The sequence below is a fragment of the Melitaea cinxia genome, chromosome 12, assembly GCF_905220565.1.
Source record: "Melitaea cinxia chromosome 12, ilMelCinx1.1, whole genome shotgun sequence".
NCBI lineage: Eukaryota > Metazoa > Arthropoda > Insecta > Lepidoptera > Nymphalidae > Melitaea > Melitaea cinxia.
Genome location: NC_059405.1, coordinates 14711168 through 15864600, shown reverse-complemented (window position 1 = coordinate 15864600; position 1153433 = coordinate 14711168). Strand labels below are relative to the sequence as shown.

The 1153433-nt window shown below is 34.2% G+C and overlaps 33 protein-coding genes and 3 long non-coding RNA genes across 38 annotated transcripts; 17 read left to right on the top strand and 19 right to left on the bottom strand.

The window, feature by feature from the left end:
- The first annotated feature begins 29156 nt into the window (after nt 1–29156).
- LOC123658288 lies at nt 29157–36279 on the top strand. The gene is made up of 3 exons (XM_045593725.1): nt 29157–29278; nt 29440–30704; nt 36258–36279. The coding sequence occupies exons 2-3, from the start codon at nt 29752–29754 to the stop codon at nt 36277–36279; spliced, it is 975 nt and encodes a 324-aa protein (XP_045449681.1). The 5' UTR covers nt 29157–29278; nt 29440–29751.
- LOC123658287 lies at nt 36099–89560 on the bottom strand. The gene is made up of 2 exons (XM_045593724.1): nt 89217–89560; nt 36099–36314 (listed from the first exon to the last, which is right to left on the bottom strand). Exons 1-2 carry the CDS (start codon nt 89558–89560, stop codon nt 36311–36313), a joined length of 348 nt encoding a protein of 115 aa, XP_045449680.1. The 3' UTR covers nt 36099–36310.
- Nucleotides 89561–180038: 90478 nt separating this feature from the next.
- Nucleotides 180039–183580, bottom strand: LOC123658439 (THAP domain-containing protein 1-like). The gene is made up of 4 exons (XM_045593862.1): nt 183429–183580; nt 183235–183346; nt 182684–182876; nt 180039–180748 (listed from the first exon to the last, which is right to left on the bottom strand). The coding sequence occupies exons 1-4, from the start codon at nt 183496–183498 to the stop codon at nt 180104–180106; spliced, it is 1020 nt and encodes a 339-aa protein (XP_045449818.1). The 5' UTR covers nt 183499–183580; the 3' UTR covers nt 180039–180103.
- Nucleotides 183581–184096: 516 nt separating this feature from the next.
- LOC123658441 (ras-related protein Rab-39B) lies at nt 184097–186385 on the top strand. Its single transcript, XM_045593863.1, has 3 exons — nt 184097–184307; nt 184379–184730; nt 185856–186385. Exons 1-3 carry the CDS (start codon nt 184200–184202, stop codon nt 186062–186064), a joined length of 669 nt encoding a protein of 222 aa, XP_045449819.1. The 5' UTR covers nt 184097–184199; the 3' UTR covers nt 186065–186385.
- An 11407-nt stretch (nt 186386–197792) lies between these two features.
- Nucleotides 197793–203714, top strand: LOC123658333 (trafficking protein particle complex subunit 5). The gene is made up of 5 exons (XM_045593769.1): nt 197793–198092; nt 199904–200030; nt 200351–200434; nt 203102–203200; nt 203554–203714. The coding sequence occupies exons 1-5, from the start codon at nt 197941–197943 to the stop codon at nt 203650–203652; spliced, it is 561 nt and encodes a 186-aa protein (XP_045449725.1). The 5' UTR covers nt 197793–197940; the 3' UTR covers nt 203653–203714.
- Nucleotides 203715–203884: 170 nt separating this feature from the next.
- On the bottom strand, nt 203885–204665 carry LOC123658337. Its single transcript, XM_045593772.1, has 2 exons — nt 204435–204665; nt 203885–204357 (listed from the first exon to the last, which is right to left on the bottom strand). Exons 1-2 carry the CDS (start codon nt 204570–204572, stop codon nt 204145–204147), a joined length of 351 nt encoding a protein of 116 aa, XP_045449728.1. The 5' UTR covers nt 204573–204665; the 3' UTR covers nt 203885–204144.
- A 102-nt stretch (nt 204666–204767) lies between these two features.
- On the top strand, nt 204768–206275 carry LOC123658335 (40S ribosomal protein S13). Its single transcript, XM_045593771.1, has 3 exons — nt 204768–204883; nt 205044–205171; nt 205945–206275. The coding sequence occupies exons 1-3, from the start codon at nt 204861–204863 to the stop codon at nt 206247–206249; spliced, it is 456 nt and encodes a 151-aa protein (XP_045449727.1). The 5' UTR covers nt 204768–204860; the 3' UTR covers nt 206250–206275.
- Nucleotides 206276–213199: 6924 nt separating this feature from the next.
- On the bottom strand, nt 213200–214057 carry LOC123658334 (TM2 domain-containing protein CG11103). The gene has a single exon (XM_045593770.1). The coding sequence runs from the start codon at nt 213856–213858 to the stop codon at nt 213316–213318; it is 543 nt and encodes a 180-aa protein (XP_045449726.1). The 5' UTR covers nt 213859–214057; the 3' UTR covers nt 213200–213315.
- Nucleotides 214058–214417: 360 nt separating this feature from the next.
- Nucleotides 214418–233567, top strand: LOC123658332 (SCY1-like protein 2). The gene is made up of 6 exons (XM_045593768.1): nt 214418–214544; nt 214621–215456; nt 228673–229345; nt 230533–230752; nt 231469–231651; nt 232805–233567. Exons 1-6 carry the CDS (start codon nt 214418–214420, stop codon nt 233301–233303), a joined length of 2538 nt encoding a protein of 845 aa, XP_045449724.1. The 3' UTR covers nt 233304–233567.
- Nucleotides 233568–234732: 1165 nt separating this feature from the next.
- LOC123658361 lies at nt 234733–241410 on the bottom strand. The gene is made up of 4 exons (XM_045593791.1): nt 240869–241410; nt 238752–239641; nt 237831–237966; nt 234733–235392 (listed from the first exon to the last, which is right to left on the bottom strand). Exons 1-4 carry the CDS (start codon nt 241338–241340, stop codon nt 235109–235111), a joined length of 1782 nt encoding a protein of 593 aa, XP_045449747.1. The 5' UTR covers nt 241341–241410; the 3' UTR covers nt 234733–235108.
- A 332-nt stretch (nt 241411–241742) lies between these two features.
- On the top strand, nt 241743–251422 carry LOC123658363 (vang-like protein 1). 2 transcript variants are annotated; one of them, XM_045593792.1, is made up of 6 exons: nt 241743–241855; nt 242031–242174; nt 243956–244927; nt 245248–245432; nt 247625–247737; nt 250900–251422. In XM_045593792.1, the coding sequence occupies exons 2-6, from the start codon at nt 242089–242091 to the stop codon at nt 251206–251208; spliced, it is 1665 nt and encodes a 554-aa protein (XP_045449748.1). In that variant the 5' UTR covers nt 241743–241855; nt 242031–242088; the 3' UTR covers nt 251209–251422. The 2 variants fall into 2 exon arrangements, with proteins under 2 accessions (XP_045449748.1, XP_045449749.1); XM_045593793.1 differs by lacking the exon at nt 241743–241855 and having other exon boundaries at nt 241869–242174.
- A 5460-nt stretch (nt 251423–256882) lies between these two features.
- LOC123658461 (leucine-rich repeat neuronal protein 3-like) lies at nt 256883–259666 on the bottom strand. Its single transcript, XM_045593881.1, has 2 exons — nt 258505–259666; nt 256883–257233 (listed from the first exon to the last, which is right to left on the bottom strand). Exons 1-2 carry the CDS (start codon nt 259614–259616, stop codon nt 256975–256977), a joined length of 1371 nt encoding a protein of 456 aa, XP_045449837.1. The 5' UTR covers nt 259617–259666; the 3' UTR covers nt 256883–256974.
- Nucleotides 259667–267007: 7341 nt separating this feature from the next.
- LOC123658502 lies at nt 267008–275574 on the top strand. The gene is made up of 2 exons (XR_006743894.1): nt 267008–267098; nt 275375–275574. It is a non-coding gene; the product is annotated as an uncharacterized LOC123658502 (long non-coding RNA).
- LOC123658501 (integrator complex subunit 7) lies at nt 270919–296799 on the bottom strand. Its single transcript, XM_045593904.1, has 17 exons — nt 296649–296799; nt 296158–296572; nt 295723–295835; nt 294967–295100; nt 292844–293032; nt 291483–291637; nt 290736–290862; nt 290153–290348; nt 289701–289872; nt 289138–289268; nt 287915–288144; nt 286745–286893; nt 285682–285880; nt 279050–279261; nt 275986–276064; nt 275338–275532; nt 270919–271039 (listed from the first exon to the last, which is right to left on the bottom strand). The coding sequence occupies exons 1-17, from the start codon at nt 296734–296736 to the stop codon at nt 270983–270985; spliced, it is 2841 nt and encodes a 946-aa protein (XP_045449860.1). The 5' UTR covers nt 296737–296799; the 3' UTR covers nt 270919–270982.
- Nucleotides 296800–361293: 64494 nt separating this feature from the next.
- On the top strand, nt 361294–362139 carry LOC123658640 (homeobox protein SIX6-like). The gene has a single exon (XM_045594004.1). The coding sequence runs from the start codon at nt 361318–361320 to the stop codon at nt 362137–362139; it is 822 nt and encodes a 273-aa protein (XP_045449960.1). The 5' UTR covers nt 361294–361317.
- Nucleotides 362140–433793: 71654 nt separating this feature from the next.
- LOC123658286 lies at nt 433794–436907 on the top strand. The gene has a single exon (XM_045593723.1). It carries the CDS (start codon nt 433794–433796, stop codon nt 436905–436907), a length of 3114 nt encoding a protein of 1037 aa, XP_045449679.1.
- Nucleotides 436908–475580: 38673 nt separating this feature from the next.
- On the bottom strand, nt 475581–493987 carry LOC123658753. Its single transcript, XR_006743929.1, has 3 exons — nt 493976–493987; nt 489848–489852; nt 475581–475872 (listed from the first exon to the last, which is right to left on the bottom strand). It is a non-coding gene; the product is annotated as an uncharacterized LOC123658753 (long non-coding RNA).
- A 64637-nt stretch (nt 493988–558624) lies between these two features.
- LOC123658465 lies at nt 558625–564169 on the top strand. The gene is made up of 6 exons (XM_045593883.1): nt 558625–558840; nt 559047–559357; nt 562507–562625; nt 563007–563120; nt 563560–563748; nt 563880–564169. The coding sequence occupies exons 1-6, from the start codon at nt 558625–558627 to the stop codon at nt 563993–563995; spliced, it is 1065 nt and encodes a 354-aa protein (XP_045449839.1). The 3' UTR covers nt 563996–564169.
- A 5848-nt stretch (nt 564170–570017) lies between these two features.
- LOC123658429 (adhesion G protein-coupled receptor A3) lies at nt 570018–592345 on the bottom strand. The gene is made up of 9 exons (XM_045593853.1): nt 592125–592345; nt 591864–591929; nt 591561–591776; nt 590264–591141; nt 589822–589970; nt 588252–588431; nt 584657–584885; nt 579368–579496; nt 570018–573635 (listed from the first exon to the last, which is right to left on the bottom strand). Exons 1-9 carry the CDS (start codon nt 592343–592345, stop codon nt 570811–570813), a joined length of 4893 nt encoding a protein of 1630 aa, XP_045449809.1. The 3' UTR covers nt 570018–570810.
- Nucleotides 592346–593121: 776 nt separating this feature from the next.
- Nucleotides 593122–595899, bottom strand: LOC123658285. Its single transcript, XM_045593722.1, has 2 exons — nt 594822–595899; nt 593122–593135 (listed from the first exon to the last, which is right to left on the bottom strand). The coding sequence occupies exons 1-2, from the start codon at nt 595897–595899 to the stop codon at nt 593122–593124; spliced, it is 1092 nt and encodes a 363-aa protein (XP_045449678.1).
- A 2964-nt stretch (nt 595900–598863) lies between these two features.
- Nucleotides 598864–611290, top strand: LOC123658182 (kinesin-like protein KIF20B). Its single transcript, XM_045593622.1, has 13 exons — nt 598864–599223; nt 599328–599582; nt 600753–600881; nt 601189–601302; nt 602638–602788; nt 604215–604544; nt 605611–605740; nt 606307–606451; nt 607446–607538; nt 607623–607658; nt 607818–607902; nt 608239–610135; nt 610664–611290. Exons 1-13 carry the CDS (start codon nt 598870–598872, stop codon nt 610803–610805), a joined length of 3861 nt encoding a protein of 1286 aa, XP_045449578.1. The 5' UTR covers nt 598864–598869; the 3' UTR covers nt 610806–611290.
- A 4006-nt stretch (nt 611291–615296) lies between these two features.
- LOC123658183 (pre-mRNA-splicing factor Slu7) lies at nt 615297–631064 on the top strand. The gene is made up of 12 exons (XM_045593625.1): nt 615297–615681; nt 616608–616759; nt 617536–617628; nt 618288–618477; nt 619018–619100; nt 619541–619686; nt 625602–625785; nt 626288–626433; nt 627876–627981; nt 629142–629235; nt 629551–629726; nt 630823–631064. The coding sequence occupies exons 1-12, from the start codon at nt 615513–615515 to the stop codon at nt 630994–630996; spliced, it is 1713 nt and encodes a 570-aa protein (XP_045449581.1). The 5' UTR covers nt 615297–615512; the 3' UTR covers nt 630997–631064.
- A 791-nt stretch (nt 631065–631855) lies between these two features.
- LOC123658189 (sorting nexin-12) lies at nt 631856–637041 on the top strand. The gene is made up of 4 exons (XM_045593631.1): nt 631856–632095; nt 632261–632356; nt 632600–632702; nt 634701–637041. Exons 1-4 carry the CDS (start codon nt 631925–631927, stop codon nt 634826–634828), a joined length of 498 nt encoding a protein of 165 aa, XP_045449587.1. The 5' UTR covers nt 631856–631924; the 3' UTR covers nt 634829–637041.
- Nucleotides 637042–637488: 447 nt separating this feature from the next.
- Nucleotides 637489–648451, bottom strand: LOC123658438 (cAMP and cAMP-inhibited cGMP 3',5'-cyclic phosphodiesterase 10A-like). Its single transcript, XM_045593861.1, has 15 exons — nt 648124–648451; nt 647389–647487; nt 646719–646921; nt 645934–646107; nt 645550–645698; nt 644369–644538; nt 643771–643904; nt 641816–641934; nt 641424–641661; nt 640642–640797; nt 639980–640081; nt 639243–639320; nt 638862–638960; nt 638224–638393; nt 637489–637663 (listed from the first exon to the last, which is right to left on the bottom strand). Exons 1-15 carry the CDS (start codon nt 648449–648451, stop codon nt 637549–637551), a joined length of 2334 nt encoding a protein of 777 aa, XP_045449817.1. The 3' UTR covers nt 637489–637548.
- Nucleotides 648452–652941: 4490 nt separating this feature from the next.
- On the bottom strand, nt 652942–657069 carry LOC123658389 (ashwin-like). Its single transcript, XM_045593819.1, has 3 exons — nt 656842–657069; nt 656417–656749; nt 652942–653170 (listed from the first exon to the last, which is right to left on the bottom strand). Exons 1-3 carry the CDS (start codon nt 656932–656934, stop codon nt 653111–653113), a joined length of 486 nt encoding a protein of 161 aa, XP_045449775.1. The 5' UTR covers nt 656935–657069; the 3' UTR covers nt 652942–653110.
- A 2021-nt stretch (nt 657070–659090) lies between these two features.
- LOC123658159 (blood vessel epicardial substance-like) lies at nt 659091–722877 on the top strand. Its single transcript, XM_045593597.1, has 6 exons — nt 659091–659573; nt 685720–685877; nt 708694–708796; nt 718198–718338; nt 720379–720514; nt 722719–722877. The coding sequence occupies exons 1-6, from the start codon at nt 659091–659093 to the stop codon at nt 722763–722765; spliced, it is 1068 nt and encodes a 355-aa protein (XP_045449553.1). The 3' UTR covers nt 722766–722877.
- A 5707-nt stretch (nt 722878–728584) lies between these two features.
- Nucleotides 728585–729931, bottom strand: LOC123658161 (dnaJ homolog subfamily C member 25 homolog). Its single transcript, XM_045593598.1, has one exon. The coding sequence runs from the start codon at nt 729793–729795 to the stop codon at nt 728782–728784; it is 1014 nt and encodes a 337-aa protein (XP_045449554.1). The 5' UTR covers nt 729796–729931; the 3' UTR covers nt 728585–728781.
- A 1116-nt stretch (nt 729932–731047) lies between these two features.
- On the top strand, nt 731048–734474 carry LOC123658284 (DALR anticodon-binding domain-containing protein 3). The gene is made up of 6 exons (XM_045593721.1): nt 731048–731688; nt 731947–732131; nt 732528–732661; nt 733263–733433; nt 734124–734265; nt 734446–734474. Exons 1-6 carry the CDS (start codon nt 731048–731050, stop codon nt 734472–734474), a joined length of 1302 nt encoding a protein of 433 aa, XP_045449677.1.
- A 195-nt stretch (nt 734475–734669) lies between these two features.
- Nucleotides 734670–1066342, top strand: LOC123658709 (max dimerization protein 1-like). Its single transcript, XM_045594058.1, has 7 exons — nt 734670–734852; nt 734983–735076; nt 735181–735210; nt 1015134–1015248; nt 1043320–1043554; nt 1061824–1061972; nt 1062756–1066342. The coding sequence occupies exons 1-6, from the start codon at nt 734798–734800 to the stop codon at nt 1061970–1061972; spliced, it is 678 nt and encodes a 225-aa protein (XP_045450014.1). The 5' UTR covers nt 734670–734797; the 3' UTR covers nt 1062756–1066342.
- On the bottom strand, nt 811889–819043 carry LOC123658708. 2 transcript variants are annotated; one of them, XM_045594057.1, is made up of 2 exons: nt 819027–819043; nt 811889–813769 (listed from the first exon to the last, which is right to left on the bottom strand). In XM_045594057.1, the coding sequence occupies exons 1-2, from the start codon at nt 819041–819043 to the stop codon at nt 812026–812028; spliced, it is 1761 nt and encodes a 586-aa protein (XP_045450013.1). In that variant the 3' UTR covers nt 811889–812025. The 2 variants fall into 2 exon arrangements, 1 of the variants encoding a protein (XP_045450013.1); XR_006743920.1 differs by lacking the exon at nt 819027–819043 and adding an exon at nt 817903–817948 and having other exon boundaries at nt 813705–813769.
- Nucleotides 985497–1008161, bottom strand: LOC123658711. The gene is made up of 3 exons (XR_006743921.1): nt 1008151–1008161; nt 995435–995445; nt 985497–985574 (listed from the first exon to the last, which is right to left on the bottom strand). It is a non-coding gene; the product is annotated as an uncharacterized LOC123658711 (long non-coding RNA).
- A 12016-nt stretch (nt 1066343–1078358) lies between the features above and the next one.
- Nucleotides 1078359–1091385, bottom strand: LOC123658411. The gene is made up of 8 exons (XM_045593837.1): nt 1091285–1091385; nt 1091091–1091209; nt 1090937–1091010; nt 1088392–1088407; nt 1088056–1088164; nt 1087515–1087603; nt 1079790–1079934; nt 1078359–1078793 (listed from the first exon to the last, which is right to left on the bottom strand). The coding sequence occupies exons 1-8, from the start codon at nt 1091310–1091312 to the stop codon at nt 1078639–1078641; spliced, it is 735 nt and encodes a 244-aa protein (XP_045449793.1). The 5' UTR covers nt 1091313–1091385; the 3' UTR covers nt 1078359–1078638.
- An 8752-nt stretch (nt 1091386–1100137) lies between these two features.
- Nucleotides 1100138–1121027, bottom strand: LOC123658283. The gene is made up of 13 exons (XM_045593720.1): nt 1120588–1121027; nt 1120303–1120376; nt 1118043–1120214; nt 1117756–1117838; nt 1117630–1117687; nt 1116854–1116937; nt 1116499–1116691; nt 1110026–1110202; nt 1108830–1108947; nt 1105116–1105328; nt 1101903–1101998; nt 1101234–1101445; nt 1100138–1100637 (listed from the first exon to the last, which is right to left on the bottom strand). The coding sequence occupies exons 1-13, from the start codon at nt 1120956–1120958 to the stop codon at nt 1100436–1100438; spliced, it is 4053 nt and encodes a 1350-aa protein (XP_045449676.1). The 5' UTR covers nt 1120959–1121027; the 3' UTR covers nt 1100138–1100435.
- Nucleotides 1121028–1125334: 4307 nt separating this feature from the next.
- On the bottom strand, nt 1125335–1127445 carry LOC123658592 (PWWP domain-containing protein 2A-like). Its single transcript, XM_045593962.1, has 3 exons — nt 1127272–1127445; nt 1125874–1127182; nt 1125335–1125537 (listed from the first exon to the last, which is right to left on the bottom strand). The coding sequence occupies exons 1-3, from the start codon at nt 1127421–1127423 to the stop codon at nt 1125379–1125381; spliced, it is 1620 nt and encodes a 539-aa protein (XP_045449918.1). The 5' UTR covers nt 1127424–1127445; the 3' UTR covers nt 1125335–1125378.
- An 878-nt stretch (nt 1127446–1128323) lies between these two features.
- LOC123658593 (sideroflexin-2) lies at nt 1128324–1138416 on the top strand. The gene is made up of 9 exons (XM_045593963.1): nt 1128324–1128478; nt 1129194–1129354; nt 1130362–1130532; nt 1130858–1131059; nt 1133535–1133613; nt 1135106–1135193; nt 1136654–1136779; nt 1137556–1137603; nt 1138013–1138416. Exons 2-9 carry the CDS (start codon nt 1129197–1129199, stop codon nt 1138122–1138124), a joined length of 984 nt encoding a protein of 327 aa, XP_045449919.1. The 5' UTR covers nt 1128324–1128478; nt 1129194–1129196; the 3' UTR covers nt 1138125–1138416.
- Nucleotides 1138417–1145737: 7321 nt separating this feature from the next.
- LOC123658591 lies at nt 1145738–1153103 on the bottom strand. Its single transcript, XM_045593961.1, has 5 exons — nt 1150643–1153103; nt 1149356–1149975; nt 1148652–1148964; nt 1147999–1148323; nt 1145738–1146990 (listed from the first exon to the last, which is right to left on the bottom strand). Exons 1-5 carry the CDS (start codon nt 1153059–1153061, stop codon nt 1146582–1146584), a joined length of 4086 nt encoding a protein of 1361 aa, XP_045449917.1. The 5' UTR covers nt 1153062–1153103; the 3' UTR covers nt 1145738–1146581.
- Nucleotides 1153104–1153433: the final 330 nt, after the last annotated feature.

Below are 1153433 nucleotides of genomic sequence, written 5' to 3'. Positions count from 1 at the left end.
TCACTGGTTCTGTCGATCCTTCGTCAGTGTCAATCACCGCGGTACCCTAATGCATCAACCATCAATTTACACCTGGCGATATTTTTACGCAACTCTAAAAATAAGTAGAGTATATATCACTTAATTTCCATACTAGCTGTGCTCGCGACTTCGTCCGCGTGGAATAGTGACTTGACATGATCAATGTGATCCTTTAAATTGGCATAACTTTTTTATTAAACAAACACTAAATGTTAAGCTAAGCTTGCCACAGTTTATTAGCAAAAACCGCATCTAAATCGGATAAGCTGTTTCTGAGATTAACGAGCACAAACGCACAAACAGACAAAAATTCTGACATTCATTGTTTTGGGCATAACTTCGTCGTTTATGAACCGATTTTGATAATCCTTTTTTTGTTGGAAATAAGATATTCTAAGTGTGGTTCCATGATAAGGAAACCAGGATCTGATGATGGGATCCCAGAGAAATCGAGGGAAACCCTTAAAAATCCGCATGACTTTTTACTGGGTGTACCAATTTTGATGATTTTTATTTTAATCGAAAGCCGATGTTTATCATGTGGTCACATTTAAATTTCATTGAGATCTGATTACAAATTTTAGAGTAATCTTTCATAATGCGTATTTACTTAACTATTTTTTCGTCTACCTACATTGTATCACTTGTCGATGTAATTGAAGTCGTTTTTTTTTTTCGTTTGCCAGCAAACACAATTATCATAGTATCTTATCGTTATAATATATTTATAGCCATCAAAGTAGATTCACAGAACGTATCAATGACACAAGAGAGTTCACAGATGTTGACATCAAAAACGACTACCGCTCCGACTCATTCGTCATAAAGCAATTAAAACTCTCACGAAGTAATTCACTCAATTAATGCGACAGCAACTTGTGCACAAATTCTCAACTGTGCTTCGAACGATACAGTGAATATGTGCCTTCAAATTATATACACTTCTAGAACCACATATACTGCTAAACTTTGGTCTGGCGATGTTATCGTTTCAAAATATCGTGTATTAAGGCTCAAAATGTATACATTTAAGTTTAAATTAAATAACCCAGAAAAAAGAATAAACTAAATGACGTAGGACACAGTTAAAAACCTCTTTCTTAAAATATTGGTCAGCCCAATTGGAGAAGTCCCTTATCGTTACAGAAAATCACAGTCAAACATCAAATCAATTTTCCTATTAAATACAGCGAAAAGCTAAATTTGTGTCTACATTTTGATGTTTAAATCTTTATTCAGAAACACGTTAGTACTTATCTTTCATTAAACGGTTTAATTTAAAAAATGAAAATAACATATTTTACAATAATTTCCAATTCGTTCCAGACTTTATTAACTTTTTCCGTCTTGGTATAATAATCTCATGACAAAATACACTGGAAGGGTGAAATATGGACATTCCTCTGTGATATTATCTAAGAATAAGCTCTTAATGCACTCAGGATTGAATTGAATCACACACCCGGAAAATGAAAGCTAAAACTGTCAGCTCCATATTTTTCTCCAAGCTTGCTGTAATACCTTTGGTCAAGATTCTGTATGATATAAGGAACGTACCATAACAAAGAGAACGCGCAGTGTATATATTATATGTATTGTTAGTTTTTATTTCTTCCGACAAATTAAATTTGAATTAGTCCAATATTTACTTTTTTTTATATTTATTTATTTCAATAAATATTTCTAAAAGTTTCCTACAGTAAAAAATATATACATAATTATATACGGTTGAATCGAGAAACCTCTTCTTTTTTTAAAGTCGGTTTAAAATAAACACACAAAAATATTTTGCTCGTGTTTAGCAGTAATTTATAATCAAATAAATATGTTTTTATTTAATTAAAGATAGTTTACTATTTTAGAAATATATAAAAACTATTTGTAAAACAAAAGAATGAAAAAGAAAAGAGGTAGATATAATTATATCTTGTTCTATGTTTAAAACTGATGAACGACTCCCAACGCTGATATCAGATATCAGTGACAGACTTGAAAGATATATCACTAGCAACGGCGATAGCTACAAATAGATTAAACAAACATAGTAAAAGAAGCTGTAAAGAATAGATAGAAGGGAAAAAAGAAAAGTAGGACGTCAGCTTGTAGTATAGATTAAATAAAATATAATAAGGAATAAAGAATAAATAGATAGATAGAAAAGGAGGAAGTCAGCTTGAATCACAAAGATATCTTGGTTTACGAACTCAATCTAAACTAAGGTTAATTGTATAAAATTAGCATAACTCGTGGAGGTTTCAGTTAACGCTGAAGTTTTCGCTGATTACACGGCAGGCTGACTGGCAGGCGACTTGGCTGACGTAACCTACTTTAGCACTTTTAAAAATGTTACCTGTAAATAGCACGGTTAACGGTTAACTATTCATAATTTGACTAGCCCGTTGACGAAGTTTGTAGTGGCCCCGCTTTCTGCTGCGGGGTTTGTGGGTTCAATTCCTGCCTGAGTCTGGTTGTATTATTTTTATTTATATGATATATTTCTACATACGTATATTTATAAAAAAAAAACAAACATTAAATTGCTTAACGTAGGAACAGACCAGACGACTGTCTATATGTTTTAAGATATATAATTATTCATTAAATAAAACAGAAATCTCGGACTTTAGAGAAGCAGTGCCATTTTTTTTTAATGTTAAGCTCTTAGTCTAAGCGACAAAAGGGCTGGTGCATTTGTTTACCCAGAGAATCGGTATTGCGATTCAACGGGGAAACACTGCCAGCATTCTTGGCACCATTCCACGCGGACATGATTTATATCACAATTGTCTATAAATATTTCGTTCTTAAGTTGTGAATAGCAAATATAAAATATGTTGAAGTATAAGAAGCCTACCAAAGAAGCCTATAATATCCCACTGCTGAGCATAGGCCTCTTTCCCCATGTGGGTAGGAGAAGGGTCAGAGCTTAATTCTCCACGCTGTATCAATGCGGGTTGATGGATTTAAAAAAAACAGTAAAATGCATAAATCTAGTAAATCTTAATATATATAAATCTCGTGTCACAATGTTTGTCCTCAATGGACTCCTAAACCACTTAACCGATTTTAGTCAAATTTGCACACCGTGTGCAGTTTGATCCAACTTAAAAGATAGGCTATATTTTATTTTGATATATTATGTTATTATTATATTTCAGAAAAAAATAAGGTGATACGAAGTTCGCCAGGTCAGCTAGTACATTTATAAAAAATATAAATAACATTCAGTTGGTACCTAAAATATAGCCTACCTTAGGAACAATCGACTGTGCTTGTGTAATTTGCATACACACAGTGATGTGTCCTTATCGAATACATATTAATCTAATATATAAAATTCTCGTGTCGCGGTGTTTGTAGTTAAACTCCTACGAAACGGCTCGATCGATTCTCATGAAATTTTGTGTGCATATTGGGTAGGTCTGAGAATCGAACAACATCTATTTTTCATCCCCCTAAATGTTAAGGGTAGTCCACCACAATTTTTTTTTAAATAAATTATTTATTTTTTATTTTATTATGATTTGGCGTTGAAAAATACATACAACCCTAAATTTTCACCCTTCTACCACCAACCCCTATTTTTAAATAGCGTTTAGCGGCAAGACAACGTTTGCCGAGTCAGCTAGTTCATTTATAAAATTAACTTCGCAATATAAATATAAAAATCTGAAGTCGAGCATATCAAATTTAATCAACAAAGTTATAACTTTAAGAAGACAAACTCAACCGCATTTCTAAACAACCGTATAATTACAGGACGGAAGTAAACACAAACCTCAGTTAACTGAAAAATCGTATATTAAAAATATATTTGTGTTAAAAGCCTCTTCGAGGGCGTTTTTCTCTTTCAAGATTTCAAGACATTTCAGTTAGAGAGAGTTGTGAGACACGTTTTTCGTTTGAACTTGTTCTTGAATTTTAATGAGGGTCCTTGACACGCGAGAAACGCATTTGATTTCATACGCACTTTTCAATATAAATAATTACGTGAATATTGTTGACATTCATTTAGTGTTTAACTAAGTATATAAATTGGTGTAATATATGTGCAAGTATGTAAATGAATATGTTTGCATTTTAGTTATCACACAGTACAGAATCAAAATCAAAATTAACTTTATTCAAATAGGCTTCAAATTCATTTTTGCATGCCAGGAGAATTTTAATTATGGTTAAAAGTGAAGTTACAACCGATTCGGAATGTAGGTCCTGCAATTGCTCTTTTAAAATAAAAGTGTATTTAAATATAAAAATTGGTAATATCTTGCATGAAATACAGCGTCACCAAATTCACACATTTCTATCATTAATATAATACTGTGCCAAATAATAAGCTATTAGATTATTTTAAACTAGGTTAGCGCTTAGTGCCCGCGACTTTGTCTACGTGAAATTTAAAAAAAATAAGGTTCAGTTTGCAGAAAAACAAAATAAAAAAAAATCTAACACAAAAGTAGACTTAATTACTCCTTATTACATCAGCTATCTGCCAGTGAAAGTCCCGTCAAAATTGGTCTAGCCATTTCAGAAATTAGCCGAAACAAACAGACAAAAATTTTAAAAAATGTTATTTTGGAATATGTACCGTGTATACATCCATATGCATGTAGTAAAAAGCGGTTATTTTAATGTTACAAACAGACACTCCAATTTTATTTATTTGCATAGATACAAACTTCACGGCGAACTTCGTCACATCAAGTTACAAGTTGGTCCTTGCTAGAGTTAGTCGCGTTCGCTTGACCTTTGACCGTACCATCCGAAAATGCTAACAGCTTAGCTTTTAATTTAAAACCTTTTTACGCAAAAATAATTACAATAGTCGAAATTTTGCAAGTCATAAATAATAAACACCAAATCTGTTCACCATCGTTACCCGGAATATAGCCATCTTCCGTCGCCGGAGCCCGATCTCCACGCATTCAAGACAAAAGGTACTTCGTTAAAATATTCAGCGCTCTCAAAAGTGTAGCGTTATTTTCGTGAATATCGCTTATAGACTTCGTTATGAGTATATACTTTTTATTCCATTATTTTATCAACAAGATAATACATATATATGATCTAAATTCTGTTTATTTATATTGGAATATAGAAGTTTTTTGGTAACACTTATTCTATTACAATCACGTTTTGACTGACTTCATAACTTTTTATTTGGTTTACTGATTTTGATGATTCTTTTATTAATTGAAGAATATTCGATGGAAATCTAACAACGAGTATTTCTCAAGCCTCAAGCTATCCCTAATAATACGTATATAATTGATTATTTCGTTGACTACCTGCATGGTATAACTTTTTGATGTAAGCTGAAGTCGGTTTTTTTTCTGTTGGTGAACAAACGCATATATGTATTTAAATCATTTATACCAATCAGTCAGTGATTTTTGATTCATATGTAGTATTGTTATTTCTGTTGGACAATAAATCAGATCGCCTTTACCATTTAAGGTAAATTTTAACCTGAAGGCAAAGCAGGAAATATCCTGCTCAAAATCTGTAGTGGCCCCACTGGGGAAGTACCTTACAAAAAATCACAGCTAAACAATACTGCTTTCCAACAATGTAGTATACCTGTGGTGAGTAGGATGACCAGAGCTCCTGGGGGAGGATTGGGGATATGGTCGGCAACACGCTTGCGATGCCTCTGGTGTCACCGGCGTGTGACCCGTATTATTGTTAATATGAACGATTTAATTTTTGTGTTACCCACACATTAGGAATTCTAAACATTTTTGAATATCATATCAAAAATTGACCGTTCCAGCGGGGTTCGAACCCGCGTCTCCGACTGACCGTGTCGGCGTTCTAGCCAATTAAGCTATGGAACGATGTACCGGCTAGAGCGAATTTTTGATATGATGATTTTTATTTTCGGTTTAAGCGTATTATTGTTTGTTGACCTAGTTGTATAAAAATAAAAATCCAAAATCCTATTCCTTAAACTCTTTTCCATTTACAACTTAACAGTTTATTTAATCTTATCTAGATGTAACTGAGATTTATTATAAAAGCTTGGATATCACATAAAACTTATTATGGTATACATTTACATTAGTTTAAGTTAGACTTAACTAATATATATGTTTACTACCTTATACCTACCTATATGTTACCGCCTACTATATTTTCTGTTTGGCCTAAAGGTTGACTGTGTGAGAATAGGTATTAAGTCCGCCTTTTGTTACAACTGTTTATATTGTTGGACAATAAAGTATATAAATAAATAAATAAATAAAGATTTTAAGAGATTATCTGTATATTAATACGTGAAGCAAAAACTCTGTACCCCTTTGTACGAAAATTGCGCGGACGGAGGACTATGAAATTTTTCACACTTATAGTTTATATAGAGAAGGAGTGCAGAATGCTAATATTTTCTTAAAACTATGCATAAAATTCCCTTTCCTTAGTGACGTTGACAAGTATCTTTATTCAGAAGCAAATAGTAATCATAATTTTTAATCTGGGTAACAGCCGTTTTCTCGTTCACAGTTTCAGGTAGGGTAAGTTACTTGCATAAAAGAAAACATTGATATTATAAATAAATAAATATCTTATAACATTCACACATAATCGTCTGTTCCTAAGATAAGCAACTTAATATTGTGTTATAGGTAAATATTTTTTAATAAATATACATATAAATAATACATATATAAATATAACACCCAGACTCAGACGGGAATCGAACCCACAACCCGCGGAGCAGAAAGCACACAACACCACGGCCACTATAAAATGCACCAACGGGCTAGTCGAATGTCATTATGCATTGTATATATGCATAGTACTGTGTGGCTACGGTACTAAAGAATATGGCCACCCGCTCTCTTCCCGTGGGTGTCGTAAGAGGCGACTGAGGGATAACACGGTTCCGCTACCACCTTGGAACTTAAAAAGCCGACCGGTGGCGGGATAGCCATCCGACTGCTGGCTTTGAAATACACAGGCCGAAGACGGGCAGCAGCGTCTTAGGTGCGACAAAGCCAGCCCTGCGGTCACCAACCCGCCTGCCCAGCGTGGTGACTATGGGCAAAACACATGAGTTCACGTTATTTTTGGCGTGAACTTGTGGAGGCCTATGTCCAGCAGTGGACTGTATAGGCTGTAATGATGATGATGATTGTATATATCCCGTGTTTAATTGTGTAATGTTATTTATATAAATAAATAACATTACACAGTTAAACACGGGAGCAACGAAAGGTGCCGGTCGTCCATTTCACAGCTGTATTCCTCAATTTCCGTTTCGCGAGCGCTTATCAAAAATTCTCGAGCAATAAATATTTATTAGCGAGTAAACGTTCCGTTTTTCTTTTGGGAGAACGGTTACAGGATATACAAACGATTTTGTACAATAATTGAATCTTAATTATTTTATCAAATCACTCACCCATTCCTTCATTAACTCACTCATTCATTTAATATAATGGCTTCCAATGGTGTTAAAAAGCACAGAATATTATGACAGTATCGCATAGAATTGATAATATAGAAAGGATACTTTACAGCAACCATGGTCACGGGAGGACTGAGGTGTCAGACGTCCCAACGTTACAAAGTTATTCGAAACTACCCGACATACATCAATATCTTATATAGTCCTATCTACGCAGAATGTGCTAATTGAGTCTTTAATCTGTGGTGAATTATGCTTGGTTTTTGATTTAATTATATTAATAATGGGGTCCCAAGCAGGTGGTAATTGCCAGCCATCTTCTCTATTGAAATTTGGATGTTTTTCAATTTCAATAGCCTCACGGATCATCCTTGGTTGGAATCGGTGTTCTTTTGCGAGGATCTGTGGTTTATCGAATCTAATATAATGGCTAGCTGTGTCTAGACTGTGTTCACAGATTGCAGACTTAGTATAGCGACGATGTTTTAAGCCAGCTATATGTTCCTTAACGCGAGTTTTGATCGATCGTTTTGTTTGTCCTATATAAGAGAGACCACAGTCACAATCAAGCTTGTATACTCCTGCATCTTGTAAGGGTATATGACACTTGACAGATGGTAAAAATTGAGTTATCGTTTTTGGCGGCTTGAAAAAAGTTTTTATATATATAGGACAAACAAAACGATCGATCAAAACTCGCGTTAAGGAACATATAGCTGACTTAAAACATCGTCGCTATACTAAGTCCGCAATCTGTGAACACAGTCTAGACACAGCTAGCCATTATATTAGATTCGATAAACCACAGATCCTCGCAAAAGAACACCGATTCCAACCAAGGATGATCCGTGAGGCTATTGAAATTAAAAAACATCCAAATTTCAATAGAGAAGATGGCTGGCAATTACCACCTGCTTGGGACCCCATTATTAATATAATTAAATCAAAAACCAAGCATAATTCACCACAGATTAAAGACTCAATTAGCACATTCTGCGTAGATAGGACTATATAAGATATTGATGTATGTCGGGTAGTTTCGAATAACTTTGTAACGTTGGGACGTCTGACACCTCAGTCCTCCCGTGACCATGGTTGCTGTAAAGTATCCGAAACGTCGGGAATCAAAAGTTAACAATAAACCGCGATAAAATCCGAAAAAAGTGTTTTATTAAATGAGTAAAATTCGCGTAAACATTAGAAAACAATAATATAGAAAGGAGTCCTTTCAAATTTTAAATAAATACATAAGCGCTTCACACTGAACGGCCCCCAGTAGGATTTTCTCCTGTGTCGGGGAGTCCGGAAACACACACAATACACAAGCATTTGTGCTTGTGTATAGTGTATGCCCAGACCACGACAAACATCTATATGGCCAATGCAAATGTTTGTCATGTGTCAATAAGCGATCGGTAGTGCAACATACAGTGCTGTGACCGCTGCGCCAACGCGTCGTCAATTTACATTAGGTACATGGGTGATTTTAAGATGAGTTAAGACCTCTAGCGCCTGTTTCATACGTTATCGTTAAAGATTCTACCGTATGACGGTTTCGGTATGGTCATATTAATTTTCACCATTGACTTCCACTTTATTTATGAGATATTTCTATTGGCTGCAAGTGGTTATAAATTAAAATAAGCCCAAATGGTCTTAATGGCCTGGTTTACTTCCTGCTGTTAAAGGCTACTCGTAAGTTATGTAAAGGATAAATATTATCTGCCAACGATTTTACATCTTTTCTAACATTGCAAATTATTTTAATTTGCACCACACGATATCGTAACGATATTTGATAAACAGATAAACGGTAACATCTCATTAAGAGCGGGGTGTATCCGGCCGGATCACGGTGTTGCCAGCACGTTTCGTATTTAATCTCTTAAACTTTTTATTGCTTTAAAATTTCAACCGGTTCGGCGTTTGTTGATTTTGTTAATTAAAAAGAAAATTGCGTTTTAAAAAAGTTATAGAATTTGAACTTTTATAAAAATAAAAGTTATATGACAACAATAAAACAATATATTCGTATTATGATTACGTTTTCGCTCTTAAAGGAGTCGTTAAGTGAAATTTTATAGCTAAAGTTTGCATAATTATTATTTATATTTGAAAAATAAGGAAAATGAATACATAAAAAATGAGAGCATAAACTTCTTTAATTCCTACGGTTTTACTGAAGCAGAGACACTTATCTTTAAAACAGATTTTTCTAGCTTAAAGATCCGATTTCCATCTTTGAAATGCATATAAATCTATAAATACAATATGAAAGCATTTAAAAGTACCCGCCAACATTTTGTATCATCATTCATCATCATTACAGCCTATACAGTCCACTGCTTGACATAGGCCTTCACAAGTTTACGCCAAAAATAACGTGAACTCATGTGTTTTGTCGATAGTCACCACGCTGGGCATGCGGATTGGTAACCGCAGGGCTGGCTTTGTCGCCCGAAGACGCTGCTGTCCGTCTTCGGCCTGTGTATTCAAAGCCAGCAGTTGGATGGTTATCCCGCCATCGGTCGGCTTTTTAGTTCCAAGGTGGTAGTGGAACTGCGTTATCCCTTAGTCGCCTCTTACGACACCCACGGGAAGAGAGGGGGTGGCTATATTCTTTAGTACTGTAGCCACACAGTACATTTTGTATTATACATGTTAATTATATTGTATCTATGAAAATAAATAAATGAATATCAACAGGCTTCTAGATCCGTTAGGAATTTTCTAATGAAACAACTTTTTCGAATTTTATCGCGGTTTATTAAGTTTGTTAAAACCCGTCGTTTCGGATACTTTACAGCAACCATGGTCACGGGAGGATTTATTGAGGTCTGGAGAACGCCGGGCATCTAAAAAACCTAATTGAACCGTGATAAAATCCGAAAAAGTTGTTTCACTATAATCCGTTAAGAATTTTGAAAATCAGTACTTGGCGTTCAAGACATTGATAATAGTCAAACTATTTACTTTTCACGTATCTTAATTAAGATGTATAATGGTTGTAATAATGTATTAATACGTCATCAAAGTAATTAGGATAATGCCCTTCCCCAGGGCGTGTCTACAACTGTCAGTAGCCTACATAATTTCTATTTTACAGAAATGTCGAGGTCTCTTTGCGTCGGACACGAATCGTAAATGCCAGACACAATTGTGGGAATGACATTCTATTCCGTTACACTTAAAGCACCTACTAAATTCCGGGCTATTTATTTGATATATATTTAAAAATATGTCTCTATATCAATCGACTGTTACCTGTACCACAAGCATTAAGTTGCTTACCTTAGGAACAGACGATTATGTGTGTATGCTAAAGCAATTTATTTATATTTTTTCAAGTGTGATTAAGAATAGGCACTAGTCAATGTATGATGTTAATGCGTTGGGTTATTTTGTTCTGGATGAAACTACCCTGCTCAAGATGTCGCCGTGTTACATTTGTCTAGCACCGACTAACCCATACCAATTACAATTATTTAAAACCTCTTAAATCTTCAGAATGTCTTTAATGTGTAAAATTAAACCCTTTACATCCCAACCCGACTGAGCCAACTTGCAGTGAAGCGTGGTTAAGCTCCAAACCTTCTACGTGGAGAAAGAGGCCTATGCCCAGCAGTGGGATCTCAATCATTACAGCCTATACAGTCCACTGCTGGACATAGGCCTCCACAAGTTTACGCCAAAAATAACGTGAACTCATGTGTTTTGCCCATAGTCACCACGCTGGGCAGGCGGGTTGGTGACCGCAGTACTGGCTTTGTCGCACCGAAGACGCTGCTGCCCGTCTTCGGCCTGTGTACTTCAAAGCCAGCAGTTGGATGGTTATCCCGCCATCGGTCGGCTTCTTAAGTTCCAAGGTGGTTGTGGAACCTTGTTATCCCTTAGTCGCCTCTTACGACACCCACGGGAAGAGAGGGGGTGGCTAAATTCTTTAGTGCCGTAGCCACACAGCACAGCAGCAGTGGGATATTACAGACTAAATCGTAAAACCTTTTACAGTTATAAGTCTGCATCTTGAAATGTGACGTTTACGTAATTTTCCTATAATAATTGTGTTTGCTCGCAAACGAAAAAAAACCGACTTCAATTACATCGACAAGTAATACAACGTAGGTAGATGAAAAAATAGTCAAGTAAATACGTGTTATCAAAGATTACTCTAAAGGTTGGTTATCATATCTCGATGAAATTTAAATGTGACCACATGATAAACAATTAGATTTCGATTAAATTAAAAGTCCTCAAAATCGGTACACCCAGTAAAAAGTTATGCGGTATAATACAACGTAGGTCGACGAAAAAATAGTCAGGTAAAAACGCATTATTAGATATAACTCGAAAATTAGTTGTTAGATCTCAAATAAATTTTAATAGGACCAAACGACACACACCACCTTTCGATTATTTTTTTTTAACGAAATCGGTCCACCCAGTCAAAAGTTCTAAAGTAACATACATAAAAAAAAATACAAACGAATTGAGAACCTCCTCTTTTGAAGGCGGTTAAAAGCAATAACTTAGTACAACAGTTATAATTATGTAAATATCCTCGTCTCGAGATGATTAAATAAAATAATGTTCTCGTAACTCTTAGTGAACCGTGCCCCCTCCCGTAATAATATCTAAGCTCTTGATAACATCGTCTAGACAAAATTTTAGAATCACTATTAGAAGGTATCTATTATAAATATTGCTTTCAATTTATTCCAAGCCAGTGAACTTTCGTTAATTAGGTTTGACGGGGTCGAGCGTGGGTTTATATGGCCTTTGTTATTTAGTTTATATGGTGGTATATGCTATAATTTTGTAGCCCGACGTGTTGCACATTTCGAAATACTTTCAAGGGTCGAGTTTGTAACATTTTAAATGTAAGTGCTAGGTCGATACAGACGGCGATTGATACAGAATCAACAAGAGTTTTGCAATGATGTACTCGTATAATGGTTTTACTTTTAATTTTTTATCTATATATATATACATATATAAAAATGAATGTTTGTCTGTATGTCCTTTATAGAATCATAAACTATGCATTTGATCATGTCATGATCTTCAGCAAAGTGTTGTGCATGAGCCCACACAGGTTTCTGATTTGGTACAACCAAAAAAAATCGTAGCAACGCGCAAGGTACAGCTAATTTATTATACAATTCAATTAAATGATACTTTTTATAAAGACTTGACAAAAATGTATCACAGTTTAACATTCAATAAATTAGCACTCAATTACAGACAGTGACGTAGCGAGCTTAACTCGCGCCCGGGGCACAATACCTTTTTAGCGCCTAACACCTCCCCCCCTCATACGAAAACCACATAGTATGTCCAGCATTTTTTTTGTGTTGCGGACTATTTGGCACCCCTTTGTGAGTAGCGTCCGGCGCATGATGCGCCCCCTCCTGCTACAACAGTGGTTACAGATGAACAAAACACATAGAGCATCGACGTACTTTGTAATTTTGTATAGGTATGTGATATAAAGTATATAAATGTTATTTCTAAAAATAAATATAACTGCAGTTTTTTTTTATGTCTCTAAATTATCTTGATACATAATCTTAAATATACAACGATGTATCTTCAGATTTTATATTATTAATATTTATTTATTTTTTATTATTTTTTTTCAGTCTGACTGACTGACTGATGTATCTTATTTAAGCCTTGACAGGTTATTAAGTATTATTACTTAATAACCTGTCAAGGCTTGAAAAAATAATTGTATATAAGGTACAAGAAATACTCCTACAAATTTAAAGCCTTTTTAATTTTGTCTCCAGTTGCTAATTTTTATTTGCCGTTGGACGTAAACTTTTTTGTATAAAATAGATGGGTATTCTATACGAACATTGGTTCATTCCAAAGCCGCAGCTAACCACACAATAAAAATACTAGTATTATTTATACATAATTACAATTTATGCTCACTACCGTGAGAACAACAAAAAATTAGTTAAGAATAAGACTACAAACAAGCTAGCACGATAGCTAAGAAGTTCTAAGAATCCCTAACCTCACAGCATTATTTATCTGTGGTGCATTAAACTTAATTCTGATTTTTACACCGAAAAAAACATCCTTTATTCAGCTGTAACCTCTTACGAGTAAAGTATTGCTTCTGCTCAATTTTTGAGTTCATGAAATCTTTTCATTTGCCCTCAATTTAAGAGCAATCGACCATTTTAAAAGGCACCTCATTACCATATCGAATCATCTGACATTTTCACGTTTGTAGGTGTCTGTCAGCAATTGACGCCTGTCCTTGAACTTCTAACAAGGGCAAGGTTGAGTAGGACAAAATTCACTTATGCTAATTTTAGTTTTATAATAACCTTAACATCCACGGTATGAAAGATTAATTCATCTTTTACCTGAAAATATTTTAGTTTTTAAGTATTTCATTTATTATTAGAATAAAAATCATCACCAGCCCCAGGTCCTCCCCCAGGATTCACCACAAGACCCGATCTCAAGCTTTCTCTTCAGTATCTACCAGCTACCCTCTTTAAGTCGTCGGTCCATTAGCTTGTGGGCATTCAACAATTCGTTTGCCAAGCCATGGTCTCTATTCGAGAACCTTCTTAATCTACCGATCATCGTTTCTATGATAGCTGTAACCAGCTCACTGCTATTCCGGTTTGCCACAATTTTGAACAATGTCTATTACTTTGGTCTAAAAAGCACATATATGCACAAATCTCCATAAATATTCAAATCAGTTCTTTTATTTAGTTTTATACCCTCATAACTTACTAGTTTAAAACTCAAATGCGCCAAAGCTAACCCTGCTTTACATCACTTTTCATTTCACCAAAGACATAAAACGAACAGTACAACAGCTGTGTTACTGTATTTTCGACGCAGATTCGACGATAAGTATCCACAATAAATTTTATCCGGACGATATCTATAATAAAAATATGGCCATAAAGAACAGAAGTCATTGCAATCAAAACATCGATTGGCGCAGAAAACGTACTGAAATATTATGAACTCGAGATATCAAAGCTAGTCTGGATACTTCACGCAACATTTGTTATAACTAACTATTGACTGTTTAGTATTGTAATAAAATGTAGCATGTTTTCTTATTTTATATAATTCATAATATTGAAACTGTTCAACGTAATATTGCTACTCGACGATAGATGAGGGTGTACGCTTTAAATGGCGTTATAATTTATTTCTACGGCCTTTATATTTTCAAATGAAGGACCTCACCATGCAACGGCGTATTTATTTTGTAAATCACGTATAGGTGTAGTTTTCTTAGCGGGTTGGGTTGTACACTGACTATTAGAACAAATATAAACGAAGATGCTGCAGCTGCATGCTGTGCGTAAACGGAAAGTGGATCGATGTTCATATATTTATTAGAATCTATGTAAGTATATGGTGGTTACGGTATTAAAAATATAGTCAGCCCCTCTCTTCTTGTGGATGTCGTAAGAGGCGACTAAGGGATAACACAGTTCTACTACCACCTTGAAACTTAAAAAGCCGATCGATAGCGGGATAACCATCCAACTGCTGGCTTTGAAATACGCAGCCGAAGACGGGCAGCAGCGTCTTTGGTGCGACAAAGCCAGCCCTGCAGTCACCAACCCGACTGCCCAACGCGGTGACTATGGCCAATACACACGAGTTCACGCCATTTTTGGCGCGAACTTGTGGAAGCCTATGTCCAGCAGTGGACTGTATTAGGCTGAAGTGATGATGATGTAAGTATATCCTACTAATATAGAAAATTACTAACTATACAAAAAAATTAGTGACTTGATTGTAATAAAACTAAGCATGATAGCTAAAAATTCGAAACAGTACATACTACTACGTCTGAAGGCTACGTCTGAAGTGAAAGTTCCTTAGAATCGTTATGATTTGAAACTCGCTGAAATAAAAATGTATCACGACAAAGAAACAAACACATTAATATATAAGAGAGAACGAGATAGAATACATTAGTGTTCAAAACGCGTAAGCAATTTTTACGAGACGAGAGAAACCGCAAGGAGTCCTACGCTTCAGCCTGTAATATCCCACTACTGGGCATAGGCCTCTTTCCCCATGTTGGGGAAGGATCAGAGCTTAATTCACCACGCTGCTCCAATGCGGGTTGGCGGATATATTCCCTACTATCAGTAACGATTGTAGCATATATTTTTAATAGCACGTAGTTTCGTTCCTGCTGATGTATAATAGCACAGTTATGCATTAGCGTTGCTATTTACTTTTTCTAGGCGACCGATTTAAATTTTTGGAATACCCTCGTATTGTATTACGTCGCGGTTCACCTTAGGGGGTAGTTGTGTCGCGACGCGCTGGGTTTGCTGTATATAAGCCTCAGGGCGAGTGTTTGCGCTCTTTTTGGGTTGGATTCTCTCGCCGTCTTAAGATCTGGGTGCAATTTATTGTGGGTGAGTCATTGTAGTTTCTTATGGTATAAGCTTTGCTTTAGTGTAAGTTGATTTTGTGAGTTTTTGAAAGAGAAGATTAAGATTCTGTAGGATTTTTTTTTACTCTCTCTCTTGTAGTCTCGTGTTAGGAATTGTGGGTGACTCTCTGGCCCAACAAGCAATTTTTTAACACGTAGCACGATCGCTATCAGGCGTAGATGATAACAACCGGGACCGACGGCTTAACGTGCTCTCCGAAGCACGGTAGGGAGACCCAAAAGGACTGCACAAACACCCAGACCACGGCAAACACCTGTATGGCCAATACAAATGTTTGTCATGTGCGGGGATCGAATCCGCAACCGCCAACGCAACAGACACAATCCATGACTGTGACCATTGCGCCAACGCGGCGTCTGTCAAAAGGAGTCCTATCAAAATCAAAAATAACTTTACTCAAATAGGCTTCAATACGTACAAGAAGACGTACAACATATTTTGACGGAATGCGTCCGTTACAAACGGAGCAGACGAGACTTGGTGTCCAAGTTAGGCCTGAATTTATTGGAAGTCGGCTTGTTCAATCAGATCTTGTCTGAACCAACTTCCCAATGTGCCAAATTTATACTAGAGTTTGTAATTAGTAGTATTAAGTTAAGATCTATTAATAACTTAGTATTATAATTTAGTTTATTTAAAAATGTTAAAATTGTTAGTTTTATAATAGATAAGTTTAGTATTGGACTGTCATGTACATATGTATAAAAGTCCCTAATAAAGATATTAAAAAAAATAGGCTTCAAAAGCACCTTCTATCCGTCATCTTACAATTTTGATTATTAATCATGGTTAAAAGTGAAGCTACCACCGGATTACCACCTGATATATTCTGCAGAGAAGATCGGCAAGAAACTCACCAGTTATTTAAAATATATATAAATTGGTAATATCTAGCATTAAATACTGCGTCACGTCAATACAAACATCTTTATCATAAAATAATCCTGCACCGAATAATAAGCTTCAGCTATTAATTAATTAATTTATTTTCCGCCAACTGCGGAATCTATTATGCATGCGAAGAAGCAGTTCGTGTGTGCGGCTGTATGTTTGTTTATCAAGATAAAGTAAGAAGATAATATACTGAGACAATTTTGCTCAACTTTGCGGTAAACGCTAACAAAAGGCTATGACGTAGATTTATGGAGCCGTAATTATATTTAAAAAACAGCTTTTCTTCCTTATCCTCATGCATATAATTTTTTTTTTTTTTTTTTGTACTTTGACTTGTTATGATCCGATTCACAAAGAAAACTTCTATAATCCTCACAATAAATAAGGTAAAAAAAATATAAAGTGTTCTTAGACGTATTTAATTTAACCTCAGATTTATTTTTTAAGCATTTTAGAAAGATTGACAACGAATTGACACAGTCGTCAAAGCAACTGGCTAGCAATTATCTAGCAATGGCAATTCCTGACTCATTACAAATCATATTTTTAACCGACTTCAAAAAAGGGAGGATCTTTTCGATTCGACTGTATTTTTTTGTGTTACCTTAAAGTCAATTCTGACTGGGTTTACCGATTTTGATGATTCTTTTTTGTTTATGAAAAGCTGGCGCTTGTCAGGTGTTCTTTAAAATTTTTGAGTTAATAATAATGCGTTTCAGTTAAATATTTTTTTTTTCAAATACTTTTTATCACTAGTCGATGTAAATTAAAGTCGGTTTTCTTCATTTGCGAGTAAATACAATTATTGTATCAGTAATACAAATGTTTGTCGTAATATGTTGTGATTTTTTTCAGATGATAATCATACTTTTATCCATTAGGGAGTGTAAATCGTTTATTTATTCATTCATATTAATTTCATTGCTGTGTGGCTACGGCACTAAAGAATTTAGCCACCCCCTCCTTCCCGTGGGTGTCGTAAGAGGCGACTAAGGGATAACAAGGTTCCACAACCACCGTGGAACTTAAGAAGCCGACCGATGGCGGGATAACCATCCAACTGCTGGCTTTGAAATACACAGGCCGAAGACGGGCAGCAGCGTCTTCGGTGCGACAAAGCCAGTACTGCGGTCACCAACCCGCCTGCCCAGCGTGGTGACTATGGGCAAAACACATGAGTTCACGTTATTTTTGGCGTAAACTTGTGGAGGCCTATATCCAGCAGTGGACTGTATAGGCTGTAGTGATGATTAATTTCATTTATTTATTTTAATCTAAATCCGTAAAAAAACCTCTCTGGTGTAGTGGTGCGAACAGTCGCTTAAAACACCGACGGTTTGCAGATTCGAATCCCGCTCGAGGTGGATATTCGTACTCGTATAAATATTCCTTTCCGATTTGGATGTCTGTCATTGTGGGTCTCCCCACCGTGCCTCGGAGAGCCGTTAAGCCCTCGGTCCCGGTTGTTATCATAAATACCTAATAGCGATCATTACTCATCGTTACTTACTTTATGCATGCAAATCCGTAAATGAAGCGTTCATTTCATTTTTACCACGCTTTTATTACCTATTTAATAGCGTAACAAACACTCTCGTTTAAAAATTCATAATTATCCAACCTCATTAGTTGAGTTTGTGAAATTCCACAGACGATTAGTCAGAAAAATTAAGCTTGTTTTAAAAAGCTCCATATACTTTTAGGTAAACGTGAGACTCTTATGTAACTACTGTGAGTTTTTCTAAATAAGTTAGAACGAGAGAAACCGTTGTGATTAAATAAGCGAGTTACGGTCCGGGCTCGCGTTACATAGGAGTTTTTGTTTCGCTTTTTAAAAAAAAACAAAGAGTTCACGTAATTATCGTTAGAAGTTTACGAGAAAGGTTCTTTTTAGCGACGACGAATTTTTTAAAAGAAATACGTAATGTCTCTCCTTTTTTTAGTTTTCTTTTCAACGAAACATTTTGTTTGTGTAACTTTTTTAAACTTTTCTTTCACTATTACCTATATAATAGGCACTATAATAATTTAATATGCAAGACCGTTATCATGTCTGTCAAACATGATTATTTGACAAACGTATATTTTTTATTCTAAAAATAATGAAAAAATTATTATTTTAATTCTAATAACACTATTATTGTGTTCAAAGTATTGTAATTCGCAATAAATATGTAAAAATTATTACCGACCGTAAATCATGTTGACGACGTTTCAAAATTAAAGATGTCATATAAATAATCTTATACTATTAAACGAGCAATTCTTGTATATGTATATAATCTGATTCTCGGAAACGGCTCAAACGATTTTCATGAAATTTAGTATGCAGGGAATTTCGGGGGCGATAAATAAATCTAGCTAGGATTCATTTTTAGAAAATGTCATTTTATCCCAGTTTTTAGATAATACAAAATATCGTTACAATACGAAGGTAAATTTCGCAAATGTCAGTAAAGTTGTAATAGGGGGAAATCGGCCGGTCTCGATCGACGGGAAAGACCACGGTTCAAATCCTCGATCGATTATTAATTTTTCTTTTTTTTTCTAATTACACTCGTTATTTTTTATTTAATAATGTATGTAAAATCGAAAAATATTATTTATATTTTATCATTATTATTTTTCATTTTTTTTTATTTTTGATTTTTTATATTTATTTATATTTTATATCATTGTCGGAAAAAAAATATTATTCATATTTTATAAATATGTAATTCGTATTTAAAAATGATTTCCAAAAAACACGATTTACTAAAAATACCGAGCTAAGCTCGGTCACCCAGGTACTTTTAATAATTAATTAATTAATTTACAGCATAGGAATGCAGCAGCACTTTGTATTGGAAAATTAAATTGTCGTTTTTACGTAGTATTATACTTATACACATAAACCTTTCTCTGGAATCATTCTATTTACCAAAAGAATACCGCATCAAAATCCGTGACGTAGTTTTAAAGATCTAAGCATACAAACAGCGTGAAGCTACTTTGTTATATGCTATGTAATGATGAATTTTTAATGTATTTAAGTTATTAAAAAATTCAATAAGTTAAATATATCTTCTATTTTATTTAGTATGATTGATGTAAATAGAAAATGAAATAGCAACACTTGATCATAAGTAATAAAATAAGCACATAAACTTATTAAGCATCCGAAGAAACATTAATTGCAAAGAAATATAGCGGGAGATAAGAAAGACAAAGGTGATTACGGTTTTCAAGTTCTCTCAAAATGGCGTGTTATCTCGCAATGTTTACTAATTAATTAATGTTAATAACAGCATTAACATCACAACTAACTGTCTAACGCCTTTGGAGTCCCATAAAATGCTGCTTTGTGATATTACCGCTGGATTGTCTTTATTTTTATTATTATGGAGAATATTTAATAAAATACTTGTAAGACTAATCACCATGTATCGTTAATGACGGTAACTTTTAATAGAATTCTGAATTTAATCAGAAGTCAAATGCCTGTCTTAATAATTACGTTAATGTAAATGAAAAAATGAAAATTAAATATTTATATTTACATTATTACGTATAAAATCAACCCTAATTGTCGTGGATACTGCATTAAAGTAATAGTCCCAAGTGAATGTGGTCACTAGGTCTCTCCCACCGCAAAGACCACCACACAACCACTTTGTCTAGGCGACTTTTTTCGGTCTATTTGTAAAAAAAAAAATCATTATTACATTGGACAAATTAAGTAGACTAAACTAACCTAACCTAGTCTTTACTTTAATGTTTTCTTTTTTGTTTTTATTATTCGTTTAACTTTATTAAAAATTCAAATGGGCTTCAAAAGCACAATCGTATCGTCATTTTACAAATAAGAGTTTTGAAAGTGATTATTATTTTTTTAAATGAGTGATGATTTGGAATGTCGATTCTGCACAGAAGAACCTCAAGAACCTCCGCAGTTACTCTTTGGAAAATAATAACTGTCTTTTAGTACAAAATCGGTAATGTCTTGCATGAAACACAGCGTTACTAAGTCCACACATCCTTTCAACTATGTAATCCTGCACCAATAAAGCTTTATCTATCAATTTTATTTTAATAATCACTAATATTCTATTAATCAAAGCTGTGGCAGGTAACACATGGACAAGAAAAGCTCGTGACAGACAGATGTGGAGGCAATTGGAGGAGGCCTTTGCCTAAAATAGGCAAACAGTCAAGGTTGTCGAGGCAAAAATTAACGAAAAATAAAACTAAATAAATCACTATGTTATAATATTAAGTGTTAAAGTTATCTGTATATGTTCAGTAGAAACACGGTTTAAGTTTATTATTATGTTATAGTATATTATTTAAGAGTTATTGTGTAAACCAAGTCTGAATAAAGGCTTTTTTTATTTTATTAATATTCTATTATTATTATTATTTTCACATCAATTTCACGTTTATTATTATTTCCAAAAATGAATAACAATGATGGATATACAATTTATTCATTTTGAAATGTAAAAGGAAGATTTTAAACGTTCAGAAACTGTTCATTAGAAGTCAATGCCTTTTAACTGCCTCCTGGAAGGTTTGTCCCTTAGGGACGAGGACATAATACAACCACTTTATGCCTTTACTGATGGTCCAAGTGATGTTTCTAATTGTTTAAGTGTCTGGACTATGTTCTCTGTTAATGTTAATGTTTATAACGAGTTTTAGTAGCTTTCGGGGAGGTTTTATTATAATACTGTCTAAAGTTTAATACAAATGGGTTAAAAAGAATACCTTATAATTTCAAAAACTAAGAAGGAACAGAAGCGTTATATATATATATATATATATATATATATATATATATATATATATATATATATATATATATTTTTTTTTTTTTTTTTTTTTTTTTTATGGCACTCGGTCGGCAAACAAGCGTACGGCTCACCTGATGGTAAGCGATTACCGTAGGTAGCGCGTTGCCGACCCAGTCCCAAATCCCCCCAGGAACTCTGGTCACCTTACTCACCAACAGGACACAATACTGCTTGAAAACAGCATTATTTTGCTGTGATCTTCTGTAAGGTCGAGGTACTACCCCAGTCGGGCTGCTACATATTTTGAGCAGGAAATTCCTGCTGTGCCCTACCTCAGTTAATGGTAAATTTGGTAAAACGGGTAATTAAAAAAAATTGGGCAGTGATCGAAACGAAAAATTGCTGAGTTTCTTGTCTTTCTTGCTGCTTTTCTTTTTCTTTCTTAAGTGATTCCGGCAATATTGTAATTTTATATCTGTATTTTTTTTTTATTTCGTAATATAAATAAAATTATAAATTTTATTGGAATAAATGAAATTGAAATTCATGACAGAAGTAACTGTCTAGTGGCGAAGTCGACCTGCTACTCGTATAAAGTCGTCAGGAGCGCTTAATATCGCTTGAAAATTGGACCACCTTCGGTAATTCAGAGCATTTCACTGACGCCCCTATTGCTGATAGCTTCATTTCATGACAATTTTTATCGTCCGACATTACCGCACATTTTATGACTTACCACTTAATTCATGGCGACATTCGCTGAACAATTAAATTATAAAAGAATTTGTTTTCACAGATGAATCAGCAACTTTGAATGTAGATTAGTTTTTTAAATCACGTTTGTATTTTATGGAAAATTAGAAACGATAGGTACCTGTAAAAAGATTTGAATAACGATTTATGATTCAGCCTGAAACATCCCACTGCTGGGCATAGGTCTCTTTCTCCATTTAGGAAATGGGTTGGAGCCTAATCCACCACGTTGCTCCATTTCTGGTTGGTGGATACATTCCCTACTATGAGTAATTATAATAATCGCTATCAGGTGTAAATGATAACAACCAGGACCGACAGCTTAGCGTGCTCACCGGGGCACGGTGGGGAGAAATATAGGGAGAGACATCCAAACCGGAAAGAAATATTTGTACAAATACAATATTATCCATCCCGAGCGGGAATCGAACCCGCAAATTACCGGTGTTTAGGTGCGTACATGGCACACGCACAACTCACACCAGAGCGGTTGTTTAATCATGACATTCTGTATTAACCGCAAGCAAACAAGCTGCCATTTCTTCTGTGATTACTGCCCCAAATGTATGATAGCTGTTGAAGACTGAAGAACATTTGGATAGAGTACGATTGGATAAGGAAATATCTGCCAAATCTTTCAGAATTATTATAATATGTCTAATTTTGATGTTTCTTATTTATATTCTTATAATAGTAATGAAAATCTTGATGTACCAAATATGATATCAAGCAACTATAAATATATCTGATTGTATTGAAATGAAAGCATACATGCAAAATACAATGATATCAACAGGTCCAGAGCGGAGGCTGCGTGATCGCTATCGTGTCAATTTACGACACAATCTCGGCCGACTCCGCCGTCGCTGAACATCTCTATTTCAGACGAAAACTTTTGAAATTGTTGTTCCGTTATCCGTTCCCGTTTTACATTTTAATGTCATTTCGTTTTCCAATTTTATACAAATTGATAAATTAATTCATTCAATTTAGTGTCGGTACGGATCAGGGGATAAAACAATTTTAAGGTAATATAAGTTATTTTTCAAATTATATATACTTTGAGAATGTTGAAGGTTCTTACAGAAGATCGCAGGTAAATAATACTGTTTTCAAGCAGTGCTGTGTTCCTGTTGGTTAGTGAGGTGACCAGAGCTCCTGGGAGAAGAGTAGGGTCGACAACGCGATTGCGATGCTCCTTGTGTTGTAGGTGACTATAAGCTCCGGTAATCGCTTACTATCAATCGAGCCGTACGCTTGTTTACCGACCTAGTTATATGTATCTATATATAAAAACACACACATCTATATATTAATACGTGAAGCAAAAACTTTATACCCATTTTTACGAAAACTGCGCGGACGGAGGAGTATGAAATTTCGTACAATTATAGCTTATATAGAAAGGAGTGCAGAATGACTTTTTTTTAAAATTGTGAATAAAAATATATTAAATCAATAAAAAAACATTACACACCATATATTTGACACACACACGCATTCTATACTGTGTAGGTACTGTTTTGTTGATTATCAAATGATTTTTTTTTAAAAGGTTCTTTATTTACATTTTTTTTGTTTTTTTTTTACTTTTAATTTTTAATTATGGTCGAATTTCGACCACTAATCGACTAGTATTCCTAAATCTACAACCTTTGAAATTTATTTATTTATTTATTTATTTATTACAGTTTACATTTATTGCATTTACAGTATACAACCAAGGCGTACAATAAACAAGCATAAATTAATAACACTACAACAAATACATTAAAGAAATAACAATTTATCTTATAATACGAGTATACACATTAACATAATTCTAAATATTTAAAGCAAGATTTAACAAATTCAGACGAATTCAAGCTGACCTCGCAAACGTTGTTTTGCCATATATGTTATTAAGAGAAATACATCCGAAGTTACAACTTCATCCACTATAGAACAGAGTGTAGTTACTTTGAAAGCTCGTAACTAATAATCTTGGTTCTTGAAGCGGCGGCACAGCTTCCGTCCCTTATCAGCCGCTTCAGATCCACTTCGAATCTCAATGGAATATTGCATTTAAAGTCCGCCGACGTTGCATTTTTATTCAATTTCAGTAAAATGCTGTCAAATTGGTACTACAGTCAGAGGAAAAAAAATGATTTATAAATTCATAAAACCTCTTTTGTTTAGTTAAGGATCGAGGATTTTATCTCCATACATGAAGGATATTTGTATAGGACGTAGAGATTTTTTTCAGGGTCTAGGGGTTTTTGATTGTTTCTTTGGTGCATTTCCAGACCCCTGAAATAAAATTCAAACCTGCCTCGTTGAATGTGTGGCTTTTATTAAAACCTTTTACTAGGTATCCAAGCGCGTGCAGCCATATTTTTTGAAGGAAAACTTCTTTAGGTACGCTTGACTTAGGAAGTAAACTGGCGAATTCGTGACGGGGTGTTATGAAAATTGTGATCGGGGTGAACGGAGCAAGAAAGAGAGGTGCAAGCACACATTTTCTTTCTCTCTTTCTCTCATAGCCAATGCGTTTCGTATGTCTAAAACTGCATTTTTATTGTTCAGGCCAGAAGGCCAGGTGCAAAAGTTTTCCTAATTCCCCTCCCCTTCTCTTCAATTAGTAAACTACGTCTTCGATTCATATTTGGGAATAAAAACATCTTATAGATACGGTGAAATTCGATGGTAAAATAAATAATTCATCAAAAACTTTAATTTGATGGATATCGTAATCTGTCAAATAGCGTTATCGACAACTGGTGAATCAGGCCCTAAGTCTTCTCTGAAGTTCAGATGCGTCTTTCATTATACATATACAAGCTGATCCCGCAAACGTTGTTTTGCCATATATGTTACTAAACCTCTTAATCCCCTTATAACTTAGGGATATGAAAAATAGATGTTGGCCGATTCTCATACCTACCTATGCACAAAAAATTTAATAAAAAGTTTCGGAGGAGTACTGTAACTGTTTCTCCTTAATACAGATAGCTCAGCTACCTAGCTAGGAGAAGTAGATATCATAATAGTAATTACTTTCAAATTACACTTAGAAACTGATTGTTCCTTTTTGTTACTTGTTACTAGAATATATTGTGTAAATACGGAAATAAAATAAATAAATAAATAAATAAAGATAAAATAAATAAACATCATAGATAGCTGCTATATACACAAGCAGGAAACCCTACAATGAATTAAATATGTTTACTGTAACAATTTTCACGAATGAATCTACTCAAATCGAATCACAAGATATGGCGTAAATGGAATCGATTCTGAACCTGAGTCGGTCCGTGAATCCCAAATGGCTTGAAGCTCACTAATGAAGACGTGTCTGCTCAAATTGATTGGAATGTAGACGTATCTGACAGTTCTGAGACCTGTTGATATTTATGTTGTCAGATCAGCCGATGGTATAGAGTATTATTAAATTTTTCTATATACTAGCTGACCCCGCAAACGTTGTTTTGCCATATATTTTATTAACCCCCTCAATCTCCCCCCCTTATCATTTAGGGGAACGAAAATTAGATATTGGCCGATTCTCAGGCCTACCCGATATACACACAAAATTTCAAAAAAATCGGTCCAGCCGTTTCGGAGGAGTATTTTAAGTAGCATTGTGATACGAGAATTTTATATATAACATTTATTATATATATTATTATTCAAAAAAGTAACTGCGGAGTTTCTTGCCGGTTCTTTTCTGCAGAATTTACATTCCGAATCGGTGGTAGCTTCATTTTTTATGATAATGAAATTTTTAATTCTTAAGATGACAATTCGAAGACACTTTTAAAGCCTATTTGAATGAAGTTATTTTTGATTTTAATTGATTTTTAATGGTAAATAAATATTCGTATTTTAGCGATGCTTAAATTTTTTCGTTACCTTAATAATTGTATAACGTAAGTACACGAAAAAATAGTCAAGTAATTACGCGTTTGTTCAGTACATGAACATAAATTGTAAAATTATTGTAGAATTATAGTGAAAAATAGTGCATCATAGATAATAAAATTAGTTAATTAAATAAGTCTCAAAAAAGGTGTAATAATGGCAATAATTTATCTTTAATATTAAAGTTTTGTGTATGGCAATTTTCCTTTCTCTCTTCTCTCTTGGACGGCCATTGCGTTAACATATAAAAAATTGTGTGCATTAATTTAGAGTCAAAATAATAAAATAAAGTTATTGAGAAAATTAAAGTATGTTTCATTAACATACTTTAGTGGTCCTTCGATTGTTAATTGAATAAAATCAGTGATTCGTCGTAATATTACCCGGCGTGCTTGCTATGAAAGCACATAGTGTCGGTGGCGGATACCTATGGTGAAAACACAAGTTCGTGGAGCATTCATCCTATGCATGGTGCCCAAGAAGTTGCTGGAAGCCTACGTAAGTTCCCAAATCTATATTTGTGGACGAATTTCATACTTTCTTCGTTGGAGTTTTTTCAATTGGTGTGAAGTTGGTTGGGAGTGTGACGTCACGATCAACGCATAAATAGAGCAGCCATTTGCATTTCGTTCGCCGCATCAAAGAACAGCGAGACGCTAACTTCAGCACGAAACGTCAGTCAAGTGTGACAATAGTGTTCTGTGGTGACAATCATCTGTCACTTGCACTTGACACCTCCCGGCTGTCATCCTATAGCTTCGGACAATACATTGTCGTGTTTTAAATCTTTTATAAGTTTATTTCGCAATTGGAATATTTTTCACGTAAACATTATAAAATGGAGACGGAAATTAAACGTCTTAGGATAAAAAGGCGACAACTTAAAGCAATAATTACAAGGATCGAGTCTTTTATAAAAGACCCGGTTGCGCTAGCTGCTGCAAGCAAGGACATGTTGCAGGCAAGAAAGGAGAAGCTTGTAAGTACATTGAAACAATACGAAGAAGTATCCTTAGATATATTGTCAATTGATGAGAAAGACGGTGAAAACATATCAGATGTTGAGGAAAAGTATTTTCAAATTTTGTCAAAATTAAATGAAACCCTAGGTTTATTAAGAAACGGTGAGAGTTTAGCTAGTGTTAGCATTTCTAATTCTAAATTACCAAATATTGATATATGTAGTTTTGATGGAAAAGACTTTACAAAATTTAAATCTTTCATGGACTTATTTTTGGCAGTAATAGATAAAAATCAATCTCTTTCCAATGTTCAAAAATTATTTTATTTAAGAAAATATGTTACTGATGATGCTCTTTCTTTAATTATTAACTTACCGATTGAAAATGAATCATATCCAATTGCCTTAGAATTGTTAAACAAGCGTTATGACAACAGACCACGTTTAGTGTCTAATCATATAAACATTTTGCTAGATTTACCTCAAATGCAAAGAGGAACTGCAGCTATTATTCGGTCATTCGTATCTGATATAAGACAACAATTGTATGCACTTAAAAATTTAAATATGCCCACCGATAGTTGGGATATGTTGTTAATATCAATATTAAGTCGCAAATTAGATTCATACACCAATAGGGCTTATCATCTGGATAAGGTGGACTTTGATCAAATGCCTACTATTGATGGATTTCTGACTTTTTTGGAAAAGCGTGCTATGGCGCTTGAGGATAGCCCCACATTAAAGGGTGCACCTTGCTATGAAGGTCCTCGTTTTAAACAGAGTCCTAAGGCAATAAACACCGTTATCAAAAAAGCTTGTTTATTTTGTAACAGTATGGATCATCCTATATTTTTATGTCCTAAATTTAAAATGAGTACCATAAATGAGCGACTCAATTTTGTCAATTTAAATAAACTTTGTAAAATATGTCTACGTGAGCACAGCGACAAATGTAAGTTTAATTTTAAATGTAAAACTTGTAAACATGCACACAATTCACTCTTACATGAAGAGAAAAAAGATATTGTAACTTTGCACTCTAACAGACTGTTATTCAATAATGTAACTTCTGTTTTGTTACCTACTATACAGGTAAAGATATTTGATAAGTATGGACAAGAATTTTATGTAAAGGCCCTACTAGATAGTGGCAGTCAAGCTTCAATTATAAAAAGGTCTCTTGTTGAACAGTTATACTTAAGTCCTATTTCTCAAACATGTAATATCATAGGTGTAGGCAACAATAATAATCAGGTCAGTCAAATTGTAAATGTCACATTGAGCTCACTAATTGAAAATACTCAATTTCAGGTAAAATGTCATGTAGTGGATTCCATAACCACAAAATTGCCTCAAAATTATTTTGATTTAAGTAGCTTGGAGATACCCAAGAGTGTTACGTTAGCTGATGTCAATTTTAATGTCCCTTCTGAAATTTCTTTATTACTCGGCGCAGATTTGTACTTTAAGACCTTATTACATGGTCACATTTATTTAAATAATGGATTGGTGTTACAGAATACTCTATTCGGGTACATAGTGGGTGGCTCAATGCCATGTAATAATATAAAAAATGATACTACTTTAGTTATTAACCATGCGGTAGAAAATGAAGATAAGTTGAGTGACATAATGGAAAAGTTTTGGTTGTCTGAAAAAGTTCCTGAGGTGACTAATAAAGTAAATTGTGAATTTCAGAAAGCTGAACGTATCTTCAAAGATACTATGAGTTTAAAGAATTGCAGATTTTATGTAGATTTACCGCTAAAGACTTCGTTAAATATGTTGCATATTGGAGATACATTTACAGCTGCACTTCAGAGATTTTATTCATTAGAAAAGATGTTTCAAGCTCATCCTAGATATTTTAACCAATATAAATGTTTTATTGACGAGTACATATCTTTGGGACATGCTAAAATAGTAGATATAAATGATTATGATGTTTATAGTGACCCTGTTTATTTTCTGGCTCATCATGCAGTGCACAATGAGCATAGCAAGACAACCAAATTGCGGGTTGTGTTCAATGGGAGTCTGAAATCACAATGTAAAATATCACTTAATAATGTCATGTTAAATGGACCAATAGTTCAAAGTGAGTTATTTGATATACTAGTATTATTTAGAACTTATCGCTATACATTGATGTGTGATATTGAAAAAATGTTTAGGCAAATTTTCATTAATTCTATTCACACGCCTCTGCAAAATATTTTGTGGCGAGATAATCCACAGAAACCTATAATTTGTTTACAGTTGCAAACAGTTACCTATGGTTTGAAATCATCTACATACTTAGCTACAAGGTGTTTGTTGGAGCTTGCTTATATCTATAAAGACAGGTTTCCACTAGCTGCAGATGCTATAATTAGAAATACTTATGTAGATGATATAATATGTGGCGCTGACAACATAGATCAGCTTCGGAATCTGAAACAAGAGCTTATACAATTATTAAGCCTTGGCAGTTTTACACTACATAAATGGTGTTCAAATAATACACAAATTTTAGAAGATATACCATCAAATAGGAGGTATTTTGAGCATATTAATATTAATAAAGACAACATGATTAAAACTTTAGGATTAAAATATAATATACTTACCGATTCCTTCGTATTTTCATGTCCAGCGCAAGATTTAAAGTTACTTAAAACTAAAAGGGAAATTTTAAGTTTTATAGGTAAAATATATGATCCTTTGGGACTTATTGGCCCTATAATAGTTACAGCTAAATTGTTTATGCAAAGTTTATGGAGTTTAAAAATAAATTGGGATGAGGCTATACCCTCAAGCCTGCTAGATAAGTGGTATAAATTTGGTGAAAGTTTAGAGAAGATGAATCCCATCAATACTCAGCGTGGTATTGTTTTTGGTGATACTAATAATGTAGAGCTGCTCGGTTACTGTGATGCTTCATTTGATGCAATAGCATGCTGTCTCTATTTAAGAGTTTTTCATAGAGATGGTAGAGTTAGTGTAGCCTTACTGTGTTCTAAGTCTCGAGTAGCACCTTTAAAGAAAACACTCACAATTCCAAATTTAGAACTAAATAGTGCTCTTCTTCTCTCTCAATTAACACACAAAGTAAATAATACACTTAAGGCGCGTTTTCCTTTAAGAACGATTTTGCATTCAGATTCACAGATAGTTTTAGCTTGGTTAGGTAACAAGAACATAAAGAAAAATACTTATGTTTCAAGAAGAGTAAGAGAAATTACAGATTTAACTAAAGATTTTACCTGGACCTATGTCAAAGGTAAAGACAACCCTGCAGATTTGTTGTCGCGGGGAACTGCTCCACATAAATTGGAGGAGAGCTACATGTGGTTTCATGGACCACAGTACTTGTCTGATAAATACTATGAACATATTATGTATGATTATAAATCTTGTGTAGTGACGGATAGTATGCCGTGTGATACCCTTATAAATAGTGATAAATCAGTTAAAAAATTTTGTAATGTAGGACAGTTCGATTTAAGTGAGGATATATTCTATAGATATTCAAATTTTTATAAGTTAAGAGGAATTATTGCACTTATTTTAAGATTTAAAAACAACACACAGAATCCTAAAAATAAATTATGTGGTGCAATAACACCTAAAGAATTATGCACTTCTCAAGTTATGATTTTTCGACATATACAGGAAATACATTTTCATAATGAAATAAAATCACTTACATTAAATAAACCTGTAAAATCAAACTTAAGTAGCTTACACATTTTTCTTGATCATCAACAATTAATAAGAGTAGGAGGACGTTTAGATAATACACCAAACATTTCATATGATAAAAAGCATCCAATAGTTTTACCCAAGTCAGACCATGTTACACATACTCTTATAAATTCTGAACATTTAAGACTATTACATGCTGGAGCTAAGTTAGTTCTCAGTTCATTATCGCAGGCATATTGGATAGTAGGTGGTATTCGCGAAGTCAAAAAGGTACTCCATAGGTGTATTGGATGCTTCCAAATCAAGGCCGCAACTGCTAAACAGCTTATGGGTTCATTACCTGCAGAGAGAACTACTCCCGCTCGACCTTTTGAGGTAACCGGTGTTGACTTTTGTGGTCCATTTGAAATGAAAATAGCTAGAATTCGTAAACCATTAATTACAAAAGCATATATTGCCTTATTTGTTTGCTTTTCTACTAAAGCAATACACTTAGAATTAATCAGTGACCTTACCACTGAAACCTTTTTAGCATGTCTTCGAAGATTTATATCTAGACGAGGTGTACCTAATAGAATTTATTGTGATAATGCAAAGACATTTAAGGGTGCTTCCAATTATTTAACTGAACTGTATAATCTTTTAGCGTCTAAACATAATATGGACTCTGTACATCATTTTTGCTCTGATAAATTAATTAATTTTAAGTTCATACCTAGTTATGCCCCAGAGTTTGGTGGTTTATGGGAAGCTGGGGTAAAAAGCGTAAAGTATCATTTAAAAAGGGTTGTGGGTTTTGCCTGTTTAACCTTTGAAGAGCTTTATACTATTATTACTCAAATAGAAGCCATATTAAACTCTAGGCCCTTGCTCCCTATGAGTAGCGATATATCTGACTTAACATATTTGACTCCGGGACATTTCCTAATTGGGGCTCCTCTCACTAGTATACCAGAACCGAACCTTTCAGATATTAATATAAATAGACTTAAGTTTTGGCAAATTTGTACTAAAATTAAACAAGAATTTTGGAAATTGTGGAGCAATGACTATTTAACTCAACTACAAAATAGACCCAAGTGGAAATATAATTATGATAATTTAAAAGAGGGTGACTTGGTCATTGTGAAGCAGGTTAATGTGCCATCATTATATTGGCCCATGGGGCGCATTGTTAAAACATTTCCTGGCTCTGACCATAAGGTTAGAGTGGCTGAAGTAAAGATGGCAAATGGTAGAACCTATGTTCGCTCTTATCAAAAATTATGTCCGCTTCCTTTAGTTAACTAGTAGATTATTTATAGGCCAAAGTTTCTTATATCTTTGGAATGGTATAATATTGTTAAAATAATTTAGTTTTAATTTAAAGTTGCATTAGGTTTAAGATGTAAGACTATGTTTAATTTCTCATACATACACATTTTACACAATTTATATTCTCATACTAGTATAGTTTTGTTTTTTGTCAAGCTTGCCCCGCCAACTATGTTCAGTACATGAACATAAATTGTAAAATTATTGTAGAATTATAGTGAAAAATAGTGCATCATAGATAATAAAATTAGTTAATTAAATAAGTCTCAAAAAAGGTGTAATAATGGCAATAATTTATCTTTAATATTAAAGTTTTGTGTATGGCAATTTTCCTTTCTCTCTTCTCTCTTGGACGGCCATTGCGTTAACATATAAAAAATTGTGTGCATTAATTTAGAGTCAAAATAATAAAATAAAGTTATTGAGAAAATTAAAGTATGTTTCATTAACAGCGTTCAAAGATTATTCAAAACGTAATCACCAGATCTCGATGAAATTTAAACGGAATTATGTGACGAGTACCAGCTTTCATTTCAAAAAGAATTATTGAAAACGGTCCACCAAGTAAAAAGTAATGCGCTATAATACAACGTAGGTCGACGAAAAAATGGCCACGTATATACGCATTATTAGATACTAGCTATGATACCCGGCTTCGCTCGGGAGTTGATATGAGATTACGTAGTAATTGAAATAAAAAAATAAACTATGACGTAAAAAGTAAAAAAAATAAATATTGAAAACATTTTCTCATTATTTACACTACGTGTTTATAAACAACATTATTTTTAACCAACTTCCAAATGTATGTATGTTGCATCAGAAATTTTGACTGGGTGGACCGATTTCGACAAATTTTCTTTTAATCGAAAGGTGGTGTGTGCCAATTGGTCCCATTTAAATTTATTTGCGATTTAACAACTACTTTTCGAGCTATATCTAATAATGCGTTTTTACTTGACGCTTTTTTCGTCGACCTACGTTGTTATTATACCGCATAACTTTCTACTGGATGTACCGATTTTGATAATTCTTTTTTTTTTGTTGGAAAGGAGATATCCCAAGTTTAGTACCATGATAAGGAAACCAGGATCTGATGATGGGATCCTAGAGAAATCGAGGGAAACTCTTGAAAATCCGCAATAACTTTTTACTGGGTGTACCGATTTTGATAATTCTTTTTTGTTGGAAAGAAGATATCCCTAGTTTAGTACCATGATAAGGAAACCAGGATCTGATGATGGGATCCCAGAGAAATCGAGGGAACTTCTTGAAAATCCGCAATAACTTTTTATTAGGTGTACCGATTTTAATGATTTTTAATTTAATCGAAAGCCGATGATTATCATGTAGTCACATTTAAATTTCATCGAGATCTGATAACTACTTTTTGAGTAATCTTTGATAATGCGTTGTTACTTGACTATTTTTTCGTCGATCTGCGTTGTATTACTCGTCGATGTAATTGAAGTCGGTTTTTTTTTTTCGTTTGCGAGCAAACACAATTATTTAACCGCATATTTATGAAAAAAAATAACAAAAAAAAACAAATTTTAAGTTACAATTATAAAAAAAAATATATGTAAAAAGGTACTATAATAAAATTAATGTTAGTATCACACCAATTTACTAAATTAATTTCAGTAATCATAATTTAATATGATAATAAAAAGTAAGGTAAACGTTTTATGATAAAATAGGCCGTTTTGGAGCTTATTGTAAGCCTGTCATTCGCAGTCGGACCTGACAATAATGACTGTTGTAGCGGCAAACTGTTATACCATAATGTTACCCGTATCCTTCAAGGACGATTAAGGTCTCCTGGTAATCGTCACAAAACCTTTTCAACCGACTTCAAAAAAAAAGGTGCTCAATTCGAAGGATATTTATTTATTTTTTGTTTTTGGGTTGCCTCATAACTTTTTATTAGAATAACAGATTTTGATGATTCTTTTTTTATCGAAAGTTAGTGGTTTTCGTGTGGTACTATTTAACTTTGGTCTAAGGTAGGTTAGATAGTAGGTAATTAGGTAGGTAGGTCTGGGTCTAATGAGCATTTTTTGAGTAATTTCTCGTAATGAGTATTTACTTGACTATTTTTTCGTCCACCTACGTTGTATTTATTAATGATCAATATAGTTTAAATCAATTTTTTTCACACAATTTACGCAATGATATATACGAAAACCTTTCATATTTTATTTATTTCTCTTTATTATATAACAATAAGTAATTCTAATTCAGATCATAAAGTCTGTGTAATATGGAAGGTAAATATTCTTTAAAATATTACATCATGGATCTGTTTCACAGGTCGTTGACAAGCTTTATCTCTCACTAAGTTAGTGATAGATTTATCAGCAGGATCAAAGCATAGGATCATAGGTCGCGAAGAAGTGTACTTTGATCCTGACAAGGAAAAAATAAATAATCATCATTACAGCCTTTACAGTATAGGCCAGACATAGGCCTCCACAAGTTTACGCCAAAAATAGCGTGAACTCATGTGTTTTGCCCATAGTCACCACGCTGGGCAGGCGGGTTGGTGACCGCAGGGCTGGCTTTGAGGCACCGAAGACGCTGCTGCCCGTCTTCGGCCTGTATATTTCAAAGCCAGCAGTTGGATGGTTATCCCGCTATCGGTCGGCTTTTCAAGTTCCAAGGTGGTAGCGGAACTATGTTATCCCTTACTCGCCTCTTACGACACCCACGGGAAGAGAGGGGGTGGCTATATTCTTTAGTACCGTAGCCACACAGTACAGTACCGTAGCCACACAGTGCAGTACCGTAGCCACACAGTACAGTACCGTAGCCACACAGTACCACACAGTATCACGAAATCTCAAAAACCGCTGGATGCATAAAGAGGAGGTAGTTCATAGTTAGTAGACGTCCGCTAAGAACGGGATCCGCTAAGAATAGGGAAAGAGGCCCAGCAGTGGGATATTAAAGGCCGAAGCGTAAAGGGGTCTAAGGGCTCTCACAAGTTTGTATGAAAGTCCTTCATTTATGCTACAAGCTTAAAATTTGGCAGGGAGATAGTTTATATATAAGCGTTTTATTGTCAACGACCTCGACCTTACAGAAGATCACAGCAAAATAATACTGTTTTCAAGCAGTATTGTGTTCCTGTTGGTAAGTAAGGTGACCAGAGCTCTTGGGGGGATTGGGGATTGGGTCGGCAACGCGCTAGCGATGCTTCTGGTGTTGCAGGTGTCTATAAGCTACGGTAATCGCTTACCATCAGGTGAGCCGTAAGCTTGTTTGCCGACCTAGTGACATAAAAAAAAAAACAAAGAAAACGACCCCAATTCGATTTTCTCTTGTCGGGGGTCCGAAACCCACACAATACACAAGCACATACGCCCAGACCACTACAAACATTTGTATGGCATATGCAAGTATTTGTCATGAGTGGGGTCGAACCCGCACAAGCGCAACTATATATAAACTGTTATCTGTTAGATCCTTTTCTACATACGAGTAACATATCGAAAAGCAACTTCGGTTTACATTTACGTATTTAATTCTAGTAATTTTAAAATAATTAACAAGCCTTGACAAATAACTCGGGAACAGATAAAACACAATTTTACAAAACAGTTAGTAATTTATTGCCATTATGTACCTAAAGCGTATTCATTTGTTAGGAACGAAGTATTTACACTAACTATTCATTGCATTATATACCATGTACATATAAATTATACTTTTACTATTTTTTACTATAATAATAAAAGGGTGACTGATCTAATCGGGTCATTGGTGTCGCAGGACCGATGGGCGATGGAGCGGACGTGTCATGGAGATGTCGTGTGGGGACCGCATGGCAAACGCAGTGTGGGACGTCCTCCGACCCGGCGCTGGACCGACCATCTACGTATGATTGCCGTCAATTTTGATTGAAGATTGAAGTCAAATTTGTTTTTTTTTGCAGCGAATTATGCCAAACCTACGTCGTGTTTATAATAATAACATATATTTTAAATTACTCTAAAAATATATCTAAGCCAATCAAAACTCCTCTTGAAAGGGTTAAATTTAATGATAAATTATATCAAATTAATTTTTTCCAGCTTACCTCTTTGTAAATCTTGAATTTATTTCATTCGTAATACAATTCCTGTACTTACCTGAAAATAAAATAAATAACTTATAATAATGATAATAATAATTAAAAAACACTTTCTTACCATACAGTAAATACAGACAAAAACAAAAAAAAAACAATTAAATTGGATATTTTTAATTTATGATAAAAATTGGCGGTTGTTAGTTATTTTTTAGAATATTTTGATACCACAAACTACCACTTAACTAACAATACGTTATTTTTATATAAACAGTCCAAAAATTACTAAGTAATAAAAAAAATTAAGCATAAAACAAAATATAGCAGGTCATAATTTCATCTTGAATAATTCAAAGCAGTAAAGGTCGAAATCGATCTGGAATTCTGTAGAACATTCATTTGATTCCAGTATCGAGTTGAAACGTTTGTAGCCTTCAATTACAGCGCCATTCATTTTGAAATTCAATCGAAAATATGAACGGACACGGAACGTCGACAAAACTGACTTAAAACTTTGAAAAGAGCAAAAGTTTACAATAGATAGTGTTAAAAAATAAGGTTTGACAGCTTTATGCTTTATGGTGTAAATATTAATAGAATATTTGCATAGAATATAATTAATTCAAAGGTCACAAATAACATATACGGATAAGGGTCTAGAAGTTTCTTTACATCAGGACAGGAGTCGTGTAGCCTTATTGTCACTTACAAGTTATTATTTTTACAATTAAAAAAAAAAACGAGTGTGCTTTTGACTAAACGAATGAAGATAAATAAAAAATGGGTTTCGATTTCAATATCAATAATAGTTTAAAACTCCAAAAATTAAATAAAAATATCTTTAATACAGTAAAGGATTGAACTGTCTTAAAAACAGATTTAAAGATTAATTTTGTGCAAAAGACAGCTTTGAAATTTAATAAATTAAAGGTTTTTTTTTTTTAATTTTTTATTTATTCTATTTCTATTTTTCCACCAACCCGCATTGAAGCAGCGTGATCCTTCTCCTAAACGGGGAAAGATGCCTATGCCCAGCTGTGGGATATTACAGGCTGAAGCGAAGTGAATGCTATTTTTCATATTTTCTATCTGTAGGTATGTATATGTACCATTCGTTATACCGACTTGCCCGAACTTGCTGCTTTTTACTGATGTTTTCTTTTTTAATAATCGCTTGACAGGTTTCTCGGTCTGGTATTCTCAGCAAATCCTTTCATTTGACATCCATACTGAAGAAAAGTATAAAAAACATAGTACGCCATCTTTACAAGCCATACCCGATTTAAAGAAATGTGACTTTGTGAAACACTTGTTTTTCAAGTTAGTCTTTTTTTAATTTTTTGTGAAAGATTGTATTAAAAATAATTTTAACTGACTTCGCAGTGAAGAAGGACAGTTAAATTTGCGGTCTATGTTGTTATATTAATGGTAGCAAAAATGCTAATATTTCTAAATTGTATCAGATTGAAAATTCTCTGGCCAAAAAATAACCACCTTCTTGTCTCCAGTGATGACTTATGACATGACGTGACATGACATGATTTCTCAACAACCCCAACGCAAGAACCCTTAAGGAAATCGAAGTCAGACGAAAAATAAATGAGGTATAACCATACAAAAATAAATTCTGAGTTAGGGTCCAACCCATAATAATTATATAAACACAAATATAATTTTTCAACGAGAATAGAACCCACGATAGCAAACTTTAATGGATAGAAGACCAGAAGAACTACACCAGATGGGTCACCATTAGGCCCTAATCAAAATATTACACAGATATTAATAACACTTAAATATATTTATAAAGAAAATAAGATAGCAAATGCAGCTGAAACGTCCCAACGGTCATTAAGATAAGGCGAGTGCTTGGGAACGGAAGGGTCGTCGTGTCGTTCCCGTGTCCACCGTTTATTTCACACGGATGAGTAGGTTATCAATAAATTTTATATAATGCTAGTTAAGATAGTTTCAAATTGTTTACACTTCAACGAACTGAAAGTTTATATCATTACAATCATCAATCATTACAGCCTATACAGTCCACTGCTGGACACAGGCCTCCACAAGTTCACGCCAAAAATAACGTGAACTCATGTGTTTTGCCCATAGTCACCACGCTGGGCAGGCGGGTTGGTGACCGCAGTACTGGCTTTGTCGCACCGAAGACGCTGCTGCCCGTCTTCGGCCTGTGTATTTCAAAGCCAGCAGTTGGATAGTTATCCCGCCATCGGCATCGGTCGGCTTCTCAAGTTCCAAGGTGGTTGTGGTATCTTGTTATCCCTTAGTCGCCTCTTACGACACCTACGGGAAGAGAGGGGGTGGCTAAATTCTTTAGTGCCGTAGCCACACAGCAAAGTTTATATGTTAAGTGTTAAATAATATCACGCAAGTTACGGTTTACGGACGATAGTTTAACGTGACAACGTCATAACAAAACATCTCCTCGGAGGCATAGGCCAATCGAGTGGAAGAGAGGTTGAGTGGAAGAGAGATAGATGCGGCGCAAGAGTACAATGAGCGTTACCGGACAATGAGCGTAACAGGACAGTAAATTATCCCTTTTCTGTCACGTTGTCACGTCATAAATACATAAATAAACGCCTCATCTCTTTAATTAAAATGTATAAAAAACTGATGAGTGGAAACTATGATTAGATACAACGGAAAAAAATGAGAGCACCAGTAAAAATTTAAGATTGGCAAACACTTTAAATGGATATTATTAACAAGAATATTTTAGAATTAATATACTCGTATTAGAATATACGTTTAATGTTAAATTAATCAAAATGATGAAATAATAATAAGAAGTATGTAAAATAACACTTCACACTTTGAACAAGATTTTTTTAATCAAATCATAAGAAGTTTGATTAGGAAGTTTAGAAAAATAATTGAAGCACCAGTAGGTTATTCAATTTAGCAAGTTTTGAAAATAAATCCGATTGTGCTTTAGACCACACGACTGAAGAAAAAATTCTTTAGCTTCAACAGCAATTTACAAAACGTTACCCTCTCTCTTTCCTTACAATAATTATGGTAAAATAAAAAACGAGTGTGCTTTAGACTAAAAAAATAATACTTCTTAGCAACTAACTTATATCTCCCTCTCAAATTTCGTTCGCCTTACCCGATCACGCTTTTCGTAACGCCCTCGTCACCCTTTCACCACCTTACTTCCCAAGTCAAGCGTTCATAAAGTTGTACTTCAAAAATCAGCATTACTCGCTTAATTTATTAAATCTGCTCTCTGCTCTCCAGAACCCCTGCTCTGCTCTTAAAAACAAAAGCACCCCGACGCTTACACCTTGAACAATGACAATTAAGAGACGATAGTTGGAAGAGTTAACTATAATAACAATGAAACACCCTTACTTTACCACTAGTTGAGAAAACAAACCCTCTCAGGCAAATTTGAACTTTATCACAGAGCACTAAGGATTATCGAAGTCAAGTTTTTGGATCAAAGTATTAACATTTGAGCCTTAAAAACACAGAGTTAAGGACTGACAATATACTCTAAAATTGTTACGTGATTATAGTACTTATTATAATAGTTCAAGGTCTATTATTACTTGCAGTATAGACATTACGTTTTGAGTGAATCGCAAATCGCTATATCTCTTATTATGATCGTAGTAGAGTTCATTTTATAAGTATCGCTATGTGCTAACAATGTAACAAGGGTGAGATCCTTGGTGAGCTTAACGGGGTAATTCTCGGTAGCGTTAACAGAAAATTGATATCTTTATTTTTATGAGGAATGAGAATGAGTTGCTTTGAAAATTTTGAGACAAATTTAACAGAATCAGAAGAATAGAAAGAATGTCTCCATATGAGAAAGGGTTCTATGTTAATCTGCCACGTTTTACTGAGCATTGATTAATTGTCCTCCATCAAGAGTACAGGAAAGAAACTCAAGAACATCAGATCAAAAACTAATGTGTTTCCTGCTCAAAATATGAAGCAGCCTGCCTGGGGAGTACCTCAACCTTACAGGAGATCACAGCTAAATAATACTGTTTTTAAACAGTTGTGGCGACATCTATCGCGCGAAATACGAACGACTACAAACTACGTAATTAGAGAAAAACTGACGTATGCTACATCGCGCTATCAGAGTTTTCAAAGTAAATAAGTATATATATAAGATCCCGACAACAACCGTTGGGGCGCAGTAGCCCGCCAGACTCAACCTCCGTCTGGTCGGAGGATCCTCCCTTTGCGATGGCGGACGAGGGACTCAACACCTTGTTCACACGCATCGCCAATCACAGCATCGAGCATGAACATCGGCGCAACCTTCATCGTCATCATCACTTCCTCAAGCTTTCGAGCAGCGAGTAGCATCCAGCATCTACGGCTTCAGCCAGCCAGTATTTACGGCTACTACGGGTATCCTGACTACCAGCATGCAGCGGACGCGCATTCCTGGTCATCGCCTACAGCCTTCTCAGCGACTTTGGCATAGACACTGCACTTCGGCCGGTCAGCAAGCAGAGACGCACTTCTCTCCTGGTCGACGCAGCAGCCAGCCACTACGCAGCACTGCACAACTCCGACTCACTGGAGCATATGCAGCATCACCGCAGACAGTTCCGACTCACCGTGAACTATGCGGCATCTGGTTCCGACTCACTGGAACACTCCACTGGCCCGGCAAGCATCACAAGATGAATGGACGACTTAACCTACTATCGACCTCCGGTCTCGGAGGGGAGTGATGTGGCGACATCTATCGCGCGAAATACGAACGACTACAAACTACGTAATTAGAGAAAAACTGACGTATGCTACATCGCGCTATCAGAGTTTTCAAAGTAAATAAGTATATATACAAGATCCCGACAACAACCGTTAGGGCGCAGTAGCCCACCAGACTCAACCTCCGTCTGGTCGGAGGATCCTCCCTTTGCGATGGCGGACGAGGGACTCAACACCTTGTTCCTCTGCATTCCCAAACAGTGTTGTGTTCCTGTAGGTGAGTAAGGTGACCAGAGCTACCGGGGGGAACTGGGAATAGGGCAAGCAAAGCCCTTGTGGTGCTTCTGGTGTTGTAGACATTTATAAGCTACGATAATCGCTGACCATCAGGTGAACCGTACGCTTTTTTGCCAAGCTAATTATGTAAAAAAAAAAACAACTTACGAAGGTTTTATCAAGACGTCTCTCCTAAAAACAAAACCATTAAAAAAAATCAAACAACGTTGAAATAACCAGTCTAAATTAGAACTCCCTAATTGACAATGATAGTCATTGCTTTTGTATTAGAAGTTTGGCAATGGTAAAAAACATATGGTCCGTGTGGTGGTAAGTGTTCACCGTAGCCTACGGTAGCCTGCAACGTCAAGGTCGTCAGAAGCACGTTGTCGACCCTACCACCTCTTTCAACACAGCTCATCCCGGCAGTTCTGGCTATCCAACTTACCATAAAAACAAGCCTACTTGAAAGCGGTACTATTGCCTGTCATCATCTGTAAGGTTGGTGAACTTCCCAAGTCGAACCATACCAGATTTGATCATGATTCCTTTTGATTTCCTGCTGACAACTTCAGTAATTCAATTATAAAGTTTAATTAAAATTATCATAAATTCACAACTTCGTTGTTTTGTCATCGCTCCACCCCTCACACATCTTCATACATCTCCATAGACTTATAATGGTGTCTGCTCCGAGTGTTGCCAGCAATTTGTTTTCGACTACCCGTCTGTCAAATACATTGACAGGCTGAATTTAGATACGTGTAATAAAACTGTAATATCATACACGTTTCTAAAATGTATGTAAAAAGTAGATTATTTCAATTCCCTATTTTTATCAATATTTGTGTTTCGTCGTGTAGAGTTAGCTAGGGTATTGAAGACAACGTAATGTGTGAACAGAATAATTGTGTTCGCTCGCAAACGTAAAAAACCGGACTTAAATTACATCGACAAGTAATACAACGTAGGAAAAAAAATAGTCATGAAAATATAATAGAAGATCCGAACGAAAGACGTGCTTCAACCCTTTTGCATAATGGATGATAATTATTTTATATTTCACGCTTCAGCCTGTAATATCCCACTACTGGGCATAGGCCTCTTTCCCCATGTAGAAGAAGGATCACAGCTTAATCCACCACGCTGCTCCAATGCGGGTTACCGGATATATTCCCTACTATGAGTAACGATCGCTATCAGGTGTACATGATAACAACCGGGACCGACGGCTTAACGTGCCCTCCGAGGCACGGTGGGGAGACCCCACAAGGACTGCATAAACACCCAGACCATGGCAAACACCTGTATGGCCAATACAATTTTTTATCATGTGCGGGGATCGAACCCGCAACCGCCAGCGCAACAGGCAGAATCCATTGTTGTGACTGTTGCGCCAACGCGGCGTATATTTATTTTAGTATATTAGAAAAATAATCACGCAAGGGTTGACTAAAAATTCCTGGTCAGGATATATTTAATTCAAAATCGAAATATATATATATATATATATATATATATATATATATATTTAAAGATGCACCAACGAGTTTGAAGAATAAATTGAATACCTACCGAACGTATAAAGCCTTTAGAAAATGAGAACATTAGGTTAGCTATTATTTCCTTGGCATAAGTACTGGGTGGCAAGTATAAACAAGTATATAATATATATATTGTTAGAAACTTTCCCACGACCCGGCTCCTCTACTCAGTGACGTCGTGCAACGGAGCGCGGAGGGCGGGACAACAACGCCGCGTGCGCCACGTCACATCATGCGGTGGCATCGCTCTCTTTGCTTCGAGCTCGCGGCAGCGACGGACGTACTCTCTAGTGCTAATAAGACGCGTACTTGTACTTGTGTTGTTAAACATTTAGTTGATGTAAATGAATAAATCTTGTAAGGTTACTCCGTGTCTTATTCGTTTCTTTAAAATAAAATTCTCTTTCACTTCTGATTTCTAAGATCAGAAGTGGGATAGATACACGCGCGTTTCGACCGTTCGCCATTGTTATAAATCAACAATAGTGATTGTGTAACATTTCTTTTCTTCTTTCATACGAAAAAAAAACCTCATGTTGCTCGTTATAATTATGTGTGTCGAGTGTAGTATTTTGTTTAAAATCAACAATAGTGATTGCGTAATATTTTTTGTTTTATTAGAAAAAAAAAAGCTTTGTGTTCGTTGCGATTTTTGTGTCAAGTGTGGTATTCAGCTATTTAGTTAGAAATGTCTGATCGTGAGTCTGGGTCTACGGGTTGACACACTCCGTCTGAAGAACGATATAAAAAGCAGAATTCTTGTAGACGTCGTGGTTATTTACGCAGTAGTAATAACGACCGTTTGGATAGACAAACTCGTTCCTGTCACAATCGTAGTAAATCTCCCTGTGAAAGTACGAGGGATAGGCGCCGCGATAGTTCGTATGGCCGTCGCGATAGTGTACGACGTGATGATCCTTTTAATCGAATACTCGAGTGGTTAAATGCACTAGAGAGTAGGCTGCCTATTACGGCGCCATTGACGTCAAGTCCGATACCGCATCCCAGCGCCGGGGCGTGCATCTCAACTTTCGCACCAGGAAACAACGAGGTCTCTGTTGACGATGCGGAGTCGCACGCGACAGGTCAAGCGTCCGAGGCGCTTCGCGACGACAGCGCAGGGACAGCGAACAAGATTTATCATTGCAGCATTACTATATATCGAACTTTGACCCCAGTGTTCATGATTCTGACCTGTGGTGCGCAGAACTAGATCGCGCTCGGAAATTAAATAACTGGGACTATCGGGAACGTCTGGGATGCATAGGCATATTGCTTACGTGGTGATGCTAAATGCTAATGCATGGCTGGATGGCTGGACTGCACGTATACGAATTTTTAAACTGAATTTCGATTGTTGTGGCCATGTGCGGTGAATTAAAAACTGCTTCAGTGATCGGAGGCATTTCTGATCTTCAGATTAAAGCCGTGTCAACGAACGCTAGGTTACAGTTAAATAATATGGTCGAATTTCTGTCGGTATATGTAAAACCTAAGAACGCGCCTTCAGCGAATAATCCTGTTCGTTCGTCAAGCGATAGTAGTACGTTAAATCCACGTAAACGTGATGCTATTAGGTACGATTGATTGTCATGCTACAGACGTGGAAAAATAGGTGTAACGCCGTAACGATTTCCGAATCGGTGGTAGCTTTACTTTTAAAAATAATAATCACTTTAAAATTTTAATTGGTAAAATGACGATTCGATAGTGCTTTAGAAGGTTATTTGAATAAAGTTTTTTCGATAGACAGTGGTTTGGTACCTAATCCGAGTTTCAATATCAATCATTAGGAATGCTTTTTTTAAATCAACTGAGATAGTATTGAACGTAACATAAGTCAAGGTCAGGTATGACCGAGCGAACAAAAGACGAAGCTTTTGTTGAGATTCCTCTTGAGTTAATACTTTCGTAATAAAAGCATTGCACTCATTTTGAAAAGAAAAATTAACTCAGATGTGTTGTAATCAAACGAAACTGTAACTGATGCTTTTATTTAAAAACGTGAGCTCTCTGTTTGGTTACTCCCATACGAATTGTAGTAAACATCGACACTTGTTTTAGAGTCCAGAATTTTGAGATTAAGTTTTATTTTGTGCACCACATTGCAACACGTAATATCTGATATTGGACCAATAAAAAAATAAATTAGTTGAGCGATACTGCTGGACAATATAAAATAGTGCTACATACTATTACCACCGACATGAGATGTGGTTTGGAGCTTAGCCTAAACATGACTACGCACGATTAGATGTTTGTTGCCTATTTTTAAATGTTACAGCTGTGACCACTAGCGACCAACTTCACGTGTAACATAGCGTGGCCAGAGGTGCGAAGAGTGTGTGCTGCCTGCATGAGCTACGTTGAGTACTGCTGCGCGTGACATACTCAGCTGAGCATCGCACCGTACAGCCTGCTGATGAGCGGTGAATTGCTTGGCCTGTGCTGCATTGCTGGGCCTGTGCTGCAGTGCTGGGCAGAGAAGAGTGAGCTGCGTGTGACGCTTCGCAGAGGGATAAATATTGTAGCCCCGACATTGTGGCTATAGTTTGCCCCGACATTATGGCAATTGTTCGCCCCGACATTGTGGCGTTTGATAGCCCCGACATTGTGGCTATAGTTTGCCCCGACCTTGTGGCAATTGTTCGCCCCGACATTGTGGCGTTTGATAGCCCCGACATTGTGGCTATAGTTTGCCCCGACCTTGTGGCAATTGTTCGCCCCGACATTGTGGCGTTTGTAAGCCCCGACATTGTGGCTGTAGTTTGCCCCGACATTGTGGCAATTGTTCGCCCCGACATTGTGGCGTTTGTAAGCCCCGACATTGTGGCTGTAGTTTGCCCCGACATTGTGGCAATTGTTCGCCCCGACATTGTGGCTGTAGTTTGCCCCGACATTGTGGCAATTGTTCGCCCCGACATTGTGGCGTTTGTTAGCCCCGACATTGTGGCTGTAGTTTGCCCCGACATTATGGCAATTGTTCGCCCCGACATTGTGGCGTTTGTTAGCCCCGACATTGTGGCTGTAGTCTGCCCCGACAGTGTGGCAATTGTTCACCCCGACATTGTGGTGTTTGTTAGCCCCGACATTGTGACTATAGTTTGTGAATACGAGTTGTAGCTACCTATTTTAATCTGATCACTTGAAATGCACAGTTGTGATCATTTTACAATGGGTGGTTGTCAACGACAACAAAGTATGAAACAACAACCAAAAGATTTCTTTTGCTTTAGATGACGGTGATTTGACTCGGGTAAAAGTAAGATCAAGCCCGAGGAACTCCTGATGAAGAGGCGCAGAGCCAAGCCGAGGGGAATCAAGCTGACGAGGACGTTCAGCTGTCAGGAGAGGCCGTGTTAGAAACTTTCCCACGACCCGGCTCCTCTACTCAGTGACGTCGTGCAACGGAGCGCGGAGGGCGGGACAACAACGCCGCGTGCGCCACGTCACATCATGCGGTGGCATCGCTCTCTTTGCTTCGAGCTCGCGGCAGCGACGGACGTACTCTCTAGTGCTAATAAGACGCGTACTTGTACTTGTGTTGTTAAACATTTAGTTGATGTAAATGAATAAATCTTGTAAGGTTACTCCGTGTCTTATTCGTTTCTTTAAAATAAAATTCTCTTTCACTTCTGATTTCTAAGAATATATATATTGTTGTGATAACTAATTGAGTGTTTTATGTGAGCTCATTGTAAGACTTTATGAAATATGAGTACTTTTATTAACTACAATAGCTATTGCCACAAGTGTACCATCAATGGTGTTTACGATGGGAGCTTACGTCTACGACCTGATATTGTATTCTACAATTTGTAAAATAGTTATCAAGTCCAGTAAGTCCGTTTTCTTTTATATTACTTCAAGTGGATTTTTCGTCCTTGTTTAATAATTTTGAACTTAATTTATCATTAACCGTTTGAATTGTCATTTACGGTTTTTGGTTGGCTTTCATTTTTTTAAATCGATGTTTCTATGATTGCAATGTTGCTTGTAATTATTTTTAGCACTAATTAGTCTAGGAATAAGTGTACATAATTGTATAATCGTTTTATTGTATTTTAAATCAGAAACTTTTATTGAAAAACATAATTAATGAATTTTCTTTATTTTTTTTTCAAATAAAAATGTCCGACCCACGTTAAATTGTATTATTTTTACAGTACATTTACAAAGTGTTGTTGCGGAATAGAGAAAATTGCCCCTGTGTAGGCGGAACCAATTACTAAGTGTCAATCTTCGGTGGAAAGTAGGGGAAAGCGGGTACGATAGGAATCCTAAAGATTAGTATCTGACCAGACTTTCATCGACTCTGTTGATAATAAACCATAAATAATGTTATCATCCCTACTAATATTATAAATGTGAATGTAAGTTTGTTTGTTACGCTTTCACGCGAAAACCACTTAACCGGTCATCATGAAACTTTGTACACATATTCTTGGAGGTATAAGAAGTAATATAGGATACTTTTTATTTAAAAAAAAAATAATGCTAGAAAAAGGTAGTTAACAAATATTTTATGAATTACTTCTGTTATTTAACATTCATATAATTTTATAAATCGAATCTACATAAGATTATATAGAATTCCGGGAAACAGGACCGGGAAAACTGGGATGTCTGGCGCGAACTTGGGGAGCCTATGTCCAGCAGTGGACTGAAATAGGCTGAAGTGATGATGGTGAATCTAAGTAAATGGACAAATTTGTAGACTAATTCGTCATGTTAAAGTCGAAGCTATAGGACAAGGCAAGTATTGGAAGTATATGGACAGATGGTCCTTGTGACATGGAGTCCATCTTTTCCATTCCCAAATTACAACTTTTGGAGTAATCTTTGATAATGCGTATTTACTTGACTAATTTTTCGTCTCCCTACGTTGTATTACTTGTCGATATAATTGAAGTCGGTATTTTTTTTCGTTTGCCTGCAAACACAATTATATTGATTAAGGTCGAAAAATTTTAAGTTATAGCTAAGTAAGTAGAAACAACTAAACAAATAATTTAATATCCAACTAAAATAGTCTGTATATTAACTAAAAACCAGAAGAATAATTTCATTTAAATGAAAGAACTAGCGACACTTAATACTTCCGGATTGAAACGCGAGTTGCCTCATACTCCACGGTAGCAAACGAACCGTGAATGGTAGAGAATTATTCGCTTATCTGAGCACAGTGCCATTGTGCAACGCTGTTATTGCCTTTGCGATTATTGTGACTGTGAAATGAATTTAGATTTGAAAATTAATATGTGCTTCTGTTACGTTCATCTCAATTTAAACATGTATATGTTAGCCTTTTTAAGGACCCAATTCCGCAATTAGGAATGAAAAAAATATATAAATTAATTAAAACTAGTGATCGCTCAGTGGTCGAAATTTGACCATGATTAAAAATTTAAATTAAAAAAAAAATAATGAAAATAAAGTAACTACCTTTTTCTTAATTTTTCAATTTCACTACAGACTGACAATCAACAAAATAGTATAATATGCGTGTGTGTGTCAAATACATGGTAATGTGTAATGTTTTTTTTTTTATTGGTTTAATATATTTTTATGCATAATTAAAAAAAAAATATTAGCATTCTGCACTCCTTCTCCAATTTCATACTCCTCATCCGCGCAATTTTCGTAGAAAGGGATACAAAATTTTTTGCTTCACGTGTTAATAATATATAGATTTGTTAAGTGACGATTCAAAAGTATAAACTTAATTGAACATAGAAATTTAGGATTTCAATTTTTGATTTTCGTTTATTTATTACAGTTTTTAGATTTGTTTCACATCCTACTGATTTCTATAAGTCTAGTATTTTCGGGATAACCTACAAATTTTCACATATTGCGACTTACACCCTGACAGGTCATGTGGAATCCGAAGAATACAGAAAAAAATCAGCTTAGAAATTATAACATAATATGTATAATACACACACACACAAACACACACAGTCGTCTTTTTATAAAGTTGGCAACTTCATGCCTTTGTTTTAATTTTTAGTTTTATGTAACCAAATTCGCACTAAATTAAAACCTGTTGAAATGTAATAAAATGAAATTAAAATATTTATTTCGTTAAGATGTGATTACACACATTTAACGAACGTTAAAAAAATACATTCACAAAAATAATAACAAAGATAAAAGTAGGTAGTAAAAACATCAATATGATTAAAAAAGAATACATTCCTAGATTACATAGTACATTACAAACTTAGGTAATCTACGTAGTATTAGCCTGAAAATCGTGTTTTTAGTCCATGTCGGATAGACTTATCTTGGATATGAGTTATTAAACTTACGAAACGTTACATAGATCGTATTTTTATAGAACTAACAAAATGGGGGTAGTTAATAATTTTTAGTTTCCTATCGTTCGTGGCGCCTTGCCAGCTGCGGTCGACGACAACTTTAAATCATTTCCTATTCTAAGCTAAAATGTACTTTGTGATACAGCATTACTTGATACAGCTTACGACAGAATATTCGGAACAGTCTGATATGAATCTGTCTGTTCATACTTTACTGTTCATTTAAAATAGGTTATTTCAGTTTTAATAAATTTTCTTTATATTTTAAAACGTATTCCAATGTTTTTAAATACAAATTGCGTATCTTACTTAACTTAAAATTAGTTATCATACATACAGAATAAAAACAAAATTCAAAAAATTTAGAAGGTTCAAAACAAGGGCTTATAAAAACAAAACACGTCTTATATTACTTATCAAAACTTTAAAAATCACTGTCGACTAGTAAACATTTCATGATGGATCGGTAGTATGGTCCAAGATAAGTAAGGTCTGGGAGACCTGGGATCTTAATCTATAAGTCCGTCAACAAACTAAAAAATTCACCTTGGTTTACGGACGTCAATAGGCTACGGTATCCCACTTACCACCTGGAGAACTATAATATACAATAAAACTAGCTGTACCCTGCGCGCGTTGCTACGTTTTTTTTTTGTCATCGCCAACTCAGAAACCTACGTTTGTAGGCTCATGCACAATACTTTGCTGAAGATCATAACATAATCAAATGCATGGTTTACGATTCTATAAAGGACCTACAGACGAACGTTCATTTTTATATATGTAGATTAATCACCATCATCATCATTATCATCAGACTATCACAATCCAATGCTGATCTCCCCTAGGGCTCGCCACAAACCTCAACCCGCTTTCGCCATCCAATCTCTACCTACCCTCTAAGTCATCGGTCCATCTGGCTGGTGGGTGTCCAAAACTACGTTTGCCGAAAAATTATTACCATTTATAATATAATCATATCACACACAGCCCATTTATATAAAAAGTGTGTATGTACGCAGGTAAGAAGTTATACTTTAATAGCTAGCTAACGTTGCTAACTTCTTGACTATCTAATTTCAGGGTGTCAGTTTTTTGTAACGGAGTGCGCTCGCATCGTAAAAATTTACGCCCATAATTTTTCCCTACCGCGCCAAAAGAAGTATAACTTCAAAAATCTTCTACAGATGCTTCCATATTTTTACGAGGCTCCAGTATAAATATTTCATTTGTACATAAACACAATATCCAAGATTGAAAATTAAAGTCCACAGTGTCTGTTATAAAGAAAGCCAAGACCGCGTGTCTGGCGGGAAGCCAACGAAGTGTTACCTTCGAACTGTGCTTCGTGTTTGTGTTTCCATTAAATTTGCATTTGTATCGAAAACCTTCGTTGTACCATTAGTTCAATACGATCAGCATGTTTGGTCACGGCGGCAAACGATAAAATCAGATGGCAACTGAATATTTTTGAAGTGTAAGCTTTTTAGAATCGTTATGATTTGAAATTCGATGAAACGAAAATGCGTCACGATAAAGCAAGAAACGCATAAATGTATATGAGAGAAAGAGAATACATTACTGGTCAAAACGCGTAAGCGACGTCTTTCGCATGGCACTTACAACCTATTTCACGAGACCGTGGTCATCGTCGATAGAACAAATAAAGGCCTACCTTCTTACCACTTATCAGAAGTTTCACTTCTGCCGTGTGTCAATTTTACACACACACACTTTTTTTTCCTAGCTATTTGTACTTGACCAACATTTCGCCCGCGGCTTCTTCCCATGGATTACACAGTATTTGACTGATCTGTTTTGTCTCATTCAAATATGGCCAAAAATCTTATCACTCGGTAATAACGTAGCATTCTATTGGTGTAAATAATTAATAAAATCTATCAAGTGAGTTAATTTTTGAGTTTTAAATATTTGAAATCGATTCTGTTGATATAAAAATTATAGGCATTTTAATAGTACGGTAACTGAGGAACTATTTTACATGCATCTCACTTATATGATTCTTGTGTCAGCGCCGACAGGAGTTAACTCCGAAAATGTTTTATGTAAAAGCACATTTATCTTGGATTTGTAATGCAAATCGTTAACAAATAAAGCCACAGTTTTAGAAAAAAATATTTAAAAATTCATATACGTATGCGCGTTTGACATCAATTATGGAAATTCGTCGCTTTTTGTGTCCTGTCGATCGGCTGCTAAAATGTATTTAACCACTTGCCATTAGCGATCAATAATAAACACAACATGAATTACCGCTAACCAGGCTGGACACAAGCGAGAAGCACAACATTGAACCCAATATCGAATAACATTTTCAAGCGGTATAAAAAAATTCAATAGAAAAAGTAGTGTAGGTACAGTATAGATTTTTAACTTAAACTACTGCTGCTCTTTGACAGTTTTTTGTTGTATATAGTTTAAGAACGTAATTTTTTTTTATTCAACTATATCGGCAAACAAGCGTACGGCTCACCTGATGGTAAGCGATTACCGGAGCTTATAGACGCCTGCAACACCAGAAGCATCGCAAGCGCGTTGCCGACTCTACCCCCAATCCCTCCCAGGATCAATATGTAGTTCAATTTGAACGGAAGTTTTCTAAAAAACGGTACAATAATTTTAGCTTCATGCGTTTGACTATCTATCGGATTAGCAAATAAAAGAAATTTATGCATAGTTGCCGTAAAAACATAAAAACTTACATTGTTAACCTGTTTACTAATTTAATTTCAATTAATTAATTTCAACTCTTACACTAGCAGAAGCACTAGATACATAGACACTTATACAAAAAAATTAGACATATATATATATTACATATACAAATACAAAACATTACATATACAGATACAAATTAAAGAACATACATTATACCTCCCACTCGACATGGCTCAATATAAATATATTGTACCGTAAATCCACACACAGATGTCTGGACACAGACCTACTATCATTAACTTGAAGATTAAAGCCTTATCCGCTACGCTACTCCACTGCGGATTTGACGTCCACATCTTGGAAGGAATCCCATAGTTATTAAAACGTAATTGTGATCTCACAGAGTCCGTGAAAGATTGTAACGTAATAGACATTCTTGCAGTTGACATTAAGCTGTGGAATTTTTTGAAAAAGGTGGAAAATTCTCAATTAGACTTCACTTGTTTTGAGTGTCACCTTAAAACATTTTACTGTACCGATTATGATGATTATTTTTGTATTCTTAAGCTTGTCACGTAGCCACATTAAAATTTTAGAGATCTGACGAGTAGCTTTTGAGTTATGCCAAATAATGCGTACTTAATTGATTTGGAGAACCTTGATCATTTTGTTACTTGTAAATTGAAGTTGGTTTTATTTTTTGTTTTAGGACAAACACAGTTTTATGTTATTTATCTTGTAAATAAAATTCTCGTGTGACACGATCTCGTGTGTTACGATACTTCTTCGAAACAGCCGGACCGATTTTTATGAAATTTTGTGTGCATATCGGGTAGGTCAGAGAATCGGCCAACATCTATTTTTCATATACCTAAGTTATAAGGGGAGTGATTAAGTGGGTTAATAACATATATGGCAAAACAACGTTTGCGGAGTCAGCTAGTAAATATAGTTGTCACTAGTTTACCGCATTGCTAAAATATTCCATCAGAAAATGTAAATAATAATAAACGCATCATAAACGTCGACGTCTATTCCGCTTATTGTGTATTACAAATATTTTTTACCAGTTTATAGAACTTACTTCTGAGAAATGAAGCTATCTAATGTAGAACTAATTATCAATATCAGCTTAATAAAATCGTTCAGTTACAAAAATACAATATAACTTACTTCGATAGATAAATAAATAAATATGTTTTAACATACACACAAGGCCGTCTGTTCCCATGTTAAGCAACTTAATGCTTGTGTTACAGGTAATCATTACAGCCTATACAGTCCACTGTTGGACATAGGCCTCCACAAGTTTACGCCAAAAATAACGTGAACTCATGTGTTTTGCCCATAGTCACCACGCTGGGAAAGCGGGTTGGTGACCGCAGTACTGGCTTTGTCGCACCGAAGACGCTGCTGCCCGTCTTCTGCCTGTGTATTTCAAAGCCAGCAGTTGGATGGTTACAGGTAATAGCCAACTGTTATAGCTAAATATCTTTTTGGATAAATATACATAGAAACAATACATATAGAAATATATAAATATACATATTACACCCAGACTCTGGCGGCAACCCTCGGACTAGAAAGTAAGGCAACTACAAACTGCGCCAACGGGCTAGTCAAATAGACGAGTGTTTACTAATGGTGCATAAGAAGATTTATCTTTGTATGTCTAATTTTTGTACCTTTGTTATATGTATTAAACGGTAAATAAAAACTATATAAAGTACATGTAAACCTATCCTCACTTATGACATACGATAGCAAAGCGAAACCACTTTAAAATACTCCTTTTGAACCAAAGCAACACATTATCCGAGCAACACCTCCCGTCAACCCTTGGCCGTCCTCCAAGATACTTGTCAAGTTCCTAATTGCTTTTAGTTGGTCGGTATTAACATAACATCGTTTCCTTTTCTGGTTGAGTTTTGGTTTGTAATTGTTACTAATTGTTATTTGATATCAATTGTAAATAGAATTAGAGTGAAAAAATAATAATTTTTAAGCAATAACTCCTCGCGTTGCTGTCTCCACTGGTGACAAGAGGGCTGGTGCATTTTTTGCCCAGAGAAGGGACATAGCGATTCAACGGGGAAATGCTGCCAGCATTCTCGGCACCATTCCACGCCCAGTTGTTCTTAAATTTTGAATTGTAAATTTTATTAAAATTTGTTTTTCAATTAAAAAAAAATTATAGTGAATATTTTTAATAAATCAGAAAATATAAATTAAAAGTATTAAATTTTTAGACTTGAATGTTGTTAACTTGCACTTTACCTAAAATGCATAAATCAAAGATGAGTTATTGTGTTTATTTGTACTGCATATATTTCTAAACTATAGGGACGAAATTGTATTATATTGGATTCTGAAGAATGTAAGGTATTTATTTTGTTATTGCTAAAGGCATTTTTTATAGTAAAAACCCTGAGTAAACGTCATATTTGACTGCTCTACAGCCTATACGTCCTTTCATCAATTAACAGTATCATTGCTCTTTAAAACCTAATTTTGAGTGAGGAATTTAAACTGAGGTAGGGAACAGCAGGAAATTTCCAGCTTAAAATATGGAGCAGCCCGAGTGGGGTAGTAGTGGCGTACCTCGACCTTACAGAAGACCACAGCTAAATAATACTGTTTTCAAGCAGTATTGTGTTCCTGTTGGTGAGTAAGGTGACCAGAGCTCTTAGGGGGAGTTGGGGATAGGGTCGGCAACGCGCTTACGATGCATCTGGTGTTTCAGACGTCTATAAGCTACGTTAATCGCTTATCATCAGTTGAGCCATATGCTTGTTTGCCGACCTAGTTTTATAAAAATAAAATAAAAAATAACGTATTCAACCAGTATTAATATCTCCTCAATTCCACTATATCCTTTAATAACTCACATAAACTTATCACGTATGGTTATAAAAACCTTAATATGTATTTATTTGGTACGTGTTTAAAATAAATAAATAAAAAACAACCCTCTACACATGATTGTCCTAAAAACCTTCGGAAAATATAAAACCTTTTTCGACGTTACTTTTATTGAGGCCACTCCGATCTTTATTGCTAGTGTGTGTTTCAATTGTTGAATGAGATCTACTTTTTCCGATAAACAGTTTTCTGCTAATGACTTATTTAAAAAAAGGGTCACTTAATTTTGGAATTACATAAATTAGTTTTTTTTTTTTTTTTTTTTGAAGTTGACTTCTTTATGCGCGTTAGGGAATAATGATGAGAGTAACTTTTTACTTCTTACGTGCGAACATCAGTGCACATAAATTTATTTTTCTTTTTAATTTTTGTTCCGAAATCGTTTTTGATACAGTTAAATTGTATTTTTTGTTGCCTTTTTTAAAAATAAATTGAATAACAGACATACATTGTACATATTTATATTTATAAGCCTATTGAGAATATAATATATTCTCAATAGGCTATATTCTTAATAGCCTAGCTTATAATGTAATAAATAGGTAGTATTAGAACTTTATTTAGATTTGGAGGCCTATACCCGGAAGTGGAATGTTACAGGCTGAAGCGTAAGTTAGAACTTTTTTAAGGCTTTTTTTTTATTTTAGGTATAAAAAATCTATTATAGTTCACGGCTCATAGTGTTTGTTCTTTTAACGCTAAAATTAAACAGCCAAGTATGAAACCAAACATCGTAATCGCAAACTCGGTGAAGAGAGCGCCGCCTGGCAGCGAGCCAAGGTCTTGCCAAGTTAATTGCTTTTGATCACTTCCTACTTACAAGATTTCAATACATTGTTTTGACATTTTTGTTAGACAGTCTTTAATATTTATCAATATGCCATACAAGCCATACAAGCGTACAGGCCGCTTGGTGGTAAGCGTTGTCTACCCTCATCCACGCCTAATTTTTGTTTGTGATTTTCCTACTGACGTACGACTGACTACACAGAACTGGAAACTGACACAGTTTCCCCTTGAAGCTCTCAGAGATATATAACTACTTATCCCTTATTTTTACGAATCATAACATGATGATATATGGCCTAATAGCAATCGTCAAACACTCACTGATAGGTACGTGTCGTCGTATTTGCATATTTGAAAAAAACAATTTTTTTAATTAGTTCCAATAATATATCGTGCTTTTATCGTTATAAATAAGCAAAGTAAAGTTGAAAATTAGTTTATCGAGTTCGATTTAAAGTTTTACATCTGGCAACACAAAGTTAGTCCATCAGCAACACGGCTCGGTCTAGTCTGGAGTGTTGCCAGCTAATTGCTCGAGATCTGTTCGAGAACTTACTGAATTAGTGTTTTGTTTCTGTTTTGTTCTCGTATCGAGCCAATTTCAATTGGAAATTATTTCATTTTAAGTTTATCTGTTTTCTTTTACTTCGTTATACGATTCAAATACAGTGTTACGTTTGGGAAAGTTTACGATTTTCAAATTTATTTTGAACGAATCTTTAAGAAGCCATTTAAAAAAATTGCAATTACAAATATTTTAAAAAGACAATTAAAAAATAATTGTGTTTGCTCGCAAACGAAAAAAAAAACCGACTTCAATTACATCGACAAGTAATACAACGTAGATCGACGAAAAAATAGTCAAGCAACTACGCGTTATCAAAGATTACTCAAAAAGTAGTTATCAGATCTCGATAAAATTTATATGTAACTACACGATAAACATCAGCTTTCGATTAAATTAAAAATTATCAAAATCGGTACAACCAGTAAAAAGTTATTACGGATTTTCGAGAGTTTCCCTCGATTTCTCTGGGATCCCATCATCAGATCCTGGTTTCCTTATCACGGTACCAAACTAGGTATATTCTCTTTCCAACAAAAAAAGAATTATCAAAATCGGTACATCCAGTAGAAAGTTATGCGGTATAATACAACGTAGGTCGACGAAAAAAGCGGCAAGTAAAAACGGATTATTAGATATAACTCGAAAAGTAGTTGTTAGATCTCAAATAAATTTAAATGGGACCAATTGGCACACACCACCTTACGATTAAAACAAAATTTGTCGAATTCGGTCTACCCGGTCAAAAGTTCTGATGTAACATACATAAAAATAAAAAATAAATAAAAAATACAGTCGAATTGAGAACCTCCTCCTTTTTTGGAAGTCGGTTAAAAAGGAAGTGTTTTATTTTGAAACATATATTTCGCAATACCATATCATTTTCTCATAACTCGTGTATTTTATTTTCACGTATGTTTCTCTTTTATTACTTATTATTTCATCATTACAGCCTATCACAGTCCGCTGCTGGACATAGGCCTCCATAAGTTTACGCCAAAAATAGCGTGAACTCATGTGTTTTGCCCATAGTCACCACGCTGGGCAGGCGGGTTGGTGACCGCAGGGCTGGCTTTGTCGCACCGAAGACGCTGCTGCCCGTCTTCGGCCTGTGTATTTCAAAGCCAGCAGTTGGATGGTTATCCCGCCACCGGTCGGCTTTTTAAGTTCCAATGTGGTAGTGGAACTGTGTTATCCCTTAGTCGCCTCTTACGACACCCACTTATTATTTGTTACTTGATTATTAGTAAAAGTTTATTGATTTGTTTATTATTAATTATATGTGTCTTATTTACCGTGTTTTTTTCACTAGCCTACATCGAATAAGAAAGATATAGGCCATACATTTCCCTATCGCTGTGTCTTTTTACTCAACCGAGCTCTTCGATACACGACGAGACCTAAAACACCCAGACCAAGAATAAATATTTATTGCTATAAACAAATTCAAATAATCCGCTTCTGAGGAAAACCCGAGAGTACCATACTTAATTATCCATAATTACATTAGTAAAAAAACAAAAAAAAAAAACATTTTGTGTGTTAAATAAATTCGAGAAAATTCTTTTCACTGCCATCTTTAAATGTCGACAGTCCATTACAGAAATACCGAAGGACAAATCTTGAGTAACTTGAATTTCATTAAGCTTTCAAAGTTCGAAATTCAATCGAAGCTTTTAATCCTTGAAATAAGGAATTCCAATAACGAATGGCCTTGGAGTTGATTTATTATAATTTATCATAGAAATTATACTAATTTTTTTTTATAAACAAAAGATTAACTCAACTGACTATTAAGTTAGTCAGTATAATTAATCTTATGTAATATTGTCTATGTTGATTAGCCAGTTGGCGTAGTTTGTAGTGACCCTGCTTTCTGCTCAAGGCCTGTGGGTTCGTTTCCCGCCCGAGTCTGCAATTCGATTCAGCCTGTGACATCCCACCACTACATGGCATAGGCTTCTTTTTTCATTTAGGAGAAGATTTTTGGAACTTAATACGAATAAAAACGCACTGAATGAAGAAATCTGCGTTTAATTTTTCGTAATGCTGACTCGCTCTCATTTTAATGACTAATTACTGTAATAGTATTTACCAACAACCTTTAACTGAGGTAGGACATAGCAGGAAATATCCTGCTCAAATCTTGATCAGCCGTAATGGGAAAGTACCTCGACCTCACTGAAGATCACAGCTAAATAATACTGCTTTCAAGCAGTGTTGTGGTCGTGAGTAAGGTGTAGCGGTGCGTGTGTCGTTTACGCGCCTAAACACCGGTAGTTTGCGGGTTCGTATTCTACTCGGGATGGATATTTTCATTGTACAAATATTTCTCTCCGGTTTTCTCTTGGTTTTCTGACTTTGTGCACTCCACATATATGACTTGTGTGCTCCACACCGTGCCTCGCAAAACAGGTTAAGCTGTCGGTTCCGGTTGTTATGATATACACCTGATATCGATAGTAATTAATAGTGATAGATTAACCTAATATTCTTCTTCTACATTCTCATTCTCTTCACTTCACAACAAAGATCTATGTCTGAATCGTGATCTAGATTACCTTACACAACCACCACACCACAATTATCTTAGGATCTACTACGCCGATTAAAAAAATTGTAACATTTAAAAGCCGAAAAATTATAAAAGTCCAGGCTATATGCTATGTAATATATATATACATAGTACTGTATGGATAGTAGTGGCTAGCCCGTCGGCGCAGTTTACACTGACCCTACTTTCTGCTCCAGGTTTTGTGAGTTCGATTCTTCGAGTCTGGGCGTGATATGTACGTATTTATTTATATATAATTATATTTATTCGTATTTTTAATATTACACGTGTAAACAATTTGTTTAACGTTATTTATTATTGATTTAACCTCCCTAATATGTGCACACTTCTGAGAGCTGCTACTGTATCGTGTCCAGTACCCAAAGGTTATCTAGAAGAAATCGCTATTTTGCAATAAGATCGCCTTTGTACATCTTGCATTGTATCTTTCTTTATATGTGTCTGTATTTTGCTGTACATTACGAATAATATAAGTATTATTTATATGAATTTATAGAATCGAAAATGTAGCCATATCAGTCGGCCTATGTATAACACAAGCATTAAGTTTCTTACCATGGGATCAGACGACCGTGTGTGCGTGTTATAGATATTTATAGTAGTTTTCGCTGTGGGCTATAAAGCTACACCCTGAGTTTTACAACAGCGGTAAGCCATAAATATTAATTACTCCAAACCAGGTTAAAAGACCACGTTGCCACGGAATCAGAAAAAAGAAAAAACAAATTAATAGTTTACAAACCTCATTACAGAACCAAAAACATGAAAACGCGTTAAGTTTTCGACTTAATTAGCGTGTTAAACGATTTTGTACGTAAATTAAGAAATTATAAACCGCCATCCGCAAACTCCCGTGCGCTAATTACTCCGTTCGTCAAACTACATAATTAATTAATTTTAACTTTTACTGTGTCGTGGCTTAACTCTGCCGTGGAGTCGAATTTTTGAAGTAAAACTTTTTACGCACGCTTGACTTTGGGAGTAAACTGGTGAATTCGTGACGAAAGCGTTACGAAAAGAGTGATCGCGTGAGGCGAACGGAAGTTGAGAGGGAGCTAAAGTAGTTTTACTTCACTCGTGTGGTCCAAAGCACAATTGTTTTTTTTTATTAGCTCATTAACCTTCCAGTGAACATGCTTATTATAATTGACTAGCTTTTACCGTGGTTTTGCTTGTATAACATTTCAGAATTCAAATCAATTATTTTTTTAAGTATATAGATTTACTTAAATAAGCGGGTACCTTAAATTATGGACGTCTGCAACACCATGAGCATAGCAAGAGCTTTGTCTACCCTATCTCCAAACCTTCCTTGGAAATCTGGCTTACCTTCCTCACCACCACAACACTACATGAGACCATGGCTATAGACACCTTCTGTTAGGTTAAGGTACTTCAGCAGTCGGACTGCTCCAAATATTGAGTAAGATTTTGTCCTACTGTGCCCTAACGACAACAGTTACCTACATAGGTTCACTCATCAGGTTATATGTGGAAGATATTTAATGTGAATAAAGTACCAAAACTTATAATTCATAAATGAAGTCTCTGTGGTGGTAGGTGTAATATAGTAAAGAAGTAATTACATATATTCATATCAAACATATAAAAGTACTTCTTAAAAACTTATTTACAAAATAGAACCCGTACTATTGACGTCAATCTACAAAAAATAGACAATGTATCCAATCAAATTGCTTCAGCCTGTAATATCCCACTATTGGGCATAGGCCTCTATCCCCATGTAGGATAGGGAGCTTGCAAACACCTGTATGGCCAATACAAATGTTTGTCATGTGCGGGGATCGAACCCGCAACCGCCAGTACAACAGGTACAATCCATGGCTGTGACTGTTGCGCCAACGCGGCGTCCAATCAAATAACTTTCTATAAAATCTTAACATTAAAAATTATTCAATTTAAATATTGATTATCTGTCAGACAACTGGCACAAACAGGTAACGAGTGGTATAAAGCGGTATAAACCAGTATAAGACAAGCCAACGTTATTGCGGTGCGCCTCGAAATTCAATTAATCCTAGATCGTCACGAAAATTAGTTAGGAGCTCAAGACCCGATGTAACCGACGAGGTATGGCCCATTGCATAAACAGTAGCGGGGTCTTTATATCGGAGTTATTATTCTCTATATTAAAAATAGTAAATCGTCTAAATTTTTGTACGTGTATAATCTTCGAAATACTACACGAAATTGAGCAATAAATTTTTCTTTCACTTTTTTCCATGTCCTATAACCATTTGTCCATTCAAGTACACGACTACAATATTAACAAGAATAGTTAAGTTTGTAGCTTGAATCCTAAACTTATAATGACTCCATCCAGCCCGAACAGAAGTGTTTACGGAACGGCTATGGGGCTTATCACATCTGACTCGTTTATCCCGCGGTAATAAGTAAAGATGTTCCTGAGTACTTGAAGAATTACTAGTTTGAATCAGAAACCAAGAACGAGAAAGAACATTATAATTGGACTGGTTGGACCACTCGACTCAGAAACTGACTGATGCGTTTATGATATCATAAGTATAAAATGTGTTCGTAAGCGTACAACTCAACAACGCCTGGACCAATTTTACCAATTTTTTTTTGAATGTTCGTTGAAGTCCAAGGATGGTTTTTACGGCGAGAAAAATTCGAATAATTTCCGTGAAAACCCTAAAAATACCCCTTTTCTTTTTCCCGTACAAACGTTTTCTAACTAAAATGTAGAGTCAATTTGAATTTTATTGCTATTCAATAAAGTTCATGTTAAATAATATATTAGGGCGCATTTTACGTAAATTATTAATGATCAAATTGATCTTATTCGTAGACCGCATTTTAATTTAATTTACATACAGTAAAAATGGTATTAACTAGCTATTTCATATTACCTATTATATTGTTGCGGGGTCGTTAACAATGGAAAATTCCCGTTTTTAAATTATCGACTCCAAATTTGGTACTAGTCTCCTATATGTGATGTAGAAATGATCGATGATCGCATTTTAGGATAACTAATGCCCAATAAGTATTACGGTGTGCTGTGTGGCTACGGCACTAAAGAATTTAGCCACCCCCTCTCTTCCCGTGGGTGTCGTAAGAGGCGACTAAGGGATAACAAGGTTCCACAACCACCTTGGAACTTAAGAAGCCGACCGATGGCGGTATAACCATCCAACTGCTGGCTTTGAAATACACAGGCCGAAGACGAGCAGCAGCGTCTTCGGTGCGACAAAGCCAGTACTGCGGTCACCAACCCGCCTGCCCAGCGTGGTGACTATGGGCAATCACACGTGAGTTCACGTTATTTTTGGCGTAAACTTGTGGAGGCCTATGTCCAGCAGTGGACTGTATAGGCTGTAATGATGAAGTATTACGGGGGTGGGCGTTAACAATGAAAATTTGAAATGTATGTAACTCCGAAACTAATGAACCAATTTTTATCAAATTTTTTAAGCATTTGTAATTAGGCCCAACTTGGGAGATAGGGTGGTTTTTTGTCTTAATTGGGCCCGATACGTGGCGGTGCTATTGGTATGTAACACCGAAATTACTGAACCAATTTTTATCAAATTTTGTACGCATCTATAATTTTGTCCAACTTAGGAGATAGGGTAGTTTTTATCTCAATCGGACCTGGTGGCGCTGCTATCAGTATGTAACTCTGAAACTACTGAATCAATTTTTATCAAATTTTATAAGCATCTGTAATTTTGTCTAACTTGGAAGGTATGGTAGTTTTTATCTCAATTGGACCCGTTAGGTGGCGCTGCTATCGGTATGTAAGCTATCAAATTCGGTAGCTGTTTTCCGGGCAGGACAACGTCAGCCGGGCCGCTAGTTATTTAATAAATTTTGTATTCGTTGGTAACAAAGATTTGTGGCCAAATATTTATCATTGTGGTACCGATGTTTGTCAGGGTATAGAAAAGACCAGAGCCTGAAAAGACTGGTTGGTCCATTGGTAAGGACATCTGGCACAACAATTAATAACTGTCTTTAAAAGCGTGTTACTTGTTATGTTGATACAGATAATTGCAATGGTTTGATTTTTGTGTCGTGTGAGTTTCCGTGTGATGGCTAACGCAGTGTGGAACGTCCTCCGACTCCTACCAACGTAGATTGCCGGTGAAGGCTATATGAGTATTGCGGAAAGCTGAGATGTTTGGCGCGATCTTAAAGAGGACCGTGTCCAGCAATTAAGAGTGAGGCTTAATACCGGTGAAGGCTATATGAGTATTGCGGAAAACTGAGATGTTTGGCGCGATCCTAAAGAGGACCGTGTCCAGCAATTAAGAGTGAGGCTTAAGTATATTAGTGTGAGTTTCTGGATTCCTGATACAGCTTTAAAATTTAACTTGAGTTAGTCAAACTGCCAGGATATTGTAAATAATGCAATCATTGACCACTTAATTCAATATCATATTTATGGTAATATTTCTCTTAATTATACCGCTCTCAAAATTTTATTGAGGCGTATTGCTGTACTAACTTCGTTAAACCAAATTGTGAGGTTAAACGTGAAACAGATAATTATGTAGGATCGCAGGCGAAAGAGGGGTGGGACATGTTCGTCAATAAAGGATTTATTAATGCAGGTGGATCTTTAACGGATGAAAAATTTGCTATTACAACGTTCACTTTATTAAAAAAATTCAATATCAGTTTCCATACAAATGGTTCAAAATACCGATCAGTTATTGACAACTTATTTCATTTTTTATACGACTACTTGAGTTGTAACAAAGGCGCTAAAGGGTCGTCCATTTTATTCACTTGATGTCTTTTCAGAATATTATCTTTTTCTTTTATATTACTAGATCGGCAAACAAGCGTACGGCTCACCTAATGTTATGCGATTACCGCAGCTTATAGGCGCCTGCAACACCAGAAGCATCGCAAGCACGTTGCCGACCAAATTCCCAATCCCCCCCAGGAGCTCCGGTCACCTTACTCACCAACAGGAACACAATACTGCTTGAAAGCAGTGTTATTTAGCTGTAATCTTCTGTAAGGTCGAGGTACTACTCCAATCGGACCGCTACAGAATTTGAGGAGAATGTTTTTTGCTCCACCTCAGTCATCTTTAAACACAGGTATAATCTGATTTAATTTTGAAATATTAAGCATCATGATGCAAATTTATAGACAGGCATCAAGATTGCAGTGTTTATTGGTTGTTTTTTTTTGTGTATAATCGCGACGAACCTTAATAAGTCTCGTATTTTACTGAGTAACCGTTAAATAGCCGATCAAAAACGTCGAATTGTTCTCTGCCGTCTATTGTCTAGTGTTCGCACTTCAAGGAAGCCAATTTCACCGTCGATATTTTTGACAATGGGGAAAATTTTAAATAAATTTACACATCGATAGGTACAGATTTTTACCCAATTCGAACATTAACAAAAAACGGAAATGATTTACATTATCATTTGTTTAATCAGTAATTGTTACACTAAAATATTTGTTATTTTACATTTATCTTAAAATAAAAAAATTATGTGGTGTCATGGGACACCAGGTAGGAACGAAGTTCCTTCGGATAGTATAGAAGCAACACAATTTGAAAAAAAATGTTGAATTTTATATATATTTTCTGGTTCTGGTTTTAAGCTATTGCATAGCTTCTATCGCGGGCCTTGAGCGCGGGGACCGAATCCAGAAATTCCGTAACGAAAAAACCTCACGCTCCCCACTCCGACGGGCACGGAGGTGTGGCTTGAAGGCCGTGCATCGTCTAACGTCGTTTCAGTTCGGCAGTCTTCGACACGGCGTTGTGTGCGTGCGTTAAGTCGCAAACTTATGTTTCTTATTTCAGTTATCATAAACCTATAGTTTCAATGATAAATATTCCTGAATAACCAACAGCTACTGTAAGATAATAAAACCCACATGTATTGTAAAATAATAAAAATATTTTAAACAATATTAACTTTTTATTTATTTAATAAAAGAAAAAAAATTGTTTTCTTATCGGTCACCACGCTCAAAAAGTGTAACTTGAATTAATATCAAAGAAAAAGAAATACTGCATAAATAAAATAAATAAATAATTATAATTGCATAAGTTGATACAAAATGCTATGCAATAGCTTTACCGCGGCAGTCCCCGAGTGCCACACGTTTTTTTTTTATTGGTTTTTAATTAAGTAAATAAAAGTATTTAGGAAATTTAGTATTTTAGAAAATAACAAATACCGTAAAATAAAATAAACCAAACAAAATAATAATAATTCAAACTATTAAGTGAAATAAAAAAACATAGGCTTTATTTATTTTTGTCGACAGTATAAAATTACATAAATAATTTTTAAAAAGTTTTCTAGTAATATTTTTATTTTACAAACGTCATATTATACAGTCGTGCGTGTGACTTATATTACGTCACTTCTGTTATATATTTTTCTTACGGTTTTAGTATCACATTTTTTTCAGTTCGCTCGCCGAGCCAAATGTCAAGTCTGCCGTAAGAAACTTCATTCCAATATATTCTTTTTGACTTTGTTTTTCTATAACTTAGAGCTTGAAGTAGCTTAAAGCGTACAATAGATCAGTAAACACCGCACGCAAGTTAGAATAAACATAATTTATCAATCTTATTTGAAACTGAATTCAATTTAAAAGCTTTAATGAAAAAGGATCACTCTATGACACATATATGAAGAAGAAATAGCCAAAAACTAACTAAAGTAGACGAAATCGCACGGGCCACATGGTATCTTAACTCGGAACAAAAATATCCCTAAAATATATTATTTAGAGACTTGTAAAACATTAATAACATAATTGCTAAGAAAATTTGTACTAGATCGTTCAATAAGTCCCGAGACTAACCTGGAAATGGCGCATATATTAAAAACTCTTTTGATTTTCAAAAAGTACTGGCTATCAATACAAGAATATGTGTCAAATTTTTAAAAATGGAACAATAAAATTATTGATTTTGAAACATTTAAGTGACGCTACGGTTGTAATTTCGATACAATGGAAAAAAAACGAGTTTCGCGTGTTGATAAAACATTTTTTTTAATGGGAAAAAATACCGTTGAAGCACAGCAATGGCTTATAAAATGTTATGCAGGATCAGCTCCCTCTAAAGCAACCATTTGTCGGTGGTATGCCGACTTCAAACGCGGTCGCATGGACACCAATGATGGGGAACGCTCAGGTCGTCCAAATGAAGCAGTGACTCAACAAAATATTAACCAAGTCCTCAAAATCGTATTGGAAGATCGGAAGGTAAAAGTGCGAGAGATAGCCGAGATAGTGAAGATTTCAGCTGGTAGTGTTTTCACTATTTTACATAAAAATTTGGCCATGAAAAAGCTTTTTTCTAAGTGGGTGCCGCGTTTCCTTACAACTAAAACCCAAACCGAAGCGTCCAAAGACTCAGAAATCGGCCGGTAAGGTTATGGCGTCTATATTTTGGGATGCGCATGGAATACTTTTCATCGACTACCTTGAAAAGGGGCAAAATATAATAGTGACTATTACATGTGCTTATTGGAGCGATTGAAGTACGAAATTGCGGATAAACGGCCTCACATGAACAAAAAGAAAGTGGTGTTTCACCAGGACAACGCGCCTTGTCACAAGTCCGTGAGAACGATGGCCAAAATTAACAAATTCGGCTTCGAATTGCTTCCTCATCCCCCTTATTCGCCAGACTTGGCCCCCAGCGATTACTGGCTGTTTGCAGACCTCAAAAAAATGCTTCAGGGTAAGAAATTGGACTCAAATAGTGAAGTTATCGCAGCAACGGAGGCTTATTTTGAAGCCAAAGACAAATCGTTCTACACACATGGGATAGAAAAGTTAGAAAAGCGTTGGAGGGACTGTATCGCTCTTGGAGGAGACTATGTTGATGAATAAAAATTAATTTTATAAAAAAGACCTTTTTTTAGTACTTAGTCTCAGGACTTATTGAGCCACGTGTTATATACATAACTGTACAAAAATTTTAAGTGCAATAAAGAATACTAGCAATAACCGTGCGAATAATTCGCACTCGCTTCAGCCTGTAATATCCCACTACTACCTCTGCCACATAGGTCTCTTTCCCCACGTAGAAGAAGGATCAGAGCTTATTCCACCACGCTGCTCTAATGCGGGTTGGCGGATATATTCCCTACTATGAGTAACGATCGCTATCAGGTGTACATAACAACCGGGACCGACGGCTTAACGTGCTCTTCGAGGCACGGTGGGACCTACAAGGACTGCACAAACACCCAGACCACGGCAAACACCTGTATTGCCAATACAAGTGTTTGTCGTGTGCGCGGATCGAACCCGCAACCGCCAGCGCAACAGGTACAATCCATGGCTGTGACCGGTGCCCCAATGCGGTATTAATATACATAATAATAATTTCAGGCCGAAGACGGGCAGCAGCGTCTTCGGTGCGACAAAGCCAGCCCTGTGGTCACCAACCCGCCTGCCCAGCGTGGTGACTATGGGCAAAACACATGAGTTCACTCCATTTTTGGCGCGAACTTGTGGAGGCCTATGTGATGATGAAAATGTCTTTAATGAAATAAAATTACTCACAAGAATAAACTTTCTATATCTATAAAAATAATATCTTAAAAAACAATCTTCTCGAATCTAGCAATTTTCGAAATCATTATGAATATAAAATTATAACTTTTTCCAATATAAAATTTCAACCATTTCGCTTTATATCGAGTACGTCGTACTTTCAAATATTGGTAGTTAGCAAAATTATGACAGAATCTCGTCTGAACAAGAAATCAATATGCCGTCCGTATTAAGAGGTCCGGAGAGGTCCGGAGAGGCACAGGGATAACTAAGCATTTGTCGAGAGGTGATCTCTGCTGATAGCTAACTGGAGGGCTCACCATTTATATATTAATTATTCAAGATTCATTTTCATATTGATGATCATAATAGTAAAATTTAGTTACAAATTCATTTAGTTATCGGCATTTGAGGAGTGTTTTGATGAGTGAGTTGATTTTTAAAAAACAATTACAATCAATTAAGATTCCACCGGCTAAAAAAGTTGAAGTTGAACAAAAGATGTGCTGTGGAAGTATGTGTATTTAAAAAAATAATTATCATTTAATCTTCATGCGTTTAACAGTCCGCAAGACAAGACAACGCCTTTCGTGACACGGTTCAGCCTGTGTTCAGCGTGACACGTCAGCACCCCACAGCTGGGCATAGGCCTCTCTCTATGTAGGAGAAGGATCGGAGGTTACAAATTCAAATATTTTAACTGAAGTAGGGCACAGCAGAAAATATACTGCTCAAAATTTGGAGCAGCCCGACTGGGGAGTACCTCGCCTTTACAGAATCAAGGGAAGTACAGCTAGCTTCACTGCGGATTGTCGGATATATAAGTAACGATCGCTATCAGACATCAAACCATAAAGAATCCACCTCGAGTGGTAATCGAACCTAGCTTTGTTTTAATTATAATAATGATAGTAAAAATAATGATTTTGACTTCAATTGTTATCAAAAATACTCGTATAATTCTTTTTTGTTCGTTTAATATTATTGAGTGTAACAAGCTGTTTATAAATAAAGGTACCTGATACAGCGTATGAAATAAAAATCGCTAACTTTAGCTTGGGGGGGGGGGAGTGTTACGATTTCAAAGAAGGAACTTATAACTTGTGAGATGAATATTAAACCCCATAAAACCAGGAGGGTTATAGTTATAAAAATTATACTAATAATAAGTGTGAGACGACCAACTTTACGATTGGTTCCGTGACTATTACGTTATTGTTTATACATTTAATTGTTTCTTCTAAGAGATATTTTAATTTTATTTAATTTTATCCGTTATATCCGTAGTATTTACATGTATTATTACATGGACATTTTACAGTATTTACCTATTATATTAAACCAGCTACCCGCACGCGGTACGCGGCACACGCCCCGACAATACGCGCTCTACATTTGATCAGCGATTTGCTCACTCATTGTGAGGACATAGACTTATTTGCCGATAAAATCTCTGTTTTCTGTAAAAATAGCTATAAATATCTTGTACGTTATAAATTTATTTTATTGTATAATTTAATCCTGACATTAGTAATATTTTATTTTTCTAATTTTGACGTTTGTTTTTGTTTTGACATCTAATATTCTGACACCAATGTATTCTTATAAACAGAATTTTAAATTTTGACTAATAAATATGTTATTTTGACATTGTTATATTGTAATTTCTACATATGAATTTCCTAACCAAATTATTGATATTTATCTATTTTAATATTATCCACTGAGTATATTTTTATTGACATTGTAAATGTTAATTATTGTATTTTGATATGATTGTATATTCTAATTCTACATTTATCATTATTTTCTTCATTTGTCATATCTGTGTTTTTGCGTTTTTTTTTTTTTTTGATTGACTTACTTGTGTCTGGAGCAAAGCTCTGTGTATAAAATAAATAAATTATGGTTTCAAACACACGGCTTAAAGCATCACCCATCTAAAACCTCCACTACCTTTTCATAATTCAAATTACTAGTAACATAATAAAATATTAGTCTACATGCTACATATATATACTATCTACATATAGTTATTACAAAAGTCGTAAAAATTAAAAAAATGTTACGGATATTAAATTTTCGGATAAGTATACGAATATATAAATAATATTATACCGGTCATTACGGAATTATTCGGACAATTTTCTGATTCAATTACGGACCTCCATAACGCATAAGTTATTAAATTTTGACCGCTTTGAAATTCTGAAACCCTCGATATTTTGGCAACGTTGCACCCCGTGGCCATGTCGTCATATCGGAAGTTTCAAAATGACAATATCAAAAATCAAAAACCCTCTATACGTACCCAATAACAATACAATAGTAATCATAAGCTCGCCATAGAAAAAAAATCCCAACAAAAACATTTTCATGTAAAATGTTGCCAAGACGAGATCATATGGATCGCAGCCCGACTGGGGTAGTACCTCGACCTTACAGAAGATCAAAGCAAAATAATACTGTTTTCAAGCAGTATTGTGTTCCTGTTGGTGAGTAAGGTGACCAGCGCTCCTGGGGGATTGGGGATTGGGTCGGCAACGCGCTTGCGATGCTTCTGGTGTTGCAGGTGTCTATAAGCTACGGTAATCGCTTACCATCAGGTGAGCCGTACGCTTGTTTACCGACCTAGTGACAAAAAAAAAAAACTTCTTTTTGTAAGTTGCTTATGACAATATTTTGTTATTTTGTTCATTTTTTCTTTCTTTTTTTTGGGGTGTATTTCTTGCAAATCAGAGGTTCCCTTTTTTATAGATCACTCTCTATCTTTGCCTTTTTTCTTTGTTGGTTTACTGTTTATAATAAGCGATAAATCAGGACGATATTCGATATATACGATTGGCTTTTAGACGATTATATTCGACTATAGCTGCCTGTTGTGCTTTAAACTAAAGTCAATATTTATCTAATAACCGATTTTTCTTTTGTATGTATTTTAATATTATTATTTATAACAAGGAGTAACAAGGAGTCCCTATATCAATTTTCAGACCTCTAGCATCAAAATTTGCGGAAGTCTCATACAAACTTCCGTCCCCTAGTTTAAGGGGTTGGGGGGTAAAAGTTCCAAGTTTTAGAATTTTTTTGTTGTTTGTGTACTAATACTAGCTTACATACCAAATTTCAGCTTTTTAATATGATTTTCTTTTTTTAGCCGACCTCAAAAAGGGGTTTCTCAATTCGACCGTATATATTTTTGTGTGCGTTCACGGATAACTTCGTCGTTTATGAACTGATTTTGCTAATCCTTTTTTGTTAAAAAGGAAAATTCCAAGGGTGGTACCATGACAAGGAAACCAGGATCTGATGATGGCATCATGGTTGGATAAATCGAGGGGAATCTTCGAAAATCGTAATAGCGACCAGTGAATTTGTTGATTTTTTCTTCTACTTACGTTGTATTACTTGTCGATGTGATTGAAGTCGGTTTTTTTCGTTTGCTAGCAAATACAAATTTAAACTATTCCCGCTGTCAACAGATATCTACGAGAAATTTTGCTACCTTACAAGAAAACAACACAACTCGAGACTGGTATTATTTGACTGTCATCTTCCATTGAAGATATTTTTGATTTTTGAAATTGAGTTACCTTAGTTGGGCTCCTGATTTTTTTATTTTAAATGAACATTCCATGGGCTCTAAAACACCCATGACTTTTATGCCCACGACTTTCATTAAAAATCACTTAAGGCTGATCTGATGATCGACAGTTCTGTGACTTCCTAGTAAAGCTAGGACGTGGTCCAACGCTGACGGTACTTTCCGAAACAATTTCTAAATTATTCTTTTTTTACTATCGGTACTTTTTTGCGTATAGCCTAAGCGCTATTGGGTGTGTATTGTTTTTATAGCGTGATTCTAATTCTTTATATGTAGACATACAAGCACACATTAATATATACACATACACAATCACACGTATACTATATATTATATAGCTATTTGTTTATATATCTACAATACCTACAGATGATGTTCTTTTTCTGAAACCCGCACTAGTCCTTAGCATCTCGAGCAAAGCCCTTGCCACCAATTGGCTGCTCCTGATTTTGGCCATAATATGTCCTGCTATGCTCTATCTTAATATGTTGTCTACCTTATATTATTTAAAATAAATTTCCTATTTTCATTTCTAATACATCATATCGTACCACAAGAAGCACTCGACGCGGAAGACACAGACCGGCTTTACGCAACGATGACGCAACATCCTACCGTCTTTGTTTATCAACACGAGATGAAACAGTGGGAAACTGAGATAACATCGACGATGCTCAACGCCAAGATTTATTGCAAGCTTTTAAAATAATCATTGTATCCATTCTGACGATATATTTATGTTTAAGCGTATATGTCTTTTTATTTATATTCTAATATATAAAATTCTCGTGTCGCGGTGTTTGTAGTTAAACTCCTCCGAAACGGCTTGACCGATTCTTATGAAATTTTGTGTGCATATTGAGTAGGTCTGAGAATCGAACAACATCTCTATTTTCCATCCCCCTAAATGTTAAGGGTAGTCCACGCCAATTTTTTTTTTTTTTAATTTTTAAATAAATTATTTATTATTTATTTTATTATGATTTGGAGTTGAAAAATACATACAACGCTAAATTTTCATCCTTTTACCACCAACCCCTATTTTTAAATAGCGTTTAGCGGCAAGACAACGTTTGCTGAGTCAGCTAGTATTTGTATATTATCCACTAAATGAATAAAGCTGATGTTTATATGTTTCCACGTGCTTACATTAAGATCAACTGAAAGTGTTTTAAAACTTTTTTTACAGTTAAAAAGGGTAAATTTAGTCTGTTGTTCAGATTGTGGGTTCGAAACCAAGCTCAAAATTTGGACATACTAAATTATTTATGTATATGTCTACGATTTTATTTTTTGTGTTACCACACATTGGGAATTCTAAACATTTTTGAATATCATATCAAAAATTGACCGCTCCAGCGGGGTTCATTTTCATTGTAATATGAAACTTTAAATATTTATGGGTTTCTATAAAGAGCTCACTATAGACGGCGCCACGGTTCGCTTAAACCGAATATAAAAAACACCATATCAAAAATTCCGATCTAGCGGGTACATCGTTCCATAGCTTAATTGGCTAGAGCGCCGACACGGTCAGTCGGAGACGCGGGTTCGAACCCCGCTGCAACGGTCAATTTTTGATATTATATTCAAAAATTATTTATATATGTAACATTTAAGGGTAAGTATATCAAAAATTTTCCATATCAGCCGGCGTTATCTAAACACAATACACATACATTAAGTTGCATATCTTAGGAATAGATTGCCGTTGTGTTTGATACCGCGTGTGTGTAAAATAACTATTTTTTATTTATTTCTATTCAAATACAACACAACAATACAACGCTTGCAACAAGTGCTCACAAAAACATATAAACTTCGAAACGAATGAAGGAATTGAATTTATACTCAAAACTTGAAAAGATAAACTGTCTTTAGAAAGTAAAAGCTCTCACACAACTTCGTGACTCGCAGGATTTCGTGAATAACGGGTACGTTTCTTTGAATATTGTTTTAATACATTTGTATAATTTTAAATATTCATTTTGAATGTTTTAATTACAATCTATACAAATAAATAAAATTGGTGTGTCTGTTTGTAATATTAAAATAACCGCTTTTTACTTAATACCTATGAATGCATTCACGGTACATATAACATAAATAAAAAAAATTACTATTTTTGTCTCTGAAATGGCTAGACCGATTTTAACGAGACTTTCACTGACAGATAACTGTTATAGTAAGAAGTAACTTAGGCTACTTTTATTTTAGGAATTTATTTATTTTATTACTCTGCATAATGAACAATATTTTTTTTTGTTAAATTCCAACGCAGACGAAGTCGCGGGCACGGCTATTTCTTTTATAAAAATTTCGACGCGACACTTCCCTTTTTTTTGTTACTTGTCAGAATAATCAACATATTTAATTATTATTATTCTATTCGTTCTGATATATGTAATAACCTTTAAGTATGGATGTGGAAACTCACAGACTCCGCACGGTTTTCTAGGTCTTAGTTTTCCGTCGCCAGTAGCTTCACGTTTAGTCAAAAAAATACACAGCGCTGGAGGAATTTGCGTTCTTGGATGCAAAACACGTGAGTAATTATCTGAGAGTAATTACTGTCTGTGGAGCTTATGTATATGTGTCCATAGTTACCATATAATATATTTTGAATTAGCTTTTGTTTGTCTTAGATTGTTTTACGTAAAATTGCAAAAAGTAGTGAAGCGACTTGGTCTAGTCCAAACTGAAGACAGACAAAACCGCGAAAAAGTTCGTAAAGTCTGGACCCTACATAAATGCAATGTAAAACCGTCAATTTCATTTACACATTCATTTTGATTAATTGCTTTCAGCAGTCCAAAAATAGCGAGATTTTGCCAATTTCTACCAAACCAATAATTTAGTTCGACGATAAGATTAGAAAATGTCGACTTTTTCTACACAAATATGTACCTACATCCTATAAAAATAGTTAAGTAGTAAAAAGTTATTTTTCAGTTCGCAGAGTTATAAAATAAATAAATTTCTCAAATAAAAGTAGCCTAGGCTACTTCAATTACATCAGCTATCTGCCAGCAAAAGTCCCGTCAAAATCGGTCCAGCCATTTCAGAGATTAGCCGGCACAAACAGACAGACAATTGTAAAAAATGTTATTTTGGTATACATATGTACCGTGTATATACTATGCATTTAGTAAAAAGCGAAAAATGTCACCTGCAAAAATGTCTCACAAATATTGTAAGAAGCTTTTCATTTATTTGATGTTGGATTTGTAATTATATAATTCTAATTATGTAGCTTTTTTAAGCCCTAAGTTAAATTAAAAAGTTAAGTGATAGAGAAACTAGTGTGTCTTTAATTAGGGCACGTATATTAAGTGGTAGCTTAGCCCATATTATGGCAGAGTTGTTATACATACAAACTTCTACAGGAGTTTCGTAAAGTTTTATTTTTGTAATTATAACTGATGAAAATTTGGCAAGTTTTATCAGAAAGTTATTGTTTTTAGATATAAATAGATTCGAGAAATATTCCAGCCGAAGCGAGGAGCATCAAGTTACATGCAAGTATTTTTAACCGAGTTCAAAGAAAAGAAGTGTGTTCTCAATTCGACCTTGGTTTGTTTATTTTAAGGTGGTATATTTCCAGCAGAGGACTACGATAGGCTGAAACGTAGTATATACATTTTTGAATATCATATCAAAAATTGACCGCTCCAGCGGGGTTTGAACCCGCGTCTCCGACTGACCGTGTCGGCACTCTAGCCAATTAAGCTATGGAACGATGTACCCGCTAGATCGAAATTTTTGATATGATGACTTTATTTTCAGTTTAAGCGAACCGTGGCGCCGTCTATAGTGAGTTCTTTACAGAAAACCGTAACTATTCAAAGTTTCATATTAGAATGAAAATCTTTGACAGGAGATGACACCATGCTATTTTTAATATGTACGATTTTTATTTTTGTGTTACCCACACATTAGGAATTCTAAACATTTTTGAATATCATATCAAAAATTGACCGCTCCAGCGGGGTTCGGACCCGCGTCTCCGACTGACCGTGTTGGCGCTCTAGCCAATTAAGCTATAGAACGATGTACCCGCTAGATCGAAATTTTTGATATGATGACTTTATTTTCGGTTTAAGCGAACCGTGGCGCCGTCTATAGTGAGTTCTTTACAGAACGTTACGTAGTATATACTTTATACACGAATTTCTGGAGCGCTGAGATATGTTTTCAAAAAATGTTTTGATTCGATGAATAATATTTCTTCATTACAAGGTTTTTGTTGTTACAGTATTAACAAGTTGAAATGGCAGTGAGCTGGTCACCTGTGTCACAGGACCGATGGCTGCTGGAGCAGGCGTGGCCTGGAGTTAAGACCGCGTGTTGGCAAACGCAGTGTTAAACATCCTCCGACCCGCTGGACCGATGATCTATGTAAGATTGCCAGTGGAAGCTGTATTAGGATTGTGGAAAATCGGGATGTTTGACGCGAACTTTGGGAAGCTTATGTCCAGCAGTGAACTGCAATAGGCTGAAATAACTAGTTACAAGTTTGTGAAGCACTGATTCTGATGGAAATAAACAAAGCGTATTGAACATTCGAACATTACCCAAGTCTCGTCGTAAATTACGTGACGATCGACCGGAGTCCTGGCCGCATTAATTACTTGATTCCATTCGATCGCTATTACCATCCGGTCACGTTCAGAGTCGACCCTTCGAGGGGCATGTTTGGGCATGTTTGATGCATGTTGTTGGAATTTAAATTTAGGCCCTTTTAAACGTTTAAAATTAGATCGTTTTCAGCCAGAATTTAATTATGGACGTAGGACGGTAAAATTATAGCTAAATGTTTTAGTATCTGGTTATAGATAAGTGGCGTTGTAATTACTCTGGACAGTTAATATAAAGTTTTTGGATTTAAGGCTTAATATTAACTTATTATTAGATTTAAATTGTCACATTTCAAAATAAAAAAGTGACGTGGAAGAAACATTAGAAAGAAAAAAAAAACTGAATTTGTGTGTGTAATATTTACATAAAAATAGAATTGTTATTTTATCAAACATTTTTCACAAATCTATCACAAAATTTATCTCACGCTTACGAAAAAAAAAAAGTGGAAAGTGTGCTTGTGTTTACAAGCAAATTACGTTTACTGCAGCCGATGGATCGAAAAAAAACCAAAATGACTTAAAAAATACTTTAATTAATTAAAATAAAATTGCAATTAAGAGAGGTGAAACCTATTCGATGCGAGAATTAGGAATGACAAAATTTTGTATAAAAATTAATAATGAAATTAAATTTAAAATATGACGAAATCGCTGCGTCGGCGGCTCGTGGCTGGACGGACGTTGCGACATGGGCTGCATCGGTTTTCCGTTGTTTATTGAATATGGATATTAAATGCATGCTCGGCATTTTCATGGATGAGCTTAGGGTACTGTATGATAGATAGTACGGTTCCGTACTTAACACCTCCACCCGCAGAACAGCAACTATTTTGTCAGCTTCAGAGAAAATGTTGCTGGAAGTTCATCTCGTCTCTTGATGCCTTTATCCACATCTTCATATACTGGTGTCTTAGGCGTTTGCTGCTTCTCTTCATTTTCTGATTTTAAGGGCCAACATCTATATTTTCGGCTTACTAATACAACGATAACTACTGATACACATAAAATTAAGATATAAAATGGTATCGTTGTATGGTATAAAACAATTGATTGTGTCTTGTCAATCTGTATAGGGGTTTCTAGTAACAATTTATCTTGGATGCTGTGAAGATCATCTAGACTAATCATCTTGGAACCGGTATGGGTATAGGTAGTCGTTTGGTTAATTTGGTTGTATGAGATCCTTGATAGCTTCAGCGGCTGGCCTTTTATCTCATCATTTTCGTTGATAACGGTGAATTCTTTAGCTCGCAACAGGCAGTTCATGGGAATAGTGGCCAAATAGCTTCCTTGTAGTATATTGAATTCTTTTCTCTCACAGGCTAACTGTACTTTCTCCGGCTTAGGTAATGAAATAACATAGTGTTGATCATCCAGTTTATCTATTGCTACAGCAGACAACATAACCTTCGTGAAGTGGCAGGTTTCCTTAAGATTTTGGTTGGTAATAAGCTCTTGAATGCAGTCTGGTTCTGTACGAATTTGATGACTTATTTTTTGGTCACAGAGATATAATATCCTGCTATACTTCGGGCATTCAGCCTCTATGTACACGAATGCTTTTTCGTTTGTTGCTATATAAGGAAAGGGAGGAATAAGGGCTAGTTGTTTTTCATTTGGAACGATGGATAGTTTGTACAAGTTATACCTGTCTATGTATATTATAGGAAATTTGTAAACTATAACTATTGTTCTATCATGATAGTATGAACCTGGTTTGATTAAGTCATAATATTCCCGTAATTCTAAATCAGGAATTTGCTCCTTACTGTATATAGTTATTAACTTATCTAGCATCGTTTTTAATACTCCTATATCTATCATAGAATGATGAGTGCTGGAGGCACGAATAAAAGCCATTATATTTTCTAATCTAATTATTTCTAGCACTAAATCCTCTACATTATTACTTATAATTCCTAATAATTGGGCAAACTGAGCAGACTGGACTAAACTGTTGTCTCTACGAGTATTTACTTCTATAAGAAATTCTAATGTGTTATTAATTTTTTCTTGATTTATAGTTAACTGATCTAAAATACCTTTATGTTGTAACATCCATTCTTTACTAAGACTAATATGACTATTGAATTCGGAAATAATTTTATTCTGGTTGTTTTGCAATATTTGAATAGCCTCATTATACTTTTGAGCATCAAGATAGTCTAAATTACCAGTAACACTTTTTATTAATGATCCAAGACTATCTACAAGACCTCTTTTAACTCTAATGGGTTCTAAAGATTTAACTTGACTTAGTACCTTGTTTAGCTTGTCTGTAAGATAATTAATCTGGTACTCGTAAAGAATGTAAGTTTCATTGTTCAGTCTGGTCTTAAAAGTGTTAAGTTGTGTCTGTACAGAATTTATCTTATCTTCAATATCAGTCAATTTTACATACTGTATAAAGGAGTGGTAATGTGATATTAGTCTGGTCGGTCCTAATTTGTAGGGCAAAAGTCCAGGTCCATCGGCTAAGCTCTCAAGTCTTATGGTTTGAGGATGCGTCACGTGTATTGTCAGCAGTAGCAGAATCCTGCAACAATCGGTTATTTTTAGGGGCGCGTTTTAGACGTGACTTGGCTACGGGGCCTCGCTTTTTTGACGTGTATATATGAATTGGTAAATCAGCTAAGACTGTGTCTTGTGTGTAGCGAGGTGCAGTTTTCTGACGAGAAGCAAAGGGATTTTTAATAAAAACTTGTTGTCCTGGAACATATTCTACTTCTGGTTCGCGAGATTTATTTCTATTTTCAATTAAGGCTGTTCTATTGCTCAGTGAGGACTCATTAATTATGTCATAAACCTGTTTCATTAGTTGTTTATGATTCTGAGCGTATTGTTGCAAAAGATGTTCGGTAAAATCTATGTCAACGGGATCTCTAGGATCGAAATGTCCGTTCAATAAATCAAAAGGTCTACACTTTGTAAAACTGTGAATAGTACTGTTGTATGCTATAATAGCGTATGGCATTAATCTAACTACTGGTTCATCTTTGTGTTGTAACTTAAGAATTCTTATGTGTTCTAATAGGGTCGAATGAAATCGTTCAATGTTACCGTTATCATTAGGGCTATGAGGTAAAGTTTTATGATGGATTATCTTATGGAGACGAATAAACTCTGAAAAAAGCTGATTAGTAAATTCCGTACCGTTATCGGTTATTATAGTGAAAGGTATTCCGTGGTGAGTACTGAAAAGTAATAATGCTTGTAAGATGCTAACAGCGGTTCCATCTCGTAAATGATACGCTTGACCGTATTTAGTAAAGACATCAATGAAGGTGACATATTTTTCGTTTTGAACTGTAAAGAGGTCCATGTGGATAATTTCAAATGGCTTGGTAGCAGGGGGTACTATATTAAATTGAGGTTTAATGGGATTTCTGTCGTATTTACTTTGACCACAAATAGTACATTCATTAATGTATTTAGTGATCTGCTCTCTCATTTTCGGCCAATAATATTTCCTAGACAGAGCGAGGTAACATTCGTTAATACCACGGTGGTTCGTTTTACCGTTATGATAATTCTGAATGATGTCTTGTTGTTGAAGATAATCTTTAACATTTTCGAGCTCAGTTTTACTTAATACGAGGTTAAGAGAGGAGCTTTTAAACTTTTCTTGTAAAATTGGTATTATCGAATACATTTCTAAGGGAGGATCTATCAATATAGCTGTTTTAACTTTCGGGTTAACGTATTCATTAATAGAATTGATAACATCGTTTTCTAAACTAGATTTCGACAACTGAATAGCTATCCGCGTATGGTTTTCAAATGGCTTAGTTATAATCGGTCGTCGTTTTACATCACTAACTACAGTAAAGTAAATTTGTCTGTGAAACTTGTTAAGGGGAACGTCAGTGATCGGGACTTCTAATATAGGTTGTTCATTACTAGTGTGTACGGTGTCAGTTGAAGAGTTTCTATGTTGAGATGAGGGTGTTTCTGATGGGTTATTAATCATTGACTCAAGCTCTCTAATACTATCCATTACCGATTTAATTTCGTCAGTTTCACTGATGTGAATTTGAACACGAGATAGAGCGTCTGCGTTGGTATTAAATTTACCTTTCTTATATATGACCGTAAAGTCGTATTCGCTCAGTCGAAGTCGCCATCTTGTTAGTCGTGAGTTAGGTTCTTTTAGATTCATCATCCACTGTAATGGTCTGTGATCAGTAACTATTTTAAATGTTCGGCCAAATAAATAAGGTCTAAAGTATTTCGTTGCCCATACTATTGCTAATAATTCTTTCTCTATTGTACTATAGTTGAGTTCGCTATCATTTAATGTACGAGACGCGTAACAAACAGGCTTGTCAGAACCTATGGGTCCCTGAGATAATACAGCTCCGATGGCTACATTTGAAGCGTCTGTGGTGAGATTGAACTCTTTGTTAAAGTCTGGATACTGAAGGATGGGGTCGTTAATTAAAAGAGTCTTACACTTATTAAAAGCTTCTATAAATTCTTGACTGTGGACTACCTTACTACCTTTTTTTAAACATAACGTGAGGGGCTTAGTAATACGGGCAAAGTCAGGGATGAATTTTCTGTAATAACCAAGAAGACCTAAGAATTGTTTTATTTTCTTGGGTGTACTAGGTATAGGGTATTTTTCAATAGCTAAGATTTTGTCAGGATTAGGTTTAACACCTTCTCCGCTAATAATATGACCGAGATAGGCGGTCTCAAGTTTTAAAAACTCGGACTTGTCCATCTGTATTTTAAAGTTGGATTCTTTAAGACGTAGAAAAACTTTTTCTAGGTTTTCCATATGTTCCTGAAGGGATGTACTGTAAACTATTATATCGTCCAAATAAACTAGACATATGTTATTTTGAAGACCTTTAAGGACATTGTCCATGACTCTTTGAAATGTAGATGGTGAATTTTTTAAACCCATTGGCATTCGAAGAAACTCGAAATGGCCATGTTCCACATTAAATGCGGTTTTAGAAATATCCTGAGGGTCCATTTCGACCTGATAGAATCCACTAGCAAGATCAAGGGTTGTAAAATATTGACACTTGCCTAACTTGTCAAGGACATCGCTAATATTCGGTATAGGATACTTGTCGTCTATTGTTTTTTCATTAAGTTTTCGAAAATCGACTACAAGACGCCATTTCTGTTTACCGGATGCATCTATTTTTTTAGGGACTACCCATATGGGTGAACTCCATGCAGAGTCTGATGGTCTAATTATACCTTGTTGTAACATTTTTGAGATTTGGTCTCTAACCTCTTGTCGGTGAATAAAAGGATATCGATAGCTTTTAGTATATACAGGAACTTCGTCCTTCGTTCGTATGCGATGTTTAATTTTGTTAGTAAAAGTTAATGGCTCCCCATCTATATAAAACACATCTGCATAACGAGCACAAAGTGTTAACAAGTTAGCCTTTTCTTCTTCATTAAGATGATCGGTACGTAATCGCGACAATACTTCATTTACTCGGTTTGATTTTCCTAATGGTTTGCAATTAAAATTGAATATCTCAGCGTAAGCGGGTTGATCTAATGAAAATATGATGTCGTTAGGTGAAGGATTTTCTATTTCTACAAATCCGCGACTACCGGTAACAGTTGTAAGACATTCGTGAATAATGCAATTACATAGAACTTGTTCGTTAATAAAAACTTCGCCATCCGGGGCGTTAATGGGTATTTTTACTAATTTTGAACTTCTACCTGGGATAATATCTTCGTATAAATTAACGTTACGGGAATTGTAAACCTTAATAAAGTTTGTTGCATTTCGTGTAATTAATTTGAAATCTTTTAAATCTATTTTAGCTTGCCACTCAGATAATAAATCTAACCCTATTAAACCATCGAAATAATCATGAAAACGATAAACGAATAACTTTATATTATTATCTTCATTGAATTCGTTAAAACAGGGCAGTGTTACGGAATAATCATTTCTACTAATACCATGTACGTTTGTAACTTCGAAGGGGTCATAATTTAAAGGATAATTAGGATAAAAATTTTGTACGGCCTCGGGGCTAATAAACGATTGGTTAGCACCTGTATCTATCAAGAACTTTAAAGGTGGCTGTGAGATTTCAATATAGGGCAACTGTCGTTGAGTCTGTAAATTAACGTCTATCCTTGCTCTTTTGATTTTTTGTCTACTTGAAAATCCTGAGGTTGGGATTCACCGCTAGGGCCTGGCTGAGATTCTAACTCATTTACTATTTCATTGTCATAACTATCGTTATAGTAAGTCGGGTTGGCAGCATAATCATAGGGGTTGAAGTAGTCATTCGGGTCTGTATAATAGTCATAGTCCGGATAGTCAGTATAGTATGAACAGTCGGGTGAATAAAATTCATTTAGATTGACCTCGCGTGTTTTAAAATAATTAGTTGGTGGTGGGTTCCCAGATTTACGCCAATCATGACCTGACATCATAGGCTTAGGAGTATAATGTTGAACTCCACTCATTGGTTTCGCATTAAAATTTTGTGGTGGATTTGATCGGGGTGGTAAGCGAAACACATTACTTTGGGGGTTGTAATTCGGTGGTGGTGCGCGAAACATTTGTTGGGTTCGACTAGGGAAACGATTTTGTTGACTATTGAACTTAAAAGCTTGGGGCTGTGCGATAGGAGAGTTAAATCTAAAACCTTGGGGTTCCGGCTGGTAATAACGCGGTCCTACTGGAACGGGCCAGTTAGGTACGGGTCGCATAGCGCTGGGCGTATTTAATACTATGTTATGTGACGTAGCTTTAGACGTATTCTGAGTATTATGCTTAGGAAGATCATTACGCTGCTGTAAATAAATTACATTTAGTTCTTCTTGAACGAATTCTAAAGCCTTTTCAATAGTTTCCGGGCGCATGCAACGGATACGTGAACCTAGGGGTTCTTTTAAACCTCGTACGAAGGCCTGCATTGTAACCTTTTTATAAAGTGTCCGCTTAGCTTCAATTGTCGTCTGTAAGCTCTCATGTAACGTTACGTATGTCATTATAGTGCTGAACAAGGTTTGACATTGATCATAAAATTCCTGAGGGGATTTATTACCCTGCGTAGCTAAAGAGAGGTCATTGTACAAAGCCGTTTCATCTCTTTGATCCGAAAAATTATTAATTAATGCTGATCTTATACCAGTCCAAGTGTCAGGGATGCCGTTGGAATTAATAGTTGACGCGGCGGACCCTGTTATTTTATTTAGTATACCGTTTAAGAGACATAAATTACTTAATTCACTACCTGGCTCGGCACTCGCATATTGCAAAACTATTTGATCACATATATTTATGAACCTAGTTAATATATTCGGGTTACCATCGAACTCTGGCACCAGGCGTAAGGCCTTAAAAATAACGTCGGGATCGTATGACATGTTTGAATTATATGAAATATTTAAATTAAAATCTAATTTACTGTCTATATTTCTATAACTATCTACTATATAACGGCGAGCCTGACGGGATGCAGGTTCCCGGGGACAAGGCTTTTCGTGATGAAAAATCTTGAGGATAAAATGACTTAGGATAGAAGGAAGCAACACGAGAAAGATTCAAGTGTACTTACATATGTTTCATCTCTGGCTCTTTTTCGTGAATCGATGCTTGGATTCTCCACTCAGCTTGGCAGCTCCGTAGATTCTGGATACTCGTAGCGTGACTTGACAGCCTCCCGGGCGACTCGCGAACGCGAATATCGATATGAGAAAATTCTAATGCTCGCGAACCGGCCCGCGAGTATCCTACCGACTGCGCCAATTACGTTTACTGCAGCCGATGGATCGAAAAAAAACCAAAATGACTTAAAAAATACTTTAATTAATTAAAATAAAATTACAATTAAGAGAGGTGAAACCTATTCGATGCGAGAATTAGGAATGACAAAATTTTGTATAAAAATTAATAATGAAATTAAATTTAAAATATGACGAAATCGCTGCGTCGGCGGCTCGTGGCTGGACGGACGTTGCGACATGGGCTGCATCGGTTTTCCGTTGTTTATTGAATATGGATATTAAATGCATGCTCGGCATTTTCATGGATGAGCTTAGGGTACTGTATGATAGATAGTACGGTTCCGTACTTAACAAGCACGACCACTTCCGTAGTTCGTATCTTATTACCTAACGGACATACTAGGTTAATAAAATACAGGCAAGTAAATAAAAAGATATTTATGTGTTTTGAAACGAAGTCAGTCATAGTTAATGAAGTCATACTCATTCATTTCATGACTTTCATCAAAGCCAACTTAGGTCATTTCGATAATGTCTATCTGAGTCTTAGCCTTACTACTATTTCTTGGTTTCAAACGACTTCACTCCGATATTTTTTTCATTTTACATTATATGTATATAGTTTTCTATGTATTTTTTAAGGACTAAGCTCTAACAAAACAAAAAAAAAATATTTCAAGAAATCGTGCACTCCTCAGAGCGAGTTATCAAAAAAAAAAAAATCCGAAAGGCAAAAAATTGTGAGGGTGGCAACCAGACACTGTATATCCTCAAAGATAAAAGCGTAAAGAGAGACGTATGATATCCACATATTAAAACGGGATGCTTTCATTACAATGCGAACGCTTAGCGCGATTACACAGACGCTTTGTGTTCGAGAGCCGAGACCATGTGCAAACAATACAATATGTTAGGGACTAGGCATGGCATCTGGTTTTGTCCGCTTTGAACATTACTTTTAAATGCGTAAAATGTTTGTAAATTAATGAGTTAATTAGATTGATTGAATATCTACTAAAAACCCTATCCTCTAATCTACTCACCGAATGTTTAATTCTAAATATTTTCATATCACATCCGATTTTACGATTAGTTCGAATGAAGGAACAAAAACTTCATAATTATTAAATTAATACATACAAAAATATCACACTTATACAACTCAATTAAATGATGTAGACCCGACGTTCTTAATTGCATTCTAATCAAGGCTATCGCTTCACCTTATAATATTTCACTACTGGGCATAGGCCTCTTTCCCCATGTAGGAGAAAGGATCAGAGCTTAATCCACCACGTTGCTCCAATGCGGGTTGGCGGATATATTCCTACTATGAGTAACGATCGCTACCATGTGTTCATGATAACAACCGGGACCGACGGCTTAACGTGCTCTCCGAGGCACGGTGGGGAGACCCACAAGAACTGCACAAATCAAGGCTATGTCACTCACTTACTCACTTCAGCCTAATACAGTCCACTGCAGGACACAGGCCTCCACAAGTTCGACCCAAATTCACCACGCTGGGCGGGTTGGTGATGCAAGGCAAGATGGAAGACAAGGCTATGTGATAAAGTATATTGAAGCTAGAACTAAAAGCCTGTGCTGCTAAGAAAGGTGTAACAGGGTACAGAGTCTTCCACAATAACAGCTGTGCTCTTAATTCGTATGATTTATTTTTGTATTACTCACACATTAGGAAATTCTAAACAATTTTTAATATCATATCAAAAATCGACCGTTTCAGCGGGGATCGCTTAGACCGAATATAAAATCATCATATAAAAAATTTCGATTCGATCGAAAGATTTCGATCGAAATTAATTTAATAATTTAAATTATTAATCGGACCTAATAGTGTAATAAATAATAAGTGCTAATAACTGTTAAACAAAGAAAACAGAAACTAATAATAATCATAAATTACTTTTTTAAACAACTATGACAGAGTGTTACTATTTAAAAAATTTGCATGTACACATTAACAGACAGACAACTGATAGGCAGATGTAACTCACACAAAGAATTCTCTGTAGTCCAGTCAGATCTAATGAAAGCCGTACGTTTAAAAACATTCGTTTTTTATTAGGTTTTTTATCTGTGTCATATGAAGCATACTTCGCAGTTTGTTTTTTTTTTTTACTTTTTTTTAAATGATTTGTTTCAATAATTGTACAACAAGTAATATAAACTTCTTTCGTAGAAGAGAATTCCAGTCCATTTCGTTTGCAATATCTCTCTTAACTGAGACATTAAACTTTTAAGCCCATACACAATAATAGTGTATTGGCTCCAACTAATGCCGATAGTCATAGAACCAATTCCCACTCGCAAAAGATATATCTTTATACGAATTATTTTTGTCGTCTCTTTTTTGTGTTTTTTTTGTGTTTCTACAATCTAACCGCATCTTAGTGCGAAATTATGATAAAAATCTACATGTATATATCTATGTGTGTATTCCAAAAAAACCGGAGGATTAGCGTGGCTAAATATAAATATCTTAAAACATACACACACGGTCGTCTGTCCCTATGATAAGCAACTTAATGCTTGTGTTATAGGTAACATCTGACTGTTATAACAATTTTTTTGTTATAATCATACATATAATATATATATATAAATACAAATATTACATCCAGACTCAGGCGGGATCGAACCCACAACCCGCGGAACAGAAAGTAGGGCCACTACACACTGCGCCAACGTGCTCGTCAACTAAATATAAATAAGAATTGATTGCCTACGTCCTATACCTCCTACCTATATATTACTCTGTAGTGTTCACATAACGAGTATCTATTGTACACAGATTGCAGCGTTTTACATGCCATGGATTCATTCGAATTCTCGGTGATCAAATTCACTCAATCTACACAAACCGGTCATCCCACAACCATTTGCCTGCAGGCTTGCATTCAGTTTTAAGCTTAGATTTGTTGAGCTGACATTCAGCAGACCATTAGCTAAATAGACCCACAGCTTAATTAAGCTGAAAGTACTGAATCATGCAGAAACAAATCATTTAGACCTAAATTTACACACGTTTATAAGATTGATTGATAAATTATTTTCGGCAAAATTATATCAAGAGTACAAGTCAGACACAAGAAAGGTTTACAACTGAACTTAAAATACAGCGTCTATTTGATTGATGTTTCTATTTAGCTTAGAAATGTATTTTCGTGTGGTTTCATTTAATGCCTTCCACTTAAATCCAGCCATTATATAGATTATTACCAATATCATTAATTGACTAATAACAGTAATAGACAACTATTCAATCAGTGTCTAGTACATTTATTAAAGAATACCTAACATGATCGCCGTTCAATTACATTATGTATATTACTCACATTGTATATACTACTTAAGTTATTGCTGCCATCATGTAGCACTCTTATTTAAGAAGTTAGCTGAAATTTTTATGCTTTATAGCACGGACTGTTGGACTCTCAACTGCCCCAAAGAAAGCATGGGAAATGATCAATTCCGGCTATTATCACAGACCTGATCGACCGTTACGTATGTATGTTAACGGTGTTTCACTGTGTACACACACACACACACACACATACACATACACATACACACACATACACACACACACACACACACACACATCATCCTATCGCAGTCCATTGCTAGACATAGGCCTCCACAAGTTCGCGCCAAAAATGGTGTGAAAACACTGCGTGTTGTCCAGTAAAGACATACTTATATTTATACAAATATCTATAAATATTTATTATTAAATATGTATCATACATTTCGTAATATTTTCAGCAGAAGTTTACAAATTTTCCTATATATATGGTGTGAAAACGCGGCATATAAAACAAACATGTCTACATAACGATGAAAAGACATATGACCCAGTCCCACGCCTTACAACTTTACCCTTCACCTATTTTTATAAAACAGTTTTAGACTAAAAATAGCCTTTACTATTTGGAGACCTAGATAAAGGCAAAAACTAAACCGGTACAACGAAGACCAATATGGCAAAAGAGAAAACTAAATACATACTAATTACTACATACTTTCAATTTATGTCTCTTCACGATTCGGTCCGTCAGATCCCACTGCTAGGCATAATCTTTCTCCATGTAGGAGAAGGACATCGACGTATATCTCTTAATTTCCATTTGTGGTATGGAATATTCTATGGAATCCTGAAAAGCACTTTAAAACTAATACATTTTTCATCTATCTAGGAATATCCAATAGTGTATTTTGCGTCAACGTCGCAAATTCCCGTTAAATTCACGCCAATAGACTATAATGGCACAAACGTTGGTTTAATAAAAATAATAGGTAATAGTTTTGTACTATGAATGTAGTAACGCAACTCAGATCCAATTCGATTGAACTACCTACTTCCTTCGCAAGGGTTGACAGATTAAATAATTTTAAGGCTTCAGTAATTTTTTACTAAACATAGCTTATATATTTTTTTAATTTTAATCTTTTTGAGAACTTTGAAACATACTTCGGAAATATTTAAAAAAATAATGTTAAATCGTGGTTGCTAGACCACGGTTAGTAATAATTTAGTTCCTTGCCGGTTTTTCTTAGTTAAGCTGACATAACGAATCTGTGATAGCTTTACATCAACATTTAAACCAATTTAATTACGTAAACAATAAATATGTAAAATTAAGATACCAATTGCTTTTGAAGCCTACTTGAATGAAAATAAATTGCCGAACTATCGGGAACTCGGAATGATCAACAACGACTATGGAAATATCTTATTTTACATTCTAATAATACTATTTTTTTTATGTCACTAGGTCGGCAAACAAGCGTACGGCTCACCTGATGGTAAGCGATTACCGTAGCTTATAGACGCCTGCAACACCAGAAGCATCGCAAGCGCGTTACCGACCCAATCCCCAATCCCCCCAGGAGCTCTGGTCACCTTACTCACCAGCAGGAACACAATACTGCTTGAAAACAGTATTATTTTGCTGTGATCTTCTGTAAGGTCGAGGTACTACCCCAGTCAGGCTGCTCCATATTTTGAGCAGGAAATTCCTGCTGTGCCCTACTTCAGTTATTTCTGATATATTTTGGAAATTTATAAAATGTTGCAGCCCTAGACACGTTGCAAACACACGATAAATGGCAGGAATCGCTCAGAAACGGAACGAATTCATTCGCCTACATTGACCACTTCCTCCGCTGGCGAGGCGAACTTGGAGTTACGACTCTGTAAGGTGACTGACTTGGGAACAACCATTGAAAGCTAATCGAGTTTCACATTATACCCAATATCAAGAAAATCGATGCGCATTTTCTCTAAAAACTTTTCCGTACAAATAAATAAAATATGTTCTAAACATAAACGGTCATCTGTTCTAAAGTTATGGAATTTAAGGCCGGTGTCTTAACAACCGTTATACATTTCAGCAACTTTTTTTTTTATGTAACTCAATCGTCAAACAAGCGTACGGCTCACCTGATGGTAAGCGATTACCGTAGCTTACAGACATCTGCAACACCAGAAGCATCGCAAGCGCATTGCCAACCCCATCCCCAGTTCCCCCCAAGAACTGCAGGAGCAGGAACATTTTTTAAGTCGTTATAAGCTTTCCTTTACAGTCTTCAAATTTGAAAATTTATATAGTAAATTAGGAAAAAATATGGTTGTAAATAAGTCAAGGGTGTCTATCGTCTATCAATCGCAGAGATTTGAGATTTTTTCTTAAGAGTTTATTTGTTTGCTTGAATGCGTTAATCTCAAGAACTATTAGTACTAATTGAAAAAATATTTTCGTTTTGGGTAATCCATTTTACGAAAAGACTAAATAAAATTGTAGCACATGTTTTACTGAAATTAACACGAGTAAAACTAGCGGTACGCGCGCACAGCTAATAAGATAAAAAAAAACTACAAGACCCTTATTAAGTTGAAGATAATCCTGAAAACATTTTCTCTATCAATGGGTACAATATGACGCATATAGTTTATTAAATATTTGATCATCGTTTTTTTACTGTCGGATAAAAATCCCATAAGCATATTATTATACCAAGAATAAAACAAAGAACAACTCACTTGCAATAATACAGCCTCCCATCTCTCCCTGTATGAACCGTCCATCCTTCTTTTAATTCCGTCTGAAGCCTCTCCAACGCGACCTCGTCCTCAAAAGCGCCCTTCCCTTCAAACCGGGGGCTTCCTCCAATCCCTGGACTTCCATATTTGGGACTTGCACCCAACCTTGGGCTGTTGGTTCCCAACTTTGAGCTGCTCGAACTCGAGGCACCATCGCTCAAACTTGGACTGCCTGTTAGTCTCGCACTGAAGTTGGGGCTCGGATTGGGCCTAGAGTTGGTGGTGAGTTTGGGGCTGGCCGTGCCACTTGGACCTGGCGACGACGACGCCTGCTGAAGCAGCATTATTTCACATCATCGCACCATTATTGAGGTTATCTGAAAAGTAGAACACAATTTATTTTCTTGCTGATAAATCAATTCATAGTTTTAATATCAGAAAACAATGTGTCTTTATTTTTAATTGATAGATCAGATTAATACACAAGACTCTAGTTAAGTCAATAAATTATTTATTAGTTTACCGGAAAATAACAGGAAAAATTATCTTAAATTAAACTGTTTCAGAACAATGGACATGGAACATCGCCGTTTTAACATATATTAACGTGAATATCCATACAAAATCGAAGTTTATATAATATTCAAATAAGTTTCTAAGGCAAGTCATTTATATTGAGATATCTTCACTTCTAGTCGGAATAGAGCGGCTCAATCTAGAGATCCTGTGCTCTGACAACTAACGACACTGACAAAGTTTAATTAAATTTGTGTTTTCATTGTTCTCTACAGAGAATGTTCTAGAATATTTATTGTACAGTTGAATCTACTTTTACAAATACCTGTCCTTTGTTTGTGTCGTGTTCGTGAAATAGATTAGACTTTTTTTTAAATGATTTATTTGAAGTTGGCAAGGACATTCGGATATTCATCCTTTGAAAAATTAAAATTACATAAGTAAGGTTTATATATGATTATTTTTATAATTAACAACATATGAAAAAGATAGATATAGAATAATTTATTTTTTATATTGTGATGAAAAGGGTTTTATTGCCGTTTGTACCGCAATGATGTTAAAATTATTAAAATAAAAATGTTATCTTGACTTTTTATTTCACGAACAAAGCTAACAATTTTTAGGAAATAAAAAAAGTGAAAATATATAATTAAAATAATGAAAACGAATTTAAAAAACAAAAGTATAATTACATATTCCATTAAAAATATGTAGATTAAAAGCAATTATAATAAATTATAAATAAATTAATAATAATTAATTACAATACATTTAGCTTTTCTTCATAAAATTATGGTTTATATATTTTTTTAAGTTTAAGAATACATAAAAGAGAAAAGATAATTTAATAATCATAATACCTAGACATGTGTCAATTAAAAAAAAAATAAAAATTTAATCTGCTATCACATAAATTATAACATCGAAGCTGCCGACCAAAATTACTGTAACAATCCACCTAATCCCCCGAGGGGTTTCAGCGAAAAGAGGAAATGAAACAGACTTGTTGGCAACCTCTAAAATGGCAACATCGATTAATACTGGCCGCAAAAAGTCCACAGCAAATGCCGTTTAAATTGCTTTAAAAAGGAAAAGAAGGTTTTTACGCGGCAAACCTTAATCGCTGGAATGCTAAATATGAAAAGAGACGCCATTTTGGATATGACGTTTTGTTTCATTTTTTTAGAAGATTTTGTTATGAATGTTTTAATCATCGTACCTAAGTTAAATATTTCGCCACAAAAAAGATTTAATCAATAGAAATACAGTAAGTAATCTTTTACAGATAATAAGTTTGTTTTTTAACTGCTAATTTAAAAGCTTACTGATCTAGTTAAATTATAAAATTTAATTTTTGTGACAGATTGCTAATTTTTTTATGAAGATTTAATAAAAATGTTCACACCGTATGATATGAGTCATGGGGCGGAGCATGAACCATAGTAATTAATAAAATAAAATTAGAATAACAATGGACAAATGTTTAAAAGCTACTCGTGATAAAAGGTCGTAAGAGCCATGCAAAACTAGTCGGTTACGCGTTTTGAGTAATAATGTATTCTCATTCTTTCTCTCCTATAGATTTATGTGTTTATTTTTAACTGACTTCAAAAAAGGATATATACCGATTTTGATATTTCTTTTTTCGTTGTAAAGGAAACATCCTAAGTGTGGTACCATGATGATAAGGAAACCAGGATCCGATGATGGGATCCCAGAAAAATCAAGAGAAACCCTCGAAAATCCGCATAATTTTATACTGGGTGTACCGATTTTGAGGATTTTTAATTTAATCGAAAGCCGATGTTTATCATGTGGTCACATTTAAATTTCATCGAGATCTGATTACAACTTTTGGAGTAATCTTTGATAATGCGTATTAACTTGACTATTTTTTCGTCTACCTACGTTGTACTTGTCGATGTAATTGAAGTCGGTTTTTTTGGTTTGCCAGCAAACACAATTATTATCATGACACATTTTCGTTTCATCGAGTTTCAAAACACAACGATCTTACAGAACTTTCATTTCGAAAACAAATAAAAATGTTACATATACCACAACGATCTCAATCGAATTCAATAAATAAAAATCAACAGCCTTAAAATAGTTTGCCATTTCCGTCACCAGTGCAACGAACATCAACAGATATAAAATGTAAATCACGAAGCCTTGTTTCCACTGAGTGAATAATGCAGTGCTCGTGTAGCAAGTTACGTAAGCGTTGAAAGAGACATTTTATTAAATGAAGAAAGTTCTGGCGTAATAGAAATTTCTTACTTCCTTGCGGCGTTCGAATATTATTTCGCGTTTAATCGTGTAAACTTTATTTTTATTTGCGTCAGTAACGTACTTGTAACTCTTATTTGCACAAAGCTGTGATTAAAAAATTTGTAAGAAAAGTAATTGATTAATTGCTTTAAAGGCTTTCAGTTGTGCCAGCGGGGCACGGTTGATTCCGCCAATGGAGCAGTAAGATTGGAGAACAAACGAAGGAAATTCGTCGGTGAGAAAAGTATTTTATCCAACAGTGAAACATCTTATCTGTCACTTTATTAATATACAAGTGCTGTCTTTAACTTAATAATTACGATTATTGGTTTCTTTCACAAGATTTTGTACAACCGTCTTTTGAAAATGCATATTTAAGAACCAATTAAACTGTGTATCTAGTTACACTGTTTAGATATTGATTTACTATTACTCACTATTGCTTTTATTTACTACTGTCTCTTAGTTACAACTATCAATTATATTTCTACTACACTTTCTACAATATCTTTATGTCGTAGAAATTTTGAAGACATTATTTTATTCAGAAGATTATATTATAATTCAACTCAATATCAAATATCAAATTATTAACATTAAATTTATCTACCCATGTAAATAAACCGAAAGTTAGGAAACTTAGAACCGAGTTCGATAACAATGAGTTCTTACTGAAAGTGTGCCGTACTTCCTCAAGTGATGGAAGCGTCGAGTTTGGATATAGTACATTTTAATTACAAGGTACGAAGTTACCTCGACTGCGCGTTAGTTAAACGTTTTATGAAGATTTTACTTTCACTATAATTTTCATTAACGATAGCGTGATTTTAGTACATAATTTAAGAAGTTTGGTAATTACATCATTAATAGGTAAAATAGGTATATATTTAAAAAAAATTACATCTGTGGTATTATGCAAATGTTATAATCTTTTAATTAAGGATACTTGTGGCGCCATCTAGTAACTATTTTAGTAAAACAAGGTTTGTCAATTGTCTTTGTTCGATTGTTCTCCTCCTGTCTATTCTCTGTGTGTTAAAAATGTTAACGGTAAAATGTAGTGCATCAATAATATAGAATTAAAAGTTTCCACAAGTTTTAATTATTTAACTTTTCCAACAACATCATTAATATGTAAAATAAGTATCCGAAAATATGGTGATATATCTGAAATTCAACGATTTAAAGGAAACCATGTTTAGTATCCCGTTTCACGTCGTTATAAATGTACTATCAATCCTTATAAGCGCCCCGTAGTCCCTGTAATCCCTAAACGCTTAAAAAAATTCTTACTGAAGTTGGCGCAATTTGTTGTGGCTTGCTTTCTGTTCTGAGAATTCGGATTCGATTCCCGCCAGAGTCTGGGTGTAATATAATATTTGTATGTATTATTTCTATGTACGTTTATCAAAAAAAAAAATGTTATAACAAGCTGTTACCTATAACAGAAGCATTAAGTTGCTTACCATACGAACAGACGACCGTGTGTGTATGTTATATGATATTTTATATATTTACTAGCTGACTCCGCAAACGTTGTTTTGCCATATATGTTATTAACCCCCTTATTCCCCCCATTATGACTTAGAGGTATGAAAAATAGATGTTGTTCGATTCTCAAACCTACCCAATATGCACACAAAATTTCATGAGAATCGGTCGAGCCGTTTTGGAGGAGTTTAACTACAAACGCGACACGAGAATTTTATATTTTAGATATATTTATTTTTTAATAATGGCCGATAAGTCAAGCGACTTAAATTAACGCCTTTTAAAATTAGATCTATCTATATCTCGTATTATAGATACAATCAATACTCGTTGCATTTGGCGTTGCGTTAATAGTTTATTTTAAAGTGAAATTTCTTTAGAATCGCCGTGATTTAAAATTAGGTGAAACGAAAATACGTCACGATAAAGAAAGAACATCATTAATGTATTTTGTACATTTATTTATTTTTTATTTATTATATACATTACTGCTCAGACGCGTAAGCGACGCGTTTTGCATGACACTTACAAACCCCAGCAGCCTCGCTTCCTACGTATATATATTAAATGCTTTTATCATACGTTAAAAGCATTTAAAAAAAGGAAAGCTTTTATTCACAATATGACTGAAACTTTAGGCAGCAAGCCATTGTTTGGGGAGAGTGAAATGTAATGTATCCGAAGGGCAGGGGCAGGATATCCATGTACTGTGGTCAGGATATACTATTGGCTTTTTCCTATCTTTCCCAGAGTGTTGTGTAACTATTGCATTGCTTAGTTAAATTCTAGGCCATAAAAATATTGGATTACAAAACTATTAAGAAGACTATTATTGAAATTCTAAATTGAGAAAAAAATTAGTTTGATAAATAAGACAAATTCAAATGCTTATCAGACTTTCCATGTTAATAATTACTTATCTAATATTATGAGCACTTAGCGTATTAATGTAAAGCTTAATGGAAATCTTAATGGGATGATTTCACTTGAGACCTAAATATCTAGATAAACAAAACAGCCTAATAACAATTTATCTAACAATCGTAGAAGGTCACATCTGCCAAATGTATTAAACTCTTATGAAATCTCTTTCACGTACCAAATATTTCATTAGAATACTCAAATGACTAGACTCGTACAAAAAAATATACATATATACATATAGTAAAAAAAAGTCGTAAAAAAGAGATGGATTAAACCGCAAATCAGGTAGTAGAACAGGACAATAGCTTGGCTTTGCACAGGTGGCCGGTCAATGAACCTCATTGTTTGCGGATTTTGACGTCCATGGCAAAATAATTAAAATGATACGTTTGGAAAACTTACATTCAGTTTTATATGAATTAGAGTTTTAGATCTACAGAAAGCTTGTATTTATAAGGTAAAAATATTAGTAATTCAATATATATCGGTTCAGCCTACTGCAGTCTACTGCTGGACATAGGCCTCCCCAAGTTCGCGCCAGACATCCCGGTTTTCCGCAATTCTCATCCAGTCTACACCGGCAATCTTACGTAGATCGTCGATCCAACGAGCCGGAGGACGTCCCACACTGCGTTTGCCAAAACGCGGTCTCCACTCCATGACCCGTCTGCTCCAATGGCCATCGGTCCTGCGACACATATGATCAGCCCACTACTATTTCAACTTGCTAATTCTGTGGGCTATTGTCGGTTACTTTCGTCCTCTCGCGGATAGTCTCATTTCTAATCCTATCTTTGTGAGAAAATCCAAGCATAGCCATTCCATTGCACGTTGAGCGACTTTTAACTTGTGAACCAGTCCCTTCGTCAGTGTCTACGTCTCGGCTTCGTGTTAACACAGGCAGGACGTCTTCAAGCATTACGATATATACGAGTATATTTATTGTGTTGTGGTCTGTGTTTGTCCTTGTGATATGTGTATTTCGAAACCAAGGTACCGGTAATCTTACTGCGAATCATTGAGTATGAGATGGTAATTTTTTAAATATGTAGATTAGATTAAGTTGTAAAAGCACACTTATATATAACAGAGTACAACTCGTGTTCAAGTGATGATTAATAAGTTAATTTAGAACTTAATATGAAATATCATATTAATGTTTAAACTTTAGCTTCACAAAAAAAAAAGAAATCGCACATCGAAAGAATATCCTGAAAGATAAAGCAGGACGGCCTATATTTCTATCCGCTTCGCCAACAGGAAACAAAGACGACTATCGAATGTCGAGATACCCTCAGGTTTCTCGACAAATGATTACCGTCAACATCTGCGCCTTTTATATGCTGGTTCACAATATGATTTGGTTCAGGAAGGAAATACGAAAAGATCTCCTCTACACATGACATATATTATTTGTTAAATTTCCAAAGTCCCGTGATAAAAAAGTATTTGCATTTTATTTGGTATTTTCGTTACATTTGTAGATTCTAATGAAAATACTAGTAATTTTTTTTAGTATTTTTACGGTTACGGTATGAGAAAGGATTAGGATTTAGTAAATTTTAGTAAACACTACTAAAAACATTGTGAAGATATATATTGACTTCTGATACACCATTATGACACTATTGTAACACTATAATCTTGCTACGCAAATTATAAATATATTTTGCAGAAAGAAAATGATTGTAGACAAAGCGGCAGAAATATTAGACAGGTTTTTGAATAGTTATTAATAACTTTAAAATTAATGACATATATTTTTTTATTGGTTTTTATTTGCTGCTCCTCGTTCATCAATGTATACAAATAAATAAAATTGGAGTGTCTGTTTGTAATATTAAAATAACTACTTATAACTAAATTGATATGCATGTATACAGGTACATATACCAAAATTACCAAGTACATATACCATATACCATTTTTTACAATTTTTGTCGGTCTGTTTGTCTGTTTCTTCCGGCTAATCCCTTGAGCGACTGGGCCGATTTTGACGGGACTTTTACTGGCAGATAGCTGATGTAATAGGGAGTAAGAGAGTTTATTTAAGAAATGATTATTTGAAAATTTTTAAAATTATTATTTATTATTATCAAATGATTTATTTCTTAACTCTGAAAACTTAACAATAGCTTTTTTGTTAAATTCCACGTGGACGAAGTCGCGGGCATAGCTAATAGTTGATTAATAAATCAATTACAGTTTGAAGTTTAATTTTTGGGACAATGTATGTAAGAGTTATAGATTGATTTATAGATACCTAAAAGAATTTATGATCAAAAGATAAGTAGTCAAATATTTTTTACATGATTGACAATTTTTTTTTTTTTGATATTTTTACCTTCCGATCAGTGCTCACACACTATCGTTCATTGTAAGTGGGCATGTAAATATCGCACAATAATTATCGTACGGTTGCGAACACTGCTTCCAATTACCATTAGCAATTAAAATAAACCCGTTGTGGCAAACTTCATTTAAACGCAAGTCAAGAGCAAGGCTCTTCCCAACTTAGCATATAACAAAATCATGATTATTCAAAAGTTCTAAAAGCCACATCGAATTTGAATAATACTTGGCGTCTTTGAAACACAAATAGCCAAATCTATACGTGGCGCGTGGTGCTCACGTATGTGTGTTTATGCTAAACGATGAGTCAAGACTGCGTAGGCTAAGGTTAGCAAGTAGTAGTTACAATGTAGATACGGTCAAACCGCACTGTGGGATTGACGGTGCGTTTTTAATGTCGTACATGAAAAACATCATAGAAAATTAATGTCAGACATTACGCTTCAGCCTGTAATACCCCACTCTGACCATAGGCCTCTTACCCCATGTAGGAGAAGGATCCGAGCTTAATCCACCACGCTGCTACAATGCGGGTTGGCGGATATATTCCCTACTATGAGTAACGATCGCTATCAGGTGTACATGATAACAACCGGGACCGACGGCTTAACGTGCTCTATGAGGCACGGTGGGGAGACCCATAAGGACTGCACAAACACCCAGACCACGGCAGACACCTGTATGGCCAATACAAATGTTTGTCATGTGCGAGGATCGAACCCGCAACCGCCAGCGCAACAGGTACAATCCATGGCTGTGACAGTTGCGCCAATGCGGCGTCTATGTCGGTGTAATGTCTAATATATATTAAGCTAACTTGATAAGTTCTAATTTGTCGCACAGATCATGAGAAGAATGGATATTTAATACTTCTTTAAATAAATTGATTAAACCGATCGCTAAACGTATCATATCATGATGACGATCTTTTAAAATTGTTTTAATATACTATTATTTTATTTTGATAAACGTGTAATTAATATAGAACAGTCCTATTTTAAGCGATACCCACATGAAATAAAAGTTAGCTTAAAAAATTATAGTTTACGCATTGATATATAAAAAACCCTATATATCAATGAGTTTACGCGTTTTTTTTTTCTATCTTTATATCCATATTTACAAATCACGTGTTTGCTGATTAAAACCGCACGGCATGCCACTTCTGTGCGTTTGACTCCAGGTGTGTTTATATCCGTTGTAACAAATGTGGGTGGCTTTTGACTTATAATTTGTCTGCTTATATGGTACCTGTGAATTAATACTCTAGTTTGTAAGTGACTATCTTTTACCGTTTTTGCGATGTTTAATTATTATGGCCTTGTGGCCTCGAGTCATTTAGTAAAGATCTGTCTGCTCTTGTGCAAGCATTTTGATTACAATTGTATTTTATTATAGCCATGTTTTTGATAAATTAAAAAAAATAGAATAGTCAAACACTTAAATCTCGATGTAAATGATATCAAACCTCATTTTAAAATTGTTACAAAGTTTTAAATACAAATACTACTAATTAATATAATAGGTAATTTAATAACAAAAATCATTTAACCATGTTCTTGATTATATGTAAGTGCTCAAATATTTTATCTCCTATTAATAAATATATCCCTAATCTCATGACTTATTATATTATAATACAAGGGATTAGACGACGTAATTTAACATCGCTCGGGGGAACATTAAAGAAACATATTTAAATCAACTTTAACTTTACCTTACTATTCACAAAGGATTAAAAAAATACGTTAATAAGTTATTACAAAATCAAATTATTTATAGTGGCCAAGATGGCGCCGAAGTTGGAAATAGTAAATAAAGAACCAAGTAAACGCGGTATTTCAAATTATTTTATAAGTACGGCGTATTACATCAGAAATAAAAAAGAATTTATTTCGTCTTGGTGGCGATTTCTATTGAATAAATATGAAAAAGGATTTTTTTTTTAAATATTGAATGAAAATAAAAATGAAATATTAAAATAATTTTAACCTATTTTAGTTTTGAATATTTTTATTTATACTATTTTTTTATTAACCTATAAGGCACACACAAAAAAGAAAATACATTTAAGAACGATTAGATACAAAAACAAATAATGTGCAAAGGCGGCCTTATCGCTTATAACGATCTCTTCCAGGCAACCTTTAAAAAAGTAGTATATTAAAAATATGTCGGTAATAGTGTGCAATCAACAACGCAAGTTTATTACACATAATTAAATAATACAATAATAATACATTTAAACGGTATATACCTACATAAATATATACACACATATGTAAATACATATGTGTGTATAAGTTTTTTGGTTACCGCAGCTTATAAACTTACAACAACATGAGCATCACTCCTACTCACGCATGCATGCATGAATAGGAGTGATACTGGCTCTTATCCCGCTACCAACACAACGCATTCTCAGCAGACCGACTAACCAGAGCTTAGATATTTTTCCAGTCGGACCACTTCAGGTTTAGAAAACGATATTTCTCGCTGTGCTCTACCCATAATATATCATACCAGCCTATAAAAGTAGTTCTGCAAAGAAAAAATTTATTTTCTTCATTTTTTCTTAATAGTGGAAGCGTTGATGGACATTCGCTTCCAGTCAAATCGAACCGTTTGTCGAACCGTTGTCAGTCTTTTGTTTCATCAACGAGCAGGAAATGATGATAAAGAAACACTTTAACGTAGACCAACTTCAGCCCGAACTAAAACCCTTGGTCTTTCAGTGAATATTTACTAATTCAAGTACAATATTTGGTGGCTGCATATTGGTATGCCTCGCAGCTACTATTAATTAAAAATAAATACTTTTGTTATGATTATTAATAAGCGTTAATTCCGCAGATAAACTGTGACGCAGTTTGATGGGACTAGGAAGTTGTTTAACTGTTTGGTCCAAAATAATTAATTCGTTTATTTATTTATTTATCGTTTTTAGTCACCATGTTTTAAATCATTAACAAGCAGCAAATAATGATTAAGAAGCACTTGAATGTAGCCAAAACTAAAGCACAGGGTTTTTCATTAAATATCTACAATCTCATCTTACATCTACCGGCTATTATTATCGAAACGAAAATCTCAAAATTAAATTCCTGAACAATAAGTATTCATCGAACGTTAAGTCATAACAGAAAACAATTTCCATCTCGAACAATTTTAATATTCGAAAAGTGGAAAACACATGGCATTCTGAGAACCGCTTCGAGATATTAATTATAGTATTTTCGTTCTCACTCGATTGAAGAGAAAATACGCTTGGATATTTTTACCTCAACAGTAAAACTAACTTCTCTATATCTTCTTTTAATCTTATCTATCTTTTTATAAACCTTTTATGATAAATGAAAAGTTATAAAGAGCATAATCAGTCTGGAACCAGTCTCAATGTGTTAAAAACTTTTTTTTTTCTTTTTTTCTTTTTTAGGCACTTGTCTACAGACATGCCAGCCCCATCATACCCTAATACCCACTATATCTAAGAAAGAATCATTGATGATGTAATATCATATTAACTAATAAATGTGCTGCATCAGACAAAGGTTCTATTAACACAGATAAAAATGATCCCATATCAAATTTATTAATACTAAAACGTTTCATCAATGATTCTCTCTCCGTTTCGTATTTATCACATTCACTTAGTATGTGGTGTACATCATCTAGCAAGCCGCATGTATCACACAATAAAGGGATTCAACTTTTTTCATTAAAAGGTAAACTTTTTGGATGGAAAATGGTCTGAACGTAATTTGAGTGCTGTAGTGATGTACTTCCTACCAATCCTTGCTTTTATAAACCAAGGTAAGCGAGGGGGCTGATTTTGAATAATTTTGTACCATATACCCATTTCTTTACTTCTTTGGTCGAAATATTCTTCAGATTTTTGATGAGTGTTAACATGATATTGAAATAGATATTAATGATATATGATATATAATATAGTGAAGAAATACCGGGAAGTCTCCTCCTTTTTTCTCTCAAGAACCAACAGCTTTACGTGTTCTCAAAAGCAATAAGCAAGGTTTACCTACACCTAGAGCAAAAATCTTGTTCAAATGCTTTTCACGTGCTTCTCTAAGATTTAAAATAATGTGTCGTACTACGTCACTGTTATTATATCAGCGAAATATTACACACCATTGGAATAACGATTAGTGGTCGATGAGCGGACGATTTAAAAAAAATTACCTTTCTTATTTTTAGGAGAAAAGACCTTTAGACGTAATTCCTGCAATGCACGGCGTACAAAGTATAAACAATGTACCCAATGACAAAGCTTCGTAACTTTGACTTAATCTCAAGTAGACTTCCGAGTTTGGGACAAGGTTGAATTCTTGTGATTTGGCAGCATAACGCTAAATATGAACATCCCGGTTCTTGGAATAGTTTTGGAGTTTCTACTTAGCCCTACTTTAGTTATTGCATTGACAAATTTTCAGCAGTTTTTCAAAGTTATACCTCATCGTAGCTTAGATATAGAATTGACAAGTTTTCAGCAGCTTGTCAAAGTTATATCTATAGTACTTTAAGTATTACCCACCGTCTCTTGTCAAATATAATCATTATATTACGCTTGTCATGGAATCAAATTAGTTTAAATTATCAATATAAACTATTTTAACCGACTCCAAAAAGAGGAGGAGTCCCATTTAAATTTAATTGAAATCTGCCAAGTACTTTTTGCGCTATCACTAAGAATGCGTACTTACTTATGCGTGCTATGTATGCGTTACTTGGCTATTTTTTCGCCGATCTACGTTGTATTATTATAGCTCATTACTTTTTACTTGGTGAACTGATTTCGATAATTCTTTTTTTAACTGAAAGCTAGTGCTTGTCACATGGTCATGTTTAAATTTTATCGAGGTCTGATTACTACTTTTTGAGTATTCTTTGACAACGCAATTTTACTTGACTATTTTTTCGTCTATATTATACCTATTACTTGTCGATGTAGTTGAAGTCGATTTTTCTTTATTTGCGGGCAAACACAATTATATTTTAAGCCATTGCTTCATTTGAATAAAAAATTGTGTAAAGTCTAGAATATTATTCTAAAATATGCTTAAAAACTTTTAAATTTACTTTTCACAATGCTTTTATAATACTGGACATATCTTTCAACATTCTTTTTTTTGTAATATTCAATTTAGTTAACATTTAAATTAAAAGCTGTAATATCTTAAGTCATAACAAGATGTCATACAGCCTATAATGTTCTCCGATAAACTGAGTTCATATACGCAAAAATAATGTTATAAAATCATAATGGAGTCCTAAGGTTAACACTGAAACTTTTAAGCGATATTTAATGAAATATTTATAAAACCCAAAAACTTTTTTTTTTTGGTTCTCCCGAAATTGGTTATGAGCTTTTAATGGACGACAAAACAATGGCAAGGCTTCACACAATATAGAACGGAACAAAGCCATTTTGGATATTTATCAGCGGTCAGTGACCCTTTAGCTATCAAAGCCATACAATACAAATTTTAAAGTTTAATCATTTTAATTTACGGGAAAATTAAACGGTTCATGATATTTTTTTGCAAGTCATAACTTTTTTTGTAACGAATCCATTCGTGACATGATAACGTTACGGTATTTTATATTTTTTTTAACAATTAAAATACTTTATTTGCAGACAAAAACAAGTGGACAGCGCAAGAAGCCGCTGGAATAACGGCCTATGTCTCTGTATGTATATAATGTCGATCCATACTCCTGGTCCTGACAAAGTTTGTATAAACTGTCAACTACTTGGCAAAGTTCTGGAATTAAATTAACCGAGTCAAAAAAGAGGAGGTTTTTAATTCAGCTCGTTTTTTTATGATACCTCATTTTTTACGGGATGTACTTATTATCGTGATTCTTTCGCAATAGATACCTTGTGCTTGTCATGTGGTCTTATTAAACTCGATTGAGATTTTATGGGTGTCTTTTGAGTTATCTTTCATAATGCGTATCTTAAAAATTGTAATTAATTATTTTTCGACAACTTACGCTGTATTTAATTTTTTCCCATCTGATACCAAAGATAATATTTTTTTTTTATAATTTACACTCGAAAATGATGAATCTGTCAATCAGTAAGTCAGTGAAAAACGTTGTGTTATGAGTATAGGTATTGTCATGGTATATGGGCTTTATCCTTAGGTGTTTTCGTTTCCGAGGCGTTTATTATAATTTCAAAACACAAATGTAACTACCTAAATAAATCTTACATTTATTTTTTCTAACTTAAGTACTCCGCTATTATACACGTTTAATGTATGTCGTCAGAAAATGGACGGAGCTGAGTGGAAGGATTACACCAGGTCCACGTAAATCCCACAAACGATTGGTCGGGTAAGCGCCGTAGTTACCCCTAAATCGACCCCGCTCTAAATTGTAAAACATGGATTATATAAAAGTATTCCTCATAATGATGTCGAAAATTTATTGAAAACTTTAAATTATAAAAACAAGCATTTAAATTTATTTTGGGATTTCTTGTTTTGAGGTTAAAATGGAAATGAAATTTCGAGTAGAAATTTTTGAAATAAAAACTTCTTTACGAAGATTGCGTGCCGAGAGCGTTACAAAAACAGTGATCGGGCGAGGCGGAAGTTGAGAGGGTGATATAAGTTAGATGGAGCTAAAGAAATTTTACTTCAGTAATGTGCCTAAAGCACACTCGTTATTAATTTTATTTTAGATTTTTTAAATATGTAATTTTGTTATTTCAAGCTGTTATAGCATATTTATATAAATATGCCTATACTAAAAAGTTAAAAAAAATGGTTTAACTTTTTCTTTCCTTTATTCGTAAGCGGTAAAATCAAACATTACCAGACCTATATAAAAATTCTTTCCAGACCAGTAGAACGCTACGCTTTCTCGCATGACATGGAAAGTTTTATTGAGAGAAAACGGAATAATCAAAACATTGTAATCCACGTGTTTAAAAAGCAAGTAATATATAAAATTAGCTTTAGCATGTAATCATAGTTTTTCAGCATTCCTAAATAAAAAAGGACGTAAACCATTATAAAAGCAGTAGCGATGTTTCGTGAAGCGAAGCCGCACGACCGCGCCGCGGTCTGTCCCAGCGATGTTCTAATTACCGGCTCTGTCGGACGCGCTGACAGCGTAGGCAAATATACTCGTAATACAATTCTAAACTACACTATAATGTTACACAGTACAACTCTTTTATACAATTTATTATTATATATTTATTTATTCTTAATGTACACCAAAATACAGACACATACAAAGAAAGTTACAATACAAGATGTACAAAGACGATCTTATCGCTAAATAGCGATTTCTTCCAAATAACCTATGGGTACTGGACACGATAGTTAGCAGCGGTTAGAAGTGTGCACAAATTAATTAGGAAAAATCAATAATAAATAGATAAAAACTACGATATATACAGATAGATATGATAGACTTACATAATTATTAAATAAAAAGTATATTTTATTGGGTAACGGGTGAAATATCCTGCTCAAAACCTGGAACAGCCCGTCTGGGGGTGTACCTAAACCTTACAGAAGATCATAGCTAAATAATCCTCCCAAGTAGCGTGTTCATGTGGTGAGTAGTGTCAGAGCTTTAGGGGAGGGTCGGGGCTACAATCGGCAACGCGCTTGCGGTGTTTCTGATGTCGCTGGCATCTGGCTACGATAACCCCTTACCAGCAGGTTAGCAGTACGCGTGTTTGTCTTGTATCTGTAACCTAGTCGTATAAAAAAAATATAACAGTACATATGTACATATATGTATGTATAGTTAAAAGTTTTTTGAGTTAACTCTTTCAACAACTATGTAGGTATATAAAACCTGTAGTGTGAAAAAATAAATGAAACGTGAAATCGAGGGCAGGTCCCTGAGAGTTGTTGAAGTAAAACTTTTTTACGCACGCTTTACATGGGGAATAAGCTGGTGATTTCGTGACAAGAGCGTTACGAAAAGTGTGATCGGGTGAGGCGAACGGAGCAAGAGAGAGAGGTGCGAGCACACACTTTCTTTGTCTCTTTCTCTCATAGCCAGTTAGTTAAGACACACTGCTACTGCTAAAGAAGTTTTAATTTATTCTCTTTTACATTTTGCAATGTTGCGAGAAAGATAGATTTTAATAAAAATATAATCTCCAGTACATGTCAGAGACAACACACTTTTTTTATTAAAACCTATTGATACAAGTTTTACACTTTTGAAATCGAAAAAACAAAATAAAAAAGTTTCATAGACTCATTAGTTTCATTTTATTTCTTCTAATCTGTTGGAAATATTATGGGAATAAATTATACAGTAGAGAAAGTTTATACTTTTTAAGTTTTTTAACAATTATAAAAATAGTTTTAAGGTTTTTTTATTCTACTTATGTTTTATACAATAACACTGCATGTTTTTTTTTATTAGTCGTAAGTGCAAAGATATTCGTTCGATATGTCAAATGACGCAGCTCATTTGGCGGGAACGTCTCCGATACAGATAATTTATATGCAAAACTTTCTTCTCCTTATATAACAAAAAAGTTTCGATTGTAAATATATTTTTGCACATTTCTATTCTATTCATTTCTATTTCTATTTTTTTATATAAATAAATTAATACGTTTAAATGTTCTAAAATAATCTTGTAAGTAAAAGCACTTTAGGTACATTTAGGTTACTAATCAGTTTGAGCGTCGCCAAATTAAGTAATTAAAGTACTTAAAATTATTAATTCCAATGAGCGGGAAATTTCAGTCGTTTCAATGATATTTATTATTTAGAGAGACAATACTTAAAAAATTGTTTGCAAGTACCTAATTTATAGCAATAATCGTTGGAGCGGTCAATTTTTTATATGATATTAAAAAATGTTTAGCAATAATCGTCTTAATTTTATTGTCAATGAAATGAAACTAATTAGGAAGAGAGTGTTTTTCATCTTACCAATATTATTTATTTATAATTATGTATTTTTATATGAAAGGCGTATCTCTATATCTTTTTGTCGTTTATTAAGTTATTCGAATATTTTATTTTATTTATTATTATATAACATAAAAAACATTGATCAGTTGTCATATTTAATCTGTAAAAAATCACTATTAGTAATAATAATTTCAATGTGCAGTAAAGTGTTAAATAAATCATTAATATGAAAATTTAGACGAAATTTTGTTATTAATCATTTAGTTAAAGCTATTCTATAGTTGTATCATAATATTATAAAATTAGTTTGTTTGAACTCCATTAGGTAGTCCATTTAAGAGGAAGGTTATAGGTTATATGATATTTAAGTACATTATTTCCATAAATTAAAGCAAATGAAACCGCAAAGCACAGGTTGTTTGACGATATATCGTGATATGTAGTCGTTTTTAACACAAAATATTACGTCATTTCACCTCAAAGAAGTATAAAAAATAATATTACCTACTTATTTACTATTTAAAATTTTGACAAATATCGTCTTGTGTATAATCGCAGGAACTTCTTGTATATAATAAGAGGTACAAAATAAATATACATATTCGTAGCAAAATAATGCTTCTGTCAAACTACCCGTATTGCGTTTTATCGTAAAATCGCATTTAGAATGCAGATTTTATGTTCGCTATTCGTTACCCAGAGCTTTCTTTAATTTACTGTTTCCAATGAGTACTAAATAACTTCTGAGACTAGTGAATAAAAAAAAAAACCAAAGCATCACACTCAACGGTCGCCGTAAGGGTTTATTCCTATTTCAGGGGTCAGGAAATACACAAATATACAATAAACAAAGGACAAACGGTCTAAACTATCCCAAATACCTGTATGGCTTATAAACATAATTGCCATGAGCGAGGATCAAACCCACGTCAGCGCACACAATAACGCTACAGATTAGTCAATATTATTACAATATAAGACAATCAAATAAAATAGCTTAAATATAAAACGCGTTTGTGGATGTCTGTTTGACAAAGGCACGACGAAGCCACACCGAGCGTGGTTAAACGCTGGCTAATTGGTTAAAAACAGATGCGACGTAAGCTGATTATAGGGGAAAATCTTATGTCACCGTCTTAGAGCTTATGTGTGTTTGCAATATAGTATTATTTTACTAACTAAACTTCTATAGTAAGTTTCACAGATTTTTGTTTGAGTATGGGGTATTGAAATTCAGGAAGGGTTGAGACAGTGGTGATTAAACATTGCCTAAAATTGACTTATACACACGTGGACATCTGTTTATAAGGCAGGCTACTTAATTAACGCAATTTAGCAATAACATACATAATAAAACAATAGAAAGAAAAACAACAAGAAAAAAAATTAAAAAACAGCCGAATAGCATACATAAATAAAACGATTTTTTTGTAATAAACACATCCTTCAATTACAAATGCAAAAGCTTGTCAGGACGGGTGAATAATGTTGCTCTTTTACGCAAAAACTAGAGATGTTTGTAATTAAACTTGGTACATCATCATCACTTCACTTCAGCCTTTCGCAATCCACTGTTGGACATTCCCGACTAGAAAAAAGGTCAGGCTCAACCAGATCATGTATCTGGACCAGATCAGGATAGAATGAGGCATGCCAGATCCGGTAAGCTCTATCAGGACCAGGTCTGGTCCAGACAAGGTAAGCTTGATGTAAAATATCATAAAGTATGGTATGGCATACTGGATCAGGACCCGGCCCGGTCCAGATAAGAACTTAGCTAGAAATCTAGAATCTTCTGTTTATCTCGACATTATTACGGGATCGGGGAGGGAGGAATTATGCGCGTGAAACAGCGAGACGCAGTTTTTTAATATAATAAAAATCACAATACTGGAGCGAAAAAATCGGACCATCCTAGCAATTCTAGACAGTTTTAGAACTGCTGGTCTGAAGCTAAGCCATTGTAAAAAACGCACGCCTATAATAAAACAAATTTTGTAGTACAAATGGCATTGGCAAATAAGAGCCCGTGGATGTTGTTAATATAATTTAAAAAACACTGGAGCAAAAAGTAAAGTCACCGTCAACGGCGCTAAATGGTCCAATCAGTCATACTCATATACGAAAAATGTTCGTAAGGACCATACAAATGTTTTTCACGGTGGGAGTTTGTGTTTGTTGTGTATATTTCCAGACAGTATTTTCAACATACTAGCCGTGGCGTAAGAGGTGTTTTTAGGACTTAATACAGAATTTATGCCATTTCAGTTTATAAAGGAAAACAAACTTATTCTAAGAAGAATTAAAAATAATTACAGTTTAAGTATCAATTATTGTTTTATAGCATTTAATTAACAGTACTCTTTAGAGTTCCGTAAGCAAAATGTGCCAACAGAACTCTATTACAACCGCTTAATCTCTAATCATCAAATGTATTTGTGTAATATCGCATTGTCTAACTGTCTGTTGGTTGAAGGACAGAATTGTTATGGTTTAATTACTCTATATTTATCAGCAAATAAATATAGATTCAAAATATTATAGAAAACAATCCTAACAATAAAATATGTTTTTTAGCGTTATCTACTCTATATAAAAATATAAAGTACTAGCTGACCCCGCAAACGTTGTTTTGCCATAAAACAAAATTTCAAATATTTTTTCTCTATTTGATCGCAGCACCAACTGTCGGGACAAACTGAAATTAAAATAGAATAATATATAATATTTGATGCTGCGATGGTAGTGCAGTCTACCGGATCCAATGTTTCAAAATTCAATCCAATCCAATCCAATGATCCAACATTCCAAAATTAACAACTACTTATAAATGAAAAATTAGTTAAATAAACATTTTCCGGTGGACCGAATTTTGAATCTAAACCATCCTCGAATCCCCTTGAACTCACACAAACAATTTCATCAAAATCACACACGCACACAAGAAATATATATATATAAAGATTACATACAAGTTCTTATATTTGTACGTAACACAGTACACTGTTCTGACTCGCACTTATCCTATTTTATATATGGTCCGTAATTACGTGTCGTTGACCTTCAGAACACAACACACCGTTGTTTAATTGTTTCTAACTCGCTTACAACATCTCTATAGTAAAAAAAACTATCGGACACGTGCCAGTCGGATATTCGGATTGCTTAAAAAAGATTTTAAAACCAGTCATATCATGTTACAAAAGTTTTTTTAAGGTTGTGTATACAAAGGGCGCCATTAAAACCCTGTCACAAATACTCGTCTGTACATCTCAAACAGATTTTTTTTTCAAATGTAATTATTTTCCTGCCTGCTATATGTTATGTGCCTGTTATATGTTATAAATGTTTCCCTTATAGACGGGTTGTCTGTAAGAAATCACTATCAGTGATAAGACCGCCTTTGCACTTTATTTTGTGTGTTTTTTATTCCCTTTTCTTTTTCATGTTTTTGTAAGTCCGCGTTGTATGTTAAAACTTTATGGTGGCGACGATTTCTTCATGTAGGAACCACATTTGATATCTTTTACAACTCATTGCGAATCACAGTGATAGAAACATGTTTATTATTATTTTTTATTTTAACCGACTTAAAAAATTATGTTCTCAGTGTTCTCAATTCGAATGTCTCTTTATGTGCGTGTGTGACAATGACGTATACATTGTGTGTTAAGCGACTTCCAAAAAAAGTGTGTTTTAGGCAAAATTTTACATTCTTGTCAGAAAATCTACTAATGCGTTTATAACTGACTTCAACTATGTTAGTGATGTTCCCATCAATTTACGTACTTGTGGATGAAAATTGAAGCCCTTTTCGGAGAGCAAACACATTTATTTTAAAAAAGAAAAAGGTATTTAAAATATAATTTAGATACACAGCAAGCACTAAATTTAAGGTCATATGATGTAAAGAAGCTTGTTCTAGATTATCGATCATAAAAATCTTTATTGTGACCGTAAAGCCGAACCGTACATTCGTATGCAAAGTTAGTACGTTCTTTTATGTTTCGTATGCCGTATATTTCGTCTATACGACTTAATTTCGCTACAATTTATACCGTCATGAAACAACACTATGTGACATATTCATCATTATAACACGTCATTATACCGTACAGTTTGAATAATATTTTTATAATTAAAATCATTAAAAATGAAAACTATTTAATAATGTTATGATTATTATTTCACATTATACTTAATAAAAGATCTCAGTAAATTATAAGTACTGTTAAATAAATAATAAAGACTAATTTAATTGATATAAATTTGTTTCTATCTAAAATAAAAATTTTACCGAGGCTACTATCCCCGCACGAGGCAAGTATCCCTCGAAGCATTTTCCACGCTAGGCTACTATCCGCCATAGTAGGCAACTATCCCTTTTCTGAGAGGTGAAATAAAACAATATTTATTCAAAAGCATTGTTAATTATGTACACAAAAATAGGCTATTATAGAAGATAAAAGGCCTATGTTTTGAGATACATACTAAATAATTTTCAGTAAGTTCATATTTTTAAAAAATTAAGCTTTTTCGAAAAGTGGGGCAACTATCCGGCTTTTACCCTATTTGTTATTTTCTAAAATACTAAATTTCCTAAATACTTTTATATACTTAATAAAAACCAATCGACAAAATTATAAAAAAATCAAGACCTACAAAATACATATAAAAATAAACATTTTTTTTTCAAATTATGTTGCTTCTATACTATCCGAAGCAACTTCGTTCCTACCTGGTGTCCCATGACACCACATAATTAGATATTAACAATACGATTCACTCGGTAACATTCACTGCTGGGCTCTTTCTCCATTTAGGAGAAGTGTTGGAGTTTAATCATATTGCCTATGACAACAACCAAGACCGACAGCTTAACGTGTTCTCTGAAGCACGTGGGGAAAACCACAAGGACAGAAAACCAGACCGGAAAGATAAATTTGTACGAATACAAATATCCCTTCCGAGCGTGAATAGAAACCCTCGCTCGACTGTTGGATCAAGGGTCGGAATTAAAAGGCAGTGTTCCTTAAAACGGCCGTCGTTGTGAGAGCTTTCCTTAGCCTGGAGCTCTAACTACCGGCGGCCTGGGCTCAACCTGCCAACGGAGGTCTACTATTTTTAACCGACTTCCAAAAAAGGAGGAGGTTCTCAATTTGACTGGAGGTGTGTGTCATTTGGTCCCATTTAAATTTATTTGAGATGTAACAACTACTTTTCGAGTTATATCTAGAGAAATCGGGGGAAACTCTCGAAAATCCGCATTACTTTTTACTGGGTGTACCGATTTTGATAATTTTGAATTTAATCGAAAGCTGATGTTTATCATGTGGTTACATTTAAATTTTATCGAGATCTGATAAATACTTTTGGAGTAATCTTTGATAATGCGTATTCACTTGAGTAGTTTTTCATCTACCTACGTTGTATTACTTGTCGATATAATTGAAGTCGGTTTTTTTTTTTTTCGTTTGCCTGCAAACACAATTATGTATATCTTTTTTTTGTTTGTTTTTTTTTAATAATATATTTAAAAATATATAAAGTATGATAAAAGCATAATAATAAATAAAAAAATATCTTCAACGCACATACTATAATCTATCATATAATCTTCTAAAATAGACAACTTAATGACTGTGTCAGACGCAAGAACCGGCTGATGTAATATCATATTTATTTAATTTATAAACATATTAATAAAATAAATTAGAAACTATACTACTTACTATACGCGAACATTATTTATACCGAAACTATCTGTAAATAATCTATACAAATAAATAAAACTGGAATGTCTGTTTGTAATATTAAAATAACCGCTTTTTACTAAATGCATATGGATTTATACACGGTACATATACAAAAATAACATTTTTTACAATTTTCATCTGTCTATCTGTTTGTTCCGGCTAATCTCTGAAACGGCTGGACCGATTTTGACGGGACTTTCACTGGCAAATAAATGATGTATTAAGGAGTAACTTAGGCTTCTTTTATTTTAAAAATTTATTTATTTTAAAACTCTGCGAACTAAACAATAACTTTTTTATTAATTTCCACGCGGATGAGTCGCAGGCACAGCTATTAGTAATTAAATATGTCACACCCAGGCTCAGGGCTGGAATCAATTACACAACCTCCAGAGCATTGTCACAGCAAATTGGACCAACGGATATGTTTAACATCCAAATTTAGAAAATAAAACTTCTAAACTCTTTGAAAAGGTAGGTACTTGATTATTCATCATCATCACATCAGTCTATCGCAGTTCACTGCTGGACATAGGCTCCACAAGTTCGTGCAAAAATGGCGTGAACTCATTTGTTTTGCCCATAGACACCACGCTGGGCAGGCAGGTCGGTGACCGCAGGGCTGGCTTTGTCGCAACGAAGACGCTGCCGCCCGTCTTCGACCTGTGTATTTCAAAGCCAGCAGTTGGATGGTTATCCCGCCAGCGGTCGGCTTTTTAAGTTTCAAGGTGGTAGTGGAACTGTGTTATCTCTTAGTCGCCTCTTACGACACCCACGGGAAGAGAGGAGGTGGAAATATTCTTTAATGCCGTAACCACACAGCATTGTTCATTAAGTGGATTATTTTTAAAAGTGAAAGTAATTATAATACAAAATTTAACATAAACTTTTAAAACTTAATTATATAAAGTAATAATTATATTCAAAAAGCAATTAAAAATAGAAATTTGACCGATGTAGAAATTGAAAATGAAATAATTATCATTAGACTGAATACCTTAAATAAAATTCATTAAAATAAGAAAAAATTATAGCTTCATCTCTTATCAAACCGGCTTAAACAAAGGAGTTAATAAATTCGATTATATCTTGTTATGTGTTACTTCATAACTTTTTACTGAGTGTACCGATTTTGATAATTCTTTTTCATTTAAATTAAAGCGAGATCAGACGAGGGAGAACTTTGAGTTAGTATGATATTGTCATTTTACAGAAAAGATTTGTAGCAAAGATTTTTTTTTGAAAAATAATTATTATATTCACGAAAAATTGTGCGGTCCGAAATCCCTCAGGTCAGCTAGTTTTGAATGTATATATATATATATATATATATATATATATATATATATATATATGTACATATATTCACTAGTAAGTCACTGACCGACACAAGAGACACAAGTTGAGTCTTTTTAATTCATTAATATGATTCGAATAGATATTACCTCATTCAAAATCATGGCAGAACTTGTTGCTTTAAAATAGAAAGTGCTCTGACGAGTTGTAGAAAATCGAGAGTGGTCTAGACGAGGCTTATCAAATAATATTATGGAACAACATAACCGAGGAAAGAAAATAGTTATTTATAAGTATATTAACTAGCTGACGTGGCGAACTTCGTACCACTTTATTATTATTTTTTTCAAATTTGTGATAAAATATCGATGGCATTAATCAAAATAAAATATAGCCTATATTTTAAGTTAGAAAATATTACATATCTTTGAAAATTTTCATTAAAACCGGTCCTGTTGTATTATATTTACCTTAGAAACTGATTACCGCATGTGTATATGAAAAAAAAACACTGCAATATCGGATACAAAAAACCCAAAGTAACATCAAGGGAAGGCTAATGACGTGAGACAAGAACAAATATCACATCATAAAACATTATCATAAAAGGATGTACACACATACGTTTCCGCTCATTTTTAATGTTGAATATTATTGAATATCGTAGAAAAAATCTATAGAAAAAAATTAAGAATATTGTATATATTCGTAACTTTTCTTCCTAGTTCACCAATCTTTTTTTTTAAGACGAGGTTCCCAGCGCGTAATTTAACCTGCTTTTCAATTTTGACATTTTTTCCATTATTAGAATTTTTTTTCTCATGTAAACTGTTTGAATTTAGTATCCGGTTTCATTTAGTGTCTTCTGTAGATAAAGGATCTGTTTCAATATTCGTAACTTATCTGTTGGAGAAATTTTATCCACAACCGGCGTAACTGGCCCATAGTCTCAACTTAAGGCATCATCTAGATATCTAGTGCACTTGGGTGCCATCACAATCGACGCTAGATTGCGCCATGGACTAAATCCACGACCCGCTCCACAAAAGCGGGAATTGTGGTAAGACGCATCTTTTCCTGATTAAACTTTGCCCTCCTTCCCTTTGCTCTATTTTTATTTTCCTTATATAAAGGGAACACGCAAGCGACTTCGGAAACATATTCAGTACAGTTATGGGGTATTTGCGAGTTGCTGTTTTTGTAACATTTATTCTATGTAGCAATCAAATTGGAGATTTGATACAGTGGTCTGTCTTTCTTCTCAAACTTATAAAAATAATCCAAATTTATAAATAAGATGTGGTGACAAAAATAAATCATTTATTTGGATTAAAGCTTTTTAGTAGTGCCGAAAGAGCACAGATTGTTTTCACAAAACCACATCAAATGGAGAATGGAGAAGATACGTACAAGATACGGAAATAGGTGTTCTACTTCGTGTATTCTCCACTCTACGTGACATTGGTGGAATCAACCGTGCTCCACTGGCATAATTGAAAACCATTAAACCAATCAATTAATAAATAGTTGGGTGCGATTAAAAATCATCTCGTAACTAACAACCTTCAAATCCACAGTCAGATAACCTTCATAGCAGTTACAGTTCATGACAAATGTTTGTAGATACCATACAAATGCTTGACGTAATGTATGGGTGTTTGTTCTGGCCTTTTTTCTAAAACAAACAGTACTTTGTGTATTTCCTGACCCTGAGCAATGATTTCATTCCACTGGAAGCTGTTGAAAATGGCCTTTATTCATTCATTTACTAAACTACAAGTAGGTGATGTATTCTAAAAATAGTTGAGTCTGCAATAGGTAAGTATCGGTTTCATTGTCCCCTATCAGATTATTGTCAATTCTAAGGAATCCTTTTTTAAAATAAACTCTTTACTTAGTTTCTACTTAAGGAGTTTGAAAAGCTTTCTTTGTGTGTCATCAGCCGCCTTCTTCTGGTAATTTTTTTTTATTAGACTTTACTCTCTACTGTTTGTACGCGTTAGCAAACACAGTAATTTTATTATTTTTATATTTATGTTTACTTATACACTATGATTTAGACGTAAAACGAGATATTAGTCATGTTCGTTGCTAGTAGTTTTTTGGTTGGTTTTAAATTCTCAATATTTTGATAGTATTGCAAGCAGTATTTTGAATTGAAATCTAAAAGATTTAAAATGTTAAAAAAATATGATTTTTATTTATTGATCGAAAAATGGAAATTAATTTAATCGAAACTAAATCTAGCTGTACGAATTAAAAGCGGACATTATGAATTATAAACATCGTTTATTTTAAATAAAAACCTTTATTATAATTTTAGTAATGGCAATACTGCACGTGTTTTATAATCTGTCGTAACAGAAGTTGGTTAGAGCTCAGGAAAATAAACTTTGGGGCATTTTCGGAAAGGACGAAGGGAAGATACGAAAACCTTTTACAAAAGAAAATAAAATTGTTATCAAAATATAGATAGAGGGCCTACTTTCGTCCATGCATTAGCCTTTGTAAATATTACAATAAAATGTATAAATGGCGATAGATGAATTATTTTACTCTTTAATTACTGAACCACTTGCAAGGAAATTTGATATATATAATTACAACGAAGACCTGTACTTGAAGCCTATATCCACATGGTTATATCGTGATTAATTTAGTTGAATCCACAGAAAACGAGCTACAGAAGGTTCATAAACTCTTCCACTTTATTACACGTAAATCACTTTTTTTATACCAGAAACGCACTATGACCTAATCGTAACCGGATACCATAGCATATGGACGCCTACAAGGAGAAGTGGTAAGAATTGTAAACATATTGCCAACCCTACCCCCAACACACCTCAGAAGCTCTGGTCACCTTACCAAAGGAACGCAGCAATGTTATTTAGCTGTGATCTTCTGTAATGTTGAGGTACTTTACCGATCGGCCTGCTTCTAATTTTGGGCGTGTTATTTCCTTCTGTACCCTGTCTCAAAAAGCTCACTCACTAGTAAACAATTAAGTGTTTAAAATCATACTTCTAATTTGCTCTCGTATGGTATTTTCGATTACCCCCTAAGCCCGTAATAGCTACATTAAGGTATACAATATCAAAATTGAAATGGATCACTGGGTAAAAGTCGATGGCGACCGAATCAAAGCCATTGTTTGAATCGTGTACGACAGTAATGAAATCGTCCCCCACATAATTAGCTTCGGCATTATTGAAATACCATCGCTAACCAGGTCATGGATTTTAGTATGTCGATGTTAGTGTGATGAAAAAATTTACTAAAATATTATAAAGCTTTCTTTGGTAAATGAACTATTCAATACATTTTTTTTTTTTTTAATTTCGAACCAACAAACAAATTTTCAGCTTTAAAAATATATTGGTATAGATGTTGGGGATGATGGTTGATTACTCACTCACTTCAGCCTATCGCAGTCCACTGCTGGACATAGGCCTCCCCAAGTTCGCGCCACATATCCCGGTCTTCCGCAATCCTCATCCAGCCTACACCGGCAATCTTACGTAGATCGTCGGTCCAACGGGCCGGAGGACGTCCCACACTGCGTTTACCAAGTCATACCGATACCGGTATCGGTCGATGGTACCCTTCTCGAGGTTGTTCAGGATTATATTTACCTAGGCCATACTATCCAACTAGGCCGCAACAACTTCGAGAAGGAGGCCGATAGGAGGATTCGGTTGGGCTGGGCGGCGTTTGGCAGACTCCGTCGAGTCTTCACTTCGAAGATTCCACAATGCTTGAAGACAAAAGTTTTCGAGCAATGCGTCCTGCCTGTGTTAACATACGGAGCCGAGACGAGGACACTGACCAAGGGACTGGTCCACAAGTTTAAAGTCGCTCAACGTGCAATAGAACGGGCTATGCTTGGGGTCTCTCTCAAAGACAGGATTAGAAATGAGACTATCCGCGAGAGAACGAAAGTAACCGACATAGCCCACAGAATTAGCAAGTTGAAGTGGCAGTGGGCTGGTCATCTGTGTCGCAGGACCGATGGCCGTTGGAGTAGACGGGTCCTAGAGTGGTTGATTACTAATTCTACACAATTCAAGTTTCTTCCATACTTTTTTCGTTGCTCGTAAACGTAAAGGATTTTGATTCTTTCATGCTGATTTTTATTTATTTATACTTTATTGTATACCTCAAATATATTACAAACAAAGCATAAAGATAGTTACAAACAGTGAAGTACAATAGGCGGACTTATGGCTCATTAGCCATTTCTTCCAAACAGCCCAGACATAAAAAGGAAACATATTAACATGCTGATTTTTCTTCATTTTCAATTAAATTCTGTAAAAAATATGTCATTTTCTCGTCCAAATTGTTATTGACCATTTAAGCTTCAAACAATACGTAGAATTAGTAATAGAATCAAAGTGGCAGTGTATAGTTTTTAAGTCAAACCTGCATCATTAGCTAAGGAAGAAAGTTTTTTTTCACATTTTAGAGGAGGGTATAGGACATATTTTTGTTTCAACCCTAATAGATGCCTATTAGCATCACATGTTGCCAGTTACAAGTTTTTGCTAGACTCTAATTTATGGTTTTGAAAGCTTTCAACTTTCTCAGTTTTAGGTCTACATTAATTATAAAACAACTGATTAATGTAATAAACTTATGGCTCGAAGTGTTCCTGTTGGCTCCGTTGTGTTTGTTGTCAGAATGTTAACTGGACAAAAATATTCTTATAAATGATGAAATTTAATGTATAATCGTTAAGTTCATCCTGGTAACAAAAGTTGCAGAAATGGTCATAAATTTATAGTTTTATAATGTCGATAAATTTTTGAAGATGCATTACCGCAAAAGTTTTTTTTTTTCTTTTGGCCACAAATGAATAAATAAAGGATTCAACAACTGATTAATAAAAATAGGAGGTAAAGCACTTATATTTGTACTCATGTAGTTCAGTCGACTTGAGCCGTAGAAATAAAGAAAATATTAAAAAAAATTCTCTCTACTGTAAAATTCGTCACTGTGTACTTACGACCTTGCTACTGTCGGTTACCCGGTATTACAGTATCACCGACGACATCTCTATGTGTACGATGTTACAGAAAATTTTGCACGCTGTTAAAATAAACAACTGATGTCAGATCCCTTATTATCTCGCAAATGGAACATCTACGTCGCTCGAGCTGAACCCCGAGGCGTTATCCTATAGGCTTAATTACGGTATTAAGTCCTTAATTAATTGCGTGCCCCGTTGTGTGAATAAATTAAAAACCAACAAATTAATGAAACTATTGCTGTTACGTTTTTGTTTTAATTAGTGTTGCGATTAATTGTAATATTTAAGGACATCTAATGACTATTGTGTTAGTTTAATCAAATGTTGTTAAAAAAAATTGAAATCAATAATTGTTAGCAGAAAATATTAAACGAGAAAACGTCTTAACATAACGAAAAAGACAAGATTGAATGCCAAGAAATCACAAATAATTACCAAATTGCAGGAACAATTTTATAATTAAAAAATAGTTTTCATAGAATCTAATAGCACTTATTTATGGTTATGTTGCTTCCGAGGAAGTTAACGCCAGTGTATGTTAACAAGAGCCTTACATTAACCGTAACAATAGACAAAAACAGGACACGTGATACATGAACGTAAACAGAAACTTTGGGCGGGTTCAGTCCTGTTAATATCGATAATATCCTACGAGTATATACACGCAGATAAAGTTTCTCAACCAAAACATCATTAGCGCAGATTTTCTGGATTTTTCCGGATTATTTTTAGATATGTATATGTCTGCAGAACCATAGCAACGTGACGGAATAATCTCTAACTATTCTCTTCAGGAACAAAAGAATTAATGAAATATTATAATTGCAGATATCCTACAGTTTTTTGCAATTTTTTAGTAATGATTATGCACTACGGCTACTACTGCCAATGCGTGACGGAATCTCTAATAGAATTTGAAACTTGTGACCAGTTAGATGGATTCGGATTTTTTTTTTTTTAATTTTAGTAAAACTTTGTAACTGATTGTTACGTATAACAAGAAATCAAGAAAATTGCAGAGACTGAATATTTGAGAAAACGTTAAGATTGTTACAACTTCACGCGTTTGATCATTGAGTATCTGGTCAACTATTTGATAATAATACAATTAATTATTTCCCATCAAAACACAAACTTACTCTGACGAAACCAATTCTCCCCTTAACAAATCTATAATAATAATAATAATAATAATATTCTTTATTGCACACCATTAAAATATACAAACAAAAGTACTATAATTAGAGGAAGATGTACAAAGGCGGTCTTATCGCTAAAAGAGCGATTTCTTCCAGACAACCTTTGGGTATAGGACAGCGCATAGAAAAGCGGTTAGGAAGTGTACAAATAATTGTTATAGAAATTATAATACATCACAATAGATTATAAAATTATACATACATATATACATACATACATATACATACATACATACATACATATGCTTACACACTTACATACATTCACATATAGACATATACTCATATATAAATATAAACAATTCATACATATTTATGTGATCCAAAGATGAAAAGATAATCATGGCGAATTTAGTGACAGATAGTGAGCCTTAAGATACTTTTTACCGGTACAAATGGTATGACATATATGGGTGAATTTGGATCACCTTTGGGATTAGGGATTTGGTATTCGAAGGGTATTAAAAGTTTAGAACGCACGTGAACTAAGGTCCGACATCCTCCAGGGATCAAGAAAAACGTTAAGATGAAAATAATACACGTTAATACAAGTTTTACTATATAATTAGCAGAAAAAAAGTATCTGTTTAGTACTTCTCAGTAGAAAATATTAATAAGCATAATGTTACAATATAATATGCGTGTACATAAATATATTTGTAATTTCATACAGTACTCGCAAGAATAAAAAAAATAAATAAATAAATAAAATATTAACTCATATTGAGAACCTCACCAGGTGACCTTACAGCTGACACATGACCTTTGTAAGACGACACCGTCTAAAGAATTATATTTATTACACGGGGTTTATTATGCAGAGTAGACTTATGCCGTTAGCTATCAGTGCTAGAGACACACGTCCATTACAAGGGATAATGGTATGGTCAGCTATGGAAGACATTCATTTGGCTATTTTATCAGGAGCATCGTAAGCGCGTTGCCGAGCCTAACCCCGACCCCTTCACGAAGGAGTCGGGGTTAGGTTAGGTAGTAGTACCTTACTTACAGGAACACAGTGCAGGTTTCTGTAAAGTTGACTTGTTCTGGTAAGGTTAGCTCTAGATTTTGAAGCAAGATATATTGTCTGCTGGGCCCTTCTTAAATAATGTAGCAAATAATTTTTAAAGTCAACAAATTAGAACACGAAACTATTTACTCATAAAATGTAGTTAGATAATATTATTTTAAAGAAATTCTGTAACAATTTTAGTAGAAAAATTTACCCAATGAAAACAACCTCGAGACATCTCCACTTCGTATTAGCGTGATTCCTTTCCAGAAGAGGCCGTTCCTTTGTGTTCGTTTTAAATAGGCTTTCACTTTGAGCGCAGTCGCTCGCGGCTTGGAGGACCCCTAATGAAGGGTTTTTTTATTGCCTTTTGTAAATACGACGAGTTTCAACTGGTTTTCTAGGAGAAATGCCATTAAGCTAAGCGTAATTTACTATTTCACGCTTACATAATTAACAAAATCAAAGGTTTCAAGTAGAATAAAGTCTAAAGAGCACTTTGAAATGTCATTGCAAATATTTATAATATTCCTGAATTAATTATTATGGTTCATGTGAAGGTACAGACGAATTGGAATGTAGAGAAGAATCGGCAAGAAACTTAACTGTTACCTTTTTTTTAAACTCTCAATTTCAAACTTAACCTTTATAAAATCACTCATATGATATATAATATACATATGTCCTGCTTGAAAGCCAGCATACAAACAAAATCTTAGGAAATTTTAGGGCTATTTAATTTTACTAGCAGAAATGATAGTTACAATTTTTGTCATCAGAACTACATTTTGAATTGAGTTTTAAAAATAGTTTTGTAAAATGACAACATAAAAACTCATTAGACTGCTAGAATGAAATATAATTGACTTTAACTAAATTTGGTTTTGGATAATTTGGACCTTTGTTACCAGCTTAATATATTTTATTAAATGATGGTTCAATACTGCGGTCACCAACCCGCCTGCCCAGCGTGGTGACTATGGGCAAAACACATGAGTTCACGTTATTTTTGGCGTAAACTTGTGGAGGCCTATGTCCAGCAGTGGACTGTATAGGCTGTAATGATGATGATGATGATGGTTCAATAGTCGACTAAAGCGCAATCAAGTTTACTTAAATAAAGTCAATTTTTACTTTTAGCTTAATTTGGTTTTTATTAGGCTAAGAGTGACTTTGCCAATCCCAAAGCAATGGGCAAACTAGCTGCCAGGCAAAGTCACTGGTAGTGAAACATCTTCATTGAACGCCAGTCATTCTGTCAATTAAGCGTACCTGTAGATATACTCGACGAGTAACCGCCAAAATGTTACTGCAATTTATGTGTACAAAACGTGTGTTGTTTTTCTTTTCGATTTAAATTATTTAAACGGTTAATTTATAAAGAATACAATTAACTATAGTTACTGTACATATATATAAATAAATAAAATAAAAATAAAAAAGCCTTTTATTTCTTGCGTCATTTCATTACAGATTTTTTGACTACAATTATTGCATTAAAATTGTTGAAAAAATGTAATAACATTATCAGACTGAAAATAAATAAACTATGATATAATGACAAATTATTAAAAAACTATTGTTGTAAAAAAATTAATTAATAAATGATTTTTTTAATATCACATTTATGTATAATTTTTGTCTGATTGACTGTATAATATCTATTTGTCAAGGTATTTAAATTACACTCATAATTGTCAATAAAGCTAATAATTTTATTAATAACTCAAATTCAAAAAAATAAAAAATATTTGTCAAGGTATTTATATTACATTCATAATTGTCAATATAGCTTATAATTAATGACTCAAATTCAAAAATATTTGTCAAGGTTTAAATTACATTCATAATTAAATAAAATAACACTCAATAACTCAATTTAAAATAAATATCAGTCGATGCAAATAAAAATCAGAATAAATAAATTTAGAAATATATAGTGATGCAAGAACCCCTCTCAGGTAAAGGCCTCCTCCAGAGAATGCCACGTGTCTCTATCTTTAGCTATGTCTAGCCAGTCTCGGCCTGCGGTGTGTGTTAAGTCGTCAGCCCATCTCGTAAGTGGTCTTCCTACTCTTCTGTAGCCTTGCGGACCTGTCCACTCTGTAACTCGTTTCGTCCATCTTTCGTCAGTCAATCTAGATACATGTCCAGCCCATTTCCATTTTAATTTCATAGCGAAGTTTAATGCGTCGATCACTTCTGACTTATCTCTAATAATTGTGTGCCCTATTTTCTGCATTTTTCTGATCCTTAGCATGCTTCTTTCCATGGCTCTCTGAGTTGTTTTAATTTTATGTTTGGCTTTAGGTGTAAATTTCCATGTTTGACATGCATAGATTAAAGAAGGCAGAAGACATGTATTAATTATTTTCCTTTTCAAATTCACAGAGAAATGTCCTTTTAGAACTATACATACATATATATATACATACATATATATATAATGATATAACTTGGGGAGGCCTATGTCCAGCAGTAGACTGCAATAGGCTGAACTGACTGACTGTACATATCATTAATTGTACAGTAAAGTATATACTTTTAGATTATACCATTGGTACACCTTACGTCTCCATAACTACTCTTTATCTATAACAATTAAGTGCAATTAATAGTTCCAAAATAACACAGATTATTTAATAATAAGATATTAGTTTCACCAATCTCAACATAAAGTGTGTAAACCTAAGGCCTTACTAGAATAACATATTTACATATATTCTTATTATAAATAAAGAGGCCTCATCTACTAGGCAAATGGATTTAACTAGTGCAAAGCTGGCATAAAATACTTTGACAATGTCACGAAGAGTAGGTATGTACTGATAATTTAAAAATAGCATAATATTTATATAAAGTAGCATTTTATTGAACGCGATCACAAATAATAAATAAATTGGAATTCCATCTGTCTAGCTGTCGTCTGCGGTATTTTATTAACGAAAAGGTCGAAAACAAGAGAAAAATCGAGAGAAAGTCTATTGAAGGTTTTTTTCAGTTTATTTGCTTTTGTTCTGTCAAATTACTTTCATAGCGTTCTTTCTCATTGACATTTTTGACTGTTAAGACTAATTATATTATAGTATTTGTATTACATTTATTTGTAAACTAGCTGTGCCCGCGACTTCGCCCTCGTGGAATTTAACAAAAAAGATATTTTTAGTTCGCAGAGTTATAAAATATATAAATTTCTAAAATAAAAGTAACCTAAGTTACTCCTTATTACATCAGCTATCTGTCAGTGAAAGTCCCGTCAAAATCGGTCCAGTCGTTTCAGAGAGAATTTAAAAAATGTTATTTTGGTATATCTACCGTACATACATCCATATGCATTTAGTAAAAAGCGGTTATTTTAATATTACAAACAAACACTCCAATTTTATTTATTTGTATAGATGTAGAAAAGAAATCGCTCTTGTGATATATCCAAAGCATAATATTCATGAGATGTATATAATATCAAGATACATTGGTTTAATCGTGCTGACCTGGATGAAGCAGGACATGGTACAAGTTATAATGTTTCAACAACATTTTGAAAACTTTTAAAAGAGTGATTGTTGAGTTTCGTACCAGTTCCCCTCCACGAAATCTGTATTCTGAATCGGTGGTAGCTACACATAGACTTTTAATTATTTATATGTTACTCAATTCGACCGTATATATATTTTTTTTATGTATGTTCGGGGATAACTCTGTCCTTTATGAACCAATTTTGACAATTCTTTTTTTGTTAGAAAAGAGTTATCCCTAGTTTGGTACCGTGATAAGGAAACCAGGATCTGATGATGGGATCCCAGAGAAATCAAGGGAAACTCTCGAAAATCCGCATAAATTTTTACTGGGTGTACCGATTTTAATAATTTTTAATTTAATCTAATGCCGATGTTTATCATGTGGTCACATTTAAATTTCATCGAGATCTGATTACAACTTTTGGAATAATCTTTGATAATGCGTATTTACTTAACTATTTTTTCGTCTACCTACGTTGTACGAGTATTACTAGTCGATATAATCGAAATCGAGTTTTCTTCGTTTGCCTGCAAACACAATTATGTAGTCTACTTAAATAACGAAATTTCGAATTTGTATAATCGTAACTTCAGTAGAAGTGAGTTATAAGGTTACAGTAATCTCGTATTATCTTCTATAATATAAAAATGAGTCGCTGAATGTGTTGCTAAGCGCAAAACTCGAGAACGGTTGGACCGATTTCGCTAATTCTTTTTTTTAAATATTCCTTGAAGTACGAGGATGGTTCTTACGGAGAGAAAAATTCAAAAAAAAAAATTTAAATTTCCTGAAAAAGTCTAAAAACAACACTTTTCTATAGATTTGTGATAATACTTAAAAGTCACTGTTAGGCGATATGAAGTTCGCCGGGTCAGCTAGTCTTTTTATATAAATATTTCTTAAACTAAATACATTTTTACCTTCTTCTCAACTAGCTGTGCCCCGCGGCTTAACACGCGTAATTTGAGGAAAAAGATAGCCTTCCTGAGTAAATGGGCTAAACAACGAAAAAGGTATGTTATACTATCTATTTTTTTTAATGTTAGTATAGATAGCAAAAGTTAAATAAATAGGCAGAGTAGCAATCAAAAATATCCATAACTCTGCAATTACCGAAACTCTCCAACCGAAAACGCGTCACACGCCTGTATAGTTTTCACTTCATTATAATTAATTTCTATGTACATTTCAAAGTAATTAAAATAAATTAAATGGAACCGAATGAATGGACTTTTGTTACGAACAAAATGACATTTGAAATCAATTAAATTTGGGAATCAGCGCGAGTGTTGTTATGGGCAACGCAAGTTTCTCAACTAATCTCAACCCACTCATCGTTTATATAAACTTTTTGTTTTTATACCTCAGTAGTGACAAACTACTTTGGTATATACGAGGGGTGATCCAAAAGTAATGATAATGAAAATAAAACACGGTAATTAAAGTTAAAATAATAATTTATTTTTCTACGTAGTCTCCTAACAAATCAATACATTTAGTCCATCTTTTTTCTAAACCCAGGATTCCCTTTGAAAAGAAATCTTTTTCTTGACCCTCCCAAAACGCTTCAACAGCGGCCATTACTTCGCTATCGTCTTCGAGTTTCTTGCCTCGGAGGCGTTCCTTGAGCCGAGGAAAGAGGTAGAAATCACTAGGAGCTAGATCTGGTGAATAGAGAGGGTGTTCGAGCAGTTCGAATCCCGTTTCTTGAATGGCAGCCATCGCAACTGCGGCTTTGTGAGCCGGTGCGTTGTCTTGGTGAAACAGCACTCCAGCTCGCAGTTTGCCGCGTCTTTTTTCCTTAATGGCCTCCCGTAATCTTCTTATTTGGTCTGCGTAGTAATAACCCGTAATAGGTAAGGGAGCCACCCTTTTCCAAATATTCCACCTTAATTATGCCTTGAGCGTCCCAAAAAACAGATGCCATAACCTTTCCCGCCGAACTTGAAACTTTGAATTTCTTTGGCGTCGGTGAGGAGGCTCGCTTCCAAGTCATCGATTGTTGTTTCGTTTCAGGATCAAAATGGTGGATCCAGATCTCGTCCATAGTCACAAAACGGAACAAAAACTGTCACTGTATATGTCTTTAGAAGACATTTTTTTCAAACAGAGGTACTTGATGACAGCTCTAATTTCGTTTTTCTCCATGTTGATGTTATCTCTTTGACAGTTCGTATTCAAATGAATGTATCTCCCGGAAATCATGATCTATTTATATGATTTTTTTAGGCTGACGTAGTGAGTATATAAGCAAGCAAAAAATATTTTTTTTGGATTTTTATGCGGACCTGAAGTAACCGATTATCATTACTTTTGGATCACCCCTCGTATGATGGGTGCAACCACCTGGTAAGCGGTTACCATAGACTATGGACGCCTGCAACACAAGAAGCATAACAAACGCATTATCGACTGTACTATATACATAGTCAACACGTTTTCCGTAGCTCTGACAGTAATACAAGAGTGAGAGCGGTATTACTTACCTGTGATCTTCTGTTAGGGTAATCGCATCCTCAGAAGGTCTGGCAACCTTACTCACAATAGAAACACAACACTACTTGAAGCAATCTATACGGCTGAGAGTAAGGCGACGGTAATCAATGATTGCTGCCAAAAACATCACAAAAATATTTAAAATTAATATTAATAATTGTGTTAGCTGGCAAACGAAAAAATCAAGACTTTAATTACATCGACAATAATACAACGTAAGTAGACGAAAAAATAGTCAAGTAAAAATACTCATTATCAAAGATTACTCCAAAGGCGTAATCAGATCGCAATGAAATTTAAATGTGGCCACATGATAAACATCGGCTTTCGATTAAATTAAAAATCATCAAAATCGGTACACCCAGTAAAAAGTTATGCGGATTTTCGAAGTTTTCCCTCGATTTCTCTGGGATCCCATCATCAGATCCTAGTTTTCTTATCATGGTACCACACTTCGGATATCTCCTTTCAAACAAAAAAAAGAATTATCAAAATCGGTTCATAAACGACGAAGTTATCCCCGAACATTCATAAAAAATATATATATAGTCGAATTGAGTAACCTCATCCTTTTTTGAAGTCGGTTAAAAATTAAAGCCGTATTAAGACATTATCAAATTACTAAAAAAATTTAAATGAGATAACACCTCGCCTTATTGCCTCCACTGGTGACAAGAGGGCTGGTGCATTTTTTGCCCAGAGAATCGGCACAGCGATTCAACGGGGAAATGCTGCCAGCATTCTTGGCACAATTTCACGCGGACATGATTTATACCAAAACTATCTGCAAATATTTAGTTCTTAAGTTGTGAATTGTAAATATGTAATATTTTGTATAAATAAAGTCATTGATTATCAAATTCTAAATATGCCTTTTTGAAACCGTAACATGTGTAACGGCAGTTTTTTTATAATGATTCGGAATTCGGGAAAGGACATGATTAAGTAAAGGATTATTTAGTAAATTCCCGGGGTCCAAGGTCAAACCATTAATTCTCGGGCTGTAGTTATCAATCTTAGAAAGGTTTTACGAAATGTAGCATATAGTTTACACTTTTTGTAGTTTACTATATACGGCACGTGATATAAAACAATATGGGAGACTGAAATTGTATAAAATAACGAAACGGCCGTACGAGTTACGCTTTAAAGCGCTTTTAGCTATAGTAAGAATTGGGTATAATAGTACAGGGACCATCCATAAATAAATAAATATCTACACAATACACACACGGTCGTCTGTTCCTAAAGTAAGCAACTTAATGCTTGTGTTATAGGTAACAGCACGACTGGTACAGCTACAATTTTTTAGATTACACCCAGACTCGGGGTGGGAATCGAACCCACAACCCTCGGAGCAGAAAGCAGAGTCACTACAAACTGCATCAACGGGCTAGTCAAATCCATAAATTAAGTCGCACGTTAGGGCGTCGACGAAGTGTGACATTGTGTGAAGGTGTGTGGAGGGATTAAAAAAAACTGTGTACTTAATACCGCACGGCAGAAGCTTGAAAACTTAAAAAACGATAAAATGAAATATTAATAAAATCAGTACTTCGAAAAACCCTCCAAGTAACTGCGAAACTTTTCATTTGTATATAAAACCGTAGCTCTTCTACCTTGTTACATTTTACGAGTAAAAGTTATCGACTCAATAATTCTGTATAACGGTTAAAAAATCGCACTGTAACGCTGGAATACATTTCTGGAATATTCTGATACGTATTCAATAGCTCGATGATCTATGTAAGATTATTTTTTATATATGCGTGTATTGCTAACTTTTTCTTGATAAATGTAGCTTGTTATGTCCTGGGATCATATCAATATATCTTACAGAATCCATATTACATACTTTCGTATCTACAAATATTTGTAACTCTTCCTTGTAATCATGTCTAAATAGTGTATTGTAGTGTAGCGATATATACATAGCTATTATGTTTGTCTTAGTATATAAGTTGTAATATCTCATGTATTTAGAGTATAATAAAGCTGACCGGTGAACTAGCAACATCTTTAATTTCTCTCTCAACACCCATTATTTGCAATATAAGAAAATTGTAATCTATAGATGTTATATATAAATATATAATAATTTATATATAAATATTTGAGATATTTAGGTATAACTAATACAGATCTTTGTAAGAGCAATAGAAAAAATAAATAAAAAAAATGTAATGGAAATAATAGACAGCGATTTTACACTCGTGTTACTAGAAGTCTAATTTAAAATCGTGCTAAGGTTTCATTTCGAAACATTTTATAAACAATTGTATTAGTCCAATAACAAACTATGTCGTTTTGTTACATAGTAAGAATAACAGACGAATTTGCGGGTATCGCCTAGTATCTACACTAGTAAATAACTAATACAATTTCTGAGGAAAATAAGAAAAATATCATTGAATTTATATTTGACTACCTCGTTGGAGCAGTAGGTAGTGAGCTCCAAAGTACAATGTAAGGTACATGGTACAATGTAATTCTTTTTGTAAGGAACATTCTCCAGTCCCCTTTATATAAAGCTACATTTCCCGCGTATTTTCATCCAACAGATGTAATATTTCCGAGAACCCACCGAACAAGGAGACAAGGCTTGGGAATTTTTACGTTGATCTTCTGAATAGGATGTCAAATGTGATACAGTATTCGGTTTCAAGTTTTTTTTTTGTACTTATGTTTTATGAGAATTGGAATGTTCTCCTTATTAATGTTTTTGTTATATTTTTTATTTATTTATTTATTTAATCAAAGGTTACAAACAGCAACAACAACAACATAACATTGGCAGTGTAGGCGCCTAAAAAAACCGATGGTTTGCGAATTCGATTCCCATCGGAGATGGATATTTGTATTTTCCGGTTTGGATGTCTGTCATTTTGGGTCTCCCCACCGTGCCTCGGAGAGCACTAAGCTGTCGGTCCCGGTTGTTACTATAAGTACTTGATAGCGATCGTTACTCACAGTAGTTGACACATATCTGCCATACCGTAGGATATGGAGAAAGAGGCCTATGTCCAGCAATGGAATGTTACAAGTTGTATCGTACTGTCACTCAGGAAAATAGCTTTTTACAGATTAATTCCTACAAATATATAAACAAAGTTACAACATTTAGCTCTATATAATATGATTGCTAGATAAATATATGAAATTAATTATAAAGTTTTAGGAAATTAAATCTACAAGATAAATTCAAATCCACTCCACAAAAGTTTACTTGTCGCGTAGAGGGGACTAACTTTAAACTAGGAAGGGAACTGTGGGGTATCCATACATATACAAACTTTTTATTTCAAAATAAAATCAACCCTCATTTTATAATATGTTTTTATATTTTTATATTTTTCATAAAAATATTTTTTGATAGATGTCAGGAAATGATTTATTAAATTCTTTTTTATAATTTATATTTTATACTGTATTCATTCGATTATATATTTTGCTACGTGAACATTGTTTTATATTACTATATTATAAAGCAGAAGAGTTTGTTTGTTTGTTTGTTTGCTTGAACGCACTTATCTCAGAAACTACTCGGTCGGATTTTAAAAATTCTTTCAGTTAGAAAGCCCATTTATCGAGAAAGGCTATATACCATCACGCTAAGATCAATAGGAGCGGAGCACCAATGAAGAATATTTCAAAATCGGGGTTTTTTATCCTTTTGAGAGCTTCCCCAGCTAGTCCAAAGTACCTATCCACGCGGACGAAGTCGCGGGCAGAAGCTAGTTCTTTAATAAAAATTATCACTTAGACACTTAAGTTATTCGCTAAAGAACTAACTATGGGTCCCGGATTATGCGGTTTGAGTACGGATGGCGGACATTTTGCTTAACCTGTTAGCTTTTCACATTTGAATATACTTTATGTTGAAATTATTAATTAACCATTATTAAATTGTAAGTTATCCACATAATTAGTTCGTGATCAATTTCCGTTTTATAATATTATGTTGGGCAAAATGTAAACACAAGCTCAAAATTCGCATTTAATACAACTAAAATGATTTTATTATATTTTTAAAAACATAATAAGCATATATAAACACTATTTTAACTACAATAAAGCAAAATGAGTAATTTTTTTTAATAAACATTTTTTGTTATTTTTTAGTAAATATCTTGTCTGAATAATCATAAGATTCGCCACGCGTTTTCACCCATATAATTTCGAATCCCGTGGGAATGTCGGGATAAAAAGTAGCTTATGTGTTATTCTATATTTCCAGCTATCTACGTACCAAGATACAGTAAAATCGGTTCATTAGTTTTTTTGTGAAAGAGTAACAAACATACATACATAATTACATACATACATCCATTATCACAAACTCGCGTTTATAATATTAGTAGGATATATGCTGCTATATTTGCGCCCGCGTCTTCACTCGCTGAAACTATATAATTTAGGCTGTTTCGTTTCCGAGTGTTTTAATAGACTATAACACTCACACTCACAAAGGCGGAAACGGACTTTGGAATGAGAGTTTGTGTAGATGTCTATCTATTCGTTCAGTAAAATATTTCCATAGAATCGTAAGCTATTTTGGAGAAAAACACCTTTAATATTGAAGCATCATTATGATGAAAAATTTCAGTCCTTGTCCCTTTTTTGGTTGTCGGTTCCAGTCGTTACCATTTCTAAACGAAAAATAATTGATTGTTCAAAACAAATGACTACAGCCAGAACGCGGTTTGTCAAACAATTCGCATATCACACTGCCATAGGCATCGTGCGATCGTAAAACGGTATCCCAGTTCGTATTCCACACAATGCCAGACTAAACCACAAACTTGGTCAATTAATTAATAACTTTCGCGCTGATTCTATGAACGCTCCCGATCGAAACTAGCGACTAACATTATGAGCTTTTACCGGGAAAAACCATCGATTCGGTTTTCTACTGTCAACAGCTGATGAGACTTAAGCAAGAAATTGTGAATAAGCGGCCAGATTGGTAAACAGAAAAGGTGTGGTCTTTCATCACCAAAACGCTGGGCCACCACATACGTCATTATCTATTCAACGAAAATTGAGTTTGACTGGGAAGTCTTAAGGCATCAACCGTATAGCCCTGATCTTGCCCTCTCAGATTTCCATTTGTTTCGGTCTCTTCAGAATTCTTTAGGTTGTATAACTATATATATGTGCTAATGTATAGATTTTTAATAACAAGTCACAAAATTTTTATTCAATTAACCTAGAATAAAACCCTAAATTAATATTAACGAAAGTCTCACACTGTATGCCGCGTTGGCGCAACGGTTACAGCCATGGATTGTATCTGTTGCGCTGGCGGTTGCGGGTTCGATCCCCGCACATGACAAACATTTGTATTGGCCATACAGGTGTTTGCCGTGGTCTGGGTGTTTGAACAGTCCTTGTGGGTCTCCCCACCGTGCCTCGGAGAGCACGTTAAGCCGTCGGTCCCGGTTGTTATCATGTACTCCTGATAGCGATCGTTACCATAGTAGGGAATGTATCCGCCAACCCGCATTGGAGCAGCGTGGTGGATTAAGCTCTGATCCTTCTCCTACATCGGGAAAGAGGCCTATGCCCAGTAGTGGGATATTACAGGCTGAAACTATCACACTGTATGTGTTAAACGCTAAAACTATACCAGGAAATAGGTCATACCCAAGTGAAACGTGCTGTGTGGCTACGGCACCAAAGAATATAGCCACCCCCTCTCTTCCCGTGGGTGTCGTAAGAGGCGACTAAGGGATAACAAGGTTCCACTACCACCTTGGAACTTAAGAAGCCGACCGATGGCGGGATAACCATCTTACCGCTGGCTTTGAAACACACAGGCCGAAGACGGGCAGCAGCGTCTTAGGTGCGACATAACCAGCCCCGAGGTCACCAACCCGCCTGCCCAGCGTGGTGACTATGGGCAACACACATAAGTTCACGCATTTTTGGCGCGAACTTGTGGAGGCCTATGTCCAGCAGTGGACTGCAATAGGCTGGAATGATGAAGTGAAACGAGGTCAAAATCCTTTTTGTGCTTTTATTTTAGCCTGCACCTACGTTAGCGTACATAGAAATACAACGTAGTCGTCTGTCTGCGTTATCAAAACGAAAGAATAAGGTTAGTTCCGTGTGATTTATTGTTTAAAACAAACTCCTTTTTTTAATTATCATGTTACTAAGTCGTAATTAATACTTTTAATTTATCTATATTAAGTTAATTGATATGGAAGGGAGTTTACTGTTGGTTTTGTCCGTATCATCACTCGTTTTAGACAAAATCAGTGCTTAATACTTAGTGACTGACCTATGACATATTTCGTTACACTGTCGAAGAATTATAATTACTTTGTCTGGATTAGTAATAAAGTATTATTTTAAAGTACTGTTAGGTTTATATATATATATATATATATATATATATATATATATATATATATATATATATTATATATATATATATTCCCATCTATTTATTTTCACGTCTGAGTTTGTAACTGAATTATTTTGGACGTGACTTTTTAACCGACTTCCAAAAAAGGAGGAGGTTCTCAATTCGACTGTATTTTTTTTTTTTTTTTTTTATGTATGTTACATCAGAACTTTTGACCGGGTAGACCGATTTCGACAAATTTTGTTTTAATCGAAGGGTGGTGTGTGCCAATTGGTCCCATTTAAATTTATTTGAGATCTAACAACTACTTTTCGAGTTATATCTAATAATGCGTTTTTACTTGACGCTTTTTTCGTCGACCTACGTTGTCTTATACCGCATAACTTTCTACTGGATGTACCGATTTTGATAATTCTTTTTTTGTTGGAAAGGGGATATCCCTAGTTTAGTACCGTGATAAGGAAACCAGGATCTGATGATGGAATCCCAGAGAAATCGAGGGAAGCTCTCGAAAATCCGTAATAACTTTTTACTGGGTGTACCGATTTTGATAATTTTTATTACTTGTCGTTTTGTATTACTTGTCGATGTAATTGAAGTCGGTTTTTTTTCGTTTGCGAGCAAACACAATTATCAAAGCTCTTAATGTAATTATCTAAGGAAGTACGAGTTACGTGGTTAAGCCCGTTAAAAATAGTTTATAATATATAGTTTTTTCTTAAAATATGCCATCAAAATTTATACCATTATATTTTTATCAAACAAGTTCCATAAGCCAGAGAATTTCTCTCGTAGGACGTAAGGTCACAAATTTCCAAAGTCGGGTGGTTCTCGCGATCCTTCATATTTTACGTCACGAGCAAGGATTGAACGAGTGAAGCGTAAAATGGCAAACAAGCTTAGTAAACAACAAACCACACATAGGGATCCGTTACACAAAAAAAAATGATTATATATTGTATTGTTTACTGTTATTTAATATAAAGTAGTTAATTAGTTGAAAACATAATTAATCAAGTACGCACCACATTGACGGTTCCGTTTCTAGTTAGATGGAGATTTTTAATTTATTTAGTTATTATATATAGGGACAACTAAAAAAGTACTTGACCACATGGCAAGATTAATAAAAAAAAAATACAATCGAATTGACAACCTCCTACATTCTTTAAAGTCAGTTAAAGAGAAATAGATAATAAATTGTATATTACCAAAAACGACTCAAAGACGAATAACAAGTTGTTAAATCCTAAAGTTATTAATTGTGCAATATAACATTCTCAGCACAAGAATCAAAAGTACTAGGTCATAGATCGAATACCACTCTAACAAATCGGCAATTGTGCTAGGGAGTAGGAAAGTGAGAAAATCGAGCAAGAGATTCGAAAGAAAGAAAACGCTTTTCTTTTTATATCAGTTGGATAACATCTAAAGACAGTTTTTTAAGTCGTAAACACAGACTCACAAGGGTTTTTGGGTTCCATAAAACAAAAACATCAAATAGGGTATATTACTGCTTTCTGTTCGTCTGCATATCACATAACTGTAAATTTTGAATATTAAGCTGATAAACACGAGGTTCTCTGTAACATCTCACAACTAGACATTGGTCTCTTTGTCCATGTAGAAGAAGATGTTTCGATCGGAGCTTAATTCACATTTGATGAATGTGTATTGCAGCCATTCTAACTACGAATAGAACTAAAAATAAAATTCAAAATTAAGACCCAACCTCGTCAAAAAATAAACTTATGTTTTAAAATTGTTCTCCATCTAAATAAAAACGGAACCCTCAATGGTATTCGGTATTACGCTTGTTTTTAACCTATAACCTACTGTGAAAAATATTTCATCCTCTCGCAAATTGAATGGGATGCTTAAGGAAATTGACGCCTTGTTTCCGCGTCACCTTGGTTACCGATTGTAAGATGAGTGTGTCAAGAACTAAGAATCGATATTGGTGTTATCAAAAATGTAGATATTCATGATTTTTTAGCTTAAGTAGCTAAATTTTTATCCAATTGTGGAAAGTCTTGTAGCTACTTTTATAACTTTTTAGGTAAAGTAGCTAAAATTTAATCTAATGATGAAAGAACAGACGTGTTTTTAAATGATTCAATATTAATGATTTTTTAACGCGAAGTATTGAAATTTTCAATAAATCAATGGAAACATAAAGAAACTAGTAATTTATAGTGCGAAAATCCATCTCACAATAACCGTCAACTTCGGCATATTTTTTTATACCTGGTAGGATGGCAAACAAAAGCACCCTAATGATAAGTTGTTATCGTAGACTATGGACACCTGCAACACCAGAAGCTTAAAATCTCGTTGTCAACCCTGTCCCCGAACCTCCCCAGGAGTTCTGGGCATCTTACTCACCACAGAAACACAACTACTCGAGAGCAGGGTTATTTAACTGTAACAATTTGTAGGGTTAAAATTTTGGCCAAGTCATTTCCTGCTATTCCTCAATAAAAGAATTATCTAGAACTAGTTCGCAATATAATTTATATTTTAAAAAAATGAATAACATCCGAAACAGCTCAGTTGTTATTTGTAACAAACATTTAATCAAACTCCCGCATTTATACATAAAAATATTTCAAAGCAAAATCGCGCTAAAATCTCGGAGCTATACAATAGGAGTTTTACTAAAATATGCAACAGGTCCATTGTATTTCGACGATGAATCAAACATGGCCGCCGTTATTTCGACAACAATAGCGATCCATCTTAACTTTCTAACGCCAGATCTATCGATTTTCGGCTGAAAATACAAAAATAACATTCAGTTATTATGCTCAACAAAGATTTTTCTGTTATGCTAATTTTTTTTATCAACTACGTTAGCAAACAAGCGTACAGCTCACCTGATGGTAAACGAATACTGTAGCCTATAAATGCCAGCAACACCAGAAGCATCGCAAGCGCGTTTCCGATCCTACCACCAAACGGCCCCAGGAGCTCTTCTCACCTTACTCACCACAGGAAGACAACGAGGCTTCAAAGTTGAAGATATTTAGCTATGATCTTCTGCAAGGTCGATGTACTTCTCCTGTCGGGATGCTACAGTTTTTGAGCAGGATATTTCCTGCTGTGCCCTACCGTCAGTTATTTTTAAACTTTAATAATTACTAGCTGCTGCCCGCGACGTCGTCTGCGTGAACGCTAAACAGCACCAAAAATACCTACGATTGTCCCTTTTAAAACAACATTCATTTACCCGTTTCTTCTTTACATTTCATATCTACAGAAAAATCTCATAGATGGCGCTGCTTTAAAATTGTCTTATCTACTTATATTCATTTAATTATGTTTATCGGCCTAAGTTACTTATATTGCGTGATATTTACAGTTTGAAGCTAGCTTATAGCATGGTTATTATTAACATAATAACAACAACATTCAAATATGCGTCGTTAGATTACGCGTTGTTACAGAATGCGTTGAAAGAATAAAGGTTCACTGCTCGTTCCCCGTAGGCGATAGCGTGATAATATGTAGCCTATATGTTGACCCGACTTCTTAATAATATTCGTGCCAAATTTGAAGTAAATCCATGCAGTACTTTTTGAGTTTATCCCGGACATACATACAACAAACAGACAGAAATTCTAAAAACCATATTTTCGGCTTCGGTATCGATTGTAGATCACACCCCAAGTATTCTTTTAAAAAAATATTCAATGTACAGTTTTGACTTTCCTACCATTTTATTATATGTAATATAGATTTGTTCTCAAACAAAACGGAAAATATTTCAAGAATCGACAAGTAATAAAATTAGAACATACATAGTCGGCTAAATACGCATTATTAGATATAATAATATAAAAAAAAGTTAAAGTATTCTTCAGATCTTTCTCAAATTTAAATGAACACCATAACAAATACCAGCTTCGATTTCGATAAAAAAAAACGTCGAAATCACATACACACCTGTTCACATAATACACACATATAAACCACTTTTTTTTTAATTAAGTCGAATTGAAACCTCCTTTTTAACCGACTTCCAAAAAAGGAGGAGGTTCTCAATTCGACTGTATTTTTTTTTTTTTTTTTTTTATGTATGTTACATCAGAACTTTTGACCAGGTAGACCGATTTCGACAAATTTTGTTTTAATCGAAAGGTGGTGTGTGCCGATTGGTCCCATTTAAATTTATTTGAGATCTAACAACTACTTTTCGAATTATATCTAATAATGCGTTTTTACTTGACGCTTTTTTCGTCGTCCTACGTTGTATTATACCACATAACTTTCTACTGGGTGTACCGATTTTGATAATTCTTTTTTTGTTGGAAAGGGGATATCCCTAGCTTGGTACCATGATAAGGAAACCAGGATCTGATGATGGAATCCCAGAGAAATCGAGAGAAACTCTTGAAAATCCGCAATAACTTTTTACTGGGTGTATCGATTTTGATAATTTTTACTTTAATCGAAAGCTGATGTTTATCATGTGGTCACATATAAATTTTATCGAGATCTGATAACTACTTTTTGATTAATCTTTGATAACGCGTATTTACTTGACATTATTTTCGTCACCTTACGTTGTATTATACCTCATAACTTTTTACTGGGTGCACCGATTTTGACGTTTCTTATATAAATTAAAAGCTACTATTCGTCACGTGGTCCCATTCAAATTTAATTGAGATTTGATTAGTAATTTGTGAGTTATATCTAATATTGCGTATTTACTTGACGGTTTTTTCGTCACCCTACGTTGTATTATACGTTATATCTTTTTACTGGGTGCACTGATTTTGATCTTTTTTGTATAAATCAAAAGCTAATACTTGTCATGTCGTCCGTTTTAAATATGATTGAGATATAATGAGCAATTTTTGAGTAATCTTTGATGACACGTATTTACATGACGATGTTAAGACGACGACACAACGCCATCTATCAAAATGTAATGGAATTACTTCGTTCACTATCGATCAAATTACAATATTCCATTAGAGTAGAGAGTAGCAGTTTATTCGTTATAAATATATTTGAGCTTTTAATTTTTGAGTTATCGCTAATACTGGGTATTTACTTGGCTATTTTACGTCGACCAACGTTATATTAACCTCATTACTATTTTACTGGGTGGACCGATATCGATGATTCTTTTTTTAATCGATAGGTGGTGCTTGTCATGTGGTCCCATTTAAATATAATTGAGATTTGACTTGAACTTTTTGAGCTATATCTGATATGGCGTATTTACTTGACTGTTTTTGGAGTTTTCTCCTTAAGAATCGATTTTCATTTAAGGCCCCGGAATGAAAAAATTGAACAGTAAAATCTACTGAACGAATGACCTTGTTAGAGATGGCGTTCAGACGTTTTCTAATAACGCAATTAGGTTCCGATAGATGGCGTTATTGCATTCATTTATTTACAATTTGATATAGTAATAATATATTTCTTAGACTAGTAAGCCTTTTTGTGCCTATTTAGACAGTTGATCTGAAGGGGTAAACTCCAGTCGTGCATCGGAGCTGTGTGAAAACATGAACATTACATATTTTTAATAAAAAAGACATAAACCGTAATTCAATATAAATCCGCTTCAACTAAAAAACCCGCCGTAATAAGCGATGTCAGCGCTTCGCGCGAATCGACGACGGGCCTTTTATGAAATTTCTGCCTACAATCGCTAACAAAATGTTAGAAATAACAGTAGAACATTATATAATTCTACAATTTTATAATGTCGCGTTATATGGAATACGAACAAAGTATTACTATTTTTTCGTCGATCTACGTTGTATATTACTCTTCGATGTAATTGAAGTCGGTTTTTTTTTCGTTTGCGAGCAAACACAATTATTTGAAGTCGTTCCATGAAAAGATATTAAAGAAGATAAGAACGAGCGATTCATTCAATCCTAATAAAGAAACATATCAACAAACACAATATGAATAACACATATAGACTTACTTGATTTTTTATTATATGTAAACTTATTTCCGGTTACATTTTATAAGAAAAATTTTCGTCGTTTGAAAAAATGATCAAAGAAAAACAGCACGAAAATAGAACGGAAGAAAATATAGGTAACTATTACATACGGTACGGTTATTTCAGTTCTGAAATCGAAAGACGCCCGCATATTTCTTAAAACTTTCAAGATAATAAAGGCTGGAACAAAAGTAGCAGAAACAATGAGAGCAATCACGGACGAGAAACAGATGGCGCTGAATATCGATACGATACTCTCCAAAAGTAGATACAAAAATCTTTTATTATGTATGAGCTGATATCGGCAATATTATCTTCGTTGCTTTTTATAACAATACCATTTTAAGCTGAGATTCACTGCCACTCAACCAAATGCGAACACAATATAATTTATTTATTCTTTAAGAAAGTTTTTTTTTTTTTAATTTCCAATAGCATCAAATACGCATTTTTTTCTCAATACTTCCTAAAAGCCAGTACTAAGCCTATCTATGAATAGACACGCGCTCCAGCTCCGTGGCAAGTAGAGTAGTATTTTATTATTTCTTTAAAATATTGCTAATCTTGTTTCTTCAATTCTCAATATATCCTAGTAGACAGCAATAAATCCATCTATCAATAGACACGCACTCCATAGACTCCATACAGCATAGAACCCTCCATTCACGTCTAAATTTCTCTACGCCTTCGAACGACAACCGCGTTTCAAAAAAGGAACGTGACCTGATTACTGACGAAAACTGTCAGCGTGGTACTAAAAAGGTCACAGGTGTTACGTGACCTTTCAAAAGAAACTTAACCTTATTTTTATCACTTTAAAGTTTAAAATCAATTAAATATTGAAACTAAAAACATTTGTTGGCTTATTGTTTAAGCTGAGGGCGCGCACCGTGACACTTTTGTTATATTCAATACTAGCTGTGCCCGCGACTTCGTTCGCGAGGAATTTAACAAAAAAAGTTATTGTTCAGTTCGCAGTCATGAAATAAATAAATTTCTAAAATAAAAGTAGCCTTAGTTACTCCTTACTATATCAGCTTTCTGCCAATCCCGTCAAAAACGGTCCAGCCGTTTCAGAGATTAGCCGGAACAAACAGACAAACAGACAGACAGACAAAAATTGTAAAAAATGTTATTTATGGTATATGTATTGTGTATACTATATATACCCATATGCATTTAGTAAAAAGCGGTTATTTTGATATTACAAACAGACGTTCAATTTTATTTATTTGTATAGATATACATGTGTATTTTCGAGAATATTGTTTTTTAAAATATCTGCAATGTATAGAATTTGATCACACATTATCATACAGTATTACCATAACTATGCCCTTTATTATCCTACGTTTATATATTTTTAAAGTATAATTTTTATTCTATCGCCCCTAATATTTTTCGTTCATGCAAGCGTTCCGCGGTATTTGTGTGTTTTAATCTATGCTTTGATCATAGATCAAGTAAAAAAAGGTAGATAACGCACCTAGAACAGAAAACTGAAGCCACTTTTTTAAAGATGTGTGAGTGAGTGAAGTGTTGACACCTTTTAAAAAAAGTCCCTAAAATTTTTATTAAACAATTAATTTAATATAGGTAAAATGGGTATGTGAAAATAAAAACCTGTTTATAGTTTTAAATAAATTTACTAAAAATAAAACAATAAATCGGTAGAATAATAAAAAAATATATTCGTAAGATAATCGTATGAATGGACACTTCCTATCCCCTCTGTTTATCTCTTTTCAGTTTACAGTCGGTTTTTTGTTTAACTATTTTTCTTAAACCTAGAATCCTTTATGTTGTATAAGTTTTTTAAATTTTTGTCGCTTAGAACTCAGAGTCATCGTCATTGTTTGCATTTTACTAATATGATGTAGTCTTATGTTCAAATATTTTTCAATCACTAATCGTATTCAATTGACTTTATGCGCATGGCCAGCATAATCGTGGTCATTTTCTCAGTCTTACAGCCGCTACCCATTCACCTCTTATTAAAATATTCGTTGGAAACCTAAAACCATGAAATTTGATAGTAAAATATGGGTAGCTAGTTTACTCAAACATTGTAAAAAGTTAAAACATAAAACAAACGAGTTAATAATTCATAAATATATTTTGATTTTTTTATTTTCAAGTTATGTAACATAAAATAACACGAGAAAAAAAAACAATAACTATGTCTAGTTTTTACTTCATTATTTTTCTGATTGCGTACAATTTACTTACCTACATTTTGGGGTATTGAAAAAAAGAACTACTGGCAACACTCCTGTGGTACGTCATTTCGTGACATTGAAATTATAAGTTCCGAATAACCTCATTATTATTTTGGAATAACAATAAATTTAAAGTTTTATATGTACTTACGTGTGAAACGATATTCCTTCAGATTTTTTGTTTACATTGGTATTGTTTTTGCACCATTTAATCACACAAGACGGCATTTTATAAGCAAAGTTACTGTATGAAGCCTCGTGACATACTAACGAAAATGAGCGTAGTTTGATGCATATGTGTGCGTGAGCGCGTGTATTTACTTGAAGGAGCCGAGTTTTGTGGCTTCACTAACAACAAAGGCCGCGCATTATCTACTTTTTTTTACTATATCTATGGCTTTGATGTAAATATTTTATTCACTAGTTTCCCTTGCATCGTGCTTACATAAAACCAAACATTTTTCTAAATATTCATAATTTAAAATTTACGCCTAATTTAGTATCAACTTTTTATCAACCAACATTTTAAATTGTAATTAATTTATTTTATTTACATTTTCATTGCAGACCCTTAACACAATATACTATTGCATGTAAACACGTCCGATTTGCGGTTATCTACAATGTTGTGGTGTGACTTATAAGTTTACAGCGGTTTCGATCTCAACACGAGTTTCAAATACACATATCATTAACTGTCGCAGGCATTTAATTTAACCTGACATTAGAAAATGTGGAGAGAGAAGAAACCACTTAACGGCACAAACGGTAGTCATAAATTCCAAATTATATGTTTGTGCCGTTTGTTATCGAAATAATTATACTTTGGATATATTGACTAGCCCGTTAGCGCAGTTTGTACCGCGGGTTGCGGGTTCGATTCCCGCCTGAGTCTGGGTGTAATATTTGTATTTATATATTTATATATGTATTCTTTCTATGTAGATTTATAAAAAAAAATATAGTTATAACAGTCGGCTGTTACCTGTAACACAAGCATTAAGTTGCTTACCATAGGAACAGACGACCGTGTGTGTATGTTACAAGATATTTATTTTTTTATATTAATTAATTCAGCCTGTAACATTCCACTGCTGGGTACAGACCACTTCTTCCATGTAGGAGAAGATCGGAACTTAGGTGATCCATATAATTAATTTAAAACTAGTCAAGGCTATACTGTCGAAATACCAAGTATACAGAACATTTGGCAATTTTTTCAAACAGGGACAAATTTGAAACTATTTTAGGGACTTGCATAAAATTTACTTAATTTGAAATGACAGAATTTTTTTCGAATACTCAGTAGAAGCTTCGGAGAAACGTTTAGATTATGATTTAATTCATCAGGCATTTATTTAACTAGGTCGATGGTTCTTCGTGTTTACGTTTATGGCTGCTATACTATCCTGTAAGCATAACTGCCAGTGTAGTCACATGAGACGTCTGATTTACAGGACCACAGCGAATCCTTGTTTTTAAACAGTTCCTTGAGGAGCGGAGTTTCTTGCCAACTCTTCTCTGAGCAGTCTAAGTCAGAATCCTCAATATTTTCACTTTTCATTATAATCGATTAAAGCTAATTTGAACTTAATTTGTGAATTGACGATTTAAAAGTGCTTTTGAAGCCTATTTTTATAAAGTAAATTTTGTTATCATTTGATTTGTTTCAAATAAGCTAAAGAAAGAATTACTACTAGCTGACCAATTAATGCAACTTTTTTTTCTTGAAAACATCGAATTTATTTTTAATTTTCTTTAATAAAACCTTGACCTGTCACAAACAGAAAGAAAAGAATTATCCAATGTGATGCAGTTGTTGAAAACAATCATTTTGATGATTAAATTTTATTCATAACTTAGCTACGTGGTCTTCTGTTTACTAACACATGATAAAATTAATTATTTTCAAATATTTTTCACATTAAAAAAATCTTAAAACAATGTTTAAAATAAATATGAATACTGCTAAATGAAACAAAGAACAGCTTGACTGTTAATTTTGCAGTATACGAGTATACAAAACTACAAAACAATTATGGGTACATATTTACTCGGTCAGCCGAACGGCATTCGCCATTGACAAGTTATTGACGCATTGGTTAAATTGTTAATTTATTGTTTTTATTATTTGTTCAAGTTTTTGTTAGCTGTTATTGTTTTGTCGGACTTGGTTGTTATTTGTTTTGTTAAATTTGTTATATATTGTTATTTCGTCTAAATACTACCTGTGCCCGCGACTTCGTCCGCGTGGAATCTGACAAAAAAGTTCAGTTCGCAGAGTTATGAAATAAGTTTCTAAAATAAAACTAGCCTAAGTTACTCCTTATTACATCAGCTATTTGCCAGTGAACGTCCCGTCAAAATTAGTCCAACCGTTTCAGAGATTAACCGGAACAAGCAGACGGACAAAAATTATTAAAAATGCTATTGGCTGTGTATATATCCATGTGCATATAGTAAAAAGAGGAGGAGATTACAAACAGACACTCTAATTTTATTTATTTGTATATATTATGTTATACATGTTGTTATAACAATAACAAATCTAAATCTAACTTGATAACCAAAAATAATTTCTGATCTTTCTTAGTTGAAATAAGTCTCAGACACAGGCTTCAAATTTCAGAATCAATATTTTATTAAAGGAAACTTACTAAATAGTCATTAATGGCTACCGTCACTTGTTACAAAAAATCGCTGACCGCTTGAAAAAAAATATCACGTGACTGCAATAAATACGTAGTGTATTTATTTGTTAAAAATACCGGTTTGCTAGTGATAGAGGACAGTAGTCATTGTAAACTACTTAAGAATGAATAAACATGATTAAGCGATCAATCATTACAGCCTATACAGTCCACTGCTGGACATAGGTATAAGCGATCAATACACGCAACAAAAAGCGAAGTTAACAGTAAACGGTGGTTAGAAAAAAAAGTAACGATCAGACGAGGTAACTGTCTATTACACTGACATATATACCTGTATGTATGTGTGTAGTTTATATGATTTTACTAATTTTATAATAAAACACAGTTTTTGAAGTGAAAACTACTTTAGTCGCGTTGGGCACTTTGTGGTAAGGGAAAATGTTATGAGTTCGCGTCACCGACATGCTCATAACTGGCACATGCACAGCAGCCGTGTGCTCTGCGCGTTAAACGCCTTTTGGATGGCTGAAATCTTAATACGTATTTATCAAAATTTTAATACTAAAAGTTCTAAGTTGTCACTTCTATCGGCAGTCTCTATAACTGCCAATTTTATTTTTATTTTTTATAAAAGTTTCTGCGGAGTTTTTTGCCGATTCTTCCCTACATAATATAGGTACATTCCGAATCCGTTCCGTTTTAGCTTCACTATAATTGAATTAATTGAAACGAATATTAATTTAATCTGTAAGATGATTCAATGAGGAGGATGAGGACTCAAAAATGCTTTTGAACACTTCTAAAATAAAGTAATTGTTGATTTTTATTTCGATTTTATGAGATTTAATATGAGAAAGATTACTCACAACTCATTCATAAATAAATAAAATAAACGTCTTACACTCAACGGCCCCCACTAGGATTCACTCTTTTGTCGGAGATCCGGAAACACACAATACACAAGCACAAACGCCCAGACCACGACGAATATTATGTCCCAGCACATAGTATATATTTGTATTGGCCATACAGATGTTTGCCGTGATCTGGGCGTTTGTGCTTATATATTGTGTGTGTGTTTCTGGACCCACTACACAGGAGATTCTAGTGAGGGCCGTTGAGTGTGAGGCGTTTATTTATTTTATTTTAATATCCCATTTTATGTCTTAATTATGAAATAAGGCTGTATTTAAGCAACTAATCTTATTTATTTTTCGCCCGAAAGCACCTTGTTGGTCACGTTCTCTCGTTGTTTAAAGTCATTATTTAATTTTCCCATTAACGTAATTTATATCGTCTTAAATCTTGTAAGTTATTTTATTTTAAGTTATGGGCCTGTTTTACCAGAAAAAAATTTATAGCTTAAATAAATTTCTGATAGACTTTATCAGCAGGAGGTAGAACAGGTTCGTAGGATCTATCTTGCGCAAAATTTGGAGGAGCCCGACTGGAGAGGTACCTTAACCTTACAGAAGATTTAAAAAAATACTGCTTTTGAGTAGTAGTAATAATACTGTTTTCAAGCAGTATTGTGTTTCTGTTGGTGAGTAAGATGACCAGAGTTCCTGGGGGGATTGGGTCGGCAACGCGCTTGCGATGCTTCTGGTGTTGCAGGTGTCTATAAGCTACGGCAATCGCTTACCATCAGGTGAGCCGTACGCTTGTTTGCCGACCTAGTGACATAAAAAAAAAAAAATTCTAAATTGTTTTTGGTATTAAAAATTAATTAAAGTGTTACGTTTTACAAATATAATCAAACAGAATTTAAAAAATACTGCTCTACAGTTTGTACAAGGACAATTCAGTTTTAGTTTTTAGTGAAATAAAAATGGATTGCCGTAATGTATTTAAGTACACACCTAGCTTCCAAATGACAGCTTTAATTTGGATAATTCTTTTTTCATGACCGTTTTTGTAGGAACACGATATAAAATAGAAGAAAAAAATTAGATATTTTTAACCGACTTCCAAAAAAGGAGGAGGTTCTCAATTCGACTGTATTTTTTTTTTTTTTTTTTTTTTTTTTTTTTTTTTATGTATGTTACATCAGAACTTTTGACTGGGTAGACCGATTTCGACAAATTTTGTTTTAATCGAAAGGTTGTGTGTGCCAATTGGTCCCATTTAAATTTATTTGAGATCTAACAACTACTTTTCGAGTTATATCTAATAATGCGTTTTTACTTGACGCTTTTTTCGTCGACCTACTTTGTATTATACCGCATAACTTTCTACTAGATGTACCGATTTTGATAATTCTTTTTTTGTTGGAAAGAGGATATCCCTAGTTTGGTACCGTGATAAGGAAACCAGGATCTGATGATGAAATCCCAGAGAAATCGAGGGAAACTTTTGAAAATCCGTAATAACTTTTTACTGGGTGTACCGATTTTAATAATTTTTAATTTAATCGAAAGCTGATGTTTATCATGTGGTCACATATAAATTTTATCGCGATCTGATAACTACTTTTTGAGTAATCTTTGATAACGCGTAGTTGCTTGACTATTTTTTCGTCGATCTACGTTGTATTACTTGTCGATGTAATTGAAGTCGGTTTTTTTTTCGTTTGCGAGCAAACACAATTATAACGAAAGCAAATATGGCGTAAATTCACGGGATCAGATACTTAGGTATTTATAGTTGTAAGATATTAGTGATATTTCTAAACATAAAATAAGATAATTTGTACAATATTTGTTTCTGACCATCAAATAATTTTCTTAAGATTTGAATTTTCCGTTCCTAATAATCTTTGATTAAAAAACGAATGTTTGCAAAAATTAATCTATGGATATTTCTAGTACACTAGCCGACCAGTGACAGAAACAGTCGTTGTCTAGTCTAGCGAACTGTCAACCACTTGAAATTTTAATAACCGTTAAATTGTTATATTTTTTACCAATTTTCTGATTCTGACGTAATCGGTCTTAGTTCTTATGTTATGGTATACCTAAAGGATACAAAATTTCATTCTTTTTTTCTATAAAATATACAGATAAAACAAAGTAAAATTTTCAACTCTATATTTAGTCTATATACTACACAATTTTAACAAACATTAAACAGACTTTATAAACGCATTCCTTATGTTTGTACTTGTGTACATATTCGGAACATCTGTTACGAGTTGTGGCCAATATCAAGGTTATAGACGCCATTAATCAAAAGATTTGGGAAAAAAATGAGGTACTTAAAATATAGGGTTACCATACTGGAAAAATACTTTTCCTTGATATATGGAGGTAAGTGTGAGTGTATAATATTTAAAACAATATTTTTTTATAGAAAAAAAAATACACATTTCTTTTATTGAGTGCATTTAGTTTTGTCGTTTTTTTTTTTTTAATTTGTCCCTAATAGCTATTATTTTGCAACAAATTCGTAACATTTCGTATAATGTATGTATTATATTTATGCCTCTAAAGATACTGCATAAGATGTAGAAAAGATGCACATGAATGTCCTAATATATGCTTGATTGCACAACCCTTAAATATACAATACAATACAATTGTATATGTATTCTATAATAAATACCAAAAACAGAGCAAAAATAAATGTACAAAAATTATTGCCTTCATAAAGAGTAATCGATACAAAAAAATAAAAATATAGGACGTACAAATGTTTGTCTATGGTCTGGTCATATGTAATGTGTTTTTACGGACTTCTGACACAGGATTTTTATCATTCTATGGCAGGGTTTTCCAAAGTGGGCGATAACGCCCCCTTGTGGGCGCTGTAGTACTATAAGTTAAGAGACCTAGAAAAAAAATGGTGCCGTTGTGTAGAGGCTTGGGGGCGATTTGTCATTTAATCTATAAAGACTCTCGACTACAACTTGTGAACATCAACTAATATTCATTAAAAGTTTGCTCAAAGGGGGCACTATAAAATAATTTCTTCTCTTAGTGGGCAGTAGACAAGGTAAGTTTGGGAACCCCTGGTCTATGGGAAACTGTTGAACTAAAATCGTTTACGCTTTTTATACTTCTTATACACCCTTAGAAAACAGTAAAATATTCACGATATATACATAGACTTACAGTTGCAAATATACTCTGACGTTAACATTATTTTTATTTTTAAAAAATAACTGATAAAACTGTAACGGCGTCATGACGTACGACGCAAGGAAAGCAATTTGTTATTCCCCTTTCGGCTAAAAGAATGCAGGAAAAATTGTATTCGGTGTTGAAAAATGTTGAAACATCGCAGTTCACAAACATTGTTTTGATATATACTACTTTTGAGGCAAACGGTTTTTTTGATACCTTCCAAATTATCACTAATATGTGCCACCAATGCGGGTAAGGTCGAGGGTAAAGCTCGTTTAAAATAATCTACTTAACGTTTGCCTCTTTTTAGTTCGCATCAAAAAGTAGTTAAAACTAGACAAAACATCCTTCTTTAACGAAAGACAAATGAAAACATTATCGAAACAAATCTCCACATGTACTCGCAGTTAAGTATTTGTTTATCTTTAAAAGAGTTCAATTTTGTTTGAAATCTTTTTAGTGTATCGTTAAATTAATCGAGTGTTTTTTATATGTCAACACCGAATCGGAATTAAAAAGATTTTAAAAGAGTTCATCTAACAGGTTACGAGTAAATGAAAAATAAAAATCGAAATTGAAAATGGAACATTTCAGTAAATGGAATACTCAAGATTTTTTATTTAAAATACCGGTATAAATTGGGGGTTTTTAGTATTTAAGAGGAATTATTTAGATATAATGGAATCACGTTATGTATTTACCTACATTTATATTTATGTTGTTTCTTTTTTTACACCTATTGCCACATCATATATACTGAGATAGGGCACAGCAGGAAATGTCCTTAAGTAATTATTTCGATCTTACAGAAGATAACAGCTAAATAATACTGCTTACAAGCAGTGTTGAGTTCCTGTGGTGAGTAAGATGACTAGAACTCCTGGGGGGGGGGGATTGAGGGTAAGGTGAAAGCTCCTGTAGGGATTAGGGGGTAGGGTCGGCAACCCGCTTGCGATACTTATTGTGTTGCGGGCGCGGCATCTATAGGCTACGGTGATCGCTTATTATCAGGTGACTCGGAGCCGTTGGGAAGCCCTATGTCCGTGGACTGCAATAGGCTGAAGTGAAGACTAAGCATAAACACACGCGGTCGTCTATTCCTTAGATAATTAACGTAATGGTTGTCATAGGTGACAGCCGACTGATATAGCTATATATTTTTTGATAATTTCATACAATGAATACATTTTTAAATAATTATATATATAAATAAATACATATATTACACCCAGATTAGGGGCGGGAATTGAACTCACAAACCCTGGAACACAAAACGAAGGTCGCAAACACTGCGCCAACGGGCTAGCCATAAAAGTATGAGTCGTTAACAAGTTTTTATTAAGCTTGTCTTTTTCATACTGAAAAAATATATAATATGCGTCATCAGACAACAATAGATCTTTAATTGTACTACTGATAGAAAGGGTGTACCTATCACTCACTATTGAGCATTTCGTCAAAATTTATAAGTCTGTAAGTTTAAGTCAAATTTGTTTAAGCTGTTCATACATCTTTGAAAATATAATTTATTCAAGTAGACCTTTTAAAGATCTTCTAAATCATAATTACATAATAATTAGTAAAACGACTCAACTCAACCGTAACTCTTTTGAAATTTGTCAATTCATAATTTTATGAATTATAAATTAAATATACTGGAAAACGAAGATCTTTCTCATTTGTATAATATTGTTCAAAATAATAAGATTCAATGAATAAAACCTTTTTGTTATTTTATTACAAAATTTATTAAAAGATAAATTAAAAAAGAAAATGTGTGACTGTATTCCGTGAAATAATGGCGACTCTTTGATTCGGACACATAGATCTTGTGAAGTCGCAAACTTGATGCTATACGTTATATTTTGCTCTCGTGAATATACTATTCCCTTCATAGTTTCTATGACAATATTTGTCATTCATTAACGAAAGCAATCTGTGCGAGGAAATCTGGCAGAAAAATGTCTCAAATGTTTTTGACACATTGTTGACAAATCAAACATTTCCTTTTTTATACAAATAGGTCGGCAAATAAGCGTACGGCGCACCTGATGATAAGCGATTACCGTAGCTTATAGACGCCTGTAACACGAGAATCATCTTAAGCATATTGACTAACCCTAACCCCAATCCACCCCAAAGCTCTCGTCACCTTTCTCACCACAGGAACATAACACTGTTTGAAAGCACTATTATTTAGCTGTGATCTTCTATAAAGTCTACTTCAGTAAAAATCAGTTTCTTCTCATACAAAAGATATCTTTTATAAACAAAAATTGAGCAACGCAAGATGTACAACCATATGTAAGTAACTATATTTTATTTTATAATAATAAAGTATAGTAAAAGAGCTCTAAAATTTATGTTTTTCACCAAAAAAACAAGTTTTGAGTCTACTTAAAACTAAAGCAGAGGATAAAATATGATAAAACACGCCACCCCACGTCACCGGCAGGGCTTTTAATGTTTTTATCTATTTTTATTTTGGGCGAAGCGGAGATAAAAATTGAAAGTACCATTTATAGAACTCGCAACTTACTCGTCTCCATCATAAACGAAGATTTAAAACATTCAATTTTTATTTATTTATACGAAAATACCCAATCTCGATATCAAGTTTTACTTTTTTATTTTTGGATTGTCTGGAAGAAATGGCTAATTAGCCTTAAATCCATCTATTGTACTTTATGATATGTAATTACTATATTTAACCTTTCTTTGTACTTTTTAAGTATTTGCGGTGTAGGACAAAATATTAAATAAAATAGTAGTTTGGAGAAAGTTTAGTGATTTAAAGTTGTTTTTCCATTCTAATTCTAATTCAATAAAATGGGAAATAATTCTCTGGAAGGTGTTAACCAAAACTAAAAAACTTATTATCTGATGAATGTGCAGTATTTGCTGCAAGTCAGAATACCTTCAAAGGATTCTAATTATTGTAAGATAAATACAATACCTATCATTAGCTTAACAGTTTGCGACTATTGCAAGGCAATGAGAGATAAATTAGACTGTAAAAAAAAACTCCAGTAGCTCAAATCTAGAGTTTGACAAGATAAGATCATTGAGACCAGCTAAGTCAACAACGAAGAAATTAAAAATTGAAAGATTTTCCTTTGTCATCAACAATTTTTGCTTGATAATATTTTTCTACCTACCCTTTTGTCAGCAAATTGGGTAACATTGGGCTACAAATTAGCTTATCAACCAATTTAGCAGATTAGTCAGAAGTTCCTGGCGAATAGCAAAACTCATCATCGTAACTATGTAAGCTCATGCGTCTAGTAAAAGAATTAATTTTTAAAATCTTCTGTTTTCTGGTTGTGACAGAATTTGTTTCACCGCGTCCACAAAATATAGTCGAGTTCAGCGCCTCGCACTAAAATAAAATCCTACGAACTCTGAATTACAAATTCCGTCCAATTTGACATAAAGCAAGGAATTCTGGGAACTTACAATTTGTAATATTAACTTTCATGTCATGAAAATTCTGGACTGGAAAATTCTGGAACCTTTTCTTTCTGGTAATAGAGTTCGCATTTTTTTGTCATAGTTTTTCGTAATAAAATGTCAGCAAGGCTAAATTAAGAGTTGGTCATCTCATAATTACGGGTAGAGTGAAATTTTACCGTGGCGAATATAAGACGGTGAGAAGAGAAGGTGAATATTAATAAAGTTTTATGACTAGCTGTGCCTGCGACTTCGTCCGCGCGAAATTTAACAAAAAAGTTATTGTTCATTTTGGAGATTTATAAAATAAATTTCTGAAACAAAAGTAGCTTAAGATACTCCTTATTACATCAGCTATCTACCAGTGAACTTCCCGTCAAAATGGGTCCTGCCGTTTCAGAGATTAGCCGGAACATACAAACAGACAGACAGATAAAAATTTTTAATAAATGTTATTTTGGTATATGCACCGTGTATACATTCATATGCATTGAGTAAAACGCGGTTAATTTAATATTACAAACAGACAGTACAATTTTATTTATTTGTATAGATTAAACATATACATACAGGACGTAACAAATAAACGAATGTATATTAAAAGAATTGTGCTTTAATAAGCAAATGAATAAATAGATGGACGGATGAATTAATGAACGTATATTGACCTAATGTTTATAGCCTCCAACTTCCTTAGTAATCAGAGTATATAATGAAAAAACATCAATATTATAAACATTATAAGACGTTAAAACAATAAAAATATTTACTAAAAATTTTCTAGAAAAAATAATTATTATTAATCGGAGTTTCCACCACGGATATTTTCTCTACTATGAGTATCGATTGCTATCAGGTGTAAGATTCCGGAACCAACAGCTCAGCACTCAGGTACGGTAGGGAGACCCACAAGGACAGACATACAAACCGGAAGGAAATGTTTTTACAACTACAAATATCCATCTGGGGAAGGAATCGTTCGTTGTTTACTTTTCTAAACATAATATTATGTTGTTTATAATAATATATTGTTTACTTAGGATGTTTATGTTAATTTAATTGTGAGTTTCATTATATGGGGCGGACGACCCGCGACCATGGCGTCTGCAACGTCGCCGAAATATTAGAATTTTCAAAAGGACAATCGCGATAACTTTCAGTATAATTATATCGAATTGTTTATAGTGACGTTAAAAGCTTAAAAACTGTATAAATTGATGAATTCATTGTTTAAAACAAATCTATACTAATATTATAAAGCTGAAGAGTTTGTTTGTTTGATTGCTTATTTGTTTGAACGCGCTAATCTCAGGAACTACTGGTCTGATTCGAAAAATTCTTTCAGTTTTAGATAACCCATTTATCGAGGAAGGGTATATATAGGCTATATATCATCACGCTATGACCAATAGAAGCGGACCACCAATGAATAGTTGCAGTTTCGCAAAAATCATGTATGACAGAATTGTTCCTATTCCGCGCGGACGAAGTCGCGGGCAGAAGCTAGTCTTTCCTATTCTTAAGCAATCAGATTTTTTTATTATTTTTATATACAGTAAATTAGTACTATTTCATGAATTTACCTACATAATTGTGTTTGCTCGCAAACGAAAAAAAAAACCGACTTCAATTACATCGAAGAGTAATATACAACGTAGATCGACGAAAAAATAGTAATACTTTGTTCGTATTCCATATAACGCGACATTATAAAATTGTAGAATTATATAATGTTCTACTGTTATTTCTAACATTTTGTTAGCGATTGTAGGCAGAAATTTCATAAAAGGCCCGTCGTCGATTCGCGCGAAGCGCTGACATCGCTTATTACGGCGGGTTTTTTAGTTGAAGCGGATTTATATTGAATTACGGTTTATGTCTTTTTTATTAAAAATATGTAATGTTCATGTTTTCACACAGCTCCGATGCACGACTGGAGTTTACCCCTTCAGATCAACTGTCTAAATAGGCACAAAAAGGCTTACTAGTCTAAGAAATATATTATTACTATATCAAATTGTAAATAAATGAATGCAACAACGCCATCTATCGGAACCTAATTGCGTTATTAGAAAACGTCTGAACGCCATCTCTAACAAGGTCATTCGTTCAGTAGATTTTACTGTTCAATTTTTTCATTCCGGGGCCTTAAATGAAAATCGATTCTTAAGGAGAAAACTCCAAAAACAGTCAAGTAAATACGCCATATCAGATATAGCTCAAAAAGTTCAAGTCAAATCTCAATTATATTTAAATGGGACCACATGACAAGCACCACCTATCGATTAAAAAAAGAATCATCGATATCGGTCCACCCAGTAAAATAGTAATGAGGTTAATATAACGTTGGTCGACGTAAAATAGCCAAGTAAATACCCAGTATTAGCGATAACTCAAAAATTAAAAGCTCAAATATATTTATAACGAATAAACTGCTACTCTCTACTCTAATGGAATATTGTAATTTGATCGATAGTGAACGAAGTAATTTCATTACATTTTGATAGATGGCGTTGTGGCAAAGTATTGAACATGACCACAGTCGTCTTAACATCGTCATGTAAATACGTGTCATCAAAGATTACTCAAAAATTGCTCATTATATCTCAATCATATTTAAAACGGACGACATGACAAGTATTAGCTTTTGATTTATACAAAAAAGATCAAAATCAGTGCACCCAGTAAAAAGATATAACGTATAATACAACGTAGGGTGACGAAAAAACCGTCAAGTAAATACGCAATATTAGATATAACTCACAAATTACTAATCAAATCTCAATTAAATTTGAATGGGACCACGTGACGAATAGTAGCTTTTAATTTATATAAGAAACGTCAAAATCGGTGCACCCAGTAAAAAGTTATGAGGTATAATACAACGTAAGGTGACGAAAATAATGTCAAGTAAATACGCGTTATCAAAGATTAATCAAAAAGTAGTTATCAGATCTCGATAAAATTTATATGTGACCACATGATAAACATCAGCTTTCGATTAAAGTAAAAATTATCAAAATCGATACACCCAGTAAAAAGTTATTGCGGATTTTCAAGAGTTTCTCTCGATTTCTCTGGGATTCCATCATCAGATCCTGGTTTCCTTATCATGGTACCAAGCTAGGGATATCCCCTTTCCAACAAAAAAAGAATTATCAAAATCGGTACACCCAGTAGAAAGTTATGTGGTATAATACAACGTAGGACGACGAAAAAAGCGTCAAGTAAAAACGCATTATTAGATATAATTCGAAAAGTAGTTGTTAGATCTCAAATAAATTTAAATGGGACCAATCGGCACACACCACCTTTCGATTAAAACAAAATTTGTCGAAATCGGTCTACCTGGTCAAAAGTTCTGATGTAACATACATAAAAAAAAAAAAAAAAAAAAAAAAAATACAGTCGAATTGAGAACCTCCTCCTTTTTTGGAAGTCGGTTAAAAATACCCGATCTCGCAAGATCTCGTGCTTTACGAGTGGATTTATGGTCTGGCTCTAAAATCTCATGAGATCGCATTCCCTAATAATAAATATGAAATTATATCTTCTCCTCGGTAAAGTTACAAAGTTTTTATTACCAAATTTATTTGTAAAGTTTAGGCTGAGCTATGATTTTTTATGTTTATTTTATGTGTAAAATGTTTAAACATAATTCGTTGTAATAATTTGTAATGTCTTAGAAATTAATGATTATTGTTTCATAAAAAAAATGGTCAAATATATATTGAATTTAATTTCAATAGTCAATTGTAACAAATTCTTTTATATACACAAATGATCGTTATCAACCTAAGGGCCTGTTTCATCATTTGTAGACAAAGTTTATCCTGCAAATAAGTTACGATTAGACTTTAACAGCAGGAGGTAGAATAGGCCGTTAGGACCTGCTTCAGCCTGTAATATCCCACTACTGGGCATAGGCCTTTTTTCCCATGTAAGAGAAGGATCAGAGCTTAATCCACCACGCTGCTCAAATGCGGGTTGGCGGATATATTCTCTACTATGAATAACGATCGCTATCAGGTGTACATGATAACAACCGGGACTGACGGCTTAACGTGCTCTCTGAGGCACGGTGGGAAGACCCACAAGGACCGCACAAACACCCAGACCACGGCAAACACCTGAATGGCCAATACAATTGTTTGTCATGTGCGGAGATCGAACCCGCAATCGCCAGCGCAACAGATACAATCCATGGCTGTGACCGTTAGGACCTGTTTCCCCTCAGTTAATAAACTACAACTATTTTTTTTATATAAAGCTATGTCCACAGGCTTATAGTGCCCGTGCTTTTGTTATTCCGATTTTTAGTTTTGTTAGTGATCGTTTACTTGTTACACTACTGCAGCTTACATTAAGAGAACTAATTATTCTATCTTAGTATCCCTAATGCAGACGTGAGTCCACCGACCACAATTATGCTAAACTTAATTGATATCTTACATAACTACAACTATTAGATTCATTTCTGCGAATAGTAATATCTCATAAATATGATGGAATTTAATGGTGCAAAATAATGATAAATCAAAAACTTATGTATGTTGGATATCGTCGTCCATCAAATAGGGTTATCCGCAACGGTGGAGCAGACCATAAATGAATGAAATCTTTATGGTAACTAACATAATGTCAAATAACATAAAGAGAGCAGTGCTTATTTTAAAATCAGTGATCGTTCTACACTGACTTCTACTGCAAAATCTATATACAAATAAATGGAGAGCCTGTTTTTTTGTTCGGTTCCTGCGCAAACTACTGAACCGATCGGAATGATACTTATACCATAAGATGCAGCGTGTTTTGGAGAAGGTTTTAGTATATGATATGTTGGTGATTACTTATCGTGTAAGAAAATATGGACGGACAGACGCTAGTATATGAATAAACGTATATTAAAATTATGCTTCTTCTTTTTTAGGGTTAATGGCTTTCAATAGTGGCTAATGAGCACAGATGGTGTCGCCAATGTCACATAGAATATTAAGATTATTATTCTGTACATTTAATTAAAAAAAAAAAAAAACAAATATGTCAACTCAATTTTCTCAGAGAGCACGGCAATATAGCCAAAACGATAAACATCTACGTAAACATCATTTTACATATAATCACAATATTATTATTATTGTAAGAAAAACTGCAGTAATTTTGTAACATTTGTTAACTATGAAACAACAGCGGTCGTGTAAGCACGTAACCCGGTTATACAATCGAAATCAACTGAAATCCAATTAATTACTTGCATCCGAATATTAAATCAATCCGATTGTATTACATCAACGTTTCAATTATTATTTTCACTTTTATTTACAGCGAACGTTCACTTTTAGTGCATTTATTCGTTTAAGAATTAATAAGAATTTCATGATAAATTATTGTAAATTAAGGTGTCGTTTCACTGCTCCGGAGAGTTGTCGAGGTCCTTTATTATTTCATATTGAAACGCGACTGTTCGTTAAATAAGTCGCTGTTGTGAAAAATTGATAGTGTCGGCGGGAGCGATTGATTTTATTTTAGACGACAATGGTGTTGCTCCTTTGATGCTGCCATTCATTGTTAAATGAAATTCATATTTAATACCGAAACAGTAGAAAGATGATGACACCGCCTTCCGAATGGTTAATATTCACTTTGTTGTCTGTTTTGCAGGGTAGTTACACAATAAATACAAATAAAAATATCGTTTAAATTTATGCTCCTAATCATTTTATATGATTGCATTGTTCTTATTGTGATTATTATTTGTAGTGGAAGAGCATAAAGAATTTTATCTACACTAATGTTGTAACATTCTACTTATGTTTCCAATACTTGACTTATAATTACTACTGTTATAGTGCAGACAACAAAACACTCAATTTAAGCAATTTCACATGATGGTATAATATCCACATCGATATCGTAAAATCTCATTATAACATCGCGCGCATGCGCGCAGCTGCGCTCTCATTGGTTAGATTTTAATGGCGGCAAAATCACTGTGACAATACACGTACGCGTGAATTTAATTTAATAAATTAAAAGTTAAAAATGGATAGCGACGATGATATTTGTACGCCTCCGGATATTCTAGAATTGGCAACAAAATTAACTCACAATCTTTTGCCAGAAAAATCTAGAAAATTATATGAAAAAGAATATAATAACTTATTCCGACTCCGTCTACGAGCTCTACTGCTTGCCCCGCGACCGCTACAGCTGCTGGATCAATAATTAACATTAACTTTCAGTTCTTTGCGCAGGTTACGAAATATTTTACCTATCCCCACAAAGATTGTGTTAGCAAAAACGATCCTTCTACCTATCCTTGATTATGCCGACACCTGCTATCTTGACCTAAGGGAAGACCAACTTAATAAACTCGAGCGGATTCAAAATCTCTCTATTCGGTTTATTTTTGGGTTAAGGAAATATGACCACATCTCTGATTTTCGAAAGCAACTCGGGTGGCTCCCAATTAGGTTCCGCCGAAATACTCACTCTCTATCGCTTCTCTACTGTTCACTGTTCAATCCGAAGACGCCTTGCTACTTAAAAGAACGCTTTGAATTATTATCGAATTCTCACGATCGGTCTCTCCGCTCTGATAGTAACCTCCTTCTTAAAATTCCATCTCATTCTTCTTCTTTTTACTCTAACTCATTCTCTGTCCAAGCGGCCCGACTGTGGAATTCTTTACCCGTAAGTATACGGCGTGCACAATCATTAGAGTCATTTAAGAGCCATTTGAAAGACCATTACTTAAAGTTGCTATAATATCGTTACTGATTTAGTGCTATATTTCTCTTGTGCTCTGTCGTTTATATTTATAATATCTATTAGTTGTTTATATTGTATGTATGTATGTATGTATGAATCTATGTATGTATGTATGTATGTATATGTATGTTTATGTATGTACTCTTATATGTAGTTTCATGCCTGTAATTATATCTATTCAAGTGTATGTATAGTTATATAATTATATGTGTTTACATATATTATTTTAAAGTACACCTCTATGCCGCTTTATTCTTATTCATGTCCTTTTTCTAAAGGTTGTCTGGAAGAGATCGCTCTTTAGCGATAAGACCGCCTTTTGTACATTCCTTTTTTGTTATTATTATTATTATTTCTCGCTTGTTTCTTTTTCTTTTTCTTTTATGTTATTTGTATTGTTTTTGGTTGTACAATAAAGTATATTTGTATTGTAATGTATTGTAACTTTCAAAATTGTACCATCCAAAATTTGAACAATTATTATAAATAAACTATTGTCAGCTTTTACTCTTGTTGTTTGATTAATTGCATTTGAATTAATTGTTGTTTGATTAATTGCATTTCATTGCGTGTTTTCAGTCGTATTCTACACGTGAATTTGTAAACTAGTCATCATAATTCCAGCGTATTGTATTCCACTGCTGGACATAGGCCTCCACAAATTCGCGCCTAAAATGCGTGAACTCATGTGTGTTACCCATAGTCACCACGCTGGGCAGGCGGGTTGGTGACCGCAGGGCTGGCTTTGTCGCACCTAAGACGCTGCTGCCCGTCTTCGGCCTGTGTGTTTCAAAGCCAGCGCTTAGATGGTTATCCCGCCATCGGTCGGCTTCTTAAGTTCCAAGGTGGTAGTGAAACCTTGTTATCCCTTAGTCGCCTCTTACGACACCCACGGGAAGAGAGGGGGTGGCTATATTCTTTGATACCGTAGCCACACAGCACTAACTTGTAACTTGTAGTCACTTGTAAACTAGTGGAAAGTCAATATGTGTTGTATATTTTTCAGAGACACTAAGTAGCTTTTTTGTGGTTTTAGATTATAACCCATACGAGTATCTGTGCTAAATGTCGTCCATACTGTCGTCGGTCGTCAGTTAAATACACATTGTAATGGATATTTAAAAAAGCTTTTATCACATCTAGATAAAATTTAACGACGCGTTGGCGCAGCGGTCACGTATTTGATCCCCGCTCACGACAGATATTTGTATTGGCCATATAGATGTTTGTGTGATGTGTGTTGTGTACTGTGTGTTTCCGGACCCCCAACACAGGAGAAAATCCTACTGAGGACCGTTGAGTGTCAAGCGTTTATTTACTTATTTAAAATTTAAATGGAAACACATAAGAAGCTCCAACTTTCGATTAAAAAACAATCGCCAAAATTGATAATAAAAAGCTATGAGAAAAATACAGGCGAATTGAGAACCTCCTCCTTTTTTCAAGTCTTTTAAAATACTATCCAACTAAAATAAATTAGCGATACGCCTGGCTTCGCACGGGTGTGAATTACCGCGTGGCGTGCTTGCGGACCATTTCGCCATTCTTTTTCTCGATTGCGCGCAATTTTGAAACTGTATTGTGATTTCAATGTATTTTAATGTAATAATATATACCGCAATATGATTCTCCATTAAATTCTCAAGGTTGTTCTTGTTTATTGAGTTATCTTTATAAAAATTAAAGAAAATGTTTTCGTAAACTGACTACTTAATTTTAACTACCACATTAGTTTTAATAAATTTGTTGTAATTTTTTTTTAATTTTAAATATTCCAAAGAGTTTTATTGCATAGTTTTTTGTTTTTTAAGAATACCAAAATATTAATTTCGTATATTATTACTTAAAATTCGGTTAGTTAATTATATTATTAATTTTAGTGTCAGAAAATTATTTATTAACAATTTCATTACTTATATCCAAAAACTTTAAGAAATAGATCGAAAACAGTTTCAAAATTCGTTGCGTGGTAGAAACGTATAAATCATAAGGGTTAGACGAAATTATTTATGGCCGATTTCTATTATTTAGTAATTGTCGAATTTAACGAGTGAGAACGTAAGAAATATACAATATAGATTTATAGATAATTTGTCAATCGTTAATAAATTATTTTGTCTAGACGTTCCGTCGCCGGCAAAAAGTTAAAATGTACCATAATGACTTAAACATTATGATTCTAGTCACGTGATCTTTAGTCATTTCCATGTATTATGACTTGTATATAAAAGAAGTATGTCATTGACATTGTTACTTAGTCTTAACCTGTTTCAATGTAAGAAAAAAAAACATTTAATTTTTATTTTATATTGTTATATCTATGAATATTTAATAAAAGTTTTTTTTAATTGTTACTTCTTTGTCATTAGTTATAGTTCTGTCCTTTTTTGACTTAAATAACTTTTTTAATATTAAATAACAAAGATATTACGCGACACGGTTCTCTGCCCTACTTGCAAATGTTCGTCGCGATTTAACACACGTAATAAAACTTTTAACTGTTGAACGTGACAATGTTGTTCACGCCGTCATGCACAGTTAGTCAGTTACACATATTTCAGTATATTTTTATACGTAAAGTTTCTTGTATGCTTCAAATTAGTTTTCCCTTGGAACTCATAATTAATAATAAATGACATTAAAACAAATGTTGCCAGTTAACAAAACTATATAACATTTTTACGATACTCTGTCACCGACAATAAAAGAAACAAGGTTTCATATGTTAAAAATAAATACATAAATAGAATCAATCCTTCTCCACCTCATTCCCATCGTACTTATACATGAAAGTTGTTACCTTTAAAACAAATAAACAACGCCCTGAATAATGAGATGCGCATAAAAATTCCTTATATCCGTTACAACTTCCTGAGAAATCTATGGTATAACCATCCATAGACTTTAACCATTTTATTCTAAGCCCTATACCATCACAATATAGTAGAAATTTAAATGAAGTAAGATTTTAATGACGCGTTCACACTCTCGCGCTGTTTAAACATAAAACGAGAGTGTGTGCGTGGCCTAAATATAAATTATCCCATACATTATACGATTTATGTCGGATTTTAAGGCGCGCTATTTTCGTCGCTTAATTGTTTATAAAATAAGCGCTGGAGCTAAGCGTAATTAGAACAATGGCTTTATTACTGGTGTTTTTGACGTGAAGTCGTTCGCTATTATGTTGCACTAAATAACGAGTATTACAATTTCGGTTTGGATACATTCAACCACGCCTAAGCCCTGCGATCACCAACCAAGGGTGGTGACTATGAGCAAAACACATAAGTTTACGCCATTTTTGGCGCACACTTATGGAGGCCTATGTCCAGCAGTGGACTGCGATAGGCTGAACTGATGACATTCAACCATCTTAATGTCCCCCAAGAACTAAAAAAGGTTCATACTTACAATTTTTTCGATAGTAGTCTGTCTCTGACGTTAAAACAGTACTTGAGAATAAAAGAACCTCATTATTGTGACTTTACTCTGGAAAATTAAATAAAATAAAATACGATTTCCACAAGCCCCAACCAATCTCGATTCGAAGTCCCGGGACACGATACAATTAAATTTGGCGAAAGTCCCGGGTTTTCCAAACACGAGATGATCCCGGACCCAAACCTATATACATATCTATGTGATGTGAGTATCTAATTTCTAATATAATATATTATTTTGTAAAGGGAACGTCAATATATTGTAAAATTGTAACTACATATCTATACTAATATTATAAAGCTGAAGAGTTTGTTTGTTTGTTTGTTTGTTTGAACGCGCTAATCTCAGAAACTACTGGTCCGATTTGAAAAATTCTTTTTGTGTTAGATAGCTCAGTTATCGAGGAAGGTTATAGGCTATATATCATCACGCTAAGACCAAAAGAAGCGGAGCACCAATGAAGAATGTTTCAAAATCGGGGGTTCTTTATTCGTTTTGAGAGCTTCCGCTGCGTGCGCTGTGAAAACAGTTAAAGTTTTGCAAAAATCGTGTATGACAGAATTGATCCTCTTTAAAATTTCTAAAAAGAAGTCCGCGAGAGCATATATATCTTTTAAGGTTGGCACACTATAACCTTTTTTATGCTAACCAAGTTTGTTCTAAAATAATGCATTATTTGCGAAGATGTTTTTATAAACATGATATTAATCCTTATCTAAATAAATACGTTATCCATCACAAGTATTTAATTTAAAACAAAATATCCTTTTACATAATTCGATTTCAATGAGTATCTCAGGAGATATCGCAGTTTGAAAATAACATCGAAGCAAAATAATGATCAAGTATTTCGCGCGCCTCTGTTCCACGCGGACGAAGTCGCGCGTAGAAGCTATACCTAATAAAAAAATTAGAAACTGGTGTTTGGAATTACTTAAAGAATACAGGTTTTTACTAGCTCCAGCATACGAACAAATTTCTTTGGGCACGCGTGGTGCTTGTATTTCCTGGTCATTAGATGGTAAATTCAAACTTGACGTTCTAGCTTTATATAAAAAATTGTGTGCAACGTCAAACCCTTTGATTTGACAAGTCGTAGAGCCACGATATTATCTATTTCGAAATGTTGAGCTGTATTTAGGACCAAATCCTATTTATTGCACATGTCTTGAAATGCACGTTTTGCATGCCACACTGCGACACATTCTCTGACGATCCGTTCTTTTCATTTTCGTAGTTACTATTATTATTATAATCATCATTTCACGTACCGTACCGTAGTCTCTAATTTTTGTCTGTCTGTCTCTCTGTTGGCTTATCTTCGGAGCGGCTGAACCGATTTTTATGGGATAGTCATTAGAAGACAAAAAAGGTTGGGGGGCAAAATATAGACTCCTTTTTATCCCAAAATTTCCGCTAAATCGAGGTTTTACGCGGGGAAAAACCATGTTTACCTTGTCCGAGTACCTAACGCCCAGATAGATATGAAATACCCAAACATTTTTTATTAAATATGACAATTTTTTGCGATCAAATTCTTTTTGTTTAGATAATTGTGTTGAATTTTTATGGGACAATCATTAGAAGATATAGAGATACAGTGATGAAGGTTATAGGCAACTACTTTCCTCAAATTAACGCGGGTGAAACCGCGGTGCACAGCTAGTCTACTATAGAAGTGGGTTATAGCAGTTCGTAGTTAGTTTTAATAGTTTAACATACACACGGCCATCTGTTGCTAAGGTAAAGAAATGAAAAGGATGAGTTTTAGGTAACAGCCGCCTGATTTCTCACTTGGTGAACTTCAGAGCACCATAACTTTTTTTTCCGTGCATCTATTATTTTTGTTAAATTTTCTTTTATATAAAACTTGTCATAACAATAACAACTACACAAACGAATTGTCCAATTTGTAATACATAGTCATTCGGAAGTTATAAGCGTACATGCATTTCAGCCAGTCATTTTCATTAACATAGACAGATTAAATAACTAGTTAGATACTTAGATAACAAATACTTTACAGCGATAATAATGTACGAAGTTTATATAACAGCGGAATAGAAGAACATAGCGGTAAAGATTATGCGTAATTACGAAAGTTAATTTACATGAAATTGTTAAATTACTAGAACTGAGGTAAAGAAGGAGAGGAAGAAGACACAGAAGGAAATTTCCAGCTCAAAATATGGAGCAGCTTGACTGGCATAGTATCTCGACCTTAAAGAAGATCACACTTCTTGACTTGAAGACTCACTTTCTATTGAATAGTTTTAAGAAATCGTGTCATTTTTTAAAAACTTTTAAGTTTAACGTTTCATCTGCATTCACTTATTTTTAGTATTTTAATACAAGTTCAGCCATATTATACGTTTGCAAATTTTGGAAAAGTGGGGAGCTTTGCTTAGCGTAACGAAATATGACAATTAGGGGGGGAGGCGTTCAAAGAAAATGTTGCGTTCACAGTTCACACAAACTAATTTTTTAAATTGTTGAACCTTTTTCATGGCTATGTAGTTATTGTCACGTAGTTTCTTTTATATTGACATATTGAAATTTGAAAGAGATAAAAAATGTATCATAAAAAACAACTAAAAATACAACATTATCTTCGTAGATTTCAAAGATACCGCAAAACCCGACGTGCATGTCTATAACATAAAACATGTACATGTTTCACGACGCTGTGAAAAACTACTGGATTATCTTCCAAATCCCTGCAGACCTCGTGTACTATTACATTCGTCTTACTGAGGCAGTTTGTCGGCTTCGCAATTGTTTCACATTGTTTTATAGACATTAATTATTTTTGCCAGTTTACGGAGTTCGCAGTGAGTCTGAGTGCCATGTATTTATATAAAAAAAAAGACTATATCTGTATCAGATGGCTATTACCATCAAGTTGACTACCTTAAAAACAGATAGTATTGTGTATGGGTTACATTAAAACGTAATCAAACTTTTTATGGAGATATCGATAGCAGAATTAATATCTTGTCCGAAATTTGAACAGGACTGAAGTAACTCAATCTGGCAGAAGATCAGAACTAAACAGCAGTACTCTCAAGGGATGTTGTGTCCCTGTGGCTAATAACGCGACCAGTACTGAGAAAGGTAAAGGGTTAAGATCGGCAACGCATTTGCAATACTCCTGATGTTGCAGGCGTCAATAGGCTACGGTACCCGCTTGCCATCAGGCCGACCTTGTTCTTGTGCTTGTTTGCCACCTTCTTAGTGTTTTAAATTATATTAATTTATTTATTTCAATACTTTTCGTCAAAAGCTCAACACATATACTATAAAGCTCACATATATAGTATAATATATAGGTATAAGCTGAATGAAAGAACTAATTATATTATTAATCTTTAATTATTAACATTGATAGTTTAGTAGCATTGTTATTTATTTAATTAGCTTCAATGACTTTTCATCATCGCTACAAAATGGGTAATTTTTATCTGCTTGATAGTTATTATTTTCAAATTATATTGATCAATATTTAATTAAAAATGTATAAAAAATATAAATGCAATACAATTGCAAACATAGTGAAAATAGTATAAATGTCAGTTTTGAACAAGATGGCGACAAAATTGACAAGTCAAATTAAAAGCAACAGAATAAAAAAAAAAACAGGAAGTGAATTCACCGAAATATTTAAAACGTTTACATAATTTAACTATTGAAAACGTGGCAATTATTACCTTTATTGACACTTTTATTGTTTTGTTATATACTTAATACTTATACGTCTTAGAAACCTGTATTCTGTATAATTGGGACGAACATTGACCTTTAGAAAGGTCATTCGTGTAAAACAGGAGCCTAAATAATATTTACTTCGTAATATTCTATGGGTATTTTAAGCATATTTTTTTTCCATGACGGTGCGCAAAGGGCGTTTAGGTTATTTGTAAGGAATGTACATTTTTTTTCCTTAAATGCTCAACTTTTCATAATCTTCTTTCATTGTGTTGGTAACACTTTGAATGAAGTTTGCGACTAGGACGTGTCACTATAAAATGCTATCTAATAGGTATATATTAGATATGTGTTCAATATTTTAGATTTAATTATAGATTGAATTGTTTTGAACCCGAAGGGTGTACTCGTAGTAACCTGTACCCGGCAAGCCATAAACCATTATAAACAAACACGTGAAATTTTCACAGTTACATAGGTATTTAACTGTAGTGACTAAAACCCAAAATTATAATAACTAAAAAAATATATATTTCAAGGACATTTGATTTGACATTTGATATTGTCAAATATACATAATTATATAGGTACTATTAAAATTTAGCAATACGTAATTCAGTTAGGAGTCATTATTTATACCTTAAACAAATTTAAGAATATACGTTAGGTATTCATACTTGCCATGATTTAAAAATAAATCTCTTACCATTTTAACTAGTTAATTAGGTAATTAATCTACTATATGTAATTATTAACCAATTTAAAATTTTACCCGTCAATACACATAAATGCAAATTAAAAATAAATAAGTACACATACATTGCAATCGGAGTCTTTATCGGCTAAAGAACGATCCCTTCCAGGCAACCGGTTCAACGGAAAGTAATATAAAAAGTTATGCGGTGCAAGTACCGTGATATAATAATAGACTCCCTATCGTAATAATCAATAAAAGAACAATCAATCAATAGCAGAGAACTTAAAGATTTGGCGTAGAATACTTATAAGCCCATTAATTCAATGACAGCTGTCGAGGTTACGAATTTCTTCTCATACATATACAGATTGAATCTTAAATCATCTTTATGGCGGACATTGTGTACTCTTTTATAATCTGTCGCCATTCTCGTAAACAAAATTTAATGTTCTCCTTCAACAAACCTTTGAATAACTAACAATACGCTTAAAATTAAGCGATTTTGAAATTAATTGAGTTCACACTATTACTGACACGTTCAAATTCAAATATTCTGTGAGAAAACAAATTCGCGTTCGTTGATAAAACAATAAATAAAAAACTTACAATTTTATAATTCACGTTAGCATAACCAGAATTATTCCCACTCGTCTCCGTGAGAACTGACCCATGACGTTACGTCAAGTACGAGTTGCATAATTAGAGGTTTTTTGTTTTGTTTATGTAAAACTAATCACAATGTTACAAACTTCTCATTGTAATTGCTTTCAATATTAAATATCTGTGCTTCAAGGCTTTTACCGTGATGAACTCGTAACATCTGATAAATTGATTTTAAATTCTTTTTTAAGTAGTAGTCTAATAATTTCAGTCAGATACCACATTTAAAATTTGAAAATAGTAACTTTAAATTACCCAAAACGCTGCCGACACCCTAAATATCAATTTTCATTTGAACTTTAATTCCCCATTGTATCCTTTTACGAAGTTTCCTTTTTTAGATTTTTTTTGCCATTTTCTATTTCCGTGCTAAATTTTAACCATATACCTACAATAACACGGAGTTTGTTTTCATGATTTCGATTCAAAATTAGTCTGTGAAACAATAAGTGACATTCCACTCGTATTGTACGAGTATACAAAGATAGAATTGAATACAAAATAATTACTCTCTTTATTAAACTATCTCAAAATTTAATTTACAACCGTCTTAACGAAACTGTCGTTTATAGTTGTTGGAAGTCAATTAACCTTAATACTAATAGTTAATTGATTTCCTATAACCGCGTCCTTTGGCGAATTGTTTCCAGCCTTCATGGTTTCCCTTAATTTCTGATCAATATTATGATCAAAATAAAAAAATACTTTGTTCAAATAAACTAAAATTCACTTTTAAATCGTAATTTTACAAAATATTAAAATTACTTAAATTTTTTAAATAATTAATTGTAGTTAAAAGTTGTGGAAGCTATCACCGATTCGGAATGTAGATTCTGCAGCAATGAATAATCAGCAATTTTTTAAGTAAATCTTAAAAAAAAACTAGTGTAACAAACCGTTGGTGCGTTATTATTTAATAAAACTAGTTTTTTTATTTATTTATTTATGCCAACGCATTTATTACATTTAAAAAAAAGTTCATTATCTTATTTATTTATAAATATATTTTATTTGTATATTAAAATTTCTTTCATACTTTTTTCATTTTGCTCCACAGCCAAGAAAATGTTAGTAATACACGTTTGTTACACCGCACGGTTTCAGAGTAAGCGAAATCGTTAAAATAGCGTTACATTTCCTAAAGCAATTAACGATAACGTAACGTAACTATACAATCTCTCGACCGCGTATTTTTAAATCATACGTTTTTCTTTCTGGTCATGTTTTATAGTAAAAAAAATCAGATATAATTTGAAGCTATAAATAGATCATATCCATACGCCATAATCTGTAAAATGTATCTAATTTATAAACATAACGATAACATAATATTTTGTATTGTTGTAGGTTTAGAAGAAATGTTGAATATTTGGAAATCATAAGCTATTCTGTATCTATATCTATCTGCATACTTAGTTTCATTGTAAAATTGATTTCATAACATTTTTGTAAATGAGTAACAATTTTCTATCAAACTTTCGCATTTAATATACTATATGTGTCTCCCGATTACACCTACGTAACTTCCGATTCTGTGTGAATATCAGGACAAAATGTTGCCTATTTGTTATTTTTTATCTCCATATATCTATGGGATAAGTTTTATTGCAATTGATTTCATAGTCTTTGCGTAAAATAGTAATAAACGTCTATGAAACTCTCGCATTTATAATATAAGTAGGATCAAAAGTGAAAGTCAGTACAACCGTTACCCGACTGTTGGTTTAGTTGCACTTGTTGCATAAAACGTATAATAAAATAATAAATATTACTATATCACAAGTAAATTTTGTAATTAGGAAAAAGAAAATTTCAAATATAATTTGACCTACTAATGAAATGAATACATAAGTGAAGTTTTGAATTGACTTTTGATGTTTTTTTTTTTTTGATGACAAGGAATATTGGTTGTATATACAGAATTAATAGACCTAACTAAATTAATATATAAACACTTATACTTGAATTTAATTACCTAGTGTTTTTTTTCTTCTTTAACATAGGTAATAATGGTCTTTATAAAAAAAATATAATTACGTAGGACTAATAAAAAAGCCCAAGAAAACAATATATAGGCATTTCCCTATAACACAGTTTACAGATCTGTGCATCTCTGTTTGTGACATTGTGGGGTACTGTTTTTTTTTTGGGCATTAAGAAAAAGTTTTTTTATGTAATAAATCTTTAATGGATATTGTACGATAGAGAGCAGAAAATAAGTAATTAGTCTTGTAAGTACAAATTATAAAATGAACTGTATTTTTCACACGGAGACAGTGAATAGCCCAGTTAATCAACGAGAAATACCCATACCTATAGCATAAATATATTTAATATTTAATAGCACTAAGTAACGTACGTAACAATTTACGAATTATTTCATTAGTAAAATATTACGTCTATTACATTTCCTAATGAAATCGCGTGTTGATCGTTATTTTTGACGCCTTTAACACTATTCCGCCGTTTTGTCTGTTGCAATAGCGAACGCATAATACAAAAACTATTTTTAATAACCAATTTAATAATACGAGTTATTTAATTTGAAGTGGATCTATTTTTATTGTATTATCTTTTATACTAGCTAACTAAATCTGAACTAGAGACGAACTTCACCCATCTGCTTAATGGATGATAATTATTTTATATTTATTTTAGTATATCACAAAAATAAATGCGTAAGGGTTGCGTGAAAAATCCTGGCCAGGCTGTGTTTAATTCATAATTGAAAAAATAATTGGATTAAAAATCCACCTACGAGTTTAAATAAGAAATTAATACCTACCGACAGTATGAAGCCTGTAGATAATATAAACGTACCCAACGTTATTATTGTGTCCATTATTTTACTGGTATAACAAATGGGTGGTATAAAATTAGTAGGTATATTAATATATATATTTTTCTAGTTACTTTCACCCACATGGTTAATAAATAAATCTTACACCATAATGAGCGCTGCTTCATTGCGAAATTGCGAATACAGGATTGCCTGCTAAGTCTAGTTTAAATGGCGGTTGGCGAATATAATATAGCCTGGCTAGAAATCTTCTAGACATTTTTTTGCGATCTATCTTTAACATACTATAGAAGATTTTTTTTATCCATCACGCAGATGGGTGAAGATCACGTCTAGTTTGTATCTTACACTAACCCGTGATTTCTCAATACAAGGACGAACTCAATCAGTACTGGTCAGATCTCGACCAACTTTAAATAGAACCACACGACCAGTGCCATCTTTTGAATAAAAAAATCAGTCGAGTTCAGAACCTCCTCTTTTTTAAAATCGAAACTAGGTATATTATGTAAGTAATAATAATAATAATATCTAATTGATAATAATAATTATTAGTTAAGGCATAATTATAATTATTAGGTTAGACTTACCTATTATTTAAAAACACAAAGAAGTTATAAGCGTATTTCCTGTAAACATGTCGTAATCGGTGAATAGAGGAACGATAAAAAACTGTAATCGCTTTACTGCAGTGTTGAAATAATTATGATAGCTATTTATTTGTATTTTACCGACGACTTCACTCTTCGATTGAACATTCAGTGTTATTATCATTTATGCCAGGTTCCTAGAAATAATTCCTAGAAAATTTAACTTTCTAATTCCTAGAAAAATTCAATTTTTAATCGACTTCCAAAAAAGGAGGAGGTTCTCAATTCGACTGTATATTTTTTTTTTTAACCGACTTCCAAAAAAGGAGGAGGTTCTCAATTCGACTGTATTTTTTTTTTTTTTTTTTTTTTTTTTTTTTTTTTTTTTTTTTTATGTATGTTACATCAGAACTTTTGACCGAGTAGACCGATTTCGACAAATTTTGTTTTAATCGAAAGGTGGTGTGTGCCAATTGGTCCCATTTAAATTTATTTGAGATCTAAGAACTACTTTTCGAGTTATATCTAATAATGCGTTTTTACTTGACGCTTTTTTCGTCGACCTACGTTGTATTATAACGCATAACTTTCTACTGGATGTACCGATTTTGATAATTCTTTTTTTGTTGGAAAGGGGATATCCCTAGTTTGTTACCATGACAAGGAAACCAGGATCAGATGATGGGATCCCAGATAAATCGAGGGAAACTCTCGAAAATCCGCAATAACTTTTTACTGGGTGTACTGATTTTGATAATTTTTAATTTAATCGAAAGCTGATGTTTATCATGTGGTCACGTATAAATTTTATTGAGATCTGATAACTACTTTTTGAGTAATCTTTGATAACGCGTAGTTACTTGATTATTTTTTCGTCGATCTACGTTGTATTACTCTTCGATGTAATTGAAGTCGGTTTTTTTTTCGTTTGCGAGCAAACACAATTATTTTTATGTATGTTACATCAGAACTTTTGACCGGGTTGACCGATTTCAACAAATTTTGTTTTAATCGAAAGGTGGTGTGTGCCAATTGGTCCCATTTAAATTTATTTGAGATCTAACAACTACTTTTCGAGTTATATTTAATAATCCGTTTTTACTTGACGCTTTTTTCGTCGACCTACGTTGTATTATACCGCATAACTTTCTACTGGATGTACCGATTTTGATAATTCTTTTTTTGTTGGAAAGGGGATATCCCTAGTTTAGTACCGTGATAAGGAAACCAGGATCTGATGATGGGATTCCAGAGAAATCGAGGGAAACTCTCGAAAATCCGTAATAACTTTTTACTGGGTGTACCGATTATGATGATTTTTAATTTAATCGAAAGCTGATGTTTATCATATGGTCACATATAAATTTTATCGAGATCTGATAACTACTTTTTGAGTAATCTTTGATAACGCGTAGTTGCTTGACTATTTTTTCGTCGATCTACGTTGTATTACTTGTCGATGTAATTGAAGTCGGTTTTTTTTCGTTTGCGAGCAAACACAATTATAGTCTTAAACGCTTCGCAGACAGAAACTATTGTTTTTGGAACATAGAAATCAGACTTCAATATAGATAAGTAGTGGTCGCGCAGATGTCGAAATTCGACCATAATTAAAAATTTAAATGAAATAAAACCAAAAAATTATGATAATAAAGAACCTTTTTTAAAAAATTTCAATTTAAATACAGACTGACAATAAACTAAAGAGTATAAACGTGTGTGTCAAATACATAGTAGTGTATGAAAAGTTTTTTTTTTTCATTAATTTATTTTTATGCACATTTTAAAAAAATATTAGTATTTTACACTCCTTCTCTATATAAACTATAAGTGTACGAAATTTCATACTCCTCCGTCCGCGCAATTTTCGTAAAAATGGGATACAAAGTTTTTAGTTCACGTATTAATATATAAATAACAGTTTTATATAGTTACCTAAGCTTAATATATCTTGTAGTCTAGTACTAATAGGCTAATATTGGAATTTAGTCTACTACCGTGCTTTTATCAAAATTAGCAGATTAACTTAAACTTATTACCTATCGTTATCATGTAAAACAACAACCATGACCTTAACTTCCTCTGCATTATCGATGTCGTTACCTACAACGCAAAACACGCAGACAAATAAACAAATACAAAAACCCGTTTCGAGTGGAAATCTCATCAACCAAGTTTCGTCAGCTCTGCAACAAAACAATCCTAATAATATAAGACTCGCCTCCACCGAGTATTTTAACGAACTATTTATATTTTATTATTGAAGTTAAACTTCTTCACGCTCGCTTGACTTGAGGACTAAGCTGGTGAATGCGTGACGAGAGCGTTACGAAATGTGTGATCGGGCGAGGCGAACGGAAGTACAGGGGAGATATAAATTAGATAGAGCTAAAGAAGTTTGAATTCGTGTGGTCTAAAGCTCATTAATTTTTTTATAAGTATTTGTCTACTGTCTAGTATTAACTGTCAAATTAAAAGTAAATAATAAATCCTTTTTTGTAAATAAACGAATTCCACATTAATTATTGTAAATGCTTTTTTTTTCGTCAAATATCATACACTAGCTGACCCGGCGAACTTCGTATCGCCTAACACAAACTTTATCGTATGGTATTGAAGTTCAAATTGACTTTTAAGTATTATCACAAATCTTTTGTATGGGAGTATAGAAAAGTGTTGTTTTTAGACTTTTTCAGGAAATTTAATTATTTTTTTTTTGTTTTTAGATTTTTTCTCTCCGTAAGAACCATCCTCGTACTTCAAGGAATATTTAAAAAAAATGAATTAGCAAAATCGGTCCAACCGTTCTCGAGTTTTGCGCTTAGCAACACATTCAGCGACTCATTTTTATATTATAGATTACGATTGTCTACAAGCGAAATTATTAAATATGTCAAATTAATAGTCCTGGCTGCTTCGGATTGCCTTTTAAAAATATGATGAAGATAGTCCGACGCTGGCAGTAGTCGAATCCAATTTTTTTCATTCAATAAATGGAACGAAAGACTTTAAAACTCCATCAAATAGCTGTATTACGAATAATAGAAATAATAACAAATAAGTACTTAATCATCAAGAAAACCATCTCAATGTAGGTAAACGTAAATTAGTAAAGTGTAAATGTTAATTATTTTCTACAATTTTTATTTACCTCACACTCTTTCAAATGAACAGAAGCGTATAATTTTATACGTGATGTTCATTAACTCCACTTGTTTAAACCTTTATAGCATCTATAATAAAATCATAACTAGGCCAATTCTATACTTTTTATAAGATTTCTATACATTTTTAATAAAACATTTTTTTAATTCATTGTATAAAAAATATACAATGCCACGCGTACGTATCAAAAAATAGGTACTGGACTTATTTTGACAAAAGGTACCATAGCTTACGTATACAAAATCTGTAGCTGCCCGACTGGGGGAGCACCTCGACCTTACTGAAGATCACAGCTAAATAATACTGCTATCAAATAGTATTGTGTTTCTGTGGTGTAAGGTTCGGCTACGGTAATCGCTTACCATCGGGTGAGCCGTACACTGTTTGCCAAAAAAAAACATAAGTTAGGCTACAAAACATCACACATTGACATCAGAAGCAATTAACGTTAATACGTCAAATAAAAAGTTTAAAAAAATTAACATGATCCTAATTAAAAAAAAAAAATAGATTTGGGTTTTACAGAATGTATCAATCAATCAGATTATTAAAACACATGTAAAACCTCTTTTATCAAAATATACTTAACAAAAAAAATGTTTTTTACGTACGTAAAAAGTAGGTATGCCTTGTGTAATCGAAAGAAAGCTAGTACAAAAATTATTACAATCGAGACTTGAGTACCTACTGTGGAGATTAATCGCGGTGTCACAAAGGTTAGAGGTGACTGGCTGACCCATTGAATCACCAGCTTTTCTTACCCGTCCAGCCACCCACGCCGTTGTGACACAATACCAATACAATATCAACAATAACTTTTATCGAAAAAACTAAGATGTTATTTAACAAATATTTTTATAGATATAAAACTAGTTGACCGTTTTACCTGCGTTTATATTTCCTACTGTTTTTCTACTGATTGTGAGTGACAATTACTTTCTTGTTATTTATGAAATAGTGAAAACCTATTCATTTCTTTTTCGGAGTTCACTCCTTAAAAAAAAAGGCGCGTAAATATATGAGAAGTTAAATCGTAAAAGTTAATAGCGGTGACACTGAGTAATAGTATATCAGGAATTCAAGATTTAAAATAGCAATACGAATAGAAACCCGACAATTTTTGTTACGATTTTAGACTTTTATTGTTTTAATTATATGACACTCTCTCTCATGACCATTGGCTAACTGGAAAAATCTCTTCTAGGGATAAGTCCACCTTCGCCATCAAATATACATTTAATTTTCTGTAAATTCTTTTTTTTTAGTGCAATAAAGTATATAAATAAAAAGGAAAATAAATTGATTAATTTAATAGAACATTTTAATTTTTTAATATCATCACGGTAATCAGTCCTAAGAAGCTGAACCTTTTTTGTTTATTAAATATTTCTATATCTTTAATTTATATGTAAAACAGAATATTTATAAGTTAACTTGGGTCCACTGTGTTTACGATAGTGCGAAATATCGGAAACCTAAAACGACCAACAACAACAAATATAGTAAAAAAAAACATGTTTTATGTATAAACTATAATGTTATTGACCATTAAGGCCTAAAATCTTTTCATACCTTTTAAAAGTAGTCCAAACGAATGTGTTTCTATAAAAATCTATATTTATATATAAAAGAATGTTTGCCTGTGTGTCCTTTATAGAATCATAAACTATGCATTTGATCATGTCATGATCTTCAGCAGTGTTGTGCATGAGCCCACACAGGTTTCCGAGTTGGTACGACCAAAAAAAAACGTTGCAACGCGCGCAGGGTACAGCTAGTCTATTATATAAAAATCTCGTGTCACAATGTTTGTTATTGAACTCTTCCAAAACGGCTTTGATTCAGCCTGTACATCCATTGCTGGGCATAGGCCTCTTACTCCATGTAGGAAAACGGCTTGGCTTCCGTAACGACTATGTACGAACGTAACGATTTATATATATATATATATATATATATATATATATATATATATATATATATATATATATATTTTTTTTTTTTTTTTTTTTTTTGGTTGATCTGAGGATAGGTTGTAAAACTTGTAGGCTATTTTTATACCCCTAGGTGATAATGGTGTAGCTAGCCACATGGTAATCCACATGGATCAGCTAGTAATATTAGATTTCTAACGCAAATGCGAAGTAATATTAAACTGGTTGAGACATTTTTATGGTTCACCACTACACGAGCCATTGTAATTCAATAATCAATACGTTATAGATACTTAAAACGCAGTTTATTATTTATTTTTAATATATATGTAATATTAAAAGTAAATAATTTTATGTTATGATAGTTCGGTCAATCATAGAGACTTTGGTCCAACTATCAAATTGTAATAAAGTTAAAATAAAGTCAATTCAAACGTAGTGTTTATTTCCTTAAAAGGTTGAATCCTTTTACGCTTATGTTTTTTTATGTCATTGTTAACACGTTGGACGCCATGACGGACACCATATGTCCGACAGCATACTTTCGCCTGGGGCCACACCAATAAATCGAGAATCGTCAAAAAATTGTTAAGGTGTTTTTCTGCAAATATTGTCAGCGAAAACCTCAAAAATAATGGGCGACTGACGGAAACAGTCATTTACCCATTATTTTCCAAGATCTCAAGTGGCAGACACCAGCTATAACATTTTTGGAAACAATTTGTTAAAAAGCCTATAAATTCAAAGTGTTTTCGATTTTTTTTTTGTGCTATGTGGCCTTATTGCACTATGAGGCCGCGCGGGTCACTTGCCTTAGTAAAAACAGTCGAAACACTGTCTGTCGGCTCCCTAGAGGCTTCTGAAGTGATCGAGGGCATGCGGACACATGGTGTCCGACACGGCCTCTTGGACCCAATATAATGGCAGTCACATGGTGTCCGTCGCGGCCCACTGGACTAAACATGGTTTTTGGTCTGGCGGTCAACGTGTTAAGTAATTTTGTTGGTTTTATATTTTTTAAATACCTTTAGTAGAAGTCGAAGGCTTTAAAGGCGTACCATCTACTAAAAATTGCAATACCGTCGTTCAAATAATTGAGGGTACATTCAAATTTGATCGTTTTTTTATTACAGACTACACAATGAAACATACATTAACATGAATACAGATAATAAAAATATACTTTCATTTGCAAAATTATATTTAGTAGAAATTATTCTTAAACCATAAAAGTCGAAGAGAAATGATTCGTGGGCATGATACGAATTTTGAATCAACGTTAATTACAAGCGTTATATTGTAATGCCAGTTGAAATAATGACGATGAAAAATGTACACGTATAAGTACGATGAGTGGTGTACTTCTATGGTACAGTGGTTTACTTTTAAGGAATGCTACACACGCCTAAGGAATAGTGATTGCGAAAGTCCAGTTACTGGCGACTGGCTACCAAGTCACAGTTCCAATTCGCCGTAGATGTGATAGGCTTTATTCTAAGTTACGATTATCAACCGCGTATAAACGTACATAAATACGTACCTTTTACGAGGCGCACGCCTTCATAATCGAGTTATAATAAATCCATTCACAATACACGAATACAAAAACAAAACCCACTCGAGCACTAAACACAAAATTATACAAAAAATAAAACTCTACGCTATCAAAACATGGAGAACGTAAAACGCGCACATTTTGAAGTGTTGTGGGGGGAATAATAAAAAAAAACTTGTACAATATTTGAACAGATGGGAATTTATTTTCGTTCACGCGCGAGGTGCGATCGCTAGTGTTACCACTCGACAGTACGTTCTACGGAGGAAGAATCACGGTACTGAGTCGGAAACTCGAAGTCGTTTGTTTGGTACGTCTATTCATTTCACTGATTCTGGGTATAGCTGTCTCTTTCTCACAAACATTTTAGTTTACAGCGTCATCTATCTTCGAACTGGAGAACTTACTATGACAGAATTGGACCGTCAACATGAGACTCAGTAGATACCAGAGGTGTATTAGTTTGCTCTCAAGAGGGCGCTATATTTAAAACTGTTGTGTTGAGATGCATGTTTCACGTAACAATTCTACGACTTTACGCTTATATATGGGTAATTTAAATTGTATGAGTTATACCATTGCCGAAATCAACTGAAAACAATAAGTAAATTTTCTTTGTTGAAGGTTTGACTGCTCTAATGTAGAGCGGCGGATGTCCGTACGAAGAGTAACCATCACTATCATGAATTCATAATAGCAACCGAGGCTGACGGCTTTACGTGTTTTTACCGGTACAGTGAGGATACAAAAAAGGCTTAATCTACACGAAAAAAATGCGCGGTCGAGTTCTCCCCTTCAAATTAAAATTAATATATACCTCTATATTTTTGATAATAACTCTTTCTGTTCATCATCATCATTACAGCCTATACAGTCCACTGCTGGACATAGGCCTCCACAAGTTTACGCCAAAAATAACGTGAACTCATGTGTTTTGCCCATAGTCACCACGCTGGGCAGGCGGGTTGGTGACCGCAGTACTGGCTTTGTCGCACCGAAGACGCTGCTGCCCGTCTTCGGTCTGTGTATTTCAAATTCAGCAGTTGGATGGCTATCCCGCCACCGGCCGGCTTCTTAAGTTCCAAGGTGGTAGCGGAACTGTGTTATCCCTTAGTCGCCTCTTACGACACCCACGGGAAGAGAGGGGGTGGCTATATTCTTTAGTACCGTAGCCACACAGTACTACTCTTTCTGTTGGCCAGAGACATTTACAGCGTCACCGGTGGCAGGTGGTGGCAGGGACTGAGACTCTTTCCTTAGGTAGCTTTGTCTCCAGGATATCTCATAGTGTGATTGCAACTCTGGTTGGAATGTCGTCTGAATACGCAGAATAGAGGACAGGTACAGGCTTAACGCCTCGTGTGTGTGCCGTCGAAACCCACAACAAATTAATTAGTTTAATAATGACAAAGACTAACTCAAACATTTTTAGAGCTGCGACTTTGAAGTCGGGGCCGGATAGATCTATTCTAATAAAAAAAAAAACGGCCAAGTGCAAGTATGACTCGCGCACCGAGGGTTCCGTACAAAAATTATTAAAAATATTTTTATATGATGTAAATGAAAAAAAAAATTTTAGGCAATTTTTTCTTTATCTGTGCTATAAGACGTTGCTTCGCACCAAATTTCTGAGTTCAGGGGAAGTATCCTGTAGGCTTTGTTTCCCTTGCGAGTGTCGAAAATTTTGCAGCATAAACGGCTGTATCTTTTGATTGCTTTGGCTTAGAAGTTTGATTTTTTCACAGCTCTAAGGGACAGTAGACCTGAGTATTTGTTATAAATTTCAGCTTGATATCTTCACGCGATTCTGAGAAAAAGGGTCTTGACAGACAGACGGACAACAAAGTGGTACAAGGGTCACGTTTTTTTCCTTTTGAGGTATGGAACTGATAAAATGAGTACAATCCGCAAGGTTATACTTACTTAAGTGAGGTAGGGCTCAGGAGGAAATATCCTGTTCAAAAGCTGGAGCAGCCCGACTGGGGAAGGATCTCGACTTTACAGAAGATCACAGCTAAATAATACTGCACTTAAGTAGTGTTGCGCTATTGTTTTAGCTCGATAGTATATCTCTTGAAGAGGGTCCTGCTATGCTTTTCCTTATATACAAGACAAAACTTTAGTAAAATGTTTAAGGATATTCTTCTTACACGCTTTTGATGATGATGTTTTTAAGTTTACCGCTTTTTAGAATATATTTCATTTTTAGCCAAATATCATTTTTCGGGGAAGCCCTCAAGGTTAACCCTCAAGAAGGATAAGTATCTAAGTATGCCCTAAGTCTTTGAAAATAACAAACTTATTTTTCCATCCGCAAATTCAGTTTTTTTTTTTTTTTGTAGTGAAAACTTCTTTAACGGTATTGCGCACTTTTTTGTGATGGGTAAAAAATGTTAAACTCGCTTCAAGACACGTGGTCTGACCGATTTTTTTTTTGTGTTGGGTAAAAAATTTTAAACTCGCGTCAGGACACGTGGCCGATCAAAAATTCGTAAAACGGAGGGCGATTCGTGGACCGCCGGCACGACGCGCGGAAGTATCCCCCTCTCTTTCTACCGTGCGGCGAAAATGTATGCCTTCGCCTGCTGTTTCGTTTAGGCGGCGGAGGGCGCTTGTGCGAATGTTCGTATGTAATATAAATTGACATGTTTGTGTACGATAGCACAATAAATGAAAATTGTATTTTACCACATAAATGATAGTATTTTTATACTGATAGTTAAAGCAATTCGTGCGAAAATTATTCCCTAACCATTCCAAAATATCAAAAATGCACAACGTTAATATTCAAGTTTTTACTTCTGCCGGCACACCCGGAGTGCAACCGTTGTTTTTTTTTATATTAAATCTATATTTTCAATACTTCTACTATTATTATTATTTTAATAAATATCTTATAACATACACACACACGATCGTCTGTTCCTATGATAAGCAACTTGACTGTTTTTAACTATTTTTAACCGACTTCCAAAAAAGGAGGAGGTTCTCAATTCAACTGTATGTTACATCAGAACTTTTGACCGTGTGGACCGATTTCGACAAGTTTTTTTTTTAATCGAAAGGTGGTGTGTGTCAATTGGTCCCATTTAAATTTATTTGAGATCTAACAACTACTTTTCGAGTTATATCTAATAATGCGTTTTTACTTGACGCTTTTTTCGTCGACCTACGTTGTATTATACCGCATAACTTTCTACTGGATGTACCGATTTTGATAATTCTTTTTTTGTTGGAAAGAAGATATCCCTAGTTTAGTACCATGATAAGGAAACCAGGATCTGATGATGGGATCCCAGAGAAATCGAGGGAAACTCTTGAAAATCCGCAAATAACTTTTTACTGGGTGTACCGATTTTGATAATTCTTTTTTTGTTGGAAAGAAGATATCCCTAGTTCAGTACCATGATAAGGAAACCAGGATCTGATGATGAGATCCCAGAGAAATCGAGAGAAACTCTTGAAAATCCGCAATAACTTTTTACTGGGTGTACCGATTTTAATAATTTTTAATTTAATCGAAAGCTGATGTTTATCATGTGGTCACATATAAATTTTGTTGAGATCTGATTACGACTTTTTGAGTAATCTTTGATAACGCGTAGTTACTTGACTATTTTTTCGTCGATCTACGTTGTATTACTCGTCGATGTAATTGAAGTCGGTTTTTTTTCGTTTGCGAGCAAACACAATTATTTTTTAAATATACATACAAATAATACACATATAAATACAAATATTACAACCAGACTTAGGCGGGATCGAACCCCAAACCCGCGGAATAGAAAGCAGACCGGCCGCTATAAACTGCGCCAACGGGCTAGTCACACATTATAATTAGGTTGAATAACGATCAAACATTCATTAATTTAAATGTTAAGCCTGTGACGACTTGCTGGATTGCGACGACACACACAACTTATCGAAAATTCGCCATTCTTCAAAAATTCGCCATTTTTCAAAAATAAAACAAACAAAATCATGCTTGAAAATATCTTGAATCTAATTATTCACAAAGTATACCTAATTCATGCTTAATCTACATCAACGTAACGATACTTTACACGATAATTCCGTATCAGTCAGTTCAGACACAACTTTTAGCAAATTACTATTTGACAGTACATTTTTTGGTTCGTAACCCGAAGACACCCACGATTCTAGTACTTCAGTGCTAGGTAACAGTGTCCTTAATGTATTTCTAATGTATATGTACGCTTGTGGTGAATATTTGTAAATACTAAGAGCGAAATTCTTCAAATCATCCGTCTGTCTCGTCGGCATTGCTAAAACTAAACCATTCGTATCTTCTCTTATTTTATCTTGCAAAGATAAGAGTATCCTCGACTTTTTCTTTCTCTTCTGATTCAATATATTCCTTTTCATTTCTATAATCTCTTTAACTCTCAATAGGTATCTCGTCTGTCGTTTGTATACCTTCATCCTTGACTTTAATTTCTCTTTCAAGCTGACCGCTTGTCTCTGCATTTTCTGTACTTCGGTAAACAGTTTTAAAAGTTCTAAACTATCTTCGTCTTTTTTGCTTGTAACATGATTTGATACGTTTAGTGATGTCGGGTCAGTTAGTTCGCGTTGATAGTTTTCTGCGTCGCTGTACTCATCGCTATCCATTAGATAATCCTCGTCTTCATATTCGTTGTCAAGTGTCTCTTCGTCTATATATTCAACCTGAAGCAAATGATTAAAGTTTATTTCAAGCCCATTTATTTACGGCGTTATAACCCACGTAATTATAGTTCGGCCTGTGTATTTCAAAGCCAGCAGTTGGATGGTTATCCCGCCATCGGTCGGCTTCTTAAGTTCCAAGGTGGTTGTGGAACCTTGTTATCCCTTAGTCGCCTCTTACGACACCCACGGGGAGAGAGGGGGTGGCTAAATTCTTTAGTGCCGTAGCCACACAGCACATTACAGAGATCACACAGAAGATCACAGCTAAATAATACTGTTTTCAAACAGTGTTGTGTTCCTTTTGGTGAGTACGGTGACCAGAACTACTGGGCGGAATTGGGGATAGGGTCGTCAACGCGCTTGCGATGCTTCTGGTGTTGCAGTCGTCTATAAGCTACGGTTATCGCTTACCATCAAGTGAGCTTATTTTATTAGTATTATACTTATAGTATTAGCTCATTAGCGCTTATTTGCTGACCTAGTTTTATATAAAAAAATATACAGATTATATTAAATATTTTTCTACACTCGTGTTAGCACGAATATTTGGTGTCACATTCGCGAAATTTTGCTTCATACTTAACATTCGAAGCACATGAAAAAAGAAACCAAAATTAAAGACAAGAAAACTAGTTTAAACTAATGAACTTATAGAAAAAAAATATTTGTTTATTTCTAATCACAAGTCCACTGGACGTGCCGATTTTGATGATTATTTTTTAATGACTGCTTCTCATTCACTCCCATTTAAATTTGATTGAGATTTGACAAGCACTTTTTGAGTTAACTCTAATAATGCGTATTTACTTGATCGTGTTTTGGTGTCGATTGACGTCAGTTTTGTTTTTTTCTTTTTTGAGCAAACACAATTATAAGGTAACATACGAATAACATTGGTTAGTATTATATAAGAAATTAAATATTTGAAAGTAGGAAATCAAACATTTTAAGCTACTGTTAATGAAATTAAAAAAGTGAAAGTGTGTTATTTGTTCACGTTAATTATAAAAAAGATGTAGGGTAGACTTAAGTCATATTCGTTTTATTCTTTTCAATAATTTTGGTGTGATGCAGAGCATAAAGTCAAAACATTAAAAAAACTGTATTCAGTAACAATTACACAACACTGAAAAATTTTATATCAAGGTTTTAAGAAATTTATAAGAACAATTCATTATTTCTCTATATAATTTACAACAACCGTACGGTGTAGTGTTGCATAGGCAGGTTGTTTCCAGTAAGATGTCTGTCCTTGTGCATCAACCATGTCAACCATGCTTCAGAAAGCATGTTAAGCTGTCAGTGCCAGTTGTTATCATATAGACCTGATAGCGATCGTTACTCATACATATTACACATATTAGGAAATATATCCAGGTTGTCTGGAAGAGATTGCTTTTTAGCAATAAGACCGCCTGGTTGTACAATTTGTTACTATAATTGCTTGTAATTTTAATTTTGTTCTTTATTTAAATGTGCAATAAAGTATATTATTATTATTATTATTATATCCAACGATGCAATGGAGCAGCATCACTATGCTAATCCACTGATTAAAATTTGAACCTTTCTTCTACATAAAGAGGCCCAGCAGTGGAATGTTACAGTCTGAATCGAGATACCATTTTGTTACATCATAATTAAAAACAAAAATAAACGAACATCACCGGTGCCTTAGCTAAAAAAAATTGTTTGTTTTATACGTGACAGCCGACTGATATAGGCATATATTTTTCTAATAAATATACAGATAAATAATACATCTATTACACACAGACCCGGGCAGTGAATCAAAATCACACATCTAAGGCAGAAAGCAGGGTCTCATCAATGGGCTAATGAGCTGATTCTAGTTCAGTGATGTGAATAATATATCTTTAAAAACAGTTAGTTAACAAAAAAAGTTATTTCTAGTAATATAATACAAAACACTACCTCCAAAACATGTTTAGGCAACTTTAACGAAGGTACAGCCTTAGAGTTCAGAACCACAGTATTATCGGCGTTACATTCGAAACAATCTACAGAGAAATGTTGAACACAGATATAGGAATAATCTGTAGGTGTCCAATTATTTCTGCCTGTTAGGTCCGTCCATATTTGCCTAAGATTTGCATCTTCGGGAAACCTAAAAAGAAAGTGTTCCTTTATTTAATTCTACAAAATCAAAATTTTAAATTTCTATATTAAAATAGGTTTCATAATCACTTTTGATTTATCATTTAACAAAGTGTAATTATAATATTCTTTGAACTACAGTCTCGTTTTACATATAAGGATAAAGATAAAATGGCAGAAAAACAGATCTGTACAATATTCCCATAACATAATCTACATTATACCACCTTTTTTGTCCAAAATTTTGGCTTTAACTTTATTTATTACTCCTTTGTTGCTGATATATGCATTATTATGCATATATCAGCAACAAAGGAGTTTAATGGCACTAAACAATATAATTATGTATAAAAAAGATTCTTACGTACCTAAAAAATAGCTCAGAGTTTATATTCTTTGATTCGTCACATCCCAGGACTGCACAAGTTTTTGTTATCTCCGTATCATCTGTGTTTTGTTTGAGTTCCGGTGCCACCATAGCTATGATACAGAAAAAAGGAATTAACTATACAACTTGGTGATTCAAATGAATTCTGTGGGTAGGTAATTGTAATTAATTTACCGATAGGGGTAGACTTCGCACGGCTTTCCTCATTTTCCTTAATTTTAACAAGACCTTGACTAAAACTCATGTTTGACGAAGAAATATCACAATGAGATAAATAACTCTTAAATTTTTATCATGACATTACAATGAGGACACAAATTTGTTACATACACTATAAAGGAAACTAAATACATTTACGATTACGAATAACCGTAATAAACTGGATAGCTTGATTAAGGCGCCAGTGTCGGCCTCATTAAAAGGTTATATTTAAATGTTTTGTATATTAAATGCTATTATACATATTAGTGTTAAATGTGTATAAAATTATATTGAAACTTAAACTATGATTGGTACAATTCGGTGTGCTGGACTATAAGAAATATTTTTTTAATTAATAACTGATAACTGACTTGACGCTACGCTACTTCAAATTTCTTTGACATCCGTTTTTGACATATTACTTGACATTTGCCGCGTGTACAGATTGTAAATAATGTAAAAGAATACCGTATCTAGTTATTAGTCAATGCTCGCTCTCGCTACTCGCTAGATTCGTTTTAAAATCAAGTAGATTCTCGGTTTCGATTCTCTTATGTCTATTATTTATTTAACATTAATTTCATGGAGCATTTTCTCTATGCTCCATGATTAATTTAATGGCAATCCAAAAAGACACTTCAAATTTGTGTCACATTTTAAGGCAGAAAGTCATCATTCACAAAATCATCCCAATACGCAAATATTTGACGAGATCTTTGTTGTTCTGAGTTTTATGTTAAGAAAATGGTTGATCCAATATTTGATTACCAATTCAGGCTTATCCTAATCGGTGATAGTACGGTGGGCAAGAGTTCGTTGCTGAAATACTTTACAGATGGGAAATTCGCGGAGGTAATAACAATGTTTTTGTTGTTGTATAACATTTTTGTGAATGGTTGATATAAATTACGCGTAATTTTCAGCTGTCGGATCCGACTGTGGGCGTCGATTTTTTCGCACGGATAATCGAAGTGCAAGACGGTACCAGGATTAAGTTGCAATTATGGGACACAGCTGGTCAAGAAAGATTTAGGTCTATAACAAAATCTTACTACAGAAACTCGGTGGGAGCTCTGCTCGTGTACGATGTGTGCAATCGATCTAGTTTCGAACACATACCTCTTTGGATGATGGAAGCAAAAAGGCATATAGAACCTCACCGGCCAGTATTTGCCCTGGTTGGGTGTAAAGTGGACCTTGTTGGTAGTGACAACAAAAACGGCGCAAGGAGAGAGGTTTCATGCGAAGAGGCTAGAATGTTTGCTGAAGAAAATGGTATATATATATATTTTTTTTTATTCTCAATAAAATTTTGCCTCTTGTAAAAAAATTAAGTTCCAATATATAACACGAAAATTTGTCATTGAAATTATTCTTTATCTAAACATACCAGTTATACAAAAACAAGTTTTGACCTAATTAAGAAATAGTTAATTATGTAATGACTATAAATTAATATAAATCATTGCAAATGATCTAATTAGCATTGAAAAAGAAGTGATTTATACTGTGTCACTTATATGTGTGTTTCTCTTGATAACAAGTTAAGAATATGAACAAAGAAAACAACTTTTAGAGTTGACTTAATTTAAAATATTTTTTTAAGTATGCGCACAGTAGGAGTAGAGTAAAAATCATATGCTGAAGAACAGAACTAAATATAGGTTTTATAATATTAAGCTGTAAATATATTGATTTTGATCTACCCACTGATTGGTGTTAGTAAAAAAACTAGGCATTTGCCAAAAGTGCTATTATGTATTACTAGCGACCTGCCCTGGATTCGCACGGGTGCAATACTGATACTAAATATACTACAGAATGTCTTTATTTATAGTATGAAGGTAGCTTATAGCATGGTTATTAACATAATAGCAACATTCAAATATGTGTCGTTAGATTACACGTTGTTACAGAATGCGTTGAAGAAAATAAATAAAGGTTCACTGTTCGTTCCCCATAGGTGATAGCGTGATAATTTGTAGCCTATATGTTGACCCGACTTCTTAATAATATTCATGCCAAATTTGAAGTAAATCCACGCAGTACTTTTTGAGTTTATCCAGGACATACATACAGACAAACAGACAAAAATTCTAAAAACTATATTTTTGGCTTCGGTATCGATTGTAGATCACACGCCAAATATTCTTTTAAAAAAATATTCAATGTACAGTTTTGACTTTCCTACCATTTTATTATATGTATAGATTAATTTATTCTGTCTACTGTCTAAACTGTATTATTACTATGGGTCAAAACATTCATATTTTAATAACCTGTAACTTAGATAGTGAAACTATCTATTTAATAATATAAAAAATATATTCTGTAATTTTTTTTAATTGTTGTTGACTTTTAGGCCATTTTTTAATTTCAAATTATATTTTTGTTTACAAGGCTTACATCATGTGGAAACGTCAGCGAAAACGGGACTAAACGTTGAACAAGCATTCATTTTAGTCGCTCAGGAGGTTTACAACCGCATACAGACAGGTGAATACAAGGTAGAGGACGGCTGGGACGGCATCAAAACGGGCTTCAACCGACCCAACGGTATGGACTTTAACTTGCTTGAAGCAGAAACCGTACAGTCTACTTGCTGCTAGACTTGTATACAGGACGTAGATGTAAATATTGACTCATACTAGATTTATATTAACATAAGCATAACTTTAAAGTGATTGGCACTCCACTAGAGAAACCGAGGTATCGATTTCTCATAGGGTGTTAATTAGATCTGCCCTTTGAAATATAAAAGTAATCTGTCTAAAAAGTACACTTTTTTTCTGTATTATCAAATTGATAACTGAAACTAACTACTCACAAATTTAAATAAAATATAATAGTGCCAATAGATGAGTAATATCTCTTTTGCGAAGTTTATTTAATTGTAAATAGTGGAACAGCACAAAAATGGCTTAATAAACCAAAAAAAAAACTTTTTTTTTTTTGGATTGATGTTTTCATCGCCACCATAATTATTGATACTTAAGTTATTATAAGTTAATATTAAACATGTATATGGCAAAGTCAAAAATCAAATTTATAAATGCGTCTTTTTCTTTTACTGAATGTAAATTAAGAAAATAATAACATTACCAAACTTTTTATATAATAGAAATCATATTGATTTTTATGTACAAAGAAACATCTTAATTTCAATTTAAAGTGCTAGGTGAGAAAAAAGCATGACCTCACGCTTGCTCCTTTACTGTGCCAATACCAAACGGATCTGATGTTACCTGTATAATTATGACGCTGCCAGTCATCTTCTACAGAATTTAGACATCTTCTAGAAATGTAGTAATGTTTATTATAGCAATCTTCGACAAGCTATTGCCTACGACAACCACAAGCTATGGAATAACCATAGTAAAGTTTCGGAAATGTTATCTTTAATATGTAAAAAGCTTGTCTCACGCTGTTTGTAGCCACACTTCCAAAACTGCTTGATGGAAGGTCATTTTTGTGTGTATTTGGAAGGTGTGTGAATAAGTTGTAAAGTGTATACTGCATTCTAACAAACTGATTTTTAACGTTAATTCAGGCAAAAAAAGCACATTTTTGTATTTTTTTTACGATGTAGTTAAAATCAATTAACGTTACATTAAGCAATAAAATTTAAAGAATATTTTGTGAAACTTTAATGAAAAAATATTTAAAGAAAAAAAAAATGGTAATGGCAGCAAGAAGTCCCAAAAAAGGTTGTTTTGATGTGCCTCTCATAACTCGATGCTATCCAACATCGAGTTCCATCCGATTTAAAAAAAAATGAAATTTTATTTTGTTCAGGAATGATTTTCCTACAGGTAACGCTATAAAAAATTTCCAAATTTCAATTGTTCACTTTTTGGGAAAACGCGATTTTTTGTTACCTCATAAGTTGTGTATAGAATAGTGTCAGAAAAAGTTTAAAAAAGATTGATACAGTAGTTTTGAAGAGCACTGAAAACGTGAGTTCTGAAAACGCTTATATTTTAGACACTAATAAATTTGGAATCAAATATATGATGCGTTGTTAATTAAACCGTTCCTTCTTCGTTAGTTTTGCTTTTATTCATCTAAAAATTTAACGTAATATTATTTAAAGGTTCTCAATTCAAAAAATTTTCTTAAAAAAATTACAAAAAGAAGGTTAAATACGTTCACCTCCCTCTTTCTTAAGGTATTATTACCATTTTAGGGTGCACCTAAATACATTTTTTTTTTCTAATAAAAATTATCGAATTTTACGAAGTTCGCAATACAGAACGTCTTTTGTCATTGAGTCAGCCAGTGTTTATACATTATTTTCTGAGTCAGACCTCATTTTGATTTAAAAGCCAAATTAAAATTAACTTTCTCTGTATATGAATATATTTTATATTTATAACCAACTCAGAAACCTTTGTGAGCTCATGCACAACATTTTGCTGAAGATCGTGACCAAATGTATAGTTTACGATTCTATAAAAAACATAAAACTAACATTCATTTATATATAGATTCTGTAGTGGTACAAAAATGACTAAAACACTGACAGTTGCGGTTTCGTTTTAAACAAAACGTTTATTTTAATACGATTTTTCGTTTAAATATTCGTACAAAAATATATATTTTTTGCACGGACTAAATAAAAGGTACCTCATATTCAATCATTGACCGATTTCAAACCAACTGCTTCCTTTGTCTTTAGCTCAGATTACGTTAAAAATGCGGGGTGATCTTTCGAAATTCTTAATTCTAAAACAAGATGCAAAACGTCGAAACGTCAGTCATCTAAAATAACCTATTAAACCGCGATAAAATCCGAAGTTTTTTCATTATGAAGATGCAAAAAATTTACTGCCGTTACTTTTCGTAAAAACCTTAATTGATGGGGTGTCAGACCGTACCATACCATGTAAAAATGAATTAAATAAAAAACAAAAAAAAGACGAAAAAAAGACGAAGAGATCACGACTAAGGATATGCAATTTCATTATGTCCGTGGCGGTGAGAAATTAATTATTTTTTTTTTTGTGTCTTTTTACGAATAGCTGATGCCATTTTTGTGTTGATAAGCATCACATTATCAATGTAATTTCAGTAAATAGAAAGACAAACCAAAGAGTTGGATTTCATGTATAAATCTATTCAAGAAGTTATTTTAGTTTTATAATTAGTGACAATACTAACAATGAACTACGCCAGTAGTTGAAGTTTTGTACCTGCTGTAATATTGTAAATCTGATTGTAATCTGATATCTGTTTCTCACTTTTAACTGTAACTTATATTTTGATTTGTGTTTTGTTATGTGATACAATTGAATTGATGAATATATTTACAAATTATATAAATAATTTTTTTTAATTTATTTATTCATATTTATATTAATAATTTGAAGTAAAAAAACCACTTTCCAATGGATACACTATCTATCCATAGGAAATTGGTTTTTTGGTAATTAAAAATTAAAACATTTTTGATTATATACTTTTTTGAAATGTGATGTTTATCTTTTTAAGTTATTTATCTATGATTATCAGCCACCTCGGTGTCTTTAAAAATTATTAAGTATTCAAAAAATTAAACTAAATACAAAGTTATGTTTTCAGTTAAAAGTGTTAAATACGATATCTTATCAGTCTTATGCAAAAAAAAATAATGATAGTTTTTATAATAATAACTAATAATTGATTCGGAACTAATGTAATTGATGTATTTGGGTATTATATATTTTGTTATGATCATGGACACAAGGCTGAGAACGTTGCGAGCAGAACTTTAAAATGTGCCTTGGTTCATTACGAGATATATAATGGGGAGAAAATAACAATTAACGTGTTTATTTTATGAAGTACTATTTTAAAAAAATGTATGCGTTTTTTAAGCACAGATTTAATAAGGGCCTTTTTCGCCGGTTGTGTATAAAGTTAATCCCGCAAATAAGTTACTAATAGACTTAAACAGTAGTTACAGAGTACCTGTTTCTCCTCAATTAATAATCTACTATTAGTCACATTTACGAATAGAAAGATCTTTTAACTGAGGTAGGGCACAGCAGGAATTTCCTGCTCAAAATATGGAGCAGCCCGACTGGGGTAGTACCTCGACCTTACAGAAGATCACAGCAAAATAATACTGTTTTCAAGCAGTATTGTGTTCCTGTTGGTGAGTAAGGTGACCAGCAGTGACTGAGCTCCTGGGGGGGTTGGGGATTGGATCGGCAACGTGCTTGCGATGCTTCTGGTGTTGCAGGCGTCTATAAGCTACGGTAATCGCTTACCATCAGGTGAGCCGTACGCTTGTTTGCTGACCTAGTGACATAAAAAAAAAACTCGTAAATATAGTGGCACTCAGTATTAAAAATAACGATGTAGTCCCATAATGTTTTATCTATTGGAAACATACGTCAAATAAATAAAATATATAAACGCTTAACACTCAACGGCCCTCAGTAAGATTTTCTCCTGTGTCGGGGATAAATGTACATCCAGGTCCGGATTTGGAGGTCTGGAGACCTCGGGGCAAGAAAGTGAAGGCCCCTTGGCCCCAAATTATTTTTCACATAAAATGGACAATCTTTTTAAAAGGTAAAACATGAAAAAAATATTAAAAAAAAGTTGTTTACTAGTCTGAATTTGAATGTTTTTTACCTAAGTCAATTGTGGAGGCCGGTCTCCTTTTGTGGAGGCCGCGGGGCTGTAGCCCCGGTTGCCCTCTCCTAAATCCAGCTATGTGTACATCATTCGTCAAAATTCAAAAAGCGTTATCCACACCGATCGGTGAGACAGGCCCTTAACGTATCGTCAATTTATTTTAAAATGTGTTTATTATATGGTAACATTGGGCTGCTCATTATAAAAATTTCTGTATTTAAGTATAAAAAATGTATTGCCTAAAAGTTTGTGACATGAAAAACAAATACCGTCCAGACGCGGGCAAATTTATTTAATTAAAATTATAAAGTGTGTATTTTACGTTACGAAATAATGTCATAATTATTGGACAAGGGATATATTCGAAATACGCTAGTGATTTTTTTTATTTAACAATTTAATGGAAATAAATTTATATGAATACTTAAGAAAACACATGTGTTTGTTGCAAGTATTTTATAAGTAATGGAACATAAATAGTCTTATGTCACAGTTTTTTTTTTTTAAGAAATGCAATTATCTCGTCATAGCGCTGTTATTATACGCTTTTATAAATGAAAATAAATGTTTTGTTAATTATTCTAGTTGTGTTTTTTTAATACCACCTCGATACATAAAATGAAAAAGGCAAATAATTCCTTCAAAGCATTTTGTCAATAAAAGAAAACGCTCAGTGCTTACTCAATATCATAAAATCCTATGCTAGAGGAACAGACTAAACATAAATTTTCTGTGTGCTCAGATTACAAATACGATCAATATCTGTGACAAAGGTTCCGATCTCAGCTTCGATTCCCGACAGGGAATGCACGGGGGGGGGGGGGGGGGGCACTTGTATGAATATATGTTTTGGGTGTATGTTTTTGAAAGCTTAAACTCCGTGCCTCGGAGAAAACGTAAAGCTGTCGGTCCTAGTATTCTAATCTCCCATCAAACCGGAATGGAACAGTGTGGTGGATTGAGTTCCAATTTTTCTCCTATATAGAAAAAAACGCTTTTGCTTCGCAGGGCGTTACAATTTGATTCAATTAATCACGGCCGGACCGTGAGTTAAGAGGGCCCTGGGCTAGTGCTACTTAGGGGCCCACCTAATTTGACCATGATTGAGATGAATGTGTAATGGCAGACGAACATTTCAACTGTCAGTTCGAAGTACCAACACCGAAACGTAGACTTGAATTGAATTGAATGGGTTTGATTAATCGTAGGATTCGCAGGGCTACAAACTATACGATCTGTTAATTAAATTACGGATTCTTTCGCATTATTGTCTATTTTTGATTTTGACTTGACTAAGCTGGGGGCTCCTTGAACCCATGAACCCCTGGGCTGAAGCCCAAAAAGCCATATGGTAGAGCCAGCCCTGATTAATCAACATCTTCTACTCGTTTATGACCGATACAAACGTTTGTCACGAGCTCCGAATCGATCGAACCTCTGCATCAGCTCGTCAACTATGATTGTCTGTAATAATTTTTTTCATTTGTTTTCGTTATAATTATTTTTTATAAATTTGTTCTTTGTAGTCCTCACCTTCCCCCACCGGCATTTCATTCCCCGTCGGCGATCCTACGAAGATCGTCATTCCAGAAAAAGTTGAATTATTTGTTGGCAGCCTCTGTAACCCGGTGATTCTTAGCACCGTCCGTCCCACCGTTACTACCACTGCTGTCGTAGCATTAGTTGGACCACCGGAAACTGAAGACCTAGTGTCTGCGTTGAGCTCATTGGGGTAATTTCCATAATCACTGCGCTTAGCAAGCGTATTTATATATTTTAGCCTGAATTAGTGAAATTTTAATCAACGGTGATATTTCAAAAAAATACTTTAACTCGGCGTTCGTCGCATCCCTGTAAGCAACACTTTTGCTCGCTACGGGTGAAAAATACCCAAATTTTATATCGTGTATCCATTTATTCTTATGTATTATTATTATTATTATTATTTTGTTTATACGTAAAGGAAGTTTAGTAAAATGTTAAATAAAAGTAAGTAATCATCGTTAACAGTATTTATTAAACAAATAGATAAACGCTACAATTATATAGTAAACAGCAACTGTTTTTTATAACTACTACTGCAAACAAAAAAAAAATTACTTTTCATTTTATTATCAATCATATGGATATAATTTTTACAAAAACAGTCTTAGTGTTAATTTAGGAAAAGAAATTATACACATTTATGATATCTTACGTCTCTAAATCTAATCTCTAATAGTATGTTTACAGTCTCGTTTTCTTTGGTACTTCTCTTTACGTTTATCAATATACATATTAGTGCAGTCAACAATCAACTGTAAGTCGTCATTGGGAAAAAATACATTCCATGCATCAACAATATTCATACATTGCTTAGCATCTCCTTTTGGCCCTGGTGCCTCTAGCACGATGTTATGAGAACGAGTTCTAACACGCGGAGATTCGTTTACTTTCCATTGGGTTGTGCTATCCTTGCCTAAATAATAACCACGTTGCAAGGTACTTACAGGGACATCTTCTAGATATTCTGGTATAGTAAGCCCTGGTCCGGTAACTGAAATTGGTGGCTCAGTAGCACTTTCCGGTAAGTTTTCGTGAAAAAGTTCGCCTTCTTGATCTGAGTCAGTATCGTGTTCGCTGAACTCTTCAAAATCTTCAATTTCGGAACAACTGCTATCGCTTTGTTCCAAATACTGTTGAATATCTTCATCAGCAACTACATGGCGTGCCATGATACGGTCTAATTACAATAACAACGTCTAATTACAATAACAACGTATATTAATTTTCAAAAAAGTATATAACATAAATAATCGCTACGGGTGAAAAATACCCATACTCACTTTGCACGTCCACCGTTCGCAAGCGCGTCGCGCTAACTGACTGTCGAGTCGAGAGTACAAAGTCGAAGACACAACTTGAAGGTACCAAGAAGCGCGGCGCGCTGTGATTGGCTAATCAAAAAATATAAACAAAAATTTATAGGGCTGGGTGAATTTTACCCATAGCGAGCAACGCTGAGTTAATCGACAAAATTTTAACTTCCGAAAATTGCTATTGCGATAAAAACTTGTCGCATTATCAACTTTATGACTTCATCTTTCAATCATTCATTCATTTATTTCAACGTCAACCAGAAAATAAATGGTCAAAAGAACGAAGTAAATTTATTATCACACACAATTGATCTCTTACTACTCATTTTCGATTACGCGGATAAGTATATTTTGAATTTTAGTGAGTTGAGGCACAGCAATATCTGCTCAAAATTTCCGAAATGGTGTTATGGATTTTGTAGTTATACGTAGATAATACATATCTTTATCTAACGGAATTATTATTAAAAAAATGTGTGTGTACTTAATACTTATGTATGTTTTTTTCTGACGGTGTGCGCGCATCGTAAAAATTTACTCTCATCTGTAAACTCGCCAAAAGAAATATAACTTAAAAAAAATAATATATACATTTGTATTGCCACACACCAGGACCAGTCAAAATGACTGATGTACGTTTCTTGAAAAAATTTCACAATAAAATAACATTGGGATTGTTATAAGAATTAACGGGTACTTATATGTATATTCCGAGATTTTAACAAGACGTTTTTTTACCAGCAAATACCTTGTAACTACAACGAGAGCTATCAGTTTTGTTTCGAGCTTAATTCAAAACATGTCAGAAATTCTTAGTCCATACTATTTCCAAGCATAATCATTTACCTTCATCCCCATTGTGACATTAGAAAAGGTATTTCAATGTCCACATAAATATTAAAAAACCCTTGTAGAGTATGTGTATCGTTCAAGTAGGGCACAACAGAAAATATCTTGCTCAACATCTGTAGCAGTCCGAACAGGGAAGCACCTAAACCTTACAAAACATCAGAACCAACTAATACTGCTCTAAAATAGTATTCTTTTCCTATGGTGAGTAGAGTAGCCAGAGCTTCGCAGAAGATTCGGGATAGAGTCGTCATTGCACTCTCGGTATTTCTGGTGTTGCAGGCATCCATGTGCAATGGTGACCGATTACTCTCAGGTGTACAATACGCTTTTCTGCCACCCTACCGTAGAATAACAAGTAAGACTGTCACTTCTCTCCAGCACTAAATGAAGACGTGATTACTTGATTACTACGTGACATTATTTACATAGATTATGTGATACAATAAATTTCACAAGAAAAAATAGGTGATTCAACATTTTAGGCTCAGCATTTTAAGACAAATTTACTGAAAACAGTCGCAGTTGCTTCAATCCGGAAACCTATATTACCATGCACGAGCAACTCTTTAGAACGAAAGCTCTGGCCTGATTTCAAATTCCAGAAGGTGGCCACTTCTTCACCTTTTTCAACATTTTAGGTTTAGCTGGCATATACTATCCGCCAACCCGCATTGGAGCAACGTGGTGGATTAAGCTCTGATCCTTCTCCCACATGGGGAAAGAGGCCTATGCCCAGTAGTGGGATATTACAGGCTGAAGCGATTGGCATATACTACTAGACATTGTACAAAAATGTAACATCAGAAAATATCTCACGGATAGATTTTCCTCATCCATTAGCTTTGATTAACTAACTGTAAATAATTGAACATTTTAAATAAATAAAATAAATTTGTTGTTTGATGATAATTTATTTTTAAAGAAAAGAAAAACGACTTCAATTTACATCGACAAGTAATAAAATAAGAAGTTGAGATCATCATTAACGTAGTCGAAGTCAATTAAAACAGATTATTAGAATAATTCAAAAACTGCTAGTCAGACTTCGCTCCAATTTTCATGGGCCTACATAATAAGCATTAGCTTTCAAATAAAGAAAAAATGAACAAAATCGATATACCCGGCAAAAAGTTATGAGGTAACAGAGTAACACACATTAAAAAACTAAAATTTAAGGTAAAAATTTAAAGGTTAAAATTGGTAATTATAGACACTGCTGATAGAAGTGAAACTTTTAGTATTAAAATTTGAAAGTTCATAATGTTTGAATTAAAATGATTAACATCAATAATGTTAGTAACACGAACGCGGCCGCTGCGCGTGCTCCAGTCATGAGCATGTCGGCAAAGAGCAACACGGACGGGAGTAGCCATGTACAGGCGTTCCCCTCTGTCAAGGTATAAGGCCAAATGGCCATATGCAAACAATAAAACTAGTTGCCGCCGCACTGATCACTAGACTAAATCTAGTTGCGCGATTGAATCAACGTCCTTCAAAAAATGCCAAATTGTTCTGTTTTTTACTGCAAAAAAAGATCTGCCACATCAAATTTACTAAAACATGGCGTTACGTTTCATATGTAAGTATTTTTTAATCACATTATTACTTGTATACTTCTTTTAAACCTTTTTTAAACTTAAAAATTACAAATATTATCGTTCGTGTTGACTCGATTTGTTTAACAACACAGGCCGCTCGCCCGCATACAATATGCGGATCGGTCGAGCGACTGATCGGAGTCTATTTCCGAGAAGTCACTGTCGCCGAGCGATAGTGTTGTTACCGGTTTGTTTGTAGATGGTTATCGATAAAAATGGCAAAGGCAAAAGAGGAGACAGACATTTTTGAGATTTTGATTTATTTAAAATATTATATTGCTAGCTTTTTTTAATAAACATAGTTATATAATAAAATTGCATTAAATTAAATATAATACACGTATTATGAGTATTAATACATTTTACTAGAATTACTTAATGTGAACTTCCACCATAATGTTTTATATAAAAATTTGGCAGGTTTTCTAATAATCCAAATTTAAGGGATACATGGAAAAAAATGGTAATAACAGATTAACCTGGAAGCCCACAAAAAATAGTGTAATTTGTTCAGATCATATCAATACCGCTAACTTTTAAGTGTTGACGAACAATAGAAGGATTAGTCGAGGGCACCAAATCAACACTAACGCCACACTGTTTTTGTCCCGTAATTTTTATTTTTCTCATGTACAAGGTAATCAAGATATGGTTCACCTTAGCCATAGTAGTGAAATGAAGCTTAGATTTATCAACTTTGAAAATGAACAATGTCCATCCTTTCAGAGTCATCAACAAATCATTAAATCTAGCAGATGACAAGCTATCATCTTATGATGCCATTAGTGTTACGCTCCCTACTCCCGATTCGTTGACATCACCGTGTACATCATCAACTCCTCAAAATGTATGTTAACTTTAAATCGTTTGTTGTAGACTGGCATTGTTTGGCACAACAACGTTGCACCAAACGTATTGTGACATAATTATAATAGTTAGACATAGGCTGTCGCGACACTTTTTAACTGACTTCCAAAAAGGGGAGGTTCTCAATTCGACTGTATTTTTTTTATGTATGTTACTTCAGAACTTTTGACTGGGTGAACCGATTTTGATGATTTTAAATTTAACAGAAAGCTGATGTTTATCATGTGGTCGCGTTTAAATTTCATCGAGATCTGATAACAACTTTTTGAGTAACCTTTGATAACGCGTATATATTACGTATATTGTATTACTTGTCGATGTAATTGAAGTCAGTTTTGTTTTCGTTAGCGAGCAAATACAATTATTGTAGATAATGATGTGTTGTACAAAGTCTTACTACATTATATATTTCTATTATCATTAGTTTTTGCAGCGTACGCAATGTAAGGAATTTTTTAGGTTATTTTTTTATCCCTTGGGTTACATTATTGGAGTTTTAGTAAGGATCCCTAATATTTTTGAAAATATAGTATAACCTATGTCGCTCAAGGATTATGTAGCTTCTCAACGGTGAAATAATTTTTTGAATCGGTCCAGTAGTTTCGGAGCCTATTCAATGCTAACAAACAAACAATCAAATCTTTACTCTTTATAATCGTTTATTTCACATGAAGATGTTTGATTTGTAGTATATAATAAATTAAGCCTATTTTTATAATAACATCTTACCTTTGTATCACTTTAAAAACCTTATTTCCCTAACCGAGTACTTGAATTTATCGATAATGGATATCGACAGTTGTTACAACCATGGCTGTAAGAAACTTGTCAGTGTAGTTGCGGCGTGTCATTATACTGTAATGACACAGAATGTATCTATGTGTGTGTGAAAAATGTAAGTGTGATTTTAATTTAGTATGTGTGAGTTTCGTAGTGACAGACGATTATTTTTGTGTGGGAATTAGATAAAGTGTGCATGTGTGTAATTTCCCCCCGCAAAAAATGACAGACAATTTTGTATCGGTAGCAGACGCAATGGCTACTCCCCTCCGTGTTGCTCTTTAGCATGTCGGTGATGCGAACCCATAAGATTTTCCCCTACCAAAAAGTGATCAACGCAGCTAAAGAAGTTATCACTTTAAAAAAAAAACATACAGACGAATCGAGAACCTCCTTCTTTTTTTGACGTTGATTACAATGTCTTTAAATCCTTTTATCTATTAAAATTAGTCTTATTATTTTTATTTCAACTTTTTGAAAGAAAATATATTATACAATAATAGAAGCCTCAATATTAATTATTTCTCATACACCAGTCATTATGACTGATTTGGTAGAAATAGGTATATACCAAATGGCTGGTAAATTTAGTGTTAAAGTTTATCTTTTATTTTACATAATATATTGTGCTACAATATAATATGTAACATATAAGATAAATCCAAGATAAGCCTTAATAATTGTAGTTCTTGAATGAATGAATGAATTAATTGTGCAATCCTTGGTGCAATCGGATATAGGTACCTACTTAATCATGTTAAATGTCAACGTCAAGAAATATTGACAATGTAATCAAAAAGCAACAAATCGTATTTATTTCACTTTCATAAATAAAATTCTTTACATAAACTTTAACAAGCTTGCTTAAGTGTTTATTAGTGTATAAAAAGTATAAATAAAGCCATAATGTCGTCTAGTCGTTCTAAAACTTCGATTTTGGACAAGCCCTTAAGCAAAGGCAAAGGGGAGGTTTCCTTAGCTCTTTACGCGCTTTTATTTTCGGAAATCGTACAGTTCTGCCAGAATAGATCGCATTCTATTCATGAACTCCAAACAAAGTGAGTTGTTCTGTCTTCTGATTTAAAAATAAGTTATAGTTGAACATGCAATGATGAATAATATTATACATAATTTATAACAACATCCTCACATCATCATTACATAAAACGATAAAATATTATATATTACAATTGCTTCTCTATTTGACTGTATCATTCAGTTTAACAGCCTTTTATCTGGGCCATTTTAAGATGCATCCCTCTTGTTTTATAAACCAGAATTTATTTATCTGTCATGCTGTGCCTCTATTGATTGGCAACTATACAGGTTTGGGGATTAATAATAAATATTATTAATAAACGCTTCACACTCAACAGATCCCCCAGTAGGATTTTCTCCTGTGTTGGGTGTCCGGAAACACACAGTACACAAACATAACGCCCAGACCACGACTAACATCTATATGGTCAATATAAATGTCTGTCGTGAGCGGGAATCAACCCGTGACCGCCAGTGCAATCATCGTCGTCAAATTTCTTTCAATACGAGCAAATTTTCACTAAATGTGTATCTACCTTTCTCATTAACAGATGATATAAATTAAAAAATATATATATGTTGCAGTCAGAACTCTTAACCAGTCAAAAGTACTATTGACTAGCGAAATCAGTCAAAAGTACTTTTGACTGGACAAGTTGGTCAAAAGTGGTTTTGACTGAAAATTATTGGTTATTAGTACTTTTGACTGCAAATTCGCGGTTAAAAATACTTTTGACTGACGCTCTCCGTCAAAAGTAGTTTTAACTGCAAAAAAGCGTCAGTCAAAAGCACTATTAACTCGTTAGAAGTGAATAAATGTAGTCAAATGATCCTGATAAACCATAATAAAATTATGCCCGCGATCTTCTTGACTGCATGTCAATCAGATCGACTTGCCAGCGGCTTTTCATTTCAGTGTGCAGGATCGGTTTCTAAACCTGACCCATCCTTTTCTTGCTTTTCTTCCTTTGGCATACTTCGCACATTGATAAATATATATTAATCATTTCTTTTGTAACATTAGCGTACTTTTTTGCCGTTTCATTCTTAAGTCTATCGCGACCACCATGCCCTATAGAAATATGAGCAGCATCAGTAATGTCGTAGATTTAATCAGCCGGCAAAAATATTTGACAGGTTCCGTGTTTGTAACTAATTTTTTTATACCGCAAACTTCAATGTGTTAAAGCGTTGTAGTCTACTGTACTGTAATGGTGTTTCCTTTTCATTAAATTTCGCGTCTTCCACATCCATTGCAAACTTTTCAAATTTTTCTTTTGTCATCACATTGAAATGACTATCTTTCATATCTTCCATCGCTAAAATTCTTTGCAAAAAGCCTTCTTTCTTTTAGTTGTCACTCATTTTTGTTCTAATATCAGCACGTTCTCCACTAATAATGAGTAATATAAAAGTTTATATATGCGTTTGTCGTTATTTTTATCGATCACCTTAACTTTTTAAGAGTTTTGACTGATACAACCAGTCAAAACCACTTTTGACGGAATCATTTAGTCAAAAGTACTTTTAACCAGCTCCATTGGGCAAAAGTACTTTTAACTGTTATTTTAGTCAAAAGTATTATTGACTAAAGCAAACGGTCAAAAGTACTTTTGACTGATTTTGCTAGTCAATAGTGCTTTTGACTGGTTAAGAGTTTTGACTGCAACATATACAACTATTTGGTCTATTGATATTTTTCACTCACAAAACTATTTGGTACTTTAAGCTAATAGCAACTAAATATACAAAGAGTCTTTTATTAACTAAGTAAATAAAAAAATTACCAATGTAAAAAATTAAATTTATGACAATATTCATTCCTTTTAAGGTTGTCTGAAATGGGTTACGATGTTGGTACAAGACTCCTCGATCTTTACTTTGTGAGGGAGAGGAACAGCAAACGAGAAATAAAGTTACTGAATATGCTACTGTTTGTAAAATCTACTCTGTGGAAGGTAAAATAAAAAGTATTTAAGTGTATAATTTGTGTAAATTGATGTTTATATATTATGAAGTTTTAAAAAGTATGTTACACGACAATTATTTAACTTAATATAATTGTAAAAGCTTGTGAGGATAAACAGAACTTGTAACTTTTTTATACTAATCTATTTTTAGTTGTTATGTGTTATATTATGTGTTGTTATGAGTTATGTCAAGATCTAGAATTTTTATTTGTCCGTTCTTATTGACCCTTTATTCTGACTGGGTCAGAATTTATATGTATAAAACTGTAGGGCACATCTAGTTACTAAGTTTTATTATTTTATTCCAGGTATTGTTTGGAAAAGAAGCAGATAAGTTAGAACATGCTAATGATGATGAAAGAACGTATTATATAATTGAAAAAGATGCATTAGTAAGTACAATTATCTTATATAAATATTTCAAAAATTATTACAATAAGTATCGCAGATTGTGTCGTACCCTCACATATACAAACTTTTTATATTAGTAAGATATCAAAACTAATTTTTTTTTCAAAGGAATTTCTTATAGATGTCGACAATTCTGTATTTAACATTTCATTCCCTTTTTATATTTTACTACTTGTATATTACTTTTGATTTTATTATCCTTTAATAAAAAGTTACTGGAGATTTCATAGCAAAAGGATCTTGATATTGTTTCAGTATACCTACTAAATTGTTATTTGTAAAAGTTTCCATCTTATGGTTACCGGGAAGATATTGCTCTATGAAATAAGACCACTTTTCGTATTTATCTTGTTTCTGTAGTTTATTTATTTTTTTATTTTTTGGTATACAATAAGAATATATAATAATAACATATCTATAGTCACTGTTCCTTTAAAATAATTTACTGAGTGCCATGATCTGCATGATCTGTTGTGTGGTTACGGCAGTAAAGAATATGGCCACCCCTTCTCTTCCCCTGGGTGTCATAAGAGGCGTCTTTGGAACCTTGGAACTTAAAAAGCCGACGGATGGCAGAATAACTATCCAACTGCTGGCTTTGAAATACACAGGCCGAAGACGGAACAGCGTCTTCGATGCGACAAAGCCAGCCCCGCGGTCACCAACCCGCCTGCCCAGCGCGGTGACTGTGGGAACACACTCGAGTTATTAGGCCTATGTCCAGCAGTGGACTACGATAGGTTAAAGTGAAATGCTAAAAACTATTATAGTATAGTAGTACAATAGTATAACTTACTATGGGCAACACACATGAGTTCACGCCATTTTTGGAGCAAACTTGTGGAGGTCTATATTCAGCAGTGGACTGCGATGGGTTGAAGTGTCAAAATCAAAATTAAAAACAGCTTTATTCAAATATCCCCTTGAGCACTTTCGAATCGTCATTTTACAAATTAAAATTTTAAAAATAAATTATTATTTTTGTAAGGTTAAGCTAGTACCGATTCTGAATGTAGATTCTGCAGAGAAAAATCGGCAAGAAACTCTGCGTGTGTGTGTGTGCATATATTGATACTTGCTCGGGGTAGCAGTTTTTAGGGGATACAAAATCATAATTGTATAACAAAATATTATGTATTTAAGAGCCATTTCACAATTTTTCGTTCTGCAAGTTTAGGTAAATCTGGTGGCATCGCGCGAGTCGTACGAGCCGCTCGATCTTTGCGCTTCTTGGTATAGTATGACAACCACAAAACCATCTTGACCTTTTTGTAATGTTTAATAAAAATTAATAACTATGTTAAAAAATTAATAAATAAAAGCATGTGTAAGTACCAAGTTATCGAAACTAACAAACTAATATTGGAATAATAAAAGCACTGGCATTATGAGCCCGTGGATATATATTGTTATATATAAAAAAAAAAAACTATGTTATAAAATATTTTTTACATAATTAATTTGTTAAAAATTTCATGTATGTTCTATAATAACACTTAACAGTCAATTAATTAAAAAATAAATAAAAATTCAATTTTATGAAATAATTTTTTAAAAATTGATTTAGTTTTTTTAAATTTACAAATGAATCGAATATCTACGATATAAATAAAATAGCATTTTATTATGCTCTAGAAAATCTGAGTGTGAATGTGAGTTGCATAGTTATGGATGAAAGTAGACCATTAAATTTTGCCAGCTTTAATTTTTTTATAAACTCAATGACACCGACAAACTTAATTTTTAACAAATAACAAGACAAACATCACAATCTTTAAATGCCTATTTGTATTGATAATGTGAGAAAAAAAAATTAAATTATACATTTGTTTACAAAAATTATCATTATAATATTTTACAGTAATTTTCGCATATATTTTTTATATTTATGAAAGTATCAAATGCGATTTTTCACACTATAACAACAGTCGCTTGGCGCGTGTGAGCGAAAGAGACGGCTGCGCAGAATTTGAAGTAGACATTACCTCTAAAAGGCTGGCGCTCGACTGATTTGCTGGGTTTGATGCGTGGTATTATATACTATCTTTTTATTTGTAATACAAAATGTATTCAAAATAATTAAATATTTTAATTATTTTTTTATGTTCCTAAATGATGTAATTTTACTTTAGTATCGATAGTTCCTTAAAATTTCTTTGTTTTCTAAAAAAAATATTGCTTTTGAAATTGCAATAAAATTTCATCAAATAAATCATCATCAATCAAATAAAATTTTATTATGGATTAATGGAGATACAATTTTGTTTTAAGGTAGAGGTTATTGAAAAATAGGACTTCAAAATTACACATTTCGACCGTTTACCCAGGGACTTTTGTGAAATGGCTCTTAAGTTCTTTAAGTCTATCCAAAATTTAAAGAGTTTTATTAATTTTGTGACCAAGTTTAATAAAAAAAATATTTAAAAAAAATTACCAAAAAATAACCCCTCAAAATATTACCCTCCTTCTGCGGCAGTCGACTGAGAAATTCATAATCTGAGACAACTTTTTTTTTGTTGTTAAATCATGTTTTATAATGAGTGCATTATTATAATTAATGAATATTTATATAATTATAATTGCTATATTTATAATAATATGTTACATGAAAATGTTATATTTTTTAATAGAAATTTCAAAAATTTCAGGTTAACAAGTTCATAAGTGTACCCAAAGACAAGGGCTCTCTGAATTGTGCTTCGTTCAATGCTGGGATTATTGAAGCTGTTTTAACTAATGGTGGATTTGTATGTATTATAAATTAAATTTCTTAATCTATTTCTTTTATAATTAATAATTTTAAATATAAAAGTGTATTGTCTCACGAAAAAAGTTAGTTTTAACAACTTTGTTTTATCAGTATTACACGGTTTGATTTTTAAAAAATGTATGTATTTTGAGATCTACTTATTGAGGAATTTGAAATAAATATAATATATAATTAAAAAATATACAAATAATAATAATAATGAATGAATTAAGCTCTAATCATTCTTCTACGCGTAGAAAAAGGCCTAGAATGCGATGTTACACGCTGAATCAACAAAAAAATAATAATTTAGAAGTGTATTTTGTAATGTAATTCTTATTTCTGTTACAGCCAGCCAAAGTAACAGCCCATTGGCACAAAGGAACTACGTACATGGTTAAGTTCGAAGATTTTGTCATAACCAGGGACAAATGTTTAGATGACCGCTAATTAAAAATAAACTTTTAAGTAATTGTATAATAATAATAATAAATATTTTAATTTAAGTTAAACTTAATGTTTTTTTTTTTTTAATTTTAATGATATCTCTTTCTCAGCTTTGTCAAATGTGTTAAATGAATAATAATTATTAATGTTACTATTCTATAGCATTTTGTATTTGTTAGTATGTATTTATAAATTAAAGAAATTTAAATATGTAAAACAAATTAAAGATTCTTAATTAATGGGTATATTTTTTATTTATTTCATAAATTACTTATCTCTGTACATGGCTTTACGACTTTGAATCAAAAGTTTATTGCATTTACACATTCAAATTTTTTTATATTTAAAATATAATACGTCCAGTAACCAAAGTTTTGACAGCTTAAAATTTTGTCTAGTGCATTTTAGAGTAAAAAGTCTGGATAGTAAATAAATTACAAACATTAAAGATAATAAGCTATATTTCTAACCAAGCAGTGTTTTTGTTGAAAAAATTTAACAAAGCTTGAACAACCTATCTTTGTAGCGGAGTTCGCCAGATCTGATCTTCTGCTCACGGCCGTTACGTTCATTATAAATCAGGTACCCGTATGTAAACATAGGGATTATGATAGTGCAAATACCAAACAGAGCAGTTCTTCTATTCGGTTGAAAGAAATCAAACTGTGTTACTTTCATTGACACGAACCTTTGGTGACCTGCATCGAACTGAAATTAAATAAATTATTCACATACAAACAATAACAAAATATTTAAAATACAAAAATTACGTAATGAAAACCTACAACATATCCTGCTTCTGCTGCGTTTTTCCAGGGGTTCGTTCTCTGTTTTAAGAACTCCTGTCTCATCTCAGCACGCCTTGCGGCCTGCTTTTGTATAAGCTGGTATTCGGATTCTGATATTCCATATTTTTCAGCCATTTTTCGATATACTTCGCGACTTGACGACCATGTAATGTTTTCAGGTTACTTAGTGTCAATGTCATTCGATATTCAGTTTGACAAATCGTAGTATGTACCTATGTAATAAAAGAAAAACCATAGAGAATATGCGGATGCTTTATTTTTCCTTCTTATGGCAGCACTGGATCAGTGAATGTATGAACGGGAACATAGACAATTGAACAATACAGTATCTTCCGGTAACCATCTTTTCGTTTTCTCTTGTTGTCGTTGTCAGGTCGGCGAGTTTTTTAAAAAGCCGCAACAATGGGTCGTATGCACGCACCTGGGTAATTTTCACTAATTATATTGTGCAGAATATGTTCTATTTAATATATATTTGGTTCGACGTAAAAATCGTACTTAATCGCTCAAGTGACAGTCTAACCTCTTAGTCCGTTCGCGTGTACCACATGGCGTTCTCCAATAGTGTTTTATTTTGTGTTTCAGCAAGGGTATTTCCCAGTCGGCGTTGCCCTACCGCCGTAGTGTACCCACTTGGTTAAAACTGACCGCGGATGATGTCAAGGAGCAGATTTTCAAACTTGGCAAGAAAGGACTTACCCCATCCCAAATTGGTAAACACATTTTAAACTACTTTACTACTTCTTCTAAAGTCTAGTCACAACATAACGTTAACTTTCCAAATAAATTTTCAATCATAAATTTTGAATTTTGCCCTGCCTAGTAATAAATGTAATACTCACTCGAAACTGTGTTATATTTTATGTATTACTAACCTATTAAACTTATTGAAAAATCGCAGGTTACGTTTTGTAATAAAACAATGGTATAACATAATAAATGTCACAAAAAGGTTACACAAGAACTAAGACAGCTAAATGCCCCAACTTGTAATTCTATTTTATTAACACATAACAAAAGTGTTTTTCCTATCTTACAAATGTGACGCAATATTTTTAGAATAAATATTATACGAGTTAGAGCTTTACTGCAAGAAACACAATTTTTTACCCAAAAAGTGTAAACAAACTGAACTGAATTAGGCTGTAACGTTCCACTTCTGTGTAAATATGTGCATAGGAGGAGAGTTGTACCTTTATTACTATGCAACGTGGCAGATGTTAATGTGTTTGTTTAACATGAGGAACAATCTCTATCTATGATAACCAATGGAAGGTTTATATATTCTCCAAGACATGGTGGTCTGACTTTAACGAATACCTACACCCACAAGTTAGTACAAACAAATATTTACCTCAAACTATAATCAAATCCATGTCTGCCTGTGTTTTGGCAACTACACACCTCTACCCTTTAACAGTCGTCAGATATATAAATATATATATAGAATCTATTGCTTTATAAATACATTTTCAATGTTTTTCAGGTGTTATGCTCAGGGATTCCCATGGAGTTGCCCAAGTCAGATTTGTCACAGGTAAAAAGATTCTCCGTATCATGAAAGCTATGGGTCTTGCCCCTGATCTACCAGAGGACCTGTACTACCTGATTAAGAAGGCTGTCGCAATGAGGAAGCACTTGGAACGTAACAGGAAGGACAAGGACAGCAAATTCAGACTGATTCTTGTTGAGTCCAGAATCCACAGGCTGGCTCGTTACTACAAGACAAAGAGTGTGCTCCCTCCCAACTGGAAATATGAGTCGAGCACTGCCTCTGCTTTAGTGGCTTAAGTTTAAATAAACTATGTAAATTTCCATATTTTGTTTCATTTATATTATTAAACACTAGATGACCCATTGAACTTAGTTTTGCCTATTTTTTGTGAATATTTTGTTGTGCCTTGACAATAAACTCGAAAAAAACTTTTATAATAGATATAAAATTACATACATTTTGGTAGTAAATTTTAAGATTTTAATATGGAGTTGGATTTTTAGAACTAAAAGAGTGTAAATTATATTGTGTGAAATCATTTTACTGGTCTTAATTTTTCATTAAACTTAATTTATAAACAGTAAATAATTTTTTTCCACGTGAGTTAAACAAATTAAACTAATAAACATTTTTTACTATTTTTTTTCTTTTACTGGTTTATGAAACAGTTGTTTACGTTTACGCTAATCAGTATCAAATACTTATACATATCAAATACCTATATTTATGTATTAACTTTATAAATGATGGCGCAACTGTCAACTCTAAAAGCAAGCCTTTCTCAATCATAGGTACAGCACCTGATTGGACTATTTTAATGGATACGTATGACAAGCACTATAAAATCCCAGAGGAAATATGGGGGTTTCGTCATCCAGACCTGACATATTCCTCTTTTCTAGACGCATTAAACATGTAATACTAGTAGAGCTCACTGTACCGTGGGAAACCAACATTCCTAAAGACCACACAATAAAATTAAAAAAATATTACGATTTAACAAACGAACATAACAAAAATGGTTGCGTGGTTAATTTATACGCGGTAGAAGTAGGAGCGAGAGGTACCAGCAAAATCTGAAAGACCTTGGCATGTCGAGAACTGCAGTAAGTTCTATTTTAGAACTAGTGTCTAAGGGCTGCACTAACAGGTTCCTACCAAATTTGGCTAGGCAGGGCGGGAAACTCGAGGCAGTGAAGGTGGGCGTTGATGTGCATCTCAAAGGGGGCCTCCTTAAACCTACACCTAGGTCGCAAGTCTAGGGAACTGCACCGAATTTCTCCTTCTGCCAAACGATGGACCCGACACCCGCACAGTGAATCCATGGAATGCTAAGAAGTTTCTCTGAATTTTGAGATTTTTTTTGGAAAATTCTCACAATAATCTAATTATGAGGTGATCATCATCATCATCATCATTACAGCCTATACAGTCCACTGCTGGACATAGGCCTCCACAAGTTTACGCCAAAAATAACGTGAACTCATGTGTTTTGCCCACAGTCAACACACTGGGCAGGCGGGTTGATGACCACAGGGCTGGCTTTGTCGCACTGAAAACGCTGTTGCCCGTCATCGGCCGGTGTATTTCAAAGCCAGCAGCTACAAAAGATACACAGCTATATAACTGCTTTCAAATAGTATTGCATTCCTGCAGTGGCGTAGCGTGGTTGTCGGCCGCCCGGGGCGGAAAAAAATTTTGCCGCCCCCTTATTTAGGTATTTCAATTTAAAGTATACTAAAACTTACTTAGCTAAGTGGCTACAACATATAAATTTAGCCACTCCCTTTCATCCCGTGGGTGTCGTAAGAGGCGACTAAGGGATAAGAAAGTTCCAATAATAATAATAATAATAATAATGATAAAGCTTTGTTTAATTCCATACAGGCGACTAAGGGATAAGAAAGTTCCAATAATAATAATAATAATGATAAAGCTTTATTTAATTCCATACAAAATTCATCAATCAACCCCTATTTTTCCAACGCAATTTTTATTTTTTATTATGTTTAATAATTTCCTTTAATTATGATTTTTTTTTCTCAATTCAATTTGATCTCCTGCCTTCGCCGGTCGATAACTATCAATCGATCAGTTATCCCCGCTAGATGTTTACATTACATACATATTAGAATAAAGCCGGTCTCCTGTCTTATTCACTATACTGTTTTCGACCATTTTTTTTTTTTGGTTTTATTTGTGTATCGATCGTAGCAGTGGCTGTTATAAGTATTATTTTAATTTTTCTGTGCACTAAATAAAGCATACTTTCATTGTCTACAATGCTTTCGATTATAAGTAAATTCCCGCACACTTATATTATAGTAGATAGTTTATTGGCAAAACGTTTGCCGGGTCAGCTAGTTAGTAATATGAAATAGTAAAGTTCCAATACCACCGTGGAACTAGTGAAGCCGACTAATGGCGGGATAGCCATCCTACAGTTGGCTTTTAAATACACAACCGAAAACGGGCAGCAGCGTCTTCGGTGCGACAATGCTAGCCCTGCGGTCACCAACCCGCCTGCCCAGCGTGGTGACTATGGGCGAAAACCCCCATGAGTTCGCCGCAGAATTTTAGGCCCTCAGTTCCCGGCAGCCCCACTATTCCCGGCTACAGCAGCGGCCGCGGTAACGGTGGGGCGAGGGTGCTGAGAATCACCGGGTTACAGGAGGCTGCCACTCAAAACTACACGTACTACGTACCGGCTACGTATAATCGACCCATGTTACGGCTGGACCACCATAACCTTACCGAACTTGAAGTAAAACTGAGTCACATTAAGTGGAGCATACTGGGATTGTCTGAAGTTCAAAGAGAGAGTGAGGATACGACGATCCTGGACTCCGGGCACTTGTTCTACTTCTGTGAAGCTGATGGGCTTTCCCAAGGTGGCGTCGATTTTCTGGTCCACAAGACTCTCACTAACAACGTTGTGGAAGTCAGCAATGTGTCGACCCGGGTAGCTTACCTTGTACTTAAACTCACTGACAGGTACTCCCTAAAAGTGATACAGGTCTATGCACCGACCTCAGCACACTCTGACAATGAAGTCGAAGCCTTGTATGACGATATTACTAGGGCCATGCATGGGACTACTTTGGCCTTCTACAACGTTGTTATGGGAGACTTCAACGCTAAAGTGGGAATACAAGACACCGGGATCGGACCACACGGGTAGGGGCGCAGGAAACGCAGGGGGCAGATGCTCGTCAACTACTACGGTCAGAGGGGCTCTTCTTGATGAATTCAATTTTTTAAAAAGAAGCCCTAAAGGCGGTGGACATGACAAAGCCCGATAATGTGACGAGGAACGAGATAGCTTCATCATAGCGGATAAAAGGCATATTTTCAGAGAATTCTCCTTGGTTAATAACCACCGGCTAATGCGGGGCACTTTGAATATATGACTCCAAAAGAGCCTATGAAATCTACTCTCCGACCTACGCTGCCCCAAATACTATGTGGGTCCGAGCAGTTTCATTTGGAACTCCAAAACCGATTTGATTCGCTGGAAACTACTGGCAACATGGAAGAGATGACCGACAATGTGGTGAAGACGGTGCGTACACTAGGTCGTAGGCACTTTCCGCCGACGAAGTCAACGAAGCAGTCCAACTCTCTTCCGAAGCCTTGGATCTAATGTGGCGGAGGCGCGAGTTGCTCACTGCTCAGCAGCTTCGCCAGAATAGAGGGCTCTTTCCAAGAAGATACGAAAACTTTTACGCCGAGACCTCCACTACTCAAATACGAGAGAGGTTACTACTCTGACTGAGCAAAATAAGGATGATGTAGTTACGACTGAGCTATTTAAAGCCGCAGGGCGACCTGCCCTAAAAGTCTTGGTGAGACTCTTTAACGCCGTCAGCCACCGAGGTACCACGACGGAGGTGTGGTCCAGTAGTGTGGTGGTGCTGTTCTTTAAGACAGGCGACAAGTCTCTGTCAAAGAATTACACATCGATCTCACTTCTGAGCCACGTCTATAGCTGTTTTCGAGAGTTGTTACGAATCGTCTCGCCAGAAGATTCGACGAACTCTAACTACCGGAGTAGGCTGGGTTTCGAAATGGCTACAGCACTGTAGACCACATCCATACTGTTCGGTAGATTATACAAAAGACAGAAGAATATAATCAGCCGCTGTGTATGGCATTTGTGGACTACGAAAAAGCCTTTGACTCTTTCGAAACCTTGACTGTCCTGGATTCTCTGCAGAAATGTCATATCGACTGGCGATATATCGAGGTACTGAGATGTATGTACGAGGCGGCGACGATGATCGTTTATATCCAGGATCAGAGAACAAGACCTTTTCCTCCGGCATGGGTTAAGAGAGGACGATGTAATATTTATATATTTATTTATAGAACACCAACAAAGTATACACCATATTTCAAGTACATATAAAATAAGAGTAGAGTCTGAGTGTAACTTTAATTATAGGTGATAACTACATTAAACTTGACTAACATACACTAATAACATACATAAATAACATACATATGGCAAGAACTTAAGATAATTTTATACAATTAAATTAACTACAACAAAAGATTAAAACAAAAGAAATTAAAGAATCGAAGAGAAATAAGTTGTAAAAATACTAAAAACTGATCATTTTGCTGATAAAAACAATTTAATCATTATTTAAAATTTGTCTCGTTAAAAATATCTATGTCCAGATTTTTTGAAATAATGCTGTAGGATCTCATCATCCTATTAAAGGTGCCTGATAAGCTGATAATAGCATTCGTTTATTTACACGTAGACATTTAGTAGGTGCCGATAAGCAAACAGAACTGAGCAAAGAGGACAATCCAGTACACTATTAATTAGTTTATGCAGAAACAGGTTGTCAAGCAAGCAAAGTGACTCAATCTATCGCGATAATGCGGAATTTTATTAGCTAAGCCAAATTTAAAAGTAAGGTGCCACATAAATCGCTTCTGAATGCGTTCCAATCTAGAAATATAAATATTGTAAAAAGGGTTCCAAACAACGCTACAGTATTCGAGCCCACTGCGAACTAATGCGTTATATAAAGCTATAGTAGTTCGGGGGTTGGTGAACTCGCTACTATTCCACTTTATAATTTCCTAATTCTTGAAACCATACACACATATTCCTTCGATATGATTATTAAATCGTAATGCACTATCTAGCATTACACCCAAGTCGCGAATAGTATGTACCGTTTTCAAAGTGTACTGATTCAAACTGTATTCCCTTTGACTCACTAATTTATGTCTGGTAAAGCACATGACATGACACTTTTTATGGTTTAGACTCATCAAAATATCACCGAAACTGTTTACCACTGCGCTGGAGTATGTCTTCAAGACCTTGGACTGGGCGGACGTTATCAAAGTCAACGACGGATACATCTCTCACCCTCTTTTGTCGAAGATATCGTCATGTTTGCGGAGATGTTGGGTAAGCTAGGCCAAATACTCACCGGTCTAAACGAGTCCTCCTGACGGGTCGGTCTCGGTACGAACTTGGACAAAACGAAAGTTATGTTTAACAACCAAGTCATACCGAGACTGATATGGTCTTTGTTACCCTTCTCGAAGCTGTTCAGTATTATATTTACCTAGGCCATACTATCCAACTAGGCCGCAACAACTTCGAGGAGCCCGATAGAAGGATTCGATTAGTCTGGCTGGCGTTTGGCAGGCTTCGTCGAGTCTTCACTTCGAAGATTTCGCAATGCTTGAAGACAAAAGTTTTCGAGCAATGCGTCCTGCCTGTGTTAACATACGGAGCCGAGACGTGGACACTGACGAAGGGACTGGTCCACAAGCTTAAAGTCACTCAACGTGCAATGCTATGCTTGGGATTTCTCTCAAAGATAGGATTAGAAATGAGATTATCCGCGAGAGAACAAAAGTAACCGACATAGCCCACAGAATTAGCAAGTTGAAGTGGCAGTAAGCTGGTCATCTGTGTCGCAGGACCGATTGCCGTTGGAGCAGGCGGATTCTAGAGTAAAGACCGCGTCTTGGTGAACGCAGTGTAGGACGTCCTCCGGCCCGTTGGACTGACGATCTACGTAAGATTACCGGTTTGGGCTGGATGAGGATTGCGGAAAACCGGGATGCGGATATGGCGCGAACTTGGGGAGGCCTATGTCCATAATATATCATTAAAAGAAAGGGATTCCCCGACTTCGCCTCAAAATAAGTAATGAAAAATTCCGTGCTCCTTTCAATCGGTCCGAAGTTTTAGTTGCGATAAAAATAATATAAAATGACTAGCGACCCCTGGTTATTAACATAATAACAACAACATTCAAATATGCGTCGTAAGATTACACGTTGTTACAGAATGCGTTGAAGAAATAAAGGTTCACTGCTCGTTCCCCGTAGGTGATAGCGTGATATTATGTAGCCTATATGTTGACCCGACTTCTTAATAATATTCGTGCCAAATTTGAAGTAAATCCATGCAGTACTTTTTGAGTTTATCCCGGACATACATACAGACAAACAGACAAAAATATTTAATGTACAGTTTTGTCTTTTCTACAATTTTATTATATGTATAGATTCAACTATTTACTTATTGTTTTTATTATTTAAGTGTTGTTCAATTTTGCCGCCCCCTAAAAAGTGCCGCCCGGGGCGGGCCGCCCCCCCCGCCCCCACTACGCTACGCCACTGCATTCCTGTGGTTAGGTAGCCAGAGCTGAAGCTCTCTGTCCTGAAAGGCGGGGTAAGGTTTTAGGGTCAGCAAACATGCTTGCAATACTCCTGGTGTTGCAGGTGTCCATTGACTACTATATCCGCTTACCATCAGGTAGACTGTAGGCTTAGAAAGCCACCATTGCAGTTAACAAATAAAAAAGTTATTGTCAAAATGTTGGTTAAAAATTGATAACAAAAAATACTTTTAATGATGTGATGACCAGTAAGCTTAATTTTACGTAAATTGGATGGCTAGGATGGGAAAATACTTATTACTCTATTTTTTTGTATGCAATAATTTAAGTAGCCCAAGAGACAAGATGTACCTGCTTTGGGATCTAATAATTATATTTTGAAGTTTGTTTAACTTCAAACAGGCATTGGAAGGGTAGTTGCTGATTCACAAGAGTGACGTTCAATAATTTACAGTAAAGACTATTATTAAAAAATAAAGTTAATAGACTAGAAACTGTATAGTTCACATTGCTTTACTCAAGTGATTTACTATCTTTACAGTTTGTCATTAGTATTGTTTATAAATAAATAAATAAAAGAATGTTTTTATATTTTTTATTTTACAAAATAAATAATTAATACTTAACATTGATAATTTAGAAACAAGACATCTGTTTATAAAATTTACATTATTTCTGTATGTACATTGCATTACAGTTTTTACACATAAGGATTCCAGTTACTTCCATCTTCTGGATGTAAATTATTTGTAATCAATAAAACTACATCCACAATCCACCAAATTCCCAATCCTCCTAGAGTGAGAAGCTTGCCTACAGCTGTGCCCGTCTGCCCGAGACAAAAACGATCCATACCTAAGAAACCTAACAAAATACTGTAAATAAGAGTTGTAGTAAAATAGTGTCCAGAATATCGCACACACGGAAAGCCGTCTCTTAGAAAACTCCGATTTCCATAGCACTCGATACCATCTAGCGCTTTGCACTGCACTTTTGTCTTTTCAACTTCCTCGTAACGAACGCCACCGAATTTAACGCAACCATGTTTGACCGCTTTTTTCGCTGTTTCGTTACCCTTGTGATCAACTGGTTCATCGCATTCTAGGAATTCCATTGGTAAGAAATTGCATTTTACAAGTGGTCCTAAAGGACGATAAGGTTCTTTATAATATGGATCACTTTCAGAAGTTGAGACTTGTACAAATGCAAGTATAATTGCTATTGAAGTCCAAAACAAATCCATTACGTTTTCATCTGCTTCAAAATGTGTTTAATAAGAGATCAATGGAACATAGTTTATTCATTATAGAAATATGATATAGTTCTCACTGTGCTTATTGCTTTATTTTATTAGATTTTTAAAGGAAAATATAGGTTTTACTTTCAAGTTTCACTCAATAACAATGTGTCTTGACAATGTCTGGATCGAAATGTCATTTTTGCAACAGAATCCAGTAAAATTGAATGTAGTTTATGGGAAATGATGATAATTAAAATGAATGTGGAGTTTGTATTGGTTTTTATTTATTACACGTAGTAAGTACGACGAGTAATTTAAATTTTCAATTTTTCAATTAAAACTAAGTCGACAAAGTTAATTATTCATATATACAACTTTTTTTTATTTAAATTTAACTTCGTAATATGTTCGTAACAAATTCTGTAAATACTGTGATGACTTTTTCAGTAGTGACATTGACATTTATTCAGCTTTTTAGCTTTTTGGCTCTGGGCTTAGTATTAATCTTTTTGTGATGATTTTCCTTTTCTCAATATCTTCAAATTGAGTAAAAATTACAAAAATGGATGTGTTTAACAAATTTTACTCGTCCGTTAGTAATACAGTGTCACAGCTATCAGGTGTACTGCCAGGAAATCCAGTCACCCGAGAATTTGAAGCGACACAATATATTGCCAGCGCTGGACCCGGTAAGCATTGTGTTATATATGCAACAGATTTAATATTTAATCTCAACACTAAGTGTTCATCAATTATCGTTTACAGGTTTGTTATGGAAAATTTATAAGGGGTATAAAAAGTCTACTAAACAAGAGGCTTCCATTTTTGTTTTCGAAAAGAAACAGTTGGACAGATGGTCAAAATCGGACAGAGATATTATGATAGAGACCTTAAAACGCGGAATTGTCCAGCTTACGAAGTTGAGGCACCCACAAATACTGACTGTGCAGCACAGCTTAGAAGAAAGTAGAGAAAGTCTGGCGTTTGCTACTGAACCTGTCTTTGCAAGCTTGGCAAACATTCTCGGGAATACAGAAAACATGCCACAACCAATCCCTAACACATTAGTCAACTATAAACTTTATGAAGTCGAAATCAAATATGGTTTAATGCAAATAGCTGAAGGGTTGGCATTTTTACACAATGACGTTAAACTCCTTCATCATAATATATGTCCGGAATCCATTGTCGTGAATCAGCAAGGTGCTTGGAAAATATTTGGCTTCGATTTCTGCATTGCAAATCAAAGTATGCCAGGATCTGCACCATTTTGGCCTTTTAATGAGTATTGTCAAGCTATGCCTGCTTTGACGCAGCCCGCCCTAGATTATTTAGCACCGGAATACATTTTATCAGCGTCACATTCCCCAGCTAGTGATATATACTCATTGGGTATGGTTATTTACGCATTACACAGCACTGGGCACCAGACATTGGGTAACATTGGCAATGATTATGGAAAGTTTAAAAGATTTGTAAATGAAGTAAAAAATTTACCGCCCTCAAGGTTACTTTGTGTGAATGAGGGCTTGAGAGAGTTTGTTAAATTAATGTTGAACGCTACACCCGAGTTGAGGCCTGATCCTCATCAATTTTTGAAGGTAAATATTTGATAATATTTTACATTTAAATATAATCAACTCCTCAAATGAGTTACCGTCATTAATAATTCTTACATATACACCATATTTGAATAATTCTTTTTTAAAATGTAATGTGCTATGATCATTTATTCGAGTTTTATCAAATTCAATTATTAGACACCATCTTGTAAAATGCTATTGATTTATTTAAATTACCAAAACTGTTAAACTAAATACGTTTCAAATATTTTATTTTAATAATAATAATAATAATAATAATAATAATAATAATAATAATAATAAAAGCCGTGTGGTTCCCGGCAGAGTAGAATAGGACCAACCCTTCCTATGCCTAGGGTGTCGTAAAAGGCGACTAAGGGCAACAAAAGCTGCATAACTTCCGCGCAGCCTCCTTGGAGAGCGTGAGTGCCTCTCCAAGTGAGTATATTAGCACTCAAAAAAATACAATGATGGAGGATGATTTAGAAAGGCGCATAGGGCCGCGCCTGGGGGACGCCAGGGCGCGTCTGGAGCTGGCGCTGGACGTGGCAGCATGCGGGCCGCCAGCCAACCCCGCCGACCGGCACCACCACCTGACCGGTCGGGTTATCCACCATCCCCACCAGTTGGCTTGGCGACGACAGAGTCCCAAGGGACTCAGCATTCGTTGCCCGCCGCTGGTGGAGTACGTCGCATGAGATGGACACCGAAAATGAACGAGAGTGTCATGCGTGCGTACTATAGGGCTGTAGGACGTGAAACCGGGCGGACTGGCTACCGGGCAGTAATGCACCGCGAGTTCCTACTGCTTGAGCCTACGCTAACTGTTACGGAACAGAACCTGGCAGAGCGAGGCATATTTGACGCCGCCGAGCTCGAACGATTTCGACGTGAGGCTGCTCCTGAAGTCGAACCCGTGTCCACGGTGCGCAACGAAGTGTCAACGCAACAAGAAGGCGTTCGTAGCGAAGTGCCTGTGGAGGTGATCACTGAGGGAGCAGTCGCCCAAAAAGTAGAACAGATGAGAGGGATCTTGCAAGAGGCGATTTCCGAGACTCGAGGCGCTCCTCTGGAAATGAGACCGCGACTCTCTCGCTTCCCCCTCAATGCCGCGACGCGGAATGCCATTGAGGCAGCCAACAGACTGTTGCCGCCCTATTTGGAAGGCAGCCTCAGCTTGGAGGATACGGGTTCTATTCTCTTCGGCGCCGCTCTAGCGGTGCACCGCCTTGTCGGAGCCCAGACCCGTCGCTATTCTTATGAGTAGCGCGTCCAGACCCAGGAGTCTGGACGCGCTACTCATAAGAATAGCGACGTACCAGCCTGGAAGAGGAGAATAGAACGCCGTATCAACCTGGCCAGGGCCCTCATTGGTAGGCTGCTAGCTTTCAGGTCGGGCAACACAAGGCCAAGGATTGTGCGCTCTGTTAGAATGGCCTTCAACGGGCTAGGCATCAGCCTCGATCAGCCTGACATAGCCGATAAACTAACGGAGCGCATCGACGGCCTGAAGCAGAGAATCGCGGCATGGGGAAAGCGCATTCGCAGGTACTCTGAGAGAGTTGAGCGCTTTCGACAAAATCGCCTCTTCGTGAGTGATCAGAAAAGGTTCTATAGAAAGCTGGAGAACCCGATATCGAGCTCTGCTTCCCTAAAACCGAGTACGGTTGACCTCGTCGCCTTCTGGCGCAACATATGGTCAGGGGAGGTGGAGCACGAGGAGGGCCCTTGGATTGCGGCGGTTCAGGACGCATGTGCTAAAATCGAACCGATGAACCCAATCGCCATCTCTACGGAGGACGTCAGTGGTGCGGTCCGGCGGGCTCCGAACTGGAAAAGTCCGGGGGCCGACGGTCTGCATCACTACTGGCTGAAAGGGCTCTCGGTCTGCCATGCGACCTTGGCTCGACAATACCAAGAGGCAATAGATCGGAAGACACTCCCGAACCTTTTCACTACCGGGATCACTCACTTAGCTCCTAAGTCCACCAACACCGCAGATCCCACCAACTACCGCCCCATAACGTGTCTGACCTCCATCTACAAGACACTGACGTCCGTTCTGAGCTGTAAGATCTCACGACATATTGGTGAGTTTAATATCTTGTCTGCAGCTCAGAACGGATGTCGTGGAGGCGGTCGCGGTACAAAGGAGCTCCTTCTCATCGACTCTGTGGCGGGCCAGCTTGTCAGACGCAACCGTCGGAACTTTTCGGCCGCCTGGATCGACTACAAAAAGGCTTTCGACTCGGTACCTCATTCATGGCTCCTGAGGGTCCTCGAGCTGTACAAGGTTGACCAGACAGTTCGAGACTTCCTCGGAGTATGTATGGGGCAATGGAGCACGATCCTATGTCTCCAGGGCGAGCGACTGACGGGTGCGGATGACCCAATCAGGATACGGAGGGGTATTTTCCAGGGTGATTGCCTGAGTCCACTATGGTTCTGCTTGTCCTTGAACCTTCTAAGCACCCTGCTGGAGCGTTCGGGGACAGGCTTTCAGTTTCGGAGAGGAGGTACTAAAGTCTCCCACCTTCTCTACATGGACGACCTCAAATTGCTGGCACCTAACGCTGCACGCCTGCAGGAACTGCTGAAAATCACTACGGAGTTCAGCAGTTCCATCAGGATGCAGCTTGGAGTGGATAAGTGTGCGGTCGTGCATGTGGACAGGGGTCAGGTGACTCAATCGTCGCAGCTTAGCCTCGAATTAACATCATTCAAGACCCTTTCCGAAGCTGAATCTTACCGGTATCTGGGTATGTCACAATGCATAGGGGTGAAGGAAGTGGACATGAAACAGGCAGTTTGTGAAATCTTTTTTGGACGGCTGACAAAAGTTCTTCGGAGCTACTTGTCTGGAGCCAACAAGGTCCGAGCCTATAACGCTTGGGTCATGCCCACTCTCTTGTACACCTTTGGCATACTCAGATGGACTCAGACCGAACTTGACGCCCTAGACAGAAGAGTCCACACAACTATGACGCACCATCGCATGCACCACCCTAAGTCGTCGGTCATGAGACTGTACATCCCGCGGAAGTGTGGTGGTCGAGGCATGTTAAGCGCTAAGACTATGCATAACCGCGAGGTGTGCAGCCTCAGGGCCTACTTTGAAACGAGACGGGACAGCGCTTTGCATGGCGACGTTTCAATGTGTGACAAAGGACTAACCCCCCTAGCCTTGGCCAAAGAGAACTGGCAGAAACCGGTCGTACTGAGCACCTCTGACCGGGAGACCGTATGGATGGAGAAGGAACTGCATGGACGGTTCTACAAGGCGCTTCACGCACCACACGTGGACAGTAAAGCCTCCGTGCAGTGGCTGCGATTCGGCGACCTCTTTGGGGAAACCGAAGGTTTTGTCTGTGCAATACAAGATCAGGTGGTCAAGACGAACAACTACCGAAAGCACGTCCTGAAGGATGGCACTCCCGACTTCTGTCGAGCCTGTCGTCATCCCGGTGAGTCACTCAGGCATGTGCTTTCGGGTTGTTCCGCGCTTGCTAATACTGAGTACTTGCACAGACACAACCAAGTGGCCAAGATTCTCCACCAAGAGCTTGCTCTTATGTACGGTCTCCTGGAACAGAGGATGCCGTATTACCAATACTCACCGGTGCCAGTACTCGAACGCGACGGAGTCCGGCTCTACTGGGACCTGCCTATCGCCACAGACAGGACGATACTGGCGAACAAACCTGATATCGTGGTGATGGACAGGGCACGGTCGAGGGTATTTTTAGTGGACATCACCGTCCCGCATGACGAGAACCTCGTGAAAGCCGAGACTGAGAAAAAACGTAAATATCTGGATCTGGCGCACGAGATTGTCGACATGTGGGGTGTGGGGTCTGCTGAAATAATCCCTATCGTAATATCTGCCAACGGTTTGATCCCGGTTAGCCTCGCTCACCATCTGAGGCAACTGGGGATCCGGGACGGTTCGCTCGCAGCCAGGATGCAGAAGGCGGTGTTACTTGACTCGGCTAGGATTGTTCGCCGGTTTCTCAGCCTTCAGCCCTAACCCCCGGCCGTTTGATCTCCCTGCCGGGGCGTATTCCTCCACCCGCTTATATTTATATATGTAAGTATAAGTAAATTTACTATATTATTTATATAAGTAGTTATTATAATATATGTATCTATTATGTATTCGGCGGGCGGAGTGACATTCAGTGAAATAATAATAATAATCTTTATTGCCATGAAAACTATACAATGTAATTAATTCTAACAGCATCTGCACTAAGCACAGCTTGTATCGCAGATGCCAGGCATGCAATTACCAGACAAATAGTTCTGTAGACACAGATCAAGCCGGTATAAACTATTTTATATACAATTACTAAACAAAATAAATTAAGATAAAATAACGAAAATATAATATTAAACGAGTTACGGAACCACGATCCCACGAATATGCTGACGTACCAAACAGATGGAAAGTTCCCAGGCGACCACCGCATGAGTTTCCCATATTGGCCGAGTTCTCCGTATTAGCCTTTCAATGCCCCATTGTTCTAATTTTTAACTTTAATTATTGTATAATTATTTCGATCACTTTTTATTCCCACTTCGAATAAAGTAGTCGTTAGTCTTAAGAATAATTGTATTAATCTAGTATTAATAAATAATTATAAATTATTCGGTTTTTTTTCGACCTCCTAACTGCTGCAAACGTAATTGGCGCAGTCGGTAGGATTCTCGCGGGCCGGTTCGCGATCGGATTTAATTAATTACTCGATAATTATCATCACGTCGCGCGCCGCCCGGGTGACTATCAAGCACCGTTCGAGAATCCAGAATCTACGGACCTGTGGCAGCCGGGAGTGGAATCCAACAATCGATTCAATTGAGAAGAGACCAGATAATGCAGTTTATGTGAGTACATAAGAATTGTTCTCGTGTTGCTCCTTTCTAGACCTAAGCCTATCCATAAGCTACCAAAATTTTCCATCCTAAAACATCTAGGATCCGAGAGCCTCAATCTAGGCAGGCCCGTCGGTTAGGTATAGATATAATAAGAAATATTAATTCGGAAGAAATTAATAATTCAAATTTAGATAGTATAGTTTGTAGTCGTTATAATTTAATTAATTTAGTTAATATGTCTCACGATCCGGAAATCATATTTAAGGCCCTCCGCCTTGTCCCGGAGTTCGACGGGAATCCAAATATTTTAACTCGATTTATCCAAATTTGTGACCATTTAGCGATCCAATATCTTAGCGATTCACCAGGTAGTGAATTTGCTAACATATGCCTCCTAAACGGAATCTTAAATAAAATAACAGGCACAGCGGCAAGCAAAATTAATTCGAACGGAATACCCGACAGTTGGCTAGGTATTAAAACACTTTTAATCAATAACTTTTCCGACCAAAGGGATGAAACCGCCCTATACAATGATCTCTCCTTAGCCACACAGGGCAATAGAAGCCCTCAAGAATTTTATGATCATTGTCAAAATTTGTTTAGCACGCTAATGACTTACGTTACACTGCATGAGACACTATCCACCACTATCGAAGCAAAGTGCGATTTGTATAAAAAAGTAACTATGCAGGCTTATGTTCGTGGTCTTAAAGAACCATTAGGGTCTCGCATTCGTTGTATGCGACCACCAACAATAGAAAAAGCTCTTGAGTATGTACAGGAAGAACTTAACACTATGTACATGCACAGCCGCTTCGAGATTTCAAAATCCAACAAAACCACAACCGCTATACCCAACGCTACTCACCACACATTCACATCACGCACATTTCCACCTAGACCTAACACACAGCCTTTTAAATTTAACAATGAACACCAACACCCTAGACAACCCACACACACACAAAGAATGTTCGGTGCACCACCTCCGAACTACAACCCTAACAGTCACATGTTTAGGTTACCGCCTCGAAATAGTTTTACTCAGAGGCCTAATCAGGGCAATGAATTTCCTAGACCTATGAGCGGCGTGAGTCACTTCGTGCCTCGCCCACTGCCACCGACACAACATACACTCACAGGACACAATTGGCAAAAATACGGTAACCCTCCCCCAAGAAATTATTTTAAATCACGAGAAGTAAACTTTAATAACTGCGAAGACGATTACGACTCATACGATTATTATACAGACTTTGAACCTCATTATAACAGTGACGAATACGCGGAATACCCCTATGACTATGAGACTTATTACCAAAATTATAACGATAATCCCACTACAGCACGAATAAAAGCCAATAACGAGACTACACCTGACGACAGTGAACAGGATTTTCAGAAAATCTCCCAATCCGACACCTTAAAATAGAAATAAATTTACATACACAACGTCACCTTCCATATATTCAAATATTATCGCCACCATTAAAATTATTAATTGATACGGGAGCCAATCAATCCTTTTTAAGCCCGGCAGTTGTAGAGAAATATTTATATGATTTTCCTTTAAATTATGACCCATTCGAAGTATGTAATGTTCATGCCAAAACTAGGAATAATTATTCAATAACCATACCAAACTTTAATGAATTTAATGACCCGAACGATATAACATTATATATATATAAATTTCATGACTTTTTCGATGGACTTATAGGAACTGACTTATTAGACAAATGGGAAGCAGTAATAGATTATAAAAATAAAACCTTAATTACCAAAACTGCTTCAAACCCCATATACGTACATGATTCCCGTAATCAAAATTTATACGAAGACATAATCCCAGCACGTCAATCAAAATTATTAAAAATTCCTATTAATATGCACGATGGTGAAGCATATATAAAAGAACAGAAAATTTCAAATTGCATAATTAGTGAATGTCTTACGTCAGTCAAGAATAGTAGAGGTATTGTAGAAGTTAAAAACCCCAGTAGGAACGATGTAATATTCTCAATGGACCAAGCCGTCTCTGCTGAAATTAACAATATCAATTTCATTTGCAATAAACAATCACAACGTGTAAAAGATGTTCTAACGCGACTTCGTACAGAGCATCTTAACGTTGAGGAACGTAAAAACTTAGAATTATTATGTACCCAGTACGCAGACGTATTTTATCTAGAAGGCGAGCCACTTACTTTTACAAATAAAATAAAGCACTCAATTAAAACCACCGACGAAGTCCCCGTTCACACGAAAAGCTATAGATACCCATATGTTCATAGACAGGAAGTACAGGAACAAATAGGTAAAATGCTCGATCAAGGAATAATAAGGCCCTCTAATTCAGCTTGGAGCTCACCTATTTGGGTTGTACCAAAAAAGGTTGATGCATCCGGTAAAAGAAAATGGCGAATAGTAGTCGATTTTCGCAAATTAAATGAAAAAACAATAGACGACAAATATCCGATCCCCAACATTAATGACGTATTAGATAAATTAGGAAAATGCCAATATTTCACAACGTTAGATTTAGCTAGCGGGTTTTATCAGGTACAGACAGATCCTCAGGATATACATAAAACAGCATTTAACGTAGAACATGGACATTACGAATTTCTTCGTATGCCCATGGGTTTAAAAAATTCACCGGCGACCTTTCAGCGTGTAATGGATGACGTGCTGAAAGGCCTACAAAACTCTATTTGTCTAGTCTATATGGACGATATTATTGTCTACAGCACATCCCTACAAGAGCACATAGTAAATTTAAAAACAGTTTTTCAGAGACTCCGTGAATCCAATTTTAAAATCCAAATGGATAAGTCAGAATTTTTAAAACATGAAACAGCTTTTCTAGGTCATATTATAAGCGCGGACGGAGTTAAACCTAACCCTGAAAAAATAGCTGCAATAGAAAAATACCCCATACCGAAAACACCAAAAGAAATAAAACAATTCCTAGGACTAGTTGGATATTATCGTAAATTTATTCCGGACTTTGCAAAACTAACTAAACCGCTTACACAATGTCTAAAAAAAGGTAGGAAAATTATTTTAAATGACGAATATATATCAAGCTTTGAAAAATGTAAAACTGTTTTAACGAACGACCCAATACTTCAGTATCCTGATTTTAATAAAGAATTTAACCTAACGACCGATGCATCTAACGTGGCCATAGGCGCTATTTTATCACAAGGCCCTATAGGAACCGATAGACCGATTTGTTATGCTTCTAGGACTCTTAATGACAGTGAACAAAATTACAGTACCATAGAGAAGGAGTTATTAGCCATAGTCTGGGCTACAAAATACTTCAGGCCTTACTTATTTGGTAGGAAATTTAAGATAGTCACGGACCATAAGCCATTGCAGTGGATGATGAATTTAAAGGAACCGAACTCACGGCTTACAAGATGGCGTTTACGACTAAGCGAATATGACTATACAGTAATATACAAAAAAGGTAAGTGTAATACTAACGCGGACGCTCTCTCTAGAATAGAAATACATGCAGAAGAAACAAAATCATTAATAGAAGAAATCGATGAATTAAATTCACTATTAGGCAATCCATCGTATACCTTACGCAGAGCATCGAATTCTTCTACTATATCTATTCCTGAAAAATCAAACTCTTCAACAATAACCGCATCTCATCAATCTAACTCTTCTACATTAACGGCACACAGTAGTCACGAAAACCCTATTTTAGAAATACCGATTACTGATGAACCTCTTAATAAATTTCATAGACAAATAATTTTTACTATAGTTGACGGTATAAAAAGAAAACCTGCAGTATCAAAACCTTTCGAAAAACACACTCGAATTAACATCCAGTTAAGTAAAACTAATTTGGAGGAAGATTTAATTAACGCCGTAAAGGAATACATTGGTTCTGACATTAAGACAGCTATTTTAGTTAATCCTATTTCAGATATGTATACTGTAATTCCAATTTTACAAAGTAAGTTTAAAGCATCTTCGATGAATTTAGTCTTAGTAAAAACTGAAATAGAGAACGTTAAAGAATACCCCAGACAGCAGGAAATTATTCGTCATTATCATGAGGGGAAGACAAATCACCGCGGAATCAATGAAACCTATTTATCGTTATCGCGAATTTACTTTTGGCCTAAAATGAAGGATCTAATAACTAAATTTATCACAGAATGTACTATATGCGGACAAGCTAAGTACGATCGAAATCCGGTCAGACCTCAATTTAACCTTGTACCTCCAGCGACGAAACCGTTTGAAGTTGTTCACATAGACGTACTGACAATACAGAGTATCAAATACGTGACCTTCATAGACGTTTTTACCAAATACGGACAAGCTTATTACTTACGTGACGGAACATCTGTTAGTGTATTACAAGCTCTTTTACAATATTGTACCCACCACGGCGTCCCTATGACTATTATTACTGACAACGGAACAGAATTTGCTAACCAATTATTTAACGAATTTACTAGACTTCACAAAAGTAACCACCACAAAACCTTAGCTCATTCTCCTAATGGCAACGGAAATATTGAAAAATTTCATTTGACTCTCCTTGAACATCTACGACTTTTAAAGTTGCAACATAAAGACGAACCCATTGTAAATCTTATGCCCTATGCTTTAATAGCCTACAATAGTTCTATACATAGTTTCACAAGATGTAGACCCTTTGATTTATTAAACGGACATTTTGACCCAAGAGACTGTCTTAATATTGACCTTACTCAACAAACGTTACAACAATACTTACAGACACATAAAGAACAGATGAAAAAAGTATATGACATCGTTAACAAATCATCCCTTAGTGACCGAACGACCCTTATCGAAAATAGAAATAGGACACGCGAACTTGAGATAGAATATGCACCCGATCAGCAGGTCTTTGTAAGGAACCCATTAGCTGACAGACAAAAAACAGCCCCAAGATATACACAAGACACCGTCCTTGCCGATTTACCTATACATATTTACACTAAAAAGAAACGTGGCCCTATAGCAAAGTCGCGATTAAAGCGAATCCCTAAAGCAGCGAATTTGTTACAGAATCCCGGTGCTCATGATACTACCCCTGGTACATCTTCAGGAAATCAAATTCGAGAGTCTTGATGATGGACCCGGAATACTTCCCTACAAACTTGGACCGATGAAAATAACGACACATTACCACACATTCTTACAATACATAAAACTCGACGACATAGAAGATAAAACACACAGTCTACAAAATCATTTACACAATTATCAAAATCAATTACCTAGCGACATATATTCGGTATATGAAATTCAAATAAATTACTTGCTAAACAAATTAGACGAAATATTATATCAAATTAAATCGTTACAACCAACCAGATCTAAAAGAGGGGTCATTGACGGACTCGGAACAGTTATAAAAAGTATTACAGGAAACTTGGATTATACAGATGCTTTAAGATATAATGAAGCTATAAAATTATTAGAAAGTAATCAGGAAAAAATTACGAATGAAATTAATAATCAGTTAAGCATAAGCAAAGAATGGATTACTAAATATAATAGCGTTTTGACTCAACTAGTAGAAAATCAAAGTAAAATTAATAGCACCTTAATGTTAATACTTTCTAATATGAATGATTCGACTTTAATTAAATATGCCAAATTCGCCCAGCTTTTAGTAATACTAAGTGAAAACATAGACGATTTAAGGAATGAATTACTTAGGATAGAAAATAGTTTAGCTTTTACACATGCATCAAGCATGCACCATTCTATGATTAGTATAGATGTTTTAAGTTCAATGATAGATAAGCTTAAGAATATATACGGAAAAGAGAGTATTTTAAATTTAGAATTAAGAGATTATTATAATATAATTCAACCAGCTTCTTATTATGCTGATAAGCAAATAGTTTTCATATTCCGATTTCCTATTATATCTAAAGATAATTTTTCATTATATAGATTAGCAGTAGTACCTAATAGAAAATCACAAGCTCTCATCCCATCCTCTCCTTTCATTGCAACTAACGAGAATTCATTCGTGTACATAGAGGCCGAATGCCAGAAACATAGCAGCTGGTATCTCTGCGAAATGGAACTCAATCATCAAATTCGTACAAATTCAGATTGCATCCACGAGCTAATTATTAAACAGGTTTTAAAGGAATCCTGCCATTTAACTACAGTCAATCTTCTACGAGAATCAATGGAGAAACTGGACGATATGCACTACCTTATATCGTTCCCCCAGCATCAAAAGATACAAATATCATGCGGTAAACAGGAATTTACTTCATTAAAAGGAAGCTACCTCATAACTATTCCCCTAGGATGCAAAATCATATCCGAAGAATTTACATTAATTAACGACAACAACGAAATAAGAGGACAACCCTTAAAATTGATGAAGATATCCGATGAAGTTGCTCACCTAGATACAACTATTAATATATCATCTATAAATATCCAAGGACTCCATAGACTCAAGGATAAAATCATGATACAATCACCGCTACACATTGAACACCAAAAAGATACTACAATATATCATACAACCATTCCAATATACGCAATATTATTCAGTGCAGGTGCACTTATCATTTTATTAAACTATAGAAAGTATAAGAAAACCACTACAAAGAAGGAAGAAACCTCAGAAAATGGAGATAACCCAGAGAATCTTAAGGACACAAGTATTCCGGCAACTTTTTCGCTCAACATTCTCAAATAGTTGCCTCTCTAGGGGTGGAGGAGTTACGGAACCACGATCCCACGAATATGCTGACGTACCAAACAGATGGAAAGTTCCCAGGCGACCACCGCATGAGTTTCCCATATTGGCCGAGTTCTCCGTATTAGCCTTTCAATGCCCCATTGTTCTAATTTTTAACTTTAATTATTGTATAATTATTTCGATCACTTTTTATTCCCACTTCGAATAAAGTAGTCGTTAGTCTTAAGAATAATTGTATTAATCTAGTATTAATAAATAATTATAAATTATTCGGTTTTTTTTCGACCTCCTAACTGCTGCAAACGTAATTAACGTAATAATAACATATTCTCATTGTGTGCGTGTATTTATATGTGTGTATATGTGTTTGTAAATGTGCATGTGAGTGCGTGTATGTGTGAACACGTGTGTGTGATTACAGAGGTTTTCCCCTTTTTATAGTAATTTTTCTGTTTAGTTTTATTAATAACTGTGCCATTGTCACAGATGGCAGTGACCTTGGTTTTCACTCAAAGATTGAAGGTTTGAATCCAGCCTCTTTGAATTTATTACCTTATTTTTTACCTCATACTAGCAAATTTAATTCAAAGGTTGTTAGCAACCCACTCGCATTAAATATTTTTACCTATTGCAAATTTGTTTTTCCAAAATACCTTTTAGGATTGTGTTTATGTCAATTTTTGAATATATTTTGTAAAAGCTTAGTTATAATTTGTTTAAAATGTGATTGTGTTGATAGAAGGGAATAGTGACAATATTTTTATATACATTCTAACATATAATATAATAACATGTTGACATGTAATATAAATATAGTGAAATTTGACCCACTAAGACTAATATAACAATTTGACAAAATCAGTTTGTTGGTTAAGTTACAAAGGTACAGATGGATATATCCCTCCCCTTTCTACAATTCATTTAATACACTCAGATCGGTCCACCTTGTGTATTTCGTCTCTACCAAGTTAAGATAATTTTGATTGTATTCCTATTATGACTTACCTATAGTGCGTTCAATGAGCCGAGTTACCAAACATAAATAAACCAAATGCGTACAGGTCATTCAACTATGCAGGGTATTGTAACCTTTTTTTTTACTTCCACAAATTTTTAAAATGTAAAATATATTTATATTTTGATAATTACTTAAAAATATATTTATATTTTGATAATTTTGACTTCTTAAATAATAATTATCAAATTATAAAAATCGCTTCAGGACACGAAATGAAATAAAAATAAATAATACAAAACCACAGGGCCGTCCGCGATCCGAATGTTTTCAAAGCCAGTTAAAATATCGTTCGATCTTACGGCGAGACGTGCAGCAGATAGTAAACAAACAAGATAGAAAGAGATAGACTATATTTTGTTTGTCCCGTCGTCGCTACGAAGAGATGATGGGCTTTGTTTACGTTTGGTATCTCTTCTCGTTGAACAGACTTTATTAATCTTTACGTATACTGGTGTATCAGGATCTTTTCTTTCAATGAAATGATTTATAAGTACAGATATGTAACTCATCACTTGATAAGATAGATTTCTTAGAAATTACTTAATAACTTAAAACTCTTTTGAAACAAAAATGTTTTAAATAAACCTTTACTTTTTTAGATTCCCTACTTTGAGGATATAGGTGTGAAGACCTTAAATTATCTGGATTCACTGTTCCAATGGGATAACCTGCAAAAGTCACAATTTTACAAGGGCTTACCGCAAATTATACAGAAAATGCCCCACCGAATATGTATCTATCGAATTCTACCATGTCTTACAAAAGAATTTGTCAATCCCCCAATGGTACCATTTGTACTACCAAACGTTTTGCTCATAGCGGAAAACTCGTCAAAAGACGAGTACATAAAATACATCCTGCCAGTACTAAAGCCGGTAATGCTGATACAAGACCCGATACAAATATTACTGATATTCATGCAAAAGATGGAATTGCTTTTAAAATTAACTCCAGGAGATGAGGTTAAGACCGATATTCTGCCGATGTTGTATCGTGCATTGGAGTCAGACGCCCAACAAATTCAAGAACTATGTTTGTCGGTACTGCCAACATTTGCCTCTCTAATTGATTATCCTGCTATGAAAAATGCACTGTTGCCTCGTATAAAGAAGCTATGCTTGAGCACGAACTATATTTCTGTTCGGGTAAACTGTCTTCTGTGTTTGGGAAAATTGTTGGAGCATTTGGACAAATGGCTTGTGTTGGACGAAATTATTCCATTTTTGCCACAAATTCCTTCAAGAGAACCGGCGGTGTTGATGGGTATATTAGGTACGTTGGTTTTTATATCATTTTACCATAAATACTTTATTCTTGATGAGTTATTAGTCTATAATGACTCTTTAAACAATATTTTATAAAAAAAGCTAGTTTTAAGTTTAATTATATACTAACTAAATGACCATTTTTTAACTTATTAAAAAAAAGGAGCAGGTTCTCAGTTCACCTGTATTTCTTTTAATATCTTAATTTGAACATTATTAACGTTCTGTTGTCAAAGACTATGCTTCTATAATAATAAACATAATTGTGTTTGCTCGCAAACGAAAAAAAAACCGACTTAACATTTTATACATCGACGAGTAATACAACGTAGATCGACGAAAAAATAGTCAAGTAACTGCGCTTTATCAAAGATTACTCAAAAAGTAGTTATCAGATCTCAATAAAATTTATATGTGACCACATGACAAACATCAGCTTTCGATTAAATTAAAAATTATTAAAATCGGTACACCCAGTAAAAAGTAATTGCAGATTTTCAAGAGTTTTCCTCGATTTCTCTGGGATCCCATCATCAGATCCTGGTTTCCTTATCATGGTACTAAACTAGGGATATCTTCTTTACAACAAAAAAAGGATTATCAAAATCGGTACATCCAGTAGAAAGTTATGCGGTATAATACAACGTAGGTCGACGAAAAAAGCGTCAAGTAAAAACGCATTATTAGATATAACTCGAAAAGTAGTTGTTAGATCTCAAATAAATTTAAATGGGACCAATTGGCACACACCACCTTTCGATTAAAAAAAAAATTGTCGAAATCGGTCCACACGGTCAAAAGTTCTGATATAACATACATAAAAAAAAATACAGTCGAATTGAGAACCTCCTCCTTTTTTGGAAGTCGGTTAAAAAGAGTATTTATGCGTGTGTGTGTGTGCGTATGTGTGTCAATACATGGTGGTGTGTGTAATGTTTTTGATATTAATATAATGTATTTTTTATGCATAATTTTAAAAAATATTAGGATTCTACACTAATTTTCTATATAAACTGTAAGTGTGCGAAATTTCATACTCCTCCGTCCGTGTGTTTTTCGAAAATAGGGGTACAAAGTTTCTGCTTCACATTAATATCTAGATATTTTTTCGACTACCTGCGTCATATTACTGTCGCTGTAAATTGAAATCTGTTTTGTTGAGTAAGCGCAATTATTTAATTTACAAATTTTCAGGTATCTACAAATTGACAATGAGCCATAAAAAACTCGGAATCACAAAAGAAGTTATGGCAACGAAGGTTTTGCCATTCCTTATTCCCCTGTGTGTTGAAAATGGTTTAACTTTAAATCAGTTTAATGCTCTCATCTCACTGGTCAAGCAGATGATCTCCAAAGTTGAAGCCGAACATAGGACAAAGTTGGAACAACTCAATTCTATACAGAACGAGTCTAAGTAAGTAGATTTTGAAGTAAAATTTGTTTACGCACTCTTGACTTTGGGAGTGAGCTGGTGTATGCGTGACGAGACCGTTACGAAAAGTGTGATCGTGCGAGGCGAACAGAAGTTGAGAGGGAGATAAGTTAGTGAAGATAGAAAAAGAGAGAGTCACATTTCGTATATTACTGTAATTAAAGAAGTTTTAATTTAGTCATGTGCCATCATCTTAAGCACACTGGTTTTTTCTTTATCTTATAGTAGGGATTGATTTTTAAATTAAAGATGAATATTGGTTATTGGTAAACTTCAAGAGCATTGCTTTGCACTACCCAACCCTTCTCCCGATTATTCGGAGGAACTTTGGCTATCATACTTATCACATAAATTCAGTTATACTTGAGCTGTATTATTTAGCTGTGGTCTTCTGTGAGGTCGAGACGCTTCATCAGTCATACAGCTTCAAAATTTGGATCCAGATATCCCCTACTGCACCTTACCATAAAAAGACAATGTTACTAGTAATCTTGTATATTAGTTACCATACTCCTCCGAAAATTTTGTGTGCATATCGAGTAATTCTGAGAATTGGCCAAAATCTATTTTTCATACCCTAAAGTTATAACGGGAGGGGGTGGGATTAAGGGGGTTAATAACATTTATTGCAAAACAACGTTTGCGGGGTCAGCTAGTATCATTACAATATTATAAACAACATTTATTAAATTTTCCAGAGTAATGGAGCAGGCTCTAACATCCCCAGACAATTTAGTCCCAACAGCCCCTCAGACAGATATAGACAAAATGTTCTCCGGACTTGGAATTGATCCCTTTTCTTTTAATGCAAAGCAGGAAAAGAGCGAACCTACTGTTGTGAATGTTGAAAGTGGATCTCTTAGTCTTGAAGAGAAACAAAGGTAAGGAAAAATATAATTTATAGTATAGCTAACTTGAGAAGTTGTATACACGCTGATGTTGATGTTTTCGGCTTTGATTTCTTTAGTTATAGTTTGATGCTTTGTAGTATAAAATATGAGCTACAACCTATTATAGCTTAACTTAAATGAGGTAGGGCACAGGTGGAAATTTCCAGCTTAAAATATGGAGCAGTCCGCTTTCAAACAGCATTGTGTTCCTGTTGCTGAGTAAGGTGATCAGAGCTCCTGGGGGGAATTGGGGATAGGGTCGGTAACGTGCTTGCGATGATTGTGGGGTTGCAGGCGTCTATATCGCTGTGTGGCTACGGTAGTAAAGAATATAGTCACCCCCTCTCTTCCCGTGGTTGTCGTAAGAGGCGACAAAGGGATAATACAGTTCCACTACCTTGGAACTTAAAAAGCCGACAAATGGCGGGTTAACCATCCAACTGCTGGCTTTGAAATACACAGGCCCTATGACGGGCAGCAGCGTCTTCGATGCGACAAAGCCAGCCCTGCGGTCACCAACTCGCCTGCCCAGCGTGGTGACTATTGGCAAAACACATGAGCTCACGCCATTTTTGGTGTGAAATTGTGGAGGCCTATGTCCAGCAATGGACTGTGATAGGCTGAAACGATAATGATAATGATGATGAGGCATCTATAAACTACGCTCTATTCGCTTACCATCAGATGAACCGCACCCTTGTTTACCGACCTAGTTATATAAAAAATATAGCTTTTTGAGTTTTTTTGGAATTTGTTTAACTGTTTTAATGATCTTCATATAAAAATGGGATTACTTATGAATGAGGCTGAGACAAATGCAAATAAATGTACGCAGTTGTTGTCAATGTATTAGTTTGTTTCATTTTTATTTTTTACTTTACAATTTGATTTATAAAAGCGGTGACAATAGATATAATACGTTATAATCTATACCAATAAATAGCAAGCCGGTTTTTCCCCCGGTTATACTGCGAAAGCTACTGAACCGATCGGACGGATCTTAAGGTATAACACTTATACCATAAGATGCAGCGTGTTTTGGAGAACGTTTTAGTATATGTATAGTATGTTGGTGATTATTTATCATGTAAAAAAAAATATGGACATTATGTTTTACATTGTACATTGAATATTTTTCTTTCAGGATAGCACAGCAACAAGAAACCGCCCGAAAGTTTTCTCGACAACCGCCCCCTAAAATCATCCCCACTCCCATCGTTCCTCCCCCCCAACCATCCAAACCCGTCGACTTAACCAGCTCATTACTTCAATCCAATCTCAATCAATTAACAACCAAAACAACCCAACCAATTACTCAACCAACTAAATTAAACCAAACCGTACCAAACTATAGTCTCAACATGGGGAATACAGCTAGTTATGGGTATCCAAATGCCATGCCATTTGATAATCAACTTGCCTTACCCCCAAACACGGGGTGGTCGGGGCCAACTGGGAATTTGTCGAGCTCCAATGCTAATTTTAACAATAAATGGGCAAATAATCAAAATAACCAGAGCAGTATGAAACAAGATTGGTCGGCTTTCGAATCTCTTTTACCGGATCAGAGTCAAAGTAGTACAAACAATAATAATACGGTAAAAAAATTAAGTAAAAGTGAAATGATGGATTTGTTAAGTTAAATTTGTTTAGTAATTACGTATTATTAGTGGTCGAAATTGTCTAATATCTGCAGTAATTATCATTAGTTATATTATTATAATTATTACTTAAATATGTAACATTATGCATTATAGGGAGTGAGTATGAAAGTAGAATTTATAACAGCCCATATTGACCCCATATTTGACTAATTTGTCATCAGATTACTGAAGAAAATAATTATATTATGTGAATTATTTAGATGCTAAATTTGTTAATAAATTAAATTTAAAAAAAAATGTTTTAGCCAAATATATAAACAGATAAAATATGGCGTCATTTTGTATTTACGAATTTTTATTATTTGGACTGGATTTAAAAAAAAGAAGATATTTTCAAATAGACTGTATTTTTTCGTTTGTTACCTTGCGTTATTTATTGGGTAAATTGATTTCGATGGTTCTGTTTTCAATTGCAATCTGTTGTTTATCATGTGGTCCCATTTAAATTTGATCGAGATCTCATGAGTAGGTACTGGAGTTATCGCTAATAATGCGTATTTAATTGATTATTTTTTCATCGACCTACGTTGTATTAAAGTCGATAAAATTTGATTATAATATTTAAAGTCACACTCGATACAAATAATTATGTTACATTCCTATTAGGTTTAATGTATGAATTACAGGTTTATTTTTATTATTATAGATCGGTTTGAATAGGGGTAAAAATGTCACAAGATTTTTTTTAATGTATTTATTCTATTTATTGAATAAGTTAAAATTAAAAAATATTTTTTCTGTAAACTTTAAATGATATTACATCTTATTTATAAAATATGTCGCACTACATTATAACTTTTAACTTACTGTTAAATTGAAATTATATTAAATATAATAATTTTTGTAAATAAATTTTAATTTACATTAATTTGTTTTTATTTATGTTATAAACAATAATTTACTTAAAATATAATATTTTACATTCATAACAAATTCATTTGTATACTTAATGTAAGCAATGATCTCTTATACAATAAAGTAAAAAAAAAAAACTTAACACCTTTTATTATGTTAAGGCCCATTTCATCAGCCTTTGTTCTAACTTTACCTATTTATATCCCGTATGATTAACGCACACATAACTATCCGCAGGTTATCGGTATGCTATCTAAAGGTAGGAAATTTTTTTTTATAAATTTATAAGCGTTTAACAGTGTTAACTGACTACCATTATTTTTCTTAATCTACTGATTAAGTTTCTGACCATTTTTTTTTGTAACATACATTTAATCAAGGATGAGCAACACGCGATGAACAACCGCTTGTGGACCGTGAAAATATTGAGGTGTGAAATATAATTATCATTGCGTGAAACACGTTTATGCGGCAAAACAGTGCCAAATTTCTCATTAAAAATTTCAAGTAAATTCGTTTTTCTTTTATTTTCTTGTTTGTTTTTATCTTGCATTAAAATTTGTATATTAAATCTTCTCTTTTTTTAATTTTGTATTTTTTATTCTAATATGTATTATAAAAAATGTTTCGTAAACTATTAATAAGAGTTAATCTATGTGCGGCCCGCCAAAAAAAAAAATTTTAATTGGCCCATTTATTATTAGAAGATAGATTAGAAAGGTTGCTCACCCCTGGTTTACATCGTTCTAAAATACATTTTAGGTTTACCTGACTAAAAAAATATATAACTATTAAAATCGCGCCAAAATAAGAATAACATACAGAATCACGTACAGAATACATACTGACACATTTTTTAAATTAGATTTTCAAACAATCGGTTAAGGTTATGATTATCCTGCCTTATATTATATATATTTTTTATTTTACTATCTCCTACGTCTAAATGAAGCTGCAAAGAAAACGCCCGCTGTGCCAGTCTGTATCAAACTGGCGATGAAGAAACATGTTTTATATTCGTAATTATATATAAGTGACCACACCATGACAATAATGGCGACGATAACATTAGCTGTGGTCATGGTGGCTGTAATGTCGAACTCGTTAAGCGCGTTGTACAAAGGCTGTTGAAGTACGCTCGAAGCTGCGGTCGAGAAACAGGCGAACATGCCCCAAACGACCAGGAAGGATTTGCTTACTGATAGAGTAATACCTGAAATATATAAAGAGAAAAAATTATGCAGTATGAAATTTAAAAAAATAAAATATTAAAGCTTAACTCGAAACTCTACATGAGTAAGGAGAGATAAATTTTCTCGCCGAAACATTTACTTTTTACGATAAAATAAATAAATGCTACATTCAAAGGCCATTCAGATTCAGTGTAAACAGTCCTATGTCGGTGGTCTGTGTCGTAATTATGAGTAGGGGAGAGTTGGGTAATGGGAGTCAGCGGGCAATGGGGGTCACCCTCATATCCACGAAACAGTACATGCGAGCGACGTGTAAACAGCGTCCTTACCTCCCCGCTCTGGCCCACGGCATAGCCTCAAAGGGCTCATGCCAGTCAGCGCCCGCGCCACGGAGAAACGACTGTGTTTTGTTTTTGTGCTCCGCAGATGTAATTTTACATCAATGTGAATTAGAAGGTAAGTGCCGAATATCATACAGTATGTGATTAAGACATTTAGATGTACTTAGTTACACGTTCAAAATCTTGATGTGCAATTCAGATGATATCAGTGTATTAAAGGTTTTTTATTTTTTTATCATTAGTGTAGTTGTGGGAAATAAGAGTCGGGTGACTGTCTTTAGTTTTGAGGCAGAAGCTGAGCTAGCAAATTTAGTAGAGAAAATGGCAAATATTTTCTATGGTTGTACTGCTAACCAAATCAATAAAGTGGCTTTCAAGCTTCAAGCTTCTGGCAAGCTTCAAAATGGCTGGACGCGATTGGTCGAAAAGGACAAAAGAGAGTGGGATGTATCACCAGTTGAGAGACAGGAAAAAACATCACCTTGTTATGTGCTATGACTGCTGCAGGTGGGTACATTCCACCTATGTTTATTTTCCCTAGGAAAAGATTGACTCCTCTAATCGAGAAGGACAGTCTAGCAGGAGCGATTTACAAATGATCAGACAACGGTTGGATCAATGAGCATCTCTTTGTTGAATGGTTGATACATTTTAAACAGCACGCTAAGCCGTCTGCAGATGAACCTATCATTTTAATACTAGACAACCATGCTAGTCACATTTCTCTTTCCGTCTACGAATATTGCAAGTCCAATCAGATTCATATGTTGTCTCTGCCACCACACACGTGTCAAAAAATGCAGCCCCTGAATATTTCTTTTTTTGGTCCGCTCAAAATGGCCTACAAAACAGAATGTGACTTATTTTTAAAAAGTCATCTTGTAGAAAAGATAACCCCATTTTGATGTAGCTGATGCTTTGGTTAGGAAAGCATTTAATAATGTTGCGTCTGGAAAATAAATCCTGAAGTATTCACTGAAGAAGATTTCTTCGCTGCAGACATTCTCCAATCTGAGACCGTTGCTATCGAAGACTGCAATAAATGTCTCGCAGCTACCAGTACGATTCCCAGCACATCAAAAGAAATTCACCCAATGATGTCTAACCAATTAGTAGTCTCACTTGATTCTGAACCAGATTTTGTACCACCAGTTCCTGGCACACCAAACCAAATCGGATTGTATGATTTAATCAAGTTGCCACAGAAAACACCTGTTATTAATACAGGACAGGGCCGAAAGAAGCAACATGCTACAATTTTCAGTTCAACACCAATAAAAGAAAACTGTTAGATAAAGAAAATAATAAAATGAAGAAAAAAGGAGGCAAAGGACAGGGAAAAAGACCAAAGCGCCAAGTATTACAAGAATCGAACGAAACTTCTGTATCAGATGTTGACACTGACAACTTATGCCAGGATGATGAGGATGACAAAACAGAAGATGCTGAAAACAGATGCCTAGTATGCGATGAATTCGGAAGAAACAACGAGATGTTGTTCAGATGTACCTCGTATGAGCTCACGCGGAGTGCACTGGATGGACCTCAGCTGAAGATCTGCGATATGTGCTAGATTTGCTTTGACTCCGATTCCCCCCCAGGTGGAACCATTACACCACTACCCCTATGTTGGTGTAATGGGAGTCAAATCTTTTTTTTTTTTACTTTTATAATTTCCAAAGTTGATTGCCAAAGTGACTGAAATTGATCTCTAATGATAGTTCAATAAGTAAATTATGTTTAAATTTGGTTGCAATAAATACTTATTCTTTAATTAAATTTTTTTTTCCTTTTCAATTAGTGACCCCCATTACCCTATATTACCCTACACATATATATTTATCCACCTACCCGCATTGGAGAAGCTTGATGAATTAAGCTCTGATCCTTCTCCTACATGGGGAAAGATAGCCAGCACTGCTGAACATAGACCTCCACAAGTTTACGCCAAAAATAACGTGACCTCATAGTCACCACGCTGGGCAGGCAGGTTGGTTACCGCAGGGCTGGCTTTATCGCACTAGTGGGATATTACAGGTTAAAGTGCATAAACGTATAATCATAGGTATTTATATTTTATACTACTTAATAAAGCTACTGTAAGTATAATTCCATACCGTAAAATCCAACAGCACCACACACGCAGAAAGCAGCGCATAACCGCGCTTTTTCGTTAATGTTCTTGGGTAAAGCGATGCACAACATTATGAACAAAAGAGCTGCTCCGTATGCCACCGCTGTCATAGATGCCACCTGAAATTAAAATTAGTTTTATCTTTATTTGAAAAAATATAATAATCATCATAACTATTCTGAAACAATTATATAAAAAGTCTCAAATAATTTCTAAATAATAAATTCTTGAGCATGTTATTAAATATTATATAGGTACTTTGTCCGTAATATACCTATATGCAAATGTCCTGAACGGCAATCGAACTCACGACCGTCGGGGTTAAAGGAACATCACGCGTCATCATCTCAATGGTTGTCAACAGTTTAATTATATAAGTAATTACTTTTTTCAATTTTTTGCCACGTTAAATTATTTTTAATTGAATTCATATATACTTGCTTCAGCCTGTAATATTCCACTACTGGGCATAGGCCTCTTTCCCCATGTAGGAGAAAGATCAGAGCTTAATCCACCACGCTGCTCCAATGCGGCCTGGAGGATGTATTCCCTGCTATAGTAACGATCGCTATCAGGTGTACATGATAACAACCGGAACCGACGGCTTAACGTGCTCTCGGAGGCACGGTAGGGAAACCTACAAGGACTGCACAAACACCCTGACTACGGCAAATATCTGTATGGCTAATACATGTTTGTCATGTGCGGGGATCGAACCCGCAACCGCTAGCGCAACAATTCATGGCTGTGACCGTTGCGCCAACGCGGCGTCATATATACTTGCGATTATAGGTAATTTATGACTATATTATAAAAAATAGAATCAATGTATTTATTTACTCAAGTGATAAATTAATTTAAATAAAAATATTGTACCTACATGTTATTTTTGTACTTCACTTACCGACCAGATATTCATTGATGGATTAAATTCCCACAACATGGGCGGGAACAATATTCCTAATATTAGTGTACAGTATGTTGTACACAAGTGCAACAACGTGTACAAATAAAAATTGAGGTCTAGCAGCATATTCTTAACTGTAATCATATTCTTCTTCAGAGACGCAGTTCTTCGAGCAGTTCCTGGCGTTAAATCTGCTGTAAATACCAGGCTGTTCGAAGGAGCATTCACTGTAGTTTCTCTGTACAATGGCTGGGGATTCTGACCGTCTCTGTCAATATTTTCCAGTTCCTGATATCTACCTATTCTGCTATAGCTCGTAATGTCTAGGGTCCCGAAATCCGACGAGAACCGATTTGAACTGGATCCATCGTACATCTCACTGAAATCTGATGAAAACCTCGCATGGCTATTATTCTCCCTATTCTGGACTTCTGGGTTGATAATTTCCCTTCCTGTCCTCGATTTGAAGACAACAACGTCTGTGTCTTCGTCTTGTGTCGAGACGATGTTTTCGGCGACTATTGCTGGTCTGGACTCGATCTGTGTCTGGGGTTGGCGCTGATTTGTGCTTTGGTTAGAAAATATAACTTCATCGTCGTCTTCAACAGCACGAATCATGTTGTATGTTGAACGGATGACCCTTTCAACGTAAACTGGTCGTGTATAAATTGCTAGGAAGATACAGTTCTGCATAAGTATAGCACCATAGATCATTATAACTATGTCACTTGTATAGACGGTGCTGAGGTAGCCGACAAGGAGACAGGTTAGGACGCTGCCGAGGGCGGGGGCCATACGGACAAGTCTCTGCGCTATAATGAGTTTGTCTCTAAAGTAGTGTGAGATGATGACGTCGGTTTGCTGTCCTGTTAAAGCACATCCTGCACCTAAAATTCATAATTCATAAATCAATATATAAGCTTAGAAAATAATATATTTATTGTATATGAACAGCTGTTGTAGCTTTGTACTATAACAACACAATTTATTTAAATAAACGACTTCTAATTGTAAGTACCTCGATAGGTGGAAAATATACAGACATATTGTAACAATATATCTCGATTTAAGACTGTTGAAAAATATGTTTGTTGAAATTGTACTTCTATATTTTATATTTAGAAACACAATTTTATAAAATATGCTGTGTGGTTACGGCAGTAGGAAATATAGCCAACTCGCTGGCTGGTGGCTGTCGCAAGAGGCAACTAAGGGATAACACAGTTCCACTACTACATTGGAACTTAAAAAGCCAATCGATTGCGGGATAACCATCCAACTGCTGGCTTTGAAATACACGGTCTAAAGACGGGTAGCAGCGTATTCAGGTCGACAAAGCCAGTCCTGCGGTCACCAACCCGCCTGTCCAGCGTGGTAATTATAGGCAAAACACATGAGTTCACGCCATTTTTGGCGCGAACCTGTGAAGGCCTTTGTCCAACAGTGGACAGCGATAGGCTGAACTGACTTGACATATAAACATAAATATATACGTATAAAATCCAATAATTTAGTAGTATGTTAATTATTTGTCGGTATTCAGAATCACAGACGACAAACATCTGAAGCTGCACAAACATTTGTTATTTACGAATATCGAAACCACGACTGCTAATGTACTAGCAAGTTATGACCACTGCGCCATTATTAAATAATTTTATTAGCTTATTAAAACGAACGTATTTTAATAAGATACTATATTAAAATACTTCTATCGCTTCGCTTCAGCCTGTAATATCCCACTACTGGGCATAGGCCTCTTTCCCCATGTAGGAGAAGGATCAGAGCTTAATCCACCACGCTGCTCCAATGCGGGTTGGCGGATTACTTTTATAAATAATATTTATTCTAACATCTATTTAACTGTTTAATGTGTAAAATCATAAAAGTAACAAGTGTTTCCAGATTATCGTATACATATATCGATGAAGAAACAAACAAGAAACATAAAGATAATTACGGTGAGTCAATAAATAATAAAACGTTCGTCTTAATCGCAAAATAACATATTAGTACGCTCGTCACATAGCGAATCTGTGACCTTCATTAACAATGAGAGAACAATACATACCTATTACTTAAACTTAACGCTCTATACAACAATATAAACTCACCAGCAAATATCCCTGAAAATATGTTCACAATATGATCGTTTCGGTATACGCTTGTCGAGTAACTCGATAATAGAACCCCCGCTACTGTCAGACACACTCCAGAAAGCGCTGTGAACCTTGGCATGTTAAAGATTTTTACAACTGCTCTGCACCATGATTCAAGAAGCAGTTTCATCACTATCATTATAACAGGTACAAGTGCTATATCTACATCCCATATCTTCATTTTTTCATTTTCTTCATGGTCTTCCTCTTTTATCGATTTTAAAATTATAATTCCGTATAAAAGTATCACGCTTGGTACGGTTATGTTGTACACTATCGCTGAGAAAACAATCAGCCAGCCGTATCCACCATCTGGAGGGGTAGGTCCGATTTCTGGCTGTGAAGCGACTACCCTGTCCAAGTGAAGGTCTTCCACCCTACTATCACTACCCACTCTTCGAATATTCCCATTTTGTGGCTCTTCCATATTTTTTAAAGAATAAACAATATCTTCATGACTAAAATAAGCTAGTCAATGAGTGTGTTCCAGATACGGATGTGTTATCTTATCATTATCATTACTTGTAATCTAGTGCTCTAAATATTTTCGAATTCGCCGCCAACCTTCAATTTTTCTCTCCTAGATATATATTTTCTTAAATTATAACTTTGTATTCTTATAATTTTTATTTTAAATTGCATTGAAGTAACAGATATTTTAGTAAACAGATTTTTTAAGTTAGTTTGTTTACATTTTAATTTTAATTAATATTATTGACGTTCATGTTTCAGAACAGATATTATCCTACCACGAAGTTGACCTTTATAAAAAGAGACAGCGTTATATATTAAACACTATGTACGAAAGAGCCAAATAAAATTGTACGTTGACTGTCAAGTTTTTTAGTTGCTTAATAATAATATCCAATATGAATTTGTCGGGACGACACCTGTGAACGACGCTTTTATTAGAAAATCCCCATAAATATCAATAATGCAATGGTAATTTACTTTGGCGAACATTGAACTCGAGAATTCGATAACTACACCGGTGTTTGTAGACGTCATTGGAACGTAACTTTTAAAAACAGACTTGTTCTATGCGCATACTTCCGTGAAGCAGAAGCATTTTAATTGCTCTAATTTCGTGATTTGATTACACGGTGAATTATTGCAGGTTTGTAGAGAGAATCATGGATAATGTGCGGAGTTGGTAGTGAGTGGAAAGATTTAAAATGGAAACTGAGTCTGTAAGGTCGGAGCTGAGTAGCCGATCGCGGCGGAGTTCAAGACACCGACAGCACACGCATCGTAGTACGCGGTATGTTTACTTAGCGATGTTATTATAAACTCACAGAAACAGCTACCAAATTTATATCCAAAATCAGTTACACAGATTTCTTAACTGAAAAGAGTTTATGTAATTATAGATTGAATAATAAAATTCTGTTTTATTGAATGAAATAAATAGATTGGTAAAGAAGTGTAATTAGGAATTCTGCAGAAATATAGTATGTGATCAAAGTTGTAAATATAATAGATATTTGAAGTATTTGATATACAGTTATCAGTTTGTAATACCTGTTAAAAAATATGTCATAGCCAATTTATAAAGAAAAAGGACTTTGACTGAAGAAATATTTTAAACAATCACTTTCTCTTTTTTATATGTGAGGAATATTATTGAAATTGTGTTAAATGAAATTTATATCAGCAAGTATTTGAATTTTAGTTTATTATTAAATTACTAAATACTTTAAACTTGGGGGGCTTTGTCCAGCATTGGAGTGCGATAAGCTGAAGTAAAAATATCTCAAAGCTTATACACTTTAATTGAATCGTACAATTTATTATTCAAAATAGGTAAAATGTACTTGGAGTTATTATTTTTATTGATATTATTAATTGATGGTATTCCTAATACTAATTTACATACTGGTGGTTGCCTGGAAGAGATCGCATTAGCAATAAGGCCACCTTTTGTACTTATCTCCTGTTTTTATTTTTGTAATTTTGCTCACTCTTGGTGTACAATAAAGAGTTTTTATTATTATTATTACTTACCAAAATAAATAAGCCACAATTTATTTTCATTTTAAGAACAAAAGTACCAAAAGTCTGATTAAAAGGCTATTTATAGTCGTAATAATAATTTTTTCCTTCTATTCATAAACGAAAATGTCACACTTTAGCAAGACAATGTTCAGAGTGCTTGAACGACGTTCATAGTAATTAAGTTATCAGTTTCTAAAGAAACAGTGTTATCATATTTTAAATTACAATTTAATGTGGTCTACTTCAATTTTACAAATTGATAAAAGGGTAAGGTGTTCCAACATAAAATCCAATTATCTATACAAATAAATAAAATTGGAGTGTCTGGTTGTAATATTAACAACTGCTTTTAACTAAATTCATATGTATGTATGTATGGTACATATACCAAAATAACATTTTTTATAATTGTTGTCTGTCAGTCTGTTTGTTTCTGCTAATCTCTGAAACGGCTTGACCGATTTCGACAGGACTTTTACTGGTAGATAGCTGATGTAATAAGAAGTAACTAAGGCTACTTTTATTTTAGATTTTTTTTGTATAACCGGGAACTGAACATTATTTTGTTACATTCCACGCAGACGAAGTTGCGGCTACATCTAGATACAATATAAGATCAATTATGTAAAAGCAGTGGCGTATTTTAAGATTCAGCGCACTGGGCTATTTTAATTTGCTTCCCCTTAGGCAGCCTATTCCACAATTCCACATTCCATAAAACAATTAAGGGAAATATCGGGGATATATTTTGGCCAACCTTATTTTAGCTATCTATGGTTGTAAACATCAATTTTTCATTCCTGTTATGTGTGCTCGGTTTGTGTCACCCCTGTTACTTGGCTTGCGCCACCCCTCGCAGAGTGCCACCCCGGACCATGACACTTTTACCCTAGGGTAAATATGCCTGTGGGTATAAAGGCTAAACTTAAAGTCTTAGTTTTACTACATATTATTTTGCTGCATTATATATAAGAAACCACAAAAATTCTTTGAAATTAATCAGCCTTGTATGTTGTATTCTTACTTGTATTTTTCTGTCTATTTCAGAAGTTCCAAATCTCAAAGAAAAGACTGCGGTGATAACACAATGGCACCTTTCCAAACTAGTGTAAACATTAATCCAGAAATCGGAAGAGACGGTCAAGAGGTTATCGAGGTTCAGATCTTACCACAGGACGAAAACTGGGGGGAAAATACGACAGCTGTCACAGGAAACACGTCAGAAGGCTCTCAGTCTATGGAAGATGTCAGTAATTGGCCAATTGAATCTGATAGCGGGTTGGGTTTTGTTTGTTCGAGATATTTTGGGACCACTGTAGCTTTAGGATTGTCGTTTGTTTCTTTTGTGAGTCCGTTAGCAATGGTTGTGTTACCGAAGTTGGGATTTTTCCCAGGTCTATCGGAGAATAAGGCCATTCAACCCAGTCAGATAATACAGCTACTCTCCTGCACTGCAGAGTGTAAAGGTATATTGCTGTCGTTAGCATTTAAACTAGTTTTATTAGCAATCGGTATATGGGCTGTGTTTTTACGCCCCCGTAATGCTATATTGCCAAGGATATTCGTGTTCAGAGCTATGATGCTTGTAATTTTAGCAGTTTGTACATTTTCTTACTGGCTTTTTTATTTTGTGCAAATAAATGAAGCGACAAAAGCTCTATCTGTTGGAGAGGAAGCTATGGACTACACTTCTCTAGTATCATATGTGTCTAGTTTTGGTGATACGTTGATCTTTATACATTACGTTGGGGTCGTTTTGATGGAAATACGACATTTAGAACCAGTTTATTATATTAAAGTTGTGAGAAGTCCAGACGGAGAAAGCCGGTCATATGCTATTGGTCAATTGAGTATACAGAGAGCAGCAGTGTGGGTGTTGCAGAAATACTACACCGAGTTTCCTATATACAATCCGTACCTAGAGAAGATTCCTATATCGAAATCGCAAAGAAAAGCACAAGCTAGTATAAAGTTCTACGAAGTGGACTCAAATACAAATACACCTTCAGGTCAGACAAGGTAAGTTGAATAAAATATTTTAAATTTTGCTTTTCATAGTATACTTTGTATAAAATTTTAATTTTTTTTTTGTTTTCTATTTCTATATGCCTTGTCGAGGGTGTCGGTTCATTTGCTATGTGGAATTAATAAATTTTAAAATTTTAAAAAATATCTTTATTTAAATTTATCGATGTAACGTTGTGAATGTTGACTACTGATAAAGCTTTGGTTTGGGAGGTAGAGCACAGCTGGAATTATCTTGCTCAAAATACGGAGTAGCCCGACTGGGGTAGCACCTCGACCTTACAGAAGATCATAGCTATTATTATCTGCTGCAGGTCGACGGGCGGCTCGTGTGCCGGCAGCGCGGGGCGGCGCCGGGACTCGGGCTCCGCGCACAACGAGCGCTACTACGAGGAGGCGGAGCGCGAGCGCCGCGTGAGGAAGAGGCGCGCGCGCCTGCACTGCGCCACCGAGGACGCCTTCGCGCACGTGCGGCGCGTGCGGCTGTCCGCCGGGAGCGGTGCGTGCGGGGACGAGCGGGCGAGTGCGTGCGTGTGCGTGTGCGTGTGCGTGTGTGTGTGCGCGTGAGGAAGAGGCGCGCGCGCCTGCACTGCGCCACCGAGGACGCCTTCGCGCACGTGCGGCGCGTGCGGCTGTCCGCCGGGAGCGGTGCGTGCGGGGACGAGCGGGCGAGTGCGTGCGTGTGCGTGTGCGTGTGCGTGTGTGTGTGCGCGTGAGGAAGAGGCGCGCGCGCCTGCACTGCGCCACCGAGGACGCCTTCGCGCACGTGCGGCGCGTGCGGCTGTCCGCCGGGAGCGGTGCGTGCGGGGACGAGCGGGCGAGTGCGTGCGTGTGCGTGTGCGTGTGCGTGTGTGTGTGCGCGTGAGGAAGAGGCGCGCGCGCCTGCACTGCGCCACCGAGGACGCCTTCGCGCACGTGCGGCGCGTGCGGCTGTCCGCCGGGAGCGGTGCGTGCGGGGACGAGCGGGCGAGTGCGTGCGTGTGCGTGTGCGTGTGTGTGTGCGCGTGAGGAAGAGGCGCGCGCGCCTGCACTGCGCCACCGAGGACGCCTTCGCGCACGTGCGGGGCGTGCGGCTGTCCGCCGGGAGCGGTGCGTGCGGGGACGAGCGGGCGAGTGCGTGCGTGTGCGTGTGCGTGTGCGTGTGTGTGTGTGTGTGTGCGCGTGAGGAAGAGGCGCGCGCGCCTGCACTGCGCCACCGAGGACGCCTTCGCGCACGTGCGGCGCGTGCGGCTGTCCGCCGGGAGCGGTGCGTGCGGGGACGAGCGGGCGAGTGCGTGCGTGTGCGTGTGCGTGTGCGTGTGTGTGTGCGCGTGAGGAAGAGGCGCGCGCGCCTGCACTGCGCCACCGAGGACGCCTTCGCGCACGTGCGGCGCGTGCGGCTGTCCGCCGGGAGCGGTGCGTGCGGGGACGAGCGGGCGTGCGTGTGCGTGTGCGTGTGCGTGTGCGTGTGCGTGTGCGTGTGCGTGTGTGTGTGCGCGTGAGGAAGAGACGCGCGCGCCTGCACTGCGCCACCGAGGACGCCTTCGCGCACGTGCGGCGCGTGCGGCTGTCCGCCGGGAGCGGTGCGTGCGGGGACGAGCGGGCGAGCGTGTGCGTGTGCGTGTGCGTGTGCGTGTGCGTGTGCGTGTGCGTGTGCGTGAGCGTGTGCGTGTGCGTGTGCGTGTGCGTGTGCGTGTGTGTGTGTGTGTGTGTGCGCGTGAGGAAAAGACGCGCGCGCCTGCACTGCGCCACCGAGGACGCCTTCGCGCACGTGCGGCGCGTGCGGCTGGCCGCCGGGAGCGGTGCGTGCGGGGACGAGCGGGCGAGTGTGTGCGTGTATGTGTGTGCTTGTGCGTGTGCGTGTGTATCTGCGTGTGCGTGTGCGTGTGTATCTGCGTGTGCGTGTGTATCTGCGTGTGCGTGTGTCCGCCGGGAACGGTACGTAATTGGACGTGCGTATACGTGTGCGTGCGCGTGTTTGTGTGTGTACGTGAACGTGTGTGTGCGTTTGTGCCTGTGTGTGAGCGTGTACGTCTGCATGCACGAGTTCGTGTGCTTACGCGTGTTCGTGTGCGTGAATGAGCGCCTGCGTGGTTCGTGCGAGTGTGTGTGTGCGTGCGTGTACGAGGGCGTGCGCGTGTGCGTGAACGTGTCCATGCGTGTGCCAAGAAAAAAAGAAAACTTTTTTATAAAAATGAAATAGTGTAAACGAAGATGACTAAAAAAGGGTTAGGAAATACAAGGATAGCAATAAAAAAGAAAAAGCTTACTAGTTTTTTACAGCAAGAATTTGCTGCTAAAAACGCTGTTGTTCTGGCAGAGCCTGTATGCGTGCGTTCACGTGTACGTGGCGCCCTCTCTCGCTCTCGTGTCAGTGATGTATTTTCATTTTGAATCATAGTATATATTTGTAAGAGGTAAACGTGGTACTACGAGCCGCATCAAACGCTCGTAAAGCTACTAGTAACAGTACACGTCACTTGTAGCTTACACGTGTTATTTCAAATTTTTCTGAAGTTAAACTCTTTTACGCCCACTTGACTCGGGGAGTAGAGCTGACGAAGGGAAGTTGAGAGGGAGACGTGAGTCAGGTGGAGCTAGAGAGGTTTAGCCTCAGTCGTGGTGTGCCCGGCCGACGCCCGATACGACACGACACGACACGACACGACACGACACGACACGACACGACACGACACGACTCGAACTGCGCAGGCGCGGCGCTGGGCCCGCGCGAGGCGGCGCAGGCGGTGTTCCCGTCGCTGGCGCGCGCGCTGCAGAAGTACCTGCGGGCCACGCGCCAGCAGCCGCGACACTCCGCTGACTCCGTGAGATTTATTCACTTACTAAATTGCCTAAAGCGCATTCAATACTTTTCTCCTACCGTTAAGTTAATTTGTATGTGTATTTAATACAATATATTTATTTTTACGTGTAATTCTGTCGGTGGTTCTTATTAAATGTATAAATAAATAAATCACGTCCATTCTTGGGGTTAGCGTTGTAGTCGAGGATAGAGTTGCTAAATATAGTATATCATATAATAATATAATCGACAAAAAATCTACTCACATCATCACTTTTATTTTTAACCGACTTCCAAAAAAGGAGGAGGTTCTCAATTCGACTGTATTTTTTTTTTTTTTTTTTTTTTTTTATGTATGTTACATCAGAACTTTTGCCCGTGTGGACCGATTTCGACAAATTTTGTTTTAATCGAAAGGTGGTGTGTGCCAATTGGTCCCATTTAAATTTATTTGAGATCTAACAACTACTTTTCGAGTTATATCTAATAATGTGTTTTTACTTGACGCTTTTTTCGTCGACCTACGTTGTATTATACCGCATAACTTTCTACTGGATGTACCGATTTTGATAATTCTTTTTTTGTTGGAAAGGGGATATCCCTAGTGTAGTACCGTGATAAGGAAACCAGGATCTGATGATGGATCCCAGAGAAATCGAGGGAAACTCTCGAAAATCCGTAATAACTTTTTACTGGGTGTACCGATTATGATGATTTTTAATTTAATCGAAAGCTGATGTTTATCATATGGTCACATATAAATTTTATTGAGATCTGATAACTACTTCTTGAGTAATCTTTGATAACGCGTAGTTGCTTGACTATTTTTTCGTCGATCTACGTTGTATTACTTGTCGATGTAATTGAAGTCGGTTTTTTTTTCGTTTGCGAGCAAACACAATTATATGAAAGCATCCTCATAAAACAAATATATTATACTAGCTGTGCACCGCGGTTTCATACGCGTTAATTTGAGAAAAGTAGTTGCCCATAACCTTCATCACTGTATCTCTATATCTTCTAATAATTGTCCCATAAAAATTCAACACAATTATCTAAATAAAAAGAATTTGATCGCAAAAAATTGTCGTATTTATTAAAAAAATGTTTGGGTATTTCATATCTATCTTGGCGTTAGGTACTCGGACACGGTAAACATGGTTTTTCCCGCGTAAAACGCCGATTCAGCGGAAATTTCGGGATAAAAAGGAGCCTATGTTTTGCCCCCCTACTAAGATAAGCCAACAGAAAGACAGACAAAAATTAGAAACTACGGGACGGCACGTGAAATGATGATTATAATAATAATAATAACTACGAAAATGAAAAGAACGGATCGTCAGAGAATGTGTCGCAGTGTGGCATGCAAAACGTGCATATCAAGACATGTGCAATAAATAGGATTTGGTCCTAAATACAGCTCAACATTTCGAAATAGATAATATCGTGGCTTGTCAAATCAAAGAGTTTGACGTCGCACACAATTTTTCATGTAAAGCTAGAACGTCAAGTTTGAATTTACCCTCTTATGACCAGGAAATACAGGCACCACGCGTGCCCAAAGAATTTTGTTCATATACTGGAGCTAGTAAAAACCTGTATTCTTTAAGTAATTCCAAACACCAGTGTCTAATTTTTTTATTAGGTATAGCTTCTACGCGCGACTTCGTCCGCGTGGAACAGAGGCGCGCGCAATACTTGATCATTATTTTGCTGCGATGTTATTTTAAAACTGCGATATCTGTTGAGATACTCATTGAAATCGAATCATGTAAAAGACTATTATGTTTTAAATTAAATACTTGTGATGAATAACGTATTTATTTAGATAAGGATTAATATCATGTTTATAAAAACATCTTCGCAAATAATGCATTATTTTAGAACAAACTTGGTTAGCGTAAAAAAGGTTATAGTGAACCAACCTTAAAAGATATGCTGCCGCGGACTTTTTTTTAGAACTTTTAAAGAGGATCAATTCTGTCATACATGTTTTTTTCGAAACTTTGACTGTTTTCACAGCGCACGCAGCGAAAGCTCTCAAAAGGAAAAAAAAGTACCCCCGATTTTGAAACATTCATCATTGGTGCTCCGCTCTTTTTGGTCTTAGCGTGATGATATATAGCCCTTCCTCGATAAATGTGCTATCTAACACAAAAATAATTTTTCAAATCGGACCAGTAGTTTCTGAGATTAGCGCGTTCAAACAAACAAACAAACAAACAAACAAACTCTTCAGCTTTATAATATTAGTATAGATATGAATAGGTTCGAAATATGGAAGACTTTGTGAGAAACTAATAAATAAATAAACACTTCACACTCAACGGCTCCCACTAAGATTCTCTCCTGTGTCGGGGGTCCGGAAACACACACAATACACAAGCGTAAACGCCCAGACCAGAACAAACATCTATATGGCTAATACAAATGTTTGTCATGTGCGGGGATTGAATCCGCAACAGCCAGTGCTGTAACCGCTGCGCCAACGCATCTCGAACTACTACTTAAAAAAAAAATAAAGAAACTAATACTTTCCAATAGACAATAATACTGCAGATTAATTCTCCTCAATATCCCATTTAAAAGAGGTTAAGGACCCATCATCAGTCGGAGGTTAAATTTAGCTAAGTAATATGCACAGGTTGTTGCAGTAGGGGGTATAAAATATCTATCGAAAAATTAATTCAGTCTGTTACATCCCACTACTGGGCATAGACCTCTTTTTCCATGTAAGGATGAAGTATCGGAGCTTAATCCACCACGCTGCTCTGTGCGAGTTGGCGGATATAGGTAATATATCCGCCAACTTGCACAGAGCAGCGTGTACTATGTGTACTAATCGCTATCAGGTGTCTTTGATAACAACCGGAACCAATAGCTTTTTTTACGTTTATTTTTTCTTTCTTGTTCTTAGTAAATCTTCTTGCACTGTTTGCCTCGCTATATAAAACACTTACTCATGACCATGGGTTGACTGGAAGAAATCTCTTTCAGAGATAAGTCCACCTTTGCCATAAACATTATTATTATGTTGTTTTTACATGTATTTTTTGATTGCAATAATATATATATATATATATATATATATATATATATATATATAGTAGCTTAACGTGCCCCCAGAGGAATAATCATGGATTTTCTCAATTGATAATCTAAATATCATATTAATAAATTCCAGGTATTAGCCCACCTAGCCCGATGCCTATCACAAGATGCCTCACCCCGGGCCTTTCTGGAACCGTTCCTCGTAGAGGGTCCAGTTTTAGCAGCCGAACAAGAAGCGAGGCCAGTCCAACGCTGGTCACTTATATCAGACGAACTCCTAGCAAGACCTCTAGCCGATAACATCGAGTTCCAACTGAGGCAAGGTGACGTATCTCTCATATGTTCTATAAAACAACTGCCCAAGTTCAGTTTAACAGAGGAGGTTGTCGATCCAAAGAGCAATAGGTTTATTCTCCGATTGAATTCTGAAACTTCGGTCTGACATGAGGAGTATTCAGATGGACATAGATTGGTATGACAATTGGGTTTTGTTTAGTTTTCGATTGATCGGAGTAATTTTTTTTAATTGCACGTTCCTTGGATTGTACTGAGAATGTAATGTAATTAAAGTTGAGATGTGTAAAAGATAGAACAATTTAATCTCAACTGAAATATCATAAAATATAATATATATACAGTTATCTTGTATGAGTATAGAGTTTTGTTTAATTTTACATTGTTCTGTGGTATTTTAAGTTGCAAATACAGTGGAATGTACTGAAATATGTAATGTAATGAAAGTTGAGATGTCCAATGGAACAAGTCTTATCAATCAATCTTAAGTAAAACGCTACAGCTATATTTAAACTAAATTGTTAGGGGATATTTCAGTGGTTGCTATTATGGTATCCAACGGATAATGTTTATGATATACTAGCGACTTGCATAAACTATCACTCTTCCTCTACTGTATTATGCATGTATTATATATACATATAAACCTCCCTCTGGAATCACTATTTACTAAAGAAAACTGCATCAAAATCCGTTGCGTAGTTTTAAAGATCTAAGCATACAGACAGCGGGAGGTCACTTCGTTATTATGTAATGATTATTTACTTGCACCATCAATTTCCACTATATTTATGGCATTTTTTTAGCAAATGATAACCTTAAAGTTGTAATTTCTTAGTTGAGCCGAAATAGATCTGTTAATGTCTATTTGTAACTTATATGTAGGATAAAAAAATTCCACAACCGATGAATACACAGGTCCTAAATGTTGTATCTTGCCGTTGATGATTTTTGAGGAAATTGTATTGGAAAATTCATATTAGAACAGTGGGTTCTGTTAATATTCAATTATTCTACATATGCGAACTTATGGATTTCTATGTCAAACCGTGGGGTTTATATGATATTAATATACTGATATAGTCTGTAATGTTCTAAACCTTGTGACTTAAAATTTTTTGAGGTGATATACTGTCGGAACTTATAAGTACTGTGTTCATATCGATAAAAAAGCGCTAAATTGCTAAGAATATACGTATGTGTAATTTTGTATTGTAAAATGTCTTGGTAAATATAGTGTATTTAGGATTGTCAGATGAGAAAATAAAGGATTTTTTTTAGAAATATATTATTCTGATATAAAATTATTACGTGCAAATACTTTAAAATAGTATTGTTTTTTTTTATACAAATATAAAAATGTATAATTATATTATTAAATTTAAAACTGGCAAAACTAACAAAATTTTTGAGAAATTATTTTTTTATATATGAATCAATGTGCAGCTAAGGATCCAGTAATGTTAAGTTTTTCGACTGATATTATAAAACTTAAAACCCAGTTAAACATTTAACCGACATGTAAATAAAAGAGGGTGCTGTCACCTCAAGAGTGCAATCAAATTATAATGAATCTCATTATAATTATCTCAAAGCCATTACGTTAAGAAGACTTGAAAATTGCATTTAATTAAAAATAAAAAACTTTACACTGTACATTTTGTGTCATATATTTTTATTGTTTTAATTACTTGTAAGTATTAGTTTAGTAAATGATTAATTGCACAAATTTTAACACAAACATAGTTTAAGTAGTCAATAGAATTTAGTTTTAATTTATGATTATCTGTCGAATTATATATTAACTTGAAAACTGATTTATTAGTTGTTATGTCACAAATATAGTAAACAATAGTAATTAATTATGGATAGCCAACACAGAGGGCTGAATTGAGTATTATTATATATATTTTCAAGCCTGTGTTATTATATTCGGGTCAAAAATAACCAAATTCTTTAAGTAATAAAATTAACTTAAAAATTTGAATATATACTTTTCTGGCTTTTTGTTCCTATATCTAAAGCTATTGCATTTGGAACACAAAATTTCCAGTGTTAATATCATATTATTAGGTATTATAAAATTATTTTATTGTAAGACTAGCTGCCCGGACAGACTTCGTTTGGTCAAAAGTTAATAGTAAAAGTTTTTTTTTTGTATTAAAACCTTCCGTGGGCTTTAAGGAACTTGCAAAAAAAAAATTAGAACGAAATTAAATTAGACGAATTGGTCGAGCAATTCTCGAGTTATGCCCTTAACAACATTCATTTTTATTTATAAATAAGATGACTTGTGGTTTTTATGTGTGAAAAATGAAAAATGTATAATGTAATGGGGCGATTAGGGGTAGGGTTGGCAACGAGCTATGGTAATTGCTTACCGTTAAATGAGCCCTATGCTTGTTTGCCAACCTAGTTGTGTAAGAAAAAAAAACATAAATGGCATATTGGTGTTAGATAAACATATAAATACATACATACTTTTAGAGTTGGTTATTTTTGTCCTTATAAGTACATAATATACAAGTGGTAGTGAATTTCAAAGTGTGCTTGTAATAAGCTAGCAGCTAGAAAAATTAAATTAATAGTTTAATGAATTGTATAAACGTATATTTTAGTTATAAGACCATATCATAGTTTAAATTAAATATTTATTCTCAAGACAATGTTAAAACATGTGTCTATTTTCTAGACTTTTTGCGGTTTAGATTATGAGGTTGTATGGCGTTTTTTATGGTGTATAGCGTTCTGTAATGTTACATAAGTGATTTGTTACAAAAAGTTTTAACTCAGTCAAGAATAACTATTTTGTACATGGCAACATTTTTTTTTAACAATTCCTTAATTCAGGAGCTAAGTTTCAAAAATGATTTTCTCTGCAGTTAATTTTTTGTTGACTAAGTATTTCTGATGTTTCTACTGAAGATTGGAACCGGCTTAGTTACTTACTTTAAAATGTAGTCATAGGGGAAATTGTAAAAAAGTTGACATAACTAGTTTTGAATAACCCCTCCCTTTGCAGTCGGGTAAAAATGACTCCTGAATTTGTCTACCATGTTTTATGTACGATAATTCGCATTAATTAAAAGTTCTAATAAAGCCAAAAACAAGAAAATTATGTTAATTAAGATTTCACAAATAATAAAATAATAATTTACTTATGGATTGAAAAGAAATTTTAAATGATAATAATAAATTGTAAGTTTTTCGATGTTCGATGTATTCTTGGCTAAATTGACCAAAGATCGCTTCACATTTAAGCTCATTGTAACATATCCTAACAAAACGTATAATTATTAATGATTACTGTGAAGCACAGTGGAGGTACTATATTTCAAAATTAAAAAAAAACAACTTAAATTTGAACAATTCGTTCCGGATTTTTTTCGGCAGTCTGATTTTGACATTTTATTAATTATTTTCTTAATTCACATTCCGTAGAATCATTGGCATAGATAATAATAAACACTCTTTACTACTTTTTATTTTTTTTAGTCTGAAATTGTTATATCCACTAATTTGAATTAAAAAAAATTAATAATACTCTGCTATCCAAACTTATTAAAAGAAATTATACCTGGATATTCGTATACCTTATACGATTAAAATTAATACTATAAGTATTTATTTTAAAGCGAAGTTATCTCTCTTTATTATATTACCATTGCCCATTTTCGCCATTTGTTTAGTAATTTGTCACCAGAATCCTCCACCTGTGTCCTAGACTGATAAAGTGTCATGTTGCTCAAAACGCCTTTGTAAAACGCTTGTGCCTGCTTAATATAAGAGAATAGGTATCAATTTATCGTTGCTAGTTAAGGAAAAGGAAATAAAAAAAATGTGGATTGAAGTGTCTATGGCCAACGCCTTATACGTTTGAAGCGTAGAATAAATCAAATAAAAACTCATTTCTAAAAAACTTTTTACGATTTAACAAAAAAAATATTTTTTATTATGGTGTCCGACGATGTTTAAGCGATTTGAACGTAAAGTGAATACGCACAAATATTGTTTGTTAGGAAGATAAAAGCACAACTTTGATATGTAACACTTTTAACGTTTTAAACCAGTTTGTACACTTTTGTATTTTACAAATATATAAAGTAGAGATGCCACGAATATTCGGCAATTATTCGGTATTCGGCTATTCGGCCTCTTTTTTTCGCTATTCGGTATTCGGCCGAATATGGTTAACCATTTGGCCGAATACCGAATAGCAATTTTTTTATTTCCTACGAACTGTTTTTCCGCGACTTCGCGTAAATTATAGCCCATGTCCTTTCTAAGGCTCTAGAGTATCTGTGTAAAGTAAGTAAATCGTGATAAACAGATTTACTTCCTTATTTATGATAAAATACAGTAAGGATTACCAAATAAATTATGAAAAAACTCAAAATATTACTCACAAAGATATTTATTTAACCAAAAAAGAACTAACAAATTAATATTTAAAATCTACCAGTGGTAAGACACAAACACAACAAACAAACTGCCAGTTTATTGTCTTCATTATAAATTTCATAAAAGTTCCAAATAGGCGATTTCTTATAATTGGATTCATTTAACTTTACTCGAATCAACGGTGATATTTCTTATGGTAATCGATAACATTAAATGTTATATTTTAGTAGGTATACAGTACGTACGATGCACCAACGAACAACAAATAAAGCAGGTTGTAACACGACCGTGAAGTACGTATTACTTCAGCGATGCAAGTTTAAACTCGTACGGTGACGAATTGTGTCTTGTCGCCCGCGAAAAGTACTAAGTGTGGCCGAATATTCGGCTGCCGAATGTTCGGCGCTTCGGCCAAGAGCCTCGCCGAACATTCGGTATTCGGTATTCGGCCAAATTACTATTCGTGGCATCTCTAATATAAAGTGATTTTATGATATGGATTTTTATTTTTGTAAAATAATTTTTCCCTTTTTGAAATATTGATTAATTTAACTGTTTATGAGTTTTTATACGAATACTAGCTGACCCGGCGAACTTCGTATCGCCGAACACAAACTTTATAGTATGGTATTAAAGTTCAAATTGACTTTTAAGTATTATCACAAATCTTTTGTATGGGAGTATAGAAAAGTGTTGTTTTTAGACTTTTTCGAGAAATTAAAAAATTTTTTTTTGAATTTTTCTCTCCGTAAGAACCATCCTCGTACTTCAAGGAATATTTTAAAAAAAGAATTAGCGAAATCGGTCCAACCGTTCTCGAGTTTTGCGCTTAGCAACACATTCAGCGACTCATTTTTATATTATAGATAAATTACTTAAATATAGATTTTATTGTTAATTTTTTTACATAGTTCTCTTATATAAATTCTTCATCATTCATTATCATCATTTGTGCCTATCGCAGTCCACTGCTAGACATAGGCCTCCATAAATTCGTGCCAAAAATGGCACGAACTCATGTGATTTGCCTATAGTCACCACGCTGGGCAGGCGGGTTGGTGACCTCGGGGCTGGTTATGTCGCACCGAAGACGCTGCTGACCGTCTTCGGCCTGTGTGTTTCAAAGTCAGCAGTTGGATGGTTATTCCGCCATCGGCCGGATTTTTAAGTTCCAAGGTGGTAGTGGAACTGTGTTATCCCTTAGTCGCTTCTTACGACACCCAAAGGAAGAGAAGGGGTGGCTATATTCTTACTGCCGTAGCCACATAGCGAAAATTATATTCTTAAGGTTATTAAAATGAAACAATAACAGAGATTGTTAAATTGTAGAAATTTAAAGGCAGTTGTTTTTCATACTGTTAATTTAGCTGTTATATCTGATAATATTACTAAATTTAATATAGAAACACAAAACTCGGATATTTTTAAAGTTAATCCATTTATTTTTTATTATTGCCAATATAGGCTTATATTTAAACAGGCTAATTTTTGGTTTAAAATTAAATCAAAATAATTATACACCTGTCAATGTAGTACTTATTGGCAACGCTGTGTAATCTGCAGTTGGTGTTGCCATGTTTCGAACAAAATTACATCTAGATTGATATTTAGGTAAAAATAGGAATATCCATATAGCTAGACTAGTTGACAGTATGCAGAGGGATGATACAGCAATTATGGCGCCGACGTGATGGCTACTTACAGGACAGGAGAAGTATCTTTCGTTTAAATCGAATATTTTGCTGTTGTAAAAAGGTTTTGGCGTGAAACATCTGAAAAAAATAATGAAACTTAATTTTAATTACTTCTAATAATAACTTTTCCCCAAGCTACAATAGTTTCGGGAAATAAAGGGAAACCATTATCATTGTGTTTGCTCGCAAACTAAAAAAAAACCGACTTCAATTACATCGACGAGTAATAAACGTAGATCGAGGAAAAAATAGTCAAGTAACTACGCGTTATCAAAGATTACTCAAAAAGTAGTTATCAGATCTCAATAAAATTTATATGTAACCACATGACAAAAATCAGCTTTCGATTAAATTAAAAATTATTAAAATCGGTACACCCAATAAAAAGTATTGCGGATTTTTAAGAGTTTCCCTCGATTTCTTTGGGATCACATCATCAGATCCTGGTTTCCTTATCATGGTACTAAACTAGGGATATCTACTTTCCAACGAAAAAAGAATTATCAAAATCGGTACATCCAGTAGAAAGTTATGCGGTATAATACAACGTAGGTCGACGAAAAAAGCGTCAAGTAAAAACGCATTATTAGATATAACTCGGAAAGTAGTTGTTAGGTCTCAAATAAATTTATCAATCGGTCAAAATCGGTCCACACGGTCAAAAGTTCTGATGTAACATACATAAAAAAAAAATACAGTCGAATTGAGAACCTACTCCTTTTTTGGAAGTCGGTTAAAAATGGATCGCGTCGATTACAAAATGTTTATTAGACTAAGGGCCTGTTTCACCAGTTTTAGATATTGCTATTTGACGGATAATGATATCCAATAGATAAAAGTTTTTGACGCATTATTCTTTTTTATATATGAGATATTTCTATTTGCAAAAATGAATCTTAATGCTTTAGTTTGCTATTATTGAGGTGAAACAGGTCTTAATGACCTATTCTACCTCATACCGTTAAAGTCTAATTGTAACTTATTTGCAGGATAAACTTTGTTATAAATGTTGCTGATAAAAGTTTGTGTTTGATAAAGTGTGTTTACCTATTTTTCATTTTAGCTTTTTTTTTCTTTTTTCCATTCATCTGTTTCATATATATGTTCGCAAAAATTGAATCCAAAAGTTGTAGTTTATTAGTTGAAGTGAAATAGGTCTTAATGGCATGTTTTACCTTCTGCTGTTGTGGCGTTCAAGATAAACTTTGTCCTCAATCAATCAAACAGACAATATGATTAGTTTTCTAAGTAATTAGACTCACTGAGGATATATTATTGACGATATTGTGTATATCTTTGTCTATAATTAATGATTATACACATTGTTTTCCTTTTTTTAAATTACTCACCTTAAATGCTCGTAATCATCTGAATGTATTTGCAACTTCTTTATCCAAACAAGATTACAATCACAATTCCAAAAGTTCCCTTGTAAGTCTAATCTTATCAATTGTCCAAATGGAATTTCTAACTTGCTGTCCAATGTTCTTAATCTTGATTCCTTTAACGATAGTTTTTCTAACGTAAAATCATCAGCATCTTCTAAAACGTCTTGACCAAATGCTGTCGCACTGAATTTCGTTAGATTTCTATTTCTTTGAAGTTCCAATTCGGTGAGAGAGTGCAATGCATCAAATGCATAATCAGGTATTTCCTTTATCAAAAGGTTGTTTAATTTCAAAACTTTCAACGCAACTAAATCTGAGAAATCTTCGCCCGATATCTGCGTTATTGGATTATCTGATAAGTCTAAATACTCTAACGTGAAGGGTACGTCGAAAATATCAACTAAATTGTTTTTGGAGATCACTAACTTCTTCAAATCGTACGCATAAATAAAGAAATTGTCATCGACGCAATTAAGATTTATTCCTCGTATCGACAGTGACTTTATCTTATGCGTGAGTCCATACCCGTTCCGCTCAAAAAGACTATTGTCTTCAAGACTGGGTCCCAATTCGTTATTGTCCAAAATTATTTCCTTCAATACGGCCAACTGATGAAAATTTATCGTGTCTACGGTAGTAAACCTATTGTTAGCTAAATTAAGATATTCTAATTTCCTAAGATATTGGAAGACGTCTTCGTGTAGGGCTTCCAAATCGTTGTCACTCAAGTCCAGCCTTTTCAAGTTTGGCAATCGTAACGCTTTCGTTGCTACTTCTCTTATTTGATTGCTATTTAGGTAAAGTTCGGCCATCGTCTTGGATCTGAGAATGCGCGAAGGCTGAACATTCGTTAAATTATTTCTCGACAAGTCCAACGAATATATCGTCACCGGTAGCGTGTAGACTTTTTGCAATACAGAAGGATCGTAGGAACAGTCCGCATGTTCAGCAACGAGCTCTAAGTCGTTTTTATTATTGAGGCTGCACACGCAAAAATCGCTATCACAGAGCGTGGAACTTTGAACTTTAAAACTGTACACAATAAGAGCGAAAACGACGTAAAATGTCCGCATTTTGTTTATGTGATGTTTCGCCCGGTGCCGAGTACATAATGTGTGTGTGGTGATCGTTATCGCGACGACGTCAGATAGTCGTTATCACTGATACCTGTTTGATTGTTGGTCATTTCACTCTGTTGACTTTATAAAAGTAGGTAATGCTATCTATTATTGAAACACGATTGAATGTCTTTGTTTCAATTTACATTATTAAAGTAAAACAGATGAATCACGTTTTTATCTAAAATTAACGTTTCGTTGCATGTTTTATTTTTCATTAAAGTAGACAATAATAATAATAAAATTAAAATATACAACATAAAAACCAATTTTTAATGTAGTTGTTATAATGCTACTAAATACAACAATACATTTTTTTATCATTTTTAATAAACGTTACAAAACTGTAATCTATAATAATCTATAATAATAATATAATATATATAAAAGCGAAAGGTCACTCACTCATCACGAAATCTCCGAAACTATAACACCTACAAACTTGAAATTTGGCAGGAAGGCTCCTTATAGGGCGTAAAGATCCGCTAAGAACGGATTTTGCGAAACTCGACCCCTAAAGGGGTAAAACGGGGGTTGGAAGTTTGTATGAAAGTCCTATGTTTTAGAAGTAAAAGACTTGAAATTTAAAATATATGCTCTATAGATAGCGAGAAGGTGTCCAAATAACGTATCTTTAGAAATCAACCCCTTTTTAGGGTTAAAACGGGGGATGGTAGGTTGACTCACTGATCACGAAATCTCCGAAACTATAACACCTACAAACTTGAAATTTGGCAGGAAGGCTCCTTATAGGGCGTAAACATCTGCTAAGAACGAATTTTACGAAACTCGACCCCTAAGAGGGTAAAACGGGGGTTGGAAGTTTGTATGAAAGTCCTATGTTTTAGAAGTAAAAGACTTGAAATTTAAAATATATGCTCTATAGATGATGAGAAGGCATCCAAATAATGTATCTTTAGAAATCAACCCCTTTTTGGGGTTAAAACGGGGGATGGTAGGTTGACTCACTGATCACGAAATCTCCGAAATTATAACACCTACAAACTTGAAATTTGGCAGGAAAGCTCCTTATAGGGCGTAAACATCTGCTAAGAACGAATATTACGAAACTCGACCCCTAAGGGGGTAAAACGGGGGTTGAAAGTTTGTATGAAAGTCCTATGTTTTTGAAGTAAGAGACCTGAAATTTAAAATGCATGCTCTATATATGATGAAAAGGCGTCCAAATAATGTATCTTTAGAAATCAACCCCTTTTTGGGGTTAAAACGGGGGTAGGTAGGTTGACTCACTGATCACGAAATCTCCGAAACTATAACACCTACAAACTTGAAATTTAGCAGGAACGCTCCTTATAGGGCGTAGAGATCCGCAAAGAACGGATTTTGCGAAACTCGACCCCTAAGGGGGTAAAACGGGGGGTTGGAAGTTTGTATGAAAGTCCTATGTTTTAGAAGTAAAAGACTTGAAATTTAAAATGTATGCTCTATAGATGATGAGAAGGCGTCCAAATAATGTATCTTTAGAAATCAACCCCTTTTTGGGGTTAAAACCGGGGATGGTAGGTTGACTCACTAATCACGAAATCTCCGAAATTATAACACCTACAAACTTGAAATTTGGCAGGAAGGCTCCTTATAGGGCGTAGAGATCCGCAAAGAACGGATTTTGCGAAACTCGACCCCTAAGAGGGTAAAACGGGGGGTTGGAAGTTTGTATGAAAGTCCTATGTTTTAGAAGTAAAAGACTTGAAACTTAAAATATATGCTCTATAGATGATGAGAAGGCGTCCAAATAATGTATCTTTAGAAATCAACCCCTTTTTGGGGTTAAAACGGGGGATGGTAGGTTGACTCACTGATCACGAAATCTTCGAAATTATAACACCTACAAACTTGAAATTTGGCAGGAAAGCTCCATATACGGCGTAAACATCTGCTAAGAACGGATTTTACGAAACTCGACCCCTAAGGGGGTAAAACGGGGGTTCGAAGTTTGTATGAAAGTCCTATGTTTTTGAAATAAGAGACCTGAAATTTAAAATGCATGCTCTATAGATGATGAAAAGGCGTCCAAATAATGTATCTTTAGAAATCAACCCCTTTTTGGGGTTAAAACGGGGGTAGGTAGGTTGACTCACTGATCACGAAATCTCCGAAACTATAACACCTACAAACTTGAAATTTGGCAGGAAGGCTCCTTATAGGGCGTAGAGATCTGCTAAGAACGGGTTTTGCGAAACTCAACCCCTAAGGGGGTAAAACGGGGGGTTGGAAGTTTGTATGAAAGTCCTATGTTTTAGAAGTAAAAGACTTGAAATTTAAAATGTATGCTCTATAGATAGCGAGAAGGTGTCAAATAATGCACCGTAATCTATATATATAAAAGAGAAAGGTCACTGACTCGCTCATCACGAGAACTTAATAACCGCTGGATGGTCCATCCATCCAGGATGGACAAAGATGAGGCAGGGAGGTAGATTATAGTTAGTTGACGTCCGCTAAGAACGGATTTTGCGATATTCCACCGCTAAGAGGGTTTAATTAGGATTGATAGTTTGTATGAAACATATACAGCCTGAAAATAAAACTACAAATGTGGTGTATAGAGAGGTTTTATAAAAACAACTATTAAATTATACTAAATTGTGCCTTTTAAAAAGTTACTCAGTTTGATAAGCATTTCAAGTGACTGAAATAAAAAAATTATTTGCGTTAAACATCTTAATAGTAATGCATATCTTCATAACCACGCGGACGTAGTCGCAGGCGACAGTTAGTGTATTATAAAACAAAGTCCCCAAAAGTATATGTGATGGATTCCTTCAAAATCTACTGAACGGATTTTCATGCGATTTCACCAATGGAGAGAGGGCTTGGAGAAAAAGGTTTACGGAACGGCTACGCCGATTTCGATAATAGTTTCACTGGAAGTTTGCCGGGAAAACTTTGTGACGCACTGATTTCTACGCGGGCGAAGCCGCGGGCACAGCTAGTAGGTATATAATTTACACTCAGTAGAAAAATACATAAACATGACGTCATAACTTTAGATTTTTCTTATAATATTTCTGTCTATTCACCGAAGCCGCTGGCTGGTACAGAAACACGTAAATCTATGAAATCGTCACGAGTATCAACAGTGCGTATCATAGATTATACACTTATATACTGAGTGCGTATAACAGGTATCCTAGCGTCATACTGATCTCATATAATTATCCGATATTTCTGAAATAGATTTAACACAAATAAAGTCTTCAACATTTAAATCGAAAATTCTTTTATTATACAGATGAGATGGCGACGCTAATTTGAAAATATAAATTTACCTACATTATTATAAGATAATTATATTAATAAACTAGCTGTGCCCGTGACTTCGTCCACGTGGAATTTAAAAAAATTTGTCCAGCTCGCAGTGATACAAAATAAAAATATTTCTAAAATAAAAGTAGCCTAAGTTACTCCTATTACTTCAGCTATCTGCTAGTGAAAGTCCCGTCAAAATCGGTCCAGTCGTTTCAGAGATTAGCCGGAACAAACAGACAGACAGACAGACAGACAAAAATTGTAAAAAATATCATTCTGGCATATGTACCGTGTATACATCCATATGCGTTTAGTAAAAAGTTGTTATTTTAATATTACAAACAGACACTCCGGTTTTATTTATTTGTATAGATTTATATATATGTTAACAAAGGAATATCTTCAACACACACAACACGGTCATCTGTTAATAAGATAAGCAATTTAATTCTTGTTCTAAAACCCGACTGATATAACTACATTTTTTTGCGATAAATAGACATGTAAATATTACATATATAAATACGAGTATATTACACCCAGACTTGAGGCGGGAATCTAACCCAAAACCCTAAGAGCAGAATGCAGGTTTACTGCCAACTGTGCCAACGGACTAGTCGATAAATGTGTTTTTATTTATTAGTTTAAACGATAAAACAGATTGACTGCATTACATTTAAAACAATGTTATGTTGTATGAATAATTAGGTACGTAGTTTAATGACTCATCGTTTGTTGTCAGAGTTATTTTCATAGCTACTTATAGAATGAACTTTGTTTTCTATCATTCTATGTACCACGCATAACGTACTCATTAAACAATGCAATTATTTAATAATATATATGTTTATATTGTTGTTTATTTCTTTTCTATTTTTTTCTGTCAGTCTGCTCAAGATGTAGCAACTTACAAAACGTAAATATAATTGCGAAAAAATAAATCTTAAATCAATGGTGAAATGGATACAGTCTTCTGCTGTGCTAAGTGTTAAAATTGTAAAGAACTAGAAACTTTTCAAGACAGACAAAAAGTTAGTAGGTACCTAACTTCGCTTGTGGTGGTCCTGGTGATGAAAGCGTCTAAGGTTACGGTAATTGCTTACCATCAGGTGGACCGTACGTTTGCCATCCCAGTCATATAAAAAAAAGCCTTTAAAATTACCTAACACAAAGACAAGCACATAAAGCCATAGCCAGAGACTCATTTATCTTGCTAGCATTGAGTTATGAATAACACAGAAGATCACAGCTAAATAATACTGTTTTCAAGCAGTATTGTGTTCCTGATGGTGAGTAAGGTGACCAGAGCTCCTGGGGGGATTGGGGATGGGTCGGCAACGCGCTTGCGATGCTTCTGGTGTTGCAGGTGTCTATAAGCTACGGTAATTTCTTACCATCAGGTGAGCCGTACGCTTGTTTGCCGACCTAGTGATATAAAAAAAACACGAACTGAATAAATGAATAATCGATCTATACCTATAATTGACAACAACGCATTTGTGCAGAACATAGCAGCTTGAAACGCTGGTGGACGCAAGTTCGACCACCGTACATAACAAATATTTGTATAGAGAAGCTACTCAGGTGTCTGTTGTGGTTTGGGCGTTTATGTTTCTCTTTTTAGGAGCCCCGACACAGACAATCACATTATACTAGGGTCGTTGAAATAAAAATGAATTGCCCAAATGTCATGCCAAAAAATCGCTTCAACACCAAATTGGAGATTTCGTTTTTTTTTTTGTATTCGTTAAAGCAAGGAAAGATTGTATAAAAGTAACTAGATTTTTTTATTACATTTACGAAAAAAAGTATAACGTTCACCGGAACCAGTACCTAGATATTATTTTTAAGTTTTAAACTTGCACTTCAAATGTATATAATATTACATAATAAATAGGTGTACATTACTAACATAACATTCATAATATAATGTAATAAATCGGTGTCTGACTTCAGGGTTAGAGTCATAGGTATTCTTATCTCTAGATTATTGTTAAGCTATTGAGGTTTATATTATTATTAAACAAACAAGCTGTTTACAATAGCCGTGTTACAAGGTTTCCGATGTGATGAACTCATAGGTATATTGTCGTGCTTAAGTAAAAGGTAGTAAACTATAAAAATCTAAATCAGAAAATTGAAATAAAAATTACATTTTTCAAGTAAATAAATAGCCTTATATATGTTAAAATAATATGATTTAATGATATTGTTTGATAGAGCCAAACAGCTTGGTCGGCATTCGGCGGTACGTCGCTGATTGTATTTTGATGCACTTTTGTTACGCGATTGTGTCGCATTCACAACATTTTATTAACATTTTTATAATAAAAGTTTTAAATCTTATATATAAAAATGAATCGTAAAATGTGTTCGTAAGCTCAACAACGCCTGGACCAATTTTACCAATTTTTTTTCTTTTTCCCATACAAACGTTTGTAACTAAAATGTAGAGTCAATTTGAACTTTATTGCTATTCAAAAAGTTCATGTTAAATAATATATTAGGGTGCATTTTACCTATGTTATTAATGATTAAATTGATCTTATTCGTAGACCGCATTTTAATTTAATTTGCATACAATAAAAATGGTATTAACTAGCAATTTCACATTACTTATTATATTGTAGGGGGCGTTAACAATGGAAATTACCGTTTTTAAACTATCGACCCCAAAAATTGGTACGAATCTCCTATATGTGATGTAGAAATGTACGATGAGCGGATTTTAGGATAACCCGTGCCCAATAAGGATTACATTTTTTTTTCTACAAATTATTGCTAATGTTGCTTGCTTATTTTATTTGTATGGTGTACAATAAAGTGTTAAATAAATAAATAATAAGATTACGGGGATGGGCGTTAACAATGAAAATTTTAAATGTATGTAACTCTGAAACTACTGAACTAATTTTTATCAATTTTTTTAACCATTTGTAATTTGGTCCAACTTGGGAGATAGGGTAGTTTTTAACCGACTTCCAAAAAAGGAGGAGGTTCTCAATTCGACTGTATTTTTTTTTTATGTATGTTACATCAGAACTTTTGACCGGGTGGACCGATTTCGACAAATTTTGTTTTAATCGAAAGGTGGTGTGTGCCAATTGGTCCCATTTAAATTTATTTGAGATCTAACAAAATATTTACTATAAATAAATTAAATAATAAAATTTACATCTACTTTTTGAGTTATATCTAATAATGCGTTTTTACTTGACGCTTTTTTCGTCGACCTACGTTGTATTATACCGCATAACTTTCTACTGGATATACCGATTTTGATAATTCTTTTTTTGTTGGAAAGGGGATATCCCTAGTTTGTTACCGTGATAAGGAAACCAGGATTTGATGATGGGATCCTAGAGAAATCGAGGGAAACTCTCGAAAATCCTTAATAACTTTTTACTGGGTGTACTGATTTTGATAATTTTTAATTTAATCGAAAGCTGATGTTTATCATGTGGTCACATATAAATTTTATTGAGATCTGATAACTACTTTTTGAGTAATCTTTGATAACGCGTAGTTGCTTGACTATTTTTTCGTCGATCTACGTTGTATTACTCGTCGATGTAATTGAAGTCGGTTTTTTTTTCGTTTGCGAGCAAACACAATTATTTGTCTAAATTGGACTCGGTAGGTGGCGCTGCTATCTGTATTTAGCTCTGAAACTACTGAATCAATTTTTATCAAATTTTGTAAGCATCTGTAATTTTGTCTAACTTGGAAGATATGGTAGTTTTTATCTCAATGAATGAAAAATGTATCTTTTGATTGCGTTGGCTTAGAAGTTAGATTTTTTTACAGCTCCAATAGACAATAGACCTGAGTATTTGATATAAATTTCAGCTTGATACCTCCACGCATTCCTGAGAAATATGGTCTTAACAGACAGACGGACAACAAAGCGAAAGGGTTCCGTTTTTTCCTTTTGAGGTACGGAACTCTAAAAAGCAGTAAATATAGGTTACTGCCTTTTACCTAAGCACGGGACTTTAAACCTGTTATGTTATTTTATCTTCATTAGCATGCAAAATGCATATTTATTATTATATTATATATATATTATTATATTTAAATAGATGTGATGGTGGAAAACTTTGTACAGTCTAGCCCATTGATGCAGTTTCCAGAGACCTTTCTACTCTGCGGGTTTTGTTTCTGGGGGTATCATTTTTTTTATATATGTTATTAACACCCTTAATCCCCCTCCCTTAAACTTAGGGGTATGAAAAAATAGATGTTGGTCGATTCTCAGACCTACCCGATATGCACAAAAAATTTCATAAAAATCGGTCCAGCATTTCTTTTGAGGAGTATTGTAAGTTTTTGCTAGCATTGTGACACCTAATACAATCCACTGCTGGACATAGACCTTCACAAGTTCGCACCAAAAAATGGAGTGAACTTATGTGTTTTGCCCATAGTCACCACGCTGGGCAGGCGGGTTAGTGCCCGCAGGGCTGGCTTTGTCGTACCGAAGACACTGCTGCCCGTCTTTGGCCTGTGTATTTCAAAGCCAAGGTGGTAGTGGAACTGTGTTATCCCTTAGTCGCCTCTTACGACACACACAGGATTTTTGGAAGTCGGTTAAAAACGTATGTCCACAAAGACTGCGTTGGGTTAACAAAATAACATACTGACAAATTTGTATGAACTCGTTAATCTATGAAGGATCTCGAATGTTACGTTTTCTTTTTTAATTTTTTGTTGATTTTCTATCTTATTGTTTAAATATCACTGTTGATATTTTTAGATTTACATTACTTGTTAAATATTTAAATAGTTCTTTCTTTGTAATGAATGTCGTCCAAAGAATACCTTTTAAATAAACACTATTAAAATATAATATCCAATTTTAGTAGTGAATAGTGGTTTTTAAACAAGTAAATACACACAATAAATATTTTCACATATGTGGGTATTTTCACATTCACATATGTGTATATTAACCTACCCCGTCGGAAATATGGCTAATTTCTATTTTTTTTAAACTGCTTAAAATACTATTTATTGTTTATAATCTTTGTATTTATTTGCCTTAATTATAAAGACAAATAGCCACTCTTCATGAACAAATGTTAAAACTGGCTTATTTTAGCTTTGTTATTATAAAAAAAAGGATAACAAACCTTAAGGTGGCCATATTCGACCCAGGTACCTTACTTGCTACTCGTATTATTTGATTAGAATCATATAAACATGAATTAAAAATTAAAAGTTTTTTAAGAATGATGGTGGAACATACTTCAAATCTTCTAATTAAATCTGGGTCTATAGGTAAGTAGCGTATCCAAGCGAGATCACAGTCACATTTCCAAGAGTTCTGTTGTAATTCCAGCCTCTTAACCCTTTTGAAAAAAACATATAAACTTTCATCAAGTGTGGCCAAATTCCCGCCTTTTAAGGTAAGATTAGCAATGTTAAAGTCATATGTATCCGACATTATTTGTCGACCAAACGTTAAATTGCTGAACACTTTTCTTATTATTTTCCAGTTCTAAATTGATGAGGTATAAAGGTAAAAACACATTTTCTTGTATTTCATCAATCTCCAAATTATTTAATTTTAATGTTCTCAAGAAAATAAGTGGATATAGATATGGAAAATCATCTAATGTTATACGTTTAATGGGGTTATTGGAGACATCCAGGTACTCTATTTGTTTAGGTAATTTAGGTATTTTGGTAATATTACTATAACACATTGTTAATTTTTTCAAAGTTTTGTCGCTGGTCTTAAAATATTCGTAGTGTATTCATAGTGTAGTGGATAGCTAAATAAATCACAAAAATTTCACACTTTATGTATGTACATGTACACTTACAAAAATCACGAAGGCGGATTTTTCAATTATTATTTTATTTATGTTTTTTTAGTTAGGCAAATTACGTAATCGATTCAATTTTTTTAAAGAGTGGTTGATTAACATGACATAACATAACAATACACTTTATTGTACACCAAGAGAAAATATTAATACGTATCAGATTGATTTTATTACCGATTTCCAAAAAAAGGAGGAGGTTCTTTCTTCGACTGTATTTTTTTTTGTATATATGTTACTTCAGAACTTTTGACTGGGTGGACCGATTTCGACTTGCTCGCAAACGAAAAAAAAACCGACTTCAATTACATCGACATCTAATACAACAAAGGTAGATGAAAATATAGTCAAGTAAATACACGTTATTAAAGATTACTCAAAAAGTTGTTTTCAGATCTCGATGATTTAAATAAGACTACACGATAAAAATCAGCTTTCAATTAAATTAAAAATCATCAAAATCGGTACACCCACTAAAAATTATGCGGTATAATACAACGTAGGTCGACGAAAAAATAGTTAAGTAAAAACGTATTATTAGATATAACTCGAAAAGTTGTTGTTAGATCTCACACACCACTTTTCGATTAAAAAAAAAATTTTGAAATCGGTCCACTCAGTCAAAAAGTCTGAAGTAACATACATAAAAAAATACAGTTGAATTGAGAACTTCCACCTTTTTTGGAAGTCGGTTAAAAATAGAAACCGATTTTACACGTCTATAGAATTCATAAGTCGAGAAGCTTGAACAGTGAAAGATTTAGTATAAAAAACCGACTTCAATTACATCGACGAGTAATACAACGTAGATCGACGAAAAAATAGTCAAGTAACTACGCGTTATCAAAGATTATCACATCAAAATCGGTACATCCAGTAGAAAGTTATGCGGTATAATACAACGTAGGTCGACGAAAAAAGCGTCAAGTAAAAACGCATTATTAGATATAGCTCGAAAAGTAGTTGTTAGATCTCAAATAAATTTAAATGGGACCAATTGGCACACACCACCTTTCCATTAAAAGAAAATTTGTCGAAATCGCTCTTCCCAGTCAAAAGTTCTGATGTAACATACATAAAAAAAAAAACAGTCGAATTGAGAACCTCCTCCGTTTTTGGAAGTCGGTTAAAAAACAGAGGAGGTTCTAAAGTCACCACGTACCTATATTTTTTTACGTTTTGACCATGCATAGCTTTTTACAGAGTATTCCGAAAATTATAAAAAAAATATATTAGAAAGAGTAAACCTCGAAGTTGATTTTCGCATAGGAGGCGAGGAAGAAGCGCGGCTCACAGCTTGCTTGGTATAGACATGGGAATGAGCAGTCCTAATTTTTTTAAACTTTCTTTTTGTATTTTTTTATTAGTATTGCGGTAATAATAATCATAATATACTTTTTTGAAATCCTTGTATTGAGCCCTTTAATTTGATACAAAAAAACAAACAACATAATTATTTACCATAATTATCATTGTTATTTGTTAGCTAAACCCTTCGTTAGCCCAGGTTTGCAGTGTTACAATGAAAACCGCATCCAAATACGGTTTTATTGTAGTTATGAAAAGAGAAATTATATTATTAAAAAAGAAGCCGTCGGCTATGCCCCCGTGTTCTCATTTTTTTGAAAATATGCATATATTTTTTTTAATGAATGTCTGAAAATGTACAAAAGATTATGCAATATTTCGAGTTTTTGAAGTCTACTTCCTATTCTAAAAAAGCGCCGCGCGCGTTGTGAGCGAATTTTATAAGTGGAACGCATATTTAGGCGCTATCAAGTGTCAGTTGTGTGCCCGTAATATGGCGGCATGGTGAAAACCATGTGAAAACATTCAGCTGTGATTGTGATTGTGGGATTGTGAGTGAATATTTCGCATGAATTGGAGTAAAACTTAATACAACATGGATTCCCGAGAATTTATCGTTGCGTTTTTGCAGAATCGAATGAGAAATAACATTCATAATTTGACATTGACAGTTGTTTTTTTAAAATTCAAGCCACGTTTTGATGAAAGCCAACTTTGACCCACCTATACTTTGTGGGCGATGTGGTCGCAAACAGTGAAGTCAACAACCGGTAGCTCGCAAATTTTAGTTTCATATATATTTTTTAAATAAATTAATTAATAAAATTGTCAATAAAACATGGTGTCATAGGTATACAATTATTTAATATATCAAATACGTAATTAATTAACATAACAAAATAAAGTATTTCTTAGTTAAAATCGTCCTCTTGTTGTTTGCGTATTGCCTTTGGTGGTCGGATCTTCGTGAGCCTGCAAAATAGATATAAATATATGTAAATACATTATTAATAAAACTTCAGTTTTAATTAATATTTAAAAAATAAATACACATAAAATATCTATGAATTGTACGTAATAATTGTTTGCTAGCAAACGAAAAAAACTGACTTCAATTACTTCGACAAGTAATAAACAACAATGTAAGTTGACGAAAAAAAATAACAAACGCACTAATCGTCACTACGATTTTTGAGGATTTCCCTCGATTTCTCTGAGATTCTATCATCAGATCCTGGTTTCATGGTACCACCCTTGGGATATCTCCTTTCGAACAAAAAAAGAATTGTCAAAATCGGTTCATAAACGACGAAGTTATCCCCGAATATATATATATATATATATATATATATATATATATATATATATATATATATATATACATCCTGCTAATAATTAGGCGTCCCACATGGGCCGAAATGCATCTAAACTGGCGTCCACCTCCTTTAGACGTCCGCATATCGGACGCCACTTTTTTAATCGATGTCCCATTAGTCCTTTTAGCTCTAGCTACCTGTACAACAAAAATCGCCGGAAGCCAAAAAATCGTTGAGACATTTGCATTTGTATAACTAAAACTTCCGCGAAATTCCGTACCAACGGTGCAGCGCTAGTCTAGCGCGTATATCGACAGAGCGTATACTCTGCTAAAACTCTTCCGATACAACCGATTATTTGACGTCCTATTGCGACGTTGCCAAACTGACTGTATTTGAAGGTTTTGAAATATTCAATTAAGTCAAAACAAATCATTTAAAAACAGTTGCTACGCACGTGTCGCTGCTTATTTGACTCTCGGTTGCAAAATACTGCTTAAGTAGTAAAATAAAATAAAAGTACACTTAAAAGGAAAAAGTGAGGCTTTAACGAATTTACGAATTGAATTTACATATTAAACGGAAAAGTGACACTATTTTGTCATAAAAATAAAAATATTTCTATAAGTTAACTAGCTGACCCGGCAAACGTTGTCTTGCCGCTAAACGCTATTTTAAAATAGGGGTTGGTGGTAGAAGGGTGAAAACATAGGGTTGTATGTATTTTTCAACGCCAAATCATAATAAAATAAAAAATAAAATAATTTATCTAAAAATTAAAAATTAAATTTAGGGGTGGACTACCCTTAACATTTAGGGGGATGAAAAATAGATGTTGTTCGATTCTCATACCTACCCAATATGCACAAAAAATTTCATGAGAATCGGTCAAGCCGTTTCGGAGGAGTTTAACTACAAACACCGCGACACGAGAATTTTATATATTAGATATACATTTTCTATACTTTTTTGCATGAATATGGAAGCCAGGCTGGGTAGCAGTCTTTGAATCTGAAAAAACAAAGGTTCTGTTACATTTAATACATTTTTGCAATGATTTTTTATTTGGTTACTGAGCGCCCCTACTGAAAATTTGTGTTTTTTGTTTAGTGACGGTTTGGTCATGGACGTCGAATATGTAGTGGTTCGAATAGTAGGTATACAGATTTACGACGTCCGTGTATAAGGTAAGGGCTACGCAATACGTAACACATATACGGACGTTAGTTTGACGCATACTGTTATTAAGGATACGAAGTTTTTTTGCAGCTGTTCTGGCTTTTGACCCAATCCAGGCTACACGCAATGCCGTCAAAAAACTTTGGGACACTTTTAGACAATGAAAGTTTTAGAATTGCTCTCGGTCTCCGGTTGGGAGCTCCACTGTGCTTTGAACACAGATCTCCGTGCGGAAAAGAGGTCGATTCTTTCGGACGGCCTTTCCTGTAACAAGAGTTCAGGTAGGTTTTCCCGCCACGGTTCCCTAAACGATACCATAAAAAAGCTCTTGCCACCATCGACGTTCCTGCTCTTATCGAGCCTACTGGAATTAGTCGCAATGATGGCAAGAGACCTGATGGATTGACGTTGGTTCCCTGGGAAAGGGGACGGGCGCTTTTGTGGGACGCAACCTGCGTTGACACACTTGCTCCTTCTCATGTCAGGGAAACAGCCTTAAAAGCGGGAGCCACAGCGGAAAAAGCTGAAACGATTAAACGGCACAAGTATTCGTCATTAATTTCAAATTACATCTTTGTGCCATTTGCAGTCGAAACACTTGGACCTTGGAGTAGCAGTGCTAAATTTTTTTTTAAATGAGACAACTCTTCGCCTTATTGCCTCCACTGGTGACAAGAGGGCTAGTGCATTTTTTTTGCCCAGAGAATCGGCATAGCGATTCAACGAGAAAATGCTGTCAGCATTCTTGACACGATTCCACGCGGACATGATTTATACCAAAACTATCTGTAAATATTTAGTTCTTAAGTTGTGAATTGTAAATATGTATAATGTTTAATAAACTATTGTTATCCACTTAAAAAAAATTAGAAACCTACTTAAAAGATATACTTTATATTTTATAAGTAAATATTGTTTGACGACGTTTAAATTTGCCAGACGACGACTTAGGTAAATCATTCTAGTGAAATAGAGTTAAGTAGTTTGACTATTTAGTCTGTATAAAAATATTTTAGCCGTGAGACATTTTTATATTGAAAATGATAATAATATGTTGTTTGTAAAAGCAGGCAGCACAACTATTTGTGGCTATAAAACTTAATTAACCTATAAGATTCGTCAGCGAAGAAGAAAAAATAATATCCTCGTATTCTTGGATGCCCAGTTACCCATGTTCTAAAATTACTTGAAATCCGTTTAGCTGTTTTGGCGTGATGAAGACACAACGACACATACAAACATATAAAAAAAATGTTCGATTCAGTAACCTGTATTCATAGACCGTATCACTTTTTTTAAATATCTTCAATGTACAGAAAGTATCCGTGGCAGGATAAGGAACATTATTTATTATTATTCTTTGACGGTTCGCAGGAAAGTGGACATAACCTGCGAACCGGCAAAGAATACTTATAACAAATGGACATAACGATAAATAATTATTTATTATATTATTATTCTGATGATGTGCTACGTCGTCAATAATTAAAATGTTAAAAGCCTAAATAAAATATATGTTGCAACTCATTAAGAGAGCTATTATAAGATGAAAAATTGGAGGTGTTCCTATGACCGTTACATGTTAAAATTTCAACGAGCGTAATAGAATTATTTCTTAAGTTAACGATAGACGATCACACCTACTAGAAAACTGGCAACGTCGCATTTCAGCTTACTTCTCACTCATTTCATCATTACTTATATAGGACGCTAAATAATCGGTGCATTAAGTGAGGCTATATGGATATATGGAGGAAGCAATAACAGAAGTATCATGAAAGGGGTTCATAAATGGTTGGGCACAACTGTAAGCAGAATATTCTCAAAAAAGAAATTTAAAGAAATTGATATAACCCACGGAATTTAAAATGAAAAAAATAAGCAACATTCGCAGAAAAAACATATAAAATGTAAGCATAACTGAGGGACGTCGTAATAACGCAGTTCGTGCTTGACGCCAAAAATGTATCTGGATGTATATATATATATATATATATATATATATATATATATATATATATATATATATATATATATATGTATGTATACGGTCGAATTAAGTAACCTCCTACTTATTTGAAGTCGGTGAAAAAGGGGCATATTTTTTTTGGGTAATTTTGAGTTCCCGATATTTTAGTACCATTGGAAGAGCCTTGGTCACAGCGGTGCAACCGTGATCATAGCGCTTATAATACCAATATTTACTGTATGTTTTATATACGACTAGCTGCCCGGACAGGCTTCGTTCTGTCAAAAGTTAATAGGATTTTTTTTTGTATTAAAACCTTCCGCGATCCTTAAAGAACATACAAAAAAAAAAGCCGAATCGGTCGAGCCATTCTCGAGTTACGTGCTTAGCAACATTCTTTTTTTTATATAGATATATAACCCGCTTTCTATTCAAATCTGGGGTATCTCTAATTAATATATATTGTAACTACAGAAGCAAAATAACATAAATCTCAAGCAGTGTTGTGTCCCGTGGTGAGTAAGGTGACCAGAGCTCCTTTGGGAGTAGGGTCAGCAAATACTTGCAATGCTCCATGACCAATGTCCATAGACAATGTACACATTTTTGTTATGTATGCATATATTTTTTAAAATATTTTTTACACCCTTAACTTTTTAACATTTTGGAGTAGTCGGACGACTTGCTCGTCTAAAGCGCATTGTAACTGCCTTTAAGAGGAATTATATGTATACCTAACATTAATTGTAATTTTTTCAACATGTAATTCTGGTGAAGGTTCTGAAATTTATAGATAAATAAATTACTTTAATAACGATGGCATTCCTTGGTCCCGTCTGCCAGAGTTCCCCTCTTTCATCCACGAAGGCTGCCTCCACTGCCACCGTGTACAGTCCGGGCGTGTTCACGCTGACCAACTGCTGCGCGGAGAAGAAATCACGTACAGGAGTAACGGTCTGCACGGCGGTCAGTACAGGCGGGATGTTCGTCAGCTCGACGGTCTGGAACGATCGCTGCTTTTAATTATTAGTAATGTGGTTTGATGGAATGGGTTTTATTTTGAATTTTTATAAGTTTTTTTTTTTGTAGTTTACTCCTTCAGAAACGATATGATGGTGTGAAAAAATATAGAAAGTGTAATAATATGGTGTGTGAGGCTGACGTTAAGATTTTTTTTTTGCAACAAAGAGATAAAGATACATCGAAATGTCACGGTAATCAATCAATCTTAAGGAGTTAACTTCAGTCGCATATCAGAGTCAACACACACTTTTTTTTCTTTTTTTTTTTAAAAGGTTAATAAAGTTAGCTTTAGTAATATGATTATGAAAATTTCTGGGTGTCAAATATGAGGTAAATAATGCGATAATAGAGCTGAGATGAACTAGAGATAGGAACAAACAGAAATATTCAAAAATGATAATGAAATTTTTAAATATATACATCCAGTATACCTTTTCGTTAGTACGCGGGTGGGGCGTCGCCGTGACGGTGATTTGCACTCCCTTAACCTGACGTGTTGGTTTTCTTTTCCTGCAAAAATGTTTAAATATAAGTTTTATAAAACAAAAAACTCTTTATCCTTTGGTTTTGACGAAACTACTTAAGAGCCATTTCACAAAAATCGGTAACAATCCGCGAAATTGTAATATTTTGACGTCGTTAATCTCAGTGTTGGATGCAATAATGTAATTTATATTCTTGAAATATAATAGAGCAACCTTTGTTGTAGTCCATAGTCAGATCAGAATTTTGATTTATATTATGTGTATAAATTATTAACCTTTTCATCAGCCTCCTCCCTGGGTAAACGGTCGCAATGTATACTTTGAAGTCCTACTTTTCAATAACTTCTACGTTGAAACCATTTTAAAAAAATATCATAATATGTGGAATATAATTTTGTTGTCCACTATCATAGATTTTTATTCCATTTGTATCTCTATTAAACGATAAAAAAAATTTAAAGTTACGAATATTTTCCAAATAAGTACAATCTTAAAAGCGATATTTCTCTTAGAAAACTAAGAAATTTTAACGAACTATCTTCATCAAAGTAAACTTACATCATTAAGGAATACAAAAAAAAAAATAGTTAAAAGATGTAATTATTTTTAATACATTTTATATTAAATAATAAAAAGATAGTATATATTGCCACGCATCAAGCCCGGTAAATCAGTCGAGCGCTAGCGCTCTTAGAGGTAAGGTCCACGCCAAATTCTGCGCAGCCGTCTCTTTCGCTCACACGCACCAAGCGCCTGTTGTTATAGCGGATAAAACGCATTTGATACTTTCATAATAAAATATAAATAAAATAAACATATTACGAAAATGACTGTAAAATAATATAATGATAATTTCTGTAAACAAATGTATAATTTAATTTTCTTTTCTCACACTATCAATACAAATAGGCATTTCAATCTGTTTGTCTTGTTATTTGTTAATTAATATGTTTGTCGGTGTCGATGTCATTAAATGCTTTTTTATTCATATCGTAAATATAAGATTCATTCGTAAACTGAAAAAACTAAATCAATTTAAAAAAATTGTTTCATAAAATTGATTTTTTTAATTTTATTTTAAATTTATTGACTGTTGTTATATAACATACTTGAAATTTTTAACAAATTAATTATGTAAAAAACATTTTATACCATAGTTATAATTTTTATTATACATCAGAAAATGATCACGATGGTCTTTTGGTTGTCACACTATACGTGCTAGCACAAAGATCGCGCGGCTCGTACGACTCGCGCGATGCGACCAAATTTACCTAAACTTGCAGAGCGTAAAATTGTGAAATGGCTCTTAAACCTAATAAAGGTATTTATACCCTTTCTATAGTCAGTCAAGTTAAAAGAATTTATTTTCAAAAATTGGGAACAATTTTTTTGATTCTGCCAATTATCCTAATGTTCGTTAAAGTTTTCTTTTTGTTACGCAGTTATAATTTCAGTGACCCCCAAAGAATGTCACGTTACAGAAGCTAGATTCTTCATTTATAAATGATTTTGTGGATACATACCACTTCAGTTAAAGATTTGTAACATGATACTTTAGTCAAATTAGTAGTATCGTTGCAATCGTGCTTACAATTTTAATCTGTAGGCGCAAGCGTGAGGCGGTGCGCTACGTGCTCATCCCACATACAGTACAGTACAGTACAGTCGGAGACACTCACCCGGTGGGCGGCGGCAGGATGACGCCCTCCAGCTTGAGCGCGAGGCGGTGCGCCAGCGGCAGCGTGGCCGCGTGCTCGGCGGGCGGCGCGCGGTGCGCGGGCGACAGCGCCACGCGGCACATACGTCCCACATACAGTACAGTACAGTACAGTCGGAGACACTCACCCGGTGGGCGGCGGCAGGATGACGCCCTCCAGCTTGAGCGCGAGGCGGTGCGCCAGCGGCAGCGTGGCCGCGTGCTCGGCGGGCGGCGCGCGGTGCGCGGGCGACAGCGCCACGCGGCACATACGTCCCACATACAGTACAGTACAGTACAGTCGGAGACACTCACCCGGTGGGCGGCGGCAGGATGACGCCCTCCAGCTTGAGCGCGAGGCGGTGCGCCAGCGGCAGCGTGGCCGCGTGCTCGGCGGGCGGCGCGCGGTGCGCGGGCGACAGCGCCACGCGGCACATACGTCCCACATACAGTACAGTACAGTACAGTCGGAGACACTCACCCGGTGGGCGGCGGCAGGATGACGCCCTCCAGCTTGAGCGCGAGGCGGTGCGCCAGCGGCAGCGTGGCCGCGTGCTCGGCGGGCGGCGCGCGGTGCGCGGGCGACAGCGCCACGCGGCACATACGTCCCACATACAGTACAGTACAGTACAGTCGGAGACACTCACCCGGTGGGCGGCGGCAGGATGACGCCCTCCAGCTTGAGCGCGAGGCGGTGCGCCAGCGGCAGCGTGGCCGCGTGCTCGGCGGGCGGCGCGCGGTGCGCGGGCGACAGCGCCACGCGGCACATACGTCCCACATACAGTACAGTACAGTACAGTCGGAGACACTCACCCGGTGGGCGGCGGCAGGATGACGCCCTCCAGCTTGAGCGCGAGGCGGTGCGCCAGCGGCAGCGTGGCCGCGTGCTCGGCGGGCGGCGCGCGGTGCGCGGGCGACAGCGCCACGCGGCACATACGTCCCACATACAGTACAGTACAGTACAGTCGGAGACACTCACCCGGTGGGCGGCGGCAGGATGACGCCCTCCAGCTTGAGCGCGAGGCGGTGCGCCAGCGGCAGCGTGGCCGCGTGCTCGGCGGGCGGCGCGCGGTGCGCGGGCGACAGCGCCACGCGGCACATACGTCCCACATACAGTACAGTACAGTACAGTCGGAGACACTCACCCGGTGGGCGGCGGCAGGATGACGCCCTCCAGCTTGAGCGCGAGGCGGTGCGCCAGCGGCAGCGTGGCCGCGTGCTCGGCGGGCGGCGCGCGGTGCGCGGGCGACAGCGCCACGCGGCACATACGTCCCACATACAGTACAGTACAGTACAGTCGGAGACACTCACCCGGTGGGCGGCGGCAGGATGACGCCCTCCAGCTTGAGCGCGAGGCGGTGCGCCAGCGGCAGCGTGGCCGCGTGCTCGGCGGGCGGCGCGCGGTGCGCGGGCGACAGCGCCACGCGGCACAGCGCGCCCGCGCCGCCGCCGCTGCACACGTCGCGCGGCCAGCACGCGCCGGCGCACAGCGCACGCACCGCCGCCAGCACCGCCTCCGCGTGCTGCGACATAAGCTCCCGTTAAGCACAGACTTATGAAATGTCAGTTTATTTTTCAAGTTACACTTGACAAGCCCTTTCATTTGGTACCCATATTGTAGGAGTGCATTAAAAATAACTACCGCCATATTGGATTTAGAGTGCCGTCACTTTATTTTTCGAATTATTCTCAGTAAACCCTTTCATTTGACATTCACAAAAATCGGTAACAATCGGTAAAAATGTAATATTTTGACGTCGTTAATCTCAGTGTTGGATGCAATAATGTAATTTATATTGTTACGAACACACAAAGAAACTAGCGCCATCTAGAGGCAACCATTGAAACCACACAAAGACAGCGATAGCATGAAACTGTCTACTCAATACTAGATGGCGTTAGAGGAACTACTGTGGAACTATATAGAAGTATGGTCTCGAAAACCGGGTACATGCGCGAACTTTCCAGAATAATCTGGGCCTCGCCTCGGCCGATATAAATAGCCGCAGGGAGGCGAGCGAGTTCAGTTCAGTTTGAGCGATCTTCGAGGCGACTTCAAAGTGAAAACTAGTGATCGAGAGTGGTACCAGCGAAACCTACGACATTGGCTACGACATAAGACATTGTTAGTGCTTAGTGTTTGAACCTAGTGCTTTGTGTTGGACCTAATGCTAGTGAATAAAGTCTCCTAAAGAGTCAGCAGGTCTTTTTCTCCAAATCCTTCGAACCCTAACACGTAACAACTGGTGTCGGAAGTGAGATTTGGAGATGTCATTGACTCCGAGAGAAGACTTTAGGGACTTCAAGGGCGTCAGGACAAGGGCGCAACGAGCTGCGGAGGCCACACCTACTGGGGACCATGCTCCGCCCACCGTGGACCAAGCCCCGCCCACTGACCCCGCCTATCATGCCCCACACACTCGGGCTCAGGCCCCGCCCACTCAGAGTCAGGCCCCGCCCACTCAGAGTCAGGCCCCGGCCACTCAGAGTCAGGCCCCGCCCACTCGGGCTCAGGCCCCGCCGACTCAGGCTCAGGCCCCGCCCACTTTGTCTCAAGCCCTGCCTACTGGCTCCACCCACCTTACCACGCCCACCAGCGACACCGTAGCTTCTACAGACTCTCAAGTGGCTCTTCAATTAGGAAGTTTAATTAAATTAATGGAGCAAACAAGTTTAAAATTGCAAGAATCCCAAGAGCAGCAAAGGGCTGAAATTCGTAGTGCTTTGCAAGAATCACAAGAGCAGCAAAGGGCTGAAATTCGTAGTACTTTGCAAGAATCGCAAGAGCAAACAAGTTTCAAATTGCAAGAATTACAAGAGCAAACAAGTTTCAAATTGCAAGAATCACAAGAGCAACAAAAAGAGCTCCAAGAAAAAAACGCTTTGGGCTATAAAAGACGTTAGCGACGCGGTGACTAAGCTTCGAAAAGATGTCGACGTAATGAAAGAACGAGTTACCGGGTTAGGATTGGATGTTGAAAATGTGAAAACCAGCCTCACTGAACTACAGAAGAAAGTAGTGCGCCTTGAAACCACGGGAGTCGCGATGTCTAGTGGAAGTACCGGAGTGGCGCAAGGACCGAGAGTGAAAGTGCCTCCGTATGACGGCACTACTCCGTGGAACGCTTATCGTCAACAATTCCAGACTGTTGCTACTGCCAACGGATGGACAGAAGAGCAATGCCTGACCGCTCTCACTGTTGCGCTCAGAGAGCAAGCTTTGTCGGTTCTGGAAGCACTGCCACATACAGGAAACGGGTTCCAAGACTTGATGGAGGTACTTGAATCCCGATACGGGGAGCGACACCTGGAGCACGTGTTCCGTGCCCAACTGCGTGACAGAGTCCAACGCTCAGGAGAAGGATTACAACAATGGGCGTTGGAAATTGAGAAACTCGTCAGGAAGGCACACCCAGGAGCAGACACCAAGATGGTAGACACGAATATTGTTCAAGCATTTGTCGACGGAATCAAAGACCTGGAGGTCAGAGCTGCAGTGAGGCTTCGTCACCATACATCGTTAAAGGAAGCATTGGCGCATACTTTGGAGATCGAGGCTGTTCGCCATGACATACGGCAGACCCATAAGATCCGTGAGGTCTCTGAGGAAGTCAAGGAGGTCAAGGCTCCTACGAAGAAAAGCTATGGAGTCATGTGCTACAAGTGCGGCGAAAGGGGCCATCTTCAGCTCAACTGCCCGCAGAAGGAGACCCAGATAGCAAGAATGAAAAGGATCGAGGAACAAATAGAGGAGCTGAAGAAACAAGGGGATTCGTCCCCTGCCCGGGAGCAGGGAAACGAATAAAAGCCAGGACTAAGGGGCGAGTACTGGCTGACGCGGAGGAAGCCCCAATAACTGTTATCTCCCAGGCATGCAGCGGGAATAGTCTTGCGATTCAGGGGACTATTAACGGGACGGATTGCAAAATGACTCTAGACACAGGAGCCTCTAGAACAATAGTGAACCCAAAGCTGGTAAAAGCCGCAAGGGGACATAAGAGGAGAATTAACTGTCGGCTTCTTACGGCCTCCGGTCAGCCAATACCCGTCCTGGGAGAAATGTCAGTTACGATGTATGTAGGGGGGTCCTCATACTCTCATAACGTTATCGTGGCTGACATTGTGGATGATTGCATCTTGGGTTTGGATTTCACGAAGAAACACAACTGCAGAATTAATGTCACTGACGGAATTTTCAAGTGTGGTGAAGAAGAAATCTTCATTCTTGGAGGTGCTTGCGGGAAAGTCGCATGTGTAAAGAAAGTCATTATACCTGGAAGAGCGGAAGCTCGGGTGTTGGTGAAACTACCGCCGGCTGGAAAGAAAAAGTCAAACAGATGCGTGCTGATCGAAGACACACCTACCAAGACATCGGCGCAAAAACTGATGACGGCGAGAACCCTTGTTAGTGGAAGCAGTAACGCTGTGGTCAAGGTTTTGAATCTTGATGATCGCGAGATCTGCTTGAACAAAGGTGACGTCATTGGAAAGTGCGAAGAAGTTGTCTGGATGAAAAAGTGTAGTTCGATGACAGGCGCAGACTTGGCAAAGAGCAACAACTACGGTTTAGTGACTGAGCTACTCGACATGAGTAATCAACAGTAAGTTCAAGAGTAATCTTACTTATTCGCAGAGCATGAAAGCCAAGAAGTTTTTACAGCGCTACGCGAACATCTTCTCAAGTCACGAAGGAGACCTTGGAAGAACGTCAGTGGTCCAGCACAGGATAGATACCGGAAGCGAGAGACCAATTCGTCAACGAGCAAGACGGATACCAATTGCAAAGGAAAAAGAAGTTGAAGGCCTTTTGGAGGACATGAGAAGGAATAAGATTATTGAACCGTCTGCAAGTCCGTGGTGATCACCTGTTGTAGTAGTGAAAAAGAAAGATGGTAGCACGAGATTTTGTGTGGACTATAGGCGTCTCAATGATGTCTCTAAGAAGGACAGTTACCCGTTACCTCGAATCGACGACACTTTGGATACCTTGAGTGGCATGAAATGGTTCTCAACCCTAGATCTAAAATCTGGATACTGGCAGGTGGAAATTCATCCAAAAGATAAAGAGAAAACAGCTTTCTCGACCGGTAAAGGTTTATGGCAATTTTAAGTCATGCCCTTCGGATTGTGCAACGCACCTGCCACATTCGAGCGACTCATGGAGTGTGTACTGGCAGGCTTAGTTGGAGAGGCTTGCTTAGTCTACTTAGATGACGTCATCATTGTCGGCCGTGACTTCGAGGACCATTTGCAAAACTTGGAGCAAGTTTTCGCTAAAATAGAGGGGGCCAAATTAAAGTTGAACCCGAAAAAGTGTCGGTTATTCAGGAATAAGGTCAGTTATCTCGGTCATGTTATCTCCAGTGATGGAATCCAGACAGACCCGGAGAAACTGGAAGCAGTCCAAAAATGGCCTACCCCTAAGGACAAAACCGAAGTGCGGGCATTCCTCGGACTGTGCTCATACTACAGGCGTTTTGTTAAGGGATTCTCAGAGATAGCCAAGCCATTACATCGGCTGACAGAAGATAAACGACAATTTAGTTGGGATGGGGATTGTGTAGATTCTTTTCAGAAACTGAAAAAACATCTGTGTGAAACACCAATCCTGGGATATCCACAAACCGAAGGCCGGTTTATAGTCGACACGGATGCAAGCAACACGGCCATTGGAGGGGTGATATCTCAAAAACAGGGTGAAAGAGAAGTTGTTATTGCATATTTCAGCAAATCTTTATCCAAGCCAGAGAGAAACTACTGTGTGACAAGAAGAGAACTCTTGGCTGTTGTAAAGACGCTACAACATTTCAACAAATATCTCATCGGCAGACAGTTTTTACTGCGAACTGATCACGCAGCCTTGAAGTGGCTACTGCAATTCAAGAACCCAGAAGGTCAAGTAGCTCGATGGATTGAGCAGCTTCAGGAGTACGACTTCAAGGCGGAACACCGCAGCGGAAAATTGCATGGGAATGCCGACGCACTCTCACGAAGGCCGTGTTCGGAAGACTGCAAACATTGTGTTAAGCAAGAATCCGATGAAGTAACATTAAAGCTAACAAGAACAAGTCCTTTGGGTATTTGGGAGAATGGTGCTACGAGGGAAGCACAAGAAAGAGATGACGACCTTCGGCACATCATCACGTGGAAGAAACGGGGTGATGTAAAACCAATCTGGAGTGAGGTTGCACCCACTGGCGCTGTCACTAAGGCGTACTGGGCTCAATGGGACAGTCTGATACTTCAAAACGGAATACTCTACCGCAAATGGAAGAAGACTAACGGCAGAGAGTTCCACCTTCAGATAATTGTCCCAAGAACGAGGGTACCAGATGTTCTCCGTGAAATACATGATGGCGTATCAGGAGGTCATAAAAAAAACGTGTGCGTATACTAGTGTACACACGTAAGAAGTGAAACTTCTTTATGATCTCATTTTTCGAAAAATGATCTGATTTACTATATGCAACTTTACAGAAATTGGTTTTTAAAGTTAAATTAGATAAAGTTTAACGAAAAGCTTTTATTATCATATACATGAATACAAATAATACAATTATTTCATTTTACCTTTTTACTACTAAGATTATTACAGTTTTTCATTTATTGTAATAGAATTATTACTATCATTGTTATCGTTATTATATATTTTTGTTATTAATGACTTATGGTAACTGAAATATGAAATATATTGTTTACATTTCACAAGATTTAGTAACCGAGTAAAAACTCCATTCGAATCAACCGTGGTAGGGACAAGAAAAAGATGGCGCGTAAAGGAAAAATGTGACGCGTAACCTAGCGAAGTTTCACTTCAAAAAAAAAAAAAAACAAAACAAACAAACTCAACGAAAAGGAAACAAATAACACGTGAAATCGCATTTGACAACGGGTGCATTCGAACATTTCAGAGGTTGAAGGACGAATGCCATGTATTCAAAATGGCGCCGTGTTTTCATTTTTTTATGGCATTACCTACAGTTTATCGGCTAATTTCTTATTTGTTATTGCGTATTCTTCAACAACAAATAAATAATTTTTGTATTTAGTCCATATAATGAGTAACTAAAACTGAAAAATATTTTCATTATCTGTCATGCTCCATAGTTACCATGATTTTTAAAAAATTCGTCGAATAATAATAATAAAATTATGTGAGCAAAGTAAAAAGTTACGATTCATAAAACCGGTAACGTAGTACAATACAATTACTAAAAAGCTGGTATCATTATTTCGAAAATTGACATTTGCATGTGTCAATTTAGTCCGTAGCAAAAAAAAACAGGGTATAGTGCTAGTGAATAAAGTCTCCTAAAGAGTCAGCAGGTCTTTCTCTCCAAATCCTTCGAACCCTAACACGTAACAATATTCTTGAAATATAATAAAGCAACCTTTGTTGTAGTAGGATAGTCAGATCAGAATTTTGATTTGCTGTGCTGTGCTGTGTGGCTACGGCACTAAAGAATTTAGCCACCCCCTCTCTTCCCGTGGGTGTCGTAAGAGGCGACTAAGGGATAACAAGGTTCCACAACCACCTTGGAACTTAAGAAGCCGACCGATGGCGGGATAACCATCCAACTGCTGGCTTTGAAATACACAGGCCGAAGACGGGCAGCAGCGTCTTCGGTGCGACAAAGCCAGTACTGCGGTCACCAAGCCGCCTGCCCAGCGTGGTGACTATGGGCAAAACACACGAGTTCACGTTATTTTTGGCGTAAACTTGTGGAGGCCTATGTCCAGCAGTGGACTGTATAGGCTGTAATGAATGAAAAAAAAAAAAATCAAAATTATTTCTCATTATTTTACTACAACAAGGGTTGCTATATTAAATTTCAATAAAATAAATTATATTATTGCATCCAATACTGAGTTTAACCAACTTTTACCAATTTTTGTGAAATGGCTCTTAAGTCTTTACTAACTTTAGAAAATAACCAACTTACCCTATGAGTAATTCCAGGACTTGTGGTGGGATTATCAAAGAGCTTAGTCGAGATCTTAGCGAGAGCAACAGAGGGCACCAACATAATGGTCTCTTCTAAACTTGTCGCTTTTATTTCCTTTGGTGGCTCAGGTCGTTCCTGTTGGCTTGAGGTTATCCTGTCCAGAAATTGTGCCATTTGTGCGTATGTGTGTTGCGATCTGATATACGTTTTAGGTAAAGTATCATACTAAAATTATTGGCACATCACGTTTTTGATGTAATAATCTGGAGAAGAGAACTGTAGAGAGTAGGGATATAATTATATTGGGATTATGCTGCAGCTCTAGGAGCTCTGTTTCCTGGTCCTAACCCCATACCTCTTCAGGAGCTCGGCTACCTTACATGCAACAGAAACACGATATTTAATAGCAGTATTATTTAGGTGTGATCTTCTGTAAGGTCCATGTTCGGTCAATTACCGAGTATTTAGGTGTTGCTCAGCAAAACAACATCGCACATGCATAGCGCCGCACTAAATAAATTAGGCCAACGCCGTGCCTGTTACTGCAGTGCATATTTCACCGTATTATTGACATTCATTAACAATAATAACATTTAAATTTAATTAACATTTTGAACCTATTGCTCTTTCTAATTTTAACATTTAAACATAAAACATTTCGCTAAGGCTCAGGCTACAGTCGGGTTACTGGGGACTGTCGGGCTGCTCTAGATTTTGAGCAGAATATTTCCTCCTATATCTTACCTCAAAAAATACAAATATAATTTATTTATATTATATGTCGGAAACAATCATTAATACGGACAAAAAAGGAATCTTGACGCGGCGTCCTAAATTTGGCAGCACTGTCGGACAATTTGATCGAGATGACAAAACGTTGACGCGTCTTACCATTTAGAACAAATTTGTGAAAATCATTTAAAACGAACATTACGGCATGTACTACGTAGTTTCTAAACTTAATTATACCACTGTTCGTCCTCATGATCATGATCTGATGGTAGGATAACGCTGTCTTCTGTATTACTTAACTATCTTTTGATATAATGTAAAAGGATACATGTGTAAATGTCGCAGCGTGGAGTCGTGTGCGTGGAAGGCGGTGCGGGCGAGCGCTGCGTAGCGCTGAGATACCGCTGACAGCGCTTTAGAGCACCCGCGGAGAGCGCCCGCGCACGCGCCGGCCTTGGCGGCCGGGTCGCGCGCCGCCTGCGGGGCAGTGGATTGTAGGTGGCGAGCAAGGTTTCCGTCGAACTCTTGTTTATTTTGTGTTTAGTGTGTTCAGTGTACGGTATTCGTTAGGATTTTTTTATGAATGTGTGATACACTTTCTATCTTGTCAAGTTGGAGGTTTATTGTCACTACATAATCCTGCGTAAACTATATATGTTATCGAAATGTAACGATTCATGGAATCGAAAATCAACAGTAAAGATTGTGCAGAGACTTTTGTTTGCGAATTAAAGTGGCTCGGAGTTCTTATTCTCTCGACGCAGTGCGGCAAAGGTTGTAGCTGCAAGCGCAGCACGCACTGGGGATTGTACCTGTGCGCGCGGTTCATAGTGAGGAGGAGGTTTTAAACTGCGCGTGCGGTACACGGTGGGGCCGTAGCTGCACGTGCGACACACGGTGGGGTCGTAGCTGCACGTGCGGCACACGGTGGGGTCGTAGCTGCACGTGCGGCACACGGTGGGGTCGTACCAGCGCGTGCGGCACACGGTGGGGTCGTACCTGCGCGTGCGGCACACGGTGGGTCCTACCTGCGCGTGCGGCACACGGTGGGTCCTACCTGCGCGTGCGCGAGCGCGATGGCGGGCGGCGGCTGCGTGCAGAGCGCGCGCGCGGCGGCGGCGGTGCGCGCGAGCGCGGCCAGCGCGTGCGCCCGCGCCGCGGCCCAGGCGGGCGCCAGCGCCGTGCAGCGCCGCAGTGGTCGTACCTGCGCGTGCGCGAGCGCGATGGCGGGCGGCGGCTGCGTGCAGAGCGCGCGCGCGGCGGCGGCGGTGCGCGCGAGCGCGGCCAGCGCGTGCGCCCGCGCCGCGGCCCAGGCGGGCGCCAGCGCCGTGCAGCGCCGCAGTGGTCGTACCTGCGCGTGCGCGAGCGCGATGGCGGGCGGCGGCTGCGTGCAGAGCGCGCGCGCGGCGGCGGCGGTGCGCGCGAGCGCGGCCAGCGCGTGCGCCCGCGCCGCGGCCCAGGCGGGCGCCAGCGCCGTGCAGCGCCGCAGTGGTCGTACCTGCGCGTGCGCGAGCGCGATGGCGGGCGGCGGCTGCGTGCAGAGCGCGCGCGCGGCGGCGGCGGTGCGCGCGAGCGCGGCCAGCGCGTGCGCCCGCGCCGCGGCCCAGGCGGGCGCCAGCGCCGTGCACGCGCCGCAGCCGCCGCAGCCCACGCAGGCGCCGCCCGGCGTCACCCCGCCGTCGCCGAACGTCTCCCAGCCGGCGCTCGCCGCTTCCAACCCCGATATGCCTGCAAGCAGAGGGACCTTCTTTACTACCGCCACACAGAGCGCAGAGACCGATACGGGCGCCTTACGATTGAAGCAGCGTGGTAGATTAACCTCTGACCTCCTACATGGGGAAAGAGGCCCATGCCCAGCAGTGGGATATTACGGACTGAAGCGTTTTTAGCGTTTTAGGATATTACGGGCTGAAGCGTTTTTAGCGTTTTAGTGAAACTTTACGGTGCTGTACAGGGACGGAATTCGTAGTTAAAAATTATCACTTACGAGTTACGTGATGTTTGGGGTTGAAAGGGAGAAAGGTAAACAGTTATTAACATATTATTAGTGCGTTAAATAGGGGGATGACAACAATTAACTTTTAATTTACTTGAATGGCCTTTACTGCATTAATGCCGGCTATTTCGGCCTCGAACAGAGTCGCAAACAACAAAGAGGGCGGGCTCCATGTGTAACATGTGTCAGACACTAATCGACAGACCAAGAAGATGGCGTTTGGTAGTGGATATTAAAATTAGTATCTATATAGAAATGTAGACAATAGATCAAGTCTGTTTTACGAAAGTCTTTGCAATGACGCAAAACATCGGAGAAAAACTTGTTTTTGGAAGAATTACGAAAATTTTGCAGCAAAAGCTTACTAGAAAAGAACTGTGTATATAGCTTCAACTCTTTTTTTTTCTTACGACAAAATCAAAATCAAAATCAAAAACAGCTTTATTTAAATAGGCTCCAAGAGCACTTTCGAATCGTCATTTTACAAATTAAAACTTTTTTTTTTATGTCACTAGGTCGGCAAACAAGCATACGGCTCACCTGATGGTAAGCGATTACCGTAGCTTATAGACACCTGCAACACCAGAAGCATCGCAAGCGCGTTGCCGACCCAATCCCCAATCCCCCCTTTATAAAATTAAAACTACATTTTATTAAGGCAGGGCCAACAGCTAGAAATATTCGTATAAAAATGATCCAATCAATACACTACTGTTTATACTGACCTTCTTCCATTAGTTTTGCATCAGCATTCGCAGCACGATATAGGGCCGTTAGCCACCGCTGGGCTGACTCACTCGGAGCCTCTTCGGAGAGACGCTTCAGAACATCGGCAGCCAAACTCTGATGCCCATACCTATATTGATAGTTTTACTAAATTTTAAAACTAAAATGTTTGGCCAAATGAGGAAAAAAGGCGAATAGAATCGATTTGAATATTCTGTAAGACGTTAATTCTTTTGGGATTGCTCGAATTCAAATAGTTCTTTTGGGATTGCTCGAATTCAAATAGTTCCTTTGCACAGTGAAAAGCATTTCTTTCTGTTCAGTACACTTTTGTTTCATGTCTATTACTTCTGAGTGCCTTGACTCGAGGGTGTTACACAGAAGTTAACATTTACTTTAGCAATTAATTCAAAAGTATCAAATTCAGAGAGTTCTTACTTAATAATCTACAACACCGCTAAAGATTTAAAACAATATTAAATGCAAATTTAATGTCTAACTAGAAGCGATTCCATGATTTTATTACCAATCTCAAATCAAATCTACAAATTAAATTTCTAACCTCAAAGCCGCCCTGGCTACTCTGTATCTCGTCCATCCATCGGCACCCTGGATGGCATCCTTAATCTTCAATTCCCAGGATTTGTTGATCCTGTGAGTGAGAGCCGCTCCTGCCCGCTCTTGTAGTAGCACTGTGCAGATAAGGACGAGGGTGGTACCGTCGTATGATGGGTCTTTGCAGTCTTCCCTGATTTAAAATAAATGTAGAGTGTTTAAAATATAGTCTTTTGTATAATGAAGGTGAAGTATGGTACAGAAATTTCATGCAGTATTTCGTATAATAACTTCCGTCTAAAATATGTACGTTTACTCTTTTTCTGTCAAGTTATTTGGTTGTAAATAAGATTGCCAGAAGGATGTTTTCCAAGTTGTTTTGTAAAAGGTTACCAGTCGTCAGCGCCCCAGACAGTCAACAGTCACAGGTGTGGCAACGCCAGCGCCCCCAGCAGTCGCCAGTGACGTCCACTACGTACCTGGCTTGTTGCAGCGCGGGCAGCAAGTGCGGCAGCGCGGGCGCCCCGAGCGCCCCGAGCGCCGCCAGCGCCTCCAGCAAGGCGCGCAGGCGAGCGCCACTCGTGTCGAGCTGAGCGCCCAGCACGGCCGCCGTGCGCTGCGCGTACAGCGCCGGCTCGGCGGTGCTCAGCATCACCTGCGGACCCATTTACTTTACATTACAAAGGTGGCAAATAAGTGTACGGTCTGCCTGATGGTATGCGTGGCCTATGAACGATTTATTGTAATAGCGGGTTGAAGATTCTCAGTTGTCGCGCGCTTTAAGTTTCCTGTGTGATCAAAGCACTGTAGGAGATAAGCGCTCCTTCTCACACCGGGGAATATAATCTCAGCTGTCCATCAATCAAACAGCAAATAGTAGCGCTACATACATAATTAATACATATAAATAATTTCAAATGTATAAACTTGCCAAACTCGCAGAGGAGCAGCGTGGTGGATTAAGCTCCGATTCTTCTCCTACATAGAGAAAAAGTCCTATGCCCTGCAGTGAGTGTGGCTGATTGTATGAATCAAAACTTACCAAGCATCTCAAAGCTATACGCAGAGGCTTGATGTTGTTATATCCATTCGGTATGCCGGTCGCAATCACAATAGATTCAAGCGCCAGCATCAGATTGGCTCCCTCTACCGGGAGACTCTCCTCGTAACTGAAATTTTCGAGTAGTTAAGGGTTATAGTTAAAGTGTGGTAATAAAATAATCGGTCACGAGAATTTTATATATTAGAATAAGATGTGTATACCTCACCGCGCTGGTGTAATGGCGCGAGTAACGCCGACGCTTTGCGGGTTCGAATCTCGCTCAGGATATTGTATTTGTACAAATATTCCTTTCCGGTTCGGGGGTCCGTCCTTATGGGTCACTCCACCGTGCCTCGGAGATCCCAGTTGTTATCATAATATCGGGTAGCGATCGTTACTGATAGTAGGTAACAGATCCGCCAACCAGGAGTGGAGCAGTATAGTGGTTAAATTTTAATCATTCTTCTACATGGAGAAAAAGACCAATGGCCAGCAGTGGGATATAAGAGGCTGAAGCGTAAACGTATATAGATAGACTAAAGGACCCGACAGACGTTGTCTTGCAATAGCAGCTTGGAATAGCAGCTACTAAATTGGATTGCTGCCGACCGACAGTAGCGCCATCTACCGGATGCAATTGTATTTTCAACCAAAAAGCCAAATCGACCCAGCCGTTTAAGAGCAGGTAGGTGACAAAAATACGCACAGAACAATGATATATTTTCTATGCAGATATGCATATCTCACCAATGCACGACGATCCTCGAGTGCACATCGGCCGCGATGGCGGCCTGGTCGAGGTCGACGCTGAGCGCCGCGTCGCTGCAGAAGGCGCGCAGGGCGCTGGGCGAGCCCGCGCGCTCGCCGGCCGCCGCGCACACCGCCGGGCAGCGCACCAGCATCTGCGGCGCGCGGGTGAGCTCGGGGGAATGTGATTTAAATTTGGAATACTTACCCAAATTTATACTGAACCACATCTGTGTTTACACCATTGAGTTTCTATATAAAGCATTATACATCTTTTTGAAAAAGGAATACGAATTTATACAAAAATGTAACTCTCTCTATCAATAATTGGACCAATGTTTCGAATGTTAAATTTTACTTTTAATTGTCATTATTTTCAATAATAGCTTATCTCATATTATTATTGTGTTATTTTTTTCGCAAATGGTACAAAAAGTAGAGTATTTTCCTCGGTGATAAAGCTGCCTTAGTCTTGGGTGAACTTACATCCCTCGCTTCGCTCGTGATTAAAGTTTTTAACATCCTCGCTACGCTCGGGAGTAAACCTCCAGTCCTTCGTCACGCTCGCGATTGAAATCGTCACCCGCGACAGAAGGCACTGCTTTATCCCCTTAGTTAATAATCTACTAATTATTATAGTATTAAACATAAAAGGGTACAATAAAAGAAGGATATGTAAATAGTTAAAACAGAAATATAATAAAGAAAGAAGGCCAACTAGGTTTCTGCCTCAGCATTGTCTTTGACAGCAATAAATTTGTTGCCAAAAACGCTGTTTTTCTGGCAGAACCTATAACAGTGACTCGATGACTTTAACAGTATTAACGAGTAATAAACAAATAATAATAATAATATCTCTTTACATAGAGAAGTAAAAAGTTGGTGTGTAGTGGGCCTTTAATGATAATTCATTCATAAATTTAATAATAAATAAATAAATGACTCCCACTACTACTGTATCGGGAGTCCGAGAACACACACAAACAGGAACGCCTAGATCTATATCTGTACCTGACCTGTATTTGTATTCGCCAAACATCTGTACATATATATATATATATGTTAGCTAAGGTAGGGCACAGCAGTAATTCCCTGCTCAAAATATGGAGCAGCCCGACTGGGGTAGTACCTTACAGAAGATCACAGCTAAATGATACTGTTTTCAAGCAGTATTGTGTTCGTGTTGGTGAGTAAGGTGACCAGAGCTCCTGGGGGAGATTGGGGATTTGGTCGGCAACGCGCTTGCGATGCTTCTGGTGTTGCAGCCGTCTATAAGCTACGGTAATCTCTTACCATCAGGTGAGCCATACGCTTGTTTGCCGACCTAGTGATATAAAAAAAAAATGTATCTTTTGCTGTACCTGCATAACTTGTAAACAAAGCATGATATGTTCAGGGTCCTTTGCATCAGTGGCTGCGTGAACTAAGTTCTCTATGCAGTCTGCTGGCCATAGAGCTGCGTGTTCCGCTAACTTCTTGAGGCCGAGTAAAGCCGCTCGACGGACTGCTGAACGAGCATCGTTTCTGGCTAGACTTAGTAGCAGTTCCACCTGGAAAATTTTACATAAGATTAATACTATATATTTTTTAAATATAACTTGGTAAGCGTTTACCGTAGCTTATAGACGGCTGCAAGACCAGAAGCATCGCAAGCTTCTTATACAACTAGGTCTACAAACAAGCACTGATACAGTAATCGCGTAGGCTTAGAATAAGCGATTACTGTATCCTACAAAATCAGAAACATCGCAAGCGCATCCGATCCTACCTCCAATCCCCCCACTCCCCTAGGAGCTCTGGTCACCTTACTCACCAACAGGAACACAACACTGCTTGAAAACAGTATTATATAGTTGTGATCTTATGTAAGGTCGAGGTACAACCCCAGTCGGTCTGCTCTATATTTTGAGCAGGAAATTTCCTGCTGTGCTCTACCATTTGGGATTAAGCTCCGATTTTTGTTCTACATGGAGAAAGGCCTATGACCAGCAGTGGTATGTTACAGACTGAATCATTATCGTTTATTTATAGTGATATCAAGTTATTTGTTTATATTATTGTCTTCTTATTTATTCCCACCATGTGGTGTCCAAAAAGGATGGAGGGAAAAGTCTAGGAGGCGGACAGCAGCGTTTTTTGAGTGTCATATCATCTACTGCCGTCACCAACACGAAGTGCCAAGCGCGGTGACAAACCCCTCAAATGATAGACACAAATTTATCCCGGCCCCCAGTAGACCCATACCTCAAAGACCTAGTTCATGGTGGTGATGGGGGATTTTAATGTAAGACTCTATACGCGAGACCATGGGCCACATAGATATTCTGTGACAGGTTATACAGAAGACGTGACTCGTACTCGACGACGTATATGGTCTAGAGAGGTGAGAAAGCCTTCGATTCTATCGAGAGCTAGGCGGTGCTCGAGTTTCTCCAGCTGTGCCAGATTGACTATCGATACATCGAGGTATTGAAGTGTAAATACTAAGCTGCACACCATGACAGTCCGAGTCCACGAAGGAGGCACTGAACCTATTTCACTGCAACGCGGAGTACGACAAGGGGGTTTTATATTCCCGAAACTGTTTACCGTTGCACTACAATGAACTTGGAGGTTGTAATTTAATTTTGGCGTGTCCCTTCTTACAATCGGCGAAACCGTTGCACAAGATTGTAAGCATTGATACGTGACAACGATTTCATTAATTTTCTTTTATGAAACACGTGTGATGTTCCTATGGAGTGGCGTACTACTTGCGGACTACTAACTCCTTAAATAAGGAAAACTTTTTTTTGTTGTATAGGCTTCAGCCTGTAAAATCCCTCAGTTGGGCATAGGACTCTGTCTCCATGTAGGAGTATCTTTTATTTCCTGTATAAATTTATGTAACTAAAGAAATGAATGTAAAAACATATTGGGCACATTGTAAAAAAAGGTAATATTAACAAATAGGTTATATCAAAAATTTCTATTGTGATTATGTATGAAAACTTTAAGGAGATTCCTATAATCTCTGAAAGGCTGGCATTTTGATGCTTCCTCTTAAAAGGTTACACCAAAGGGTACTTATGTCTACACAAAATCTCTTGTGTAAGAACTGACTTGATAATTATGTAGGCTAATTATATAGACTAGTGGTCCCCAGTGGTCGAAATTCGACCATAATTAATTTATTATAAGTTTGAACATTATTAAGGTTCAGTCGTCAAAATCTATACTTCTATAATAAACAAAAGAGTATATATACGTGTGTGTGTCAAATACATGGTAGTGCGTGTAATGTTTCTTCATTCATTTAAAGTTTTTTTATGCATAATTTAAAAAAAAAATTATAATTCTGCTCTCCTTCTCTATATAATATGGAGGAGTATGAAATTTCACATACATATTCCATCTGTGCAATTTTCGTAAAAAGGGGTACAAAGTTTTTGCTTCACGTATTAATATATCGATAACAACATTAAATAATGTAACAGATTATCACCTGATCAGGAACATGGACAACTGTGTCAGCAGCGATAGCAGTGAGAGCGGTGATAGCCGCTCGAACTGAACTTGAAGAAGGAAATTTTTCTAAGAGTGACCTCAACAGCTTTAGAACACCTTGGGCTCGGACAGCTGGAAATATTTATTAATGTGTCAATTTATTTATGATACTGGATTTAATCTTGTTGTAGAACAAATTTAATGTAATATTCTAGTAAAAATTTATTTATTATAATGCATTCTAACGATAGACACTAATAAATTCACAATAATCAACTCCAGGGTACAAATAATTGAGTTTTACCTCAATTATAGGCATATACAGCTTTTTTGATAGTATTTTATTTCAAAAACACGTAAAATAGATACAAGAACAAAAACTAAATGCATTAAAATTAAAATTATAGAATTAAATCATTGAAAATAAAATTATTTGTATATTTATGTATGTTTATCAAAAAAAAAAAATGTAGCTATTTCAGTCGACTGTTACCTATAACACAAAATTAAGTTGCTTAATTAGGGACAAACGACAGTGTGTGTATGTTTTAGATATTTATTTATTTAATAAAAGAATCAATTAAAAATAACAATAAATTAATACATGCACAACTTCTTAACCTCTGTACCAAACTATGTAATTCTTTTTTTTTTTATTGTTAAGAAAAAAAAAACATGTAAGTTCGATGTTCGCCAAGTAAGCTAAGTTTTATATAAACTAAAAATTATAATAATAAGTTAAACTGGTTATTACCCCCTCCATGAACAGTTCTCAAAGCTCTGACAAGTTTGGCTCGGCGTTCAGCTCCGGTGCTCTCACATTCCACCATGTCTGACAGCTTGTTGCACATTGCCATTGCAAATGAACTGAAAACATTTAAAAGCCTATCAGATAAAATTCAAAATCAAAATCAATATTTACTTTATTCAAGTAGACTTAAGTACTTTTGAATTTTCATCTTACAAATTAAAATTATATTATTTTTAATTAATTAATAACAGTTAAAAGTAGAGCTACCATAACCATTACAGTTAAAGTAAAAAAAAAAAATCCTTGGAATTGTTATTGAACTTTTAAATACAAATATTTAAGTTATAATAGCACTAAATTTTAGACAGGTACTTAAAATGAGATTTTAAAATTTTTGATAATGAAACCTAGTAACAAAGTTCTTTTATATATTCTTACTTTGAATGTGCCGCAAATCTAGTGGTAGCATAAATAGCAGCGTCGACTTCAACATTGTCGTGGCTTTCTAAGCCTCGTCGTATAGCGTGGTGGACATTCTGCCTCTCTGGTATTATCCCGGCGACCGCACCGAGAGTCCGTAGCGTTAGGGCCCTTGCCACGGGGTCGTTAGAATGTAAGACGCTGTACACTCTTCTTAAAAACTCGTCAACGTTCAAAATCTTGTCCAAGTGCTTCTCGCTCTGCTGACACACTCGTAATACCCACAAACGTAGAAAATTGTTCCCCATACGGAAAACATCGGCCAATTTAAGAAACGAAGAATTTATTAGTATCGGAAACGGATATTTTTCAAATAGCCTCGGGAATCTAACGATAGCTTCACACTGTTCTCCAACTTTACCGGATCTGAGACCTGTGAAATACATTTTTATTTTATTTTATAGTTTATAAAAGTGGTATTAGATTTGGTATTTTTCACTAATATTTACCCTTGTCTAGTTCGGTTAATGCTGAATTTGCATCCTGTTCTGGTTCCCCTGAGTTATCATTGAATGTGTTTAATCTTACTCCAATCATTTTTAAGTAATTTTAGTTTCTCCCTATTGAATATTATTGTTTTTACTTCATGAGAAGCCGATGTGACATGTGTTTTATTCAAAACAGAATTGCCATTTTGACACTTTTAAAATTGACATTCACGATAAAAATCAAAAACAGTTAAAAACTATTGTTAATTATTTTTAAAATCATAATTTTAAAATGTTTCTAATTCGTTAAATATGTTAAGTTTTATTTTAATAACATTTATATTAATAAAATTAGTTTGAAAAGTTTACTTTATAAAATTATGTAAAAGCGTCATCTATGGATAATACATTACATATTATGGTAAATTAAAATAAGATGGAGCCTCACAGGTGGAGCTACTATACACTTTACAAATTTAAATGAAGATAAAACATAAAATACATAATTAATATTCTACGTAAGTAGGTATATTTTTATTTATTAACATACAAAAAATATATTATGTACGTTCTTATGAGGTTAACAACTGAATTACAACGTTACTTAATATTTAATTAGTAAAAAATTTATGCCTCCCCAGTCATAACATAATCACAAACTCCCTGATCATGAGAAACATCTGTGTGGTCAATGTCTGTCACGTGCGGAGATCAAAATCGCGACTATTAGCGATTTAACCAGTTACTGTGACCACTGCACCAATGCGTCGATCTTACGACCATTCGAAATTACGAGTATACTAGACTCTAGTTAAATGAAATAAAATTTTACTGTCCTCGTATAAATAAGGAGACGAAATTGGTTTTTCTAGTGTTTCAAATAAAAATCAACCCTTTTATAAACACATTATAACATAAATAGTTGCCAAAAATATATACACAGAAGATATAATACGAATTATAAATGGAAACCTGTTTAGTGAAAAGAAAAACATAGACCTAATTCCAATTTATGTACATAAATAATTATTAACCAAACAACGAATTAAATTGAAAACATCGTACTAATAAAATTTTCCTATCAAATAAATAGTTTGTTGGCTGTATTCACTAACAGAATCCCGATATTATTACACCTCAGCTTCAAATTAGTGCCAAATTCGAGCGGAGCGATGTTTAGACACACCCGGCTCGGCTCTCAAAGGCGTAATTACAGCTACCTGTGTAACGAGAGCCGTATGCGATTATTAGCGGAACGAGATAACGCTAAGCTTTAATTATCTTTGCAATCTCTTAACTATAGTCTCGGGTGAGAATCTTTATTGGAAATATGGAGTTCAGCATCATCCATTAGCTTATTATTGAAGTAAACTTCATTACGTACACTTGACTTGGGAAGTAAGCTGGTGAATGTGTGACGAAAGCGTTATGAAAAGTGTGATAGGGCGACTAATTTTCTTTCTCTCTTTCTCTCATAGCCAGTTACGTTTCGTATATCCAAGATACAGCGCAGGCCTATTGTTCAGAAGTTCAGTCGTGTGGTCTAAAGCACACTCGTTTTTTTTCGAAATCTATGTTTTATAAAATATATAATTAGCTTAGTTAAATATAACAAATGTGTGTAGAGGCCATACAGATATTTGTCAAAATTATGTTATTCTAATTCTGTAAACATTATGATCATCATCATCACAGCCTATACAGTCCACTGGTGGGCATAGGCCTCTACAAGTTTACGCCAAAAATAACGAGAACTCATGTGTTTTGCCCATAGTCACCAAGCTGGACAGGCGGGTTGGTGACCGCAGTACTGGCTTTGTCGCACCGAAGACGCTATTGCCCGTCTTCGGCCTGTGTATTTCAAAGCCAGCAGTTGGATGGTTATCCCGCTATCGGTCGGCGTTTTTAAGTTCCAAGGTGATAGTGGAACTGTGTTATCCCTTAGTCGCCTCTTACGACTCCCACGGGAAGAGAGGGGGTGGCTATATTCTTTAGTACCGTAGCCACTCAGTAAGTAACACAGTAGTAAGTACAGTAATTCTGTAAGCTGTTATGAAATTATATAATAAAACTAGCTGATCTCGCAAACGTTATTTTGCCATATATGTTATTAATCTCACTTCGAAGATTCTGCAATTCTTGAAGACAAAAGTTTTCGAGCAATGCGTCCTGCCTGTGTTAACATACGGAACCGAGACGTGGACACTGACGAAGGGACTAGTCCACAAGTTTAAAGTCACTCAACGTGCAATGGAACGGGCTATGCTTGGGGTCTCTCTCAAAGACAGGATTAGAAATGAGACTATCCGCGAGAGAACGAAAGTAACCGACATAGCCCACAGAATTAGCAAGTTGAAGTGGCAGTGGGCTGGTCATCTGTGTCGCAGGACCGATGGCCGTTGGAGTAGACGGGTCCTAGAGTGGAGACCGCGTCTTGGCAAACGCAGTGTGGGACGTCCTCCAGCACGTTGGACCGACGATCTACGTAAGATTGCCGGTGTAGGCTGGATGAGGATTGCGGTAGACCGGGAAGTGTGGCGCGAACTTGGGGAGGCCTATGTCCAGCAGTGGACTGCGATAGTCTGAAGTGTGTTATTAATCTAATCTTCATCCACTCCTTATAACTTAGGGGTATGAAAAATAGATGTTGGCCGATTCTCAGACCTGCCCGATATGCATACAAAATTTAATAAAAATCGGTCCAGCCGTTACGGAGGAGTATCTTATCTATACATATAATAAAATGGTAGGAAAGTCAAAACTGTACATTGAATATTTTTTTAAAAGAATACTTAGGGTGTGATCTAAAATCAATACCGAAGCGAAAAATATAGTTTTTAGAATTTTTGTCTGTTTGTCTGTATGTATGTCCGGGATAAACTCAAAAAGTATGGCATGGATTTACTTCAAAATTGGCACGAATATTATTAAAAAGTCGGGTCAACACATAGGCTACATATTATCACGCTATCACCTACGGGGAACGAGCAGTGAACCTTTATTTCTTCAACACATTCTGTAACAACGAGTAATCTAAAGACGCATATTTTAATGTTGTTGCTATTATGTTAATAATAACCATGTTACAAGCTAGTTTCACACTATAAATAAAGACATTCTGTAGTATATTTAGTATCAGCATTGCACCCGTGCGAAGCCGGGTCGGGTCGCTAGTTGTAACTAACATTGTGACACGAGAATTTTATACATAAGATGATTCTTATTGTGGTTCTATCATGAGTTAGCCTACATAAGACGGTGGAACATCCGTAATCATCCTCTATAAAATAGTTTCTACATGGATAGCAAGTCATGTCTGTAACTTAAAATTTTGTTCTAAATGTCTCTACGTAAAGTTTTTGTTCTTAAATACAGACATTACCAAAGACAAACTTTTACCTACTCTCCATTTAAGTAATTAAGGCTAATTTCTTTTTAATTGAGACTCGTGAGAAAACTACTTCTAAATAGAATTAAAACCACAGAGAATATATTATTGTACAAGAAATTTTAATGACCAAAAAGTATTTAGTCATTCAATCTTTGTACTATTACTAATCTATGCAAATCTTTAATCCTTCCGGATACGAACAAAGAAGTTTTAGTCACGATATTTTTAATCACTGAACGTAGAATACGCCAGTAATGGATCCCGGATATCTTAAAGACGGATTAGGTATGACTAACCCAGTTTTCTACAAAAAGTATTTCGTTGAAATTTCTTTTAAAACGAACGTTATTTACAAAATAATTACCCAGCCCTATTTATTTAGGAATAAAGTTTAAAGTTGTGTACTTTTTGATGTTTAACAGTATTAAATTTGTATTTTTCTTTTGGTTTTTATATAACAATAGTTCATTCAGACGAATGGGTCGGATTATAAGCTACAACCATTCAACTTTCCTTCTGTGAAGGATTACTCCACTAATGACAAGAAGCCGTGACTCACTGGTTAAAGATTTGTATGAGTTTTGTTAATTTGAACGAGCTTTTAATGATCCGCCTTTTTTACATTACAATTGCACGAAATGTGTAGATGTCATTACACTGTCCATAATCATTATATTTAGATATGAATGGTATTTTGAAAATAATGGTTTTTAAGTAAAAATTAATGATGATAATTGTTTGTTTATTTTTATCCAACAGATAAAAATTTATGATTTATGAATTGTATTCATTTTAACCGATTTCAAAAAAGTATTTCTTCCTAACTTTTTAGTGGCGGCACCAATTTTAATTACTCTTTTTTTAAATCGAAAACTGTGGTCCTATTTAAAGTTGCTCTAGATCTGACCAGTACTTTTTGAGCTATCTTTAATAATGCTTATTTATTGATTACTTTTTTCGATTACCTACGTTGTATAACTTGGCAATGTAAATTGAAGTCGTTTCTTTTTTCGTTTGCGAGCAAACACTAATGTAAGAAACTAATCAGGAAACGCGCACCATGCTCCTTAGGAAACTTTAACTATATTTTGTATGTCTAATATAATACTTTACTTTTTCAGTATTCATGTGTCTTATATTCATCATAACCGAGCTAGCGTGTGAGATAATTTTAAAAATCATGATATTAATCAAAATTAGCAAGCATTTGAGTTTAGCTATTAAAAACAAACAAACATCAAATATTACCTCCTTATAATATTAGTATTGCTGTGTGGTTACGGCAGTAAAGAATATAGTTACGACCTCTCTTCCCGTGTGTGTCGTAAAAGGCGACTAAGGGATGACACAGTTCCACTACCACCTTGGAACTTATAAAGCCGACCGATGGTGGGATACTAGCGTGGTGACTATGGGCAAAACACATGAGTTCGCACCATAATATTTGGCGCAAACTTGGGGAGGCCTATGTTCAACAGTGGACTGCGATAGGCTGAAGTGAATATTAGTATAACAGATAATGTAATCGGTATATACCCGTAGACATATAGGCTCCAGGTATAATCCATTTTAAGTGTGGGGTAAATTAAGGCATTTTGTTTGAATGGAACTTTTTTGACTTGTTTTTTAAATTTAAAGTAGACTACTCTTCTCGTACAGAGAGAAGTTAGAAGCCTGCAATTTATCTTAACTAAACTTTGAGAACTGTAATTTTTTTAAAGTGATATAAGGTCAAAATAAGTCCAGCGTCACATCTGCGTAGTAAAAAAAAGCAAAGTTTAAGAGTTTAACGTTGATCGGATATATCAAATAAAAATACATTAAATAAATAAAGATTCCCCATACACATGGATATTATACGGGATATAATAGGAGCGATCATGTGCTGGGCCGATTATGATGCGTCTCCGAGTGTCCTACAAATATTTGTTCACGCCATCATCGAGCCGATTTTAATATAATCCGTGCAGAGACAACAATAAAAAAATATATTCACACATGTTTCAGAGGGTTCTGTACCTATACTAAAAATATTTTATTTATTTGTTAAATGTTTTCGAATTTCTAAAAAGATTAATATTTAACGTAATTCTTTTTGTTGGAAAAAAAATAGAGAAATTCTTTTATTTTTGTTAATTCTGTAAAATATCTTTTATTGTTAAATGAATGCTTGAGGAATGAATGCCTTTGATACAAACATAAAAACAAAAGAATATTATTGTTTTTATTGTTATATTCCCAGTCATAAATAGTAACCTCATGAATTAAAAAAAAAGTCCCGTGAAAAATTGTACTAAGGTATGAAACCCTAAAAACATTTTACGCACATAATGTTTCAGACAATGACATGACAACAATACCATTGAGCCGTAATCCCTACACAATCTGTGAATACTTACACAGATAATAATATCGTCACAAATAATAATATCACCACAGATAATAAATGGTGGCAACATTTTATTTGTTATACGACTAGGTCGGCAAACAAGCGTAAGGCTCATCTGATGGTGAGCACTTACCGTAGTCTATGCCATTGCATGTGTACTAAAACCAAAAAATCTGTCTATAATGGCTTTTTATTACATTATAGAGAAAAAAGTACAATACAATGTCAATAATTTATACTAATATAAACAGTATTTTTTAATGCTATAAAGGTGAAAAATATTGGTACGGCCCACCTGGTGGTAAACGGTTACCGTAGCCTAAGCATCGCAAGCGCGCTGCCGACCCAACCCCCAGGAGCTCTGGTCACCTTACTCACCACTGGAATATAAAACTACTTGTGTAGTGTTATTTAGTTGCCAGGTTGAGCTACTTCTCCAATAAGGCAGCTCCAAATTTTGAGTAACATATATCCTGCAGTGTGCTCATCAACGCTATCTTAATGCGCCAACATTTTTAATGCCGTCAAAATTACCGCCTTGAATTTGAATGGACAAAGAGGTTTTACTATGTTACTTCTTAATTAACATTTGTAATTGTTTAAGATTAATTTTATTCATGGTTCGTTTAATTTAAATAAGTGACTAATTAGGTTAATTCGTAATTTTTAATTTTTATTAATCTGTATTCATGTTGAATTGTAATGTTTTTGAATGAACTTAGCATGATTTATTTATTTATTTATTTATTAGGTAAATTATTGTAATAATAATGAGTTTGCAAAGTTTTTACAGTAATTATCGTATTTTGAATAAAATTATTCTATATTTGAATATAATAAGACATATTTCAATATAATAGTAAGTAGGTACGATTATATTTTATTGATTTTTATTATTATTTTATTTCAAGTAAAAGAAATCAATTATAGCTAATAAATAATAATTAGTAAAAAGTTTAATAATGTAATATAAGTAATTCACATGCGTAATAAACAAAACTTAATTTTTTCAAAATTTACGGCTTACAAAAAAAAGAAAACTAAAAAAAAAACACATAATTGACACACTGGCCTGTTACACAGATCTTTAAATCCTCATTGTTAACAAAGAGATTACTTTACGATATTTTGATTGCTTTAGTGCCCTTTCAAACTACCACGAAGGTGTGATTTTTATGACAACGACATTTACAACTATAGAACTGAATCTAGGCCTTATTTGCTTAGAAATAAAACCGAAATTTATAATTTTATCAGTAAAATTAACTTTGTGTAAATGTGTTTAAGGATAATACGTATCGTAAAATTAACAGAGCGTGTATTAAATACGTCCAAAGATGTTTTAAGATAACGATAGAAAAAAGATATCGGCATAGATAAATTTCGCTTGTGTCACAAGTTAGAAATAAAGTAGTGGTTTTATTTATGGTATACTCAGATAAGTTACAGATAACATTTATATACTTATTTTTTACTAGCTGATCCCGCGACTTCGTCCGCGTAGAATTTAAAAAAATATTGTTCAAGTCGCTGAGTTACAAAATAAATAAATTTCTAAAATAAAACTAGCCTAAGTTACTACTTATTACATCAGCTATCTGCCAGTTAAAGTCCCTTCAAAATCAGTCCAGCCGTTTCAGAGATAGACAAACAAAAATTGTAAAAAATGTCACTTTGGTATCTACGAGTATATACCGTGTATAGGTACATCCATATGCATTTAGTAAAAAACGGTTATTTTGATATTACAAACAGACACTCCAATTTTATTTATTTGTATAGCTGTAACAAAATAATTGTAACTTATTATTAATTGGTTTTATACTTTTAACAATTTTTAATTGTAGTACCTACGTTCTTATTATATTGTGATATTATACTTATTCAAATTTAAATAGTATTTAATAAATATGATTATATCCAAAAGTAATATAGTAGGTAAACCTCTAATGTTAATTTTTTTCATTTTAATATTTATATTTATATATTTTTTGTCTGTTTTGCTTATTATAAATATTTATTTTATTTTCTTCTTGTAATTTTTAGTCATACATATTGTATACGTACTTTTAATAATTATTTCAAGTCAATGTCATTTTCAAGTGAATGTAGTGAATTTATGTCCTTATCTTCATCTACTGAGGAAAACTCTAGTGACGACAGTTTTCAAAATATTCCTTGTTTAAGCGACAGTCTAAATTCTCATTTCTCTAGTTGCTTAAAGAATTTCAATGCAGTTCACATTAACGCGCAGAGTATTCCTGCACATTATCCTGATTTCTTGTCTACCTTTGGCAGTGTTAGCCATATCCATGCTATATTAGTTTCCGAATCTTGGCTTAGGCCTTATTTACCTTCCACTTCTTTCTCTTTACCGGGATTCCGCCTGATCCGCAATGATCGCGTTGGCCGGTCGGGTGGAGGGGTTGCTATTTATCTTCGTTCTCAAATTCCGTATAATATTATTGACACTTCGCAACCTCAGACCGGTGGTGGTGCCGAGCATCTTTTTATCGAAGTGATTTTTTCACATGCCAAACTACTTCTCGGTGTTTTTTATAGTCCATGTCTCACTGTTGACTATTTTGGTACTTTTGAAACATTACTTCATAATTTTACTTCCTTATATAATCACACGGTTATCATGGGCGATTTTAACACCTGCTTGCTTAAAAACAACCATCGGTCTACCCGTCTTAATACTATTGTTAACGCTGCTAATTTGCATATTTTACCCTTATCTGCTACTCACATTGCTCCTAACTGCTCTCCTTCACTTCTAGATTTAATTATTGTTTCCTCAATTGACCATGTTACTAACCATGGTCAATGTACTGCTAACGCTTTCTCCTATCATGACCTCTTATTTTTATCTTATAAACTTAGGCCTCCTAAAATAAAATCTAGAATTCTTCTGCAGCGAAATTTTGGTGGGATAAATCTGGAACGACTACGGGAGGACGCAACTAAAATTGACTGGTCAGGGGTTTACAATGCGAGTACAGTTGATGAGCAAGCAATATTTTTTAACGCATTATTAACTCAGCTATATGATTTTCATGCGCCTATTCGCCTTGTGAAAATAAAACATCTTCCGGCGCCATGGATTACATCTGAGATAAGAAAATTACAGAACAAAAAGAATCGTGCTAAAGCGAAGTACAGGATGGATCCCAGTGAGGTTAATAGGGAAAAATATGTAAGGGCTCGAAATCGCTGCAATAGACTGTGTAGAGATGAAAAGCGACGCTATATCTATAAATCTGTCTCACTGGAAGTTTCCGGTAAAGTCTGGAATTTTCTTAGATCACTTGGAGTTGGTAAATCCCGTCAAACTAGTTCTCAACATTTAGATCTCAATTCTTTGAACCTCCACTTTTCTTCTTCTGTTGTCATAGATAATACAACTAAGTTACGTACAAAAAATCAGCTTTCTACGACGATAACTCCTGATGTTCCAACTTTCTTGTTTAGCCAGTTTTCCGAATGTGATGTTAAGAGTAGCATTCTCGCAATTAAATCTAACTCGGTTGGATCGGACAGCATTAGTCGTAACATGATTATCCCTCTAATTGATATTCTATGTCCAGTTATCACATTTATTTTTAATTTCTCCATCTCCACTAACTCTTTTCCGTCAGTGTGGAAAGATGCTGACATTATTCCTCTACCTAAAAAAAGTAATCCGTGTTCTTTATCTGAATATCGTCCCATTTCCATCCTTCCATTTCTTTCCAAAGCTCTTGAGCGTCTTGTACATCAGCAGCTTAGCCGTTTCCTTCTAAATCATAATCTCCTTAATCCCTTCCAATCCGGCTTTCGTCCTGGACATAGCACGACTACTGCGTTAATTAAAATCACCGATGATATCAGGTCGAATATGGACAACCAAAGAGTCACGGTCTTGACGCTGTTAGATTTTACTAATGCATTTAATACCGTGGACTTTGACTTACTGTCCGATACTTTGTATACTCTTAACATATCTCCTGAGGTAACTGAGTGGTTTCAAAATTACTTGCGAGGTCGCCGGCAACGAGTCAGGGTTAACGACTCCTTTTCTAATTGGAGTGCGGTCAGAGCTGGCGTACCGCAAGGTGGCGTGCTTTCCCTCTCTTATTTTCTATCTTCATCAATTCCATCAGCAAAGTTATATCTTCTCTCTACCATCTTTATGCTGACGATCTCCAAATCTACACACACTGTACTATTGAAGAATTGCCACAAACTGTCTCTATTATCAATGATGATTTATTACGAGTTGCTAATTGGAGTAAATCCTTTGGTTTAACAGTCAATCCAAGGAAAACGCAAGCAATTATAATAGGAAGCTCTAAATTTATTTCTCGTATTAATAGGTCACAACTGCCTCCTATAATTTTTGATGGCGTTGAAATTCCATACAGCGATAAAGTGACTAACTTGGGTATTATAATGGATCAAAATCTCTCTTGGTGTCCACAGATGTGTGAATTAAGTCGAAAAGTTTTTTCAGCTGTAGGATCACTCCGCAGGCTGCAGAATTTTCTTCCCACTTCCACCAAAATTACGCTTGCACATAGCATTCTCTTACCTTTGCTGGATTATGCTGATACTGCTTATCTTGATATTACTGAGGAGCAACTTAATAAGCTTGAGCGCATTCAAAATTTATGTATCCGTTTCATATTCGGCCTACGCAAATATGATCACATCTCTGATTTTCGCAAAAAACTCAAGTGGCTCCCAATTCGCCTTCGCAGGAATACTCACATACTTACTTTGCTATACTGCATACTATTAAATCCTGCTACTCCTTCTTACCTACGTGAACGTTTTAAGTATCTCAGCGAATCTCATGAGCGAAGCCTTCGCTCCGATGATAGTTTACTTCTTAAAATTCCTCCCCACTCCACTAATTTCTATACTAAATCATTTACTGTCCAAGCTGCTCGGCTTTGGAACTCCCTTCCTTTGCCCATCAGACGCGTTGAATCCCTTCCAATTTTCAAGAAGTCGGTGAAACACTATTTCTCTCAATTTTAATCCTTCTATCTAGTCACATATTATCTCCTGTCCTCACTTTGAATTTTATCATAATAATTCATTAACTCTATATACGTCTATGTATGTCTATTACAACTTTCCATTTATATATGCCATGTACATACATATACTTTATTTTAATTTTTATTATTTTTTTTTTTTTTTTTACATTGTTTATTTGTCTAAATATATTGTATATGTTTAGGTAAAACTGTACACCTAAACTGTCTACATATATACCATTTCCTTTACCCAAAGGTTGCCTGGAAGAGATCGCTCATTAGCGATAAGGCCGCCTTTTGTACTTAACTCCTGTTTTTATTTTTGTATTTTTGCTCACTTTTGGTGTACAATAAAGAGTTATTATTATTATTATTATTATTAATTTTAATGAACTTGTACAATACTCTATCGACCTATCTCATCTACAATAAACTCTTTTGAGCCAGACATTCTATTTAATGAGGAAGGTTATATTCTTAAGATTGACGGAGAGGGTAGGAATTGGAAATTCAGTGCCAGTGTAATAAATTCTGTTTCTATTTTTTTCATCTTAGCCAGCGACTGAAAATTTTTGTCTAAAAGTAAAAATGAAAGGCAATTCTTAAAAGTTATAGTAATATTTTTTTGTATAAGTTTTTAAAATGTAAAACTTAATGTAAACTAAAAATAATTTAAGCGTTATGTGTAACGGACCTAATCTAAAAGTAATTATCTATGGCAGAGTATTTTTAATTACTATTTTATCAGATATTCTAGTTTCTACTTTTAAATATAGTTTTCAGCAACAATGTAATAAACTTTTCTTCGCACACTGCTTAATTTTATTACCTACTATTTTTTAATTAGATATTAATTATTTAAAAGACCAGCATAGGATATTGCTATTTTGTGCTACGATAGTAGTAAATGAGCTTACGGACTACCAAACCAGAAGCGGAGTTTGGCTTGGAGTTTTGCAACGCGTTGTCGACGCTACCTCCTCTGTTAACAAAGCACATCCCCAGAAATTCTGGTAAACTAGCACAGGAACACAAAACTTAGTTGACAGTGATGTTCTGTTAGGTTGAGATACTTCTCCACTTAGGATGCTCCAGATTTTCAGCAAGGGGATGCTGAGCAAGATGTTTCCTGCTGTGCTCTACCTAATTAAAATGTATTTACAAGATGCGACTTTCTTGACCTGTGATCCGCGACGTCTTGTGTATCCTACATTAATACATAAGTAGGCTGATACTACTCAACTCAAAAAAAATATTCGATTGTGCTTTAGACCAAACGACTAAGTAAAACTTCTTTAGCAATAATTCTACACAATAGGCCTTAGATAACGCAACTGGCTATGAGAGAAAGAAAATGTGTGCTCACCTCGCACCTCTCTCTCACTCCGTTTGCCTCACCCGATCACACTTTTCGTAACGCTCTCGTCACCCATTCACCAGCTTACTCTCCAAGTCAAGAGAGTTTTCCTTCAAAACCTGTCTTGTTTATTACTGCTGTTGTATAGATAAATCTTAGTTTTTAAACTTTCAAGGTCCCATTTGAAATTACCGATATTTTTTTAAATCACCCACGATCATGGCGCCTGCGACGATGCCGAAATATCGAGAATTTCAAAGTAATAATATAAATTCCGTAGAATCAAAAGTATGCTTATAAATGTATAAAATCAGTAAGATTTTTATTTATTTACTCTACGCTAGTGTGCAACCACTTTATAATAACGTCTCGAGATCTACAATGACTTGATAAAACATTTTGTATTGTGAGACTGAGTGTAATACAACAAAGAAGTTTATTGTATTTCTCTAAATCAACCACTGTAACGAGCTGTGCTGCCAGCTTTTTTGTTTCAAAACACACATCTAGGCAGAGAAAAGGAAAAGAAAATCTTTTTTTTTTCTGAAGAAACAACAAAAAGATTATCGTTTTTTCTTCCACTTCATCATCATCATTACCATCCACTTCATCGAATATAGGGTTTTTTATTAATTTTAAATATTTAAATTAATATATGTCGAAAATTTTGTCAAATGTAACTATAAATTCAACCGAAAAATTGCTCGGTTATTAATATAATATTTTTTTCTTCAATTAAGTAGATATATAGTCCTGTAAACTAGCAACATTGTAAAAATGGCGCGAAGCTATTATTACGTGAGTTTCCGTTTTCGTCGCGTCTGTAAAAGATGAGATTGTGTGAGATTATTATTTACATAATGGCGATGTTGTATTTTTTCTCAAGAAACTTAATACTTCCTTAAACATAAGTGATAATAAAGTAAAACTTTTCATTAAATTAATTATAAAAGAAAAAGCTAGATTGTTCTATAAATTAATATAGTTTAAACCAAGTCTGTCTGCGCTAAACATTTGTTAAAAATTATTATTATTATTCTTGGGCTTAATGGCTTTCAGTTGTGCCAGAGGGCACGATTTCGCCAATGTCACGTGGGATAGAAAAGACATGAAGGAGAATGATCAGTGTGGTTGAGATTGTAAGCTACATTGATAAAAACTATTTTTTAAGTCTATATTTATTATTGTTTTTTTGGCTCTCCTTACGTGATCCATTTAATTTTTTAACAATTTAGCAGACACTATTTGAGATTTTTTTCGGTTCGGACGAGAATACATAGATATAATACCTAGACATGCCATTATATCCTTTCCAGCAATCGCAAGAAAAAAAACATGAAACGAAATCACTACTATTTCCTATACAAATCCTATACAATACTATACAATTTAACGAAGATTACAACTTTGAGCGCCGATCCATCCATCCATTTTGGCGCCATTGAAAGCGATAAACAAAAAAAAAAGTTCGTACACCAAAGATAATCTCGGTTTTAAGTATAAGTTATTATAAAACAGTCACGGAGTATGAACTCCCAGTATATAAGAGAATATTAACAAATGTGGTGTAATCGGCCACGATTACTAGGCAGATGAGTATCACGCACGTCACGCGGCGGTGATTCTCTTAGACTAATGTTGGTGTTAATATTAGGTGTAGAGGGCATTCGTATTAAAATACGGTAAATTTTAAATGTAGATAAAATGTACTACTGTTTGTTTATGTGAGAGAATTACGGTTGCTTGGTAGATTCTTATTTTTTTTTAAACAACTAGATCGGTGAACAAACGCACGGATCACCTGATGGTAAGCGATTACCGTAGCCGATAGACGCCTGCAATACCAGAAGCACTGCAAGCGCGCTGCCGATCCTACCCCCAATCCCTCCCAGGAGCTCTGCTCACCCTAGTCATCACAGGTAGATATACAAATATAAAAGTCAAGTAGAGGAATTAAATAAAAATTAACAAAGTTACTAATCTTTAAATATCTTTTTACAGCTGTGTTATCATTAGAGAACAACCTTCAAAATTACAGGTTATCTAAATAGCTCTTGAATACAATAATTGTGTTTGCTCGCAAACGAAAAAAAAAACCGACTTCAATTACATCGACGAGTAATACAACGTAGATCGACGAAAAAATAGTCAAGTAACAACGCATTATCAAAGATTACTCAAAAAGTAGTGATCAGATTTCAATGAAATTTAAATGTGACCACATGATAAACATCGGCTTTCGATTAAATTAAAAATCATTAAAATCGGTACACCTAATAAAAAGTTATTGCGGATTTTCAAGAAGTTCCCTCGATTTCTCTGGGATCCCATCATCAGATCCTGGTTTCCTTATCATGGTACTAAACTAGGGATATCTTCTTTACAACAAAAAAAGAATTATCAAAATCGGTACACCCAGTAAAAAGCTATTGCGGATTTTCAAGAGTTTCCCTCGATTTCTCTAAGATCCCATCATCAGATCCTGGTTTCCTTATCATGGTACTAAACTTGGGATATCTCCTTTCCAACAAAAAAAGAATTATCAAAATCGGTACATCCAGTAGAAAGTTATGCGGTATAATACAACGTAGGTCGACGAAAAAAGCGTCAAGTAAAAACGCATTATTAGACATAGCTCGAAAAGTAATTGTTAGATCTCAAATAAATTTAAATGGGACCAATTGGCACACACCACCCTTCGATTAAAAGAAAATTTGTCGAAATCGGTCCACACGGGCAAAAGTTTTGATGTAACATACATAAAAAAAAAGAAAAAATTCAGTCGAATTGAGAACCTCCTCCTTTTTTGGAAGTCGGTTAAAAACTTAACACATGAGGTAAAAAAAAATTCGATATATTAATAAAAACTTTCAATATCCACAATCATTGACCACAACGATCTTGTCAAAAAAAAAGTCTATTGCATCGCGATTCAGACAAAAATTAAAAAAAAAAAAGAAACCAGCAAATAGTATAAAAATTAGTATCCGATATCAGTGCATTGTTACAGACATTAGAGAAGTCTCATATTACGGTACATTTTTCGTGATCTATGTTAACGACCCTCATTCCTATAGATCGCGGTATTGTGGTCAAAATCATTTATAATTACGAAATTTGATATGATTTAAGTTAAATCGAAATCGATTTCGTAATGCTATTATTATATTTTATTAATGTGTGAATTTTTAATGTGATATGTAAAAAAGTAAGATTTGTGTTTACCTTTAAAGTTATAGATTTTTTAGTTATAATATTGTTAAGTATTCGGAAGTCGTTTTCAGTTAATAAGATTGTTTTGGCGCTTTTGATAGTCATGAATATGATGACTGTGTATTTGTATTTTTGATATAGGTGGTCGAAATTTCAGGTAATTATGATAGATAAAACGACTGAATAATATATTTGTGGACCGAAACTATACTCGCGGTTACATCTGCCTTTCTGAGTAATTGAAATCACTACGTTACGTACCTATACATAGTCTACTCTCCTTAGTCTCCTTAGTACCTTCTTTGATATAAAGTTTAGACATTGAAATGTAGTTCTTAAGATAGACTGTATATACATAATATAATAGATAATAACTAAGATAAGGCACAGTAGGAAATATCCTGCTTAAAATCTGGAGCAGCCCGTTGGGTTAGCACCTCGACCTTACAGAAGATCACAGCTAAATAAAACTGCTTTCAAGGAGTGTTGTGTACCTGTGTCGTAAGGTGGCCAGAGTCCCTAGGAGAGATTGGGGGTAGGGTCAGTAACACACTTGCGATGCTTCTGGTAATCGCCTACCAGCAGGTGAGTCGTATGCTTGTTTGCCGACTTAGTTGTATGTAAAAAAAAAACTTTTTAGCTCATTCATATTAAAGTATAGATTAAGGTCGTATAAATTTCTACTAAAACTATAAATGGGTAAGTTTATATGATGCAAGCGGCAACGAATTTTTGAGTAAGTAAGTATATTCCTAAAGATTCAGAACAACACATAGGACATTTTTCCAGGCTCTGAAATAATGCATGCGAAACTCCAGGACGAAGCTTTTTAAATGGGTATAATAAATTTATATAAAGGTTTGAGGATATATGTGTCTATATTTTATCAGACGGCGATAAGGATGGTTATGATTTTAATTTAAATTCAATAAGTTTAACTTTGTAACGTTTTTTGATTTTTTTTCTAGTTTCGTACAAAGATATCGTGCGGTGTCCACATTAGTTTTATTAATTTGACAAGCGACAACGGATGCTATATACGTAATTGTATTTATTACGACCCCTCGCTGACGTCACGCTGACGTCAATTACAATACAACTGGTGTATTGTAACCTTATCGTAACATTAGGAACAGGGTTTTGTTGGAGATGACGTTATAAAAAAAAAATGTACATTTATAAGTATTATTTAATGTCTACTTATGTATATAAATTTGTTATATTTTTAGGTAAGTATACTTTAGCTAGCTTGTTGAATTTGAAGTAGGAATAAAAGTATTGTTGTATGAATGAATCTTTGAAATTCACAGGCCGAAGACGGGCAGCAGCATCTTCGGTGCGACAAAGCCTGCCCTGCGGTCACCAACCCGCCTGCTCAGCGTGGTGACTATGGGCAACACACATGAGTCCTTGTTATTTTTGGTGCGAACTTGTGGAGGCCTATGTCCAGCAGTGGACTGCGATAGGCTGAAGAGAGTATGAATGAAATGAAAATTCAATAATTTTACTATAATTAAGTGAAGTAAAATGTAATCTTTAAGACAGTGAATTGAAATTGCATAGCATTAAAAAAAAATTATAATTTTATATATCACTTAATATTCAATTAGCAATTTCATCCCTAAAAATTACAATTGCATTCGCAACGAAATCTTTTATGTTTAAAATTCGGCCATTTTCTCATCTAGCACCGCCACCCGTCGCGCCTCGACACGACCGACACAAGCGACACGTAACGACTCCGTACCCGTCAGGCCATTGTGTCGCGTAATTATACTATGTGGCATTCATGGTGAGGGGACGCCATTATCACGATTCATATGATATTTAGTAATGTGCTACACGCCCTGGCGGTAGTTAATTTCTATTTGTTAGACAAAGATGAAGTTAGCGTTTATCTACTTTTGAAAGACAGAGATAGGCGATTCTTGTAGATATATATGTGTTTTTAAAGATATTTCGGTATAAATTGTTTGTGGGAATGCTGGTTAAGGTTTTATTTAAAGGTTCTCAATTTGGAGGATTAAGCAAGTAGTATGTATATTATATATTATATACACATATAATTTTTATATCCAACTACCGTCGAAGCGCAATATTTCTTGGCTTTGTAGTCGTTAAAAACTATTAAATAGTTCTTTGCCCCACTAGAAGGCTCATCAAAATAGTGAAAGAAAAATCCTAATATTGACAGATAATAAATGATATTTTTTTTATTAAATTCTCTTACAATCGATGGTAACTCGATGAAGTGATTTAACGAGTTAATATATTAAACGCAAGCGTCGGCAAGCGAACGCTGGGTGGCGGGTTGTAACGCGGTTATTCCGCTCAATTACCCCCCATTAGCGGATAATTCCGGATCGAACCGGATCGGGTTACTGGCTACTGTACAGCTATTTGTAGTTTCGTGTTACGGAAGACGTTATAAATATTAAGAATGGCAGATATTGTTCGTTAATTATAGTTTCTTTTTTTTTTAATTTTAATTTTCATTTTTTTTCTAGGTTATTGGTACATGTACAACAATATGTATACTAATAAATGTAGAGTTGGTTTTTTTGCCGTTATACTGCGAAAACCACTGAACCGATTGGAATAATACTTATACCTACCATGAGATGCAGCGAGTTTCGGAGAAGGTTTTAGTATATGATATGTTGGTGATTACTTTTCGTGTAAAAAATATGGACGGACAGAAGTCGCTAGTATATTATAAAAATACATGTCGTGTCGCGATGTTTTCCGGGCTAATCTCCGAAACTACGGGGCCAATTTTAATGAAATTTTGCACAGGGCCATAACTTTGTCCAGATTAAAATACATATATTTCGATATGTTGAAGAAAAAAAAAAACAAGATGGTACGAAGTTCGCCATATTAGCTAGTGTATGTATAGAGGTATAGTTTTGTCTTTAGGAGTCATCAGTTGAAATTGTTTGTGTAACAGGAGGAGAGGGAAAGAGTAAAACAAAGAGAAGAGATGAAGGGAAAGAAGGTATAATAATATAAAGAGGGCCAAGCTCCTGAGTTTGGGCTTATCTTTGGAATTTTTGAACCGAATATTGAAAATATTTTTACCTGTGGCATTCTATGTTATAGCTTCGTTTTATAGTATATTTTATCGTTTAGCTTTCATCACCCCGTGTTGTTTTTATTTGTTTCGTAATCTGTCTGATTACTATTTTGATACTATATATCGAAAAGAGTTTACAAATATTCCGTTGTTGTAACTTAGTTATAGATAGCTAAAAACATGAGTTCACGCCATTTTTGGCGCAAGTTTGTGAAGGCTTATGTCCAGCAGTGGACTGCGATAGGATGATGTGTCTGTCTGTATTAACTTAGATCTCTAGATAGCTTCCTTTTTTAAGCTAAAAAAGTATATAATCGTTACTTACTACAGATTACAAATAGTGGAAAATAATTTAGAAATCAGCATTTTTCTAACTATATTCAAATTTAAGTAATATGACGTGCCAAAGAGGTGGCTGAAGGAGAAATAAAAAAATTGAATAATAGACAATTATTGCTTTATTTCTAAGCAACTGAATGTTCAATCTGTGCAAAAAAATCTTTAAAGTAAGGTTCTAAGTTAAACAATCGAAACAAAAGACAAGAATAGGAATGATTGGATGGGTCTTTAACAATCATAGCCGTTTTTTTGGGTCCTTCTTAAGAGGAAAGGGTACTAGGTCTTTCTCCATACAAACGTAGTCGACTGTTTTCTCCCTGGATAATGGCACTAGATCAAATATTTTTGTGACATAGAACTCTTTGCTGCCATGACCATGCCCCTATGTTTTGATTTTTTTCATATTCTTATTATCATAGGAATTAGGAGACTTCAAAAACTCGAAATATTGCATAATTTTTTGTACATTTTCAGACATTCGTTAAAAAAAATATATGCATATTTTCAAAAAAATGAAAACATAGGGGCATAGCCGAAGTCTTCTTTTATTTTCTAAAAAAAAAATTTTAAAAAAATTGCCATGTTTGGAGGAGAAAACAGTCGACTACGAAACACTGTTTTGGTCAAAAATTATATACCTAAAACGGTCTGAGCTGCAGTTGTCCCTTTCTTGCTTTTTGGGGGATAGGTCTGGAGGAGGGAAGGGTCAAAGCAATACGTATATACGCCAGCGAAGTGATGCCTCATAGTCGACAATTATATCGATACACTAGTGATGTAATTTTAAGTCGATATTTTCTAAAATTCGTATTAACAAAATTAAATAATTTCTCTTTTCGTAACTACAATAAAACCATATTTGTATATGCGGTTTTTATTGTAACACTGTGCAAACCTGGGCTAACGAAGGGTTTCGCTAACAAATAACAATGATAATTATGGTAAATAACTGTGTTGTTTGTTTTTGGTATCAAATTAAAGGACTCAATACAAGGATTTCAAAAAAGTATATTATGATTATTATTACCGTAATACTAATAAAAAATACAATAAGAAAGTTTAAAAATTAGGACTGCTCTTTCCCATGCCTATGCCAAGCAAGCTGCGAGCCGCGCTTCTTCCTCGCCTCCTAGGCGAAAAACAACTTCGGGGCCTTACTCTTTCCAATATATATTTTTTTATCAATTTCGGAATACTCTGTAAAAAGCTATGCATGGTCAAACATAAATAAATACAGGTACGTGGCGACTTTAGAACCTCCTCTGTTTTTTTTCATCGGTAAAAAATTGCTTAGTTGTTTTCTTGACATTACTGAGGAGCAGATTATTAAATTTGGTCGAATCTATGTACCTATGCGATTTGTATTTGGACTTCGCAAATAGAATCATATTTCTGAATTGCGTAAAAAACTCCAGTGGCACCACTGGCGTAGCATTCCTTGGAACCCCGGGAACCTTGGGGCCCTGTATCAAAATTAGTGGGGGGGCAGCAAATGATGGGTAAAGATTTCTCACAAAAAATGCTTGCATTGAATTAAAATAAATATTTATTGATTATAAGTTATAACTTCCTCCTAGAATAGACAATAGTGAGTGTAGTCTGCTCTAGCTGTTCCTGTTCCATCGAAATCCTTAGGTAATTTTTTATCAGTTTTAGTTTTGAAAAACATTAAGTTAATATCTCCGGAAAACTGGATGCAAGGCTATTAAATTTTATCAGTAATAATTCCATGAGTTCTTTAATCGAATGAATGTTTTGAATTTCGGATTTTAAGCTGATTTAAAGAGCTTGTAGTTCCAAGCTGGAGAGTTATTAGCCTTGACCTGCAGCAATAGATGCGGGCGATCGTTCGCTTCAGCCTGTGAGGCCAATACTATTAATTCCTATGAATCTTCCGCATCTATATGGGGGATTCACAGGCGCATAACCTGAAGAAGAGATTCAACGCTGCCAGGTCTTACAGGTAGTAAATCGCTAGGGCAAAGTTCAAACACAGCAGAATTGGCGAGAGACTATTGGGCTTTCCAAATGGAACCATAAAATTTGGGGGTTTTAAAGCGTCTAGTGTCTACATCTTTTCTCTAAAGACCATGAGCGACGGTAGTCGTTATAAATCAGATGGCTTCGTCTGCTTGTGTGCCCCATTCTTATATGAAAAAGATTAATTCATTGTTCATAATGATTAACTGAATCCCGAAATAAACGATACAGAATGTTATCAACAATTGGGCGCACGCTTGACTCGGATAAAAGGGGACTGCTTTTCAGACTTCAGTCATTTCTGAAGTGAAAACTTTATAGGTATGTATGACAGTTTTTTTATTCTTTTTTCCAGGAAGCACAAGATTAAGTGACATTGTGGATAACATTTTACTAATTTTTGCTTACACATCTTAGGGGCCCTGTAAATAGGGGGCCCCGTATCATTGATACAGCTGATACGGCAGTAGTTACGTCCTGAGTGGCACCCAATTCCCTACTGCGGGAATACGTATATTCTCAACTTACTTTACTCTATTCTTTTTAACCCTGTTGTACCTGCTTATCTAAAACGACGATTTAAATTTCTTAGTGATTCCAATGAACGCAGTCTTCATTCTGAGGAAAGCTTACTTCTTGAATTTCCCTCTCACTCCTCTTTCTTTTATACTAAATCTTTCACTGTTCAAGCTTGTCGACTTAGGAATTCTATAGACGTGTAAAATCGGTTTCCATTTTTAACCGACTTCCAAAAAAGGAGGAAGCTCTCAATTTAACTGTATTTTTTATGTATGTTACTTCAGAACTTTTGACTGAGTGGACCGATTTCAACAATTTTTTTTAATCGAAAGGTGGTGTGTGTCATTTGGTCTCACTTAAGTTTATTTGAGATCTAACAACAACTTTTCGAGTAATATAAATAATACGTTTTTACTTGACTATTTTCGTCGACCTACGTTGTATTATACCGCATAACTTTTTACTAGGTGTACCGATTTTCTCGAAAGCTGATGTTTATCGTGTGATCAAATTTAATTTCATCGAGATCTGGTTACAAATTTTATGAGTAATCTTTGATAACACGTATTTACTTGACTATTTTTTCGTCTTCCTATGTTGTATTACTTGTCGATGTAATTGAAGTCGGCTGTTTTTCCTTTGCGTACAAGTCGAACTCGGTCCACCTAATCAAAAGTTCTGAAGTAACATATATACAAAATAAAAGAAAAATACAGTCGAATTAAGAACCTCCTCCTTTTTTGGAAGTAGTTAAAAATCAATCTGATACGTATTATTATTTTCTGTTGGTGTACAATAAAGTGTATTGTTATGTTATGTCATGTTAATCAACCACTCTTTAAAAAAATTCAATCGATTACGTAATTTGCCTAGCTAAAAAAACATAAATAAAATAATAATTGAAAATGTCGCCTTCATGACTTTTGTAAGTGTACAGTACATAATGTTTGAAATTGGTGTGATTTATTTAGCTATCTTTGTGTAATTATTGAATTTTTATCTTGTTCCAGCCTTTTTAATTTACTTTCTAATAGTTGTTCTTCACGCAGGCGGCTTTTCTTGTTTTTTTTTTTAAATTATAATATTATTTTTAACCATTGTTATATCGCCGCAATTATATGTTAATTAATACATATAACCTATACCTATGTATTAATAACTGCGACAAACATGAGACATTACAAATTATATAGGTACTAAGACAAACATTTTATACTGTGTATGTACTACATTACATATATATACTATACTTACACTTATACTATGTACTACATGTATACACTATAATTATGTAACTATGTATTTCATTACCCATTCTTACACACACCGCAACCATGTAATTACATGCCTAATTCATAAATAATTTACCTAAGTATTTCGATAATTACCCACAAAAATATAGACATGTATCAAGTCACAAAGAGTATCCAAGTCAAAATAATAAAACATAATAATAAGTAGTTTACGAAATTCAATAATAGTAAGCCGAGTCACAGCAATACGATGCAGAACAAATTCAATAAAACAAGCCAAATTCAGAAAACTAGCACTATGCGCTATATGTACTCGTAGTCAATCACAAACGAAAGATGCGAATACTAAAATATCGTCAACAATTAATAGCTGAATAGTCGGCGCACGCACACTAACAACACGACAGTCACACATAGAAAAAACGGAGCGGAGATGGCGCGGGGCGCGGTAGCGGCATGCAGCGCGACAGAAACATTTTATTCAAATACCTATTTTTGAAAAGTCTCTTCGGTACCCTTTCCTCTTAATACCTGCCATAAACAGGTTTTTATGGGTTAGCTACCGAAATGAGTATGTTTTTAATGGAAATTTCACTTAATTTTTTTAGCTAAACATTAGAGAATAATACATTTCTAACAAAATATTCGACATTGTCAAGAGTTAGACATAGCATGGAGTAATCCTTTTCCCACACTTTACCTGTACATATTGTAAGCTTTTTATTTGTCTTCTATTAAATAATGAATTGTTTACTTATTAGTCTATTGTATTCGAATTACTTGATGGTGAAGTAAAATTAAATCAAGCTTACTTATGTTTGTTAAATATAAAGCAGTAAATTAATAAGATTTGAACGTCTTTTAAAATAATTTTACATAACTAGTCTTTACTTGAGTAAATCGTTCACTCTAACTACTGCTTATTTCAGCTCACTGCTGGACATAAGCTGATGCTTAGCTCAGACAGAACGTCTCGCTTTCCCGCTATCCTCATCTATCCTCCACTAGTCAATACTTCAATAAATAGTTGATAAATATTTTGCAAATCTTCTAAGTTTCGTACTGTAAATAAAAAAAAAAAAAGAAACAAAGACACTAATTTGTTCCTAAGACCTGTTTAACTAGAATTCTATAAGTATAGTATAAGTATCCAGTTAAGTAATCTAATTTTATCTATCTTTCCTACTGTATCTGGATATAAGTGAATATCTTTTACAGATATCATTGGTCAAAGCTCGTATTGTATAAAAACGTATTTAAAAGCTTAAAATTGAGCTCGGTATTGTCATGTTTATCAATTGAGGTTGTAGAAGTAAGTTCGATCTGTTCAGAGGCGTCCGTCTGTAAGAATGTTGAAGATAATCCGCTTATCTGATGTAGGTGCGGCGACCAGGTGAGAAGGACATTGCGGATGGTAGAAGTATCATTTGCGATCCAAACATATAAAAAAAACTTCTTTATATTAATGGCCCGATTCACCGGCGGTTGATAAAATTTCTCCTGCACATAAGTTACTGATAGGCTTTTATAGCTGGTGAAATAGGTTATCAGGACCTGTGTTTTTAACTTTAAAATTCGATATTAAAAAAGAATAATAAATCATAAACTATTACACGTCAGATAGCTTTAACGAAAACTGGTGAAACTAGCCCTAAGGGCAATAATAAGAATTAGAGCATTGAGGCATGTTCGACTTGTGAATGTCTTGTGAGCATAGTGCCCTTTTTAGGCAAGGAGCACAGTATCTATTAGAGGTCATTATTGAACTAGACATTTTTTTTAATTTATAACTAGGTCAGCAAGCAATCTTCCGACTCGCTTGGTGGTAAGCGATTGCCGTAGCTTATAGACGTCTGCAACACCAGAAGCAACCCAAGTGCGTTGTCGACCGTATCCCCAATCCCTCCAGGAGCTCTGATCACCTTACCCACCAACAGGAACACAACACTCACTGAAAGCAGTATTTTTGAAAAGAACAATAAATCTTGTCCGTTCGTAATCTTAATGTAATTTCTATTACACCAGATACATCGTATTCTTCGAAGTGTCAATACATTCCTGTGACAACAATAATCGTTATTGTGTCCGACTTTGTCCGGCTAAAGGCTTAACGGTCCGGTGATCCTTAATGTCTTTAGGATCCGTTCATAGATATTCATGGAACAGATACCACATTGAAATGTATTTAGTAAATTGACACCTTCGAAGAATACCAATTTTTTTTATTGTAGAACATTTGTCATAGTTTAGAGAAACTTCTGATGACAAAATGTCGAAAATTGCTACACGACTTGATTTTAATACGATTCGAAGGTTTTGTAGTTCATAGAAGTAATGGGAATAGTTATGATATTCGAGAGTATGCCTCGTGAGACTGTCTAACTTTATAACAAAAAATAACTAAAATAAATATTGTTTACTACCTATAATAAGACTGGAAATCTGGCGGTTTTTAGCGTTAACCTACATCGACTACTTAATAAGTGGGTAATGTTTTATTTATGTTTTACTGAAATTATAACTGTAAGAGATCCAATTCTTCATATTTAAAATATGTGGTATGTATAATGAAAGACTTGGTATATTAGTATATTCGTCTGTAATATTTATTTTTGTTTTACCCACCATTGAACCTGCATTTCAGCCTAAAAAAAATATTCGTCTGTACGTTCGTTTTCAAGCATGTTTGATGTTTGTTCCCTGCTGGACGCCCTTCCTAACTCCTTATTTTAACGTGTAATAGTAACGTTCTATTTACTTTATTGCAGCAACAAAATTCTTTACATTAACGCTATTTTTTTGACGTATTTAAGCATTATTTTTCCAACTTAAATTGACATGAAATGTATTCCTACCATAAATTAGTTGTCTAACAAAACCGTATTATAGTAAAACTTTCCATTGAAACGTCCGAGGGTGTTTCAACACCATGGGGTCATGGAAATCCCATAGACATATAGTTTTAATTCCCTCCACCAAATATAAGCTTCGAGTAAACATAAACATTATTTTAGTAACCCGATGAGCTTAGCACGAAAGCTCCCACAAGCGATTAGCCGAACCCCCGTGTAATCTTTTACCAACTGAGTAAATATTTAACTTTATTTTGAACCTTAAATTATTAGTAATAAAGTCTATTACATTTGCTATTAATCAGACATCATTTGACATACATAAAGGTATTTGTGTCTCGTAAAAAACTACATTGGTAATAACGTCTTTATAACAAACGTCATAAAGACCGTAATGCTTTGACTTTATTTTTCTAAAAGTAAACGCTAAAGATGTCAAAAATGCTTGTCATTTGAAAGTAAGCGTTGTGCGTCTGGGTTAGGGTTGAATGTCGTTTGTCTTTCAAAATAATACGATACTAGAAAATCTCCTTTGCATGGAGTCCATTATTTGATGATTAATTTGTAAACGTGGCAATGGGGTGAATAATTTAAAGGTATGATGATTTTCTGATATTAGTGATTACAGTCGAACAGAGTTATGGGTAAACAATAGCTAGTAAGGACTATTAAGATTACATACTGCATATATTATCTGTTTCTTATTGTCAAATTATTTGCGACCAAAAAGTAGAAAAAGTAAAAATGAATGATCAGCTGGTCGCTGCTAGCTTTATTAGTTGATTTGATAATTTTTAATATATTTTATACTTAAATTCTACTAAAAGTAATGAATTTTATGTGTTTAGATTTCTTACAATACCACAAGGAATTTAACGTAACAGTTATTGGTTAGTTCGCAGAGCTAGAAAATAAAAATAAAAAATTATAAAATAAAAGTAGTTTAAGTTACTCTTTATTACATCAACTATCTTCCAGTGGTAGTTCCGCCAAAATCGGTTCAGCCGTTTCAGAGATTAGACGGAACAAATAGACAGACAGAAAGACAGGCAGACAAAAATTATAAAAAATGTTATTTTGTTATATGTACATATATATACATATAAATTTAATTAAAAGCGGTTATTTTAATATTACATACAGATACTCCAATTTATTTATTTGTATAGGTAGATACGTAGATACTTACCTATACCGCTCAAAACCATAATTTTACAATTTAAAAAATGGTAAATAGTTGGTAAATGATATCAACAATATACCATAACTTTCATTTCATACCCGAGCGCAGAACCCCGAAATGTAACGAGATTTTTAAACAAAACAGAGAGATTGCTACCGTCTGCACTATAATCTTCCCTCCCGCATTATTTCAATGTTTTAGAAAGGGATGGTGAACAAGGGTGGTAAATCCTTCTGTTGAGTGACAGTTGACAGTTGACGGGCAGCCAGCGGTAGCTTAGCGCCCTTTCTCAGTCTGTAATAACGCTTATGAGGTATAGGGTTTAAAATGAATTTGTATTATTTCTTGTACTTAGCATTTAACCTAGAGTGTATTCTTAATTTTTCTGCTTATTATCCTAACATAAATCTAGCAAAATATCTTAAATAAAGTATTGATTGGACCTTTAAAATTCAAGAGGGCAATTAAAGGTGCTTTCACTATTCAACATGTAATACCCCACTGCTGGAGATTTAGTAGCGAGAGGAACGTGGTGTGAAGAATGACGTCCCCCATCGAAAAGGGAGGATCCTTCGACCAGACGGAAGTTGTGTCTGGCGGGCTACCGCCCCGATGGTTGTTGTTGGGATCTTGTATATATATTTAATCACTTTGAAAACTCTGATAGCGCGATGTAGCATACGTCAGTTTTCTCTAATTACGTAGTTTGTAGTCGTTCGTATTTCGCGCGATAGATGTCGCCACAGGTCACTTTCTCCATGTAGGAGAAGGAATGCAGCTAAATCCACCACGCTGCTTCACTGCAGGTTGGTTTATATTCGCTACTATGAGTAACAATATCTGATATCTATGATAACAACCAGGACCGATAACAGACTTAACGTGCAAAACAAGCATACGGCCGCGACCTGATGGTAAGCGATTATCGTAGCTTATAGACGTCTGTAACAGCAGAATCATCACAAGCGTGTTTCCGACCCTACCCCCAATCCCTCCCAGGTTCTCTGGTCTACTTACTCGCCACAGGAATACAACACTACTTGATGGCAGTATTATTTAGCTGTGATCTTTAGTGAGGTCAAAGTACTTCCCCAGTCGGGCTGTACAGATTTTGAACAAACTATTCCCTTCTGTGCCCTACCTTTCTAGAATAGTATTAGAATATAAAATTTACTATTAAATTATTGTAGAGAATTTGACGATTCCGACTCTATGTGGAGAAGGATTTGGCAATTACATTAGACAACCTCGTTACAGGAATATTATGAGCAGTAATCAAAAACGTCATTTTATTTCATCAAATCTCGCTGCATTGAAACGGCGCGGATTTTCTAGACGATTTGCAATTTTAAGCAAAGTTTTTGTTTGATTGCAATATAGAATATAAAAAATAAAGCTATATGCGTCGGCGGGATTACAGCTTATTGAATGTTAATACTGCGAGCAAATGTTAGCGTCACAGGGTCACGGGATACGTGAGCGTTATTACGCCATTATTTACAATCATACGATACGATATTTGTTAAATGATGTAGTCACAAATAAGTTTGGTACTCACTAAATGTGATTATGAAAATCTTATATTTAAAGAATTCGATTGAAATTTATAATCTGTACTTATAGATAAAAAAAATTATAAAAGGTATTATTTCTGTACCAAGGAGATATTTCAAAAAAGTATATATAGGGCTATGAAGGCATAGAGACTATTGAAGTCAAAAATATTAGTTTTTGATTTTTTGTACGCCTGTCTGTACGTTTATTCTAATACTAAAACTAACGAATAAAATTTGATGCGGTGCCACAGTTGTAATGCTAGAAGGCTTATGTTTCATTTTATTAGGCCGATTAGAACTTGAGATATTTTCAATAAAAAAATGTACGCGAAAATAGTCGCGAACACAATTTTTGTTATCATGTTTATGTGTGATCGTAATATTTTTAATACAATAATTATGTTTGCTCGCAAACGAAAAAAACCGACTTAAATTACATCGACGAGTAAATACAACGTAGATCGACGAAAAAATAGTCAAGTAACTACGCGTTATCAAAGATTACTCAAAAAGTAGTTATCAGATCTCGATAAAATTTATATGTGACTACATGACAAATATCAGCTTTCGATTAAATTAAAAATTATCAAAATCGGTACGCCCAGTGAAAAGTTATTGCGATTTTCGAGAGTTTCCCTCGATTTCTCTGGGATTCCATCATCAGATCGTGGTTTCCTTATTATGGTACCAAACTAGGGATATCTACTTTTTAATAAAACAAGGATTATCAAAATCGGTACATCCAGTAGAAAGTTATGCGGTATAATACAACGTAGGTCGACGAAAAAAGCGTCAAGTAAAAACGCATTATTAATATAACTCGAAAAGTAGTTGTTAGGTCTCAAATAAATTTAAATGGGACCAAATGACACACACCACCTTTCGATCAAAAGAAAAATTGTCGAAATCGCTCCACCCAGTCAAAAGTTCTGAAGTAACATACATAAAAAAATATATAGTCGAATTGAGAACCTCCTCCTTTTTTGGAAGTCGGTTAAAAAGAATAAGAAGGAGGTTAAATGGTAATATGTAGATTGTGCTCATGATTGTTACGCCGCCGTTCAATCATAGGAAAAAAAAATTAGGCTTTAGTTATAGAAACAATAAGTGTTTATTGACGCATAATTCATTTGGGTGAGACTATAATTTGTTTTGTTTTTTCCGTAGCTTACAATAAACGGAATTATTATTACGTTTTTCTTATTAAAATCTAATTATAACAGTATACGATAAAATCTTGTGTCGTAACAGTGTAATGGGTACATGGGGTATTGAGATTAACTCCGCGTAAATATCCTGGTGTTTATTTACTGTTAATGCACTTAGCTAATGCGGCTAGATGTTAATAATTACACCCCTCGTGTAGCGATGCGTTCGGTTTAAGATGTTTTGTAGATTAATAATATTTTCTACTTAGTACGAAGTAGGTATTGTTTTACTAAAACTTAAAATATATACATATAGTAGGTACACATATTCATCTATTTATAACTAAATAAATAAATAAACAAATACAACATACACACACGGTCGTCTGTTCCTAAAGAAAGCAACTTAAAGCTTGTGTTATAGGTTACAGTCGACTGGTATAGTTACCTATTTTTTTTTCAATAAACATACATATAAATAATACATAATTATATATATCAAATTCAGGATGGATGGACCCAAATTCAGGATGGGAATCGAACCCACAACCCCCGGAGCAGAAAGTACTTCAAATTGCGACATCGGGCTAGTCAACTACTGTACTAATAAGTGATTAATAAATAATAAAATAAAAATAAAAATCTTTTTGTCAAGCTATAGAGGCTCATAGTTGGTTAGTAGGTACAATATAATTACTTAAGAACTATTTTATTAAAACAAAATACAAACAAAAAATAAAAATAAAAATAAATAAATAGAAATAGACATATATAGAAATGAATAATAGAGAGCAGTATTATTTAGCTGTGATGCTCTGTAAGGTCGAGGTACTACCCCAGTCGCGCTGCTCCAGATTTTGAGCAGATAATTTCTTGTCGTGTCTTACCTTAGTTAAAGTTTCAGTTTAAAATTTGCATGAGAGATAGTTGTACATTAGAGATTTAAGAAAAATGAATAATTGTGGCCTTCCTGAGAGTAATGGAAGCTAAAACGGCTATTTTAAAAGTAATTCAGTATGTGCAATATGGTATTAGTATTACATAAATAAACATTTGACGACGCGTTGGAGCAGCGGTCACAGTACTGACTGTTGCGCTGGCGGTCGCCGGTTCGATCCCGCTCACGACAGATATTTGTATTAGCCATATAGATGTTTGTCGTGGTCTGGGCGTTTGTGTATGTGTATTGTGTGTGTTTCCGGACCCCCGACGAAAGAGAAAATCCTAGTGGGGGCCGTTGAGTGTGAAGCGTTTATTAATTTATTATTTACTAGCTGACCTGGCGAACTTCGTATCACCTTATTCTTTTCTGAATAATAACATAATATATCAAAATAAAATATAGCCTATCTTTTAAGTTGGATCAAACTGCACACGGTGTGCAAATTTGATTAAAATCGGTTAAGTAGTTTAGGAGTCCATTGAGGACAAACATTGTGACACGAGATTTATATATATTAAGATTATTCGGACCTTTGAGTATGGCTAAAACATCAATTTTTAGGATTTTTGTTGAACGCGTGTGGCGTAGTATTAGCTGATATAAGTACCCAATCCAAAATTACGAGTACATAGAACCTATTTAAATAATTCCAAATGATATCACTAGAAATTGTGATATCTGAGAATGAATATTTCTATTACAACAAGGCAATATATGCGAAAAGGAATTGAACCCACTTCCATCGCAGAAGAAAGGTGGTCTATTCACAAGGATGGGCGGTACGAGTGCGACTATTAACGCAGTCACAATAAAGGCCCATATCATAAAGTGCGATGCGACCGCGCCGGCCGCCAGCTGAAACCGCGCTGTTACACCGTGATTCATGTACAGACAGATAATATGATTTTTATGCGATTGTTAGAAAGGTCTCACAGAGTTCAGAAAATATAGAAAGGTGTAAATGTTTCTTTTATTATATGTTAAATGTATAGACCATTTTTTTATTCAAGTAAAACTTTTTTTACGCACGCTTGACTCGGGGAGTATGTTAGTGAATGTGTGACGAGAGCGTTACGAAAAGTGTGATTGAATTGGAAAACGGACGTTGAGAGGGAGATAAATTTTTGGGTGGAACTAAAGAAGTTTTACTTCAGTCGTGTGGTCTGAAGCACACTCGTTTTTTATTTATTTATTGCAGATTAAAAATAAATTGTAGGTATAGTAGTAACTTATATGAAAGGAACGCATTGTAGTTTAGGTCACACGTGTCAACGATTATCTAGGCAATAAGAAAAACGTAACTATGTAACTAACCTAACCTAAGTTACTTTACTGTGTGTTCTGTTAGCAACAATTATTTGAAAAATAAAGTAAACAAATTTCGCCTGCAGTATCCCAGGCTCCAAATTTGGACCAAAATATATTATTTCATCCTATTAGCTTATCGCACGCAGTCCACTGCTGGGCGTACGGTTCGCGCCAAACATCGCAGTTTTCCACAATCCTTATCAAGCATCCGCCGGCAATCTTACGAGGATCCCATCGACCATCGGTCCAGCGACACAGATTACCAGTCCACTTGCTAACTCTTCTTGCTAATTCTGTTACTAACAAAAAAAAAACTTATTAATTTTATTCGTCATATCTAGACATTCGTAGCCCTCGCAGTCGTCCAGTCACATAAACTAATCGTCAGCTGATATACGGCGACGTGCTCTGATAGGTCCGCGCGCGCAAGCACCCTTTGTGTGTTGCGGACTGCGGTCGCTCACTCTTACAAACGAGCCTAGACCATTACCAGGTTTCTTAAAGATCTGAATGGTTTTTTTTAGATATTTTTAGTTTTAAAATTATCATTCTAATATGTATAATTAAAATGACATAGTCAGTTTCTAAGGTATTTAATCCATTTGTTGTAGCTAACAACGGACTGATGTAATAAAAGTTTGTATAAATGTGAAAATATGCTTACGTAATTACATAAATATAATACACATACTCGAAGTGGGAATCTGACCTACACATCATTACATAGTATAAAACAAAATTGCTTGCTCCTGTCTGTATGCTTAGATCTTTAAAACTACGCAACGGATTTTGATGCGGTTTTCTTAATTAAATAGAATGATTCCAGAGGAAGGTTTATATGTAATGCATTCATAATTTAATAAATATTTATTTCATATTTAGTTATAGCATTGCACTCATGCGAAGCCGGGGCGGGTTGCTAGTACTTACATATATCGGGCTTGTGTGTATGTAAATCACATTATGGAGCAATAAATGTTTCGATTTAATTTACTTTCAAAACAGCGCTTAAAAGCGGAAGTAAGGCCACTTCCGACTGTACGGGCTAGTCAAAGTATCTGTCTGTATGAAAAAATATTGGTACCAAATTATAAGATTCTATCACATCTGTTTTTTTTGATTCTATGTCATCATCTATACACATTCTGTAACATCTTAATGCTGGGCACATGCTGCTTTCCCCATGTGGTAGAAGGTTTACCAACTTTTAATAATTAAAAAAATAAATATATAAATAAAGCGGAAACAGCTAACTATGTTTTTATTGTATTTTCTTTGATAAATTGAAAGAGGCCTAGGCCCAGCAGTGTGATGTGCTGAATCAATCAATCAAGTCGGTTGAGAATTAAATGTTTTAGAGTATGTATGATGATGCGATGCTATAAAAAATTAGTAAGTCAATTGTCGGAGACACATTAACAATTAGATGATAATTTTAATTTGTAAGATGATGATTCAAATGTGCTTTTGAAGCCTTTTTTAAATAAAGTTTTTTCAACCGATTTCCAAAAAAGGAGGTTCTCAATTCGATTATATTTATTTATGTATATTAAATCAGAACTTTTGACTGAGAGAACTGATTTTGATAATTTTCTTTTTAATTGAAAGGTGGTGTCTGTTATGTGGTCCCAGGTAAATTTAATTGAGCTCTGATAAGTACTTTTCGAGTTATATCTAATAATGCGTATTTATGTGTATTTAATAATGTGTACTTGACTATTTTTTGTCGACCTACGTGGTATTTATTATACCGCATATCTTTTCACTGGGTATATACCCAGAATTTGATAATTCTTGTTTTAGTGGAAAACTGATGATTACCATGAGATCACTCATTTAAATTTGATCGTGATCTGATGACTACTTTTTGAGTAATCTTTGATAACGCGTATTTACATGACTAGTTTTTCGTGTACCTTCGTTGTATTACTTGTCGATGTAATTGGATTCGGGTTTTTGCGAGCAAACACAAGTACTGAATACTTTGTATATGAATTAGAGACAATATGGAAAATTTCAACGGTACAACGAAAAATTTTCGTTGTCAAGTTATAAGAGAAAAGAGAATTAAGCACGTATATGTATGTGTCTTTATACAGAGATACTGTGTTGTCTGTATGAGTCGTCAAGCGTAATCGGTTGTGTTACAGGAGAGGGGAAGGTGTAAAACACGAAATAGCTTTCGCTAAACGGCCGCGGAACAAAGGCCGCTGTGAATTGTATGCTGCTTGAGTTTGGTGCAAGCCATAAGCTGTTAGCGTTTCTTTAATATTAGATATATTTTTTAAGTTTATATAGAAACATCGTTGAAACATTTATGTGTCTTGTGTAAGTATTCTTACTGAGGTAGGGCACAGCAGGAATTTCCTGCTCAAAATCTGGAGCAGCCCGACAAGGGTAGAAGTAAATACAGAAGATCACAGCTAAATAATACTGTTTTCAAGCAGTATTGTGTTCCTGTTGGTGAGTAAGGTGACCAGAGCTCCTGGGGGGATTGGGGATTGGATCCCCAACAAACATTTACGACGTTGAGTAGACGTTTTGGTGACAACTTAATGTTATTTAGTATAATCGTATAAACGACATTAGAACGTTTACTCGACGGCATTAGGGCCCATTTTATTCAACTTAAGGCGCTAAGAGTTTCGTGTAACAGTCATATAAATACCTATATAGTCACATAGGAGTCATATACACGTTGGCGATTTGACTACATGTCATGTAATGATAGCTGTCGCGGCGTGTATTCGACTTCGTGTCGAGTAATAGCACACAAAATGACGTTTATCTAACGTATTCGTTGTATTATTGTCATTTAAAGATGATACTTTTATATTGAACGAATGAAAAATTGTAACAGATTATAAACATAATACACACTAATTGAATTTGGCAGTTTTTTTGACAGCTGAGTTAAAATATTGTATTTTTTACTTTGTTGAGGTGATAAAACCATTTCATCAGTTACAAACCATTGTGCAATCAAATTTACTGATTAATGTGAGGTAACTCTGTAACAAATTTTTCACGCGCTTTTAAAATTTTAATGTTTTCGTATATTTTTATTAATAATTTATTAAGTGACTGCGTTATATGACATCTATATAACTTCCCGACGTATATACTGCGTACATATTGTAAATGTGTACGCCATGACAGTTGATTTAGGGATCAATAATAAAATAATAAAACGCCTAGCTAACTTATTTCAAATAATTTATATTTTCAGAACAGAAGAATTTACGAGGCATATAGCTTAGTTAAGTCTGAATAATACTTTGTTTTAGGTAAACCCCACAATTATGATCCATATTTATGCGGATGTTGATAAGTTTTTATCGAAGATGGACTTCATCGAAATGATATGCGCACATTTGAAATGGCCGTGGTCATTAACTCATTTTATATTTTGTTCTCGTTGTTATGGATGTGGTTTCTAGATAGCCCGTGGAAATAGACCGTTACATTTTGTTTTAACAGACAAAAATGTAAATAATTTATTACGTTATGGTTTATTTTGGTGCCCCGACTGCAAGTATTTTGCTATCTATAATCATTTTCCAGAAGACGAATGCGAATATTGTAATTAGTCAATAATGTGGTAGGTGGGTAGGTGTGATGCCTAAACCTTCCACTTGTAAATTATATAATTATTTAGCAAGCAAAAAGATTACAAACTTGAATTTTATTATTTGTTATGTTCCGATTTTGTACCTATGTTCTTTTTGTGACATTTTATTTTTTGTAATTTTTGATGATGTTATTAGATAATTAAGATAATGTAAAAGAAAAGTAATAAAGAGAATATAAAAAATATATATAAAAGAAGGTTTGTAACGATTAACGCAGATTAACGGGTTTAAACGTGATTAAAACTTTTACTAAAGTCTTATTATTAGTTTTCAAGAAATATTTATAAGTTGCCTGTTGTATAGTAATTTTGTATAATTTATTGTGAGATTATTAGCTACATAAGATGTTTCAATATGGCAAATCAAATGAAGGTATTAGTTTGTTAATTTACATTTATGGATCAAAAGGCGATTTCAGTTTTTCCAAATCTAGCAATATTTCAAAGCTTCGCTTAATTTTGATTTCAAATAAGTGTTACATTTTGACTAACTTGAAATATTAATAACGTTCTTGAGGATAAATAAAAAATTAAACAATTTTTACTACCTTTTTTATTACCCATTTCTTAAATGTATGAATAAGCGGAACATAATATATATTTGAGTTGTATGAAACACTAACCAATTTACACTTTATATCAGTAATATAATATTTGGCTTCAGTTTTCGAAATTTCATCCTCATATATCATAAATATATTAAGATATGAAGATTTCATAGGCGTTTCATAAACATTGTTCCTTAAGTTTAAAATTAGATTTCCATTTATTTGAATACATCCCTCGTTGCAGGTAGCAGAACGCAATTCAACAAGGTTAGCCAAAAACCACTTATTTCCATTATCAGTTGAGAGGATAAAGGTTTCAAGTTGAATCACTGTCTTGAATTTATTTCCATATTTATAACTTTTCATCGAAGGATAGTTCATAACTATCCTTCGTTTTATCTTTTCTTAAGTTTTCTACTTCAATATTATATCTCTCTATTAATCTATTAGCAATTTTCTGAAGTGACCGATTTCCATTTCTAATCATTCTCTTTATTTAACTTAATTTATTTTCAAAAGGATAAGCATTGTCTTCATTTTCGGACGCTGAATAACTGTCTTCAACTTCAGAATATGAACAAGAGTCCTGAACTTCGGCAAATGAACTGCGGGGTACACTTGTAGTATTTTGGTTAAACTTGCATTTACCTGTGATACGGAACCCTTCTTATTTGCCTCAGTCACAGCTTGAGCTTGAGTTCTATTACTTTGTATGAAAGTACGTGCTTGAAGCGAATGATAGTTGTTTTTAACTTTTCTTTTGAATGCACCACTTCTTTTAATACTTTTCCAATTTTTTCGATTCATGTTGTACGAAACAAGTAAATAAATTTTAATATGACTTTGATTTCAAAATAGTGGAAGTTGTTTACAAGGTTATTATAACCCTTTAATATGAGTATTAATTAAATAACGGTTGTATTATCATTTTTGTAATACTTTAGGATGTATACAAGTTACACTAGTACACTTATTCGACTTATATATAATGGTTACAAGTACTACGTGTAAACAATTACTATTCGTTTAGCAGATGTTTAAAAGGTAATTATATGACAAAATTATTAGTATTATGACGTTTACACTACGAAAACGTTTACACGACGAAAAGTTGTATATGCAAGTTTTATAGATGTCTTCATAGACGCTATTATATGACGATTGTAAAGAAATGTCGAAATAACGTCTATACGACAATGTTATACGACAAAAAATCTATATGTCTATTTGGACACATAATGCACCATTACATGACGTAGAGTTACAAAAAATACTGTAATATAACTTTAATAGAGATAGAAGATAATTGTTTGATTATATGACAAAAATGTTTGTTGGGATCGGCAACGCGCTTGCGATGCCTCTGGTGTTGCTGGCGTCTATAAGCTACGGTAATCTCTTACCATCAGGTGAGCCGTACGATTGTTTGCCGACCTAGTGATATAAAAAAAAAGTATCTTTATTTTATAGCATTTTTGTTTTGTTTTAAATTAACTATAATTTAAACGTTATCTATATTTTGATGATCGTGGTAATGCTATAACTAATTTTAAATAAATCTCTGATAATTATCGTTATTAGATAAGTTAAGTTATCAAGGTTCATCTCTCCGTATGAGTTTGTAACTATGCTGACACATTGGTGTTGTCATGATAACTTCTACAAAATAAAAAAGTTAAAGAGGTAGTAGACACTTTGTCCTGTTATGAGATAGAGTTAAAATATAATCACAATCTATTTTAATAAGTATTTTAAGCAATATAATGTTGAAGTTAGTTAACATATGTAAAAATTTGGGCTAACAAAAAAAAATTTGGGATCAGACCAACTAACCTCACTGAGTTAGGGCACAGCAGGAACATTGACAAACTGGAAATTTAATTAATATTAAATATTATTTATGACTGTCTATTAACAAATATGTAATCCACCTGTCGAATCGCCACCGCTTGTCGCTTATAACTCATGAAAGTACGGTGATAACAAAACAACGCGTAACAGCGGAAGGCCTGCCATCGCGAGTGGCCTTTGTGGGTGTTCTTCACAATGGTGTACCGACGCCATAGCGAGATTCTATGGCTATGAGTTTTATGAACTGATATGTGCTTATGTTGTCGTTAGATTTTATGATTTTTGAGTCGCTTTCCGTTTAAAAGGTATTTCTTTATCTATTTTACTGTGTAAGATTTTCAGTTTTATTTTCTATGTAAATAGTTATGTCATTTATATTGTATGGGGTAGTAAAAGGCTTACTAAAGATTGTCTTCAAGGCGTAATAGGAACCTAGTACTCAGCAGTGTGTTTCAATATAGGCCTAAAAATGTTATAAAATTAATCTTTATTTATACAAAATATTATACATATTTACAATTCAAAACTTAAGAACTAAATATTTACAGATAGTTTTGGTATAAATCATGTCCGCGTGGAATTGTGCCAAGAATGCTGGCAACATTTCCCCGTTGAATCGCTATGCCGATTCTCTGGGCAAAAAATGCACCAGCCCTCTTGTCACCAGTGGAGGCAATAAGGCGAGGTGTTATCTCATTTAAAAATTTTTTAGCACTGCTACTCCAAGGTCCAAGTGTTTCGACTGCAAACGGCACAAAGATGTAATTTGGAATTAGTGACGAATATTTGTGCCGTTTAGTCGTTTCAGCTTTTTCCGCTGCGGCTCCCGCTTTTAAGGCTGTTTCCCTGACATGAGACGGAGCAAGTGTGTCAACGCAGGTTGCGTCCCACAAAAGCGCCCGTCCCCTTTCCCAGGGAATATAATGTTATAAATAAATAGTTATATTAAGAAATTTTAGAAAGTATAAAACATCTTTCGAATGAATAGACAATAGAGGCTTACTTGAACGTAGCACAATTATTAATGGTTATTCTAATGCAGTGATTTCAAAAGTGGTCTATATCGACCCCAGGGGTCCAGGACAAACTGCAAGTGGTCTACGTCAGCGAAAAAAAAATGTATAGGATATAGGCATTCGCTATGAATTTGAACAAGAAATTGACGCTGAATGTTGATAATTTATTATTAAAGCATTAGGTTCGTCCTTCTCACTAAAAACATTTACTTATTGCTTACTTTATTTTATGTTACATATATTTTATATAACAGATACAAAATTTTATTTTGAGTAGTTTTAATTTAAATTTAATTAATAAATGTATAAAACTTAACATATGTTTTTACTATAAGTTTTTAACACTAAACTTCACTATAGTTAGAAATTTACAAAAAATCAGGTAAGTCTACCCAAAACCAAAAACATGACAAGGTGTCTACGGAAAGAAATGTTTGGGAATCTCTGGTCTAAACTATTTAAGTTTTAGTTATGTTTTTGTGTGAATTATTTGCGGGTCCTATCTTTTATATTCATTTTTAAATAATAATTGCCTTTCGTCCGTATTTTAACAAAGAGTTGTAACTGTAATGTAATTTCTGTTCCGCTGTTGATTACAAATAGGTTACAAATATATTTGCGCTAGTGATGGGACTCGGGTCATACGATAAATTTTAATTTGTCAATGTCAAATGATAATGTCAATGTCAAATGATAGTCTCAAGTATTTTTTTTTTGTTAGTAGTCTTACTATTATGTAATACTATGAAGAGAACAATAATAGCCTTTCACTATAGTATTTTTTTTCTCAAAAAAAAAAATTTACGACCCAGATTAAAAGTCGCATTGTTGATTTTCTTGGGATTCCCTACCGGCTTAACTTGTTCTATAAAGGCTAAAACAATTAAATGGCATTTTACTATAATGGGTTATTTTTTCTTGCATTGTTAGTTTCAGTACGTCTTTTCGACATTGTTTTCAATGTATCTTTTTTTGTTTTCTTTTTGTGATGGCAACAAAAAAAAAAAAAAAAATTACTTATTTTTAGTTCATAAGCAGCGTGTACAAAATACAGTAAAGTTTTAGTTTAAATTCTATGCTCTATTAAATAACACAATACAATACTGTTACATGACACAATTACAGTTAACTAATTTATATTTCGATCGTTTACAAAGGAAGTTGGGATTGAACCATAACTAGAAAACTTTTAAATGTTTATCAATAGTCAAGGTCTGATGTTCGAAATCTTTTACTCAATCTAAATTTTATACGCTTCAGCCTGTAATATCCCACTACTGGGCAAAGGCCTCTTTCCCCATGTAGGAGAAGGATCAGAGCTTAATCCACCACGCTGCTCCAATGCGGGTTGGCGGGTATATTCCCTACTACGAGTAACGATTGCTATCAGGTGTACATGATAACAACCGGGACCGACGGCTTAACGTGCTCTCCGAGGCACGGTGGGGAAACCCACAAGGACTGCACAAACACCCAGACCACGGCAAACACCTGTATGGCCAATACAAATGTTTGTCATGAGCGGGGATCGAACCCGCAACCGCCAACGCAACAAGTACAATCCATGGCTGTAACCGTTGCGCCAACGCGGCGTCTAAATCTAAATTTTATGATGATAAGGAATTCTGACAGCTGTCTTTGTGTCTGATATCACTCTGCGTTATGTATCTGCCAACTTACAGTGGAACAATGTGGCGTATAAAGCTATCAGTTTAACAGTGGAGCGTTGACCCGCTATTACAGAGTGTACATCATACTATATTCACATATTTATATCTAGGAAAATATAGTCCAAGTAACTTTGATGTCCGATGGCCTATTGAAATGCATTTAGCGTTATTTCACGTACGATTACATCGTTAAGATTATGTTTGAAACGAAGCTAAGCTATTACTGTTAAATTATTTATATATTAAGCGTAAATTTCATATTCTACAGAGGTATACCAATAGTGTTCCGACTAAGTCCGCAGTCTGTGAACACAGTCTAGACACAGCTAGCCATTATATTAGATTCGATAAACCACAGATCCTAGCAAAAGAACACCGATTCCAACCAAGGATGATCCGTGAGGCTATTGAAATTAAAAAACATCCAAATTTCAATAGAGAAGATGGCTGGCTATTACCACCTACTTGGGATCCCTTTATTAATATAATCAAATCAAAAACCAAGCATAATTTACCACAGATTAATGACTCAATTAGCACATTCTGCGTAGATAGGACTAAATAAAATATTGATGTATATTGGGTAGTTTCGAATAACTTTGTGACGTTAGGACGTCTGACACCTCAGTCCTCCCGTGACCATGGTTGCTATAAAGTATCCGAAACGTCGGGAATCTAAAAATTTAATAAACCGCGATAAAATCTGAAAAAGTTGTTTCATTTTAACTGCAATTATTAATAGCTAGACGACCTGCGTGGTAGTTTTATACTACTTTAGGCATTCTTAGATATTTATTTAGTTTTTTATAGATATAAATGTTAAGGGTCAGCGTTAAAGCACGCATAGCTGTACTAATGGGAGAATTAAGGGAAAAATAAATATATCATTTTACACAATTAGCCAATATGGTGATGTTTGAAACATGTTTCATTTTAACACGTGATTTATATATCCTTTGTTCTATATTCGAGTTTAAGTTATTTGGTCTATAAGTTGTAATTTCAAGTCTTCCGGTTATGTCCTACTTGTATGTTCTTTTCTACGTAACATAGATATGTATGAATCAATTAAATATCATGAATGAATTGTACTGTTACTTTAAAAATATATGTGACAGCAGAGCGATGGATGTTTGCCCGGTCAAACGCTAGCCTGCATCGGTTAGCTCCGTTCGGTCTGATCGACCGCCGGTCGCAGCTAACTAACCGTGCTGAAGGGTTACGTTCACTGTCATCATTTCGGTTTCATTTTTGGTATTCTTGTTATGCAGTCGGGCGGTTGATAGTCTTTTGATTGTGGTCGCAGATAGGGTTACATCTATATCCAAATATTAGGGTAGCTGGAATGATCTAAATTTGACTTTGTGACGTCAATTGAGCGTAGTGACTTTGGTCATTTGGATCTCGGTGTGATGAGCTCGGGGAGTGATGTGAAACGACGAAAATTTACTTTCAAAATATTACATTAAAGTAATTTAAATAAAATTTATAGGCACAATGCCTAGGATTGTATAATTATTACGTCGGTTTGTAAATGTTTGTGTTTTATTTATTTTAGTATATGAATGTATACTGCAGTCTTGTTACTAACACTAACAATATATTCTTATATCTTTGGTACTTTTGGCGATTGCATTTACTTATTGTGACGTGTCCAACACTCAAAGGACATCTAAAAGATCGCCATTTTGGTGATAAGACCGCTTTCAAGTTCATTTCTTCATCTGTTGTTTATTACAAAAATATTCTCTTTTCTCAGTGTGCAAGAGTAACAGTGTTATTACCCGTTTTTCGTTTGTTTGCGTTTGTTATTGGTTCTTAAAGGTAATATTTTTATATTACTTTTTAGTAATAAATTTAATTAATTTAAAAAACTACTATAGTCATCAAGTGAACCTATAAATAATTTATAGAGTACCTAACTATACGAAAACATATTAAATAATAATTGAAAAGTTATTTAAATAAGTAATTTTGCTATAAAATATCCAATAAAGCTGTCCATAGCGCAATACAAAATACTACCTGACTGAGAAACACATATAACATTTTCCAAATCATTTTTGCTAAACGCGTGTCAAACGGCTAGCGATATCTGGCGGCAGTAAAAAGCAACTCCTGACGTATTGCTCATTGTTTCACTACAAATTTATAAACACAGGTCGTATAGACCCACAACGAGATTTACAGGGTTATATCTTCGAACTAAAGTCGATATTACCTTGACGCGTAAATTTCGCATGAATATCTAAATTTACTATTTTGCAATTTCACGTCAAAGTGTCTTTTAAATTTACAAATGTAAACGGCATATTGTATTCGGTAGCAGCTTTTATTTCGTATGTTAGATCCAAAGACTTCATTCTTCTATATAATGAAACATCAGAATGGGCTTTTGTTCAATGCCTCGGAGTGTGCAGTTGACATTTTTGAAGTATGGAGTGTTTTCCGCTTTTGTGAGTGAAGCCATAATAAAAATGTATGTTATCTTTCTATTTCTTTAAATTTAGCTTGAAATTACGTTTTATTGTAAACCAATACAGATTTATTGTTAACTAGCTGTGCCCGCGACTTCATCCGCGTGGAATTTAACAAAAAAAGTTATTTTTCAGTTCGCAGATTTGTAAAATAAATAAATTTTTAAAATAAAAGTAGCCTAAGTTACTCCTTATTACATCAGCTATATGCAAGTGAAAATCCCGTCAAAATATGTCTAGTCGTTTCAGAGATTAGCCGGAACAAACAGACAGACAGAAAGACAAAAAAAAAAATAATTGTAAAAATGTTATTTTTTGGTTTATATATCGTGTATACAACCACATGCATTTAGTATAAAGCGGTTATTTTAATATTACAAACAGACACACCAATTTTATTTATTTGTATAGATCAAATATCGTTTGGTACAAAAGGCCGATTATTGCAACAGAGGGTTATGTTACCATATAAATATTTATAGTTAAAAATACTTTTTTTACATACAACTAGGTCGGCAAACAAGTGTAAGGCTTACCTGATGGTAAGCGATTACCGTAGCTTATAGACGCCTGCAACACCATAAGCAGCGCAAGCGCGTTGCCGACCTTACCCCCAATCCCCGCCTAGGAGCTCTGGGCACCTTACTCACCAAAGAAATACAAGACTGCTTAGTAGCAGTATTATTTAGCTGTGATCCTCTGTAAGGTCGAGGCACTTCCCCAGTCCGGCTCCAGATTTGAATAGGATATTTTCTGATGTACCCTACCTCAGTTAAAGTTACATTATTAATTAGGTACTAATGTAGTATTATATAAAACGAGTAAATTCGGGGGCAACTGTAGTAACGGAACGTTACTGCTAATAATATGTCTTATATTCTTAATAATATATCAATGACAGATGACACACACTCTCTCTTGGCAGCCACTGAGGTGAACGGTTGTGTTAGTCGGGTGAATATTAATATTAAAATTAAGTAATTAGTAGTTATTTTAGTAAACCCCAGTGTAATTAATAGACTTTAGTAAATACCGCCAAAGACCCAAATATTATTTTATTTATCGCCAAGACAAACAATACAGCAACGAGCTTGTGATGCTCCTGGTTGCAGGGGTCCATAGAAGCGACTGCTTACTAGCAGGCAGATAGTATGGTTGTTTAGCATATTTGTATAAAAAATATTCTATACTTACTACCGATGGCCAGTACTTCTAAGGTTTCAACTGCAGTTTTAAATTCGTTTTATAGTTGATATGAAAACATAATGCCATACATATAAGGAATTTACGAAGAGGTACTTGTTGAGAAATTGGATATCAACAAGCAATAAATATAGGCCTTTAAGCGTTTATAGTTTTTGATGGCTGGAAATACTGATGCGAAGTCTGCTATAAAATGAAGTTGCATAAGTAGGTCAAATTCCACCATGTAGGTACAAAAAAAGGCACAGGCACCTGCCGCCCGTGGATGTTGTCTTACATAACAATTAAAAATATACTTTTAAATCAATAATTTTTGAAATTGTTTAGTGAATTAATAACTAGTGAATAAAACTAGTGATCGCCCAGAGTTCGAAATTTAAACATAATTAAAAATTTCAATTAAAGAAAAAAAAAAAAAAAAAAATGAAAATAAAGAACCTATTTTAAAAATTTTCAATTTGACTACCAACTTTAACAAGCAACTACTGTGTTTTTTATGCATAATTTAAAAAAAATATTAGCACTGCACTCCTTCTCTGTATAAACTATAAGTGTGCAAAATTTTATACTCCTCCGTCCGCGCAAAAAAGGGGTACAAAGTTTTTGCTTCACGTATTAATATACAGATTAATAATAAATAAACACTTCACACTTAACGACCCGCAGTAGGATTTTCTCCTGTATTGGGAGTCTGGAAACACATACAATACACAAACACAAACGTCTAAAAGACAAACATCTATATTGCTAATACCAATGTCTGAAGCGGGGATCGAGTCCACTGCGTTAACGCATCGTAAAAAAAATGACTATAATATTACCAAATGTTTAATTATTTGCCTTTGTAATAAAAAATATATCTATAGCAGGCGGCTTTTGTGTCTAAAAGTCTAAAACACAGTTAACACAAAAAACACACATTAAGTTACCTTAGGAACAGACAACTGTACTGTGCGTATGTTGAACGTTGTTTGTAAATGTTAGAAATAAATATTTTTTTACAAACTCCAATAAAACATTTGCAACTGCTCACAATCGCATGTATTATTCATTTGTTCGTCCGATACAGGAAGTGATAAAGAGGTATTCAATAACTAATAGTTCTATGACTTACATTGTAATACATTAGTTACGAATTTTTATTACCGATAATATCTACTAATTTTTCAACTGTTTATTTACAAAGCATTACAAAAATTTACATTTATAGCAAATCACAGGTTTTATAGTTTTTCGTTAGTTTTATTGTGGGTTTTTATTCATTTACATTAACAATTAAGGTAATTATAAACTCAATACGTTCGTTAAGTAAGAACTATCGTTTGTCTAAAATCGAAACTCGTCAATGTTGATGTGAGTCCGATGCGTATGCAAATAGAAATACCAGTATTACAGGTCATCAGTTTCGCACCACCGCGGACCACTTTGCATTACTGATCGCATTGTGACACTGTGACAAAAACTTAATATTTTTGCAAGGCTTCTCAAAAAAGAAATAGTAATACATCTGTAGTAATAGTTCACGCCATCTTTGACGCGAACTTGTGGAGGCCTAAGTTCAGCAGTGGACTGCGATAGGTTGAAGTGATGCTGATGATGAGGATGACGTAGAATTGAGACACTAAGGTGCCTTTACAACATTAATTGGGTTTTGAATAACATAGAAATCGTAGATACTTTCTAGCTAGCCCGTAACTTAAAACTACAGAAACATTTAAAGTGCAACAAACACATCGGAACATTGTCATTAGGTAATCCTGATTTATTCATTTTCTCATAGGAATGCAGTGACAGTAAGACTGATGGCGATTACCTAATGTCAATGAATTCTATTGCTTTTTTGCGGAACTACATAAAATTAACACCATGATATCTGTCGCGCATTCTGTAAAGTCGCACGTGTTGTTATATGCGGTACGTTCGCATACTTGCATACATTCGTCGCATGTCAACACTGAGTTTTTACACAAATATTTCATTAGAAGAACCACCTGTTGGTATAAATTAGTTTTACGATTCTAGAGGCCGGTTCCACCGATTGTGGATAGTTACACAATTAGGTTACGAATGGACTTTAAAAGCAGGAGATTAGGCAATTATCACTTGTTTCTTTTCAATTCACCACTTCAGCCTATCGCAGTTCACTTTTGGACATAGGCTTCCCCACGCTCGCGCCAGACATCCCGGTTATCCGCAATCCTCGCCCAGCCTAAACCAGTAATCTTACGTAGAGCGTCGGTTCTTCTCAATTAATGAACTAAAATCTTGATATTTATTATTATACTCATGAATAAGATAGTATAAAACAATAATATATTAAACACTTTTATATGTGGATACTGTCATCCGTCACATTGCGTTATCCAGGTGGAACTGGTCCTAAACTATTGTCATTTGTTACATTAATACATATTTACAATCGAAATGTCGATTATATATGCGATATGATAAATTAATACATAATTTAATGCTTGTAGTTAAGATATAAATGTCCTTTATTAATCCTTAAGCTATAGCAATAAATTTATTATTTTGCTTGTAATACTAAGTACTCACCTATTGTCTAGGTATTAAAAAGTATTAAGTGGAATTTAATTTGTACTCGGGTTATTGTATTATTAAGTATAGTTTTAGTAGTTATAATATATGTAGTAAGTAAAACAGCTGGTCGGAAACTACTTTTTTAATAATATTACAAAAATATATTTATTAGGTATAGCATGTTCATAGTAAGCTCAAATAAACTACGACGTAGTTACTACGTCATAATACCGTTTTTATAAATGAATGCAGATGGTCGCGGTTAAAATTGCTAGTTTTTATTTTCTAAATAGTTTTATCTTTTTTTTTAAATAAATTAACTATATAAAGTCTTTTTCTTAGTTCGTAAAGCAACGAACGTTGGTTAATGGATAGATAATAGATATTTTATAAAACAATTTATAAAAAAAAAAAAATACAAATATAATTGATTTTGATAATTTTACTAATGATACTTATCTATATAACATTTATAAGAAATAAATTATAGTAAAAAAAAAAACAATGAAATGTACAACAAACTTACGAGATAGAATTCCCACATTAAATTAAGTCAGTTAATAAATTTTCATAACATAACCCTAATTAGTTAAAGTACATAATAAACTACGTACATAAAAATCTATTAAGTGAACAAATAAAAATAATTTATGCAATAAATTAACGAGTAGGTACATATCAATAATTTATTTATTTATAAATGAATTTATTCATTAAACGGTCGCGTCTCAAAATAATTGTTTTTACGCTGCGAGTGAACAACTTAAACTTTAATAAATTTAATAAAAAATAAAGTACTTATGTTGAAAAATTCTTTATTATTGCAATACGGATAGAATAATTCTTTTAATTTCAACGTAATACCATATTAAGTTAGCTGAATTATTTATAACAAATGCTATTTACAAACGTTATATTCCATATAAGGCGAGCGAGAAACGTCTAAACTCTAAATAATGGAATATACATTAAATGAACTAAGAAGTAAGTACTTTGAGAATTTAAACATTTAATTATACCTAATGATTAACTATATATATTATTCAGAAACTTACGAATAGGTACGATTAGGCAACATCACCACTGCTGGGCATAGGTCTCGTAGGAGATACCTAATGTTCATAAATTAACAGTAAAATCCATGACAATATTATTAAAAGGTTTGACATTTAAGGTAGGAACTTCTCAATTCAACTTTTTTTTTGTGAAATATCATTATTATTATTGAATCTAAGGTTAGAATATAATCTACAATTTTATATTGTCGGTCCTAGATGTTATTATAATAGGTGTTATGATCACATCTAGGAATGACGGTTTTACAAGGCACGAAATTTATTTTTTATACAATTACAATATACTATACACGCAAATGAAATAAAATACTAAATTTCAACAGTAATCTAATACGTTACAGGTTATTACCAAGTCCTCAGAGTTACAACTGAATCCAACGATAGAATAAATATATTCCAAGTTCATAAATCATAGAATCCCCGGTACAGACCACACCCCTAAGATTTTATATCCAAACAAAGATACACCCTTCCACCCCGTATCGATCAACACCCCACCCCCGGGAACAGAAGTCTGATACCCGCTCATAGCACCGGAGGATGTTCTTCATAGGAGCTACTTACGACCCAATAACTTTGAAGACCATTTTTGTATTATATAAAACTTTGTTACGGATGAAAATATTATTTTTCTTACAATACATTACAATAAAATACAATACAAATATATTGGTAAAAATATATATTTTTTAATTTTTTATTTGATTGTTAATTTTTTTTACTAAACGAAGACAGGTATGAGAATGGGTCGTAAAAAACATCTCATATCGCTAATTGATTACGGTGTCCTATCCAGACTTATTGTTCCACTAACTGTACCCGCGACTTTAACCGCGTTGAATTTAACAAAAAGTTTTTGTTTAGTTCGCAGAGTTATGAAATAAATAAATTTCTAAAATAAAAGTAGCCTAAGTTACTCCTTATTATATCAACTATCTGCCAGTGAAAGTTCCGTCAAAATGGGTCCAGCCGTTTCAGCGATTAGCCGGAACAAACAGACAGACAAAAATTGTAAAAAATGTTTTTTTGGTATAACGTCTACCGGGTCAACTAGTAGATATAGGTTCCTACAATATAGCTAAAGGTACCTGCTTGATATTAATATTTTGTAAAAAAAAAAATACAATACACTTTGTAATCATAACTTTGTTTTTAAAGTTTTAATTGAAGACGGACTTCAACCATGAATTAATAACGAAGCATTAGAGATTATTCTTTACGAAGTGTTTTTATTAATTATAAATATTTTAAAATAATAATCGGAATAATTAATAATACTATAGGTACTAATATTAGTTTTAATTGTATGCATGTGTTAATCTTTCTCACCAACCCGCCTGCCCAGCGAGGTGACTATGGGCAAAACACATGAGTTCACATCATTTTTGGCGCGAACTTGTAGAGGCCTATATCCAGCAGTGGACTGCGATAGGCTGAAGAGTAGATGATGAAGTGATGAATAATCTTTGAGTATCTTGTATTAAACAAAAAAAAGAAGTAAAAATAAATCTTTTTTGACATTTTAAGTAAAATTTAAATTTGCTGGTAGAAAAAGTTACTAACGTAAAGTCCGCCTTATGTAAAAAATAATAATAATAATCTGTACTAAATAAAGCAACATGAAGGAAAATGATCGTTGAGGTTGAGATAACAGTCTCAATTTAATTTTGCAAACAGACAAAATATTTAGACTTTCATTGTTACACCTTAACCTAAAACAACACAAAAAGCTAGAATTATACCTATTAGCAACTTAACTATTATTTTCCATTTATACATTTATACATATATATTCTTTATTAATTGTTTTTTAACCGACTTCCAAAAAAGGAGGAGGTTCTCAATTCGACTGTATTTTTTTTTTTTTTTTTTATGTATGTTACATCAGAACTTTTGACCAGGTAGACCGATTTCGACAAATTTTGTTTTAATCGAAAGGTGGTGTGTGCCAATTGGTCCCATTTAAATTTATTTGAGATCTAACAACTACTTTTCGAGTTATATCTAATAATGCGTTTTTACTTGACGCTTTTTTCGTCGACCTACGTTGTATTATACCACATAACTTTCTACTGGGTGTACCGATTTTGATAATTCTTTTTTTGTTGGAAAGGGGATATCCCTAGTTTGGTACCATGATAAGGAAACCAGGATCTGATGATGGGATCCCAGAGAAATCGAGGGAAACTCTTGAAAATCCGCAATAACTTTTTACTGGGTGTATCGATTTTGATAATTTTTACTTTAATCGAAAGCTGATGTTTATCATGTGGTCACATATAAATTTTATCGAGATCTAATAACTACTTTTTGAGTAATCTCTGATAACGCGTAGTTACTTGACTATTTTTTCGTCGATCTACGTTGTATCACTCTTCGATGTAATTGAAGTCGGTTTTTTTTTCGTTTGCGAGCAAACACAATTATTTAAAAAAAGTTTTTTTTTTTAATTTGTGTGCTGAATTCTCCAGAAGAAATCTATTCAGGCGAACCTTTAAAAGACCGATACACCTTACAATGTCAAGCCGGCTAAAAAGGCTAGAAATTATACTAGGACACACGATTTATTTACAATTTAGTTTTATTGATTTCAAAGAACACTGACTTAGATATCGTGACGCGAACAGCTGTCATGCGCCCGCGCGATCACACGTCAACGCTCTGTGACGTCACACATACGTGAGCATTTTGATAAAAAATTATGATTTATTGTTCGAACGTTAGCTCGGTAGGTTATTAATATTTTATGGCGGTATATATTTTTTCGTTTAGGGCTGGTTTCACTAGTTGTGGATGAACTTTATCCTGCAAATAAGTTTCGAATAGAGTCTAACAGCAGGAGGTAGAATAGGTCATTGAGACTTCATCATCATCATCATCATCATTTCAGCCGATCACAGTCCACTGCTGGACATAGGCCTTCATAAGTTCACGCCAAAAATGGCGTGAACTCGTGTGTTTTGCCCATAGTCACCACGCTGGGCAGGCGGGTTGGTGACCGCAGTGCTGGCTTTGTCGCACCGAAAACGCTGCTGCCCGTCTTCGGCCTGTGTATTTCAAAGCCAGCAGTTTGATGGCTATCCCGCCATCGGTCGGCTTTGTAAGTTCCAAGGTGGTAGTGGAACTGTGTTATCCCTTAGTCGCCTCTTACGACACCCACGGGAAGAGAGGGGGTGACTATACTCTTTACTACCGTAGCCACACAGTAATTGAGACACACACATTGAGACTTATTTCTTATAAATTAATAAATATTTAGATTAATATTTGTGAGTAGAAATATCTCATATAACCCATATAGTGAAATTCATTGGTAAAAAAACGATAATAAATCATCACGACTACAAATTACTGGGCAATCGCCCAGTGTATGCATATGTCCCTTGTTGGGTAGTAAGAGGGCTTTCAGCAGTAGAAAATCACTCGTGCGCCCTCACAGAATCCAGACTAGAAAAACCCGTACATAAACGAAATAACGTTAGGTCGTTATATTCTACCTTGGTGCTGAGTGGAATCGCTGTGGGGAATCCCAATATAAAAATAAAAAAACTATAACTGGTATTTACCGATTGGGCTTTGATTATGAGCTGAATCTAAGTGGAAAAATCCAACGTAAAAAGAAGTATTATTTGATTTAAATCACGATTCAATATAATCGAACGATTATTAAGGACCCATACATAAGACTTTTTAACCTCCCACCTCCCCTTGGTGATTGAGATTTCAGAGTAGGTACCTTCCAACGTCTAACGTGCCAGCCCAAAGAGATCCCAATTGGTCTTACACAAAATTTCTCTACCAGAGCCAGATAGGCCTTTGCGTGACATTCCCAAATCGAGACTAACATGGCAGCCTAACGAGAAAACTATACCTAGGTCGCAAATTAAAATTTCTAGCCGGGATAAACTTTTATCTGTTGGATACCGTTATCCGTCAAATAGCGTTATTCAAAACCGTTGAAACGGGTCCTTGTTATAGTTCTGTTGTACATAATGATGTTAAAGTAGTGTGCAGCGTGTACTTGATAATGTCTTAACGGATTATAAAAACTACTGGCGTTTCTACTTGGCGCGTTATTTTTTGGTTTATATATCGTGTATACAACCACATGCATTTAGTATAAAGCGGTTATTTTAATATTACAAACAGACACACCAATTTTATTTATTTGTATAGATCAAATATCGTTTGGTACAAAAGGCCGATTATTGCAACAGAGGGTTATGTTACCATATAAATATTTATAGTTAAAAATACTTTTTTTACATACAACTAGGTCGGCAAACAAGTGTAAGGCTTACCTGATGGTAAGCGATTACCGTAGCTTATAGACGCCTGCAACACCATAAGCAGCGCAAGCGCGTTGCCGACCTTACCCCCAATCCCCGCCTAGGAGCTCTGGGCACCTTACTCACCAAAGAAATACAAGACTGCTTAGTAGCAGTATTATTTAGCTGTGATCCTCTGTAAGGTCGAGGCACTTCCCCAGTCCGGCTCCAGATTTGAATAGGATATTTTCTGATGTACCCTACCTCAGTTAAAGTTACATTATTAATTAGGTACTAATGTAGTATTATATAAAACGAGTAAATTCGGGGGCAACTGTAGTAACGGAACGTTACTGCTAATAATATGTCTTATATTCTTAATAATATATCAATGACAGATGACACACACTCTCTCTTGGCAGCCACTGAGGTGAACGGTTGTGTTAGTCGGGTGAATATTAATATTAAAATTAAGTAATTAGTAGTTATTTTAGTAAACCCCAGTGTAATTAATAGACTTTAGTAAATACCGCCAAAGACCCAAATATTATTTTATTTATCGCCAAGACAAACAATACAGCAACGAGCTTGTGATGCTCCTGGTTGCAGGGGTCCATAGAAGCGACTGCTTACTAGCAGGCAGATAGTATGGTTGTTTAGCATATTTGTATAAAAAATATTCTATACTTACTACCGATGGCCAGTACTTCTAAGGTTTCAACTGCAGTTTTAAATTCGTTTTATAGTTGATATGAAAACATAATGCCATACATATAAGGAATTTACGAAGAGGTACTTGTTGAGAAATTGGATATCAACAAGCAATAAATATAGGCCTTTAAGCGTTTATAGTTTTTGATGGCTGGAAATACTGATGCGAAGTCTGCTATAAAATGAAGTTGCATAAGTAGGTCAAATTCCACCATGTAGGTACAAAAAAAGGCACAGGCACCTGCCGCCCGTGGATGTTGTCTTACATAACAATTAAAAATATACTTTTAAATCAATAATTTTTGAAATTGTTTAGTGAATTAATAACTAGTGAATAAAACTAGTGATCGCCCAGAGTTCGAAATTTAAACATAATTAAAAATTTCAATTAAAGAAAACAAAAAAAAAAAAAATGAAAATAAAGAACCTATTTTAAAAATTTTCAATTTGACTACCAACTTTAACAAGCAACTACTGTGTTTTTTATGCATAATTTAAAAAAAATATTAGCACTGCACTCCTTCTCTGTATAAACTATAAGTGTGCAAAATTTTATACTCCTCCGTCCGCGCAAAAAAGGGGTACAAAGTTTTTGCTTCACGTATTAATATACAGATTAATAATAAATAAACACTTCACACTTAACGACCCGCAGTAGGATTTTCTCCTGTATTGGGAGTCTGGAAACACATACAATACACAAACACAAACGTCTAAAAGACAAACATCTATATTGCTAATACCAATGTCTGAAGCGGGGATCGAGTCCACTGCGTTAACGCATCGTAAAAAAAATGACTATAATATTACCAAATGTTTAATTATTTGCCTTTGTAATAAAAAATATATCTATAGCAGGCGGCTTTTGTGTCTAAAAGTCTAAAACACAGTTAACACAAAAAACACACATTAAGTTACCTTAGGAACAGACAACTGTACTGTGCGTATGTTGAACGTTGTTTGTAAATGTTAGAAATAAATATTTTTTTACAAACTCCAATAAAACATTTGCAACTGCTCACAATCGCATGTATTATTCATTTGTTCGTCCGATACAGGAAGTGATAAAGAGGTATTCAATAACTAATAGTTCTATGACTTACATTGTAATACATTAGTTACGAATTTTTATTACCGATAATATCTACTAATTTTTCAACTGTTTATTTACAAAGCATTACAAAAATTTACATTTATAGCAAATCACAGGTTTTATAGTTTTTCGTTAGTTTTATTGTGGGTTTTTATTCATTTACATTAACAATTAAGGTAATTATAAACTCAATACGTTCGTTAAGTAAGAACTATCGTTTGTCTAAAATCGAAACTCGTCAATGTTGATGTGAGTCCGATGCGTATGCAAATAGAAATACCAGTATTACAGGTCATCAGTTTCGCACCACCGCGGACCACTTTGCATTACTGATCGCATTGTGACACTGTGACAAAAACTTAATATTTTTGCAAGGCTTCTCAAAAAAGAAATAGTAATACATCTGTAGTAATAGTTCACGCCATCTTTGACGCGAACTTGTGGAGGCCTAAGTTCAGCAGTGGACTGCGATAGGTTGAAGTGATGCTGATGATGAGGATGACGTAGAATTGAGACACTAAGGTGCCTTTACAACATTAATTGGGTTTTGAATAACATAGAAATCGTAGATACTTTCTAGCTAGCCCGTAACTTAAAACTACAGAAACATTTAAAGTGCAACAAACACATCGGAACATTGTCATTAGGTAATCCTGATTTATTCATTTTCTCATAGGAATGCAGTGACAGTAAGACTGATGGCGATTACCTAATGTCAATGAATTCTATTGCTTTTTTGCGGAACTACATAAAATTAACACCATGATATCTGTCGCGCATTCTGTAAAGTCGCACGTGTTGTTATATGCGGTACGTTCGCATACTTGCATACATTCGTCGCATGTCAACACTGAGTTTTTACACAAATATTTCATTAGAAGAACCACCTGTTGGTATAAATTAGTTTTACGATTCTAGAGGCCGGTTCCACCGATTGTGGATAGTTACACAATTAGGTTACGAATGGACTTTAAAAGCAGGAGATTAGGCAATTATCACTTGTTTCTTTTCAATTCACCACTTCAGCCTATCGCAGTTCACTTTTGGACATAGGCTTCCCCACGCTCGCGCCAGACATCCCGGTTATCCGCAATCCTCGCCCAGCCTAAACCAGTAATCTTACGTAGAGCGTCGGTTCTTCTCAATTAATGAACTAAAATCTTGATATTTATTATTATACTCATGAATAAGATAGTATAAAACAATAATATATTAAACACTTTTATATGTGGATACTGTCATCCGTCACATTGCGTTATCCAGGTGGAACTGGTCCTAAACTATTGTCATTTGTTACATTAATACATATTTACAATCGAAATGTCGATTATATATGCGATATGATAAATTAATACATAATTTAATGCTTGTAGTTAAGATATAAATGTCCTTTATTAATCCTTAAGCTATAGCAATAAATTTATTATTTTGCTTGTAATACTAAGTACTCACCTATTGTCTAGGTATTAAAAAGTATTAAGTGGAATTTAATTTGTACTCGGGTTATTGTATTATTAAGTATAGTTTTAGTAGTTATAATATATGTAGTAAGTAAAACAGCTGGTCGGAAACTACTTTTTTAATAATATTACAAAAATATATTTATTAGGTATAGCATGTTCATAGTAAGCTCAAATAAACTACGACGTAGTTACTACGTCATAATACCGTTTTTATAAATGAATGCAGATGGTCGCGGTTAAAATTGCTAGTTTTTATTTTCTAAATAGTTTTATCTTTTTTTTTAAATAAATTAACTATATAAAGTCTTTTTCTTAGTTCGTAAAGCAACGAACGTTGGTTAATGGATAGATAATAGATATTTTATAAAACAATTTATAAAAAAAAAAAAATACAAATATAATTGATTTTGATAATTTTACTAATGATACTTATCTATATAACATTTATAAGAAATAAATTATAGTAAAAAAAAAAACAATGAAATGTACAACAAACTTACGAGATAGAATTCCCACATTAAATTAAGTCAGTTAATAAATTTTCATAACATAACCCTAATTAGTTAAAGTACATAATAAACTACGTACATAAAAATCTATTAAGTGAACAAATAAAAATAATTTATGCAATAAATTAACGAGTAGGTACATATCAATAATTTATTTATTTATAAATGAATTTATTCATTAAACGGTCGCGTCTCAAAATAATTGTTTTTACGCTGCGAGTGAACAACTTAAACTTTAATAAATTTAATAAAAAATAAAGTACTTATGTTGAAAAATTCTTTATTATTGCAATACGGATAGAATAATTCTTTTAATTTCAACGTAATACCATATTAAGTTAGCTGAATTATTTATAACAAATGCTATTTACAAACGTTATATTCCATATAAGGCGAGCGAGAAACGTCTAAACTCTAAATAATGGAATATACATTAAATGAACTAAGAAGTAAGTACTTTGAGAATTTAAACATTTAATTATACCTAATGATTAACTATATATATTATTCAGAAACTTACGAATAGGTACGATTAGGCAACATCACCACTGCTGGGCATAGGTCTCGTAGGAGATACCTAATGTTCATAAATTAACAGTAAAATCCATGACAATATTATTAAAAGGTTTGACATTTAAGGTAGGAACTTCTCAATTCAACTTTTTTTTTGTGAAATATCATTATTATTATTGAATCTAAGGTTAGAATATAATCTACAATTTTATATTGTCGGTCCTAGATGTTATTATAATAGGTGTTATGATCACATCTAGGAATGACGGTTTTACAAGGCACGAAATTTATTTTTTATACAATTACAATATACTATACACGCAAATGAAATAAAATACTAAATTTCAACAGTAATCTAATACGTTACAGGTTATTACCAAGTCCTCAGAGTTACAACTGAATCCAACGATAGAATAAATATATTCCAAGTTCATAAATCATAGAATCCCCGGTACAGACCACACCCCTAAGATTTTATATCCAAACAAAGATACACCCTTCCACCCCGTATCGATCAACACCCCACCCCCGGGAACAGAAGTCTGATACCCGCTCATAGCACCGGAGGATGTTCTTCATAGGAGCTACTTACGACCCAATAACTTTGAAGACCATTTTTGTATTATATAAAACTTTGTTACGGATGAAAATATTATTTTTCTTACAATACATTACAATAAAATACAATACAAATATATTGGTAAAAATATATATTTTTTAATTTTTTATTTGATTGTTAATTTTTTTTACTAAACGAAGACAGGTATGAGAATGGGTCGTAAAAAACATCTCATATCGCTAATTGATTACGGTGTCCTATCCAGACTTATTGTTCCACTAACTGTACCCGCGACTTTAACCGCGTTGAATTTAACAAAAAGTTTTTGTTTAGTTCGCAGAGTTATGAAATAAATAAATTTCTAAAATAAAAGTAGCCTAAGTTACTCCTTATTATATCAACTATCTGCCAGTGAAAGTTCCGTCAAAATGGGTCCAGCCGTTTCAGCGATTAGCCGGAACAAACAGACAGACAAAAATTGTAAAAAATGTTTTTTTGGTATAACGTCTACCGGGTCAACTAGTAGATATAGGTTCCTACAATATAGCTAAAGGTACCTGCTTGATATTAATATTTTGTAAAAAAAAAAATACAATACACTTTGTAATCATAACTTTGTTTTTAAAGTTTTAATTGAAGACGGACTTCAACCATGAATTAATAACGAAGCATTAGAGATTATTCTTTACGAAGTGTTTTTATTAATTATAAATATTTTAAAATAATAATCGGAATAATTAATAATACTATAGGTACTAATATTAGTTTTAATTGTATGCATGTGTTAATCTTTCTCACCAACCCGCCTGCCCAGCGAGGTGACTATGGGCAAAACACATGAGTTCACATCATTTTTGGCGCGAACTTGTAGAGGCCTATATCCAGCAGTGGACTGCGATAGGCTGAAGAGTAGATGATGAAGTGATGAATAATCTTTGAGTATCTTGTATTAAACAAAAAAAAGAAGTAAAAATAAATCTTTTTTGACATTTTAAGTAAAATTTAAATTTGCTGGTAGAAAAAGTTACTAACGTAAAGTCCGCCTTATGTAAAAAATAATAATAATAATCTGTACTAAATAAAGCAACATGAAGGAAAATGATCGTTGAGGTTGAGATAACAGTCTCAATTTAATTTTGCAAACAGACAAAATATTTAGACTTTCATTGTTACACCTTAACCTAAAACAACACAAAAAGCTAGAATTATACCTATTAGCAACTTAACTATTATTTTCCATTTATACATTTATACATATATATTCTTTATTAATTGTTTTTTAACCGACTTCCAAAAAAGGAGGAGGTTCTCAATTCGACTGTATTTTTTTTTTTTTTTTTTATGTATGTTACATCAGAACTTTTGACCAGGTAGACCGATTTCGACAAATTTTGTTTTAATCGAAAGGTGGTGTGTGCCAATTGGTCCCATTTAAATTTATTTGAGATCTAACAACTACTTTTCGAGTTATATCTAATAATGCGTTTTTACTTGACGCTTTTTTCGTCGACCTACGTTGTATTATACCACATAACTTTCTACTGGGTGTACCGATTTTGATAATTCTTTTTTTGTTGGAAAGGGGATATCCCTAGTTTGGTACCATGATAAGGAAACCAGGATCTGATGATGGGATCCCAGAGAAATCGAGGGAAACTCTTGAAAATCCGCAATAACTTTTTACTGGGTGTATCGATTTTGATAATTTTTACTTTAATCGAAAGCTGATGTTTATCATGTGGTCACATATAAATTTTATCGAGATCTAATAACTACTTTTTGAGTAATCTCTGATAACGCGTAGTTACTTGACTATTTTTTCGTCGATCTACGTTGTATCACTCTTCGATGTAATTGAAGTCGGTTTTTTTTTCGTTTGCGAGCAAACACAATTATTTAAAAAAAGTTTTTTTTTTTAATTTGTGTGCTGAATTCTCCAGAAGAAATCTATTCAGGCGAACCTTTAAAAGACCGATACACCTTACAATGTCAAGCCGGCTAAAAAGGCTAGAAATTATACTAGGACACACGATTTATTTACAATTTAGTTTTATTGATTTCAAAGAACACTGACTTAGATATCGTGACGCGAACAGCTGTCATGCGCCCGCGCGATCACACGTCAACGCTCTGTGACGTCACACATACGTGAGCATTTTGATAAAAAATTATGATTTATTGTTCGAACGTTAGCTCGGTAGGTTATTAATATTTTATGGCGGTATATATTTTTTCGTTTAGGGCTGGTTTCACTAGTTGTGGATGAACTTTATCCTGCAAATAAGTTTCGAATAGAGTCTAACAGCAGGAGGTAGAATAGGTCATTGAGACTTCATCATCATCATCATCATCATTTCAGCCGATCACAGTCCACTGCTGGACATAGGCCTTCATAAGTTCACGCCAAAAATGGCGTGAACTCGTGTGTTTTGCCCATAGTCACCACGCTGGGCAGGCGGGTTGGTGACCGCAGTGCTGGCTTTGTCGCACCGAAAACGCTGCTGCCCGTCTTCGGCCTGTGTATTTCAAAGCCAGCAGTTTGATGGCTATCCCGCCATCGGTCGGCTTTGTAAGTTCCAAGGTGGTAGTGGAACTGTGTTATCCCTTAGTCGCCTCTTACGACACCCACGGGAAGAGAGGGGGTGACTATACTCTTTACTACCGTAGCCACACAGTAATTGAGACACACACATTGAGACTTATTTCTTATAAATTAATAAATATTTAGATTAATATTTGTGAGTAGAAATATCTCATATAACCCATATAGTGAAATTCATTGGTAAAAAAACGATAATAAATCATCACGACTACAAATTACTGGGCAATCGCCCAGTGTATGCATATGTCCCTTGTTGGGTAGTAAGAGGGCTTTCAGCAGTAGAAAATCACTCGTGCGCCCTCACAGAATCCAGACTAGAAAAACCCGTACATAAACGAAATAACGTTAGGTCGTTATATTCTACCTTGGTGCTGAGTGGAATCGCTGTGGGGAATCCCAATATAAAAATAAAAAAACTATAACTGGTATTTACCGATTGGGCTTTGATTATGAGCTGAATCTAAGTGGAAAAATCCAACGTAAAAAGAAGTATTATTTGATTTAAATCACGATTCAATATAATCGAACGATTATTAAGGACCCATACATAAGACTTTTTAACCTCCCACCTCCCCTTGGTGATTGAGATTTCAGAGTAGGTACCTTCCAACGTCTAACGTGCCAGCCCAAAGAGATCCCAATTGGTCTTACACAAAATTTCTCTACCAGAGCCAGATAGGCCTTTGCGTGACATTCCCAAATCGAGACTAACATGGCAGCCTAACGAGAAAACTATACCTAGGTCGCAAATTAAAATTTCTAGCCGGGATAAACTTTTATCTGTTGGATACCGTTATCCGTCAAATAGCGTTATTCAAAACCGTTGAAACGGGTCCTTGTTATAGTTCTGTTGTACATAATGATGTTAAAGTAGTGTGCAGCGTGTACTTGATAATGTCTTAACGGATTATAAAAACTACTGGCGTTTCCGTTTACTAAACACTATCGCGAAAGTGAGGGAAACTACGTTTCTTTATGTTTGTAGCTATTGTTTATTTTAGTAATTCTATATTTTCTTGTAAAGCAATACTTTGGTATAAGACTAAAGCATTTTTATATTTTTTTAACATAAGTTTTTCAATAATAATTTAAGTTTTTAAACGTCATAATTGTGTCTATTTTAAAACGTTATAATTGTTGTTCCGTTGTGTTTTTCAGGTTTAAAACGTCATAATTGCGTCAACGACTCAATGTTTTACTTATATATTTGCAAAGAAAATATTTATAAGTAGGTAGGTACCTAAGTGTGTGCAAAACAAAATTTCTGATTTTTCTTATATTTTTAAATCTATGTACAAACTTGATGTTGTAAAATAACATAAAATATTTGTGTTCAACAATGCTCTATTCAAAATATTTTGAGATACCACTAACACAATTAAAAAAAAATCTTCTTAACTATTTAAAAAAAAAAAAAACTTTTTGAATAATAATTGATTAAAGAATCTATGTTTAATGCTTTGTTTAGCTAGGTACCTACCCACGTAACAGCAAAATACTATATACATTACATCACAAAGTTTTATAGGTACATACAGAAAAGTAAATTAATTCTATGTATATATGAAGGCGCTGTGCGTATTTCGGCGCTCCGACTGAAGTTTATTTTAAGTTAAATTAATCTCACAGAAGCTCTTAAGTAGATTTGCAAATTGTTAGCGCGGAGGAATCAGTCTGATTGGACCGAATAGATTTGAATTTAACACAATAACACCTACAGACAGATTTAGTAACTATCTTTATATGTAGGTATATATTTAAATTACATAAATAATGATTTATTTAGCTTATTTTTTTAAATGTATTAATATCGGTAATACGATTTTTATTGAAATGAAGTATTAATCTTAATATACATATATCTACCTATAATTTACGCGTCACGCTGTTTGTCCGTGATGGACTCCTAAACTACTTAGCCGATTTTAATCAAAATTGCACACTGTGCGCAATCTGATCCGACTTGAAAGATAGGCTTTATTTTATTTCGATATAAATAATTATTTTATTTAATAAAATAAAAATGAATACAAACTAACTAACTTAACTTAACTTTAACTGAGGTAGGGCACAGCAGGAATTTCCTGCTCAAAATATGGAGCAGCCCGACTGGGGTAGTACCTCGACCTTACAGAAGATCACAGCAAAATAATACTGTTTTCAAGCAATATTGTGTTCCTGTTGGTGAGTAAGGTGACCAGAGCTCCTGGGGGGATTGGGGATTGGGTCGGCAGCGCGCTTGCGATGCTTCTGGTGTTGCAGGCGTCTATAAGCTACGGTAATCGCTTACCATCAGGTGAGCCGTACGCTTGTTTGCCGACCTAGTGACATAAAAAAATATATATATATATATAAAATTTTGTTAATAATCTGCATAAATAAATTCGGTATAATATTTATGTCAGTTATTCAAAAATTTAATTATTAAAATTTCAATATACCTACCTACCTTCATGCTATCATATATATAGGCATATATCATACTATCATAGAAGATCCCAGGACAGACCATACCTAAGCATTAATTACCTAGATTAAAAAAATGCCCTGGAGACTTGGGTAGGTGCGTCATAAGCGGGGATCGAACCAGTGACCGTCGCAGACTATTTCAATAATGCAGTTGTTTTCTTGTAATGGATTCAAACTTGCGACCACAGTAGGTAGGTACAGATATTATTAAGGGGTAAGAATTATAAGAATTAACAAGAACAAATGCCTAGACCACGACAAACATCTATATGGTCGATACAAATGTCGTCGTGAGCGGGAATCGAACCCGCGACCGCCAGCGCAACAGCCAGTGCTAGTACCACTGCGCTAACGCGTCGTTATTATTCTTATTATTAATAAGGGGTGACTGAGGAGTTTTATTATGTGTGGATTTGAATGGTATAAATAGTCAAGTATCGTCCTAGGTACCTTCCAAGTTCTAATACTAGCTAGCTACCTACTTATATACAATATTTGTAAAGATATATTTAGAAGAAAAAAAAAAAAACAATTATTTATCGGTAATGTTTGTAGAGTTGAAAATATTTTACTTTGATAGGTTACCTATCATAGGCAGCCATCAATAATCAATCATTTAAAAATATCTTTGTTGTGTTTAACATTTAGTGAAGTTATTTTTATTGAGAATTATCGATCTTTGCTCACAGGTTCCAATGAATACCTAACCTAATTTAATTTAAATTCCTTTTTTTGTTTTTTTTTTTATACTTTATAAAAAAGCTTATTGCCTTCCTCGGGAAATGGCTATCCAACATAAAAATAATTTTTCGTAGTCCCTGAAATGAGCGCGTTTGGTAAACAATCACACACAATCAAACATTGAGATTGATAAATTATTAATATTTATTAGGTACTTATCAGATCAAAAGAACTTTTCTTTTAATTAACATCCACGGGCTCAAAATGCCCATGCCTTTTGTTAAGCATGTATGCATTATTATATAGCACAGTCGATTTTTATTACAACTACAAATCGACAGTTCCTGTGACTGCCTAGTAGCACGTGGTCCGACGCTGACGGTTTTTTTTCTTTACAATTACTGTTTGATGGAAAAGTATACACATCATATATCATATCATAATGTATCAAAGAACCGTTTTTTACCTATATACTTATATTTTTATATACATATAGAGAAAAATTTTAAGTTAGCTAATAATAAAATGTTGATTTCACTTTCTATGTTAATAATTTTAAGTATAAAATAAAGTTGATTAAATAAGGAATAATTAGGTACAACATAGGCACCTATCTGTTAAATTGAAATTAGATTTGTTTTCTATATCTAGTTCGGATTTCAGATGTAAATATCTCATTTATCTAACTATATAACAGGTGAGCTGTTTTCACTTGAATTAATTTGATACATACCTTATTTCTAAATAAGTACCTTATGTATTTTGGTAGGTTGGTATACAAATAAGAATAATAAATTATTAGAGCTAAAATAAAGCTAGATATTGTTTGGACAGATGCGAATATAATTGACAATGTTCACCGTACGATTATTTGCGTATGGGAGTACGCTACGCTTTTAAATAATAATACGTGTGTAGTATTTTACCATACATAATTATTACGAAGGAAATTTAAAACGGTTGGTAGGTAGGTTGGTAGGTAGGTTGGCAGGTAGGTAGGTTGGTAGGTAGGTAGGTTGGTAGGTAGGTAGGTAGTCGTATGTGTTCTTATGTGATTTTCTATAAAAAATCTTTTCTGTGTAGTAATATAAATGTAAATAACAAAAATATATATAAATATAAAAAAACATTAACGCAAACATTTCACGGAACTAGATCACGTCGACAATTATATGAACATCAATAGAGACCTAATCCATTCGACGGTAAAAAATTCTATATTTGCAGCGAAAATCTATATCGTTCCCGTAATCTGTACTCCCCCCTTGGGGTGGGGGTGAGTTACAGCGGGGTGTGGTTTGCCGTTCAATAACTTAATACTGTGGAAAGGCTTTCACGGTGAAATCTCGCGCTGTAGCGTGCCTGCGACGTCTTGACGCTTGCCCGAATTTATTTTGAGATAATGATGTGATTCTACATTTACGATATGGGCATAAAGAAAGAAATATAAAAACGGTACAATAAGTCAGAGCGCGTGAGTCAGAATACAAAAAATATTTTTGTTTACGTTGACAACACAACGTAGGACAATAATGAATTACCACGTTACTACACGTTAGCCTTGTAAAAGTGCGATCGTTAAATAACTTATCATCATAATATACCTATCTATACATTTGGGTAGGTACCTACTTGAATTATTCGAATATTTGAAATAATCCGCAGGCCTTTCGGTGACCGTGAAGTTATGTAGCGTCCGCCGCGGTGACGCGTTTTACATCAGTTGAATCGGTAATTACGACGGCAAATTATATCGTCATTGAAAAATAATTTGAAATGTTTTAACGATCACCTGGACGTTAATTAAGTGGGCGGGAATGCGAAGCGGATTAACCGATAATTTATCGATCGGTAGCGGCACATCGGGCAAATAAAAGCTCGTAATCCACCCGGATGAATATATGGAGGCTATTAATTGCAGGCTCGCAGGTAATCTATCGAAGCGGCGGCGGTGGCGCGGCTCAGGGCGCGCCGGGCGGCGTGCGGCGGGCCGGCGGGCCGGGGCGCGGGGGGCCGGGGGCGGTGTGTGTGACGGATCATGGCGGCGCGGGGGGGCCGCGCCCCGCCGCCCTCGTTAAACGCACCCGCCGGATGCGCGCCGCGGCGCGGTTGAAAGCTATCCGGCCCCCGGGCGGGAGGCGCGCGCGATTGGCCGGCGCGCCGGGCGCCTCGTAACCGATAGCCAATCGCGTACAACGCGAGTCCGCCCCGGCCCCGGGCGCGCGCCGGCCGCCGGCTCACTCGGCGCGCGACTCCGCCGCGCACACTCGCACCGATGCGCGGCTCCTGGGACGAGTCCACGACGGCGGCGCTGCACGCGCGCATCCTGGAGGCGCACCGCGGGCCCGCCGCGCCCGAGCGCGCCGCCGAGCCTGCCTGCAGCGACCCTCCTACGCCTTTGACGCTGGGCGCCCTCGAGCTGGCCGCTCCGACGCCTCTGCTGCCGCTACCGACGCTCTCCTTCAGCGCCGACCAGGTCGCCACCGTCTGCGAAACGCTCGAGGAGAGCGGCGACGTGGAGCGTCTCGCGAGATTCCTCTGGTCCCTGCCGGTGGCGCACCCCAACGTGGCCGAGCTGGAGCGTTGCGAGGCCGTGCTGCGCGCGCGGGCCGTGGTGGCTTTCCACGCGGGGCGACACCGGGAGCTATACTCGATCCTCGAGCGGCACCGGTTTCAGCGCTCGAGCCATGCGAAACTACAGGCGCTCTGGTTGGAGGCGCACTACCAGGAGGCCGAGAGGCTGCGCGGCCGCCCGCTCGGCCCCGTCGACAAGTACCGCGTGCGAAAGAAGTTTCCCCTGCCGAGGACGATCTGGGATGGGGAGCAAAAAACACACTGTTTTAAGGAGCGAACAAGATCGCTCCTACGGGAATGGTATCTTCAAGACCCTTATCCGAACCCCACTAAGAAGCGAGAGTTGGCTGCCGCGACAGGGCTGACGCCTACACAGGTGGGCAACTGGTTCAAGAACCGGCGACAGCGGGACCGCGCAGCGGCCGCCAAGAACCGCTCGGCGGTGCTCGGCAGAGGCTTCGCGTCCTCCTCCACCTACGACGAGGACTCGGCTGACTCCGAGATCAACGTCGACGAGGAGTAGCGGCCTCCACAGACTGATAGTGTAAATATTGCGGTGTCACAACGCCGACGGACGTCAGTGAGGCTCCGACGCGAGCCGGCTCTCGAGTAGAGTATGTGGTGTTGAGGCGTTGTAAAGTTCACTAGGTATCGTTGTCGTTGAGTGTTGAGCGAGTGCTTGAAATTAAAGCGACACTTCTGCGCACCAGGTATGTACAAGCTTAGTGAATTCGAGAGGTGTCTCCTCCGCCACCTCGAGGACATGACAGGGTTGATTTCTAGAATTTATTTTCGGTGGCACATTCTTACCTGCCCACAGGGGGCAGTAAGTAATTTATTTATGAAATAATCCACCATTTATTTATCTTAGATTATTATCGTCCGAAGACTTCACCTAAATTTTATTTCATACCATATTGTCTTAACGGAAGAATTTATTTATATTATTGATTTTTACATGTAATATATTTAGATTTGTAGATATTATGTTGAGCATAGAGTTATATTATTGAAATATAGAGGGTTAAAATAGGTTGTACCTGATGTATTCGATTACTATAGAAATTTTAGGTTCTGACGGCGACGCCGTGCACTGTCATTTATTAATATCACATAACAATAACAAAAAGAAATGCTGTAATAGAGTTCTTAGGTTGGCAATAGTGAAAAGATTATTAGGCCTAATGATCTTAAAATGTTTTTTAAACAGTAAACAATTATACTTGTTTTCTGATGTAGATTTTTGACAAACGCACAAAATATCGGCACTTTCATAATACAGTAAATCGTTTTTATATTTTATTTTATATACTAATATATATTTTATTATAAAATTCTTTTGTAATAAAAAATGTAGATATGTTGTGATTTTTATAATAAAAATATAAAAATACTATGATTACATAAATTAGATTACTATCTAAATATGGAACGGCGATAAAAATTTATAAGGTAACGAACCATCGTACGGCATTCAGAGTTATTAAATAATATTAAAGTACACAACTAAAAAGGGTTCAACTGCTACAATTCATAATAACAAAATCGTTAAACTTTTACGGAATTTGTAATAAACGATGACTCTTAATGTCACGGTTGAGTGGTTGTTTTGTTTAATTGCATTATAATAACCCATATAAATTGTAACTTATTATTTATGCAAATATTTGCCACTTATGGACGAATTCACATTAATTTTTCACCCTCTAAACGCTCTGATAGGTTTTATATATCAACAAGTCGCTCTTGATGCATTTTATTGCGTCAAGTTAAAAAAAGAATTCAAATAGTTTCTTATAAATAATATTTTATTGCATTGTCGTTGCATATGTAACGTGCAATTGTCGTGGATAAACCTATCATACTCCGAGCACTAAATTCAAAACTGCATGCAGATGAGACAAATTGTTCCTTTAAATTTTGATTTGATTTCCTTCTTCACAACATTTTTTGTTTCCCGAAGTATATAGTGGTTACATTATATATTTTTTTTACATAGACATTGTGTCTAAAAAGTTAGTGCGGTCTAAATGATAAACTGTCAAATTTCTTTAATCTCGTAGGGTCTAATCTAAATTTATGTACGTAACTATGAACTACGGTCCAACAACGTTAACTGAACTTAGATGAAAATAGTTGCAGCACAAGACTAATCTCTCCAGTCGCCTGTCACTGTGAACGCAAAGATTTTTGGTTTAAAAATAATTGTGTTTGCTCGCAAACGAAAAAAAACCGACTTCAATTACATCGACGAGTAATACAACGTAGATCGACGAAAAAATACTCAAGTAACTGCGCGTTATCAAAGATTACTCAAAAAGTAGTTATCAGATCTCAATGAAATTTATATGTGACCACATGACAAACATCAGCTTTCGATTAAATTAAAAATTATTAAAATCGGTACACCCAGTAAAAAGTTATTGCGGATTTTCAAGAAGTTCCCTCGATTTCTCTGGGATCCCATTATCAGATCCTGGTTTCCTTATCATGGTACTAAACTAAGGATATCCTCTTTCCAACAAAAAAAAATAATTATCAAAATCGGTACACCCAGTAAAAAGTTATTGCGGATTTTCAAGAATTTCCATCAATTTCTCTGGGATCCCATCATCAGATCCTGGTTTCCTTATCATAATACCAAACTAGGGATATCTCCTTTCCAACAAAAAAAGAATTATCAAAATCGGTACATCCAGTAGAAAGTTATGCGGTATAATACAACGTAGGTCGACGAAAAAAGCGTCAAGTAAAAACGCATTATTAGATATAGCTCGAAAAGTAGTTGTTAGATCTCAAACAAATTTAAATGGGACCAATTGGCACACACCACCTTTCGATTAAAAGAAAATTTGTCGAAATCGCTCCACCCAGTCAAAAGTTCTGATGTAACATACATAAAAAAATAGAAAAAGAAAAAAAAAATACGGTCGAATTGAGAACCTCCTCCTTTTCAAGTTTACATTGGTAAAATTAAAGATGTGTCACGAGGTTGTCAATATTTTGATAGAAATTAAAAATTGTTGGATTTCTTTAATTTTAAAGTACGTTTACATCTTGTGTCATAATTTTAGGTCACTAGGCCGTCGTTTCATGATTTTGGAAAATTTATTGAGTCGCAAAATCTAAATGTTTTTGTTTTTAAATTCGTTTTTTGGCCCTTACGAGGTTAAGTTTTTTCATAGCTCTTTTTCTAAAACTGCACTGAATTCTAAAGTGGGTAAATCTACCAAATTATTTTTCAAACTGTCCGGTGTTCTCACAAAATAACATCAGATGTACCGAATTTTGTAGTTGTTGCTATAACAGATTTATTATCATGTCTTACTTTGAGTTTTTTTGGAAAGATTTTTATACTTAAACTTCATATTATGAATAGACTGAAAACGCGTCACTTAAATATTAAGGATAAAGCAGATTAATTATTCTAGGTCGGTAGGCTTAGGTCGGCAAACAAGCGTACGGCTCACCTGATGGTAAGCGATTACCGCAGCTTATAGACGCCTGCAACACCAGCAGCATCGCAAGCGCGTTACCGACCCAATCCCCAATTCCCAAGAGCTCTGGTCACCTTACTCACCAACAGGAACACAATACTGCTTGAAAACAGTATTATTTTGCTGTGATCTTCTGTAAGGTCGAGGTACTACCCCAGTCGGGTTGCTCCATATTTTGAGCAGATGAGCATTCATGATGATGATGACATCTTTAGACTCTATACTAAGTAATTCCTCGGTTATCTTTCTGTAAATATATATATATATATATATATATATATATATATATATATATATATATAAATATATATATATATATATATAATATATATAAATAAATATATATATATATATAATATATATATATATATATATATATAATGTATGTATGTATCGTCAGGGACAGACGACGTACGAATTATTGAAGTTATAGTCCTTTTGGCGCGTTAGGGAAAAATGATGAGTGTAAATTTTTACGATGCGCGCGCACACCGTCGCAAAATACCGACACCCCGAACTTAGAGTCAAGGAAGAAGACGTTAGCAACGTGCAGTTAGCTAGCTGATGAAGTATAACTTCTTACGTGCGAACATAAGTACACACACACACACACACACACACTTTTATAAAATTTATTTTTAAGGTCATCGAACGTAATAAGTAAGTTTATATCGGAAAGTTCACGTAAACAAACATCAAAATCGGTTCAATGGTTTTACCATTTTTATGCAGTTTAAAATTAACAATTTCAATATGAATGCAAAATGAATATTGAGTGGGACAATCAAGTTAATTATAGGAAGGTATCAACATAGCGTAACGTATTAAACCGACTTGAAAGAGGAGGAGTTCTGATATGATCTTTTTTATGTTGCCATGTACGAAGCATTAGACTAGACTGATTTCCTTTGCTTACCTTGAGGTATAGATATACTTTTTAATCCTGGTATGTTTAAGGTCTATCTCTGTCGTAGTTAATAAATTAATCTGACGTATAACGTTACCTAAACGATAAAAAATTATGATATGTTATATTTATCGCGATCGAATTCCATTTTATCTGTTAGATGTTTTCCCAGTCTCTGAATTAAAGAGTTATAGTTTAAATCTTGAGATGAAATAGATCCCATAGGTATGTTTGAACCCCCGTTGATAAAACGTACAAGTACTTACGAGTGACCTAAGCTATATCAGCAATAGCCCTTAAGACTTAAGATATTGTGTGTAGTTATAGAATAATTGTCTTGGCTCGAAAACGAAAAAAAAAAACGACTTCAATTTCATCGACAAGTACACTGAAGTAGACGAAATAATCGTCAAGTAAATACGCGTAATCAAAGATTACTCAAAAAGTGTTTATAAGATCTCGATCAAATTAAAATAAAACAATAAAAAAAGCATCAGCTTTGGATTAAAAAAAGAATCATCAAAATCGGTACTTTCAGTGAAAAGTTATGAGGTATAAATACAACGTAGATCGACGAGTTAGTCAAATAAATACGAATTATTAGATATAACTCGAAAAATACTTATCAGATATCAATTAAATTTGATCACATGACACACACCACCTTTCGATTTTAAAAAATATCAACAATCAATACAATCGAAATGAGAGCTTCCTCCTTTTATGGAAGTTGGTTTAAAAATACATTTCTGGTTTCATATCTATTAGGTAAGTGTTTTCTGTACAGTCAGTAAATTAAGGCTCATGTTGTGAATATGGTAGGTTAAGATATTCTAAGTGTTAACAACGTCTGAAATTAAGTAAAGATATTCTAAGTGTTAACAACGTCTGAATGGTCGACTTAATTAATCATTCATTATTGTAACAAGATCTTACAGTCTCTTATGTTTTCGTTACTAGATATTCTTGATATTTAGGTATATAGCAGCATCTTCAAAAGAAAAAGTATAATTTTACTAAATCTCAAATATAAATTTGAAATAGAATCCAATCGAACTCCTCTCTTTGAAGTTGGTCAAGACATATTAAAACGTCGAGTTCGTTTCTCACTGAAATACGATAGTCTTGATCGAAACAACGATATTTATTGCTTCTAATCACGCTAACCGTAATTACCGCTAATGTAGGCTGTATTCGGTTCGTAGCTAACTTAAATAGGCCAGAAAAATACGGGTTTACGACGCAATTAGGAATTAGGTAATACTGATGCGCAGTAGATTGGATGTGCTGGTTTTAATTTTGGGTCTTAAATAGCTTTTATAATTTGTCATATATTAAATATATATTTTATTATTGGTTTTGCAGCTAATGTGGTGTTTTTTTTTTTTTAATTTAATTGTAAATAAATACAAGTTTAGAGATTGGATGCCGCGCGCCAAAGAAAATATTCCGAAGCGATTGCAAGTAAATTGAAAAAAAAAGATGTCGATATATTTATTTAATATGTAGGCACAAAATGTTTGATTTCAGTCTAAGTAAGGATAATTACGAAAAATTATTTATAAGCGTTTGGTACTATGTTCTTAATTGTCGTCTTTTGTCATATCCTCTGCACGTCAAATATCATCATCATATATATTAATACGCTAAGCTTAAGATGTTTGCCTCCCTTTTTAACCGACTTCCAAAAAAGGAGAAGGTTCTCAATTCGACTGTATTTTTTTTTTTATGTATGTTACATCAGAACTTTTGACCGGGTAGACCGATTTCAACAAATTTTGTTTTAATCGAAAGGTGGTGTGTGCCAATTGGTCCCATTTAAATTTATTTGAGATCTAACAACTACTTTTCGAGTTATATCTAATAATGCGTTTTTACTTGACGCTTTTTTCGTCGACCTACGTTGAATTATACCGCGTAACTTTCTACTGGATGTACCGATTTTGATAATTCTTTTTTTGTTGGAAAGGGGATATCCCTAGTTTGGTACCGTAATAAGGAAACCAGGATCTGATGATGGGATCCTAGAGAAATCGAGGGAAACTCTCGATAATCCGTAATAACTTTTTACTGGGTGTACCGATTTTGATAATTTTTAATTTAATCGAAAGCTGATGTTTATCATGTGGTCATATATAAATTTTATCAAAATCTGATAACTACTTTTTGAGTTATCTTTGATAACGCGTAGTTACTTGACTATTTTTTCGTCGATCTACGTTGTATTACTCGTCGAAAAATTGAAGTCGGTTTTTTTTCGTTTGTGAGCAAACACAATTATTAGAACAATTTTCACAATTATTGCACATAAATTAGATATCGTTTTATAGATAATTGCTTGCTTCTACCGGCGACAATAACTAAAAAATTTACTATTGCTTTTGTGTTTGTAAATTAATCAATTTTTAAAATTATATATATGACTGCTTTAATTTTGAAACAACGTCAACGTGATTGACGGTAGGTAAATTTTTTACTTATTTAGTGCGATATATTCGCACGGGGTTGGTCACCTTTTAAAATAATAAGCAGATATTTGTGATTGTGCAATTTATTTCTGTTTTGAGCGTTTGTTGCTTATTAGTCAATATATTTCGTAGAACGCGTAAACCCGTCGCTTCACATCCTAACGATTCACTTTTATTAGTTATTATCTTTGAATTTGACTTACCAATTAGTATATCTCTCTCTCTTGTCGGTTCCTCGTGTCTGAGTATCGTGGTCAGCATCAGGGTTGCATCTGGAGCGGATGATCTGCCTCCACCGGTCTCTGTCCATGGCGTCTCTTACGACCGTGTAAAACTTAGTGGCAGATGAGTTTTTGACCTGGTCTGCCCATCTCGTTGGTGAACGACCGCGCGATCTTTTGCCGTCCGTGCTCCCAACCACAATCGACAATTAGTATATACATACAGCTTATTTGAACAAAACTTCAATTCGAACGTTCGAAGAACGTGTGTTTACTACGCAACGGTCACAACACTGGTTTGTGGAGGTTGCGCTGGCGGTTGCGGGTTCGATCCCCGCATATGACAAATATTTTTATTGGCTATACAGATGTTTGTGCAGCCCTGTGGGTCTCCCAACCATGCCTCGGAGAGCACGTTAAGTCGCCGGTTCCAGTAGTTATCATGTACACCTAATAGCGATCGTTACTCATAGTAGGGAATATATGCGCCAACTCGCATTAAAGCAGCGTGATGGATTAAGCTCTGATTCTTCTCCTACACGGGTAAAGAGGCATGAGGGAAGAAGGTTAGAATTATAACTATGGCGCAGACGAACACAACTAGATGTACTTTTTTATTACTCTATTTCGAGTTTGTTGAAGTAAACATGACATGAATATATGAAATGACCTGATAGACACTCAAAGTGTAAACGTACAAAGATAGCCCTCCCTTTTTTTTCTCTTAATGTGAATTTTACTAATACTTAATTTTCACACCTACAAACGTCCGCTCTTGTACGTCCTAAGGTTGGCTGGTAGAGAATGCCTTTAGCAATAAGCCCGCCTTTTGTACAGTTCTTTAATGTATTGTGCAATAAAGTATTCATAAATAAATAAATAAATAAATAAATAAATAAATAAATAGTCGCCCCTTCCTGAGGTAGATTTCTTAATGTATTTATTTAATTGGTAATAGTTTATACTTGTATTTTACATTAGTGATTGTAATATCCTGTTCATATTATAAATGCAAAAGTTTGTGAGGATGATTGTATGTTTGTTACTCTTTCACGCGAAGACTACTGAACCGATTTTAACAAAACTTGATATGTGATAGCTAGAAATCTACAATAACATATAGGCTACTTTTTGTTCCGACATTTCCATGGAATCCGAAATTACGCGGCTGAAGTCACGTGGCACAGCTTCAACCCAGACGTCAAAAATATTTTACAGTTCAGAAAAAAGTAGAATACTATTAATTATTAAATTGCTACATTACAACATTAGGTACATTACAAAGTTAGGTAATGTATCCAGTGTAAGCCTACACAGTCACATCGCGACACACGTTAAAAAAAAAAAAATTGTACCATTCTTAAAACTTATTATATTATACTTATATGTTGGTAAAAATACAAAAACTAAAAATTATTAAGTACATTAAAAATGTAGAGCTTTGAGAAAGAAAGTATTATAAAAAATACCCAAAAAAATGAAAAGGAATAGAAAGAAAAATAGATTGTTGTAATAGTTTTTTTTTAAATATAAGCGAATGTATGTGATATACACTCATATGTTCTTAGTTGCCAGTGCCTTTTTTATACACCTTTTTTTTTGTTTTTATAACTGTGCGTTTGTAGCTATTTTAAAAAAGGAAGAGATTCTTAGTTCTATTTTATGTGTTAGCTTATAACTATTTACAGATTGTACCGATTTTGATGATTCTTATTTTATTCGAAAGATGGTGCTTGTCGTGTAAGCAAGATATGACAATTTCGATTGGTTTTTGAGTTATCACTTACGTGTATAATTCTATGTCGTTGTAAATTGAAATCGGATTATTTGTTTATGAACAAACAGAATTATTATTGTTTTATGGCTCTTATGGGTAAGACTTTCAGGCGACTGTAGTCACAGGCAGACGCTAGTTTTAAAAAATAATGTAATTCAATAAAGAGGTCGTGACGACAGACTAACGACAATACTTGTCGTGTCTAACACAACGCAAGAGCAACGCCTATAAAAGGTATAATTAATTTCACTGTTCCGTGCTCAGTGATTTCAATTCAAAGTATAAATATTTAATATTTTGTTTTACGTCAATGTAAATAAGCCTCGTTTACATTTGACTCGTTTTTTTTAATTACGCGTTCTTTTAAATAAATTATCTGACAGACGATGCAGATTATAAATTAGTCATCAAATTCTAAAATCAAAAATCGAAATGTTCACGAAAACAAAAACAGTTAAAGTTTAAGTAAATAATTCTCTGTCTATTGAGTTATTCATATTTTATGTTAGACAATGTTAACTTCAATCATGTGTCATCATGAATCAGTATATACCTAGTAAACGTTAAAACAAGGCGAAGTTACTAGTATATTACAATATTCTATTGTAATTTATGGGCGTTCCTTTTTGATAGAGCATCATTTAGAAATTAAAAAAAAATATATATATATATATATATATATATATATATATATATATATATATATATATATATATATATATATATATATATATTAGATTTTTTATTTCAATTTCGTCGTTGATAATAAAACCTTAATTGCCAAACACTTAAAAATAAGGGTCTACAAACGTACAACTTTTTTGTAGATGTTAATATCGAAATCGTCAGATCTAATACAAAATAATTTGACACTTTAAAATATTCATTCAATATTCATCAATAACCTTTGACAATTGTGAAAAGGTAGTGTGTGCGTATCTGTATTTTTAGCTGTCTAAATTTTTCATGACAAATGGTTTTTTGCGAATGAGTAAATCAACATGCATCCTATTTCCTAATAAAACTTTACATTAGATTTCTAATTAAACACACAAAACAAGCATATAAATCTTGATTGTTTATTCCATAACTTTTACGTGTATGTACAGAGAAATGAAAACTTTAAATTGATGAAAAATTTATTTGGCCGTCAAAACCTTAAGGTAATTAATATAATTTAATCGTTCTTATAGCAAAAAAGCTACATTCTCCAGAAACTAAATGGGCCTTAATAATTACCTACTCATATCCAGCGTACTATAGGTATAGTAGTCAAAAATGTTAACGTGGGTGAAGCCGCGCGGAATTTTGATAATTGCAATTATAATTAATTTAGAATTATCAAAAATCGCATTCAATAAACTATTGTTTACAAAAACGACACTTTTTCTCGTCTCTTATATCGGTCAGATTATACATAATTTATAAAATTATAAGTTAAAATATACATATTAAACGTGAAGCAAAAAATTATAACGTCACGTTTTGTTCGCGTAATTGATGGAATAGAATTAAATAGAATTATATTAATTAAATAATAATTATAAAAATGTTGTGACATTAAAATTCTAAAGTTTCTTTAATCGCTTCTCGATTGTTTATTCATTGTTATTTGTCAAATGCATATTTCTTAATTACGGTACCAATTTGATTATTTAATTTTTTTGTCTCGATATTTATGATTATGTAAATGAAATGATTGTCTGTCAGTCATTTTTGTTTACAGTTTGAGTGAAATAGTATCGCATTGAAATAGTTCGTTATGGCCTTTATCTTAAAACCTGTGCGAATCTGTACTGGCAATGTAGTTGTTCATATATGTATTCTTATAATGAAAAACAGAAAATTCACACGAATTCAAAACTAAATAAATAAAACCTCATTTGTTACAGACCAATAATAATTTTATGAAAATAATTATTGGCTGGTTATAAAGAGTATGTAATAAAATGATAATGACATTAGTAAAACATCATTTATTCATTCTATAAGTCATTAAAGGATGACAAAAACTATAAAACTGTAATACATACCTATATCTTAGTTGTGTCCACCTATTGACGTAGTCCTATTCTGTGCAATGTTAAATGCGTGAAGGTTAAATAAGTACCTACGAGTACTTTTTTTCGTTTAATTTTTCAAAACTTTGCCACTTTTCTTAACTTTTCATTCCATTAGAAGAACATAGTGTTAAAATACGCAAAAAGAAATTGGCTAGATTTGGTCCAGCCGTCTTCAAATTTAGACAATGCTGCAACACAATTAGCGATTCGTTTTTATTTATATAGGTTTTATATTAATTATCATTCACATATTTATATATATTTATATAACGTGTATATAAATAAATCATCTAAATGTCCGAACGGTTGCACCAAATCGAATTTTTATTTATTTAGAGACTATTAGATGTCAGATGAGGCTTATGAGCCCGAATTGAGTGTTATGACTTTTTTGTTGTATTAGCTGTTGTCAGGACAATAATATCTGTACGTTTGCATTAACAGTGCTGTATGTGATAGGCTTCTAATGGCATATGTAGATTTTCAGTCTTTTTTGTGCTTCAAAACCGATGAATTATTTATATTATTGAGTTATTCGTAGCAGGAAATAGCTCTCAAGAAATAGCTATTTCGTAGCAGGAAATAGCTCTCAAGAAGTACTGTATTCCTGTGTTCAGTAAGGCCAGACGAAATGGTTGAGGATAGGTTCTGCAACGCGCCTGTAATATTTCTGGTGTTGCAGGCGTCTAAAGCATGGTATTCGCTCACCATCAGGCGGACCGTACGCTTGTTTCTCACCTTTGTGATGTAAAAAAACCCTGTTATGTATCGTATGTTGCTTTTTGAGCGCCATTTTGACGAATACATTGTATACAGATTCTAAATGTTCTATTTTACATTTTAATAATGAAATTAGATAAAGCCTAAAAATATTATGGACAAGATATTGAATTGGTTGAATAGACCCTGCTATTATTATTATTATGTTACTTACTATAGTTATTCCACATAATCCTGGAATAAAGCACCTAACCTATTTGTTTTTCTATAATTATATCAACAGAAATGAAATAAAAACTAAATGACTAACTTCATTGATTTATGGTTGAATTATTGTACTTTTTCAACAAAAAATCCATAAATTTACGATCATATTGTCTAGAATTTGTTCTTTCATTGTTCCACTAGCATCCGGCCTCAGCTTCGCATAGATATTTAACAATAACATTAAAAAAAACCCTAATTAAAAATATATAATACAGCCTATGTCATCCACGGATAGTGTAAATTCCAACAGTGAAAGAATTTGAAAAGTGGATCCTATTCAATGCATACAAACAATCAAATCTTTCTTCTTGCTAATATTAGTATAGATGATCAACACGTTTTGTAAATTATCCTTATTAATATTATTATTTATCTGTGTACTTTGCTTATAATTTTAAATAATGCTATATTTTTTTGGACACATTTTTCATGAGGCAAATGATAAATTTTATTCTTCTCTATAATCTAAATATGGAATTTAAAAAACTTAGTATAAATATAAGTAAGTTACAATTACGAAAAACTAATTAATTTTACTGACACGTTTTTTAATATCTAAAAAGATATCATCAACCACTTAACCATAACTTAAAAAAAAAAACTATTTCACTGTCAAACTCGTTATAATTTGACAGATATGTCAAATTTTCGTTGCAGTAAGTTTTTTTTTTAATTTCAAATATTTGTATTTTTCCAAGAATCATTTAAGCGATTCTAATAGAAAAAGTTTTGTGTTTAAAAGTTAATGCTATTGTGCACATTAAACCATATTTTTTTACAAGTAATGGTTCACCGAACACTTACATAACGAGATACAAACTATTAAACTAAAAGAATTAATAACATCAATATAAAATTACTTTTAGGACCTGTTTGACCGGTTGTGGATAACGTTATTTTACGAATGACGGTATCCAACAGATAAAATTATTCATGTTTTATAGTTATATTTTATATATAAGTATCATAATTATACTTTATCACCATCGAATTTCTGTATTTATGAGATACTTCTATAAATCTATTTCTAGAAATCGTAAATATAAATCTAAGAGTTGTAGTTTATTGAGGTAAAACAGGTTCTAATGGCTTATTCTACCTACTGCTAGAAAAGTCTATTCGTAACTTATGTGCTAGATAAACTTTATACACAAACGGTGAAACCGGCCCCTAAATGTCTTATAATCACTATATGTGAACGCTTGCTTTTTTGTTGTGTGTAATTTAATAAATATTATCATTAAAAACGACGTATGGCTCTAGCCGTATCTGCTTTTATTGAGCTTTTAAACAAAGGTAAAGTTTACATTTAACAATGTTGCAATACGATATAATTATTAATTTATTACAAAAATAACGTTCTTTACTTTTTTATTTCTATTGATTATTCACTATCGTTAGTTTCAACTTAAGCTCGTATATCAATTTAAAGTATTACCGTAAGATATTACGGAAAGTTTATACACAGTTATACAAATATGAAAATAATCTGAACTGGTTAATGAAACATTTTTCCATAAATTTTTAATTCAATTAATTTATCGATTCATATTAGTCTTATAAAAATATTAATTTATAATAATGTACATACTATTAATAGGAGCCAGTATTATTAGCGCTATTCTGACAGCTTACAAAATGGTGGACGTATTTCTTTATAATAAATTTTGTCACTAAAAGGTTCTATTACAGCATTTCTTATTAATATTTAGAAACAATTATACCGCTTTACAAAAATAATTACCCAATTAACTATTTATAGTTTTATATAAAATAGCATTTTTTTTCTTTTTTATTATATAATTTTGTGCATATGCTGGAAAGATGTTATGTATAGAGTAGGCATAGACTCGCGAGAGATTTGTAAAAATGTAAAATAAATGATCGTAAAATTGTAAATATGATATCGAATACAGTCATTAAAATAAAATTGTTAATAAAATTATATTCATAAACAACTAAATTGTATTATTTTAAAACCCTCTTTTTAAATATTAACAGATATATTTGACACCCTTTAAAAATTTTTTTTTTCGAATTCTTAAACAGAGTATATATAGTGTTTTTGCTGTTGTAATATTTTATTTGCCTTTTAAAAAAGTAAACAGAACTTTCTGATCGTACAGAAAATTCCTTTTTTTTTTGATAAAATTAAATTAAGTTTTGTATTTTTTTTAAGGTCAAAGGTTATTTTGGTGCTCTTTGAAACAAAGAAACCAGTATTTTTGTTCATATAATAACATACTAATATAATAAAGAAAAAGAAAGGAAGAAAAAGGAAACGGTGTGAGGCTATGGACCCCCGGGCCCCGGTCGGAACGAAGTTCCTTTCGCTTTTTGGTAGACGTTTGCTGTGCAGTCATTCATAATTTATATTGTAAAATATCAAGTTAACAGAGTTAAATTAATAAAATTCTAATAAAATATGTTAAGAGCATAAAGCTGGAAAATGAAATAATTAAAAAGTACTATGATAACTTTAACACTGAATGACGGATAATAAGTAAGTTAATGAGAAATAAAAATTTAGTCAAATGATATGAATTCAAAAAAAAAAAAAAAAAAAAATAGAAATTTTACAGGCTAAAATTGTATTTAATTGTGTATTTGGTTTAATTGTTACGTATTTATAGCACACATCAAAAATATTTAAAAATTGATATTAAGGTGCAAAACCAGTCTTTATCGCTAATAGCGATCTCTGTCGGTTAACATCAGAGTATTTTTTTAAAAGAATTAAAAGAAATGGTTAGTATAAAGGTGCGTTCATGTCATAAATTATTTTTATTGAATTAAACTAGTTTAAAGGAAAAGGGAAAGTTATAAAGTAATAAATTTAAAAATAAGAGATAATTTATTTTGTGCAATCAAAGTAATATTGATGTAATAATTATGTTTGGTTTTCCTTATTTCGTCTCTATTATAAAATACTCAAGTAATACTATATGTTTTACGTTTATAACTATATTTTATTATTAAAATAATGATAGTTTTGTTATTAAAATTAACACTAATTTAAATTAAAAAATATCAATTAATAAATTAGTTTTACCAGCTTATTTTAATTAGAAATAGATACTTTTCTAGTTACCAGCTTCATTTGTTAGCAACTGGCCAGCAATGCGGTCTGACGATCCTCGCATCGTATAAGGTCTACTCACTTTCAAGTATTCCTAAATGAATAATGATTTCTCAGTAATTGTACGTTTATGGAGATTGGTCGACATGTCGCTTTAATTACGCCTCAAGTGACATATTTAATTTCTTGTAATGTGTCCGTCTTTGTGTCTTTGAAATTATGTAATTTTTTAAAAATAGTTGGCAGTTTAAATTTAAGGAAAAATCATAATAGTATAAGCATAATGTTTTTTTTTTATTACAATATAATAAACAAAAATTCTTATCGAGTTTAGCAGATTACAAAAAAACAAAAAACAAATTGGCATTTTATTGAAAAAATATAATAATTACATTATGTAATAAAAAAAATTAAAGAATCTGTTTCAATTGTATTCACTGCGGATTGTTATTTTTAATTAATTTTAATTACAGTTAATCGTCTATTAGGGAACAAAGAAACGATTACTTATTAAAATAGCCTTTAAATAAATATTTATATAATGTAATTAAAAGTTTTAAATTTTACACGTAATATAATTATTTATCTTATTATTGTAAATAATAAGAAGGTCCAAACTTAAATATTAATAATGTGAAAAAATATATAATTAAGACTTTTTAAATAACTTCAAAAAAGGAGGTTCTCAAATCGACTGTAATTTTAAATGTAACCTCGTGACTTCTTACTGGGTGAACCGATTTTAATGATTATGTTTTATAATCGACAGCTGGTACTTGTTATGTGGTCCTATTTAAATTTGGTCTAGATCTGATGTAGGTACTTTTTGAGTTATTAGCAAATACAAATTTTTGACGTCGTCGGAATGGAGGAGGCGTTCTACGGAGCGCCATGGCGAGTTATCGACGGTCGGTACGCCTAAGCGTGTTCGAGTCGTCCTAAAAACCTTATCTTCGCGGGCGAAGACGGTACGTGTGTGTATTATGTGTGTCCCCTGTGAAGGGGTCGTTATCGATGGTTATCATATCGTCGGGTCTGTCAAGACGCGCTTAGGACGTCGTCTGTGTATTACCTTTACCTACGTAGGTGCAGACCTCTGCTACAAGAGGGTTAGGGTGTCGACTTGCTCTCTCGAAATACGTTGTAGAAAGTGTTTTGCGATTCGACTCGATAGCGGAATTCTTTAATTAATTAGTTAGTATTATCATCAAATTAATAAGTGTAGCCAGGAGTAACAGAAAAGTTGTAAATTTTAAAAACAAATGTATTTTGTTGAATGATTATAAACAAATATTTATTATTTTACTACTAAATACGTCACGTGAATCAATTAAATGTTTAACATTTGCTTTATAATAAAATATAATAGTTTTTATACAAAATTTTTTGTTTGAACTCAAGAACTTCAGAACCGATTTTAAAAAATAAAAGATTTTGTCAGGAGAATGCTAAGTTATCGTGAGTAATTGACCGTGACATGTCCATTATATATTGTCGCCGAAATCATAATCGTAGTAAGTCTCGTTAAATCAAAACTAGTTGATATAATTGTATACAGGACAGGAGATTTTTTTAAATGAAATTATTAAAGTAATTAAAGTTTTATCGTTGTTTATATAAACAGTTGTCGTGACCGCAAGGAGTGCGTGACTCGAGTTTGTTTTTATCACAAAACGACTTACCAGAATATTGTTGTCCTGACGGAGATAAAATAGTTCGCCAATTTTTGAGGTAAAACTTTTTTACGCACGCTTGACTTGCGGAGTAAGCTGGTGAATGCGTGACGAGAGCGTTACGAAAAGTGTGATAGAGCGAGGCGAACGGAAGTTTAGACGGAGATATAAGTTAAAGAAGTTTTACTTCAGTCATGTGATCTAAAGCACACTCGTTTTTTTATGATATAATATTAAGACTGTGTTGAGGTAGGGCACAGTAAGGTGGCGAATGCTAGCGCGACCCCATCTCGCCCCACCCAGGCGGACGACTGCTCACACGTGGTGGTTTTTTAGTCAGTAGGAGTCTGACATAACCCTCTGGCGCCCCCGCGCTGGGATCCATGATGGATTTTCCCCACGTAAAAAGGGGCACAGTAGAAAATATTATGCACAAAATCTGGAGCAGTCCGTCTGGGGAGGAAGGTACTTCTCCCTCAACCTTACAGAAGATTACTGCCAGTAGTGTTGTGTTCCGTTAGAGGCTAAAGCTGCTGGAGCAGTCGATAGGTCGTCAACGCGCTTGTGATGCTTCTGGTGTTGCAAGCGTCTATCTGTATGCCACGGTAGCCGCTTACCATATAGTAGACCAATGTATTATATAATAAACATCGTTTTTTGTTTATATGAACGATGCCTTTTTTTTATATCACTAGGTCGGCAAACAAGCGTACGGCTCACCTGATGGTAAGCGATTACCGTAGCTTATAGACGCCTGCAACACCAGAAGCATCGCAAGCGCGTTGCCGACCCTACCCCCAATCCCCCCAGGAGCTCTGGTCACCTTACTCACCAACAGGAACACAATACTGCTTGAAAGCAGTATTATTTAGCTGTGATCTTCTGTAAGGTCGAGGTACCCCAGTCGGGCTGCTCCATATTTTGAGCAAGAAATTCCTGCTGTGCCCTACCTCAGTTATTTTTTATTTCGATATGAAAATGTCTTCTGATAGCGTACTTAAAATAAAGAATATTTGTATTGTATCGCTATTTGAAATTGGTGATAGCTTCAATAATAATATTCCATATATGAAAGTAACTCTGTCTTGTACGCTTTCATGCCTAAACCACTAAATGGATTTTGATGAAATTCGACACAAAGAACAGACTTTAGGAACTTCTTCTAAACTGTAACCTAAGAACTGTTCAACTGTCCAGAACTATTCTGCCATGGCTGAGTGAGGAACATTTTTTTTGGTCTGGAATATGCGTCAGTTCAAACATTCGCGTGTTTATGGTACTTAAGGATATGTTGACCAATATTTCATTTAGTATCATTAAAAAAGATATTTTTTCATCACATTCCTACATTGCATATTCACCTTCGAGAAATTAAATTAAAAAAAAACGAGCGCAGTCGTGGTATGTTTGATGTTAATGTTAATTGCACTGAGTCGAACGGTTTTGTATGAAAAACTGTAATCTCTTATTTGCATTCGCGATACGGGTTTAATTTATTTCATAAAAACTAGATCAACTTGTCGACTTTACTCGTTTAAATAGATTAAAATAAATCTTTGCATATTTACCACGAGACAACGAGAAAGACCATTTATTGAAAACGGCCTGATCGGTTTGGTTAATATTTGTTGTTTAGTAAAAAAAACAAAAAAAAAAAATGGAAATTAATAATTTGATGTGTATTAGGTATTTTGACTTTCATCGCTTCTTTCAAAAAAGTCGTTCCAAATTGGGGATGAAAGGCTGCTGGTACGTATATCCCAAGATTCAGAACACATTGAGATTCAGTGTAGACCATAGTATGTAAAATTTTACTAAGATTAATTAAGTAGTTTCGATGTGATGTACAGTTCAATTACCAGGTATCAAAAAACTTACCTTTTTTTTGACACCCACTGACAGAGGGAGCCGCGGGCTGTTACCGATTCGCATGGACTAAAACCTCTGGGGTGTTCCTTCTCTCGGGACGCTGAGCACTTCCGCGATCCCGCTGGACTTTGCCCAAACCAGGGCCTGTCGCATAAGTGACCTCTGAGAGGCTCCCTTAAACACCAAGGTCACATCCTCCTCGGGATCAAAAAAAATAAAAAAAAATAAAAACCTTAATGCTAAAATGTCAAATTGTCGTTAACTAGCTGTACCCCGCGTTTTCACCTACGTTAATTTGAGGGAAAGCGTACTAAAATATCTTTAAGCCATGATCGCGCAACTCGGGCGTCTTACATTTCGATTTTAGATTATCTCCTAAATTACACTACCAAAGTAAATTCTATAAACGGCAAACTCAATTTTCATAAAATTGTTGCCTTGTTGATGTAGTATTTTTCGTTTGTAAGGATTCATATGTGTGGCTAATACTAATGCAATAAAATTACCTTTTCATTTTGAAGTAAAACTTTTTTAGACAGGCTTGACTTGGGAAGTAAGCTGGTGAATGCGTGTCGATTGCGCTACGAAAAGTGTGATAGAGCGAGGCGAACGGAAGTTGAGAGGGAGATAGATATAAGTTAAAGAGGTTTTACTTCAGTCGTGTGGTCAAAAGCTCACTCGTTTTTTGTGATCATTAATTCGTTGCAGAGTTATTTTAAAACTATGATATTTCCAAATTCATTGAACTCAAATGATGACGAGGACTATTCAAAAAGAAATAGTTGTGATGAATAACGAATATTTGGGTAAGGATTTATATCGAGTCCATTAAATCATTTTTACATTATATATATTATTATTTTAGAAAAAAACTTAATTACTATAAAGGTTATAATAAAATAGACCTGTCGCTGTCGCGACCATTTTTTTGAACTAATAAATATAATAGCGATCAACTTCGTCATAAATGGTTTTTGGGTAGGCTTAACCGTTTACGCGCACGCAGCGGAAGGTCTCAAAAGAGTATATTTCTTTCCTCTTTCGTATCATTTCTTAATAATGCTCAGCTGCCATTGGCCGAAGCGTGATGCTATATGTCTTATAGCCTTCCTCGCTAAATGGACAATTCAACACAAAAGTAATTTTCCAATTCGAAACAGTAGTTCATGAGATTAGCGCGTTTAAATACAAACAAACAAACTATTCAGCTTTATAATATTACTCTAGATCCAGATAAATTAACCGGCTACAGTTTTGTTATACCAACCTAATAACCTTTTGTCTTGGATTTCTTCATATTTAGCCAACAGACGCTCATACGTAGTTATCAAAGGTCACAATTCTCTATTTTATCTCGCTGTGTCTGGTGTTCCTCAAGGATCAATTTTAGGACCATTACTATTTAATGTTTTCATTAACGACATTACTGATTGCATCAAGAATTCCAAATGTTTAATTTATGCTGACGATTTAAAGCTTGCTAAAGAAATTACAAATAAGCATGACGTTAAGTCTTTACAAGAAGATATCAATAGAGTTTTCGAATGGTGTAAGTTAAATGGAATGGAGCTTAACCCTTCCAAATGTTCATATATTACTTTCACACGTAAACGATTTTTGGTTGAGGGAAAATATTTTATTGGTACGCACCAATTACAGAAATTGGAGTATGTTCGCGATTTAGGTATCACTATTGATGGTAAGTTACGTTATAATGTACATATTGATAACATATGCAGGTCTGCACGCAAGATGTTGGGGTTTATTTTTAGAAATTCTAAACAATTTAAAAAACTGAAAACCAAAAAAATTTTATTCACTACATTAGTAAGGAGTAAGCTAGAATATGGAACGCTCATTTGGAACCCTAACTACCAGACCCATAAAGATAGATTGGAAAGTATACAGAGACGGTTTACGCAATTTTATTCTATTGGACAGGACAAAAGAATGCCCTACTACTCACGGCTAAATAAGTTTCGGTTAAACTCACTCTCTAACCGGCGCAAGCTACTTGATATGGTATTCTTACACAAACTAGTGAATGGAACTGTGGATAATTCAGAACTCCTAAGCAAAATTTCAATTAACGTTCCCTCTCGCATACCACGATATCCCCTTTCACTATTTGCTTATAAAACCCAGAGAACAAACCTCGGTTATTATTCCCTCATCCCTAGACTGAGTAGGCTCTACAGAGAATTTACAGTTAAAAACAAGTCATTAGACATCTTTGCAGATAACTTAGCTGTATTTAAAAAGAAACTATTAAAGTCATTTGATTCCTCAAATCAAAAGTTATGTAGCACTAATATTAACTTATCTTAATTTATAATAGTAATAGTTATGTATTTAGTTCTTTATTTTGTATGTATTTTTTTTTAATTTAAATCCTATATGTTTAAAATCTTTTGATGCTGATGACTCAATTGTCTAAAGCGCATGCTGTAACTACCTTTAAGAGGAATTACATGTATATACTTAATACCTTTGCATATATCTAATTGTAAATTTTTTAAACATGCAATTCTGTTGGTGGTTCTAATTAAATAAATAAATAAATAAATAAATAAATAATATATTTTATGGTATTTTTTAATGTATATCATATTTCTCATTATCTTCTTTAGTAATTTTCATCCGAGCAATGTTGGCATCGATGACGGGATACAAATAATTTTTTTAAAGTGATATTTTATCCTACCGCCCCAAAATTTTACGTTCATCTATCGCATGTCGCAAGTGTTACGAAGTATTTGAGTGTTTTGATCTGTATTAATAATATAAATGTTTTTATTCACTAAAATTTCACTTGCATCGTGGTTTCATAATACCACAGAATTCTTTTTTAAATTAACCGTATAGTTTTACGAGTTTTTATTAAAAAGTAAGGTTATTTTTAATTCTTAATAATTAAATTAGTTTTCACGTCGCATTTCGCATTCACTCTAAATTAAAACAAAAAATAAAACGTACACGTACACAAAAAGTGACGCACAGCAAAATATATAGACCGACAAACGTAAGCCGAGCTTCAAAAGCGTGGGAGCTTAAAAAAAGTATCTTTAGTATCCTTAAATCATTTTTACACCTCACCAGTAGTGTGTGTATGTATAAAAGTTAAAGGTCATCTACACCAATATTTTAAAAAGAAATAATTTGTATTTTATTATTTTGAATGGGTAAACTGGATTTGATTGATGATTAGAATTAGAGATGATCTCTTTAAACATTTTTTTTTAATTTCCCTAATTATTTCTGGTTTAGCTATTGTATGTGTCGCGTGTTTGTTTATGTGTGTCTACTTATGCATATGAGTGTGTGAGCATTTAAGACGTTTTTGTATAAAACTAAATACAATAATTATGTTACTTTCATTACTTTTTTAATTTTGTATTGCTTATAGTTGTTATTTCAAAACGTTGTTATGACCAAATTAAATAATACTAACTTTAATTATAGATAGAAATTTAGATATTAAACGCCAAATATAATATCAAACAGGACAAAGAAATTTTACAAGTTTATTTCAGTAAAACGTTATGTTGTACAGTCGTGATTACCGATATAAAAAACGTTCACATATAACCTTCTCGAATTGGTAAGCGAGCTGTCAAAATTAAGCGTCAGTGTTTTTTTTTTTTAATTGTAAAACAAATACTATACTGGGCTGGAGTTCAGAAAGACAAGTTAATTGCAACTCAAACATATTAACTGACGTATCAGTAGTTAATGACTGTCTAGTGGACGTTAATTACCTAATTTCTAAGAAGACAGCAGTTTTTTAACATCCTTTTTTATTGATATACATATACAATTTATAGGTACATCATCATCATTTCAGCCTATCACAGTCCACAGCTGGACATAGGCCTCCACAAGTTCACGCCAAAAATGGCGTGAAATCATGTGTTGTGCCCATAGTCACCACGCTGGGCAGGCGGGTTGGTGACCGCAGGGCTGGTTTTGTCGCACCGAAGACGCTGCTGCCCGTCTTCGGCCTGTGTATTTTAAAGCCAGCAGGTGGATGGTTATCCCGCCATCGGTCGGCTTTATAAGTTCCAAGGTTGGTTATATTTTTTACAACCGAAGCCACACAGAGAATAATTTATAGGTACGAATAATAAAATTTCAAAAACTTATAAAAGTATAATACATATTTCTTATTTTTTTTTTCTTCATTAAAAATATGCATACATATTTTTATAATCTCGATTTATTTTTATTGATTATATTAAATTAATGTATCAAACTATATAAAGAAATAGCAATGTAGTATAGCATTCGTAAAAATATTAATAGCAACAATTAGAAAAAAAGTAAGTACCTATATGTATGAGTATTTAAATGCCAAGTTATTGTTACATATTTTACCTGTAGGCCTATTGACGTATCGTATTCCCGCCGCCCGCCGCTGTCACGCGATGTGACAGATTTTTTTTGTCTTACACTTAGGGCCTGTTTCACTGGATGTGGATAAAGCTATTCGACGGATAACGATATCCAACAGATAACAGTTCTGGATATTTTATTCTTATTACCATCAAATGTCCCTATATTTATGAGATATATTTATTCGAGATTATGAATCTAAGTGCTGTAGTTTATTATCTGAGGAAAGATAGGTCTAAGTGTGTCTAGTGTTGTTAAAGTCTATTCGTCACTTATTTGTAGGATAAACTTTCCATAACCAGTGAAACAGACCCTTATTCTATTCAGCCAGTACTTTTTGTTTATATTGGTTGACAAACTCTTTGGAGATGGACAAAGATTAAGTCAGTTAGACTGTTTCACGTGCTGACAGCTGTCTAAATCAGGCGCCTTATAGATTTCTAATGAACACTTTTTTATATGTTACTTTTTATGTCCTTAGATAATAACAAAAAAGCCATTAGGACTTCGAACGTCAATCTGTAGATTAATTTAGAATATAAATATTTGTTAAGTAGTTTTTGTTGTAATTTATTTATTAATAAATAGAAACGTCGTATCATCGAACTCTATGTACATTTATTGTTAGTCATTTAAAGTTTATGCATAAGTTAATAGTCAATTAAAAAAAAATAACATTCAGCAAAAAAAATTACATTGAGATGAACTGTTCTGTAACTTTTTCATTCTTTTAAATTTGGAATTTAAATTTATTTAATTATGATTAAAGCCTTATTAAGTCCTTCAAATTATTTTCAATTAAAATTTACATTCTGAATTCATAGTAGTTTAATTTTATGTGTTAATACATGACAAATATATAACTATTCTGTAAAGGAAATTTTAAAGTTGGGTATATTACTTTTTACTTTTATTGTCAGTAGCATCATAATATGTTAGTTGCTGGTCATTTTCCTTCATCTTGCTACAGGGCCGAAATAGAAGAAATTCATTAATTTCTGTTTAATGGCTTCTAATAATGCAAAAATATCACGGATAATTTCGACAATGTTTCCGCCAACACACAGTGGAGCAGCGTGGTGGTTAATGCTTCGAAACTTCTTCTACATGGAGAAAGATGCCTATGGTCAGCAACGGGATATTTCAAGCTGATTGAGTCAATCAATCATGTATGATGCAAAGTACACGAAGGAGATTGGTCGGTGGTCAAGATAACAAACTTCATAACGTTGGAGGAACTCAAAATGAGCATCAACAAACATGGTAGATATGCCATTTTGTATATTAAATATAATCAAGGGTGCTTTTTAAGCCTACTTGCAAGATAAATAATAAATAAATAAATGAATAAATAAATAAATGAATAAATAAATAAATAAATAAATTTTTGATTTTCGGATTCTGGGGAAGTACTTTAATCTTACAGAAGATTACATCTAAATAATATGCGCTCAAGTTGTATTGTGTTTATGTGGTTAGTAAGGTGGCCAGAACTCCTATGGAGTTTATCATTAGGTGGGCTGTACGCTTGTTTGCTGACCTAGTCGTATACAAAAATAACCAAAAAAAGATTCTGATGCCGATAGAATCGCGTGGACACAAAGCGTTGTACAAAACGCCCCTCAAATCATTTTAAACATAATTAGTTTCCGGACGGAGCCTCGTGATTAATAGCGTTATTCCATGATCCATCACTGAGGGAGGGAACACGCGAAAATGTTATCTAATATTATAAAACTACAACATCACTTAATATGGTGTGGTTACAAACGATGTATAATAAATAACTGTTTGAGTAAGATATTTGTGAAACCTATGTGTGTAAGCATTCATCTCTGTGGACGTCTGTCGTCTCGGCTGAGCAATGTGCCATAACATGGACGCGGATGGTGGCAGTCGAGCTACTAGGCTACTGCACGTGAGGATGCACGTCAGGTGGCTACCAGGAGAAAAATAATACAGAATACGAGTGTAGTGTTTGTGTAGTATAGTGTTTTAACTTGTTATGAATTTTAGTAATTAATATTTAAGTGTAATGAGTTTCACTACAATAATATTAACATAAATAGTTAATAACTAAATGTCAATGTTTTGACAGTTCGCGTTTTACATTATCGCGTTAAAAACGTGGTAATTTGATACGTGGTTATGGTTTATAGCTTTGCTTTTTTCCTGTGGCATTGACAGAATGAAAGCTGTATGGTGCTAATTATTTTTGTAAAAAGTTCAGTGTGAAAAGTATTTATAATTATGTTAGGAAAAATATAATATTGTTAATATTTTGTTCTAATATCATTTAAGATATTTATAATAAAACTATTTTGTTTAAAATCTGCTTCACTTTATTTTATCAGCAAAATAATCCTTTGTTTAATAATATTTTAATAATTATTTTATGTTATGCATGTACGAGCATAATTTCTGAACGATTGCATCAACTTTGTAACATCGCATCAAAAATATTTCGCAAAGTAGGCTTCAAAAGCACTATTGAATCGTTATTTTATCAATTAAAATTATATCAACTTAAATGAATTGATTACAATTAAAATGTAACCACCGATTCGGAATGTAGATTCTGCAGAGAAGAATTGGCAAGAGACTCCAGTTGCTCGTTAAAAATTCGCACTCTTTTCATTAATAAAACAAGTAGATATATCAACACGCCTAAAAAAACTACACAATTTATAAAGTTAAACGACATACAATTCAAGTTTTCCCAAGAGGCAATTCTTAATAACCACTGTGTTATGAAAACATTTAGGTTTACTGTGTAGTGTTTTGTCAAGGCGTTTAGCGTTCAATCTAGGGGTGGATGGATACAGTTGTTGTGAGAAGTAACACTCGACGCCCTCCGTGTAGACATAATTGTCATTTAGTCTGTGTCATAGACGATTACTTTTTTTTTAAATTATAAAAATAAAAATTTAATTTTATATATTTTTGTTTGAAAAGAAACTTCACTTGAATCAGTCGGCAAGATAATGAGATAGAATACATTACATAGTATTTTATACTCTTGGTAAAAAAGTCTCTTGTATTCTACTTTTCAGAAGTTTTACTTCTGCCGTGTGTGCATTGCACGAACACACTTTTTTGTCGTTTTGGTATATTTTAAGGTTTTATTGCTGGCTGGTTCAAAATTATGAACACAAAAAGGTGCAATATGAATTGTAGATTTCCTTTTTTAACTGAGAAGACTATCGGTTATTATAACAAAACACTATATATAATTAATTTATAATTACTGTAATAAAATCAAATAAATTATTAAAGCCCTATCGCTCGTGTCGTATACCACACCTGTCCGTTTTCAATTAACCGATATTTGTCAAAGAGTCGGAAGGCAGAGACGTTTAGCGTGTTCCAGTGGACGGTCCCGCGGGACGGGGAGCGTCGGGTGGCGAGCGTAGTGTTACGGATGCACTAATTTAGATAATTCGCTACTCATTTTTGTATAGAGTTACAAGTGATTACAATGTCACCTGATATATTTTAGTAATTGATGAAATCTTGTCAACGTCTATGTTTTTAATTTTTATACAATACATAACTGGTTGATTTTTAAAGACGTTCCGTATTGCAATTTATCCAACGCGTAAAATTACATTTTTTTACGCTTAGGTCACTTAGGCGGTTACCGTAATTATAGAAGCTTGCAACACCAGAAACATTGCAAGCGCGGTGCTACCTAGACCTGCCACTGCTACCTGGTTGACTGGTTGCTACTGGTGGTTGCTACCTACTACTTGGGAGCAGTATTATTTTCTGTGATCTTCTGTAAGGCCAAGGTACTTCCCCAGTCGGACTGCTCCAGATTTTGAGCAGGACATATTCCGCTGTGCCCCGTGTGTATACTTCAAGAAAATGGCCATACAATAGACACGCAACTACACATGTTTTTTATCCTTATAAATACTTTTTAAGACAACTGGTTATTACAATATAGTTAAAAATAGAGAAGATAGAAAATCAAAGAACTATTTACCAAAAAAGAAAGTGCTTTAGACCACACGACTGAAGTAAAACTTACGAAACGTAACTCTCTCTCTTTCTATCTTCATTAACTTATATCTCCCTCTCTACTTCCGTTTGCCTCGCCCAATCACATTTTTCGTAACGGTCTCTACACGCTTTCACCAGTTTACTCCCCAAGTCAAGCGTGCCTAAATAAGTTTTACTTAAAAAAAAAAAACCAATATTCATTCATCTATTCAACCTATTGTCTCTTTGTCAAAACTAACAAAGATTGTTAAGCCGGAAATAAGGTAAATACTTTAGCTATTTCTAAGATAAGTAAAGCTACTCATCACAATACGCCCATACTAAAGTAAAGATGGCAACATTCATTAATTGCTTTTAAAAAAATTTGACGCCATTTGTTTTTTTTTTTTTTATAACACAACACGGTCGTCTGTTCCTATGGTAAGCTTAATGCTTGTGTTACAGGTAACAGCCGACTGTTATAACTATATTTTTTTTTATAAATATACATAGAAATAGTACATATATAAATATACTAGCTGACCCGGCGAACTTCGTATCGCCTAACAGTGACTTTTAAGTATTATCACAAATCTTTTGTATGGGAGTATAGAAAAGTGTTGTTTTTAGACTTTTTCAGGATATTTAAATTTTTTTTTAGAATTTTTCTCTCCGTAAGAACCATCCTCGTACTTCAAGGAATATTTTAAAAAAAAGAATGAGCGAAATCGGTCCAACCGTTCTCGAGTTTTGCGCTTAGCAACACATTCAGCGACTCATTTTTATACTATAGATAAATACAAATATTACACCCAGGCTCAGGCGGGTATCGAACCCGCAACCCGCGGCACAGAAAGCAGGGCCACTACAAACTGCGCCAACGGGCTAGTCATTACATGTGTCTTATGACTACAGTTGTAATATACATAACTAAACCTATTTAATTTAATCTTTATTAATATTATAATACTGTTTAGGTATTTAAATAAAATAAAACCAAAAATTTGAGATACATTGTCTTAGATTTCGATTTTTATACTTAGTTATTGACATTTGTATTATAAACATTTTTTGAATATCATATCAAAAATTGACCGCTCCAGCGGGATTCGAACCCGCGTCTTCGACATACCGTGTCGACGCTCTAGCCAATTAAGCTATGGAACGATATACTCGCCAGAGCGAAACTTTTGATATGATGATTTTTACTTTCGGTTTAAGCGATAGCGAAATGTTTAGAATTCCTAATTGTGGGTAACACAAAAAATAAAAATCGTACATATTTGTATTATAGTTAAGCATGGCTGAAAACCATTACGCTTATTTAGCGCGTTGTTAGGTAAACATTTCTTTCTTTTCATAGTAAATTACTGTCGTATTTCATGGTGGCGCTTGTGTTAAACATTTAACTAACAAAAAAAGTAATAATAAGCTAATTGCCTCTTGTGGGTTTGTCATCATTCAGTCTTATTTCCTTAAAGTTTGTGTTTTTTTTTTAATTATAATATAACTAAGTCGGCAAATAAGCGTACCTGATGGGACCGTACCCTATAGATGTCTGTAACACCAGAAGCATTGCAACCGCGTTGCCGACCCTATCCCCAATTCCGCCCAGGAATTTTGGTCACCTTATTCACCAACAGGAACACCACACTGCTGAAAACAGTATTAATAAAATATAAGTGTACGAAATTGCACACTCCGCCGTCCGCGTAGTTTTCGTAAAAAGGGGTACAAAGTTTCTGCGTCACATATTAATATATAGATAGATAATTGTTTCTTTGTCTTTTTATGATATGCAGGTCACACATAGAACATCTGCTGACACTTCTAGAGACAACAAGCCTGTCCTTTGGACTTACGATTAACAGAGATAAGACCAAGATGATGATAGTGGATCGAGCTGAACTAAACCATCCTGACATCTCTATGATTGGCAACTGTGAGGTTGTCCAATCTTATGTGTACCTCGGTTCCACTATTGCAAACACCGGAGGATGCGAAGACGAGATTCGAAGGAGATGTGCTATTACAAGATCTGCCGTTGGCAAGTTAAAAAGAGTCTGGTGCAACCGTAATATCACCAAAGCCACGAAACTCCGCCTAATGAGAAGCTTATCTTCCCGATATTTCTTTATGGCGCAGAAACGTGGATGGTTAGACTCAAAGACCGACGCAAAATCGACGCACTCGAGATGTGGTGCTGGCGGCGACTGCTGCGGATCCCTTGGACAGCGTTTAGGATCAATATTTCCATCCTAGAGGAATTAAAAATCAAGCAGAGGTTGTTGTCGACTGTGCAAACTCGAATCCTGAAATATTTCGGGCACGTTGTTCGAAATGAACAATCCATGGAGCGACTCGTTGTCCAAGGGCAGGTAGAGGGCAAGCGGTCACGCGGTCGATCACCTACGCGTTGGACAGACTTTATCAAAGCTGCGACACAGACCTCCATAGTCCAGAGTTCTCGAGACGCTGAAAACCGCATCAAGTGGAGACGTATAGCGGGGGCTGCTTTAACTAATAAATCGTCGTCAACCACGACCACTCTGCCAAGAGTGAACGACTGAGAAGAAGGTCACACATCGTGCCTCGGAGAGCACACAAAACTGTCGTTCATCGGGTCAGTGAGATGAATTTAGCGTACGTTCGTTAAGGTTGATTCAGTAATATATAATGGTAAGTATTGCACCAATCAATGTCTGCCTGTCTTCACAAACATACCACAATTGAAAGTCTATATATATGCTATACAGCCTATGTCTATTCTGCTTTCACATCTACGAGTAGTACAGAAAAATATATTTATTTATTTTCAAATTTTCAAACTTATTACACAAATTAAAATAACACGTTGATCAAAAGGCGGACTTAGAGACAACCTCATCTACCAGTCAACCTATCAATAATAAAAAAAGTCAAAAATAAATAAATTCCTCAACGCGCTTGCGTTGCTTTCTTACGTTACAGGCGTATGTAGGCTACGGCAATCGCTTAGTATCAGGTGTGTCGTAAGTTTGTTTCTGATCTAGTTATATAAAAAAGATCCCTTTCTGTCTCTGCTGATAAGTTAATATAAGGTAAGGTTAAGATAAGGTAATAAATACACTATGCGGATTGCACACAAAAGTTTGATAGGTGTATTGAAGTAAAACTTCTTTACGCAAATTTGACTTTTGAGGAGTAATTCGTGACAAGAGCGTTACGAAAAGTGTGATTGGGCAAGATGAGCGGAAGTTGGAAGAGAGGTATAAGATAGTAAAGATAGAAAGAGATAGTTACGTTTCATATATTACTGTACAATTAAAGAAGTTTTACTTAAGGACGCTATCACATTTTTCACTCGCTCAAGTTTAGGTATTTAAATCGCAACACAATAACATTACGCGTACGCACACATTGATACCGCTATCTGCTCGATTTTGTACAGACGTAACTAATCTTGGTACTTGAAAGTATTAATTTTTAATTTTACTGGTATTGATTAGTAAATTTAGTTGTAAGTTTAAAGTCGAACTTGGTAACTGTTACTAAGTACCTACTATTCACGGAACCTCTACCCTACTCTGTGTATGACGATGTCTTAAGGCGTCAGGGTATCTACTACTCGTTCGTCGTACTATACAATAAAATATAATAGATAATAATACGCTTATTTTTATAATTCAAAATCACATACAATTTTAAGTTATATTATTATAGTTTTAATATTATAATAATATAAACATAACATATTTTACGTAAACAATCTATACAAATAAATAAAATTGGAGTGTCCTTTAGTTATATTAAAATACTGCTTTTTACTAAATGCATACGGATGTATACACGGTCCATATACCAAAATAACATTTTTCCAATTTTTGTCTGTCTGTCTGTCGGTATGTTCCGGCTAATCTCTGAAACGGGTGGACCGATTTTGACGGTACTTTCACTGGGATATATCTTATGCAATAAGGAGTAACATAGGCTGCTTCTATTTTAAAAATTTATTTATTTTATAACTCTGCAAACGGAACAATGATGATGATAATGAATGTAAATTTAAAATAAAATAATTTTTAACAAAAAAAAACCGACTTCAAACAGGAAACTTCTTGAATATTATAAAATATTTATTTAATCATTTCTGATTAACTAAATCAAAATACGAATTACTTTGTACTAAGTAAGTTTATTTTTCACTTTTTAAACGGTTTTATTTAGCTCACCCCGTTTGTTTTATTTTTTATTCTTGGGTCAAATTTAGTAATTCAAATTTCACCCTCTTCCTGTCAACCGATTAAGCTGAAATTTTGTATACACTTTGGATTTTGGTGACAATACAATTATGTTTATTCATTATCATTATAAATTCAAGATGGCCGCCGCTACAAAATGGCGGATAATTTATGTTTTATTAATCCCATCAATATGGGTATCAAATGAAAGGGCTCAACAAGCAGAATACAATATACTATAAAAAATTGAAATCCAAGATGGCGGCCGCTACAAAATGGCGGATAACGTAGGTTTTATCAATCCCATCAATATGGGTATCAAATGAAAGGGCTCAACAAGCAGAATACAATATACTGTAAAAAATTAAAATACAAGATGGCGGCCGCTACAAAATGGCGGATAACGTAGGTTTTATCGATCCCATCAATATGGGTATCAAATGAAAGTGCTCAACCAGTATAATCAATGTACTATATAAAATTAAAATCCAAGATGGCGGCCTCTACAAAATGGCGGATAACTTAGGTTTTATCAATCCCATCAACATGGGTATCAAATGAAAGGTCTCAACAAGTAGAATACAATTTACTATGCAAAATTGAAATCTAAGCTGGCCGCCGCTACCAAATGTCTGATAACAATTTTTTATCAATCCCACCAATATGGGTATCAAATAAAAGGGCTTGACAAGAAGAATACAGTGCACTATACAACCTCAATATTTAAGATGGGCCTTGCAATAATGAAGCACTAAATGAATTAAACAGAATGCGAAATAAAAACTAAAAACTAGAAAATAAAAATAGGTAAAAAAACTTTTTAAGTTAAACGGTTTTATGTTAAACATACATTGCAATGTTTAAGATAAATGTACTAAAAACCAAAAAATAATAAAATAGATACAGTCGTGGGAATTATAAACATATGCATAGACTAGACTAAAATAAAACCGTGGGGCACGTCAATTGTCTACAAATTATCGACTTAATGTGCGATAGAAGAATCGTTTAATTCATCGTTAAAATAAGAAGTTGGCCCGCAGACGGTGAGGAAATTATTTACTATTTTCTTGCTCATGGAAATTCCAATAGTTATACACTCCATGTAAATAAAAGAGATGTTTCAACTAGTTTATCGTTGGACATTCACACTGCTGGCTGGCCAGGAATCGTTTCACTGCTCGTATTTTGTCTTTAATCGACAAAACATATGATAAAAGTACTACTCGCTCACCACTATGAAACCCTAAAACTCGCTTATAATCGAGCTTGCTAGCTTGTTTCCACATTCTAGCCCTACTTATCACATGTCCATCGTTGTCGGTTGAACAACTGCCTAATTATAGTGTAAAATTACAAAACAAACATTTTAATCAACGATTGTAGACAATTGACGTGCCCCACTGTTTTATTTTAGTCTAGTCTATGCATATGTTTATAATTCCCACGACTGCATCTATTTTATTATTTTTTGGTTTTTAGTACATTTATCTTAAACATTGCAATGTATGTTTAACATAAAACCGTTTAACTTAAAAAGTTTTTTTACCTATTTTTATTAGTTTCCTGTTAGAAGTCGGTTTTTTTTTGTTAAAAATTATTTTATTTTACAATTTTTAGTGATGGGTAGACCTAACAAGGATGCTTTTTCTCTTGTGTCGGGGGTCCGGAAACATACACAATACACAAGCACAAACACCCAGATCATGACAAACATCTTATATGGCCAATACAAATGTCTGTCCTGCGCGGAGATTGAACCCACTAACGCCAGCGCAACAGCCAGTGCTGTGACCGCTGCGCTAACGCGTCGACATACTATGAGTAAAGTTCGCTATCAGGTGCACGTAATAACAACCGGGACTGACAGCCTAGCGTGTTCTCCGAGGCTAGGTTGGGAGAACCACAAGGATTAACAACTAGACTGAAAATAAATATTTGTATAAACATAAATATCCACTCCAAGCGGGAATTGAACCCGCGACCGTCAGTGTTTAGGCGCCGCCGACGCGGCACATGCACCATTATATCAAAGCGGTCGTCAAACAGCAAAAGGTAATTGCTATAAATTGTTGAGAAATTCCCTCGAGTGTTTATGGGTTCCATCATCAAACCTGGTCCTGTGACACAGATGACCACACAGCAGGTAATTCCTCGAATATCTTTCGTCTCCATCATCAGACTGTAATGACACTTGTAACTCATATAGGTGCAAAGTTCTCATCGATAGAAACGAATTAAGTTCAAACAGCAGGTAATTGCTATAAATCGTTAAAGAGTTCCCTCGACTATCTTTTGTCTCCATCATCAGACTGTAATGGCACTTATAACTGATACAGGTGCAAAGTTCTCATCAATAGAAACGAATTAAGATCAAAAAGCAGGTAATTGCTATAAATTGTTGAAGAGTTCCGTCGACTATCTTTCTTCTCTATCATCAATCAGATCGACTCCAGACCTTTATTAAATAGTAGTGCTTTATAGTACTTAATGAAAACATGATTAAATTTACTAGTCACCCGTACGATTTTTGAAAGTTTCCCTCGATTTCTCTGGGATCCCATCATCAGATCCTAGTTTCCTTATCATAGTACCAAACTAGGGATATCTCCTTTCCAACAAAAAAAGAATTATCAAAATCGGTTCATAAACGAAAAAGTTATCTCCGAACATACATTAAAAAATATATATATATATATACACGGTCGAATTGAGTAACCTCCTCCTTTTTTTGAAGTCGGTTGAAAAGAAGACAAATTGTAAAGATTACTTATTATTATTGATTATTATATATAAACCAGATGCATAGCAAAGACAATCGATTGTGAAGTATCAATTTCGTCCAAGCACAGTACACACAAAAAACTAATTTTTTACGTAATTATTACTTGCGCTGAAGCGATACAGCCGTGCTTCCATGAGCGCGTTTCGGCGCGGAATGACGAACGACGATGGTTCACTTGTAAAAAATGTATGAAGAAATTTGAGAGCGTTTCTTATTTTTCTCATAAATGGAAATATTATTTATTTTTATATAAAATATCTAGCGCTACGCATAGAGGACTAAATAAGCAACAATTTCTTAGTGTATTTATTTTTCTTAGTGCAGTGTATTTAGGCTATAATGGTTCCAATTCAGACCCGTCTTTTTTTAATTTTTTGCGATTTCTGTGATGGTTAAACTGTATTTGTGTGAAAAGTTTGTATGGGGCTATAGAATTTTTATGGTCTCACTCGGAGATGAATATATTATCTTTCATTTGAAACCAAGATATCCTCTCAGGGTGACTCCTAATTAATTAAAATGGTACGTGAAAAACACTGATATTTGTAGAAAAATGTGATAGCGTCCTTAAGTCGTATCTGAAGGACACTCGGTTTTTTTTTTACTATCAAAGCTCACTTTAGCCAGTCAAAAAAAAGTTGATTTTTTATTAGTGGGAGTGAAATGTAATGGCCTGTTTTACCTTCGCGTGTTCTAAGCACCTAGGTCTTCTTATAAACAATAATACAACAACAGTTTCATCCCACAGCTGGGCGTAGGTGTCTTACTCCACGTAGGATATGGATGCCACGCTTATAAAGCCTATATATCAATAACTAATGTGTAAGATAAAACTTATCAGTACCCGCTAAAACAGGTCTTCGAGACAATAATATCCATATTTATTTATTATTGGTAATTATACGTTTGCCTCATTACTGTGTCATTCGTGACAAACCAGGTAAATTTAATGGCTGATTAAATGTCAATTAAACAGCGTTTTATGTTGTTAATATTTATCAGCAGAATTAAAAATAACAATGACACATTAATTATTTACATATTTACGTTTAAGTCATTAAAAGGGCGTTTATCTAAATTTATTGTTTATTGTGAGAATTGTCGTGCAAAAAATTTACTATTCTGTATAATCATTATTCTTTACCTACAAATGACGTTTATGACAGATAATTATACCTATAATTTAATTTAAAAAACCGAAACAAAAAAATACAATTAAACTTATTCTTATGAAAATTTAGTAATCAATTTTAGTATTTTTATTTTATACAACTAGAACGGCAATGTATGCGATTAGCGTAGCTTATTGACGCCTGCAACACAAGAATCGCAAGCGCGATGCCAACCCTATCCCCAATCCCCCCAGGCGCTCTGGTCACCTTACTCACCAACAGGAACACAATACTGCTTGAAAACAGTATTATTTAGCTGTGGTCTTCTGTAAGGCCGAGGTACTACCCCAGTCGGGCTGCTCCATATTTTGAGCAGTAAATTTCCTGCTGTGCTCTACTTCAGCCCTCAGTATTAACTATTGAGTTTATTGATCATACTCTCAGATAGTTCTCGGTTGTAAGTATACCTGTAACATCCCACATCTGGGCATAGGCTTCTTTCTTAATGTAGGTGAAGTACCGGAACTTAATCTACCACGCTGCTACACTGCGGATTGGCGAATATGTTTCCTACTATGAGTAACGATCGCTATTAATTGTTTAAGATAAGAAACGAGACTTACAGGCCCTACAGCTTAATGTGTTCTCCGAGGCACGGTTGGTAGAGACAAAATGTCAGACAAACCGTCGGAGTTTTAGGAGATTTCTCGCAGCACTACACCAGAGCGGTTGTTACAGTTACAAACGTTCATTGAATTGATAAGATTTATATCTGTATCATCATTCCATCATTCCAGCCTATTGCAGTCCACTGCTGGACATAGGCCTCCACAAGTTCGCGCCAAAAATGCGCGAACTCATGTGTTTTGCCCATAGTCACCACGCTGGGCAGGCGGGTTGGTGACCGCAGTATTTCTGTGTAATTTTATTTAATTGAAAGGTGGATGACTGGTATTTATTAACGATATTTTTTTTATTTACTAGCGACCCGCCCCGTCTTCGCACGGGTGCAAAAACTATCAGTTTTCCTATACTATATTAAGCATGTATTATACATAGGTATAAACCTTCCTCTGGAATCACTCTATTTTCTACAGAAAACCGCATCCAAATCCGTTGCGTAGACAGCGGGAAACGACTTTGTTTTATACTATGTTGATAGTCAACAATAAAAAAAAGTTCAATTCGGCTCTATGAGTATCTAGACAAAGATATGATACTATAGTGTCTAGAAATACATTTATAAAGCCTACACTAATATAAAATGATTGAAAAAACGTCAATAAGTGTAAGACGAGAGAACGACCCCGCATTGTGGCAAAGTGATTTAGGGCTGTTTTCTGTCGAGACAACTCAATAATCTCGATTGAGTCTGCGAGGGGAACCTCGGTCACAAATTGAAGTACTGTCATTGTGAACATGTATGTTATTTTATATTGATAGATGTGTATATAAGTAAAATTATAGAAGTCGTCTGTCGTTATACGTACTTGATAGATTTAGAAAGTTATTTATGTTTTCACTTCAGCCTTTCGCAGTCCACTGCTGGACATAGGCCTCCCCAATTTCGCGTCAAACATCCCGGGTTACCACAATCCTCATGCAGCTACTTAAGTTTTATTTCTTGGATTTTTAGTTTTTGTCAAAAAAAGAATCAACAAAATCGCTAGCTCAGCAAAAAGTCATTTGGTAATTGTCATTCATTGGTCATATGTAAAAAAATACAATTGAATTTAGAACATCCTCCTTTAGTGAAGTTAAATCGATGTTTTAATTTGTAAATAAAGATTGAAAAGGTATGTAATATTTCAAAGTTTAAAAGGGTTATTGTTGGCTATATTGTTGACTTTTGGTGTTTTCCCTCATATACATAAACAAGAGAGACAATGTCGCAGGAATAAGTTATTTCTAAATTTACCCACGTAAATAAACAAGTAAATTAAATAGCTTGATCTAATTAATTTTAATTTTTATAATTTTCAAACTTAAGTTATACGACTGAATCTCGCGACAAGCCTTTTTATCATGTAATGTACACGTGTGTGTGTGTAACGACAATATATCTTGTTTTCTAATGTTTACGCGAATTTCACTCATTATAAAGAAACTAGTGCTCTCGTCACCATGGTTGCTGTAAAGTATACGAAACGTCGGGCAAGGAAACAACTTAATAAACCGCGATAAAATCCGAAAAGTTGTTTTCATTGTGACGATACGTTTTGATAGTAAAAGTTTTAAAGGAAAAGCTTATTTTATTATTTTTAGCGCATTTAAATAAAAGCTTGTTTTTTAAAAAGTTTTTTTTTTTACTTTAATTTATTATTTTAATGATTAAGAAAGAGTATGTTTTCAACTATTAGAAATATGAAGCTGTATTTTAGGATAACTATAATTAGCAAACTTAGGAAAATTTTTAACGCCTATATGTCGATCAAATACAAATATGGGGTATAAACGGGTTATCTCCTATCCTATAGCCGCTGGGCGTTTGAGATAAAGGCTTGGAATCAGCCGAGTAATAGAGTAAATGAAAATTTACGTTTTTAATAAAATTTCAGTCGTTTTTATTCTTTTTAAATATTTTATGAATATTGTTGACGTACATCGATTAAAAATAAAAATATTGGAAGTATATTTGATTAGGTAAGTTATTTAGATACTGGAGAGGATAAGTACTTAGGTATTTTGTCTGCATTGTCCAAAACGCATAACTTTTATTTTATTATTAAGGTTTAAAATAGATATTAAAAGTTTTTAAATAATTGTGAGACTATATAATGTTTAGGGTTAACTTAATTAGTTAGATTAGTTACTAATCTATAAAAATAATTTTAATTGAAGCAAATTTTTTCTAATATCACAACGTGTTAACAGTACATGGTTACATCCCGAAGAAGATATATTATTAATTACATAGATTGTGTGTAAAAAAAAAACTTAAATAGTTTATAATAACGGTCGTCACCCGAGGTAAAAAAAGATAACTTTAATAATATTTAAGAAGGGATTTTCATACCAACGCGGTGGTCTTTCCCAACTATGCCGATGGGTCAGCAATATTTGCGGTGTCAATATCTGATGTCAGTGAGAAATGTCTGCAAACGACATATTAACCGGGTTACTAGTGATTGCAATATCCTGCGCCGCGGGCTGAGGGCGAGGATAGGGGGTGGTTCGTGTAGAAAATTAGATGCTACTGTTGTTCTAGATTATAATGCTAATCCTTATTTCTTTTCTAGCACTGGTAATGTGGACATTGCTAAAGTCAAGTTATTGGTATTCAAATGTAATATGGCACATTTACCTTGATTGTGATAATTCGGACTTCAAATGTGCTGTTTCTAGAATTTTTTTTTGAAGTGAAACTTCTTTACGCGTATGAGGGTAAAATTTTAACGGATTGCGTTTTGTAGATGGCGCTGGAACGGAAATCTAAAGCTTTAGATTTGTATGAATTTTAACGAGATTTAAAAATTAGCATCTCAAAGAAGTTTCACTTCTGACATGTGTACTTTGTACTCAAGCACTCTTTTACATTGCTTTTTAATGTCATAAAATTATGTATAATTTGGTATTAAGGCATAGTAAAAAAAAAACACTAAACTTTAGTGTTTTATTAGTTATAAACCGATACGATATTACGTTTTCTGTTTATTAAAGAAAGTTGCAAGCATTAAAAATAATGTAATGCACTAAAAAATGTCAATTTAATCTCATGAAAAACAAAAGAATAAAAATAAAGTAGATTAGACATTTATAATTAAGGGTACGTACGTAGAGCAATACATATTTAATTTAATTATACGCGTCTAAATATCAAAAAAAGTAAATCTTTCGAGGTTATACATAAAATTTTGAAAACAGACTTTATGTTTTTATCGGTGTAAAAAGGCTATTACTAATGTGGCATTATTGTATTATGACATTATTGTATTTTTGGCCACTGTATGTGGGAAAAAATAAAAATAAAAAAGTCAAGTGTCACCGCTGTTCTGGTGCTGCATATTAAAACTCGTTGCACTAATTCTCATTCACGAAACGCCATTACCGATTCGTTTCAGCTTTAAAGAATTAAGAACGATCATATGATTCCCGTTACAAGTATTGCGGGTATAGTTTTAATAAATGTCACACTAATTATAACATTATCCTTCCGAGACAGGTCGTTAAAACATAATACCAACGCCTTTTTTATAAAAAAAGTTAGTGTCTTGAAGCGTTAATAGGCTTCATAAACTATTTCTGACAATGACCGCGAATTATTTTTTTATCTGGCGAACTAATTTGTGACGTTTTCTTTTGGCCTTTTTTAATAATAAGAAAATATATTATCCCACGGGTAGAGATAGGCTTTAATAAAGCGTACTTTAATTTTTTTTGTTTGGTTGAATTTCAACAAATATTTTTTATCTTTAGTTTAATAATTAATAAAAGTAGAAGAAACTTTCTTTAAATTAAAAAAAAAAAAAAACTTGTTATAAATGAATCAAATGCTAAATAATTTGTTTACTTACTAAATCGTACTGATGCCCTTGAAAATTAATATTTAAAGTGGGCTGATATAGGTGCAATGTACATTTACTTACTAGTACGAATTTACTCTTCAGGGACAGTTGATCTTTCAAGGGGAAGACATGACGGAACTTCTTAAATGCTCAACTAGTTTCTCTACTGAGAGTCAGGAGAAGACGTGTTAGTGATGCATATATTCACCGCGGGAGGCTGTAGTCGTCTGTGTCTTACGGCCAGTTTCAGTACTCTGCCCATCACTGAATTTGCTTACTAAAGTAGACGTTAAACACATACAATGTGTCAAAACTCTATCGCTAGTCAATTGAACTAGAGATTAATAGAGCATTGGAACTTGTTCTTCTCATATTCGGAGAAATGACTAGCCAGGTGGCGCAGTTCGTAGTGACCCTGCTTTCTGCTCCGGGGGTTGTGGGTTCGATTCCCATCCCGAGTCTGGGTGTAATATATATATTTATTATTTATAAGTAGATTTATCGAAAAAAAAATGTAGCTATATCAGATATGTAGATATTTATTTATTTATTATAAGTAATAACAAAAAAAAATGCAATCAGAAACATTTTCAAATTTTAATAAATATTTAAAATTATACTATTTGATCTTATTAAAATACACACACATAATAAAATGAGCCTCTAAACATAAGCTATAATATGTAAGAAAAAAAAATATGAATTGCGGTATTCAATTATTAATTTATTAGTTAAGACGTCGAATGCGCATTCACTTGAAGGGCACACATACATATATACATATAAATGTTTACATAATTTACATATATGTTATTTTAATCGATTTCAAAAAAAAGGAGATCTCAATTCTATCGCTTTTTTGGATAAGTATTTGTATACAATTCTGTACGCACAGCAGAGTGTTAAATTAAAAAAACTGTCATTAATAATTACTCACCTTTACAATATACGCGACGAAATTAAAAAACAAACAAATATAAACCTGAACTCTCAACTCCATCACTTACCAATATTATAATCAGGAAAGATTTGATTTTTCGTTTGCTTTGAACTCAAACACTTCTGGACCAATTCCAAAATTCTTTCTCTAGAAAAAGATACTATTTGGTTACGGCAGTAAAGAATGTAGCGATCCCCTCTCTTACCGTGTGTGTTGTAAGAGGTGACTACAAGACAACACAGTTTTATTACCACCTTGAAACTTAAAAAGCCGACCGATGGCGTGATAATCACCCACTTTGAAATACACGGGTCGAAAGGGGCAGCAGCGTCTTCGGTGCGACAAAGTCAGCTCTGCAGTCACCAACCTGCCTGCCCAACGTGGTGACTATGGGAAAAACACATGAGTTCAGACCATTTTTGGGGCGAACTTGTGGAGGCCTATGTCCAGCAGTGAACTGCGATAGGCTGAAGTGAGTGTGAGTGTGAGAAAAAGATATTATTTCTACGTGATATATAGTCTGTATTAAATTAAAGAAAACAGCCAAAATCGAGTAACCCACGCTGGTGATGCCGCGATCGAAAACGTAGTCATTGCTAAGTTGATATTAATAAAAAGTGCGATAAGCTATGAAAACTATTCATAAACGGGATATTTACCACGTTTTTTATATTCATTTTGCGGAGTTTGATATTTCGACATTAACTGCGAATGTCTTGTTCACGAGACTGAAATTTTCGGGTAGATTTTGACGACTTTAGCACTGTCCATACCGGACTACCTCCATTGTAAATATCCCGTTTATGAATAGTTTTAGTAATAGAAGTAGCCGTGTTAATCTAAAAAGCTATGAAAAGGTTAATATTTACGATTTTATCTTTGTGTTACCCACACATTAGGAATTCTAAACATTTTTGATATGATATTAAAAAAAAAAGGGTAGGTAATATTTTTGTGAACGATGCAATAATCGATTATTGGACACATCTGAGTACTAAGTAAGTGAAGTGAACGTTTACGGCGATACCACGCTAATGTTAACAAGGTTTTAAAGGTTGCAGTTTACTACCTTCAACAGCTGACTTCTATTCGTATTAATTACTAGCTGGGCCCGCGACTTCGTCCGCGTGGAATAAAAAAAAAAAACTATTAGTTCACGAATTAAATAAATTTCTAAAATAAAAGTAGCCTAATTTACTCCTTATTAGATCAGCTATTTGCCAGTGAAAGTCCTGTCAAATTACTCCAGCCGTTTTAGAGATTAGCCGGAACAAACAGATAGACAGGCAGACAAAAATTGTAAAAAATGTTATTTTAGTATGTGTACCGTGTATACATACATCCATATACATTTCGTTAAAAGCGGTTCATTTAATATTACAAATAGACACTCCAATTTTAATTATTTGTATACGTGTATAACTTAAGTGAAACAGCTTCTAATACTATATTCTACTTCATGCTGTTAAGGTAAATTCGTAACTTATTTGCAGGATAAACTTGATCCGCAACTGGCCCATAAACTAATGCCTATAACAGGCATATAACAGGCTCTAGCCTGTTTTACAAGTTCTCGATAAAACTATCTGACGTATAGCGGTATGCAATAGAAGAAGTACAATATAATAATTTACGACCTATTTACTCTACCTTATAATATTAGTACTACTTATAATATAAGCCTATTGGAGTCCACTGCTGGATATAGGCCTCCACAAGTTCGCACCAAAAATGATGTGAATCATGTGTGTTGCCCATAGTCACCAAACTGGGCAGACAGGTTGGTGACCGTAGGGCTGGCTTTGTCGCATCAAAGACGCTGCTGCCCGTCTTCGGCCTGTGTATTTCAAAGCCAGAAGTTGGATGGTTCGGCCATCGGTCGGCTTTAAAAGTTCCAAGATATAAATGAATCATGTCCTAGTGTAATTACTTTGTTATAGTTTAGTTAATACTAGCTTTAGTCTTAGTCTAACTTTAAATGTTTGTGTTGTTTTAGGTTAAGGTGTAACATTGATAGTCTGTTTATTTTGCCTGTTTTCAAAATTAAATTGAGACTGTTATCTCAACCTTACCGATCGATCTCCTTCGTCTATTCTCCACTCTACGTGACATTGACGGAATCAATCGTGCTCCACTGGTACTCGTACAACTGAAAGCTATAAAACGTATCAATCGATCAATTTACTTGTTAATTTTTTTTTCAAATAAACATTTCGAATATAAGTGTATGGCAAAGTAAACTATATATGACATAATAATAGCATAGTATAATTTTCATTTATTGTTTCTGTGTTGTTTACGATTATTTCTCATCTCGTATCATAAAAAGTTTTTCTATAAATTTTATATAATTCTACATTATATTCCCTAAGTACGAAATAAATGTGAGAACAAATTGTTCTTTGGTTGATACGAAAGCATGACAGCTACTAGATAGCTAAGCTAAAGGTTGACCCAGCAAAAAGTTCTTAATCACTCGCCTTGGTGAAACGATTACATATTTTTAACACATCATTATTTTGTACATCGCATGCCTGAGAATCTATTTTTTATTTATTTATTTATTTATAACAAAGGAAATGACCTGTTAAACGAGAAACTTTTTTGTTCTACGCCGTGAGCGATAACCTTAAAATTCTTAAAAGGCAAGAATCCATATCATTTGAAGGTATGAACCGTAAATTGTTGTTTCCTTTTAAAAATGTAATCGATATTTTTTATCTGTTGACAGCTGTTGTTCAATTTAATACGAGAAAGGTCTAAATAACTAAGAATGATGTATGTCGATATAAAATGAATAATTTAGTCGAGGTAAAAGTGAGAAAAAATAACATTAAATTTTCAGACCTTTCTATAACTGATACGGACGAGCCCCTCTCGGATATTTCGCCTCATTATGCAAAGAAGTTGTATAAAAAGTTACTTTTGTTTATATACATATATTTACTGCCTAGAAATAGAAATCATACATGCGCTAATACCTATATTTTTATTTATACACATATTTTTGTGTCACGGTGGTGGCATGTAAAAAAATAAGTCCGCCTCAAGTGAGCAACAGGCTACTGTTTCGACAGCTCTGGACAGGAGTTCTGACGATTTATTTAACACAGGAACAAAATTCTCTTCACTTGGATTATTTCAGCAAGCATCCATATTCTGCTAGATCTTTTAATTTGTGTCATGTGAGCTCTGTCTCAATTGAAAGCTTGAGAAGGAACAATTAAATCTATATAGATAAAAATAATACCCATTCCCTTGATCACGTTATAAATTGAGAAATACTTTTAAACCGACTTTAAAAAGGAGGAGGTTCTCAATTCGCCGAGATTTCTGATTCGGTTTACGTGATTCATTTTTTGTTCGATACGGAATAATTGTAGTAGTTTTTATTAAAGATCAATATGATAATGTGTTAACTCACAACTTTTTGCTGGATGTACCGATTTTGATAATTCTTTTTTTAATCGAAAGCTGGTGGTTTTATGTATCACTTAAGTTTAATTGAGATCTGACGAGTACTTTTTGAGTTACTTCTAATAATGCGTATTTACTTGACTGTTTTTTTCGTCTACCTACTGTATAACTTTTCGATGTTATTGAAGTCCGTTTTTTCGTTTGCGAGGAAACACAATTATAAATAAACTCTTCACACTCAACGAACCGCACTAGGATTTACTCCTGTGTCCGGAAACACACACAATACACAAGCCAAACATCAAAACATCTATATGACCAATACAAATCTCTGTCATGAGCGGGGATCGAATCCGCGACCGCCAGCGCAACAGCCAGTGCTGTGACCGCTGCGCCAAAGCGTCGTCTAGCTCTCGTCGTTTCTCTATATGTCATAATAAAATTATGTGATCACATTCGACATTTGTGTTTACTAAAACAAGCTAATAGGTACTTTATAGAAGGAATCCAAAATTAAGATAATTGTGTTTGTAGGCAAACGAAGAAAAACCGACTTCAATTATATCGACAAGTAATACAACATAGGTAGAAGAAAAAATAGTCAAGTAAATACGCATTATCAAAGATTACTCTAAAAGTTGTAATCAGATCTCGATGAAATTTAAATGTGACCACATGATAAAAATCGGCTTTCGATTAAATTAAAAATCATCAAAATCGGTACATCCAGTAAAAAGTTATGCGGATTTTCGAGAGTTTCCCTCGATTCCTCTGGGATCCCAACATCAGATCCTGGTTTCCTTATCATGGTACCAAACTAAGGATATCTCCTTTCCAACAAAAAAAGAATTATCAAAATCGGTTCAAAAACGACGGAGTTATCCCCGAACATATATATATATATATATATATATATATATATATATATATATATATATATATATATATATATATATATACTCGATTCGACGTATATATATATATATATATACGGTCGAATCGAGTAACCTCCACCTTTTTTTGAAGTCGGTTAAAAATAACACTAATATTTTTTTTTAAATTTCATATGTAACGATAGTATCAATTCCACGGACACTAGACTGACGTCTTTCAGCTAGCGTCAACTAAAAATAACATATTCAATATGCAACGTCTATTAGTATTCGACATTTATGATAATACGAAAATTATTGTTTTGTCCACGTCCTGACCGGTATTAAGTCATAACTTATAAAAACGCGCTTATTAAATTCAACAGGCTTATAAGTTTATAAAACAATGCGACCTTTTGAGTTAATAATTGCACGATTAAAAACGCGAAATAAATAAAACTAAGCTGCTTAGGTATTTTTGCATTGATGCTTTTTATATAACCGGCTTACCGATTCAAAAATATATATATATATATAAATAAATAAATAAACGGTTCACACTCAACGGCCCCCAGTAGGATTATCTCCTGTGACGGGGGTCCGGAAACACACACAAATACAATGACAAACATCTATATGGCCAATACAAATATCTCTCGTGAGCGGGGATCGAATCCGCGACCGCCAGCGCAACAGTCAGTACTGTGACCGCTGCGCCAACGCGTCGTCAAATTATAATATCTAGTGTAATGATTTTATTATAATTTAAAATATTTTATACACTTTTTATAACATATATTTACAATAAGTAATGATTGTGATTATTTTTGTGCTATGGATCTGTTTACTTTTTAATGAATTGTTTGTAAAATCAAATTTATTTTGTATTTACATTTTATTTTATTTTTTCATACTTATTGTAAACAATTAATTGATTAAGGAGATTGCCTTTTTATTTAAATACGGATTGTCAAAAGCATTTTTTCCGGTCGTTGCTTATAAATAGTGTGTTGGCTTATTAAAAAGGGCAGCCTTCTTATATCAACGGTACAGACTAGAAGTCGGGAAAAGAAATTGTAATAGTGAAGTTGAAGGAAGGTGTGTATAGTCGAAGATATCAAGTGTGAATAAAGTTATTTGTAATAACTGGATTTTATTATTTCTGAATACTAGAAAACTAAATACTCTTTAGTTTTAAAATAGGTTATAACATGAGTAAATAATATATACCTACATTTTTTCTTAAATTACCATAGATTAAATATAAATATAGTACTTTACAAAGTGCTATATTTATATTTAAACCTTACTGCTAGCTGCTGCAGTACGACTATCTTATTTAATTAAAAAAATCTCTGGCTGAAAACAAAACAAAAAAACAACAACAGTATCTACATAATAATTGTGTTTGCTCGCAAACGAAAAAAAAACCGACCAGTTACATTGAAGAGTAATACAACGTAGATCGACGAAAAAATAGTCAAGTAACTACGCGTTATCAAAGATTACTCAAAAAGTAGTTATCAGATCTCGATAAAATTTATATGTGACCATATTATGATAAACATCAGCTTTCGATTAAATTAAAAATTATCAAAATCGGTACACCGAGTAAAAAGTTATTGCGGATGTTCAAGAGTTTCCCTCGCTTTCTCTAGGATTCCATCATCAGATCCTGGTTTACTTATTATGGTACTAAACTAGGGATATCCCCTTTCCAACAAAAAAAGAAAAATCAAAATCGGTACATCTAGTAGAAAGTTATGAGGTATAATACAACGTAGGTCGACGAAAAAAGCGTCAAGTAAAAACGCATTATTAGATATAACTCGAAAAGTAGTTGTTAGATCTCAAATAAATTTAAATGGGACCAATTGACACACACCACCTTTCGATTAAAAAAAATTGTCGAAATAGGTCCACCCGGTCAAAAGTTCTGATGTAACATACATAAAAAAAAACAGAGTCAAATTTAGAACCTCCTCCTTTTTGGAAGTCGGTTAAAAAAGATAGCAAAATGTTTTCTTATACTGAAATTAACCCTTTTTTACATTTACACAAACGTAAAGGATAAAAAAGCTAAATATCGTTTGACGTAACAGTTAAGGGGTTAGGGTAACAGGTTGATGCTAGCGAGTGTCAATTTTAGTCCAATCTCTAGTGTTTCCGGCGCCGGCGTTCCTTCCTGTGCGCGGAAACGAAGCAGGCGGGGCCGGACCGAAGTGCTAGCGACTCAGTTTTTCGTCGAGGGTATTTCGTTTTCAGATTTATGTTTTGATATTAAATTTATATTTTAATACTAGCTGTGCCCGCGACTTCGTCTGCGTGGAATTAAACACAAAAAGTTATTGCTCAGTTCGCAGAGTTATGAAATAAATAAATTTCTAAAACAAAATAACTCAAGCTACTCCTTATTATATTAGCTATCTGCCAGTGAAAGTCCAGTCTAAATCGGCCCAGCCGTTTCAGAGATGAGTCGGAACAAACAGACAGACAGACAAACAGATAGACAGAAAAAATTAAAAAAAAACTTATTTTGGTATATGTACCGTGTACACATCCATATGCATTTATTAAAAAGTGGTTATTTTAATATTATAAACAGACACTCCAATTTTATTTCATCATTACAGCCTATACAGATTTAGAATTGATTCTAACACAATGCTGGGCATAGGGTTCTTTCTCCATGTAGAATTTTCTTTACATTAAATTTATAAATCTATACAAATAAATAAAATTGGCTGTAAATACTGTGTGGCTACGGGTACTGTGTGGCTACGGTACTAAAGAATATAGCCACCCCCTCTCTCCCCGTGGGTGTCGTAAGAGGCGACTAAGGGATAACACAGTTCCACTACCACCTTGGAACTTAAAAAGCCGACCGATGGCGGAATAACCATCCAACTGCTGGTTTTGAAATACATAGGCCGAAGACGGGCAGCAGTGTGTTCGGTGCGACAAAGCCAGCACTGCGGTCACCAACCCGCCTGCCCAGCGTGGTGACTGGGCAAAACACATGAATTCACGTCAAAAATGGCTTGGACTTGTGGAGGCCTATGTCCAGCAGTGGCCTGTGATAGGCTGAAATGATGATTAACGAAAAAGGAAATCCCGTAGCGATCGTGAAACGGAACACAAATGCTATTATGTGAAAAAAATATAATTATATATACTGTCCTTTATACATTATGATACATTACCACGTTCTTTTCCTTTGTAATATTTTTTGTTTCTGTGTAAAATAATGAACTGTATTATTATTATATAAAGTAGTAATTGACTTTATATTACTCGTATAACATTATACAAGTAATGTAACATTAATTTACAAAACCTTCACGTATCGTTTATGAGTAATCGAATACCCGAAATTTAATGTACGATTTAACCGCACACATTCAAGGTGACATAATAACGTAACGACTTAGAAGCGTACGAAGGTCACAGCAAATACGCACGAAAAAGTAATTTATATAATTCGTTTCAACCAGAGATAAATGATAACCTTTCAAGTATCTATTGAACCAATGAAGTTCCTTTGTAATTGTATGTACAGAATAATAATTGTGGTTGCTCGTAAACGAAAAAAAAACCTACTTTAATTACCATCGACAAGTGCAACGTTGGTCATTGGATAAAAAATCAATTAAATACGCATTACTATGATAACCTACTCGATGCGTTAGCGTAACGGTCACAGCACTGGTTTGTGACTGTTGCGCTGGCGGTTGTGGGTAACAAACATTGTAGTAACATTTGTATTGGCCATACAGATGTTTGCCGTGGTCTGGGTGTTTGTGTAGTCCTTGTAGGTCTCCTCACCGTGTCTCGGAAAACACGTTAAGCTGTCGGTCCCGGTTGTTATCATGTACACCTGATAGCGACCGTTACTCATCGTAGGGAATATTTTCGTCAACCCGCATTAGAGCAGCGTGCAGACAGCAGCGTGGTGAATTAAGCTCAGATATTTCTCCTATATGGAGAAAGAAACCTATACCCAGCATTGGGATATTACAGGCTGAAGCGAAGAAAACTACTCATCAGCTCTCGATAAAAGTTAAATAGGAAGAATTCCACTTGACAAAAACCACCTTTCGATTAAACCAAGAATCTTAAAAAAATATATATATGCAGTAAAAATTACGAGCGATGTCAGGGGATAGTAAACATATTAGGAAAAAAAGTGAGTATCGGCTTGGGCATGCGATTCAATAAACAAAACTGTATTCAGTACAGTAAATGGTGCTATTATACCTATTAAATAAACAGCTGAAAGCGCTGTAAAACGTAAATCTCAGCGTTGTTTCACACAGTTTCACTCACGACATTTTTGGAGTTTACTCCTCAGAATCGATTTTCATATAAGGCCCCCGGTATGAAAAAAAATAATATGAAAAGTAAAATCTACTGAACGAATGATCTCGTTACATTTTTGCTAACGCCATTCTCATCCCATCTATTATCGGAACCCAATAGAGTTCCGATAGATGGCGTTATTTGATTCGATTTACCATTTGGTATGGTATTAATCGTTTTCTTAGACTCGTAAGCCTTTTTTGTGCCGATTTAGACAGTCGATCTGAAGCAGTAAACTCCAGTTGTGCGTCGGAGCTGACACACACTCTTTTTGTTCATGCCGTGCGCCTAATTATATCATTTCTTAAGAAGTAAAGATATTTTAACATAAAACTGTATTTATACCTATTTTATCATATTTCGACACCAGGATAAGGGTGAAACTTTTTCAATTCCTACAAAGTTAAGGTGAAACAATAACGGGGCCCTGTCCCGCTGTCTCGAGGGAGGCGTCCCGAGTTTTATTGATTCGATTTGCGGGACGCTTGTATTGGTTCTGAATTGATGTTTATCAACTTATTTGCACCTCATATTCTGAGCTGAGTGTTATTGTTACAAATACGAAAGATACTGGAGTTGTTCTAGTACCTACTTATAGTTTTAAGTTTCTACACACATTACCGGATATATACCGGATTATAATTAATAAATGCTTCACACTCAACGGTATATATAAGTACGGGAATCCTATAAATGGAGACGGTAATACGTACAACATAGATAACACGCCCAGATCATAAATAAAATCTGTATGATTAATACAAACATTTCTTTCTACGGTCTGCAAAACTCAATTGATATTGTAACTATGGCCGCATCAATTAATATTCCTCGTGTTTACTGCATTTTATGTGAGATTGGCGAAATCAGCTTACCTTTTGTGGCACTATTGCAAGCTATCGTCAAATGAATGAATTAATTAAAAAAAAAATCGTTGAACGGGGTTCGAACTACGTAAGTACGTTCTAGGTACGTATCATTGTGACTACTGCGCCAAAGCTTCTCGAACATTATAAGTGTCAAACGCTTTAGAACGACAAGAATACCCCAGTAAATGTTCAATGACATTTCAAAAAATATAAATGGTAATTTATCTAACGATCCTTAAACTTAGCGTAGATGTCACTTAGGGCCTGTTTTAACGCTTCTGGATAACTCTATAATTACTGATTACGGCATGCCATAGATAAAAGTTTTTGATGTTTTTTAGATATTTCTATCCGCAAATATAAATCGAAAACTTGTAGGTTATTAATTGAGAAGAAGCAGGTCTTATGGGGTATTCTACCTCTTGATATTATAGTCTAATCATAACTTATTTGCCGGACAAACTTCAACCATAACTGGTGTAGCTGGCTAGTAGAATATAAATCATTTGAATTAACATCTCACGTTAGAGCGAGAGAGGTGATGTTTAAAGAGGGACAGAGGATCCTTAGTGTAAAAAGCGGGCCATTATACAGAAGCAGAGTGTAACCCGTCATTATGTCGTTGAGTCTCTGATGATGGTCAGACGGCCGAGGCGCCCACCCAATCTAGACTATTTTAGAATGTCAAAATCAATTATTATAATCGATTGACTCGAATCAATTTTTTTATGATTAAAATTTTTACTATGAGTTTTTTGATTGTTGAAGTGGATATCGAGTGGTTTTATATCTAATAGTGTGTTGTATATGGGATTAACTTATATTTTTAGATACGGTTGTTGTTACGAAACCATAAACAATCTTAGATTTGAAAATAGCACAATTTTATGTTAACAAAATATAAATTTTGTGAGTTTTATATGTTCATATTTGTATGTAGGTATGCAATAAAAGAGCACTCACTTCAGCCTATAGTCACCACGCTGGACAGGCGGGTCGGTAACCGCAGGGCTGTCTTTGTCGCACCGAAGACGCTGCTGCCCGCTTTCGACCTGTGTATTTCAAAGCCAGCAATTGGATGGCTATCCCGCCATCGGTCGGCCTTATAAGTTCCAAGGTGATAGTGGAACTGTGTTATCTCTTATTCGCCTCTTACGACACCCACGGTAAGAGAGTATTAATATCAATAGCTTTATAGAAATCTACAAACTAACCAAAGCTGCGCAACTAGTACCTAGAAATAGCAGTTAAGGAACAGAAGAAAAGAAGTAGGAGGTTGTGTTAGTTCACAGAGGAATGTACTTGTACGATAATTTTTACAGCCAAGCAAGTTTGACATTTACAGAATTACATACAGTACAATTATTTTGATATTAACCTCTATTAAATTTAAAAAAATACATATAAAAAATAAGAATAGTTAAATGAGGATTAAAGTTTTTGTAATAGAAAGATAAATTGTAGTCCTTAACAGAAATTACTAGAATAGTTATTATGATAATGCAAACTACTACAAAACTAATTGCTTATGTATAGATATAAATTAAATAAAACACAGAAATAATGAACAGTTCGTTAAGTATGAGATATTTATTTATTTAAAAACTTTATTACACATAATAACACGTTGAGTATAAGGCGGACTTCAAGTCATACAGCCTTATGTACAGTCAACCTTAAGACGTACAAAAATAGAAAAAAAAGACAGTGTTCAAGTAGGTTAATACAATAGTAAAAAAGATACAAACCGTATACTTACAAAAAAAAAACAATAAATTGAAAAAATAATAAGAAAAGATAGGTTTGAAACACAGTACAGATATACACATGCATAAATGTACATACATACACACACATACACTCAACTTATCACTCTCATCACCGGAGGCACAGATTTAATGTCTACAGCAATTATAAATGATTTACTAAATCCAGAATATATTGAAATTGATGTGTGTAGCAGACGTTTCAAAAACAGTGTTTGTGTTATATGTGAGTGATTAAATCAGACTGGCGTTTTGCATTTGTTGAAGTTCCTAAATAAAATTAGAAAACAATAAAAAAAATTATAAAAAAATCTGTGTAAATTTAAAATTACAAACATAAAAAATACCGAAAGATATTCCATATCTAAATAAGAAAAAAAAAGCAGAATCGGAAACCATATCCTTAAAAAATGTACCATAATCTGATATTCAGAAACGCTAGACTTAATAAATAAAAACTCAACAGATATTTAAAAAGCAAATGTTATTTAAATGTACTCTACGTAACGTAAATACGTAATATTCGAATGGCTTTCAATATAATCTCAGTGTTTATCGGAAGTAGTGCGTTTATCGTGCCATCGAGAAATGACTTCGGATAATACCGACTACGACTACTGATATCGTCTAACACAGGGCTCTGAAGAGCGCTGAGCAACATTTTTAACCATAAGTTTGATAAAAATGTTTTATAGGAGGATTTTGCTGTTCGATTGTATTTTTTTAAAGTCGTTACCTAAGAACTCTCTTTTTGATTTGTGAAATTTTAGGGATTTTTTGTTTCATATTGTCTAAATTAAATGTGAAGAAAGAATCTTAATTTTTTCTAAGTATAAATAGATCGATGATTAAATTTTAATGACGACACATTGGCGTAACGGTCACAGCACGAGTTTGTGGCTATTGCGCTGGCGGTTGCAGCTTCAATTTATTGGCCATACAAATGCTTGCCATGTTCTGGGTATGTGTGTTTGCTGCTGTATTTTGTGTTTTTCCGTACCCCCGACACAAGAGTTAAGTCTAGTAGTAACCAATTGCTATTTGTTTCAAAGTTAATTTCATTGTGAAATATTATGAAAAACCTGCTGTAATTGATATTTGAGCCAAAATTGTACATTTTTTTTAGTTTTCATCTGCATCTCTGTTAGTCTGTATCCTGGCTGCACATCACATAGAAACTACTGAATAGAGTTGAATCGAACTTGGCATGATTTAAGTCCATATTTCTAGTTGAGACTAGAATATTTTTTTATCTCGAAATTCCGAGTTATTTCTTTATGAAAGGGAATAAGAACATATATAAAGACATAAGGACACCTATATAAAACGATATGCTATACCTCCCGGTATAGCTTGTCGTTTATTATACAAAGTGTAAATTGACAAATGTAAACTAATTTAGTACTCTGTGTTGATATATTCGTGGTCCTAATCCTAAATAGCAGTGTGTACAACGCGGGCAGTGGTCGCGTTGTATAGCAAACCGTATGTCATTAATCAAGCAACTTTTTTTTCTCTGTAAATGCGATTTTTATTGTCCGTTCGACTTCGAATCCATTTGTGTTAATGAGAGCCGCAAGGTGGCCTCTTGTGTTAATTCAATGTCGTTTCATAATAAAGTTTGTGATCGGAGTTTTTTTTATACCACGATCAAAATCGTGATGAAAAAAATCGCTCGCAAAATCAGTTGGTCAAAAGTCGACAGTTGTGGCTTTTTTTAAAGTAGAAGATATTTGTGGCAGACTTTTTTTTGTTGATAGTTTTAAAATATGTCATACTGTTTAACGGATTTCAAAAAAGGAAGATCTGTGTTTGTCAGTTATCTAATGTATATAACGATTATAACGATTAATATGAGAATATAGAATTATAATCGTATATAAAGATTTAGCGATCGGTCAATAGCTTCATAATATATGTTTTCATAATGTATATGTCGGAAATATCGCATGATGATCACTTTAATATTGAGTAGTATTAAAGTGATCATCAGGATCCATAATGAAAGACAAGACTTCATAGATTATATTTATTTCTACAGAAGATAGTGTCCGATACAATGAGAGTTCTGAACATAAATATAACATCACTTACTATGATTTTATTTTTCTGGTGTTTAAAATATATCCTGCTCAAAATCTGGAGCAGCCCGACTGGGGAAGTCCCTCGACCTTAGAAGAAGAACATACTGCTTTCCAGCAGTATTGTGTTGCTGCCGTATCCTTGACTGCCGATATACTCATAATTGTGTAAAAAAAAATTGTTTTTCTTCGGCCATTAAAATTTTATAAAGGTTGTAATCTCTACCACACCGACAATCTCCTTTCATTTCTTCTTCATTCTAGATATTAGTTAGATTAAATGTACTATTTTGGTATTATTGAAAGTCAATAATGTAATATAATGAGTAAATGAATAATTTGCAATTGAGATAAAGTCTCTTGTATCAGCTAATAACAAATAAATAAAGCGGAAAAGAAATATATGGTTTTGTACTGCTATAAAATATGTTATAATTATGTGTGTAATAATGAAACAAAAAATAAATAAATATAAAAGTAGCACACACATAGTGTTTATTTTTTTATTTTTAATTATTTGTACTAGTGGTCACACAGAGGCCGAAATTCGACCATAATGAAAAATTGAAATTAAAATCAAACAAAAAATTATGAAATAAAGAACCGTTTTAAAAAAAATCAATTTGACTGCAGACTGACAATCAACAAAAGAGTATAATATGCGCGTGTGTATCACATACATGTTAGTGTGTCAAATTGTTTTTTTTTTTATAGTTTTATATATTTTTACATTCCTGACTTTTCCTTCTCTATATAAACTATAAGTGTTCGAAATTTCATACTCCCGTCCGCGCAAATTTTCGTAAAAAGAAGTACAACGTTTTTGCTTTGCGTATTTTTTTAAGTACAAGCCTAAAACGAATACTAACACCATCGGCTCCGCGATAAAAAAAATGCTTCACGTATTATTACATACTTGAAACGAAATGTTGGTATGACAGTAATTGTTAATCTCATTTTCCGTACTAGAACAAAATAAAAGGCGGACCACTATTGAAAGCCATTAATCAAGAAGAAGAAGAAGAAGTAAAAGGTGGACGTGTTGATTGACGTTTGCCTCAAATATTTTGTTATCTGTTTGACCTTTAACCTTTTTTATACATATTGATTAGGACTTAAATAAGAAATAGTCATAGGTAAACTCTGTTTAGATAGAACTCAAATTTTTTCAAAGCAATTGCTTGTCAATAATTTTCTACGGTATCTATCAGATAATAAATTTTCAAGGGCATTTTTACACAGGCATGTTAGCAAATATTTTTATTAAATATTCAAATATTAGACACCCTTCCAAATGTCTTTGATTACATAATTTTTCTATTTAATAAGTTAACTGTCGTTTTATCGAACCTAACCTAGTGCTTATGATCCAAAGCGTAAAACGAAAACGAATTCAAGATTAAAACATTTTATGGAATCCAATTATAATCGTTATTCCACGAAATTTACAAAGTATTTTTAAAAATTCCACACATATTAAAAATAAATAAAATATAAGGTTAAAACAACTCAATAAACCCGCCCTAATTAAGTTTTCAACTCTGAAATGAGTATCGTAGTCGCCGGTAAGTGTGCGCCGATCCGGCGACGGTGACGCTGCACTATGCGCATGCGCCGGCGCCGCTCCGGCATTCGGTGATTGCTCAGGACATTCCCACGTAAATTCTCACCATTACCACTTGTTAGCTTAGAAGACTCCAGAATATTCTGGAAAATTCTCGAAATATCGAAATAGAAAATTTTAATTAGTTAAAGGAAGTTCCCTTGTAATTTCTGATAAAGTTTCCTATTTATTAGCTTTTATATAACAAAGACTTATTGTTAAAGTGAGTTCTAAGAATTAAACCTAACGATTGAAAATATGAAAGTTGTCTTGTTTTGATTGTATTGAAATGGCTAAGTGGATAAAACACAGTCGTGATTTCTAAACGAAAGGTCGCAGGCTGAACACGTAAGTGCAAAATTAGTAAAAAAATTAATTTCCTTCGCGGTAAAAACATGTTGAAGACTGTAATTTTGAGTGACAAGTATATTTGTCAATCTTCAAGGTAGCAATGTGATGAGTAAGGCCTTAATTTTTCTGCCTAATGAACATTTATCCTAGCATACTGTAAAATTACATTGACACTATTATAACTGATAGCAGAAAATGTTTAGCCTAAAAAGTCTTCTCTCAGTTCTTATTAGTATTCTTGAGTGTGTGTATTAAGTCATAGATGAATTTTTTACAGTGCATTTTTATTAATTTGGAAACGGTTACGGCAACTGATTTTGGTGTTGCCATTATGTATAAGTATCTCGTCACCTGGAATAGTGGATAGATGGGTGGTAATAAATAAGAGTATATGTTTATGTGAGTGTAACTGCTAAATAATACATCAAACAACAATTAACATTCTAAATCAACCTAATCTTAAAAAAACACACTAAGATCTGTCAATATTTGATACCAAGCACGCAACAACACCCTTCGTTCCAGGGTTAGAAACAATAAAATAATCGTGACCCAAAATCGATACGAAATGAGACGTCAAATGGAACGTGATTAAATAACTTGTAACCAACTCCGGAGCACGCTGCGATGAAGATGTTATCTCGTCTGAGGTGATCCGACGTGACGCGAAATGGTGAAATCGTAATTCTATCTTGATTAATGGTTATATGTTTGTTTATTGGTGTTTATTATTGTTTCCTCGAATTATATAGCCGTTTAGAGTAAGTTGGGGATAGAAAATTTTATTTTAAATATGTCTGTATTTTGATAGATTTATTGGAACTTCTGTATAATCTGTATTTTATGATTTTGACAATGGTATTACAATGACACTTTATTTCCTTTTGATTTTTTAAATAATAACATATAGCAATTATTGTATTTTTACATGTTGATATAATTATTTAAATTTTAGTTATCTATTTATCATTGAATTTATTATTATTGAATTCTAGTTATATTTGATTATTAATATTCTCTTGACTTACCTCTTATATAAATTTGATTATTGATCTTTTAAAATGAATTTTATTGTTAATGAGTAGGATTTTTACTTTTTACTTTAAATTTTTTTATGTGATGTTATCTTAATTATACTTGCTTCATGACATTAATATATGGTAGAATGTTGTGTACTCCGTAATGGGATACATATTTGATAATAATGTAGTAATGATTCATATATAATGTTTTGTATGTATTCTGTGGATGTACCTATAAAAGAAATAAATAAATAAATAAATAAAATAAATAAATTTTATTGGCCAACTTAGAAAAAAAAAATATTTTAACAATTTTTTTGTTACATGTTTTTTTTTATTTCACTTTTTATAGCTTTAATCATAACAAGAGTTTCAGGAATGTAACTTAATTATTTCTAATCTGTTATAACATGATCTAAGAATTATTGAAGTTATACTTCTTTGGCGCGTTAGGGAAAAATGATGAGAGTAAATTTTTTTGATGCGCGCGCACACTGTCACGAAAAAACCAAAAACCTGAGTGCCTAGTGCGAGTTTTATTCACAGAAACATGACAGAAACGCGTTTATACGTGAAGATTTTTTTGCATGGGATTTAAACAGTGCAGCCTAGACGATAAAGAATAGTTTACGATACAATCGATACAGATCATTGATTCATCTAGCGGCAAACGCGAGAACTAGGTTGAAATGCCGAATTTCCCATACAAAATAAAATTAAAATTTACGCCCGTTATTGCGGGCACTCTGAAGTTAGCTAGTCACCGAAGAAGAAGTTAACAACGTGAAGTTAGCTAGCCAATGAAGTATAACTTCGTACGTGGGTACATAAGTACACATACTGTTTTTTTATTATGTTGTAGATCATCTTGTCTCGTATCAATGTATTCATTATGTACTGCAATTAAATAATATTCAAAAACCTACAAAAAGTAATCAAAAAAATATGCTAGTTACAATGTTTGTATTTCAAATTTGTGTTAATTTACTAAAACCGCAGCTAAATACGTCAAATTTTTTTCCTTAATAGGTAAAACATTTTCTCCTTAGACATCTAAGGATAAAATGTTTTTCTGAATTGACCTCTGGTTCTGAAGTATCTTATAACAAAATAACGAACAAACTATTTTTTGTTTCGTTGTTGTATATCGTATGTATATACTATAAAACAAGACAAAAATAGTCATTCTTTATAAAAAGTAAACATTAGTAAACAAGTTATACTATCAAAAAAGGATTTTTATGTAAATTAAATAGCTTGCATAATAATTGTAATTACTTACAATAAAATTGTACTATTTTTTAATATTATGTGTAGAGTAGATATAAGTTTTATTTTTAGATATAAATTTTACACATAAAAATACAATTGGAGACTAAGATAATAATTACGATGTTTACGTGTGTCTTTATTTTTTGTTGTTTTTTCTTTTAACATAACAAATATGTGTATGAAAGTAGCGCTTTAAATTCTAAAGGTTAGCAGTTATATTTAGCATCTAGCTCTCGAACAACTGAAAAAAAATATTAAAAGTTGTGTCAATACAAATTGAAATAATGATTTAATTTCACATTAACTATTTGTTACAACTATTAGTCTATCTAAGATACTATTCAGACTGACCGCGTTGCGATTTTTGAAACCGCAGACTTTTGTATGGACCCAGAAATCAGGTCAGCACACATCGCACTTCCGGCAAAAAAAAAGCAAAAAGTTCTCATTATATAGGAGAAATGTTTCAGATTAACCAACGCGCTGTTCTACTGAAGTTTGGTGGATAATTTACCTACAGTAAATGTGAACGATAACCATAAGGTGTCTGTGATAACAATCAGGTCCGATGGTTATACGTTTTCGAGGGACAGTATACTTATCTACGGGAAACTTTAAAGTTATTTTCGGTAATAGTTACGATGGTAGGTAGGCATTGGCTATTTTACTTGTTTTAATAAGTATCATTCTGGGTTAAAATGTTTAGAAAAAATATTTGTTAAAGGCTGTATATAGACTTCTATTTTAGAACAATGATATGCAAATAGTATACATGACGCAAAGAACATTAAAACTGCTGCAATTTTTTTGTGAAATTACTACATATTCTCACGATGTATCGCGTTCAATGTGTTAAGCCTCTAAAGGTCGACATTAAGTGATTATCGAAGATTAAACGTCAAGAAATCTCGAGCTGTCAGGCCGCTGACGCCGGTCATGACGCCGGTCATAACGCAGGTCATGACGTCGATGACGCCAAACATAAATAGTGATCGAGAGATACGGTGAATTAGATATGTACAGATATTGATGCATTTTTTATTTGTTTAAGCTTATACTGACGCTTCGAATGAGGTCGTATAGTGTTTGAATTAATTATAAGGAAATTTTCGTTACAGTTATAATATGTATATACTATTACAAATTTTTTTTTTTTAGAATTCGAAATAGAATTGGCCAGGAATTTTTCAGACAGCACGTTCCCGATATTTGTGTGTCTGTATTGAAGTTAATATATAATATTTTTTTATCTATTATAACAAATAGATGGGTTAAGGTTGTTTCTCGAAATGGTTCAGTTTTGACTATGTATGTTTGTATTCGTTTCGTTTTTTATGTGTGTTAACTCGGAGCTTTTGACTGGGTCCTATTTCGATCTAACAAGTACTTTTTCACTTATCACTAATAGTACTTATTTACTTGACCATTTTTTCGTCAATCTACGTTGTACTTACTACGTACTTCATAACTTTTTACTGTGTGAACCGAATACATGCAAGAAGGCTGATGCTTGTCGTGTGGTCTCATTTAAATTTGATAGAGATTGCGCATTGATTTGACTATTTTGTGACCTGCGTTGTATTACTGGTCGATGTAATTGAAGCCGGTTTTTTTTTGCAAGTAAACATATTTATTTTAAACCATATTACCAAATGCATTAATTTGATGACCGTGTTTATAATTTAAGCTTGTACTAATGCCTAAATCATTTATTATAGTTCCATAGACATAAGTGCAATTATTTTTACAAGAAAAAATGAAAAGATGTAAAAACTCAATTTAGTGTTATTAGATATAGAAAGCGTGCTATGAATTGATTACTTATACAAACTCATTTCACACTGACCTCGGTCGCCCGTTTTTACTCTATTACCATAAGAAACGACAATTTATCCATCACATCACGAATAAGGCATAGGATAAGTGGGATTATTTATTTGCAATAGCCGATGTAATCGGAGCTAATTTATGGGGTCCTCGATTACGTACCGCTGAAAAACCGACCTTGCCTTATAAAATAATTATAACTGTTGGTACGAAATCGGCGCCGCTATCGCAGGGGTACGGATAAAAAACATTTGTATTAACATCGTTATAACGGATGGTTTTATTGGTTTCACCTTTTTTTGTTGATGATGGGTTGGCGCGGTTGTCATAGCAACTGGCTGTTTCTACGACGGTTTTGATTCGTGCTTGTGACATATAGGTAACACTGGTGTTTCATGTGGTCTAGGCATTCGTGTATTTACCTACTGGCCAGATAAAAGTTTTTCGTGAGTTCTTTCTGCTTTGGGCGTTGGTTTTTTGCTTGTTTATGGACCAGGACTTTCATATTATTAGGAGCTGTATGTGGAGCGTGGAATAAAACACTGTGGAGCTAACTGTAAGTTGTTATAGTAAAGACATAATATACATGAATATCAACTGGTTATATCCTGGCTCACCCTGGCTGTTCAATCTTTACATAAACAAGCTTATAGAGAGGCTTAGCAGAGTAGGTATCGGATTCTCGATAGATGGTGTTGAAATGAACAACTTTATTTACGCGAACGACATCATTCTCTTGAGCCCCTCTCATATGCTGAGGAGAATGGACTCAGATGTAACGCTAAAAAGAGTGAAATTTTAATCTTACGAGGAAAAAATAATCCATTAAATTTTAATCCTAATATACCCAAATATAAAATGACGACCTTGATTGGTGTATATATGCCTATATGTAATTTTACCATGGATAACGTTATTAAAATTTTGAAATTTCGTTTTGGCTTTCCTAATAAAATATGATAAATTTATAAAATGTTCTATAAAGAACAGCAACCGTGTAGAGCAGCAGCCGAGGAGGTAGATCTTTGCTAGATACTCGTCTTTTGAGTTAAAGTGTTAGGACAGTAGTTCCGTATGGTTCTGTATTTTATACAGTTGGTTTACCATACGGCTTATTAATATATTCTATGAATTTAATCATATTATGTAATTTAATTATTGCAAGAGATAAAAGGAAAACAAGCCACTATTAGTTTGGTCATAGAGTCTTCTGAAAGCGCGAGAATATGAGCGTTGGTTTTCAATCACACACGATTACACTTACTTTATTAGACATTACGAGCGAAGCTTAGCTTTAGCACCAATATGGACGAAAAAACTTCGCTAACAACCACTAAAAACTCGTATTTCAATCCAGCTGACCGCTTCGAAGCATTCTCGATAACAAATAATAAAAATATCTCAATAAGACAAGGAGATGGATGCGAGAGAAAACGCACGTCATCTCAGCTCCACAAAAAACCGTATATCGGTAACACAATCTATGGATATTAAACATATAATACAAACAATGCTATGTTGATTGAAACGTCAGCGGAGCACCGATTGATTCCTACGGGCCATTGTAATTATTAAGATCGTAATTACGCCACGCTGAGTTTCGTTTGTTTTTTATTTTTATTTTCAAACGATGATTCGGACGTTTTCGGCCAGTGTTTTAATATCGATTTCCATATAAAGCCTCGAACGATAAAAAAATTTGTTTTTTTTTTTTATTGGCCGTCAGCTTGGACTTAGACGGATGGATTATGTCTGATTTAAATGTCATTTAAAATGTATAATGCTGTCGGTACAATCGAATTGGTAGTTGATACGAGTATTAACGTTTGTCCGTTTGTCACGCTTTATTTTATGACAAAGATACGTCGATAAATACATGTATTTGTTATTTATTTTTTCATTCTCTATTGTACAGAAAGGAACATTCGTAAAAATTAAAAAGAACAAACGCACAACAGGAGGTTCAGCAGTTTTCAAGCTGTTTTTTGAATAACAAATTGATTTAATATATATATATATATATATATATATATATATATATATATATATATATATATATATATATATATATATATATATATATATATATATATAATAAGAACATATTTTTAGGTCGGCAAACAAGCGTACCACCCACCTGATGGTGATCGATTACCGTGCAACAGACGCCTGCAACACCTGAAGCATCGCAAGCGCGTTGCCGACCTTACCCTTAATCACCCCCAGGACATCTGGTCACCTTCCTTACCAAAGGAACAGTATTATTTAGCTATGATCTGTAAGGTCGAGGTACTTCCCCAGTCGGGCAGTAATGTATACATATAACCAATTTTCCTTTATTGTAACTCATTTCAACCTTTTTCTGTTACATCACATGTATAATATACAAATAAATAGTAAAAAATAAAAATAAAAATACTTCTACGATGATAATAATGTACTTCTATGACGTTGTATTTAACATTTACTCGATCACGATAGAGGTATTATGAATAAATTCATATATTAATCCTACCGAGTGATTGACAACTTAGTGATAGAAAAACTATTGTAACTCGTTGATCTTACTCGAATTATTTCATAATATCAATAGTAATTACTCTCAATACTTAGATAATACATTATGATTACATATGTAAGTAACCTTCATTTGAGGCAGCACACTGATTAGAAATAAATATATTGTTAGCAAGCACAAAGATAGTGTATTGTGTGAATTTCCGGAACCCCGACACAACAGAAACAATAATTAAAAATGGAATTGTGTTACAAAACTTTCTGTATTACAACATAATTGTGTTTGCTCGCAAACGAAAAAAAAACCGACTTCAATTACATCGAAGAGTAATACAACGTAGATCGATGAAAAAATAGTAATACTTTGTTCATATTCCATATAACGCGACATTATAAAATTGTAGAATTATGTAATGTTCTACTGTTATTTCTAACATTTTGTTAGCGATTGTAGGCAGAAATTTCATAAAAGGCCCGTCGTCGATTCGCGCGAAGCGCTGACATCGCTTATTACGGCGGGTTTTTTAGTTGAAGCGGATTTATATTGAATTACGGTTTATGTCTTTTTTATTAAAAATATGTACTGTTCATGTTTTCACACAGCTCCGATGCACGACTGGAGTTTACCCCTTCAGATCAACTGTCTAAATAGGCACAAAAAGGCTTACTAGTCTGAGAAATATATTATTACTATATCAAATTGTAAATAAATGAATCTAATAACGCCATCTATCAGAACCTAATTGTGATATTAGAAAACGTCTGAACGCCATCTCTATCAAGGTCATTCGTTCAGTAGATTTTACTGTTCAATTTTTTCATTCCGGGGCCGGCACGTAAAATAGCCAAGTAAATACCCAGTATTAGCGATAACTCAAAAATTAAAAGCACAAATATATTTATAACGAATTAACTGCTACTCTCTACTCTAGTGGAATATTGTAATTTGATCGATAGTCAACGAAGTAATTTCATTAAATTTTGATAGATGGCGTTGTGGCAAAGTATTGAACATGACCACGGTCGTCTTAACATCGTCATGTAAGTACGTGTCATCAAAGATTACTCAAAAATTGCTCATTATATCTCAATCATGTTTAAAACGGACGACATGGCAAGTATTAGCTTTTGATTTATACAAAAAAGATCAAAATCAGTGCACCCAGTAAAAAGATATAACGTATAATACAATGTAGGGTGACGAAAAAACCGTCAAGTAAATACGCAATATTAGATATAACTCACAAATTACTAATCAAATCTCAATTAAATTTGAATGGGACCACGTGACGAATAGTAGCTTTTAATTTATATAAGAAACGTCAAAATCGGTGCACCCAGTAAAAAGTTATGAGGTATAATACAACGTAAGGTGACGAAAATAATGTCAAGTAAATACGCGTTATCAAAGATTAATCAAAAAGTAGTTATCAGATCTCGATAAAATTTATATGTGACCACATGATAAACATCAGCTTTTGATTAAAGTAAAAATTATCAAAATCGATACACCCAGTAAAAAGTTATTGCGAATTTTCAAGAGTTTCCCTCGATTCCTCTGGGATCCCATCATCAGATCCTAGTTTCCTTATCACGGTACCAAACTAGGGATATCCCCTTTCCAACAAAAAAAGAATTATCAAAATCGGTACATCCAGTAGAAAGTTATGCGGTATAATACAACGTAGGTCGACGAAAAAAGCGTCAAGTAAAAACACATTATTAGATATAACTCGAAAAGTAGTTGTTAGATCTCAAATAAATTTAAATGGGACCAATTGGCACACACCACCTTTCGATTAAAACAAAATTTGTCGAAATCGGTCCACACGGGCAAAAGTTCTGATGTAACATACATAAAAAAAAAAAAAAAAAAAAAAAAAAAAAAAAAAAAAAATACAGTCGAATTGAGAACCTCCTCCTTTTTTGGAAGTCGGTTAAAAAAAGTTACTTTTTTTATATTTATGCATTTTTTTCAAAGCTGTGTATGTTGGCGTGTATTATATGTGTGTGTGTGTGTGTGTGTAGGGGGAATTGTAATAACAAAGTTTACCTACTATTATGCCACGATCACAACGGAGCAATAAGAAGATATACCATATCATCTTATAAATAAAATTCTAGTGTCACAATGTTAGTTACAGTACTCCTCCGAAACGGCTTGACAGATTTTTATGAAATTTTGTGTGCATATCGGGTAGGTCTGAGAATCGGCCAACATCCATTTTTCATACTCTTAAATTATAAGGGGGGGAGGTTAAGGGAGTTAATACCATATATGGCAAAACAACGTTTGCGGAGTCAGCTAGCATAATATAAAATTTTAAACCAAAAGCTTAAGCTTTAAAAAAGTGAAGCCGCGTAAGATGTCTTGAAATAAAATTATTACCTACCTACTTATTATATATATATAAATACATTTTTATAGTCTTAATCAAGTTTAAAGTAATTTTAAGTATAACCTCTCATGTCTGTTGTGATCGGTTAAATATGAGTGACCGTTATAAACAAGCTAATGACTCGAATCGAACCCGCTTTCCGTTCCCGACTGCCACATGCCGATGACTGGCGGATTTTGAATAAAGAATTGAATACACAGCTCTGATCGAGAAAAAAAATTAATATAAAAGGTGTAACTGGTTAGTTTACATTTATATTAGCGCTAGTTAACAACAAAGAGGATTTACTATGATTTAGATAAATAGAAATCAATCGTCAAATATATGTAGTTTTTTTTTAGCCCATAACTTCCGAAAGCCTGCAGATAATTGTAATTTTTTTTGTTCGTTAGGTATTGTCAGGATAAAAAACCGCGATAATATTCGAAAACTATGTTTCCTTATAATGAGTGAAATTTGTCGTAAACATTAGAAAATAATATGAAAATTATATTTACAAAATAAAAAAAAATGGCGGTACAAAATTCAATGGATTAATTCAATAGTTAATTATTAAAATGTGTATTTTTATTATTATCTATTAGTTGAACTGCGTCTTTATCTGTGTTGTTTGTTTCTACAATACTTCGTTACGAGTTCACTGCAATTGTTTATAATATAAAATCTTCTAAGTTTTAAGGTGTTTGTAATTCTATGCAAGGTTTTCAAATAGACTTTAGGCAATATTTTGAAAATTGCGTTTTACTTCATGCAAATAAATATCGAGTGATGTTTGAATTAATATGCAGAAACACAACAATAATATTCTACAACGCTTGTGTTATGTATCTTGATGTATAACTATTCAATAATAGATCTTTTACTATACTAGCTTTATTAGTGAAATACAAAAGAAATAGTAATTCACTAGTGCAAAAATTACTGACATATATATGGAAGTGACGTAAGTAGGGACGTAAGGCGAGATCCGGTTCCGTGCGTTCGGAAACCCGTACTAAATAATGATGTCTAACAGTTTATTTTGGCTTTTATCGCTTTCATAAAAATACTTATAATTCACTTTTTTTAAATCGTCTCATGTACAGACATAGATTGGTTACAACTTTATTATATGTAAAAATTGGTTCATTTTACCACATATTATATTATTTATTTCATATTATTATCTTTTTTATAAAATTGTAATTTTTTATTATAAAATTGTTTTACATCAATTTTGAAGCATACTCAGTAACAAAAGGCTACGTTTATTTCACTAGAAAAAAAATTCAAGTATTTACCTTCTAAGCTCGTTCAAGCAGCATACAACACTCTTTGTGATTCTTTACAAGTATATTTTTTAAAATACGATTGCTCTCGAGTTGCAAAAAATATCTGATACAAAATCATTATACAGCAATAAATGATAATGCAATATAGCCTGGAGACGGCCTGCTCACGAGATGTTCATTGATGTGTATGTTGCGCGTTGTGGTGTTACTTGTGTAATTTTTGATTTTATAAGTTTTATATAGAACGTAGCTTATTGAGGTGAACTTTTATTGATTGTCCTAGATGCCCCGCGGTCTACTTAGTAAGTTTAATCGCAATTTATTCAATTATTTTACCGTTAAAGAGAAACAAATGTGGACCAATACATGCACATATGTACATGTTGCATTTTAATATTAAGAAACACCTTTGTAGGACACACAAATTAAATTAATAAAACCAGGTGATAAATAAGCTAGACAAAAGAACCTTAGAAAAAAAGAAGATCTCGCTACTAAGTAGTGACTATCGGAAACTCTTAGAAAACAGCTTGCATACTAATTGAGCCATTGTTAACTTTTTAAATTAATTTAATAGTTTGGTTATATAATATAATTTATGATTCTGTGACAATAAAAGAAAAATAATAGTTTTACGCAGCATAAGAACAGTGTAATTTAATTATTTCATAGCATAATTTGTGCTATGGATTGTGCCGGTTGCGCTGGCGGTTGCGGGTTCAATCCCCGCACATGACATACATTTGTATTGGCCATACAGGTGTTTGCCATGGTCTGGGTGTTTGTGCAGTCCTTGTGGGTCTCCCCACCGTGCCTCGGAGAGCATGTTAAGCCGTCGGTCCCGGTTGTTATCATGTACACCTGATAGCGATCGTTACTCATAGTAGGGAATATATCCGCCAACCCGCATTGGAGCAGCGTGGTGGATTAAGCTCTGATCCTTCTCCTACATGGGGAAAGAGGCCTATGCCCAACAGTGGGACATTACAGGCTGAAGCATAATTTGTTACCAAAATAAATTAAAATCTTCTGATGTAGCTGTTCAATCTTTCAAAGCTGTGCGTATCATTTATACCATATTATTATCTTTTCAACCCTTTGTGAAGGTACTCGATTCACAAAAGACGGTGGCCTGTACCGGCGTATTTTGTTTTACTGTTTGCGGTTTCCAATGGCTGTCCCTTTCAAGGGCTTTTAGTTACAGTGATCTATAATGACGCATTAAGAGAGTTATTGATAAATCTTGTATTTTAATTTGTATAGACTTGAAAAATGTGTTTCTTTTATGGCTTTGACGTTGCATTGTTGAGGGTCGATGAATGAAGTTATGTTTTTTTATCCGGTTTTTTTTCTGATTTAATGTTTTAGGTTATTATGTTTTTTAGATTGTAAATATTATGTTTGTTTATTTGAAGTGCCGACGCTGAAGATCTATGGATTTGAGGATCCAATGTAATTATCTTTTGAGTAAAATATGACGATCTTAAAAATTATTTATCAGTCGCTGTAGTGCTGTGTAATTTTAGTCTTGTGCATGACGTTAAAATAAACTAGCTATGTGCGCGACTTCGTCCGTGTGGAATTTAACAAAATAAAAATGTTTTAGTTCGCAGAGTTACAAAATATCTGTATCCCGCTTTTCCACAATTTTCATACAGCCTACACCGGCAATCTTACGTAGATCGTCGTTCCAGCGGCCCAGAAGACGTCCCACACTTTTTATTTAAAATCTCTTGTGAATCGCCATAGCTATTAATGGTTTTGGTTAAATTTACTCAATAATCACACTTCTTGGGTTTCAGACTAAATTATGTTAAATTTTAAAAATTAAAAAAATGTTATGAAAAATAAGAACATATGAAAATGACCGACAGAGTTCCCCTAACGAAAGCTAACCTTCAAATGGCAAATCGCTTCCAACCCCACAGAGTGTGTGAAACAAAGCGTTATTAAACGCCGATGATATACCTCTACCGCGTATCACGTTGCACACTTCTCGTGCTTGGTCAAATTATAGCGTATTTACACAGTATTGGAAAATTCAAAAATAATAACAAAAAAGCAACACAATTTGAAAAAAAAATGTTGAACTTGATTTTTGTTTAATTTTGTTGATTGGTTTTTAATTAAGTACATAAAAGTATTCAGGAAATTTAGTCTTTTAGAAAATAACAAATACAAATAAATCAAACAAAATAATAATAATAATTCAAACTATTCATGCAAAACATGTCTATTTATTTTTGTCGACAGTATAAAATTACTTAAATATTTTAAAAAAAAGTTTACTAGTAATATTTTAGTTTTACAAACGTTCCGTTATATATTTGTCTTACGCTTTTAGTATCACATTTTTTTTCAGTTTGATCGCCCAGCCAAATGTCAAGCCTTCCGTAAGGAGCTTCGTTCCAAAAATCAAAAACAGCTTTATTCAAATAGGCTTCAAAAGCACTTTCGAATCGTCATTTTACAAATTAATTTTTTTTTTTCAGGGTACAATATTAACGTTCGCTAGTTGTTTGGCGTGCCCTTAGCTACGATGGTGGGAGATTGAAACATCAGTAGTGGGTGTTTCACGGGATTTTGAAGCACAAAGCGATCGAGTTTATGGAGTACCTCTTCAGGATTGTTCGGGGGATATTTTATGGTGATTTTTAGAAGCACCTATGTTAAAATATTCGTCCGTATACAGATAATGGTAAAAAGTCCAATTTCAACTTTTTTGTATTAAAAACCGTATTTAATGATGAAATAGATTGGTTAAGAAATTTAATTTTTGAAGTGAAATGAGACAAAAAAAATTTTATTTTGAAATAAGTTAAAAATAAAATAAAAGGTATATTTTAAGAAAAAAACTTATTTAAGCTTTATAATTTTTATTTATTTTAAATTGTACATCAGCATGCATTCAGCTTTTAACATCCCACTGGTGGTAATTAGCCTCTTTCTCCATGTAGGGGAGATATCGGAGTTAAATCCACCATGCGGTATTGCGGGTTGGCGGATATGTTCCCCTACCCTGTAACGATCGCTATCAGGTAAGTATTTATGATAACATCCGTGTTCTCCGAGGCACATAATAAATATACATCCCGAGCGATAACCGAACCCTCAAATTGTCGGTGTTTTAGGCGACTGCACGCATCACTACACCAGAGCGGTTGTTAATTGTACATAAGAGTGAAAAAATAATAATAATGGTATATATAGCGCACTAGTGATGTTATTTGTCGCATGTGATTTTAAATGGTGAAGTACCAATGCAATTTAGTATCAACTTAAGGTGGCGCTAATTTTTATTTCATTTGATATTAAAACACAGTTTTTGTAAGAAAGAGTAACTGCGGTTTTTCTTGCCGATTTTTTTCTGCAGAATCTACAATCAAAATTGGTAGGAGCTTTATTTTTAATAATAAAATTTTAATTCGTTAAATTTCGAGTAGAAGCTACCTTTGAAGCCTATTTGAATAAGGTTATTTTTCTTCTGTTTCTTTCTTTTATTTCTTATTTACAATAAATAAATTATAATGTTCACGACATATTACTGTAAATAATGCAAATATGACAGTATTAACTGACTTCAAAACAATGGTTTTTGAGGTAGGGCACAGCAGGAAATATCTAGCTCACAATATGGAGCAGACCGACTGGGGAAGTACCTCGAACTTACAGAATGACAAAATAATCTATATCCAATCTATATCCAAGATTTTTTTTTTTATGACAAATAGGCAGGCATTTGACCACAATCTCACCTGATGTTAAGTGACGATGCGGTCGAAGGTGGAGCATGCCTGCCTAATAACAGCCTATTCACTCTGGCCTTGAAGGCACCCAGATTGTATCGTTCGGGAAACACAGACGCGGGCAACGAGTTCCATTCCTTAGCTGTGCGCATCAGGAAAGTAGAGCCAAAGCGTTTTGTGCGCGTAGGTGGCATATCGATGACATAAGGATGGAACGATCGACCGCGCCTAGTGTCCCGATGGCGGAAGGTTGTTGGGGGAATTAGATCGTGTAATTCCTTCGCACACTCACCGAAATATATTTTGTAGAACACCGACAGACGAGCAGAGATTAAAAAAATAATATGTTAAAGGCAGTTTTGAGACTTGTTATCTAGTCTATAAACATAGTGGATAAACAGTATTAATTGCGCACGGGGTAAAAAAGTTCACGGATGTCTCACAAAACAATAAAAATAGAAATTATTAGGTATAATATTTTAGTCTCACAATAACAATTCTACAATTTAAACTTAAAAAAAAAAATATTTTTGTAGCGTTGAACAATATATTTATTACAATTTATATCTTTAACTAAACTTGATTTTATATAATTATTTTCATATGCTATTACTATTATTTTAGTAATATAAATCACGACACATTTAAAAATTAATTTATCAAAACAAAACACCAATTACAAACAACGTTTTTATCCACTCAGTAATCTCGGCCCTCAATTAGACAAGGGCCGAGATGTCAAACTGACGCACGTCAAAACATGGAGACAAATTAAAATAAATGACGCGCGCATCATTGCGCTACCAACCAGACGCTCGCCTGTAGCGGGCACGGACTTGGGACTGTTAGAATTACTTTATAGCTCTGATATAGTAAAATAAAAATCAAAAATAACTTTACTTAAATAATAATAGGCGTCTAAAGCACCTTCAAATAAGTATCGTACAAATTACAATTTTAATAATCTATACATATAATAAAATGGTAGGAAAGTCAAAACTGTACATTGAATATTTTTTTTTAAAAAATACTTGGGGTGTGATCTACAATTACAGTTTTTAGAATTTTTGTCTGTTTGTCTATTTATCTGTATGTATGTCCGGGATAGACTCAAAAAGTACTGCATGGATTTACTTCAAATTTGGCACGAATATTATTAAGAAGTCGGGTCAACATATAGGCAACAAATTATCACGCTATCACCTACGGGGAACGAGCAGTGAACCCTTATTCTTCAACGCATTCTGTAACAACGTGTAATCTACTACGCATATTTGAATGTTGTTGTTATTATGTTAATAAACATGCTATAAGCTAGCTTCACACTATAAATAAAGACATTCTGTAGTATATTTAGTATCAGCATTGCACTCGTGCGAAGTCGGGGCGGGTCGCTAGTTATCAATAAAAGTGAAACTACCGTCCATTCAGAAAGTAGATTCTGCGAGAAGAATCGGCGAGAAACTCCGTCGATACTCTTTTAAGAAAATAAACTGTGTTTGAGTTCACCCATCTTTATCATTTTTGAAATCTTGCTCCGAATCATAAGCCTTAGTTAGCTATTTATTTCTTGTTTGTTAATATTTGTTGGATATTGGACATTTTATTTTATATTATATATTACATATTTACATTGGCCGTGTGCTGCCGGCAGAGTAGAATAGCACCACCCCCTTTCTTCCCGTGGGGGTCGTAAAAGGCGACCGAGGGATTAACCTGGCTCAAAATTATCAGGGTCCTGGAGAAGGAAAACTTCACTTGAAACCCGGAACGGGGTCTCCGTCAGGCATTCGTGGCATAGCTCTAAATGCGAAAGACCCCTGCAGCCAAACTGGCTCCACACGTATCGACTCGTCGTTCCTGTGGGCCTCGCCAGTGAGGTCGAGAGGGTGGCGCAGAGCTTAGGCAACTCTGCGTTTTCCTTAAGAACGTCCTAGGCGACACAGTGTCTATCTGTGGAGAGGATACTCCACCCACGTCAGCTCGGCTTCGTGGAAAATAACACGGAGAGTGGCAGTTACCAGTTTTAAGTCCGCGCGTATGGACGTAAGCGCGGGCGCTAGGGGTCGCTCCCGTCAGTGGGAGGGTCCATCGAAGGCCCACTGATTGGTTACCGCCCGCTTCAAGCTGGGCAGCCCCCGGCCAGTAGGGTACCGATCCGTCTCGGTGCTGGTTTGTTCCTTTAGGGTGTAGGGAGCACCAGACTATATCTGGATAATTGGCGCCGTTATCTAGCACACCTGCGGATAAAGGTCAAAATAATAATAAAAAAACAAAGAACCAACATAACACTGCCATGCGCATTTCGACATGGAATGTCCGTACTATGAGGACAGGTCTCCCGAACACCTGCGGAGATTTACAGAACGTACAAGATCCGCGTAAAACCGCAGTGATTGATATGGAGCTCTGTCGGCTGGGTGTATCATTATGTGCCTTGCAAGAAACGAGACTGCCTGGTGAGGGATCCATTCGTGAAAAAAATTATACGTTTTTCTGGAAAGGTAAAGACACTGAAGCCGTTCGTGAGCATGGTGTAGGCTTTGCGGTAAGAAACGACCTCCTGTCATCCATAGAAACACCACACGGTGTGTCGGAACGTGTTATGGTGTTGCGTCTAAATACCAAGTGCGGTTTTATTACAATCATCTCCGCCTACGCTCCAACGTTGATGGCAACCGATGAAGCCAAAAGTCAGTTCTACGACCAACTTGAATCTGTGATACAGAAAGTAAAACCCCGAGACCGCCTTTACATCTTGGGTGATTTAAATGCTCGCGTCGGCCAAAATCACAGTGCGTGGCCAGAATGTATTGGCACCCATGGCATTGGTAAGATCAACGAGAACGGGCAACGCTTGCTCGAATTCTCTTCAAGACACTCACTTTGCGTTACCAATACCTACTTCAAGGGAAAGCCATCAAGTAAGGTTTCCTGGAGACATCCACGCTCTGGTCATTGGCATCAACTTGACCTAATACTCACTAGAAAGAGCGACCTGGGCGAAACACTTCACACACGTACCTTTCACAGCGCCGAATGCGAAACAGACCACTCCCTCGTCGTGGCGTGTATTGCCGTCGTAAAAAAAAAGATCCACTCATCCAGGCCGTTCAGTAGAAGACGAATTGCTCTTCAAAATACCAGAGACGATGAGATGGTCCAAAAATACGAGACCTCGGTTCGTAGCGAAACCGCTTCCTGGGATGCTTCTATGTCTGTGGATGAAGAGTGGAGTAAAGTCAAACGACTCCTAACAACAACAGCTTGTGAAGTGTTTGGCCACCAGGATACTAAATCACAGGACTGGTTTATTGACAACATCCAGCAACTTCAACCTCTACTGGATTCCAAACGTAAGGCAGCTCTAAATTACCGAAAAAACCCCTGTCCGAAATCATCCGATGAGCTTAGAATTGCTAAAGCAAATTTGCAACGTAGTACGCGACACTTTGTTAACGCTTACTGGAACGACCTCTGTATGAGCATTCAATCTTGCGCAGACACGGGTAATTTTGGCGGCGTTTACTCAGGAATCAGAACCGCTTTAGGGCCAGTTATTAAGAAGACAGCTCCACTAAAAGAAGCTGATGGCACTATTATATCAGATAGCCTGAGGCAAATGTCGAGATGGGTGGAATATTACACCGGTCTATATTCACAACCAGTGGACGTTCAGCGGGAGGCTGTGCATAACATGCCGAAACTGGCCACCTGGGAGGAGCTAGACGATCCGCCTACTGTAGAGGAATTGCTCAAAGCTGTCAAGCAGCTAAAATGCGGCAAAAGCCCCGGCAGCGATGGCACCCACGCCGAAATAATCAGACTCAAGTGTATATTACCTGTTCTGCACAATCTATTGTGGAAATGCTGGGAAAAAGGATACATACCGCAAGATATGCGCGACGCTAACATCATAACTTTATATAAGGGTAAAGGCGACCGCGGCGATTGTAACTGCTACCGTGGGATATCCTTACTAAGCATAGTAGGCAAGCTTTTTGGACGAGTGGTTCTTGGGCGAATCCAGAAACTAGCTAATCGTGTGTATCCGGAATCACAGTGCGGGTTTCGTGCACAGCGTTCCGCAATCGATATGGTGTTTACGCTCCGACAACTACAAGAGAAGAGTAGGGAGCAGAACATACCTCTGTTTGTGGCGTTCGTTGACCTGAATAAGGCTTTCGATACGGTTAGCAGAGATGGACTATATAACGGACTTGAAAGCATTGGGTGTCCATCAAAACTTCTGAGCCTGACGAAATGCTTCCATAAAGATATGAAAGGTTCTGTCATATTCAACGGAAACACATCCGGTCCGTTCGAGATGCGTAGAGGTGTACGACAGGGCTGCGTATTGGCCCCTACCCTGTTTGGTATATTCTTTTCATTACTCTTAAGAGAAGCGTTCGGCAATGACCAACAGGGTATCCATTTTTATACGAGGACGGATGGGAAGCTCTATAACATCACAAAACTTCTCAAATCCAAGCGTAATCGCGAGGACATTTTTGTAGACAGCCTCTTATTTGCCGATGACGCAGCTTTTGTCGCTGACTCCGCTCTCGAGCTTCAGACCATATTGGACAGGTTCGCCCGGGCGTGTGCACTGTTCTCAATGATGATAAATGCCAAAAAAACCGTTGTGATGGTGCAGGGAAGCACGAAAATACCGAAAATTACGTTGGATGGCGTGCCCCTGGCTGTCGTAAACAAGTTTGCGTATCTAGGGTCTACCGTGTCGAACAATCTCTCGCTTGATGCGGAGATCGATATTCGTATCGGCAAAGCGGCGACCACCTTCGGGCAGCTTAATACGAGAGTATGGAAAAACAAACATCTTACCACGCGCACCAAGATGATCGTCTATCAGGCATGCATCATGAGTATTCTCTCTTACGGAGCTGAAACCTGGACGACGTACGCGAAACAAGAACGTCGACTAAACGCCTTCCATATGCGCTGTCTTCGTAACATCTTGGGCATATCCTGGGAGGACAGAGTTACCAACGAGCGGGTTCTTAATATTGCACAGCTGCCTAGCTTCACAGCGTTACTCAAGCAGAAGCGGTTGCGTTGGCTAGGGCATGTGCATCGAATCTTGCTTGGTGCTGTAGCAAACGCAAAACGTAACTTGGGGAGGCCCATGCTACGGTTTAAGGATTGCGCTAAACGAGATATGCACGCCTTTGGTATCGACCACCAAAACTGGGAAGCAGTTGCCGAGAGTCGTGACGGATGGCGTAAAGTTGTTGTGGACGGACGCAAGATACACGATCAAGCTTGGTTTGAGACTTTAGCGGCAAGAAGAACGCGACAACAACAAGCTTCTTCCGTCGCTGACACCACCCGGTTTACCTGCAGGGCGTGTGGCAAAGGTTGTCGCTCACGTATCGGCTTATTTAGTCACGAAAAGAGCTGTGTAATTAACTCAAGCTGACACTGTTTAAATCGTCTGCAACAGACGGATTGAGGCCAATGATGATGATATATTTACATTAAATTTTATTTTATAGTTATTTAAGTTTCAAAAAGTTATGTTATACAAAAATAAAATAAAATAAATAATCATCATTAAGTTTTGAGAGAATGTTACAGGACAGAGGTCATAAATTTAGAGTGTCGTTTCATGTGTGACAAAGCTTAAGTATAAAACAATTATAAATCAATTTAAATAGCCACTACAATCTTCAGATTACGAACTTTAATAAAGTAACGACAAAAGGTAAACACATTATGATTTCCTCTATGAAGAATAGACTATGTTAAATGTGTCAACTTTATGTATTATTAAAATATAGTAACATACTTTTTTTACTAGTTTTTTTCTATTTTTTAATATTGTTGCATAATATTTCACGTTCCTAGATATCACTTCCACTACATTACATTCTAAGTATCCCTCGAGTGTTGTCAGTTTAAAAAATTAAAATACGATTTGTGGGGCGTGAGCTGTGCATCTCAATCTGTCAATATAAACAAGTATGTTTGTGCTCTGGCTCCCGACGCGCGCCCTTTTAATTAGTTCGTCCGAGGCGACATTTTGTTAAATACGGTCACAGGGGGGAAACATCAGCGGCTCGATGTGTTCGTTACATTACGTGAAATAACTATTTACCACCCGTAGCTTCACAAAGTTAAAATGAAGATATTCTTTCTAGTGAGACGTATAACTACGACGTCTTACATATATTATATTGTATATTTATTTGCACGAGGAATCAAATTCACAACTATACAAACATGCGAGTCAGATAATGCATAAAAGTCAATAAGCACATAAAGTTAGAGGTATCAAACGAAAAAAAAAAAAATAGGCAGTTTTACTATATACGCTTCAAAATCAAAATCAAAATCAAAAACAGCTTTATTCAAATAGGCTCCAAGAGCACATTCGAATCGTCATTTAACAAATTAAAACTTTAGAAATAAATTCAGCTTGTAATATCCCACTGTTGGGCATAAGCCTCTTTCCTTTTGTAAGAGAAGGATTCAAGTTTAATCGGGTTGGCGGATATATTCCTTACGAGTTATGATCGCTATCAGGTTAATAATATATATGGAAAAACAACGTTTGCTAGGTAAGCTAGTCAAGTATATACATACATATGAGCGTGTGTTTGTGCAAATAATACGGGGTATTTAATAAGTAATTACGCATTAAATTGACAAACCTATCATTACTAGATGGAGAAAGAGGCACATGCCCAGCAGTGGGATGTTACAGGTTAATCGTATCACATCTTAGCACACCATAATTTTATTTAATGGAAACCTTGTGATTTGTGAACTTATAGATATCACTTCGTAGTTTTTCAATCAATTTCTTCCTATTACATTTACGTTAATTAATGCAATGAGAAATACTGACTAAATATTGAACATACAATAACACAGCAACGCGTAATTACTTCCTAAGCACCCTACAAAAAAAAACTGACTTTTAAAATTGTAGTTTTCTATTCTGTGTCGTTGTTTTCAATCCGCGTGTGTGATTGTGTGTGACGTCGCTACTTGTGGATAATTCCTTCAATGGGATTCGTGCAGCCATTTGTTTATATTGACATTAATTCGTGAACGTAATGGCTTTGTCGCGTGTACGATGTTGCATACTTTTTTATTATATCTTGTTAGTTAAACTGAGATGAAATAAACGGATGTTTTTGTTTGGAATACGATCTACTTACTAACATAGCATATAAAACAATGTATCGATATATTTTTAGCAGTCCTAAGTATTATATATAAAAGGTGGGACACCAACATTTTTCATTTAATCGAAAGCCGTCGGCGATATTTCTCGTTTGTTATACCATTTTTCTAGTTTTTTGTTTCTTTTTTTTTCTATTTTATTTCTTATTATTTTTTTCCTATTTTTTTCTATTTTCAATTTTCATTTATAAACACAAATATCTACCACACATCTCCCATTTTCTATAAATTAAAATATTAGGTACATACACGAATTAAGCCACAATTTATAGATTCTGAAGATAAAGAAACACAGTTAGCTTATCAGATAAAACTCCATTGTTAAACTTTGCAACTTAATATTATAGATTCCACGTCCTCTCTTTTTTTTTTTTTTTTTTTATTTATCTGTATATTAATTATTTATAGCATAATACATTTACATACATATATTGTACAAGAGGATGCATTCAGGTGGCCAAAAGAGAAAATAAACGAAAATGAATGAAACGGAGGAATGAAAGTATAAAAATATATGAAAATTACATCCTCGAAATATTTAATATATATTTAAGCAAAGTAAAAAGAGATTCAACAAAAATAGTCTGTAAAAGGTCGATCCTATGGGTACTGACCAAATAAAAGTTCAACGATTGTTTCGTACAAAAATCGAATCAAAACGACATCAAAACAATCATCAAATCGATTCAATCAACTCTAATAATGTTTTATTGAGACATACATAGGCTTGTTGTTCCAAATAAAAACATTTTTATTTAATTTATTATAATAATTATAATTAATTTATAAGTTATATTTAATTTAGATAACTCCTCGCCTTATTGCCTCCACTGGTGACAAGAGGGCTGGTGCATTTTTTGCCCAGAGAATCGGCATAGCGATTCAACGGGGAAATGCTGTCGGGATTCTTGGCACAATTCCACGCGGACATGATTTGTACCAAAACTATCTGTAAATATTTAGTTCTTAAGTTGTGAATTGCAAATATGTATAATGTTTACCATTATTACTATTTATTTATTTATATTGACATTGAAATTTATATTAACTGATGGGCTCCACAGACGTATATTTATATTGTGTGATTGCCTTATGATCATTAATGATGATGATAATGACGATGACGATGATGATGATTTTCACATTTTTTAATGAATATTATTGTTTTAAACTTAATTAATTCGTAATAGTTCTCTATTTTAATTTTTTTTCTAATAATTATAATCATAGATATTTTTTAATGTAATTATGTTGGTCTATGTGTTATTTAATTTTCCTATCCTTGTGTATGAACATAAATTATCTCTTTCTTAAATAAAACAAGAAAGAAAAATAATATTTGTGAGGTTTCTGATCCTGAATTTGTACAAGAAATATCCTACATAAACATTTTCGTCAAATTCTTGTTAATATTATAACAATAGAAATTTGAATGTAGGTACAGAAATTTCATTTTAAAGTTAAAAAATTCAAGCAGCAAATTTATTACTTTATAGTTTATTGTTTGTTTAATCTTGTTAATAATCTGTAAAAACACTATAAACTTATAATTTTCTAATAACAGTTTGCTTGTTATTCTAATTTCAAGCTTAATTTTGCAACTGATTAACTTTGCTCATCGACATTATTATCTAAAGTAAATATATTTGATTTTATACACGTAAATAAATGTTTTTTAATTAATTCTTTACTTTAAACTTAAATTCTTCATCACCCAATATTTTATTACAAACACCCAACATAGCTTCGGTTAACCGACACCGTTTAAAAATTATATTTTTTAACCAATATTCCTTGCATCTGGCTAAACAATACAAAAACCAGTCCGTGCACCACAGTGTAGGGCACAGATAATTCGCGTTGTAATCCAATCAAGCGTTTTCGAAGCGATTTTTTGAACGTGTAAGCAATATTATAATTACAGTAACCGATATGTTAACGTTACGCGGACACAATGAGACCGAGAGCAGTCGACCGTCGGGTTTTGCAAGGACGAGCAATTAATGAGCTGAAAAATTAGGGTACAAAGACGTATTGGGTTACTGTGGTGCGAGGTATGAGAGCTAAGCTGTAGTATCAATACTATTACGTACACGGACTTACCGCGATCGCCATTTTTAAACTCCCTATATTTTGTCAACATTCTGAATTCTGATTCTGATGGTAGCTTTACTTTAAAAATAATAATTATCAGTTTAAAATTTCAATTTGTAAAATGAAGATTCGAAAGAGCTCTTGAAGCCTATTTGAATAAAGTTATTTTTGGTTTTGATTTTATAAGCTGACGATATTAGCCTCTCTTTTTTTACTCTCCCTGTACAAGTATATGTACTGCAACACGAATACGAGTAGTTTATATATGAATAAAATCAAATCAGAAATCTGTACCAATAACCATCTCTTCAGCGCATCTCTTGTACCACACTCTTAAAATCTTTTACCGCGAAACGGCAAGCTTATTGTACGCAGAAACAGGGCATTTCGTACTTTCAGTAACTTGATATGACGATTTTTTAGATAGGACAGCCGCCTGAATGAACGCAGTTTCATTCAATATTAATTTAGGCTTTTTTAAACCTACCGCCTTCTCCGTCGGAGGGTAGTCTCGTACAGACGTGCGTGACAAAACCGATATTATTCTAAAGAAAATGTTTTATAAGTGTACAGTATCAATTTAAACGTTACTTTAGTAGCATAATATTGTAGGATAACTATAATTTTTTTTATATTCCAAAAGACCACCTTGATTTCGTATTTTACTTTTTTATTTAGAACGTTTTTGTAATCTATAATTGTATTTTGTGTGGAAATGCAACACGTTGCCCATCCCTAATTCCTATCTTAAATATAAATTAAGGTAGGGCACGGTAGGAATTTCCTGCTCAAAATATGGAGCAGCTCGACTGGGGCAGTACCTGGAACTTACAGAAGACCACAGCTAAATAATACTGTTTTCAAGCAGTATTGTGTTTCTGTCTGGTGAGTAAAGTAACCTTGAGGGGATTTGGTTGACAACGCGCTTGCGATGCTTCTGGTGTTACAGGCGTCCATAAGCTACGGTAATCGCTTACCATCAGGTGAGCCATACGCTTGTTTGACGACCTAGTTATATAAAAAAAAATCCTCGTGTCACAATGTTAGTTACCATACTCCTCTGAAAAGGTTGGACCGGTTTTATGAAATTTTCTTTGTATATTGGGGATGCCTGTGAATCGGCCAACATATATTTTTCATACCCCTAAGTTATGGGGGGGGGGGATTAAGGGGGTTAATAACATATATGACAAAACAACGTTAGCGGGGTCAGCTAGTCCCTAATCCCTAATAATATTATAAATGTGAATGTAAGTTTGTTTATTACACTTGCACGCGAAAACTACTTAACTAATCATCATGAAACTTTGTACACATAATCTTGAAGGTATTAGAAGTAACATGGGATACTTTTTATTAAATAATAATAATAAAAATCAATGCGAGCGAAGCCGCAAGTAAAAGCTAGTAGAATATAATTCAAACGATATGTACGTGATGTACGATAATTGCAAAGGTGCAAGAATACATGGGTAAGATATTGGTAACGTCTAAGTCCATGATAATCACTTATCACCAGGTAGATAAGATACTCTCCGTTTCTGTTCTTCACCCGTAGTTTGCCACTCAAGTGATATAAAAAAAAATTTAATCTCTAAGGAGTCAGAATAGCAGAAACTGAATTAAAGCAATCTCTAATGTGTAGGCATTAGATTGCCTGAAATTATTATAAACATTTTTAATTAATCTTAATATATATAAATCTCGTGTCACAATGTTTGTCCTCAATGGACTCCTAAACTACTTAACCGATTTTAGTCAAATTTGCACACCGTGTGCAGTTTGATCCAACTTAAAAGATAGGCTATATTTTATTTTGAAATATTATGTTATTATTATATTTCAGAAAAAAATAAGGTGATACGAAGTTCGCCAGGTCAGCTAGTTAATTGTAGTTTCTGTGTCACCTTCCTATAGATACGAAATTAAGACTACTGAAAAGAACCACTACACTTTGATTTTCATAAGTTTTTAATACTTTTGAAGTTTAGTATTTTGACCAATTAGTGCCATACAACCAATACCGCGGATACTGTAAGGCTTAAACAAAATCAAAATAAAAAACGACATTATTATGTAGGCTTCAAAAGAACTTCTGAACAGCTATTTTGAAAATTAAGATTATATTCGTTAAGTGAAGCTACCACCGATTTGGAATGTAAATTCTACAGAGAAGAATCAGTAAGAAAGTTCGAACAAACAAAAACCGGGATATTTAGCTCGAGCTTAGAAAGGCCTATGTCCAACAGTGAATTACAATAGGCATTTATAATGAATTAAAAATTTGTAGCCAAAGTCACAGCAAATCTTGCTACGCTGTAGTTCGTTCAAAATATTAAATTTTGTACAAGATTAAAAGACACGAAGGCGGGAGATGAAGACATAATTTGAACCCCAGTATCAAGTCCTCGGTGTGTCGGCAGGCAGTAAGTGTAAGGCAGGTAGGCGGTAACCCGACCCGTGCGGTGGTCGGACCCGACCACCTGGTCGCGAATTCGACCGCTGTTAATGCATCGGTTAATGAGCTAATAAGTGGCTATTTTGTACTTAAATTAACGCTCAATTTGTTACGAAATAAGATATCATAACTTTATCTTTAAAATATTGTTACAGTTTAGGATTTAAGTCATTTATAGAGGAAGCTTATGTTAAACTATGAAGATGCGTGTAGCCTAGGCGCTAGTAATGTGTGTTGGACCTTTAACGTTTTATTTTTGTTTTTTTTTTATATCGCAGGGTAACCCATTTACGGGTGATATCCAGGATGTCCGGGTAGGCATTCCTAGACCGTATGTCGGGTTAGCACTTGGGGGTGCACTACCGACCAAAACCCCTACGGGAGCCTTCAGCCGCTTTAATTGGAGAGGATTAATTACTTTGATTGGGAATTTAATTGGACCTTTAACGTTAGGCTAAGATAGAAACTTACACACAGCACAATTACAAACATCTATAACACGACAAACATCTCTATAATCTAGATAAATATTAATATATAAGGCAATATCACATCAACTGAGGTAGGGAACAGCATGAAATATCCTGCTCATAATGTGGAGCAGCCCGATCGGAGAAGTATCTCGACCTTACAGAAGATCACAGCTACATAATACTGCTATCAAGCAATGTCGTGTTCTTGTTGGTGAGTAAGTTGACCAGAGCTCCTTGGAGGAATTAGGAAATAGGGTCGGCAACGCGCTTGCGATGTTGTAGAAACATGCTTACCAATTGTAGAAATATCAAGAAGGTCTGACCCAACAGAAAAGTGGTCAATTTTGCAAAAATTTACTATCGTTATCGTTGTCTAGTTTGCTAACATTATATTTTTTTCATGTGTTCATGGTAAGAACCGGTATTGACTTCTAACAAAAATAATAGGGAAATTCTCGAGAATAATATATATAAATATAATAATAATATAATAATATAATTATTATATTATTATTAAATATAATAATAATCAAGAATATAATATATATATATATAATAATAATTTCCCTTCAAACGACAATAAACCCTACTTCATCACATAACTGCCAAGACCTTCACATAACCGTGCAAGAAAGGTCATCAACCATCTAACTTCTTATAAAATTCCTCGCTACCCTAATGAATTGTAGAAGATAAATAATTATATATTAAAAAAGTATTTAATCTAAATAAACTAAAGACCATTCAGATTACAAACACCTTGTAAATGACGATATAATTACTTAATTACAAATAATAACGTTTAAGGAATTTAAATTCATCAGTGAATGTACTTTGTTCCTTATTTATAGTGAATTGTCTGATAATAAATTTACTAGCTTACCAAGTGAGCCTCATACCACCATTTTTTTCTTGAGTACATCGATTTTTTTTAAATTTTATTTTACCAACTTTCTCCTGACAATAGCGGATACAAAAAAATACAATTTAGTGCAGTCATTCTGAACCTATCCGCGTACATACATTACAGCGATTTGTTTTTATTTATATTGAGATTATCATCATTCAACAGATATCTATATATTAATACGTGAAGCAGAAACTTTGTACCCCATTTACGAAAATTTGCGCGGACGGGAGTATGAAATTTCGCACACTTATAGTTTATATAGAGAATTAGTGCAGAATGCTAATATTTTTTTAAGATAACTCATAAAAACATATTAAATCAATAAAATAACACACTACCATGTATTTGACGCACACCCATACACACACACACACGCACACACACACACATATACACTCTTTTGTTTATTATTATAGAAGTAGAGTCTTTGACAACAGAACCTTAACAATGTTCAGACTTATAATTTAAATTAATTATGGTTTCGACCAGTGGGCGACTACTAGTTTACAATTAATAGGCCAAAGAAAATAAAAAATTCTGCACATTTCAATGACTAGTGACTTTATTTTCCTCTTAAAAAGAAAGACTGCCTTCACAACACGTGATTTAATGAACGACACGCATGCCAAGCCTAATTATATAACTTACAATAGCTTAGCAATTGCAAAACTATCACAATAATTCAAACATGTAAGTAAAAAAATTATGTGGTAGGACACCAGGTAGGAACGAAGTTCCTTCGGATAGTATAGAAGCAACACAATTTGAAAAAAGAATGTTGAATTTTATATATATTTTCTAGTTCTTGATTGTTTTTTTAATTTTGTTGATTGGTTTTTAATTAAGTCCATAAAAGTATTTAGGAAATTTAGTATTTTAGAAAATAGCAAATACCGTAAAATAAAATAAATCAAACAAAATAATAATAATAATAATTCAAACTATTAAGTAAAATAAAAAAACACATGTCTTTATTTATTTTTGTCGACACTATAAAATTACATAAATAATTTTAAAAAAGTTTACTAGGAATATTTTAGTTTTACAAACGTCATATTATACAGTCGTGTGACTGATATTACATCACTTCCGTTATATATTCTTCTTACGGTTTTAGTATCACATTTTTTTCAGTTCGCTCGCCTAGCCAAATGTCAAGCCTGTCGCAATTATAAACGCTAGACACTTTTTTACGCCACTTACAATTTGCTACGTGATTTGACAAGTAGCGAGCGATCAACAATTAGATCGCTTTTTACGTTATTTTGGCTAATAAGCATAATAATAATTGAGCGTTCACGAAATCTGAATATTTTGCAAAAATGGACTGATATGAGTTCATTCACGATAATTTTCCTATTCGTTCTTAATTAGCGCTTCAAATACAATTATATGTATCTATATTATAAAATTAATATAGGTTCTGCCTTAGGTGTTATGTACATGTTTATATAGTTCCAATTACAGGTAGTTACCGCGTATAATTGGATAAAATAAAGTTTTACTTTTTATTTTTTCCTAGGTACTGAACTTAGTGTACTTTCCTAGGACAGTTGTGAAAAAAAAACACAAATTAAAAAATCGTGTGGTGTCTTGTGACACCAGGTAGGAATGAAGTTTCTTATTATAAAATATTAATTTCAAGTTATATTTGAGGTATAAAGAAAATAATTATTCGGTTATACATTTTTTATTATGATTTTTTTATCGATAAAAAACTACTTGACAAAATTATCTTAACACCTTTATTTTATTTACAATGATTTATAAAAATATATAATAATTATCGAACGATAAAATAATTATAGCAAACTGCAATAATAATAACAGTCATCACTAGACTATACATTAGACACTGTCTAACCACCATACATGACTATACAGAAGAATCTTACGCGTTACGGACGTTTTTTGCCAGCTAAGGTACCCTTCCGCAACACCCCATAAAACTATACAAAAATTAACATTTAGAAGTGATAAAAGTGAATGACTATTATATAGCTCTCGTCATAACAGTTTCGTTACAATTCATCGAGAAATTTCCACGTAACGCGCTTGAAAACACAGCATTTTTGCATACTAAACTGTTTTTGTCGTCATTATATATCGATAAAAATATTTACACCAATTTATATAATAAAAAGTAATCTACAGACATGTCGTTATTACAATTTTATTATATGTGTTAAATTCTTAGATTTTTTTTCCTTTTACTTCGTGCCTTTGTCGCGGCTTATATGTCAGTTTTGCAATTATAAGCTGGTATCGAAGAATTCCGGTAAATTTATTGAATAACGTTAAACATCTTACTGGATATGGTAAAAAATATTCGACTGAGGTACTAAATTGTTGTTAAGAATTATTATCTTTTGCTAAGGGAACAGAAGCATGTCAAGAATGACTTGATAATCAAGAAAAATATAAAAGAAATGTCGCAAATTTTTTCCGAGGTAAATGGTCTAAGACTAATCGGTTCTTATTACTAAAATATTTGTTTAACTACTTGAGGAATACATAATCAATGTTTCAGAAGTGTTTAGAACTCAGTACTTTCTACATATAATAAGTAACAGTAAGCTTACATTGTCAATTGTCTAATCCTTATCAGAAATTCACAATCACATAAACATAATTCAACTAGCTGTGTTTAGTTAGCGATCTCTTTCAGACAACCAAGGATAAAGGAACTTCGTTGTTTTTTTTTTTGAAAATGGAAGAATCTTAAAATCATAATATAATTATGTAATTAGTAAAAAAAATATTTAAAAAAGTTAAAAATTATATACCGTTCGTAAATTATTATAAATTTCAATTCGAACCGGTCGATTGCGATATTAGCACGTCCGAAAAAATAAACAAAGTCTTTAACTTTATTTTATATTAGTACAAACATCAATACAAAGTAACACTCTTGTAATCATTTATACCGAAGTGCGACGTTCTACAAGATTACAAGAGGATATATAAAAATACAATTTTATACTTCATTAAACTCTAGAAACGTTAAAACATATGCTTTTATAATTTTACAAAGAATTTCACCGACCTTTAAATAAACATAACTTTAAACATCCAACTAAAATATATTACAGCTGTAGGGAAATGAATTTAAGTATTATTCTTAATTACGTCGTTCACTTAGAGAAATATTAAAAAAAAAAAAATACTAAGGGCCTGTTTTCCCGATTGTGGATAAAATTTATCATACACTTATGTTATGATTATACTTGAACACCAGGAGAATGGGTTATTAGGACCTGTTTCGAATCAACTAACAAACTACAACTTTCAGACTCATATTTGCGAATATAAATATCCCATAAATATGGTGGAATTCGATTGTGAAAGTTAATAATATATTATAAACTTTTATCTTTTGGATAGCGTTATCTACCATATAGAGAATTATTTAATTGTATTATTTTTTATTTCAAGTCTAAGTATTTTTTTTGGCTTTTGGCTATTGGCTATATCGATTTAACATTATTTCACCAAAGTCACGTGGAAGAGGAAAAACATAGTTTACTAGGGTTGAGAAACCAGTCTCAGTAAAATTTTGAAGTATTTTTACCTAATGGCTATTTAATTCTTAATTTTTAATACACAACAACACAATCGTGAAATAATAACTACTCGCTTGATATATAAACAAAAAGCAATTTAATTCGAACACTTAAAATTAAAAAAAAAAAAAACCTCAAATGAAAGTTTTGACAGATAATTCTAAACATACAGATTATAAATTCTAAATACGAATAATTTTTACACTAACTCTATTGTTAAATATGCTTCAAATAATCTTAAAACTAAGAAAAGAGTTTTATTAAGATATAACTCCTTTTGTGTCTTTTGTTTTGGCTGTATCTGTTTTATTTTAAGTATATCTGTACTATTTAATCACGATCAAATGAAAATCGAACAAACGCCGAATTTGCAATTCATTCAATTCTAGGTAAAGGATGGAAAAGTAATTAAACAATTGCATTGCATTGCACAAAAATAGGAAAAAGTGGTATTTCCTTTTTTTAATGCAATTATTTATAACTCATAAATACTTTAATCTCTCATACGAGTATATATGTACGTTTAATTATTATGTTTATTTTATTAACTACTTAATTTTCTTGTAGATTGTTTACGAAACTGATAATCATGCTTATAATTTTGTAATTGATTTTGTTCCTATTTCATTAATTAGTTGTGTTTACTTAAGAATGTTTATTTAAACTGTGAAATCTTTATTGGTCAATCAATATATTTATGTGTACAAAAATTATTATGTTATTAATATTGTTTATTTTCCAAATAGAAATAAAATAAAATAAATAACTTTAATAGCACGTGTCAATCTTTTTCGTACCTATATTTTCTAGTCTACGTGACGATGTAGAAATAATATGTTCTCATTTAGCAGCATTGGAAGACAATCTATAATAAATTGAAGTAAATAGCGTTCGATTTAGATAGAAAAATAAATAAAATATTTACTTATTTATTTTGGATCACCAGTATTGGTTTTTTGAGTTTTGTTTGAGGTTTGATTTTCAGTAACCGACCGTTGTTATTTTTTAACGAAAGTATTGAGTGTATAATTACTTTACTTGTTAATTTAAGTTCATAAAGAATCTGTACAGTAAAACTGTAAACCTTTTTGTAATTTGCTATTTGTTCACGCTAATTACACAATAAACATAAACTACAATACTGCAAAGCGTTCGTTGATTTCTTAAGGCGAACATCACATGCAATATTACACAGTAAGATAAAAAAAACTATTATTTAATAAATTAAATTTTTTTTTATTAACATTTTATCAATTAAATTAAAAGGAATACAAAATTATTTTAAATTAATAAATATGCAAAATTATTAATTAACACCATTAAAAAGACAAATGCGAGTACAAGCAACGTTTGCATAGTTTCTGCTACTCTTGCAACGGTTAATTACCTCAATGATAATCTTATTTTAACCGGCAGGTGAGCACTGTTAATTAAATTGTTAATTGATGAGATTAGTGTCTTTATCCGGGTTTTAGATTAGAAACTATTACAACGTTTAAAGAATACATTGTAATTGTAAAGAGGAATATTTTAATTTGATTATGATATAATTAATTTAGTTGCAACGACTTTTTATAATGTTAATTGTATATAATTTTTTTTTATACAACGGCAAACAAGCATACGGCTTACCTGATGGTAAGCAATTACCGTAGCTTATAGACGTCTGTTACGTCGTCGTTGCCAATCGTATCCCCAATCCCACCCAGGAGCTTGTAAGTAATACATTCGTACTAAATACGGGTATTTTTGATTTAGTACGTAGTGAATATAAAAACTTGTATTATTATTTTATTTACGGTAATTTAATTAATTTAGATTCAGACTATTGTATTAATAATTGTAATTGCTCGCAAACGAAATATCAATTTTTTAAATTTGTTTAATACAAACCTTGGCCTTTAAAACAATAATTTTAAATAAAATTAATTTAGTGTAGCCGTTCAGAATTATTCGCGAACATTTTGGGGATTTTTTATTTAATTATGTAGATTTCATTGCTACCTAATGTGACGTGAAAATCAATCGTTTATTAAGTCAATATTTTATATACAAGTTTGAAAAAAACAATATTACAAGCGTAAAGATCGTTATCAAGTTTATTAGCCGTTTCTGCATATCCGTGCTCGTATAAGTCATAAATTCAAATACATTGTATCTTTTGATCTTGAAATATTTACACGCAATTTTATAATAAAATGAAAATGTGTACTTGTAAAAAAATCATTTACAAATTAATACTCGTTTATATAGAAAGTGTGATCGATCAAAATTATAATGAGAATAAATTAAATTATTAACATTACGTTTATATATATCACAGCTAAATAACACTACTATCGAGTAGTGTTGAGCTTCTGTGGTGAGTAAGGTGGCCAGAGCTCCTAAGGGAGGGTCACAGTCATAACTCACAGCTCATAGAGTCGGCAACGCGCAATGTTCTTGGTTGCAGGCAGCTATATGCTACGGTAGATCAGACGTACCGTACACGTTTTTGCCACCTTTATCAAAATTAAAATCTCAGAAAACCGCGTCAACGGTTCTATCATTTCAAAGTTCATACATCTCAGTCGATAACATTAATTAATGTTTCAAGTATCTTTTGTTTACCGATCTCGAAATGTTAATTACAAAAAACGCCTTCCTTTGATCACGTGTAACTAATGACGGGTGCGGTGCGTTGTCTGCGGGCAGTCGTTCATTAGATACGTCTTAATTCGGCGATCACAAAGGTTCCGGAGATCGAGTTTCATTGCTTCGATTGATGAAACGTTCGGTATTCTTTTTGTGTCATCCTGTTACTTGACTTTCGACTTCATTTGCGTTTACAGTTATCAACTAGAATGTTAACGTGTATCTATCTATCTATGTTATGTTTTTTGAAAAGAAAAATAGAAATTTGATTAAATAGTGTTATTGATTTACAGAATGAAATAAGCAATAGGATTTAAATGAAACATTCGGTTTAACTGAGGCAGGGCACAGCAGGAAATATCCAGCTCAAAATCTGGATCAGCCTGACTGGGGAGAGTATCTCGACCATACAGGAAGATCACAGCTAAATAATACTACTTTCAAGCAGTGTTGTGTTCCTGTGGTGAGTAATGTGAGCAATGCTCCTAGGGAGAATCGAGTGTAGCGTCGGCAACGCGCTTGTGATGCTTCAGGTGTTGTAGGCGTCTGTAGGCTACGGTAATCGTCTTTAAGCTACGATGAACTGTGCACTTGTTTGCCGACTAATTTGTATTAAAAAAACATATATACAACTTACCAACTTACCATTTCTAAGTTATATTAAAAATATAAGTGATATAAAAGCAGAAGTTTACGAGCAGTTGTAAATCTATTTTGTGCTGCTTCCATTACTGCTGATTATTGACTGCCTAGACTTCTTTCGTTTGACTATATTTTACAAAGCTTAGAAACAACATGTTCTATATTAAGTTTTATGCATTATTTTATCTCGCGTGTATGTACATAATATAATAATAATAATAAATATCTACACAATACACACACGGTCGTCTGTTCCAAAAGTAAGCAACTTAATGTTTGTGTTATAGATAACAGCCGACTGGTATAGCTACATATTTTTTTTTTCGATAAACATACTTATAAATAATAGATATATAAATAAATATATATTACACCATGACTCGGGGTGGGAATCGAACCCACGACCCCCGGAGCAGAAAGCAGGATCACTACAAACTGCGCCAACGGGTTATTCATATATGTATATGGATACCGTACACCCGTATATGTACATAATATATATACAGTTTTATTTACTTTAAATAACTGTAAACGTTTGTTTAAGAGAGAGAGATTAAGCTTCAAACCTTCCCCTATATGGAGAAACAGCGCTATGCCCAGCAGTGGGATATTACAGGCTGAATTGACATATTCATGGTACCATTTTGGAAATTTTATTTTAAGCTAGCGCGATGGTTTAAGGATTTTTAAAGTTTCGATTTTTAGATTCATTGAAAAAATGCTAAAAATTAATATAACATACAAATTCTGAAATAGCATTTTTTTTTGTTTTCATATTCTCTTCAAAAAACGAACAATAAATAGCGCACCAACCAATTAATTATCCACTTGAAACTAATAAATATAGGCAAAAAGTAAAATAGGAGACGATAACAATTAGAATGAGAATTTGAAACAATTACAATATAAAAAGTATTGCATTTTTCTCATAAAACTTTTACCTGTTCGTGACTAAACGATGATTTTTAAGATCATTGAGTTAGTTTTGACGTAGAATGAATACAATGACAATTGCATCTTAAATGTTTCTAGGTATCTGACACAATGGTCACCACTAATTAGGATAGGAAATAACTCTGAGATCGTTACGTGTTTAAATTGTTTGTGAATGAAATCACGCGACTATGAGAGGGTTATTAGATGATAATTGTTTTATAAGTTAATTCCCATGGTCACTACACTATGATTTATATTTACTTGGCCATTGCATGTTGGTGCAATTTGTAATGCACTGCTTTGCCCTGTTGTGGCTTTGATTCCCGTCTTGAGTCTGTAATATATATTTAATAATTCATTTATATCTGCATTTATTAAAAAAAACGTTTGTATATGTATTTGTATATATTATCATTATTTACAATAATATTTATTACAAAAAAAATATACTCAACACAAATACAAAATGTCACGACAAATATCCGGACCGCTTATTTTTTATGTACGTTGATTGAAAGCCCGAGTAATGAAACAACCAGATATTGTGAACAATACTCCAATCAGTCCTTATTATTCATAACAAAAATTATCGTAAATAGTGTCAGGATATCTTATATAGGGTAAAACCGGGATAGATGCCTCACTTTTTGAAATAGCCATCTAATTTTAAAAATATGATTTTTATACGAATAATTTTTATTAATGTAGCTAGGTCAATCCTTTATGTTGAATTATGACTATTTTTTTTCAACCTAGCCAATGCAGATTAAGCAGAATTTAGCTTTTCGTGAACCCTTTTTTTTGAGGATAGATGCCTACCTATATGGATAGTTGCCCAACCATGAAAATAGTGAGTAGGATAGATGCCCTTTAAACCGTGTAAACGAAAAACCCAAACCAAATGTTAGGTAGTTCTACTCCTAAAACATCGATTGTCTCCAAGAAACATGGGCCATAGTAATGAAAAAAAAAATTGTGTTTTTTTATATCTTTTAATTGATATAATTAGAATATAATTTTTATATCACACAGATTACTATACCTAATTAAATTTTTAGAGCTTTTGTTTAACTAAAATATAAATTCTGAAGTTTCAACATGATATATATATATATATATATATATATATATAAATTTAATTAAATTTTACAAGCATTTATTCAACAAAATATAAGTAAATAAATTCATTAAAAATATAAATTCTTAATTGTTGGTCTAAAATATTCATATCAAGTGTCAACATGCGCATTGCACAATCATACTTTCTCATCAAAAGCTGACTGTAAGGTTTTCTATAGTCCAAGAACATATTCGAGCTCGCATTTTTTCCTTTCTTTTATATTTTCATGGCATAGTTCTGCTAAAATCAGTAAAACATCCAAACATAAATATACGTAAAAACATAAAAAATATAACAGACACAAAAAAAAATTATACATATAAACTTACTCTGTATATGATGAATGAAGGAATAGATGCCCCTAAGGGCACCTATACCTCAAAAAATCAGGGCAACTATCCTTTGTGATTGGGATAGATGACCTCGTATTTTTTAAATAAATTATAAACAAAATAGCATCTATTTACAACTATATGCAGACTCAATGACCCACTATATAGACGTGATAAAAAATATAACGGAATTTATTACTATTTATAAAATTATACAACCTTAAATACTAACCTTTAAAACTTTGACGTGTTTTTAAATTTCGCCACGGAGACAATTACACACACGATCCAAACGTGTCCTTGTCACACGACTATCTGTGGATATCTGAGGTACGGGGTGACTTCGACTCCTACTTATGCGATTAATTTTTATTTGTGAGTTCGGGATGTTAGGTTTTTAGAACATGAGGCTATCTATCTATCTATCTATCTATCCCACTGCGGCATCTCTCCCGGTTTTACCATATATAAAAAAACCGACTTCACCTTACATAGACAAGTAATACAACGTAGGTACACGAAAAAATAGTCAAATACACGATATCAAAGATTATTCAATCAAATGTACACGGGACTACAAGACAAGCATTAGATTTCGATTAAAACAAGAATCATCAAAATCGGTACAACCAGTAAAAAGTTATAGCGTATAATAAATACAACGTAGGTCAACGAAAAAGTAGTCAAGTAAATACGCGTAATTGAATATAACTTACGTGAATGCGTGATAGACGACGCGTTGGCGCAACGGTCAGAACACTGATTTGTGGCTGTTGCGCTGGCGGTCGCGGGTTCGATCCCCGCTCAGGACAGAGATTTGTATTGGCCATATAGATGTTTGTCGTGGTCTGGGAGTTTGTGCTTGTGTATTGTGTGTGATTCCGGACCCCCGACGCAGGAGAAACTCCTACTGGGGGCCGTTGAGTATGAAACTTTTATTTATTTATTGTGACACCGTTTACTGATATTCATTCAAATCAAAGTGATTTGTCATTTAAGTTGATCGCTTTTTAGCGATAAAGTCGCCTCTTGTACTTATGTACTAAGAGTTATTATAATCATGTTAATTATATATAGCAGGTTCAATGACCTCAGTCACATTTTCTTAAGGTTGCCCTAGAACTATGAAGTAATGTCTAACGATCGTGCGAACCACTCAAGTTACGGATACTTCTGTATGATAATTTTTTTCTGTTCAACTGTACCCTACAATGATTTTAATTCTCCTCAGTTATCACATCAGTTAAACTCAAACGATCACCGCTTTGTCAAGTGTTTGCGGTCGCAGCTTTAAAAGTTTTTCCCAAACTAGTCATTAGTGGCTGACCGTGGCCCGAAGTCATAGGATATAACGATTTTTATATTTAAGCTGGTTTTGACATTTCTTTAGAAATCCAATTTAACTAACTAACTAACTAACTAACTAAGAGAAAGAGAGAAATCCAATTTGCTATTTTTTATTTACTGAGTTTTTAAAATAACGACTGCATCACATTTCTCCTGCTAGTTGTAAAATTTAAATCACCTAGAAATTTTTAAAAGGGGAAACTGTCAATTTTTTTATATATGGTAATATGTTTCCCGTTCCAAATATAATTACCTATATTTTTTTTTAAATTTCGAACAAACTTTGGCAAACACAGGTTAACTTAATATGACTTTTTAGCAAAGAAGCCATCTCTGCTTACTGATACGGTGATATTACTAAGAAAGTTTGTAATATGAACAAAATAAACCGGAACATATAAGCTGTTTGAAGCTTATTTTATCTCGTTGATTCCCACAATTTCATCTCTTAGAGAACTTAAAAATTAAACACTTGAAAACTTAGAGCTACTAATCAGAATTAGTGTGTCATTTCCAATCTAAATTAACACAAAACAAGTAATTCCAACACACTTACAGAACATAACTAAAAACGTTAACAGGTACTATAATACTAAATAGAAATACAAATACTCTTTATTGTAGACTATCAGAGAAAAATTTTACACCGTAAAAGAAAAAAGAGAGAGAGATAAGAGATTGCATATTCAAATCATATATTGCAATTTTGTAGTAGTTTACCATTATTATTAAATTAATAAATCAAAATCAAAATAACTTTATTCAAATAGACTTCAAAAGCAACTTTGAATTGTCATCTTACAAATTAAAATTTTAACTATAGCTAAAAGTGACTGTGTTTTAATACAAAATTTATCATTCATCGTCATCATTATTTCAGCCTATCACAGTCCACTGCTGGACAATAGGCCTCCACAAGTTCGCGCCAAAAATGGCGTGAATTCATGTGCTTTGCCCATCGCTTCAGCCTTTATTATCCCACTACTGGGCATAGGCATCTTTCCCCATGTAGGAGAAGGATTAGAGCTTAACCCACCACGCTGGTCCAATGCAGGTTGGCGGATATATTCCCTACTATGAGTAACGATCGCTATCAGGTGTACATGATAACAACCGGGACCGACGGCTTAACCTGCTCTCCGAGGCACGGTGGGTAGACCCACAAGGACAGCACAAACACCCAGACCACGGCAAACACCTGTATGGCCAATACAAATGTTTGTCATGTACGGAGATCGAACCCGCAACCGCCAGCGCAATCGGCACAATCCATGGCTGTGACAGTTGCGCCGTCGGCGGCGCGTTGGCTTTGCCCATAAACCAATACGAAATTGGTGATACAATATTTAATGATAAAAATTATGTATTTCTTAACGCTCCGCTTGTAATTTGGACTGTTCTTGAAAAACAAAGTTTTTACCACAATGTGTATCAAATTTGATACATGTTCTCGACCGCCATTCCCCCCGCATTCCGAAACACACAAATGAACCGGTCATAATTTTTATAGATGATATCCAATTCAGACGCTTCTGATTCTGATTGATGTCTTGCGAGCCTGGAATTTAATACAGATGTAATGATTTGACACACGTCCAGCTTTGTACCAGCTTGGATCAAAAGGATATGTCTTTTGTTGTTTTTTGAATAGTCAATGCGCGCTCATTTGCTTAACGGACACTACATATACATAAATGTTAATGTGGAGTAAGTCCATAGCTATCAATAGTGTAGGTTCGGATGTTAAATGATCATCGGAAGATGCAGCCTCAGAAGAGTCCCAAATACTTTTTTGAAGATAGCGAAGAAAACTAAGAAAGAGATAAGAAAGCTTTTTACAGTCCAAGTGCTGGACGTATCGAGCCTCCCCTAGGGTTTTCTGTGAAGAACATACAATAACTATAGTTTTTTAAAGTGTTATTGTTTTTTTGAAGTTATACTTCTTATGGCGTGTTAGGGAAAAATAATGATGGTAAATTATTAAGATGCGCGCGCACACCATCACAATAAACCGACACCCTGAAGTTAGCTAGTCAACACATCATCATAATACCATCATAATACACACATACATCATAAGTACACACATACTTTTTTTTATCCTACAAACTGCAATAGCAGGTAAATCTTTAATTCATCTTAATCTATAGACTTCAGATATGTACCCATTAAAAACTTTCAATTGACATTTTTTTAAGAAAAACTATATTATTGTAGGAAAATATTTTCAAATCGTGAAGTTATTTAGTGTGAATATTCAACATTAATTGATTTTTTTTTGATGCAGTTACCTGAGTATATACGACAATAAATCTAGTATCATTAAACTAATTTATTATTGCACGTTTTTGTTTTAAAAGTTATCAAGACACGTCCGAACGTCTCACTCCAGTAAGGCGACAACCAATTCTTGTAATCTAAATTGAAATCGGAGGTTTACAACGATATCATCTTCAATTATTATGTGCTTAAGGATCATTTACATTAGCTTGTTTTTTTTATCATTACATACCTAGACTTTCCTCATGGTTTTGTTCGTTACAACATTTATAGTTTCTGTCATTCATTATTATATTTCTTTTATAGACATGCTCTTATTCAATAAATGTCGTCTAATTTTGAATGTTATTATTGCCTAACCTTGAAAACGTCATCAGAACTAATTGGTTTAAAAGCTGGTTATTTTTCAAAATATTTTTTTACAGGAAATGATTCACTCTAAATCCTTATAAGTGCTTTCTGAGTCTTTGTAGTTAATGCAACTACCAACGGGGTAATACGTAAGTTTCTTTTATCACATAAAGTTCTTTTATCATAGTTCGTTTTGAAGTATCAGGAAAACAGGAATACAAAAGTCTGAGAAAGACAGAGTTTGGTGAAATTGCCAATCAAGATTGGAAATTAGGGATCGATGAACCATGACTGTTTTATTAAAAGTTCGATTACATTTAACAAAATTTTAGCTAATAAATATAAAAAAGAAAAATTCTAACGTACTAAACAAGCCCTTAACGTATCAATTGTTGGTAATGACCGGCCGCGCAGACCGCCGCTGCGACACTAAGTGTTATTAATGTTTTACCGCGGTCACCACCCGCGGCAAATTAAACTTGCAGGTGTCAAAAGGTACACCGAATGCTACAAAAAAGGTCATCAGGCATAAAACGTCTGGGATCTTGTTCATAGATTAGTCGGCAGATAGGTGCTTGATATGAGTAACTTATATTACAGTCGTGTTCTTTAATGTCGATTCGTGGATAATGATAATTTTAATAAAGTACATTTGCTTTCTATAAAAAAGTTAAAAATGAAATTATTAAATTCCATAAATTTAGCAATTAATATCTTTTGACTCAGAGCAGGAAATATTTTACTCTGATTTGGGATATACCTCAAGCTTTCAGACCGTCACAGCCAAATAATATTCTTGTTATGTGTTTTGTTTCCAGTAAGCTGAGTAAGATTTACAATTAGATAACCAAAAGTTCTGATGCCGTGTTGACAACGGCGGTGAAGTAGCGAGACGCTTGCGATACTTGGCGCTGCATACATCCATGTAATTCTCCATCCTCCTGTAACCGCTTACATTAGTCACACTTGTTTAGCACCTTAGCGGTATAAACAAATATCTACACTACAATAAAGGAATGTGTGGCACGGGATGTGTGGCGCGAACTTGGGGAGGCCTATGTCCAGCAGTGGACTGCGATAGGCTGAAGTGTACAATAAAGGAAGTGAAATGAAGATATTGTTACTATTTTGACTTTTATCTAAAATACAGGTATTAATTTATCCATCTGAAGAACTGACGACCATTGAACATTTATTTTTTCTGCCAAAATTAGTCACTAGATAAGACCTACCTTGCGACAGAAGACCCGACATTGCCATCCAATTTGTTTATGCGACTAGGTCTGCAAACAAGCTTACGGCCCATCTGATGGTAAACAGTTACCGTAACAAATATACGCTTACAACACCAGCAGCATTCTAAGCGTATTGTCGTCCCTACTCCTGACCTTCCTCAGGAGCTTTGGCCAAATTACACACCAGCGGAACACAGCACTACTTAAGGGCAGTATTATTAATTAATTAATTAATTAATTTATTTATTCATTCATTCATTTATTCATTTATTTAATGCATAAAAAAAACTTATATCTAACTACAATGCGTTAGTTAAGTTGATTACAAAACAAAGTTATAATAATCCCTCAGATTTTTTGTATCTTAATAACATTAAATTTTAACAATTATAATTGTGTTTGCTGGCAAACGAAAAAAAAACCGACTTCAATTACATCGACAAGTAATACGACGTAGGTAGATCAAAAAATAGTCAAGTAAATACGAATTATCAAAGATTACTCCAAAAGTGTAATCTGATCTCGATGAAATTTAAATGTGGTCACATGATAAACATCGGCTTTCTATTAAATTAAAAATTATTAAAATCGGTACACCCACTAAAAAGATTTTCAGAAAGGATTTTCGTTTTTTTTTTCTTTCTACTCTCCCAGACGGGTTACTTCCATTATTTTAATCCGGATGTGTTTGACTTGCTGTGCCCTACCTCAATGAGAAGCCCGTCGTTTAAATTTAACAACTAATTATAATAAGTTATTTCCATGCTTGCTCTGATTTTCCCTTGCATTTAGTGATGCATCTGCATATAATTTAGTGCATGAGAAAGACGCGTTAACGTGAGTTTTTATTATTATGACAATATTAAATCAGGAGGCGGTCGACACATGCAGATGATTTATCGTTGTCTCACGTCTCGGCTCAGCTGACTCGGTGTAATCGCTGTCTAAAAATTCTGAGAATTTTATCTATAACAAGGTTTTTCTTCAAATGTAAAGTGATTTTTTGAGGTCGTTAAATCAGTTAAGGGTTGCGTTTTTGTGGCTGTTTCATATATCAGTTTCATGGGGATATTGATAGAGAAAAAGTTATGGTACAAGTTGGTGAAATTTAATAGTATGTTTTTGCCATGCAACTTTTTATAAGGCTGTGCAAATTTTTTACTAATTTTGTATGGGAAAATTTTAATGTTTGAATCATTTTATTGTATGTACACAAAACTGTCTGGACAGTTGATTTAGGGACATTAATTATTATTTTTTTCTTTCTTTTTATTTATTTAAAACTTGTAACATAGTCCACAGAATTAGCAAGTTGAAGTTGCAGTGGCTGGTCACCTGTGCCGAAGGACCGATGACCGCTGGAGTAAACATGTCCTGGAGTGGAGACCGTGTGTTGGCAAACGCAGTGTGGGACGTCCTCTAAGGGTGGATGAGGATTGCGGAAAAGTGAGATGCCTGGCGCGAACTTGGGGAGGCCTATATCCAGTAGTGGATGCAGTTTGGACTAATGTGATGTTGATACGACTTGTAAATAAAGTACTTTTAATGTGATGAGTTGTACAATTGTTCCGTACAATTTAAGAATTTTTGAGATAAATTATTACAAAGATTTCATTAAGTTCTAAAAAGGAAAGTTAGAAAATCGCGAATCTTTAACGAGAACCACTCTTAACCTTTGTCATAGAAATGTAGGATAGAATATTTGAAGCGCTTGTCTTATAAAGACCCAAAGATACGGACCTATAACAGTTGGCTAGTACAGATTCAGTAAAAATACCTTTTCGTACCTCAAAAAGTACTTATGAGAAACGGAGTTTGAAATACAAACGATAAACAATAAACGAAACAAAAAGTTTATTTTTTAATAACTCATTATCTTTAATAACTAATTATCTTTAGCAAACCATTTATTTTTATTTTTCAGTTCGATTATAAAACTGCCTTACTTCATAACTTAAGCGAGTAATGAAAGATTACAAATGGATTATAACCTGGAGTTAATTAATTCATTAACAATTACAAGTTGACTTATAAAGCGATATCATTTATATTTGTCATTACGTTAAACGTACTGATAGCTTTAATTTTTTTTCTATTTCAAATAGGTCTCGTGCGATTGCAAATAATTATCAGTAATTATGACAGAAATATGTAAACTATAATTACTTTGTTAATTTCTTCACGTTTTTTTTCTGAATAGTTACATTGTCTATGGGAAAAAATTATAATCAATATACATACATATGTTTCAAGAAGGTTTATTTAGTTAGTTAATTATTTTGTATTATTTTTTGTTGGTAGCTCGAATTCTGTTTTCGTATTTCAACGTTATTCATACATCAGTATGTTGCAATTCTAATATTGACATCTTTTTATTTTTTATTTTTCTTTTTATTTTAGGCAATTTTTTTTTAATTTTTTTTTTTCTTTTACTGAAATAATATCATAAGGTTGTTATTTCTACGATTCAACCTGTACTTTCGACTGCTGGGCATAGGCCTCCTTCTCCGCGTAGGAAAAGGATTGGAGCTTAATCCACAACGCTACTTCACTTCGGGTTGCCGAATATATTTTATATTATGAGTAACGATCACTATCAGGTATTTATTTTTTTACAAATAGGTTGGCAAACAAGCGCCTTACCTGATGGTAAGAAGGTATCGTAGCCTATAGACGCTTGCAACACTACAAGCATCGTAGCTGACTCTACCCCTAATCTTCCCCAGGAGCTCAGGTCACCTTACTCACCACAGGAACACAACGCTGCTTGAAATGTTGTTGCAGTATTATTTAGCTATAATCTTCTGTAAGGTCGAGGCACTTCCCCAGTCGGGTTGCTCTAGGTTTTGAGCAAGATATTTTATCCTGTGCCCTTCCTCAGTTAAGATATGATAACAACCAGGATCGAAAGCTGAACGTGGTCTCCGAAACACGGCGGAGAGACCTACAAGGACAAATATCCAAACCGGAATGTAGTATTTGTAATAATACAAATATCCATCCCGAGCGGAATTCAAACCCGCAAAGCGTCCGTGTATAAAGCGCCTTCACGCACCAACACACCAGAACGGTTTTTATTTCTAACTTATTTTAATTTGCAATTATATCTTTAACGATTTATTTTCTATGTATAAAATAACAATCCAAGTATTAAATAAAAGAATAAGGAATAAATACATATGGTTTGTGATAAATTATTTGTAAAACAAAAAAATTGAAGCTCCGACCTCAATATTGCGAAAAATCGCTCTTCACAATATATTTGTTAGATCTCGTGAAACATCCAACCAATTTCCATATGATTTCCTTTTCGTTGGGAAGCTTTGCGTCCACATTTTTAACATCATTGCATTTATTTTCTGTTAAATGTCAAATAAAATTTGGATGTAGTGAACATTCTTTTTGCTTTATGTATTCTCAAAAGTAACAACATTTGTTGTTATTGTTTACTAATGTTTACGCGATTTTCACTCATTATTATGAAACAACTATCTCGGATTTTATCGCGGTTTTTTAGGTTTTTTACACGGTCACGGGAGGGCATAGTTACTGGAGTCATCCGAATCCAAAAAAGTATTTTTCATTATAATAAGTCAATATTTTTTTATATTCTTAAATTATATTACTGTGACTTTATGTATAAATGATAATTTGGGAATTGGTTTCAAAATTGTATTTAATGCGTAGGATAAGACATTGGAGTAGATAAGACGTTTAGTCCGGACGTAAAGCATAAGATAGTGTGCCTCAGGGTTTACACTTGTAACCTACTCACATAGTAATTTTCAATTCGTATTCAATTTCATATTAGTGCCGATTTCGCTGACATCTCCAATAATTTGGAAAAAACTATACTTTAAGGTTTTTTTGCCCTCTCTGGTGATGTTCATTTTATTACTGAGATATGAGCAAGGATACTTTTTTATTATGTTGTTCCTAAGTATTAAAATGCTGTTTAGACTGTTGATATGAAAATCTGGGAGGCTAAAATGAAGCTTGTAAAGGATAATTACAATTTTTAGAATATAGAATAGTATTATAATGTTTCAGAGGTTTTGAGGCCAATTAAACTATTGTTATATTATTACCACATTGCCACCACTAGGTATGTGCTGAAAAAATACCATAGATGAAATTGCGGTAGATAACTTGAATACAATATAACAAGTTTATTTTTTTATTATATATTAACAATTTCACCTTACTCCAAATAGAAAAATAAACAGTGTATTTTGCGCAAACGAAATGAATGGATTCAATTATTCCTTTATAAGAATAGATTTATTTTCTTTCTCGTGTAATTTTTTTTCCTCCAATTTATTATAGCTGGCAATCATAATATCCATCGGTCAATCACTCAGACAAAGCCGTGGTCAGAGGATTGTCAAACACACTCTTTATTCTCACGGACCTTTCTTTACAGTAATAAGCCTCCTACTGTTAGCAACAGAATCACATCAACTATCAACCAACTTTGACCTTAAATTAAACTGTATAGAGTACAATTTTGTCTGTTAATATGCCGTCCTTAGCATGTATAAAATCTGATATAGTGGACTATAACTGCTTTGAATCTAAAATGACGTAATCACCCAAATGTATCAAAAGTGAAAAGAGCTTTCTGTTTAAAGTGATAAAGTCACTTTCCCAGTGTTACATTATTTGTGTTTCTAAGCTTTTGTATGACGTGTCAAATGTATGATATTATTTTGGAGGCTAAATCGAAATAATGCGTCATTGTCTCGTATTGTCTAGTGTGTATCGCCCGCTGTTTTTCTTACTAATTGGGCGAGGAATCAGAGATGAAACAAATTGCTGGAGATATGGAACAACAATATCTATTGGCGTCTGTTGAAGAGGGCCAATTACGTGAATGTATTAGACATTTCTCATATTACTAGTTTATTCTGTAAATATAATCTATCTGTGGAAGCCTTCAAAAGCCTTACTTTTGAACAGACACTTTTGATATAAGGAATGATAATGCTTAATGTTGAAATAAAAATACTTTAACGAAATGCCCTATTTTTGTTCACAATTCATAATTTATAAAAGAAATCCCAGACCATAATGTTATGATAAAATTTACATTTTCTTTTTGAACAATTAAAAACCTTTAAAACTAGATGTATTCGATTGTAAATAATTTTCTTATTTCCACAAATAAGATTAATTAAATCTAGACCAGTAAATAAAAAAAAATCACAGACTTACACAACGAAGGTTATAATACACCTGTACAAAAAAAAAAACTAAAAGACTAATGAACAATCATGACCCATTCGAGTGTCACATTTCGCAAGAGTATTTGCACATTAGCTGGCATTATTCCCGTATCGAGTTCCATTCGTTCACATGAAACCGTTCATTCATCGAGTGAATTAAGATCGCGGGCATTCAGCCGAAACAAAGGGGGTGAGCTGGGTAAATAAAATAATTAGTACGAGTGTTGAATCGTTTAACGTTACCAGAAATAATTGATATTTCAATGGGTATAAGATGACCCGGGTACTGATTGGCCCAAGTGACAGCGAAATTTATAACGAAATTGCTTATTCTTTAGTTGCCACAGATTAAAATATTTAACATATTACGATAGATTAAATGTTACGATACAAATTATAATTTAAAAAAACAGTACAAAGGTAGATGGTAGAAATGGTAGTACTTCGTCTATGACGTATAATTTCATACCTCATTGTGCATAATTGTTTATTATTATACTTTTTAAATTGCTATCGTTTTTTGTTAAAACAAAAAAAAACTGACTATTAATCAGTTACTTAGAGCAAAAATTAAATCATATTTTTATCTAAGATTGGAAGGAACTACCTTTAAAATGAAAAAAAAAAGAAAAGTGTTCAACTTTTTTATATCAGATTTCAAAACGAACCACTTAATCATTTATTATTTACATACTATCAATTATTAATATTATATAATATTATAGCTATATACCTTAATGTGGAAGTACTTTATACAAACACTAATCTTCACACAAATTATCTTATGTATTCATGGTTGAGTCAAACGGATTTATCATACACACATTATCTTATTAATTCCTCATGTTCCTACATCTCCATCGACATAACACATTATTTCACATGAGCAATTAAACCTCACTAAACACGATCGCTTAGACCAGCCGCTGTATATTGTTGTGACGAATTAATTGAACTTTCAAGCGTCGAGCGCTAAGCTATGACGCTATCAAATGTCGCTCAGCGTCTCGCAACGGAAACGATCCGAACCTTTCTTCTACCTCTGACGTTGATGGATTGGTATTCATCTGGAGTTCCACAAAACTGAGGTGAAATCTCTCGAAAGATGTTTTTTATTAATAATCATTTTTTTAAAAATGTAAGAAACTTTAGTTTAAATTTTTTTCGTTTCGAGGTGTTTTTCTTAGCGTCCATCGTTTTAATTTGCTCGATCAAGGATTATTGGTAAGTTACCTATAGTACTTTTTTTGACGTGTAATTGACCAAGCAATATGCTTCAAATTTCCCAAAAAAATTTAGAGGCGCTATTTTCACAAAACTGGTTTATCACTAACTTATTGCAAATCTATACACTATCAGCGTCTACACATTATAGATACATACATTAAAAACAATTACGGAACAGTAGGTGAAGGACTTCCTCGCTCTTGTCTAGTCAAAAGTTAATGCGTATTAATGTGTTCTAAAGATATTAGTGGGTGTAAAATTTTTGGTGAGTAATTTGTTCTTCGTAAGCAACGATGTGTTTTTGACCTCATCGCTAAATAAGCGGGAGGTTCAGCTGTCATGATTATGGTTCTAACGTTTGATTTAATATTAGATATATGTGATAAGTACTTTTTGTGTCTTTTGTAGAAATGGCTACCGCTAAGGCAACCTACCATCAGGTAGGTGTTTTATATGTCATATACTTTGATGTATGATACCTTGAATGCGAAGAATAGATGAAGGGATTTAAAAGAATTCTGTCAGCCAAGGCCTCTAAGGTTCGTTATGCTAAAGACAAGTACTATATAGCACAAATAATTCTCTAATTGTCATACTATCTTTTTCGAGCAAAAAATGATGCTAGCTGTGGTCCACGTCGCTGATTATTAATAGGCAATAATTAAGCAGAAAAGATTACCTTAAGTGCAGATGACGTATTCTAATGTAAAATACATTTTACACCAGTATAAGTGATATGTATTGGAGTGCATCAGGGTAGTATGCTGTAACCTATATTCTTTGTAATTTTCATTATTTATGCTATTTTCATGTCTATATTATATTATTTATACAGGTCCGTACACGATTATATTATATATTTATTAATTAAAGATCTCTGAACTGAGCTAACTCGAGTGCTTGAACCTGTAACAGAGATTTTACTGCTAAGTTCCAAACAAACCTTTCCATATTAGGCAATACAACCATGATTGTAAGAGTTAACTGGAGAATATCTTTTTCTACCTTTAAGTTAATAATATAATCTATTTTATTTTAATGTGTCTATAACGAAATTTAAAAATAAATAGAAGTCAGTAATAAATATAAATATGTCACAAACTAAAAAAAAAGTGCCAAATACATGTAAACATGTCTCAGTTAGTAATAATTCATGTGTAAAGCGTATCGTGTATCATAGTTGAAGCGCTCACACTTGACTGGCTTGTATAGAAAAAATAAACCGTCTGATAACCGATTGTGAAAACGAGTACATAATATTACAGAGCAATGAATGAGACGAATGCTCACTTGTATTGTATTTTAATTAAATGTTAATTAGCAAAAAGTTACGAAATATTATGGCGTAATCTACAAGAGTCTGTCAAAATTATTTAAAGTGTCCTTTTAAGGCTAATTATTTATGTAGGTAGTTAAGTCTGAACTCTAAATTTTGTATGTAATTCAAACCTTTGCATAATTAATTCGTGCTTTTAATATCACTTGTCATAATTTATACTGAAATAATATTATGGATGTGAACGTTTATGAGGTGGATGAAAAATCTACTGAACTAATTGTAATGAAACCTAAAAGTAAATAGAACGAGATCCAGAACCATACATAGGTTACTTTTGACTCGACGTTCCCACGGGATCCGAAATTAATCGAGTAAGCCGCGAGACCTAACTAGTATGGTACTATAATAAATAATAATTACAAATGCTTCACACTTTGTTATTTCGGGATTTATGAAGAAATCTGGGTTGTCTGGAAGAAATGGCTAATTAGCCATAAGTCCGCCCATTGTACTTCACTGTCTGTAACTATCTTTATGCTTTGTTTGTAATATATTCGTGGTGTACAATAAACTATAAAATAAAATAAAAATGACAAGAGATAATACTATTTCAATTCACCGATTTCACAATCATGTTTATCGATCGCACGGCGATCGTTATTTTATTGCAAGTTGACAGCGATAATTTGAATATAATCGCTTCGCGAGTTGTGTAATAACTTAGTCGGTTATATTATAACAAGCAATTATCTTACGTTATAATTTCATTTTTTTATTGTTGCACTTAGAAAATTATTATAGAAAAGGTTAACTTGCCCACCCTAAAGATACCAGTATCAGATAACAGTAGCACAGAGTCATTGAAAGCTCAATAACCTGACAGATCTTGCCTGGAATACTAATTAGACCAAGGTATACTAGGAAAAATACATAGATGTTTATTAATGTATCCATTTGTGGTGTAAATTTATGATGGTTTTTATTAACAATTCATCATCATTCATTCATCATCATTTCCATCCGATGGAATTCCACTGCTGGACATAGGTCTCTTGCACAGTTTTCCATCTTTCGCGGTCTAGCGCCGCTTGCATCTAGCAGCTGCCAGCAAACCGTTTGATGCCTAGTGGTTAGTGTTAGGTTTTCCGACTTAAGACTTACCGGTCCGAGGCCGCCACTCCAAAACAAAACCTTGGCACCCCAACGTCCATCAGTTGTTCGAATTATGTGCCAATTGCCACTTCAACTTAGCGATCTTTTAGGCTGTTATTCTTTTTTAAATACCATTGTGGTGGTAAACAAACGTTCGGTCAACAGTACAGTAAGGGTAGACGTAGCCTGTAAAATAAAGAGCTCTATCGACCCCAAATATTAACGGTGATCAAGGACATCTAAAAAGCCGTATACATACTCATCATCCGAGATAAATAAATCCCTGAAATTCCTTAAGAGATCGTAATTTATTTGATTGAAAATGTAATTTGAAAATTAAAAATAAATTATCATTCTATACTTCCCGTAGTAGTAAAGTAAGTCTCTCCACTCTATTTACAAAATTTTAAAATATAAATCCTGATTTCAGATAAACTCTTTATATGTGCTATGGGCACTTTCCTTTCTTTATCTGTGTCTTAGTGTATGATTTAATGATGTTAAAAAAAAGTATACTATCTAATCCAGCTCACGTTACCCTATCCATAATAATAAATTCATTAAATTTAACTAACCTACGATCAATAAGTTTTCTAATATCATCATATTATTATCTGAGGTAGAGCACAGCAGGTTTCCTGCTCAAAATATGGAGCCGAACTGGGGAAGTACCTTGACCTTTCAGAAGATCATAGCTAAATAATACTGTTATCAAGCAGTGTTGTGTTAATGTTGGTGAGTAAGGTAATCATAGCTCCTTTGGAATTGGGGCTAGTCAGCAACGCACTTGCGATAGTTATGGCATTTCAGACGTCTTTAAGCTACGGTGATCGCTTACTATCAGATGAGCCGTAGTTATAGTAATAAAATACACTAATAAATTAATATAATTGTAATTCTAATTGTAAAGTGTCTTGACAAAATAAGCAATTTTTATATTTATAGATAATTAGCTGACCCGGCGAACTTCGTATCGCCTAACAGTGACTTTTAAGTATTATCACAAATCTTTTGTATGGGAGTATAGAAAAGTGTTGTTTTTAGACCTTTTCAGAAAATTTAATTATTTTTTTTAGAATTTTTCTCTCCGTAAGAACCATCCTCGTACTTCAAGGAATATTTTAAAAAAAGAATTAGCGAAATCGGTCCAACCGTTCTCTAGTTTTGCGCTTAGCAACACATTCAGCGACTCATTTTTATATTATAGATTTGAGGTATCTAAGTCACAATAATGTATTGTAAACTATACATAGCCTATTCCGCTTCCGGACGTAATGCAGGGCACACACTATGCGACAAAAACTGACCAGACCAGTTGTAACGGTGCGGCGCGTCGCAACGCGCGGACATCTTAAGAGTTGATCTTAAGATTTATAGAAAATATAACGATTAAGTTTAATAAAATAAAAAAATGAAATGACAGTCGTGAACGATAGGTAAGGATAGGATAGGTACTTTAATGTGTACAGGTGATGCAGTAAATTATAAATTGCACTAAACTAGAATTATTTTTTATTTTTCCTCTACATATATTTACCCAAAATTATCATATTTTTTTTCACAAAATATAACTCTATCGAATATGAGTTCCGGCCATAATTTTTATGCTCGACGACCGCGACTATTGAAAGCTACAGCAATAACAGTATTAGACGTTTCTGACAAAAAAAATGACAATTTTTTTTTTTTTAAAAATTCTCCAGACCAGAGAATTTAAGAAAAAGTCGTTACACGAGTAACGAAGACTAATGACAAGCGACATGAGGGAATAAAACACTTATTTTGCATTCCTATTGTAAACAAGCTACAAAAAACAAAAACAGACGAAGTTTATTGAAATAAAGCACCGTTGAAAGCATCTAGCTCAAAATCTGGAGCACCCAGTGAAAAGATGTCATAAGTTCCTCTGCTCATTTAGGCAAACATCCAGGGAATGCAGTCTGTTGATAGCGGGGATAACATCAGAAACTCGCTTACGATAATCCTCGTACTACAGATTTTACAGTCCGTAACCGTTTAACATGCGGTGAAAGAACGCTTCTTCGCAACGATAGTATAGGACTGAGTTAATGGTGGTAACCATTAACTTAGTCCTATACTATCGTTTATACTTTTAAACAACAAAGCATTTTAGCTCCTATAATAATCTCCCTATCTCTTACTGCATTTTATATAATCTCTATAATAATTTATCTATATTTTTTCATTACAAAAAAAATATGAAAAATAATGATAGCGCATAAAAAAGCAAAATATAGCACAACGTAACAACTCTATCAGTTCCGCATATCGGAACTGTAACAAAATTACAATTTCTATGAAAACGTATCATTATTAGCTAAATAAGCAACCGCGCCGAGCCTCGTATTAATTGCTATCGGATAAATTACGATAAGTAATTAGCAATTACACCGCGATCGTCATGCGCCACTTGAAGCCGTTTCTTAAACTCATCAGTAATTTTGTATATTATTAGTGGTTTGAGTTTTAATTAGTAATTGGATATGGCTACTAATAAAGACTGCATATTATCGTCCCTTGCAGTCGTGGGGTGAAAACCGGCAGCAATATTTACGCCTACTGTTACTCTACCGTGATGTTTTATTGCCTTTACATGTCATTTATGACATTTTCTAATAGCTATTAATATATACTGATATAAGTTGTGTTAGCGTTTGTTAATGATATTAAAATAAACAAAGTTTTCGTCATTATAATGTAGTAATTTCCACAGAGTCGTTTCTTCACCCCTTTTTGATGTTACTGCTACGGTAAGTTGTAGCATGATATTTAATAGTCAATGATTTGGTACACTTTATGTTGTGTCTGTACATTCTTCATTTACGTTCCTAAAAATTATGTATATTTTTTTTTCATATGGTATGATCCTATTCCTACTATTTTAGGCATTACTTAAATAATGTTTTAAGGAGTTGACACAAGTAATTGAATTTGTACATAAGGACAAAAAAAAATTCCGTCTCCTATGACAGTTGAGTAGATATTATAATCTTTTCACGATAATTAAATAATAAATAAGTTTTAGCTACCTCTTAACCAATTAAATCGTAGTAGGTACATTAGAACTTTTTGAAACCCTTCTTTCAAGTGGTCAATGTAAACACAGCATTCTAATTTACTTAAATCTATTTGATCAGCCGAGTGACATCGGCGATTCACTATTTTCCTAATGCGAATACACTCTATATATAGAAATGGTTGTAATACGATAGTTGGTTGCAGTTCAACAGTAAACTGAGAGCAGTTAGGCGTGACGTTGTGGTTGTGTCCAGCAATAAATAAAGTTCGTTCGAAATCTAAGATGTCACGCGATTTTGCATATCGATTCGATTTATTAAGTCATTGGTGTGACATTGCTTATTATTTTTTTAAAAGTGTTATTCAAATTTTTTAAATTTCTTCACGAAGTTACTTGGTAGATACTGAAATAAAGCAAATTTCTTTCAAAAACATGCAGATTTATTTATTACTATACTTCATAATACATATATATTCCACCACTGGGTCATAAATTTGTTATTATATTATGAGTAATTATTGCGTTATAAATTCACATTTAAAAGAATAGTTAATCTATACATATAATAAAATGGTAGGAAAGACAAAACTGTACATTGAATATTTTTTCAAAAGAATACATCATTATCATCATTACAGCCTATACAGTCCACTGCTGGACATAGGCCTCCACAAGTTTACGTCAAAAATAACGTGAACTCATGTGTTTTGCCCATAGTCACCACGCTGGGCAGGCGGGTTGGTGACCGCAGTACTGGCTTTGTCGCACCAAAGACGCTGCTGCCCGTCTTCGGCCTGTGTATTTCAAAGCCAGCAGTTGGATGGTTATCCCGCCATCGGTCGGCTTCTTAAGTTCCAAGATGGTTGTGGAACCTTGTTATCCCTTAGTCGCCTCTTACGACACCCACGGGAAGAGAGGGGGTGGCTAAATTCTTTAGTGCCGTAGCCACACAGCACAAAAGAATACCTGGGGTATAATCTACAATCGATGCCGAAGCCAAAAATATAGTTTTTAGAATTTTTTTCTGTTTGTCTGTTTGTCTGTATGTATTTCCGGGATAAACTCAAAAAGTAATGCATGGATTTACTTCAAATTTGGCACGAATATTATTAAGAAGTCGGATCAACATATAGGCTACAAATTATCACGTTATCACCTACGGGGAACGAGCAGTGAACCTTTATATCTTCAATGCATTCTGTATGTAACAACGTGTAATCTAACGACGCATATTTGAATGTTATTATGTTAATAACCATGCTATAAGCCAGCTTCACACTATAAATAAAGACATTCTGTAGTATATTTAGTATCAGCATTGCACCCGTGCGAAGCCGGGGCGGGCCACTAGTACGACATAAAAACACGATTTCTTTTTGACACCTGAAAAGAGTTTTTACTAACTTTTATGAAGGCGAAAACAATTCAAACACACCAAACAATGAAGAGAAGTCGTTGTCACTCATAAATAATTTTAGAAAAATAAAGTAATTCGTCTTAGGTGCGACAAAGCCAGCCCTGCGGTCACCAACTCGCCTGCCCAGCGTGGTGACTATGGGCAACACACATGAGTTCACGCATTTTTGGCCCGAACTTGTGGAGGCCTATGTACAGCAGTGGACTGCAATAGGCTGGAATGATGAATGTAATACTTTAGATCACTAAATTTATAGAATTTTAATTTTCCACATTCATTACAGCCTATACAGTCCACTGCTGGACATAGGCCTCCACAAGTTTACGCCAAAAATAACGTGAACTCATGTGTTTTGCCCATAGTCACCACGCTGGGCAAGCGGGTTGGTGACCGCAGTACTGGCTTTGTCGCACCGAAGACGCTGCTGCCCGTCTTCGGCCTGTGTATTTCAAAGCCAGCAGTTGGATGGTTATCCCGCCATCGGTCGGCTTCTTAAGTTCCAAGGTGGTTGTGGAACCTTGTTATCCCTTAGTCGCCTCTTACGACACCCACGGGAAGAGAGGGGGTGGCTAAATTCTTTAGTACCGTAGCCACACAGCACGAGGACCTTCCACATTAGGAGTAACAAAAAAAAATCTAAATAAAATAAGTATGTCCACCCCTTTTTCGTGGTCACCAATCGCTTATCTAGATGCGCGGACGCAACACTGTTTATCAAGCAATTATTAATTCTGTTTCTTATGAAATTCAGTTTGGACAACACATTTAACGACCGTTTAGCAATTGTATTTGTAAGGCTAATCAGTATTTCCCGTCAAATAAATAACGTTTAATAAGTAGAAATCGATACCTAATCTACACGAATACTTTACACTTTGAATTATTTATTCATCGCCTTTTATATATTTTAGGTAATAATATACTCTTGAGCCATTAATGGTTTGTTATTAATGTTTTCGTAGTTTCAACATCGCCAAGAAGCCGAAACATTCTTATGATCCATATTGTTAAAAGATTAAAGGATAAATCCTGACTTTCCCGACGTTCACCGGAGACAGAAATATCTGTACGATCCATCGAAATTTTTCGTACCCTAGGCAAAATTTCGTGCGATACGCTTCGATTTTATTGTAATGACTTTAAGTGCGATATTGGTATGGACATCGTCGCCTACTGTACCAGCTGCGGCTAATTCAGGAGTACTCCTTTTATTTATGTCTTCATACGCACCGCCGATAGCCCCTAATTACGCCGCCGACGCAAAAACACTAATCGCACATCGTTTGTACCCTCCACCCACAAATACCAATACACTCACTCTCCTAACCGGCAAAAACGGACCTTAATTCGTTTAAATTTGATTTGTTTTCGTAAAATCCTTCTAGACCTTTACGATACTTTTGACTAATCCACTATAACAATATTGTCACCATAATGCCTTTAATCCTTACCTTTTTATAGATCCAGAATAGTCTTTTTTGAATGGAAATTGAGTAGGTTTTGAAACTTAATAAAATATGACATTTCTCTTTCGATGACTTGTCGTTATCGAGAGAAGGCGAACTGGCATCTACATGCTACGTAATAAAGTCCAATTTGAAACAAAATTTTAGTTGGAGATACAACGTAAAGTATCGTGGGTCGGAATCACGCATGAGAAGCGTTAATGAGCGCGGGTTCCTTCAGATTCCTGGCCAGCAATGTTAGTGTATCGGCTTTTGTCGGCGCGATACGACTTTTTGCGATGGTCAATGATAACAATGAGCGGTGTTAAGAAAAGACGCGAAATCCTTAAGAGATAATAAGAAGCGAGATAATGGCCTGTTAATTAATTAATGTGCACCGTTGAATTGTGTTTGAACGGCGGTTTAGTCCGACGCGCTTTCACGATTGCAATCTGAACACGTCTTTAGGTAACGAAGAAAAAATTGAACTTGTTCTTTCTGCTTGTGTCGAGCGTAACAGAAAATCGTTATTGATATTAATGCTATATATAAAGCTAATTAAGACATTTAATTGTTATGTGTCTCTCAAAAGGATACTATTTATTCGACGTACATCTCTTTTTTGCTACGAGCATCCGACAGTCGTTATTTTACAGGCATATATACAACTATAGGTTTCTGGATTGAGTATTCTTGTATTTCCACACTATACCTGAGCTTATAAGCCGTCAATTCTGTTTGATACCAATTGCTCCTATCAACAATCGTTACTTACATATTATAATATGAAAGGTAATATTCATCGCCAAATAGTCAATGCCGCTGGAGCATGCCTCATTTTATTATTTACGTCTGTAGAAGGTTTACGAGTAGTTTTATTTCATTATATAATTTTAATCAAAGTATTCCTTTTGTGATATTTAGAAGATTTTGAAATCTATTCGAACTTCTCATTTTTTGGTGCAATTACAGCACCCAAAACCTATAAGGCAGAGTTATAAAATATATAAGGACATGATTCTCGTGACATGAATCTCCGACGAGATCAACAAGGCACGCCGAGCGGCTACTTACCTTTCTAAGAATAAATTTTTAATTTTTTTATCGACACTAAATTACTTAATACACAGACAGGCTCACAAAGAATTAATATAAGTATGTCTATACATAGTTCGATGTATAGCTCTCGAGTCATCGACCTACAACTTGCCATATAGACATATGCAAAGAAATACTAAAGGCGCACTTGTATAGTAATTGTAGGCCCAATTTAACTGAAATAATTACTCATGTCCAAATCGAACGTTTATCACGTTTCGAGCGAAATGGAGTTATTTAATATCGAAACAGGTTCAAATGGATACTTGCTTTTAATTGTAAGACATAATTCAATGGTCGGCAAAGTTGATTTTATCTGGTAATATATGAATATCTTTGCAGGGAGTGCAGTTTCTTCTATACCTTTTTTTGTTTCATACCAGCTTGGATCTTCCTATGAGTGAATTAATTCAGAGTCAAAGGTATGTTTATATCATAATACAGTGAGTATTTTAACCACTTTTGTAAAAGTCTCGAATTTTTAAGTGAAGCTACCCTCTAAATGTCGAATATTTCGAATTGAAGATTCAACACGATAAAGCTTCGGAGAAAACTGTGTAAAAACTATCTTTTTTAACTGTATCTTGGAGATTATAGAAAACTTAATTTACTTTTAGCTATTTTTTTTTTTTTTTTTTTTTGAAATACTTATACATTATCTATGGACCATAGAACTAACGCTTTATAATGTTTCTTTTTTTTATTCACAATTAGTTTTAAAGGTCTGGTGTTGCTATAACAAAAGTTCGAACTAAGTAACACGTTTCTGGATATTCTGGTAGCAAAATGACTAAATTATGAATTTCATGCAATAAAATATATTCAGTGAGATCTTCCGAATGATAAATGAACTCATGATTCGTCATACTAAATAATCGCTGTATATATTATTTCTTGTAAAAAAAGTCGTGAGAACAAATGCGTAAGCTTTTTTTCTTACTATATATTGTAGATTAAAAGGTTTTGATAGTTTTTTTTTTTTTAATTCAGATAAAAATTAATCTATGGCTACCTTATAATTGTACTTAATATGGGTAAAAGACACAACAACTTTTTTTTTAATATAATGTCACCGATTTAAGAAAAGTGAAAATGAGTAATATAGGTATGGTTATTTATTTAGCTAATTATATTATGGATATGTACGTAGTTAGGGGCACAGATATGACTTTTTTTAAGTAATCGTACGGTCATAACTTTAAAAAAATCGCTAATCCGCAGCGGAGCAGCGTGGTGGATTAAGCTCCGATCCTTCTCCTAGATGGGGAAAGAGACTTATGCCCAGAAGTGGGATGTTACAGTTTACAGGCTCAATCGTCTTACGGTGATTTATTTTATACTAAATGAAGACCTGTGTGTCAGGTAAACGACTCAGTCGAACCTATAACCGTTGAGCAGCACCAACTAACCAGTAAAATATAAAATAATTTGTACGAATTTGATGACGCGTTGGTGGAGTTGTCAACAAGCCTGAGTCCTGAGCTCGTGGTCGCGCGATCATCACTCTTGAAAATGTTTCACACAGACTATAAAGACGTTTGTTAGGGTCAGGGAGTATGTATTAACGAATTATTCCCCAATTTAGTAAACCGTCCAAATATGCTATTACTTTTATATTAACGAAGGTGTCGATGTCGCGACCCACAATTTATTAATGAGCGTTCGAAGCGAACACGGCACGGAGTCGTACCCGAGATATCATAATTAAGTCGCACGGCGGCGTGTTAAAATTAAATTATGTCGAAATTAAACGTTACTGCGGTCGTAAATCGGCGAGCGCAGGCGCCGCCGTTACGCGCTCCGATGATGTATCGTGGTGCAGCCGACCGCACGAATAAGACACAAGCTTTTAAGTATCTTTTATATAAAACTAGATAAGCAAATAATACCAAAAAATAACCAAGAAAAGAAATAGAAATAAATAATAGGTCCAATTCTGAAAATTAAAGATAATTAAAAAAGTTTGTGGGGCTCTGTCAATGTTACGCCATATCTGAGTCTAAATTAATTTGAATGTAGCTAATATACCAACAATTAAAAATATCAACAACTATTACAAAATTATAATTTTTAACAGTTACATCGGACGGTAATCATTGCTTAAAACGTGACGTAAAACAGTGATTAATTAAATAAAATTATAAAATCACTAATTTCTTGTAACATGGACCGACCACGAAATGAAAGAACAACTTAATCTGCACAGCGCTTCCATTTAGTTGTCTGTTTGTTTTTGTTGTTACGAATCAATAACCGTGAACCGCGTCCAACGTCGGACTCGAACCCGCGTCCATTGAGAAATTATACGAGTCATCCTGTATCTGAGAATCTTTTGTACTTGTATAAATATATATGACATGAATAAATATGTAGGTGTATGTGTTTAAACTGGAACTTTTGTTATTGATTAAGATAAAGTTGATTAAGATAAACCTAATTAGGTCGTGTAAAGCGTAAGTTTCCACAGTAGGCACTTATTAGCATACCTAGGGTAAAAGGGTAAAAGGTTTTCTAGGGTATGTTTTGATTCTAGACTTTTATAGAAATGACTTGTTTTAGAGAAACGCATATATAGTCTTTATTTTGGGATATCTACAAAAAGGAACAGAACAGAACAGAACAGATATATATATATATATATATATATATTAGATATATATATATATCGCGTTAATCATTATTAAGGAGTAAACTCCAGTCGCGGGTCGTTGGTAAGCAAGCATACGGTCAGCCTAATGGTAAGCGGTTACTGTAGCGCCTAGACTGTAGCCTATAGACGCCTGCAACACCAAACGCATTGCAATCACGTCGCAGTAGTGGTATTTAGTATTTTAAATAAGCTTAAAATTAAAACACTATTATACATATTTTGTACATATTTTCAAAACACATGAGTTCACGCTATTTTTGGCGTAAACTTGTGGAGGCCTATGTCCAGTAGTGGACTGTAAAGGCTGCAATGATGATACATATTTTGAAAAACTTTCAATAAATTTCAATCTGGTCATACTAGCTGTCCCTGCGGTTTTACACGCGTTAATTTGATTGAAAAATATCTTATAGCTTCCTCGGTAAATGGTCTAAAGAATTTTAATATCTACGATTTTATTTTTGTGTTACCCACACATTAGGAATTCTAAACATTTTTGAATATCATATCAAAAATGACCGCTCCAGCGGGATTCGAACCCGCGTCTCCGACTGACCGTGTCGGCGCTCTAGCCAATTAAGCTATGGAACGATGTACCCGCTAGATCGAAATTTTTGATATGATGATTTTTATATTCGGTTTTAAGCGAAAGAATTTTTTCAATTTAGACCAGTATTTTCAGAGTTTAGCGCTTTGGCCGCTCACCACAACACTGCTTGAAAACAGTATTATTTAGCTGTGATCTCCTGTACGGTCGAAGTACTACCCTAGTCGGGCTGCTAGAGAATTTGAGCGGGATATTTCCTACTGTGCCCCACCTCAATTAAAAATAAATGTTTATATAGACCATAGAGATGCTGTCGGGAGTTTTTAATTGTGTTATATCAGTTTTTGTGTTAACTGAAATAAAGTTTTTATAAATATTGCCTTATTGAGTCTCAAGTCTTTAGTTATACTTTGTGCAAATAGTTTTAAAAAAAACCTAGTTACTATGTAGTATAAAAATAAGACATTCAGGGCGAATAAAGAACAACATACTTTAAAAATTTACAAATCATTAAATAGTATAAAACAAAGTCGTTTTCCGCTGTCTGTATGCTTAGATCTTTAAAACTACGCAACGGATTTTGATACGATTTTCTTGAAGTAAATAGTAGTTCCAGAGGAAGGTTTATACATGCATAATATAGTAGAGGAACACTGATAGTTTTTGCACCCGTGCAATGCTGGGGAAGGTCGCAAGTAACTAATAAGTGAAAGTAATTCAGGAAATAATTAATTACAGAGAAAAGGTCAACAATGCCTAACGAGTATTGATGGAATAATATTTTTTACTATACTAAGTTAAAAATATTTTTTTATATAAAGGGAAAGCAAGCATTATATTCTACGGGTTAAAGGACGACCTTGGTTGTCTATATTAAAGGAATTATTATTTAGTAATTTTTGTTTAGCGGTAATTAAAACTATGGCGGGAGTATCTGACGGACATTAATGTAGAAACATTAACTATAATTATTATTATATTTACTAAGGAATTCACATTAATTTCTTTTAAAACATAAAAGAAATTAATGTGAATTCCTTATTTTAAAACATAAAAGAAATTAATGTGAATGTATCGATTATTTTAAATTTTATTTCATACAAACCTGATAAGAGCATACGCAAAAAAGGAACTATCCAATGTGGAGAAATAATTTTTGTTTAGGTAAATTTATTTTATACTAAAGAGAATGTATTGTTTAGCGTTTGCTACTATGCAACTTTCAACTTAATCAAAATTTAAACAAAAAAAATGTATGTACAATTCACACACAGCAGAAGTAAAATTTCTGAAAAGTCATAGAAAGATAAGACCGTTGTGATTTGTTCTATCGACAATGCGACATGCAAAACGCGTCGCTTACGCGTTTTTAGCAGTAATATTTTCTATCTCATTCTCTCCTATACATTTATGTGTTTTGTTTCATCATCGTGATGCATTTTTCGTTTAATCGAATTTCAAATCACAACGATTCTAAAATTTCACTTCAATAACTAAAGAAGTGCTTACTTATTTAAGTATTAAGAGTCGCATTGCTATTTCTGTACATAATTTATACAACATATATCACACAAGACCGTACCAGTGACACACAAGGTGTAGGGGACCTTTAAAGGCACCGCTGTGTAATTAAGTATTTCCACAATACTAGAGCGGCCATCTCGTCAGATGATCGGGTCGGGTAAATGTTAATAGTTAACTAGCTACGTGCACACTTGGTACAGTGACATACGGATGGATTGAGTGAAGTAAATTAAGTTTTTTTTTAATTATTATTTTAAATATTAGGTGTTTTTTTCTACTTTGTCTTCATTGAAGCTCGAAGAGCACGTAATCTATCGGCTTTGATTTTTCTTATAATAAGATATACGCTACTCGTTGTATATATATTGTGCATTAGCTTGAAATTGAGCAGAACCATGAAATAAGCTTCAAACCTTTGTCCCCAGGCTTTGTCCAAAAGCGTTACACTTACAAGCTACGTTTGAAAAATCATAGTGTAATAACTTCTAATATTATTTTTATATTTTTATGTGTATTACAACCTTCATACCTGTGTGTTTTTCACGCGAGGGCCGTAAAACGTCCAGTTTACGGGACTGCCATCAGATATTCGCTTTGTTAGGAGCACGTTGCGGCTTACGACGTGTCAAAGAGTTCCCGAGATAGCGAACCCGCCCATGATTCATTAGCTTGCCTGCAAAGCAAGAAGAATACAAACAAAATTATCTTCGTTAGTGTTTATCACAGCCGCGGTATATCGACTAGACACGTGACCATATGTCGACCATTTCTCTAACTGTATTTAGCTACTTTGGATGTCTAAGTGCGTGCATCGGAACGTATTAAATTCTTTACTCAATCAAATCTTCCCAAAGATCTTCGTAAAATGTGAATGATTCCCGATGGTTAATTCTTCTATTTTACAAAAAAAAAAAAGTTATTATGTATTTCGTGTTTTACGATCTTTAAACTATTTCAATTTTGTAGGTTTTCAGTGTTACTTTTATCAACATTCCAAATTTTTTTGGCTTATTTTTTTTCAGTATTCTATTTATTTTATATATTTCTTGTTGTTATGCAGCCTGAATCAGGTTTTAGTTTTTATTTATTTATTTATTATTAATCGACACGTCAGTAAAACTTAAAAAAATGTTATAAGTGCAATTTATTTTGCTTGTACCATTAATAGTAATTTTTTAAAAATATATAAAAGTTTCTTAAGGGTGAGGATTGTTTATTGGTTTAAAAATCATATTGCACAACTATACTAGATAAATTAGGCAAAAGATCAGTCAGCATTAAGACCAAACGTAAAAGAAATTCTGTAAATCAATAGGTAATATGTATTCGTTTGCATTATCTGTTTTAGTTAAGCGAATAAATCTTTTTTCGAACCAACTTTTTCTAACCGAGAGCTTATCCAGCTAGAAACCTCATTTTAATTGACCGCAAAAGTTATAATATTAGTGTAAGCTTCCTACAATAATTCTCTTGAGCACAATGCTAGCAAACGAAAAAAACCGACTTCAATTACATTGACAAGTAATACAACGTAAGTAGACGAAACAAATTAACAAACACACTTGTCGTCACTAAGATTTTCGAGGGTTCCCCTCGATTTCTCTGAAATGCCATTATCAGATCCTGGTTTCCTTATCATGGTACCACATTTGGGATAAAAAAAATATATAGAAACGGTCGAATTGAGAAACCTCCTTCTTTTTTGAAGTCGGTTAAAAAGATTTGAAACAAAAATTAACTTAGAAAAATAGGACAAAGGCCTGATATATATTTTAAAAAAATATTTTTAAAATACGATGCAAAGCCAACACATGAATATCTTCTCATATGAATATAAACGAAAAAAAAAATATCGTAGGCACAGACGTGTTTGTTTACTAATCATGGGAACTCTACATGTTATGAGGCACTCTCATTGTATTGAAAGTAGTACTGGAGGTACCCTTGTTGTTTGCAAGAGTACCTCGCCATCCGTACATATAATATTGATCGATAAACAATTCAATCGAGTCGCGTATTCGTATCTCATTACCGATCGATGACTTTGTGGGACTCGGCTTTGTGAGCGGTAATTAGCTACAATTATCGTCTATGCATTATGATCTGTGAACTTATATGCGATAGTGGCTTTTCACACTGCGGGGCGTTAATTTAATCGTTAATATTAATTTAGTTTTTTAATATATATTTTGGAGCCAATGGCAATATTTGACCGACTTTGAAAAACGGATTCCCAATTCTAAAAAGAAGAAGATGAAGGTTTTGCATTCGACTGTTTTTTTTAATGTGTACCTCATAACTTTCTACTGAGTTACATATTCTGATTATTCATCTTTTTTTTCATATAAAATCTGGTGCTTATCATGTAGTCTCATTTGAATTTAATCGAGATCTGATGATTATTTTTTGTGTTATTTTTATAATAATAATTCTATAATGCCTTTCGTTTGCGAACATTTGTAACTTTAGGAGAAGAAACATAATTAATTATAGCTTTCGGAGAATAAATTCTCTTTAAGCCTATAAAGTACTGTACCGAAAGGTATCAATGGAATTTTATAACCAATACTGGCGTCCGTCTGTTTATTACAGCAGCTGCTAATAAAAAGATGCTGTGTTGTTTAGCTCTTTAGTAGCCAGTGGTAGTAGTTTAGTACATGAAATTTAATAGAATACGAAAATTGGGGTGCTTAATTTTAACGAAAGATAACTATCAGTTAGTTGCAGCAAAATATATCTCTATATAAAATGTTATGTATAGCATTAATATTTTCAGTTAAAGAAAATGTATAGATAATTTGGTTTCAATGTAATAATAATACTTCAAGTTTGATCAGTCATCTTGAGGTCTAACGACACAATTAGGTAAAACTAAAAAGTAATTCCCGACGATGATAATCACTAATTAGATAAAATAATTATTAACATCGAGACATGTTATTGTCCGTATTTATCGCACTTGCTGTTAGCAATTAATTCCGCAGTGCGCGAAACCGCCGCGCTGTCATATATCTTGCAGTTTTTTACCTCACAACTAGGGTTACCAGATTATAAAAATAAAATGACTAACTAATTATTTAAGCGTTTATAATTACAGTAAGAACTGGCAGGCTATTTGTATTATAATATTAAAAACTTCGAAGTTTGTTTTTTATTGCCTAAGGAGTGAATAGAAAATACTTGTTTATATATCAATTTTTTTCTTTTCGTTTAGTACTACAACACATTACAATGAACAAAAACTAACTTTTTATCTTTTTTTGTCATAATATTAAGTGCACCACCGTTTACACAATTACCACAGCACATTTTAGTCTCGCTTAGTCCTTGGAACTTAATACATTTAACACTAGGTTTGCGAACGTTTTTTATATACCTATCTCATGACACCTGTCAAATAGAACGCAGTGGAGCAGTTTAGTGGATTAAGCTCCCACACTTCTCTTGCATGAAGAAAAAGGACTTACAGGCCAAATCGTGACACACTATCACGCTTAAAAAATTAAATTGAGACTGCTATCTCAACCATACTGGTATATCTCTTTCGCGTATTCTCCACTCTACGTGACATTGGCAGAATTAACCGTGTTCCACTAGCACAACTAAAAGCTAATAAGCCTACTAATCGTTGGATCATTTCTAACGTGCTCTCCGAGGCACGGTAGGGAGACCCACAGGGACTGCACAAACACCCAGACCACGGCAAACACCTGTATGGCCAATACAAATGTTTGTCATGTGGGGGGATCGAACCCGCAACCGCCAGCGCAACAGCCACAATCCTTAGCTACCGCGCCTTGCGCCTTGCGCCAACGCGGCGTCGTTGTATTATAACTTATTACCAAATTATATCCAAACGCTTGTTAAATTTGCATATAAAAACTACAAATACAATACAATATGAGATATAACAATATGAGTATGATCATGGTCACTCTACGCAGTTCCGTTAAGTGCGGTGTAGGAGAGAACACTAATTGGCAAGCGAAGATACTCCACAAAAACTTTAAAACTATAGCGGAAATTGATTGCATTAGCATCCGAGTAAAACCATAATTATCAAGACTCATCTGATGATGTACATTAATAAAAATATTTAAAACGAAGCGAAATACATTGTTGACTTGTTTTGATGTTTCATAAGCAAACTGGACATAAATTTTTTACAGAAGATCACAGTTATATAATATTGGTCTTAAGATGCGTTGTGTTCTTGTGATGAGTAAGGTGGCCAGAGCTCCTGGTGAAGATTAGGGTCATAACCCTTTGATGCTTCTGGTGTTTCAGGCGTCTAAAAGCTATAGTAACCGTTTACCATCAGATCGATTGTTCGTTTGTTTGCCGACTAAGTCGATTAAAAAAAATATATTTTTCACAGCGTATCTCCTCACTGCTTTGATTATCACTAAAAAATAGATAAAATTATGCCAGGTTAATCTGAACAATGTAGATGTAATTTGCTTATCAAAAGAGCGATAACATTGGCTTAAAAACTCGTATGGGGTGACCAATCAACCGATGAAGCTAATAACATGTAACAGTTAAACGTGAACCGGCACGCTCCTAGATTATTCCATTGAATTAATTCAGTAAAAAGGAAGTGTTGATAAGAAAATCATACTAACATATACAATGTAAAATATCATGAATATTTTAAGACTCTTTGTGATTCTAAACATTTTTTAATATCATACCAAAAATCGACCGTTCCAGCGGGGATCGAACCTGCATCTCCGACTGACCGTGTCGGCGCTCTAGCCAATTAAACTATGGAACGATTTATCCGCTAGATCGAAAATCGAAAAAAATAAAATAAAAAATAAAATAAAATAAATAAATAAAATATATGATAAATTTGATTTTTCATTATTACTTATGTAACCAATCAATACATTCAATCAGTTCATATTTGCAAATAATAATGTATAATAATAACAATATATTGTTATTATTATACATTATTCACATTACTCCTCACCTTAACTATCAATACTTTACCAATCAATTATAAATAATTACCAAACAGTTATATACTTTAACAACAAGTTATATTATAGAAATATTAATACTATCTTTTTTAATGATATCTTGTAGCAAATAAATATGACATTTGTTTTTAACAATTTCTCATACAATTAATCAATATATTTAATCAGTTCATTTTTTATGTTTTTTTTTTTTGTTTTCATACAATCATATATATTAAAGCAATTTTTTACCAACCATCGACACCAGTACAACTAACAAGCAAAGCAATAACAATATCATACCAACTATCACTACTTTTACAAATCAATTATAAATATTTTTTGGGACTAGCCTGTAGGACAAAAGTCCCTAAAATCAATTATAAATATTTTTGAGTATAAGTATTTTTACAAAAATATTTTACAAATTAATTTCAATTCGATATTCGACATTACATGACATTCCGTATGCTGCTTCAATCCAAAGACGTGACGTCACTTCTCATGTCCACCCCAATTTCATTTGGATTCAATTTATTTGAGCTGACCCGCTTCAATATACGTCAGAATCACGGCGGGACGCCGTTGATAGAGATCTCGGACGTCGGACAAGGAGTGATATATTTTGTGTGAGGTTAAAGTTTGGATGTTAGTACAGCAATGATATTTAAATCAATTTTTTGAAGTGAAACTTTTTTACCCGACTGCCAAGGAAGGGTTATGTTTTTCGCGCGTATCTTGTATGTATGTATGTATGTTTGTATGTAATATTCTTCACTACCTCATATTTCCAGAACCACTGAACGGATTTACATAATTGAGGTATCGTTAGGTTCGTCTTAGCTGCCCAAGTGTTCTTAAATAGGTGACATTAAAAAAAAATCAAACATGGCGGCTGCGCGAAGCCATTGTAGTTAATGAAAAAAAAAAATTTTTTTCTCGAATACTACAATATGGGTATCAAATTGAAGGGCACAATACAAGGATTTTAAAAAGGTATATCATGATTATTATTTTAAATCATTGTTATTTGAAACTCGACGAAACCAAAATGCATCAAGATAAAGAAAGAAACACATAAATGTATGGGCGGGAATGAAAGAGAATACATTACTGCATAAAAGGCGTAAGCGACGCGTTTTGCATAGCATTGCAAGCTCCTTGCGACCTTTTCCATGAGACCGTTGTCATCGTAGATAGAACGAATCTCAACGACCTACTTCCTAAGACTTTTCAAAAGTTTTACTACTGCCGTGTTTGAATTGCACATACACACACTTTTGTTTTATTCACCACTAGCTGTGCTAGTGTGCTAGCAGACTAAAAAAATTCAAAAATAGATCATTTAAACTGAAACGGTTCGCAAGGCAAGACATCGTCTTTCGGACCAGCCAGTTGTAAATATAAATATCGGAAATAACACATTTCATTTTAATTTACTCCGGTACTAAATTTAATCTGAAGGAAGTAAGGAGTGATTATCCTAAGTCCGAGCGGTCACCGCGTCAAAGAGTACTGAGGGCTGTCACTGTCAGCTGAGATAAATATAATTCTGTCTGGGACTCGAGGGACCAATTACGTCTAGCGTTGGAAACTGTACGGAAAGTGGCATGTTAAATGTCAAATATTTTGTCTTCTATTTTTTGTCAAAAAACAAGAAACAAAATTGTTTATTTGTTGATGTTTTTGAATTAAAACTTCTTTGGTCCCGCTTGACTCTGGGAGTAAGCTGGTGAACGTCACGAGAGCGTTACGAAAAGTGTGATCGGGCGAAGCGAAGGGAGCAAGAGAGAGAGGTGCGAGCATACATTTTCTTTCTCTCGTTCTCTCATAGCCAGTTACATTTCGTATTTTTAAGACACAGTGCAGGCCTATTGCTAATGAAGTTTTACTTCAGTCCTTTTTTTTAAATGTTATTAATATAATAGAGGAAGGACGTTATTTGTTGATAACTTTTAAACTTACTTACAATGTAGACTATGTTGAGAAGAATTTTCAACAAACTCAATACTTAGTATGTAAAAAGGCATTAAAAATTCAGTTGTCGTAAACCCGTTATACAGACATACCTTTGTTGTTTACATAATGCTATAAAGGTTAACGTACTTTTACTGCTAAATGGACATTTTAATATTAACTTTAAATGTATGACTAGCTCGTTGGCGCACATTGTATTGGCCCTGCCTTCTGCTCCGCGGGTTGCAGGTTCGATTCCCGCCTGAGTCTGGGTGTAATATTTGTGTTTATATATTTATATAATATGTAATGTTCCAGCGTGGTAACTATGGGCGACACACATGAGTTCACGCCATTTTTTGGCGCGAACTTGTGGAGGCATATGTCCTACAGTGGACTACGATAGGCTGAAGTGAGTGAGTGAGTTAGTGAGTAATGTTTCTATGCATATTTATCAAAAAAAAAAAAGCTATATCAGCCGGCTGTTATCTATAGCACAAGCATTAAGTTGCTTTCCCTTAGAAACAGACGAGCGTGTGTGTATGTTATAACATATTTATTTATTTTTTGTAAACAATTGTAAAACTGTTAGTAGGATTTATCATTTACACGTATTCTTTACCGTCCATTAAAACATTACAAATGAAAACTCGAAATCATAAAAGCTACTCAAAAACAAGAGCTGTACATACAATTTTATTTTTATTAAAAAAGATACCACCTTCAATTATTAAAAAGAAATCAAGACCAGTGTCTTGTGTTAACTTAACAACTGCAGCTGGCATAATGTCTTGAAACGGACTAAATTTTCATCATTACGTTATAGATGTGATAAGTATAAATACATATGTAGTTTTAAAAAAATATGATTGCTATTCAATGACCTCAACGACACGTAATAAGCCGTCCATAAGCAACCGGATAACTGAGATTTAGGCAACACCTCTTTGAATATTCAATTTTGTCTACAACAGACAAACTACGCATACAATTTTCATGTCCATAAAGACCTTATCTTCCATCTCTCTCCCACTTACATAAACTAAATACGAATAAAAGAGATAGAAAATAAAATTTTCGCAAAGAAATCCCGGTGAGCGAAAGGATCAAGAAGGGTCGAGTGGACGATTCTTTTGAAAAGTTAATGTGCTATTTAGTCTTGATATTTGCTACTTTGAAGATTTTGACGCTTTTAATATTTGATCTGCTCGAAACTGGTTAATTACGGTCTGTTTATAAAGGTATAACATTTTAAAGCTTCTAATTCTCTATACAGATTTGTAACAGTGTAGAATTACTCTCTGATTTACATTTTCATTATAAAGTCAGTAAAAAATACCTAATTTTTAAATATAGTCCTAGTATATTCCATATCATAATGTCGAATAATACAGTGAGAACAAATTAGGAACTAAACGAACACCATGATCTTGATCTGACGCCGCGATGGCGCAATGGTCACAGCACTGGTTTGTGGTTGTTGCGCTGGCGGTTGCGGGTTCGATCCCATGGGTGCGTGCATGTGTCACACGACAAACATTTGTATTAGCCATACAGATGTTTGCCGTGGTCTGGGTGTTTGCGCAGTCCTTTTGGGTCTCATCAAACAATCAGTCACCTGTCAGAAGTGAAACTTCTTTGGCAAACTAATTTTTAAGTCTCGTTTATATTTATACAAATCTAAAGCTTTAGAAACTTTTGGCGTGAACTCATGGGGTTTTTGCCCATAGTCACCACGCTGGGCAGGCGGGTTGGTGACCGCAGGACTGACTTTATCGCACCGAAGACGCTGCTGCCCGTCCTCGGTCTGTGCATTTAAAAAGCTAGAAGTTCGATGGTTACCCCGCCATCGGTCGGCTTTTCAAGTTCCAAGGTGATAATGGAACTGTATTATCCCTTAGTCGCCTCTTACGACACCCACGGGTTGAGAGGGGATGGCTAAATTCTTTAGTGCCGTAGCCACACAGCAAGATTCACTTCGAATATTCCGCAATGCTTGAAGACAAAAGTCTTCCAGCAATGCGGCCTGCCTGTGTTAACATACGCAGCCGAGACGTGGACACTGATGAAGGAACTAGTTCACAAGTTTAAAGTCGCTCAACGTGCAATGGAACGGGCTATGCTTGGGGTCTCTCTCAAAGATAGGATTAGAAATGAGACTATCAGCGAGAGAACGAAAGTAACCGACGTAGCCCACAGAATTAGCAAGTTGAAGTGGCAGTGGGCTGGTCATCTGTGTCGAAGGACCGATGGCCGTTGGAGTAGACGGGTCCTGAAGTGGAGACCGCGTCTCGGCAAACGCAGTGTGGGACGTCCTCCGGCCCGTTGGACCGACGATCTACGTAAGATTGCCGGTGTAGGCTGGATGAGGATTGCGGAAGACCGGGATGTCTGGCGCGAACTTGGGGAGGCCTATGTCCAGCATTGGACTGCGATAGGCTGAAATGATGATGATGATGATGAAAGCTTTAGGTTTCCGTTCCAGCGCAATCTATTTAGTTTCCAATGTAATACTATCGATATTAATGTAACAACCTTTGTAGTTTCTATAGTATAGGTTAGGTGGCTCTGTTGTTGGATAAAAACGCTGCACATCTTCGTGACGCTAATATTATTGTTACTGCGTTTCATCCGTAAAAATTTAACCCTCATGCGCCAAAGAAATTTCACTTCAAAAATTTAATATTTCAAAAACACCATATTTCTTCTAACCTAAAATTCGAAATAATATCTCATTGTTTATTCACCTTGAAAAACAGACTTAAACGCTTCAAAAACAGACACCGGTCCTTTACATATTAATTTATAGTGGAAATGTCAACAGCGAGGGGCCCGAAGGACCGCCGTGAGGGCCATTGTCTTAGCACTCGTCGTAATGGAGATCCCATTGTTGCGCTTTTGATGCAATTTAAGTGTTACGTAAATACTTATACACGATGGTGTTTTATTTTTAACCGATTACGCACTAAACGAGTGTATTTTTCAATAATATTTAGTATGTAAGACTGTTTTAACAATAAAAATCTGGGTAAACGATAATGAATTAACGAAATGTAAGAAGTTGATGCATAATTTTCGAACGACTGCACTAAATTGACAAGATATTTATAAAAGAAAAAAAATCAGAGCAGAAAACAGAAAAGCATCAACGGCCTGGTCAATCTCACAACAATATTTTTTACGACAAAAATAAATTTAATGATCTGTGAAGAAACTGACAATTCGTTACATAGCAATGCCGTCTTCAATATCAATGAAAAAATAACAACCGCTTTGATTCCCGCAAGTATCGAAAGAGTTAAATTCGAATCAATCAAAACACGTCATTCATACAATAATCGATAACGCCGATTAACCCAATAATATCGTAACATATTGTGTTTGCAGTCTACTAAAGGTCAATCAGCTGAACGTCACTTCCGGCAAATACGACACACTAATCCGTGACGGAGTGCCAAAAGAATCGCGCCCTCTCTTCAAACAGAGGGTGAGAAAATCCCTTCACTACGAACTCGTTAAGCTTTCAACATCACGATATAATATTTAATCTCTTTTTCACTTTCAATGTGTATGAATGGGATGAAAGATTTGACGAAAACTCGTATTTCATTTGAGAGATTTCGTGGTAGGGAGGAGGGTAGGGTCAAAGAATTAACCGCGAACACAAGCGATTAATCGATTTCTCGACAATTGTTGCGGTGTAATAGCTTGTAGAGATTTTTACGGGTCACCGGTGACTTGATTTTTATTTGTATTTACTGGGACACAAGACTCTAAGTCTAGTAGTAGGATAGTCTCTCTATATATATAGGATATAGTAATAAAAAATACCGTCAGCGTCGGACCAAGTCTTAGCTTTACTAGGTAGTCACTGAACTGTCGATCTGTAGTCTTAAGAAATAAATCGCCTGTAAGATAAGCATAATAACAATTCATGGTGTTTAATAAAAGCCATGGGTATTTAAGAGCATGTACGGTGTTTGTTTAAAATAAAATAAAAATTAAAAAACACATGGTACATCATCCACGTAATCATTTAATGTATATGGAAATATAAATATAAAAAGAAAAAAAAAAACAATGAGATTTAATTCATATAATCATGTAAAATATCAATTTGTAAAATCAATGTTACGTAGGTACTTAATTGTAAATGTTCCACTGTTGGATTCATAAATAAGAAAATAATAATAAAATGTACTATAAAATTAAACAAATTATCGTATTTTGTATTGATATTACCAATTTACTTTCTTAATTACTTACATTTTTTTATACAAATAGATCGGCAAACAACTACAGCGGCAACGTACAGCTCACCGTGATGGTAAGCGATTACCGTAGCTTATAGACGCCAGTATCACCAGAAGCATTTCAAGCGCGCTCTTGTCACTTTACTCACTACAGGAACACGACACTGCTTGAAAGCAGTATTATTTAGCTATATATCTATATATATAATAAGAATTTGAATCATACTTTGTTATTAACATACTAATATAATTACATAATATATACATTTCAATATATCAAAGTTCTAACCTAATAATAAATTCAAAAGAATCTCAATATATTCGTTATATGAATGTTTCCATTTAGTTTTGATTGGTATTTCGAGTCTATAGACGTCTTGAGGTCTTTCACTATGGGTTTAACGAAGTCTCTATCGACTACGTATCGAATGGGTAGTGTTGTCATTCAATCCTTTCAACGGAGACCGCAGCGCCACCTGGGTAGCTATTCAAATCAGCGATTCAAGATTTTGCGAAACTGCAACGATATAATGAAAAGAGTGGTCTAAGTTATGAGCGATTTTCTCAACATTACTACTCTACTGAGTTATTGATTCAGTCTGTAAAGTACTAGTACTACTGCTGTGTGGTTACGGCAGTATAGAATATAGCCACCCCCTCTCTTCCCGTGGGTGTCCTAAGAGGCGACTAAGGGTTAATACAGTTCCAATACCACCTTGGAGCTTAAAAAGTCGACCATCCAACTGCTGGCTTTGAAATACACAGGCCGAAGACGGGCAGATGCGTCTTTGCTGCAACAAAGCCAACCATGCGGTCACCAACCGCCGGCCCAGTGTGGTGACTATGGGCAAAACACATGAGTTCACGCCATTTTTGGTGCGAACTTGTGGAGGCCTATGTCCAGCAGTGGGCTGCGATATGCTGAAGTGAGTGATGAAATGACACCGATGTCGCAAAGGAGATTAAGAGCAATCGGTGCGATTGAGATACAGTTTTATTTAAATACTTCACATCTAATATTATATTATATTTTCTCTATAATACATAACTTCTATCTATAATAGTAGGATGTATTATTTTACAAAGCCCAACGATAGCTCTCGCTCATAACCTACACACTACACGAAGTGATATTAACTGTCATTCACAAGAATCGCAGTCTTGATTAATCGAAGCGGGACACGTTGAGACGAGCTCAGGTGAGCGTTCGTTGAGTTAATTGCGAGCTTTATACTATTGTATTTCATTAAAACCACGCTGTTTTAATTATGAAACCATGTTCGCGAATACGCATAATCTACATAAGCATTTAACGTATGTCATTGGGGACTGTATTTCTAATTAGTCATAAATACTTATATAGTTATAAAAACAAATATAAAAAGAGCCTTTACACAATTTGTATAAAATATGTAGTTTGTTTCAATTTTTTTTTCCTTTCTTGCTACTTTTTCTTCAACAGAATATTTTATTGTTTGGACATCATTGTCGTATTTAAAGTTATTTTTAAACGTATTAGAATTTTTTTATTTGTTGTTTGGTTACCAATAAGAAATATTTATTCTAATTTTTATAATTCTTTCGACTCAAGTATATTAAGAAATAAATAGCGTACTAAAATTTAAATTTTGATACATCTGAACATTTAATCACTTTAATGAAAAGTTAAAGAAAATATAAAAAGCTTTAACTTTGTCAAGGTCACTTTTCAATTTTCATTCATTTCAAATGTTGGTCTTCAATAACGTCAAAATAGTATAAATAATTTCGCCAATGTGACGTAGAATGGATACACTCTAATTTCATGCACACAGACCCATAACAATTCTAATTAGCTTTCTATTTTTAAAGTTGCGAGTCACTTACATTACATTTATAAAATAATATGATACATTTTTTTATTACGACAGCAAATTAAAAAATTGTTTTTTAAAAACCAAACTGCATGTAATTATTTAGTGTTTCTCAGTGTCTACTGACACTCATTGTGTTCCTCAGTTATGCTGCTCCAGATTTGGAGCACGATATTTCCAGCTGTAACCATGTTACATGTAACGATCTATTCAAAGCTCCAACAATAAACATTTTTAGAATCCATTTTTATATTACATGCGACATTTTTTTTTAATATGTTTAATTGCGTAAACAACATTGTTTCATGAAATAATACGAATCTAAAACATTTTAAAAGAAATTGTTGTAAGTTAAATAACTCATATATAGTTTATATGGAAGGTTAAGTGTTTATGTTCATATACGGTTCGTGGATATAATTCATTCTTTGTATAAAACAACAAAAAAAAAATAACGTATTTATTGTTATTTATGTGAAATACTAATTAGTTTCATAAAGCCTTTCAATAGACCCAGATACTCGCAATATTTTTTAGCAATAGACTATAACAATGTTGTGCGTTTAATAATTCATAAAAACATGTTAATTATAAATTTAATGCAAATTCAGTGCTACAACAGCCTATGAGTTATTTTTATTAAAGAAACTATGAATAAACATTCTGCGTCTTAAGACGTCGTTACTTCAACTCAACATACGTTTCTAACGGTTATCGAAATTGACAATTTGAAATGTTTTAATGATTATTTTTTATCTGTATTCCTTTAATAATTTGTACTTGCATGTCAAAAGAGGTTACCTTCGATTATGATTGATCAAAAATGTGTCGCTCTTTTTAATCCACTTTAACAGTAAAAAGTAATAGAAAAAATAAAATAATTAAAAAAGCAGCCTTAAGATGAAGTTTTTGTGCCAATTCTAAAAAGTGTACGTCTTATTTACAAAAAGTGATGTATCGTCGATACTTTGTACTAATTTAGCGGTTACCATTTTATTATCGACTGGTTTTAATTGGTTGTTAAAAAATATAATTATTTTTAATTAAGATTTTCAAAATTTGAATTAGTGTTTAGCAAATCAATGAGTTTGAGGAACCTTAACCTTTTTTTTTAATTATTGTCCGCGGTTTTTGAGTTCAGTTTTCATTTTTAACCATAAATTATTATTTTTTATTATATTTGTAAATATGTAACAACAATGTTGGTAATAAAATTAATTTATTTGCACTAGAAGTTATGTTCATTAACACGCAGGTACCTCCTGCAGATTTTTTCATCTATAACAACACTTTCAAAAAAAAATTAAAATCGTTTTTATTTAACAATCATACAATCCGTATTACCTTAGCGCCCCCTCAGCCTGCCATACACGCTGACAACGCTGCATCTTCCGAAGTTCTGGCTACCTCGTGATCTTCCGTAAGCTTGAGGTACTTACTCAGTCGAACTGCTCCGGATTTTAAACAAAATATGTCTTGCTCAGCCTTAATTTAAGAAACATAGAATATTTATTATAAATGTAGACAAATTATATTTTCCTCTTTAATATAACCTTAACCTTATAAAGCAAAAGCCAGTCAGATAGCTAAAGAAACTGATGTCCAATTAGTGCAAAAAAATCACAGGCCAAACATTCAATCGGCGGTAGTCAGCAAAGACGCTATGCCCGCAACGCGCCCGCGCCGTCTGCAGGACCATCTTTTTCACATTTAATTGCACTGTATCATCGCATACTGAAATACCATTAAATTTTTTACAATACACTCGTGTAATGACATAATCGGGACTTCGGTTTATCGTACCGCTTCTTGTATTCGCGATACCAATGTATTTTTATTTTTAACTAGCTTTCTCACGCGGCTTCGTACGCTTAGTTTTAATTTTAATCATAATGATTATAAGATTTATAATATAAAATGTGTAATAAAAAAATTCTAATAATCTTCTTAAGCTTCATATACGCTTCAGCCTGTAAAATCCCACTGCTGGGCATAGGCCTCTTTCCCCATGTAGGAGAAGGATTTGAGCTTAATCCACCACACTGCTCCAATGCTAGTTGGCGGGAAACTTCATATGTTTAACAAATATTAACTGCATATACAAACTGATGTAGCTGATTAAAGTAAATGTAGCTTTTTGAACGCTCTTTTATAAACACAATAATTAAAAGATATTTTCTACAGTAGAAAGAAAAAAGTTTTGTATATTTAAAAGGTTTTCAATTATACTTAGGTACAAAATGAAAAGTTGTTTTTATGTTAAGGTCAACCGTAACGTAACGTATCAAAACTAATTAGAAAAACGAGCACAGTGCATAACTTAATGATAATCATTACTTATTTTAATGACACACATATACGTTTTGAATATACATAGCCAGTCAAAGAAATTAAAGCATGCATAATAAGTATTTGTAGAATCAACTGAGTAATGAGTTAACAAATCCTTATATGTGTAAAATAAAAATTGCGTGTTTTATAATTGAAAGTTTTTTTTTTTTAAATTAAATATTCAATGAACAGACAGAGGTATAGTAGAGTGAGGTATATAGACATTAAGTTCGCAGCATCGTCGACATTATTTTGAAAATCGTGAGACGAATTCGACATCACAAAGATTAAAGGAACGCGTCTGTTTCTCTCATAAACCTGACCTTTATGGGAAAACCGACAGATGTCAGTTTTTTTTTGCCATTTACCTGTTACAATATGAATCTTAAGAAAGTTTTAATTGAGTATACATAAATAAATGCTCCTTAGTTTTACTATCTCCATTAGATAATAGGATAATAATTTTGGCATTAGGATTGATATACCTTTGATTGTTTTTTTTTTTATAAATATATTAGTTAAAAAGTGTTCCTTACATATTGAACGAATGTTAATTAAAATAGTATCGTCTTGAACATACCTTTAAAAAAAACCAAAAGAACCTAAGGACAATTAAGTCTAGCCTAAGGTAAAGAAGTCAACGTTAGTTAATAATATTTAATATCACTGTTACTTTTTACACATACTGTTTTTAAATATGTATCTAAAATATTACAAAAAAATACATAATTTCATCTTTGGTGCATAACTGTAAATTCATTACACGTTAATATACTCATGTCTCAAAAAAATTTATCAGAAAAAAGCTGTGAATGAACACAGCCATGTTTCGCCGCCATCTTAGTCGTATGACGTAATTACGCAAAATGGCGGCCGCGATTGGTTAACGGATAAAAAGTTAAGAAGTGCTAATCGCTCCAGATTCGTCGTTAGCGAAGTGCCGTGCGGTATAATTACTCACTCACTAACGCGTAACTACACACTATTAACAATAATAAGAGAGATAGCGTGGGATGATGGAGTCAAATTAATATTTATATATCATATACCTACCACGCTTTACTTACCATAAACCAAATTAAATTTCAGCGCGCCAAAATTCAAACTCAATTTTTCTTCCTATAGAATGATGTCTTTATTTTAATAATTGCAGGTCTTAAATAGTACCTATAGCCACCTACCTATATGGTAGCTATATAGTAACTATATGTATTATAACTTAAGTATTTGAAAAAAATAACTATTTTTGGAACGAAGTTCCTAACGGCAGGCTTGACATTTGGCTGGGCGACCGAACTGAAAAAAATGTAATACTAAAACCGTAAGAAAAATATATAACGGAAGTGACGTAATATCAGTCACACGACTGTATGTATAATATTACGTTTGTAAAACTAAAATATTACTATAGTAAACTTTTTTTAAATTGTTTATGTAATTTTATACTGTCGACAAAAATAAATAAAGACATGTTTTTTTTTTATTTCACTAAATAGTTTGAATTATTATTATTATTATTATTATTTTGTTTGATTTATTTTATTTTACGGTATTTGTTATTTTCTAAAATACTAAATTTCCTAAAAACTTTTATGTACTTAATTAAAAACCAATCAACAAAATTTAAAAAAAAAATCAAGAACTAGAAAATATATATAAAATTCAACATTTTTTTTCAAATTGTGTTACTTCTATACTATCTGAAGGAACTTCGTTCCTACCTGGTGTCCCATGACACCACATATTTTAGTTTAGAATCAATGACTGAAAACATGGTACATTCCAGTTTAGTACCATTATGACCGAAACTGAAGATTAAAATAAATTTAACACAGGATTTTTTTATGATTTGGCGTTGAAAAATACATACAACCCTGAATTTTCACTCTTCTACCACCAACCCCAATTTTTAAATAGCGTTTAGCGGCAAGACAACGTTTGCCGAGTCAGCTAGTCTAATATATAAAATTCTCGTATCGCGGTGTTTGTAATTAAACTCCTCCGATGTACTGTTTGATAGCATATGCTTGAACTGGTATATTTCAAACGTGAAGTCTCAAAAGTACTAGAAAGACTACAATACAGCTCTAATCCTCTATATTCGCTCAAATTTCCTATTTATATATATATAAATATATATATTGTATTTTGTAATCGTAAATTCGGAAATAGGACAACGTAAATTCAGAATAAAATAACTACCGCAAACAGGTCCTAAAACTTCTACTGATAAAATCTTTGGAAGAAATCTGCCAAACACCAGCTCGATGCACAACCTGATTGATTACTTTGAAGAATATTTAAACAGAAATGACTAAAACAGGCAAACTTACTTTAAAACTTTGATGCCTAATTATGTCATGTCACCAAATTTTTACAGAACAAATTTACTAGTATATGCCCAAGATCGTAATAAACTAGTTCTTCTGCTTTCTATTTTTATTCAAGATTTACATCACTTGCATAAAAATTTCTGTTTTTTTTTGTACAGACTTAATGTTTTGGACATCCACACAGCTTACACACAGTACAGCTTTGAAAACCCTATTAGCATCAGTCTCTCTTATCACATATAAGTCGCTTCAGCCTATAACATCCCACTGCTGGAAATATGCCTCTTTCTACGTGTAGAAGAACTGGGACTTAATCCAACACACTGCTTCACTGCCGGTTGGATATGGTAAAACCGGGAGAGATGCCGCAGTGGGATAGATGCCTCATGTTCTAAAAACCTAACATCCCGAACTCACAAATAAAAATTAATCGCATAAGTAGGAGTCGAAGACACCCCGTACCTCAGATATTCACAGATATTCGTGTGGCAAGGACGCGTTTGGATCGTGTGTGTAATTTTCTCCGTGGCGAAATTTACAAACACGTCAAAGTTTTAAAGGTTAGTATTTAAGGTTGTATAATTTTATAAATAGTAATAATTTCCGTAATTTTGTTTATAATTTATTTAAAAAATATCGTGGGCATCTATCCCAATCACAAAGGATAGTTGCCCTGATTTTTTGAGGTATAGGTTAGGGGCATCTATCCCTTCATTCACCATATACAGAGTAAGTTTATATGTATAATTTTTTTTGTGTCTTTTATATTTTTTATGTATTTAGGCATATTTATGTTTGGATGTTTTACTGATTCTAGCAGAACTATGAAGAAATTCGATGAGAAAGTATGATTGTGCAATGTGCATGTTGACACTTGATATGAATATTTTAGACCAACAATTAAGAATTTATACTTTTGTTGAATAAATGCGTTTAAAATTTAATTAAATTTATATATATATATATATATATATATATATATATATATATATATATATATATATATATATATATATATATATATATATATATAGTAATCTGTGTGATATAAAAATTATATTCTAATTATAACAATTAAAAGATATAAAAAAACACAAAATTTTTTTCATTGCTATGGCCCATGTTTCTTGGAGACAGTTGATGTTTTAGAAGTTGCCTAACCTAACATTTGGTTTTTGGTTTTTCGTTTACACGGTTTAAAGGGCATCTATCCTACTCAATATTTTCATGGTGAGGCAACTATCCATATAGGTAGGCATCTATCCTCAAAAAAAAGGGTTCGCTAAAAGCTAATTTCTGCTTAATCTGCATTGGTTAGGTTGAAAAAAAATAGTTATAATTCAACATAAAAGATTGAGCTAGCTACATTAATAAAAATTATTCGTATAAAAATCATATTTTTAAAATTAGGTGGCTATTTCAAAAAGTGAGGCATCTATCCCGGTTTTACCCTGTATATTACCTTCTATGAGTAACGATTGCTATCATGCCACTATGATAACAACTGGGACCGACAGCTTGACATACTCTCTGAGGCACGGTGGGATGTAGGTTTCATATAATTTATTATTATCACATATCATTTTCTATACAAACCCTGTCCAACTTATTCTTTATACGTATATAAAAAAAACTCGAAATGGATAAAAGCAAAGGCCTAAAGATAGGTCGAATCATAGGTTCAAAGTAATGTTCGTACTGCTTTATTTTCAAATAAGTCCATTTTGATTATTATTAATTACCTTCACCCTATTTTACCCTAATTAAGATGTTGCAAAACAGCTTAAGGAAACATATTCCAAGCGTTCCAAGCGCTATCACTACTGTAAAATAATTTATCGTAAATTTTAAGGGCCATAATATTCTGTGAACGTTATTTCCATAAAATACCATCAAATTTTCACACCAACATTTGTTAATGAAGATATTTATGTTATCTTGTTCCCAATAAATAAACGCTCGCCGGCGGCGCGCGTCGTTCACACCCACCGGCGTGTGTTACCTGCAATCGATACAACGTTGCCGAATATTATTGTAGTTTTTGAAAGAAAAAAGTATTTTGAGACATTTTACATATAGCAGATCTTATTCTGGATTTATTTAATTTGGATATTATTTATGGTTATTTGAAGGCCACTTAAGTAATAAGCTTTTTTTTAAGTATTTACTTGAGTAAGGGTACATTAAAGTAATAAGTTGTGATGTTTTTTCTAAAACGAAATGGCTGCTTACTTGATGTTGAATTTCATTATAATTTGTATGGTCTTATAAAAACTCGCTATTTCTCAAGATAGAGTTTCACCAGCTATCAAAAATATTTTCTTTTTTATTGTATCTGATTTCAGGACTGCCTGGAGTGTGATAATTTTGATGACGTTCGAAGCAATCGTCAAACAAAACGGAACACACAAAAGCAAAGAAGCTTTGCTAATGTCATGCTTTAGCTGTATTTCTGTACGGAACTTATTAAGAGATGGCGCAGGTGCCTTAGATCACGAGCAACAGCTATCCATTACAAATCATATAAAATATTACATCTTTTACAAAGAGATCTCATAATTCAGAACCATGTATGGGATGGGGCGGAACCGTATTAATGGGTCGGTAATTATCAGGCGCGAGAGCTTTTTTATGATAGCCGTTTTAAACTTTGACTTAAACTGTATTTATTCAGATGTAATTGCTTGATCTGTCTAATTTATACCATCGATCATAATTATTTTTACTTTTTATTTTTTTTCCGATATTCATCGGCAACTTTGTGACAGAGTTTGAGTTACAATTTATAAAAAGGTTACGCTAAAATTTTATGGATCGTAAAATAAAGTTTGTGTAAAATTTTTAATTATATATTCAAAGACGTTTTAAAGAAAACAATCAGAAGGAAACCCATCTACAATGAGTGCATCCGTGAACAATCTGTGACCATAAACGCTTGCTTGCCGAAATATCGCGAATATAAAATAACATCGAGAACGTTGTAAATATCCCGTTTCAAATATAAATCATAATTATTTAAATTTATTAAAAAGAAACTAAATCGTTAGTACCTAATACTTATCCTAAGATCTCTAAAATTAATTAAAATATTAATTAATTAATTCGTAGAAAACGTAGCAGTTTTTCAGTTGTCATCACAAAAATCTTGCGAAATCAATAATTATTCCACGAAAGTACAATCCCACCAAAAACATTTTCATGTAAAATGTTGCCAAGACGAGATCATATGGCTCGCACGGTCAAAAAGTTATCAGATCTCTTGTAGAGCCAAGCTTCTAACTCTACACGCCCTAACTCTACAAGCCCTAACTTCACAAACTCTACACCTTAGTCAAAATATGTGGCTTGGCCGTTTCGCTACCGTCACGTGGGTGTAAGGTGAAAAATTTTTTCACTGTTTTTTTCTTTTCTGTCATACAATAGTTCTATTAAAGAAAAAATAAAAAGAAGAAGAATAATTGATATACATATAATACAAATAAAAATAAAAAGAGAAAATATATTTATATAAATGAGACAGGAAAGTCGTCATCTACAACATCGGCAGCCGGTAGTAACGAAACGGCCAAGCCACATATTTTGACTAAGGTGTAGAGTTTGTGAAGTTAGGGCTTGTAGAGTTAGGGCGTGTAGAGTTAGAAGCTTGGCTCTACAAGAGATCTGATAACTTTTTGACCGTGCGAGCCATATGATCTCGTCTTGGCAACATTTTACATGAAAATGTTTTTGGTGGGATTTCACTTCTTTTTGTAAGTTGCTTATGACAATATTATAGTTGCATTTTACCTCCGACACATTTTATACCATAAATATCATCCAATCTTCACCATATTCGGTTTAAGCACGCTGTATTTGATTTTATGTTGAACTGATATGCAAACGGTGATCTCCGCCAAAACTTAAATACCAAAATTACAAAATGTAAATTTTCGACATAAACTAATAACCGATTTTTATTTTTTTATGTATTTTATTATTATTATTAATAACAAGGAGTCCCTATATCAATTTTCAGACCTCTAGCATCAAAATTTGCGGAAGTCTCATACAAACTTCCATCTCCTAGTTTAAGGGGTTGGGGGGTAAAAGTTCCAAGTTTTAGAATTTTTTTGTTGTTTGTGTACTAATACTAGCTTACATACCAAGTTTCAGCTTTCTGGGACTTCAGGAAGTACTCTATGAATTTTGATGATCATCAGTGAGTGACGAAATCGGGGTTTTTTAGATATCAATAAAATCTAAAGTATAAGAGCTATGCAATTGAAACTTTATATGTTTAATAAGTTCACTATTGACATCATATCCCCAGAATTTTGTTTATCTAGTATAATCCAAACCCAAGTTATGAGGGTTCAAAAAAACGACGAAGCACTTCGAGAAAAGATAGGTAGTGCTTTTCGTTTTTTTTTTTTTTTTTTTTTTTTTGTTTCGTCTTGGCGGGGGGCACTACCGTGCCCCCAGATATGGCGTCAGTTTGTGTTTTTAGGTGAACAAAGTTTCCGTTTTAATCACTAACAAAAATAATGTAAAATGAGTAAATTAGTCATAATTGTCTAAAAATATGATGTTTAGTACAAGATTAACATAAAGCTAACAGTAAGTACGATACGGCTTCCAATATTAGTGTTTAAATAAATTTACATTAAAAATTATACGTAACCCTTTAAATGAAAATTCTAATTACTAAGTAAAACTAAGACGCTGTTTTATTCTTTATCGTAACCTTTATCTATATGAATTTAAATGAAAATGAATGTTGCTAAGCGCATAACTCGTCACATTTTTTATTAAATAAGTAACTACTCTTTTGGTATTCTATTAAAAAAAAAAAAACTTTTAAATTGTCCTAAAAATTGAAATCTAAAAGTAATATCAGCTCTCTCATTCAGACATAATTTATCGTATCGATAAAAAACATCGATACCTATACCGAATTATTAAACGATTCAGCCTCGAGCTCGTGTAACGTCTATATTAACACCTTGGCGGGGTAAATTACAGGGTGATATTCAAATGTATGGCATTTCTCGTTTAATTGCCGTCGGGTACAACACTATCGAGTGAGGACGGTGTTTATATCGATATCAATCATGTTATCCCGCTTATATATTACCGTTTAGAATGAGACGGCTTGATATGATTAATATTTCTTTTTTGTATTAAAATAGTGACGAAAAGATCAACTACCCGACTAGAAAAAAGGTCAGGCTCAAGCATATCATGTATCTGAACCGGATTAGGATAGAATGAGGCATGCCAGATCCGGCAAGCTCTATTAGGACCAGGTCTGGTCCAGACAAGGATAGCCTGATGTAAAATATAATCAAGTATGATAAAGCATACTGGATCAGGACCCGGTCCGGTCCAGTTCAGGATAGCCTGAAAGAAATTACGCGAACAGAACCTGAATCGCGCTATCAATGTTTTTAAGCGCACTTAGTATATATACAGTTATCAGGACAGTCTAGCAGGGAGTCCATTTCTACACAGTGGAGCAGTCGTAAGTAGTAGGAAGTAGTTAATTAGCAGTTAATTATTAGAAATTAATAAATAAAATGTGATTAATAATAATAATTAATTAATTAATAAAAATAAATAAAAATAATTGATATTTAATGTAAAAACATAAATAAATAATATATTGGAAATAATATAAACGAATAATGAAAATGAATGAAGAAATAATATGAACGAATAAACAGAAGTAGGTAAGATATTTTTATAAATATCAATTCGCTTTTTTGTTTATTTAAAGGTTAAAAGGACCGGACCGAACCGCCTGATCAGGATGACATGAGATTTCCTGATCTGGACCCGATCAGGAAATCTCATCTCATCCTGATCAGGCGGTTCGGTCCGGTCCTTTTAACCTTTAAATAAACAAAAAAGCGAATTGATATTTATAAAAATATCTTACCTACTTCTGTTTATTCGTTCATATTATTTCTTCATTCATTTTCATTATTCGTTTATATTATTTCCAATATAATATATTGGAAATAATATAAACGAATAATGAAAATGAATGAAGAAATAATATGAACGAATAAACAGAAGTAGGTAAGATATTTTTATAAATATCAATTCGCTTTTTTGTTTATTTAAAGGTTAAAAGGACCGGACCGAACCGCCTGATCAGGATGACATGAGATTTCCTGATCTGGACCCGATCAGGAAATCTCATCTCATCCTGATCAGGTCCAGACAAGTCTTCTGCGTTACATACCTACCCGGTCCAGATCAGGCATGCCCAGTCCGGTCCTTCTAAGGAACACGAAAAAATTTCTACTCGGGTATTATTTAGCCATAATCTTCTATAAAGATTATGGTACTTCCCCAGTTGAGCGGTTCCAAGTTTTGAGCAGGCTATTTTTTTCTGTGCCTTATCCCAAACAAATATTTTCTTAAACAGTAACAAACACTAAAGTGTAACTCTTTACAATTGCAAAGATGATAGTCCTCCAAATGTACCGTGACGAAATTATTCTCAGTTTTCGGTACAGTTATGATCACATACATATAGACATACGTGACACGGAACAGTAGTTTATATATACAAAAAATAAATATAATAATCAATTGTTTGTTTGTTTTTTAAATAAAAAACTTTGATATTATTTAATCAATTTTAATAACAATCTCGCGATTAGGTAGCGATAATACTAAAAAATTTACATAGAACATGAAACGTTACGATAGCGATATACGGAACAATAGCAAAGCAAAAGCAATTAGTGTTAATACGGCTGTAACAGGAAGGGAGATCTTGTATTCAATATTACGTGCTTAGAATTTTTTTTTATTAGATATTTTAAACATGTATATGAACCATACTATATTAGTGAATAAGAAATATCTATTTGCTTTTTTAACTAAAAACTTAAGGAAAGACATATTATACTTAATTATGAAACTAGCTGTGCCCTCAACTTCGTCCACGTGAAATTTATCAAAAAAGCTATTGTTCAGTTCGCAGAGTTACAAAATAAATATTAAAAAAAGTAGCCTAAGTTACTCTTTACCACGTCAGCTATCTGCCAGTGAAAGTCCCGTCAAAAGCGGTCCAGCCGTTTCAGAGATTATCCGGAACAAACAGATAGACAGACAGACAGACATACAGACAAAAAATATAAAAAAATGATTATTTTGGTATGTGTACCGTATATTAATTTAGTAAAAAGCGGTTATTTATTCGTACAAACAGATACTCCAGTTTAATTATATTTATATAGATGTACATAAATTACTCACAATGTTATATAATTATGTTTATCAATATTGAATTTATTGTATATGTTTAACTTATTTCGCGTAGTTCTAGGTTAAGGGTTAACAAAAAAATGTCTAATATTTTAAGGTCCTTAAAATTCTATTGAAGTTTTAATCTCGGCCGCCTCGAGCAATCTGCTTCGTATCGTGTAGTCATCCATTCTATCTTGGTATTTATTAATACAAATAAATGAATAGAAAAATATTGCCATTTTTAACCGACTTCCAAAAAAGGAGGAGGTTCTCAATTCGACTGTATTTTTTTTTTTTTTTTTTTTTTATGTATGTTACATCAGAACTTTTGACTGGGTAGACCGATTTCGACAAATTTTGTTTTAATCGAAAGGTTGTGTGTGCCAATTGGTTCCATTTAAATTTATTTGAGATTTAACAACTACTTTTCGAGTTATATCTAATAATGCGTTTTTACTTAACGCTTTTTTCGTCGACCTACTTTGTATTATACCGCATAACTTTCTACTGGATGTACCGATTTTGATAATTCTTTTTTTGTTGGAAAGGGGATATCCCTAATTTGGTACCGTGATAAGGAAACCAGGATCTGATGATGGGATCCCAGAGAAATCGAGGGAAACTCTCGAAAATCCGTAATAACTTTTTACTGGGTATACCGATTTTGATAATTTTTAATTTAATCGAAAGCTGATGTTTATCATGTGGTCACATATAAATTTTATCGAGATCTGATAACTACTTTTTGAGTAATCTTTGATAACGCGTAGTTGCTTGACTATTTTTTCGTCGATCTACGTTGTATTACTTGTCGATGTAATTGAAGTCGGTTTTTTTTCGTTTGCGAGCAAACACAATTATTATTTTATCATATATTTTATACCATAACAGTAATAATGTTTAACATTAACTAATTGTTTTGTATGTTAACAACTTCAAGCCAAGAAAAGTGACTATCCCCATGAATAATTTAGTTAGTGCTTTTAGCATAGGCCTCTTTCCCCATGTAGGAGAAGGATCAGAGATTAATCCACCACGCTGCTCCAATGCGGGTTGGCGGATATATTCCCTACTATGAGTAACGATCGCTATCAGGTGTAGATGATAACAACCGGGACCGACGGCGTAAGGTGCTCTCCGAGGCACGGTGGGGAGACCCATAAGGACTGCACAAACACCCAGACCACGGCAAACACCTGTATGGCCAATACAAATGTTTGTCATGTGCGGGGATCGAACCCGCAACCGCCAGCGCATCAGGTACAACCCATGGCTGTAACCGTTGCGCCAACGCGACGGTCACAATTATGAACATAATAACAATATAGAAATAAATGCTAAAAATTAAATTCAATAAGATAAATTGTTTTTAGTGCTTTTACTCCTAATTCATCATTTTATAAAAAAAAAACTTAACATGAAATGGGTTAGAACTTAAATACCGATAGTGCGAGTAAGTATGCCCAAAAGAAGATAAAAAAAAAATGTCAAGATGACTGCAAAAAAATAATAAAATTGCCAAAAATTACAAGCATTAGACATTTAAAAAAATAAAGATAACATTTTTATTATTAAGCAAAAAGTAATTCCAATATAATCGCCATTGTTTAACACGGTGGCGATATATTTAATATTCTACTGAGTTTACAATAAAGGAACTCAATGACCTGAGATAATAGTTTAAAAATATTTAAATAAAAACGAACCGTCAAAGTGACAATATATTTTTTTGTAAGTTAACTTACGTGAAGTATCTTAGTAATTTTAATATTAATTGAATGTATCTAATTATATAATTAAGTTTAATAAATAATTATGTAATTTATTAGCGGTAATTGATGAAATTTTTTAACTTGTAATTGTAATTACAGTAAAAAAATGAAATTAAAAAAACTATGTTCTTTTTTGTAATCTGAGTTTTTTTTTAAATTGCTGTTATTGTTTATGGCTGTATTTTTTTAAATGTTAGTCAGTAATACCACACTTTGACGATTTTTCAATTTTTAATACACTGTAGATTACATAATAAACGCAAATTTACGGTACATCGTAATACAATATATTTAAAAAAAATTAAACAGAAATTATAAAATATATTATGATGTATCGGAATGAATATGATGTAGGTACTTTATAAATGATGTATCGGAATAGTTTCTGTCAGTACTTAGAAGTTTAAATTAAAAACTATATATATTAATTTTGACTTCTTTGAATTGTTATAAAACTTAATAGCAATAACAACTTGAAAAATAAAACATTCATGTTGTATATTTAAGAACATTTTTTTATAAAATGTCTCGGAAAAAAATACTTGACAAAAAGACAGTTGCTAAAAACGAGGGTTCCGTATAATTGTACATATATTTAACTATTTTATATTTAAATAAAATATCCGAAAAAATATTAATATATTGTTTGTATGTTACGTACTTACATTATATCCCTTAAACTTAGTTTTTAAACTTTATTAAAAAATGCTACTTTTAACTTTATTTATAGATTAAATTAAATAAATTAAAAATCTTAGCCTGGCTCTCTTTTTATTTTAATGCAAAGATATTACCTAAATTTTACTGAATATACTATAGTGAATTCTAATTGACATCGCTCTTACATAATAATATATCGCCCAGCATGAAATACGAACATGCTTAACAAGAAACTCGGAAAAAGTTAATTGAATAAAAAATATTTGCTAACGTAGTTTTTACTCAGATCCTATTTACATATATGGCAACTCAGATGCAAAGAAATAAATAGGACCTCCGGTAAAATGTTTTATAGGTCAACAAAAAATTATTCGAATTCCCTTGCCCTTCGAGACATAGATACTAAAAATTCTTTATTATCTTTACGTACATTTCTATATTTTATACGACTTTTATGTACTTATATTCAAAAGAGTATCTACTAATAAATTCTACATAGTTGTTGATAAACGAGATCTATTTCAATTTTATTAAATTTTTAAAAGGACGAAGGAAGAATTATGTGATGAAGGATTAATTATTATTTAAATTTTTATGCTCTGTGCCAAACGATTTAAAAATATACAGCGCTTAACATAATTACGCGCTATTTATAATTTAGTACATTTTATTTCCATATTTTAATAAATAAACTAACAATTTTAAAAATTACAACTCAATGCTAACATATATGCGTACAATAAAAAATATAGGTTTGATAAGATAATAACAGTTCAACATGTGTGGAGGTTAATAAGGCTGAAAAAAAGGTGCAATCAGTCGACATATTGTTGGTTACATAAAAAAAAACAACTGGTTTCTAAGATGACAGTTCAGTAAGACGTTATTTATCGACATTAGATTTTGAAGATTTAAAACTGAGATTTAAAATAAAAGTTATTCGTAAGAAATAACATGAAAATATAATACAATAATAGAGTCTAAATTTTGACGCGTAGTAGTCTTGCAGAGTTAGTTTCATGTTTTTTTACTTGCCACTTTGGTTTTCAAGCTTTTGCCCATTAGTAAGATGTATCAAGACTATCTAAGATTATTACCATGAAAATATTATTTAATAAATTTATACTAAAAAATAAACAAATTAATTAGTCTCGTAGTCTTAGCTGTAAATGGTGTCTTCAGCTTCAATCGGCAAGTATTGGCGGTCAATCGTCACAACATTCTGACCCTCTCAATATCGGGTCAATTAGGTTTCACAGAGAAATGAAAGCTCTCAAATATTAATTAATAATTGTACTTGACACATCCTTATCAATGATCATTTTATACATCTGTCGCCATTTAATCTTGACACTTTTTTATCTGTTGTCTGAATAGAGAACTTGGTGCTTTTTCTTTATCATGAAAGTGTCGTTAAATGAATGGCTACATTTTTTTTATCTGTTGCACGTCTAGAACTGGAACTTTTTCTATTATATCACTGCCAATATTAAGCGGGTTTGAATTTTGTTCGGAACAAATATTTGCTTTAAAAAATATATTTATTGCTTGTTACGATGTTGGCCCTTATGGGTTTCCACATCGTATCTCGAACAATCGGTATCAAGAAAACCTGATAATGATGAGACCGCTACCAGTTGTAGAGTACCGTGGGGGACTAAGCTACAACTCTTCTTCTATAAAGGAAAAATGTTCAATCTAAAATACTATCTAGAATTTAATAAATGTTGAACTTTGTACAAACCTTTTTTAGTGATTAAACTTGAATCGTTCTTGTTTTGATAAAACTATTAGCTTTTATTACCTTTAACGTTTTATTTCCCATTTTCACGTTCAAAATTTCTAAGAACAACAGCTTCAAATAAACAAACAAAATACGACATACTCTCTCCCCCACATAGAAGTTATACGTAACAAAAATAAGTAACATAAAACATATGGAGTTTCAAGTAAATTTTCTCACCGGGATACCTCATAATATATCCAATTACCCATAATAATTCCTTTTAAATCCAAAACAGTAATAACTTGTCACCTTTTCGTCGTTACAAAAAGTTTACACGCTGCAAAATATAATTATGTAATTAAGTAATTAATTTGCTCGTTATTAATTAATTACTCTTTAAACACATCTGCTTCGACTTAGCCTTATTTGGAACTAAATATTTTTAAGCGCGTTATTGGGTAATGTTGGTATTAACTTTTTTTAAGTCACTAAGTTGGCAATAAAACACACGGCTGGCCTGATGGTAAGCGACTATCGTAGTCTATTGTTGTCTGCAAAACCAGGTGCATCACTATATCGTTATTGTATCTCATCGTACCCAGAACATCCAGGGGCTCTTGCTACCTTACTCAATACAAGAACACAATATTACTTGAGCAGTTTTATTTATCTCCTCAGGTAAATACTTGTCTCATAAGTTATTTTTATACGTAACTAGCATCCCGCCTCGGCTTTGCACGGGTATTTAACAAAAATTTCAAAATATTTTTTTCCCCATTTTTTTGAAAATAAAATATAGCCTACACTAACCCGCGGCGAGTGTAGCTTCGCAAAAGTGAAAGAATTTTTTAAATCGATTCAGTAGTTTCGGAGCCTATTCAATGTAAACAAACATAAATAATTCCTCTTTATTATATTAGTATATATGATTTTTGTAATAACATTAATTTTGTTTTAATAGTATTTTTGACACTACAATTCTTATTCACCTTATATATACACACTTAGTCAACTTGTTATCCTTTTTTTTTACGTGGGGAAAATCCATCATGGATACCCTCCAGCGCGGGGGCGCCAGATGGTTATGTCAGACTCCTACTGACTAAAAACCACCACGTGTTAGCAGTCATCCGCCTGGGTGGGGCGAGAGGGGTCGCGCTAGCATTCGCCACCTCGCCTCAGCGGTAGTCAACTTGTTATCCTGCTCTATAGCAAAAACCTCATAAATCTCAAAAAAAAAAAATCAACATACGCACACCAAATTCTCATACCGAGTTATGAGGCTAGGAGATCTATGGCAAATTAGTTTAATAATATTTTTTCCTTAGGGTGTACGGTTATTTGAGGGATACCACTACTTGGCGATAAGATTTTCAACTATTGTTCTTTTCGATCAATTGTTTTATTTATAAATTTCATTCTTTTCAAAAAAAATATGTCATAATGATTGACTAATCAGTCATAACTTGTCACCGTCTATCAATAAATCTATTGATTCAGCCTGTAATATCCTATGACTGATTATAGACCTCTATCTCCATATAGAAGAAACCCTACAATAGTGTAAAATTGATACACGTTTAACTATCATTTACGTCTCAATATAACGGGAACATCAGTTTTCGATTTAACCAACATTACAGAATCTCATTATTTAAGACCCGAATATCGTCGAATATCACGTAAACGAGTCCTTTGTGAGCTAGACGTTATTATGAACGTTTAAATAACAATTAGACGACATCTAAGCCCGAGGACAATAATTATACCACAAAGCGTCTGAGCTGACTCCTTCCTGGTACGTCACTAACTCGATTTTTGAACGGTATAGCTACCGCGGTTGGTGAAGATATCTACGTTAATTTTTGAAAATAATTTCCTTTTGTGATGAACATTGTAATTTGAAGCTGTTTTTAATATACGTAGTTTTGTTTGTGATAGTATTTTGTATTCTTACTAATTCTGATGTAACAATGTTAACAAGTTTGATACCGTTCAAGTCTCCGATGTTTCCATTCAAAAAAGTGATCCATCATTGTACAATAACAAATAATTCAAATGACAATCCAATTTATCAAGATACACTTCAACATTCGTCACACATCATCATCATCACATCAGCCTATCGCAGTCCACTACTGGACATAGGCCTCCACAAGCTTGAGCCAAAAATTGCGTGAGCTCATGTGTTTTGCCCATAGTCACCACGCTGGGCAGGCGGGTTGGTGACTGCTGGCTTTCGCACCGAAGATGCTGCTGCCCGTCTTGAGCCTATGTATTTCAGAGGCAGTAGACTCCAACACTGATGTTCTAGACAAAACCAATTACAAATACTTAAAGAAATACATGTATTAAATAAATACAGGTAAAAGATCAATCGAGATCAAAAATAGTAAAATAAATTTCACAGTGGAAATTAAATGGGAGGCTTACGATTTTGGAATAAAAGATAATACATTTGACTGATGGTAAATCTGAACTAGAAACGATATCCACCAATCTGTATAATTGATAAAAAAAATCTGGCCATTATATAATTAATTAAAAATTAAAAAAAAAATACTATGAAAAAGAAATCGCAAGACAGCAGTATAATCAACATCAAAACATACAAATCCAGGTCAAATAATATCCATAATATATGTAGATATAATACACCCGAAATACCAGAATAAATTAATTCGAAATCCTATTAAACCAGTTCGGTCCGCAATAAGCTCCGTCATTATATGCCCTGATGTGATAAACCCACAACGGGGGATGTAACGAGATGAGACAGCATCGCCCCGGGCCGTGACTCTGTTACAAGCTTTGACATACTTCGTAGCAGACGGAGAAAAATCGATAGGGTCAGATTTTACCTTGAAACTGGGTATGAATTGTATGTTACATAAATTGTGATTTTATAAGTAAAAATATAATTTATTTTGGTTGATTTCATATTCTTACTGTCCGTACAGATATATTCCCTACTATGAGTAACGGCATCAAGCTTCACGTGCTTTTCCTACGATATACGTGACCGTGAACCCGACATAATGCGCGATGAAGTACGAGCAGCAATTAAACACCTAAAATGCAATAAAGCCATAGGTTGTGACGAAATCCCAGTCGAGGTCCTCAAAGTAATGGGAGAATCCGGAGTAGATGTCTTATACACCATCTGCAGTAAAATATGGGAGACCGGAATATGGCCCGACGACTGGTCGAAATCCATTTTTATTCCACTGCACAAAAAAGGGTCCACCAAGAAATGCAACAACTACCGACTCATATCCTTGATATCGCATGCAAGTAAGGTGATGCTCCACATAATAAATAGACGGCTGTTGGCCTACCTTTCAAGTCAAATCGCACCCGAGCAAGCCGGATTTGTTAAAGGAAGAGGCACTCGCGAACAAATTCTTATATTGCGTCAGATTATTGAGAAGGCCAGAGAATTCAATACAACCCTTTACATCTGCTTTGTGGACTTTCGCAAAGCATTTGATACGGTCATATGGACACACCTCTGGACAATACTTGCAGAAATGGGTGTACCGCATCATTTAATAGTTCTGTTGAGGAAGCTGTATGAAGATGGTACTGCAGCGGTAAAAGTGGATGATACCCTCTCAAGTATTTTTAAGACTGAGGCCGGTGTACGACAAGGATGCATCTTATCGCCATTACTCTTTAACACCTACACAGAGTACATTATGCGTATTGTCCTGGAAGATTGGAACAAAGGAATATCGGTTGGGGGACACGTGATAAATAACCTTAGATACGCTGACGACACTGCCCTTCTCGCACAGACTAGAGAAGACATTGAAAATCTTTTGACCCGTCTAGAAAATATCAGCCTCCAATTCGGACTTGCTATCAACCGAGACAAGACGAAGATGATGATAGTGGACCGGGCTGAACAAAGTGGAAGCAATGTACACAAAATAGCTAATTGCGAAGTGGTACAGAACTATATTTACCTCGGCTCCACTATATCAAGTACTGGAGGATGTGGCGACGAAATAAGGCGAAGGTGCGCCATGACCAGGTCTGCTGTGGAACGACTGGGAAAGATTTGGAGAGACAGAAGGATCACCAAGAAGACTAAAGTCAGGTTGATGAAATGCCTTGTGTTTCCAATCTTTCTCTATGGAGCCGAAACTTGGTCTCTGAAACTGCAGGATCGCCGTAAAATCGATGCATTAGAGATGTGGTGCTGGAGGCGCCTCCTAAAGATCCCGTGGACGGCGTTTCGCACCAACGTATCCATCCTCAGAGAACTTCGTATCAAAGACAGACTATCATCAACTGTACAACTACGAATACTGAAGTTCTTTGGGCACATCTCTAGAAATGAAAACTCGATGGAGAAACTAGTGGTGCAGGGCCAGGTGGAAGGCAAGAGAGCACGCGGTCGGACGCCAACCCGCTGGACAGACGTCATCACAAGAGCTACTGAGTCCACCATGGTCCAGTGTACTCGCGACGCCTCCAACAGAGGGAAATGGAAGCACATCGCCAGGAGAGCTACCCTCGAAAATATTATCAACCCACCAAACACCCCACTATGTACCTCGTCAGCGCAGCCACGACCACTCTGACAAGAGTGTGCGACTAAGAAGAATGAGTAACGATCGCTATCAGGTGTACATGATAACAACCGGGACCGACGGCTTAACATGCTCTCCGGGGCACGGTGGGGAGACTCACAAGGACTGCACCAACACCCAGACCACGGCAAACACCTGTATGGCCAATACAATTGTTTGTCATGTGCGGGAATCGAACCCGCAACCGCCAAGCGCAACAGGTACAATCCATGGCTGTAACCGTTGCACCAACGCGGCTTCATATTATATTCAGAATAAAGGCGTTGTATCCGCAACTCTATATCAGAAAGAAGAATCATTTTTAACGGTGCCAACGGTCAAACAATTTTTAACTCATATACCTAACGTAAGCAATGAGTAGCTTATTTTTGTAACCAGTCATCAGGGGTCAGTAAGATATTATGAAGTATTGATATACTTTTTACGAAAAAATCAAAGATGTCCGAAATATGATCGATCACAAAACTTTCACAGAAATAAGACAAGCTTCAACGAAATTCAACAAACAAAATCACGAATATTCCAAATGTTAAAATCAGTTTTATTCTAAAATCCAGCCAAAAGCTCGTGTAAAACCCTAACGAGGTACTCCAACGCTTAACAATGCAACGTGGCCAAAGTTCAAGCAGCCATTACTTTAAAAACGTGTCAAAATTTCTTATATCATCTAACTACTAGTTATTAGTATTACTAGTAATAATTGATGAGAAAGATTTGTTTGTATGCCGTTAATAAACTTAATTTGATTTTAATTATAAACGATTATTTTGCAATCTTCTTACTCGGGAATGTAGGCTGTGTAACATCATGCTATGACTCGTATCATAAAGCCATATAACATACTAACTGTGCCCGAGACTTAAATAAAAAAAAATATTTTAGTTTCCAGAGTTACTAAGTAAATAAATTTCTAAAATAAAAGTAGCCTAAGTTACTCCTTATTACATCAGCTACCTGCCAGTGAAAATCCCCTCAAAATTAGTTCAGCTGTTTCAGAGATTAGCCGGAACAAACAAACAGACAAACAGACAAAAATTGTAAAATTGTTATTTTGTTGTAGGTATGTACCGTGTATCCATATGCATTTAGTAAAAAGCGGTTGTTTTAATATGACAAACAGACACTCCAATTTTATTTATTTTTATACATATCAGTTTGAGTATAACCGTAAAGAATGCCCAGTCACATACTTCATATATGAAGCAAAATTTTAATTATTCTAAGTTTGTACGCGTTGATGGTATCGCGTTTTTACCTTTTCTAAGCCTCTATTGTAAAGTATGTACACTTTTATCAGTTAGCGTCGTATAAATTGCTGGTGTGTCGATCAGTTCATTACCAGTCTTTAAAAACAAATATCAAAACTATGAATCAAGAATGTTAATAGAAGTGCTAGATTAGTGTTTGTGGAGTTGTTTACTATGATTATTATAGAAAAATGAAAAAATCAGAGGCCAATTTTAAATTAGTAAGACTTTTTATCTTGTTTTTTCATAGGAGTTTAATCACTTGGCGATCATGTCACGCCCGTAACAGAAATTATACAAAATGACAACAACAATAACATAGCCATATAACAATGAGTAGCATTATACTTAAAATTACTAAGACGTTACTTATTTATATTATTCATACTTCTACCATCATTATCAGTAAGTTAAATATTCTGACAGAATTATTCTGTATATAACGATTTATATATATTATATAAATCACTATGTCACAGCATTTTGCTAAAACCTTAAATCAAACACACATTGAGACTAAAGCTCAAAAAAAATGTTATATCTATTGTATATATACGTATGGTGTACAAATTACAATAACAATATTAATAATAAATAACATAAAAAATTAAATAAAGGAAGATTTTTTTTAATATTAGCGTTATTCATTAACAAAAACGAAATCAGTAAAATGAAAATGAAAATTTTATCAAAATAAAAGGAAACAATAACGGCGCGGCCAGCGTGCAGCGGCGCAGTAAACGTCGTTAGGCGCGAGTTCCGTCAAAAATACGACTAATTTTAATTGCTACGTTGATAGAGTCTTCCATTATCGCGTTATTCCGCTCCCCGTGCCTCCCCAACTGGCAATGCTTATTTCATTGTTACACGCTGATTTTTATTACTAAAATTCGTGTAAAATATTAGATTTAGTATTGTGATTAATTCTTCTGAAGATATAATCTAAGCTTTGAAAGTCACAGATGATGTAATTGTGAAAATAGTATAGTCATTATTATGACACTAATTTACTATATATAGTTAATGACAACAAATTCATAATAAATATGTAGGTACACTACTTTAATATTAAAAAAAAATTCTCTACATAAGCACTAAATTATCGCAGAAAAAGCACAAAAAAAATGTCATCCATGTGTTATTTCTTCATTGATATCTCAAATTTAGCTCCATCTCAATTTGTAGCTCGTTATTAGCTTTCTATTTTTCTTTTCAGTACTATATATAGTTGTTATAAGCTTTACACCTTACGGTAATCACATAAAATAAAATAAATATTAGTAAAATCTCCATTATCAACCCCTGAGAAAAGTATAGTACTTATATGTCGTACAATCTCCCCAAATCGGGAATCAAACTGATTGCAGTCTTGCAGACGGCTTGAGGATCAAACAATGTTGTGGGATTGTTTCTGATTAGATTTGTGGGATAAACCGGAGACGGATTTTCTAACGTGAAGTGTGTTTATTTTATGAACTTAACATTTTAGATATACCATAATTTCAAAAACAAAATTCTATACAAATATCTTGTTTGTAAAATAACTTCAAATTAATTACGTAAACTATTATACGTATTAAATTATTTTATGTAAGTTACAATATGTTATTTATGTGAATTTACTTTATAAGTTAGTTGATAAATATTAATATCATTTGATCCTATAAGTCGAAATGTGATTTTATTATAGGCTATCTGCTGAAACAGGAAATCAAATAAAAGCTATAACGTTTTTCTTTCGATTGTATAACAATATCTTCAAATTAATGTCAAAATCTGATGTTCAATTAATTTACTAAAATTAAATTATATGAAAACCTGTAATAAAAACACTAACTTTATAACTACATAATATAATTTAAGAATTCTTAACACATGTACCTTGAACCCTTTAGTCAATAAAAAAATAAAACACAATAAAAACCTACATAGAGAAAGAGGCCCATGCCAGGCAGTGGGATGTTACCTGGCTGTCTGAATCGTAATTAAAAAAAAAACATATGACACTAACGTCAAAACCTATAAAAATATTTTCAGCCAGTGAAATCACAATATAACATTAATGTTAGCGAGTAATAACCCACTTTGCAAATCCGGCGTCGTAATAATAATTCACGGACAGACGAACCGTAAACGCCGCGTTACTCCCATCACAGGATAATTGTGTTGGGATTGGGTATCTAGTTACTATGGGGCTTGTTGTGAATTGAATTATATTAGCTATTAGTATAGCTAATGTAGTCATCATGTGGTAGAGTATAGTACGAAACATCCTTCTTAAAATCTGAAGAAGCTAAAGAAGAAGTACCTCATCCTCACGGGAGATCACAGCCAAATAATACTGCTCACAAATAGTGTTGTGTTCCTGGTCAGTAAGCTGGTCAGAGTACATGGAAAGGATCGGTGGTGGGATCATCAACGCGCTTGCGATACTTCTGGTGTTGTAGGTGTCTACAGACTACGGTAACCGCTCAATAATTCAATAAATTTGTGTATAATTTGTTCATGCAGTCTCATGATCTCCCCATCTCTTCCCGTAGGTGTCGTAAGAGGCGACTAAGGGATAACACAGTTCCACTACTACCTTGGAAATTAAAACGGCGACTGATGTCGGGATAACCATCCAACTGCTGACTTTGAAATACACAGGCCGAAGACGGGCAGCAGCATCTTCGGTGCGACAAGCCAGCCCTGCGATCACCAACCCGCCTGCCCAGCGTCGTGACTATGGACAAAACACATGAGTTCACTCCATTTTTGGCGCGAACTTCTAGAGACCTATGTCCAGCAGTGGACTGTATCTGAAGTGATGATGATGATGAGTCCCATATTGAGGTAAATTTAAATTATTGTCAAGACGGACTGAAAACTACTAACACATACTACTACACAAATACAACTGACTAAAAATACTAGTGACTACCTAACATCACGCTGAGTCAAATGAAAGTAATATAAGCACAAAAGTCGTATCAGAAACAGGAATAAAGTCTGTCATATATTTCTATCCATCTATTCATTAATAAGACAACATGTCTCGTACCAACTAAAAATGTGCTCTGAGCAACATCATAACTTTGTATCGTAACAACAAGAAAACAATAAATCTTCTTACTTTCATGAAAGTACTATCGTATATGCAAAAATTTCCATTATCTATTTTCAACGGCTCAATTAATTTTCGCATAACCATTAATCAGCTTAATAGTACTTAAATCATATTGTAACCATATTTGTCTCTATATAACGTGGCAGCATGTTTATGTAAATCGTAAAGAGACACGGTAAAAACGTGCAAAATGTCCAGTTAAAAGTTAAATAATGCAATTTTATTTTCTCCTATTTACATAATGTTCTTTAAAATTTATGAAGCATAGGATGGCAACACCGATGTTATCTTAGCGCATTTTATGGACCAGTGTCGCATAATTAAATTATAAAAAGTATTTTTTATTTGCTCTCGGTTAAATAAACAGTCGTACTTATGCTAAAGTGCTAGTGTAAGTACAATAGACAACGCGATAAAAAGAAATTACCTAAAACACCTTTGAATTATAAACTAATTTACGCCTTTCCAGTACATTGTAAGAAGTTTATTTTTTAATATGGCCGTTTGATGCGAGTATTTCTACGATACGAAACTTAATAAGAATTCCAGAAAGCTATAAATAATGCATTCTATACACCTAATCCAGCTGCCAACTACATTGTATTTTACAGAATCATTAGGTATAGTTATATTACCGCTTCCAACAGAATCCATGAAATGAAACCAATTTTTTATTAAAAAATTACCCCATTTTTAAAATAATAAAACTTATATTGCCTTAAAACACTTTTCACAACATTAACCAACGCTTAGAACGTTAAAAATTTCAGTAACTAAAGAAATATATATAAATCAATTCACCGAAAAATTCCCATGACCGTCGCAAAAATCGTTCAATTTAAATACAATCAATTACCAAACCCTCAACCACCGTCGTATAACTCTTACAGTTCCAATAATATCAAGTCAACGCGTTACAATTAAACACACTTAATGAAAATAAATCAGAAAAGAGTTCAAAACAATGCCATTAGTCGACAAGTCAAAATTACAAGTCAACTGCTTCCCACCGAAACAGTAAGTAACTATTTTATAATTCACCGCAGTGCTCGACTAATCAACGGGCCTCGAAGGCCCTTGAAGACAAAGGAACCCTATTAAACTGTATTTTGCAAACAACCCTCCGATACTTAGGTCAAGTAAACGCTGTACACTCGACTTTACATTTATTTTGTTTCAATCTTTCATTTACTGTAAGGAGTTAAGGACCTCACGTGGGAAATTAAAATGTGTCTTTTAATAATTTTAACTGTTATGTTTTTGAATAATTGCATTATTAGTAAGTGAATTAAAGAGCGGTTATTTTTTAAATTATAGTATAATACTGTATAGTGCTCTCTCACGACTGAGCAGTAACTTCTATTAAGAAGAATAAATAAAGCCTAAATTTGAATTAATTCCCCCCCCAGGAGCTCTGGTCACCTTACTCACCAACAGGAACACAACACTGCTTCAAAGCAGTATTATTTAGCTGTGATCTCCTTTAAGGTCGAGGTACTACCCCAGACGTGCTGCTCTGTATATTTCCTGCTGTTTAACCGTAAATACAAATATTTGTCATGTGCGAGGATCGAACCCGCAACCGCCAGCACAACAGCCACAAACCAGTGCTGTGACCGTTGCACCGACGCGTCGTCACACATTCGACTAACTTTCAATTTATATATTTAAAAAAAACATATATGGAGAAAAATATATAAAATTAAGATAATATCATCATCATCATCATCATTTCAGCCTATCACAGTCCACTGCTGGACATACACCTCCACATGTTCACGCCAAAAATGGCGTTGGCGTGAACTCCTGTGTTTTGCCTATAGTCACCACGCTAAGACAATATGTTAATTATTATTTGGTCACGCGTATTTTAATTTTTTTATAATAAAAATATACATAAACAAATATACAAATGAGGTTCTACCGTACCGATATAATACAGAGTATTATATCGGTACGGTATGGTGTATTTTTGTTAATATAGAGAGTACGCCGTATTCGCTATTACTAGAAACTGAAAACGCTATTCATTAAATATCGCAACGAACAAATCATCACTAATAATAAAATAAATATTGAATTTCAATTCGCTACCAAATGTGTAGTTGAAAAATTGTATTAAATAACTATTATAGCTGAAATATCTTGAAGTTTGAAAAGTTATCAGAGATTTAATCATATCAAGTCAATTTTTCTTCTAAAAGGAAATGTTTAAAGTAATAATTATAATAAAATCATTCATCATCTGGTGAATTTTTTCCCAGAGAATCGGCATAGCGATTCAACACGGAAATGCTGCCAGCATTCTTGGCACAATTCCACGCGGACATGATTTTGTATCAAAACTATCTGTAAATATTTAATTCTTAAGTTGTGAATTGTAAATATGTATAATGATTAAATCATACAATATACATTACGGAGCACGCAGGCATATAAAATAACTATGTATGAATCTGTTATGTTACAATTGTACTAATTGTGTTATTGCTGTAAAAGTTTCGATAATATTTGTAACTGTTAACGTTTTTAAAACTGTGCGGGTAAAACTGACAAACATATCGAGTATATTATTAAAATTTATTTATTAAAAAAATTACCTATATCAGTCGGCTGTTACCTATAACACAAGCGTTAGGTTGCTTACCATAGGGTCTGGCCCCTGACCTGACCAATTGAAACATACCACCTTTCGATTAAAAAAAAAAATTGTCGAAATCGGTTCACCCGGTCAAAAGTTCTGATGTAACATACATTAAAAAAAATACAGTCGAATTGAGAACCTCCTCCTTTTTTGGAAGTCGGTTAAAAAATTATAAAGTCCAACCTAATAATTTATTAAAAAGTTCGATTCAATTGAATACCTTTACATCTCTCGATGATTTGTTTCGCTTCTAAAGATTTGCAACTTGACAAATCAAACACAACTTTTTTCCCTCGTATGATTTTAAAGTCAACAACGTAAAGGGATTCAGTCAGGCCCCGCCGCGTCGAGTCTATAGTTTAAAAGAGTTCATTACTGCGCCCTGCGTGAGGAATCGCTCTTATCGAGGGGTTGTGTGGGACAGCGCTATGCGATATTATGTAGTTTTTTTTTTAATTTCTTTATTTTGACAATATTTTTTTTCATTAATCACAAATGACTAATTAAATGTTTAGTATCGTTTCGTTCTTTTGTTTTTTTATATACGTACGGCTCACGTGATGGTAAGTGATCACCGTAGCTTATAAACGTCTGCAACACCAGTAGCATTGTAAGTGCGTTGCCTACCCTATTCCCCCAGGAGTGTTCATCAATTTTATAGTAAAAAAGAGTTTTTTATTTGTTAAATAACATTTTTGCATTGAGTTTATAAGGAAGCCAAATAAGCCTAAATATAGAATTTATGAATTCAAAATTTTGAAATAAAATCTTAATAATCAAAAATTCTCTAAATATTCACTTACACTATATGCATGTTTCATTTAGTATTTAAAGTTATAATTTAAGTTATTCGTAAGTTCAATCTATTGATCGATTTTTTGTTGCAGTAATGAGACTAATACTAATAAAATTGTTCACGAAATTTAATCTCTAAAACAAATTTTTTAAACAACTTATTTTATTTAAAACAAATATTGTGTGCTTTATTTCATGACACCACGATACAAGTGAATCTTTAGTAAATAAAAACCTTAACATTAATACAGATCACAAACAACACAAATACAGCGGAACATTTGAAACATGCGACACACGACATACGACATGCGATAGATGAATGAAAAATTTTAGGACAATAGAATAAAACTTTCACTTTAAAAAAAAGCTAAAAATATCACACGGTCCCGTGTTACTTCGATATCTATAAATTACAGAATATCAACCAACCAAGTCAATTACAAAACAAGAATCCGAAAAACGACTAGCTTAAAGACACAAAAACGTTTTAGTGCTTTGTTCGTCCTGCATAAAGCTGTCCAGTTTTGTTTGATACGTTTTATGCGCCATCGGTCGCCTATCGCAGTCACCTTGTATTTGCTCAATCACGGGCTAACAACTGAGCACCATCTACTGCACGATGAATACAAACGATATGCTTCAGGATTTTTTGGTCGATTGAACACGTACTCGTACGTCGATATTTTTTGATTTACGTAAGAATGGAATATGAAATTTGCAAGGAATAAGGAAATAAAGAATGAAACGCTTCGTGCAATTGTCTTTTAATCTTTTAAAATATTTCCACAGATGTGACAAGAGTGTTAGGGATATACTTGTATCATATTTCTTTTAAATTATAATCATAATTATAGGCATGTAAAAAACCCAATAAACCGTAATAAAATCCGAAAAAGTTGTTTCATTATATATATATATGTTTAAAGTTAAGTAGATAAATACATATATAATACTGTTCTGAAGTCTAATTAAAATGATTCAGTAATGTCAAGATATTTATTTTATTCATTTATTTCATCAATACAATTACAATTATAACACCATTACATCTTACACTAATGCAATGCTACAAGTAATAATATTTTTTACCTTTACTTATGGTGAATCTTCGATTACCTTCTAAACAACTTCCGAATTAAAAATACCGAAATCGAAAATACTGACTACAATTAAAATAATATATGATTTATTTGAAATTTATTGAAGACGGGCAGCAGCGTCTTAGGTGCGACAAAGCCAGCCCTGCGGTCACCAACCCGCCTGCCCAGTGTGGTGAATATGGGCAACACACATGAGTTCACGCATTTTTGGCGCTAACTTGTGGAGGCCTACGTCCAGCAGTGGACTGCAATAGACTGAAATGATGATGATGATGAAATGATGATTTGTTTTAGAAGATGAAAAGCATTAAACATGTAAAAAGTCTTAAAAAGTTTTAAATAAGCCCAACGTATGTATATTTCATTATCATACATTCTATATCAATACCTGTATGGAAACTTTTTTTTTCAAAACATATTTTATTACTTAAGGAATTAAGTGTAGTTATAGGAATTATAATTATTATAAAAGATAAACATTAAAAGGTAAATATTAGTGGAATAAATTATGTCCCTGTAAATACTTTATAGGCATAATCTAAACATTCAATTGTTTTGCGCTCTTTCCTATACATTTAAATCTTGCAACTGTCCTCTTAATGTCGAATTTATTTCAAAAATAATATTTGTACTACAATAAACTGCAACCAAATAACAACAAATTCAATTAACAGTTAAACTGTAACATTAACTACTAAATTTTATAACTCAAAGAAAATCCACGACGCCCATTAACGATTAGGAATAAAAAAAGAACGAATTCTAAATGCATTTCCCGCCAGTTCGTGTTGCTATTCAAAATAGGAACGTATTAACCGTGAAAAGAACTGTCTCAAATTACTTCGCATCGTTTATCCCTTTTTAACTCCTTGTAAAACCTATTTCCATCTCGCTCTGATGCTATACAAACTCAGATAAACAAATACAAAGGGCCTAATTGAGTAACTAGTAAAACGAACATCTCCGTCCCGTCCCTTCGTATACTGAGACAATTTTATTTGTTCCGTTTTAAAATTTTATGTCATTGCATTTTAAGCTTTATCCACTTGTTATAGAGTGATCGATGAATTAAATGGGGTTCGTTTTAAATTTGACGCTAACACAATTTTGGAGTCGCGCTCTCAAGTGGTTAGGGAGTTCAAGTCCGGGTAGGGAACTTAATTTGTCAACAATTTCAGATATTTGAATACGTTTCGCTGTTCAATGAGCTCCTGTCAGCTTAAATTGTTTTTTCTTTCTTTTAAATAATTTGGCTTCCCGTCTTGTTAAAATGTTTACGGCGTTCCGATAGGCGTGTTGATTGGATACACTTCGAGACGCAAACAGTTGATTCGAGATAAGCAGTCTGCTGACTTGACTTTATTGATCTTGAATTTTACATGTAATTATTGTAACAGGACATTGTTGTGTCTTAAAATATTAAGCTGCTTTTTTTGACAAGGAAATGTTAATGGTATTCCATATCCCGTTGTGCACACAGGAATTGTGCATATTTTTAGAGGGGAATATATGTGGGGTTCTTTATCACCACTATGGACTTTGCAATTCACCTAATCTAACTACCTTCATTAATAAATAGATACAAGAAATATCTAATTATTACACCCAAACTCAGTAAGGAATCGAATCCACAATCCTGGAGAGAAAAACTGGGTCACTGCCAACTGCATCAACGGGTCAGTCACATTATACTAATTATACTACAACTTGAACATAATTATCATATAAGGTGTTTTACTACTAACTTCGTACTTTCAAATGGGGGATTCTGTAGGTGTGCTCAATCATTTTAAATAATGATTATAAGCAAACATGTGTCATACTGAACTAAATCGGCCTGCACACGTCCCACTGATGGAAGAGGGTGGGGGTCTTCTCTGTGTGGTAAAAGGAGTTAGAACTTAAAAAAAATTTGTACAACTAAGTCGGCAAACAAGCGTACGGCTCACCTGATGGTAAGCGACCGTAGTTTATAGACGTCTGCAACACCAGAAGCATTGCAAACGCGTTGCCGCTCCTACCCACAATTCCCCCCCAGAGCACTACCTTACTCACCAACACAAAACTGCTTGAAAACAGTATTATTTAGCTGTGATCTTCTGTAAGGTCGAGGTACTACCCCAGTCAAGTTGCTCCATATTTGGAACAGGAAATTTCCTGGTGTACCCCGACCTCGATTAAAAACGTAATCTACGTTGTGGCTCCACCGAAGGTTGGAAGACATGCACCCAGACCAGACACAAATATTTATGATAATTCAAAATATATATTTCATTATTTCCATTAAATTGTATAGAACTTCGCCCATTTTAGACCATATTTTAGTATAAATACGTTGTTGGAATCAAAGAAGGATCAAAGTTAAATACAATTATGTAACTGCGTTGATTTACAGCAACAAAAAATCCAATTGTTTCTTCCCACCATGTCACAAATACATTTACATGTACATGTACATGTAAGCAGTAATATCTACGCCTATTTATGGAGCCATTAGGAATGGGCGGTTGCAGATTGCCGGTATCCTGTGCCGGAATGAGGATGCTCAGCTATTGGACGAGTCGCCGCGTCAATCTTTATTACTGGATTGTGTCGAGGCAACCTTTAATAGATACGCTTGTTGAATTTATAAAATAAACCGTGGAAATTTCTAGGTATTCAACGTGTAAATGAGGTAATACAGTACATAAGACTGTGTGACTTTATGTCAGGAACATTCACGAAAAACTTTAAAGGATGTCTTAAAATTATTAAACTTAATAAAACACAAATAAAATCACGCCTTTATCATTACTGGATTATTAAATTAATAATTACTGTTTTAAAAATTAAATGAAAATTGCAATTTAAAAACAACAATATTTACCTACCTACTTGAATTTTTTTTCAAAAGAAAAATACCGATCAGCAATTCACTGGAAAGTGAAGATACTAGTAACCAATCAATCTTCTCTCTAAACGAAACGGGTCATAAATCCACTGAACTACACCAAGCTTGCCTTCCGAGTACAATTAGCTGCCGACGTGGATCAATATTTGCCTAACACCTGAACTGAGGGCTACTACGCAGGGTTTGTGATTGAAAAGCGTTCTCTATTGCTACAAGCTTTGTTTTATAATGTTAAAACAATTTATATAGTAATAACGTATTTTATTATTTAGCCCATTATCCGTATTAAATCTTTTCGTAGGTCATTATTTACAAACAATTATTTGAAAAATAAAAATAATATTGTCACGATAAGGTCATTTTTAAGCTACGAGTAGCGATTTTTTTTACGTTACAAAACAAAATAAATTAGTGGTTTTAAAAGCAGAACACTTTTGACATAACATACACAGCTTAGAATTTTTTTTTTCGATCAGAAATAAGCTTTATAAAAAAAAAAATGAGTGTGCTTTAGACCTCACGACTGAATCACGACTCTTTCTATCTTTACTAACTAATATTTTCCTCTCAACTTCCGTTTGCCTCGCCCAATCACAATTTTCGTAACGGTTTCGTCACACATTCACCAGCTTACTCCCGAAGGCAAGCGTGCGTAGAGTAGTTTTACTTCAAAAAATTTCGTCGAACAATTCTCACCGATAGGAAGTTCATGTCAAAACTTTTATCTCTAGTAAGCAAAACCAAAGGTAGATTATCGAAACCTACCATAAGTAGCTATTAATAAATAAACCACCACAACCACGTAACATATCAACAAAATCCGTCACGTCACGATACTCCCCGGACCCCGTCAAGCGCTGTCAGCGCTGAATACGTCACAATAGAGGCAAATAGGTCTGTATAAATAAAAGCATTCTTCGATAAAACGAAATAAACGTCGCGCGTCGGTAGCCATCGCGCCATTGTTGTCCCATCAACTCTGACTTCTCAAAATACTAACGACCGGCCCGTTTAGAAAACAATTTAAGAAGCTTCCGTTTTAAATGTTTATTTTATATTTATTTACGCTGTTGCCGATCGTTACCTAATTGTCGGCGCGGCGCGGTGGGAAACGGTCGAGTTTTTTCGTTAATTAAATAAACATTAATATGTTGGGGAGCAATTATTGTTGCTTGTTCGGTCTGCTTACTGACGTGTGAACGGATCAACTTCGTGTACGGATAGTCGTAATTTAGATTCGTTTTATAGGTTTAATGGCTTTTAGTAAGAGCCTAAATAACTTCATAACTAAGTAGGTATAATGATTATACTTACACAAACTTCAATTTTTTATTGAGGTAGCTCAGGATTTATCCTGCTCAAAATCCGGAGCAGTTCGAGAAGATCACAGCTAAATAACACTGTGTTCCTGTAAATACGGTGGCCAGAGCTCCTGGGGAGAATCGGGGGTATGGAAGGCCACGTTGCAGTCGTCTAAAAGCTACGGTAACCGTTTAGCATCACGTGGGCCGCACGCTTGTTTGCCTAGCATAAAAATACGATATGTTAAACACAAACTTATATATAAGAAAACGTATAAAATTTATTCAGTTGAAAAATTTCCAGTTATAATAAATTATTCAAAATTCCCTTCTAAAGCGTCATTTTCCCCGATACCCATTTAACGTTTCCATTCACCCCACATAATGGTGCGCGTTACTTATGACATTATCAGAAAGTAAGAAATCGCCGAATCCTTTGATCACGGCACCTCGCTAATTCGACGATTACACCGTGCCTGACGGGAGTCGCGGGGATGTTGTTCGAACGAGTATTTACGATGGAGGTCCAATATTCGAATATTTTCTTCGGAAATCTTACGTTTTACGAACAAATTGAAATTTCGTTAGTTTAGTTATATTTTTTTTAAGTATTACTTTCGTCTGTCAAATGAAACATTTTAGTAATTGTTAAGTACCAAGATTATAATATAATTGTATACCTCTACTAGCTGTGCCTGCGACTTCATCCGCGTGGAATTCAACAAAATAGTCATTGTTCAGTTCGCAGTTATAAAAAAAAATTAAAATAAAAGTAGCTCAAGTTACTCCTTATTACATCAGCTATCTGCCAGTGAAAGTCCCGTCAAAATCGGTCCAGCTGTTTATGAGATTAGCCGTAACAAACCGACAGACAGACAGACAGACAGACAAAAATTATAAAAAATGTTATTTCGGTACACCTTCCGTGTATTTGAATTTAGTAAAAAGTTTAGTAATTTTAATACTACAAACAGATACTAAAATTGTATTTATTTGTATAGATGTAAAAAAACTTGATTATATTTATGCTATTTATTTCTAAATTTAAAAAATCCGACATATACTTACTGTAATCAGTATTTTTATAGGATTAGACAATGAACTCATTTTTAAAGAAATATAAAACATTCTATGTTTAAAAAAGTCACAATTACATTATTTAATGACAGAAAGCGATTAGCAAGCGATATTCGCTAAACTCGATCGAAACCCGTTTAGCTCTGCCAACGTCGAACAATAGCGGCTGATGACGAGCCACGTGCGCCAACGCTATACTTTGCAACTGATTAACCCGCGGGATAGGGTAGTATCAATATACAAGAGACAAATTATCGTGGATTTAACTTAATAAGATAATTCATAAAGGAGTCGCAGAGTGAAATGTGATAGCAATACAATAGACGCGCGTTGAATACAATATTCTAAAAACTATAATTGACACTGCAGTTAGATTTGCCCAAGATGAAAAATCTCAAATATTAATATTTGAAAGAATAATTGTGTTTGCTCGCAAACGAAAAAAAAAGCGACTTCAATTATATCGACGAGTAATACAGCGTAGATCGACGAAAAAATAGTCAAGTAACTACGCGTTATCAAAGATTACTCAAAAATTAGTTATCAGATCTCGATAAAATTTAAATATGACCACATGATAAACATCAGCTTTCGATTAAATTAAAAATTATCAAAATCGATACACCCAGTAAAAAGTTATTGCGGATTTTTGAGAGTTTCCCTCGATTTCTCTGGGATCCTATCATTAGATCCTGGTTTCCTTATCATGGTACAAAACTAAGGATATCTCCTTTCCAACAAAAAAAGAATTATCAAAATCAGTACATCCAGTAGAAAGTTATGCGGTATAATACAACGTAGGTCGACGAAAAAAGCGTCAAGTAAAAACGCATTATTAGATATAACTCGAAAAGTAGTTGTTAGATCTCAAATAAATTTAAATGGGACCAATTAACACACACCACCTTTCGTATAAAAAAAAAATTGTCGAAATCGGTCCACACGGTCAAAAGTTCTGATGTAACATACATTAAAAAAAAAAAAATAATACAGTCGAATTGAGAACCTCCTCCTTTTTTGGAAGTCGGTTAAAAACTCAAACAGTCAATAGGTACCTAAGCTCACTTTCAGATAAACACATTGTTTACGACACCAAGGTGAAAGACGGCAAAAAATTAAATATCGAAAAACCAAACAATAACATATTGAAGAAGTTTCATAGGCGTATTTGCAACAACTCGTTTCGATGTATCAAACATTTTAATATCAACCGCAGCTCGTTACACTTCACATATAATCACGTATAAATATATTACAAAACAGACCCTTTACCCTTCCGATATTTCAATGTCTGTACGTTCAAAACTTGTGAACAGAAAGCAATCCATTCACTTTCCCTTCGTGCAGTCCTCGAAACGCGATAACCCTCGAATCAATGGGCAAAGAAGCGAGAAACCTTCCTACTAATTTCACCTCGAAATTTGCAGATCATCTTTCGCAGAAATAACCTCATAGAAATCGGTAGGCTTTGAGAATGTACAATGGCACGTTTCCTTGCTCCGTTTCCTCTGCACAATGGAGCTATTATTTTAGCCTTTTTCATTGGTATTTATTGAGCAATCACCGCGGGTATTATATGCTCATTTGGGGACGCATTCAGACGGCGAGCGGTGACACTTGGTGTATCCGGCGCGTTTCATCAATTAGCTCGAAATTGCCGCTCCGGCCCGTGAACTAAGCTGTTAAGTGGTGAACTTGTGCTATGTTTTTTTTTTATATCATCAACTATATATGTCTGAAGTATTTGTCTGTGCGCCGTAGTCCTTGAATTAATCCTATGACAAAACTGATAAAAACCGTAAGGCAAGGTACTAGCTTAATCATAGATATCCGAAATATAAAGATTCATATGAGTCATATGAGTAACGTGATATTTCAATTTTATCTAGACCAAAATACAAGGGTGCGCGTATGCGAACGAAGAGATAAAACTAAAAATATGCTCTTTTGTGTATGAAGAACATAACACATAGAGCGTAGAAAAAAAAACTACGAAAACTACGAAATCACAAAAATAATGTATAATTCAAATATATTTATCACATAAATTGTCAAAACTAAGAATGAAAAATAAACTGCACATTTTCTGAAGTAATCTTCAACGAAAAATCGTTGTCTGTATCTTGTATCTTCAAAACATTAACCCAACGCCATCTAGTGGTAGAATAATTCTTAAATTTTAAACGTAGAATGTACTTAATGTAACTTATATTAACTTCTAATACTAAAAGGATTCTTTAAGAATTTAGTCCGGGATCCAAGGTCTTGTAGTTTGATTAAGGACGAAAAATTGACTAAATTTCTCAATAATAATTTAAAACTGATGTAAAATTTGAAATTGAAAATCCGAGGTGTCGACAGTTACAAATACAGTCAAAGCGGAATTAACTCAACGGGAGCTAGTTCGATGTGACAAACGAATACTTTGATCACTCGCGAGTTCGCGATCCAAAAGGGATTTTTCCTTTGTCAGCGCTCGATCGCGAGATGATTGACGTGCGATTCGCGGCGCGGATTACGTTACAAATTTCGAAATACCCTCGAAATATAACGCTTTTACAAAATAAACCTTATCGTCTTGTAATAAGACACACGTTCCGTTTACCTAATGTTTAACAGTATACTTTCTGATTTGTATCTGTATGAAGTTGCAATTTGTTTTAAACGGTCGATATATGATTTGTTATTTGATTTTGTTCTCTATTACAATAAACATAAGGTTTTTAGGTATTTGATGTGGCGTATTTCAAATGTTGTTTTAGTGTAATAAGTCGTTGCGTCTTTTGGAAAATGAGTTTCCTCGCGTTCAGGGGAGTAATTGTCGCGAGTCGGCGTCTCTGATCTCGACCGCGGCGCCTTATGATTGGTTTCCCGGGCGACTACTGTTTTTGTTCGCTTAATAGCACGTTGGTTTTTCAAGGAGGTCGACTACAAACTACATTGTAATACTAGGTGTCATAGTGATGAAACGTAATGGCTTATATCAATCTTCGTGTTTTGCGTGAATTTAATGACGTACGTTGTTATTAACTTTTTATAATGTTTATACAATGTTTTAAAAAAACATTTTGCAGGTGGAAAAAAATGTTAGTAAAGGATGACCTATTAATAAAATATTAGTAAAGGATGACTTAATTTTTTAATTACGAATTATTTGTTTTACTAATTGGTATTAATTTTGCTATGAAAAGACTGGTGTTTGTGGATATGGTTATCGGCACACAATACAAAAATATTTTTGTACATAATATATTTAAGTAACGATATTTATGACTTAAATACACGCAATATTATTATAGACTGGCCCGTTGACGCAGTTTGTAGTGACCCTGCTTTCTGCTCCGAGGGTTGTGGGTTCGATTCCCACCCCGACTCTGGGTGTAATATATGTAGTAGGTACTTACCTATACCTACTACCTATGTACCTTACCTACCTACCTATGTATGTTTATCGAAAAAAAATATGTAGCTATACCAGTCGGCTGTTACCTATAACACAATAATGTTGTCAGTTGCTAAATTTAGGAACAGACGACCGTTTTTGTGTGTGTTGTAGATATTTAATATTGTAAAAACATGAATAAAACATCGATTTATCATTTACCGATTATTAATTTACTTCGTCTATAAATAATACCTAAAGGTCTCATTAATCAAAACATTGTAAATTTTCTAAACCAAAATATATAGAAAAAGTGTTACGGTATAATAATTGCCGATAAAGTTTTTAATTTATTTACTTAACCGACTTCAAAAAAAGCTTTTCTTAATTGAACCATACTTTATTTTTACAAAACAATTTATAGTTTTCAAAGAAATTAAAGCGAAACTGAGGGACAAAGACATGTGTTGAGACGTCGTCTGAGTGTTTGTACTCGAGATGTTTTTAAACATCTACTCGTATCGGCTCGCGTTTCTATATTATTCGATAGGGTTGTCGCAAGTGAAATACCAAAATTATATTAATTTTACTTCGATTGTCATATGGAAAGTTCCTACTACGTGACCCATTTTAACACTTATAAATTGTTTTAGTAGTGTTAACAACGTTATAAAAGGCACAACGTATTCTCCTTAAGAATCTGGAGCAGCCAGGCTGGAAAAGCATCTCAACTTTAAAGATTGCAGCCAAATAAGAGAATTCGTAAGTTTTGTGTTTCAGTTGCGATTTAAGTAATTAGAGTTCCTAAAAGTGCGTTTATATTCATTAATTACGTAAGGATTATTTTGGCAATTTTAACCCCCCCCCCACCCTACATGGCGTGCGAAAAATTTTCCACCCCACCTTTTACTACACATTTTATTCGTATGTCAGATTCCATTTAGTTTTTCAAAATAATACAAAATAAGATTTTTTATTTTTTAACAGATGTTATATTTTTTTTTTTTTGATACTAAACTATATGCTATTTAAAAAAATGTTATTCATAGTGCGATTTTTATATTTTACGCTATTCATTATTTATGAAACAAATACTAACCAGCTCAACCTAATACGTTTAATACCTTCCAGACACAAATGAAATATGATTCCTCCGAACTACTTGAACGCGCGAGTATAAAATATTGACTTGGAAAATATTACATAAGAATCATTTAGACCCTCCCTCGCCTAAAGTAAGGCTACGTAGAGATTTTTCCATCACCCTTAGGCAATTAATGAATGGCACCGAAGACTCCAATTGTATAACATTGTTTCTCGTCCATAAGAAAAAGCTCGAGTGGTAGGTACCAATTCTCCAAATTACTGCAATAAAGAACAAAAAAACTCCAACCTTAAAATAATAAAAGGATACGTTTAGAAAAATTTAAATTAAAACATAACATTAACTTTTATTACGAATAAAATTTACCATTAAAAATAATAAACATTAATAAAGAAAAAGGATTATAAAATTATGGAAATAGAAGAAAACAATAATAAATAAATTATAATAATATCATAATTCCACAAAATAAATGCATACAAAAAGTTAAAACTAGTTCATACACATTTTTTTACAGAATGCATTAATAATTCCATAAATTATATAAATTATTTATTGATTCATAATATGTTATGATAATTATAGGTGTGGTTACAGATGCGGAATCAATACTTACTTTTTTGAAACCATAAATTTGTTCTTTTAACATTATAATACACGGTACTTTCTTACTGTATTAGAATTTATTAATTATTATTTAAATATCTTACACAGAAAATTAACAGATTTTTCTTTTTTTATTTTAAAATGGCTCACCGTACCTACATAAAACTAATTCAATATTTTTAAAATTAAATTTTGCTCTAATTAATGAATAGGGAAGAGTCTTAAAAAGAAGATTTAGAACTATTGCAGGTATATTACGGAGATTATTATATTTTTTCAATTTATTATAAATATAAATCAATTTATATTAAATATTATTAATACCAATTTTTTTTAATATTTAGTTTATGCACTACTATTTTTAAATTATTTTACTAATGTCAAATTTTAATGTAAAAATTTTAAAATATTATTTTCCGCCGTCGAAAGCCCTGCCGTCAAAACTTGTCAACGTGTCTTTAAAACAGAGTAAATATCAGCGAGCTCGAGTTTCGGGATCGATTTTAAAACAATATTCGTTTCCCGCGGAGGCGCCTCCGAGCAAACACGGCTCCGAAACAAAACTACTCGCTGTTAAAAACTAAATAAAATGTCCTTTTTTTGTTGACAAACTGTCCACACTCACACACACAAACAAACAAACGTGATAGTTTTATTGTTTTGATGGTTAGTAATTATTGTTTAGGATTCGATAACGATTTTTAAATACCAATATTATATTTAAAAATTTTAGTGAATAATCGTAATTTAACTTTATGTTTGGAGGTTTGTTATGTGTACATATAGATAAAGTATTAAAGTTTATCTAGAATTGCTTATCTTGTTTAAATCATCCTCAATCAGAACGTATATTATCTGATGGTTTTTTATCATAAATATTATGTCAAAAAGAACGTTAGGTCCATATAGAAAATGTTTCAAATTTCTCCAGTTCTGCAAAACACTCTGTGTGTATGATATAGATATGGGTATTGTGTCGCCTTAATTTCACAACAACATAAAAAATATAGGCTATATTTCAAAATTACGAAAAATTACATAATTCGGATAATTTAACCAAAATATATTTTCTAATAACGATAATTGCATTAAAGCAACATTGTTGCAAATGCTAATAATATATTATACTCACATACGTAACACTGATAATATATGTGCATTTCTTTTGATTACAACCAGAAAATTATATGATCAATGCTCCTATATGCGACTCATTAAGAAATTGCAAATAATTTGCATTAGTGTTACCTACTACGATATTTTTATAAACCAGCTATTTTTATATAAGCTATTTTTACTTGGTAGGCGTGGAACTTTCTCTTATTTATATTTTAATTTAATATTTTTTTAACTTATAAACTACTGTTTGACTACCATTTTTCCAAGATAAAATTTAATATTAAGTAGTTATACAAAAAATAACTTTCATACACTTTCCAATAAAAATTATCATAAAACTACATCTTTCATAGCTTAAGAAGCATAGCATACTACACATACATAGCATTTTTTTTTTAATAAAACTAGGTCGGCAAACAAGCGTACGGCTCACCTGATGGTAAGCGGGTACCGCAGCTTATAAACGTCTGCAACACCAGAAGCACCGTATGCGCGTTGCCGATCCTATCCCTAATTCCCCCAGGAGCTCCGGTCACCTTACTCACCAACAGGAACACAATACTGCTTGATAACAGTATTATTTAGCTGTGATTTTCTGTAAAGTCAAGGTAAACCAGTCGGGCTGCTCGATATTTTGAGCAGGAAATTTCCTGCTGTGCCTTACCTCAGTACACCCTTACGATTAATTTCGCTTACATATAAAATACTTACGCAAACAAACCATTGTTGCTTACACCCAAAAAATGAAAAAAAAACGAGTGTGCTTTAGACCACACAGGTGAAGTAAGACTTTTTTAACAATAGGCCTACACAATAGGCCTGCACTGTGTCTTAGATATACGAAACGTAACTGGCTATCAGAGAAAGAGAGAAAAAAATGTGTGCTCGCACCTCTCTCTGTTGCTCCGTTCGCCTCGCCAGATCACACTTTTCGTAACGCTCTCGTCACGCATTCTCCAGCTTACTTCCCAAGTCGAACGTGCGTAAAGAAGTTACACTTCAACAATATTTTTTTGTGTACAAAATTAGTGTTAGATTAAAATATTAATCTATTTCATACATTTTTTTCTGTATACCTTTTATATATGATTTTCATACCTATGATAGAAAAATAATAATACACATTTTTAACGATCAGACGCAGTCACCACAGCTCCATTATCAAACAATATCGTTCGTGTAAACTCTCTATTACTTTCGTTACAATTAAATATGTATTAACACTTAATTCCATATACGTGTGTGCGATGGGCCGAGTTGTAATTGATTTTTATACTGGAATGATACATAACTTGTTTTGCACTGTTTTGTGCTGATTTGTTTCCGGAAATGTGATATTACGTTATTTACAGAATAAATAACAAATAGAAGTGATACAGTTTTGTATGATTTTGAATTTTTTACATTTATGTTAACCTGATCTGATCCGGTAGGTGTTAATATTTTTGTGGATTGTAAAACACTTGTGATTAGACATAAATGTTAACTAAGTCGGCAAACAAAAGCGCACGGCTCACCTGAATATGGTAAGCAATTACCGTAGCTCATACGTAGACGTCTGCAACACCAGAAGCATAAGAAACGCGTTACCGACCCTATCCCCTTTTCACCCAGGAGCTCCGATCACTTTACTCACCAACAGGAACACAACACTGCTTGAAAACAGTATTATTTAGCTGGGATCTTCTGTAAGGTCGAGGTACTACCCCAGTCGGGCTGCTCCATATTTTGAGCAGGAAATTTCCGGCTGTACCATACCTAAGTTAAATGTAACAATACTTTTATCTTGTTAAATAATAATACTTTTATATGAATAAAGGTCCGTACCACGAAGGTCGCTGTTATAAGTTTTTAAGGTCTTTCTTTGCCAGTATGATGAGTGTAGGTATTCTAGTAATTGATTGAGTAATAGTAGCTTCATATTATAAGTATAATATATTGACGTGACAACGTCTAATAAATCGATGAACGCCGGCTGCATGCACGAAAATGATGACTGTCCCGTTACGCACATTGTCCCATTACGCTCATTGCACGTTTGCACCGCATCTATCTCTCTTCCACTCGATTAGCGTATCGTCCGAGGAGATGTTTTGTTATGACGTTGTCACGTTTAAACTATCGCCCGTGAGCCACCTTTACAGACAACCAATTTTTTCATATGACTTTTTATAGCTTTTTAACTGTTTACAGCAAGTAAACTACTAAACTAGAAAATACTCGTAGGAATTCCAGAATTCCATGTTAATGTTCCGTGATTTCTTATTCTTGAAATATGAACAAACTCTTTAAATTTCTTTTATTAAAACAAATGATCAGACAAAACAGTTACATACCAAAAAAGTAAACACGATTTTACCAATACTTAATTCTTTTCTATTAAAGTAACGCGTTTCAAATATTAATGATTTTGTGGTAATTTTTAATGCTTTTTCAATAGTTCAATGATAATTAAAAAATAAATTCTTGCAAGTTCAAGTTTGCATTCGTTAAGCAATAGTGATAATTTATTCCTATTTATTATGGAGTTATTTTATCCATGGCATATTTAAATTCGATCATTTTATAAGTGATTATCTACTTACTAAGAAAGACTAGATTATAAAATCATTAAGTTTTTACTTAGATAAATAATTTTTAATATAAATATGTGGGTAATTATTCAAGTTTTGACAGTTACTGTTTTGAAATAGGTAGGTACTACCTACTTATCTTAAAATATCCTTAATAGAAGATTAAAATAATAATATATAACTAACGAAAGGTTGACGTTTACAAAGCGTTTTTTTTTTTCTTAATCAAAACGTTGCCATATCAAAAGTTTTCACTACATTTGTTTGTTTATGAACGGATTCGATATAAATTTGCTTTTCCCCGGCAGGTGCGTGTCCAGTCATTAACCCCGCCGTCAAATATGTAATTATACGATATGACTTCATTCCATCGCTTCCTTTTAATTAAATACAGATTAACTTTTTTTTGCGAATGCAAAATTGACGATGTCATGATGACTCTATTCCCAGGGCAGGTTGAGTTTTAACCGTTATAAGTGGATATAGGTTTTTTATGTTAAAAATTAATATTTTACTGTTGTATATTTTTGGAAGCTCAACTTTTTTTTGGTATATGCTTAATGACTTTTAGTTGTTTCGATTAGAATTTTATTTTACCAATACCACATTGCTATGGAAACTTATCCCATAGAGAACGAAATAAAAATTACAAGGTTCGATTGAGACCTTAATTAATTTAGGTTACACGTTTGATTGATTCTAAAAAAATGTATTTAAGGTATTTTTTTTTATAAATACGACGTTGCGAAGGAGTACTCTAGCCTTCAAAAACCGTCCGTGACGTAAAAAAATCGTAAGATTTTTATGTATGGTCTATATATGATGGCTATACAGTGTCTCACTGTCGAATGTATATACCTAGTCTACGTGATGACTGTTGTTATTATAACGATAATTATTATATATTTTTATAAATCATTGTAAATTGAATAAGGATGTTAAGACATTTTTGTAAAGTAGTTTTTTTTTATCGATAAAAAAATCATAATAAAAATGTATATCCGAATAATTATTTTATTTATACCTCGAATAGAACTTGAAATTAATATTTTAGAATAAGGAACTTCGTTCCTATCTGGTGTCCCGCGACTCCACGCGGTTTTACTTTTATTTTGTTTAAAACACATGAATATACAATTAAATTAATTTGTCAGTATACTTTTGGAAATAAACTAACTTATGCATGTATGATGATACGATGTAGCATTCGTTACTCATAATAGGGAATATATCCGCCAACCCGCACTGGAGCAGCGTGGTGGATTAAGCTCTGATCCTTAAAATTCGCATTACTCTTTACTAGTGTACCGATTTTAATGATTTTTAATTTAATCGAAAGCCGATGTTTATCATGTTATTATATATCATTTAGATTCGAAATCTGATTACAACTTTTGGAGTAATCTTTGATAATGCGTATTTACTTCACTATTTTTTCGTCTACCTACCTTGTATTACTTGTCGATGTAATTGAAGTCGGTTTTTTTCGTTTGCCAGCAACACAATTATATAGCTTAAAAGAGACAGATAAAATTATTCAAAATTATAATACCTTCTATTTCAAAAAAAATTGGCGCCGGCGCATGAGAACCACGAATTATAAAAACATTTAAATGTATACCGTAACACTATACTATGGAGTTTTTGCATGGTTTTTGTATGAAAGAGGAAGTGCAGTTCTGTTGGTTTAGGCTCAACTTGTAATGGAGAAAAATATTTAGTCATCCACTCGCAAATATCATAGACTCCGGGTAAATGTTTTCTTTGTAAATAGAGAACGTTAACCGGCCTTCAAGTATCGGGGATTGGGCTTCTATTTTAATTCTATGACCCATAGACATTTTAACAAAGTATAAACAATCATTTTTTTTTTATTTCACAATATACAAATAATTCTATTTCTTCAATGATGGTCAGGACCATTTTGACTGAATGATAAGTTTCTTCGCGTCTCTTTGTTGGACAGAGGCATTTTCGTGTAGAAGGATTATAACTAAATCTGACAGACAATGCGGGCTGGCGTATTGTTTTCTAAACAGATTTTACAGTTGAGAGAAATTCGAATGGAATTGTGTCTGTTTTTTTTGGCATTATTCGTGTTTTTTTTTTCATTTTGACAAATTAGTCTGAATAATTTATTAGCTTTCATTCAACTTAAAACTAAATAAAATTCAATACTTGTTTTTATACATGTTTTTCGACAAATATTTTAACTGAGGCAGGGCATAGCAGAAAATATCCTTCTCACAATCTGGAGCAGCCCGACTTGGGAAGTACCTCGGACTTACAGATTAGTAGTATATAAGCTACGGTAATCGCTTACCATCAGGTGAGCCGTACACTTGTTTGGCGAACTGATTGTATAAAATAAAAAAAATTGAATTCTCAAATAAATAATAATAAAAAAATTCGTACACAACTTATCACATAAAATAATATACGTCTAACAAAAGTAACTAAATATAAGACAGTTTAAATCAATAAAAATAAAAACAACTTTAATAGGTATAGGTACCTACTATCAAAAAATGCAAGTTTTAACAGTATTTAATTGCGTTGTTTATTAAAATCATAGCTATTTAAGGAGCTACACGGATATGTAAGTGAAATCGGCGTTATGTTACAGATAAAAGCGGATGCGCCGGCGCCGCCGCCAGTTGGCACTTGTCAGGACATGGCGCGCTGAAATACTGGGCCTGAGTTATGAGATACCGCGAAATGAAAACTAAATGCGGAGATTTTTGCTGATTCTTCTCTGCAGCACTTACACATAATCATTTTTAAAATTTTAATTTGTAAAATGACGATTCGAAAGTGCTTTTGAAGCCTATTTTTGAATAAAGTTATTTTTGATTTTCATTTAGATTGATGAAAGAATGATTTTTTTGTGACTTTCTTGTCTAAACGACTACACAAAAGTGCTTTTAATGTAATCCCTAAAAAGCACTTTGAGTAAATAAAAGTCTAACGATCACTCATGCACTATATTCTAATATATTATCCATATAAAAAAAATCTGATCTGCAAACAATGCATACATATTTGTCTTTTTCCCTGCGTTCAACAACTGTGCAAATACTTTAATCAGTTATCACGTAAATATGACTTTTTAATTTCTATTTTTTTTCCGTTCTAACTTTCAATTTGCACCACACACCAGCTGAAACATAATCAGCGAGGTCGGGAGGTGATCGCTTGTCTGAAGTCACTGTCACTCGGAGCGAACCGAATGCGGTGTCGACACCCACGTAAATATAAACATTAGGAATGTGGTTACCAAATAACTTATAAATGTCACTTAAAAAATACATTAGGATATTTATTTTGTTAGTGCTTAATAGAAATAATAGAAAGGTTAAGTTTGAAACGATTAGTTTATCTATTGACAGTTTTTTAAAGTTGATTGGCTATTCTGCGTTACATTACTTTAAATATGCAACTACCTGCGCCTTGTAATTGTACCCAAGTAATTTCCGATTCAGATTTTGGATTTCTAGCTGTCTATACACCAAGTTTCATTACAATTCGTTCATTAGCTTTTGCGTGAAAGAGTAACAAACAGTCATACTGTTACGGGTTGTCTTGTACAATAATTAAAATATTTTCGTTTCATTTTAATTATTTATTTTGAACTTACACTATTGTACTTATCTTAATCTTTAATCACTATCTCACTCTAATAGGTACCATCTAATAAATCTACTTATGACTAACTTAAAATTATTATATGGGGCGCCAGGAGACTTTTTATATTCAACCAGCGTATGAGCCTGGTTATGTGGAACTCTGCCAATACCTGGCTATATAATATGCTCAGAGGCTTGTAGTATGAGAGGAGGATGACTGTGGACTCAGTCCAATATATTTTCCTTATTTAAAAAGGGCATTTCCGAAAGTTATGACAAAACAAAAAATAATGATGATGATGAAAATGATGATGATGATGATGATGACAAAACAAATAATTTAAGTTACCGATACTTGCTTATTTCTATATAAATTATACCTAGGTTTAACTTAATAACTTACCTCTTCGCCTACAATGCACCACACAATTACCACATTTGTATTTTTGAATACCGCATAAATAGCATTCATTAATCCGCAACTTTATGTCGCAACTTTATTTTTCGGAACAGTTTCTTACTATCCCTTCCATCTTATTTCAAGTTGCGAGTTCTTTGTTTCGCCCCGCTACCAATTTGCCAATTCAGTCAGTCAGTCGGTTCAGCACATTATAATCCACAGCTGACCATAGGCCTCCCCAAGTTCGCTCCAAGCATCCCGGTTTTTAGCAATGGTCATCCAGCCACGACCGGCTATCTTACGTAGATCATCGATTCAGCGGGATGGAGGACGTCCCACACTGTGTTTGCCAACACACGGTCTCGACTCCTGGACACGTCTTCTCCAGCGGTCTTGTGACACAGGTGACCAGCCTACTTCCACTTCAACTTGCTTCAATATGCTTATCGAATATAATTATTTTCAGCTCTTAAATTTACTGTTTCCAATAAAAATACTTGGTACACTGAAGGTATTCCGTCCCTATGAAATTACATAAAAAAATTGCAAATTTAAAACAATTTCAATTACACGACTAAATCAGGGGAATTAAAAATAATTGCCTTAACAACAGATAACGCAAATACAAACATAAAATCGCTCTAGCTCAGAACCAACAACATAACAATTGTAATTTTATGTCAAAACGCGCTTAACACTAACGATTTGTCAAATTAATTATTTGCTTTGCGCAAATCTAAACTCGTCACAGCTAATGAACGGTACAATTTACCGGTGGAGTAATTCTAGCAAACAGGCCCCGAAACTGGTCATCTGGTGAACCCTTCGATGTTTGCGCGGGTAGCTGCGGCCCCGCCGTTGAATTATTCATATACAGCGACGGCTAATTGTAATGAAATTTGTACCCCCCTTTCCACACCCCCGGAATGTTATGAAAGGATTACATGGATCGTGTTTGAGTGTATTTTGATTTCTTGATAGTAAATATTATTATAGTAAGGATATATATATTGCGATATTGATCAAATGGCTACATGATCAAATGGATCAAAGGCAGCACACAGCCTTTTAGAAACGTTTATAAAAATCCTTACAGATCGAAACTAAACTAGAACATAAAGACTTAAGGTTTTTTTTTTTTTTGAAATCTAAATCTTTTCTATCTGGCTATATTTATTTCATATCATAGTATCAGTAACTATAATAAAAGTAGGCATTTTTAAGTCGTAGTGTCACGCCAGTAAAAAAAAATTAATGAGTTAAAAAGTAAATTTAATCGTCTAAGTTTCCTTTGATGTATATATTTTTACATATTTAAATATACATATAAGTTGTGTGGCTACGGCAGTAAAGAATATAGCCAGCCCCTCTCTTCTCGTGGGTGTCGTAAGAGGTGACTACGGGATAACACAGTTCCACTACCACCTGGGATCTTATAAAACCGACCGATAGCGGGATAACCATCTAACTGCTGGCTTTGAAATACACAATCCGCCAGCCCAGCGTGGTGACTATGGTCAACACTGGCACTTTTGTTCTTGATGTAAAACATTATATTTATTCTTTTATTTGATTTATATTATGGCCTTTTTGATAAAGTTTTAATGTAGGTACTTTTTTTTTGTTTTTACTACCGTAGTGGCACCAATGACCGACAAGACCCAATAACCGACACTTTATATTTTGATTCAATAAAATAAGAGTAGGAAAACGATTTCTTAATATAGCAAAACTGTACCATAGATATTACACTTTTGATTGGCTCCCAGTGACTTTTGAGCGATATCCGTCTTTTTTTTTTGAAAATGACGGTGTGACAACTGATTGCGCCTGGAGTAACGGTGAAAATTACAACATTTCTTAGTGAAATCCTTAAGGAAGTGAGTACATTTTTTTATTAATTATACTAATGTAGTCTAACATATTTGGATTTTATGTTTTTCACGGGTTATTATAAGAACTATACGATCGATTTTTGTTCTAACGAAAGTTTAAGGTTATTTTGATATTAGTATAATGTTGGTGTCGATCACTGGTTTTCATAAACTGACTTTTACCAATAATCGACACGGGTCGATAATAATTTTTTGAAAACATTTTTCATTTGACAAGCGAATATAGTTCTTCTTACTTTGCGTATTTGGTAGATATTTGAAGTAAACTAAACAAAGTCGAGAGACCAGTTATCGACAAGTGTCGATTATTGGGAAATAATGTGTCGATGATTGGTTCTTACAGATGGTTTCGAGAAAAAATTATACTCCCAACCAGTTAGAAAAAACCTTAGAAGCTGTAAAAAAAATGGCGAAAAGATTGCAGTCGCATACCATTTTTGGCGCGTACTTGTGGAGGCATATGCCCAGCAGTAGACTGCAATAGGCTGAAATGATGATGATGAAACTTTTTGATAATTGTTTGTTAATTATATTGACCCTTTTTATTATAATTTACATAAGTCTGTAAGTGTGTAATCTGTGTATTTTTATGATTAATACACTTCAGAAAGAATAATTGTGTTTGCAGGCAAACGAAGAAAAGCCGACTCCAATTATATCGACAAGTAATACAACGTAGGTAAACGAAAAATTAGTCAAGTAAATACGCATTATCAAAGATTACTCAAAAAGTTGTAATCAGATCTCGATGAAATTTAAATGTGACCACATGATAAACGTCGGCTTTCGATTAAATTAAAAATCATTAAAATCGGTACACCCAGTAAAAATTATGCGGATTTTCGAGAGTTTCCCTCGATTTTTCTGGGATCCCATCATTAGATCCTGCTTTCCTTATCATGGCACCAAACTAGGGATATCTCCTTTCCAACAAAAAAAAAAAGAATTATCAAAATCGGTTCATAAACGACGGAGTTATGCCCGAACATACATAAAAAATAAATAAATATACGGTCGAATTGAGTAACCTCCTCCTTTTTTTGAAGTCGGTTAAAAATATGGACATTATACTATGGACAATAAATGAATACTTATTAAACTGTTAATTTTATTTTAACGACCCACTAAGGAGGCCGCGATTTGGCAGATACACATTATAGGTAATAGTCGATAACTGGGAGTCGGTAATTGGTAACTGTCGATTACTGGAGATTCGGTGTCGATGATTGGAGATTTATACACTTTTTCCATTTTTAGGATTTTTTTCGAATCCGAATATAGTTAATAAAAATATTACATCCTATTCTTATATCAAGAATATACCTTACCATACTCAATCGTTACTTTTGGTTTAAAGATGACTAAATGACCTTTAATTTTATAAAGAAGTCCACTATCTCCTTAAAGTGTCGACGATTGGTGCCACTACGTTAAGTGCAACTGTGATTTTTGCATGCGGTGTTAGCCTAATAAGTGGTTGTTGCATTTATGTGTGATGTATTATTTCTCAATGCTAAACGTTTATGAATACTGATTCATTTCAACGTAACAACTGTGTTGTTGTCGTAAACAACTGTTGGCTAACCTAATAAACAAATAAACACACATGAGTTCACGCCAATTTTGGCGCGAACTTGTGGAGACCTATGTCCAGCAGTGGACTACGATAAGCTGGAGTGTTGAAATATACATAAAAGAAAATTACTTTAAACTTACCTAACCTTTGTAATGGAGTAAATTGTTTCATTAACATGTATTCCATACATTTTTTAATTAAAAATGGCAATACTGTAGTAACAGCTGTATGTAAGCCTAGTCATAAACAAAGTTAGACAGCGAACGAGTCTTATTATTTTATTAGTTCACGCGCGATTTAATCATGATTGTTGGTTTTGGTAAGTTAATAAGCGGGAACGGGTTGGCGTCCCCGCGAAAATTTAACTCGCCTAAGAGGTGCGTCGAATAGAAAGGGTTAACTGTCATGACTATTGTCAATGTCTATTTGAATTCCTCTATTAATTTACGGCATAATAATTTAATTTGCTTTGATAATATACATTGCTTTGATATTATAAATTGCTTTACAACTGAGGTAGGGCACAGCAGGAATTTCCTGCTTAAAGTATGGAGCAGCCCGACTGGGGTAGTACCTCAAACTTACAGAATATCACAGCTAAATATTACTCTTTTCAAGCAGTATTGTGGTCCTGTTGGTGATTAAGGTGACCAGAGCTCCTGGGGGGGATTGGGAATTTGGTCGACAACGCGCTTGCGATGCTTCTGGTGTCTCTCTTACCATTACTCTATATATACGAGTATATTTCAAGACTTACGGTGATAATTACTTAATGAAATGTAATAAAATATATTTATAAAGAGACTTCTTAATTCTCAACTAATTTTAATATCTACTTTTGCTAAATTACTCTTGTTATGCCTACGTAATTAAAACTGCAACTTTATTTTTCATAGTTTAGAGTAGAAAAAGGTAAATATCTACTGTATATAGGTAAGTAATAGGTATCTGTACATAATAAGTTTATAGCGATATTGATTTTTAAGAAAACTTAAAGCTGTTCTAGAGTAATTTGTACTATATAGAACGTAGCAGGCATCATATACCCACTGAACTGAACAAATACAATAGTATTCCACTGCTTACATACATTTTTACATTAAGAGTTCTATAAGTACGATTACGTACGAGGTAGCGATTTCATATCCGTACCACGCCACTGCATGGTTTGAAAAAAATAAGAAGAAAACCAAATAACTACCTATAGGAAAAAAGGTGGCGACATAGATTTATATAGAATAATTGAGAGATTACGAGAGATTTATCGTTAAAACAACAATTTAAAGTATTCCTTCTAAATAGTAATATAAATATTTCCTTTTAAATAACATTACTTTGTACTAGTACAACTTAAGCTAGATTAAAATATATACAAAAGCTTATACCTTTCCCGGAAATTACTTAGTCTAAGCCAAATATTAGACGACAAAAAAACTTTATCGTAGACATTTTGAATACTCAAAAGGCATCTCGGGGAGATCGTAACAATAGATACAGTTCAATAGGGGTGTTGTCAGTCCTTTTTAATACAAGCCAACAATTTTAAGCGTGCGATAACATTGTCATATTGCGGGGTATTTTGGACCCTACGTGGGCAGAATAAGGTTTGTGTATTTTATGTAGAATTTTTACGTGATATTGTGCGAGTAATTTAAAGGAGAGTGGGGCGTTATCGACCGTTGTGTGTCCATCTATTTACTAATGACTTCCGGCGTCAGGTGCGCCATGTTCTTTCTACGTCTTTTTTTGTTAATTCGTTTAAGGTTGATGAAAAATTTAAGTAATTGTTGCTTTCTTTAATCTATTACAAAATTTCGACAGAAATTGATTAAGAATTGATTATTAATAGAATTGAAACCTATTTAAAAATTGGAATAACATTTACAAATGGGCGGTTAATTACTTGAAAAACAATCAAAGAGATTTTTCCAATGCGCAAATTGGTACTTTCTACTATCCCAGTGATGTCTATGATATAATTATGACATTATACGATTAGCAAAATCGTTATTTCTCATTAGAAAAAGAAAATAGAATTCTCTTACATGAGAATATATATCAAAAATTATTATATTATTAATACAAAATCAATGTAGGCACTCGCATTGAATCATTCATCTTAACAAACAAAATTGGTAAGTAATAGAAAAAAAATAAAGGCGAACCAAACCAATAAACAAAGTATTTATGAAAAAAAATAATTTGAGCAACCTAATATAAACGAAAATCACCCTTGGCACATAATTGTACACCCACGTAACATTAGAATGTACATAAAGCTAACACTACACTAACACCAATTGAGTCCAATCGTATCAATTACAGAACTTCGAAGAACAAATGTAAATCCTAACTCCTGAACAGAACGTACTTATTGCCTTGATCGTCGGTTAAAGAACTAGGGGTATCGCTTACAAAAGTTGTTCAATGTTCAGAGGAATTTGCAATCGTATCATGACTAGTTAGGGTATATTTTAGACTGAAATCTTTCGAGAAGAAAAGCGGTGTCAGTTACAGGATTGGCTGGTAGCGACCCCGCCCAATTATTACCTACTAACTCCTACGTGAATGAAGATAATGTCATTTCAAACTATTAACCTACATCAGTACGTCCATATAAATAAAAATCAATCATCGAAATGTATGTACGCGCTTAACGTCAGAGCAACTGCATCAAATAGGTTAAATCTTATTTTGTGTTCGTTATTGTAAGAAATGTGTAAAAGTGAATTTAAAATATATATATTATATATACATAAATTCACGTCCACGCAGCTTGTATAATAAACGAAAAAAAACAATTCCATAGTTCCTGCTTTTTAAAGTCTTATGTGTTTATTAAATGTAAAACACACATGTCAAATGGAGACTGTTTAAAAAGTCAGGTTTTGATTCATAGATGCGAATCTGGTAATACAATTAATGTGAACAAGACGATTGGCATTACAATTGTAGAGTCACACACTTATTGAAGTAAAATTTATTAACGCACGCTTGACTTGGGGAGCTGGTAAATGCGTATAGAGAGCGTTACGAAAAGTGTGATCGGGCGAGGCGAACGGAAGTTGAGAGGGAGTTAGATAGAGCTAAAGAAGTTTTACTTCAGTCGTGTGGTCTAAAGCAGACTCGTTTTATTTTTACTAGCTGTGCCCTGTATCCACAGGTTAAATTTTATCATCCGCGTTAATTTGAGGTATTGTACGTTTCAAAATATTATAATAGGTATGTATAACATTATAATTAAAATATATAGCTATACTCTTCCTATGTAAATTGACTATTACAAAATTAATTTTTCAATTCGAATTAGTAGTTTCGGAAATTAGTGCGATAAACAAACTCTTCAACTTTATAATATTAGTATATATTAAATTTCGCTAAAATTACTGCATTAAACAAAGCCCTGGCAACATAAATACAAATCCTGGCAACATTATTAACCTTTTTAAATTTAATAAAGCAGTAATATGTATTTATTTCTATACAAACATCCTACTTATCCTTATTACACTGACTTAGATTATTTTTATTTTAATAGCTTAGTTTTTAAGTTATTCATGGTGAAGTAACGGACGGGTTTTCTTCTGAAAGTCAATTGTTTAACATGAATGTGTAGCCATATTTATATTTTATTACTTTTTACAGGCGTCCTGCCTGTGAACATATGGAGCCGAGACGTGGACACTGACGAAGGGACTGGTCCACAAGTTTAAAGTCGCTCAACGTGCGATGGAACGAGCTATGCTTGGGGTCTCTCTCAAAGACAGGATTAGAAATGAGACTATCCGCGAAAGAACGAAAGTAACCGACATAGCCCACAGAATTAGCAAGTTAAAGTGGCAGTGGGCTGGCCATCTGTGCCGCAGGACCGATGGTCGTTGGAGCAGACGGGTCCTGGAGTGGAGACCGCGTCTTGGCAAACGCAGTGTGGAACGTCCTCCGGCCCGTTAGACCAACGATCTACTTAAGATTGCCGGTGTAGGCTGGATGAGGATTGCGGAAAACCGGGACGTTTGGCGCGAACTTGGGGAGGCCTATGTCCAGCAGTGGACTGCAATAGGCTGAGCTGACAGACTGACTGACTGACTACTTCTTACAACCACTTCATAGGTTTTTCTAGTTCTTAAGTTTCCGTTAAACATTCTAAATAATAATACAAGAACAAAATGTATATCTACTTATATTTAAAATAAAAAATACCATAATGGGTAGGTACAGCATATGGAAGTAACGGCTAAACGCACTGAAACAGATAGACAAATTAGCTTTATTTACTAATTCATTGAAATAAGCTATTTTTATTTAAGACACCTTTATTTAATTAATAATATTTATTTACGAAACATTTTTATTCTTAACCGACTATTTTTATAAATATTAATATTGACAATAGGTTAAAAAAAACTACAAACTAAATCAACTCAATAATTATAGCAACATAATTGTTATCTTTACGGGTATAACCATCCACAAAAAAAAAATATCGAGTCATGTCAATAGTTAAATATTATACAATAGTCCGTCTGTTAACAATCAATTTTTCTCGAGTACCCCAATTTAATATTCAATGCGTCATCTCGACGCAATCAAATCGTCCAGTTGTAAAAACACACAGCATCCGTTTGCTTTGACAGCGTCCCCAGATAATAAAAAGAGCACAGATAATAAAAGACGTACGTGACCATAGACAATGGTGAATTATTTTATTAAAGTCCAGCTAAGGAGTCCCATAGATTATTATTATTATACAAGTGACCGTTTGAAATACCTGACCATAATAATATCGAGCCAGAGATAGTGATAGCAATTATAATAAAGACGAGTCTTTTTAATATAGATACAAGAAATAAATCGTTTTGATGACATATATGTATGTATATGATAGTTGTATAATGTAAATGATAAATACTAGATGAAGTTTGCATCTTGATTCTCGTCTACTAGTGGAAGCGGGCCAAGCGTTGTGTCAATGGTCAAATTTGTTTTCAAGCTAACAAAGAGAACTATTGCAATCCAATTTAAAAGAAAGCAAGGCCTTATTATTTTAATTTTTCTGTGGGCAAAGCTGTTAGCGCTCTTAACGTGTTTATTTTTAAACTAAGGAATACTCACTCGCAGTCGAGCAACGTGGTGTATTAAGCTCCTTTCCTTCGCCTAAAAAGAAAAAGAGGCCTATGCCCAGCAGTAAGATAGTATACGCTAGATATATCGATCAAAGGAATACCAAAACTCCCAGTTCTCACAGTTCAAAAAATGTCCAACAACATTGACTAGTGTATCTCATCGAATTTTAGTAACTATCAAATTTGATGAATAACAAATCGACATTTAAGCCCTTACGACGATTGTCTTTTTCATTAAACTCTCTTTCTGATACATTCCATACAAAATAAAAATTAAAAAAAGTTTTATACTTACAAATTCTGTCCAAAGCAGTAACGATAACAACGCCTTCTTAAATTTATATACTTAGTGCGTGCATGACTGATTAATTGAAATTATCTTTAAAAGTTTCACTGTTGAGCAAAGTCCCATCGTAATACTTAATACATACGTGGCACGATAGGCAACCGACGGCTTTACATGTTCTTCTAGACATGATAGAAGAAATTTGTAGAAAGACTAAACAAGAACTAACACTATATATAACCAGAAACAAATATATATGCAATTACATAATGACAGTCGAAAATTCATCGGAATTAATCTAATTTTCGTCATAACTACACCAGAATCATTACGAAGGTACATACCTACATATGTACTTACATACGTCGAAAACAAGTAAAAAAAAGTATATATATAAAACGAAACGACCGAAAAATAAGTAGGTATATATATTATTAAATCATTGTTAAATCTAAAAGTTTGACTTCTAAATGATGGCATAACATTACTAAGCCCATCAAATGATTACATCAATTAATCTGACATGAAGCTCACGCCACACGTTCATTACGAGCATCATAAAAATTTGTACGTAAGTTAGAGCACCTAGACACTTGGGGACTGGGTACTCGACTCGCTATAATTGTCTGCAGTTTTGAGATAACGAAGCCACTCTTGAGACGGGCACCTGCCTGTCATCGTGCATCTGCTTCATACCGTCACAAGATGGTTATTATGAATTTTGACAACCTGGAAAACTAATTTTTACTCGCAGTTTTGTATTAAGATAGTATATTCAGAGTCTTTTTGTAGTTTTAACTTTCATCGCAAATTATGAAAATCAATCCACATCATTCTTATCCTCTTACTATATTTTTAAACTTAAGTGATTATTAATATTCAATATTCCTAAGCATAATTGAAATATTACATTACATAATTAAAGCAGAAACAGCGAAAAACTCTACATCTCTACCACAAAATATATTTTTCTATCTTTTACATTTATTTACGTTAATTTTTGGAGAATCTCTTTTTAGATCGACACTAAAAAAGAATAAAAATAAATAAAAAACTGATCTCAAAGTTGAAAAAGCTCTTGACCTAATTACAAAAACTCATTAAGTATGTCTCCATCATTCCTCTGACCGCTGAGAATAATTAACAAGCGAATATAATTAGATATATTCAGACACAATATTCGTAATGATAAAAATGAAAATTAATTGCTGGACGTGGATTCGGTCCGCTCTCCGCACTTCATTACGGACTCGCAAATTGACTTCGTTACTGCTCCGGGCGGACGACCGTAACTACCGAAATTTGCTCATATTTTAAAGTTATTTTTTATGTTCAGTAGTTTGAAGAATGTAAAACTCAAAGCGACAATTTACCACACTAACTACTATTTCAGTCGTTATGTTTCGAAAAATAATTTTGAATATAACGAATGACAAGTACCTACTATGTTTTCTTTTCCAATTTTTAATACACAGAATAATTTTTAAGATGTACCTACCAAATTAAAACAAATTCAAATGTATGTCGCAGAAATAAATCTCAAGAAATATACTTATTTATAATTTTCATCAATGTCGGCTGTTGACAAAACCTAAAAACTAGTTTTTATTCGTCAATATAGATGCTAGATATTTAGTAGCAAGATTTAAAAAGAAAACTCGAGTGCCTTAGCCTGAAGGTATTAACTAATCTAGAAAATGTTTATTGTTTGTTTTTCTTGTATGAAATTTTTATTTTAGAACTAAAAATGAAACTCTAAATGTAACTTAATAATGTGTTTTATATGATTTAATAACAATCACATGCAATGCACCCTAAGATTGAACAAAATGGCGTCGTATCAACCGCCATAATTGCTAGAGACAATATTTTTTTGGCATTGCCAAAGGAACAAAGTTCAAAGTCCTACAAAAAGCTTTTTGTAATTTATTACAATTTCATTTTCACATAATAGCGTCGTCACAAAAGAAATACATAGAGGCTGGGTGTAAAATAACATTTTAAATGAATCTTTTCGTAGGGGCGCGATAATAGGTATTGCGAGCTCTCGCTACGCGTGACGCACCCTCTCAGTTAAAATCAAAATTTTCGGTTCAACACCAGAGGTAATGGGACTTTTACAACCAGTATTATGAGAATATTTACTCTTTTGTTTAGATTACTGATAATTTTAGTAATTAAAAATACATTACGGGTGTTTATAATATATTATTATTTCAATAATTTAACCAGTGGCAAATCGTTCGTACTATTCTATCAGTACTACAATCTCAAAGTCCTGTTTTAATATTAAAAAAAATATATGTACCTACCTACTGGACGAATATATTTTCAAACGTTTTACAAGAAATAGCTTTAAGGTAAAATTAGGCATAAACCGTCATGCAAAATGAAATTTAACAAAGTAAGCTCATAAAAGTCCTCTCTGCTCTACAGTACATCCGACGAGGGTACGAACACAAACGAAGTTACACAGTCAAGTAGGTAACGAGTGGCCTCTATTGTGCTCTACGTGTAATGCAGTCGTAACGTAACGTGGTTACCGGCCGCCGGGGCGCATGCTAATGCCACGTCCGAAAAAAAAGTTAAAAAGAAAGTAAAAGTCAACTGTCCAGCGCGCTTCGTCAGTAAACCGAGTTGGCCAGTTTTTTTTTTCTTTTTTTGTGTGGACATGTTCAGATTTATGCGACGAAGTTTTTAACATAGACGAAATTTTTGTGTACCTATTTATTTTGCGTTGTCAAACTTTAATTTTATCAAAAATTGTCTACATTATTATAAATTGCATAAAACAACGTTTAAGAGCAATTTTTATACGTTTCTATTTATATATTATTTTTGCAATTATATTTTGTATAAAATATTGTATAATGTTCTCTTGAATGTCTTTCTTTATACAAAAATATTAAATTATAATAAAGAGATTAATAAATTCTATTATAGAGCGTCACAAGATATTGATTTAACATGAACGCAACCGATTTCAGAGATAATGTAACAAAGTCGAACGTCGATTTAACAAATAGGGATCAAGTAAAATCTGTACAAGCGACCGAGCAAGTTTCGCGTTACAAAATAGACAGCAACATGACACCGCATACCTGGCGCATTATATCGAATAATTTGATAAATATCTCCATTACGGTTTGAAATTCAAAGCTTTTATGAGATTAACGAACGCTTTCAAATATTATTTTGTGAGACGCGTCAAAAGCGGCGACCGCGTTGAATGCAGATGTGGGTTTGCGGTGTTACATCCCACATTTATATAAATTATTTTTTTATCATACAATGTGCCTTTTTACGTTTTTACTTTTTTCATACATCAACATCGTCATAAAACCATCCAAGAATGAGACCTAAACAAAAATATGACGTCTTACAAAATTAACTTTTTTTATTATGATGAAATAGATTGAAACTTCACAAAAATATAAAATGATTTTTACGTACAAAATACAGCCAAAATAGTAGATAAAAAAGAATCGTCTTTCAATCACACAGCGGAGTCCCCGCACGTGATTATTAATCATCTCACGAAAGCCGATGGGGCGTGGACTGTCGTGTCCGTGTCGCCCCGTCGCGCCATTTACATGACAATCGCATCCCTCGGGGCTTATGTACTCCTGGTAGATATCGCTGCCTTTATATTGCATATGCGGCATTTTGAATTATTTTGACTACGAATATTGTAAGTTGAATTTGATTGTACTTACATAATTTGATTTAAAGCTAAAATATGAATGTTTGGTATTTAGTAAGTATTTTGTGTATGAGGATTATTTTTAATTCCTTCAATTATAGAGAAAACCAGTTTCGTGGTAATTTCAGAATATAACTTAGGTATCCATACGCATATCCCGTGTCAGTTCAAAAGTCTGTAACTATTTCAATTCCGATTTTATTATTCAATAGTTTTGATATTAGGAGGACCACATAATCCACCCATATATTGTCACAAACTTTCTTGTTTTTTCTCTATGTAAGTATAAATAGGTACATCATTATAAATTATAAGTTAACTTATCTAACGATTCGTCGGATTCGTATTATAAGCTAACAGGGATGACCTTACTTTTTATTTGAATATTTTTTTAAACATTTTAAACCAATAAAATCCTGACACCTCCTCGCTTCTACTACTATTTTCTGACCGCCACGCAGAAAATTATTTCGGGGTAGTTTTAGTAATTTGTAAGAAATATTTACAAAAAAATAAGTAATTCAGATTTATCAATTTTCTTCTCATTTGCATGGTACCTATACTTATATACCTAGCTACCTACTATTACTAGGCAGGTAGTATGTTTAGTGTAGGTACATATCTATCCCAGAGAACCGTACTATTTTCTTTCATAAAAAGTAACCATGTACTTTTCCAGACTACAACCCATGTCTATGTCAAAATTCACCTAAAACCGTTAAAGATTACTGGCTTTAGTAAGAAACATCATTCGATCCAAACTGTCGCATTTATAATAGTAGCATTTCTAAGCCGATTTCATTCCATCTGTTATCTGTGAGGGTGCAGGATCTGGCTAGTGATGCTGAGGCACGTTCCGTCTGTCTAAGAGCACTTGATACAAGTGCGATTTGATAAAGATCTCTAACATAAGAGTATACTTTTATAACCACCTTCAAAAAAGAAGGCCATTATTTCGTCTGTATGATTTTATATGATAAACATATTTTTATATTAACCACCGCTCCGGTGTAGTAGTATGAGTAGTCGCCTAAAATACTGACAATTTGCGGGTTCGATTCTCGCTCGGGATAGATATTTGTATTTGTACAAATTTTTTTTTCCGGTTTGGATGTCTGTCCTTGTTGTTACCATAAATGTAGAAAACCGCTAACCCGCAGTGGAGCAGCCTGGTGAATTAAGCTCATATCAAAAGGATTACCTACGCGGAGGCCTATGCCCAGCAGTGGGATGCTACAGGCTACGATAATATTTGCCGAGACGACTCATACGTCTCGGGTAGGAGGGCTCTCCGTGAGAACACCACGTTGGACGGGATCCTACGGGTGCGCCGGATGGGGCAAGAAGTACTAATATGGAGGTGGTGGGAGGACCTGGCGGAGCAGCCAGTAGCCAGGAGTAGAGTATGGCACACGCATAACGGCTCCTTCTGCCCGGTCCTTGAGCGGTGGAAGCGCCGTAAGCGCAAGCCTCACCTTCCGTCTGAAGCAGGCTCTCACTGGGCACGGCTGCTTTGATGAATACTTGTGTTGGACGGCCCACAGGGAGCCGACGACTGGATGTCACGATTGTGGCGCGGCGGTGGAATCGGCCCAGCACACCCACGAAGTGTGCCCGAGGTGGGCGGTGTGCGTCGCGATTTGACAATAGTCTTCGGAGGGGAGTTGTCACTCCCGAGCGTCATCACAACGATGCTCGGCGACGATGAGTCCTGGAAGGCGATGGTCTCCTTCTGCGAGACAGTAAAGTCCCAGAAGGAGGATGATGAGCGGGTGAGTGAGGAGGCCGCCGACGAGGCCTCCATCCGCAGGCAACGAACGGGGGTGCGTAGGAGGCGCTACTTAATGCGCCTTCAGTAACGCCCCTGTGCCCGGGTCGGGTCGGGATAGGAAACCGATCCTGCTAAACACGGCGTCGACAGGATTGTTCAGAGGTGAGCCGGACAGTCCCCATGGAGGAGAAGTCTGGCCTTTTCGCCGAGGCCAGCCTGTCGCTGGAGGGCTATCAAAATTTTAAATTAATTTCAATGAAATTTAAACAATTAACAGTTATTTAAAAACTACTATTAGACAAATTGCATCGTCCATAAAGTACACGTAACGCCATCTATGAAAAACTCGTATACACAATCATCTCACGGCACAAAGTACTTCGTCATGCACAAGGCAATTTTTCAACAGTGAAGTATTCTTATTGCTTTTATATTATCGTAGGCGTTTGACCGAGCAACTGAGCAGATTTAAACTTCAGTGACAGGACACTCGTTAGCCCATCGTTAGCCACCGTGACTTGCCCTTTCAACGTTTGTCATTATGGTCTTACGGCTTGAGTGCCCTGTCTCGCAACCTTAATTTGTTTTCATATCCTTGAGAGTAGACATCTTTTGTTAAGATAAAACATTCTCTTGTTTATAATATGGATGTATTATTTTAATGTTGTAATGGTCAATAAGTATATAAATGCGATCGAATTAAAATTCTTTAAACCTGATTTTATTGCAAATGTAAAAAGAAAAAATGTTAGATTTAAATTGATGAAGTGCAAAAATTTATTGGAACGAAGTTCCTTACGGCAGGCATTTGGCTGGGCGACCGAACTGAAAAAAATGTGATACTAAAACCGTAAGAAGAATATATAACGGAAGTGACGTAATATCAGTCACACGACTGTATAATATGACGTTTGTAAAACTAAAATATTACTAGTAAGCTTTTTTAAAATTATTTATGTAATTTTATAGTGTCGACAAAAATAAATAAAGACATGTTTTTTTGTTTATGTATGTATTGTGTATATTTGACGCCACGTTGGCGCAACGGTTACAGCCATGGATTGTACCTGTTGCGCTAGCGGTTGCGGGTTCGATCCCCGCACATGACAAACATTTGTATTGGCCATACAGGCGTTTGCCGTGGTCTGGGTGTTTGTGCAGTCCTTGTGGGTCTCCCCACCGTGCCTCGGAGAGCACGTTAAGCCGTCGGTCCCGGTTGTTATCTTGTACACCTGATAGCGATCGTTACTCATAGTAGGGAATATATTCGCCAACCCGCATTGGAACAGCGTGGTGGATTAAGCTCTGATCCTTCTCCTACATGGGAAAAGAGGCCTATGCCCAGTAGTTCCCACTACTATACCACTATTACAGGCTGAAGCGTATACGTTTTTTTATTTCACTTAATAGTTTGAATTATTATTATTATTTTCTTTGATTTATTTTATTTACGGTATTTGTTATTTTCTAAAATACTAAATTTCCTAAATACTTTTATGTACTTAATTAAAAACCAATCATTAAAATTAAAAAAAAAAATGAAGAACTAGAAAATTTAAGTATATAAAATTCGTCTTTTTTTTTCAATTTGTGTTGCTTCTATACTATCCGAAGGTACTTCGTTCCTAGCTGGTGTCCCATGACACCACATAATTTTAAATAATTGTGTTTGCTCGCAAACGAAAAAAAAACCGACTTCAATTACATCGAAGAGTAATACAACGTAGATCGACGAAAAAATAGTAATACTTTGTTCGTATTCCATATAACGCGACATTATAAAATTGTAGAATTATATAATGTTCTACTGTTATTTCTAACATTTTGTTAGCGATTGTAGGCAAAAATTTCATAAAAGGCCCGTCGTCGATTCGCGCGAAGCACTGACATCGCTTATTACGGCGGGTTTTTTAGTTGAAACGGATTTATATTGAATTACGGCTTATGTCTTTTTTATTAAAAATATGTAATGTTCATGTTTTCACACAGCTCCGATGCATGAATGGAGTTTACCCCTTCAGATCAACTGTCTAAATAGGCACAAAAAGGCTTACTAGTCTAAGAAATATATTATTACTATATCAAATTGTAAATAAATGAATGCAATAACGCCATCTATCGGAACCTAATTGCGTTATTAGAAAACGTCTGAACGCCATCTCTAACAAGGTCATTCGTTCAGTAGATTTTACTGTTCAATTTTTTCATTCCGGGGCCTTAAATGAAAATCGATTCTTAAGGAGAAAACTCCAAAAACAGTCAAGTAAATACGCCATATCAGATATAGCTCAAAAAGTTCGAGTCAAATCTGAATTATATTTAAATGGGACTACATGACAAGCACCACCTATCGATTAAAAAAAGAATCATCGATATCGGTCCACCCAGTAAAATAGTAATGAGGTTAATATAACGTTGGTCGACGTAAAATAGCCAAGTAAATACCCAGTATTAGCGATAACTCAAAAATTAAAAGCTCAATTATATTTATAACGAATAAACTGCTACTCTCTACTCTAGTGGAATATTGTAATTTGATCGATAGTGAACGAAGTAATTTCATTACATTTTGATAGATGGCGTTGTGGCAAAGTATTGAACATGACCACAGTCGTCTTAACATCGTCATGTAAATACGTGTCATCAAAGATTACTCAAAAATTGCTCATTATATCTCAATCATATTTAAAACGGACGACATGACAAGTATTAGCTTTTGATTTATACAAAAAAGATCAAAATCAGTGCACCCAGTAAAAAGATATAACGTATAATACAACGTAGGGTGACGAAAAAACCGTCAAGTAAATACGCAATATTAGATATAACTCACAAATTACTAATCAAATCTCAATTAAATTTGAATGGGACCACGTGACGAATAGTAGCTTTTAATTTATATAAGAAACGTCAAAATCGGTGCACCCAGTAAAAAGTTATGAGGTATAATACAACGTAAGGTGACGAAAATAATGTCAAGTAAATACGCGTTATCAAAGATTAATCAAAAAGTAGTTATTAGATCTCAATAAAATTTATATGTGACCACATGATAAACATCAGCTTTCGATTAAAGTAAAAATTATCAAAATCGATACACCCAGTAAAAAGTTATTGCGGATTTTCAAGAGTTTCTCTCGATTTCTCTGGGATCCCATCATCAGATCCTGGTTTCCTTATCATGGTACCAAACTAGGGATATCCCCTTTCCAACAAAAAAAGAATTATCAAAATCGGTACACCCAGTAGAAAGTTATGTGGTATAATACAACGTAGGTCGACGAAAAAAGCGTCAAGTAAAAACGCATTATTAGATATAATTTGAAAAGTAGTTGTTAGATCTCAAATAAATTTAAATGGGACCAATCGGCACACACCACCTTTCGATTAAAACAAAATTTGTCGAAATCGGTCTACCTGGTCAAAAGTTCTGATGTAACATACATAAAAAAAAAAAAAAAAAAAAAAAAAAAAAATACAGTCGAATTGAGAACCTCCTCCTTTTTTGGAAGTCGGTTAAAAATGTATTTATTTATTTACACGTAATATTATTGTAAACATTACAGATCTTAATAATCTAATGCGTTCACAAAATTTGGTTAGATCAAACTGGTCTCATTGTACCGCTTTACTTTTACCTTATAATACATTTTTAGAAACTTTACGAAGGGTACACGATTAATAATTGCTAACATTTATGATATTTTTCTTATAACTACATATGTATTTAAATTTTCAATAGTCTAAAACAAAATTAAATTAAAACGCATTTATAAATCTGACGTTTATGTTGGCAGCAACATTGCACATACTTCATTAATTTCCCGTCATCCGTATCATTCGAATTCACTTCTGATAAACACTGATAAAAATGACTCGTAAACAATCGTAAACTATAAGCGCACTCGGACGGAGGACTGTTTCTAGTTAAATTTATTAAATCAATGAGTGTTAAAAGTGAAAAAGTGTTAGATGTAGTGTCCGGATGGGAGGCAGTTGAATTAATATTTAAATGTGTTTTCGTGGGTTTGTGGCAAATGATAAAACTTTCAGTACGAAGGTTATGGAAAGGACACCGTAGGAAAATATCAAAAAATTGTCCACCTGTGGAACTAACCGTAGATTCCTCTATTGGTATACACTGTTATATCAAAATTATGGTAATATTTTTTTTTGCTTTAAATATATTATTTTTTATGACAATATTTAAATGATAAACTCGGGAATTAAATTTTTTATTATTTTATTTTGAATATTAAATATGCAATTCCAAAATAAAAACTTCCATATATAGTTAATACTTATGTAGTTAAATATTAATATTATATATTTTCTTAACTAAACATCTCGAATAAACTATTTTTAGGGCGTAAAATACCATTATGTAGAAACAGGACCTAAATATGGTAAAATAGTTCTTATTCTTGGAGATGCACCAGATACTGGTGGCTTGTGGGTACCTAACTGGTCATCATTAGTGAGACGTTTAGCAGAGCTCGGTCACCATATCATTACACTGGACCTCAGGGGGACAGGAGCCAGTGAACCAGGGGATAGAAAAGAGCTGTCTCCGTCAAGAGCTGTTGCAGAGTTAAAATTTCTTTTAACAACTCTTGGTGTGACTGATACTAATCCTGCAATAGTTATTGGGTTTGGTATAGGTGGTATGTTAACTTGGTAAGTACTATTTCTTTACTCATCTCGATTTTCTATCTATTCTCAAAAGAGTTATCACAGTTAGTTAAACTTCTTAATTTTTAGTAAATAACATAATTTTCATTAACCATTCACCATAATCATAATTTAAAATATATTATATTTTCATGTTTACTAAGAATTATTCCAAGATATTTAAATCCTGGTTCTGATTAACTTATTTTTTTGCTTAAATTTTAAATATAAATAAATAGTAATATTTATTTTTCCATTTATTGAGGCTTATACCAAAAAAAAATTAGAAGTTTTTGATTCTAATGTGAAATGAATACATAAAACTAAACTTAAAATGTTTGTATGTTCTATTAATCTTTGAATGTAACTACACAATTACATGTTGTATGCAATAAATCTATTTTTCATCTATATATCATTTTATTTCACTCTGTACACTTAAGCAATTTATTAAAAAATACATATTAAAAAATGTTTGGGTGTGTGTCAGCTCAGACTCGCGATTGGAGTTTTGTCGCAAAAGACGTCGCGCGGTAATACGTCACGGTCAAGGCAGGTTGCGTCACTTTGTCACGCGATCTTATTACCCATATTTTTTCATACCTCAGGCCTTTCACTTATAATAGGTATAAAATTTAAATGAGTTACAACCTACTACTTGCTGTTTATCTATCGTCTAGAACAGCGGTTGTCACACTTTTTCGGCCAAGGGCTGATAGGGCAATATACGGACTACGGAAGTCGATGGACGGTGGGATAACCATCGAACTGCTGACCTTTAAATACACAGACTGGAGAGGAGCAGCAGCATCTTCTTCTCTTTCTCTGTTTCGGGCAGCAGTAGTGACAGTGGGCCGCTGGATTCTAGCAATTACCGGGAGACGAGAACTATGTTGTCTGCTGAGTGGTTACGGCAATAAAGAATATAGCCACCCCCTCTCTTCCCGTGGGTGTCGTAAGAGGCGACTAAGGGATAACACAGTTCCGCTACCACTTAGGAACTTAAAAAGGCGACCGATGGCGGGATAACCATCCAACTGCTGGCTTTCAAATACGCAGGCCGAAGACGGGCAGCAGCGTCTATCGTGCCACAAATCCAGCCCTACGGTCACCAACCCGCCTGCCCAGTCTGGCAGCGTTGGTGGTAGACAGCAATAGGCTGATGTTAATAACAATTAATAAAATTTCAAAAGTATATAATGATAAGATTCACGCACCATGAAAATAGAACCATCAATTTAAAATTCTTGTTAATTTAATTATTAAACGTACTTCAAATATGTATACATAATGTGTAGTATGTGGTACATAGTTCGTTAACCCTGGCCTTGTTTTTTATCAATCCGTAATTGATATAAAAACAATTTATAATCAATGAGTAATCCAAAGTACTCAAATTGTAATCCTGCGATATAAGTATGTCAAATGATACTATTAAATAATCTCTAAAAATGTTATAAATAATGTAATAATATTTCGCAGACTTTTTTTCTATCTACTCAAGTGACATTTTTATAGAACAATAAATTGACGTATCACTGACAAGTATACCTACAGGTCGAAGAAAGCTGATAAAGCGGCACTTTCGGCGAACTTATTTATAAAATAATGTAATTTTTTTTTCTGACTGAAAAGTTATTATTCGTAAAATATCTTTAGCACACAATAATAATTGTGTTTGCTCGCAAACGAAAAAAAACCGACTTCAATTACATCGTAGTAATACAACGTAGATCGACAAAAAATAGTCAAGTAACTACGGGTTATCAAAGATTACTCAAAAAGTAATTATCAGATCTCGATAAAATGTATATGTGACCACATGATAAGCATCAGCTTTCGATTAAATTAAAAATTATCAAAATCGGTACACCCAGCAAAAAGTTATTGTGGATTTTCGAGAGTTTCCCTCGATTTCTCTGGGATTCTATCATCAGATCGTGTTTTCCTTATTATGGTACTAAGCTAGGGATATCTACTTCCCAACAAAACAAGAATTATCAAAATCGGTACATCCAGTAGAAAGTCATGCGGTATAATACAACGTAGGTCGACGAAAAAAGCATCAAGTAAAAACGCATTATTAGATATAACTCGAAAAGTAGTTGTTAGATCTCAAATAAATGGGACCAAATGACACACACCACCTTTCGATTAAAAAAAATTGTCGAAATCGGTTCACCCAGTCAAAAGTTCTGAAGTAACATACATTTAAAATAATGATGTTTGCTCGCAAACGAAAAAAAAAACAGACTTCAATTACATCGACGAGTAATACAACGTAGATCGACGAAAAAATAGTCAAGTAACTACGCGTTATCAAAGATTACTCAAAAAGTAGTAATCAGATCTCGATAAAATTTATATGTGACCACATTATAAACATTAGCTTTTGATTAAATTAAAAATTATCAAAATCGGTACACCCAGTAAAAAGTTATTGGGGATTTTCGAGAGTTTCCCTCGATTTCTCTGGGATCCCATCATCAGATCCTGGTTTCCTTATCATGGTACCAGACTAGGGATATCTCCTTTCCAACAAAAAAAGAGTTATCAAAATCGATACATCCAGTAGAAAGTTATGCGGTATAATACAACGTAGATCGACGAAAAAAGCGTCAAGTAAAAACGCATTATTTAGATATAACTCGAAAAGTAGTTGTCAGATCACAAATAAATTTGAATGGGACCAAATGAACACACCGCCTTTCGATTAAAAAAAAATTGTCGAAATCGGTCCACCCAGTCAAAAGTTCTGAAGTAACATACATTTAAAAAAAAAGTCGAATTGAGAACCTCCTCCTTTTTTGGAAGTCGGTTAATAATACACCATTCATTTCACCGAAATCTGTTTTAAAGTTATAAAGGATTGGCTCCTAAAACCTATCTTACAAAGTTTTAACTTTTTTTTAGTAGGTATTATATAGTATATAACACCATATATATATAGTAAGTATAGGTAACTCGTTACGCTGTATACAATTTTCTGGGCATTTAATTTTACTAGCAAATAATTAGGGCAAAATCTTTAAATCATTCATCACCTTATATTTGTTAGCATTTTTGTAAACTCTCTACAGATACTGTTCAATTATCCTTTTGAAGTCTTCACGATGAAGGTTTTTATTGTATAGTTTGTAAACATTTGTCCAAAGGTACTTGGTCCATTGTGAAGGATCATTGGTAAGCAAGTTCGCGGTGATCTCCGCACCGCATCCGAATCTTTACTGGCAACACCCGCCTGCGGCGTTTTGTAAGAGCTCGTTGTATTTTATTCAGGTAAATAAAAATAAAGTAATTTATAAGACTGCCTGAATTGTTTCGGAAATATCCTAATTTAAAAGAAGTCCTAGGGTCGGTCGAGAGGGGTGTTTATGACAAATACTTTTTACATAAAATAAATGAAAAACAATGAAAACAAGACCGCTAAAATTCGTTGTTAAAATTTTATTTGAAAAGTTCCTACGACAAAAAACTATTACACTTAACAGTGCTAAGTATGAACTTCCTTGAATTTTAAAAAGAAAGTTATACCTTGAATTCCTGGTAGATATTTTTTACAAACCTTCTACAGTATGTAATTGTTTCACGGTCTACAGCTTGTATAAGACTGTTTTGTAGTTCGGCTCATTCGTCAGTAATACAATGTTGATATTCCAATGGCCATATTTTCCTGAAAAATGGCTCGCTGAAGGGGCGATGCAGGAAGACGGTCGGTGGGCCAGTTCCCGCGCTAGGGACTGGAGCGGAGCTTTAAACTATGTCAGAGGTAAAATACTACTATATTCTCTTCTCTCTTGAGGTAAGGCACAAAAGGAAATATCTTGCTCAAAATTTGGAGCAGACCGATCTATTAATCGTTCTTATTTTGAACATTTTCAGTTGTAAAATTATTATCAGCTTTAATTTTCTTTAATGACAAATATATAATTAATATTCATTCTAAATGTGTTATAATAGTGTTTATATATGTGCCTACATTCCTACAAGACTATTTCCTCTGTCCCAAGGTTGCCAGGAAGAGATCGCTTAAGCATTGCAGCGATAAAGCCGTACTTTGTACCTACGATACGATACTATGCTGTGTTCTTTTTCTACGTACCTATTATTTTTGGTTTTATATTACTGTTTTGAAAAAGAAAAAAAACTAGAAATAATATGTTTTAGATATTCTTTGTATTTTTACTACATTTTGTTTAACTTAAAAGGTGCGGCCTGGTGTCGTATACATCCTGAGCATACAGTTCAAGCTCGTGGTCTGTTGGTCGGAGATCGTGATAGCGCAGCACAGTTAGTGGCAAGTGCTCAGTACTGCTCACATCCCGCTCTTCGACTGCTATCAAATCCCAATCCAGGGGATAAAGATTTACCCGGGTTGCTTTTGGACTTTCTTGTTGGTAAGTTTTGGGTTCAAAGTTTCGAAATTTTTGGGGGGAAAATTCTAAGTTGAACCAATTAAAAAAGATATTTTTTTTAAGTTATAATTTTTTTTTCAAACTCAAAAATTATTCTGTATTTTATTCTTTAGGTAAACAGAAACCACCAGAAGAAATACCAAAAGGGCTAATGGGCAGGGTCTTAGGGGCTGTAGCCGATCGGGGGCGAGAACTCACCGCCCGACTAGCGTTACCGGCTAATGCGTAACATTTTAAAAATGTTACAAATTACGATTTATAAATATAAAAATAGTAGAAAAAGAATTTTATCGAATATTCTTAAAATGTATATTTAAGTCTTGTAGAATGATTTTGTGTTCCTTCAAGTTTGGAGCTCCTGGTGTTTTGTACGTCCTTATGGGCCACTCTAAGCCGTTGGCATGGTGGTTTGACAGTCAGTAGATGTATAACGTCGAAGTACGAATGAAATTATTTTCTTTCGAACAAATTAGTGAATGATCTTAATCGTATTACGATTACCCTTAAGATTAAATCTTAAGCATGTACAATCTGGAATAAATATACGAAAATAGTATAATTTAATTTTTGTTTCAATCAGAAAAAAATTGCGTGATATTTGCCCCCCTCTCCAACGTAAGATTAGATAAGATTTGACTCGACCCTCCCCCCCTTAAACATCTCACGTATTTTATGGACGCCTCCTTAATTATTAGCACATGTATTTATTAAAATATTATTAAGTGTATAAATGTAAATGCATCTATTTTTAAATATACATACAATATACATTATTACATACAATAGTCCTTTTTTTAACCGACTTCCGAAAAGGAGGAGGTTCTCAATTCGACTGTATTTTTAATCTATATATATTATTAATAAATGGTCGGTCGAGTCGGTTTTTTGTTCGGTTATACTGCAAAAACTATTGAACCGATTGGAATAATACTTGCCATAAGATACAGCGTGTTTCGGAGAAGGTTTTAGTATATAGTATGTTGGCGATTACTTACCGTGTAAAAAGATATGGACGGACAGAGGTCGCTAGTTTCTTAATAATATTGTTACTAAGTAAGAAAGTTATAGTAATTAAAACGTATTTTGTAAAGATTTTATTCTTAAGTTTTAAGAATACTATATTTACAAGTTATAGATATATAGGATGATCAGAACATGTTTATACAATTAGTTTAATTTTCACGACATTCAGTGAACTATCACATGTCCATATCTTAGTACCCGATTAAAGGTTAAAGGGGATGTGAATTGCATTGATAAAAATACTAAAACGAGATAAATATTGCAATCGAAGCAAATATTAAGTCTTGGAATAATTTCAATAAATATTTTATCGATCTACATTTTACCTACATTTAATTTTTTTTTATTTTAACATTAACATAAAAAAATTGTACTAAAAAGAGGAGAGAATAGGAAAAATATATATGTTCTTCATACATTTATATATCATATGGGGTGTAACGTTATACGTACATTATTTATGCTAGTAATTAAAATATGCTTAAATTTAATATTTAAATACGTGAAATGATTTTTTTCTTTAAAAAAAATATTAGTTTATTATAATTAAATGAAATAAAAATCTACAGTAATTTATGATACACTATTTTTATCATAAATTATTTTTTTTTTTTCTACAAACAAATTATATAAATTCATCAACCGACATTTATATATTTGCGCGGGCAACATTTTATCTTTTTCAAAAATTCAAATGAATCTTTTGTCTCGGCTGATAAAAACGGCAGTACTGGTCGCCGCCGCGTCATTCATTTTTGAATTTTGTCTCAAGAAATAGTTAACGCACATCACCTGTTTTATTACGGTCTCTTAATACGGTGTCTAATAAATATATTTAAGCATCGTAACCGTACTTTATAAAATTGTGTGATCCTTGCTTAGCGTTGTCTCGATTCAACAAATATTATAGTGTCAGTGTTTATCGCCCCCAAACTGGGGTTCTACGTTTGGGTCACCAAGTTCGACGTTTGGGTCACCAAGTTCGACGTTTGGGTCACCAAGTTCGACGTTTGGGTCACCAATATCGACGTTTGGCTCACCAATTTCGACGTTTGGGTCACCAATTACGACGTTTGGGTTACCAATTTCGACGTTTCCACCTAACCCCAACGACGAGAGTGCACTCCGCCGGGTCTCGAACTACCCGTTCCTGCCGCCCCCGGTCGATAGCGGAATCCTGCCACGCGACTCCCGAGAATATCACCTGCACGGCGAACCAGGAGAGTACCTGAGCCGAACTGCATTTGGAGCTTGTGTGAATTGGGTGCTCGACCCCGCCCATATACGTACATTTTTTTATTTTCTACCTCACCGGGTTAATTAATTTAATAAATTTTTTGTTCATGGTACCCTGGTTTTATTTACATCTCTAATAGACCAGGGGAACCGTGACAGGGGTTGTCTGAAACCCCCTACTTTTTAAAGAGTGGTAATATAATTTACAGTTGTGTATGTAGTAGATTTAGCGTTTAGTATACGTGTAGGTACACATTAAGTGGGTACGGGGTATTTTTAACTCCATATTTAATGGCATGTGGCAAAAGTATGTACTACTACTGAAATAGGCGTTTTTTTTTTAAATACAACCAGGTCGGCAAACAAGCGTACGGCTCACCTGATGGTAAGCGGTTACCGTGGCTTATAGACGCCTGCAACACCAGAAGCATCGTAAGCGTGTTGTCCGACCCTACCCTGAACTCCCCCCGGCATCTCTAGTCACCCAACTCACCCCAGGAACACAACACTGCTTGAAAGTAGGATTTAGCTGTGATCTTCTGTAAGGTCCAGGTACTAACCCAATCGGGCTGCTCCAGATTTTGATCTAGATATTTCCTTCTGAGCTCTACCTCAGTTGAATAACATTAATGGAAGCAAGCACTTATCTTTTTTTGCTCAAAGCAATTTTAACTTTTTTTTCTAAAATCATTTTTTTTTTTTTAAAATAATTGGATGAAAATAAAATAATTGTGTTTGCTCGCAAACGAAAAAATAAAAACCGACTTCAATTACCATCGACAAGTAATACAACGCACAACGTAAGTAGACGAAAAAATAGTCAAGTAAATACGCGCTATCAAAGAATACTCAAGAAGTAGTCATCAGATCTCAATCAAATTTAAATGGAACTACAAGACAAGCATCAGCTTTCGATTAAATAAGAATCATCAAAATCGGTATACCCAGTTAATGTAGTTCGACCGAAATATAGTTAAGTAAATACGTATCATTAGATGAACTCGAAAAGAACTTGCTAGATCTCAGTTAAATTTCAATTAAACCACATTACACGCAGAACCTTTCGATTAAAACAAAAATCATTAAAATCTGCTCAATGATACCAAGCTCCAATTCTTTTCCTGCATGGAGAAAGAGACCTATGCCCAGCAGTGGGATGTTACAGGCTGAATGCGTGTACGTAAAGGTATTTATTACATTATTTAACAAGTACAGAATGACATATTATTGTCATTTTATTATAAACGGAAATTTAATTTTTTTTATCGTCTCCATTGATTTTTAATTTGACATAAAGAAAAATAAATATGATTATTATTGGGTAAACCTAATTATTTGTATACCAAAGCAAGTGTTATTATAAAACATGAGGTGCATTATCCACTGATAATGCTCCTCATCTTTTGATGACAATTCATAAAATTCTTGTAATTACAATAAGAAAGAAGTATGTACACCGCAATTTATTTAAAATTATTGTTAATTATTAATTCATTCATATAATTTTTTTTTTTATGAATTTCATACTAAGGTAATTGACGCATTGATTTTCGCCACAATTATAACAAAGAATTATTTGATATTTTTATATGGTAACAAATATAAGCTCATTAAATTATTACCATACCAAATAATCTTGTTAAGTTCAAACTGCTAGTCCAAATGAAAATATATTTAATAAATTCTATATAATAATTCATACTATTTATTTCATAAAATACGGATAGAAATAACGTTTATCATTATAATTTCGAGACTTGTTGATTTAGTGTTACTAAAACGTAAAAAATATTTTGATCACTTTTTTAATAAAATAAAACCACAAAAAAAAGTGCAAACGCCCTTTTATTACGCAATATGCCCACAAAAAGCTAACCGTTTATAAATTTTCACTATATTTTAAAAAACACACCTACAATAAAATTGTGCGATCACTGCACTACAGTAACAATCACATTGCGATTATTTGCCGATATCTGCTCATGAAATAAGTATGATTTTTATTACTTCGATAAAAAAGTATATAGTTAGTCACAAAAAAAGTATTTTGAATAAATATTATTTATTTTTATACTTTTCCTTTACAATAAAACTACTTATAAATTTAATTTTTTAATGTCGGTATAATTATGTCGCAATGAGAGTGTTCCTTAAAAGAATTCTATATCACATTAGCTCTTATATAAACAATATTTTCTAGTATAAAACAATATTCAAGGAAGAATGCTATATAAAGTGTATAAACTATATAAAGTTGATATGCCATAGACATTATTATTATTTTTACTGCAGAAGATTCGTGACCCTTAAGTCGCCATCGCTTTTTCTTAAAAGTACAGGCGGAGTAAAAAAAATTTTTTTTAATGTCTTTTTTCACATATATAATATTAAAAATGAAATGTTGTCTATGACACATCCTTTTATACACTGCAACAAGTTTTAAAACGCTGTACATTTTAGTTTCGTTACATTTTGAAGTAAACTAAGGTCGGGTTGCTCGAGACGCACTTATTGTTAGGTTAATATTTATTTATTTATTTATTCGTTTATATTACTGGTTTTCAAAAATGCCGAAAAGCACAGAAAATTTCGGTAATGATTATTTCGTATTATTTTGTCATGTAGAAGAAGAGGGATCACAAGAAGAGTTGAGATCACGATCATTAAAGTTAGAATGGTTAATTTTAAAATTATAGGAAGAAAAAGAACAAGAAAGAAGAAGCGCTTTGACTAATAGCAACATTAACCGTTTAATTTTGGCAAACGTTAAAATATCCTTAGTCAAGTTTTAACTTTAAAATAACATTGGTGTAATCTTACGGTTAGTCAGGTTAAGTATAACAACGGTTACAATTTAAATAAGCAGTTACGAGCAACACCTCCAAAGTAAACATATTGTCACTACCAACAAATAGTTACAATATTTACAAGTATTTAAAATTATTTTATACGTTAATAATATGCACAAACATCAATGAGGCACGTTACACTATTTTCGATTCTATCGAAATATTTACTGAAAGAAAAGTAAAAAAAAAAAAGAATACTGCTAAAAAAGAAGGAAGAAAGAGAATTTCTAAGGATCACAAAAACATTGATTATATTGATGTAGGAGCGAGTTCACTGACAAAGTTGGAAAGTTTGTCTCCACTGCAAGTCAATCGTATATTTAAAATTTTATTACTTGCTTTTATATCAATGTTGTGAAATTATATGAAATTGGTGACAATTTTTTGGGTATTACGAACAAGGAAAAGATCGCCTGAATAAGACCCCAGTTTATGAAAATATTGGTGAAAAATCGTCAACCGGAAAATATAAGAGCGTATAGCTTGAAGCGGGTTGGCAAAGAATTAGACTAGACGTAAGGCGGGCAGTTAATTCATTTGAATTACGATATAAACACTCAATATAAAGATTATATTAAAAAACATTGATCAACACTCCGTTAAATAGTTTGGCACATCACGTCAACCTTTAATACGAATTTTGTCAACTATCATTCGATACAGCGAGTATAATAAATAATCTACAAAAACTTTCATCAATCATTCAAAATCATCATTGTGAAAATTTTATATTAACTAAAATAACTATAATAGTATGAACTAAAATTGTTTATATAAAAACATTGAAAATATTTACAATAGAAAAGTTAAGAGATCAAAATGTATAATAATATTGCTTAATTTGTTTTGCAATTATATAAATCTATCTAAAGTACTACTCTTATTTATGACGACAATAAAATTTATCTCGTCTAGATTAGTAGGAAAAGTCAGTGAGCTCAGGTAAATAATATCCAAAATTTTCCATGGTTTCTTGAAATTCACAAAATTGTTTTTTAGCATTTTTTTCTGTTAACATGGGACTGATTTTGACCCTATCTTCATTGAATTTAAGTAACCTTTAGATATCATTCTGATTCTCTCGAAAATATCAGTCTTGGGAATTTAATGGCAAATTAAATGTATATAAATAAAACATATCTATATCATAAACATAAATATATGTATATATTCATACTGATCTAATGAGTCTTATGCTAATGCAAAACAAAATAATTTAGACTCCCAATAGGACGTTTGGTGACATGTAAATTAAGTCGAAATGCCTTCAAAATCTTGAAACTTAAATGAGGTGGGACTGACCCCCAAATTTTGGCCAAATTTTTATGAATCTTATGGATTTTTTTTCAAATTTTTTAGTCGAAATCATAGTGTTCTTTCTTAGAACATACATTTTCAAACTAAACTTTAATTTTATAATTCTATTGTATGTACCCTTATATTACAAGTACAGATTTATTTCAAGGAAGGTATGCACCAAATCCATTAGATTCTGATAAATGGTACTTTGCGTCTAACTTTCTTCTAAAAGCATAAACATTTTATATGTCATTCTAGATTTGCGCAACTGATTTTGGCTTCTCTTAATATATTAATAACTTTGTTATATTTTTAAAGGTAAACTACCTGGAAAATTATCATGGATAACCATCATACAAGGTAGTTCATCTTTATTTATATATAAATCAGACCCATTTACAGAAAATATAAAATAAATAACATTAAAGTTAAAATTTTAACTTAGTACTAAAATTATACAACCTAACGTTAATGGCACAAGATTTCGCCGAACATTTAGCCATTAATAACAAAATGGCAGTTTTCGTAGAGTCAGAACAGAAGATAACATTCTTCGATAACATTATAGAAGACACTAATTATGATCATCTTAAAGAATATATACACATCATGTTCTAATATTTGCAGAAATAAATTTTTAGACCGTAGTTTCGCCTCTTCCTTCTCCTTCGGAAACGGCCTCACTTACACAACTGTCACTGTCAGGTTTAAGTGTTACATCACTATTCACTGTTACGTCTAGCCCGTGGTCCTTACGAGGCATCCTATCTTTGTCTCTACTCGTTATTTGAGTGTAAAGTTCGTCTAATTCACTCGTAAACGACACCGGACTACTATCACGATTTACTTCAGGACAGCTTAATGCGGGGGTTGGCACGAATTTGCCTAATTTACGATTATTTTTTATAGTTTTACGCCATCCGGGATCGTAATTAACGTATTGACTCTCTAATGTCGAAACGTCTTCATTGCTGAAACTGATTTCGTTCGGACACATCGAAGACGGGGAAGGTGCGTACAAGCCGTGACTTCGTATACTAACTTCGGACATTTGGTAATTGGGGCAGTAAATGTCGCTTTCGTTTTCAAAACCTTGTTCGCTTGCGTTCGTGCTACACGTTTCGAAATCATATGTCGTCTTCGCCATAAAGAATGTATCTTTGTCGCTAATTTTTTCTTTCGATCCGTCCATATCTAAATCAGGATTTTGGAGTAAATGATCAATTTCTGTTAATCCAGCCTCTAGATTATGAGGTGTACTAGATTGATTGACATCATCACTGTTCATTGTACATTCTTCGGATATATCCTGTAACGATTTATCGATTGGTTCTTTACTTTCATGCGCCTTATTGGGTTGCAGGTAGTCAATGTATTGACCGAAACTCTCAGTGTCAGTTATTTCGTTAGTCGAACATAAAGCGCTATGTGTCTCCTGGAAAGATGTCATTTCGGAGTGTGTATTCAGCGTTTGATCAGAACATGTATGGGGCATTGCTATTTCCGAGGCAGAACTGTATTCTAAGCTACATTGTTGCGATATAGTCCGCATTTCAGGGTGCTCAGTAGCGTGACTCTGCAGGCATTCTTCAGAAACACTATTCCGTTGTCCATTTAAATTTTTCTGCACATTAGCTTTAACAATATGATGTTGCGGAACTTGAGTTTCTGGGACGTTTGTGTAAATGTTCACTACTTGTCCTCTGCCATGTTTGGGATCTTCGTTTTTGTTCCACGATTTTCTATCTGTCGAATAACTTTTGAATTTATCCTTTGATTCGTCCTCTAGTAAATTAGGATTCACGGTATTCCGAGGTTCCTTAATGCCGTTGTTAGATCTTTCAACGTGTTGATTTGTATTATTAATCTTAGTGCCACTGTTAATAAAACTTGCTACACCGTTGTAGGCTTCCTTACTGGGAAGAGGTAAGGAGGCATGAGAATCGTCGTCACAGTCCCTTCTTAGAGGTAGCTCTAGACAATTTCTCTTCATATTTTGCCTTTGTTTTTTAAAGAATTTCTTGGCTACATTCATTTGATTTGGATTATAAAATACTTCAGGACCTATCGTAGAGGCGTCTGGGTAAGTCATCATGGAGTTATTCGATCTATACTGCTGTCTATGTAACACTACTAGGTTTATGTTGGGTGTTTTACCGTTAGTGTTCTTATGATCTTTATGCAACGTTTGTCCGTTTAATTCCGCGCCAGCTTTGTAAGTTCCGCTGTTATTAGTTTTCGTATTCGTTCGATTAGAGCTCCTACTTCCTGACCTTGATCTGTTATCATTGGGAACATGTTGAGGCGATGTGGTCGATGTTTGGTTGCCCGGCAGTTTTTGTTGATTAGTATCGAAAACGCTTCTGTTCCTACAACACTGCTTGCTTGATTGTAAATAGCAATGCATTAAAGACCACTGCGCTCGTACATCGCTTCTCGCTATCCCATAGAAGAATAATATGAATGTACCCAAAATTGTGGCACAGACAGCGTAGACTATACTACAAATATCCTCCTGATAGGGCAGATAGGCTGGTAAAGGTCTGTAAACCGCAATCGCTCCGCAAGTCCAAACAGACATATACAAACACAACACAATGACTTGAGCTCTTAACTGTATTATAGGAGCGTGTTCGATATCATCTATTTCTGAATCGATTCCAGACTTTATACTCCGTCTCTCTGCACCCTCATTGGCCGGATTCGGCTCCCACATTTCTAAATCAACATTTTCCGTCGCCTGTGTGCCTTCCGATAGTTGCACGTTCATATTTCGTATCGTACATCGTATCAAAAGGAAAAGAATCATAAGGAACATAAGCAGTATCCCGCCAGGAATAAACAGTGCACTCAAAGCGGGCGCAGTGCTGAGAAAACATTGAGAATATCCTGCGTAATCTTTTAAATTAACAGCTCCAGAAATACCACACACAATGAGAGCGATACCCCAGCCGACTAAATAAAGTCCTAATATTGGTTTCTGTACTGGCACATCCAATGGAAGATCATCATCGGGCGTTCTAACTGGATTATGAGTCTTCGTCACCCATTTGTACATATTGCTAGCCGATACACACATCCATAATAAACAAGACAGTGATAGGTAATGTATCAATAATCCCAATATTTGGCACAACTTAACGTCTTCCGTCTGGTAAATGCCCAAAGTATACATGAAGCAGAGGAGACCGATCGCGATCCAGGTGTTTATTAGGGCGTGTTTGTTCTTCTTAGCCATCTGTATAGCGGGATAACACATGATGTAGGTAAGTGTGGCACAACTCACGCAACCGATAAGGATAAGACTTCCGACATACACTGCCGGATGGGAAACTTTGAATCTCGCACCGTCAGTTCTAGCACCATATATACCTGTTTCAACGTTTTGCAAAAGTCCGACATAAGCCAGCTTTGTGCAGGTTATGATTATCATTTCAGATACTATGTGCGATATTTTGCAATCTGAAAATAAAAACATTGTTTTAATGTTACATATATAGAGATATAAGAAAAGGTGCCCATCCGAACCTCAGATAAACCGACTAACAATCCAAGTCACGATGTATGTTCCGATTAAAGGAAATGACTATAATACCTCAATTATAAAATTAAATTAACCAAAATAAAAATTTCTCAAATAAAGCGAATTATTTCTTAGTTTATTATGTAAAATGGGAAAAGACCAAATTAATTCATCTGGGCCCTAGCGACGCCACTTTATTACTACTCTACTCTACTCTGCCTACTCTACTCTATCCTTTTCTACTTTAACCCATTCTCTGCAGCGATAAAAATTACGCTTATTAACCAGGTGCGGGAAGGTTTTCGTCGCGAACGCCGATGGGCGTCCTCCACACCTCATTAGGATAATATGGAACGCCAAACGGCGTTTTCAGCATTGTGCAATAAAAATGATCATTCTAGCGCTAAAATCTTAGAAAAAACTACAAATACGCCAAACGTGTTGTACGTTCACGATCGTTTTTGGTGTAAAAAATAAATTAACATCAATTAGGTTTTTTTTGTGAAGTTTTTGGTCTTTAATAGTTGGATTGTGAAAATTTGGAGAATATGGTGATAAATGGTAAATAAATTATTTTAATTATATAATTATAATTTACTTTTAAACTACAGTCTCATATATTTTTATTTCAACTGATAACAACGGCTAAATTATCATTGTAAATTAATATCAGAGGTAGCAAACCTTTTGATTACTTTCAATTGTAAACGATTGAGAGACAAAAAATTGTAAGGATTTAATTATGAGTCATATGTTTTAGCGTATAAATAATTACGTAACTTGAAAATATAAATTTTTGTTTATAAGTATATCAGTTTGAAGTTTGTCTTAAAAGAAAGGTCTTGGACTCAAAACTAGTTTTACAAAAAGATTCAAGTCAATAGGACATAGTTTTTAAGATATTCCCGGAAATCTATATAGTTAACCCATTCGCAAATCCCACTCACAACATCAGACAAACCTTTTGATTACTTTTACTAACCGACTTCAAAAAAAGGAGGAGGTTACTCAATTCGACCGCATATTTTTTTTAATGTATGTTCAGGGATAACTCCGTCTTTTATGAACCGATTTTGATAATTTTTTTTTGTTGGAAAGGAGATATCCCTAGTTTGCTACCATGATAAGTAAACCAGGATCTGATGATGGGATCCCAGAGAAATCGAGGGAAACTTTCGAAAATCCGCATAACTTTTTACTGGATGTATGGATTTTAATGGTTTTTAATTTAATCGAAAGCCGATGTTTATCATGTGGTCACATTTAAATTTCATCGAGATCTGATTACAACTTTTGAAGAAATCTTTCATAATGCGTATTTACTTGACTAGTTTTTCGTCTACCTACGTTGTATTACTTGTCGATATAATTGAAGTCGGGGGGTGAAGTTGGTATTAGGTACGGGTGGGGGCGCTAAGAACCGAGCTTAGTGTCTTCTATAAAAAGCCCGTCTTCTGACTGCAGTGCTCTGATGGTGGAGCATAAGTATGCAGGTACCAACCAGTCCGATCTGTCCACGTCCACGTCGTACCCCCTGGGACCTTCTGCGCCCGTACTCTAAGTACGATCACCATCCCTTTCTCAGAGCGCAGATGCTAAGGACAAAGGGCGAAGGCGAGCAACCGGCGCCTTAAAACTGGTTTCAACTCGGAAGGGACGATACCTGAAAATAAACGGAGCTAGGTCTTGAGCTCAAAAGTGGCAGCCCCACTAAAGGCCTAGGACGCAGGGGGTTAATCACCCACTCGTCTGAACACAAACGATTGTGAAAGGAAAAGCAAAACTTACGGACCGGATTTTAAACCAACGACCTGGCTACTCAATAATGGCTAACGAATTTACCTTATGTACATGGAACTTAAGAACACTGTACAGACCAGCGGGCCTTCAACTTTTATGTCAACAACTTGCAAATCACAGGGCTGATATAACAGCGGTTCAGGAACTTAGATGGTTGGGACATGGCATTGTTAATAAATCAGATTTCGCCGTATATTATAGTTGTAATGAAAAACACCATACCTTTGGAACGGGTTTCGTCGTGAGCAAACGCCTAAAACATCTTGTAATTGATTTCCAACCAATTAATGAACGTATGTGTAAAATCAGACTTAAAGGTAAATTTCAAAATTACACAATCATTAATGTGCACGCTCCGACGGAAGATACTGACCTAGAAGAGAAGGAAAGATGGTATTCTGGTGTGGAGGGCGTGTATTCTAAATCTCCCAAAGGTGACATCAAGATTATAATTGGAGATATGAATGCAAAGGTAGGAAGAGAAAGTATGTATCGAGCAACGATAGGCTCCCACAGCCTACATGAAACATCTAACGACAATGGCATACGTCTCATTGATTTGGCAACTTCCCTAGGAATGGTCGTCGGCAGCACACGCTTTCCACACAAGAATATCCATAAGATAACGTGGGTCTCCGCGGATAACGTCACCCGAAACCAAATAGACCATATTTTGATAGACGGGAGACACTGCTCTAATCTTTTAGATGTCAGAAGCCATAGAGGAGCAAACATCGACTCCGATCACCATCTTGTTGTATGCAAAATAAGAGCACGAATATCACGCTACAAGTACACCAAAACTGTAAGAACGAAAAAGATTGACACAACAAGGCTAAAGAGCGAGCAGGATGTCAGACACAAATATATGGACACAGTTAACAGGGAACTTATGAAAGTGGGCGAAAGAAATAGCAACAGCATTGGCGATCCTGATAGCACCTGGCGGAAACTTAAGGAGGTTTTATATAAGGCCGCTGGTGAGATTCTGGGATTTGAGGAAAAACTGAAGCGTAACGACTGGTTTGATAATGAATGTCAGAAGGTCACTAATGAGAAAAATGATGCGTACAGATTAATGCAACAGAAGTACACTCGCAGGCGTAGAGAAGATTATAAGGAGCTAAGAAGAAGAGAAAAACGTCTACATAAGAAAAAGAAAAGATCGTACGAAGAACAAAAACTGCGGGAGATTGCATCTAGTTACACGCAAAAAGAAACTAGAAACTTCTACAACCAAGTGAATAGGGGACGGAAAGAATTCAAACCCAGAACCACAGCGTGTAGAAGTAAGACTGGACAGCTACTTAATGATAAAAATGAGATCGTTCAAAGATGGGCTGAATACTTTCGTGAACTCCTTAACAGCTCAGTGCAGACTCGTCCACTTTCTGTACCAGTACCTGAGGCTCTACTAAACGATCAACAGACAGATGAATCTTTGTACCCCACCATAGAAGATACTATACGAGCCATTCAATTCAGTAAAAATAACAAATCTCCGGGAATAGACGATATCCAAGGCGAGCTTATAAAGTATGCCGGAACTGGTTTCGAGAAGGAGTTTCACCACCTGGTTCTCCAGATTTGGAATGATGAAAAAATGCCTGATGATTGGAATACATCTGTTATCTGTCCCCTACATAAGAAAGGCGACATATTGGAGTGCAATAATTACCGAGGCATATCTCTCTTGAACACCGGTTATAAAGTTTTTGCCAATATGCTTTTCAATAAACTAAAGCCATATGTAGAATCCAGCTTGGGGGAGTATCAGTGTGGGTTCCGTCCAAACAGGTCCACAATAGACCAAATCTTCTCGCTTAGGCAGATCCTTGAGAAAACGTTTGAATACAACGTGAACACTCACCACCTTTTCGTAGACTTTAAGGCTGCCTATGACAATGTGCACAGAAGTTTCCTGTACCAGGCTATGATGGAGATCGGCATCCCAACAAAGCTCTGCGCCTGACGGAGATGACTCTTAGAAACTCTCAGAGCGTTGTCAGAGTTCAAACAAGTGTATCAGAACCGTTCAGAACCAATGACGGCTTAAGACAAGGGGATGTGCTCTCGTGCCTACTGTTCAACATCGCTCTCGACAAGTGTATTCGCGACTCAAAGATCGAGACCAAAGGCACTATCTACCACAAATCCGTTCAAATTCTAGGGTATGCGGATGACCTCGATGTGATAGGAAGATCTCTACCTGCAATGGAGAGTGCATACCTTGCTCTTGAAAAATCAGCTGTGGAGGCCGGTCTTCAAATTAACATGGCTAAGACTAAGTACCTGAAAGCGTCAAAAGACCAGCAAACCCTACTACAAGGAGTTAATATTGGCAATAACACCTTCGCTAACGTCAATCATTTCGTATACCTGGGATCTTTGGTAACCGATAACAACGATGTGTCTTCAGAAATAAGTAGAAGAATAATGGCGGCTAACAAGTGCTACTTCGGACTACTAAGATACTTACGTTCGAAACTCCTTTCAAGAAGCATAAAACTTCTCTTGTACAAAACCTTACTAAGGCCCATACTCACCTACGGTTCCGAATGTTGGGTGCTGAGCAAAAAAGACGAAAATTCCTTGTTGGTATTTGAGCGGAAAATACTAAGACGCATTTTCGGAGCTGTGATGGAAAATAAGAGATGGCGAACGCGTTATAACCACGAGCTATACCAAATGTACGATGAGCCAAATATAATTAAGACCATAAAGATTGGGCGCCTGCGTTGGGCAGGGCACGTATTGCGAATGGACGAGGCCAGAGTACCCAAGCGCCTTTTAGAAGGCCGACCGGAGGGCCGCAGAAGTCGAGGAAGGCCCAAGCTCAGATGGTTGGACGGCGTCGAACAGGACATCAAGACCTTGGGAATAACAAGTTGGAGAAGGAAAGCCTCTAACAGATCGGACTGGAGAGCTTTGCTGGACCAGGCTAAGGCCCACCCGCGGCTGTAATGCCTCAGATGATGATAATTCAAGTCGGGTTTTTCTTCGTTTGCCTGCAAACACAATTATAATACTAGTAGTGGACCCAGCAGAAGTTGTCCTGCCCGGAAAACAGCTACCAAATTTGATAGCTTACATACCGATAGCAGCGCCACCTACCGGGTTCAATTGAGATAAAAACTACCATATCTTCCAAGTTAGACAAAATTACCGATGCTTACAAAATTTGATAAAAATTGATTCAGTAGTTCCGGAGCTACATACAGATAGCAGCGCCACCTACCGGGTCCAATTGAGATTAAAATTACCATATCTTCCAAGTCAGACAAAATTACAGATGCTTACAAAACTTTAAACTTAAAAATGTAATTATTATTTATATTTTAATTTTTATTATATTTAAAAATTTAAATTTATTTATCTAATTTGAAAAAAAATGAGTAAAATATTAACTTAAGAAATTTAGGAAATATTGCAAAAAACATAATAGGTATATATTTAGAATCAAAGGTTGCTAACCCCTGAAAACGCCGTTAGGCGTCTTCCGCACCTAGGATAGAATTCGCAATTTTTCAAAAAGTTAAAATTTCTGAAACGGCGAGCAGTACCTTGTTGTATTTTTAAAAAAATGTGCTTATATTGCAAGTATATTTTTTTGTGACTTGTTTTCGCCAAGATAAAAGGAATTTAAAAAAAACGCCAACGGGCGTATTTCGCACCTCAATATTAAATAAAAAAAAAAACGCCGATAGGCGTCCGCCGCAGCGAATGGGTTAACCTACTCTAAACACTTCGCGGGTCAAATAGTCACCCGGGAACATGACGTTTGCAATTTCGTCGAAATATCGAGAATTCGAAAATCGAAAATAAAAGATCGGGTAAATAAATAGGGTGAAAGTGAAAGCCCCCCGCTCACCGTCGCCGCCGTCGGCCCAGCGGCGCGCGCGCGGCTCCCACACGGCGGCGCGCGCGTCCACGCCCGCGCCGCGCGCGCGCAGCGTCGCGATCACGGGCTCCAGCAGCGGCCCGCGCACCGACACGTTCGCTGCAACGGCGACATCGTATAGGCTAGGCTAGGCTATTTCAAAATCGTAACATCGTTTTAGACTATTTCAAATTTAAATACATATGTAGTTATAAGAAAAAATATCATGAATGTTAGCAAGTATTAATCGTGTACCCTTAGTAAAGTTTCATTTTTAGAAACTATGAAGTATGTGCAATGGTGCTGCCAACATAAACGTCAGATTTATAAATGCGTTTTAATTTAATTTTGTTTTAGACTATTTAAAATTTAAATACATATGTAGTTATAAGAAAATATCATGAATGTTAGCAATTATTAATCGTGTACCCTTAGTAAAGTTTCTAAAAATGTATTATAAGGTAAAGGTAATGCGGTACAATGAGACCAGTTTGATATAAATGAAATTTTTTAAAGGCATTAGATTATTATTATCTGTAATGTTTACAATAATATTACGTGTAAATAAATAAAAAAAAAATTTTACAATTATGTGGTGTCATGGTGGATTTTGAAAAAAAAAAATGTTGAATTTTATATATATTTTCTAGTTTCTTGATTTTTTTTTTTTTTTTTTGTTGTTAATTGGTTTTTAATTAAGTACATAAAAGTATTTAGGAAATTTGGTATTTTAGAAAATAACAAATACTGTAAAATAAAATAAATCAAACAAAATAATAATAATAAAACTTGCTAACATTCATGATATTTTCTTATAACTACATATGTATTTAAATTTTAAATAGTCTAAAACAAAATTAAATTAAAACGCATTTATAAATCTGACGTTTATGTTGGCAGCACCATTGCACATACTTCATAGTTTCTAAAACAAAATAAAAAAACCTGGCAGCTGTCAACTGAAATGACGCTTTTTTATCTTGTCATTAAATTTATTATTTTAAAATATATTTAAATATGAAAATACAATTAAAATATCACAAAAATGACTAATAACAAGAAGATAAAATGAATAAAGCCAGAGGACGACGCGCACAAAAAAGACCAAAGGTTCCATCGAGCTCCGAAACACAGTCGTTAACGACAGATGACGAATATCAAACACCGCCGTCCACCGCGGAATCGGATGCTTACGATGCTGACTCATCTACGAGAACATCTAACCGTCGACGAGTCATACGCCCGCCACCAGCTTGCTTGGAGGTTCAGGGACAATGCGCTCCCACAAGAAATCCCGCTGCCGGTGGTGCTGTGCGCCGCATGAGATGGACTCAAAAAATGAATGAGAGTGTCATGCGAGCGTACTATGAGGCGACAGGTGGGGGAATTAACCTCACTGCGTATCGTTCAACGATGTTGTCTCTGTTTCAGGCGCTTGAACCAACCGTCACCGTAACCGCACAACGACTATCGGATCAAGTACGAGCCATTCAGCGTTGTCACCTCCTGGATGAATCAGTACTTGAGCGGCTGCGTACAAATTTACCACAACTTAATACTGTTAGTCACATTCGTGATATACAAACATCACAAAAAGAGCAAAGAGAGGTAATAAATTTTAATATAAATCATATATCTCCTAACAGTGTTGATTTGTCGGTAAACGAACAGGATAATGAGCCTATGAGGAGAGCTTTGGAGGATGCTATTTTGAAATATAGATTCTTGCCACCAAATATTAGGCCACAGCTACCTCGTTTGCCTATTCACAGACGTAATTTGGCTTTAGTAGGTGTTATGGATAAAATTTTACAACCATATTTAGACAGCACTCAAAATTTATCCGATACTCACTCACTTCTGTACTGTGGAGCTGCAGCTGTTTGTAATGTAGCTAATGTGAAGTTTAAATCAAATAAAATTACTTTACCATCCCATACAGCTCCAGCTTGGCAGGCCAGAATTGAAAAACGAATAAATTTAACCAGAACACTAATAGCCAAATTAACATGTTTCAGGGCAGGTAACAGGCGTCCAAAAATCATGCGGTTTGTACACCAGGCTTTTGCGGGTACAAATATAAGATCCAACGAGTACATAACATCAGTCTCAGACCGCATAGATTTTCTGAAGCAAAAACTCTGTGCATGGGCAAAACGCATTAAGAGGTATAAAAAACGCAGGGATCGATATCATCAAAATAGCATATTTCAAAGCGACCAACGAAAGGTATACAGGAATTGGGAACAGGGCACTACTAATGTGGTCAATGGTAATTTACCGACCCGAGAATCGATAAATAATTTTTGGCGAAATATTTGGTCGAACCCTATTGACCACATTGAGAGTGATTGGATGGATGTTGTCAGGAGGAGGTGCAGCTCACTTCCACAAATGGAACAAATTAAAATAAATTCAGAAGATATAAGTTATGCAATCCGTTCAACTTCGAATTGGAAATGTCCTGGACTGGACGGATTGCATAACTTTTGGCTTAAATGGTTTCGTAGTTCGCACCCCATCCTGGCATCACAATTTCAAAACGCAATTTCAACTAATACTTTACCAAAATTTATGACGACTGGTACCACATTCCTGTTATACAAATCGGGATGTACCGCTGATCCTAAAAACTACCGTCCTATAACTTGCTTACCCACCATCTATAAGCTACTTACATCTGTTCTCGTCACAAAAATTACAAAACATATTACTACAAATAATATTTTGGCTACGACTCAGAACGGATGTAAGTCTGGTAGTCGCGGTACCAAGGAACTTCTCCTCATAGACATGACCATATGCCAACAGGTACGTCGAAACCGGAAAAATCTGGCTGCCGCTTGGATTGACTACAAGAAAGCGTATGATTCAGTGCCTCATACATGGCTTATGAAAGTAATGGAGCTATACAAAATTGATGCTGCTTTGTGCTCTTTTCTGAGTACGTGTATGAGACAGTGGAACACTTTTTTACGTCATCCGGGTGCGGTTGATGTTTCAGGATCGACTGAACCGATAAGGATTATGCGGGGTATTTTTCAAGGTGATAGTTTGAGTCCATTGTGGTTTTGTCTAGCCTTGAACCCTTTAAGCACTTTATTAGAGGATTCAAGGTTGGGCTTTCACCTTCGTAGAGGAAGCAAAGCAATCTCTCACCTACTTTATATGGATGATTTGAAGCTTTTCGCATCCAAACTACCAGACTTATACAAGTTGTTAAAAATAACAGAAACCTTTAGCACTTGTATAAGAATGGAGTTTGGTGTGGATAAATGCGCTGTCATCCATGTAGAAAGAGGAAGAACTGTATCATCACAAAATTTAAAACTTAACAACTCTTTGTCTTTTAGATCTCTCAACGAAGGTGAAACCTATAAATATCTCGGAATGTCAGAGGCATTGGGCATTGATGACGGAGCCATGAAACAACTGGTAAAGGAACGATTCTTTGGCCGGCTGAAGAAAGTTCTCAATAGCTTTCTTTCGGGCGGTAACAAGGTGCGTGCCTTTAACAGTTGGGTTATGCCCTTAATCGTTTATACCTTTGGCATTTTGAGATGGACTCAAACGGAATTAGATACTCTTGATCGCCAAGTCCGTAAACTGTTAACAGCGTACCGAATACACCATCCTCGATCGTCTGTGATGAGATTATACATCCCACGAAAATGTGGGGGTCGTGGCTTTTTAAACGCTAAAAATCTCCACAATCGTGAGGTGTATAATCTCAGACAGTACTTTTTAAATATGAAAAGCGATATGCACATGGACGTTGTTGCAGTTGATAGGGGCTTTACTCCGCTGTCCTTAGGCAAAGAGAAATGGCGTAAGCCTATAGTAATGCGTACCGTTGATCGCGTGGCCGTATGGAAGAGCAAGGAATTACATGGCCGGTTCTACAAAGTTCTGACAGACCCAGATATAGACCAGCCCAGCTCTATATCCTGGTTACAACACGGGAACCTCTTCGGAGAAACCGAAGGTTTTGTCTGTGCAATTATGGACGAAGTTATTAAGACGAATAACTACCGGAAACATATCATGAAAGACGGAACTCCAGACATATGCCGGGCTTGCCATAAGCCTGGAGAATCCATTAGACATGTTGTTTCCGGTTGTATTCATCTTGCTAACGGTGAGTACTTGCACAGACATAACCAAGTAGCCAGGATTATACACCAACAACTTGCTATTCGATACGGCCTCGTTGAAAATGAGTTGCCTTATTATAGGTATAGCCCAACGCCATTTCTTGAGAATGGTCGTGCATTGCTCTACTGGGATCGATCTATTGTCACTGACAGGTTTATTGCAGCCAATAAACCTGATATAGTGCTAGTAGACCGATCAGCGCGCCGAGCAATTATTGTTGACATTACAGTTCCACATGACGATAATCTCGTAAAGGCCGAAAAAGAAAAATTAAGTAAATATTTAGACCTTGCCCACGAAATTACCGGCATGTGGAATGTAGACTCAACAATAATTGTTCCTATTGTTGTATCGGTTAATGGTCTATTCGCGAAGAGTTTCGACCAACACCTTAAGAAACTCTCACTTGACTGTTGGATCAAGGGTCGGATTCAAAAGGCAGTGTTGCTTGAAACGGCCCGCATTGTGAGGAGGTTCCTCAGCCTGGAGCCTTAACTACCGGTGGCCTGGGCCTCAACCTGTCACCGGAGGACTACTATTTTTATATTTTTAAATATTTTTATTTGTCTTTTTTATAAATATATTTAAAAATGTAATCATAAGAAAATATATTGAATAATAATAATTCATACTATTAAGTGAAATAAAAAATCATATGTCTTTATTTATTTTTGTCGACAGTATAAAATTACGTAAATATTTTAAAAAAAGTTTACTAAATATTTTAGTTTTACAAACGTCATATTATACAGTCGTGTGCCTGATATTACGTCACTTCCGTTATATATTTTTCTTACGGTTTTAGTATCACATTTTTTTTTCAGTTCGGTCGCCCAGCCAAATGTCAAGCCTACCGTAAGGAACTTCGTTCCAAATATTAATCACCGGAATGTAAATACGCGCATAGCTTCTGATAAATCTCTTTTATGTGTTCATTATCGTTCGTTATTGGCATTATAAGGTCCTAAGGGCTACAAGTTTTTTTTTTTTTTTTTTATTTATTTATTTATTTTTATTAAAATTTGAGAAAGATCTTTTAAAAGGTTAAAGAGCTTAAGTTATTTATAAATGTAAGCATACTAGTAAGGTTTATTTAATTTAAAAATACACTTTATAATAACTTACTTAGTTGAAATCCAATCACTGGCGATGTAATTTCCATATTTATATCCTCTCGTTTAGTACTTCTCCCATAATAATCCTTAGACCGATGTCCAGGCAGGTGATCGTCGTCCATCGCGGGTAACAACGGAAGCAAGGAGGCATCTTCATACATTGCTATGACGAGATCATGAGGCTTGGTGTGCAAAAGTGTTCCATACTCCGTCGTACTATAGAGGAGGGACAGTGGTATCTGAAATTTGGGAATCTCTAATTTAATGGTCAAATTCTTAAACACAAATCTACCTGTTTTATTTCTATTGGCTTGAAAAATTTTAACAAGTACTATAGACGGATACATTTATTTTTAACCGACTTCCAAAAAAGGAGGAGGTTCTCAATTCGACTGTATTTTTTTTTTTTTTATTTTATGTATGTTACATCAGAACTTTTGACCGTGTGGACCGATTTCGACAAATTTTGTTTTAATCGAAAGGTGGTGTGTGCCAATTGGTCCCATTTAAATTTATTTGCGATCTAACAACTACTTTTCGAGTTATATCTAATAATGCGTTTTTACTTGACGCTTTTTTCGTCGACCTACGTTGTATTATACCGCATAACTTTCTACTGGATGTACCGATTTTGATAATTCTTTTTTTGTTGGAAAGGGGATATCCCTAGTTTGGTACCGTGATAAGGAAACCAGGATCTGATGATGGGATCCTAGAGAAATCGAGGGAAACTCTCGAAAATCCGTAATAACTTTTTACTGGGTGTACCGATTTTGATAATTTTTAATTTAATCGAAAGCTGATATTTATCATATAGTCACATATAAATTTTATCGAGATCTGATAACTACTTTTTGAGTAATCTTTGATAACGCGTAGTTGCTTGACTATTTTTTCGTCGATCTACGTTGTATTACTTGTCGATGTAATTGAAGTCGGTTTTTTTTTTCGTTTGCGAGCAAACACAATTATTTCTTTACCAATAGACAATTTCAACAGGGTAGGTAAATAGCAATAAATTATGAGACAACCTCGCGACAATTGTACTATTCAGTATTTTTTAAAGCCTCAAAATGCGAGCAGTCGCCTAAAACACTGACGGTTTGCGAGTTCGATTCTCGCTCAGGATGGGTTTTTGTATTTGTACAAATATTTTTTCCCGATTTAGCCGTTTGTCTATATGGGTCTTCCCTCTGTGCCTCGGAGAGCACGTGAAGCCGTCGGTCCCGGTTTTTATCACAAATATTTGATAGCGATCATTACTCATAGTAGGCAATATAACCGCCAACCCGCAGTGGAGCAGTGTGGTGGATTAAACTTCAATCCTTCTACTAAATGGAGAAAGAGGCCTATGTCCAGCAGTGGGATATTACAGGCTGAAGCGTAAAGACAGATATAGACAATTATACTATTCGATATTTTGCAAAGCCTCGGAGGCGTTGGTCCACTTCAGTTATAACGCACGCGCACGAACACACACACACAGTCACACGAACACACACACACACACAGTCACACGAACACACACACACACAGTCACACGAACACACAGTCACACGAACACACACACACACACAGTCACACGAGCACACAGTCACATGAGCACACAGTCACACGAACACACACAGTCACACGAACACACAGTCACACGAACACACAGTCACACGAACACACAGTCACACGAACACACAGTCACACGAACACACAGTCACACGAACACACAGTCACACGAACACACACGCACGCCCGCGACCCACCTGCACGCTGGCGTGTATGAGCGCGCCGGACGCCCGCGAGAGCGCGCTGCGGTGCGCCACGGTGCGGTTGGTGGTGGAGCAGTGCAGGCGCGGCGGCTGCTCCGGGGCCACGCTGTACCACACAGACACACACACACACACGCACGCGACCCACCTGCACGCTGGCGTGTATGAGCGCGCCGGACGCCCGCGAGAGCGCGCTGCGGTGCGCCACGGTGCGGTTGGTGGTGGAGCAGTGCAGGCGCGGCGGCTGCTCCGGGGCCACGCTGTACCACACAGACACACACACACACACGCACGCGACCCACCTGCACGCTGGCGTGTATGAGCGCGCCGGACGCCCGCGAGAGCGCGCTGCGGTGCGCCACGGTGCGGTTGGTGGTGGAGCAGTGCAGGCGCGGCGGCTGCTCCGGGGCCACGCTGTACCACACAGACACACACACACACACGCACGCGACCCACCTGCACGCTGGCGTGTATGAGCGCGCCGGACGCCCGCGAGAGCGCGCTGCGGTGCGCCACGGTGCGGTTGGTGGTGGAGCAGTGCAGGCGCGGCGGCTGCTCCGGGGCCACGCTGTACCACACAGACACACACACACACACGCACGCGACCCACCTGCACGCTGGCGTGTATGAGCGCGCCGGACGCCCGCGAGAGCGCGCTGCGGTGCGCCACGGTGCGGTTGGTGGTGGAGCAGTGCAGGCGCGGCGGCTGCTCCGGGGCCACGCTGTACCACACAGACACACACACACACACGCACGCGACCCACCTGCACGCTGGCGTGTATGAGCGCGCCGGACGCCCGCGAGAGCGCGCTGCGGTGCGCCACGGTGCGGTTGGTGGTGGAGCAGTGCAGGCGCGGCGGCTGCTCCGGGGCCACGCTGTACCACACAGACACACACACACACACGCACGCGACCCACCTGCACGCTGGCGTGTATGAGCGCGCCGGACGCCCGCGAGAGCGCGCTGCGGTGCGCCACGGTGCGGTTGGTGGTGGAGCAGTGCAGGCGCGGCGGCTGCTCCGGGGCCACGCTGTACCACACAGACACACACACACACACGCACGCGACCCACCTGCACGCTGGCGTGTATGAGCGCGCCGGACGCCCGCGAGAGCGCGCTGCGGTGCGCCACGGTGCGGTTGGTGGTGGAGCAGTGCAGGCGCGGCGGCTGCTCCGGGGCCACGCTGTACCACACAGACACACACACACACACGCACGCGACCCACCTGCACGCTGGCGTGTATGAGCGCGCCGGACGCCCGCGAGAGCGCGCTGCGGTGCGCCACGGTGCGGTTGGTGGTGGAGCAGTGCAGGCGCGGCGGCTGCTCCGGGGCCACGCTGTACCACACAGACACACACACACACACGCACGCGACCCACCTGCACGCTGGCGTGTATGAGCGCGCCGGACGCCCGCGAGAGCGCGCTGCGGTGCGCCACGGTGCGGTTGGTGGTGGAGCAGTGCAGGCGCGGCGGCTGCTCCGGGGCCACGCTGTACCACACAGACACACACACACACACGCACGCGACCCACCTGCACGCTGGCGTGTATGAGCGCGCCGGACGCCCGCGAGAGCGCGCTGCGGTGCGCCACGGTGCGGTTGGTGGTGGAGCAGTGCAGGCGCGGCGGCTGCTCCGGGGCCACGCTGTACCACACAGACACACACACACACACGCACGCGACCCACCTGCACGCTGGCGTGTATGAGCGCGCCGGACGCCCGCGAGAGCGCGCTGCGGTGCGCCACGGTGCGGTTGGTGGTGGAGCAGTGCAGGCGCGGCGGCTGCTCCGGGGCCACGCTGTACCACACAGACACACACACACACACGCACGCGACCCACCTGCACGCTGGCGTGTATGAGCGCGCCGGACGCCCGCGAGAGCGCGCTGCGGTGCGCCACGGTGCGGTTGGTGGTGGAGCAGTGCAGGCGCGGCGGCTGCTCCGGGGCCACGCTGTACCACACGCACGTCACGCCACTGAAGCCCTCGCCCACTGGGAATCGTTCCACTGCTAAGTTTATCTGAAACAATATCGCGACTAATCATGCACTGCTCGATAGGCTACCTTCCTATCGGGTGCATTCCTGTAACTTGGGTCCCAACCCCAAGTACTTCTGAAAGGGGACAGAGACAAACTTTCTAACATTCCATGGATTCACCGTACAGGTGCCGGGTCCATCGTGTGGCAGAAGGAGAAACTCGGAGCAGTTCCCAGGACTTGCGACCTAGGTGTAGGTTTAAGGAGGCCGCCTTTGAGATACGCATCAAATTCACTGCTCGAATTTCCCGCCCTGCCTAGCCAAATTTGGTAGGAACCTGTTAGTGCAGCCTTAGACACTCGTTCAAAAATAGAACTTACTGCAGTTCTCGACAGACCCTGGTCTTTCAGAAGATTGTAGAGATTTTGCTGGTATACCTCTCGCTCCTACTTCTACCACATATAAATTAACCAAATAACCATTTTTGTTAAGTTCGTTTGTTAGGTCGTAATATTTATTTAATTGTATTGTGTGGTCTTTAGGAATGTTGGTTTCCCACAGTACTATGTGAATTGCCCATTCGAACTTATTCCCAAATAATTGAACATTATCGATTACTTCCCCATCCCTAATTCTGACTTTTAAGTTTTTAAACACTTTTTAATATCATATCAAAAATCGACGTTCCAGCGGGGATCAAACCTGCATCTCCGACTGACCGTGTTGGTGCTCTAGCCAATTAAGTTTTTAGTTTTTGTTCATTTTAATTAACAACCATATTTCTATATTACATTTTCTCACATTCAACTTAATTTGGATCTACAAATATGAAGTGCATTGAAGAAAATGATAGAGTGAAGTTCCCCAAATGATACCCAAACTGGTTGGACTGATGTTCCCTATCTAGCTCAAAATTGGATTAACAGTTATGATTGTACATCCCAAACCATTCTTAATATCGAGTGGGTGACCCACAATTGCATTTCTTACTCCATTCCTTGATTCTCCTTTAAAACTTTAAAACCCATAGCAGAGCTTGGCGAAACTCCAGAGATATTTCGAAGAGAGAGACAATACAAATTGACCTCCGCTTAATTAACCCCAGGACGGATTAATTGTACATTCGATGGCCAGAAGAGTCAATAATAGTCCTTAAATAGGCAAATTCTGCTGTCATCAGCAAGTTTTCAGGATGACGAGCGAAAGAAGCGGTGGCCACATTGTTCAAACAACAATTCGACCTTACCATATTGCGAGCATTACAGACATCCGTAAGGTAACCGCTTACCACATGATAGAGTTTACCATAGCTTATAAGAAACACCGGAAGCATTTCAAGTGACCCTACCCCCAACCTTCACCAAAAGCTCTGGCTACCTTAGATGAACAGACGACTATTTGAGAACAGTGTTATACTCTACGTTCAACTTACCTTATGTCCTTGTACGTTACTAGTGTAGGCTGATATCTCTTCCGCAGCTCTTAACATATCTGTGCATGCTCCGTACTTTGTCTCTGCTTGTGACATAACTTGAGTGGAAATGTTCATAGCCGAGCTTATAACGTCTAGCAATGTGGAACCTAAATAAAAATTAAAAGTAACTATCATACCTAGTTAACAAAAAAAAAATACATATAAATTGAATACATAAAATAAAATTAATACAATCGCATTTAAAAATATTTTTGTACACATCTTACCATAGAGTCAACACTTAATTATTATTGTAATCAGTAATTTTGTACTGAATACTTTAAAAAAAAAGGGTACAAAAGTATTTATATGTACACAACATATTTACCCTTGAATGAACACCGTCTCATCAGTGTTATAGAATGAACTACATATAAAATAAAACTTTGTAACCACTTACCTAAATCGCTTTCCTCCGATATGTACTGCATATAATTCCTTATCGCTTTTGCAATAAACATTACATCATCGGGGTCTAATATCTCCACTAAAGGATATGTCTTCTCTTGAATCAACATAGCTAACCTTTCCGTGGCATTTAAAGCTGAATATTGCACTAGACTAACATTCAGTAACGCAAATTGCTGCAACAACTTTGTTATATTGCTTATATAGGAACATTCTGACGTGTTCGCTGGTCCCCAAGTTGAATTAGCATTACATGTTCTATAGGCTAAACCATAGCCATTGCGGCATGGTATAGATGCAGTATGATTTAACAATAATTGAGGCCAGGAGTACAACCCTTTATTATCTATAGTGTAGTTAGTTGAACAATACTTCGTTTGATTCGACAATACTAATACTTGTACTGTATAATTATGTCGTATATGATTTTGATCAGTGTACATACAAGTCCAATTACCATTGTGATGATTCGTAATGTTTGGAAAGTACACGGTCGTTTCCGCTAAACCTTCCTCTTGCATATCCGTACTTGTTAGGTTTACATCACATATTTCCAACATTGGGTGAACCCATTTTAGCTCATACTTAGCCATGACTGATGCAAATGGAGCATTACAGCTTAAAACCAGGGTATCACCTTCGAAAACCACTTGGTCGTGACTCGGTTTAACTATAAGAGTATTGGAGGGTAGTACACTTCCACATGCTGAGAGATCAAGGAAAATTTTTAGCTTTCGAACAGTTTTGTTAACCATGTTTTCTGGAAATGCACATTTAGGATTCCCTACTAGCTTCACACTTGTATTTCTAGACCAGTCTCCGACCCAGAGAAGTTCACAGTCACATATGAGAGGATTATCTGTTATGTCTCTGAAAATAAAATAAATAAATCTTATTTACTTTCGTAATTAAAGTAATTAAACTGTATTTGAAAGAAGAAATAAATATACATTTATTTATGTATATAGTATATACCACATAGATATAATTATATATCACAATAATTTTACAAATACCTTACAAATCGAAAAAAAAATTACAAGATAAATAATAGGCCACGGTTCGCTTAAACCGAAAATAAAAATCATCATATCAAAAATTTCGCTCTAGCAGGTACATCGTTCCATAGCTTAATTGGCTAGAGCGCCGACACGGTCAGTCGGAGACGCGGGTTCGAACCCCGCTGGAGCGGTAAATTTTTGATATGATATTCAAAAATATTTAGAATTCCTAATGTGTGGGTAACACAAAAATAAAATCGTACATATTAAATAATAGGTTTAACTTACATCTGTTTCAATCCAATGAGATAATCAAAAGTCCCCGAACTCAGAACTGAAATATGATTTTGAGACAGTATAAGTCTCTCGAGACTAACAAGCCCCTTAAAAATTTCTTTGTAAATATTACTGATCTGGTTGTGGGAAAGGTCGAGTCTCTGAAGCGATGTCATATTGTAGAAAGCATCTGATTCTATCAATGAGATTTGGTTTTTACTGAGATCTCTGGAAAATAAATTTAATTCAATAACTTTAGTAATATATCCAGAACTTATAAATATATGTGGTCTTTTTATCAACAATCTCACTTACAACTTCTGTAAATTAGGCAAGTAAAGTTCTCTGGATAATGTTGAAATGGCATTGGCTGACAAATTCCTGTAAAAGAAATTATAATAAATTAATTAATTGTTAATTTGAATCACAAACAAAAATAGTAATATTTATTGTTTTAATAGTAATGTTTATTGTTTACGTCTGTCAGACATGGAACACCTGTTATTCAGTATATTTATTGATTTAGGTTTGAGTAATGCATCGCTCGCGTATTATTTAAACAAATTGATGACTTACAAGCTTACGACAACAGTGTAGAGTTTGCTTAGATCTATTTCCTTGAGTTCGGTGATCTGTACGGGACTCCCGCCACATCTTAACTTCAAAAGTTCTCCTGGCTGCGGGTCGGAAGAGGCACTGTCGCTCGACCTGTTCCCTTTACAAGAACAAAGCGACGGACAGAAACCCAGCGACTCCCTCACGTACAGGAATAATACAAATATCGAGAAAAGCTTCATTTTGGCCATTTTCACATAAAATCGATGGCACAAAGCCAAATCCGAAAAATAATCACATCTTCACAAATTCCTCACTACGTCAATAGTGCACCGATATGATTATATACACCGCTCACTTTAATTATTAATTATATCTCTCATAAAGACTACTATTTACAACTCATTTGATTTTTGGCAATTATTTAACTAGCGGTAAATAGAAAAATAAACAATAGTTTACGAAATACAAGAGCTTATCCGACATTTGTTGAACTGAATGACTGATCGGTGATTGGTTGAACGACGTATACGTCCAATATAGCCAACCCTACAGCTTTAACTGCAGTTTTAAATTTTTTTTTTGGAAACTCTCAGTTTTTAGTATAGTTTATTGCTTATGCTGCTAGCGCTATCTGTTTTATTTGCTACGTAGTTGTCCGTGAACTAAGTCAGGGAATCCCCGCGAATGCTTTGACTTTCCAGATATATGTACTTGACCGTAAATTCCGTCATTCGTCTGATTAGAATTGTTTAGTTTCTTTTTTGTTCAGTTAACGTTGTGAGTTGAGCAAAAAGTTACGAACATGCATAGCAGTAGTAGTGATAGTTAGTCAGATGTTGACAAATCCCCAGCAAGAAAGAAGAAAGCAGTGAGATACGAGCGAAAATTTATCTTACTATGGACTATGGCTCGATCAGCTTTTCATCGATGATTTTGCCAATGGCAAGTGCTGAAAATGTATTGAAGTCCGCAAACAGGATCCGTTTTTTGACAGTACAATAGTGGGTTAAGCCGCTTAGCTGCGGTTAACTGAAAATATTTGATTGTTTAATTGATTGTTTAATTGAATTTTTTGGTAAATTATAATTTTTTTTTTTTTTTTTTTTTTTTTTTTTTTTTTTTTTTTTTTTTTTTTTTTTTTAAATATATAGACTAGCGCTTGACTGCGATCTCACCTGAAGTCAAGTGAAGATGCAGCCTAAGGTGGTGCGCGCTTGCCTAGAAGATGCCTATTCACTCTTGATTTAAAGATACCTAAGTTATAGTTCGTTGGAAAAACGGAAGCCGGAAGGGCATTCCAAATTTTAGCGGTGCGAATTAGGAACGAGGAAGCAAATCGTTTAGTGCGAGATCGTGGGATTTCAACCACATAGCGGTGCAGATTCATGCGATGCCTTGCGGTTCGGTGGTAGAAAGGTGATGGTGGAACCAAATTGTATAGTTCTAGAGCACACTCTCCGAAATATAACCTGTAAAATACCGACAAACAGGCAACCTTGCGCCGATGTTCGAGACTTTGAAGTCTAGAGCGAACCAGCGATTTGTCACCGATGAGTCTTCTGGCGCGTCGATCCACAGAATCCAAAGCAGCGAGCTGGTACTTGGCAGAGCCATCCCATAAGTGGCTGCAGTACTCCATACACGATCGAACTTGTGCTTGGTAGAGAGTAAGAAGCTGTTCCGGTGTGAAGTACTGCCTGACTTTATTGAGGATACCAAGTTTCTTACCAGCAATTTTTGCCTTGGATTCTATGCATTGTCCGAAGTTCATATTAGACGAAATATTTATGCCTAGAAGATCAATACTATCGGTGATCGGAACAGATACACCCCGGAAAGTTGGGGCTAATGGGAATGGACTCCGTTTAGCAGTGAAAAGACACGCTTGTGTTTTGGAAGCATTAAATTTGACTAGGTTGGCGTCACCCCAATCGGATACCTCTTTCAAAGCCAAATTCATGCGTTCAACCAGGGCCTCTCTATGCTCATGAGTTTCAGCCCCACCAGCTCGGGGACCGGACACGTATCTCTCCGTAACAGTGCTGTCATCCGCGTATCCAAAGATACCGGGCCTGAGGAGGTCATTTATGTGGATCAAGAAGAGGGTTGCAGAGAGAACTGATCCCTGAGGGACACCGGCATTAACCGCCATCAACTCAGACGAGGAGCCATCTAAGACCACCCGAAATGATCGTCCACTCAGGAAATCTGATATCCAGTCACACAAGCTCGGGGGTATTCCGTAAGCTGAAAGCTTGCTCAATAGGCTCTCATGCCAGACCCGGTCAAATGCCTTCGATACATCAAGTGAGACAGCTAGCGCTTCTCCGTGCTTGTCCAAGGCTTCGCCCCAGATGTGCGAGGCGTACACTAAAAGATCCCCCGTGGACCTGTTACGGCGGAAACCGTATTGCTGGTCCGACAGGAGGTCATTCAACTCGAGGTATGCTAGGAGTTTTTGATTCAGTATACGCTCCAAACTTTTACTCAGTATGGAGGTGATCGCGATAGGTCTATAGTTAGCCGGGTCGGCACGACTACCTTTTTTAGGTACAGGTTGTACGTTGGCAATCTTCCATGCTTTAGGGACTTGAGCAGATTTTAGAGAGAGGCGGTACAAGCGCGTGAGAATAGGAGACAACTCAGGAGCACAGTGTTTAAGTACTCTTGCTGGTATCCCGTCAGGACCACTAGCCTTATTCACGTCCAAGTTACGGAGTACTCTCAAAACCTCAGTTTGGCGAATGCGTAGTTCTGACATAACAGAGTCGCAAGGTGGATGTCTGGGCGGTGAAGCACTACCTGCATCAAGGAGCGAATTTTCTATAAACAGATTCGCTAAAAGGTTAGCCTTTTCTGTCGCAGTAAAGGCCAGCGATCCATCTGGTTTAAGCAGAGGAGGCAGCGAGGGACGGCAGAAGCTCATTTCAACCGACTTGGAGAGTGACCAAAATGCTCTACTACCGCGCGGATGGGAAGCTAGTTGGGCTCCGATGCGTTTAATACGGTTGAAACGAGCTTTTTTAAGAACCCTTTTGTAGGATTTGGCAGCAGAGTTGAACGCTCTCTTCCTCGTAGTTATATCCGGAGATTTAAGGGTACGGGCTTCAGCCCACGCTGCAAACGCTGAGTCCTTACGGGCTGCAGCTTCGGCACATTCTGCATTATACCACCTAGGGATCTTGCCATCTAGTGATACATCAGCAAATGGAATGAAGTACTCCATCCCCTGACGTATCACTTCCGATATTTCTTGTTCGCAACTCGACGGATCACTGGAAGAGAAGCAAGTCTGCCGCCAAGGGTAGGATGCAAAAAAGTGTCGCATCTCATCCCAATCTGCCGACTTATATCGCCACACACGTCTGGTTACGGTAGGACCTGTATCCAGAGGGTGAAAGTTAGATACTGACTTTACCACACAGTGATCAGATGTGCCCAGGGGAGCTGCAACTGATACCGAGGACCGGTCAGGGTCAGTTGTCAACAGAAGGTCCAAACAATTAGGTGTATGGTCGTCAACGTCGGGTACTCGTGTTGCTTCTTGGACTAGCTGGGTAAGATCTAGCGACAGAGCAAATTTGAGCGCCTTTCTCCCGGCGTGGTCGGTATTCTGGTATGGGAACAGCCAGTCCTGGTGGTGAGCGTTAAAATCCCCCAGAAATACCATTTGGGCAGCAGGATACCGACGTTGGACCATGTCAGCCGTCTCACTGAGATAGTCGAACATCCGAGTCGTCTCCCGATCACCACTATGCGACCGATAGGTACAGGCATACACAATCTGCTCCATGCCCGTATTTTATATCATTGATTCTAATAAACTTATCTAAGACAACACAAAAAGAAGATGGCACTAAAGTTAGAAGAAAACAAACATTAACCGGCCGCGGGGTGTTTTTGGGAAGCATATCATATGATAGTAGACATGTGTAAGTAATGCAATTGATACATTACGCGTGATATTACTCGAACATGAAATATGGCATCACACATTACGCGACGAAATGAAGTATTACACATCACACTTGACATTACGCGCTCTGTTCGGTCGGAATGTTGGATTTCTTATCTATTTGCTCTGTCTAACTTCACTTACTGAGTGAGACACGGTGATGCGCGGCGCACTTTTGCAACCAGTCATAACCTCACTCTCTAGCTCTACATTATTTTCGATAGTATGAGTGAGAGCGAGCTACTGAGCCGTGGCGAGTTTCCGTCATTTTTTTAAGTGAAATATGAATCGTATTTAAGAATGCTAAGGCATATTATAGCACAACACTGTACGTAATACTTTTTAATAATGCGTTACGCACTTGACTGCCGCTAAAACTCGAGTTCAAATTTCAGCTTTTGCATTTATTAAAATGTTTTGTTTGTTTATGTTGCTTGTGAAAATAAAATTATAAATGAAGTATTGACATAAAAAAAGTAATCATTGTATGTATATAAAGTTGATTTTTAAATACGCCAGTATTCATGGTCATTAGTTTATTCCTAACTTATATTATAAACTAGCTGCGTCCCGCGGTTTCACTCGCGTAGTTCCCGTTCCTGTGATGATTCCGGGATAAAAAGTAGCCTAAGGCTCTCCAAGGTCTGTTTTATCTGTATACCAAAATTTGACAAATTCGGTTCAGCCGTTTTGACGTGAAAGAAGGACGAACAAACAAACACACATTTATAATATTAGTAGGGATACGAAAGTAACTCTATCTAACGTTTTCTGATTTTGATGAAATTTGGTATCAATAATCACATGGGGATCGAAACTAAACGGGTAAAATCGCGGATCACGGCTAGTATTAATTTAGTTGTCCATTTGTATTGCCAGTCCTAAGCCTGGAATAAATATCCCAATTTTCCTTGGGGTTTACTTAAGTATGAAGGGAAACCAACTTTTTTTACAAATCAAAGCTAATTTTAGAACAAACTTTTAGAAAACCAAAACAAAAAAAAACAAAACAAATATTATGAATTTTTAGCCAGTTTCCACCTCTCATTTACCATTTTTATGCTAAAGTGATGTTTAGTCTGCTACGTAGTACACCGAACACCGTACACTTAAACATACTAGTACAAAATCTCATGGAATGTTTGGTGTGATGACAATTACGTGATATATAGCATTTCATAAGAAATATCTCACGCCGAACAGTACACATTTCGGGTAATGTTCGGTGTGATGGTGTGATGCCATATTACTCAGTACGAAATGTAATGTAATATTACATTACATTTTGAAGCACTGTTTTGCGCAAGTCTATATGATAGTGATACAGTTAATTTCAGACAATTAAAAAACAAATGATGGAGAGATCCTTCCTCCAAGTCACATTCACATAAGGAACTGTCACGAATCCGTAATTTAGCCAAGAACACAGGTGTGCAGGAGAAACCCAATCGTATACGGATAATTATCGACGTAGTTATTTTACCTAGTTCGGAGTATTTAAAAAACCATGGCTTGATAGGAATACACGGCTGGATATTGCCATAATATTTATCTGTTACTAGTCTTGAAGATTGCCATAATCTATCCCAAGATTTATCCAAACATTGCTTAGCCAAACAACTTATCGCAGCCTAGGCGAATGGCGTCTTTTGCACGTATGTTTGCCACCTCATCCTCATCTACCTGCTAGCCTAGCGTGGCAAGCGCTACTTCAATATTCGACTGATAACATTTGAACAGTATCTCTTTTATCTTAAGAGTAATGGGAAGATTATTTTTAGCATGAAATAAACTTTTCAATAATAAATATGGGCTATTTAACATAGAAAGAATTTTTAAATCGGACCAGTATTTTCAGAGATTAGTGCTTTCAAACAAACAAACATACGAACTCTTCAGCTTTATAATATTAGTATAGATTTTATTTGACATAATGTATGTTTATTACTTTTAATATTTAATTTGATTAAAACTGATAATCATGTGATTATTTTTGTTTTTAATTCCCTCTCTAAATGTATTATATGTATTTATTACCGTTTTTAACAAATAAAAAGATAAAGCTGTAGATTTACATTTTACTCTTTTTAAATTTGATACTTACAGTTTTGTACACTTTTTTTCTGTCATTTCTACAGTTTAGCCTAGGATCAAGTCGATGGCTCTTAAGTATACTGAGTCAACTAACAACTTTTGATAATTTAATTTTTTAAGATATTAATAACATTTACTTCATTTCCTATCTACCTATGTAACAAAAAAATAAAGTTATTAAAAGTAGAGTTGACTCAGTATACTTAGGAGCCATCGAAGTATGCTCCTTCATCCTAGAGTTTAGCTCTAGGATGAAGGAGCTGGGGTTGGCAACTCTGTATACGTCCAAAAATACAGATAGAAATAATGGTACATACCATGGATCAAGTCATACTTCATCCTAGGTACATACCAAGAAGCGTACATATATACCACATACATACATACATAGCATTTGGTCATAGTTAAAGTCAAACAAGATAAATCGTAATCAAGTGCTATTCACTGTGGCTATTCACATTGAGTTTTATATATAATTTCCAAAATTTATATCTTTTCAATAAATACTATTATAATTAGTGAATAAAATTATTAGTTTAGTAACATTTAATTATTACACATTGGATTGGACAGCAAAAAAACAAGAGTCCAACGCTGCGTACTATCTAGCAATAAACAAAATTGTTACGAATTTTTAAATACAAAGTTGTCCGTTGGGTCAGCGATATTTGTTTGCTATTTATAAATGTTTTTTAAAGTAATATAATTTATATAATGTTAGATTCAAGGTGTTCGGATAATGAGGTATCGAGAAGAGACATACCTTCTTTTATAGAACCTCGTCCGCCTCTAGTGTCTAATCCGTTTATGAGACCTAGGCCTCAAAAGGGAACAAACCTATTAGAACTCTTCGAAGAAGAATCAGAATGTGAAGAACCTGAGTTAGTGCAAGTTTACTTGCGACTGAAACCGTGCAATACGGTCAGCAATCTATACGAAGTTCGATCTGATCGTTATTTGATTACATCTCTGGATACCACAACAGCCGGTCATGGAAGGCGAACTCAGCACAATGTCTCTAAAATGTACACATTTTCGCACATCTTTGGTCCAGAAAGTAATCAAAAAGTGAGTAAACAGTCGTTTAAGAAATTCACAATTTATAATAAACGCAAATATTTCTGTAAAGTTTTATGATTATAAAGATTATAATTGTTTTCCCCAAATTTTAGGAGATATTCGAACATGTCGTGAAGGACAATTTGAAGAAGCTTCCAGAAGGTAACAGCTTTACCCTCCTCACATACGGAGCATCAGGTTCAGGGAAGACATTTACCCTTATGGGCACTGTAGCTGCTCCGGGCTTAGTACCACGTTCATTAGAATATGTCTTCAAGGTTGTCGAGGCCGCACAAACACCAGTGTTTAAACCCTCTGAGATTGGTGCTGAGAAACTAAGTTACGCAGAACAGGATTATGAATTACAGGTATCTATTTATATATTTCAACACGTTAAACGCCGGCTTGATGTTTTAATTTTTCTGTATGGGTCATGGGACATCATGTAGTCGACACACAATTTTTCCATTGGTGCCGCGGGGGAAACCACATGAACGATGGAGCCAGAAGCAACTTAAAAAATACGACTTAGGAAAATATTTTATATAGTGTAAGGATAAATAAGTAATATCTTTAAGATTGGATATGGTAGTGCACTAAAAACTTATCATAACATTTTGTAAATAAGGACTTTTAAACTGGCTCCATGGACTAAACAAGTTAGGCCCAACTGGTGTCCCCCATGGCGTTCAACGTGTTAAATAATAAAGTAAGATGTATTATAAGTAATATAGTTTATTTATGTTATTAAAGTTAAGTAGATAAAATAAAATCTAATAAATACATTCTAATCATGTACTTTCTTAAAATTGTGGAAATAAATATATTATTAGTGACCCTTTTGTGTATCCTAACTGTCTTGCACAAATGTTGATTTTCCAAAGGCATATTGTGAATGCAAATTCTTAAATTTCTCTTATATTTCTGAAATTTTAACCCCTTTACACATATCCCATACATTTTGTCATGTGGTTACCGATGTGCGGTCACAGTGACCGCTAAATTATTTTGTTAGTTATAATAAAATTAATAATGTTTTCCATAAAACATTGATTTTTAGGGGGTTTAGGCAAATAAAGAACTATATTTAAACAAATTAATACAAAAAAATATAAATCAATTTGAATTTATACACAACCATAAACTTTTTAACATTTTGGCAAATTACACTTGACATTAATAATAACTAAATTATAAGTTCAATTTACTGTCAAATAAAAAACTAACAATTTTATCTAAACAAGGGGTTGAACAAATATAAGGAAAATAAATACCATACATATTTGATACAGAACTAAAAATTTTGACACTGTATAAACATAACACAAAATCAGTGCATATTTTTTAAAGATTATTTTTACAAAGATTACACTGATGGGATGAATGTATTTTCAATTTTAGTGGACAAATGCCATAGTTTGCCATAGTCTTGGTTTAATTACTTTAACTCCCAATTTACATATAATAACTGCATTCACATAAACTTTTATTAAAATTAGTATGAGTAAGTTTAATGACACAAGTGAAATCGTTTTCAGTGGGTGAAAAAATTGAGGCAGATCTCTGCTCCGCTGAGAGACAGGTATCGGCGAATGAGTGCTCAACTCTTTGGAGACCTTACTTCTAGCAATATTGATCTCTCTAATAGAACTAGACACTATGTGTGGGTAAGTGAAAGTTTTTACACATATTTAACTTGATTTTAGCGTATGAATTGTAATATCTTATTGACAGTTTTACATACATATAAATCTTAATGATAGTTTTAATTTTTTTTTTTTTGTGAATGACTTGACAGTAACTAATCAAAAAAAAAAAAAAAGAATTAACTAGATTTGTGCTATCTTTCTGGTTGTTCAGAAGCTATGTGTGTAGTACACACATTACTGAAATTCATTTTTATATATAATTATAGATACATAATTTTACATAAATATTATTATTTTAAAACTAAAAATACCATAATTCTTACAGGTGTCATTTATAGAGATTTACAATGAAGGCGTATATGATTTATTAGCAGCAGATAGAAGAACTGCTTCAAAATTAGCTATCAGAGAAGATTCCAGTGGGAATGTGTATGTCAAGGTAATATTAGAAAAAATACAACTACACGATTGACATCATTGTGTTTATTTTTAAGTATAACTTATTCTTTGTTGTTAAGTACAACACAGAATAAAAAATAGATCTCGATAAAATTTAAATGGGACCTCACGACAAGCACTAGCTTTCAACAAAATAATAATCATCAGAATTGGTTCACCCAGTAAATAATCATGACGTAACACACAAAATTATAATTGATTGTTCGCAAACGAAAAAAACCGACTTCAATTACATCGGCAAGCAATACAACGTAAGTAGACGAAAAAAATTAACAAACGCACTAGTCGTCACTACGATTTTCGAGGGTTTCCCTCGATTTCTCTGGGATTCCATCATCAGATTCTCGTTTCCTTATGATGGTACCACACTTGGAATATTGCTTTTCCAACGATACCAATAACGACAAAGTTATCCCAGAACATACATAAAATATATACTCTTCTCCTTTTTTGAAGTCGGTTAAAAACAGACAAATTGAGATTGCTTTTTGAGGTAAGCCAAAGGTTACTAATAACACAAAGAAAATTACTGTCTCTACGTGTATGATTAGATCAAGATTTTTTTATTCAAAAAAAAAAACGAGTTTGCTTTAGACCACACCACTGAAATAAAACTTTCTATTTTCACTGACTTATATCTCCCTCTCAACTTCCGTTCGCCATGGCCGATCACACCTTTCGTAACGCTCTCGTTACTACTCATTCACCAGCTTACTCCCCAAGTCAAGCGTGCGTAAAGAAATTTCCCATTCAAAAATTTTGTACATGATGAAGTATAACTCTCTACTAGTGGAAGTCTCTACCAGCGTCTGTGTTTCCGGAAAACTATAACCTGGGGATCAAGTTAGGGTAAATAAGATGGGGGAAGGGTAAGCATGCTCCATCTTAGACTCCATTTTCACTTATCATCAGGTGAAATAGCGGTCAAACGCAAGCCTATCTCATCATCATTACAGCCTATCACAGCCCACTGCTGGACATAGGCCTCCACAAGTTTACGCCAAAAATAGCGTGAACTCATGTGTTTTGCCCATAGTCACCACGCTGGGCAGGCGGGTTGGTGACCGCGGGGCTGGCTATGTCGCACCGAAGACGCTGCTGCCCGTCTTCGACCTGTGTATTTCAAAGCCAGCAGTTGGATGGTTATCCCGCCAATGGTCGGCTTTTTAAGTTCGAAGGTGGTAGCGGAACTGTGTTATCCCTTAGTCGCCTCTTACGACACCCACGGGAAGAGAGGGGGTGGATAAATTCTTTAGTCCCGTAGCCACACAGTACAAGCCTATCTATGTATAAAAAATAATAATAATTTAAACAGGGGGCGACTCAAGCGTTTGTGAGGTCCGGTGAAGAAGCCTACGACATAATGGTTGCGGGGAAGCATAACTTACAAGTGGCAGCTACGGGTATCCACGCTCAGTCTTCAAGGTCCCATTGTATTTTCACCATCACTATGCTTACGGAAACGAGTAAGTTTTGTTTTATATTATGTGAAGTATGCTACTCCTGTCCTGGTACAGTTTATAGATAATGCATATGCATCTGTATAAAAAAATTAATTTGTGTATGTGTTAAAGGCTAAAATTTCAGAATCTGACTCAAAGTGACGGTCTTTTTTTTAAGTGCGTTACGATATGAAACAAGATTACTTATACATCTTATACATATCGTAGGTTGTGTTTTTCCGAATAATTTAGTATCTTTTAACATATATAACAATATGGAATACATTACACGATACTTTATATTCTCAGTGAAAAAAAAATCTCTCGTAGGCTACTTTTCACTAGTTTCACTACTGTCATGTGTGTATTGCGCACACACTTCTGTGTACTGTGTGTACTTTAAAGGTCGACGTACTCCCCAGTAGAGCTGCTCAAGATTTTGAGCAGGATATTTCCTGCTGGGCCCTACCTCAGGCATCAGTTAACTGTTGCTTGAAGTTATTGGGATGGATTTTTCTAGAGTCGTTGTAGATTTCGCTTGAGGGGTTCACGGATAAACAAACACTATTTATGTGTAAAACGGAATATTTATCATGTTTGTTATCGGTAGTTTTAAGTTCCCGATATTTTCCCAACACTTTGGGAAATGGGCACTACAGTTATGGGTAGACTAAATTTTAGTTAGTGAACGATAAAATAATTATTGGCAGCCGTAACGGGTCACCTTCTCTCTTTTTATTTTACGCTTGTCCTGTTAAATTTACTTAAAACATTAAGAAATTATATACCTAAACGTTCGAAAATCTAATAAGTGATTTTTGAGTTTAAAAACGTGACCTACTATACTCCCACTGCTTGGTTACCACCCGTAGCATTTACTTAGACTCCCCCTGTCTGCAAGTTTTCACGTAGTAATTCAAAAGTATGGTTTAAATATTTTTTTGACTCAAGTTTGTCTTTACTAATACGGTGCTAGTCGCGTGACGCCCAGAACGCGTTCATACCTATAACTATGACGAAAACCAAGATCACCCCCCCCCCCGTTTCTGTTACCAAGCGTGGTATTTCACTCTTGAAAAGGTCATGGAGTGCGGTAGGTCCTCACCGCGTGCCGACGGCTACCGCCGCATTGGTACTACAGGAAGTTAACTGAGGTAGGGCACAGCAGAAATTTCCTGCTCAAATTATGGAGCAGCCCGACTACCCCGTACCCCGACCTTACAGAAGATCACAGCAAAATAATACTGTTTTTAAGCAGTATTGTGTTCCTGTTGGTGAGTAAGGTGACCAGAGCTCCTGGGGGGATTGGGTCGGCAGCGCGCTTGCGATGCTTCTGGTGTTACAGGCGTCTATAAGCTACGGTAATCTCTTACCATCAGGTGAGCCGTACGCTTGTTTCCCGACCTAGTGATATAAAAAAAAAAAAAAAAAAAAAAGTGTCCGCCCTTAGGCGACGGCGTGCGCGGCGCGTGCGTGCGGCTGTGCGACCTGGCGGGCTGCGAGCGCGCGGCGCGCACGCGCAACACGGGCGCGCGCATGGCGGAGTCGCGCGCCATCAACTCGTCGCTGCACGTGCTGGAGCGCTGCCTGCGCACGCTGCGGCGGCGGCGCGGCGCGCTCGTGCCCTACCGCGAGTCCAAGCTCACGCGCCTGCTGGGCGCCGGCCTGAGCGGCGCGCGCGGCGAGGCCGTGTCCATGGTGGTGACGCTCAACCCCGCGCCCGCCGCCGCCGCCGAGACGCGCCACGTGCTGCAGCTGGCCGCCGTCGCGCGCGACATCCGTGAGTGCGAGCTTCATCATCATCATTACAGCCTATACAGTCCACTGCTAGACATAGGCCTCCCTAATGACAACAATAATTAAAGTAAGGCGCAATATAATTCTTTGTCTTTTTGCATGTAAGATATCAATTAAGTTTAGCATAATTTTGGTCGGTGGACTCACGTCTGCATTAGGGATACTAAGATAGAATAATTAGGTCTCTTAATATAAGCTGCAGTAGTGTAACAAGTAAACGATCAGTAATAAAACTAAAAATCGGAATAACAAAAGCATGGGCACTTTAAGCCTGTGGACATAACTTTATTTAAAAAAAAAAAGACATAGGCCTCCACGAGTTTACGTCAAAAATAACGTGAACTCGTGTGTTTTGCCCGTAGTCACCACGCTGGGCAGGCGGGTTGGTGACCGCAGTACTGGCTTTGTCGCACCGAAGACGCTGCTGCCCGTCTTCGGCCAGTTGTTGTTGTTCGGCCAGAGTTAGCCTTAAGTGTGGTATATACTGTAACATATTCTATGCTTAGCTATGTACGAATGATAAAAACAATATCAAAATCAAAAACAACTTTATTCAAGTAGAAATTAACAAGAGCACCTACCTATAAGTTGTTAGTCACGATTGTTATCATGTACACCTCATAAAAGGGAATACATCTGCCAACCCGTATTGGAACACCGTGGTGTATATATATATAACGAATCCAGTCTGTACAGTAAAAAACCTAACATTATGAACAAAAATTTTTATTTATAAAAATTAACACCACCAACACTAACAAAATCAGAATAAGTAGATATTTTTTTTTCAAAAATATAAAATATATATTCTATAAATATATAGGTAATCGTCATATATAATCTTTGAATATACATAATATACCTACCCAATTTAGATAATAAGTTTCCTTTTTATGTCTGGGTTATCTGGAAGAAATGGCTAATTAGCTAAAAGTCTGCCCATTGTACTTCATTGTCTGTAACTATCTTTATGCTTTATTTGTAATATATTTGTGGTGTACAATAAAGTATAAAATAAATAAATATATAACCATCATTTTCTTCCGCAGAAATCAACAATACCATCTCTGACTACCCTAGCTCCTTAGAAAGCAGCACACGAGACTCGACCTTCGCTTGTAGCTCGGAAGTCATGAAACTGCGCACTGAAAATGAACGTCTGCATTTTGAATTAATTCAGTAAGAATAACCTTTCATATTAATTTAAAATTTATTAAAAATCAAACTGATATTTGATTACTATTTCATCTTCAAGTTTTTTAATTGTAAAGCAATAGAGAAAAAAAGATTAAAATAACTATGTATTATTTCATAGTTAGTTTATATATATATATATATATATATATATATATAAATAGGTCAGCAAAACAATTTATACTCAAATTCTTCAGATTATCACGTCAGAGGTGTATACCTCAGGTTAACTGATTTTACGTTTAGTCAATTGGTACGAGAACAGGTTTATTTGTCAACATTTTTTCCGAATTTATCATAATAACAAAAAATCATTTTCAACATGTTTAAAATTACAGTTTCAACATTTGCTAAAAATTATTTTTAATGGTCACAGACCATGTTTTCTGTACAATACTTAAAGCACTAACAAAATACAAAAAACTATTTGTAATGCTTGTATAATATAATAAATAATATAATACTATGTCTTATATACTTAACTATGTATAACTTGACTACACTTAACTGTGAGACATACTGGCAGATACTGCATGAACAGCATATTTTAGGGCGCAAGCAAGGAATAAAGAGTTATTATCTTGTATGGAGCAACACCAAGCAGAGGCCGCGGATACTATGAGGGAGATCGTGGAAGAGGCGAAGGAAATCTCGAGGCAGTACTACGAGGAACAGATACAGGCTCTGAGGACTGAGGTAAAGCTATAAACTGTGTTTTTTATACTCTAAAGACGGCAAACAAGCGTAAGGGCCATCTGGTATTGAGTGGTTACGGTAGCCAATGGACGTCTGCAACACTAGAAGCATCGCAAACCTGTTTCCAGTTTTACCTCTAATCCCCCTTGCATTTCTAGTCACCTTACCACAGGAACATAACACTGCTTGAGATCAGTCCCATTTATCTGTGAAGTCCTGTAAAGTTGAGGTACACGTTCGGTTGAGCTGTTCTAAATTTTGAGCAGGATATTTCCTGCTGTGCCTTACCCAATGTACTACAGACTTGTAGATCGTCCTTAAAGACACACTATAGCTACTTACGAAGTTAACTATTTATTATATTAGTAGGACAGTAAATGACGTTTTTATATACATAACAAGGTCGGCATACAAGCGTACGGGTCATCTGATGGTAAGCTATTACCGTAGCTTATAGGCGTCTGCAACACGCAACACCAGAAGCATCGCAAGCGCGTTGTCGACCCTATCCCTCCCTCTCCAAGAGTTCTGGTCACCTTACTCACAAACAGGAACACAACACTGCTTGAAAGCAGTATTATTTAGCTGTCCTCTTCTGTGAGGTCGAGGTACTTCCCCAGTCGGGTTGCTCCATATTTTAAGCAGGAAATTTCCTGCCGCACCTTAGTTCAAACTGAGTTTCAAAGAGTTCAAGTTTCAAAAGAGTAACTGCGGACTTTCTTGCCGATTCTTCTCTGCAAAATCTACATTCTGAATCGGTGGTAGCTTCACTTTTACAAAAATAATAATTTATTTTTAAAGTTTTAATTTGTAAAATGATGATTCGAAAGTGCTCTTAGAGCCTATTTGAATAAAGCTATTTTTGATTTGATTTGAGTTTAAGATACTTAAATTTTATCCATGTTATTAATTTTAAGAAGTAAATGATACCATAAAATATATAATATCTACTTGTAAAAATTTCGTCAAAATTTAACAAAGTGATTTCTTTCAGATGGATGAATTGGTCGAAGAATATGAAAATAAACTAAGTAAAGTAAGACATTCTTCAGTTGATGGAACTCCGTCAAAGCTTCTACAGAACAAGGTATTGTGTAAACAATTACAAGTATGATTAGCTTAATTAGAAAAAAAAATTACTTTGTCAGTAATAAGATTATTTTTGTTTCAGATTACACAGTTGATGACTGATATAGCAATATTAGAGGTATTTTTTCATATAATTATAAAAAAGTTAAGATACCCTCACTTATGATTTTAATCTGTATTAACAAACAAACAATAAAAATCTTTAAGTGTGCTTTTACTGGTCAGTCATAATTAGTGCGTTAAAATAATTTATTACAATAGTTTAAATTATTTTTAGGAAAATTTAACAGCTGAACGCTTAGCCCGTGCGAGAGCTGAGGAGGAAGTACAACATTTACGTGCTTGTATCGACGAAAGAGATGGTAATGTTGACAAAAACTTTAATAATATACCTACTATCCATACGATTGTGTGTAATTGTATTTGGTTGTTAAGCACCTTTACGTATTAGAATTAAACTAACTCTTGACCAAAATAGATGCGTGCATCATTCTGCGAATCTATAGATAAAAAACATACAAAAGACATGTTAGCTATCGAGGATAAATTAGACTGATTCAGAAGATTCAATATATCCGTAAATTTTTTTGATTTGATAATTAATCTTATTTTAAGATGCAATACCTTCAAAAATATGAACAATTTAAATGATCCACTTTTATTTAAAAAATAATCTATTTATTTTGTATATTTTATAGAAAAAGCTGATGATCAGAATGCAAACGAAGATGTGATGTCACTAACTGATAGTGAAAATAGCGAAGATGAAACAGACTCGTGCAACGAAAGCTTGGAGCCGACATTTAGAAAGGAAGACATAAATCGCTCTAGAATGATAAGGCAAAGTCTCATAAAGCAGACTAGTTTTATTAGCGAACATTCTGAAAACAGCGCTCTTAATAAAACATCCGATACTATCAAAGATGATCAAAATGATCATGACTGTACCTATGAAACTGGTGAAGATACAATAAACAAAATAGATAGTATTATAGACAATGTTGATCCTGTAAAAGATGGTAGTGTTTTGAATGACGATAAAGTTTATATTAAGAAACAGAGAAGTACGTATTCATTTGATAATAAAATAAATAACTCTATTAAAGAAGATGCTGTGGTAAAAGGGAATTCTTCTAGAATTACTTATTCTGTAAATAATCCTGATATTACAGATGATAGTGTGTACGTAAGTAACGATTCAGATGACCGAAGTGAATTAAAGAAATCACTAAACGATGATAAAACGGATGTATCTAAAGATAGCTTGCTGGAAACCGAGATAGACGACGTCGAGGATGTCGATAAAAAGCCTGGTACGTTTATAAATAAGATTATAAGTTGTATTAGGGAGTCTACAAACGAAAGTAATAACTCGTTAGCTCAATTCGAGCGTTTAGAATTGGCTGCGAATGCCTACAAAAGTGATAAAGAACATGTAGATGATAAATTAACTGAATTTAAAGTTGTAAAAGAAAAAAGAAATTACTTTGATGAAGAAACTACAAACAAATCGCCGGAAACGCCAGCAACTGTTATAAAATCAAAAGAAAAGAAAATTTATTTCGATAATATTGATGTGAGGTCATCAAGTAAAAAACCTATGAACATAGAGCTAAAAACCAAAATTGACGATTATCGGTCACCGTCAATCGTTAGAGACGATGTCACGAATGATTATGAACCAAATGTAATAAAAAAACTACTCGGAGAAAGTATCACTAGACAAGCCGAAGCTATAAACTCAGTACACAAATTGAAGCTTACAAAAAAGTGTGATTCTATAGATATTTTCGAAAGTCTTGACTCCCCAATAATAGGTGTTAAAAAAAATAATCAACAAGTTGAAACAATTCGGAAATCTATTGATAATCTTGCTATAGCTGCGATCGAAACAAAAATGGAAATAAAGGTTGAAGGAAAATTTGAATTGTCACCTGAAGATAAAATAATAACTGAATCTCCAATTAAAATGAAAGTAGAAAAAGTTTCTCCTGAAATTGCTAAAGTTGATGAGAAAACATCTTCAAAGAACGATAATCTACATAAAACTTTTCAAGAACTAAACGAGGAATCTCAACTACAAAATACTACAAAAGTCGATAATACAATTGAAGAATTCGAAAACATCTATAAAGATATATCAGAACCACGATCAACAGAATTCGATTTGCTTGTATCCCAAGATAAGACAAACCCTGAAGAAACAATTAATAATCAAACTGAATCAGATGAAATGAAATACAATTTACGTCATAAATCCAAATCCGAAAAACCAAAAAACGAAACAGAAAAAGCGAAAAACAAGAATATATATGAGGAAATAAAAATGGAGAGCCTGCCCAAGTGTGAAAGTAAACCGAAGACAAAAAGAAATTTAAGATTACGCAGACGTAAGAATCAGTCTGATGAAGATGAGGGGTCGGAAAGAGAAAATAAACTAAAGGATATTGTTAATCTCCAGACTGAATATTCTGATGTAACTTTAGATGTACCCGCTCAAGTTAAAGAAAGTAAAGATATACCATCGCCGGAACAGCTACCGGAAAGTGAAAACGTTCCACCGATGCTTGGGATACAGAGCTGTCCATCTAAAAGGTATACAGTCAAGTTATTAAACTTAATTTTTTTGTTCTATTTCTCAATTTAACCCTCTTTTCTGCATGTGTATTTAAGTGACTTTAAAAAGAGGGTTTTTTTTTAACGCGGAACATTGTTCGAATGGTACCTGACAGTTTCGGACGGTACCTATGTTAGGTAAGAGTCGAACATCCGGTATATTTATTTGTAAAAATTATTAAATCCTTTACTTTTAGTATTATAGTTAATGCGGTTTATAGACATGGTGTGATAAAAGGGAATAATAGCTGACAAAGATGATTGAAAAAAATAATAATCTGTGTGTGCATTTCACCCGGCAGAAGAGAAACTTATAAAAAGTAGCCCACGTTTATGTCGTTATATCGGTTTCTTAATCGTGACGCATTTTTGTTTCATCGAGTTACAAATCACAATGATTCTAAAGAACTTTCACTTCAAAAAGTGTAATAATTGTGTTTTGTGTGTGTACACAGTTGTTTATTTGCCTTGCCTAAAATTACTATAAATTGTTTTATATATTTTCAGTGTAACTCGCAGTCGTAGAAAGCTGTTTACTCCGCGGGCGGAGCCTTTAGAAGAGAGTATGAGTCAAATGGGAGACAGTAATGAACGCATTTATGTCCCAAGACCGTCCTATCACCGTCCCAGAGCTCGTCGCAAGCTATAAATTACAAAACGAATATTCCAACTAAATATATATTTATACACATGTATATATAGGTGTTCCACTCCTAACTACGTTCCTTCAAATGGAAATTTTAGTTTTATGCGGAATTTATTATTAATATTTAATTTTATCGACGTTTTTAGGGCTAAAAAATTGTACTGAACGATTGTGTAGAAGTAAGTTGCCAGAGTAGCTTATTTATTAGGACAAAGTCAAATTTAAAATGGTCTAGGATTTACGTGGAACGTGATCTATTTACATCTATAGAACCCAACATTTTAAGGAACGCAGTTAGGAAAAGAACAACCTTTATATTTTAATAACAACGAAATTTTACTTTCTGGCAACACTTTATTTTAAATGTTCTGTTGCTGGTTTATTTCAAAACTTGACTATTTTACAACATGTTTTTTAAAATGACTGGATGTCCTCATTCACTCAATGTAATTATTATAGTGTATAGCCAAATAAAATTGTGTTACTTATTTGTGTATTTCATTTTAGGTGTTCCATTCATGTAACATGTACATGGGTTAGCCAAAATAATTTCAAAGGGATAACGAGGAACAATAAAAAAGTATTTTAATAAAAGAAGTGATTGTTGCTACCTAGCATATCCGACCTAAGATGTATTAATGGAAATATCGAGAAGCATATTAAACGCGATGCAACTGTATCCTTGTAGTTTTTCTAGTTGTTTTGTATTCGTTGCTAATGGGGTCAACTTGACAAATGTTAATATAAACTTAGCGATTGTTGTACCTTTAGTTATTCGAAACACCTATGTAGATCAAGCCCATCGCTTAGTGACAACTGATTTGGGTATAGCTTGTGTTAATGGTATTATAATATTAGGTACATATTCTTAAGAAAAGATCAGAACTTATAAATAATTTAAAAAATCATAGATATTTTTAACGATCAAATTTTAAATTTAAAATAACGATTAAATTGTATTTATCAGCAAAGTGATCAGTTTTTAGTATTTTTACAAATTATTTATCTTTAATTCTTTGATTTCTTTTATTTTAATCTGATATTGTAGTTAATTTAATTGTAAAACACTATCTTAAGTTCTTGCCATATGTATGTTATTTATGTATATTACTAGCTGTGCCCGCGGCTTCGCCCGCGTTTAAATCAGTGAGTAACAAAGTTTTCCCGGCAAACTTCCAGTGAAACTCAAAATGTCATCAAAATCGGCTTAGTCGTTCCGTAAACCTTCCTCTTGAAGCCCTCTCTCCATTGGTAAAACCTCATGAAAAGCCGTTCAGTAAATTTTGAGGGAATCGATCACATACTTTTGGGGACTTATTATAATACAACTGTTGCCCGCGACTACGTTCGCGTGGTTATGAAGATATGCACTACTATCAAGATGTTTAAGCAAATTATTTTTTTATTTCAGTCACTTGAAATGCTTATCACGCTGAATAATTTTTTAAAATGTAGTATAAATAACCTATCAGGCGAACTTATATGTTTAATACAAACTATCAACCCCAATTAAGTCCCTTAGCGGTGGAATATCGCAAAATCCGTTCTTAGCGGACGTCTAACTATAATCTACCTCCCTGCTAAATTTCATCTTTGTCCATCCTGGATGGATGAACCCTCCAGCGGTTTTCGAGTTCTCGTGATGAGTGAGTCAGTGACCTTTCTCTTTTATATGTATAGATTACGATGTATTATTTGGACACTTCCTCACCATCTATAGAGCATACATTTTAAATTTCAAGTCTCTTACTTCAAAAACATAGGACTTTCATTCAAACAACCAACCCCCGTTTCACCCCCTTAGGGGTCGAGTTACGTAAAATCGTTTGTAACAAATGTCTACGTCCCATAAGAAACCTACCTGTCAAATTTCAAGTTTGTATCTGTTATAGTTTCGGAGATTTCGTAATGAGTGAGTCAATCTACCATCCCCCGTTTTAACCCCAAAAGGGAGTTGGTTTCTAAAGATACATTATTTGGACACCTTTTTATCATCTATAGAGCATACATTTTAAATTTCAAGTCTCTTACTTCTAAAACATAGGACTTTCATACAAACTCCCAACCCCGGTTTTACCCCCTGAGGGGTCGAATTTCGTAAAATTCATTCTTAGCGGTAGTTTACGCCGTATAAGGAACATCCTTGCTAAATTTCAAGTTTGTAGGTGTTATAGTTTCGGAGATTTCGTGATCAATGAGTCAACCTACGATCCCCCGTTTTAACGCCAAAAAGGGGTTGATTTCTAAATATTCATTATTTGGTCACCTTTTCACCATCTATAGAGCTTACATTTTAAATTTTAAAGTCTCTTACTTCAAAAACATAGGACTTTCATACAAACTTCCAACCCCCGTTTCATCCCCTTAGGGGTCGAGTTTCGTAAAATCCGTTCTTAGCGGATACCTATGTCTTTTAAGTAGCCTACCTGCCAAATTTCAAGTTTGTAGGTGTTATAGTTTCGGAGATTTCGTGATGAATGAGTGACCTTTCGCTTTTATATATATTATTATATAGATTATAGATTAGTGTATGTTAGTCAAGTTTAATCTAGTTATCACCTATAGTTAAAGTTACACTCAGACTCTACTGTTATTGTATATGTACTTGAAATATGGTGTGTACTTTGTTGGTGTTCTATAAATAAATAAATAAATAACACATTATTATATTTAAATGATTTTTGAAAAAAAATATATGGTTTTATTTGTTTAAAATAAAAATAGTATATCAATAAATAATTTATTTAATGGCTCTAAGATAGCAAAAAAATCATATTATCGTTCATTCCTTACAAAACACCACTTTTTGGATTAGCTAAACAATATTAAAAATCAAAATAGCTTTATTCAAATGGGCTTTTCTTCTTTTTTTATTTTTTTGTTCTGGCAATTCTCGTATTTGCCATTATTAAACGGGGGAAAATTTCTTCATGTATTGAAAGGAACAAGTGAACCTAAATTTAGGAATCTTTCAGGGAAGGAATAGATATGGGATATTTATGATATATAGAAAATAACAATATTAAACAATAAAATATATCATTATACATTTAAATATATTATTTTATGTATATATGTATGACATACATAATATAAATACTGAACCAGATATATAGATATATATATGATGTGAGGACTTATATATATAGAATATTATATTATAAGGGTAGTCTTTCTTAATGAGAAGAGCAACACCATCATATCCATGTAATCTTTCTTAATGTAAAACCTAGTCTAAGCCAAGTTTCACATAATGAAAATAAAAATGGTTTACATTTATTGAACAAGTAAATTAGATCACTTTTCTTATTAATTATACTTCTAAGCATTCTGTTGTATAATTTTGTTGGTCATTATTTATTTTGAGTAATATTGGAATATTGGCAACGATGGAAAGTAGGTATATTATTATTGGTTTTGGCAAAGTTTTGTTAAAAAGATCTGATATTTTTGTTTGTTTCTTGTGTGGAGGGAGTATCATATTTTGTAATTAGACTATAATTTTTATCTATTTGATTAAAGGAAAATAATTCTTTTATGACGCCGCGTTGGCGCAACGGTGACAGCCATAGATTGTACCTGTTGCGTTGGCGGTTGCGGCTTCTATCGCCGCAAATGACAACCATTTGTATTGGTCATACAGGTGTTTGTCGTGGTCTAGGTGTTTGTGCAGTCCTTGTCCCCCACCGTGCCTCAGAGAGCACGTTAAGCCGTCGGTCCCGGTTGTTATCATGTACACCTGATAGCGATCGTTACTCATAGTAGGGAATATATCCACCAACCCGCATTAGAGCAGCGTGGTGGATTAAGCTCTGATCCTTCTTCTACATGGGGAAAGAGGCCTATGCTCAGTTGTGGGATATTACAGGCTGAAGCGTAGTTATTTTATGATGTTGACAACCCAATGTTAAGTAGTTGGAGTATTAACATTTTGGAATGACAATTTTCTTTGAGGACTGGGCAAGACTTCAGCAAATAATTTATGAAGTGTAGGGAAAATTTTATTAACTTCTTGATAAGTAAGATTGGTCAGTGTCCATGCTAGAATCATCACAATATTCTACTGTAATAAAACTGCTAGGTTCGGGCATTTTGCATGTTCCTCCATGATATGGGTGGCTCATTCATGTTGAAATATAAAGTATAAAAAAAAACTTACCAACCAAGAGTTTTCTAACTAATTATAATATATATAAATTAAATGAATAATTTTTTTTTATAGAAAACTGATCTGATTGAATAAAATAGAAAAAAATAATTAAATAATGAAAAACTAAAAAAGGCAACCACGCGCGTTGAATATTCCCGCCGTTTTTTTTTTTTTTTTTAATCAAATAGGCTTCAAAAGCACTAGTAGTTTCTAGTCGTCATTTATTTATTTTTTAAAAAAGACTTTAAAAGTATTCTTAATCTGTGTCGAAATAGTCAGGTCTATCCATGGAGCATAGAGAAAATTTGTCTATGCTCCATGGTCTATGGTATTCTGTATTGACGTAATAATGACAAATAATTTGTTTTTGTCAATTGTCAAAATATGGCCTGAACCCTTCCTGAACCTCAAAGGCCTTTTGCTTTGGTTTGTTAAGATTACGTGTTAAATAAGTGTATAAAAACTATCAATAATTATCATAATTATTGAATTATTTTATCTTTAAGTAACTATTTATAAGTTCTCTTGACAATTTATTACTTTGATTTTGGAATTAAATCATGACAACCAACACCCGAGTCGCAGTTTCACAAATACTCCGCAATAAAGATGAAACAGCAGATGAAGAAGATGAGCCCAAAAAGAAGTCCCGCGAGGACTGGAGGAAGGCTAAGGAGCTCGAAGAGGCTCGTAAAGCTGGAACAGCACCCGCTGCTGTTGATGAAACTGGTATGTTGTGGCAAATGGATCCAACAATGTTTATCTAAGTAAAACAAATTTTAAATCTCAAAATAGATTTAATATAAATTCATTTCCTACTAAAGAAATATTACTGAGCATAAGTGTAGTGTCTTACGGAGTGAAATATGAAAATACGAAATTGGGCTTATCAGTAAGTCAGAGTTAGAGTTTATAGTATGTAATGGAAAATGAAACTCCTACGTCCTGTTTAAACTAAGTAAATCTTAAATCTCAAGAATAATTACTTCTTATTAAGTTATTGCCAATCATAATACTTCTGTGAATGGGCAAACGAGGTAACTGTGGCTTAATATTTGATGCATGCCACCACATCTATATGTCAAGATAGCATCCTCCAAAGCTCTCCTCATATATGAAATTGGAGTCATCAGTAACTAAGTTAGGATTGATAATAATTTGTAGCAAAATGAAGATGGACTTAAAGTATTTTTAGATACGAAAAAGTATAATATAATAGAATTAATGAGTATATTTTTTGCAAGCGTAACTCACCTTAAGTAAGCAATTACTGTAGCCTAGAGATGGCTGCTACAACAAAAGCTTTGCAAGTGCGTTGATGACCTTACACCCAATCCCTCCTAGGAGATTTAACGCGAGTTGCACGAAACAAAATTAAAATTTAAGTAGAGATTAAACTAATTTAATCACAAGAATTTCATACAATTCTCGCGATTAAATTAGTTTAATCACTACTTAAATTTTAATTTCTTTTCGTGCAACTCGGCATTAATCACCTTACTCATCACAGAAACACAACACTGCATGAAAGCAGTATTATTTAGCTGTGATCTTCTGTAAGGCCGAGGTAGTTCCCCAATCAGGTTGCTCCAGATTTTGAGCAGATATTCCTGCTGTGCCCTACCTCAGTTATAGTTGTAATATGTCTGTTTCAGGCAAGGATATAAATCCTCACATTCCACAATATATATCGTCGGCTCCCTGGTACTATGGTACCTCTGGACCCACACTGAAACATCAGCGGCCTCAGGCTGACAGAGAGGCGGAGTTTACCAGACTTGACACATATTATAATAAGGGTGTTACTGTAAGTATATTTATGTATTACAATATTAATAAAATTAGTAAAATTATTATATACTGTTGATTTTTTATATTTACCACAATAGTAGGGCCATCTCATCAGTTGTGGATGAAGTTTATCCTCATAAACTTTAACAGTAGGAGGTACAATAGGCCATTAGGACTTGTTTCTCAATTAGTAAACTACAACTTTTTGTAAATAGAAACATTTCAAAATTAAAGTGAAATTGCTCAAATGCTGAAAAAGTACAAACTTTTATCTATAGGATATACTCACCCATCAAAAAGTTTAATCCACAACCATTACAACTGGCCCTAACTGTGTATCAATAAACTTTTATAAACATTTTTGAATATCATATCAAAAATTGACCGCTCCAGCGGGATTCGAACCCGCGTCTTCGACATACCGTGTCGACGCTCTAGCCAATTAAGCTATGGAACGATATACTCGCTAGAGCGAAACTTTTGATATGATGATTTTTACTTTCGGTTTAAGCGAACCGTGGCGCCGTCTATAGTGAGTTCTTTACAGAGACTCGTAACTATTCAAAGTTTCATATTACAATGAAAATCTTTGACAGGAGACGACACCATGCTATTTTTAATATGTACGATTTTTATTTTTGTGTTACCCACAATTAGGAATTCTAAAAAACAAACTTTTATAATGCAAATAATCAGCAGAGAATAGTATCATATGCTTTTCCTTTGATATATGTACTTTGTGTGCTAATATTTTTATGGGTACTAAACTACATTCTCCTATTCATTTTCCAGGGGAATGTAGCTATAAAATTCAGAAAAGGTGCCTGCGAGAACTGTGGAGCGATGACACACAAGAAAAAAGATTGTCTTGAGAGACCTAGAAAGGTAAGTGGCTTAAAATTCTGTAATAATTGGTTAATTATTGATAATATACATTTTACTCCCTATTTATATTATAAAATTCTTTGCAGTGTTTTTATAATATTAAAGTAAAATGTTTAATAAACATTATGTTTAACAACCAATAATAATAAAATACAGAGACCGGTATTGGTTGCTGGTACCCTTCTTGGAGTTGTTCACAATTATGTCAACCTAAGCCACACCGTTTAACTAGGCCGTAACAACTTCAAGAAGGAAGCGGATAACTCTGTTGGGTGCAAACTTGGGGAGGTCTATGTCTGGTAGTGGACAGCGATAGGCTGAACTGATTGACTGATTTAAATAAAAAAGAATTCTGTGGTTTTATGACAACACGATGCAAGTGAAACTTTAGTGAATAAAAACATTTACATTAATACACAGCTCCAAGGAACACTTGCGATGTGTGATAGATGAACAAAAAAGTTTTGGGCTGATAGATAGAAAAGTTTGACTTTAATAAAATAAATATTTTTTTTATAAAACACTATGGTTACCATGTTTCTTGTTCAATTTTTAGTTCTCAATATTTTTGCACTACTACAAGAGCCACATTAACATGTTATAGTATTAGTAAATATATTTAAATCATTCAATTTTTGTGTGTTCATATTTTTCTTTAGATAGGAGCCAAGTTTACAAATGCAGGCATCGCTCCTGATGAGTTCAGTCAGCCGAACCTAAATCTGAGCTATGACGGCAAACGCGACAGATGGAATGGATACGACCCGGAACAACACAAAGCTATTATTGAGGAATATCAGAAGGTCGAAGAGGCTAAAAGGGAATTAAGAGCTCAGAAGCTTGAGGAAGGTAAATAAATAAGCGCTTCGCACTCAATGGCCTCCAGTAGGATTAGTTAGTTAGGACATCCAGTGGGGGGGGTGCGGAAACACATGCAATACACAAGCACAAACACTCAGACCACGGACAACATCATATGACCAATATGAATGTCTGTCATGAGCGGGGATCGAACCCGCGACCGCCAACGCAACTGCTAGTTCACTCGCATTATTTTGAAGAAAAAAAAATATCCTACAGCCTTATTCTGTAAATGGGCTATCCAACTTAAAAATAATTTTTCGATTCGAATCAGTAATTCCCTAGATGTACCCGTTTAAACAAACTTTTCAGCTACTTTCAGTTTTATAATATTAGTATAGAAAAAACGAGTGTGCTTTCTATCTTCACTAACTCATATCTCCCTCTCAACTTCCGTTCGCTTCGCCCGATCACACTTTTCGTAACGCTCTCGTCACGCATTCACCAGCTTGCTCCCCAAGTCAAGCATGCGTAAAGAAGTTTTACTTCAATAATATAAAAGACATAATATGTTGTATATAACTTCAGATCCGACAGCGACAGAGGAAGATGACAGAGAAGGAGAGGATGAGGACAAGTACGTGGACGAAGTGGACATGCCTGGAACTAAAGTGAGTCAATAGTGACACACAATTGAATAGAAGTATATAGAATAGGATATAGAATACAATACATCCCATCCTATATGTATACTATACCATCATACAATATTGTATGTTATTATTATAAAAATTATAAAAAAATGATTGTTTTGTTGCACATCTCAGTAATGCAGTCATTTGTTTAATTTTTGTAAATTCTATCGTTGTTTGTAATTGATTTCTTGTTTAATTAATATTGATATTATCAATTTGTAACAATTATTTTACTTTACTGTAATTTTCAATTTTTTATTTATTTATGGATTAAATATATAGGCTTTAAAATATCTGCTTATGACTGATGGTAGTAGTGCAGTAAAAATCAGGCAAAAATTAAATTAAAATAAGTTTCAATAACAGTGATATTATTTTAACAATGTGTAATGCTATTCATGTATTTAATTTTGTAGGTGGATTCTAAACAACGTATCACAGTGAGAAACTTACGTATCAGAGAAGACACAGCCAAGTACCTCCGTAATTTAGACTTGAATTCTGCGTACTATGATCCTAAGACGAGGTCCATGAGGGATAATCCGCTACCAGAGGCGGCGGAGTAAGTTATTAATTTATTTTTACTACACAAAAGATTTACAATCTGTCTTTTTACACAAAAAAAAACTTAATCACAATATAATTGTGTGTGTGTAATTCAAACATTGTAGAAGTTGAACTTCTGGAAAGTAATAGGAAGGTAGGCCGTTGCGATTTGGTCTATCGTCGATGATATTACGTCCCTTTTCACGGTCCCGTGAAAAGGTCGTAAGTACCATGCAACACGCATCGCTAACGCGTTGTGAGCAGTAATGTATTCTGTCTCATTCTCTCCTATACATGTATGTGTTTGTTTCTTTATCGTGACGCATTTTCATTTCACTAAATTTCAAATCACAACGATTCTAAAAAAGTTTCACTTCTATTACCAAAATTGAATCAGCTGATCTTGAGTTTTGTACTTACGATTAGTCGTATATTTAGCGATTCCTTTTGTTAATTATATAGGTTATTGTCTGGACTTTGTGCAGATACAAAAAATAAATTATTGAGAAGTACAGTATTTTTTTTTTAATTGTTCACAATATTTCTCTACGATAATTAACTGAACTTCAACTACATATACAATGTGTCCGGTTTCCGATGTCCGATACTTTAAGGGGTTAAAATACAATTAATTTTATCGACAAATCAGGGATTAATGATTTTTTTTTGCCATCAATAAAAAAATGGCAGTACTTTAAAAAAAATTGTCGGCGGAGCATAGATGCTTGTATTAATTTAACAATATCTACACAAGTAGAAGACTTTCAAACACAAAAGTGGTCTCAAATGTTAGTTAATAGTGTAGACAATAAATCTAGATTAAAAATATTATTTTCTAATTTTTCAGTATTAGTAAAAAACATTTTTGAAAAAATAAATTAGACAAAAAATTGATGTAATTATTCAGATTCTTAGCTTTAAAAAAAAAAACCATCGTGTTAACCATTTTTTTTTATTTGTTTTTATAATAATACAGGATATTTGCTATAAATGCACATTTAAATCTTAACTCTGAGTTAGATAGTTTCGGAGCTATGATAATTTGAATGTAACTGTTCAAAGTGCATATTAGATAACTGTACAGTTGTACACCTATTCCAGTGAGTAAGATAAATTCTTCAATAATTCAAGGAACCGTAAGCAAGCACAATAAGATCCTTTGTGTGAGCAGGTAAAAACGCTGTGCACAACAGTGCGAGCGAGACAGAATAACGGCTGTCTCCAGGTAAAAAGGGTGCAGTGTGCGCTTGTGCCGTCGAGCAGTCGTCCCTCGCTCTGCGTTGTGATAACATTCCTGTGCTGTTTTAACTAAATCTACTTACTTTACATAATTGTTGTTTGTTGTTAGACTTTGTTACGTTTTTTGTTTTGTTGTTGAACTGTTACTTTTTGTTAATTACAATGAACGAGTACTCAAGCCAGCATATCGCTGACATCCATTTCGTGTATGGATTGTGTGACGGGAGTGCAAATAGAGCTGTTGTAGAGTAGGGTCATTGCGCCTGTTCGCGTCCACCGCCCAATTCGCGTCCATTTTACGGATCTGACTTTGAAAAGTCTCGAAATTAAGTATACTAAGACACCAATAAGTCGAAAAATAATAACCGGCTAATACCTCAATGTATAAGAGGCACGTACGCATAGACAAAAGTTCCGTGCGTCCAAGCAATCCTGGGTAAAAAAAATAGTTAGTGAGGGCTGTTCAACAAGAGAGCGCGAAGGCACGGAATAATGAGAAGAAAAGAGTGGGCAGCGGTTCGTTTGAAGGTGAGTCTTTTATTGTTTTATGTCTATTTTGGATACATAGCTGTTTCTAGGCGTTGGTTATGATAAAAGGAATTATAATAATTATGAATTTGCTTATTTTTTTATAGTTAACAGTTAAAATAAGGTGGACGCGAACTACTACACCGAATTTATAAAACTTCCACTTTGCGTCCGCAATGGACGCAAACTATACCTAAAGGGATTAATAATAAGACTAAATCGCGTCCATTTTTTAAATTAATTCTATAAGGTTAATACATAAAACTAAAAGTTTAATACCTATTCTACTTTGAATGAAATAAGTAATTTCTTTCTTATTTTTTTTTCTGTTTAAGATGAGTTCTTTGCAGATAAGAAACAAGAAAGAAAAAAGAACATACACAGAGGAAGATTTGCATGACATCCAAGAGAAGAAGAAATCGTTAAGACAAGTACCTATGCAAAAAATATGCTATTTCAATATTGGACAAAATCAGTGGGTGCAGATCAAAACTTATCTACACAAATAAATAAAATTGGAGTGTCTGTTTGTAATATTAAAGTAACAGCTTTTTACTAAATGTATATTGATTTATACACGGTACATATACCAAAATAAGCAATCTCTTTACTGTAGGATGCCCCCCTAATAAGAAGTCAGCTTGAGTATAATGCGGTAGTATGGTCTCCACATGAAGTCAAATACAGTCTCATACTGGAACGTATTCAAAATAAATTCACCAGGTTTCTTTACCATAGGCTTTATGGCGTGTATCCCTTGATGTATCCAACATTGTAACAACAAGTTGGAGACTAGGAGAGAGCTGGCTCTGGCAACTTATATTTTAAAATTATTCCGCGTCGTTGTCAAAATCCAGGGGTACTGCAGTGGATAGGTTTGAGCGTACCCGATAGGTATCATCTACAACGAAGACAGCGACCGAGCTTGTTTGCAGTACCCCACGGCAGAACCGAGCTAGTGCGCAACGGCCCCCTTGCTCGTTCAGTCAGAACGCTGAACTTGGTGGCTGACACACTAGACCTTTTTTTTTGTTCATGGAGTGAATTCACAAAAGTTACTTTGTATATAATATGTTATTAGAAATGAATTTAATATTTCTATATTTATTATTGTTTTGTTTTTAGTATTATGTTAAAGTCAGCTAATTCTTTTTTAATTATAGTTTAACTTTTTTTCCTTTTGCTTTTTGTCTCTTTTACTATGTCTAATGAATTGGGTTATGCCTGTAATATTAGATGTAAGAAAATAAAATAAATAAATAAATAAAAACATTTTTTAGAATTTTTGTCTGTCTGTCTGTCTGTTTGCTCCGGCTAATCACTGAAACGACTGGACTGATTTTGACGTTACCATCTAGATAGCTAATGAAATAAGGAGTAAATTAGGCTACTTTTATTTTAGAAATTTATTTATTTTGTAATTCTACGAACAGAACAATATTTTTTTATTATAGTTATAATTATAATTCCACGCGGATGAAGTCGCGAGCACAGCTAGTATCAAATAAAACCAAGTGACGAAGAAGAAAACAGCGGTATTATTAATATTTAATGCGAATGGAGATATGTGTGCACCTCGTATTTTGTTTCCATAATTATTATTAATCAAGGCTGATCTTTGTGGTGCTGTGTGCTTACGGCACCAAAGAATATAAACACCCCCTCTCTTCCCGTGGGTGTCGTAAGAGGCGACTAAGTTCCTCTACTACCTCGGAACTTAAAAAGCCGACCGATGGCGGGATATCCATCCAACTGCTGGCTTTGAAATACACAGGACGAAGACGGGCAGCAGCGTCTTCGGTACGACAATGCCAGGCCTGCGGTCACCAACCCGTCTGCCCAGCGTGGTGACTATGGGCAAAACACAGGAGTGAACTTGTCGAGGCCTATGTCCAGTAGTCGACTGCGAAAGGCTGCTGTGATTGTAATTGCAGGCTGATCTTTAGCTTGCTTACATTCCTTTAAAATTCACAGAACAGATAATTGTTGAATTTTAAAGGTGGAATTACTATTTACTGACTACATAGGTACCTAATTTGTTTTTTAATTTTAAGTTCTATCAATGTTTAGAAGAATAAATAGGTAGGTATTATTTTCTTTATAGTGATTTATTAATGTTAATATGTTGATTTTTAAATAACTATAATTCTTCAATAAATAAATTATTAAAATCCAATGTCTCTTTACATTATCATAAAAATATCACCTCTTTATTCCTTTTCTAAGCTGGTGGACGCGAAGTGGTCCAGCGGGTGGACGCAAATTGGATTTTATGGACGCAAACTGGGTAAATCGCCTAATTCTGACGTTTGTATTTAAATAAAATAATAACAAGATGTTTCGAACAAAACTGAAAATTAATCTTTAAATAGACTATATAATGAATACAGTAAATAAATTTTTCATAGAAATTAGTGCGGGGACATTTTTATTTTCTTCTTCAAACTTGCCAACTGCACTAAGTGGACGCGAACAGGCGCAATGACCCTATGCACGAAGATTTCCTAACAGACGTACGCCGAATGCTCGCACTTTCGTGAGAATTCATTTGAGACTTGCGGAAAATGGAATAAGAAAGCTCGGTAACGAACGTACTCGTGTTTTGTCGCTCCAAGATGAACAGGAAATATTGCAAATGATTACTCAAGACCCTAGCCTGAGCATTAGACGCATAGCTAATCGTCTCAGTCTATCGAAATGGTCGGTGTGGAGAATTTTAAAAAGAGAAGGATTACATCCTTACCATTTTCGAAGGGTGCAAGAAATACTGGAACCGGATTGTGTAAGAAGAGCAATTTTTTGTTCGTGGATATTGAGAGAAACGCGATATGATCCAAACTTTTTAAAAAGAATTATGTGGACAGACGAGGCCACTTTCACGCGATCGGGGTATACGAACTACCGTAACGAACACCTTTGGCTTCAAGAAAATCCACATGCGATCCGCCCAAGTTCTTTTCAACACAAATTTTCTGTTAACGTTTGGGCCGGAATGATTGACGACACTCTAATTGGACCAATCATTTTACCGGAGACAATGAATAGCCCAAGATTTCTAAATTTCCTGGAAACGGATTTTTTGGATGTTCTATTGGAATTACCATTGGCCTACAGGACCAGAATGATTCTGCAATTAGATGGTGCTCCGGCACACTTCGCGCTTCGTGTGCGTAATCATTTAAACGCACACTATTCGTCGTGGATCGGACGCGGAGGAACAATTGCTTGGCCACCGCGGTCGCCAGATTTAACACCTCTTGATTTTTTTTTGTGGGGCACACTCAAACGAAGAGTGTATGTAAATGTGCCAAATACACGAGAGGAGTTAGCAGAAAGAATAATACAAGCAGCAAACGAATTGCGAGAAGACAGGGCAATGATCCAGCGCTCTACGCAACACGTTGCACTAAGAGCAACAGCATGTCTGCAGAGACAAGGAGGTCACTTTGAGCAGTTTTTGTAACTATTTTGCCAAATTAAATGCAATTGATATAAATTATTTTGTTTTATTTCATTTGCTAGTATATCCACGCTTTTCAAGTAAGTATGTTTACACTGTCATAGCTCCTAAACTATCTAACTCAGAGTTAAGATTTAAATGTGCATTTATAGCAAATATCCTGTATTATTATAAAAACAAATAAAAAAAAATGGTTAACACGATAGTTTTTTTTTTAAAGCTAAGAATCTGAAAAATTACATCAATTTTTTGTCTAATTTATTTTTTCAAAAATGTTTTTTACTAATACTGAAAAATTAGAAAATAATATTTTTAATCTAGATTTATTGTCTACACTATTAACTAACATTTGAGACCACTTTTGTGTTTGAAAGTCTTCTACTTGTGTAGATATTGTTAAATTAATACAAGCATCTATGCTCCGCCGACAATTTTTTTTAAAGTACTGCCATTTTTTTATTGATGGCAAAAAAAAATCATTAATCCCTGATTTGTCGATAAAATTAATTGTATTTTAACCCCTTAAAGTATCGGACATCGGAAACCGGACACATTGTATATTGCTATTTTTGAACTAGATTTGTATTTATTTGACTGTATTCGAAACACCCACTCTTTAGCTTTATAACCCTAACCCACACACACACAGCTATCCTACAGTAATACTGTCTTACTGCGCCCACAATAATTCTCATTGTTTGTAGATCGGAGTACGCAGGCGAGAACTTTGTCCGTTTCTCCGGAGACACCCGGGCGCATGCCGCTGCCCAACTGTTTGCGTGGGAGGCTCACAACAAAGGCCTAGATGTACACCTACTAGCCGAGCCCACTAAACTACAACTGCTACAGAAACAGTATGAGGAAAAAAGGGACCAGTTCAAGACACAGGTGAGGAAACGTCACTTTGACTTCTTAACCCACTTCAATAAAGGAGGAGGTTGCATATTTTTTTTTTTTTTTTGGTGTACCTATTTTGATGATTCTCTTTATTTGATAGCTGATGCTTGTCGTGTTGTTTCATTTAAATTTGAGCGTGATCTAACGAATACGTTTTGAGTTATATCTCATAGTGTGTATTGTACTATACTCGTACATGCCAATTTAGTTTGTAGTAGTTTTGTTTTTTATAATAATGAAGATAAACTATAAAAAGATATGTGTTTGCATTAGGTTGTGATAACAATTTAGTATTTTAATATACTATATACTCTTGGAAACGTTTTAATATTGAGAGGGTAAACTATTTCTATACAAAATAACTTATATGAAAATATAGTAATATCAAAATATGTAACTAGTTATTTGTACATAGTAAACATGCACTAATTTACTGTCGCATCTATTTTAATGATTAGAACAAAATATGCATCATAAAATCTCTCGTTTCCAGGTGAAGCAGTCAGTGCTTGATAAATATGGAGGGGCGGAGCACCTTCAGGCCCCTCCACGGGAGCTATTACTGGCTCAGAGCGAAGTGTTTGTGAGATACAACCGCGACGGATCACTGGCCGGCCGGGCTGAGAAACAACTCGCTAAGTAATATTATATTTAATTATATCTATGTAACTTAAGTAAATATTTAAGTAGGCATCTGCCCAGCAGTGGGATATTTACATGCTATATTATATTTTATTGTTTATGGTATTGGGTTTAGGTTTTAATGAATTTAAATTGAGTAAGTTTTCTCATATGAAATTAAATTTTATTAATATAGGAAAACTTACAAGACGAGACAATAATAGACAATTAATAGACAATAGATCAAACCAGAAACACTTCTAGCGGCAAGGAATAGAATCTTTTTTTTTTTTTTACAGGCATGGAGGTAATAAGATTTATCATCTAATAAGTGTAACATAGGTATATATTTAAGTAGGCCATTGTCCAGCAGTGGAAACAAACACTGGTCAGCCTTGCTGAGTTTTCTTGTTTATACTAGTATGGTAATATAGCATGATTCAATACAGCCTATAATCTCCTTCGATAATTGGGGTAATAAACACTAAAATAATCTTTCAATTGGAACTAGCAACTGCTGAGATTTGAGATGTATGTATCATCTGAACAAACTACTCAGTTTATATATTATTTATATGTTAATGGGTCGATCAACTATTCTTTGTACATTTCGTAAGGATTTTAAAAACAGTAAGTAAAAAACAAGGCCAATTTCTTTTACATTTTCACTCCACTTTCTTAAAATATTTACTAATCATCTTCTGATTTTCATTGATATGTTTAGGATTACTATGGCCATCGTTGTTTTTATTTTAGAACTTTCAAAGGCCGTAACTTAGTGGACAGAAGTTTTGAAAACAATTTGGGGACACAGATTGCTATTTTTTTTTAAATAGTAAAATTAAACATTAAAAAACTGGAAAACATGTAAATGGGTTTGGAAAGTATTATATAGATTGTGATAAAAAAATGGAAATTAATGCGTTTTCATACAATATTTTTAAATTCAATGAATAACTGAACTAGTCATAAGGACAGTAATTATTTGTATGGGAAGGAGATTTGGTCAACTAAGTTACCGTTAAAATGATTAAAATAAATGAATGATGATAATGAAATGCCGTTTAATATCAATGCTGTGTATTCTAAATACTGTTTATGATATGAAATTTGTTAAATGTTTGTAGGGACAATGTTTTTACAAAGAATAGATGATTGATCGTTATATATTGACGTATTCGTCAATAAAATCATCTTTACGATTTTTTGTATCATCACGTTGTTTTATTTTGGCTTAGCAAGATATCTAAGCCACTAAGATATTCATTAAATACTTAAAAATTTCCTCTAAAAGTTGTTCTTTAAACAATTAAAAAAAAAACAGGGTTTAAGAATGCAATATTTATCACATAAAATGAGTCAGATTGAAACTATTTAAACCAAGATTGGTAGTAATTCAAGTATTCTAACATCTAGATGCTTTCAAATGCAAAAATAATAAAAATAATTATAATTTTCAGGAGTAAATATGAAGAAGATGTTCTAATAAACAACCACACATCAGTGTGGGGTTCCTACTGGAAGGACGGACAGTGGGGGTACAAGTGTTGCCATTCATTTATAAAGGTTAGATATTTATTAATAAAAAAAAAATGTAGTCTACGTAGTTAATTAATTTATTACAATTCTTTATTATTCAACACTCTTGCAGAAGTGTTTGTAAAAGTCTGATTTAATTCTGCTTGCGTTTTACTACCAGGCAAATTTGGTTTCCGCAAGGAATTAGTCTAGTTTTGCAATAAAATGGGAATTGTGTCCAAAGATTTCCAATTCGTTTCAAATCTTAACTAACAAAATCAGAATAGCTTTATTCAAATAGACCTGAAAAGCACCTTCGAAACGTCATCTTACCAGTTAAAACTTTAATTATTTTTAAAAGTAAAGCTACCACCGATTAGGAATGTAGATTCTGCAGAGAAGAACTGGCAGGAAACACCGCAGTTACTTTCTTTTTTTAAATAAACATTTATCCAAAATCGACGTCCACACATCTTTATCATCTATATAAACCTGTACCGAATAATAAGCTTTAGCTATTAATTTCTTTTTAATACAAACTATAAATAAAGAGAAAAGCTTTACAAAGAAAGTGAGTAGGTGCGTCCCTGAATCAAGCGAGTCTCAAAGAGGAGGGAAAAATCAAGAAATATCACATAGGGGGTTTTTATGAGATATCACTTGTATATATCAAAAAAATGCGAACAACCACACTGCTACCTTGATATCTGTCTGGTTAATTTAACAAAATTTATTTGTATTATATCGATATTTAAAATCTAGCTGTGCCGGCGACTTTGTTCGCGTGAAATTTAAAAAAAATATGTAGTTATAAAATCAATAAATTTCTAAAATAAAAGTTTCCTAAGTTACTCCTTTTTACATCAGCTATCTGCCTGTGAGAGTCCCGTCAAAATCGGTCCAGCCGTTTCAGAGATTAGCCGGACCAAACAAACAAAAATTGTAAAAAAATATTATATTGGTATATACCGTGTACACATACGTATACATATGAATTTAGTAAAAAGCGGTTATTTTAATATTACAAACAGACACTCCAATTTTATTCGGAAAATTTCATTATACTGAGCACAAAAAGAAATACACGTGATTTTTGGATATAGGGGGTTAGTCTAAAACCTCACCTCATATCACCAAGGGGTAGGGGGGTTGAACAGTGACTTAATAGTATAAACACTCGTAGAACTTAGAGTATTGTATAATTTCAGATGTCATACTGTGTCGGCGAGGCCGGAAAGTCTATGGTTTTAGAAGTACCCGACACTGGGAAGGAAATACCTCCAAAGGCGGAAAAGGAAGAGGGTAAGATAAAAAAAAGTATTTAAGGCACATTTCAACCTTTTTGAATATCTTTAGTAGATACTGATAGTCACATCTGTCATTTTATTTTGTGGGTCAGTAATTATTTAACACATACCCGTAAGTCTAAAATGTTGTAAAAAATTATTCTTCATACTTAAATTATTAATTATCTCATGTAATGATTTTCATCATGACATTAATTTCATTACATCAAAATAGTTTCTAGTTTTTATGTGTCATTAACACCAATTCATATATTTTCATAAACCTACCTATTTATAATAATTATTAAATATATTTTATTATTGGTTGTAGAGAAAGACAAAAAGTCGTCATCATCAGATTCATCCTCGGATAGCTCAGAATCAGAGGAGGACAAGAGGTCGAAAACAGAAAGAACAAGTAAAAAGAAGAAGGACAAGAAGAAGGCAAAGAAGAAAAAGAAGAAGAATGCCAAGAAGGATAGGCGTGAAGAAGATAAACTTAAAAAGGTATATAAGATAGCACGGTGTCGTCTCCTGTCAAAGATTTTCATTGTAATATGAAACTTTGAATAGTTACGGGTTTCTGTAAAGAGCTCACTATAGACGACGCCACGGTTCGCTTAAAACCGAAAATTAAAAATTATCATATCGAAAATTTCGCTCAAGCGGGTGCATCGTTCCATAGCTTAATTGGCTAGAGTTCCGACACGGCAAGTCGGAGACGCGGGTTCGAACCCCGCTGGAGCGGTCAATTTTTGATATGATATTCAAAAATGTTTAGGTATATAAGACTTAATTTTAAAGGTATATAAGACAATCTTAATTCTTCACAGATTTGTTGTTTATAACTTTTTAGTACATTATGTACGATTTTACCCACCTTAAATTTTTTGTATTACCCACATAGGAGTTCTAAACATTTTTGAATATCATATTAAAAATTGACCGTTCCAGTGGGGATCAAACCCGCGTCTCCGACTGACCATGTCGGCGCTAGGTCGAAATTTTTGATATGATGATTTTTATTTTCGGTTTAAGTGAACCGTGGCTTGGGAACGTGGCGGTCAGTCGGAGACGCAGGTTCGATCCCCGCTGGAACGGTCAATTTTTGATATGATATTCAAAAAATTTTTAGTACATTGTCTATAAAATATTTTTATTTTTTCTCATTTAAGAATATTTTACGGCACTTTTTCAAACTGCGGTCACCAACCCGCCTGCCCAGCGTGGTGACTATGGGCAAAACATATGAGTTCACGTTATTTTTGGCGTAAACTTGTGGAGGCCTATGTCCAGCAGTGGACTGTAATGATGATGATGATGACTTTTTCAAACTAAATGTAATATTTTTTAAGTGAGCCTTTTCCATTACCTTAGCTTAGCTATTTGATCTTTTCATAAATTATTTTTATAAATAGTACAAATACAAATGGAGGCTAAAATCTCACATAAAAAAAAATTATATATTTATAGTATGTTTTTTGTACTATAATACTTGTTATTTTTTTTTGCGTAGAAATAAGTATTAAAATGTATGGTACAATATTATTAATTTATTAATAATCGATTTGTAAATAATGTATTAATATTGTTCATGTAACAGGCCTTGGAAATGGAGGAAAGAAAACAGAAACACGCGGAGTACCTGCTGTCTGTAGATGAGAGGAAGCGGCCATACAACAGTATGACTGAAGTTAAAGAACCCACACAAGAGGAAATGGAGGCTTATATGATGAAGCGGCGAAGAGAAGAAGACCCCATGAGCCAGTTTATGTAATTGATGTACTAAATGATTAATGTGACTTGGCTTTATTTATAATACAAATAAATATAATATCAATGTGATCTATTTTTATTTACATTGCCAATTATTATTTCCAATAGCATAAATGTATATATAAGATCTCTGAATGAATAAATAATAATATATTAATATAGATAACAAAGAAACGTTACTCGTGAATCAACATTCTTAAAGACCAGTATCGTCATGTTAATGACTCATGATCTACCGATAACGTCATAGCGAATCTAGTTACACTACCAGTTTTATGTGCATACATGTTTTTATGTCGTCATAAAGTCTTGAATTAAATTTCTACTAAAATAGTAGTTTTATTTTAATGATTTTTTTATATCACTAGTTCGGCAAACAAGCGTACGGCTCACCTGATGGTAAGAGATTACTGTAGCTTATAGACGCCTGCAACACCAGAAGCATCGCAAGGGCATTGCCGACCTAATCCCCAATCCCCCCCAGGAGCTCTGGTCACCTTACTCATCAACAGGAACAAAATACTGCCTGAAAGCAGTATTAATTAGCTGTGATCTTCTGTAAGGTCGAGGTACTTCCCCAGTCGGGCTGCTCCATATTTTGAGCAAGAAATTCCTGCTGTGCCATACCTCAGTTAAATACCAATTGTAATACTTAATAGTCATAAAAATAATCTTGTTTCTGTTTATTAATAATATGGGCTTACTCTAAATACTTATTGTTGTAAATTATTCAAATCAAATCGTAAATAAATAGCTTTGATACTTATTTTAGTGGGACAAGCTATGGTAGATTTTCAAGTTACCGAACGTGACATGGCCATTTTTTTTAATAAATGTCAAATTATGTTGCATTCAGTATGTCAAATTCATTTGCTTTTTGATTAGTGAACCGTCTTTAGTACTTTGTGATTGTTTGTTTAAAAAGCGCTATGATGGCTGAGGATACGACGGCCGACGCGACTAGGCGTTTAAATGTCAAGAAACAGACTCTAGACGACGCGTACGCGGCTCCGGCGAACTTCTTAGAAATCGACGTGGTAAATCCAGTTACGATGGGAGTCGGGAAAAAACGCTATACTGATTATGAAGTTCGCATGAGGGTAAGTGGCTGCAGGATGCAGCCGTGTCTTAAAACGATAATTGGATTAAACACGGCCAATGTCGACGTTCTCGGCTCAATATTTGTGGGCGTATTGGACGCTACACCGAACCTAGATAGCCGTCTGCCGATAATTGCTCTAATATATTCAATTTCCTGTTTCCAGACCAATCTCCCAGTGTTTAAAGTGAAAGAGTCGAGTGTGCGGCGGCGGTACAGTGACTTTGAATGGTTAAGAACAGAACTCGAAAGAGACAGTAAAGTAAGTGCTAATTCTGTGCTGATAATGAGGAAAATTGTTATCAAACAACAGTTTTGCGATGATTCATTCTCATTCATTATCTTTGCAAATGGTAAATCTAGTTTTTTAGTTAAATATTAAAATTTGAATTTCTTACACTGTAACATCCATAACAACTACATAATAAATCAATATTGTTTAACTGTTATTGAAAATGGGATAAATATTGAGGTTTTTAAAATACTACCTTTTTGTTACTCGTAGATTGTAGTCCCTCCATTACCGGGTAAAGCTTTAAAGAGACAGCTTCCTTTCCGAGGAGATGATGGTATTTTTGAAGAAGAATTCATCGAGGACCGCAGAAAAGGTAAACATATATTTTATTCCAATATGTGACATACCCATTTGTTTACCTCTTGATGTTCCTATTAGAAAATATTTAGAGAAGTATTTTAGGGTTTAGGTTACACTTGGGCTTAAGGATAATATAATCTATATAAGTAAAATGTAAAAAAAAAACATTATCATACTATAACCATTATATACATCTGGTAACATTTATCAGAAAGAGAGTATTAAAGGATCTAAAATATAGAAAAATAAAAATATTAATTTGTATTTTTTTACATCTTAAATCTCCTTATTCTATTTGACAAAGTATTATCATAATTAATTTATTAAATTCGTATAAGAATCAAGAAATTTAATTTTCCTATGATTAATTTATCTTTATATCTGTCTTCCTCTATTTGTCTATCTTAATATAATCTTTTCAAATGTATCCAATAATTTAAATTATCTTTGGGTCTCTCAACCACACAAAATTATATCCACGGAGTCTTCCCTACCCTAAATTTATTTATTCATAATTTTACATTTAAAAACTTAAACCAAATTTATCTTACAGTGTTGCACTTGCCGGGCACAAAATGTCTGTACATGTACAGGCTGCTCTGAATAAAATTACTTTGACATTAATTAACATGATGCTGTCGTAATAATTTGTGGCAAATTGACGAAAATAAAAACTATAATAAATAGTTAAATTACTTCTTACCTTATTTTTAAGTTACCATACGTACCTTAGTTTAAAGTTATCATACGTTATTCTAAAATATAGTAAATAATAAATATCTACGCAATACACACACGGTCGTCTGTTCCTAAAGTAAGCAACTTAATGCTTGTGTTATAGGTTATAGGCAACAGCCGACTGGTATAGCTACATATTTTTTTTTCGATAAACATACTTATAAATAATATATATATATATTACACCAAGACTTGGGGTGGGAATCGAACCTACAACCCCAACAGCAGAAAGCAGGGTCACTACAAACTACGCCAACGGGCTCGTCATATATATACTCAAAAATATGTTAATTAGAAAATATATTTATTGTGAATTTTTTTTTATTTAAAGTACAATTTTATGTAAGTCAGTTATCAACCTTGTATGTAATGACACATTTATAAACCAATTAGTAGTTTCAATGCTAGAATATTAACATAAAGTACTAAGATACATTGTTTTCTTTACTTTATATTTTCATTATGTATTACTGAGACACTAATATATACACAGACACACACTTGCTTATTGCCATCTTCTGCTGGGCGTTGTCTTTATATGCAAAACAAGTGGGTCAATATTACTGAACCTGTAATGTGGTAATCGTTTTTAATCAATTCTTTTCCTCTAATTATATATTTCAAGTTATGTGTTGTTATTAATTTGTATTATTTAATCTTGTTCTTAAATACAATGTTAGTGTATTCACTATCACAAACACGATGAAGTTTATTTACCTCAAAATATACATATCAATGACAACTGGCATTGATCTTCATTTTTGTAAACAATTACAAGTAACTTTCAAACAAAAAAAAAAAACTAGCTATTGCTTACGAATTTGGTTGAACAGAAAATTATTATGTATCTCATAAATAAATTATTTTTTTTATATTAAGTTTTTTTATAAATAAACTACGGCACGATTACGATGATTCAGCCTGTAACATCCCGCTGAGCATAGGCCTATTTCTCCATGTAGGAGAAGGGTCAGAACTTAATCCATCACGCTGCTCCAATGCAGGTTGGGGGATGTATTCCTAACTATGAGTAACGATCGCTGTCAGGTGTATACGATGACAACCAGGACCGACAGCTTAACGTGCTCTCTGAAGCACGTTGGGGTGACCCACAAAAACTGACATCCAAACCGGAAACATATTATTTGTTCAAATACAAAGAATCATCCCGGGCGAGATTTGAACTTGAAAACTGCCGGCTTTTAGGCGCTTAAACACCTCTACACCAGAGCGGTTATTAGTAAAATAATATCAAACGTTATTACATTTCCAGGTCTCGAAGTATTCATCAACAAGATCGCCGGCCACCCTCTAGCTCAGAACGAAAGGTGTCTCCACATGTTCCTACAGGAACCAACCATCGATAAGAACTACGTCCCCGGCAAGATACGAAACACATAACCGGCTCACTTTCAACTCTAAGACGATTATCCCTCGCCATCTGTAAAGTAATTGCTGTTAAGAGGTCGTCCATTAATCACGCGATGCTTTTTACATAACTTATAATCCCTCTGCCTCCCCCCCCCCCTCCCTACCCCCTGGTGATATGTGGTAAGGTTTTAGACTTTTCTAATAGACTATCCTCCATACCCAAAGATCACGTGTATTTTTTTTTTGTAGTATATTAAAATTTTCAGTATATTATCATTAAATACAGGTATAATCTGACTAAATTTTGGATAGTTACGTATCTTGATACAAATTTCTAGGCAAACATCAAAGTTGCAAGGTTATTTTTAAACTTAAGAATATGCGCGTTCAATGAAAAATAAATGTAATATATAAATATAACGATTTATTTTTTCCATAAAAATCTTGTTGATACAATGAACCTTAGCTTATTAAAGATATAACTATAATACGAAATTTAATAACTCGATTAGTGTAGGACTGGTGCCCAAAAAGGTATAAAATACCTGTACTATAAGTCGCCAGGTCCGTGATATCTCATTACAGTCTAAAAAATCACGAAGTATCACATACTTCGTGATTTTTTTCCGAATACTTTCGAACCTCGCTTGATTAATGGCTGACCCCTTAGTTAATTAATTTGTATTGATAACGATTTTAAAATGTTTAGGCTGTTGACGACACGTGTAAGTCTGAGGGCATGTTTCGCCGATCTTGGATAGCCGGTAATAAATGACGGTATCCAATATAAAAATGTGGGAATCATTTATAAACACACCCACGTCCACATAAATACAGTTGTAGTTTATTGAGGAAAAACAGGCCTTAATGGCCTATTCCACCTCCTGATAAAGTCTGTTCGTAACTTATTTACAGAATAAATTGTCCATAACCGGTGAAACCGGCCCAAATCCCCGATCCTATATTCAAAAACAAATTATGCTTACGATCCCTTCATTTTCGAAATTATCGTAAGTCGTAATCGTTTTTCGGATATAGAGACAAGGCTTAAGAGCGCGTATACATTGTAAGGTAAGCCGCATTGCGAAAAACGTGAATTTGATTGTTAGAAAAATCGGTCAGATGATACATTTCTGTATCGTGTTTTTTAAATAAGTATCCAGTACTGTTAAGCTATTTGCCAGTGGATTGACGTCCATAAATGTAAAAACAGTGACTCTCATGTATAATTCGGTTCCTAGTCGCAAATTAAAGCGGTTTTTAACGGTCAAATTAGTTTTCGTTCAGCGGTTATGCAAATAGTGTATACGTACTTATGTCAAAATCACGCGGTTGTATCATAGACAAATATTATCGACGACGCAGATTAAAAATAATGCTATAAAATAAAAACTTACTATTTGGCGAGTACGAATCTATAGATAAATCGTTTTGGAGTTTAAATTGTTAAATGAATTGGAAAATAGTAACAGATATGAAAAAAAGTAATATTTTTGAATAAAAACTACAATTCGCAATACATTCAAGCACTTCATTCCACAGATAGAACAATTATAAAATGGACAGAAATACACAGAGAAAACTTGTAGTACATTGTGTTAAAAGTTATTGTTTTAAATTAAGCAATATTATTAAATTGTTATAATTGTTTATTCGTATTTATAATCATTATAAAAAATTTGCCATTTTTCAACTATTTCGTTGCTGATACTTATGAAGTAAAAGTCAAAGATATCGATGATAAAATTTCGCGATTGCCCGCGAAAATATGCTTTATAAATCTCATTGTTTTAATCTATGTAAGTTTTTGAAATCAAACGTATTTATTGTGTATTATTATTATTCAATCGATAGAATAAGGTGCTTCACATTAGCATTATAAATGGTGACATTACGCTCGTTCTTTTTAACGTATCATGATTTTGTCTGCTTGAATTTCATTGTATTTTTTTTAATGGTAGTTTAATTTTTTTTTACATTATCTATGTTTTTATCATCTGTATCGTTGTTAACAATGTTGCCATCGATAAGGAGGCAAATGTGTAGAGACACAGACGAGTTCGAGAAATATGTAATGAAATATATAGATGTAAATTAGTTTTAGTTTTATTTTGTATAAAGCCGGAATGAAGTTATTGTCACGATGTGCAGAGTTTATAAATCGGTAAACTGAGGACTCGGGCCGGTGTTAAAATATCACTATGCAAGTAATAAATATTCCTTAATAATAATAATTGAAAAAAGCTTTTTAATTTTATACACAAGACCATAATATCGCCACATGAAGACAAGAACAATAGAATTTAAGTATAGTAATCACACAAGAACTATTTGATTGATTATTCTATTTTCAGTTATGACAAATACGTATGATTTGATTAGTAATAATTATCTAGCTAAAAACGGCAAGATTTCTTTTTGTTGTTTCACAACATCCACGGGGGCTTAGTTGTTCATGCCATTTGTACTACATAACACATTTATTTTATTACTAGCTGCTGCCCGCGACGTCGTCTGCGTGAACGCTATACAGGGCCAAAAATACCTACGATTATACCTTTTAAAATAACATTCATTTACCCGTTTCTTCTTTACATTTCATATCTACAGAAAAATCTCATAGATGGCGCTGCTTTAAAATTGTAAGCAGGATAGAATAGGAAGTAATAGAAAAATAAGTAAAAAGCAAATAAAAATTACCAATATTAATGTAATTTTCAAAAAGTAGTTTAATTATTTAAATACAATATTTAATCGGCAGTCTTTAACACCACGCGACTTCTCGTATTTGGTACAGAGTCGTCTTGTCTCCACAACTTCTGTCCGCGTATTTCTATTTCCTCATGCCACGCTTCTTGGGTTTTTCTAGAAGTAAATCATTATAAATTGCAAACTAGCAGCTTAACAATAAGTATAATTAGTTTATTAAAACGAACTCAATTTTAATTAGTCTAGTGACGATTGAAAAGGGCTTTAGCAGCTACTTCAAGAGTTTTTATTATAGCAAAAGTTATTGAATATCTTTAAAATATACCTAACTTAAATACTAACAATAAGATTTAAAATAGTGTAACTATCAGAATGTGTTAAGTAAAACAGTTCAGAAATCACATACAAAATAGGCTTACATCTCTTAAAATTTGGCGTCTATTAAAACAACTAATAATTTCCATTTTCATTTCAGCCTATCGCAATCCACTGCTGGACATAGGCCTCCACAAGTTCTTAATAAGTTCCTCCACAAGTTCTTCTAAGGCTTTTTGAGTTCCAAGATGATAGTGGAACTGTGTCATCCCTTAGTCGCCTCTTACGACACTCTTGGGAAGAGAGGGGTTGGCTATATTATTTAATGCCGTAACCACACAGCAGACTAATAATTATTACTAATAAATTATTACTAATATTTAAAAGTATATAACTCAAACCTGCAATTATCAGTAAGCGGGCTCGTATTAGGAAATATGTTTTGCAATAACAATAAACATGGCAACACTACGACAGATAAAAACTGTATCTGCTCCGCGGGCTGGTTGGCGCTTCGTCGCCTGTCCATCATACTGAGGGGAGTGTAGCCCATCTCGCGCTCTTGATCACCCTGTACAATATTTGCAAAGGTTAACTCATAAAAGTTTTTATAATTTGACACGTGAAAGCGAAAATAACAATAAGCGGGCAAATTAAAAATATTGGTATGGTTGCCGTAAGATCATTGCGACTATTAATAATAACTTTTAAAATGACCTTAAGGTTCATAGGATATATCTCGCTCAAGATCCGGAGCAGGCTAACTGGGGGATGAATTTCAACCTTATAGAAGACCACAGGCAAATTATAGGTACTGGTCTATAACCAGAGCATCTTGAGGATACGCTGTATTGAAAGCGGGTGTAAGGTCGGTAATGCAAGCAATGTCCTTGTGTAACTTGGTAGCCGGTTACCGGTACTACGGTAGCCGCTTACTATCAGGTTGACCATTTTTGAGACACTAGGTATAAGTAAATATTAATGTAAGTTTTTAATCAGTTTAGGTTTAGCCAAAAATAACAATATGTGAACAATATACCTGATTATAAAATTCTTCATAAACACATTCAGCTATACCTTTCGACACACCAAATGGCTTACAGGATCCAGATAAATCACTGGTCGTCATCAATATACCCTGTGATCAATATAATAATTGCTAGTGTGTATGCGGCTTTAGGAAAAATGAGCAAACTTCACGGACATGGAATGGAATAAAATTAAAATCTTGACATATCACAAGTTAAAAAGCAACGCCATTAAACTGTGTTTGCCATTACATTTACTTGTTACTGTCGTACATGTTGAAAGTAATCCAAACATTGGCGTTTCCGTTGACTCGTTTTTTTTTATTGAATTATGGAAAATGTCATAAAAAATAGTCTATAATTCTACGTTATGATTTATTAATGTATTGTACCTTTAACAATTTCCTATGAGAAATATCAGCCCAGTCAAACGAACATTCAGCCAACAACGGTGTCAGTTGAGCTCGTACCTTGAAAGTCGGTTAAGCTTAAAGTTTAAAATATTTTTATTTATTTACGCTTCATCCTGTAATATCCCACTGCTGGGCCTATAATAGGCCTCTTTCCCCATGTAGGACAAGGATCAGAGTTTAATCCACCACGCTGCTCCAATGCGGGTTGGCGGATATATTCCCTACTATGAATAACGATCGCTATCAGGCGTACATGATAACAACCGGGACCAACCGCTTAACGTGCTCTCCGAGGCATGATAGGGATACCCACAGGGACTGCACAAACACCTAGACCACGGCAAACATCTGTATGGCCAATACAAATGTTTATCATGTGCGGGGATCGAACCCGCAAACCGCCAACGCAACAACCACAAACCAGTGCTGTGACCGTTGCGCCAACGCGTCGTCATTATTTATTTACGAGTACTAAATACAATTCTAGGCTTTTATTTTCACAAAAATGTTTTTAAGACTTCTTCTTTTGTTTGTAGTTAGTCAACCTTTTAGACGGCGTTGTGAAAACAACGATTGATTGCTTATGATATGGTAGACGTCCTTATTTTTTCTGTCATTCATGTTACTTTTTTTCAAGAAATATGGGTGCTAACAGAAAAATAACTACTTAGAATGAATGGATAGATGGAAATCTAATATTGTTCTCTGTACATTACTTGAAAGTAAACAGCAAGGTCTGTGCACAGAATATTGTATTTAATCTCTTGCAAGATGCGGTCTCGGTCAGCTGTCGACAGCATACCCAATAAGTTCTTATCCTAGAATATTTGATATAATTTTTGAAACTTTCATGACCATTAGGCAGTTTTAAGTCTGCTTATTTGATGTCCATTATAACATGCACGTCAATAAGCATAAATATATCATTCATCATCATCATCATCATTTCAGCCTATCGCAGTCCACTGCTGGACATATGTCTCCACAAGTTCGCGCCAAAAAATGGCGCAAACTCATGTGTATTGCCCATAGTTACCACGCTGAACAGGCGAGTTGGTAACCACAGGGCTCGGACTGTGTATTTCAAAACCAGCAGTTGGATGGTTATCCCGCCATCGGTCGGCTTTTTAAGTTCCAGTGTGGTAGTGGAACTGTATTATCCCTTAGTCGCCTCTTACGACAGCCACGGGAAGAGAGGGGATGGCTATATTACTACCGTAGCCTCACAGCATAAATACCCTATTTTCTAGTTAAAAAGATTTTGCCAACTGAAATATGGTATTTTAAATTGGATTGAACAAAAAAATAAAATTACAAGAACGGTTTTAAATATTTCTACTTACTACTACTACTTTTAAGTTTGGATAAGGATTTTTACCTCAATGACCTTTTTAGCGAGAAAATAGTGATGATATTCCAAAATGGAAGATTTGTACATTTGGGCGAGAGGATGTTTGCAGAGGGATAGGAAGTTATTGTTGTATCCAGGATGGTCGAGGTCGTGACAAAGTCCTGCTAGCATTAGTGCTGCTGTCTGCAATTAAATACTTTTTGAATTTAAAAATATATTTAAGTCCAAATTGTGTTTGGTAATTTATGTTGATATTTATGTCTACAGTAAACGTATGTATGTATTCATCGTTTTAAACAATGTTTTGTAGTCAGCAATAATCCGCATCAAATTGAATATAGCGCATATTGACAAACTGCAATCCTAATCGTAAAGCTAAAACGGTAGTTTATATATTATTTTTCAAAAGAGTAACTTCGGAGTTTCTTGCCGATTCTTCTCTGCAGAATCTACATTCCGAATCGGTGGTAGCTTTACTTTTACAAAAATAATAATTTATTTTTAGTTTTAATTTGTAAAATGACGATTCGTAAGTGCTCTTGGTGTCTATTTGAATAAAGCTGTTTTTGATTTTGATTTTAAAGTACTTAAAACATTCCTACAAAATATTTCAAAGCCCACAGCTCTTTAAACATACTATTTGGATTCTGTTATCAAAGCGTGTCACATATTTTCCGCATGTGGAAATACTAAGGAGAATAATATTTGACTTATAAAAAAGGAGAAAACAGAGATGTTCATATCTATCTTTTAAGTATACCTATTATTTCGAAGTCAAGAGAGTTTTGTTTGTTTTGTCTATTTCTCACCTCGACGAAGTCAAAATATCCACTATTGTTGATCAATATTAGATACATGGTATGTGTGAAACAGAAGGCGTGTTCTGCATTATGATACGGATTATCTCTGTAACACTGCAGTATCGTCAACGCAAAATCCGCTAAAATATGTCTCTCGAAGTGTACATCGGCAAATGCTTCGATATACATGTAACAAACAAGCCCTGGCATGTCTTCCTTGCTGCCTTCGCTTATGTGGTAGTCATAGCTGTTGAAAATAAAATAACTAGTATTGAATAAATCTAAATGTAGACAATCATAGAGTATATAGAGTAATTGCAAACTATTATTATAGCTAAAGCTAGGTAACTTTTTTCAATGAACCAATAAAAAAATAGTATGTGTACGATTACAATAAAAACCTTCTAAAATTATTTGGTGGTATCATCATTGCATTTGTTTCTATTATTTCATCCATGTCATGTCGACACGGTGAAAGATGCAACTTCATCAGTTCACTGAGTACTTTGTTTAAGTTTTCCTGAAAAACTTCATAATGTTAGGATGTTTTTTATTTTATTTTACTATACAACTATTTTTACTAAATTTTGCTACGGTTCTAAACTCAAAAAAAATATAATTTTCTATCCCTAACCGCTACTGAGTATAAATAGGAATTGGTTAGGGGAACACCGGGCAAGACGGGGTGGTGGGCAAGACGGGGCATCAGGCTTTTCAGGTGATTTAAATTGATCAATCTCATTCGCTCTGCCATCTCGCTACTGGCCGCCACGACAGCTCTTAGTCACACGAGTACTAACACGGTGGCTATTCATTTATTTTAGTTATCGTCGAAAAGTAGATTTCGTTTGTTCGTATTAAAATTTCTTATATATACGTTTCGTAGTACATGAAACTTGTATTTAGTGAATTTTAAGTGGCACCTCGGTTAATCCTATTTACAGTATATTGCAGTAACAGGTAATAACTTGTTTTGTTATGAAACATTATTCATTTTTTTTTTTGTTTGAATATTAATGTTGAAACGAATCGACGGGCAAGATGGGGTATCTGATACCCCATCTTGCCTGACACGATTTTGATTATTTATATTTTTTTATATATTGTTTTAGGATGGTTTATATTTAAAAAAAGTCATATATGTTTATAAAAGAAACTCAGGAAGAGGAAAACGGTCAAGGGAAGCACTGAATAAGGCAATAGAAGTTGTTTTGAAGCGAGAAATGGGATATATTATGTTGGCTGCAAAAGTTTTCTTAGTCCCACAAACTACATTGGAATGAAAGGTAAAAAAGGCCAAAAAAGAATGTAAAGGTACCTTTGGGTACCAGTATTCTCGCAAAAAGAAGAAGAAGAGGATGGGCTTGATGGATTATTTATTAGACATAGAAGTCGGTTTTTTTTAACTGTAGATACTGTGGCAGCACCTCTTACAACAACAGCAACGAGCACTGCAGTTGTTGTTACAGATTCTGCTACTTCAACAGTTGTGACAACTAGTACAACTGAAATTAACACATATTTAAATTTGAGTCCTTCCCCTAGATTTTCTTATTGGCCTAATTTAGTGCATTAGCCAGCCCAAAGCAACTATTGCCTCTTCCAGTGACCAAGAATACATTAAAAGTGACAAAAAACGCGGTAAAACTACTATCATAACCTCTTCACCCTATAAACAGAAGTTGTTAAGAGTTAAGTTAAAAGAATTTATTTAAAAAAAAAATGCGACAGAAAAGTTAAAAAAGCAAAACAAGGAAATCAGACAGAGAAAAAAGGAGCGAAAACAGAAAAAGGAAGAGTAACAAAACCTGAGTAACAAAACTTGAAATATCAAGACTAAAGCCACAAAGAAATATAATCCAAAAAAACGTATTAGACAGTCGTCTTCTGAAAAGAGTGATGTTGAAACCGAAAACACTCCACGCTTACATTCTACAGGGTTATGTTTCGACTCCAAGAAAGGTTGGATTGCTTATTCTTCTTGTGGTAAATGGTTACATTATGGCTGCGGAGGAGTGGATTATAATGATGCCGAAGCAACATTCATTTGCGAGTTCTGCACTCCTGAATAGTCGAGAGAATGGCTATACCCCATCTTGCCCATTAGGCCCACCCCATCTTACCCGACCTATCGGGCATGATGGGGTGATATGTCATATTTTACATTTTGTTATATTATTAACAATTCTGTGGTGCTGTGTTCCTTATTTCAATTTAATATCTAAGATTGATAACTACAAGCCTGATAAGAATAAATATGATTATGAAACCATGAACCCCTACGATTTCTGGAGCTTTAAACCTTAACTACCCCATCTTGCCCGGTGTTCCCCTAATTTTATATTGCATAAATTACATGATATATTTTGCTCTGTTGCATGTTGTAGAAGTGCACAATGAGTGAGCAGTAGTTGATAAACACTTGAAATATCACTTCATCTTCTGAATCGAACGGCTGAGCATTTATTTTGTTCGTAAGTTGAACAACACCTACGAAAAGGGTAACCAGTGTTATTATTCATAATATGTAAAGTCATTTCGATGACCTAGTATCTACAATATGCCTACTCAATCAAAAGGACTTTTTGAAGGATTTTGAGAAGATATGACCGCACGTTATATACAGTAATATCTTATAAAAGTCCAAAAACTACAATGATTCCTCTCTTCCATCAAGTAATGAACAAACGAAATGAATAAACTTGCTCATGCGATGTCTACCATATCCTATTTTCCCCAAAAATATGTACCAGTTTCCTTCATGATATTTTATTTCGCCACTACATAAATTATTTACTAATAACAAACAAGTTTAAAAAAAAAAGATTAAGGTAATACATATATTTGTGCCAACTGCTTATTTTATGTGTGAGTTGTAGGAAAAAAGTGCAAAAATATTAAGCAAGAAGTGCGTTTTATTTTTATGATTAATATCTACGTAATATGTGACTAACCTATGACCCCCTTTTTGTCTATAATCGGTGATACTAAACATGATCTAACAACGGTGCCTGTGGTTGGGTCAATTTCTTTTGAGAATCTTGGATCTTTGTACGCATCCCTTACGTTAAGCGGCTCTCCAGTTTTAGCTACCAGAGCCGCTGGTGTCTGCTCTTGACTCAAGCTAGGTTTGAAATATTAAGAATGAATATTTCAAGAAAAGTGGTATTACATGCTTCAGCCAGTAATTTCCCACTGCTGGGGATAGGCCTCTTTCCCCGTGTAGGAGAAGGATCAAAGCTTAATCCACCACGCTGCTCCAATGCGGGTTGACGGGTATATTCCCTTCTACTTGTAACGATCGCTATCAGGTGTCGTACTACATATCTTTTTTTTTTGGAAAATCATTTCACACCAGATTAATACAGCTCGCTTCAGCCTGTAATATCCCACTACTGGGCATAGGCCTCTTTCCCCATGTAGGAGAAGGATCAAAGTTTAATCCACCACGCTGCTCCAATGCGGGTTGGCGGATATATTCCCTACTATGAGTAACGATCGCTATCAGGTGTACATGATAACAACCGGGACCGACGGCTTAACGTGCTCTCCGAGGCACGGTGGGGAGACCCACAAGGACTGCACAAACACCCAGACCACGGCAAACATCTGTATGGCCAATACAAATGTTTGTCATGTGCGGGGATCGAACCCGCAACCGCCAGCGCAACAGGTACAATCCATAGCCGTAACCGTTGCGCCAACGCGGTGTAATACAGCTCATGTAAGGCTATTGTTACCATTAGTAGAATATTTCATACGAAAAAAAATTGAGAAGAGGAATTTAATAGAATGCTGCAGACTATTTCTAATCGGTTCTGTTTCATAAAATACACTGCTCTGTGGAAAAACTCCGATGCAAAATGTTAAGTTCCATTGGGGATCCTGATAGATCTATCTGGATCGAATAATGCCCAATAAAATTGTATTTTAACGTATGAAATTTGAATAAAGTATTTGGAATCCCTGTTTCAAACACACAATAGTTCACAATAACTTTCCATCAACCATCGTTTTTTATTTGGATCTGTCTGGAACTTTCAGCAGAGATGATAACTGATTTACTTTCCTACGTATAAAACATTCCTCTTTATACAAAATTATATTTTTATAGTAGTTTCAGTTACATACTTACTTAATTTTTATTTTTTTCTTTGGTATCGTTGATTTTTCGGAGCCCCATCCATCATCCCACATGTCAGCTTGAAGATTATCCCCAACGCCATCTCTGTCTATTATGAAGAAACTGCTCCTCATAGCACCAACGAAAGATTTCACCACCGCCTAATATTTACTTTTTTTAAAAATATAGTTAGATTGTCTGTCGCGGTATTTCCTGATATGCCCTACCTAGTTAGAAATAGCTTAGAAACTACTTGTCACATCACGCTCAAATTAAGGACAAAAGGGACCACATGACAAACACCAGTTTTAGAATAAAAATGGTATCAACCAAATCAATAATATTTATGTATAATGAAAATAAATAATATTTATAATGAAAATAAATAAAACTCACCAACATGTCAGTCAGCATGGTGTCAATAGAAGCGAGGTCGCAAAAGTAATTCTGCAGTAAAGCACGTAACTCCTGGTTGAGGTGAGCAGAACGTTGCAAAGTAACACGAGCTTGTGCTTGATGTACTGCCGCGCCTGCCCAGCACGCCACACTAACCACAGTGTACACTATGTTCTAAAGATTATATAAGACTTTTATTACATAATGTAATAATGAGGTGTCATGTGGTTGAAAATATCAGTAGTTGCGATAACTATTGCAGCGTTGATTTGCACTTACGAGAAATATCACTACAGAAAATGATTAAAAAGAAGTTTCCTATGTTCTGCGTCATTGTTTGTTTTTCCAGCATACCACTTAACAGTATGTTACCAGTGTACACTATATTCTAAAGACGATACCACGACATTCGCTGCATAATGTAATTATTAGGTGTCATAGTGATATATAATATTAGTGGGCACGAAAAAGTTTGATAGGTACGTCGGACCATTAAAGCAACGTCCCATAGAAATCCATATGAGATTCATTATTTGACATCCTACACATAATAGTTGTAGACGGGTTTGTCATGTTTTATAATGTAATTTATTTATTAGAACGCTTTCTCTACAACTAAGGTAAGATATAATCAAAAAATAAAATAATCTTTGATTTATCCATTTGAATAATTATATTTCAAATTTCACTACTTGGATTAGGGTAATTATGGATATCAATTATTTATCTTACTGTATACTTCGGCGAAATAAACTAATACATTTTATATTATTGTCATAACATACGTGATCATATGGTTCGGCGTTAGATCGATATAGTTCGAGTACGGCGTAGCAATCACCATCTGGTTTAACAACCGGCATACAGAGTGCTACTTTCGCGTCTACCCACTTGAGACCTTCAGCAAACCGGCTATCGTGTTGTACGTCCTCAATCAACAGGTACTCCTTTGTTGCTGCTACATGAGCGGCCGCTACTTTACCTTCCTCTTTATTAAAGAGACAGAAAAAAAAAACATTTAATTATTATTAAACTAGCTGTGCCCTTCGGTTTCACCCGCGTTAATTTGTGGAAAAATAGCCAATGGCCTTCCTTGGTAAGTGGACTATCAAACACAAAAAGACTTTCGATTCGAAAAAGTAGTTCCTGAGATTCGCGCGCTTAAACAAAGAAACTTTTCAGCTTTATAATATTACTCGTAGCAGGGTTAAGCTTATTGGTTTCCTCATAACACTTCCTTTCAGCGGTGAAGTTTGTTACTAATTTTTAAACTAATTAAGTAACAACATCGGTATTACCAGCACAGATTTTTATACGCGACATTCCGAATAAGTTATACATCTTCTTTAAATTAATATTCTTAAAGTGTTGAGTTGTATATAGTAACGTTTGGTTTAAAAATTACATTTACAATAGCTATAGTTATAAATATATTTCACAGTGAAGTATCTTTACCAATGGGAATGTTAACCTCATGACGTTCAGGATTCTTGGTATTTTGCGTCATTAGTACAATCTCATTATTTATGTTGTTCACTATATACACGAATACACCTAGAACAGTTAAATATATTGGAAGCTAGCTTTGACTTCATCCGTGTAGAATAGGAATAATTCTATTATACATAATTTTTGCGAAACTTTAACTGGTTACGCAGCCTCCGCAGCAGAAACTCACAAAACAAAAAAAAAAAAAAAACGATTTTTAAACATTATTCATTAGTGCTCCACTCCTATTGGTTTTAACTTGATAATATATAGCCTATAGTCTTCCTCGATAAATGGGCTATGTAACACTGAAATAATTTTTCAAATTGAACCAGCAGTTCCTGAGATTAGCGCGTTCAAAAAACAAACAAACAAACTCTTCAGCTTTATAATATATATGATATCTACGGAAAATATCTTATGAAATTCATAAAAGACAAATACTGATTAAATTATGAGAATTTATCAGATCTCATAGCCTCTCATTGCTCATTATGAGAATTGGGTCTGCATTTGTCTATGTTTTTAGGTGGTTAGATAACTTTTGAAGAATGTTGAAGCCATAAATTGTGAGTGATGTTTCATCTATACTAATACAATAACTATATAAAATTATATATACACTAATACCTTATATATCTATATACTAAATAAATAATAACATTATACATACAATAATTATATAAAATTATTCCACTTTACCAGAACTATTTGTAACCGCCTTCAAAACATTTGCAGTTTCATAAAGTAAAGAGTCGAGATCAACTGTATCTTCTAAGAAGACATTAAATCTGTTAATATCCAAATACGTCCCTTCTTTGGCCTCGTCTTCTTTCAGACCTTTTCTCTCGATTTGAGCATATGGTGCTATCACGCGCCTCGTAACTTTGTCAAGTTTATCTGATGGAACTAGAAAGTGGGACTGCACTTTTGAAACATTGGTAGTTTTCTTGCCGAAATCATCTGATTGATGAATCGTATCGAGTCTACTTTTGACTGATTTAGCACTGCGAGGTACTGGATCAGTCATGATTCATGTGGTTCGCTTTAAGATAGTCGTAAAACCAACAACCGAAAATATTATGGTGAAGTCAATTTTGACGTGTTTCTGTCAAAGATATATTCGTTTTATAAAATTGATGACCGACTCGATTTTATTTTTATAGTAGGTACATATTTTGTAACTAGGTATGTCGATTCATTGAAAACAATAGCTACACATACATTTTGTACTTATAACAGATACAGAAAGTAAATTTATAACAATAACACTTCTCTAAAGTTTGAAAGTAGACAATAATTAATACAAATCGATTTAGCCTATAACATCCCGGTGCTGGGCCTTTGGGGGTGCCTGAGGAACATGGTGTGGAGTTCCTCGTCCCCCATCGAAAAGGGAGGATCCTCCAACCAGACGGGTGTTGTGTCTAGCGGGCTACTGCCCCAACGGTTGTTGTCGGATTCTTGTATAATATACTCAATCACTCTGATAACTTTGATAGCGCGATGTAGGATACGCCAGTTTTTCTCTAGTTTGTATGTCGCGAGATAGATGTCGCTACATGCCTCTTTCTCCATGTAGGAAAGGGAACAACCGCTCTGGTGTAGTGGTGCGGGTAGTCTCCTAAAACTTCCGAACTTGCGGGTTCGATTTCCGCTCGGAATGGATATTAGTAATGTATACAAATATTTCTTTACGCTTTGGATGACTGTCCTTGTGGGCTACCCCACCGTGACTCGCAGAGCATGTTAAGCCGCCAGTCCCGGTTGTTATCATAAATACTTGATAGCGATCGTTAATTATAGTAGGGAACATATCCGCCAACCCGCAGTGGAACAGCGTGGTGGATAAATCTCTAATCTTTCTTCAATAATTAATAAGTATAAACAAATAAAAATCTTATAACCTTCACAAACGATTGTCTGTCCTTACGGTAAGCAACTTAATGCTTGTGTTATAGGGTAACAACCGACTGTTGTAGCTAAATATATTTTTGTGATAAATATACATAGAAATAATTAATATGTAAATAAATAGAAACACTACACCCAGACTTAGGCGGGTATCGAGCTCACAACCCCCGGAGCAGAAAGCAGGACCACTCCAAAATGCGCCAACGGGCTAGTCGCTAGCTAGTGTTGTCATATTAAACAGAAAATATCTTTCACATAATCTGGAGTACCTGGCTAGAGCTTCTTTTCTTGAAGCTAGGATTCAACCTAACAGAAGATCACAGCTAAATAATACATCTTTTACGTTGTATTATATCAGTGCTAAGGTTGTCATAACTTCTCGGGAGGGTTGATGGTAGATTTGAAATTAGTATTGCAGGTGTCATAGCGTACGGTTGCTTATCACCAGCCATCCACCATATCACCTATCTTTGCCACCCAAGTTGTATAAAAAAACCGATAACTCAAACAATTTTAGATATGAAAAAAAAAACTAAGGTTATTTTCATTTTTAAATAATTAATGTTTAGTCAATAATTCGATATTTAATTTTATAAGTCTACCTATTACGGTTCTAAAAATATTTATCTATATTTTTTAGGAAATATTTTCATTTGTTAAGGAGGGGTGGATAATCAACGGCCATACTAATGGGGCTACTTTGGCACCCTTTGAGTAATTAATTGAAAAAGTGCAAAAATAAAAAAACTTTTACAGAAATTGTATTTTTATTTATTATCTATACCACCAATTCACTACAGACACCATTATTATATTCTAATGAGAATTACGTAACAGGAGACACTGATTATTTCATTTTTAATATTACATAAATCGAGAGTAGACAAAGTTCTGACTTCTGACATTGTGTGTTATAATGTAGTGTTTGTTGCTTTGTTAGTAGATATTTTTATTTTATTGAAGTTATATTCTTTTGGCGCGTTAGGGAAAAATAATGAGAGTATATTAAAAAAAAAAAAACCGACAACCTGATGTCAGCTACTGAAGGAAGAAGTTAGTAACGTGAAGTTAGCTAGCCAATGACGTATAACTTCATACGTGCGTACATAAGTACACACGTTCACACACACACACACCTTTATTTATTACATAAACACAAAAAAAATAGTTTATAAAGATGACAAATCTACAGTATACCTCATATTTTTATTTTGCATTTATTTTTATACACTATTTCTGGTTATTAACTTCGATTTCAAAAGTGGTCCTTATTTTGTAGACGAAAAATGTAAATTTTAATATCTAGACATGCAGATTTCACCGTGAACATCCAAATATAAATTGCTCATAGCAATGGCATTTAAATTTATATAATTACAAAAGTTTACAACGTGTTAGGATAGGATATATAAAATCATTGTATATAAAATGATTGTACGTATAATTCTTTACGTAATATATTACGCTTCAGCCTGTAATATCCCACTAGTGGGCATAGGCCTCTTTTCCCCGTGTAGGAGAAGGATCAGAGCTTAATCCACCACGCTGCTCCAATGCGGGTTGGCGGATAATAATAACGTAATATATTAAAATTAGTTAATGTGTAATCACATCTAACCACAAACTATACATATACAACTCGTGGTAAGATAGAAAAATTTCCATACATAATTAGGAAATAAATGATTTCATGATGGATATCAATTATATATTTACCATAATCCTATTTCTAAAACATTTAGAGCCTGTATTACCGATTGTCAAAAAAGTTTATCCAGAACATAAGCTACAAACTTTAACTAGGTAAAAGAGACCATTAGAGTCTGTTTCACTTCAATTAATAAACTACAAGTATTGTTTACAATTGTGACCAATGATCCATACAAATATAGTGAAATTCGATGTTGAAAGAATATTTAAACTTTTATCCGGTGGATACTGTTACCTCACGTAGTGATAAAGGCCACGGTCTTATATACAGGTCATGCAACTGAGCCCAATTTCAATGGTGAGAGATTATACTGTTACCTCACGTAGTGATAAAGGCCACGGTCTTATATACAGATCATGCAACTGAGCCCAATTTCAATGGTGAGAGAGTACGGTAATCTCGTAACTTTTCGTTCGCGTCAACGCAACACCGCTGTACATGACAGCTATCGATGTGTGCGGTCACGTGGTGCGGTGTGCACTGTGCCGACGTACCCCGACTACTGTTGTTGCACGACCTGTGTATAAGACCGTGATAACGGCAACAGGTGACATAGATCCTTAATTTTCTTAAGCATGATTTGTGAAAATATTATAAACATTCAGACAAATACATTTTATATAAAATCATATTATAACTAAGATCATAAGATTATTTGTAAAAAAAAAAATTAGTGTTGAAGAATTGCTACCAGCTCTTAGTCTTAAAATAAATAATCCTAATCGTCTCAACCAAGTGTCAGATAGTTTCACTAATAATAAAGATAAAATTGGTTAATTATAATCTTGAGCATAATACATATCACTATAATATAACATTTATGTCTAAAACAACATCTAGATGTGGGAAAACACTTATAACAAACGCAAGGTCTGTAATATAGTACAAGATATTTAAAAATATATCATATTATAGGTAAACATTCCATTTATTCATAATACTTCTATGTCGTAGATATATAATAATTCACAAAGAAAAAAATTCATTTATATAAAAAACAAAAAGCAGACAACTGATGTAATTTTTAATATATTTTTTTTTAGGTCGGCATACAAGCGTACGACTCACCTGATGGTAAGCGATTACCGTTGCTTATAGACGCCTGCAACACCAGAAACATCGTAAGCGCGCTGCCGACCCAATCCCCAATCCCCCCAGGAGCTCTAGTCACCTTACTCACCAACCGAAACACAATACTGCTTGAAAACAGTATTATTTAGCTGTGGTCTTCTGTAAGGTCGAGGTACTACCCCAGTCGGGCTGCTCCAGATTTTGAGCAGGAAATTCCTGCTGTGTCCTACCTCAGTTGAATTTATTTAATATTTTTGTGTCTTTGTTATCTTTTGTGTCTTTGTTATTTGCTGATGGGGAAAAACCCCATCAGCAAATAACAAAGACACAAAAGCGAAATTAGCTTGTTTCACAGAGTAAAGTAAAAATGTCTATTTTAAAACATTAAATAATATTATAAGGTAAACCTAGAAAAATTTAGTATACATATAGTATATACTTTATTTTTTCTTTGTATTCATGTTGTTTATATTTACTACTTTGTTTTAAATTAAAGGTTTATCATTTAATGATGAATACAAAAATAATATCAATATTTATTTTCTACTTGATGAGTTCCAAGAACAAAATTATATCTCAGAAATTGTCGAATTAGAGTAAGAACCTCTGTGGAAGTACGTTCATCAATTTTTTCCTAAAGAAAAACAATATATTCATTATGTTAAATTATTGTGTCCCGCTAGGGTTAATTTACTATGTACTACAAATAAATAATAAAAAAATATTTTTTTTATCTTTGACATAAGATTTTGTTCTTGATACGGAATCCCATTATTTATTGTATTCAGTGTGAATACTACATAGTATTATTGAAAGAGTACTACTCTCTTCCATTACTATTTATTTGTTCAATCTAACATTTAATTGAAATTAGACATTTAATAAAAGTACCTTAGAAACTGTGTCATTCTCTCATTGGCAGGAGTTTTAAATAATTAAAGTATATTATTAAATTAATTGTGACATGGTTTCAAAAATTTCAACATTGTGTTTTTATGGCCATGTTATTGGCTTCCTCTCTTTTTTAGTTGGCGGGCACTCGGATGTGTTGACCTGGAAAATCATACAAATTCAAATTAATAACAACATATGAGTAACATTTCATGTTTATAAAATATATCTTAAGACCCTTCTCCTATACGTAGAGAGGCTTATGCTCAGCAGAGGGATGTTACAGGCAGAACCAATTGATCAATCATATATTACAGGTAAGGTTGTTGATTAAGTGTTTTTTGACTTAATTTACATTGTTCAAAATAGAACTTGCTATACTTATGCTTTTAGCTACTCGTACTTTGTACTTTGCTTCAGAGGCCGCTCGTGACATTTTTTGATGGGGGTTCACAAAAAAATATACGAAAAACTAGAGCTTACAATAGGAGATCGGACAAATTTTCAGAAAGCGTTTTAAATTCATATTAATAGATACTTATTTCCATAAAAAATAAAATTTTATTTATTTATATCCTTTTAGGTACATACTCAAAATCATGTTTTAACATTGTTTGTTTAAAACTCCCGCCAAAACGCCACGTTATGTCATCTGAGAGCGCGTGACGTCACTTGTGGTAATAACAATGGGCGCGTTCCACCTAAGGCCCACAAAGCCATCGATCACGACAGCTGAAGTTGCCGTTTCTTTAACGTAAAAAAACGCCGCAGGCGTTGTGGGCGAATTATATAATTGGAACGCATCATTGGGCGCTGTCAAGTATTAGTTAATAGTTGTGTGCTCGCAATATTGCGGCATGGTGAAAACATGATGCGGGCGTTGCGGACACTTAGTGATCCCACAAATGACGTCACGTACTGTAGTTGGTGTTTCAATACAGATTAAAAATATTGTAAGTATCAACATTTTATTTCTTCATGTAAAATATTTTAATGAATTATGTTGAATTATTATTCGATAAATAATCGTAAAACAATATATTTATTTTATCTATGTACATTATAGATTTTAATCTGATTACTGTCCGATCCCCTATTGATTTATTTGCATAGAAAATCTATTCCGTCCATGCAGACACCACTACAGGCACCAGCTCCAAACACCAGACACAGAAAACAAAATCATTTATTGCTTTCTTCACAGCCGCACAACCAAAGGGTTTTGAAATATTGTTAAGATTTAAAAACACGCGAAAAACATTTAGTTTTTATACTACATTTTTGAGTAAGTAGTAAGTACAATTACAGTTCTAGGCACATTTTGAGTATTTTCACAATTTTTAATAAAAGATACACTGTATTGTTCCATTTTTAACACAAAATGTCGCGCATAAATTATTTTTATTACTTATTTAAAAGAAAATCTGCAAAATAACTGAAATAGCTGACACGTTTGTTTGTATACATCAGAACGGTAACAATGCATTTTATCCCCGCGGCGCTTGGCACACCCCGCAAGCCCGTCCGCCCGGCGGAACTGCAACGTCGCGCTGAGCGGTGCTCCAGATTAGGCTAATTTCTCATATGAAATCTTTCAGTTCGTATCCGGACAGAATGGCTGTACTTAAAGCACTAGGGAGCAATTCGATCAACTCTAGTCTTATATACGAATTTCACCAAACCGTGGAAGTATTGGCCTCACATAATGAGGTAATCCTCCAGTGGACAAAAGCTCAACCATCTTAATGCCACTACCATTTGGACAATTGCGCTCGTGGGTAAGGCAACGTACACGTGCAACCCACAATGCCCTTTGGGCAAACCAAACCGGCTGTAGACAGTCCAAAATGACATTTACGGAAGTATCACTGCATCTATCGTGCCGACTGCTCAGTCTAAACCGTCTGGACATCAGAATAGTTGTTGGCTCGATTACCGGCTACATGGCACTCAATCACCAACTATTGATTATGAATGCAACGGAAGAAACAGCCTGGCTGGCTAACATGATCCTGGAATGCGAGGGAGTGGTCGCACACCGGGCAACCATCTTAGGGAAATAAGGACGCTCCGAGAAGCCTGTGAACGCCCCAGGAGGCTTCTGAGCTTCTGGAAGGAGCTGAGCTGGCTGAACTACTCAGCCCTCTTTTCACACATAACCGACCATCTTTGTGGTCCACCACCCAAAATTTACTTCGCATCGTCTTGTCTCTTTTGCACTCATTGAATACAGTGCTAGGAATTATACTAAACTTCGTATCATTGGAACACAATCACTGGCGCTCCACTCGTACAACTTAATGCCAAATGTACTTATATAATAATACACTATTATATACGCATAGTAGTATAGAAATAACTTAATATAGTATAGTATTTAATATAAAGATATATAGGATTTAAAATTACACAGGTTATATTTGAAGTGGGAGTGTACTGTACCAGCACTATTTAGGACGAGCCATCTCTGCTTTGCTTATAAGTACTCACATGAAAACATTAGACTAACAAATTTGCAGATGCCTAGAAACAAAATAATACTATATAGTTTAGAAGAGAGGTGGAACAGAAGAATAAACTTTGGAATGACAAAAAAGTCAATAATACTGGTCAACAAAATTTTGTAACAAGAAAGGTGCTAGCTAATTTTAAATTACCAGGAAATTAGGATAGGAATTTGGCTCCATTAGTAACTAAGTTAATATGAACAGTATTTTGGCTTTGCCATCGGACAACAAGACAAAGTGTGGGTTCCATATATCTGTTGTGTTACATATGTGGTACCTCTCACTGGATGGGCGAAAAGATCTCAATCTATGCCTTTTGAAATCCCTATGATTTGGACGGAACCAACGAACCACTCATCTGATTGTTATTTTTGTCTTATTGATACAGAAGGTATTACAATTAAACAAAAAGTAAAATCAAGGATCCTGACCTACCAGCAGCTAAAAGACCAATTCCTCATAGTGAAGATCTACCGATACCAGAACAACCTCAAACTAGCGATTTGGCCGTTACGTCAAAAATTGAATAAGAGACATTGGATCCTGATTTTTAAGAAGCTTCCTCATCTTTATCTTATGAGCCAACATCTTCTATTACAAATAAGTTGTAACAATTACAGAAACAATAAATAAAATCATTATGAGAATATCCAGTTTCCTCAATGGACAAACCAATATTCATAACTCTGAAGATGGGCTTGGTACCTTAATAACCTAGAATTAATGTAAAATATTTAAAGACTAAAATGGAATATTGATATTATTCAGCTTTACAAACAAGAGATTAATTTGTAAGAGATCTTTTTTAGTGATGGTCTTTTCGTTGTTTTTTTTTTTTGCAAGAACATACATGTCCAATAAATTATTAAATTAATGAATATAGTATTTACAAAATACTCACCGTGTCAACTGACATTTTTCTCTTATTAGTAACACTATTACCAGTGGTACTGTTGCCGTCTAGTTTGATCCTCTTCATTTGCCCAGACAAAACATCTGATGAGGGTTTTAACCTCTCACAGTTTGAATATGTCTTCTTTCTGTTAATATAATTATTGTTGATTATATCCAAGTCTGTCGGCGAATTCGCGTTCGACATACGGAATTCGTTTAATATTTTTCCTCTGCCAGAATCTCTGTATTTTCTCTGTCCATAAGGAACGCAATATTGGTGAAACAAATCTAAAAGGTCATATCTAGATTTCTTTTGCAAATTTTCTATTCGTAGATGCCTCTAAAATTAACAAATTAATAGGTATTAAATATACAAGTAAACACAAGTACTTCGGTTTATTTTGATAGCACTACTGGGCACTACATACATACCTCTAGGATGATTTGCATTAACTGATCGTTCGACAGTAGCTCTGGATGTAACAACATATCATATGGTAGAGCCATTTTTGTTAATCTTTTCATACATGTTTTTAAATTAGAAATAATAATAATAAAAACACTATCTCTATAAGAAAACAGAGATATCCGCGCAATATTTTTTTTTTTAATTTATTGAGAGCTGGATTCGAGTTCTTCGCTCTCCGCAATAAAATCATTTGCAGTGTTGACAACTATTGAAATTTTTTTTCCCTAAATCTTTTGACAAAGTCCCTAAGTTAAAAAGAAACCCCACAACCTAAAATTGAAATTATTTGAAAATGTCAGATATTTTTTATTAGTTTTTATCTTTTAAAGGTTTTTAAAAAATATGATAAATTGTTTTGTGTATTTTGCTTTAGCACATTCATTGAACGTGTCCTTTTAAAAATTGATAATTGAGAAATCGTTATTTTTTAATGATTTTTTGTCATCATCAATCAGCCTATCGCAGTCGACTACTGGACATAGGCCTCCACAAGTTCGAGCCAAAAATGGCGTGAACTCATCGTGTTTTTTGTATTAAAATATATTAATTACGCTCTGACGAATTAAGAATTCCCAAAAAAAAATACCCTAAAATATTTATCCCCTAAAACTTTCCCGTTTCTTCTTCTTCTTTTTCTTTGAAGACTATGGCTCCACCAGCTTTACGCCGATGATTTTGTAACAAGTGCTAAAAGTGTATTGAAGTCCGGAGACAGGGTCCGTTTTTGACAGTACAATAGTGGTTTAAGCCGCTTAAACTGCGGTTAGTTGAAAATATTTTACATGATTATTTGATTTTATTTTTTGGTAAATTTTAATTTTATATCATTGATTTTAATAAACTTAGCTAAGACAGCACAAAAAGAAGATGGCACTAAAGTTAGAAGAAAACAAACACTAACCGGCCGCGGAATGTTTTTGGGAAGCATATCATATACAGTTCATTTCAGACAGTTAAAAAACAAATGATCGAGAGATCCTTCCTCCAAGCCACATTCACATAAATAAAACCACCCTAAATTTAGGGGAAATTGTCAAAATTGACAGTCCATAATAACACAATTGGCGCATTCCACCTAAGGCACACAACGCCATCGCCCACGAACGCTAAAATTACCATTCCACGAATGTAAAAAAAGCTTCGGTCGTGGGCGAATGTTATAAGAGGACTGCATATTTGGGTGCTGCCAAGTGTCAGGTGTCAGCTGTATGCTCGCGAAATAGCGGCATGGTGAAAACATGCAGCTGTGGGGGTTGTGAGTAAATATTTCGCATGGATTGGAGTGTAGTGTGCAAGTATATTATATAGACTACTACTATACTGTACTAACGCTATACAGGAGTAAAATTTAATTCAACATGGATTCTTGGGAATTAATCATTGCGTTTTTGAATCAAATGAGAGATAAAATTTACAGTTTGAATTTGACAGTTTTTTTTAAATTCTCGCCACGTTTTGATGAAAGCCAACTTTGACCCACCTATATTTTTTGGGCAACGTGGTCGCAAACAGTGACGTCATCTATGAGGCCGAGCGATCGCTCACGTAGACCACGGGCCTTAGGTGGAACGATAGAATAGGCATTGCAGGCGTTGCGGATGCTTAGTGGATCGCGGCTAATGTAAACGATTTTAATCCTTTTCCAGCGATTTATTGTTACTCACCAATGAAATCTTTATTTTAACCTAAAGTAACACAAATAATAAATAAATGATTTGAATAACAAAGAATGAAATTCAATTCTGAAACAACAAATACTAATTTAAAATTTTTTGTTTTGTTTCTTAGAAATTGCTAGGTAGAAATTGTAATATAAACACATGGCAAGAAACATGTACTGTCACTTATGTCAAGCGCAGTAGCTGGCTGTCATTCCGCAGGCTTCGATTGTTTGCTTCACTGTTCTCTAATATTTTATTTTGGACTCTTGACTGTGTTTGTAGACCCGCGTTTCGTTTAATAATTTTTCCGGTCTCACTCAATTTTTTTTTTAAATAATAATTTCGTGTTATCGCATTTACGTTCGTTTATATTTCTGTACTAATAAATAAGAAAAAATATCGCAAATAGTGTAAATACCTTCATGTTACTAAATATTTGTTTAGGAACAGCTGTGCTTAGTTGAGCAAAAAAAATAGCGCGCCAATGCCAAACGTCGCCGGGAAAACGCCGATGTGTACAGTGGACAGGAAGAGTTATGTTTGGTGGGACTATGTTGTTTCTCAGTGCCTTAGCCATCGGGATGATCACAGGCTTGCAAAACGTCACCACGGAGGTGCCGACGACGGAAAGTGACGGAGGCTCGACTGTCACAGAAGGGATGGGGCTGCTGGAGACGACAAAAGCGTCGGTCGCGTCTGACTTCGTAAACGTGACGATCCAGGAGCGGCCCTCGATGTGGGACATGTACCTGAACCACTGCCCCAAGTGGCGTCCAATAAATCACGTGTTTTTCCAAGCGGCTAATGTGTTCTTCTTGTTGTCGTTCCTAGCCCCACACACGCCCAGTGGTCTTATTTGGCTGCGAGTGGCTCTGGTTCTGGGCTGTGCGTTCTCCGGCCTCTGGGCGTGGAGTATAGAGTGCTATTTGGATGCTGTTGTGTGGAACAGTGCATTTTTCATTATTAACTTTGTATACTTTGCTGTGCAGTTTTATTTGATGAGGCCTATTAAGTTTCATAAGGACATTGAAGAGGTGAGTCTTAATAATTGTTTTTTACATTTTAACAATATCTAATTATCCGAAAAGTAATCTTTTATATAACAAACTGTATTACTTAACATTATAAATTATCTAAAAAAATACTTGGAATTAAACAAGTGTGTGAGAATTAAATAAAACAATTAGCTTAGTTATTGTTTTAAAATAAATGGTATTCTTTTATGAAAAAAATAGGTTTAAAAAAACATTATATAGTTACCTAATTTTATAATGAATAAAGTTAAAGATTATTTTCAATTCACAAAAAAAATATGTGACATTGATTCCTGAGTGTAATTCTTTTACAATGTCGTCATCATAGTCAAATATATCTCTATCATGATACAGAACTAATGCAGATTTATTGCTCTTTTGTATGTGTTCAAATATTTGATCCGTTTATCTTATCTTACTGATTCATTATTACACGACTTTACAAGTCTGATAAATTATTGTTTTTGAAATATTTTCAATTTACTTTGACAAGTAGTACAATATCAAAAATTACTCACCAGACCTAGATTTTAAAAAAATCATCAAAATGATGACATAAAAACATAAACCCCATAAAAGCTATAATTCCACTCTAATTACTTTAAAAATTGTAATACTCTTAAAGTTGTTTTTGTTTCCTGGGGCTTATTTTATTTCAATTTTCCGCATATTTTTGCAGTGACTAGCATAATTATGAAACCCTCAAGATTTGTCTCTATAACTGGCCGCATTTCTCTTAATTTTCAGTCTAGTACAGTCACTCCAAACCAAATCATATTTGTCACCTTAACATAGTATTTGTATATATCTAAATGGAATGGTATCATGTTGTAAAACCCTGTGATAGGGTCATATATCCTTTATAAAACATCTAATCATCCTGATCTGATTGCTATGGAAAATTGTTTGGGTAAGCTAACACGGGCTGTGTACTCAAACAATAAACACTTTCAGTGTTGAACACCTAAAAATTCTATGAAAGACGAGTGGAAAAAGTTCCACAAAAATCATATGAAATGCTGCTAAAGAGGCTGATTGAAGTTGTAAAAATTAGACGATTACGTACTTAAAAAAATTGAAATTAGTTACTGTAAATTCAAAATTGTTATTCCGATTTGTTTGGTGTTATGGAATCGTAAATAATTCGCGAGTTAAGTCGATTTTGGCGATCTATTTTTTAATTATATATTAAGTAGTTATAACAATGTTAAGTAATTTCCACATTTTAATATTTAAAAAATTGGTCAAAAATTTTAATCTAAAAAATACCTAGTAATCGTATCGAAATCGAAGACGAATTATTGATTTGAAAGAATTTGTTACTAAAGCACTTGAAATGCCATCTAGTATAAACAATATCCAACTAATAATTTAATGTTTCAATAATTGATATCGCCATTTTAATCAACCATTCGTAGCTTTTGATCTTTCCAAATATGTCCTAAAGATAATCATCTAATAATATCAGATCTCGGCAAATTGTAATTTAAAGTAGAATTATAATTTAAGCCGTTAAGTTATTGGTAAGTTGCCAGCGTCTGTTTATAGGAACGACGCTTTCGTTTTGTATATACATAGTTTTGATTTTATGTCACTTAAAGCGAACGAAACCCACAATTTGCCAAATGATATTCTTAACTATGGGTTATTCGTCAAACCGAAATGCTACAATACTATTATTTAGTCTTTATAGACGAAGGAATCATAATATAAACGTATTGTTCAGTTCAACGGTAGAATGCTATATACAGGTAATATTGACAACACAATCTCTATTAAAGCTAAAGTGCTTTTTGACATAAAAGATATTGGCCATAACTGTCGGAAAGCGCTATCTATTGTTTTACTTTGACTTAAGTATAGAATATGAATACTACGACGACGCGCGACGCCTTGTTTAATGGATCTAAATTTTTCATTGTAATATGCTTAAAATTTTAAAGTCCAACACATCTAGAAGTTGATTGATTCAGCTTGTAACATCACATTGCTGGGCTAGAAGAAGAGTAGGAGCATAATTCACCTCGTTACTTTACTTTGGGTTGGTGGATATATTCCTTACCATGTATAACGATCGCTGTCATGTATTTATAATACAACTAGGACCGTAGGCTTTACGTGCTCTCCGAGGCATGGTCAGGAGACACTAAAAAAGGAAACGAATATTTGCACAAATACAAATTTCAATCCCGAGGGGGAGTCGAAGCCGCAACACCGAGTCCGTTATCTAGAAGTAGGTCACAAGAACTGAGATGGACGTCACTAAAATTTGGCAAGTCAACAAACATTTTGCTCAACAATGAATCATATTGGTTTCGAAAGCCAATAGATATGGTAGGGATATACGGTGCGCAATACGGGTCTTTCAATTGGTGTTGGATCCAAGTGAAGAGATGTGATGGTTTTAATATAGCTTTGATACTATTTAAATCTTAAACGGGACTGACTTTACATAATCAATTGCGGCATTAATCTGTTTGGATCTTAATTGGTAACAGGAAAAAAAGTGATAACTTTTTAAACTGATGAAATTTTTAATGAATTTTAGGGTCCGCAGTTATTCTTCTCATAGCATCAGGTTATTCGTTGTTGTTGATTTTCACAAACGGGTGAGGTTCAATGCAAACGATCGCGGAAATGCAACTGCGCCCCCGTGATTCCGCCAAGGCGTGTCGAAGGAACACCCCAGAGGTTTTAGTCCGTGCGACTCGGACATACCCTCCAGCTCCCCGGGGTGTAGGCATCCGTAAGGGATTTTCTCTGGATAAAAAGAAAGGTTCAATGCAACCAAAAATTTAGAACATCTTAGTAATAACTATATAGTGTAAAAATCGTAGAATAATAGTAACCGTGGTTTGTTATTTAAAAAATCCTTGTAAAAAGAATAACAATGTTTTTAAGCGTAGCTAGATCTGTTGTTCTGAATCCTCCGCTCAAATCTTCCAACTTGGAACTTCAAGTCCTATTTAAGTTATTGCCTAATCTGAGACAAATATTGTTGTGTACGTAACTAATTTGTTTCTACCCACTGCCACTCTCGTCTAGTCACTAACTAATGTTGTAATCTAATGGTATATATGGAAGTGAATTTCTAGATTGTGATTATTGTTTAATTTATGCTTTTAAGTCGTTTTACTGACGACCATGTCATGTATGTTTACTAATTTTATAAAGCTAAAGAGTTCGTTTAGTCGAATGCAGCCAGATACTACTGATTAGTATTGGAAATTCGTTGCCAGTTTTTGATAGCACATTTATCGAGCATGGCACAGACTATATCACGCTAATGAGCTACAAAGCGAAGCTGGCAGGTACCATAATGACATTAGCATTACTGATGAAGTTATGTTTCTCCTAATTTCTCGCAGGCGGAGCCACGTGTGGCAACTAACTTAATCATCTTTTAAACGATTCTCAATTAATGTATCATTGACATTATTGTGACTTTAATTGCGAGATAAAAGAATTTAACGATCTTCAAAATTACTCGTGACCTATTCGAGTGTCTAGAACGTCCATATGTTTGGATCGGATTTCAACAAAATCCCGCCCCATAGCCGTAAACTCGTTTACGACAGGAAATAAACTATATCTTAGCGAGGAAATGACAAATCCGCCGGCGAAAGGTTCTAAACTCCGGTGTGTAACGTTCAAGTACTGACAACAAGAGCAATATCAGCTATGCCCCAGTGTGTAATTTATAATGAATTAGTCACGCTCGAGATCGGAATGGTGACTTTAAAGGAACCCTATGACTGAGATTAATGTGTACGTGTAATATTTCGTCTTATCTTCTATCTATACTCGTATAAATAAAAATGAATGTTGCTAAGCGCATAACTCGAGAATGGCTCGACCATTTTGGTTAATTTATTTTTTGTATGTTCCTTATGGCTCACGGTAGGTTTTAATACTAAAAAAATAATTGTCCATTTAAAAAATTCCCTTTTTGTTGGGTAGTCAATTTCCTGAAAAAGTCTTTACAGACTATATAATATTTTAGTGCGATTTTTTTGTCAAATTTACGTGGTAAAACTGCAGGGGTCATAAATTTGTTTAACAGTTTTCTAAAAAAAATTGTATTTAAACGATTGACACGTTTTCAACTTTGTTATTAAAATTAAATTCATAGGTGTTTTTCGACATAATTTACATGAGTCTGAATTTTTTTTAATTTTAATAGACTAGGTAATCTGACTGGATTGACCTGGCGTTGACATTTTGACAAATACGTTGACACGTCGACAATATCACAAATTTTTAGTCAATATTTGCTTTTTCTTTTTTTCTTTACTTAACGAATATCCAAGTAAAAAAAAAATGATTCGAATTATGATTTTATATAACTTAAAAAACTTGGTTGTCTACTTTTTATGAAAGTGTCATAATCATCAATCGTTCCTATTTGATTCTGAGAATTTAGGAGGGTTAAAGGGATAGCAGGCTGAACGATCTCACCAACATATTAGGAAAATGAAAAGAAAAATGTGGAGGCGGCAAATGAAATATAGCTTTGACCGACCACAGTGGGATGGTGTTAAGTACTATGCAGAGGGTACGATCGTAAATTTGAAGTCATGGCTTTTTGGTAAAACGAAAAACCGTAGTTTCGAAATTTTGTAGTTTGTTAGTAGTTGTGTTACTAATAAATACGAAAAATATATAAATACGATTTCAAAATACTTTGATTTTTAACCGACTTCAAAAAAGGAGGAGGTTACTCAATTCGACTGTACACGTAGTATAAAACAAAGTCGCTTTCTTTGTCCCTATGTATGCTAAAACCTTTAAAACTACGCAACGGATTTTGATGCGGTTTTTATTAATAGATAGAGTGATTGAAGATGAAGGTTTATATGTATAATACATGCATAATATAGTAGAGGAATATTGGTAGTTTTTGCAACCGTGCGACGCTACCGTGGGTCGCTAGTATATATATATAAGAAACCAAGATCTGATGATGAAATCCCAGAGAAATCGAGAGAAACCCTCGAAAATCGTAGAGACTACTAATGCGTTTGTTAATTTTTCTCGTCTACTTATGTTGTATTAGTTGTCGACGTAATTGAAGTCGGTTTTTTTTCGTTTGCGAGCGAACACAATAATTATTAGTGACTGTGCGCTTAACTTTTGTATATCGGGTTCTGACAAATTCTTATGCGATATAAAAATACGGATAATGTAGTCGTAATCAACAGCTCGAAGTGCTATAAAAAAGCAATAAAGCAATAAGGATGGAAATAAAATTATGTAGTTCGTAGATCTGTTATCGCTGAATCGATATTTATTGGGGAAACATTTTTTGTAGCTATACATGGAAATTATGAAGATACATGCAAAAATGTTGTTATAATAGGTAAAAAAAAATATAATTTTGATTTGACAACCCTGTTGACTTAATTTACTTTACTTTATATGAAGATAAATATTTTATCTAGCGATGGGATACTTTGACTGTTTTGATTCAGTTTTGTTCAGTTGCTCGCTATAAAATATATATTAACTAGATGTGCCCGCGACTTTGTCCGCGTGGAATTTAACTAAAAAGTTTTTGTTCAGTTCTCAGAGCTATAAAATAAATAAATTTCTAAAATAAAACTAGGCCTCTGAGTTCGATTTTCAATCTGCTAGAAGTTGTCTAGTAGTGGACGAAAACAAAATTATTAAAAATGTGTCGTAGAATATGAAATGAAAATTATTTGTTAACAATAACAATATAAATTTATAGCAAAAGAGTTAGCAGTCGTTTGAAGAGGACGATTATTTTGTTAAAGTTTAATTTGAACATCTGAACAGTTTTAATAGGTCGCCATCATGTCTAAAGTTGGAATTTCATCTAAATTTAATGCGGTTTGTCAAACTTGGTTAAAATCTCTGTTGGAACGGTTTAAACTGATACTTTGTATAACCCTTTATTACTGAACTGAAACTGGGTACAAACTAGTGTTATTATTGTAGTACAAATTAGCTGGAACACACAGACAGACAGCCTGACAGACAGATAAAAATTGTAAAAAATGTTATTTAGGAATATGTACCGTGTGTACCCATATGCATTTAGTAAAAAGCGATTATTTTAATATTACAAATAGAACTCCAATTTTATTTATTCGTATAGATAAGATTCGAACAAAAGTAACTATAATTGTGTTTGCTGGCAAACGAAAAAAAAACCGACTTACACTACAACGTAGGTAGACGAAAAAATACTCAAGTAAATACGCATTGAATGAAATTTTATGGGAAGTATTTTAGTAAGAGTGCATTTGCGAAGAATTTTGGTGCATTTGCACTTTGAGCTAAATCATGAATAATCAGCAATTAATTTTTTTTAAAATATATTCTTATATCAATCTCCCCCAAGTACAATGTGTACGCATAATAACAGCGGAACGTCTAACAGTCATATAATGTGTACAATATCCAATTTCTATCGCTTAAAAGCAGAACTATAAACACAGCTAGTTTCAGCTTCATTGTAAATGCAGATAAAAACTACAAGAACTTCAACCCTGCATTGCTGCTGTGTTCAATTTTCAAAGAAAGGCGATTTGTTTATTGATGTATACTTACAGCTTGGATTAAATCTGTTGTGTTAGAATGCATAAAATTCATTTTTAATTAAAATAACCGAAATACAGCTAAATATTATAGATAGCGATCACTATAATGTGACCATGATATTGAAATTGGGGTCATATGACTCGTAAAGTTTTAGTCACAAACGAAGAAATAAAAAGCAGATGCCACCCAGATTAATCTCAAAAGCAGACTCTAATATTACTTTGGTGTAACGGTATAGTACTCAGACTTACGTGTTTCAATCATTTTGATAAATTGTTGAATATAACGAATTTGTTAAAATGTTATTCTTTGCGCTATTGTCAGTAGATGCTAACAATTTAAAATGATAACTTAATTTGGTTTTAACTTTTTTTTTATCAACTAGTTCGGCAAACAAGCCTACGGCTCAACTGATGATAAGTTATTACCGTAGCTTATAGACACCTGCAACACCAAAATATCAAAAGCACGTTGCCGACCTTACCCCTAATCCCCCCCTTAGGAGCTCTGGTCACCTTACTCACTACAGGAACACAACACTGTTTGAAAGCATTATAGCTGTTATTATTTATCTGTGATATTCTGTAAGGAATTGTTACGTAACTGGCAGACATCGAGAAAGAGACTAGCCAGAGGAATAATTGAAAATTAATGTCATATATATATATGAAATATATATATGTATGTATATAAAATAAATAAATAAATAAACGTTATTTATTTAAATCTCTATTTTAGTTTGAGACGAAATAGTTGATGTTCCCTGCTAACACAATCTCACAGTAAGATACTTTATAAGTGGGTACCCTTTATTCGTGTGCAGAAGCTGAATCGTCTGGTTTGTGATTGTGTTAGCAATAAATTTGGGGTTCTTTCTAATGTCATTTATAGAGATATCAGTGATACAGTTCTATTTCAGAGCCGAAATCGAGTATCAAAGAACCCTTTCTGACAAACAAAATAAAGAAAATCGAAGTTTCTAAAGAACACTTACACTACACACTCGTACTGTACTAAAAGCATACATTGTAATTTTATATTATATATTGAAACAATAATATATTGTTACCGCAAATATGTACACGTCTGTTTGACTAAGGGAAAATAAATCGTAATAAATCTCGCCGAATTGAGTCGGATTTGAGTTAGATAATAATTTTTGTAATAAATCTAATAAAAATAAATGTTTGTCTGTATGTCCTTTATAGAATCGTAAACAATGCATTTAATCATTTCATGATTTTTAGCAAAGTTTTGTGCATGAGCCAACAATGATTCGGTACGACCAAAACAATAAAAATGAAAAAAGCGTAGCAACGCGCGCAGGGTAGCTATAATTGATAAAAAGTAAATACAGTATCAATTAGACGCTAGAAGTTACAATGTATGTCTGTTAACCTTTTACGACACAATTAGTAAATTAAATTTATTACATTTATTTCTACCGTCAAGTCTGCCTACCGTCCGCGGTAACCTAATTTTATTTCAACTCAAAAGATAAAATAATCAAGTTTATGAGCAAAATAAAGAACAAAAACTTTTCGTATTCGTAAACCAATTATAGTACCACTTGATGAACTTCAAATTAAAAATATAATAATAATTATAGGTCTTTCATGTGCGTGTATGTATGTAATCTATACAAATAAATAAAATTAGAGTGTCTGTTTGTAATATTATATATAACCGCTTTTTACTAAATGCATATGGATGTATACACTGTACATATGCGAAAATAACATTTTTTAAATTTTATATCGGTCTGTCTGTCTGTTTGTTCCGGCTAATCTCTAAAACAGCTGGACCGATTTTTGACGGGACATCCACTGGCAGATAGCTGATGTAATAAGGAGTAACGTAGGCTACTTTTTTTTAGAATTTTGTTTATTATATAGCTCTGCGAACTGAACACTAACTTTTTGTTAAATTCCACGCGGACGAAGTCGCGCGTACAGCTAGTCTTAAATAAAGTAGAAAAGTTAGGACGTTTAATTGTCTCTCTGAGTATACCTGGTTTTAATTTAGGCCATTTTTACTCATATTTCGAGTCTTACCATCCATATATTGTCATTGTTTATGTTCGGTGTTGGGTCCTAACTCCCGCACGGTTTCCGGCCGGGGATCATTCCTGTCACGTCGCAAGTTACTCAAAGTGAATTACTCGTATCTTTTTTAACGTGTGTCTATTACTTTAGTTGGTGATGTATTAGTAATGTTTCAAACATTCGAATATTCTGTCTTTAAATTATCGAGATACTTTTGTGTGTATTAGATTTTGTTCATTTATAAAACCAGAAATGTTTTGATGATTAGACTTTTTAATGATTTAACTAAGAAGAAATATAAAATTTTATCTTTATTGTTTGTATTTATTTACTTATTGTTATGAAGAGAAACTGAAGCGGTGATAAGGATTTTTTATGTTTATTATTTATATTATTTATATTTAATCTTTTATGATTGCTATTAGAACTTTTACTTATAAATATATTTTCAAAATTACAATCAGAAAATACATCCGTAAAGGGACCTACTCTACAATCGAAGCTGACAAAATTTTTTTTTTTTTCATTTGTCTGTCAGTCAGTATGATAACCTTCTTTATGAATTTAAACGAAATAAGGCACGAGTTGAGTTCATACTACCTACGTGTTAGGATATCGAGTACTTTTTAACCGACTTCCAAAAAAGGAGGAGGTTCTCAATTCGATTGTATTTTTTTATGTATTTTACCTCAGAACTTGTGACTGGGTGTCCGCCCAGATTTCGAAAAAAAAAATTTAATCGAAAAATGGTGCGTGTCATTTTGTTCTTTTTAATTTGATTTGAAATCTAACTACTACTTTTCGAGTTATATCTAATAATGCGTTTTTACTTGACTATTTTTTCGTCGACCTACGTTGTATTATAGCGCATAACTTTTTAATGGGTGTACCGATTTTGATGATTTTTAATTCAATCCAAAGCTCATGTTATCCGGCGGTCAAATTTATATTTCATCGAGATCTGATTACAACTTCTTGAGTAATCTTTGATAATGCATATTTACTGGACAATTTTTTCGTCTGCCTACGTTGAATTACTTGTCGACGTAATTGAAGTCGGTTTTTTTTTCATTTGCGAGCAAACACAATCATTATCCTATAAATTCTCGTATCTCGTCATAGGCTGTCGTTCCTTTATCAATTGCCAACGAAATTGCGAGTACAAGGTAGTCTATGATAAGTATTGTTAAAAAAGATGAGTTTGTATGTTTGTCTTCCTTGTCATGAGCATAAAATAATAATTACCTACCTGTCCAATTTAGCAAAAGGTGAAGTATAACAGCTCAACAAGAAATTTGTACTTCCTTATATTATATCGCATTTTATTGTATATAAATAACTGCTTATATAATATATAAATAATATCATATTTCTATGACTTTTCCTCGAAATTCTTTTGCGTCGAATTATTTCTGCTCGTTTCATGTTTACAGAGATTCCAGTATCAAATAAACTAATTTGTAGAAACGAAGATTGAAGGCATAACGTATCTAATTACGTTTTCTTTGTAAATTTTGTTATGTTTATGTTGATTTGTGACGATTCAGATTCTTGTTACGCGTTGAAGAAAATAAGCAGTTGTTCTTCTATTTTAATGACAATTTGAATAAAATTTTGTTGCTGTTTTAAAATTATTTGTATTTTGTCTTAATATTTAAACAACTTTTTACTGCTTATAGTGTCAACACTATCTTTATAATAGTTACAAAATTACATTGATTATAACGCTTATATGTTAATATAAAACTTATAATTGTGTTAGCTCGCAAACGAAAAACAAACCTACTTCAATTATATCGACACATAATACCTACAAGTTAGATAATACGCGTTATCAAAGATTACTCAAAATGTAGTCATCAAATCTCGATCAAATTCAAGTGTAACTACAAAATAAGTACTAGCTTTCGATTAAAATAAGAATCATCAAAATCGGTACATCTAGTGGAAAGTTACGTAGTATAATACAGCGTAGATAGACAAAAAAAATAGTGCATACGCATTATGAGATATAACTCGAAAAGATCTTGTCTGATCTTAATTAAATTTAAATGGGACCACGTGACAGGCACCACCTTTTACACCAGGCACCAGTCAAAAGTTCTTAAAAAATCAATCGAATTGAGTACCTCCTCCTTATTTCGGAAGTTACTATATATCTCTAAGTATTAAAAATACATAAAAGACATTTATTATTGGCTTTTTACGGCTTTATAACCCATATACTTATTAAGTTATATATACATTGATAAACTTAAAATTTATTATTATTAAATTAATTATTTATTAACAAAAAATTATATTAAATTAGTATTTATTAAAATCTAAAATATTCTGTTAATTAAGTTTAAATATCCTTTTTAATGTCGTGAATACCAACAAATTAAATACATGTTATTGAATTAAATGCTATCTTTAATATTTTTAAACTGTAAAAATAATCTGAGATGTATTTAGTTGGTAAGCCAATTAAATAAATTAACAAATAAACTTACAATTTCACTATTGATTTTTAACTAATAATAATAAATACATTGTATTAAAAAAAATCTGCAAATTTTAGAGTTTATAGAAATTTATATTACTTTTTTGCACCTAGGTCTCAAGTAGTTGGTAGTTAGTGTTCAAGTGAAGATCTCTGGAGAGAATTATAAGGAGTCTTTTTACATTTGATTTCAGTGTAGGTTAGTGGGGCGGGGTGAGTGACCCCTCTGACGTAAGTGAGGCGTGCGTGTGATGTAATTTCGCATTTTGTAATGGACATTTTATTTATTGGTATTATAGATACTTTTTAATAAGCAATACATTTAAGTAAATGATTTATGTAGATTCATTATTAATTTTAATAAATTTTAGAAACACTAGGTCCCTTTTAAGAAAAACATAAATATAATATTTCATGTTGCTCCATTACGTGTACCCCGTGTACCATATATTTTCTGTACCAAGACGATAACCGTGTACATCTGATGTTAATGAAAACAACAGGAGTAGAGGCAGTTTACATACTCTTTGCGGCACAATGGAAAGATGTAGAGAAAAAGAATCAAATCAGAAAAAAAATTGTTATGCAAAAGTTCCGAAATAACCTAGTGACAGCCTATTATTGTTAATGGATTTGCAATCTTACACCAGAAAAGTCGACAAGTCACAGCAGACAACTATGAAATAAGTAGTTATCTATTTACCAGAAAGTCCTGGTTTGGAAACACCTAATAACAGTACAATACTTATTTGCTGAAATGTATAAAATTTTAATTATTTGTAAAATTTTAGCCAGTGACGAAGACTTATTATGTCAGATTTCAACAACTAAATTTAACATTTTCCCTTCAGCGGTTGACTCGATGTGCTCCGATTTACGCTTGGAGCAAAGTTTGTCCACTGCGGCTGCAGAACTTTTGAGCTGATTTCAAGGTTTTTTGAATTTGTGTTCTCGTTATTATTACCTGTTTGTGACATAATTTTTGTTGGAAGTTTGACTTGATACAGTTGAAGTTCTTGTGGTATATTTTAGTTTTTGTTTTGTATGTTTAATTTGAAGTATTATTTATGTTTGTTTCGCTTTGGTCGATATTATAATAAAGACTTAGGTATATTTCTGTGCAATTTTTAGGCTATAAAACGAGTGTGCTTTAGACCACACGACTGCAGTAAAACTTCTTAAAAAATGTAACTCTCTCTTTCTATCTTCACTAACTGATATCTCCCTCTCAACTTCCGTTTGTCTCGCCCGATCACACTTTTCGTAACGCTCTCGTCACGCATTCACCAAAATAAAGAACCAATGAAGCTTTACTTCAAAAAAATCGCAGTATTATTCAATAGGTTTGAAACTAAATTAAACGTCTAAATTATATAATACGCGATTTGCACTATATTGCTAAAGATGCAATTGAAACGCGAAGATTTGCAAAAAATTATATGTGCTCGTTGTGTAAAATATTGTTATATAAAAACTTCACAGTTAAATAAAACACATTGTCATGTAGTATACACATGTGTAATAAAATAAAAAGAATACTCACACAGATCGCGTCGCTATCATAACAGATGACGATGAGTAATAAAAAGAAAAAAAACACAATAAATCCAGACATGCGCTACGAGTTCTTACCGAAAAGAAAACAGTAAAATATATAAAATTCATAATAAAGTCTGCACGCAATGGATGTTTGTGGCAGGTATTGATCTATGCAAGGTGTTGCACACAAACGCTATGCCCCAATATTGCAAGCGGTCGGATCCACTTAACCTGTGTTATTTGGTTGCGGTTGATTTTCTGCGCTTCTGTTTTGTTACCTGCACGAATTTGGGTCAAAACTGAACTAGATGACGTAAAGGAATTTATTATATTTAAATAGAAAAGTTATTTAGGACTGTTTGATTGTATATGGTCGACTTTTATTGTTTTACTTTGTCTAAGATATTACGAACGTTAAAAAACAAAACTTGATTAATCAATCCAATCGCTTGGATGCGAAGTGTTTACGAATGAATAGCATATTTTAATTTTATGAATATACTCGTATATCAAATTTTAGTAGGTTATAATTTTTAACGGTCACAGCCATGGATTGTGCCTGTTGCGCTGGCGGTTGCGGGTTCGACCCCGCACATACAAACATTTGTATTGGCCATACAGGTGGTGTTTGCCGTGGTCTGGGTGTTTGTGCAGTCCTTGTGGGTCTCCCTACCGTGCCTCACCGAGCACGTTAAGCCGTCGGTCCCGGTTGTTATCATGCACACCTGATAGCGATCGTTACTCATAGTAGGGAATATATCCGCCAACCCGCATTGGAGCAGCGTGATGGATTAAGCTCTGACCCTTCTCCTGCACGGGGAAAGAGGCCTATGCCCAGTAGTGGGATATTACTGGCTGAAGCGAATAATTTTTTGTCATAGGTATTTATTTGGTGTCTAATAAAAATACATTGCTGTGTGGCTACGGCACTAAAGAATTTAGCCACCCCCTCTCTTCCCGTGGGTGTCGTAAGAGGCGACTAAGGGATAACAAGGTTCCACAACCACCTTGGAACTTAAGAAGCCGACCGATGGCGGGATAACAATCCAACTACTGGCTTTGAAATACACAGGCCGAAGACGGGCAGCAGTGTCTTCGGTGCAACAAAGCCAGTACTGCGGTCACCAACCCGCCTGCCCAGCGTGGTGACTATGGGCAAAACACATGAGTTCACGTTATTTTTGGCGTAAACTTGTGGAGGCCTATGTCCAGCAGTGGACTGTATAGGCTGTAATAAATAATAAAAAATACATTAACATTTAAGCATAGAGAATGGAGCAAATACATACGAGTATTTCCTACAAAACTACCTAAAAAAGTTTTACGTATGTTTCTCTTGTTTTAAAATATTCACAACAATGCTTATAGGACAAAGGTAATATTTCTACAAATAAAGGTTGTAAATCGTTACAAGCAATTAAAGTCTCTCGAAACATCTATTATTTACACTCTAGTAGAAAAAGTTACTAATGGAATTCATTTACGAATATGACTTGGAAATCTTAAACGCCTGTCATCAAATTTTCAACACATGTTACTGGCGCGTATGTAACGTTACTTAATTTATTGAAACATGAGACATTTATATGTAATACTTGATACAGCCATCCTACTATGTGTTTTAATTAAATCACGCCGTCGGTTCGTCGAGTCTGCGGACTGCGTCATCTGTAAGATTGCTGAGCAGTGAATATTGGAACGATATGATTAAATAATGCCTTGAAAATATTTTCGCATTCAACGATAACGTCGTATTTCATACTTCTTAGTATAATTTTTGAAGATTTTTTGATTGTACTTGAAGGCTTCGGGTAGATTACATTTTTTGTCATAAATAAGGCGATGAGGCGGAAAATTGGTTCAAGATCAAAAAAAGTTTAGTGTTCCAAATTGTCGAAATCATTTTGCGCCTTTATTAATATATTCATACCACTATAGTAGCTTTCTTACCATGGGAACTGAACATAGCTTGATGATAATATCATCTTCTCTAATGTTGTCGTACTACCCAAGTCGGGCTGCTCCAGATTTTGAGCATCATAATTTGTGCTCTGCTAACTTAGGTCCTATCATATGCAGTATCTGAAAGAAAAGCAAAAAAAAAAAAAATGTTCTAATTAATGAAGTTGTGATAATTCTATATGAACTTTCAGGTTTCTATCACATTGGATAAATGCACATTTTAGCACTTTTCGGCTATGTGCCTATAGCGGTTCTTGGTGTAGTGGAGACAGTTGAAACTCGATGTTGACGAATTACTATTTAATTTAATTAATTCTGATTTTTATAAATTCACCAAAATGTCTTGTCAATGTTTTTTTTTACGTCAACTGACAGTAGTGGTCAGCGTGAATCCTACAAGTGTATGAAACGTACATGCCTACTAAATCATATTTCAAAGTAATAATATTAAATAAACATGTCTATGTTCTAGAATCTAGACACGTTAAGCGTTACCAATAACATACCAATCGTTTGAAGATCAAAGTAACCTACTAACTGAGTTTGTCCGATTAAATGGTGATATGGGAATTTCTAATCTCAGTCATCTGGATGTACAGACTGTGTTCTAAAAACAATAAATTTCATTGTATATTGATTTACTTTGTAGATGGCAAATTTATTTAAATTGAAGTAAAATGCATGTAGTTAGAATTACATTATTTTATAAATAATCAATACATAGCATAAAACAAAGTCGCTGCTGTCTGTATGCTTAGATCTTTAAAACTACGCAACGGATTTGGATATAGTTTTCTTTAGTTAATAGAGTGATTCCAGAGAATGGTTTATATGTATAATAAATGCATAATATAGTAGAGGAACACTGATAGTTTTTGCAACCGTTTGAAGACGGGGCGAGTCGCTAGTATCAAATATTTTGTACACTAATCGATTGACCAATTTACCCCACATCACAACACAATAAGTTTGTATGATTTTCATTTAATGATAAGCTCGGTATTGTTAACTGATTTTTGATGATTTTTGCTTTAACAAATCATTTCTATTGCTTTATATTATTTTTATTTTTTGAAATACCTTCATATGACGTAGAAAGGACCGTTAAGCGATATGTATCCTGCACTCACTTCACAAGGATGCATAAGAGATTAAAAACATTCTGGAAATATTCTAGTCTAGAATATTTTTAGACGAACTTTTATGTGATATTACTTGTATCTTAGTTTACATTCTATACAACTATGGACTTAAAGAAAACAAAGTATCACTTCCTGATGGCTTGTAAAATATCTGCGTCGTCTTGTACGATGACAAGAACTTATCCTTTGTTTTAGTCGACCATCTATGTCACATTGGTCGGTACAATAGGAATTTTAAAAAGCCTTCATATATCTGTTATTACTGTCCGAATAGCTAGGTACATCGTGTTTGAAAATGTAGGCTGGAACATATGGAACATACACGTGACAAACTGAATAGTATTTGATCGATACATTTTTGCAGCCTTTTTTTCTTTTTGTAAAAAATCATGTATACTTTACAATATGCATGTAATATAATAATTGTGTTTGCGGGCAAACGAAAAAGAAACGACTCCAATTATATCGATAAGTAATACAACGTAGGTAGAAGAAAAATTAATCAAGTAAATACGCATTTTTAAAGATTACTTCAAAAGTTGTAATCAGATCTCGATGAAATTAAGTGTGAATTTAAATGTGACCACATGATAAACACCGGCTTTCGATTAAATTAAAAATTATCAAAATCAAATAAAAATCCAGTAAAAAGTTCTGCGGATTTTCGGGTTTCCCTCAATTTATCTAGGATCCCATCATCAGATCCTAGTTTATTTATCATGATACCATACCAGGGATATCTCCTTTCCAACAAAAAAAAAAAAAAGAATCATCAAAATCAGTTCATAAACGACGAAGTTATCCCCGAAGGTATATAAAAAAATATATATACGGTCGAATGGAGTAACCTCCTCCTTTTTTGAAGTCGGTTAAAAATAGTCCAAGAACGCTATATTACATGGTGTGCTTGGGACACGGTTTAAAAATTACGAATTGTTGGTCGCTATTTGGAACATTAACACATTGTATCAAAAATAAAGACGAAAAAAAATAGACATTGGTAGAACATTCTATGCAACGAAGATAGGTGGCTACAATAAAAGCACTAAGCCTCTGGTTTCTTTCACCTCCCTGATCGTTACTCATATTGACGTATTAAAATTATAACAAGCAAAAAGGTGAATTATTTACAACATGGCTGGAGTCTGAAATATTACGCGTTGATGATTCATGCTCGTGTTATTTACGTCGATAATGAGTTGAGGGGAACCGTGGTATTGAATTCATCTACATTAAGTAGTAAAACAAGGACCATTCTATAATTATATACTCATGTCATAGCCCAGAAAGTCGTTAGATCGACTCTGTCGGTATTTTTTATATAATACCAACAGTATCTTGAGCTTTTTTTATTAATTTATTCAGCTTGCATCATCTGGCTTCCCTCCTTTTCTGGCTTGTGTACGAGAAAGATTGAAGCTTAATGCACAACGCTTTTTCATTGCGGGTAGGTGTATAAATTTCGTACAATGAGTAACTATTGCTATCCGGTGTCTATTACAACAACCGGGATTGACAGCTTTCTGTGATCTTCGTAACCCGTAAGTAAAGTAAACTAGACCGGAAATAGATATTTGTACACATACAAATACCTATATTAACAGGTTTTTTTTTTGCTATATGAATATTGGATCTGTAATAAGTAAGGTCCTGACCAAATAAGTACTTTGAAAAAAGACGGCTTTTAAAAAGACACTTTAATCTACTCTGAATGGTGGGAAGAGAAATGGTTTCAATCCTTTTTCATAATAGAGGAAGTCTGCAGTAGAGCGTTTGTCATCTTTGAACTTTTTTTGTAATATCTTCTGGCTTAAGTGTCATATGAAAAATTATAAATTCTTTAAAAATAAAAATAGAAAGTTTTTAAAGACATGTTATTGCTCGTTTTAATTTTATACTTGCGTCTTTAATTCAATTTTCTTTTAAGTTTTATTTTATAATAGCAGAAAAAATTCCTATAAACAAAACTCCACAACAAGTTGACCACAAGACATCTCATGACTGAAAGTAATATACCTACAGATTGTATACTTAAAGGATTACGTCTTAAGATCAGCCACCACAAAATGGTTGTCACTCAATAGCGGAGGTGTCGTGTTACGTTGCAGAAATAAGGACAACTTGATTCAATCGATTGACAGAGGAAGATTCAAAATTATTATATGTCGGTTACCAGAGAAAAATTTGGAGTTAGATGAATCATCAAAGTTTTGGACTGATGAAAAGCAAAACATAATTGCTCGTGATTAAACGTGATTACTCACAAATGAAAAAAACCAACTTCAATTTACATCGACCAGTAAATCTAACGTATCAAGGATAACTAAAAAATTACTCGTCAGAGTTTTTCTCGATCAAGTTTAAATGGGTTTCGATTTAAAAAATAATATTCAAAATCGGTAAAACCAGGAAAAAGTTACAAAATAACGAAATAAAGTCGATTTGAGAGTCTTCCCCTTTTAAGTCTTATAAATTCAAAACAATGATTCCAATTTTTAATTGTTATGACGTTATATTTAAAAATGATTGCGCTTTTGAATACTGCGCTTCTTGCGGCACAATCGCATGATTGTTGTCATAATTGCTGATCATGGGTGTTTGTACTTATGAATTAATAATGCACCATTGTGTTGATACAGCTCGGTGTGAGCACGAAACGATCTCAAGACAAAAAAAAACGGGTTTCATTCAATTGATAACGGGATTACGACTTTCTCATTCATCACAATTATGATATGAGATCATATGTATATAATGATATGTTCAACTTGTTAACCGCCTGACTTCGTACGAGAACAAACATATTATTGAACTTGGGCGTTGTGCCTTAGCTTCATTTGGAAGAAAGATTTCTAACTATAACTATGTTTGTTCGATGTTTATAAACGAGTACTGAGGAGTGAGGAACAAATTTTTTATTTTTAAATGTGACTTTTCGTCGTTTTGTACGTATTTTATTAGCTTTACCTGTATGTTTGTAACCGACATCTTTGACTTAATTTTGGCCCACTTTAAACGTTCAAATTTCATTTAAAATTAGTATTTTCTACTTTTTAGTTTGGTTTATTTATAAAAGCATGTTTTTTAGTTTTCTTTCTTGAAACTAATTATTTGTCGGTGTTGCGTTTTTCTAAAATGTTATCTATAACTAGGTACTGTAAAAAAATGAAATTATGGGATTATTAAACATTTTTTTTTTTTGAATATCATATCAAAAATTTATTAATTTATGGGATTTTTTTGTCTTCAATTCTTGATAATTGATTTAATTTTTTGGTATTAGTGTTAAGGCACATTGTACGTTTTCCAAGATATATATATATATATATATATATATATATATATATATATATATATATATATATAAGAAAACTATAGACCAAAAAATAAGAAAGTAAAATATTTAAGCATAAAGTCTAGAATATTATTTTGGTTGCCATTTATTTCTCGTGTCATTTCAGTAAAATATATATTTCATTTTAAACTGTGTCTTAAATATGAAAATGTAGAAGATACAAGGGGATAGGGGAATAGTCAGAATATACAATTATAACTTCATCATCGGCATGAATAAAATAATTAAACAACCTGTCGTTTTGTGTATTTACTGACGAATTAAATATCTCGTGGGTATAATTTACGAGCAAAATCAGAGGAACTATACAAATATGTGTAGGCGTAGTTGAGTGAGGTGGATCGATGTCAGATGGGACGATTTAAATGAATATTATATCTATAATTATAGTTTTATCTAAAGATTATTTGTTCGTGAATCTAATTGTTAATATGTATCAGTGAATAGCCCGCGAACTCGATCTCATTGATGCTTTTCGACTTTTCGTTCAATTTCAATTTAGTGTTTTTGGGTAACGAATTATTTTTGTTAGCTTCAGTATCTGTTGTAGACTGCAATATTTCGTGAACTGTTCTGATAAGATTAGCATCAGTGTAAAATGTCTTCAATACTCATTATTAGTCTTGTTACGGTCTACAACTATAAGTAAATACCCATATAACACACCAAAATACAGAAATCAAAATTATTTTTCTTTGGCAAAACTGTATCTCTTGAAAAATCGTTGATTTTCTAAATTCCATTGTCACGAAACATCTGAGAATTTTGTACTCAATATTCCACATTACAATTTTTTATAAAAGTAAGCTGAAATTAATATTCTAAAATATTTTCTACTAAATAATTTGCTCAACAATTTCCAATGAAGCGTGTTTTTCTGAATTCACGCTTATTGGTTGTTCGTTAAAATGACAAAGTCAATATCAACCCTTTCATTATCCTTATTTAATTATTTGTCTTGATATTTTGTTTATACTGTAATACAATCTCTCTACCTTATTTTATTCAATCGTCAAGTTTTGTAGCATTTAAAATATCTTATAATTTAAGAAGTAGAAGATATAATAGCATATTTTCTTATATCTTATAAATTAATATTCTTATCTATATATAACTATCTTACTGATTATAAATTATTTACATTAATTAAAAATAAATTAAAAACTGCACCAAATTAAATAATTTTTTAATTTATTGTGTTCGTTACTATCAGGGCAAAGTTCATTTAAAAACAATTTTAAAAAAAATCAATATATTCACAAAAAATAAAATAAAAATATGGGTACCTATATATTTTTAAATGATAATACCAAAAGTGAGTGGTAGATCAATGGCTTAACAATTGAGGATTTCATTTGTCGGCTCCAGAAAATACATGGGATCGACACGAAATTCGCTGTCGATTTAGAATGGATTACTCCTGGCCGAGTAATTTAATCCTTCTAAAATATAACACGAATTGTATTAAATGTAAAATTCGACGCGAGCTCGTAACAAAAGGCACCGGAAATCTTTTGGGAATTCATATTTTTGTGCACGTTTCCTACCTGGCCTTTACTGACTGAACTGACCTATTGTCACGTTCTAATAAAGGGTCCCTTGTCTTTGTCGATCCTTTGGGCAGAAAACGTAACTTCGGCCGTTTGAGTTATACCTAGATGATCTCTTAATTTTGAATGTTTCTTTTTTAAAAAGATGTAAATTGTTTTGGTGTCCATATAGTTTTGAATAGGACCAGGGCTCTAGTGTCTAGAAATAAGTTCGAAAATTGAAAAGATTATGTCCCTGTTTTTATTCTTCTAATTTTAAAGTAAAACACTTGTGAATTAATGTAAGGCTTGTTTGTTTGTCATTTGAAATATGATATATATTGACGACCCTCGAGAATTCTCTTTATGTTTTCTTTTATGAGTATTGTTTTTCATCCGTGAGTCGTATCGTAATAAATAATAGTCATGTAATAGGCTATTTACGCGCATAAAATTGATTGTACACAAACGAATGGGTTGGTTTATAATATTTATATAAAGTACATGCAGCTAGCACAGTGGCTTTACACGCGTTTATTTTTACTATTAAATGTTTGCGGTGCGTAAGGGCACTCTCTCGGAAAAATAGTCCTGTATGAACCTTGTTTATTACACGACAGGTGGATTTGATTTTTAGTGGGCATTCTGTTGTGATCCCTTCTCCGTTCCAACAAGCTTATAATACCTTGCCCGGATTTTTTGTGGCATTTGTGGATAAAGTACGGCCTTGTAGCTAATATCGGACGTAAAATTCTTTGTTTTTATTTTGTTCAGCTTACAAATTAACTATAATTTCTTTTCTATGATATTAACAGTCAAGATATATATAAGTACATATATTGTTTATTCTCTGAAATCTGAAAGATTAGAAAACAAGTACAGTAAAGTAGGACCATATTTTTGATTGTGACAGATAAAAAATTCATGTTTTTGTGGAACCGAGCAAAACAGAGCCATTCCTGGTATTAATATTTGCGGATACCTCGGTGCACGCTCCAAGCACGTAGCATTGGAATCGGGGCACGGTAAGATATATCGTATATTTCTAAACGTAAATATTGGAATTGAGCGCTCCAATTGTGAATTTGAACGTTTGTTAGACTTAGTGCGATGGGGGTTTCTAGAAAAAAATCGTCGACTCACATAGATCGCTTCGCGAATCCTCAACGGGTTTTTTGTGTTTCCTAAAATAAGAACAACAAGAAATGACTGTATTGTGGTTTGTGCTACAAACAATGGAAATCATACTGCAAAGCGTTTGTTAAGAATTTTAAAAGTGTAATATTTTTCTTGGCGAATCGAGTTAATATCATTTGTTTATTGAGATGAGATAGCCCGGGGGAACACGTGACTCGTTGAGTTAAAATTTATTTTCTTGCCGCTGTTTGAATTTTTTTGTTCGTTTACTGAGTATTTGTTCCAAAATTAATACTGTACTTGTCGATGCCTTTTTGTAAATCATGTAAGAAAATTCTATCGTTATCCGCAGTATGGTGCTATGGTGGAAACCTTTGTTCAATAGAGTCACCACATCACCATCACATCAGCCTATCGTATTCCACTACTGGAAATAGGCTTCCACACGTTCGAGCCAACAATGGCGTGAACTCATGTGTTTTGCCCATAGTCACCACGCTGGGCAGGCGGGTTGGTGACTGCAGGGCATGCTTTGTCGCACCGAAGACGCTGCTGTCCGTCTTCGGCCTGTGTATTTCAAAGCCAGCAGTTGAATGGTTATCCCGCCATCGGTCGCTTTTTTAAGTTCCAAGGTGGTAGTGGAACTGTGTTATCCCTTAGTCGCCTCTTACGACATCCACGGGAAGAGAGGGGGTGGCTATATTCTTTAATGCCGTAACCACACAGGATATTTAATAGAGTATCATTTAGATATTATTATATGTAGTAAGGATAAGAAAATGAAAATATTTGTTAGTACAGTTTATTGTACAAATTAAAGACCGTCCCGCAAAATCGCTGCATCACATCGCGCGCATATTTTCATTTGGAGACTAAAATACACAATATGGGCACTCTTAAAAAAATTGATCCATTGTTTTTAAATTTAAAATTACAGTTGACGCCGTCTCTTTTAAGTATTACGTAAGCAGCAATAAGAGAATGATTTTAGTTGTTTGTGTTTTTTATCTTTTTTATTTTAAATTCAATTTACAAAGAAGGTCGACGAGTAATTATTGTGAATTTCGATCGGGAAAGGTCAAGTTGTTTAATTCGTGGCAACGATGCGTCAATTAAATTGCGATACAATTTTGTTTTCATCAAATATCTTTTGGCTTTGTTATTAATATATACGTTTAGTTTGTCCTGTAATGTATAACGATATTGTTACTAAATATATTTCCACAGATTGCAGTTAATGCAATTACTTTAATCTAAATGTATATAATGTATGATAATATTGGTTTTGTATGGGTCAAACGTTAGTTAATAGGCTTAGTATTATCAATATTATCGTCAAAAGTTAAAGTATGTAGGGTAAAGTATGTGTGTGTGATCTTTAACTATTTTGTATAGTTAATGAGAATTTCTGACCCATATCTACAATCTGCTGAAATGTTCCGGCAAAGAAGTCAACAGTCAAACATTGCTCAGACATTATAAATCCAGATATAACATTTCCTGTGTGACAGTCAATACTATTAAATTTTACCAACACAAGTTAACGATTTATTTACTAATATATATATAACCTCTGTATTTGGTAAATTTTGTAAATATTTTGTTCAGAATATATAATTCGTAATACATATGTAATGTGTATATGTTCGTGTCATTCGTCAGTATGTTAGTGACAGAGTCATACATTGATATGTTAATCCCTTGATTTGATTTACAGTGATACGGTCTAAGACGGTTGCAATGAGTTATATAAATGTAAATCAATTTACATGTAACAGAGTATATGTATATTAATAGAATCATTTGCTGTCTAGATTAATAATGAGATATGAAACATGTTGACACATTGATAGTGTGTTTAAATTTGTTTGAGATTGACGAGGTTTTTATGAAAGAAATTTTAGTATTTTGATTTATATCGAAATAGAAAAATGAGATGAGGTTAGTAGTTCATAGTTTTTCATAATTTTATAAGTGCAACTGTGCAGTGAGATTGACATATTTGGTAACATAAAAATGTAAACATCACTTTCACATCTCCAGTTTCTTCATCAGTAATCTAATTCTATACGATTTCAAAGTTAACTAGTCTAGTCAATTGATAAATGAGACCCAGTGTCCAAAAGTAAAAGTAAGTTAAAAGTTTGTACACGGGGGAGTATAACAAACAACGATAGACAAATCTGTGAGCAACAGCTAGTATAATAAACAAAAATAAATGCGATGTTTATCGAAACCTTCCGTGGTCTGGTTCGTGATTAAAATACTCATGTACTCTTTATCACTATGACACTAATTGCCGACTATTTGCTGCCCTTTATTAAGTGGTTTCGTTCACCAGTTCGGAAGGGTTATCGTATCTCGATCTTTATAGAGATTTAAGATTAAACTGTGAAACCAAAAAAACATTCCAATGACATTACAGTTTTTTTTAACTTAATTAAATTTTTTTATATCAATAAGAAATGCATTTTTTATATAACAATGTCGACAAACAAGCGTACGACTCACCTGGTGATAAGCGATCACCGTAGGTTATAGACGATTGCAACACCAGAAGCATTGCAAGTGCATTGCCGACCCTATGCCCGATTTCCTCCAAGAGCTCTAGTCACCTTGCTTATCAACAGGAACACAACACTGCTTGAAAACAATATTATTTGGCTATGATGTTCTGAAAGGTCGAGATACTGCCCCAGTCGGGCTGCTCCATATTTTGAGCAGGACAAATTTCCTGCTGTGCTCTACCTCATTGATGATATGCATACTCGTAGATATTGATACGCACCATTGAAATATAGGTATAAAGTAGGATTATCACTGGAAAAGATTCCATTTAACGCCCCTACGAATTAACAAGCGCAGACCGAAAATAGATCGTCTGCCTCAGAAGTACAAATACGTACAATTAATCATTCAAACAAGACTACAATTGCAGTTCACAGAACGTTGAATGTTTTTGTATGTTTTAACATCTATAATACCAAATAAACGCGATCAGATACTGGTTACAAGGTATCGATGTCTTTGTATGTATGATCATTGCTGGTACTGATTGACTTACTAATTAGATTCACGGATGGTACGAGGCGCATGTTTGAAGTAACATTGGTCGACTCAGTATTTGCATTGGCTTATAGCAGGTCGAGGAACATTTGTTCGAGTCTGTGACTATTCATGCGAACAGCTTTGAATACTTACGATTTAATGCCAACTGTGTCCTACATTGCATATGAAATTCAATTAATGTAAATTGTACCTTATAATTGTTGAATTTGTTGTTGTTTTTGTTTATTAACTACAATGTTTAGTTGTTGCATTTTTATACCAAACGTTTGCTAGATTAATTTTGTTCTAAATATAAAAATTAATCTATCAGTTCTAGAAAAACAAAAAATTAAATATAACGATTTAGTTCACAGATTGAAGATTACCAGGCAACAGATGATAAAAAACAGCGTATTTAACATTAAAAAAAGCAGACTTATCGAAAGATTTAGTATGTAGGTATATTTATAAACAAAATACCATCTAACTAAGAAGCTATTTTCGTTCTTGTTCAATTTTTTCTCATTATCCCCTTGTAAGTAAAGTTGTTCAAGCTTCGTGAATTTTGTGGTCGATATATTTAAGTTTCGTCATGGTCACGAATGGCCCCATTGCTCTCAGCCTTGGCATATTTGCTTCCTAACTTATTTGTGGTAGAGTTTAGCATCAACGAAAAATGTACGGGATAGCTGAATTAGTACGATTAATTGATTAAAATCAGTTTGCCGCAATGCCTCGTTGAATACGTACTTATCAATGATTGAATATCAAATTTTCTTACAAATCTGCCAAAGATAATTTTGGAATATATCCAGAACGTTCCGCATCTCTATCATACCTAAGTTTCTTTTACAGAAGATCATAGCTAAATAATAATACTGCTCTCCAGCAGTGTTGTGTTCCCGTGGTGAGTAAGGTAGCCAGAGATCCCGGGAAATTCCGTCAATGCGTCTGCTGTGGCCCTGATGTTGTAGGTGTCCATAGGTTATAGTCCTTATAATCAGATGGACTGTACATAATATGCTTGTTGGCCACGATTATGTTGCCACAATTGTGATTGTGACAAAATCTATATATACGTGAAGCAAAAACTTTATACACCTTTTTACGAAAATTGTGCGGACCGACGAGTACAAAATTTCGCACACTTATAGTTTGTATATAGAAGGAGTGCAGAACGCTGATTTTTTTTTAAATTATGCACCAAAATACATTAATCAATAAAAACATTACACACTACCATGTATTTGAGACACACACACGTGCTAATTTGTCTAAAATTTTCGTGTTCGATATAATATTTGAAACCATGTAACAAATTGTCTGTTTGTCTACAGGTGTACGTAGCACTGTTCAAGCCGCTGCGGGTGTCCCGTCGGCAGTTCCGGCGCGTCTTGATGTGCATGCGCAACGTCAGGCATCTCAAGTGTCACGAACTGTACGCGCATGAGAAGGTCACTAAAGTCGACAGCCTCTCCCTTGTACTGTCCGGAAAGTAAGAAAATTTATAAATTCCCTTACTTAGATTTTGTTTTAAAATGTTGTTGTAAACATTATTTTATAATATAAAATTATTTTTATATATTATTTTTTGCTATCTAGCAATATTTATGCGCGCTGCTTGCTTTATCGTTCAGGCTGTACGATGTAACTATACTTTAAATGAAATTATATGTATTTTTAAAGTTGTTATATCCTATTTTTTATACGAGTAGGTCTGTCAGGAGCTATGGTCACCTTACTCGCCAACAGAAACACAACACTGCTTGAAAGCAGCATTATTTAGCTGTGATATTCTGTAAAGTCGAGATACTTCCCTAGTCGGTCTGCTCCAGATTTTGAGCAGGATATTTCCGGCTGTGCCCTAGGTACCTCAGTTAAACTGCTTATTAAGTATATAAAAAAAAAAACACGCTATACGGAATAGTTCGAATCCATTCGTGGATTGTCATAGTAAATCACCTTGGAGTGTTAATTTCCAAATCATTTTGAAAAGTATTTACAAATAATTGTTTTTTTATTCCCCTTTTTAATTTATCCATAAAACAAAACGTACATAGATTTCAGATTACAAGAACATAATATCTGATTCAGAAAATATAAATGTAAATTGAAAACACATCAATTTATACGTCTGCAATAGCTGATAATAATTTGAAATATAATACATGTTCTATTTGCGTATTAATATCATGATAGAACGATTATCTAAATAATATATTGACGCCTATATATAATGTATGTATGATACACATCGTACATTCGAAATATTTGGAATATAATTTATTAGATAAAGACAAAAATTAGCGGATGTTTATTTTATGTTGAATTTGAATTTCAAACAAATAATTTAACATATTTTTTTTAAGTTGAGGTATTTTACTATCATAATAGTAAAATGCGTAATGAGATTATAAACATGATTAATTTGATAAGTATTAAACAAAGGATTGGATTGAAGGAGGAAAGGATAAATAAATACCAAATAATCCATTAAGTAAAGTACGCGTTACCATAGCACGAGTCCAACCCGGTGACAACAATACACTTATATTTAATACACGATAGGCAAACTTTTTGTAAGAGTTTTTAACAAAAGAGGTAGCACTTCGTGAGAATGTTTTAAATATATACACCCCTTATATATGATATTCAAAAAATGTTTACACCCCTTAAGTTTTGTGTTACATAATAAATGAGTGATATAATAGAGTGTCAAGGATGTGACAGCTTGTCTGACAATGTTAGACATACACAATGTGTACAAAGAGCGTAATAGAAATTTTAACGTATAAGACTTAAGTCACAATCAATTTGTGATGTTTACCTTCTACTTATCGACAAAATAAGTAAAATCAAATTAAATAACATTTCTTTATTTAAGTAAGATATATAAAATTTTGTTACTCTTTAATGAATCAATTGTAGTTAATGTGAAGTTACCACTGATTCAGAATGTCAGATTATACTACGAAGAAGCGGCAAGAAACTCCGCAGTTCTAGCAAAAATTAACTGATGTTTAGTAAAATCAATTTAAGACATTAAAAATGAAAATATTTTTTTTTTTGTTTTTATTGATATGTAGTATAATTCTTTCACACTCGAACCTATAATAAATGGTAGGATCGTTACGTCGAAAGCATTTTATCTCTAAAGAGAGTAATGGAGCGTGCTACGATGACGCTGATAAATTCGCACATTCGCTTACACCCGTATAACTAGCCCGTAAAAGGAATATAATTATGTTTTGTAGTCCATTATTGTACGTTTATACTTTTATGGAATATATACTAAAACGTTATTATTGTTTTGTGTGAATATGCGGCTGAGGATTATTTCTATTGTCGCTGAAGTTATATCATCTATATAAAGATGTAATTGTTTTTCAGATTCAGGTCATTCAGGTTAGCTCATTATATTATCTGTTATTGTCGTTACATTTAAAAGTATTTTAAATAAATATAGAATGCAATTTCGAAGGTCTAATTCAAGTATGAGTGTGACTGTCATGGAGGATTTCATACCTTGGCTTTTTAAGAAAGCCCATTACTTGTAATATAATATTGAGCTAACAACCGTCGAAGAACATATTGGTAATCTTCTCTTCTTTAGTTTCTTACTTCATTTTATTGTTATTATGTACGTTGGAAATACTTATTAAAATTATTAAGAAGTACTAATAGAACAAATGAATCACAGTTTAATAATTAGGCTTGACATTACTGCAAATATAATTAACTCATAATACCCCCGGTTACTCATAACAGTTTCCTTACATTCATAAATTGTCCGAATTCTTCTCGAGCCAGTTAAGCTGAGAGAGGTCTGAATCACGTTTCTGAGAACAACATCTGCGAGTGAGTGTCGATCACATGCAAATAAACCCTTTCTTTGAAACACATGTGAGCTTAACTTGGAAACTTACTTGTTTTGTAGGGCTAATTTTATTTAATGACTATCAAAACATCATGGCGTCGCAAGAGTTCAATGTACCGATTTACCGAAAAAGTATGAGTATTTGACTATAATGATTCAGCATGAATGTTGTCTGTCAGTCATTTCGCATTTTTTTTTTGTAACGTAAGTATTTGATCGAGCAATTTATCGTATTAATGAGGTATACGTATTTTTTTTTTTGTATTTATTCTTGTAGAATTGGCGTATAAACTTCGGATTTTTTCCGACGACTTTCTCTTTTAATGTTTGCTAATTTTCAAGTGATGATCATTGAAATTATTATTTTCATTTGTACAGATCACTACCTATCTGTACCCGTAAGTATTTCTGAGAATTCTCTTATATATTTTGGGTCAAGTGGCGCTGAATTTCATAATTGGTCACAGCAGTGATTCAAATAAATACTTATCTCCACTGATGGATAAAATTATTATAACGAAGCGTGTTTTGCGGTTTTACTGGAATTGCTGTTCTAATATCTGTCCGGATCGTGAGAATGCAAGACGATTTATAGATTGCATTACTTTTTAAAGTATATCGCTTTATTGTCACTATTACTCATCATTTGTGGCAATAAGTTTTTTTTTTTAATTTATCACTAGGTCGACAAACAAGCGTACGGTTCACCTGATGGTAAGCGGTTACCGTAGCTTATGGACGCCTGCAACACCAGAAGCATTGCAAGCTCGTTGCCGACCCTATCCCCCAATCCCCACCCAGGAGCTCTCGTTACCTTATTCACCAACAGGAACCCAATACTGCTTGAAAACAGTATTATTTAGCTAGATACTTCCCCGGTCGGGTTGCTCCAGATTTTGAGCAGGATATAAAAGCAGGGTTAATTAGTTCCAGTCTAGTCTAGTCTTTATTTATTTATGAACAAACGCAAAAATACTTGTATTAATAGTATACATTGATCTGACATGAAATAAGTTTTGAATTGAAACGCCTCAATTCTCGACTCCTCGATCTCCAATTATCCTGTTTAACTTTCAGAGCGATGACGTCACACTGTTTTGGTTTGTTTCTTTTAGTATACGTTTCATGCCGATGGACCTTCCTGGAAATTATATAAATAATATTAATTTAAATTTCGATTTGTAGTTTGATTGTAACTTAAGCTTTGAAACTCGCATCATCATTATCAAACCATTTAAGATAATAATAATGTTTTGTTTTTCCGCTTTATTTGTTCGATATAGCAGTAAAATTGCTTTCTTTTGTTTCTAACTAAAACATGAACTGGTGATGTTTTACATTTATTGTTATTACGTGTATTGAATCTCAATGTAATAACGATGTAATTAGCGACATACCAAACGAAAACTATTTTTATCTATGTTCTCCCATTTCAAATACTTTATCAAATTAAAAGTTTCTTATTTTGATTGGGTTTCAAAAGCACATTTGAATTATCATTATGAAAAGGTTAACCATACAATATTTATTTATCTAATTAGTTATAAATAATGTAATTTGAGAATCTAGATTCCGCTGGCAGGAATCGGTAAGAAACTCAAAAAATTACTCCGTTAAAAGTAAATATTGCGAATAATTTTAAAGTAATGTGTTAAGTACGAGTATGTACGGTATCGTGCTCTAAGTTCTAATATTTAAACAAAGGAAAGCAAATCGCTTATTGAAATAAAAATGTGAGAACGTGAGTTGAGTGAACGGGATATCGTTGACAAAGTAAATAAAAAAACATCTACATGTACATGTAGTCGGTTGTTAATAACGTAGGTAATTTAATGTATGTGTTGTAGGTAGCAGCTGACTGATAGAGATCATTTTTTTTTTATTAATATACATCTATGTATATAACTACACCAGCGACCAGCTCCGGCTTCGCACGGGTGCAATGCTGGTACTAAATATAAAATATACAAATAAATAAAATTGGAGTGTCTGTTTCTAATATTTAAATAAGCGCTTTTTACTAAATGCATATGGATGTATACACGGTACAAATACCAAAATAACATTTTTTTTACAATTTTTGTCTGTCTGTCTTTCTGTCTCTTTGTTCCGGCTAATCTCAGAAACGGCTGGACCGATTTTGTCGGAACTTTCCCTGGCAGATAGCTGATACAATAAGGAGTAACTTAGGCTACTTTTATTTTAGAAATTTATTTATTTTCTAACTCTGCGAACTGAAAAAATAACTTTTTTGTTAAATTCCATGCGAACGAAGTCGCAGGGCACAGCTAGTATAAAATAAATAAAATACATAATATATGCGCAAAAAATGTGTTTATTTACGACATCAAATTAGAAACCTCTAAACTATCAGTATTATTCCTCTGGAATTACTCTATTTACCGAAAACCACATCAAAATCCGTTATGTAGTTTTAAAGATCTAAGCATAGAGACAGCTGGAAGGGACTGTGTTTTATACTATATAGGGATACATATATCACACCCAGTATTGAGACGAGTATCGAACCCACAAACCCCGGAGTAGAAAGCAGGGTCACTGCAAAGTGCACCACCGTGCTAATCAAGTCAACCAGTCCTTTTCGTTAGCATAACTGTGTAAAAGACGTGACTCTTAGTTAAAGGATTTATGGATACAAAAAATATTATATCACTGACTCCGTTACGGGATGATCTGGTGCGCTTATTGGCTCGTTAAAACGGTTCGTTGTACTTATAAGGGATACTTCTCATGATTTATGTTGTTTGCGGATTTTTTGCATTGTTGTTTGTCGAGTTGTCGTGTTGCACTAATTAACGGTGTATCGATCTCGTTTAAAACGGGTCATTTTCATCAGGGTTGACGACTGTTTTAATTTAATTATATTTATTGTTAACCTTACTAATATTATTAAAAAAAAGTTGTGTGTGATGTAATCCAAACACGGTAGAAGTGCATCTTCTGAAAAGTCGTAAGAAGGTATGTCGTTGGGAATATTCTATCGACGGTGATCACGGTCTCAAAAGGTCGTAAGCGCTAAGCAAAACGCGTCGCTTACGCTTTTTGAGCAATAATGTATTCTATTTTCATATATGTGTTTCATTTTTTTATCGTGACGCATTTTGGTTTCACCGAGGTTCGAAGTTAAGAACGAAATGAGAAAAGCTGTATGATTTAAGAGCCATTTCACAATTTTACGCTCTGCAAGTTTAGGTAAATTTGGTCGCATCGCGCGAGTCGTACGAGCCGCGCGATCTTTGTGCTAGTACGTATAGTGTGACAACCAAAAGACCATCGTGATCATTTTCTGATGTATAATAAAAATTATAACTATGGTATAAAATGTTTTTTACATAATTAATTTGTTAAAAATTTCAAGTATTTTATATAACAACAGTCAATAAATTTAAAATAAAATTAAAAAAATCAATTTTATGAAACAATTTTTTTAAATTGATTTAGTTTTGTCAGTTTACGAATGAATCTAATATTTACGATATGAATAAAAAAGCATTTAATGACATCGACACCGACAAACATATTAATTAACAAATAACAAGACAAACAGATTGAAATGCCTATTTGTATTGATAGTGTGAGAAAAGAAAATTAAATTATACATTTGTTTACAGAAATTATCATTATATTATTTTACAGTCATTTTCGTAATATGTTTATTTTATTTATATTTTATTATGAAAGTATCAAATGCGTTTTATCCCCTATAACAACAGGCGCTTGGCGCGTGTGAGCGAAAGAGACGGCTGCGCAGAATTTGGCGTGGACCTTACCTCTAAGAGCGCTAGCGCTCGACTGATTTACCGGGCTTGATGCGTGGCAATATATACTATCTTTTTATTATTTAATATAAAATGTATTAAAAATAATTACATCTTTTAATTATTTTTTTTGTATTCCTTAATGATGTAAGTTTACTTTGATGAAGATAGTTCGTTAAAATTTCTTAGTTTTCTAAGAGAAATATCGCTTTTAAAATTGTACTTATTTGGAAAATATTCGTAACTTTAAATTTTTTTTATCGTTTAATAGAGATACAAATGGAATAAAAATCTATGATAGTGGACAACAAAATTATATTCCACATATTATGATATTTTTTTAAAATGGTTTCAACGTAGAGGTTATTGAAAAGTAGGACTTCAAAGTATACATTGCGACCGTTTACCCAGGGAGGAGGCTGATGAAAAGGATAATAATTTTATACACATAATATAAATCAAAATTCTGATCTGACTATGGACTACAACAAAGGTTGCTCTATTATATTTCAAGAATATAAATTACATTATTGCATCCAACACTGAGATTAACGACGTCAAAATATTACAATTTCGCGGATTGTTACCGATTTTTGTGAAATGGCTCTTAAAAAGTCACTTATTGACGTAGGGACAGCAAGAAATATCTTGCGCGAAATTTGAACGTTACAGAAGATCACAGCTAACACTGCTTTCAATTAGTGTCAGGTTCCTGTTGTGAATAATAAGGTAGCGTGAGCCCCCGAGGAGGGTCAGGGATAAGGTCGGCAACGGGTTCGCTATTGGTGTCCCGTTAGCGCTACGGTATGCACTTACTGTCATGCGGAGATACACTTGTTTACCGATTTACTTTTGTAAAAATCACGCTACACAAGAGCGAAATAGCCAGCTGTTTTAAGAATTAACGCGAATGAACCCGCGTGGGTGGTCTAGTATTTAGTAAAACAAGCGCACGAGCGTAAAGACGAAACGCGAGTTTTTGTGAATGAAATTCGTTCGAAAGCAAAAGTATTAAAGTCTCGTGTTGTACTCGTGAGCAGTATTATGTAAGAACCGGCTTTAATGGGCCTAGCTGTGCGGGTTTTTTGTAACTCGATTACAGCGGAACGAGGTGTAATTTATTCGTCCTGTTTGCATTTGTGTTACCGTAGATATTGGCGATTATTTAATAATATTTAGTTTTAATATGTACGTTTTTATTTTTGTGTTACCCACACATTAGGAATTCTAAACATTTATATAATTCATTGTTTATAATTAGTTTTGATGTATCTGTCTGTCTCTGTGTGTGTGGTGTTGTATGTGTGAGTGCTATAAGTGTTATGATTATGCAGTTACACCTGTTTATATGTGAGTTTTTTTTGTGTCGTGAAATGTTTTCGTATGTGGGTGTTTGTATGCCAACGTGTTTGTTTTAGTTGAGGTCAAGACTTATAAATACTTACAATAAATTTTGTGTAAATTTAAATAAAAAAAAACTAAACGTAGTGTTTGATGTCCATTCCTCGTGAATTAACAATAATTAGGTAGGCTGTGTGTTGCTTAAATCGTTTTTAATTTAAAATATCGACTTTTTTAATAAAATAACACCAATGAATAAATCATGCTTAAAGCTTTCAATCACCATTAATATAATATCAAGTGAACACTCGAAAGTAGGATTTGAAATAAATTAAATCTGTCTCTGTATTCTCGATACTAAGGAAAATTTGGTGCAGTTAAAATAATTTCGAAATTTATATAACTTTACTAAGCCGTCGATGGAACTAGCGTAATTCATTCGTCGAAGTGAATGGATCTAATAATAAAAAATAACAATGAAAGTTGTGAGGTGGTGAGCAAGTGGTGAGGATGTCACGTAACATACACAAATAATTGTAATTTATTATTACAGCCTATACAGTCCACTGCTGGACATAGGCCTCCACAAGTTTACGCCAAAAATAACGTGAACTCATGTGTTTTGCCCATAGTCACCACGCTGGGCAGGCGGGTTCGTGACCGCAGTACTGGCTTTGTCGCACCGAAGACGCTGCTGCCCGTCTTCGGCCTGTGTATTTCAAAGCCAGCAGTTGGATGGTTATCCCGCCACCGGTCGGCTTCTTAAGTTCCAAGATGGTTGTGGAACCTTGTAATCCCTTAGTCGCTTCTTACGACACCCACGGGAAGAGAGGGGCTGGCTAAATTCTTAAGTGCCGTAACCACACAGCAATAATTGTAATTGCTATTAATTTAAAAAGTATACAACCGCTCTGGTGTACTATTCGTGTAGTCACCTAAAACACTAACGGTTTACGTGTTCGATCCCGCTCGGGATGGATATTTGTATTTGTACAGTTCTTTCTTTCCGGTTTGGATGTCTATCCTTGTGGGCTCCCCACCGTGCCACGTTAAGCTGTCGGTTTCGGTTGTTATCATAAATACACGATAGTGATCTTTACTCATGTAGGAAACATGCCGCATTGGAGCAGCGTGGTGGATTAAGTTCCAATCATTCTCCTACACAGAAAAAAGGCCTACTCGCAGCAGTGGGGTGTCACAGGCTGAATCATAAAATGTATAACCAACTTGTAGCAAACGCACCTCCACAAAGAAAACCGATAGGTGGCTTCTTACTACACTTTGGTCAGACCAGGAATAATCTGCCGATGGAATCGATGTTCAGAACGTTAATAGTCGGCACGCAGCAACAAAATACAATGCACCCACGTACGTTTGAGAATCGATGATGACTTCCACTATCGTTGGACACCAGCTGGTTGGATTCTGCACATCACTTCAAAAGTCTTGGAGCAATTGCTAAGAGTTTATTGTATTACGATAAAGTTTCACGATAACACATGCGCATAGAAGCTCGCGTGGCGGTCGAGTTCCGATTTTGACGACGTGCGTTCGCGGCGCGATCAAGAGTGCCACACCTAGTTGCTACTACCCTCAAGTTTTGTCAAATATCTCAACTCGCGGGCAGTGAGCGCATAACAGCTTTTCAAGGCTGCGTTTTGTTGCTGCATAAATCTACTTACGCAGAACATCGATTACAACGGTAAAATTACGAAAAATGTACGATGACGAAACATCACCTCCAACCGCACCAAATAACTCTCGTTCGTCTGTAATTCTTGCGGTCGATCCCTCTTTTACAGTAAATTTCATTTATGCTCCGCTCCTATTGGTCGTAAGCTGATGTTATATAGCTTTCCTTATAAATTAACTAATCAGCACTAAAATAATGCTTCAATGAAAATCAGTAGTTCGTGAGATTAACGCGTTCAACGAAAAATAATAAAAGCTTCCCACTTTACGATCCTGAGTAAAATACCAGCCATGTGTAGGTATCATCATTTCATCATTTCAGCCTTTCGCAGTCCACTACTGGACACAGGCCTCCACAAGTTCACGCCAAAAATGGCGTGAAGTCATGCGTTTTGCCCATAGTCACCGCGCTGGGCAGGAATGAAAAAACCCTGTATGACCTATACAAATCTTGGTCATTAGCAGCAACGAACCCGCGCCTGCCAATGTAATGTCAGTGCTGTTACCGATTAATAAAAGAAATAAAATATAATTTCTCATAATATTGATTTACTTTTATGACCAAAAGTATAATTATCCTAATATACATTAATCCTAATGCCCCTCATTACCTTAAAGAACGGTTAACGTTTTTTTGCAATTCCCATGAACGCTCCCTTAGATCTGAATCCAATTTGCTTCTGAAAATTCCTCCCCATTCTACCTCCTTCTACTCCAATTCATTTAACTGTTAATGCTGTCCGTCTGTGGAACTCTCTTCCGCTTTCAATAAAACAAGCTCCAACACAAGCTTGCTTCAAGCAACGCCTTAAAAAGCATTATATGTTACTCATTAAGTCATAACTGTCGCGATTTGTAGTTTACTTTATGTGTATATTTATGTGTGTGTGTGTTATGTGTGTGTGTATATGTATATATATTTTTATATGTGTATGTATATATGTGTGTATGTATGTATATGTGTGTGTATATGTATATTATATAGTATACACTAAAATATTTACTTATTTATATGTTTTTTTTTCTTTAATAATTATGTAAGTCTATCATATCGTAGTTTTTATCTATTTATTATTGATTTTTCCTTCTTAATTTGTGCACACTTCTAACCGCTGCTACTATATCGTGTCCAGTACCCAAAGGTTATCTGGAAGAAATCGTTATTAAGAAATAAGATCGCCTTTGTACATCTTGTATTGTATCTTTCTTTATATGTGTCTGTATTTCGGTGTACATTAAGAATAAATGAATAAATAAATATAATTTATATTTATATTTGTGACACGTTTTATATGTGTCAAGAGCGGCGGTCGCGATTAAAAGTAACAACGTGCAATAAATAACTTTTTTAGGATTCGGTATAAAAATAGTTAGTAAAATCTTTTTGATGAAATTTCGTTGTCTGTCTGTCAATTTTATAGAATAATTAAAGTCATCATATGACATGTATGTTATTTTGTTTAAGATTTAGTTCACAGTTTGATTAATTAAAATTAATAAAATGAGAATTTATTATAAGGTAGAGGCTATTGGTCTTTTTGTCCTAGAGTTTGGTATATATATATATGACTTATCTATCAACAAAATTATATCAAGAAATCTTTATTTGAGGCATATAAAAAAAACTCATTTTGATTTTTGTAGCATGCATAACTTATTTGGTGTAATAATGTATACTAATATTATAAATAGGAAAGTTTTGATTGTTTGTTTGAATTGAATAGGCTCCAAAACTACTGAACCGATTTGAACAATTCTTTCACTGTTGGGAAGCTACACTATTCGCAGGCGATAGGCTATATACGAGTACTTTTAAAAAAAAAATGAGAATATTCGTTTTAAAATTATTGTTAAATACCTGAGCGAAGTCGGGGCGAGATGCTAGTGTGTATATAATGATATACGATTTGCAATTAAGGGTTTTCGTGGACCAAAAACCTATTTTCCTTAATAATCAAGGTAATTTGATTTGAAGCATGATCTTATGATTTATGACTCTGTATTTTAATAAAAATTCCGTCGTATTTAACAAAATTTTATTGAACAATTTCTCTACGTACAGAACACTTGGTTTGCTAGAGTGGCGCGAGCTTTGCTGGGATCTTTAATTGTTTAAAAATGTTAACCTCGAGCACACGAGTAGTCGTGTAAAGAGTGAAATACACACGGGCCAACATTTTTTGATTGAAATTAATGATTAAACTTTAAATTATTTATTGATTTTTTTCTCCAGATTTACTACTCTGTTCTTATAAGTCGTATGTCCAAAGGCTTTGCTGAGGTGGGGCACAGTAGGAAATATTATGACGTACTCCGAGAGGATATTACAACCTTATAAAATATCACGGCCAAGTAATAATGCACTCTGCTAGTCTGGTGTTCCTGTTGTGAGTAAGATGGCAGGAGCTGTCGGTGAAGGTCAAGTCGACAAGGCGCTTGATGCTTTTGGTGTTGCAGACATCTGTAGTCTTTGACAATCGCTAACCAAAATGTATGTCGTTCGCTCATCGCCATATTATTCATTTTTTTTTAACATTTTTTTTCATTTGTGTTAACTGAAATCTATTATAATTATAATTACTCTGTATGATAATTGAAGTCGATTTTTGGTATTATTTACAAATTAGCTTAAAATTATCCGTATTAAGAATTGCAAAACATTTGACAATTTACACCCTGTCTCATTTCTCTTATTGTTTATGAGTGAACAAAGGAATTTTTTGCTATTTATTCATTACCTGTGATAAATAAACGTGTTCTTAAAGATCATCGAGGGCAAGGTAAACGTAATTTAAATAAGAAATTGTTTTCGACTTTGACTGATGGTGTATAAATTTTTACTTGAGTTGAGTATAAATTAAATTGTTTTTTAACCGACTTCCAAAAAAGGAGGAGGTTCTCAATTCGACTGTATTTTTTTTTAATGTATGTTACATCAGAACTTTTGACCGGGTAGACCGATTTCGACAAATTTTGTTTTAATCGAAAGGTGGTGTGTGCCAATTAGTCCCATTTAAATATATTTGAGATCTAACAACTACTTTTCGAGTTATATCTAATAATGCGTTTTTACTTGACGCTGTTTTCGTCGACCTACGTTGTATTATACCGCATAACTTTCTACTAGATGTACCGATTTTGATAATTCTTTTTTGTTGGAAAGGGGATATCCCTAGTTTGGTACCGTGATAAGGAAACCAGGATCTGATGATAGGATCCCAGAGAAATCGAGGGAAACTCTCGAAAATCTGCAATAACTTTTTACTGGATGTACCGGTTTTGATAATTTTTAATTTAATCGAAAGCTGATGTTTATCATGTGGTCACATATAAATTTTATCAAGATCTGATAACTACTTTTTGAGTTATATTTGATAACGCGTAGTTACTTGACTATTTTTTCGTCGATCTACGTTGTATTACTCGTCGATGAAATTGAAGTCGGTTTTTTTTTCGTTTGTGAGCAAACACAATTATTTGTGCATTCACTTAATGAAACCCTGGATGGTGGTATGTCTCTCAGCTCTCGAGAACCTTTAGATAACGATAAGAAGAGAAATATAAGGGTATGTAAATAGATAAAACAAAGATATGAGATTACAAAGACGAGTATAGATGAGTGTTATTGGTCCGTTTGTCAAGTATCAAATGTTTCAGTTACCGATCTAGCATTAAAGTAAGTAAATGTTTTAAACGTGTTGAGATTACTACCCAATATATAATAAATTATTTGGAGAGTCGTAAATTATATCATTAGATTAGATGAGTTACACGGTTCCGTCCACACTTAAAACAAGTATTCTATATTTGTGATTTTTATTTGTGGTCGTTGAAAAAATAATTGTTATTATTTACTTATTTGTTGTGTTGATAAAAAAGTGTATATTTTTATAATATACAATAATAATGAACAGCTGACGGTGTCGCTTGACTGAAAAGTATATTTTTAAGCAGCTATATATAGGCCTCTATAGCAAAAAAGTTTTTATTCGTTTCCACAGATTTCAATGCTACATCTACATATGTGATAAACAGATCAAGTACAAAGAAATAATCGAACAAAATGTTTGTTCCCAAACAAAAAAACCGACTCTAATTTATATCGACAAGTAATAATAAAATGAGAGAATCATCTACGTAGTTGAAATCGATTAAATACGCATTATTAGTGATAATGACTAGCCCGTTGGCGCAGTTTGTAGTGACCCTGCTTTCTGCTCCGAGGGTCGCGGGTTGGATTCCCACCCCGAGTCTGGGTGTAATGTAAATATTTATTTATATATTTATCAGTATGTTTATCGAAAAAAAAATGTAGCTAGACCAGTCGGCTGTTATCTATAACACAAGCATTTTACGAACAGACGACTGTGTGTGTATTGTGTAGATATTTATTATTATTATTATTAGTGATAATCCAAAAACAATTACTCGTCAGAACTCACTCAAATTTAAATGGTATCACTAGACAAGCACCATTTCTCGATTTAAAAAAAAAAATCATAAAAATTACTACAGTCAAATTAAAAACCTCCTCATTTTATGAAGTCGGATTAAAAATATAGAGAAAATGTGCATTCGCCATGTCTATAGTTTTAAAGAAGGGTTTATAAGAGCTATCATCTCAAACGATGTCTTTTGTAACGGCGAGAGAGAGACTTGAAGTCCGAATGAAGATTTCATATTACTTAAATGGGCGCTTCTCTTGATCATTTTAAAAATTTAGGTCAGATGGTTTATTTTTCTTTATTTCGACTGTCATTTTAAGAGGAATTTTAATTTTAATCGGTTTTAAAAAGTAAGAGTTTTAAAGTCATCAGTCACTACATTGAGTTTGCGTAGTTGGTCTAGTCGAGATGTTTTTAGCACACGTATTAAAAATGTTTACTTTAAATTAAGGTTATCGTTCATAGGTAATTGATTAGGAATATTGATGTTTATGAGCTCATTCTAAAATAAGACATATTATAAGACCATATATAGATAGAAGATAAAAATAAAAATGCAGTTCAATTGAGGACCTCCTCCTTTTTCGGAAGTCGGTTAAAATGAAAATTATGATGTGGCCGTCTATTTCGAACATTTATTTATTACAAATATTTATTTATTATTATTAATTAAAACTAAATTTGATATGTAGTCACGTTGATCTCGGTTTACATTCTTATCACCTTGAATTCAACACTCGTTTTGGACACAGCATTTCGACCGCACCTTTTTCGTTTAGCTTCTGTGGCCCACTATGGCCTAGGCTTTTGATCTTATTCTAAATTCAAATGACATATTTATCAAGTGGTCAGTTGTTTGTTGGCTGCCATAACGGTCGTAAGGTTTATTTTCAACATTTATAAATAACTAGCTAATGCACGCAACTTCGTCTGCGTTGAATAGTTATTTGAAAAAGAAACCCCGATTTATAAACATCGTTGAATAGTTATTTGAAAATGAAACCACGATTTTTAAACATTCTTCATTAGTGCTCCGCTCCTATTGATCGTAGCGTAAAGATATACAGCCTATAGCCTGGGCTATCTAACACTGAAAGAATTTTTTAAATCGGACTAGTAGTTCCTGAGATTAGCGCGTTCAAACAAACAAACTCTTCAGCTTCATAATATTAGTATAGATTGTATAGAGCATACCAATATCCATTTTACAAATGACATGTTGCTCAATTGGAAAATAACTATAAATTTATTAAATTATTATTTTAATAATTGTGTTTGCTCGCAAACGAAAAAAAAACCGACTTCAATTACATCGACGAGTAATACAACGTAGATCGACGAAAAAATTGTCAAGTAACTACGCGTTATCAAAGATTACTCAAAAAGTAGTTTTCAGATCTCGATAAAATTTATATGTGACCACATGATAAATATCAGCTTTTGATTAAATTAAAAATTATCAAAATCGGTACACCCAGTAAAAAGTTATTGCGTATTATTGAGAGTTTCCCTCGATTTCTCTGGGATCCCATCATCAGTGCCTAGTTTCTTTATCATGGTACCAAACTACGGATATCCTCTTTCCAACAAAAAAAAAGAATGATCAAAATCGGTACATCCAGTAGAAAGTTATTGCGAATTTTCGAGAGCTTCTCTCGATTTCTCTGGGATCCCATCATCAGATCCTAGTTTCGTTATCATGGTACCAAACTAGGGATATCCCCTTTCCAACAAAAAAAGAATTATCAAAATCGATACATCCAGTAGAAAGTTATGCGGTATAATACAACGTAGGTCGACGAAAAAAGCGTCAAGTAAAAACGCATTATTAGATATAATTCGAAAAGTAGTTGTTAGATCTCAAATAAATTTAAATGGGACCAAGTGGCACACACTACCTTTCGATTAAAAAAAAATTGTCGAAATCGGTCCACACGGTCAAAAGTTCTGATGTAACATACATTAAAAAAAAATACAGTCGAATTGAGAACCTCCTCCTTTTTTGGAAGTCGGTTAAAAAGTTTTGCCGCATCTTCAAGATATTCCGTATGTTCCTTCTGTAGAAAATCGTCGATTAGAAAGAGACTACATATTTTATTATCCTTATCTCCTAAGCAATGTATCATTTAGATATCCCAAAATAAATACACGTAGTCAGTCCCTATTTGATATGCCTACAACTAAGACCAAATGTGCCCAAAACAATCTTACTCTTAGAGCATGTAAAATGTACAACCAACGTTTTCATCACATTGACTTTGCTGCATGTACAGTGAGTACAATCTGTAAGGAGGGAATTACGAAATGATATAAATTTGTAAATTATTATTAATTATTTACATAATTTAGAAATTTCTAGTAGGTTGGTTTGATTTTATTTTTTCTATCTAATCAGTAGTTGGTATGATTGATTTGTTGTAATGATGTATAAAATTTAACATATCTTTTAATTATTTAATATTTAATTAATATTGTAAGGAAATTTTCCTGTTTCGTATTTGTTTATCTAATTATTGATTTTACTATTGCTTGAATTATTTATATTTCTGTGTGTAAATATCGATGATTTTCTATTAATCTGTGCTTTTCAGCCCATTTATGAATTGTCTACTACTGGAAACTTTATTGGTTTGTGTGTTCGCTGTATGAGTTTTTTAATTGGTTTTATATTGTACTGTTTGTTTTCTAAATCAAATAAAATATATATACAAATTAGTTGACTGTTGAAACGTAAAAAGTTATTAGGTACATCAAACATATCTGTCACTAGCTGTGCTCGCGACTTCGTCTGCGTGAAATAGTGACTACATTGTTAAACGAGATTCTTTAAAAAAAATCTTTAATCTTTTTTATTTATGAACCAATTGACACGAAACAAACACTAAATATTAAGCTAAGCTTGCCACAATACCACATCTAAATCGGATAAGCCGTGTCTGAGATTAGCATGAACAAAACACACAGACAAACGGACAAAAATTCTGACATTCATTGTTTTGGGTGCTATTTGCGATTGTAAAAGTCCTAATAATATTTTTTGTTATATATATTCTTTTGTACAGACAGCGACCCGTTACATTTTCATTATATGTATGATTATAAAGTTTTATCATATTAGAAGGAATCTAATACAGGTTATATTTTATGAAGTTCTACCAAAAAGGTCACCTTAATTTTAACTAAAATGTTTGTTATATAATCTCTAGTTAATCCTCGTTGTTTACCGGAGACGTGGCGTAAGTAATTGCTCATCTGTAGGCGTATTTACGTGAATTCAACCCGGAGCGACGCGGCTATGAATGTTCCAATTACTTCTTATATGCTAGCGACATGGTGGCATTTACGTAACGATACTTAATTTTCCTATTAATATTATAAACGCGAAAGTTTGTATGTATGGATGTATGTTTGTTCTTCTTTCAAGCAAAAACTACCGAATAGATATTAATGAAAGTTTACAGTAATATAGCTTATACATTAGAATAACACATAGGCTATAATTTTTAAAAATAGTGTGTGCAATGTCAAAAAAAAAGATAATTGTCAAGTAAGTCGGAAAAAAATCTGCCATCTGCGAGCTATTCTGGCGTACGCTGCAAAAACTGTTGAGTTTAAACGTAGGTTTATAATGTAAAAGAGAAATGTTTATCTTAATTAGTCCTACAAACCCCCACCGCCACTATGTTCACTGCTGGACATAGACTTCCACAAATTTGCACCAAAAATGGAGTGAACTCATGTGTTTTGCCCATGCTGGGCAGGCGGGTTGGTGGCCGCAGGTCTGGCTCGTCGCACCGAAGACGCTGCTGCCCGTCTTCGGCCTGTGTATTTCAAAGCCAGCAATTGGATGGTTATCCCGCAATCGGTCGGTGGTGTAGTCAAGTTCCAAGGTGGTAGTGGAACTGTGTTATCCCTAAGTCGCCTCTTACGACACCCACGGGAAGAGAGGGGGTGGCTGTATTCTTAATGCCGTAACCACACAGCATAACCTACAAAGGTGTTGCGTAAATATAAACTTATTATTCAACACCTCAGTCCATCTTTAATTGACACGCATATTCGACTTCATAAGCTTAATGAGATTAATCTCAAAATTCCAACAGATTGCTTTACACTACTCTCTAGAGTTTTTATATGAGTGTAATTTATAGCCAAAAAAAAAAAAAAAAAAACAATTTTTTACCTTGTAAATTGGCTAAAATTTTCTATGATATGTTTAACTGAAAATAATTTTTCAAATGGTACTAATAAATTAGAAACATGCACAACTCATTGTTCTTAATATTATGTGCTCGTTTAACGAGTAATTTGTTTTTGATTTCTGTACATAAATGTAGATATCTATTTCGTTTAAGTGTGTGTAGGTGTTCACCTTGCTAACATCTGACCCGACGTGACTTTGGTCCCACCTTTATGATAACTGCCGACTTATGGTTCGTCTATTACGTTTCTAAATAGAGTATTAGTCAGAAATTATTATTTCGAGATGTGAATTTGTACTGTGAATGTGTAATTAGCTTCGAGTTTACTAATATTGTATTACAGGTTTTTATATGTATAATATTTAATATGTTTAGTATATATACATATACGGTCGTTTGATCCGAAGGTAGGCAACTAAATGCCTGCGTTTTAACAGCCGATATATTTTTAACCGACTTCGAAAAAAGGAGGAGGTTACTCAATTCGACCGTATATATATATTATGTATGTTCGGGGATAACTCCGTCGTTTATGAACCGATTTTGATATTTTTTTTTTGTTGGAAAGGAGATATCCCTTATTTGGTACCATGATAAGGAAACCAGGATCTGATGATAGGATCCTAGAGAAAGAGAGAAAAAATACAAGACCTCAATGAAATAACTAATTTAGCAACTTGTTACTAAAACTGAGATAATGTAATAATCCAGTAGTTTTTAACCTTCAAAACAGTTTTTCTTAAGTCATTTAATTTTTAAAAACATTGAACCCAAAAAAACGTTAAACGCTATCGACATCAATTATAATGAAGCCTTAGTAATATAACGCGTAACAAATACGTGAGAAACCGCCTAATCAGCTTTTGATAGGTCTAGACGGAAGATATCAAGTTTAAGATATTAACAACGGAAAAAACGTAAAAGGAATATCAATGACCATGCTAAAGAGAAAATAAAAGAATCTCTTTACCTGGAATGCAGACAAATCCTACGTACAGTAGGTAAAGTGCAAAATCATTCAATTCAATCATTTTTTCCAATCTGGACGTCAGACATAATGGTTAAAATATAATTATGGCACTACAGGTCGTTAGATAATAAAACTATTTTAAAAATTATATTGTTAATTTTAAAAACTACGCTGACTATTAGAGTATTTTTCTTCTATACTTTGACTTCTGTGCTGAAAATGTTAATTCACTTTTGCTTACATACAATCTTTGTAAGAAATACTTTCGAGCAATAATTTGTCTCCCTTTTCTTGTAGTACCCTCCTTTTTTAAATTGTTTTAATCTTGATATTCTTATTATTATTTTATAAATCTCATTAATGTTGCCATTCTTAACGTTAATAAAAATCATTAAAATCATCAAACTCAACAGTCTAAGAATTTATTACGGTACAAAATATGTACGTATACTGTAATGTTAATACTTTTAGGTAAAAAATTGGGCAGTCAATTATAAACGAATATTTCTCATTGTTATTCTGGTTGAACAAATCTCACGGTTTGATAAGTTGTATTAACAAAGTTGGATCGTTCCGCACTCGCCCTACGACTACGTCAATATCAAAAGTAGGAGTAACCTCCCGACATCAGGTGGTCCATGTTTGTCGTTTTTTTGGCAAATTATCTTCTGGCAAAGTTAGTTTTGTTTCATTAAGTGTATCGCCACTAATTTCGAAAAGTTCAAAAGTTTGAAGTTCAAAGTTTGCCTGCGTAGACTGTACAATTTCGGCTGTTCTTTTTTCTTCCATTAAAATATATCCTTCGTCACTCAGTGAAACACATTCTGGTGAAGGAAGTTTTATAATTGGTCCAGTAGATTTTGAGTTTATCCATCAATTATGAAAAATTCAAATATGCGGATGTTTCCTCTCCATAATGTGAGTATCGATGTATTTTTGTCCCGATGTTGACAAATGTATTAATTTGTTATTAAATGTTATGCAACTCAATATTTACCCGATTCACTTGCCTCTTTTCGCAGTATTTTGTCGCTTGTGCCAAGGTCTGTTGTTAAACGCTAGTGTAGATTTGACAGATTGCCAGATTTTTTTACGAGCTACTTTTGCATAACTGTAGATTCGAGTACATATTTATCTTTAAGGGTTTTTTGTTTGTTTGTTCTACTTTTAAAATTTCGTTTTGCCTTGTAAACAGTTAGTAGTAGTGAGATTGAGTGTTCAAGAATTTTCCAATTATTATCAAATATTCTTACAATACTATTGAATATCTTCATGACAGTGATTTTTATAACGGAAAAAAATAATGAAATTGCTGATGTTTGTCTTATTTAATAAAGATGAATTCGATAATATTGATTTGGAATTTTGTATTAATTTGTAATTGATTTGATTGATTGGCTCCTGAAGTTATAAGATTCCATTGAGAAATTCAATATTGTACTGTTTCTTCACGTTATTCGGTTATTTGATATAACAATAACAAAAATTTTGATGAATGTCTTATTTATAAACGGTGCTCAGAAATTAGTTACTTCATATATATGCAAAAACCTTTATACGACCTTGTTGTGATACAGTTGAAAAAAATTCCAGTAGTTCGATATTTGTAGTCAACTCGAAAGTTTAAAATCACAATTTTGTGATTGTTTCACTAGTAAATTCTGTTTTTTTTTTTTTTTTTTTTTTTTTTTGTCCAAGTCATACGTATTTCGTTACCTTTCGAAAATATAAAAACGATTTCGCATCAAAGTGGCTCACTTTATTTCAAAAGCTTTCAAGATGTAAACGTTTTAGGTTACGAGCCCTGGGATTTCATTAGGTCGTGACCTTCGCAAACACGGCTTACAATAGATGAGTAAAGGTTGCCATAATACGGCCTGGGTTAATGGTGCATCGAAACCGTGTCGACTTATATACTTCACGTTATATTGATAAATGATTTGGGCAATATAGGCAAGATTTGGTATATAGGTGTTTTCTTTATATAAAATATATTAAAAAAAAAAAATCATTTAGCAGCAGATTTCCTGCAAATGTTAAGTTTTTTAAGACTTTAAGCATTCTTGGACTGTATCATAATTCGTTATTCATTCACTTGAATACGTTACGTTTACGTTTAAACTTATTAAAAAATGTATATATATATATATATATATATATATATATATATATATATATATATATATATATATATATATATACCAGTGAAATTTTGATTTAAACAAACGCCCAAAGAAAGTATAAATAAATACATAACGTACTGCAGTAAAATTTATTCAAAGCGACACATTGACCTCGCGGTTCATGAACTGGGCGAAATAATTAAAATTCAAGTTCTTAAAAACCAGTATAAATAATCGCGTACCATTTAAAAGGTTATGTTAGATTAAATTTTTTAACCTTTCGGTTTGTCCCTTGCTCGTTCTAATTAACTCGGTCTTACGTATATTAAACTTTGCTTTAGTTTTCGTTTTATTTGTTCCATTGTTGGTTCACCCCGTAGTCTACATTGTGAAAGGAATTTAATGTTTTGTCCAAGATGTTCCTACGGGCACATTCTAATTTTACATTTTATATTCATACCGATACACTCGTGTGTATTTACATTGTGAAATGTAATTAAAATTGAAATGAGGAATATGTATGATTTTTTTATGTCTCAAATTCATCATTTACATTTTTATAATGTAGAAAAAAAATGCTTGAAAATATTCAAATTATTTTCCAAAAATTTAAAACATTGAATAAGTTTGTGTCGCTTAAATCTCATCACTTAGCGTGCGCTTTGGATGACGTCCGATGAAACAAAATGCATCAGTCACTTCATACATATTTTCAATTTTATTGCTATACAGATCATGAAATAAACTAAAAAACCTTCTTACATGTATTGTGTGGTACTGAAGTGCTAAAATACTATTCGAAGTACACCAAGTTTTTTTTTTATTCCAAGCTGTGTGAAAGTATACAAAAGAAATGATTTAAGAAGAAGAAGGCTTAAACCAATCTTTTCACAAATACTACTAACATAATTATGTGAATATCGACGCCGATAAATCTAATGACGCATCAGTTGACGGCACCATTCGTTTCGATTAATAGTGACACTTTTTAACTTACTTCAATTATATCGACAAGTAATACAACGTAGGTAGACAAAAAAATGTCAAGTAAATACGCATTATCAAAGATTACTCCAAAAGTTGTATCAGATCTCGATAAAATTTAAATATGACCACATGATAAACATCGGCTTTCGATTAAACTTATTATTATTTAATTAATTTAATTACTGATTAACTGAGGTAGGGCACAGCAGGAATTTCCTGCTCAAAATATGGAGCAGCCCGACTGGGGTAGTACCTCGACCTTACAGAAGATCACAGCTAAATAATACTGCTTTCAAGCAGTATTGTGTTCCTGTTGGTGAGTAAGGTGACCAGAGCTCCTGGGGGGATTGGGGATTCGGTCGGCAACGCGCTTGCGATGCTTCTGGTGTTGCAGGTGTCTAAAAGCTACGGTAATCGCTTACCATCAGGTGAGCCGTACGCTTGTTTGCCGACCTAGTGACATAAAAAAAAAATCATCAAAATCGGTACATCCAGTAAAAAGTTATGCGGATTTTCGAGAGTTTCCCTCGATTTCTCTGGGACCCCATCATCAGATCCTGGTTTCCTTATCATGGTACCAAACTAGGGATATCTCCTTTCCAACAAAAAAAAAAAAATTATCGAAATCGGTCCATAAACGACGGAGTTATCCCCGAACATACATTAAAAAAAAACATTTACGGTTGAATTGAGTAACCTCCTCCTTTTTTGAAGTCGGTTAAAAATGTGTCGTATATTGCTTAGTATTCTTCTGTATGTTTTGGATTGTTGCAGTTTTGTATGTCAGTTTTTTAAAGGCAGAAGATTTTTCGATTTGTAATATCATTAGGAGTGACGTAAAAGCTTTTAAGTTAGATGTAGACATCAATTGATATAATTGTTTCCTTTTTTTCAGACTTGTAGTGTCTCAGAACCAGCGCGCGCTGCACATAGTCTTTCCACACCACTTCTTAGACTCGCCGGAGTGGTTCGGAGTCTCGACGGATGAGTACTTCCAGGTTTTTACATATTATTTATTTAACACTAGCGACTCGCCCCGGCTTCGCACGGGTGCAATGCTGATACTAAATATACTACAGAATGTCTTTATTTATAGTGTGAAGCTAATTACGTTTACTGCAGCCGATGGATCGAAAAAAAACCAAAATGACTTAAAAAATACTTTAATTAATTAAAATAAAATTACAATTAAGAGAGGTGAAACCTATTCGATGCGAGAATTAGGAATGACAAAATTTTGTATAAAAATTAATAATGAAATTAAATTTAAAATATGACGAAATCGCTGCGTCGGCGGCTCGTGGCTGGACGGACGTTGCGACATGGGCTGCATCGGTTTTCCGTTGTTTATTGAATATGGATATTAAATGCATGCTCGGCATTTTCATGGATGAGCTTAGGGTACTGTATGATAGATAGTACGGTTCCGTACTTAACACCTCCACCCGCAGAACAGCAACTATTTTGTCAGCTTCAGAGAAAATGTTGCTGGAAGTTCATCTCGTCTCTTGATGCCTTTATCCACATCTTCATATACTGGTGTCTTAGGCGTTTGCTGCTTCTCTTCATTTTCTGATTTTAAGGGCCAACATCTATATTTTCGGCTTACTAATACAACGATAACTACTGATACACATAAAATTAAGATATAAAATGGTATCGTTGTATGGTATAAAACAATTGATTGTGTCTTGTCAATCTGTATAGGGGTTTCTAGTAACAATTTATCTTGGATGCTGTGAAGATCATCTAGACTAATCATCTTGGAACCGGTATGGGTATAGGTAGTCGTTTGGTTAATTTGGTTGTATGGGATCCTTGATAGCTTCAGCGGCTGGCCTTTTATCTCATCATTTTCGTTGATAACGGTGAATTCTTTAGTTCGCAACAGGCAGTTCATGGGAATAGTGGCCAAATAGCTTCCTTGTAGTATATTGAATTCTTTTCTCTCACAGGCTAACTGTACTTTCTCCGGCTTAGGTAATGAAATAACATAGTGTTGATCATCCAGTTTATCTATTGCTACAGCAGACAACATAACCTTCGTGAAGTGGCAGGTTTCCTTAAGATTTTGGTTGGTAATAAGCTCTTGAATGCAGTCTGGTTCTGTACGAATTTGATGACTTATTTTTTGGTCACAGAGATATAATATCCTGCTATACTTCGGGCATTCAGCCTCTATGTACACGAATGCTTTTTCGTTTGTTGCTATATAAGGAAAGGGAGGAATAAGGGCTAGTTGTTTTTCATTTGGAACGATGGATAGTTTGTACAAGTTATACCTGTCTATGTATATTATAGGAAATTTGTAAACTATAACTATTGTTCTATCATGATAGTATGAACCTGGTTTGATTAAGTCATAATATTCCCGTAATTCTAAATCAGGAATTTGCTCCTTACTGTATATAGTTATTAACTTATCTAGCATCGTTTTTAATACTCCTATATCTATCATAGAATGATGAGTGCTGGAGGCACGAATAAAAGCCATTATATTTTCTAATCTAATTATTTCTAGCACTAAATCCTCTACATTATTACTTATAATTCCTAATAATTGGGCAAACTGAGCAGACTGGACTAAACTGTTGTCTCTACGAGTATTTACTTCTATAAGAAATTCTAATGTGTTATTAATTTTTTCTTGATTTATAGTTAACTGATCTAAAATACCTTTATGTTGTAACATCCATTCTTTACTAAGACTAATATGACTATTGAATTCGGAAATAATTTTATTCTGGTTGTTTTGCAATATTTGAATAGCCTCATTATACTTTTGAGCATCAAGATAGTCTAAATTACCAGTAACACTTTTTATTAATGATCCAAGACTATCTACAAGACCTCTTTTAACTCTAATGGGTTCTAAAGATTTAACTTGACTTAGGGTTTGTTTCACAATGTACAAGTAAAGTAGCCTATAGCTATTTGACAAATTAATTATGTGACACATAAAAGTTCTAGTTAGTCCTGCCTGCGTTTCGCCATCATCTTACCTATAAATTTATTTGGGACATAGCTGTTTGCCACTTACTGGTTAGTAGATTTGGCAACCTCGCATTTCATAGTTCCGTTTTGCGAAATACATGTTTTAGAAAAACATTCTGTGTTGTAAATACACATGAAAATATGTTCTAATCGTTTCGATGTATGGTTTATACTATTTTTATACATTGTATATATATACAGCTTGAAATATATTATCCCTTAATTTTTTTGTGATCAAAACAGAATATACATTATTTTTTGTATTACTGAAACCGGAACGTCAAACTGTCAAATGAATAAACGTTAAAGTTGAAAACTGAAAAGTTATAGAATATCGTACCGTGATATCGTCATACCGTGTTATTATTTCTGTATTCGTTTTCTGTATTTTGTTTTTTTTTTCTGTATTCGTAATTTGGTTTACAATTAATAAAAATACGTAATTTACAGCATGTTTAGTAAGTCGAAATCTTATCCTGAAGTCCGTATCATCCAAGGCTTCCATATAATTAATGCGTTGTCGAAATACAGGATTCCTTATCGGTTTATTTAAACGATACATAAAATCATTTAACTCGTCATCAATTATATCAAATATTTCCATTTTTCAAATTTTCTTACATAACTAAACAAACTACAACAGAAATTATTTGAATCACAGCTGTCAATCCCGTATTATGGCTGTCAACTAATTTATATGGCAGATAAATTTGCTATTGGCCAGTTGATCTGACATATAGTTTACTGGGTACTTTATTTGCCAGCTAGTGCTATTGGTCAATTGTGAAACGCAAAAGTTGACGTTATTTGATAAATAAGTTGCAAGTAGCTTATTGGGAACTTTATTTGGACATTGTGAAACTGGCCCTTAGTACCTTGTTTAGCTTGTCTGTAAGATAATTAATCTGGTACTCGTAAAGAATGTAAGTTTCATTGTTCAGTCTGGTCTTAAAAGTGTTAAGTTGTGTCTGTACAGAATTTATCTTATCTTCAATATCAGTCAATTTTACATACTGTATAAAGGAGTGGTAATGTGATATTAGTCTGGTCGGTCCTAATTTGTAGGGCAAAAGTCCAGGTCCATCGGCTAAGCTCTCAAGTCTTATGGTTTGAGGATGCGTCACGTGTATTGTCAGCAGTAGCAGAATCCTGCAACAATCGGTTATTTTTAGGGGCGCGTTTTAGACGTGACTTAGCTACGGGGCCTCGCTTTTTTGACGTGTATATATGAATTGGTAAATCAGCTAAGACTGTGTCTTGTGTGTAGCGAGGTGCAGTTTTCTGACGAGAAGCAAAGGGATTTTTAATAAAAACTTGTTGTCCTGGAACATATTCTACTTCTGGTTCGCGAGATTTATTTCTATTTTCAATTAAGGCTGTTCTATTGCTCAGTGAGGACTCATTAATTATGTCATAAACCTGTTTCATTAGTTGTTTATGATTCTGAGCGTATTGTTGCAAAAGATGTTCGGTAAAATCTATGTCAACGGGATCTCTAGGATCGAAATGTCCGTTCAATAAATCAAAAGGTCTACACTTTGTAAAACTGTGAATAGTACTGTTGTATGCTATAATAGCGTATGGCATTAATCTAACTACTGGTTCATCTTTGTGTTGTAACTTAAGAATTCTTATGTGTTCTAATAGGGTCGAATGAAATCGTTCAATGTTACCGTTATCATTAGGGCTATGAGGTAAAGTTTTATGATGGATTATCTTATGGAGACGAATAAACTCTGAAAAAAGCTGATTAGTAAATTCCGTACCGTTATCGGTTATTATAGTGAAAGGTATTCCGTGGTGAGTACTGAAAAGTAATAATGCTTGTAAGATGCTAACAGCGGTTCCATCTCGTAAATGATACGCTTGACCGTATTTAGTAAAGACATCAATGAAGGTGACATATTTTTCGTTTTGAACTGTAAAGAGGTCCATGTGGATAATTTCAAATGGCTTGGTAGCAGGGGGTACTATATTAAATTGAGGTTTAATGGGATTTCTGTCGTATTTACTTTGACCACAAATAGTACATTCATTAATGTATTTAGTGATCTGCTCTCTCATTTTCGGCCAATAATATTTCCTAGACAGAGCGAGGTAACATTCGTTAATACCACGGTGGTTCGTTTTACCGTTATGATAATTCTGAATGATGTCTTGTTGTTGAAGATAATCTTTAACATTTTCGAGCTCAGTTTTACTTAATACGAGGTTAAGAGAGGAGCTTTTAAACTTTTCTTGTAAAATTGGTATTATCGAATACATTTCTAAGGGAGGATCTATCAATATAGCTGTTTTAACTTTCGGGTTAACGTATTCATTAATAGAATTGATAACATCGTTTTCTAAACTAGATTTCGACAACTGAATAGCTATCCGCGTATGGTTTTCAAATGGCTTAGTTATAATCGGTCGTCGTTTTACATCACTAACTACAGTAAAGTAAATTTGTCTGTGAAACTTGTTAAGGGGAACGTCAGTGATCGGGACTTCTAATATAGGTTGTTCATTACTAGTGTGTACGGTGTCAGTTGAAGAGTTTCTATGTTGAGATGGGGGTGTTTCTGATGGGTTATTAATCATTGACTCAAGCTCTCTAATACTATCCATTACCGATTTAATTTCGTCAGTTTCACTGATGTGAATTTGAACACGAGATAGAGCGTCTGCGTTGGTATTAAATTTACCTTTCTTATATATGACCGTAAAGTCGTATTCGCTCAGTCGAAGTCGCCATCTTGTTAGTCGTGAGTTAGGTTCTTTTAGATTCATCATCCACTGTAATGGTCTGTGATCAGTAACTATTTTAAATGTTCGGCCAAATAAATAAGGTCTAAAGTATTTCGTTGCCCATACTATTGCTAATAATTCTTTCTCTATTGTACTATAGTTGAGTTCGCTATCATTTAATGTACGAGACGCGTAACAAACAGGCTTGTCAGAACCTATGGGTCCCTGAGATAATACAGCTCCGATGGCTACATTTGAAGCGTCTGTGGTGAGATTGAACTCTTTGTTAAAGTCTGGATACTGAAGGATGGGGGCGTTAATTAAAAGAGTCTTACACTTATTAAAAGCTTCTATAAATTCTTGACTGTGGACTACCTTACTACCTTTTTTTAAACATAACGTGAGGGGCTTAGTAATACGGGCAAAGTCAGGGATGAATTTTCTGTAATAACCAAGAAGACCTAAGAATTGTTTTATTTCCTTGGGTGTACTAGGTATAGGGTATTTTTCAATAGCTAAGATTTTGTCAGGATTAGGTTTAACACCTTCTCCGCTAATAATATGACCGAGATAGGCGGTCTCAAGTTTTAAAAACTCGGACTTGTCCATCTGTATTTTAAAGTTGGATTCTTTAAGACGTTGAAAAACTTTTTCTAGGTTTTCCATATGTTCCTGAAGGGATGTACTGTAAACTATTATATCGTCCAAATAAACTAGACATATGTTATTTTGAAGACCTTTAAGGACATTGTCCATGACTCTTTGAAATGTAGATGGTAAATTTTTTAAACCCATTGGCATTCGAAGAAACTCGAAATGGCCATGTTCCACATTAAATGCGGTTTTAGAAATATCCTGAGGGTCCATTTCGACCTGATAGAATCCACTAGCAAGATCAAGGGTTGTAAAATATTGACACTTGCCTAACTTGTCAAGGACATCGCTAATATTCGGTATAGGATACTTGTCGTCTATTGTTTTTTCATTAAGTTTTCGAAAATCGACTACAAGACGCCATTTCTGTTTACCGGATGCATCTATTTTTTTAGGGACTACCCATATGGGTGAACTCCATGCAGAGTCTGATGGTCTAATTATACCTTGTTGTAACATTTTTGAGATTTGGTCTCTAACCTCTTGTCGGTGAATAAAAGGATATCGATAGCTTTTAGTATATACAGGAACTTCGTCCTTCGTTCGTATGCGATGTTTAATTTTGTTAGTAAAAGTTAATGGCTCCCCATCTATATAAAACACATCTGCATAACGAGCACAAAGTGTTAACAAGTTAGCCTTTTCTTCTTCATTAAGATGATCGGTACGTAATCGCGACAATACTTCATTTACTCGGTTTGATTTTCCTAATGGTTTGCAATTAAAATTGAATATCTCAGCGTAAGCGGGTTGATCTAATGAAAATATGATGTCGTTAGGTGAAGGATTTTCTATTTCTACAAATCCGCGACTACCGGTAACAGTTGTAAGACATTCGTGAATAATGCAATTACATAGAACTTGTTCGTTAATAAAAACTTCGCCATCCGGGGCGTTAATGGGTATTTTTACTAATTTTGAACTTCTACCTGGGATAATATCTTCGTATAAATTAACGTTACGGGAATTGTAAACCTTAATAAAGTTTGTTGCATTTCGTGTAATTAATTTGAAATCTTTTAAATCTATTTTAGCTTGCCACTCAGATAATAAATCTAACCCTATTAAACCATCGAAATAATCATGAAAACGATAAACGAATAACTTTATATTATTATCTTCATTGAATTCGTTAAAACAGGGCAGTGTTACGGAATAATCATTTCTACTAATACCATGTACGTTTGTAACTTCGAAGGGGTCATAATTTAAAGGATAATTAGGGTAAAAATTTTGTACGGCCTCGGGGCTAATAAACGATTGGTTAGCACCTGTATCTATCAAGAACTTTAAAGGTGGCTGTGAGATTTCAATATAGGGCAACTGTCGTTGAGTCTGTAAATTAACGTCTATCCTTGCTCTTTTGATTTTTTGTCTACTTGAAAATCCTGAGGTTGGGATTCACCGCTAGGGCCTGGCTGAGATTCTAACTCATTTACTATTTCATTGTCATAACTATCGTTACAGTAAGTCGGGTTGGCAGCATAATCATAGGGGTTGAAGTAGTCATTCGGGTCTGTATAATGGTCATAGTCCGGATAGTCAGTATAGTATGAACAGTCGGGTGAATAAAATTCATTTAGATTGACCTCGCGTGTTTTAAAATAATTAGTTGGTGGTGGGTTCCCAGATTTACGCCAATCATGACCTGACATCATAGGCTTAGGAGTATAATGTTGAACTCCACTCATTGGTTTCGCATTAAAATTTTGTGGTGGATTTGATCGGGGTGGTAAGCGAAACACATTACTTTGGGGGTTGTAATTCGGTGGTGGTGCGCGAAACATTTGTTGGGTTCGACTAGGGAAACGATTTTGTTGACTATTGAACTTAAAAGCTTGGGGCTGTGCGATAGGAGAGTTAAATCTAAAACCTTGGGGTTCCGGCTGGTAATAACGCGGTCCTACTGGAACGGGCCAGTTAGGTACGGGTCGCATAGCGCTGGGCGTATTTAATACTATGTTATGTGACGTAGCTTTAGACGTATTCTGAGTATTATGCTTAGGAAGATCATTACGCTGCTGTAAATAAATTACATTTAGTTCTTCTTGAACGAATTCTAAAGCCTTTTCAATAGTTTCCGGGCGCATGCAACGGATACGTGAACCTAGGGGTTCTTTTAAACCTCGTACGAAGGCCTGCATTGTAACCTTTTTATAAAGTGTCCGCTTAGCTTCAATTGTCGTCTGTAAGCTCTCATGTAACGTTACGTATGTCATTATAGTGCTGAACAAGGTTTGACATTGATCATAAAATTCCTGAGGGGATTTATTACCCTGCGTAGCTAAAGAGAGGTCATTGTACAAAGCCGTTTCATCTCTTTGATCCGAAAAATTATTAATTAATGCTGATCTTATACCAGTCCAAGTGTCAGGGATGCCGTTGGAATTAATAGTTGACGCGGCGGACCCTGTTATTTTATTTAGTATACCGTTTAAGAGACATAAATTACTTAATTCACTACCTGGCTCGGCACTCGCATATTGCAAAACTATTTGATCACATATATTTATGAACCTAGTTAATATATTCGGGTTACCATCGAACTCTGGCACCAGGCGTAAGGCCTTAAAAATAACGTCGGGATCGTATGACATGTTTGAATTATATGAAATATTTAAATTAAAATCTAATTTACTGTCTATATTTCTATAACTATCTACTATATAACGGCGAGCCTGACGGGATGCAGGTTCCCGGGGACAAGGCTTTTCGTGATGAAAAATCTTGAGGATAAAATGACTTAGGATAGAAGGAAGCAACACGAGAAAGATTCAAGTGTACTTACATATGTTTCATCTCTGGCTCTTTTTCGTGAATCGATGCTTGGATTCTCCACTCAGCTTGGCAGCTCCGTAGATTCTGGATACTCGTAGCGTGACTTGACAGCCTCCCGGGCGACTCGCGAACGCGAATATCGATATGAGAAAATTCTAATGCTCGCGAACCGGCCCGCGAGTATCCTACCGACTGCGCCAATTACGTTTACTGCAGCCGATGGATCGAAAAAAAACCAAAATGACTTAAAAAATACTTTAATTAATTAAAATAAAATTACAATTAAGAGAGGTGAAACCTATTCGATGCGAGAATTAGGAATGACAAAATTTTGTATAAAAATTAATAATGAAATTAAATTTAAAATATGACGAAATCGCTGCGTCGGCGGCTCGTGGCTGGACGGACGTTGCGACATGGGCTGCATCGGTTTTCCGTTGTTTATTGAATATGGATATTAAATGCATGCTCGGCATTTTCATGGATGAGCTTAGGGTACTGTATGATAGATAGTACGGTTCCGTACTTAACAAGCTAGCTTATAGCATGGTTATTAACATAATAACAACAACATTCAAATATGCGTCGTTAGATTACACGTTGTTACAGAATGCGTTGAAGAAATAAAGGTTCACTGCTCGTTCCCCGTAGGTGATAGCGTGATAATTTGTAGCATATATGTTGACCCGACTTCTTAATAATATTCGTGCCAAATTTGAAGTAAATCCATGCAGTACTTTTTGAGTTTATCCCGGACATACATACAGACAAACAGACAAAAATTCTAAAAACTATATTTTTGGCTTCGGTATCGTTTGTAGATCACACCCCAAGTATTCTTTTAAAAAAATATTCTACGTACAGTTTTGACTTTCCTACTATTTTATTATATGTATAGATAAAATAGAACAGATAGAATTCATTTTATTAATGAGAGTTAGGTTACGTTATTTTGAATGATTAGACAGAGAGAAACCCGAATTAGAAGTCTAAAATCTAAGCTAGAGATTTACATGGTAGTAAAAAGACGTGAAAAAATTACCTTTTTAACAAAAAGAGACAGGTAAATCCTTTACAAACTTATGTTGCCAATATAAATTTTCTCTTAACCCATAGGTATTGGTATTATTAAGTCTTGATTTTGTTGAGAGGCCAACGGAGAAAATCTCTTCAAATAATTGGTTATTAAAAATGGTACTAGTTTAGAAATAGCTGTAATTAAATAAATATCTATTACTTTCAGGTTTCAATAATGGCAATGGAAGAGTCAAGAGTCCTTGTGTGGCATCGCGACAAACTGAAGCTATCGATCATTTCAGACGCGTTCTTGCAGGCGGTCTTCGACCACATACTAGGAAGAGACGTGGTCCATAAACTAATGCAGGTAGGCTGATTGCTGAAGTGTTTAAGGGCACTCGTCCTACAAGTTTTTAAACTTTTACGATCACCATCAACACTTTCACTTGAATGGAATTTGCCGCGATTTTCATTTTGAAACTTTTGATATTCCGGCGATATTGCAGTCGCTATAGTCACTGTCACAGAAGTTTCAAATTGACAATCGCATTATGTTCCGTATTAGTAAGTGTTGTACATTAAGTCACCAACCCGCCTGCCCAGCGTGGTGACTATGGGCAAAACACATGAGTTCACGTTATTTTTGCGTAAACTTGTGGAGGCCTATGTCCAGCAGTGGACTGTGATAGGCTGTAATGATGATGATGATGATGAATGATGTACATTAAGTGCTGTGGAGTATTGTTGATATTTTTGAAAGATTTCCTTATTTGAATACCCTCATTTTAGAATTTAATGGTAAGTTGTTTTTTTAAGTGTTAGAACAAGCCTGTGTAGTAGTTTAAATATATTAAAACATATGTAAAAACTATTAAGGAGTCATTAAGGATCCAAGCGACAAAGCTTTTTCATATATTTTGGGCATCTCTAACTGAGGCTTTTGGCTTATTCGTTCATGAAGTTTTACACAAATTAATTAATCTAATATATAAAATTCTCGTGTCGCGGTGTTTGTAGTTAAACTCCTCCGAAACGGCTTGGCCGATGCTCATGAAATTTTGTGTGCATGTCGGGTAAGTCTGAGAATCGAACAACATCTATTTTTCATACCCCTAAGCTGTAGGGGGGGGTGGAGATTGAGGGGGTTAATAAGATAGATTATGGCAAAACAACGTTTGCGGGGTCAGTTAGTTCTAGTATCTTATAAAATTGACTGATTGCGAATAAATTGCTATCGACACGATCTTATCTGCGATGAAATCGACTGTCATTACACGTCTAGACTTAATTGCCAAAAATGAAATTTAATAGGATGTTGCATGCGACAAAACAATTGTACATCCGTTACCAATTAGCGTCAGAGATGATTGAATAATTCTCTCTTATCAAATTTTGTTCGTGTCGATTCGTTTCAGTTTAATTGGTACTTTCGATTTTCTAATTTCGGCACTTATAAGAAATACTGCAATATCTCGGTATCTAATAGTGGGTTTCGAGGATAAATCTGATTGGTAGCCCATGCTCTGCACGATTTTTAGAAGTACATTTACTTCATGTTAAACCTTTCAAAACCAGGTAAAACTTTCACCTAAAATGAAGTACTTTAACATCTAAAAAGATAAAAGTATTTCTAACAAGGTTTTAGTTTCAAAATTTTTTTGAATGAAATTATTAGAATTTAAAAGTTGATGATTGAGTCGTATTCCCTTAAAAAAATGCCTAAAATTCAGTGGGGAGTCATTGAAGATTGTTGATTTATTTTGTTGGAGTCAAGATTCGCCAATAGAAAGTTTTGTTTTCAACCACAAACGGTAGCGTACATACATATATTCGGGCTTGCGCCTCTGAATTTAAAATTCATCTCGTGATCGCCGGTTTATGTATTCCACAATACATCGTAAACGCGCATAGAAATATCGCGGCATAAATTTTTCTACCGAAAAATGTACATCCGCTAAGCGATATTCGTTCAATATTCGTCTTTAAATAAAAACAAAGATTAAAGGTTGCCCAGGTGTGGAACTCTCGCTGTCGAATATAGCGCTGTAGGTGCCAGTGTGTAGCGCAATAAGCAGTATTGTGCAATGTGTACGTATTGTTGACATCGCGTGTGCATCATTTATTAACTAAAATATAACTGATTCAGTACAAAATATTTGTATATTATTTAAATTTATACTGTACTTTTCGTACTTACCGTTCGTATACTTAACTTCTTTCGTTGCCATACCGCATAATAAGGTTAAAAGAAACCAAACTCACTCCTAGACCTCCTGTTAAAAAAATAGATATTATTCCCCTACATTGCGCTGTAAAAGCATTATATAATACTTAAGACGAAGTAATAGAAGTAATACAACAATAAAATATCATATGAAAGTACATCCACATAATTCTGACGTTCCAGGTTAGCGAGACGATGTCAGTGAGCAACGGTCACCTCCCTAACAGCTATGAGGAGGGCGAGGACAAGCCCATGCTTGTTGTTAAAAAGGCGGGAGATGGACCCGGCATTACTGCCCTTTTGAACAGACAACTACAAGGTAAAAAAATTAATTCGAATTTCGAATGATGTTAACGTAATGCATGCGTTTTTATATAATCTGTGAAATAGATAATGTTTTGTATCCGTGTCATAGATTACGTAGATCGGATATAACAGGTTTTTGCAAAGAATATAATTAGTAAACGACTATAAAGAATAATCTTACGAAAATCTAAAATGTATCACAATTCTTCAAATATTCTGTGTTGGTTTATATTTTCAATAAACATTTCATGATATTTTTGGCGCGAAATACATGAAATGTCTACGTGACAGCATAGATGGCTTATACTTTTTGCAAAAATTTGTATTGAATATAGTGATGATTAGTTAGGTAACATGACATTAGTGGCGTGCATAATAAAAATAAAAAAGATTTGTCACTACAATTGCATACATATAACTTCTTATAAAGTACTTGATAATTATAATATTATTAAAATTTAGTAAAATATGCCATTGATGTTGAAGCAAAGTTTGAATAATCTATATTGTAGATTATAAATATTAGCATGAAAATGTTAAGATATTTTATAAACGTATTAAGTCTTTATCAATACTCTGTTAGCTAGGTTTCAATTTGTAATATTTGAATAAATTTCATTAGATTTGTTTGGTTATATTCTGTAGAAAAGAGATTTTTTAAGTAGTTAAGCTAATAAGAAAAAGAAAGTTTCAAGTAAAAAGTTAATTAAAATTTTAATATATTAAATGTGTAAATTTATTCGCATTACTACTTATAATTTAATTTACTATGGTTTAAAACTATATTTTTCCCTTTTTTATCATACATAAAATAAGATATAAAATTATTTAGTAACATTAGAAATTGCATGGTTTCTCTATAGTGTTGCTAACGTAAAATAATTGTGAAACTTTCATAAAATTTGTCATAGTTAGAGAAATGCTTATTGCATATTTATTCTTTTAAGTAAAATTTGCAATAGGCACTTTGTTTTATAAACTTCTTACTGCCCTCGGATTTTTATTTAATTATCTAAAATAGCTAAAAGTTTCAAAAGGTGCAGGTAGGTAAATATAATAAACAAATTTTGTAGATTACAATTTACAATTTATTTATTTTAAGGTATATCTTATAAATATATTTATATCGCTAGAGATTAAGTTGAATGGTTAAAACAGTTAATAGCATTGAGTAGTTATATGGACACGTGATTTAATGTAGATGCCTATAATAAGGAATGAAGTTATGGCTTCTTAGCTTTGTTATGACATATTTGAGGCATGTAACGTTGCATCCATGACAAACCATTTCAAATATAAAATGCCCGGGAAAATTTTAACATTTTTCATTGAAAGGTCTATAATTTTTAGTATTGTTACAAAAATCGGTAATATGTATGTTTTATTGGTGAATTGGAGTTTCTTTTTAAAAGTTATAGTAAAGCATATTTAAGGATTAATTTTAGATTTTCAACAATAATATAAATTCGATTTAGGTGATCGTCCATTATTTATGAGAGGTCAAAATTTTGGGAGAAGAGCTCTGATAATTTTTAGTGCAATTGTTGGGGGGGGGGGGGTTCACCTCCACCTTTTTCGCTACTATTTCTAAGAAGGTTTGTTTTGCTGTCACGTCATTGTCCCATTAAGTAACATTTGTCAAAGTCAGTAATTGTGACTATCTTTTTATCTTATCTTTGTCACTTGTAAACGTGAAAACTGTATTAATGCATGTTGCAAACCATGTGTTTCTATAAGCTTTCATAGATGCAGCAGATGAACACGGTTAGTTGTCATCCAAACTAAAATAAAGATAAATCATACCAAAATAAGATATATACTCTATAAGAAAAAGATTAAGATTTAAAATGATCTTTTTTGTTAGCATACTTATAAATCAAATTATGCGCTGCTGTATAAAAAAAAACATATACCTAATATCCATAGGCATGTTGCTTTAAAATAATACCAAAGCAACAGAGAACAAAAGGCTCACATAATTAATGGACGATTTCTACGATACTCATATATAAGAACATACAATAAAAATCATGATAGCGAAGTAATTAACAGTATTCATCACCTACACATTACTAATATGACAGATAAGATGAACACAGATTGAGATTACAGATAAAATAAAAATTATTGCAAACGTCAAAATTTCGACAATCCGAATACATCAATGCATCAAAATTAATAATCTGTGCTTGTTGTCGTAACGTGTCGCTACTACAGGCGAGCACGCGCCGTTGCTGCGGCCGACGCCCTCCCACGCCTGCTGAACAACGGGATTATCCTTCATTATCCCCCATCCCTACCCTATATCTCTATCGCTATATAATATTTAAATACCACCCCGCTTTGCTAAAATCTTCTTATTAATAAATGTAAATAGATCAAGATAAAAAATAAAACTTTCATCACGGCTTGACAATGTTGTCGTTGATGACAGTCACGAGTCTCTTTTTTGTGCTGCTGACATACCTAGCTGATAATGATAGATTTTGATTTCTGAGAATTTTTATCTCGCACATAGCTCTTTTAGGAGGTTAAAGAGCCCCTTGGAGTTTTAATCACTTAAATAACTAATGGATTTACAAGATGCCAATAGAAAATATCTGATAGATAAATTGCAATTTGTTTGTTAAAACGAAAAACGTGTCATAAACAGTTGACTGATAATCGTTATACGTCAGATAGCTTTATCAGTACCCACGGGAGCAGGCCCTAAAAAACTTAAAAGTGGTCGAATTTGAGAAAAAGGCGTAACACAGTAATTTTAAGCAACATGATTCTGTATCGTGTGTCCATGCTAAAACGACAACGGTGCCTTGCCATGGTATTACCAGGCTCAAACTTACGGCATAACTTACGAATCGTTTTACTAAGCTTGGACATAAATTTGTATACTGTTCTTAAATCTACCACTTTTTGTTATTAGTCATTACAAAAAACTAAGTTACACCTATAAAACATATAACAGGTGATTACAGATAGTAAAACGGATCGTAAAACTGTCTTATAATGATTGGCTAGGCTATGCTTTGTTTACTAACTCGTAACGTAAAAGAATTTTTTCCAACGATCATTGCTTAAATTACATTTCTTAATAAGAAGATTTTTATTAATTACAAATAACACAGTTAATGCAATTTTTTGAATTATAAAATGTCTCGAATAAAGGGTATTTTAAATGTCACTAAGCTTTTCCTTTAGAACCCACTGGACACATTTATCGGCTGATAAAAATTTAGATGAAATGATAAGCAATTGCACTAGCTGTTATTGACAGTCGTTATTAGTGGTAATAATTTTTTTAATAATATTAGATGCGTAAAATATATGAATATTTTTCTACATAGAATTTTTAGGTTTTAAATATTGGGTATTTTTTTACAATTAATTACGATTGTCAATGTCAAAATAAAATCCTTTGGTTCTCATTATATGATCACGAAGTAAAAATGTAAATAGATCATTCGTGCTTGAAATTAGATTTATATTTCTGAAAGAATCTCAGAATATCTATAAGTTTTTTACTCTTTTTTTACTTTTAAGAAAACGCTTTATTGCTCAATTTTACATCGTGATCTGCTTTATCTTCCCGTAGTTTGTACATATTAAAATGTAGCTCACAAGTACCTTTTTATAAAAAGTACCTATAAACTTAGTGTCATATTGATATTTAGTTATTAATTATATAAATAAGGACGCATACATATAACAACATAAAAACATATATTTTAGTGATAATTTCATTTAAAATATGTAAGCGTTCTAAGTTTTTTATATCCTTTTTTAACAAGTACAATTTCAATGCACATAATTATTACCAATAAGTATTATTTTTGTTTTTATTCTATAACAATATAGATCGCTTTAACACGATATTACTCTTAGAGGAATATTTCTTTTGTTATGCAATAAAATTATTGATTATCATAAAAAATATATGCAAAAGAATGTTCCTAGAATTTAATTACGCATGTATATATGTGAGCAGTCCTAGTCTTATATGTTTAGTTATAATCTCAGTGTATATACCTTTATAAAGGGTCGAGATAAACTTGCTTTGCCTAGTCATTGTTCATAGATGCTATTCTCATTGTTGTGCTATCCGTTGTAACTCGCGCAAGTCACTCGAACGTATCAAACGGTACACCAGCTTTTCACCCACAGCTAAACGAAAATTGCTCAACTTGCTTTTTGGTATTTGTTTGTTAAACTAGTAGATTAAAAATAATAAATCATGGTTTAAATATAAAGATATTTGAAATACGTACAACATTGTTGAAAAGAAGTTGTTGAAATGACTGAAAAGTTTCGTATATCTTGACCTGACACAATGCTTTAATAATCTTGTTACCTTCACTTCAAATATAAACTAGGGTTGTATAAGGTTATATTAATAATTAAGCTTAATAACATGAAATATATTTTAATAACATCCCTATAGTCCTTGTCCTTATTTCCGATATCCTATAGCATATCTGGAAGACCAAGATTTATCAGGTAAATTATAATTTCTTTGGTTGTTATTTTTTTCTGTTTTTGCTCTTTATTTTTATCTAAACAGTATAATACAATTTTTTTAAAACACAAAATCCTTTAACGAGGCGCAATTAAAATTGTTTTAATTTTGAATTAATTCGCAAGCATGAATATAATGAAGTGTTTATTTAATTCTTAACAAAAAGCAAGTTGAAATGGCAAAATTATTTGCTTCAAGTCACATTAAAAATTTACTACTTGTAATAGTTGTTTTTATTATTTTGATTTTTACATTAATGTATAAAATATATACCCACACATATATGTGTGTGTGTATATCAAACCATCAAAATAACTTCCTTCCCTTCCTTTCTCAATCACAATTTGTCATTATCAAGTAAATGAGAAAGCTTAAAGTTTTATTTTTTACTTTTAAATTTTCAGCGACAGATCCAAACGCCTGGCGGCTCGGAAGAATCGACGAAGCCGATCACGAGACGCCCGTTTGAGGGCAAGCGTTGCACCTAGCGGTTCGTCCGAGAAGACGTGATCGCTAGTGCATTGTATGCTTTATTTAAAAAGGGCTAAATGTCCAGTCGAACCGAAGTTTCGAGAATGTTGCCATATGTGGTAGAATAACGTGCGAATATTAACTGTATGCAAATACGAGTGACGACGTCGAAAGAAGTAAATATTTTGACTTTGAAGTGTCCATTTGGAAAACTAAGCTGTTCTTTGCACATGGAATGTTATAGTCTGTATGTTGTTTAAAGATACATATTTTAAATATTTCATATTAAAAGTTATGTAATAAGACAAAAGTATATGTGTAACTAATCGGATTTAAAAAATCAAATATTAGAATAATGCAAATTGCTATGTCTAGTATTACTATGTATAGTGTAGGTACATTCAGAATATCACAAAATAAATAAATTATTTAAATATTTATTACAATATCAGTAACAATGTAACAGATAGGTCATGATGTGAAAAAATACATTCTATTATAAATTATGAATATAAAACTAAATGTATGGCTTAGTTTTTGTAATGGACACAGTACCGAGAAGAGTATGATAATTATGTTTCACGAGTTTTATTTTTTCACGAAAATCGACTATTTTGCTAAGAAGTACATTTAACTAATGATTGACTTGAATTTTTTTTTTTTTTTTTGTTTAAGACAATGATGACTTAACAAAACGCAGTGACAGAATAATACTGCAAAATTACCTGTCAGTCAGCTGGCAATAAAAATGTATGACTATACATACTATATACATGAAAATTGTGGTGTAGAAGTAAGGAGAATCATCTAATGTTGTAGAAAAGTTGATAAAGTGTCCAGCTATATGATATAAATAACAGTTCAAAAACCTTCCACAATCGCGCTGGTGTAGACAAAGGGTATTGTATGAATGTCGCAATTATAGTTCAAAATTCGACCGAAATGGCGCTAATAACACTAAAAGAGTGATATGAAGTGACCAATTACAGAAAACGTAAAGTATGCCGAGTTCGAAAACTATTTGATATATATAACAAGTGACAGTTGTGATAATTGTAAGAGCTAAAGTATTTCTATCCGTATGTATCTTCCATTCTTTATTTTTTCATTTTTAGCGCTTTATTTGAAAACTACCCTCATACTACACTGGCATCTACTTTGAACGGACACTTTCTGGTATACAAAGATGGTGCTCCTTTCTTCTACGCTTCATAATGAAAATATAAATATTGACTATATTTACTAGCCCGATAGATAAGTTAGTGTTAAAATGTATATTAGTGTAAAAATATTTTTTGCGATATGAATATGGTAGCAATATAAGGTCACAAAGAAACCAGAAACATTATTTTGTGTATACTATACATGTAGATAGAATAACTAATCGACGATAGAAGTTTCCAGTTTGTTTTGTATCGATGTATTATTATTTTATATTATACTAGGTGCGCCCGCGACTCCGGCCGCGTTGAATTTAAAAAAATATTGTTCAGTTCGTTAGTCCTTTGTTCAGAGTTACAAAATAAATAAATTTCTATAATAAAAGAAGCCTAAGTTCTCCTTATTACATCAGCTATCTGCCAGTAAAATTCCCGTCAAAATCGGTCCAGCCGTTACAGAGATTAGCCGGAACAAACAGGCAGAGAGATAGACAGACAAAAATTGACAAAAAAAAGGTTATTTTAGTATATGTACCGTGTTACATCCATATGCATTTAGTAAAAAGCGGTTATTTTAATATTATAAACAGACACTCCAATTTTTTTTAATTTGTACAAATTTATTTTTGACATACAATTTAATATAATATTATTGAAAATCATCGTTTTTAAAATTAATTGTATGTTCTGCTATAATAATAATTGTTGTCAATAAAATATATGTAACATACGATGGGAACTATGTGTACAAAATAAATTGAGTCTAGCTTAAAAAATAAGAAGATAATCCAATTAATAAAATATTGAATACTTAATACTTATCAAGATTTGCAGTCTATTATAATTATGCTGATTATAATAAAATTCATACATTCAAACGCACAATAAGTGAATTTCTTCTTATTTACATTTTAATGTTTTTTTTTTTAACCATAAAATACTAAATTATATAAAACTATTGTTTACATCAAGAATCATAAAAATTCCTAACTAGGATAGTATTTATACAGAATAGATTCAAGAAACTTGCTTGGTTGTAAATTAAAGATAATTAAAATAGATAATTATGTCATCCCATAAAATTATCAAATTTTCTAATTTTATTTTTAATTACTTTATTCCTTTGACAAAATGTTTTCAAATTTTTAATATTAAAGTATAACTGAAATCGACTTGCAATACATTTGTTTGTGGCTGAATTGATTTGTATGATTAGTAAGTAAAATATAACACCGACTGAACGATTAGATTCGGAAAGTTTTCAACATTCTCTCTTTATTTTTGTCATGAAGAAAATTTATCATATATGGAAAAAATATTCGTTAACTTTTTTCTGTTATATGTTTTAAATTCTTTTATTCACATATCAATTATATGCATTTTATATATTTTTGGAAGAATATAATATGTTCCGAATCAAGAAGAGAATGATTCCATTGTAAATTAAGAATGCACTGCCATTGCAAAGAATAGATAAAAAAAAATTAATTTGTGAAAAGTTAACTAATAAGTACATAAATTGTCATAATAAGGATCTCGATGTAATTTTAATATTGTTTACATATCTGTAAAAATATTTGTTTAGCAAAACAAATTTAATTGTATCAATTTATTTAGATTTGAACAATCTATTCAGATGAAAACTGATTAACTTTTCTGATTTATGCCTTACATGATTTTTCTTTTTTGTAAATTTATGGAATTGAAAGTAATTCTTGTTTGTATTATTGCTGTTAAACAAATGTTATTACAGATTTGTTACTTGCCTTGGGGTATGTAAAGACACGTGGAGTGTTTGCGTTGATTGGTCTTCACCAAGTGAGCATGTAACATGCTGTGTTGGTGAGCTTTAGAATGCCTTACCGAATTGCCATTTGTGATGTATGTAAATTTTGAATGTGTGGTTATATCATTGTAGTACATGAAATAAAATAATGAATTGTATAAAAAGTTTGTTTTATTTTGTGCATTCACTTAGTAAACTCCAGAAAATACAGAGAAACAGTGAAAATAAATTATTTAACAGTCCAATGCACTCGATAACTCTGGTTTTGTATATATAAATAGTTCACATTTTTTTTATTAACTAGGTACTCTTTTTAATATCATTGTTATAAAATTTATACAGATAATATATCATGAGTCGTCAAAGGTCATACGACCAACGCCGTGTTGCTTCATATACCTTCTGTATTGCTTGTATTTATTATTTTCTGCTAGAGACTTTTTAGTTTCCTCATCTTTAATTTTTTTCCAAGCAATAAAGTTTTCTTTTATCCACAACTCTTCATCTAAGTACTCTTGCTTTTCGTCATCTCCTAATGCGTTAAACTGGTGCTGACCCAGTTTCATATATTTTCTGATTATGTACAGTTTCTCTTCAGTGCCGTATGGGTGCTTTAGGATTGTAAACTTCCAAAACCATCTCAAATACCAGTAAATATAATATGCTAGTGTGTAAGGTAAAATTATTAACTGAACCCACAGTATATCAACAATTTCAGGTTTTGCATATGCTCCTTTTATGTCCATATTTTCTTCTATTACCCTCCTTATAATTCTGTCCTGCTCCTCTTTTAACTCAGCTTTAGATTTTTTGGGGCCTTTTCTACTTTGTGACTCTTTTGTTTCTACCTTTGCAATTTCTAATGCACGATTTCTGTACTTAGGAATTGTCATGAAGTATTTTATGGCAGTATCATACTTAGACCAGGCACTATAATACTGTATGATAGATATTATGGTTATAGTAACAGCTAGGACGATTCTGACGTCGACTTTAGGTGCTAATCGCCGTCGGTAGTATCTATAGTAATGGGCGTAGTATGCCTGGGGATTATCCAACATGTAGTCATAATCAGATCTCTCTTCATCGTCTCGAAGAATTTCGTACGCTGTCGCAATCCGTTTGAAGTTTTCTTCGGCCTCTTTTTTATCTTTTTGCCCTCGGTGCAAATCAGGGTGATATTTCTTTGCTAACTGTCTGTAAGCCCTTCCGATATCACTTTTGGAAGTTTCTCTGGTGACTCCCAGGACATCGTAACAATTTTCTTTGCCGCAGTAAATACCTTCAAGTAGATAGTCAGAAGCAAATCCTAACGTTACGTGACATAGTAAAGTAGTAAATATAACAATCTTAAACGAAGTCATTATTCTTTATTTATAACATATTTTATGTGATGAAATGCAATTTATTTGACTAGGAAAATAAATAATTAAAAATAATTTGTTTTAACCTCGATACTACACTGGGCTAGATCAGACGTCGTCACGACTTGACAATTTAGCGAATGTCAACGTCATATCGACGTCAGCTAATTTATTCGATCAGTTAACCATACCAAAATAAAATTGATGGTGGGGGAAAACATTAAGAAAAAATTAAATTGCAAAAATATATTTTAATAGCGATACTTCTGTACGAGTTTTTTTTTTTGTAATTTCGACAGCTTGATCGTTGATTTGAGTAAATTCATTATTTATTCTATGAGCTTTGTTTGATACAACAACATTAGTTTTTGTAAAAAATGAATGTGTACTAATTTTGTTAAATATTATATAATATATACATAATAATCTTATGTTTTTTTAATTATTAGTAAAATATTAAATAAATTAACGGTAAGGCTTTAGATTTAGATTAAGAACCGTCGAATTATCTAAGCTCAAAATTTGACCGTTTATCGGCATGATTTCGTTACAAAGAAAATAATAATAACCCTAACCTATCTAACTTCCAAATTAGATCGTTTATCGACACCATTTTGTTACACAAAAAAAAACCTTAACCTAACTTCAAAATGACGGTTCTTAATCTAAAGTCTAGCTAAATTAACGGCACAATTAATATTCGTGACTAATTACAAATTACATATTTTCAATGTACATTGTTGTGCTATTTTTTTTTAAAGAAAACTCGCCTTATTGCCTCCACTGGTGACAAAAGGTCTGGCGTACTTTTGTCCAGAGAATCGACATAGCAATTTAACGGGCATAAATGCTACTAGTATTCTTGGGCCCTGGCACCATTCAACGTGGACATGGTTTGTACCGTAACTATCTGTATAAATTAAGTTCTTCAGTTGTGAATTATAAATATTATGTAATATTTCAATAATTAAATTATAAATGTTATTAATCACATCTACCGCGGAGTTGAATTCAACCCCAGATTAATTATCTACACATATGTCACAATCTCAAGTTTTTTTATGTAATTGATTTATTTTAACCTTTTCGTTAATATTCTATCAACAGTCAACACTTGCATGTATGTCATATGTGGCAATAATATTAATATGACATCTGTCACTACAGTCAACGTGTGAGTCATGTGTGAGTTTTGAATTACCCAAATACTCAGTAAATAAATAAAAATATTTTTAATAAAATTCTATTTAATATGTTTCAAGATGACATAACAACTTTTATAAATAATTTGTACATATATTTATTGAGTGAAGAGAAACATATATCCGGGCTTTTGGTTAAAAAACACACTGGAAATTTGCAAAAACAGGGCGATTTCAGTTTTCCTAATACTGTGAAATCGTGGAAAGAGTATTTGAATTGCGATCAATTACAAAACGACTTGAAAGTTTCTCTGTTGCAGTGTATTAACAAAAATCTTACGAATTTAATAGAAACGTCACAGAATTGGGACATACCAGTGGTGAAAGCAATCGAGTTAAATGAACGAATATACTTGCACATTGACAGATTCAAAGCGATCCAACTCTGTTTTCATAACGCATCTATTAACAACGAGCTTGCATTGCAAAGATTAGGTGCAACTACAAATGTAATAAACTTGGATTCAAGCTGTAAAGAAACAAACTGTATAACACATTTACGCTTAAAAATATTATTTAAAGTGTTGCAAAATTTATATTTAATTAATGTATATCCAGAAACTACAGATATAACAGTAACATGGAAGTCTAAATCAAACCAACCTAATCATAAGTCAGTTTTCTGTGGTACAGCTTTAAATGCAAAAACTGGTTTGAAGGAGAATGATATCACAGCTGATGAGTACGTAAGGTATAATTATTTTAGTAGTATTTATTATTTAAATTATAATTTACTTAGAAAATTACTCATAACTTTTGTGTATACAATAATAGTTTAATAATAGTAACTAAAATGAATACAATATTTTTATACTCCACTATTAAAGTACATAAATAGCTTTAACATACAAATGTGGTCTTAACGTTACGGTTGAACCTCTTTCACATGACCTCTAAAAAAATTAATCTAAACACTAGTCTATCTGTAGTAATTATTTTATATTTCCAGCATAAGGCAGAATGAATTAACATTAATCGCAAAACACAAGTACGGAGTCAGAGTGTCTACAGAGGCAAAATGGAAGGATTTTATAGCAAGCTTAGGGGAGTCTGCCGTAGCATTTGAATTACTACAAACAAAATGCACTAGCCCTGTAAAAATAGAGTTTGATGCTTCGGGAGGATCCAGCAAAGGTAATTTTTATTATCGTAGTAAAACATCTTTTAACTTGGGGAGTAAGCCTGCGAATGCGTAACGAGAGCGTTACGAAAAATGTGATCGGGCGAGGTGAACAGAAGTTGAGAGGGAGTTAGATGGAGCTAAATAAGTTTTACTTCAGTAGTGTGGCCTAAAGCACACTGGTTTTTTAAGATTATAGAGTTTTAATTACATACATATTTATTACGAGAAATGAATTACTAAAAAAAAAGAAACAAATATAACTTTTACGTCTTGTAATATTAAAAGCTTCACTATAAATAGTATATTTTCTAAAAAGACATACCTAAAACCTCAAAATTTAAATTATAAAAAATATAATTAAAAAAGTAATGTTCATATAATAAAATGTCTTTCTCCTTATGTTACAGGTGCTGCATTTATATTATACAACTGTGCGAGATTAGAAACTATATTAAGAGCATTTAATGAAAAAGTGGATGACGGTGTTTATCCACAACTACCTTTGTTAGAAGAAACTAATTTGAGTTTATTAACGGATGAGGTAATATTTATTTGCAAAAAAAGCATTAATTTTCGTTGATATTTATGAGTTATGTTGCATTGCATTGCATTACATTTGTATTTCTACCTAATCTTTGCAATACAAATTCGTTAATATCAACATAAATTTATTTTACTGATTCTTAAAAAAAAAAGAAACAAAATATTACATAAAACTTTTACATAATTTTTTTAAATCTGAAATGAAAATGTATTTTAAAACAATTACTTAAATGTTGTAATGAGTCGAAATAAGTCAGATAAGAATATATTTTATTTGTTACAGAAAGAGTTTTTTTAATTGATATATACGATGTCTGTAACACCAAAGGCATTGCAAGTGCGTTGTTTCTCCAATCACACCAGGAGTTAAATGTCTTAATGTTGTAAATTTAATCAAAATATAGTCAGAAAATAAAATGAAGTCATATCTATTAATAGAAAATATACCTTATTTATAAGTACATAATTATACAGAAGAAGGAAATAAATTATATTTTTTAATTTAAAACTACTATTTTCTCATAACATTTCTTTTAATAATTACTTTATTTTAATACAAGACAAAGAAAATCAATATAAATAGAATTGTTTATTTTCAGGATGAATGGCATCTTATTTTTAATTACGTTATGGGCCTACCATCACTTTTGAAGAACAGTGTTGAGATTAACAAAGACAAATGTGAATTTCGACCACATTTAATATGCAATTTTCTTAGCAGTATGGTAAAAATACTAAGTCAGTACTATAGGAGGGTCAGAATTTTAACTGTAAGTATTAAAAATAATAATTATTTATTATATACAGTAAAGTATATAGTATATAGCGTTAAGTGAACTATGATAAAAAGTAAATAATGCTTACAATTGTTATACAATACAGTAAAACATTAATATGTTGTTCTAAAATAATTGTGCTTTGGTTTTGATAATTATTATGAAACATTTAATGTATTAAATAAAGAAGATGTAATATTTTTAAAAAGTATTAATTATGAAATTAAGAATTATTTTAATTATAGCTGTTTACATTATTTGCAATTTTTAAATGTTTCTAACTTTAGCTTCTTTAAATCTTGACAGTCAGAAGTATAATCATTATAATTTTTAATCACAACGAAAACAACTCGTAATATTTTAAAAACTATCGTATATAACTACGCGGAAGTAATTACAGTCAAGTTGAATTGTAAAATAAAAATAAAACTGAGATTATATAATTATTAAAAAATATGCAGTGACACTTATTGTAGTTACTATTATCTAAGATTTTGATTACATTTTGGACAAAGAAAAACAAATAACGCAAAAGTGTAGATTGTCGGTTTTAAATGAGACTAACTAGAATTTTTTTTTATTTCATATTAGTTCTTATTGAAATTATGTTAGATTCCTTGCTACTATTAGTTTTTTTTATTATTTAACGTGTATTTTATAAGTTAATATTTTGTTTTGTTCAAGGAACCCCGAAAACATCTGCTGCCAGTCATGTTTGCACGTATACACTTGGTAATAATATTAAATAATACATTAAAATTATGTTTAAGGATATTAAATATTAAAAGTGTTTCACAAATGTATAGGAAATTTATTTTATTTACCCGTTCCCTTATTTTCTTATTAGGTACAATAAGAATTACATAAATGTTTATTTTTTGATCTAAAGATCTGACCGAAAGATAAGTGATATAAGATGATCACAAAATAATGTAGGTAATATTTGAATTCGTTTTTTATGTGAATTACTTATAAAAACGATACATTATTAGTAATCTGTACTTAGTTCTTGTACAAAAAGTACAAAACGAGTAAATCATTTTGGATATTGCGACCCTACTTGAAGCGTGTAAAAAAAAATGTTTTGTTTGGAAACACAAAGTTCACGTGATTGACCCAGGTATTTTATTGTGGATGATGCTTGAGCGCGATTGGCCCCCGATTGTTTCCGAGTTCAGCCGACAAATTACGAAGCTCCGTACACGGTCGCGCGTCCCGACTCGCCTAGTGTGTTTTTGACATCGGCAAACGCAGTCGTGAACTTCGGAGCGAATAAAGATACTTTTATTTATAGTTTTTAATCGAATATAGTCGTGTGACGTTTGTGAACACCTGTGTCGAACCGGGATTTTATAAATATGAGTATTGCTGACCTGATCCAAGCTGCTGAATACATCGAAAGGCGAGATAGAGGTGAATTGGATTTTCTTTGTTTGAATTGTCAATCGAGTGCACTACTCGCACACGTCAACATGGCTCCCGTCTATTTTTGCCTCGCCATAATCAGCTGATTTTGACGGAATTGCAGTTTTCTTTGTTGCAGAGTCGGAGCACGGATACGCGTCGAGCCTACCGGCGTACGAGGAGACTCGTGCTGGCGGAAGGCGGCCCAAGACGAAAAAATCGCAGGGCAGCAGGTGAGTCGCCCGCGAAGTGCAGTGTAGTGCCGAGTGATAGTAAACCAGTGTAAAGTGTGTGAAGTGTCTGTGAGCAGTTACAAATTGTATGTTTTCTGTTCCAGGACCACTCATAACGAGTTGGAAAAGAACAGGTGAGTCGTTTTGTTTGTATTTAGCCATTAGTTTGCGTGGTGTCGGTCGAGTAACGTGTGTAAGCCGGCTCGCGTCGCGCTGACCTTGTCCGTGCTAGCCGCGGAGGGAAAGATTTAGAGAGCACACAATGATCGCCTCTAACGTAGATGACGCCTAGTTGTAACCTATTTGGCAGCTCGGAGTTAGGTTACGACACGAGCGTGTTATCTGTTATCACCATGAAACCGTACGCGGCCCATAGGATGTAAACAAATACAGCGATATACCGAAAGTTTCGAGAATATTATTTCAGTGCTTGTAGACTCCGTGACGGTACGGCCGTGACGAGAAAAAACAATAATTGATCATCATTTAACGCGCATAGCTTCCATAAAAGTGTCCTCAAGCCCTGTAAAAAATATGAAAAAGCAATATCAAATGTAACGAGTAATTTTCTGTAAAAGCCTATAAATGTCCCACTGTTAGGCTTAAATCACTTTCTTAATTAAAGAGGAGGTACTCGAAAACGACAAAGCTACCCCGAATTTGAAAACGTGTTCGCCTGGTTCACGCGTCCTACCAACTTAGTCATCTCGGCTCTTTTTATGATTGAAAAAAGTTATTATTCGCTTTTATACAAAAATGTGACCAATTTACCAATGTGAATTTTGTTTTATTATTTCAAACCTTGCAGCCGTACATCCGCCCTGTGTTTAATAAAATTGGTTTATAATTATAAAAACTGTTGAAAGTTGAATAATAATTTTATCCTTATTTTAACGTTGAGATATAAATGGCGTTGTTTTGTCTACGTTCAGTGGAAAGTCGCTACTGATAAACAGTACTATGTATGCGATAATCATATGATATTTACGTGAATAAAATTATGTAACTTGTTTGTGTACTTTCGTTCACATAATGTACTTTAGTAATGAACACAGACTAAAAACTATTAACTGAAAAATCTTACGGCACAGAAAAAAAAACATGGCGGTACGAAGTTCGCCGGGTCATATAGTTTACCATGTTTTTTTGTCACGTGACCATAGCGCCATACAATGGTGCCGAAATATCGGGAACAAGAACTAACAACAAAACATTTTAATATTCTAACATTTTAAATATTGCATTAATATAAAATAATGCAATATTTAAAATTACATAATAGTTTTTTAATGGAGATGCACAGATACTCAATACTAATATAAATATAAAATGATTTAAAAAAAAGGTGAAAATATTCCATAGACGCAACCGTCGCATAATCATACCATAATATGATTAATTACGTAATCGGTTTATTACGTATTCTGTATACTACTGTAAACTTAAAAAACTTGTGAACGCTAATACTCAATAATCATCAGGGTTTTCTCTAGCGTCTGACACTTCTGACTTATGTATGAAAATCTAATAAATAAAAATCTAGTGTCACACAGTTTGTATCCAATAGGTAGTTTATTCTAATAGGCAAAAAAAAATTTTTCACGTTATTTGGGAAAAAAACAGTCTTACTTATTTTAATTTACAAATTACTTAACAAATTCGTTATTGTGAGACAAACATCGTCTGCGTTATTATAATAAAAAACTGTCGAAAGCAAACGATAGAATATATCAAAAAATACAATGTTGACGATCTTAGTGTATATGTTGTGTGCCAACATCTGTTGACACAATATAATAATAATAATATGTTTTTAATTTTGTTTAATTTTGGCTTAAATATTATTTTAGCCAAAATTTTACAAATTTCTTCAGCATAATGATATCAGAAACGTGTGTTACAGCTTTTATCATATATCTAGATATCAGATATACATAGGTAATACGATTACATTACTTTTATCACATTGACATTTATTATGGGAACATAACAATGATCAGTATCAACAAACAAATTTTAGAATAACACAGTTAATAATATCTACAACAGTAAGTATACAGAGAGTAATCGCATCGTCATCGTAACCAATTTTTGTAAATTGTGATTGTGTGGATAATTGTGAATACCGGCCGCTGTCAGACTTGATCTAACTTAATCAATATAGGTATCAGTTTGAATTTGTACAGATTGCTTTTTTTTTTGTAATGCTGTAAGTATGCATGAACATATGTATGAATATACACATGAATATGTATAAATGCTTATCTAATAATGTACAGTGTATTTTAAACTCATGTCGCCCAAAGTAGGTGAGTGCTTATCCTAGGTAGGCAGTGATTCATCAAGTCGTTATAGCACAGTTCAGTATATGTTAATGTTGGGCATTATTTTTTATTTATTTTATGAACTGTATCTTGAAGTGATGTGTGCCTGTATAGAAACGAATGTGTGTGTGTGTGTGTGTGTGTGTGTTTGCGCGCGTGAGTTTAATTGTATTTGTGTGTGTGTGTGTGTGTGTGTGTTTGCGCGCGTGAGTTTAATTGTATTTGTGTGTGTGTGTGTGCGTAAGTTTAATTATATTTGTGTGTGTGTTTGTTGTATGCGCGTGACGCCTCTGCCATTGCCAGCCCTACGTCTAAGGTCGTAGGACCGGGTTAAACTACTGAACAGAGGGGAAAAAAAAAACAACAGATTTTAAGTGCAATCATCAAAGTTAAATTTACGTATTAAAAAGGTCAATCTGATACAATTTTGTTATTAAATAATTGAAATAGCCTATTGAAAGGTGACCGTTTACCCGCATTGGTACGGCATACGGCATTTAGTAATCGCAAAGGCGCGGACAGAGGCTTTATTTAGTACCCAGAATCACAATTTGTTTGTGAGTTCGCAACTATCGTACTTATTATGACAAAAATTCTACAATACGACTATATCCAACATTTCTATTACCAAGTTTCGGTATTTTATACTTTAGCAAATGTCGACCATATTTTAAGCGCCCACGAGAACATCTACAATTAACACATCGTTAAAGATTTTCTTTTTTTATGAATTTATATATTTTTTGTATATTGGGTTCCATATTGGTACTGCGTTTTCAATCTGGCCTCTTATAAAAGATTTATATAAGGTTAAAAAAGTTTTAGAAAATTTTAAATATGCATTAGCACGGATTGCAAAACCAAACATTTTAAATGCCTTGTTAATAAAACTGTCTATATATCCATCCAAATGCAACTGTGAATCGAGCAGTATACCTAATTCTTAAATGCAGTCTACTTTTTCTAAGGTTATATCTTCCAACCTGTACGAAATCTACTTATATTTAGTAAATACTTATATTGAAATCATTTTGGAATCTTATGTGGTTACCGTAATCGCAGATAGTATTGTAATCATTCGTGTTAAAAGAGTAATTAGGTTCCAAAGAAAAAGCATTTGTCGATGTCATTGGTAAATAGCACAAAACGAAGTGGACCGAGTATAGAACCCTGGGGTATGCCTGAAGTCACTAAAATAGTATCTGATTCGAAACCCTATTACTACTCTCTGGGTTCGACTACTGATTTAAGTTTTAAACCATCGCCATAAATTGTCTCTTATACCACCAAACGCAATTTTCTCCAGAAATACTTTGTGGTCTTCGCGATCACACCCCTTTTTGAAATCAGTATACATAGCGTCAAATGTGAGGTATAAGAAAATAAATTGTAACTGTTGATCGTTTTTGAACAAAGCCATGCTGTTGATACAATATACTACTAAGCAGTTTAGGATAGATCTCGTTGCGTATTAGTTTTTCAAAAATCTTCGACATAGTTGGAAAAAGTGAAGTCAATAGTTTTCTTCATTTTGCTTAGAGCCACCCCTTAACCCCGGAACTATTCAAGCAGATTTCCATGTATCGGGAAATTTACCTATTCCGAGAAATTTGTTATAAATTTAGTGTAAAGGTTTACACATAGTTTTGGCTACTTGTTTTATGTAAAACTGCAAGTCAAAAAGCGTCATATTGCTGATTACACAGTGAGTGATAAATAATATAATTCAAATGTGGAATACAACGTGATCTTTTAGTCTTTCCATAAGAGATCAAAACAATATTGTAATAGAGATTTTAATTAAGAAGAAATTGAAATGCTATCCTATTTTAGTCCATATTGGACTCCCAAATATTTCATAAATTTTTTAAGAAATTTTAACTTTTTAACTTTTTTAACTTTTATTTTTTATAAAACAAATCATAAGTCAAAGTAATAAGTAATAAAAATGTAATATCGTAACTCGATTAACCCTTAGAGCTTACGAAGGTCAGATCGCAATCGGTCATGTGTCAAAAACAAATTTGAAAAGTGTAATAAATACTTATTATGGGAATTGTTAATACACACGAATAATAAAAAAAACTTTCATTTTTTGTATTAAATAAAATAACACAATTTTTCTCATATTGTAATTAATATGTTTTAATTTGAAGGTAGTTTGTTTGACAGCTATTATTTTTTATAAGTTTTATTATCTGTACTAAGTAATTAAGATAATTGTTATAATATTTGTATAACTTCAGCCTAATACAGTCCACTGCCGGACATAGGCCTCCACGAGTTCGCGCCAAAAATGGAGTGAACTCATGTGTTTTGCCCATAGTCACCACGCTGGGCAGACGGGTTGGTGACCGCAGGGCTGGCTTTGTCGCACCGAAGACGCTGCTGCCCGTTTTCGGCCTGTATATTTCAAAGCCAGCAGTTGGACGGTTATCCCGCCATCGGTCGGGTTTTTAAGTTCCAAGATGGTAGTGGAACTGTGTTATCTCTTAGTCGCCTCTTACGACACTCACGGAAAGAGAGGGCTCAGCTTTGTATAATGTGTATTAATAAAATATTTATTACAAAAATAGATGTACCTGTATGTAGATTACTAAAATATATATCGTATAAACAATAAAATGACGTACTATATTTGCGTATATCCATCACTTTGTTTACTTCGTCTTTAAAACGTCAACATGCACATTTTAACATGTAATTAACCTAAAAATATCTTTGAGGTTAATTATTAAATAGGCCGATGGTCCAGTAGGATATGGTCCTGCTTTCTGATCGGGGGCTTAGTTTCGATTCTTACCCCTAATCTCGCTGAAAATAATTATATTTACTTTTATACACGTAATGTTTATGTACCTTTATTATATTATATTATATAATTATATTTACTTTTATACACGTAATGTTTATGTATCTTTATAAACAAAGTATATATTTATAACAGCCTGTTACCAAAAACAAGCATTATACACGATCATCTTAAAACGTAAAAATTTAGTTTTCTCATATTTTTGGAAAATTTATATAAAATGCAGTTAAGTAGCATAGTTATTAAAAAACAGATATCTATAGGACGTCTCTTCAACCTCAGCAAGGTCGAGAGTAACCGCTCGACTTGTGACTCAATTTCATTCTCAGTAGACGAATTCGTGTCTAGAATAACAGAGTTGCGTTAGAGGTGACTTTACGTGGAGGAAATGTACCGGCTAACGTTCATTTGGACTTTGGAAATTTAGTTATAGGTTTTTAGAAGTAAAACTTCTTTACGCACGCTTGACTTGGGAAGTAAGCTGGTGAATGCGTCACGAGAGAGTTACGAAAAGTGTGATCGGGCGAGGCGAACGGAAGTTGAGTGGGAGATATAAGTTAGTGAAGATAGAAAGAGAGTTACGTTTCATAAGTTTTACTTCAATGTGTGGTTTAAAGCCCACTCGTTTTTTATATCCTTTGGGTAACTTTTTACTAGGTGTTATTGATTTTGTTGTGGTAACATTTTGATTTGATCGAGATCTAGCGATTACTTTTAAATGAAAACTACTGAACTGATTGCTATAAAACTTTGTACATCGATAGCTGAATATCCAGTATGTTATGTTATATTTTTTCATCCCGATATTTCCACGGGATCGGGAGTTACGTGAGTGAAATCGCGCAACTTAAATATTAAATGAACCAATGATCTTAGATTTTGCTTGTTTATATTTGACAATGAAAATTGAATGGCAGAGAATGTTGTTAAGCGTTAAGGTCATATGCTGTATTATTTATATGAGCAATAAGGTTTTATCTTTTCACGAGATATCGTTATATTATTGTGTAGAATAAAAGATGTCAAAAATATTATACATAAAAATAATAAGGACGTTTAACTTAAATTGAAATATTTTTGTAACCTATAGTTTACTTTCGGGCTAGTGCAAATTATATCTCGATTACAAACTGATGTAATTGAGATTGTTACTTAGTAGAGTAATCGCAGGATTATTTTTTGTTAGTTAGAATACAACGAAACTACTTTTTTTATATAACTAGGCAAACAAGCGTACGGCTCGCCTGATGGTAACCGATTACCGTAGCATATAGTCGTCAGCAACACCAGAAGCATCGCAAGCGCGTTGCCGACTCTATTCGAAATTCCTCCCTGGAGCTCTGGTCACCTTACTTACCAACAGCACTGCTTGAAAACAGTATTATTTAGCTGTGATCGTCTGTAAGGTCGAGGTACTACCCCAGTCGGGCTGCTCCTTATTTTGAGCAGGATATTTCCTGCTGCCCTACCTTAGTTAAATATATTATATGATATGTATGTAGAACGGTCGACTATTTACGACATTTTTAGTGTCAAAAGGAAAAATAGCTACATATTTATAGTTGGTAAACACATTTTTTTACAAGACCTATCTTTTTAAAAACCGCTCGCTTTGATTAGATTTTTGTGGCATAACTCAAATTATGTACGAGACAACATACAAATGTAATATAATGTACGTGAGTGTTCTTTGTATTTTGCAATTGCTAATTTCTGCATATAGCCGTTTCCCTATTGTCTGCTTCTCCTCCACGTGCTAAATATACGTTCACGATACTCTCTTCGCGTCTTACATTGTAAAATTTTTCCAGTCCTACTGTTATACAATGTAACAAAGATTCTTAATATTTTAAACGATTATGCACCTTATTTGATATTAATAGGGGTTATTGTTCTTCGAAAGTATAGTTGAATGCTTGTCGGAAACATGACATCAACTGTTTCGTGACATAGTTTAGTTACAATGCATTTTGATGATAATTTTTATAATAAATATTACAGCAACTTTTTCTTCTAACGTCTTTTTTGGTTAAGAATGTATTAAAATGATTATTTTATGGTTTATTGTACGTTTGTTCTTAATTAGTATCACAGTAAATATGGTCTTAATTTAGCGTCTATATTACAAAAAGTTCTTTGTACGAGAAATTTCAAACTCAACCCTATATGTCAGTTACGCTTACATAGGAATTGTCACAAGCGTATCTTAAGAACCTTAATGGATATATACATTTCATTCAGATATGTCAGTATGATTACTATAACGAATACAAAAATATAATTAAATATAGTCTTCTTAGAAGAAAAAAATTGTAATTTTAAAAATTCATTGACACCATCACATGGCTAAATTCTAGTTTTGAAACATTAATTCGATTGACAAAGTCCAAAAATACGGTTAAAGCTACATTAAAAGTAAATATCTAATTTATAATTTATATTAATTCTGTAATTAATAAAAGTAAATAACAAAATTCCGAACGAAGGTAGGTCGCGGACACGTATGTACGCACACACTTAATATAATTATTAAAAACGTATAAATTAGTTTTACTACGTGACGCGATCGCCGTAGCCTGCAGTCGGGTACAATGCGCTATCAGAACATGACTAATATCAAACGCAATTGTATTATTGTTTGCAACAGGCGTTTTAAAATTTATATTACTTTCGTAACAAAAGCAGTGAATTTACACGGTTTTGAAAGCACATTCGTGATGTGAATAGAAATTCTTATGTATTATCGCCTATCAAATTCGTCACCTCCCGTGATGACTTAAGTTACTTCTTAATATAATAGTGACATTGTATTTTTTCATTGATGTGGCAAATGGACCATTTCATGACGTGCGACCATTTCTTGTAATTTTGATAACTTCATTATGTGAGCAATTTTAGGACATACACAACAAGGAAACCACAAAAATGTTTTTAATAGGTATAAGTACATATCTAAGGCTAGCGCATGAAACCCCTTAAAGCTTATATCAATAATAGATTACCATAACTTCTAAACTGAGGTAGGGCACAGCAGGAATTTCCTGCTCAAAATATGGAGCAGCCCGACTGGGGTAGTACCTCGACCTTACAGAAGATCACAGCAAAATAATACTGTTTTCAAGCAGTATTGTGTTCCTGTTGGTGAGTAAGGTGACCAGAGCTCCTGGGGGGATTGGGGATTGGGTCGGCAACGCGCTTGCGATGCTTCTGGTGTTGCAGGTGTCTATAAGCTACGGTAATCGCTTACCATCAGGTGAGCCGTACGCTTGTTTGCCGACCTAGTGACATAAAAAAAAAAAAAAAAAAAATATGAAATGTAGATTTGCCTCCAAAGTTCTTTTGGATGCAAATACGGTAAAAGCGATTGAACACGACTGTTTGGTGTTCGTTCGGTTCTAGGTTTTATGAAATATTTGGTATTGAGTTGGTATCCAGTAGTCTGTTATAATAGTTCCACAACAGTAAAAAATGGTAGAACATTGATAAAATTATTGATTTGACAGTTTTATCTACTAAGTTAATGAAACTATTGACAATTTTGATAATCGTACTAAGATTATGAATAAGTGAAAGACTTATTTCATTCTAACATCAAGTCTCAACTTGGTGAAAACAAATTTAATGAAATTGAACCATGTCTTCCCAGAAGTATCCAGCTATTACGATCCATTCAGACTGAATTTAATAAAAACAAGCATAGTTTTGTCACACAAAATATGTTTTGCATCGTCTTGAATAAGGAAACATTTTACATATTCAAGTCTGATTTATCGTATGCTTAAATTATTTAATGTTTTAATTAATTAATAATAACCTATATTTTTCCTCGTCATATAAATATTAGGTAAAAATATTCGAAAAGTAATAAAATAATTGTAGTAATCATTTAAACGTTTACATTTTCATTTTTGGCTGACAATGAACCTGTTTATTAAAAGTACATTAGTACTAACTAATCTCTATCTTAATCTTTGGCGTTTACTTGTGTTCATAGGCTATAAACCATTACATTATTACTTACTAGGCTTGACAGTCACTATTATCAACCTGACAATTGTAGAATTACAACGGGATAAAATTGCGACAAATATATCGTATACAATCTGTAGTATTACGCTCTAGCAATATTTCAGTCGCTCTTGACCTTTGTCACTGGAATCCTATTCAAACTTCACAATTAGTAGGTTCTCGTGAAGCGACAGATCTTTTATTAGCAGCATCACTGAAAGTAACTGGACCCTTGTGCCAAAAGTTTCTCGAGGTTTTCAATGACTCGAGCAATTACCGAGATAAATTTAAAACGTTTTAGACTTAATCCACTGTTTCTGAAATGTGTCAGATGGTCTAACTGCTGTTATTAATTTTTCCCTTTTATTTAACTGTGAACTTTTTTTTATTAAGGCTTATGAATTTTATTATTGAAAATAAGATAGCAATGATTAGTCTAATTTTAAAGTACATAAAATCTATATATACACATCATTTCTAAATTCAAAATGTCCAAATTAATATTGAAACGGTAAATCTATACAAAAATGTATAATTAAATAGACTCGTGCGAACACCCATCTCCAGTTAACTCGTCTCCCTCGATGTAATTACAAACACGTGACAGCTACCGAGATAGCGGTCTATTGGCTCCAGATCTGCCCCGACCACGAAGCTCGATAAGCTTTATTGATATTCCGCCTTGGAGACTGTTTGGGATTTAATACGAATTTGAGAAGTACTTTTTAGAACTGATGACGAGGAAAATGCTACTATAGATCATGTGTTTATATTATTGTTAAACGCAAAAGGTAATAAGTGTAATGTTTCTATAATAATGTAGTTAAAATTTAAATTTTAAAGAGTCGCTAAGTCCTCTGCATAGATGCCATTTTCAAAAGCAGTTCTCGATGTTTCGTAAATGTCTCGTAATTAAAGACTTGTCGTCTTTGAAATAATAAATTGGTGTAAATATGATTTACTCCCGTGAATTTGAAGATTGATGAGGTGCGATGGTAAAGGTGCGAATAATGAAAAAGAAATGTTCAATTTCTTGATTTACTCCATTCAATGAAATTATCTTACATTAATTTTCACGAGATATTTTGTTTATAGTTTAATATTTGGCAGATCTCTTGCTTTATTATTTATTATACAACCTGCTCGCGCTAACTCGTTGCAGGTGAATTTGGCAATTGTCCAATGTAGATGATATAAGTATTAAATTGGCGCATACTATTTCAGAATTTACATGAATACAACTCTGGCTCTTTAGTACAAACAAATCTGACATATAATACGCTTTTACTTGAATTGCAGCATTGTTACAACATACCCTGCCGCTGTACATCGTAATATAATTTGAAAGAAAGACGGGAAGAGATGCAATTTATTCAGCACGAGGAGTTAAGAATCGCAAAAGAATTTAGGTTTCACATTTAGTATTAAGTAATAATAAAATTCTTAAGACCCAGACGATGTTGAAAAATCTAATTAAATCAATTTTATCAAAGACATCACAGATCTTTAATAGCTTTTATTAGAACAAATTTGTGAAATTACTCGAGATTAAATTTAAAATCGTAAATAGATATTGAGATGAAAATAAATTTATAAACAAAGATCAGAGGCGTTGTTTATTGAATGGTAAATTCTAAGTAATCGACCATCGTTTAGCCGTCGTATGGCAAAAGCCACATCAGGCGCGGGCCTCAGCGCTGCGTGTAACCTACATCGTAATGATGAATAATAAAGTGGCACAATCCACTGAACAACATTGTAACATTATCGTGTCATTACCGACGGCAGTCATCGACGCTTTGTCTAACCATCGCCCCACTTGGCATTCTACAATTAGCTGAATGATAAAAATGCTAACAAGATTGCTTTATCCGCTTAAAAGCGTGTAAGTTATACTTTTAGTACCCATTTCCCTTAATATATAGATTCGTTAGCATAGATAAAACTACTTAGGACCGCTTAATATCTTTGTACCACGTTTACGATGCGTCGCGTTTTAAATTCTTATCTCTTAGAGCTATCTAGTTCAGAATATCTACTTTAAATTACGAACAATTTAAAATTTCTAGAAAATTCAAAGAAGCGACTTAAATATAAGAATGTCAATATAGAATCGAGTCGCAGTCAGCACTTCAAACGGGAGGCATAAGTTCTCTACAAAAGATAGTTGAAGCGCCCACGTGCGCCGCAGCCTACACTAAACGATCAACTTTGTATGAGTCTATTACCCTCAGAGAATCCTTTAACAAACGAACAGAAATGTAGAAATAACTTGTTTACACCACTCGTAGTCGAGCCGCGACTGGTTCCGACTGATGTTGTTACTCGATACGCCGAGTGTCCTTACAAGGCAAATTCTAGTTACAGGTTTTTAATGGATTGAGAGATTTAACACAGCGTTATAAATAGTCGCCGAGATAGAGAAATTTCCATAAAGATCAGTAATATTTTTCGAGGATATCGTTCGGTGGTTTTATAAAATTGTTGACGCTTATTTCAAATTGTACTCTACGATATCTCGATGTTCCATCTCGGTTGAATTGTTACGCAACTAGAGTAGCCTTGTATAATTTAATATGAAAGCTTCAAAGTTTTTTGTTTGATTGTGCCCTCGGTTCCAACTTTCACCGTTGACGACGCAGCGCGTTGATGTTTCGCCAAGTTAAGGTTTTTTTGCCATCCGAACGTCGCCTTTTACAAGTTAAAAAAGAACTCTTACGGCGGCCGTGTTCTAACTTATTACAACTTGGCGAACTCTTGTATCATATTTTTGTCATCTCCAGTTTGCCTTTCGTGCTTTCTGAACTTTGTATTTTACTTAACGAGCATTGTTAGTTACCTAAATAGAGTGAAAGTGAAATTTCTAAGTAAACCGTATTTGCATTAAATGAAATGAAATTTAAAATAACGCAGTCGGTCTAGCGACCTCATGAATATTTAGATTGATAACGCTCCGTTCTGAAATAACAAGTTTTAACTGTAATGCCAGAAAATAGTTTCATTGTTGCACATACAGTACTTTAATTAACAAGATCTTTATTAGCGTGTGTTAAGGCAACGAGTTTCATATAAACTGGGACACGCAAAAATAAATAGAAAACTTACTTAAATCATACGGGGAAACATATTTTGGCATTCACTATACGCGTGTGTTTTTATTGTTAATAAGGTTCTGTGAAATTGTCTCGCCGGAGGATTACGGTCTCCATATTTGTCATGCCGAGTTCCACGCACGCTCACTACTTTCGAGGCACGGTCTACTTAGAAAAGTACATCGTACATTACGTCCGTTATATTTGAGTACATATCATCTGAGTCCATTTGCGTTTTGTCGTTTATGTGTGTTTCTCACGGTATTAATACTTATTCTCAATATTGGTATATTCGTCCGCTACCAAAACATATCAACATCTTTTTTTGTGCTCCATCTGGAGACCGATGGAAAATAATCTTGAAAATAAATTTCGTTTACGAACAATAACGAGTTAGAGCAAGTTAAGTTACATCTACAAGTCGAATCTTATTCGACGAATGGGACTAGCCGTTCGTGTGGTTTACCACTGATTGCATACGGCTTATTGTGGACTCAAACTTTATTGTTGTGAAAACTGACTCCGAAGCCAACTGTCTGCTTACTGCGAAGAAAATTCTACGACTAGTTTCTCCGACCTCGTTTGCGGTCGTGCTAGGTGATCGAATTGTCACAGCCGTGCCATTATTCCGCTGCGAACCACCACGTGTCTATGAGTAATTGTCGCATCGATTTCAACGGTGGCGACGCCGATTTACAATTACACGTAATACTTTACTATCCGACGACACACGACACGTTGCGGTAATATCGATCGACGATTCGTTAGCCATATCGCGGGTGTGGAGTGCACTCGACCACAATGTTTCGATGTTTTGATGTTAACGAAATATCGATGCGATCTCCGAGCACCGGTTCACCTTGACTTTTGGCGCGCAAACTGAACGCCATGATCGTTCGCATTGCTCACATCGCCGGTTCCCAATAGCCGAAATCGCAAGTGAACGGACTGCATCGACCGGCGGCCTTGTCGTTGTTTTTTTCTCATTACGATATTCGGCAACCAGATGACGTAATTCGCAGAGGTGCTCGTGTAAATTGTTTCTATCGTTGCCAACGGGAAGATTTCTGTAATTTTCTACTGTATTCAACTTTTCCCGTGCTTTTAGCGAACGAATTTGTATATATATATAAAAAAAAAAAATCACATTTTTTATTCGTTGACGATGACCAGGCGGCTGCATAATATTAATGATGCTTTTATCATAATAGCTGTTTTGTTTACTTTTATCTGACTGGACGTTGTTTATGCTTCAGTTTAATGCGTGTAAAATACTGCCCGACGCTTTTAAATAAAAAAAAGTAATTTATGATAATATTCAGACGTAATATTAATAGTCTGTTTTATCGACTACGTTAGTCGAGCGCACTAGTTACATTAAATTAAAAATCGTCATGATACTAAGTAATTGGTACGTAGTTCTAGTAAGAACTGGCTTGTTATATATATATATATATATATATTCGTCTACAAAACGTTGTTTACACTTCTCACTCGGTATTTTCTATAAATAGAATAAAAACATAATGAGTAATACCTAAAGGCCAAAGCGCTACCTGATCCTATTCAGGCATGCGCATTTTTATAACAAAGCCTTTACTCGTCTGCTTGTCCAATATTACTGGTTTCAGTGTCTGGTACATTGTTTGAAACTTGTTTATCATAAGCTTATAAATTCCAGAGCGATGCGGAGGAGGGCAAAGGGGAAGGGGGGTAGACATGCCCGTCTTGATTACTGCTGTTGTCTTCGAAATCCACGTTTCTTTGCTAGTGCTATTGTCTTCCGCTGTTAATTGAAGAAATCTAAAAATCGCCCTAAGAAGACTGTTGTTTACGAAATAGTAATTTCGGATTTATCAGTTACAATACGGTTTTTAATCAATATATATTTATCGAGCGCACGGTCTATGAATATAACAAGATTGCCATCACGGAATTCAGTGTTGGTGGGGATTGATGCTGAAATATATTTCTTTTGGGGCGTCCCCAGCGACAACATAACAAATACATTATAATCTTTTCTCAATAGAGTCGAAGGAAATAAGGGAAACCTGGCGCTTTGTGCCATAACGGAAGCCATAATGACTGTTTTTATTGATCACGACATCATTCGTCAAAACCTTGGCCGTTTCGGGACTATTATCACGTCCAGTAAATGACCCCTTATGACTATATAGAACGTAGCAAACTGATTCGATAAATACAGTTGTGATTATAACTTCGTAACAAAAACAAAGCTATTTTGATACAGAAAATATTAACAGTAATTGTATATTAACTTTCATGTAAAATAAGTCTGTTTTGGGTGGAACTAAATTTCAATGTCGAATACTTTAAATAATAGCCAAACATGTATCTAATGAATATTGTTGCATAAACGAGGAAATTATTCATTTAAAAGTTACACAATAAGGTTGAAAACGCTTGTAATTAAAAAGAGGAAAACGAAATAAAAATCAAATAACGTTATTGTATCCAGTGGATTGTATTTCACACATTGTTCCATTTAATAATCTGTCTGTGAATCAATTCCAGACGCGTCCCAGCATCCTATATCGGTCGTCGTGTTTATGTTTCGTTTGCTTTTACGGGATCGCTCGGTGTTATATCATCACTCTTCGATCGGCAGACCGCAAGTGCATAGTGGCGTACCATGTTGTACACTTTGTAGGGGCTGTGTACGACGCCGTTAGACTTTTACACGCCGATAAAAAGATTTACTTTTACGAAATACCCTCATTGACTATCTTTTAAACAGTGTTTTATTCTCAAAACACTATTTGCTATCGTATTTTCCAGTGAAAAACAGTTATGTTATATCTTTTCAAGAATAGGACCAAATTTATTTGGTAGATGATTTAAGAAAAACTTAGACAATATAAAGTTAAGGAAATATTTCAAAGTACTTTGGTCCCCTAAAATTGTTTTCGACTTGAACACAAGTTACGTCTGAGTTGAAATTATCTAGTGGTTTTTGGAGAGATCTCGTAGCGTAAGTAGTCACCCATTAAGGGTTCCGAGGCTCCGGAAGATCCGGGGCGAACCGGGGCTGATGATTGAGTGCTCGACTGGCTGCGCTGCATTCATTATCCAAGCCTCACTGAACATTGTTCGGTTAGTAATATACTATGCCGGTTATGTCTATGATCACGCGTGCGTGAATGTTTAGGTTCTAAAACAATTTTATCTAAGTTATGTATGCTCGGCATATTATTTCTTAATGACGTAATGAGACACGTTGATGAGGTCGCCCTAATGTATTTACTGTTAATCTAATACCGTCCTTATTAAATATTTACAACATTCATACTTAAATCGTACTTTTTTGTTTTAAATTATTCATTTATACCTTTTACAAAGTTGTTAAAAGTCTGACGAAGAAAAAGTAATTTAGCGTTTCTCCATTGCAGGTGAAAATGATTAAAATTAACGCAAGCAGCTCACACGAAAATGCTAAAATATCTTTTATTATGTCAATTAGTTTGGACGTTAGGCTAAATCCAGAATTTAAATGCTGTCATTAAGTCTACACTCGCGTCGTTAAGCGTTGAATAGAAAGGTTTTGGTAATAATTACGTTTCAGCAGAAACCTGTATTAAGCTCACCGTCGTATTATATGTTTATAGTGTATTTAAAATTGGATTACTTCTTTCGTTACTGCGTTTTAAACGTCTATAGAATTTTATGTATGGTTTATTTGTATTGCTCGCGTTTCCGACTGACTTTTTACTTGTAAATGTCTTAACAGCCGTATTTTTCTGTTTTGGTTGGTTCAAAGTAATGTATGTATTAGGTTTTGTTCTTCGTAAGATATCGCCTACATTGTCGGCGTTAGAAAAACATAAGTAGTAAACATATAACACAATCAAAAATGTGTTTCGCGTTTCAAATCACTTACAATTTTTTTTTTATTATTTTTTATTATTATAGCATAGATAATTCATTTACAAATTACATTTCGTCGCTCTAAAAACACGAAACATTGCAACCGATTACGGAAAATTACATTTTTTGTGTTCAATGTTCATCCTAATCAAGTGAACCGAGTGACTTCAAAATACCGTATAAAAGGAATGGACACGTAGCTGAGCGGCCATCAATCAATACAGCTGCCGCGGCTAAATTACCGACTGATAAACCTCCTGTGTGTCAGTGGCTACGTGCTGGTGGAGTCGAACGTTTTGATGGATCAAGTATTTTAATTCTAGATAAAGAACATTTTTGTTTTGAGACAAATAGGTTTTATATTTCCTAGTTTTTTTTTTTATATTTTGACTAAATAGGTTTGCTATTTCATGTTTTTTTTTTTATTGGGATGTCATTATATTAGGTTTATTGAAGATTATATTTTTTATATCGTTTTTGATCAATCATATAGTGCATCGTCGTTATTTGTTAACTGATTAACGCTGTTATGCAAAATCATCGAAAACATTGAAATGGAAAACTATTTTACTAAAATCGAGAATCAAAAGAAACTTCTTAATATTGATCTTGTTATTGAAATAAAAGAACGGATAGCTCAGTAAGACTGGTGTGTTTAAATTTGGTCAGAGATAGAATTTCGTAAACAGCATCTGTTCAGCGGAGCTTGATCTCCTACGAGTTGTTCGGAGATCACGTAAGCGCGGTACATTCTGGAATTTATGTTTCAACTCGTTTAATATTCCACTAAGTCCGTGCTGTTCAAGGTAAATAACCAATGTGTAACAAATGGAAAGGTCCGAACGATAAACAGAAAAAAAGCGGGGCTCAAATGGCCTAAAATATCTCAACCGAATTATGAACGGGCTTGTAACTAAAAAACGAGAACAGCTTAAACGGTTACGCGGTGTAACATATTGTTTGGCTCGAGGCTCCGTCGGCTTATGTGACCCTGGTATGTCGGGTTGTATGCCACTCGATTTCGAAGCTAACGACTACTAGAGGCTTAAGATTTCAGACGAAAACCCTAATCCTAATCTTTCCATTACTTAGGTTTAATGATACTGTATTTCGGCACTAAAATAATATAATGTAATTAATTAAGTTAATTAATTCGTAATGTTTCGTATGTAAAAAAATTCGCGTGACGCGAAAACGCCTGTTATTTATCGGTAATGTATGTATGTTGCTTGTGTTTTTCCGCATCCACAACTCGCGTGTTTCACCCCTTTCCGAGCCTAATTAAAAAGAGAGGTCTTTTATACTTTTAGAGGGTATTATTTTTCGAGACGAGCTTCTTTTGCTTATAATGCGCTATTCATTTGTACCAATTTAGTTTTATTAATTGGGGTATTAGAAATGTTAAGACCTCGCGGTCGGTTAATTTATTGGTCCTCTCGCTGTAAACATTTTGAACTGTAATGGATAATATAACAAAAGATAAGAAACAAAAACAAATCAGGTATCCACGTTCAAGAAGAATAAATTTGCTTCAACAAAATTTTGTTCGATTCCAGCAAATTGTGACGTTACAAAGAACCTTTCGAGTGACAAATCGACTCGCAAATGACCTTCTTTGTCATATCGGCATCATAAAATCAAATACTTAAATATTGATATCAAATTAAGCGGCATAGAATAACGTTCCCACAAAAGACTGAAATTAATGATTGGCTTCAGCGAAAGACCGCGTGTGATGACAGAAAGCACCAGGCACCGTAATGAATTAATAAATACAAGGACAACGTAACCTAGGGAAAAAATTTATTTCCGTCATGACGATGTGCTGAAATGATATATGAACCGTGTCTGTAGACCTCTCGCATGTTCGGATCCTTACATAAAATTTTCAAACAAAACAAACATCACCGATAATTTATAACCAGTTTGACGTGTCGTTACTAGAATGTTACGTAAGGATTTAAAATAAAACGAAAACAAGCACATAATGTGTACAGTGTTGACGTGACGCTGAAAAATTATTTTTTTCTGACTCAAAAAATCCAATCAGAATTGTAATTGTTGTGTGAATGCAAAATTGAACAGCTAAGAATAGCGCTTTATAGAAATTATAAAACGATTACTTGCACGATTCTCAATAAATACTCGTATAAGGTTCAAAATACGATGTTACAAACACCTTATTGTTTCACAACAGCAATCCATATCACTTAACCTTAGCAAAATGTCTAAATACACGTTGTTCGGGTCATATCGTGATCAGGACGTCTTGCATAACAACGAACAGACAGCGCTTAACTATATCCTATACAATTATTTCTTGCCTACATTGTAAGAAACAGTAAGAAGACTTTTTTCATAGTTTAAATTAAGAAAAAATCGAAATATACTTTATTGTGCATACAAGTTAACATACACAGGTATATTAAAAATAAATCTTACAAAATAATATTATGCGCAAAGGTAAAAAAAAATAAATTGTTTGTATGAATTAAAATGTTGATTAAAAAGGTTATCATTAAGGTAAAATGGATATATAACAGGTGGATAGGTGCTTGCAAAGTAACAAATAATACAATAAAACATTTATTAAATTTTATCACTTTACGAAAAGGTATGAAATTTGAAAGGGGGAAACGTTTTCTGTTTTTCTCTGGTTAGGTTATTGCTAATGTTAAATTTTATAATTAATAACCTAATAACGAACTGGTATTAACATTTGACAAGTAACTTTTTTTTGTTCGGTTTTATCGCCTTATTTGTTTTGTATTCCCGTTTCTTAATTTAAATTTCGCAATTGGCCTTAATGATTATATTTTCAGTCTACCATCCTTAATAAATAAATAAACTTAAAATCGTACTAGCGTGTCAAGTCGATGACATCAAAACATAATTCCTAGTACAATTAGGACCTTTTATAATACAACAATTAAGTGGAAAACGAAATAAATGTGTTCCCAAGGGACAGTACGAAGACAGTGAGTCAACGTTTACGTCTTGTATGACGAAATACAGTAAGAATTTATCCGCGGATCGCTTCCGACGGTAACAAATGTGTTTTGTTGCTTAGTTTTCTCTTGTTTTTTACTTTTGTGTAAACGCTCGCTGGTACAGCCTCGAAGGTGAACTTTGAACACGCGAATTGTAAAGGTTACAGTTTATTTATCGCGTTGGATTGAATTTTATGCTAATATGTTTTTATATTTTTTTATTTGATATAGTTATAAGAAATGATATGTAATTTGTTATTGCTTAAAATAAGGAAAGCCAAATAAAATCAAATTGAATTCTTAAAAATAATCGTTAGGATGAAAAATCAGTCAAATAATTTGAATAAAATGCTAGGTTTAATCTTAAATGCATAAATAAAAAAGTGCTGCAGTCAATGATCAGTGTTATTTATAGAAACAATTTTAAAACTTTTAAAAAACAAAACCAACCCTTGAGTGACTAGAATTGACTTAACAAGAAAATAGGCAAATAATTGTACCATCATTACAGAAAATTTAATAAGACATTAATGCTAATTGATTTAAAGACGTGTGGTAGTCATACGTTACTGACGAACTAAAATGGTTATTTTGGCCGACCAGATACAATTCTTATTTCACGGGAATACCAATCATTTGGTCATCTTTTAAATGATAGCCATTTAGAACTACTTGATTAACGTCGGGTATACACGGCTACATGTAGAACTAAAAGAGACTTGAGTAGAATTTTTTATTTGTAATTTTATCAATTGTCTCGCAATATGTGTTGAGTTTTCGACTTTGTTTCCCATAATTCTCAGAGGCCGAATTGTTCCCACACATATTGAGGTATACACATTAAACGTTTGATCGTTATTTTAAACGTAAAGAAGATGGATGGAACATCGTAAAATCAAGCGGAATCGTTTCTCCTTTATAGTCGAATACGTCAGAAGTTCAGCAACGAAACGGATACTCAATTGAACCGACTTGGAGATTCAAAACACTTACGTGTTAGATAACGCACCTTTATGTGTTAGTTAGATGTGTAAGGGTAAGCGGTATTATTTATTGCTTCATAAAATGTTTGAAGCACCTGCGGTTATTTACGTAGGCGCTAACATTCAAGTTCACACGTAAAAATAACTTTATGCCCGTAGGCCGTTCGATCGCTACACGCTTATTGCGATCGACGGGTCGTATTTATTTAGATTTCAAAAATTGTTGTCGTTTCCAATCTGTCCCGTTTCACTCCTTTGACGAAAGTTAAAAAGTTTTGATGGGGAAAAAGAGAAAAACAAATATCACACTAACACGTTATGTACACGAAAGTAAACACGTATTTCATTTTTAATACCCCACGCGAAGACACGCCGCTAAATCCCCTTCCCAATAAGCGAAAGCGACGTAATAAGCCTCTGATATTTCCATCTCCCAACACCCTAAATGCAACTCAGGGAACAAATAAAAATGGTCGTGAAAAAAGCGAGAGTCTCCAGCGTCGCTAGCTGCAAAATAGTCGTTCGTTTTCAAAGGCACGTCGTCGAGTGCGCGCGGAACGTTGCTGAATTTATAATTGTTACTCGCAGCCGACGGCTTTCGTCTTGTCTCGACTTGTGTAATTAGAGTTCTTATACGTACCTCGGGTAATCTATATTGTTTCGACTCGTTCGTCGGCTTCGCATGAACGGAAGTCGAACTCGGTGCGTGGATTTTCTACCCGAGGGCTACGTGTGATTTTGTTACCGAATATCAACTGTATTGGCCTTTTGATGTTCAGTATCTAGGTATGTATTTACGTGGGGTGTGGTGATCACGATTATCAAGTGGTTCAGTGACATGTGTTACGTAATGTAAAATAGCGTCAATTTATTAAGCAAAGTCGTGCTATTTCATAATTATACTTATTATTTGCGTGTTTAATACGATTCGCGGAAAGAACAAGAGGTTAGATGAAAGCTGTTGTCTGACGCACGATTAGACGGGAATAAATCTTTGAAACACAATTTGCTCTTGTGTTTTGAAATTTAGAACTACCGCGCTTGTTCATTTAATTACTTTATATTAGATCTCATCAAACGTTTTATGACTTAATATATTTATGAAATATATAATAATAAAAGTTTAAATTTACGTAGTATACAATTCAACGTTATTCTAAAAATCTGAGGGTAAATGTATATTGTAGTGTATTCATCAGTTAAGCTTCAAAGCAGCGTATCGGTTAAGCCCTTAACCTGTTATAGTTTAGTAATGCTACAGTATTTTGCTAATCAATAAAAATAAATAAATAAATTCTAAGAAATAATCATATTTCTCGCTTTGCATTTTACATTCTCATTGCGAGTAGGGCTTAAATCGAAATGTCGCTTGTAACCGTACTATATCACATGGTATTATATCACTATTTTCAGATCCCGTGCCAATTGGTGACAGCGTATCATTCTTTAAATAATTGAACCACGTTTGAGCGTCGTCCACAACGTTCTTGCCAATTCTGTATTACAATGTATAAGTATTAAAGTAAATACCTCATGTTACTATCAAATATGTCTGAAGCTTTGAATATTTTACTTAAAATCAATACTCTGCTTTTGATTCATTTGCGATATATTGTGTTTATTTTGCGCTTACGCTTCAGTAACTATAACGAGTGACGATCGCTATCAAGTGTACATGATAGCAACTGGGACCGACGGCTTAACGTGCTCTCCGAGGCACGGTGAGACCCACAAGAACTGCACAAACACCCAGACCACGGCAAACATCTGTATGGCCAATACAAATGTTTGTCATGTGCGGGGATCGAACCCACAACCGCCAGTGCAACAGTCACAAACCAGTGCTGTGACCGTGGACCGTTGCGACCGTGCGTTTGTGTAATTTATTCTTCAGAAATATTTTTGGTTTTTTTTTACCAGCGTACATATAGCGTGTGTAATATAATGAATACAAATATCTAAGTATCATTGCAGGGATCTTTATAACGCTCTTTTGTCGTCTGCATTATAATAATGTAAATAATATATAAATAAGCAACTTTTAATGCTTGTGTTAGGTAACAGTCGGCTGATATAGCTTAATATTCTTTTTTTATAAATATACATATATGAATATTTTTATATATATACAGTCAGTCAGTCAGCCTACTGCAGTTCACTGCTGGACATAGGCCTCCCCAAGTTCGCGCTAGACATCCCGGTTTTCCGCAATTCTCATCCAGCCTACACTAAAATTATATATATTAATACACGTCATAAAAGATTTGAGCAAGATTAAAATTTTTGCGGATTAAATACTTTGAAACGCGATTGATGTAACTCAGTCGACTTTAGACAAAAAAAAAAAAAATTTTAAGATTCATTTTTTTTATATCAGTTTTAAATGTGAAATTTTAAAATGATTTTATAAATTGTTATTATTATTATGTTATATTATTTACCCAGCCTTGTATTGCAATTTGGGTCCGTCCCATTAATCAATGGCGATGCGATCGATGCCAACATTACAAAGTTGGCTTAATAATATTGTAATCATTAAATAATCAATCAAACAATAACCATATAATATACATTCAATGTAAACAAGTGTATAAATAACAACTACAACTACAAATGAGAAAAAAGTGTGTAGCACATACGAGTATGTTATAAGTTTCAGTTAAATTTTCTGAGTCTTCTCTGAGAGAATATTGCAATTATAGTAAACACAATCAGAATAGAATCTTCTGTAAAATGATCAAGTCAACTCATCGATTCGAAGCGGGATTATGTTATAAACATAGTTTTATTCTAGATTAAAAGGCTTTCGTGTCGCTCCGGACGCCTGGAAGTCGCCTGGCAACTGGGCACGGTCGAAAACAATCCACCTCGGTAATTATTACTTGCCGCCAAATAACATTATAATGGACGAAGTGCACATTATTTGTCCATTACGCCAGAAACGCGACAATACCGACGTAAGTTTATGTATTTATCTAAAAAACTAGCACGTGAGTTTGCGTCTTATACTTAAAGGAATAAGGTTTATTTCGGCTCGACGATAATTAAGTCGATAAAGTGTAGATTATGCTTTATATATGACAAATTGTCACCTGTACAATCCAGGCCTCACGTTAATATGAAGATAATTTCGACTAAATCACTTTGAGTAACTTATGACTTTTAGAAATGTTTCGATGTATCGCGAGCGTTTTTGTCGCTCCATGTTTTGAATATGAAAGTGTCCATTGTAAATACTATTCGAAAAGGGCGTTCCTGACGTCGATAACTGTCACACGAGCTAAGAGAAATACAATATGACTTATGGATTGGAAATTCCATGTTCGCTTGAGTATTATGTAACCTATTGTATTTACTTTAGCCTCAACGGATGTAGATAAACATATCCACATACAAACGATTGATGGACGATTAGCTTTATTTTTTATTTTTATACATCAGTGTTTTTATGACTTTTAATTTTGTGCAGATTTTTTTTGAAATTCCTTATTTCTTAGATTTGAGATGATAAGTATTTATATCGTTTGTTTGCCAAAAATAAAAATAAAAAGATTGAAGAAATAGAGCTTCTAAAATAGCTAATCAGTTGATATCCATAACGAAATACTGAACACGAAACTACGGTAATACTTTTTTTTTTATAAATAGATACGTTTTAATAAAGTAGCAGATTTTATTAAAAGAATAGTCGTTCGGAATAAAGATAAAAAAAACAATAATGAGCTGGAAAAAGTGTAAATAGATTTTTGCTCGAAAAATCGCCAATTTTCTCCGTCTCGAACGGCGTCACGCTCAATAAAGTGAACGAATTCAACGGAACAAGTGACAAACATACTTTATACCAGCGACTACCTTCACGCGATAGTTCTAAATGTGTGCTCGTATAAACGTTTCGATTTAACGATGCTTTCGCTTTAACGTTAATTTAATTTATTATTGTGATTTTTATATTTATCACTTAATTAAAATCTTCACTTCGATCTAATTGTGTATCCGTGTTAACGACTGCGGCTTCGCTCATTAGTGCACAATTAGCTAGATCTTCGAATCCTTGATTCTAGATTTGCTTGGTTACGAATTGCTATCTATTTGTTACATAAATTGTATTTACAGTTTTAACGCTTAAGAAATATCCACAAATTGTTAAAAAAAGCAGAATATTATCTTTTAGAAATTATGTTACAAGAAAGCGTTTAAGCTAGATGTAGAGATACATATAAACGAGGTGGATTTAATATATAATGTAGTAAGTCTTGTTTGTCCAGGGCTGCGGTTACAGTTGGTTCTAACGGTACGCAGCGGTACCGTCCTGTGGCTACCACCCGACAAGGCATGTCTAACCGAATACGATTTGTAGGCTTTTACGTTTTTTAAGACCTCGGTTTTTTGGTAGCTACAGTTTGTTACAATAATGTATATTTTTTTGAAGAGAAAACGTGGCTAATATTTTATGAATTAAATTGTTTTGGATATTTGTTGTTATAATATTACAAACCTTATAAGGTACCTGGTAATTTAAAACACGAAACTTCGTAATGACCTCAAAGTGATCATAACTTGTCGCTAATGCCACGTGTATCTATCTGAACAGCGTATTTGTCACACCTCTCGCGCACTCGCTGGTCGCTCAGTGTCCATTATTGTGAAACATACTGTTGAGGTTATAAAATTATTAAGTAAGTATTGTCTTGTATTTCGTTACTTTTCTAATAAAAATCGTTGCTATTCGCATTACGATATTGTGTGACGATTGTAATTTAATATTTCTTTGTTTATATATCAAAACCTTGCGTGTTTTTTATTTATTAATATAAAAGCAAAAAAATGCATGTAAATATGGCCAGTGTTTGGCCATATTTACATAAACGTTTGCTCCACAACATTTAATGAGTCATATTCATATTTTTGTGAAATTTTAAAAACTCCGGAGAAAATGTCAAGACTAAAAACTACACCAAGGGCAAAAGCTATGTATTAATAGTCTGAAAAAGAAGATAACAAAATCGACGTTTACAGAGAAAAATTATGAGCCAAGATCATCTAAAGTTTCTTCCCAAAGAAGAAAACAATATTCTGCTAACATGAACAAGAGTGAAGCAGTAACTTCTAAGGTTTCTAACCAAAAAGTTAAATGACATTCTAAAAAAATCTAAAGACTTGGTGTTGTTACGTTTGCAATGAGGATAGAGTAGCAGACTTGAGACTATACTTTTTAACTAAAATGTATGTCCACGAAGACTGTGTTGGGTTAACAAAAGAAGATACCTACTGACAAATTTGTATGAACTCGTTTATATATCGCTTATAGTCTTTGTATTTTTTTTGCCTTTACTTGTAAGATGAACAAATGCTAAAACTTGCTTTTTTAGCTTTGTTATCATAAAAAAGGATAACAAACCTTAAGGTGGCCATATTCGACCCAGATACCTTATAAGAAGTAAACTTTGTGTCTAGTTTACTAAATATATAAATATCTTCGATAATTATTTTTTATAAACGTTAATATAGAATTAAAGTATGTTCGATCATTGTAAGTCAGATTATATAACTATATAGCTCTACATGCACAGACATAACGAGTAGAAAATGGTTATTACCGTAAACAGTTTTAAGCGTAAAAGCAGATTATATGTACCTACGCAAGTTTACTCGACAGTCGAGTCGAGCGCTTCTAGAAAGTTTCACACCACGTGAATCTAGTCTTCTAATTACCCTATTCAAACAATCGCCTCGAAAGCGGTTAAAAAATTAACTCTGTCGACACGAAAGTCAATTTTGCAGAATTTGCATAAAGCCGAGTCGAGCTTTGGCGTTTCGATTTTCGCTTAATTAACGCTTGTTGGGGTCGGATCTGTAGAAAGAGTTGGATTCGTCTGCCCCTCCTAACGATTCCGGCGCGACGACTTCTACATTTTGAATTTCGGTCCGATTTTATTCGCAAACAAAAAATTGACGTCTACTTTGATAGTCTGATGATTTCAACCTCCATCAAATGCATTTAGCATCTGCTCCGCCCGGGTAAAGTCTCCAAATTACCTCCGCGTTCTTAAACGTCTCAATTTAAACGTTTGCGTGTAAACATCTGTGAGGAGAAGTTTTCGGAGGAGCTGGGACGTGCCGCAACATACGTGACTGCGAGGTGGCCGTTAGAGTCTAACTATTTGAATAATAAGCCCGTCCGCTGCGAGAGATTAAACTTTGGCGTATGACATCCCGGCTGCAGCTCGTATAATTTAATAGTGGCAACTGATTTCTAAGTGTCCGGAGTCCGCACCGGCCGCGTCGTGATTGGACGCGCTGATTTACGTTGCACAGAGACGCGACCGCCGGCTATTTACTCCGTAACAGACGGCGTCTTTGTTGCTTCGTGCATACGAATGCGAGTATTGAAGGCGGAAATAATTACCCTATCTCCTTTATCGTGCTCATATTTAGCACGCATTCAGCTTTATACAAAGGTACGTTTGCTTAGTTGTGCGTTTAAAAGGCCATTAAAATGTCACAGGCTTGATGTGGGTAAACTGAACGAGCGACGTCCCCCCGGGAGGCTCGGCACGGCTAATTAATTATTTATAGTTCTTATAAATGAAGCGTTCACGATCGTAACATCGACTCAGATTTTGCGGCTAAACAGTGAAGATTCATAGAGGCCATATATTATGCATTTACTCGTCCAAGACATTTCGGATTGCACGACAATCACACACGAGACTACAAATATCCTTATTAATTCCGGGTTCACAAGCCCGATTCCGGGGGCGGGGAGGAAACGTCCTCCGTCGATTGATAGACCGGTAGTGCTCTCTCTATTCATCGGTCGTTTAGAATGCGTCTCGTCTCTTTCCCCATATCGACATGTCCGAAACGGAGCGTATGAGGGTCGTCGTGAGGTCCGGCCTGTAATAAATGCCGACCGGCCTACTCCACCGTTTCACTTTTCTCAATTTCGTTGACCCCATTAACGGAGACGCGCTCCGCTTGGCTCCCGACTGGCAACCCTCTCTCGTGCGCACACTGTCACATTCATTGTCAATTAAACGCTCGACGCTGCCACCGAGCGAATCACGGCCGGCTGAACTTTTGCGTTCCAATTGGAAATATCTCTATGAGATACGTTCGCGCTCCGTCGACTCTGTCGAGTCCGGAAAACGGTCGTAAGAGTCATGACGGGTGTGTTGGGCTGCGGCGCTCGGAGACGAGACGCTGAAAACACTCGAGTGCTCCTCGAGGACGGATAGGCAACAAGCAGTGTGTTGGCCGCGAGCCTCTTGAAACGCAATCTGATGGAGATCTGAGGAAGACTGAATTACGGTGTCAACGTCTAGACGGGACAAGAGCGACACGCTTTTATCGATTATGCAGTTAGGACAAATTATGTAAGCGGGGATCCTATCCCCGAGGCGTCCCGAGGGACCGACGGCACAAAGCGTGGCTCGCTTCTTAATTACTTGTGACGCTATGGATATCTTTCCTCACTGTTGTAAAGGGTGACAGTCAAAGGTCGCCGGGCTGTCGAGCGATTCTGTTCCTTGTGCTCAAATGTCCACAAATTACGCGGCGGCGAGAGGCGAAATGTTTTAAATAATGTGAGCAATGAAAATGTTATGATACGCGGGGTTCGCGATTAATAGCGAGGCGACGCGTCGTATGATTTCGAGTTGTTTTCAGGCCTTCGTTTAATCATACCCGGCTGAATGTTTTTAATTACTGAATATTTCAAGGATATTTATTTTTGATCGTAATCAGCGGTCGAAAACATGTCGAACGTGGGTCGCGTCGGTCGCAATATACGGTCGGTATATTGAAATCTGTCCGTAGCGTTCGAACTTTTACAATTCAATTGAAACGTTTGGTGTAGTTCGTATTTGTGGATTGTTGTTCACTCAATAATAATTTATAAAGTTCGGATGTCCTGCGGTCGGGTGCCGGCGGACATGAAATTCATTTAGCTGAATACGAATTACAGCGAATGAATTTATATGAAAGCAATCAAACTAAGGGGTTGCGTTGCTCGCTGTGGAGCTTAATTCAATTAGGTTGCCTTGAATAATGGTGTTCGTCAATACCTCGTCTCCTTTTTTGATGTGAATATCAAAACATTTGCATTCGTTTCAGACCGAGTCGGTGGAAATCGGAAGGGCTTCGGTCATTTTGCCGTTTTCGAAATTAAATTGTTATGGATTTTATTGTCAACAATATTTCATGAAGATGAATTGGGATTGGCGACGTTATTAATCTTATTGTTTGCGAAACGGTAATTTAAAAGGGACGAAATCGGAATAGATTTTATTTTTATATTTAGCCATTTTATATTTATTATTTTATAATTACACAGTGCACTGTTAAACTGCAAATTGTTTTTGCTGCACTGTTTATCACATAAATTATATTTTTTTCCCTGTAAATTTATAAATATATTTTTCAATGTTAGGTAACGCTAATTAAATCTAAAATGTTTATTTTTCATTAAATACATTAAATCCTATACCATTAAAAATATTTTTTATTATTTTCCGTACCTTTCCAGTAATAGTAAATCTTTGTGACATTGTCCATAGTTCAAATCTTGCATCCCAAGGAATTTTAATTGGAACCTTACAAATTTTAATTATAAATAATATTTATATACCTTGAAAATCCGTCAAATCGTAACGAAAAATAGTCAAACGATCGTAATAGAAACATATACAACGAATACATCCCGGTCGCGTCGTGAGTGCGTAGATAAAATTAACCTTTTTTTTTTATTATGTTATGGGCTTACTCTTGACCTCAGTCTAGCTCTAGAGCACAGACGACGTCGAAGATGGAGCGAGTTCGCCCAGAAGAAGCCTGTTCACTCGCGCTTTAAACATGTTCGGGTTGTATGAACTCGGAAATACAGACGCCGGCAGGGGACCTATGCTTCCTCGTATAGAATAAAAGGTAGAATAAATTTTATTTGTACATTGTACGATTCAGATTTATGTAATGCATAGATATTAAAATATTGGATAACAATTCGCGTTGTATCTGTTATTGTTCTACGAAATCCACTGATAAACGGTCGACGACCCTGCGTTAGAGTAATGATAACGCGTGATATGCGCTGTAGGTGACTTTAATGTTATAATGTCACGTGTCTTGTGCTGTTTTTATTATTGATTAAAGACCTGAGTGATTTCAACTGCGAACAGTAGCGATGTTTGTCTGAATGTTTTGTAATTTTTATGGTTCAAAATCAAAAATAACTTCATTCAAAAAGGCTTCAAAAGCACTTTCGTATCGTTAAAATAATAGTGTTAATACAAAAATTTGTTATTGGTCTGGTTCTCGTGAGTCTTGTCATATTGGTATCTGATCTGAATCAAGACGGTCATATTACTACCGTACCCAGAAGAATAGATGAAGTTGTTGATCCAACTCGTTATAATTAACAACTGATAGCGATTATAGGAACTTAAAGGGCTCCCAAGTAAAATAGACTCCCCCAGCGACTTCCCCAGCGATAGGACATTAACAGATTTATTTATTTTATAAGAACCACATGTGTAAAATAATATAATAAGTTAGTGCTTAGGTATTAAGCATGCATATAATTTCCCTTGAATGCAGTTAAGCAGCATGCGCTTTAGATAAGCAAGTGATGTGAATATTCTAACAATATAAATTATAATGGTCTAAGAAATAATTGTTTGTTGGCAAACGAAAAAAAAACCGACTTCAATTACATGGAAAAGTAATAATACAACGTAGGTAGACGAAAAAATAATTAGTTGATAAATATGCATTATCAAGGATTACTCCAAAAGTTGTAATCAGATCTCGATGAAATTTAAATGTGACCACATGATAAACATCGATTTTCGATTAAATTAAAAATCATCAAAATCAGTACACCCAGTAAAAAGTTATGCGGATTTTCCAGGGTTTCCCTCGATTTCTCTGGGATCCCACCATCAGATGCTGATTTCCTTATCATGGTACCACACCTAGAATATCTCCTTTCCAACAAAAAAAAAATCAAAATCGGTTGATAAACGACGAAGTTATCCCTGAACATACATAATATGTATACTCCTTTTTTTCCTCGATTAAAAAAAAAAACAAAATAAATAACATGGAATTGATGGAAATTCATACTGGTACTAGACAGCTTTAATTGAGGAATCAAGCGATTTTAGCAGTTTTTTTCTTAAGTGTAGTTAGGTAATAAATACTTCAATTGAGGTCTTATGATGCGATGATATAAAACGTGATGTGAAACAATCCGTTTCAGTTATTAAGTTCCATTCAGCTATTAAAAGATACGCTATTATGTTTATGTGTACCAGTATAAGTTTTGTATATTGTATTCGGTTTCTCACATCCTGTTAAATTAAGTGTTATTAGGTATTTAACTTTTAGATGTTGGAAGATCATTTTTACGTTATTAGCAATAACGCTGCAGTCATTTGGCAAGTCCCTTGCATCGACAATACGATCCTCTTATCGTAGCCGCCGACATGTAATCGCGGCTTTAACGATACGGCTTTAGGTACTCTCTCTAATTACTATCGTTATAAGTGTATTGCATTTGTTCATTTTAGTTCAAACAAAATCAAAAATCAAAATAACTTTATTCAAATAGGCTTCGAAAGTACGTTAAAAGTGAAGGTACCACCGATTTGGAATGTAGAATTTGCAGAGAAGAACCGGTAAGAATCTCCGCAGTTACTCGTTTTAAAACAATAACATTGATATTTAATATTCGTCATGTTCGCTAAAGTTTTTGTCAAATTATTTATTTAAAAAAAATGTTTCCAAATTCAAATGTTTCAGTGGAACAAAGGGAGGCTTAATGATTGATGGCATTTTATTAATATTTAGTCCAAAAAATAAATATAGAAATAATTAGGTATACAATTATTAATAGATACACGTGTATGTATCATTAATTTTTACGTCATAGATAAATTATGTCATGTACTAAATAGACCTATTTACTACATGACAACCTAGTGATTAAGGGTCCTTAATTCCTAGTCGATTTTTAAAAGAATATGTACTATTTCTATTTTTCATTACTGGTATGAACTGGTATATGGTATCCTACCATTCTGATGTCGTCCAGTAACTTCCTTGAGATAGGTTTATAAAGAATAACTTTAAAAAAAAACTTCTTTGTGATTATACTGAACACAGCGACACATTAGCGAAGAGCAGCTGTCTCTATCTTTCTCGCTCGGGAACACTCGGCGTTCCCGAGTTCACTCGATCGAGCCTTCACCTCAGAGCGTGACGGATCAGCTTAACTTACTACCTACGAAAAAATGTGTTTGCGGTGCGCCAAAACAAATTTTTACTTAAATAAATTTGCTTAATAAGACATGGAGAGCGGTCTAGATTACATATACTGAAAAACTTATATTGACTGAACGATTGGCGCAGTTCGCAGTAGCCTTGCTTTCTGCTCGACGCTTGTGGGTTCTACACGTCACACGTCTGTCAAGAATGTTTGTATATATTTATTATAAAAGGGCAAGTCAAGCCTTTTTTTATCTAAAATAGGTATAGACATTTAGTTACCTACCTTAGGAACAGATGACCGTAGGTGGTGAATGCTAGCGCGACCCCATCTCGCCCCACCCAGGCGGATGACTGCTCACACGTGGTGGTTTTTTAGTCAGTAGGAGTCTGACATAATCCACAAGGTATCCATGATGGATTTTCCCCACATAAGAAAAAAGGAAAAGATGACCGTGCTAATACTATATATTGTGTGTTACTAGCTGTGCCACGCGGATTCACGCGCGGTAATTTGAGGAAAAATGCCTTAGCCTTCCTCTGTAAATGGTCTGTCCAAAACAAAAAGAATAAGCGCATTTAAATAAACAAACAAACTTTTCAATTTTATAATATTAGTATAGGTATAATAGAGATTGAATGTTATTAAATTTTTTCATAAAAAAATATTACAAAAATAGAATTGACTAAAGAGAAGTGACGTAACGGAGGACGCCTGTTCTAATGTGATAAGAAAAAATATATCTAGGTGTGTTTTTAACATGTATCCGGTGAGCTCATGCGGCACACGTAACTCACACTGTCGTTATCACGTAGTAAACACGTTCCACGTAAACAATACGCCACATGATTGGAGATATAGCGATCACGTGGTGATCCTCTTACCCGTGAGGGAATATAGTGCGCTCGAGATGGAGTTCCAAAATGTTGTGTTATAATTTTGAAGCTTTTTAAATGGAATTTAATTATTTTTCAAAAAGTTTAGGACAGGTAATCATAGGAATTACGACGACGAATTTATATTTTGTGATAATAGGCTTTATAGAAAATTTTAGGCTGTAATACTTGGAGATGTAATTTACAGTAGCAGGACAGTAATCATATGTGAACCAACTTTTGCTGTACTCGTCTCACGCGTTGTCAAAGCTAGCAGATAAGTGTTGTGTATATATATTTTAGTCAAAGTCAAAAAATGTCACTAATGACTTCAATTGGGTATCAAACCATCGTCCTGGATTCTTTTACTACATTTAAACTAAACATAAATGAAAATAATACTTAAAATAAATATTATTATCCCACAATATATCAGCAGGTCGAAATAGCAGTTCTATAAAAACTTCCACGGTTAGATCAAAATAGCGAATGCCACTGTAATTGGATAGATTTCGGAGGACAATTGAAGTAATCGAGAATCATCGGATGTGTTCACGCGATTCTGTTCTCTAAGTGCACGCGATAAGGTTAATAATAGGTAAACTGTAATTGTTAATTATTTAACTTTAGAGCTACCGGTTATCGTAAGAATATTATGCTTAGGAACAAATTTTAGCGTTTTGATATATGTAGGTACTGTTCAGTAAGGCCTATCGTTCGCCTGTTTCGGGATTAAATTAACATCGGATCGGACCGGATTCATTGCTTGGATATATTTTTAGTAGAATTAAATAATCTTAAACAATAGTAGCTTATTACGATCTTCACAGTTATATTATGCAATAATAGTTTAGGTTAGTGATTGAAACATTATTTCTGCTGTCTAATCTACCTAATAAGTTAAAAATCACAGAAAAAATCAGTTTCTTTATATTTTCAGATTCTCTTTGGAACATAATGGAATGATGTTTACATTACTTGAAAATTCTGATAATTTGATTTAAATAGACAACAATGAAAATCTAAGCAGTTTAGTTGGGAACATCAATTTATGACTACGAAATTATTTGTCATCTTCTTTAAAGTGTATGTACTTCCCCAGTCATGCTGCTCCAGATTTTAAGCAGGATATTTTCTATTATGTTCTACCACAGATAAGTTTTAGTCGAACTTATGTCGTAGTGTAAAAAGTAGTGTATTATAAGTGACACAATGTGCGGTGAGGCTTATCGTACGTGTGCACGCGCCGGCCTTCGCAGTCGTCGTGCGGTCTAATGGCGAACGTTGCGTAACTATAGCTACGTGTAGTGTGTACATGTGCATGTTACACCTACATGCTACACTGATGCAAATTATTTGAAAATTAACTATTTGTATGGCCATTTTTAAATTAATTTATACGATTTTGTACATAACAAATATATTGTTAATGTCTTAAAGATAAAACTGTAAGAAATTGTGAAGTCAATTGGGTATACTTATGGCAAATTAGGACTTTCTTTCAATTAACTCAAATAAAGAAGGAAATTCGTGTATTTTTCGATGTATAGTTTTAGTTAATATCGAATGAAATAATAACGGTTAAGTAGCTCTTTATCTTATTAAATTTTTTAGCAAATTAAAAAGAATGATAATGATCAATCAACCTAGTTAAAGTAATTTAAATATATATTTTGACAAAGGTGCAATTTTTATGTAACCAAGCGTGTTTTATGTTTTTTCACAATATGACTATGCCTTTTTCTTTAATGGAAAAAAATTTTTTTTTTAATAAAGCTGTTGTGTTCATTCAATTTTTTTCTTTACGACATACAAATCAATACGTAAACAACCAAGGATAGATTTAGCGTGTGGGGGCACTTTCTCATAATGAGGCTTCTGTGTGAGTATTGTAATTCGCTTTAGCCTGTAATACCCCACTGCTGGACATAGGCCTTTTTTCCCGTGTATGAGAAGGATCAGAGCCCAAGCTGCTCCAATGCAGGTTGGCGGATATATTCCCTACTATGAGTAACGATCGCTATCAGGTGTAGGTTTGATTTGATTTTTGTAATTAGACTTTGGTCGGTAGTATCGAGTTTCAGATAGTAATCTGGTTTCAAATCATTATATGTGGTTATTGATTGCAGGGTCATAGGCAGTCTGCTTAGTAAATGAGAAGTGTCTGATTACAACATTAAATGTAGAAATTTTATAATTATATATTTAGCAACTGAAAGAGTATTTTATTATCTCAAAAAACAATTATTATCATTTCTAGTGTGTAAAATATATGAAATTAATTAATTATTTATTTTTATGTCAAAACTGTATGTAAATATCATTTTGTACGTATATTGAGTTATTTGAATGTAATTTACTTTATCAGTTCTGTATATATAAAATGTAGTGTGTAGTTTAAATAATCAATTATTGTACTTTATTGTTTATTTTCACAAATTTTCTCTATTTTATTTATTTTTATGTCAAAGCTGTATGTAAATATCATTTTGTACGTATATTGAGTTATTTGAATGTAATTTACTTTATCGGTTCTGTATAATATAAAATGTAGTATGTAGTTTAAATAATCAATTTTTGTACTTTATTGTTTATTTTAACAAATAACAAATTTTATATACATTATATACTTTATAACAAATATATATTTTATATATTCACCTTTTTAATTACTATAATGTATTACCGTAATTAATTTCAAAATATTATAAATTGCAATTCCTATGAGTCTTGTATTAAGCTGATATGCGTCTGATCTCGTCAACGTCGCTTTTATAACTGACGTATTAACTAGTTGAACTTGTATTACATATGAGACCTACCACTACATTGATAATAATTATGCTTATAATTTACATACGTGCTTATACGTCAAATGTAAATGTGTTATTTCAGCTCTTGTGAGTCACCAGCTTTACTCTGCGGTTTCGCCCACGTTAATTTTAGGAAAAAAATAGCCAATAGCCTTCCTCGGTAAATAGGCTATCCAACACAAAAATTAATTTTTCAATTCGAACCTATAGCGCCTGAAATTAACGCGTTTAAACATACAAACAAACTTTTCAGCTTCATAATATTAGTATTATTATAGATAACGTAATTTTTCGTAGCCTGTAAAGTTTCTTAAAACTGTAACATCATAATATGTAAAAGAAAGCCTTAAATATTACATTGTGTTGAAAGATCGAGCACAATATGAAATATGTTGCTCAAAATCTGTAATAAACAAGTAGGCACTTCAAACTTACAGAAGATCACAGTCAAATGGTTTCTGTGGAGAATAAGATCGGGCAGCTTGATTTACTGAGGACGTTCTGTGTTAACAGCGCGCTTATAATAAACGACAAAAGCACTTATATTACTCCTAAGGCAGTCACAGGTTTGCCATCCTATAGATACATAAATAATAATAATAGAGACTTTCTTAAATTGAATAGTAATGTGTGTTACTGGGTCTTGTATTACATGAAAATTGCGTCGAGTATATTGTCCATCATATAAATGTGCCCGCATCATTGAACACGCGAGACGTCGTTCCTTGACACACTGACACACGAATTTGCGGCCAAAGTATAATGATACAATTGTCTACTGATTTTTTAGTCTAGTTTGAACTTGTTAACTTGTCTGTACAGCAACACTTTTTTGCTTCATACGGGTCAGGTACGAGCGAGAGGTAATAAACTAATATTACTTAGCAGTTCTAAGTAATAAAAGAAATTTTAATAATATAAAAAAAATATTATAATTTATTTATTATTAAAAAAATTACAGTGATCTATTGTACATCGTTAGCATATTTAATAAAAAAAAATATAATAAAATTAATTCTCGTTTTTTTTTCCGTAAAAGAGAGACAGTGGGAGAAACATTAACTGTGGTATATAAGTGACTAAGAAAAAGCTGAGAATAGTAAATACAAATGATAACTTTTTACAGACATTTGTATTGGACATACAGATGTTTGCCGTGGTCTGGGCGTTTGTGCTTGTGTATTATGTGTGCGATCCGAACTCCCGACACAGAAGTAGATCGTAGTGAGGGCCGTTGAGTGTGAGGCATTAGTTTGTTTTGTTTACTAACTTTGATTAAGGGTTGTCAACAAATGCATACAGAATCCTAAAAAAATATGTAACTAATATAAGTTTCTTTCTATTAATCTCGAATCAGTTAATACCACGTTTAACAGCGGATTCGGTAACGAAAGACACGTGACCAGCTAATGTTAAGTTATCGTCATAGAGCGTCGCCTTGCAAGGTACGGTTCAATGACCATTTTTAAAAAAAACGAGCTTGATTTACTGTTAATAATTACAAGCTTAATTGACTTCGCTTCGTTTCACCATTTTATTGCGAAATTAAAGAAACGATATGAGAGGCACAGCATTCTTGTTTATTAGTTATAACTTAAATAACGATAATAATATAAATAGAATCGTACCTATACGTTACGGGAGCGACGGTAATCGGGAAAAAAAGTATCATATGTGATCCAAGTTTCAAGTGTAATCCGATTACGGAAAATTTAATTCGCTCACATGATATCTTCGGGTCTGTGAGCGGCTTAACTAAACTTGTCTAGCGAATATCGAGGATTTTCGATGAGAATAATTCGGAATTCGAACGTGATATTTATGAGATGAATTTCTTTGCATGAAAAAAAAATTGGAACGTTACCGGGGAATGTTACAAATTTAAAATTGGAACGTTACCGTAGAATTTTAAAAATTTAAAATTATGACGACCTTTTAGAGGAACTCTGGTGAATTTTACTTCATTAATTGTATTCAATACATGTTCATGTTAAAAATACAATGTTAAAAAAAGGTATATATTTTATTAGGTACTCAAAATTTAAAGATGGAACTCAGAACAAATATACACATTTACGTAGTTAGTACATATTTATTACTCTCTGTAAACTTGTTAATAAATTGACGTCTGCAATTTGAGGCAACTTGATGTTATTATGATAGATGTAGAGTTTCAGTTGAATCGATTTTTATACATTTCTTTTCAAGTCCAGAGTTCGATATAAAAACGTATAAAAGACCTACAATTTTAAAAATCAGTTTATATCTATATAAATAATTTTATTTCCTTTTACAAGCTATCAATTTCAGTCGTCATTAAAGAAAATTCAACATTATAATATTTTTCCATAATTTTTTTAAATGCAAACACAATATACGACGAACTGTATTATGTACGTAAATCATATGCGTTGAAAGATGTCGCAAATTTATATATATGCTTATAGCAATTAAGTGGAATTTTGACATTTCCTTGTAAATTCGGAATTTCGATAATTACGCACTCGGTATAACAAAAAGTAATTATAATATAAAAAATTTTCGAACATTGAATTTCAAAGTTGCGTTCTATAAAGTAAAATCTTGTCAAGCGAAAGATAAAGGATGTCACTTATACGAGTACATATGTATGTACGTTGCCAATTAAGACCGTTTTTGATATTTCTCCGTCAAATTCGCTAACGGGTTACTTTGTTCTTAGTTTCTTACGAAATTAATACGAAGTTTCATCATTTATACATATATTCAACAAAGTACTTTTAAGTGAACGCGAAATAATGTTATTACGTTTTATATGTGTAATTTCTAATTATATATTGGAAATTCGGTTGTATGTGAAGATTTTGTTTGCAATTATCCAGTAAACCTTGATGTTGAGTAAGTGTATAATAACACAAATATCCAGATTACGACAAACGTGCAGATGACGTATAAAAATATTTGCGTGGGCGGGTATTGAATCAGCCAAAACGTGACAGTTGCAACCACTACGCTATTGTTTGTTTTTTGTTTGTTACTATTTAAAGATCCTTATTTAGGTACTTTTAAAAAAAAAATTCTATTTGTATACCTTGTCCTAATAAGAAAGAAGACAAAAAATTTTTTTTTTTCTATTTGTATACCTTGTCCTAATAAGAAAGAAGACAAAAAAAAATCCAACTCGGAGGTTATGGCCGTAAATACATTTCGGACGATTAATTTTTATATATATACCTAAAAGAGAAGGAATAGTATTTCTGTTATGTTATGTTTTGTAAGATTAGACATCTGTAACGTATATGGAGTCACGTTTTTATCAAGGAGCGGACGCATTTGCTGTTGTTAGGGGGATTCGTGATCTCGACGTTTACGAGATGTCTTCTTTTTTTTAAAGGTTTTTGTAAGCGTGTCCTATTATATTAGAAGTGTTTTTTTTTTTCAATTTAAATATATTTTGTAATATTATGTTATTTGAATTGGGACAAATTAAAAGTTTATTACGAAGAATAAGTATTTTTGAGTTAGAAGTAATTTTACCACATTTTTAGATGTGATAAGATGCAGCGTTGTGTCCTCTTTCAATCTAATTGTACCTATAACATTATGTATGTGGTACTTACCTACGATAAAATTAATTTACAAAATAGTTAAATACACCGTCATGATTGTTTTTTAATAAAATTTGACATTTCTTCATAAGAGAATTCTCTTTTGAACAATACTTTTTTTGGTTTTTTTTTTGTACTATACTAATTTCTGTTGTTGTTGTTAAAAATGATTTTTAAAGATACCAAAATAGTAATAAAGCCACTAAAACTATTTTAATAATAATTTCACTACTAATAGCTCAATTAACCCGTAGTTAAGATAATGTCATTACCATTTAATACTACGCCCTATCGTAACAAAACGGTAGCCAGAAATATAATGACATATAATCCGATATACGTCGTACATATAAAGAATATAAAAAATATGTTATTTGTACATTAGGAACTTACGTACATAATATGTAGTTAACATAGAAATACCTAGTCGAAATAGAGTTCATTAACCTATTTACGAGCCGACTCCCGCTCGCTAATTGGAATGTTTGTGCGGGTCCGAAATTAATGGATTTATAACTGAATGTACCGTACGACTCACATGACTTCACTCGTTTTTTGAATATACTAGCTCTTTGTTTTGTTTTCTCCCGTTACAATGACATGTCGTTCTCAGTGATAACGTAGCGTTCCACTAGTGGAAAAAATTTGAAAATCGATCCATAAATTATTGTTTTTTTTTTTTAATTTATATATTTTGACTCAGCCGGTAGCACTAGAATACTTTATTGGGAAGTTTTTATGGTGTATGTTATGTATGTAGATCAAATCTGTGTTTAGCTCGTTAGCGCAGTTAGTAGTGCTTTCTGCTCTGTGGGTTGCGGGTTCGATTCCCGCCTGAGTTTGGATGTAATATTTGTATTTATATATGTATGTAATATTTCTATGTATATGTATATAAAAAAAATAGTATTTAGCTATAAAAGTCGGCTATTACCTATAAACACGTGCACTGGGTTGCTTACCATAGGAATAGGACCGTGTGTGTATGTTATAAGAGATTTATTTATTAATAAAGATAGGTATAATATATATAATTAGATATAAGTTTTAAGAGTTTCACGTTCACTAAGTACACTCGATTGTACGTGACTAACTACGATTATCGTCGACATATCGAGAGTTTCAAAATTACAATTGCGGTAAGCCCTGTAGAGTCAATTATGTTTGGCAATTATATTAAAATTAAACCAAATGATTAATTGAATTTTGAATTGAAATTAAAGTACTGCATATCTATCTGTACATTGACTCTATATAAATTACCTCTATGTGTAAGAATGTATAAATTATAAATAGTTTGTGCACGCCTGTGTTTATTACGATTATGTATCATCGTATGATTCCACAAATTATTACGATTTACACACAAATAAAATAGCACGCGATAAATTCGCATACCAATTTTTATGAATATACAAAACCTATTATATTTATTATTTATTGTAATATTATAATACTAGTAGGGCCCGCGGTTTCACCCGCGTTATTTGAAGAAAAATTAGTTTGAAATTGAACAAAAAATTGACTGACCGTCAATCATGTTGACGTTGTTCCAAATTTAAAGCCATGACGGTATGACGGATAATTTTAATAAATAATTAATTTACAAAAACAAAAAAAAAGAATATTTTTTTAGTTATTGATGCCGGTGGAGCAACCAGTTATCTATAAAATGATATAAAATTTATGTGGAGCAATTGTGAGGTTTTTTTTTCTAAAAAGGGAAGCAATCATCTTAACCTTAGCGTATTAATTATATGATTTTTTGTACTACTAAATTTAAAAAGGAAAAACGTTCGAAAGTTATTGCAATATGATGTAATTTTTTTGATGTAATATTTTAGATATATATACTAAATATATTTTGGACTTCTAACTCAAAAACATAGGAAAACAACATTGGCGTGACTGTGTGGTTTTCCTTTTCACAAATATATGGTAATACACAACCTAAAATGCAAAGTAGGAAATTTACTAGAGATATTTGATTGAGTCGAGGATCAGAAGTTGCCTTACCTCATCGAACCGCCATTACCATCCTATTACGCGGCGCAAAACTGTCCTTCTTAGTTTCAGTTTGGTCCTACTGATAGAGAGCGTAGCTGAATATGTAGCATATAAACACCCCTAAGGAATTGTACGCGGAGGATTTATAACGGAATATCGACATTTTCGAGAAATAGCTCGCCCACTCATATTAACGTACGTACAAAGCAGTGTCTAAAGATAAAATCTCGATAATTCCAACATTTTCAAAAAATTATTGACTCAACACCTACTAGGATTTTACTCTGTGTCCGAAAACACGCAATACACATGAACATATACCTAGAACGCTAAACATCAGTATCGTCATGCAGTATATGTTTCCTATGAAGAGGTAATCAAACTCATGACTACCAGCGTAGCAGCTAGTCTTATGACTGCTGCGCCAACGCGATGCCAAAACATTACTAAGCTATTTCAATAAAATTTACGGTCTTAAATATAAGCTTACAGTAGTAAAAATAAGTTAAATTAAAAAAAAACTGTGCTTTAGACCACACGACTGAAGTAAAACTTACGAAACGTACCTCTTTTCCTATCTTTACTAACTTATATCTCCTCTGAACTTCCGTTCGCCTCGCCCAATCACACTTTTTCGTAACGCTCTCATCACGCATTCACCAGCTCACTCCTCAAGTCAAGCGAGCGTTTTACTTCAAAAATATTCTCGTATAAAAGATATACTCCATCAGACATACCACGCCCGTGTAAAGAATCAAGTGATTTCTATTCACGACGCACGCACGCACGAACCGTAGGCGGCCTTTCCACACTAGTTGGAGAGGACACTTGATGGACTCCACTTACTCTTCTAAAACTACTAACTTACCAACTTCTATTTATGACATGGATAAGTTAAGTCGGCCTGATATCGTCTGAACTTGTTGATAACTAGCTTGGTTGGATTAACATCGATATGGTAGTCTATGGGAGGAATAGGTTTGTTCTTAAATTGCTTATTTTCTATGTTATAGTTTTGTTTTATAATGTTTTGACCTTTATTATTCATTTGGTGGATTTTTATAATGCCATAAGGTGATTATACACACTTCTAGAATGACACAAAATTATGTACATTCGTAAAAAAAAAAACGTTAAGATGACAAACAAGAATCACTACAAAAATTTGCTAAATCTTAAGATAAGGTAAAATAATAATAAACTAAAAACATAAGGTATTCTACATATATTTAAAGGCATTAACGAGTTTTGTTAATTTTTGTATGTAAATCTATAAATAATCCATACTTTTATAAGCATATTTTAAATAAAAAATATTACATACTTCACTTACAGACTAATTTAACACGCATAAGATGCAAAAAAGTAGGACTTTCTTTGTAAATAAAATTTTAAAAATATTACGTAACTGCATAAAAGTAATAAAAATTACTAACTAAATAATAATTGTGTTTGCTCGCAAACGAAAAACACCGACTTTAATACATCGACAGTAACAGTAATACAATGTAAGTAGACGAAAAAAATTGACAAACGCACTAGTCGTCACTACGCTTTTCTACGGTTTCACTCGATTTCTCTGGGATTCCACCATCGGATCCTGGTTTCTTTACCGTGGTACACACTTGGGATATCACCTTTCCAACAAAAAAGAATTATCAAAATCGGTTCATAAACGACGAAGGTATCCCATACAAACATAAATACGGTCAACATACATACAATACGGTCGAATTGAGTAACCTCCTCCCTTTTTAAAGTCGATTAAAAAAATAATTAAAATAAGTTAGTTGTATTTCTTCCAATCACAGTTATTAATCACTAGCTGTGCCTGCGACTTCGTCCACGTGGGATTTAAAAAAAAGGTATTGTTCAGTTCGCAGAGTTATAAAATAAATATATTTCTAAAATAAAAGTATCCTAAGTTACTCCTTATTGCTACAGCTATCGGCCAGTGAAAGTCCCGTCAAAATCGGTCTAGCCATTACTGAGATTAGCTGGAACAAACAGACGGATAGAAATTGTAAAAAAATGTTATTTTGGTATATGTACCGTGTATACATCTATATGCATTTAGTAAAAAGCGGCTTTTTTAATATTACAAACATACACTCCAATTTTATTTATTTGTATAGATTTAATTACAGTAGACTTTAGATTGTACAAGAGATCAATTTTTACCATAGACGAGCGACTTGCTTCAGAGCAGCAGGGGTGCAATTTCAATTTACTAAATTGTGAAGGAAATTAGACAATATACTATGAATCGCTAGTACATGTTTATAGATCCGTCTTTTCAAAGTTCTTGAATGAAGGCTTCATTAATGCGGATGGTCTTGTCTGTTTTTATTCTGAACTGGTATTTTTATTTAGTACATTTTCGTGTTTTTACTCATTAGTCCTTGTTAGTCTCACCATTCTCTTCCGAAGAGCACACAATATTGGTGATTCCCTTTTTATCGTAAATCGTTTGTCTTGGTAAGGAAATTATTCCGCCTGATTATGGCAGAAGAAAGTGCCTTTTTATACACTTACATATCCCTTAGATACAATATGCAAGAGAGATGCTATTACCGATAGGAATAATAGAGATATTCTAGTTGAGATCATTTGGTTTTATTTCACCCATCTCCAGTTTTTATGTGTACAATGTCATATCTTTTATTGAAGTTGTTTCTGTCAGGAGATTATTAATACATAGATAGGAAGTCTTTGTAACCCCACCGTGCCTCGGAGAGCACTTTAAGCTGTAGATAACGGTTGTCATCATACACACCTTGATAGCGATTGTTACTCATAAAAGGGAATAAATATATCCGCGAGCCCGTAGCGGAGAAGCGTTGTGGATTAAGTTCCGATTCTCCTACATGGGAAAGAGGCGTATGCCCAGCAGTGGGATGTCACAGGCTAAAGCGTAGATAGGAGGTAGGTGAATATCAAAGCGATATACAAGTTTTAATGAAGCGGTAACATAATTATCACTTATGTAATAATATAGATTTAACCTGTAAATGTCCTCTCGGTCGTACGGCTTCTGTTCCATTTAAAAGTAATTAGTTCATTACACTGACACGTTAAACATTAGCGCGTGCTTCTAATAGGCGTATTTTTTTAAAATTTTGATTAGGTTTTACTTCTAAAACGTACATCAAATGTGTATAAATAAATAGTTATCAATCTGTGTAACCCGTTATTTTTCTTACGTTTTCCAACTTAACAAATATTAAATGGATTTTTATTAGAAAACATTGACTGTATTTTCAGATATCTTAAAACCCATATTACGTTCCTATAATAGAAGAATTTGAGTTAAAATTCAGATAATGTACCAGGGAACCATCACTACGCTCCAGCTGAGCGTTACGTGTCAAACTCGATGTGTCAAATATTTACCGACGTCAGGTAAACATTGACACGATGCCGTGTTCGTCTCGCGAGTACATACATGACATAGCACTTCAGATCCTACCTAGTTTCATTCTTAGGACTGCGTTTGTCGGTTGTTATGCACTTGTGGTTTTACGTAAAACCTTTCTAATATTACGTCTATTCGTAAAAGTAATCTAGTGTTTGACGTACTTGAAAAATTTATTATTATTTATTTATTTATTTAGATACATGTAAGAATATAAAATACAATAATAAGATGCCACATAAACTCATTCAAGTTTTACCTGACATCAGCATTGTCAACATTATCTTAATGGTGAAGTACATCATTTTATTATGAAAGCATTCATTAATTATGTAATAATCGTTTCACATCAATCTGTTAAACTTAATATTTATTATCTTTAATCTATACATATAATGAAATGGTAGGAAAGTCAAAACTGTACATTGAATATTTTTTTAAAAGAATACTTGGGGTGTAATCGACAATCGATACCGATGCCAAAAATATAGTTTTAGAATTTTTGTCTGTTTGTCTGTATGTATGTCCGGGATAAACTCAAAAAGTACCGCATGTATTTACTTCAAATTTGGCACGAATATTACTAAGAAGTCGGGTCAACATATAGGCTACATAATATCACGCTATCACCTACGGGGAACGAGCAGTGAACCTTTATTTCTTTAACGCATTCTGTAACAACGTGTAATCTAACGACGCATATTTGAATGTTGTTGTTATGTTAATAACCATGCTATATAAGCTAGCTTCACACTATAAAAATCACGCAACATAAGTAACTAAGCCGATAAACATAATTAAATGAATATAAGTAGACAAGACCATTTTAAAGCAGCGCCATCTATGAGATTTTTCTGTAGATATGAAATGTAAAGAAGAAACGGGAAAATGAATGTTATTTTAAAAGGTATAATCGTAGGTATTTTTGGTGCTGTATAGCGTTCACGTAGACGACGTCGCGGGCAGCAGCTAGTAATATTATAAAACTCCTGGTTTGAATTGAAATGTTTTATTTTGAACAGTCCATTACCCGAGGAAGGGTACTTACCTATAGTCTATGTAACAACGTGAGGCTCAGTTATAGCCCATTTACAACTGCAGAAATCAGTGTAAAATATAATTGTGTTTGCTCGCAAACGAAAAAAAAACCGACTTCAATTACATCGACAAGTAATACAACGTAGATCGACGAAAACTTAGTCAAGCAACTACGCGTTATCAAAGATTACTCAAAAAGTAGTTATCAGATCTCGATAAAATTTATATGTGACCACATGATAAACATCAGCTTTCGATTAAATTAAAAATTATCAAAATCGGTACACCCAGTAAAAAGTTATTACGGATTTTCAAGAGTTTCCCTCGATTTCTCTGGGATCCCATCATCAGATCCTGGTTTCCTTATCACGGTACCAAACTAGGGATATCCCCTTTCCAACAAAAAAAGAATTATCAAAATCGGTACATCCAGTAGAAAGTTATGTGGTATAATACAACGTAGGTCGACGAAAAAAGCGTCAAGTAAAAACGCATTATTAGATATAACTCGAAAAGTAGTTGTTAGATCTCAAATAAATTTAAATGGGACCAATTGGCACACACCACCTTTCGATTAAAACAAAATTTGTCGAAATCGGTCTACCCGGTCAAAAGTTCTGATGTAACATACATAAAAAAAAAAAAAAAAAAAATACAGTCGAATTGAGAACCTCCTCCTTTTTTGGAAGTCGGTTAAAAATATGTATAACTTGTTATAATGAAACGACTTTTTCGGATTTTATAGCGGTTTATTATGTTTTTTAGATGCTCGACGTTTCCTTCCGTCCTCCAAGTCCTCCGTGACCATGGTTGCTATAAAAAACCTGAAACCGAAAAAAGTTTTTTATCATGAGTGAAATTCGCGTAAACATTAGAAAACATTATGTATAACCTAAAAAAAACTACTTTTTTTATATAAATTTTGTTGTCACTCATAAATCTTGTAATAAAATATTTCATTAAATTTAATAAATTATAAGATATTTTATGACTATGTTGCACAAGAATATTTTACATTTACGCAAATTAAGTTCACTAGCTCTTTAGTGTTCTTCTATATAAATAAAAATGAATGTTGCTACGCGCATAACTCGAGAACGGCTCGACCAATTCGGCATTCTTTTTGGTCCTTAAAGCCCACGCAAGGCTTATAACAAAAAAATATCAAAAAATTTTAGTTATCACTCGGAAATGTTACATTTATTTTCCTATTAACTATTGACAGAACGAAGTCTGTCCAGGCAGCTAGTATATAGTAGAAAAGTAATCTTAATATTTATTTCTAAATTACTGAGTTCCCCCCAAATTCCCGTAGAAAACGGCATGAGTATTCATGAATAAAACCGCGAGGAACGACTAGTGGCCTTGAAATAATACACTAATTATAAAGATCCAATTATTTAAATATCTTTTTTCACTTTCACGGGGTTAGTTCTTGGTTATATTTAGTACAAAACTAACAAATATTTACTCAAAGCGTCGTGACCGGCGCCGGCGAACCATCACAGTTCAAATAAATATTATAAGCAAATACCCCACAGATGTATTTGGATAACTAATAGATAATCCTTTGTCTTTTCAATTATGGTCAGCTGTTAAATAATTATTGTATAATTAATATTAACCTTCGACGGGTCGATGACCGCGTTTTTATTAGTACGTACTGATTTGAGATTTATTGACGCAAATCTGATTCAATCAAGGCATCGTTTGAATATTGATGAATTTAGACCAAATTAATAAACGTTTCACACTCAACGGATCTCCCAGTAGGATTTTCTCCTGTGTTGGGGGTCCGGAAACATACAATACACAAACACAACGCCCAGACCACGACCAACATCTATATGGTCGATACAAATGTCTGTCGTGAGCGGGAATCGAACCCGCGACCGCCAGCGCAACAGATAGTGCTATTACCGCTGCGCCAACACGTCGTCAAATGCGGATAGGTTGATAAGATATTTGTATAACAGTGTTGAATTGCTTATCTTAGGTCGTTGCTCAAGGTCACAGTGGCTATCGTTTGAAGTTCCGCCGTAATATATGTAAAAAACTGAATATGACTAAACACATGCTGTGCGCTACATGTTCGTCCGTTTCGACGGTCATTTTCAACAGTTTTTTGTATGTAAATATGTAAATGACCTTTAATTATATCCAAACATGACTCATGATATTGTTGCTTCGAATACTACTTTAATACTTAAAAAGTGTCGTAGAGAAGTCAGCGTTGCTACCTGTCTATAACCGACGCTCGACGGCTTGAAATCAATAAATAAACGACATACACTCAATGTCTCACACTACGAAGAATCCTACGTCAGGGGTCCGGAAACAGATACAGTACACAAGGACACACACCTAGGCAACGACAAATGTCTGTTTGTCCAGCACAAATATATTTCATGTGCGGGATACGAACCAATAGCATCAAAAAGTATTTGTTTAATCTATCTTTGCTCGTAAAATGGATATTTGAAAATTTTCAATAAATTTCATTAAATTTTGAAATATCAAGATCTTTTTACTAAGTCGGCAAACAAGCGTACGGCTCACCTGATGGTAGGCGATTACCGTAGCTTATTGACGTCTGCAACACCAGAAGCATCGCAAGCGTGTTGTCGACTCTATCCTCAATCCCGCAGCTCTTACTCACCAACAGGAAAACAACACTGCTTCACAGCAGTATTATTTAGCTGTGATCTTCTCTAAGGTCGAGGTACTACCCTAGTCGGGCTGCTCCTTTATTTGAGCAGGAAATTTCCATCCATGCCCTACCTCAGTTAAAATAAATAATAAATCGTTTAAATGCTGTAATATACCATGGTTAACAATCTGAATAATTTCGTATATCAGTCAAGCGTCTTTATAGATTACGGGTTCCAGCAATCAAGTACTCCAATTTTATTACAGTACTGGTTAGTACTGATTGTTTTTTCAGTACAATGATGTGTATTCATTGTCATCATTCAGTTGTCATCTAATAATGTCATAGCATTGTAAGTGCTACAAATTGCGACGCGTATTAAAAATGCAAATGACATATCACGCTAGCGGTGTAGGATCTGTAATGGGGTCGACGCCCGCTCGAACAGGCTGTTGACGTAAATATTTTAATTTAAATGTCTCAATAATTAACATAATCTGATGGTGAATGTAGTTTATCAAATAATCGGTAGATTCCGTTAGTGGAGGAATGGTTTCGGCGGTAGATAATTTTCGTATTGTAACAATTTAAAGACAATCTACTATGATATAGCATGAAAGCATTGCTGTTTCGACGACAGATACTCGTACAGTCATGGCTACACTAAACAAATGACAAACAGTACAATAATTTGTAACAGCTCCACGTTAATGATAATTTTATTTAATCTACTTTCTACTCATTGCTATAGCAGAGTTCCGAATTATTTTAACATAATACTTAATACATTTAAAATGAACAGTAAATATTAGTTTTTTTTTTATTCTTAATTAAAAACATGATTTTATTTTTTGCTAAAATAAATATATATTATTACATAGTATAAAACAAAGTCGCTTCCCGCTGTCTGTATGCTCAGATCTTTAAAACTACGCAACGGATTTTGATGCGATTTTCTTTAGTTAATAGAATAATTCCAGAGAAAGGTTTATATGTATAATAAATGCATAATATAGTAGAGGAACACTGGTAGTTTTAGAGGTTTCTATTGTGACGTCGTAAATAGACACATCTTTTTGCGGTTACAATGCAAATATTCATTTTATGTTTAGTATCAGTATTGCAGCCATGCGAAGCCAGGGCGGGTCACAAGTCCTATAATATAAAAACATATACTTTTTACGAAATACATAAAGTCAGTTAAATATAAACAATCAATATATACATATAATTTCTCATTCTTAATTAATAAATTTGTATTTTGATCTGAAATAAAAAATTAAGTAATGTTTTATTTTGTCCTAAATTAATTATCTAAACAAAATTAAATAAATAAAGTGAGATCGTAAGGTAAAAGTTATATAAACGCAAATACGAGCACGTGTACAGAGCGAGGGGTCGACGTCCGCTCGCTCAGTGATATCGTTTATTGTTTACTCTGAAGATACGTTTAGGCTAAAATGGGTTTCGGGTCTAGGGTATGTTTTATGTTTAAAACAGATATACTTGGGTTAACCTTCAAATGTTTTTACAAGCTTATTGAAAAACAAATTCTAATATTTATAGAAAATGTTATAAAGATGAAAAGTTTGATTGATTGATTGTTTAAACGCGTTGTTAGGCGCTATATGTTCTAAATGAATACATTTTTTTGTGTTGAATAGTTCATTTACCGAGAAAGGCTATATTTTGTCCTCAAATTTACGCGTATGAAACCGAGGGGTACAGCTAGTTTATAGAATAAAAGCATTGTGTGCATATCAATTGATGTTTTAACTGCTATATTTAGTAATTTAAAGGGTATATTAGAGAGGTACGCTGAGAATAATAACGCAGAACTGTATATAAGTGACAAACAATTTTAAAATTATGTAAAGACTAGAAATTATTAGGAGTAGGGCAACTACGTACAAAATGGCGTATAGTTTTGTTTAAGGCCTATAACATTTTTATTGGTTAATCACAGAACAGTCAAATTCACATAAATCATTGTTGGGTATTTACGTACTCAATGTAAGAAACATTTATTAAATAAAAATACCACAAAAAAATAATTTTTAATTAAATCGAAATCACTTAAAATTCATTTTGTCCACGTGCTATGGACAAAATGATCTATAAAATGTGAGCAAAATGTATTTCATTTATTGTTCGCATAAGAGCACAATTACTGGCAAAATTCATAATCTTTTGGAAATGTTAGCATAAGAAGCGTGAGTGTAATGTACATAATTTAGGCGTTACAACGAGTTTCGTCAAGCTTAGAACGAGAAAAGCCGTCATTGCAATTATATACTAGTACCTGGGTGACCGAGCTTAGCTCGGTAAATCTCAGTTTAGTAAATACTGTTTTTTGGAATCATTTAAATACGGATTACATATTGGTAAAATATGAATAATATTTTCCGATTTTACCAACATAATAATAAAAAATATGGACTGGTTATTTAAATAAAAAATCATGAGTGCAATTAGAAAAAAGAAGGAAAAAATAATCGATCTGGAGACATGGACATGGGATTTGAACCGTGGTCTTCTCGGTTGATCCTGACCGGCCGATTTTCCACCTGAGCTATGACAACTATATTGAGAATTGCGAAATTTACCTTCGTATTCTAACAATATTGTAGCCATTTTTTCATTGTCTAAAAACTTGGATAAAACGACATTTTCTAAAAATGAATCCTAGCTATATCGATTTATCGCCCCCGAAATCCCCTGCATACTAAATTTCATGAAAATCGTTGCAGCCGTTTCCGAGATTCAGATATATATATATATATATATACATGAATAGCTCGTTTAATAGTATTAGATATAGACAGTCCTCTATATCGTCTTTAAAGTTATAATAAAAAATAATTTGTTTCGTCATTTTCTTTTTAAATAACGCTTTGTGTTATGCTACATGTTCATTTCTCACGTAGTTCTAAGATCCCCTTGTCGATTAAACGTCATTTACCGATTGGTTCTAGTTCTTCTATCGGCCAGTGTGAAGGAAGATGCATTATCTTTAGCAGCAAAAGAATGTGCTAACAAGAATTCTTGTAGAAGTGTTGTTTTTTAGATTCAAGTTATTTTAAATGCTAAATTGCCTTTCCACAGCGTATACCGTGTACACGCGCTTGTGTTATCGCGAGTGTGTGTCAAGTGCGTCTAGTAAATAGATATATTATGTTTCTTTAAATAGTATTGTTAAACAGAGGTATTGAAACAGATAAACTTTGTATAATATTTATGTGCTGTTTTTTTTTAATTACTTTGATTTTCGTAAATAGTGTTCTTAAGATGTTGTTTTCTTAATAATCGGCATTGAATCTGCTTCTTTTGCTCATAATAAATTTAAGAACTGTAAACGTACATTTATATTAAAATTGTGTTTACCAAATTTTTTCAATAACTAAAATCAATATTATCGATATTGTAACAGATTTTATCAAAAATAATAAATTAATAGCTTGTTGCCTTATTAAAGGTTATATACTGTGTTAAAATTGGAACAATAAAAAAAAAAGAAATTGATATAAAAATACAACCATACACATACGTACAGTAATCGTATCTCCATGTATAAGATTGGGCACATCGTATTATTATTATGTGAAACCCGTAAAAAGCACTCTGTGGTTACCCCAAACGTCAAAAAATATTACAGATGTCATAATTTAACGCACTTTTGACCGCAGCTTAACTCGTCTTTCACAAATGAAACGATTGTATTTTTTTTTTTTTGGTTACGTGGATGCTTTTTTATTGAGAAACGTTCCAAAAATTGCAGATTAAAGTTTAAAAATATGTTATGTGACTTTATGATATACCTTGTCGTGGTTGTTGAACTGCTCTTCAGTAAGCTTGAATTTTTTTTACTCTACCTTTCCCTCATAAACAACAAAAGAAGTACCACGATCTTACAGAAGATCACAGCTAAATAATACTGTTTTTAAGCTGTGTTGCGATCCTGTAATAAGGTGTCCGGTAACGCGCTTGCGATGCTATTAGAGTTTCAGGTGTCTATAGGCTTCGGTAACCATTTACCATCAGATGATCAGATGGATTAGTGGCTTAAAAAATATTAACTTATATTTAATTAATTTATGTACAAACACAAACAGAGCCAAGGTATTAGCTCGTCAAATATAATAATACTATCAAATCATTAATGGATGTTACGCTATGCGTGTCGTAACAGCGATGCGCAGACCGTTTCCCGCCACGCCTTGCTTCATCGGAGTGGCGTAATCAATCGCTTCATTACATATACTAATACTAGAAATAAATGCGGTTTCGTCTGTACTATTCACGATACGTTCGGTGAGCCAGAACTTTTAATGGGCAAAAGTTTCGGCTCGGAAACCGTTTTGACATTGTAGTTATTTATGTGTTATAGATTTTGGTAGTTTGAATTTGAACAGGAATGTCATTGTTATAAATTTCAGTTTTAATATTGAGAATAGTTTTTATAGTTGATTGCCCATATAGACATTGTACGTTTGACATTTTATTTCGGTGGTACGAAACTGATGTATAGCGTGAGTATGTTTTGACACATTTTGTAAATTTGTCGATAGGTGTAAAAGCCGGTTAAGGAAGAAAATGCGTAAGAGATCTTTGTTCTTAGATATTCAGGCAGGACAAAGTAAATAGAAATAGCTAGACATAGGGAGGATTTACGAGAATTACTGAAATATGCATACAAGTGATGAATTTCTTGCCGATTCTTCTAATTCGAATCTGTGGTAGCTCTCTCATTCTCTCTCTCTCTCCCTTCAGCCTATCGCAGTCCACTGGTGGACATAGGCCTCCACAAGTTCGCGCCAGAAATGGCGTGAACTCACATGAGTTGCCTACAGTCACCACGCTGGGCAGGTTGGGTTGGTGACCGCAGGGCTGGCTTTGTCGCACCGACGACGCTGCTGCCCGTCTTAGGCCTGTGTATTTCAACGCAAGCAGTTGGACCTGTGGTAGCTTCACATTAAATATACCTAAGTAATAAAATCCTAACATACTTTGAAAAGTAAGGTAAATTTACATATAAAGAAATTTTTGATTTGAGATGCTTATGTTAATAGTCTTAAAATAAGCACGTGGGAAAAATAAAATAGACATCTAAATGTCAGTCGAAATAATTGTAATATTTACCTTGATTTATATTTAAAAAATTTACTCGCAGATTACCTCGCAATTTTATTAACATTTATTTATTATAATTAGGAAGGTATTTTGAAAATCTTTACTCGAATCTTTACTCTTCTTGTGGAAATATAAAAAGTATTCTCTCTTGACAATGTCGTGGATATTTAATTTGTAATGAGATTCGCGACGTCAAATTCACTTGGCGATTTCGTTATAAAAATATATTTATTATTAAGTAGGTTGTCTTCCGTTTGTCGTTATCATCGTCGAAACAACATTTCGACAGTCGTTGGACCTCATTTTTGTCGTTGTAGGCCTCTTTCTCCATGTAGAAGGGTCAAGACAATAGGTTACATAAATAATAAATGAGTTTAATTAACAAACATGCTCGTCTATTTCTATGACAGATAATACCTATGTAGTTTACAGCTTATATACAGCTATTTAATTATTTATATTAATTATTTTTTTTTAAAATAATTATTTATATTAATTTTTTTTTTTAATTATTATTTATTTACAATTATGTTTTAAATTTTAAATAATTAAAAAAAAGTATTTAAAAAATTTAAAACTAATTTAAAAAATGTATTATAATAGACAAGATGTATTTTTTTTATGTGTGCGATTTTTAATATTTAAAACACGCGTCGCGCATAATTTAAACTTTCACACAAACCTCTTACTCAACCATGCAAAAAGGAATGCATATCTATATGTATACAATGATTGCATTAGTGACAGACAACTTCACTGATAACATGACAGACGTATACTCGCAATACAATTTAATTTTATTAATTACAAATAATGAGGGAATAAAAATATGAGAAAACGATCTGCTTTTATTTTACAATTAGGTCGATAAACAAGCGTAACGCTCATCTGATGGTAAGCGATTAACGTAACCTATACACGTCTGCAACACCAGAAGCATTGCAAGTCCGTTGCCGACCGTACTCCTGACCCTCCCCAGGAGCTATGGTCACCTTACTCATCACAGGAATACAACACTGCTTGAAAGCAGTATTATTTAGCTGTGTATATCTGTAAGGTCGAGGCACTACCCCAGTCGGGCTGCTCCAGATTTTGAGCAGGATATTTCCTGCTGTGTCCTACCTCAGTTAGTTGTACTTTAGTAGTCAGTAATACGTAAAACAACCTAACGTAAATTTTATTAAAACAATTAATCATATTACATAGATATATGCAAACACATACAACATACGCAAAACATGTAAACTTTTTTAACAAAGTAGCAAATTTTAGAATCGAAACAATAAAATTTAAATGCTCAAATCACAATCATAACACAAAATGATACACGCATGCAGAGTAAGCGTGTAAGATTTATATGTAATATTCCGTGAGCATAACTCATGCCGTTGTAATGAAAAACTCTGATATACTAGTTTTTTACACACGTGTGAAACTTCTAAGGTAGTCTTCAAGCCAATTATAGTGATGTACTAACGAAATAGCTATCATTGCATCTGTAATGTATGTTTGTTGGTCATTTATTTATTACTGTTAGTGATTGAACGACATTTGTAATAGATTTCTAAGTTTTTAATGGTTTGATTAACGTCCAGTTTCAATATTTTATTTTTATTTTCATTTTTATACAACTAGGTCGGCAAACGAGCGTGCAGTTCACCTGATGATAAGCGATTACCATATCTTATAGATATACCATATCTTATAGATATACCATATCCTGCAATACTACAAGCATCACGAGCGCATTGCTGACCCTACCCCCAATTCCCCGCAGGAGCTCTGGTGACCTTACTCACCACAGAAACACAACACTGCCGGAAAGCAGTACCTGTTATTTAGCTACAGTCTTCTGTAAGGTCGAGGTACTTCCCCAGTCGGGCTGATCCAGATTTTGAGCAGGATATATCCCTACTGTAGGTACAAGTAGATCTATGTAAGTAATCTGACTATTTATAAATCTATCCTGTGAGCTCTGAAGCTACCTGCTCTAATAGCTGGAAACTAAATTGAATAAGAAACCTATTTCCAGTAAACAAAGTCAGAAGCGACAATCGCTTGGATAGTTTAATGAGTGAGTAAAAATATTCACACTGTAAAACTTATTGGATTCTTTTTAACATATTGATATTATTTTAAAGAAAAAAGTATATAATATATAATTATATAGTATGTGTATAGCTTAGAAATTGTATGTAAGTATGTTGTTTAATATATCTCACTCGTATTTACTCTTCATAAAATACAAATTTAATTTTACATTGAAATACATGTCAAGTAGTTGACTGAAGTGTTGTTATAACAATTCGAGAACAACGGAGCGTATCGTTGACGTCACACGTCCAAACATGTCGTAGGCTCATGAATAGAAAAGCATTGTTTGTGACTTGTTGCCAAGTGAATCGATATCAAAATTGTAACTGGCTTCGCTTTGCAAAATTTATTCAACCATCGAAGATCGATATGGTGGATATATAACCTTTGTTATTTTACCTGTCATAAATGAGTCAAAAACAAAATCAAAATTGCGTTATTCAAATATACTTAACAGCGCTTTCGAGTTGTCATTTTACAAATCAAATGATTAATTATTATTATGGTTATAAGCGAAGCTACCACGGATTCGGAATGTAGTTTCTGCAGAGAAGAATCGGCAAGAATGTCCGCAGTTAACGCTTCAGCCTGTAATATCCCACTACTGGGCATAGGCCTCTTTCCCCATGTAGGAGAAGGATCAGGGCTTAATCCACCACGCTGCTCCAATGCGGGTTGGCGGATATATTCCCTACTATGACTAACGATCGCTATCAGGTGTACATGGTAACAACCGGTCTATAATAGCAACCGGTGTCTAGAGCTAAACGTGCTCTCCGAGGCAGTGCGTCCGCAGTTACTCTTATGTATATAACAATAATATATAATAAAAATGTACCAATAATAAGGTTTTTGAAATCGTGTCTTGGTTCAGCTTTACTACATAAATAGATGTAACATTTTTTTATCGAGAGATCATTATATATTATACGAGTACATACGAGTGGGTACCTGCTTGCTAACTTGACTTTTATAAGATGAACACATTTATTTGTCAAATTAACGTAAACTTTATACATTAAAAAAACATCTTCAAACAAACTAATCAGTGTTCTGTACTGTAAGTACGTTACTTTTTGGCTCAGACTTTTCTTAACTCGCTACACTATTCTGAAAATTAATTAATATACTTATATAAGACGTAAATGCAAAATATCACGACTCCAAAGGACTTACTGACCTTTAAACCTACCAGTTTAAGCAGAACGTTGCTCAAATGACTTAGGATTTAATTTCTTTATGTTTTAGTTGATAGTATTTAAACATTTTTTAATATCAATACAAAAATCGACCGTTCCAGCGGGGATCGAACCTGCATCTCCGACTTACCGTGTCGGTGCTTTAGCCAATTAAGCTATGGAACGATGTACCAGTTAGATTGAAATTTTTGATATGATGATTTTATATTCGGTCTAAGCAACCGTGGCGTCATCTATAGTGAATCCCTTACAGCACTCGTAACTATTCAAAGTTTCAGTGATAGTATTTAGTTAGCAATCCAATAGCGGTTGCGGCTTCGATCTCCGCATACGACTAAAATATTTGTATGTGCCATACAGATATTTATTGTGTTCTCTTGTGTATGTTCCCGTACTCCCGAATACAGGAGTAAATCGTACTGAGAGCCGTTGAGTGTGAGGCATTTATTTAATATTTATGTTACATAATATATATATTATTCACATCATGGTAGTGTGTTTGCGTTTCAATTTCACTGCGCACAACAACAACGAAATTATGAGTTGTGTGGATGAGTTTCGTTTACTTATAATTATATTGTTTGTTACAGGTAACTTGACATGTGAATAGTCAAAATTTACACAGTGAAGAATAAGCGAGTGGTAGTTTTAATACTTATAATTAAAAAACCACATGGCGAGGAATATTACTTACAATTAAACATTTTCATTAAAAGTTTTTTTTTCTTCTAGATATAATAGTTAATGATAGAGTACATAACGATTCTGATACAAAAAAAAACAAGTATATAAAATGTATTATGTATAAAGCATAACTAAAACGAAGTGGGTATTTTTTACATTTGTGTGAAAGGATTTTCATGTTCGTAATAAATCTATTATCAAAATACAACCTTTTTTGGACATTGATAAAACTAAAGAAAAAGTTCTTTAAACACTCAAATAAGTTTAGTCTAACGTATGTCGTTAAATTTTATTCGAGAATCACGTTACAGAATCTCGGGACACGTAAGGGGAGCGTGTACCAAGTCCCGCAAATTTTTAACGCGGTATTTGATTAGAGGTCGTCCCGTCATAACGCTGTTACCGCTCATCCCGGAGACGTCGTTATTTGATTGGACTGAGCCCTTTTGTCGCGGGTTGTCTCTTGATTCGCGTGTTGGTTCGTTAATTATTACTTTACGTATTGATATTGAAATTACTTATTTTATTTGATTTTTTATGAAAGCAACATTATTTTTTTGAACCAACTTAGAAAAAGCAGGTTCAATATTTGACTGTATTTTTATGTTTGTTACTTCATGACTTTGATTCTTTTTTTAATTTTAATCAACAGCTGGTACTTGTATCATTTTAAATTCATTGTGATCGAACAATTACTTTTTGAGTAATGCGTATTTACTTGATTATTTTTTTTCGTCTAAGATGGTCGATGTAATTGAAGTCGGTTTTTTTTTCGTTTGCGAACTAACACAGTTATTGCGTAAGTAAATATTACGATACCTCTTACAATCGTGATTCGTAATATTTCTTTACAATGTTATATAATACCTACATTTCTTTGTACGATTAATAACTTTACTCCAAGACAATACCAAGATAAATTGCACACTAGATCACAAAATAATTTCGTGCACTAGCTTTATTTAACAACTACATACCTGTGCTCCACGGATCCACACACTGTAATTTGAGACAAAAACCCTACAACCTTACTCGGTAAATTGGCTGTCCAACACAAAAATAATTTTTTAATTCTAACCAGTGGTTCCTGAGATTAGCGCGTTTAAACAAACAAACAAACTTTTCAGCGTTATAATATTAGTAAAGATATAGTATAGATAAACATACTAACATACAACAGGGTTCCTGATGTCACAGATGCTGCTTTCTCTTTTTTTTTCCTAAAATTATTTTATGTACACACACCGAATGTCATAGTTGTGTTAAATTTAGTTGTTTTATTTCCTGTCAAACGAGTTATTTAAGAAAATACAAAAAAAAAATCTTTTCAAAATACTAACATCAGTATATTTCGTTGAGAAATATTCTGTTTATTTTGAATGTTATTCGATTAGAATCGTCCCGCAATAACGCTGTATCCTCTCACCCCCCCGGGACGTCACTATCTGATTGAATTGAAGGCTTTCTGTTACGCCTTGTTTCTTTATCGTGAGCTTGTGTTGTTTTGTTATACGTTAATATTGAATACTCGTTTATTAATATAATACGTACCGTTTTTATCTAAGTCGTATAATACTAGTTGTGCCCCGCGGCTTCACACAAGTTATTTTGAGGAAAAAACGAATGTGCTTTAGACCACACGACTGAAGTAAAACTTACGAAACGTAACCGTCTCTCTTTCTATCTTCACTAACTTTTATCTCCCTCTCAACTTCCGTTCGCCTCGTCTGATTACACTTTTCGTAACGCTCTCGTCGCGCATTCACCAGCTTACTCCCCAAGTGAAGCGTGCGCAAAGATATTTTACTTCAATGATTTTTTTCTACTGTTTGTTACATAGATACTATGTATAGATCTAAATGAAAATGCGTACGTAAATAGTTGATGTCGTAAATAATACACACAAGGCTACTTACCCAAAAACTTCGAGAGAATAGAAGTCTATGCAAGCAAAACTGCGAGATGCGACATGTTTTGATACTTGAAAGGCGTATTTGCGCGTCGACTATAGGTACGTTTATACTTATTCTATTATTGATATGGGTTCTGTTTTGGTCTTTCTTTTTTAATTATAGAATTAAATTTATTGTTTGCAGTTACAATTATATGCGTTATAATTGTGTTTGCTCGAAACGAAAAAAACCGACATCGACAAGTAATACGACGTAAGTAGACGAAAAAAATTAACAAACGTACTTGTCGTCACTACAATTTGCGAGGGTTCCTCTCGATTTCTCTGGGATTCTATCATCAAATCCTGCTTTCGGTATCTCCTTTCCAACAAAAGAAGAATTAAAAAAATCGGTTCATAAACGACGAAGTTATCCCCGAACACACATAAAAAATTTATATTTATATATATATATATATATATATATATATATATATATACACATACATATACATACATATACGGTCAAATTGAGTAACCTCCTCCTTTTTTGAAGTCGGTTAAAAATTCGTTCTATTTACTTTTACGAATAGATTCATGCGTTTTTATTTTTAAGTTTTCGGTTATATTTACGGGTTCATACGGTTTATTATGCTTATTATTCGAGTCTTATATAAATATAAAAGGACAGACGTGTCCAGAGAGACGTGTATTATATTTTAAGCTTATTTAAGATACGATATTGTAAAAGAAAACATATCCTTAAATATATACCTACTTACATAAGACGATTACAATTAAGGACAACAGGGCAGTTATCGTCAACACAAGTGTGTCGTTACCGTCGGATGAGTTGTAACGTTAAAGACACGGTTGCGTCTGTGTAAGTGCATGCAAACATGTGCTATCTCAACAGAAATAGTGTCACCAATATGAGTATGATTGGCATTGTCTGTAAAGGCCTCGAGACACAGGGAGCGTTTTGTTATAAATATTATTTCATGTTACTAAATACGCGGCTGAACTTGTAATATTTCTGTAGTTATACTTACTATAAACCCTAATAATAATAGGTAACTATTACATATAAACATAAAATCATGTTATTTATATGTGAAAAAGGATTTTTTTTTACATTTTTGGTAACTAGTTAGACTGTGAACTAATGATGTGATAAAATTTCACATATTTAAATAAATTAACCGCAATTTTTGACCGTGGGGTTGGGGCTTTAGGCTTTGTATTTGTGTCTTTGGTGTGTCCTTTTTAATTGACAAAAATTGTTCGTAAACAAATTATTTGGTCATCATTTCATCATTTCAGCCTATCGCGGTCCACTGCTGAACATAGGCCTCCACAATTTGGTGCCAAAAATTGTGTGAACTAGTGTGTTTTTCCCATAGTTACCACACTGGGCAGGTGGGTATTTTTTTATGCATAAAGATATATCCACAGGCTTAGTATTACACTACTGCAGCTTACATTAAGAAACTCAATTATTCTATCTTAGTGTCCCGGGCAGGCGGGTTGGTGACCGCAGGGCTGACTTTGTTGCACCGAAGACGCTGCTGCCCGTCTTCGGCCTGTGTACTTCAAAGCTAGCAGTTGGATGGTTATCCCGCCATCGGTCGGCTTTTTAAGTTCCAAGGTGGTAGTGGATCTGTATTATCCCTTATTCGCCTCTTACGACACCCACGGGAAGAGAGGGGGTGGCTATATTCTTTACTGCTGTAACCACACAGCTATATTTTATTTATTATTATTTGGTGATCTAATGTAAATAAAAAAATAAAATAAAAAAGGGAAAATTCAATATCGAAAGCGGTTAGAGTTTTATAAATAACCTTAAATAAATATGCCTACATTCTAAGACGTATACAAACTACATATATTAATAGAAATACTAAATATATAAAAATAAAATTGCCGAAATCCTATCTAGTGTGGAAATTCCGATCGACTAAATAATATGAATAATAAATTAAAAAATAAAATAAAAAATAGACTTCAGCTAATTTTGTAATTTTCTTTTATATTATTTTATTAAATAATCTGCGAACAAGCGACGCCAAAAGCATCGCAAGCGTGTTGTCGACTCAATTCCCCCAGGAGCTCTGGTCTCTGCTTGAAGCAGTATTATTTAGTTGTGTTCTTTCTTCTGTAAGGTTGAGGTACTTTCTCAGTCGGGCTGCTCCAGATTTTAAGAAGAATATTTCCTGCTGTGCCCTACCTCAGTTATTGTCACAGACCAAAGAAATGTTATAGTTAAAGCAAGGTTTGTATAAGAGACAATTGAGAATTGGCACTGTTGGAAGCCATTAATCTGAATGAATGAATGACAATGAATGATTTTAAGAAAAAATCAAAGCGAGTTTAAAAATAAGTTGAACATGATTTGCCGAGTTGATTTAGAACTGTACCTAATAGTTCATATTATATTGAAGTCGGTTTTTCTACTAACTAACAAATTTCTTGTATATAGCAATATAGATGGTATAGCGTGTATGTGGCTTTATTTCGTATCTCTTGCTCGTATTTACTCGTATCTTGTGTATGTAGTCTTTATTAACCGTCACAATGGTTTACATACTCGGTCGTAAGCGGTTTAACTCGTGAGGAGCGTCGGTGAAATGAAAATCTTATTAAAGTTCGTCCATTGTTGCGTTCGGTTACTTCATCTGCGCCCATTGACTCGTGCGAGCTATACGTGACAGATATTGCTCAGTGCTCAGTTCAATGCTCAGTACAATGCTCAGTTCAATGTTCGGTTCAGTGCTCAGTTCCCGGGGAAAGGTTTAATAAAAGTTGAAATACTTTTGTTATACCGTAAAATGGTTTATTGTTATATTTCGTTACAATTTTTATGTCATATTTTTTGCTTTGTGAAATGTTTGCTTTGCGACTGAATTTTCCAGAACGATTTTGTCGTTCTTATTTATTTATTCATTTGCACAATTTTGCGCATATGTAGTAGCAGTAATAGTTTCAAATCAAACATTGCATCTCAAATGGTGACCTTATCGATTCTTCATGTATTTAGAATTTCTACTTTGTTTATATTTTTTTCAATTTGTTTTGGTTTTCATGTTTTTGTCAGAATAAAGAGCTATCTCTATATATATTCTCTCTCAAAATCTGCCAGGATTTACAAAGAACGGTTCTCGTCGTTCGTAACATTTATCGGCGAATCAATAGAGGACGAAACCCGTTCAAACAAATATCTGTATCGCTATAAATATCTATTCGAGGTATCCGTGCTGGGCTGGTATTGTCGCCGAACGCTAAGATTTTAAGTAAACATGATAATGTTAAAGGGATTATCTGTCATAATACATAAATACATCGCTATGAAAACTTTATTCCTTGACGCGAAACGTAACTTTTGTTCACGAAAATATTTGCAAAATTTTATTAATTATGAAAACGAAAAACGAGGCTTCAAATATGAAGCTGAAGGCTTAAAACTATTCGTTTTTTTTAATTAACGAAAACGCATCGTTAAATTCTTCGTAACGAAGATAAAGTATAATCTTTTCCGGAATCGACGTCGACGTACAAAATCCGAAAATAATTACGTATATTAATAATATTATAAAGAACCCGTGCGTAAAAGTTTACTGACATTTCGATAAACAATAAGGGTAATGCCACGCGGTTGTACGACGCGCGCTAAATTAACCGCTACTCGTGTGAAGTGACCTTTTATCTCTGTTCTATTATAGCGAGTTGCTTAATATAAGGCAAGAGGATTATCATAAATGCTCTGTTCGCTCGAGTGCCTGTCCTCCAATAAAGAGTGGTCGCATTTAATTCAATTGTTTATTTTTAAGCTTGACACACAAAGGGCGAATGGGGAGACGAATGAAAATTGCAGTTTCCTATTTTTTGTTTGGATATGTGAGGCTGTGTTGTAGTGTTGTGATGTTTTGAAGTTTTGTTAATTTGGATTATTATGTTTAAGTTGGCTATGGTAATCTGTCGACTATGTTTGACACTATTGGTATGCTTATGTAATTGGAATATTGTTCTCAATTTACTAACAATTATCGTTGATAAAAAAATACGCGAATTTTTTTTTTCTCTATTTTAAGTAGAGAAACACTTAAAGTATCGTTATGGTTATTATATTACTTGTTAACTAGGACTGTTTTCGTCGTTCATCTGGCATCACCCCTAGCCTTTTATTCAAATAAGTAATATTAAAAATTATAACATTAAAAAACACGTGCAAACGATGACGTGCGCGACATCGCGTGACGTCCTCTACTTAAAAAAGTGTTATTCTGTTTTATCTTTATCGAATTTATAAATACCACGTGGTACACGTCTTCGACCTTATTGCCGTGCTCGGGTCTTAAAATACATTTTATTATCATTTATATATAACTAGCTGACCCCGCAAACGTTGTTTTGCCATATATGCTATTAACCCCCTTAATCCCCCCTCCCACTTATAACATAGGGGTATGAAAGATAGATATTGGCTGATTCTCAGACCTACCCGGTATGCACACAAAATTTCATAAAAATCTGTCCAGGCGTTTCGGAGGAGTATGTTAACTAACATTGTGGCACGAAAATTTTATATATAAGATTATTATACAGTAAAAGGCCGTAAAATTTTCCCGCCATTACAATTCTTTTATGATTAAGTATAAGTTTAAATATTTTTATATCTATACTACTAGATGTGCCCCGCAGTTTCACAGAAAAATACCCTGTAGACTTCCTCGGCAAATGGGCTATCCAAAAGGAAATAAATTATTCAATTCGAACCAGCAGTTTCTGAAATTAGCGTTATTTAAACTTTTCAGCTTTATAATATGATTATAGATTTATTTGATTCAAACAAACACACAACACTCGATTTCTCAGATTTCGATATTTGTACGATGCTGGTTTTTACCTAAGCAGAACAGCTTACGTCTCGTTATGAACTCATAAAACGACACGTTTTTATTGTAAATTTCGTAAAGCGTTGGCGTTGCCTTTTATAAGAGTGCCGACAACATACGTAGGTACGTTTTCAATGACGCGGTACGCGAATAAAGTCCTGCAGTGGTATTGTGACGTTACGTAACCTCCAATTATACCTTTGAATACATGTGTCTCGTATAATTGTACAAATTGGTTCTTTAATAAATAAACGTTGTTGCTCAGCGGAATAATTGAGGAGTGGGGTTTTGTCAACAATGAACCCATTTGAGCTTTATTATAAAAAAAAAAAAAACTGAACTTGTTCGTTAGGCTTCGAATGTACATATTTATGTGGTTTGTTTGTAGTTAAGGTAACATATTTCACATTATAATTTTAGAAGTCCTGAAGAAACGATACGAGCCCGTTGTATGAAAGGGGGGATTGACATCGTGTCAAACATTAACGCTGAGACGCTGGTATAGTGACGTTTACCGCGCAACTTCTCTCATGAGAATGTGATTAAAATATTATAAGGTTATCGTTCTTAAAGAGTAAATTCCAGTCGCTTGTCGGAGCTGAGACACGCACTGTACCACTTATTACATGTGTGAGTTTGCGTGTGTAAAGAAACACTGATTTGTGCGACAGTTGCGCGGTAGTTGTTGCAAACGTTCTTATTTTTTAGTTGAAGCTGTTATTAATTTGATGGTTAAAACTAAATCTTCGAAGGAATATCTTTTTTTATTATTATTATTTAAAAAAAATATCCTGCATAAAATAACGATGTTTTGTAAATTCAGTATTTTTACTAAAAAAAATTAAAGAGGGATTAGTAAAAAAATCGTAAATTTATTTTTATCGACCTTCGAATAGGCCTAATAACAACACTAAGACGGTACTAAATTTAAGTGTACGTAACATAAAACCTTTATTATGACATATTTTGTTACAAGCCAAGCCTCACTTTTACGTGATTTTAAATGTAATTTATGTAAGAATTCTTTTGTCATCTAAACGATTATTTAGGGTACCATGGTGGTACTAAAAGTAGGAGATATTTTTATGTATACATTTTAAGACAACGTAATGCTATGGCGGTAGAACGTAGTACTTATATCATTTCTATAAATATATATGTATCGTCATGTATGTACTATGGTAGGTATACATAGGGATTACATTTTTTTTTTTTTTTTTTTTTTTATGTAACTAGGTCGGCAAACAAGCGTACGGCTCACCTGATGGTAAGCGATTACCGTAGCTTATAGACACCTGCAACACCAGAAGCATCGCAAGCGCGTTGCCGACTCAATCCCCAATCCCCCCAGGAGCTCTGGTCACGTTACTCACCAACAGGAACACAATACTGCTTGAAAACCGTATTATTTAGCTGTGATCTTCTGTAACGTCGAGGTACTACCCCAGTTGGGCTGCTCCATATTTTGAGCAGGAAATTCCTGCTGTGCCCTACCTCAGTTATTACATACATTATTACATTTATAAAATGCAGCGTAAAATAGCTACTAAAGCCAAGTTGTGAGTGAGAGAACCGGATATCAAAATACCTTTTCCATCCTTGTTTCCAAATATTTGCGACTCCATACCCTGACGCTCCAGCTCGCAAGCAAAATGCTACAAATGTGTGGCGATAGTCCAATTAACAGAGACAACCTTCGTGTGTTTTACTTTTAAAAAAAATCAAAAACATATAAACTTTGTTCAAAGGTAAGTAAGTAAGTGGGCTAATCTGAAGAACGATTTTTTATATAAATTTATTATTATCTTTTTGGTGATTTACGATTTTGAGTCGCCGGGGACCGTTGCAATATATCTTTAAAAGGGCAGAGCCAATGTTATTTCACGACGTGGGATTATTTTATTCTGTCTCATTTAACCTAAGTATTTTTACTATTGCTTTTTATGTTCCTTTGAGCTATTTTATATATAAAAATCTCGTGTCACAATGTTTGTCCTCAATGGACTCCTAAACTACTTAACCGATTTTAGTCAATTTTGCACACCGTGTGCAGTTTGATCCAACTTAAAAGATAGGCTATATTTTATTTTGATATATTATGTTATTATTATATTTCAGAAAAAAATAAGGTGATACGAAGTTCGCCAGGTCAGCTAGTAGGTATATAAAATTCACGTGTCACAATGTTAGTTAAAATACTCCTCCTAACGGCTGGACAGATTTTTATGAAATTTTGTGTGCATATCCGATAGGGTAGGAATCGGCCAACATCTATTTTCATATTTCTAAGTTATACGGAGAGGGGGGGGGGGATTTAGGGGGTTTATAACATATATGGCAATACAAAGTTTGCGGGGTCAGCTAGTAAAACTATATTTTTAACTCTTTCTTTGACGATTAGCAGGAAAGTGGACATAGGGTGCCAATCAAACCACCAATTGCAAATTCATGCGACGTTTCGATCCTTTATTGGACCATCATCAGGCATCTACAAATACAAAACATTGAAGAAAGTTGTATACCTAAATTAATCCACAACAACAACCAAACAAAAAAAAAAAAAAAAAAAAGTGGATTAATTTAGGTATACAACTTTCTTCAATGTTTTGTATTTGTTGTCCACTTTCCTGCTAATCGTCAAAGAATATTTATAACATGTCCACTTTCCTGCTAATCGTCAAAGAATATTTATAACAAATGGACACAACGATAAATAATAATATATTTTTAACTTCTTATATCTATTGAATTAGTCAATTACGTAAGATTATTTGTGATGTAAAGACACAGGCCGAAGAATATATAAAACAGGTAAATAAGGTATATAAATAAAATCACCAGTACTTGTTAACACTAATTAATTATAAATTAGGTACTCTCAAATTCTTCGTTATTTACAAAATTCAATTGTAACTAGTTCTCATTTTAAATTCTCTCGTAAGTAAACAATTTGTTTGTAAATGAAGTTAAAAGTTCACCGCTCGGGGAGTATATATCTCAATCGTGATATCAATAAAGGGGGAAATTTTCATGATAGCCATTAGCAGTCATGCTGTTGAAACTTTTTAGATTTACTGTAAAATGAGTTATATTAAAGAGAAGCAGGTTGAACTGGTTTTACTAAGTTAAATAGAATACGGAAATTGATTGAAGAGATACTTATATACACAGATATACAAATATAGTGATAAAACGTATCGTTTATATGTAGATATGTTATTTTATTTCATTTATGCAATGAACTAATCAATTAAGAAGAACGATGAATATTGATATTTTCATCCCATATTCAACGTTATATTTATGTTTAAATTAATTTTTGCATAAAATGAATTGAGCAACGTTATATTATTACATTGCTATCAACTGAAATATAAATATAGAACAAATGGGTAAAAATTGAAGGTTATTACTGGAAAGTTTTGTTCATACATTTTTCCAAATTTGAATTATTTAATATTTATGTTTAAAAAAAGAATTATAACATTTTTTTTAAATTAATTATCCATTACTTTGACTTCTTTTGCCAATTCTTATTATTCATTTAAAACTACGTAATAATTCTTAAAACTGTTCAAAGTATTTTATCATATCATACACGAGATGAGGGCAACACACGGAATTCACGCCATTTTTTGGTCGTACTTGTGGAGGCGCATATCCAACAGCCGATAGGCTTAAATGAGTGGTGAGTGATACACGAGATAATTTTAGTTTATTAAATCAGCCGTCAAACGGTGCAAAGCTGGAATTCGTTGTAACTCATTTGAATTTCACGTGTTGGAGGCGTCACGTGTTTTATTTAATTAGCATGCGCTCGATTGTATTTGACCCACTTTATACTTTATCCTGCTAGATGCTATCGATGCGGTTTCACCTGCGTCTATTTATAGCAACTGTCTTGTTACGCAAAGTTGTAGTGTGGACTAACTTGCATAAAAGTGAGAACTGGTATGGAAGAGACAATAAAAGTCTTCGATCAAGTTGGAGGTCGAGTCGATTCAGCCTGTATCATCCCACTGCTGGGCATAGGCCTCTCTCTCCGTGATGGAGCAGCGTTGGAGCTTAATCCACCACGGTGCTCCGCTGCGGGTTAGCGGATATATTCCATAATATAAGTAACGATCTCAGATAACAACCGGGATCGACTGCTTGACGTGCTTGCCTAGGATGCCATGATGAACAACCAGCACGAAAAGAAGAAATATTTGTACGAATACAAACATTCATGTCGGAGGATAGAATATAAAAAAGAAAATAAAGTAACTCAAGTCGTTTTTACTCAAATCACTCAAAATGTATGTGAAGCTAATGTTTGAGTGAAAACATTTATCATTGAAGTTACTCAGTTACTTAATCAAGTTAGGTACTTACCGTTTCGTGTGCACTTCGGACCAGAGTTGCTATGTTGATAGTCTAATTAAAATGCCATTAGCTCTGTCTTGCATCTTCTAGTTTTCCGATTCACGTGCGTCCTTAAGAACTTTGTTATTAAATCACATATCTAGTATATGAAATAAAATACGATAAGTGAATCATCTTGTTGGTTTAATTATAAAACGAGTGTGTCAGTTAAACGAAACAATATCGATACAAAAGGCGTCAGTTTTAAAGAAATCGAATGACTTCGCTAGAGTTATATAAAATCTTACTCAAGTCGCGAGGAGAGCAAATTGTTAACGAGTGAGGATGTCAAAAACTTGAGCGACTCGACTCCTAAAATCCTGTTAAAATCGCATCGCTAAACGATAATTATTATTATATATTTCGAAATTTATAAAGGAACTTAGCTGACTCCGCAAACTTTGTTTTGCCATTTATGTTATTTACCCCCTTAATACCCCTAAGTTATAAGAGGGAGGGCTTATAACTTATGAAAAATAGATGTTGGCCGATTCTCAGACCTACCTGATATGCACACAAAATTTCATAAAAAATCGAACCAGCCGTTTCGGAGTAGTATGGTAACTAACATTGTGACAGGAGAATTTTATATATAACATAATTCTATAGATATTTTTAGCTTATGTCCATCTTGTGATTTATAAATATTACTGTTATATAATACAAGTATTCTTTATTGTAAACCCAAAAATGTGTTCTATAATTTAAAATGTGTTGCTAACATAAATGGTGTGGAGTTCCTGGATTACCTACTCTTTATATCAAAAAAAAAAAAAAAAAAATTTGAAATAACCCCACTCTCTTTGTCTTTATACCTATATGTATTTATCTTAATTACATATTGACCATGACATCGATAGCAGATGACGTCGGTTCTTCGTATCTCTGATAAATTGCATATTGTTTATCGTCCAATTACATACATCGCGATACTTGATCACGAGAATTATTAATGAGATTAAAAGTGTTTTATAAAAAAAAAACGGATATTTTCGATAATTATCCACTTTTTTCGGTCGCGAACTTTTGTTGTGTGTAATTAATCAGAAAAGGTTAGGAAACTACTTAGAATTCTTCTATTACAATGTTTATATGGGCACTTCAAATGTGAAACTTAAACTTAGCATATTATGATAAAGTTGGTATAACATACTCGTGTCAACACCGATTAGAGTCACGTAAATTCGTAAAATCTACGTCGAACGTTAAAAATACAATCAGAAGATCCCTGTCACAACAATCGGGTCATTTTTACAGCACGTGTCAGGTTATGTTACCCGGCGAAGCCTACTACTACTCAGCTGTTCGGGCGTCGACCGGTGACGTCACCACCACGCCCTTCTCACTCCTCCGCCCTACCCCCTCCCCAACCCGCACTCACCCGGCCCCTTAAGGGACAATTATTTGCAGGATACCATTCATCAAACCCGAAACCTGGCTGTATTGCGAAATAGGGTGTTTTTTTTTGCGAGAATCGTACCGTTAGTTATAATGTTATGTAAGTCGCGTTTTTTGAGAAAATACTAAATTTTCGTTAAACGTGGTTTTTTATTGGGTCAGCTATGTTGTACACATAAAGGAAATGAGTTTTTGCTTATGACATTTAAACGTTTTGTATCCAAACAAAGATCTTTTCTGGAAGATCCGAACCCGTACACAAGAGTAAATCCTACTGGGAGTCCGTTACGTGTGAGGCGTTTATTTATTTTTTTGAAGCTACACTTCTGTTGGCGCGTTAAGGAAAAATGATGAGAGTAAGTTATTACGATGCGCGCGCACACCGTCATAAAAAACCGACACCCTGTAGTTAGCTAGTCAACAAAGAAGAAGTTGGCAACGTAAAGCTAGCTAGCCAATGAAGTGTAACTTCTTACGTGCGTACATAAGTACACACACTTTTTTATATATGACTAGGTCGATAAACAAGCATACGGCCCACCTGATAGCAGGCGGAACTATACTTGTAGACACCTGCAACAGCAGAAGCATGGCAAGGCGCTGTCGATCCTACCTCTCTGGTCACCTTACTCAACACAGGACACAACATTACTTGAGCAGCACCTAGCTGTGATATATTCTGTAATGTACTATATTGTAGTGTAGTACTGTGAATGCCCTTACTGTTGTTGGGCAAAGGTTTCTTGACCTAGAAAGAGAGAGAGGTATTTTTTTTTTATACAAACTAGGTCGGCAAACAAGCCTACGGCTCATCTGATGGTAAGCGATTATCGTAGCTTATAGACGTCTGCAACGCGCGCGAAGCCCGCAAGCGCGTTGCCGACCCTATCCCCAATGGTGAATTGACCCTATCTTCACAGGTTTGCTCATCGAAAATTATATATTTGTAAGCGATTCTCGAAGCCTATTGAAGCCTGCTATACCACAAGCATCGCAAGTGCGTCATCGACCCTACCTCCCCCCCCAGTCAACACCCCCCCCCCCCAAGAGCTGTGGTCACGTTACTCAACAACAGGAACAAAACTGCTTGAAATATGTATTATTTAGCTGTGTTCTTCGATAAGGTCGAGCCCTTACAGAAGAACACAACTAAACTGTACCCCAGTCGGGCTGCTCCGTATTTTGAGCAGGATATTTCCTGCTATGCCCTCAGTTAAAGGTTGAACCTAAACGATTATCTTAATTACTACTCGGACCATGCTCAAACGATTAAATTTATCTGTATATGTGTAATCTCTAAATAAAGTTTGATGCAAGGTTTAGTAGACTTTATCTAAAATTTGTTTTGAAAAATTGTTACGTTGGCGCTTACTGTATTTTTAATACTCATACTTATGTACTCGTACTATTGAAATATATGGAAAATGGATTGTTATTTTTTACTATTAATATTTGTATAAAAAATGTAAAACACATTAGATGTTTTCGTAAAACTTATAAAAAGTGCTCACAGTTTTCTTAACAATTAAAATCGATATTTCTACTCACCACGAACAATTCAACCGGTTAATACATTCACTTCCATCATTGTTGAACATTCTGGAATGATTGTTAATAACAATATTTCAATTGTTTTTGCAATCTCGAGAGTATTTCTAAAGAGAAACAGTTCTCACGACTACCGTACAGTGTGCCGCGCTCGTGGTCGCCCCGTAACCTTGCGTACGATGATAAACAAGTGACGTCACCGTTATTTTTAGCCGTGTTTGTGTGGAGCGGTGCGCGTGCGCCGGGGTCGACGACCGCGCCTATCTCAACTGAAAGCCGCGGCTTGTGCGTTTCGTTTCCACAGCCACGCATTGTGCCTGCTAGATATAGTTTTAGGTTAGTTTACTGTTTTATCATTTCTTTAAATTAGAGTCGACTGTCAGCTTAGTTCGTACTTCGTAGACTAACTAGAAACGGCATCTGAACTAAAATTTATTACATTGCTTATTAATTTGAAAATGTAAGATATAATGTATTTTTTATTTCTCCTTTGTAAGTGAAATATTTGGAATGGTTTCGAGTGACATTTTAAAAATAATTTCGATGCGGGCCGCGCCGGGCAGCAGACGTCAGGCTCCCGTGTTCAATGAAAATGCCGATAGTAGCTCATAAGGATGACTGAGCATGTCCCGAATCGGCATTCGGTTGTCGGAGCGCTTTGTTCGTTGTTATCTGAGCGCACAGCGATGCCAGTGAAACGCCAGTGAAAGGGCGATACGCGCTTACAAAGGCTGGTTAATGTGATCCCTCGTCCCGGCTTCGTCCCTCCATGTCCCGGCGTATTCCGCGACGTCCCACTTTTTGGATAGTTTCGTTCGAATTTTCCGGGACAGAAACATCTTGCATCTAACGTTCGACATGTCTGTGTAAAATTTTATTGATGATAAAGACACGTTACTTTCTATGCGTGGTCTTGAAATAAACTAAAAGTTTTTTAAATATATTCATTTAAAAAAATTGTGTTAAAAAGATTATTTATCGTCGTAGTTTCAGTCTAACTCTATTTTGTAGATATTTTTTACAGATCAAAAATGGATTAAAATATTTTCTGATTATTTATATTTTTAAATGTGTTGTTTTTAATTGTGTGTTGTGTTTGTGTGTGTGTGTCCCGCTGTGTCCCGCGGGAGTCCCGACGATGTCCCGTTTCTATCGGTCAGCGTTGCTACACCATTCTCTGGGACAGAAGTTTCACGCAAGGTTCAAAGGATTTCGTAACTAGCCGAACATAATGTAAATGGTTAGTCCGAGTTTCGCGCGGTTTACGTAACGCGGTTGTTGAACTCGACTAAATAAAAAATAAAAAAAATTTTACGTTACGCATACTTACGTATTGCTTAAGTGATAATATGGGTTGATAGCAATTTGCAATGTTTTTTTAGTTGTGAAATTAGTAGATATAAAAAAAAAGCCAAGAAGCCAATGATTTATTTACTTATAATACGGGATATTTAGTGTTAACTTAATTGATTTTTCAGGCAAACTCCAAAAAAAAAAACTTAAAAAGTACAATTTCGAATATTCCATATTCACATACCTACATTAGTAGGAGATTTTTAATAAGAAGTTTAAATAATGAATGATAACAATTGATTAGTGCACACAACCATATTGTGTAAAATCGTAAATGTCAATCGTAAATCTCAATAAAATCACCTTCTCATTTTTGTGATAATTTTTGTTATTTCATGTTTTTTTTTTATTTATATTACAATTAAACTTTAGACAATTATTGATTTTATTTATGTGTGTGCAAGAAAATTAATAAATACTCAATGATGTTACTTTGTTGTTTTCCTTTCACTGAAGTTTTATGACAAAAAAGTCAAAGCCCGTGTACTATCGTAATTTGAAATTTTCAATATCATGTTACGAGGGTAAATTCAAACGCAGGTAACACAGGTGAAGGTACAAAGAGCAGGAAAATGTCAATTTTTGTACAGAGAAAAGTTTCGCTAGCGCGCTTTTTTTGTATTTAAATAACTTAATAACTTAGTATGGAATGTTTAAAAGAAAATTTCTTTTAGTTCTTATTTGTTAGTTTTTAATTATTATTCCGTTGTGTGCTGCTTGTATATGAGTTATTAATGTATTTGCACTTAGAATGCAATGATAACGCAGTAATGTGTTCAGCAACATTGTAAGAGTTGGCGTCAGTCCCTACATATTCATATTGTGGTTATTTTAGTACGTTCTTCACTGTCTCCACAACGATATTTTTTATTGTATATAAACTATGTCGGCAAACAAGCGTACGGCTTACCTGATGGTAAGCGACCGTAGCTTATAGACGTCTGTCACACCAGAAGCATCACAAGCGCGTTGCCGACCCTATTACCCCGGTAGCTCTGGTCACCAATAGGAACATAAGGTCGAGGTACCCAGTCGGGCTGCTCCATATTTTGAGCGGGAAATTTCCTGCTATGCCCTATTAGCTCAGTTTTTTTTTATAAATATTATTAAAAGAATCTGTCACATACAATAAATATTATATTATATCCTACAATTAAACTGTTTGTCTATTCGTATAAGTTATATTCATATCAAATTTATCATATGTTGGAAATTTTATAGGTAACGTCTCGATTCCTTATATAAACTTATAAGTAACTCTCACTCGGTTTTACTTATAAAACTATTGACTATTTCGGAATTTTAGAATATAATGAAACAGATATGTGAATCTTCAGCTTGATAGCTTATTATACAAAGTTTTATTACATTCGATAGATTGTTTTTTTATAAAGAGTAACTGTGGAGTTTCTTGCTGATTCTACTCTAAAGAATCTTCATTCCAAATTGAAGGTAGCTTCACTTTCTGTAATGAATCTATGAAAACGAATATAATTTTAATTTGTAAAAAGAATTATCGAATCGGACTACTCTGTAAAACTTATGCGTGGTCATAGATTAAAAAAAATATACCTACACGTTGACTTGAGAACCGTTTCTCCCTTTTTTTTGTTTGTTAGTGACAATTCAAAAGTTCTTGTGAAGCCTACTTACAATTAGATAAAGATATTTTCGATTTTCGATTATTTCGATAATTTTCGATTTTAATTTAAAAGATCCAGCCACCTATATATCTATTTATTTGTATACTTGCGCATCTATACTAAAATATTATAACATTTCGAAAGTTGTGCGACATATAGAACTAACTAGAACTCATAGGAACGTTAAGAAATATCAAAAATTTATTTCGTCAGCCGGAGCGAGTTACGTGGAGGTGAAAATATATAAAAAAATAGCCAGTTTGCTATGGACGACAAGATTCGCGAGGTCGTTGACACGCAGGCGCCTTATGGAGGCAGCACGTATGCTTTGACAGCTAACGGTAAGCTTTATTAGGATTAGACGAACGGTCCATTAAAATCCTATGCGGTTTAGAACGACTGTTGTACGTAATATTAAATTGTTATTAATATTTTTCGTGTATTATACAAGAAATTTAAAGATTCACAAATCTGCAACATAATGCCTAAATTAATATATATATATATATATATAAATATTAATTTAATTATAAATAATATTTTTAATGCAATTATATTACAATCAAACTAAGCTATGACTTTTCAAGCAGTGTAAAAATGCAATTACAGTGTCAACGTAATATAATTAATTTTAAAAATATATAGTTCTTAGTATTTGTATATTAGTAATTTGTAATATATTTATAACAAAACAATATATACGAAAAAAAAAGTATGAAAAATCTAATATCAAATATTATAATCATCAACTTATTTTAATTCGAAACTAAAACGTGACATTTGATACTAAACTTTTCTAATATTCTTTACGAGTAGTACAAACGGCGGTCACTATAACTCGCTAGCCTATTTTCGATTTGACTTTCACCGTGTATCAGAGGTGAAGCGATGCGCGCTAAATATAAAATATATATACGTACTTCTAGATCGTACCGCATCAACGTTTTAACGAAAATAACAAATAAAAATAACGGGCGACCTTCGCGCAATTAGCTTAGGACTCGTACAGACGGACGACTTTCGTGCCACTTATTAAATAAATAGTTACAACACCTATTACCCTTGTCCTCCAGTAGATATGCAATGGATCCCATTTTATTTGTATAACATAAATGCCACATATAATAATAACGGTTTTCGGTTTCGATTCCCGCTCGGGATGGATAGTTGTATCTGTACAAATATTTCTTTCTGGTTTTGATGTCTATCCTTGTGGGTCTCCCCACCGTGCCTCGGCAGTGCATGTAAAGCGGTCCCGGTTGTTATTATCAATATCTGATAGCGATCGTTACCCATAGTACATATCCGTCAACACGCAGTAGAGCAGCCTGGTGGATTAAACTCTAATCCTTCTCTTACATGGAGAAAGAGGCTTATTCCCAGTTGTGGGATGTGGCAGAATCTTTCGATCGTATGAATGCCAAAACCATAATTATATAGAAACATATGAATGGCCTATATCAAAATCAAAATTAAAAATAACTTTATTCAAATAGACTACAAAGTCACCTTCGAATCGACATTTTACTAATGAAATTATTAATTATAGCTAATAGCGAAGTTATCACGGATTCGGAATGTAGGTTCTGCACAGAAGAATCGGCAAGTAACTGCAGGTGTTTCTTAAAAAAAGGTATTATTATGTACAATTGTACATTTATAACTTATTACCGATTTCGCGATCGGTAATGCAAATTAAATAGTAAGTTGCTCTGACTGCCTAGTGCTTTGCTGTTGACTAGCCCGTTGGCGCAGTTTGTAGTGGCTCTGCTTTCTGTTCCGCGGATTGCGGATTCGATTCCCACTTGAGTCTGGGTGTAATATATGTATTATTTATATATGATTTATTTGTGTGTATATTTATAAAAAAAATATAGTTATAACAGTCGGCTTTTCTTGTAACACAAGCATTAAGTTGCTTATCATAGGAACAGACAACCGTGTGTGTATTTTATAAGATATTTATCTATTATTTATTTATTTATAACTTGCTTAAGAACAAAAGTTCTAATTGCTTTCATCTCCTATCCAATCTTACCATCCCATAGCTGCGGAGCTAACGTGTCGTCGTCATAGTATTACAGGTCTTATGAATGAGTGCAACAATATCTCAAAACATTCCACGTGTATTGTCAACGGCATAGCGAGTCACGACAAATGAAATTTATTTAGCTGTGTATTTGGTAGCGGCGGATTATTCATAGAGGCAATGTTGACAAGTACCTTAGGGGCTTGCTGGCTGGGGTGTGGGGTTCGGGGGACATAATTCAGTTGCTTTCATTCGACGCCTTCCTATTTTGTTTTAGAGAAAGCCGTGGGTTTATATTGTTTTATAGTCTTAATGGTGAATATTAATATCAGTATTGTCAATTTTTACAATCTATACACATATCTTTTGTCTATCGAATAATCTAAATAATAATATGAGGATTTAAATACTATTAAATATAAATTGTATTTTAATGGTGATGATGATGTTACAGTTGTTACACCGCAAGTTTCAAATATAATTTAGCTTATAAAGTGAATTAATGTATGTAGACGTCCTAATTTCATCCGTCCATCACATCCGTTATTATAAGAGTCCCGAAATCGCACGAATACTTTATCCGAAAATCCCAAAGTTGGAATTCGAATCTTAAAAACGTGTTAAAAATATAATATTCGTAATTCCGCGGAATTTTGGTTCCTAACACGTACGAAGAGAGCTCAGTTTCGTTCGACGGTATCGTTAAAAATTCCAGAATACCGACGAAAAATCGCAACATCGGAATTTTAACGTAAAACACGAGTTAAATAACGGCGAACGAATTTCTTTTAAAAAAAATATTTATTTAATAATTACAAGATGTTTATAGTTACAAATGTTCTACAAGACTGATCTTAAAATAATAATTAATTAAAACATTAAATTTAAAACTTATGAACTAAATGCACTTTTGAATTGTCCCACGGAAACGCTTGGTCAGCAGCCATTGTTACAACTTGAGCCGGTGGCGTCGATGGGTCGCGTAACTCCTCCCTCCTTAAGCTGGAAGCGCATTTTGCAGCTTCCTGAAGCGTCCTCGCTGCAACTGTTCTGTCTGACTGCAGGTTCCGCCGTCTGGTATGATTTACTTCGGCTCTGTCTCCATAGGTATAATTTCCAGCATATAATCCCAGCGCAGATGATGTATATTCCGATGGTGGGCCAACTCGGGGTAGCCATCATAACTTGCCAATTAATGCCATCTTCGTTTGGGATGTCTTCTGCACGTTTCATCAACTCATGGATACTGTCCAGTGAGATGTCTTCGAGCTGAAGGTTATAATGTATCTTTTCTTCTGGTATGATTGGAGTACTTGGTAATGGAATGATTTCATCTATTGTTATTGTGTCAGAATTTGTTCTCAATATTTTATTTGATATTTCCAATTGACAGTCACTTGTGATGCTGACTATTTGAATACCGGATATCCTTTTGTATGTTGTTTTTGAACCACAATGAATTCTTAAAATTTCATCGTGTTGAAGAATTATCAGCCATTTGTTTTCTTCTATTTTCTGTATTTTCTGTTGTTTGAGATTCATTTTCGCTCTTGTACAGTTTGCTTTTTGATGTTTGATGAGTGATATAACGCAGTCTTCGGATTTATCTACGGGTTGACTATTCAATGTCGCGCAGAGATGGGTGTCTTGCGTGATCTTCTTGCAGCTGTCCTCCAGGTAAGAGTACTCCTCGCTACCCAGTACTAGGTATTTGGATTTGGGAATAATAGTTAAATTTTGCTTATCTGGGATGGAATAGATATGGAGAAGGTCAAAAACGTTTGGATCAACGGAGGGTATTTCCAGGATAAATGTTAATGCGTGCTCTGTGCTATAAGCTTTTACACTAATTGACTTTTCTATACTATGTATATTTTTGATGCTTATGCTATCTACTGCTTTAAATTTATTTGACTTTTGCATGTTCTGAATCTCAGTTATTAAGTTATGTGGAGCTATTATACTTGGGTGCATTACACCTATCTGAGCAAAGGTCATTGCATCTTCTAGAACTAAAAGCTTATTTAATAGGAACTCTAAACTAAAATTTATTTGAATGTATAAATCTAAAAAGTTCATATGATTAATTACTAAATTATTACTAATAGTGGCATTTTTCAACAGGTTTACTAATTTTTCCTCATTTTCTTTAATTATTTGTATTTGTTTGCTAAATTCTTTAATTGTATTTTCCGCTAAAAATAAAGATTGTTTCTGAGAATTTTGAATTTTATAAACTGAATTTCGTAAGTTTGATATTTCATTTTCAAATTTAATCGCATCTTCGTAGTCTAAATTTCCTGTAATTGCTTTAACCACAGATCCTAACCCATTTATTATACCACGCCTAACTCTAGTTGAGTGCGGTGCTATAAACATAATTTTCTTATTTATTAAACTTAAACTAGCTTCCATCTGGTTCTTATATGTTTGATAACGTACATCCTTACTATCTAATAACGACCTATCCTCTGCTTCTTTCGTGCTAACATATAGTGCTAGAATTTTTATAGTAACCTCATGAAGGTAAGTGATATTATAGACACAAGCCAGACTAAAAGTATCAATCTGTTTGAAAACTAGTCCTTGTTTAAGTAATAATATTCCATTTTCATTATTTACGGGATTAAGGGTCAAGTTGGCTGTTGCGAAGAGCACCCAGGCTCCTGCGATGAGGGTCCTGTAACAAGATGTGGTCTTCGTAAAAGCTTATAATGTACTCTAATAGATTTTGAATTGGGGTGGTTACCTATTATTTCGGCAACATTATTGGGGTGAAGGTGAATTATTTTATATGGACCTTTGAAGACTGGTTTGGTTTTGTCATTGCGCGCAGTTTTGGCTACCTGTTTGTAAACTATTTCTCCTACCTTAAATGTGATCTCCTTGGCGGCCTGGTTACGTTTTTCTATTACCTGTTCTTTATTTTTGGCCATGTGAGCTGCTAAACATTCTTGTACTGCTTCTGCGTTTCTGCGGTGCTTGATGACATAGTCCTGGTAAAACTCTTTAGGATAGAATAATTCCAAAGGATTTCGAGAAGCTGTGTGACCAAATAACAGTTCTCGTGGTGTATAACCGGTTACAGAGTGAATTGAGTTATTATAGGCAATTACAGCGTAATTCATTATTAAATTAATTGGGTCTTCTTTATTTGTCATTCTTTGTATTCTGATAATCTCACCTATGGTTGAATGGAATCGTTCTATGGGGGAGTTGGAATTCGGGTTGTATGGTGTTGTAAAGTGAATGTTAATGTCGTGAGATGCACATATTTCCTTAATAACTTCGTTATCGAATTTACTATCTGAATCGGTTGTTATTTTCAATGGTAAACCTATGATAGAGAAAACTTGTATCAATGCTTCAGCGATGTGTACACTACTTGCAGCGTTTAGGGGCATAGCTTGTGCAAATTTTGAAAAATTATCTATTATTGTTAGAAAAGTTGCGCCTCCTGTAGAATAGAGGTCCATAAACAGATGTTCAAGAGGTTTTGTCGGTGTCTGAGTCAAGTTCAAAGGGGGTCTGAGAGGATTTCTCTCGTACTTAGATTTTAAGCAAATATCACATTGATTAATAAATTTTTGAATCGAAAGCAACATATTAGACCAATGGTAATTTCTACGGAGCTGTTTAAATGTTTCTTGAATACCGCGATGCGTTGTTTTGCCTTCGTGGTATTTCTTTATTAATTCCTGTTGTTCTGTCTTATTTTCGACTACGGTCACACGCGAGCTACACCTAATTAATTTTGGGCCTCTGTCATTAAAAATAGTAGTGTAAACCCTTGCAAAGGCTGAATATAAACTTTCGTCGTAAAAATAGCAGTGAAAGATACGATCTGCTATAGTATGTTCTTTCAGAAATCTAATAATTTCAGGCTCAGTGTTGTTTATGGGGATAAATACGTCTTTGATAACGATTCTAGAGTTTGTCGATCTATTTTCTACTCTATATTCTGAACCGGGTGTAGACCTTATGTGAAACTGTTTAAGTTGTCTGTCAATGGCGTCTGATAAGATTGGTATACCTCTATTTTCGTTGTCGGGTTGGGTATGATTAGTGGAGATCAGCTGGTCTTGGTCAACACTCATTTGGTCATTGTGGGTTTGCATGTCATTTTCTCTTTGATTTTGTACGTGAACGTTGTCAGTATTGTCAGTCGCATTGTCAATGTCAGTGTTTTGTGATTCAATTGCATTGTCAGTGTCTGTATTTTGCGCTTTAGTCGTATTGTCAATGTCTGTGTTTTGAGCTTCCCTACGTACATTATCAAAAATTCGATTGATTATTTCATCGTCATCGTTGTCGTCAAGATTTACGGCTAATGAATCAACACTTTTATGGAAAATTTTAACTCTAGATAATGCATCTGCGTTCGTGTTTTGACTACCCTTTTTATACACCACTTTGTAATCATACTCAGCAAGCTTAAGTCTCCAACGAGTTAGTTTTGAATTTGGGTCTTTCAAGGACATTAACCATGACAAAGGTCTATGGTCAGTGTAGATGGTAAACTTTCTACCATATAAATACGGCCTGAAGTATTTAATGGCCCAGATTATAGCTAACAATTCTTTCTCTATGGTTGAATAACGATTTTCTGTATCTGATAGTGTCCTAGATGCGTAAGCAACAGGTTTATCAGATCCTACGTTTCCCTGCGATAAGACTGCTCCTATGGCTATATCAGAGGCATCAGTTGTCAAAATAAATGGTTTGTCAAAGTCTGGGTATTGTAAGATGGGAGAGTTTGTTAAAATTTGCTTACATTTGTCTACCGCGTCTATAAATTCTGGTGTATGTATTACTTTAGCGTTTTTCTTTAAACATGCTGTTAATGGTTTGGTTAATTTCGCGAAGTCCTTAATGAACTTACGATAGTAGCCTACTAGACCTAGGAAAGACTTAATATCCTTTTGATTACATGGTATAGGGAAATTTAATACGGCTTTGATTTTATCTTTGTTAGGCTTAAGTCCCTGGTCCGTGAGTTCGTGTCCTAGGAAATTAACTTGTTTTTGTAAAAATTCGGATTTATCTAATTGAATCTTCAAATTGTGGACTTTGAAACGATCAAAAACTTGTTTTAATTTAACTATATGGTCTTGTAAAGACGTGGATACTATGATGACGTCATCTAAATAGGTAAAAACGTTATCTAAACCTCTTAAAATGTGATCCATAAGACGTTGAAAAGTGCTAGGGGCATTTTTCAAGCCAAAGGGCATTCGTAAAAATTCATAATGTCCTCTTTCTGTTGTAAAGGCAGTCTTTTCAATATCGTTAGGATGCATCTCAATTTGATGGTAGCCACTCGCGAGGTCGAGGGTAGTAAAGTATTGTGCTCGTCCTAGTCTGTCTAATATGTCGTTTATGTTTGGAAGGGGGTATTTGTCCTCTACAATCCTATCATTTAGTCGTCTATAGTCAATAACAAGTCTCCACTTAACCTTTCCAGAGGCGTCTGGTTTTTTAGGGACTATGTGTACTGGGCAAGACCATGGGGATATGCTTTCTCTAATGATTCCTTGTTTTAAAAGGTTGTCGACTTGGTTCTGAATTTCTTTACGCTGTTGAGGGGCCTGTCTGTAACTTCTAACGAAAATAGGAGTCTGGTCAGTTAGTCTTAGTTCGTGTTTTACGGTATGGGTGAAGGACAGTGGAATTTTGTCTGAATGAAAAATTTCTCTATAATTATAACAAAGTCTAATTATTTCTCGCTTTTCCTCGTCATTCATATGCTCAGTACGTATTTTATTTAGGTTTTGTTTTAATTCATGGTCAAAATTTTCTTGAATATTTAAATTATTCAGACTACAGATGCTTTCCAAGTTATTTAATACATATTCGGGTACAGGTTCAAGAGCTACCTGGGTATTATTGGTGACAATTTTCTTTTCATTGCTAAAATTAATTATGGATGTCTTAAAAATGCCATTTTTAACTGTAACTAGGGCTGTTGGCGATTTAAGATCTTTATCCCAATAGAACTCATCACAAATATATTGACCATCAGTATAGTTTGTTTTGACAATAATTAATTTTTCACATTTAGGTTCAACTTTAACTTTCTTAACTGGATAATCTGTATATATAGGTATTTTACAAGTAGGAGATATCAATAATTTATTGTTTAAGTCAATTGTACAGCCTAATTCTTTCAACAAATCTATTCCTAATATTCCTATATACTTCGGATCAACATCGAACACTAAAAACTTATGAGACTTATCGGTATTAAATTGAGGGGGTAAAGGTAAATATGCAACATAGTCATGTTTAGTAGTAGCGTGTGCGGTTTTCACTAAAAACGGTTCATATTGTATGCAATGTTCAAAACTAGTTCCTATTAATGCTTTAGGTGATATCATGCAGTTAGTTGCTCCTGTGTCTAATAAGAATTTACCCTTAAACTCTGGGAGGTCAATGTATGGTAGATGGGACTTACCTTGTCTTTTTATCTCAACAGTATTTAAGTGTGATCTTCGTTTACCTTGTCCTCGGGAAAATCCTGGTGGTTTGTCTGGTCTGAGGACGTATCTGCGTAATCTTGGTCAGAAAATTGTGTGGTAAAGTACTCACCTTGTTCGCAATAGGGGTCGTCGTTATCTTGGTCGAATTCTGGTTCGTTACTTGTGTAGAAAAATTCTTCCTGACCCAACTGAGGTCTAGGTGGTTTATTTACTGACCTCATTGTAACATCTGAGATATTTTGTGGCTGGTTAACTTGTTGATGTGGCATATTCTGCTGCTGTCTGAAGTTTCCAGAGTTCCTAAAATTACCGGAACTTTGGGGTGTAAAATTACCTGCAGCTTGCTTGTTTTTCCACGGTGACGCGGGCTGTACCCACTGTGGTCTTTGTGGTCCAACATTATCGAAGAACCTATGTTTGGGTATATTACTAAACCTAAACGGCAGGCTAGTTTGACTTATGGGCATATTAGGTCTAGGCATCTCTTTTGGTTTGGCTTGTATGGGAGGTGAATGAAAATTATTAAATTTATTATGAGCTAATCGTGCCTCCTCTTGTCTAGCTGTTATTATCGCTACCTCCAGGGTCGTAGGTTGTGAAATACGCACCCCGATCGAGACATGAAATTCAAGGTTATTGATATATTGGTCGATTACCATATTTTCGTAATATGATTTATCACTGTGCCTACCTACCGAGTTTAACGTATCTAATATATCTCTGAGACGTTTGCCGAAAGCCTCCGCGTCTTCATTTTTATTACGACGGACACGCGTTAGCTCCTGCATTACTTGAATCTCATTACGCGGCTCTCCTAACCTACGTATTAATGCTGATTTAATGCTATCCCACGTATCGAGTGACTCTTCGTAGGCCACGGCATCTATCGCGGTTCCGCTTAGCCTACTTTTAATGAGAGAGATAAGTGGCGGACTTACTCTAGCAGGTGCATCGAGCATACACAGTATATTCTCTACCTCTCTTATATAATAATTAAGTATTTTTGGATTACCATCATACCTGGGCATAACATCCCTTACAAATTTAAAATTATGTATGTCTGAACTATTCATATTGAATAATAAAAAGAAATCGAGTAAAATTAGAAAACTACTTGTTAACGATTAGCGATAACGTTGGCGTTACGCTAACTATAACTACGTATAACACAAAATATTCTATTATTAAATTTATTGTCTAATGCGATTCTAGCATAAAGACAAAAATTATTTAAATCTGACACAAAATATATTATTATTAAATTAATTGTCTAATGCGATTTTAGCATAAGAACAAAAAATATTTAAGCATTACACAAAATATATTATTATTAAACTAATTGTCTAATCGCGATTATAGCACAAAGACAATCACATGTAACACTATACTAGTATGCATAAATATAATATAACGACATGAGATATAGCACAGGATACTGGGTAAACGATTCGTACTTACCCAAGGATTCTCTGCATCTCTTGCCGGGCCTTGTAGAACAGCAGGACTCCCAATTCGCCAGGACTCCCGCAGGATATCGCCGTTCGTAGGTTCTTCTATAGCGGATCGCGAAAATAACGATAGATATCGTTCACTCTATTCGGAGAGTTTTATTCGAAGTTCGAGTGTCGCGATCCTACCGACTGCGCCAGTTAAATAACGGCGAACGAATTTCTTTTAAAAAAAATATTTATTTAATAATTACAAGATGTTTATAGTTACAAATGTTCTACAAGACTGATCTTAAAATAATAATTAATTAAAACATTAAATTTAAAACTTATGAACTAAATGCACTTTTGAATTGTCCCACGGAAACGCTTGGTCAGCAGCCATTGTTACAACTTGAGCCGGTGGCGTCGATGGGTCGCGTAACTCACGTGAAAACATTTTAATAAAAACAAATTTCGAGTAGCTACGGATGGCGTGTTATATTTCCCGTATTATGATAACATTTTTGATTATAACGTTTAGCAGTAACAGAGTTACAGTGACAATGTAATGCTTAACATATTTCATATTAACATTGACAATTGTTTATTCTACGTGACATTGGCAAAATTATCTCCTCTTTTTGGCGCCATTGAAAATCATTACAAAAAACGAAGTTAAAGTTGAAATATTATATTATTAATAATATATTACGTTACTCTTTATTGATTTCTTTATACAACTAATCGTCGGTCGGCAAACAAGTGTACGGCTCACCAGGTGGTAAGCGATTACGTAGCATATAGAGGCCTGCAACACCAGAAGCATCACAAGCGCGTTGCTGATCCTACCTGGATCCCCCCCTCTCCCCAGGAGCTCTGGTCACCTTACTCACCACAAGAACACGACACATACATAGTCAATATTATATCGCTCTGTGTATTAATCCATTTTTAGTCATTTATTTGTGAAAAAAATATTTACACTAACTGAAAGCTATATTGCAAAAGGATATTAATATTCATGTTTGTAAGAAGGGGAACATTATATAACATTTCACTCGCGTCGACCAATGTATGATCTTCGTTCATTTACATATTAAAACATCGGTACTTCTCAAATATTTGAATCAGTCTCAAATGACTTGATTGTCTCAATGTAATAGCAAAATTTTAATAAGTTATTTTATATCTGTCGGTTCTTTTGAAATCATGCATGTCCCTTTAGTAAGACTGACGAGGGTGTGTATAGCTATAGACAGACTACATATATATCTTCAACTGTCTGTCAACTGGGTTATGTCAGACCATGGACGAACCGGTGACGCGTCATGTCAGATTAATTATATATAATTATCTAAAAATCAGTTACAACATTTCGACTACTACTTAAATTATTAAAAACGATTCAAAGCTTACAGTAACTTGTCTTCGATTATTGTTTTTTTTTTAATGAATATACCTCAACTAGATTTTTTACACGTCTTAAGATTTTTGTAATTTAATTTAATTTTAATTAATTTAATTTAATTTTTGCGCAACATATACTGTATAGGAGCGTAACTGTAGAACTAAAATAGGACACAGCAGGAAATATTCTGCTCACAATCTGGAGCAGCCTGATTGTAAGTACCTCGACCTTACAGAAGATCACAGCTAAATAATACTGCTTTCAAGCAGTGTTGTGTTCCTGTGGTGAGTAAGATGACCAGAGCTCCTGGGGGATTGGGGATTGGGTCGGCAACGCGCTTGCGATGCTTGTGGTGTTGCAGGTGTCTATAAGCTACGGTAATCTCTTACCATCAAGTGAGCCGTACGCTTGTTTAGAGCTCTTGGAGGGTCTGGGGGTAGGGTCGACAACGCGCTTGCGATGCTTGTGGTATTGCAGGCTTCTATAGGCTTCGAGATTGGCTTACAAATATATGCTTTTCCACGAGTAAACCCGTGAGGCGTATCTTGTAACATAAATTGAGAAATAATTTGTTAGATTACGATGGCTAAAGTCGATTTTATTAATTTCAGTCGAACGTGAAAAGTTAACTTGAAATGGGTCTAATTCTATATTAATATTATGAATAATAAAGCTTTTTTTCCCTGTAATCGTTTAACCCTGAAACTATTGAACTAATTATATTATTTTTTATTATACAAGTTGAGTTGGGGTAGTAAAACACAGTTACAATAAAAATGAGAAATATTTAAAATGTAAAATATCCATGGTCAATAACGTGTAGATGTGTATGTGTTATTTTGTGAGTGTGTGTGCCTGTGTGTTTGTATGTAAGTGGATGTGGGTATGGATAAGTGACTGTGTAGATTATTCATACGTACAAGTTTCTCCATTACAGCCCTTTTAAAGGAACTTCTAGATGAAATAAGTATGATATCAATCCAAAGCCGTTTCTGAAAACTACGAAATTGTGAACTACCTTCGATTATTAATATATCAAAAAGTAATTCTTACGTTTCAAATTTTTAACCGACTTCAAAAAAGGAGGAGGTTAATCAATTTGCCCGTATATATATTATTTTTATGTACGTTCGGGGATAACTTCGTCGTTTATGAACCGATTTTGATAATTTTTTTTTTTGTTGGAAAGTAGATATCTCAGGTGTGGTACCATGATAAGGCAAGGATCTGGTAATGGGATCCCAGAAAAATCGACGGAAACCCTCGAAAATCCGCATAACTTTCTACTGGGTGTACTTACCGATTTTGATGATTTTTAATTTAATCGAAAGCCGATGTTTATCCTATGTTGATGATTATCATGTGGTCACATTTAAATTTCATCGAGATCTGATTACAACTTTTCGAGTAATCATTGATAATGCATGTTATGAGTATTTACTTGACTATTTTTCGCCTACATACGTTGTATTACATGTATGTAATTGAAATCGTTTTTTTTTTTCGTTTGCCAGCAGACACAATTATTACAGATAGAGACGTCAAAGTGTATATGGAACCGTATTTAATAAAGTACCTATTTCAATGGCCTCGGCTTTCATCCGTCCTACAATGCCTAACACCATATTACAAAGATTCAATATTTCTTCGGCAAACCCTTATACTAGGGTCGCTAAAAATGTTTTATTAGAATTTCCTATTGAATTATATTTTCATAGAATAATCAGCTCTATGACTATGACCAAAAGGTTTAAATTAAAAACGAAGTACTTGTGACCTGTTTACGTGCATCAAATTTTAATACATTTAAACATAGGTCAAGGGACTTTGAAGGGTATTTTGTAACAATAAACTTTGTTAAATTACGTCACAGTTTTATATATTAAAATAAAAATGTGTACGAGGCGTTAGAGGTATTAGTGTTTGTTTTAACAATATTCACTGGAAAAAAATATTTAAATTTACTAAATAAAATTAATGTTATAGAATTTGTAGTAAACTGTAACTGTGTGTGTGTGTGTGTGTTAATTATTAAATAAAGATGTAATTATTTTTCGTAAGATTGCCGATGTAGGCTGGATGAGGATTGCGGAAGACCGGGATGTCTGGCGCGAACTTGGGGAGGCCTATATCCAGCAGTGGACTGCTATAGGCTGAAGTGTGAAGTGTGTAATTATTTTTCGATTCAGTCACTTCACTTCAGCCTATCGCAGTCCACTGCTGGACATAGGTCAAATTCGCACCAGACATCCCAGTTTTTCTCAATTGTCATCCAGCTTACACCGACTATCTTTGGTAGGTTTTCGGTCCAACGGACCGAAGGACGTCCCTCACTGTTTGCCAAGACGCGGTCTCCACACTAGGACACGTCTGCTCCAACGGCCATCGGTGCTGCGACACAGGTGACCAGCCCACTGCCATTTCAATTTTGCTAATTCTGTGGGCGGTTATTTTCGTTCTCTCGAGGATAATCTCATTTCTTATCCTATCTCTAAGAGAAACCCCAAGCATAGCCCGTTCCATTGCACGTTGATCGACTTGGAAACTAGTGGACCAGTCCCTTCGTCAGTGTCCACGTCTCGACGTGATCTCAAATAATTATTATTTCTGTGTCATATAAACATGAAACCAACTTAGTGTGTGAAATAAACTTATTATGTTTGCTCGCAAACAACTTTAATTGCATCTACAAATAACGTAGGTAGACGAAAAAATAATCAAGTAAATACTCATTATTAGACATAACTCGAAAAATACTTATCAGATCTCGAATAAATAGGACCACATGACCCGCACAACCTTTCGATTAAAAAAAAAAAGAATCATCAAACTCCACCCAGTAAAAAGTTCTAAGATATATACATACATAAAAAAAAAAAAAAAAAAAAACAATCGAATTGAGAACCTCCTCCTCTTTTATGGATCCGGAGACTTACGCACGCATTATCTAATCTATGTTTTAATTTAATAAATCTAAAGATTTGGTTCGTTTGTCCTGTTTGTTTATCCGCGATAATCTTAGATAACAATCCGATTTAGAAAAAACCTATTTACGTTATTTAGAAAAGTTATTTCACTCAAATTGTTGATGGAAAATTCCGTAAGGTTAAATGGATGATGGATGGATGTTACTCTAAATATACTGTGATGGTTGTTGTAAAAAGAGAAGAGTCTGTAGATGTACTCGTAGAACACGAGATCGTGAATGACATTTGGAATAATCATATTTCAAAATATGATCTTCTACGTGACATTGGCGAAATCATCTGTGCTCATTTGGCACTATTGAAGGCCATTAACCCTGAAGAAGAAGAAGAAGACAAAATTTTATCGTCATATTTTGGTAGTTAAGTTATTCACATAAAGATGTTTTACAGATTAACAAATAACTATGCTTGTATACATTTTCGTTAAAGTATGGTTAGTGATTAATCTATTCTTACTAACTTTTATTGTAACCCACACATACAGTTAAAGAAAATTACGATAGCAAAGTATACAAAGAAAAGATCCGTCAAGGCTAAAGATACATGATGATCTAATCATACTACCATGTAAACCATATAAAACCATGGTTTTGATAAGACCTACTAAAACACAGTGAAATCGATCGGCGGGTCGCAATCCGCACCTAATGACGGACTAACGACCAAAGTTTCAGACGTTTGTTCCGAATAATTGATGACACGATGTTTCCATAAACGAGGAGGCCATTCCGTCTTCTCGAAATGTTGTTTTCTTAGATTTAAGCTTTTGTTTTATATAATTAATCCTACGTCACCGGCTCCATCCGCTCCGAGGTCCGGTACTCGAGACATGATGGACGCCTATGTTAATTACACTCGTATTGTTTGATGTTTAATAACCTATAAATTAGAGAAATAGGCTTTTGAAATAAAACTTCTCTGCGCACGCTTGACTTGGGGAGTAAGCTGATGAATGCGTGACGAGAGCGTTACGAAAAGTGTGATCGGCCGAGGCGAACGGAGCAAGAGAGAGAGAGAGAGGTGTGAGCACACATTTTCTTTCTCTCTTTTTCTCATAGCCAGTGACGAAGTCTAACTTCAGTCGTGTGGTCTAAAGCACTCTCGTTTTTTTTTAATTGTGAAGTTTTAAACCTATTGGTAGTGATCACTGCTGTATTGAAATTTTATTATTTAAGTTTTTTACCTTTAAATATTTCTTTTTTTGTGTATAAAAACCTTGTTTTTCGGATTTTATGCTTGTCTGCTTAAAAATATTTGTATTATATCTGGTAGGCGTTTGAATCACATGTCTATAGGTAGTATAAAAAGTGCTTGTGTCGTAAATGAAGTTAATTCAAACCACCGCTATAGTACTGGAGTTTTGACGTTTGATTAGTGAAACTGGCGTTAAAAATTAAATGTTTCAAACACTCCGCGTGCTCGCTGTAGTTACGGTAGCTGAGAGTTAGGAAACCCTAATATGATAACGTAAATGATTCAGAAAATTAGGTATTATCACTATATAGTTAAAACAAAGTCGCTTCCCACTGTCCGTGTACTTAGATCTTTAAAACTACGCAACGGATTTTGATGCGGCTTTCTTTAGTAAATAGAGTGATTCCAGAGGAAAGTTTATATGTATAACACTGATAGTTTTAGAAGTTTCTAATGTGTTATCGTAAATAAAAACATTTTTTGCGCTTTCATTGCTAATATTTATTTTATAATTAATATCAACATTCCACCTACGCGAAGCCGGGGTGAGTCGCTAGTACAATATAAATAAGAAAGTTTAGTAATATTCGATAAAAATGGTATTTTTCTATTATAAGTTTTTATGATAGTTACAAGCACTAACGACTCGAGTTCCAGATACTATGTTTGTTCCGAAAAAATATAATCAATAGAGTAATGCCTATTCGACGATCAGCCGGCCTAGCATGCATACAACGAGATATCTCTTGACGAGAGAGAAAGATAATGTCTACATCGAGTATTTTCTCGATTACCCTAACATGCGCACTACGAGAGACAAAATTCTCTTCCGAAGACTTCGCCTTGTCGAGTAGAGAAACATTATCAACCATAATCACAACTGAATATCATTCTTATTTCTTATGTCGTAAAGTTGAATTTACAAGGTTATTGACCAATTTCAAACGAGTGACACATGTTTTATTTAAAAATGTTCTCGGCCTTTTGGCTAAGATAAAAAGTGTATATCTAATTTAAAAAACTCTAATATGGAAAATAAAACGGCGTAAGTAAATGAATTTAATTATATATGTAAAACAATATGCTCGTGTTGTGCTTTATATCTTGTCGCACATTAGATAATTGTAATTCTATCACGCATTGTTTGTTTGTTTTTTTTTTTTTTTAATTTTTAAAATTTTTTGAATTTTTGAATTTTTTTTTTGATTATTGATTTTACTTTTATTCTATTTAATTTTATTTTTAGTTATTGATTTTTTTAATATAATTTTGTTTTGTTTTTTATTCTGAATGTTGTCTTGTCTTGTTGTACTAACCCAATATGGACTTATACTTTGGTCTAAAATAAAGTATTATTATTATTATTATTATTATTTAGAATAAGAAGCAACAGGGCGCAAATACGTTTTTTGTGTCATTATATGGCACACTTCACTCGACTTTTCGCATTTCCCGCTATCGTATACCGAAATTATATAATTATAATAGGGAAACGCCATGGTATAAAAAAATAGGCACCCGGTTTTATTTATTTTTTATTTATCGTCTTTCTCGTCGATAATATTGAAGACGAGAAGTTTCTCTTCCTAAAACGACAAAATTCGACAAAATTACGATGTCATGTTAGCTTCAGTAGAGATAAATATCACAGATCACTAAAATTTAATGATTATCTCTTCTTGACGTAACGAGAAGAGTATCGCGTGCACGCATGTTAGCTACTGTAGACATAGAGAGATAATACGAGAAAAGGGGTCGACAAAATTTTGTCGTGGCGTGCATGCTAGGCCTGCAGGATCACGTTATATTGGATTTGTTTAGTAAATAAAATATAAGTACTAGTAATATGTAGCACGAAGGTGAAGCGTTCACTTATTAAGTAGATATTTCTTTAATATTTGATAAGCAGTTTTCATAGTGATGTATGAATATTATTATGGATACTTTATGAAAAGTCTTATATTTTTATATTAATATTCTAGTTTTCAGCGACGGTTTCGTCTATGTTTATTGCACAATTTTGACTTTTTCGTTTTCGGTTTCGTCTTGACGTAATCGGTCCAGTAGTTTATCGACTTTATCCGAACTACGAAAAATCAAATTTTACTATTTTATAATATTAGTATTGATAAATTAATTTAGTTGATTAACATAAATAAAGTATAAATAAAAGTATTTTTAGTATAGTGTAATCAAGGTTATTCAAATATTTAAGTAGATGATAAAATTCTAAATGCGATCATATGAATTGTTGAAAAACACAATCGATAAAGATGTGTTTAATAATTGCTGTTTTATGGAATACAGCTGCACCCACGACTTCGTCCGCATGTAATTTAACAAAAAAGTTATTGTTCAGATCGCAGAGCTATAAAATAAATTAATTTCTAAAATAAAAGTAGCCTAAGTTACTCCTTACTACATCAGCTATCTGCCAGTGAAAGTCCTGTCAGAATCAGTCCAGCCGTTTCAGAGATTAGTCGGAACAAACAGACAGACAGACAAAAATTGTAAAAAAATGTTATTATGGTATATGTACCGTGTATACATACATATGCATTTAGTAAAAAGCGGTTATTTTAATATTACAAACAGACACTCCAATTTTATTTATTTGTATAGATATTTTAAAAGTAATTATTTATTAAACTAGTTTGATAACGCCATTAAAGTGTTTATTTACAGTTTTTTAAAAGAGTAACTGTGGAGTTTCTTGACGATACTTTTTCTGCGGAATTTATATTGTTTTCTAATATTTACGCGAATTTAACACATTATAATCAAACAACTTTTTCGGATTATATTTATTATTTAACAGCAACCATAGTCACGGAAGGACCCTCCTGTACTCCGGTGACCATGGTTTCTGTAAAGTATCCGAAACGTCGCGCATCTTAAACACTTAATGAACCGCGATTAAATCCGAAAAAGTTCTTTCATTAGAATTTATATTCCAAATGAACGAAAAAACGTGCTATTGAAGCCTACTTGAATGAAGTAATTTAGTGAAATTAATACAATATTCATATTATTAAATTAGTAACTAAAATAAATTCAAAAATGCTACATAGACTCTGAACTCTGTGAAAATGTCAGGTGTTTAAAAAAGTTCTAGCTGTCGCAGGTCCTCAAGATCTGAATGCGATTTTTTTTTTATTTGACTGATTAATGTATCATCATTAGCCTATACAGTCCACTGCTGGACATAGGCCTCCACAAGTTTACGCCAAAAATAACGTGAACTCATGTATTTTGCCCATAGTCACCACGCTGGGCAGGCGGGTTGGTGACCGATATTAATGTAACATCGTATTAAATCGTAATAGTCGTTCATGAGAACGTTTTTCTATAATATTCAGCTGTGGAAATGTTTTTAATCACGACAATAATACTAAACGAAATTAAGGATAAATAAAATAAATTCAAAAGTACTTACACGCATCTGTTTGTGTCAAGAACGAATTTAAAAATAGTCCCAAAAAGATGACAAGGGCAGTCATTGAATTTGCTTGACCATACCATACACCAAACTATAAATAAAACAAAAATATTAATTTTATATATAAATACTACATTTGATATATATATGCTGTGTGGTTACGGCACTAAGAGTATAGTCACCCCCTCTCTTCTTGTGGGTGTCGTAAGAGGCGACTAAGGGATAACACAGTTCCACTACCATCTTCGAACTTAAAAAGCCGATCGATGGCGGGATAACCATCCAACTGCTGGCTTTGCAATACACAGGCCGAAGACGGGCAGCAGCGTCTTGGGTGCGACAAAGCCAGCCCTGCGGTCATCAACCCGCCTGCCCAGCGTGGTGACTATGGGCAAAACACACTAGTTCACGCCATTTTTGATACAAACTTTTGGAGGCCTAAGTCCAGCAGTGGACTGCAATAGACTGATGTGTGTATATGTATGTGTGTATATGGATACTGAATTTCTAATACCTGCGTTTAAACTCCACATACGACATTGTTAAGACATTTATAACAACTATATTGTTTGCTGAGACCTAAGTCGTGTAGTAATCATTATGGGTCCTATAATCTTTCTTAGTCAAAGATTTAAATTGTAAGTAATAGTCTGTCGAGTCAGCAAATGTGTAATATTTATTGATACCGAATATCGCTTATTTATAAGCAATAATTAATAAAACATTCCATAAGTTATTTACTCCGTCGCTTGACCGCGTCGTACATTCGAGTAACCGGAAGTTATGATTAATGGCGACTAACAACTCGAGTTGGTAATTGCGAATAATTCCGATTAGGATTTAATTTGACTAAGACAGGAATCTTGACTATAATATAATATTTTTGACCGCGTTACCGATAGTTTAGCAATATAATTATATATGTTCTATAATCTCGTTTCATGGTGTAGTTTCGAGTAAGCTCCGAACTACTGAACCGATTTCGGTCAAATTTTATAACTATCTGTAATTTGGTCCAACTTAAAATATATAATAGTTTTATATATATTTTTTTTGGGTTAATTTTTGTTTGGTTTATTTATATTTACTTCAAGGTTGTTGGTTCGTCTCTCGCCTCGATTTTGCGGTTGGCATATAATATATCGTTTATTTATACCTAAGTATTACATTGACGCCGCGTTGGCGCAACGGTTACAGCCATGGATTGTACCTGTTGCGCTGGCGGTTGCAGGTTCGATCCCCACACATGACAAACCTTTGTATAGGCCATACAGGTGTTTGCCGTGGTATGGGTGTTTGTGCAGTCCTTGTGGGTCTCCCCACCGTGCCTCGGAGAGCACGTTAACGCGTCGATCCCGGTTGATAGCGCCCTGATAGCGATCGTTACGTACGCGTATAGCGATCGAATATATCCGCCAACTTGCATTGGAACAGCGTGGTAGATTAAGCTCTGATCCTTCTCCTACATGGAGACATAGGCCTATGTAGTGGGATATTACAGGCTGAAGCGTAAGTATTACATTATTAATATAAAAAAATACATAAATATTAATATCATTCAGGTGTTACCCAAAATGCAGACATCAAGTTGGCTCACTTAGAAACCGACGACCTTGTATATATGTACCTACCTACCTATATGAAACATGTTCGCAATTAAAAAACGAGTATGCTTTAGATCACAAGACTGAAATACAGTTTTCTATCATCACTAACTTATACCTCCATTTTAAATTCCGTTCGCCTCGCCCGATCACACTTTTCGTAACGCTCTCGTCACGCATTCACCAGCTTACTCGCCAAGTAAAGCGTGCGTAAAGACGTTATACCTTAAAAATGTACACATAATTTTATATGAGTGAAGTCATGTGTGATAATTAGTCTAAACTCTCGTATTATGTACCAAATGTTCGTAAGATGTAAACAGTTATGCAACAGAACGTGCGCACACGGCGCAAGTTGCCAAGATTAAGAAATTTTTAATTTCGCTTCGTAAATCGTAACAGCTCGCTTATCACACTCGCCGCTGAGAATATTTTTGTTGTTTACGCGTTCACTAGCGGCTCATGTAGACGAGTGTGTATTGTTCCCGATAGCTGTTATAGTAATTTAAATAATTAAAAGTTTGTACTTGACGTCGTATCGTATGAACTATTTGACTAATGTATATCTTTAAATACACGATGAAATACATTTAAAAAATTACTATACTTCGTTGATTAGTTTCATAATTGTTAGTTCATTAGGAATATCGTGCGGTCATACACGCGTTTAGTTTCAATTATAATTAGATTATTTGACTTTTTATAATTACGAAATTCTTTAAAGTTCGACCATATTTACAACCTATTTGGAAGATTAGTAGATATTAGCGCTTTTAAAGAATCAAATAAAATCTTAAGCTTAACTGAACACAAAATAATAGTTGATACAATAAGCGTCTAAAATTCTAAAGAATGAACGCCTTACACTTAACGTTCAAAATGAAGAATTCAAGATCGCCACAGCTATCCAAACTACGACAAAATTCTACGTATCCTATACAAAAAAGCTGTCATGTGGTAACATCGGACCTGCAACATCTATCGCAACAGCCACGATCATTGCACCAACCAATCCTCATAAAACAAACAAAGAAACTCTTCCGACTCAGTATAACACATACGATAATAAACGACGTACAAAACAACACACTAAAACGCGACAAATTGTACGGAACTCGCTATCGGAGCACTAAAAATTTAATGCACCCTAATTTAGAGCACGATAGAGTTATCAGCGCCGCAGAGGAGCTCCGGATCGATTCCCTGTTACTGCCGCTTGTGTGGAGCGGAATGTAACTAGACTATGTGTTATGTATATTACCTACTCATATACTGCATTCGTTTGAATCTTATAAAATAACTAGCGACCCGCCCCGGCTTCGCACGGATCCAATGCTGATACTAATTATACTACAGAATGTCTTTATTTATAGTGTGAAGCTAGCTTATGACATGGTTATTAACATAATAACAACAACATTCAAATATGCGTCGTTAGATTACACGTTGTCACAGAATGCGTTGAAGAAATAAAGGTTCACTGCTCGTTCCCGGTAGGTGATAGCGTGATAATTTGTAGCCTATATGTTGACACGACTTCTTAATAATATTCGTGCCAAATTTGAAGTAAATCCATGCGGTACTTTTTGAGTTTATCCCGGACATACATACAGACAAACAGACTAAAATTCTAAAAACTATATTTTTGGCTTCGGTATCGATTGTAGATCACACCCCAAGTATTCTTTTAAAAAAATATTCAATGTACAGTTTTGACTTTCCTACCATTTTATTATATGTGTATAGATTAATTATGTGATTACTTCTGAAAACTTTTGTAGTAAAACTTCTTAACACACGCTTGATTTGGAGAGTGGAGTAAGCTGGTGAATGCGAGACGAGAGTTCTACGAAAAGTGTGATCCGGCGAGGCGAACGGAGCAAGAGAGAGGTGTGAGCACACATTTTCTTATTCTCTATCTCTTATATCCAGTTACGTTTCGTATATCTAAGACAGTGCAGACCTTTTTCGCAGAAGTTTTACTTCAGTCGTGTGGTTTAAAGCAGTCGTTTTTTTTTTACTAGATTTCATGCGGTTTGAATCTAATAAGCTTACGCGACGTTAGGATCGATAGATACATATTATCTTTCCTTATGTGTCTAATCGTTTGTTATTTTTAATAATATAATTAAGATCGCCACCCTTGATAAAGACACTTTCTGCTTATTCATAGTGAATGAGTGTCGTGAAATAAGCTCTGGTCCTTCAGAGCGTAGAAAAAACATTTGCCTAGCAGTAAGCAGTTTATAGGCACTTTTTACTAACTTTTATTTATTTTTATGTCTATTAGAAAAGAGGTAATGAATGCTAACATAATGTAACGTCTAATTTTTGGATAATTTAACAATCCAATTGTTGTAGTATTATTATAATTTAGTACAGACTTGTTTAACTTTGAACTCATGTGTTTCACCCATAGTCACCACGCTGGGCTGGCGGGTTGGTGACCACAGAGCTGGTCCTATCACACCGACGACGCTGCTGCCCATCTTCGGCCTGACACATGACACATTAGTTGATGCTATAATGTCTGGCGCGAACTTGGGGATGCCTGTGTCCAGCAGTTGACTGCGATAAGTTGAAGTGATTGTGTAATTTTATAATATTCTTAGAAACAGTTATTACCTTTATATAACAATGTGCAGAACAAGTTTCTTCCATTTTTCAGTGTTTCCATGATTGAATATTTATTCAAAAACGCCTTATAAAGTTACTGTTTATTTATATAAGTAAATAAGGAAAGATGTTGTTTGATGTCATTAAAATAAACATGGCGAAACATGCCAAGCGTGTACTTTACCGCTTGGCCACGGAATAGGCACTTTGGTAAATTTTCGAAATACGAAATAATATAGGAGCAAATGTGGTATGGATGTAATTTACGAATATACTTTTTTTCTTTTACACAGTAAATTTTGTCATAAATTATTAATCTGGACTATTATTATAAAACTGAAGAGTTTGTTTAAACGTCCTAGTGATTCAAATTCAAAAAATACTTTTGCGTTGTATAGCCTATTTATCACAGAGGCCTACACCTGTTATAACATTGAGAGGCAAACCGTATTCATGGGTAGAATCACTCCAATTCATAGCCATTGTTAGCATTGCGTGAATTCTGACCTTGATAATATTTACGAAAGCCCTTGCGTGTTTCTCTTTAAACTGTTATAACGTTCTTTGTTGTCATTTGAAGATCTTACAAAATCGAAACATCAAAAAACTATAGAGCCTTTAGAACAAAATCAAAATTTGAATTGAACTGCCACAATTCAAAAGGTTTAAAAAAAATGTCGGATCATCCGTTGCAAGTCGCCTCCCCAGTCACGCCACCGGTTTAGTGGCCAGACGGTTAAATTTAACGCTTACAATAACAGTAACTCGTGTACATCCATGGTGGAACCTCCTCAAAGTAGGTCAAATATAATCTGTCCCTTCGACCACCATGTAAATGTCGTCTCTCGGCTAAGTGGTCCCTTGCTGTGACGTCATAAAATCTTATCTCGCGTCTTTCCAACGAAAACATTTTTACTTTGTTTTTTTTTTTTGAAGTGGTGTTGTTGTGTTTGTGAGCTCAGAAGTTTGGTAATAGTGAATTATGTTTTGAGGGTAGTTAGATATTTTTAATTTTAAATTTCTTGTTAGGATTTTTAGATGCCCGACGTTTCCGATACTTTGTGACCATGGTTTTAAATATGAGATAGAATTTGAAAAAGTTGTTTAATTTTAATGAGTAAAATTTGCGTAAAAATTAGAAAAAATATCTATATTATGAATAATCATACGACAAAATCCAGTCCTTATATTAAAAGAGAAGCGTTCGTTTAAAGTATGGAAGTTAAATAAGGTTTAAATTATAATAATAAAATATATATATTTGTAAGTTTAGTGTATTTTATTAAAGTCTAAAACTTTTCATTATTGTTCAGGCTGAAGTCTGTTTCACACGAATATAGCCACAATAATAAAAGTGTACAGGATTAATTCAGATTGGACACAAACTAACCGTCCTCGTCAGATAACGCTCAAGTAAATGCCTTAAACAATTAAGACTATAATTGCTTAACAAATATCATGTCTTAGTTTCAATTTGACTACGTGTCTTTTGTTTGACTTTGGATTCGCTTCTTGTACTATTTGGTCTGTCGAAATACAGTAATTGTACAGCGCTATTAAATTGTTTGAATAGAAAGTTAACGGTTGGAGTTACCATTTTATACCATTACCATTGTCATACCATTCGATTCAGTTGACAAGATTTTGTATTTTCACATTGTTGTAGATATATTGTAATTTCTACATATGAATTTCTTAACCAAATTATTGATATTTATTTCTTTTAATATTATCCACTGAGTATATTTTTATTTTTGACATTGTAAATTGTAATTATTGTATTTTGATAAGATTGTATATTCTAATTCTACATTTATCATTATTCTCTTCATTTGTTATACCTGGGTTTTTTTGCGTTTTGTTATTTTTTATTTTGATTGACTTACTTGTGTCTGGAGCAAAGCTCTGTAAACTTGTATGTATGAAATTCATTGAAGGCACTTGAGAATTTTGGTGTATGAGTCCAACTCAATAATATTAGTACGGAAAGAGAGAAAGGGACGCGTTCTACATGAAGGATTTTTAGGTATGACTTAAAATTCTTATGACAACTAATGTAACCTTTTTATATAGTTATGTGAGTATTTGAGAAGAGTTCCTAGGCCAGCAGTGGGACCGATGAAAACAAAGTTTTAGTACTCGTAATAGAGTTCTCTAGTTACCCTAAGCGGTTTGGAATTAAAAAAAAAAAAAAAAAAAAAAATTGTAACAGTTGATAAATACACAACTAATCGTAGTTATGTTTTCCTCTCGAAACGTTAAATATAAACAACGTTATTTGTAAAATAATGATTATTTTATTTTAATATGTAATTGATTATAACGTTCCATAATATAACTTATAACGGAAATATTATGTCAGAGAAATGATAAAAGTAGTAGTACATTGTACGTTCATCTATCGACCCGATTGTACAAAGCAACTTATAGAAATTCCATTAATTACTGAACATCTACAGACTAATGGAAACTTAGTAAAAATCAACTGAAACTAACAAAGGAACTCTAAGTGATTAAGAAATACGGAGACCATTGTTTTGATAATATTTAGTATCGCACAAACGCGCAGTTGTCTGTAGTCGTGCTTTCTGCTCCATGTTTGTCGGTTCGATTGCCGTCCTAAGTCTGGCTTTGTTATATATCTATAAATTATTATAAGTTATCAATGAATATATATCTGTATCAGCTGGCTCTTACTTAAAACAAAGGCACTAAGTTGTCTTCCTAAATAACATAATACTTGTATTTACTAAACTTAATTTTTTATTTATTTATTATTTACATCAAAATTGACTGTTCAAAACAATTTAATATCACAATAGCTAGTAATATATTACGATCTATATTTTATTGTTTCAAAAGTAACGGTAGGCACAAATGTCCCCCACAGTTCAGTAGACCACGATGGACTATCTCGCATACTCAGAAGTGGTAAATAGCGATGGCGAAGTGTACAGTGCACGGAAGTAAATACAGGCTGTGTGGGAACAAAGAGCGGCCGTGATTGTTATCGATCGGCGTCCCGCCCTGCGCCGCCCGCCCAAAGGGCACGCCGTACTTCCACGTGCTAATGAGCCGTATTTGACAATTAATAGGAGGATTTGATGCCTCCGTGCGCTTTGAGCTCTACAACTGGGTGTCACATACAGAGAAGATGACTAGATTTTGTTATTTAAAAAAGTCGTGGGAGTTTTGGTTATTGTAAATTTTTTTTTTGGTACAAAGTTGATCGCTTTGTTGTAGTTTTTATTATATTTGGCTAAATAAGCCCGATTTGTTTATGTCTCAAAATTATAATTTCATTCGTGTTCATAGGACAATAATATATTTATGATCACAAGATCTGTGTTTATTCAAAAATTAATAGACCAAATATTTTCTGTTATATTTTCGACTCTCGTCATCGATTTAGGAGTACAATGTTTATAATGTTAATTACTTATTATTAATTTTTTTAATAATATAATATTATATGAATAAGATGCTTCGCAATTTAGGAATATTTATTTGAATCTTTTTATGAGAAACTTCGATGATTTGTTTTTGTATCGAAACAAAATAGGTTGTTATTGTTAAGATTAAAGAAGTACTGTTCTGTTTATAAAGAATTAATTGCTTTTCGCGACAATCACAAGTAATAAACGTAAAAGTATTTCTTTCGAAATTTTTCTCATTACATTTCTGTCATAAGCATTCAAATTCAATTTATCTAAAATTAAACCTTTTTACAAATCTTGCAAATTTATTAAAAAAAATCGTCAAATGAATGAATTCTTGTATTATTTAATTAACATATAAGACATTTTACTTGAGTTTTTTTTTTGTTTATTAAGAAAAATATCTGTTACTGTTGAAAATAATTATAATAATTGTGTTTGCTCGCAAACGAAAAAAACCGACTTCAATTACATCGACAAGGAATACAACGGAAGTAGACGAAAAAAATTAATAAACACACTAGTCGTCACTATAATTTTCGAGGGTTTTCCTCGATTTCTCTGGGATCTCATCGTCAGATCCTGGTTCTCTTACCATGGCGCCACCCTTGAGATATCTCCTTTCCAACAAAAAAAGAACTATCAAAATCGGTTTATAAACGACGAAGTTATCCCCGACGGATTTTACGTTCGAATTGGGTAACCTCCTCCTTTTTTGAACTCGGTTATAAATGTAAATAAAATGTAATAAAAGGTTTTCCCGTCGCACAAGCTAAGAATGGATTATATCAAATTAACGGAATTTAACTTTGTGAATCCATAAAGGTGGTAAGGTATTGTCACAGAGTACGCTCAAGACAATGCAAAATACTTTGAACAACTTAACCCTGTCACTACTGTTTTGAGTTATTTAAGTGAATTTGGGACAAAGCACACCCACTTAAAACTTAACACTCTTTATGTATAAGAATAATATATACTTACTGTAATAACACAAATATTTAGGCAGTAATGAAAAAACAAAACAAAAGAAAATGACGATGACGATGATGACATTTAAACGGTATATTGATGTCTCTCAGCTGGGTAATATAGCTGGGTATCGATGCTTCGAAGTTGCGTTAAACATTAGATATTCTCACATTTGAATTCTCTCCGTCACTGTAAACACGATCTTCGAAATGTAAACCCGAGCTTACACCTTTTAGAATGTTAAAAATCCTAACATCAATTTAGTAAATCAGCTTGTACTATAACTGTGCCCTGCAGTTTCACCAGCGCTAATTTATGGAAAGAAATATCTATAGCCTTCCTTGGTAAATGGGCTATCCGACGCAAAAAGAACTTTTCAATTCGAACAAGCAGTTCCCGAGATTAGCACAACATTAAAATTTTTTATTATAATTAAAACAAACAAAACGAACAAACTTTTCAGTATTAAAACTATAAGTATAGATTTACATATAATAATAATCAAAATCAAAATAAAAAATAACTTTATTCAGTCATTTTACAAATTAAAATTTTAAGGAGTTTATTATTTTTTTATAAATGTAAAGCTTCCACCGATTCGGAATGTAGATAGAGAAGTATTGGCAAGAAACTACGCAGTTACTCTTTTGAAAATAATATATGAACTAATAATAATCTAAAACGGTAATATCTAGTATAACCGGTCGCCCGTCGTAATCAAGAGCAGTGTTTACAGTGTAGTTCGCGCTCAACCCGTCAACCCTCTCACGATAACTACTTGGTCGGATCGACCGGCCCTTGTGGACGTCATCCACTACAAACTTAGCTGTTTGTAGCTATGATTAGATATGTAACATACTGTACTGTAAAAGTACTCTACTGAATTTGCATTTTTGCTCCCAACTTTAAAATCCAAAAATTAAACGCACCGAATACGTCTTACATGCATGTGTATGATGTTTACAAACATTTTTTATGTGCAGGCATCGAAGCTGCGAAAGCTAGCGCTATAGTCAGGCGCTATGATCACTGAGCCGATGTGATATCATTATACATTTAATATGAAACTATTTTTGACACTCAGATTATTTTAACTTCTTAAGACATGTTTGATTTGCGTGTTCTTTAGTAAAAATATTAGAATGTCAGAACGCATTTATAGTTTTCTAAACATTATTCGTACGCTTGTTAAACGCTACCAAACTACGCGTGCACTTTACAGCGCTGCCTTACGTTTGAAGCACTGAAAAGCGCTGTACGCTTGATGGAAGACCCTCACATGCAACGTGTTTTTTTTTAATGCACTCTTAAACAACCCCCGACGCGCATTAAATATTAAACGACTATTGGGCGCCATTTGCGTCCCGACTTTATCCCTATTTACGTAATCTTTGTTTTAATGTTTATATAAGAGCACATAGAACAGCGATTTTTGGAAATGGCATCGGATTATTAATGGATTTTATCTATTTCAAAGTTTTTTGGAGATAGATTCGTTGCATAAAGTAAGTTTATGTATGACATTTCCATTCAATTCAGTTCTAAGTAATGGGTAGTTATTGACCCGTTTTGAGCACGTGAGCTTCGACACGTGCGGTTTTAATTGCTAACTCCAAGATAAAATAGCTTGAAAGTGTAATTTCGTTGTGAAAATTACCGCCATTACACGGATGATTATTAAGTATTTAATGCGTATTCTAATGAAGTCTTTCGGTGTTTATTGCTATTGTACAGACTTAGGAAATCTGTTTTCGTTTTACAAAAGTGTTTGTGTAGTTTTTAGACGTATATTCTAGACTTATATTGTAAAGAATTAATATTGATTTTTTGATGTAAAAGTTCTTTAGAATCTTTGTGATTTGAAATTAGATGAAACGAAAATACGTCACGTACGTACACAATAATGTATAGAAGACAATGAGATAGAATACATTACTGCTAAAAATGCGTAAGCGATCCGTTATGCATTGCGATCTTTTTCACGAGACCGTAATCATCGTCAATGGAACAAATCGAAGCGATTTTTCAGAAGCTCTGCTGTGTGTGAATTGCAAACAGACACTTATTTTTCATGTAATGATCTACAATTACTAGCGCAATTGTATAAAGTCACACCAGTACCGTTATATAGGCTATATTTTGACTTGAAAAACGGCTAAGCCAAAACTTTAATAAGAAAATCTAAAATCGTGTCATTCACGCGGGCAAAGCCACGGGCAGAAAGCTAGTTTGTATATAGTAATGTTAGATGTATGTTTTTTGTACAATACATTTCGATAAGAAAACAAAACAGCGTACGTTTCAACTGAAATGATCGCGTCCAATACATTTTAAGGACACGTGACGTCATTTATATGTACCTGTAGCGATGTGTTCGCTCTCGAGAGAATTTATATTGGAAATGGCAACGACACGTAAATATAAAAAATAGGTAACGATTTATTAGGTAACCCTATGTTAAGAGTATAAGTTTTTACTGTAAAGTTATTTTAATCAGTAAGAAAATAATTTTATCTAGCATTATTTTACTCAAATTCAAAATATGTATATCATGCTTTGAAATGTATTGTATTTATATATTTTTAGGAATCACATTTCCCATCAGAGAGAGAGAGAGAAAGTGAACACCTACTTAATTTGACTTATTTATACCTATTTAATGACCTATTTAATTAGACCTATTTATACTAGCTTATAACCAGAGGTAATAATGTCGTCCAAACTGTCAAAACACGTAAATAGTAAAAAAAAAAAAAACATATCTTTGCTATTTTCAGAAACTTAAACTTCTGTAAGGAATCTTTACAAAATGTTAGAAAACTTAAAAAAAAAATAAGCAAATCGGCTTAGTCGTGCATGCTGTTAGTGTACTCTGTAAAAAAAATATGTACCACTTCCAAAACTACTCTGATCGTTGTGCTCACGTAACTTATAAAATATTTCCCATTGTTTCAGGTAAGGACCCGCACGGGCCGAATCACGATACCATCCCTTTGTGTCCGTAATCTCGCTTGCACTGACTCGAAAGGTTGACGACGCTTTATATTTCGTTCAAAACGATATTTTTTTTTATAATTATTAGTTGTTGCACATTTAAGTGTTCTATAGCAAGTGCATAACATTTCCTACCGTAGGAACAGACGAGCTTGTGTGTATGTGTACCATTTATTCATGTATTTTTACAAGCTTACCTTTGTATGTGTGTAAAATGATGTATCAGTTCAGTCTATTGTAGTCCATTGCTGGACATAGGAATAGAATAGATATATAATAAACGTCTAAAATGATGTGTTTAAAAGTAATTAAATTATATACAATCGTTATATATTTTTAACAATCTCAACTGGCCTTTTCAAAAGCTTATAAAATAAGTTCTTTTTTGCCCAAGTTTTAAGAAAGTTCAAAGTTAATTAATATCGACTAATTGATTTTGAAATGACTTTAAACTTTGTTCAAAGTTTGTAAAGAAAATGTATTTAACTAAAGTTTTAATGTACTCAGCTGTACTTGTACTGTCTTTTAGTATATTAAGAGTTTGAACTCAATCTTCCACTCTTTTATGAATTGGCCTAATTATTAGAAAAAAAAATGTTGTTTGTATAGTCGTCTTACAAGCTAGTAGCAAGATAGTTTTACGTGATAACGTCATAAAGAAACATTCGTACTTCTATGAATTGAATTATTATCTCACTGAATTATTTCGAACTGCTAGCTCTGACGTCAGGCGAGAAGAGAGATAAATGTGTCACAAGCCAACGCTTGGGCCGATCTTGCCTCTCTATCGCTTGTTCCGCGCTCGCTTGAACGCTCAGGCTCAGGCGGAACGTGACAGTTTTTCGTTCAGCCGGTGCTCATCGATTAATAAAACGTTAGCACTTCAAAACATTATTAAAACAAATATTTGTACTTATTAGTAAATATATCTGCTATTGTTATCGTTATTGTGTTCCTGTTGGTGAGTAAGGTGACCAAAGCTTCTGGGGGAATTGGGGATAGAGTCGCAAACGGGTTTGCGTAGCTACTGGTGTTGCATACGTCTGTAAGCTACAACAATCGCTTACCATTAGGTGAGCCGTACGCTTGGTTGCCGACCTAAATAAATATAAAAAAATCAGTCATTTATTCTTTTCGTGGAAAAAAGAAAAATATAGATATATTGATATATTTATTTGTAGGTACAATAACCACTCCAAAGATTCCACCGTTGTTCGAAAATTAAATTCTCCATTTATCATTAAATATCTTTGAAAGATTCTTCAAATAAATCTGTTGTTATTAATTTCGTATCGAAAGTCAGTACTCGTCCGCGACCACTCGAAAACGATTCGCTTCTTCTCTTTAATTATCTTAAGTCTTAAAATATAAATATATATATAAGACATTTAATTTAGATATATTACGAAATCAACTAGCTGTGCTGTGTTTGAGAAAAAAACAGCGTCTATAGCCTACCTCGCTAAATTAACTACAAACAAAAAATTTCAATTCAAAACCAGTATTCTTGAGATTAACGAGCTAAAAGAATCATCATCATCATCATCATCATCATCATCATCATCATCATCATCATCATCACATCAGCTTTTTGCAGTCCACTACTGGACTCCACAAGTCCACGCCAAAAATGATGAACTCATGTGTTTTGCCCATAGTCACCACGCTGGGCAGGCGGATTAGTGACCGCAGGGCTGGCTTTTCGCACCGAAGACGCTACTGCCCGCTTTTGACCTGTGTATTTCAAAGCCAGCAATTGGATGGTTATCCCGCCATCGGTCGGCATTTTAAGTTCTAAGGTAGTTGTGGAACCGTGTTATGCCTTAGTCGCCTCTTACGACACCCACGGAAAGAGAGGGGGGGCTATATTCTTTAATACTGTAACCACACAGCTTAAAAAATAAGAAAGAAGCTTAAAAGAATAAAAAATAATTATTAAATTTAAATTACAAAATTTGATAAAACAATTATGTATTTCTAAAATTTTGTCTGTTAGTTTCTTTCCGAATCACGCAAAATCTGACGCGCAAATTTTGATGCGAATTTCATAATCGCAATTCGGAAGTTCTAACTAAAATCCCGGGGTAGCTTTCACCTTGATGCAATGTCTAGAAGTGTAGTTATCTTTTGTAGTCAAAAGTTATTTGAGTGGTTTAGGTTTTCCTTTTTATTGAAGTTTTACTTCTGCTGGCGCGTTAGAGAAAAATGATGATAAATTTTTATTATGCGCGCGCACACCGTCACAAAAAACCGACACCCTGAAGCTAGTCAACGAAGAAAAAGTTAGCAACGTAAACGTGCGTACATAAGTACACACACACAGTCTTTTTTGTCAGTGGCAACGAGTAAAACGGCGCGTGTTGGCTTGTTAAGGGTTAAAAATGTTAATTTTCCACAGTACTCCTACACATTCACAGTCACACTTCCACAGTCCTACTAATATCCAAGATCTTTATTTTTACTCGCTAGATATTAAATTTATTTCAAAGATTTTTTTTTATGTCACTAGATCGGCAAACAAGCGTATGGCTCACCTGATGGTAAGCGATTACCGTAGCTTATAGACACCTGCAACACCAGAAGTATCGCAAGCGCGTTGCCGACCCAATTCCCAATCCCCCCAGGAGCTCTAGTCACCTTACTCACCAACAGGAACAGAATACTGCTTGAAAACAGTATTATTTTGCTGTGATCTTCTTTAAGGTCGAGGTACTGCCCAAGTCGGGCTGCTCCATATTTTGAGCAGGAAATTCTTGCCGTACCCTACCTCAGTTTTCTTTTAGTATATTAATAAATATTCCTTTTATGAGATGGAAACTATTTAAACGTTCCAGAAATAATTTAATTTGTGGAATTAATATCTTATACATTCATATATGCTACGCGTTTACACTAAATACGTAACATCCATATTAGAATTTATGTAAAATATTTCTAAAAAAAACTGTAGGGTATTTAATTACATTATATTGTAAGCTTGCCTTGAGAGTATGTAATTTCAAAAAAAGTCACGACATGACCACAAAACTTATAACATATATACGAGTATATATACACACATAAAAAATCAGTATGAATATTATTTTTTGATACTTCGTCTTCAATGTCCATAAGTTTTCACTATGATGGTTTCATATTTGGTGTAAATAGTAACGATTCGACTGTCTCTGGAACCGTCTCAATAACTTTCAAAATCGCTTCACAATTGGAAGCGGATTTAGTATTTGCTCGCCTGAAAATGTAATTTCCTCTTCGATATTTTTGATTTGCCAAATTTGGATATATCGTTTTACGAAATGAAACAGCTTTGTTACGAGTATTATACACATTTAATTTTACCCAATGTCGCAATAAATAATAATTACTGAGTAGACAAGCATTGGCTCCTTCCTCTGGTTATCGAATGAACCTCGTCCACCGTCTCCGAATCTTTTATCGAAAAATACTAGCAACACTCCTCGCTGCACTCGATTCTGAATGTTCTTGGTGAGTCAACAGGAAGCGAGACTGCGCAGGAAATAAATTGAGTGACTTAATTCCTACAATATTTTTATCGTAATAACAAAATTTACAATAATCGTTATTTTACTTATATAAAATAAATTTCTTTCAATTAATACAATAACATTGTCGTATTCGATCCAAAAAACTACGTTTGAAATTGATCGTCGCTCGATTTCACTTACGAGTACCGTATAACAACCGCCATTACGATCTTATTCTTTGTTAAAGCTATGTGACCAAAACATTGTTGACCGGATTTTATCGTATAATACGTCTCTCATATGTGGTAGCGGGCTGGTCACCCATGTCGTAAGACAGATGGGAGTTGGAGCAGACGTGTCCTGGAGTGGAGACGGCGTGTTGGCAAACGCAGTGTGGGACGTCCTCCGTCACGCTGGACTGACGATCTACGTAAGATTTCCGGTGTGAGCTGAATGAGGATTGCGGAAAACTGGTGTGTATGCCGGAAACTCGGGAAGGGCTATGTCCAGCAGTGGACTGCAATAGCACATACTCTCTTTGTCCTTTGACATAGAGATCAAAATATTACTCGACTATCTATCTATAAACCCTAAACTTTGTTATTTGAACAAAACGCATCGATATTCCGATATTTGGACAGTATATTAACTCTGGCTATATTAGTTTAATCGCTCCGTTATTAAAAACCTGAGCCGGCAGCGATTAAACGTTTAGAGTGAACGTACGCTGAGAATTTTAACCTCTGGCTTACGTACATATAGCTAGATTAACAATAAATAAGGTTTCAATTGCTAATAATAGTGATGAAAAAATAATCTAGTGATGATAGTTCAGTTTACTGAATTGCAATTTCATAACAATAACTGAACAATTATTGCTATCGCTCAGATGTTATCAATTTTATAATAAGGCGATTTTATAAATTATGTAATAATTGTTCATGACAAGACAGAATTTTCGATTTTTGGAATTTTCCATCTAGTAAGTCTACTAATACGAAATTGATTGCTATTTTTAAATAAGCTGATTCAATCAATTATTCATTTTAAGGCTATCAAACACTTGGGACCACGATTGTTGGAAATCCATGTAGACCTTTGCTGGTTTTGCAGATCAGCAGCCTAGGATGATGATGATAAATAATAATACACCACTGGACCTATAATATAACATATATTCGCAGAAGACGCAGTAAGTTAGTAGTAAAAGTAAGCTCTACCCATCATACGCTCACCATTACTCTGGACGTTTTCGGGTGCAATAAAATGTAACATTAATATCGTGTTCACGGTGATTTACGATGCGGATACCCTGATGTAGATACCAGGCTTAAGAGATTTCGTAAGTGTATGGTAAAATCGTTTGTTTATGTCGAGTAGTTGACTTGATTCGTTTTTGATTGTTTAATATTATTAATTTGCGTTAATATTTGTAAGTGTATAAGTTTTGCAAAGAAATAGGTTTGATCAATGTAGTATTTGTTGAATTTAACGAATGAAATCAATTTTTAATTTTAAGTTTTTAAATGTTTTTAAACACAAAACAAACTTGACCAAACGGAAACTTAAGAACAGACGACCGTGTGTATTATACATATGTTATCCGTATTTATTTATTTATCTCTACTAATTTTATAAATATGAATGTAAGTTTGTTTGTTACGCTTTCACGCGAAAACGACTATACCGCTTATCATGAAACTTTGTACACATATTCTTGGAGGTATTAGAAGAAACATGGGATACTTTTTATAAAAAAAATTCAATGTGAGCAAAGTCACAGGTAAAAGCTAGTTCTTTATATAGAAAACTATTATTTCTTAATAATATCGATAAGCAATAATCCATCTATATTAGTAAACTCCCGTCGAAAATACAACAGTTTCATACCGTTGTAAATGGAAGTACAATCTGAGTGAGATCCCGCGGGAGCCCATAGCGCTGTAGCTATACTTCCACCTGTCAGCCTAAAGTCCCCGGGTTGAAACTCATCCGATTACGTGACTCGAAACACAACGCTAACACAAGGCTCTAAACAAATACACACACGTACACACACAATTACACGTAGTATAATTTAAAGTTGAATTCAGTTGAAGTAAATATCACTGTTTACGCTCCTTAAAACATATAATTTTAATTGAATAGCAGTATTAGGTATGTTATTTTATTACAAGCGAATAAAACAGGTTTTAATACAGTGTTTTTATTTTTAAATTTTTGGTTTTAATTAAAAGGAATCGTTAGTTCACTATAGGCAGTATAATTTAAAATATGCATATATTTAATTTAATTAATTTAATCTTTAACTCACTTTTTATTTAAATCTAATTATATAAAACTATAATCTCAGGGTATTGAAATACGAATTAATCACAGGTGATTAACGTATTGTTTTCTAATGTTTATGCGAATTTTACTCATTTAAATGAAACAACTATTTCGGATGTTATCGCGGTTTATTCCCGACGTTTCGGATACTTTACAGCAACCATCCGAAATGTCGGGAATTTAAAAAGTTAATAAACCGCGAGAAAATCCGAAAAAGTTGTTTCATTTAAACACAGGTGATTAATTTTTTCCCTGCGGTCACAAACCCGCCTGCCCAGCGTGGTGACTATGGGCAAACCACATGATTACACGCTATTTTTGGTGCGAAGTTGTGGAGGCCTATGTCCAGCAGTGGACTGCGATAGGTTGAAGTGATGATGAATTAATTTTTTTATGTCATGTTCGTTAAAAGCGAGTTTTTTGCTATAAAAACAACCTTAGGACGAACCAAAAATTTAAACAATAAAAAAAATATTTTAATTATGAAAGATAAAATAAAACCGTTTAATAAACATACATGATAATTTAATAAGTGTACAATAAACAATACTTAAATTTAATTTAATTAATTAAATAGAATATAATTTTATTTTATTATATATTTATTTCTAGCTTAAAAAGGTGTCGACATTTTTTTATACAACGAGCTGCTCCAGATTTTGAGTAAGATATTTCCCGCTATGCTCTACCTCAGTTAGATAGAGACTAGACTTTCGTCTTTTCTAGAAAATATCTACATTCTGATATTTCATTCGATGTTATTGCAAATATACAGCTCGTTGCATGTCCGGTAGTTTACTTACAAGATATTTTCAAGCCTTCGATCATCTTCAATCATCGCGAAATAGTACAGCAAATGTCTCTGTTTACCCGGTGCATTTCCGCTGATCGCTCGCCAATTTAGATTAAATTGAAAACGTAAAGGCGGAATACAGCTTGTGACTTGTTTTTCGTGAGAATTGAAAATAAGAAAATATATTTAGCGTTATAGTAATGAATTGGTTTTTAGCGTTTGATACTTTTTTATTTTTTATTTATGTTGCAGTCAGAACTCTCAACCAGTCAAAAGTACTATTGACTAGCGAAATCAGTCAAAAGTACTTTTGACTGGACAAGTTGGTCAAAAGTGGTTTTGACTGAAAATTATTGGTTATTAGTACTTTTGACTGCAAATTCGCGGTTAAAAATACTTTTGACTGACGCTCTCCGTCAAAAGTAGTTTTAACTGCAAAAAAGCGTCAGTTAAAAGCACTATTAACTCGTTAGATGTGAATAAATTTAGTCAAGTGATCCTGATAAACCATAATAAGTTTATGCCCGCGATCTTCTTGCGACTGCATGTCAATCAGATCGACTTGGCAGCGGCTGTTTATTTCAGTGTCCAGGATTGGTTTCTAAACCTGACCCATCCTTTTCTTGTTTTTCTTCCTTTGGCATACTTCGCACATTGATAAATATATATTAATCATTTATTTTGTAACATTAGCGTACTTTTTTGCCGTTCCATCCTTAAGTTTATCGCGACCACCATGCCCTATAGAAATATGAGCAGCATCAATAATGACGTAGATTTCCTCAGCCGTCAAAAATATTTGACAGGTTCTGTGTTTGTAACTAATTTTTTTATACCACAAACTTCAATGTGTTAAAGCGTTGTAGTCTACTGTACTGTAATGGTGTTTCCTTTTCATTAAATTTCGCGTCTTCCACATCCATTGCAAGCTTTTCAAATTTTTCTTTTGTCATCACATTGAAATGACTATCTTTCATATCTTGCATCGCTAAAATTCTTTGCAAAAAGCCTTCTCTCTTTTCGTAGTCACTCATTTTTGTTCTAATATCAGCACGTTCTCCACTAATAATAAGTAATATAAAAGTTTATATGTGCGTTTGTCGTTAATTTTATCGACCACCTTAACATTTTAAGAGTTTTGACTGATACAACCAGTCAAAACCACTTTTGACGGAATCATTTAGTCAAAAGTACTTTTAACCAGCTCCATTGGGCAAAGGTACTTTTAACTGTTATTTTAGTCAAAAGTATTATTGACTAAAGCAAACGGTCAAAAGTACTTCTGACTGATTTTGCTAGTCAATAGTGCTTTTGACTGGTTAAGAGTTTTGACTGCAACATTTACACACGTTTGATGTAGACCATCAAAGTTTCTATGTTTTTGAAGTAAAACTTCTTTACGCACGCTTGACTTCGGGAGTAAGCTGGTGAATGCGTGATGAGAGCGTTACGAAAAGTGTGAACGGGCAAGGCGAACGGAGCAAGAGAGAGCACACATTTTCTTTCTCTCTTTCTCAGCGTATAATTACATTTCGTATGTCTAAGTGTGTGTGTGTGTCTTCAGTCGAGTGGTCTAAAGCACACTCGTTATTTTAATGCTTCTAATACAATAGCTAAGGGCTATCATTATTCTTGTTATAAATTCGTGACTAAAGACAAAATATATTCTAAGAAAAAGCCTTATAAACTGTATTTTACGCGATCTAATAAATGTTACTAAGAAATACGTTTCACAAAGCCTCGTTGAAAGCTAAAGGTGACGTAAATAATTATTTGTTTATTAATTAGAATTGTATTGTTATATATGATTATTAATTAATGTACAAATCAAAGGCTGTCACATCAAAAGCGTAGGCGATATTAAACCGAATTAAAGCGGTACTAGTTGGTGAATTGGACATTTATGAAAGGCTGTAATGAGTTTGCGATGAATTAAATTATTTCAATTAGGGCTGCTCTCGTGTCTATAGTAGAACATATTTCGGTTATTCAAAGAGCTTTATAATCAGCGTTCGAAGCCGTATTAAATCGAATACTCTTTACGGTGTATTTTAATCGAATTCTCGTTTATTACATTATTAGTTATGTAAATTTTCTGGAACGTTCAGTGAATAATTCGCGAAAATGATGTATTCATTCACATATTCATTTTACATACTGTAAAAAGTACCTATTTAATGACTGTATTGAGGCTGAAAAGGATAAAATTATTTTCTTTAACGTTTTTTTAAAATAGGTCTTTGAAACTACCTATGAAATTGCTGTTTTTGATGAAATGAGTTAACACATTTTTTTTTCTATATTTTTAATTTTTATTATTCAAAGTAATTACCCATGGTATCATGCATTTTTGCCAACGTAGTGGTAACTTATTGATGCCTTTCTTGTAAAACTCTGCTGGACGCGAGGCAACAAACTCTTCAAAGGCATTTTGGACTGCCTTTGAGGAATTGAATTTTTTCCCGCCAAAAAGTTATCCAAATTCTGGAAAAAGTGGAAGTCTGTAGGGGCAAGATCTAGTGAATACGGTGGATGATGGAGAACTTCCAACCCCAGATCTTGTAACTTGGAGACCGTCTGCTGTGCAGTATGAGGTCACGCGCTGTTGTGCAGGAGCAGCGGAGCCGAGCGATCGACCAAAGCTGGTTGGAGACGTTCGAGCTTCCCCATTATTGTGTTTAGTTCTTCACAGTATACATCTGCAGTAACACCCATGCCGTCTTGTACGAAGCTGTGATAAATTACACCGGCGTTAGACCACCAAACAATTACCATTACTTTCTTAAGGGTAAAAAAATTTTGTTTTTTTTGTTTTATGTCACTATGTCGGCCAACAAGCGTACGGCTCACCTGATGGTAAGTGATTACCGTAGCTTATGGACACCTGCAACACCAGAAGCATCGCAAGCGCGTTGTCGACCCAATCCCCAATCCCCCCAGGAGCTCTGGTCACCTTACTCACCAACAGGAACACAATACTGCTTGAAAACAGTATTATTTTGCTGTGGTCTTCTGTAAGGTCGAGGTACTACCCCAGTCGGGCTGCTCCATATTTTGAGCAGGAAGAATTCCTGTTGTGCCCTACCTCAATTAATTTTTCGTTTAGGGCATTGTTTAGGTACTGAACCAGGATCTGACCACTAACCACTCTAGCTGAGCGCTTGCCACTGTCGAATAGAGTCCATTTTTCGTCACAAGTAACAAACAATGCGATTCAATATGCCTTCGTTTGTGAGTCTGTTGAGCAGTGCAAGGCACGTCTCGACGCGTATTTCGCGCTGGCGTTCATTCAATTCGTGAGGCATACATTTGTCGAGCTTCTTTACCTTGCCAATTTGACGTAAATGGACCAATATTGTTTAAGTGCTAACTTCGAAAGCTGCTGTTAATTCAGCTGTAGTTTGAGAATCATCAGCCTCCAAAATTGCCTTTAATTCGTCATTGTCGACAAACATTTTCGGCCGACCACGTGGTTCGTTTCTTAGGTCAAAATTTCCGGAACGAAAGCGAGCAATCTAATAACGGGTGGTACGATCGTTAGTAGTGTTCGCACCGTAAACGTCGTTGATGTTGCGTGCCGCTTCTGCCGCTTTGCTACCACGACGGAAGTCATACTCCATAATCACTCGAATTTTTAACATATTCATGATGACGAAAAACGTACAAATTCGACATAAACAGAACGTTAACCATTAAACAAATGACTAATTATAAAAAAAGAATTTTATATTTTTAAAATAAAAATAATTTGAAATTCAAGTTCTTAGCGATTTTTTTTTTTAGTTTTGAAATAGCCAGTACGACGAAACGGGAATTTCATAGGTCATCATACCTGATATATATTTTTTTATCTTTTACTGTTAGTGAGAAAAATGAATGTGCTTAAGCAAATAAAAGTTCTTAGAATAGTTTTAATGACAGAATTATTTTTATACACCTTGGTCAGGATACAAATGTACAAAAAAAGTTACAATATGAAATGTACTCATCCAGACGTAGAGAAAAATAAATAACCCATCATTTCAAAAACACGTATAAATCCCGTTAGAGACATTCCACACGGCGCGGCTGCGACGTGGTCCTGTTGCGGTTTCCATACGCAAATTTTTTCAAACAAAACTTACCCGTCACAATTTCTCAAGGCTGTAAATGGTCTCATCCAGTATCTTGGTGTGCTTTTATGTTAAAATGTGGGTCGCGAATCAATAAGAGCAGGAACAGACGTCTTTTTTTATTAAACTTTATTGCACATACAAAAAAGATGATACACTTTAGAACGATTAGATACAAAAACAAATAATGTGTGCAAAGGCGGCCTTATCGCTTATAGCGATCTTTTAAAGGCAACCTTTAATAAAAGTAGTAGGTACTTATATGAAAAATATATCGGTAATAGTGCGCAAGCAACAACGCAAGCTTATAACATATAATTAAAACAATTTATAATACTAAACGTAGTTATATAATATAATATTCATACATTTAAACGGTATATACCTACATAAACATACACACATGTAAATACATACAAATTTATTTATACAAACATACAAATAAAAACAATATACCAATAGAATACATATATTTAAAACTATGTAAGAGTTAAGTAGTATTTGTGCAAACGATTCTTAAAAATATTTATAGACTCTGCTTGACGGATGTTATCGGGCAGGGAATCCCAAAGTGTGGTCACCTTAGTAGTGAAGGAATTACCATACGAATTAGAGCGACAAAGAGGTAACACAAGCGAGTTTTTACTACGGAAACGCAAGTTACATTCAGTGTCATGTCCTGAAAAACTAAACCTTTCCTTAATATAAAGAGCAAGAGCGCATTTCGTCGCTGTCTAATTGGTAGCCAACCCAACTGTTGACGATATTGAGATATGTGGTCAAATTTGCGCAACCCGATTATAAAGCGAATACATTTATGTTTTGTCGATCCATTGTCATGTCGTCGCCGTAAGAGCGTTGCGACGCTGCATCATGCGTTTGACTGCCATTGCAGTAAAAATTATTGTTTTGTATGAAATCGCAACACTTGTGGAACGGCTCTTAGAGTCACGGTATCAACTGACACGCGCCCGTCGCCCGTCGTACGCAATCGGTTGTCTGCGCGTGTGTCACGTCGCGGAGCTCGCCAATTACTCAAACACCTGATAGTGTTTCGACACTATTATTATATGTCTTCTACCCTCCGGTAAATCACGACTAAAAATATACTGTTACGTGTGTTTATGGAAAAGATTTAATAAGTAAATGAAAGTTTAGCAATGATATATGAATATGTGTATGCAGGTATTTGTATAAATATTTGTTTTTGGTAGGGGTATTTTCACGATGTACCTCGAAGAACACGGGAAATTGTCGGGGAGTAGGACATAACCCAATCAATCGTAGGAGCTGCGTCAAGGACTCGTGTTCAATCCCTCTGCTAAATAGGGGAGGTGTTTGTCCATGTATGGGCTGCACTTGATAGGAATGAAGTTCTGTAATTTTTTGTTTTCTAAATTAAATTTCAGTAAATTGAATAAAAACACTCAAGTTTTATTTTCGTTTTTGTTGTCAGTAAATCATTACTGAAAAGAATATTAATTACTCTTAAGTCATACAGAAGCGATTGATAAAATCTTTTGTTAGAATTTTTAATTAAAAATATATTTTTAATATTCGACCTTTGATCGAAGCTTTACTCATCAAAATATAAAAAAGTGATTTATTTTCGCGTTTCGTTCTTATACTTTTAAAGTTCTTTTCAATTATTTCGTACTCTTAATTTCTCTATAACGATGTGCTATCCGTAGTATAACTCGCAATAGCTTAGCGATAAGAAGTGTGCAATTGTTTTTGTCGACTTGCCATTTAAAAGCCAAACGATAGCTCTTAGCTTCAGTCCTTTCTCTAATGAACATTAAAATTATTGGTACTACTTACAGATGTTAAGTTGTTTGAACTTATTTTTTCAATACAAACTATACTTGACAATTAGCGATCGATCACCAATTGACGTCTAATGTCTAAACGGCTATATTTAACATAGAGCAATTAATTCCCGAATTGTTTCATTTTTTAATAAATACATCATTCTATATTGAGTTACAGGGCGTAGATTTTTTTTAAGGGTAGTCAAAGACTTGGAGCACTTTCTGGCTCTAGTTAAAACTTTGAAGCGGTCAATTATTTTTAAATTACTTTGAATCATTTTCGAGCATGTTTCATTTTTTCTTTTAAGTTTCCTTTTTTGTAAGTTTAATATTAAGGGCTACACGCTAAGCTAGGAAAAGTTTTAAGTTAAGAATTCAGGATACAAAGTAATGGCGTGATTATTTTTTTTCTTTTTTTCATGCAAACAAATTCTTTATGTACAATTTCTTATTCTCCGGTCACCAACCCGCCTGCCCAGCGTGGTGACTATGGGCAAAACACATGAGTTCACGTTATTTTTTTGGCGTAAACTTGTGGAGGCCTATGTCCAGCAGTGGACTGGATAGGCTGTAATGATGAATTCTTTATGTAACTTGAAATTCTTTCGCTTATATTATGTGTCATAAATTAATATCTTTTACTTTAATATGTTATTTAGATTTTATTCTATAAGTATTGTGTTTGTTTTTTATAATCAGTTGATGGAGAACAGATGTGTTAACGTTACAATGTAGCAACGAGTGTAAGTTTCACACGACTCTTTTTACTAAAAAGATGTCGATGTAGAAGGTGGTGATAGTTTATTTACTAAAGCTTTTACTATACTACTGTTTATTTCGAGGATCTGTTCCAATATTTATTGTTTTCGTTGAACTCGATGGCCTATCCACAAGAGAGCAGTACGTCGGACTAAACTCCAAAACCTTTTTCTATCAAGAAAGGTTCCATATTTTGCTATAGTCTATTGAGCTGGCGGTCGCGGGTTCGATTCCCGCTCACCACAGACATTTCTTTTTTTTTTTTTTTTTTTTTTTTTTTTTTTTTTTTTTTTTTTTTTTTCTTTATTGGGAAACACCGGTGTCGATTTGGTGTCGATTTGTATTGGCCATATAGATGTTTGTCGTGGTCTGGGCGTTTGTGCTTGTGTATTGTGTGTTTCCGGACCCCCGACACAGGAGTAAATCCTACTGGGGGCCGTTGAGTGTGAAAAGTTTATTTTTATTTAGCGTTAATTTCTGGTTATGACACTAGATTACAGATCTTAGTCTTCCTGAAAGTTAGTAGAAGTTGTTCATCTACAGACAGGCATAATGAGTGACGAGAACAAAGCATATCGGTTGATCAACATATTTCGGGTCAGTGTCCTCTCATTAGTACCCTTATCCCCCGAAGGGATAATAACACTTTGAAGTTTAACCAACTAACCGGACGGTAATGAGCCAGCGAAGGAGAAAATGATTTTGTGTACCTATTAGTGTCGCGGCGAATTTTGACATCGACGGTCCGTGTGGGTTGAATCGCTGGAATCTTTGATTCTGAATTTAATCTATTAACTGATATAATAATAGCATTAACTTATATGTTCTATTTATACTCGTATAGGTATAGATTCTTTTAGTTGTTTTGTTCAATTGTATGATGACCATTTATAACAATGTGAATATAAACTTTGACGAACTAATTCAAATTGCATGAAAGTATGAGAATCGAAAACGGTATACTACTTATTATAGCCTAAAATATAGTACAACTGTTCGTAATATTGTTCGCAAAATAGTAACATATGTACATAGTTTACGTAGAATGCAATTTGACTACAATGTCACATGTATCTAATACGATAAATCTTAAACGGTATTAGTAGAGTTAACAAGAATTTCGATAATTAATTCGTACATTAATTAAACGCCAGACGTCGGTTTGATTGGAAATTGAGATAAATCAATTATCATCCGTAATTAATATCTGATATTAGAAGTAGTCGACACGGCTTGACCGGATACCCTCGTGGATTTGACCCTCTTAATACGTCCCGGTTATATATAGTGACGAGACAGATTGACGCTGTGGACACGCAAAATTGTTGTTAGGCTGGCAGTCACTGATTCGATCTTTGCTTTGTTGTTGTTGTACAAATGTTTGATCTTGACTGTGTGTGTGTGTCTTGTGTGTTACTGGATTCACAATACATGATATATTCCTACTGCAGGCTAATTAGTGTGTGAAGTGTTTATTTTTGTTTCTTTGTCAAATTTTGAGTCTTCTTCCATCGTTTCACATGTTCAATCACTGAGTCGTAGTCCACTGCTGGACGTAGGCCGCCCCAAGTTCGCGCCAAACTTCCGGTCCCACTGGTAATCGAAATTGCCGCGAATATTGGGACTGCCGCGAACTAAGGGCTAAAATTTTTGGCGCGCATTTTTGTAATTTGCCCATAGTCCCCACGTGGGCAAAACGGGTTGGTGCACGGCTGGCTTTATCGCACCGAAGACGCTGCGGCCTGTCTTCGGCCTGTATATTTAAAAACCCAGCAGTTGGATGGATATCCCGCCATCGGTCGGCTTCACCAGTTCCAAGACGATAATGAAACATTGTTATCCCTTAGTCGCCTCTTACGACACCCACGGGAAGAGAGCTATGGATGTAATTGACGAATATACTTTCTTCTTTCACATAGTACATTTTGGTATAACCTAACCCTAACCCTCTGGTCTTCATATTGTTTGCTAAATAAAGAAATGTATGGCTATCAGTTATCTACTACGTATCTATTAGTAGTTTATTTCATTTACAAATATTGCATGGACATCATATCAGTCTGTAGTTAACTGTAAATTAGCGAGAATGAATTATAAAAAGTAACTTCAAAGTTCGCACCGCCTATATAGTATCGCATAACACAAATTCCCCGGGTGCGCGGTGTAATTTGCGGGGGTAGCGAGCGCTCCGCTGAATATTAGAACACGATTCAATTTGCGGCGTCGCGCTGACTGATCACTTCAGCGCGAGTGCCGACAATGTTACGTAGCATATCCGTGTAAATTACTATTAGTGTGTTGACTCGATAGCTCTCTAACGTTCTGTAATCGTCAAACGGTACGCGTTACTTTATTTACGTGGACACGTTAGGGGGCATCCATTAATTACGTGGACTCATTATTTTTGTAAAATTTTTGTAAAAGTATACAACCGCGGATTCGGAATGTAGATTCTGCTGAGAAGAACTGGCAAGAAACTCCGCAGTTACTCTTAAAAACAAACTGTGTTTTAGTACAAAATTAGTAATATCATGCATGAAATACAGCGTCACCAAGTCCACATACCTTTCCGTTGATGTTTATTGTAAGATACATCAAAAACTACCAAAACCTGAAACTGATAAAATCAATTAAAAATTAAACGGTAATTAAGTAGTCTGATATTACAGGAGCGCAAAGCTTATCCTCATCATTCTTTTGTATTATTTTTTTAAATCATTTTTTCCTTTAATAACTTTGAACTAAAGTTAAACTAGACACATGAGCTAACGACTTGTCAACTATATTAGAAGACACTTAAGGGAATTAAAATTCAGAAAAATACACACCAAAACTTATAAACCTACATTAAAATTATAAATTTAGTGTGTTGCAATATGCTTACCCCATAAAGCTTGATAAAAAAATTAACCTTCCCGAGGTGTCCAGCAAAATGAGATATTTAAAATTTAACAGTTTCTATCGGCTAGACGTCCCATGACGGCTCACTGTTATGGAGTTATCCAGAGCCTTTTTTATATTAAAACCGCCATATCACAATCATGTGTATACTAATTTGTATTGTATAGCGTTAGTACAGTACAGTTGTAGTCATGTCTACAAAATTATTATAATTATATGAGAAACGTAGAAATGGTTTATTTTTTCCGATGCCAAATATTTTTCTGTCCTTTTTTTAACCGACTTCAAAACAGGAGGAGGTTACTCAATATATACGACGGAGTTATTCCCGAACATAAATATATATATATATATATATATATATTTATTCAGTATGCTTTTATATATATATATATATATATATATATATATATATATATATATATATATATATATATTTATGTTCGGGAATAACTCCGTCGTTTATGAACCGATTTTGATAATTATTTTTTTGTTGGAAAGGAGATATCCTCAGAGTGTTACCAGGATCTCATATTGGAATCCCAGAGAAAGAGGGAAACCCTCGAAAATCCGCATAATTTTTTACTGGGTGTACCGATTTTAATGATTTTTAATTTAATCAAAAGCCCATGCTTATCATGTGGTCAAATTTAAATTTCATCGAGATCTGATTACAACTTTTGGAGTAATCTTTGATAATGCGTATTTACTTGATTATTTTTTCGTCTACCTACGTTGTATTACTTGTCGATATAATTGAAGTCGGTTTTTTTTCGTTTGCCTGCAAACACAATTATTATAAAAGCATCGGTTCTGAGTGTTAGTGTCTTGTAAATAAAAATTACCCTTAGTCTTATAAAGATTACTGTTTTAACATTTTCGATCTCTATTATAATTATATAATGGTGTTTAATACTGTGGTAGCAGTTGGAAGTTTGATTCCAGTTCATGAAAATTACTTGTACTCGTACAAACCATAAAATACCTACTAGGCGTTGTCTGTTTATTTCGGGTGTTCGGAATCCCAACAGAGTATTTTTATTTTAACTTTTCGTTTTGTTGAGCGCTTATTCATTATTAAGAAATTTGTTTCCACTTGAAAAACTTGTTTTATTAATAATTTTGTTTTCTTCAATATTAATATCAGTATGAATTATAATGTTATTGACCGTTATGAGTTATGAATATTGGAATATTCGCTGCATTTATTATATGATAATGGAACGTTCGAAGTCCGTCACCGCAGTTGTTATTTCTAAAGACTTTGGATTTTTGCGTTTTAATAAGTTTCTAATATTACCCTATCGCTTCAGCCCGTAATAATACCTACTGCTGGGCATAGTCCTCTTTCCCCATATAGGAGAAGGATCAGAGCTTAATTTACCACGCTGATCCACTCTGCGGGTTGGCGGATATATTCCCTACTATGAGTAACGATCGCTATCAGGTGTACGTGATAACAACCGGGACCGACGGCTTAACGTGCTCTCCGAGGCACAGTGAGGAGACCCACAAAGACTGCACAAACACCCAGACCACGGCAAACACCTGTATGGCCAATACAAATGTTTATCATGTGCGGGGATAGAGCCCGCAACCGCCAGCGCAACAGCCACAAAACCCGTGCTGTGACCGTTGCGCCAATGCATTGTCAATAATACGAACTAATGCTGGCTAAGGTCACACTTCTTACCCATAATAGTGTAAATAATTTCGATCTTTTGATGACCTTTTTTTGAGTCCAGCTAAAACACCTCTCTTCTTCACTGCATACTTATAGATCTAACGAATAGCTATATTTATTACAAGTAACATGGTTTTTTAAAATACGTATGGTAAGATATATGAATTTATATATATAATAAATCATATAATCAATAATGATGTGGGTACAAATCTCATAACGTTATTAGTTCCTATGATGTTCTAGTTTCAATGAGCTATTTTATCGCTATTTTGAATGTGGCTTAATACAGCAATCTCAAGTAATAACACCTATTATGGTGGCTCAAGGCGCTTAATGAGCTTCAAGCAATTATTGAAACAGTCTCAAATTATATTATATTACAATCCTCGCCGTAACGACTACATCTGGGATCATATAAATCACGTTTACTGTGCTAATACAAGAGGATAGAATTATGTTTCAATGTTCATATATGATTTAACCGACTCCAGAAAAAGATGGAGCACGCATTAGCATTTATTAGCACGCGGTTTTCAGTATGCTTTCCGCTCCAGAGGTTGCGGGTTCGATTCACGCCTCGAGTCTTATCGAAAAATAAAATGTTAATATATCAATCGGCTGTTACCTTTAACACATCAATTAAGTCGTTTAGCATAAGAACAGCCGCCCTTGTGTGTATGATATAGATGTATGTAAGTATGTACGACTGTATATTTTTGTGTGTGTTATACGCGTGCCTCATAAATTTTTAACCGACTTCAAAAAAGGAGGAGTTTACTCAATTTGACCGTATATATATATATATATATATATATATATATATATATATATGTTTGTATGTTCCGAGATAACTGTCGTTTATGAACCGATTTTGATAATTCTTTTTTTGTTGGAAAGGAGATATCCCTGGTGTAGTTCTATGATAAGGAAACTAGGATCTGATAATGGGATCCCAGAAAAATCGAGGAAACTCTAAAATCCGCATATTTTTTTACTGGGTGTACCGATTTTAATGATTTTTAATTTAATCGAAAGCCGATGTTTATCATGTAGTCGCATTTAAATTTCATCGAAATCTGATTACAACTTTTAGAGTAATCTTTGATAATGCGTATTTACTCGACTATTTTTTCGTCTACCTACGTTATTATTTGTCGATATATTTGAAGTCGGTTTTTTTTTTCGTTTGCCTGCAAACACAATTATTATTACTGGAGGTATCGATTTTGATAATTCTTTTTTTTTTATTCGAAATTTGGTGCTAAACGAGTGGTTTCAAATAAATTTAAATGACATCTACCGAGACCTTACCACTACTACGTATTTGAGTTGTACGTAATAATGTGTATTGTACTATACTTGGCAATGCGAATTGAAGTCGGTTTTCCTTTACATTTGCGACAGTAAATAATTGGCACACGTCACAAATGCGTTTATTGTTTCGACTTTCACCGTCTTTCTCACATAACTCTTCATTACCAGCTTCATGCCCCAACTGGGGTAGATATCGACACACAGACGGTGTCTAATGACCGACTCACACGATCTTCCCCAAGTAGACATACGGATAGACGATTCTACCTAAGAAAGAGTCGGTATTTCTGCTCAAGAAGATCAGCACCTCAGCAGAGAGTTTTGAGTAGAGTCACATGTAGTTACATGTCTCGGTCAATTACTCAGAGTAAGAATTCGAATAAGAATGATCTGCATCATGGGACTCGTCGTGTGTTGCGTCACGTAGCTTAGAATCTTTTGTATCGACAATTGAGTTTCTGACAAATTTTTTCTTATCTTATATGACATATAGTTCAGAGATAATCACTTTACATGAAATAGGCATGACTGACCTATAAAGAGACAATTCAAAAGTGATTTTTATTATATTTTGATTATTAGTTTTTAATGTTTACGCATTTTTTTCACGCCATTTTTGCCGCGAACTTGTGGAGTCCTATGTCCAGCAGTGGACTGCGATAGGCTGAAGTGATGAGTGATGAATGTTTACGCTGTAATCATTATAAAAAAGTGAGTTTATTTATTTTCTTCGATTCTTTACGTAAATTACAATAACATGGTAGCAATATTCCCTGCCCGGTGCGGGTCATATAGATAAATCTTTTAGGGTTCTGTTTCCTAATTTTATTTCAGTTTAGTTGCATAAGCGTAGCTCGTGGTGTAATATGAGGATTTTGTTACGAAGGTCGACTGAATTCATCGATTCTGCCTGGAATGTTGAAAGTGGGCCAAGGCCGTTACAGGCCGATACTGGCTGTACTGTGTGTAGCCATTGCATATAAAAGTACCTTAAAATATCTTGTCAAAATCGACTAAATATATTAAAAGTCCCTACAAAGGGCGATACACGTAGCTCTTTATTAAAAATAAAACCAAATTTAATTCTGAATTGGACTTTTAATTTGGTATTTCAATAATTTACGACAGCGGCACGGTGGATAGGTTGATCGAAAAAAAAAAATTACTTTTTCAAAATATATGTCTTGCCTCAATGTATGAAGCGAGGATTAGAATACTTGGCGGTACACGATTATACAGATTCACGAATAGATTAACTGACTAACCCGCTCTCAAGCACTCGGCTTTCAAAGACCCTGCTTCTGCTCCGGGGGTGAATGTATTAATTTCTTATATGTTCATTTCTGTATAAATAAAAATGAATGTTGCTAAGCGCATAAATCAAGAATGGCTCGACCAATTCAGCTAATTTTTTTTTGTGTTCCTTAAAGCCCACGGAAGATTTTGTACAAAAAAAAAATAGAAAAATATTTTTTACCATTAACTTTTGTCAGAACGAAGTCTGTCCGGGCAGCTAGTATTATAATAAAAATATATATATATCTTTACTGACGCCGTGTTGGCGCAACGGTCACAGCTATGGATTGTACCTGTTGCGCTGGTGGTTGCGGGTTCGATCCCCGCACATGATAAACATTTGTATTGGCCATACAGGTGTTTGCCGTGGTCTGGGTGTCTGTGCAGTCCTTGTGGGTCTCCCCACCGTGCCTCGGAGACGGAGTGCCACGTTAAGCCGTCGGTCCCGGTTGTTATCATGTACACCTGATAGCGATCCAGCCAACCCGCATTGGAGCAGCGTGGTGGATTAAGCTCTGATCCTTCTCCTACATGGGAAAGAGGCCTATGCCCAGAAGTGGGATATTACAGGCTGACGCGTAAATATATCTTTATCTGCTTTAATTCAAATACAGGCTTTAATATGTAATCTTAGAGGCTGAACAAATCAAATAATAATGTCATTAATATACTTATTAATTACTTGTTGTTATTATTTTATTATTACTAATATGATACTGTTATTATGTTTTTGACTACGCATTGGCGCAACGGTCACAGCACTGGTTTGTGGCCGTTGCGCTGACTGTTGCGTTTACGATCCCGCACATGACAAACATTTGTATTTGCCATACAGAGGTTTGCCGTGGTCTGGGTGTTTGTGCTTGTGTATTCTGTATGTTTCAGTTTGTATTAATAATACTACTGGGGGCCGTTGGGTGTGAAGCGTTCATTTATTTAATTTATTTATTTTCACTATTCACAACCCATATTTTTACAGTGAAATACAATGTAAATAACTAGATAACATTTTTTATATTATAAACGTTGAACCGGTAAACATTGTTCTGCCATATGGTCAGAGCCATCCTTATCACCTAGGAGTATAAAAAGTAGCCTTACGACCTAATCTCAAAATTTTATAAAAATGAGTCAAGCCGTTTAGGACACCGGTAATAAACAAAGTGACACGAGACTATTTTTTGTATTCGATTATATGATTAGGTAAGTTTTTTTTAAATATAATTACAACTATGAAAACTCGAATTCTGGACTGATGCTGTAGCAATGAAATGTTATATATACCTGCTGACACCCCTACCGACACATCTATATTTATAGATTAATAAAAAGACAAAGTTTATATTATTCTCGTTACATTAGACAATGTACACGCTCCCATTATATGGTAATATTTGTTTGTATTTTCAACGTTTATAAAAGGAGTTCCCTGAAATGGAAATTTAATTTCCATTTTTAGGTTTCGCGGAATGGTTTTATGTTTTGCATTGTGATAATCCTATTAAGAGCCGAGCAGGACTAATTCCACGCAAACTAATTAGTATGAAACAACTAAATGAACTAAATAAATGTATGAGTGTATGTAAATATCTTTCGTATGTAGCTTCTAGGAAGGGAATATTGTCCGAACTCGCTGAAATTAATTAAAATATAATTAGTAATATCGCTATCAGATAATGTTTCGTTGAAGATAAAACGGGTAATTTTATTTTTTGTAATTGTACAATTTTTAGTGCCATTTTTTTACTATTCCATTGCGTAATGTAAGAACCTGCTATGTACGAAGTTTTAGATAACTTTTTGGTTAAATTTGATTGTTTTTATTATATAGAAACTTAAAATTACTTTTTGAAAATCAAATTTAGAGTTGTTCACGGTTCGAAGTAATCGTACATCATTATCTAATACTATTAATCGAGCAATTCTTGTATATATATAGAATCTGAATCTCGGAAACGGCTCCAACGGTTTTCATGAAATTTAGTATGCAGGGGATTTCGGGGGAGATAAATAAATCTAGCTAGGATTCATTTTTAGAAAATGTCGTTTTATCCCAATTTTTAGACAGTGAAAAAATGGCGACAATATTGTTAGAATACGAAGTTAAATTTTGCAATTCTCAATATAGTTGTCATAGCTCAGGTGGAAAATCGGCCGGACGGGATCAACCGAGAAGACCACCGTTCAAATCCTATGTCTCCAGATTGATTACTTTTTCCTTCTTTTTTCTAATTGCATTCATGATTTTTTATTTAAATAACCAGTTTATATTTTTTATTATTATGTCTGTAAAATCGAAAAATATTATTCATATTTTATCAATATGTAATTCGTATTTAAATATGATTTTCAAAAAACACGATTTACTAAAAATACCGATGCGAATGCTCAGTCACCCTACCTGGGTGGTAGGTACCTTGAAATTAAATGCAAGTGCTATGAAACATGTAGTAGATAAAAGAAAGATAATGTATCAAATAATTCCGATACATCTCGTCAAAGATCCATAATTTTTGATGCTAATATTCCGCCGAGCTCGAAACGACGATACGATTCAGCCTGTAACATCCCACTGCTGGGCATAGGCCTCGTTCTCCGTGTGGGAGAAGTATTAGAACTTAACCCGACACGCTGTTCCACTGCGAGTTGGCGGATATATTCCGTTCTATGAGTAACGATAGCCATCAGGTATTTATAATAACAACCGGGACGGGCAGCTTATAGAGCTTTCCTTCGAGTTCAAAGGCCGCCAATAACATTCATTATAAGCCTTCTTGCCAGCAGTTGAAGACATCGAGAATTATTTATGCCACCTTTTCCAGTTTTCTCTTTAATATTCTCTTAAAGGGAAAGGATGGGGAGAGAAAATTAAATATTGCTTAAATATTATGATTGAAGTGATATTAAAGTATTTTACTTTTCGAGTTTTAATGTGTTTTTATTGATGTTGTAAATTATAAATGTGTTTAAATATTTGAAATGAACGAAAGGCTCTATAATGATTTAATTCATTGAATGAACTTGTTTTCAATTTCTTTTATCTGCACTTACTTAATATAATAAGATATTGATATATTGGATTTACTTCATTAAATTTAATATTTTTGATTTTTTTTTCTTATGAGTATAGTAATTAATTGTCTTGTGATTTTTTTTTATTTCGTTTATACAATTTATTTTCAATTTTATATTAACTAAAAAGTACATCGTTGCTAAATATTTCTCATAATATTATGTTTTGCCAATTAAATGTATTTTTTAAAGATAATATAAATATGTAAAGTGTATGTTTTCGTTCTTTCTCTTCAGCTAGTTTTCATTTACCTGTAATGTGTATAATATTTGTTAAAAATTTCTAAAATGCTATTTACCTTATTCAATATATAAAAATGAGTCGCTGAATGTGTTGCTAAGCGCAAAACTCGAGAACGGTTGGACCGATTTCGCTAATTCTTTTTTTTAAATATTCCTTGAAGTACGAGGATGGTTCTTACGGAGAGAAAAATTCTAAAAAAAAAAAATTAATAAAATTAAAGAATCGACTGTTAGGCGATGCGAAGTTCGCCGGGTCAGCTAGTTCAATATAAAATAAAGTATATCACTAACATATGCACGTATAAATCACGAATTGTGAACACTTTAAAAGTGCTTGTGTATTTTCTCTCTTGCCAAGTCATGATCGCGGCGTAAGTTTAACTCCTCCGTTCGGTTTATACTAATATTTTAAACGTATTTTATGTTTACAATGTAACAAAGATGGACGACACTCAATTATATGGGTCGTGCCAAGTGAAGTTAGGTCTTAAAAAAGATTTATACCCATCCCGAGTCCGTCGAGACATTTTCATAAATTAGGAAAGTGATTTCGGTAAAACATTCCCTTAGTTTATTATAGACATATTGTTAGTTGAGTTATTCGATGCGTGAACTGATGAAAGTCGGCTAGTTATTTGTTGGGAAGAGGAAGCACGCCTATTATTTATACAATTTTTCTTATATAAATATTCGCTTATATTTCGATCTTATAATTCCTAACTAAATTATTATATGTAAGTACCAACTAGTGCGGGTATTACGAAATATGATTGTATTAAATTATTATGTTTAATGAGGGTAGCTCAGTTCCGCATTAAATGTTAACTGGCAACAAATCTTTTCTTTGGCTCGTATATTTTGATATTTATAAATACTTAAATATTTATTACTACTATTATAGAGTTCGAAGATTATCATCAAGACATCGACAATTTTCATTCAAGACCGAGTATCGTAACTATTAAATATCTGATTTGGAAATTGTTGTGTCTGGATAGCCGCGCTATTTTGTAACAAAGCAACTATTCATTGGAATGTACTATGTTGTTAATTGTTTGATTGATGAAATTGTTGAGTTCTATTTTAAAACATTGTGTTATTAGGTCTATATAAAACTAAATAAAGTTTTCTAATGTTTACTCGAATTTCACTCACATTAATGAAACAACTTTTTCGGATTTTATCACGGTTCATTAAGTTTTTTTAATTGCGGAACGAAAGTCCTCCCGTGAGCATTGCTGTAAAGTATCCGAAACGTCGGTCATTTAAAAAACTTAATAAACCGCCATAAAAACCGGAAAAGTTGTTTCATTATCATATGTATACATAGATTATTTACCAAACAATAATGATTTGCCCGATTGAATTTAAGGTAAATTATGAAAAGCGAATATTTGTTTTTCTTTTTTAATATAAAATAAGCTTCGTTTAGATATAAGGTAAAAAAGGTATTGTACCTTCACGCTAATGACTCAAAGCAGTATATTTAATATCATAAGAAAATGTCTCGTACCTTATATTTTTCTTGGAAATGATGTAACGTTATACTTCGTAAATTTCACAGTAAGCCTTAATTTTCTATAACGTGTGAGCTAGTAAGAATAACAGCGTTATTTTTTAAGAACCTGCTGTACCCAGGAGATCTGGGTAAACTTTGAGAAATTGGAAGTAGTTGCGGATAAAAGTTGTTTACGGTTAAGGTATTTTCCGATTGTGAAGGCAAAACAAAGAACTGGTGTAGTTTGGTACCCTCGAGGTTTGGCTTACATTTAAAAGTTAGGCCGGCGCCAACAGAGCATGACGGGACCTTCTTAGCTTGAAAACAAAACAATTTTATTATACTTTAACCGTACAAATACTTATTCTTGACTAGAGTTCCAAAATAAAGTACATTAAAAAATTAAAAATATTGGAATAACCCTTAATCATTATCTTATATATAAAATTCTCGTGTCACAATGCTAGTTACAATACTAGATATGTGACTTCTGTATAGTAATCAATAAGATACGCTCTTTGTCCTTCACCCCCCGTCCATTCGTTAAGTGATACATCATTACATCATTACAGCCTATACAGTTCACTGCTGGACATAGGCCTCCACAAGTTTACGCCAAAAATAACGTGAACTCATGTGTTTTGCCCATAGTCACCACGCTGGGCAGGCGGGTTGGTGACCGCAGTACTGGCTTTGTCGCACCGAAGACGCTGCTGCCCGTCTTCGGCCTGTGTATTTCAAAGCCAGCAGTTGGATGGTTATCCCGCCATCGGTCGGCTTCTTAAGTTCCAAGGTGGTTGTGGAACCTTGTTATCCCTTAGTCGCCTCTTACGACACCCACGGGAAGAGAGGGGGTATCTAAATTCTTTAGTGCCGTAGCCACACAGCACAACAAAGTGATACAATAAGGGCCGATTTCACCGGTGCATGATATCATAAGATATGTCAAATACCAGTATCATACAGATAAAAATTTCTAATTCCCCTTTATCTATATACTAGCTGACCTCAAACTTTGTTTTGCCACATATGTTATTAACCCACTTAATCCCCCCCCCCCATAACTTAGGGGTATAAAAAATAAATGTTGGACGATTCTCAGACCTGATATGCACACAAAATTTCATAAAAATCGGTCCAGCCGTTTCGGAGGAGTATCGTAACTAACATTGTGACCCGAGAATTTTATATATAAGAAGATATACATATAAATAAAATTGAAGTGTTTGTCCGTGATTTGAAAGTATCTGTGTTCTATCAAGCGCGTTTTGTTATTTATACGACAATAAAACACAAACAAATGATTTTAAAATTTTCGACTGTCTGTCTGTCTTTTTGTTTGTCCCGAAGAATCTTGGAACGGCTTAACCGATATTTATGGGGCTTTTACTAGAAGATTATAGAGCAACATATAGCATACTAAATAATATTTTTTTATTGGATAGCATATTCACCAAGAAATATTTCCTCTTAATTTAAGACGGGCGAAACCACGTGGCACAGCTAGTTTTGTTGTACACTTCAATTCGCACCCTTTGAAACTAAAAATGTAGTTTATTAGATAAGGTTAAACAAGCGATCATTGATCTTGATGGTCTATCAATATTATCACCAACCGATAAAATTTGTCCCAATCAGAAACTATATTACTCTGCCATGAATCCACACAGTCGAGTGCAATTAATTAAACACTAAACAAAACAGAAAAAATAACGAAATAGTTACATTTTTATTGTTAACGAAGATTTTGTCAAACGCAGACACGACGCGACATACTTTTACACTACCTCGATATTATTATGAAGTTATTCGAGTTATAAAACCAAATGTAGTCGTAAATATGTCGCAACATATTCTTAGGACTCGGCTGCCATAAATAAAAATGAAAAGATAGTAGCGGGGCTCGTATTTTAATCAAATACGAAATCGAATGGGAATACAAAGTGCGAACGCCTTTAAGGCAAATAGGCACGTTCTGCGATAAAAACTAGCACTCAGGCTAGACGAGCGTAGGGTGACGACTCGTTAGTTTTCTAGCTAGGAGGAAATGGAACCGACAGTGATGTTTCTATTAAATAAAATGCGGGAATCGAAGGTGTTTTCCTTTGTGTGTTTTTAACTGCAATTAAACGCATACAACGGTCAGTGGGACGTAATTCTATGAAATTGGAAACACGTACTGACACCTAACTACGACTAACATGTTCGTAAAATAGTGGGGATCGAAAGTGCGATCGTTTATTTAGTATCTCGTTCCTATAAATATTGCTGATTCGTCCCTTAAATAATAATTATCGAATAAATAAGTGGAGACCGCGTGTTGGCAACAGTGTGGGACGTTCTCCGGCCCGCTGGACCGACGATCTACGTAAGATTGCCGGTGTACTGGATGTCGGAAACTGGGATGTCTGTCGCGAACATGGGGAGGCTTATGTCCAGCAGTGGACTACAATAGGCTGAAGTGACTGACTGTCTGACTGACTGAATAAATAAAACAAATTGTCAAAGAAAAATTTAAATTTTACTTGTTAATTTGCAAATATTATTTTTTACTTAATTACAACTATGAATTTCATTGCTTAAATTCATTACAGTTTGCAAAATCAAAAGTTTGTCCTAAGTCACCAGAACACGTAGTGATCCTAGTCTAGTGCCTATTCTCAACTCGATATGGAAATATTTTATAGGATCGAATCAACCTGCGCCATATTGGCCAAATTTAACTAAATCCGTCTCACACCTGCCTCAAAAACGCCTTTGAACATTATTCTGGTTTGGTGAATATATGTAATACCGACTTAGATACCTTTCAAGACTTAAGTATTGTGCGCTTATTTTTGGTTTTAAAACGACTTCGAAAAAGGAGGTTATCAATTCGACAATTTTGTTTGAGTGTTACCTCATAACTTTTTACTGGGTGTACCGATTTTGATGATTCGTTTTTTTAATGAAAAGCCTGTAGTTTTCATGTGTTTTATTTAACTTTAAACGATATGAGGCAGTGCGAGCAAACAATTAATTATTATTGAAGCTTTTATAATTAATTTTATATTTAATATAAGTTAATATTTATACTCAACGGTCCTCACTAGGGTTTCCTCCTGTGTCGCCCCCGACATTGACTAAGACATACATATACACAAACACAAACGCCGAGACTGCGACAGCCATCTGTATGGTCTTCGCAACTCTTTGTCGTCTGTTTATTGGTTTCCGTTACAAGAAATTTTATTTATAATTCGGAAAAGGAAACTACGAGTACGATTATTTATGTATCTATTTTTTAATAGAAAATCATTAATAACTAACTTAAATCTATCAAATTATCTCAGAATCTCAAGAGCAATTAAAGTTAAATTATATATAAATATTTGTATATATAAAACAACTTATTGTAAAAATAACAGGGAATTTAAAGCAATTTAAGACCTAAAAAAATAAGAATCATTAAAACAAAAATACTTATTAACTTTGCCTTATGCGATTATTAAATGATCTCCGAGATGTATGCTTTGGTAAAAAAATATGTCTTAAAATTTTATTGCTGCATATATAATTGCTTGAATTTTTTGCGTGAATTTATGAATGCAACAACTTTTAAATAACCTTTAAGTTTTTGTTACAATCATCATTTTATAAATAGCAATAAATATGGATATGATGAAAATGCAAATTGTATATTTTCTTAAATTATAAAAAACGTAATTCTGCTTGCTTGTGTTTAGTAAAATCCGAAACTGTTTGGATTTATTGTTTCATTGTTTAAAAGTCACAATATTCGTGCATGACATAGGCTGTAAAAATTACCTGTCACTTTCTTCAGCCTGTAATATACCACAGCTGGGCATAGGCCTATTTTCCCATGTAGGAGAAGGATCAGAGCATAATCGACCACGCTGCTCAAATGCGGGTTGGCGGATGCAATGGGCGGACCTGTCAAGTAATGAAAATTAAAATTAAAAATAAGTTTATTCAAATAGGCTTCAAGAGCTCCTTGGGATCGTCAATGATTATTATTTTTAAAAGTGTAGTTACTGCCGATTTGAAATGTAGATTCTGCAGAAAAGAATCGGCAAGAAACTCCGCAGTTACTCATCTGAAAATAATATATAAACTGTGTTTTAGTACGTAATTAGTAATATATTGAATGGAATACACCTTCACTAATAATAACCGGTAGTTACCCGAAGGTAATCCAAACTTACTGTGACAAAGTATTCGTTTCGTCAAATTAATGATAACATAATTAATAAGGAAAATGTTAACGATTAATGGCCTTTTATAGTATAATTATTTGTAATTTACTATCAGATTAATTTGGACAATGTTTTCTTTTATTTTCAGGTAAGTTTCCTTTAACATAATGCTGATAAATCAATAGAAGAAAAACAACACGTGTACACAAAGTATGTATATACAAAATATTTGTTTACGTAAGTACGTCATACTTGTATTAACCTTATTAGTTCGTGACGAATTTCGCTTTTTTTTACCCACATTTTATGAAATATGTGTAGGCTTAGCTCTTTTATAACTATTTCTATAACACATTTCGTAGCAATCGGCCCATATAAATTACACACGGACTAATGGGTACTGTTACTTTCGCATTTATATTACTATAATAAAATATATATAGGAATAATTATACTTCATCTCAAAAATTAAAATATAATCTACTTCATCTGTATTTTAACAATAAAATATCTAATATTAATTCATCGCTTATCAGTAACCTAACCTTATAATGCAGACTACGTACCGGTTAAATATTATTTGTAAAAAAAAATTGAAAAACAAAGTTATATGTAAATGTTTTAACAGGTAAAAAGGTTACGAAACTTCTACACATTATAACTTCAAAGAACCAGATCTATCACAATTTCACTCAAATTAAAATTCAATATCTGTCACATATACCTTCTGAAACTTTTTTTTCTGAAATATAGCTATGTAGTAAAAGTACATAGCAAATCGAATCGTTATTTCTTGACACCTATTCTTTCTGATTGCAACATGAGTCACAGAGCTTAGTTTTACCATCTTCAATCTAAATTATGATATGAAGGCAATTTTAAAAACCGGATCTAAGATTTCTCTATTACAAAGGTAAAAGTTTTATGGTAAAACGTTAATCACCAATAGATGTTTTACCATTATATTGATTCATGTCTATTAATTCAATATTTTAAATAATTGTAACGTTCGCTCGATACCGGTTGTCTGACCGACGCTGAACCTGAACTATAGGTAAAAGCTGTGAGCGTCTAATTTTGTTCAAATTAATGTTCTTTAAGTAAATTAGAGACCAATACCATTGTTCGCTGGTCGTCGACCCGGACGCGGGTCAAATGCAAATTTTAATTACATAATGTTCGTGATAAAAAGAAACATTCCATATTAAATCTTTATAAATATTTTTCTCTATGAAGAAAATAAATGTGATTGATGACGTTTAATTTTATATTCAGTGTGTTCAATTAATTCGGTTTTAACAATATAATAATTATTTTATCTATTTATAGTAATTTTATTATAAAACTAGATATGTGTTTTTGTTGTTTTGGTTGATTGGTTTCATTTTAAAAATATATTTAAATTATTTATCAATATTTTTGGTCCGATAATAAGTCGTAAAATTGGAGTATAAACAGAATCTAATAATAAAGCTGATTCATTATTCATAACTCTTTAAATATTTAAATATGTATTTGTTTAATGTATATGCTTATGTGTTTTTATTACTTATAAACACGATTTTATTTTATGTAAAACTCAATTAATGTGATTAACCAAAATGTATTCTTTGAAATTATATTTCCACGAAATCATATATTAAAGAAGTATAAAAAATGTCCAAATGAACGTGATTTTGTCCTGTTTTTTTTTAACTATCAGCGCACCACATATGTGATAATGTAAATCAGGCATAAATAATTAACTAAGGTGCTTGCACGGCTTTGAACCTACGACCTTCGATAAAAATTTACGTGTTTATTTACGGAACGATTTTATTTAAAAATTACTTTTATTATTTATACAATAGCTATGTTTCAAACGCATTGGTAAAAATTACTTCTCTATATAAATAAAAATGAGATGCCGAAATGTATGTGCGCGCATTACTTCGGAACGTCTGCACCAAATTATAATTTATTTATTTTTTGAAGTTATTATAGTCATAATAGGGTTTGTATATTTTTTTTTTAAGAAGAGTGGATGAATTCTTGAAAAAAATGTGTATGTGTGTGTATGTACGAAGTTTGCCAGATCAATTGAGTCGCATTAATTGTATTTATACTTTATTTTTTCAAACAACGCAAAAGTTTCGACACACGCAATTTTTTTTAGTAAGATCTTAATCGCAATATGAATACTAAAACGTTACTTTTATATAAAATTTCTCTATTCCGTTTTTTTTTCAAATAAATTATAAGTTGTTTTACCATAAAATATAATATTAATATCCTAGCTATGATTTGATTACTTTAGTTTTGGGGAGACGAAAAAAACATTGATTATCATTGCCAATTATCTAAAAACTTGATCAGCCTGTGAAAAAGACCCTTAGAAAACTTAGTTATTCGCTAACGCAGACGTAATATTTCCAAGGAAAAAGAGAAATTTTCCACCTGATTTTAATTTACAAGTAAACTTATAAAACTAACTAACTTTACCGTTTTAAATTTATGACCCATTAAAGGATCTGAAACCTGATTTACAAAAGAGAAGGGGTACTTTTTCATTCTTATTCTTACGGTAAGGAGACGCCTAAGTATAAAGTTATTGCTTGCACTTCGTAATGAGTCGACTTGACTAATGGTCGGTTATGAGAAATTTAAGCACCAACATACATCAGATGGCTTCTAAGAAACGTTGTGATTTCCGCGATTCTCGGAGACACCGCGTAATGATACTTGTGTACATTGACCTACCCGTCTCAAAATACATACATAATAGTGCTCTGGACATTTAAGTTTAGATGGCGGATTGGCATAATTATAAAACAACTGAAACCATACAATAGCCGCGTTAATTCGAAAAAAATAGCCTTCCTCCATAAAATAGCCTATGCAACACGTAAATACTTTTTTTATTCGAACCAGTATTTCCTGAGGTTAGTATTTAAACGAACAATCTTTTCAGTTATATTAGTAAGATGTTCGCCAAAATTGTCTTATGTAATCGATAATAATAATAAATAATAATAATAAAAGCCTTATATTATTCCTACAAGAAAAAAATCTTAAAGTTATAAATCTAACTTAATCCTAAAATATATTACATGCTAGTTTGTAAGAACCCCTCCGCGGGTGAAGGCCTCCTCCAAGGAATTCCAGCTTTCCCTGTCCTGAGCCGTTTGCAACCATCCTGGCATCCATCATGTAATCGATAACGTTTAGTTATTTCATATCTATCTGGGTGGTAGGTGTTTGGACGCGGTAAATACGCTTTATGCCGCGTAGATCCCGATTTTACGGGAATTGCGGGATAAAACTTACCCTATATATAGTCTATAGCCGGACAGAAAGAAAGACAGACAGACAACAATTTTAAAATCGTTTGTATGTGTTTCAGTATCGTATAAATACTTTGTTGTGTAATAATTTTGAAATCACAGACAGACAGTTCAATTTTATTTGTTTGTATAGATGATTGTAATTAATAATAGGTAGATAGATCAAGACATTGATTGGTTGATTATTCTCTCCCCATATATTCGGAACTTTATTCACATAACTTTAAATAAAACTTATAATTATATTTATAAAAAAAAAAAAAAAAAACTTTTTACTGTTTTAAAATACTTCTATAAAAATACTTGTTTACTGTTTACCGTCTCGTTAAAATCCACGTTTGAAGCTGTTTTGTATTATCGAAAACAAGGATTATTTTAATTAAAATTTGTTATCAGATTCGAAAAACAGATTGTACTGTGGACAACTGGACGCTCAGTAGGTGGTCTGTTTACTTACTTTGAATTTATTAATTAAAAACAATTTCATTGTATATTTAAGTACAATTACATTTCATCCAAGGGATTTTTACCTGCGTTGACATTTATATGATCATTCGAATACGTGATATGTTAAAGCCTATTTTAGATAACGTACTGTGTACGTAGCTAATACTGCAATATCGGTTCAGTGGTATCATGTACTATAGACAACAGATGTATCTTTCATTTCTTAATGTTATACTATAATTATATTCTGCTGATCAATTATACTATCATACATTTGAATACAAGTAAGTTTTATTCAAATGGCCATTGGAAGGATCTCTGACTTGTCATTACAGCAAAGGATCATCAAGGAACAACACAAAAATGCTTTTAAAGCATTATCTCAATAAGGTATATTTTCATTTGAAGTGGTTCCAAAACTCCTCAACCGGAATGGTCCGTATTACGTTTCCGAAGATATAACCGCTTTAAATCTAATTAGAAACAACATATCAAGACGTGAAAGTATATCTGGCAGCGAATGGCGTAACATCGCGAGAAGTTGCGAACTTTAAAGATGAATTTTGAGTCGTAAATGTTATGGAAGCGCGGATTTATGATTAGGGAGAAGGGATTTGTAAAGGGGGTGTTATGTAACACTTCCTCATTGTATATACGTATCTATTGTTTGTTTGTGTTTACTTCTGTCTTCGTGTACAATTGTGTTTGAAAATGTCGTAAATAAACAAAGTGTGTTTTGTTTTAATATCGTGAATGAGAATTCGTTACGTATTATTTGGGTAGCTTTGGTACGTACTATTGTTGCTCTCGGACCGTAAGATATTAATAAGCTCAGTTTTGCACACGAACTCCGAAGGCCCTTTTCCACCCCTTCAAAGATTCTGAAAAGAATCGACGTAATAGGTCTTTTTATTTCTCGATAAGGCAAATACTTGAGTCTAAGTGTAAGAGTTTTTTATTTCTTCCCTGTAAAGTTTATCCTTTCTATTTAAGTACCCTTTTTAAGGATTTAATAATTGGATCAGATGTACTTAACACTTTTCCACGGCCTTAAGGGATAACTCTTGTAAAGTATCAAAAATCGGCCAGTAAATCGAGATTAGCATATTAAAACTGACAAGGGTGATTCATAATCCATTTTTTTTACTTTTGACTTTTTAGCTTTCATTATTTTTGAATTGCTGTTCAGGAAAAAAAACGTTTAGATTTTTTTAACTTTTAAAAGGTGAAGGAACTTTCCTTTTCATCGATGTAATACGTATGTTACAAAAAATTTACATATATATATTTGAAAAGTAAATGATAGAAAATCTCTAATAGCCAACATCCTATCACAGACATAAAGACCTACCACGTGTCTCGTTAAACACGATAATATAATTATGGTCGTCACTTACCGAGTTTACGACGGAGCGCGTCAACCGCTGTATAAACACGAACCGACTATCTCCCGCCATTACATCGTTTTTACGAAGCCGTTACCGGTCGCAATATCCTTTCCTAACTCGAAATGACAAATCAAGATCTCGTAACAATCCGAACCAATATAAAATGTTTACGATCCAATGAAAATCTCATTATGTCAGCGGTAAATAGCGTTACGTTAAATCGTTCGATGTTAATGTGATGCGATCGGTTTGTTTAGTTGCAGACTAGAAGTAGATTATTTGCGTTTATGTTGGCCATAAAGTTTCGCTCTTATACATCGTAGTGTGATATTTTATAGCCTATCAACATCGCTAATGAACAGGTTTTCTTATGCCTTAAAAGTTGATTGTGTCGATTTGAAAAGTTGATCCCGGTATAAAGCTTTCAGGTTTAAATACTTACAGTTAATAGTTACATAATTCACTTAACTATCCCAACTATATCACTTTGTAAAGTCTCGTATTCATATACAGTATTCTAGAACGCTTGAAGTTAATTTAAGTTACAATAAAGTGCTCGTAAAAAGAGTTTAAAGTTACATTGTTACGTTTCACACTCGCCCCGACTGCGGCCGATAAGCAACTTTAATTAGTAGCTTAAGCTACTCCTAGCCTGCTTCGAACTTTTTAATTACAACTATCTTACTCTGACCCGACATGGCCTAGGCCCTTGTGGATAACTGAGGGTCTTGCGACGTTCGAATCTGGCTAAGTGGTTATTAATTTTCAGGAAGTTAATTTGTTTTAAATTATCTGATAAACATCTCGGATACTTAGAAATTTTGAGTCACATTTCTAGCAATCCTCAGTCAAAAATGTGGCGGTTTGCCTTTAGTAATTTTCATTGTTAAGAGTTGAACCAAATGGTTCTTACTCAGTACATTTGTAGTCTATTAAAATATAGCACAAAATTTTCACCGAATTCGAGTAGTTCAAACGTGAAATAATGAACACTTTTATTTCAAATCCTTTGTAACATTCACTTGTCTCGATCACACACGCAATTTCCACAACAGAAAACAATATTCCACTTTGATTCAAACAATCTTTTTTGTACCGTTCCGCCGTATAAATGGTTAAAGTAATATCTTTTGATATTCCCAGTGTCAGTTCTTGTGTCTTGAGTCAATCTCAGCCTCTCTTGAATTCGGGAAGGCTCTATTTTGTATTGTCAAAGAAATTGTAATAGGAAACAACGTAATCTACTATCTAAATATCAGTCGGAGAGATTTTTTATTGTTCGCTTCTATAGAAAGTTGACGTTCAAGATATATATATTTTTTTATGAAAAATAAACGTCGAAAAATGTTTTTACATTTCCTGAATCCTAACATGTGACCGTCTTCGGATCTCGTAATATCCTGTCATATACTTTGATAGCTCAGTAACTAGTTTTCAATTTATTCTTAGTTACAATAAAGTGGTTCGTTTCCCTCGATAAAATAAAAGATAACTTTTTTTTTTCGCTTTAGTAACATATAACGTTATACGATTCAAAATAAAGTGGTTTCCTATTGAAAGTCGTCAATCGATATTGGCATATAGAACGTATTGGAAGTAAAAGGGGTGATAAAATAATTGGAACTATCGAGAGCATCTCGAAGCGGCCCTTCAGCGTTAACAAGATTAGAAAGAGAGACAAGAGTGTAACAGCAGATGTTATCGCGTAACGCGCGCTGTGATGACTGAGGTGGCGCTCGTAAACCGCCCCTCGCCGAAGAGTTTACATTCAGCTCAATAAGATCCTCTTATCTCAAATGAAACTGAATATTCACTTAGATATACCTATCTTTATGTTCGATTCGGAAACGAATCCGACGATCGATTTGTAACTCGCTGTTAATCATTTAAAAATGTAAATAATTGCGTAAGATTCCATCGCTCAAGCCACTTATAATTTAATTAATATCCCTTGCTGTAATGGTTTCAAATTTTGAAGTACGATTAGTAAGGAAAATGTAATTAAATCTTAAAAATTAGGATTGAACGAATTTCGTTAGGACGAATAATGAAAATCGTAACATTAAATAAAGAAAATGTCGGATGAAGCGTGAAAGTTGGACGAGATAAAATTTTATCATCGATTCGTGTTGACCCGCAATCCTATACCATTTATGGATACTAAAACAGGAAATATCTATATTAATAACAACGGTCTCGGACAGAATTATGATTACGTTAAGCAATATACTTTTACGATATTCTAGTTTCCTGGGCTGATGTCGATCAAATTAAAACAGTTGCCTCGGTGGCGGCTACATGATATATCTACGCGTGTTTTACGGCCGATTTTGGAGAGGCCGCTTTTACGACGTGTGAGCTGGGGAGGGCAGGGCTGCCATACGTCCAGGCTTTACCCGAATCCTTCCTAGTTTTGATGACAGGACACTTAAAACTATTTGGGCGTGTAATGAACACTTTTTATGCTCTAACGCATTTGCAACAAAAATGAATGATTTATTTCTAAAATAAAAATAACGAAATTAGTACCTTTTCTTTGGACACGTTTGTTTTCTTATCATTAAAAAAAACCCTGTTTGGCAGTTAAAACACATACAAATATTTATCTAGTATCAGTAATTCCGAAATATAACAACAAATTGTCAGCCCTGCTCGAGGGTCGTGTACGTCTCATTGGAAGCTCGCACCGGTCGCTGACTAAGCTATAGTTTTACTGTTACACCTACACCGTGTACGAGGACGTCTTTGTCAGCGACGGTTGTAGGGAAATTGGTACAATTTTATATTTCGCACTGCCATATTTCTGTTTGCTTTCGATTTTCTGTATCGTTGATTTTATTCGTCGTGTTCTGTGAGATTTCTTACTTCGAGTACGTTTATTGATTTAGGGTTGAAAGTCTATTTGGACGGTGTTACGTTTAATAGAATACGTGTTTACAGTCGAATTGGCGAGAGTACTTCTGACGATAAAACGCAATTTCACTTATCACACGTGTGTGATTGTTTTTCGTGTAGATTTTGATTTGGATATGTGTGTTTAAATTGTGCATTATTAGTGTGTGTTAATAGTAATAAATCTTACGCCAACATAAACATTTATTTTTGGATATGCTGCATACATGTGTTGTATATATTAGCTGTATTCCTTCCTATACACTTGTAACACATCTTGCTCTGCGTCAACCATATTGGTGTTCATACACGGACCTCGAGGGAAATCTGGCGCGACCTTTAAGCTGGCAATGAATATTAATATGACAGAACACCGGTTAAAGTAGGATGGAGTTAAAAAAAACACTTAAAACTCTTGATAGGTTTACACGTCACCACACCGAGTCTTAACAAAGGTTCATTATGATTTGTTGATGCAATTCTACATACTTATATCAAAAGTGCCTAAGAGGGGTGTCATGTAATTTGATATATTTTGATAGTTTTCCGTCAATTTTTTTTTTGCATAATACTTCAATTCATGTGAGTACCCTACTCCGGACCCTCCTTAGGATGGTCTTACTCACAGGAAACCACAGAAACGCTACATTACTTGAGATCAGTGTCATTTATGTTTTTTTTTTTTTTTAATATATAGACTAGCGCTTGACTGCGATCTCACCTGATAGCAAATGAAGATGCAGCCTAATGTGGTGCGCGCTTGCCTAGAAGATGCCTATTCACTCTTGATTTAAAGATACCCAAGTTATAGTTTGTTGGAAAAACGGAAGCCGGAAGGGCATTCCAAATTTTGGCTTTAAGGCTTAAGGATGAGATGCTTCTCTAGTCGGTCTGCTCCGAATTGTGATAAAGATTTACTGCTGCCCTAACTTAATAAGGTTATTGAATTTCAAGGTATAGCTTAAGTTTTTTATTTGGAATGTACAGATTATAATTGTGTTTGCTAGCAAATGAAAAAGCGACTTGAATCACAGTACAAGTAATACAACGTAAGTGCACGAAAAAATTAACAAACGCACTAGTTGCCACTACGATTTTCGAAGATTCCCCTCGATGTCTCTAGGATGCCATCGTGAGATCCTTGTTTCCTTGTCATGGTATCCAACAAAAAAATAACTAGCAAAATCGGCTTATAAACGACGAAGTTATCCGCGAATACGCATAAAAAAATATATGTCCGTCGCATTGAGAAACCTCCTCCTTTTTTTAAGTCGGTTAATTACTTCGTAGATATGGTATTTAATTGTATACAATTGAAGCTATTTGCTTTATATACAAAATGATATTTCGTACAGCATGGAGCAAATCGAATCACGCTAGATTTAGCCGCGCTATTTTAGATTATGTTATTTCTGAGCCGATGGCGACCTTGACATTGCCATTACGTTACGGTCCGACGAGCGACTCCCGCGCACCTCCCCACCCGCACAGCGCAGAGTAATAACAGACAGGGAATCTATTGATATTCGTTTTATTTATATTTGTACATTGTATATTTTATATGAAGAAAATCTTCAAATCTCCGTTGTAGGGGTTTTGGTATTGTTTTTTTACCGATAGCGTCTTAAATTCTACATAAATAGCCTATTTTGGATTTTCAGACTGACAGACTGACTGACTTCTTTCACTCAGATTTACTGACTAATCAATTGTTATCGCAAAAGACTTAGCACTTTTTTTTAAATAGCACACTCATAAAAATATTTTTTTTTTCAAATAAATATTCACATAACATCGTTTCTGTATGCCCTATTATGAATTTAAAATACATTTCATAGGCAAATTATAAATAATAAAATAAATAAATACATAGTTTTTATTTTGCTCAAATTATGTAGTTTACATTATCAAGAAGCCCTGCGACCCGTGCTAGCTTAAAAAGCTGTGTTACAGACCACAGTGTCTTCCCCAAAAATTAGTTTATTGTTACATAATCAGACTTTGCGTTCAAATAGCAAAAAGCAATTTTATAAGAGAAATATTTACCTACTAATAAAAAAAAAAATTAAATAAAAAGACAGTCAATCTAAAACTGAAACTCTAACGATATATAAAGGTAAGTTAGTAATATAAGATTAAAATATAAATAACATTGTCAATCACTGTGTGTATCGAGCCTGCGGGTAGACATCATCCAAGGCCGCGGTTTGACCCATCGGGCCGTGATCGCATTGTGCTCTGACGTTGACCACGCTGTGCACTGAGGGATTAATTGACTTGCCTTTTGTTGCCTGTTATATTTACTAGTGGAGTATCGTGGTTTTGTCTGAGTTTCATTTCGATACCCGAAACATTGCAATTGACTAACTAAATTTTGTATATGTTTTTGCAATAAAACAAAATAAATTGAATAACAAAATTTATATTTGAGTGATTATTGCTTTAAATGTTTCTATTAAAAGTTATCTCGACCTAATGCTATTGTTATTCGGTACTGAGTTTTTTTATTTATTTAATTTAATCTATTTTAGTCAATTATAATTTATTCCTTTAGTAAATATTATACGTGGAAACTTAATCCACTTGTTTTTATATGTTGTTTGTTTTAAGTTTTCGGGACACTTTTCCCAGTACCGATAGTTTTGGATTAATTACTGGCTGCTTGAATTTATTAGCATAATTAGCTTTTACCCGCTGCTTCGCTCGCATTGAATTTTTTATTATTATTATATAAAAGTATCCTATGCTTACCTCCAAGAATATATGTACAAAGTCTCATGAGGATCGGTTAAGTAGTTTTCGCGTGAAAGAGTAACAAACAAACATACATTCACATTTGTAATATTATATTAGAGATTATTAATAATAGCTTTAGTAATGATTTGTTTTGTATTTATTTATTGAGGATGACCAACAGATGATAAAATATATTAAATTTGTTATGCTTCTTTTTATTTTAGTTTTTAACCGACTTTAAAAGAGGAGGAGGTTACTCAATTTGACCGTATATATGTTATATAAACATATATTATGTATGTTTGGGGAAAACTTCGTCGTTTATGAACCGATTGTGATATTTTTTTTTTTTGTTGGTAAGGTGATACCCCAAGTATGGTATCATGATAAGGAAACCAGGATCTGATGATGGAATCCCAGAGAAATCGAGGGAAACCCTCGAAAATCGTAGTGACGACTAGTGCGTTTGTTAATTTTTTTCGTCTACTTACGTATTACTTGTCGATGTAATTGAAGTCGGTTTTTTTTTTCATTTGCGAGCAAACACAATTATAATTAGGTACACGTAACATAATATTTAAAATAAATTTATTAGTTTAATAATTGTATTTCGATACCTAGCTGGTTCAGATCTGACCGCGGCGATTGAGCGCGCGGTATTTGTAATACGTATTTTGTAACAATGTAATCAATAACAGCGAACCAATGAACTTTCAATTAAACTTAGTTATTTGAAACTCAAATATTTACTAAGGAAGGCTATGATATATTTTAGTAAGTTTTCTTTTACTCAAATTAGCGCGGGTGAAACCACAGGGCACAGCTAGTGTAGATACAAACGTCAATCTATAGTTGAGTAAGCTTGTGAATGCGTGACGAGAGCGTTACGAATAGTGTGACCGGGCGAGCGGAGCAAGAGAAAGAAGAGCGAGTACACATTTTCTTTGTCTCTTTCTCTCATAGCCAGTTAAGTTTCGTATATCTAAGACATACAGTGCAGGCCTATTGCTAATGATGTTTTACTTCAGTCGAGTGGTGTAAAGTACACTCGTTTTTCTTATTTTCCTCCTTCTCTACTGTCATCTTCAATGGCTGACTTTGCTGTCTTGAAAAATGTTATAAATATTGTTCAATACCTCATTTATAACATAAATTAACATTGGATATTTTTAACCGACTTCAAAAAAGGAGGAGGTTAATCAATTCGTCCGTATATATATATTTTTTATTTATGTTCGGGGATAACTCCGCCATTTATGAACCGATTTTGATAATTCTCTTTGTTGGGAAGGAGATATCCCTAGTTTGGTTCTATGATAAGGAAACCAGGATTTGATGATGGAATCCCAGATAAATCGAGGAAAACTCGAAAATCCGCATAACTTTTTACTGGGTGTACAGATGTTAATGATTTTTAATTTAATTGAAAGTCGATGTTTATCATATGGTCACATTAAAATTTCATCGAGATCTGATTACAACTTTTTAACCGGCTTCCAAAAAAGGAGGAGGTTCTCAATTCGCATGTATTTTTTTTGTATGTATGTTACATCAGAACTTTTGATCGTATGGACCGATTTCGACAATTTTTTTTTAATCGAAAGGTGGTGTGTGTCAATTGGTCCCATTTAAATTTATTTGAGATCTAAGAATTACTTTTCGAGTTATATCTAATAATGCGTTTTTACTTGACGCTTTTTTCGTCGACCTACGTTGTATTATACCACATAACTTTTTACTGGATGTACCAATTTCGATAATTCTTTTTTTGTCGGAAAGGGGATATCCCTAGTTTAGTACCATGAAAGAAACCAGGATCTGATGATGGGATCCCAGAGAAATCGAGGGAAACTCTCGAAAAGCCGCAATAACTTTATACTGGGTCTACCGATTTTGATAATTTTTAATTTAATCGAAAGCTGATGTTTATCATATGGTAACATATAAATTTTATCGAGATCTGATAATTACTTTTTGAGTAATCTTTGATAACGCGTGATACTTGACCATTTTTTCGTCGATCTACGTTATATTACTCGTCGATGTAATTGAAGTCGGTTTTTTTTTCGTTTGCGTGCAAACACAATTATGGAGTAATCTTTGATAATCGTATTTACTTGACTATTTTTTCGTCTACCTACGTTGTATTACTTGTCAAAATAATTGAAGTCGGTTTTTCTTCGTTTGCCTGCAAACACAATTATGTCGTAGTGGATTAAAGATTATTTATTAGTTGAAATATTGATACAAACTAATATCGTAACTAATTCTTAAATTCTATTTAAATAGTTTAAAATAAGCAGTGAGGTAATTTACCGCGATTTCGCCCCTTCGTCAAAATGTTGTCACTGTTTTTCGAAGGTGGAGGACAGTAGTCGTACGTCATTACTTAAATGTTTAATCCGTTAAGACATTACGAGCGGCACAATAACAACATAATACGTTGTTACTTCAAGATTAATTGTGCTTATCCTCATAAGACCTTTGCAACTGGATACCATGTGACTTGGAGATTATCGTGAACGGTATTAATATCGACTGTGCTGTTAATATAAGACACTTCTGTCTGTGACTGTGTGTTTATATTGGTTATATGTGTAGTGAAGTATGGGTATATACGAGTATACTCGTATATGTATGGGTAGTATTGAGGATAAGGTAATGAAAGTGAAATAAATAATAAAGAAGCATACAAGTAGGTGTAATCGCGTAACTATATTTTTCAATATTTTTTTTTGAGGTAAAACTTCTTTATACACGCTTGACTTGGGAAATAAACTGGTGAATGCGTGACGATAGTGTTACGAAAAGTGTGATCGGGCGAGGCGAACGGAATTTGAGTGGGGGATATAGGTTAGATGGAGCTAAATAAATTTTATTCAGTCGTGTTGTTTAAAGCACAATCGTTTTTTCATTGTTAAGAGTCTATAAGGTTTTTTTTCAAAAATGTAACAATGTTAAAGCATTAAAAAATATGGAGCATCCCGATGGGGGTAGTACCTCGACCTTACAGAAGATCACAGCTAAATAATACTGTTTTCAAACAGTATTGTGTTCCTGTTGGTGAGTAAGGTGACCAGAGCTCCTGGGGGGGGGGGGGATTGGGGATTGGGTCAGCAACGCGCTTGCGATGCTTCTGGTGTTGCAGGCGTCTATAAGCTACGGTAATCGCTTACCATCAAGTGAGCCGTACGCTTGTTTGCCGACCTAGTGGTATAAAAAAAAGCATTACATTATATGTATGCTACCACTCCATTTCACCTATCTGATTGCTTCCGACGATTCTTCTGTCGGTCACTGACTCTTTAATGTCAATACAATATTCAGTTGTATTCTAAAATATTGTACAATTACCAAACAATATTTTTTTATGGAAAACATTAACTGTAATTTTATTAAATTGCAAATTTTTTCTTGTCAATTTTACATACTAAAATAGATATATGTCGAAATCATACGCACCGGTTGTACACTTAATAAATCACCCTCATGCGACGAACAAGGCCGTTTTTGATTCTGCTTTGTTGCGTTTAAAAGGGAATATTTTTATTTCAATAGCACTTCAGATTTTTCGACGCTGTTCCCATTGGAGGGCTTTCCCTATTTATGTCATCCCCTATTTCAAAGCGTTGCCGATGTACATTGCATTTTATTGATATGTGCATCGGTTAGTATAACTAGTCAGAACTAAATGCAATTGTTAAGACTACAGTCACGTATTGAAAAATTTGGATTTTGATAATGTTCCTTTTGAAAGAATCGTGTACCAAATGTCTCTAATTCAACAAAAAAAAAACCGTGATCATTTTTACGACCCTGTAGAAATCTAAAATAATATAAATTGAAAGAATTGTTTGTTTGAACAAGATCTACAAGTCAGATTTTTAAAGGTTTCTTATTGTATTGTAAAAAGTATTTATCCAAATAGATTAAAGCCAATAAAAAAATCTATGCTAACCGCGTCCCGTTTAATTTTCATAACTTTGAGCTATCGTTAATGCTTACTTTTTTTAAACAAAATAATTCGGGCGAGTTCACGACAGGTCACGTAGGTAATCTGGTTACGCTACGCGGCCATGCAAATTACGTGAAATAAAGTTATTTACTGCTGTTGGATCGAGTTTTAGAATCGTATATCATTTTTGACATAGAATATTTAGTATTTAAAGTAGATATAATACAATTGGTACCTCGACCTTACGAAAGATCACAGCTTATTAATACTGCTCTCAACCTGTGTTGTCTTCCTGTGGTGAGTAAGGTGACCAGAATTCTTGGGGTATTGAGGGTAGGATCGTCAACGCGCTTGCTATGTTTCTGGTGTTACAGGCCTCTATAAGGTGATCGCTTGCCATCGGGTGAACCGTACGCTTTTTTGCCGACTTCACTACAATATAATATATAAAAAGTGAATGCTTGCTCGATAGCTCAGTTAGCAGTGTTTTTCTGATCAGGCATTACGGGTTCCATTACCACTGGACGTCAGGGGTATTATGTATTTAAGTATGTATTAGAAATTTATTACAAATTATATGTTTACTCATATGCACTTACCCACACTGTAGACACTAAGTTACCTTAAGAACAAACTGTAGTTTTCGATTTTAAAAGAATATTACATAAACAATATCTATTTTTTTTCTTAACATACAATTTTACAGACTAAAACTGTGTATATGTGTCCGTGTGTGTGCGTATACGTCGCTTCAGTCTGCAGTATCCCACTGCTGGGCATAGGCCTCTTTCCCCACGTAGATGAAGGATAAGAGCTTAATCACCACGCTGCTCCAATGCGGGTTGGCGGATATACTATGAGTGAAGATAGCTATTAGGTGTACATGATAACAACCGGGACCTAAGGCTTACGTGCTCTTCTAGGCACGGACCGGAAATAAACTCGTGGACACACAATCATTAAACGCAATCAAAAATTTTGGTGATAAACATATTTTCTCTGAGTTCTAAAATTAGATACTCAGTTACAACAATTTATTCGCCTGCACATTGCAATAAGCAATTGATAATACTTACAAATGATATAAGCGAAGTATTTCTCGTGGAGTTCCGGAGCGGAGTGTCCTCGAAGTCTACAATAAATCGCGGTTCAGATCGCCTAACAAGGAATCGTTCTCGTTTTGTACTCAGGTATTGTTGTGAAAATATGAATACAACTTCTTACTACGTGTTTCCCTCGCCTTCCGGAATATAAGCGCGCTGTTACATTATTACGCGGTAGCGGAATGCTAAAAAAATTTAAAACTAAATAATTTTATATTATATATCCTAATTACTAATAAAGAAAATAATTAGATAAAATCATGAGAGTGTTTATGTCAAAATGTCATATTCATTTAAAATCAATATTTTGTGATGATATGTGCTTTTTACTTTGAACTAGAGTATTAAAATGTGTTATATGTTATATTATATAAGTAATCCGCTTTTACGAGTTTTCTTCTCCATCTTATATTATTGTATTGTTATCGTTTACCTTTATCAATAAAATACTATTCTACATTAGTATTTGAAATTTGAAGAAAAATTCTGAATTAGCGAATTCGACAACAAAAATATTGTTTAAACATATTAACTACATACAAGAAACTTTGAGTATAACTTACTTAACTTCAAATATTAAACATTGATAATTATTATCTTTGCCAATGTTATAAAACTGAAAAGTTTGTTTGTTTGTTTAAATTTTGGGAACTACTGGTATGAATTGAAAAAAAAACGTTTGATAGCCTATTTACCAACAAAGTATATAGGCTAATTTTTAAGGCCGCGGAGCACAGCTAGATAGTAATAAAAAATATAAATTAGATTTTTCATCCATTTTCTGAATCCGCTTTCGCCTGTACACAGCGTCGCTTGTAACAAGAGCTTAATGTTATGCAAAGCGTGGAATAAATACCGAGCGAACATTTCATTGCTCTTTAACTCGGCTCGCCGCTGAACGCGCTTCAAGCGGAAATGCAAGTTGTTTGCTTCATTTTTTAGCTTTCGTGCACATATTTTCGTGTGATACCGTAATGACGTAAATATTCAGAAGTATTCACTTCGGAACGATACTGTCTTGTTTATTTTATTGCTTCACCGTCGGAAGCAATGTGCATAATTTTATGTTAAATTGTTTCTTTGTAACTTAATGAGTAAATGAAAAAACTGAATTGAAATAGCGGATAATGTACCACTGCTGGTCGAATATCTTTAATTTGTATGGGTATTTGGCAAAAATATTAAAACTAGTCTAGGATTTCAAATAATTATCGTATGTACTATTCACTGCTCCGTATAATAGAATAGTAATATACAATATTTAAAAATTGTATACTGTATGGAGAAAAGATTTGGCTTAGCAGCTTTCTTTCATTCAATCAGTCTACCAGTCAGTCAATTTGTCATTCATCCATTCGTTACGTCATGCATGTCCTCTACTGGTAAAAAACTTCTTGATATTAATTAAGATAGTTAAAATAATATTTTAGTATTGCATTATCAAAAGCGACGTTTCAATTTAAATATGCAAATTCGTTCGAAACGTGTCCGCTAGTGTGAACAAATACAATTTGTCAACTCGACAACTTCAACAAATGTTAAATTGTACCATCTAACATTTGATATCATTAAAACATTCTAAAATTTGTACAGTACCAATCTATACAAATAAATAAAATTGGAGTGTCTGTTTGTAATATTAATAAAACCGCTTTTTACTAAATGCATATGGATGTATACACGGTACATATACCAAAATAAAATGTTTTACAATTTTTGTCTATCTGTCTGTTTGTTCCGGCTAATCTTTGAACGGCTGGGCCGATTTTGACGGGACTTTTACAGATAGCTGATGGTAATGAGGAGTAACTTAGGCTACTTTTATATTAGAAATTTATTCATTTTGTAACTGCGAACTAAACAATTTCTTTTTAATTCTATGCGGACGAAGTCGATGACACAGCTAGTATATACATATATGCAGTAATACTTATGTACTAAAGTTTTAGAATGAAATTACAGTTTCTTTTGATTACTTTATAAATAATTAACTTTTTTTTTTTGATGAAAAGTTTGATGTTTTTATTTGATTTTGTTTTTAATGGATAAACTCATAAACTAGTGGACCGATGTAAAAATTATTTAACCAATTGAACAGTAAACTAGCACTTCGCTACCAGTAAGTGTCATAGGCTATATTTTTAACATAATAAAACGAAACACTCTTCATTGTGTAGCCCACGCGGACGAAATCACGGTAGTAAGCTAGTGTTATAATATTCCTTTTTTACGATTCAGCCTGTAATATCCCACTGCTGGGCGTATGCCTTTTTCTTTATGTAGGAATCAGCACTTTATCCACCACAGTGCTCCATTACGGGTTGGCGTATATATTCCCTACTCTGAGTATCGATCGCTAACATGAATAATGTAATATTGGTCTTCATTTTTTTTTTGTGAATGTTTTTAAAGGTAAAATAGGACTACAATTAACATTTCAGCGCAAGAGCATTACAAAGTTAAAGAGAAAACAAAGTACAAGATACAGGATACTTTTTTATTTGTCTGAAATCACTTTTTTTTCACATCTGATTTTAAGAATTTTATTTTATACCTCAACTTAAAAGTCAGTATTATTGCAAGATTTAAACCTCGTCAATCGTGTTTTGTTATATTAGTCATTAAATTAAAATAGTTAAGCTCATTTTTCTAAAGATCCGTTCTTTGAAAGATTGTTTTAGAAATGGAAATTTATCTACCACAATTAGCAAATATACAATTAGCAAAAATGTCAAAGAATATACTCGTAGTTGAGTAGTTAGTTACTAGACATATTGTTCGACTTTAGTTAGTTATTATTTTAGTCATTTTAGTTTCGGTGGGATGATTTATAGTTTAGGTATAAATTTATATGAAGGTTAAATTACTAAATAATAACCCTTTAAATGGATTTGACAGATCCCGAGATGAGGGGATGATGGTACCTCATGTACCCAATGTCCAAATAAATTTGTGATGCTTTGAATAAAATACGGGTAAGATGATATATAACGACATTAAATAATACATAATATAAAGTTAATAATTGATTGGTACATTCGGCCAAGCAAGTGGTTTACCAGCCTAAGGTTGAATGCCGCTTGCTGATTCATAGGTGATAAAGATTAGTTTCGCTTGCAGATCGATCTGACAACTTCTATTGCCGTCTTTATCTGATTATTGATAACGATACAGTAATACCCCGGACTTACGCGATAGGTGGGACTGAGCGCTATCCGCGTAAGTCGAATTCGCGTAAGTCGGGGTACAGTTTTGCGGGGTACTTTTCGTAATTGATCTGACTATTGATTCCCAAAAAACACAAAATCGTAACTTATGTACCTACGCGCCGATTCCGCACTACACGTCTGTGCCTGTTGTAAACTGAACGAATAATAATGCGGGTGGGGGGAGTCAAACAAAAAACGAATAGACGAGAAAATTAAATCGCGTAACTCCGAATTTGCGTAAGTCGGGGTATTACTGTATTATTTATACCAAATAGAGTTTAAAATGTCATGTATAATAATGACGCATGAATACTTATCAATTAGGTTTACGTCATTATTATATGTCTCTTTCAGTAATATCTTTTAATAACGAACCTTGTGGTAATTTTCGATGACCAGGAAACTAAATCAAAACTGGTACACCACTTTCTTGGCTGACCGCCGGTTATGAATGTGTTTCCGTAGCCTATGGACGCCAGCACCGCTATAAGCGTCTTAAGTTGCCGATTCTACAGGACCTCTGGTTACCTTACTCATTACGGGAACACATAGTTACTTGAAAGCAATATTATTTGGCTCAAGGTTGAGATACTTCCCCGGGCAGGCTTCTCCAAATTTTAAGCAAGATATGTATATCTGTTTCCTACCTCACGCTTTACTGAACGAACTAAAGATTATAATTATGCAGATACTGTAATCGAAAATTACTATAAAGTTCGCAATTATTGCATGCAAATATTTTCTAGGTTCGCGTGTAACAATCACTTGTGTTTGTAGTTAACTGCACATGAAGTTTTTATCGTCCTAATTATTTTAAACTGGTATTAACTCGATATTGAAATTTATTGCAATTGTAACAGAATACAGATGGTACACTTTGTGCTGTTGATAATATTTCTTATAGCTTAAATTGTTATTGTCCAACATAATCTTGTATTTTATGTACAGATATGTATTTATATAAAATATAATTTATTTATATTATATAGTATTTATATTTATAATGTTTATAAGTCTCTTATCTACGTTTTTTATATGAATAATTCCATTGCATAATTAATTAACTGAGGTACGGCACAGCAGGAATTTCCTGCTCAAAATATAGAGCAGCCTGTCTGGGGTAGTACCTCGACCTTACAGAAGATCACAGCTAAATAATACTGTTTTCAAGCAGTATTGTGTTCCTGTTGGTGAGTAAGGGGACCAGAGCTCCTGGGGGCCTGGGGGGATTGGGGATTTGTTCGGCAACGCGCTCGCGATGCTTCTGGTGTTAAAAAAAGGGAATGCCCGTAATTGATTTTTTTTTATATCACTAGTTCAGCAAACAAGCGTACGGCTCACCTGATGGTAAGAGATTACCGTTGCTTATAGACTCCTGCAGGACTACAAGCATCGCAAACACGCTGCCGACTCTACTCCCAATCCAATGTAGTATAGCCCAATTTTATAGACGTATAAAAATGTATTAAAATCATTATTCTCAGATGAGTTAATTATTAATTAGGCTGTTATCACATCAGCGTTTCTATCTCGTGCACGTTCCTTTGACCTTTTGTTAACCGACTTTCAAAAAGGAGGAGGTTCTCAATTCGACTGTATTTTTTTTTATCAGCGTCAACGCAGCCTGTCTGCATTCGCGTGATGCATGTTAAATTGTAGCATGTTATCTCATAAGAAAAACACGCCCGAAAAACGCATGTAAAAGCCGCCTAATGAAAATCATCCGCTGATGTACAACTTGGCAAGCCTTCGATATTTCTTGATAAGCATGAGCGGATATACCGGAAGCAGGATTTTTAATACACCGCTGATGCGAAATATAGACTAGTCTTTCGTATTTCTTGATAAGCATTGTACATATATAGCGTAAGCAGGATATTTAATACGTTAATAAAAAAGCTGCCGATGGATTTTGGTCTTGTATATTTTATTGATTTTAGGGAGGCCTATGTCCAGCAGTGGACTGTAATAGGCTGAACTGGCTGACTGATATTTTATTGTATTTGGTAATGTGATTGTATTTTAACTAGATGTTTTTTTTTTTGTTTCAGGTATGTTTGTAATCCAGCGTTTTAACAGCTTTAAGGTAAATGACCCTAAGTATGTTATTATATGGTGCTAATTAAGCATAGAGAATATTTGAATGATGAATACTCTTTTTTGTTGCCATGAGCAATGGGATGAGAACCGAATTTGTATTGGGCATACAGGTGTTAGCCGTTAAGTGTGAGACGTTTATTTATTAATTCAGTTATGTGTAGGTCGCACCAGGCTGATACCACTAATACAAACCACTGTCGCCAATTGTCAGATACTAGTTTGAAACTCGGTCGTCGACTAAAACAACACGTCCGAACTTGTCCAGGCTTGTCTTTGCAGACTATAGTAGTGACATGATGGTAATAAACCAAAAATTAAAATAACAAAATCACTTTGTTGTTCATACGTAGTTAGTAACTAAATTACTCTTAGATTACTAGATTAGCTACCAACGTGGCGCGAACCAGCCATTAGGTAGGTACTGGCGTGTGCTAGTTCACGTGCTGTAGACAATTGCAGGTGCATTTGCATAACTATTTAGTTTTCCTCGTTCCTTCGATGCGGTTTTATACGATAACGTTTAATTTTATGTATTACTTACATACGCTGTAGAAATTTTGATCCTTGTGATCATTTTTGTTTATACAATTACGGCGTAACACCGCGTTGCCGACCCTACTCCCAATCTCCTCTAGTAGTATCTCTCCTCTAATCACGTAACTCACCACAGGAACACGATATTGTTGAAAGCAGTATTATTTAGTTTTTAAGCAGGATGTTTCCAGCTGTGCGCTACCTCGATTAAAAATATTTAACTATAATAAATTTTTCGACTTTTTAAGATGAGTGTAACATATTTCAATTATTCAATTTATATATCTATATATTAATACGTGAAGCGAACACACATACACACACGCATATATACTCTTTTATTTATTATTATAGAAGTATAATCTGTGTCAACAGAACCTTGATAATTCAAACTTATAATTTAATTTTTGTCGAATCTCGACCACTAGACGACCACTAGTTACTGTAAACATGTAAAAAATACTAATTTAAAACCAGTTTAGTTTGTTTTGATGACTAACAAGAACGTAGTTGATTTGGGAAAATTTAAATTTATTTACAACCACAGATAAGACCAAAATATACATTTTTTTTTCTGTGTAGTTTTGGGTGGTGTATAAAGTGTCTATGAATCTCTAAGAAATGTCTTCTTATTTATTAATTTATTTGCACTTTATTATACATAAAACAAGAAATAAAATGAACAAGCAACATTAACAGTAATTAGTAGAAAAATGTACAAAAGGCGGCCTTATTGCTTAAAGCAATCTCTTCCAGGCAACCTTAGGGCAAAGGAGATGATATATTGACGGTGTAGGTGTACGATTTAATGTTAAACAAAATAATGTAAAACAATTCAATAAATAGATGATGATGACATATATAGATAGATTGTTTACATATACATACATACACATACACACATATATACATATACATACACACTACTTCTATGAAGAGAGATGAGAAAGAGGTCTATGCCCAGTAGTGCAGCACAGTAGCCCAGTAACGAAAAGGTTACCTATTACGTCGTGAAATTTTATTTGACAGGTATGAATAAGGAACTACATTTAAAACTAGTTAAGTAGTTTTACACACTTGTACTAGGCTATGTTTAACATACGGAAGAACGAAACTATTTCTCAGAAATTTTTGAAATTATCATTACCCCTTGAATTCGTCTTTAAAATAAACTTCACGTGTGTTTATGTGTGTATATAACCCATTGTTACATATGTATGTGTTATCTACATGTTATAATGAAGATTAATTAAAAAAAATTTTTTTCATTGCTAAAGTACAATTAAGGCAACACACTTACGTTTCCACTATCGCGATACACTCAAATAGCTGCCCGTTGCACGTCGTATGCAAATTAATTCACGTATAATTAAAACGTAATTGTAACCTACGCGACGTAAACTTGACACAAAAATTAATTAGACGCAAATTATTGTATCTCGAAAAATCTTTAATTAGAGCTTAATGCGATTATTTTTAAGTTAGTTCACATAAGCAATAGTACATAAAAACTAATAAATAAAATTGAATAAATGAGTGTATAGGAAAAAAGTAATGGCAAAAGTCCAAGGTGATAAATGACATTTCCAAAAGTTGTAACAGGGCGTAATGTATGCGCTTTGAGCTTGAAAGGGTTATTTAAGTTAAATAGAATTACGAATATACTTACGCTGAGTCCTTATAAAAAATATTGACATTTCCTTGAACAGGTGTGTGAAACTCCGCCGTACCTTTCATGTGACGGTATTTTTTTATTTATTCTTAGCATGTCTCGATACCTTTCATGTACTTTAAGTACTGTACCTTCATACATCGCGACTTGGCACGAAACCCTACGCCTGACGCGGAATAAAATTTAAATAATTGAAACGTGCCTTTTTTATAAGGTTTCTAATTGGATAAATGTTGGTAATTATTTATAAATTCCAAAACTTCATTACTAGCTTTATTTATTCTTATATGTCGAGTAATGTTTCATAGCACAGTGTCTTAATATACATTTTGAAACGTGTTTAACTAAACAAACCCCTTACCTTTCACTTATTATTTATTTTATATATTAACTAGACGACCCGTGGGATTTACTCTTCAATTGATTGATGCGATAAGCGATCATAGTTACAGAAATTAGTTTCGTGGATGCGGTATAATTTTTTTTACAGAACTAGTTCGGCAAACATGTGTACTGCTCACCTGATGGTAAGCGATACCGTAGTAAGTATAGACGTCTGCAACACCAGAAGCATCGAAAACGCTTTGCCGATCCCATCCTCAATACCCTCTCGAGCTCTGGTAAATATGACAGAAAAAAAAATTAAAAAAAAAATCATCCTCAAAAATGTACAAGAAGAAAGTACCTATCTGGAAAAACAAAACCATCTGTATAATAGTAATAAGCTAAGCTGCCACATGTTAGTCGCTAAAAATGTATATAATTGTACATAAATAAATAATAAAATGATAGAAACATTTGACGAACGAGGTATTATAGTTGCTCAGATTTTCATAGAAAATTGTACCAAAATAATACTGTTGAAATCTATTTTATTTGAAAAAAAAAATGAAAATAATATCGGATTATTTCAGTCGAGTGGGCAGAAATAATTGAGTGCTCTAGGTACGTTCCCTGCTACGTGGCGGGGAGGGGGGAGTTAAGAGGTATACATGCGTGGGCGTTTAGTATTGACGATCTAATTAATTGGAATTCTCCAGACTTTATGCCACTTTTATATTTCGTCGAACTTACGATATAATCTTCTTATTGATAGTTAGAAATGTATCTAATTTTAAATATTTAATAGTTGAGATGTTAGAGGATATTATATTTATTATTTGTAGAGTATGTACTTATGTAATTGTTTTTTATTTTGCCAAAATTACGTATTTTATACGTATTTACGTATTTATGTAAAAGTATCAATTACGATTCAGCCTGTAACATTCCACTGCTAAGCATTGTCTTCTTTTCTCCATGTAGCAGAAGCATCGGAGCTTTATCTACCACGTTGCTCGTATGGGCGTATATTATTATTATTTTTTAATACAATTAGGTCGACAAACAAGCGTACGGCTCACCTGATGGTAAGCGAGTACCGTAGCTTATAGACGCCTGCAACGCCGCAACGACTTTATTAGGCTGAAGTGAGTGAGTGAGTGAACTGAGTGATATACTTATAATTTTTAAATTCAAAGTCGGTATTCCAATTATTAAAAAAAAATTGTTCTAATTTTATTTATATCCTAATTATTTTTTTATTTCTTACCACTCCATTAAAATAACTTCATTAAAAGTATTTTGATAATAGTTTTAACAAGTAGCCAGACGTTGAATCCTTGAGCTAAGGATTAGTTGTAAGGAATAATGTTAGTTCTAGGAAATGGATTTTTCTAAAAGCGAAGGAACTACTACAAGATCTTAATTATAGAAGGCCACGGTTTGGCTTAGTCGTTGCACCAACTAGCTGTCTTACTAACGTTTGCAGATTCAAACCTTACTCGTGACAATTTTTTGTATAGGCCATCTAGATATCTGTGTTGTGTCCGTGTGGTCTTGTGGACTATGCATTTTAGAATCTCTGACAATTTTGCCAACCTTATCTAGGAACCGTCGAATTTAAGGCATTTATTTCATTTATAATTTGTGCATTAAAAAAATAGCTATTCCCTTTTAAAGTAACTAGCTGTGTCCGTGTATCGTGTTAATTTGAAGAATAAAGCAACTTAATAGTCTTCTTCGATGAATGAGCTATACAACACAAAAAGATTTTTTTCAATTCGAATTTTTCAATTTCAGTATTGCCTGGAAGTGACGCATTTAAACAAACAAACTTTTCAGCTTTATAATTAATATTAAATATGTATAGATTATAATCTTTTTTATCATTTAAAAATATTTATTTACCAAGTAACACACGAACGTTTTGCTAAAGATAATTAAACATCGAACAAACGGATCACGCTTGACCGGCTTCCATTTCCCTCAGTTAGAGGTAATGTCGGTTTCCGAGCGCACACGATGACCAGCCACGCCTATCAATTACGCTGGACCAATTTATTGCGGGTCTTTTCTGTTCCAATGTCTGCGATGCGCCTAAGAAGCCTGAATTTATATACCGCACTTTATATTGGTATTTATAGATGGCTTGGAGTGTACCTCAATTTGTACGGTTTTTGTGTACGCTTTTATTTGGTTTTCTTTTAGAGTTTTTTTTTACGTTGTAAGCATATGTGCACTTTTTTATTTTAATGAAAGTAGTTTGTTATTGTTTGTTGTTTGAAGTGAAAATACGTCAAGATATAGAAATAAATACATTAATATATAGGAGAGAATGAGATAGCATATGTTACTACGCTTAAGATTTTTTTGACGAGACCGTGGTCATCGTTCATAGAACAAATCGTTACGGTCTACTCGACTAGAAAAAAGGTCAGGCTCAACCAGATCATGTATCTGGACTGGATCAGGATAGAATGAGGCATGCCAGATCCGGCAAGCTCTATCAGGACCAGGTCTGGTCCAGGCAAGGATAGTCTGATGTAAAATATTATCAAGTATAGTAAGGCATACTGGATCAGGACCCGGTCCGGTCCAGATCAGGATAGCCTAATGTAAAATATAATCAAGTATGGTAAGGCATACTGGATCAGGACCCGGTCCGGTCCAGACCAGAATAGCCTGATGTAAAATATAATCAAGTATGGTAAGGCATACCGCATCAGGACCCGGTCCGGTCCAGATCAGGATAGCCTGAAAGAAATTACGCGAACTGAGCCTGAATCGCGCTATTAATGTTTTTAAGTGCACTTAGTATATATACAGTTATCAGAACAGTCTAGCAGGGAGTCCATTTCTACACAGTGGAGCAGTCGTAAGTAATAGGAAATAGTTAATTAGTAGTTATTTATTAGAAGTTAGTAAATAAAATTTAATTAATAATAATAATAATTAATTAATAACATAAAAATAAATAAAACTAATTACTATTTAAAGTAAAAACATAAATAAATAATACATTGGAAAACATAAACGGAAATAAATACCATAATAATTATGTTAAATAACATATTTATAATATCAATTCGCTTTTTTTTTTGTTAAACAATGTTTTCAAGCATTTCGTGTTTTTTAAAAGGACCAGACCGAACCGGCTGATCAGGATGAGATAAGATTTCCTGATCTGGACCCGATCAGGAAATCTCACCTCATCCTGATCAGGTCCAGACCAATCATCTGCGTTACATGCCTTATCTAGTCCTGATTAGGCATGCCTGGTCCGGTTCTTCTAAGGAAGACAAAAAAATTCTACTCGGGTACTTTCCTACGAATATCCAGAAGAGTCACTTCTACCGCGTGTGGATGGCACACACGCACTTTTTATTATTTTACTCATTAAGAAACGAAACGAGATTCTTGGTATGAAAAACTTTAGGAGAGTGAAATCGTGTGAAATAATAACTTATCTTACGAGAAAATGATGGATATATATTTTATGTGACATCACGGTAATCGCTCTTAAGGAGTACATTTCTGTCGCTTGTTAGAGATACCACCAGACTACCACAGAAAGGAAAGTCCATATAGATATAGCATTTTATTCTATTTCATAAATCTTTAAATCGATATCTATCGCCACTTGTCGACGAAAAAGTAAATAACGCTCTTTTCCATTACGATATGCAATCGACGTGTATGTTACCTAATTGTTTTTATGTTTTATTCGTTGTGAGCGAATGATGTTTCTATGTTTAGGTTCTTGGGGAATATTTTCTTCGTAAATTTGTTAAATTTAATATAATTTAGTTTTAAATATAACCTATGTGTTGTAAATATAATTTTGCGAGTCTTTTTTTATATAACATCATCATTACAGCCTATCACAGTCCACTGCTGGACATAGGCCTCCACAAGTTTACGCCAAAAATAGCGTGAACTCATGTGTTTTGCCCATAGTCACCACGCTGGGCAGGCGGGTTGGTGACCGCAGGGCTGGCTTTGTCGCACCGAAGACGCTGCTGCCCGTCTTCGACCTGTGTATTGCAAAACCAGCAGTTGGATGGTTATCCCGCCATCGGTCGGCTATATAAGTTCCAAGGTGGTAGCGGAACTGTGTTATCCCTTAGTCGCCTCTTACGACACCCACGGGAAGAGAGGGGGTGGCTAAATTCTTTAGTGCCGTAGCCACACAATATAACATAGTTCTATATAATATGCTGCTAACTTCCATGTGTGGGTTGTTCTGATTTCAATCAGATATAAACTTTTTTATTGCTCATTTATAAAATCGTTTCTCTCTCTTCTATCTTTAAACCTAATTAATGAATTAAAATTGTGTCGACATACGAAATGTTTTGTTCCTTTAAGATTGAACCATTTAATTCTGACTCAGTTCGGCTTTAAAACATCACCTCATAACTGATAAGGCGATAAAAGTATTATAAGTGTCGGTGGGGGTGAAACAACGGACATATCTAGAAAGATATAGATAAAGAAATATATACACGTGAAATTTTCACGAGTATCTTATCAGAGATCGACTGATAAGTTTGTCCGTTCATTCACCTTTCGACCTCCAACGACTTTCACTATATACACATGTAAATGAATAATTTGTTTCTGTAAATTTAACTGAGGTAAGGCACAGCAGAAAATATGCCGCTCAAAATCTGGAGCAGCCTGACTGGGGAAGTACCTTGACCTTACAGAAGATCACAGCTCAATAATACTGCTGTGGTAAGGAATTAACCAAAGATCCCGGGGTAAGTCGGAGGTCAAGCTACTGTAATCGCTTACCATCAGGTGAGCCATACGCTTGTTTGCCAACCAAGTTGTATAAAAAAAAAACTATGCCATTTCTGTAACCTATAAACACCTACATTAGTTGCAACTTTTAACAAGATATGACCTATACAAATGTTTATACATAGATTGAGATCAATTCCGCAGTCACTAGCGCAGCAACCAGTGATCTAACCACTCTGCCACTTCGCCTGTAGAGTCACATTTCTCTAAGCAACAATACCTTGATTCGTTACAGTGTCATACCGCCTGCCTCGTAGCCTTGAACCAGTTGCGCGGCGGCAAGGTCGTGACGTCACACCGCTACAAAGCAATCATCGAAACAAGAATCTATATCAGCACATTTATATAATACTCGCTAGATATGCTACGCGGTTTCGCCTGTGTCACTTGCAATACCTTGATATTTTTATGATGAAACATTAGCCTACGTGATTTTTTAGTCTGCAGATACTTACGAAATAATTATTAGTATATTATTAAGTAAAGAAATATAATTAAGATTTATATGCAGAATTTCCAACACCGGACTTTGCGTCAAAATTTCAAATTTCAACTACATCACTTTAATGTCCGGAAATCTACGACAACTTTATTTTTACGCCATTTCCTGCCTCGTACGACCACTATATGGAACTATATGGAACAAGATCCCCCTACGGTATTTCCGAACTGATTCGACTTAGGGATCTTTAAAAAAAGAGCATACTCCTATATGAAAGGCCGGCAACGCGCCCGCTAATTCTCTGATGTAGCGGGTGTCTGTGGAAGTTTTTTTTTACTTACCACTAGGTGAGCCGTCGGTTTGACCCCTCCCCTCTCTTATATAAAAATATTAGGGAACAATTTAAAATGTAGAAGATTAGCAGCGAAATAAGAGTCATATGTACATCGCATACAAAACCAGTAATTTGTAATAACTGTATGTACAAACACTAGTTAATACCGCGTAACTACAAAAAAATCAAAAAGGTCTACTGATTATAATCGTTTTCCGTACCTTGATTTCAAGGGATATGCAGTAAAAGAAAACAAATGGCTAATCTCGAAACTTGGAAAAGACAATCAAACAAGGATGCGATAAAAGGAAAAATGTATACTTATCGAATGTGTGTCAAATGGCACCAAAGTTAAAAAAGCTATTGATTCCGCACGTAACTGTTTATTTCGTGTTTCTAGTCCAATTTTATTTTCCGACAGCAAGTTTTTAGACGTTTTCGGATTATAATATGGTAGAAGAAAAAAATCTTAACAAAAAAATCTAATCGAACAAATCAATCCAAAAAATCTAACAACGCTGATTTTCCTTCATTTTTAATTAAATTGTGTCAAAAATATGTGATTTTCTTGTCCAAATTATTATTGTCTTTTTAAGCTCCAAAAAATACGTAGAATTGATAGTAGAACTAAACCCGCAATTGTATAATTTTAAGTCAGACGCATCGTTAGCTAAAAGTAAGAAAACTTTTACTTGAGAGGCGGGTAGGGTAAACACTTTTGTTTCAACTTTAGAAGATGCACATAAAATTACCAGCACCACATGTTAATAGTTATGATGTTAGAGGCGAACCATAAAATATCATCAGATTTCGTCCGGTTCCATAGAGGAAACTTCAAAATAAAATAATAGTCCATAATTGTGTTTAGTGCACAATTTCAATTTAGACGTTTCTAGAAAATTGTAAATAAAAAATTTAAATTATCATAAAAATGTTGTTATTAAAAATGGCATGCGGCAAAAAATGGAGCTCGATCACAAATGCAAGCGTCAAGGTCGCACCGACGCAGAGCCGGGCCGCAGAGCTGCAGTGATAAAATATGTAATTAAAACTGTTTACATTTTATACTTTCGTTGTTAAGACATTAATTTATTGTAAGTATAATGCAATAATTTGACCGTCAAGGCAGGTAATCTATAATATGTTAAATGACTATGAATCAATGTCAACTTAGCAAAAATTGTAATACCTAATTAAATATTGGGGAGGACTATGTCCAGCAGTGGACTGCGATAGGCTGAGAGTACACTTACTCTACGTAATGAAATATGGAAACATTATATTGAAAAAATAAATTTCAAGGTTATATTATGATGTCATGCTGCAGTACAGTCGGCGACATCGCGTAGTAACAGCAACTTGGTAATGACACTGTTGAAATGACTGTGTAATCATTTTATACTGTCGATTGTTGGATAACAATGTTTCATATAGCTTTTAAAGCAAAAGATTATTGTATTCTTCCATTTCGATTTTGGATTCTATAAAAAAAATGTTTTATACTGTTTATTGGTGGTGATTATTATCAGTACGGATATTTAATTATATTTATTTGCTGAAACTTTATTGCAAATAGAAAAGAAGATACAATTTAAATAAATAAATAAGTATCTGATAACATACACACACGGTCGTCTGTTCCTATGGTAAGCAAGTGATTGCTTGTGTTACAGGTAACAGCCGACTGTTATAGCTAAATATGTTGTTTGATAAATATACATAGAGATAATACATATGTATTATAATACAAATATTACACCCAGATTTAAGTGGGAATCGAACAAGCAACCCGCGGAACAGAAAGCAGGGCCACTGCAAACTACGCCAACGGGCTAGTCAAATTTAGAACCATTACAAACAAACAAGTATTACAAAGGCGGCCTTATCGGTAATAGTGATCACTTCCAGGCAATCTTTATTGAGAGTAAATTTAGGTAAAAGTGCCGAGAAGAGTGCGCAAACAACAATACAAGGTACAACATAGTTATATAATATAATATTCAATTATTCATACAGTATATATATAATACACATACAGTATACCAATAGATAGAGTATAGAAAAATAAAACCATAATAGCCATGAACAAAAGATGGTAGTCAGATTTGAAAGTATAACTTACATTTATTTATTTATTTATTTGGTACACCAACGATTGTTACAATGTTACTTACATCTACAGTATAATATTTAATTTATTTGTGCTAATTGCACAACCAGTTACAGGTATACTCCACATGCTTTTTATATTATGTATACAAAAGAAAATTTCTTAGAAACTAAATTATGTGCTAAACACCAAGACTAATAATCAAAAAAAAAAAAAATAATAATCTGGGGGCACGGTAGTGCCCCCGCCAAGACGAACCAAAAAAAAAAAAAAAAAAAAAACGAAAAGCACTACCTATCTTTTCTCGAAGTGCTTCGTCGTTTTTTTGAACCCTCATAACTTGGGTTTGGATTATATCAGATAAACAAAATTCTGGGGATATGATGTCAATAGTGGACTTATTAAACATATAAAGTTTCAATTGCATAGCTCTTATATTTTAGATTTTATTGATATCTAAAAAACCCCGATTTCGTCACTCACTGATGATCATCAAAATTCTTAGAGTACTTCCTGAAATCCCAGAAAGCTGAAATTTGGTATGTAAGCTAGTATTAGTACACAAACAACAAAAAAATTATAAAACTTGGAACTTTTACCCCCCAACCCCTTAAACTAGGGGGTGGAAGTTTGTATGAGACTTCCGCAAATTTTGATGCTAGAGGTCTAAAAATTGATATAGAAACTCCTTGTTACTGCTTGTTATAAATAATAATAATAAAATACATTAAAAAAATCGGTTATTAGTTTATTTCGAAAATTTACATTTTGTAATTTTGGTATTTAAGTTTTGGCGGAGGTCACCGTTTGCATATCAGTTCAACATAAAATAAAAAAACAGCGTGCTTAAACCAAATATGGTGAAGATTGGATGATATTTATGGTATAAAATGTGTCGGAGGTAGAATGCAACTATAATATTGTCATAAGCAACTTACAAAAAGAAGTGAAATCCCACCAAAAATATTTTCATGTAAAATGTTGCCAAGACGAGATCATATGGCTCGCACTGTCAAAAAGTTATCAGATCTCATGTAGAGCCAAGCTTCTAACTCTACACGCCCTAACTCTACAAGCCCTAACTTCACAAACTCTACACCTTAGTCAAAATATGTGGCTTGGCCGTTTCGCTACCGTCACGTGGGCGTAAGGTGAAAATTTTTTTCACTGTTTTTTACTTTTCTGTCATACAATAGTTCTATTAAAGAAAAAAATAAAAAGAAGAAGAATAATTGATATACATATAATACAAATAAAAATAAAAAGAGAAAATATATTTATATGAATGAGACAGGAAAGTCGTCATCTACAACATCGGCAGCCGGTAGTAACGAAACGGCCAAGCCACATATTTTGACTAAGGTGTAGAGTTTGTGAGGTTAGGGCTTATAGAGTTAGGGCGTGTAGAGTTAGAAGCTTGGCTCTACATGAGATCTGATAACTTTTTGACAGTGCGAGCCATATGATCTCGTCTTGGCAACATTTTACATGAAAATGTTTTTGGTGGGATAATAATAATTACAATAACCACTAAGTTAGCCTATTGGCAATTTCTGTTTTAAATCCAGTTAGAGACATGCAGTGTACGTCAATCGATCCCCCACACCTATTATAGAGCATACAAATTCGTGAGATTGGCGAGTTTGCACCCAAAACTGTTCTACGAAGTGGACGAAAGAGTGGCTCAACCGGCTTGCGAGGCATCCGAAGAGGAATTCGAAACATAAATTTTTCCAAAAGAGCTGGGCAACTTAGATAATTTCTCATAATTTTATAGAAAAAACAGAGATCAAGTAAGTCACGTCGGCTGTTTAAACTTTGCATTTTCAATGACTCTAAAATATCATTATACGAGAGTGACTTCTTGTCTCTGTAATGAGATACATCAGATGTTCACTCGTTTCGAAATATGGTTATGACAGAAGGAAGGTCATTTGTTATAAATACGAAAGTAGGTATGGTCGTTTGTTTTGTTGTTCAGATCATTTCCTCTAAATCTTTGAAACCATTTTTAGTATTAACGGTATAATAGTCTCAAGAAGAAAGATAACGAAATCAAAATAATTATTGTACGCAGACAAAGTCGCAAGTACTAACTAGACAACGTTGTGCTTTTAACAGCTATAGTGCGATATTTTATAGCCTACAAATTCTCCAAATAGACATTATAATGAATAAATAATCTCTTTACCCACAGCACTCAATGCAATACCATATATTATAAAAATGTATGCATTATTTGCACCTTAACAATAATAACATTAACTATTTGCTTTAAGATTTTACATCAGAGACGCTTCCATGTCAACGTGATAACAAACAATATAAATAGACAAACGGAAATGTTTGTTTCTAGAACGTAATAATAAGCGTTTGTACATATTTTAGACCGCGTTAGCGTATGGTATTAATCTTTTTCTTAGACTCGTAAGCCTTTTTGTGCCGATTTAGACAATCGATCTGAAGGAGTAAACTCCAGTCGTGCGTCGGAACTGACACAGACCTTTTTTCTACGACGTCTGTGGATATTACCATTGACAGACTTGAAGCATCTAGCTAATCGAAATAGTGATCCATCGTTGTAACTCAGTCTTAGAAAAAAAAATCCCTTCTTGATAAATGAAATGAAAGAATGCTTATCTGAAGAGCTTAATTTAACTGGTTAATATACTACTGTCAATATATACTGATCAAGGGGTATGGCTTGTCTGACAGACACTTTTTTAACGAATATACGTGATATAAAGAATTCAAACGAGTTAGAATAAAATGTGATTATCTTTATAAAACCATTGTTTGAGTTGCATTATTTCGTTTTACCTTCTCAAAAATTCCAGAATTAAAATATTGGCGCTTGAAAATTTTCAAACACTATTTATATAAAAAAATATTAACTCCTTTGAGGTCGTACCGGTATGAAAATGTTTAAAAAAATTGCATTTGCGTCCTCAAATAATAAAAAAGAATGACGGATTTTCCGTTTTCCCTTTGTGACTTTTACAGCTCAAAGCAAACTATTTTAAAAATTGTAGTTGACATGCGCGGTCCGTATTCACGTATTGAGACTGTTAACATTAATATATTCTCAGTATATGACGTTTTGAATTTAAAATCTATTAGATTATTTTACAAAAACTCAGCGTCTTCGGTGCGACAAAGCCAGCCCTGTGATCACCAACCCCCCTGCCCAGCGTTGGTGACTATGGGCAAAAATCAAAAGTGCGTGCCAGAGTCCACGCCTTTTTGGCGCGAACTTGTGGAGTTTTGCACTCGATTGAGTAGTTCTTCTTACAATCGTTATTTTCAATTTAAAAATGTCGCAGGTCGTCAATAAAAGTATTGGATCAATATTTTTAATAACTGTATTGTTGGTAAATAATTTATTTATACAATTCAGCCTGTAACATCCTACTGCTAGGCATAGGCCTCTCTCCACTACTTATTATTTTTATATTAATCTAACTACTTATTATTTTTATATTTAAAAAAAATATAATATTGAAATATATTGTTTTACTACAAAGGTTTGTATTGTTTTTTAATAATAAGGCTTGTGTTATATATAACAGCCGACTGATGTAGCTACATATTTCTATAAATACATAGAAATAATACTTAAATATAAATGAATTCACCACATCCACTGTCGAGGTGGGAATCAAACCCTCAACCACCGGAGCAGAAAGCAGGTCACTGCAAACTGCGCCAATGGGCTAATCTTATTTTACATATTACTACTAATTGTTTTTCTTTGATATTTAATAAAATCAGCTGTTGTTCGTGTTTTTGTATCATAACACGGAATTCATGATAAATATTAAATTCGCTTAAAGCTTGATATCTACTGCATTTTGCGCTATTTTTGCGATTTAAATTTCATAATTATATTTATTTCTGTATATAAGTTATATACATGCGTCTTTGTAGTAATTTGTGTAAGAATATTGATCGAATTTTATATATCTTTTGTATGTATGATACCCAGTTTTGTTAATAAAGCCGATTAAAATACATATTAAATATCTCAAATTTATTTTAATAAAAATTCTTACTTTATTGTTTATAAAGCACGAAGATAGTTTTTTTTTTTTTGTTTCTAACTTTTTCTCGAGATATGATATAGCGATCGAAAATTTTTTATAGATATATATCGCATTGTAAATGCTATTTATCGCAGTTTTGCATTGGACGGCGAGCGTATCGCGTCACCTCGAACAGATGGTACTAGCTGCGGCCTCGACATTTACATTGAAAGTCGCTGCTACATATCAACCGCCTCGATGATGATTACGTAAAAATGAAATGTCAAGATAACACGTAATACTGGATTAGTGAGAATAACATCCGATTTTTTGTTTGTGTAAATACCAATACCCGGGGAGTCGAAATATTTTCGTCTATATTATTAAAGTACCTATAAAAATCATTTTGTGTTCATGTGGTTTATAATTTCGATATCTTGACCATGTTGTTATGGAGATATATAATTGATTGCTGGCAAATTTAAAAAAAGTTGTCTTCAATTACATCGACCAGTAATACAACGAAGATATAGGAAAAAATAGTTAAGTCAATTATTTAGAAATAACTCAGAAAGCACTTGTCAGAAATAAATAAATAAATAAATAAATATTTGTTTATAATTTATAATAGTTTAATATATTTGCTGTGTGACATATTATTTAATAAATTCCCATCGTAATATTATTTCTCATATAAAGAGAATCTGCAACATGTCCCGCTCCAAGATTGCGTAGCGAAATTGGATGGTCTTCACAAAGTAAAGAAGTGTTTAGAATTTTCCATCTCAAAGGAGATATGTATTCATATTTATGTCAATATGCGAGATTGTGCAGCGCCACTTTGTACTCATCTATTGGACGTTATAGATTCAAACTTCTAGGAATTCATATTATATATGTTTATTTATTTATTTATTAAGGACAACCAACAGAAGATACAATATAAATGTTTTAATACATACTTAATAGGTAAGCAATGATCATTGTACTTCTTTTTATAGTTAGTCACTACATGCTAAACTGCTCAGTGTAAATTAAATTTAGTATAAATTTGATTATATCATCTATCTTATAAGGAATAAAAGATAGAAATGTATTATTAAATATATAAAGGAAGAAAAATTTAGATACTTATTTTAATTTAGCTGACTCGACAGATTTTGCACTCTTTTGGAACTTTCAAACGCATGAGATTTTAATAACCGTAAATTTTTTAGAATGACGCCGCGTTGGCGCAACGGTTAGAGCCATGGATTGTATCTGTTGCGCTGGCGGTTGCGGGTTCGATCCCCGCACATGACAAACATTTGTATTGGCCATACAGGTGTTTGCCGTGGTCTGGGTGTTTGTGCAGACCTTGTGGGTCTCCCCACCGTGCCTCGCAAAGCACGTTAAGCCGTCGGTCCCGGTTTTTATCATATACACCTGATAGCGATCGTTACTCATAGTAGGGAATATATCCGCCAACCCGCATTGGAGCAGCGTGATGGATTAAGCTCTGATCCTTCTCCTGCACGGGGAAAGAGGCCTATGCTTAGTAGTGGGATATTACAAGTTGAATTTTTTTTTAGAAATTTTCCAATTTTAATCGCGTTTTCTTAATTTTTTGTTCCATAAGAACCTCTTCTCAAGTATAAAAATATTAAGAATCTGTCGGTCTTATCGTAGTCGAATTTTGAGCTTCGTTAAATAATTAGCGAGTTTTATTTACGTGGAAGTTAGTATATACGTATTTGAAGGGTCAATACGTTTAATAATCATAGAATAATAAATTTCACATTATAATCATTAGAAAGCGGTCCCTCTAAATAAAAATATACGCCATATGTTGTGTGTTATCGGCGATCAAATCGTAACATATGCACTATTTTAAAATGTATAATATCCCTTACGTTCCCAAACTATTCTTTTTGGTAGATTGTTCTCGTCCGTTCGAAGTTAATTGTTTACGAGGTTTTTAATGTGTCATTAAAAATGCTAATTAGAAAATAGCTGGTCTGGTTTTGTATATTATGCAAATGCTTTTTCCAGTTTTTTTTTTTTTTTTTATACAACAACTGCTTAATAACAGACATGACTCTGTCATTCGGTAAACAACAATAGTTTTTTCTGTGTGTATATCGATATTAAAATATCTTAAAAACTTAAGTCTATACAGTAAAAAACATTCTTAATTTATTTTATTTATTTATATATTTATTTTAACGGAAAGAAACAGTGTATAATATTTTTTTTTAAATAGCACATCGGTCACCAACCCGCCTGCCCAGCGTGGTGACTATGGGCAAAACACATGAGTTCGCGCTATTTTTGGCGTGAACTTGTGGAGGCCTATGTCCAGCAGTGGACTGTATAAAGCTGTAATGATGAAATAGCACATATTTCGAAAATCATCACAGCAGATCAGAATCAGATCTTTTTTCAATGATTGCTATTAACACAATAAAAAAAGCGCTTATTACAAATCCGTGGTTGTAATAGCGAAGAGTGAAGCAGAGAGAGCCATTTAATGTTGAATGCCAGATACAAAATTGCGAAAAATTCAAACTCCAGCCGTAAACGTTCCAGTCATAATTCGTAAGTGTGACGTAATAAACGTGTTACGTGCAGCGAGCTAGGTATTTACGAGGACTGACCTTGCGGTACTTTCTAGAATGATCTAGCTCTTACCCCGAGCTCCTGTGACACCGCAAGAGATTAACGAGAATTTGCGCCGTGTTCTAACTTGCTTAATATTTCACTGTTGTAAAACGTAGTTACTTTCACGCAACTTATGTTTAGGGTTTCGGTGTAACAAAATTAACAAGTGGTCAAGTGGAAAAAAAAACATCTGGACTAGATAGGTTGAAATAGGTTGAATTCTTCGAAAGTCTACGAATTCAAATCCTGGATAATGCTGATTAATTTTTATTTATTTAATTCACTTAAAAGGTCAGTAGTGTAATAAAATACTTAAAGGAATTACTTAATTTTTGGGTTGCAATTTTGAACACATAATTACATGTTGTAACGTATATTTTTATTCCTTGTTCATTCTCTTAACAATTGTTTCGTTCGTCGAGTTTGCTATTCTTCATTGCTGGGCGTTTCGCTATTGGCATGTTTCGTGTGACGTAGGGCTGCGTAAGCAGTCGTTGGTGGGGTTCACGGTGTAGATTAGGCTCAGCACTATATAAGCGCTGGTGCTGTGCGGCTCCTTCCTTTTCCTTGGTCTTCAGCCTCGGTCAGGTTCAGGGTGCGATTTTGTTGGGGTCTTTGGCGTGGCTATTAGGCTTAAAATTGTGTTTCCTTGTATTAAATTACTTTCTACATTAGTCTAATTTAATTTTATTCTCCAATCCAATCTGATTGCTAATTTTTTTTTAAATATATATTTACCTCTCTGTGATTTAGTTCTTTGCGTTAAGAAAGAATTAATATTCTCTTATTCTATGCTCTTTTAATTTAATTACATTTACATATATTTATTACATATTTTTTTAACGCGCGACAATGGGTATCCGCCGATCAGTCCGCCAATCAATTAAGTATAGGCGAATCGAGACACAAACTATCTTACTCATAACATATATCACGCTTCTGTCCAGCAATGAGATATCAGTAGAATTTGTGCCTAAATAGCCTTACGATATAGAGATTACGATAGTTAAAATTACGATAGCGCATCTGTTTATTCTGATTTTTCTGTCACATTGTTTAGCTCAAATGTTTCTAGTTTAATTGGAATCACTTCTTTTTATCCTTAACCTTTGAATTATACATGTCAGTTTAGGTTCCACCAGAAAGTACATAGTCATCGGGTTGGATTGGTTTGTTGGTTGGTTGATTGGAACCTGGATTGACTCCAATCGAGGATACTCCTCAAGGTTACAATACACAAATATATATTTAATCATTTTATTGTAAAAGTTTAAGAAGCAATTTTGACCACAATAACTATGATGACCATTCTTTGACCATGATTGGTAATAACTAAGCTTCTGATAAGAGGATTCCTCAACGGTAAAAAGCAGACTTATGTCATTTATTACGCGTTTAATTGCTACGTCACTCGGAATTTATTGCTGACCACGAAACTCCTCAAGGAATGAATGATCGAATGAATCGGCCAGTAAATGCTCAACTACTTGACAATGTCCTCTTTGCCTCACGGAAAAAGGTTTGGAATTGAATCCATCATGCTGTTCTACTGTGTGTTGGCAGATAATTTTTCGATCTATTAATCACTATACGCTTCAGCCTGTAATATCCCACTACTGGGCATTGGCCTCTTTCCCCATGTAGGAGAAGGATCAGAGCTTAAGCCACCATGCTGCTCCAATGCGAGTTGGCGGATATATGATATATGGATATATGATGATGATACTATGAGTAACGATCGCTATCAGGTGTACATGATAACAACCGGAACCGACGGCTTAACGTGCTCTCCGAGGCACGGTGGAGAGACCCACAAGGACTGCACAAACACCCAGACCACGGCAAACACCTGTATGGACAATACAAATGTTTGTCATGTGCGGGGATCGAACCCGCAACCGCCAGCGCTACAGGTACAATCCATGGCTGTAACCGTTGCGCCAACGTGGCGTCTATATTATGATTCGTATAAAATGTAAAGCTCCTTTTATAAGTTTAATTTATTGTATAATACTTGATCTTTCAACTAAAAAAAAATTTTTCAAATACATTCTCACGTTATGCTTTTATATCTTACAAAATATTAATGTATTTTATTTTTAAATTTATTTTTAGTACCAGTAAAGTTTTACTATGTTCAAAGTTTTTGTTTGATACCAGCAGTATATATGTTATAGTTGTCCGTACGTCGCAATAAAGACGGTACGTGCAGTCTGAATCTGATATTTATAACATTTACCTGACTCTAGCTTCGCCCTCGTACTATTATATTACATATATATATATTCTCATATATATATTCTCAAATATAATTTCATGTTGTATATTAAAATAAAAGTCACAGTATATATATGATAAAGATTTTGAAAATAAATCTTGAGACGCGACTAAACGTGTATTTTAAACAGAAATTACTTCACATAACTACTAGCTTTTAACCGCGGCTTCACTCGCATTGATTTTTTTTTAATAAAAAGTATCCTATGATACTTCTAATACCCCCAAAAATATGTGTACAAAGTTTCATGACGATCGGTTAAGTAGTTTTCGCGTGAAAGCGTAACAAACAAACTTACATTCACATTTATAATATTAATTAGGAATGTTAAAGTTTAATTAAGCTCTCGCCTTTCTCTTACGTGGAAAAAGATATATCAGTAGGATGTTACAGATTGAATCAATTTATTAATATTTAAATTAAAATGTTATACGTGATTTGCATCACATACTATAAACTGTTCATTCCTACGACTTCTTTCTGAAAACGTCAAAGCTAAAATTACTAACCGCATTACGTTAGCAAACAACAATAGACGTTGTTGTCATTTGTAAAGTTGAGGACACACTTTAGTTCAAACGTAGCAGTAAATCTCACACCGATCGACTGTGTTTAAATTAATATATTAATGCCCCGTGGCACGCTGCTGGTGGATTTTAAAAAATCATTCGTTTCATTTACAAAGCGTTAAATTTCGAAAAACGCGTGTTCTAAATTTAAGGATTAATTTAAGTAAAACGGACCGTTTTCTGAATGTAGAAACAGGGCATAAGTTAGCTTAATTATTAACGTTTTAATATATGTTGGGAATTTTAGTCACATTAAACATTCGTTAATACGTAAAAGTTAATGAAATTACCATCTAGCATTGTAATATTCTTTAATTTAATCCTTATTCGAAACAACACACACATGTGCGTTAAAGTAAGTTACGATCGTGGCACGGAACTCTGCATTGTTAAGGGTAAATGGAACAATTGCGAAGGAATTTTACAATAGATAAATGTTAGGTACAATCGTCTGCGTCGCGCCGCTCGATAATATTGCTGCATGTGTACAATACCTAATACCACCGCTTCTGTACTGAAATAGAATAATTGTTGTGAATGCCTAGATTCTTCGAGTCTGATGCAATACCTAACATGCTTCAACGATTACGTTAATTTATTAAATGTCATTGCAAAAAAGTAAATTTAGTATGTTCGTTGTAAAAATTGTACAATTTATTATTTATCTATAAATATAATAATCTTTTTTGTAATAAGTTTGATACATTGAATATTTCAGTTCGTCACAATTTTATCGTAATATTTTAGTATATTATAAGTATTTGTATAAAAAACTTACAAATTGAATCTCAACCAATTAGACACAATTGTAATGGAAGAATTAGAAGTTCATTTCGACGTTTTAACACGTTATCTACGATGTGATAATTATGTTCCAGTGTTTATTGACGTGATTGTAAATATTCGCTAAATATTATTTTATTATTTTCTAGATATTTCGGTAAAGAATAAACATCGGAATAATAAATGGTTCCGTCCAATTAGCGGACAACAAATAAATGCTTTCATAATTTATCATTACCGTATCCTTTGCGGCTAAGGAAATAATGAAAGACTGCGGCAAACATGGAAATAATGCCTTAATATAATTTCTTTCTATAGCATAACGCTATAAACGTGACGTAAGCTAATAAAAGTCACCGGACCCCATAACTCATTCGACACTCGCACTTAAGCTCACCTTGAACAAAGCGGAGCTCGGTAATTTATATTGCCTTCATAATTCCCGTACCGAATTTATTACCGGCAAATTAATTTAGCGAGGCAACGTAATCCGGACACATCTGCGATACTCCGAAGTATTCCCTTTATATCGATGTTATTATTAAAAATAATTCGGCAACTCGCTGCGTCGTTACGCGCTCGTGTAGACACTTCTGATGGTGATGATTCTTTATCAGGTGTCTGAACGATATCGTCGTTTTAGGGTATGTTATTTTAAAAAATATCGTTGAGACGCGAGGTGCGTTGTTACGACGCTCGCGTAATCTGTTTACGACGCTGAATCTTACATTAGGCGTTTGAAGAGTCCTTGTAATTTTCAATTGTGAATGCTGTGGATGCTTAATGATGTGTTTCAGTGCTCGAACGAAGTCTGAAACAGACTCGTAAAAATTATAAATACGAAACGTAAAAAAAAAAACGAATTCTTTACAAAACATAATAAATATGTTATGTAAAATATATCCAAGATATTAAATTTTAATCACGAATACACCGAGTAATATATTCTATTAGATTGACTATACAGCGTCTCTTTGTCCCTCAACAATAGCGAACGTCAACTTAGTCGATAAAAAACCTACAAAACGAAAAGGCAAATGACATCTACAAACAGTCGAACCGACCCTATATCAGTGTAAGTATTCATTACATTAGACAGATGAAGTCGTAAAAAGAACTTATGTTCTGAAAGAATACAATTGTACAACTTTTGTCTATATGTCATTCATCTGTTCGTCACGTCCCTTTAGCGATGATAACTCACAGTGCGTTTGACTTGCACGGCCATATATATCAGGCGTCTTTCTTAAATACTGTTTTTGTGCTACACTTTCATTAATAGTTTATTTTCCATAAATTTACTGAGAATCTATATTCCCACTTACGATTAAAATAATGATGAATTTTTGACATTTGAAGTACACTATTTATTTGGGAATATCCGATGGTCCTACACTACGTAACTTATCCTGTGGGTACCAATTACGATATACAATTCGTGATAACAAACAGTTGAAAAAAACTCATAAAAGTTCGAAAGTAAGTTTAAATTTTTATGACGTTTTTTAACCGCAGCTGTGACATACGAAAATCGCTCCGTGGATTCATATCGTGACGGTCATCGCCAATATTCGTCATTCCTATGTCGACATCGCTTCCCAGATTGATTTATTTCGAAATAGCTTTGTTTACGCACGCCGTGACATCGCTAACTTGTTTTTCTTCGTTCCGATGTAGACTCGTAATGAAATAGTGTAATATAATTTTATCATGGATTTATATGACGTGGCAAGTACATCGCACATAGTTTATATGACTATACATGACTTTTTAAAGTACGTCAAAACTATCTGAAGTAAGTGTAACAATTAACAGGTAACAATACTAGTATCTAATGTACTGTGTGCCTACGGTACTAAAGAATATAGCCAACCCCTCTCTTCCCGTGGGTGTCGTAAGAGGCGACTAAGGGATAACACAGTTCTAGTACCACCTTGGAACTTAAAAAGCCGACCGATGGCGGGATAACCATCCAACTGCTAGCTTTGAAATACACAGGCCGAAGACGGGCAGCAGCGTCTTCGGTGCGACAAAGCTAGCCCTGCGGTCACCAACCCGCCTGCCCAGCGTGGTGATTATGGGCAAAACACATGAGTTCACGTTATTTTTGGCGTAAACTTGTGGAGGCCTATGTCCAGCAGTGGACTGTATAGGCTGTAATGATGATGATGAATACTAGTATCTACTGGAGGGGATTGTTAATTTTTTTGGAGTTGATTCCTTAAAAATCGATTTTCATATAAGACCGCCAGGTATGAAAAAAAATATGAGAAGTAAAATGTACTGAACGAATGACCTCGTTACGTTTCTTGCAACCCTATGAGTTCCTATCGACGACGACGTTTTCAAATAACGCCATCCGTTTTGCGATTCGTTTATTTACCACTTGATATGGTATTAATCTTTTTCTTAGACTAGTAAGCATTTTTTGTGCCGATTTAAACAGTTGATCTGAAGCAGTAAAATCCAGTCGTGCATCGGAGCTGACACACACATTTTTTTTTAAGACGAGGTAAGTTCTACGACGTCTGTGATGAAGATTGGTTTCATTAGTGATACAATTTTCTATGTAAGTTAATCATTCTCAAGCTCAAGATTCCTTTTAAAATTACTTTCACGAAAAGTTAATTTCGTTACCCTAGCCACTGTGTGTCTATTATAGTGTGACTCAGGAGTCATGACTAACAATCACCTCTGTAATAAAAGCGTAGTTGGAAAACAGTTTTCCAGGTGCAAACGGCGTTGTTTCGTATTATGAAATTCTTTTGAAGTTTATTGCGGTACAGAGTTTGTACTCTTATAACGATCTCTATGAATGCGTTCGCTTTGAAGAAATACTGCATCTCAAGACGCGGTGAATAAAGGTCGTTTAAAATTGTGACCTTTTTTTGACGTCATTTGTTTTGAAATTATTGTTTGATATTTTATATAGATAATATACACGTTTGCACAGTTCGTGTAATGATATTTTTGCTTTTGTTACCGTCTTCCAAAATTTTAACGTCATCATGTTCATGCTTAGTATTACTACCAAGTTCATTGTGATTCTATAAAAAATTGACTTTGTGGCCATAGTATCTATTATGTATTTTTTTCCGAGGTGTTAGCCCTTATAGATCATATAATTATGTTATATGTACTCGTATATCCTTAACCCTATTAACATTCAATTAAAAAATAAAATAAAAGTGAATTTAAACTTAACACACCCTAAACTCTAAACGTGGTCTCCGAACCCCACGGGCGCCATTATCCTCTTCAAACCATTTACATTACGCTAAAATAATTCGTTGTTACGGCATTCTTATTTTTACGTCAAATTGTTATTCCATTTCCTCGAGTACTGCGAAATCGCGTCGTTTCGTGATTGATCATTCACTCAGAGCGGCTAAGTGATCGTTCGTTCATTCGTTCTTTCATCCGGAATCTTAGGTTCGTTTTTCACGAGCTTTTTTTTATTGATACGAAACGGTTCTTTCATTGTAGTCGTCCGAATTTTTAGATTATCTTAAGATTAACGACTTTTCTACCTTTAGATAAGGTCGACGGTTCTCCTCGTTTTAAGGTTGGATTGTCGAACTGATTAAGTTTCTTTATGCTTAGAATTTAAATAATAATAATAAACAAGGTTGAAACCATTAAGGTTTTAGCTGCTTATAGACACTAGCTTTGTTAAAGTAAAAAAAATGGCAGCTATAGAGACTGCCGATAAAAGTGAAAACTTAGAACTTTCGACAATCCAAATAATAATAATAAATGCACAGTATATATTATATACATTGATCTTTTCACTAAATCCATTCGATTTCACTTGTAAGGTATACAGCCCACTAATGTTGCACAATACATTGGCTGTATAGCTACAGATATACTGCTATAAGCATGTAGTTGACGTGAACGCACAAGATTTCACCCATCCAAAAAGCGTCTAACGCGCACAGCACGCGGGCCGGTGCGCGTGCGACAGTCATGAACATGTCGGCAAAAAAGTGCCCAACACGGCTAAAGATTTTTTCACTTCAAAAAAATTGGTGAATTAGATTGTTATAATAATGTTGTCTGCATCGTTTTAATTAAGAGTATATAAAGTAAATCTCTCGCAACTTATTTAATCAATATTTTTAACTAAAATACTTCCATTCACGCCCCATTACCGCGCAAACCCTCACGACAGGGTCTTGTTTATTTATGTCTCGGAACAGAGGGTTTCTTGGAAGTGATACGAATTACATTATTTGATATAGAAAGTTGAACTCTTTTTGAAGCGCGGGTCTGTGTATGCGTGTGTGCTCGTAAATATGTAAGTTTCATGTGTGCTTCATTACAGTCATTCGTCAACTATTGTTCTATTAACCCGTATTCTAATTACTGTGTTGGAAAACTAAAGACATAAAAAAACTTGTAATTTTGTATTATTTTTAAGGTGACAAAAATATTAAAATATCCTTAAATTATCATATTTAATAAGTATTTTAATGAAACTGAAGTGTAGTACCCTCTCAATATGCAAATAGAGTTACTTTATTGGTACAAGCTTTATTAATCATAGTACGACGGACTTGAAGTATCTTTACAATATAATGTTTTTATTTATATAAATAAAAACCAATGTATGTTTTTTTTTATAAAAGTCAATCATGACAAAATTTTGATTAAAGTAATAGTTATATGTATATTATACGAGTATTATATTATAAAATAACTAAAGGAGTTAATCAGAAATTATTAAATAAATATTTTATAATTTTGAAGTCGGTGCTAAGTAACTAAATATGTAATAATTTGACTTATACTTACATTTTCCAAAACTCTGAAAATAAGGAAACCTATTTCAAATCGGAGATACATATGTACATATATTACATTCCTAACACTATTATACAACAATGTATTACTTTTAAAGCAAAAATTTGTTTGGTTATTATTATTTTTTATTCATTTTTTAATTATATTTATTCGTCATTTCCAACCGTTTCCATGTTCTACGCCACGGGTGTACGAGGGGGCCGTAAATGTCCCCAAATCTTTTCCCGGATAACGCGAAGATGTTGACTCGGGCATTATTTGAGCAAACGTGTCGGGCCTTTATCTGCAGTAGCGAGTGGGCTTTTAAAATGATTGTGCGATCACTGTTACTAGACGCTTACTTACAAATTGTAAGTTTTGGACGTTTTTGTACTCGACGGTAGAATGAGGGTTATATTTTTTGGACGTATATATGTATTAATTTTCGTTAGTTGAAGGGTACATTTTTTATTTATTTATATTTTAAATTATTATACATCATGCATTATAATTATGCCTATCCTAGAGGCGATTGCAAGCGATTACTACAATCATCGACAGTCCTGTGAGACTGCCTAGTAAAGCTAACAAGAACACAGCACACAACACAACACAGAATTGATATTTACAAGTATGTGGTATCGTCGTATTTAACTTCTGTAAACGATTGTTACTAGGGAATTGAATTTAGATTTTTTTTAAATTCATCGAGTATAGTGTGAAAATAAAATTCTCAAGAAGAAAATTACGAAAATAAACTCGAATTTAATATGTAACGAGAAATAATTTAATTAAATAGTAAAATAATATTTTTGCTCTCATTTAGACTAATGTTTATCGCTTTTTTATATATTATCAATATTTTACTATCGATGTCTTGAGTCTATGTGACGTAACATATCACATTTCATACGTCACCTCGTCATTTAAATACGTTAATGAAATAAGATACTATTTCTGCTAGTAACGTTATAATACTCTAGATTATAACGTGGTTTGAGATTTTAGGTCACGTTGTAAAGGTCATTTGTGCAATGAACAAACGTAATATAATCACGCTTATGCACATCTGAATATACTTATATATAAGGTTTAATTATACTTTACCTAAAATTTTTAACGCGTTGTTCTTTGATACACAAGTATTTTTCAATATTTTCATATTAGCCTAATAAATAAATAAACAAAATCGCTGAGATCAATCAGATATTAGTATTCATAAGCTACAATAGAACAGTATTAAAATTCTCGAAAACAGCCCGAGCCTCGCTCCAACGGAGTGCAAACATTAAATTGCAAATAATCCTCACCAACTTCCCCGGCTCACCCGCACTTACGCTAACTTATCCAACTTACCCGAACTTACCCCCACATGCCCGACTCGTACAGACAGCACGCAGACGCTTAAATCACGCGAACTTCTCCGTATAGATTAAACTATCTTTCCAATTCTCTTGCGGTCCCATAGACCCCTTCCTGCTTATAATCGTGTTACTTACTCTCGTGTGATTTAAACGTTACATATTACTGTAGAATGTTATTTGAATTACATTAAAATTTAATGAGAGTAATTATACTTGGGAACACAGTGCTAAGTTTTCAAATTTTATCTCAATAACTGTTTTTTGTTATGAGGGGCTTGTAAAGGGAATTTGGTCGGTTGATTAAATTTTTAATCGACTTCAAAAAAGGACGACCGTGTATATATATATATATATATATATATATATATATATATATATGTTCGGGAATAACTTCGTCGTTTATGAACCGATTTGGATCATTCTTTTTTTTGGAAAGGAGATATCCTAAGGAAGGAAACCAGGTTCTTATGATGGAATCTCAGAGAAATCGGAAACCCTCGAAAATCGCAGTGACGACTAGTGCGTTTGGTTAATTTTTTTCGTCTACTTACGTTGTATTACTTGTCGATGTAATTAAAGTCAGTTTTTTTCGTTTGCGAGCAAACACAATTATTACGGACTTTCTAGTTAATTATGCAGAGAAAATTTGTATTACAATATAACTGTGTTTTATTTATAAAATTAGTAAAATCTTGGATGAAATACAGGACGAGTAAATCCACATTTCACTGTCATTATCTACATATAATATAAAAATGAGTCGCTGAATGTGTTGCTAAGCGCAAAACTCGAGAACGGTTGGACCGATTTCGCTAATTCTTTTTTTAATATATTCCTTGAAGTACGAGGATGGTTCTTACGGAGAGAAAAATTCAAAAAAAAAAAAAAAATTTAAATTTCCTGAAAAAGTCTAAAAACAACACTTTTCTATACTCCCATACAAAAGATTTGTGATAGTACTTAAAAGTCAATTTGAACTTTAATACCATACGATAAAGTTTGTGTTAGGCGATACGAAGTTCGCCGGGTCAGCTAGTATAATATAATCTTGAACTTGTTCTATATATCTAAAAATGAATCTTATCTGTACGCCCATAGCTTCCAAATGACCGCACCAAATTGTATAATTCTTTCTTCTCTATGTTCTTTCTTGTCAGTACAAGGTTCATATAAAAGAAATAAAAAAAATGCATTCACGAAAAAACGGCCTTACGAAGTCCAACGGCTCAGTTTGATATTTATAAAATTGGTGTTAGTAGACATTTATTAAAGTAAATAAGTGCTATTATGTTGTCTATTGCAGCCATTGTTAGGTCTCGTGAACTGCAGTGCAGTGAATACTTAATTTTGAAGAACAAAGAGTTGTTCTAACTGTCAAATTATCTTGTTCTATGAATTAATATGACGGTTTCAATAATATTATTGTATTGTTTTTTGTGTACGCTTACGCTACGCTTCAGCCTGTAATATCCGACTGCTGGGCATATGCCTTTTTCCCCATGTAGGAGAAGGTTTTTGTGTGATATAGATAAATAAATATGTATTATATCGGAAAGAAATGAAAACATTTACTTAATTATTAAATGTTTTAATTTCATTTCGTTTATTATCAGCGTTGTTACTGTGATGAGTTAGGACAGAGCTCGTGGGGGGATTAGGGGTAGAGTTGGCAACGTGCTTGCGATGCTTCTGGTGTTGCAGGCGTCTATAAGCTACGGTAGCGGTTGCCATCTTGCCGACCTATTAGTATATTTAAAAAAAAAACTGCGATATTTACGTTATTGCGTTCCTTCGAAATCGTAGCGTGACACATTGAAGCATTTGAATGTGAATTATATCAGTACATAGGATAAAACAAAGTCGTTTCCCGTCTGTCTGTTCCTATGTATATTGCTTACCATCAGGTGATCCGTTTGTTATTAGCGAAACAAGTCAAAGCTATAGAGTAATATATATCAATGAATATGGACTAAAATTCCTTAAATAAAGAGAAAAAATATATAAAAAGCCCTTGATATACATATCACATAGCGATTTATCTCTAGCGTTTATGTAAATAATTTGGCAGATGCGAACGCGAGCTCTGCCAGTCGCTTACTCTGTTATCGGTTAGGATCGGATCGCCTGTCACACCGTTGTCATTTTTAAAAGGATATTAAGAGTCTATGTTACTGATTCGAAGTAGATCAGTATGGTCGTAAATAGGTTTCTTATCGGTATAAATTTGTTAAGATTTTTTGGTTTTGTTGAAGGTGGAACTTAGTAATGTATAATATTTAACACGGGTAAACCGAGGGAATTAACTAGTGGTAGTTCTTAGCATACAGTTTTAGTAAAATTTTATTACATTTCTTACAGAAAAGATAATATTTAGCTGAATTATGCATACGTGGTAAACAGTAAGTTAATAGTTATCAAAATTGAAACTAAATTCACATTATTTTTAAATACACAAACAAGTACCAACATGAATATTATCTCCACAAATTAAATATTTCAACTTTTTTTTATAACATTTTTTATGTCCAAGAAAAACAAAGTTTTCTCTAAGACCCTATAAATAAATAAAAACATTAAAATCCTTAGAAAATTCGCGAAAGAAGATTAAAAATAAACTTCCTTTTCGATGTAAAGTAATGAGTATAAAAAATTTCGACCATTAAATCGACTTAAAGAACTTTGTTTTTATTCTTAAGCGTCACAGAGAATACAGTAATGAATAATTACATGTTAATAATATTAGGCTTTAATAATGCTTCAATCAATATCTAAAAACTTTTTACGAGAAAATCGTTGTCTTCATTTTGGGCCTTTTGGCCTGGTTTTAGGCTATAAAAAATCACGCAATTCACTCATGAGCATAGTGAAGCAGTTATGTACTTGCCAAAGCCAATATCTAGTTAAAATATTACTGAATCAATCTCAACTGTTACGTTACGTAGCACTTTCTACTAAGAAAGGTTACAGGCGTTAAAAGATAATAAAACAACCCTTAAAATCATCTGTCAGATATGAATTTATTTCAGCTGAAACCACAGAAAATACTTAGTTAAAACATAACATAGTCAATCGTTTTTATAATACAGTCTCCCGTACCTTATAAAGTTTGCTTCTAGGCTATAAAACATATCAGGCTATAAAAGGTAGTATACTATCAAATAAACTATACAACCAAAACCAAAGAGAATGTCTAGTGAAGAAATAAGAGAGTGAACCGTCATCGTGACGCAGCCTCCGCACGACAGTAGGGTTACGTTCGCCAATATTTGTTTTCATCAAACGCCTTCCTCTGTTATTGAATGCTTAAGACTTAATGTTTATAAATTGATTTTTTATGTGTAGCCATTTCATACCTCATTTATCTCGTATAGGGTTAGAATTATCGGGCTAATGTTGGCGATTAAGTTTTTTGTTATGTATTAAACTGCTGGATTCGCCTCGTTTTTATAATTTTTAGATGTTTTTTTTTTTATATCACTAGGTCGGCAAACAAGCGTACGGCTCACCTGATGGTAAACAATTACCGTAGCTTATAGACACCTGCAACACCAGAAGCATCGCAAGTGCGTTGCCGACCCAATCCCCAATCCCCCCAGGAGCTCTGGTCACCTTACTCACCAACAGGAACACAATACTGTTTGACAACAGTATTATTTAGCTGTGATCTTCTGTAAGGTCGAGGTACTTCCCCAGTCGGGTTGCTCCATATTTTGAGTAGGGAATTCCTGCTGTGCCCTATCTCAGTTAAAAAAGCAGTATATCTATATATAAGGGTTTAATTATTTTTTTATATCTTGCTCAAATATCAGTAATTTATGTTATATTTTTTGTGTACAATTTAAAATTAGTAATTACGCTAAGCATGTTCTTTTGTAAAACACTAAATGTGTTTTATATATAAAATTCTCGTGTCACAATGTTAGTTACAATACTCCTTTGAAACGGCTGGACCGATTTTTTTAATTATTCCCCTTTTTTATAATAGGCCCGATTAAGGGGGCTAATAACATATATGGCAAAACAGCGTTTGCGGTGTCAGCTAGTATTATTGCTATTTTTCTTAATTACTTAATGTATTCATACGAATGTGGGTGGAGTTGATATTCGTAAAATAATCCTATGTGTAGATGAAACTTAGTTTGTGTTTGCTTACATTTTGAATTAATATAATTTTTCTTCGAACACGGTATATTCTGTTATCCGAATTCAAACGCGTATTTAACTTTGAAACTCTAAATAAATATAAAGTTTAATATTCCGTGATATAAAGAATATTAACACTATTTATTTTTGTATGAGCGTATTATATTAAAAATAACTTGTAGTAAAACTCGCTTTGTTTTAATTTTGCTTAGACACGGGTGTATAAAGAACTAGCTTGTCCTCGCGATTTTTAGATTTATACTATTTATACTATTTTTTCATCCAGCCTATCGCAGTCCACTGCTGGACATAGGCCTCCACAAGTTCGCACCAAAAATGGCGTGAACTCATGTATTTTGCCCATAGTCACCACGCTTTGCAGGCGGGTTGGTGAGCGCAGGGCTGGCTTTGTCGCATCGAACTGCTGCTAGTCTTCGGCTTGTATATTTCAAAGCCAGCACTTGGATGATTATCCCGCCATCGGTCTCTTACGACACCCACGGAAAGAGGGGACGGCTATATTCTAAGCTTAGATATATAAAGTATAGATATAGAAAAGTATAGAATATGTCATAAATGAGTAAACAAATAATTATGTTGCAAACAGTTTAAGATGTTATATTATCATTCAAATAAGTAACTTCACTTTATTTTCGCGAGATATTTTTTTCGTTAGGGGAGAGTAGGGTGGCGTAGTCAACGTTCCTCTATCAATCAATCAACCCTTCAGTCGTTTTCCGAGATCGCTTTCAGACAGTTAACTCAAATGTTTTTTTTTTTCGTATAAAGTGCTCTCATTTCTCATCTTAAATGTTTTTTATTTTTTATTTTATATAAGATGACCATTCACGGCTTCGCTCATATTATGTTTTACTATATGCTGATACTTGTTTACATTAAATGTGTCAACCTTATATAATCTGCATTTTGTGAAACTTTTTTAATAGATAATGCTATATATCGAACATTACCAAAAATAAATTGATTCTGTTGAATAAATTCGTGTGAATGGAGTTAAAATAAGTAAACATTTTTTTTTTAAGTAAAACTTTTTTACGCACGCTTGACGTAGGGAGTAAGTTGGTGAACGAGAGCGTCACGAAAAGTGTGACCGGGCGAGGCGAACATTTTCTTTCTCCCTTTCTCTCATAGCCAGTTACGTTTCGTATATCTAAGATACAGTGCAGACCTATTGTGCAGGTCAATTGCTAAAGAAGTTTTACTTCAGTCGTGTGGTCTAAAGCAGGCAAGAATATTCAACTGCATCCTCAGATCATCGACAGTATAATATAGGATAATATATTAATATAAAATATTGCCATTTAAACATTTGTGTGACGAAATTTTCGCCAAACCGCAGTGGAACAGCGTGGTCGATTAAGTTCCAACCCTTCTCCGTCACGGAGAAAGAGGCTTGCGGCAGTGGGATGTTGCAAGCTGAATCCTATAACGAAGTTTCAATATACTGTCTGGATCTGTAGCTCACGTTTATAGCAGCATAACATCCAATCTCGTCGAAATTTTTAGGATAAAAAGTAAAGTTTAAGTACTAAAATATGTGTTCTGGATCTTGACCCCTTTATTTCAAATTTCATCTTGGTCTGTTCAGCCGTTCTCATCAAAGTAACAAACATATATACAAACTTTCGAGTTTTAAAATAGTAATAAGATTTTTTTTCAGTCAGTTAATTCAACAAGGTACTCCTATGTCGAAGTCGAATTGTTTAAAGTAGCGTTGTCATTGTTGTAGTGATTGATCATTTATCAGTATTAAATAAAATTAATACTCTCCAAGTACGATTACTTCTCGTTATATTATTAACATATTGATTATTCGCTGACTCAGTGTTTTTGAGTCATTGGTAGTGAATTCAACTAGTGTGTAGTTAGGCTGTATTATGACTCGTGCTGTTCTAAATTAAAGTTTTTTTTTTTAAATATTTACTATTAATGTTTTGATTAAATGAAGAATTTTAATTATTAGAAGGCATTTTTACTGTAACGCTTCTACTAGCATTTGGATTCAGATATTCATAGTTTAAGCAATTTTGTAATATTTTCTGAGAAACAGCAAATTCTTTTGTATTAATTAAAAATTGTTGCGTTGAGCTTATCATGAGCTGAGTCATTGTTACCTATCTTTCAAATAATAATGATATTTACCTATATATTTACAAATATTCGTCAATTTAGTTTGTTTATAAAAATACAATAATAATTTTATAATCACGTGCTTAAGATGACAACAAATTAGAAAAAGAAAAGTTAATTTAAGCTTATTATTCTCTCACATGTTTATAATTTTGAAAAAAAATGCGTATAAATAAATAAAATAGGCCGTAATGAAACGTAATCTGTGTAACACGCCCGTGTTACCGTTGAGTCTCACCTCAGACGGACTGTTATTTTTATTGCACAATTCGCGCTCCTTCGCACATGCTTGTCATACAGATTGTAACGCGGGATCGATAAACTCCGCACGTGCCTGTTCGGTTCTTAACCGGGTTGGGTGTCTCGCTGTTACCCTTTCAATATTACAAATCTCTTGCGATCTACCGCTAGATGGTGAAACACTTAAACTTTAAACTATTTGTTAGTAAACAGATTTATAAAGTAAAAATTGGACTGGAATAAATTTGGGTTTGCGTTTTGAGATTACAATATTTCGTTAAAGCTTTCTTTACTATTTATTTTAGAAAAAGGTAAAAGACACTTACATTTTTAAATCCATAAAGGGGTGAGTCCAACTGGTTTATATTTAGAGAAGGCGTTGCCCGATTCACCTTCAAATAAACAGTCAAATTCTGAACCGTCTCCAATTTTAAATTCGATAAAAATATTAACATTTGAAGTTTGTAACATAATATTGTGTATTAAAAATTAAACATCTTTGTTTGAGACAATTTTTAAACGGTTTTATTTAGCTCACCCCGTTTGTTTTATTTATTTTTTATTCTTTATTCTTGGGTCAAATTTAGTAACTCAAATTTCACCCTCTTCCTGTCAACCGATTAATCTGAAATTTTGTATACACTTTGGATTTTGGTGACAATACAATTATGTTTATTCATTATCATTATAAATTCAAGATGGCCGCCGCTACAAAATGGCGGATAATTTATGTTTTATTAATCCCATCAATATGGGTATCAAATGAAAGGGCTCAACAAGCAGAATACAATATACTATAAAAAATTGAAATCCAAGATGGCGGCCGCTACAAAATGGCGGATAACGTAGGTTTTATCAATCCCATCAATATGGGTATCAAATGAAAGGGCTCAACAAGCAGAATACAATATACTATAAAAAATTGAAATACAAGATGGCGGCCGCTACAAAATGGCGGATAACGTAGGTTTTATCGATCCCATCAATATGGGTATCAAATGAAAGTGCTCAACCAGTATAATCAATGTACTATATAAAATTAAAATCCAAGATGGCGGCCTCTACAAAATGGCGGATAACTTAGGTTTTATCAATCCCATCAACATGGGTATCAAATGAAAGGTCTCAACAAGTAGAATACAATTTACTATGCAAAATGAAATCTAAGCTGGCCGCCGCTACCAAATGTCTGATAACAATTTTTTATCAATCCCACCAATATGGGTATCAAATAAAAGGGCTTGACAAGAAGAATACAGTGCACTATACAACCTCAATATTTAAGATGGGCCTTGCAATAATGAAGCACTAAATGAATTAAACAGAATGCGAAATAAAAACTAAAAACTAGAAAATAAAAATAGGTAAAAAAACTTTTTAAGTTAAACGGTTTTATGTTAAACATACATTGCAATGTTTAAGATAAATGTACTAAAAACCAAAAAATAATAAAATAGATACAGTCGTGGGAATTATAAACATATGCATAGACTAAACTAAAATAAAACCGTGGGGCACGTCAATTGTCTACAAATTATCGACTTAATGTGCGATAGAAGAATCGTTTAATTCGTCGTTAAAATAGGCAGTTGGCCCGCAGACGGTGAGGAAATTACTTACTATTTTCTTGCTCATGGAAATTCCAATAGTTATACACTCCATGTAAATAAAAGAGATGTTTCAACTAGTTTATCGTTGGACATTCACACTGCTGGCTGGCGAGGAATCGTTTCACTGCTCGTAGTTTGTCTTTAATCGACAAAACATATGATAAAAGTACTACTCGCTCACCACTATGAAACCCTAAAACTCGCTTATAATCGAGCTTGCTAGCTTGTTTCCACATTCTAGCCCTACTTATCACACGTCCATCGTTGTCGGTTGAACAACTGCCTAATTATAGTGTAACATTACAAAACAAACATTTTAATCAACGATTGTAGACAATTGACGTGCCCCACGGTTTTTATTTTAGTCTAGTCTATGCATATGTTTATAATTCCCACGACTGTATCTATTTTATTATTTTTTGGTTTTTAGTACATTTATCTTAAACATTGCAATGTATGTTTAACATAAAACCGTTTAACTTAAAAAGTTTTTTTACCTATTTTTATTCTTCTATTACATCGATACATATAGGGAGGATATATATCGATACACATACATACAGTAACCGTCAGTAACTAGTTTCCAGTATATTATATACTTCATAATATATTATGACGAACAATTTGCCTGACGACCGGTTGATACAGTAACGATGACAAATATTTGCACAGTGCTTTCAGACGCCCCCGCGCGTGTTATCTCATAGGGGAGCGAGTGTGAGACGTTTATTTATTGACAAACAGGAATATAGTTGTGCGTAATTATGTTGTATTAAACGGGTTATGTGTGGGTTCATTATAGGTATATGTGGTTGTAAGTACATTTTATATAAATAGACGAAAGGTTTCCCTCATACACTGTTTAGTGTAACTAAAATACAGTAATAAATAATCGCTACAAACACAACGGTCTTCAGTTGGAAAACGTCAGTCTGGTAACACATGTTTAAAACGTCCAGACCAGGAAAACTATGTATAGATATTACAAATGTTTGTCATGTGCGGGGATTGAACTCACGACTGCAAACGTATCAGTAAGTGGTGTAACCACTGTGCCAATGCGTCGTCAATATATGGGAGGTCTCCTTATAAGCTTAATTGCTGCGTTGCACTGCGGTGGTTTGACTGACTTGCTCGTAGATAAAACTGAAGGAAGAAATCGTTGCTGCCCATTTGCGGCGCTTCGCTTCTGTGGTTTCACACACTATTGAGATCTGTATTAATATCATAAAACTGAATTATTTATTTTATTTATTTATTTATTTATACTTTATTGTACAACACAACTACATTTTAAACATTAAACACATTTATAACATTCACAGACTGTGAATTAATTCTTTTCTTTAAAGGTGGGGTTTAATTTCATTTCTTTTAGAGTTATAGGCTAAAACTATAACCCCATGACTCATGGTATCCAAATATTTAGATATTTAGATACAAGCTGAGTTAATTTAGAGCAGTCGTAACCATACACATTATCTATTTGTATAGGCATATTTTATTTTTGCTTACATTGTTTAATATTTTTCTATTTATTTTTGTTACAGGTACGTTGTTTCGAGACGTCAGATGAAAATGTAAAGAATTTTAACATCAAATGTGTTGTTATAAATACTTCTTTAAAGAGTGAGTAAGCTACAGTATATTTAACCATATGTTTACCGCTTCAATATAATATCAGTGTAAAGCATTCAAAAAAAGAGAAATAATACTTAAACATGTATAACAAAAATCATTGCTAAAATTTATTTTATTACTTTTAACGTAATTAAAAATGTACGAAAATACGAACTGACAACAAATTCTTAAGATGTAATTTTTATTATTATGCTTATTTTAAAAAAAAACCTCTCAAAGTCAATCTATACTTGATTACAAAAATTATACAAACATAACTCAAAAAATATTTTTTTATATAGGCGAAGTTACGGGTACCTGCATGGTTTTGTTCCTATAACATTATTATTCTATCCACGTTTCCAACGGTATACTTAATGTTTGAGAATGTATCTTTAATTCTAATTAAATTGAAAATAAAAACTTTATTACCCACAATAAACACACAGAACAAATTACCCTCCCAAAATTTATTAACAAAAGTCAAAACAATTAATTAAAAACAATAAAATAGAAAAAAAGATAAAACGAATCTACATAGGCAGTTTAATAAGCTTCCTGGATCAATTTGTTGAATGAAATAAGAGTAAAAACCGTCGGGCAGACAGCTAATTTCTCTCCTTTTATTTTTCACCCTTGAAACTTGGCACTGAATATTCGATGTTAGGGCTTAAGGTTCGCTTCGTCCTGCCAAGCTGGTGACCTGAATTACGACCACGATGAAGGGTTTAATCTTCTTTTAAGTGACTGCTTTTTATATTTTGAATTTGATATTTAACGAATTTTTGGTAGAATTTTAGTGACGGCTTTTGTTTTTAATAACTATTGAGTCTCTTACCGATGGCTCTCAGCAAAACTACATTATTTTATATAGCAACTAGGTCAGCAAACAGGCGTACGGCTCACCTGATGGTAAGCGATTACCGTAGCTTATAGACTTCTGCAATACCAGAAGCATCGCAAGCGCGTTGCCGAATACAACACTTTTTTTTTGGTATCGCAAGAGAACCCATTTACGGGTGATATCGAGGACGTCCGGGTAAGCAGTCCTGGACTGTATGTCGGCTTCAGCACTTGGGGGTGCAACTCCGACCAAACCTCTGCGGGAGTCTTCAGCCGCTTTAATTGGAGGGTCCCGGATCTGAAACACAACACTCTTGTTTTATCTTTTTCAAAAAAAGATAAAACAAAATGGAAGCCTAAATGAGGTCCAGACACAACGACATTTTTTTTAAATGTACATATTTAACATACACACGTTTGTCTGTTCCTAAGAGAATTAACTTAAAGTTTGTGTTATTGGTAACAGACAAATATATATGTAGACAGCTAATATAAGTTTCATGATAGGCTATATTTCGTCATTAACACACACACACACACACACACACACACACACACACACACACACACACACACACACACATGCACGCACGCACGCACGCACGCAGGCACGCACACACACAAGCAAACGTTTATAGAACTCGATGATTTCAGCGCAGCGAAGGGTGTCACACAACGATCCACGGCCTCCGCGTACTGAACCATATCTATAATGTATCTCGTTCGAGCCATTTGACGATTCCAGTCTCCTGTTTCGATTTATAACGTGAAGTCACCATTCACGGTGCGACAGTCGAGAGTAATTATTTATATGGTATTTATGACCGGTGTAGGATGTTGGACCTAACTGTCTGAACGTGGATGTCCTTCTATACTGTCCTTAAATTGTAAATATTCCGATAGTATAATCAAAATATCTTAAACATTACTCAAACAGCAAAAAGCAGCCCTTTAATATTCTTTAAAAGGTGTCAAATTTAAAGACCTTAGGCTGAGGCTTCTACTAATAGTGTTAACTTTTAACGATAATTAAAATTAACCTAAAACATTTTTTCCCTTATTTATACACAAGTTTTTAAATTTAGATACCAACGTTTTAGCTTTGAAATTAGTTCTGAAACAAGTTTTTTATTACCATGAAGTATTTATATCGTAAAATGCCAGAGTCGTGTATAGTCTGTGGAAATATTTGAAAACCTTCATATGCACTTCATACTCCCACACAGAAATGTTATACCGTTTTAAAAATAGATTCCATTTAAAATTCGAATGTTATATTTTTACTGGTGTATTACGCGAGTGAAAAAAGTGACATGAATCACCTTATTTATACGTGAATACTAAACTTATCCTGTGAGTTTACTTGCGATGTTGAACTTTAAGGTCACAAGTCAGTTACTATGAGTTTTTATCTTACTTTATACTCTTTCTAAATTAAGAAGATTTTTAAAGTTAAAATTATTTTAAAATTTGTTGATTCTAAAAAAAGGTGTTTCCCCAAAATGTGAAGCAGCCCGACTGGGGAATTACCGCAATATGAAAGGAGATTACAGATAAATAATACTGCTCTCGACTAGTGTTGTGTTCTTATCGTAAGGTAGCTAGAGCTCCTAGGGATGGGCTATATAGTCAAATTATATGAGCAAGCATTCATAGTCTATGGTAGCCGTTTATGGACTAGACGTTTGTTTACCGACCTAGTAGTATAAAATGAGCTCATTTTTATTGCCAAATTTTTGTATAATTAGAAATAGTACAAGTAAAACCGAGTGTCAATTTAAGTTTTAAAATCGTTTAATATTCCGATATAATATTCAGCAAGCGAGTGATATGTAGGCGAATAACAACTTGACTGCATTATGTAATCGGTGACTGTCTTGAGGACTGCGATCGATGCCCTGCAGCGGACCGATGATTTTGTATGCGGTTTTATATTTGTTGGTTTGCAAACGTTTGTATATAAAAACATATAGCCCTGTATGTACGCAAGTCGGTCACTTCCTAACAATTGTACTAAATCCGATAATTGCACACCTCCAAGGAGGCTGTGCTTTATTCTCAAAAAATGTTTATTTTTGAGCTAGTAACACAATTGTTAACTATACGAACGACGACCGCTTTGGTGTAATGACGCGGGTTCGATTCCCGCTCGGATTGTATATTTTTGATTATCCAACTATTTATTTCCTGTAAGTTTGTTAATCCTTGTGAGTCTCCCCACTGTGCCTCGAAGAGTACGTTAAGCTGTCGGTCCCGGTTGTTATCATGTACATCTGATAGCGATCGTTATTCATCATCATCATCATCACTACAGCCCACCGCAGTCCACTGCCGGACATAGACCTCCTCAAGTTCGCGCCAAAAATGGCGTGAACTCATGTGTGTTGCCCATAGTCACCACGCTGGGCAGGCGGGTTGGTGACCGCAGGGCTGGCTTTGTCGCACCGAAGATGCTGCTGCCCGTCATCGGCCTGTGTATTTCAAAGCCAGCTGTTGGATGGCTATCCCGCCATCGGTCGGCTTTTTAAGTTCCAAGGTGGTATAGTGGAACTATGTTATACCTTAGTCGCCTCTTGCGACACCCACGTGAAGAGAGAGGGTAGCTTTACTCTTTACTGCCACACGGCTTACTCATAGTAGGCAATCTTTCCGCCAACCCGCAGTGGAACAGCGTGGCGGTTTAAACATTATTTAGGCTCTGATGTCAAAGATTATATATACTTCTGTAATAATAAACAAAAGAGTATATATACGTGTTGGGTCAAATACATGGTAGTGTGTGTAATTTTTTTTATTGATTATATTATTTTTATACATAATTAAAAAATAAATTATTAGCATTCTGCACTCCTCTATATAAACTATAAGTGTGCGAAATTTCATACTCCTCCGTCCGCGCAATTTAGTTAAAAAGTGGTACAAAGCTTTTGTTTCCCGTATTATATATTCTAATAGATAATGCGTCTGGTTTTACCACCAGTAAGGTAATCTTACAAAAGAAAAGTCTTCTTTCATAATTTTATAACGGATTAAGTAAGATTTATCTTTTAAAACGCAACAGTAGATCTAAATGGCAGAGTAAAAGTCATCGACCATCAGAGAGTCCTACACAAACAAGTTCTCTAACTGTATAATATAAAAATAGAAATAAACGGAGATAAGATAATATAAAACGACGAAGTGAACAGAATTAGCTTGTAAATGTCCTGTTAGGCAAAGACCTCATTTACATAGAAAAGAGCTTAACTCACAACGCCACTCCACTGCGGTATGGCGATAACTTTCCGTGCCTTGAATGACGCATGCTATAGGGGGCTGATAACAACCGGGACCTACGCATATACATTCTCATCAAATGCGGTGACCCACAAGGACCCAGAATATAAAAAGATATTCGTATACCTGAATACAAATATCTGCCCAGAACTGGAATCGAAGTCGCGACCACCAGCATTAAATCGACCACTTGCAGGTTTACGTTTTTTATTTTAAGGCTATAAACCTACTAACTGTACACCACGGTTTCAACCGCGTTATTTTGAGGGAAAAAATATTCTTTAGCCTTCCATGGTAAATGGGCTATCCAACGTTGAAAGAATTTTTTGATTCGAACATATAGTACCTGAGATTAGCGCGTTTAAACAAACAAACAAACTTTTCGTCTTTATAATATTAGTATACATACGTAAGGAAGGATTGCAGAAACTATTGGTTCCATTGACCACCATTGAGCTTCGTTACTTCCCATTGAATACGATTCAGAGTGTAATATCCCACTGCTGGGCATAGATAGGCCTCTTCCTCCTCTTCTTTCACACAGGAAAAGGGTCGCAACTTAATCCCGTGTATGACATTAATATTTATATTATTGAGTACGGAACCCAAATAAACCAGACAAAGAGTTGTCGGGTAAATTGTAAATTGTGCCGATGAACTTACGAACATGTCCCATGAATATAGCACGCGGAAGTTACGACCGATATAACGGCATTTAAATATATTCAAAGAGACTGAACAATCTATACCTACTAATATTATAAAGCCGAAAAGTTTGTTTGTTTGTTTAAACGCGCTAATCTCTAGAACTACTGGTTCGATATGAAAAAAGCTTTTTGTGTTTCATAGCCCATTTACCAAGGAATGTTATAGAAAAATATATATGAACTCGCGGGGCACAGCTATAGTGTTTTAATAAATGAATATTTTAATATCAAAATGTTAACGTTAATGTGAGCTCTGCCTCTCGAAATGTTTTGAGAACTTGCCACAAAGGTTTATATCTGATTTGCGTAATATTCTCTATTATTTGGTAATCATATATCTGTGTTATATACGTTAATATAATTGTTTGGAGTCTGGTAATCACAGCTGAGTTCCTGCGCTACTACGGCAAATCTCTATATGGACTATTCTAATATTTGTTATGTGCTGGTGTGGAACCCGCGAAAAACAACAACAAATCGGTGTGATCAATAAACCACTGTTAATTAAAATTGGAAATCTACCTAAATGTCTATATTTCAAGCGCGATGTATGGCTAAATCACTTGTTGACAAACTAACTAGCTTAGTACGAACAAGTCTGAAGTTGCTTGTGCGTATTAGTGTGTGTTTGTATGTGTGTTGACTCGCTAGATGTTATTGACCTACAATGAGAGGAACCTTCGCATCACACGAGGGAGGTCGCAATTGCGACATGTCGCTATATCTGCGTTTTAATGTAACCTTCGTAATGATCGTAACATTTTTGCACGTTTTTTTATCTTACGTATGTATTTTGGTTTTAAAGGCATTTTAAAAGTCGTAGGTCTTTAAAACTTAAATTTATTTTTAACTATTATGCATAAATCTCTCAGCGAGGATTTTGATAGTTTTTGTTTGCAACATTATGAATTAGGTACTATCGATTTATTAAAGATTTATATATGATTTTTTAATTGAACTAATACAGCATGTGAGCTTAGGCTACACGCTAAGAAAATTGAAAAACGAATTTCGACCACTGGGCGCCCACTAGTTTACATTCTTGTATATATAGTGACTGTTAAGTTTGTTGGCGATTATTTTCTACAGAATCAGAATTTTTAATAAGCAGTTACTATATTTTATTTGGTATCAAAATCGAGATATATTTAGTCAATTTAGTCATGAAATCAAAATAAACAGACAGTTTTCTAAAGAATACCGATTGAATTCAAATTACAAGGACTCGGGTTTTTTTTATATCAGATCTCTTAATTTCTTTAAATTGTGTGATCACATTTATAAGGGTAGATATAAAATACTATGACGCTTCAGAAACCTGCCTAATTTTTATGATTTTTTTGTACGACATTGAAGGCTCTACTGATATTTCTATTTTCCCCTCCGATTAAGCGTAAAATTTGTAATATGAGGGTAGAACTATAACTGAAAGGGATAAATTCGATCCTGCGAGTCATATCTAATACCAACCAACCTTTCTGTATTGTAACTACGATTTATTCCTAAGTACTCCTCCCTTAATAAACAAATTTTATTAGTCATTCTTATTTATTATTCTTCGAATTAGTCCCTTTTCATGATTTGTAACTTCAACCTGCATTAATTGTTGAAAAAGAGCAAGTCATTCTGTTCGTGATCACTTACAAAAACACTTAAGCATAATTGAATAACAAATAAAAAGAAGAAAGCTTATTTTAATTTTTATGTTGACTGATATCCTACTAAATAAATTCATTTTTAAGGAAAACGATAGCATTCTTAAGTTATTCTGAAATGTTTATTTTTACAATACCATAACTATAATCACCAGAACAGGTTTGACTCGGGACGGATATTATAAAAAGCACCCGCTTTTAATATTTGTACAAATATTTAATTTTGGTCTGGTTTTCTATCTTTGTGGATCTGCCCACCGTCCTTCAGGTAGCACGTCAAACCGTCGGTCCCGGTTGTTATCATAGAAACCTCATAGCAATCCTTATTCATGGTAGAGAAATCATCTGCCAACCCTCAGCGGAGTGATGTTAAATTAGTTTTCTGTCATTCTTCTAAATGGAGAAGAACCATTCGATTTGATTCTCTTCAATTCAGCTCATTCTTTTCATTCCAATTATAAATAAGATTTTAAAAGATTCAATACGGCTATCTCCTACAATACCAATGTCAATAACATTTAAATCTATATAGCACTCAAGTGGTCCATTAATTGGCCTTTTATATTCAAATCTCACAATGGTCCACCGGGTAGACCATTACGTGGCCCATAACTCGACTGCAATGATCTGGCCTCTTGGAGCTAATAAAAAGTCACAGGCCTATATAATTGCCGCTCGATATTGGCTCGCTTCGAAGTTAATACCTTGTTACAGTTCAAAATAAACGCGCGTTGTTTGCAAGTCACCCGACTTAAATTACTCGCAGGGCTGTCTGTATTTAATTGTTTGTACCTTTTTTTATTTGTTAAATCCTACTTAATTTTTAAAAGTACAAATATTCTAGTTCTTTAAAGGTTTTATGCTATATAACTGCTTGTCCGATTTGCACAATTTTTCAAATAATTTAATGGTATGTGAAACATACAAAGCTATATATGTTGCAGCCAGAATACAGATATATCTACGTAGAATATTTATGAAGAATCAATAGACTATATATGTATAACATTAACTTTTGATTTACGGAGTTGTAACTTGGAATAGGAAAAGTTGGACTGAGTATCAATTGTCATAGTATGATTGCTACGTCCTGTCGATTAGACAATTCATTATTTCTTTCCCGCCAGCCCTGCATCCCATGTCTCCCGACGCCGTGACTGTCGAAACCTCTGACAGAAAATAATAGTAAGGTGGTGAGCAACCTCTCGAAGTCCATTTTGCACCGTCACAGTTCCCACGGTTATAAATTACAGCGGCTTGAAGGCTTGAAACAATGTTTTATTTTAATTTTAGATATTTTTTTCGCAGTAATTAGTACGACATATCAGGACTTATTGGACACCGCTATATGTCAGATTGTCTGATCTGCATTTGTCTGGGATTAAGGCTTATTCAGAAACCGATGAAATCAAATTGGAAATAAATATTTTTTCAAATATGAATATCAACTGCCAGAGACTTGAAGTGGCAACCATTAAGATTAATGAAACTTTTACTTTCTTACAATATAATAGCGTAGGATGGACAATTCAACAAGTGGCCGTTACATATAATACCTAAAATAACATAATATGACCAAATTACCTAGGTTATATTTTCTATTTATAATATATGACCAATGTATTTTAAAAAATAAAGTTCAACTGACAAATATGCTATATTTTTAATACATCGCTTTATTATCCACCAACCCGCAGTCTAGCAGCGCGGTGGATTAAGCTCCGATCCTTCTTCGATATGGAGAAAGAGGGCTCTGCCCAGCAGTGGGATATTACAGGATAAACGTATATGCGATTAACAATTTAAATAAATTCGTTACTTAGATATAATAAATTGCTTTGGTTCAAAGTCATCAATAATACTCGAAGCGTGACGTATTGATGACGTAACAACTCGACTCCTTATTGGGGAATCCCCTGAACTCCGAAGGAAGTTTTCAAGGGAGAGTTTAGACTAAGAATCTAATTGTACTCGTACATCTGGGATTTAGCAACTGTTTTACCTAAAAGTGATGTACTGATTTTGGTGCAGTTTATCACTTCATTCACTTTAAAAATATAAAGACCATAGCTTTAATTAGATAATGTAATTGGTATTTCTAATTCGACAAACTTTCAAATTCTAATAAGTATTTATCTATTAAACAGCTACATAAAAATGTCAACAGTAGAGCGTAAAAGCATGCAATTAGGCAAATCGTCTAGTGTTATATAGTAATGGATATATTAATAGTCTCGTTGAAGTTTCCGTTTAAAGTTCCTATCATCAATTATACGAGTGTTTGTGAAGGCGCGAGACGGTTCGCAATGTTTCAGAGAGTCATCGTGAATTAATAGCCTGGCCCGTTTCCGAACAAACTGCCCTGAAACTTCTCCCTCGACGATATATTTCCTACGATTATCAATATACATGTATATGGCAGTGGAGAAAACTGTCACTACTGAGTTTTAAAGTTAAGAAGCATATGGACACGTACAAGAAGTTGATATTGCAGTTTTAGTAATATAATGTAAATAGCTTTAATAATTGTATTTGCTCGCAAAAAAAAAAAAAACCGACTTCAATTACATTGACAAGTAAGCAACGTACGCAGACGAAAAAATAGTCAAGTAAATACGCGTTATTAAAGATTACTCATAAAGTTGTAATCAGATCTCGATGAAATTTAAACGTGACCACAACTTTCGATTAAATTAAAAACCATCAAAATCGGTACACCCAGTAAAGAGTTATGCGGTTTAATACAACATAGGTGGACGAAAAAATAGTCAAATAAAAATTCATTATTAGATACTCGAAAAGTAGTTGTTAGATCTCAAATATTTTTGAATATCATATCAAAAATTGACCGCTCCAGCGGGGTTCGAACCCGCGTCTCCGACGTACCGTGTCGGCGCTCTAGCCAATTAAGCTATGGAACGATACACCCGCTCGAGCGAAATTTTCGATATGATAATTTTAAATTACGGTTTAAGCGAACCGTGGCGCCGTCTATAGTGAGCTCTTTACAGAAACCCGTAACTATTCAAAGTTTCATATTACAATGAAAATCTTTGACAGGAGACGACACCGTGCTATTTTTAATATCTAAGATTTTTATTTTTGTGTTACCCACATTAGGAATTCTAAACATTTTTGAATATCATATCAAAAATTGACCGCTCCAGCGGGGTTCGAACCCGCGTCTCCGACGTACCGTGTCGGCGCTCTAGCCAATTAAGCTATGGAACGATACACCCGCTCGAGCGAAATTTTCGATATGATAATTTTAAATTACGGTTTAAGCGTCTCCTGTCAAAGATTTTCATTGTAATATGAAACTTTGAATAGTTACGGGTTTCTGTAAAGAGCTCACTATAGACGGCGCCACGGTTCGCTTAAACCGTAATTTAAAATTATCATATCGAAAATTTCGCTCGAGCGGGTGTATCGTTCCATAGCTTAATTGGCTAGAGCGCCGACACGGTACGTCGGAGACGCGGGTTCGAACCCCGCTGGAGCGGTCAATTTTTGATATGATATTCAAAAATGTTTAGAATTCCTAATGTGGGTAACACAAAAATAAAAATCTTAGATCTCAAATAAATTTTAATGGGACCAAATGACACGCACCACCTTTCGATTAAAAAATTATTTCTCGAAATCGGTCCTCCCAGACAAAAGTTCTGAAGTAACATACATTTAAAAAAAATGCAATGAGATTGAGAACCTCCTCCTTTTTTGGAAGTCGCTTAAAAATATACTATAAAGGTGGCAAACAAGCATAAGGTCCACCAGATACACGAATATTCATTTTCCACCGATAAACTGTCACGCAGTTTGCGGATTATGAAATTGTAAAGCATTTGGTCCAATAAAGAATTTATTAATATACTGGATGTCACTCCACCCGCTTCATATATAATAGATATATATAATATAATAAATACTTATAAAAATATTATAATAAATTTACATATATTTACATAAAAGTTGTTATTATTATTATTATTATTATTAGACAGTAAGCGTTACCGTAGCTTATGGACGCCTGCAACAAAAGGAGCATTGAAACCGTGTTGTTGACTCTGGCCCTGACTCTCCCCAGGAGCTCTGGTCGCCTTACGCACCACAGGAACATAACACTGCTTAAAAGCAGTATTATATAGCTGTAATATTCTAAAAGGTCTTTCGCCTGTCGGGCTGCTCGAGATTTTGAGCTGGATATTTTTTGCTGTGTCCTATCTCAGTTAAAAGTAACTGTTATCTCATAACTAATCCAATTTTTTAAACATTATTTAACTATTTGAGAACAGTATTATTGGCTGTCATCTCCTGTAAGGTTGAAGGACTTCCCCAGTCGGGCTGCTCTAGATTTTGAGGACGATTTGATTTTGATATTAAAAGAGGACAGAGGACACCATATATATTTTTTAAATTATTTTATTTATTTGTATAGATAAACGTAAGTTGATAGCATCCTGAATTTCTTAGTTTATTATTTTGTTACTAGCTGACCCCGCAAACGTTGTTTTGCCATATATCTTATTAGCCCCCTTAATCCCCCCCCTACAACTTAGGGGTATGAAAAATAGATGTAGGCTTAAGTTGATAGCATCCTAAATTTCTTAGTTTATTATTTTGTTACTAGCTGACCCCGCAAACGTTGTTTTGCGATATATGTTAACCCCTTAATCCCCCCCCCCACCCCTTATAACTTAAGGGTATGAAAAATAGATGTTGTTCGATTCTCAGACCTACCTAATATACACACAAATTTTCATGAGATTCGGTCAAGCCGTTTCGGAGGAGTTTAACTACAAACACCGCGACACTAGAATTTTATATATTACATTTCATTTTAGCGTGTTATTTGGTAATTTAAAGGAATCCTGTTATTGGCAGTACTACATAGCATAAACATAGCTGTATGGTACATTTTTTTGTTAAGCTCTTGGTTTTTTAAATAAAGAATAAAAAAATAAAAATAAAAAGATATTTCGTACTTTGTCCTATGTATCTTCACTACACAGTATAAAACAAAATCGCTTCTTTCTTTTCGATCTTTAAAAATACACAACAAATTTTGATGCGGGCTTTTTTAATAGATAGAGTGATTCAAGAGGAAGGTTTATAGGTATAATACATCCATAAATATGGTGAAGAAACACTGATAATTTTAGAGGTTTCTAACGTATCATTTGTTGTTGATAGTATCAGCATTGCACCCGTGCGAAGACGGGGCGGGTCGCTGATATTTATATATAATTCAATATCTCGTCGTCCAATTATTCTCGTCACCTCCGATACAATGACGGAATACTAAAAATATCTTCAAGGGATATTACCGCTCCCTCGACGAGCGGCGCAGATGACGTCCAAACTTAATTAGATTCGTTTAATCTTTTATATTAACTTTGTTAATTAATATTTTCGTAAAACCTTTGTAAATATATAATATATAAGGTTTCCGTGCGGTTTCGTTCGTGTTTAATGTGATATAAATTAGATCGGTTTGCGCATGCTTAGAATTATTTTTCTACGATTTGCAAAGATCTAAAAAAGCGAAGATTACAAAAATATGTGATTTTTTAATAGGTTACATCAAAATTCCATCTCCAGTAAACAAAGTCATAGAGATAGACGGGTAACTATTAAAGACAACGCCCAGTTATTAAAGGCACTGTAACATCGTGAGTATATCGGATGTTGTACACCTGAATGCCTATAGCTCCAATATACCTTGCTGTTTGGACCTTTACAGCATCGCCGGGGAATTGTTCGGATGTGGAAATTCCGTAAATCGTGGGAAGAAACGTATCGTACTTATGTCAGGGTTAGCACTGACGACTTTTGACGACAATTAATTAAAACTTAAATCCCCGGCCTATGACGAATAAGTTTTGCAATTTCCTGTCGGAATTCCGTTTTACCAAATAATATGAAATAAACTGTGAGGCTACGGCAGTAAATAATATAGCCACCCCCTGTCTTCCCGTGGGTGTCGTAAGAGGCGACTAAGGGATAACACAGTGCCACTACCACCTTGGAACTTATAAAGTCGACCGATGGCGGGATAACCATCGAACTGCTCGTTTTGTAATATATAGGCCGAAGACGGGCAGCACCGTCTTCGGTGCGACGAAGTTAGCCCTGCGGTCATCAACCCGCCTGCCCAGCGTGGTGACTATGGGCAACACACAAGAGTTCACGCCATTTTTGACGCGAATTGGAGGCCTATGTCCAGCAGTGGACTGAGATAGGCTGAATTGATGATGAAGTAATAAAGAAATAGTATACAATTTATCAAATCGAGTGAGAACGAAAAAATATAAATGAAAATCTCGTCTGTAGACCCATTTTGAGTTTTACTTCGTGTTTATTTTTATTAGTGGTCGCTAAAGCGATTACTATGCGTACATAGTCTGTGAAAATTTTAATGATACCCATTAGGATTAGTGAAATACAAGCCCTGTGATAGACTGACCGACAGTGGCACCCTCGAGTACGAACGAAAAGTAACGAAATTTGTACTCGTTTGAATTTCCGTGACCCAAACACGGACGTTAATGTAATGATGTGGATTATAAAGGCTTTACGTTTAGTTAATTCTCACTAATGGCTTTTTACTTAGTACTATGGTACTAAGCGTTTTATTTTTAGTCTATTTTGCTTAGCATCAAGTATTAAAATCGGATTAAAAATAAATATACATAAAATTATATACTTTAATCTTTATTCAAAATAAAAAATAAAAGAGATCATTTGTTAGTTTCATTCTTTATAAAAATACTAGGTAACTGCCCCGGCTTCGCACGGGTGCCATAATAATAATACCACCATGTTTAATTCCCACCCAGCATATTTAAACATCAACTATTATTAAATGCTAGAACTAAGAGTATAGGATTGGCAACGCGCTTGCAATGATTCTGGTATTGTAAGTGTCCATAGGCTACGATATCCCCTTACCACCAAGCGGTTTGTACGCATGCTGAAAAGCACCTTTTCACCTTTGTAGTATAAAAAAGTGTGTGTGTCTGTGTACTTATGTACGCACGTAAGAACTTATACTACGTTTTTGTGACAGTGTGCGCGCGCATCGTAAAAATTTACTTTCATATTTTTTTCCGCTAACGCGCTAAAAAAGTCTGACTTCAAAAATAAAAAAAAATAGTAATTGTAACAGTACCGCAGTGAAATGAAGTGATATACCATTTAAAACGGTACCGACGTTCAAACGTTGGCACGATACAACCAACAGATAATTTATATATTTGGGGATGAGTTGCGTGATCAAATCTCCAATGTTAAGTCTACTCCATAAATCACGGCCGTCAGGAGTTGGCTCGCGAGCAGTTGAAAACTTGAACGAAATAAGTAGTATTCGATACAACAGTGCATTGTGATTATTTGCTACGAAAAGTTTTAGTGAAATATGTCATTTTTTATTAAAATTTATTTTGATTCGTTCGTAATAATGTATGTAGAATGGAAAATAATGTGATTTGAAGTTTAAGCCTTGTTATTTAACTATGACAATAATTTCAAATAACATAATGTTATTCAATTTATGACAAATCACACAAGTCGCTGACATCATAATTGCACAATGCTAAAGATACTAAAAAAGATAGAAAAAAGTTAGCAGTAATTAAATTATGTTAAATGCTTCACAAACAAAGGCTTAAAAAATTAAGATACAAAATTCTGTGTTTTGTGTCAGGAAAAAGATAAAAGGAACACCAACACCCATAACATTGTCTCAAAATCACATGCCTAGTACAAATATCTGCATGGCATATCGATCAAGGTACTTTATCGATAATGAACATGTCTTAAAATTATTGCTTTTAATGATGTTAGGCTGTGTAGAAAAAAATTACCCCGAAGCAACTCTGCTTAATTAAATGAGTTTTTAACCGAGTTCAAAAAAGGAGAAGGTTATTCAATTCGACCATATATATTTTTTTATGTATATTCGGGGATAACTTCGTCTTTTATGAACCGATTTTGATAATTCCTTTTTTGTTGGAAAGGAGATATCCTAACTGTGGTACCATGGTAAGGAAACCAGGATCTGATGATGGAATCCCAGAGAAATCGAGGGGAACCCTCGAATATCGCAGTGACGACTAATGCGTTTGGTAATTTTTTTCGTCTACTTACATTGTATTACTTGTCGATGTAATTAAAGACGGCTTATCTCGTTTACGAACAAACACAATTATACATTTAAGTTTTTTGATTTTGTAAAGTAAAAAAAGTTAAAGGTGTATTCGTTACGCGTAATAAAAAATATATTAATAATTGTAAATCATTTTATGTTAAAATGTAAGTTTTATTAGAGTAATAGTTTGAAGCACAACACGTAATTTAGTGAAAGCTCGTTTTGTTAAACACGAACGTCGTTTTCGACCCAATCTTAAAGCGCGACTATCAATCTTCGACGTCAGATGGCTCAAGCTGAACCGCCTTTAACGAAATCATTTCACATTATGAGATTATTTGGCTTTTAGCGTTGTATCTTTACTAAGTAGTTTATAACTATCAATTACGCTTTTATTGTTGAAGTTAAGATAAAGTTTCGGTTATTTTTATGTGGCAGCAGTGTCGAAGTACAATAGAACAAATGATAATAATAAGGATATCATTAATACGTTTTATTTGATGACGCGTTCTCTTAGTGGTCGCAGCACCTGACGTTAGCAGATAATCTAGCGATGATGGGAACGTTTGCCGTTCATGATAAATATTTGTATGGGTCATACGGGTTTTTGTTACTGTATTGTTTGTGCCGTAGGACGGAATCTGAGCTTTTACTTATTGTTTAAGTGATAAACGTGTTTGTTTACTGAGTATATCCATAATCATACAGTAAGAATTTTAAGATTTAAGTTTTCTAACACACTGTTCTGTCTGAAACTTAGTACGTAGTAATGAAAACGTCGCATAATCTGTCTCATTTGAATAAAATATTTTTTTAACATTTAAAAGTAAGTCATCGTTACAATATGAAAGTAACAACCCTGCCTACAAAATTCCAGCCTATAGTACTATGATCGCAAAGCTCACATAGTTGAGATTAGCGCAAACAGTTCTAACACCTCTATGAATGCAATACGAACGACAATAGCGTGCAACGTTGTTTGTTCAGAACGCTCGTCGCCATGGGTCCGATTCGTTATTTCAGCTTTGAAGGATTGGAAGTAGCGAATTCGTACCGTTGACTACATTAATTGGTTATCGTTGAATGGATATTTTATCTTATAATGCCTTTATTGTTACTACAATATATTTAGATATATATCCTTATTTAATATAGCAATCTAAATCCATTGCGAAGAAATTTTGTTTGTAGACAAATAGAAATCTTTACACAGAAGAGACGGGATCAAGAATAATGCTGGTAAAACCATGACGTACACTTTGGTTATATGAACGCCTTTACACTCTTAAGGTCTTTCTTTATTATACTTTTCTTTTATGTACATCTAAAGGGTGAAATGAACTATTGCCTAAATAAATCTCTAAAATAATTTGAGATATATATTATGGTAAAATTTCATCAGTTACGTGTAAATCAGATATCAGCTATCAGCTAGATAATCAGCTGAAAAGAATCAGCAAGAACTTCGACTTTTACTCATTTAATAAATACATATTCCATACATTTTAACACCGAACATAATTTAAGGTATTATGGTATTACGGGATAATATATGAAATATCGAATGCAATAATGTTTAATGATAACAGCTACACAAAAATAACGCTATAAATAACGGTATCACGATGCGAACGCATTCGGTGGCAACTGTTGAAGCGTTTCGATTGTCCGCTTGACTTTTATAGCGCTATTCGTATTAATGTATGACCGGGGTTTTATCTAGCTGTCTTGCACCCCCTGAATTTCGAATAATACTGATAGAATTTAATAAAATATACGTTTTGTTGCTTTTGACGTTGCTGACTGTGTGCTTTGTGTTGATCTGAATGTACCTTTATGTGTTTTATTGTTTGTTTTACCTTTAAATTGGTTTTATTTATTAAAGTATCATTTGTATTTAATCCAATGGTATTGAATATTCTGAATGCAATTTTATATATTTTTGGGTTTGTCAATTTTTTGTTAAAATTAAAATGTTTGCACGTATGTCTGTGATTAACGGTATTTAGGAACACCTGTAAAAAAGTAGGCAATTATCTAGATACTGATGTTTACTTTATTAATTTTGTATTTGTTGTTGTACTACTTATTGTTGTTGACTTATGAATAAATAAATAAATTATTCTGACAAGGCACCTTTATAAAATTTTTTTCATTGTGAAAAATAAAACCAATCCAGTAAAATATATTTTTTCTGTTATATATTTATATAGAATCTCGTCTTTGATATTTCTTTTTTGCCGTGTGCTTAATATGTTAGATTCATCTCTAGTGTGTGTATTTAACCGACTTCCAAAAAAGGAGGAGGTTCTCAATTCGACTGTATTTTTTTATATTTTTTTTATGTATGTATATCAGAACAGTACTTCAGAACTTTTGACTGGGTAGAGCGATTTCGATAAATTTTCTTTTAATCAAAAGGTGGTGTGTGTCATTTGGTTCCATTTAAATTTATTTGAGATCTAACAACTGCTTTTCGAGTTATATCTAATAATGCGTTTTTACTTGACGCTTTTTTCATCGACCTACGTTCTATTATACCGCATAACTTTCTACTGGATGTACCGATTTTGATAATTATTTTAAAGTTAGAAAGAGGATATTTTAAGTTTGATACCATGATAAGGAAACCGGTGGATCTGGTAAGGATCTGGTGATGGGATCCCAGAGAAATCGAGGGAAACTCTCGAAAATCCGCAATAACTTTTTACTGGGTGTACCGATTTTCATAATTTTTAATTTAATCGAAAGCTGATGTTTATCATGTGGTCACATATAAATTTTATTGAGATCTGATAACCGCTTTTTGAGTAATCTTTGATAATGCGTAGTTACTTGACTATTTTTTCGTCAATCTACGTTGTATTACTCGTCGATGTAATTGAAGTCGGTTTTTTTTTCGTTTGCGAGCACAATTATTTACGTCGTGTGTATAATTATTTATGTTGGTATGCTGAACAGCCTAAAATAAGATTTATTTGCAACAATTTTCTAATAATATAAAAAAAAAAAAAATGAGCGCATCTAGTTAAAGTATAAATGTAAATATTATCTAAAATTAAATTTTTAATTTTTATTTCAAAATTTTCCTTAAAATTCGATTGATATTTACTGAATTCGTAATGTATTTTCCATGCAAATTCATGTTTAGGCTATTTATATTTCTAAATTAAATAAATTATGGCGTTTTACTACTTTAATACACATTGAAGCATTGCACTTCCATAAAAAGTTTTACAGATTTTACGTGACTATTTTAAAAAGTATGTAATAAATGCGTTTTATTTTATCGACTCGAAACGAAATTATTGAAAATCGTTTTATCTTAATTATTACATTGAACGGAGAGCACGTCTATTCGTTTTCAATTTCCGTTTTTAAAGTCGATGATATTTCGCTGATATCTGCGAGTATACATATAAAAATGAAAACGAAACGTATGTACGCGCATAACGACGACATAAGAACAACTGCACCAAATTGTATCATTCTTTTTTTTTATTGTCAGGACCAAGTTAGTTTAAGAGAAAAATTTTAAAAATCGAAAGCACGAGAAACAATATGGCGGTATAATGATCGCCGGGTTAGCTAGACGTTTGCAAATGAAAAAAGATCCTGCCGCCCTTGATTGCAGAGTAAGTTCACTACACACGTAGCGTGAAATTTAAAAAATAACAATTTATTCATGAAAAAATAGTGGTATGAAGTTTTTCAGGTAGTATATATAAATGAAAAAATACCCTATCGTCATTGATCGTTGAGAATTCTTCACTTCGTTACTCCCGTGTTTCCTATAACTCGACACATGATAGGCATAAACTTTCTGAATATGTTTTAGTTATCTGTCGGATATCAGCTAAAACACAGGCTATTACGTGACCTAGTTTTGAGATAGTTTTTTTATCGATGATATTTTTTTCTTTGCTCTTACCCCAAAATATCTTAGAAAATGTCCCAACAAAGCGCCCGTTAAAAGTGGAGCTCAAAATTCTAATTCTAAGGTTCTTCATTGAATTTTAAATTTTCCCATATAAAACACAATAACATGGGAAATATGGTTTTTTAATACTTTTTTGTCCTGTAAACTGTGAAATCATTTTTCAAGAAATGGAATGAATGGACCTTTTTTAGTATTATATTTAGTACAAAAAATTTCATGGAATTGAATTTCTATCTTTGATATTTGATTTGTTTTACAGCTTTGAAGTTTAATTTTCCGGGTTTTTTGTATTTTTTAGCTTTTTTGTCACACCCTAGTATACATTGAACGTATTATATTATATTTTATATTTATCTTCTGAGTGTGAAGCATTTTAATTATAGTTATGCATATTTAAACAATATTTTTTATAGATATATTCATACTTTATATTATTTATTATTGTTAATCAAGTACTTTAAATGATATTTTCATGTTGTAAATTCGTCGATAAGTCAACACACACAATACACAATCAAGTATTCAATAATTGTTAAACAGTGATCCATTGTAATTTTGCAATTAAACATTTTATGTAGGTAACATGAACACAATTTTAATAAAAATATTGTATATAAGCACTTTATATAATAATTTGTGTTTTATGATCTTGTCTTGTTGAAAAGTAAGCTCTTAATGTATTATCTATAATACATATAATAAAATGGTAGGGAGGTCAAAACTGTACATTGAATATTTTTTTAAAAGAATACTTGGGGTGTGATCTACAATCGATACCGAAGCCAAAAATATAGTTTTAGAATTTTTGTCTATTTGTCTGTTTGTCTGTATGTATGTCCGGGATAAACTCAAAAAATACTGCATGGATTTACTTCAAATTTGGCACGAATATTATTAAGAAGTCGGGTCAACATATAGGCTACATATTATCACTCTATCACCTACGGGGAACGAGCAGTGAACCTTTATTTCTTCAATGCACTCTGTAACAACGTGTAATCTATAGACGCATATTTGAATGTTGTTGTTATTATGTTAATAACCATGCTTATAAGCTAGCTTCACACTATAAATAAAGACATTCTGTAGTATATTTAGTAAAAGCATTGCACCCGTGCGAAGCCGGGGCGGGTCGCTTGTAGATAAATAATTTATAAAAATTACAAGCAGGCTTATCTGACCAATAAATCTACAACTATAACGATTCAGATTGTAACATTCCACTGCTAGGCCTCTTTCTCCATGTAGGAGAAGGGTTAGACTGTTAGAACTTAATCCACCATAAATATTTTTTCTATAAGACCAATAGATTATTACATTAAAACGAATAATGAAACTAAAACAGCCTCTAAACCTGCCACTGGTGATCAGGAGCCTCCTTCATAAAGATGAGGATTTGGAAGTCATCTGCTACGCTGCTACGTTTCGGATTGTTCCGAGGCTGTCCTACTAATAGAAACAATTGTAATCAAAGCTTGTTGTTCTTTCTAAGTTACCGTGAAGAAATCAACAAGGATAAATGGCACGTTAGAATTTTTTCTACAACATTACATTGTTTTACTTACGTTTTATTAATATCTCTTAACGGGAATCGAACCATCAACCGCGCGCGTTAATGGAACTTTCGCACCATTACACCGTAACGGTCGTCCTAAACAATAAATAACAGAAAAAGGAGATCGTAGCTAAAAAGAAAACAAAGTTCGCCGTACAAGATGTCCACTTTGTTTTCATGTGGAAAAAAATATAGTATTTAGTTGTAAAAATTTCGTAGCGTAATGAAAGTTGGTCCGGCGGTTGTACGAGTGACATTTATAGCGCAATTTATATTAACGTGAGGACAAAGTGCGCTTTTATCTGCGGGCCCCCGCGCCGAGCGACGGTTTATGAAGGTCTGGAGAAATATTTGGGCGAGCATCGTCTTTTAAACTGTTCGCTGGCTTGAAAAGTTGTTGTATCTGTTATCGTAAATACGATTTAAAAATTAAAATTTTAAACGCGTTCTTAATTTAAAAAAAAACGAATTCGACTTTTTTAAACGTTAGTCTACAATTTATGATCTTTTTTTAAAATTTATGTCATGATACGTAGTAGACATTCAAGTTAAACCTTTTTGTTAATATTTAGTACCGAAAAATATCAGTGGAACATATCACTAAGATTTCCCTTCTACATAGATTTCGATTCTAAGATCACTAAGATTATATACATATACAAGTTCATCTGTCTAAAAATATGTATCTTTGTGTAGAGTATCGTGAACAAGACATTCGTTGCTAATGTCGAAATATCGAGCTCCGTAAAATGAAAATAAAACATAGTATAATAAATATTCCGTTTTTGAATAATTTAAGCAATAAAAATAACCATGTTAATTCATTTGTCTATTTGTGATAATACCTTCTTCGTCAACACGAAGACACAAATTACCTCTAGTTTAGACTAAAATACTTTATGAATAGTATGCACACTAAACTTTTACTTCTAGTGTAACTACGATCGCTGTAATGTTAATATGTTAGAAGGTTATCCTAATATAGCAAATATAATAGACATAGAAACTTAGATATCTTTTAAAATATGTAATGCAACATAGAAGTTGGTAGCAACTGAATCATCTGTGTACGAATTAACTCTTACTTGACCGGTTTCATATTCTTGTATGAACGTAGACTATCAAGAACAATCTTTTTGTTGTGCCTAGTAGTGGGTAATTAAAAACTAAGGCATGCTTCGTACGGCTGACGGAAATTCGACGTAAAGTTACAATCCCAGCATTATCTGCGAATAATAATTGTGTTTGCTCACAAACGAAAAAAAACCGACTTCAATTACATCGACAAGTAATACAACATAGATCGACGAAAAAATAGTCAAGCAACTACGCGTTATCAAAGATTACTCAAAAAGTAGTTATCAGATCTCGATAAAATTTATATGTGACCACATGATAAATATCAGCTTTCGATTAAATTAAAAATTATCAAAATCGGTACACCCAGTAAAAAGTTATTGCGGATTTTCGAGATTTTCCCTCGATTTATCTGGGATCCCATCATCAGATCCTGGTTTCCTTATTATGGTACCAAACCTGGGATATCCCCTTTCCAACAAAAAAAGAATTATCAAAATCGGTACATCCAGTAGAAAGTTATGCGGTATAATACAACGTAGGTCGACGAAAAAAGCGTCAAGTAAAAACGCATTATTATATATAACTCGAAAAGTAGTTGTTAGATCTCAAATAAATTTAAATGGGACCAATTGGCACACACCACCTTTCGATTAAAACAAAATTTGTCGAAATCGGTCTACCCGGTCAAGAGTTCTGAGGTAATATACATAAAAAAAAAAAAAAAAAAAAAAATAAAAAAAATAAAAAAAAAAATACAGTCGAATTGAGAACCTCCTCCTTTTTTGGAAGTCGGTTAAAAAGAATTGTAAGAAACTGTCTTCTACTCTTAAGTTTATCTCAAATATGTTTTTATTAGTCTAGTTTTTGTGTGGGTTGAATATAAATTTAATAAATTAAATCGACTTATCTTCACATATATTTATTGCCGCTTCAGCCTTATCAACACTCAGTCTTGTAGCTCTAATCTACAGTGCTAATGAGGCAATCAACACTGTATTGCCTACATTAAGATCTGTCTTGACGAATTTACGATAATGTTCAGATGACGTGATCAACTCTAAGTCCTTATCTTTGCCCTATTTCCCAGCAATTGCAATTTATACACGAACATATGCACACACTTCTTACGGTCACACATAAGCGCTAAATTGTTTAATACACTGTCGTAAAAAATAATATATTCGTTGCGTAGCACCCTTCTATCCCATCCCGGGGGTCGGGATCCCGGCCCGGGATTGACCCGGCCATTGTACCGGCCTATCATTGTCGCACGTATCATTATGCAACGAACAAAGACAAGTGTGAAATACCGAACAAAGTCAGCGTTAGTCCCTTTGCGCGACATTTTTAGACGCATTAGAGCGTCGACTATAAAACTTTATTTACGGCCGGGGTATGAATGCGCGCCCTTTTTATTATGTTAATTCGGTGTACTGCGGCGAGCGGAGGGCCTAATTTACGAGCCTGCGGTGACAGACTGCCGCCGGGCGAGTGTGAAACTTCGCTAGATGAATTTATCGGAAGCGGTTTTACTACATTAGACCAGTTTGAACCGGTTAAACGCAGTTCGAATAACCGGTTCGATGCATTTATTTAAAAGTATTTAGATTAAAATATTTACTTTTTATTTGTTAATCTCTTTTATCTTAATGACCGAATAAAACTTTAAATCAGATGTTTTTAACATATTTTAATTAATATACACATAATTAATTTAAGGTTAGATAGATTGAAAATACACCTAAAAATATTTTTTTAGTCCAAAATTCATAATAAATAAATCGTTAACACTACATTATTTTAGTTAAAACCTAAAAATATGTCTGAGAAATATAGTTCTCATATCAAGACTATAAAAATAAACATAATAAAAAAGAAAGGATAGCAACACATCACGCTTACGCGACACGGGATGAACTGGTATATCCTTACGTTATCGCAACGAATCGCGGGATTACAAGGTTCAGTCGATCAAATCAATTCGGGAAGTGTTCTCGAGGCGATCCCGGGATTATCGCGCCTTTTCCCTGAGACGTATATTACTAATTGCGGGTACGTACGGAACTTATTTGTTATGACCTAGATACCTATATTTATATCATAAAATATAAATCAAATTAGTTTCTATGTTAGGTGTATATCTTCTGTGCACAGTTAGGTATGAGTAAGAAGGCCTGTTTGTACGAAAATATTATAGACTATGATACTGCACGTCTTAAGACATAAACAATGGTAAACGTGTTTCTATTTAAGAGATGAATTGTGTGCTTATCATATTTTTTTATTAATTTGTTTTCTTAGTACTAACGATTTTTAGGATTATGCTGACCGACCGTCTTTTCGGTAATTTATTACAACATCATATCTCCCGTGGCTTTTCAACTGCTGTGTGTATAGAAATTAAAATTTATACATCGTACCTCTTCTGTGTGGTTACGGCAGTAAAGAATATAGCCACCCCCTCTCATCCCGTGGGCGTCGTAAGAGGCGCCTGAGGAATAACACTGATCCACTACCACCTTGGAACTTAAAAAGCCGACCAATGCCAGGATAACTATCCAACTGCTGGCTTCTTCGGTGCGAGAAAGCCAGCCCTGCGGTCAACAACCCGCCTGCCCAGCGTGGTGACTGTGGGCAAAACACATGATTTCACGCCATTTTTGGCGCGAACTTGTGAAGGCCTATGTCCAGCAGCAGACTGCGATAGGCTGAAGTGTATAATGATGATAGACCTACTTAGACTTCGACCGATTCTATATAACAAAAAAAAAACGAAATAAATAAATAAAATAAAGCTTCTGGTCGTCAGTAGCTTTATAAATCAAGTCCCGCTGAATATTCTATTAAGTAAAAGAGTTGTAAAACTGAATATTCAATCTTTGAAATCTTTTCATTCGCTACCAATTAAAAATTCAATGTTTAATTGATTGATGAACTTTCGCAGACGTCGGAAACGTTTTAATGCACTTTTACATTAAATCGCCCAAAGCTCCCCGTATTTCGAGCTTAAAATCGTTTTCGGAATTTCATATAATTCATTAATAAGTCTACTTCGGAAAAAAAAACCGATTGGCACTCGAATTTGCGATCTGAGTCGAGTCGCTTTTCGATCGAGTGACTCGAATTAGTTTTTTGAAATTCGTACTTCATAACACTCGACCGAGTGAGTGTGCGTGCACTTGACTCGTCGTACAATTGACCGTAGATTTGCTGCAGTATTTTCGTCACATTCTCTTTTTTTATACAACTCGAAGGTCAAAAAAGAACAAGCTCACCTGACAGTAAATAACCACAAGTATTGAAAGCGTGTTGCCGACCCTACCCCCAATCCCCCAGGAGCTCTGGTCACCTTACTCACCACAGGAACACAACACTGCTTGAAAGCAGTATTATTTAGCTGTGATCTTCTGTAAGGTCGAGGTACGTCCTTAGTCGGGCTGCTCCAGGTTTTGAGCAGGATATTTCCTGCTATACCCTATCTCAGTTTGAATAAACATTGCTAAAATAACATACAATGAAAACAATTATCTAATTATGTACACTTGTTTCACGACTAAATGCTGCTCTAATTATTATAACACTGCATTCGTAGAATCGTCGATCATCATATTATTTACAATTAGAATGAATACAAACAAATCTTTACCTAAATAATGACAAGATGGGGAGTTATTGACGTATGTTATAATAATAATTGTGTTTGCTCGCAAACGAAAAAAACCGACTTCAATTAAATCGACAAGTAATACAACGTAAGTAGACGAAAAAAGTTAACAAACGCACTAGTCGTCACTACGATTTCCGAGGGTTTCCCTCGATTTCACTGGGATTCCATCATCAGATTCTGGTTTTCTTATCATGGTACCATTCTTGGGATATCTCCTTCCCAGCAAAAAAAAAAAGAATTATCATAATCGGTTCATAAATGACGAAGTTATCCCCGAACGATATATATATATATATATAGTCGAATTAAGTAACCTGAAGTCGGTTTAATAAAAATCCACTTGTATTCAATTGTAATTTTTTTAAATTACAACGTTATTGTTTAACAAATTATTAACAAAAGCAAGTTATGAAGAAAGAAGTAAAGTCAAGACAAACAATCAGACAAGACAAGACCAAGCAAGACATCGTTATGTCTATAAAACATTTCTAAACAGCTTAATCGTTTAATCAACGGCTGGTCTAGTAAAAAACAATTTCCTGACTCGTCGTACTCGTCGTAAATCCACGATATCATTCGTCGCATATCCGTCACATAATAACCGTTCGAAATTCGAATTTCTGTGGCGATGTGGATTTTATTAAATTCCACGTTTCGTTTCGATACTGCAAATATTTGCAGTAAAATGCAAACGGCTTCGAATTCTATGTTGGAATACTGTGAAAATGTCTATTTATTTATTTTTTGTTTTTTCTTTAATAGCATTTTATTTTTTGCTTTCTTTTTTTATGTAATTTATGCCATGTCATGTCAATATGAATGCGTACTAGTGTAAGTGCGTCATAGTTAAAACGCTGAGATTCTGTTTCACATAATTATATTGTATTGACTAGCTGTGCCCGCGACTTCGCCCGCGTGGAATTTAAAAAAAATTATTGATCAGTTCACAGAGTTACAAAATAAATAAATTTCTAAAACAGTCCTGTCAAAATCGGTTAGCCATTTCAGTGATTATCCGGAACAAACAGAGAGATAACCAGACAGACAAGAATTGTAAAAAATGTTATTTTGGCATATGTACCGTGTATACATCCATATCCATTTAGTAAAAAGCGGTTATTTTAAAATTACAAACATACACTCCAATTTTATTTATTTGTATAGATAAGGAGATACGAGCATATATACACAGTATGCAGTTTTAACTCAACGTTAGTACCTGGTTGTATTCTGCTGCCACGTGTGTAAATAACGTACCTTGACAATGAATTTAGAATCCGTGTGCACTACAAATATTAGCGGTCAAAATTAATGGAAATGAAATATAGTCGAATTGTTAAGATAATTAAATGCATTTATTGTATTCAATTATTTATCAATTCTACGAAATTTATGCCCTAAATATAATGCTTAAAATTTATTAGTGTTTTTTTTTTTGTTGTGCGTAGCTTGTCATGTTTCAATTTATGTCAAATTATCAAATTGCGTATTTTTTTTCGTACGTATTCTCTTTATTGTGCACTAAAAAGGATTGTCTTTTCAACAAAATAATTGTGTTTGTAGGCAAACGAAGAAAAACCGACTTCAATTATATCGACAAGTAATACAACGTAGGTAGACGAAAAAATAATCAAGTAAATACGCATTATCAAAGATTACTCCAAAAGTTGTAATTAGATCTCGATGAAATTTAAGTGTGACCACATGATAAACATATGCTTTCGAATAAATTAAAAATCATCAAAATCGGTACACCCATTAAAAAGTTATGCGGATTTTCAAGGGTTTGCCTCGATTTCTCTGAGATCCCATCATCAGATCCTGGTTTCCTTATCATGGTACCAAACTAGGGATATCTCCTTTCCAACAAAAAAGAATTATCAAAATCGGTTCATAAACGACGGAGTTACCCCCGATCATACATAAAAAGAATATAAATATATACGGTCGAATTGAGTACCTCATCCTCTTTTTGAAGTCGCTTAAAAAGAGATGTACAAGAGGCGACCTTATCGCTGAAACAACGATCTTTTCCAGGCAACATTCAGTACAGGATAACTATAAAAATATGGTAGGGATACTCGCAATATTTAGTTGTTAATATAATATATGATAATAAATATAACACATATATTTTCATATTCATTTCCTTAAAATGAATAAGCACTTTACGACAGAGGGTAAGTACTAGTTTTTAACACAATCAGAACAAAACAAACAATTCCGAATCCTAAAGATTTGTCAATCAAGAACTTCTACCGCTTGATTCAGTTTAATTAAGAATACAATCTGCGACGGATTCTTATTACGAAATAACAGACGAAATTAAAACTTTTAATAAGAAACGAACTAAATAATTGACGACAAAAGATTTTGTTTTCAAATAAATTTTAATTTGTTTTTATTATTTAATATTAATAACAAAAAAAACACAAAGCACAGCAGGCAAAAATGACAATGGCAAAACACATGAATTCGCGAACTTGTGGAGGCTTATGTCCAGCAGTGGACTGTATTGGGCTGTAGTGATTGAGTGAATAGTTTCTTCAGCCTGTAATATCCCACTACTCTAGGCGCCTTTCCCCATGTAGGAGAAGGATCAGAGCTTAATCCACCACGCTGCTCCAATGCGGGTTGGCAGATATATTCCGTACTATGACTAACGATCGCTATCAGGTGTACATGATAACAACCGGGACCGACGGCTTAACGTGCTCTCCGAGGCACAGTAGGGAGGACCACAAGGACTGCACAGACACCCAGACCACGGCAAACACCTGTATGGCCAATTCAAATGTTTGTCATGTATCAATGTCAACCATGGATTGTGCCGGTTGCGCTGGCGGTTGCGGGTTCGATCCCCGCACATGAGTGAATACAATTATTATAGGTTAATTTTACGTTTTACATAAATAAACATTAAAAGGCACAGAAGATTAACATTATTGTTGAGTCTCAACTCTCTTTCTCTGTCCCTTCCTCTTAGTTTTTACCGACTTCCAAAAAAAGAAGTTCTCAATTCGATTGTTTTTTTTTTAATGTATGTTATGGACTTTTGACTGGGGGGAGGGTGGACCGATTTCGATGATTTTTTTTAATCGATAGGTGGTGCGTGTCATGTGGTCCCATTTAAAGTTATTTGCGATCTAACAAATACTCTTCGAATTATACCTAAAAATGCGGATTTACTTGACTATTTTTCGTTTCGTCGACCTACGTTGTATTATACCGCGTAACTTTAATCGAAAGCTGATGCTTGTCTTGTAGTCCCGTTTCAATTTGACCGAGATCTAAAGACTACTTTTTGAGTAATGTTTGATAACGCGTATTAATTGCCTATTTTGTCGTCTACCTCGTTGTATTACTTGTCGATGTAATTGAAGTCGGTTTTTTTTTTTCGTTTGCGAGCAAACACGATTATATAGAAAATAAATTGTTGATCAATTATTATGAAATATTTGCTTAGTTCGTCAGATATTTTTGATTTCCATTATTTTAATTACGTATTTTAGAACTAGGGCTAGCCCGTTGGCGCAGTTTGCAGTGATCCTGCTAATTATAATATTATAGTCAATGTCACGGAACGCACGAAGGTGATTGATCGGTGTGGTCGAGATTACGAATTTCATTAAAATTTAATGGCAAAAAAAACCACGTAATTTAATAACTGTTAATAAAAAATACTGATAATAGAGAGCTATTTTTTTTTTTGGATAAGGTTACTGTCCAACTCGGGTGAAACTGTGTGGATAAAATAGTGGTATTAAGCATAATTTTTGTTTGTCCTACTTTTGTATTACAACGATAGTTTTCTTGGAAATTATGTTGTACGTACGTAAGTATTAATTATGTCGTTGCTTAGTCGAATCTATTTTCTAAGAAAATAGACTAGCTGAGCGTAAATGTAAAAGTGATTATTTAACGTTTTTTTTGCAAAGAAAAATATAATAAATTAGTATTACAAAAATATTCATATGACCTCGAAAGAATAAATTTTTTAGTCATGGTTTTTGATGCTTTAATTTTTTACTATTTTCATTTTGATTAGAAGTTTAATACAACAATAATATGTTATATAATAATTTTAATATCAATACCTATTATGAATTAATGCTATTATTTTTTTATTTCGTTCATTCTTCATTAACTTTTCTAGTAAAATACAATTAACCCATAGATGTAAAAATAAAATATAGGTAGGTATTTAAGAACGAATGAATTGAATTTATCGGTGTTTGACTTTGTTATCGTTATTCGCCAAAAGTTATACTAGAGCGTCTATTTTTACAGGATATCATGGATTTAATACTTGTATAACTATTTTATAATTAAATATGTGAAACGTTATCTGTTAGTCAATTATCTTTTGTCAAATTTTATATTCTATTCTTTCTATCTCTGTAACTCATAATAATTATTGCTTATCCTAATCGTCTTATTAATTCGACTATTATAATTATGGGCTAGCGTCTTCGGTGCGACAAAGCCAGTACTGCGGTCACCAACCCGCCTGCCCAGCGTGGTGACTATGGGCAAAACACATGAGTTCACGTTATTTTTGGCGTAAACTTGTGGAGGCCTATGTCCAACAGTGGACTGTATAGGCTGTAATGATTGAATTATGGGCTCAAAAGACACATCGCACATTTACAGTCGCGTTTTCTTTATGTGTTATATACACCAACACATACGCACAAAGTTAATATTTTTGTATTACCTGATATTGATTAATATTGTACGCCTCGGTGGATGTGCGAGATACCCAGTAACACGAGACACCACCCAGTACACCCCTGTACCCTTGCGACTTGTTTGTTGAAAGTTATACTCCTATAACTCAATAAACTATTTTGTATTTTTGCATTTTTGTGTTGTTTGAAATACATTCATCTTTAGTGATATATTTTTCAACATTAACTTACGACCATACTTTCAGTTACGCGGTTAATTTAGAAAACCATCAATAATAAGCGTTATTTTATCGTTATGCATTTTAAAAACACTGTAATTTATGTACGCGCATAAAATCAGACTTAAAGGATATTTTTAAACTCGTTCTATTCAGAACAAGGTTTAAATTAAAGAAAATTAAAGAAGATTCAGGAAAAAAAATGATCGCGATACGGGTCACCTTAATGTATGTAGCTTGTGGTTGCTTGTGTACATATGTAGCTTGTGGAAATCTGACAAGTCGAAGTACCCGTGTCGTTTTATCTTGAGATAAATACTCGTAATTTTCATCTCGTGTCCTGTTATTATAATCCCACATGGTACCCCCAACTGTACCCTCAAACACGCTCAAAGCGAAACCTGTGTACAATCAGGATACAGGGTAAAAGTGCATTTGAGTGGTCGCTCTGTCCGCCCTCAGCTCAAATACGGGTTGTTAGGGTTTTTGAGTTTTTTTTTTAGTTCATGTCCCTTCACACTCCGCTGGCTGTCGCGCGATATGTTGGAATGAAATATAATTCTGAGTGTCTGTTACTGATAGTGTTTTGACTGAAAATGGAACAAATATGGTGATGTTTCATGGCTTTGTTAATTATTTTTATATCGTTGGAGGATTTTAGTATCAATAAAGTTGTAAAAATATGTGGGGTACAAAAAGTAAAATAATAATTAAGGTTTTTCAGTATTTCTGTAATTATGTACTGCTTTGGTGCTTGTTAAATGAATATAAATTATTTTCTAGTGAAGACTTTACCTGAATAAATCACACTAGATTCCCGAAATAGACGATTTTTTTTTTAAATTAATATATAAGTCATAACAACATCTGCATTCATGAACGCTTTGAAGCTATGGCAACAAAATTAGTGCAAAAGTAATCTAATGATCTTCTTACTAACAATAAGTTCTTAAAATTCTAAGAAGTAGAAAATTATAGTTGGTAATGCGAGTTTGTATGAAACATCCAAATGTTTCATTCATTCGGAATTTAGGAATTGTTGATGGGAACATAAAAAGGAAAAAAATCTCTTCAACATTTAAATTAGGATGGATACGCGAATGATTTGATGATGAGTGACAATGAAAATTTATAAGAAATTTTTTTCTTTCAAAACCTTTTATTTTTTATTACCTTAAAAACCACTTAAACAAACTCGATAATGGTATCGATCTTACGAACTTAGCCTATCGATATCAAACTTTACTAATTACGATTGCCGTCCCGCTCGTTCATATGGGGTGCGAGGGGGACGGGGTATACGGGTCGATGCTATCTCCTTCACGGCCCATTACCCCGCGACTCGATGCGATTATCCGAGTTACGGGTAAATGGCGCGAACACGGAACACACGTATACATTGCCCGCTCGGTACTAATGTGCGGGTGTGAGGTGTTCGCGGCGTGTAATGTAAGCAATACACGCGAAAATGTGTAAATTTGCGGTAGTAAATTAATAAAGGTGTGTTCGCTCGCATTTTCAGCGCCATTTCTGGGTTTATTTTTAGCTCGCTGTTTTAAACTGTTTTCATATAACTTGTGACTCCCGACTTTGTTCGTTAGTTTGTATTTTTGACTATTATTTAATTGTTTTGAAATTCCAATTAGGTATATACCTACTACAACTCTCTCGTGATTTCCTCCTGTTCAAAGATCTATTTCTAAGATATAACTTGATATAGTATATAATGTACTTCAAAATCATTAAACAGAAGAGAAATATTCATCTAAAACCAAACGTTACTTTTACTATAGATTCTATGAACTCCATTAATATTTCTCAAAAGATTTGAAACTAAACGATCCCTTTCAAACGAAATAATCCCGTCACGGCCGGGTATACGAACGTGACGAAAAACAATAATTAATATAAAGAACCATTCACATAATTGTATGACAAATGTTCTACTCCATACATTAACGCTTCTAAAAGCCATTGACTCTTGGTTTGACATATTTTAATCCAATAATATCGCTCTTATTGCTTATAAAATAGAGTTCAAAATTGTGAAGCATGTAATAAACGTGACACGAATTTGTCAAAGTATATAAAAATGGGATTTGCTATGAGAAAATAGTAACTTGAGACTTGTTAGCGCAGTTATTAATTAATTTGTAACTATTATACATAAATGTGTATGTTATGTTCATGTGTGGGTGATGTAGATTTATAACTAATCTGGCTGTGTTCTGCGGTTTCACACGCTTTAATTTGAGGAAAAAATGGTCTATAGCCTTCCACGGTAGATGGGCTATCCAACACAAAATTGTTTCAATTCGAACCAGTAGTTCCTGAGATGATTGCGTTTAAACAAACAAACAAACTTTTTAGCTTTATAATAGGTATTAGTGTCGATAAAAATTAAGTGTAATCAACTGATATTTTACAACTTAAGAATGTGTCTGTGCTGTTTGGAACATCTTCCGTTTATTTGTTTATTAGACATTTTATTTAATATTATTAGTTAAATAATATGACAACCAGTAACTTTACTATCGACACTAAAATAAATTTTACATAACAAATAGGTACTAGTTGTTATCACGTACACCTGATAGCGATCTTTACTCATCATCATCATCTTCATCATCATTTCAGCCTATCGCAGTCCACTACTGGACATAGGCCTCATCAAGTTCGCGCCAAAACTGGCGTGAACTCATCTGTTTTGCCCATAGTCACCACACTGGGCAGGCGGGTTGGTGACCGCGGGGCTGTCTTTGTCGCACCGAAGACGCTGCTGTCCGTCTTTGTAGTTCAAAGCCAGCAGTTGGATAGTTATCCCGCCATTAGTCGGCTTTTTAAGTTCCAAGGTGGTAGTGGAACTGTGTTATCCCTTATTCCGACACCCACGGGAGGAGAGGGGGCTATATTCTTTACTGCCGTAAGCACACAGCAGATCGTTACTCATAGTAGGGAATATAATTATCCGTCAATCCAGTGGAGTAGCGTGGTGAATTGAGCTCCGACCCTTCACCTACGTGATGGAAGAGGCCTATGCCCAGCTGTGGGATGTTACAGGCTGAATCGTAATAACGAATACATTTTATAACGATTTCAGCACGATGAATGACCAAAATACAAACAGACAAAATGTATTTGTTTAAAGTTTGTAACGAATCGTTCTGTTGCAGTTTTATTACAAGTTGATGTAATACAATCGAACAAAACAAAAACAGAATTAATTATCTTTATGTACACAAACTCTTACCAAAGGGCGAATGCGAAATGTTTCCAATTTAAAATTACAATATTTATCCGAACAGAACAAATCTACCCGTGCAGACAGATTGTTATTCCGCGAGGCTCCTCTCAAGTGTTCGATACTCGGAGTTCGGAATCCTCGGAAAAATACGCAACGAAACTCCGCGCATTGTTTAACTTTCACTGAGCCGTTTTTATTTATTTTTAATTGTGTGCACGAAACGCGTAATTGAAAGAAGTATAAACTCGCGCTATAGATAGCGTAAGCTAGCTTCGTCTGGAACGATTGTCTTAGGTTTATATATGTACATGTAATGTTTAATGCCTAATGGATAATGTAGTCTTGAAATGGTCAGTTTTTTATTTTTTATTTTAATAATGTTGTGATAGTAGGGACTGGGCGACCGGTATACATATTAAGACTTTCTACAATTTCTGTTTAGATATTTCAAATTTATTAATTAAGTTTGTAATCGAAACTTTATATACAATTCTGACTTAAATTAATTCCAGTAGTTCAGTTTAAATAATGCCTATTCAATTATTTTATTTGTCTTACGTTGTTTGAGTGATATTTTGTGTACTAAATGTACCTAAACTATCTTGATGGTGTCATAATGTCAACTTATGTCATCTGAATTTGAATTATCGGCGAATTGTTAGTGATTGTCATTTGAAACCGTCATAAGATGAAACAACTGATCGATACGAAATATTAATGTAGCTGACCAGCATAGTGTAAGGTATATTTTTTACATTATAGTTAAATTCACAAAACATGCTTAATATTAAACATACTTTTTATTGCAAAATTTGAAAGTTTTATTGAAATTATGACATTTCGTTTTAAACACCGCTTACAAACATACTTATTTATAAACAAAAAAATAAAATAAAAATACGTACAAACACAAAAAGAGAAATTTATCACTCGAAAAATTAATATTTGAATTGATTTAGAAATTTAATTTAGGTATTCCACATAACTATGGACGAGCTGTTAATCTATCCTGTACACTTTAACTCCTTTCTTGCTCGGATTATGATCATTCGCCTTTTTAATTTGACATAAGCGTATGGTCTTACTGATAACGGTGCTACATTTATTTAACAAGTTGTTTTTATTTTCAAATTATATTTAAATCGATTATAAATGTCTTATATGATCTGACTATAAATATTTTGTATGTAACATCTATTTAATATGATTGCTTATATCTATATTTATATCTATATCTATAGCATTATACAAATCAAGTCATTCATCGGTATGCTGTCAGTATACGTGTGTTATTTTTAAGAACTAACAAAAATCGACTTCTTTTGTACGATATAATATGCTTCTCAAGTTATCAAATAAATAATAATAGGGTGCAACCACTAACGCTTAAATAATAAACTTAAAAATCTACCAACCGCTTAAAATAATGACAATCTAATATATAAAATTCTCGTGTCGCGGTGTTTGTAGTTAAACTCCTCCGAAACGGCTTGACCGATTATCATGAAATTTTTGTGTCCATATTGGGTAGGTCTGAGAATCGAACAACATGTATTTTTTAAATTTTAAGGGTAGTCTTGCCCTAATTTTTTTTATATTTTAAGATAAATTATTATTTTTTATTTTTTTATGATATAACATTAAAAAATACATACAAACCTAAATTTTGAACCCTCTACGAACCCCTATTTTTTAATAGCGTTTAGCGGCAATACAACGTTTGCCGGTCAGCTAGTATTCCTATAAAATTTCGCGTATTCCGAAACTAATTTTAAAAAAGGCCTCACAATTCCCATAAACCGCCTGAACTTATAAACTAACCGTTTCATCAGAGTTTATGAGCGGGCGGTATGTGAAATTAAGCTCTGCAGCGTGAGTGTCAGCGTGATTAAATTTAATACCGCGCTACTTCGTTGTAATTTCACGACCATGATCACGGTTTAATCTGCGAAATCCCAGTGCTGGGTCTCTTTCTCCATGTTGGAGAAGGATTGGAGCTTAATCCGCCACGCTGCGCCACTGCGGGCTGTCGGATATATTCCCTACTATTAGTAACTATCGTTATAATGTGTCTATGATATCAGCTGAGACCGACTTACGCTGTATTTATTTGACTTATATTTTTATGGCAGTAGTAAATGAAGCTAATAGTTTACTTGACGTTAAGTAATCACCTTTTGATGTTGTTACTAGAAATTACAAATGTCTTCTTGGCTGAAATGATAAAAGATTGAAGACTACGTGATAATTCATAACTATGGATTTCACAAGAAATAAAATATTTTACATTGACATAATTTGCTGACGTTCTATTTTGCGTTTCAATTTTTAGTTCTTTTTTATATTAATTCATTATTTATGCATATTTTATACAGTAATCAATTAAAAATACTGCGGAAATACATTCAAACAATATTTAAATAAGGATATGTCTTTTCAATACTTAAGTTACTGGGTTAATGATAGTTTGAGAATGTGCTCCATGTTAACGATAAAAGCAAAACTACTTCAATTTAATATTTGAAAATCGAATACTGGTCAGAACATTAAAAATAAAATCGGTACAATAATTCTCAACCAAGTAATCATATCACAGCTCAGCTGCAACTGTAATCGGATTTCATCTTCAAAAGCGAATCGCGTCGCGATCAAAGGGACCACACAAATTACTATGTCCGACATTTTTGCGGCTTCAGCGTTCGAAATTAAACCGAAGTATTGGTATCGTTGGATAAAAGCAGGGCTTCGCGGATGCGATGAGCGATTTACACGTTTTTCGCGACAACCTTGCGGTTTTTAGGACGTGACGTCAGCGGTGACCTCACCGTTGTGACATTAGATATGCCCGAATTTTGATTCGATAATTACGCTTTCGCCCGACTGCGTTTCGAGTGAATCGTGGCATCATATTTTTATGTTAGTATATAATATCGTATGTACTTTAGTATTATTACTTTAGAAACACAGTGCACTGTTAAACTGTTCATTGTTTTTGCTGCACTGTTTATCACATAAATTGTATCTTTTTTTTTCTTCTGTAAATAATTAAATAAATAATAATTGGTGAAAAAAAATAATAAATAAATAAATAATCAATGTGACTGAAAAGTGACACTGATTTATATATGCGTTGAATTCAATTTTTTGTTAGGTTTTATCTGTGCCTATTTACATATACCTACTAGCAGAAGTCCAATTGAGACAAAAACTACCCTATCCCTTAAGTTGGACTAAATTACAGATGCTTACAAAATTTTATAAAAATTGGTGAGTAGTTTCGAAATTACATACCGATAGCAGCGCCACCTGCCGGATCCAATTGAGACAAAAACTACCCTTCCTTCCAAGTTGACCAAATTACAGATGCTCACAAAGTTTTATCAAAAATGGTTCAGTAGTTTCGAAATTACATACCGATAGCAGCGCTACTTACCGGGTCCAATTAAGATAAAAACTACCCTGTCTCCCAAGTTGATCAAATTACAGATGCTTACAAAGTTTTATAAAAATTGGTTCAGTAGTTTCGGAGTTTATCTTTAACATATATTGTGACACGAAATTTTATATTAAGTATATAGATATATGTGCGTTATAAAATATTTGCGACAGTTTTAATATTTGGAAAAGTTTTGACTTTTTCTTTTAAGTATAAAAATTTGTTATTAAAAAAGTTCTCTTAATATACAGTTTTTTTTAAATAAAAGCTATCATAAGCTGGCGACGAAAATAATTTTATATTCTTTGATGCCGGTTAAGAAATTTAAAAACAAAGTTGTATTAATTGTTTTTTTCTGTTTTTCTTTCAGGTAATTTATACAACAGCGATACAGTTAATCGAATATGCGTGTAATTCTTGTAATTAATGGTAAGAACGTTTATATTTTAATTATTTTTGAAGTAAAACTTCTTTATTTTCTCTCATAGCCAGATGTTTTGTATATGTAAGAGACAGTGCAGGCCTATTACAAAAGAGGTTTGGCTTCAGTCGTGTAGTCTAAAGCACACTCGTTTTTTTTTTTTTTTGTTATACCTTCATGCCTTCGACAAACGACAAACTAGTTATTTTCGTATTTAGCAGAAGCGTATACGCATTTCAGGTTATTTAGACGTTAATCTTATGAGAAGAATTTTATTCGTTGGAACATCCCATTTATTTATTTAACACTTTATTGCATATTTCAAATTACACAAGGAAAATAACAATAATCTAACTATAAAATGATGGCGGTGATGATGAGTGATAACTTTAAAAAAGTGTTAAAACGGCTTTATACGACAATGACAGTATATAATGTTGTTGAGGTGTACTGAAGCATTCTATAGTAATATAGTAAAACCACTCATGGGCAAATACTTCTTCGTCATATAGACGAAGGTAGTAGACACGTGCTATGTCGCTCCATGACGTTATCGATCATTTTCCTTACCAAGAGCAGCGATCATTACCAAGTGCTAACTAAGCTATACTAAGCATAATTTTTGGTTTTTTATAATCATGATTCATGGAGTATTATAGGAAGGACTAGTACTTACACCAACAATGAACGAATTAGCGACAATTTAACGAAAAATTCCTATTATTAGTAGAACTTTCACACAGCCAGAGCGATTGCCATAGTTAATGCTACGTGGAACAATTTGACGTTAGCAAGTACGCATTCTGTTTGACCGAGGCATTAATGATTTATGGCATTCTTATTTTGCACGAGCGACTAATTGCAACAATAATGTCTACGATACATAACCATTGCCAATATTTAAAAAAATATATATAATGATAAAATATGCAAATTTTTTAGTTATAAACATTAGTACAATTGTAGTGACCTTAATAGCCATAAATGTGAGCAAGGAACGTACCTTCTCGATGTACATCTCAGTCTATAGCCACTAAGCTATCCACAGTTATAACACTGTTATGTCTTGAATCGTAAACAGGGTAGCGGGGTTTAGCTCGAAAGTAAACGGAGAGCGGTCGGACTCTGTTTACGTACGTGCTGGTCTCAGTACACAGCCGTAGCGTACCGTGCCTTGCCTACTGTTTGTGCTCGCTTGTGATAATTGATTTTGGAACTTGAATCTCGATAAACTTGAAAATGTTTGATTTGATTTCAGTAAATAAAACTACAATAGGTATTGCTCTAATCAAAACCATTTTCCATTAAACTAGTAAGTACATTCCAATACCCAATGTTGTTTCATGAGTGTTTAATATACATACGAGTATAATAATAAATATCTAGAACATACACACGTGGTCGTCTGTTCCTAAAGTAAGCAACTTAATGCTTGTGTTATTGGTAACAGCCGACTGGTATAGCAAATTTTTGAATTTCGATAAACATACTTATAAATAGTACATATATAAATAATTATATATATTACACCCAGATTCAGAGTGTGAATCGAACCCACAATACCCTGAGCAGAAAGCAGGGTCGCTACAAACTGCGCCGACGGGCTAGTCAAACATAGTATGGTCACTTAAAGGACTTTTCTAAAGTTATTTATGTAATAAAATCATTTAATGTTTAATTTTAATCGATCCTAATAATTTTATTATATACTAGCTTTTTCCCGCGGCTTCGCTCGCATTGTTTATTTTTTCACTACATAGTATAAAACAAAGTCGCTTTCTCTTTCCCTATGTATGCTTAAATCTTTAAAACTACGCAACGGATTTTGATGCGGTTTTTTTAATAGATAGAGTTATTGAAGAGGAAGGTTTATATATATAATATTTACATGCATAATATAGTACAGGAATACTGGTAATTTTTGCAACCGTGCGAAGCCGGGGCGGGCCGCTAGTTTTAAATAAAAAGCGTCCTATATTACTTCTAATACCTCCAAAAATATGTGTACAAAGTTTCATGATGACCGGTTAAGTAGTTTCCCGTGAAAGCGTAACAAACAAACTTACATTCACATTTATAATATTAGTAGGGATAATTTTTTGTGTTGTTTTTATAATCCACGATTTTTTAAGGTGTAGGTAAGGTAAGGTATATTAATTACAAAGGTTATTTCATCTTTATTTATTTTTTTGTTTTCAAAATTTATTTTTTGCCACAAATTCCGGCTATCGATAATATCACATAGCAACGACTCAAACGAGTTTAATAAACATACCCAATATTCTAAACATTCATACATCAATAATAACCATCGCTGAACAAAGGTAATATAAAATCGATTAAAATTTACAATAAAATCTATTCTATACAAATTGAAAAATTGTTTTAAAGGAGGCCATAGGACAGCGTCGCATCAAGCTGACAGCGGACGATCACAGTCGGGAAAACTTGACGTGTTACTTGTAATCGGCTTGCGTCGAAGCCCGCTGCCTTTACGCGATTAAATTAAGATCGTTCTGCATACGCGCGACGTGTTACGTGTTCAGTTTCTCTATGACATAGGGCGGAAAACAAGCCTATGTTAGCGGTTAGCCTACCAATTCCAGAAGTATCACAAGCGCGTTGCTAATTATACCGTATTCGCCTAAGAACATCTGGAATTGTTACCACAGCAACAGATCACTACTGGAAAGCAGAGTATTATTTGGCTGTGATTCTGTGTTATACAAATATAATAATTTATTTTTAATGTTTTAATTTGCCGCCGCGTTGGCGCAACGGTTACAGCCATGGATTGTACCTGTTGCGCTGGCGGTTGCGGGTTCGATCCCCGCACATGACAAACAGTTGTATTGGCCATACAGGTGTTTTCCGTGTTCTGGGTGTTTGTGCAGTACTTGTTGGGTCTGCCCACCGTGCCTCGGAGAGCACGTTAAGCCGTCGGTCCCGGTTGTTATCATGTACACCTGATAGCGATCGTTACTCATAGTAGGGAACATATCCGCTAACCCGCAATGAAGCACCGTGGTGGATTAAGTTCTGCTCCTTCTCCTACATGGGGAAAGAGACCTATGCCCAGTAGTGAGATATTACAAGCTGAAGCGTTTTAATTTGTAAAATGACGATTCGAAAGTGCTCTTGAAGCCTATTTGAATAAAGCTGTTTTTGATTTCGATTTTGATTGTATAGTTAAAGTAATGCTCCCGATTACGAGCGAAATGTTTCCAGCTGTGTCCTACATTCATGAGTTTGATCTCAGTCATAATTAAATCAGTCAGTTCTTAGTTAAGATTTTATAGTTTATTATCAGACTAAGCTAGCGCAAGTTTTATCATTACATGGTATAAAACGAAGTCGCTTCCCGCTGTTTGTATGCTTAGATCTTTAAAACTACGCAACGGATTTTGATGCGGTATTCTTTAGTAAATAGAGTGATTCCAGAAGAAGGTTTATATGTATAAAACATGCATGATATAGTAGAGGAACACTTATAGTTTTAGAGGTTTCTAATGTGATGTCGTAAATATGTCTAATAAACACATTTTTTTGCGCTTACATTGCATATATTTATTTTATATTTAGTATCAGCATTGCACCCCTTCAAGGCCGGGGCAGGACTCTAGTAATAATATAAATTATTATTACCGAGTTTGAAATAACAAATTGATATGTACAACCCAAAACAAAAAAAAAATATATTATTAGTAACTCATTTATGTATCAACGGTCCCAGATTAATAATCTATATATGTCACACAATACAAATACCTAGAATAGAAAAGAATAGCATATAAAAGGCTAGTAGCCCAACGATAGTTATCTCGAAAAGTTTTATTGTTAACTACCCAACCGTCAATATGTGTTTCACAATGAAATTATAAGTAGAAACAAAGAATAATAATTGAATTAAAAATGAAATAAAAAATAAATAATTAAATGCTTTTTTAAAGCCCCATTTTTTTGTCTCGTAAGCTTTATAATAAACTAGCTTTTACCCGCGGCTTCGCCCTCATTGATTTTTTTAAATAAAAAGTATCCCATGTTACTTCTAATACCTTTAAGAATATGTGTACAAAGCTTCATGATGATCGATTACGTAGTTTTCGCGTGAAAGCGTAACAAGCAAAGTTACATTCACATTTATAATATTAGTAGGGATAGAAATTTAAAATTTCGACTAGGTGTCGACGGCATAGGTTGCTTTCCATTTACTAACACAGTGGGTCTCTGCGTTACACTGCGCAACACTGCCAAATATTGACATTGACATGTGTAAAAGCGTTAAGTGGAACAGCGTCGTGTCTGAAAATAACAATTACTTAATTTACGAACATTATTTAAAGTGCTTTCACAATTCACAGGGAAATAAACAAATATTTTATAATTATATTAATTTTGATTAATTGTTGTTAATTTAATCAACCATCATTTTAAAGTAAGTATTAATATACATATATCTTAATATATATAAATCTCGTGTCACAATGTTTGTCCTCAATGGACTCCTAAACTACTTAACTGATTTTAGTCAGATTTGCACACCGTGTGCAGTTTGATCCAACTTAAAAGATAGGCTATATTTTATTTTGATATATTATGTTATTATTATATTTCAGAAAAAAATAAGGTGATATATATATATATATATATTAAGTAAGTATTAATGAATTAATCAAATGTGACCATTAAGTAGCCGAACCGAATATAAATACTTTCAGCAGACGTTTTATCGAAGTAATAATTCAATTACTGTGACGACATTTATAACACGTGTAATAACAATACTAATAAAATAATGTTAATTAATTCAGAGGCTATTTTATGCTAATTGTTTCTTCAAATAATGTTTTTGGATTTCTTAATACAATAGGCAGAGAGCAAAATTCCGTTCTTTTTTTGTTGTTCGTATTGAATAAAACACTGTCAAATGCGACTTTTTCGAGTGTCGAACAGTGTACAACAATTTTCCACAAGTAGTTAATGGAAAGAGCTTTGTCGAACACTATGTTACACAGCGTCGCTTTTTGTGTAATTAAAAAGCATCCATTAAGAAACTTAACACATTTTTTTTGTCCACATACATACTAAACATTTTATAGTTAAACATAACAGTTTAAATCTGCAAAAACATTTTCTAAAATAATATTTTAAAAATAATTCAGCTCAGAATATAAGTTAAAATATTCATAAACAGTAACGGAATTCATAACGCATATCTATTCCTAGAATCGTTCCCATTCATTCTCGCCATTTAACTAGGTTAAGCCATCTGTAACGTCTCCATGAGGCAGCGTCAAATTGTTTATACCGTCATAATACGAAATGTATGCGAACGGGTTCCTCATTAAACACGAATATTAGTGTACGCGTTAAAACGCGCAGTAAGAGCGGACGACCACTAATGAAACTTTGTGAGCTCGCTTCAGACGTGGCGCGTTCACGCTGGGAATTGGCAGTACGTACTTAAGCGCTTATTGTAAGTATTATCATAAAAATAAAACTATAACAAAAGGTTATTTAGGTTTTTTGTCGTTTAGGTTGGTTAGTTTAATAAAATTATAATATTATAATATTAAGCAATCTGTCATAATTGCGCATCGATCCATTTGTTTTATTATATGATCGTATCACAAAAATAATGATTGTTTATTGTTTATTTTAATTCTCAATTAGACTAGCAATGAAAATAACCCCAATACTAAATGTATACAGTACCGATATGTCATGACAGCTTCCCTCGTTTATTTGAAAGTACGCTGCTAAAAGCGATCTTCTAAAAAAGCAAAATATATATATATATATATATATATATATATATATATATATATATATATATATATATATATAATTTATGAATTCTTTTAAACTACCTTGAATCCACTTTTCTCGCAATTCAAAACGAACCAATATAACATAAAACTTTAATGATAAAAACGTAGCGTCTAAACTCCTCGTGTGAACGATCCGTACGTTAATAAAAGCTGGAACTCCCATTCACATAATATCATTGCGAGTTCATTAGCGACGGCTTATTGCTCTGTAAAAACATGACTGACAGCTATCGTTAGTAATGTGACGTTATTGTCAGATTTGTTCGAGTGAAATAAGCGGTATCTTGTCAGTAACGACTTAATTACAAGACGTAATTATCCAACTCTGTAATAAACTCGTGTTACTCGAACCGCAGCATAATAAAATGTTCTGCAATGACGTTTTTAGTAGTACGAGAATAACAGAGTTTGTTATTTTTTTGTCAAAGTTACGATGTTTTTATATTAAATTTTACTTCTAAATAATTTTAAAGATTTTTGATTGTTCAATTGAATGAACGAGATATTTTTTTCCTTAAGTAATTATCGAATTTTCATCTATTCAAAGTACCAAAGCATACACGTTTGTCACTTTAATTAATAGCTGTTTTAGTGTTTTAATCCCATTTTAATATAAAAACTATGACGTTTAAGGTTTGTATTATCGATCTGTAAAAAAAAAATATGTATCCTTTGTCTAGGAATAGAATGTCTACAAACTTTTCAGCACAATACAATAAATAACGTTACACATAAAAAAAAATATATATAATACGTCCCGTGTTAATTGTGTTTTAATATTTCCGCACTTAAAAACGCCGCGTTTCAATTAATATATTCTGAAGTGACTCTTACATTAATAAAGGCTATAGCTTCAATGCACATAATATCGTTGCGAGTTCATTAGTGATGGCTTATTGCTCTGTAAAAACACGACAGACACATGTCGTTAGTAATTTGACACGTCTGACAGATAGCGATGTGTCTTAATGAAATAACTCGCTTGTGTCATGACACAAAGCAACACTATAATGTAATGAATGTTATTGTTTTGTATCTTAAACAATACGCGGCTCTTGTGTTGCTTATACGATTCGAATAATGAATTACCTTTTTATGTGACTGCCGAAAGGGAATTATATTTTTGTGAATATATGCGTGTATGTGATGTTATCTCGTACGCCATCAGTCTTATTTTTTATACGACTAGGTCGGCAAACAAATTTACGGCTCACCTGATCGTAAGCGATTACCGTAGTTTATAGACGCTTGCTGCTGTGTCGCAGGATCGATGGCCGTTGGAGTAGATGGGTCCTGGAGTGGAGACCGCGTCTTAGCAAACGCAGTGTGGGACGTCCTCTGGCCCGTTGGACCGACGATCTACGTAAGATTGCCGGTATAGGCTGGATGAGGATTGCGGAAAACCGGGATGTCTGGCGCGAACTTGAGGAGGCCTATGGCCAGCAGTGGACTGCCATAGGCTGAAGTGATGATGATGGTGAAGTGATAGACGCTTGCAACAGCAGAAGCATCGCGAACGCGTTGCTGACCCTGCCCCCGAACCTCCCAGGAGGTCTGGCCACCGTACTCTGCACAATAACACACCACAACTTGAGACTAGTATTATTTAGGTGAACTTCTGTAAGATCGAGGTACTTCTCCAGATTTTGAGCAAGATACATCCTGCTGTGCCTTACTTGACTTATGTTGAATAAGTCTAAAAGGGTTTTAAAAAATTGAAGTGTCATTAGATTCGTCATAATGGTGCTTGCATGTGATGCATATACATCACAATATGCATTACATAACAAAAATCCCCTGTACATAATGTAACCCTTGTGTATGTGTTACGACATCGTTGTGAACTATGCACCATTTTGCTCGCTCTCAGCGCACAGCTCACTCATTAAATGTTTTACACCACAATCGCGGCCTAAGCGTAATTATACCCCTCGCGATTAGGGTTCCCTTGCATAAGCGAAAATCCATATCGACGACCTTGAGTTTACTACTAATATGACAGACATTTTAATCTTAAATGTCTTTTTATGTAGTTGTATTCTAAGTTAAATAAAATGTTTTTTTTTTCTTTTTCAAAATGGCAAATTGTATTACGACGTAATAAATAATTTTCGTTTTTTTTTTCAAAAAGACGACGTCACACAAGTTTTTCTGAAACGGCAATTAAATAGTATACGGAACCATAATTACTGAGTATTCTACATTTCGCTGTAATTTAAATAGCACACACTTTACCTATTTCTTATTCTGTAACCGCATAATAATCTCAAACAAAATTACGCAAATAGAAACCGCATTGCAACCTACTTGGTTACTTTATTAGGAAAAATTAAAAAAAAAACACTCGATTAATTTATAAAGGAAAGAATGTTAGCGCATAAAACAATTGGCGTACATTTGTTGATTAACAAAAAGTTTCAACCAAATAGTTTACCGCAACCACTATCTACATAAATTACCTTACGAGCTTCATTAGATAAATGATTTACATAATTACATTAAATTTAAATATTCTTCTTTTAAGTTGTTCAAATGATGTTAAAATGTATCTTAATGCTATAGTTATCTAATCTATATATGTGGTATGAATGTTTTTATTTCACAATTTCCCAAGACCTTACTTTTAGACATTGCATAAGTGAGTCATATAATATGGTAAGCGGTACAAGCCGATGCGAATTAACGCGAGATGGCACAGTTTGTAGCGACCCTGCTTTCTGCTCCGGGTGTTATGGGTTCGATTTCCACCCCGATTCTGGGTGTGTATATAATATTTATTTAATATGTGTATTATTTATATGTATATTTATGGAAAAAAAATTATTATTTAGGTATACCAGTCCGCTGTTACCTATAACACAAGCATTAAGTTGCTTACTTTAGGAACAGATGACCATGTGTCTATGTTGTAGATAATTATTTTTATTTATTTATAATTGGATGATATTTGTCTATATACATATATTAAGAGCGTGTCGATTTCATTGTAAAACTTCCTAGTTGAAAGGTGATTTCATTTAAATAGATAAGTATCTATGTAAAAAGTTATCTATATACCTAGATAAGTATCTATGGAAAGAGTTCTATATACCTAGATAGATACGAGTCCTTATCCACATTATTATATCCGACTCGTTAGGTTCAGTAGAGTTCAAAGTTTATGTACATCAGATAGTTTCTTCTAAGTGACTAGTTTTTAAAACTACTTCCTTATTGTAAAATTTCCTAGCACGTTAAAAGTTAAGTGCGTACAGAATTCGATAGACAAAAGTATCTATCTAGATGCATATCTACATTATTTTATCCGACTCGTTAAATACGATCAAACTCGTTAAAACAGATCTCGTGTATCTAGCTAGTCCTCAAAGCGCGTCGCGCATTATAAATTTTCTTAGTGAAGGTACTTACGTACGTAGATAGCTAGATAACTATCTATGCAAAAACTTATCTAGATACCTAGGACACGTATCTATATTATTTTTTCACACTCATTAAGTACAAGAGGTTAAGGACATCAGATCATGTCTTACTACCTAAGTCCTTAAAGCGCCTACCTACCCTATCTATTAGATAGCTGCATGAGTATCTATGCAGAAAGTTATCTAGGTACCTAGATATGCATCTGCATTATTATATCCGACTCGTTAAATTCAAGAGATCAAGTACATCAGATCATGTCTAACTAGCAAGTACTCTGCGCGTCGCGCATTGTGAAGTTTCCTGGCGCGTTGAAAAGGTCGCGTCAAGGGAGGGCGACCTAGTTGAGTTGCGTGCACATTGGTGTCGTTCTGTTTAACATGTTTGAGTTAAGGACAAGCGTAACCGGTTATGTGGTGTATAACAATAGAGCGCATATTTAACGTGTCTTTACTACTTTATTTTTAGTTTGTTAGGAATACTTTTCTTATGTAATAGAAGATCAAATGTCATTTGACTAGCCCGTTGGCGCAGTTTGTAGTGACCCTGCTGTTTGCTCCGGGGATTGTCGGTTCGATTCCCACCCCGAGTCTGTATGTAAAAAATATATATATTTATTTATTCATTTATAAATGGATTATTTAGATGTATATTTATCGAAAAAAATATGTAGGCTATATCAGTAGGCTATTACCTATAACAAGCATTAGGTTGCTTACTTTAGGAGCAGATGAACGTGTGTGTATGTTGTAAATATTTATTTTATTTATTATTTATTTATCGGTAAAAAAATATTTGATTTAAAACTTTACTTATATAGCGCTTGTAATTGTCACCAATGCAAATACTGATTAATGATCAAATTACAGTATCGTCCATAAATTTTTAAGACGGCCTCAACTAAGTAAAAAAATTGTCATTGTAGACATGTCCCAAAAGATGCATCGCCACTTTCCACCCCCACCCCATTTAAATTCATCGGTACATTTCGCCAGCTTTGTTTGAAAGCAACGTCACAATTTTAATCACTTAGGCCGGCGCGTCGGAGTTGACTCCGAACGAAACCGTAATGGAGACATTTTTAGGAGACTTTTTTTAAATGGCAAAGCCTTAAATTTTTTTTTCGCGGTTCGAATTTTAAACGTGATGATTTCGCGGTTTTTAATTACGACGGCTAGATTTGCTCTTTTATACCCGTAGTAAATTTATCATGTTCAATGCTATCCAACCGTGTTTTATGTTAATTTTACCTAATGTTCCCTCTTCTTATTTGTATGAATGTGGTTATATTGTTCGCCAAATTTTTGGTTAAGTAAAAAAAAAAGATATCATGAAATCCGAAATGTTAGCCTCGCGTGAACAAAATATTAACGCTGTTACTTTTTGTCTGTGTTGAAATGATTATGTAACTATTATAATAATAAATTTATAACAAAGTGTTAAAAATATAAGCAGAGTAACTGTTTATTTAAATAATAAAATCTTACGCGAATTTCGCGAAAATTCAGAATTCTCATTTAGAATATTGCGAAGACAATTTAGTTTCCAGTCAGTCAGCGTTTCTTTTACGACTTATTTTATTTAAGATCCAAACCAGCCCTCATTATTTGTCCCGCCCTTAGAATTATGACGGCGCCCGTAATTACTGGACCCGCAAATTACAGGCTAAACCGACTTTTATTACATTTCATTTAACATAGTAGCGGTTTTGTAGTTATCGTTGATTAATTATTACCATTTTAATTTTAGTTTTACGATATTTAAAAAAGCAGGAGACTTATTGTTTTGAGCAAAAAAAATATCACTTCAGTTTGATAGTTGTTGAAATCATAAGCAGTGACAGATTTGTGAGTTGCAAGTACTTTTTTTTTATGTCACTAGGTCGGCAAACAAGCGTACGACTCACCTGATGGTAAGCGATTACCGTAGCTTATAGACGCCTGCAACACCAGAAGCATCGCAAGCGCATTGCTGACCGAATCCCCAATCCCTCCAGGAGCTCTGGTCACCTTACTCACCAACAGGAACACAATACTGCTTGAAAACAGTATTATTTAGCTGTGATCTTCTGTAAGGTCGCGGTACTACCCCAGTCGGGCTGCTCCATATTTTGAGCAGGGAATTCCTGCTGTGCCCTACCTCAGGTACTCTTATAAATGAGCTAATACGATCAGAAATGTATATTAATATACATAGTTGATATTGTACCTTAAAACGAATAAAACTACTAAGAGAAGTTAAATACAATTTTTATATAATTCTTTTGATATAAATTTTTTGAAATAACTAAGTAAATTATTATGATAAATTATATGATATGATAAATTTATGTAAATAAATAAAATAAAAAAGAAATTTGAGAAATAAAAATACGAAATCTTAACGATGTTGAAATACCAAGAAATCTAATAATAAATAATGCTATTTACATAAATTTTTATCTGTAATGTGGGACCCGTGGGAAGACAGTAAATGATAATAAATTCCTTTTTTTCTAACGTTCATTTATAAATAAAAAAGATTTAGTTCAGCAATGAAATATGCAAGCGGAAACCATTCAACGTTTGTACTGCATTTTTAATTTTTTTACCTTTGCTAAGTGTCGTGATATAAAGCTCATAATTACCGGTCAATAAAATGGCGAGTGGTGGTAGAAAGGTGGTCAGCGGTCGGTGGTCGGGTTCACACGACGGTGGGTGATTACCGCCAAAAAAAAGTTAAATAAAATTTAAACTCTGTTCACAATAATATATTTATTACTTTATTAGGTACTATCACGCGAACTTTAGGGTTCGTTAAAAATGACAGCTTTTTTTTCGATATCATTACATAGTATCAAACAAAGTCGCTTCCCGCTGTCTGTATGCCTAAATCTTTAACCACGCAACGGATTTTGAGGCGGTTTTCTGTAGTAAATAGAGTGATTCCAGAGGAGGGTTTATGTGTATAATATAGTAGAGGAACACTGATAGTTTTTGCAATCGTGCAAAGCCGGGGCAGTTCGCTAGTAATGAATAAATGCATTCAGTGTTTCTCATTAAGACGATAATCTTGTGTTAGTTTTTTTTTTTATATAAGTTTTAACATCCATAGGCTCTTAAGTGTCCATGCCTTTTTTATTAACATTTAAATTTACACACACATTTTACAAACAAACACAAATGCTCTGGTTAGACAAACACATGTAAGGCTGGCGATCAAACCTACTAATAACACAGGTAATACAGCGGCCAAAGCGTGACGAGCGTATAAAATTTCTCTTTGATATCTTTTATAAATAAAATTATCGCAATTTTTAATACATATATACATAATATATAACTTTAATAATTATTTATATTTATCATCATCATCATCATCAGTTCAGCCTAATACGGTCCACTGCTGGACATGGGCCTCCACAAGTTCACCACGCTGGGCAGGCGGGTTGGTGACCGCAGGGCTGGCTTTGTCGCACCGAAGACGCTGCTGCCCGTCTTCGGCGTGTGTATTTTAAATCCGGATGGTTATCCCGCCATCGGTCGGCTTTTTAACTTCCAAGGTGGTAGTGGAACTGTGTTATCCCTTAGTATTTATATTTCTATAAAAAATTAAAATAAATTTTAAAAATGCTTAAACACATGTTAATTTAACTCCCGCGCTCACTCGCACCGCAACACGGTCCCTTTACATTTCGTTCGTTCCAAGCGATTTTGTATGTAACGCGAGACCATTGCATAATTTAATTTACCCTGATTTATGTCTTTTTTCGACTACGATTATGCTCCATGCGCACGATATCCGACCTTATTACATTATAATAAAGATCATAATTTCACGATAATTTTTATAGTATATTGAATGGTTCTCATTGTTTGGGAATTAAATGTTCACGTTGATTGTTCTTACAGCGGTGTGAATTACTGTCAGGTCGTTTACCCCATGTTGTGTTATTACAACACGATGCTCGCTCTGCGCGTAGTTCTAGTTGTAAATTTAAAGAGGTCATTAAACCGCGGCGCCCCTCGCTACTTTGCCGTATATTTTTTTAACGATTTTGTAAAAAGAAGTTGTTGATTGCATATTATACTTGTATTTTACCTATGACGTTGTGTGTTTTTTAATATTTTAAAATTATTCCGCGGTGTTGTCAATAATCCAGGGGTATTGCAGTGGATAGGTTTAAGCGTACCCGGTAGGTATCTACAACGAAGGCGGCGACCGAGCTTTTTTGCAATACCCCACGGCAGAACCGAGCTAGTGCGCAACGGCCCCCTTGCTGCCCCCTCAGTCAGAATGCTGAACTTGGTGGCTGACACACTAGACCTTTTTTCGTGTTCGTGGAGTGAATTCGTAAAAGTTACTTTGTATACATATAATATGTTATGAGAAATGAATTTAATTTTTTTATATTTATTAATGCTACATTGATTTGTTTTTAGTATTATTGTTTAAAGTCAGCTAATTCTTTTTTGATTGTAGTTGAACATTTTTTTTTCTTTTTGCTTTTTGTCTCCTTTACTATGAATTGTAATATCCTATACCTCGAATGAATTGGGTTTTGCCTGTAATATTAGATGTAAAAAAATAAATGAATAAATGAGTGAATAAATAAATATCATTTATTTGTAGTTTTAAAAATAATTAGGGGTCTAGAAATGATAGCCTAGGTATAGAATGGCCCAGTAGTGATAGCCTAGGATAAATATCAATGGACACTTAGTTGATATAGATAACTGCTATAAATATGATATTAAATATTTATTAATAAATGGGCCGCTGTATCATTTTTTTCTACTATTCTTAATGTCCACGCACTTGCATGTTTATAATACAAAACAAATATCATCATAATAATAAAAAAATAATAATATTATGTTCGTTTTGACGGATTGCGGAAAACTGGGATATCTGACGCGAACTCGGGGAAGCCTATACTCAGCAGTGGTCTGCAATAGGCTGGACTGAACTGAACTGAACTGTACGGTAGTTAAAATGTTCTTAATACATCTTACACGATTTAATAATAATTTTTTTTTTTTTTTTTTTAGTACGATATGGGCTTACTCTTGACCTCAGTCTAGCCCTAGAGCACAGACGAGGTCGAAGATGGAGCGAGTTCGCCCAGAAGAAGCCTGTTCACTCGCGCTTTAAATATGTTCGGGTTATATGAACTCGGAAATACAGACGCCGGCAGGGAATTCCATTCCTTGGCTGTGCGCATTAAAAAAGATGATTCGAAGCGCTTTGTACGTATGAAAGGTATATCAATCAGGTAGGAATGAAAGCCTGCGGTACGTCTGAAAGTCCGATGGAAAAAAGGAGATGGGGGTATGAGCTCGTGCAGCTCCAGGGCACACTCTCCAAAGTACAACCTGTAAAAGACCGTTAGACTGGCAACCTTTCTTCGGTGAGCCAGAGTGTGAAGAGATTTCACCAAACTGGCATTACCGATAAGCCGCTTGGCTCTGCGTTCCACTGAGTCCAGTGTGGCGAGTTGATATTTAGCTGAGCCATCCCACAAGTGACTACAATATTCCATGCACGATCGGATTTGAGCTTTGTATAGCGTAAGAAGCTGTTTAGGCGTGAAATATCGCTTAACCTTATTTAAGATGCTAAGCTTTCTGGCCGCAGTTTGCGCTTTGGACTCAATGTAATTGCCAAAGTTGAGGTTAGAATTCAACTCTATGCCAAGGAGGTCGAGGGTATCGGACACAGGGACAGGTGTACCACGGAAAGTAGGAGTCAAGTTGAAAGGACTCCGTTTGGTGGAGAATAAACAGGCCTGCATTTTGGCGGCGTTGAACGTGACCAGGTTGCAATCACCCCATTGGGATACTTGCTCTAGTATTGAATTTGTTCGTTCCACCATGGCCTCTCTCTGAGAACGTATTACGTCCCTGCTGTCTTTTGCGCTGGACAAATATCTCTCAACAATCGTACTGTCATCTGCGTATCCAACAATGCCTGGTCGTAGCATGTCGTTAATATGGAGCAGGAAAAGAGTTGCAGAGAGAACAGAACCTTGAGGGACGCCGGCGTTTATATCCATCAGGTCAGAGGAGCAGCCGTCCACGACCACTCTGATCGACCGTTCACTCAAAAAGTCTGAAATCCAGCTACAAAAGTCAACAGGGATGCCGTAAGCAGGAAGTTTGCTAAGGAGACTTGCGTGCCAAACCCTGTCGAAGGCCTTCGAGATATCTAGTGATACAGCGAGCGCCTCACCATGTTTCTCTATGGCTTCGCCCCAGCAGTGTGTGACATACACCAGAAGATCTCCAGTAGACCGCCCCTGACGAAAACCGTATTGGTGGTCACTGAGGAGTTCATTGTCCTCTAGGTAGTTCAGCAACTTGCTGTTAAGTACCTTTTCCATGACTTTGCAGAGCATGGAATTTTAATTAAGGTGTAATCTTTTTTATCAACCTCGAATCCTTTGATAAAAATAATATGTCGACGATTTACAAATGTTCCCTTATCAGAAATATAAACCGAAACCGACTGAAACCAGTAAAATATGCAAGAAAAAGTCGAAGAATTCTAAATTAACCAGCCAATTTGGCAAACAGTTCGTTACCGAAACAAAAAGTAGAAAAAGAAAACGTTAAAAAAGAAATCGGAAATTCTAAAAATGATTAGCACATTTCGGATTTATCTTTCACGGTCGTCGGAGCAATTTGTTAAAACAAATTTAGTTCCCCGTCCGAGTTATCTTAATTAATGTTCAGCATCCAAGGGACATCCGCCGTCTGTCACACCGTTGCGTTAAAAGATACTAAAATATATTCTAATATTACGAGTATAAATGCGAACGTCTGTGAGGATGGATGGATGTTTGTTACTCTTTCACGCAAAAACTACTAAAGTGATTGTAATGAAAATTACATACATTGGCAGCTCGGAATACAAAAGGCTACTTTTATACTATATTTACGTTATAGACATTTTATTAACTTGATTATTATTTGAGAATTTTCAATTTTTTTTTATACACAACTAGATCGGCAACCAAGCGTACGGCACACCTGATCCGGATGATCTGATAACGGATGGTAAGCGAATACCGTAGCTTATAGACACCTGCGACACCGGAGTCACTGCAAACACATTGTCCACTATACCCCAGACCTACCCTAGGATCTTTGGTCAACTCCTTACTCACCACAGGAACACAATGCTGCTTGAAAGCAATATTGTTTAGCTGTGATCATCTGTAAAGTCGAGGTACTTCCTCACTCGAGCTGCTCCAGATTTAAGCAGGCTATTTCCTGCTGTGATAAATAATCTAAACGCGGTAAAACGCTTAAAAGAATGTTATTTCGTATATGCTTGTGTCCGTCATTATTTGACGTGTTTGCGTTAAAATGAAAAATGTTCTTTGCATACTGTTATTAAGATCTTGGCACGATCCCTCGTGTCTAATTCGCGAAGAACAATTTTTAACTGACATAATTTCATAACTAATATTATAAATAAAAAATATTACAAATATTTGGAAGTATACTCTGATTTATTAAGGTTGTTAAACAAATTATCAAGATGACCTAATTTTTTTTTTCTAATTTAAATAAGCAAAACAATCTTTGCAAAATCTATGTATTCCTTTAGTTGTTTATTTTTTATTTTTATAACTATTGATATTGAAATAATCTTTTTTAATCACACCTACATTTTCTTGGTTAAAATTTTTGAAAACAATGTAAACGACCTTCGGTGTGAGAGCCGGTTTAAATGATACAATGTTTTTCTTAACATCTCTTTAGGGATTTCCCTTTTAAATCTAAGACGGTCCGATTTCGCCCTTGTGTATTGTTACTCGATCGTACACAAAGATTGTGATAAATTATATTCAAATACAAGTGCGTTTGGACAGTACTTTTGTTTAGACTTTTGAACGACTACCACAAACAAGATCTTCCTTTTTTATGTTTCGTACATAATAATTTATATATTTACTAGATTATATTTGCATTCTTAATTTAAATTTACGAGAAGATATACAAAATGTAATGTTTGTAACGTTACATTATCTATAAATACTAGTTCTTAGAAGAGCAATTTGGTAAATCAAGCTCTCAACGTTCTGCTTCATGAACGAAGCATTTTCCTACCTGTGGGACATTTGATGGTCTTACAATAAACTGTAAACTTATTTATAGAAATTAAAAAAGGCATTTATCGGCGATAAGTAATTAGCCACGTAGTTTGTGTATTATGTACTTTTAATGATAGTAATTGTTACGTCATTTCACATAGGAGGTTAAGAATTACAGGCAATTGTCCAGTAGTAACACGCGTTTGTAAAGTCCCGAGTATGATAGAGTTTGGGACATAAAATCTATTAATAATTTTTATATACGTTGACTTTGTGAATGTCACGGCCCTCCAGACGGGCTGCAGTGCCCTCCTCTCGGCCTATTTTCATAGCTTTGATCATTTTACGAATACGCTTTTCGGACGTCGCTGCCCTTGTGAAATTTCACGGTGTCACTGTAGCGTATTATGGGCCAACTTGTACATTGATTTTACTCTCTATAACATACTAGGCGTTCCGGGCTATTACACTTATTTCGTTATGATACTTATCAGAGTAATATCTTTAATGCTTTATTTTTTTTAAGTAAAAATTTTTTACACACGTTTGCTTTGGTGAGAAAGCTTGTGAAGGCGTGACGAGAGCGTTACAAAAAGTGTGATCGGGTGAGGCGAACGGAGCAAGAGAGAGAGGTGTGAGAACATATTTTCTTTCTCTCTCTCTCTCTTTCTAAGCCAGTTAAATTTCGTGTATCTGAGACACAGTGCAGGCCTATTGCTAAAGAAGTTTTACTTCATTCGTGTGGTCTAAAGCACACTCGTTTTTTTGTTTTAAAATTATAACGTGATACATTGTAACAAATGACCTATATGTATTTTCTCAGTAGATGCGCTTATATAGCATTTTTTTCTCCTAAATAGTTTGATAAATTCGGATTACCGCATTCAAACTTAATTCAGAATATATTTCTATATCGGACACGAAATTACTTTTTAAAAAAAACGCTACTTCTAGACATCGAATATTATTCACTGAATAAGTAATAGGTAATAGTAATAGGTACGCTTCTTCTGTATCTTTTACCTATTTTTACATTAAGGAAAAAAGAAAACTGTAGAATGCAGCAGCAACCAAAAGAACATAAACCTATCTAAATTCTTTACGTTTGACACAAACTCATACAAGAAGCTTAGCGAAAATACTACAACACACAATTCGAACTAAAATATTTTTAATTTCAACATAACAAAGAGTAGAATAGAAATAATTCGGATAAGTAGAACCTTAACGTAAATATAATCGTCGGGTTCGCCTCTTTTGTCGCGGTAATGCTGTATTTATGGTCACTGGAGGTCACCATTCACGGGATTACCGACTCCACTGCCGTTTTAATAGGATAAGTTCGAGTTATATATGGGACAGAATGTGTGTGATACATAGGTACGATAATATTAATTTTATGGAAATTAAAAGCGCGTATTGAATTATAAATGAATAATTGTGTTTGCAGGCAAACGAAGAAAAACCGCCTTCAATTATATCGACAAGTAATAAAACGTAGGTAGACAGAAAAATTGTCGAGTAAATACGCATTATCAAAGATTACTCCAAAAGTTGTAATCAGATCTCGATGAAATTTAAATGTGACCACATGATAAACATCAGCTTTCGATTAAATTAAAAATCATCAAAATCGGTGTACCCAGTAAAAAGTTATGCGGCTTTTCGAGAGTTTCCCTCAATTTCTCTGGGATCCCATCATCAGATCCTGGTTTCCTTATCATGGTACCAAACTAGGGATATCTCCTTTCCAACGAAACAAGAATTATCAAAATCGATTCATAAACGACGGAGTTATCTCCGAACATACATAAAAAAAAAATATATATATATATATATATATATATATATATATACGGTCGAATTGAGTAACCTCCTCCTTTTTTTGAAGTCGGTTAAAAACTATAGTGTGGCAAAGTCATTCCAGACAGACATTTAAACATTATAATAATTGTATATAAGGTAGACGAAAAGTAGTCAAGTAAATATGTATTATTAGATATAACTCAAAAATTATTTAGCTTCTCTCGCTTCTTGTTGGTTGTAGGTTCGATTCCTGTCTGAGTTTGGGTCTAATATTTGTATATATATATATATATATCAAAAAAAAACCATTCAGCTATATGAGTCGGCTGTTACCTATAAACATAAGTATTGACTTGCTTACCTAGAAACAGACAACCGTGGAGAAAGATATCTACATACACACAGTACATACAGTAAAAACTTTGTACTTGAGGAGTATGGAATTTGCACATTTATAGTTTATATGGAGAAGAAGTTCAGAATGCTAATATCTTTTTTTAAATTATGCATAACAATACATTAAATTAAAAAAAAAAACATTACACATACTACCGTGTATTTGACTCACACGCATATATACTCATTTGTTTAATGTTCAAGCTTATAATTTAAATTAATTATGGTTTAATTATGACCACTGAACGACCACTACTTTACTTTATTATTAAAAGATAAAATGGAAAAAGATAATACCAATCAAAAGCTTTTAAAACTGAATCGCAGCACGAGAAACCAATTTAGATGCTAATACAAGACCGGTGAGTGGTCGTTACCCAGCTCGCAGTACGTGACTTCGATTCCCGGACGAAACACTCGTTATGTTTCGAGTGTTCTCGAACGGTGTTTGTTGCAGAAGTTCGTTATTGAGCTGTGTTTCGTTTACCGTATAGGGAATGTTTGTATTGTAATTACACATAATTATATTTTTGTAATTACATATATTGTATATTTACTACATAAAACTTAACGCAATATTATTACTATACATGTGACTTGCTGTGGCCTGCGGTTTCACCCGCGCTAATTTGAGGAAAAACGTAGTAAAATATTATATAGCCTACTGTTTTCAAACGCCAACCAGCAATGAAAAAGCGTGGTGGACAAGGCTTAAATTCTTCACCTACATGGAGAAAGAGGCCTATGCCCAGCAGGATATTACAGGCTGAATCGTGTAAAGCCTTCTTCGGTAAATGGGCTACCCAATATAAAAATATTTTTTTCAATTGGAACAAGTAGTGCCTGAGATTGCTGCGTTCAGACACACAAACAATTATTCAGGTTTTTTTTTAATTATTCTATATATAGGTTGGCAAATAAGCGTATGGCTCACCTGGTGGTAAGCGATTACCGTAGCTACCGCCTGCAACACTAAAAGCATCCCAAGCGCGTTGCCTACCCTACCCTAAATCTGCTCCAGGAGCTCTACTCACCTTACTTACCACGGGAACACAACACTGCTTTAAAGCAGTATTATTTGGCTGTGATTTTCTGCAAGCTCGAGGTACTACCCCAGTCGGGCTGCTCCAGATTTTGAGCAGGATATTTCCTGCTGTGTCCTATTTCATTTAAAGTTTATAACGATAGTAAGATTTCGGTAAGTTCCGATTTCTCCCTTTAAAATATAGTCATACACAGTGATAACGTAGCATTCTCCCGTTGAAAGAATCTTTTTCTCGGTCCAGTAGGTCTTATTAATAAATACAATACTTTTTCATTTTAATATTAGTAGGGGTATAGAAAGATGACCTTTTTGTACCTCATCTGAGCTACGCGGCGCGCGTATATCAGAAATTACCTTTTAATAGAATTTGTTCTTTATATACTAAAATATTTTTATATAAACAAAATACGAAATTATGTTAAACAGAAACGCTCCACGTCAATCGAAAATAGATGGTAAATAACAGAAAAACCTGATAAAAAACACTCGGCGAGATTGCATCGAAAATACTTAGCAATTCCAATACCTATAACCGTTGTCTTATTATGATTGACATGTGTACTGGGGAACCACTACATCAATTTTATGGAATATTCACCCTTATATACATAGTACATAAATATAATTTTTCATTGTATATAATTTTCAAAAGACTCGAACAGGATTTGACAGTAACGCGTGCAAATAACGAATGTAATAGGAAATGGCGTTTATAAACCTTTTTTACGATACGGAGACGTGTAAGGTAAAAAGAGATTTTTTTTATATATATATATTTTATTTTTATTTTTAACCGTATCGATTTGTTTTGCACCTTTTGGTTTCGGTTCACGAGTCAACTTGAGAGGCAGCTGGATTGTTACAATCTAATGACAAATGTGAAGACCAGAGATATGCTTACACTGACCTATGCCATCATTCTACTGAAGGCCGTTGATTTTGAAACATTTAACGACACCTGAGAAATCCATTACACATTAAAATAAATTATAGTTTACAAATAGTAAAAAACCACACTTTTATAGCTAATCGAACTAAAAAGTAGAAAATTTTATTTAATTACAAAAAGTTTATATTACAGTAGTAGAAGATCTACGAATCTAAGAATCACTTCAAAAAAATGTAATAAAATTTAAGTAATTAAGAGAATAATTCATTCAGAGTAAAAAGCGTGGGATGCTTGATATATTAAATGTAACAATTATTCTACTTGCAACTATCTAGGTGCGGAGAGTTATAAAAACATAGTAAAAAGTTATGAAAATATAGTAATTACGTTTCGAACGTGCAGAAAAAGTATCTGCCTCCGTTGAGCTGTGCCGAGTGCCCGAGCGAAAGAGTAAGTCCGAAACTGCAGGCATGCGCAGATCGCGCGCTAGCTTTATCTCTCTTACTTCTGACAGAGGATCCACGAAATAATTTATTAATCCTGGCGGTCCTAATAAGGATATTGGGAAACTGTTATTGAATTATTGCATTGTCATCGGTCCTTGATACGTGTGCAACGTTTCAAATTAATCAAACTTCTGGAAATAAAAGCGTGGTAATAATAATATTACAAAGACATTCTTTAATTTACATTTAAATAATTACAAATAGCAATATTAAATTTTAGTTAGCTTTGATTGTTTTTATTAATATTTTCGTAATTTTCTTTTTGACCTTTATATATATATATATATATATATATATGGTTGTACAATAAACTATATTTTTATTTTTATTTGTATTTGTATATTTTTTAATGAATTTTATTTTTAATTAAATATGATATTTATTTAATAATTTTGTCGTATAATAATTTTAAACGTGCTTCAGTAATTAACATATTGTAGAATGTTAAATTGTAATAATGAGTAGATACAATGTGTTATAATTATGTATTTGGGTGTATCTATAAAAGAAATAAATAGTTATAGTATTCTAGTTTCTATTCTTAGCCTTTCAAATAATAGCCTTTTATATATAATATAATCGAATAAAACGGTAAATATATTGCATTGCTTGAAAATACAGTAAGTTTACTAAAAGTAACATAATCAGATTTCTACTCTAGTCTAGAACTGAGCTATCCTGTCTGTGAACCTACGGTGAATTTTCTAAAGGCCAGATTGAATTCGAAGTCTGCATGGTTATATAAGGGCTCGTTCACAGTGGGTAGGTTACAATGAATATTGGAACTTTTTTATACGATATCTTACATATAAAATTCTCAGTCACAATGTTAGTTAAAATACTCTAAACGGCTGGACCGATTTTATGAAAATTTTGTGTGAATATTGGGGAGCTCTGAGAATCGGCCAACATCTATTTTTCATACCCCTAAGTTATAAGGGGGGGGGGATTAAAGGAGTTAATAACATATGTGGCAAAACAACGTTTAGGGGTCAGCTAGTATGTAATAAAATTATAATTGCTTGTGTATAACATGTTATGTAATAAAGCCGCTGTTTTTCATTGTCGACTCGTTATACAGTTTTCTTTGAATTAAGCTCACTTTTATATGCTTCTTACTGTTGTAATTTTTAGATCGATTTATAACTCATTTGAAAATTTATATTTAACGCTTACAAATGTTACGATGCAAAAATTTTAAGTAATCTACTAGGGGGTTATATATTTTTTTATGTTAGAGATAGGGGCATACATTTATTTTCTAAAGTTTAGTACTAGAATAATAAACAAATAGTTTAAAATGTGATATATTCAGTTGTATTCAAAGAAGCTTCTTAGCTAAAATTTCTTATCTATGTGTGGGTGTGCCTGAGGTTACGAGTGTCTTATTTATATGCCTACATATTATTTCAGGTGACGAAACGCGAATAGTTAAGAATTAAAAGTACCTTATTAAAAGTATCAAAGCAAAGATACTGCACAAACACACACATATAAAAAATCTATCAGTGATTTCTTTATACTTATGCCATGTCTAAATAAAACACAAACCGAACACATTTGTGTTAATTCATTAACCAATAATCTCTGTGTGAATGGAAATGACAAACACAAACCAATGACCAATGAAATGATGCGTTTTCTAGTGTGCGTGTCACACGTAAAAGTTGTAAACGTAAAAAATTATCATAAATAATAATTATAATGAATCATTTGTATTGCACGACATGTGGATTTTCAGATGTTACATACAGTTACAGTATATAGAGTTATAGAATATTTTTTCATATTTGTACACCACAATTTCATTATAAAGATACGGTTTTGTGTTGTACAACAGGTGCTATTATTATGGTATAATAATAATACCGTTTAAACGGTGCATTGCCTTTAAAATTCACAAAGACTCGCCCTAGGCTGTCTCGCGAGATGATGTCTAGACCCTTACCTAGAGTTTTCTAACAATCTAGATTGAATTTAAACTTGAACGTGGCAAAAGGTAAGTCACCGGAGTTACCTCAACTCGAGCAAAGCCTTTTCAGCTCGAAACTTGAAAGTTGTCTATTGTCTAAATACATACATGTATGTATATAATCTACGTCTTGTTTACTGCACATTGTGGTTCGCTTTGATGTACAATTCAAGGATTCTGTTAATCAACCTCGGTTTCTAAATACTTCATAATATAGTAACTGGAGATAGATGGATGGAGATAAGGCAATATTTTTTTCCTCTGCTAAGTAAAATCAGAAAGGTAGGATATTAAAAATGATACATTACGTGCTACCAATGCCTTAATTTTATTTGTAACATCGCTTCAATTTTTTTTTGTTTTGGGTGTCTCAATACCCTTTTGACAGTTTTTAGGTTGACAAATGCGTTTGTATAATAAAGCATAAAATTAATAACTTTGTAAGGCTCAGTCTTTTCAATGCCTTAATTCATCCTAAAGATAGAATAACGTGTAAGAACTTCATGACAAAATAAAGCCCATTATAAGCTTTCCATATAGATAAGCATCAATATCGCATACAAATTACAATATTTAATTAGAAGCACCTGGCTTTAAATTACTACTCGTATAAAAAAAATAAAATAACAGTTCGGGGCAATGTAATAACAATTATAAAGATAACAAAAAAATCTGAAGCAGATCTGTTAAGGATGAAATACAGACAGCTAAATTATACAAAATTTTCAACGAGTTCCAGTATTCGAATCGTTTTGCACAGTCCGTTACCCATCGCGGAAATCATAATAAGACACAAGACGGAAGACATTTCGATCTCTAAAGTTCAAGCAGTAAATTCAACGTTCGCGCCATAAAATCTGCATTTCGAGCCGACACTGAAAAGAGTTCTGGAAATCACGCCATCTTGAGACGTCAGACGAATAAAAAACCTTAGCCGTAAGCCGAGCTGCTAGCCGTGTCTACCTCATTTTATACCGCGTTGAGTGCTTCTAATTATAAAATTTTAAATCCTTAATTTTTGTCTTAGTAATTTTCTATGAAACGTTTCAAAACCACGGGCTTAACGTGAGACTGAATCTAGTAATATGAGTAATTTTATATTCAATCGTTAAAGATGTCGCAATAAAGCCTTCACATTTGCTACGTATATCTAATGCATGTGTATATCATAGACCAAACTATACATGTGGTTTCGTCCACTATTACGGGAACTGCTTTATCAATGTCATATTTTTAATATAAATGAAAATAAATTCTTTTAGGGATACATAGAAATACATTGTGGTATATATTATATTAAAATTAACTTTAACTGAGGTCACAGCAGGTAATATCCTGCTCAAAATCTTAAGCGGTCCGACTGTTGAAGGATCTCGACCTTACAGAAGACCGTAGCTAAATAATACTGCTTTCAAGAAGTGTTGTGTTCCTGTGGTGAATAAAGTGACATTTAGGGGTAGGCTCGGCAAAGGGCTTGCGATGCTTCTGCTGTTGCAGATGTCTCTAAGCGAGAGCAATCGCTTACGAATGCTTTTTTGCTAACCTAGTTTCATAAAATAAAAAATATGAACTGTAACAAACTGACTGTTAAGGTTCACTGCTAGCTAAAGTTTTTTTTTTTTTTTTCAAATTATAGAGAAAGGTTAAAGCTTAATCCGCCTAGCAGCTCTATTACGAGTATAGATTGTTTCGTTCTACCGATGTTGTGTTGATCATGTCGTACATAAAGTATAATATTTATTTAAAAGTTTAGAACCTTGCCTGTGTTCTCTATCTTAGCCGACTATTCATAATTTTAAATCAACATAGAATACACATAGAATAATATTTAAAAGATCCTGTGTAAGTCTTTAATGGGTTCGAAAAATTTTCATTTAATTTTCGTCATGCGAAGGGTGCTCCAATTTAGAGCGTTTACCGCATAATTAAGTCGGCCCGGAGTGTTTGCGATTCTTTTCCGGATAAAGTAAAATCAATTCGCACTTATCGTTTTGTATGTCCTTTAATTATTTCTGAAGATGTCGTGCTCTAACGAGATTTCTCCGTGTTATAAATACTTGGAGCTGATTTGTTTTTAATCTGATTTTTTTTTATTAAGTCTTGTTTTGCTTTTTTTATTGAATGTTTTTTTTTAATAATATAAAAGCATGCATAAACTAATATCATCACTCCTCATCATCGTCACTTCGGGCTAATTAAAGTCCACTGCTAGACATAGGCCTCCGAAAGTTCGCGTCAAAAATGGCGTGAACCCATGTGTTTTGCCCATAGTCACCACGCTGGTCAGGCGGGTTGGTGACCGCAGGGCTGGCTTTGTCGTACCGAAGACGCTGCTGCACGTCTACGGCCTGAGTATTTCAAAGCCAGCAGTTGCCATCCATCGGCCAGCCATCGGTCGGCTTTATAACTGCCAAGGTGGTAGTGGAATTGTGTTATCCCTTAGTCGCCTCTTACGACACCCACGGGAAGAGAGGGGGTGGCTATATTCTTACTGCCGTAACCACACAGCATAAACTCATATACACATCAAAGGGAAATTATATGCTTTCTGTACTTCTAATACTATATATTACATGATGTCTTTGTGCTACTGACTATACAAGCTTATCAGATCCAAATCATGTTTTTATTTAACATGAAAATTTATTTATTTTATTTATTTATTATATTATTTTAAAGGACAACTAACAAAACATACAGTAATATAAATTTTACAAAAATGTTTACAATAATTTGCTGAGTGTTTTTTTATTTACAAATTACCACGGCGTGGTTACATACATTAGTTATGTAACATAGCATTTTAATGTATTTATAAAGTTTTCATTAATTATTAATTCCAAATTTCAGTGGTCAATGTATGTATACTTTAATATATTCTTAGTGTTAACAATGCAACGTATAGATATTTTTTCTCTCACTATTCTGTAATAAACAATTATTTTTTGCCCTTGAAACTTTGACAAGCATTTGCCGTTTTCTACCAACTATGGAGCAACTTCGTAAAGGTCATTATGACAGATCTCAGTTAATTTAACTTTATAGGAAATTGGTTTCAGTGCCAACGAGTCAAACAAATTGAAATATTAGAGTTACTCGCTGAGGGAGGGGTGGGGGTTGAGCGGAAACCGTGGCCGGCAGACGTCTATCTCAGTATTATTAAGTTTAATTAACAGAAGTGATGTTGGAATTACTTTCTGTTCAATTTTTTTCTCATGTTTCTTTAATTATGAAACTCGGTTGAAGCTGAAATTAAATCTCGATTCCACTGTCTGTTTGTATTAGTTTATATCGTAATCATTTGTTTATCTATATAAATAAATAAAATTGGGAGTGTCTGTTTGTAATATTAAAATAACCTTTTTTATTAAAGGCATACGGATGTATACACGGTACATATGCCAAAATAACATTTTTTCGATTTTTGTCTGTCTGTCTGTTTGTTCCAGCTAATCTCTGAAACAGCTAGACTGATTTTAACGAGTCTTTCTTAACTTAGACTACTTTTACTTTGAAATTTATTTATTTTATAACTCTGCAAACTGAACAATAACTTTTTGTTAAATTCCACGCGGACAAAGTCGCGGGCACAGCTAGTATTATAATAAAAATATAAAACATAAAAATATCATCGTCAATCTTACAACTGTTATTATTATTTTATTATATTAAATTATATATATTATATTATTTCATGTTCTGAATTGTCGGCCTACTTGGTTTTACACGAGCCTTTCAATGCCATTCAGATTTGCTTACATTTATTTATTCTATTGATCAGCTGAACTATTTAGTTAAATTCTTTCCGTACCGTATTTTAAGCGTATTTTATATTTCGTCATCATCATCATTATTTTTTTTTAAATTAAAGTCTCATTTTGACAACAACAAACACAAAAAAAGTGTGTGTCAGCTCCGACGCTCGACAGGAGTTTACTCCTTCAGATCGACTTTCTAATTAGGCACAGAAAAGGCTTACGAGTCTAAGAAAAATTAATACCATATCAAATTGTAAATAGACGAATTAAATAACGTCGTCTGTCGTAACGTAACATAGATGGCGCACAAAAACGCAACGAGGTCATTCGTTCAGTAGACTTTTAATAAATGAAACGCTTGAGACACAGATAACAAGTGACCGTTTATTTTAACTTTTTTTTATTCTTAAACATACATTCGTACACTATGGTAGGTGGTGTTACTAGATTATAATATTGTCGATACAAAATAGACACAGATAACAAGACTTATATTTTTTTCATATCGGGGGCCTTATATGAAAATCGATTCTACAGAAGTAAACTCCAAAAAAAAAAATTCAATTTGGTCGAGTCGTTCAAAGACATGTGCGTAAATTAATTTCGCCGGTTGATGTTTATTTATCGTGTTTACTTATGTTTTCTACCAGTTTTATTGATTAGCTATATAGGTATATTTCAAACCGAACACGATATATTCGAACGACATATAGAACGAACGATCTGCTTATTTGAACACTCAAACACGCGTACCCAAATTCATTTATTATTACCGCTTAGTGCGGAGTGTCGTTTCATCGTTTGTCTAAATGTTTACATTAACCCAGAATAAACAGAAAGCACTCAGCGCTAAAACGACGAATTGATTTCGCCTCAAGGTGTCGTTATAAGTAATGTTTATTTACCATTTTTATATCGAATATATTTTTAATACATTAAAATTTTATAATGTAAATATATTGAATACGAACAACAACACACCACAACTTAAAATCTCAATGACCTCTACCTAATAATATCTGAAAGAAATCTGGGGGCACGGTAGTGCCCCCGCCAAGATGAGCCAAAAAAAAAAAAACGAAAAGCACTACCTATCTTTTCTCGAAGCGCTTCGTCGTTTTTTTGAACCCTCATAACTTGGGTTTGGATTATACCAGATAAACCAAATTATCAGGATATGATGTTAATAGTGAACTTAATAAACATATAAAGTTTCAATTGCATAGCTCTTATACTTTAGATTTTATTGATATCTAAAAAACTCCGATTTCGTCACTCACTGATGATCATCAAAATTCTTAGAGTACTTCCTGAAGTCCCAGAAAGCTGAAATTTGGTATGTAAGCTAGTATTAGTACACAAACAACAAAAAAATTCTAAAACTTGGAACTTTTACCCCCCAACCCCTTAAACTAGGGGGTGGAAGTTTGTATGAGACTTCCGCAAATTTTGATGCTAGAGGTCTGAAAATTGATATAGGGACTCCTTGTTACTCCTTGTTATAAATAATAATAAAAAAATACATAAAAAATAAAAATCGGTTATTATTTTATGTCGAAAATTTACATTTTGTAATTTTGGTATTTAAGTTTTGGCGGAGGTTACCGTTTGCATATCAGTTCAACATAAAATCAAAAACAGCGTGCTTAAGCCGAATATGGTGACGATTGGATAATATTTACGGTATAAAATGTGTCGGAGGTAAAATGCAGCTATAATATTGTCATAAGCAACTTGCAAAAAGAAGTAAAATCCCACCAAAAACATTTTCATGTAAAATGTTGCCAAGACGAGATCATATGGCTCGCACTGTCAAAAAGTTATCAGATCTCATGTAGAGCCAAGCTTCTAACTCTACACGCCCTAACTCTACAAGCCCTAACTTCACAAACTCTACACCTTAGTCAAAATATGTGGCTTGGCCGTTTCGTTACTATCGGCTGCCGATGTTGTAGATGACGACTTTCCTGTCTCATTTATATATATACATATATATATAATTTCTCTTTTTATTTTTATTTGTATTATATTTATATCAATTATTCTTCTTCTTTTTATTTTTTGTATAAGCTTTCAAGAGTCTCTTGCTCCCATTCCAGCAGGTGACGTTTAAAATGTAAATTCTTGTAAGCATTCATCACGGTTCAATTTACACAAATTAACGGGATTCGCCACCTGTAAATAAAAATAATTTTAGAGAGAAATTAAAAAAATATACACCCCTTGACTACTTAAGCTGAACGGTTTCAGTTACAGAGAGCCTCTTAGCCCTCGTTTCGGCACGTTTATTCGCCCTCGCTTACTCATTAACACTAAGGGCTTATCACAAACGGTGAAAACTTTACTCGATTCGTTTAATGTAGAAATTAAATCGACCCAATTTTAGCTGCGATTTAAACTTTGCATGTTAACAAAGTTTTATAATTAATGAAGTTAAATACTAATCCATGTCACTATTAATTCATTTAATTTTATAGAACGATAACCTTTTAACTCTCATATTTTTCGCGAATATCGTGTAATGCGACGTTATTTTAAACAAAGTAACAAAACATTATTTTTAATTGTCCAACCTATGCTAATATATTATACAATTAGGAAATGAGTTTCTTTATTTGATTTCTGGTCAATAGCTCAAACGGTCACAGATAAATTTATATTCATAGATAGGCACATAGCTTGGGACCACGAAAACGACAAAGGCCACCTTTTATCCCGGGAAAAATGCGTAATTCCTCCGGGATCGCAAAAAACCCTTACAAGGCCATCGGTGTATCTGTTGACTTTTTTACGAAGAAGAAAAACTTAAGATCACAAAATTTGGGGTAGAATTATCAAAAGAAATATTGTTAAACTTGACGAAGCTGCAGATCGACTTTGGTGGACTTCGAGGTATAATTTAATTTTGTAATATAATTGTTTTGTGTGTCTACCCAAGAAATTTATAGAGTAGGTTCCTGTGTTTTATTTTTAATTAGATTTGTGATTAAAAGGAGACTGTTTGCAACATAATTGACGAGTTTGTTTGACAGTTTAATTGATTGTTTGTTCTGCGTTGTTGGGAAGTGACGTTAACACGATTTGAAAACCATTTAACAAAGAATTGAATTTAATTAAACAATTCGAATTATGTTTTGCGGTTTGTTTTTTATTCGTAATTTCTTACTTTTCATACTTTTCATTGAAAATATTTTAAGAATGTGGTGCCTATTCAATTTTGAATTAATTAATTACATCATAAATATGCATATCGAAACGATAGTTTACAAAGTTTCCCTTCAGCCTGTAATATCCCACTACTGGGCATAGGCTCTATACCCATGTAGGAGAAGGATCAAAGCTTAATCCACACGCTGCTACGTACTATTATATATAATAATTATTAATTAATGTAAACAAAAAAAAAACTAAACATTTTACGATAATATGTATATTTCAATATATAATTCACATTTTTAAATATACTGACGGATGGTTGCTTTTATAATGGCAAAAAAATACATAATAGTAATAATTATTATTAATCGTCAGTGGTTTATTCTATAAGTTTATTATTTTTTATATAAAATAAAACCGTTACATTGAAAAAACAAAATATTTTCTTTGACGCTTTTTATGTACTCCGCGTAACCGCTACGGATTCGTAGCAAAGCGTAGTGATGCTACACCTTTGTAGCCTGCGAGTAGAAGACTGCGAACTTAAATATTATATGACTATACAATTTTTATGGATTGTGTATTAGTATTAGTGATGATATATATATTTTTAGTTACTAATGATATATAATTTAATTAAAATATTCTTTATAATAAAAAAATTGCATGGTTTTAGTATTCAAGTGATATTTTTTTTTTTTTTGCGTGAAGCATCTTTAGAATCGTTGTGATCTAAAACTTGATGAAACGAAAACGTGTCACGATAAACAAAACAAACATTTAAATATATAGTAGAGGAAGAGATACATTAAATATATTACTGCTCAAAACGCGTAAGCGACGCGTTTTGCATGGCGCTTACGACCTTTTTTACGACACCGTGATCATCGTGGATAGAACAAATCCCAATGATCTAGCTTTCTACGACTTTTCAGAAGTTTCGCTTCTGCCGTGTGTAAATTGCACATACACACAATTTTTTCCTCGTATTGACGTGTTATAAGTAATCATTGAATCTGACCACATATCAATGACCTCGTAACACCGATGTGCCTAAAACACAGCACATCTGTAAAAACCATTATAGCGAAGAGATATCTCGATTCACGAATTTATCGTAGGTATAAATACGAGACAGCTTACGAAACACGTACATATCTATGTGCGGTCAACTCAATCTGTATGCAAAACGACCCACGGGAGATATCATACCCCGGCACCTCCACGCACCGCCACACACCCCCAAACGTCCCCACACACCCCCCCGGCCGCAACGTTCATAGGTAAACCCGCTGCCATCGGTCATAAGTGTACTTATTTTGTGACCACTGCGGATAATAAACAATGGCTACATATTCAAATTACATTTGGTAGATATATTTTAATGATGTCTATAAACTTATACATTTGTAATAATAATATTCAATACAAGCATTGATATGTGTGTATCATCACGAGATTGATAGTCACGTTGACAGTGACGAGTTGATAGTGGCACTGATTTCCGCTCTAGGGTTGTGGTTCGATTCCACCCTGAGTCGGAATGTAATATTTATATGACGACGTGTTACCGCAACGGTCACAACGCAGGCTTATAGTTATAGCGCTGGTAGTTGCGGGTTCGATCTCCGTACATGGCATGCATTGGTATTGGCCATACTGATGTTTGCCGTGGTCTGAGCGTTAGTGCTTGTGTCTTGTGTGTGTTTCCGGCCACAAAATTAAATCCTAGTTGGAGCCGTTGGATGTGAGTCCTTTATTTATATGTGTGGTGCACTTGTTAGAAATGTATCCACCGTTTCCTAAAAACATAGACATTATGTTGCCTGTCTAAGCAATAGAAAACTGTGTCTGTAAACTAAACATATGTATTTCTGTATGTAGAACACAACTGAAAACACTCAATGAAACAATTACAGTAAGAACAAAACAATCTTATAAAATTATTAGAAGCATAAATTTAAATGATAACAGTATTTATTGTGTAACTACCCTACAAAACAGACAACAAAGATAACGAGTGACTAATCGTAAATAAATATAAACCATTCTGAAGATACTATTCCGGTATTAAAGTCAGTCAGAATTACAAATTTAAATGCTAACATTTGTTATTAAAACCTCAGAACATAATAACGAGTAATGTTTCAATAACAAAAAAAAATGATCAAATTAAAAATCATAACGAAATATTGAAGTCATCAACAATAATAAGCAATAATAAAAACTCGACGAAAAAATACGGAGTACAATATAAAACATTTAATTTGATCCCATTCACTTCGAAATTCCCATTTCTAAGATCTTTTGTTTGTATCATTCCACTGGATGTAAAGCGCGAGATGGCCACTAAATTTAACATTCAAATTTAACGGTTAACTTACGTGAGATTTTCGTTAAATATACGTTTCGTTTGCATTTATTTTAATAGTTTAAACATAAAAATAAATTAAATAGTGAATGAAATACTATTTGGTTAGTTAGAGAAGGTAATTTAAAACATTTTCCTTTTAAAAAATATATGATTATTTTATTAAATGTATTCAATTTACATTTTTATTCAGTTGTTATGTTATGTTAGCTATAAAATGTTCAATTTTCTCTTTATTAATCAGTGTTAGTAATTAATTAAAATGAATTAAATCGAGTTAATTAATATCGGTTTACATATATTCAGACTATTCAGTCTTGTTTATTTACAACCAAAAAACTTTTTTCTACAATATAAAAATAGTGTCTTACAAAAAAAATTAACATTTAATCTAATAATTAAAAAATGTTACTAAAATTTAACAAAAGAAGAAAAATATATAAATAAATAAATACATATTTTTTAATTTCTAATTGTATAATTTACTGACATTCCCTTTTTAATTAAACGTTAAACGACTATTGAGAAAACGATCAAGAGTATCTTTTATTGTTTGTGTAACCAATATTGTTATTGTTTTTAAAGGAGTCGTTTTTAGGAATCTTGTACTTTGAATACATTTGCGGTACAATTCAGCCTATAACATCCCACTGCTGGACATAGGCCTTGTTTTACATTAAAGAGAAGGATTGAGTACAGTTGCAAACCACAAAATCAGCAATTAATATTCTATATACAAATATGACTTTCAGCCTGTAATATCCCACTGCTAGGCATAGGCCTCTTTCCCATGTAGGAGAAGGATCAGAGCTTAATCCACCACGCTGCTCCACTGCGGCTTGGCGGATATATTCCCTACTATGAGTAACGATCGCTATCAGGTGTACAAGATAAAAACCGGGACTGGCGGCTTAACGTGCTGTCCGAGGCACGGTGGGGAGACCCACAGGGACTGCACAAACACTCAGGCCACGGCAAACATCTGTATGACCAATGCATGTATGGAGACCGAACTCGCAACCGCCAGAACAGCCACAAACCAGTGCTATGACCGTTGCGCCAACGCAGCTTCAATATCAATGCGGAGTAATTATTTAAATGCCCTAAAATTCCAGGCTTACGTAAGCGATCCGGAAAACTATTTTACATTATAAATCCAAATTGAATTTTTTTTTAGGTAATGTAAGGAATAAGCTATACATCATTGTTTAATACTCATTTAAAAAAAAAAATCTATGAGGAATATTTAAACAAAGCAAATAAAACCGCGCGGTTTGTTTCATTTAAAATAAAAAGATTCCAAGAAAATTATGAGAAATTAATTGATTATTAAGAGGGTGGTTGAAAATTTATAATAAGTACGTTTCGAGAGTCTGCAGCGGTAGTTATTGTATTAGCAACTTTCCACATGCACGGGAAGCAGTAGATCGCAGCCGGCGCCTCAATTTGTATGCTAAACATCGCTCTGAGCTCGCGGTCAGAATGGGTTCTACATAGGACCAAAAATCTCTCCAATATTTAACAGATTCGATCGAACACGAAAAAATCAGAAAATACATTTTCATATCATAATGTTATCTATGTAATTTTATTAATCGCTAAAATATGTTGCTAGGCTAACTAGAGAACTACTCGACCCAATACTGTTAACTTTCTTTTTTAGTTTTTGTCTAACACTTTGTAAAAGTTTCTTGTGAAATTAAAAATTAAGAAAATCGCGCAGAAAACTGTAAATTTAAGAAAACTAGAAGACAAAGCATCCGTTTTTAACCGATTTTATTATCTACTAGCAGTGCCCGCGGCTTCGCCCGCGTTGAAATCAGTGTGTCACAAAGTTTTCCCGGCAAACTTTCAGTGAAACTCATCAAAATCGGCTTAACCGTTCCGTAAACCTTCCTCTTGAAACCCTCTCTCCATTGCTGAAACCGCACAAAAATCCGTTCAGTAGATTTTGAGGGAATCGATCACATACATTTTTGGGGACTTTGTTTTATAATACACTAACTGTTACCCGCGACTACGTCCGCGTGAAGCGCGCGTCGCGTCGAACAAAATGGTTCGTTGAATTCATCAGAATTGTGGTATGAAATAATAGTAATAATATAGTATTGTAGTGTAAATATGTTTAAAATATACTGCATGTAATTTAGTTTTTAATATGGTTCTACGTAAATATATGCCACGGAATAGCGTAACGCACGCTCCTCCGTGACTCCGTGACGACAGGGGTAAATAAAATATCCTAGTAATAAATTATCCTAGTAACGTAAAGGTTAGATATTGTATAAAATATATTTTTTTTGTACTACTTATAAGTGATCAATATGTTTCTTGAACACATAGAGATGCAAACGCGACTATTTTCCTTTAAACCGACCCTGGTGTATATGTTTCATACAAACTATCAACACCAATTAAGCCCCCTTAGCGGTAGAATATCGCAAAATCCGTTCTTAGCGGATGTCTACTAACTATAATCTACCTCCCTGTCGAATTTCATCCTTGTCCATCCATCCAGGATGAACTTGATGATGATGTTTTTGAGTTCTTGTGATGAGTGAGTTAGTGACCTTTATATTTCTAGATTACGATGCATTATTAGGACACCTCCGCACCATCTATAGAGCATACATTTTAAATTTCAAATTCTCTTATTTCAAAAACATAGGACTTTCATACAAACTCCAAAACTCCAACCCCGTTTTATCCCCTTAGTGGTCGAGTTTCATAAAATCCGTTCTTAGCAAATGTCTACGCCCTATAAGGAACCTACCTGCCAAATTTTAAGTTTTGTAGCTATTATAGTTTCGGAGATTTCGTGATGAGTGAGTCAACCTACCATCCCCCGTTTTAACCCTAAAAGGGAGTTGATTTCTAAAGATACATTATTTAGACACCTTCTCACCATCTATAGATCATACATTTTAAATTTCAAGTCTCTTACTTCAAAAACATAGTACTTTCATACAAATTTCCAACCCCCGTTTTACCCTCTTAGGGGTCAAGTTTCGTAAAATTCGTTCTTATCGGATGTTTACGCTCTATAAGGAACCTACCTGCCAAATTTCAAGTTTGTAACTATTACAGTTTCGGAGATTTCGTGATGAGTGAGTCAACCTACCATCCCCCGTTTTAACCCCAAAAGGGAGGTGATTTCTAAAGAAACATTATTTGGATACCATCTCACCATCTATAGAGAATACATTTTAAATTTCAAGTCTCTTACTTCAAAAACATAGGACTTTCATACAAACTTCCAACCCCCGTTTTACCCCCTTAGGGGTCGAATTTCGTAAAATACGTTCTTAGCGGATGTCTACGATCTATAAGGAGCCTATCTGCCAAATTTCAAGTTTTTAGGTGTTATAGTTTCGGAGATTTCGTGATGAGTGAATCAACCTACCATTCCCAGTTTTAACCCCAAAAGGGAGTTGATTGCTAAAGATACATTATTTGGACACCTCCTCATCATCTATGGAACATACATTTAAAATTTCAAGTCTCTTACTTCAAAAACATAGGACTTTCATACAAACTTCCAACCCCCGTTTTATCCCCTTAGGGGTCGAATTTCTTAAAATCCGTTCTTAACAAATGTCTACGTCTTATAAGAAACCTACCTGACAAATTTCAAGTTTGTGGGTGTTATAGTTTCGGAGATTTCGTGATAAGTGAGTCAACCTACCATCCCCCGTTTTAACCCCAAAAGGGAGTTAATTACTAAAGATACATTATTTGGACACGTTTTCACCATCTAGAGAGCATACATTTTAAATTTCAAGTCTCTTACTTCAAAAACATAGGAGTTTCATACAAACTTCCAACCCCCGTTTTACCCTTTTAGGGGTCGAGTTTCGTAAAAACCGTTCTTAGCGGATGTCTACATCTTATAAGGAGCCTACCTGCCAAATTTCAAGTTTATAGGTGTTATAGTTTTGGAGATTTCGTGATGAGTGAGTGACCTTTCGCTTTTATATATATTATAGATTATAGATTTAAGGGATTCATTTTTTTAATAAATCTGATGTGTTGTCCTCATTCAACTGATTATTTGACTTTTTATTCTATTGTCGATGAAAATTGAAATCGGCGTATTCATTTTGTAGCAAACACAATTGCCATGGTAAATATTCCTTTAAGAGTCCTAATTTACGCATAAAAAATCGCACAACATTCTATCGACGTAAGCGATACTTTGAAATTCGTAACAGTTGCCCGAATCGTAAATCCCTTATGTAGTATCCGTCTCGTGACCGTTACTTTGTAACTGCTCGTTATCGTCATAGCCAACTTTTGTCAGATTTTTTTACGACACACACACACAATCACACGCTCGTGATAACAACAAATAAAATGTTGCATTAAGTTTAATGCCTACCATTCAACAAAGGGAACACAACAGAATACTAAACTACACAGATACATTATGTAGGTAAATAGAATTAAACTTGTATGCGAAATGAAAGGTACGAAATTTTTCAGGAACAATAAATCTTTGATAATGTTTATAGTAAGTATATGGAGGAAATCCAAAGTAGCAATTACGATTCCCCTGTGCGTTTTAAGACACGACCTTTTAAAGCCTATATTTTTATATCCTATTCCATATTTCGTCTTTAAAATCTCAGTCACAAGATTACTTGTGTTGTGTTGTGTATTAACAGGCTTTAAAATACCACGGTACGACAGCAGCAGTGATAACAAATATCTCACATTTTGTGGAACGTGGTAAGGTAGTGCGGGTGAAGCTGCGCGGATTATCTAGTCTCAGATAAATAGGCCAACAAAAAGAACAGGATTTTTCTTAATCAGACCTAAACCTCTTGAGATAAGCGCGTTCGAACAAAGAGATAATGATGAAGAAAAATTCAGCTTTATTTTAATGGCACCTGAATACTTATTGTTATTTATTATAACACTGGCCAGCTAGTACCCCGCGGTTACACCTGCGTTAATTTGAGGAAAAACAGAAAATAAAATATTATAGAGAACCAGTAGTCCCCAGATTTAGCGCGTTTAAACAGACAAACAAACTTTTCAGCTTTATAATATTAGTATATATTAATCCGTACCACAAAAATACATAAGTTGAGACAATCGTATCTGCAAATTGGTAAAATTATGTAAAATCTTTATTAAGTGTAAATTAGGAAGACATTTCAAATGTACATGCTTATATATTTTCAAACGATTTTTAATAATTCTGTTTGCTAATAAAACGTAATAAAACGTAAGTAGACGAAAAAAATTAACAACTACTATTCGTCACTACGATTTTCAAGGGTTCCCCTCAATTTCTCTGGGATTCCATCATCAGATCCTGGTTTCCTTATCATGGTACCACTCTTGGGATATCTCCTGTCCAATAAAAAATTGAGTAACCTTCTCCTTTTTTGAAGTCGCTTAAAAAAAGAGGTTATTATTCACTGAAAGTTTTTTTTATTTAAACGTAAAAATATCTAAATATATAATTAACAAATGATTTTAGTTTTATTGTCAATGTTACTGTTATCCAACATTACTAGTTGTTGTAGCTTGTAATTGGCCGTAATTTAATCATTGATTTTATTCTTGTAATTATTAAACTAATAAAGTTCTAGAAGATTTTTTGACTTTCATTATGAAATAGAATAAACTTCAATTATATGCACAGGGAATTTTTTCCAAGTTAAATTAACATATTCGACTTAGTAAGAGAGGGTAGATGTGTATTAATTACCCTTACCTATTAGCGTAATTAGTGATTGTGTGGAAATCAAAGCAAGCTTATTTGAGTAAATAACTCAATTATAAAAGCGGATGTACGTCAACAACACACTTCTGTAGTTCAAAGTAATTATAAATTTAGTTTGGTCTTAATTACTACTAAGACAATATCAAAATAGCTTTATGCATGAAATAAGTCATTCTGTATATAGTTATACGCATTTTTAACGACTGTCTACTTTATAATTAAAATTAAATTAAAATTAATCCAAGTAAAGGTAATGAAAATTAGGCTCGTCTTTGTCCTACTGAGCCCCAGAGCAGTTTATAAATAGCACAGGCCCTGGGCAATTATGATACTGGGGTCTTAAAATAGCCACTGTGGTTAGTAATTTTACTAATTGACTTTAAAAAAAAGAGGATGTTCTCAATACGATTGTACTTTTTTATGTGTTACCTCATAACTTTCTACTGAATCTAGCTATTACGATTGATCCGTTTTTTATGTGTTACCACATAACTTACCACTGGGTCTTGCTATTACGATAATCCTTTTTTTATGTGTTACCTCATAACTTTCTACTGGGTTAACTATTACGATGATCCTTCTTTAATGTGTTACCTCATAACTTTCCACTGGGTCTAGCTATTACGATGATCCTTCTTTAATGTGTTACCTCATAACTTTCCACTGGGTCTTGCTATTACGATGATCCTTCTTTAATGTGTTACCTCATAACTTTCCACTGGGTCTAGCTATTACGATGATCCTTCTTTAATGTTTTACCTCATAACTTTCCACTGGGTCTAGCTATTACGATGATCCTTTTTTTATGTGTTACCTCATAACTTTCTTCTGGTTCTAGCTATTACGATAATCCTTTTTTTAATCGAAATGTAGAGCTTATTAGTGGCTCCATTTAAATTTAATCGAGATGTGATAGGTAATTTTTGAGTTATCTTTAATGATGCACATTTATGTGATTGAAAGTTTTTTTTTTGTTTCCAAACAAACACAATTATACTGTCAGTATTGGTTATCAGATTGAATTTGTTTATCTGTTTGAATTTGGACGGTTTCATTGATTTGGCTCAGATCACCAGAATGGCTTTTAAATAAGGGAGTCCTGGAAGTCAAGATTTAGTCATTGGTATATCTTATCTTTTCTATGATATATAAGCTATACATTTTTTATAATCTTCGCACTTTTAAGGGGAATATTAATAAAATCAACAACAATTCTTGTGAAGACATTTATTTTAACGTCAACTAACTTTTTAACTTCGTAGTTCTTACTGTTTAAACTGTTCTTGACAAAATTAAAACAAGGAATAAATACCCTCTTTTTTTCGAATTGTTAAGTGCTGTATCGGCCATGACAGTGTCACCGGGTGGGGTGACAGGCTAATGAGGCCCAGCCGTGAAAGAACAATGGGAGCCTTTTAGGCTCGGGATGTCCATTCGTCCTAAGGGAGTCTCCTGGCGAGATCGCACCTCAGCTTAGGAATGAATACCCTCAGTCGCGTACGGATATTTATATAAGTTGACTCAAATGAGTAACATATTATCACGAGAAGTTTTTACAAAATCAAAATTTTAAGCAAATAAAGGAGTATTCTCCTTCATTAAGATCCGCTTTTAAACTACCTGGCCTTTTACATCCGCCTACGAAATCTTGGTTAAATACAATTGATATATCCGTTTCGAAATAGTATACCGTGGGCGGTAATAGCGTTATACTGAATAACATCACTAATTGCGTTCTACGGCGTTACGTGACTTATGAAGCGGTGACTCAATAACACGTTTCATTTGAGATGTCGTGAAGTTGTATAATTTAACTTTTTGAATTATTTTATATAAATAAATATACTTCTTTTAGTGTTTACAGATTGTAATATGAATAATATAAAAAATACCGACTGTGAGATTTCTTGTAACCTCCAGTAAAAAAACATTGTATCACTAAAGTCTTGTAAATTAAAAGCTACATTATATACGTATATATACCGAGAAATAATCTTTAAAGTAACCGGAAAAAGCACTTTAGTCGGCCGCGCGTAATTACACCGATTGTCCATATAATGGAAGTGAAACGCCCAATTCCTCTTGATGACTTTTTTATGAGTTTTGCAGTAGCAGTAATTTACGAGGTCGTAAACTCTGCGGCTCTGATAACAATGTACTCTTTCGACTATCGTTTAACGCAACTAGGCGTATTTACCTTAAACGTGGACTAAAATTTCTATATGTAACTTAGTGGTAATCTTCTTGTATGATATAAAGTTTTGTATCAAAAAGAAAGTAATAGTTGATAAGGATTTGTGGACTTAGTATATATACTGCCGAAGGGAGTACAGATGTGTGGACTTAGTGACGCTGTATTTCATGCAAGATATTATTATCAATTTTGTATTAAAACACTTTTCTCTAAAGAGTAACTGCGGAGTTTCTTGCCAGTTCTTCTCCGCAATCTACATTCCGAATCCGCGGTAGCTTCACTTAACAATAATTAAAATTTTTAATTTCTAAGATATAACTTTTGAAGCCTAAAGCATTTCGAAGCCTATTTAAATAAACTTATTTTTATTTTTGATTTTACAAATGTATTTTTTTTTTTTAAATATTTATTTGCTCTTGAAAAACCATTTTCAAATTTAACTATAACACGCCATGCCACGAATCGTAGCAACTTCTACGTAGGTAAAACCACGTGAGACGTCTACCTTATAAAATGTTACTTAAGAATAATCTTTAAAGAGCGACTATTCGATATATTTTTTTTCAAAGCATTTAATCTTCTTAAAGACGGTTTAACGATTTTCCTCTTACTCCTAATAACAAAGTTTAAGGAAATTTCGAATCGACGTCAGCGATTCTAAATATAGTTTATCTTTACATATTTTTCCGTTCCATTATCTTAGGATTACGTTATTTTATTATCATTGGAAGTAAATCCCGTTTAATGAACACGGGAGCGGCATATAACGTTATAATGGAATTTTATTTATTAACTAGCTGAGTCCGCAAACGTTGTTTTGCTATATATGTTATTAACTCCCTTAATCCCCCCCGTACCGTAGGGGGATGAAGAATAGATGTTATTCGATTCTTAGACCTACCCAATATGCACACAAAATTTCATGAAAATCGGTCAAGCCGTTTCGGAGGAGTTTAACTACAAACACCGCAACACGCGAATTTTATATATTAGATATTTTTGGACATGGAATGAAATGTAAATATTTATTTCGCTATAATACACTTAACGAACGTCAATAAAACAATATCTACATTTTTATCGAAACCGTTACGCTCTCAAAGAAGTGACAAATAGTAGGGACGACTTCTCTCAGCCTCGGAGGGTAGAATCGCTTTATTTTTGTCTAACCAGGATTTGAGAAAGCTATTGATCAAGTTTCAACGGTATCTCGAGCGTTCGGAGAACCTACTGTAGGTCTCTTTATGTATGTTTGTGTGAATATTATCAATGTTATTTATTTCAAGTTTATTCTTTAAGAAATGATATAAGACCAATCCCGATTCAGCTTTTAATAACTCACTGCTGGACATAGGACTCATTCTTCACGTAGGAGAAGGATTGGAGCTTGCCAATATATTAGTGTAAATCGCATCGAAATCGGATAAGCAGTTTCTGAGATTAACGTACACAAACATATTATTACATTTACACTTTTATTATATGTATTGATTGTCTGGGTCTGGTCTGGTCTCACTTTAATTATATGTGATGGGTTGTCTGGAAGAAATGGCTAATTAGCCATAAGTCCGCCCATTGTACTTCACTGTCTGTAACTATCTTTATGCTTTGTTTGTAATATATTTGTGGTGTACAATAAAGTATAAAATAAATAAAAATAAATATGTATTGATAACTTGATTCATTTAAAAGAAAATTTGGTGGTTTGATGAATCCACATTATCCAGATCAGACATTGTAACCGCCCTACGTCTTCGATCCGGACACATCCCTCTAAACGGATTTTTGTATCTAATTGGTAAAATAAATTCGCCAAATTGCACCGAATGTAATTTAAAAGAAGACGTATATCACGTTATGGTTGAATGTGTTCGGAACGAAGTTGAAAGATCAGTTTTGCAGGTGGATTTGTATGAGGTTGGCAAGTGTAACTGTATTCTGGCTCACCCGCTATCTGAGGAAGCCAGAATGTTGTATAAAATTGTGAAAGTAGCTCTTAAGCGTAGAAAGTATTAAATATTTTGTAAGACCTATGAGGGTGGCATCGTCAGACTGACGAAACCCTCCATAAATAATAAAGATTAAAAAAAAAATTATATATATATATATATTTATCTCGTTAATCATTCTTAATGAGTACACTCCAGTCGCGTTTCGGAACTGACAGACTTTGTTGTATGTACGAGTGTATGTATATCATATTGATCTTATGTGTAATAATATTTTCATTTCGTATTTCGAAGTCTGATTTTAGTACTTAAACTGTGAAATTTTTAACATTCTCGAACAAACTAAAGTCTCATTTCCGTAATCATGTCCTTTTTACGCAGTCACCTATCTTCTAGCCCTTGTACTAAATGTTATTTTAAGTATTCACACACCTGTGTCCCACACACATAAGTTCATGTACATAAACGACCTACGAAATTGCCAAACTACCCAATGTTCCTAGTGTAGATCGTCCTATAGTTTATAGACGAAGGAAACTAGATGATCAGGTTGTCTTGAAGAGATTGCTTTTTAGCAATAAGATCGCCTGGTTGTACAATTTGTTACTATAATTGTTTGTAATTTTAATTTTGTTCTTTATTTAAATGTGCAATAAAGTATATTATTATTATGTTTCGATCCTATATAAATAGCATCCCAAGTATCTGTTCAAATTTTTCTACTTATAATTGCGAAATTTTCTGACAGTAGATTGTTGGATGGATATTTGTTACTATTTCACGCAATAACTTCTTAACAAATTTTTATATAGCTTGGTACGTAGATAGCTGAAGATCCAGAATCAAATACTGACTACTATTATCCCCATATCTCTAAAGTACTCAAAATAAGGCAGGTAAAACCGCGAACGCAGCTTGTGCAATATATTTATACGTTACAGAAACAATGCTCACTTAGGAAAACAATAGATATATCCATAACAATGAATATGTAAATTAATCCTTCATTTCAAACGTAGTGATCCTTATGTAGTATTTAACGTGTAGTAAATCTTATTATTAATAACACAAAAGATAATTTCGAATGCCACAAGCTCCAAATAGAATGTAAACAGTACTGGAACAGCCACACGCTTGGTAACTTTAAGCTGCTAGTTGCAACACTTGTTTTGAATATTAAGCCATACATTAGAGCACACATCTCGGCAAGACGTTTATTGTGCTACACGTTTTAAAATATCGAAAGCTTACCTATCTCGGTGTTCTGTGTAAAATATTTGCGAGAAAGGAACTCCGAGAGAGCTCGTTACCGATGTAATGTTATTTGTGAGGGCTTAAAGGCTTAAATGTGTTCAGTGTTCAAGGAATTGTAGAATTATTTATTTGCATACGTTATTTTATACGGTTTAAACAGGTGTTTTGATTTAAATTGAAACGTACTTATCATATCACATCTAAAGGTTTACTGTTATAACATAAATTAAAAAGTAAATAAAGAATTACTTATCTATATAAATAAATAAAATTGGAGTGTCTGTTTGTAATATTAAAAATAACCGCTTTTTACTAAATGCATATAGATGTACACACGGTACATATACAAAAATAACATTTTTTACATTTTTTGTCTGTTTGTCTGTCTGTTTGTTCCAGATAATATCTGAAACGGCTGGACCGATTTTGACGGAATTTTCACTAGCAGATAGCTAATGTGTTCAGAAGTAACTTAGGCTATTTTTATCTTAGAAATTTATTTAGTTTGTGACTGCGAAGTGAACAACTAATTTATTTTTTAAATTGAAGCGGATGAAGTCGCGGGCGCAGCTAGTTTGTTATAAATATATAATAAGTAAAAAAGATTTTTTTACCTCTTTAAAATCTCTGTTGAATTTCTTTTGTTACTTATATTATTTGTTTTATTTTTTTGTGTAATCTGTAAGTGATATTCCACCAATTTGTGTAGTATTTAATCTATAATATCAAAATTATTTCTCCAATTTCAAACTATTTAAAACTAGCGCTGCAGCTCTTGACTAATGTTCCTAACAGTTTCGCGGCACGAGTTATCTGTTAGTGGATAAAGGCGCTCAGTACTTTGTACGCCTCTAGAATATTACAGAACATCCAGACGCCCTAACTTTAGCTTTATCTTTCCGCGAAACTTTTAAACATTTCCCCAGCTTCCTCTAGTTTTCTTGCAGCGGCTCAATTGCCTCGTAATAAATTATTATCTCGACGACGGTATTGTATCTCGTGTTTTGTTACAATTGTAATTCCATTTGAAATACTCCAAGGAATACAGGCGCAGCGGAATCTTTTGCATGTGATAAATGGTACAGCTTCGATCCCTGGTTAAAACAAATGGTTGTAGTCTTTCATACGGCTCCCGCTGGACGTATACGCTACTTGCAATAACCATGCGATACCGAGATTGTGCAATTATTTCTTAAAATTTGAAATAGGAAAGCGATAACTAAGTGGTTTAATACTCATTCGCTCATATTAGTCTCGATGTAACTATTTTTTAAAAGTGTCGTATAATATCCAATTAAGAAGAACGAATTTATACATAAACACTTATCCTAGAAATAGGAACTAGTGGCTGTCAAACTGTATAAGTACACAAAAAGTTTTATGTTCGCCTAAGTAATGGTACAGCACAATATACAGTAAAATAATATCACGCCTACCCTCATCTAGAGTCCAGAGTAAATTTTTCGCAAACAAGCAAAATCTTGTATTTTTTTTTAATCCCAGAGTGATTGGCAACTTGTGGCGTGGAATAGGTTATGTAAATGATAATAATAAAGGGATTTTTAAAAAGGGATAATAATAAATCAAAATTCGTATCAAATTTTGTTTGTGTGTTAGTAAAAAACCGCTCAGGTGTAGCGATGCGTGCACCATAATCGCGTCTAAATACCGGCGGTTCGCAGATTTGATTCCTACTCGGGATGAATATTTATACAAATATTACCTGGCTGTGACCTTCTGTACGGTTGACCGACATACTTCCCCAATCAGGCCGCTCCAGATTTTGAGCAATATATCCTGTACTCTACCTAAACAATTATTGTGGTTATATTATAATCAAAAGTTAATTAAAGCCGCCTACTCAAATAAAGTTCTAGTTATTACTTTATTTAATTTTAATTTTCACGATTTCCTTTGCGTAGACTAGGCCAAGGGCGCGCTTTGCGGCTTCGAGCCGGAAGTACTAGAACGCTAAAATGTAAAGTTTTTGTTAGTTAGTTCCAATTAATGTAATAAAATACTAAGTCCGGATATAACGCTGTAAATAACTGCGTAATGGCGGTTACTTTTACGTCGTAGTGGTCGAAATTAAATACATAGAAAATTTAGGCATATACATAATTCCTTAATTATTTTATATTTTAAATTAAAATGGTTACTTTTTCATTGCTAAAATTATTTAAAACGGAATATATACTATGTTGTTTATTTCCATTTTCCGGAGCTCGATATTTTAACATTATCTACGAATGCCTTGTTGACGAGAAAAAAAAATAAAAAAAACATGGTACGAGTAAATACTCCGTTTTAAATAGTTTTAGTATACATAATTTGTTATACTGTTAGAGTTTTATAGATATTAAAACAGAAAAAGAAACTAAAAACCGCGCTGAATCTATCGATAAATAAATGGTGTGTAGGAAAGAATGAGATAGAATATATTGCACGGTATTTTATATTCTCAGTAAAAAAAATCTCTTATACTTTTTAGGAGTTTCATTTCTGCAATGTGTGAATTTCACATACACACTTTTTTTTTTCATTTGCGAGCAAACACAATTTTAGTAGATAAATACGTACAAAGCACAAAAGCACTCACTCAAAGCTCCTTGCTCGCTACGTTTTACTAAAAATCGATAGCTGCACTTTTAATTTCACGAGTCGATGTTACCAGTAAAATATTTAAGTTTATTTTTTTAATAGAAAATGTTTTCCAGATACCCTCTTGAAACACTCCGATGTAACAAATTACCAAGCAATATATAAAGACAACACTATTAAACCTGGCAACACTTAGAAATATAGCCCTGTTTTTTTACGACTGCTTTATACATAGAATAGACTTTATAAGAAATGGTGTCTGTGTTTATCTTAATTTACTTATGAATATATTATACGAGGTGAAGTCTTTTTATTTTTATCTTATTAACGTTTTCGTCCTTGATTCCTTGTTATGATTTGAAACATGTTTTCATCTAAACTTTAGGCTAGGATTTTTAATCCAAAATGTAGTTTAAAAATCGAACCAAGTAGTCAACCGAACAAACCAAATTACAATCTAGGTAGCTTTAGCTAACATTAGAGGCAACATAACGTAAAAATATAACACGTAATTTGTTTAATATTTTTATAAATTAATAATTCGAGTACATTATAACTCAATTACACGTTATTATATTGAATAATGTGAAGTGATATGTATAGTAAAAAGATTTGATGTATCTAAATTATAATAAGTACCATTTTCATACTCTCAATTCTAAGGACGTAACGAGTACAATTTCGTTCGTAAATTGTAACTCTAGGTGACGGCGACGTATCAAGTTATCAGTCCATTTCACGCAAGTTATGAAATGTAATTTATTTTCTTGTTTTACAAGTGTCATTTCATATTAAATTACAATTTATTTCGTGTCAAATATTATATAAAATTCGGCTTAGTTTGTTACACGGTTATTTGAAGCCATTTCGACCGAAATTATTATCAGCGGTAATTGCTGATCTGTGAACTTATATTTTTGCTGTGTGGTTACGGCATCAAAGAATATAACCACCCCCTCTCTTCCCGTGGGTGTCGTAAGAGGCGACTAAGGGATAACACAGTTCCATTACTACCTTGGAACTTAAAAAGCCGACCGATGGCGGGATAACCATCCAACTGCTGGCTTTGAAATACACAGGCCGAAGATGGGCAGCAGCGTCTTCGGTGCGACAAGCTCTGCAGTCACGAACCCGTCTGCCTAGCGTGGTGACTATGGGCAAAACACATGAGTTCACGCCATTTTTGGCGTGAGCTTGTGGAGGCCTATGTCCAGTAGTGGACTGCGAAGGCTGCTGCGATGATATGATGATGATGATGAACTTTTATACTCACTTACGTAAAGTTACGATTTATTAAACTATGTATTATATTTACGTAAAACTAGTTAATACAGCATGATTTTGTGTGTTTCATTTTTTCGCGTTAAAATTTAGCCTTGTCACTCAGTGATGACGTAGTCGTAGAAGTAGTAATCTTCTTGTGAAAAAGTTTTCAAAATTATTCCCGTAGTTTTAATGTCAAAACTTCTCTCTTCTTTATAATATTAGTACATTCTTCTTTATAATATTAGTAATTTCACATTGTTTTAATGAGATTTCTTCATTATGCTAATTACAGTTATCATAAAAAAAATTATATATGTATAAAAAAAATTCTAATAATGTATTAATACATATAAATTATCCACAAACCTGTACATCTCATCAGATCGTTAGTCACTCCGATTATTTCTTCAAGATAAAATAACAAAATGGAAATAATAGGGAAAATAAAATTAAAAGAAAAACGGCCGAGCAGACAGCGCAAAGACAAAATAAACCTCGTAATAAAAATTAAATAAACAAAACGCGGCATTACCGTCGTATTTTTATAAAGGTGCTCTGAAATTGAATTAATAAAGGAATATACCGCTAATTGGCAGAACAAAATGAGTTCGGCTCAGCGCGGTCTTCTGAGCCTGGGAGAGATTTTTTTTCTCTTTCGTTATACACCTCGTAATACTTTTTGTGACTTGATTTCTATGTAAGGAGGAAAAATTCTATTATTTTCGTTTGTGTTAAAATTTTAAATGACTTAATGGACTTTAAAAATTATGAATCAAAGCTACATCTCTTAGATATGTTAGGCTTTAAAACATCATGTTACGATTCATTGACGCGTGAAATTAGCCACATACTTAAACAATATTGAAACTCAGGATTGCAATCCCGCAAATTGGGATCACGCATTCCCACTTCACTTATTAACCCGCGGATCCCGCGACTTTAAAATGCGTATATGCAGATCCCAGAATTTTTAAAGTTAAACCTGTTTTTTTTCAATCCCGTGGGATTAATGAGCTGCAGGATTGTAATCTCTTACTGAAACGCTGTCATATCGCTTAAAGGAAAAAAATAATCTACTGGTACAAGAATTTAAATAATCACTGTTGCAAAATTTTGTCCTTCTCCAATAATATCAATATTCCCAAGAATACAATTCGAAAGCCACCTAAAAAATGACTATAATATTAAAATATATTCTTGGGTCTCTGAACACCACCATTCAGTTATCGTACTAACATTTTTGTGAATTGGATCACTTCCAAAGAGAACACTTCATTTAATCCACTGATCGAGCTTATTAATTACTAAGTTGAACTTTACGACTCGCGAAGCTCGGATTGAATGACTTTCATAATCATAATAAAAGTAATGCGTATTATTGATTGATTAATTTAACAAGCGATCTAGTGTTCTGGCTCGTCGGTCGTGTACGTGTTACATGTCGTTATAACGACGGTTTGCGGGTTCGATCCCCGCTGAGGATGGATATTTGTAGTTTTTCAAAAATATTTCTTTCCGATTTGCATATATGTCCTTATGGGTGTCCCCATCGTGTCTTTGAGAGCACGTTAAACTGTCGATCCCGTTTATTAGCATATCACTCACTCATAGTAGGGAATATATTGTCAAACCGCAGTAGAGCTGCGTGGTGGATTAAGCTCTAACTCTTCTCCTACATGGAGAAAGAGGTCTATGCACAGCAGTGGGATGTTACAAGCTAAATTGTGATCGTGATCGTATTTTAGACTGAAAAAACACAATCTCAATTACTTTCCAAATTGTTATGTCAAATTTCAAGACAGAACACTAAAGGTCGAAACAAAAACAACAAGAATATAATGATATAATTATTGACTCGTTTGGAATTTTTTATTAAGAGTATGTGACTAAATGGAACTCAAAAAGTATTGCTCGTATAGATGTACTAGTGTGCAAATGTTTCTACCTTTTATATTATAAAATATTAAACTTCGTTCAATTGTGGCCATTTTTATTGTATTTCTTTTTTGGCGAGGTTTGGTTCACTTTCTTCTCCGTCTTTAAGTACACCAAGCCGCGGGCTATCTCTAGTTTATTGTATTTCTGAAATTTCTAAGCTAAGAAACAAAGCGTAAATTACTCCTCAGTGAAGTGCCGTGTAAGCCGTCTAACAAAAGTAATATTGTTCGCTAACAAAGCTTATTTATCCTCTACTATTGTTTCTCGATTGTAAATATATATGAAGTAAACTTAATAAAGCCTATTTTATTGTTTTATCACCTATACAGGTTTATCCTTTTTTAGATTCAATTTCTTATCATATCTACATTTTTTTATTAGGGCTATTATAAATAAAACTAGAAACACTGATTTTTTTAATCTTAAATTATTGCGGTTATAGAATCTAATGAAAAATTCAATTTTTATTTATTTATGTAAGTTTTCATCTAAAGAAACTAATTATGAAATGTTTCCTACATGGCATAATATTATGCGACAGAATACGACGAAAACTTCATACAACATAATTATTGATGTAACGATTCTTTCCCTTTGCGTATTAGCTACTCACTGCAAAAAGTAAGTGACAAACTTGCGTGACACTCAAGGTAGGGTCCGCCGCTTTCGAGCGCGTATCGTTTGAGCCGTACAAGAACGCCGACAGTAACATAATACCGTTTAGTGGCTAAATTATACCTTCGCGTACTCCGTTGCAGTTAATATGTCTTATTTGTTGAATTGCGTCACACTTTGTAATGTAACTTCAAGATTATATACATTTGTTCATGGACGAATTGTCATTACAGTTGAATGTAGTGTTGTCTTTAACTTTTTTTTTATTTTTTAATTTATTGTACAATATCTTCTTCTCGTTAACTTTTCATAATAATTCCTTCTCAAACGTTAACACTGTAATAGCACACAGATGCCATTAAATTAATTGATTTATTGACTTCTAAAATCGACTAGATCAACTATTGTGTGGTAAATGATGAACAACTGACATACCTAGGTGATTTTAAAATAAGTAACAGTTATTAATATTTTACTTATATTTAATTGGAAAAAACAATTAATAATGAAGTTTATTTTGATGTTTCTGTTGTAGCTCGTTTTCCTAACGCCAACACGATATAGGATAGCGATAAAGGATAGCGACGATCAAAAATAATTAGAAAATATAATGTTGAATTGCTTTAGATTACTTTTTTCATAGATAACTGAAGAGACAGATTATCTACATATTTAAGCTCCGTATACCAATTCTTTCACAATAAAATAAATTAAAATAAAATCTTATACGTTCTTTCATCTTGTTACAGAAGAGCTCACCTCAGAAGTTGCTTGGAGAAGCTGAAGGATATGGTACCCTTAGGCCCCGAAGCGTCAAGACACACAACATTAGGATTATTAACAAAAGCGAAAAGGTTTATAAAGGTAAGTATACAAACTGTACGTACATGCAAATAGGGCTCTACTGTGAGGGGAAAGCACACAGCGAAAATAAAAGCCTTTGCCGTATTTGTAACTATTATGTGTAGGGTAATTTAATCATATTCTGCAAAACGGACTTTTATAGCAGCTAATCTCTTTCTAGCTCTTTTAGAAATAATTTGACCTCATGTAATTTTTGTTTATCCTATTTTTGATTTAAGGATTTTGGTCTCGAAGTAATCATGTCACCCCTAGCAACTTCTATACAATTCAGCCTTAATACAATATATTATAATATATTTATTACAAATGTGTACGTCTGTTGTCTGTTAGCTTTCGTATTATAATTTTTAATATATTTATAACAGCAAAAAGCCGTCAGTATCAGACCATTCTAGCAATTCTAGATAGTTTAAGAACTGCTCCTTTAAAATTAAACTATTGTAAAAAAACTCGCGCCGATAATAAAACAAATATTTTATTTAGTACAAATGGCATGGGCAACTAAGAGCCCGTGGATGTTATTAATATAATAAAATAATTGTGTTTGCTCGCAAACGAAAAAAAAACCGACTTCAATTACATCGACAAGTAATATAACGTAGATCGACGAAAAAATAGTCAAGCAACTACGCGTTATTAAAGATTACTCAAAAAGTATTTATCAGATCTCGATAAAATTTATATGTGACCACATGATAAACATCAGCTTTCGATTAAATTAAAAATTATCAAAATCGGTACACCCAGTAAAAAGTTATTACGGATTTTCGAGAGTTTCCCTCGATTCCTCTGGGATCCCATCATCAGATCCTAGTTTCCTTATCACGGTACCAAACTAGGAATACCCCCTTTCCAACAAAAAAAGAATTATCAAAATCGGTATATCCAGTAGAAAGTTATGTGGTATAATACAACGTAGGTCGACGAAAAAAGCGTCAAGTAAAAACACATTATTAGATATAACTCGAAAAGTAGTTGTTAGATCTCAAATAAATTTAAATGGGACCAATTGGCACACACCACCTTTCGATTAAAACAAAATTTGTCGAAATCGGTCCACACGGGCAAAAGTTCTGATGTAACATACATAAAAAAAAAAAAAAAAAAAAAAAAAAAAAAAAAAAAAAAATACAGTCGAATTGAGAACCTCCTCCTTTTTTGGAAGTCGGTTAAAAAGTGTACCTACGTCGTAATCCAATTAGGACTAATTTAGATAGCATTCTTGCCTCTCCAGACGTTGGAAAGGTCAGAATACAATTCCATATTTCTGTGTCAAAAGAATTTCTATTGCTTCTGATAATAAATTCTCCGACCCTATGTATTTAAGGAACTCGTGTTATAATGATATAATAAATATAAATATAACCACGTCTGTACATTAAATCTATGGATATACATTAGAAATTATTAGTTATTTTATAGAGATAGATACATATGAGTTCATATTTTTTTCTTTCGATATAACCTCATATCAATCAGGTTATTATGGGCATAGCCCTTCGTCACTCTCATTATTGTAACGAAATGAGGTCGTATATGTAAAACTTAACTGAGGAAATATCCTGCTCAAAATCTGGAACAGCCCGTCTGAGGAAGTACCTCGACCTTACAGAAGATCACAGCTAAATGATACTGTTCTCAAACAGTGTTATGTACCTGAGGTGAACAAAGTGACCAGAGCTCCTGGGGGTAATGGGCATAGAGTCGGCGGCGCGTTTGCGATGCTTCTAGTTTCAAAGGCGTCTATAAGCTACAGTAATCGTTTACTATCAGGTGTGCCGTACGCTTGGTTGCCGACCCAGTAGTATAAAAAAAGCGTCAAACCATAGGGTCTACAAATCATGTCATTGACACATAATTAAATGTATATGTACAAACATACATATTGTGGCTTTTCTATCCCAAGTGACATTGGCGAAATCGACAGTGTCCCCTGGCAGAACTGAAAGCCATTAATCCCAAGAATTAATTAATTAACATACATATTAACGAAAGAACACTTATCGCCAATATAACAAGGTTTTTTTTTCAAATTTGTTTTGTGATTACGGCAGTAAGAATATAGCCACCCCCTCTCTTCCCGTGGGTGTCGTAGTTCCACTACCACCTTGAAACTTAACAAGCCGACTGATGGCGGAATAACTATCCAACTGCTGGCTTTGAAATACATAGGCCGAAGACGGGCAGCAGCGTCTTCGGAGCGACAAGGCCCGCCCTGCGGTCACCAACCCGCTTGCCCAGCGTGATGACTATGGGCAAAACACATGAGTTCACGCCATTTTTGGCGTGAAAATTTGAAGGCCTTATTAGGCTGAAGTGATGATGAGTGATGAGTGACTAAAATATCGTAACATTCTCAAAAATAATATTCCATAAAAATTAGCATATTTGTCATACATTCAAAATGCATAACACTCCTTTGATATTCGTATAAAAGATGTCATAAACAGTTCTTTATAGAAACGCATAACTAAAATTAACGATAATAAAGTCGATTCACAAAGAATGGTTCGTTAAGATCGTCAACTGTACCGCCGTAATAGTTTTGAGGAACCTTCGGCAAACAAAGCTCGCCAAAGGGTTGGCGTTTCCGGGCGGTGCTGTTTCCGACCCCCCTGACCCCCAGCCCCTACCATTCCAACGACCCCCACCCCTATCCCGGTGTAACTTCTCCCTTTACGAGGATATACCGACTTTCCTTTTTACCTCGAGGAGATATGACATATTAAATTTTAATTTTCTTGTTATCCATGAATGATATTTATAGAATTGTGTTTATTTCAACTTTTTCGTAAATTTTAAAAAAGGCATTTATTTAATATTACAAACAATGTGTTACAAAATTATTTAATACTGAATTTCAAACCGTGCCTAACGTTCAAATCACGTGTTTTGTCAGATCAACTCAAAATCAAAAATAACTATTCAAATAGATTACAAAAGCACTTTTGAATCCTCATTTTACTTTTAAATGTAAAGCTACAAACGATTTTTAATGTAGAGTCTGCAGAGAAGAAACAACAAGAAACTCCGCAGTTACTCATTAAAAAATAGGGCTAGTACTGTTTTGTTAATTATACCGCATCAGAAGCAATCACCAACCCGCCTGCCCAGCGTGGTGACTAATGGCAAAACACATGAGTTCACGCCAGTTTTGACGTGCACTTGTGGAGGCCTATGTCCAGTAGTGGACTGCGAAAGGCTGCTGTGATGGTGATGATGATGATGAGTAGCAATGAAGCTTAATTGTTTGTTATAAATATTATTAGAAAATTAATAATAAACAATCGTTATTGCATTCAAATTGCTGTTGTAATTTAGTTGCTACAATGAAAAACAATGTCTCAAAAATGTTAATATTTCTGTAGCACTTAAATTTCAACAACAAAACACTAGCTACGAACAACGTTAGGTTAAATATTTCACAAATATTGTACCGTTTAGCTAAACCCACATTCACAACAGGGCTAAAATATCGAGTCCGTAATATACAGTCATAAAGTCTACCAAATGTACAACAAAATAAACCGTCAGAATGAGTCGGGATGAGTGATGACCGGACACAGGATACGACGGCATTCGTCACTGTTTTGTGAGGCGAGCGAACCGACGTCACGGGTGTACTTGAAAAACCTTCAAAGAATTTTAACCCTTAAGATATATGCATTAGTGGCGAGAATCTCATAAACATTTATGTATTCAAGAGAGTCTTTGGCCGCGTCGTATATACCTCTCTAGGTACGTGCTTTATGTGGAGTGTCAAGGCAGTTTGTATGCAAAAAGTAACGGCCAAATGAAAAAGGTTTCGTATAGAATTTTCGAAGCTACCCTCATGCTGTGTGAATTATGGATCGGAGGTTTTTTTTTTGTGAAAACTTCAATCGTAAAATGTCAGCAGTTTGAATACAATTATTACGACAGTAAAGTGTGCTATCTCGTGTATGCTTGTTACATTTTTATCTTATAGTATAAATCTTTAATTGCTTGTTTTATTTTGTCAAGCATCATTGATTTTAATTCACAGTAACGTGAATGTTACATGATACTTGATCTCGTAGTATGTAATCTATACTAGCACCATTGTATTGTACGTTAAAGTATAGTTAATAGGTATAATTTTAATAAAAATGTTTATTAAAATTATTATCTCACAAATTTACAGTAAAACAACGGGTCGGATTAAGCTTCCTTCTCCTTGTTAGACAAACATACATTCACAGGCTTTTATATAAGATAAGAACTTTGTAATTCACTGTTTCGAAGTGCTTTCTTTTCTCGCGACAATTCTATGTAACCAGCAGTGCCCCGCGACTTCTCCCGCGCTAATTTGAGTACAAAAAAAGGTACTAAAATATTATATAGCCTATGTATAGCTTTTCTCGGAATGACCTATGCAATACATAATCGTGTTTGCTCGCAAACGAAAAAAACCGACTTCAATTACATCGACAAGTAATACAACGTAAGTAGAGGAAAAAAACTAACGAACGCATTAGTCGTCACTACGATTTTCGAGGGTTGCCCTCGATTTCTCTGGTATTCCATCATCAGATCCTGGTTTCCTTATTATTGTACCATACTTAGGATATCTCCTTTCCAACAAAAAAGGAATTATCAAAATCGGTTCATAAATGAGGAAGTTTCTCAATTCGAAGCAATTGTTCCTGAAATTAGCGCGTTTAAATAAACAAACACACTTTTAAACATTATAATATTATAATAGATAATATTACCACACGTAGCGAGGAATGAAATATAAAGTAAATATGCTAATGAGTTTACAAATACGACATACTTGGGACGAGTTATAACCAACGCTAACTAAACTGATCCGCTGTTCCAACTACCCTTGGCTAAGTTTACCTCAGTCTTAGTGCCTTTTAATTATTTAAGGTAACAGCGGGCATTAAGGGCCGGTTTCAGAAGTTGCGGTAAAAGTTCATCTAATAAGCTACTGATAGGTTTTATCAGGAGGCTAAATGGCTACTTAGAGCTTGTTTTGCCTTAATTACAAAGGTGTAAGTTCTAGACTCACTTATTATTAAGATTTTAACGGTGAGAAAAAAACATATAATTTTTTATCTGATAAATAGAATCAGCAAGCTATTGATATTTTTCTCCGAATCGACGCAAAATTGGTAGTAGTTAAATTTTTTTTTTATTCCATAGTTTCTTGCAGACTACAAAAGGACGTGAAAGAAAAATGCAATATACAAACTTAACAGAGTGCAAAGATAGTCGTATATTCGACGCCAGATATCACCAATTTTATAACAATTCACAGTACCTACATATTTATTTTTTTACAGTAACTGCGGATTTTCTTGTCGGTTCTTCTGTGCAGAATTACATTCCGAATCGGCGGTAGTTTCACTTCTAACATTGTAATCAATACGGACGAATATAATATTAAATTTTGTAAAATGATGATTCCTAAGTGCTTTTGAAGCCTAGTTGAATAAAATATTTTTTTATTACGATTTTGATTCTGAGTTTAATTTTGATACGTTTTAATTAATATTAAGTTCCGTAATGTTATATGTGTGTATTTAAAAGTCATTATTCCGTCGTAGAAATGACTGACCATTCCTTCACGAGTCATTCGGCGCGTCACGGCGGGTTGCGGCTCAGTAGTCGAACACGGCACAGTAATTACTGGTGTGTGTAATCCCTAATGGTTTTTATGATTTACTATTCCGTGTGAGCCGGTTACGGTCCTGTTATTATTTTTACAAAGTATTATTATGTTTCGATCTTCTTTAATGATCAATTTTTGTTCTATTTCTCATTAATAAAATATATATTTTATAACATACACACACAGTCGTCTGTTCCTAATATTAGCAACTTAATGCTTGTGTTATAGGTAACAGCCGACTGTTATAGCTAATTTTTGATGTAAAACTTCTGTACACACGCTTCACTTGGTGAATGCATGACGAGAGCGTTACAAATAGTGTGATCGAGCGAGGTGAATCGAGCAAGAGAGTTTCTCTCTTTCTCTCATAGTCAGTTACGTTTTGTCCATCTAAGACACAGTGCAGGCCTAGTATGCAGGCCTATTGCCAAAGAAGTATTACTTCAGTCGAGTGGTCTAAAGCACACTAGTTTTTTTTTCTTTCCTTGATTGTTTTAACGTCTTTGTATTGTCATTCGCGGATTAGTAGTTGTGTTAACTAATGATTGCGTTTTTACAATAGAACTACAATATACGTAAATTGTATGCGTCTCTCTTTATGGTCGTCTTTTCTTATAACATACCTTAACTGCAGTGAGGCTAAGTACGCCTCTAAGGAACTTTCTAAGCCCATCTCTTCCAATACCTCTCAGTACCAGACCAATTAATGAGTCTGATGTTGTTACGAGTACGTGATGACTAACGGCGGTCAAACTAAATTGACTTTTGACTTTAGCGATTTTAGATCAATAATAAACGCTGCACTTAGTTAGGAACCCTCTTTTGTTTAAGAATTGTAGTCTATTTGGCTGGTCCTTATATTCAACTAGCTTTTACCCGCAGCTTCGTTTGCATTGAATTTTTTTTAATAAAAAGTAGTCTATGTTACTTCTAATACCTCCAATAATATGTACAAAGTTTCATAATGATCGGTTAAGTAGTTTTCGCGTGAAAGCGTAACAAACAAACATATTAACATTTGTAATATTAATTAGGGATTAGGGATTTACAACACGATCTTTGACTATTTCTGTTTAAGTTTCTGCAAAATTTCATGCAGTATTAGTTAATACATCACATTTTCCTATTAAAAATTTGTTTTTAAATAGTTAGAATAAATACACTAAAAACGTTGCCAGGTCAATTTTTATATAAAAGAACAAGTCGCGTGGTCGGCGTCGCGTGAGGCATTTACCATCTTCATAGATTAAACTTGATGAATGATTAGGGATAGGCCGGGCTAAAAAAATGTGTCGATAAATATAGATATCCAATAACGATATTTAATTTTATTCTGATTTCACGAGATTATAACGACTTATCGCTATTGTTTCGGCGTGTTACATCGCACGTAATTCATATATATTATGATAAGTATGAATAACAAAACTAAATTAAAAGAATGAAATTAATGACGAAAAGGTAAAAAAATATATAAATACATACAATTTACATAATGAATTCTGATGTCATGAAGTATGTTTAGGAAGTATGAAAACACTCAGGACCTTTCTGCGTGTCATGAATTCATACACACATACTGACAGAGATTTTTATTATAAAAATATCGACATATTCACATCTCCCTTACAAGCCTCGTATAGCTGCACACTTATACAATAAAACGCATCTGAATAATTAGTATTAAACGTAAGTAGTTCAAGATGATACATTAGTTAGCGTTGAAGTTAATTGAATATCGTACTTTCATTTTTATGAAGACATATTTCTATGTTGGAATTTAAAGGAACAACGTCACGCAATGTTTGCGTTAAGCACGCACGTATAATAACTAAATAATGTTTTTAAATTTACTGTACGTTTTTGTAACGGCCTATAAACTTTTTAGATGTAGACGGAAGCATCTTGTTTTTATGAAGGGAAATAATTGGGGGATGCCTTCTAAATCATGAAATGTTGTTCACAATGTTGTTAAAATAAGGATAGTACAAGCAGACTAAAACCTGTGACCTTTCAATTGAAACCTTCTTTTCTTACCCATTTGTCAGCTCTAATTACGTTTTTTTTTTTCAATATTATAACTCGGTCGCTAAACAAGCATACAGCTCACCTGACAGGGTAGCTTATAGATATCTGCCCTATTCCCCCCAGAAGCTCTTCCGACTACTAAAACTAAGTACTGTTTTATATGTCTTATTCAAAAATAAAATTCTTACAGTATAATAATATAGGATTTTGGAAAATGCTAATTAATGTCATATAACATTACTTAAGCCGACCGATGGCGGGATAACCATCCAACTGCTGGCTTTGAAATACACAGGCCAAAGACGGGCAGCAGCGTCTTCGGTGCGACAAAGCCAGTACTGCGGTCACCAACCCGCCTGCCCAGCATGGTGACTATGGGCAAAACACATGAGTTCACGTTATTTTTGGCGTAAACTTGTGGAGGCCTATGTCCAGCAGTGGACTGTATAGGCTGTAATGATTGATTGATTGATTGATGAACATTACTTAACATCATATTGTTATATACGGTATTATATACGGTAGCCCTATTGTTTTACAGTAATTTTTCGTTATAATTAGTATTTTTTAATCAGAAAACTTTCCGTGATAATATACTCGAGCACTTCACAAATAAGCTTACGACAACTATTAAGTATGTATGCTAATAAGCAAAGTTATAACTTTGTTATGATACTTAACCGGTAAAATAAAGAAGTTATTACGTTTTTACGTTCTTTTAAGGAAAAAGGAATAAAATTACGGAGACGTTATAGCGGCAGCAAAATATAAAAACGTGCCTTGTAACAACGCTGTATAAAGCCTATTTATTTAACATGTCTTAATTCTATTAATCTAATATATAAAATTCTCGTGTCGCGGTGTTTGTAGTTAAACTCCTCCAAAACGACTTGACCGATTTTCATGAAATTTTGTGTGCATATTGAAATCTGAGAATCGAATAACATCTATTTTTCATACCCCTAAGTTATGGGGGGGGGGTTGAGAAGATTAATAAAATATATGGCAAAACAACATTTGCGAGGTCAGCTAGTATTCATATAATAATTATAAAATTATTGAGAAGTTTTAACGTCTATCTGCTCGGATGAGAGACTAAACCTAGTTTTCAAAGCTAAAGAGTAAGTATAGAGTAAAATATTAATATAAATTAATACACTAGATGTCCCTCGATTTCGACCGCACCATTTCCAATCCCTTAGGAATGTCGGGGTAAAAGTAGCCTATATGTAACTGTGGATCTCCAGCCATCAACGTCCCAAGTTTCATTACAATCGGTCGAGTAATTTTGGCGTTAAAAATTAATTAATCATATTAGTAGTATGTAAAGAGTAATACAAAATTAATCAAAAGTAAACTTGACCTGTGTACGGAATCGTTAGTGTAACATCCTCTCTCTAGGCCGTTTCTTATTTTATTACCCGAGCAGCCATCCTGTTTACCTCTTATTCGACTTCTCGAGATTTATAGAACAATTTTTCCTCACATGTCCTTCCTTAGGACTATACAGTTTATTTAGTTTCCTCATTTAGATATAAAACGACATGTACATTAACATGTATAAATCTCGGCCTTCTGACGTGCTTTAGCCGCATGTACTTGTTTGTATCTTTCCGACTCCACAACTCGTTATTACAAATTTACATATTTCTCTCCTTATTCATAAATTCATAGTTTTTTATATACTCAAGCTATTTAATAATTATTTGTATGTAATGCAATAATTTTTATTTTTATTGTATAACTAGTTGTTCCCGCGACTTCGTTTGTGTGGAATCTAACAAAAAAATTATTGTTCAGTTTGCAGAGTTACAAAATAAGTTTCTAAAATAAAAGTAGCCTAAATTACGCCTTTTTACATCAGCTATCTGCTAGTGAAAGTCCCATCAAAATTGGTCCAGGTGTTTCAGAGATATTTTATTTATTTGTATTGATATAAAATAATTGCCAAAGAAATTTTATTAGGTTCACTATTAAAGTACCAACCATCATAATATATTATTGTTCATACATATAAAATTTTTCAATGATCGCGACCACCCCCCGTCGCAGTGCACCGGGCACGGAAATTGTAAATCTTCCTTCTGTTGTAATTTATTAGCCATTACGGCTAAAGGGCTAGCATTTGTAATTATTTTAACCGAATACGCATTACCGATTTTGTATACAAACAATCCTACCTACGTCGAATATGATGCAATGTTTATTGTTCATATGTATATCTGTATTCTGATCGATTTTGAAAATTCTTCGGCCCATAGAATGCTACGTTATCACTGTGATCGATTAAGTTAACGTGGCGAGAGGAAAGCTAGTTTTAATTGCTTTCAATTGTAAATATATATAATACTAGCTGACCTGGCGAACTTCGTATCACCTTATTTTTTTCTGAAATATAATAATAACATTTATCAAAATAAAATATAGCGTATCTTTTAAGTTGGATCAAACTGCACACGGTGTGCGAATTTGACTAAAATCGGTTAAGTAGTTTAGGAGTCCATTGAGGACAAACATTGTGACACGAGATTTATATATATTAAGATAATATTGTAAAATTAGTTATAATAAATTATCATACAGTGGCTTATCATCACAAAGATTTGTTCGCTTAGATAAAACCACGACAACAGCTGGTATGGAAGGTACAAACAAATAGCTTTTGAGACTGCTGTGAAACCTAATATATAAAAGATATTATTCAGAAAAACTTATCCCGAAATTCTCAAAATTTCAACAGTTACACGATTAAAACCGTGCCGTGCTGACACGAGACATGAAGTAGTGGCTTAAACCATTACGATGACATTATTTTGTAGGTAAAAAGGAGATCCAGAAAAATTACATATTATGCCACTTTTTATCCCAGAATTCCCAAAAATTCAACGGTCAAAACTAAAACCATGCCGCGCAGTTGTTGTGAAAGACATAAAGAAATTATCAACTAGGAATCTATGTGTAGGTAAAAGGAGTTTCAGAAAGTCCCATCAGCAACTTCTTATTCCGAAATTCCCAAGACAAACTGACACAGTAAAAACCGTGGCTAGTACAGGATACACGAATAAATCGCATCAACCGACGTTCATTACATAAATGAGCTCTCATCCGGCAGCCGGTTCAGATGGCCGGTCGGTTTTCAACTGAAATTCAATATGTCACGTCCGTGGAATATCCGCGTCTAATTGAACGCGACGTTCCCGGCTATCGAAATGCACTTTGGTGCATTCGCAGCGTTAATATGATAAACTATATTGATGTGTAAGTTGGAACTGAAAAATTTGTTTTTTATTCACTCTACCCAAACTAGAAATCTATATATTAACTAGCTGACCTGGCGAACTTCGTATCACCTTATTTTTTTCTGAAATATAATAATAGCATAATATATAAAAATAAAATATAGCCTATCTTTTAAGTTGGATCGAACTGCACACGGTGTGCAAATTTGACTAAAATCGGTTAAGTAGTTTAGGAGTCCATTGAGGACAAACATTGTGACACGAGATTTATATATATTAAGATACGTGGAACACAAACTTTTTATCCCTTTTTACGAAAATCACGGCGGACAGAGGAGTATGAAATTTCGCACACTTATAATTTATATAAAGGATGAGTGCAGAAGGCTAATATTTTTTTAATTATGCAAATATACTTTAATCAATAAAAAAAATTACACACACTACCATGTATTTGACACGCATGCGCATATATACTCTTTTGTTTGTTGCTAAAGTCTGTGGTCAAATTGAGAATATATTATAGAATATGGTCGAATTTCGAGCACTAGGCGGCCACTAGTACAAATAAATTGGACAATCGGATAATACAAACGTATTGTCATTATTATAGTAAATTATTAAACGCATCAATAATATGAGAGTAATGAAATATTTGAATAATTTTATACGTTATAGATTTATAGCGTTAATAATTATTTGCAAATAAAATGCTTCGAATAACTGTGTTATTTACTATAAATTCTCTGTTTGGATAATTCTGATTCACATATTCTGTGCATTTCGTCATCTTGGAGGTTTATATTGATTGAAATTTAATAATTGCTTAATTAAAATTCACATAGAATCAGAAAAATCTTTCATAACTATTGCTACCAAGTGATTTCTAAACAATTCAACGTAACTTTCCATTGTATTTTTAACCGACATCAAAAAAAGGAGGTTTCTCAATTCGACCGCATATATATATATATATATATATATATATATATATATTTTAATTTATGTTCGGGGATAACTTCGTCGTTTATGAATCGATTTTGATAATTATTTTTGTGGTGAAAAGGAGATATGTCAAGTTGGTTTCCTTATCACGCTACCACATAGCGTGATAAGGAAACCAGGATCTGATGATGGACTCACGGAGAAATCGTGGGAAACCCTCGAAAATCGTAGTGACGATTACTGCGTTTGTTAATTTTTTTCGTCTACTTACATTGTATTTGTCGATATAATTGAAGTCGGTTTTTTTTGTTTGCGAACAATCACAATTATGACGCTTAGAATACAGGTCTTTTATCCCTTTATTGTATCATTACAATTAAAATGACTCTGCATGATTATCATTGGCAAATGATGTAACCAAACTTTTCGTTACATTTTACCTCTTACAATCCAGACCTTTCCGTCCCGATTTTCCCGATAACAAACTATCCCGACAAATTCATCCCTGCAACCGAACACACCTCTAAAGTCACCCAATTAATATCCTCCGTCCGCATCGTTAAAAAAAATGTAATCGTTACCTTTTTCCTTCAAATTAGACCGGCACGATATTTATCGTCGGAGGTCTGGTAACTACACTCGAGAGGATCTGGGGGTTAATTAAGCTAGTGATTAATAAGAGGGCCTGGCTGCAGAGGTGAAAGCTACAATTAATGTATGTTAAGAAACGGCACCAACAGGAGTTCATGCTGGTTATTTATGTACACGTCCTTGGTGGGATTCCGCATTTATTACCAACTAACTGTGATCCATGGTTCCACACGAGTTAATTTCAGGAATAAAAGCCTTCCTCGGTAAATGGATTATCCAATACAAAAATTATTTTTCAATTGGAACCAGTACTTTCTGATATAAGCGCGTTGAAACACAAATAAACAAAGTTTTATAGGTTTACTAGCTGACCCCGCAAACGTTGTTTTGCCATATATTTTATTAACCTTCTCAACCCCCCCCCCTCTCCTTATAACTTAGGGGTATGAAAAATAGATGTTGGCCGATTCTTAGACCTACCCGATATGCACACAAAATTTCATGAGAATCGGTCAAGCCGTTTCGGAGGAGTTTAACTACAAACACCGCGACATGAGATTTTTATATATTAGAAGATAATACTCGTATTAGTATAAATTTTTACTATCCATCATCTAGTGTCTAGGAATTTATCCGTCGGCAGTGGAGTAGCAAGGTAGATTAAGCTTCGGCCATCGTCCTACATAATGAGACCTATGTCCACCAGTGAGATATTACACGCTGAATAAATAAATCGATCATCCAGTGTCTGGCTGTCCGAATGGCACCAAACTATCTCTAAAACTGGAAGTGGAAGATACTTTCGAACGAATATGACAATTACAGCAAAAAATATGAAATATTTAGGCTTGCAACTCTCCGCAAGCCCGACGATAGTAAGCACTAAAATCTGTTGTACAGTCTACTCATTTACCTCTAACCAGCTCCCCCTTTTTTTTGGTTTCTCATACAGTGTACATGTTTTTTCGATGTTTTAAGTCTATAATAGTTAGTGTCAAACGCAAAATAGGCACAATGTCGTTGAGTTGCGGAAACCAGCCCGTGATTATCATAGTTAGTGTCAAAATCCCTAATGTTAAATTTTACAAAACAATATGGAACTCATTATGAACCGGTCCGACTCTCACTTGACCGATTTTTACGTTTACTGCCTCGCTCCAGTGAGTCGTGGACGATTCATCTTTTATGGACTCTAACCTTTCTCAATAAATAGCCTATCGAATGAAAAAAGATTTTTTTACAGATTGAACGTTCTTTTTGTTATTTGTTTTCAAAATCAACATTTTCTTATTTAAGCTTCGTTACATAATTAAAATCTATCAACGATTGTGAATGGTGATTCTGCTGAGAAAAACCGGTAAAGAATTAGCAGCAACCGGCAAACAGCTACCTGTTTTTGAGTCAAACTGTTCAAACTGATTTAGATTACTTTGTTGAAACAAATTATTTGCGTTATTGCATTTGTTCCTGTAGATAACAGAGAAAAGGTTACTCAATTTGGGATTTAAGTCAAGTATTTGAATAATTATGTTTGCAGGCAAACGAAGAAAAACCGATATCAATTATATCGACAAGTATTGTATTACTACGTAGGTAGACGAAAAAATAGTCAAGTAAGTACGCATTATCAAAGATTACTCCAAAAGTTGTAATCAGATCTCGATGAAATTTAAATGTGACCACATGATAAATATCGGCTTTCGATTAAATTAAAAATCATCAAAATCGGTACACCTAGTAAAAAGTTATACGGATTTTCAAGAGTTTCCCTCGATTTCTCTGGGATCCCATCATCAGATCCTGGTTTTCTTATCATGGTACCAAACTGGGGATATCTCTTTTCCACAAATAATTTCAACTTCTAACTTTGTAACTTAACATGATACATGTTAAGTTACATAATATTATCCACAAAAAGTCCTATTATCATATAATATAATACTTTTAGATCATAATTTTTAACTGAGATAGGGCACAGCAGGGAATATTATGCTCAAAATCGGGAGCAACCCGACTGAGGAAGTACCTCGACCTTCTTACCATTATTTAAGCCTTACGCTTGTTTGCTTACAAAACTTACTTAGTTGTATACAAAATTAATAATAATTTATAACGAAATGTAAAAGCAAGAAAATATTCTCAACGTGAATAATGAATGTCGAAATAAGGATAAGTCGAGGCTAAATTTACGTTTGTGCGTTTGCGTACAAAAACGCTCCACGTGGAAAAATTACTGTAATCAGTACCTATTCAAAGTCAATCGATGGCATCGCGACCTCTCTTTCATTCCCTTTGAGTGTGAGAGAGACGGCATCACAATCGTATCCTTAAATATGAGTAATCATCGAATTTCATTTTCACGTATTTATTAAATCCGGACTTTTTCTGTATCTTGATGTCTTCAATCTTCGTTAATGATTGATATTTTTCTTTATAATGAATAACGGAAATTAAAGATTATTTCATATGATTTATTTGTACTCCTAATTGTTTTTTTTTTTTTTTTTAATTTAACTAGATCGGCAAACAAGAGTACGGCTCACCTGATGGTAAGCGAACACCAGAATCTCCATTCCCCCCAAGAGCTCTGGTCACCTTACTCACCAATAGGAACACAACACTGCTTGAAAACAGTATTATTTAGCTTTGACCTTCTGTAAAGTCGAGGTACTTCCCCAGTCGGGCTGCTCCAGATTTTGAGCAGGAAATTGCCTGCTGTGCCCTAACCTCAGTTGTACACAACAAAAATGAAAACAAAATAATACAAATAAAAAAGGTTAATCTAGAAGTACATATTTATTAATATAATATGTATCTCTTACACTTTTATTTACAGCTTATCTTCACACCTTTGAAGAATCCTTTCACAGGGAATACTGACCATATTCAAGCCTGTTTTTAATTTTCATCACAGTAAATACCCAAGGAGGCATTACAGATAAACCAATGCGTCTCTTTGGAGTATTTATCATTGGGGTTTTATTATCAGCGTCACTGGTATCACCTCTTACTAGGCATTGCGGGAACATTAAGCTCGAGACCTCCCCAACACCCCTATACAGTGGTCCTAATACGTATAATAACTACATGATACAAGATTACAACAAGATTAAACTTAATGGAGTATATCGTTACACATTTCCTAGTACATAATCTGAATAAGTGTTAGGGTACGTCTATAAAAGACGACACTCACATTGTCACGATAATTCACAGATTTAACTGAGGTAGGGCACAGCAGCAATTTCCTGCTGAAAATATGGAGCAGCCCGGCTGGGGTAGTACCTCGACCTTACAGAAGATCACAGCAAAATAATAGTGTTTTCAAGCAGTATTGTGTTCCTGTTGGTGAGTAAGGTGACCAGAGCTCCTAGGGGGGATTGGGGATTGGGTCGGCAACGCGCTTGCGATGCTTCTGGTGTTGCAGGTGTCTATAAGCTACGGTAATCGCTTACCATCAGGTGAGCCGTACGCTTGTTTGCCGACCTAGTAACATAAAAAAAAAAAAAAAGACGCAGATGTTCTTCTAACATATATCCCGTCACAAAAGCGACGCTCTTCCACTATAACTGTTTTCGTGATTAAAAATGATATAAAGGTCAATAAATAGATTTATCTCTTATTTTGAAGATATATAAAAAAATCTTACCCTTGTCATATCTCGGCACGCTAAGCAAAGACCCCCCGCCCCATTTACAAACGTATACACAAGCCCTTATCAGTGTAATCGCATCTGGCTCTTCTAACGGAAAATATTGCGCTAATCTCGAAAAGTATTACGAATTATTTATTTTGACACCGCAATCCCTACACGAAGTCACGTACATATAAATATCGTCGTGGAATTATGTTCTCGAATGCACTTCGTTCTCCATCGCCGACGATAATCCTATTACCGATAAGTGACAACTTCCACTATCATACAGAGAATATATCAATACATAAATTTGCTCCAATACTATTTTAGAGAAAAATACGTCTTAAGATGTAGGTGATAAAGTACAGTATTGAGGATAGGCCAATTGTGGTCCAATCCAGTTGTATATGGTGATTCTATTCTTGGTGCCTTGTATGAATTATTAAAAGGCAACCCCGAAGGCCTATTCTGGGCTGCTAGACTTACGCGTCTGTCGTTATAAATAACCGTTTGAGTGTAGGTCCTTAGCGATAATTGGAGCTTTTGATGTCGTAATATTTTCTGTCCACTTTAACTTCTTTTTCCGCACAGAACCGGGGCGTTTATATCTTACATTGTAGTTTAGTGGCCTTTGAACAGCTCGCTCTAGCTCGAGACTCGAGACTTGAGACTTCTTGTGCATTATGCTGTGATATTATGACCCCTATTTTTTAACTGTGAGAAATATTGTTTTAGATTTTGAAACCGTTTTAATATACTCATTATTTTGTTTTTCAGAAATGGCATTAGAACGTACTAGAAGTTTTTCTCGAGTATTTGATATTTACAAAAAAAAAATTCTAGTCAATAAAAATTCCATCCTCCTTTGATCTGGACTTCTTTAAACAACTCATCAATAAAATAAGCTGTCCTTTTTACGTTCTAGCGATATATGATATTTTTTTTATTCAATGTAATAACGGAACATCAGCCATAAATTTGATTTCTAATATCCAATCTACTCTTTGTATTGAAAGTAATTTTTGTTCACATTTATATTGTCTAGGAACAAATTCGTCAATCGTTACAAAACTTTGTCTAGGACCGTAGCCCTAGGGATCGTGGATTGCTTAGGACCGGTCCGTCCTTAACAAATATTTATGTTTGATTACCATCATAGATCAACTACTTTTTAACCAATATCAAGGATGAATTTTCTAGAATAAATTGAATTTTTTATAATTCAATTAATTCTTTCTCTAGTATACCTCAAGTACTAAGAAAATAAGTTGTCGCGAAAAAAAATTCAAAGCCAAAATTATTTTTTGTTTCCTTCTATTATAAATATTACTTAAGAGAGTCCATTAAAAGATTTTTTTTACAATTTCCCGTTTTCGGTAAAGGGTTTAAATTTCTTAGTCCTTTCTATATCGGTTTACAATGAATTCCATTCAATGAGTTCCCGATCCATACATAACACATCTAAAGTACGGTGTTAAGTAATGCGTTTATTATTTATCGTTATTGAAAAATCGATAACACCTCCGATCGGCGATTCGTACCGTAACCGCATTTACGGCAATAAAAAATCGGCAAACCGGAAAACGTTAAAGTCGAATTAGGGAATCGAGAATCTCTCGAAGCTCTCCAAACGTGATGGAATAATTCTAGTGAGCGATGATTCCGAATCGTAAAGTATCAATTTTAATCGATGCTAACTCGAACAGGCCCGTCGAATGTTTACGATGCTTTCGATAACGATTTCGTGGGAATTTATGACGTTTCGCGAAGTAGGTAGTAAATTTGGGGCCCCGAATGTTAGGCGTGAATCGTTTTAGTGTCGTTACCGGAATAACCGCTAACACTTAGAGAACTATAAACATTAATCTATAAATATCGATGTTTATTCGATAATTTTATTTTGTGAGAGTTTTACTTGAAATATTGTTAGACTTTATTTTGATGATGAAAAATGTAATTTACGTTCTTATCACAACTTTCTTTTTAATTATTTGTTAATGTTAATTTCACTTTGGTTAATGATTACTATTTCGCTGTTAAAGCTTTGCTTAGTGTTGTAAAGTTTATTTAACCTAAATCGAAAAAAAAAAAAAACGCTTTACACTCAACGGCCCCCAGTAGGATTTTCTCCTGTGTCGGGGGTCCGGAACACACACACAACACACAACACATAAACTCATCTATATGGCCAATACAAATGTCTATCGTGAGCGGGAATCGAACCCGCAACGGCCAGCGCAACAGCCAGTGCTGTGACCGCTGCGCCAACTCGTCGTCGAACCTAAAATATTTCACTTCCTAAAATATTTCATTATAAGTACGTTAATAAACAAAACAAAAAATCGTATTCGAACTTCCAAATAATAAGATGAACACCAAACACATAACCATCAACAAAAATGTAAACGCATGCTTATAAATACGTCTTGTAATAAAAGCAATATTCAAAAACCAATAGTGCCTCGTATTACTGCGAAATCGCAAGGTGTCACCTCGATTCCTACCATCGTCGCCGAGGTAACGTTGATTCCTATTGGCAATCCGTTCCGTTTTCCAGCTGCATTGTGTCGATCGAATCGTGCATGCAAATAGCCTGAGAATGTTTTGAAGAGATGGGATGTCGTAAATGATTTTCGTTAGCTGAATAAATAGCAGAATTCTGTCGAGTTTAAATCCTGAGTTCGTTTCTAGTTTAGTTGGATACGAAAAGGGTTTTTAGACTGGCTTTGTATTCTGTTGTTTGTCTAAAATTGGCTTGAAATAGTTTTTCTCATTTTTTTTTTTCTGTTTATCTTATATATGAAATTCTTGTGTCAGAATGTTAATTACAATACTCCTCCGAAACGGCTGGACCGCTTTTTATGAAATTTTGTGTGGTTTGAGAATCAACCAATATCTATTTTTCATACTCCTAAGTTATAAGGGGGGGGGGGTTTAAGGGGGTCAAGGGTTGAAAAATACATAGAACCCTAAATTTTCACCCTTCTACCACTATTTTTAAATAGCGTTTAGCGGCAAGACAACGTTTGCCGGGTCAGCTAGTATTATTGTAAGATATATTTGTATAATATGTGTAAAAAATATAAAATGCTTTATACACAATTGTTGTTTATTTTAAGTATTTTTTCTGTCAATTTTTCATTTTACAACAATAAAATAATAAATTATTCGAGCACATACTTTAAATCTAAATCCAAACTATTTATGCTTAACATAAAATGAATTGAGACGTATAATTACCACGTTTTAAAAACGTAAAAAAAACAATAATTTAGTTACCTTCTTAACGTGCTTTTTAAATATACAGTACCTGGGTCACCGAGCTTAGCTCGGTATTTTTAGTAAATCGTGTTTCTTGGAAATCATTATTTATAAAATATGAATAATATTTTTTTTACCGACAATGATAAAAAATATAAATAAATATAAAAAAAATCAATAATAAAAAAATATTAAAAAATATTAAGGATAAAATATGAATAATATTTTTCAATTTTACATACATTATTAAATAAAAAATAACGAGTGCAATTAGGAAAAAAAAGTAATAATAATCGACCGAGGATTTGAAGCATGGTCTTTTTGATCGCGACCTGTCGATTTCCCACCTGAGCTATGACAACTATATTGAGAATTGCGAAATTTACCTTCGTATTTTAACAATATTCTAGCCATTTTTTCATTGTCTAAAAACTGGGATAAAACGACATTTCCTAAAAATAAATCCTAGCTAGATTTATTTATCTCCCCCGAAATTCCCTGCATACTAAATTTCACGAAAATCGTTGGAGCCGTTTCCGAGATTCAGATTATATATATATATATATATATATATATATATATATATATATATATATATACGTATATATATATATATATATATATATATATATATACATATCTATATATTTATATATATACAAGAATTGCTCGTTTAATAGTATAAGATTTCGGAAACCATTTTATTTATTAAACATAGCGCTATACACATAGATAACACAATTAAAAGTCAAACATAACTGCATGAAACATTGTATCACCATTATCATTAAAATAGTGAAAACAAAAAATTAAACAGATTATTTTATTTTCATAACAATTCCTTTCCTTTTCATCCGTGGAGTGTCTCGTACTTTGAAATAACAGATAATAGAATTTAAAACAGCTATAAAACGAATTTGTTTAAGTTTGAAACATCGATGAAGATTCGTTAGTAACTTTTTTATTACTCGGAAACTAGGAACGAAAGTTGCGAAGGGATGAAGTGAATCGCGGTTGACGGAAGTCGGGATAGGATAAGTTTTATATATTACTACTGACTCGGCAAACGTTGTCTTGCCGCTAAACTCTATTTAAAAATAGGGGTTGGTGGTAGAAGGATGAAAATTTAGGGTTCTATGTATTTTTCAACGCCAAATCATAATAAAATAAAAAATAAATAATTTATCTTTAAAAAAAATTAGGGGTGGACTACCCTTGACATTTAGGGGGATGAAAAATAGATGTTATTCGATTCTCAGACCTACCCAATATGCACACAAAATTTCATGAGAATCGGTCAAGCCGTTTCGGAGGAGTTTAAACACCGCGACACGAGAATTTTATATATTAGATTATGTATACTCGTAGAGAATGCTACGCCGTAGCCGTAGTCCGTTTGCTTTGATAAAAAATATCATTATGATTAGGTCTACGTAAGGTTACACTATACACCATACCGTACTGACACTAGTCTGATTTTTTTTAAGTTTTCTTTTTCAAAGAGTAATTGCAGAATTTCTTGCTGATGCATCACTGCAAAATTAATTTTGATTATTATCGTTTTTTTAATTACTTCATGAAATGGTTCTTAACTGACAGATCGCAGATTTAATCGTAGATGTAAAACAAAATTGGAACTGATAACTGCCATTTGCAAATTATTGTACAATGAAGTATAATTTCCTATATTAAACAAATTATAAATGTATTAAAATTACTAGTTGATAAAACAATTTAAAAACAAAAGTAATAATATAAATAGTAATTAATACAGGCTTTTAAGTTAACCGTGCACAACACCAGATGCCATCACGTGATGTCAACGTAAATTATTTTTGTTTTCACGTTTACGTATAGCTCGGGATTAAGTTTCTAAAATAGATCTATGTTTGAAATCGGAAGTGGTATAGCGTAAACATTTTTGTAAATTTTACAAATCGTAGTCTAGTATAATGAAATCAGTGACAAGTTATTGACAGTTAACTATCATTAATATGTCACATGATCACATATCGCTTGATTTCAACGTGACATTTTCGTAAACTCTACTTTTAATAAATTTAAGCAAATTCAGTAAAAAAATTAAATGACTTGAAATAAAAATTAAATCTATAAATAAATAATACTTACACGCACTTTTTAGGGAACACTATTATATTATTTTGTGATGGATGAAATAAAGTTTTCCTGAATAATTTTTGTTCTTTTTGGAATACTATAAATAAATAAAAAATTACTAACCAAGGCGACAAAACTATTTTCAAAATTCTCATCACGCGAACAAAATCGCAAACCACTGCGCTAAATCGTTTTCGAATGTAAATCACAGAGCGCACACGTCCAGGCTCTCACTTCCATCACACTCTCAACCCTGAGGGCTGAACGAAAGTTATCGCCCATAAAAACGTAACGACGTCCGCAAGCCGCGCCACTGCCGAATGTTTCGGAAAAGCGGCAGCGTTCGTTTGTTTTTGAGTAATTTATACGTTTTTTACGCTGCATTTTGTTATTTCACCATCTAAATTAATATATTAAAATAGTATGTTGTTCTAGGTAAAGTTTTAACTATAAATACCTACTATTTCTATGGTCTCCAAAATTATATTGAGATCGTAATCTCGACCGCACCGATTAATCTCCATTGTGGCTTCTCTATTCTTCGTGATATTGATGTAATTATCTGTAATATCTTATCATTAGTAAAAGCCATTAATTTATATCAATATAAATAAAAAATTACCTCGAAGCCTAGTAAAAAATGCTCATATATTAATTATATTCACACGAAAATCCATTGCATACTATGTAATACGTGCAGATGTGTATCCCAAACTTAACTTCGAGTCTCGGTGACAGATGGTTTCATATGCAAATGACAAGGTAAGCGTACGTCAATTGGAAAATGTGGACATTGACAGCACTGAAGATTAGCGTGATATGATAATTTGCTACGTGACATTGACAGCAACAACTATCACTGGCATTTAACTGAAAACCAATCAATCGATATGGTAACTAAATGCCATAACGATAGACCCCTAGAGAGTTGAAACTGTCACATCCTGTTAATATTTCTTCTATCTTTACTCCTCTCTCTCTCTTCTACGTTGAAGGTGAAAGGCTTGAGATCTATCACACTGTTCTCCACTGCAGATTGAAGAATGTACGTTACACGCATGTCTTTCCAAAACTTTTTATAACGTCCTAAATGAAGAAAGAGATTTGCTGCGTAGTGGGACGTGACAGACTAATTCAATGCTACAAGTATTTTAACTTCTTTATTTTCAAAATAGGCCTATATATATTATTTCGAAGTATATTATTTCGAATTTCGATTATACTTTTTCGAAACTTTACAATATTATACATATTTACAATTCGCAACTTAAGAACTATATATTTACAAAAAGTTAGTTGTATGTTTTCCCAAATTCCCAAAAACGAGTATAATCTCGAAGGTGATATTAGTATTCTAAAACTAAACGGTGCCCAGACTTCAATTTATGACCGCCTGACGGACATGATTCATGAATTCTTTTCGACATGTCTTCGGTTGATTATAACAAAAGTTACAACTACAACAGACAATTGCCGATGCAGATTTAAAAAGTTTATAACCACTTAAGTCACGAGATCTCGAAATACGTTATTTAAAATTCATCATTAATTTACATTTTTATTGTAAGTTTTATTATCGTTTCGCCAGTCGAGTATCTTTACTTCGTTGTTTTAGAACTTGGGGTTTTTTTTTTGTTTAACTGATACTGTGGCCTAAAACAGTACCCCTAGTAACCCTATTGGGCAAAACCTCGACTTTAAAAGCTGACAAAATTGACTCGTTTTAATGCGATGCTTCATTTAACAAGATGATGACTATGAAATTAACAGTTGAAGCTGTTATGAATTTAATAGTGGGGCTGCCAGGAACTGACAGCCGAAATTTCTGCCGCGAACTCATAAGGATTTTGCCCGCCTGGTGAACACAGAGCTGGCATTATCGCAACGAAGACGCTGCTGCCCGTCTTCCGTCTGTTTATTTAAAAAGCCAGCTGTGGGCTGGTTATCTCCCATCGGTCGGTTTCGATAAATAATTCCAAGGTGGTAGTGGAACTGTGTTATCCCTTAGTCGCCTCTTACGACACCCACGGGAAGAGAGGTGATGGCTAAATTCATGACTGCCTTGTAGCACACAGCAAACGTACTTAAATAATGTAAATTTTAATTTCATTTTTGTTACAAGTATAGCTTTTATGAAAAGCGGACATTCGTACTAGAAGAAATGCCATCCATTTTCACACATTACTTATCTTACATCCAGTGATTTCTATACGATATCATTATGATATATTCGTGAATATCCGTGACCATTAGATGATATATGCGGCACATTATTTTTTCATGGCTGCGTCGAAATAATTTTCGTAGTAGGACAAAATGGAGACAGAGGATAGGCTATGGCGGTGAGCCGTGGCAGATTTATGGGAGGATATTTCATCTGCGACCCCCGGCGATATCGTGATGTGACCGACCTACCCCACTCGTCCCACCCTTCCTTCACCCCCAAGGGCGATTGCACACGATATACTTTTTGCATTGATGCGTTATCGATTCGTCATTCCCGTTTCGTCGATTCGTTGACCTTTAAATTGAAGATGATTTTGTTTATTGCGTAGTCATCAAACCTGATAGGGGTGTTTAGACTTTCTTAAATTATCAATTTTACTTTGAATTTTCGGTGTTGCTGTTTTACTTACTAATCTTAAAATTCTGTTTTAAAATAACTACTTTTGACAATGAACGCAAATGAAATGTTTATCCGTAGTTGAAAAAAATAAAGTTGATAAAAAGATTTATAAAATATTAACACATTTATTTCCCTACTTTAATTTATTTTGGTTATTTAATAGATTAGCGATATTTACCGTGCTACTCATTTTATCTACCAGATACACTAATGGCCCGTTTTACTAGTTGTGTATAAATTTTACCCTGCACATAAGTTAGGAATAGACTTGAGAACAGCAGAAGGTACAATATGCCATTGGTACCATTTTCATCTCAATTAATTAACTAGAACAAATCTATTAATCTTGTGGAACTCGATGGTATCAGAAAGTTCTATTAGAAGTATCTATTAGATACCGTTATCTATCAAATAGCGTTATCCACCATCGGTGAAACAGGCCCTAAGAGTATAGTAGTAGCTAACTTGAATTATTTTTTTATTTGGAAAATTCAGCCCACAATTGGACATCCACTCTATCGTCTTCCCACTACTTTGAGCTTTTTTACCATCGAAGAAAAGATGGGTGAACAATGAAGACATATTAAATCTTAATTTTTTCCATTACTGCTACAAATAGGGGTGACACAACGAAATTGGCCAATATATAACATATTCTATCAAAGCATCGAACGCATTAACTATATATCAGCAGCTCGAGATTGAGGAAACTTCCGTACCCCACCTGCCTTTATCATTTTTATTGAGAAAAACATGTTGACTATGTGTTTTCATTGTGAATTAATGTCTCGTACACATAAACATATATAGATACATGCGTACTTGCTATAAGTATATTGAAATGTGTTTTTGTATGAGATCACATGTCAGTGTATGTAATAGCTAACACTATCTTACTCTATTCCTAGTTTTTCGATAGCATTGAATTGTGTCGAATTAATATAGTTTTGCGTCAAACAGTCTACTCGTATACAATGTAATAATATAATAATACATTATGATTAATGTATTTTTTTGCAGTAAATACTGTCATGATTACGCGATTTTAAAACGAGGTTTTAAAAAGAAAAGGTAACAAAGTGACAAAACTGTAAATAAAATAAAATAATTAAATTGTTTAATATTTTACAATTAAGTTATTTCTACGTCATGTTGTTTAACTAATTAAATAAATAAATTTATAATAAATAAAGTTGATGAGGCTATCGAGTGTCTAGAAAATCTTATTCTTGTTCACTTTTTCGAAAGTTCCGAATATTCTTTCGACAAAAATCGTCCGTAACTCAAGATAGAATACTGCTGATTTGATTAATGTACTCGCGTAGCAAAAAATTTATTGCCAGCTAGCTGTAGCCTGCGTGCGTTACTACGCTTTTTTTAATTTGTTTTTTTTTTTTTGGTGGTACCAACTCAGAAGCCTTTGTGGGCTCATGCACAACACTTTGCTGAAGATCATCACATGATCAAATGCATACTTTACGATTCTATAAAGGACATACAGACAAACATTTATATGTATAAATAGATGAACAAAACAAAATTAGATTTCTTTTTTTGAAATTGTGAACAATTACGTCACGCGGTGCTTACACATTTTTATGAATACATGTATATGTGTGTGTGTGTGTGTGTTAATAATTGTATTTCACGCCCTTATCTGAAAGTCATCGACCGTCGGCCGCGCGGAAAAAATTGTATTTAATCTCCCCGTGTGATGGACGCCATCGACGCTTCTTTTTTTTTTTGCTTTTTTGCATATAAATACAACTTCTGCAGTCGAATTTTTATCGCGGAATATTAAATAAAAAAACTCGGTACGCGTTGTCCATGTATAAAACTTGTTCTCGATTCAAAAATAAACTAAGAATACTAGTATATTTAAAGTATTTTTTTCAAATCCCGTTTTTATGTATTATCATATTATGTAACCAGGAAAATTATTTATATTATTTAAATTAATAACACTTCTAGACATAGGCCTATTGTACGGATCTCTAACGCTAGGGGTAACTCTTATAATTAAAAAACAATATATATATATTTGAATGTATAACATATAATGTAACATACTATGTACTCACGGTGTAGCTATTATAAACGTAATATTAGCCACAAATATTAACGTACTAATTTTTTTAGCTAGGATTGCCACTAACACAAAAACCAAATTTTTAGTATACCATAACCAGCTGTAAGTACACATCTGAAGCGACAATATAGATCTTTGATAGGATACAGCTCGGCGGATGTTCCCCAGACGAGCAAATATTAAACAAAGCTTAAAGCTCGGTATGATTTATCACAAAAAGCAATCTTTGACTCTTGGCCCGTTTGATTTATCTTGACATATCGCCAGCTACCTCGTAAAGGCCTAATATTAAGTGGTATAGCCTATATATACGAATGTATGGAAAATTGATTCTTTGTTTGTCCTTTTTTTTTTGTATGGAACTAATGTTTTAGTAATGGAAGAGTATTTTGTGTCCGTAAAACTTCTTTACGCTCACTTGACTTGGGGAGTAAGCTGGTGAATGCGTGATGAGACGAGAGCGTTAGAAAAAGTGTGATACGCTTCAGCCTGTATATCCCACTACTGGGCATAGGCCTCTTTCCCCATGTAGGAGAAGGATCAGAGCTTAATCCACCACGCTGCTTCAATGCGGGTTGGCGGATATATTCCCTACCATGAGTAACGATCGCTATCAGGTGTACATGATAACAACCGTGACCGACGGCTTAACATGCTCTCCGAGGCACGGTGGGGAGACCCACAAGGACTACACAAACACCCAGAGCACGGCAAACACCTGTATGGCCAATACAAATGTTTGTCATATTTTATGTAACACTTACATTTCAGGTTTGAACGAAAACACTTAACGTTTGTGATTCACTTTATAATTTATAAAGTAAAACAAATCGATAACTGAAAGTTTAATATATATATATATATATATATATATATATATATATATATATATATATATATATATATATATATATATATATTATGTGTATGAAAGCAACGTTTCATTATAGACTGAATTTAAATTCAGTTGAAATTACTACATTCATTAAGGTTACCTGTCTTTACGTTTTAATCGAATGCGAAAATCGAAAATTTCATTAAAGCTTAGTTCAACTCACTTATTGCACAGCTAAGTCCCGCTCTGAATTTTCTGTAGTCTTTTTAACTTCAAAACGAGGTTATTGTTTAGAAAATTAAAGGAAAATTAACGAAAAATGTTCGGGACTCGGAAGGCTTACTTATTAACGTAATTGACAATAATCAATGTCTGAATATGGAATGTGTTTAAATTTAGATAGAATTTCAGGTATTGCAAAAGTTATAACATTTTTAAATTATAATAATTGAGGGTTAATTGACGGTTTTCAAAAGAGCATCCGTAGAGTTTCTTTTTGATTTTTCTAAATAGAATCTAAATTCCGAATCTGTTGTAACTACGTTGTAATTATAATTAATTTATGCTAAATTAAAGAAACATAATTTATTTTACATATTTCAAACAAAAATATTTGGAAACACATAAACATATGTATATACATTTACATGTTTCATTATAAAGTAACGTTACCACTTCAAACTTTTGTAAAAAACCAATGCATATGTCGTACTACAAACGTGTAGTACGACATATGCATTGGTTTTTTACAAATGTGTCCTGGGGGGATTGGGGACTGGGTCGGCAACGCGCTTGCGATGCTTCTGGTGTTGCAGGTGTCTATAAGCTACGGTAATCGCTTACCATCAGGTGAGCCGTATGCTTGTTTGCCGACCTAGCGACATAAAAAAACTATGATAAAAAATGGTAAATTAATCTGTAACTCATAAATTAAATAGGCTATAGCTGTTTTCTCTCTCTCTAACTTCTCATTCATTCCCTTTTAACTTCTTTTCAAGCAATGATCTAGTTCGGATCTTTTGTGTCCAAATTCGTAAAAAATAGACATACGTCTCTTGTTCCAGAGCCTGGAAGAGCGGGAAAAGAGGCATTCGAGTCATAAAGAACAGTTAGCAAGAGAACAGCGCTACTTGAGACGGCGGCTGGCTCAGCTCAGGGCAAGTCGGGACGTTACGCGTTCCCTGTCTGAGAGTGCGATGGTGCACGCCCACGCCACCAGGGCGGATTCCCTTTCGTCGCTCGAGTCCTCATCTGGCGTGTCTACGGCCGAACGGTCGCCCTCATCCGTCTCTGAGAGTGGTGAGTACTCTTAGCTATTGGAGTTGGAGCAGAAACATTGAGTAATTTTATATTTAAAGACTTTAGCAGAACAAAGCTTCAATAATTACAGCTGCTTTTATATCTATTGAGGTTAGGGGGCAGTAAGAAAATTAACTTAAAATAAAATATAGCTTGACCGGGGAATTACCTTAACCTTAAGAAAATCATAGTCAAATAATGTTGCTCTCAAATAGTATTGTGTTCCTGTCGTGAGTACGTTGACCAGTTCCAAAAGAGGATAAGGGGTTAGGGTCTTGTGCTCCAGGCGTCCATAAGCTACATCTGTAGCAGCTTACCATTAGACGAAACATGATCTTGCTTAACACCTTTATAGTCTAAGAAAAACTATTTGTTTGTTGTCTTGATGCTTTAAACTAAAGGTTATCAATGAGACTCCCCAACACAATATTACTTACATTAAGACCTTGACTGGAGAAGTTGAAATGTATACTTATATATACCTCGACTAGCTTTCTGCTCCGCGGATTGTGGGTTCGATTCCCGCCTGAGTCTGTGTTTAATATTTATATTTATACCTGCTGCTGCCGCTGCTGTGACCGTTGCGCTAACGCGTCGTCGTATTTCTTTAAGTGTATTATTATTACGAACGTAACGTAAAGTATTGAACGAATACACGAGTAAATAAATTACTTGTGTACCTACATTAATCTATGTATCGCAATACGAATATTCAATTTCAACATTAATTTACGCCAGCAAAGATATTCACCGATAACAGTTTCCGTTGAGCGTAATCAAATTATTCATTATGAAAACACTTCCCTTAATCTTCTGACGTATTTTGAAATGTCTACAAATTTAAATTATTAATACACGGAATATTATTGCTAATGCTATCCTAAGTAATCAAGAAAATGATTACACAACTCATAATAATCTTTTTATGTTGTGAGATGGCATTTGTGACATATGGCAACAATTTAGGTAATCAAAAAAATTTACGAGTACTTGCAGACTATGATTTCCTTTTTTGGCTGACATTACGATCTTGAATCTTATCTACATATTGCCTGCTCTTAAACCTTTTACAACTGAGGTAGGGCACAGTAGGAAATTTCCTGCTCAAAATAAGGAGCAGCACGACTGGGGTAGTACCTCGATCAGTACAGAAAATCACAGCTATATAACACTGTTTTTAAGCAGTGTTGTGTTCCTATTGGTGAGTGACCTAAGCTCCTGGGCGGAACTGGGGATGGGGTCAAGAACGCTTGCGATGCTTCTGGTGTTGTAGACGTCTATAAGCTACGGTGATCGCCTACCATCAGGTTAGCCGTACTCTTCTGCTAAAAAACTAGAAATAAGTATGTATTTAACTATACTATACTTACCTATATTCCTGGCTGGACAGAAAACTTCCGCCCTAAAGAAAAATCGATGAAGCTTAAACCTCCTTGCTTTCATTGCGACTTGGATAAATATCTCATAATTTCTTTCTAAACAGATTATTTTAAGATTTGTTTAAAAGTAATGACTATGTCAGACCAGATTTGAAACCGCGTCAATTTAGTAAACTTAACCTATAATGAAATCCACGATCAAAGGCACCAACAATTTAATCAGGCATTATTTTAACGCTGACAGGCTAAGACGTCAAAACAATACACACACAATCGCTACAGCCATTGCAATCGTGTAATTCCGGTAACAACGAGGCGGGCCATTGTCCGTATTGTTGGAGCCCACCCGGGATAATGGATAGGCTTCAATTGTTCAAGTCCCTTGCGTCGGACACTTCTCTAAGCAAATTGGATAATAGTTTCAAATACTGAAATACCTCATATATCTATAAATAGGCTATATTGCGTTGTTAAATATATTAGCAAAAATGATTTTAGGGTAATAATAAATTTTAGTAAGAGATGTTTCTAAACAATTTAACTCAAATTATTCATTAATAGTATTTTATTGAAAGTCATATGAAAAGACGCTTAAGATATTAACCTTATTTTTATAAAATAAATTGTAAGTAGATTTTGTTGACATTTTTTATGTCATAATCCTCTTTTTCCACATAAAAAAAAACATTTATAGTAATGAAAGCCATTAATTGTACATATAATTTAAATAAGTAACAGAAACGAAGTCGCGAATATCAGACGAAGTAAGTATGTGATAAAACTTAGATATTTTGTCAATAAATTACGTTAAAAGAGTCACTGCGGATTTTCCTGCCGATATTTCTCTGCAGAATTTAAGAACATTCAACAAATATAATTTTAAATTATTAAATGGCGATTCAAGTGTACTTTTGAAGTCTACTTGAACAAAGTAAAATTTAAAAAGATTTTGATTCAATGACAACGAATTTACGGTAATTAGTATGTAATAAAGCACAGCTTTTAACAAGTATGTCGGAAACGCCTCAAGTCTCATCCACCCTTATAAATAATTTCTGAAACAAATGTAATATTTTCTTCTCGCGAACATGTTGCCTCCCTTGAGCGCTCCAGAGGTGTGTCAACAACAAGCATTTGTTCGTTCCACTGAAACGGATACTATTTATCTTATATCAATAAAAATGAATGTAGCTAAGTGCATAACTCGAGAATGGCGGACCAATTCGGCTAATTTATTTTTTGTATGTTCTTAAGGACCACCGAAGGTTTTATTACTAAAAAAAAAAGGAAAAAGCGGTCGGAGGAGTATGAAATTTCGTATACGTTATAGTTTTTGTAGAGAAGGAGTGCAGAATGCAAATATTTTTTTAAACTTATGCATAAAATATATATTAAATAAATAAAAAAAACTTTACACACGCTACAATGTATTTGAAACACACACGCATATTGATGATTGTCAAAGTCTGTAGTCGAATTGAATTTAAAAAAAAAAAAGGTACTTTATTTTCATTTTTTTTTTTTTGGATTTCGTTCTTGTCCTCTTTAACATCTGGGCGACCACCAGTAATAATTAGTCGCTTAATGTGTTGCTAAACGCAAAAATTGAACAGACGGACCAATTTGGCTAGACGCCACTGCTCAGTGAAAGTCATAAGAAACGGAAACTATTCCAAAAGTGATAGAATGTATATCTTATTTTTTTATTTTATTGTACATATTATTAAATTTATTGAATTGAGGCCGTTAGTGTAAGGCTTTTATTTATGTATATACAAAGCACTAATGTACATTATAAAATTTAAATTTGAAATGTATAATAATTCCTTTAAATATGAAATTAAATCAAAGCAGCAGTTTTAATTTTATTTTTTAATCAGATTTATATTCTATTTCTTTTAAAAAACCATAACGACCTACCTAACTCCTTACAAAAAAAACCTTATAAAAAGGGTCTTTAGAATTCTCCGACGGATTCCACTTTGTGATAGAACACATTCATTACATTCTTTTATAAATTGTACGGTAAACTTTACGAATATTTATATTTAAAGTATAATACTACAAATTTAATATAACCATGGAACTGTAGCCTTCGTTTGACGGGCCCTGAACAGCCATTGTTACACAGTCCTGACCTTAAAGCTTATATTGTTACCATTTATTTATGAATTAACTTTTGCAATTTAACTGTCAGACGCACGGACAAGCCGAAAAGTTTAACTATTCTTTTAAATCGTAACGTGGGCGCGTATACTTGTATTGTTTAAATTTATTTTATCACGAACTTATATTATGTTTCCGTGTTGTTAATGGAATCTTTTAAATCTATTACAGCAATTCCATCTTTCGAAAGAAAGTTTTGTTGTAAATAAAAATCTTTTACATACACACGGCCGGCTGTTCATAAGATAGGCTACATACGGGAACCTGAAAGTGACGAAGTAATCAAAAGTAATTAAGTTTAACAAATGTGTTAAATAAATTATAAATTTGATTTCAAGACTATCCTTCTCATCCTGTTGCTGCTAAATAAGCTAATACTACACACATATTAGAAGAAATATGTATAAAAGAGTCATACGGTGAAATTCTTTTCTCCCTAAAATCCGTAGCAATCCTTTCCAGGTGTACAGATGGTTTGAAACTCCATGGGAAATCAATTTTCATGAGTACAGGTCGGTTTGAAGATAGTTTCTTTGCAAATACATATTTATCCTACAGTGGACTACTTTGTGTGACCATCACTTAATTTTAGTACGATACATAATAGGAAGGAAAAAGGCATATAATATATATACTATTTATAACAAAATCACGGTAACTTTAATACCCTATATTTCTTTTTCACGATCAATATGTTAAAAAAAATAACACGAAATTGATAGAACGATACGAACGAGAGAAAAAATGCATAAAAACGAAAAGAAAGAGACAGCAAGATTAATATGTCGAAAGTAAAAAGTGAAAAATTTTTTTTTGTTTCCTCGATCAGATAAAAAGTTCATACAAAAACTATTGGACGCTTTCAGGCAAAGTTTTCTTTTTATCTAAGTTACAATGTGTTTTTTTTTCTACGCGTGAGATAAAACGTGATGCGGAGATGAGAAACTATACCCAGTGACATATCGTGAATAGTGATAGAATAAATGATACCGGTAACAAAAATCGGTAATAATTTTATTGGCTCGTTACCGATTACACCTTTACATATATAATTTCAAATTAAAAAAATATGTATTTTATTCTTTTTATATTATAATTGGTTTTGTTATATATACAAATAAATTTTTTCATAGTTAGTGTAACTGAATCGTTTTAGACCTCATTAAAAAAATTAAAATATAATTCTGAAAGAACTACACTAAGCTGATCAGAAGTAAAGACATTCCTTTATGATCTATTTTGATAACATATCTATTATAATATTTTAAAATATATTTATAAAAAAAAATATGTTTCTATTTAATTATATAACCTTAGACGACGTTTGAATCAAGTTGCAACGAAAACGCAACGTAAACAAATTCGCTCGATCAATATATCCATACCAAATTATGTGGTAGAAACTATTAACCGCATTACCGACGCAAATTAACCGCGTTCGCTTTTAAAACGCCATGATTCGATAGTGAATTATCGCTGCTATGGTATTTGAGATAAGGGCTGAATCAATTATGCTACGAAAGGCACTTACATGTTGATATTGTTTTAGTTTACGTTGAATTTATCAATTTGAAATATATTTTTTTATTAATAGATAAAATTTCTGTTTAAAAAATAAGTTTTTATTACATATATATATTTAATTTTAAAAATAAAAGTCATTTAAGTCTAATAATTAAAAAAAGGAATATATCTATATAACTATTTCTTACATAACAATTTTTATCTCGACATTCGAGATCGGAAGTTACGCGTAAAACCGCGAAGCGTAGCTAATATCAAAATATTAATATATTTTCGAATAACACAAGCAAAGTAAGGAGCAGTGACTAACGTCAAATTGATCTTCAATACGCGTCCAGTTAACCGACCCCGTCAAACGAGGTTAAGTCGTGATTTACGACGCTCCCTTATCGCACCTCAACTTTATTAATTATCCCGACTCTGCTCGACACGACGGACGATCCAACATAGCTATGTGTATGTATTATATATTATTCAATATATACATAACTGTTATATTTCTTTGGGTTATTGAGAAGATGTAATTTTTTTAATTTATCTTTTAAGGTTATCTTTGAATGGTTTAAAATTTTATACCTTTTGAGATAATTCTGATGCTATTTTCATTTCTTACTATTAATTCACGCTCTTTATTTATATATTTATCTACATATCTTTTTTTAAATTATTATGAACTAGTGACCCGCCCCGACTTCGCACGGTTGCCAAAACTATCAGTGTCGCTCTACGATATTGTGCATGTATGTATGAGATATATACATATAAACCTTCCTCTGGAATCACTCTATTTATTAAATAAAATCGCATCAAAATCCGTTGTGTTGTTTCAAAGATCTAAGCATACAAGACAGCGGGAAGCAACTTTGTTTTATACTATGTAATGATTCGAAAAAAATAACACATTATATATCATATATTAAATGATTACGCAATGTAATTCAACAAAAAAAAAGAGAATATATATTTAATTATATCTTTAATCTCTATCTGAAATAGGATTATATAATAAAACGAGTATAAAAATAATCAGAAAAACTACAAATAAAAATGTGTGTCATTAAAACATGAAAATAAATAAAAGTAACGTAAGAACAGAATAAAAGACATTGAATTACGCCCGACCGCGATACGCGAAATATAATTCAAAGATAAAATTGAAATTTCTATTACACATGAGAGTTACGCGGTAAATATAATATAAGAGTTTTCCGTTTTAGCAAATAAACACGTGAATTTATAACACGTATCTCTGTTAGACTATCTTATTAAAGAAGATAGAATATTAAATGGTACTTTTTCGAGAATACAATGAAAACTATCCTTCTGTTTATATATATTATTGATGAAATTTTTTATTCCTTTTTTTTTTCTTGTAAATAAATCGATTTTACTTTTTAATTTTCTTTTACACTAGCGACATCTGTTCGTCCATATCTTTTTACACGATAAGTAATCACCAACATATATACTAAAACCTTCTCCGAAACACGCTGCATCTCATGGTATAAATATTATTCTGATCGGTTCAGTAGTTTTCGCAGTAGGTAAACCGAACAAAGAAACCGGCACTCCATTTATTAGTATATAAGATACCATGTGCAGACAATAACGGACGCAAAAAATAATCCACTTTAGTGGGAGTCGTTCGGAAGTTATGCGCGTACATACGTTTCGAGGATTCATACTTATTTATACACATATAACTAACGTAAGTTTAGTTTATTGAGGAAAAATAAAACCGAAATAATATCTTTTGACCGACGTAACTAAGTTACGGGTGATGTCTCGTTTTGTGAGTGCAGATATACTTTGAATGAAGAAGATATAAATATTTTTATAAAAAGTAATGAAAAGGAAAATCGACGAGATATTAAAAAACCGTTCATAACAAAATTAAAACAAAAACGTTCGACTAGAATGTATATTTTATCAAAAGAATTCTCAAAACTAATTTTCCAACACAAATTCAGCGTTCACGAAAAGCATAAAGATTACATTGTTTATAGATTACACTGAGTTGTGGTGATAAGCCTTCCGTGTTCCGCTGTTATCAAGGAGGGCGAGAGGGGGGGTTATAGGAGGCTATGGGGGGTTGCTGAACACCGCTAATTACTGCAACTATCCAACTTTAATTAACGCGCCACGCGGCATCAAACTATTGTATTATAAAGTAATGATGTTTTTGATTACCCAAGTTTTATTAACTTTTAAAATCGGGTGCGTTATAGAGAATATAAATCTTTGTAAGTTAGACAAAGGAAGTATGCTTTGCTATATTATTTGTTGGGTATGACATTAATTTTGTATACGCGGCTTGATTTCGAAATGTTTGGGCGTCACATCGTTCTTTTTTATTTTTTTATTTAAAAAGATGACTCAAATAGTGACCATATCGTTTCCTTCGCCCTGTTTTATTTTTAAATAAAAAAACATACTTCATATTACATTTATTATGTATATTCCGCCAGGTAACAAGCTAACTAGCAAAGGCCAAAGATGAAAGACACAGTTAAAACCCCGTCATAAATTAGGTCTAAAGTATTTTAAAACGATGAGCAAGCAGCCACTTTGCATAATAACCATTTTTAGGCGCAAAATTGTGCTGACAACAGACCATGCATCATCCCCTTCAAAGTTATAATAGAAAAATTTAAATAAGTACATTAAAATTTTAATCTTACAATGTCTCGAAACAAACGACTTTCTTTATTTACTTTAATATTATAAGCTTCCACAGATAATAAAATTGGTTATTTTAAATGACATTGACAGTTATATTGGCGGGAATATTAGTATAATACATGCGATAATCTGTGTTCAATTATCTGCTTTCGTATGTAGGTAAGTATTAATAAAGACTCAGCATATAATGAAATTAAATAGAATATTAACGTAACCAATTACGAGAAAATCAAATATTTGAATACAATTACCTATAGGTAGGTTAATTTCGTAATCTCAGTTTAATTATTTATCATCATATCAACAGTTTCTTTGAAGTTTTTCTGTTGTTGTTTTTTTTTTATAAACTAGTCGTACAACAAGCGTACGGCTCACCTGATGGTAAGCGGATATTGTATCCTATAAATGCCTGCAACACCAGAAGCATCGCAAGCACGTTGCCGACCCAACCCCCCAGGAGCTCTGGTCACCTTATTCACCACAGAAACACAAAACTGCTTAAAAACAGTATCATTTAGCTGTGATCTTCTATAAGCAGGTATAAATATAGGTACTTCCCCTGTCAGGCTTCTCCGGATTTCTCCAGATTTTTTTTTAAATTAAAAAAATAACAACTGTAAAAAAAAATTAAAGTTTATGTTAAAGAAGTATTTAATAGCCCAATGTTTTTCTTTACAATATTACATAAATGACACAGATTTGTAGGTTTACTAAAACTGGCTTTCATACAATATATGACTGAGTAATAATGGTTGAATAATGTATTGAAGGGTTTTAAAATAGTGACGTTTGAGTTTCTTGTGGGTTCTTTCCAGCAGAATCTACATCCCGGATTGGTGGTAGGTTATATTTACTTTAATAATTAAGTAATTGAATACTAATATGTAGTTTGTAAAGTGACGATTCAAGAGTGTTTTTAAACTCGTTGGCGCGGTCGTCGCTGGGTCGATCCCGGTACATGACAAATATTTCTGTTGGCCATGTTAATGTTTGTTGTAGTCTAGGCGTTTGTGCTTGTGTACTGTGTGTATTTCCGGACCCACGACAGTGATCGTACGGGAGGCAGTTGAGTGTGGAGTATTTATTTATTTATATTTATTTAAAGGGTACTTAAATAAATATTTTTTTGTTCTTTTATTTTTAATTTTATTACAAAAAATTCACAGCGCTAATATCATGACGTTCCCGAGTTAAAGACGGGCGAATAACAAAGAGCTAAAAGGGAATTGGGAAACGTATTCTTTTCCTTTTTCTCCTATTTCTTACTATCGTTCGTTACCTCGTAACGGTTACCAATAGAGAATCTAATTTGCCTCCCAATTTCAACGGAATTGAATTTGTTCACGCGTCAAATGTCTTATGAGATTTGAATTTTAGCGAAATTACCTTCTGCTTTTTTCGATTTCCTATCGATGTCAGTAATAACAATTACCCGATCTAACTTTCCCTATTGAGTTACCAGTTTGTTACGCGTATAATCGTTTTTTACATTGTTTTTCGCAAATTAATTCTCCTTAATATTTCTTTTGTAAGTTTCGAACAAAAATATTAATTAGGTTGACTTAAGAAACATATGTAACTATCTCATTTACTTTCATGTGACATAAAGATTAGTCAGTCAAATTAGAACAATAAACAGACAGTACAAAAAATTCTCGAAACAAAAGAATTCTAAAAAGAAGCGAATGTGAAAAAAGTTAAACGTTAAGAAAGATGAATAAAGCTTGATTGCTTTAAATCCTTACAAATTACCATCGTTCGCCTTAACCCCTTCTTACATTTAATTACTCTGTAGTGACTTTGTTCGACTTTAATAAATACAACTTCTTTATAATAAAGTACAATTAATTCGCCGTCTACATTGAGAACAGATGGGCCATCAAATCAAAAATGAATTGTAACGCCTGTCTGTTGAACCATAATAAAATCCGGAGAGGTCTTTCGACGTCAGCCTGTTTACAATCTATAACGTTTCACTCAGTCAGCCTATTGTTTTGCCAGACAAATAAATCTTAGTATCTGGCATTCAAAGTATGCCAAGCAGCAGGCTGGGCCCCGCATAAATCCACGAGATGTTACGGGAGGAAGAAAAAATGCTTACAATTCAGGATAAAGCTTAGGATTGATGGAGGCTGGATAAAACAAAAAATACGCCTAATTGAAAGTCTACTAAGCGATTCGAATAGGAACAAATAATGAGCTGTCGATTATATTCTTTCGTTCGCACTTAGTGATCTCAGTAAAAGACGTAACATTGTTAACGAAATAAAAAAGGGATACTAATAAAACGTCGAAATGAGCGAAACCTTTTAATGAAAGTAGAAAAGGTCTTTCTAAAATTCAAAGAAATATACAGTCGAAGCGATCGCCGGCCACATAAATTATTGACCTCACTAATAGCAGATAATAATTTCTCTCACATTCAGATAATTTGTATGAGGAAAACAAATAAATAAGGGAGTTTTATGTGGAGATTAAGCGTAGGAAGTTGATACACGCACAAACGAGATACTCGGGGCGTTCGTGAGAGATTTATTAGTTAATGATACAGATATTAAGAGCTAAAACTATCAAAGTTTATCGGAACTTATCCTAATTTTAGAACAATATTGTTTTCTTTATTGATAAATGATAAGTAATAAAAAGATGTGAATTTGTGAAATGAATGGAACGCTTTTAGTTTCTAAATGAGGCCGAGATTTATTAGGCCTTTTCCAAGTCAGGTGGCGTCGCTTCCCGCTGCCGTGTAAAAGTAGACCATAAATAATTCACAGCCACTCGTAAATATTTTACATCTCTTCTGGAAGCTAGGCACTCATCGAAGCGTTCAGATAGCCGATGAAATTAATTTTAATAGGAAAATAATTGAACTCGTTACCATCAGCCAATAGTCTGTTGTAATGATTATTGATAAATGCATAGCATTGAAGGTAGTTACAGTTGTTGTTTTATTATATACGACTAGGTGACAAACAAGCGTATGGCCCGGATGGTAAGTGATTAACATAGCTTATAGACGCCTGCAAAACTTGATGCATCGTATGTGTTTGCGACCCTACCCCCGAACATTCCCTCAATAGCTCTGGTCACCATACTCACCACGGGAACATAATATTGCTTGAGAGCAATATTATTTAACTGTGATCTTCTTTATTAGTGGGGAATATACGTTTTCATAATACGTTTGGGTATTGTTCTAATAGTAACCGCAGTTTCTTTCACAAAGCGATATCAATCAATTTACCGTAATCCTTAATGGACGTATCGGCAAGTTATTGGATATTAATGTATTTTTTTCTTATCTTACGAGTAGAAATTGGTTTCGAAATAACAGTTATATGGACGATATCATCAGCCTTCTACTTCTTTCGCATGAAGATTGTTCTTTCCCGAACTGCATATTTTTCTGGGATAAAAATAATCTTATGTTATATCTTTTGCGCCGCATTTCTTCTAAATTCGATTAGCCGTTTTGTGTGATTGATCAGCAAATATCTATCCAAACTTTTGTATTTCTATTTAAAAGAAGATTATATAGATATTGATTAATTAAATTTAAATCTAATTTTGTAAAATAGTTGATCCGTACAATAAGTCCGTCAAATAGTTATTATATTTGTAAAGGAACGAGATTTATTAACGACGCTATCAAATTTCACTTCGCCTTCTTCGGAAAGCCGCGGCCTTGCCGTTTCTATCAATTCTAAATGAGGCACATTCGCCTCGGTGATTAGAAGACGTTTAATTATTAATGTAATATTTATCACTCGAGATTTTCGAATAGCCATTTAGAAGTTCGTCCCGACACAACTCAATCAATCATATAAAACAAATAAGACGTTAAAGACACTCAAAATAAAATAGAAATTGATCAAGATGTATTCAATATGAAATCGTTTACATGTGTAGATAGATACGGAATCGAATTATACAGTAATACATCATACGAACACATTAATAAAAAGGGGGGGAAGAAATTAATCAAAATACAATTTCCCAGTACATTAGTCTTTATTACGTAAGGAATACTCACGTATTTGCTTACGGCTGCCTGACGGCGATAAGTCAACTGTGTAATAAATCAATGTCCATTACATAATGAAGAATACAAATTCATATATCGTCGTTATTAATTTTCCAGTGACATTCGCTTTTATAGAAACTTGTAAATGCGATAGCGTTGTTGGCTGTCAGGATTAGAAATTATTATATTCAGTAAATTCCGGTCGGTAAGCAACTGGAAGTATATTACCTGTCTATGTATTAATAAACTAGATGTGCCCCAAGGTTTCACCTGCTTAATTGGAGCAAAAATCCTACTAAAATATTATATTTTAACTACCTTCAAGAGTAATTATATATATCTTTAATGCCTAGGCATATAACCCATTGTAATTTTTTTAAACATGTTTCTATTGGTGGTTCTTATTAAATAAATAAATATAGTTAATAATTGTCCTCAGTAAATGGGCTATCCAAAACATAAGGATTTATTTAATTTAAACCACTAGTTCCCAAAATAAAATTAGAACGTTCAAATAAACAAACTTTACAGTTTTATAATATTTTTATATTGAAAAGTTGGTGTTAGAAAATTGAGAAAGATTCATTCAACCTTGATGATGTAAATGAAATAAATAATTTCATATAAAAAATTTAAATAATCTGAAAAATCTCTAGAATCCAATTGTCATCAACAAATGATCGCTCCTATTGAAAAGTATGAATTTTAATGAAAGTTTCAAAGACAAAAGATTTTTCCGTTATATTCCACGCTGGAGTGGAACAATGGAAACTAAAAATGTTTAAAAAAATCTCGATACGTCCAGTTATATTGACAAATCGATTGATTATTCTCTATTTCATACGGAGTAAATTACGTACACGTTTGAAGGACAAAACAATGTTTTAGATAACATAAACACATCCATATGTACCCGGATTTCAATATCTGCTGCCGCTCTCATTCGGGATCAATTCGAATCCGATGTCGTTGTATTTATAACGACGGAACTCGCTGTCAAAGACACGACATAATTCCGTACACTCCAACACATGGAAACTACCCTCAGACTAATTATTACACAAACTGCAGCAACGGAACGCAATGGCGACGTTCGCGCCAATTTCCTGCAATACATGTTAAATGGCCGCCAATCGAACCCTCTTCCTCCCAACCCCATCCGTTAGGGCTGCAATTCAATTGTCCGTACATTTCGCACCTACGAAATCCAATTATAATTTAATACGTAACGTAATGACGTTTTAAGACAACGATCCGTAAAGCCCTAATAGTTATTCAGATATTTCAAATGAATTTATTGTTAAGCATCGCCATCATTAAAACATAATCTCGTGAAAAAGGTTACATATCTCAAATAATAATTATCTTAATACTGGTAACATTATCACAAATAAAAAACTGTTACACAAAAGTATAGTTTTCATCGCATTTTTTAACGTAGCAACCCTATAACCCGCATCTAAGTTGACTCTAAAAATTGATGGCAAAAGTGATTGAAGTGTAATGATGCAGACGCGAACAACTATGCTGTTTTATTGGATAGATTATGTGGAAATTTTATAGTGTAAAGTTAGTTCAACTCCTAAAATAAGGTCAGGATTACGAAGTTAGTGACCTGCCTTTGTGAGCGACTTTTAAGTATTTTTCCAAACAATATCCGCTCTTAGTAAAATTTAGTCACTTTGTTATCTAGATCTTTAAATATAGTCGAAGTATCTTCCAATATAAAAGTTTCACGTAGAATAAAAAAAGTTTTAATTGTTTTTTTTTTTTTTAGTTTTTAGTATATATAGATACGTCACACTGAGTTATTATCAAAATCGAAGCGATTTAATTGAATGAACATGAGTTATGTTTAACAATTTCATTAAGTGCGTGCACCAAGTTCTGCCTATTTACTAATACTGTAAGGTTCCGCTAGTTAAAAAATTTACACTAATTAGAAGTTGACTTATATATAAGTCAAAATAGTACATGTTTTCTAAAATTGAAATCATTTTACATTAGATTCTGATATAGTATCTACTAGCTGTGCTCGCGACTGCGTGGAATTTAACAAAAAAAGTTATTGTTCGTGTTGCCGAGTTATAAAATAAATAAATTTATAAAATAAAAGTAGCCTAATTTACTCGTTGCTACATCAGGTATCTGCCAGTGAATGTCCCGTCAAAATCGGTCCAGCCGTTTCAGAGATTAGCTGGAACAAACAGACAGACAGACAAAAATTGTAAGAAATGTTATTTTGGTATACGTAAGTGTATACAACCATATGCATTTAGTATAAAGCGGTCATTTTAATATTACAAACAGAGACTCCAATTTAATTAATTGTATAGATTAATTATCGTCTAAATGATGTATTGTAAAAGATGAAGTTTGATAAAAGTATTTATTTTGATATAAAAATAAATTTTATATCAAAATAAATACTTTACACATTATTCTAATGTATAAGCTATATTACTGTAAACTTTCATTAAAATCCATTCAGTTGTTTTTGCGTGAAAGAGGAACAAACATTCATACATCCATACATACAAACTTTCGCGTTTATAATATTAGTAGGATAAACATTATAGGTCTCATACAGAAAAGGCTGCTAAAATTCTTACCGCTCTAAGCTGTCCACTAACTCAATAAAGTATACCGGAGCATTTCACTTTAAAAACTTTACCAGCTTACAGTTTTTCAAATATTTCACGAGAAATTTATTTCAACTACAAATTGAATATAAGAGCAGCGCCGCACGCCTTCGCCTGTAGTATATTAAGGTATTATGTTCGAAGAGACGATATTTGATGATGGAAAAATATAGAACGGAAATAACCTAGCTATATGTGAAGGGGAGCTAACAGTATCAATAATAAATAAGTATTAATTTATTCTCTATATGTTCTGATCTGTTTTAGAGTGTATATTGTTAGAGAATTCGGTATAATCGGAAGGAAGGTTGTCATAGTTGTTGTACTTATTTATTTTAATGGCAATAAGTATTGCTATTATTTTTATATGGAAAACATTATTAACCGTTTCAAAATTTGGAATTTATGTTATTATGGCTTGCTTACTTGGGCCTGTTGCTTGTTATACTAACACTAAAAAAGAATCCAAAAAATTAATTACAATAGAAATTCTAATTTCAAATAGAGATGGCAATAACGAAATTTTACGATTCATTACAGAGTACAACGAAATTGACACAAAGAACGCATTCCTATTGAAATTTACTGATAAAGTCAAAACTACGTAACATGTACTGGTCCGAAGTTTCCAGATCAACGACGAAGTTTCGCGGGCCGTGGGAAGGCAGACACGCATTATTCGGTCGTTGTAAATGGCATACGCTGTAAGTTAGTCCCGAACTCACTGAACTTTTTCCACCGAACCCAATCGAAAACTACTCCTCGGCCTACAGCCCCGTCCGTACGAGTTCCCTCAAAAACAAAGGGTATTTCTGCCGGTTCGGAATTAGCGTATGGCGAACGTTTTCATTATTTTTCGTGGTTTTTCGAATCGAAAAACTTTTTCTCGAATCGCCTTGTAAATGAAATTTCCGTACTTTTTTGACTTGACTTTCGATTATTATCATTTGCGCTCTAGATTAAAATAAACAAATCTGACTTATTGTGTACCCAGAAGTTTGTTTAAAACATGCAGTGCTATAATAATATTGAAAATCTTTCTTTCTACATTAAGTAATATTATTTTTCAAATCATATTTCCATCAGCTCATCCGTTAATATCTCAAGGATAAATCATCTCATAATAATTTGGTCTTTAAGTCGTTAAAATAAAGATGATTATGGTATAAAAGTGCACAGCACGCGTGCTCTCTACGACAACTGTACAATACGATTTAAGATCGCTTGAGTAAGAAAAGAAAATATTATCCGCTGATCCTCAACGGCTTAATGGAATATTGGATGTGATTCCGATAGATAATAAATGATTTCATAAAATGCTTACAAGAAAATGAATTTAATTTAACTTTCAAAATGAGACTGATCGCAACTCGAAACCGAAATAAAGTAGCGACAAAACGAAATGAACAAAGAGATCTTGTTTACTTAGACGGAATTTAATTAAGACAATCCCAAAAATTTAATCAAATATTATCTTTGGAAGCGACTTCTAATCACAGAGTGCTGTAAACTCTACGGGTGTATTCCGTGTGACGGCGGAGTTAACAATAAAATTATTATAGAAGCGGCTACCGGGACGGCTTAGCCGGTATGTGATAAAACGTTGGCCAATATTCACCGTCGACTTGAACGCAAGTCATGCACGCTGCGTTCGGAGATAAAATTTATGCATCTTGGACAAGACGTGGTGTCGCCGGTTTCACGGGCCACGGGTTAAATGGGTCAACACAATTTCGTAGTTTGACTATCGCTGAGGTCAAACTGATCGCACTCGAACTACTAGTGCATTGACATTTATACGCTCCGAATTATGGACGATTGTTCGTATAAAATTTCGATTTAATGGACCTCGTTGTAAGTTATAACATACTTAAAAGCGGTGAAAACAGAATTGAAATGTGGAATATATTTTAGCGTTCACTATCTCGACATTAAAATAAAATCAGATTTTATTATGGTTGATATTTTACTGTTACTACTGAAATAAAAAATCGATAATCATAAATCTATTTCGTCGAAAAGGTTTCGCTCGAGCGGAACGCTGTTAGAATCGTTTGCTTTAGAATGCAATGTCTCATCGTTTACACATTTATGCATTTCATTTTTGAATCTTAAACTATTTTGCTATACTGCCTGATTTAAACATGTAACTATTTCAAATGCAATTAATATCCGAATTTTCTACGATGTCGTACAAGATGGATGAATAATGCAACTCTGAAGATGCATAAATTACAACAGTTTACGGAGCATAGTTCGCCGAGAATAGATTTACATATATCAGAACCGCTAAGCCAGTATTTTGATCTTAGCTGAATCGAATCATCTCAGAGATCACTTGCACACACGCTTATATTCCCTAGGGATTCTCTAGGGATTAAGTTATCGATTCCATCACGTCGAGAATGAGTATGTGGGCGGTACTTTGCCGTTGTAGCCTAGATTTATGAAGATAATCTAGACTCTAGGCGAACGTTTACGTGAAATCAGGTCTAAGACTTAATTTATTGCTCAATGAATTTGTAATTCACGGTGATCCGAAGAGAGTTCATTAAGTCCACTTGTGTTAACGATTGGTAAAGGTCAAACGTCTCAATGGAGACGAAATGGGGTTCTGACTTTGGTTTTAGTTTGTGTTCTTTTTACTATATTCTGACATATATTTTTATCATCATCGTTTTTTTTTTTAGTACGGTTATAAAATTTATCTAAAAATAACATACCTATTGTATTCAAATGTAATATGTATGTATCTTTAAATATTTAGTAGTATTTTATCGTATAAACGTGCATTCAACAGAGTATTCACCTATTTATCGATAGAAGCTAAACATTTACTAATATATTTAGGGAATATATCTCATAGTAGTGAATATATCCGCCAACCCGCATTGGAGCAGCGCGGTGGATTAAGCTTTGATCCTTCTCCTATATGGGGAATGAGGACTATGCCCAGCAGTGGGATATTACAGGCTGACGCATACAATTATTTATTTATCATTTATTACACTAACTAACCCGAAAAACATCCTTGCATTCGAGAAAAAGATATTTTTCCGTTGCAAAAAAGGTTTTGCCGAATTTTTCAAAATCGAAAAGATTTTAGTCAAGTGTAGCATACGTTAATTATATGTAAATATAAGTTTACTCGGTCACCAACCCGCCTGCCCAGCGTGGTGACTATGGGCAACACACATGAATTCACGTGATGGTGTGATGATAACTTTACTATAAAAATAATAATTTTTACAATCGTCAGTTTTTTTTGTCAAAGAACTCCTTTTGTAGTACGCCACCGAGCTCAATCTTTAGCACCTGATTTATGATTGCCACTAACCATTTAACATACATTGTCACTCTAGCAAGTCTAGGTGTAGTATATGCTGCCTCAAGTACGTAACACGCGACGCGCATTTTTACAACTTCCTTGTACAAGTGTAGTAAATAAAACTTGATATATTAGATAGGGGAAAAGAAATATAAATTATTTTTCTATTAGTATAACTTTTAGTTTGCCAAGCTATTTAAATATTCAATGACCGTCGGGCATTTTGTACAACTTAAGAGGATGTCTTAAGCACATCCTCTTGTATCGAGCATAAACTTGTGTATCCATAAACTGATAACATTTGCCTAATTTTTCAGACGCACAATTCTCTTAGCCTGTCCTTTGTCCTTGAATGTAAATATTTAGGAAATCATTGCTTAGGAAGGTACTAGGACTTAAGACGCGGGTTTTGCTAGTTTTGGGTTCAGGATTTCATTGCAATATGTATAACATATTAAAAAATAAACATTTCATTCCATTCTTTCTTATTGTCAAAAATTAATTTGTGTATATTTTTATTCCAGACGAAGTGGACGTGATCGGCTACACGTCGAACCAGAGCGACAGCGAGTCGCTAGGGTCTGGTCACAGCGGTGACAGTGGGGTGGGCGTGGCGCGGGGCCGGCGCTCGCGGCGAAGCAAGCCGGCACGCGCGAGATACACCAGGGTGTAGGTAAGGACCTAGTATTCATTGATATAGCACACCAGGAAATATCCTGCTCAAAACATGAAGCAGCCCAACTGGGGAAGTACTTCGACCTTACAGAGGATCACAGCTAAATGATTAGTGTTCAAGTTTTTTTGAAATAGTACAGCAGGAAATATCCTGCTTTAAATCTGAAACAGGCCTTCTGAGGAAGTACCTCAACCTTACGGAAGATCACAGTTTAATTTCATTGAGGTGGACAAACAGGAAATATCCTGCTATAAATCTGTTGCAGCCTGCTAGTTTTGGGTAGCACCACAAGCTTACAGAAGGTCACAGCTAAATAATTATCCTGTTGTGTGTGTGTGGGTTAGAGATAATTAGGCAACGTGCATGCTTACCATCAGATGGTCCATACGATGTACGCTTTCCATCCCAAAAAATCACTTTTAATTTGTTGGCCTCGGACAAAACTTATCATTGACCTTACTACACAACTAACTACCTTAAAAATAAGTAAACATGGCTACATGTTAGAAGATTATCTATCTGTAGTATTTAACAATCTGACAGTTTTACTAATAAGGACGAAATTGTGAATAAGCCTAGTAACTTAAGAAATTACTTATTTTTGCTCACAAAATACTATCTCCTTCGATGTCATCCGAACTTCATTCGATGTCATACGATGTCATTCCATGTTATCCGAAGTCTGTTTGAGTTTTAACAAAAACAAGTTCGAAAGCTTTGTGTTATTTTCTTAATTTCTGTTTCGTGTACTTGTATACTAAAACTCATCATCTGTTTCAGGTGAACGCAACGCGGCGCGAGCTCCGTGCGGTGCGCTCTCCGCCACCGACCGTCTTCGTGTAACAAACAAAACAATCGTAGGACATTTTGTTGGTACTGTACTAAGGCGAATGTTGTTCGTTGTCCGTCGTCCGTGACTGAGTGGCCAGTGACCGGAGACGTCTGTGCCCGCGCCGCACACACTACTCGACACACCCACACACACACACACACACACACATACACATACATACACACACATCTGCGAACCATTACCGAGTACAAAATTGCCAAAAAAAAATGTAAAAACAATTCTATTTTTTTCTCTCTCTTCACTCTTTGGTGTTAATCTTGGACTGTGTTATCAGCTTCACATCACAACGGGGCTCAGATGTTTTCGAAATGTTATGTGCTCCCAATATAATAAAAAAAAAAACATCAAAATTATTTATCGCATTATTTTTTCGTTACTTCTTAATATATTTATAAATTATATTTTTATCATCTGGAACATGCCTTTTAATTCCTTAGGTACTTATTGTTATTGATTTCCATAAACTAGAGATGTCGCGAGAGCGAATGTTGTATAGATAACAATTTTATATTTTGTATATTATTTTATTTTATTTTTTCTTGTATAAATTAATCAAATAGATTTTAGATCTGTGCGCATTGGTCGATCTAACCACTGCGAAATTATTTTGGGTTCTTCATCTTACATGACAGCCCACCAAAAATATTTAAGTTCTAACAAAAAATATATATATTTATTAACGAAAAGGTACTAAAATGCGATTGTGAGGGTTGAATGTAGTCCCATTTATCGCTATTTCTGTATCTATCGCAAATCGTGGCACGGTCTCTGGACGCTAGTTGTCAAGATGACTTTTAACCACGGTCTTATATACAGGTCATGCAACTAAGCCCGTTTTTAATGATGAGAGATTAAACGATACGATAGTGTCATAACTTTTCGTTCGCGTCAACGCCGCTGTACGTCACTGCTATCGATGTGTGCGGATACGTGGTGCGGTGCGCATGGAGCACGCCGAGTGATGGTTCATTGTAATTGGTTATTTTTTAAAACATCATATTGTTATGCCTCTGGCGGCTATAAATTGAAAAGAAAAGCGCAACCATTAAGCCGCCTTGCCCCCACCACTGTTGTTGCACGACTTGTTTATAAATAAGACTGTGCATTTAACTCGAAATAACAAGATGGCGTCTTATGTACGCAGAGAAAGCTTCACGTTTTGCAAAATCGCTAACATTGTTAAGTATTAATATTGAATGTATATGATCTCACTTCATTGTCACAGACCTGTGCGAGTAATATGTCACTTTAACATTAGTAATTAATAAGTAAATTCGTTCAGCGGCCAGTCGATATTTATTTACGTAATACTGATCCAATTGATGATTGAAGTCGAAGTTTGACACGATTACTCGCATGGTTTATTTTTCATGTGGACACACACATACCAAAAATAATATAAATATGGAATGAAAAGCTGGACAATACACTGTGTTGATAAAAATGAAACCTTTACTAGGAGACATTTATTGTAAACAATATATTTTTGTTATGACTATTGTATCTTATAATATTTAATTGTTAATTCATTTTACTATGTATGGCTGGTTTGATTGTATCGTTTAAATGTATTTTTTCGACGACAATACGTTACGGACCTTCGCTCGATCCAAATCTCAATCGCTTCTGGTCCTGCAGAATGTTATTATTTTTTTTTAAAACATAAATTTATTGTAAGTTGTTTTAGGTATGGATGTTATAATAAGTATAGTTATAAACGTATAATTATTGAAATGACAGTCTGATCTCTTAAGATAATGCGTTATCTATCGGTTAGCGGCTGAGCCGCGTGTGTCCGTCGGGCGCCTCTCACACGAATGAAAAACCTTAATTATCACGATTTAAATTCTCGCCAAAATTATATTCAAGTTATTTTATTTTGTCAATAAAAGGAAATATTTTTGCAAAACTCAATTGTTATTTTAAAACGGTTTATCGTTTCAACGAGTATGTCTAGTCGATTACAAAATAAATTATTAAAAATTCACATACGCTAATTACTCGGTTAGGTAGAAAAATATAGACATATATTTTGGCGCGCATTTACAACGTGATATTATCTGTGCCCGATGCTTGCATCAGCTTTACGAGTTGTGGTTTTCGAGGATCGAATCCTTTATGTAGTCGCTATTTCTTAATAAGAATGTTATATTGCAATGTTACAAAGAATATTTTAAGTATAGGGCCAGTAACTATAAAGGTCAAGCGACGTCGAGAGGATTCGACCTCGGAAGCCTTAGCTGCGTCTGTCATATCCTGCCTCAAATATGTCGAAAGAAAAAAAAGAAATATTTATCTTTTGGAAATTAATATATCACAAATTTTTATTTATTTATAGGACAGCGCTCTGTCGATTTATGTTAAACCGTACCAGTGTTTGGCTTCCACTCGCACGCCTGTATGATCCGAAACACCTCGACATTTCACCGAAGACCTTTGCGATATCTCATTCATGTTTCATTTGCGACCGAGTATAGATGGGTAGAAGCGGCGACGGGACGCTCTAAGAGTACAAATTCTGTATAAGCCCCTACTTGAGTGTTAATTCTAAACGTTAATTTTAATCACGAAACAGGGAGATGGTATCGTCAGAGTACGAAAATAGTGTATAAGCGCGCGGGCGACAGTCGTAGCCTACGGTGCAGCTCTGCCTTTGGTGTTGTCTCTTCCTTAACTAAATATCGGTATCCTATTGCTACAGTGACTTTGATTTGCGATATCTTCCGACTGTACTCTTCTTCGTAGACGTATCGGCGCGTAGGGCGCCTCATGTAATACAGGTGTATCACTGTAACGATAGGGTATTAGAGGCGGTGCGCGCCCCCGTGCGCGTCGCGTTAGATAAGAAAACTGTTATTAGAAACAAATTGCAACACGCCGCCCTGGCCGCCGCTCCCCGCCGACCCGACTTAGTCGCTGTAAATTAAAATTAGTCCGGCGTTGTAAAAATATCACCGATTTGTAAATATTTGGAGCCAAAATTTTTATACAAATTATTAAATAGATAGATATATTCTCGGACCAAGTGGGCGGGAGCGGCGGTGCCTTTAACGGACCGTCATCGAAACGTCATTGGAACGTCATTATTTGGTTTGACATTTCTCTCACGAATGTCAAATTAATAATCTGTCAGTTCTAGGGTTCCGACTTCCGAGAGAGAGGCGCTATGTAGAATTATGTCGCGACTGGGGTTTTTGTTTCTACGAGTCGAAATGTTTGGAAATATAAAGAAATAAACACGTGACTGAATTTTCATGTTATTTCAATCCATTTCGAAAAGTATTGAAGGTAATTCGCGAATCGCAATATAATTGTCTATGCGCTTAACTCTCGAGTTCGTTGTCAAGGCGGCACGCAGTCGTTGTCAAATCGTAGAGGCAAAACATTAGGTACTATTGTGACTACTGCTGATGTGACTTGGCAGCATTATTCTATGTAATTGACGAAAAGCACATATAATTTACTATATGTAAAAAGTTATAGAATTAATTTAATAAAATTATAAATAAATCTTTTTCTGTGTATTCATTTACCCTCCTCAAAAACATTACAACATAAAAAATTTTAAACTTTAATATCTTAAAGAACATAGAATCGAATTTTCCTGTGTGTTTCCTTATCACACAAAACCTAGCATTATTATTGTTTATTTTTAGCCAAAATGTTTTTTTTTCTCCTTTTTTTTCCTATAAGAGCTCATTTAACCCTTTAACCGCCATGTCATAATTCGCGTGAAGTGCCTGTAGCGCCAGCAACGTTTAGGTGCAATTTTGCATAGTGTGGTAAAGTTTAGTTATCGATAAACAAAGTAATGAAATAAATAAAAATTACAAAATTTTAATCAAAGTTTTAATTACTTTATTAAGTATAGTACCGCACATAAATTAATCTTCAAACATACGTTAATCAGTCTTTAAACACACCTAATCAGTCTTGATTGTTATTTCTTCATAAAAAAATTAATACTCTGGAGATGGACATGGGCTGAAAGTCTCTTAATTTTGTGTTAAGTCTTTTGCACGAGCATTACATATTAAAATGACGTTCATACACCTACACCTATGACAGACATGGAAAAAAATAATAATCTACCGATTCAATATCACTCTCCGTTGAATTGCCACTACTAATAGCATTGTTTGATTTCTGAAATATATCTCATTTTATGTGAATGTTAAGTTTTTAAACCTATATTTATTAGTTCTTGGTCGTCGTATAACATCATCGACAACTACTAGACACTAGCAAAGAACTAATCATAAAGTGTGCACGTGTTATCACGGCGACGGCCAAAGAGTAAAATAACTTGCTTGTCGACGGCGCTAACGCAACCGACGTTTATTCAAAATATGACTAGTTGATCTTGAGCCGCACGTAATAGTACGGTGATGGCGTTCTCGGATCGCTTGCACTAGTGACGTTCTGTTATAAGTCGGTAATTTATATTTCTTTGTTGATTTCTGTATATTATTTCATTTTAGCTTATTGTATTTTAAATAAAAAAATTAGTCTTTAAAGAACTATGAAATTTTAATGAATATTTAGTTGATGGTTTGATAAAAAACAGGATATTTTTTACAAATTAATACTTACGTACTACTGTATTATACTCTATGAAAATATCCAACATTTTTTGTGAGCAAATAAAACATTAATTAATAAAAATTATTTAACTAAATTAAACATTATTTAATTAAATTAAGTATTCTTACACTGAACTATAACTATACTGAATGAACCTCGCCTTTTCATTTCTCAGTAGTACATTATCAGTCTAACAATTACAAGTAACATTTTTTCAATAATAGGAAGTAGGTATAACCGATTTCGTCTAATTTTATAATTCATACATCTATTACAATCAAACATTCACAATTCGCCTGTCTGTAGGTACCTATCACTTCACTGGCGGTGTGGCGTCGGAGCATTCATGTCATGACATGATTAAACTCGAGTAACGTGGTATAACTCGTGTTCTCACTGTTTGTGTGAAGATAGAATAGATAAGATAATCGTTTCTCCTATCCTAATAACCTCTTCATCAATATCAAATTCTTCAATCAATCAATCAATCATTACAGCCTATACAGTCCACTGCTGGACATAGGCCTCCACAAGTTTACGCCAAAAATAACGTGAAATCATGTGTTTTGCCCATAGTCACCACGCTGGGCAGGCGGGTTGGTGACCGCAGTACTGGCTTTGTCGCACCGAAGACGCTGCTGCCCGTCTTCGGCTTGTGTATTTCAAAGCCAGCAGTTGGATGGTTATCCCGCCATCGGTCGGCTTCTTAAGTTCCAAGGTGGTTGTGGAACCTTGTTATCCCTTAGTGGTCTCTTACGACACCCACGGGAAGAGAGGGGGTTGCTAAATTCTTTAGTGCCGTAGCCACACAGCACATCAAAAATCTTCGTCATCAAATTCTTCGTCTGGCACAAATTCGTCATCGTCATCAACATCACCTTCTAGAATTCGTATTAATTCTTCAGCAGTCGTCATGGTAAATTTCAATTTTAAAAACACGAACGTAAAACTTACTAACTCACTACTATATCACAAAAACACGCGCAACACTAATGGAAAATTCCATACGGTTGTGACGTAATTAACGGTCGTGTTTATCCGACTCAGGCGCTGGCTATGTACTGGCTATACTGGCGTAAAGGACTCAGTCTAGGGATGTGAATTAGCATTTATAGTTGTCCGTACAAAAATAACTAAATCGCTAATTACTTACAAAATATAGATTTACACAGAGCAAAAACAACACGTTAACGTTATTAAATAACAATTAAATACTTAATGTACTTTTTTTATTCAATAACTTTGTATTTAATATAATATTTTTGTTTATGAATATTCCATATCTTATAAATTCTAACATTATGTCTCATCACTACTGTCGGATAAATACGACAAGTTGGAAGTCAATAAGACTAGCAAAATAACAAATATAATTTTAATAAAATAACCGAGAAATCCAGTTCATATTTTATTTCCATATACAATCAAATATCAATACAATGTTGAACATCGACCAGCGATGAAACAAGACACGATTTTAACAATGTATAGTTGTTTCAATACTATACTTTACGAAACATTGCAAAATTATTATACAGGATTTAATTATACATTTAATTTAATATACATTTTTTTTTTATTTACCACAAAATTATAATTTTTATTTAATGTACACAATATATAAAAGATATTTATACAATTCATAATACGTTACCTGATATTGAAAAAATATAATCAAAATTTTGATTGAAAAAAAAATGATTTAACTTGTAAAGAGGCCGTTCATAAAATACACACTGAAATTTAACCTCCCCCCCTGTTACGGTGTCACGCTTTCAGTGATCCCCTAAAAAAATTGTGTCACAAAAGATAGTCCCTCCTCTCATAAATGATTTCGTGATTAATAACAGCATACAGATTAATAATTATATTCTTTTTATTAGCAATATCAAAAAAAATGAAAAAAAATCAAATCCCTTTGTCATATCTCGTCACGCTTAGCAAAGAAATCCCCTCAAATAGCTATTTGTAATCGTATTTTATGAACGACCCAATAACATAATATGTTCGAACATGCCTTCAATAATACTTCCGTTACCGTTAAAGTCATCATTCATTTTAAAATCAGTGTCAACTACAATATATTTGTGCTTTCGTCTTTAACCTACTTTTTCCTACACATATTTAACTTAAACCTAGAGTGAGTATTTATATCAACTTAACACTTTCAATAAAGGTAACGAAATAACACATAATATTCATTCGGCGTCTTTGCGCATTTAAGCTCTTGTGAACACTCTACAGGTTGTCTATGCTAACATTGTTAAGTATTAATATTGAATGTATATGATCTCACTTCATTGTCACAGACCTGTGCGAGTAATATGTCACTTTAACATTAGTAATTAATAAGTAAATTCGTTCAGCGGCCAGTCGATATTTATTTACGTAATACTGATCCAATTGATGATTGAAGTCGAAGTTTGACACGATTACTCGCATGGTTTATTTTTCATGTGGACACACACATACCAAAAATAATATAAATATGGAATGAAAAGCTGGACAATACACTGTGTTGATAAAAATGAAACCTTTACTAGGAGACATTTATTGTAAACAATATATTTTTGTTATGACTATTGTATCTTATAATATTTAATTGTTAATTCATTTTACTATGTATGGCTGGTTTGATTGTATCGTTTAAATGTATTTTTTCGACGACAATACGTTACGGACCTTCGCTCGATCCAAATCTCAATCGCTTCTGGTCCTGCAGAATGTTATTATTTTTTTTTAAAACATAAATTTATTGTAAGTTGTTTTAGGTATGGATGTTATAATAAGTATAGTTATAAACGTATAATTATTGAAATGACAGTCTGATCTCTTAAGATAATGCGTTATCTATCGGTTAGCGGCTGAGCCGCGTGTGTCCGTCGGGCGCCTCTCACACGAATGAAAAACCTTAATTATCACGATTTAAATTCTCGCCAAAATTATATTCAAGTTATTTTATTTTGTCAATAAAAGGAAATATTTTTGCAAAACTCAATTGTTATTTTAAAACGGTTTATCGTTTCAACGAGTATGTCTAGTCGATTACAAAATAAATTATTAAAAATTCACATACGCTAATTACTCGGTTAGGTAGAAAAATATAGACATATATTTTGGCGCGCATTTACAACGTGATATTATCTGTGCCCGATGCTTGCATCAGCTTTACGAGTTGTGGTTTTCGAGGATCGAATCCTTTATGTAGTCGCTATTTCTTAATAAGAATGTTATATTGCAATGTTACAAAGAATATTTTAAGTATAGGGCCAGTAACTATAAAGGTCAAGCGACGTCGAGAGGATTCGACCTCGGAAGCCTTAGCTGCGTCTGTCATATCCTGCCTCAAATATGTCGAAAGAAAAAAAAGAAATATTTATCTTTTGGAAATTAATATATCACAAATTTTTATTTATTTATAGGACAGCGCTCTGTCGATTTATGTTAAACCGTACCAGTGTTTGGCTTCCACTCGCACGCCTGTATGATCCGAAACACCTCGACATTTCACCGAAGACCTTTGCGATATCTCATTCATGTTTCATTTGCGACCGAGTATAGATGGGTAGAAGCGGCGACGGGACGCTCTAAGAGTACAAATTCTGTATAAGCCCCTACTTGAGTGTTAATTCTAAACGTTAATTTTAATCACGAAACAGGGAGATGGTATCGTCAGAGTACGAAAATAGTGTATAAGCGCGCGGGCGACAGTCGTAGCCTACGGTGCAGCTCTGCCTTTGGTGTTGTCTCTTCCTTAACTAAATATCGGTATCCTATTGCTACAGTGACTTTGATTTGCGATATCTTCCGACTGTACTCTTCTTCGTAGACGTATCGGCGCGTAGGGCGCCTCATGTAATACAGGTGTATCACTGTAACGATAGGGTATTAGAGGCGGTGCGCGCCCCCGTGCGCGTCGCGTTAGATAAGAAAACTGTTATTAGAAACAAATTGCAACACGCCGCCCTGGCCGCCGCTCCCCGCCGACCCGACTTAGTCGCTGTAAATTAAAATTAGTCCGGCGTTGTAAAAATATCACCGATTTGTAAATATTTGGAGCCAAAATTTTTATACAAATTATTAAATAGATAGATATATTCTCGGACCAAGTGGGCGGGAGCGGCGGTGCCTTTAACGGACCGTCATCGAAACGTCATTGGAACGTCATTATTTGGTTTGACATTTCTCTCACGAATGTCAAATTAATAATCTGTCAGTTCTAGGGTTCCGACTTCCGAGAGAGAGGCGCTATGTAGAATTATGTCGCGACTGGGGTTTTTGTTTCTACGAGTCGAAATGTTTGGAAATATAAAGAAATAAACACGTGACTGAATTTTCATGTTATTTCAATCCATTTCGAAAAGTATTGAAGGTAATTCGCGAATCGCAATATAATTGTCTATGCGCTTAACTCTCGAGTTCGTTGTCAAGGCGGCACGCAGTCGTTGTCAAATCGTAGAGGCAAAACATTAGGTACTATTGTGACTACTGCTGATGTGACTTGGCAGCATTATTCTATGTAATTGACGAAAAGCACATATAATTTACTATATGTAAAAAGTTATAGAATTAATTTAATAAAATTATAAATAAATCTTTTTCTGTGTATTCATTTACCCTCCTCAAAAACATTACAACATAAAAAATTTTAAACTTTAATATCTTAAAGAACATAGAATCGAATTTTCCTGTGTGTTTCCTTATCACACAAAACCTAGCATTATTATTGTTTATTTTTAGCCAAAATGTTTTTTTTTCTCCTTTTTTTTCCTATAAGAGCTCATTTAACCCTTTAACCGCCATGTCATAATTCGCGTGAAGTGCCTGTAGCGCCAGCAACGTTTAGGTGCAATTTTGCATAGTGTGGTAAAGTTTAGTTATCGATAAACAAAGTAATGAAATAAATAAAAATTACAAAATTTTAATCAAAGTTTTAATTACTTTATTAAGTATAGTACCGCACATAAATTAATCTTCAAACATACGTTAATCAGTCTTTAAACACACCTAATCAGTCTTGATTGTTATTTCTTCATAAAAAAATTAATACTCTGGAGATGGACATGGGCTGAAAGTCTCTTAATTTTGTGTTAAGTCTTTTGCACGAGCATTACATATTAAAATGACGTTCATACACCTACACCTATGACAGACATGGAAAAAAATAATAATCTACCGATTCAATATCACTCTCCGTTGAATTGCCACTACTAATAGCATTGTTTGATTTCTGAAATATATCTCATTTTATGTGAATGTTAAGTTTTTAAACCTATATTTATTAGTTCTTGGTCGTCGTATAACATCATCGACAACTACTAGACACTAGCAAAGAACTAATCATAAAGTGTGCACGTGTTATCACGGCGACGGCCAAAGAGTAAAATAACTTGCTTGTCGACGGCGCTAACGCAACCGACGTTTATTCAAAATATGACTAGTTGATCTTGAGCCGCACGTAATAGTACGGTGATGGCGTTCTCGGATCGCTTGCACTAGTGACGTTCTGTTATAAGTCGGTAATTTATATTTCTTTGTTGATTTCTGTATATTATTTCATTTTAGCTTATTGTATTTTAAATAAAAAAATTAGTCTTTAAAGAACTATGAAATTTTAATGAATATTTAGTTGATGGTTTGATAAAAAACAGGATATTTTTTACAAATTAATACTTACGTACTACTGTATTATACTCTATGAAAATATCCAACATTTTTTGTGAGCAAATAAAACATTAATTAATAAAAATTATTTAACTAAATTAAACATTATTTAATTAAATTAAGTATTCTTACACTGAACTATAACTATACTGAATGAACCTCGCCTTTTCATTTCTCAGTAGTACATTATCAGTCTAACAATTACAAGTAACATTTTTTCAATAATAGGAAGTAGGTATAACCGATTTCGTCTAATTTTATAATTCATACATCTATTACAATCAAACATTCACAATTCGCCTGTCTGTAGGTACCTATCACTTCACTGGCGGTGTGGCGTCGGAGCATTCATGTCATGACATGATTAAACTCGAGTAACGTGGTATAACTCGTGTTCTCACTGTTTGTGTGAAGATAGAATAGATAAGATAATCGTTTCTCCTATCCTAATAACCTCTTCATCAATATCAAATTCTTCAATCAATCAATCAATCATTACAGCCTATACAGTCCACTGCTGGACATAGGCCTCCACAAGTTTACGCCAAAAATAACGTGAAATCATGTGTTTTGCCCATAGTCACCACGCTGGGCAGGCGGGTTGGTGACCGCAGTACTGGCTTTGTCGCACCGAAGACGCTGCTGCCCGTCTTCGGCCTGTGTATTTCAAAGCCAGCAGTTGGATGGTTATCCCGCCATCGGTCGGCTTCTTAAGTTCCAAGGTGGTTGTGGAACCTTGTTATCCCTTAGTGGTCTCTTACGACACCCACGGGAAGAGAGGGGGTTGCTAAATTCTTTAGTGCCGTAGCCACACAGCACATCAAAAATCTTCGTCATCAAATTCTTCGTCTGGCACAAATTCGTCATCGTCATCAACATCACCTTCTAGAATTCGTATTAATTCTTCAGCAGTCGTCATGGTAAATTTCAATTTTAAAAACACGAACGTAAAACTTACTAACTCACTACTATATCACAAAAACACGCGCAACACTAATGGAAAATTCCATACGGTTGTGACGTAATTAACGGTCGTGTTTATCCGACTCAGGCGCTGGCTATGTACTGGCTATACTGGCGTAAAGGACTCAGTCTAGGGATGTGAATTAGCATTTATAGTTGTCCGTACAAAAATAACTAAATCGCTAATTACTTACAAAATATAGATTTACACAGAGCAAAAACAACACGTTAACGTTATTAAATAACAATTAAATACTTAATGTACTTTTTTTATTCAATAACTTTGTATTTAATATAATATTTTTGTTTATGAATATTCCATATCTTATAAATTCTAACATTATGTCTCATCACTACTGTCGGATAAATACGACAAGTTGGAAGTCAATAAGACTAGCAAAATAACAAATATAATTTTAATAAAATAACCGAGAAATCCAGTTCATATTTTATTTCCATATACAATCAAATATCAATACAATGTTGAACATCGACCAGCGATGAAACAAGACACGATTTTAACAATGTATAGTTGTTTCAATACTATACTTTACGAAACATTGCAAAATTATTATACAGGATTTAATTATACATTTAATTTAATATACATTTTTTTTTTATTTACCACAAAATTATAATTTTTATTTAATGTACACAATATATAAAAGATATTTATACAATTCATAATACGTTACCTGATATTGAAAAAATATAATCAAAATTTTGATTGAAAAAAAAAATGATTTAACTTGTAAAGAGGCCGTTCATAAAATACACACTGAAATTTAACCTCCCCCCCTGTTACGGTGTCACGCTTTCAGTGATCCCCTAAAAAAATTGTGTCACAAAAGATAGTCCCTCCTCTCATAAATGATTTCGTGATTAATAACAGCATACAGATTAATAATTATATTCTTTTTATTAGCAATATCAAAAAAAATGAAAAAAAATCAAATCCCTTTGTCATATCTCGTCACGCTTAGCAAAGAAATCCCCTCAAATAGCTATTTGTAATCGTATTTTATGAACGACCCAATAACATAATATGTTCGAACATGCCTTCAATAATACTTCCGTTACCGTTAAAGTCATCATTCATTTTAAAATCAGTGTCAACTACAATATATTTGTGCTTTCGTCTTTAACCTACTTTTTCCTACACATATTTAACTTAAACCTAGAGTGAGTATTTATATCAACTTAACACTTTCAATAAAGGTAACGAAATAACACATAATATTCATTCGGCGTCTTTGCGCATTTAAGCTCTTGTGAACACTCTACAGGTTGTCTATGGTATTTTAAACATAAACAAAATACATTAATAAAATTATAATTAAGTAAAATATTCTTTGACGGTTAGCAGGAAAGTGGACATAAGGTGCCATTCAATCCACTTTCCTGCTAACCGTCAAAGAATACTTATAACAAATGGACACAACGATAAATAATTAAGTAAAATATTGACAAAAAAAAAAAAAAACATTTTAACAATATTTTTAAAAATCGGAATTGAAATTATAAATAAAAGTTGCCATTACGACTACTTTACGACAAATTTTCTATCAACATCAGAACGCGAACAGCGTCTCCGACTTAAATTGCCTTTAAAATTAACAAAATATATACAAAATTAAAACAATATATAAAATTATAAAAACAAAATCAACAATAATAAAATAACTACAAAATGGCAACACTTATATAGAATAGCTCGCACGATATTTTTCAAATACGTTTTTTCTGGTTAATACAATACTATACGTAAATATACATTAAGAGCGACAAAATAATTTCTTCTTATCAACTATTAGCACGAACATTGAACAATGAAAAACAATTATGGATTTATATACAAAGACATTCAAACACTTTACTTAAATAGATACACACAGTTGTTTAAAACAAAAGTACACTACTTATTTATAACAAAAGTTATATTTAATCACTAAACGAAAAAGAACAAAAGAAAAACTTATTCGAAAAAAGTTTATCCCAAATAAGAAATAAAAAATTCGTACGTCTTTCAGACACAATATTTTGACACACAGATAGCATATGAACTTTTTTTTTTTTTTTTTTTAGTTTTACCAAATGTATATTTCTTCATTTACAAATCATTCTGGTTTTACAAGTCTATCATTAAAAGCTAGCATTTGCATATCTGTGTGTAATAATAAAGCATACCTAACATCGATATCAACAAAACAAAAATTTAAACATAAATATCGATACCAGTAACATCACTAGCAAATACTTATATTTGTCCCTATAAGTCCCGCAATTAGTAGAATATCGAATCGCCTAAGCATTTGACTAAGTTAGGAAGTAATACTAGGATGAGCGTTTAGGAATGTACGTAATAACTAATACTTTAGAGTTTAGACCTTTGGCTTCTAATCCGTTCTGTAAAGATTTCATAGTCGAAGTAAGTTTTTTTTACCGATTCATAAATAATAAGTTGTTTTAGTATCGTATACGTTTAAAAAAAATAAGAATCAATAATGGAATTAAGGGTGATACATATATATGAACAGATCTTACTAAAATTAATTCTCTAAAAGCAAAAAAGCAAAGACCCCTCTATAAAAGGTTTGCAAGTCTACTGCGGGTGAGCGAATGATTTTCTATGGATAATGATCATTATCATGTGTTAAAAATAACAACAGCTTAATGTACTCCCAGAAGCAAGACGGGAAGCCCTCCAAGAGCAAATTCTAACCACATATAAATACTTGTATCACTTAGGGTCGGCAACGCGCTTGCGATGCTTATAGTGTCGCAGACGTCTATAAACTATGGCAATCGCTTACCATCAGGTGAACCGTACGCTTATATGGCGATCTAGATGTATAAAAAAAAACAAGATCAATTATTAAATACACTACGTACATTTTTTTAAATTTAATATTATCGATATTTTAAAACCTTTAAAACACACTTCGACTGTGAACTTCATTAAAAAAAAATTGAAACTACATAAACATTCTTATTTTTTAATTTTTTACAAGTTTCATTAAAGATTATCAATTCCTTCTATTTGAAAGATTTTCATCTTTACTAAATTTATAATACTAAATTTTCATAAATTGTAAAAACAAGAATAATAATAATCAAAGAAAAATATTCATATCAAATTTTGTAGCAAACAATCCCGCGTTTTTTTTTTTCAAATAGGTACAATCAATTTAATCAATGAACATTTTTTTTAGATTCCTAATTATTTAATAACGACAAACTTATTAATAATTTGACTATTTATAAAGCATCCCGAGTGCAATTTTAATTTCTTTTTTGACAAATAAATATTAATTACGCTTATTTTTTTAGTACATTTTTTCAACGGTTCATAATTTATAATGCACATTATAAGCATATACTCATATAGCAATAATACATATATTATTATTCAAACAATAATTATCGCTTTACATGTCATATAACAATAAATCTGGTAAAAATATTTTAAAATGTTTTCATTTATGATTTTAATAACGTTTTGCATCAAGATCAAAGTGGATATACAATAAAAAGTATTAGAATAATAAAATATCAAACAATTGTGTTAAAATAAGTAAATGGGTATAGTAGATATTAATGGGTTTTAATTTAAATTTACATCAAGACTGAGGATTTACATTCAAGACTGAGCTGTAAAACGTAGCTTTATACCTACTAGAGAAAAAAAATAATTCTTTTTTTTAATTTCTAGATTCTAACTTTTAATACCTTTACTATTTCCTTACAGGTATGGAAGAAAAAAATATCTGTCTCTCATGTAAATGACAATGTCAATTGACAATACGCGATAATTGCACTTCTAAGCAAGTAATTGCCAATCACATATTGTTAATTTTGTTCAATTGCAATTTGGTCGTCTCGGGAACGCCTATCGAACGATATTTTCCGCTATTTTCTCTATTTTTTTTTTTTTATAATTAAAGATAAAAACGACACGACGTAGAACGACATGCCATAAAATTGGAATAACGAATAATACGGATTTCAAATTTTTCTACAAGCATTGGTTTAGTTTAATATCACGATTTTTTTTTTATTATTATTTTTATTGTATTTAATATAGTTCCATTAATACTAAATTATTATTTACTTCTCTCGATATTTATTGAAATAAGATTAATAATATAATATAATAGACAAAATTTAAATAAAAAATAATAATAGTATAAAAAAAACGAAATTTATAAATACAATTTTTTCTTTCTGAAAAATAACATCATAAGCGAGCCATTAAAAGCAAGCATATACCGTTCAAATTAAATCTAAAGGAAGATTGGAACAAGAATAAGATATTCGCATTTTTGTTTGTATGTTTTATGCAAGAATACAGCTTAGACAACTACAAACTTGCATGATTCTTGAATCATAAATATTCAATCGACATTGCACCGCAAGAATTTTCAAAAAATTCCAAGCCCCGCTTGCACAGTTGCTACATCTTAACAATAATTGCTCATTAATTGCAAGAATATTGCAAAGTAGGAATTTGCAAGACTGTTTGTTACACAGTCAAGGATACTTGCATGAATCAATATTAATGGCAAGAATACTTGTACTTTACAAGAATTACTGTGTGCCTTACTTGTCGCAGTCTTGTACAAGTTTAACGCTGTCTTCGTCTCTTCGGCTGGTGTGTGGCCGTCGCAAGGGTCTCGGGTGTTGAAGGATGGAAAATCTATCTGTTTGTTGAGCGCTCGGTTTTTTACTGAGAGCTGATCGGAGGTGACTTTCACCTGAAAGATGTCAATTCGAAATTTTGAATTGTTTGTAAATAATTCAGTGAATAGAGGTAACAATTATAAATGTGTTATGATAATTTAATGCTGTGTGGCTACGGCATCAAAGAATATAGCCACCCCCTCTCTTCCCGTGGGTGTCGTAAGAGGCGACTAAGGGATAACATAGATCCACTACCACCTTGGAACTTGGAACCGACCGATGCCGGATAACCATCTAACTGCTGGCTTTGAAATACACAGGCCGAAGACGGGCAGCAGCGTCTTAGGTGTGACAAAGCCAGCCCTGCGGTCACCAACCCGCCTGGTCAGCGTGGTGACTATGGGCAAAACACATGAGTTCACGTCATATTTAGCGCGAACTTGTGGAGGCTATGTCCAGCAGTGGACTGTAATAGGCTGAAATAATGGTGATGATGATGATGGTAATAATTTATGTTGTGATCATAGCATTTTGGAGCTATAACTAAATATATTAATTTTATCCTATGGAGAATGACGAAGCCTATTAGTTACTATAGCGATAAAGCCGCCTTTTGTACTTATTTCCTATTTTTGAAGTAAAACTTTTCTACGCACGCTTGACTTGGGGAGTAAGCTGGGGAATGCGTGACGAGAGCGTTATGAAAAGTGTAATTGGGCGAGGCGAATAGAGCAAGAGAGATATTCTTTACCTCTTTCTCTCATAGCTAGTTACGTTTCGTATATCTAAGACACAGTCCAGGCTAATTGTGCAGAAGTTTTACTTCAGTCGTGTGGTCTAAAGCACTCGTTTTTTTTTTCCTTTTGTAATGTTACTTATATGTTGGTGTACAATAAAGAGTTATTACGAAACCCGTTGTATACAAGTTTCACTATTGCATTATTTCTTGATTCCTTGAGTCTCCATGAATTCTTTTGAGTAAGTAAAGAATCTCAATCCTTATGCATGGTTATTAACTTATGTGTTAAATAAAACTGGGTGATACAATTCCTAAGTGATCATCAACTCACCTGGTAAGGACAAAGGTCGACCGCACAAGGCGAGGTCATGTGACCTCGGGGACACCGACCGGGATGACCTCGGTCTACTCGGAGTGTTGTTCTTCGACTCCTCACTCCTCGTTCCGCGGCGTGGTGAACGGAAGTGTAGCAATTCCTTTATATATTGTATAATTATGTAAATATTATATATATTAGTTTTATTTTACAGTGGTATTTTTTGATACGAAATAGTTTTAATTATTATGCGTAATGTGTAATGAGCTAATGAGTTTAATTATAATGTTTTGCATTCCAACAAAACAATTATTATGTGTTGAATAAAACACACAGCGTTGTATGAAGAAGCAGTGTGTGAATTTCCTTCTTTATACGGTAAAAATGTTGCCACTTACCAGAAACAGTGTAGATTTACCCTTATTCAACCACCAGTGTGCGTGCGGTCTTAAAACTTCGCGCGCTGACATTTGTTATCTGTTACCTCATAGCGTCTTCGTTCTCTGGTAGTTCTGGTACCAGCAAGTCCCTTACTCCAACGCTGTGTGTTTTATTCAACACATAATAATTGTTTTGTTGGAATGCAAAACATTATATTATGTGCTTTCCTAAAACACACAGCGTTGTATGAAGACCTGTTTGTTATCTGCTGGTGGTTGGTACAAATGCTATGTGATTAGTCAGATCTAAGGATGATATGAAAGAAAAGTCATTCTAAAATAATAAAGAATTTATAAATGATAACGTCCCTCTTTTCAGATTAACAGGTAATTTTGGATCATCTGAGGTTGATTAATTAAATACTAAGTAGTATTAGGTAGTAACATTAATAGTATAATCTTTCTTAGAAGTTAAGATAAAAATTTAAGGATAAAAGTAATTAAGTAACATTTAACAAGAATTAAATAGTTTAAAAACAAATCAATAATTGTCACAACTTGAAATGACTCTTGTATCGGTTTAACATTAATGTAATAACAATCACTTTTAACAATGAGATCTTTTAAACATATGTTTGCATTGAAATTGGCTTTCCCCTATCTATATCAACAATGCTATTTAAAAGAAATTAGATATAACATCATTAGTGTCTCTTATCATGAGATCTTTTAAGCATAATTTTTAATTTAAAATTGTTTGCCTTATTTATTCCAACAATGTTGACTTGGCATAATTAGTATATTTTATAATGAGATCTTTATTTATATAAGTATATACATCTATGTATATACATATATATGTATAATTTTTTATTTTATTTATTATTATTATTTTTATTTATTTATTTTTTTTTTTTTTTTTTTTTTTTACTTATGTAATCAAATCAAATAATTGAAAAGTTTTTATTTAGTAAATCTTCATTTCCATTTTTAATTCTTACCTTTTTACAGTAGAATTTTTTGAATGTCTGGGCACTTCTCCAATTACCTCTGTTGAGGATTTCCTCCACTGGTCTATTTTCTAACCAGCTTTTGGATGCAACTGCAGATCTGATACTACCTGGTGGGGCGTTGATTTTTGATTCTTTAAAGATAGTTCTTATCCACCCGGCAATAACTCTCCTTGATGCTGGTTTAACTGTCCCCGTTATTGTTATAAATAAGCTGCGTATATTAGTTGCTCTTCGCCTGCTTTGTGAAAATTCTCTTAGTAGATTTATATGTCCTACTGGACATAATCTGTAGTCAGGGTGTTTAAGCAGTTTCCAACCGGATTGTCTGCTCTTTTCTGAATCTGTCTTAGAGCCAAAGTTCGGCCATAGCGTTATACTTTTCTCATTGGATTCAAACTTGTCTTCAGCAAACTCTAGTAATGTCAAGTCATGTATTCTACGGCCTGAGGCAAGTAATAAAATAAGTGCAGTTCTTCTTGAGATCTCAAAAAATGTATCTAGCTTTGGGTCTATTTTAAGCCATTCAAATAGTATTTTGGTGTCCCATATAGGAAGGTTGTGTTTTGGAGGTTTAGCTAGGCTTATGGCTTTGAGAATTTGGTTGATAAAAAAATTTTTTGAATAATTTTCATTAGTGTTTCCGCAGTATGTTAAGATGGCCGATTTATTTACTAGTATTGTTCGGTAGGCTAGATTTTCTTTTAGAAAAAGATTTGCTAAGAATCTTGCTATGTCATTACCCTCTGGGTATTTAGGGTTGATTTTGTTATCGCTGCACCAATCTAACCATCTTTTTATAGGAGCTTTATATGTGTTTAATGTTGATCTACGCCAGCTGTTATGTAGTAGTTCTTTCTCTTTTAGACTCCAGTGTGTGACTTTATCGGACCACCCCCAACTATCCAAGCTTTTAGAGATAATTTCATCACTTGTGGTGGGCACCTGCCCGTTGAGTAATCTTTTAGTGTCTTGTGTAGATCCTTTATCTGTAGTGGTTTTGATAGAGCTCTTGCTCGAAGGTCCGGTAGCCAGAAGCACTGACTCCACTCCGGTGCTATAATTATATATTTTCCTTTGGCAGTGTTTAAGTGAGTCAGGACACGAGGCATTAGGTTCGGAGGGGGGAATACCCATGCTAGTTGGTAGTCCCATGTGCGACTGAATGCGTCCCAGAATTCTGCAAATATATCTCTTGAGTCGATAGTTACATATTTGTTTACCACTCTTGTGTTTTTTGAAGCAAATAGGTCTATTATTGGAGTTCCCCACTGTTTGAATATCTCTTGTGTTGCTTTTGGACTCAAGTGCCATTCTGGCACTGGTCGACCCCTTGAGAGACGGTCTGCTATTCCATTCAGTGGTCCTGGGAGATATGACGCTGATAGAGTTATGTTGAGTCTGTCCACTAAGGTTAATAGTTTGGTTGTCAAATTCAGGAGTGGTATCGAACGTGTACCTCCTTCGTTTCTCAGATAAGCCACTAGCGTTCTGTTGTCCGATTGGACCAGGATGTGAGCTCCTTGTAATGTTCTGTTTTTCCTGCATATTGACCCGTATACTGCATACATCTCTTTTAGGTTTGAGTGCCACCTTTCTTGTTCGGGAGACCACTGGCCTGACATATAGTCGTTGTTTAGATGTGCTCCCCAGCCCGCATCCGCTGCGTCTGTTGTTAAGAAGTGGGTAATTTTTTTCTTGTGTATTGGCACCGAGTTTTGGTTTACTGTTTTTGCCCACCAATCGAGGTCTTGCAGTACAGGGATCGGTAGAACTTTTCTTTGTGATGGTTTTTGTTGGTGGAACTTTCTTAGGAATATTTGTAGCTTTCTGCAGTGTAGTCTGCCTTTTGGTACAGTTATATTTGCAAAATTGAGCATTCCCAATAGACGCTGTGTCACTCTTAGTGATAAGTGTTTTTTCTCTAAGGCCCCTGTTAAACACTCCTTTATTCTTAAAGTTTTGTTTTGAGGTAATTGAATGGTGTTTTCTTGTGTGTTCCACTCTAGCCCCAAATATTGTAGGGAGTGGGTAGGTTCTATAATTGACTTGTGATAATTTATGTGCCAGCCTAAATATTCCAGGATTCTCAGTGTCTCCGTGACCTGAGAAACCAGGGAAGAGTGGTCTTGATTCGCCAATAGGTAATCGTCTAGATATACTAGCACGCGTATACCTCGGGATCTTAGGGTTTCCGCAACCCAGTTTGAGACAGTTGCAAACATACGAGGGGCCGAACATAGGCCAAATGGGAGGGCTGTTAGCTCTAGGATCTCTTGTTTGTATACTATGCGAAGGAACCTTCTGTGTGTCTCCGAGACAGGTATGTGAAAGTAAGCTTGATGTAGGTCTATCTTTACCATCCAGTCTTGGTCTTGTAAAAAGTTTGTGACATCTATGTGGGAGATTAGTTGGAAGTGCTTGGTTATTACGTACTGATTCAGTCCTCTCAGGTCGAATATCGGGCGGTAGGAACCATCTGTTTTTTTGTTTAAGAATATCTTTGAATAATAACCTGTGTTTATTTTTTGAGGCTTCACTAAAACTTGTATGTCTTTTAATTCTTCTATCATTTTTGTCATCTTTTGAGATGGTTTTGTATTGTACTTTAGTTTTATATTTCTGAATGGGTAGCAGAGTGGAGGCTTGGATCTGAAGGGTATACGGCTTTTTGTTATGAGTTTTAGTATAGTTGTATTGGCACCTAAATTTCTCCATTCGTCTATATGATTCTTTAGGCAGCCTCCTATGAACCTTCTCTGCTTGTAGTCATTTTTGTTTAAAGGAATTTGAGTTCTGGGCTTGGTTTCTACGAAAGGGCTGGTTCCTTTTAGTGATCTCTCTGCTATTCTTCTCTGTTTTAGCCGTTTTATATGAATGTTTGGGATATCTTTTATATCCTTGTTGTCGATTGAATGTAGGTTTTTTGTCTCTAATTTTTCTTGGTGAGTTAAAAATAGGTATAGTACCTTTTAAGGATTGGATTACCGGTGCTAGAGTCTCCCGATTGAATAAGTAGTCTGAACTTGGGGGAATATTTTCTATTATATTTCTGACACTCTGATTATTAATTTCTTTAAGTATTCTGTTTCGCCTTATTTCAATGCATTCACTTCTTTTTCCACAAATTACTTGCATGGTATTTTCAAAATTTTTGTAACTAGGTGTTCCTGCTCCGAAGGTGCTAACCATTTTATCGAATAGTGTATTCGGTGTGAGGTTGTTAGGTTCAGTTGAGGCCCAGTCTACTATATTCTGTAAACCAGCTTTCAGTTGCTGTCTCTGATCTAGTATTGCATTTGATAAACCCGCTAGAAAATTCTCAGTTGTAGCTAGGAAGTCTTTGTTCCTGTTCAAATAGTATAACTCCTCATTAATTTTTAAACCTATAAATCCCGGAGAGGCCAAGAATGATTGCAATACTTTTTTATATCTAATACCTTTCCAAGCCGGTGAGTCAAATTGTTGTAGTTTAGTTAATTCCTCTAGTCTTTCCTTGTTAGCTGGGCGTACAATTGCGTTTTCATCATGATTAGTATTTATGTTACCCAAATCAAGGTTGTTAATTAGGGAAAAAGGTTTTTCCATGAAATTATATTGGGGTCTTGAATTATTTGTTAAACAAGTTTTGTTATTCAATAAATTTTGCTTTGATTTGTCTATATATTGTGGTAATTTTTCTATATATTCAGATATATAACTTACTTGTTGTATCAATGCGTCGACTCTGGGGTCGCTCTTATCGTGAGCACGTGCTAATTTTTTCGTGCACCTTCTTCGCTTGCGAGGTGGGGGAGATGTGATACCTTCTTCATCCTCCGAGGAAGAAGAATTGGGGCGGGTATCGGTACCGGAATGCTCCGGTCTCTGCTCTTCCTCCGAAGCAGCAGATATGTTTGTAATGTCGTCCTCCGCGGATTCGTTCGAGTCATGATACTTTTCTTCCGTTGTTTTCATGTTGGATATAACTTTTTAATCTGTTAGATATTACGTCGAGCACTATTTTGTAAGATTCAGGTGAGCTGTGTGATTATTCAGAATGTTTTGTGAATTTTGTGATTATTACCGATGTGAAAATTGATATTTCGATGTTAATTCTATGAAATTCACAAATGCTATGAGGTAACAGATAACAAATGTCAGCGCGCGAAGTTTTAAGACCGCACGCACACTGGTGGTTGAATAAGGGTAAATCTACACTGTTTCTGGTAAGTGGCAACATTTTTACCGTATAAAGAAGGAAATTCACACACTGCTTCTTCATACAACGCTGTGTGTTTTAGGAAAGCACATAATAAAGTAAATATTTAAAATATTTATAAATTTTTATGGGTGTTTTGTAATAGGTATATTTAAAAAAGTACTAAATTTCTTAATTGTAGTATATTAGTGTGTGTAGTATATTAGTATACAGTTAGTGAACGGCTAAATTTAAAATAATTCAATTTTATTTGTAGAAATATTATCTTACTTTAAAAAAAAAAAAACACAAACACATAATATATTTTGTAAGGACCAAGAGTACAATCTGAACTTATTGTATTTTTTCTTGCGAATGTAAACAGCTATTTTTATATATTATATAAAAAGATCGTCGGTCCAACGGGCCGGAGGACGTCCCACACTGCGTTTGCCAAGTCGCGGTCTCCACTCTAGGACCCGTCTACTCCAACGGCCATCGGTCCTGCGACACAGATGACCAGCCCACTGCCACTTCAACTTGCTAATTCTGTGGGCTATGTCGGTTACTTTCGTTCTATCGCGGATAGTCTCATTTCTAATCCTGTCTTTGAGAGAGACCCCAAGCATAGCCCGTTCCATTGCACGTTGAGCGACTTTAAACTTGTTGGACCGACGATCTACGTAAGATTGCCGGTGTAGGCTGGATGAGGATTGCGGAAGACCGGGATGTGTGGCGCGAACTTGGGGAGGCCTATGTCCAGCAGTGGACTGCGATAGGCTGAAGTGAGTGAGTGATATAAAAAGACGAATATTGTCTAAGGGCCGGTTTCACCAGTTGTGAATAAAGACTATCCTGCATATAAGTTTCGAATGGATTTTAACAGCGTAGATAGAATAGGCCATTAGTACCATTAATACAGTACAACTATTAGATTCATATTTTCAAATAGAAATACTCATAAGTATGGTGGAATTCGATGAGACACGAATAGTCACAAAGGCAAATTTTATCTACTGGATAGACTTATCCGTCAAATAGCGTTATCCACAACCTATGAAACAGGCCTAATTGTGTTTAAGGAGCATACGTTATTACAAAGATATAACTATTACAAATACTGCTACTGGTTTCAAGAAAGTTAAGTTAACTATTGTTTATTCAATGAAAATAGTTCTTATTGTCTTTATTAAATAAATAATATGATACACAGTTAGGAGTTTCAAATAAATAAACCTGACTTTTACCTCTAACTTTTATGTAATGTATCCTTAATGTAAATTATTTTTTTATTAAAAACTTTTCTTTTTGAGGGAATGAAATGTCGTTATAAATTTTAATGGGTGTTTTGTAATATTTTACAAACTACAAAAAAGTATCCTCATATAAAAAATGAAATAAAAATGTTCAATTTTTGATTTAAAATAACCAGTATTTGTTTTCAGAGTGTTTACAAATTATATCTAAGAGAAAGAAACAAAATAGGGAAATTTGGTTTAGGCAATCTAAAATCATTGTTTACTTTTGCATAAGCGAGCATTTAGGCATATGTTCAGTAATAGTTTGTATTAGGTATAAATTGATTGAGATAATTATAGACATTTAATTATGATCTAACACATACATGCAAAGCTGTGAACAAGACAAATGCGGAGACATCACCAGAAAATAATGTATTTTGACATACGAAAGTTAACCTTGAAATAGCAGCATAAAATACTATTTAAGACCAGCACTCAATTTGTTATTTAAAAATAATGATATAACCATGAATTATTACAAAATTTTATTTTTTAACAATCATTCGAATTAGCTCAATTGAAAAAATATACATATCTGTGTAAATATAAATATTCTTGTATTGTACAAATTAATTATGTACTGGTAAAGTATCAAAGTAGAATGGATACACTATAAGTATAGTTACATTAGTCAGTGAAAAAAAAATTCAGATTGGTACAAAAGTTCCTAAATTGCTAAGAGACAGTTTATTGTAGAACGATTAATGACTAAGACAGAGCTTAGCCAATAAAGGTAACTGTTGGTCTTAAGTCATGGCAGAGAGCGATAAGGATGGCTTCCAGTACAGCAAAAGCAAACAAAAAACTTGATAATAATTTAACTTTCGTATGGCAAATTAGACACATATTAGACTTATCAAGTTAGTAACCTTCTCCTGGGAATTGACCGAGCAAGCGCTATACGATACTGGTGTATCAGCGAAGTCGAACGCGCTGGAGGCACGGTAAGACAGTGAATCTTGAGTCAGCGGGAAAAAGTTAATTTGTTAATATGGATATCATACGATCAAGATAAAGATCAAGCAATCAGCAATACACAATTCTATAGACAACAACTTTAGTTTTCATTTTCTAGACTTCCTTTTTTAAGTGTTGCATTTTTTATTAGTTATCTTTAAAATAGCAAAAACTTCTTGCAGAAAATATTTAATATCAATTTTAATCTTTTCACAAATATTACTTTAGAATATTATAATTTACTCTTATTAAATAAATAAAATAATTATGTTAACAATTAATTATCAAAGCTTCTTAGAAAAAGACTCGATTTTTTTATATTAATTACAAGACTCGCAAATTGTTAATAGTAGCATTAGACAAGAAGCAATAAATGTAACGGGGAAAAATGATAACAGCTTTTAACAGTTTTAATCTTGATAAATCTTTAAAAATATTTTATTTCTATCATACCATGTGGCCAGCAACTTGTAGGTGGAGGGGATCTAATTAAATGTTCGTGAACTTCTTTAAGAGTCATTGGATCATCTTCAACAAAATCCAATGCGGCACTACCAAATTCCTGGAATTAATAAAAAAAAAAAAAAAAATAACCATGTTATTTTAACAACCGCTCTGGTGTAGTGGTACGTAAAACACCGACCAACTTCTGCTCGGAAAGGATGTTTGTATTTGTACAAATATGTCTTTCCGGTTTCGATGTCTGTACTCGTGGTCGATGGTCTGTACTCGTACACCGTGCCTCGGAGAGCACGTTAAGCCGTCGGTCTCGGCGGTTATCATAAATACCTGATAGCGTTCGTTACTAATAGTAGGGAACATATGGCCGGAGCCGCGTTCGATTAAGCTCTAATCCTTCTCCTACATGGGAAAAGAGGCCTATGACTAGCAATGGGATGTTACAAGCAGAATCGTGTTATTTTTCTTCTCTAGTAGAAACAAGCCATCCTCCAGACATCCAGGGATAAATTATGCAACTAGCCCAAAAATGTCATTCAAGTGGCAAAGCAACTTACAATCATATATTCTAAGCAATTTAAAAAATTTAAAATCAAAAAAAATTATTCACTAGGTACATTAGTAGGGAGTAAGCTAGAATATGGAACGCCCATTTGGAACCCAAACTACCAGACCCTTAAAGATATAGATTAGAAAGTAGATTATTGACAAAAGAATGCCCTACTGCTTGCGGCTAAATAAGTTTCGGTTAAAATCACTCTCGAACCGGCGCAAGCTACTTGATATAGTTTTCTTACACAAACTAGTGAATGGAACTGTGGATAGTTCAGAACTCCTGAGCAAAATTTCAATTAACGTTCCCTCTCGCATACCACGATATCCAATTTCATTATTTGCTTATAACCTTGAAACCCAGAGAACAAACCTCGGTTATTATTCCCTCATACCTAGACTAAGTAGGCTTTACAGAGAATTTACAGGTAAAAACGAGTCATTACAAAGATTTAAATCGTTGAGTCATTAGAAATCTTTGCAGATCATAAGATATATTTAAAAAGAAACTGTTAAAAGTCATTTGATTCCTCAATTCTAAAGCTATGAAGCACTAATATTAATGCATGCTGTAACTGTGGTGTGAGGTTACGGCATTTCCTTATCATGGTACAACACTCGGGATATCTCCTTTCCAACAAAAAAAGAATTATCAAAATCGGTTTATAAACGACGAAGTTATCCCCGAACATACATAAAAGAAATATATATATAAATATTATATACGGTCGAATTGAGTAACCTCCTCCTTTTTTGAAGTCGGTTATAAAGCCAACCGATGGCGGGATAACCATTAAGCTGCTGGCTTTGAAATACACAGGCCGACGGGCAGCAGCGTCTTAGGTGCGACAAAGCCAGCCCTGCGGTCACCAACCCGCCTGCCCAGCGTGGTGACTATGGGCAATACACATGAGTTCACGCCATTTTTGGCGCGAACTTGTGGAGGCCTATTGCCAGCAGTGGACTGCGATAGGCTGAAATGATGATGACGATGATGAACGTCTTCCAAATGGATGAAAACCGGCGGCTCGCACGAAAAAGTGTCACGTTCCGCCTGAGCAACAAGCGCCTGTACAAGCAAGAGCGTGGAACAAGTGGCTTGTGATACATCTCTCGTCCCGCGTGAAATCATCCTTACCAGTTCGAATAAATGTTAATTTATCGAAAAAATAAAACTATCATCCGTAAACCAACTTTACAGACAACGGTAAGCTATAAACGCGTTGCCGACCCTATCGCCAATTCCCCCTAGGAGCCTGGCATTAAATAAAACTAGCATACAAACATAAAAGTGAGGACAATTTTTTTTTCACTATGTTCAAAAGGTAACTCATACAAGTCTCATATATTAAAATTAATATTAAATCCAATTCAACAGCATTATTTATTTTATTTTTTATGTCACTAGGTCGGCAAACAAGCGTACGGCTCACTTGATGGTAAGCGATTACCGTAGCTTATAGACACCTGCAACACCAGAAGCATCGCAAGCGCGTTGCCGACCCAATCCCCAATCCCCCCAGGAGCTCTGGTCACCTTACTCACCAACAGGAACACAATACTGCTGGAAAACAGTATTATTTAGCTGTGATCTTCTGTAAGGTCGAGGTACTACCCCAGTCGGGCTGCTACATATTTTGAGCAGGAAATTCCTGCTGTGCCCTACTTCAGTTAAATTTTATTTAATTTGAGAGATTATTTATCTAGTTAATGACCATCCTTATTAATTTACTGAATACTATTTCAAAACTGATTAATAATAATGCTAAGAGGGTTCCAGTGGACCAAAAATCATGAAATTTTTAAAGTTACAATAATTTATATAAGTTATATAATTACTAACACTTGTATTAAATATATAAATTGGGACATTTACCATGTTTTTGTAGCTATATTTCTTATGGCACGTGATGGAAAAATTATGAGAGTAAATTTTTGAGATACACACCGCATGCACACCATCAAAAAAAAAACCGACACCCTGTAATTGGCTAGTCAATGAAGAAGAATTTACCAATGTGAATTTATCTACCCAATGAAATATAACTTACAGTACACACACACTTTTTTATGCTTTTGAGTTCCCAGTGTATCTAATTTTTATAATTGCAATAAATGATCAGCAACAATCATACTGATGATATAATGATACTGGATATATACTGATATATCCGGTTTTACTTTTCATTAAAAGTATTTCTACACATGTAATTTTAGGAACGCAATAAAAAAAAACTGCTAACAATATGATTATAAGTTAATTAAAATAATGCTTATTTTTAGTAAAATAAATTACACAAAACATGTAAAACTTACTTGAGACATTAATATAGTATCGTCAGACTCACACTCCTCAGCATGACTCTCGATCAAACTCTCTCTGCTCGCCATAACTTGCTGCAATCATTACAAAAACAATGAATTACACATAACGCAACATATGTATTTCATAATTTTGTGTAAGATGCTGAAAGTACCTGCAAATACGGATTGTCTTGTCTCGAAAGCCGTAACGCTTCCATATCTTGAGCAATGTTTCTAGTACGACCTGGAGTTAGTAAAACAGCTGGTGATCCACTCATATTCGGTGCCAAGACTTAAATAAAGGATACGAGATATCAATCGTGCAATATGAGCAAATATATGGTATAGTATGTTATATATTACATACCAGACAGGGAATCGTTGCTAGCCTGCATTTTTAACGCTCTAAGTGAACTCAAGTAATAGGAAATACATAAACTTCACGCAAGAATGTTTTTTAAATTCAAACAATGTGTAGTACTCAAATCCAATATGTAATAACAATTGATAATCTTTGGCTAAAATAAATTCTTTGTTCTTTATGTCGAGAAATATTAAATCTATAAAAATATAGGAAAATTGGCATTTAGCAAATAATGTGCGAAAAACGATTGATGAAAACTGGTTGTTGTTGTTTTAAAATTTATCCCCAATAGGGAAAGGCAAAGGACTATAATCCATACAGCCTAGTCTGAATTTGTAAGTTTCGTTCTGATATATCAAAAGGCCGGAGCCAAGTCTGAAGTAACTTTATTGTTCTTCTGATTCGATGACTGGTAGAGTAAGGCCGAAACCAAGTCTGAAATTTCATATTTTCGTCTACTCTTCTTTGTCTATAAGTGATAGGCGAGGTCGAAACCAAGTCTGTAATAGGCCGAAGCCTGAAATATCAAAATAAAATTTCACATCCGATGAATGAAGGTCCTGATCCTGTTTCAAATATCATTGATAGTATTGCAAATAAATTCAAATATACTAGTATAGTTATCCAAATTAGTCAATAAATCTTGTGTATTGCGCGGGACATTTTTTGGTCCAGAAGTTGATAACAAGTTGGCTATAAATAAGAGGCGTTCCAGATTAAAAGCGGAGCATTCAAAAAATATGTGATCTAAAGACTGTGTAGAGTTGTTGGTGCAATGTGGGCAAACGGACGATGAGATGATACGCATACGATTCAAATGTGCATTAAATCTGCAATGTCCAAATCTCAAGCGGCATAGTATTGTATAATATTTTCTGCTTCTATGTTGATGCGATTTAGTAAACCAAGGACTTTTTCCAATATCTTGATTTATCTGAGCATACCAAGATCCTTTTCTTAACAAGGTTTGTCGCCAAAGATCACGCCAATCAGATAGGATTTTTGATTTAATAGCAACTAATAGATCAGTGTATGGTACGGCAACATTCTCATCAACAGGGCTGCCGCTGTCACTGTCAACAATTGAACGTGCCAGAAAGTCCACATGTTCATTTCCCCTTACTCCTATATGTGAAGGTGTCCACAATAATTTGATGTTGTAGTTTCTTCTGGATAGTTGATAAAGGAGATGTCTTATTTCTAAAATGATGAAGTTTGTATTAGCACTGAATTGATAATTATCTAAAGCCTTTAGAACGCTCATACTGTCAGTAATGATCAGCCAATATTGATTAGTTTGTTTTTTAATGAATTCTAGGGCAGCAGTAATTGCTAGAGCTTCAGCTGTAAATATTGATATCTCCTTTTTCAATCTGACGCCTTGGCCAAACTTCAGATGAGGTACATAATAGGCCATGGAAACATTTATATCATTTTTTGATCCATCTGTGTAAACTTGTTTGAACTTATCAGAGTATTGTGCTATGAGGTTGTAAACTTCCTGGCGCTCTTTTAGCTTATGGTCAATAATAATATCGATTTGATTAATAAGACAGTCAAACTCCTTTTCGTAGCACATCCAATTGCTAGAACTGTGTATTTTGTGTTGGTTATTTAGATTTAACATGAATGAATATTCGAAGAGAATAAATGGGTTATTAGAAGTTAATGGAGCATTTACAGGATATTTACTATGTAAGTAATTAAGCTTTTTAATTAGAGGATGATTACTAATGGAAAACAGTTTTAGCAAAAAACAGTATTTCAAATATTTAAATCTAAGGTGTAAAGGGGAAATGTTGCACTCGACCTGTAACGAATTAATTGGGGTTGTTTTCATGGCGCCAGTGATAAGTCTCAGGCTGTGATTTTGAATAATATTTAATTTGTTAACCAACTTGTCATTAGCAGAAAAACATAGAAATCCATATTCAAAATGACTGCGTACAAGAGATTTATATAGGGTAAGAAGGATTTTTGGATCAGAACCCCAATATGTTTTTGCAAGAGACTTTAAAATATTAAGAGCCTTAAGAGCTCTATCAACTATGTGGTCTACATATTTGTTCCATGATAAGTTATTCATGAATATAACACCTAAAAATTTAACTTCATTTGTGATAAGAAGAGATATATTATTATAGTTTATTTTAATTCTTTCAGACCCTACTTTATTAAAAACTATGACTTTAGACTTTTCAAAGCTAATGTCCAATGCAAGATAATTAAAATAAGAATTTAATTTAACTAAAGCTTCGTTTAACTTAAGATTTAGGGTAGTTATATTATTACTAGAACAATAGACTACCAAATCATCAGCAAACTGTAAATTGTATATATGAGAGCCTAGAATTAAGTTTAATCTATGTATATAAAGTGTGAAAATCAATGGACTCAAAATGCTACCTTGACATGTACCTTTATGAGAAAGCCTTGGACCAATAAGTCTATTATTATACTTAACAAATACCTTCCTACTGTGCAAAAAATTAAAAATCCATTGTATAACTTTTACAGGTAAACCAATCGCAGCTAATTCCGTGGATAGAATATGATGGTTAACATTATTAAAGGCTCCAACTACATCGAAGAAAACTCCAGCGAGAGCTTGCTTTGATTGTATAGCATTATAAATATCAAGATGTAAGTGAGCAATGCTCTCCCTTGAAGACCTGCCTCTTCTAAAACCAAACTGATTAGAAGGTAAAATATGATTAGACTCTATGAAATGTTCCAATCTTTGTTTTAAGAGTTGTTCAAATATTTTTCCCATGCAAGAAGTCAATGCTATAGGTCTATATGAATCAAAGTTAAACTTGTCCTTGTTGGGTTTTAAGATAGGTACTAAACAATCAACCTTCCAATCCATAGGAATAAGATTATGCTCCCAAAGAAGATTCAGGATATTTAATAAAATTAGTTTAGATTGAGAAGACAGGTGTTTAAGCATTTTATATGAAATGTAGTCAAGGCCAGGTGTAGAGTCTTTTCTGGATGAAATAGCAGAATTTAATTCGACAATGGTAAAAGATTTTATAATAAAATTTTGATTAGGAAGAATATGGCAGAAAGAATTAAGATTAAAGGCTGGCTCTACAGTATCTGGAGTATATTTTTTGAGAAAATCAAAGATCCAAGAATAGTCAGAGTTGTTATGGGAAGGTGGAGAATAGCTTTTGTTAAATTTTCGCATATACGTCCAAATGACTGATATAGGAGTCGATCTGTTAAATTGTTCACAAAGTTTTATCCAACTGTTTCTTCTCTCATTTCTGATAATATATTTTTTGGTGGCTTGTAGTCTTTTAAAATTAATGTAATTAGCCTCAGTGGGATCAGATTTAAAAGTCAAATAAGCGTTTTTGCTATTTAATACGGCTTTGGTGCAATTGAAATTCCACCAAGGAAGAAGTTTTTTTTTTTTATTTAAGTTAGAAGGAGAGCATGAAGATAAAGCTGTATTAACCAAAGAGTGCTTAGAAATAGAAGATGATTTCCACAGTGCTGAGTGTAAAATATCTGTAAATTTTGTGTAGTTATGAAGGGGGTCTTGTGTATCAAGAGAAAATTCAGTGAGCAATAGTTGGACATTTAAATTATAAATGTTCCAATCAACGTTGTTCAGGTTAGGGAAGCAGGGTAGTGAGCTACTATTGGGAATAGGAGTGGCATTGTAATGATTGTTATTAAGTAAAATTTTTGTGATTACAGGAAAGTGGTAGCTGCCTAAGGGATCGTCATGTACTGACCAGTCACACTCTAGAGCCAATGAAGGTGATACTATGGTTAAGTCAAGAGCATTCTGTCTCCATATGTGCGAACCAACAGTGGTCATACTTCCGTCATTAAGTATAACCAAATTATTGTTATTGATAGACTCTAAAATGTCTTTGCCTCGACAATTAGAAGTAGAACAGCCCCAGGCTGAGTTTAGGCCATTAAAATCTCCTGCTAGGAAGATTGGTTCTGGTAAACTTTTAATTAACCTGTCTAGTTTAGATTTAGAAAAAGCAGGATTGCAATTAGTTGGACTGTAAAAGCTTATGATAGTAAGTTCTTTGTTGCTAGAGTATTTTATACGAACAACAACATTTTGAATGGAGTCATCATAAAAAGTATCAATTTTAGAATAAGAAATAGAGCTATGTATTAATATGGCTACGCCATTGTGGGTGTTTCCTGAATCAAGACGAATTACATTGTAATGACGTATCTTAAATTTTTGACAAGGCTTTAACCAAGTCTCACAAATTAACGCAATGTGAATATTTTTGTCCAAAAGGAAATAATTAAAAATATGTTGATTGTGTAGAATACTCTGAGCATTCCATTGCACAATATTTAAAGTATCCATAAAGTACAAATTATTTATTAGTAACCTTTTTTAATGTATCTTGCAGGACATTTTTAATATTTTGGGAAGAGATAGGTATTTCATTATTTTTGTTTAGTGTTATAAGTTTTACTAAAGCTTCTGTAATAGATTTGAGTATTATTTCGGAATTTAAAAGAGATAAGAACTGATCAGTTTTGTTTAATGATGGAAAGTGAGAGCTGTTTAAAACATCAACAAAGCTTTTTTTCTGAAATTTATCTCTGTTAAGCTGGATTTTTTCTTTTTTAACAGGGCATGCAGGGGATATGGCAATGTGATTGCCAGAGCAGTGACAGCAACTGGCTGCAGTATAAGGAGTCTGACAATCTTTAAAATTGTGACCTTCGCCACAAATGCTGCATCTTTGTGAATTTTTACAGAATTTTGCAATATGACCATATCTTAAACACTTTAGACACTGCTTTACTGGCGGGATGTACTGCCGTACTTCGAACCGCCAGCTGTTGAGGTCCACACTATCTGGTAAATTGGGACAGGAAAAGGTTATAGAAATTGTTTTTGTGGGGATTAATTTTATTTCTCCATTTTCTCTTACACGTCGCATAAATCTACGTATAGATATAATATTTTTCGTGCTAGTTAGAGCTGAATATATTTCTTTATTGGATAATTCTATAGGCACATGAGAAATTACCCCAGTGACCTCTGTAGCGGCAGCCGGAAGGGAAGCTTTAAGTTTGTACCCATCAAGATATTTTTTGTTGCCTAAGACCGCGTTAGCAAAAGCAGGTCTATCAAAGATAACTCCAACTTTACTTTTATTAATGCGTTTTAGTTGTTTCACGCCTTTATTATATTTTTTTATGCTATTAGCGAGTGTCATCATGTCTCTTGTTCCGATTGGCTTGTCAGCCTCTGTACTCTCCAGGAATACAATATAGTCAAAATTACCCCCGTTCTCAGGGTAGTGCCGCACGTAATCGGCTACCCGAAACGGGGCATACCTTTCGGCGTCTGTTAGCTCAACAGATTTTATGGACTCGGAGTCGGAGCTCAACGAGTCGTCCTCAGCGTTACCTTCCTCCTTCTTTTTCCTTTTCTTACTTCTCCCCATCTCTTGATTAATTTATAAGTATTTATTTATAAAAAACTCCAGTGAATGAATTATAAAATTAATAAAATATTTTTGAAAAAAAAAGACCGCCTTTTCACTTCAAAGTTCCCGCGCTTTTTTTCCGTAGAATTCTGATGAAAACTGGTTAGACTTTGACAGTTTATATTTTTTTATCGTAATGCTGGGTGAGGCAAAGGCTTCAGCTGTATCAGATTAAATTAATATGATCCAAGAAATGAGAAAAAACCGAAAATAATGTGTTTTTACTCCGGCTAATAATATTACTCACAAGATTATAACAAAAAAGTTATTTAAGGCTAATATACAAGGCTGACACATTCAAAACGTATCAATTAAAAACAATCGTAATGCTTGCTTTCATATACGACTAAAACTATAAAAGAAATCACTTACATCTCTTGCAAATTGTATTTAAATAAATTTTTATTTATAATAAAAAGTATTAACTTTAAATTTTATTAAAGTTTTAAAATATGCAGAGATTGGTATGTGTTCCAAGCTATTATATTTTATTATTGAATTCGAAATGTGTACATGTCCTTATTCCAATATGATTTTTATCAGCATCAAAGGTATTTATTCTATTAAAATAGCTGCACGGAAAAATATACTCGTAGTTATTTCAGATGAGAATGTAGTAAATGTTATAATTGGAAATAGATTTGAATGACCGTATCGCCTGTAACTTTGAATTCTGCTTTAAAACCGAATATGCCGTTCAGCAGATTCATATAATTCTAATTACTTATCGCTTGCCATTTATAGAAAGGAGAAGTTTTAACATTCTTCTGTACTGTTTTTTGTTTATTTACCTATATTTTAGTTATTAATAGATTATCCGACTTAGATAATTAATTATTTTTTGTCTAAAAGGGATATACAGCAAAGTATCTCAGTGAATTATAGTTGTCTGTTTTTAAGTCATTATCTATTGCGTAACTAATATTAAAGCCAGATACCTTCATAACGTTTAGACCTTAGAAGATGGTAATAATAATAACCACAATTTTAACTTCAAAATAAGGAGTTCAAAAACGAGAAGGTTCAATTCGACTGTGCTTTTTTTATGTGTTGTACTCATAAATTTTTACTGGATGTACAGATTTTTTTTTATTCGAAAGCTGGTGTTTGTCATTTCGTTAAATTTTGAGTGTGATATGATGAGTCACGCCTAATAATGCGTATAGCTATCTGTACCACCACTTACGTTGATGTTGTTCTCATTTTATTACTCGTTGATATAATGCTGACGTCGATTTTTTTTTGTTATTACATGTTACATCAGTCTATGTATGTATGTACATTTGTTCCCTCATATCAACCAAATTACTTGTCATATCAACAAATGAGTTATCATTAGAAGCATTTTAATTTCCGCTGATCATATAAATAAACTAGCTGTGCCCGCGGCTTCGCCCGCGTTGGAATCAGTGTGACACAAAGTTTTCCCGGCAAACTTCCAGTGAAACTCTCATCATAATCGGTTTAGCCGTTCCGTAAGCCTTCCTCTTGAAGCCCTCTCTCCATTGGTGAAACAGCATGAAAATCCGTTCAGTAGATTTTGAGAGAATCGAACACATACACTTTTGGGGACACTAAAATGAGATATATTTCAGAAATCAAACAATGCTATTTGTAGTAGTGGCAATTCAACGGAGAGTAATATTGAATGGGTAGGTTATTTTTTCCATGTCTGTCATAGGTAGGTATATTAACATCATTTTAATACGTAATGCTCGTGCAAAAGACAACACAAATTAAAACAAAATCAAGAGACTTTCAGTCCGTGTCTATCTCCAGAGTATTAATTTTTTTATGAAGAAATAACAATCGAGACTGATTAGGTGTGTTTAATGGTTGTTATTATACATAAACCTTCCTCTTCAATCACTCTATCTATTAAAATCCGCATCAAAATACGTTGCGTAGATTTAAAGATTTAAGCGTACATACATGTGCAAGGACAGAAAAAGCGACTTTGTTTTATACTATGTAGTGACTGCCGACCCGTGCCCACTTCGTTGGGCGTTAATTATTGTTATATTAACCAAATAACATACTTTTAAAGAACAAATTTTATAGCACTTAAATAAATAATATGTTGCTCCCGTGTATTCATTTTAAATTACAGAACCAAATAACATACTTTATTTAAAGAACAAATTTTATAGCACTTAAATAATATGTTGCTCCAACGCCATCTATCAAAAATCGAGAAAACGTCGTCGATAGACTAAGACTAAATTAATAACTTCGAAAGACTAATAAATTGATTTCTAATAGCGATAGATGGCGCTAGTTTATTTACCATTTTGATATATTTTAATCTTTTTAACGGACTTCCAAAAAAGGAGGAGGTTCTCAATTCGACTGTATTTTTTTTATTTTTTTATGTATGTTACATCAGAACCTTTGACCGTGTGGACCGATTTCGACAAATTTTCTTTTAATCGAAAGGTGGTGTGCCAATTGGTCCCATTTAAATTTATTTGAGATCTAACAACTACTTTTCGAGTTATATCTAATAATGGGTTTTTACTTGACGCTTTTTTCGTCGACCTACGTTGTATTATACCGCATAACTTTCTACTGGATGTACCGATTTTGATATATATTTTTTTTTTTGTTGGAAAGGAGATATCCCTAGTTTAGTACCATAATAAGGAAACCAGGATCTGATGATGGTATCCCAGAGAAATCGAGGGAAACTCTTGAAAATCCACAACAACTTTTTACTGAGTGTACCGATTTTGATAATTCTTTTTTTGTTGGAAAGAAGATATCCCTAATTTAGTACCATGATAAGGAAACCAGGATCTGATGATGGGATCCCAGAGAAATTGAGGGAATTTCTTGAAAATCCGCAATAACTTTTTACTGGGTGTACCGATTTTAATAATTTTTAATTTAATCGAAAGCTGGTGTTTGTCATGTGGTCACATATAAATTTTATTGAGATCTGATAACTACTTTTTGAGTAATCTTTGATAACGCCTAGTTACTTGACTATTTTTTCGTCGATCTACGTTGTATTACTCGTCGATGTAATTGAAGTCGGTTTTTTTTCGTTTGCGAGCAAACAATTATTCTTATTTACTGAATTTTTTGTTAAATTACAATAAAATATCGCCTATGTCACTCCTGAATAGTGTAGCTTTTTGTTAGTGAAAGAATTTTCATGATCGCGTCAGTATTTGCGAAGATTACCCCCTACATACAAAGTTATAAACTTTTACCTCTTTATAATATTAGTACAGAAGTATAGATAAAATATTTCAACACCAAAGGAAAAATAGCATTAGAAAAATTTTCCTCAGGTATAATCATAGAATACTTATCTAACTACTACTTCCCTCAGAATTAATATAAGGAATGAAACAACACATTAGCTGATAGAATATGAATTTATTTGTGATCAAAGGCACTACCTTATCTAAGAAGGCCCCACTCTGCTGAAACTGTATTAATGTGATAACAATGTCATATATAATTCCTTTAATGTAAACTACTACAAAAAATTTACCGAAGCAAACATTTCTATATACATTTATAATGATCGTGTCTGTATTACTTTTATAACAATTGCAAATAGTGCTTAGTGTAATGTCACCCATTTTGAATGATAAAACTTGATAAATACATTTAAATTACAATTGAGGTTAATTTTGTTCATCTAATTCGTTTTACAGATCGTTGTCAGTTAGAACGTACTGGACAGCACTGCCGTAGTCCAATACACGATTTTTTATTTCTTTCAGCTTTGCTATATAGTGCTTGTGAATCTTAGTATTTGTTCTTGAGTAACGAAGGGACGTTATCATTTTATCAACAGTGTAATGCAACCAGAGAATGTTTGTGTATGGTTCAAAGTTCTTCCAATCGTTACTGTAACAAAAAAAGAAATTAGTATTTAGTCAAAGTGAAAAACCACTTTTCAAATAGGCTTCTAAAGCATGCTCTAATCATCAATTTATGCTTCTTAATTAATTCATCATCGTCAAAAGCGAAGCTACAACTGATCTGGAATGTAGATTCTGCAGCGAAGAACCAAAAAGAATCTCCGTCCACTCTTTAAAAAAAAGTTTTATAAAAGTGGTAACATCTTACATGAAATACAACGCTACAAAATCCACACATCTTTATCATTTTTACACTGTAGGTTTTAATTAACAACAGCTCTAATATAGTATATTATTACGAAAATTAAACTGTGAAGGTTCAGCAAAGGAAGGAGACTGAAGTCTAGCAATTTTAGTTTTTAGGACATTTCCTGCTTAAAATCTGGGGCAGTCTGACTGGAGAAGTACCTCGACCTTACAATCATAGGTAAATAACACTATTTTCATGTATTGTTGTATTCCTGTGGTGAGTAAGATAGAGAACTTCTGAGGAAGGCCGGGGGTAGGTAGGCAACATGTTGTTTTGTTGTTTGCTAGTGGTGTAGCAGGTGTCAATAAAAAAGATAATTCCAATAAACTAACCCAAGCTTATCCCTCATCAGGCGGTAAACCTCAAACTGGTAGTCGCCCACGGCATCAAACAGAGAATCGTCGGTGGACAAATCGTTGTACAGCTCTGCCGTGCCACTGGGGAGTCTAAGGGACGCCCGGGATAGCGAGTAGTCGATTAGAGACGCAGCCACCCCGCGTCTGGCCACGCGGTACACGCGACCGCGGATCACGAATGTCGCGTACTGGAAATAAATACATTTATTCAAACTAGTGATCGCCCAATGGTTGGAATTCGACCAAAATTAATTTCAATTATAAGTTTGAACATTAAACAAAAGAGTATATATGCATGTGTGTGAGGCTGGGCAGCACTGTCTCGCTAAGTGGTCGAGATAAGACGTCGACGCGTCACACGATTGATAAATAAATTGGTCATTACAACGAAGATTATGGCATGGATTAGTTTCTTTGCCCCATTATCGCACTGTTCACATTTTTTTTTTACCGAAGTCTATTGAGGTCTATCTCCAAATCAAAAAAAAATTGCACCAAAAGTCGAAAATTTTCAATAAATGTAACTATTTCAACTTCACACATTTGATGCTTGCGAACCTCTCAACTTTCATCTGCTTATCGTTCATGTACCGATAATGTGTCAAATTTTTATAATAATAATATTTATATTAACAGGTCATTTACCTTTTGATCTGTAGGTGATATAAGTACGTTTCCCCAGTGAAGATCACGATGTTCAAATTGGTAAGCCTCTTCAGCGACCGCTAGGCCAAATGCCACCTGAGAATATTAAAAAACTCAATTAAATTAAGCGTAATCAATATAAAATCTCCCACTGCTGGAAGAAGATCCTTCTTCTATCGAGAGGAAGAAATGAAGAGAATATAACTGAGATATTTCTTCACCATATACAGTAGAACCTTGATAACTCAAACCTGCAAAATATAAAAAAAAAAAAACGAATATGCTATAGAGCACATGATTGAAGTAAAACTTCTTTAGCTACATTTAACTTATACTTCTCTCTCAACTTCGGTAACGCTCTCGTCACGCATTCACCAGCTTACTCCCAAAGTCAAGAGTGCTTAGAAAAATTTTACTTCAATATCTATTATTTAAAAAAATATACTCTCTCCTCCTCCATTCCCGTTAAAGTCAAAAACATACATATATTACAACACACTCTCTAACTTAAATTTAAATTATCAGTATTAGCCCTCATTTACTATGACCAAGATATGACCAAGCTCTATATTATAAACTGCAGTTTTAAAATGTGCAAAATAATATTATTTTTGGAATAGCATTAAATTATTGTTACTTCTAAGCCCCAATCCCTATAACTTAAGGGTATGAGAAATAGATGTTGGCCGATTCTCAGACCTACCTAATATGCACACGAAATTTTATAAAAATCGGTCCAGCCGTTTCGGAGGAGTATTGTAACTAACATTGTGACACGAGAATTTTATATAAGATGTATATACATAATTGTAAATCTGATGTCCGAATAAACGCTTTTTATTTATTATAACGCAACGCTTCAGCCTGTAATATTCCACTGTCGAGAATAGGCCTCATGATCCAGTAGATGACCCAGATGTAGGAGAAGGATCAGAGCTTAATCCATTACGCTGCTCCAAAACGGGTTGACAGATATTTTCCATCAGGTGTACATGATAAAAACCGGCACCGACCGGCTTAACGTAATTGCCGAGGCACGGTGGGGAGACCCACGACGACTGTACAAATACTCAAAACACTGCAAACATCTGTATGGCCAATACAAATGCTTGTCATGTGCGGGGATCGAACCCGCAACCTCCACTGCAACAGCCACAAACCAGTGCTGTGACCGTTGCACGAACGCCTTGGTATTTATTATATTATATATTAATTTTAAGCTGTTAGGGCAACAACTAACTCGGAACGTTACTTTTTGAATACTGTGCATGAAACACCACGGTACTCTGTGATAAAAGTTAGTAAAATGGGTTCAAAGAATGAAATTTAATTTATAATTTTATCTGGCGCATTCGAGTAAAAAGAGAAACTAGTGATATATGTATTGACTCATCCCTAATGTATACCATAGATAAATTAAAAACCCTATAACATAAAATATTTTGTGGTTCTCTTGGGTTTTAACAAGGTTCTACTGTAGTAAATAATTTTTTTTTTTTAATTTTTGCTTGAAATTTTTTTTATCAGTCAGAATTTTAACCTACTTTTGGTTAAAATTCACGACGATATTTTCAAACAAATTCAAGAAGTGCAATACTAGATCAAAATAAATAAGATAAAGACTAAGTAAATTCATAGACTCGGCAAACTTGAGTAGATGTTCTAATATAAAAAATCTATACGTGAATCATTTAAAAACAAAAACAATCAACAAATATTCAATTATAAAAACAACAACAAAAAAAAATCATGCAACATAAAAATATAAAAAAAAAAACCACAAAAAGCAGGCTCGACTACCGCAGAGGATAAGTGAAAATCTAGTCAAGAATTGTAAACTTGATACTAGACGTTCACTCATCTTCCGAAATAGTCACAACTCCATGCAGACAAACGCTGAAAGAAAAAAAATTAAAAAAAAAAAACAAGTGTGCTTTAGACCACACAACTGAAATAAAACCTCTTTAGCTCCATCTAACTTATATCTCCCACTCGACTTTCGTTCGCCTCGCCTGATCACACTTTTCGTAAATCTCTCAAATTAAATTAATAATTAGATAATTAATAAATTATCACTATTTACTACCACTACCACAGCTATAAACTGGTAAATAGTAACAGAGCTAACAGGCTAACTAAGGACACAATCACTTATTATTATTTTATTTTTTTTATATTGTTGGCCTGTGAATAAGGTTAACGGAACCCTATGAAGTAAATTAATCCCTACTAACTAAATAAATGTGTTGGTTAAAATTTAAAATATCAAACAATACTTTTAATTCTCTAACATTTAATTCCAAAAATGGTGAAACAATTTATTTGTAAACAAACTTTCATACATTTTCTATGTCTAGAAATAACAAAGTTTACCTAATATTGGGATAACTCAGTGTTTGAGTGAATGACCTTTTGCTTTAAAATAATATAAATATATCTTCAAAAGGTTATCAATGTCAAACATACATTTCTATTAAAAATGCTAGCACACATAGCAACAATTTCGGAAACTTTACACTTTTATCAATATTAATCTCAAATAAAATACCACAGTTTTTTGTGTTGTTTTCTATATCAAGTACAATGAATTGTTAGCTTTTGATAAAAATTTAATACATATAAACAAAAAACAACATAAAAAGACCTGGCAAACAAAATGATATTATATTTCATATATCTCTCCGGGCATAATTCTCTTAGTAGCCAATATTTATGTTTTAGATTATTGTTAAAATTTAATATTAATATTGAAGCTTTTTGTTTGCCTACTCGTGTTACAAATATGTTGCCATCCGTAAATTTTCGTCACATTTTAAGAGGCTTGACATAATGTGTTATGTGATAAGAAAGGGTCAAAATTTTTGTGTCATCACTAAAAATATCTTATAGTTAGTATTAAAAAACGGTATTCTAACTCGTAATACTTAATAAATTTTTCATACCTATTTTTGATTGATGTTGATTTCATTGAATCTAATTTAAATGGATTCTCATTTAAAAAAATGTGGATACTGAGGTTTTAATCTAATAATTTCACAATGTCACAATAGGAGAATAGCGAGTCTCATAACTGTGACTAGGACAGGATCGTAAAAAAAATCATGAAATTAGTGTAACTTAATTTATGAATAACCCTAAACAGGTAATAAAAAAAAAAAAAAAACAATTAAGGCAAAAACCACACTACAAAGTCTGTATAACAAAAATAATTACCTGTTTAAATAACGCATAAGCCTGTTCAGCGTTGTTAAACTGGTAGCTCTCTAAATCCTGCCCTGCGTTGGCCAACTCCAGTACGATGTACTGTTGATCGATCGGTAATATAGCTGGGTTGTCGTTCTCTGAGCCCTTACATTCGTCATACAGGTCCCAGAGATCAAGGAGGCGAGATGGATATGTACCATATACACAGCGGACTGCTAGAACCTAGAAAAAAATATACTAAGTTAAAAAATCATATATTATAGGTTGAACAACGTTACATATCTGAGTAAAATTTCATTAAAATCGGTCGAGTAGTTTCAGAGATTAGCCGGGAGAAACGTCGTGACACAAGATTTATATTATATTATATATATATATATATATATATAGAAGATTAATATAATTATATAGAATTTATATGTATTTCTATTTAAAAAAAAACCTTAAGATCTTATGAACTAGTAAATAAATAATACACAGTCTAGGATTATTCATTGTGATATTGTACAGATGTGTGTTTGTATATTTGATTATTTTGTGCAAGTGTTGCAATAGATGAACAATACGTGTTTTTATCTCTGTTTATACAGTCATTGCAATGCTTGATAATGCTTGATATTTTAGTGCTGATAGATTGATAATTTAAATTTCTAACATATTCAAATTATAAATTTATATGCATACACAGTTATTAACTTTACATAGCACTATACAATAATATGAGACATTTATATTACACAGTTACAGAAAATCGCTAAATAGCTGTAACTGCCCTAAATATTTATAGTGAGAATATCGACAGAACTTTTCTTTCCCCCTTTTCCATTCGTATTTTACTTCATTTGCTTAGCCAGAAATTCTTTTGTGGTTCTGCAAATATGTTCATATGTATGGGTACTTTGTACAGGCTATTTATTTATTACTTTTTACGCCAAGTAATTTTGTTTGATGATTGTGTTGATTATGATTGCGTTGTAATTAACAACGCGTATGTTAACAACAACGTAAAAAACAGTAAATTGTGTTTATTGCATGTAACACGAGATCAAAAATGACATCACCTCGATTAATAAAGAAATCAAATAAACTACACAAGCAACAAGATTTACAAAATGATCTATCCAATATAAAATAATTGTTAGTACTCATAGAACAGTAAATACCTAACTATTACTAAGATCTTATTTTACAAAATACCATCACTTCAGCCTAATATAGTCCACTGCTGGACATAGGCCTCCACAAGTTCGCGCCAAAAATGGAGTGAACTTATGTGTTTTGCCCATAGTCACCATGCTGACGAAGCACCGAAGACGCTGCTGCCCGTCTTCGGCCTGTGTATCAAACCCAGCAGTTAGATTGTTATCCCGCCATCGGTCGGCTTTTTAAATTCCAAGGCGGTAGTGGAACTGTGTTATCCCTTAGTCGCCTCTTACGACACCCACGAGAAGAGAGGGGGTGACTATATTCTTAATGCCGTAACCACACAGCATACCAAAGTAACGAAGTACAAAAGTCAAGTTGAAGTTAATTTCTCCATTTCTAATATCAAAATCTTGATAAGCCATATGAAAGGGATCGATTTTCCTTCTCTTATCTTACTTCTAGCAAATACATAAGAATTCTAATAAAAATTATATCAAAAATAGTAATTACTCATAGCTTTTGTTATTGATGATAAAAAAAAAAATGAGTCGTCTTTAAGCTTTGTTTTTTATTTTGTTTTCAAAATGATGAATCAATAGATGAAATGATAAGTTCCGATAACGACATCATATTTTTAGCAATATATTAAAAATACACTTTCAAATAAAAATCGTAATACAGATAATGTGCAATTATAATATTGTCACCGTCCTTTACTCCTGCGATTAATGTGTAAAAGACCTTGCATAGAGATAATTCTAAACAAAACAACTACTTTTTTACAAATTCCACATAAATGTTATAAATTAAACTCGTAAAAATAACGTCATGATCTGTCTGACCTATATCCTTATCAGGCAATAATTTTGCGACCGACAATCACTTGATAGCAATGAATGAATGATTCATTATACCAATATTTATTATCAACTTATTTGTATTGTTAACCATCCTTATAAAATTTATTGGCTGAACCGATTTTGACGATTCTTTATTTAATCGTCAAATGTCATGTGGTCTCATTTAAATTTGATCGAAGTCTGATGAGTACTTTTAGAGTTATTCCTATTAATGCGTATTTAATTGCTGTATTATCGCTTCCCATATCGTGTTATTCATTTGTCAATGTGATTGAAGGCGGTTTCTTTTTTTTTTTTTTTTTTTTTTAATTTACAAGCAAACAATTATTTGTATAGATATAATATAATTCTATAAGCTTTTTTTATTTGAAATTCTAAACTTATCGGTCACTGTGAACTTACGATACGGTCACTTGATCATACGAGACTTGCCACCCGGTAATTCCTCAACTACTATTTAATAGTAGAAAAAATATTTAATCAAGAGATTCTAAGGACACGGCGGTAATTTTAAAAATAATGATGACTAATATGTTTAACATGATATAAAATGATTATTTCACATACGAGTTGGTAACAACATGAATGAGTAGGAGGCAGTTACAATACTTACATCATCAATTCTCTTGATTTTTATGGTTCTTGTTTTTAATATAATTATTTCAGTATATAATCTTTTTTCTTAAGTTTTAGTTTAGTTCATTTTTATTATGATTTATGTATTAATCACGAAATAAAGTCAAAAGGCAAGAGCTGTATTTTTTACATTATTTTAAAACGAGTTTTTTAAGATTTGGTGATTGTATTATTTTAAATTGCCATTAATAGCAACATTTTCATAAATATAATATAGACATTATTATCAATACAGGACACAGTACAGTTTTTGTGAAACACTTGTCTGTGGTGTTCACAGTTACATATTGTTTGTTGGTGTGCAATTTTTTTGAAGTACTTCTTTACACACACTTGACTTGAAAGGTAAGCTGGTGAATGCGTGACGAGAGCATTACGAAGTGAGATCGGGCGAGGCGAACGGGAGATTAGAGGGAGATATAAGTTAGATGTAGCTTAAGAATTTTTACTTCAGTCATGTGGCCTAAAGCACACTCGTTTTCATTTATTTATTATCAATAAAATTATAATTTTATTATGTAATAACTTCGATGAGTTACATACTTCTATAATAATACTTGAAAGTATTGTATAAATAAAGAGCCGTGACCGTAATTACTTTTTAACCAGCTTCGAAAAAAAGGATTCTCAATTCGAAGAACTTTTAACTGGGATTGATGACTTTTTTAAATAGAAAGGCGATGCGTCATTTTGTCCCATTTCAATTTAATTGAGATATATACAAGTACTTTTTAAATTATCGCTAATAATGCATATTTAGTTAACCATATTTTTGTCGATATAACTCTTTTACTGGGTGGACCGATTTCGATCTCTTTTTTTTAATTGAAACGTGGCTCTATCATGTGGTCTTTTTAAAATTTGATCGAGATCTGATGAGTACTTTTGGAGTAATCTTTGATAACGCGTACTTACTTGACTATTTTTTCGTCTACCTATTGTACACCTACCTACCTACCTTGCCTTGAACACTTTAGTATATATTGTACACTTTTGCCTGGAGCCTTAAGACTTACGAACACAAATAAATAAAATAAAATATGATAAATTACAATTAAATGTTTAATAAGCACATACTAACCTCGTTAAACACATCTGTAGCATTCTCTACAGAATGTAAATCCAATGTTTCAATGCTCTTCCCCTCATTAAAATGTTGTTCGATCTCGTCTATTGGAGCGCGTAGTGCACTCAATTCCCTTGAAAAATAAAATAAATTACATTGTAACATATTGATAGTGAAATTAAAACAAAACAAAGACATTAAAATATATTTAGATAATTTTCTTATCATTATTCTGTATAGATTTGATAAGTACAAAAATCATTAATTGAACATCAAAATAATTAATCATCTAATCATTTATTTTTTCTGCCCTAACACACTACGCACAAATGAAAGAATCAAATAAAAAGAATTCTGTAGTTTTATGACACCACAATGCAAGTGAAACTTTAGTGAATAAAAACGTTTAACGTACACAGATGAAAACGCACAAATACCGCAGAACACTTATGACATGCTACATGCGATGGATGAACGAAAAATTTTAGGGCAATAGAATAAGTTTCACTTAAAAAAGTATAATACAAAATGTATGTAACAATGTGGAGTACTATATAAATAGTATATTTGAATTAAAAAAAACAACTAAATTTCCTAAAGCGACTCAATTTCCTGAGCAGATAATCAAATACTCTCACTAATGCAGTCCATTATTTCTTAGAAAAAGATAACAAATTTATCAGTAAACAACAATTCTAGTAAGTATTGCGTGTTAAAACAAACAAATACAAAATATCACTAACATTTACTATGTACTGTGAGATCAAAAACCTTTCGGGTTAATCGACCTGTAATTCTGCAGTAAACATTGAAATAATTCTGAGAAAACAGAATCGGTTTTACGAGTTTATGGTGAGTTAGGGGGTATTCCACTTAATGCTTTTGTTGAATTTGGGATTTTCCTTTAATGATCCTTAATTCTATAAAATCATTAAAGGATAAAAGTTTCCAAATTTCATTCTTAACACTTGTGTAATAAATTATTAATTTGTAATTAAAATTGTAGTACTATTAGTACATTTGTCTTAAGACTGTAAAAAATGTATTTACTCAAATGAAATAAATTGACATGCACTGTAGCATCTCAAAATTCTAATAAAGAGAAAATATTCCAAACTAATATGATTTAGACTTACTATTATGTTATATTAATACATAATATAACACAAAGTATAGATTATAGTAACAAATTATAAATTAAAATGACTTACATAGCAATCACAATCTCAGATATAATTTCATTGTAGTCCTTCTGATTTTCTCCATTCACCTTGATATTACCAGCGATGGGTATAATCTTTAGAACCCGAGCTTTCCCATCTCCCGCTCGCCAAAGAAACACCTCCCCATATACACCCTCGCCAATCTTGCGGCAATTCTTCAGGACTCTGTAATATTGATAAAATTAGGAACTTAATTTTATTCAAACAGGCTTAAATAGCACTTTTAAATCATATTTTACAAAAATTAAAATTAGATTTGACTTGATTAATTACTTATAGTAAACAATGAAAAGTGAAGAACCACCGATTCGGAATGTAGAGCCAGCAGAAAAGAATCAGAAATAAACTTTACAGTTCTTCTTATATTTTTTTTTAAATTATGTATTAATAAAAAACCCTTCCGTTTCTATTCTATATGTATCAAATAGTGGAATGTTATTTATTAAAAATTTGATTCAAAGCTATTTATATTTGATAAGTTATTATTTGAAGGGTTGTTATAAATCACTATCTTAAATCACTTGTGTAATTTTTTTATCTATAAAACATAATTACTTATTAAATGTAGGGCAACAACTATTATCTTTTGAAAGATTTATGTGGATTCTGCTTCAAAGTGTCAAGCGGGATAGTTTTTTTTTTCCTTTTGGCAAATTTTCAACTTTTTATTTTGTTGTTTGTTATAATATTAGTATTTATCTATTTTGTGTTGTGTTTTGTTCGTGTATTGGTAAGTTTGTATTTAATATTATAGTTATTTAAATCATGGATAGAAATAAACCTCCCGATCCGCCCGATATTCATCTACCCTCAAACATTCAATTACCGTCAACGCCTACATCGGGTTTTTCTTACACACCGATATTAACAGCTTCTTTAAGTGATTTTAATGCAGTTGAAAATTTATCACGGAAGCGACCAACTTCAAATGAAGGATCTACAAAAGAAATTTCGAACAAACAAAAAAGGCAAAACGAATATAGAATAAAATATACTGAATCTGATATTCGCCCTTTTTTAGTTCATGTTTCCCGTTTGGAAAGAGATCCCTCATCTGGTACCACATTACACCCTATTAAATTCGGCCAATTTCTAGAACGCATGCGATTCTCAGGCATTCTTCGAGATGGAGTAAAACGAGTAGGTCGCAATAAAGTGTCTATAGAATTTAGCAACGCAGAAAATGCAAATAATTTTATTACTAGTCCCTCAGTTACTGAACATGGATATGCTGCTTCTATCCCCACGTACAACATTACACGTATGGGTGTCGTGCGAGACATTCCAACGGACTGGTCTCCCGAGGAAATTATTGAAAATCTAAAAGTCCCTTCTGGAATAGGTAAAATTATTAAGGCTCGTAGAATAAACAAAAAAAATATGGTCAACGGGACCCCCGAATGGCAACCGACTCAATCGGTAATCCTAACATTTGACGGTCAAGTTCTTCCTACTCGAATTTACTGTTGCTACACAGCATTAAATGTAGAATTATATAAATATCCAACCGTGCAATGTTTTAATTGCTGTCGTTTTGGTCACACTAAAATACAGTGTCGATCCCAACAGCGCTGCTTTAAGTGTGGTCAAAACCACTCGGGCGATAGTTGCTCCGTGTCGGAAGGTGATTCATTATGTATTTTTTGCTCCGGTAACCATTTCTCAACAAATAAAAACTGCCCTGAATTTATAAGACAAACCGAGATAAAATGCGTCATGGCTGAGAAGAACGTATCTTATGTAGAAGCCGCTAAGAGTTTCCCCGCATCTTACAAATCGTACGCAGATGTATCAAAAGCTTCTCCTTCCCCTTCTTTACCATATTTAATTCCCTCAAAGTCGGCCACTCATCCATCTACTACATCCTACAAAAAAACCGTATTCTCCAACCCTAAGTCAAGACCCATTACAACTCCAGGATATGACAAACAAGCTCATCGGGCCATCCTAAAAGAATTTAGTATTCCTCAATCCGAAAATGGATACGCTTTACAGACAGACTCGACTAACTCATATGACAATTCTGCCACAATTACAGAACTCCTAATAAACCTACTCGTTAATTTAATAAATAAGAATAATTATTCTATACCTGACCACGTTGCATCTACTTTAATATCAATTTTAAACAACAAAAATGGATCCACTCAAGTTTCTACAATGGAACGCTCGGAGCATCCTCAGTAAGAAACATGAACTAATTTATCTCTCTAATAAATTACTCCCTTCCCTTATATCAATCGCAGAAACTTGGCTTAAGCCTCAACAACATTTTAACCTTCAGGGATTCTCTTCGTTTCGAGATGACCGTCTAGACGGCCATGGCGGAGCAATGATTTTAGTCAACAATAAATTATCCTGCTCGCCGCTCTCCATCCCATCTCACAACACTAACGACATTAATGTTGTTGGTGTTAAGATTAAGAATATTAATGTCCTGTCTATTTATGTCCCTCACCCTAATTCCTCTCTTCTCGCATATATACGCAATCTATTTCTTCTTTTTCCTCCTCCCCTTCTAATTTTAGGTGACTTTAATAGTCACAATACAATGTGGGGCTCAGATATAAGCGATTCTTTTGGTAATAGGCTTGGTGAGTTGTTAGAGGACTTATATATCTGTGTTTTAAATAATGGATCATCAACTCGTATTACTCCACCTGATCAGAGAAAGAGCTGTGTTGACCTTTCACTTTGCTCAAATGACCTGTCTACCGTCCTCCAATGGCAACTACAAGACAGCACATATGGAAGTGATCATTTCCCCATTGAAATTGTACATCCATCCAGATACACACCACATTATGATTTACCTCCTTTGCTAAAATACCGAGTCTCAAGTGCCAAATGGGACTTATATAAAAATATTTTAGAAGAAATTACCAAATCTTTACCCGAAATTAACATGACTAATCTAGACACATGTTATAAACAACTCAAAAAATCCATATCTGACGCCGCTAATTGTAGTATACCACTAAAAAATTCTGCCAAACATAAACTATCCTCTCCTCCCTGGTGGGATAGCGAATGTACAACAATGATAAAGGCTAGAAAATTAGCTGAAAGAGCTTTTGTCGCCTCCATGACAATTGATAACCTGGTAGAGTACCGAAAAGCGGTTGCCAAGTCTAAACGATTATTCCGTAAAAAGAAATTTCATAGTTGGCGACAATTTTGTGCATCCTTATCCCCCAACACCAATGCTAGTGTAGTGTGGAGCCAGATTAATCGGTTTCGTTGTGGTACTAACCCCTCTCGTATCCGCCCCCCTATATCTCACAATGTGGCCTCGGACTTCTTTGATAAAATCGCTCCTCCTTTCGTTCCCTCTGAGTTAGAAATCCCACACCCTACTTCTCCATCCCCTTCCTCTTCCCATATTACGAATCCCTTTTCAATGTCAGAACTCAAAGCCGTCCTTTCCCACGTAAAAGATTCTGCGCCGGGAGTCGATGGTTTTCCATATTCCTTCCTAGTAAAGGCGGGTCCTGCCTTTTTACAATATTTCTTGAATCTGATTAATAAATTTTTTGACATAGGTTATGTTCCCAATGAATGGAAAACTCAGATTATTATTCGTGCTAAAGCCTGGAAAATCTCCCGACGACGCCAACAATTATCGCCCCATTGCCCTCTCATCTACCTTCTGTAAAGTTTTCGAACACCTTCTAAAAAATCGCTTAGAGTGGTTTGTAGAGAGCAATGCTCTTCCACCTTATTGCCAGTTTGGATTTCGTAAGGGCTTCAGTACTGCAGATAGTCTGAGCCTTTTTATCTCAGATCTCCGTATAGCTTTTTCTAGAGAACAGTCTGTGGTGGCATCATTCCTGGATATTTCCTCAGCGTATGACAATGTCCTTCTTGCGGTGCTCAGGTACACGTTACAACAGCTGAACATTCCCGACAAGATAGTGCAGATCATAGGCAACCTCTTAATGTGTAGGGAGGTAGAACTTCGCACACCTGGAATGCCCTTTGGATCCCGACTAGTATGGAAAGGCCTCCCACAAGGCTCTGTCCTTAGCCCTTTATTATACAACTTATATACATCATCTCTTCACCAGTCCCTTAACTTAAATTGCCAAATATTAAAATTTGCTGATGACCTAGTCCTGTATATCCAGGGTCCCTCTATTCAAGAAGCTGCTCAGTCCTTACAAATTTCCTTAGACTCCTTATCTGATTGGCTTAAACAAAGAGGTCTCCACTTATCTGCTCCAAAAAGCAGTGTGGTGGTATTTTCCAAAAAAAAAATCTCTCCCCAAATTAATGTTGTAATTGATGGCGTCGCTATACCAAAAAATGACAGTGTGAGGTTTTTAGGTATCATTTTGGATAATAAATTATCTGGTAGACAGCACATAGATTACATAATTAAAAAAAGTGAACGAAACTTAAACACAATTAAAGCTCTCTCAGGCGTGTCTTGGGGTGCGCATCCTTTTACACAAAAAATTTTATATAATGCTATTATCAGAAGCCTTTTTGACTACGGTATCTTTCTCATTGAACCGATTAACAAATCAAATTCGAAAAATCTTGATTCACTACAGGCAAAAGCTTTGCGCCACATTATGGGATGCATGAGGTCTTCTCCCATTAACGCTCTCCAGGTAGAATGTGGCGAACCACCTTTATCAATTAGACTTCAATTCCTCGCTGACAGATTTCTAATGAGAGTCAACTCCTTCATTAATCATCCACTTATCAATAAACTTAGAATATTAGACCACCTGATTAACACTTCTAGTTATTGGCGCACGAAACCTATCCCTTATTTTATCATTAGCTACAGGAAATTAATAAACATTAAACAAGAAGCTCCTATTAATCAATTTCATAAGCTTCCAATTTATGAATATCCTTACGATGTTTTAACTTTCTCTCCTAACGTCTTGCTTAACATTGGAATTGTAAAAGAATGTCCTAATGCTAATTCTATCTTTGTAGCTGAAGTTGCTAAAAGATGGAATAAAAATCATTATTTTTTTACAGACGCATCTAAACGGACTGACTGTGGGCCCACTGGCGTTGGTGTATATTATCAAAACTCTAAAATAGGGTTGCTATATCAGTGTCCACAACAGTCCTCCGTCTTCACAGGGGAATGTATTGGCATTTTAGAAGCATGTCTCTTTATTGAGAGCCACAATATTAAGGATTCGGTCATTTTCTCGGACTCAAGGAGTGCCTTAGAATCTCTTTCACACAGTTCTCTTTATGACAAACTCTATAGCTCCATAATTTTAGATATCAAATCCTCCCTTCTTAGATGCTTCAATAAAAATTTAAATATAACACTTGCATGGATTCCCGGGCACTCGGGTATTAAAGGCAATGAATGTGCAGATTTACTAGCTAAACAGGCAGCTAATCATTGCTGTGACAAAAAATACTTTAAAAATCAAATATATGACCTACTAAATTATCCCAAAAAAGATATATATCGGACCTGGCAAAAAAAGTGGGAATTATCCAGCAGAACAAAAGGTAGGTTTTATGCTTCAATTCAACCAGAAATACCTAGGAAGCCATGGTTCTGTAAATTCAAAAAATTATCTAAAACTACTGTATCGATTTTATGTAGAGTTCGTATAGGTCACTGCTGTTCCTCTGTTTTTCTTCATAAACTTAGAATAAAAGATTCTTCTCTCTGTGAATGTGGATTAGATGATGGAACTCTCGATCACATCTTTTTCTCTTGTCCAATTAATAATTCTTTTTGCCTCCTTGATAATTTATCCCAAATTAATATCCCACTTCCTATTAATTTTACTTCGCTTTTACACTTCTTTAAAGATCCAAAGGTGGTCCTTACCCTTGCAAAATTTATTAACGCTAACAACATTAAAATTTAATGTATCTATATTCTATAACTATATAATGTCTTCGTGAATTAGAAGTTTATGTATATTATTATACTCCTTAGTTGTTCTAACACCACAAATATGTGCATTTTTTATATGTTTTCCCGTCTTATGTATTTTCCGGATAACAAAATAATTCAAAATTAAAATTTCAAGTGCGTTTTTTATTTTTATAATAATTTATACTTAACACTGGCAGAATGTCGCTAATGGCGATCGTATGCCAAAAATAAAAGAAGAAGAAGAAGAACTATTATCTTTATCCATAAATTTGCTAACAGCCGAGGGTACTCACAATACCTCTTACAACACACAGGTAATTAACAAATCATTAGGGCAATACTAATAGTTTTTCTTTTTTTTTTGTAAATACCATATAATTTTAATAATTACCACATCACGAAAAATTAATAATTGTTAATATTAAAAAAAAAAACACAATTATAAAAATATCCAAATATTTGTAATTGAAACATGTGTACAATTCCACCATCTTGATTTTTACTTGACCTAATAAATAAAGTTTAATGAATACGTCACGAGCATAACATATTGAAAACGTGGTAATTAAATAAACAAAGGGCCACTCACGTATCTGGATAGCATTCATCAAACAGTACGATGTCTGTTTGATTGCAGCGACGCAGGACGTAATCGCGTGCGGTTGGAAAACGGCTCGAAGTATCATGAAACTTCTTTAAAACCGTAACCTCGTGTTCCGAGTCAGCAATTGATAGCTTTGATAGCTCGACAATCGTATCATCACAATCTTCGGTCAAAAATCCTAAAAAAAAAACAAACATGAATGTATTCGATAGTCCGAAATGATAAACTAGGAAGTGAATGACGAACTTTCCCTATGAGTAATCGCGTTACGTAGAAACGGTGAAACTACGCAAGCGAACAATAACATTGATCGAAATTAAGAAAATTTTAATTATCTAACCTGTGTATTGCAGGGAAAGATGCATGCACTCTGCTTTCGACACTTTTGATGAACAAAGGCGCAGATCAAAGCTATTATCCCGTTAGGGATAACAAATGGCAGTCAAACAGTCCCGAGTCAAATATTTTCACTTAATAAAAATGTCCTACTATTGTTTATCAATAGTAGCAATTCAAATCACAGCGTGTATTAATAAAATACAGCGATAACTTGTTATAACAAAAAAATAAAAAATTTAAGGACAATGGCAGCGACACTACTTTAGCGTCTGCTTCCGTGAAATTAATACAGCACAGACGACAAAATCCAGATGCTACAACTTAAATTACGTATTCAATAAGTGTTGCTAGTCTATAACAACAATTACTACAATTTTTATTAATTAAAAAATATATACATATATATTAATTCTCCTATTTATTTTATAATGAGGCTTTATTTATTCTATATTTTTGACTTGATTGAAACTGAATTTAATAATCTGTCGTATTATTTTCATTCTAATTACTAAATGTAATTCGTTGCATATAATTATTATAGTGAATCGTTATTAATGACAAAGCCTTGCATAACGAAATTCGTTAAAACAGACTGATTTAAAATGTTTAGCTTCCAAATTATTGTATAACCAACTACCATACTAACATAGATAAATGTTTTTAATAAATCGATATGATAGGAAGTTTACAACAAAAAGGTTTAATGGTAAGATTATTTAGTGAAAATTATTATTATTTGGTAAGGTTTAAATTAAAAACTAATAAAAAAACAAATACCTTGTGATTCTTCAAGAACTGAGGTAGAACATAAGCTAGACCTGGATATGTCTAAATCCTAAAATTATATAAAATATTATTTATTGGAATAAAAAAATGTATACAACTGAAAAAAAAACAACTTACTCTTACAATCCTAATTGTAGACCTGCTAGGTTTGGACACAAATGTGCTTCTACGACTATTGATTGAATCATTGTATAGTGAACCTGCAAAGTAACATAATTTTAATCCAAATCTAAATTTTATTTTAATAAAAATACAAATGATTTAACAAAAAGAAGATATAAACCTGACATTACACTGAAACTTTGATTGATGATGTCAAACTTATAATTTTATTTTATTTTTAAATAAGAAAAATGAAACCTCTTTTCTAATAACTTCATGCACAAAAATATTTTTAAGAATACCTTTAAAATCCTGCATTTCCATAGTACTGATAACGCTTTGACGATACTTTCTGCCCTTATTATTTAATGGTTCATCATCTAGGATGGATGAGTCAAAATGATCGGACATAGTCGTCATTCTACGGTAAATGCTTAGTGATCTCTCCCATCTTTTCCCCGGCTGAAGAACTATCCCTTGTTTTAGGTCACATGCCATATTTGACCCTTGAGCACTACGGCGTAAACTAGACGCAGATGTTTCCGATTTCATTGAGGACCTTAGACCAATATTGTCTGTAAGCAACCTCACACTTTTCCTTGTCATAACTTTATTTGTTACATTTGAATCAATTTCAACATTTTTGGATATGTTAATTGCATTTGGCGGTTTTGATCCTCTTCTAGGCTTAAAAGATGTCCTATTAATACGTTTTTCTTTTGATATAGACTTATTAGAATCATTAGGTGAAGATTTAGAAACAGTTTCAATATTGTGCCCTTCTTGAACTATATTATTATTAGAAATATTCTTAGCATCTGTATTAGAATCTCCTGGCTTATCTTTTATTAGAGTTTTATCCCTATTTCCTTCTAAATCTTCAATTATACTATCTCTTTTAAGAACAGTCTTGTCAACTTCAGCACTGCTGCCGCTAGTTATAGAATTATCTAACCCTAATATAAAGGAATCATTTATAATTTCATTCCGTCTTCTTGTTGTTACGAAACTAATATATACCTCATCTTCACTTTTATTGACATCTGAATTACTGTCACTATCTATACTATAATTTTGTAAGTGATCATCTTTACTGATTTGTGATGTATTTTCTTCACAAATTTCATCACTTATAATTGATTTTCTTGATATGTTATCATATTCTTCAATTTTATTAACATCTGAATTACTGTCACTATCTAAACTGTGATTTTGTAAGTGATCATCTTTACTGACTTTGGATGTATTTTCTTCACAAATTTCATCACCTATAATAGATTCGTTTGATATGGTATCATGCTCTTCCGTTTTATTAACATCATAATTACTGTCACTATCTAAACTGTGATTTTGTAAATGATCATCTTTACTAATTTTAGATATATTTTCTTCACAAATTTCATCACCTATAATAGATTCACTTGATATGTTACCATGCTCAGATGAATCACTTATGCTTGACCTATCATTAACACGAGTACACTCATCACTAAATGCATCATTAGATACCTCACTATGTGTTTTATTTGAATCATTAAAGTAATCAGCCATTTTATCACAGTATTTTTGGTATATTGAATCATTCAGTTTTTCAATAACAACTATGGGTTGTTTGTCATCTTCAAAGTCTTCACTATTACATGTTCCATAAAAAGATTCATTATCATCACTTTCAAGAATAGAATTTGTATGGCTACCGTCTACGCTAGAATTAGATTGCTTTTCTTTTTCTATTACTTCAATATCTTCTACACTATTTTCATTAGTATTTGATACACAATCATTTATTACTTCAACAGATACATTTATTTTTAAATTATCTTTCTCTAATTTATTCCATTTATCTGCAATGGTGTCTAAATCGATAGTGCTAGGAACTTTAGTATTAGTGAAACCTAAAAATGGTTCTACTTCACTTGTTTGAAGAGTTACTTTTGGTAAATGATCAGATGTGGCAGTCTTTGTTTTAGGAATATCATTACTAGTTTTGTAAGGTAATATTGGAGATTGTACTTCACAAGATACTTCATTAAGATCATTAATAGTTTCTTGTTTAATTTCATTATAACAATCATATTTTTTTTCTTTTACTTCAATAATACTATTTTCTACATCATTATTAGCTTCAGGTACAATTAAGCTACTTGGGCTATCATTCAGATTTATTGATATAGGTGAAAATTTATAAATAGACTTCCCTCTATATTTATCAAAAAATGGAGTGCTACATAAAGGTGAATTTGAGATCTCTGATAAATGTGTAATTCTATGTTTTACACCTCGTGGACTTGTCGATACTTTATCTTTTGATTCCTTAAACAGGGATAGATTTTTAACTATATCGGCTATAGATTCATCCTGTTTTGGACTTTTCTCTTGTTCTCTTTCTATTAATAATTTGTGACTAAGTACATCTGAATTGTTTTGTGTTGTTTCATTTTTTATACTACTGTCGGAGTTTTCTTTGTCTGAATCTAATGAATATCAATTAATTTTAGTAAATTAGTTAAGTTATATGTTTTAAGATAATATTTGTAAAGAATGAAGTTTGAAATACATTACCTGTACTATCTCCACTAGAGTAATTAATTTTTTTCTTTCTTAATAACTTCATTTGGCAGTATGTTTTACTTTTCCTTAAAATATATTTAGTTTATATAAGTTTTCTTATCATATATATGGAAATTCAATATTTATATTCTTAATTTCAAATTTATATTAAAGCATGTAATAAAAGTATAGTCAATCATGAATTTTCAACTATATTAAATCACTTTGTCTTATTTGCTTTGATTAAAAAAGGGCAGATAAAAGAATGGTTATTATTAAGATTTATGAAGTACTCACTGTTTTTTAATTGAATTACTTTTATTCGTTTCGATAAGCGATCGATTGCTTGAGTTCAACAATTGATCGAAAGGGTCCGGTGCTTTATTTACTCGAAAAGATTTATCCGGCGTGAGAAATGCTGACGTGGAACTTGATTCTCGCACCACAGGCTCTTGTTCTTTAAGCCTTTTCACATACTTCCTCTTGCGAACTCTATTCGAAGCTGCAAATTGTACAGACGGAACTACGGACAATTCTCGTTTAGTTTGCTTAATGTTATTGATGTAAAAAGCGTCAAATAAAGAGCTTTTTGAGTCCATCGTAAGTAAAACATCACGATGATCTAAAGCGCCTCCGGTTTCTTTTTTAGACTTATAAGTTCGTCTCATTTTTTCGACTAAATTTAATAACAATTTACAAACTTTCTAGATTCTACTTTTAAAAACAAACGTTAACGAACTGTCAAGTGTCATGAGTTTTGTTGCAGATTAAAAATTATCTACCATTTTGTGGAAGTAACAGATATAATTCAAACTATTACATAGTTGCTTTTCAATTACACAAAAAGCGATGCTGTGATGATGATGATGCTGCTAGTGTTCAACAAATTGCTTTCCATCACCGACAGTGTCGAATATTGTTGTACACTGTTTGACACTGGAAAAAGTCACGTTTAACAGTGTTTTTTTTACCCAAGAAGTTTATAAGCTTCTTGGTTTTACCCACAGACATATAAGAGAATCTTTTCAAGGTATTCTCTTCCTCTTATATGTCTGTGGTTTTACCCAACACTACCTTACTAGTATAGTACACTTACCTACGGTCATATACACAGGTCGGGCAATTACAGTGATGGCTGTACGTCGGCTTAATGGTTTACAGCCGCCAGAGGCATGACGATCGCTTGGTAGGCTGTGCAACGAAAACAGCATTCTGTCTGTTTTTCTATCACACGTCACGCATTTATGTTTTAAAATATAACCAATTACAATGAAACATCACTCAATATGACCAATTATAATGAAGCATCACCACCGCACCACGTGACCGCACACAGCGATAGCAGTGACGTACCGCAGCGTTAACGCGAACGAAAAGTTGACATTATCGTACTAATCTCTCACCATTGAAATTGGCCTTAGTTTCCTGACATGTATATAAGATAGTGCACCTACCTTATCAGTATCGTTACCAAGTCCGGACACTTACACTTACAAAATCTTACAGTTTTGTGCCGTGTAAGTTATAGACCCTCTGTTAGTAAATGGAAACTAACCATTATTAGTAAAAAAAAAATACAATCGAATTGAGAACCTCCTTCTTTTTTGGAAGTCGGTTAATAATGAATAATTTATTATTTACACAACAAAATATATTTATTTAATTTTTATTAGTTATTAAAGTAGAACTTCTTTACGCACGCTTGACTTGAAAAGTGGGATCGGGCGAGGCAAACGGAGGCTAAAAGTAAGATATAAATTAGTGAAGATAGAAAGAGAGTTTTACGTGTCGTATATTACTGTAGCAACTAAAGATTTTTTACTTCAATCGTATGGTCTGAGGCATTCGTTTTTTGGAATTAAAACTTCTTCACGCACGCTTAACTTGGGGAGTAAGCTGGTAAATGCGTGACAAGTATTACGAAAAGTGTGATCGGGTGGGGCGAACGGAAATTGAGGAGATATGTTAGTGAAGATAGGGGTTATTGTGTACATAACCAGCCTCTAATTTATGGGAGGTAAAAAAAAATTGTCATTGTGCGATTGTCAACGACCATGAATCTCAATTTTCCACACCTATGCGAGGTGTGGCTTAATTTTTTTAAAAATTATTTTACCTACACTTGTAATCTTATAGATCTACCTTCATTTATATTAAATCCTTTAGATCGCTTTTTCATATAGATATACCGTATAATCAACACTTTTTTATATAGGTATAGGTGTTCGACTGCTTACTGCGTTCCTTGGAATAGGGGGTACTGAAGGATCTTTATGTAACGACTCTTCTAGTTTTTTCCTACTTCGGCGAAGAGAGCGATCAGATGCAAACTATTCGCTTTTATAGCGGTAAAATATAACAGAAAATATTTTGCTCAAAATTGGGAGTAGCCTCACTGGGGAAGTACCTCAACCTTACAGAATATCAAAGCCAAATAAAAATTAAAACTGCTCTCAAGGACTGTTGTGAATGTGGACTGTGTTGAATTTTGGAAACCTTGTTTCAATAGTTTACAATAACTTCCCATACAAATCATATTTTTATTTGGAATTTTCAGAAGAGTTACCACATGGCAGCTACAAGTAGGTAGTCGGTAAAACAGGCAAATAAATACGCATTATCCGAGATAACGCAAACATTACTTGTCAGATCTCAATAATTTAAATGGGACCATATGACAAGCATCAGCTTAGAAATATAAAAATAATCAGCAAAATACACCTAGTAAAAATTATGAGGTTTAACAAACAAAACAAAAATACAGTTCAATTGAGAACCTCGTTTTTTTGAAATCAGTTAAAAAAGAATTTTGATTTAGAGTTTAATATTGTAAATTTAGCCCAAATGTAGCTAATTTGTTAAAATGCTATTCTATATTATTTTATCTAATTAAATAAATACCTATAATTATGTTTACAGTATAACTAGTATAAATATATGTCATTCTACACTTCATACTAAGAATTAAGACAAAGGTATTGTCATCATCATAATCGTAAAGGTATAAGACAAACAAAATAAAAAATTTGTAAATAAAATACAACTTCCTGTACAAGTTATTTCTATTTTAAAAATACAATTCCTGTAGTGAAATACACAGCAATATTAAGTTAACCACATCATTTATTATATATTTATAATTATGACAAAGATCAACAATCTTTGGCATAAATGTTTTGAAAGATAATATATTAATATTGAAATAATTATGATAGATAAAACTACATTTTTTTTTACTAACATTGAAACAGTTATTGAAAAAATAACTCAGCCAGTACTATTATATTTATATTTTTTTATTGTTTTCATTTATCATTATTTATTTGGACATATATTAATCTTTTATATGTTGTTTATATGCTATTGTTTCTTTTATATTGCATTTACTTGAGAGGCAAATAATTATACACATATTAGTCACATGATATATGTTACACTGTCATGTTCAATACATACATTAAAGATATGAGATAAGTATTCAAATTAGAAATACAGCATGGCTTTGAATAAGTAAACATATATTTGAAATCTTGTCCACATTTAAATTCGAAGTTACATTACCTTGTTTCCATTTCTTACAGAAAATTCAATATCTGAAAATTTCTAAAGATATTCGAATATCATAGACAATCTAAGTACAATATGTCTTAATACACATTTTGTAAGAATAATTTAGTTGGACATAAAGTAAATAACTGAACCATTTATAAAACAAAATATTGTAATAAATTTTTTAATTAAATTTAAAAAGCAATTTAACATATTAACGCAACTAAACATATTTTAACAAAATAAAATTTTGCTGTATTTTCTTTTTCCATTAAATCATTTAAAAATCTTAAAAATAAATAACAAAAATAATAAAACTACCCAGTAGGTTTAGAAAAAAAAAAAAAAAAAAAACAAGCGATGGCTAAATGCGGGTACAGATCTGTGAAATGTAGCTTGCAATGTAAATAAACACGCAATAAAAGAATTTGGTGTCCACATTGTCGCAATGTATCATGCAATGTAACAGAATTCCCAGTGTGGACGGCTTGTGCACAGAAACTGTGCTCACTATACGCACGAACAGAGCATTTCAACTCATACACTTCGCGATCCGTCATTTGTCGTTTTTTTGCTGAACACAAAGGGGCGCGCAGTGTGCATGGAGCGCCAGTGTTGACGATTTGAGTGTGTCTGTACTGCGGAACGCATGCCGGAAACAGATGCGAGTACGTACATACTTGGTTCGTGCGCGCCCTACGTCCACACTTATGCAATGCTCCTTTCATGTTATATTGCATGCTACATTTCGCAAAGCTGTACACTCCTTAATAATGTCCTCGAAACAATTCAAAACTAATATAAAGGAATGGCAATAACACATTGTTTAGTAATTAATACAAATTAATATACAAAAATAACATAATCTGTGGTATTTAGATAAATAAAAAGTAAAACAGTCAAAATAAAGATAATTAAAAGTAACAAACTAAGGTCGTTTCTACACTACCTATATTTGTGATTTTGGTTATAAATTATAATATTTAATTACAATTTATAGTATTCTGTCAACAGATAGATTATGGAATTCAAAAGTAAAAAATATCATATACAATGTAAACTTAATCTTTAATAAGTCTGGAAAGATTTTAATCCTTACTTTACAAACAGTAAAGATTCATAGAATGTACATTATTATATACATAATTTTATGTACAAATATGTAATAAAAAAAAATATATAAAAGGAATTTTTGTAACAATAACGTTAAGTCTTTGAAGGCAGTTTTTGTTTTTTTGAAAAAAACTTATTGCACACGAGTTCAAGTAGCAGTGAAAAATTAAATGTTTGGCTGCTATTACACACCTTTTGTTTGTATCTATCCTAATCAACTTAGTCCAAGAAACAGAATGGCAGATATGTATAAAATTTATCAACATAAGTAAAAATTATAAACATTACATAACATCAAGAATATCATAAATTTTAATTAGTTTATGCCAATGATTAAAGTTTAACTTACAACTAATGGTCGATGAGTTTGTGCAGATAGAAATATCACATTAATTTTTTTAATTCGGCAGTATACATTAATCACATTTATGAGAACACATCAATGGGTCGTGGTGAGACCGTCGCAAGGTTGGTTTGTGTTGGACTTGCTAATGGATCTATGTGAGATTCTAGTTCCCTTGCTTCGATTGTCGCTTGCTTTACAGCCTCTTTGTACGGACCTCTTTTCTTTTTGTTAAATCTTATCTGAAATTATGGAAACATGATAAGGTTAATGATTATACTTTTATCAATTTGTAAGCATAAATTGCTTGAAATGGCTATGTAATGAGTTTTGTAGATATCTAAAACATTACATTATACATCACAGATTTCATGATAAAGGTAGCATACTTATATTTAATCTGGATTGTTTGGAAGAAATGGCTAATTAGCCATAAGTCCATACATTGTACTTCACTGTGTGTAACTATCTTTATTCTTTGTTTGTAATATATTTGTGGTATATAATAAAGTATAAAACAATAATAATTTAAACATTGACATTAATCTTATAAGATAACATCTATTAATATTATTTACCTTATAATCTTCTAGAAAAGGACTTAGGCTATCACATGGCATTAGTGACGATGTTGTAGACGCATACCAAGCTACATGAGCTCGGGCCGTTGGTGTCACACTAAGTACTCTCCCAGGCCACCAGGGGAACCCTACGACCTTTCCCCACACAATATCACCAGGAGAAACTCGCAATAACCTGCCACCCACACCTTCAGTACTGTTAGCAGGAAAATCTGGCACTGTTTCACTCTCCCCGTCAGACGTTTCATCCTCTCTCCGTTCATAAGAGTTACTGCTTAATCTACGCAGGCTGATGGACAGCTTCTGTTTCATACAATGATCCTTTATATTACTGAAATAGTCTATTGACTCACCGTCACATTTGCTTGAGTTTTCATCACGTCTTTTCTGAATCTTGTGTTTCTTTTTGTGTTTCACTTTGTGTTTATGTTTCTTTTCAAACGGTTCCTGTGGGGGGCTGTTTGATAAGTTGTTGCGAGGGGACAACGCCCCAATGTGTTTTGGAGACTGTTCTATCCACATTTCAACATTGGTTTGTATGTCACTGTTCTTTTTAGCTTGTCTTTTAGCTTTTTTGAGCGCTTTTTTCACTGCTTTAGAATCTGGCTTAGATGGCTTCGACATATCACAGGAAACACCAGAATCCTCATTAAAATCGCCACCCAAAGGTGGTATTTTCACAACAGTGCCTTCACCTTCACCGAAACAAATTTTTAATGTTCTGGCATTTGAAAATAAGTTACTAAACGAATTGTCACTATCCTTACCATCCTCTTTATCACATTCACTGTTATCGGAAACACTAACGAACGCTAACTCTCTAGTTGTTTGCTCACACTCGTCACCAGATTTCACATTTTTTCTAACTCTCTCACCAGATTTAGATTTCGTAACACTTGGCATTTCACTTGGTTGCAACCTAGATAGTTTAGGTATCAGCATGCTACCCATTAAGTATTTTTTTTCTAATTTCGATGACTCAGACTCATCCTTAGGCGCATCGTCATCCGAGTGTAATTTACGTTTTTTGGACACGTCCACATTTTCACTATTTTCATTGCAAATTCCTTGACAATTTGAACACAAAACCTTCCTAGGTCTTAGTCGAACTGTCATCTTTTGTCGAGGCTGAGGTTTGCCTTTTGTATTGGTTTTTTTGGACTTTTGGCCATCTCCAGTGGCAAACTGAGGTTCTTGGTAAGTAAATCTTTGACTAACGGAATGTAATTTGTTGTCTTTGCTCTCAACATTTTCCTCTCGCTTTGAGAAAGCTGGATGAAGATTATATACACCAAAAGGTAAATGACTGTAAAATAATAAATTAAATAGGAGTAAATATGTTCAGTCGAAATAAATCGATAACCAGAATCCGTACGCAAATATATCCATACAAACCTCTTTTTGGAGTCAAGAAGTACACCTTGAAATTTTTTATCGTCACTGCTATAGGATACCACAATTAAATCTTCAAGTGCTTCTTCTACGTTCACTAGAATTTGAGAATTCTTTTGAATCGTCATATCGGCTGTTGCAACGACAGCCGCCATATTCTTTTGGATTTCATAGACTAAAAAATATTATAATTGTCTATTTGTGCCATTTTGTGCATATGACACATTTTTCAAATTCGTCTATCGTCTAACTTTGTTGAGTTCAAAACTTCAAACTGCAACATTAGCGAACTGCGAATTTGCGAAATATAGAAGTTAATAGAATATGCGATTAATCATAAAATGAATAAATTAAGATACGTCTCTTTTTAACATAAAAAATATTTTGTGGATACATGTTCTTGATCTTTTTCACCCTAAGTAAGAAACATACGTGACTGTCATGTCTTTGAGACTCGCAGAACTCAGTAGGGACTATTTTTTCTTACACACCATATTTTGTGCTATAACCAAGCTAGTTATTATTTTTATTTGTACTAACATAATAGGCACATAAGTAGGTACTAAAAACATGCTGGAATAAAAATTAAAAAGTATTTTTCATGTCGGTCTTGATTTGTGGTGAAGAATAGGCTTATCTTATAGGACTTTATTTAACGAGTAATATCTGTAACTTTCTTTGCAGATTGTTTTTGCGAAACCGTGCTACACTATTTGAAGTTTTACAACTTGATAATTTTATTCACATTATGGACAATGTGTCTAATAAATGTGAGCTGTAAAATAAAAGAAATAATCATCGAAACCTAGATAGAGAGTTATTCTTAATATAATTTTATTAAAATTTAATTTTATAATTTGAAACAAAATCACGGTTATTAATCTTACTCGATTACATTTTGCTTTTTAACGTTATGATTTATGACATTGATAAAGATGAAATTATTTTAGGATAACTCCTAAGTCCTACCTACTTCAATAAGAGTAATAATATTTCGATCATGTTTCAATCGTATCAAGCTGTCATTTAAATCTAGACCATATGCTCCATGATCTAGACAGAGTGCCGTGTGGGCTGTGGTGTGTCTGTGTGTGAGTGAGATTGGTATTTGGTATTATTTGTATTATACTTAACATTTACATAGTTGATTTGATTATTTTTATCGTAATTCTATTTCAAATTTAAGAGGAACGCGCTCTTGCAACTTTATGTAAGTATAGAATAAATATTCGACTCACGTGAATTTTACATTTTTAAGTAATGTACATTTAAATAACTTACATAATCTATTATACATACGTGCAAATAATACGGTTAAAAAGATCGTGAGTCAAGGTCATTATAATTTACAACTAAAAAAAAAGTATTTTCTACACAGAAATTTTATGATCATAATTGTTAAATAGAATAAAAAAATTAGCTAATTATTAAAATGATTTTATTTTTTAATTTTTTGAATGTATCTATTGGTATATTTAAGAATTTTTTAAGATTTTTTTTTTTTTTATATAGACAACTGCACATGAACTTGTTTATTTATGACTGTAATCTTATTGGAAACAATCTTATAGGCATAAATTATAAAAAATATTTTTCAATTTGTAAAGATGATTTTACCTTCCCAATGAATTTACTTACATCGAAAATATAGTTTAATATAGTACCTATAACATTAGTTTTTTAAAAAAATTTATTCCTATTTATTTTAAGTAATTTTTGATTATATATTTATGCAATTCAATATTTTGGAAGTATCTGTTTGATGATTAAAATAGCATGTACCAATTCTATAATTATGTTCATTTAATTAAAGTAACCTTTTCCTTTTTTATAGACAAAGGATATTGGCTGTTAAATTAATAAGTCATTTTATTGTAATAATTAAAAAAATGTAGACAGATATACTCAAATTTAATTTTTTTCAGATCATGGCTGCTGAAAAGAGGATAGATATCACTCAGCCACTATGGGATCAAAGGACTTTTGTGGGTAGATTCAGGCATTTTGCCTTTATTTCTAATCCATTACTATCTTTTGTGCCTGAAAAGGAACTTCTTCAGGCAAAGGAATTATATAATAAATATAAGTAAGTGACTACATATCTTCTTTAGATTTGACAAAATGTTGAAACAAGTCTCTTAAGCGATCTGGTTGATACACTAGCCGTCCGATGTTTGATTTAAACACACAACAAATATTTGTATCACTACATAGTATAAAACAAAGTCGCTTTCTCTGACCTTATGTATGCTTAAATCTTTAAAATTACGCAACGGATTTTGTTACTGTTTTTTAAATAGATAGAGTGATTGAAGAGGAAGGTTTATATGTATAATACCTGCATAAAATAATAGAGGAACACTGATAATTTTTGCAACCGTGCAAAGCCGGGGCGGGTCGCTAGTTAGCAGTATAAATCTTTAGTCCATTGTATGGGTATTTGTGCTTGCGTATTCTACATGTCTCCAGCCCTTGATGCAGAATAACATTTAACATTAAAAAATAAAAAAAATATATGTTGGATACATCGCAATACAATATATAAACAATTCATAATTGAGACAAGGAACAAACCATATGGAGGGTAGGATTAAAATAGCTGTACACAAAGTTAACAGAAATATGCACACATAGAAGTGTCATTGTGAGGGATTTATTTTATTTTTCACAATTTAATTCTTAAAACTCCGTCTCATATTTCTTCTGGTGTACATTATATAGTGTTATTATTATAAGATTTGGAGAAATATTTAAAAATATATTGTATACCTTTGTATTATGTATGTTGTTTATTATTTCATTGAACAGTGGTAAACAACACAATGGTAAAGTCAGTAACTTACAAAAAAGAAAATTTCACCTGTCTTCTTACCATAGATTTTTAGAAATTGATTGCACTATTCCAGTCACTGAGCGGATAATATGTAGTAATATTTTCTCCATTTCTTTATCTATTTTTATATTATTTATCATCAATGGAAATTCAATGTATTAACTAACTGATTCATAATCAAATATAACTTGCTCCCAATCTTCCCCATTATTCTAACCAAATATTTTTAAAAATGTCTTATTGTTGATTTTACTATTCAGGCAAGGTCAAGAACCACCCGGTACATCAATGACCCAAGTTATCAGAGCTAAACAATTATATGAATCGGCATTCCATCCAGATAGTGGAGAACTGCAAAATGTGTTTGGTAGAATGTCGTTCCAGATGCCCGGAGGTTGTATAATTACTGGTGCTATGTTGCAGTGGTATAGGTAAGAATATTTGTAATTATTATTTGTAAAAACTTGGTTGTTTTTTTTATTAAAGTAAAATTTCTTTATGCATGCTTGACTTGTGGACTAAGTTGGTGAATGCGTGACGAGTGCGTTACGAAAAATCTGATCGGGTGAGGCGAACGGAATTTAAGAGGGAGACATAAGTTAGTGAGGACTGTGACTGCGCGTGTGTGTGGGTGCTATGGTGTAGTGTGGTGTATGCGTGCGTGTGTGTGGTGTGAGCGTGCGTGTGCGTGCGTGCGTGAGTGTGTGGGTCCACTAGTACATAATTATAATCGTTTGTATATGTATTTGGTCGTAGAACAGCAACAGCGGTAGTATTCTGGCAGTGGGTGAACCAGTCTTTCAACGCTCTGGTGAACTACACGAACCGAAACGCCAACTCGCCACTGACGACCACACAGATGGGTGTTGCTTATGCGTCTGCAACCTCAGCGGCTATGGCGACGGCCCTCTCCTTCAAATTTGTCATACAGAAGCGTGCCACTAACCCCATATTAGCTGTGAGTTATTATTAATTCAGTTAATGCTGAAGATGACTCCTTAATCAGTCTAAAAATTTGACTAGCCTGTTGGCGCAGTTCGCAGTGACTCTGCTTTTTGCTTGAATATAATAAATGCTTTAAGTTATAGTAACTATATATTACATGTAAAAACACGCAACATTCATTCCTTCATTCAAACATTCCAACATTTGATTCCCAAACTTCGAACGGATTATATACATATAATCTATCTATAATCTATAATCTATATCTATAATCTATAATCTATATCTATAATATATATAAAATCGAAAGGTCACTCACTCATCACGAAATCTCCGAAACTATAACACCTACAAACTTGAAATTTGGCAGGTAGGCTCCTTATAGGACGTAGACATCCGCTAAGAACGGATTTTACGAATCTCGACCCCTAAGGGGGTAAAACGAGGGTTGGAATTTTGTATGAAAGTCCTATGTTTTTGAAGTAAGAGACTTGAAATTTAAAACCTTAGCTCTATAGATGGTGAAAAGGTGTCCAAATAATGTATCTTTAGAAATCAACTCCTTTTTGGGGTTAAAACGGGGGATCGTAGGTTGACTTACTGATCACGAAATCTCCGAAACTATAACAACTACAAACTTGAAATTTAGCAGGTAGGCTAATAAGGCGTAAACTACCGCTAAGAATGGAATTTACGAAATTCGATCCCTAAGGGGGTAAAACGGGTGTTGGAAGTTTGTATGAAAGTCCTATGTTTTAGAAGTAAGAGACTTGAAATTTAAAATGTTTGCTATATAGATGATGAGGAGGTGTCCAAATAATGTATCTTTAGAAATCAACTCCCTTTTGGGGTTAAAACGGAGGATGGTAGGTTGACTCACTCGTCACGAAATCTCCGAAACTATAACAGCTACAAACTTGAAATTTATCAAGTAGGTTCCTTATAGGACTTAGACATCCGCTGAGAACAGATTCTACGAAACTCGACCCCTAAAGGATAAAACGGGGGTTAGAAGTTTGTATAAAAGTTCTATGTTTTTGAAGTAAGAGAGTTAAAATTATATAAATTGTTAAATTATTAAAATGTATGCTCTATAGATAGTGAGGAAGTGTCCAAATAATACATCGTAATCTATATATATAAAAGAGAAAGGTCACTGACTCACTCATCACGAGAACTCAAAAACCGCTGGATGGTCCATCCATCCAAATTGGACAAAGATGGAATTTGGCAGGGAGGTAGATTATTGTTAGTAGACGTCCGCTAAGAACGGATTTTGCGATATTCCACTGCTAAGGGGGTTTAATTGGGGTTGATAGTTTGTATGAAACATATACATCAGCTATAAGTTCGCCTGATAGGTTATTTATACTGCAGCCTGAAAATAAAACTAAAAATGTGGTGTATACAGAGGTTTTATAAAAATAACTATTAAATTGTGCCTTTGAAAAAGTTACTCAGCGTGATAAGCATTTCAAGTGACTGAAATAAAAAATAATTTTCGTTAAGCATCTTAATAGTAATGCATATCTTCATAACCACGCGGACGTAGTCGCGGGCAACAGTTAGTGTATTTATAAAACAAAGTCCTCAAAAGCGTATGTGATCGATTCCCCCAAAATCTACTGAACGGATTTTCATGCGGTTTCACCAATGGAGAGAGAGCTTCAAAAGGAAGGTTTACGCAACGGCTAAGCCGATTTTGATAAAAGTATCACTGGAAGTTTGCAGGGAAAACTTTGTGACAAACTGATTTTAACGCGGGCGAAGCCGTGGGCACAGCTAGTATTAATATAAAGGCGCAGTAGGTAGTGTAGTACACAGCGGCGCTCAGGTCTCAAGTTAACTCTTACGAAACCTGCCAATGTCAATGATTATTGAAACGCAACTTTATAGTATTTAGACAGAGTATCCTTTATTTAAAATAGAACAAACATAATCGATTCTAATATAAAAACCAATGTGAAGGATGATTTAAATAGCACCCCAAGCCTCTAACAACGCCACGAATTTTTTCTGGGTCTCTTTAGGCTTTAGGCCTTTTAGGCCTGCAGCGCCCACATGGGGTCGTTATCGCCCACTTTGGAAAAGGCTGCTATAGGAGATTATTTATTTATTTTCTTAAGGTTTTCATTGCGCATATCGTTTTAAACTAGTTGTACTGTCATATAGTGTTACATTTTTTAATCTTTTTGTTTATCTAGAAATAAAAACACTGTTAAATGTTAGGTATTCGATTTTGTAACAATAGTTTTTATTTTTATTTTTAATTAAATTGTATGCACATTAAAAGTATTACGTATATATTTTATACGAATTATACTTAGATTATAATGCTGAATAGTTTGTTTGAACGCGAATTGAAAAAATATGTGCTGGATAGTTCATTGACCGAGAAAGGCAATATATAATACTTTAGCACAATTCCTCAAATTAACAAGGGTGAAACAAGCACAGCTAGTTATAAATATTAATAAATAATTTCCAGAGATTCGTTCCATTCGTCGCAGTGGCCGCCGCTAACTGGGTTAACATTCCACTGATGAGGCAAAATGAAATAATTCTAGGTAAGCTAAAAAAAAAAAAAATTTTTTTAAATATTCTTTTAGTTAAATAAAACAAGTATAATAATAATTATACTTCAATCTACAAGTAACGAAATGAGAACATCATGATCATAGGTAGTCAAAAAAATAGTCCAGGAAATGGTGTTAGAGACAACTCAAGAAGTACTCGTCAGATTTCTCTCAAATTTAAATACAACCATACAACAAGCACCAGATATTGAATAAAGAATCATCAAAATCGGCACACCCAGTAAAAAGCGTTGAGTCGAATTGTGAACCAACTCCTATAACAAAGAATATAAAATTTATTTTGTAAATAGAGTTTAGTATGAGGATTTGAAGGTGTGGTTGAACACATTTTGAATAAAACAACTTTTTAGGATTTTCAGAAACGTCGGGCATCTAAAAAACTTAATAAACCGCGATAAATTCCGAAAAGGTTGTTTCATTATAATGAGTGAAACTCGCGTAAACATTAGAAAACAATACTGTTTGAATAATGATTTCAATCTTGAGTAGCGGAGCTTGCTAGTACAACGAATAAAGTATTGTCATTTAATATTTTGATTAATTATAACCAGTCTTAAGATTGTCTAGTCCTTGTAAAAAAAAACTATTTTTAACGAACTTTCAATTCGACTATATTTTTTTATGTAAGTTACATGTAACACTTTCACTGTATGAACCGATTTTGATGATTCTTTTTGTATTAAAAAATGGCGCTTTTCACGTGGTCCGATTTTTGTCGAATTTGATCGAAATTTGATGAGGACTTATTGATTCATCACTAATAATGCGTATTTAATTTACTTCAACTACGTTGATAATATTCTTCATCTAATTATTTGTCGATAGAAATTAATGTCGGTTTTTTTTTGTTTGATCGACAAATTCTTTTTGATCTGATCTGTTTATGAAAGAATAGATAATAGGCTCTTAAGATATGATTATATATTTATGTATCTTACAAGTGGAATAGTTATCGTAAGTGTCTACTAATCTGACTGTTAGTATCGAAACTTGAACTGTGTGAAAGTAATCGATATATATAGGTTGTTTTTTTAATATTTAAGCCATATATTAGGCCATAAAAGATCATGATAAGTCTTCTAGATTTTTTAACCGAATTTCCATACGACTGAAGTAAAACTTCTTTAGCAATAGGCTTGCACTGTGTCTTAGATACACGAAAAGAACTGGCTATGAGGGAAAGAGAGAAAGAAAATGCGTGCTCGCACCTCTCTCTCTCTTGCTCCGTTCGCCTCACGAAGAAGTTTTACTTAAAAAAAAAAAAAACATTTTCATAGAAAAACTTTCTACCTTATTTCAGGGGCAAAAAAGGATCTTATCGTTAGTTGAGTTTCATTTAATATGAGTCTGGAAACGTTTCATAAGTTTCGATATTTCAAAAAAATAATTTTTGAAAGTTCGTTATAATAATTTACGTTTTAATTCGTTTTCTTAATTTAAAATATTTTTTTTCTTATTTCAGGTTTAGATGTAACGGACGAAAATGGTAAAGTAATTGGGAAATCTCAAGTGGCTCCCGTCAAAGGAATATCACAAGTGGTGACATCTAGGTATCTACTTTTTTTTATGATAACATTTTGTTTCTCTTGACTGATTGGTAATGTTATTATAAGCTTTTTGGGTTCCGTTTACTTCAGTATTAAAGTAAATCTATTGCAATGGAAATTCTTATGTTTATTTATTTTTATTATTATACTACCAGAGTGGCAAACAAGTGTCCGGCTCACCCGATCGTAAGCGGTTACTGTAGCCAAGGGCTGTCAAACTAAATTTTGCATATATTGCAGGGCCGTATTATTAATTTAGAATATATAGGCGAGTCAGATTCAAATAAAAAAAATGAACTGAATTATATATTTTTAGGAGAAACAAACTTATTTATTTAAAAAAAAAGACAGAAAACCGAACACTTAACTTCTATTTATTGCTCATTTTTACAAATATAACAATTATCACAACAATTAACCTTAACCACTAACTTAATCGAAAATAATGACCGAGAATTACAATTTAAATTAACCAAGCAAACAAGCGTCACTTTGAATATAAAAATGATCAACGCGCTCGTCATGAAACAACGACCTATCGTTCCGAAAGCCGAGAAGCAAAAGAGCCCTCTGAACGAGTAGGGACTGCTTTTATAGACGTTGTTGCATGACGTTACAAAACGTATTAGCGGGTAGGGAACTATTTTTATTAACACTGTTGCACGACGTCACGAAACGTATTAAAATAATCGAGATTATGCTAACAATATAATTTATTTAAATTATATTATACATATCAAAGTCTTCGTAGAGGGATTGATTGAAGTCATGATTCTTCTTTCTGTGACACATTGCGATCACGGGCCGTATCTTTGACAACTCTTTTTTTTTTTTGGGAAAATCCTTCATGGATATCCTCCAGCGCGGGGGTGCCAGAGGGTTATGTCAGACTCCTACTGACTAAAAACCACCCCGTGTGAGCAGTCGTCCGCCTGGGTGGGGCGAGATGGGGTCGCGCTACCATCCGCCACCTCATCTTTGACAACCCTACTGTAGCCTATAGACTATTGCAACACTAGGAGCATTGCAAGCGCATTGCCGACCTTATTTCACCTATCTTTACCAGTCTCTGTTCTGGATGGCTATCTTACCTTACTACAGGAATGCAACACTACTCGAAAGGCCATCAGGGAATTTCTTACTCAAATCTTGAGCAGAGTACCTTAACAATACAGATAACAGGCTAATAATACTATCCTCAAGTAGTGTTTTGTAACTAGCCGGGTTCTTTGCCACCTTACTTGTTATAAAAAAAAACGAGTGTTCTTTAGACTACACGACTGAAGTAAAACTTACGAAACGGAACTTTCTCAACGATCACACTTTTAGTAACGCTGTCGTCACGTATTTACCAGCTTACTCCTCAATTCAAGCGCGCGTATAGAAATTTTGCTTAAAAAAAATCTGTTTAAGTTGAATGCCTATCATTTTGTACCCAATCTGTAAACATAACTTATTTTCAGGATAATAATGTGCGCGCCAGGGATGCTACTGCTTCCCTTCATCATGGAGCGTTTGGAACCGAAGGCGTGGATGCAGAGGATCAAGTGGGCTCACATCGGTATCCAAACTGGTATCGTCGGTATATGGTGAGTGTATATTGCAATCTACACCCGCAAACCACGCCTGAAACTATACACACATAATGGGTTGACTGGATGTGATCTATTTTAAAGATTAGTTCGCCCTTGTTAACTTTTTTTTTTGTAATCTAATACTCTAAATGCATTTTAAGTGCAATAAAGAATATAACACACCTGTAACCACACCCGTGACTACGCATGCGCTTCTACCACACTATACCCATACCCGTAAGCGTAACTATACATACACCCGTAACTATACATACACCCGTAACTATACATACACCCGTAACTATACATACACCCGTAACAACTATACATACACACGTAACAATAACCACACCGGTAACTATACATACACCCGTAACTATACATACACCCGTAACTATACATACACCCGTAACTATACATTCACCCGTAACTATACACACACCCGTAACTATACACACACACCCGTAACTATACACACACACCCGTAACTATACACACACCCGTAACTATACACACACCCGTAACTATACACACACCCGTAACTATACACACACCCACCAGTTTTAATATCCAAGTTAGTCTGTTTGAATCCATACTGCATAAAATCGTCCAATGAGTGTATAGCAAACACATAACAACCTGTAACAGCATAGACATATAACAGCAACTATAAATTAATTAAATAGTCCATTATTAAGGAGGTTTATGTACACAGCTGTAGAGTAGTGAGTAAATGTGATACTACTTAGTAGTATAAGATAAAATATATTTAATTTTTTTCTTATTTTCAGTTTGACGTTAATGGTTCCGACTGCGTGTGCCATATTCCCACAGAAATGGTAAGTGATACATTAATTTAGTATTGGTGATAATAAATTAAAATACGATTAAAATATTAAATGTTCAATAGTCCTACAAGTAATAAAACGGGACTTTCTTGAAAAAAAAAAAAAAACGCGCACACACGACTGAAGTAAACCTTCTTTAGAAATTTGTTGAACGTTTAACTTGTATCTTTCATTTAAGTCTATTTTTTACTTTCTATGCGCTTTATTAATTTTGATTTTGAATGGTATATCAAGAGTTTTTATCTGTTGGATACCGTCATCCGTCAAATAGCGTTATCCACAATCGGTCAACATACCCATATGCTGCTAAGTTTTGTCAGTGTGCAAATCAAATAAAGTGACAATCATTTTAGTATAAATTCAGTATTAATTAATGTTTTTTTATTTTATTTTTTTGCAGTAAGCTCTCTGTAGACACAATCAAACGCTTCGAAAAGGATAGGTACGAAGAAATACTAAAGAACACAGACGGAAAGCCACCTGAATATGTGTATTTCAATAAGGGTTTGTAAAATTGTCATTACATTTAGAAAAAAAATGAGTAATCAAGTATTAGTATAAGCTAGGTTCACAATAAATGGTCAATTATCATTTAAGAACTGCGTAATAATTGTTATATGTCAATAGTAGAATTTATGTTATATTTTTTCGTATTGCAAATGCTTAAACCAGTGGTTGGTAACCTTATATATATATATATAACTAATATACCAAAAAATTTTGTTTTTTTTTCTCTTAATTTTTTTGCAGCGATTATTTAGTTTGTAACTTATAAATAAAATAAAAGGAATGAAGACAAAATAACATTATTATATTTTATTAAAATATTAAAATATAAAACAAATTGATATGCAACCAAAACTCAATAGTGATAAATTGAACTTAGTTAACTTAACCGTTTTTCTTAGAATCACCATTGACTCAAAATTACAGCGGGGACCCCATATCTATCAATTTATGGATATACTGAGTTCTACAGCGTACGCGGTTAAAATAATAAGGTTATTAACAGATGTCGATACAGCTAGATTAGTTTATTTCAGCTACTTCCATAGTATAATGTCCTATGGCATTTTACTATGGAAAAATGCGGCTGTCATTTTTACAAAAACTCTCTCAAACTCATGTCATATTTACAAAATGGGATGTAAAGAATATCTGAAAGAGAAGTTTAAAGAAATCAACATCTTGACCTTTGCATCGCAAACTTTAATGAAGTTTAAAAAAATTACTAAGCGAGCCTTATGTAGTAAAGCCTATTAAACCATCAATGAATACCTTAACGATGAAAAGGCATGGGATTGAATAGCTCGACCAGGCCATGTCTATGACCCGCCATGTAAATAGATATAGTTACAAATATTGTGCGCAGGTGGCATGTAGTGGTTTGGACACACGATTGGCTGTCTCGTGTTTGTCCTGATCATTTCATGGTCATGCTGTTACTTTTTGTCTCGTATATGACTTTAAATTTTTAAAAGAGTACCGAGAGTTTTTTTCCTCCGGCTTGTTTTCTTCTCGGCCTACACTAGGGATATTATCTTATTTATTGTAATCCCTACTAATATTATAAATGTGAATCTAAGTTTGTTTGTTACGCTTTCGGACAACAACCACTTAACCGGTCATCATGAAACTTTGAACACATATTCTTGGAGGTATTAGAAGTAACATAGGATACTTTTTATTAAAAAAAGTCAATTCAAGCGAAGACACGGGTAAAAGCTACTATTTAATAAAGCTGAGCATAAAATAGGAAGGTAATGTCTACCGAGAGATTAATAATTTTGAATAACTTAATATTTTGATTATTTAACCTTTTTTTTTACGCTGGAAAATGCATTTACGCACTAACCCCGCCGCCGAGCTGGACAGCTGGAGTGTGGGGCTCCCGGCGGTAGGTGCAATGCCGGACTACCCACTAAAAACCAGCGGTGTCCACCTTCGTCGCTCGTGCCGGGGTTGCAGGAATCCAAATTCCAACTCCAATTCAGTCTGCAAACCTCGGCGGCGTGCCTAGTCAGGCCCTTTCCTTTCAGGGGGTGGCGCGCGGGGGACACCGCGCGCGCCTACCCGACAGATTATCTGCCTGGCGTTTAGGGAGGGAGGCGGCTATCGTGCGCCAGTCTCCGACGCCCGGTCCTTTTGCGGCGGAGGGGGAGGTCGGTAGTGTCCTCCCTCACCCGCTCCGCTGCCTCCTTCTTGTCATCACACACTCACAGAAGGCGAGCAGCACCGTCAGCTGCGCCGCCACCCACCTCGGCAGTCTTAGCTTCGGCGCCTTCGGCTTGCTGGCCGTTTTCTTTTCATTTTGGGGCTGGGTTTTCAGCGGCCCCGCCTTCTTGCTTTTCCTCGCCACCACATTCCAACCCTCCGTCAGAGCGGCCGGAGCAGGCGGTAGGGGGCGAGGTTCAAGGGGCGCAGTGGTCTGTGCAACCGCACCCGTCTTTTTCTGGTTCTTCTTCCTGTCCCTCTTCTGACTTTTTGTCGTGGCAAGGTTTGCTGGCAGGGTCAGTGTGATGACACTGGTCTTCGCCGGCTGAGAAGCCGGTGCCTCGACTGCTCGCACCCGCACTTCGGACAGGAGTCTGCCGGACGCCTCTAAACGCTTGAAGTGAGTGTCGAGCATCTTCGCCACCCCGTCCATGATCTTATTGACAACAACGTCGTCTATGGCCTCTTGCTTGGAAGCAGAGGGGGCTGGAGCAGGCGTCGAGCACAAGTCTCTCCTTAGGTCGGCCACGCACTGCCTCAGCTCGGAGATCTCCGAGCGGAGCTGGGCGTTTTCAGCCTTGAGTCGGACATTGGCGTCCTGCAGCGACGTCCGGCGCGTCGACGTTCGCTTCGCACCGCTTCCTTTTCCAAAGGCGCCCACTGCGCGATGAGTCCGAATCGTGGGACGACCTGGACCGCATGTCTGTGTCGGAGCCTTCGTCACCTACACAACTAACTCCGCCCTTCTCGGGCTCCTCATCTACTCCGCCCTTCTCGGGCCTCTCGTCAACTCCGCCTTTCTACGAATACGAGGGGTGCCCTTTTCAGAATTGAACGGGCAGCGCGGCGAAGCGCGGAGGGATTCTCCGACGCCAGAGGCGCCGGGATCCTCCTGGGGTAGTTCCGTTTTACTCGTCGTATCCATGTTGTTAAGTGACACAGATTGACCGAACTTCCCATCGGCCATGCATCCCGTCACGCTGTGTCGCCGCTTAGGATTCGGGGTGATTTTTTATAGAGGCTTTCTTCCTCGCTATCCGGCCGGTGAAGGCAAGACCCTCGGTTCCGTGCGTGGCCGCGAGACGTGACCACGACACCACGACGGGATTACGATGTCGACGGTGAGCAAACAGGACTTTTGCTCGCTCGGCCGACGACGGTGTGAGCGCATGCCGGACCCGCCCTGTCTCCGTAGTAGCGCAGCGCCACTGGAGAGTTCCCCCCCCCCGTAATGCGCTCGACGGGACAACTCCTGGAGGTCGTCAGCCACGACGGGCAGCAGTGCCGCGATTGTGATACTGCTGCCCGCCCCGTTGCCCAGGGTGCACCACGAGGAGGTCACCGACAAGCACCCCTTGACTATTTAACCCAAGTTAAGGTTGCTTATAACACTTGGTACATTATCTAAGTTTGTAATGTACCTAATGTTAAGTTGTAAATTTTTATTTTATTATTTGATATTTTTGCTACCTAAACTTTCTTTTATTAATTTTGAGTTTTTTTTTTGTAAATTATATTATTTTTGACTTTTGTTAAGTGTGTGTATCACGTTATGACGAAATAAGTGTTTTCATTTAATTTCTATATTTTTTTACCAAAGGTTGTCAACCACTGTTTTAAGAGCTATAAGTTCAATAACAGAATTTATATCATTTAATTTGCGTGGAAGCATTTAAATACTTATATCTATTGCTTATCATGTTATGCTTTAGATTTTTTCAAAGGATAATTTACAAAAAAATATGTTAAAACTCCTATTACTATATAGTGTTACATGCATATTATCTCTATTTTTTTTCGTAAAAATTAAAAATAATTTTTTTGCAAATTTAGTTACGCACAGATTGTAACAGTCGATGGTACAAAAGATACTAATTTGAGCTCTTTTCAATTATAAAGGCAATATTGCCATTATATATATATATATATATATATATATATATATATATATAAATAAGTTGCGGGGTTAATGTTTACGTTTATATTTTCTCAATAAAAAAAATTACAGTATTAAAAAAAATCTGATATACTAAGATACGAATTTGTCCTAATTGTTTTTTTTTTATTAAGTGCCATTTATATTATTATAAATTATTTTTATGTACTAATATTATGTTAAAAACATATATTTTTAAGAGAAATACTATTTCGGTTTATTTATAAATAATATGTATAACGTATTATTATAGTCTTTTTATTTATTTTAGTATTGTTATATTTTTTTTCTGTATCACAAAACTTGTTTGTTGCCAGAAAAAATTATCACATATAGAAAATGTATCATATTTTCCTTCTTGGTACAAAAAAAAGTAACAAAACAAATAAGAAATACTTTAAAAGCATTACATATATAATAAATAATGGTATGGCATCTTATTCCTTCAACCAAGTTGCTGCTATATAAACAATTGGTATGTACTTAACGCCATATTTTTCGTGTTTTTCTTATTTTTTTTAAGCTTTTGAAAAATGTATACATTTTTTAAATATATCAAGATATAAACGATCGTGTTTTTTGAATCACCCTTAGATTTTTGTTTGTCGTGTATCAGTTATTGCATTCCCAATGTTCTTATTACTAAGTATATTTAGGAAGGGGTGTAATTCTTATTTGGATTTTGCTTAACATAAATATTTATTTCATGATCAAGGCGAGATCAAATTGAGCCTAAAGTCAGGGTTTATCATTTTTAACCTTTTTATCCTAATTAAGAGTCATGTTGCGTTTATAAAAATGAATTTATTAAAATAAAGTGTTTGGATTTCTCAGTGCTAGGCTTACAGTGTCCTACGTTTTAATATTACTTTAGACGTATATAACTTTATGTTATTTTAGTACTTAAGTAATTTTTATTATTTGCCGAATTAGCGCTATCGAATATAACTGCTTGAAGCTTTTTAAAAGTTTTCTAGTTTCTATTTTTAGTTATAAGGTACTCTATCTGGTGTAATGTTAAAAGAGAAAATGGATTTAGTCTACATTTCATATTTATTTAATAAAATAAAGTGAGTTGTTCTTATTATAAATTGTGTCATAGTCTTGTGTAGTTCACGAACGAAATAGTTCACAAAGGCGCCCGAATGAATAATTACTAAAAAAAATGTAATCTCTCCCATTCTTTCGTTCTTTAGTTCTTTAGTTCTTTCAATCGTTCAGTGCTTCAGTTCAGACAGAATCTACCGTTCACTCTATACTCTGTTATATAATGAGTATAGTATTTATTATCTGCGGTTAGTACCGCGAATGTCAAGTTTTAGCGCGAAATATAAAAAATCGTTTCACCTTAATAAGTAATTAATTTATTTAGTAACAAGCAGTTTGTATGATAGTGTTTATAATGTATGCAATGTAATTAATTACTCTTGGTAAGTCCAAATAAATAAATTAAAAAAATAATAAGTGACTATAAAAAATATAATAAATTTTAAAGCATCACAAGTTCACTTCAGCTCATCGCTTTCTACTTTTAGTTAAAAAAATAATAATAAATAAAACTGAAATTACAATGGTATGTGAAGTATAAATAAAACGTAACACATAATTAAAATATCATTTTCGTTCGTCAACTTATTACATTATGAAAAAAAAAAAAACGAGCAATGAGGCAAACAAAGCAAGTAAATAATCTTTCTAGAATTCTAAAGAACGAACTAAGTAAACTAATTTGTGAACCTCTGAAGTAAAACTTGGTAAAAGTGGTGAATGCGTCACGAGAGTGTTACGAAAAGTGTGATCGGGCGAGGCGGACGGAGCAAGAGAGAGAGTGGTGCGAGCACACATTTTCTTTCTCTCTTAGCCGACGTTTCGTGTATCTAAGACACAGTGCAGGCCTATAGCTAGAGAAGTTTTACTTCAGTCGTACGGTCACCCACAACACACATTCGTTTTTTTCCTTTGTCATCTTTCTTTCGTGAACTAAACAAGACTAATTAAAATTTATTGGCATCTGTTTTAAGTGATTCCATTGTTATATTAGCTGTGTTAAAGAAAATGAACCGTATGTTATTGTTCTGTATTGATAACGCTTTAAAAAAGACAATAAACCGTAGTTACACGAATGTTTTATTTTATTTCTATTACAATTAAGATTAAATTTATTTAAAATTAGACTTTTCTCGTGATTTCATGTGGTTCTTGAGAATTATGGGTCTTTATATTTCATTGCGTGTAAATGATGTCCAACTGGAAATAAAATTGAAAGTCAGATTTAATTTTGTGCAGACGTTTTTGTAAGTTTCCATTATTCGTTTGTACCCGTACGTCTGAAAAAAAAAGTGTAATATTTTTAAATTTTAAATTAAACATCAGTTTCCTGTCGATAAAACCTATCAGTACCTTATATGCAAGATTAAGTGGAGAGACAAGCGATCTTGTTAGTTTATCTTGTTTAGCTATGAAGTCTACACAAAGCTGCTAAGATGCAGAGAGGTAAAAAAAAGAAATTTCCAAAAATAGCATTCGTTGAAAATTATTCGTATTGATTAACTTCTATTATATTTAAATAACGTGTACGAGTTTGCATGACTATATTTATTCCATAAGTTTTATACGCTAGAGTTATTTAAGAGAGTTGACTTAATTGCTAGACATAAATATAGCAATTACATGTGTTAGATAACTGAATTTGTACATAAAACTGTCTCGAAAGTAATTTTACGGTAGATAACCGTTATAGTGCGGTGATAAAGAAAATATTATGTTGGCGTTCGCCACAGACCATAGAAATCGCAGATTCAAACTTGAAGTGGACATTTGTATTTGAACGAATACTATTTTTTGCCTGGGTGTGTTTTTAACCGACATCAAAAAAGGAGGTTACTCAATTCGACCATATATATATATATATATATATATATATATATATATATATATATATATATATATTTTATGTATGTTCGGGGATAACTTTGTCGTTTATGAACCGATTTTGATAATTCTTATATTCTTATATCTCAAGGATGGTACTATGATAAGGAAAACCACGATCTGATGAAGGAATCCCAGAGAAATCGAGGGGAACCCTCGAAAATCGTAGTGACGACTAGTGCGTTTGTTAATTTTTTTCGTCTACTTACATTGTATTACTTGTCGATGTAATTGAAGTCGGTTTTTTTGTTTGGGAGCGAACACAATTATTGTGGATGAGTGTATTACGTATCATAGAGCAAGTAAAATGGTTGGCAAAATTCAAGGCTCTTACATAGTACAGGCCCATGTCCACATGTGTCACTACAGTAGTTTGATACCATACATGGAGATTGTACTTCATTAGTGATACGGATTTTGTTATTTCTATCCTTAACCAGCATTTTTTCTCGGCAGTTACATAAGAGATAATTTTGTAGTCATTTAATTTCTCTCAAAATTTCTGTGTACGACTAACAATCAAGGGTATCGGTAATTTTTCTATAATTATGTACCTATATATGGTAAAATTTTATCGGCGTTATAACTCCACTGCGTAGAAATATTTCTATATAGTTAGGTGTTACCGACCCCCCACCATCAAAACTCTATATAAAGCGGTAGCCGTTCTAGGAATGGTCCTTTCCTTCTCGGCTCCGGTGGTGTTCGACGCGACTTGTGTAGTGTAATAGTGATAATTTGATCTAAATCGGCGTATTATTTGTAAGTACAATCTTGCATAACGATCTGGTGATTTATTTTGTAAATAATTAGATTCTAAGTGAGGGTATTTTTGTTAGCTATCTTTAATTTGATTTTAAATAAATAATTGTTAAGTTTTTGTTTTTTTTTTAATACTTTCCACTCCTGAATACTAAATATATATATTTTTTTATAATTTGAAGATACAAAAGTTTGAGTAGACAAAAATATTAAAGAATGGATATTTTATCAACAAATGAACCAAACGCATAACAATAACGTAAAGAAAATAAAACAAAAGAGTAATCAGTAATTTGTTTATTTGTATTCGATGAATGGTATACTTAAAAAAAAGAAAAAATTAAACATTTGAACTGTAGCAATGCTTACAAGACTAAATATAACTATGATAATATAAATTACATGTGTTAATTTACAGATTTGTTAGTGTATAATACATGTGGCACCGATTTATTTGAGTATAAACTTTTCAGTACAAATTCCATTGGTTTTGGCATCAGTTGATTTTTTTGAACGGGCAAGAAAAATTTTGTTTTTTTTTTTTTTTTAATATAGCAACATATTCATTTATAATGTATATATATATATATATATATATTTCAAATAAAAATTATAGATATTGATATAACAAACAGAATCCAACTGGATTTGATAGTGTCTTTAATTTTAAAAAGCATTGACGGTGCCTAACTTAATTATAAAATCTTAAAAATTAAATATTAACTTTTATTAATGCTCATGTGTTTAATATAAAACTTTCAAAAGAAAAATCTACGTGTGATTATAATACGTATTTCCGATTTTAATTAATTTGAAAACAATATTTTTTATTGCAACACACACGCATTAAAATTATTCGAGTAAAGCTTAAAGAAATGTGTCTCCGTACACAATTAATTATAAATCAGACAACGCTACACAAAATTAAGATAAAAAATATCTTTTAAAATTAAGCGTTTTTGTCTAAACACAACACGACACAACAGACACGTCCATCGTTTATAAACTATTTTATTTATATTTGCTTAAAGATAAAATTTTCATACAAGATATTCCATAGAAAATTATATGAACATTTTTTCTTAGCATTAAAAAACCATAGATTTATAGAATATATTCCAAATAATTAATACACATTTGCTCTTTCTAGCAATACAGACGCGTCACACATCGCTTTAGCGGTGGATCGAACTAAGAACATTAAATGTAGCTGTTCAAACACATTCAACTGTACTCTTGTTCGTACTAAACCATGCAAAACTGTCGCCCTTTCTAAATCTAGCCATCTCTGAAGAGATAACTCCCTTTCATCGACAGGAACCCCTTGAACTACGTCTAACGGACCCCATAGCATGAATTCTAAGACTGATTTAGCGTGGTTTAGTGAAACAGCCCTCTCCTCTTGTAGTACTTCTTTTAATAGCGGTGTTAGTTTTTCTCCTGGTAAGAGAGTTTCGATTGCTTTTAACGCACATTTGCAAAGTGAACATAGATCTTCTTCGGTGGATTTGCTACAGTTCATATCGTCAGTCAATCTGGAAGGAAAAAGTTTTATTAGAAATATTTTTAATACATGTAATTAGAAACAATTAAGAGATGTAAGACACTTTAACTTAGCCCTATGAAAAAAATCTCATAAAACATGGACAAATCGACACCAACAATTTATACTAAGCCAACTCGAATTTTCGATAAGTTGGTTTTCTTAATGTAACTTGAATAAATGTGTTTTTTTTTATAATAATAAAAATTGTGAAATATCAATGAATAAATTAACTATTAAAGATACCAAATTTCAAATAAGTTTCTTAATTAATATAAAAGGTATCACGTTTTTCCCTTTTTTAAGCCTCTACTGTAAAGTTCACTTTTATGAGTTAGCTTAGTATAAATTGCTGGTGTCGAAATGCAGACCAAATTCTCATATCGAGTTATAAGAATCTATCAGATCTCATAGACTCTCTCCATGTTTTATGAAATTTTTCCTAGCAGAAAATATCCTGCTCAAAATCTGGAGCTGCCCGACTGGAAAAGTACCTCGACTCTACAGAGGATCACAGCTAAATAATAATGCGTTCGAGCAGTGTTGGTTTCCTGTGGTGAGTAAGGTGAACAGAGCTCCTGGGGATTGGGGGGTTGTTGCATAAACCACGGCAATCGCTTAAAACGAGGGCAAGCTTGTTAATTTTTTTTATTAAGAATGAAAGAGATAAAATGTAATTATGTAAATGTTGAGTTTCAGTCATATATATAATTTAAATAACTGGTAATAAAGAAAGTAATAACCGGAAGTAAATTTACGCATATTTAAAACGCTTATGTAGGTAAAATGACCATAAATTGACTTCGAGATGACTCTCTTTAACTTTCAATAACGCCAGATTGGTTAAAAAAAATGTTTTTACTCTGATAATAAGAAATGTAGTACAGTTTATTGTTTAGACTCTTTATAAAAAAAGAAAAAAAAAAAAAACTATCATGACTGTAAACCACAATGGTTTAGTTTCCGTATTTTCTTGAAATATAACAATTAACAGACATACCCTTGTAATATACACAGTCTGCCATAACAATTTGTCTTGGGAGCCGACAATGAATTCAATCTGTCTTCCGATGTTGTTGTATGGTTTCCGGTTTGAGTATCCTTTAATATAATGAACGACGTCAGAGATTCAGGTATTTCCTCAACACCCCTTGCTTGAAGACATTTCAACCCATTGATAAGTTGGAGCATCATGAAGATTGCTTCGTGAATTTGGTCTGTTTGGACTAGTTGATGGTCTTTGTTGGTCCCTTCAATTGTGTGAAGGTGTTCTCCGTAGGACTTTATTGTGTCGACTTGAGCGTTTGCAAGGACCACGATCGTAGCTGAAATTTTATAAAGATATTTAGTTATCATATGGTGAAAAGTCACCAAATTAGGATTTTTTCTCAATCGTTGTTAATGGGATACACCTGGTCAGTTAATCTTTTTTTTTAATTAAGAGCAAATGGGGTCATTTTGCCACGAATTATCACATTAAACCATTAACGTGATACTTCAAATTAATTACTTATACCTAAAAAATAATTTAGTTTTTACTCATACTTAGAAATGGAATTTAAAGAATAAAGTGTTTTTTACTTTGATTTCTAACTCATACTTTGATTTTATGCAAGTCTACGCTTGTTTTCAAATAACAAAAGAAATAATTACCTTGTACCAAATCATCTCCCTCTTCCCCAAATTGCTGCAACGGTACCAAATCACAGAACTCCGTGATAGCGTTCAAACACAAAGTAGACGGTTGGACAGACTGACAGACCAACTGAGACGCCATTTGTTCCTTGTATAACATTAATGTTACATTAACCGGTCCTTGGTTTGAGTTCCAACATGCTGGGTAAAAGAATTTCTTGCCCGCTTTCGTAAAGTTCTTGTTTTGTTGGAGTGTGAAATCATTCCATCTTAAATTTGTGCAAGCTTTGAGCCCCCGTAATGATGGTTGCATGGTTGCACTTTGTTGTACCTGAAATTGTGGGTTATTTGTTTATTGTAGATTTATTTTAAAATTTATTCAGACCATTTTATCCTTAACTAATGTAACGAATGTAAGGTTGAAGTTAAAAAAATGATAAAGAATTATTCAGTCTAAATAATAAATTTCTCTTTCGCTCAAATGATATCGAATGCAATGGAAAAAATACTTGTAGATACAGCAATCATATAAATAATTTAATAATTTGTTTGCATATAAATTAGTAGGTTTTTTTTAAATCTACAAATAACAGTAAAAAACTTTCACATAATATTAAAAAAGTCAGACTAACATTAAACGTATCTAAATCGAGTCGTAAATTTAAATTAATCTAGTAAACTGATTTCCTAACCGAGCCCGAGGGCACGTCCAACTAATTTACCTGTTCTAAAACTTGCGCCAACGCTTCGTGATTTGCGATAACGACCGCTCCGTAATTATCCTCGAGATTCTTGTGAACAACGCTCCTTCCCTTCCTAACTCTCAATTTGCTGGTTGTGTTCTTTGGAGTCATTTCGCCTTGGTAGTCCTCGTTTCCTGGACTGTCCATATTGTCGTTTGAACTGTAGAAACTGTATGGAGAATAAATTTCCGACTCAGTTTCGCTACCACAGTACGGTAACGATGACCGGAAACCGTTATATTTTTGGAATTCTGTCGTATCTTCAGTCTTTCGGTCAGCGCGCTCCACTTCCCTGGTTTTAATCGCGGAATCGCATTCTGGAGAACTTGAGCGGGCGTGGTGTACGTATTCATAGTCACTATCGCTGTTTTTAGCCGAATCACAATTTTCCTCGTCATATTTTCCTGTGTTGTATACATCGTCGTAGTTGTGTATTACTGTATCGTTGGTAGCTTGTACTAGTTCCTGCGGCTCGTCTGTGTCATCCTTATCTTCATCTAGAGGTGATCTGCGTTTCACAAGTTCTAAATGCGATTCACGTTCCCGCATGCTAGCAGTACGCTCAGGTTTCCTAGGCGCCAGCGCTGATCTAATCTCTCCTGAAAACATTTTAATAAAGTCTAAAATTTATTTATTTTCTTAAAAATAAAATTTGTATAAAGCAGGTATTTTTAATAGACTATTAATGTAGTTGGATTAGAGTATGTTTTTGAGAAAGTTGGAGTTTGCATACGGCTTATTTATTTATGTATTCTAACGAAACTTTTAATGAACCAGCGCCGCTAAACTTGTTACGAGCGGTCAAAAGTCGCTATTGATAGTTAAACGTTCACGTCAATACTTATTCATTATTTTTACATTAAAAAATGTAGGATTTTTCGCTTGTTTTTTTCCTTTATTATATTACTTTCTTAAAACAGATTTCAGTAATTACAAACACGATCTGTACCTACATACTATAAGTTATAAAAACATGTGAAATTAATAAAAAAATTATAGTTAAAATTTTACCCTTATTACTAATGTCCTGTATATTATTTTATTTACTGAATTGTACTTTTAATGCGAGTAAATCTTTAGGTTATTTCTTACGACAATAGTCACCGAACTGAATTAGTTAGAATTAATGTGTATATAAGGAAATATTAATTTATTTGCGTGTTATATTTATAGCTATTTTATTTATTGACTATATGGTATAAATATATGGGATTATTACTATTATTTTATTATATGTTAGGATAGGAATTTTTTATTATATCTTACCTAAATTAGCATAAATGTTATCGTCTTGCTTTGGAGCGGCCGCCCAGGCTTGCTGTTTTTGTTTCTTTTGCAAAGCTATAGACTTAGGTGGGGGCGGTCTCGCAGGCTTTGGCACATTTGACACTGACTTATAATCTTCACTAGATATTCTCGGCGGAGGAGGCGGCTTGTTCACAACCCTTGGCGGTGTGTCATCCGTCGCTGAACTGCTTCCACTGTATATTGACGAAACATCATCGTGACTCAACCGACGCAAGCTCTCCGAAATTTCACAATTCGATTTCACCACCTCAACACTCGATCCGTTAATATCTAAAGGATGTATAATAACGAGACGCGGCTTAGGTTTCGGGGTCAAATCGTAAATCTCCTCGGTTTTAGTCGTTACTTTTGTAACTTGCGCGACGCTTAGCTCTTTTTTATCCAAGTCTTTCGATGATCCGATACGAAGTAGCTTTTTAATTGAGAATTTCAGTTTACCCTTACGTTTTTCATCTAAGAGTAAATTATCATGCGACAATGAAATGTTCCTTCTTGGAGCTGGTTCCGGTACTTGTTCGGATTTCTTCGCTTCGTCATCTAAACTTCTTAATTTTGGCATGGAAGACATCACAGCTCTTTCTCGTTTTTCCATTTCCCTCACAACTGGAGAGTCAGATTTCATAAACCCGTTTGGATTTCTTTGGTAAAGGCTACTAGAGTATTCCTCTGTAGGTGACAAGGGTGGGGTTGGTGCTTTACGCTTACACAAGCTGCTCAGAGACGTGTCGCTATCCTGTTTCGTCAAAACTGGCTTAGCGTAATAGACAGAGTCTGACTTTTCTTCGCTAGACTGACGAATTTGATTGCTTGCATATTTAATAGCGTTTTCTTCCTCATCTTTTTTTGTTTGAACATGCATAATAACTTGTTGCGTTGACGTAACATTTTTTTTGTTTTGTTTGATGACCGGTTTTGCAGGTAGCTTCGGTTTTTCTGGCGGAACCGGTTTACCTGGCATTATATCAGTTATCATACCGTGTAGGAACGATGGACGAGGGTCCATAGTAGGGACAGGGCTATTAGGTAAGGCCGGCGCTTCGCTGGTATCATCTGGGTCCGCTCTACCATCCGGTTCACCAGCTAATTCGCGACTGGCTTCCGCGGAGAAAACGGCTTCCGGTTGTTTAGGTATTATAGGCGGCATGTCAATGATCGGGCTTTGGAATGTTGAATATCCACTATTGGCTTGTCCGTCTACCTTTCGTAACTGTCCGAGCGGTGACATTTTAATATTTTTATCATCGTTATATACTTTGATTTTAACAGTTTCTTCCGTTTTGTGAGATTCGGAAAAGTGTCCGCTATCGTCATTATCTGAATCCGTGCGACCACTGAAACTTTCATCGTCTGAGGTTAAGGAATTATTTGCGGTTGAATTGAGTATCCCTACACCGGAGTCTACGCTACTATTTTCAATATTAATTTTGCAAAATTTAAACTCTGATCGACTAAGATTTACCTTTGGTCGTTCTTGCTTTTTGTTCAAAGGTGACTTTCTCACAATGCTGTTCTTTTTTGTTTCAGTCATTTCTTTTTTATCGAAGTCGTCTTGCATACTCTGTTTCATTTTACCCTCAACAATAGAGGGCTTATTGCAATCAGATTGGATTAAGTTAAGGTCATGACCACCTATTCTATTTTGATGCAGTGTTTCAGAGATTTCTTCAAGTAAAGATTTCTCTGTGCACAAGATACTATCGGAAGATTTTGTTCCTTCTGTTGTTATTATAGTTTCAGATTCTTTTATGTAAGTTGAAAGAATTATATTAGTTTTGTAACCATTTGAAGATTCATCGGCTGCTTGTTCAGCCAAATTTATAACGGCGGGTTTACGGGTGTGTGTTTTAACATTAGGACTCTTATTTTCTTGACCAAACGGCGTAACTGAGACCATTAATGTTTTCTTTTTACCGTCAGAATCAGTTTGGACCTTACCCAATAATAATGACGTGTAAGACTTAGCTACGGAATCGCCAAGTAAATTAGCTTTTACTGTATTAAAATCTGTGTTAGATTTAGTTATTCTGTGAAGCTCTCTCTCCTCTTCTGTGTCTGGGAATGTGTCATCTTCGTCGTTCTCTTCTGAGACTTCGAATTCTTCACCATCTGACCAATCATCACCTCCATATCCAATAACGCTACATACCTCTTCCGGGAAACGTACGGTACGTTTACCTTTTTTCTTAGGATGTATCTTGAGGATGCTCGGAGGAGTTTTCTTGAAGAAATTTCCTCTATTTTGGAATGGAGTTGCAATATATTTACTGCTCTCTGTGTTTTTCTCCTGCTTAGAGTGTTCCTCGCGTGATTTGAAACAGTTAGAACAAAAATCTTTCTTCCACGCGTTTTGTACAAAGTTGTGGCATACCGGTGACATTTTGCTCTTCGTATAGCGTCTGTTGATTACATAACTGGCATTCTGTAATAGAAGAAAAAATAATATTACCTTTGGGTATATCAAAATCATAGCAACAAATAGGTATTTTGAACTAAATACTTCTTGAAATAAAGAAAAAAGGTTTTCGTCACACCTTACATAAAATATTACAGAGGTAATGAAACGTAGTTTTTTGGTGTGATTAAGTACTAAAGGCTATTGTTTCGTTTTAATCCGTTAGAAATCGCATTATCTATGTCGGGTAACTGCTTTTAGGATTTAGGTGAATGATATAATTCAGTTAACGGAGTTATCTTAAATCTATACCAACTTAGCAATATTAGAAAGCTGAAAAGTTTGTTTATTGGTTTG

What these genes read in the sequence shown, in the direction of transcription:
- LOC123658439 (XM_045593862.1), bottom strand. Translation starts at nt 183,498, where the DNA reads ATGAGTTTTAGTCAAGGTCTTGTTAAAATTAAGGAAAATGAGGAAAGC. An exon ending in AACTCTGAGCTATTTTTTAG is followed by an intron (nt 182,877 to 183,234) that starts GTACGTAAGAAT and finishes CTTTCTTTTTAG; the next exon opens with GTTTCCCGAAGATGCAAATC. An exon ending in TGCCTAAACATGTTTTGGAG is followed by an intron (nt 180,749 to 182,683) that starts GTAGTGTTTTGT and finishes CATTTGCTTCAG; the next exon opens with GTTGAATATATAGACGAAGA.
- LOC123658363 (XM_045593792.1), top strand. Translation starts at nt 242,089, where the DNA reads ATGGAAACTGAGTCTGTAAGGTCGGAGCTGAGTAGCCGATCGCGGCGG. An exon ending in ACACCTTCAGGTCAGACAAG is followed by an intron (nt 244,928 to 245,247) that starts GTAAGTTGAATA and finishes TATCTGCTGCAG; the next exon opens with GTCGACGGGCGGCTCGTGTG. An exon ending in CGCGACACTCCGCTGACTCC is followed by an intron (nt 247,738 to 250,899) that starts GTGAGATTTATT and finishes AATAAATTCCAG; the next exon opens with GTATTAGCCCACCTAGCCCG.
- LOC123658335 (XM_045593771.1), top strand. Translation starts at nt 204,861, where the DNA reads ATGGGTCGTATGCACGCACCTGG. An exon ending in GGTCGTATGCACGCACCTGG is followed by an intron (nt 204,884 to 205,043) that starts GTAATTTTCACT and finishes TTTGTGTTTCAG; the next exon opens with CAAGGGTATTTCCCAGTCGG. An exon ending in ACTTACCCCATCCCAAATTG is followed by an intron (nt 205,172 to 205,944) that starts GTAAACACATTT and finishes AATGTTTTTCAG; the next exon opens with GTGTTATGCTCAGGGATTCC.
- LOC123658592 (XM_045593962.1), bottom strand. Translation starts at nt 1,127,423, where the DNA reads ATGGCGGCTGTCGTTGCAACAGCCGATATGACGATTCAAAAGAATTCT. An exon ending in CTTCTTGACTCCAAAAAGAG is followed by an intron (nt 1,127,183 to 1,127,271) that starts GTTTGTATGGAT and finishes ATTATTTTACAG; the next exon opens with TCATTTACCTTTTGGTGTAT. An exon ending in CTTTTCTAGAAGATTATAAG is followed by an intron (nt 1,125,538 to 1,125,873) that starts GTAAATAATATT and finishes CCATAATTTCAG; the next exon opens with ATAAGATTTAACAAAAAGAA.
- LOC123658429 (XM_045593853.1), bottom strand. Translation starts at nt 592,345, where the DNA reads ATGAAGCTTTTCTCGATATTTGTATTATTCCTGTACGTGAGGGAGTCG. An exon ending in TCATACACGCCAGCGTGCAG is followed by an intron (nt 584,886 to 588,251) that starts GTGGGTCGCGTG and finishes CCCAAATTTCAG; the next exon opens with ATACCACTGTCCCTCCTCTA. An exon ending in AGTGATTGGATTTCAACTAA is followed by an intron (nt 579,497 to 584,656) that starts GTAAGTTATTAT and finishes TCGCCGTTGCAG; the next exon opens with CGAACGTGTCGGTGCGCGGG.
- LOC123658640 (XM_045594004.1), top strand. Translation starts at nt 361,318, where the DNA reads ATGCGCGGCTCCTGGGACGAGTCCACGACGGCGGCGCTGCACGCGCGC.
- LOC123658389 (XM_045593819.1), bottom strand. Translation starts at nt 656,934, where the DNA reads ATGAAAAGATTAACAAAAATGGCTCTACCATATGATATGTTGTTACAT. An exon ending in TAATGCAAATCATCCTAGAG is followed by an intron (nt 656,750 to 656,841) that starts GTATGTATGTAG and finishes TGTTAATTTTAG; the next exon opens with AGGCATCTACGAATAGAAAA. An exon ending in GAAAAATGTCAGTTGACACG is followed by an intron (nt 653,171 to 656,416) that starts GTGAGTATTTTG and finishes ATGATTTTCCAG; the next exon opens with GTCAACACATCCGAGTGCCC.
- LOC123658183 (XM_045593625.1), top strand. Translation starts at nt 615,513, where the DNA reads ATGACAACCAACACCCGAGTCGCAGTTTCACAAATACTCCGCAATAAA. An exon ending in GTTGCCATTCATTTATAAAG is followed by an intron (nt 627,982 to 629,141) that starts GTTAGATATTTA and finishes GTATAATTTCAG; the next exon opens with ATGTCATACTGTGTCGGCGA. An exon ending in AAGAAGATAAACTTAAAAAG is followed by an intron (nt 629,727 to 630,822) that starts GTATATAAGATA and finishes TTCATGTAACAG; the next exon opens with GCCTTGGAAATGGAGGAAAG.
- LOC123658159 (XM_045593597.1), top strand. Translation starts at nt 659,091, where the DNA reads ATGTTGTTTCTCAGTGCCTTAGCCATCGGGATGATCACAGGCTTGCAA. An exon ending in TCCCTTGTACTGTCCGGAAA is followed by an intron (nt 685,878 to 708,693) that starts GTAAGAAAATTT and finishes CCTTTTTTTCAG; the next exon opens with ACTTGTAGTGTCTCAGAACC. An exon ending in TGGTCCATAAACTAATGCAG is followed by an intron (nt 718,339 to 720,378) that starts GTAGGCTGATTG and finishes CTGACGTTCCAG; the next exon opens with GTTAGCGAGACGATGTCAGT.
- LOC123658438 (XM_045593861.1), bottom strand. Translation starts at nt 648,451, where the DNA reads ATGACTGATCCAGTACCTCGCAGTGCTAAATCAGTCAAAAGTAGACTC. An exon ending in TCGCTAAAAAGGTCATTGAG is followed by an intron (nt 640,082 to 640,641) that starts GTAAAAATCCTT and finishes CAAATATTCTAG; the next exon opens with GATAAGAACTTATTGGGTAT. An exon ending in ATGAAGAATTTTATAATCAG is followed by an intron (nt 638,394 to 638,861) that starts GTATATTGTTCA and finishes AATATTGTACAG; the next exon opens with GGTGATCAAGAGCGCGAGAT.
- LOC123658182 (XM_045593622.1), top strand. Translation starts at nt 598,870, where the DNA reads ATGTTAGATTCAAGGTGTTCGGATAATGAGGTATCGAGAAGAGACATA. An exon ending in GAACTAGACACTATGTGTGG is followed by an intron (nt 600,882 to 601,188) that starts GTAAGTGAAAGT and finishes TAATTCTTACAG; the next exon opens with GTGTCATTTATAGAGATTTA. An exon ending in CTGATATAGCAATATTAGAG is followed by an intron (nt 607,659 to 607,817) that starts GTATTTTTTCAT and finishes AATTATTTTTAG; the next exon opens with GAAAATTTAACAGCTGAACG.
- LOC123658334 (XM_045593770.1), bottom strand. Translation starts at nt 213,858, where the DNA reads ATGGATTTGTTTTGGACTTCAATAGCAATTATACTTGCATTTGTACAA.
- LOC123658591 (XM_045593961.1), bottom strand. Translation starts at nt 1,153,061, where the DNA reads ATGTCACCGGTATGCCACAACTTTGTACAAAACGCGTGGAAGAAAGAT. An exon ending in GGGAGATGATTTGGTACAAG is followed by an intron (nt 1,148,324 to 1,148,651) that starts GTAATTATTTCT and finishes ATAAAATTTCAG; the next exon opens with CTACGATCGTGGTCCTTGCA. An exon ending in AGACTGTGTATATTACAAGG is followed by an intron (nt 1,146,991 to 1,147,998) that starts GTATGTCTGTTA and finishes TTTTCCTTCCAG; the next exon opens with ATTGACTGACGATATGAACT.
- LOC123658285 (XM_045593722.1), bottom strand. Translation starts at nt 595,899, where the DNA reads ATGGAGCAGATTGTGTATGCCTGTACCTATCGGTCGCATAGTGGTGAT.
- LOC123658284 (XM_045593721.1), top strand. Translation starts at nt 731,048, where the DNA reads ATGTTTCAAGATGACATAACAACTTTTATAAATAATTTGTACATATAT. An exon ending in TGAGTTTATTAACGGATGAG is followed by an intron (nt 732,662 to 733,262) that starts GTAATATTTATT and finishes GTTTATTTTCAG; the next exon opens with GATGAATGGCATCTTATTTT. An exon ending in GAAATTTATTTTATTTACCC is followed by an intron (nt 734,266 to 734,445) that starts GTTCCCTTATTT and finishes ATCTGTACTTAG; the next exon opens with TTCTTGTACAAAAAGTACAA.
- LOC123658465 (XM_045593883.1), top strand. Translation starts at nt 558,625, where the DNA reads ATGAGTGTTAAAAGTGAAAAAGTGTTAGATGTAGTGTCCGGATGGGAG. An exon ending in AGCTTTAAACTATGTCAGAG is followed by an intron (nt 563,121 to 563,559) that starts GTAAAATACTAC and finishes TTAACTTAAAAG; the next exon opens with GTGCGGCCTGGTGTCGTATA. An exon ending in GCTTTTGGACTTTCTTGTTG is followed by an intron (nt 563,749 to 563,879) that starts GTAAGTTTTGGG and finishes TTTATTCTTTAG; the next exon opens with GTAAACAGAAACCACCAGAA.
- LOC123658189 (XM_045593631.1), top strand. Translation starts at nt 631,925, where the DNA reads ATGATGGCTGAGGATACGACGGCCGACGCGACTAGGCGTTTAAATGTC. An exon ending in ATTATGAAGTTCGCATGAGG is followed by an intron (nt 632,096 to 632,260) that starts GTAAGTGGCTGC and finishes TCCTGTTTCCAG; the next exon opens with ACCAATCTCCCAGTGTTTAA. An exon ending in CATCGAGGACCGCAGAAAAG is followed by an intron (nt 632,703 to 634,700) that starts GTAAACATATAT and finishes TTACATTTCCAG; the next exon opens with GTCTCGAAGTATTCATCAAC.
- LOC123658411 (XM_045593837.1), bottom strand. Translation starts at nt 1,091,312, where the DNA reads ATGCAGGCTAGCAACGATTCCCTGTCTG. An exon ending in TACAAGTTGCTGGCCACATG is followed by an intron (nt 1,087,604 to 1,088,055) that starts GTATGATAGAAA and finishes CGCTGACTCAAG; the next exon opens with ATTCACTGTCTTACCGTGCC. An exon ending in TCGACCTTTGTCCTTACCAG is followed by an intron (nt 1,078,794 to 1,079,789) that starts GTGAGTTGATGA and finishes GACATCTTTCAG; the next exon opens with GTGAAAGTCACCTCCGATCA.
- LOC123658361 (XM_045593791.1), bottom strand. Translation starts at nt 241,340, where the DNA reads ATGGAAGAGCCACAAAATGGGAATATTCGAAGAGTGGGTAGTGATAGT. An exon ending in ATTTTCAGGGATATTTGCTG is followed by an intron (nt 239,642 to 240,868) that starts GTGAGTTTATAT and finishes TATGAATTTTAG; the next exon opens with GTGCAGGATGTGCTTTAACA. An exon ending in CATCAATGAATATCTGGTCG is followed by an intron (nt 237,967 to 238,751) that starts GTAAGTGAAGTA and finishes TTTTAATTTCAG; the next exon opens with GTGGCATCTATGACAGCGGT.
- LOC123658333 (XM_045593769.1), top strand. Translation starts at nt 197,941, where the DNA reads ATGTCGTCTAGTCGTTCTAAAACTTCGATTTTGGACAAGCCCTTAAGC. An exon ending in TAAAATCTACTCTGTGGAAG is followed by an intron (nt 200,031 to 200,350) that starts GTAAAATAAAAA and finishes ATTTTATTCCAG; the next exon opens with GTATTGTTTGGAAAAGAAGC. An exon ending in TTTTAACTAATGGTGGATTT is followed by an intron (nt 203,201 to 203,553) that starts GTATGTATTATA and finishes TTTCTGTTACAG; the next exon opens with CCAGCCAAAGTAACAGCCCA.
- LOC123658441 (XM_045593863.1), top strand. Translation starts at nt 184,200, where the DNA reads ATGGTTGATCCAATATTTGATTACCAATTCAGGCTTATCCTAATCGGT. An exon ending in CAGATGGGAAATTCGCGGAG is followed by an intron (nt 184,308 to 184,378) that starts GTAATAACAATG and finishes CGTAATTTTCAG; the next exon opens with CTGTCGGATCCGACTGTGGG. An exon ending in AATGTTTGCTGAAGAAAATG is followed by an intron (nt 184,731 to 185,855) that starts GTATATATATAT and finishes TTTGTTTACAAG; the next exon opens with GCTTACATCATGTGGAAACG.
- LOC123658461 (XM_045593881.1), bottom strand. Translation starts at nt 259,616, where the DNA reads ATGCGGACATTTTACGTCGTTTTCGCTCTTATTGTGTACAGTTTTAAA. An exon ending in GATGATTACGAGCATTTAAG is followed by an intron (nt 257,234 to 258,504) that starts GTGAGTAATTTA and finishes TATTTTTTTCAG; the next exon opens with ATGTTTCACGCCAAAACCTT.
- LOC123658709 (XM_045594058.1), top strand. Translation starts at nt 734,798, where the DNA reads ATGAGTATTGCTGACCTGATCCAAGCTGCTGAATACATCGAAAGGCGA. An exon ending in AAAAAATCGCAGGGCAGCAG is followed by an intron (nt 735,077 to 735,180) that starts GTGAGTCGCCCG and finishes TTTCTGTTCCAG; the next exon opens with GACCACTCATAACGAGTTGG. An exon ending in AAGCGAAAAGGTTTATAAAG is followed by an intron (nt 1,015,249 to 1,043,319) that starts GTAAGTATACAA and finishes CTCTTGTTCCAG; the next exon opens with AGCCTGGAAGAGCGGGAAAA.
- LOC123658283 (XM_045593720.1), bottom strand. Translation starts at nt 1,120,958, where the DNA reads ATGAGACGAACTTATAAGTCTAAAAAAGAAACCGGAGGCGCTTTAGAT. An exon ending in CTACAATTAGGATTGTAAGA is followed by an intron (nt 1,117,688 to 1,117,755) that starts GTAAGTTGTTTT and finishes ATATAATTTTAG; the next exon opens with GATTTAGACATATCCAGGTC. An exon ending in CTGATGAGGGATAAGCTTGG is followed by an intron (nt 1,100,638 to 1,101,233) that starts GTTAGTTTATTG and finishes TTTTTGTTACAG; the next exon opens with TAACGATTGGAAGAACTTTG.
- LOC123658287 (XM_045593724.1), bottom strand. Translation starts at nt 89,560, where the DNA reads ATGCTGCTTCAGCAGGCGTCGTCGTCGCCAGGTCCAAGTGGCACGGCC.
- LOC123658288 (XM_045593725.1), top strand. Translation starts at nt 29,752, where the DNA reads ATGATTAAAACTTTAGGATTAAAATATAATATACTTACCGATTCCTTC. An exon ending in AGATATTCAAATTTTTATAA is followed by an intron (nt 30,705 to 36,257) that starts GTTAAGAGGAAT and finishes AATTTTTTCCAG; the next exon opens with CTTACCTCTTTGTAAATCTT.
- LOC123658337 (XM_045593772.1), bottom strand. Translation starts at nt 204,572, where the DNA reads ATGGCTGAAAAATATGGAATATCAGAATCCGAATACCAGCTTATACAA. An exon ending in CAGCAGAAGCAGGATATGTT is followed by an intron (nt 204,358 to 204,434) that starts GTAGGTTTTCAT and finishes ATTTAATTTCAG; the next exon opens with TTCGATGCAGGTCACCAAAG.
- LOC123658161 (XM_045593598.1), bottom strand. Translation starts at nt 729,795, where the DNA reads ATGACTTCGTTTAAGATTGTTATATTTACTACTTTACTATGTCACGTA.
- LOC123658501 (XM_045593904.1), bottom strand. Translation starts at nt 296,736, where the DNA reads ATGATTGGAGTAAGATTAAACACATTCAATGATAACTCAGGGGAACCA. An exon ending in GAGAACTGTTCATGGAGGGG is followed by an intron (nt 295,101 to 295,722) that starts GTAATAACCAGT and finishes AAATATTTCCAG; the next exon opens with CTGTCCGAGCCCAAGGTGTT. An exon ending in ACCCGCGTACTAACGAAAAG is followed by an intron (nt 275,533 to 275,985) that starts GTATACTGGATG and finishes CGATCGTTCCAG; the next exon opens with ACCGTCGAGCTGACGAACAT.
- LOC123658286 (XM_045593723.1), top strand. Translation starts at nt 433,794, where the DNA reads ATGAGGACAGGTCTCCCGAACACCTGCGGAGATTTACAGAACGTACAA.
- LOC123658593 (XM_045593963.1), top strand. Translation starts at nt 1,129,197, where the DNA reads ATGGCTGCTGAAAAGAGGATAGATATCACTCAGCCACTATGGGATCAA. An exon ending in GCAAAATGAAATAATTCTAG is followed by an intron (nt 1,133,614 to 1,135,105) that starts GTAAGCTAAAAA and finishes TTCTTATTTCAG; the next exon opens with GTTTAGATGTAACGGACGAA. An exon ending in ACTGGTATCGTCGGTATATG is followed by an intron (nt 1,136,780 to 1,137,555) that starts GTGAGTGTATAT and finishes TCTTATTTTCAG; the next exon opens with TTTGACGTTAATGGTTCCGA.
- LOC123658332 (XM_045593768.1), top strand. Translation starts at nt 214,418, where the DNA reads ATGGATGTGTTTAACAAATTTTACTCGTCCGTTAGTAATACAGTGTCA. An exon ending in GGTGTTGATGGGTATATTAG is followed by an intron (nt 229,346 to 230,532) that starts GTACGTTGGTTT and finishes ACAAATTTTCAG; the next exon opens with GTATCTACAAATTGACAATG. An exon ending in TCTATACAGAACGAGTCTAA is followed by an intron (nt 230,753 to 231,468) that starts GTAAGTAGATTT and finishes TAAATTTTCCAG; the next exon opens with AGTAATGGAGCAGGCTCTAA.